General features: G+C 37.1%; 4 protein-coding genes and 1 pseudogene across 9 annotated transcripts; 2 read left to right on the plus strand and 3 right to left on the minus strand.

Moving 5' to 3' along the window:
- The first annotated feature begins 34,040 nt into the window (after positions 1 to 34,040).
- On the plus strand, positions 34,041 to 71,765 carry Kl (klotho). The gene is made up of 5 exons (XM_047552009.1): positions 34,041 to 34,923; positions 63,257 to 63,767; positions 64,500 to 64,768; positions 68,670 to 69,771; positions 70,282 to 71,765. The coding sequence occupies exons 1-5, from the start codon at positions 34,117 to 34,119 to the stop codon at positions 70,617 to 70,619; spliced, it is 3,027 nt and encodes a 1,008-aa protein (XP_047407965.1). The 5' UTR covers positions 34,041 to 34,116; the 3' UTR covers positions 70,620 to 71,765.
- A 34,334-nt stretch (positions 71,766 to 106,099) lies between these two features.
- On the minus strand, positions 106,100 to 628,998 carry Stard13 (StAR related lipid transfer domain containing 13). 6 transcript variants are annotated; one of them, XM_047552400.1, is made up of 16 exons: positions 628,890 to 628,998; positions 477,556 to 477,686; positions 406,649 to 406,682; positions 176,081 to 176,152; positions 173,394 to 173,475; positions 144,562 to 144,625; positions 132,172 to 133,538; positions 130,860 to 131,033; positions 129,326 to 129,542; positions 121,673 to 121,871; positions 116,437 to 116,647; positions 115,732 to 115,846; positions 114,677 to 114,898; positions 113,259 to 113,476; positions 109,723 to 109,899; positions 106,100 to 108,594 (listed from the first exon to the last, which is right to left on the minus strand). In XM_047552400.1, exons 2-16 carry the CDS (start codon positions 477,583 to 477,585, stop codon positions 108,477 to 108,479), a joined length of 3,300 nt encoding a protein of 1,099 aa, XP_047408356.1. In that variant the 5' UTR covers positions 477,586 to 477,686; positions 628,890 to 628,998; the 3' UTR covers positions 106,100 to 108,476. The 6 variants fall into 6 exon arrangements, with proteins under 6 accessions (XP_047408356.1, XP_047408353.1, XP_047408355.1 ...); XM_047552397.1 differs by lacking the exons at positions 406,649 to 406,682; positions 477,556 to 477,686; positions 628,890 to 628,998 and adding an exon at positions 332,906 to 333,292; XM_047552399.1 differs by lacking the exons at positions 406,649 to 406,682; positions 477,556 to 477,686; positions 628,890 to 628,998 and adding an exon at positions 332,906 to 333,291 and having other exon boundaries at positions 129,326 to 129,485.
- On the minus strand, positions 400,370 to 401,128 carry LOC124984599 (vexin-like). The gene has a single exon (XM_047552402.1). It carries the CDS (start codon positions 401,123 to 401,125, stop codon positions 400,526 to 400,528), a length of 600 nt encoding a protein of 199 aa, XP_047408358.1. The 5' UTR covers positions 401,126 to 401,128; the 3' UTR covers positions 400,370 to 400,525.
- Positions 628,999 to 763,697: 134,699 nt separating the features above from the next.
- Rfc3 (replication factor C subunit 3) lies at positions 763,698 to 781,099 on the plus strand. The gene is made up of 9 exons (XM_047551954.1): positions 763,698 to 763,880; positions 765,525 to 765,662; positions 769,611 to 769,678; positions 771,262 to 771,359; positions 773,830 to 774,011; positions 774,671 to 774,807; positions 774,896 to 774,994; positions 779,115 to 779,184; positions 780,815 to 781,099. The coding sequence occupies exons 1-9, from the start codon at positions 763,794 to 763,796 to the stop codon at positions 781,004 to 781,006; spliced, it is 1,071 nt and encodes a 356-aa protein (XP_047407910.1). The 5' UTR covers positions 763,698 to 763,793; the 3' UTR covers positions 781,007 to 781,099.
- Positions 781,100 to 832,129: 51,030 nt separating this feature from the next.
- LOC124985539 (holocytochrome c-type synthase-like) lies at positions 832,130 to 832,966 on the minus strand (annotated as a pseudogene).
- Positions 832,967 to 1,153,433: the final 320,467 nt, after the last annotated feature.

The following is a 1,153,433-nucleotide window of genomic DNA, read 5'->3' on the forward strand; positions in this document are numbered from 1 at the left end:
TGCTTCTGGTTTTACTTGAAAAGAAATATGTGGTCCTCATAGCTCAGCAACAGATGGTTAAAGTTTACAAAACCACTAAGAAAACATACTCAACGCATTAAAACAAAGCCCACTGCTAACACTGAGCCTTCTCTTTCATTGTTTTGATCCATAACATAACAGTTCTCTAATCTGGAAAGGGAAAATATTGGAAATCATTTAAAATGCACCAATATCCCATTTAACTGTTCAGAGGAGTTTCTTTTTTTGGGAAGAAAGTACAGGTTGAGCATCCATAATCTGAAAACCCAAAATTCAAAATTCTCCAAAATCTGAAACGTTTTAAGCTCCTACATAACACCGTAAGTGCCATGAAGTTTTGCTAAACTAAGAATCCATCCACCACGGTCCAGATTCACCCACATTGCAAAGTGACCTTCTATGTGTTTAAGTTGCTTACAAAACATGAATGAATTTTGTGTTTGGAATTGGGTGCTCACCCCAACATAGTTCATTATGTATATGCAAGTAATTCTAAAAGTAAACAAACAAAAATATCCCAAATCTGAAACACTTCCGGTCCCAAACATTTTAGGTAAAGTGTACTCAGCCTGTAAAATGCACTGAGGGAATGGTAACGTGTGTAAGCTTGAGGAAAAGTTTGCTAGTGTGAATGGCATACCCCGTTTTCACTGTGATAACACTGTGATCATAATAATAATTGTCATAGTCTGTGGTTAATTTTTTTTTAGATAATATATTCATAAAGAGTCTGGGAAAGAATTGGGAAGTATTATTTACATTAAAACTATCCCACGATGTAGGCAAGAAAATCTCTGAGTTTCAATATGACCTCGTTCTCTGAATGTAATGAGAAAATTTACATTTGGATATGTACTAACATTATTTTTATATATGTATAAAATATATATCATTTTTATATACATATTATTTTTATGATATAATCTTGGATGCCATTAAAATATTTCAGGGGCTGGGAATGTCGCACTGTGGTAGAGCACTTGACTCCTGGCCTGGGTCCCCAGCACAGTAGAACAAAGAAAGAAAAAACCCTCAGGAATTATAGAAATAGGAAATCTAGATGGGCTTTCTGACATCACAGTCAATATATTTGCTTATTTATATGTAATTAATTGAAGTAAGTCTTTGAAAAAATGTTTCCTGAGAACCCAACACTTTGTTCTGCCATGGGTTGATGGGAAGGCCTGGTGGGAGGAGTCTGCTGTGTGGTAACAGACATGGGACAGTTGGGGCCACACTGCTGGGACACTGAAATAAACCCTTGGGCACAACGAACTATCACCCTCTGCAGCTGGTAGGTTGCTTCTTTCCCCTGCGCTCTTCTCAACAAGACCTGTCAAGGGACCCTGATAAAACCACAGGATGAAACTATTATTAGGGGGAAAACAAAATAATTGCTCTAGTTTCATTTATTCTTAGTCAACTTAAAAATCGCTAATTTTGGAGGTCACACAGCTGGGCAGTATATTATTATTTTCCCCACTTCTTTTTGCTGATGATAACAATTGCCTTTTTGATGATACCAGTTGCCTAGGTTACTTTTTGGGGACATGAAGGCCACTTTTGAAGATTCTGGCTCTTCACTGCAGGTATCTGATAGGGGACTGATATGGCATGAAAAGGTTTGATGTCTCTGTCTTCATGTTATGTCCTTCCCCTCTGCTGCCTGTTGGAGTTGGAAGGTATTTCCTTCCACCCCACCCTGGTGCTATAGCAGCACAAGCACCTGAAGTCTTTCAGCCGTAAGGCCCAGACTGAGTCAGAAGGCCAGGTGTTTGCACAGGGTGATGGCACCAACTGCAAGAGTAACTTAGCAGTTTCTGGGACAAGCTGACTGTGACTGCCAACGGTACAGATCTTGTACAAGAATAAATCTCTTTAGGAATGGTGGCCCTGATGGGTGGAAAATTACTGGACTCGAGCCCACCCCAGCAAATCATAAAAAGCTTGCACTTCCCCTTTGACCAGGGGGCAGCCTGGTCTCTTGATCAACCTGATTCCCTTCAGCTGCAGCCCCAGTTACCTGCTTGGGCTGAAGACCCAATTAAGTCCCACCTGGGTATACTCCCCAAACTTGACTCAGTTTTGTTTCCACATCACTGAGTCAGAAGTTCCAGCCTCCTGCAGAGACAGAGGCCATGCCCGTGTCTTGTATTCTCTCTGTAGGATTTCTCTCCCATCCCTGACATGATTGTGAGCATTTTGATCACAATAGAGAAGATGCAGAGGGAAGCATGGGTAAGGCTGGTTGGTCGGTCTTCAGAAGGAGGAAGGAGAAGAAACTGAACAGTGACAACATTTACCTGGGGGATTTAAAGGGAGAAAAGGATCACATCACCTGTGCACTTCTTTAACATGAAACTGACTCTCAACACCTGGAATAAAAAAAAAAAATGGGGTCACCATAAAGTGACCTGCATGGAAGAGTGAGAATCAAGAAGATGAGACCAATGAAACATTTTCATAGGCTGTAAGTATGCCAAAGGACAGTTAGTTTTTCTAAAAGTCGACAGATGTGATAATTCCTGTGGCATATACAGCCCTTAGGTCCCAAAAGACCATATATGAGTCAACAGAGTAGACTGTGTCTGTGCATTTCTTATTTTTTCCTTTCTTCTAATAATATGACTAAATGCCTCTGAATCATCTTTGCTGATTAACACAGTGACCCTAAATGTCAATCATTTAGATTGACAATTTTACTATTCAGGTCATATGAGACAACTTCATGAGAAACATATGTTTGAATTAAATACAGTGATGATAACAATGACATGCAGAGGAGGCTTAATGTATGCCAGACTGTTCTAAATGCATCATTCTATTGGTTAATTTAATTAAAGAGAGGGAACAAGCATTACAGAAAACGTAATTTTTATTGTTGAAAAAGTTAATTCATTTAAAAAATCGGGAACTACTAACTATAATGAGATAAAAACCAAACTTTGGGACTCCATGGATCATGGTGACATAAAGGGGTCAGATATTTGTAAAGTCTAAATCTGGCAAGGGATTAATATCTAGAATACACAAGGAGTTTCTACATATGAGCAACAGCAAATGCCCCAAAAGAAAAATGGGTAAAATAAAGGACAGTTCATAAGAAAGAGTTCTCTGTGGGCTAACAAAAGTATAAAAAGATGCTCAAAGTCATCATTAATAAGAGAAATGCAAACTGAATGATGAAATGACACTTTCTACCCATTTACGTGGTGCTAAGAGAACTGGATGATGCCTATCTCGATGAGGGTGTGGGTGTGAAGTTAGGCATCCTCGTGCCCTGCTGATGGGACAGTAGCCTGGAACAGCCACCTGGGAGGCAGTGCTGCTACTCAGACCAATCATGTGGACACATACCCTTTGCCCTGGCTATTCCTCCTTTGGGTGCTGCTTAGGACATTCTCATTGCTGGCCCACAGGAATGCATACGGGGTGTTGATTGCAGGTTGCCTGTGGAGGCAAGTCAAGGAGGTGATCTGATGTTCCTCAAGGGATGAGCAACCATGGAAGACTATGACACATTAAAAGCAATGTGTTGTCTTCATTAACACAAGTAGATCTTAAAATGAGAGTGCTTAGTAAATAAGGCAAGAAAAGATGAATGCTGTGAGGAGTGTGTTTCATGTGTTGGACTATTAATCCCTAACGCAGCAGTGTTGGAGGTGGGGCTTAATGGGAGGTGTGTAGTTCATTAGAAGTCTACCCCTACCAATGCATTAACATCAGTTAGGAAAAGGCTTGGGGCTGCAAGTCTGATGTCTTGCTCTTGGGCATGCATCTAAGCTGGCTTGCCCTTCTTCCTTCTATCATGGGATTATGCAGCAAGAAGGCCCTCTCCAGATGCATGCCCTTGAACTTCAAGCCTCCCTAAACTGTAGGAAATAATTTTTTTAATAGATTGCTTATTTTCAGGCATTCAATTATAGTAGCATACACACACACGAATAAGACAATGAGATATATACCCTCTTTCCATTTAAATAAATTAAAAATGTCTGCACTCAATAACAAGTATGCATTCCAAAAGAACTCATGCTAAGAAAATTTTCAAGTGTGTTTGAAAAATTGAAACTGAACATAAGCCTCCCTGAGGAAAGAAATGAACGAAAATTTATTTGCTTCTTTAAGTGAGATGTAGGGGAAGGGTTAACCACAGAGATAAAAGGGAATGGAACAAAAGGAAAAAATACCTGTGATTTCTCAATTCAATTCCCCTTAATAAACGTCTATTAAGGTTCTACTTTTTCCAGACACTTCATTTGAATTGGTGCTTTCTGATGGTATCTGAGTCTAAATATGATTTATGGACACAAGATAAAGAATCTTTATAATTTTAGGCAGAAAAGTACATGTGCCACAAGAACAGGGAGAAAAATAAAAATTAATTATTGGAGAAAAATATCTTCTAAGTGCTTAGATGGTAGGATAAACTGATGTATAATAAATGAGATTCTATCTTCAATGTAGCTTTTATGCCAAGTGATGCTGGAAAACAGGAAAGCCAAGAAATATAATTAAAAATAAACTATCACATAAAATAATGTGAAGAAGATTAAATGTTATTAACTTATAATCTCCTATGGAAAATAAAACTTTAGAGGTGCACTTAGTTCTATTTAGTAGTCCCTAGTTACCACAAACCCACCATGTCTAATAAAACTCCCCCACCCTAAAATGCTCATTAGTTCAGCAAATATTCAAGAAACACCAACCATGTGCCAGATACTGGGGCTTAATTACTATTGTATGTCGTAATTCTCAGATTTATATCTCTATCCCAGACTTCTCTGAACTCCAAACCCATGGCAGTCTTCACATTACTACTGACTGTTCCTGAGGTCCCTGAAACCCAACATGTCCAAAAACAAATGCTGACTCATCTCCCACAACTGTTGTTTTTCTTTCAGGTTTTCTCAGAATCATTCCATCATCCAATTGGCACAAACCAGATAATCGGTGGTCATCTCTGACACCTCTGTCGCTTCTTTTATCCAGTCTTGCCACCAACTTCTTTTGATTTTTGTCTTTTCCATATTTCTCAAACCCATCCCTTTACTTCATCCTCAGCCACCATTCCTGTCCAAGTTTCTGTTATTATCTCTTATTTCATAGCAGAATTTTCAGCATTAAACCTGCCCCATCCTCCACCTCCTCTACACTGAAGCCAAATCTGGTTATGAGTTGGAGAAAAAACCACGTCTCTCAGGTTGAAAGTGACCAGTGACCCATTCACAGTTTGCCCCCATCCGTCTTCCTGTCCTTATCTCATCCCTTCCTCTCCCTTTGCCAATCCATGCTAACGTATAATCCTTGTAGGCACCACACCCCTTCCTGCAAAAGAATCTTTTTTTCTACATGCTTTTATCATAGTTTCAAAATATCATCTTTTCCTTCCTTTTTTTTTTCTTCTTCTGTATATCTTCCATCCATTTACTCACAAAAACATAATGAGGACCTACTACATGCCTGGCACTGATTTAGGTGCTAGAGATTCAGTGATGAAATAAACTCTCTGCCATCTTTTAGGCTTCATTTTGGTGACTTGAACCTGACTCTGGTGCATTATCTCTGACTTAGTCAGCATTACTTTTTGAGGGAAGTCTGATCCCCCAGAGTAGATCAGGCCTCCTCATTACAAGTTCTCAAAACACCTTGAGCACCTTCATAGTGCTTATCACAGTTTCTTTATCCATTCATCAGTTGAAGGGCATCTAGGTTGGTTCCACAATCTAGCTATCGTGAATTGAGCTGCTATGAATATTGATGTGGCTGCATCACTGTAGTATGCTGATTTTAAGTCCTTTGGGTATAAACTGAGGAGTCAGATAGCTGGGTCAAATGGTGAGTCCATTACAAGCTTTCCAAGAAATTTCCATACTGCTTTCCAGAGTGGCTGCACCAGTTCGCAACTCTACCAGCAATGTATGATGACATGAATGGTGTGAAGCTACATCATGCACAACCATAGAAATGAAAAGTTGTACCCCATTTGTGTATGATGAATCAAAACGCAGTCTGTAAAAATTAAAAAAAAAGATTTTAATAAAAAAAGTGCTTATCACAGTGTGTGCATATTCATGTATTTGAGGGTTTGTTTGAATAACATTTGACTCACCTATTAGTCTGTAAGGTCCTTAGGGCAGGCACATGTCAATTTTTGCGCACCATAGTAAACTCTGGGCTTTTCACAGGGCCATGCGCACAGAAGGTGCTTGATATAGTAAATATTTGTTAATAAAATAAAAAATGTGAATTGGAAGCAGTCACTGCCCTAAAGCTAGTCCGGTGGAATCAGGCTGATGAATGAACAGGCGATTTGTCAGAAGGATAATGCTAACTCAGACCTGAATGCAAAACCTGGCGGGACACATAAAGTCCTTTATCATCTTCAGGATTTAGGAACACCAAAGAGCACCTAAACACTATGCTTGGGGGTCACTTTAAACAGTAAAATCACCAACAAAAAAGCAAAAAAGTAAAAAAGTGAAAATGTAGCACAAAATAGACTGCAAAAGGACATGTGTCTATCGTATGAGAGCTGAAAAGGGAAGCAGAGTGGCCCTATCAGCCTCCGCTGGGAACGTGTGTGTTGGGAGGCTTAATTTTTTCACCACCATGTGTCATCCCACAAATGATCATGAAAGCACTGCAAAAGTTAATGTGGGGGACAAAATAAATTTTTGGTAGTAGATGAATTTGAAAATCAATGGATAAGGAGGAACGACTCGGTATCTTGGTTATATCAAATTGGATTAAATAAAATGTTACTGAAATGACATCCACTTTCTTTACTTTTAAAAATATGCTTTCTAGTACATTCGAAGTCACATCTGTGACTCACATCGTATTTCTGTTGGATTGCACTAGGTAAGATCATCATCAAGAGAGGGTGTCAGGAATGGGTCAGGGAGTCTTTGAAAGGAAGACTGAGAGCAGTACTACCCTTAGAACTGTGCAATGGTACCCAGCCCAAGTACCCAGCTCAGGAACTTGCAAACTGCATTGTCCTTTGAAGTACATTTCCAAAAAATTTCCCAGACCCCTCTGGTGCCTGGGATAGCCATAACACAGTGCTCTCCGAGTGGTCCTGTGGACTCTAATTAGACCCTCATTCCCCCAGTGCCTTGTTTCTCCCCTTTGGGGTGCTCTCTAAATCTTGATCTCATTCCCCACACATGGCATTGATCAGCTGACCCAGGAGTTCTGGGATTTTTTCCCCGGGGAGGCCGTACTCTAAGAGAGGGGTCCCATGGCGAGCCCTTCTGCTGCCTGGCGTGGAATTTTTTCCTTGGATCCCAAGGAATTAGGCCACTAGACTGGTGTTGACACCTTGATTTGGGATGGTTCTTGTTTATGTCAGACCTGAGACTTAGACTCTTCACATACATTGACTGGACAAGAAATAAGTATAATAAATATGTAATTATTCTCTATCCATTGTTCTAAGTCCTTAACAGTAAACCACTATAACTCACATGGGTTCATGAATCTACAATAAATAATCACATTATTTATCCAGCTAAGGTTCTACCCCCAAATCAGTGTTGAGTGAGGATACAAATGGGTACAGGTTCTGGCTGAATTTGCAGAGCCTCAGAACAAAGTTATAGAGTGAAGTAAATCAGGGAAAGGCATTTTTCTTATTCTACAAACAATCCTCTAAACCTGGAGTCAATCAGCAAAGATTAACTGACTGCTGAGTCTGGTCATGGCACTGGGAAGCGATCCCTTCCCTATCACTCCCACAATCCTCCTGGGCACCTCTGGCAGTGAGAAGAGGCTGGGTCCATGGGCGTCTGTGTGCAGATCCTGTCTCCTCAGGTGTGGTTTGGTGGTGCTCGAGAATGGTTTGATATGCAGCACTCTTCTTTCCAAGAAGGAAACTACAGCTAAAACCAGGTTTGAAGGGTATTGCTCCAGGTGCCCTAAGAGAAGTGAGGAGGGCGGGGAGGGAAGGACTTCCAGGAGGGTGGGGAGTTGGAGATTCAGATCGAGTTGAGCTGAGAACAATAAACACCCCTTTCCCTGGGGTGTGATGACCCGGATTAGAATTGAGTTTTACATTTGGCGACATTTAAAGTGTCCTGAGAATACGATTTTCATTATCAGCCGTTAGGCGATCTGGAAGAAATGAATGCATAAGTTAAACTAGGGTCTTAATCACATTTAAGTCTTGATTCTCCATCAGTGTTGCAGGAGGCTTCATCTACAGACGAGATCACTACATGCAAGAGTGGCATGTTCATGGGTTTGATGAGCAGAAGATTTATCTGTTCTTTAGATGGCTACTTTAAAATACAGATGGACACAGATTTTCCATTCCTTCTCTTGCACACATCTGTTCTTCCACACTCTCTGCCCTTTTTGGTTTGCAATGCAGTCATACCTCAAAGGTGCTGCAGGTTCGGTTCTGGAACACTGCAATAAAGCAAATATCACAGTAAAGTGAGTCACACAAAGTTTTTGGTTTTCTGATGCCTCCTTTAAAAAGTTATGTTACTCTACAGTATAGTGTATTAACTATGTCATAGCATTTTGCCCAGAAAACAATCTACATATCTTAATTAAAATAGTTTGTTGTTAAAAAAAATGCTAACAATCATCTGAGCTATTGGAAAAGATGTCAGTGGAAGACTTGACAGAGAGTTGCCACAAACTTCAGTATGTTTGTGGCAGTATCAGTACTAGTATCTGTCTATCTGCAAGTGCAATATAGCAAAGCGCAATAAAATGAGGAATGCTTCTATAATACAGGTTAAGAGAATGTACTAGGGGTCTTGTACATACAGAAGAGCAATCATCTTCATAACTTTTATTTTGTTTTGTGTATTTGCAGAAAACTACTTTTTTTGAAATGGATTTTAAATTTCCTTATATTTTTTATTTTGGGAAGTGATTTTCCATACAACAACTGGAATAGTAAATTTAACAAACTGTATAATGTAAAAAGTAATCAATTTCTTATCACATCTAAAGAAATATCTCTACTGTCTCATACCATTGTGGCTGTGTTTTCTTATATTATAGGATGATTCTCTCTCTACCACACAAAATTTCATGTACATGCATCTTTAAAAACTTTCATTTTATACTTTTTAAAGCAAGCTCATTTATCCTTGCTGCATTATAATTTTGTGGATGCATTATTTTCATTTTATATTATATATATGTATGTGCTTCTATGTCACAAGTTTGCTTTCCTAGTGCTTATTTTCGAGGGAGACACAAAGCAAAGTGACCTATATTCACCTTATTTAGACAGATATTGTGAATTATCCCTAATTTAAAAGTATATTTAAAGTTAGTTTTGCTATTTTTCATGAACTCTATTATTATTCTAAAAATCAACCTGCTTTCTTGTGCTTTGGATGCTTCCCTCAGCCCCTGTTGACACAGAATGGTTCCATCAAATGCAGAGAGAATAAATTGCTCATTAGTGCACACAACACTATTAATTTTTCCATAGTGATACTCTATATTCTCTTTGTCACACAGTCTGATGTCTTACTATGTTCCTGGCCAGCTTCCTCTACTGAGCAGATGTCTTCATCAAGCTGCCCGTGAGGATTCCTCAGGCTTCCCTATGCTGGTTCAGTTAATTCTGCAGCTACTAGTACACAGGAATGGCTTGCAATTTTTTTTTTTCCCCTAGAATGAACTTCCTTGCCTTTGTGAATCTTGAACCTCATCAGGCAACATACCAACCAAAAGCCAGTTTTGCTGTGTGTCTCTACTTTTAATGAACTAAATTAATGGTAGCACCCCAGCAGATTCTGGCACCTAGAACACATCTGAGATGTGCTGCAGGATTTTGTTGCCCATCAACCTTGCAATTTTAACACCACCACCTTCACCCTATGGTTTTCTCATCTGTTTTCTGACTTCTGCTGGGGACGTTCACAAGAGCAGCTGCCTAGATAGCTTGCAAACTTGATCAGATGTTTTTAATTACCTTTTTTCCCCTTGATTATAAAACTAACAATCTAGAAAATTTGGAAAATATAAAAAGAACAAAGAAAAAAGAAAAAATCAAAATGACTTGCAGTTTGACTACCCAAAGGGGATCTACTGTTAGTGTTTTGATGGGTTTCTGTCTAGCTTTACCCATACACATGATTATACTCATATATATTGTAAGGTGTCCTAGTTGAACCCAAAGTGAGTTCTTCTGAGTTTGAACATTTGGACAATGGATTGGGCTGCTGACCCCTCCGGGGGTGAGTGTGTGTTTGATGCTCCGGGTCCCTGATTCTCTGGAGGGCGTGTTTGCTGGGAGGGGGATATTGGCTTTTTGATGTATTTCTGAGGGCCCAGGTGAAGGTACAGATGAAGACAAAGGCGGAAGGAGAAAGGAATGATGTCTTTTTCCTAACCTGGCTCTCAGATGGGGTTTCAGACTTTAGGAGGTGAGAGGAATTGGAACAGAGGACAAGTGATTTCCTTCTGTGAATTTCTGAGTTTACGGACACAAAGAGTGTGAATTTGGAGCTGGGGGACACTGTGTTGGAGCTGCAAAGGGGCTGATCTCCCCATTGCTGTGGGTCCTGGCAGCACTGTGGTGGTTTTGGGGACTGAGCCCATCTAGGGCAGACATTGGCATTTCTCTCCTGGAGTTCATTAGCCTTCAGGTGACCTCACTATTGGTGAACAAGATCTGGGGAACAGACAGGTGACAAGTTAGAAGCCAGCAAATGTCTGCACCTGAGTCAGATGTGAGCACATGTGAAGTATCCTTTGGGACAGAGCTTTAAAGGGCACCTCACCTCCAGTTCTGCATGTACAGAGGGGAGCAAGAACAGGAACTCCGGCATAAAAATAGTAGCATGACAACATTTGCATTTGGAAGTTGGTGACGTGACATCTGCAACATTCCAATTACGTACGTCTTTGTCTCTCTCAATCCCATGTTCTATATTCACTTTGGGATATATTCTGTTATTTTATTTTGTATCCTGCTGCTTTTTACTGGATAGTATAATTCTCTTATACTATTAAGTATCTTATTATAAAGTCCTTAAGTGTTTATAAAGCAAGAATTAGAAAAATGGAGACCAACCCTGCTAGTACCCTCTCTAGACACAAGTAACCTGCATCAGCAAATTTTAATATATAGCGAAGATAAAATTAGAAGGAAAGAGGAAATGGACAGTTGTTTATTTGAAAGTAATTGACATAATGAATGGACATGGTTGTTGAATTCCCATTCCACAGGCATGGGTGCAGGACAAGCAATAAAGGAAGAAGATATTTTATCTTAAGCTCCCAATCTACTTTGGGTTACATGATTTGAACTTATAGAAAATTAAATAATGTAAGAGTTAAATCATATTTCATGGTAGCATGAAGTATTCAGTACAAAGTGAATGCTAGTGAGTGGTACAGACAAGGAATCATGAAATAATCATTACTAGAAAGAACCTTTGAAACCGTGTTTCCCAAGCTTCTCATATGTACCAATGCTCTTGGTAATTATATTTGTCTGTCTCCTCCCTTATCCATGACCACCATCCTCTGCAGCTCCTGAGGATAAGGACTTGGCCTTGGCATTGACCTAGGACAGGGATTCTTCACACAGGGAGGGAGTCATTTTAAGCACTTTTGTTTGTGGAAACAAAAAAAAAATGAGTTTATTATTTAGTTATCAATTCAACTATTGTCCTCAGGAAGTTCCGTGATACTTTGAAAATGTTTCCAGTTTAGGTGACCATGACAAGAGAGGTCACAAAAATGGAACTAGGGATGTCAAAAGGATGAACTGGTTTTGAAAGAAGATCATGACTGGCAACTGTATTAGTTTCTCTGGGCTACCACAACAAATTACCATAAAAGGTGTGGCTTAAAATAATAGGAATGTATTCTTTCACCGTCACGGAAGCCAGAAGACTGACAGCAAGATCTCAGTAGGGCCAAGGTCTGTTTGGATTCTGATTTTTGTTTTATTCTATTTGGTACCAGGGATTGAACCCAGGAGTGCTTAACTGAGTGCTTAACTGAGTCACATCCCCAGCCCTTTTTATTTTATTATTTTGACACAGGGCCTCGCTTAGTTGCTGAAACTGGCTTTGAACTTGGGATCCTCTTGCCTCAGCCTCCAAGCTGTTGGGATTACAGGTGTGTACCACCGCTCCTGGCCTTGTTTGGGATTCTGGGTGGAAATTTTTTTTTTCTTGCCTTTTCTGGCTTCTAATGTTCCTGACAATCTTTGGCTTACAGCTGCATTACTATAATCCACATGTCCATCATCACATGGTCTTCTTCCCTGTGTGTCTGTCCGCCTCTTCTTCTGTTCTTGTAAGGACACCAGGCCTGTTGGATTATGGGCTCTACTACTTCAATATGACCTCATCTTCATAATGGACATTCATCTGTTCATTCAAAGAAAATTTACTCAGTAACTATTATATGTCTGGCACCCTACTAGATGCTGGCAGTGTGGCAGGGAATTAAACATAAAAATTCCTACTTTTATGTGGAACTTGCCTTTCTTTGGGAAGATGAGTAGATGAATGGTACATAGGTTGGAATAAGCGCTGTAGATAAAAACAAAGCAGGAGAGATAAATAGGAAGTATTAGAGTAAGAGGTTGTGAGTTAAAATAGGGAATGCTCCCCTGAGAAGGTGACAGTTGAGTAGAGCCCTGAAAAAGGTAAGGGGACAAAACAAACATCCATTTGAGATAAATCACTTCTTCTTTGCCTTCCCCAAAGAATAAGTACGGACACCCTACATAGGAGCAAAAGTCTAAGGAGAGAAGAAGAGTAGACTGAGAGATGTGAGGAGAAGCAGGGAGAGCCTTGTAGGGCCTTGGAGCACCCCAGGGATTTAGATTTTGTTCTGAGAACTTTGGGATGCTATTCTTGGGAGTGGAGTAAAGGAGTAACAGGATTTGATTTGCTTTATACGCTCACTCTGGCTACTCGGTTCAGGAACAGATGGTGGGAAGGCCAGGGCAGAAACAGCACGGCCAGTGGAAACATCAGCATTGACCAGGAGAGAGACGAAGGTGGCTTGGAGCAGAATGGTAGCAGAGGAGGTGAGCAATGCTTGGATTCTGGATCATGTTTGAGTGTAGAGTCAGAAGGATTTCATGACAGATTGGATGTGGTCTGAGGAAAAGTAGAAAGGTCAGGATGATTTGAAGGTTGTTGTTGGTCTGTACCACCAGAAGGATCGAGTTTCCAACATCTGGGTTGGGAATTGCTACAGTTTGGATTTGGAATGTCCCCCAGAGGGCCACTTGTTAAAGGCTAGTTCCCAAGCTTGGCACTATTGGAAGGTGGTGGTAACTTTAGGAGGTGGTGTCTAGTGGGAGGTCTTTCGGTCACTGAGGGCCTGCCCTTGAAGGGGATCCTGAGACCCCAGCTCCTTCCTCCTCTCTCTGTTTCTTTTGATTAGCCACTGAGCGTGAACAGCTTTACTCCACCACACACTGCTCACCATGCTGTGCTGCCTTACCAAAGGCCTGAAAGCAGTGGAGCCAAGCAACCACAGACGTAAACCTTTGAAACTTTGAGCAAAAATAAACCTTCTTTCCTTATAAGTTGACTATCTCAGATATTTTGTCATAGTAATGGAAAACTGACTAACACAGGAGTTTGAAGGGACTCTCAGGAGTTCAGTTTCGGCATATTGAAATTGAAATGAGAGAGCAGAGTCAAACCTAAGCATCCAACTGGCCCACTAGTTTTCCTTGGCTTCAGAGACACTCATAGTGTGATGCTCTCTGGGATGAGGTGGGTGGTCCAGGCTGCACTGGGGAGGCTGAGTTGTTTTGAAGAAGGCAGCTAGCAACTCTCTCAGGAGCCAGACACATAGAAGGTATTCCATAAAGTATTTGCTGAATAAATAAATGATGAATTTTATAGAAGGAGAACTATAATGTGCAAGAAGATACACACGAGTATATCATATAGCTTTGACTGCATTTAGAACCTCTCACATAGTTGTATTAATAGCAAATTTTGGGGGGTTGGGGAGATAGCTCAGTCAGTAGAGTGCTTGCTTTGTAAGCACAAGGCCTTGGGTTCGATCCCCAGCACCCAAAATAAATAAATAAATAAATAAAAAATAGCAAATTTCATAACTGCAAATCATCATATACTTTTTCATGTTGGACACAACTTATACTAGTTCAATATGGCAAATATTTAGAGACTAATTAGCTTCCTTTCTCACATGGATTATGTCTCTACTGTGCTCATTTAAATATTTAAGGCAACTTTCAAAAGCCTATTAATTTAATAATTTAAGTGGAACATATATGAGAGACTAGAAAATGGATACTAAAAGCAATCTAGTAAATAAATATGAGTCATGTGGTTTTGACTTGGTGGAAAAAAAGTAGTTACATAGACATGCCCATTTTCAATCATGACATTTCGAATAGTTTCTTTCAAAATAAAGCTGTCAAACATGGAAGTTGTAGCCATATAGTTACAAACATCTGGAAGAAAAGCTGAGTCAAACATAAAAATTTTCCACATGATCAGTTTTAATACAAGGTACATAAAATTAATTAAAAGACTCTGTGAACCATCTGGAATCTAATTGTGAAACAGTAATGACAAATCTAAGTGAAGATGTTTATAGAAAACCTTAATCTTCAAAATCCAGGCAATTAAGTAACTTAGTATAATTCTGAGGACCTTTAATAATTGTTGAACACTCCTTAAAATAAATAGCTTAGTTTTTTAAAAAAAAAAAGTATGGACTCAATGCTTTAATCAGTTTGCCTTGTTCCTTCTATTCTGATCTTATTCCATCACAAACAGGCAGAATGAATGATGAGTACAGATGGGCACTGTGCCATTCTGCCGGGCAGGCAGACATTCTGGCTCTCTCACAGGCCTCTCTCACTTTTTATTTCAGTAAAAATTGCCACCTTCTTATGGGGACAGTCTGCATTTGAAATCTCACTTACTCTTTTTTTTTTTTTTTGGTGCTGGGGATCGAACCCAGGGCCTTGTGCATGCAAGGCAAGCACTCTGCCGACTGAGCTATCTCCCCAGTTCCTCACTTACTCTTGATCGCATTTTCATGGCAGGCTTCTAATAATAAATTTTGGGAACAAAACCATCCTGTTTATTCATGGTCCCTACACGTCCCTCTTCCTCTCTCCTCTCCTGAAGTGCCTGGTGTTCGTGTACAGTGGCCATGTTTTCTAAGTGCTTTATTAAGGGCATAGCTTGCTTCCTTGATCAAATCATAAGCTGTGCATGTTTCTTCTTATTTGTGGACTTCTTTTCTAGTGTTCAGAGGGCATACTGGAGCATCATAAAGGATACCCTTGCCAGGCAAGTATGGAAAGTTCCCGGTGGTAAATGGAGAGGAAGGAGAAGTCCCCCTTTCTTGGGCCAAGCCTTCTCTGAGAGGGCTTTTGTAGCTAGAGTAGGAGATCAGCTAATAGAAGCAGTTCCACTCCCTCATGTTATACATCTGACCAAGGAAAAGCTGTTGCAGACCACAGGATCAAGAATACGACCCAGGGACCGGGGTTGTGGCTCAGTGGGGGAGACTTACCTAGTGTTTGGGAGGCACTGGGTTCGATTACCAGCACTGCATATAAATAAATAAAAATAAAGGTCCATCATCAACTAAAAAAAATATTAAAAAAAGAATATGACCCCAGTAGCTGCTATAACCAAAGGGTCAGAGCGGACCTGCTCCATACCCTGCCCTGCTCATGATTCCCTTTGACATTTCAGTGTGGAATGGAATACAGCATAAGGTATTCCTTATTTTTGTCAAATTCAGGAAAATAAATTTAAGAATACATTGAAACTATTTTTTTTCTCATTCATACTTTGTGAAATGACCAGAACTTTCAAGGAAGAAAGGGCTTAGAACCTTCTCTCTAGGATCCTCTTGTGGTTGACTTGGGCCTGGGGCAGACCATGAGCTCATCTGATGTGTACTGAGGCTGCTCTGTGCTTCTGGGGACTATTCAGGAGCACTGAACTGCCTAACAGGCTACACACCAACCCTTGGCCCCAGCGTGAACACCAGTGGCACCTCTGGCCAGAGCTAGGGTGTGGTGATGCTCAATGGTCCATATGTTACCTTACAACTTTTCTCTAACCAGTGCCCTACCTTCTCACAAGAAAGCTTTGAAGTCCTTGAGAGACAAAACTCTGATATAGGAGTGTCTTGGTTCTTTTCTGCTGCTGTAATAGAATACCTGAGACTGGATAATTTATAATGAAAAGATATTTATTTCTTTAATTTATTTTTATTGTAAACAAATGGGATACGTGTTGTTTCTGTTTGTACATGAATTAAAGGCATACCATTTGTGTAATCATACATTTACATTCTGTTATTTTTTCCTCCCCCCCACACCTCCCACACCTCTTTTCCCTCTATACAGTCCCTCCTTCCTCCATTCTTGCCCCACTCCCACCCCCCATTATGTGTCATCATCTGCTTATCAGTGAGATCATTTGTCCTTTGGTTTTTTGAGATTGGCTTATCTCAGCATGATATTCTCCAATTTCATCCATTTGCCTGCAAATGCCATAATTTTTCTATTCTTTATGGCTGAGTAATATTCCATTGTATATATATACCACAGTTTCTTTATCCATTCATCAATTGAAGGGCATCTAGGTTGGTTCCACAATCTGGCTATTGTGAATTGAGAAGCTATGAACATTGATGTGACTGCATCTCTGTAGTATGCTGATTTTAAGTCCTTTGGGTATAGGCCAAGGAGTGGGATAGCTGGGTCAAATGGTGGTTCCATTCCAAGTTTTCTGAGGAATCTCCACACTGCTTTCCAGAGTGGCTGCACTAATTTGCAACCCCACCAGCAATGTATGAGTGTACCTTTTTCCCCACATCCTTGCCAACACCTATTGTTGCTTGTGGATATTTATTTCTTATAGTTCTTATATCTTATAGTTCAAAGTTGGGGGCCCCATCTGAAGAGGGACTTCGTGCTGGTGGAACTCTCTGCAGAGTCCCAAGGAAATGCAGGCCATCACATGAGACACAGAACAAGTGTTCTAGAGAGGTATTATTTTCATAACTAAGTCAGCCCTGAAATAACTCATTAATTCATAAATAGTTTAATCCATTCTTGAGGGCAGAGCTCTCTTGACCAAATCACCTCCCAAAGGTCCCACCTCCAAATACAATTAACATCATATGATTTTGGAGATTAAGTTCCAACACTTAAATTTTGGTAGACAAACATTTGAACCATATCAAAGATGAAAGGTCATTGTTTTATTGGCAGTGCTGTGTTGTTATCTTATTATGTGCTATCCTCTTAACTCTATTAGGACTTACTTTTACTTTATAATTTTATACCACTCAGTGACAATTATCTTCATGTTGTATGTTCTTCCTTGAAAACTGGCATCTGACAAGTAGTGATGGTGTACTTGCAGAATTATGGTGATACATTTAGAGATATGGACTTGGGCAGTGCCCAGCTTTCTTTGATTATATGGGAACAGAGATTTGTTCTGGTTTTCCAGGTCATTCATTCCACAAATATTTAGGTACCTTTTATTTATCCAGGCACCAGCAAAGGGAAAGTCATCCGCACTGAGCATTTCAAAGTCCTTGCTATAGTCTAGCAAAATGAGAAGAAAATGCACAGAGAAACAAGGAGAAACAAACAATGTCAGATGTAATATGAGATAAAGGGTAGAGAGTACCGAGGTGAGAGGTGCATGTGGGACTGTATGGTCAGAGAAGGATGTTTGAGAAGCCCTGTAGGTAAAGACCTGAATGCAGTGAGGAATGAGTCTGCAGATATTTAGGGACAAACATTTCAGGTGGAGGGATCAGCAAGTACAAATGACGTGAGTCAAGGCTCTGACGGATCTGTTGAAGGAAGGAAGTGCTGGAAGGCCCCATGGCATGGAGTGGGAATGGCAGAAGATGGAAACAAAGCAGGTGGCAAAGTGTGGATCTTAGAGGGCCTTGCAGGTCCCATGAAGAATTCAGAATTTCTCTGAGTATGATGGGAAGTCATTGGAGGGTACTGAATAGGAAAATGATTAATTTGACATTTCGAAAAGGTCACTTTGGCAGCTGCTTGAGGAATCAGGGAGATGGAATGAAAGTAGAGAGATAAGTAAGGTGGTAGATTGCTGTGGTCTAGGACATAGATAACAGTGGCTGGGTAAAGGTGATAAGGTGAGCGACTATAGTGAGTGCCAGATTTAGGGCTTATATTAAAGTAAAACCAGTGGGGTTTGCTGATGGAAAAGGGTTACCTGAGGGAGAAAATCAAGATGATTTCAAGATTCGGGGCATTCAATATTGTTTTAAGAAGGAGAGAACAGTCAGCTACTTTAAATGCTGCTGAGAGATTAATTAAATTGAGGACTGAGAATTAACCACTGGATTTAGTCACACAGAGCTTATTTGTGATCTCCACATTAGTCATTTTAGGGGGTTGACTAAAGTATGGATGGGATGGTTTCAAAAGGGATTAGAGTTGTCTCTTTGAGAGATAACCTGACTGAGTAAAGGAGGAACTCATGATGTGAACTGGAGACTGGTGACCTTTCAGTTCTTAGATTGCATGATTGGTCCATGTGGATTTATTAGATTTTATTAGATTAGTATGTATCACATCTTAAATAAATAATTCATAATTCCTTTCATATAAAACACATATTATATTTATTCTATATTCTAAATTCCATATTTATCTATATTTATTCTATATTCTAAATTCAATAGAAAAAAGAATGAAAAGAAAGGAATTGAAGTGAATGTAGATCATTCTTTGGAGAGCTATTCTGCTAAGAGCATGGTAACTGGAAGGGATGTGGCCTCAATTCCCTGTAGCACTCCCCAGTCTATATGTTTGCATACTGATGGACATAGTCCTCCAGCAGAGAGGTAAAGAATGACGATGGAGGAGTAAAAGAGTGAGAAATGTTAAGAGTTGAGTTCTTGGTTATCAAGGTGGGATGGGATGGAGAATCCAGCAACAAGAAGAAGGTTAATTCTGGATAGGAGTGTGGCGGTTCCACCATCGTTACAGAATGGAAGCAGAGCACATAAGCACCGGTGCACACAGGGTTGCTAGATGGAAGGAGGCGAGGGAGGTTGTGGAATGTATTATCCCAACCAATTAGTCTTCTCAATGAAATAAGCAGTAAAGTCAGCACTTAAGAGAAGGAATGGAGGAGGAGGAGGTATTGGAGTTAGAAGAAAGGGAGAAGGGCAAGTTAGGGAGTGGGAGAGCAAAAGGAAGTAGGAATTGTGCAGGATGGCTAAGTTGGGCGTAAGGTCCATCTGTGACTTGTGGCCATGAATTTGAATCAGACCAATATGGTGGTGTTCTTCTCCAGTCCTGTCCAACTGCTCAGTGGTGGAAGAGGAGTTAAGTAGAAAGTTGGACTTAAATGGGATTGGGGATTCTCCAGACTAGTATTTTGAAGGGAGACGGGTAAGGCCATTGAGAATGAGTGCAAGAAAGTGATTAGAATGGCCAGCAAAGGAATTTAAGTTTTTTAAGGAGGGAAGTAAGGCCAAAGTGGGGTTGGAGTGATGGGCAGTGGCAAGGTGGTAGGGTCAAGTGATTATCAGTCCTACTGGGAATAAGATGGCAAGGTGGTCAGTGGAGGTTAGAGAGCAGGATGCTTGAGGCTGAGATTTTAGAGCTGATGCAATTATTTATAGTGACAAAGTCTAGGGTATGATGTGGGAGACTGGCCAAAGTGGTTGAAGCCAGGATCACGGAGATGAACTTAGAGGCCACAGTGTTGGAGGGAGTCTGCATGGATATTCAAATCGCCACCAGAGTGAGAAAAGGAGTAGAGGAAGGGGCTGTGAGCGGGTGCCAGGTCTTCAGTGGTTGAGGGGTTTCAGGGCTTGTAACGGGAAGAACTGCAGATGCTCCAGTCATTGAAAGTCCTGGGGGCTGCTGGGAAGATGAAGACAACACGGTCTGGAAGCTGCACAAGGAACAAGGAAGCCTCTTGTGTGACTGTTGCTTTCCGGAAGCCTCTTGTGTGACTCTTGCTTTCCTGTACCATCTCTTGTCTGGTTTTCTTTTGATTTTTTTCCTCAAGTCTCTGCTTTCACCTTTTGTTTTTATGATTTGAGTTATGTTTATTCTTTGAAGCTCAACTTCTGCCTGTCTCTTTAGGGAAGTGACGGAATCATTTATGAGAAAAGGCGTCATCCCAGTCCTGACTCCTCAGTCATGACCAGAGCTGGGCCTAGAAGGATGTCCCCCTCTTGGGAGAGTGTTCTGGTCAACCAGAAGTGCAGCCTCACTGAGGAAGGGCTTGTGTCTTCATACTCGGAGCAGCAGACTGGGCTTGGGGAATAGGGCCTCGCAGCCGAGATAGCAAGCGAGGTGCATAACTCTGTGTAAGGGAGGTCCTTGAAGGCTTTGCAAGCAGGATGGTAAACAAAGTTTTGGAAGTTTCACCTGCAGACACTGGGTGGACAGAGACTGAGGCAAGGAGGCTGTTGGGCACCTTGGTCATAGTTAGGAGAGGCCTAGTATGCAAGGAAAGAGGGGTAAATGTAAAAGGCGTTTTGGAAAAGGAACCAACAACAATCTGATCATGGCTTATAAGTAGCAAGGGAGCAGAGGAAAGAGAAATGACTTCCAGGTTAGAAGCCTTGTCAGTGATTGAAAAATGACTATAACTGGAGGGACCCTGGAGTCACATGCTGGGAATGACAGCAACAGCACAAACCCTGAATTCCCTTCCCCTGGATTATCTAAGTCCCTGGATTGTTGTTACAGCAGCTGAGCCTGCATCCAGTGAATGTGTGCAGCTTATAAGGTGTTTCCTTCCCTACACCCTCACCAACACTTGGTCAGTTTAAGGACTCCTGGGAACTGAATGTTTGTGTGTCTCCCAAATTCATGTGCTTCTAATCCCCAACTGAGGGAATTTGAAGTTTGGGACTTAGGAAGGTGATTAAGTCATGAGGGTGGGGTCCTCATGGTAGGATTAGTGCCCTTACCAGAGGAACCTGAGCATCCGTGTGTCTCCTTTCTCTTTCTCTCTCTCTCCCTCTCTCTCTCTCTCTCTCTCTCTCTCTCTCTCTCTCTCTCTCTGTTGTGTGCACACACACACACACACACACACACACACACTCATCTTTTTTTCTTTCCTATGTGAGAACATAGTGAGAAGGAAGCTGCCTACGAGGCTAAAACTATTCTTTTATGTTTTCTTTAATGGCAAAAAAGATCCATATCCTCTTATTTGCATGCTTGATGGTTGTGAAGTTTCTTTGAACTTATTAAGTGGGACTTTAACCAGTGCTTCTGGGTTTAACCCATGCTCCTGATTTAACTTTGGAGTCACCTTTTACTTCCCTCTCAGAACCTCTCATCTTATCCATCAGGAAGTCCTTTGTCTCTACATCACGAGTATATCAGGACTTCACTACTTTCCCCCACTTGCATTGCTGTGCCCTGTTCCCAGCCCCCTGGCCACCCCACCTGTTTCCAACGGAGCAGACAAAGGGATCCCTTAGAATCCCACGCTCTCATGTGGCCCTCTGCTCCAGCTCTCTGGCAGGTTCCTATCACACGCGGCAAGAGCCAGCGCTCTCTGTTCTGCCCTCCTTGCCGACGCTGAAGGAGCCAGGCGAGCTGAGGCCCTTCGCATCTGCTGCCCCCTGTCTGGTTTATTCTTTGTCCATATATATTTCATCCTCACTCTCCCACGGGCCTCAGTTCTCTGCCAAAATGCTGCCTTCTCAGTGACGCCCACGCTGAGCACCCTGTTTAAAGTTGCAGTTGCTCCTCAGGAGCCCCCATAGCACTCTTCCCTGTGTCTTGATTCCATTTTCCCCCTACAGAATATCCTATGTGGACATCACCTCCCAACATACTGTATATTAAAGCACCTACTTAATATTCCTATTGTTTATGTTTTGTTTCCTTTCCAATACAACCTAAATGACACGAGAAAATAAATAAATAAATAAATAAATATATAAATAAATAAATAAGACTCATTTATTTTCCTCACTGCTCTGTGTGTGAAGACCGGCACAGAGCAGGTGTGTTCATTTCCTCTAGCCACTATAACAAATTACCACAGCCTCACCAGCTTAAAAACAATACAAATGTACTATCTTACAGTTCTAGAGGTTTCACTGGGCTAAAATCACTAGACATGGCTCATGTCTTCTCGAAGCTCTAGGAAAAGGATTCCCTTGGCTTTTCAGCTTCCTGGGGCTGCCTACATTCCTTGGCTCATGGCCTCCCATCACAATCCCTCTACTTCCTTTATCACTGACAACACCCTTCTCTAACTGATTCTCCTACCTCCCTCTTTCTCTTATGAGGACTCTATGATTACACCGGGTAGGGTAATTGCCCCATCTCAAGATCCTTAACTTATTCACATCTCCATGGTTCCTTTTGCCATGTAAGTCCCTTTGGCCACATTCACATGGTCCAGGGATTAGGAGATGGATATCTTTGAGGGTGATGGTACATAATTTGCCCACTATAGCAGATGATCAGTAAATATTTGAATAAATGAATAAACCATTTCTTCTACCCACGGGATTATTAAATGAAGTTTGCATTTTGGTCTGCTTGCTGTAAGTTTAATTCTAGTTCAGGTAGATTATCCTCATCTCTTTTCAGCATACAGGTGGTTCATTATGCCCAAAGAACCGTGGTTGTAGATGACTCCCCACTTCAAACTGGGGTGCAGCTCCAGGTGGGCTGCCCTAAATTGTTCCTTGTAAAGCTCTACCTCCACGGGACTTAAGTCTGCTCACTGTATATAGTGAGCTAGTTAGAGCCCCCCAATTTCTTCCCTATTTCTGCTTTTCAGTCTTCTCAAATTCCAGAACATGTAGCCTGTGCCCCAATATTGCCTTCTATGCGCCTCCCATTCACATCCTCTAACACTGTCCCCTGGGGCTGGATTCCCCCAAGTGTGCCATGTGGGCCTTGTGCTTCCTCCCACCATGGGGAGCAAGACTGGTGTCCTTCACTGGTAGTCGACAGGGGGAGGGAGACCTGGAAGGATGGGTTTTGTAAGAACGTGTGGACCACAAGGTCTATCTCGTCGCAGTTGCTACAGCTCTTAATATTAGATGCTCCTCGTTCTTCTGTTCATTCCCCCAGTATTCACTGAGCACTTTTCAAGGTGAGAGATTGACATGAGGTTTTTCAAACCATAAGATTTGACAGCTAGAGGCTCTGATTGCTCCTGGGAGAGAATAAAGACCCTCCAGTAGAAGGTTCAAGGAAGCCAAGTCCACAGAAGGAATGACATTTGATTTATTACAACTGTCCATTAAAGGTGCGGACTCTTCACTGGGAGGTGACTTTCCTGTCATAGGAAATGCTTAGGTAGAGACAAATGAGGTTAGAGAAGACTCCTACCTGGGTGGGAGTTTAGATCACATGACTCCTAAGCATCTTTCTGAGTCAAAGATTCTGTTTATTATACATTTAGGGCACCCAGCTGGATAAAGCCATATGGTTAGTATATTGGCCAGTGTCAGCTACAAATGACAGAACCCACTCTGGCTGGCCTCCACAGAAAAGGGATTTGTTTATTAATGGTATCAGGTGGCTTTTCAAAACACAATGGAGCCAGGAACAGGAAATCACTCCCGCTCCTGCAGCTGCCAGGTGCAGGGCGCCACCATCCCCAAGAGGGGCTACATGTGTCCTGGAAATGTTTGCTGAGGCTCTGCCTCTCTCTTTCCCTTCCTTCCTTGGCTCTGTGTCTCATGTCAACTCCCCAACTCTTTATGCACTCTTTTTTGACATTGCAAGAATGTAGGTTCCATGTTTGGAATTTCTAGATAATTGCACCAAATTTTTTCTCTGGGAGAGAAACAGAGTTGGAAAGAAAAGAACTAATGAAACCAGAGATTGTTCCCGTGTGTAGAGCATCAATCTTTGTTGATGTCTACACCCTCTGGCACTACAAAATGGAGTTAATTCCAATGTGATTATTTGGCTCACTTTCCCCCTCATTTCCTCCATCCCTCCCTCCTTTCCTCTCTCTCTCTCTCTCTCTCTCTCTCTTTCTCTCTCTCTTCCATCAAGTATGAGGGATGGGGACTAAGTATTTATAAAGTAAAAATTTTAAAAAGAGAAAGATCCCTCCCCCAGTTCCATGTCTCAGAGGCAAGAATTTGTTATATCTTTAACTAGGAACTTTTTAAAAGAAATCTGAACTTAAAACATAATTTATTTCATTTTAACCTATTGATAGCTAGTGGGAATTTTCCTATAGTTTGTTATTACAAAAAATGATCCCCAGACTTTTGTGCACATATATTCTTATGCATTTGTTGTTGTATTGCCATAGGAGGGAACTTGAAGTGAAATTTCTAGATGGTAAGGCATGGCATGTATATGTTTTCTAGAAAATGACAAATTACTCTCCTCCAAAGGTGTCAGACTTATATTTTCACCAATAGTATATAAATGCACATTTTCCTGTGTTCTCACATTAAATGTTAATCTTTTCCCATTTGGGGATAAAACATTGCATCTCCCTTTCTCAACAATTTTCTTGTTTTCTCTTAGTTTGGTAGGATTTTTTTTTTTTTTTGTGGGGCCTTTATGTTTGCTGCACATTTTAATTTTTTTCCTTAGTGACTTTTCTGTTCAGATCCTATGATGATTTTCACACTGAGTAGATTGATTTTAATTAACTAATTAATTAACTTACCTGGGCCCCTTATAGGTTATGAATTTTAGCTTTCTGCAAATAATTTCTTCTAGTTCTATCACTAGTGTCCTTTATGATAATCACCTTTGTCAGTCTTTTCCTTTATGTTTTCTGGGTTTTGCTGCATCCTAGGAAAGGTTTTCTTTGTCACAAGAAGAAAAGAAATCTGCCACATCTTTCCAGTTCTTTTATACATTTAATTTTTTTTTTTCTTATTTCATCAATCAGGGATATTTTGTTAGTATTGTGTGAATTTGGATTTTTTTTTTTTTCAAATGAATGGCCATTTTCCTCCATTTCAAAAAGAAAATCAGTCTTTTCCCACATTTTAGCTTATACAAATTACCATTTCTCTCCAGAGTTGTTTGTATATTCTTCTATGTTTCTTTGCTTTTTTATTATCCTGATTCCAGTAATACATTGCTTTGATTATATTAGTGTACAATTTTCTCTTATTTTTCTTTCTACAACTTTCTGGACTACTTTTGCATAATTTATTTATTTTTATTCCTAATGACGTTGGATATTTTTCAGGTTTGTTCTTTGTCTGATTGTTCTCCTGTTAATTCTCTGTGTACTTTGCCAATTAAACATGCTCACTTTAGATGGAAACTTGAGATGTCCCAATGGAAATGCTGGGCATGTCGTGTGGGGAGGACACGGTCATGGCTGGAGAGATTTAAATTTGTGAATTGCTCTTATGGTTGAAACCAAGAAGTAGTTGAACTCTCAGCAAGTAAGACATCAGGAATGAGGTGAATAGATAGCCAAAGACAGGAGATGGGGACAGTGACGAAGAGGAAGAGGAACCAAACTAGAACCTTGAAGCTAGAATCACAAAATTTGTGCCACAGAAAGTAAGCTATCAAGATCAAAGTGCTGGCACTACTAGGAAGTTCTTGAGGGAAAAACCAAAGTCTTCTTTAGTCTCTGTCTTTAGAGATAACCAAAATGGTACAGGCAGAACATTCATACCACAGGGGCAAGGACTCAGAGCTTGCTCTGTTGTCACTTGGTCAAGGGGGTGACACCAAGTTTTATTAGTCACACTTGGAGAGTGATGCATTTTGAGCTATTTCCTATGCTAGTGATACATTCCAACTAATTAATTCCCTTTTTCTTCCAACCCATGACCTGGTGACTCACGATGCCAATATCAAGCATATGGCCAGAAATAGGATGTGGATCTATGAGAACAGCCCCAAAAGATGCTAATTGGGCCTTCTAAATTCTAAACTGCTGACCTTAGTCCAGTTCAACAAGAGACTGACCATATTTAAGGAAAGAGCAAATTTGATTTTCTAGTATGTGAAAGTCTAGGTGTTTCATTAGCTCAGTGAAAAATAGATCACAAATTTGTGGATTTTAAGCATCTAGCTGACCTGAAAGACTACAGAGGGTATTTGAGATAAATTGGTTTAAAAAAAGGGTTCCTTTTAAAATGCAATCCTTCGATCTTGCTGTCCAGTGATGGTTCAATCATCTTTTGCTGACTACTCGGTATATTCACTGTATTGGCTCTTTTTCTTTTTCAGACTCACCCAGCTTGCTCACGCTCAGTAATTAACTTTATCTTTATTTTACAAAATATAAACTATTAGATTTGAGAACCCTGCCATTTCCCTCAACCTGCAGCAGCCTTTCACTTCAAAATATATGTATCAGTAGCTTCCTCTCTGCTGCCCATCTTTCTGTGGCTTTCTGCACCTCTTTTCCCTTCTTCTTCCAGGAAGATACAATCTTTCTGCATTTGGATCAAGACGCATTGACAGGTCCTTCCTTCAACTTATGCATAAGGTGAAAAGTCAAATAATGTTGAACAGTGTGTTCAAAAATCATAGACCCACATCATTCCCCCTTTCAATCCTTTTATCTGTTTTTTTCCCTTGATATTTTACCTCCACATATTTAAATAATATGCATATGCCATGTTCTCTTGAATCAATTGTGCAACTGCCTAATATAGTTATAATCACAATTCTCTACTATATTCATATAAAATATAATATACATGAATTTCATTTACAGCTAAGCCAAGTAGTGTACTATGAATAACATTTTCTTTATCATACTCCCCCTGCCATGGAGAAGTGCTTACTTCATTTTTAAAATTTTTGAGTTAGTTCTGATACTTGTGTTGTCTTTTCACATTATTGTTATTATTATTATTATTATTATTATTATTATTATTATTATTTTGTTTTTTAACATGCCTTGCAATTTTTTGTTGAAAACTAGACATGGTGCATCAAATAAAAGGAACTGAGACAGATAGGACATTAGTGTAAAATTTTATATTTAACTAGGAGTAATACTGTGCTTACTCTTAACTGTAGTTGTGGTATCAGAGGCTAAAATTTCCTCTGGTGTCCTTGTTTTTGTCCTCCTTATTGTCTTTGGGCTTCCCTAGCATCTCCTTCCTTATAGGGTGTGAGGATTTGACTGTCATCCCCTTTTATACAAGAGTCCTGTTGATGTGGTGGTAAGGTGAGAAAGGGAACTTACTCTGTAGTCCCGGGAGAGGATCTCAGTCCTTTAGTGAGTCTGGATGGGGTATTTCTCCTCCATTTTGAAGTCTAGAGAGGGATGCAGTGATTTCTCTGCCCCCAGGAAGGGGCTGGGGGATATGGGATGACTAGTGCCTACCTCTGCTAAGCAAGGGTGGAAAACTGAATGTAATGGCTCCTATCTTCAGGGCTCTGTCTCTCCTTTCCTGTCATAGTATCTCAGTTCTTGATACTTTCTGGAGAAATGCTGGATAAATCATCTTGCTTCTTATTCATATCTCTCTCAGGTAAAGCTCTATTTCCATTTCCTTTCCATGTAATAACCTGTCTAATTTTCTTTGAAAAATACATGTCTCTTATTCTCATTGGTAGTTTTTTTGAGAGATAAGGGCGAGTAGAAACACTTGAGGCAGAAAGACAAGACTAGTGACAGCTTAGCAAGATCCTTTCTCAAAATTAAAAATAAAAAAGAAAAATGGCTGGGGATGTGGCTCAGTGGTAGAGTGTCCCTGGGTTCAATCTCTATTTCTAAAACAAACAAACAAACCAACAACACTTGACTCCAGCAACTCAGTGCTCCAAGTCTCTGGTGTGTAAGTCCCAGCTTCTAGACGTTAAGTCTCGCGTCAAGACATGTTAGTTGGTGTCCAAATCAGTTGAGGTCGTGGCGGCAGCAGTTTTCCTTGGCAGAGTTGAGAAGGGCAAGATCCAAGCCTTTGGGCTTCCTGATCCACTCAGAAGAGAGGAAGCCATGCAGGAACAACAGCCTTCATAGACCACAAAAGCATCGAGAGACCACCTACTGGCTTCAGGATCCCTGTTTGCTTTAGGGAGCTCTGCAGAGCTGTACCTTCCTGAGATCCCTTTGCAGTTGTCTTGAAGCCTTTTATGGGGCTCCTTTTTGTCGTCCTTTTTAATAGCTTTTTGTCCACTGTGCCTGATGCTTCTGCTCCTCTCTCTAGCAGTCACTCCAGCTGCATGCTCTTGTTTTTTTTTTTTTACTCTGTTTACATGTTTAATATCTTGGGGTCTTAAAAGTCTGCAAACAGCTACTTTAGATCACAGATGATGCTATTTTGTTTCATCTTCCCCAGGAAATGCTCAATGTCCCTTCCCCTTCAAGATTCTGAGCACAAATATCTGCAGAGTTGGTCATCTTGAGAACATTGTTCTCTGAACTCCGCTAACCCCACAAGTGGCATCTCTTCTCATTCCTTTTACTGGGAAACTTTCAGAAGAGTGTATACTTGTGGCCTTTATGTTCTTGCCTCCCACAGACTCTCATTAATGCTTTACATTCTAATCTGGCCTATTCCCATTACAATGGAGAAAAGCAAAGCTAAAGTAAAATCAAGTTATGGTTCCCCAAATCACCATATGAGTTACTTCTAGATCAGTTGTCTTTCCTCAGCAAATAGGATCATCTTGTAACAGTGGTTCACTTTATGCTTTGACTGTAGCCCTTGCTGCTCTGCCACTGCAACTTATTTTTAAAACGGACATGTTTCTTTCTCTTCCTCTCTCCCTGCTTCCCTAATCTCTCCCACTCCCTCATCTTGGGGGAAACTGGATTACCTTTCTTCCCCATCCTACGCAGACTTTGGGAATGGCACCAGAAGATCTCAGAAATGACTATCTCCCAAATTAACAAATTGATTACAACTCCAGACAGATAATGTGTAGAATGCAGTCTTTGAATTCTTCTTTAAAAGCCCCCTGTTCCTGTGGATGAGCAGAATCACAGGCTCTGGGACAGGAGTTTGCTTTTTCTGGCAAAGCAATAGACCTGTTTCCTTTTTCTCAAAACCATGTTCTCATTGGATTGGCATGGGGACAAGGATGGATAACAATCTCTCCATTTTGAAATAGTCATCTAAACTCAAAAGGGACCCTGGGGACTTCTGGTACTCCTCAGTTGTTTTTTTTTTTTTTTTTTTTTTTTTTAGTATTATTATTTATTGCTTGTTTGTTTTTGGCTTCCTTTCTTACGCCATCCTACCCATCTCCCCAAATGGAGAACTACATCAGGCCACAGATCTCTCCTTTTAGTTGTTTTCCTTTTACTGCCCTCATTTTATCCAATATTCAGGTATCAAACTTTCTGGTATAAATTTTTCATTTGTAACTGCTTCTCGAACTTTGTTTCTATATCTCCATTTATATGCTTGATATCTTCATTTACATCTTTGACAGATACTTCAAATTCAACTATTTGACATGAACACATCTTTTGCCTGAATTAATGATACCTCTTGATGTACTTAAGTTTACTTGTGATCCTGTCATTTTTAATTTCAACTAAACTCAAACTACTTAAACCATCTCTAATCTCTCCTCTGCTACCTTCCATATTTAATTTGTCTTCTTGTGTGTTATCTTGCACCTTTCCCCTCTTCTTTGCATTTTAAACCATGCTAGGCATAACCCTTCCTTTGTTCATTATCAGGTTGCTACAGTGGCTTTCAAAGTGTTTTCTAGATCCCAGGATCTCCTCTTCTACTTAATCCTGTGGGTTACTGCCAAGTCAATTGACTGACTAATTAATATTGCCCCTTTATTACAATAAGTTGACATATCTTACTGTTTGCCCTTATAACTCTATTTAATGGTTGTGCTATTTTAAAAATATCTTTGGTACATATGGAATTTATTATGGTATATGAGGTAAGGCAGGGATATTACTTTACTTATCCCTATAACATTTATTGGCTACTTCTTTTTCCCAGTGATTTGAGATGATATCCTCTTTATACATTCAATTTCTATATGTATCTGAGTGTACTTACATCTGGGCATTCTGTTTTGCTAATAGACCAGTATGATACTCTTAAATTATTTAGGCTTTTAAAAATGCCTGAATGTATTTCAGTGCTGGTCCCACTTCTATGTTTTCTTCTTTTTTTTTCATTAAATTTAGCATCAGGTGACATAGCTTAAACTGTTAAGTTTTCATTTAGATTTTGTTAAATTTACAAATTAATTCACACAATAATATGATCCTTCTATTTGTAGAAAGGCTATTTTTTGTTTCAGTGGTATTTTAATTTTTATTTTTAACATCTCACATGTTTATTGACAAACATTAATATATTTTTCTTACTGTTACATATGAAATCTTTTCTTCCATTAAATCTTTCAAAAGATTGTTTGAATATATGTAAACTACTGATTTTTGTATGTTGATTTTGAACTTGATAATCTAATTGAACTATATCACTGTTTGTAGTAGATTTTAATAAAATATCTTGAATCTAAACAAAACTAAACAAAACCCTAGGGGACTCCTGGGTTTGCAGTTGGGATCTTGGAATGTAAATCACTTTTACTTTTGTTTCACTTACAAATAAGGGAAGTGAGGATGCTGCTGGGCGTGAATGGCCCCCTGTTGGCCTCTCTAGCTCCCTGTGAAGGTGAGCCTGATATTTGGTGGTTCTGAAGACCTCCCCTGAATGAAGAATGTTCTAGGTCAGAGAAGCTCTGAACTCCTGTGTCCCTTCCTTTTCAATTCCATTTGGCTTGTCAGAGTCTAACCAGGGAAGTAAGGTAAAATGAAACCTATAAAAGACTCCTAATAAGCTGACCCCAACCTCACTCTTCAGCCCTTGGTCCTTGCACATATGAACACTTCTTTCGGTCATAAATATACTGTGAAGCTTTTTCTTCTTCAGCACAATTCTGTCCTTGGTTCCTTGCCTCCAGGTCTCTTTGCAAGTTTTATTCTTTAAGTCCAGATAGCATCCTATTTTCTCTGAGAAACTTTTCCAACCAACTCAAAATAGGGTAATTTTTCCTTTCTCTGAATTTCTCTAACAGCTATTCAAAGTGTCATTTATTGACACTACATAAAACAAACTAAACCACTTATTTATTGTCAGTTTTATCCTTTCTTTCCAATTACACATTGCTTTTGAGGGCCAGGCCTGTCACTTACGTTTTGAAGTCTAAGCACTTCACTGTTGTCTGGTTCATGGTTGTTGCCTAGTGAAATTGCTACTGCCGGTAGAAATGACCCTCCCAGTGGGGTGAGAGCCTGCTTCTGGTGAACCGACTGGTGAGGTTGGTATTGTGTTGGGGTTCATGAGAATCAGTGAACCTCCTTCTGTTCCTTTGGTGGTGGAGAATCACATGGTCCCACTTGCGAAGGGACTAGATGAAAAAATGTGAATAATAGAGGAAAAATAACTAGATTATTGACCACTTTTAGGTTGTGGAAAATCATTACAGCTGGCCAGTTCTAGGCTGTGAAAAATCATCAATAGAACCAGTCAGTAAGCAAATTTTAAAATGTCCTTTCCTTCCTTTATCGATAACTCCACCTTCATATTCAAAACACAGCAAGTAATTAATCTCTTCTATGCAAGGGAGCAAAGCATTTGATACCAACTTGGTAAATGTTTGAAGGTGGTTATAAAAAATAACAAATATAAAACTAAACACATGAAAAGCAGCAGTAGTACTTATTCACGTTTAGGGAATCTAGAACTTATTAATCATGAATGGAACCTTGATAAACAAAGAGTTTTTGGAAATTAACTTTAATAATCATGTAATCTTTTTTGTTGGATTAAATTAACCATCATTGGGGAAAACTGCAAATGCTGGTTTGAAGTTCATCCTAAGAGATGTATGTGACTTAGGTCCCCTTTAGATGACTTTGAGATGTGAAGCATTTAATTAACCTGATCCCACTTTTTAATCACTGCTCTAAAAGAAACTTTTACAAAAACTATTGGTTAAATAAAAACAGCAATAGATACAATCTTCCCTGAGCAAACAGATATACTTCAATAAGTGACTACTTAGCCTAAGCTATTTTCCACCAGACTCATGAAGCATTTCTAATTGAAAATTAACAAGCTCCCAGCCAGCAAACACTCGAATCTTCAGCTCTTCAGTTCTAAATGGGGCATGTGATGCTACATGCAAGACATAGAAGCTTTTTAACGTAGCTGGAAGGGAGGGTAACTGTGAAGTTGTGAGGCATATTTTTATAATTGCTGAAGTATCATTGTTATTTCACATTTATTGAAAAATGTAAATAGCACATTTAACAGAATAGCAACAAGCCTTTGTTCCGGTCTGATGACTTAATCTTACTAATCATGATAATATATGCTAGCTGGAGTTGGGAATATTTAATAAAATACTGCAATAAATTTGTTGTGCTTAAATTTCAAAGGACCAAAACCTTTGTCTGCAACACTTAAAACTTCATTGACTCTAAACTTGTATGAGATAGTGCAGGGGAGGTCACAGTGGAGAATGCATGTATCTCTGTGAGGAGATTAGTCATTCGACAGGTGTGGGCGGGCAGTGACTGAGTTATAACATACTGAATAGGAAGGTAAGAACATTAGTGATTACCAAGATCTTTCCTTTGTCTGGGCTTTCCATTTTTGAGTCACCTTTGTGTACATTTATTTTATTGGAGCACCACAATCCTCTGAGGTTAAAGGTCAGGCAGTCCATCCCCTTTTATAAAAGAGGAAACTTGAGCTTCCAGAGATTGTCCTGCCTGGAATCACAAAGGTGGAGTCCAGGCCTTCTAGTACTCAGCAAATGTATATCAATTATTAACCAGTCCTGTATTTATATGCATGTATATGTATATATACACACACATACATATACACCATGGCTGTCCTGGCACCTAACTTCTGTCCCAAGGGCTCTGTGGCAACTGGAAAATCATCATGGCACTATTTTGCTGCAGGGGTTGTAAATGCCTGGGCTAAATCTCCTTTCCCCTTTTCCTCCATAGGGAGTAAATGTGGGAAGCGGGAGCTTAGGCGCCAGCACAGCTGTGCCAGGGGAGTTCCTTGCTAAGTCAGAATGGAAAGCTAAAAGGTCATTGTTCCTAAAATGAATGCAAAAGGGTAAAAATGGTCAGTGAGATGTACTCAAAGTCAAACCTCCGTGGTTTTATTTCTGTACCTTTCTTCTTTTTTTTTCCCCCAGAAAAACAATCAGCATTTATGATTTGAAGTTCACTAGGGAATTCTGAGATATAATTAAAGAACTAGTGCTGGTTTAAAATGGTTAAAAGGTGTGTGTGTGTGTGTGTGTGTGTGTGTGAGAGAGAGAGAGAGAGAGAGAGAGAGAGAGAGAGAGAGAGGGAGAGAGAGAGAGAGAGAGAGAGAGAGAGAGAGGGAGAGAGAGAGAGAGAGAGAGAGAGAGAGAGAGAGAGAGAGAGAGAGAGAGAGAGAGAGAGAGAGAAGCAACCCATGAATCTATCTTGTCTTCCTTGAAGGCTTCCTAGACTGGGGAACCAAGAAAGGGCCATCCCTTTCCTAAGGCAAAGGTGGGGTGCGTCTCCCTGAGAGCACCTTACCTAAGTGAAACCCTGCCACTTAACCTTCCTTTCTTTCAGGACAAGGCAAAGTTCCAACGTGGCTCTCCCTACCTGGCCCTCCCTCTACGATTTCAGACAATTCCTAATCCATATAGTAATGTCAATCCTAGGCTTTCCCTTGACCTCCGAGTAGGAGAAAAGAGAAGGCAGGTGCTTGCCCGCGAAGACCCCGCGCCCAAGGTGGGGAAAGTTGGGCGGCGGTCTTATGTCCTCGACGATCACTTCTCCCAGAAGGGCTCTCTGATGGCAAAGAGAAGGTGGCGCTCAGAGGACTTGAGCGTTGCCCAAATAGCATATGGGGCTCCCACGAGCTGGGAGGAACAGGTGCCCTTCCTCCGACGTCCGCAACCGACACTGGCCGCACTTGGTCGACTGTCGCGCCGCTTCCCGGGGCGCCCCTCGCCCTTTGCGCCCCGGCCCCCCCTCCCATGCCAGGGCGGAGGGAGGCGCCTGCTCGTAGGTAATTATTGCCAGCGGGGCCCGTGGGGAGCGGGGGTGGGCTCCGGCTGGGGCGGGAGGGAGCTGAGCGACGCCGGCATAAAGGGGCACCGCGCGGGGCCCCAGCACCCGGTTCCCGCGCAGCATGCCCGCCAGCACCCCTCCGCGCACCCCGCGGCCGCAGCGGTTGCTGCTGCTGCTGCTCGCCCTGAGCGGCCGCTGCCTGCGCGCGGAGCCCGGCGACGGCGCGCAGACCTGGGCCCGCTTCGCGCGCCCTGCGGCTCCGGAGGCTGCGGACCTGCTCCACGACACTTTCCCCGACGGCTTCCTCTGGGCGGTGGGCAGCGCCGCCTACCAGACCGAGGGTGGCTGGAGGCAGCACGGCAAGGGCGCATCCATCTGGGACACGTTCACTCATCACCCTCCGGGGACCCTGGGCGATCCCCCGACAGCTGATCTGCCGTCGGGCGCTCCATCGCCTCCGCCGCCCGCCACAGGGGACGTGGCCAGTGACGGCTACAACAACGTCTTCCGAGACACAGAGGGGCTGCGCGATCTCGGAGTCACCCACTACCGCTTCTCTATCTCGTGGGCGCGGGTTCTCCCCAATGGCAGCGCGGGAGCCCCCAACCGCGAGGGGCTACGGTACTACCGGCGCCTGCTGGAGCGGCTGCGGGAGCTGGGCGTGGAGCCCGTGGTCACCCTGTACCACTGGGACCTGCCCCAGCGCCTGCAGGACGCCTATGGCGGCTGGGCCAACCGCGCCCTGGCGGAACACTTCAGGGATTACGCAGAGCTCTGCTTCCGCCACTTTGGCGGCCAGGTCAAGTACTGGATCACCATCGACAACCCCTACGTCGTGGCCTGGCACGGCTACGCCACCGGACGCCTGGCCCCCGGCGTCCGGGGCAGCCCGAGCCTTGGGTACCTGGTGGCGCACAACCTTCTTCTGGTGAGTGCGAGGGGCCAGGCAGAGGGGAGAGAGGGTCTCAGGGTGCCAGAGGCACGAGGGGGGCCTGAGTCCCCAGCTCTCACAGGAGGCCTTGATTGAACTGCTCTGTGGGGTCACACAGGATTCGCACCTCGCGAGGGAACTGAGCAGCTCGGGCTGTCCTTGAAGACGTGGAGTTGGGAACTGCAGGGAAGTCCTTCAGTGAGCGCGCGAATGAGTGCCCCTTGGAGCTTCTTATCAAAAGGAAACAGGAATCAGTTTCTGTAAGGGAAGAGAACTTTCTCTGGGTGTTGAGGAATTCCTAGAGGGAAGGGCAGGAGGGATTTCCTAGTAGTAGCAGTAGGAAGGGAATGAGGAGGATGATTGAAAGAAACAAGTTTGTTCACAAGCCACACAGATGGACAGGCATTGCACTCAGTCAAGGCACAGTGTTAATCCGTTAAAACGTGTCTTACTTGTGGCAAAAGGGCACACTGCTTCAAATGTGAAGGTGTCAAATCCGCATCTCTGGGAGGGTCGGGTGTAATCCGTGTTTGGAGGTCCCTTCTGCGGCAGGGCAGAGAACAGCATGCACTCCAACCTTACTCACCGAGGGTCTGAAGACCACTTTACACAATCTTATACAAGCTAGGCACAAACAATTCGGAACCAACTGCAGGATGATATAGATTGTATGTGCAACATCTGTATTTCCCCTGTGCTGTCTCTAGTTGAAAGGATTCCTGACTGATGAGATTATTAGCCTGACAAAAGTAATTTTAACACCCTTGTGCAAGAACGCTCATATATTTTGACAGCAGGAAATATTGATATGCCATGATAAAGCTGTCTCTCAATTATTGCTTCCTCCTTTCTGTTTAGGTTCAAATCCCCACTGGTTTGAGGGCTCATTTGTATCAGTTGATTCGGTACCCTTTTTTGGTGACTTGTGGACCTATTGGAAGATCTATTCTTGAATTTAGAATCAAGCCACATATTCTGACAAATTCAAGATGAAGACTATTTCTAAACATTTTTAATTAAAGCCATAGATAATTGAGGCAGAACAGTACTGGGTTATTGAGTTGACTTAGTGCTCTGAGCTGCTGGTAATGTAATAATGGTGAAATTAGTTTGCTTGTCTGTTTCACAAACCTGTTTATTACCATTGGTCATACAAGAATGTTAGATTTATTGGACAAGTTGTGATTTTGGTGATTTCATATTTATATATATCTTCTCATAGGATTACTTCTTAAACTTTTTCTTCCGTCAATACTTTTAATAACCAATAACCCTAACCATCACCAGTTGATGGTTGGTAATAGAAACCATGGGTAGAGCTGCCTCATCTTTTGAAGAAAGCTTAAGCAAATTCATGTCACAAATAGGAGATCAGTGAACCAACTGGAGGAGCTGATAGACCTTTCTTGTAAAAATCACTGTTTAAGATTTGAATTATATAAGATCTATTTTTAGACATATATATGTTTGCATACAACAAACTCTATGCACACAAAAGTAGTTGGTTGTTATTATATTGACCAATGATCATTGCACTTATAAGATAAGCAATTACAAGAACTCTCTGGTGCTCTGGTTTTTCAAATGATTAACACATTTTAGGTTCTTGTGGCCACTCTTGGCCCTGTGGTTAACTTTTCAGTTATATTTTTGAGAAATTACACCAAAAATTTACCAAACACTAACCATCCTTCCTAGAAATGCAGTGGACTTTGTATTCATAAGAACTTAGTGACTGATAGACACTAGGCTTGGTTTTGCTGATGCTGCAAACAAAATGTTAGTTGTTGTGAAATATTAATTTTCCTTTCAAATTTGTTTGAGCTTGGAATTTAGTCATTTTTCTATCTCATTCAGAAGTTACCATTATTTACTAGGGTATCTTAAGTTCATTTTGTTGTCTGAGCTTCTTTCATTCTGTTTTCAATGTTCTTTCTAGATGTGTGTGTAGTGGGTAGGGGGTTAGATAGGTAAGTTTTGACCTTATCTGAAAAGAGTAAATTTATTCTGCAGATTTTGGTAATAGGATATTTCCACTGGTGCTTTAGCTTTTGTGCATTTAGGGACCAGGGAGCTCTTGGCATATTAATTTTCATCTGGGGCTCTAATGCTGGTGAAGGACAGAGCAGGCCCACCCCACCCCACTCCTTTCTTTTTCCACTAATTTACAAGTGGCTTAGGAAATACCTGGGAGAATGGGCAGTTGAACCCCACAGAGATTCCTGAATCCTTGTCTGATGGCAGGGCAAACAAACAGCAGGACAAATAATGGGGGACTCTGCTCACAGTGTGGGTCTCCATGATCCTTTTGGCCATCTGTCCTGTGCAGCATGCATCTAAGCCACCACTCCCTCTTTATGCCACACTTCCTCAACCTGGCTTCCAGACCCTGCTCTCTCTTGTTTCTTTTAGCTCCTTAGTGAGTCCTTCTTCTTCTCTGTGGCTTCTTCCTTATCACTTTATCTGGAAAGAGTGGAGGGTCCATGGCTGTGTCCAGGGCCTCCTGTCTTGATTTACTCTAGGGATCCCATTGAACAGCCTCTGTATCCTGACAATTCCAAATTTTGTGTCTCCAGCTGGGACTTCTCTGAAGTCCTGGAGAGATAACCATCTTGTCCTCTTAGCAGTCTAACAGGTGAGTCACAAGTGACACATTTAAAACCTAACTCCTTTTGTCTCCATCTCTGTATGGCACTTAACTCTTCCTGTTTGTTGAGCCCCAAATCGTAACTCTCCCCTTTCTCTCAGATCTTATTGCTCATCTGTTGACAAGTCCTAGAACTCTACCTATCAGAATGTATCCAGAATCAAACCCCTTCTCCCTTTATCTGTGGCTGTGCCTGAGGTCCAAGCCACTGTGGGCTTCTGCCTGGGTGATTGGAAGAGCCTCCTGCCTGAAGCCCATACTTAGGCCCTTGCTCCCTGCAGTGTGTCCCAGTTTGTCACTGTGCGTGAACAAGACAGGTCCCTGCTTATTAAAATCCCACCTATGCTTCAAGAACCAGTTTGCTCACCCCTTTGGCCCCACACCTGAATACTGCCTCTTCCTTCTCTGGAATCCCACAATGCATCACTTCACTCTGATGCCTCCTACTGCATTTCCCCTTTTATTTAACCACTAGCTGGACAATTCCTTAAGTGAGGGAGCCTTGTTGCCTTTACCTGCTTCTCCTAAAATTACATCATTCTCTTGGTAGGTGCTCAGGGTGTGCCTTCTGATTAGTGAATAGTCCTTCTGAATAGTGAATTCTATTAGTGAATAGTTTTGCCTTTATAAGTTTATACTTCTGGGATTTGCTCTCCTTGCCAATCTGTCTAGCCATTTCCCAATAGAACAGGGAATACCAAATCCTAACCAGATAGAAAAACCAATAAACATAATGGTGTAGCATCTGACATTTACAATGAATATGTAAGGTTCATCACCAAATTTAGGACTCGGTTGTAAAAACTTCCAGTTTCAAACTCTCTGTAGTCACCAGAGAGCATTATGAGATGTTTTCAGAATGGGGTGAGTGGTAAAGTCTTTTGGCTAGCTTTAGGCATATGTATTTGCTGTCTGGTTGAATTTTCATTCCCAAGTAATAAGTGTAAGCAAATCATCTACTACATGTATGCTCAAATTATATATACTATGTACTTTTGAGAAGCACTTTGAAAATTTCCCTCTCATTAAAATGTATGTAGTACATGGTTGGGTTGAAAGGTAATGTATTTTATAGAACATGACTGAATGCAATACCCACTCAATCAAAAGTAGTTGAAATGTTTTCCAAAGAGCGTGACTCACTCCTCTTTGAATATGTGATTAAAGACAATATTTTCTGAAGGTTATAAACAAGTCCAAGAAAAAATTTAAAATAAGAAGTAATAAAATAATGTTTAAAATCATAGCACTGTTTTAACAACATCAATTATTTTGAGTTGAAGATGGAAAATGTAAACTGACAAGCATCTAAATAAGGTCAATGTGCATTTCTCAAGGGTAAAATGAGTGAACCGTGATACCTGCATATGTAGTCAGTCACGGCTTTGCACACAAGAACTTTCAGAGTTATCTTATTTTTTCATAAGAATATCATTGCTGTAAACCATAATTTTATTATAATCGATTTGTGCAAAAGTGCCTTTATTTCAACAAATTTATATTTTTTTAGACAAAAGGAATTTTAGATGTAGGAGGAGATAGAACATATGTCTATTGGGAGAGAAGAGTGGGTGAGAAAAATACCTATTGTTATTAAATCCTCCAAGATCCACATCTTCTCCAGAAATGTTACAAGAAAGTTAAATTTGTAACCTATATTTAAACAGAGCCATAATATACCTTTTATAGGTTCTGTTTTGATATACTCTGGGTACAAAGCTAATGTGAAGGATATACATAACTTTTCTCCCCTCCATCTTGGATAAACTCTTATTTACCCATCAAAGACTTGACTCAAATACTCTAATTTTGGGACAACCACTGGGAGAGTGGATCGTTTACTCATTTGTGGCTCTTTGAAGGCACAAACTACACATCATATTTATTTTCAAATATTTAGTGTTCATGTCAGTATTTGACACAGAGGAAATATTCCATATACTTTTAATGAATAAATAAAGGTATATGCAAAATATTTTCTGCTTATTTCAATATGTCCATTTTCTTGTAAGTTAAATACTTACAGTCCACTTTTTTCCTGCTGTATCTTAGGAAAAATTTTAAAGTGAGGAAAAATAGTGAAAAAGTTCCTAACTCTATGTGTACATGACCTCTGTGGATTTCCAGAGCAAGTAATATCCCATTTTCATTCAGTGGGCAGGGAGAACCGGGCCTCTCATCAACTTCTTGACCTGGAAGTTGTTTCTTCACTTCCACTCATTTCCCCTTAATGGAACCCAGTGGTGTGCAAAGGAGTCTGGGAATTTTTGTCCATGGCTAAGCCATATGCTCAGAGAATCATCCTATTATGTTGAAAGCAGGTGGGAACAAATCACTTAGGACAGACAGCAATCTCTACCACATTGCTTCCCTTCCAGGTATATTGTGAGAATTAAAACCAAATTATATATGCCAATGTGTTTTGAAAAATTCAAAAAGTCCTACAAATGTGAGTGTATTAGTCAGCTTCCCATTTCTATAACAAAATATCTATGATAAATAATTTATAAAGAGAAAGGTTTTTTTTTTGTTTTTTTTTTCTTTTGGCTTATAGTTTTAGAGGTCCCAGTCCAGGATCACTGACTCCATTGTTTTGGGACCCCAGGAGGGCAGCACATCATAGTAGAAGTGTGTGGAGAACAAACCAGTTACCCAATCAGCCAGGAAGCAAATGGGCATGAGAAAGAGACCCAGGTCTCACAGTCCCCTTTGAGGGCAAACCTCCACGACCTATATACCTCTCACAAGGCTCCACCTCCTAAAAAGTTGACAGAACCTTTTAATAGTGCCACTGTGGAGTACAATCCTTTAATGCATGGATCTCTAGGGGGTACTCATCCATGCCATAGCAGTGAGATATGAATTTACCATCAATAATGATAATTATAGCAAAAATTACTTAAGAAACAGTCCTTTCCAGCTGTTCAGAAAAGAAGAATTAGACAAATGCTTTAGAACTTGTAACATCATCTAACTTCTTAGTTTGGAACCTATGACATTCAATGGGATGAACTCTTTCTTGAAATTATTTTAATAGCATTTGATTAAAGACTACCAAATCATGTTTAAAATAACCTAATTTTTGTAAGATGTATTACCAAATATCTTTTTGGGACCCAGTTTGGTGTTTAAAAGACTATACTAAAGTTTATGATTGATGTAATATAATACATGAGCTAAAGAAAATAAATATTTAGTGAAATTTATGGTTGCACTCTAAATAGTTATTTATTAATTACATTATTAGTTGAAGTATGGATGTCAGAACATCATCCATGAACCAAACTATCATTATAGTTTGTTATAATTCACAAAATAAACTGAAAGCAGTGAGGTACATTTTATATAGTGCAAATATTATTTCTGTGTCTGTATGTGTATTTTTAGTTGATAATTAAAATGTCAGAGTCAGAGGGACCAGGGAAATTCCAGACCAGTTTTCTCCCTGGGACAAACCCTGGTGGGGTCACCTACCTTCTGCTCTCCTGTCTGCAGCAAGGTGAACTCAGGGCCTCTCAAGTTTCCAACTTGATTTTATCTTTAGTGTTGCACTGAAACCAGCTGCAGTACAGGACTCACCTCCTGTTTGCTTCTTTACCTTCCTAAATCTCAAAGAATAAAGCAAATCACCTTTTGACAAGACAACTGCTGTGCTGTGAATATTTGTCCCTTGCAAAACTTGTGTTGAGATTTAATTGCTGTTGCCATAGTGATGGGAGGCGGAGCTAGTGGGAGGATTTTAGGTCAGGGGGCTTTGCCCTTATGAATGGATAAGTGTTGTTACTGCTGGCGTGGGATTGAAACTTCAGCCTCCTCTCCATCTCTCTCTTGCCATGTGATTCCCTCATGTGATTATGCAACATGAAGGCCCTCACCAGATGTAGCCCCTGGACTTCCCACACTCCAGAACCTTGAGAAATTTCTTTCTCTTCTTTTGAAGTCATCCAGTGTATGATATTCTGTTAGAGAAGCAGAAAATAGACTAAGACAACAACTTTTCTAATATTTGAAAAAGCCACCATATTCTCTCTGACTCGGCTGCTTTGCTCCTCGCTCTAACTGGCTGGGGTTTTCAGGTGGTAAATCTCACTTAGGTTGCTGCAAGAAATGGAAGAAGATAAGATCTCTGTCATCATGTCACAGATTAGTGATGGAGAGATAATCATCAAATAATTGCAATAGAATTTATAAATGCTTTAGTGGAAAAAGTTTTGAGGGGCAGAAGGAGTGGGGGAACTGTTAGGGAAAACTGTACAGATGAGATCAGAGGCTGACAAACTTTCTGTCGAGCACTGTTTCCGGTTTTATGGGTCATGTCATGTCGGTTGCAACTTCTTAGTATGTTGCAGCAAGAGACCAGCCATGGGCAATATGTCAAAGAATGGGCACAGCTGGGTTACAATAAAATTTGATTTATAACACTAGGTGGTGGTCCTTCTGCTGCGCTGGGTGTGTCAGACACACAAAGTAGGAAGCACATTGTGTTCTATGAAACAGCCCTTGTGAGGTCAGGGCAGGTGAAACAATTTGACAAATCACACAAGATGCACTACGTCAGAAGCCCTGGTAGGAAAGGACAAGAAGATGAAAAAGCAAGTCTGGGAATTTCCAATGACTCTTTCAACGTTTGTTGTGTAGAGCAAAGGGGTGCCCCAGATGTGCAGTCGACTTGAGTGATTACATTGCTTGTTCTAGACACCAAATCATTGTCATGCTGTCCAAGATTGCATTAAACAGTTTTGGCTGTCACCTCACCGCTGGCTCGGATGAGTCTGTCATCAGCTAAAACCTCTCAGGCTTTCCCCCTTGTGCACGTTACTGTTAGGCCAGCCATCTCCTGTCATCTTTCTTGGTTTAGTTTTGAACTTTTAATCTTATTAAATTTCATTCAGAGGAAGTTTACTATAGGTGGTGGGTTATTCTTAAGAAATGGAAATAATCTATATGTTGTAAAATGATTGGTTTAAGGAATAGTGTTACACTTGTTCAGTGGAAAACTAAATGGCTATTAAAAGGTGAACATAGGGTTTTTACAAAGTTGCACATGGTATATTGTTAAGAGAAAAAAAGGTCAGTTGTGTTACACTCTTTCTGCTGTGTAAGTAAGTATGAATAAGTAATGTACACTTTACGGTTCTTTGGCTAGGCACTCTCTGTCCTTTTTATCTTATCTCCAAGGAACTCCACCTGGCATGCAGGTCCAAGAATAAGTTTGATATTTCTTCCTTCTTCTTCCCCCAAACACTGTACTACCCTTTAATAGTACTTCCCACGTTTTATCAAAATGGTTTATTAGTTTCCCCCAAGCAGATCTCAAGCTGGGAGGAAGGAGCCATGTTTATCTAACTTTCTAATATACCCCAAACCTCAGAGGGCCTGCAGAGAGGAGCTATGCAGATATTTGCTATGTGAATGAAAGCATGCACTGCTTTCCCTACACCCATACAGTGTGAAAGGAGAACTTGGGTTATTTCTGGATGGTGGGATTGCAGGTGTTCTTTTTTTCTTTTTGATTATCTAGATTTTCTAATTTTCCTGTAGGTGCTATGTGTCATTGGTCTAATAAACACCAAGTACTATTTCTGAGGAAAGATGGTACATAGAACTCACCCATCAGCTTTGTTCCCTCTTGAAGCCCCATTAAATTCGATTGAAGGAAGACACACACACACACACACACACACACACACACACAAACATGCACATACACACACAGATCTGGAGTGAGCAGAGTAACAATATTTTGGAAGTTGAAGCGCAGCTGGACAAATGTTTATGCAGTTGATTTAGCAGACCTGAGAAAACTGACCACTACATTAGCAGTAGGAGAAGCCAACAACCAATCTGATCATTGCAGAACCTTCAAAGGGCCGAGAGAAGCAAAACCAGTTACTCTGGAATTGGGGGTGGAGGGAGTGATTGGCTAAAATAAGGAGAATAGTTGAAAGTTGTTTAAGATACGATAGATTTCTAGTCTATAAACCCTGTCTTGACTGCTGGACATTTGCCCTTCCTCGTTCAAGGAGAAAATGAGGAGTTAATAGTTTGTAGAGTATCACATGAAAGGTGTCTGGACTATGGAACATCAAGCACACTTGAGGCATGGGTGAGCACCACACTGAGACAGATTCAGAAGAACATAAGCAACCAAGAGCTGGGTCCACCCAGCACTCTCCTCTCCAGGTTCTCAGAATGCTAGTGTCTGCTTTGACTCTGAGGTAGGGACTGGAAGAACCTTTCCTAGGAAGTCTGATGAGCTCATGAGGAAAGACCTCAGATGCCCATCCTAGAAATTCCACCACAAATGGTCCAGATACTTTATGGTGCAGCTCAAGTAAACAAACTACACCCACATGCTCAGACCTTCCAATGGGGATTTTGTTTCTCAACTCTTAAACATGAGTAGACAATCAAGAATAAACAGACATCTTAAGAAAGCCTTTAACATGAAAGATTGAGATCCACACACATAAATAGAAGGGAGGAAAGCCACTTAGAGAAAATGGACTACGCAGGGAGGAAAAAAGCTAAAAACAACAGTAACAACAGCAAACCAACTTACACTAGTATTCTTGAAGAGATCAGAGAAGATATTGCATCTAGAAAATGGGAACAGGATAATACATCAAATATTCAAGGGACAAAAAAAAAGAATGTTTTGAATGAAGACACTATAGCAGAAATGAAAATTTTAGAAAGGCTGGAAAAATGAAGTTTATGAATCTCAGAACAAGAAGACAAAGAGATGGAAAATAATAGAAAAAAAATGTAAGATAATCAGAGGAGCAGTCAGAGGTCTAGAATTCAAGTAATAGGAGTTGCAGAAAGGGAGCAGGGTACAGCAGTGTTGTTCCTGTGTCCCCTACTGAAAATGCAGCTCCATGTTCACATCCTTGTACACTTTCCTCCCACAGGAAGTGACAGCTTGATTATGTGACTTGCTTTGGCCAATGGGACAGTAGGCAAGTAAAAAGTTGATAAGTTTGTGCACATTGGAATTTTTCCTGTTGGATCACTCCCTCTTAAAAGCCAGCTTTGATACCTGGGCTATGTTGTGGTTTCCACAGTAATAGTTTACTTTTAACTTACTTGAGGTTTCTCTTTTGAGAGTGGCTGTAAGCCAAGAGAGTCACTCTTTAGGAGACTTCTGATGTGTGGAGGAGTTGAGGGGAGTTAGGTTCAGGTGTATGTGTCAGGTAAGACACAATGAGGAGGTGAAATCAAAATACATGAAATTGAAAAAATTTATTATTCACAGGCCCCAGAGAGGTTAGCGCACCAAGAGGAGGCCTGTGAAAAGTCTCCAGGTGATGGGGAGCTCAACCAGTGGGTGGGAAGGAGAGGACAAGGGAAGAGGGGAAAGAGAGAGAGAGAACCTGTGGGATTGTGCTTTCATTAAGGTCCACTGGTGTCATTCCTGAGGCTTTCCTGTCAGGGATGTGGATTGACTGGTTTAAAGAAGATAAATGCAAAAAGGAACATCATTTACATGATGATAAGTGTTGATCATTAGGTTTTATCATGGTCTGCTGCTGGAGAGGGGGTGTTTTGGAATTTGGGTCAGTGGGATGAGGAACAAACAGGGTATATCACAACTAATCATATAGAGAAGTTTTAACTAGGTCAAAGGTGACAGGGCATGACTGGGTTTCAAACAACTGTGTCAGACCTAAAAGTGAATGTCAAGGCAGAAACCTAACTATATTAAATAAATTTATGACAGGCACCCTTACTGAAAGACGAGAGGCCATGCGGACAGAGATACTGGGGAATCAAAGTCCATCTTGGCCATTCCTTGGTCAGAGCTTTAAAACATATTTTTGGAAAAAGTGCACCTAGTCAATGAATTCTTTTTTGTCCTGTCTTATATTCTAGTTCCTTGGTAAAGGACCCTCAAAATTTGATCCCAGTGGTCTTGTTCTTGCAAAACTTGCTAAATTGTATGTAATGTCTTTCCTCCTTGTTCAGACATGGCTGTCTCCAAATAGGTTATTTTGGAATTCAGTCTTAGTGATCTGTCAGCTCCTAGGGGTAGCACCTGTTGTCTTTTAGGTGCATGACCTCTTTAGCATAGGAAATTTTAATCTTTTACTAGGGAAGTGTGAACTACTTCCCTAAGTACTAAGGATTCCAAGGAGTCTGAAGAGCCGGCCTCCTTGGGACAACCATATCTCATGTTTCAGAGTCCCAGATTTTCCCAGTCAGCATTCTGACCTCAGCATGAAAGACCTGCTGTGGCTGAACACATGAGCATCCCTGGTGTGCTGCAACTCTATTGGGTCTTAGTCTGCTGCTAGGCTCTGTCTACTCCTCCATTGCAGTAGATAAGAGCTTCTCTGTGAGCTACCAATGGGATCTTCTGTCTTTCATAGTGATCCTTTAACTACTTGATAATGGCCCTCAGTTTCTCATTCCCTCTCCATAGGATCTCAGTGTAATAGAAAAAGAAGCAGTCAGTACCCCTTCCCTTCTAGGCATTGGAATACCTGAATCATTGTACTTAAACAGCGGTATGCCCCTCTGCCAGGACACTTCCCTGGGTTACCCCAGGTGAAATATTCAGTAACTGGCACACTGTTTGTGCCAGGAGACTCTCTGTTCCTTACATATTACTCAGAATGGCATTCTCTTTGTCTTCTAGGAAATGAATGTGTTGGTTCTCAAAGCCCACTTGTCTTAGTTTGGGTCTTCTAAGAAGTGAATTTCAGGACAGAGTTTGATGCACAAGAAATTTACTGGGGAAACAACTATAAATAATAAAAGGGAAAGAACCAGAGAAGGTGAGTGAGCCTTTAGAATGATACATACCACACCTGGCCTCTGTAAAGGAGAAGGGCAGGAGGGAGAGAAGACTGGGTAGAAGGAGTCTCAGGTGGAAGCATAAGTCTAAGAAAGATCTGGTCAGGTCAACGAGGAATGCTTCAGCCAACACTATCCACAGGAAGAGTCCACATCTTGCAGCCATAGGACTCCATTAGCACCCCTATGAGAACTTCCTATGGGAAGCACAGCTTCAGGACCAACTGTGGTTGTGTTCCAAAGGGGTAGCCTCTGGTGCCATCAGTAGACTGTGCTCTTGATAGCCATTATGATAGCCATTTTCATAGCCACCATGAAGAACAGTGAGGAATGCCATCCAGAAGGGAATGAACATCATTTCCTACCTAGAGCTTAATACTTGTCCAAACTATCAACCATTTGTGACTATAGAATAAGGAAATTTTCAGACATTCAAAGTCTCAAAAGAAAAAAAAAAAATTTCCATGAATCCATGCTCAGGAAGCCATGGGAGAATAACTTCCACGCAAGTGATGAAAACAAGAAGGAAGAGGACAAAGGAGAAACAAAACAGTAGGTCTATCTCAGAAACGAATGTAATAATAATTGTGGACCCAGGAGGTCAGCAGTGCAATAGACACAACAGCAACTAGTGTAAAGGGAGAAGATTCCAAAATGGTGCCTCCAGGATAATTATTGAGGCTGATGTGACCTTGTGGAAATCTGTGCAGAGAGGCTACTGGAAATTGTGGGGAAAATGATTCACACACAAAGAAAAGGAAGCAAATGAAAAAGCAATGGAACTATTAACATTAAGGAAAACAAACAAACAAAAAAAAGAAAATAGAGTATTAGTTACCATATTATCATACCCATTTGTGAATAATAGTCACATGGGCAGAATAATGTCAGCCTTGAATGTTAGTGAAACTAAAAACTGTTGTATAGCTAAAGTGGCTGTACAAGAGAGCTAAATCCTCCTCTGCCATAACAGGAAGCCAGTGGATACCATTTCAGTATGGGAGTTATTAGGTGTGTAAATTTCATAATAAAAGTTGTGACTCACAAATGATTTTACCCATAGGGAGGGTAACTGGAGACAGAGAACTATGATTTTTCTTTTAAAGCACGAATATGTATTGCTTTCATAAAATAAGAAATAGGTATTTTAGCATCACTTTAAAAATTAATTTTGCTAGTTACAGCACATTTATAGCCTTCCAGACTATAGAGATCTTTTTGAATCAAGCTTTGGAGAATTTCCATATATTCAGAGTAATGCCTTCTGAGTCTCCATTTCTCTCTTGCTCTCGCACTTTTTGTACCAGGGATTGAACCCAGGGGTGCTTAACCACTGAGCTACATCCCCAGCCCATTTTAAATATTTTATTTAGGGACAAAGTCTCATCGAATTGCTAGGGCCTCACTGAGCTGCTGCGGCTGACTTTGAATTTGCTATCAGCCTCAGCCTCCCAAGCCACCGGGATTTCAGGCATGTGCCACCACACCCGGTTCTCTTTGATTATAAAAAGTTATAAAGAAATAGGGTTATGAATAAACTCATATTGTTAGTTAACTTTTTTGAAGAGGATCTGTCTCATTAATCAATGTTTCACTCTCATTATTTGGCACTTAGAAAGCAACAAGCAAATTTTTGTTTAACCAATGAATACTTTTAAAATACAGTTCTTCAGATAGCAAGAGAACTATCATATATAGGCCCCATTTTCTTCTTTTGGGTTCAAAGAATATCACAAGGAGGTTTATTAGTTATCAAAATAATTATATACAAAGATACAACTATTGTGTTCCAGACAAGCTATATAATGCAGTAAAAATTATTTGAGGCTAGTTTGGCAGACTCAGTTTACAAGTCCATGTTGTCTCCTAGTAGTATTCTCTTCTTCAATATCAAAGCAGTTTTATTAACCATTACATGATTACTCATTATTCATGAGTCTATTGTTTCTGAAATTATACTTCCTTCCTTTTAAAACTGAGATTTTCATCTTTCATATAACTATTATCAGTTGTTGATCAAATATTATCATTTGTTGTACCTATTAGACAACTCTGATCCCCTTCCTTCTTCCTTCACAATCCTAACATAGTTGGATAATAGGATTTTATTTCTTGTAGATACAGTTCTACTGAGGAAGCTCAGAGAAACATGTGGGTTGAATGAAGATCTGCAGGGAGGGCTGCCACTTAAGATAACGATGCTGAGCAGGGCAAACAGGTCTTCTGATTGAGTGAAATGGACCAGGTGGGAAAAACTGTGGATTTCGATGGGGCCAGGTCCCAGTTAGTCCCTGCAGCAGACCATTATCAGGAGGGATGACGTGTGGTCCTTCCAGATCCTCTGAGTTTTCAAAAGAAGCTAGAAATTCAAGATCTTAGGTAAAATTTCCTGATTTTTAAGGGGATGTCAAAGATGCAGCAGGTCATCTTCCCTATGGATTATTAAATTTCAGAATAATCATAGCATTTAGGAATGTGATGGCAATTACTAGAAGAAACAGCTATAAGTTACATGTGACTGTTGGGAGCAGGCATGGGAGTCTGGGAGATGGGAAAGATGTTCACTATTTCTCAAGATAAGCCTTTGGTATTACTTGATTTTAAGCTGCATGAATTAATTTCATTAAAAGTAATTAAAATACCACTTAATCAGCTGTATAGGGTCTGAAGTGTTTTTGTGTGTTTTTTTTTTTTGGGCAGGTAAGTTCACTGAGAGACTTGGAGAGTATAGCTGATTTTCTTAGGGTTGCCAAGTGGTAGAACTGGGACCAGAACCCAAGTTTTCTGAGCCCCTATGCCAAGTGTTCAGTCCATGACTCCATACTGCCCCAGTCCAGCATGGGTTTCTGAGGGGGTGAACTCACCAATATCTACTCCTTCCTTGTGCACGTCAGCACCTGAAACGGAGGAGAATGTGAGTTCAGACTTGTCATTAACCTTCATTAACATCTGAGAGGCTCACCAAGACTGGTTTTTAAAAATCCACTGACCCAGAGACACCTGTTTCAGTTCCTATTGCTCTATAGTGCCCTCAGTGGCTTTAAATAACCATTTTATTTGGCTTACTGTTGTGGGTCAGGATTATGGGCAGTTTTCCTGTGGTCTGCAGTCATCTGAAGCCTCCACCACCTTAGGCATCCCGGACCCGTCACCCACTGACTGGCAGTTGATGCTGGCTGTTGACCACAGTACCTTTGTTGGCTTCACCAACATGGTGTTCTCAGTGGGAGAGGTCATCTGAAATGCCCAGGACATGGGATCTTTTATTATGTGGTTTAGAAACTACTTCCCACAGGAAGACTTGACTGATTTCCCTCGGCAAGGAGTCTCTCCTTCCTCTGAATCGAATCGCCATCGCAGTTCCTAAAAATCCATCTTATGGCACTTTTGCTTTCAATCATGCACCATAATTATCACATGTACCTGTGCTCCGGCCCCGTGCAATGCCCTGCATAGTAACCCTTGAATACATATCTGCTTAATGAAATAATTCTATGATGACTCAAATAGCAGTGCTGACAAAAAAACACGCGTCCACTCTGATCCCTTTTCTTTTTCCTTCACAATCCTCATGTGTGAAAAATGGAAGAAACCTAGGTGTCTTTTATGAAGAGTCACTGTATAGACAATGTGGCCGTCTCCTGTGTTTATTGCTACTCTGTGAGAAAGAAAAGGCGCAGAGAAGGCAAACACCATGTCATTTACAATTTGATTAAAAAGCTTGTCCTTTGTCCTTTCATGTTTAAGCCCTGTGATTTTTAATATTTCCCTTTTGTCATAGAGGAAGATGGATGGAGCAGCTCTTATCAATGTAGGTCCCTGTTCAGCCTTCCAGCCACACCAAGGCCACACCAAGGGTCTTGCTGTTGTGCCTTGGGGTCTTTTTTTTTTTTTTTTTTTTTTTGACTCCTTTCTGCTAGAATGTTCTTTCCACCTCACCTACACTCCCCCTAGCCACAGAACCAGCGACCTCACTTCCTTAATAAGTCTATGCTCCCAAGTCACTTTCTCAAAACAGGCACACCCTGTACCACCCCATTTAAAACTGCTTCTCCCAGCAACCCAGCCTGACATGCAGTAGAGAAGGCCCCTTCTTGGGGCCTCTGGGAGACAGGAAGGCACCACATTACAGGTCTGGCCCACGAAATATATGAGGCAGATTTTCTCCACTTTGATTTTTTTTTTTTAGCTTCTGAATGGAAGTACCAATAAGAGAAATGTTTTTTTAAAAAAACAAAAACAATCAAAACCCATCTGGCATAATAGTGGCTACTGAAAAGGAAATGTGAGATTCCTTATGAAATCCCCAGACAGAAGCTAATTCTTTGGGTTTAATAACTGTAGGGCCAAGAGGCTTATATAGTGTTCATTAACACCTTTGAGGAACATTTGTAAATGAATTTGGTCAAAGTCTAAGGAGACCAGCTTTTTTTTTTTTTTTTTTTTTTGGATAAAGAATAATCTTCAGAGATTATTTCTGATCACAAAGGGAGACTGTAAGGACATTTTTTCCTAGATTTGGAAATGGGGCAGAAGGATTACTGGTGTCCGAGCTGAGACCTCAGAGCAGGTCTGCTTGGTTAATCCCATTCCCTGATTCGGGAATCAGGAATGTACACCTTTGTACAATTTGCTTATGGAAAACAGTGATGAAGATGATGTTTGCCCAATAGGAACACACATGAGTTTTGCCCTGTAGAGATGTAAATGAAGATTAAAACCACAACACATTTACTGAAAGGAAAATAAAGACTCTGGTGAGCAACACTGGGAAAAAATAAAATCACATCTCCTCTCTTTGGCCCACCACACCAGGCCTCCTTTAACTCATTCTGTAGTGAAAAAGAAAATGACACCTGTTGCCTTCTAACATTCTTTACAAATCACATTGTAATGCCTGTTGACTTTCAGTCCTGCTAAAATGGAAGCTCCAAAGGGACAGAGGTTTTTGTCTGTTTGTCATGTTGTATCCCAAAGCACTAAAATGCGCCAGGCACATAGTATGTGCTTCATAAACACTTCTGGAATGGAGATGTCCCTAGACTTAGGCCAGTGACTTTCAAACCTTTTGACCTTGATCCACAGTAAGAAAGGTAAATGACGTCTTAACATATAATTGAAACTAAAGGATCATGAAACAATACTTATCTTTATTACATGCAGTGCCTTCTGATACTTTCTAATCTCTTCTATTTCAGTTTTCCAGATTATTGAGGCAACCCATGAATTGACTTCACCACCTGTAGAATGGAAAACTTTGATGTAAGACCATGAAGATCCTGCTACCACAAATAGGCAAATGGGAAATAGACGTGTAGGGGGGAAGGGTAGGCAGATAACTTTTTATCGACCACTCTAGAAAGCATATTGCATTCCCTATCTGTTGATGTAGAAATACATTCACATGTCACTTTTTTTTCTTTGGGTTAAATTGTTCTCTGCTGCCAGGGAATTGAGTTATTTCAAAAGCAAAGAGCTACAAATGATGCTGCAAACAGATAAATGATCATCTTTGTCTCAGGGAGAGTGGGTTGCCCTCTGCTGTTGATAATACAGAGCAGGAGAATTAGGTGAGGAGGCAGAGGGAGAACATTTGGGAGGTAAAGGTGACTGTTATGGAAGGAAGACACCTGAACCAGTTTCGTTGAAATTGAGAGTAGCTGTTTCATGAGGGTATTATAGAATTACATGGGCGATTATAGTTTACTGGAAAGATCTTATTTGAAAGATGAACTGCAGGATGCTTTTGCTGACTTGTAAATACATCACTTATCTCAGTTCTTCATCTTCTTGTCTCTTTCCCTCATCTAGCCTCATGCCTCCCTACTTCTCCCTTCACCGTTCTCACTGCTGCTAGAAAAACAGAGATAGGAACCCAGAAATTGGAACGCCTTATGTCTTAAATAATAACGTTGTTATTAGTGGGCTAGATGGATTACGGCCACAAGCTGGGATATTTTAACAGGCTAACATCAATGATTCAGAAGGATTTTTGTAGCAGCATGATTTAGTATTAAATAGAATGATTTCACTGACATTGAGTAGTTCTGTACATATAAATTAATGAGGTAAAAACTTAATCTTGGATTTATTAGTGTATTTACCTAATATGAGTTATGAAATTATTTTTATTTCCTTTGAAGGAAGCTTTTATTTAAAAACAAATGAATAAGGTCTTTTATGTAATCTACTTTGAAAAAATCCAGACAAAGTATTTGAAATAACAAAACTCCAAAATTACAACATGATTTAAAGAGTTATGCCTCAGCTGGGCTGGAATTGTGGCTCAGAGGTGGAACGCTCACCTAGCACACATGGGGCCCTGGGTTCGATCCTCAGCACCACATAAAAATTAAAAAAAGGAATTGTGTCCACCTACAACTAAAATATATATTTAAAAAAAAGATTTATGCCTTGGCCTTTGTTATGCCTAGTTGTTAAAGCATACCTGTAATTGAGGTTCCTGCAGAAGCTCAAGTAGGGTAATAAGTGTATTAAGAAACTTTGCATTTGCATTTGATCAACTAATTCTAGCCTAAAGAAGAAAAGTGACTTTATAAGAAGGAGACAGAATTCAGAAAGAGCCCCAGGGATCTTAGACTTCAGGAGCTGGACTTTCAGGTAGTCACTCCATTGGGGACTTTCACCCTAGCACACACATGCACACACACACATTTGTGGCCAGGTCAGTTGGACTTCTTGCATCCTCGGCAGTGGGTCTTTTCCCATTCAGCACTCCAGATTCACTTCCTCTCCATATGTAGGAGAGCTGCTGGCCTTTATTCCAGCAGAAAAATCTCAAGGAAGCTATCTTGTTGGTCTGGCTAGAGTCATTCAACTTGAAATAGGAGAAGAGAAACAAATGTTCTTTTATTTTTATAGCTTTTCTGTGAAACCAGGGGATTACAGTAAAAATTTCGAGGGGTAGGTATTATGCCTTATTCATGTTCAGTGTCTCTAGAAGCTAATATGATAGACAGTACATAGTAGATGCTTAATAAACCAGCTATTGAGTTAGTGACCTTAAAAATTGGTTAAATGGGTAAATTTTACATTAGGCATATTGTGCCACAGTAAAAAAAAAAAGGAAATAAACCTATTATCTATCTTATTGCCTATTTCTCAAAACTTACATATGCCATAATGTCCTGTGATTTCTAGAGAAGATCTAGTCCAAAATTTAGTTCTTTCAGGACAGAATAATAAGGGGCTTTAGCAGTCACATGTAGTAGTAGATTTCACCTTGAAGATCTTAAAGATTTGAAATCAGAATGTTACAGTATGGAACACAACCATGTTCTGGGGGCTAGGTGGAAAGACTTTAATATTGGGAGAATACATCTTTTGGGTGTGTCTTGGGGGACACTGGGAGTCAGTTTTCCTATCTGTGTTAGTATGCCGTAAGTAATGGCACATAGCTAAACCTGGGACTTTTGCTCATTTCTGTTTTCCCAGCACTTAGGTGTCTGACATATAGTAAGTGTTGAATAATGCTTGTTGAATAAATGATTAAATTCCTTGGCATGGGAACTAAACCATCTATCAAATGAGTCACCTTTAAAAGTCAACAAAGATTTTTGACTCTGTGAATCCAGCCAGAGTGACAGAAACTTCACTTTTCAGGCTGACTCATGTATCAGTTTAGCTTTGGATCATACTGTCATCTTCAACGCTTTCTTTTTTATTGCCTCAATTTAGTCTTCCAGTCTGCTGTAGACTGATTAAATTCAAGCCTCAGTTCAGTCATCTCTCCATTGTGTCCATGCCCCTTGCTAAGTAACCTTGCAGCCTTCTCCACTCTGGCAAGCATTCAGCTCCGCCGTCGACACGGGCCTGAGTCACGTGACTTGCTTTAGCCAATGGCGTGTTTGCAGTCTTAATGCTGATAGCCGATCCTCTGCAATTGCTGGGGGAAAATGCCTGGGCTGATCCACAGGGAGAGGAGACTTGTGGAGCAGAGCCACACTGTCCTATTTGTACCAGCCAACAGCATCCTGGATCTGCGGCTTGAGACCAGAAGAAATGCTAGATAGAGCTTAACCCTGCTCAGAAGTAATGCTGTTCATGGGCGTGAGTGATGTTGTAACTAATGCACTCTGCTCTTTCCATTCTCTGCTTCCAAACTTTTCTCAGATTTTCCCTTTTGACTTTCCAGTAGTCGTCACCAGGACCTTGGAAGTATCTACATTTTGGCAGAGTTGTTCCACCTTTTAGCATCCAGCTGTTCAGATTTTAATCTATTATGCATGGATGATTTTGAGCATAAAACTTAGATCATCACTGTCTCAGAAACTTGTGACCTATTACATCAAGTCCAAATAATTTCATGCTCAAATTTTTTCTTCTTCTAGTCCCATACTCTCTATTATAAACTTAGTTTCCAAAAGCCACAAACTATTAATCCTTTCCTCTAATTAGGCTGGTATTAATATTTTCACAACACATTGGTTAAATTCTTATACCCATGCTTTTAATCATAATTTCCATGCTTAAATACTCCATTGCCCTCCCTAAGCACCAGACAAATTCCATAGTGGGGGATATTGTAAAGACTGTTTGTTCCCAAACCATCTGCCCCAGAGGTGGCACAGGCTAGGAAAGATAGGACAATTGTTTGGCTTCATTATCTGAAATTTATAGTTGTTTTGGGGAGTTGCAGATGATTTGATGAAATGCAACTTGGTAAAAAACATTTCAGTGGAGAATAACTGGTTCTAGTTGGTTGAAAATAAATCCCAATTACTAGGCTTTCCAGAGTTAATAATTTTGGCATTCCAAGAATCTTTTTTTTTTTTTTTTTTTTTTTTTGCGGTGCTGGGGATCGAACCCAGGGCTTTGTGCTTGCAAGGCAAATACTCTACCGACTGAGCTATCTCCCCAGCCCCCAAGAATCTTAAAGCATTTCTAACTATTCTTTTTCAAAAATTAAAAGGTTAAAATGTAAGAAACCATTACCCTTCCATGTTTGTAAGATTTTGGAATAACTGAAAGGTAGAGTAATAAGATATTTGTAAATCATAAATAATTGCTGAGAGGTAAGGAATTGAATTAGTTGGAACAATCCCTGACATCTATCCTGTGAAAAGGGGAAATAGTTAAATGAGCAGTTTAGAAAAACTGTGTGGTCAACAATTTGCAGTGGAAAAATCTTTAAACTCAAACATTCCAATTTCTTTTCTTTTTTTTTTTTTTTTCTTTTTTTTTTCTTACTAGATAAGCAATACATGTTCATTACATAAAAGCCAAAGAATCAGAGAAACAGGAGGACATAAAAGTTGCCCATAGACCAACTCAGTAGAGACAATTATTATCCCATTGGTTCAAATCCTTAAAAATCCTGTCCTACATATATTTATTTATATATGTAATATGATTTCATAAATAAGTTAATATTGAACATGGCTTATCTACTGCTAAATATAATTTATTAAAGTAAGTCATAATCATTTGTTGCTAAAAATTAGTTTGTTCCAGTTGATCCTTATTCCTGGGTTATTTCAATGAGTCCCTACTATTTGTCCTACTTTTTATCCCTTTAAGGGATATTACTAGTACATAATAGCTACTCAATAAATATTTGACAGAAAAAATAAAGAAATGAATAATCCCAAGTTGTTGGAAGTTCATGTTGTTTCTATTCAACTCACTGTTGATGGAGAGCGTGCATATAATCTTACTGAAAAGCTGCTGATTTATGGGAAACTATAATGATGTATGGAATTTATTCCAAATGCACTGTAAGGGTGCATTGGTAAAGGAATACCTATATGTATCTGTACAGTCAAACAAAACTTCACAGTAGAGATGAGAATTGAACCAAATTTGGAAAGAATAAGCATTTTTCAGTTAATAACTGGGGAAAACAGTATTAAGAATGAAGTATATTAGGGACTTCTTAGAAGAGGCAAGTACAAAACAGAAGGTGAAGAGGGATATAGGTAATACAGGAAAGGCAGACTGTTACTTTCAGGTTGGCAGGAGGTCATCCAAGGTAGGTACAGCTGTAGGTGAGGCATAATGAGAAACTAGCCTAACTGTAATAGAAGAATTGGACCAGAACGTGATGAGCTATACGTTTACAGGAAACTGCACTGGTTCTTCCTGTTAACTTGTGGGAGGTTGTAGGGCATAGTGCCCACAGCTAGAAATTTCACTCATCAGATTTGCTAAGAAGTCCAAAGTAAAAGCAAGCAATCCCAGCTGCTACCTGTTCACGTATACCCATGCACCAGAGTGCCAGGAAGGTAGACGTGAGGTCCTGGGCACAGGTTATGTTATGGTCCCAGCAACTTTTAAGGAATTCAAAGAGACTCCTGGCTATTTTTGTGATAAATGCTATAGATGGCTATTTTGGAGGAATTGTTTATGTTTTCTACAAGATGATTGTTTTGTAGAAGGCTGATTGAAATGCTCTCTTAAGCAGCTGCAGTTTATAATCCATGGAACCATGCTGATCGAAACAAGAGGAGTAATTTGCTCGACAAACACCAGCATTAGGCCCTTTGGCATGCTTGTGTAACAGCACAGGATAATGCAGGGACTTGGATGTGGCATCTTGATACTGTTGTTGAAGTCTAAGATAAATGAATGCCCGAAAGGAAAGAAGCCTCTGGTGTGCTCTGAAATCTTTTTAGTCCTTTGACATTTTCAGAAAGTGCACCTGTGATTGAGATCTGAAGTAACATCTGGAGGGCATGGGGAGGGAGTAGACACGAATGAGCTTTTGGAACCATTTTCTGTTTGTGGGCTGCATTTCATTTCTTTCACTGTTGGTCTCAGTCAATTTAATTAAGATTATTTGTAGGATTAAATTAATCTTTTAAGAATTATTCCATTTCATTAAAAAAAAAAATCTAAGGAATGGTAACAAAAAGGTGTCCCTTTTGGTATTACCCCTGAAATATTTTCAAAAGATTGTTAATACTATCATTGTTTTTTCCAACTGTAGATTCATATGCCCCGCTGCCTCCCAGGCAGCTTCACTGAGATGGAAAACCCATGACTGTACTGAGCTTGACCTCTTATTTTTGCTTTCTTTGTTGTCTTTCATGCTCCTCCCCCACTGCACATGTAAACATGTCCAAATCATCAACAAATTGTACTACTGATTTTGCCTTCACTGGTAGCTTAAATTCGGTCACTTTGTGCTACTTCCCTTACCAGCATCATCTTTGGCTTGGATCATTGGTCCAAACCACCATCATCTTTCTCCTGGACCATTGCAATTATGGCCCAACTCTTTCTTCACTCTTCTCCATAGAGCACTCAGTAATCTAAAATTCAGAAATCAAATTACGTTACTACCACAAGCAAATGATAAATGTTTGTATGGTGTTGACTATGTGCCCGTCCCAATTCCAAGGGCTTTCTATATGTAATTTGAGTGTCCTTTATTCAAAATGCTTCAGACCAGAAGAGTTTCAGATTTTGAATTTTGGAATATGTGCATATAAATAATGAGATGTCTTGGGGATGGGACCCAAGTCTGAAAATTTGTATTCCATATATATCTTATATACATAGACTGAAGGTAATTGTATATACTATTTTGTGTGCATCTGTGTTTTGACCACAGTCCATTACATGAGGTCACAAGTTCCAGTTGCTTTACATCCTTGCTAGAATTTGTGGTCAGCCTTTCCAATTGCAGGCATCTTAGTGTGATTGCTCATTGTGGTTTTAATTCATATTTCTCTGTTGATGTTGAGCACTCTCTGTGTGCTTACGGGCACTGGTGAAGATTTTCTTGCAAAATATCTGTTCAGATCTTATGTTCATGGTGGGGAGGGGAGTTATTTCATTTTTGCTACTGATTGGTAGAATGATTATATTTATTTGGATGAATTATTTTGATAGATATCAAAATATGTAATATAATATAAATAAGACATAATATACACATCACACATACTATATATATGTACATCTCCCATTTCCTCCCATTAAGTGATTTCCCTTTTCATTTTGAAAACTTTTGAACAGATTTTAATTTTGATGATGTTCCATTTATCAATAATTTTTGTTTCATAATTGTTTTCTGTGTATTAAGAAGTTTTTTTCCTTTGACTTATAGATTATTTATAAATGTGTGTTTAATTTCCAAATTTTTGGTGGATTTTTCTAGAGGTGTTACTAACTTCTAATTTAATTCCTTTCTGGTCACAGCATATTCTCTGTAGATTGTACAGTAATGCTATTTCTTGAAATTTATTTTATGGCTCAACATTATTGATATTTGTGAACATATCACAAGCACTTGAAGATATTGTTTAATGTTGACCTCACATTGTCAAGTTGATTGATAATATTGTTTAGACAACATATATATAATCAATGGATTTTTTTTTCGCTATTTCTTTAATAAATTACTGAGCGGGGAATTAAAACCTCTAAAGATAATTGTCAGTTTTCTATTTGGTTTTTAAAAATATAATGTGGTTTTGCTTTATGTAAAGTTACATAAAGTTTACATAAAGTTTATGTAAAGTTACATCATTACATTTAGAATTTTGTCTTTTTGATGAATCAACCCTCTTTTTTGTCTTGATCTCTGGTATCAGTGCTTGCCTTGAAGACTATTTTCTTCTTTACTGTAGTTGTCAGCTTTTTTCTTCCTTTCTCTCTGTATTTGTTCATTTCTTTTTACACACTGCATTTTGATTTATTGTACACAAATGGGGTACATCATTTTGTTTCTATGGTTGTGCATGATGTAGATTCATACTATTTGTGTAATCACACATGTACATAGGGTGATGATATCTGTCTCATTCCACCATTTTTCATACCCCCCTCCCTCTCATTACCCTCTACATATTTTTTTAATTGGTGCATAATAGTTATATACGGTGGGACATGCACACAATATAATTTGATCTGTCAACTTTTTTTCTTTCCATTTGCACCATCTATCTCTTTTTGTTCTTTTTCTTTCAAACTGAGACTTTATAGTATATTTATTGCACACAGATACAGTTAGAACTAACTCTTTAAAAATGTAGCTTGACAGCATTTTTTCTTGTACTGGGATTATTTAGTCTATATTTCTCTGAGAATTTATTGATATAATTGGGTTTGTTTACCTTCTATTTGTTTTCTGTTTACCCCTTCAATCATTGTGGATGAATTGTATACTTTTAGTAATTATTTTGTTTGACTTTTTAGATAGTCCTTTTACTATATTTTGGTGGGGTTTTAGGGATTACATTATTTATCATTATCATATAGTCTAGTTGGAATTAATATTATTTCTATTCAAGAAATTTTCATTTTATTTGTTTTACTTTTCAGTTCTAGATCTAAATTTTTTTCAGTTTCTGTTTTTCTTCTGTTATTCCCCACTTGCTTATTATATCTTTTCCTCAAAATATTTGAACATATTTAAAATAGTTATTTTAAAATCTTCCGCTGATTCCAATATCTGGGATATATTGACTTCTGTTTATTTTGAATCTTTTCTTTTCTTAATTGAGAGTTTCACTTTCCTGATTTTCCATATGTCTAGCACACTATGAATGACACATTATAGGGAGTCTGACTAGTATTGTCTGCTTTTAAATGACATGTTTTATTCTGCCAAGGAGTTTAAGTTATCAGAGGATTTTCTTGGTCCTTCTGGGCTTGGTTTAAGCTTTGTCAGGCAGGGCTGGTCTGTTTCTGCTTTGTACTTACTCCTCAGGTGTGACTGTTAATTGAACGTCTGAATGCTGGGCTCAATTTCTCTACTGTGGCTACTCTGGATTATTGTGCTTCAAAGCCTGGCACAGCCTTTGGTGTTCAGGTCCAAGATGTGGCAGGTTCTCTGTGATAAGTGTCACAGAATCCTGCACTGTGCACATGCAGTCATGGACCCTCAGAAAATTCCCTGGCTGACTTCTGGGTCTTCCTTTGTGGAACTTCCTTCTCTCCAAGATGTTGACCTACTTTAGCAGTCCTTGTGTGTGACTTCTGCCTCCTCAGCTCAGTGAGACCGCAACCTATTGCTTGGCTGCATCTCTCTCACCCGTGTCTAGAACATGACCCAAGGCAGAAGGCTGGAGTAGACACGAGTCTCACCACCTAAGGTTCCTTTCATCACCTTATTTTGTGTGAATCTTTGTGCTGGACACTGTGAAGGATACACATAAGTCAATGACAAGAAGCTTACAATTAATCCCAAGAGAAAATGTCTGGGATAAATTTGGAGTATTACATTTGGAGTATTTTCCTTGACTTTCAAAATCTGGAAATATCAACTGATTGGTAGGAAGGAATACCAGAGCCAATTTTTTCTGGTATAATTCTCTTCACTTTTTTTTTAGGGTTTTAGACCTTATATTTCAAATCTAAATTGAGGCTCGGAAGGAAGTGAGGAGGGTATCAAATACCAGAATGATTTGCATCCCAAATTGGATCATTACTACATTATGAGACAATACAGTATTATTCTCAGAGATTACCTTGTCAAATTCTTCCAATTAATTTTTTTAATATTATGTGCATAAAAGTTCTCTGTCTTCAAGGTCTTGGAAATAAAATAGAAATATCTTATATGAGAGTGTTTTCCTGCTTTGGTCCGGAAAAACATTTGCATCTGTCTCAGACCCTTTGATCTGGTTTCCTGCTAGCCTTCCTTCCTCCATATATGTTTATTACTGACTCTATTGCAGACATTTTGCTGGAATCCAAGGAGAGAGAGACGAAAGTCCTAATCAATACCTTTGAAACACCTTTGATCTAGATAGTTAAATAAATGCAATAAAATATCATTAAGGTCTTTGAGAGAGGTTAGCTATGGAAACACATAGAATGGACCTGTTGCTAAAGCAAGACTGGGAAGAGGGAAAATGTTAGGGAAGGTTTCGTGGAAGTGGTGATAGAGGGGCTGAGTTTTGAAATGGAGGTAGCGTTGAAGGACCTGGAATAGCTTAAAAAAATAGTTTAGAGAGCTTTAGTTATAAAAATGTGGGAGCCTAGGGTGTCTCAGAACCTCAGGTAGGATTCATTGAGCTTGGGATTTGGGATTTGAGGCAGCGCCTACAGGGAAATTTAGAAAACAGGATGGTAGGGGTTAGGTATACCAGGAGAGCCTGCCATCCAATTGCTATGAACAATTTTTCTTTTTGAATTTTAATTTTTCCAAATCTCTAAAGCAATGCATATTTATGGTAGGAAATGAAAAAGTGAAGAGAATTATACCACCCACAGTCTTACCACAAACTTAATAAGTTATAAATCCTTCTAGATCTTTATGTACATATTTTTCTTTAATAAAAACACCACTGCACTCTACTTATTGTTTTGTAACTTGTTTTTGGTTCAGTTATTATTTTAGAAACATTTTTACATGTTTATAGATATTCTTTTGAATGATTTGTAATGTCTTAAAAGAATGTCTTAGTTTTTAGTTATACCATTATGTATTAAAACATTCCTGTATGTTTATATGCTTGTAAACATAGTTGAATGTTGGACACTTCATTTATTTTCAATGTTTTACTATTAGAAATAGTATGTAGATGAGCATTTGTTCTTGCCCATACAGTTAATTATTTCTCTGAGTCCTTGTCACTAGCTTTATTAAGTCTCAATCTTAAGACCACAAGCTTATAAGATTAGCATATCTGGAATAATTAGAAAGCAATGGAAGATCATGCATGATCTTCTCCCTATAAATCATCCTTGGTTGTTGCAAGATCCTAAATGATGACCTTTCCCACATTCTGCCTCAGTACTGCATCTGATTTTCTCAAGCCTACCATCTGCAAATGGAATGAACAATCTCGTGAGGAGGTGATGGAGCAAAGTTGATTCTGTTTAACAGACTGGAGCCTCCGAGGGCCCGGGAGGGTATGAGGGATTCCTGAGGGAGCTCAGTCTGGAGAAGTATATGCATCATTACCTTCATTAAATGATGGGAGTGGAGAAATAAATGGAGAATTAAAACAGAGTTTTCAAATAATGTATGTTATGGGAATAAAATTCTAATATTATTTCTATTTGTAGGAAAATAAGGGGAGTAAATCAAGGAATTCAAAGGTAAAGCGAAACTTCGAGTAGGAGGGGAAAAGAACCCACATAAGTCTCAATATTTGTAACTAAAAAGGAAACAAATGAAAAGATATCAGAAGTCAGTAAGATTTTATGGGAATATAAAGTTAGTTTTATGGAAGCGAAATGCTTTTCACTGCTAGAAAACTGTAACGAACTGAGTGCTGACTTAACTGTAGATGGCCTGTTTCCTCCCAGTTGTATTTAGTTGTGTTTTTCTCTTGGCTTATCCCTTGTACCCTGGATCTGCAGGAAGCCAGCACAGTTCCAAAGTTCTGGCGGGTAGGCCAAGGTTAGAATTTGGATTGTCTTTTAATATATCGTGCTGATTCATAGGGAAGAACAAAAATTCTGAGGACACACATTGGAATTTAGCTATGGGAGATGAGTAAGAAATATTAAATTGACTCCAACAGCTTGAGTCAGTTTGGAAACTCCCAGTCTCTTAGGATAAAGTATATAATCCTATTTAGAAATTCCTAGTGTGATCACAGATGCAAGATTGGTTCTTTTCATGAAACCCATTAATTTAAAAATCCAAAGTCAAGTAAGATAGTATAACAAATTCTTATTTCATTAGCTTTTCAAAATATGAATTATAACTACCAACAACATAATAAGTTAATATTTTCCACTGGATGCTGAAAAACAATGGAAATAATTTCAATCATGGTAGCAGCTCACAGTGGGGTGAGCTACCTCTGAAATAATTTATTGGTTCCAGCTCATTTTTATTGTGTGAGTTAGTCATTAGGTTGGGCTTGATGGGAAATAGATATGACTAGAGTTGGGGAATCAACTATGCACCCCATCTCTCACCATCAGAGAAATTCACCCTGATTTTTCTCTTCACAGGCTCATGCCAAAATCTGGCATCTCTATAATACTTCTTTCCGACCATCTCAGGGAGGCCAGGTGTCCATCGCCCTAAGCTCTCACTGGATCAGTCCTCGAAGAATGACGGACCATAACATCAAAGAATGTCAAAAATCTCTTGACTTTGTGCTAGGCTGGTTTGCCAAACCCATATTTATTGATGGCGACTATCCTGAGAGCATGAAGACTAACCTTTCATCTCTTCTGCCTGATTTTACTGAATCTGAGAAAAAGTTCCTCAGGGGAACCGCTGACTTTTTCGCTCTTTCCTTTGGACCAACCTTGAGTTTTCAACTACTGGACCCTCACATGAAGTTCCACCAATTAGAATCTCCCAGCCTGAGGCAACTCCTTTCTTGGATTGACCTCGAATATAACCACCCTCAAATATTTATTGTGGAAAATGGCTGGTTTGTCTCAGGGACCACCAAGAGAGATGATGCCAAATACATGTATTACCTCAAAAAGTTCATAATGGAAACCTTAAAAGGTAGGATTTGGGGTAAAATTTTCATTTCTTTTCAAAATCCACAGGAAAAACAATCCTTAAGATTATCTGCAATATGCTATGTTCTATTTTTAATCATAATGTAGGAATTCATTTTGGCAATAGTAGAAATGCATTAATGTAGTATCTTTCTTGTTTGAGGCCTTGAAGAACTTAATTTTTAAAGCTTGCTTTACAAACGAGAAACCGGGTTAATGTTTGATATGACTTGATTTGCAGTTATTAATCTAGATTTTAAGTATAATATAAATCTCAAGATATGTAGCTTTCTGTGTTTTTGAGTTCTTATTGCTTTGATTAAAATGCTTTTTTTTTTTAAAAAAAAGGTATATACATATTATCTGGAGAAAGTAATAGTTCATGCTTTTAAAGACTTTTTTCATTTATGATCCGAGATCCAACGCGAGGTGCTTAGGATGGAAAGCAGAAAAGATACATCAGCACTGTAGCTCACCCACTGGGAGTAAGAACCTATCCTTTCTCAGAAATCCAAATAAAAACATAAGGAATAAGTCTATTTGTGAAGACATTTATTTGTAGAGTTATCTAGAATCAATGAGAACCTTTTGTCAATAAGTAAAATCATTGGTCTGCCAAACTAGAAGCATTATACTTGGCATTTCTTTAAGTGGTGAAACCCTCAGATTCTCTTGAACCAGAAGGTGAGTGCCCAGGGGAGGGTCAAGCTGCTCTTGTCCTCTCTGCCTTTTGCAGCCATCAGGCTTGATGGGGTCAACGTCATCGGGTACACGGCATGGTCCCTCATGGATGGTTTCGAGTGGCACAGAGGCTACAGCATCAGACGTGGACTCTTCTATGTCGACTTTCTGAGCCAGGATAAGAAGCTGTTGCCGAAGTCTTCAGCCTTGTTCTACCAAAAGCTGATAGAGAAAAATGGCTTCCCTCCTTTACCCGAAAATCAACCCCTAGAAGGGACATTTCCATGTGACTTTGCTTGGGGAGTTGTTGACCACTACGTTCAAGTAAGTCAGCTGACAAAACCAGTCAGCAGTCTCACCAAGCCCTGTCACTAGTAAGTAGTGCTTCCCTATCAGGCTCTTGTCATGGCACGCTCCCGGTTCCTGGAGCCAGACACAGTTCCCCAAGGAGCACACGAAGATCACCAATTGGAATGCTGCACGCTTCTCTCCAAAGATCTTCCATTCTTCATCTTATACTTTAAATTAGATCCAAAGGGAACAAATTTAAAAACATGAATATTTAAGATTTGATAAGACAGTAAAAAGAAAAAAAAAACTGTCTCTGAGTATCATGGGGTGCTGATTGCTTTTAAAGCAGTTGAGCTTTTTCATAAATAAAATATGACATGGAACTCCAGAGTCTCTGAGATCTCAGTGGACCTGCTGAGAGTGAGGTGGGAACATAAGATACAGCCCTCCTGAGTCGTAAACATGGACCACCCCCAGACTCGCAGAAATCCCTCATGAGTGCAAACCCTTCTCCAATGATTCACCAATAGGAATGTCCTTTCTAGAGACAGTCATTGAAATGGTATGGAAATGCTTTGAAATGATCAATCAATATTTACTGAATATCTATGATACAGTTAGTTAATTCTCAATGTTCTTTTTTAATTTCCTTATTTTTAAAGGGATTTATTTTCTAAGGTTTGATCGAATACTTCAGTAAGTGCTTATTAGATGCTTAGTGTGTACAGAGCCCTGTGCGTTGCTAGGGTCACTTGATTAGTAGGATTGTCTGTAGGGGACACACTGAAATGAGCAAAAGCACCCTGCTTTTAAAGGAGCAAAGGAGACTATTGAGAATAAGAGATGGATACACAAACAACGTCAAGAAGTGTGCAGAATTGGAGGGTAAGCGAGAGGGTGAGGCAGTGGGTGCTGCCTAGCAGATTCTGAGGATGAAAACAGATGGAGACAGAGATACACTCCAGTCTCCACGGTTAAGCAGGGAGATTTAGCATGTTGGATTCTTCTAGCCAATTCGTTGCTTTAAAAGAAGCTTTAAAAGAAGTATTTGGAAGAATGCTTGGATCTGAGGAAAGTGTGTTCTGGTTGCATTGGATTGTTGTTTCCTGGTAAATATCAGATCGAAGTATTTATTTATAAGTAACTAAATCAACTCTATCCTTAATATATTTTTTGTTGGTTTAGATTATTCTTACATTTTTTTCAGACCATGCAGTTGGGTTTAGATGTGATCCTAGTCTCAGATCCTTTCTTCACATTTAATGAGGGGTGTTGGTTAGCTGTTCAGCGTGGAGGTAGAATATGCCCAGAGCCCTATGTGTTAAAGGCTTGGTTTCCAACATGGCACTATTGGGAGGTGGTGGAATCTTGAAAAGGAGGAGCCTGGTGGGAGGCCTTCAGGTAATTGGGGATGTCCCCTTGAGGAGAATAGTGGGGCTCTAGCCCTTTCCTCTTTCTCTTTTTTGTATCCTGACCATGAGGTAAGCAAATAGGGAGATGGAGAGAGAAGTCCTATTTTATAGCATGTTAATCCCACTAAATCCCAAGTTTTCAATTCTGTGAATATTTAATGAAATTGATATAGGTACATTAAAAAGGTTAAAATAAGTTGGAAACCATAATCTGAAGCATATATATATATATATATACACACACACATAATATTACTATTTTATAATTATTATATATTACATGATTAAGTTTTTATAGATATTGTATATCTAGAATGGAAACACAAAATGAGTTAACCCTGGGCGAGCCATTCACTGGTCTCAGGGCCCCTGTCTTAGGTTGCACTTTTAGCTCATCAGGTCTCTACCACCCATGCAGAACCCCACAAACACAAAATTAAGCGACTCCCAAAACCATGGTGCATGTGAACTCCCTGGAAGCTCAGGTGGGAACGAGCTGCAACTGCATCCTCCTCTTTCCGGTTTGCTGTTTGGTCTTTGCCTTACATTAGCAACTCCAGGTTAATACCCTGACTGACATAGTAAAAGTAGGTCCTTTGTCCCCTCAGTTCTGAGGGGTGCGTGCATTCTCATTGACAAGTAGTGCTCTAACTTAACACGTTGAAGTCCAGAGAAGTGACGTTTAAACATCCAAACTCATCTTTCCATTCCTGGCTAGTGTGTCAAACTCTTAATATTTGAGGCTTGTGTTTCACCTTAATAACTTTAAAAATAATATCCATTAACTGTCTGTTAACTGTCTGAAGTCTGATGTTGGCTCATTCACATGCAGTGACCTTTTACGTGGACCCCGCTTCCCAGATGGCAGGCTTGCTTTCCCATAACCACTAAGGCTCCTAGGTAACAGAAGTACAGAAGGTGCTACATATTGAGGACATGGAGCTTCTTTGACTTTGGTCCCTGTTAGGAGAGGGTTTCTTCCATAACATACTAGATACATACTTCATGCCCATTCCTTCTCAAAGGTTCCATTTGATTATTTCATTTTTAAGTAAAAACTAAGTCATCAAATTAATAGCAGTTAGATGAAATTTAACCCAAACACTCATTTCTAAATGCCCCATATTTTAAAAATATGATTCTGCCCCCCCTCAAAAATAATCTTGTCTTGGTCTTTCATGTTTGTTTTCAGATGGAGTGAATAAAAGCTGTTTCTTTGGATGATTCTGGCAGAAAAGTTACAAATTTAGTCATCTCAAAGTTCTATAAAAATAATGCAAAAAAATTCCTTCAAGCTCGAACACTTTTTTTTTAAAAGAGCATGCAAATATTTTCTCTTGTGGAGCTGAGGAAACACACTCTGTGGGTATATGGTAGTGGAAAATGACTTCTGACAACATTCCCACAGCACCAAGGGGAAAGGCACTCGTGGGTGATCCACAAGGGACAATTCTCCCGGAAAGTCAATTTCCTCTGACACCTTGGTTTTTATTACTTTCCCTTATAAACACAGCACTCACCCCCTCAGAGACCCAGCAACGAATTGTGTGTTTATGACAGAACTGTAAAATTCACAACACCGCTGATAGAGCTTCAAAACCAGGGTTTATCTGATCCTTGCTTTTATGGCAGGGTCAGGCCCAGACACCTGTTCTAACAGGATTATTTCAGAGAAACTGGGTTAGGTTGCAGGTCTTCCAGGTGGACTTTTCAGTTTTTGTGTAAGTTGTGGAGGGAGGATTTTATGATTTTTGTTTGTACAGTTTGTCCACTTTTCCTAGGCACTTGTTTACATTTTGGAAGCTTATAAGTCACTTGTTTGAGAACCCTATGGTCAATATTATTACAGAAAAAAATATTTTAGAAAACTAAAAAAAATCTACATTTTAAAAAATCCCTCTGTGGATGGATGACATTATTGTTCCTTATTTCCACATTCTCTCTCAGACTTTATACCATTGAACTGAATTTGTTAACTTCTATCACTGACCCTAAAACCTACAGAAAACAACAGTTATGCTTATTTAGCACCCCAGGGCAAACCTAAACATAGAACATGATTTTAATAATCACAATTTAATTATAAATATAATTTCATTTCCTAGCTTTAACTCATGCAGCTTTTAAGCTTTTACATTTGCCCACTTATTTTAAAATTTGAAAACTTCACGCCATTAGTGATTTCTGATATTAAAACATCCAACGATACCCTTCTTTCACAATACAGACTTCCTGTATGCAAAAATCATTCATTTGTGTCAACTGAAGTGACCAAAATCATATAGTTTTTTAAAACTCAAATGTTAAATGTAAAAGCAAGAACTGTAATATAAATATACTTTTAAAAAAAAAAAAGTGGAATCTTTTCTTCTTCAGGAACTACAATTTATGAAAGGTGGTTTAAATTCTCAGCTAGAAAGGAGACTAATTTTGCCCATCTTACTTGCTAATTTTGTTGCAATACTTACATGGACTTTTCAGGATTTTCCAGGTGAAGCAAACGTTTACTCTACTTTTTGCAGGTGGACACCACTCTCTCTCAGTTCACTGACCCGAATGTTTACCTGTGGGATGTCCATCACAGTAAGAGGCTTATTAAAGTGGACGGAGTTGTGACCAAGAAGAGGAAATCCTACTGCGTCGATTTCGCTGCCATCGGGCCCCAGATCGCCTTACTCCAGGAAATGCACGTTACGCATTTTCACTTCTCCCTGGACTGGGCCCTGATCCTCCCTCTGGGCAACCAGTCCCACGTGAACCACACGGTCCTGCACTTCTATCGCTGCGTGGTCAGCGAACTGGTCCGCGCCAACATCACGCCGGTGGTGGCCCTGTGGCACCCTGCGGCCCCGCACCAAGGTCTGCCGCGTCCCCTGGCCAAGCAGGGCGCCTGGGAGAACCCGCGCACCACCCTGGCTTTTGCAGAGTATGCCAGACTGTGCTTTCAAGAGCTCGGTCACCACGTCAAGTTTTGGATCACGATGAACGAGCCGGACACGCGCAATATGTCCTACCGGGCTGGCCACCACCTTCTGAAGGCGCATGCGTTGGCCTGGCACACGTATGATGAGAGGTTTAGGCCTGCCCAAAAAGGTAAGATATCCATCGCCTTGCAGGCCGATTGGATCGAACCGGCGTGCCCTCTGTCCCAAAAGGACAAAGAAGTAGCAGAGAGAGTTTTGGAATTTGACATTGGCTGGCTGGCCGAGCCCATTTTCGGCTCTGGAGATTATCCACGTGTGATGAGGGACTGGCTGACCCAAAGGAACAATTTTCTTCTACCTTATTTCACTGAAGATGAAAAAAAGCTGATCCAGGGTTCCTTCGACTTTCTGGCTTTAAGCCATTACACCACCATACTTGTCGACTGGGAGAAAGAAGATCCGATAAAATACAACGATTACCTGGAGGTGCAAGAAATGACCGACATCACCTGGCTCAACTCCCCCAGCCAGGTGGCCGTAGTGCCCTGGGGGTTGCGCAAAGTGCTGAACTGGTTGAAGTTCAAGTATGGAGATCTCCCCATGTATGTGATAGCCAATGGCATTGACGATGATCCGCAAGCCGAACAAGACAAGTTGAGGATGTATTACATACAGAATTACATAAATGAAGCTCTGAAAGGTAAGGAGCCCCAGAAATGGAAATCTCTGAAGGTCACCAAAGTGTATTGAAGGAAACTCTCCAACAGAAACACACACTGTCACCCCCAACAGAGGACCTGGCTGTTCCTGGCTACACTAAAACAGTCCAAGAGATAGCTAGTATTTTCCCTAGGAATAGAAGAGTTAGGGGAAAGTGGAATACCAGATAGAAATCCCTAGCACCTACTCTGGATCTGTTAAAGGATTGACTCTCTTGTCTTCAATCTCAGATGGTCCCACAGACATCTGAACTACTTTGATGTACATAAAATTTAAGCCAAATGCCTTATAGTAGGTTTAATTATGTAAAACTAACTGTTCAGTGTAGTTCATTATTTGTCTTCACATGAAAGAAGACTTTTCTAATTAAATCTAATTGAATCTGAAGTTTTATTAAATGGTATTTTCCCTGATGGACCGAGGCTATGTCAAAGGGATGCCCTGTGTGCAAAATATTTTAATAACTCCTCCCGTCCTTGTGTTTTCCCAGCCTACGTGTTGGATGGTATCAATCTTTGTGGATACTTCGCTTATTCATTTAACGATCGCTCAGCTCCGAAGTTTGGCCTCTATCGTTATGCTGCAAATCAGTTTGAGCCCAAACCATCCATGAAGCATTACAGGCAAATCATCGACAACAATGGTTTCCTGGGTTCTGAAACTCTGGAAAGGTTCTGTCCAGAAGAATACACCATGTGTACCGAATGCAACTTTTTTCACGCCAGGAAGTCTTTACTGGCTTTCATGGCTTTTTTACTTTTTGCTTTTATTATTTCTCTTTCCCTTATTTTTTATTACTCTAAGAAAGGCAGAAGAAGTTACAAATAGTCTGAACTAGTCTTTTTCTGTTCATTTGTTTTGAAATAATTACTCTCACACATGAACTGTTAACCGTTTTACCTCTCAATGTTGTGAGATTTCATCTGTTTGGCCTTTAGGAAACGTTTCTGTGGTATATGACAGAGGTTCTAACATGGGCATGGGTGACTGTGAAATAATAAATCAGGTGAATTTGTTCCCTTTTTGAGCAATTAAGAGACTGATAGGCACCATAATTTCTTTAATACTCTGTATGGAAAACTTGACAAATAGGAACCATAGCAGCGTAACCTTTGTACAGAAATTTGAATGATGAGATTACGGATATTTTTATCTGTGCCCATTTTAAATTTCATGGTTTCCTTGAAGAGATAATTGCAAGCATTAGATTAAAAAGTTAAGTCCCAAGTAATGTCTCTCCAACTGATAATGCCTAATGCCATGCCTCTAACTAACCTATGAAGAAGGTAACAGAATACATACCAGAGAGATGACAAAGGGTCCCTACGGTGAAATCTTCCTTTTAAAAGTAGTGTTTTACCCAATGCTGCTAATACCAATTTATATATTTGATCAATGATATACTTATCAAATTATGGAAGTTTGCTTTTGATGTGAATTTCTGGAGGCACTCTCTGAACCCTTGGTCCTTAAGGGTTTTGTTTCACTGGTGGCTTGTTGAGGGCCGGCACCTAGGTAGGTGACTTTTCATAAATGTTTGCAAAAACATAAAGATGAATTATGAGATGTTGGGTTCTTGGGGAAGCAGAAAGCAATTGTGAAATGCAGTCTACTGTAGTGGCCCTAGGTGGACGAAAACATGCTTATTATGAGCAACATGATTAATTGATTTTACATCCTTTTGTTTTTGAGCAGACCTTGGAATGAGTGAAATGACTTTTCTTGAGAGAATAAGGATGAAACCGTAACTCATTTTGTGAAAAGTGACTCCGCTTTCTGTTCTTCAGAATGTGCTATGAACTCTTTGAAAAAAAATCTTAATACGTTTTAAAATTTCTTAATATATTCAAAGGTAATCAGGTCTGATAACACTGGATTTGTTTTGTTTTTGCATCTGTGGAGGTAGCTTTGAACTAGTTTTGTTTTGAACTTTTGTACTGAAACATGCTACTGATTCCTGTAGAAAGGGCTAATTAGGTCGTCTTTTTTTTTTTTTCCCTCTGAGGGGGTGGAGATTTGAACCGTAGCCCTTGCGCATGCTAGGCAAGCGCGCTCCAAAATGAGCTATTTCTTCAACTCCAAGGTCTTCTCCTTTAATGCCCTTTAAATAAGTTTTGCTGATTTTTAGACAGGCAAGTCTCTTTCTTACACTAGACTTGTTTTATAGATAGTCGATAATGTATCGGGTGAGATAAAACAGTCATAACAGGCATAACTAACCTTGCTACCTTGCTGACCCAGGGTCATAGTGTATAATAAAATACTGTACTGTATTATATATCATCTCGAGAGGTGGTATAATTTTTTTGTGAAAGATAAGCTTTTGGTGATATTCTTTATAAAACTGAACACTTTATTAAAATCAGACACTAGAGAATCAATAGTTTATTTTATGTATATATTTTTTGGATTGTAAGAGTAATATAGGTTAGTTGTAAAAAAATTTTAAATGCAGAGACTATATGTAAAGAAAAAATAAATATTACCTATATTGTCACAGCCCAGAGCTAGCCACAATTAACATTTCCTATGTATTTTATGTTACAGTCAGATCATATTATATATAATTATGTACCTTTATTAATTTTTATTGCATAACTGTCCTTTGTCATTAGTCTTCAAAGGTATAATTTAATAGTTGTAGAGAATTCTACTATATGAATATAAGGCAAGTTATTTGACCATTTTCTATTTGTTAGACTAGTTTCTTTCTAATGTTAAATAATGAATGTCGTTTAAAAATTTTTCTTGCTACAACATTTACATTCATTTCCTTGAGTGTAACAGAGAAGTAACTCTGCTCTTTGACGAAGTATTGTAATAAATCTGCCTGCAACTTTATCTTCTTTCATAACCATGTGTCTGACTGCTAGTTATTTATTTTTTAATTAAAAAAATCCATGTTACCACTTAGGAACAATGAAGTAATGTGACTGCAGCAGATGTGACCTACCAATGATGGACGGTGGTGGAAGCAGGGACGGTGTCCCAGGTAGTCCATGTGGCTGAGCTGAAAGAGAACTTCAGAACAGAGAGAGCGAAATAGAGGAAAAGCTGAAAGGAATAAAATAGAGAAGCCAAAGTGCCAAAGAGCAATGATGCCTCAAAGCCATTCAACTCAACTGTGATGTCAGCATCATGTTAACTCTGAATCCTGACCGACCTTCAGAGCGGGCGCTCTGGCTAGGTGAAAGGAGAGAGGGTGCCTCTCAGATCAGACTTGGAACTCACAGGAGGGACTGGGAGGAGAGTCTTTCTGGTCCAGTAGGATTGTCTTAATTGTCTTCTGTTGCTGTAACTGAATCCCATAGACTGGGTAATAAAAAACATGGATAAAGCATGGAAGTTTCTTTAGCTAATGGCACGGGAAGCTGGGAGGCCAGTACCCAGGTGCCAGTTTGGGCCTAGGGCCCTCTTTTTGCACCTTGACATGGCAGAGGGCATCACGTGGTGAGACAGAGCAAGCACGCTAGCGTAGTTCTCTCTTACAAAGCTGGCCCCACCATGGAAGCCCTACCCTCCTGACCTCATCTAACTCTAATTACCTCTAGATACTTATTAATAGATGACATTGAGGATTAAGTTTTCAACACAGGAATCCCCGGAGACATGTCTAAATCGTGGCAGGTGATGCATACTCCTTTCTTTGTCTTTCTTTTTTGAATACAGTGCTGGGGATTGAATCTAGGCCTCCCACGTGCTAGGCAAGCGCTCTTCCATGAAGCTTCCCCAGCCCTCACTCACATCCTTACTGGATTCTCAGAGCCCTGCGGCCTCCACTCCTGACCTCTTCTTTGATCCTCTGTTCTCGTGGGTTCTAGGTTTTCCATATACATACCACATGTATTCTCTTGGAGTCCCTACCGCTCTTCCGTGTTGTGGGGCCAACTCTGTAGGGGCGATGAGCAGAATACTCGTGGTTCCCTGAGGCCCTGTGGCTATTTGCAACTACCCTGTATTTGCTGCTTGTCCCAGGGGGACCCTTTGCACTTATCCTCACTTCATTTTGGAGAGATGGGTTTTCAGATTCATTAGAGGCATTCAGCACTTTATTTGTGTCTTCTATGGATAATTATTAGAATCTACTTAAAACCTTAGAACCTTTCCTTTATATTTTTACAGCATACTGTCCATCAGAGATATAATGCAAATTGCATATTTAAAATTTTCTTGTAATGGTATTAAAATCAATTTTATTTTACAGATGCAGTTTTCCCCAATATATCCAAAATATTAGACTCTCAACATATAATTAGTTTAAAATTATTGAGATATTTTATATATATTTTTTGCACTGAGTCTTGGAAATACACGCAGCGCACCGTGTGCTCAATTTGGAATAGCTACGTATTACATACTCAGTTGCCACATGAGGCTAATGGCTATGGTTTTGAAGAGCACAAACCTGTTAAATATAATTAAGATTTCCAAAATATTTAACAAATTAGAAGAATTCTCAAGTAGAGTTAAACTGCTTTGTGTTTTACATGTGCAAAAATTCAGTCTTTTCTTCAAATTGTCCTTTTCTGAATAATAGAGTAAGTACATTGTTCTATAGTATCTCCATTTAGTGTTTCATATTGAGCAATGCTGCTGGAAGACAATGCTCATTTGGATGACTTTGATCATCCTTGAAATGAGGGTCTCAAGAGGTCAAGTCATCTTTGTTTTTTTTTTCCATGTTTAATGCAGTGTCATATACATAATATTGCTCAAAAACATTGATTGACTGGATGTGGTGGCACATGCCTGTAATCTCAGTGACTGGGGAGGCTAAGGCAGAAGGATTGAAAGTTGGAGACCAGTCTCAGTAACTTAGCAAAACTCTCAAAATAAAAAATAAAAAGGATTGAGGATATGGCTCACTGGTAAAGCACCTCTGGGTTCAATCCCCAGTACCAAAAAAAAAAAAAAAGAAAAAAAAAGTTGATTAACTAATAACATAGAAATGAGTGACAGAATAAATGAGTAAACGATTAGCTTACTGCCAGTATCTTTATCCACAGACTGAATTAATAGAGACCAGCAGTCAACAGGAAACAGACATGTGTTAGATGCCACACAGATCACTCTGATGTATTGAGAAGTATTGATTAGCTTCCACACAATGACCTTTGATAGTTTGCTTTTCTAGGTAATAACACAGCTATCCAAGCTATCATTTCTTATCACTGAAAGGATTGTAACTTTCTGTCTTCATTATTCACACTGTCTTAACTAGGTAGCAGGCTTTCTTTCTCTAGCTAAGTTCAATATTTATGAATACAAATAGGGAGGGCGTCTTATAGAGAACACTTCACGTCATATCCAAGTACTTATAATTCCCTAGAATATGTTGTTGGTTTTGGGGTATTTCCTGGAATGTTGTTTTCATGCATTTGTGGCAGATGCATTTGTTTGAAAACAAGGAGAAAGAGGCAAATTACAAGAAGCCTTGACTGAAGGGTGGAAATACCATTGAACTAGGGTAAGATGCCTAAAATATGGTGAAATTCCATTTCAGGACGTGATTTTTGTATACCAGAAAAGATTTGACAACTAATAATATTAAAGCACCTCCCAAACTTTTTTTGACCAAGAGGTTAAGAGATGAGAAAACAAAATCAACCTACATATCAATTGAGATGGAAAGGCACAGGAAAAAGAGTGGGCAAGACCCAGGTTCAAAATGACCTTGCAGCTCTGTGTGCTTGGATAAGTCTACCCTGAAGAGCCTCAGTGTTCTCATCTTTGAAATGGGGGTAACTGTCAATTTCAGCTCAGTGTGCACACGGCAAGTTTTCAAAAAATGATGAACCTGCCCCAGATATATCTTCCTAGACTAATTCCACTTATTCTGAGGTGCATGAGATTTCTTAGGAATTGGATTTTTATAGCTCAATTTTGTAAAACCAGGGACTATCACAGTCAAAATGATTCATCCTGAAACCGTTTCGTTACTTTGTGACTTTGCATAAAATAATCCCTTGTCAGCATTAAAAAAGAGAAATCAATCCTCACATTTACTTATTGTTACCAAATTATTATTTTTGATTCAAATATTACAAATGTTGGATTGATAGGATCCTAAAGACAATTTGGCAGAAGATGTTTCTATATCAGTATGTTGTAGCATCTGCTCTTTTGATACAATCTAATGACACAGACAAAACATGAAAATTTTTGTATTTGTTATTTAGTTGGTAAATAACTGAAGTTTCATTAACTAATTTTTTCTTTCTTTTTTTTTTTTTTTTTTTTTGGGTGCTGGGGATTGAACCCACAGGCTTGTGAATGAGAGGCAAGTAATCTACCAGCTGAGCTATATCCCCAGCAGCCTCATTAACTAATTTTTATGTGATTCAAAAACCTTTGGTAGACTTTCTGATTTTAGTATGATTTTCAATATATTTATTTTATGGCAAAACTAATGTTAAATGACTTTCTTTATTTTGCTTAAATTATTTTCAACTGAAACATTGCCCTTTAACTAATTGTTAGAATAAGCTGATCGATCTCTCTCTGTCTCTCTCTCTTTTTACAATCTCAATTGATTAGTTTGAAACAGTCCATTTTCTTTCAATATCATAGCAGTTGTCTAATTATGGCCTTGAGCATAAATGTTGCCTAAGGCATTTGATTTGTTTTGTTCTCTGACTGTATGTGAATCAAAGCTTTGGCAATTTATATCCAAGTTATAAGATGGCAATTCTGTAGTGTTTCGAGGTCATGGTGTTGTATTTAAGACATGAAGTTTTATAACTTGTTTTTTCCCCTTTAAATTTAAAGGGATTTTTCCCAGGGGCCAGTAGTGGTAAACTGGAGAGAAGCAAAAGAGAGAGAGAATTAAAGAATAATTGACGGGTCAGGTACAAATATTCTACCAGTAAAAGATAAGATGAGCTGGGCACAGTGGCACACACCTGTAATCCCAGCAGCTTGGGAGGCGAAGGCAGGAGGATTGCCAGTTCAAGGCCAGCCTCAGCAATTTAGCGAGGCCCTAAGCAACTTAGCAGGACCCTGTCTCAAAATAAAAAATTAAAAGGGGTTGTACTCAGTGGTAGAGCACTTGCCTAGCACGTGTGAGGCACTGGATTCAATCCTCAGCACTACATATAAATAAATAAATTAAATAAAGAAAGTATGTCCACCTATGACTAAAAAAAATTTTTTAAAAGGGGTTTGGGGATGTGGCTCAGTGGTTAAGTGCCCCAGGGTTCAATTCCTAGTACCAAAAAATGACAAGATGAATAATGAACCAGCCTTTAATCCAAATTGGTAGCATTCTAAACTGTCCTTATTGTGTCTGCCTGAAATGGACCTACCAATCCACCAAGATAGCACAGTGGGGATCGCTCATGTCATCAGGTGAGCTCTAAGAGTCCAGCAGTGCTGGGGACAGGTCAGGCTGCACTGGTTTACTCAGAGAAGGACGGGAGATGAGGAAAAGCCGAGAGGATGAAAGGCCTGGGGAGAGACTCGAGTGGAGCTGCTCCCCTGGATCTAGGTGCCCTGTGTCAAAAGGAAGATGTCCTGACCTTGCCTAAGTGCTCTTGGGGAGAGGGCAGCGTTGTGTGGGGGCAGGCAAAGGGCTCTCCCTTATGAATCTAACAGCCTACCTTGGAGGGCCACCAGGCTATAGAAAGGTTATCAAGAGCAGATTCTGTGACTGCAAGGAGAGGAGGATCCAAGCACAGGGAATTGAACCAGAAAGAGGAGGAGCAGAATGGCCAGGAAGATGGCGTCGAAGAGGAGATACCTCTGGAGGTGATGAGTTAGTCCCTGAGACTGAAAAGGCTGAGGATGATCCAGGGTTTATGAGGGTGGGGCTCATAGAGGAAAGCAAAGTATCATGGAAAACTGTAAGGGTGTGTCCAGAAAGGCAGAACACACCTAAGCTAAGCAGGTGAATGGAAAGGCTCTGGGAAGCAAGGATGAGGCCAGTTCCCCAATGTGGGAAGACAGGCCTGTGGGTCTGGAAGGAAGGGGCTCCTATATAGTAGGGCCAGTCCCATATCAAACAGAGACCTTCTCATTTCTTATTCATGAAAATTTGCTTTGTAACCTGGAGCAAATCATCTAAACCACTGGGCATTGTTCTTGTCTACAGAGAGTTAATCAAGACCAGTGGGTTTACTCTTGGTTACATGTTTGAATCACCTGGGAGTTATAAAAAAAATCCTCAGACCAATTAAATCAGTTTCTCTAGGGCGGGATTCGGCTCCCAGGCAATTACAATGGGAAGCTAAAACTGGGAACCCTATAATCTCAATCAGCCTTCTCCAACTTTAATGTATACATGAATCACCCAGTAATCTTGGTAAAATGCCAGTTCTGCTTCTACGGGCCTGGTGTGGGCCTGCGGTCTTGCATTTCTAACAGTGTTCTGAGGGTGTCCATGATTCAGTTGTTCTGTGGACCACAATTTGAGGAGGAAGGGGCTCAGGGTCCTCTGTGGTGAGAAAGGGATGTAATTTTAGGGGGGAGGGTTGTATCAGGGATTGAACTCAGGGGCACTCAACCACTAAGCTACATCCCCAGCCCTATTTTGTATTTTATTTAGAGACAAGGTCTCACTGAGTGACTTAGTGCCTTGCTTTCCGGAGGTTGTCTTTGAACTAGCGATCTTCCTGCCTCAGCCTCCCAAGCCGCTGGGATTATAGGCATGTACCTCCCCACCCGACTGTAATTTGTTTTTATTGGAATGGTAGAAAGGGCCTGAAAAGTGAAAAGTGCCCAGAAAAACCACTCCGGATCCAGGACTCATGCAAGAGATTTTATTAGGCAGATGAACAGTGTCTGTCCTGGAGAGAGAGAGAGAGAGAGAGGTATGGAGAGGAGGTGAGGGGGAGAGGGGAAGGGGAGAGGGGAGGGGGAGAGGGAGCATGGCTGGGGAGCTTCCCTTAAATAGTGGAATTTCCTGGGCTAACATAGGATGGGCCAATTGCTGAGCAGTTAAAATTCGAGCGCTAAGGATCAGGCAGATGGCTGTCGAGCACAGACTGATTAGTGGACCAGTGGCTGCTAGGGTCGCAGACTGACGCTGGGGGTGCCGTCATGCTCCCTTGCCTTCCTGAGGCATGTCCTGCACCCACCACCCAGGAGGGAGCCCGTGAGGTCGTAGGGCGCGCTGGTGGTAGACAGCCCAAGACCCGAGGCGAGGGTCAGACTACAGAGCAAGCCAAGTGTCTGCCTGCTACCTGCCTTGTGGAGGTGACACCCCGTGGGTCCAGAGGGACACCGCAGCTGCGGACTTACAGGTAGGGCCAAATGGAAGCAAGTGCCACAAATGGAAAACAGGTGTTGATTCCAGGCTTTCCTCATCAAAACTCTAGGCATAGTGTTTTAAGAGCAAATTCTCATCTTAAAGGCATAGTTATCTTTGAAACAGAACTTTTAGGTCTGGGTGACTATACTTAAACACACACACACACACACACACACACACACACACACACACAATTAAGTAATAGCCTTTTAAGTCTAAATGACTATAGTTTTAAAGTTAAAACTAACTTTAATTTTAAAAACTTTAAAAAAGGTTAGGACAAAACTATCTGCATTTTTTCTTCTTATTTTTATCATGTTAGAAGAGTAACCAAATCCCTGTGCTTGTGTTTGTAGACTTATGTTACAAATGTTCTCTAAGATCTAACATCTGGTGATGTGTGTTCAATATGAGATATAAAAGCAGAATTAAACATGACAGATTTTATAATGACATAAAATGTTGTATATATTTACTAATGGATAAAGTGTGAATTGTGAAACATCAGAGCTTCAAATTCATTGGAACTTTTTTCCACCATTGGGAATATTTTTTAAAAATACACATTGAACCGAGTGTGGGGGCATGTGCCTGAAATCCCAGGAGCTGGGGAGGCTGAGGCAGGAGGATTGCAAATTCAAAGCCAGCCTCAGTAACTGAGTAGGCCCTAAGCAATTTAGTGAGACCCTGTCTCAAAATATAAGATGAAAAAGGCTGGCGATGGGACTCAGTGATTAAGCACCCCTGGGTTCAATCCCTGGTAGCAAAACACAAAAATAAAACAACATACACATTGAATGAAGACAATAAAAAGTAAATCTGAATGGGGCGTGGGAGGGGGTTAGTGTTAGGGTTAGAGTTAGGGTTAGGGAGGGGGGCAAGAATGGAGGAAGGAAGGACTGTATAGAGGGAAAAGAGGGGTGGGAGGGGTGGGGGGAAGGGAAAAAATAACAGAATGAATCAACCAACATTACCCTATGTAAATGTATGATTACACAAATGGTATGCCTTTACGCCATGTACAAACAGAGAAACAACATGTATCCCATTCATTTACAATAAAAAAAAGAAAACTAAGTATATTTATACACATATATGAAACAGTTATAAAAATAAAAAAATTGATCATTCAATAAAAAAAAAAAAGTGAATCTGGGTTGGGCAGCTCGAAGTCCAAAAAACAACACAATTCTGGAACAAATGCTTCTGTACTTATCATAGACCTGTCCTTTCCTCCTGAGAGGGATGGAGTCAGGAAACTGGGGTTTAATTGTCACTTCTGTTCAGTGCTGGGTGCATCCATCTGCAAGTGGTTAATGACACCCACTTCCCAGGCTTATTGTGAAACTGAGTGTGTTAATGTCATATGAGAAAGTAGTTTGTAAATGTCGAAGCATCCTTCAGGTGGAAGATCTTATCTGGCGCCCTCATGCTGAATTCGCTTCTGCCACCTCTAAAGAAATTTTAAAAAAATAAGGGAGTCAATGAAATGCTGTTCTTATAAAGCTAAGCGTAGGGCTCTTACCAACGCAACTGGCCATGCAGTTTTAAAGTACGGTCTCTGTTGTCTCAGTTGGCTCCAGTTCTTGCAGGAAAGCACAAATCTACACAGTGTGCCACGTCAGGATGATCACTCTTCATCACAGCCCTTGGGATGGATGCTGGATCTAGTTTTCATCAATGTAAACATGAAAGTCTGGATGATATCATCTTTCACATCATGATTCTGTTAAAGTGGAAATAGTATATGTTTGATGTATATAAAAATGGCTTGCACTGCTATATTTAAAAGTCTTTAAGAATGTGTTAACTAAGGAATTTTTATTGTTATTTAAAATAGTTTGGAATATGAGTGATTGAATGTTTTATTTCTGGATACAGGTTACACAATGACAATATCATAATAAAACTACTTTGCAAATACTGTCAAGATGTCGAGTGCATTCTTGTTGAGTGTCTCTTATGGGACATCTTATTCAGCCTTCAACCAGGTATGCCTGAAGGGGAATAGCCAATCTTTTTCTAAGGAACTTCTTTTCTCCTAATTTTCCCAGGTGACCCTTGAGATAAGCAGGCATGAAATCCTAGGGATTGTTTTCATTTTAATATTTCTAGCACTCATGAAGGCATTTGTATACTTGCTGTGACTATCCTCTTTGGACCTTTTGCTTAGACTTTTTCAATAATCCCTAACTGGTTTTCTGGTTTGTGTCCCTTCCACACAACAAACACCATCTTGATGAGGTCATCTCCATCTTCAGGTCCTCCTGGCATTTGCTCTCAAACTTCCCTTCTGGTCAACCTCAAATTTGACTGAACACTAGATTTAACACCTGCTATTCCAATAGGGGCTGGACTTGTGTGATGACCTCATTTTTGCCATTAGATTATAAGGTGTTCTAAGGCAAGGGCCTCACCTTGTTTGTCTTGTTATTCCCTAGGATGCTTATTAATTTCTTCGTAAAGTGCATTGTATGATTAAAGACTTAATGAAAAGGGCATAGGCACTTATTACAGGTGGGTCTTTAAAAGCAGTCAATTGTTTTTCTAGTTACCCCAGGCTTGGTTGAATTCTCTTATCTGGCATTTTGCCAATCAGACTTCTCTTTAACATGATAATTTGTGTTTGTGGTATTTACCGGAGGGCTATACAGAATCTTCAGATGCCTTCTCAGTCATTTAAAGGAGATCATATTAAGATGTTTGTTTCTCATTAACAGTTCATTATATGTATCATGGTAGATTATCAATTTTCAAAGAATTAAAATACAATAAAAATCACAATAATATCAATCTGAACATTAATCTTCCTTTGATGGTTAGTTCATTCAACAAATAATTAGCACACACTTAATATGTGCAAGTTAATGGAGTTATTAAGCAGGATATCCTACCCTAGTCAATTTATGCATATTCAGAATGTCTTGGAATAAATTACGCTAGATAATAGTTTACTGTAATTAGCATACAGTGTGAAATTTAATTACTTTTTTGATAGACATTAAGAAAAATATGGTTCTTTAAAATAGTACCTTTTCTAGATTACTAAAAAATGACCTATGAAGAAAAGTTCTACAAATCAAACATGGTTCTTCGCTAGAGTGGATTGGCTGCCTGGTCTACCGGTCTCTTTGGTGAATGCTTCTGGACCTGAAGGGATCTTATGTCACAGTTCAGTCTGGAACAGATTCAATATTGGGAAGGAGGACTCTGACTAGATAATTTAAGCAGTGGTTCTCGATCCTGGCTGCATTTTGGAATCACCTGGGAGTTTGACAAATCATTGATAGTTGGTCCCACTTGCAGGGAATCCAACTTAATTGATCTGGGACCTTGCCCCGCATCTCCTTCTTGGTTCCAGTCTCTGGATGGGCCTGCCAACCTATCCCAGGTGAGCCTGCCCCTTGGGGTTCAGGAATGCCTCCTCTACGCTGTAAACTGGGAATGCTGGTCCGATTTCCATTACTGCAACAAAGAAATGAGACAATCAACTTATAAAGAGAAAAGGTTTATTTTGACTCACAGTTTTAGAGGTTTCAGTCTTGGATTGGTCGGCTGGGTTGTGACCTGGAGTGAGGCAGCGCATCATGGCCGAAACGCATTGGGAGCAATGCTATTGACCTCATAGCTTGAAAGTGAAAGAGAGAGTCAGCGAGTCCTGAGATCTCACAGGCCCCTTGACAGCATGCCTGCAACCACCTAGGCCCTCCTCTCAAAGGCTCTTCCATGTTTCAGTAGCATCACGTGGGGACATTCCAGATCCACACTGTAGCACTGGGTGGCAGCTGCCTCCTGCCTTGCTGCTCTCTGATTCTCCCCACCACCCCCTGTTGGCTTTTCAGCTCTTTTCATTACCTTGTAACTGAGTCTCTCTCTGTGACACTTCCTTTGCTATAGACCTCAAAGTGGTTCCACATCAGGTACTCACTGGATCCTAACACGGCCAGTAGTGAAGACAGTGAAAACGGAAGTTGACCTACCCTGGAGCAACAGAGCACAGCCAGTCCCGGCTAGTCCTGGCCGAGGAGGGTCCTGAGGACGTGGGTTCCGTAGACATTTCCCGAGGTCACTCAGCAGCAGAGACAGCTTCAGGTATTCTACCACACAAATCTCCTGGCAGAATTTAATGAAGCATGATGGCTTCATCATTTTTGATGATTTAATTTCCTTGCAATAGGTCACACTTATATTTTATAAAATGCATCAAGGAAGAAATTAATTTTTAACATGCTTATCTATTGGTGTATAGGGTTGATTAATTAACCCTACTTAACCTTTTAGTCTGTACTGGCAAAGCTGATGAAACGTAAATATGAATTCCTTTTTATATTCTGAATTCCTTTTTACAGAAAGCTGGTGTTGGCTAAGGGTTCAAACTCATGACCAGCATAAGGTAGGTTTGAGAAGCCTCATCCCACTTCACAACAAAACAAAACAAAACAAAACAAGACACTTCAAAAACTGCCTGCTCTTTGTCTTGCGTGGGTTAGAAGAGGAGTTCTGTTCTACATTCCTTACCCATGTTGTCTCACTGAGGATCTGCTGACGTCTGGGGCGTAACCAGGAGGAAGCAACCCTAGCAATGGAATGCAGGCCGTGTGTGTTGTACTTGTGGACACCCAGGGTCTTCCTTCAGGTGAGTGCAGGGTAGATCGTGTACAGACCCAGAGCCCTTTCTACACATGCAAGTGCACAGATGTGCACACAGGTGCACACACACACACACACTCTTACACCCTCAACCAATGCTGCAGCAGCTTCCCCTGACTCTACTTTGCAAATGGTCTTACTGAATGAGGCCCCTATTTCTGTTCCCGATAGACCACTTCAGAAAGCCCTAGTGAACATCCTCTCCATTTTTCACACAACAAAATTTATGTAAGTCAGAGCTATTATTTCTGTCTCCTCAGGAACATCGCTGCTATAAGCTAAGAGATGAAACCCCCTTTATTTAGAACTGGATAGTAATAAATATTTATCAAGCCCTATTTTTAAAGATATATCATTATCCCCATTTAAAAGACAAGCAAACTGAGGCTTTCAGAGGTTAATAACATGCCCCAAACTCACAGCTGGAAAGTGGAGGTAAAGTGGGATTTGAGCAGGTGGGATTGCTCCAGAACTTGCCCTCCCAGTTCTGCCAAGGATGCTTTATAGCCATCATGTTCTCAATGGCCGTCTGAGTCCAGGCTTCTTCAGGCCTGAGCTAATAACTCCTGAGGAAGATTAGGGACTCAGAAAGACCCAGCAACTAATTTAGGTCATAGTAATTATTGAAGGTTGGCTTGTGTAGAGAAGATAACCAAGTGACTTACAAGAGAGGAGAGAAAGCTCCTGGCTGGCTAAGCTGCATAAAGTCTCAGCCACTTCTTGGGGAGATTGAAAGCAGTAGATTTATAAGACAAATTACTTACTAGATTGGCAATAAAAAGTGCATTAAATACTCCAATCCAAATCACTGGTAGGAGGGAAACCAGAAATTACTATTGATGTGTGTCTGGACTCCCAGGCCTGGGTGGCTTCGTGCTAGTGTGACCTGTGTGATTTCTTGCACAGGAACTTGTGCTTGACTTAATGTTCCTCTGTGACTGTTTGGGGATTCTTCATATAATTTTCTCCTTGAGCTTTTATTTTCTGATGATGTCTGATGAGCCAATGTACATGTTTCTTGTGCCAGACAGCAGTGTGTGTGTGTGTGTGGTTGCCATCCAGAAGCAGCCCGTGGGCATGGCAGGCAGTATGTGCACACACAGCCAGTGACCAGGTCTCATGTGCTTGGGACAGGCCAAGGTTCCTGAGAAGTGCCCAGGCCAGGTCCTGGGTCCAGATCGGTGGACATCTGTAACAACCACAGAAGTGACAAAGCTCCACAAATTGCAGGAAATGTCAGAGGGGTGATTAAAATAACATTGTAAGCATTTAAAGTTAACTCCAGACTTCTGACAATGATTTGAAGGAAGTTAAGTCTTTTAGAAAAATTGCTCAGTGAGAATGGTCAGTTTTACATGTAATAAAATTTAAGTTTTGATAGAAATGCTCAGAAATTTATTCCAATCATATATCAGAAAATAATCACAAGGATGTTGTCACAGCCTATGAAATACTGTTAATAGCTCTAGTAACAGCTGCAAATGCAGAAAGATCCTTTTCAAAATTAAAAATGATCAAAAATTGTAATCCTTCATTTGTAAGAGCAATTGACACTACTTCAATTAGATCTCTCAAAAATAGTTCAATATATCTAGATTTTGATGATCTAATAAATTTACAAAAAAGTGAGCTAGAAAAACCTTAAAATTTATATACATTTATTAGTTATAAATGAATTATAAGTAAATAAATATAAATAAATATTGCATTACTGTATATAAAATCATGATATCAAAATATTATTTTGCATAGCCATGCATTTAGGTTGTTATTAGTGTATCACTATTACCCCTGTTACTTGTCTTGTAGCAAAATATTTTTAGAGGCAAAATCTTCACAATTTAGTACCTTCATGGCATTTTTTCCCCTGTTTTTTTTGAAAAAGAAGTTTTTGTGGTTTACCTTGCATCAGGTCATTCAAATTATGACTTGGCCCTACTTCCAGGAGAAGAAGCATTTATTTCTAGAAGAGAAAGGAGGACACAGTTCTCAACCAAGAGTCCAAGCTTCCTTTTTATCCTGATGAAAACTGCAGACGTGCAGCAGAGGAAACTGTCAGCTCGGGGCTGGGCGTGGAGTGCGTCAAGGCTCTGGGGGGTCAAGTGCTACCTCCTGGCCTCCGGCCAGACCAGGCCGGCGCTTCAGATCGGTCTGTTCTTTTTCTCCAGTTGCCAAAGCAGCACATTAGGTGTTGGATGACATTAAAGATGAAGAAAAGGGAGAAAAGCTTTTTTCTTTCCCTCAGTCACTACTCTTGTAAAACATGCTGGAACATTTTATGTGTGTTTTTATTTTCTTTCTCCAAAATTAGAGCTGGTTTATTAGGGGTAGGGAGAGGACAGAGCCTCCTCGTGTCTGTGATGTTGGCAGTGGGCCCAGCTTTGCATATGGCAGTGACCTTTACAAATCACTCAAGTCTTTAATTCTTGACTTTCTCTGTATGTGGCAGTAAAGGGTATGGTGACAATTGATAAATTTTGGTGACATTGCTTGGAGTCATGCTAAACAACCAAGAGTTTTGCCTTGTCAGCAAGATGAAAAAGGCAGACAACATGCTAATATTATTATAAAAGTAGTGGTGGTCTTGTAGAGCCCAGAGAGAGTCTTGGGCACTCCAGGGCTCTGAGGGCCACATCTGAGAGCCCCTGTGTCATGGCATCATTTGATGGACTCCCAACAGTTGGACCTGGGCCCCGTGTTCAGAGAAGGCCCAGGAGACAGAGAGGACAAGCATGCAGGACTCTGGCTAGCCCTCAAATGAACTGATTAAAACTTGAAACAAATGGAGACACATGTATGAGTGGACGATGCAGTAAAAGAATTTCTGCATCATCTTTGAACTAAAGATTCTGGTAAACAAATTGAAGGAGAGAAGTGGTCACTGTTGAGACTTGCATCCATGGCCTAGAAGTTCATCTGGAGGTAGTATCTCAAAACACAGAGCAAAAATGTAAGAAGACCATCACCAGGGAAAACAATAGGTTTTGAAGGCTGTATCTTGAAGAAACTAATGTGAATAAGAGAAGATCCAGAGAGGAAAAGGGAAGAGATGGAGAGGAGGCAATCATTAAATGAGTGAAAGAAGAAGGTGTCTCCAAGATGAAGAACAACCTGAATGGGCAAATTCCAACGGTCCACCAAGTTCCAAGCAGAGGGGATGAGGAAAATAACAATGACCACAACAACAGCAGCAGACCCTGAAGCTGGCTCAGGAAGCTTTTGAATCTTAGGAATGAAAACAAAACATTACAAACTTCTGGATGGAAATAGTTACTTGAAGGACCAGACTGTCACATAATGCTTCGTGAGCCACCTTAGAAGACAGTGGGGAACACCTGTCCATTGACGAGGACTGTGACCTGAGATCCCTGTATACACTGATGGTGTCATTGTCCTTTCAGGGTAGGGGAGAGTGGTGTGCTGTGACTCAGACAGTGTGTCACTGATGGACCTGGGGTACTGGAGCAAACCACCAGAGGAAGTCTACACACACAGCGCCATAACTACACACCACCCAGTGCCAGCACCTTAGAGTTTGGATGTGTTTCTTCCCAAATGTTCACGTGTCAGAGAGACTTGGTCCTCAGAGTGGTGGTGTTGAGGTGGTGGAACCTTTCAGAGGCAGGACCTAGTAAGAGGGGAGTGGTTTACGGGAGCACCTCCTTTGGAAGGGATAGGTGCTGGCTTTGCCGAGGGATTTACTTCTCTTTAGAAAAGGCTGCTACAGATAAGGAAGACTGGCCTCTTCCTGCTTTCTGGTTTCCTGCTTTGGCATGTGATTGTTCTGGCAGTGGTGTTTCTGCCATTGTGAAGCCATCTTCCAAGAGGCCCTCATCAAAGGCCAAATTAATGTGACTGCCCAAGCTTAGACTTTTCAAGCCTCCAGAACTGTGAGATACATAATCCTATTTTATTTATAAAGTACTCAGCCTCAGGTATCTTGTTACAGCAATGGGAAATGGATTAATACACAGCACCACCATCAGAGGTAGGAGTATATCAAGAGGATAACAGACAGTAATCAGCAATGCATACATAGTTTAAACTAATGAAAAACAATAGAGCAAGAACACATGGTGGTTGCTCTAAATGATAACTCTGACAATAGGGGAAATTCTAATGATAATCTCAAACTAAAAATACTAAGCTATCTCAGAAAAAAATAGAATTTGGGAGTAAAGGAGAAGAAAAAGTGAAATGAGGCAAAGTCTTTCAATGATTTTATCTTGGTCTGAATGAGAATAGGGTTGAGAAGAATAGAGAAGTATAAATATTATAAGAGATTGAGCTTCTTGGGATAGACTATCTTGGTGAAAGAAATAAATTACATGTTGTCAATTTTTTTGTAATTACACATATTTGTGTATTTAGCTGGGTATTGTGGTGAACACCTATAATCTCAGTGACTTGGGGGACTGAGGCAGGATGATCCCAAGTTTGAGGCCAGTCTTATCAACTTAGAAAGATCTCGTCTCAAAATAAAATATTAAAAGGGCTGGAGGTATAGCTCAGTGGTAAAGCACCTCTAGGTTCCATCCCTAGTACTAGGAAAGAAAATATTAAAAAGAAATATGTGCTTTCTTTTGACCCTTAAGGAGGGAAGGCAATGTTTATAGAATAGAAAATTGCAGTAGAGAAACAATGTTAACAAAAGGATAAAGATAATGAAAAGAGACTTATGAAAACCAGTAAACACTAGCAATAGGAAAAAGAGAAGACAACAGAGTAAACTGAAGCTAACACAAAATAAACATAAAATTAGAAGGAATAAAATAAAGTACAAAAAATACAATGAGGTCATCTAAAACAAGGAAAGTCTGAGAAACTATCAAAGCCAGCAGAATCTTGAGGGAATGCAATATGGTACCCTGGATAGGGTTCTGAAACAAAAAATGGACAATAGACAAAACCTAAAGAAATCTGCTTTCTTTTTTTTAACTTTAACAAAAAGTGGAATTATAAGGCTATAGCAGATCTCAAAAACTCCAAGGAATGGGTCTTTGGTTCGAACTTTAAGCAGGGTTGGATATGCTCTTGAGAGTCAGGAAATCTTGTTTTCTTTGTCTCTCAACTCTGCTTTTCTCTTGCCTGTCCGCTTCAAGTCTTTGATGTAGTAGTCTGGTTTTCCAACCACATGGTAGAAAATCACTAGTGACAGTTCTTGCATTTATATGTCCTCTGATTAATTAATCATGTGTTCAGTCGTCCATTTACATAAAAGATATTTGCTGCATGCTTATGTTGTGCCAGATCCTTCATCATCTTCAACTAAAATGGAGGTTAAAATGAAGCAGACATTGCTCAGCCTCATAGAGCTCACTAGTTAGTAGGCAAAAACGTCATTATTATTTACACAAATAACTACATCATTATAAAGGAGACAAATGCCAACAAGAAAAAGTTCTGTGCATTGTGACACTGTCCTCCAACCTGGCCTTGGGTACCAAGGAGACCTTCCTGGGGAAAGCAACATAAAACTGAGACCTAGGCAAAACAAGAGTTAGTCCGTGGAGCAGACATAGTGAACATCATTATAGAAAAGTTTGGGGATGGGCAAAAGAAGACAGGCAGGAATTTGGCCTATTTATCCTGGGCCCAGAATGAATGTCTAGTATAAGGTAGATTCAATATATTTCTGTTTACTTAATACCAATGTATTTATTTAGAGACTCCTAAAGAACATACCATGTTTTAATGTCTGTGTAACAGTTACAAAAATAGTTGATTATTTAGTTGGTCACACAGAAAACTTGAACCTCAAAAAAGTAATTTGGAAGCCTAGAAAACATGGATGATTTCCTAGGAAATGTAAATTATTAAAATTGAATGAAAAGGAAATAATAACTTGAATAGACTGAACACCATGAAATCTAGGTTTAAACTACTCAACAGTATAGAAGAAGATGGACAACTTCTCATTGGATATGTGAATCTTGTCTTACTATTGAAACCTTATAAAGACACCATAAAAAAATCAATATCACTTTTTAGATGCAAAAGTCTCTAAATGTGATTTTTGGCTAGAATAATTCCACAATGTATTAACAACAAATACAATATGGCCAAGTAAAGTTTATTATAAGAATGCAAGTTTGTATAGGTAAAACCAGGAAAGCTAGCAAAATAATTCATTAAATCTACATATTGTAGAAGAAAAATCAGTGAACATGTCAAAAGATGCTGAAAAATCATTTTGATAAAAATTCAGGAGGTGTTCTTAATAACTTTAAGAAAATATATACATGAGAAACCTTTTAAATCTGATAAAGACTACAAAAATAGGCAGACATTATTTTCACAGCAAAACAGTAAAATCACTTCAATTATGATCAGGAACTAGATAAAATTGCTTGCTCTTACCATTATTAAAATCTTGGAAGTTTTAGCAAATGCAATAAGAAAATGCAGTGAAGTAATTTGTATAAACATTGGAAAAGAAAAGACAAAACTCTTTTTGTTGATAATATTAATATTTTCCTGGAACACCCAATAGACTTAAGTTCTTAGTCTATTTTCTGCTGTAAAGCACAGAATGGGCAGTTTGTAAAGAGTAGGATATTTGACTCAGTTCTGCAGGCTGGAAGGTCCAGGAGCATGGTGTTGGTATCCAGTGAGGGTCTTCACACTGCATCACAATATGGAGGAAGGGCAAGTTTGCATAGGTATCAGGAAAATCAGGGAGACAAAGGAGAGGGGCTGAACTTATCCTTTTATCAGAGACTCACTACCTTTTATCCACTCCCTGAATAATGACATTAATCCTTCATGAGACTGGAGCCCTCCTCACCTGATTACCTCCTAAAGGTCGCACTCTGGGTACTGTTACAATGGAAGTTAAAATTCATCATGAGTTTTGCAGGAAACATTCAAATGGGAACAATTAATTCATAGTTTCACTAAAATGGAAATGAATACTGACAGAGAAAACTGAATCCTGTACAGAAGTCTCACATTATTAAAAACACACACACACATTCATTTTTTAGGGATATACTAGGATATTAGATGTATATACTGAAAGTAACTAAAATGCTGTTTCCCCAAATTCACTACACATATATTTGTATATATACTATTGATGTATTGATTATGATATATATTACAATTCCAATTGCAATTACAACATTTAAAAATAAGGTAAAATGATCTTGAAGCTTCTATGAAAAAATAAAATGCCCAAGAATAGAATGTATAAAAAGAGGAATGGTGAGTGCAAATATTAAAACATATATATAGTGATTATAAACAAGTGAATAAAAAATAGAAGAATTAAATGACAAATGTAGATGCAGATTCCCCAATACAGACTATTTTAATACATTATGGAGTTGCTATTTCAGTTCTGTGTTAGGAGGAAGGTGCTGGCTGAACTGACTCTTCCTCTAGGAGAAAATAGAAATAGGTATCTCTTTCCAAAAGAGATGTACATAAATCCCTATAGCTGAAATCTTTGGTGTAAAGCCAAATAAATGAAGATGTAAATGAATAAATTAAATTACAGAAAAAAATCCAGGTGTTTCTGCATATAGTCCAAGGTTTGTGGGACAGTTCTTAATAAGACACCAAAAACTGCCAAAGATTAAAATAGGTCAAGGAGAAATTACAGAGTTAAAAATATATTTGCATCACAGATGACAGATAAAGGTTAACATCTTTAAAATGCCAAGAGTTCTTACTAATGGGAATCAAATAAGAGAAAATAGACACAAGTGGATAATTCACCCAAAAGTGGATATGATGGCCACAATATAGATACCCTAAATTATCAGTAATCAAGGAAATGCAAATTAAAGAAATAACACAGTAGCTTTTATAACCACCTACTTAACAGAAAATAATAGAATGATAAGACTCTCATTTTCTTTAGAGGTAGGAATGCAAAGGAAAAGGTACTGTCATACTTTGCAAATGAAATGTGAATTAGTAAGTCCATTTTTTTAACTGCAGCAAGGTGATACCTTCTAAAAATAGGAACTCATATGTACTCTGATCAACCAGGGTCATTCCTGGAAGGATATTCCAAAAAGTAAAAATACATAATAACATAATGCCTTAAGAATATCCATACATGTTTACTGCAGCTTTATTCAGTTAAAATTCTGAAACAATATGACTCCCTATGAAAAGGGAGATGGCTGAGTCAATTTTATTGAATAATATCATGCAGTCATTCAAAAGATTAAATTACAGAAAAACAAGTTCATTAGGTTAGGGTTGCCATGGCGTACTACTGAGTGAGAACATCTGACTGGAGAGACGTATAACACTGAATTTCTGTAGGTCATACTAATACACAGAGACAAAAGTATGTGTATACATAAATATTTTTCCCTGTGTTTGGGATATTGAGATAAACAAATATTTGTTTACAGCAACTAGGTTGTTAGCCCAAGGTTCTTGGTCTAGGGAAAAAGAGAAAGAAGAAAGGGAAGAAGAGAAGAAAAAGAAAGAAGGAGAGATGTAAGCAGAGGAGAAAGAAACAAAAACAAGGAGGGAGAAAGGGAATTATTTAAACAGCCAGCAGGTAGGACATGATCCCCATTTATGTGCTCTGCCTGAACTATAAAAAATAAAACCACGCCCAGCCGCCCACGCCCGCCTTCAGTTCACTTCCAAGCTCTGACTCTCCTACCCATTGTTCCTGTAGCTGCTCTTCTCCTGCCAGCCATTATTTTTCACCGGGCGCACCGGGAAGAACTCTTTTTCATTTTTCCAGCCTATTAAATAAACACTGGCGCTCAGTGTTTCTTTATCACTCTATTTGTCAGGTTGTGTTCCTGTCACAGAAAAAGAGAGAAGGCTGTGCGGCCATTTTGCCAGGCTTGGCAGTTTAACGCACCTGCCAATTTTAGGACCCGCTCCATATTTTCAGATATTTTAATTACATAAAAATATAGAAATCTATACAAGTGAATTTCTGCAACCAGTTTTCTCTGAATTCCTGGAATTTTAGCACACTAGGAGGAGAAGCAGGAGTCTGTGCCTGTGAAAGTTTTCCCGTGGTATCTAGACACTCAGAATGTCAGTGAAACCAGGGATCACGCCTTCAAGGCTGTACCCAGGCCAAACACTCGCTTGGGGACTGAAGAGAGGCTGCAGGGAGTGAGGCAACTGCTCCTGCTACTTCTGCCCTGCCTTCTAGTTATCCTGCTTCCCATAATTTTTTCCCTCCTCTTGGGTTGTCCTTCCTCCCAAAGGGTCGTTATTTGCTTGGGTTCCTTGAAAAAAAGCTTAGGAACCGTGAAGACGCACCATCCTCCCTATTGATAAACCAGTGGCCAGCTAAAATGCACAGTTACGTCACCTAACCCTCAAACAAGTGCACTTTGTGACCCAATGAAGATCTCAGAACAGAGTCAGTGCCGCCGAAGCTGATTGGGTAGAGCAGGTTTGGGGTTCATTCCCGTCCCTTCCCAGGGAGCATCGCACCCTACCCTCCAGTGATCTCCTATCAAGCTCCTATCACACGCCCTCTTTGCCTGTGCAACTCAGAGTATCTCGAGATGGACTTTGGGGCGTGTATTAGGTAACAATTTATTGAATAATAAATGATGCTCTTGACCTACAATGGTTTGACTTAGAATGATCTTTCAACTTTAAGATGTTGGGAAAGTGATATATATTCAGCGGAGGTATACTTGGAATTTTGAACGTGGATCTTCCCCCAAGCTAGTGCTCTGTGATCTGATCCTGTGCTGCAATGCAGAGCAGTGGCTGTGACCGCAGCTCCCCGTCTCTCCCGTGATCACCAGGGGAGAGGAGACTCTACCGTGTATGTGATCCTGAGCCAGGACGTAGGTTGGGCATGTTACATGCATTTTGATTGAGACTCCTTCCAACTTAGGATGGTTTTTTGGGAACATACCCCTCTGTAAGTTAGGTATCATAAATTAGGCAGCAGGTTCATGGAGGGGTGGTGGAGGGCCAAGACAGAATGTTTGAGAACAAACCTTCCATGGCTTAATAGCTTGTCCTTTCAAAAACAAACAAACAAACAAACAAAAAACAAAACAAAACAACAAAAACGATGCCAAAATGCCCCACGGGCTTTGTGAAGTTTCAGGCTCCTCAGAAACTGTGCTTAGCGTCCGCTAAGAACCACTCTGCTCCTGTGGAGATTCGTGTTTATGGGAAAGTAATTTCTGGGAGAATGGCCGCATTAAACAATAACGACAAAAGAGTCCCTGGTGCATTGCACCACTTCGTGGTACCATCCTTAATCTAAATTTCGGAGATGTTAATGTTCCAACAAGAACAGCTAACACAATTTTAATTTGCATAATGATGCTCTGAGCATAAGTTCCTTGAACATAGCTGTAATTCAAGGTTGTGGTGTCAAAGGGGACTCGGCATTCATGAGTCCCTCTGCTGTGGCTCAGTGTGTGCCCTTGGACGTCCACTCTCGAAAACTCTACCTTCACTTATGGGCTCTTGTTTTTCTGAGAATGTTCAATCATGCACATGTCCACCATGGGAAATGGTCATTGAACCCCATTTATGACCTGGTTAAGGCAGTGCCTGATGACTCAGGGAGCCATTGGAGGTCAGCAGGGAGGTGGACAATGTTCTTTGTGACCAGGAATTCCTGGTAATGAGGTCCCTTACTGTCCCCAGTCTTCTTCCCTCAAATCTGTATCTGCCACTCTGCACAGAGGCCCCAAATCAGTCCCCAGTACTCATGATCTGTGAGTCTCCCCGACTTAAAGCCAAACAAACCCTGAAGGTTGCTCAGCATGGAACAATTCAGCAAAGCAGGGGAAAGCATGCTTGCAGCCTCTGGCATGGACAGGGGAGCCAGGCTCTAGAAGCCTGTTGTTCAATCCCTCTTTCCAGAAGTCTCAGATGGTATTCTTTGCTGTGGTCCCAAGGCTGACCAGAGGCCTATCTGGGCAGAGCATTCTTTATGGTTTTATTGGACCTGCTTCCAGTCATTCTGAAGTGGGAGCCATTCTGTTTTAAAGTGACTGCACCTTTCTGCCAGTCCCTGTTTTTCCTCTCAAAGATTAACTGCTCTTAGGTGCCTGGGATCCAGGGGTGCCTCAGGGTCCTCCCCCAACCTGCCCACCCTCTGGGTCCTGGCTCATTTTGCTCATTTCTCTTCCCCATTCACGAGGGGAATCTTCAAAGAAGGAAGAAAGAGCCCAAGGAAGCATACACCCAAGCCCAGCTAGATTTCAGATGAGGGTCTTGGAAGCAAGGGCAGAGATATACTCTCCAGCTTGCACTCCCTCGCTCCTTGTTAGCAAGCAAGCTGGCAAATGGCCAGAGCCCCTTGGCGATTTGTAAAAGTGGTAAGTTAAACAGCTACAATTCACCCTCTGTGTGATAAATACAGCAGGCAATAAAAAGCCCAGCTTCCCCCCATGCCCACAGCTTTTTCCTGGGGCACAGGGGAGGGTCTTCATTAGAGTACCATTACTGGACCTGGAAGTTCTGCCTGGAGCATAAGCAAGAGATGTCTGTTATCACATCACCTGAGAAAAGGCGAAAACATGAATGTAGACTAAAATGTGAGCTGCTTTTTTATTATCACCAGGGCTGACAACTCTACATAATTTTAGCCTTAAATCATTTTTCCTTGAGAAAAAATTAAATTCAAGTGAATTACTAAAATTATTGCTGAGTTTTGATGAAATATGTGTAAGCTTCAGATTTGCATATTTCATTATCTATCCTTTAATAAACATTTTACTCCTCAAGGAAGTTCATTCAGAGAAGTATCCATTATGGTCAGCCCCTGACAAATAGATTCAGTTACATGAGTTTGTTTCGAGAGTTAGTTAAGAGTTTGGAATTGTTTTCCTTCGCTTTGGGCACAATTTGATTGTAGTTTCCTTTCTGTGTTTTTTTGTTTTGTCTTTTTGTTGAACTGTAGATTTGAAATAAATGACAGTCGAGTGATTGTAAAGAGAAAGAAAATTGAATTCTATCCATTCATGTGCCACTTAGCACTTTTATCTTGGCTTAAAATTAACAACCATAGATGATATTGAGATGGTACTTCATGGCCATTGGGACGGGATGGCTATCATCCAAAAGATGGACAATCACAAATGCTGGAAACGATGCTAAGAAACTGGAACCCTCATATAGTGCTGGTGGAAGTGTAAAGGTAGTGTAGCTACGTGGGAAGGTAGTTTGGCAGTTTCTTAAAAAGTTAAACACAAATGTACCATGTAGTCCAATAATTCCACTCCTAAGTATCTACCAAGAGAAATTCATACCCATGCTTGGAATCACATAGTATTTCTGCCACATTCTATTGTTAATGCAAGTCACTATACATAGCTCACACTTAACAGGAGAAGTATTAAGCTCCACCTCTTGAAGGGGGGAAAATCAAATAATTTGTGGACATGTTTTGAAACTACTATACCCTTTTAACAAAGTTTTGTTGTATATTTTTTTCAGAGAGTGATGTTTATGGCCGAAAAGATGATAACACTGTATGGAAGGGATCTTTTTGCCTTCCTTTAGTCTCCCATTGACATTATATCATCCAGGTCAAACCTAGCTCTTCCTTCTCTTTATGCTTTTACTATATATGCCTTCTAAAAGTCCTTATATTGCTATTTTCATTTTTTGCTCTCTACTGTACATTTGGAAAACCTCAGTACATTCTGGACTTTGGGCTTCCTGAGACCTCTCCTGGATATTATGCTCGTCTTTGGAATTTGCTTCAAATACTTTGCCTTGTATCCAAGAAATAATAATTATATATTTGGTATATAATTTTATGATCATATATAATAATAAATAATAATTATGTAATAGTATATAATTCTAATGCCATTATATATTATTATTGCCAGGGACCCAGGAATGCTGAAATCTCGGTATTAATCCTTCCCATTAGGTTCCAAAGAATCTCTGTGCACAAAAACAAAAGCAGAAGGGAATGAGAAGACATCTCTATTTATAGCTATTCACATGTCTGAGCACTGTAGTAAAAGGTTCCTATTTTGAATCTAAATCTTAGGATCAGCAAGGCCTAGACATGCAACTGGTTGGGAGTTTGGGGTGGGTGGGTACAAAGAGGTCCATGTGTATTTTAGACTTGACTTCCTGGCTGTAGGCTCACTGAAGTGTACATGATGGAGACCACCCAGGAACATTGTGACTGTGTGCAAACATTGACCCAGAGAATCCATTGACCCAGAGAATCCCATCAGCATCTGTCTTTCCCTAGACGGGAACTAGGAAGGCAGAGTACAGGAGTTTCAGGGCAGGAGAAGGGGTGGAAATTGTCCCTCCCTAATGTGCCCCATCACCTTTGAAAAACCTGAACTCATCGAGAGCTTGCTGTGCAGACTTCTCGTCTTCAGCATCTTTTTCATTATGGGGATTATTTGCAATTATATTCAAAATTCTTTCTGTAGAAGATTCACTTAGCCAAATTCCACCCTGGTCTTCTCAGAGACACAACTGGCTTCCACTCTCCCTCATTCGTTTCATCATTCTGTCAGAGAGAAGCCCCCTCCTCATTCAGGACAGCAGCACGGAAAGACTGGATTTCAGTCCTGGATGTGTGATTTCAGGAAAATCGTGAGTCTTTTCAGTGCCTTGATTTACTCTTTTAAAACAGAAGTCGTATTGGGGTTGTTGTGAGGATTAATGCATAACTTTTACATATATATCAAACTATATGTGCATTTATATGGATGGCTGTGTATGTATGTATATACATGTGTCTGTGAACGTCAGTACATGTACCTATATAAGCCCCCTGCTCTAAGCCTGCAGTAGTTGCTGTCTTCTCACTTTTTCCTTAGTGGGAGTTTATCGCATGACCATCTGAGACAAGAAGACAAAATGCATCAGAAGAGTTTTCCTTGATGTCACCATTTGTACTTTGGGGTCTGAAGTTCTGGTATCCTGTCCTTAAGTCAGTTACCACTTAGAAAATGCTCTAAGGGAACTGTCATGCCTGCTTGCTGGTTGGTGGGGTTTTCTTATGCCCTGGAGTATACTGTATGAATGTTCTTTAGCCCCAGGTCCTTTTCTGACATTAATTCCCTATCCTGAGAATTTTAGTCTCAGAAGGACTCTCTTCCTGATTTGCATGGCTCACGATGTTACCTTGAACAATCTATTTCCAATCTCTGCATAACATCTTGACTCTGGAACGTGAGAACAAGAGGAGCTGTTTGTTTTACACTCCCAAATCCTTGAACCAGAATTACAAAGTGTTCTATCTTCTCAGAGAAAGAAGGCCCGCTCCTGCTCCTATTCACTTCCATGAAGCAACAACCGTTGCTGGGCAGGCTATTGTTTAAAATCCCTTCAGCTCATGTACAAGTATCCTGCTTGATGCCTGCTTCGCAACAATCTGGTCCCTGAACAGTCATCTAGTCATCAGGACTCCAGGCTCTTGGGGCTCTTTTAAATGTGGACTTTGGGATTTATGGGGCAGGTTAGAACAGCCACAAGGCTCTCTGAATCTGACTGCTGCATTGTGCTGGAAACACTGCATGGTTGATTTGATGTTTCTTTCCATGAACTGGTGAATGTTTTTTTGTGCTGCATAGTATACACTGCTGGTCTTATTCTGAAACTCCTGAAAAAGGAGAGAAAAGAAAGAAGCAGTGGCCTTCCAAATTTGCCACTTCCAAGTTTCTTTGGAGTTGAGCGTTCTGTTTGATGCATTCTAGAAGAGAAATAGTTCTGGAGCTTGTGCTCCTTCTGCATGACTCTCAAGGCTCAGCCTCCCAGATGGCAGCTAGCAGAGCCCAGGGATGGGAGTTGCCATCACACCACAGGCTGCTCTTTAAAGAACATGTTTAATTTTAGATGATCGTATAGCATATTCTCCAGGATAATTTTGAATTGTCCATCTCTGTGGAAGATAATACAGTTGTCCTCCCTTGTCCTCAGGGGATATAGATAGCCTCTTATGGTTTAGATACGAGGTGTTGGAGATCCAAGATGGCGGACTAGAGGGAGGCTGCGTTCCTTGTCGCTCCGTAACTCCGGTTTCAAGCAGAGGATATCTGTTTCTTGGTGAGACAGTTTTTGCTGCTTATCGATCCCCTGCTGTTTACCCCATTTGTTTACTGTGATCACCTGCCAGCATATGGACATTTTTTGAGTGCAGATTGCTCACTGTCAGGCGCCTATCATCTGCCATTTGCCTGCCTCTCACCTGTCCATCGCCTGCCTTTCACCTACCCATCACCCACCACCTGAGGTTCACCTCCGATCGTCTGACAGCTGCCGGCAGACTGACCGCAGACCGCCAGTGGAGCACCAGGTGCCTGCTGTTGCCTGGAAGTTCTCAGTCACAGTACCTGCAGGTTTGGTTACACGTGGCTGCTGCCATTTTGAGACAACAGCCAGGCCCCATAGGACCCCTGACCGGACTGACTGAGCCCTGTCTCCAGGATCCCTCTGCCCGACCAATCACTCCCTGCCTCTGGGGCCCTCACATCGACTGACTGCTCCTTGCCGCTAGATAGGAGGTGTTCTCCAAAAGCTCATGTGTAAAACAATGCAAGAGAGCTTAGAGGTGAAATGAGTGGGTTATGAGAGCCTTGACTAATCCATGAATGAATCCCCAGATGGGGATTAACCGGGTGGAAAGCGTGGGTCGGCAGGCCATGGCTGGAGGAAGTGGGCTGTTGACGGTGTATCTTTGGGGTATATATTTTGTCCCAGGTGAGTTGAACTCTTCTTCACTTTCTGCTTCTTGGTGTGATGTCCTGAGCTGCTTTCCTCCACCACACTCTTCTGCCATGATGTTCTGTCTCACTGTGAGCCCCAAGAAATGGAGCCATCTCCCCATGGCCCGAGACCTCTGAAAACATGAGTCCCCAAATAAACTTTTTCTCTTAAAACTGTTCTTGTCGGGTCTTTTGGTCACAGCAGTGAAAAAGACGACTAAATCACAGTCCAAGACCCCAAGGGGGATACTTAAAATCATGGGTAATACTAAAAACTATAATACTATATTTTTTCCTTATGTGCAGTTATGTTAAATTTTGATTTATAAATTAGTCATAGTAAGAGATTCACAACAATACTGCAATGACCAATCTGATATCCAAGATGGCTACTCAGTGCCGAACAGGTGGGTAGCATATACAGTGTGGATACAGGAGACAAAGAGATGATTCACATCCAGTACAGGACACTGCCATACCTACAGCTTAAATAGAATAGGAAGTTGTGCCTGTTTCTTTTTGTTTTCCCCTGTATATAACCAAACGAATGGGAAAAACCAATGAATAGTACAAGAATCCAGTCATCTTTTGTTAGGTGTCCCCAGTTTGGTGCTTCCTCACATAACATGTTCAATACTTATCCACTGGAGCAACGGTCTATCCTATCCCTGTTGGTCCCTTTGCTCCACTGGGATCATTGACATATGATGTGGGAGTTGCCTTGGTTCTTCCTCTGTCAGAAAGCATCTGGTGAAGCTGTGCCCGACATGATGTGAACAAAGAAGTTTGCCACACAATCCTGGGAATTTCTTTAGCAAGTGCTTGACAGGTATGGAAAAACCTGAAAAACAAAGGCCTCGGATTCTCCCAGAAGAAAAGATGAGACTTGGACAACTTTGTAGTGAATGAGGAAAGAGGGAGCAGCTAAAGGAAGGGTCAGGAAAGAGGAAGAGTCCTTCTGAATTCAAGTCAAAACTCCCTGCTGTCCCGAAAAGTTTCAGCTCGCAGTCTTCCCAGGGAAGCAGGGATCTTGTGGGGACAGAAACTGTCCTTTTGCCCACCCCAGTTATCCTAGGAGACAAGGTCAGGTTGACTTTCAGAATTAGGCTTTTTTATGTTGTTGTGTAATTTCAGGCTTTTCCTTATTCCAAAAATAGCTCCCACCTACCTGCTGATGCCTGAAATCCACCCAACAGGAGACAAAGCCTCTGATTCCCAATAACGAGATAAAAGGCTTAATTATGCAAATATGTAGTGGAGTAGTTCCTGGCTGAAACTCATTCATATTAAAATGGCATCAGTCAGCTTTTCAGCAGGTGGGTCGGCTGATGTGCAAGGTGGGAAGGCATTTCAGAACTGGGTAGCACTAAGGGGAGAGCTGCCTGACTTTGCTGCCAGGAGGGGGCCCCAGAAAGGGAAGGCCAGGAGGCCTGGTGCTGCCCACCTTCCCAGGGCGGGCTGGAGGGGTTGGCTCTTCAGCTATGCCTGTGGGAACAACGCGGTGGTGTTTCCTGTGAGATAACCCATGCTAGGGAAGTGAGTCAGTCAACTTTGGTCCATTGTGTGGTTATCTTCTGGGGTCATCAGGTGGAGCTGCAGCACATAGATAAGTCAATGGAGCTAGGTCTTCTCCCAAGGTGAACAAGATCCCTTGCCCTCACATTTGTGTTCATCCCATTATAAAGACCGTGAGGACTTGAGACTGAGAGAGAGGTGGGCTTGGTGTCACTCTAGCCAGGTGTGGGTGTTCACTAATGGTCAAAGTGGACTTGGCATACTGAAAGGTAAGAGCTACTGTCAGGCTTGGGTCAATGGACTCTTAAGAGGAACCACTTTAAATTTTTTTTTTTTTTTTTTTTTTTTGTACCAGGGATTGAACTCAGAAAGCGCATTCCAGCCATTTTTATTTTTTTTATTTGAGACAGGATCTCACTAAATTGCTTAGGGCCTCACTAAATTGCTGAGGCTGGCCTTGAACTTGAGAACCTCCTGCTTTAGCCTCCTCAGTCCCTGGGATTACAGGAGTTCACCACTGCACAGGCAATGAAGCACTTTAATTAGCAGTTTCAAATTCTGCTTGTGTTTCTTCTCTTCTCTCTAATATGTTGGGTGAGTTTTATTACCAGTGACAGCCTAGTCTCTGTTGGGCTGTGGAGACCTAAGGAACTTGAACCAGATCCACAGGAGGAATCAAGGGGAGAACTGGGTCCTTCCCTTAAGGCCTGGTTTGGTGTCAGTATAACCAGAACAGACAGCAACTGTGTGGTGCTGGGCAGTGTGACAAGGTCATTGGCAGCAGGGTGGCCTGTGGAGGGTGATGGAGACCTCAAACCTGAGCAAGGGAATCCGCACATCTGAAAACCTTCCCAGGTGTCCCCGGGCTGTTGAGAGGTGCTGGCGTCTGGAAATCAAAACAACCAGGGGCTTGCTCTATTATCACCTAGTAATAAAAGTGGTGGTCTTGGGACATGTCTTGGGCTTCTAACATCTGTGCATGGCTGCTGGCCTGCTCTCCTATTGGCTCAGAAGATGTATCCACCTTGCATCAGCAAGTACTGGGCTCACAGCATTCATTTTTCTGGGGAGCCGTGCCTCTTTTTCTCACAAGGAGATGCCCAACAAATGGATTAACTGGCAGTTCATGTGATGAGGTAATAAAAGAACTGTGTAAAGAAATGGATGAATTTAAGAGGTGTGATAAGGAAAGTCCATAAGTGCAGGGAGGAAATGATGCTTTGAGAGGGTTTTAAGGAATAAATAGGCTATTAGTGACCAATAAGGTGGGGAGAAGGTCAATGCAAGGTCACAGACATCTGCAAGAGCAGTTTGACATCATATAGTACATTTGAGATTACAGTATGTATAATATTAATAATCAGAAAATATATAAAACATATGCAATATATGTATCTGGAGATTTATTATGAAAATAGATCATGAGGTTATGGAGACTGAGAAGGCAGATCTATGACTTGCCAGCTGGAGCCCCAAGAAAGCTGGTAGTGTGATTCCGTTCAAGCCTGAAGGCCTGAGGGAGCTGCTGATGTAAATCCTGATTCTCAAGCAGGAGAAGATGACATAAGATGTCCTAGTTCAAGCAGTGATGGAAGGAAAAAAGGGGCAAATTCCTCCTTCCCCCACCTTTTGTTCTGTTCAGAACTAGATTACACCCAGTCTCTTTGTGGGAGGCAATCTGCTTCACAGATTCAAATGCTTAGCTCATCCAGAAACCCCCTCAAGGACATGCCAGAAATGATGCTTAGTCTGGGCACCGTGCAGCCCAGGCAAGTTGACACATAAGCGTCAATCATCACAGGTGGTTCCTTTATCAGCCCTATGTGTAACTGGGTGCCGGGCACTCATCATAAGGACCATGTGTGCACAACTCAGGGAACCCTTCCCAGCATAGCTCTCTTCTTTCCTGATGCCCACCAGAAACCTGTTGGCGCTCTTCTTTATCCCTAGGTCACTTAAGGGACTCACCACACTCAAGTTGGAAGACTCAGAATCATCCTGAACTAACTAACTCCTTTCCCCACCTTTCCATAACCAGCTACTAAGAGACTTTGTTAAAGTCAAATATGTCTTAAAAATGTCTTAAAAAATGTATCCACTCCTTTCCCCACAGCCATTTTGGATCTGGGTTGTTCCTATAGCTTTCAAACAGATTCTCAGCCTTAACTCTGCCCTTCATCAGGTCATTCCACCCTCAACATAGCTGCTCCTTCTTTGGGTTACCAGTTCAAAGCATCTCCTTAGCACACATGGGGTCTTGGGCTGACTAGAAAAGGACAGATTTCAATCTAGCCCATAGAAGGATCCTAGTTCCATGTGGTGGTCATGCTGGAGTCGGGGGTGGAGGCAAAGAGGTGGCTTACACTTGGCTCATACAAATAAGACCTCTACTGCAGGGAGCAAGTGGCCCAGGCTCAGTCCCCTCCCATCACCAGGGCTAGCTTACCTCCTGTGAGAAGCAGTGGGCGTCATAACAAGGAAAAGTGTGAGCCTCACACTCCTCTCTTTCCTGCCCATTTGAAGTGTGTCCTTGGTACTCTCACCAGTAACTCCATCTCTCTGGCTCTTGGCATCCTCGGATTGTGTACTACCCAGACTGATATGGTGCTGTATGAGCGTTGGCATTAACAGTGTTGTTTGGACTTTGAAAGTCTCCTCCCTGAGGTTGATCAGATGAAAATATGAATTGACATAAACCTTACATATCAAAAGGAAATAAGGGAAAGCTGTATGTCTTAAAATGGAGGGAAAGGAAGGTAATCATGGTGAGAAATTCCACAACTGTTTAACATGGAAACCACAGGGGCGAAGAAGGCTGGCAGAGATGGGCACAGCTTCACACCTCTGCTCCTGCATAGGCGCTAGCAATACGCCAAGTCTATTTTGGTCTATTTTAAGTCTCCATCATGAAAACCAGTGTGATCTCTCTTCTGTGTTTCTTAGCTCTCGTTTACTCACTGAAGCCCAAATCCCTCCAGTTCAGGTGAGACATCCTGTCCTCTGGGCTGTCACAGACTTCTCAGGAACGGGTCACTGGACATTTTATCTACAGTTTGTTCTCACTACTTGTGGATTCCATATTTATGAATTCCCTTCTCTAAGGTTTATTTGTAATCTCAAAATCAATATTAGGTCATGTGGTCATTTATGGACATTTAAGAATGTAAAAAAGTTAAAGTCATCAGTGTTAACATTCTCAGCTGCAGGTGAACCATGTGACAACCCACCTTCTTATTTCAAGTCTCATACTATAAATATGTGTCCTTTTCATAGTTTATTTAGTGCCATGCTTTCCCTGTTTATTTTTTTCCTTTTTGAATGTGATTTCATTGTTTAAAATGGATGAAGTGTTGTCTGGGGTTCCTAAGAGCAAGGAGGCTGGGAAGTGCCTTACGGGGAAAATCTGTGTGTTAGATGAGCTTCGTTCAGACCAGAGTTAGTGTGCTGTTGGCCATGGATTCAATGTTAATAACCAAAAATGTGGCATACAGAAAAAGGAAGAGTCAAGTCACTGGTCAGCAGGTAAGGCTGCCCCAAATCTACTGAAGTGATATTTGTGGTGGGTGATGAAGCTATAGAAAAGCAGCTAAACTGGTGGATTCATGAGATGACAAAACTGGTTTTAAGAAGTGTAGTCCAAAGAACATTCTTGAGAGATTGAAAACCCAGGATATTAATGTCACATTACCCAGCGTCAGGAAAACATTAAACCCTTCTTGGCCAGGGTTGTATTATAAAGAAATACTGCGGATAATTCATTTAAAATAAATGTCTGTGCGTGTGTGTGTGTGTGTGTGTGTGTGTGTGTCTTTATATAGAAACACAATGAAACATGTTTACACACTGATAGGTTGACAAAAGCCTGTGACCAGAGGCTCACAGGGACCTAGGCCTGTATTTCCCTTACGAACATTGGCACTAAATTCGGTTTTGTAGAGACTTTATAGAACAGAACTACCACGAACAATGAGAATCGCCAGTGTTCCTACTTCACACCATGTCTCCTTAGAATCAGGACCTCTGCCTGCAGTGTCCTGCTCCTGTTCAGGGTTGAAGGAATGTGTGCTGAATGATGAAGTGTCTCCTGTGAGTAATCTGACTCGAGAAGTACAGCGTTGGAATTTTAAGTCTTGCCTGCATAAGGAGGAAGTGGCTAGCAGTCACTGAGGTGGCCTGATGGCTGGGTTTATTAGGGTGGAAGTACACACTGTTTTGAAGAAAATTTACAAGGATGTAGTCTGCTTAAGAAGTATCAGCTAGTTATTCAAACTTCATGGCTTTGTACTGGTACAAGGCTGCAATGGCAGGTTTTTTTGTTTGTTTGTTTGTTTTTTCTTCTTCTGTGATATCAGTATGTATTGACTTGGCTTTTGTGACATTCCACCTGGCTGGGGTCTATTTTATCCCTTTACCCTATCTTCCCTAGAAGTCACATGGTTGTTTTTTCCATGACCAAATATTAAAAGATAGAAGTAGAAGTTGCATACTTAAGAATCACACCAGGAATGTTTAGAATCAAGTTTGGATTCATATCATCCATGTTCCCAGGAAAAGATTTGTACCACCACTTTCTGTTCTTTCACGTAGAAGAAGAGCAGGGGACACTGAATTCCTCCTTTGTACATGTGAGATGAACAAAGAGCAGAGTTGGGATAACTTTTATGGGGCCATATGGTCTTTGGGGCCGCTGTGGCTTTTGAAGCCTATAGATGAGAATGTTTGGGGGTGCCTGCATACTTGGCCAAGGGTTATCTTCGTTGTTTTTTTAGAAATAAAAGCTAGAGGGCACAAGTCCAAGAATGCAAGGGTGGAGGCTCAGAGTCATTCTTCATGGTTTAGTGGTGCAGTTTCCATCATTTTATAAAGTCTTTACTGAACAAAAATAATATGTAGTAAAGAGTTCACTAAATATTTGAAAAAACACTATCAGTATGTTTTATAACTTCCAGATTTAAGTATATGTATGCGTATATGTCTATATCTGTGTGCGTGTGTGCGTGTGTGTGTGTGTGTGTGTGATAACCCCTACCCGTCACTTTAACGCCTTTAACCCCAGTTAGTTCGTGTCTAACCTGACAGCGAATGTCTGCTGATAACAACATCCTTGTATTTTGGAGACGATATTGACACAGACCAGCACCAGGAGTCAAGCTCATGGCATACCCTTTGAAGGAAATCTTCCTATGGGAGCATGTTTTCCATTTTTAGGATGAAGCATGAAAACCAACATGTATTTTATCGAAAATAGGAAATATTTAATGTATATAAATTTATTTGCTTTGGCAATTATTTATTTACAGTTGATGATTGATACCAACAATTGAGGTAAAAATATACATGAGGTATAAATAAGATATTTAAATGCAATATCATTTTATTTCCATTGGCAAGAAAACAATGAATAAAATACTGTGGTATTTGACAAACAAGCTTGATGTATCTCTTTTCTTTTTTTTCCCCTCTTTTCCTCTGTTTTAAAGATGCACCATGTTGTTATACAGGGGTGATATGATTAGTATGTGCATAGAAACTAAAATGACTAGTAATCGGAAGAGGGGGAGTTAGAAATACAATCACATTTATTTTTATTATGTTTTCAGTATCCTCTAGGTCCTTTTTCCTCAAAGAGTTTCCTTGGGGCTCCACTCCTGGGCATCTCTAAGGCTCATTACAAATGCAGAGTGTCAGGCCCACCCCAGACTGCCTGAACAGAGTGTGCATTTTAAACCTGATCCTCTAGCACGACTCCTGTGCGTGCTAGAGTTGGAGTAGGTAGCACTGCCTTGTCTGATATGATGCCATTCATCCTGTGTGCCTATTCTATTTTCCAAACACATAGTGTCCCAGCTCTGGAGCAGGACCAGTGTTCAGCTAGATTAAACTTCATTAATGATCGTGTCGATGCATAAAAAGTAATCTGGGATATATGATTAAATTTAGGATGTCACAGCAGAAGCATATTTGTCTTGCTCACCGAGACTTGCCCAAATGGTAAGTTGTGGGCTAAATCGTGGCAACCATTTTAGGTAGACATGGGAATGAAAAATTCCTAGCATGATTTTCCTTGCATCATACCAAACTCAGAGCTTCTTTATTCCTTTCAAAAAACAATTGCACATCACTTATAAGGGAAAATATTACATAAATGTTTATAATACAAAAAACCCTGAAAACAGTCATTTTCCTCTCCAACACCAGTTGCTATATCATATCAGTCTTTGTCATAGACAACCAAAGAAAATCTCTCCTTAAAACCAAGCACAATAAGTTATTTTTATGTCTATAGTTGTATTACAGTAATAAAAAAAAGCCAACTTAAACCCATTTGCAAATGAATAAGGAAAAGTTAATTTGCTTAGTCTGTACAATAATAAATAAGGTGGGATCAAATGCATAGGTAGCTTGAACTGGCTAATGAAGAAACATAGAATTAATATATCTGTTTATATTTTCTAAAACTAATTAAAATATAGTTTTGGTCTTATGTTAGCTATAACCCTGTCTTTTCAAATGGCAATATTTTAATGAATTATATTTTAAGAACATCACATATAGCAAAATATGAATTTCCTGAAGCTGTGACTGTCCAAAACTCTTGAATGACTGTTATCTCCCTTTGTCAGGTGTGCAGAGTAAATTCAGTGCAATACATTGGTAATGAAATGCCAATTAACTATGGCCACATGGGCCACTGGTCAAATAAAAGAACATTTAATAACATTATGGAAAGTATGAAAACTTGAGACAAGTCAGAGTCTCTCTTTGTGAATATGAAAAGGCATGATATTCAGCCCTTTTGGGGGGCGGGGTATTGGTTTTGTTTTAGTCATTGGTGTCCATCTGACATTGCACTAAATAAAACTGCCAGATGCTACTTGAAATCTAGACTTAGGCAATGACTTCTCACCCACTGCTTTGCTTTAAAGAGGAGGAAGGAATCTTTCTCATGCTGTATCCCAACACTCCACTCTCAGTTTTTGAACTACAGAAACAAATTGTCAAAATGCTTAAGAACCTTTCAATGCTATTTTCCTTTGGTTAGCTAATCTTTGGCTAGACATCAAGTAAGGCTGACAGATGATACATTTTCACACCGTGGTGTTAGCAGCAGGCTCTGCTTAGCTAAGGGACAGTAGGGACTGGGGCCAGAGAAACTTGGGAAGAGCTGTGTGAGGAAAGGACTCACCGAGTCAGGCAATTACATATAAAATCAATATTTTACATATATACATTAAGATAGAGATATACACGTATATGTACATATGCTACATGTACATTTATTTACAGTTAAGAATATGCTTCTTAGAAGCCTTTAAATAGCAAATTAGGCAATGCATAAGGAATAATCCATTTAATTTTAAGTAGCATAGATAAACGTTCTGATTTCTTAAAAAATATTATATTAGTAGGGATGTCGCCGTCTCCAGGAGGGCTGAAAAAGTTCTCAGAAAATTCTTGCATCTCCAACATTCCAACCTCGCAGTGTTTCCATTTTTAAGTATTAACCACGTCCACCAGCGCCTCTCTCCTGCTTGCTCTCTCACACTCACACTCTGCCTCAAACGCCCGTTGTAGCTTCCTGTTCCCTGAGTTTGATGTCACACTGGGGAAAACTCAGATTTTAGTTTCTGGACCCTCAGCCATGAGGGGCTGAAAAGAGTTTCTAATCCTGGCAACTTCTGCTGCACAAAGATGTCCAAAGCCTCGGCTGTACCATTCTGGAGAGTGACCTCTATAGGGAAAGAAATGAGAAAGGAAGTCGGGAAGTCTCTTCCAAACCACAGCAGTTTGTAGGGTAGACAGTGCTGTCCTTGGGCTCTGGTCACTAATACACCTGTGAACAACTTGGGGCTGCTGCCTTGAGGATCTGACGACCCCATTCTGCTATCAGCTGCTTATAAATTAAACCAACTCCTTGGGGTAAAATGGGAAGATTCACATTGAATCTAGAATTTACTCAAAAAACTAAATTTATATTTTCTTACACCAAGAACTTAGCTCAGTATCCAGGGTGCCCTGAAGGGATTGGATTTAAGTTAGTTTTGTTCTCAAAGAAACAACACAGGGAACAGCAACATTTGGATTTAATCCAAGTGCTCACTGGTAAATGAATAGATAAAGAATATGTGGCCTATACATAACAATAGAATACTACTCAGTCTTCAAAAAGAAGGGGATTTGGTCATTTGTGACAATGTGGAGGAACCTGGAGGACATTACATTAAATGAAACATGCCAGGCACAGAATGGCAAATACTGTATGTTCTCATTACATGTAGAATCTAAAAATGTGGAACTGCTCGAAGTAGAGGGTAGAATGTTGGATACCAGAGGCTTAGTAAGGTAGGGAGATGGACATTGGTCAAAGGAGACAAACTTTCTGTTAGATGGAGTAATAAGTTCAAGAGATCAATTGTACAACACGCTGACTATCATGAATAAAGATGCATTGTGTTCTTGAAAATTGCTAGGAGTGTAGATTTTAGGTGTTCTCACCATAGAAAATAAATACGTGAGGAAAAATAAGTGAATAGCTTGCTTTGGTGATTCTGCAATGCATTCATATATAAAAACATCATGCTGTACACTGTAAGTATGTATAATTTTTGCTCGCTAATGAAAAGTAAGTGAACACATAAATTAGAAACTATAAAAAAGAGCAAAGGGCTGGAGAAGAAGTGTTAGAATTTTAGGAAAAAGAGGAGGAGTCTGCAATCATCTACCGAAGTCTGTTAAAGGCAATGAGGAAAAGCAGTAGGGTAGAATGAGAAATCAGGCTGACAATAAGGCTCTGGCGAATGTGCCCTAGGTAAGGAAGAATCCTGAGACCCAGCCTGCCATGCTTAGAGCTGCCACTTACTTCAGGTCTACCCTGCAGATGTGGGTCAGTCTGGATTTCCCAGAACCACATGGTTCTATTAAGTACTGAGAATCCATCACCACAGCCCGCACGCCACCCATGAGTGGGGCTTCCTCGTGCTCCACAGAGAGGGACACCAGGGTGCACATTCCTTTGGGCAAATCAGTCTTCCAGGTCCTGGAGCAAAACAAGCCACACATCAGAGTTATGGTTAAGAGAGAAAAACCTGAACACAGAGCTAAGGTTTACACTTGTATTTTCCTGCCAAAAACCTGGGCTCGAATTCCAATGTTAGTTACTTGGATTAAGCTAACGGTTTCCATAAGCTTGTGTGAAGTTTATACAGTGCAGTTCAAAGCAAGGACTTCAGCTCTCAAACTCAGAGGCCAAAATGGTCTAGCAGCTTTCAGACCGCATTTGGAACCTCAAACTGAGGCCCGGTCCTGCTCAGGAACTTGTGGAAGTTCCTGCTCATTAATGAAGAGGTGACTTTACAGTTTAGGAATTAGGACTCCCTCAATTCCTCTATTCATCTATGGAGACATCCACATGCTGGGCCCTGAGAAGCCACTAACGATGTGAAGACACATATAGTCCAGTTCTAAAAACACCAATTCTAAAAACACCATGTGAGTGCAGTAACACCACTCTGCACAGAGGGCTCTGAGATGACACGGAGGGGTCAGAGGGCACTTGTCGGGGCTTTCTGTAGTAGGTGATTCAAGTTTTAAATAAAAATAATTTTTGGTGCCTAATTAGAAGAAAACTAACCCTATATGGACCTGTTAATTGTCTCCAAATGCCTCAGTGGCTCATGGGTAGAAGGGGAAATAAACATAGTTGATTTGACTCCAGGAAGTGTAAGCAGCAAGGCACATTTTGGCTCGGTATGGAGAAGAGCTGACTGCATGAACTGCCCACAGATATAACAGTCTGTCTTGTGAGGTATTGAATTCCCTGTCATGGGAGCTATTCAAGCTCAGGGGGGCTACTACTTGGAAAATAGTGGTAGATGGAGTCAGGAACCATGAGGTAAGAAGTATCTCTAACTTCCCCTTCCACCATGGGGATCTGTGATAACAGACTGTATTATAATCCCTATCATTCATTTAACAGATCTGATTCCCTGGCTTAGTGGATTCATCTGTGACTTTACCTGTCCCACCACATGAAGAAGATAAGCTTTAGATATGCCCTGTGCTATGGTTTGAACGTGTTCCCAAATGTTCATGTTTTGGGAACTTGGTCCCCAATACAGTAGTGTTGAGAAGTGGAATCTCTGGGAGACATTGGGTCATGAGGACTTTGCCCTTAAGAACAATTATGGATTAATAGATTGATAAATCAAAGGGTGATTGAGGGATTGGCTTTGTCACAGAAGCAAGCTCTTTCTCGCATGCTTGCTCTGTCTCACCATATGATGTCTTCTGCCATGTCAGAACCTAGCAGGAGGCCCTCACCAGATGCTGAGTGGATGCTGGTGCCATGCTCTTCTTGGACTTCTCAGCCTCCAGAACTGTGAGCTAAATAAACCTCTATTCTTTATAAATTACCCAGTCTCAGATATTTTCTTATAGTAACAGAAACTGAATTAAGCTATACAACCAGAATTTGGGAATAATCAAGCCTGGCACAAATGCTCAGCAAGTTCTCCTTGGCTATGACCACTTTCTTTTCATGCATGGCAATATGATAAATAATGAAGACTGACAGTCATAGATATCTGTGGAGTTAAGATGGGAAAATCTTCAGTAACTCTCAGTGTAGCTCTTGAGGAGCTAGAGATGGTTATAAAATGAGAGGTAAACATGGTAATCCTAAGAGATGACCAGCCTCAGATGACAGCCCAGATGGGTAGATGCTCTGAAGACAGGATGCATCTCAACCCTGCCACTTCCTCACCATACCTATCACTTTCCACCTTCCTGTATCATAAACATAAGGAATTCCTGTTGGCAGGAACCAGGTCTGGTGCATCATTAGTTAATCCTCCTAACTGCCAAGCTCCCCTCCAGAGCCTCATGGTCCACTAACCTCTCCTTTGAGTCTTGGACCAGGTATCCATGCAGTAAGACATAGCCCTGACCACTATATTTAAAATTACACCCTTACTATCTCCCTTTTATTCATTACAACTAGGCTAAATAAGCCTACCCCTTTCTGTGATCATTTATCAACTCTCTCTCTCCAGTAAAATGTAAATCCTGAGAGATCAGGATCATGGTCTGTTGTGCTCACCTCAGAGTCTGCAATAGGGCTAGCATGAGATATAAAGTTGCGACACACTAATAAATGGAAGCCTGGCAGGGTTGCTGTATGGGTGGGTGGAGTCGGGGAGGCTTCATGTGGGAGTCCCCCTCCGCCTGTCTACAGGGAAATAAGAGGCATGCTAGGGCAAGGCCATTCCTTTGGCTACACCCTGGACAACCACTCGACTCTCTGCTTGTGAGAATGAAGGCTGAATTTTGATTCCACAAGATAACCAATGTCCCAACAACTGTTGGCAATGAGCTGCTCACATTCTCTACCAGGATCCCAAGGTTACCGGGATACACACATATATTTAGGAAAAACTCACCCTTAAAAGTTAAGGTCCCAAGGACCAATACCAAAGGATAAAGAGCCCATGTGAAAAGTAGACCTTGGTTTGCTCTTGAAACTAGTTTCATAAAGAAAACATTTTAAATATACATTTGGGAATTTCACTAGTGATTCCTTTTACACTGATGATCTGTGAGAAGACACTGGGTTTGCTTAGGTTTTTAATAAAAAGGATATATTGATCTAATTACATTGTATTCAAGTTCTTTAATATCCCCAATCTGTTCTTTCTGATGAAATACTGCACTTCTGTGCAAATTTCCTATTGTTGCCTTAGCATCTCATTCCAAGCCCAGGGAACAGGGGTCTGGAACTTAATTCATGAATCAATCAGAAACAATATTTCAGTGGCAGGCGCAAGACCCACCAAGCCTTGCTAGGCGGACCCTGAAATCTGATTGCGAGTCCAGCGTCTCAGCAATTGTGGACCTGCAGGGCTGTGTCAATGTTTCCAGGCATGGTAATCAGTCATGAACATCTGAAGTTAGACAGAAGGGTTTTGAAATTACACACATTCCTGTGTTAGTTTTACAAAATGAAGACTTGCTTTTCTCCCTCAGGGAGAAAGGCAAAAATCAGGAGAAAAGCCAATCAGATTCAATTTGCATAATTTGGCAGAAAGTGCAACTGGACAAACAGCAGCTATTCAGGGGCCTGTGTTCTGGGGAAATGAATGATATTTATGGCCTAATAAACTCTGTGCTCCACAAGGAGAGGGGCTGTAGGAGAGTTCGGGCAGAGCTGTAAATTGGGTGAAGAAGCAGGAAGTCAGGCATAAATACAGCCAAGTCAGGTTTCACTGTGGGAAATGAGAGGTGGCTTAGTGTTCCCAGTGGAGGCTGGATTTAGGTGGTAGAACTCCAAGAAGTGCTTAAATCTGCAGCTCTAGTCCTGCTTTTGGAACGGGACATCATAAAACTCGAAGTCACGCTTACCTGAGAACCACGAAGTCTCTGGAAGGATGGGGAGCCATGCTGTTCAACACGTACTGATAGATTTCTGTCTGCCTGTCCAGAGTTTCCACCACCTTCCACTGCACGAAGTCCTCATCCCACAGGTGGCGCTCTCTCAGCACGCGGTTCAGCACCACCGAGGGGGGCGCCTCCACCTCCACAGATGCCTTCCACAGCTTCAGCGGATTCCCGTCCCCCACCTTGGGAAAGACATCAGAAGAATCTTAAGAGGTTGGGGTCCCACAGAAACCTGTCCTACTTAGGTGTTTAAAAACTATCAATCTCTTATGTAAATTGAGAGTGATGCTACACACCTCTCAGTTTAAAATGTAAACATTTTAATCTTTTAAGCTTAAGAATAATAATGACATGTTGCCACCCACAGCAACAATCCCGCAGGAAGGAATCGGAGGCGGACTGGGAATGAACTACTTCTATTATCTTTTTCTGGGCTGCTTTCTTGCTTGCTTGCTTGCTTGTTTGCTAGTTTACAGAGGAAGAGAGGCTTGCTTGCTTTTAGAGGTACTATGCTTTCAGAGAGGCTATGCTTTCAGAGAAGCTATTTCTTAGAGGTCTGCTGCTTCTTCTTAGAGGTGCGTCCTCATCCTGCGTCCTAAAGGTGCGTGCTAGAGGCGTGTCCTAGAGGTACGTGCTAGAGGTGTGTGCTAGAGGTGCTTTCTATCAGAGGTGCTTCTTAGTGGTGTGTCCTGTGTACTGCATCTTTCATTCTGCTATCTAGAGGTGTGTTCTCAGTCCCACATTCTACGATCTTCCAGGTGAAGAGAATGTCTTATATACACTAAGGCAGCCAACCAGCTTAGGATTAGGTAGCACGATTGGAGCACGCACCACGGTACCAATCGAGAAAGAATGAGGAACATGTGTTGACCACTAGCGCAGAAGGGACATCAACCAATCAGGCAAAAGGTCATGAGAGATCATGCCATGTTAACACTAATTATGTGCCACCTCTTGGCCCAATGCCAGCCGCCATCTTAGAGCTGCTTAAACATGTCTCTACAATGATAATCAAAATGATAAACACCAACACACACAGTGCCTACTGTGTGCCAGGCACTGTTCCAACGTATTTGAGGTATAAATAGCCCCCTTTCTGACTGTGGTTCTCTTAGAATATCCAGTTTTCCAAATGAAAAAATAGAGGCAATGACTTGCCCAACATCACATAGCTTGGGCAGAGATAGAATTGGGATCCAGAAGTTGGGCTCCATGGTTTGGACTCCTGACGACATGCAACAGGGCTGCTTAGCAGTATCTAGACAGTCTTTGAACAGTATGTTTTCTTAACTGTTCACCTGTGTGCCAAGATCTATGTGTGAGTAGTCATTTGTAAGCAAAAACAAATCCCTCGTTGTTAGATGTGGCTATTGGGAGATTACCTTTTTGAAAGCAAGGTCAGTGTTGTCAGGGCTGGAACACGTGACCCATCCTTTGAACTTCTCCTTGGCTTCTTTCTGGAGGCCTTGGACAAGATGCTCCAGGTAAGTGTGGAAAGTTGCTCCACTCTCCTCCAGCTGTGACCCCAAGTCTTCCAGAGTGGGTGCGTGGATCTCAGCCTCCGCATATGAGTTGCGAGACTGGGCAACCAACTCATGTGGGACCTGAAGCAAAGGATACACAGAATAGCAGCACACTGAGGTAAGGGAAATGCTGAGACTAATGGTTAGAGGAAGCAAAATCATTTCATCAACAACCAAGGTCTGAGGGTCACAGGGCTAGATGTTTTTTCTAAGATCATTGCCAAGTCTGGGAGGAGCCTTCCTGAAGTTAGGAAATACAAATATGTTACTGAGGCTATATTTATTATTCAAAACAGTTCTGTGACTTCCCATTCATTCTTTCCATTTCCTTTTCTTTTAATTTATTTTTATTCTGTATGTCAAAATTTGGGCTCAGACAATTCAACTCTGAATAGACAATGCAATAGACTTGTGAAGGGAAACATAAAAAATGACTTAGAAATAGCTTTACCTTTTAAACACTCTCTTCCCATTGACAAATGCCAATTTTACCACAGAAAATATGCCAGAAGTCTTGTTCGCTTACTTCTTTAGCATATCTGCGGCTCTACTCCTAGGCCGTCGTTACTTGATATCCCACACACGCACACACACACATGGATGTGAAGCCTAATCAAGCCCTGAGGTAAAATCAAATATAACAAAATTGGCTGACTGGTCTTAAACCTGACAAAGGAAGGTGATGCAATTGTTTGCATAAAAACCATCATCCTGGTGATTCCAAGTGTCTCTATCAAAGCCTTGACTATATAGCTAGTGCTTTGCGTTTCTTGGGAGGCAAAACCCAGAGCTATCGCATATACTACTGTCATAAAATCAGGAACAAACAGACATAAACCATAAACACAGCAACCATTCCAAGCTTCTTATCTACTTCCAAGAGTATGAGAAAGGCGGTAGAGCCTTTTGCTCACCTCAAACAGCCTGTTGCATTCCGTGATCATGTGGGCAAGGCCCTGAGCTGCAGCCAGATTCTCATTGAGGTCCTTTTGATCTGGCTTCCCAGTGGCATATTTCTTCTGGATGACTCTGTAATTGAATGTGAGTGCTGAGCAGAACCCAAACCAAAGAGCTTTTCACAATACTGAGCACATCCCTTTTGTTTTCTGTTCATCCCCAGATGCTATCCAGAGCCCAGACTTTCTCATTTCCAAATAAAAACAATGACCACACATCTTAGATATTCTGAGGCAGGCTAATGGCCCAACAGTTCACAATCCAAAACTTGGAAAAACACAGGGCAGGAAGAGCCGTGGGAAGAGGATGGATCTATTTTTTCTAAAGTTTGAAACCACTCAACTGCATGCTCCTGCATTTCATTTTTTAAAAATACAGTCTTTCAAAATTAAAGATCGTAAAATATGACTATGTACTTTTCCCCTTCTTCCCACTCATACAAACAAAACTCCTCAGGCTTTCTGGATCTCAACTGATGTTCTTCAATACTACTAGGACAATTCCATGAACCTGAGTCATGTGAATGAGGTCGCTTTGGAGCATGTTCTGATTATAAAGTGAGAGCTGACAAATCTTCAAGTTGAAATTTAGCATGAGAAGAGTTAATTTATGAATTGTGGGGGAGGCCTGGTTTGGGATTGCTGTTGTGGAGGAAAACTCACCTTGGAGAACTTTCTTTCTTCAATAAATTAAGATGAAAAAGGGAGGGGGCCAGACACACAGCCAGGTTCATGGGCGTCATCTGATTTTCTTCCACCAAGTTGACGACATCATTTAGGAAGCACAGGAGAGTCTGCAGGGCCTCCCTGTTTTCATCTGCCAGCAGCAAGATGGCGGCCTGCACAGCCTGCAGTCGCTGCTCTTTGGGGACGTCTGGGGAAAAGTGGGCACCAGGTCATTAGAGCGATGGCCACAGAAAGAGTTAGCAGTAGAGAGTGTGTAATCTCTACTTCCTGACACCAACCACCAAAACCAAATAACTAATGGCACAAAGAAGTAACTAATTGCTTAGGCCCCAGAGATAGGTGAGAGGCAGAGCTGGAATTTGAATCCTGAGAGTATAACTCCAGAACCCACGGTCTGAATGAACCAGTCGTACTTATAAATTAACAACCCCCCACCCCCATTCTGGCTTTTCATACTCTGAGCAATCAGCCTGGTCATCTGTTTTCAGTTGATTTTTCTGTTGTAGACAAAGTTGGCAATGGACTCAGAGCTCAGCCAACTTGGTTTTTTCTTGCCCACCCTCCTTGCCAGACAGTTCTGGAAGCACCTGTTGGGATGCTCAGGACTCTACAGGACATGATGTGAAAATCACTGAGTGAGAGGACAGCAGCCTGACCTTTTCCCATCCCTCATGGAACAGCCAGGCCATGATGCCAGCATGGCCACAGTTAACCAAGAGTATCCAGCTGGCTACTCCTGAGGCACTCCTAGAGGGCCTGAGCATCAATGGTAAGCTTGGTACCTCTTCCCTTCCTTGTTTCTGTAAGTCACCAGGGTTTGATTTGGAAGATGTACTCAATTGACTTTGCGTGGAGACTCACTGTCACTTATCCTATAATTTTGGAGGATTATGGAAATAGAGACTGCTTGAGAAAGAGGAACTAGGCTTTGTAAGGTTATAGGAAATGGACAGTCCCATTCTCCTTGAGGGTGGTCCTTGAGGTGGTGGTGGTGGGTATTGGTTTTGCAGACTTAAAGGGAACTGACTTGACATTATGAAGTGAAACAAATGGAAAAGTCACAGTGAATGGGTGTTAGGTGCTGCATTTTGCTGCCCCCTGGCTGTGTTTGCTTTATGATCCTTTAGGTTTGATTTACTGACAGTCAGGAGCTGACTTTAGTTAATATTGCTCTCTTTCTTAAAAGGCTGCTTTCTGGAGCAGAGATCGCCATACTAGGGCATCTGTTCTCCCAAGGGTTCAGGGGTGGGGTGTACTCATGACAATTCCTTGAGGTATGGGAAGAAAATATTAGAACTTCCATTTGTGTTTATGTTTTCTCTTGTCCATTAAAAGTACTGCTTGAGTTGTCTTACAATGTGCACTCTAAATCATAGCACATCACAGAACACTTAAATTATTAAGATAAATAAATACACATAGATTTTTACTACTGGTATGGGGTACATGATTAAAAAGAAATTAGTGCTTCCTGTTCTACATGGGGCCGTGGTGTATCCTTCTGTCTAGGTCCTCAATGGCCTAAAGACTTGTGGTTCTGTAGGTTGTCTATGTTGGGCTCTCCTGTGCGCCTGGTCAGCATCATTTAAGAGGATCTTATATCTCAGAGATGACCAGACTCCTGGTTCCAGTCAGCCAGCAAATCCAGATTTCTGGAAAAGTGTGACCCTGCATGCAGCATGCTGAAATCCATCACAACCCCACTGTGTCCACTCTGTACTGGCACAAGATAAACCTGGGTTTGTAGAAAAGGGCCATTATGTTTAAATGATAGCAAAACCATTTTCTGTTTTCTTGCTTGTGTTAAAACAGGTACTATTTAGAATTTCAATCTGGTTAACATAATTATAAATTATGAGCCACTGAACTACTTTTAAATATGCTGCTATACATAAGATGTCATCACAAGTCTAACTTTTTTTCCATGCCAACATTTTTTCCCATACCACCATTTTAAAGGAATCATCTGTCATCTCCATAAATTGTTTTGATTTCCTACTTGTTCTTTTATCCCTCAGAAAATATCTACTATATGTTATTTTCTACTAAAAAAAGACTTGAGAAAGTCAACTATTAATCCCTAAATTCAGAATTCATTCTGAACCTTTTCATTTTTGACCTTTCTGTTACACATGACACTGCTGTGGTTCCTGCCTTTCTTCACTTTTTGGAGCCCATTCGAGATTTGCCTTTCTAAGTGTTGAGGACCTTTCTAAGTGGGGGACCTTCAGTCTTTCACACTCAATGTCCTCTCTATGCTGAACACCTTTTCCTTTCTCCCCACAAGTCAGCTCCCATTCTCTTTCTGTCCGCATTCTCTCAGTAGTCAAGCTTTACAACTGTAGGGCTATTTTTAATCCCTCCACCCTTTCCCCTCTTACAGACTGGGAGGATTAAAATACTTTCATGATCTACCCCATACTCTATTTATGTTCATCATCTGATGAAAGCCCAAGAAGTAACCCAGGTGGAAAACAGAACTTCTCTGGAGAACTGGGAGGGGAACGATTCCTCCTTAACCCAGAGTTCTCTGGACACTTTGACTGGAGAGTCTATCCATGGACTGTCCTATTTCCAGGCTCCAGTCTCACTGCTGGAAGTCACAGAAAGTAATCCAGAGCCTCCATTAGTATACCAGCTCTCTGGCCCTCCATTCTTGCCTATAAAATACCTCTTGCATACCACCTCCAGATTCATGGATCGAAAGAACAGTTCTCATCAACTCTCACCTTGGTGGCAAGCATAGGGTTGGCTACATACTCAATATTCATTCTTTCCTTCTTCATTCTTCCCTTACTTCCTAAGAAAACACACATTCTGTTCAGGTATGGGCTGCAGTGTACTCAGAGATCCCTTCCCTCAGGATGAACTGTGTTGACTTAAACCAAAAATGGTAATTCCATTCTTCTTTCCATTGACCGATTTAGGGAAGAAGATGAAAACCATGCTAGGAGCTTCTGCAAGATTTATCTCCCTGATAAAAAGAGACATATGCTCAAGGAGAAGGACTTTCTCTTCTCTCTCTATGCCTTTGAATGTGATTTTATGAAGATGTGACAATTATATTGTGGCAGTCATATTGTGACCTCAAAAGGAAGCCAAGAGAGGCTGACTTTGCCCTGGCATCACTGGTTGCAGAATTACCTAACACCGAAATGTTTTGATTCTAATTTCTTGTCATGTGAGATAATAAAATGTCCTTATTGTTTAAACAGTTGTTTGTTGAACTTTTGGTTGTCTTTATAGTAGAAAGAATCATAACTGACAAGTCTCTCAATAACACCTGAAGGTTCCCCAGTGCTTAATGGATCAAATATAGACCTTTTGCTCCAATTTTCAATGCTCTCCTGTGTGATCCTGGCCTAATTTTTCAGTGTCATCTGGTGTCACATTGCACATTTAGTACCCATGGAGGACAGATAGACAAATATCCTGAGTTGTTCTGGCACATGCTCATGCCACTTGCTTCATCCAGCATGTGTTCCTTACATATCTCAACCTTTGGGTGTCATTTTCTCTTCCTCCAAGTTCTCACTGCTCATCTCAGTTTTCTTGGACTTGTCTTTGTAACCTTTTTGTGTAATTTCTCACACCTTGTTGCATTGCAGTCATTTATGGTCATGTCTTGGCTCTTTCAGTTGTAAGATCCTTAAGAGCAGAGCATGAGTCTCATGCATCATCCATATGCCCTGCCGCCCTACGCACAGAGCCTGTACATAATCCCCGCTCAGTAAATGTTTGCTCAGCTAAAATAAAGCCCTGCTTTGATCTGGCTTTTTGGTTATATCTCAGAAAGAGCCAAAGACATTTATCTCTTGGAAATAATCTAACTTTAGATGTAGTCTAGTGTCAACTTCAACCCCAGAACTGATTAAATGTCAAGACTCATATGCGATACTTCCAAGCCATAGGGAGGCTTAATTGAAAATGGTGCTTGACCTCTCAGCAGCACCATTACAAACACTCCATGTTTAGGCTCTAGCACCTTGTATCATGAATTCAATTTAACCTATTCACTTGCACAAAATAATATTTATTTAGTGGGTCACCACTTTATTCTGTTTCCACAAGTGGTACTAATTATAATCCTTTTTGAATTTGTAATATTATACACTCTTTAAACACAGAAATCTCTACAGCGGGGATCTTCAAATTGGGTCAATTCCATGTCAAGACCCATTTTGGGCATATTTTGCTGTAAACTGAAAGTCCACAGGTCAACTGATTGTTTTCCCCTCCTCTAAGGAATTGAGACTTGGGCCATGAAAATAATTCATAGTTCCAATGTTATCATATCAAGAAAAGATTCACATTTTTCTTTCTTTTGTCTTTTCTTCTTCCTCTCCTCCTCTTCCTCCTCTTCCTCTTTTTTATGGTACTGGGGATTGAACAAAGGGGCAACCTACCACTGAGCTACATCCCCAACCCTTTTTCTTTTCTTTTTTATTTTGAGACAGGTGTTGCTAAGTTGGCTAAGTTGGTCTGGAACTTTTGATCCTGCTTCCTCGGGCTCCCAAGTCACTGGGGTGATAGGCATGAGCCATCACATCCAGCTTTACGTGTTTGTTTCTAGTCACCCCTCTTCGCAACTACCTTTGGCAGCACAGGTTTTTTAATCAGCAATTTTTATTTTGAATGATTATTTTAATTATAGTGACTTTGCTCTGAGAATACTGATTTAACATTATTTAAAAAATTCCAAGTGAAAATATGAATTAGTTACATTCAGCTAAAAGCACTGATTTGGTTTGTTTGCTTTTCACCAATTAAAATATATTTGCTTTTTAAAAAATTTCTAGTCTTTTTAACATATTTGCTTTAAATTTCCTATATCCCAAGGAAATGTGTGTTTTTAAAAAAATTAAATAAATTTTTAACAAATACCAATATACAAAATAAATTTGACCATGTCCCCTTTTCCTTTTAAATTTCTTTAAAGTATATTATTGAAAGTTAATTTGAGATTTTACACAAAGACCTATTGAAAAGGAATATTTTGATGTCAAAAAGGTATTTTCCAGTGCATAAAAAAATGGTGTGGAGATTCTACACCAAACTCAGAACAAAGATTATTTCTGGAGAGGAGAGTACGACTATAATTTTTACACACTTCTTTTTGGATTCATGTGCTAAAATTCGATCTATAGGGATTTTTTTTTTTTTTTTTTAATGGCTGGATGCACATGAGAGCACTGGTATGACCCCCACTTACACTGATAGATATGGAGGAAGGTCTCGCTGAGTTTGTTGGTGAAAAGAGGCTCGGGGAGGTCGCGGAAGAACTGCTTCACCATGTCTGCCACATCATAAGCAGACTGGTCTTCATAGCTGACATTCTCAGGAAAGTTCTCGTTCATCTGACGTAGAGCATGGATCCGAGACTTCACTCCCGACTTGCGAAAAAGACCCACCTGAAATGAGCCATCAGGATATGTTAGCTGAGCCACCTTTTTCCCAACACCATCTTCCTCCCAACACTGGTTGTCCCAGAAGGCCTAGGACCGGAACTGAATGAGCTGGAATTGCATTCTTATTCACAATTCTGAATACTACTGCTGCTACTGTAGGCAGTAGCTGAACAATGACATTTCTCCTAAGAAACGAAGGTAAGAACAACACCCCATGGCATTGGGCTATTGTGGAGACTAAATGAGAAAACATATGAAGCTGCTGTGTGACCTGTAGAGTCTTAGTACACTGTAGATGTTGCTATTGTTTTCGTTTATTTGACAAGAAGTGATTAAGTACCCACTATGTGCCAGGAATTCTTTTGCTAAGAATCATTAGGTAGCAGAGCAGACAAAATTCCCTGCCCTTTAGCATTTACACTTTCATGGGGATTTTGAGAAAGTCTGTCTGAGCAATGAGAATTTGCTGGGAATAAGGTGCTTGGTGAATGGAAGGGTTCGAGATAAGCAACCATATTCAGTACCCTTTTGGTGGAGAAGTCTATAGGGAATATGTCCATGCAAGGAAATATTATTATAAGTACATAATTTGATTTAAGGGTCTTATTTGCTTAATCCTTGGCATCTGTGATGTATGTGGCTCGTATGCCTGGCACTTACTACTCCACTTGGTTTTGTGTGTAGACCCTCTATTGAGAATGACACATGGGTGGCTTTTATTCAGACATGATCCTATCAATCCTTTTTTCATATCTAGGATTTAAACACTTCCCTGCTTGACAAATAAACAGAGAAATAAGACACCAAAAAGTAATGGTCCTGATAGGAATGAGCGAGGTAAGCAGAGCCTTTGTTGTAAGAGTGAAGATCCTGGCATGGTTGGGCAGGTTAAGCTCAGGTTCTCTAGAAGCCCTCCCCACCCTGGACTTGCTTCTTATCCATAAGAAGAACTGAGTTTTCCTGGGAGCTCTGGTGTACAGTGAAAGAATGTCTGGTAATTTTAAATACCTAGAAGGCATCAAGTTTTTCAGAACTCAGTTTTTCGATTCTTATTCTCTCCTCTCATTCCTCAGTGGTTCTGGGTTTGGCCCACTTTTGCAATGCAAGGTGAGAATGTTTCCAAGTGGCTGGATGGTAGGTAGTGACACCAGAATTGGCATTGAAGAAATACATGAGCACAGTTGTTTCACCAGTTCTGCTGTGTGCCAAGATCACACCTGGGCCCTGACCCAAGTTCAGGTGTCTGACAAAGGCTCTCATGATTGTTGCTATAAATGAGAGCAGCCCTAATTCTTTTAAACTGCAGTAAAAGCAAAGGAAGAATTCCAAGCCATTAGAGAACACTCAGGCTTTTGTATATGTCAGTTGCACGGATCACAGGGGAAATTATACAGTGCTGCTTTTTGTGGTCACAAAAACAGAATTCTTAGCAAAACTTCTTTGCATTCCAAGGCTTATCATCCTAATCCTAATTTTATAGGTCAGTATATCCAGACATATTATCACTTAAAATTTTCAATACATTTTTATTCTTAAAGATTGGAATATCTAGAAAATGGAAAACTTTGCCATACTTAGCTGATTCTCCATAAATAACCTAAATAAAATTTATCTTCCTTCATCTGGCAACTTTTCCATATTTCATCAAAGTGCATGAGAAGAAAGCATGCATCGTCAAAAGAAAAATATAAGATGTCAGATGGGTGATTATTAAAGTGAGATGCATCTTTTGTTTGTTTACATCTCTGAGTTTTTTATTCTGGAAGAAGGCCCAGGACTGTGTACATCACAGAACTGCACTGCATGGGAGTTCTCAGAATCTCAATGCCCCAAAGGTGAATTCTTAAGTGTAAGTCACAAATATTTATCCTTATGTGAGTTGGTATTATTCCATTTGAGAAGAATCCCTATGTTTTTTAAACAGCAGAGAAATATTGATTAGATCTATAAAAAGAATGTTTGTGTTTAAATTGCTGAGCATGTTCCTCTTGTCTACTGTGTCCTTCAAGCTCTGTTTTTGGGTCCATACTGATGTGCAAGCACACACACATCCTAGGGATGTTTTCTTTGTATTGTTTGGATTCCAAGTTTCTTTCTCTTTTTGGCAAATATTGTTATTTTAATTCTTTTAGACATGTCTGGGGCTCTCCAGTGGCACACTCTGAGCTGCTTGTTCTGACTGAGAGCTCAGAGGATGTCTCAAGGGTTGTCAGAGATTTATTTGTTTTGTTTCAAATTCTGACAATAACATTCCAGCCCTGCCCTTACCTTCCAGAAACATGGGAAATATCTGTGTGTTCTGTGGATTTTTGTTGGAAGCCAGAGGAAATGTCCTAAACCTAATAAAGGAAAGGTGGTCTCAAATTTAACTAGATTTTAGATATAATAGCTAAAGATGGCAAAAGGGAAAGATGGAAAGAACCACAGTCTCCAAAGATATTGATGAGCTGATGAATGAAGTAACCTGGCACCGCCCTGTTTTCTGACTCATTATTGTCTGTATGTGAGATATGAATTTCCTAATGTTCAAGCTATTTTGGACTGAGGCTTCTCTTAGTTGCTATAAACAGCATCTGGATACAGTAGGCAGAAGGTACTTCTAATGGTGTAGGGGTCCTGAGACCAAAGAAAAGTGCCTCTTAACTGTCCATATAGAACAAGACTGCACGGTGGTATAAGTGATTGGTGATAGTCATTTCTTTTTCAAAAAGTTTTCAACACAGGGATTAATTTGCATTTTTTTACTATAATTTTTTTTTTTTTTTTTTTAGGTAAAAAATAGAGAATGAAGAAACCTGTTGCTTCTGAGGGCACCATCATCATTGCTGATGGTGGGAGGTGAACTCAGATTCCCTCAGCTTCACTCTGCACAAGACTCAAAAGGGGCTACATGTCTTTCATTTACCTCTTGTGTCTGTTGCTTAGCAGGTGGGGAACCTGGGCAGTCACATAAGCCTTTAATGTGCTATTGTTGCTGTTATGAAATTCTCAATAATACATGAAGACGGAATCACACATTTTCATTTTATCCTGGGTCCCACAAATTACATAACAGGTCCTGCTCTTATATGCCTTCAAAGCCCAGCTCAAATATCCTCTATGAAAAGGAGACAATGGTAGTCAGCAATGCAAAATTCATTTTATAAACATCTTTCTTGCCTGCACACTCTCTCCACCTTAAGAAGAAAGAAAGAATGAATGATGCATAATGTTCCTTCCCTTAGTCTAGTTTTTTCTACTTTCTTTTGTCTTCCACCTAAAAACCCACCTTTGAGAAACCAAGGGCTGAGGGTATGATTTAAATTGATGGTCTCAGAGCATCCTTTGTTATGTATGAGATAGGTGAAGTGACGAGTAGAGGACCCCAGCACTGAGCATGGAGTGCCTTCCCAGCATAATTAGGTTTTTATAAAACTTACTGCTCCATTAGAAGGCGCGGTTGGGCATGAGTGCTGCATTACAATTCAAATTTCATCTAAATAATATTAAATCTCCTTCTTGGCATCCTGTTTATGCTAATCCTTTCAGGGCTTAATGATGTTTATCAGGACTTCCATTTCCTTTTCTTTAGAAATGTGCTCAGCTAATGAAGAAAGGTTGGTTTTACTCAGAAAGGGAGAGATTCATAGGAAGAGTGTGCGGCGGGTTCTGATTTTGAGCACTGAGCCGACTTCATATTCATTAGGAACCAGTATAACCTTTGCTTCTGTGCGCCATTGATTTAGAGCAGAAATAAAAGTGCAGACAACAAAACAAGGCTCCTCTTACACACTGCTATGTCTGAATACAAATGGTTTGTAATTGAAGGCTAAATTTCCTCATTTCATCTACAGCCATCTGCAAGGGAGCAAATGGATAAGCTATGCTTCATCATATATAAACTGCTCTGTACTGGGGAGTGTGGGAGGTGAAATGCTGGCACTGTTTCAGGACTTTGTGGGGCTGGAATCAACTCTGTGATGAGGGCTTATGTTCCAGATGAATGCTGGGCTTGAAGGGAAATGGTCGGGCTCCCTGTAGGAATCCTCCCTCCCTGAGATCAAGGCCAGAGCCTTGGGCAGGTCTTGGATGGTGGTTCTTGCTCAAGTGTGGTTTAGAAGAAGGATATTGGAGACCTTCTGATCTTCTATGAGTAGGGCTGAGATTTCAAGGTCCTGTGCAGACCTGGATCTTTTCTCCAAGGAGGTGCTGCTGGCATAGAAGGGACATTCATCTAATGTTTCTTTTCTTCCTTTTTTCTCTTGATTCCCTCTCTTTTCAGATTCATTAGTTTTTATTTGCTCTTAATTCTCTAGGACAGTCTTCCTTTTCTACTTGGATTCTTCTGGGGTTCTTCGTTTCTCTAGTTTTCCTCAGTTTCCTTCTTATACAACTTTCCTTTCCCACAGGGACCTAAAGGGTGGCCTCTGCATGATCCCCCACTGAGACAAGGAAGGAGAGAGACATATAAGACAGGAGAAACCCTGCTAGGATTAGGGTGGGAATTCACTAAAGCAAAAGTTCCTTTGACATTCTACGGATTCTTCCTTGTGACTGATAACAAGAGAAACATTGCCTTGTTCACTCTGGTTATATTTAGAGTCAGTCTTTATGTCCTGGAAATGAATCTCTTTCCTACAAAGGTTTGTCTGTACAGTTTTACAGAATGGAATTCTTCCAGACTTAAAAATTAGTTAGGAACTTTAGATGGAAATCAGGGACAAGTCAGTGAGCAAGGGTGGAGAAAGGTTTGGTGTCCACTCTCCTCTCTATTTATGACTTTCTTCTCTCCATGCAACTTGTGCTTTGAAAGGGAGATTGGGTCCAATCAAAGCAGTAATACTGGTGTTGCATATTATTAAAAGCCTGCACTGGATGGGAATTCCTCTTACCATTCTACACTAAAGACCTGGTGGTAAGTAGACTAGTGGTATTACAATTCATTTATTTATACCCAACCTTGTTCAAGGAAGGTTTTAAGGTGACTTACAATGATATATAAAATATAATAAGATACAATCAAATTAAAGATAATAGGAAATTATAGCAAGAGGAAAATAAAGATAGAAAATAGTAACTGGAACTAGATAGGAGGCTGATGCAGAAAATTCATTAAAAAGTTGTCTATATTTACTAAGGCAGAATATGCATTTGGCTCCAAGCTTTCTAGCAGACAGTACAGAGAGAAAAACACACCCAACTGAATGAGCCTCGTGTCTATAATATAAAAAGCAGACAAATTATTCAAAAGAAGCCCACTATTTTCAAGAGCTGGATAGCACCTGAGAATAAAATTCTTTCTCCTATTCTCACACAGAGGACACTACAGGATGTAATGACCAAAACTGTCAACAAAATATGAACAGTAGATTCATCAATGAGTTGTATGGGACCAACTTTTTTTTTTTTTTTTTTTTTTTTTTTAATGGGGGGTGGTTACCAGGGATTAAACTCAGGGACACTTAACCTCTGAGGCACATCCCCAGCCCTATTTTGTATTTTATTTAGAGACAGGGTCTCACTGAGTTTCTTAGTGCCTTACTGTTGATGAGGCTGGCTTTGAATTTGTGATCCTCCTGCCTCAGCCTCCCAAGGCACTGGGGTTACAGGCATGCACCACCATGCCTGGCTAGGACCAACTCTTAAAGTGCTCCTCAATGCTGGAGATGGAGCCACCCCAAAGTTCACAGGGAAAAGCAATTCTAACAGTACAGTAGAGTGCAGTGGCTAAACACTGGAGTTAAACTCTGGAGTTGGACAGATTTAAAGCAGGTGTTGGCTCCATAATGGAGGCTGGGGTATTAAAACTACCCAAGGTGGATATGGGATTAAATGAGGCAGGAAAGCATAACTTGGAGTACAGTTGCCTGAAACATGCTAGATAGTCAAGAAAGGTTATTATTATTCAACTTATGGCATAGATGGACTATATAGTTCCTTTGGGTATTCCTGAACTAACAGTTTTTTCTTAATAGAGTTTTTGCTGATAGCAATAGGTGGTCATACTTTTGGAGCAAAATATTCTGTCATAGTATCCTATTTTTAAACAGTTTGTTGCTCTTATTTCTGAGAAATAAGAGGCAAGTTATTAAATTGTTTTCACAAAACCAAAACATCATCATTGTAACAATAGCAGCCACCCTGCCTTCTACAATGACATACAAATATGCAAAAAAATATATCAGTATATTCTCTAGATTACATGTGCAAAGGATTGAAGGATATCATGCATCCAGTTAAATCAAAGATGATTTCAATTGACAAAGTTACTCCAACTTTGCTCCACTGAAAACCAGTATCTTGCCTCTATGTGTGCTTTCGGTTTTGGTATTTCTATAAGAATCAATTGCCAAGATCTTTGAACTCATGTAGCATAGCTCACTTGTATCAACTGAGCCATGACCAAGGGCAAATCAATAAAAGTTTTGAATAATCTCAGGTTAGTACAGATTCTCTGCATGCCACTAGAGAGTATGGTGAACAAAGATGGTTACTTTGTTGCCTGCAAATATACCCACTACTCAAGGTTGTAATTTATGGAGCAGGTACATGACTTTTATTTTAGACAGAATGTTTAAGAAACTAATGGATGTTAACATGGAGAAGCAAAGGCTTTGTTTTGTAAATTATAGAATAATCACAGTCCACCATTATTATGGTCCCCAAATAGCCCCAGAAGCAGAAAATAATCTCTAAATATTATGTATAACATAAGTTTTAATCAACTCTTTTAGAAATAGGAATATTTGATTTAGATCATACTGTTTTCATATTTTACTTGTATATTTCAAAAAGATGTAAATAAATCTGTCTTTGGCTTAAGCTTTCCTAGTCATATGCTGCTTCAAAAAATTAATAAAGGGAGTCACAAAAACCAAATTCTTTTTTTCAAAAACAATATGAGAAGGATAAGAGCATGCTGTGAAATTAGTGGTGGCACTGAGACTATAATTAAAAAGCAAATGCAAACTGGGCACAATGGTGCACACCTGTAATCCGAGCCACTCAAGAGGCTGAGGCAGGAGGTATGCAAGTTCAATGTCAGCTTCAGCAATTTAGTGAGACACTCAGCAACTTAGCAAGACACTCTCTCAAAATAAAAAGTAAAAAGGATTGTGGATGTAGCTCAGTGGTAAAGTGCCCCTGGTTCAATCCCCAGTAACCCCCACCTCTGCCAAAAATACAAAAGAAATGCAGTACATAGTTTACCTTCCAGTTTCTAGGGAATGTAAATTAGACATCACAGGTACAAATTATTAACATTAACTTTCTGCAGTCACCTCAGGGTGTTACCCCAGTAGCCATGAGGAAACATCCTCACACAGCTTAGCAGGAATTGAGCCTAGTTAAATTAAATTTCGAGATATAAAGGTTGCGATGCCTTTTAGTTTTGGTGGGGCAGGTCTTGCCTGAAAGTAGAGATATGATTCAGGCTGGCATTCCTTCAATCCAAGTCTAAGTTTGGTTTACAGTCATACCTGATCAAGGCAGTTGCTACGAAGATATCTTAGTGCTTGCTGAATGCTTTGAGGCAGAGGCTGTCCCGTTCTTTGGACATGGACTATGAGAGGAACGCCAAAGACAGCCTTGTCTTTGTAATCAGGAACTTTCATCCTCTTCATGAACTTTGGAACTGACCTAGAATTCACAGAAACCAGGTCATGCAAGCCCCCTGGGGCACACCGTGGGGAGAGGCTGTGGAAGCAAGAGAGAGGGAAGCCAAGCTCTTGTTGGAATACCCCAAAGACACAGGGAGAATTAAACTTTCTTTCTATATTAATCACTTTGCATGGCAGTACTATGTGTGGCCCTTGCCCACACTGTTATGTCTATTAAACAGCATGAATCATGTTAGCAGAATGTATTTGTAGCTTTGTTTTCAGGTCAAATGGACAATTTTCCAATTTAATTGTGACTGACCCATCTCCCAAGTGATGAACACTTGAAAGTCTGCTACAGAATAAAATAAAACATATGTAAAAATTCCAGTGGGGGACTGGGGCTGTAGCTCAGTGGTAAAGTATGTGCCTAATATGTGTGAGGCACTGGGTTTGATCCTCAGCACTGCATAAAATAATGTGAAGGCATCGTGTTTATACACAACTAAATACATACATGTGTATATATATATGTGTGTGTGTATATATATATATATATATATATATATGTATACATATAAATAAAATAAAAAAACTTTAAAAAAATTCCAACAGGAAGAAGTGTGGTTGGAATTGGGGGAAAAATGAGTGGAGAGGAGATGAACCACATTTTTTTGGTTATGTTCTTAGTTTTCTGGAGCCAGCTGCATTTTTGAAAAGGAATTTTAATACATAAGCAGATATTGATTTTACCATGCAGTTTATAAACTTCTAACATATTTTTTATAAAAGCACCATGGGTTCATCTACATACATAATATATAACACAGGACAATCACTGACACATTTTCAAATTCACCAAATCATCTACAATAGATCCAAATACAAGTTCCAACATATGCTTTTAAGTTAATTCCTTAATTACAAAGGTTTACTGGATATTCTCATTTTAATTTGCAAATGAAATAAAAGCAGAAATATATTTGAAGAATCAAATGCACTTTGAATCAATCAATGCTCTAAGTAGTGAGTTCTGCATTGGGCAAGAAGGTACAAGTGACAGATGTTTCTCTGCAGACTGCCAGAATTATTTTATAGCCAGTATATTTTTAATTCCTCTGTTCACAATTAATCACCCTTTACTTGTCTCTTTTTCTGTCTTGGAGTCTGACTGCCTTCCCTGGAAACCAACTGAGAGTTACAAATAAAGCAATGCTTCCTGCGGGCTCTATCACACCCGAGCTGTGGTTGCCCAGAAGGCAGACAGCAAGGCAGAACTCCGTGGGTTACTTCCAGGACAGTGTCAGGGCAGGCAGTGAATGGATTCTTCGGACATCAGAATGCAAACACTGCAGCTTTTGCAATCGCATACTTAGCTGTGAGTGAACAATCTCACCGTGAACGTGCTACGCACCATGTCCAGCCGTGCTTGTTGGACATGGAGTACTTCTCCATGATGGCTGTGAGGCGAAGCAGTGAGAAGCGCTGGAGTAGGTTCAGCTGGCCAGCTGTCTGACTGCTGATGTGGGGTGATGCCAGGGATAGCTGGGGCTGGTGGGAGAGCTGGAAGCTGTTCCATCGGAGTCGCCTTGAGCAGAAAGACCATCAGAGAAGCCAGTCACAAAGTGGACTCATTACTGGGAAGCACAGGATATCCCTCATCTATAAGCAGCTAATCAAAACCATTTCTGAGCCAAGTGAATCACAGAACAAATGGAATCAACAACAGGAATGTACAGAATTAATATTAGAAATGTTTTTTCCAAGTTGGAAAAATATGGAAAGTATCATATTATCAATTCCATTATGAGATTTAAATAAATGATAAAATAAATTTTTGTTAATTCCCCAAATATTAAGAACCTGAGACTCTGTGTGTGTGTGTGTGTGTGTGTGTGTGTGTGTATGTGTGTAAGAAAGTGATAGAGACAAAGACAGACACAGAAAAAGGAAAAGGAGACAGAGAGGGACACAGAAAGACGGAGACAGACATACAGAAGGATGGTGGGCAGAGAAGGCGTGCTCTCAGGCATTTGGGGGCTGTAGGCCACTTCACGTTTCCTTCTGGGTCTCTATGTAACTCCAGTTCATGTCCAGATGGAGCCGGAAAGTGACAGGCTCAGATGACAGCATATCAGTCAACCACAGGACTTAACACTGCCTCAACTAGAGCTCAGCAGCACAGACAGTGGTACTGATTCTACTAGTTAGGCCCTCCCAGGCCAGGGCCATTTTTTAGGGTATTTCTGAAATGATCTTTGTAAACCAGCTCTTAACATGTTTTGTAATCAGCATCCTAAAGCAAAAACAACTTATGAGAGACACACCTTAGATCTCAGATATTTCTCATGGGATTAAAGAGTTTAAATTTGGAAGTAGAAACACTTTTAACTAATACTGGGGGGCATCCATGCACAGGGACTGTCATTTCCTACATGGATGCCTAGTAAAGAGTTTTGCAAATATGAAGCCCAAAATATTTTTTTGAAAAAAACTAATATTGAAATAAAGGGTAAAGAGAGAAATAAATGTGTTGTGACATGGATTTGGTTACTGCATCTGTACAAAAGATACACTTCTGTTCAAATAATTCCAAGTCACATATATCACCTAAGAAAGGCATCAGGCTTTTTGTAAGTTCTCTATCCATGTTTGTTAACACAAATAAACAGAGCATAACTATTACAAAATGAATGAAGCTCATTTTATGAAAACATGCCACCTACCTGTTTGGCCTGGTCAGAGAAGCCCCTACACCAGAATCCCTCCTTTCTCTGACCCCAGGGGCCTCAGATTCATTCAGAGATGTTCCATCTCTTTCCACATCACTGGGTGTTGTCCGACCTTCTGAGACAGAGTGGCCTTCAAAATCTAAGGTGATCTGATTAGGAGATGGGAAGTGGGGTAAACCAGGTTCCCCACCCAATGCATCATGAGTCTGCAGTTCAGGCAAGACATTTTTCGACCAGTCATCCACTACTTCTTGGAGTCCATTGACATGCTGCAGAATGTCATCCAAGTGTGGGAACAGGTCGTCTTTCTCCAAGTCCAGCAGATCTCCTGTGCTGGCATACAGATGGGAGCCGGGGACATTGTCATAGATACTGATTCGGCTTGCTCTGTGGCAGGATGCCATGAGCCTTGGCTCCCTCCCACCTGGGCTTCCTCCCTGCTGCCTGCCCAGGGAGATGCTCCCGGTTCTCCAGTTAACCCCATTGCTATTGTCTGTGGGTGACAGGCTTTCGATAGAAAGTGCCTTGGGGAACGTTCCTGGTTTATGATCCTTGGGAATATGCACCACCAAATTCTCTTGGGAATGAAACCCATGTGTGTGGCTTTGGTCCCCTGTATTCCGCAGTGCTGTCCCTGCCAGCACATCCAGGTCCTCCAAGTACATGCCCCCACGCTTGTTGGCCTCCTGGTGGCATTTTCGTTCCTTCAGGCATGGTGTGCTGACCCCACTGCTGCTGTTTGAGGGGCTGCTCTCACCACTGGATTTGCTGGAGCATGGAAGCCCTTTTCTGCAGGCAGCTGGGGGTGAGTTCTGGAGATCTCCATTTGGTATTTGGATGCATTGCATGACCTTAAAGGACTCTGGCTCCTGTTGCAACACAGGTCCACTGATCACAAGGCCACCTGTCCGCCCTAGCCCCTTATGCTTCCCATGTACTCCCTTGGCTCGGAGTGTTTCCATGCGTTTCAAAATTGACTTGGCCCTGGCCCTGTTGGGTTTCTCATTCTTGGGGTGGAAAGGGTGGTTGAGAGTGTCTTGCGGGGACTGTGGAAGGCCACTGCTGACTAGGGTGGCCTCTAGCATGACTGGGCTGTCAGAACAGTACTGGCCTGACTGACTACGGCCGTCACTGCCTCCGCTGCTTTCACTGTGAATGGAGCAGACCTCGGGCTCACTCAGGTCTGTGAGGACGCTCTCACTGCTGGTCGTGTTTCTCATCATAGGGCCTCCTGGTGACCCATTTCTGTCTCCCCCAGGGAATAGTGTGTGCAGGTCGTCCACACGAGACCACCTGCGGCTGGTTCTCTGGAAAGTCCATTTGTTGCTGATACAAAGATCTTCCTCATCTGAGTCGTCACCCTGGAAAACAACAGGGAGGATGCTCATTACAGGGAGCTTTGGCAGCAAGGTAACCAAGGCAGGCATGGCACTTCCACGTCCTTGTCACTTATGCTGGGTTCCTTGGACACCCCCACTTGGTCCCTCCACCACCTTTCATTGTCTGCACATCCTCTTTCTCCCCAGCAGCCAGAGGACCTCTTCTCAACTTGCCAACTTTCCATTTTCATAAAATTTTTGAATCCTTCTTTCTTCTCTAACAAATTTTTCCTGATTACAAAGAGGGTGTAATTACCATCTGACTAGACAGTCTAAATATAAAACACCTGCAGTCGTCTTTTTCACAAAGAAGCTCAACTCTGCTATAAAGGGCACTTCTTTCCCCAAATCTCTTTGCTGAGTCCTGGAACCCTTATTCTTTAACTAATTTCTTTGGAACCTCAATGTCAACAGATTTAAAACTAATAATCCTTACCTCAATCTCCCATACTTGATTCTTTTGGTATATTTCCTGTATAAATTCAGCAAAATCATGTACTGAATTTCTTTGAGTAGTATTTTGGGAGTCAATCTAGAGATCATATTAGAACTGAGTCTAATACAGCTGCTCCACTTGACCAGCCTTCTTCAGGAATGCCTTTGGAGGGGGCACACACCTTCAAGTTGTGGTCAGTCCTCATGGCTTGGAAATGTCCTGCCTTCTGCGTCAGACGCACTGGTCTCACCTGTTTCTGCCTGAATTTGCAGCCCCTGAGAAATGACAGTCTTCATTTCCTGAGGTCAAAGATGGCCTTATTTATCTTTGCATATCTTTGGGCCAAGCATGGACCTTGAACAAGAGCATATAATTTACTTCCAAAATGAAGTATCAGCTCCTGCCCCCTCCTCACCATGCACACCACCAAAACCTTATGTGAAAATGATTTTTTTTTTTTTTTTGTGGTGCTGGGGATTTGAACCCAGGGTCTTGTGCTTGCAAGGCAAGCACTCTACCAACTGAGCTATATCCCCAGTCCGTGAAAATGATTTTCAAATATGATCCCTCTTGAATATTTTCACTCTCACTCCCATGTCTAGGCCCTTGCCACCTCTCTCTAGATCTATTACAGTAAAAACCTGGCAAGAATCCTTGTCTCCAGCATGATCCACAACTAAGTGGCTTTCCACAGTACACTCCAAATATGATGTAAAATTTCCCAGAACAACAGCCTTCAGCTTGAGCATCCACTCTCAATTGATACAGGGAAGGTCAACAAGAACAGGGCTTGTCTTTCTCTATTTTGCTTATATTTATATCCTTCCCAATCTCAAACCCATAATAATTGCTTAACCTTTTTTTTTTTAACTGAATTTAAAAAAAAAATCTTCTTTGGTATCCAGTTCTAAGACCTGGTTCTGAGTGCTAGTGGCATCAGTTAAGAGTCATGCAACAGTGTACGAGTTACTTACCCTCTCTGAAGTAAGTTTCCATTATGTATAAATTAAAAATAGGCTCTGCCTCATAGGTTTGTTGAGGGAATTAAATAAGGTAATGTATTTAGTGGTCCCTTAATGTGAAGTATTTGTTTATTTGTTATTTTTCAATGTTTCAAAGATTTGTCTATCTTTCAAAATCTAGATTCTATCTGGGTTGAACTAAATTCCAACATTCAAGTGTGACGTGGAAGAAAGCACAAAGTCAAGGTACAGACAAGCATTTCAACTTTGAATTCACAGTGAGGAATATAGCTTTAATTTTTAAAAAATGTCATATGAAGCTTTGGTGAAAGAATTTTAGAAATTATAATTGTACACATGGAAAAAAGGCAAGACTCTGGGACTATGAATCAACATAGACTTTCCTTGTGATACTTTTGACTTCCTCTTTTCCTATGATTAATATCATAAAGACAAACATCTGAGGGACATTTATGTATAAGGCAATATGATAGCTGAAGGCTGAGTTGTTGGATTTTCAGATCACATTTCAAGAACCTGTGAGAAGTAGTTGATATTGAGTAAGCATTCTCAAAGAGTCCTTTCAACAAAGAGTTTTAGAGAAGGCCAAAGAAGGATCCACTTTGAGAGAAAATATAGTATTTAAAAATAGAAACTATAATATTTAATGCTGGTTCCAAGGACTCTCTCAAACCTGGTTACTGATGCTAGCAAACCACATACTAGTTGGATAAAGACTCTTATATTTAGGTTAAGGAGAGATGCCAAGCTGGCCTCTGAGGATAGGAGCTAGAATGCACCCCTTGTCTGCTGGGCTCTAGGAGCTTATTCCACTAGCTTTGGCCAAGAGGAAGACATTTACAACCCAACTGAGGCATGTGGAAAGTGGTAAACTCCTGAAAAAAGAGGCAAACAGTTCAGGGAAATTCTGCAGTATTTAGGTTGTTTGAACTGAAGCAAACAAAAACCAAAGCAATAAAAAATAAAAACAAAACAAAGGGAAAAAACCTACCCTTTCTCCTTTTGCTAAAGGAGAAGCATAAAATTATCACAGTATATCCCCAAGGACATAAAAACAGTTATGAGTGTGTTTTTTCCACTAGTGTTAAGATCTTTCAAAGTATTGATTGTGACACACAATAAGAGATTCATTTTCCACTACAACTCGGGGTATATAAACATATTACACTAAAGCAAAAAAAACTTGCTATAACACTCATATTTTATTCAGGTTGAATATCCTTAATCTAAAATTATGAAATGTGAAATGCTCCAAAATTTAAAGTGTTTTTTTCTAGATGATACCACAAATAGAAAATTCCACACCTGACCTCACGTGATAGGGTGCAATCAAACCACAGGCACACTAAAAATACTGAATAAATTACCTACAGGCTATGTGTATAAGGTATATATGAAACATAAATAAATTTCATGCTTAGAATTGGGTTCCATACCCCAAATATCCATTTAAGTATATGCATATATTTCATAATTCCCCCTAAAATGAAAATCTGAATTCCTTCTGGTCCCAAACATTTTAGATAAGAAATACTCAACCTGTAGTCTAGTTTATTTCATTTTTTAAAACATGTTTTTTGTGCCCCATTAAATTCATCTGACAACGTGTCAAGGAGCCATGATCTACAGTATGTAAAACACATTGCACTACAGTTTAAGTTTCTTTTACATACTCTGAACCAGGCAGAGTATTCAGGCACCAGTATTCAGGCACATGGCAGCCTCCTAAATGGTATTTGTGAAAGTATCCTAATTTTAAAGAAATTGTCAGATTTCATCTGATTTTTTTTTTTTTTTTAGGTTACAGACAAATAGTTTGTGATTATTTAGAAATGCCAGGTGCAGATCTCTGAGAGTTGGATGTATTTATGAAGACTCTAATTATATTCTCAGGGTCTGGAGTTGTGGCTCAGTGGTAGAGCGCTTGCCGAGCATGTGTGAGACACTGGGTTCGAATCTCAGCATCGCATATAAATAAATGAGTAAAATAAAGATCTATCAACATCTAAAAAAATTTTAATTATATTCTCAGACCTCAGTGGTATAGAAGATGATGAACATACTATGGACCCAGAACATAGGAATTTCAGTAAGACAATGGATGATAATAATGTTGACTGAGTTAGCTAACTATACATGCTTGAAGTTGCTAGAGTTTTGTTAATAAGTGGTTGAATACCTCCACCAAAGAGTGTGATCAGAAGACTGAAAGTAATTGAGGGAGAGATCTCAGGAGGTATGCCTCAAGGTTATGGTCATTTTAAGAATAAATTCATGAGTAAGAATAACTCATGCTTTTAGAATGTAAAGATGACATAAGGTTAGTCACGAAGGGATCTTGAGCTAGACATTCTCTTTGAGGCTGCTTTTTTTCAGTTGTAAAATGAAAATAATAACAATGCATCTCTAACATGATTTATCAACAAAACCAGGTGAAATTAATATGTGAAAACACTACATAATCCTAGAAGTGATACATAAAAGTATTTATCACTCCCAGAGATTAAGGGGATGTGGCTCATGGTTAAGTACCCCTGGATTCAATCCCTGGTACCAAAAACAAAAACAAACAAACAAAAACCCCCAGTAATTATCATCATTAGGGACTAGCAACACAGGGCGAGCATCACTAAACCCAAAATCCAAAATCCAAAATGCTCCAGTGTCTGAAATTCTTTGAAGGTTAACCTGATACCACAAGTGGAAAACTCCATACCACAAAATTGTGTTCCATCTGTGTACAAAATTACTAAAAAATATTCCAACAAATTATCTATAAGGCATATATGAAAAATAAATGAATTAGAATGAAAGACTTGGGCCCCATGTGCAATGTACCTCATTACATTTATCCAAGTATTTCAAATCCTAAAAATATCCCCAATACACATCTGATACCCAGCATTTTGGAAGGGATGCTCATCCTGTATTGAGATATATAAAGATCTTAACAGAATCGAAGGAAGGCTTGTTAATAAGCTGAAAGTACATGAAGAAAAATAAAAATATCCCAACTTTAAAAATCAACTAAAAGATATGCAGGATAAAATGGACGTAATTCAACTGCTCTTTCAATTAATAACCTTGAGAATTTGGGCAGATATAATCTTAATGTGGGTTAACCATGGAATATGGTTTCCAAAGATACCAACCCATGGTCATAGGGCTCATGGTCAGAGCAAGGATCCAAAGTCTCAGGAGGTTAGAGCCCAGTGTATCTTTTTTTTTCTTTTGCCTTATTGGGGATTGAACCCAGGGTGCTTTATCAATGAGCTATATCTCCATTCCCTTTTTATTTTATTTTGAGATAGGGTCTCACTAAATGGCTGAGGTTGGCCTTGAATTTGCGATCCTCCTGCCTCAGTCTCCTGAGTTGCTGGGATTTCAGTCATGCACCCTAGGCCAGGCAGCCCACTAAATTCTCAATGGCCACGTCTGTCAGGAACAATGGGCTTTTTCTAAATGTTACATTTAGGGAGTACATTTCTAGAGAATAATAATAAGGATAAGCAAGAATCCAGGAACCATTACCTCCTGTGAAAATTTAAAGAACAATTTGATTTAGAAATGAGGGACTCTAGACAGTGCAACTTAAGGTGTGGTTGGGGGCTGCCTGGGCCCAAACTTCCCAGTCATGTGAGATAGGCACAGAAATTGAGAATAGGCATTAAAATGATTTGTCCCTATTTGACAAGGGCTTTGCTATCCAAGCTCAAGATTGGGGATTTGTCTTTTTGAGCAGGGTAGATTGGTTTATCTACCATAACCCACAGTGCTTCATGTATAGGATCGATTGTTCCACATAAAGATGATCTAAATTTACAACTTTATAATTATAGGATATGGCTAATGATGAGGTGGCAGATGGACTTGGAAAGTATGGAACAACCTGTTTCATTTAGAATAATAGGTATTTGAAGGAAGACTCTCAATTTTGAAACTGCTTTAAAACATCCCATTCCATTCTAATCAGCATACTCTGTAGGGCTAGTTTCTTTATGATGACTGATATTAAAACAAAATGAAATAGAAACATTTTAGATATACAGTATTCCTGTGACTAGTGTTGTTGTCCATCCAGTCTAAATTAGATAACAAACAAAAACTCATTGTCACATTAAAAATCTTATATATTCATGGTTATAGTGATTGTTCAAAGTGTGTAGCTGGGCATTTAATATGAAGAATTAGTTTGTTGCCATCTCAATGTAAACTCTTTTATGTAGTTAAGATAGATGAATAACAAAATTATGAGTATGATCATGATTCTTCATATGATGCACATGTTCAATAAAAATATGGGCAGTTTTTGTGATTTTTTTTCTATTTTGTTTAATTTGTTCTACTTATATTCACTGGGATGTAATTTTGTGTCAGCTGAGTCTAATACAAAAACATTTAGTATTACTAAACACTGGTATCTTCCATAAATAAACATTTCATATTTCTATTAATTCATGTGCATTGAATTTTATAAAAGTATCTGTGGTAGACAACAATAAAAATAAAATAAAAAACCAGGTAATTCACTACAGACAGTTTGGGAAAATTTGTTATAGACTGAGCATGGGTCAGAAAACTTTTCTGTGAAAGTTCAGGTGGTAAATATTTTAGGTTTACAGGCCTTATGGTCTCTGTTATAAATACTCAACTCTGTTGTCTCAAAAACAATGGGTATGGCTGTGTTCCAATAAAGCCTTATTTATAAAAACAGAAACAGTAGTTTGTCAACTGTGCTCTAGAGGACAAAGCTGAAGGGCTGCTGGGTGTGCAAAAGGGAAAATTCATATTCTGGGCGTCTCCAGAGAAAAGAGTTAGCATCAAATGGCTAATTTATTTCAAAGCAGCTTTTAGCTTATTATGTGGAAGACTTCTAGTAATTAGAAAAAAAATAGGTGCCTTGTGATGGAAAGAGCTCCTCCTGCCCAGAAGCTTACAAGTGGGAACTGAGTGAATTGTGAGGGATGCTCTGAGAAAGAAATCCTGTAGTGAGTGGGTGGGGGGTTGGAAAACATGACCGAGAATCCCTTCCAGCTCCAAGATTCTAAGGTTCTAGGACATTCACATGCAATTCAAAACTGTTCATATTCTCTAGCCAAGTGAATGATGGAATACAATGTTGTTTTTCTCTCCTTTGACTCTGCTGTTCAGAGCTGCCAGGAGGAGTGCTATTTGTGGAAGATGCAGGGGTGTGAAAGGCCGTGGGAGGTGGGGGTGAAGACTGGGCCCTCATCCACAGCTGCAGCTCCTCTGCAATGCCCATGGCATCCAGGCAGGGATGCTGGCTGCAAGGTGGCAATTAGTCATGGTTTCTGTATTGCTTTCCACCATTGGTCATGATTTCAGAGAGTCTTATTAAAATTGGAACTTTAACCAGAATCTTCTTTTGAAGCTGTTCTTTCCTTCCTGGGAAGTCTTTGTTATGATGAAAGACCAGTCTGGTGTGGCATGTGTCTCCTTTCTTCATTAAGAGCCTGACAGGAGTCTCCAGACTCCATTTTTCCTTTGAATAGAAGTCACATCACAGAAACACTAGCCATAATCAGAGGAGCTCAGTATCCTAATGAAGCCAGTGTGAATTTGGTAGGAAATAATGAGGAAGAAACATTTTTTTTTCTGAGGATAGGCAGTTTGGCATGTGCCTTAGGGTTTTTAATTTAGATGAGTCTCTGATGTTTGACTTTTTCTAAAAGTGAGATCAGTATTCACTGAAATTATATATTCCTTGGAGACAGATGCCAAACAGACACTCCATAAAGAGGGAATTTAAAAAAAAAACAACCCTTGAATTTGGTCATATCTTTACATGGGAAAGAGAAGCCACATGGATCTGCAGCTGTAAGAGGCAGCTAAACCATAGTTTTATAGAAATTTAGAAGTGTGTCTTCCATTAAAGTTAACTGGGTCTGAGTGGCTAAGTAAGTCTGTTCAGAGACAGGAATGTGCCACTTGGAATGAGGCAGGCCTGAAGAACCTGAAGCCACAGGTAGCCCAACTGCTGGTGTCCTGGGCTTTCCTGAAATGCCTCTTGGCTAGGTTTCAGTCAACCTTTCAATGAGGTGTAAGGTCAAGATCAGATGAGAACATTGGTCTCCACCTGACTCTCAGAGGCAGGGTCAGTGATATTGTATCCTTAAAAAAACAATTTTCTCTTCTATAAAATAGTTAGATACTACCTTGTAGGAGGACAGGTGCAAATGTCATTCTCTGGTGCTTTACAAGTGACATTTGACATATACCTAACCAAGTACCTTCACTATATATACATCACTTATCTGTGGACTTTTCATTTTTCTTCCTTTGATCAGTCGACTCAAATCTTTGGAACTAAAAAAGACTGCCATGAAGAAAATCACTTGTGGTTATTAATATAGAAGGTAAGACACATCTCTTTTCTAAAAATGACAATACAAATACTTAACTGAATGTATTGCTGAGGAAACATGAGACCCTTCTAGCATTCAGTCAAGGGCCAGAAGCTCACTCAAGCTCCAATACCTTTCTGAATATCTTTGAAAAGTGAAGAGAAGCAGTCTGGTACGAGAATACTGGTGTTCAAATCCTGCCTCTACCATTTCTGTGTGGCTGTGGGCAAGTAATGGGGCCCTTTAATTTCTGCATCTGTGACATGGACTTAGTGATGAAGAATAGGGTCTGGCAGAGAGGAGGCCCTATGCCAGCATTTGTTAACCACCCAAACTGCCACACCACTGTCATAGGTTTAACAACCACAAAGGGAAAAGGACTGTGATACTGGGTACTTCAGTCATTTGGGAATTAGATTCTGCAAAACAAGTCAGAGTCTCTGCAGATTGGAGATAAAGATTCTGCTTCTATTTCTTGGATTGCTTAAAATGGGAACAGAACTGGAGGAAATGCTGCTGTCTTAATTTTCTTCTAAATAAATGAATTCTGAAGTTGGCAGGAGCTTCATGGGGTGCCCAGTTCCTAAGCCTCACTTTCTATTTTTGATCACTTGGACTAGTGTTATTAACCCTGTTCTCTTTTTTTTCACAGTAAAAGCAAGAATTACCCTATGACTTATGTAAGGGTAGATCACAGAAATGAGTGCTACCACACAGTGCCTCCTGCATCAGAGTTTGGATTCTCAATAATGCTGGTCATTACTGAGAGTCACAAGTGGGTGGAAACCACATCTTGAAATTTTTTATTTGAAAATTCAGGCCATGACTCTCCAATTTACAGTGGAAAAAGCAGTATTTTATTTAAGTGCATGCTTTTCTGAGACCTATTGCTTAGCAGGGGTGTGTGAGTGTGTGCAACTGTATCCAATATAAGAAATACACCAAGAATGTCAGAACACTGAAGTGACCAATTTACAGAGGAGCTTTTGTGAACATAATGCATGAGGAGCCTAACAAAGGTTATTCAAGACTATTGCGCCTGTGGGTTTTGAAAAGCTGATGACAGGGTAAAAATCCAGTCACTCCACTTTGTGGGAAACAAATCATGTCATTAGCTTGAGGCATTTTCTTTTGTGATACACTGCAGCTAAAGGTCTGTAGATGCAGCCGTCTATACCCGCCATCTGAGCACCCACGCTTTAGACACACAGGCATGGCTGTGTTCAGTTTAATAAGAACCATGTGTTACAATCAAAACAACATCTGACCCTCATGCTTCAAATAGTATGTATGCTTCTCAAGGGGTCTATTCAGCCAGACAGCTGTCGGGAGGTGTATTCCCACATTTTAAATTTGTCTTTGGCCTGGACAAATTGCTCATGTTTTAATACTTCTCTGGATATTGTTTTTCACTCCTTTACCTCCCTAGCTTAAATCTTTGATTCCTAGCTCAAACCACGAATTGTTTTTAAGGTGAAGTCAATCCAAATTCATTTGAGTTTTTTTGAAGGGGTGCTATTTTAGAGCACAAATTCAGGTTAAAGTTATTTTTAAAGATTAGGTTACTCAGGAGGTACTTATAATCCATTGGATGTAATGATTTCTCTGTGTAAACCAGAATAAAGAACACTTTCTTTTGACGCAAAGATGTTTTCTCTGCTTCTTCAAAATATACTAAGGCTTGATTAGTTACACAGTTGAGATGCTAAAGGAAAAGAAGTAGTGAATGATTTTAATCCTGGATTTCTTTAAAAAGGATCAATTCAGTGACAAAGAGATAGAAGACCACAGTGGTTAGGAGTTTTGGTTTTGGAGTTAGATGTTCCTGAGGTTGAAACTCTGTTAATGCCACTAGCTGTAAGACTATAGGCAAATGACAGTCTGTCAAGGTTTACTTTACTTTCTTATCTAGAAAGCAGAGAAGTCCTACAGAAATGAATTAGATGAGATAATGCATGTGCATAACCTAGTTCCTAGAAAATAGAATAAATTATAGGTTGATTACCTCTTGCCTAAAATGCCTAGAAAAGGAAGTGTTTGAGATTTTAGAGTTTTTTTTTTTTTAAATTTTGGAGTATGTATGTAGGTTTTATTGGTTGAGAATCTCTAATTAGAAAACCCCATGATATTCTCCAACTGCTAAGTGAGATAAGCCAATACCAAAAAACCAAAGGCTGAATGATCTCTCTGATAAGCGGATGATGATACATAATGGGGTGGGGAGGTTATGGTGGTGGGAGGGAGGTAAGAATGGAGGAAGGCTGGATTGTATAGTGAAAAAGAGGGGTGGGAGTGGGTGGGGGAAGAAAAAATAACAGAATGAGAAAAACATCATTACCCTATGTACATATATGATTACAGATTACACAAATGGTGAGATTCTACTTTGTGTACAACCAGAGAAATAACAGTTGTACCCCATTCATGTACAATGAATCAAAATAAATAAAAAAATTTAAAAAAAGAAGAAAAAACCCCAAATCCACAATGCTCCAAAACCCAAAATTTTTTGAGCACTGTGTAGGTACTAAATTGTCTTGGATTTGAATATTATAGATTTTGGATTTTCAGGTTAGGGACACTGAGCCTGTATAGCTTTGAGACTGAAATCTCCAGACTTGTTCACTCAGAAGGAATAGCACACACAAAGGAGCAGATAATTTAGAGACTTTTTAAGATGCACCAAATATCCTGTGACTGGATAAAGGTGCAAGGGAGAGAATGGTAAAAGATGAGGCAGACTCAGTATTTTGTGGTTACACTGTCCACAGCTTCTTTATCATATCATTAAATGAACCTGCCTGAGAATGAATGCATACTTGACATATAGAATGAATCAGAAGATACTTAGCATGAACCCATTGAGCCTTTTCTGTACTTTCTTAATCTACTAGTTGCTGTGGAGTATTTGAGTCTAATATGGGTTGGCATTTACAAATACAAAAACTCCTGAAAGATTACCAAGAAGAATTGAGATATTTACATCTTTATGCAAACCCTCTGAAAAAACACTAAAGCAAACTGAAACAGTGAGACAAACAGCTCCCAGAGTGGGTTTACAATGGATTTATTTAGGACCACTATGATAAGATGGGATATTTGGAGAAGCGACAGATGGTTGAGCATTTCAGAATTTTGTTTTGTTCATGTTGTTTTTAATCTATGAATACAAGCTGCGTATGTTGGTATGGTCATGGGTTTAGCAAGGTGTGGACACTTACCTTTTTCCTTTGGAAGTTCACATCAAGTTTCATTGAGGCACACTTGTTCAATGTATTTAGTCGTCTAAAAAAGAAAGAAAAAAATGGTGATTACTACTTCTAATGAATCTAAATCTTCTTTCCAGTTTGATAATCCTCCTTTACTTTTCAGCAACATCAAAAGAGTAGAAACAACCTTTAATGTCCCAAGACAGTGGTATGCCTCCAGAAGATAACCTATAGCTTCCATTTGGGCCTGTCACCAAGCCCACCTATCCTGTATCTTATTTAATCTAAACCCAGTGCTTTTCTGGCTTCTCTTCTACCTTTCTTGGAATCTATGCCAATCATTTTAGCTATACTTTCACCAGTCCCTCAGTCATTTGCCACCTTGACCTTCCATCAAGTCTATCCTACTAATCCCCCAAAAGGATCAGTTCAACCACCTGTCTTTTCTCTTGCTCTCAGGCAGTTGAGTATACATGGAAAAATAACTGTGCTGAATTATCCACACTATTGCCTGAACTATCCCCCTCAAAACTCATATGTTGAAGCTCCAGCCCCCAGTGTGACTATATTTACAAGAAAGAGGTATATGAGGGTAAATAAGGTAACAAGGGAGGAGTCCTGGTTCAATAGGATTAGTGTTCCTATAAGAAGAGACACCAGAGAGCTTGTGTGTTCTCTCTCTCTTTCTCCCTTCCCCAACTCCCCCCATGTGAGAATACCAGAGAAGGTGGCTGTCTGCAAGTCAGGAAGAGGATCTTAACCATGAACCAAATTCTGCCAGCACCTTCACCTTGGACTTTTCAGTCTCCAGAACTACGAACTGTGAGAAAATAAATTCTTATTGTTGAGGCCACCCAGTCTGTGGTATTCTGTCATGGCAGCCCATGCTGACTTATACATTTTGATTTTCACCCTCAGCTGGGCTCCCAAAATTACTACTCAGCAGCATTCCTTTCATTTTTCTCCTCTGTTTGGCTCCCAATCTCAGGCAATCGAAAAGACCCAGTTCCTCAACTGAGGACTTAGCCACAGCTGCCAGTAAGAAAATACAAACTATCAGATATAAATTCTCTTCAGAATCCTTTCCTTCATTATCAATTATATCTATATGCCCTTAATCCTGCCTCTCTGTGCTTTGCAGGAAAAGATAGTCCTATTCTTCTTCAATGCTAACCTTCTAAACATTGTTCTTTATTTCAAAATCCACCACTTCATTTGGAATTTGAGACTTCATTTATTCCCTCTCATTCAGCAAATTCTCTCTCAACTGCTTTCTTCTCTGACAGCCCATTTCTGTCTTCTGTAAATTGACTAATTAGTTAGCTACCTAAAGAACCGTAATCAAGCAAACTACCAATCTTCTTCCAACCTTTCCACCAGGGGTCTGTACTCACTACCCCAACATTTCCATGTTAAATGTTTCCTTTTCACTATTCAGAAGACATACTCAATTTTCATCCATTCTTTAATCCTTTCCAAACTGATTGTCATGAAATTCTCTTTTCAAATCCCTTATTATTTTGTGTCATTTGATTTCTTTATAAAAAAATCACAATTAATGAGTGCATAAAGCTTTAAAGAGTTAAACACTACCCCTCATATCCTTTCCCATTTATCACTCTTTGGAAACAACTCTTTTAGACTTTTGATCTTGCAATGTAAGTAATAATCTGCTGAATTTGTTTTTGGAAGTTGAAAACTTATTTTCTTTTACTATCCACTTCTCACCACACACACACACACACACACACACACACACACACACACACATACGCTCACCCTTTGCCTCTTTCTCAAATACAGCCATGTCATAATTCATGGATAAATCAATATTAAGTGTTTATCACGACCATGGAAATGCTATTCACTGTATATCATACTTTGATTACTTTTCCTTTCATTCTCAACTTTTTGTTATATCTGGAGTTAATAGGTATCTGGTTTATTTCCTTAATTTTCTATGTGCTTATCCCTAAATCCAAATCCAAATGCTTTTCCAGTTACATCAGTCTCTGTGTGTTTTCTATCATATTGAATCATCTATCAATTTAGTTTCCTTGGAGACATGTGTCTTTGAGTCTTTTGACCTGTTCTAATTGGGATTTACTACCATTGTATTGTTTTTTATTCTGAGCTGATCACATTTCTCAGAAATGAGATTCCTCTTGAGAGTGTTTTCCACTGTTCTGGAGCTGAGTACTTAATAGAAGACGCTTGGGAACGCAGACATGTAGAAAGTATGCAGACTGGGACATGACTTCTGTTTTTAGTAGAGCACCCATCTTCAACAATGTCTGATGTTCTGAGTCAAGAAGGTTCTGTTTTAGCCTTTTTGGGGAATCAACTTCTAGTCTTGTATTGACAGTGGGGAGATAAATCACCTGGATATAGACTGAAAAGGTAGATCTAGTTTTCTATCTACTTTAGAATACAGTTTCAAACAACCCTCCTGTATTTAGCCTACCTCCATGCTCACTAACATTTTTATAGTATTTTAGGATTTCTGTAGTGAAAATTGAGTTATATGACAATTTTCTCCATTGACCACTTAAATTTTGTTCCTTGGCCTTTCTGAGTCCTCTATGACATATTTCTATTTTTCTGCTTGGAATATTTTATAGTTGTGATCTCCTTGTGAGGAAATATCTCTCTGGAAATTAATGGGGACTTAGAAGTAAGCAAATTCCAGTGTTTAATCCCTCATCTTTGAACAATGATCTTTTTTTTGTGTGTGTGTGTAGACCTTATGATTTCAGTTCAATGAGTTTTGGCTACATTATTTATTTAGAATTCATGCTGAAGTATTTGCTCTTATTACTCTGCATGGGCATAGTGGAGTGTCTCATCTCATTTCAAAATAAGCTAGATTCTGATGGTATATACTCCTCTATTTTTGGTCCATCTCACCTGAGCCATAGCTACATTTTTAAATACACCCTGCTCTCACCAATCTTTAGGGTCCTTTGGGTTCTTCAAATTCATGTAACTCATTGCATTATCTTCAAAAACTTTTCTCCTATTTGCTGTCTGAATGAGCACATCACCAATCGGCTACCCACACTACAAAATGAAGTCATATTGAGATTCTCTTAAAGATCTACATCATTGATCACAAGGTCCTGTCAATTCTACTTCTGTAATGTCTTTGAAGTCTTTCCTCTCCTTTGTTCCTAGTTCAGTTCCTTCTCATTTCTCACCTCAAGTTAGGCAACAGCCTCTTAATTGGCTTCACTACTATTTCCAATGCTTCACACTGCAACCAGTTCTATTTCTCAATTTCCGATCATATCACATCATGCATTGACTTAAAAATGTATGATGATTCTCTTTGTTTTCAGTCATCTCCAATTTGCCCACTGTCTATGAATTCCTAATAGTGTCAAATAAAATAGGGAATTCAGGATGAGAAGCTGATCATCTGGTCTAAGTCTGTCTTCAGCAGCTTCTTGGCCTTGGCTGCTAACAGATTATCTTCTTGGTCAATTCCATATGTCTTAATATCTTTAACTAAAGGTGGTACGTGAAATTAAAAATAGTAATAATGTTACTCATTTGGTAGCTGTGACAGGTTTGAAGGATTGCCCGTCATTTATAAAATTTACCTATCTAACATACTTGTTCTTTCATTATAGCTGGAAGCACAAACACATCATTCCATTTATTAAGAAGTTTACCTCTACATACACAAAGATATCAAAGGGCTCATTCTTAATATGCCATGAGATCAAATATACTTTATATTTTTTGATACATGGAGAAAAATTACTTTTTAAAGCTGGAGACTCTAGCTAGATTCCTCTTTATAGATTTGGATCTTTAATCATATACTCAAAAATCTGTCTGCACCTTAACAATTGCTTCTAGCTGGGTGCAGTCGTGTGCTCCTGTAATCCCAGTGGCTTGGGAGGCTGAGGCAGGAGGATCACAAGTTCAAAGCCAGTCTCAACAAAAGTGAGGCACTAAGCAACTCAGTGAGACCTGTCTCTAAATAAAATACAAAATAGGGTTGGGGATGTGGCTCAGTGGTGAGTGCCCCTGAGTTCAAACCCTGGTAGCCCTCCCCAAGAAAAAATGAATTGCTTCTATACTTGAAGAAAATGTTCACAAAAGTTATAGAGAATCTGATATTGGACTCATAAGTAGAATATATTTTTAAAAAACTTTTAACCTCCATAATAAGTTGAACAATTTGATTTTAAAAATGAACTAAATTTGTGAGTAGACATTATACAAATGGCTAATAAGCACAAGAGGTGACATTTAACATCATTAGTCATGGGAAAAAGGCAAATTAAAATCAAAATGAGGCATCACTACGTATGCACTAAAATGTCCAAATTACAACCATTGACAACATTGTTAGCAAGATGTAGAACTTCTAAAACTTCCAAAAGGATGAAGCCTCTTTAAAAAAGCATTTGGAGGGCTGGGGTTGTTGCAGTGGTAGAGTGCTTGCCTAGCACCTGTGAGGCACTGGGTTGGATTTTCAGCACTGCATATAAATAAATAAAATAAAGATATTGTGTCCACCTACAACTAAAAAAAAATGTTTAAAAATTTTCAATTTCTTATAAAATTAAACATATTTTAAGCATTTGTCCTACCAATTCCATTCTTAGCTGTTTGTTCAAGATAAAAGAAATCAGATGTCCATAAAAAGAATGGTACTTGAACGTACATAGGAGTTTTATTCATAAAATAGTAAGAAGCACAAGTAACCCAAATTCACACCTACTAGTAAATGGATATAAAAATTGTGGTATATCCATACAACGGAATACTCAATAATTCAAGTAACTAATTACTGATATATGCAAAAACATGGATGACTCTCAGAAGCATTTGGCTAAGTGAAAAAAAAAAAAAGCCAGACACAGTGAATGTATACAGATGATTTCATTTATTTAAAAACATGTTAGAAAAGGCATAATTGTGGTGGCAAAAAACAGATCATGTTTGCCAAATGCCAGTAATGGGGTACTGAGTTAACAAAAAGTTTCTGTATTATGCTTGTGGTGATAGTTATATAACTGATTACATTTGACAAAACTCTTTAAATTGGATACCTTAAATTGGTGATTTCTTTCAAATGTAAATTATACTTTAATAAAACTGAATAAAAATAATGTGAGTAATGCTAGTGAGAATGGTGAAGAAAGACCTCTAGAACTCTGTTCCTTCATAAAAGCAGAATACTTGCAAATATTGTCAAAAACAACCTTTTAAGTATATAGGGAATTAATACAGTGGTGTCTATTTTTAAAAAATGACTGAATGCATATAAGAATAATAAGCCCTATTTCCATGCCCCTTTCCCTAGCTCTGCAGGAGCTTTGAAAACCAACCACCTAAAAATCAGAGTAACTAGGAAAACCAGCAACCCAGAAGCCACCAGAGAAAGTAGAACAAGTATGTGCTCCCCAAACCTCCATAAACCGAGATCGTCACTTTCTGAACTTTCTAGAAGTTCTCAGAAAACCTCTATTCTCGGGACTTACCTTTATTTAACCTGAATCTGAGTTCACCATTGAGAAGAGCTTTTTTTCCCAGGGTATTTGTCAAAGACAATCAGTGGCAATTTTTAAAAAATATATATATTTTTTAGTTGTAGATGGACACAATACATTAATTTTATTTATTTACTTTTATGTGGTGCTGAGGATTGAACCCAGTGCCTTACACATGCTAGGTAAGTATTCTACCACTGAGTTACAACCCCAGCCTCCAGTGGCAATTTTTTAAATAATGCAATTGCCTGAAATAGTGATAATGGTTGGGTCAAACTAGTAGCAGACCAAAAAGCTTAAAAGAAATAGCTGGGGTAATGAGATGGTGTCCACAGGGAACTTAAAAAATTTCCAACATATTGTTAGGGATCTAGAGGGCCAAGCACATATACAAGAACTGTATGTACCCAGGAAAGACCTGGGAAGGCCCTAATCTCTCACCTTTGTCTGATCTAGATAATCACAAAAACAGGAAGTGACTAAAGTCAAGTTATCAATTTATTGCTGTAACATTCAAAGCATTTTGAAACATGCACAAAATGCTCCTTGGAAAAGCCTGGGAGACATATTGGTTAAAGGCATTTAAGGAAATCTCCACATAATCTTTTCCTATTGGCTAAGTTAACTGAGTAGAAACTTCAGTGGCCATACATGACAAAGGATATAGACAACAGCATTGGTTGAGAGAAGTCACTAAAAAAATAATAACAAAAAACCATGGGGAAGGAGAATTTGATTTTCAGTTGTCACATAATAATATTCAAAATGTACAGTTTTAAACAAACAAAAAAAACCCCACAAGACAATATACAAAATTGATTCTAACATTTGTGTGGAGAGGCAAGAGACCTGGAAGATTCAAAATATTATTGATGGAGAAGAACAAAACTGGAGGACTGACACTACCTAAATTCAAGGTTTACCAATAAATAACAATAATCAAGTGAGTGTGGTATTGGTAAAAGTACAGACATGCTGATCAACAGGACGGAACTGAGAGCCCCAAATAGACTCACACAAATATAGACTATATAACTTTATAAAAGAGCAAAGGCAATATAACCGATAAATTATAATCACTCAATGAAAGATAATCTTTGAAATATCCACAAGCAAAAAAATCAGTCTAGACCCAGAATTCATGCCCTTCAGAGAAATCAACTTAAAATGGATCACAGACTTTGTTGTAAACACAAAACTATACAACTTCTAAGTGAGAACACAGGATAAGGTCTACATGGCCATGGGTATGGTGATAACTTTTTCGATTCAATATCAAAGGTGCAATCCATGGGGAAAAAAATGATGAACAAGACTTCATTAAAATTCAAAACTTCTGCTCTGAGAATGACACTGTAAAGGGAACGAGAAGACAAGTTGTATACTGGGAGAAAATATTTGCAAAAGACATAACTGATAAAGGACTATTAGCTAAAATTTTTAAAATCCAACAATTAGAAAACAAACAGGCCAATTTAGAAATGGGTGAAAGATTTGAACAGGCATCTTACCAAAAAAGATACACAGAAAAATAAGCAAATTAAAAGACTTCAACATCACATGTCATAAGGGAATTGCAAATTAAAACAATCATGAGATACCACTATCTATCAAAAACAAAAATCTAAAACACTGGCCACAGAAATTCTCACCCATGCTGGTGAGAATGCAAAATGGCTCAGCCACTTTGGAAAAATAATTGAGCAGTTTCTCACTGCAAAACATACCCTTACCATTTGATCCATCAGTCAAGTCACACTCTGGGTATTTACCCAAGTGAGTTAAAATCTATGTCTACACAAAATTCTGCACAAAGGTGTTTATATCAGCTTTACTCACTATTGCCAAATTTGTGAACCCATATGGTCCCGGATTTTTCTTTGTTAGTAGGCTTTTGATGACTTCTTCTATTTCATTACTTGAAACTGATCTATTTAAATTGTGTATGTCCTCCTGGTTCAGTTTAGGTAATTCATATGTCTCTAGAAACCTATTGATGTCTTTGAGATTTTCCATTTTGTTGGAGTATAGATTTTCAAAATAGTTTCTAATTATGTTTTGTATTTCAATCATGTCCGTCGTGATATTTCCTTATTTGTTCCAAATTTTTGTAATTTGAGTTTTCTCTCTCCTTTTCTTTGTTAGTGTGGCTAAGCATTTATCAATTTTGTTTATTTTTCTCAAAGAACCAACTTTTTATTTTGTCAATTTTTTTCCATTGTTTCTTTTGTTTCAATTTCATTTTTTTCAGCTCTGATTTTAACTATTTCCTGTCTTCTACTACTTTTGGTGTTGATCTGTTCTTTTTCTAGGGCTTTGAGCTGTAGTGTTAGGTTGTTTATTTGTTGATTTTTTCTTCTTTTATTGAATGTGCTCCATGAAATAAATCTTCCTCTAAGTACTGCTTTCATAGTGTCCCAGAGATTTTGATATGATGTATCTTTGTTCTCGTTTACCTCTAAGAATTTTTTTATTTCCCCCCTGATGTCTTCTGTTATCCATTCATCATTCAATAGTGTATTATTTAATCTCCAGGTGTTGGAATAGTTTCTGTTTTTTATCCTGTCATTTATTTCTAGTTTCAATCCATTATGATCTGATAGAATACAAGGTAGAATCTCTATCTTCTTGTATTTGCTAATAGTAGCTTTGTGGCATAATATATAGTCTATTTTAGAGAAGAATCCATGTGCTGCTGAGAAGAAAGTGTATTCGCTCTTTGTTGGATGATATATTCTATATATGTCTGTTAAGTCTAAATTATTGATTGTGTTATTGAGATCTATGGTTTCTTTGTTCAATTTTTAGTTGGAAGATCTGTCCAGTGGTGAGAGAGGTGTAATAAAGTCACCTACCATTATTGTGTTGTGGTCTATTTGATTCACTCCTTTAAAGAAAAGCTCATTCCAATACTCCTCAAAGAATTCCATGAAATAGAAGAGGAGGGAACCCTTCCAAACTCATTCTATGAAGCCAATATCACCCTGATACCTAAACCAGACAGAGACATATCGAGGAAACAAAATTTCAGACCAATATCCTTAATGAACATTGATGCAAAAATTCTCAACAAAACTTTAGCAAATAGCATACAAAAATATATTGAAAAGATAGTGTACCACGATCAACTGGATTTTATCCCAGGGATGCAAGTTGGTTCAACATATGGAAATCAATAACTGTCATTCACCATATCAACAGACTTAAAGTTAAGAATCACATGATTATTGTGATAGATGCAGAAAAAGCATTTGATAAAATACAGCACACCTTCATGCTCAAAACACTAGAAAAAATAGGGATAGAGGAACATTCCTTAACATTGTAAAGGCCATCTATGCTAAGCCATGGCCAATATCATTTTAAATGGTGAAAAACTGAAAGCATTCCTCCTAAAAACTGGAACAAGGCAGGGATGCCCTCTTTAACCACTTCTATTCAACACTGTCCTTGAAACTCTAGCCAGAGCAATTAGGCAGACCAAAGAAATTAAAGGGATGCGAATCAGAAAAGAAGAACTTAAACTATCCCTATTTGCTGATGACATGATTATATATTTAGAGGAACCAGGAAATTCCACCAGAAAACTTTTAGAACTCATAAGTGAATTCAGTAAAGTAGCAGGATATAAGATCAATGCTCATAAATCCAATGCATTTTTATACATAAGTGATGAATCCTCAGAAAGAGAAGTTAGGAAAACTACCCCATTCACAATAGCCTCGAAAAAAATAAAATACTTGGGAATCAATCTAACAAAAGAGGTGAAAGACCTCTATAATGAGAACTACTTAACACTAAAGAAAGAAATTAAAGAAAACCTTAGAAGATGGAAAGATCTCCCATGTTCTTGGATAGGCAGAATTAATATTGTCAAAATGGTCATACTACCAAAAGTGCTATACAGATTCAATGCAATTCCAATTAAAATTCCAATGACATACCTCACAGAAATAGAGCAAGCAATCATGAAATTCATCTGGAAGAATAAGAAACCCAGAATAGTTAAAGCAATCCTTAGCAGGAAGAGTGAAGCAGGGGGTATCACAATATCAGAACTTCAACTATACTACAAAGCAATAGTAACAAAAACGGCATGGTATTGGCACCAAAATAGACAGGTAGATCAATGGTACAGAATAAAGGACACGGACACAAAACCAAATAAATACAATTTTCTCATACTAGGCAAAGGTGCCAAAAATATGCAATGGAGAAAAGATAGCCTTTTCAATAAATGGTGCTGGGAAAACTGGAAAACCATATGCAGCAGAATGAAACTAAACCCCTCTCACCCTGCACAAAACTCAACTCAAAATGGATTAAGAACCTTGGAATCAGACCAGAGGCCCTTCATCTTATAGAAGAAAAAGGAGATCCAAATCTTCAACATGTCAGCTTAGGCTCAGATTTCCTTAACAGGACTCCCATAGCACAAGAAATAAAAGCAAGAATGAATAACTGGGATAGATTCAAACTAAAAAGCTTTCTCTCAGCAAAGGAAACTATCAGCAATGCGAAGAGAGAGCCTACAGAGTGGGAGAATATCTTTGCCATTCATACTTCAGATAGAGCACTAATTTCCAGAATATATAAAGAACTTAAAAAACTCTACATGAAGAATACAAATAACCCAATCAACAAATGGGCTAAGGAAATGAACAGATACTTCACAGAAGAAGATCTACAAGCAATCAACAGATATATGAAAAAATGTTCACATCTCTAGTAATAAGAGAAATGCAAATCAAAACTACACTAAGATTCCATCACCCCAATTAGAATGGCGATTATCAAGAATACAAGCAACAATAGGTGTTGGCGAGGATGTGGGGAAAAAGGTACACTCATACATTGCTGGTGGGTTTCAAATTAGTGCAGCCACTCTGGAAAGCAGTGTGGAGATTCCTTAGAAAATTTGGAATGGAACCACCATTTGACCAAGCTATCCCACTCCTTGGCATATATCCAAAGGACTTAAAATCAGCGTACTACAAAGATACAGCCATATCAATGTTCATAGCTGCTCAATTCACAATAGCTAGAGTGTGGAACCAATCTAGATGCCCTTCAGTTGATGAATGGATAAAGAAACTGTGGTATATAGATACAATGGATATTACTCAGTCATAAAGAATAATATAATTATGGCATTTGCAGGCAAATGGATGAAATGGGAGAATATCATGCTAAGTGAGATAAGCCAATCTCAAAAAACCAAAGGACGAATGATCCCGCTGATAAGAAGATGATGATACATAATAGGGGTGGGAGGGAGGCAAGAATGGAGGAAGGAGGGAGTGTATAGAGGGAAAAGAGGGGTGGGAGGGGTGGGGGGAAGGAAAAAATAACAGAATGAATCAAACACCATAACCCTATGTAAATGTATGATTATACAAATGGTATGCTTCTACTTCATGTACAATCAGAGAAACAAGATGTACCCCATTTGTTTACAATAAAAATAAAAAATAATAAAATTTAAAAAAAAGAAAAGGTTACGTATTATATGATTCTAGCTATATTACATTCTGGAAGAGGGAAAACTATGGAGACAATGAAAAGGTCACTGGTTGCCAGAGATGTGGGAAAAGGAGAGAGGAACAGGCAGAACCCAGAAGATTTTTAGTAGTAAAACTGTAAGATACTAAAAAGTTGGATACATGTACATTTGTCAAAACTCATAGAATAAAACCATTAAGAGTGAATGTATTAGGGGCTGGGGATATAGCTCAGTTGGTAGAGTGCTTGCCTCACATGCACAAGGCCCTGTGTTAAATTCCCAGCACTACACAAAACAAAAACAACAAAAAAAGAGTGAATCTTATGAACTTTGGGTGATAATGATGTATCAACATAGGTTCACGGATGGTAACAAATGTACTTCTCTGGTGGGGAATATTGATACTGATGGAAACGTGCATAATAGAAGGGGTAAATGGGAGCTCTGTACGTGCTGCTTCTATTGGTTGTGAACCTAAAACTGCCCCCAAAACGTCAATTTTTAAAAAAATGTAATCTTTGTTTTGTCATTAAAAATCATTTTGTTTCTTGGATTTTAAAATTACTGATGTAAAGTGATCTGTATTTCTTTTGTTTTCGGTTTACTTCCTCATTATTTCTCAATCCTATCTACAAAATTATCATTATTGAAAACATCTTAGACATTTTGGGTACAATCTCAGTCATGCACACAAACCATTTATCTCTTTTGACTCTTGCTTTGTGTCAAAGAGGAAAATATTCTTTAAAGTAGTCTGAAACTTTGTACACATTCTAGGCATGATGATTTATCTCACACAAAGCAAAATAAACAATGGCTAACCTCTCCAAGAATCAAACTGGATGAAACATATATTCCAGAGATATATGACAAAATTGTCTCTTTCTGATCTGGCTCCCATAGGTAAAAGAATGTCACATAAGAGAAGTATTCATTGCACCTGAGAAAAACCACTGTGAAATTCTGGTGTGAGACCAGCCTGTGCTTCAGACAAATATTTAGCATTGGAATTTGTTTCCATTTAACTTAATTCCCCCAAATACAAAATCCTTCAGGTAATGCAAGTTAGTCTAATACTGTTGCCTGAAAACTGTTCCAGCATGAACAAATATTTCAATTATAAAGTTTATAATTGAATCCACTGGATCAGGGCCTATCTTGAAGCACACAGCAAGATATATTTTTCTTCCAAACCCCATTAAGTCCTAGAGGGAAGTTTTATACATGGTAGTCGTTATAGGCTTTTCATTTTTAACTGAACATATTTTGCTTATGTGAGTCTGATTACTGATTTATTCTAACTAGTTGCAGTGAAACTCATGTGGTCAGAATAACAAATTTATTTTCCACCAATGAATATGACAGGCTGTGAGCTGTATCTTATTTGCATCCCTACTGCCTACCCAATGCACAGGGTCACAGTAAATCCATTTAGTCAATGTTTGCTAAGGAAACAGTAGAGCCTGGCCAACTCCAGGGACCCTTTGGACTGATTCTTTTGTTTTCAGACGAGGAGACAAAGCCTCTGACAGATCCACTCTTTCAAGGGACCCACACATTAGTAACTGATGAGCTAGAACTTCTTCCTGTTCAGTGATTTATCTGCTCCTGTCTACCCAAGAAGAATTTTAGGAGGGCCTGGAAAATGAGGGCATGTGTCAGGTACCTGGCACAGGCTACTCAACAAATGGCTGTTTCCTTCCTGTCCCCACTTTTTCCATGAAAAGAGAAAACCACAACACAGATGAGGACTGCTTTCTTTGTGCTTAAAGCAAACTGAATTTCCATGTTAATATATGAAAAACGGTCTGCACCTTCAGAAGAAATGTCCACAAAACCTATTAATTTCTACTGTTGTCTTCAGAATCCTTTCGAAGGGTTGACATATGGGTAAAGGGGAAATAATGGTCTCATTTTAAGAGTGTGTGTTCTATACCAGGAAAGGGCTAGGGGCTGGGAATACAGAGATGAACAAGACATGGTTGCTGCCCGTGGGGATCTCATAGCTCTATGTGGAATATTAACATGATAAGTAAGGGAATAAGCAACTCAATTCCTGAAAGCATAAGGATAACATCTCCCAGAGAAGGTAATATTTGAATAGGGATATGAATGAGAGAAATTTGCTACCTAGGGCTAGGAGAATTACAAGCAAAGGAATACAAATGTCTTTTAGATGTAGCAGTTGGCAAGGGTAGTGTATAGAGAAGGTGCAGACAGAGCAGAGAAAGGGGTGGCTGAGAAGGAAGTGGACCCTGAAAGGGAAGACAGTGGGCACCACATATTTGCTTATGAATTCATCTCAGAGGGAGAGTGATTTAGGATATTTTGAGGAGAAAATGAATAAGGCATCATCATAATATTCTCTTACATGAAGAAACAATACAATAATTTGTGAACTTAACTTTCTTTTGAGTGCTAGTTCAACTTAACATTCATTGATGTCATGCTTAATACAAGGTCATGAAATACCAAGGACCCAAAGTATACAAATAAAGAAGATACAGTCCCCACTGTGGAGCTGTTAGAAACTGGTAGAAAGTCTCTCCCATGCCCTGCTGACCATAGTAGGAGCCAGGCAGTGGGCAGAGTAAAATTGAGTTGGGTACAACCTCCCAGGGGTGCACACAGGAGGAAAGTCAGAGACAGAAGGTCCAGGCTCTGGGAGGATGGCCTGGACTGTAGGAGTGGAGGGATCCTGCAGAAGACCAGGAAGGGAGGGCAGGGTGTAGTGGGAGGGCTGTGGATTGTGAGCAGTGTATGTCAGGAATGTTGGAGGATAACTGGGAAGATCACTGAGCCCAAACCCACTCTGGGCGATCCAAGATGGCGGCCTAGAGGGAGACTGCACCCCCGGTCGCTCCAGAACCCAGGAGTTAAGAAGGGGAGGCATTGAGAGACTCGGACTGAAGTGGAGCCACGGGTGAGTCTGCCCACTGGGTAAAGCTCGGCCCGGGTGGCAGGCCCAGATAGAGGTGGCTTATCGGAGCCGGGCAGGGCAGCTAGAGTTATCCACAGGCAGTCCTGCGCACTCCGGCGGTGGGCCCCGCCCACACAGCCAGCTTCTCCAGGTTCTCGGAACGGAACTGGCCCGCTAGTGAGAGCCTGTCTGAACAGAGCACGCTCCGAGTCCCGGAGCCCCTGCAGTGCAGTGTACTCCTGCAAACAACCAGCGGAGAGCCTCGATCTGCAGTCAGCCTCAGGGATAAGGGCAGGGCAGCAGGAGACCTCTTCAGGCGGCACTGCCCACTCCGGCTGCGGGCTCTCTTCACGGGGCGATCCAAGATGGCGGCCTAGAGGGAGACTGCACCCCCGGTCGCTCCAGAACCCAGGAGTTAAGAAGGGGAGGCATTGAGAGACTCGGACTGAAGTGGAGCCACGGGTGAGTCTGCCCACTGGGTAAAGCTCGGCCCGGGTGGCAGGCCCAGATAGAGGTGGCTTATCGGAGCCGGGCAGGGCAACTAGAGTCATCCACAGGCAGTCCTGCGCACTCCGGCGGTGGGCCCCGCCCACACAGCCAGCTTCTCCAGGTTCTCCGAACGGAACTGGCCCGCTAGTGAGAGCCTGTCTGAACAGAGCACGCTCCGAGTCCCGGAGCTGCTGCAGTGCAGTGTACTCCTGCAAAGAACCAGCGGAGAGCCTCGATCTGCAATTAGCCTCAGGGACAAGGGCAGGGCAGCCGGAGACCTCTTCAGGCGGCTCTGCCCACTCCGGCTGCGGGCTCTCTTCACGGGGCGATCCAAGATGGCGGCCTAGAGGGAGACTGCACCCCCGGTCGCTCCAGAACCCAGGAGTTAAGAAGGGGAGGCATTGAGAGACTCGGACTGAAGTGGAGCCACGGGTGAGTCTGCCCACTGGGTAAAGCTCAGCCCGGGTGGCAGGCCCAGATAGAGGTGGCTTAGCAGAGCCGGGCAGGGCAGCTTGAATCTTCCCAAGGTAGTCTTCCACACTCCGGCAGTGGGCTCTTTCCACACGGCCAGCTGCACGGTGCAGGCCCACAGTGAGAGCATTTCCGCACAGAGCCAGTTCCAAAACGTGGAACCAGTAGGGGGCTAGGGGCAGTATTCTTCGAATGAGCTGCTTTATCAGATTCCTCCAAGACATCAGGCTACTGAAGGCTGGGAGGTGATACACTGGAAATCTACTGGGACACTATAAGCCAATAGTGGAAAACTGCAATATCTCAGGGTCCCACTGACAACTGACCATTATGAGAAAACAAGGGAAGAAAATGTCCCAAACAAACCTAGATACTACATCAATAAAACCCAATGACAGCAGAGCAGAAGAAATGTCAGAAAGGGAGTTCAGAATGTACGTAATTAAAACGATCAGGGAAGCTAATGAGGAGATGAAAGAGCAAATGCAGGCATTGAAGGAGGAGATGAAAGAGCAAATGCAGGCATTAAATGATCGCACCAATCAACAGTTAAAAGACCAAATACGGGAAGCAAGAGATCATTTCAATAAAGAGTTAGAGATACTGAAAAAAAACCAAACTGAAATCCTTGAAATGAAGGAAACAATAAACCAAGTTAAAAACTCCATAGAAAGCATAACCAATACGATAGAACACCTGGAAGACAGAACCTCAGACATTGAAGACAAAATATTTAACCTTGAAAACAAAGTGGAACAAACAGAGAAGATGGTAAGAAATCATGAACAGAATCTCCAAGAACTATGGGATATCATGAAAAGGCCAAATTTGAGAATTATTGGGATTGAGGAAGGCTTAGAGAAACAAACCAAAGGAATGAACAATCTATTCAATGAAATAATAACAGAAAATTTCCCAAATCTGAAGAACGAAATGGAAAACCAAGTACAAGAGGCTTATAGAACTCCAAACATACAAAATTACAACAGACCCACACCAAGGCACATTATTATGAAAATACCTAACATACAAAATAAAGACAGAATTTTAAAGGCCGCGAGAGAAAAGAATCAAATTACATTCAGAGGGAAACCAATAAGAATATCAGCAGATTTTTCAATCCAGACCCTAAAAGCTAGAAGGGCCTGGAACAACATATACCAAGCCCTGAAAGAAAATGGATGCCAACCAAGAATCTTATACCCAGCAAAACTTACCTTCAAATTTGACGATGAAATAAGATCCTTCCATGATAAACAAAAGCTAAAGGAATTTACAAAAAGAAAGCCAGTATTACAGAACATTCTCAGCAAAATATTCCATGAGGAAGAGATGAAAAACAACGATGCAAATCAGCAACAGGAGGCGCTAGCCTAAAGGAATAGCCAAATAAAGGAGAAACCGAATCATGTCAAAAACAAATATGAGTCAATTGACTGGGAATACAAATCATATCACAATAATAACCCTGAATGTTAATGGCCTGAATTCATCAATCAAAAGACACAGACTGGCAGATTGGATTAAAAAGAAAAATCCAACAATATGCTGCCTGCAAGAGACACATCTCATAGAAAGAGACACCCATAGACTAAAGGTGAAAGGATGGGGAAAAACATACCATGCACACGGACACAGCAAAAAAGCTGGAGTATCCATCCTCATCTCAGATAATGTGGACTTCAAACCAAAACTAGTCAGAAGGGATAAAGAAGGACACTACATGCTGCTTAAGGGAAGCATAAATCAGCAAGACATAACAATCATAAATATCTATGCCCCGAACATTGGCTCATCCACGTACGTCAAACAAATCCTTCTCAATTCCAGAAATCAAATAGACCACAACACAATAATACTAGGCGATTTTAACACACCTCTCTCACCACTAGATAGATCTTCCAAACAAAAATTGAATAAAGAAACTATAGATCTCAACAACACAATCAGCAATTTAGACTTAACGGACATATATAGAATATACCATCCAACAAAGAATGAATACACTTTCTTCTCAGCAGCACATGGATCCTTCTCTAAAATAGACCATATTTTATGCCACAAAGCTACTGTTAGTAAATACAAGAAGATAGAGATACTACCTTGCACTCTATCAGATCATAATGGATTGAAATTAGAAATAAATGACAGAATAAAAAACAGAAACTTCTCCAATACCTGGAGACTAAATAATACACTATTATATGATGAATGGATAACAGAAGACATCAGGAGGGAAATAAAAAAATTCTTAGAAGTAAACGAGAACAAAGACACATCATATCAAAATCTCTGGGACACTATGAAAGCAGTACTTAGAGGAAGATTTATTTCATGGGGTGCATTCAACAAAAGAAGTAGAAATCAACAAATAAACGAGTTAACACTACAGCTCAAAGCACTAGAAAAAGAAGAGCAGACCAATACCAAAAGTAGTAGAAGACAGGAAACAGTTAAAATCAGAGCCGAAATCAACGAAATCGAAACAAAAGAAACAATCGGAAAAATTAATAAAATAAATAGTTGGTTCTTTGAAAAAATAAATAAAATTGATAAACCCTTAGCCACACTAACAAAGAGAAAGAGGGAGAAAACTCAAATTACTAAAATTCGGAATGAACAAGGAAACATCACAACAGACACGAGTGAAATACAAAACATAATTAGAAGCTATTTCGAAAATCTATACTCCAACAAAACAGAAAACCTCAAAGACATCAACAAATTTCTAGAGACATATGAACTACCTAAACTGAACGAGGAGGACATACACAACTTAAATAAACCAATTTCAAGCAATGAAATAGAAGAGGTCATCAAAAGCCTACCAACAAAGAAAAGTCCAGGACCAGATGGATTCTCAGCCGAGTTCTATAAAACCTTTAAAGAAGAGCTCATTCCAATACTCCTCAAATTATTCCATGAAATAGAAGAGGAGGGAACCCTACTAAACTCGTTCTATGAAGCCAATATCACCCTGATACCTAAACCAGACAGAGACACATCAAGGAAAGAAAATTTCAGACCAATATCCTTAATGAACATCGATGCAAAAATTCTCAACAAAATTTTAGCAAATCGCATACAAATATATATTAAAAAGATAGTGCACCACGATCAAGTGGGTTTTATCCCAGGGATGCAAGGTTGGTTCAACATTCGGAAATCAATAAATGTCATTCACCATATCAACAGACTTAAAGTTAAGAATCACATGATTATTTCAATAGATGCAGAAAAAGCATTTGATAAAATACAGCATCCCTTCATGCTCAAAACACTAGAAAAAATTGGGGTAATGGGAACATTCCTAAACATTATAAAGGCCATCTACGCTAAGCCCATGGCTAATATCATTCTAAATGGTGAAAAACTGAAAGCGTTCCCCCTAAAAACTGGAACAAGGCAGGGATGCCCTCTTTCACCGCTTCTATTCAACATCGTCCTTGAGACTCTAGCCAGAGCAATCAGACAAACCAAAGAAATTAAAGGGATACGAATAGGAAAAGAAGAACTCAAACTATCCCTGTTCGCTGATGACATGATTATATATTTAGAGGAACCTGGAAATTCCACCAGAAAACTTTTAGAACTCATAAGTGAATTCAGTAAAGTAGCAGGTTACAAGATCAATGCTCATAAATCCAATGCATTTTTATACATAAGTGATGAATCTTCAGAAAGAGAAATTAGGAAAACTACTCCATTCACAATAGCATCGAAAAAAATAAAATACTTGGGAATCAATCTCACAAAAGAGGTGAAAGACCTCTACAATGAGAACTACAGAACACTAAAGAAAGAAATTCAAGAAAACCTTAGAAGATGGAAAGATCTCCCATGTTCCTGGATAGGCAGAATTAATATCGTCAAAATGGCTATACTACCTAAAGTTCTATACAGATTCAATGCAATTCCAATTAAAATCCCAATGATGTACCTCGCAGAAATAGAGCAAGCAATTATGAAATTCATCTGGAAGAATAAAAACCTAGAATAGCTAAAGCAATCCTCAGTAGCAAGAGCGAAGCAGGGGGTATTGCAATACCAGATCTTCAACTCTACTACAAAGCAATAGTAACAAAAACGGCATGGTATTGGTACCAAAATAGACAGGTAGATCAATGGTACAGAATAGAGGACATGGACACAAACCCAAATAAATACAATTTTCTCATACTAGACAAAGGTTCCAACAATATGCAATGGAGAAAAGATAGCCTCTTCAACAAATGGTGCTGGGAAAACTGGAAAACTATATGCAATAGAATGAAACTAAACCCCTATCTCTCACCCTACACAAAACTCAACTCAAAATGGATCAAGGACCTCGGAATCAGACCAGAGACCCTGCATCTTATAGAAGAAAAAGTAGGTCCAAATCTTCAACTTGTTGGCTCAGGATCAGATTTCCTTAACAGGACTCCCATAGCACAAGAAATAAAAGCAAGAATAAACAACTGGGATAGATTCAAACTAAAAAGCTTTCTCTCAGCAAAGGAAACTATCAGAAATGTGAAGAGAGAGCCTACAGAGTGGGAGAATATCTTTGCCAACCATACCTCAGATAGAGCGCTAATTTCCAGAATCTATAAAGAACTCAAAAAACTCTACACCAAGAATACAAATAATCCAATCAACAAATGGGCTAAGGAAATGAACAGACACTTCACAGAAGAAGATGTACAAGTAATCACCAGATATATGAAAAAATGTTCAACATCCCTAGTAATAAGGGAAATGCAAATCAAAACTACCCTAAGATTTCATCTCACCCCAATTAGAATGGCGATTATCAAGAATACAAGCAACAATAGGTGTTGGCGAGGATGTGGTGAAAAAGGAACACTCATACATTGCTGGTGGGGTTGCAAATTAGTGCAACCACTCTGGAAAGCAGTGTGGAGATTCCTCAGAAAGCTTGGAATGGAAACACCATTTGACCCAGCTATCCCACTCCTTGGCCTATACCCAAAGGACTTAAAATCAGCATACTACAGAGATACAGCCACATCAATGTTCATTGCTGCTCAATTCACCATAGCCAGATTGTGGAACCAACCTAGATGTCCTTCAGTTGATGAATGGATAAAGAAACTGTGGCATATTTATACAATGGAATATTACTCCGCAATGAAGAATGATAAAATTATGGCATTTGTAGGCAAATGGTCGAAATTGGAGAATATCATGCTAAGTGAGATAAGCCAATCTCAAAAAACTAAAGGACGAATGATCTCGCTGATAAGCGGATGAGGACATATAATGGGGGGTGGGAGGGGCTAGCATTAGGTTTAGGGTTAGGTTTAGAGTTAGGCTAAGGAGAGCAGTAAGAATGAAGGAAAGAAGGACTGTGTAGAGGGAAAAGAGGGGTGGGAGGGGTGGGAGGGGTGGGAGGGGTGGGGGGGAGGGGAAAAATATAATAAACATCATTACCCTATGTAAACGTAAAAATAAATAAAAAAAAAAAAAAAAAAAAAAAACCCACTCTGCACAGAAGCCTGGGGAAACCACAGAAGTCTCCGTCTACAGATGTATGGGAAAACAATAGGACTCCTTTCTTTCTCATATTTTAGACTCATATTTTACATTTAAACTGCCAAACTTCAGATTGGACACGAGGTCACTCATGCCAATTTCATGGCCAGTTTCCTATGATAGTTCTAAAATTCCTGCCAAAGGCATGTGAGAAATAACAAGAGAACAAGAGAGTTCATCTCTTTGAGACAATTTTGAGTCAAGCCCAGCAGCCTGAACTTCTCACCCTGGGTTCCGTAGCAGGGCAGTGGACTTAGCCCCATCTGCTGAGGAGTGTTCTGGGTGGGGCCCTCAAAGACATTCAGGAACTAAGTCACTGAAGATGGGCTACTGACACAGGGATCAAAGGTGAGCAAGTTCAAGCAAGACAGGGGCTAGCTCCTCTTCTGGGCTATAGCCACAGGGCATGGGAAAGGGCTGTGTGCAGATGGGGTTCAGCAAACACTGATTCTGGAGAGCAAAGTGGTTATGCTGTGCCAAACACATAGCTCTGGTATGTAATCTCTGAGGGCTGGGCCTTTCAAAAGTCATAGGCCATCGGTAGGGTGTCTGGGGGAGGTAAAACATAAGAGTAATAGGAAATCAGCAAGTGACCATCAGCATGGCACTGTGGAGCCAGTCTGGGAAGGTCATGCCTCTGCTCTGCTGAATTCTCTCTTCTGGCTCTTCCACCAAGTGTTCAGGCTGCAGCAGGAAAAGTGACCTTGAACTCCAAACAACTCCCTCTGGATATTAGCTGAGATGTGGGAGAAAAATGGAGGCCATGGTTAGCTGTTGTCAGAAGAGAGGACATATGTGTGGCCTTGTGTGATGTCATCTATCTTGCATAGGAAGATAATGTTAAGTTCTATATTCTAATGATCAAAGTTTCAAATAATAGCATAATTTTATGGGCCAATCAGTAAAGGATGACAACCAAAGGGGTCCAGAGGTACATACCTGAGAAAAAAGAAGAAATAAAGGGTGGTGGGGAGGTTTTCTTAGATTTAAGTTTGTAGAATTTCAAAATTATATATTTGCATATGCCTATATTAGAAAATTCCAAAAAGTGCTAAGCTTTTTGACTGTTTACAACAACTTCATCTGATCCAGTAATTTCACTAGTGAGAACCAGTCCAAGTTGAAGTAGGGGTCACAGCCAGAGATTTCTGAGAAAGGTTAAGAACTGAAAGCAGAACACAAACAGCCCAGTGGGAACTGAACAGTTTAGAAGTCTCTGTTCACTGACACCACACGATGGGGGCTTCTCTTCTCCTGCCCTGTGGATGAGGATTCCCCAGCCTCAGTCTTGGGCTCTTACTCTTTTCCTGCCCCCATCTCCAGTGACCTCACCACTCTCAGAATCTTTAGACCCTACAATGCTGATGACTTTAGTCTCCAGTGAGGTCCCTGTTCACCCAGCTGCACTATGGACATCTCAACCTTCCCCTGGTGACCCAGGCACATCTGCTCATCTTATTTTCCCTTCTGGCCACTTCTTGGACCTTCACCAGCCCCCTGCACCACCTGCCAGGGAGGTGATTGCTCCCTGTCTCAGGGTAGGGCATCTCCACCACCCAGGTGGTCACCTTGAACAACAGCAGCTACCATATCTGTTCTTCACAGGTTGTGGTGGCAACTAAATGGGCGCACACTACTTAGTGCATTATGGTACTTACTACATGCTAACCATTTTCTGGCAAAGCAAGGCATTTTTAAAAACACAGCTAATGTAATACAAACACCTAAAAATGCACATAGAGAAAAGTGAGTAATATTAAAAATATAAACTCCTTCTTCTTTCCTCAATCTGTTGCCTGATTTCATAGTTTCCTGTGTATTCTTCCTGAAAGTTCAAGGATCACAAAGTCACCTTGAGTAGCTCCTTAGAAAAGGTCACAAAGGAGGCTATTTTAAAACATGAAATCAATGTTTTCATGCAAAATAATGCATAGAGAAATGCCCTGTTTTGACTCCCCCAGGTCTGTACCTGACTACCCCTAGCTTGTTCTCATACTGCATAGGCTATCATGGTGGCGAGGTTCATGGTGGGAGTGGGGATGAGAATAAAGAGACCTTTTCTGAATATTCATTTAACTTAAAAAATTAAATGTTTGAAATAGTACCATCAAAATTAAATGTTCAGAATAGTCACATCAGTGTTCTTGTGGATAATTCCTACTAGCATTTTACTAGATATTGGTGGGCAAATTATTTGAAGTCTCACTTTCCTCCTCTGTAAAATGGGAATATGTTAGGGCCTATCTTATAGGATTGCTATGAGAATTCAGAGTAAATATTTGTAAAAATGCTCAAGAGAAGTGCCTGGTACACAGACAGAATTTTGCTAGTGTTTTAAAGAAATAAAATAACTGTTCATTGGGAATCGTATTTATTTGCAGACCCAAGATTGTAAAAGTGGAAGGATGCTGTAAGGATCAAGTAATCTCCTATAACCTTTGCCCACTAACTTGTCCAAGGACTGAGTCAATTAATAATCATATACTATTATATGACACAATAATACAATATGTAACACTGTACATTTTCTGTGATAAACATTCTAGAAGGGAAAATATTTATAATATATTATCAATATTCATGAAGATTAGCATTATTTAATATTATTAATGTCATTATCATACTCAAATCAAATGTGGGTCTTTATATGTAGAGCTGAATTGTAAATATCATTCTCATTAGACTCCCCTCCTTGCTCCATATGAAACTCAGTGTCATATATTATTCCTTCAAATATGAATGGCAGAGATACACTCCATGGTCCTAACCAAATCCATAGCTCCATCAAACAACACTGAACACTTTGGATGCCCTTATTTTACACATACTATAATTAATTAGCATTTATTAACAAAACAAAGTATGCAAATGGTAACTAACACCCACTTAGAAATCCAAGGCCCTATGTTAGCAGTCTGAGTGAACACTGTGAACATATCAAAATGCTAATAGAACATGTTACTTCTCTAAAAAATTTCATCCTGGATCTTTGGTTTGATTTAATGTTCCTTAAGACAAGCTTTACAAGTTAGTTTGACACCTTGATTATCCCTACTGTCTGAAAGAGTTGTTGTTTCACTCATTTTGCTTAACTTAGATTCGCAATGAGCTTCCCATGACTTACAAGAGAAAATTTTTTAAGTTAAGGATTCAATCAAAAATATCTGAAGAGAATTTTAACTATGGTTGCTAAAATAATAGCATACTCTTGTGATTGGCAGTAACAAACATTTATAGAGTGCCTATTGTATACTGATCCTGTTAGCTTTCCTGGAGCCACAGTGAAATTCAGCTGTCATTCTGGAACTTCATGCCTTCAACAAAGACAGAAAACCTGTCTAATTTCTGGGGACTAAAATTAAGAGCTGCAAAAATTAAAAAAAGAAAATGGGATCTACACATCCACATATTTGGAGCTAGTCCTGGGCCCTTCCTGCCAGCTGCACCCTTAGTACATTATATATATTTCCAAACCAATCAAAAAAAGGTGATAATTCTCTAGTAAATTGGGACCTAGCACATTAGCTGCCTGTCTACACAGGAGAGACATCTGCAGAAATCCAAAGGTAAGTAAAATTTTTGTCATTGATATCATTCACAGGAGACTTCCAGCTTTCCTGTCTTCTTTAGTCTACCTGGCAGAAGCCACCCTGCCCTTGGGCTAGGATTTCTCCACAATTCTGCAATATCTCAGCATTTCAAATATGTATGAGAACTGTACAGCCCACGAAGTTTTAAAAATAAAACAGGAGACCAGCTCCATCTCTGTATCTACAGTACATAAGAAAGAAAATGAACAAAATTGCAACCTCTTACTGCTCTTTTGGCATTAATCATGACTTACCATCCTGAGTGGGTGAGTGTCTAATTAACCACTCATCAGTCTCAAACTTTTAAAAGAGCTGTCATTTCCCTTGGGCTGGAGATCTTCTGCCTACTTTCTGCTGTTTGCAAGGCAGGGAATCTGTGTCTTGATGGAACTCACAGTAAGGGAAAGAAACTCCATGCTGCTGCTTCTTGGCTAAGCCACCTCCATCTGTCTACCTCCTCCGCCTGCTCCCTTTGATCCACCCTGGGTGTGATTACTCCTTTGGCCTCTGTTCTACCCATAGCTCCTGCGGCCCAAGAATTTTAGTTCACACACCTCTAGCCAAAAGTTTTTCTTGCTTCATAATATTTTTGGAGACATAGCTGCCCTAAGAATTCTTCCAATTATAATAACCTCCTGTCACTCTAACCATTTTTACACAAGCTGGGCTCTTATCAGGAGTGCTGCAGTGTCTAGTATTGTTGCCCTCCCTTGTGTTGATGTAGTAATGCCTTTTGGGGTCCAGACATATGAATTTTTTCTACAGCTGTGTCCCAATGGTCATGTATTCTACAAGAGAAGACTTCTTGACTTTTCTGACTGACACAAGTATTATTACTCAGAACTGTATATGTCTATATGATTTCATATTAATAGCATTGGCTCATTCCCATAACACATCTGAAAGACATTTTTTTAAAGTGTAGACTTTGATAGAAAAGTTCATAACTTATTCTAAGCATTTTGGCTCACAGGCAGAAGTGAGTAGATAAGGATCTACCACCCATGTTTGAGATTTAAAGCTTGACCCACTAAACCACATATATCATCCTGTGAACAGAGTTGCTCACTCAGTCTTTGTGCCTGAAATTTTGATTTTAAAATATGTAATAGAATTTTTATTCTTGGTTTAAAATGCAGTATTTCATTAACGTTTTAAAGATCAAATTCTAAGTAAAGTAAAACAAAGCTACTGGAACTAATGAGTGAGTCTAGAAAGACTGCAGGATTAAAGGACAATATACAAAAAAATACATTCTAGCAATAGATAACTGGAATTTGAAATGATAAAAGAGAGTATCATTTACAATAGCAACACAACCAAGAAATTCCTAGGTACTATCAAGTAAGTATGTATAACATCCATATACTGAAAACTAAAATCACTGTTGGAAAATCAGACACCTAAATAGAGAGACATATACTGTTTTAGAACAGAAGAGTAAATATTATTAAGGTATCAGTTCTTTCCAACTAATACCTAAATTCAACAAAATCCAAACCAAAACCACAGTAGGATTTTTAAAATAGATACTGACAAGTTGTTTTTAACATTTATATGGTCAGGCAGAGGAACTAGAATAGTCAAAACATCCTGGAAGGGAAAAAAAAAACAAGTTGGAGAACTCACTATTGGATCCTAAGAGTTATCTAAAGCTAAATAGTCAAGGCAATGTCAAATTGGTAAAAGGATAGACATATAAATAAGTAGAGCAGATCCAAAGAGATAGAAATACATACATATATGGTCAAAGGAAAGATAGCATCGTCTATTCAACATGGAACTGAAACAATTGGATATTGTTTGGATATTGATATGCAAAAAAATGAATCTTGGATATTTTGGATATTGATATGCAAAAAAATGAATCTTGATCCACACTGTGCATGTTACACAAAAGTCAACTCAGAATGGATCATATATAAATATAAAAGGTAGTTGTTAAATATCTAGAAGAAAATATAGGAAAAATAAGTATGACCTTATATTAAGTAAATACTTTAAAAACATGAAAAAATAGATAAATAAATAACTTAGACTTCAGCAAAATTGAAAGTTTTCATCCTAGGAAAAATACTGCTAAGATATTGAAAAGACAATGGACAAGCAGAAAATAGTTTAAAAACATATATATATCTTCTAGGGATTGAACCCAGGGGCACTCAACCACTAAACCACATCCCCAGCCCCTTTTATTTTTTATTTTGAGACAGGGTCTTGCTAAGTTGCTTAGCTCTTTGCTAAGTCTGTCTTTGAACTTGGGATACTCTTGCCTCAGCCTTCTGAGTAACTAGGATTACAGGCATGTGCCATTGCGCCCAGCAAACATGTATTTTTAAAACATGTATCTGACAAAGGATTTGTATCTAGAACAAAATCTCTCAGAAATCAACAATAGTAAACAATACAATTAAAAGTGGGCAAAAGATTTGAACAGTTATTTTACAAAAGAAGACAGATGAATGTCAAATAAGTACACAAAAAATGTTCAATATTATTAGTCATTAGGAAAATTTAAATTAAAATCAATGTAATAATACTGGACATCTGTTAGAAAGTCTAAAAACAAAACCAAAACTGACAACAAAGAAGTATAGCACAATTACAACTCTCATGTGTTGTTGGTGGAAATACAAAAGAGTAGGATCACTCTGGAAATATTTACTGGTTTCTTAAGTTAAAACAGATTTGTCATATGGCCCCCACAGTCTCATTCCTAAGATTTTATTCAAAAGAAATGAAAACTTATGCTCACTCAAAAATTTGAATACGAATGTTCAGAGTGCCCTTAAAATCATTTCAAACCAGCATTAACCCAAATATACCAAGTGAGTAGATAAACAAACTGTGGTATATCCATATAATGGGATACTACTCAGAAATGAAACAGAATGGACTAGTGAAAAACCTAACAACATGAATGAATCTTAAATGCATTACACCAGGAGAAAGAAGAGAGGCTAAAAAGGCTACACACTGTTTTAATTTCCTTTGTATGACATTCTGGGAAAGGGAAAGCTAATACATAGAAAAAAATACATTAATGGTTGCTGAGATTGGGAGTATGGGTTAAAGTTATCAATTAGAACAAGGGAATTGGGGGTGACAGAGCTGTGCTTTGTCTACATTGTGCTGGTTGTTATATGATTATAGGCACTGGTCAAAAAAATGTGAACTAAAAATGGGTGAATTTTACTTTATATATATACCATACTTCAATATAAGGAAAATACTCCATTTATGTATGATATAAAACACACTCTACTGTCATCTATAACTAAAAAGAACAAATAAAAAATAAATTAAGGAAAACATTAAAAAATTCAATGAGAAAAATATAATGTAATATAATTTAAAAAATAAAACTGTTATTTTTTTTTATAAGTGCCAACTAGCAATTAACATGCTCAGTGAACAAAAAGATGAAAAACTCAAGATGAGATACTGGCTGAAGAGTACTGAGTGAAATGAATGCTTCTGAGGAAGGATCTGCTTCTGCTTGGCAGGTGCCTTCAACATGCAGAAAAGAAAAAAATGCTTTTCTAATTCATTACCTTTAAAGAATCACAACCAAATCATCCATTCAACTCACAAACTCTCATAAATGGCATTTTGTGCTTATTTGTTTTCTAGTTCAAATAGCCTGTTCCTGTTCAAATTTATGATTTGAAGAGTTCTTTGCTCTTCTACCTGACCAGATTGTTATCTTGAACTTGAGCAAACTCACAGTATTGCTTTCTTGAACATTCAAAGATATTTTTAATATAAATTTATTTTATTTTCACACAGGAACCATGAAGTGACCAACTTATGAGCATAAAAATATGTATGAATTAAGATGATTTTACACGCTTCTACCATGCACTGGTCTCTCCTAATGTTGACAAGTTTTGATTATCATTATTTTCCCTTCACACTACCATCTTTTTATGCTAATGCAGAATGTACTAGAAAGAGCCTTGAAAGTGAATGTCACTGTTACCAGATTTTAAGGTCCTATCAACTCATAACAAGCTATATGACCGCAGTGAAGTAACTTATCTCTCAAAACTAATACTCACCTCCAACTCTGATCTCTCTCCAGTGCCTTCATTAGGGAACTTTAAAGTCCTACAGACACAGATCTCCTCTCATGCAGAATATAAATTATATTGGATGCTTTATTAGTATCCAAATTGTAATCATTACTTATTTGTTCATGTATTCATGCCTCACTTATTCAACTAAGTTTCTTCAACTCCACTATGAAGTGTTTAAGAGGAGAGAATTATTCACACATACATCTTTGTCTCCTATAGCATCTATCACACAGCAATAGGTTAAATATGTTGGTTTTCTGATATAATTATTTGGCCTTACATATCACAGTTTGAGGATAATCAATTGACTTTGAAAAAAATACGGTCAAGTTTGATAAACTCATGGAGGTTTCCAGAGTCTTCTTTGACCACTCTTGTTGCGGCCACCCCTGCTGTCTCCTCCCATTAACTCATCAATGTATTCCAACTTCTGCCCATATCCTCAACCTATTTTACACTTTAATAATATTTATCACGCTCTGAAATAACCTTTCCCTTTCTTTCTCTCTCCTCTTCCTTTTCCCTAATCCAATGTTTTAGGTCTCCTACCAGAATTTAAGCTCCATGAAAACATCAACTGATCATGCTCACTGTAATATATTCAGAACCTGGATCTCATTCAACACATAATAGGCATAAGAGGTACATAATAAATATTTACTGAATTGTTAAACTTGTTCCTTAATTTAGTGATACCTACTGGAGGCTGACCAATAGAAAGAAACAAAACTACTTCACATAATTTACCTGCAAAGAGGTTCTACAAGGTCCTTTTCAAGAAAATCATGATCATTCTTGACACCCACAATGTTGATGGGAAATTGTGAATCTGAGGAAAAAAAAGGAAGAGACAAACAGGTTCATGCACCTTGTTTTATCTGAATGGGCACCAACATATTCAGGTCACCAAGGTCTGCATAAGCCACAGATCTTAACAGCAGTTAGGACCCATTACCATTATGTTGGTGTTGTTTAATATAGCAGACAATTTTATTTTTATCACAATGAATGCTTTTGAGAGTATAATGTAAGTGTGAAATATGAGAATAATCAAGTGTTTGACCTTGGGTAGAATTAAATACTAAGTGCCAGTATTTTTATAGCTTATCCTTATTATAGACATCCTTATTAGAGGCTGATGAGGGCTTAGAGGAGAGCTTTTACACTCTCGCCAGCCACCTAAAGTGTAGGTCGCTGATTTCTGTCCTAATGATTTCATGGAATGCTTAGTGTGGCAGATTTTCTTTTCTCCTTCAAAAAGAACATTTCCCAAAATACCCAAAGTTCAATGGTCTCAAATGTTTTCTTTTGTAGCCAAATCTTGAGTCACTTTGAAGTGCAAGCAAAATACTCAAGCATTGATTCTATCCAAAGAGAAGGAAAAATTTTAATACCATGACTTTTTTCCAACAGACAATCCATGTCAGGTTGATAGGTCAATGACAATCTTCAGAAACATCATATTAATTTTAGATACCTTATTGATATAGATGAAAATTGGGAGATCATTTGGCATTGAGACCATGGTCGATTTTAACAATGTTGGTTCATTCTTTCTCATCTTATATTCTCCTGCCTATACCTTGCCAATCATGATAAATTAAGGGTATCTATATCTTAGCGTGAGCTGCAAACAGAAACAATTCCTCTTCTGGTGAAAAAAATACTGTGTTTGAATTCCACATGGTCCCAGAATGAAGATTGTCTCATTCTATCAGTAAGTGTGTTGTAGTGAGGAGCAGAAGCTGACCCCAGTTGTCCTGGCTTTGAGTTCCAATTACTTCTAAGTTGTGCAACTGGGGGCAAGATACTTACCTTTCTTTGGGCCTCTCTTTCCTCATCTATAAAATGGGGATGATGATAATTATAATACCCACCACATGGCAGTGTTGTGAATATTAACACTTAGTATAAGTAATGTGCTCTGAAGAGTACCTGATTTTATAGAAGTACTTGGTCTTGTTACATTTAGTCTATACAAGTGTCTTAAACACAATCAGAGAGGTACATGTAACCTAGGAGTTATCTTTACCTGTTAGACATTTATGGTCTCTTTAACATTTAAATCTCATAGTATTTTAAGTTTATAAGAGATTGTACATTATAGAAAATATGCTCATTAAGGGTCAAGAGATTAGGATTTTAGTTCTGACTGTTCCTCTTTGGAAATACCACTTAAGCTCAACCTTAAGCTTCTCATTCCTCATTAGTAAACTGGTAGAGAATGGGAGTGAGGGAGAATTGCATAAACTATTTAAACTTTATAAGATTCCTCCTTGTCTAAAAGGTGATAGTTCTATGAAAACTTTCACCAGAGATCCTAGACCTCAAACACACACAGAAAACCTTACAGAATTTAAGTGAGAGAAGTAGAAAATTCTGTTTTTTAATATGAAACTGAGCTTCCAGATGAAGGGATGAAGTTACTTCTAAGTAAAAATTAATCTGGTTGGTTCTTTCCATTCTACACAAATTTCATGCATCAGGAGGAAAAGTCAACAATGTTTAGTGTGCTGGGCATCCCTGTGTAGCCCTGCAGACCTACCTTCCATTTCTATTTTGTGCCCTGCTTTGTGCCCTGTTAGGATGTATGACATCCCAGGGGACCTGTGCCCTCTGGCTTCCTTTCATGTTTGATCAGTGGGAAGCCCTGACTGGAAACTGAAAGAGGAGCCTGAGGTCAGGATAGTTATACTCTGGTTCTTGACAGTGAACGCTGCTAAGGGCCAGCCGTGTGCTCCTAAGAGTCTGCTCCTGGTCTCCTCTCCCCGGTGCTCTGGCACTGCTCCTTTCCTGCTTTGGGTCATTGGTATGACAGCTCTGCTGCACTGCTCCTCATGGATTCTCTACCCTGTCCACACCTTTGTAATGAATCCTATTAGCAATAATCCTTTGCAGATGAGCTCGACTATGCCGTCTGTTCCTTGCTGGAATCCTGACTACTGCACTTCAAATAAGGACCACCCAAAAAGGAGTTAAAAGCTGTGATTATTTTATATATATAGATATACACACACATACATGCAGTGAACAGAAATAAATTACAAACCAAATAATTTTGAGACTTCTAGGAAATTTTAACAACTGACTTATTGCAGTTTTAAGAAAATTAGTATTACACAGAAAAAAAATCTAGGAAAAATAAGGGAAAAAAAATGCCTAAAAGCTGCTGATGACAAAATACTGGAAGAAAATCAGAGTTGGGGTTTCTGATAAAGAGATGAGCATTGTAGTGGGAAGTAGAAAGAAACTGGGCTTGGGAAGAGATTCCCATTTCCAAGTTGGTATCAGGATAAGCCTGGGCATTGCAAAGGCTGAGTGGACAAGAAAGCAAAACAAAACAGGAGAGAAAAGACCTGGAAAACAAAATGATCCATGTGGTTCATTTTGAATTTTATTCCCTTTGTGAAGAACAAAAGAAAGGTTGCACATACCCTCGTATAACTGCGCATATTGTGGGAAACCAGCAGCCCGAAGCCAGTCACATGCTTCCTTCGCCTCAATTTCTGAAAAATACAAGAAGAGAAAATTGTGAGTTCAACAGGCACACCCCAGCACTCTGCCTCCTTCATTGAGGAGATGCTTGTTAGCTTTGAGCAAGTTGTTACAAGGCAAAATTGTTCCCAGGTAAGTCTGTATAAGTCTTCCCATCCCAAAATGGGCGTAAAGTGAGCAGGCAACATAAAGGACCTCGCTATGTGAAATTATCTTCACTGCACATCCGCAAGTGTGGAGGTAATGACAAAACCACAGATGACAGAATATAAAGACTCATTTTCAGGCAGGGAAAAATGTCTTATTTATAAACCAGGGAACCAGGGGAGTAGGCAGAAGGAGGAAAGATTTCTTTATAATCCTCTTTTTAATGGCATTTTTTAAGTTTCCAAGATAAGGTTAAGGGTATTTATTCAACATTCCTTTATTCTTTCACTCTTAGGATAATGAAAGACCACAACTGGGTAGTCTACAAAAATGTATTTTTCTCATGAAGAAAGGTATTACAAAAATCCAAAGCATTATTATTCCTTTAATTTCACTGATGGCCTTAATTCCCAATGCATTTTAACAAGATGTTCATTCATCAAGCACACTGGAATGATTTCAAGCTCAGAGTGCGGCATGGAAAAGAAAATTGAGACTTGAATTTGATGGGGTACTAGAATCTCTGAGGGCCAAGCCCAAAATGTTATATCCTTCAGGTGACCATTGAGGGGTCACCCAAAGGACCATTCTACCACCTGCCTGGGAAAGCTGTGGTGTGAGATGGGAGGAGTCCAGTGTGTGAACCAGGTCACCACTCGACCTTACGAATCCTGGATCATTTCCCAGCCACAACTCTGTTAGATAAACATAACTTTAAGGGAAAATAAGTTCATCTGTCAAAAGTCCAGTTTCCTCCAAACAAAATTAAACAGCTGATTATAACAGGTCTCTACTAAGGCTGTTGGGATGCGCCCACATCAGGTCAGCACATTTCCATTTACTGTGATGTTTGGTTTCCTCATAGCCAAAGCTGGAGAGTCCAGAGCCTTCTTAGGACAACACCACAGAATCCATCTACACTAACATTGGCCATGGGCCTGAGACTGTACCTTATATTGAAAGTTCGGTATCTGTAAAATATAATGTTTGATATGACAGAGACATTTGGTGTATATGTTAGGAAAACAGACCGAAGTCCAGTTCTTACTCCCCCGCAAATAGAGCAAAAGCTGCATCTCTGACCCGCTGATTTGCTTATTTAGACCTGGATTGAAATTTGCCAATAAATTCAGGAAGCAGAACCTTACATGATTCCTGCTTCAAAATGCCTGTTCCTTTAGCATTCCTTATTCTACTGTCACCCCAGGGACTGATCATTTCTCAATTTGAGTTTTATCCCTGATGTGATGTGTGAGGTTTTCCACATAATTTTGACCAGTACAGACCTAACATGTTCTTATTCCTGCCACATACATGCTTCAGAAATACCTGGGGAACCAAATTGGAAATAAAAAGCTTTGGGAAATATTTCTACCAGGAGGAGAGTCTCTGCTTCACAGGGCTGTTCAAACCAGAGCTTCAGCTACATTATGCTGCACTGGCTAACGTGTGCTTTCCCTTTGTAAGGGCAAAGGGCAATTCATGTATTGCCTGAAGGTTCTATTCAATACTGGTTAGAGAGTCCTTCCGTGAAGGCTTTTACTCTGATAATCACAGGACTATTTCTCAGTAACTAGGAAATGAACCTTCTATTTGTTACACTTAGAAAATGTGGTTAGTCTCTGCTGAATCATAGATAAAATGGTGCCCTATAAATTTTCAAGCCTGAGATTTGCTTTTTGCTTCAATATGATACAATGGGTAGTAATGAGAAAATATCTAATTTCTAGATATGCTTTAAACTTCATTATGTGTCAGCAAGCTTTAGAGGGAAGCACTGAATTTTATATTTTCTATTTGAATTACATCAATACTTTGCCTTTTTCTATTTTATTATCCCCTTTACTATGATCAAAATGTAGTGTTAAATGAGAGAATTCTAGGGAGCCAAGCCATGAAGAACAAATGGAAGAGACCCAGAAGATAGGGGCTGTACAACATAGAAAGCTTAAAGGAGATTAGGAAGTGAGCTAGGAATCAGTATACACTCTACCAGGTTGGGGATGGGAGGAACAACAGGTGGGGAGAAGTGGACAGTCAAGGGTCCTTCTAGAAAAACTTTTGGAGCTCTGTTTTGGCAGTGGGATGGGGCTAAGCTAGACTGGGAGAGGCGGGGGTTTTCAATTGAAAATGAAATGATAAGTTCATTTCATTTTTTTCCTAAACAAAAGCAACACTGATAATTGATAAGGAACTGAAATATTAAAATCTTATTCATAAACAAATCTGAAGAATCAAATCTTAATCAAAACCCGGATAAGTCAATCAGTCAATAGGCTATTTATTTGTTTGTTTTCTGTTTTTAAATGGGTAGGCATTTAGCTTTTAGGTCTGAGAATCAAACAACAACAAAAATTGCAGAGTAACTCTAAAACACACCCAAGCCTCAGCTCCTTGAGCCATGGCTCCCCATGCTTAATTACCATCTATTTACTAAGTGCCCCTCAAACACATGACATCTTTTCTATTCTCCTATAAGACCCAACTATATGCTACCTTCCAAAGACAATTGATGTCTCAATTTAAGGGCAAAACAAATCTTATTTACTGATCAGTGATGAAACAAACAAAACTACCTGGCACAATTAACCACTCTCAAATTTGATTTTGCCTATGAAATTGATTTGGAGGCTCTTGTAATTTCTATTGATCCCCTACAGTCCCTACTGATACCTATCAGCCAAACATTAATATTTTCCCCAGGGCTCTTGCAGTGGCCCATACAGGAAAATTAAAAAGGAATCATATTGCCAATGTCATCATTTCACAAAGATTTACCTAATGAGATTTAAATGACATTTGAGGAAAAAAGTATGAAAATCTCCTTTTTAATATGTTCTTGTTAGCCAGCATCATATTACATAAAAGCACTAAGAGCTATTAAAATCACATTTTAACAATTGTATTTGTTTTCCATTTAACCATTACTTGCCCCTGTAGTAGCTTCAGGGTTACAAGGCAAAGAATCAACTCATTATACCTTTCTTGCTGAAAACCTGAGTTATGATGTGAACTAGAGAATGCCACTGAACAGAGGAGCCTGCAGATCTCTATGAATGTTACTGTGCTATAGTAGTCCTCCCTTATATATGGAGTATGGTCTAAGACTCCCAGTGGATGCCAGAAACCTATATCAAACCCTATATCAGACATGGTATACACTATGCTTTTTGATCTGATAACTGACATGCCTACTAAGTGACTAACAGGCAGGTAGCTTATACAGCATGAATGCACTTGGACCAAAGGCTAATTCACATCCCAAGTGGAAAAGAATGGGACGGTGCAGGACAGCATGAGACTGACCTCATGGTATCAGAATAGTGTAGAATTTTAAACAAATGAATTGTTTATTTATGGCCTTTTCCATTTAACATTTTCTGACCTAGACTGTGAATAAGTGAAATTGTGGATAAGGAACAGGGACTTTTGTACTTTGCTAGGGAAAATGCAATTCATTTGGCTGATTATTATGACAACATTTTAATAGAAGTTTTATAATTAGTTATTCCATTTTGGCCTATAGTAGGTATCTGTTTTTGCCTTCTCAGCATTCTTCCCTATTTCTGATAACAGAACTTCTCTATGTGAGGAGCATCTTCTGTGGGGTTTAAGTGGGGTTAAGAGACCTTGCCTCCAATCACATACCTATCCTATGACCATTACCCACATGAGGATGTCATGCTTCTAAACAGCATCTCTTTGCCTTTAGTCTATGGAGATTGAGGAAGTTTGGAACCTTAGGTCAATAGTCATTTGGGAATGAAACCAACTGGCTGGAAGTGAGACACATAGTTTTTCACTTGGTGGCTTGATCCGTCCATAAACCAAGCAAACCTTTCACTGGTTTACTCACAAATTTGGTAGGTGGTTTGGTGCTAGGCACAATTTCCTGCTACTTATCTGCCATTTCACTTGAGGTAAAGTCAGTTTTGCCTCATTTGCCTTTACCTAAACCTGGATACAAATTTACTGCATTCAATTTAAATCCTTATCTGATTGACAGCCAGTTCCTTAGAATATAATGTGAAACTGATTGAGGGCAGTTGCTCAGAAAATGACATTACCTTTGTTCAGAGACAGATTTGGTAAGGAGGCTAACTCACTGGTGCCTGAGGGAGGGGACATTCCTATGGGCATGAGAACAAAGCCACTATGGAAATAAACCCTGGCCTATGATATGTTTTTACAAAGTATTATCATGTTTCTTAATTATACATGTTCAGTTTTAAAAGCTTATAAAAAATTCTGAAAGTCACAATAAAAGAAAAAAGTCAACTCTTGTCCCATTACTAACACATAATTTGAAGTATGTTATTTGTCAAAGTGGTAATATGGTAATAATATCTTAGGTTGACTGCTTTTTCTTTTTTTACATAGTTATACACTATGAATATTTTCCCATACAATGACACTGTTTATAAAAATGGGAAATTTACTTTGTTTTGGGAATGATGCTTATTTTTTAAATGCTTGATTTTTAAATAGCACCAAACTGTATTTCACTGCTGGGAGGGTGCAACATCAAGGTAACCAGGATAAAACACTTAAGTAAGACCTTCTCAGTGTAGTCTGAAAAGGGAGAAGACTGAAAGTTCAAGTGAGTTAGAGATTTACACCCTGTTTCTTTAAAGAAATGTTAATTTAGTGATTTGGATGTGAACAATTGAATGCACAAGACTCAGGAGGGCCTCCTCAGTCAAGTAAGGAGTTATATTGAGCACAGAAAATTTGCAGGCCAGGTTTGCAAGCTGTGTCTCAAGTTACAATCTCATTGTATTTTTAAACTGGTGCTTCTGGTATGCTTCAGAACAGTGTGTTCTCCTAGCTGAGCATTTAAGTACATTTTGGTTTATATTATTCTCTGCATAGCAAATACATGCTTCCACAGATAACCCAAAGGTATTGGGTATTCTTTCTAAATGACCAAAAATTCAAATTAGGGTCAAATTAAAATTTATTATCATGAGACATTTAGTTGGCTAGAAGGAGTCTGCTTTACTGTGAAAGTTTATGCAATCATTATATAGGCATATGTTGTTTTTACAAATTTTGAATTTTCAAGGACAAACGCTCCAATTTAAGTAGGTCTTTCTAAAAACATGTTCATTAAAAGTACTCAAGAGAAGTGGGGGTGGCCGTGGGGGAGGGAGGCAACCTGATCTTCATGTGATTTAGAAAAGTAGGCATGGGAAGGGTGTTTTGGTTTTTCATTTGAACAGGTTCTTGGTGAGCACTCTATTTCTGAAAGATGACAGGTATGAGCATGGCAAAGTGACTCAGCCACCACAAGATGTCTGCAGTGGATGCAATTACTACCATTAAAGTATATCAAAGGTATTAACATTTCAACAGGATCATGGTTGTTGGTTTAGGATAATTCATATGGATGAGTTAGCTTCATTATTAAGGCAAACGAAACCTTTGTCTCGAGAGAGAATTTCTCAAGCAAGTCCCTGTTTATAGATGGTATATTTCCTTGGCCAGACCTAGACCAGTTTTGTGACATCAATGCCAGGGTATCCATCCTATCGACATAAGGTATGAATGATACAGTCATTACTGTTATACAGAACCTTACACTACACCATGAACCTTCTCCCCAGAGAGTTTCATAGCTTTAATTATAGGTAGGGTGCACCATTAGCCTTTTCACAGTAATAGACTTTGATTTAGATTCCATGGCCTGATGGGATATATAAATATTTACACTTTTTAAAATTAGATATCTTTTGTTTTGATGTGTAAAAGTCCTGAATAAATTTTAAATGTGTGCTAAGTATAATTTTTTTCCTAACATGCATAACATTTTTTTCATGCTATTCTAAGTTCTTAAAAGGAGCTAAAATACAGGTTATTTAGAATAAATTTAATATTATCAACCACTGACTATTCAAAACATTGAGCCAACTTATAAACTACCATCTTATTTCTCCATAATTTGAAGCAACATTTTTTATTATTATTTTTTGCAGGGGGTGGCTGGGTAGGAGGGATTGAATCAGGGGCACTCAACCACTGAGTCCCATCCCCAGCCCTATTTTGTATTTTATTTAGAGACAGGGTCTCACTGAATTGCTTAGTGCCTTGCTGTTGCTGAGGCTGGCTTTGAACTCCTGATTCTCCTGCCTCAGACTCCTGAGTCGCTGGGATTTTAGGTGTGCGCCACTGTGCCCAGCTGCAACATTTTTCATGATGTATGATAAAATATCTTATTGTCAGCAAGTATATAAGTATAGGAAGAAGAAATGTGGAAGAGGCATATATGCATATTTCACTATGACACCTAATTGCATTCAGTCAAGACAGAGATGCATGGCTGGGTAATGTATATTTCTCTCCCCATAGCAAGAATCACAGACACGCTGAGACATAATATACCATCAACAATTCTTAACATTAGTCTTACTTCTCAGGCCTTCAGATATCTTCTGTGAGCTGAATTCACAGCAAATCTAGTCACTTAAATAATATCTACTAGAGTGAAAGAGTAGCAAACAAACTCTATGAAGTAGGCTAATTCCTACACACTCAAGGGTTTTTTTAATCATTCTTTTTCAGCCTGATTGGGAAAATAATGAATGTGTGTGTGTGTGTGCATGTGTGTATGAAATATATAACATAGGGGTGTATGTCATATACATGTAAATATACAAATCAAATCTTATATGTATCATATAAATTAATTATTACATTTATAATTAAAACATGATATATATTTTTCTTAAACATATATATGTTTTGTTTTTTCTTATGTGTTTCCAATGATGCCCTTCTTTTTCTAGTACCCATGTGACTCATAGCGCTTCTCTGACTGGGAGGCAAATAATTCTAACCCCACTGATATCAGGCTTGGCCACAGGATCACTTTACCCAATGAAATGTGAGTATAAGTAATGTTTGCTAATTTCAAGCAAACACTTCAGGAGCCATCTCCTACTTGTACTAGCTTTCCTGTTTTTGTCCCTTTATCATGAAGTTAGCATGTCTTAGTCGAGGCTATCCCTTGAGTTTGACCACACGAGGGACAGAGCCACAACAGAAAAGCCGCTGACATAGAATGTGAATAAGAAATAGACTTCCATCATTTTATGCCACCATAATGTGGGGAGGGAGTTTGTAGAGGGGCATGATCTGGAGTAAGCCAATTTAACACAGCTGCCAGCTATTCATTCCATAGGTGAAGCATATAGAAGACACTATGTGCCTTTATTTAAACTTGAAACTATTGGTGCATGTTTGTTAGTGTGGCATAGATTAACATAGACTCAGTATATTATTTCTGCCTGGAATTATGCTTCCTTACCTACATACAGTATGTGGCTTATACAAATTCAGAAAATGTTGTAAACAATCCTTTCATGCTCCTCTCTTATGTGCACCCCCCCACTTGCACCACAGAAACCAAAAGTCCAGTTGCAATCGAAAAGGAAACTCCTCAGAAATATAAACATTAATCTCCACACCCATACTCCTAGTAGTATTTAAGAAGAAAAAAAAAAAATACAACCCCCCCACTTCAATCAATATCAAAGAAAAAGAAGGAAGAAAATATATGCTCTTGTAGCCAAATAGTTTCTGACCAGATTGTTTTGACTAAAGTTTTCCATGAGGCAGAGTAGTACTTTATTCTCCCCTTTCATTTGGTACAGATTGTTCCCATCAGGCGCTTGTGGTATTTCTCAGGGAGGTTATATGCATACACAAGTGCATGAACATCCCAAGCTTTTGGAAGTTGTGGAGCCTCTGCCTACCACTAACTCTCAAGAGATTCTCAAGATGGACAGTTAAGCAACTGAAATGCAAGGCTGGGGACCAGAGAAATGATTCAGACAATTAGAAAGGACCAGGATTTGTGGGAATTGGCTGACATGCTTCCATGTTGGCCTAACCAGACAATAGTCTCTAGTAACCCTTCTTGAAGCAAGAGCATTAGAGTCTGCAAACGCTCTCTCTCTAATTCATTTTTCTCTGGCTTCTTTTGGCAAGGTGAAGAACGAGAGTCCATGGTGGCTGGCTTGGTGTTGACACTCAGGAGCAGAAACTCGAACTTCCACAAGGAAGTTTTAACTTCACAAATTCCAGCATCTGCAGGGTCCTTGTGCATTCACCCTTTATCACACTGATCTCTTGCCTGGGAAAAAGCAATCACCTTGAACAAACTCTACCACTACCAGGAAGTCAGGTTTTTTTTTCTTGTTTTTTTTTTTTTTTTTTTTTTTTTTAGCTTCTGGGAAGTATTCTTCCATTCAACAGTGCTTTAAGACTTTTATTTTTTTAATGTTAAAAAATTATGAATGGTTTTAGGGACTGAAACTCTTCTGTGCCTCCTTCCAAATATGTGAATGTCTGCACTTGAAGAAGGTTATCTACTCTTTGATTAGCTTAGCTCAACTCTTATAGTTCTGGATACCTGGATACTCTAAATAAATCAGAAACTTCCATCATATCAGGGAAAACCTTGCTATGTAGGCAAAAAGAAGAAATACAGAGTCTGTTGGGATAAAGTGCTTCCAAGAATCCAGCAAGTCCCTTCAATTCTTTCCCTCCTAGGGCTGGCATGGCAAGATAGGACTTGACTAGAGTTTTTGAAGAGGATTTGCATTTGATTTCTGTGTGATCATAATATACCTAATCAATCAAAACTAATTTTTGCTTAATTTAATCCCAAGGAAACATCTGAATAACACAGGAACACTTTTATTATCTGACTACATATAAAAACCTGATATTATATATTTATGTATTTTCTTTTATTTCTTGGTACTGATTCAGATTGCAAATGAAGTATTTGCTGGGAAATTTTCAACATGTCTTTGCCAGTTCTTTGGAATGCTTTCTAGTTGTCTGCTGAATGAAGATGGCATTGACATCCCAGAAAAAAAAATAGGGTCTTATTCAAGAAATAAAGTTATTAGGTTTTCAGCTACTGATTTATTTTTCTCCCTATTTTTTAAGGTTAAAGAGATTGCTAAGCTTAGAAACTTGCTCACTTAAGTAATGGAATTTTTATTTTGCAATTTGTTAATAGATATTGACATATATTCCTTACAGAAGGAAATAAAAAATGAGTTCAGGTAGTTCAAAGAGCTCAAGCTAATGGTGGTGAAGGAATTCAAGCTCTCCACTGAAGATGCGGGAAACTATTGGACCCAACAGACATCATGATTCATTCATGACTTGTGTCATGCTGGGATCTAATCATATGGCATACTGATATTAAAGTCAACTGAGGTAGCCTATGCAACAAATGTAGAGCATTAATCTCCAGGATACATAAAGAACCGAAAAAAACTCAACACCAAAAAACAAATCCCAATCAATAAATGGGCTACAGAACTGAACAGACACTTCACAGAGGAAGATATACAACTGAACAACAAATACATGAAGAAATGTTTAACATCTCTAGCAATTAGACAAATGCAAATCAAAACTACTCTAAGATTTCTTCTCACTCCAGTCAGAATGGCAATTATCAAGAATACATGCAACAAAAAGTTTTGGTGAGGATGTGGGGAAAAGGTACACTCATACATTGCTGGGATGGGACTGCAAATGGGTACAATCACTCTGGAAAGCAGTATGGAGATTCCTCAGAAAACTTGGAATGGAACCACCATTTGACCCAGCTATCCCACTCCTCAATTTAAACCCAAAGGACTTAAAATCAGCATACTACAGTGATGCAACCACATCAATGTTATAGCAGCTCAATTCACAATAGCCAAACTATGGAACCAACCTAATGCTCTTCAACAGATGAATGGATAAAGAAAATTTGGTATATATACACAATGGAATATTACTCAGCCATAAAGAAGAATGAAATGATGGTATCTGTAGGTAAATGGATGGAGTTGGAGAATGTCATGCTAAGTAAAATAAGCCAAACCCAAAAAACCAAAGGCTGACTGCTTTCTCTGCTATGCGGAAGCTAATTTACAATGGGTGGAGTGGTAGGGTATGGAAAAATAGAGTTACTTTGGATTAGGCAGAGGGGAATGAAGGGAGGGAAGGGGTTATGGGGATAGGAAGGATAAGAGGGTGAACTGGACATTATTACCCTATGTACATATATGACTACATGACTGGTGTGATTCTACATCATGTACAACCAGAAGAATGAGATGTTATACTCCATTTGTGTATGATGTGTCAAAATGCATTCTACTGCCATGTATAACTAATTAGAACAAATAAAAAATTACTTAAGCTATAAAATGTTTTAAAAGTTTAAAATACAATAGAAGTTCAATTTGTATGGTAGGTAACTCTGAATTCTAAGGAATTCTTCAGGCCTTAATAATCATTACTCCGAAATCTTGATTGGGCCTCTTCAAAAAGATCTTTCCTTCCTTCCTTACCTCTCTCCCTCCTTCCTTTCTTCCTTCCTTCCTTCAGTACTAGGAATTGAACCCAGGGGCACTTGACAACTGAACCATATCCCTGGTCTTTTTAAAAATTTTTTAAAGATAGGGTCTCACTAAGTTGCTTAGGGCCGAGCTAAGTTGCTGAGGCAATCCTTCTGCCTCAGTTGCTGGGATTACAAGTGTATGCCACTCTTCCAAGCTTGGTGTTATTCAAAAATTAAGTTGAGAATGAAATAGAAAACAGCAGGTGTATATTTCATGTGAACATACATACAACTACTTCTAATTGGAGGTATAACATGAATATAATTGAATTTTCTATCTAGTTTTGGGAGACATAACAATTTTATTAATATGGTTGACATGCTGGTCTTGGATAATAGGTTTGTGCCAATACTCACTCAGTTCAGGTATAAAATTAGTTATAAAAGGATAATTTTCCCTAAGAACAGACTTGACTTCACATTCCTCATTAAGTGAAATCTTAGAAATAGAGCAGTAGCAAAATCTACACTTGAGATTTACTTATGCATACATATTCCAACCAAGGCTTAAGTATATTCATAAAAAGAAAGAACAAAAATCAATCAGCAATTTGAAAGTGCTACCAAGGATCCATCTTTTTCTTTTTTTCTTTCTTTTGTAGTGCTGGGGACTAAATCCTCCACATGTGAGGCAAGTGCTACACCATTAAACCACATCCCCAGCCCACCAAAGATTCTTTTGTTACTCGAGTACCAACACATGGGAAATACTGCAACATTTTGGTGATGCTAATTACAGGATGACCCTAAACACTGGATAGTGTACAGGCTTCAAATCTGTTAGATCCAACTCAAGACCTCTCAGCAAGGGACAGCACTAGGTTTCAGCTGAATTCAAGTAAGGCAATGTGACAAACAAGAAAGTTGTCAAGTAAAGACACTACACTTATTTATTTTCTAATCAAATATATGGTTGGTTGTTTATATCCCCTAGTTCCACAGCTGCTGGATCCAACCAACCTCAGATCAAAAAATTCATAAAAATAAATTTGTCTATACTGAATTTGTATAGTTTTTTCTTGTCATTATTCCCAAAACAATACAGTATAACAACTATTTACATAGTGTTTACATTACATTAGGTGTTATAAGTCATTAAATGATGATTTAAACTGTGCAGGATGATATTCCTAGGTTATATGCAAATATTGCACCATTTTCTACAAGGGACTTGAACATTCATGGATCTAAGTGTTTGCAGGGGTATATCTTGGAATCAATTCCCTTATGATACCAAAGGAGGACTGTAATTTAGGTTTCTGATTTTGAGTAAAAAGATAAAAGAAAATAGAAAAAAAATAAAAGGAAGGGGAGAAATCCCCCTGAAGATGAGCTTTTAGTCAGCATACATAGTCCCTCATTCTTTTATTATGAAAATGTGTACATGTATCTAGTCTAAGTATACTATCTACTTTATATGATCTTTAAATAAATTTTCACTTGACAATGACAACAGATGTCCTTTCAAACATTTTAGATGACTGAATAGATTCCTACTGTCATTACTTTAAAAAATCATCTTCTTTTTATCAATCAAGAATTCTATAATCATGGGCTAAAAATAATCCACTTCTCTGGAGACTTTCATTCTAAATGAAGAATTTCTTCAGAATGTGCATCCTGGTGAATGTATTTCAGGGACTACTTCTGAGTTGACATTTCTCATGTTATTTTACATTCTGGATTAAGACACATCTCATATGGTTTTGATTTATATTCTCAGCAAACTTTAAAAAGGAAATTCCAAGTGGAAGTTTATTCATACACCAGAACTATGTTTAAATGATGCTACAGGGATGTCTTAAACTAACACAAGCCAGGAAGTTCAAAGTCAAGATTAGATCCTGGACCATGTTCCCACCTCTTACTTCTTGGACCTCTTAGGTATTTAGAGAGTGGAGATTTTATGTAACAGCTGTTCCACTTGTCTTTGACCTCCTGCATATATATTTAGTCAATTTCAAAGATGCATTACACTTTATGTAACAAACTGGTATTTCCTGAGTGCTTAAGTTCCAAGTTTGTACTTGAAAAACAAAACAAACACCCTAGATAAAGAAAAACTTTACACCTTATTTTAATGACTAGATGACTATTTGTTGTCATATGATTCCTCAAATCATTTAAATAATCAAAAGCACAATGTAAACCAAATTTGTAAATACCAGTAAATTTGCCAAAAGTACAACTTCAGATAAATTTATTTTTATGCAAAGTAAATATTATTTCTACAAAGAGAAGGCTTTTTAAATTTTAAAATTTTTTATATTTTGGTACTGTGGATTTAACCCAGAGGCACTTGACCACTGAGCTATATCCCAGTCACCCGCCCCCTCCCCTTTACAAAAATTTTTTATTTTGAGACAGGATCTTGCTAAGCTGTTAGGGCCTTACCAACCAATCTTAAGTTGCTGAGAGTAGCCCAAAGGGGAGTTTTAAATGTAGATGTATTCTAATTTAATTTTGCTCTTAACTAATGGCATATCTAGTACTTAAATAAAACTCTAGTCTTTTCTCTTATTGAATACAAATACTTGGTTTTACATATTAACTTTTAAAAGGGAACCTGTCAGTTTATCTAGAAAATGTTTCTGTATTTGAAGGCATAATAAGTGCACTATTTGGATATAAGAAAAGCAACACAAAATAAAATGATTAGAAGCAAGGGCCAGTCTTATTTCCCTTTGCAAGGTTGGATAGGTCAGCTTCAGCGGGCCTACTTTTCATCTATTAAATGGGGCTAAACAATAGTACATAACTCAGAGAGTTGTCATAAGAATTAAATGATCACACACTGTAATGTGATTAGATACACACCTAGAGTATCATATGCTACTCCTACTATAGTAAAGGTGCTTATTCTTATTTTTCTCTAATAGAAAATAGTGGTTCTCCTGGCCTCTGACACTTCCCACTCAGTTCTTCTTCATTTGACCTTTAGATATAGAGGGATCGGTCTATTTATTTATTTAAGAGACATCTATTTGGTGCCCCTGATGCTTTCCCACTATTAAGCACTGTGGGAGAATGCAAGGCGGTGGGCAGCCAGGTCCTGCCCTGTAGGTCTCTAAGTTGAGGAAGAAAAGCAAAAGTCTAGGCTTTACTAGCTCTCCAGAGAAGGACAATGTCCCGTATAGTTGGTAGCAAGAGGGGGCATTTTTGATAAGGTGAGCAGCAACAGACTGGCAGATGATGAAAGATTTGAGCCAAATGGTTTAGCCAAATGGTTCTCTGTAGACAACCCTTTTCCACCCACTGACTGTTCTGCAGCTGAATTCTTGTGAACCCTCTGCCTTTCTGGCAGTAGATTCTTCAGTTCTTGCATCTATGCCTGCAGGAGAACCTTGGGGTTATGTGTGCCCATCAACCTGCATCCAGATTCTTCTTATGACAAATATCTAACAGGCAATTCATTTTTACAAAACATTTTGTTACACTCTTTCTGTTAAATGATGCTCTACAATGCAGCAAGCCATGCTTCCACACCATGCTATTTAACACAGTGCTGTGAGAGTCATAAATGAAATGTGACACTTTGAAAATGGCAATAAGGGCCTTATCCTAAAAGGCTGTTACTTCTGGGATATGAACACTAGGCTGAGGAAGACAGTTTTGTGATTATAATTCACAATGTGCTCACCAGTTAATAAGTAAAATATTAGCCATTCTGTGCCTGATATGTGAAGATTCCAAGGTCAAAGATGTGTTAAAACATAACTAAACATAGCAGAACCTTGGGAAAGAAATCTGTATCAGACATGTGGGCTTCATTAAGGGAAATATTTTCAGAAGGTTATTTTTCCACACTATGAGGAAAAGAAACCTGAAAAAATAAGTAAATTGTGAGTGAAGGATATGGGCTTCCTGTGGATTAGTGACTGGGAGAAGTTGGGGGTGTAATGGAGCCCAAGGTCACTGACCTCCAAATGTCATGAATCTTCAAGGTAGGCTTCCTGCCAAGGTCACTCTCATTATTAAAAACATCCTAGGTGTGTATTCAGGGATCTGCTTCGTGGGAAAGAAACTGGAAAAGTCATTCAGATACTTCAAATCACTTACATTAAAAAGCAAAGACATATTTTGCTCTTAGGCATAAAATGATAATTAACATCTATGACTGCTCAAAGTGTACCTAATGCCAAACAGAAAATTTAGTCCTCCTTGAACCTTTTGTTTTTAAAATAAAGAAAAAGAAAATATTGATACATAATTAAAAAAAAAAAAAAGATGAACTTTGTCCTGCTCAAACTAGTGCATAGTGTTGGGGTTCTTAACCTGGGCTTTTTGTGTAGAATTCAGGGTCCCAGGAACCCTTTGTACACCAACATTGCTGCATATGAGCTGCTTTTCCACTTGGGGTAATTTAGCTTTTATCAATGGCATGCTTATTCTACTGCTTATTCTACCTCCAAGGTACTCACATTTAGCCCAAAAAAGAAAACTTCATAAAACTTGGAGGCTTAAAGAAGTGTCAGTTTTCTTCTGCTGTGTTCCCTGTGGATTATCAGATTTTGAATTTAGAACAGAAAGATAAATAATCTCTCTCTCTCTTTCACACACCCACACACACACACATACACACACACATACAGACACAGACACATGTATACTGGTGGCACATGTATTCTGTAACTGTGTCTTAGGTAAAACTGAAAACATCTTTGAATAAATATGCAGATTTTGAATCTTCTTAAATTATTACATTTCAGATACACATTACCAGATTGGAAGCCAGATTGCATCTTTACATCTCCTGTTCTTAGTCAAAAGCCTCGCAAATGGTGATCATTTAGTGAACGTTGACTAAATGCATGAAAAATTAAATTAAGAGGAAAATATTTATAGATCTGTAGGCCAATAAACATACAAACATCTCTCAGATATTCAGGTCCCTCCAAACTCACAGGACTGTTTTCAACATGGACAAATGTGAAAGAACTTTGTAAATTGTAAAGCACTCAATGAAAATACATGAAATGAAATACATAAGTAAAATCACAACATCATTCCAATTGTGATTTCACCTCTAGATACATGCTTATAGATATCTTTGGGCAGGAGAGTCTTTGCATATCTTGATGTTATTTCTTTTTTCTGAAGGGCAAGACATTTGACACTGTCCTGGCATTGACTGAGACAGTCATTTCTGTTGGCTCTGATCCCAATTTCCTGTCTCTCTATATCCAAATCCTTGGAAATCCCAAGCATACAGAGAACTGCAAGATTTAGTCTTAAAAAATAACAGCAAGAAAAGATTGTCCTGTTTTCTCATAAAGAAATCAGTCTACCTTTTTAAGATGGTCAAACTGACTGCAATATATTCATACTTGAGTAATATTCATAGTTGAGTAACAATAATAGAAAAAGAATTCCACAATGCTTTCAAATGTTCTGACCACATTTCTTTATTGTGGTCAATATAAGAAATACATTGCATATAGTGTGAATATGCACACATACCCACACATGCACACTTACATATACATAGGCTGAAACAAAGTTTCACGAAGTAATAGTTTATTATTGCATATATTTTATATATGCAAATCCATCTGACATTTCCTGTCCAACCCTTTCCCATAAAACATTGCTAGCTGATTTTTTACTCTCCCAGTTTATAGAATATGGCTTTAGATAACATTTGGTTACATGAGAAGCATCTGGTTAAAATAATAATAATAATAATAATAATGAATAAGCTGAAGAGAGTTCTGAGTCTGACACCTGGGGCATCTTCCTCCCCTATTTTCATTCCTCATATTGTCATAACAAAGCACTAGGACCTGCTGAATCTGCCTCTTAAATATATTTTTCAATCTCCTAGTCTCCTCCCTAACTCCACTCCTTCCATCTTGGTTTAGATTCTCATCCTGTCCCTAGGAATATTGCAACAGTCCTAACAGGTCTCCTTACATCAGTTCTTGCCCTCCTTGCATCTCTAAAATTCAATTTATGATCATTCTGAAAACTCCTTCATGCCTCCCTGTCATCTACAGAATGAGGTGCCAGCCCACCACTGTGGCCTGTGGTGCCTCCATGCCAGCTTCTGGGAGTTCATATCCAGCTGTGCAGCACCATCTGGAGCTCCCCAGCCCAGGCTGCTGTTCCACATCCTGTGCTTATGCTCTGGCTGTTTACTTGTCCTTCATCTTTTCATCTGTCACATTGTTTCTACATTTTTGCTCCTTGCTTACTATCATTTATCTTCTACTATGATTCAGCTTAGACATCATCTCCTGAATCCCAGGTTGGCCTGGCTCTTCTCTGGGTTTTTGTACATCTATTACAGTTCTTATGAGATTATTCTGGAATGTTCTCATTGCATGTCTGCCTCCCCCATGGGATCACAAGCTTTTCAAGGGCTGAGGTTTTCTTAGTCACTTTTTGTACCACAAGTACTGGCAGCACACAAGGAGCCTGAGTGTTCTCCATGCATGCTGAATTGAGGAGGAGCTGGGAAGTGCTTTTCTTGCACTGCATTTATCTCCAGCCAGAATGGATGGTGGCCCCTCAACTTACTTCTGAAAAAGGACCTTCAAGATACTTCTGGTCAAAGGATTTTGGAGAAGGAACACTGTAACCCCTGAAAGCTCTTGCTTGCTTTCTTTTTCCTTTCCTGGTTTGATTTAAGGAAGCAGAGGAACACGTGCCAGGTTTCATAGCTTTCTTTTCCACTCTGTTTGAGAAGTCTGCTGCTACTGTTGCTGGGGTTGAGGTTGGGCTGAGTGCCAGGCCCCAGCCTTAATCAATAACAAATCAATGACATGAAATCTGCAGCCTAGAGGTTTTCCAGATGTGGTTTGGAACAGTGATGGGAAGTCAGATTTGGTCCAGAGGCATTTCCAGCCTAGAAAGGCCTGGGAAAAGGAGGGCAGTTCTGGTGACAAGCAAAGGATTAGGTCCTCTTTGGGAGGATCTGAGGCCTAGTTCAGTCTAGACTGCCCACATCTCCCAGGATGTGCCCTGGAGGAAGTCCAACTCCCCCAGGCTGCCCCATTCCTACCTCTCAGGCAGTCAGTAATTCAGTCCATGATGGCCTCTCTGAGGAAGTAGAGATGTGGGATGCTTTTAATTAGAGTAATGCCTCCCATCCCTTGCAACATAACCACATTCAGTTAAGATTATTTTGATTTTTAGGAGCAAGGGAAAATGTGTGATGTAATCGACCACTGAACCAGCTAGGCCTGCTTAGGAGATCCTCCACTTTGCTTAGACAAAGCTTCTTTCTTGAAGGTATAGTTTGTTGAACACCTCCTTCAAGAAACCCTCCCTCAATCTTCTAGCACCTCTGGTCACCCTACTCTATGACCTCTTGCCATCTTGAATTGTCATTTGATTTGTTCTCTGTGACTAGAACTTCTGTCTCTATAGATCAAAAGTCTGAGCATAGTGAATTAATCAAAAATAGGGGCTCAATACAGGGTTTGGTGGTTGTAGTCATTGTGGCTATTATTAACACTTAGTAAAACAAGCTCGTATGCGAATATGACTGTGTGTGATTGAAGATGCTACTTCTCCCAGATGCCAGTTGCTAATTTCTAAAGAGAGAAAAGTGACAGACCTGAGGGAAAGGGATGGACATCCTTAACAGATAAAAAAAGACAGGGGCCCCTACTGTAGGGATCCCTGGACAACCCTTGTTACATCCTAAAGCCTCAGTCTCTTCTTCTGCAAAATGTGTATAATGTTGTATATACTCTTCAGAGAAGTTGTAAGGATGTAAGAAACTCTAAAAGAAGAAGGATTTTGGTTTAGTATCAACCCCCCTAACAGAAACTAAAATGTAAGGTGGAGTACGTTCCACTGATCCACACTATCAACGGAGTCTTTTAGTAGGGAACGGAACTCTCATAAAGAAACGGTTTAAGAGTCATAGTGTAATCCCAATGGTTAATCTTTTGTCTCAAATTTCCGAAACTTTTCTTACATGCCCTTTCAGATCATAAATGCAGTTTTAAAAACATTCCAGGGGAGAGGGGTCATGGATCCATGGTACAGCAATTGCCTAGCATGCACAATGAGGCTCTGAGTTCCATCCGCAGCACCACAGAACAAAATAAGACATTCTACAGTTGACTAAAAGTAGCAAGATGATGACTTCTTCCTCCTTGGTACAAAAAGTACAACGCAGTGCCTCTGGTTCTCTGGCACAGGGCTTTGGATTTTACTTTGTGTTACATCTGTTGAACAAAATGAATTTATGTATATTGACATAGAGTAGGCTCTTAGAAATTGAAGCTATGACTCTTAACTGAAATGAGTACTTTTCACCTCTTTCTACTGACATACCTGAACATAAAAGTCTACCCCCAATGAATTTATTTGACATTTCTTCTACACGTAGATGGAATATAACACACTCACACTCATTTTAATATATATATATATATGTATATATATACATATATATATATATATATAAACCTTTCCTTCAAATTTAAGAAACACTGATACTTCAAGAAGATGCACTATCCTTTATCTTCTGAAGACTCCTGGGCATTCTGCCTCATTGAAGAAGCTCAGATGTAAATTTAAAAGACAAATCTCACTTTTAGAGAGATGACCTATTTATCTATTTTTTATAACAGTTTCCCCATGTACCAGGCAAATTCTGACTCCATTCAGGCCCAGATGACAGTATGGTAGAGCCAGAAGTCTGACTTTAAAGAACCGGGATATACACAGACAATGGATGCTGATGTTGGTTAAGCTTAAGATCAAAGGATGAAGGCAGAATCTCTGCTCAGCAACATAAAGTGGCTTGAAAATACAGATGTTCTCAAATATATTTCCATAAACTAGCAGGAGATCTCATGTGCACTTTATTCAAGAATGCAATTGATATCATGCAAAGAGATAACTTCAGAGCTAGAACCCAGATCTGATCACCTGCTTAGAATCCTTCACAGTTCTGAAAACCCTTTGAAGTAAAATCCAAATGCCCTCAGAAGGCGTGCAATTCTTGAGTTCAGCACAGGTTGGGCATGTTGTTCTGTATCCACATGCCCTGGATGCCAGTGATGCTACCTAGTAATGTTTAACAATCTGAGGTCCCCTAACTGCAACGCCACCCCAACCCCATCCCATTTCCTGTAGGTTCTTTTCTCTCTGTTTAGAATGATGTTCTCTCACTTCATCTGACAAGCTGATTCTGACCATTCCTTTCCCCTCTGCTTCTTTACTTCTCAGATCTAGTTTTACCTTCCTGTGAAGTCTGCCACTCTTTCCACACAAGGCTAAGTAAGGTTTGCCCTTCTCTCTTTCCCTTCTCTCCTTCCTACCCTCCATGTTCTTCTGATCCAGCACTTACCCCAGCTCTGGAATTTTCAGTTTACTCTGCTTTTCTGTTCCCTCTGCAGCCATTGTCTTTGCATTTTCTGCACCAGGACAGTGCATAGCAGCCCTACAAGGCTTGGTGAATATTTTCCTGGAGAATGGAGGAAGCTTCCAGCACAGAGGCTCAAAGAAATTTAGAGCAGGGTACAGATAATCATCCTTTCTCCAGCTTCCGGCCACTAAGAGCTGATGGGAGCGTCCCTGTTCCCCAGTGACCTGGGAAGCCTCAGCTGAGATTCCAAGCCTCCACACTTCCTCTCCTCATTGTTTTCATTCACAAAAAAGAGCACCATGGATTTGCAACATAACCTCAAGTGAAATAAAGACCCATAAAGAAAGGATTCCATTTGTAACAGAAAGAACCACACACTTTCTAATGAATCAACCCCCCTAACAGAAGCTAAAATGTAAGGTGGAGTACGTTCCACTGATCCACACTATCAACGGAGTCTTTTAGTAGGGAACGGAACTCTCATAAAGAAACGGTTTAAGAGTCATAGTGTAATCCCAATGGTTAATCTTTTGTCTCAAATTTCCGAAACTTTTCTTACATGCCCTTTCAGATCATAAATGCAGTTTTAAAAACATTCCAGGGGAGAGGGGTCATGGATCCATGGTACAGCAATTGCCTAGCATGCACAATGAGGCTCTGAGTTCCATCCGCAGCACCACAGAACAAAATAAGACATTCTACAGTTGACTAAAAGTAGCAAGATGATGACTTCTTCCTCCTTGGTACAAAAAGTACAATGCAGTGCCTCTGTAATATTTTGTCTCTGGCCGCTTGCCGCTTTTAAATGTTACAATGTGAAGTATGGTTTATATTTATATTATTAATTATGTATTCCATAACTTCACTTATTTTAGAACATAATAATGGTAGCATCAAATTTAGGATATCTGAAATCAATAATCCCCAAAACAGCACACACACAAATATTTTAGGTTTACCAAATTCTAACTTTTAAGATTCTCCTTGGCATAATGGCTTCTATTTGTAAAACCGCAGGCACCACTGAACTATCAATAAATTTTGCCAGAAATCTGAAATGAAACTCTACTTCAAGTATTGACAATCATTCTCCTTAGGCTCCAAGTTGGTACTTCCTTGTTTCCAGTCCTGTTTCCAGTCCTGAAAAATAGGTGGGAAAACTGTTCACAGCAGCCTTTTGTGATGCTTGTCTGGGAAAGTGGAGGAGGATCTCTGTGCTTATGTCACTGTGATTTCTGAAATTCCAGTCCAGTCATCCTCCAGTGTGGGTTACTTTTCTAATCTGGAACTCCCTACTCTCACTACCCACACACCTGACCCCTGGGGGGAACCACTGAGTCACTTCCTGCCTTTTAAACTTCTGTTGAGAGCCTTGACCAAAGGATGTGATGAGATTGACAATGATGGGAGGCAGCAGGAGTTGCCAGGAAGGCAGGCAGAGAGTGAATAGGGGCTGCTCCATCAGAGTCAGACAGGGAGTTGCCAAGTGCTGCCAACTCTTGATTTTTTTTAGAAGATAATTATTGTCATTACAGTAATGACCTGAGTTGTGCATTACTTAATACTTGATTTACCTCCAGGATCGCTATTGCACTCTTCACCTTTCCACGGCTTATTTGCAACTTCAGGAAAATGGAGAGGAAAAGAAATAAGCAAATTCATCAATCTTGGCCTGGTGCTGTGGCACATGCCTGTAATCCCAGTGACTTGGGAGGCTGAAGCAGGAGGATAGAGAGTTCAAAGCCAGCCTCAGCAACAGTGAGGTGCTAAGCAACTCAATGAGACCCTGTCTCTAAATAAAATACAAAATAGGGCTGGGATGTGGCTCAGTGGTTGAGTGCCCCTTAGCTCAATCCCTGGTACCAAAAAAACAATACAAAACAAAATAAAACAAAGCAAACAAGCAAAAACACATCAACCTTAGATATATGAAAAGCCCAATTAAACAAATCTGAGACCCACTCACAAGAAAGTGGTTGGATGGCCATGCATTTTATTGAGACGCCTATCCTCATTAGCTATTAATTTGTAAATTAATAAATCAGATGTATTATATGAATCTTAGCTTTCCAGATCACTTTTCAACAAAAGGACACTTTTACTATAAATTTTTTTTAATTAAGAATTTTAAAACAATGTGGCAGAAACAGAAAAACCTGTCTAACAAACTAACTATTCAACAAACACACCCATGGACTAAAGATCCCAGTATCCATAGTAGTTAGGGCACTTGAAAGAGTTTTGACCAAAAGTATGTGGGTGAGCCTGTCATGGGTTCTAGCACTCGTCTCTCCTCCAGCCACCAGTAGGTGTCCGAGTGCTCAGGTGACCTTAGGAGTTACCTGTGGAGGTGGCGGAGGTTCAGTCTCCCTGAATGTGAATCAGAGTTTTCTGGTTAAGATGGTAAGTACAGAGATCTCTGACTTATTTGACATTGAATCCCCAGTGGCCACTATACTCCCTGGAAAAGAGGAGGTGATTTGGATTCAACATTTATGGGAATAATGAATGGTGAATGAGTTATAAGAACATGCACATGAAAGTAAAAATGAGCACTGTTAATTCTCAGGAAAAGTTCTGGGAATACTTTGCTGTTATTACATATATATGCCATGCACACACACATACACAGTGTTTCATCCTTACTCTTGATATTATTCAGAAACTCTCCTGTCTTTTATGTCCACTTTTGTTTGCATGGAAGGTATCCAACTCTCAATAGGCACCACACTAAGATAGATTGTGAAACAGCTTCTTTTGAAAAGAATTTATTTATTTTTTCTTCTCTAACAAACTACTTTGGTTGACTGAATAGGTTTGCTTCATTGCTCATCAGTTTCAGAGACTCAAATACATTTAAAAGGCAGTTTGGAATTTTCTACACTTCAATGGCAGATCCCCTAAGGGAATACTGACTAGGTGGGTAAGAATATTTTTGTTCCCTGTTCTTTCCATACAGAAAACTCTTACACCTGTTAGACTAGTCCATGAAAATGACAAGTGATAAGATACTTCTCCTTAATAACAAAAATCCACAAATCCTTTGTACATATGTATTTATTTTCATTCTAAACTGGATTTCTAGGCTTAAACCTATTAAGATTATTTGCTGTTTCCTTTTTAAACTAATTGTTACAGTTTATTGGAACTGACATTCAATGAGTCCCAGGTCTGTGTTTATGCTATTTTGTCATTTAAAAACGTTGTATTTCATTGCTTTCTATTGTTTAAAAAGTATCCCTACACATACTGTATGTCTCAAAAATCATAAGAAGAGTTACAAATCAAAATTTTAAAAAATTCCTCTATTATATTTTCAAGGTGACAGCAGACTCATGTTGGAACTTCCAAAGTGACTGCATCTTTTAAAACTAGTACTTAACGGCTAGATATAACTAACTTTTAGTTATAAGTAAGAGAGAAGAAAGGCAGTGAGAATGGAAGAAATAAACCTCTCTCCAAGGGAGAAAGAACTTGTTTGTTTGCATTTATTTCAGATAGTTTCTAGTTCACAGTTACTTCTCAAATCAGAAACTATGCCAGATTTCTTGATTTTACTTTTCTAAGTACAGTATTTTGCTTGGACCACTCACTCTCCCATCTACAGGATGGTTCTCTGTATGTGTACTCCCCATTTTTTGGCCCATCCTAGGTGGTCTGGATTTGGTAGGCATTCAATAGATTGAAATGTACCACCTTAAAACTCACCTACTCTCAACTTCAACCCACTCTAAATCATTTTAAATGCTATTGTAAAGATGGTGATCCTGAAATTAACTCTGGATTTACTATTATTTTAAAACTTAGCTTCCCAGTGCCCTCTGGGACAAAACAAGCTTCTCATTGTACTAAGTACCTTGTGATCACCTGGTAAGTTTACATGAGCTGAAGAATAAGTTTTTGGCTACAAGTTCCATCATGGGTAGTGAATGCCAGCTTGGGCTTTATTATAATCCAAATGTGGTTTGTTTAAAAAAAATATTTTAAGAATTTATTGAGACAGGCATGAAAGTAAAACCCCACATGTCTTTAAAATGTGGCTCTTAGCACTACCACCCTATGACAGATCAAAATTAAAGGATATATAGTTGGAATATTACACATGCTCAATATAAATTACATAAATTACATAATCTTAAAAAAAAATCTAAGCCTTAAAAAAAGAAAAACTCAGTGTTTTTCCAATGCATTGTTATACTCAGGCTTTCAAAACAGGCTTTGGAATTTGTTTAACAATTTACAAGGTATGCTTATTTTAATTTTCATAAGTTATGGCATAAATAGCTCTAAAGTGAAATTGTGTCAAAAATAATATGCATAATTTTCAGGTTTTTAAGTCTATTTTTCTTTTGGAAGCTCTGATGATTAGACAACTGTGGATTACCAGATTACAAACACAGTAACTCTAAATATTTTTAGTATAATTAAAAAAATAACTTAGTGGTCAAAATCCACTGATTGTTGTTACCAAAATATTTATAAAAATTTTATTTCAAATTTTCTTGAAGAAAATGTATATTTACAGAAAATAATAGAAAAAAAAAGAGAGTCTGTGGAAGGCAAAGGTTTTTATAGAATAAGTTACAGCTCCAGAGGACAGTCAAAAGGTGCCCAATGAAAGGACCTGACGAAGTAGCTCAGGAGCTGTGCAGCCTTTGTCATGAACTTGACCCTCTACCTAATCTCCCTCTTCTCACAAGGAAGGTGAAGTCTCTTTTATTTTGTAATATTCTAAAATCCTATGACTTGTAAGATGGGAGTGTCAGGCTGGCAGCACCTGCAATCTGTGAAACCAATGCTACTTTGGAATTCTAGAGAAGATAAACCATACCTCTAGTCCTCGATATCTGATTGCAGACAATGGCCACACCCATGCTAACTGAAAAACTCATATGAATGTGGGTTTGTCTAACACTTGGTTGCTGGGAAAAAATGTTGATGAACCCTGACCAAACGGTTGATGTGATTTCATAGTGTGGTCTCTGACGCAGCAGGCTGTAAGTCCCCAGAGACCACAGCCTCGGCAGCTATCTTGGTCTCTGACATCAACCCCAACTAGTTTTCTTTTTCAGTTTTATTCTTAAGTGTAATATTTCTGATCTCTTCTTGTTGTATAATCTAATTCTGTGAAAATAAGAATAAAGGCAGAATTCTGACTGTGAGGAGATGCATAAAACTGCATTTTTAAAGGCAGCCAGTTACTATTAAACAGTTATTAATACGTCTGGGTAAATGAACTTGGACTGCACCCAGTCTACAAATCAGTCAGGCAATCTGGCCCTTAGTGCACATGCCTTGGACCGCTTTCTCTGAAATCCAGTTACAGAAGTCTGTGAGCTTGAGTGTTTGTTTTTCAGGAGTTCTTGCAGCACTTGACACACTGTCAGGTACAAACTGGAATGGTAAACTTGTGAGCAATTCACTAAATGCTTATTATTAAAAAGGCAAAAAAAATTCTAGAGCATGTGAAGACTTTAGGTATTTTGTAATTTGGAGATAAGCATTTGCTGTATAATTGCAGTATGTACTAAATAGGGAATATGCTACTTAGAAGCTAAAATTGTTTATTAGTAACTGCTTCCATTATTCCTTAACTCGTTGGTCATAATCATGTACATGTTATAGGAATTTGTTAAAGGTATTGATTTGTTAGGATGCTGCAGGTTTTAATTTTTTTAGACATATTATGGATTATTCTCACTGATACGAATTATGTGAGAAAGGTTTTATAAGGTCCAGAAAATACATTTGGTTCTTTTTTCAATTCTCTCATATGTATATACTGTTCGAATATTTGGCTAAAAGATATCTGCATTGTTATTGTTTATATCTTGTGTCAGGCATGATGCTAAGTGCTTTTTGTACAATGTCTCATTTAATCCACACAGGAACTTTTAAAATATATCACCATTGCCATTTTATGGAGAAGAAACTATGGCTCAAGAAGGTTAAATAATGTGCTCAAGGTCACCTATAAGGTTGCTGTAACTCAAAACAAGAGCTTCTGCTCCAATTCTACTCTTTATTCATAACTATATGGGAATAAGTAAATTAAAAACAGCAAAGCTTTTCCAAATCCTTTTGAAAGAAATGGGTATAAATGATAAATAAAAATCCAACTGAAAAATTTTGTTCATGTAATTTCTCCATTCATTTAACTATACAACCAGTCATTAGCTATAAACATTCAACACTGTACCAGATATAGCAGTGAGTAGTAGAAAAAGTGGTCATCTGTAAGGCAGGGCAAAAACACCAATGAAAATACAATTTGTTGGGCTGGGGAGATAGCTCAGTCGGTAGAGTGCTTGCCTTGCAAGCCCAAAGCCCTGGGTTCGATCTCCAGCACCGCAAAAGAAAAAAAAATACTATTTGTTATTGATAAGAAGGGAAGGGAAAGTTGAATCATCAAGCAAAGCTTTTCCAAATGTCTTGACGCTTTGCAGAATGCTCTAGGTGGGAACATTAGATTTTGCATCAGCTCTAAGAGCTTTTCAAGAGATGAGGAATAGTAACAATGAGAATATCATCTTAACAGAGTTTGTTACTGGATGTCTGCCTGGACAAGCCCAGCAGGAGGCCCTTTACTGTATGATGTCTCCTCTTCATCACAATTTTGGAGATGAGCAACTGGAAACTCAAAGCAGCAGGAAAGCATGCACCTGCCAGGATTCAAACCCAGATCTGTCCGAGTTCAAAGCCTTCCACCTTTCCACAGTGCTCAGATTCCTCTTGCTGCTGTGTTTGTGCTTTTGTTGGCTGCTATACAGTACTTGCATCAGGCAGACAAGGTTAAAAAAAAAAAAAACTGAACTTGGGGGGCAGGGTAGAGAATGTACACAGACCAATAAAATAAATGAGGAGTTTAATCCAGTCATCTGTACAATTAATTAAATTTAGCTATCTACCAGCTAAGTCCTATGCAGCTCTATGGTGATTATCAAGGCAGCCAGCATTTCAAATGGTGCTGATAACTAAGTGTAATAGGATTATGCATTTTCCCCTTCAGAGCTGAAGCAAAACTGTTCCTGTAAACCAAGATTTTCATGTTGTTGTTTTCTATTAGAAACTAGTCTAGAATGATCCCAGAGACCTCAAAGATTGTTAGAGCTTATTTTCACTTATACAGGGAAAAAGAAAGAATTCTTGTAGTTGGAAGCAAGAGCTCTAAAACACACACACTCTTCCAAGTTCTTTTTGACTTACTAGGTACTTACATTCAATGGACTAAACTCAGCAGAAAAGTCACAGGAATAGGCCAATGAACATAGCCCATGCTTAATAAACACATTAAATGACATTTGAGCCACAAATACACTTTCTTTTTAAAAACGGGTTATTTCCTTAAAATTGTGTGTTAAATGATTTTTTTGGTAAGTGAATCTTAATATAAATAAGAAGAAACGGTTAGTATTTCATTTTGGAAATATTTTGCTATGACATTCACTCTACTAAAAACAGACTCACATTTTCCTTTTCAAAGAGTACTTTGACTGAATCTTAAAGATCTTTGATTTATGTAAGTTGTAAATGTGGATCCTTTTACGCTAAGAACACAAAATAAGGTTAATCAGCATTTGTTCTAGATTTGAAAGTAGATTTATACTTAAACATATTTTAAAGTATTTATCACAGAAGAAAATTGCTTCAATATGGACTAGATATTGATTTGTCATGCTTGTTAACAGAACACTTTTCAATGCTATATGCTTTACTAGTGTGGGGCAGAATGTAGGACGAATTCAAAATGGCAAAGAATTAAGATGAAAAAAATATGGTTCTCAACACTCAGCAGTAGTATTTTTTGGAGAAAGTGAAAATGAATTTTTTAAAAAATCAGGAATAATAATAAACTGCTTTTTAGAAAAGCATATAAGAGATTATATATGCTCTTAGTCATTCTAAAAAAATGATCATAGCTACCATAGAAACTCTGATTCACATTTTTCTGGTGAGACAGCCCTCTCTTGTATAAACATATACACATACCAATATGTTATGTGAACTGTAATCTTGCAGGAACTTCAAGGAAAAACTTGTTTTTATTTTAAAAAAACTCATGTTTTTTCCCATGCTTCTTCACTTCTTATGCAAGAACTTTTATGAGATTCTAGTAAACTGTGTTTTATTTATTTTCCTTTGTTCTTCCTTTCTTACTGGAAGAGAACATTATCTGGATGTAATCATCTTCAACAAGAATGAATTTGGACTAAGGAGATGCTTGAAATCAATGACCAACAATTAAAATGCTTAATTTTGTCACCACTTTGGACATAGCAATTTAATTTTACTGGGTCAACACATCCATTTATTCTAATGCACTATATGTTCCCCCACAGGAAAGAACACTATTTTAGCAATCTACTGTTTCATATTTGCAGACTTATCCACTCTCTCTGTAATACAACTGTTGAAATTTTGTAGCAGTGGAAACATAATCTGAGCATCTGTAGCCTATTTCATAGAAGATTCTGGAGACTGTTTTTCTCTCAGAGACTACCCTGTAACTTGCTACATCATCGCCTGTGTTCATCTAACTATCAGTAAGCCTGTCTGGTGTCCCAGACACCTGGAGCTGACAAATATTTTCCTATGCGAAAGATTCCATAGCAACCAAATTTGTGGCAGGGACACAAACCCACTATCCTGGTGCTACAGTTTTAGCCAGACAGCTGCCGCGTAGCACCCACAGCAGAAGTCTTGAGAACTCAATTTTTTTCCCCCCAGAACTTAGTTCTTTAGACCCAAGAATGGAAATTACCTAGGAGAAGGAAGATGACAATTAAGACTAGAAAGATCTTCTGTTTAAATCTGTTTTTTAGAGGCAATGCCATCCTGGACAAGTTAGTAAACCTCACTGAGCCTCGGTTTTCTCATTTGTCAAATGGAGATAATGGCCCTCCCTCAGAGGGTGGCTAGGAGGATGACATGATATGATCTGTACTGTGTGGTTGGCAGATAAGAAACACATATTTTTTTCATGAAGTTATGGAGGTAGGTAATAGATACAAAATATGAGAACAACCATCTCCAAAGTGGGGTGCAGATAAATACATTAAAAGCTCTAATTGTGTTTATCTTAAATGTTTTACTTAAATATTTTTTAACAAATAAATTCAGTATTCAATATCAGGGTCTGATGCAAGGTGTCCTTGTTTGAACTGCATACCTGCTGGTGCTTGCTAAGGGTCAGTGAGAACTACACAGTACAGAGGGTTAGTTCCAGTAGTCTCACCTACATACTTGTTCTCAAGATTGCTGTATGTCATGAGGTTCTGCAGTTTACATGTAGGCAACTGAGATGATCAGAGATTATGCTGCTTTACTCTTAACCTAACTAACCCTCACAAAATGAAGAAGTGACTTTAGAAGATTCTTGCAGAGAAGCCATGAATAGAAAATATTAATTAACAGCCATGAATAACCAATAAGAAAGATGCAAAGCTGAAATTTCTGTTCTCCTGGTACTCGCCCTGTTAACAGTCACATCACCAAGGTAAGACTGATGAGAATAGATTTACAATGGACTTAAAGTCAGTTGAACTAATTTTTTTTTTTTTTTTGGGGGGTACTGGGGATCGAACTCAGGGCCTTGTGCTTGCAAGGCAAGCACTCTACCAGCTGAGCTATCTCCCCAGCCCAGTTGAACTAATTTAAAATTGTTTGAGAACACAATTTGAGATAGGGATTTATATATTTGTTGATGTATTTTGGACTTTATGACTTGAGATTTTACTGATACTGGGACATGTATACAACCTACAAAGTACATAATGTATAAGGAACACTGCTCAAAATTTTGTTACTTATAGTCTTTACCTATACTTGGAGTATACATTCCAAGATTCCAAGTGGTTGTCTGAACCCTAAGTATAAGCACATCCATACCACAGCAGTCAATTTGCTGAGCTAATACTAAGTGACTAATCTGTGAGTAGTATATATAGTGTGGGTACACTGAACAAAGTGCTGATTCACATCTCAAGCAGGATAGAGTAGGGTGGTTCATGAGGACATCATGCTACTCAGAATGGCATGCAATTTAAAATTTATAAATTGTTTATTTCTTTTTTTCTTTTTAAAAGTTAGTTCTAAATAGTTACACATGATAGTAAAATATATTTTGATACATCATACATAAATGGAGTATAATTTCTCATTCTTCTGACTGTACATGATGTAGAATTACACTGATCATGTACTCATGTATGTACATAGGATAATAATGTCTGATTCATTCTACTATCCTTCCTACCCCTATACCCCCTCTCCTCCTTCACTCCCCTCTGCCTAATCCAAAGTACCTCTATTCTTCAATAACGAATCCCTCCTCCTGCTTATTGTGAATTAGCATCTGCATATCAGAGAAAACATTCAGCCTTTGGTTCTTTGGGATTGGCTTATTTCACTTAGCATGTTTTTCTCCAGCTTCATCCATTTACCAGCAAATGTCATAATAAATTGTTTATTTCTGGAATTTTCCATTTAATATTTTCTGACCGTGGTAACTGAAACTGTGAAAAGCAAAACCCTGGATAAAGGGGACACCTGTATATTCAAAAAGGAGTGGGGTCACTGTACAAGGACAGAGTAGGAGATATTGTGGGGCCATCTCCAATTGCTTGCTTCAACCTTTTCCACAATGTGGCATACACATTTGTACTATCATAAACTACTAGGTTGCTGGAAGTTCAAGGTTACCAGATGATGCCTTTGGCTAACCCCAGACCCCACTCAGTCAGCCCAAAGCCAAGGGGATCAGTAGGTACCTTTGGCATACCTGGAGTCTATTCACAGTACATGCATCTCCCACTTGAGGCACCTTTCAAGTACCTGGCATGGGAACTCAGCTTTATAGACATATTTAAGTAGAGTTGATTATTGAAGGATACAGCTATTTAATTCTAAGTGACATGGGGGTGATTTAAAGAACTGGACCTTCTGAGAATCTGCCTAATAAAACCTGTTTATATAAAAAGTGGGCTTGTCAGATCTCCAAAACTGATAAAGGACCAAATTTCATATATTTATAAATATTCTCTTTACTCTCCATCAGTGAGCATATTTCACCTCTGTATGCTCCTCATTCAACACAGTGTTACTCATGCAATAAGTACTTATTTTATGTTTGCCAAATGGATCAACAAGCCACAATTAAACTATATATACTGTTTGCTAATCTTTACACTGTATCCCTAGTGTAAATACAAGTTGCTTGTTTGTGCTGCTCCTTGTCTTAATTCCCTATTTCCCCATAAGCTCTATGTGGGCAAGAAAGTTAATTTTGCTTATTCTTGTATCTCTATAGCCTGAAATAGGGTCTGGCACATAGTATTTACCTCGTTAGTATTTGTTGGATGGATAGATCATTGTAATGGACCTATAAATAATATCATTGCTTTCTTTCTGACACCCCCTTTCTATCATAATGTTTGTCTTAAGTTACCAGTTAAAAATCACTACCCTCCATACGAGGGTCAGTAGCTGTATCTGATTTTTGAAATAACATCCAAAACCTTAAAATAATCTAGCCTCAAGCTCCCTTTCCAGTCTTAGTTCTCAACATAGTGTTCTTTCTCTAGCTCCTAAGGCATAGTCATCCTGGGGCCACTCTTTTATTTTTGAACACATGCAACACTTTAAAGTCTTTGTGTTTTAGCTACATATCCTTTAGACTGGAGCATCTGTTCCTTTCTTTGCCCTCTATTGAAATCCCTTGATGGTTCCAGATCAAGCTTCATATCGTCTGTGAAGCTTTCCCATTCTTCCAATTAGATTTAAACATATGCTCTATAATGTCTTGCCTTAAGGCTTTCATTAGCATGAAAAGCATTCTTTCTTGAATTGCATCCCTATCTATCCCCAAGATGGAACTGAACATCCTTGGGAAGGCATTATAGTATTATAGAACAGTTTTCTTTTCATAGTTCCTTGCACATAGTAAATGCTCAGTAAACATTTATTGAAATCAAATATACAATGTCACTAGTTGTGGTTCTTAAGACAAGAGAATTATAGTAAGACATGCATATAGTAAGACATGTCTTTTGTAGAAGAAATACACCAACATAAAAAATGCAAATGACAGTGACTCCAAAAGAAAAAAAAAATTGTAGCTTAAACCAACATGGAGCAGGACACTTTAAAAAACTCTAAAGACAGAAATATCTTATTTTTTCTCTGTTGTAATGCCTGGCACAGAAGGGTCACTTAATTTAGAGTCTGATCTTAGTTAAAAATAAACTGCTTTTATTTAAACTAAACTCCCACTATTGTTGTTTAACTATTTTGTGGTTTTATTCAAGTGCTTACAAGGCCCAAAGAACACCAGTTGGGATGCCTCAGTGTTACATAAGGGTTCTTTTCATGGGGTAATTCATGGTTAATTCTAGAAATTGTATCTCAGCTACTTGCTTGGTTTCTCTTCTCTGGGCATGTCTTCAGAATGTACACAGCCAGTCACTGGCTGGGCCCTGTACAAATGGTCTGAGATACAGGATAATAAGCACATGTAGAAAGAACATTTCTCAGGGATTTTTCTAAATCATTGTTTTCTTGTGGGTGGTAGAGAACCAATAATTCCAAAGGGTTTTTTTTTAGCACAATCTTTACTGCGTAAGTAGAGTGAGTTTGAATTCTAGAACCATGAGCAAAAAAATCAGGATTCTCTTGCCCTTTGCAAGGTACAGAATGAACAGGTCTCACAGGAGGCCCCCCTGCAGAGGGTGAAGGGTAACTGCATGCCCCCCTTGAACCTCTTCCCCTTCCAATTGTTGACAGCACTCACACCCTTCTTTAGCATCCTGTGAGGGCTCCATGGCCTTGTAAGATAACAGGTCCTTTAGCTAGCAACTTGCTCTTTCATTCACTTCTAGCCTCCATAACTAGCTTGGCAAAACCCAAACTCAGAAAACTGACTAACTTTAGCCTTGCACTGCCTACTAGATGTCTATGGAAGCCACCAGCAAGTCACTCACTAGCAAGCATGCCACCCTGTGAAGGTGTCACTCCTTGGTCTTCTAAAGCTTCCCTGAAAACAAATAAGACAATTCAAAGAACTTTCCTTTTAAGATTCGAGTATCTTGTAGTGTTGATCTTTCAGGATTCCATTTTTCCCTGCCCCTTTCACACACAAACAGTCCACACAGACATTGCTGGTTTGCCTAGCTGTATTCCACTCAGAAATTCATTTGTATACTTACTGCTGTGTTTTTATTTAATCTGAAGTGGTCATTCTCCCACCATCTAAACAGTGGTTTGCAGCACACCAAACACGCACCCAAATAGGACCATCTAGAAACATCTTTAAAGAAGGCACATGTTTCTAGGCACTTTTAAGACAAGACGGAAAGTTCTCTTGAGGAAATGTTCCTGTTCACCAGTTCCTCTGCCCTGGCCTCTCTATTGAGAGTTTCAGGGAGTGGTGCTATTAGGGGGGATGAATTTTAAGCATAATTTTGAGAATTGAAAAAAGAAAGCTCCCCCTTACTAAACACAATGGTAAATGATGGATGGTACCTAAGTCAGCTTAACGTTCAACTGACTACACATCCCTGATTTGGTGGGAGATTATTTCCAGTATTCCTGTGGTTTGTCCTGATAAAACATGCAGACACTATTATGATAAAATGGCTTTCCATGCAAAAAGAGATTAAATGAGAGATTATAAAAAGCTTCCATCATTTACATATTTTTCTTCATAGTCATTTAATAAGTAGACTCAAGTTTTCCTTTTTTTTTTTTTTTAACTGTCTTTAGTCTCAGTTTAAGAGAAAACTTCAACCAGTTAGAATTTCCATCTTTCAGTGACAGCCTGTTTTTGAAGGAAAATGGGTGAGACAGGCCTTCTAGGACTTTTTTGATGCTAAGATTATTGTTCTGTCAAAGAATTTTCAAAGTTTGACCTCAAAGGTTACCTTATTTTCACCATATTAAAAAAAAAAAGAAAGAAAAGGAAGAAGAATAGTAAAATCAAAAACCTAGGAAAAGGATGCTAAACTTAATTGTTCCAAGTTTACGATTCTATGGAAAGGTATCTTAAAAAGAAAGATAGTCCTTGGGACCAATGTAATTAATATATGTCAAGTAAGCTTTGGGTTATTCACATTACAAAAACTGTGCTAGTCACTTATTTGCCACTTTTCATATTATTTATGAATAATATTATGCTAAGTAACTTTCTGCAGAAAGCTTTGTTTGTTTTTTTCTAACCATTTCCTTAGGAAAATTTTCCCAGGAGGAGAGTTACTGAATCATAGGGTCTTGATAAGTACTGCCAAACTGTTTTTCAAAAAGATGGGTGGATTAAAACTATCTATCTATCTATATATCTGTGTTGATATTCATTCAACAAACATGACTTGAATGCCAGCCAGTTACGAGAAACTATGGTAAGCACTGGGGGATTAGTGAAGCATGGCAGACTCCCTGTCTTTGAGGAAAGGGGGAAGATTGGTAAATAAAGGACCAAATAGAACACGATAAGGATTTGACTAGAAGTTACACTATGGGAACCAAGAATGAAGAGGGCTCTATTTCTGTGGAGAAATGATTAGAGAAGGCTTCAAAGACTACTGATATTTAGCTTTGGAGGATGAGGAGAGTGATCCAATGGAGTTAGAACTAACAGAGAGAAAATAAGCAGAGCAGGAAGACATGGAAAGGCAAAGTATAATAATGAGGGTCAATTGTTGGATAGGGAACAAACATGGGGGACAAAACTGGTTAATTCCTCCAAGGAAGGGATCCAAGTCCTTAAAAGAAAGACATATTTGAGCAGATGAGGAAAGAGTTCAAAGAAGCCTTTGAATGATGAGTGGGATATGTTAGGGAAGAAAGGAATATTCCAGGAAGAATGAAAATGTCAAAGTTTAATTAGTGACTTTAAGTGGCTTTAGAACCGTCATACATATGATGTCACTGGACCCCCATGACCACCTCATGTGGTAAGGTACACATTCTTATCCCCTTACTGAAGCAGAACCTGCATCAGTTGAGTCAAATGACTTGCCCAAGGTCACACAGTTGAGTGGGGTGGAGCACAGTGTTGCTATGCTTCACATTTCCCAGGGGCCACCTTATGTCCTGTGTTGGATGAAGGAGTCCATGGTTCTGTGAGCAGCACAGTGATGTGGCAGCTGATATAGAGACATCTGACTTCTGATGTCCTCTGTACTATGATAAGCTGCTATCATTTTATCACTTAAAATGAAAATGGTTTAAAATGAAACACACTAATGGTTTCTTTCTTTCTTTCTTTCTTTTTTCTTTTTTTTCTTTTTTGCAGTGCTGGGGATCGAACCCAGGGCCCTGTACTTGCAAGGCAAGCACTTTACCAACTGAGCTATCTCCCCAGCCCACACACTAATAGTTTCTATCTTTTAGTTTTAGTATTTTACACACTACCACTTTTATTGGAATATTGTTAAAAGATAACATTTTTTGAAGATAAACACATTTGTTTTTACAAGGCATATATATGTGTATTTACACACACACAGACACACACACACACATATAATATATATATATATATATACACACACACACACACATTTATGTTCGTATCTATTAATTGGAAGAAAATAGCAGACATCTTAATTTGTACTATCATTCATTTTCTTTACATTAAGAAGTTAAACATTGCATCTATTCAACCCTGATAAATCAAAGCAATATTGCACCAACTCTAACTCAATTTCTAAAACTTCAACCTGTTTGAGGAAATGGCTAGTCCTTCACAGTGCTGGAAATTGTGATGAGAAAATAAAAGAAAAATTGCACAGAGAAAGAAAAGACTGGTGCAAGTACCTTCAGGAGAGGGCTACTATAAACAAAAGTACTACTACACAGATTATAGAATTTTATCTTTAATGATGCAGTTTTTCAGCTTTTTCAGTGTTATGTAGAAGTTGTATCTAAGGAAACAGATGCAATGTCGTAAATGGCTTAGATACTTTTAAAAAACTAATAGCACAAGAAACATTATAAATATCTTACGGACATTAGAAGTATCTCTGGGAGACAGAAATGGCTGGAATCATTTACTCTATTTTTAAGCAGTGAAATAGATTTATTAAAAGGTTAATTATCTTCTTCAAGGTTATGAAGTTAGAGAGCATAAGGGTAGTGGCTGAAATTTAAAGTTTGTGTTTTCTTGGTCTTTGTGATAAACTTAAAAATCTCCATAAAATCTGATATGGATACTGTCAGAAGTGGGCAAATATTCCTTCACACATTAGAAAGAAGGTCCAGATATCACCCTGTCACATGCCAGCATCTGTCAGCACACATGACATTTGCTCACAAGAGAATAAACTGGCTGCCAAATATGATTCTCTTGCACATAGATACAGATCAGAACATCGACAACGCTGTTTCAGGATTTCCCAAAGACCATCACATACACACACATCTCTAAATGATTGCCCAGGCTGCATGGATACAGAGACCTCTACTGATGTTTTCTTCCTCTCATTTTTCAAATCTACAAGGCAGGAAATAGGTTAGGCTACTGAAAAGACAGTAAGACCAAACTTTCAACTCTTAATTTCTGACTTTCCCAATAAGGAAAGACATAAATGTGGCATTCATTACAAAATGTGTGGAAAGGGTCCTGTTGAAACCATATGGCTGTCAGGAATGGCACAATCTCATTCAAAGTGCTAGGGCCACTAATGGGAGCAGGATGTCAGAAAAACAGAAATAGATCAATATTTCTCCCACATGTAGCTGTCCCCACCATTCGTCACTGCACCCGCTCCATGTAAATGAAATCAATCAGCGAGGATTTCTGTAAAATGCATAAAACAGTTGTCTTCTAGACTCTAGCAGAAGATAAATGATTCCAGACGTTGGCCTGTGGCCATTTTCCCACACATGCTACAGAGCTCTGACATCCATATTGGGCCATAACACTGAGTGGTTTCTGCTTCTGCCAGTACTTCCACTTCTGGTTTGGACTACACAGCTTCTTTACACCAATGCAAGATAAATCCCTTTTTGCCTGTGCAAACGATAAGACAGCTGCTTTTTTCCAATAAATGGAACCTGTGATCCCTCTCAACACTTTTTGCTATTGCTCAAAGAATCACATCATTCCAAATCATTACTTTATTTCCCTTTGGAATTAGACAAATCCTGGCCTAATAAAACCTAGGACATCTGACATTGAGCACAAACCACTCAGATACAAGAAATACACAGTAGAAGTCCAACTTTGAAAACAAGTACTTAGGAAAATGTATTAAACATAAATAGGAGGACTGATCCTTAAGTTAGTTTACATTCTGAAAGAGGGTGATGGACTTTTAAAAAGAGAGATAAACTAAAAAGTCTTCAGAAGCAACTTCCTTTAAAATAACTATGTAAACATCAGTAACATTATTTGGAAGGACCACAGGAAACCTAGATCATATTCAAGGCTATTTAAGTAACCTATCTCATGGAATTAAGCAATCTTAGACAGTTACATCCTTGCAGCTTCTTACATCTGAAAGGTGGGTCACTTTCTCACTAAATTGTCTTTGAGGAAAGATACAAATAATTTTGTCTGTAGTTCAGAAGGAAAAAAGAGGGAGAGAGAAAGAGAGAGAGAGAGAGAAAGAAAAGAAAAAAGGAAAGGAGGTAAGGAGGGAGAAGAGGAGGCAGAAAGGGAAGTTGGGGAGGCAGTAAGGAAGGAAGGAAAAAAGTACTTATTTATGTCTATAATCTGAGATAAAACTGTTCTTTTGAGATTAAATAAAAGTAAAGTAAATCTTACTGTAACTTTCAAATGTCTTCAAAGTGAATGATAGGCACTGCTGTTTAATTTTAAGTCAAGTTCTTGTTAAAAAATGTTCACCCAAATATCAAATCCACCACAAAGTAAACTTTATATATCAATAACAAAACGACAGTCTAAATAGGAAGCAACTGCTGTCTTTCCCACAACCATGACATCTTTTTCTGTGGAACACAAACTTACTTTGTTTAAAAATGTCCTTAGGCTGTCCTGTACCTTTGAAACAAAACCACTCTCGTCTTCATTTCATTTTCTGCTTTCTTGAAAACTGCTCCTCAGTAACCGACAGATGGTGCATCTGTCACTGAGCATTTCCTCTTCGTTATCTTTGCCAGCTAATATTTCCTCTGTGCTTAGCTGTTGTCCGAGAGACTGGTCCACATCATTCTAGCCTGATCAATGGTGAGTCTAGTTTGAGGTTGGTTTTGGCCCCGCCTCCAGCTCCAAGAGAAAAAATGAAAACTCACAGCTGGATTTCCTATAAACCCTCTCTTTTAAAACTGGCTCTGCAGTTCTGGCACATACCAGAGGAAAAATGCTGCCAGTCTATCACAAACCAAGAGGGGCACTCCTTCTCCTAGATGCCCCTGCCCAGTGTCAAGCACACTTCTTATATAACAAATCTCATTTCAATTAGCCTGAAACTTTATGGGAAAGGAGGAAGTTGTATACCTGGCTTAGATTTTTTCATAACTAATAAAATTCAAAAGAAGATGACCATGATGGGAACACACACACACACACATACACACACTCACACCCATGACTGAATAATCTGTAACATGTTCATACTGTGTAAAACAATTTCAAAGAGAAAATGGAAAAGGAGAAAATGCCCAAATAGTACATTACAAAATGGGCGTGCTTATAATCTTCTGTCCTAAAACTTAAAACATCATTCATATTCAGATGAAGTTACGACCTAAGCAACAGAATTTGCTAGTACTATCAGTGATCTTGGTGAATCAAGAGAATGTAAGAGATGTATTTCAGGTTCTAGATGAAAGAAGACTGCTAGATTGTTCTAAATGAAAAAAAGGATGAACTATGCATTCTAAACTTTTGATTCTGTACAGTTAACAGTAGTCAACTCTTTTCAGCTAGTGGGGGCACACATTTATGCAAACAGCCTCTGTGAGTGTTACCAAGGTTAAAGCTTTGAATATTAGGATCCAGAGTCAAAAGGTATCAGTTTTATTTCTCAGTGATATCCTTGAACATGAAAGGCACAGAATGAACTCTGGGACTTCACAGGTGATTTCAAGATTAAATGAAGACAATAAAGTACTTTGTTGTTATAATTCAATATTCATATTGTTCTTTTCAACAAGAGGGAATATTAAATCAATATAAATATTTAATCTGGCAAAGGATGGTACCAATCTAAATACAACAGCCTGTGATAAGGAGAGCTAAAGATAAAAGAACTGTGGGAATAATGTGCAGAGTCTAAAATGCTTGCTGCAAATAATAGTAAATCAAATTTTAAATATTTGAACCCTACAGTAAGAAAGAATATATAATGAGCATAAGTCAGAGAGGGATTGAGTAGCAAACATTTGCTACCTTAATTCTCCTTCATCAATCTCACTTAATAGAATCCTGGAACTGTCATTGGCTATGAGCTCTTTAAGGGCAGAGAGACACAGCTACTCATGCTAAGGGAAGAGGTTGGGGTTATTGTGAGAAGTCTAAGTTTGAAACTGGAAGACCAGATACTTCAAGTTTGAGACTACCTGTGTGTCCTTGCAGATTCCTCAAATGTGAAGGTGGGATTTAGAGGAAGAAAGGCTTTCTGGATCACTGGAAAGTAAGAAGAGATATATTGTTCCAGGACCCCTTATCTGATCTGGCTTTCTGTACTCACTGCCCCAACACCTCCCCTTTCCTACATCCTCCTCTGAGAAAGTTATCCTGCTAACAAGGAGTTTGAGTGAAGAACCAGAATGTTTGTAAACATCCCTTTAATAAAAGTACATGGACTATTAGAGTAAATTTTCCAAAATGGTGTTTGTGAGACCTTGCTTGCTTTGGCTGGCAAGAAGTGAGCCTCAAAGTTCATCAGGACCCACTTCCATGTAGCCTGTGTAGCTACTAGTAGCTGGACATGTGCAGAATTTGGGCTAAGGAAATATAGATGATATGGGAGTCACCTGCTCCTCCTTATATGGGACCTCACTACCAATGATGAGTTCATGATTAAAGGTATTAGAAAAATAATCTACTTTCATAATGGATCCAAGTATGCTATCTCTTATTTCCAAACTGAAGAATTATACTTATTTTGGGAAAGGGAATTTACCAACTGTGAAATCTAACAAATACTTTTTTATTCCTATAATATACAAGGCATTCTAAATATTAGTTACCTAGAAGATGCATGCTGACAGCTCTCTTTGGAATAGCTGGTTGACAAGGGCACACAAAATTACAATTTGAGTGTCCCTTATCTGAAATGCTTAGGACCAGAAGTGTTTCAAAGTTTGGAATCTTTCAGATTGGAGTATTTGCATATGTTAATAATGAGATATCTTGGAGATGGGATACAAGCCTAAACACGAAGTTCATTTATGTTTCACATGCACTATACACACACACACACACACACACATATATATGTATATATATAGCATGCAAGTAATTTTACATAATATTTTTAAAAGTTCAATAAATGAAACAAAGTTTCCTGGTGTGGAATTTTCCAAATGTGATGTCATACTGACACTCAAAAAGTTTCAGATTTTGGATTTTTTGGATTAGGATTTTCAACCTGTATGACCAAAAACAGAATGTGAGAATAGTGAGGGGTAGAAAGAGAGCAGTGCAGGTTCACAAGGGAAGAACAGCATCTAGGTTTGGGAGTGGGGGTTAGAGAATCCAGAAAACACTTGCATAGGCAGAGACTGTCTTGCAAGGCAGTATACTTGGGAAAGAAGAACACTTTCAAAGTAGGGAGTTAGCTCTGACACACAGAAGGAGACAGGAAGCAAGGCTAGTTTGTGAACCTGAACAAGTTACTTGCAATATCTCATAGTTAAATGGATAATAATGATAGCCCCAGTAGGGGATTAAATGGGTTAATACGTGCAAAATGCTTTCAGCAGAGCTTGTCTTAAATATCCAATACATATTATCCATCATTCCATTGTTAGAATTTTAAAAATATAAGTGACTATGATTACACTTAAAGGGTTGAATTTGATTAGCTGTAATTCAAGAAACAGAATGTCTGCAAGAAGAGCTAATTGCACTACTTGTCTGTAAGCTACTTTAAAATACTTGGGCATCCATAGTGCCATATTATGTGTGGGTTACTTAGGGTAAGCTATAAGCCAGGTGCTGCTAGTATCTAATCAAACATTCCAAGTGTGAACACAGTCTTGCATAAAGAGAAAGTCTATACTTCAGAATCCGCTGCTACAAGAATTGCTATCAACATCTCTCTCCTCCACCTCCAGTGAGCAATTTGAACAACAGAAATGGGTGTTGATTGGTGGAAGTGTCAACCACTGACTAATGTGCTTGATGGAATTAAGGTATTCAAGAAAAACAGAGTGGCTAAAAGTCTTTCTGTGTAAAAATCCAATAAAGTCTTCACTTATTGGGTAATAATGCCCTAGTTTAAATCCTTTAATGGTTTTGGTTCAGTCATGAACTTTGGAGGTCTCTGCTTGTCTCATGTTTGCCTGAAGTCTCAGGAAAATCTTTTTTGTTAAGGTTGTGGTTGAAACATTTAAAAGGAAAGTCAAAAGCTAAGATTTCTTCAAGCCTGCATACAGTTGATAGGAGATGATTTCTGAATGAGGGTATATGGCTGCTTGTTTGTCAATTAATTAATTTAGTTATTGGTGCTGGGGATGGAGCCCAGGTCCTCACATATGTTAAGTGGGTGCACTGAGATACATCCCCAGACCCTGTTGCTTAACAAATGTCTCCATATCTGACTACATTTGGTATCAATATGACTTCATCATGAGCTTTTAGGGAGAGTTGCCAATCCTCTTTTGCCTTAAAATGTCTTTGGTGACCATTATCTGCTAAAAAGAACCTAAGAGTTATGTATGCCAATTTGATCATTGTAGTCAACTGATAAAGACAGCATGGGGCATGGAACCCATAGGACATTTAAGAAAATCACCCGAAGTGCCTAAGTTTATTTGACTAGAGGGCTCAAAATAAAGATGTTTCTTTTGGCCATAATTAGAACTTACATACTAAGGATCCACAAATTTCTTGGCAAAAAGAAATGAGAAGAAAATAAAATACCAGAGATACATTATACATAATTTTTATTATGCTATGAATATAACTGTAAATATGAAAATAGTTTTTATCTTGTAAGAGGGATTCATTTATCTTTAATAATTATTGTTTTCTTCACAAAGTGAAATCAAAGAATACCTAACACATTTTAAGACCTTTAAAATATTTTTCTTAAAGGTACTTTAAAAGTTTACATAAAACATTCAATATATTAAAATGAAAAACTGAATTAAATTAAAATGTAAAAAATTCAAACAATGCAGAATATGGACTAAAAAAGAAAAACCTCATTTTATTCCCAACTCCTAATTCCACTTCCCTCTCTATATGAATTATTATTAAAAGTTTGGTGACTATCCTCCTGAATTTGTTATACACCTGTATGTGTTTGTGTGTGTGCCCCATGTATATACACATATTTTATGTGAAGTATACACATGCATCTGTACATATATGTACATATATAACCATGCTGCATACCCATAAGATAATTCTTTTCCAACAAAATCAGATCATATTACATGTATTTTTCTCAGTCTTACTTTGTTCATTTAACTTGTCTTGGAGATCTTCAAATGAGTAGTTAGGAAACTATTTGCTTAGATCAGTGGAATCCAAGTGACTGCTACAGTTGAAAGAGTGGCACTGGGGGAACAAGGTCACTCCTGAATGGCATCAGAGCATGCTTTGCACTTTCACACTTTTTCCCCTGAAGCTGACAGATATCCCACTTCTGTTCCTCTCTAGTAATTTTACATTGTGGGTAGAATGGCAGAATAAATGGATGAATGAATGAAAAACAAGCTATTAGATGAAAAAATGAACTGAGTAGAATTAAATTTCTTTACTTCCTGAAGGAGACAGACTGTCCTTCTCCCATGCATACAGATATTCAGAGTATGCTTGTCTTGTTTTCTATCACTTTAAGCAGGAAATAAATACTGCCTTCTACTGTGGAATTATTCTTATTAATAGCAATAGAAAATTGAAGTTTGAATTTGACTGCTGAATTGCTTGGGTACACATGCACCCAGAGCACAGGCGAGTGGTGACATGTTCATTCATAAGGGTCCTGTGAGCAGGACAGGCAGGTGCAAATGTGTATAAAGAGAGCTGAGGGACTTTCCACGCTCTCTATGGTCATGGAACCATTTTCAAGTTGCAACTTGTGGTTCTTGGGTTCTCAGAACACTATGTATGCTTCTAACACAATTTCATTAGCAAACATTCCAGGTAATGTTGAGAATCAAACAAACTCATGTTGACAGTGTACTCTAAAGATAAACTCTACAATCCCTTTTCCAGCATTTCACATTCCTAAACAAATACAATAATCTATCTATAATTTCTACTATTATTAAATACCCTTTCTTTTTCTGGGAAAAAAGTCACTTTTCCTTATTAAATTATAAATTTCCACTTTGCTGTAAGCATTGTTTAAAATGGAAAGTTTTGTGAAATCATTATGTTTCTAGATCAAAGGAACCTACACCTCATCTCTGACACGTTCTTATTTTGAAGCAAATCAAGGTTAATACATTTGGCTACTTGGAATAATGACCTTGATTTCCTGAACTTATTTTATCTAAAAAGATTCCACAAGGAGAGTCAGACAGCATATCTGCAGCATGAGGGCTCTGAAATGAACTGTAGGAGCAATGACAGCTGTACATGGAATTCAAGTGATAAGAATTTAATTCCACAGTAGGTACCATTTGAAAATGTCAGCACTGTTTTATCTCTGTGGATGTTCCACCATACACATAGGATTTTTTGTTGCAATATTTGTAAATTTCCAAACATTATTTGTATTAGGTTTTTAGATTATTTTGAAGCCAAAATAAGAAGAAGGAGAGAAACGGAAAACAATTTTGTTGTGTCAGCAAAAAAGTCAACCGTACTTTGGGAAGTTGTACTGAAAGCAGAGAAAACAAACTCAGTTAGTACAAGAACTATTCACAATAGAAATTCTGAAGGATACAAGTGATGGAAAAAAAAAATAAAAACAAAACAAAATAACACCAAAGAGTCTGCTTCACAATAGCATCTTTCCTACAGGTTCGATGCTCAAGAGAGCTGGCTCTTTGCTTCTGTTGCCAAGGAATGGAGCATACTCTGGCCTCCTCCTGGTAGGGAAAGTACTTGAAGTTCTGGCACTCAGCAGCCACAGACCAGGGAAAGTCAACAGGGAGGCAGAAAGCGTAAACTACCTGCTGGGGAGAGCCAACTTCATGCATCGTGTTCATGGCATTACTACAAGAACGGATTTGCTTCTTGCAACAGGGACTACTATTCTTCCTGATGGTCTAATTCCATGCTTGTCCTGTCCTTTTTCCCCTACTGTCTCCACTAACCCTTCACTTGTAAGTATCAAATCTTATCCTTCAAATTTTCAGTTGTGGTATCTTTTTTTTTTTTTTTTTTGGGATTTTTTTTTTTTTTTATTGTAAACAAATGGGATACATGTTGTTTCTCTGTCTGTACATGGTGTAAAGGCATACCATTTGTGTAATCATAAATTTACATAGGGTAATGTTGTTTGATTCATTCTGCCATTTTTTCCCTTCCCCCCTCCCCTCCCACCCTTCCCCTCCATCTATACAGTCCTTCCTTCCTCCATTCCTGCCCCCCTCCCTAAACCCAACTCCAACCCCAACACTAACCCTTCCCACCCCCCATTATGTGTCATCATCCACTTATTAGCGATATCATTCTTCCTTTGGTTTTTTGAGATTGGCTTATCTCACTTAGCATGATATTCTCCAGTTTCATCCATTTGCCTGCAAATGCCATAATTTTATCGTTCTTTATGGCTGAGTAATATTCCATTGTATATATATACCACATTTTCTTTATACATTCATCAATTGAAGGACATCTAGGTTGGTTCCACAATCTGGCTATTGTGAACTGAGCAGCTATCTCGGAATCAGACCAGAGACCTTGCATCTTATAGAAGAAAAAGTAGGTCCAGAGCTTCAACATGTCGGCTTAGGACCAGACTTCCTCAACAGGACTCCCATAGCACAAGAAATAAAAGCAAGAATTAATAACTGGGATAGATTCAAACTAAAAAGCTTTCTCTCAGCAAAGGAAACTATCAGCAATGCAAAGAAAGAGCCTACAGAGTGGGAGAAAATCTTTGCCAATCATACTTCAGATAGAGCGCTAATCTCCAGAATCTATAAAGAACTCAAAAAACTCTACACCAAGAATGTAAATAATCCAACTGACAAATGGGCTAAGGAAATGAATAGACACTTCACAGAAGAAGATATACAAGCAATCAACAAACATATGGAAAAATATTCAACATCTCTAGTAATAAGAGAAATGCAAATCAAAACCACCCTAAGATTCCATCTCACCCCAATTAGAATGGCAATTATCAAGAATACAAGCAACAACAGGTGTTGGCGAGGATGTGGGGAGAAAGGTACACTCTTACATTGCTGGTGGGGCTGCAAATTAGTGCAGCCACTCTGGAAAGCAGTGTGGAGATTCCTTAGAAAACTTGGAATGGAAACACCATTTGACCCAGCTATCCCACTCCTTGGCCTATACCCAAAGGACTTAAAATCAGCATATTACAGAGATACAGCCACATCAATGTTGTGGTATCTTTTATCCTGAGCAGAGAAATTCCTGATAGGACACTAAGTACAAGGACCTGCTTTAATTAACATGCTAATGAGCATCAACAATGAAGCTGCAGTCTCCAAAGAACAAAGCCCCGCCTCAGGTGGCAAGCAGGGTTGATCACTGCCTAAGCAGTTGTTTTGAATATTACCTCACCTATATCGCCTCACTCAATGTGTAAGAAGCCTAGAGTTTGAAGAGTTAGTCTCAAAAACTGGAGTGTGCAATGAAATTTCTAAAATACCTACTATCTCTTTTAAAGTTCACTTTGAAATTTGGGGAAAAAAGCACACCCAAAGAAGATTCTGCAAATCTAATAAACATCATTTTTTTTTTTTACAACATCCCAAACAGAAAACACATTCCTCATTTTTTGGTATATATCTTACTGCTGCTTTCTAACAATAGCCTTCATGACTTGACTGAAATCAACTTAAAAACCAAACTTGGAGGCATACAAATCCAAAAGGTCTAGGAATCCTAGGCTCCTGGAACTTGTTGTGTTTCTCATTTTGCTGTGAAGCGTGGGTGGCCGTGCACATTCCTGGCAGCTATAAGGCATTTGCTAATGTATTTGACTTTAAGTTGTTAATCACACTTATCAACACAGGCAAGCAGCACTGGCCACAAAAGATTAGCTACTCTCCTGTAATGCCCCAGTAATCCAAATGCGGGAACATCAGTGCTGAGTGATAGTGGCATCTGCCAGCTCCAACAACCCTTCAGTGACTTCAGAATTTATTAAAAACCTTAGCTTTTATCAATCCCAGATTTTTTACCTTACAGACACCCCCCCACACACACAGACACACACAACCCTGTAATAATAGCTAACGCCAAACATTTGCAAATGCAGTGCTGTGCAGTGTGTGAGCTTTTTAAACAACAAGATTGTGCTTCAAAATACCACAGATGTTTTGAGTTTCAAGGTGGTCTTCACTGTCAAGAGATTCAGGTGCACTGATCTCCTATAAGTAATGTGTGCAACCAGCAGGACAGGGCCTGGTTTCCAGGGAAACAGAATCATGTTTGAATCTCTTGGAAGCATTAGGTTCTGGCTATAGTTTTTCCCCTAAGACACCTAAACCTTTGTTTCTTGCAAAAAGAATGTATTTATAGGAACAACAAAATGTTTCACCAGATCAGAGGTAGTGCTTCAGAGAATCCAGGAATAAAATTAATATGTTGGGGAGAAAAATAAAAAATAAAATAGAGCACCCAGAGCTGGACCTACTAGTCTCTGAATTGTGGAATCTTGATTTCACATAGGATTCCTCCTTAAAAAGACATCAGCAGACCGCTTTCTACTTTGTTGAAGTTACGCTGAATTTCCCATGTTTGAAGCCTGGCCTCTGTTCTTCCCAGGCCATCTTAGGCCCATAAGGTTAATGCTGTGGGTTGGATAAGTGTTCCTCAAAGGCCCCTGTGTTAAAAGCTTGGTGCCCACAGTGGTGCTACTTGGAGGTGATGGAACCTTTACGAGGTGGGACCTAGTAGGAGGAAGTTAGATCACTAGAGGCATGTTCTTGAAGGGGATACTGGGACCCTGACCACTTCCTATCTCTCTTTCTTTGCTTTCTAGTTGCCAGGAGATGAGCAGCTTGCTCTACCACATGCTCCTGCTATGATGTGCCACCTTGCCACAGGCCCAAAAGTGACGGGTCCACCCAAACATGAACTGAAACCTCTAAAACTATGAACCAAAATAAAACTTTTCTTTTTATAAGTTGATTATTTCAGGTATTTTGTTAAAGTAATAGAATGCTGACTAATACAACTAATATTTCCTTTACTTCTAGAAAACAGTGAAGATTCATCTCCTATTTCAACTCCCAAACAACTCTCCAAATAGTGTCTTCTTAGTGCCCATAGGCATTCTTTCACTTTGTAATATATCATGATTTATTTATTTACTTTTTAAAACCAAACCTGATGATACTTTGTTCTTCTGATCATGACAGAGTCAGAGTTTGGATCCATGAAGCTTGGACATGATAATGCTCATCACATATGTGAGGTCTGTTTTCTCACCCGGTGATGTGGCTGTCACATGGGTCAGTTATGATTTAAGAACTAATGGAATGAAAAACTATAGAAAAAGAGAAATATCACTTTCTAAATGTGTTAAAAGAAAGGTGGAATATTATTTCCCTAAAGCATGTGAGTGTGGGCCATTCAAAAACCAGAGATGAACCAGGTAGCTTTTTAGGATCAAGAATGTGGTAGGCTATTGTAAATGGGGTAGTTATCCTAATTTTTCTTTCAGTGGATTTATCACTAATGTATAGAAATGCACTTGATTTATGGTGTTGATTTTATATTCTGCTACTTTGCTGAATTCATTTGTTAGTTCTAGAAGTTTTCTTGTGGAATTTTTTGGATCTTCTAAATATAGAATTGTTTTGTTGACAAACAATGATAGTTTGAGTTCTTCTTTTCCTATTTGTATCCCTTTAATTTCTTTCATCTGTCTAATGACTTTGGCTAAAGTTTCAAGGAAATAAAACACTTGGGACTCAATCTAACAAAAGAGGTGAAAGACCTCTACAATGAAGATTACAGAATACTAAAGAAAGAAATTGAAGAAGACTTTAGAATTGGACAGATCTCCCATGTTCTTGGATAGGCAGAATTAATATTGTCAAAATGGTCATACTACCAAAAGCGATATACAGATTTAATGCAATTCCTATTAAAATTCCAGTGACATTCTTCATAGAACTAGAAAAGGCAACCATGAAATTCATTTGGAAAATAAGAGATCCAGAATAGCCAAGGCAATTCTTAACAAGAAGAGTGAAACAGGAGGCATCAAAATACCAGACCTTATACTATGCTACAGAGCCATAACAACAAAAACAGAATAGTACTGAGACCAAGAGAGACATATAGATCAATGGTATAGAACAGAAGACACAGAGACAAACCCACATAAACATGGTTATCTCATACTAGATAAAGGCACTGAAAACATTCACTGGAGAAAAGATAGCCTCTTCAACAAATGGTGCTGGGAAAACTGGAAAGCCACATATAACAAAATGAAATTAAATCCCTATTTCTCATCCTGCATGAAACTCAAGTCAAAGTGGATCAAAGACTTAGGCACTAGACAGAGACCCTGCACCTAATAGAAGAAAAAATAGGCCCAAATCTTCATTGTGTTGGCTTAGGATTTGACTTCCTTAACAAGAAGTAAAATCAAGAATCAATAAATAGGATGAATTCAAACTAAAAAGCTTCTCAGCAAAGGAAACAATCAATAATGTGGAGAGCCTACAGAATGGGAGAAAATCTTTACCACCTGCACCTCAGATAAGAGTATTAATCTCCAGGATATATAAAGAACCCAAAAAACTCAACACTGAAAATCAAATAATCCAATCAATAAATGGGTTACAGAACTGAATGGACACTTCACAAAAGAAGATATACAATTGATCAATAAATATATGAAAAAATGTTCAACATCTCTAGCAATTAGAGAAATGCAAATCAAAACTAAGATTTCATCTCACTGCAGTTAGAATGGCAATTATCAAGCATACAAGCAACAAAAAGTGTTGGCAAGGATGTAGGGAAAAGGTACACTCATACCTTGCTGTTGGGACTGCAAATGGGTACTTTCTCTAGAAAGCAGAATGGAGATTCCTCAGAAAACTTGGAATGAAACCACTGTTCAGCTATCCCACTCCTCAATTTATGCCCAAAGGACTTAAAATCAGCATACTACAGTAACACAGTCATATCAATGTTGTAGCAGCTCAATTCACAATAGCTAAACTATGGAACCAACCTAGATGCTCTTCAACAGATAAATGAATAAAGAAAATTTGGTATGTGTATACAATGAAATATTACTCAGCCTTAAAGAAGAATGAAATTATGGCATTTGCAGGTAAATGGATGGAGTTGGAGAATATGATGCTAAGTGAAATAAGCCAATCCCAAAAAAACAAAGGCCGAATGTGTTCTCTGATAAGTGGATGCTGATTCATAATGGGGATGGGTAGGGAAGAATGGAAGAACTTTGGATTGGGCAGAGGGGAGTGAGCAGAGAGGAGGGGGTATGGAGGTGGGAAGGATGGGGGACATTATTACCCTATATACATGTATGATTGCACAACTGGTATGCTTCTGCATCATGTACAGCCAGAGGAATGAGAAGTTGTCTCCATTTATGTACAATGTGTCAAAATGCATTCTGCTGTTATATATAACTAATTAGAACAAAATTTAAAAAAAGAATGAAGAATGTTGGTTGGCAATATTTGACCATTTAACACCCATCATAGCCTACAGGACATGAATTTTGAAAAAACATTTCCCACATCCACAGCTCATTGTTTTTGATGATGTGTGCAAAATGATTACTGGCCTGCCACTTGGAGGTGAAAGCACACTGGTGACCTGATGCACTTGTGCCTTTGAGAGAGCAAAGGAGGACAGTGTCATCCCTGCTGGGAGGAATGCCACTGAGCTGGACATAAGAAACACCTTCATTAAAAATATCAAATTCAAATTAATATCAATATAAATTAAACATAAAATTGACTTTTAAAAAATTCGACTTTACTAAAACTTTATAAGCCTAGGAGCTGTGTTGGGGTCAAAGATAATAAGGGATGATTCCTTTCATCAGAAAACCTTGATCTAGCAGGACAAGTAAAGAGGGAAGTGGTCATTTCCACAGAAAAAGACAAGGGATGTGAACATTTACTGAGTGCCTGCTTACTGACAAAGCTTGGGGCAGAATACATTACACACACACATACATACACATTTTGTTTTATCACCATTCTGCACAGGAGGAAATGGAAGTTCAGAGATTTATTTGGAGTCCCAGGCTATACATAAGTAGCTAACTCTGTATTTGAATCTACTCCAAAGCATGTCGTTCTAAAGCCCAAACTGTTCCTACATGATGATGACCATTCACCTCACTTCTCTGACTTATAGCAAACTGTTTAACCTCTCTGCTAAATAAAACATTATAAGAAATGCTGCCAGTACCATAACACAGCAGGAGTTTGTATAAATTCAAGATGGCATTATCACAACATATCCACTTATCTTTTTATTCGGTTGTCTGTGAAGAGCAGATAGCAGAGTATATATTCTTGAATCTTGGCTTTGATATTTTGATATTAAAAAGACAGAGAAGGACACTGTGAAAAACACATGTTAGCTCACACTGTTCCATACTTAGTTATACTGAACCACATGACACTGAAAAATCTGAGAATACTTGTAAGATTATTTCTATAAAAAGAAAACCTAAAGGTAAACCTAGAATCCAGATGGTTGTAAATATAAGGGAACTAGAAATACACAGTGCATGCTACTTCCTCAGTTTTTAAAATATGACAAACATCTCTTTATTATACCTATTGTATACAGAATACTGTGTAAGATGCTGGGGGTAGATATGAGAATTTAAAAAATAAATTTCAAAAAAACTTTCCATAGAGTAAGGGAGATGGTCACCATGCAGTACCTCATAGGTCAAGCCTGTGATTTTAGAGGAGGGAGGAGAGGGCACAACATGAAAATAGATAGCTGCTGGGGTTCCAGACTGAGATGCTGATGAGCAGAGAAACTGCTTTTAAACCATATTCTTGTAGTACCTTATCAGCACTTTTAATAACATTATCAACTTTTGCAATGAAGTAGAGTTGAAAACTGATATTAGGCAGAGACTTATCAATTTCTTTGATATGTGACCCCAATTCCCTCTGAGTTTAGTTCACTGATCCTGAGTGCAGCCCTCTTGCCCCTCTGCTTAGCCAATCCAACTTTCCTTGGTGTTCTGGCTCACTCTCACCAGCCCTCTGTGCAGCTGGTCACATAATTTGTGGATCTCAGTGCAAAATGCAAACATGCCATGCTCAACAACTATTAATAATTTCAGTCTCAAAGGGATTATTGTACACCACATTCACAGCAGCATTATTCACAATAGCCAAAAGAAGCAACCCAAGTGCCCATTCAGAGATGAATGTAAAAACAAAAGGTGGTCTATACATACAATGGAATATTATTCAGCTTTAAAAAGCATGAAAATTTTGACATATGCTACAACATGGATGGACTTTGAGAACACTATGCTAGATGAAATGTCAGTTAAAAAAGACAAACACAATTCCACTTATAAGAGATACCTAGTATAGTCAAACTCATAGACAGTTAAATGGTAGTTTCCAGGAGCTGGGAAGTAGAAATGGAAAGTTGTTTATAGGTGTAGAGTTTCAGTTGTATCGGATCAAAAGAATTCTGGAAATTGGGCAAGAATGTGAATATGTTTAACACTAGAAAACTATACACCTGAAAATGGCAGAGATGTAAATTTCCTATCCTGTGTATTTGATCATAATTAATGAAATGATGAATTATTTCAAGATGGTAACAGCAGAACCTTAAACCAAGTACTGGGACCTTCTAAGTTCCAGGCTCTGCATCCTACTTGGTAGCATATCCACATATGTATACACAGCCAAAACATAATATTAACAGATACAGAATGTTTCCAGAGTTCATTCTGCTGACTTTTCCTACAACACACTCACTGTTCACTTCTATTGAGTTCCTGCTTTGCTTTTTCTGCATAGTTCTTTAAGTTACAAATAAAGAAGGAATAAGATAGCTATATGTGCTAGTCACATAACATAAATAGCAAGGTCCTAAAAATTCCCAGCCAGTTAAAACTTTTAGTAAAACAACAAAATGTTCCAAGTTCCTCTTTGGTAATGAATAATGTCACAGGGAAAATGCCTCAGTAAGCTGAAGAAACATGGCCCTGGGTTTAACTGCTATAATTCTTATTTGTTACCAGACTGACCCTTCTTAAGACTGGATTAATTTCATGTTGATCACTGGTCTGTGAAGCACTGATAAATTAAATGATTGGTAAATACAATGCTTTCATAGGGAAAGAGGGAAAAGACATCCATTTTTTACTTTGAGATTACTACAAAATTTCATTTCTGAGAACAGACCACGGATTAATTTAGTTAAGATCTGATAGTAACCTAAAAAAAAACTATTGTGGAAGTCATCCAACTTGTCCTAGATTACCTAGCATTTATTGGCAGTGCTGAAAGTCTGGGAAAAGATGTGAAGAGTTATCTGAGGACAGCGGTTCAGACAGTGTACTGCAATACAGAGTTCCAACTCTGCTTCTTCAAGACCAGTGTTTTCCTATTGCTATCATAAAACAAAACTAAAGACAACCTGGATACATTTCAGAAGCTCGTATGTATTACAGTTCTGACTGTAAAACCAAATAGTCTTAAAACATTCTATATACAGAAGTTAAAACAGTGGGTTCTGGAGCCACATTGTCTGTGTTCAAATCACTGCCTCTACCACTTCTGGATGTATGCCCTGAACCATTTTCTAAGTTTAAACACCTGTAATGTGGGGACAATAGTAATACCCATGTCATATGGTCACTGCAAAAGAGAATGAGTACTCACATGTAAGCATTTAGAACATTACCTGGTAATACTAAATGGTCACTAAATATTAACCATTATTTTCTCATATTTAGGAATTTCCTAAATTCCAGGTTTTCTGAGTGATATCCACAGCTGCTTACAGGAGATGACACCTGACCCAAGAGGCACTAGAAAAGGCCCAAAAGATTCCTACTCTGGGGAAATGGAACTAGGTGGCCAAAAGCAATTTGAATCTATGATAGTGAGGAAAGATAGCAGTTACATTTGATAATATGTAGATGAGAAAGCAGAGGAAGTTTTTTGACCAGGTCATTGAAAGTAACTTACAATTTGTGGAGAGAAACAAAGATGGAAAACACCATTTAACCATGGGGTAAAGGTAATTCTTTATTCCTGCTAAGTCTTCATTTCAATTCCCATGAACCCTAATGGTATCTTCTCTCCTTGTATTAGGTTTAAGGAATAGTTCTTATCTTTACAATCATTCTGGAGTAGTCAGGATAGGTTAAATCATGCTTCAGTAACAAATGCCCCCATATCCCAATCTCAGCAGCTTAACACCAGAGAGTACTCCTCACTCTGTATGTACACTAAGGGTTGGCTTGAGTGCAGTTCTTCTTAGTCCCTTAGAGATATAGCTGAAGACCTCAACTCAACAATCCCCACAGCAGCACAAAGGGAATATGTCAGTCACACACTAGCTTTTAAAGCCTCTGCCTAGTCACTTTTCATCAATCAAAGCCAGTCATATGGCCATGCCTAATATCAGAGAGGAAGTTCAGTCCCACCACATGTCACATTAGAATATTTTGGAAATAGCTCTAATGACTACTACATCCTCCCTTTATGGTTGAGCTGCTTTCACTGGGTCTCTGTTCCTTTAAGAAACAGTGACATTAATAGTAGTGTACTATAAATAATATAGAAAGCACCATTATCTCTGTGCATTTCTCTGTCTTTCTGAGTATGACAACATCTTACTCTGTGTACATATGTGGGTTACCTGACTTTTGACTTTTGATTTTACAGTTAGACAGTTACCTAATTACTATGGTTGTTAGATAATATGTTTCATGGGTTGGAATCTTGGTCCTCAGTGCAGCAGTGTTGAGTTGGGGACCTCTGGGAGGTGAATGGATCATGAGGGCTCTGCCCTTACCAATTGATTATCCATTAATGGATTAAAGGGTCCTCATGCAATTGACTTTCTTATAAAAGTGAGTTCTCTCTGGCACACTTGCACTGTATTGCAATGTGAAGCATTATGCAACATTATAACACAGAAAGAAGGTCCTCAGTGGAAGATACCAGTGTCATGGTCTCTTGGACTTTCTAACCTTGAGAACCACAAGCTAAATAAACCTCTCATCTTTACAAATAACCCATCTCAAGTATTTTCTTATTGAAAAAGAAAATGAACTAAGACACCATTCCATTCCTTTTAGGAACAAATAAGAGAAAAATCTGAATATTTCAGGAATGAGATATTGCATGATAACTGAGGGGATTTTTTTAATATGTAGATCTAAGGAGTTAACATTAGAGCATCTGAACTTTGAAACTAAATATATAGCTTTTTTGAAGGAAAATATTAGAAAATGGATATGAGCCTTTCCTTTAAAACAAAATACACACATATAATTTAATATTTTCTTAATCACTATAGATCAATATTATGAATAGCAGTTACTATACAATGATCTCTTTTGTACCAAATAAAATATGAATTAATTCAATAAATACATACCAAGTGCTCTGTCAGAAACTGGGAATACATAGGGAATAAGAATATCCCTGACCTCAGGCTGCCATTAGGGCCTTTGAGCCTGATTGACTTTTTATAATTATTTTATCTCACTTCATTGCTGTCAAATTAGCCACCACTTCCATCTGCTGTCTACCTATAGTCACCCTCTTCCTTCTAATTTTTAATATTCAATCTTCTGAAAGCCTGAAAATGAACTTTTAAAAACTATCTGTAAAAAAAGAGTAAATAAGCCATGTTGTAAGGATGTCAGATGCTTTCTAGGAATAAAACACCAGAACTTTTGGTGCATAAAGTTTATGTTGTTTTTAGATTTTTTTTTTCTAGAGCTGATGCTGAAACATAACTGAATTTTGGATGAACTTAGAACATCTCGTGTTCTCATTTCATTAAGAATAATTATCCTTGATATATTTTATATAAAACACTGCTTTATACTCTTTTTTTTTTTTTTTCTTGCAAGGGGAGTTAGGGTCTATAATGATGGTTGCTTACAGAATGAACTGGCAAGTACTACTTCCTGTATTTGTAGAGTATGTTGAATCTGAAGACATGTCGTGGAATTTGAAGGTATACGATGATGGCTGAAAAGTTTTAGAATGTCTCTTCATTGAAGTAGGCTTTCAGTACCAACAGCCTTCTGCGTTCGGTGCCAACAAAATGTCCTTGTTCTCCCTCTTTGAATATTCAAGCTTTATACTCTTCTTTAAGTCTTCTCCTTAATAAAAACAAAATCCTTCATGTATGTGATTCCTTCTAATGGTAAAGTTCAATGTCAAATTCAGAAAACTACATACCAAGTTATGCTTATACCAAATGGTTTGCTTAGGCTCTGATTATAGAATAGATTCAACTTCATATGTTGAATCTCTAACCCCAAAATGCTTGCATTTGGGGATTGGGCCTTTAGGAAATAATTATAGTCAGTTGGGGCTCTCATGATGAGTTTGTGAAGAGACATAAGAGAACTTGCTCTCCTTCCTCAGTGTGAGGATATAGCAAGAAGGTAGTCATATTCAAACCAGGAAGAGATAGCCCTCACCAGAATCTACCATGTGATGTGGGCACCCTGATTTTGAATCTCCAGAATCCAGAACTGTGAGAAGTTCTTTAGTTCGAGTAACCCAGACTATGGTCTTTTATTATGGCAGCCTGAGCAAACTAACATAAGCTCTAAATATCTTATTTTTAGAGATAATTTTTTGTGCTCTTTTATTCTTTTATAAATAAACTATTCTTTCAATTCCATTAATCACTTCAATTTGTTCATTTTTGCTTCATAAGAGAACAGGAAGTCCTTAGTAAAAGGCTATTGCCATAAGTGTTAGGATATTTGAACAACAGTTTTCAAATTTAATTCTGTTATTCAGATAAGACAATTTAGTAAATGATTGGGAAATAAATGAAAGTTTAATATTTAGTCTGGTTCAGGTAATGTTTAGACAAAAAGATTATTGATCTGACCCATCCTATAAACTATCTTTTACCTATCTCTTAAAATAGTGAAAAGAAAAAACCCAAAAAAACAAACTTCACTAAATACCTGGATTTGTGTGTTGGGTATTGAGGATTAAGTTTAGAGTAGGTTTCAACAGTTAGGTGGTAGGAAAGGGAAGCTGCATATAAAAAGTAGTATTTGACTGGGAGTTGCAGGGATATGAAGAATTCTGCCAGGTTGAGAAGTGGTGGAAGGGAGGAGTCATTTCAGGCAAAGGGGACATAAAACCAAGACACGGAAACCCAAAGGGTACATGGAGTGCTCATGGAAAATCACCAAAGGCCAGGAGAGAGCTCTGATGGATTTTAGTCTCCAGAGAAGGTTGGGGCAATCTCTGGACAACATTACTTCCTCGCATATTTCTTCTACAGCATATTATTTTTAACTTTTTGAGATGACATTTAAACCAATTGTTTCTTACTTAAACTATGAATCTATCAAGCTATCAGGCTTTTCAAATTCTTTTAAAAACTTGACAAAAATGAATTAAGAGTACAGTTGATTTATAATTATAATTTGAAATTAAAATTAACCTGCTGTTATAAAATAGACTTTTTAGTCTATGAATCTACATGGATTTTTTTTTTTAGTCAAAGAAATTCAGTTCATTCAACAATAGGCAACAGTTGACAGATAATAATCTGTGGCTAGTCAACCAAGCGTTTTATTTCATTGGTGTTCTTATTTTCCTTGCCTCTAAGCATACTATTTGTCTCCAAATGAAGAACTCACTTTTGTGATCGCCTAAGTCCTGCATGCATTATACCAGTTTTATATATTTGAATGAAGATTTTTGCAGTTCTACGACATGTCCACTAGAGGCCTGTGAAGAGCTTTTTTCCCCCCTTGACACAGTGTCTCAAACCAAAAAGACCAGATTTAAAACAAATAAGAAATATTGATTATAAAGCAGTAAGGCAAAGACTGAATTGATAGGTAACCTCACATCAAGTACCATAATTGTAGATAAAAGAAACAATATGAAGTTTTCAAAGTTCAAAATACTGAACTGCAAAACTTACAAAATGACTGATATATAACACCCACTTCCCCTCAAGATTTATTTAGGGACATGAAGACTCAGTGAATTACCATTTGCCATGGTCTTCACTGAAAAGCGATGGCTCCAGTCTCCTTCTTCACCGTCCCACAAAAGAAAGCAAAATTAAAAGAAGATTTTGAAAGCGTTAGCAACAATTCCAAAAGGCATCCAGGCTCTGGCTGGTTTTGCCTAAGTAGAAGTATGTATCAAATGGTGAAGCAGATGGAATAAAAATTGCCAGCAACCTGTATGGGCTTCCAGATCTTTTAGTGCATACTAAATACAAAAGGCAAGCTAGGAACAGAGGGAGGGTTCCTGGGTGGGAAAGTAAACAACAGCTCAGTAATTTAAGACAGAGGAGCCAAGAAGGGACTTCCTACATAGTGACTGTATGGCAGTAAACAGGGGAAGACAGCTGAAATATATCCTCTCAGGGCACAGGCTGAAACAAACCCTCAGGTAAAGATTGGAGCAACTTTCAAAGGGGAAAGTGTATAGCTGTTTAATATGCAAAGGCAGCTGTGACTGTTCAGGCAAGAAAAATCACTAGAAGAGATGAGATACCCTGTGACAGTCCCCTTGCCATCTTGTCAAACTCAAAACAGGGCTTGCATTTAATGCTGCCTCAAACAAAACCAAAACACATTAAAACTCCCGTTGACATCACCATGCACATACACACGCGCACCCCCCCCCACACACACACACACATACTTCTAGTCTATTTACAGAAATGGCCTGTTTTTCACTAGGCTTGGTTAATTAGCAATCAGAAAAGAGTTGTACAGAGTTGGAAGAAAGAAGTTTTTGTTCAGAAAACCTGTGAAAATATTCCCTCAGAAGCTTGTAACTTTCCCTACAGATCACCCTGGCCCTGAGGACAAGTCCCAGTGCCAGAAGGCTCTGTGATCCAAACAGAGCTCACATTCAAAGGCAGTTCTCTTTGTTGTCCCCTAGGAGTTAAGCCTTAATGGGTTTACAATGTGCAGGCTTTTTTGGAGGGTAGCTAGTGGTTGTTGCCGACTGCCAGAAATGGAGCAGGGACAAACCCCAGTGAATCCCACAGCTGTTGGGGCTGCTCAGCCTGCTCTGTTGGTGAGAGGAGCAGTTGCCTGAGGCATTTCAAAGACATGTAAGAATACAGGGAGACTTTATGAGTCCTGGAAGTAAATTTGCAATTATCGGGAGCAGATGGTCAGTCCACATGGTGAAGAAGGAGACTGGAGCCGTCGCTGTTCAGTGAAGACCATGGCAAATGGTAATTCACTGAGTGTTCATGTCCCCAAATAAATCTTGTTGGGAAAAGTCATCAGCAATATTGTGATATCACGTGCTGCTAGTAAGCTTTACACTACTGACTTCTAAACTTCAAACATTACAACTTAGACAAGAGAAAGCCAGTACATGCACATCTTACCTTGGTTATAAAGAAAACGGGGTGTGGAAACATGAAGAACACTCATCCTGGCTCGCTGTGTTTCCTGGAGGCAGCCTGCCTAAATACTGCCTCCAATATTACTTTGTCTAGTCCCTTATTTTAGAAAATCATCACTTTAAACTAAGATACACAGATGCTGGGACAATGTTTAATGATTTTTGACAAAACAGATTTCATAATCTTTTGCAAGCTATATCTACTTTTTCCCCCCCACCACCCTTCCGGTCAAGGGCTGCTTTTTGATGCATGAGATTCTCTTTTGCTGAAATCTCAGGCTATTTCCTGTTATCCTCATGTTGATTCATCTGAGAATCACATTATCTCTTCTAAAACTGTTTATTTAGTCCATTGTGATGCCTAAGGTCAGTTTCTACTCATTTTGTATTTGATGACTAATTTTTTCAGTTCATGCAAAGAACTCTGAAGCACCCTGATGTGCAGAGCACATCATACACATATCCTTATACGCAACTGTATAAAAATCTGCTGAAGGAAACAAACACTTGGTAAAGAATTCTAATACCTAAGAGGGCTAAAATAAAGCTATAATCCCAAATTTGTGGGCAAATTAAGAAGAGAGAAAATAATACTTAATTGCTATTGGAGAGATTGGAACATTAATTATGAAAGAGAGTTTACGTTGGGTTCTCTGTCAGGTAATCTATTATTTTAAAACTAAAAGCCTTGCATCCCAAGAAACCCCTCAGTCTGTCACCCTAACTGTGAAGGACAGAACATAAAACATATCTCAAGGATTAGGGAAAGTCTAAATAGCAGTGGGCTGGGAACAATGATGAGGGACTGACCAGGCTTCAAGGCTGTGGACCCAGCAGATATCCAGGCATAAAGCCCTGGGGAGGGGTGAAGATGTTCAGGAAGGAAGGCCAGACTCTTATTCTGTGGCTCATAGCTCAAAGCACCATAGAGACAGGGGTCAGGTGTAGCCCAGGGGTGGTACCTGAGTACCTCTCTTTAGGTTTTTGGGGTACCTGAGATTTTCACAGCTCAACCCTCCTACAAAGCACACACAATGGCCCACTCAGGCCAGCATCACTGTCCTGTAGGCATGGGAACTTGAGAGACTTGCATCATAAATAAGGGATCCAAAGGGGAGTACATTTTAGGGTACTGTATTTGGATCCTGAGCACCATATTTAGTTGAAAGGATATATTAAAAATTTTGCAGCATGCCTTCACTTGTACCACTTATTTTCTGAGCTCCATATATACCCATGGGGGAGGAAAGGGACAGTTTGTTCCTTAAACTCTTTCTTTCATAATTAATATCCTAAAAATGGCCTTGGTCATATGGCCATTTGGGGCCAAACTGTGGCTCAATTTGTAGATTGGTCTTTCTGATTGTGGCATTTCTCTAACTTTTCAAGACCACTGAAATGTTGAAGACTTTTTTAAACAACTTTATGACTCAGTGTCATCTTAGTACAGTAATCCTCCTGTATTTATGAGGGACAGCTTTTAAGACCCCCAGTGGATACCTGAAACCAGGGATACTGTGCAACCCTATTCAGTTGGCTCTCCGTATCCACTAGTCCCACATCTGTGGATTCAAACAACAGTGGCTTGAATATATTTGAAAAAAAATCTATCTATACTTAACAAACATGCTCAGACTTTTAAAAATCATTTTCCCCTAAATAATGCAACAACACTATATAGCATTTGCATTGTATTGAGTATTATAAGCAATCTGGAGATGATTTAAAATATGTGGGAAGATATGGGTAGGTTCTATGCAAATAAGTTGCTATCATATATAAGGAACTTGAGCATCTGTGGATTTTGGTATCTATGCAGATCCTGGAACCAATCTTTCATATGCACTGAGGGACAACTATAGTGTATTTTTTCCTATACATACTTAATATAAAGTTTAATTTATAAATTTGGCACAGTATGAGATTAACAGCAATAATTGATGATGAAACAGAATAATTATAAAAAAATACTGCAATAAACATTATATGAGTGGTTCCTGTTTATTTTCAGAATTTTCTGTTTACTATTTTTGGACCACAGTTGACTGTGCATAACTGAAACCTAGAAAAACAGAATCATGGACAAGGGGACATTACTGTGTGCTTTTTTCAATCATCAAGATCACAGGTCACAGTATTAAATCTCATACACTCTGGGATGGAAGAAAAAGCAATTGCTCAATTTATAATCTTTCATCCTTTCTCTTTTCTTCCACAGTCTTGCAGCCATAACTTAGAAACCTCAATATAGATTGAACATTACTCAATCCAGAAGACACTCACTGTTCAAGGTCTTGTAGACAAACTGAAGAAAGAACCATGTTCCTACCCACATGTGGCTTACAAGTTCATGTATCCAGAGAAATATGGGCTAGGTTGATTGACAGAATAGACTTGGTTCTGGTCCCACTGAGCAGGGACTGAATCAAGCAGATGGGAACATCTGCCCTTTGACATGTTGACTAGTACTTGCTTTTCCTGTCATAAGCTGATTTTTTTTTGGCCTTTTGTCCTCAATGGGTTTTAAATTTTATTCTTCTGAGAAAATGCTCCCAAGGATACATACAACAGAGTCCCAGCTATTTTTAATGGAGTCCAACAGCCTTCTTCCCTCCATAGTTCAGTGTCTTCCAACCTACTGCCTTGTCCTCTCTCTCTCATTCGCTGGGCTCTCAGGTGCTTCAGTGACTTTCCCACTTGGACATATCTACAACTGCCCATGGATTTCTCATCGGTAAAATAGGGCTATTCAATCACTTTTCATGATTGTTGTGAAAATGAGGTATGAGGTTTGAGGGAATTTTTGTATTATGTGAAATGATAGTCCGGATTCTTATAATATTTTTTTAAAAAGCTAAAATACTGTTACTTTAGCATTCTGCCTTCAACAAATTAAACTCTTTTTGGCCTCAGGCAAGTCACCTAATCTTGACATACCAGTTTCCTGCATGTAAAATGAGAATAATAATTGTTACTCAGCTCACAAGGATTGCCAAGTTGAAGTAGTTATGACAAAAAAAATACTATGAAGAAAAAAATTACTTTATAAATGCTTCCTAACAACAATTGCACAAAATCCTTAATATTTCTACCTTCAAAATGTACATGTATCTTTATTCGCTCACTCATTCCTTTCCTATTCAATTTGTCTGCTACAGAAATAAAAAGTCATTAATGATAAAGCTGTATGTATTTATCCACATGTTTTGCTTTCCAACACTTAAGGGACTTAAGTTGTCTTAAAGCTCATCATAATTTTAAAATGATGAAAACTTACATCATAAATTATAGATAATTTGTGCTTTATAGTTATCTTTGGCATTCTGGAGAACCTGCAATGCCTTTTAATTTTTGAAAACTGAATTATTATTATATTATAGAATGCTTCTGATTGTTGAGAATGAATCATATCACTTCTTTCAGAAGACAAAAATGATGATTGACCAATAAGGCAGAATCCAAAATATCTGACAGGAATCTGATTTACATTCTCTTCTGACTTGATAAAAAGCAAGACATACCTTACATAAATTGTTAGCATTTCTGTGGAGAAAAGGAAGGAAGGATGGGGCAAGGAGGCCACTGGTAAGAATGCATGGTTGTCTGAGTGTTAGAGACTTTGAGGAAAATCTCTTGGGCTGAGTTATAGATCTCAATATTTCATCACAGTTAATCCCCTTAAGCCTTTGTACACATGCAGAGATTTCCAAACTTTTGAGTACTAAATCAGAAGCTTTCAGCAACAATCTTCTTTGGGAGTGTCCCTACTTCCTTAGCTATATGGCAGTCATGCACCAAGCATAAAGAAGCTCCTTAGGAAGGCACATCTTTTTGGATACAGAGCAAGAGAAATCTTTATTTCCTTGAATTTTCTGATAGTAGAATAATTTAAATGCTTGACTTGGAGGTGACTGCAAGTGAAACCCATTAGGGATCAACAAGTTCTCAAAGCCTTGAAGACCATGGGGGCAATGGCTTATGATCACACTCAGGCTCACATCTACCCACTAGATCTCCTCAATGTTATATATATTATTGAATGTGCTAATTTTTGGAAATTCTAGCCATCTTTGGAGGTCATTCCAAATTATTTGATTCTCTTAAATCTTCAATCTGATTCTTCAATTTGATTCTCTTCAATCTTCTTTTCAAACCAAACTCATTATCTTTCTCAGGAGTCATATTTATCTTCTCTTTATGCTCAATATTCCTAATTTTGGAAATGCCACTCCTAGATAACCAGGCAAAAAGCAAACAAAACAAAACAAAAATAGAGAAGTTATCCCCTTATCTATTTTTGAAGTTCTAGTTGTCCAAATAGCAAGATAAATTCTTGCACATCCCACTTTATACTGCATGGGATGTGAATCATCACTTTGTCCTGTGTATCCATGATGTATATGCTACCTGCTTCTTAGTTACTTAGTAGTTGCCTAGATAATTAGATACTGTTCCAGTATCAGTATTTGTGTTCAGGTATTTTACTTGATCTGACTTAATATAGTAATTGTTTTTAGTACTTATTGCTGTTAATTTCTTACTGTGCCAAATTTTATCACAGATATATACACATTGAAAAAACTTAGTATCTACATGGTTGGTACTATATGCAGTTTCAGGCATCCAATGGGGTCTTGGAACATATTCTCTGCAGCTATGAGGGACTATAAAAAATCATGAGGTTGTCTCATACTTGCTTTTCCTGAATTCTCACTTTAAAACAGTCCATATGTTCATAAAAATCTCTAGACTGAATATGATTGATTTCTACAATCAATTAAATGTCAAAACAGACCTCTATTCACAGTAAATAGATATGTTATTTCTTAGCACTCATGGAGGTCAATAAAGGTAAAAATAATGAAATGAGTAAAAAGGACCTAGTGATGCTTAAAATCTAGCTAAGAAGTGACTTGGACCTGTAGAGCTATCATACGGCAAAAGAATAAACTGCAAATTAAACTTTCTATTTATGTTAAACTGCCACAAAATCTTTGGCTTTCAATAAAACAGTTTCAGTTCTAATTCCAATATATTTTTAGGTAATTTCACTTTTAATTATATCATATATATAATAAAATTAAATAGTATGAAATTAATAATAGTTTTATGATCAAAACTTTCAAAACTTTTCTTTATTATGTATTAGGTCTGATATATTTAGAGGATGAGCTGGTATGTCTGTGTCCTTTCCTGTTCTTGGAGCTTGCAAGACCTATTTAGCCTTCAAAGTTGGAAGCTATATATTAACTGCTTACTGTGCAATAAAAATAACCACGGTCTCTTCCAAACTGATGATTTCTGGAAGCATTCATTCAGTTTCATAAAACACATCTCTACTGCAACTTTCCTTTCTGGTTGATCTGGTTATAGGCGTTCCTGTTTCCTTTCTATTGTTGTTTTGCCAAGGATTCTCCCGCTCATTCCATCTCAAGCCCCTATCCCTGCATCACAATGTACCTCACTCATCTTCTTCACCACTGTGCTTTTGGATAGACACTAGCCATACTCAGCTATCCCTCACTAGAATCATACTACCTCTTACCTCTGACCATTGTCACCAAAATTCATTCAAGAAACAGTTACTGAATACTATGTTCTAAAGCTATTAAGTGCAGAAGTAAGTAGAAACTGTGTATGTGTAGTAGGGAGAAAGGTAGGCATCCAAGAGAAGCATTTTGTAGTAAAGACTTGCCCTGAAGTGAAGGCACAGATCAATGGACCTGTGAGGAATGTAGGGTATAAGGATGAAGGGTCCCTCTGTGGGGAAATGCCTACATCTGAGGCCAAGAGTGAAGGAGCCTTGAGGAGTCTGGATTTTAATCCTGTGAGTTATAGGGATTTTCAAGGAGGGAATTAAAGATGAATTTCTTGTGTCCCCAAAAGACATATCCAGCAACTGTGTGGAAGATGAATCACAAAGGAGAGAGGACCTTTGTTGCCAGGGACCTGGTAGAGGATAATGGCAGGCTAGATTCAGCATTGGGGCTGTGGAGATGAAGGGTGGGCAAAAACTGGTTCCTTGGTGTCTTTGCTTTTCTTCACAATATCTTGTTTCTTTCATAAAACTTGGGAGATTCTCAAGTTATCAGTGGAGTACAAGTTCCTTAGGGGTAGGAACCACATCAGTCTCATTTGCCTGTTAATTTCAGACCTGGTCCAAAGTCTGGCATTCTCAGGTATCTAATAAACACTGGTGGAAAGGATGGGAGAAGGTGCCAACAGGTAGATATGGGGTGAGGGAAATGGAGGGGATGGCTCCCAGGCCCCTAACTTGGGCACTTATTTGAATAGCAATATATTAATCTGCAATGAAACCTGCAAATCTGCAAATCAGGATGGGGGAGATGAAGAGAGAGGGGTGAGGGAAGAAGAGAGAGAGGGGGGGGGGAGGATGGGAATGAATGAATCCGTGAGTTCTTTGTGCATGATATGATTTCAAAATGTCTGAAAAGCATCCAGGTTGAGATGACCAAAGCCTATGCCTTCCTGATGCCTTTGTGAGGTAAGGGGGGCACACAGGAAGTATTGCTTTAATTGTTTACTGACAGCTACTATGGAACCAGTACTTTGCTAGGTGAGTATAGAAACGTTATCTCTAATTATCACAACAATCATAATTGGGAAGGATTATCTTCAAGAGTTAGAAAATTAAAGCTTGGATAGGTTAATTATCTTTCCCAGCACATACAAGGGTACAATGAGATTGGAATCCAGGTCCTTTGAACTTCAAAGTTAGCAGTCACCATCTCCCTCCCTTCTACCACTCTGACTTCTCACTCCTTCACCCCTACACTACTATAGTAGACTCTTTCTGTAGATGGTTGCAATAATTCCTCCCATCCCTGCATGTCCCTCTGCAAATTGACCTTGCTACTCCTCTCATCAAGGAAAAAAAAATTCTAAATCTAGATTTGACTGTGTGACTTGTTTTGACCAGCACATGAAGCAGAAGTGATGCTGTGAACCTTATGAGCCTAGGTGGAAGAGTCTTTCAGTTTCCACAATCACTCCTCTGGAACTCTAAGACCAGAAGTCCAGGACAGCCTCTAAGAGGATGAAAGGTCAAATGGACTCAAATGGACAGAGAGATCAAGCTGACAGTCAAAACCAAACCCTAGTCATGTGATGAGGGCAATGCTGGGTCACCAAACTCCATCAATCTACCAGTCAACTGCATGAGACATAAGAGACCAGCAGAAGAATCTACCAACTGAGCTCTGTATAAATTGTTGATATACAGAAGTGTGAACCAATAAGTGATTTCAATCACTAAGTTTGGAGTGGTTTGTTACATTGCAGTAGATAATTCATATATTCCTGCATTCAAATATACCACAGGAATCTGTCTCAGAAGAGAAGGAAAAAGAATCTCCCCATCACTTTCAGGAAGGAGGAAGCGAGCACATTATCAGAGACAGTCCCAAACAAATCGTTTCCAAGTTATTGGAAACATTAACTCCTTTCCCCTAGAAATGAAAGGAAATTATTAATACTGTTGAGCTGAGTTTCATGGGGAGTTAAATGAAGGTCAATGGGAAACTCAGCATCCTTTACCATGGCTTCTATGGGGAAATGTTTCTCCTTTGAGTCAAATGATTTATAAACTCACTTGGTAAACTGAACATCATTTGTCCTAAGACATGACACTGCACTTCGTAAATACAGATCAGACAGAAAAGAAACAAGACTGAGAAGACAGAACATAATCCTCATCTGCATTTACATTCTCTCAGGAACGTTTATAAAAGAAAAAAAATATCCTGCAAATACAAAAGACTGAAGATGGGTTTCTGGAGTCTTATGCTCTGGGAAGAGAGCAACTCTCAGCTGTAATTGAATCATTTGGGGCCACACTCTGGGTGCCCTAAGGTGATTATGCTCAGAAAGAAGGCTTTCAGAATGTCATTTAGAAAGGAAACCATAGCTGGATACCAGTAATAAACTAATGCCCTTGAGCTACTCATTTTTTATGGCAACCTAATTGAAATGTACAAATTGTATAATGCTCCTTGCTTGTGAGAGGGGGCAGGACTGAAATGCAGATGATTGATTCAGAAATGTAGCCACTAAGATAAGGTTTCTTCTTCAAAAGAAAATATGTCACTGATCTAATTTATGAGCAGCCAAGATAAGTGAAACTGTCATTCTGTCTTCCTATTGGAGAGATCCTTTGTCTTCCATGTGCAAAGAAAGCTGCATAGATACACCTCTGTTTCTAAAACAGATTTTCTTTTCTTTGTTATTTCCTTTTTTTAAAGTTATTTAAAGAAGGTTGATTAAATTAACTTGTAAACTGAAGAGGCCAGATTTTACTTTTAAATGTACACACATGCTTACTGTATGCAGCAGAAGAACAATGTGGCTTAAGGACAACCACCTCATTTTATTCAAAGTTCAAGTGGGCTTATTTTGAGGGTGCACGAAGGGGTCAGGGTGGGCCTGTTATTCAGAGAACATTGTAAACAATGTGCTCAAGCTTGGCTATTTCTTTAAAATTATAATTCCTTTTTTTCTCTTTCTTTAGTGTGTGGATAAAAGAACAATTGCACAGTACTCATAGACATAAATACTTTGTCTTTTGAACAAAGAGATTATAAATCACAGGGTTATAATTTAATACATGAGTGTCAAAGTGAAGGGAAAGGAAGTGATTTAAGATGAACAAGTGACTGTCTTGTTTCACAAAGGACAGAAGAACCAACATGACCTATTCACTCCTTTGCTCTGTGAGCACTCAATACATTCTAGAGCCACGTACACAGGTCTGTAGTCCATGCTGGCCACATCAGCTTCTCATATGACTGTCATTGTCTAAGTCTCTATATCCAGGAATAGAACAGCTTCTGCTGAAATTGCTGATTTATTTCAACAAACACACCTACCTAAATTTTAGTTTCTATCTCAGTTTTATACCTCAATTGACATCTTGTTTCAATTTTATTAATTCCACTGAATAAATATCTGTTGAGCACATTCTGTGCAGAACACAGTGCTAGGCTGGCACAACAGGGGATGCAAGGATATAGAAGATATTCTCAACCTTTACTCAGCTCATTAGACAGATAAGATAAAAATATTCACAACCATAAAACAAAAGTAGATAAACAGAGAGGGGAGGCACATAAAACAGCATGCAATAGAATTTCAAAGACAAGAAGGATTGTATCTGTTGGCAAAAGAATTAAGATAGCTTACTGGAAGAAAAACTGTGAGGATGGATAAAATTTCAATAGACAATGATGGAGGTGTTGTTATGGAGAGTTTTAGATTAGCCCAATAAAGGAAAGGCTGGATAAAAGCCCAGAAGATAAAGTACATTGTGGGTGAGTGTGGCTGGACATAAGGTGTCAGAAGGTGGAGAATCAGAATGGAGGGGCACTCCAAGTGAGGAGATGCTGCTTCATTCAGCAGGCAAGGGGGGAAATGTGATGAGCATTGTGCTTAAGGGATGGATAAGAAACAGAAATTCAACATGAAGTCATTTCCAGCACCACTGCCATTTCACATGGCCAGTGCACCCCTCATTTTTTGGAGCTAGTCTTTTTTTAAAAATATTTTTACAGTTGTCAATGGACCTTTATTTTATTTATTTATATGCAGTGCTGAGAATCGAACCCAGTGTCTCATGCATGCCAGGCAAGTGGACTAACTGAGTCACAACTCCAGCCCACTGGAGCTAGCCTTTTTATAACCCTTTTTAGGAGACTCAAATGTCCTTTAATACACTCACACACAATAAGTTTTGCAATTTGCTACATATAACATATATTATTTATATAGCACATATAAGCAACATATATAATAGTTATATATCCATTATATAAAGTTTTACAACTTGTTAAATACATTATATAATATTACACATGTACGTGTGTGTATATATCTTACTAGTAAGTGCTGGAACCTTGATTCACATACCATCACTACAGACCAAAATGCATGGTTCTCAACACTGGCTGCACATCACACCATATCACAGCATCCTAGGTGCTTACAAAATAATGGATGCTGCCACCCACCACAACAACCCCACTTGATAGCCCCAGACTCCTCCCCAGTTTTTAATAGCTGGTCAAGTGATTCTAATCTGCCCACAAGATTGGGGATGTCTGATGCAAAAGATTTTTTTATTCAGGCGAATAACATGTTTTCTGAGGTGTCCTTATATTATTGCACTTCAAGACCCAACTAGGCTAAAAAAATTATTTTGAATAAATGAACATATAACATTTTATCTCTGATTCCTATTGTAATCTTGGGTTTTGAATGAGTCAAAGTTATCACCAGGAGGAAGAAGACAAGAAAGAAAGAAGGGACTATAACTTGGTAGATTTTTAATGAAACAGAAGTTCTAGGCACTACTTAAAACTGGAAGTCTATGATGATCCTGCGTATGTGAGATGTGCTAAAGATCTGTACATCTCAGGGCTGGGGTTATGGCTCAGTGGTAGAGCACTCATCTAGTGTGTGTGAGGCACTGGGTTCAATACTCAGCACCACATAAAAATAAATACATACAAATAAAGGTATTGTGTTCACCTACAACTAAAAAAAAAAAAAAAAAAAAAAAGGATCTGTCCACTTCAGCTTCTAGAGTACCCTCCATCCAGGTCAAGCCTTAGATCTGGGGTGGGGAAGAACAACAGGGTTTATGGGTGAAAGTAGGGTGGCCCCCTACTCCATACTGGCCCACCTCGCTCCTCTATTCCTCTTCCTTAATTTTTCTGTGTCTCTCTCTTTTTTTTTTTTAAATTCCTGCTTCTTTCTTCTTTCTCATGTTCATTTCATTCTCTTTTTCTGACTCACATTTGGTTTTCTTTTTCCTTCTCTTCTTCCTCCATATCTCTGATCATTTCTTTTTCACCAATGCCCTTTCTCAGATTATTAAGCAGAAACACATGAATTATATAATATTTAAAATTATTAATTATATTATTATATTCCCTCCTTTTAGATTGAGTGGCAAGTTGAATATACCTAGTTTTCTTTAAAATAACAAATATAAAAAATAAGTTTTTTTCACAAATTAAGTTGGGTGGTAGTTTCTGATAAAGAAAAGAAACCTTGTCTTCTTGCTAGATATTTCTGATAAAAGAACAGAAATAAATAAGCACCTCTTATTTTAAGGTAGCCATCACAAGTGTGCTTCATGGAAATTCTTATAAAAAGCATTTGACATTTTATGTGTCATAAAAATGACTGCTGGTTTTATAAATTACAATAAGAAAAAGTTGAAAACAATGTGATGATATTTCCCAAATGAGGAGGATTTAGAAGCAGATATTCAACATATGCCCAGAGATTACTGCTGGATACACACAGTTGTCAATTTCCATCCCAATCGAACACACTCTCAAGTGATGCCCTGGCTGGCCAAAGAGAAAATACAACAGCATCTGCATAAAACTTCCCCTTATATCTTCATTTTGTCACTTTTTTCCAGTTACAAATGGGTTTTTAGTACTCAATCCATGTCAATGACTTACTAAGAATGAAAATCAAAAAGCATTTCTTCTAGGAATTCTTCCTTGATTCCTCCCCCTTTCTTTCAGTGATTTCTTTTCTCAAGGTTTCCTTAGCCACTTACATTATGTTAGGCTCTTTGATCATCAATTTGTCAGTATTATTTGTAATTGCTGAGACAATATTGTGGTGCAGAGATATGTATCATCATTTTACAAATAAAGAAAATAAGACTCAGAGAATGTTAAATAACTTGTTTGTACCACAATTAACCTAAGTAGAGTTGGAATTCAACTCAAGTGTTTAATTCCAATGCCAGTGTTCTTTCTTATTCTTGGGTTCATCCTCATGACATAATAAACTAATTATTATTTCATAGCAGCATTACAGAAGCTTATTTCATATTCTAGGACTAAAATAGTGAAAAGAAATTCTGGAAAACTGTACTCTAAATGAACAACAGATAATTGCTATGTATTCTTAGGGAAAATCAGCTACTTTGGGATTCCAATGATCTCCTTAGTTCATATCTAGGATGCCAAAATTTCCTCAAGGAAAAGTTCATTAGGATAGAAGAATAAATAAAAATTAAGGTGTATCTCTTACCCTCTATTAGAGGAAACAGAATTTTGGAGAATTTTATTCTCTTAAAATGATATACACTATCTCATAATCAGTGTCTCCCTTAAAACAAACAAACAAAAGCCTGTAGAGAGTTCTAGATGTGATATAGAATTATCACCAGCTGCTTTGGAATCCATGCTGGTATGAACATAGCCTTCTATAGACTGCATCCTTTTTAAGGCATTCTTCATATTGCTGGAGTTTCAAACTTCATCTGAAGCTCTATGAAGTCTTATCTTACTGACTTTAGATTTATATAAAAACAAATGTCAGTGAAAGATATTGTTTATTTCTGTTTAATTTCAACCAATGGTCTTGGTCCATTACCCTATCCAGTTGAGATCTTTTAAAATTCTTAGTGTGTCAACTAGTATACTAGTTATTCTTCCTAGGATGCATCCCTTCTACATGCACAGTTCCTCCTACAAGCCCCTTACTCTTTATTTAAACATACTTCTGTTCCTGTTGGCTAGGCTCTAAACCATGAGGACAAGGGCCTTGTCTGTCTTGTTCACTGAATTCTAGCAATTAGCACAGGGCCTGGCATGATATAGAAGTTCAATATATTTTGAAAAATGAAAGAACAAATGAAGAGGGAAAATGGGAACAGGGAAAGGAAGAGGATAGGGGAGGGAAGACAGGGGAATAAGAGGGAACAGAATAAGATAAAAAATGAGGATGCATAGTTTAGAATCTAAGACACTAAGTTATAAATTGTTTAACTTCTCAAAGATTCCGATTTTCATTTGCAAAATATAACATCAATCTCAGAGGATTGTTTTAAAAATCAAGTGAGAGGATGTATACAAACATCTAGTAAACAGGGGGAAGAACCCACTGAAAGTTTATAGGCTGCCTGGGTTTTCTTCACTCTACTATCAGGGTTGCCAGTATGATCAGTTATGTGGCTTAGAGCTGGCTTGGCTGCTGGAGTGTCTGGGCTTTATGCTCACTGCATTGCCTACCTTTCCAAATGAATCACTTCATTAAAATGGAAGATTTACTAAAACAGTTTGCCAGGTTAGGATGATTCATCTATCCCAGCTGTGGTCGTCATCAGAAAACTATGTTATAAAGGCTGAACAGCCACTAATTTTCAGCTTGGGGTCTTAGTGTCATTTCTTTTTTTGTTTTTTAAAAGAGGAAGTATGCAAGACATCATTAGGTCAGCCCCAAGTAAGAGGCTGGTGGGCTTTTCATAAATAAGTAGATTCACATATTTACACGTCCCAAAGTTTCTCTGTTAGTTAGTTAAAAGATATATGTATCTTAATTAATTGCTATTTGTTTAGAGTGCAGGCATGTTGATACATTGGGGTTTTCCTTCCCTTGATAGTAAGCTATAATGAAATATATTTTTAATGTTAGAAGGGAATTTTAAAAGTATACTCTTTACAAGCCTCAGATTTAGCACCCTATTTAGCTTGTCAAGTAATGCTGCTGCTTAAACAACAGCTAATCCCGAATGCAATTTCAAAAGTAAATTTCTTTCCTTTACAAAATAGACAAACTAGCAAAACCCTACCTCTGCAGACTTCTGATAAAGCCTAAATCAAAACAAGTTTTATTCATCCTGAAAAACTACACACACAAATAATCACATAATAAAATGGTATGCATATCATCACTACATTTAATATTTCCCACATCACAATGGCCCTCTGGTACAAAGAAAAAAGAAACATCATCTTCTAATTCAATTTATTTGGGTTAAATATATGATTTATTCAAGATTTTGGGTTGCTTTGATGTCTCAGAAACTGCCCTTTATGTGAAATTCCCTGCCTTTAATCCTCCCTGGTTGCCACGCCCCTAGTGACTGTCTATTTTTGACCAGGGGGTGATGAGAACAGGGTGAGGCTCCCTAGGATGGCCCCGGGGCCTCACAAGGCTGCTGTGGAAGCAGCGATAACAGAGTGCTAGACATTCCATTTGGAACCCTGAAATAGCTGCACAAGAGCCCTCTGTCATTTGTTTTTAACCACATGGAATGACTGAGAAGGTCCTCAGTCATAGTTGTATTTAGGTCCCTCCCTTCCGCATATTTTCAAGTGTACTAAACAACCAGTTCCAGCTCTGAACAGTTTTCTCTTTATAAATCCCAACCTGCAAGCTCTATACACTCCAGGTTTCCAACACAAAGTTGATGCTGCAAGAGGAAAGCCCAAGTTGTTACTATCAAAAATCTTAACCCAGCAGGTGTGTGTTTCACTTGAATTATGAGGGAAATTGCTCAAAATTGCACAATGGAAGACTGCATCCAGAAGAACATTTGTTTAGATATTTTCCCACATCAAATAATTTTGCAAGATTTGCATCTGAAAGTACTTTTTTCTATCAAGTTGTCTATCAAGTTGTCTGTGCCAGTCACAAAAGTTCTATGGTCCTGTTCCTGCCATGGGTGGGATGATGAGGGTTATAAAGGAAAAAAGTGCTTGTCCTTTGCCTGAGGCACCAGAGAGCTGGGGGTTAGAGATGACAGTGGGTGAGTCACCTGCCAAAAGAACTTTCCTAAGGAATAAACCTTGCACCCACACCACTTGTGGAATGAATGATCTGGCCCAGTTCTTTCATGCTTAAATTAATTAGCGACACAAAGAAAGGTCAATGCCAAACAATTTTCCCATGACACCTCGATCCTAATATCAGGGTATTTCTAAGAACAGGAAAGAAAACCTATCTTCATACCTGGAGAACCCAACATATGTTCTCTACCAACCAACCTCCCAGTCCTGCCTGAATGGATGGCTTTTGTGGTCTTAAGGTGATGACTGTGGACCACTGAATTTCCTCAAAGACTTTGACCTGTGCTCTCTTCCTCTTTCAGTCATTGTTTTATGTTGTTATGCTCAGTATTCTTACTCTGGAGTCCAATTTCTAAGATCTTAACACATAACCATTTAAATAAATATATAGAGATATATCTAATAAACATATATTAATAATAAATATATATTGATCCAAAGGACAGTGTTACCATGGCTGGGAAGGATATATGTAGTGAATGTTTTATCAAGAAAAAAATGTCATTATCCCAAAGAACATACAGAACTTAGTTTAAGTGCTAGATGAGGGCTCTACCCACAATAAGGGCTATATTGCAGAACATTCATAACCTATGCATGACATTTGGCTCCAACTGTGGGGCTGGTGGGCAAGGGCGTTCTTTTGTGAAGGGTGAGGCTCCTGATAAGCAATGACAGCAAGGCTAACTTCTCTGGCAGGTCTGCTGACAGCTCTGTGGCCTTTTGGGTTTCCTCTGGCCTTTGATCCAACTGTGACTCTTTTCAATAGAGAGAGCCAGTTCTACTGGTTTATGTCAAGCTCTCTGATTTGTAAGCATATCATCAAAACCTGGAATTAAACTTTTCAAACATGACCACTCTAAAGATCATATCTGGATTCCAACTAGACTGAATGGGATAAAAACAAAGCCCTCCTTTGAGTGGACAAGTTCATTAAGCAATGAACCAAATATAAACAAGCATGTTTCCACAGGACTGTCAGAGTCCCCAGGGGTACTACATACCAGGTGTGCTGCTTATTGGTGATCAATTTGTAAAATGAAGTGGTGCTACAGCTGAATGAAGGCACTATTGAGATGATTTCTGTCACATGTAGGGTAATAGCCATTCCATTTCCCTGCTGTTGTCCCATTTTCAGCACTGTAAGTTCAATGTTCCAAGATACCCTGGAGTTCCAGGCAAAACAGGCTGGTTGGTCCCCAGCAGGGGGATGCTAATGAGTAGGTCATGGGCTGTGAATCTGACTAAGGTTAGAGGAACAGCACAAGATCAGATCAGCTGTGAAGAGGATAATTTGGACATCTGACATGCTAGACACCTAAAGCAGACTAGACACGAGAAGATGAAGTCAGGACAATAGGTTCGACAGTGCTGAAATAAGAAAGAACAAGTATATGTGCTATAGTGGAGTCACCTTTATAGACACTGTAACACAATAGCACATGGCAGTTGGCTTACCATTGTCTTAGGTCTTTCAATCGCTTCACAGATGTCCCCTACCATTCTAGTGTTTGAGTGTGTCCTATAAGTACAACCTCTTATTAGATGTATAAACTGATGGGTATTTACATATCTCCTCCTTCATACCCAGAAGGATCCAAGTATGATAACTCTGTTCTCTACTTTTATAATAAAGGATAGATAAACTTTCATAGTAAAATGCTTTCACTATTATTATTAAAGCTAAGGATGAAGATTTATCTAGTACCCCACTCTCCAAAGAGAACCACCCAGAACCAGAGCCAGACACCTTGTTCTGGAGCTTGTGGGCCCTATTTGCCATCAGTTACACCCCTGCTCAACCTCCCCAAGTCTATATAAGGAGGTGAATGTGTAAAGAAGGTGTGTATGGTGTAATGAGATTGCTGGCAATTTTCTTTTTCTTGTTACAAAATCTACACCAAGCAAGACCACTAGAGACAGAAAAAAAAAAAAAAAATCAAACTGAACCAGTCAATCCAAAGATGCCTGCTCATTATTAGCAACAAGCAAGTGCTATGTACAAAAAATTCCATTGTTGTATTTCCTCTTTGCCACACTCCTTCCAGGGCAGGGAAGGGCTAGTCCATGGCAAATACTCCAGGGCTTACATGGAACTATGAAGGGATGAGACCTCTAGATGATCTACCTATTGAACTGAAGAGAAAGCATTAATTACTGCCCTTTGCCAGTAATGCACACCCAGACTGACATTCATAATGTTGGCTTACAGATAGCAGAAGATTCTTCAGGCTCACCAAAGAAAGAGAACCTGTATTCAGGTAAAGTTTTATATCAAGTACAAATAAAAAATATAAATATACACAGATGAGCTTGATTATTCTCATCTGACAATTTTTCAACATGTGTTAGTAAATTCGGCCTACTGAAATACTAAGAAGTTGAACATAAAATAAGAGATAAAAGAAGGTTCGTTTTCAAAATTAATTTTTAAAGTTGGTTTCATGAAATCCCAAAGCTCTGAAAATGCCTTGGACTTGCTGATAGCCCTGAGATATAACCATTCTGATGTGTAAATCTGCATAAGTGTGGGATCAATGATGTGCATTTCATTAACTACACCCCACTTCCTCAGCCTTCTGGAATGCCTCTGGCTGGTAGGACAGTGAGTGGCTTCCAGCCTGCTCCTCTAGCCCTCCATTCAACAGTGTTGCTGTTATGTCAACCTGATTCCTCCTCTTTTGCAGATTATTGCCAGGCATGTGAGCTCTGCACTCTTCCCTTAGTATATAATTTTCTTAGGTTCTTCAGAACCCATTAGCACTGACCATAGATATAAAAGCTAGTCAAATTTTTAAAAAAATGATCCTACATTTCTTATCAAGAATTTGGGAAAACAAACGAAGCTCTATCCAAAATAGAAAAAAGTTCCAGATAGAAAGTTAATAAATTCAGTTGTTAAATTTGTGATTAGAAGCGATAATGATTACATAACTGGAGATGTTCAATTAAGGCAATTTGAAATGAGGTCTGATCTGCAAATGTATCACTGGGAGTCATCCACTTAAAAGTGGTAGCAGGAGTCATGAATGGGAACTTAGGCTTCGGGAATATGGAGCCAGGAGGAGGAATAAGAGTAGCTAGCAAGGCATCAGTAAAAGAGTCAAGAGAAGCAGCAAAATGAGATATTACCGAGTTCAAGACAAGACAAGAAGACAAGCTTTTGTAACTTCAAAAGCTTTTGTTCATTTGGTCTACTCTGTACTAAATGCCAAAAGCTGTATATAGATGTATGTATGTATGTATGAATGGATGTATGTATCTATCAATCTATCTATCTATCCATCCATCTTATTACTTAGTGTGAGGCTCCTGTGGAGCCCCCATGCATCCTGCACTTACAGGACTTTACTTACTGTACTTTAACCCTGTACAATCATTACCTCTATGTCTGTCTACCTATGGAATACAGGGATATAGAGGGAATGTGATAAAACATCATAGCAGCTGTCTTGGAGCCTTGAAGCTCAAAAAACATTTGAGATGGAAAATCTAAGGAGAGAAGAAGAAGGTGGCAGGTTGATTTGCAAAGACTGTAGATTACCACTAAAAATGATTTGTAGTCAATTTATAGAAATATGCATTATGAGCTTTATAAATGATTTTACTCTTACTTTTAAAGAATTGGGATTATTATACTCATAATGAGAGTAATAATTTACGAAGGAGGAGAAGGTTGGTTATTATGAACAGATTTTGCCAGCCTTTTCAATTCCACACAAGAGGGCAACAGAAACAAAGCAGTGAGGCCAAATTTCAGTTTGAACATCTCTGGGAATTTGCATTAAACAAGAAAAGATCATTGCTGTAAATATATTTTCCAATTTGTAACAGCTGAGACTCATAAACAGAGATTATATGGCACATAACAACTGACAGGTTATCAGCATGTGTTGGCAAGAGCCCTTTGGCTATTAAAAGATAATTAAAACTCACTATAATCTTCCAGCTGCTTCATTTTGTCCTTTTGTTTTATATGAACGTGATAAGGCTCTGAATCATTTTAAACGGACAGTTCCCTTTTTATCAGCTCCTTGGGTTAAGCAAGTGAGGAAGAATCCCTCACTTGCAAATTTCCTTCCAGCTAGAAGACTTCCTTAGTGTCTTCCTTGGGCTGCAGGGTCAACGATTTGATTGCTTAAGTTTCATCCTTTATCTGACAGAGTTAAAGCAAGCAAGGGCTCACCCATGTCATGCCACTGGAGTAAATGCTTCCACAATTATTGTATGAGAAAACAGATGTTTTAGAGGACAATTGTTCTTTGTTTTCAATTGAAGATGGATGAAAGATAACAAGTTTCAATTTGATTTTGATTAAATTTAGAAGTCGTTTAATGACTTTTAAGACTAATAGTACAGGAACACATTAGCACAAGAGGCCATGCAATCTGTCCTTCTAGAGATTAGGAAGTCAAAAAAAGGAACCAGGGGAAGGTGAAAGTGGTGAAGGGTGATGCCCTTTTTAATATATGCAGGTAATATTCCCTCTACCTTAGAAGGCTCCCAGATGGATTGCAAAATAATTCAGACTGTTTCTAAATGCAGAATAGCAGAATATTTCTGAGAACCATTCTTGCAATTTTCAATTAAAGACTTTCATTAAATCTTTATGTATACTGCTTCTGCATAAGGACCAAATGGAGCCATACACCCTTTAATGGTTGGGTTGATTTAGAGATAGGCTCCAGTGATCTGTTTGATAAAATTACACATGCATGGTCATTATGGAGCCACAGTGACCTATGCAGGCCTCTGCGTCCATAAAGAAAATGAGGTTTCCCCTTAATTTCCTCTTTGTAGAACAGACCATACTTTGTCACTCTGCTTAACTACAGCATGAGAGATCTTTCTCCTACAAATAATCTTTCTGCTCTTTGAGTGTCATGCTCTAGTGTTGCAGGAGGTAGTGGGGGAAGTTCTCTGTTCTCTCTTTGCTTGGTTATCTCCTTCAGATGTCAGCTGGAACATTCTTGGAAGCTCTGACTGCCCAACACTCAGAAGCACCTAGTGCAGGCTCTGGGGCTTCCACTGCCCTCTGCACTTACAGGTGCCACTGTACTTTTGCCCGGTTCTGTTATTACCCCTATACTTCTCTCTCTCTCTGCCTCCCCTGCCTCCACTAGAATGAAGATTGAGAGCAGGACCCATGTCTTGTCTTGCCCAGTTTATAACAGGTGCAGAATAAACTCTGAATGAATAAATGAGGGAATGGATAAGAGGAACAAATTGTTTTGAGAAAGAAATTGGTATGATTTACAGGATCATCATTTTCAGAGGGACTAACAATATTCTTCTGATATTTTGGTAGAAATTAAAAATTAATAGAGAAACATATCAATTAGGACGATGTACAGATAAAATTATTCACAGAAAAGGAAAGGACCTCTTTAAAATGAGAACTCTCATCTATGTTTCCACTCTTAAACTTCACACTTGCTTTGGTGTCAGTACCCGATCTGATGACCTGATGTTTTCTCCACCCTGGTGCAGGGTGTTCACTCTGTCTTGATGTTACTATCCTCCATTACATCTATATAGTTGTGATGCAAAAAGAGAACTGAAAGTGGCTTGAATACATTCTTAAGTTTCAAGGATCAAGGGCACAGGATGACCCTGTTTATGGTCCAAGAAATCACCAAAAAGTGATACCACCTGCTAGAGTTTTGACCTGGAATGTCCCTCAAAGGCTTGTGCTTTTAGAAGCCTTGGTCCCCAGTTTACTGCTATTGGAAGACAGGGGAACATTTAAGAATCAGAATTTAGTGGGAAGACTTCAGGTAATTGGGGGTGTGCCCTTGAAGGGAATATTGGGTCACTGGCAAGTTCGTCCTCTCTTTTCACCTCCCACTCATGAGGCAAGAGGTTTTGCTGTGCCCTGTGCTCCCACCAGGATGTACTGTCCTCATAACGGAGGCCTGAAAACAATGAGTGTAACCAGTCATGGATTGGAACCTCTAAAACCATAGCCAAAATAAAATTTTCTATTTATAAATTGATTATCTAAGGTATTTGTTATAATGATGGAAAGCTGGCTAACACACCACCTTTCTCGAATTTAAAAATTATTACTGATATTCCAAATTATGACTGAAGTGAAAACAAATTAAAGTCTTGCTTTATGCCTATTTATGTTAACTTTTCCTGGGCTGTGAAGACCTTCCGGATCCCCCTTCTCCACCCCACCTTCTCTTACAATTCATCTTAGATGCATCAGCTCTTTTATAAATGCCACTCCCACAACATCAATACCAACTGCACTGACTTCTTAGTATTAGAAGGAAAGACAACAGTTTTTAGTCTTTGGTTTTAAGAAACACAGCTACTCTGTGGAGTGATGATGCTTCCTAGTTTTGTTCCTTTCTAGCTTTAAAGCAACAGTTTTGATAGTTAGGCTCAAGGGCACACCAATATGTGATATGTAGCAAATAATGTGTTACTAACACATTCATACTGGCACCATCCATGCATCCAACCCTTATATTGGGCAATTTTTTTTAATACTTCACATATCCCAGATACAAATATGCTCATAATGTTCTTTGAGGTGGACATTTTTATTCCAGTTTCTACAAAGAACCTGAGGCACAGCAGTCCTAAATAACTTGTACATGGTCAAAATGCTAGTCTCATATCTTTCTGATTCCCCAGTTACTGTTCTTAATGATTAAATCACACTGTCCCCTACATAGTTAAAAGATGCAGATCATTTAAAATATAAATTTTCATAGATTCAAAGCCATCCCTTATAATAGCATATTTCATACTTAATTGCAATGAAAGAGAAAGGGGAAGAGTGTTCACCTAGTAGGCTGGGCACTGTGTCTTGCTATAGCTCATGGTGGGCAACTATCACTAATGCTGCTTCAATAGTTAAAGAAAGTTTATTTTCAAGTTCATTTTACTGCTCTCCACATTTTATAGGGAAGCTATCAAATCTGGGGCCTAGAAGAGTGTAAACATTCACATTGTCTGTTATTGAAAACAAAGGTTGAACATTGTGACTTCAATGCATGACAGACAGCTTCCTGAGACTGAGCCTGAACACTGTCCAAGGCTCAGGATTCAGGTAGCCTTTTGAACCACCAATACCCAATCAATTCACTCAGACACTTTTGTGTACATGTTTTGTATGACCATTCATATCTAGATAGTAGAGCATTTTAAAAATCAGTATTTGATAATAAAAATTTACTTTATCAACACATTTAAAAAAAACCAATTCCTTAGTTTTGAAACTCACTCTAGTGTAATATCATGATAAACTGGATATTTCCCCCTGAAAATATAAGTGCTTCTTGAATAAATGTAGTATCAGAATTTCAAACAAGTATGATAACTTTGAAGTAGAGTTAAGGCTTCCCCTGAACTCTCGTGCCAAGTTCTCCCAATTTTTATTAAAGGATGTCACTGATATAATTATTTAGATAAATGTCTACCTTCCCTGCAAGTTACTAAAGGTGATAATTATGAAGTATTTGTTAAAGAACTGAGGAAAGAAATGAATTAATTTGCATTTTTCTTTTACCCACAACAGCATTAAACTCAACTGTGAACATGTGGCAATATCAGGAGACATTTTTGTTTTTTGCAACTTGGGAAGCTGGCCACTTCTGGTATTTAGAGGGTAGAAATTATAGATCTACTTAACAACCTACACTGCACAGAACAGCCCCCATATCTTGACCCCTAAATGCCAATAGTGGTGGGGGTAGAGAGTATCTAGAAAAATTTAGGTATAGAGTACCTAGAAAAATTCCACAAGCAGACAAGAGTTTTCAGAAATAAGCTAGCTGTCAAATCAGAAAAAAAAAAAAAAAAAACTATGGTGCCCACTCATGTGTTTTACAGAAACTATTTCACAGAAACATAAACCAAACTGGAGATCCCAAGTGGTCATTTTCATTTCATAGTTCATTTTTTTCTCCCTGGCATAAGCCTCAACTAGATAACATCTTTGGATTTTCAGAGGTCAGCATTTATAGGCTGACCCATAGTCCAGAATAACCCAAAGAACGAGACTTTCATTCAATAACAGTGGCATTATTTTTTATTGTGGGTCATGGCTCATAATATGCAATTCAGCTAAAAGAGAAAGACACAAAACATTTGAGATGACTGGCAGGAGAAAACTCTAAAACCACTCCAGCACAAAAGGGGATTAAAATGTCACAGGAAATTTTTTTTCTTGAAAATGGAATGGCTCATGAGACTCATGAATGCTTTATTCTTTTTAGAACAGTTAAAACACTGTATGTGCGGTTGCTCTCGTTTGGAAGGCAGGGCGGGCCTTTCTTTTGTTCTGTTGCTCAACCCTAGAAGGCTTTCCCTGGTGAACTTAAACCCATGAGCAGTGTGAAGATAGGGGCTGGAGATGCTTCACTGAAGTGAACAATCCGGATTGTGTGTGTGCGCCCTTTTGGAAATGAAGAGAGACAGTCTCAGACTGGGAAGAAAGAGGCTGAACAGGAATGGTCAAGACACTAGAGACAATATTCGCCTGACATTCTGTCACCTATTACCTGAACAGTCATTTGTCCAAGGCTGAATGAAGACAGCTCTTGCTCTGACATGGAATGCAAAGTGATGGATGGGTCTATCAGAAAGGATGACTCATAAGGAGACTTCCCCACCAGGTGGCAGGAATCAGGGTCCACAGGGAGCCGGGGGCGTGTCTGCCTGGGGCCTGCCTTTGCCAGATGCTCCCTGCAGTACTGTTTTCTCTCAAGTTCCAAGTGTGCAAAAGGGGCCGTGCACAGGGGTGGCAGCTCTGCTGCAGCTGCAATCTTCAATCTGCCTGTTACATGTGATGGGACGCTCTAATGGGACAATAAGCAGATGATCTGAACTTTTGGGGGCTTAGATTAATTTCCTGATTGACATGTTTGCAGGATGAGAAAACAATTACCTTCAAAATTAACAAGTAATTAGTGTTTGCTAGTCATAATAAGATCTTTTTGCCCTCCTACACCACAACCAGACCACATGCACACACACTCCAATCTCCAATTTTTCAGGTATTATTTACAAATTTCAAACTGCAGGTTAGATTCCAATTCCTATCTAGACTTTAGCAAAGTCACTATGCCCACATGAGCGTTGCACCTGTCTCCTGGAGAATAAAGAAAACCACAGGTACACAATATCCACCCCAAGGGTTATACTCATTGCATGGGTGTGGAGGACCTCACACTTCTAGGACTCAATAAAAGTGAAAAAAACCACTTCTCCATCCAAGTTTTCTTTCTACAGACAGGTGGCAGAGCCAGCAGAAGTTCCATAAGGAAATAAAGACATGTGTCTGAAGAACTCAAAATGGGGGCCTGCAGTCTGCTCCATCTTGTGGATCCAAGGTGTGGGATCTTGAGCAAGTTGCTCAGCTTCTTAAAGTTCCAGTTTCCTTGTTTTGATAAGGATTATAAAATTCCTATGAGGCAGGGTTTCTCAACAGTGGCACCACTGCCATTTTGGCCAGATCATTTTTTGTTGTGTGTGTGTGGGGTGGGGGCGGGAAGGAGTGCTGTCCTGAAACTGTAGGAAGTCTAGCAGTATCACTGGCCTTGGCCTGTTAGATGCCAGCAGCACACATTCCCTCAGTTGTGAAAATCAAAAATAAAGAAAATCAAAAATAAAGAAAACCACAGGTACACAATATCCACCCCAAGGGTTATACTCATTGCATGGGTGTGGAGGACCTCACACTTCTAGGACTCAATAAAAGTGAAAAAAACCACTTCTCCATAGTGCCAAATGTCCCCTTGAAGGTAAAGGTAAATGTCCCCACTTCTCTACATAGTGCCAAATGTCCCCTTGAAGGTAAAGCTGTTCCTGTCTGAAAATCACTACAGCAAAGGAAACCTATCTTCTTTAATATTTAACAAAACATCACCCAGAAACATTTAATTCTATCCCCAAGGATTCAGGGAGTGGCAATGAAAATAGCTATCAGTGAAACAAGAGCACTCAGGGTGGAAAACAGGATTTGGGACAAAAAGGAGAACTATGTGGCCTCACTTGCAGATTTTCTCCAACCTTAATCTTGGAGATTCTGAATTCTCTTTAATACCGGGCAGAGGGTAGCGATGGGAGTATGTTCCCCTTTCCTACCTAACAGTGTTGTGGGGGCTTACATGAGTTAATGTTTATGAAAGTGCATGAAAGTACAGAATAACATCTATAAGTATTTGTGCAACTGAAGAAATAGTGCAATGTAGCTAGAGCACATGGAATGTCTGGGGGCAAAGTCTCTTTGTGTGATGATTCTAACTGTAACCTTCAGTCAGATAAATCAGTCAGGTGCTGGCCAAATGCCAGCAAGAATGACAGCGAACCAGAATGATTGAGTGTCAAGCATTATTTGGTAGCTGCTATGAACTACAACAGTCTTCCCTTATTCTTAGGAGATACTTTCTAAGCTCGCAGTGGATGTCTAAAACCACAGTACTGAATTCTACATATATTATGTTTTTCTTGTACATACATACCCTTGATAAAGTTTAATTTATCAATTAGGCATAATAAGAGATTAACCACAACAATAATAAAATAATTATAACAATGTGCTATCATAAAAGATATGTGAATGAGGGTACTCACTCTTTTTCAAAATCTCTTATTGAATTATTACCTAAAGAAAACACATTATGGCTTCTTTGACATGTCCGATTTGCCAGCCTTACTACTGTTACACCTTAGAGGCCTTATTAAGAAAAATACAGGATACTCGAACACAAGCACTGTAATATCATGACAGTCAATTTGATAACTGAGACAGCTACCAAGTGACTAATGGGTGGTAGTGGATACACTGGACCCAAGGGGTAATTAATGTCTTAGGCAGGAAGTAGTAGAACAGCACAAGATTTCATCACGCTACTCAATTTAAATTTATTAACTGATTATTCCTGAAAATTTCCATTTAATATTTTTGAAACACTATTGTCTGCTGGTAACTGAAACTGCAGAAAGTGAAACTGTGAATAAGGACATACTAGTGATATATATCCACAAATTCTTTGATCCTTTTGTCAACAAGTTGGGGGTCAATATCTTCTCCACTTGAACCTAAGCAGAATTTTGTGTTGACCTGTGGAATATAACAAAAGTGACACTAGGCAACTTCCAAGGCCAGGTCATGAAAGGGCATGTGCTTTTGCACTGCTCATTCTTAAAATTTCTGTTACAAGGAAGCCTGAGCAATCACATAGAGAGGACAAGTGTAGATGTGCCAGCTGGCAGCTTCTGCTGAAGTTTTGACTGACAGGAGTATGCGCTTCCAGTGATGAAGCTTTGGATGATCCCAGGGCACAGACACTGAGCCATACTTCACCTTCACATCATTCCAGCTCATGTCACAGTCATCATGAAAAGACAAAGTCATCTTTATTATGTCTTTCCTAAACCACAGAATCCATTAGCATACTAACATGGCCGTTTAATGTCAAATATACGTTGGTTTATCACATAGCAATAAAACCGGAACACAGTTTTGTGGAGTATAGCCCCTGTTGCAGGGAGAACATGCTCCTTGGGGAGCTTGGATTAATCCCATAGGATTAGCTCAGCTAGAGGTTACACCGGAAACCAGCAAGTCACAGGTGTCCCACTGTGCATGGTCACTCATTTTACTTGTGGTATCTAGAGGTCTCTCTTGACACAAAGGAAGTGCATTGGTTGTAATTCCTTCCATGCCATGGATGTGCAGAGCAACTTGACCAGCAGGAAGGAGAGATCTGCATTCACCTATAAATATCCACAGGAGCACTAACTGTGAGCTTTGAAATGGTGCTCCCTTGGGAAGCTGTGGGTCTTCAGTAACCAATTATTGGATCAGAAGCAGTCTGTTCTAGAGGACAACCTGGCATTGACCCAGAGGCTAGGCAGTTCTTGCTTGTTGGGAGAGGTCACAGGAATGAGTGCAACTATGACCTGCCAAGGACAGTCCCTGCCTGATTTTGCCCATCTTTATCTGCAGACAGACCTGTAGAGTTGAAGAAAGAGAAGAGTAGATTGGACTTGTGGGAAATGGTGAAAAGTTGTTTTCTTCCAAGGGTGGAAAAAAAATGGGTACAGAAGGACTGAAGAGCACACTAGATAGTTCAGCATCATTTGTGTATGTTGTGAGTAATTCCAATTCTCCAATGTGGTGGCTTCTTCCTTGAGGCACAAACTGTTCCCTGAAGGCTCTTTGGTCATCTCATTGAATTTGGATTTACCCTGCAGCTAGATTCAGAATATGAACTACAATTTAGCTTAAAAAGTAAAATTTTATATTAATAGCTCTTCTAAAATCCTATGTGAGTATTTTTTATTCACTATCAGTGGGGTACCTGCCTGAGGCAAATATATACAATTTCATACTTCATAAAATATTTAAACATCTTTAAATTACTTCTGAGAGAGTTCACATTTCAAATTCTCCTCCTTCATGAAATGTTGACTGGCTATTTAAGAATTTAATATAAGTAAGAAGAACAGGCGTCCTACAGATAATTTGTTTGTTGAGTTTCTCTACAAATTAATCTTGTGGTTTCCAGCTATTTCACACAAACTGGACAAATTTATGTAGTGTTTTAGTTTATTCACATTCCTAAAATCAGGTACTAAATTATATTTATATTTGGGTACATGATACTGTTTAAAAATTTTTTTTATTGAACTATGAAATACTTCAAACTAATATGCAATGGCTAGGGGTTTAAAGTTTAAATCTCCTTACCACACATATTAAATTCATTCAGTGTTAGGATTTGGTTTCATTTATTCCTTACCAACACATTTTTAAAGCGCTCATGCCTAAAGAAGGAGAAAATTACTTATCATTCCATCAGAATTTAATTATAATTCAGTGAAAGTTCTGTTGTAAGGTGACCAAATTTTACCAATTAAGAGTTACTGACAACTCAAATCACTGAAAAGGTGTCACAAAGTAGAATGAAAATTTCAAGTAGAAGGTATAGTCATATATTCAAATTCATGGGTTCTTAACACGGTGAGCATGGAAAAGCATGATGAGATAGGTAGTGGAATCACTAAAATTTTATAAAGCACATAAATATTTTGCCATCCTAAAAATTATAGCATTATATACTGTATTAATCATTTCTTCATTGCCACAGTTAAGATCTTAATTGCTCTGAGTACTTGTTAGTCACTAAAATATATACTCTCTTCAATTGTCAATATTCATGTCAGTTTAGGTCTTATTTCACTTAATGGCAATCTCCTTGAGGGCTGCAATAATGTTTTATATAACTTATGTATCACAAGCATTATCAGCAAAATCTTGCACATGATAGACATTGTACAGATATTTGTTGAAATACTGGCTAGGCTAAATTTTCCACTAGTCTAGTTGATGCAGGAAAAGTGATGTTTAATCCAAAAAGGTGGCCTTTCCTAAATATCTGTGCTAGTCATTGCTATGTTACTAAATTGAGTTTCCTGAGAAACTTGCCACAGTTCTATCATAATCCTCCTAGGGAGAGCACAGTTGCTAGTGTGACAGTATTAACACAGATGTAAGCTCTCTGTGGATGTTGGGCTCTGATTTTTCAAGGACAATATAGTTTTCATAGAAGGGAGAAGGTTTCATGTTCCTGAGACTGGAATCCAGTTATCCAGATTCTAAGAAAGACACATGGCCTGATGGGGCAAAAATGGATGAAGTTTTAACATTAGGATGTCCCAGACAACTAGAGAATAACCCCCTGCTCCTCCCCAGTAATACCAGGTAGGAGTACTTTCTGACAGAGGGATGGAATCTAAGGAAGTGAAACAACAAAACACTACAGCAACAATGAAAACTAAGAGTTATAACTTGAACTCCAAATTTTCCACTGTGCCTCCAGTCCTCTACACAGATGCCCTTCCCAAAATCTATAGCACCCTGTGGCACCTGTTTAAGGTCCACTTACTAAACTGTGGTGTGATTATTTTTTAAGGTATTATAGCCCAAGGTCCTAACAACATCTGGCACAGAGTATGTATTTTACAGATGATTTTCAGAGTGAGTGAATGAATGGAAAGACAATAAATGTACTTGATTCTCTGTAGGCCAACAGAGTATGTTACAACAAATTTGAGTTCAGTGTTTCGAGTACAGCAAAATTAATAAAACACAGAAGACTTAAAGAGCGGCCTCTGAAAAGAAGCCAAGGGGACTCCAGGCTTTGAAGATATGTTGTTGCTACTAGCTGAGGTGTCTCCTTTCTTCTAGGCTTTGAAGCAGGCTGCAAACTTGAGGGTGGGGCAAAGGGAGGTACAGCAGGCTTCCTGCAGGCTCATTCTACCACATCTCATGAGAGGAGACAGGATGATATGTTATTAATTCTCAATTAATTGAATTGTTAAGACAAATGTTTCAAAGATTCTGTGCTTCATTTTCAAAAATCAAACTTGAAATATGAAGAGTGGGCATTAACAAAGGTTAGACATGCTTGTATCAACTTCATGCCAGAGTTGTAGTTCATACACTGGACTTTGGGAGGTTGGTCTCATTAGTTTAGATAGATAATAAAAATATTATCTATTATAACTAGAATTTGACAGCTATTTATTTTCAAAGGTAAATCCGTTTGATCAGGAAAATCCTTACTCAAAACTGCAAAGTTTCTAAACTGTCACTATCATGTTTTCTCCTCTCAGAGAAATGGACTTCTGACACTCTCAAATTTATTACAATTATGGCCTTTTTATAGGTTCCACTTTATGTAATTATTCAAGTTTGGGTGTTTGATCTTCTCTGCAAGTTGCTACTCCATGGCAGAATGGGCTATGTATCTGATTGTTAGTATCTTTTATGTTTTCTTTTTAGTGTTATGATTTAGATATGAAGTATCCCCCAAAAGTTCATGTGTGAAACAATGCATAATTTTCAGAGGTGAAAGGATTAAATTATGTGAGATATAACCTAATCATTAGATTAATCCAATGTTATGAATTCACTGGGCAGTAACTATAGACAGGTAGAATGTGGCTAGAGGAAGTAGGTCATTGAGGGTGCTACTCTGGGGTATATATTTTGTCCCTGGTGAGCAAAGTTCTTTCTCCATTTCCTGGTTGCCACACCCTGAGCTGCTTTCTCTGCCACACCCTTCTGTCATTATGTTCTGCCTCACTTCAGGCACAGAGCTACAAATTTGGCCAACCACAGATTGAACCTCTCAAACTATGAGCCAAAATAAACTTTTCCTCCTCTACATGGTTCTTGTTGGGTCTTTTGGTCACAGAAACGAAAAGCTGACTAAAACAGAAATTGGTACTGAGAATTGAGATCATTGCTATAACTAACCTTACTATGTGATTTAGAAGTCTTTGGAGCTGGTTTTCTTGGTGGGGGGGGGCGGGTGTATTTGAAAAGCTTAGAGATGCAAGCAGAAAAGGTTTTGGAATTTTGTAAAAGGAGATTAATGGACAATTTTGGTGGGAACTCAGAATGCCAATAGGACTGTGGATAGTAAAGGCTGGGCTCATGAGATCTCAGAGAAGGAAGACTCTATTGGAAATTGAACTAGAGTTGTTAGTTTAACATATTGTTGTGTACAAAGTGTTGTCTACACTTTAACCATGTCCTCAGACATGTGAGGCTAAATTTAAAGGTGATGAACTAATTAATCTGATACAGGAAATTTCAATGCAGTACAGCATTCACGTGGTGGCGTGTATATTGGTAGCAGCTTTTAGCCGAGTTTACTATGATAGGAGCAGAAAGTAATGAAGAAAGATTTGTAAAATTTTCAGTGTGACCAGAAAAGTGCAAGTAAAACTGGGGCTAAGTAAGTTGTGGTTGTTAAAGACATTATATCTACTAAAAAGATGCTAAGTACTCTGCACAAAAACAATAGGAAAGATGGCTTGAGGGCATCTCAGAAATTGGCAAGATCACACCCATCTCAAGCTCAAGTAAAAGTAAAAATTCCTTTGAGAAAAGATCAGGGATGCACTCTGATTGCACAGGGAGAAAGGACTAGGAAGCTTTTTCAACATGCTCAGTCACCCATCATTTAGAGATTTCTGCAGTCATGGTTCAAGGAGGCTTGACTACTACTCAAGATAGTAGAAGACCTTGAAATCAACCATATTGTGCTGGTCTGTGGTAATCTGAGATGCTGGAGTTAGGGGGTTATCGATGCTTCCACTGAGATTTCATAGGAAGGCCTGGGAGGCTAGACAAAGTGCAGCAGGATTGGAACCCCTGTGAGCTGCCCCTAGGAAGGTGATTGCTAAAGATGTGAGATGGAAGTCGAAGTTTCAGGGGAGAACCCCAAGATTAAGAGATTCCAGGAATGTGGAACATCTGCTGAGGAAAGCTGCAGAAATAGAGTAGAAACAAAAGTTAGAGACCATGTGAGCTGCAATCAGCAAGGCTACAGGGGCAGAGCTATACAAGCTCTTTGGAGAGGCTATCACAATGCATGTGCCCAAGATGCTGGATGTGGAGCTACAGAACTTGTTTTACCAGCTGGATTTTGGTCTTGCTTTGGTTCTGTCCCATTTTTCTATTCACTCATTTCTCCCTTTTGGAATGGAAATGTTTACCCTGTGACATTATATATTGTAAATATGTAACTTGCTTTTGGTCTTGCCTGGAATCTCAGATGAGATTTTGAACTGGGACTTTTGGGCAATGCTGGAACTATTAAGACTATGGAGACTCTTGGAAATGGACTAAATGTATTTTGAATTGTGAGATGGAAATGAGCTTTTGGGGTCTAGGGGCAGAACTGCATGGTTTAGATATGAGATGCCCCCCAAAAGCTCATGTATGAGACAATGCAAGAATTTTCAGAGGTGAAATAATTAGATTATGAGAGGTATAACCTAATTAGCAGATCAATCCTCTGAAATGAATTAACTGGGCAGTAACTGTAGGAAAATAGGGTAGGGTTGGAGGAAGTAGGTCACTGGAGGTGTGACTCCAGGGTTTATATTTTGTCCCTCTGAGCAGAACTCCTTAAAATTGTTATTATCAGGTATTTTGATCACAGCAATGCAATGCTGACCAAAACATACAACAACACACATACTGCCTTGAGTAGGCATCAGGCTCTGGGCTAAGCTCCTTACATGTGTGATAACACTCTATTCCCATAACTTCAGGTGGTAGATATTGTTATTATTCCCATGTTAGATGAGGAAACAGGCTTAGAGGTCATAGGAACCTGTTTAAGGTCACACAGCTAATAAATATTGAAACTGGACTTTGAACGCAGGTCTAAAAAATACAAACTATGATTTTAAGTAATACATGTTGCATCTACAAACTACAAGTTTCAGAAAATGCACAGCTTTACAGGGCCAAGGAAAAAGAAAACAACTGAAAGATTATTTCTGCTGAAATAAGGATCTGAAGGCTTCCCATGTCAAATTATTAACAAGAATCAAAAAACATGATAATTTATTTAAATGTCTGTTCACTTGAGCAGAGCCAGCTATAAACAAGAAAACTGTTCTGCTATGCCAAAGGCTGTTGGGAAACTCAGAGGCATCACATAGCTGTGTGGAGGTGGAGAGAAGTTATTCTTACCCTTGTATATAAGAAAGAAATAAACGAAGTCTTAGGGTTCAGTTTTTGTTGAAGTAAAGGGTCTTGGCAACTCATTTCACAAGCTGAGATACTCCTGTGCCAAGCAAGCTCCTTCCCTCTTTATTCATGTTCTCCCTCAAATTCCACTTCATGTATGACACCCAAATTTTACAAATAATAACCAAACATGCAGAGTGCTGAGCAGTTTTCAAAGACTTTCACACAAGTCTTAGCTTAGTAAGCACCCTTTCCCCTGAAATCTGCCATCAGTGGTGCATCAAATATTTAAAACAAACAAAATAAAAATGACTTTAAAACTATCAAACAAAACTCAAGCACTTCAAGGGATATGTTTAAAAAGTATATGTTCCTTGTATATTTCACCCTACATTTCTAACACTTTCTACTCTGAGCTGGGCCAGGCAGGACAGCAGGAAGATGGAATGTGTTTCCCTCATCAGATCAAGTGGTGTGACATCAAGTTCCTTTTAGTCCCCTCAGAGTCATAAAACCAACTGTGGCCACAGAAGTGCTTGTAGGTCTCTGGTTAGGACAACCACACCAGGCCATCCTGCCTAAAGAAGTACAATTCACATAAAAACTTAGCCAAAGGCAGTAAATCCAGTTTTCATAACACTGAAAGCATATGATTTACAACACTTGAACTTGTCACAGTTCCTGAGTCCATGACACAATATCTTTCACTTTGCAAGGTTTTATTCTGCTCATGGTTACAGGAAATTATTCATTAAGAGTGGAAAACAATATTTATTAGCTGAGTAAATACAAAACAAAATTCTTGACACCTCAGAATGAAAGACAAATGAGAGAGAAAACTGGAGTTTACTGTGACTCCAATTAATTATATAGAATTACACCAGATATATTAAAAAATTAGTAGACTTGGCCCAGTTGGGAACCAATTAAAAACAAGCCAAACTCTCAGAGTGGCACATTATTTCCATATCCTCAGGGAATGATATGAATTATTATTCTCAGAACAGAAGCAAGTGGGATCATGTTTTATGTCCAACTGAGGACAAAAAAGAACTGAATCTTGCTTTATACATATGGCTCCTATATTCAGGTAAGACCAGTGATCACTGGAGGGTACCCAACATCCCTAAGCCACTACAGAATCCAGCACCATGTCTTCTATTTTAATTGATTTTATATCAATTATTTTTCTTCAATAATATTACTGAATTACAGGAGCTAACATTATTCCCATTTGATGGGAAAAAACCCCAAGGCATTGATAGGTAAAATGACAACGTTCAGAATACCAGGTTAGGACAAAGTTCTCCTAGACCCTGGTGTCCTGCCTCCCCCTGTTCCCTGAGCTTCACATATGGATTAATTCTCTTTTTCTATTGGAAATGACCATTCCCCTTAAGGCTCATACTGTTCCTTTTTCTTTGAGAATCATTTCTCTCCCTGAGGAAGTTTTATGGCTGCATGCAACTCTGTGTCAGTTTGTAAGGTCCACAGTCTAGGCTGCCTGCATTGGAGAAGCAGCACTATTTGCACTACAGATTGTCTTTTGGAAACCCGGTTATATTAGGGAAAAATCAAAATCACATGCAACCAAAGACCACCAAATTAACCTTTTCTCAAAAATTCTCTTTCCTGAGCACTGCACAAGCACAGTCAGTTCATCAATCTCTTTATGTAAATAGCAGTCATGAAGCAAGGGAGGAGGTCTGTTTATTATTTTTGATCCTGTTTTGCTTCTGGCAAAATTTCACAAACAGCAGAAGTTGGCAGAACATTGATATTTTCTTCTGACTAGCTACTGTTCTCTAGCTACAAGTGCAGAGTACAACTCTGAATATTCTGGTCTGTAGGCCACAGTCATGACTGAGGTCAGAATTGTCAAATGACACTCATTTAACAGGCACTTTTCTTGAACTACAGAGCTCATGATTTTGAGATCCACAGTCCCCAGAACAGGACAGGTCTGTCCCAATTCCCACCTTGCCTCTCTCTCCCCCTACCCTCTGTCTGAAAAGGCCCACTGTGAAGTTATGTGAGTCCCTGAGCTCCCAGGGCCCTGGGAGCCCTAGGAAAATGTAGAGGAGGCCAGACAATCCATACCCCAGCACTTTCTAGGAAGAAAGGCAGTATTTTGAAGGGTCGGAAGTACGGAAAGGAGGAGCTTGGAGGTTGGAGGTGGAGGAATCTGTCCTTTGCCTCTGTTAGGCCTGTTCCTACCAAACCATGCTGGATTCCAGCCTTTGGCAAAGAATTGTGCTGCTCTGACATTTACTTTGGACAGAGTGTTCTTGATAAAGAGCAACTAGCCCTCAAGAGGGCAGTGAGAGGGAAATTAATATAGAATAGTCATGCAGTGTTGCTTCTGGTTTTAGTGGCACAATGAGGCCTTCCAACAACTTGAGGGGTTGGTAGGGGAGGGAGGGCCAACTGGGTTTATAATAATGAAAAACAAAGACTGAAACCTTCCTTGATTCCAAGGAAACAAGTACAACTGTAATTAGGAAGATGATGGGGTTGCATAGCAGTGAATTATGTGGACCCCCAAATCATCCAGACATGAGTTCAAAGCCCAGTTGTGCCACCCACTTGCTGTGTGAATTTGGGGAAGTTTATTTAATGCTCAGAGCCTTTGTTTACTCATTGGGTAAATGAACATGGTGAGACTGAAGCATTAGGCATGGTTATATTTATTTTCCAGATGAGTAAACTTACCTCTCAGGTGTTCATGAAAATTAAACAGAAAAACAATGTACATAATGTTGAAAACAGTCCCTAGTATATCATAGGGAGCCCTCCAGGGGGGGCTATACATTTAGTGTTTCTGTGTTTTAAATTTTGTAAATGTTTGAAAAGATAAAATTTGTGGTGTAAAATCTAGGAGTAAAATGACCAGTCCTAGACCCAAATAGTTCATCTAACTGCATCCAAATGTTAATAAACTCTGCTTACAACCTGCCTCTCAATGTGAGACCCTCGTCTTTTCACGTGGGTGACCAGTGGAAAAGTTCCCCTGCAGTCCAGGAGGCAGGGCTCCCAGGGCTCTGGGTGCAGCTGCACAGACTCAAGAAGCCCACAGAAGAGGGACTGATAGTTAATGAGTTGAAAAGAACCTGTCTCAACTCCATGTCATTCCTGGCATTATGAAACAAAGCAATAAACGTCATAGGATTGAAGTTGCTGTGTCCAGGGTCTGCTCTGCAAAGGTAACCAAAAAATGAAGGAGGACACCAGAGTGGGAGGAGAAAGCCTCAAGTGAAAAAAACAAAACAAAACAAACAAACAAACAAACAAATCCAGAAATAGAATAGCTTTGCCCAAAATGCAATTGTAAAGCCGGAAGTGAGGAAGTCCCTTTACTCTAGAAGGCGAAGGAAGGAAGAAAAATTGGACTCTGAAACAATCTCTATTCTACTGGTTAATGTTTTACAATTGCAGCTGCTTGCTGCCAAGTTTCCTTATTATATTCAGTGAGTTTATACTTATTCACAGAGGCCTACTCAGGTAAGTGTGCTTTTCCAAACCACAAAATTCCATTTCCAAAGGAACAATTCAGGAAGATGAGATCAGAAACGTTTCAAAGTAGGAACACATGCATATACATTTGTCAGATCTCAGAAAGACAGATGTTAGGGAACAAAGCTTCCTAATCCAAGATTTGTAGTACCATTTCACACATGTATTCAAAAAGATAAAGCATGTGGAATTGCTCCACAGACTGTCAAGCACTATCCCAGTGAATGAATTAATATTATAAAAGTTTTTCAGGGTTTACAAGATGCTAAATGCAGACATCAAATATTTCATATAAAATAAGCCTTTTACAGGGCTCAAGATTAACATTAGTTATGACATATAAGATTGTACTACACTGGTGTTTCTAAACCTTATGGGGGACCTCCTACATGGAAGGGGATCTAAAAAAATGTAGTGTATAAAATTAATGAAGCAAAAACATTCATAAGGTTTATTTATCAAATGGTAATCCAATCAACACTAACAACAAATTGCAACAAATAATAATTATGATATTCATTAGCTAGAAGATTCAACAAATACAAAGAATATTCTTCAATTTAAAGGAATAAAGTCCTTAAAAGAAATGAGCAATTAAATGTTCCTTAAATGTCTTCTTTGGATAAGTATGAGAAAGAGAGAGCTTAGCGTTAAAATTATCAATAGGAGAGCTGGGGTTGTAGCTCGGTGGTAGAGTGCTAGCCTAGTATGTGTGAAGCACTGGGTTTGATTCTCAGCACCACATATAAATAAATTAATTAAATAAGGGTCCATCAACAACTAAAAATATTTTTTTAAATTATCAAAAGGACATTAGAAATTTCGTGTACATTTTACAGGTTTTCTTATATAAAGTATATAAGAACAGGTTTTTTATATAAAGTACTAGTATTTTATATAAAAACATGGAAAACTGAAAAGTTCCTACAAAATTAAAAATCTCAAAGTTAACAAAAATTTAGAAGAACACAAATATGCAAGATTCAATTATGGGACCTGATGGGCTCTTACAGATAAGACTCAGAAAGGCAAATTACACAAAGATTATTTATTAAATATCCATACATTCCCCTTCAGGAGGGGAGTTAAGATATCTTTTTCAAATACATTTTTAGTCTTTCATTAATTCTGTTTCAGCTTGTGATTGTCTTTTCTAAGTAGCCTCTGCTAAAAATGGGGATATACTTTTGGAATATTTTCATACACGTAATAAAACATACTGGAGATGGGACCCTAGTCAAACATAACATGTTTGATATATACCTTCTATGTATAGCCAAAAGGTAGTTTTATACAACATTTTCAGTGTCCCTGGTGTGTTGAATACAACCTTTCACATGAGGTTAGATGTGAAATTTTCCACTTGCTAATGACCAGGAAGGAAGTTGCAGATTTTGGAGCATTTCAGATTTCAGATTTTTGGATTAAGGATGCTCAGCTTGTACTAATATCTATCTTCAAGGGTTGTTATGAGTATTGAATAGGACAAAAAGATAGAAACAATTAGCACAGTGTCTGGTAAGCATAAGTACTCTAAAAGTTAGCTTCCCTTCTCTTTTTCAGTGTAATAAATAAAACTGGAAAATAAACATTTGATAGTGTTGTGGGCTGAATTGTGTCTTCCTAAGATTCATGTTGAATTCATAAGTCTCAACACCTTAGATTATGACAATATTTGGAGACAGGCCCATTAAAGAGATAATTAATATAAAAGAGGTCTTATGGGTAAACCCTAAAACAATTTTACTGGTATCCTTATAAGAAGGCAAGATGAGGACACAAACATACACACTCACACACACACACACTCAGGAATAAGCATGTAAAGGTACAAGGAGAAGATTGTTATCTATAATTCAAGGAGAGAGGCCTTAGAAGGAACCAACCCTGCCAGCACCTTGTTCTCAGACTTCAGAGAAAACAAATTTCTGTTGTCTAGACTACTCAGTCTGTGTACTTTGTTATGATAGTCCTAATAAACTAATACAGACCATTAAAACATTAGCATGGTCTGTGATCTTAAAGTTATTTTCCATGACTAATACAGTGCCAACCTTTGTGCAACTGTCTTTCTGGACAGTTACAGGTTGATCTTCTTACCACTTGCGTTATGGAAGAGGAAATTGAAGTCCAGAAGACTTATGTGAATTATACAGTGCCATCCCATATGCGGGTTTAGTGGCCTACCTACTGCATGTGTTGCCATCATTGAGGGGGAGGGTGGACATAAATGGTTTTCAGATGGCTTTTAAAAGATCACCATTAAAACGGTTATGTGGATTTTTAAGAACGAGGCAATTTAAACCAAGTATCCTGTCAATAAAATTCTCATCTACTGCTGGTTAATGATGCTCATCTGAAGCCTTGATATTACACCTCTGTCCCCCAACTGCTGGCCTCCCAGCCCCTCACTTGGACACAGTCTTGTTTCTTCAGTTCCCTAGTCTGTTCTCAACTTTGGAATTTACTGGTAAGTGATTCCAAGAGTCAGGGACACCAAAAATTGTCTCTTTTTTTATTTGGAAGGAGAGGGCTAATATGCTTTGCTATTCATCCACAGGAGTTGAAACCTGGTCTAAATCCACCATTTAAGGCCAGTTCAAATCTGAGATAGCAACTACTATTCATGGGAATCCACAATTGAAAAAGGCAATGGTTTTCATTATAGTTTAAGATTAAAAAACAACAACAACAACAAAAAAAACCACACTTTATTTCAAATATTTTGATGGTCACCTTTTGAGGACACACAAAATATATGGCATTATTTAAGTCTGCCATAGTTAACACGGTATAGAGTACACAATTTACTTTTCATCTGATGACACCTTGAAGTATCTTATTTACACAGATGTATTGTGTTTTTTCTTATATTGAGCATTCAGTCTGTATGGGGCACTCTGCTCTGTGTTAATTATATTCCCTCATCTAATCCTTTTAATACCTCTGGGATAGTTGCTATTATAGCTTCATGTTCCCCACATGGGAACCAAGGGTTAGAAATGTTAAATAATGTGACCAATGTCACTCTGCTGGGAAGACGCCTATAGGACTAGAGTTCAAACACAAGCTGCATGATTCCCAAGCCCCCAATACTGCCAAACTGCAAATGCAGAAAGTTTCGAGTTTGAGTTCAATTGATGGTATCGCTGGGGCACCCTTCACTCCTGGGGTTATTTGAAAAGGTAAGAAAGTGTATCTTGAAATTCAACTAACATGTTTCAATTATTCGCCCCTAAGAATAACACAGGTTTCAACATACTGCCAACATAGTAACTCCTAGAAGACTGTCAAATAAGAGGGCACAAAGCAAACACACATCTCTCTCCATCCTATGCTGTCATTTGATGAGCAAGCCCAGTGGACTGAATGCCCTGGCCAGTGATAATTCACAAAAATATAAATGTGAAGTTCTATCACACGTGGTGTTAGGACTAACAGAAGAGGAACTCATTGAATGGAATTCCTTCTCAGTTTTCTTCAAGACAACATGCAAGAATGATTTCCTTTCTTTCTTGCCAAGTTTCTCTACCCTCTCTTTCTTCTGGGAAGCCAGCAATAAATATATATAAGCAGTTTTGTCTGCCTTAGACCTAGAAAGGGAACAGGTGAAGTGGAAAACCAGTGGTAAGGATCTGAATTTGCAAGGAAGGAGATTCACAGACCTTCCTGCCCACAAGAGAAGAATGGTAGGGAGTTTGATGACTGTGAACCTGTTATACACAACACATGATTTTACATAAATCCAATCACTTAGGGACTTGGGATGGATTTCATTCTCTATTTTGAGAAATGCATTTAGTAGGAAATGTGTTATGTTCCCTCCAAGTATCTGGGGGAAATTCTTCAAATTTCTCTAGTCTTATTTGGGTCGGATACTTGGGATATCATTAATGCTGGATTTGTGAATCTGACTTAATTTCTTATAATTAAAAATATTATAATTTCAGGGTAGTAAATCTATCAGGGGAAGTTATGATTTTATTACTATCCATACTTTTTCCATTTGGAAAAAGTATTCATCATTTGGTGAATATAAATGTATGTGAAATGCTACCATTCACTTATAGAGACTGAATACTAATCAAAGTTCTTGCTATCCATATGTATGATTTTCAGAATTAACCAGGAAGAGGGGAGTTGGAATGCAGGAAAAGAATGCCTACTTCAGCTCAAAATACTGACATGTAAATTAGGTACGTGGTGACTGCCAAGTTCTTTACAGTCTCTCTATACTTTTTTACTCTTGTGTTTTATCAGACAACTAAGAGAGGCAAAGCAACACAAATCATTTGTATTTTAGTCAGATCTGCCTCGATCTTCAAAATTGTCAGAATTCCTACACCTTGAGAGAGAAACCATTTGTCAATCTGGCCAATTATTTTGGATTTATATCAACTGATTTCCTTTATCTAATAGCATTAGCATATTCTGTCATTTTAAAGTTATTTTCCAAGTTCCTTATTTATGTGCCATTAGATCCTAAGTTGCTCCAAAAAAGAGAATTCACATCTTTTCAAACTGTGTAAAATTTCATAGGACTGTGTCCTGCCCAGATGGTACCATTCCAGTGGTTACTATAGTCTTATGTAACTTTACAACATGAGGACTGGGGTTAGATGGATTGGCCAGTTCCCTGTGTATTCTGCTATAGCTTTTCAACATTGTGTGAATTACTATCAAAAAGCATTGTTATTTCATAATGCAATGCTCTGCCTCTTTGTTAGTAGGAGGAAAAATATACCTTAATATCTTTGCAGGCCTCCTGGGAATTAATAAATTGCTTACACAACTCAACCAGATTTTACCAATTAAAATTACCTATATTGGACCAGTTCACTTTATTTCATTGTACTGAGAGAGATTTTGCACAACCAAACACATTTTGGACTGTGAAGTCAGAAACCGACTCTGAGCCACATCAATGCCTGAGTTTCAGTGAGTTCACATCACCTCTGACCAGGGAGGGGGTTGGGACTCCTGAAGGGTTTCCTGCTTCTTTCCTGTGGACAGTGACTCCACTTCCCAGAAGCCATGGACTATTCTGAATTAGCTACAGGAATGTCAGACCCCTTAAGAATTTGCTCAGGACGTCGGTTATATAATAGGTTAGAAAAATTCAGATCTAGAAGGCAATCATTTCCTTCTTCTGGTTCAGATATTTCTTTATTCAGGGGCAACTGAATGTTGTAGAGTTCTGTGCATATTTGGTTTTATAGTTTTATAATTGTTAACTCTGCCTATACACTGACTCCTTCAATGTTCTCTCCAACATATGTATAGGGGCTGCCTAATCAGATTAGAATCTTCATTTGGTTGTTAAGTTTTCATAAAAAGATGGCCATCTTGCCTTTACCCAGTTGATTTTTAAGGTGTGTGAAACTGGCCATCTTTAAAAAACAGGATACTTGCAATGTCACTTTCCAAATTATGACTTTAAATTATCTACTGCCTAATAATTCTTGCCAGAAATAGATTCAAAGAGAATTATCCGAACAAACCACAGGCCATGCACTCTCCTAAATCAGCATTTCCAAATGGGTTCCCTAGGGAACACTGGTTTTGCAAGATTCACTTCCTGGTATCTGGTGAAAAGTGGTTTCATGATGAAATATACCAATTTAAACAAAATCAAACTACTTTTTGCAGGATTTCTCTGTCTTTCCTAAGTGTGAATTTCCAAGAAAGAAAAGAGGATGTAGTATTTCCCAAAATTGCTTAACCACAGAAACATTTTCCCTCTTTAACATCTATCTAGTGGGACTTGTGTTCTGTAAAACAGATTGAAAAATTCCTTCTAGATGGGCTCTATACTATTTCTGGGTTAAGACAGAGAATCAGAGGATTGCATACCTGAAACTCCTTAATTTTACTCATCACATGCCCAAATATTTTTACTGAATTATAATTTTTTGTGATGTCCTTACTTCCACTGCTAGATGTTATAACTCATAATCAAATGAGATTTGCTGTTGAATTCACTGTAGCAATGGCTAGCAGTATCATCCATTATATCTTGTAGTAGTCCCCTGAGGAGATCTGTATGTGAAATTACTCTCACGTACCAAGTTCTTGGGAGAAGTTTCTCCCAAATATAAATTCTTAGGAAAAACTATGTTGGAAAGAGTTTACCTTATGGATGTGGTAAATTTTCCCTTGATCATGTTTTCCCCTTTGCTTAGCCTAGGGAAACTCAAGTTAAATTTGCAGCCCCTGCCTCCCTTTTTTTTTTTTTTTTCCCTTTTGGTACCAGGGATTGAACTCAAGGACACCTAACCACTGAGACATATCCCCAGCCCTGTTTTGTATTTTATTTAGAGACAGGGTTTCACTGAGTTGCTCAGTACCTCACCCTGCTGATGTTGGCTTTGAACTCTTGATCTTCCTATCTTAGCCTCCCAGGCTGCTGCAATTACAGGCATGTACCACTGCCCCTGGCTGTTTTCATAATCTTAATGAGTTGTATTTCTTTTATAAACTACCTCAAATTCTCTAGTGCAAATCAATATATATCTTTCCCCACCCTCATATCATATTCCAGTTGACCCTGAGGAGACAGCAAATAATTTTTTATAATCTTTATCTTATTCAAATATCTGGACTATAATTTGTATTCAGGTTTACCTATGTTCTTCTCATATTCTTTGATAGTCTCACCACTGTGTTCTCATAGCTAATGAAACTCAGAGACAAGCTGTATCCTCCCTAATGACTTGTCTCCATTACATCCCCACCTGTTTATTCCTTATTATCCAAGAGTTTTATCAAAGCCCACTTGCTATTTGCTGTCTTTCAAAATTTATTTTGGGTTATCAACTGATATTGCTAAGACTGCTGGTGGTTTGTTTGCTTTATTTTTAATTTGTGCCTCCATCTCTCCTCATGATTAAGTTGCCAAGGAAATGAGGGATCATGTAATGTAAGAGTTGACCACTGTCCAGAATTTACTAGGAATGAAAGCACTGGTGATGGGAGGGAAATGAGAAAAATGAATCTCCATTCACTTAAACTAATGTTGCAGATTCCAGATTTGGCAATTGCCTGTATCTGGGATGTGTATTTATAAAATCAGAGCTAATAAAAGCAGTGACATGGAGCTATTGAACCATCAGTTTGGTTAATGTGAAAATCTCAAGTTTTGTATACTTACAAGTATATTGCTCTTCTAATTTTCTTATAGGACTGTGTAATAACTTTCAACTATTATTCAAAGTTCATGGACTTAATTCACTTAACAGATTTTCCTGTATCTTTGCTTAAACAGTATCCTTTCTGTATAGGCCCTTCAGTCACCAGCACTGAATAGAATGAGACTCTGATTCATAAAACGTGAATTTATGACAGTCACCACTTAAAAACAAAAAGAACTTGAGCAATACATGACTGATGCAGTCTCAGCCTGTTTTCCACGTTTCATTTGTTTTTCTGCTAGTGTATTCACCCTCTTGTTGTGAAAGTAGTTGGGTAAGAAAGTACTAAACAGAGAAAATGCAATTCCAAAAGAACAAATGACAGCTTAATTTAGGCTGATGCTACCCAGTTGGTGGGGGTGTCACTCACCAGGGATGGGTAACATTCACCACTTAGGTTGGGCAAATTCCCAAAATGCCATTTGACAGAGTAATGGGGGAGAATATGTCACTCATGCCCACTTGCATGAGCTGGGGACATAGAAAAGGCAGCATATTTCACTCTAGTTAAGTTCAATGCAGTTGCTATATTTAAAGATTGTTTCAGGTTAAAAAAAAAAAAGTCAATGAATATGAGAGTCCCCTGAGAAAGAATGGTTTCCACATGTTTCTTTATAATTACAGTAATAATGACATTTATATAGTCCACAAGACTGGACTTTCTAACATTCCTCTCATGTGAACAATGAGAGCGTTACACAGGCATCAAAGAAGTGGCTGCAGGTAATGGCTGAATGACATAATATAAGAATTGTCTTTCTCACTAGGTTATAGCTGCAATCAAAGAATTCTTGAATTTCAGAGATGAAGGGAAGTTTAGAGATAGTTTAAGCCAAGATTTAAGAAAACAAACTCCAGAGAAGTTGTGACATCCCTTCCATCACACAAATTTGTAGTAGGAGTACAAAAACTGGAAGCCACTGAATGATTTCATGTAGTAAAACTGCTCTGTTTCCTTTGCAGGTTCTATTAAATTAGATTAAGTTTGCCTTGTTTCTATGTTTATTCAAGGAGTATGGACATAACAACAGAGAAAATTTTACAACATGAGAACCAGAATAAACCTGTACAATCATAGTCCATCTACTTCATCAAGGAATGAAGGTCCAGTGAAATTGTGGAACTTGCCACCATAAAGAATGAGAGAAGAGAGAGTCTACACATTCTGGTTTCCCATCTCCTTTTTCCAGCTTCCACTTTCCAAGAAAGTGAACTTTACTGCAATCTGAGACACATCATGCCGTTTCTAAGCATGTAAAATAAAATTTAAAGTTTAACTGATACTTAATTCATTCACAAGGAAAGCAATCACATTTATGTCTCTGCTTGGATTTGGATTTTCCAGATTGTAGTGTGTGTGTGTGTGTATAGACATTTAACATGGTGTTCTTGTATCAGTAGATCACAACTCTCAGATAATGACATAGAAATCTAGTTCTTCCATCTCACAACCATTAATTCGGACAGCTATTATCAAAAAGACTCAGAAATAAGTTATAAACATACAATGAATTATTATCAGCCTTAAAATGGAAATAAATCCTGTCAAAATGCCACAACAAAGATGAACCTCAAGGACATTATGTTAAATAAAATAAATGGGTCACAAAAATAAATGCCATATGATTTCAATTATATGAGTTACATAGAGATGTCAAATTCATAGAGACACAAAGTACAATGGTGGTTGCCAGGGGTTGGAAAGAGGGAAGTATAAGGAGCTAGTCTTTAAAGGGTTTAGAGTTTGAGTTTTGAAAGATGGAAAGAGTTATATGGAGTTGGATGGTGGTGATGACTGCAAAACATTATGAATTGTGAGTATATTTAATATCATTGATCTGTACACTTAAAAATGGTTAAGATGGCAAATTTAAATAGAAAAAAAAATCTAATTCTTTCTTGCCATGAACCACCATGCTTCTCCTCCACTCCCTTAGCAACTTCTCTCTTCTCTATTCCCAAGTGCCTGCCAGTGAGGGAAATAAGGACCATTATTATTCTCTCTCTCTCTTTCTGTGTGTGTGCATATGTGTGTGTGTGTGTGTGCGCACTCGCGTGCAACAATTTCCCTATTGATTGAATCAAGAATGTGGGGGTAGGAATTAAAAGCAGTATGACTTCTGATAAACTTTCATTCGGCAATATACCACTTCGTTCTCTTTTTTTTTTAAAGATCTCCTCTCTACTTAATTGAACTTAGATAAACAACACAAAAGACTTATAGAAATGATGCATGCATATTTCGGAATGTTCCCTACAATGAGCACGTTTAGATTCATGCTGGATTTGAGTAACTAATTCTGATCCTATGCATCATCAAAGACTCCTTTATTTATCCTCCTTGTTTTTCCTCCCCATGAGTATCTGCTATTGAATCATGTCCATGCCATTCAATGATTATCTCACTACAATGAGGTCAGTGGGGAGCAACTTACTCCTGTTTGTACTTCTCCCACCAGTAATGAGAAGTTATAAGTAATGATGCCCCAAATTATATTAATGTAATGCTAAATTTTCTTTGAAAGATGTAAAGCAGAGTAAAGCAACTTTTGATGTGGTTGTCATTTCCTAATATTAATACAGACATTACAAAAATAATGCTGTTATTAATTTAATATATGCTTGATAAACTTTAAGTGAAAGATTAGCTTGTTGATAAAATAGCTTCTCACCTTGTGCCAGCAGGTACTAACTAATCAAGAGACTACACAGCACTGTAGATCACAGGCATTAGACCTGTATTCAAATATCAGCTCTTACAATGTAACCGTGGACAAGTTAATTGCTCCAGGTAACTCTGGCTTTCTCACCTCTAAACAGAATTTAATTACAAGGATTTGTTCAAGGGAAAAAATAAATTAAAATTCATAGAAAGCTCTCATAGCAGTGCCTTGTAAATTGAGAATGCTCAAATATTCTCTATTATGACAGAAAATCAGTCTTATGTTTACAATATATTATATAGTAAACCCAATAAAATCACTTTGCTTCTACTTTCCATCTTATTAAACAGTAATATGATATTGACAAATGATTTCTGAATCACCAAATTGTTGGAATTCTTTTTATGCTTCCCTATGATCTTAAGTCTCACTTTAAATTTCTAGGTATTCATTGACTTCAAAATTTCCATTGCTCAGTATAAAAAGGTGGGGATGTTTAAATTTTCTAATTAGAAAAAGTGAAACAGAGTGCCCATATGTCTGTTTGAGAGTGTATTTTCAATGATAATGAATATGTTCAGATCTTCAAATCTTTAAAGGAAAAACAACCCTCATCCAAAAAGAACATAAATAATTTCTTAATGAAATCAATTATTTTGAATATATCTAAGGTGGTCCTCAAAGAAATTGCAATGAATTCTATGTGATATATCTAAAATGACATGCTCTTTACATGCATGCTGAGGAATACTTATAGATTATAGATGATAGTTTGCCATCAAACATTTATTAAACCCTTTGTCCATAAAGATGATAGCATCTGGTAAAGCACTATTGTAAGACATTTCTAAAACTAAAATGGAGCTGTTTTTTATTCTAAGCCCAATGTATTTTTAAATCAAACCACAGGGAAATACTTTTGTTTCTATTCAATCAAGACCTGCACACAGAGTTTATGGAATGACATAATATCCTTCCTGAAATCAGACCGGTATGTAGGACCAGTATCCTTCACACATAACCAGTTCCTGAACCTTTACAAACAAATCCCAATTTCCAAGGAAACAATCTCATCAAATGCTGCTCACTAGAATACATATTGTTCCTTCTGGAAAAATTACAATAAGATTTTCAAGATTACAAATTTCAACTTCCCCTCTAAAAATTCAATATAATCTTATGCTCATTTATTGAAATGGAAATGGTAATTTTATAAGGGCTCTAGAAATTCCTGATAAAATCATATAGTACCAAAAGAATAATTCATTTTATTAGTCCAGGCGGGGGTAGTTATTAACTGATTGTTTGTGTTTTAAATGGGCATGAGCTAGAGGCTTAACTTTCTAAGGGTCTCTTCTATGAGGAGTATGTTTTAAGCTTTTTTTGGAGCATGTTAAGTTTTAGAAATGTCCAAACTTCAAGGTTTTATCCCCCAAGAATTTAAAAAAATAAAAATCTAGCAGCTTGTAATCAATATTCTCTCCTGTTTGCATGAGGAAGCTAGTGCTTCTGTGTGCAGGTCACAGGATTTTTTGTGAAGTGAATAGACACTTTTATCCTTTATGAGAAAAACAGTATCAACAGATCTGTGGCAACTCCTGATATAAACATACAAACAGGAAGAGAATATGATTCTAGTTGTCAACTCAGTGGTTTTAAGAATAGCTTTCTTACTTTCCCCTCTTCACTGAGATTGTTCTAAGAACTCTGGGCTGGGTGGACTTTTAGTCCGCCGTCTTCTCCCTAATTAAATAAACAAGTGCCCACGTTTTAAAAGTGACCAGCCTGAGGAACCCGCAGAAAGCTCCAAAAACAAACACTGAGTAAACCTTTCTCATTTGTTCTGTAGACACACGTACGTTTTGGAATTTATGATTCACCGTCCTGCCGTTAAGTTTTTTATGCACTTTATGTTGAGTTATGTGGCAGCAAAGTGCTGTCACAGTTTGCTTAAAACTGCAGCATAAAGTTATTTTTAAAAGTAACGCGCAGCGTGGCGTAGAAATCCATATATTGTAAAGTGAAAACAATAACTTAAAAAACTGGATTAGCATGAAACAGAGCCGACAGAAATCAGAATTAGCAACAGCCTTCCACTACCGGCAACTCACCTTGTTGAATTTTAGTCACTAGCTGATGGCGTGCTAGAATCCGGCTCATCCTGTAAGGAGAGCGTCTTGTAGTCTGATCAAATCGCAAGTACATCTCCTGGCCCTCAGGTGTCATGGAATTTAGATAGTAGCAGCCTGAAGCTGGGGTCCTGGGCACCTGACTGAACATCTCGGCAGATTTTCTATCGCCACCTCAGTCTGCCTGTGGCTGTTTGCAACTGTCTCCAACCTCGGTCTAAAAGCACCAAGCCCAGGAGAGCTCAACAGACCAAGCGATTTTTAAAAAGAAAAAGGAGTGCCAAAAGCCACAACTCAGAATTCCAATCCCCAGCCCTCACGTGACCTCCGGGAGCCAATCCGAGGATGAGAGAAAACTGGGAACGTTCGCAGTCGGCCCCAAGCTCCGCAGAGAGGCAGGCAGTTCAAGCAGCTTGGATCCCCCACGCAGTGCTAAAAGCGAGTACAATTATTTGACATGCCTCAGAGCTGACGAAGCACCAAAAATCCAGCACGCACTAAAAGAGTTAAAAGAGAAGGAGAAGGAAGAGAGAGAGAGAAAAAAACAAAAACAAACAAACAAAAAAACCAAAACACACACACACACACACACACACACACACACACAAAACAAAACAACAACAACAACAACAAACACCCTGGAGTCATACAAGCCCTGGGCATAGGAAACCTTTCAGTCTACAAAAGTTAAGAGAAAGTTTCTTGGCTTTCTATAAGACTGCTGCAAGCAGGTGAGAGAAAAAAAAAAAAAAAAAAAGGTAGAAAAGATAAACGTCTTAAATAAGAAACGACTTCAAATAAGCACAAACAACTGAGTATAAACTACCAACCTTCATTGAAGGAAATAAATAAAACTTTTTCAGTGAAAAATAAACTTTTTACTTCTACTTTAAGGAGTAAAATATGCAAGATTCCTGCCCTTCAGTTATGGGACCTGATGGGCTCTTATAGATAAGACTCAGAGAGGCAAATTACACAAAGATTATTTATTAAACATCCATACATTCACCTTTAATTTTTCTATTTACCCAATTTTTAACCACCAAGAAGCAAAATACTAATGCGAAGTACCTATAGCATTTACAACACAGGGTGCAAAATAATTGCAAATATAACTGTTGCCAACCTACTATAGTGGATCAACAGAGAAATTATGCAAAAAATTAATACAAGGTCACATGTGAGAGGCAATTTTTAAAAGACTAACACAATTCTAAGTGAGTAATATTATTTCTGACTGGGATGATGCTTACCAAGCCAGGCAAAGAAGACATTTGGATACACACACACACACACTCTTACACATTTATATATATATCTATATATAGATATGTATATATAAATGAAGTCTGGGGAGGGCTTTACAGGATGAACTATGTCCACAATGTGTGCAGACTGGGAACCAGAATGTGTGTTTAAGGAAACTGTTAGTAATTCAATTTGGTCATATCCATGTATCCATGTGGGATTAATTAGATTTCCCCCCCTTTTCCTCTTTATAATTGTTTGATGTAAAGAGAAAAAAGTCCATGAAAAACATGTTATCAAATTATGAGCCTAGGCAGAATGCATAAACTTCTTTGATAAAGAAGCATATGGCCAGGTTGCTTTTACATTTGGCTGACCCAAACTGATACATGTATAATAATGAGAAATTCTCAATTGAAAGTGCAGCAGGACTTCTATTAGGACCTCAATTCTTGTTACTGTGCCTCTTTGGCAGCAGTCAGCTTTAACATCTTTCCTGGCTAGAATTTTTGATATCCTGATACTAGAACCTACATTGTCATGGCAATTGTGATCCTTTTGTGATTACTATACAAGAGAAGGCAAGTGTTAGTTTTCAGGTTGGCATCATAGAAGAAAAGGAAAGGAAGGTTGCACTGGATCATACTGTGCACTTTCTATTCTTACTTAGGATTTGAAGGAAGTTTTTTTGTTCCCCAGCATCCTTTGTAGAAAGGTGAGAGAGATCTAAGATCTAGTGACTGGTAAAAGAAAAGCATGGACATGAATAGTAGAAAGGTTTAGTACAATATTGCAATATTAGATGCCTGGAAGGTCCATTAGCTAAGTTCACAGAGTCAGCACTGGCTGCCATCTGAACAAGGTGCTTCTATTGTCAGCCACTCTGTGCACGTTTCTGGCTTGGCAGAACAACACTGAGGGTGTCCTTGTCATAAACCTTTCATTCTAGCCAGGAACTTGCCAGTTATTGCCTTTTCACCACAAGAGAATGGAAGAAGGGTGGACAGTGAAGGAAGAGAAGGGCATAGAATATGGGGACTTTGGACGTGTTTCAGGAAGCAAAGCAAAGGAGAGTAAAAGGCAGGAAATTATATGTAGTCATTTTACAGCTGTGAATAACACTTTAAAAAAGACTGGCATTCTCAATGACAATCTTGCAATTCATTGTTTTCCTGACTGCATTTAAAAAATAATAAAATTATGTGATGTGTATGTACAAATATACCACAACAAAACATCCTATTTGGTATAATTATTATCCACCAATAAAAAAATTTTAATTGAGTTTAATACAATGTAAAAAAATTAAAATAAATAAATACAATGATTCTTCCTGAGAAGCACTGAAGCATACTAAGACTAGGTTACTGAAAATAAAAATTACATTGTCCTTTTGTTTGCATAATAATGAATGTGTTAAAGTCCTAAGGTGTCTTTTATTCTGAAAACATCAAGATCATAAATATGTACACTTTGACATGTAAACAGATGAAATCATATCTCATAGACTGGCACATTTTGAATTTAAATTAGAGAAAAAAAGGAATTTTATTCCCTGATTAAAAGAAAGGCAACTAGAATAAGTCTAATTTTTCAAAATTAAAAAGAAAAACCATAATGGTTTAATAAGAGAATCAAGGAAGGATGATGTATAAGAACTCTGTCTCCCCATGTCATATACAAGGTTCCAAGTCTTATTTTATGGTTCAAGTAGTATCACAAATTCATGCAACTGCTCACCATGTTTTTGCCATTTTATATTTCCCAAGTAGTATAGACCTTTGGAAGTACCCTATTTTATGGAAAAGAAAAGGTTCACAGAGGTGAAGCAATGGTCCAGGTTATATAGCAAGTCAATGTAGAGCCTGTGTGTCTCCAAGCTTATGATATTTTGACCATTTCTGCTGTCAAGAGAAGGCAAAATTGTGGCACTGAAAAAGTGCTTAAGAAATTAGATAGGAAAGAAAATTGGGGGAGAAAGATTGAGAATGATCTTAATCCTACTTAGTTGCTTGTGATCCTGGAATATCTAACTGGAAATATGAGTGTGTAATGGCCAAAATCCCATGGTTACTGAGTTCTGAGGGTTCTAAAGTAAGAAGAACAGCCCTTGAATAATCAATGACAGCCACAGGCCCCTAAGGAAGAATCCATAGCTGAGAACTTCATTCTAAAATGAAGCAGCAGCATGCACACCCACAGCCTGATCCCTGCCTTCTTTGACAACTCTTTTTTTGCAGAATAGGTTCTTTTTCCTCTGGTTTCTACACATCCTCAAGGCTAGCTCTACCCAGGTCTTGCCTTTTCCATGGCATTCACTCTCAAAGTAAATACTCCAAATACAGTCAAACTCCAATATTTGATCTCTTAATAAAACTTCAAGTATTAAAAATGTTCCAATCTTTTGATAGATGATCCTAGATTAGCGCTCATTGGAATCCTGTATACACATGGCAGAAAGCTAGGAGCACTTTTACAGAAGCCAGGAATGGCTCACTAGTCTTTCATCTGTCTGTGTCTCCTTCTACTCCTTCACACACATTCCAGCCTCCTCAACAGTCAGTCTGTGTGGAGGGAGCCAAGGTAGTGCTGCCAAGTAGGAAAATGTTTGAGATACAAGTGGCAGGCAGAAAAATGCAGAACGGATTCAGAAGACTGCTTTTGAAATTACACAAACCCAAAGGTTGTGGGTTGATGACAAAGTCTTTCTGTGGGCTTTGAGGCTCAGTTTGGGAGGATTTCCAGCAGCTGTGATATGTATGCCCAACTCTGTGCAAAGAGCCTTCACAATTTGCATGTACAGCAAGCCCAATGTAGGCAAGACAACAATACCAACACTTGTACCTATGACCAGGGTCATCTGTGACAAGGTTCAGACTGGATCTTCTTCTGTTCAGCTCCCCAGTTCCAGACCATGGCTCCCATTTGGAGTCCAGATATTGCTGCAATCTCAGCCCTCTCCATTATTTTTGGTTAACCTCCCTCTCCCGCCCACTGCATATTGGCTTCCTACAGCATATACTCTGCTCTTATACCATCCCCTGGGGACCCAAATATCAGCTCAGCTCATATGCCCAATTATCTGGCCTGGCCTGTTCTGGTACCATGGCCCACACCCAACCATTCCAGCCAAATCAAAATTCTTCAACTTTTCTCAGTTGTTTCACAGGTTTGGAATTGTGTGATTCTCTATTCTTCCATCCATGAGACTCAGTTAAATCCTCTTGCATTTGCAAACATTTTCATGACTGATACAAAATTCTTTAGTATTTTTCCCCTTCATATTAATACCTATAAACAGTCACTACATAACACATTAATTAGATTAGACTCTTATGCTCATATGGATTCTATTTGTTCATTGCATTTATTATAAAATTTTTACATCTTAAATTTAGAAGGGATGTTAAACAATTTCTAATGTAACCAATCAACTACTATTGCAGTTCCCCTGTGAGATCAATTGATTTTCTACCTTCATATGCAGAGTGCATTATCTCACAGAGAACCTAAAGCTGTTGAAGAAAGTTCTTCCCTATAATGTCCATCCACTGCCTCTAATTCTGTCATTTGGAATGAAACAGGACTGTCCTTTAGATGTTTGAAGAAAGTGAACATGTCTCTTACAAGAATCTTCTTTTGTAATCTAGGCATTCTTTATCATCAAACCATACAACTTCTAACTATTTCTCAAGCAGATTGCTCTCTTTTGAATCTATTTTATGAATATTCTTTTAAAAATATGGCACCTAATCTAAGTTTAGAGGTCCTTATATGGCCAAGCATGGTAATATACAGTACAATGTGTGAATACTTCCTATATTCAGGCTTTGGTACTCTTGCAGAATCAGTTCGGATTATGGCGGGTTTATTTTAAATTTTATGTTTACTTATTAATGAATTCAACATTGACTGAATGCCTGCACAGCACTGCATTAGGTATGGAAGATACAATGGTAATAGAATATGGTCTCTGCCCTCAAGGGATTATTTTTCAGGGAAGACAGAAAAGAAACTCAACACTATACCATGTATTAAGTGTTGTGTGGGAGGCTATCTGTTTTACAGTTGACCTAAATGCTTAAGCTGTGTGCTGTTTATGTATTTTCATACAATCTGATGTTAGATCAATATTCTCTATTCTGTATTTAACAAATTTTGAACTTAAGAATAGGTCTTTAAACTTACAGGAATTATTGAAATATTTCAAATTCCTGATTTTCTCCCCCCAAAATCTATTTCTACCTTATTCATTTTGATGACTAACAAAAATACCTATGGTATAAAAAGTGAAAAATAAACAACTTAGTGAATTCGGGGAAAGGTAAAGTAAAGGGGGAAAAGAATAAAAGCCAAGGGTGAAATCAGTTTATAGAAATAGAAGCCACACAACCCTGTACATTTGCTGGAGGTAGGTGAAAGTGTGGTTTAAGATTCCTCTGAGACAAAGCAAAAAAAAAAAAAAAAAAAAAAAAACAAGACCTATTACAAAATTCAGTATATCCATAAGATGAAAACCAGATTAGGGAGGCAAAATAAACACATCACCAGGTATTAGAACCTCTGGGCAGATTTTCCTGGGTCCTCATAAAGAATCAGCATCTTCAAAGATAATGACTATGAAAATAAAACTTAACTGTATCTTTCAATAATAGTATACATAACAAAGCATTATTTAGGAAAAGTAATTTCTATGAGGGCCTCCAAAAATATGGTGTAAGCATGCTACTCTTTATGATATTTTAAACCATGTGTTGAACTCATCATCACTTCCCTGCTTACCATACTCCTTACTTAGACCACCAGGTCCTAAACAATCAGGTCCCTGCTTACCATTCCCTGTTTTTCACTAGTCTCCTCTCTTGCTTCCTTAACTTTCAGATATCTCACTGTACATGCTATTCTTCGGCCTGGAATTGTCTTTCTGGAACCCTTTGGAATACTAGTTCCTCAGCTTTCCTCATCAGCTTCACTGATCTATCCTCAGGCAGGCCATTCCTGTTCACTGCACCTAAGTGGAAGCAACACACCATTTGTGCACGTTAGCAGTTTTTCAAGTTTGTAATTACATGTCTATTTGATCATTGACCTATGTGTTGCTTAGACTATGTCTGTTTCATTCAATTTGTACTCAGTGTCTGCCACAAGGTCTGGCACATAGTAAGAAGTCAATAATTGGTTGAATAAATAATTCAATGGAGGATTATATGAATTTTTCCAAAGATAGAGTTCAGACTCTCTAGAGGAATGGAAGCAAACATTTTAGGCATTATAAATGTTGTAGTTCATACAGTAACTTGGATTGGATAAAGACTGCATGACAGATAATTCAAGGTTTCATCTTCCAGAAAGAGCCTTAAATACACATAGTTTGCTTTGTTGGTTAATAGCTAAAAAAAAAAAAAAAAAAACAACAACTATATGCTTTGGCCATCAAACAGGTGCTAAAAAGTATCAGAAAAATGTAGATATCTGCCTTACCTTTGTATCTGCCTCAAATTTTATAAGCATGTTATTGTGCCTTTAATTAAAAAGTTGAAATTCAATGGGCCAGTTACAGAGAACTTCAATTGTCCTCTGCAGATGCTCCTTCTGAGTTTAATCCACTGATCTATGCTCTGCAGAACTGCTATTCAAACTGATGCAATTCTCTAAGATAGCTTGTTTTCTAGTCTGTATGCTTCCATAGTGATATCATGGCAAAATCTCCTAAGGTGATCACATTTTGCATTTATGGTCTTCTTGGGACTGGTCAGTCTTGCTACATTACCAAAATGGGAAGCTGTATTTATTTAGCTGCTTTTGTTCTTTGTGAAGCCATGTTGCATTTGGGTTACCAATCATGCTCATATATATCTCTTCAATGATTGTTTTGATAATTTGGAGATTTTAATTAATTCACTGTCTAGTATTTTCTAGAACCTACTAATTTTTTGTGCCAATTGAAAATAAAAGCAAATGCTCATTTTTTTAAAAGGATTGCTTAGAATACTAGGAGGGATTATTTAAATTCTAAGGTGGAATTTGTCTTCACTTAGAGACTTCCCCTCTTTTGTGTTAGATAGAATTCTATAAACTCCTTCCCCATCTTGAGCAACAATGAATACATTTTCTTATTGTTGAACATAAGTTTTTTTGATTTGAATATAAAATGGAAGTATTCTCATTAAACAAATCCTATGATCAATCTTTTGGAAAAATATATTATTTATTCTCTACATTATCTGTTTTGTAAATGTTTGGGACTACATAATGAAATGTACCCCATTATCAAGATTGTATGTGACCTCTTACCTCGAATCTTGCTCCATTTTTATATCTAATTCCTTTTTATCTGAATCCATGTAAAAGTTGGGCATTGAGTAAAGTTTGGAACTATCCACAGCTCACAAACAGTGGAAGAATAAGGGTGTAGGATAAATAATGTAATTTCATGTTTTATATATTTAAACCACAAATGCCTTCTTGAGTAAATACAGCTCAGCAGAATAAAGAACATGATAGCATTTTTTCCTCCTTATTCCTGATAGAAGGCTATCTATCAACCTGTACCTCAAAGAATGGAAAGTAGTAGAAAGAACAAAAACATTAATTAATATTCCATAAAAAGAGGAAGACTAAGAGTATACAAGGGGAACAGAACAAAATGTCCCTCTAGAGGTCTAGAATTAGATTTCAGCAGAACTCTGAAGGTGATTAGGAATATAAATTTTGGGACTTCAAGGTGAGCAGCAAGGGGGCTTCCTCTTCTGAGTTGGGAGGAATAATTTAACTAAAGGTAATTTGGTGTGATGAAAATATGATATTTGCTAGTGTCTTGTCAAAATAGAAACAATGCCACCAACTCACCCATGTTATTTGCATCTTTCTCCTACCCCTTCTTATTCAAAAATTTCTAAACCATAATGTAGAGGCTTCTAAGATTCTAAAACTCAAGTTAGAAGGCTATATTCTACCCAGGCTCCTCTTGATTCAACCTCCCTTTCCCCACCAAGAGTTCTACATGTGGGAGATAGGGATGGCTATTTCCTGGAAATAATCTTTTAGGAGAAAGACTATATTAAATAAAGGAAATAACTCAAGAAGGAAACTGAAGTTAGGGATTGTAGGCTTGAGTGGAAGGAAGTGTGGTTTTCTGAGAAGGCTCAGATCTACAGCCAATGTGTCAAGTCCCCCCAAACCTACCCTCCATTAGTACTCTGGAATTGTGGAACAAACTAAATTTTATCTAACAGTCTTTTCAAAATCAGTACAACTCTACTTTTAGACAAAGCAGGTTTCTAAACCTAAACCCATAGGAGCTTTCCTTGAAGGTTTCTCATCCTAGTGCTTCTTTGAATTAAGGGAAGAAAGGATTATTCCTTGGCTGTTGTGCTTTTTAAAAAATATTTACTTGACAAATAAAACTTGTTAATATTTAAGGCATACAACATGATGACTTGATACAGGTATATACCATATACTGATTTCCACAAATTAATCAATCCATACACCACCACCCATAGTTGTCATTGTATAGTGTGTGGTGGTGGGGGGATGAGGACACTTAAAAATCTGCTCTTTTATCAATTTCAAGTAAACAAAACAGTATCATTTGCTATAGTTACTAAGCTATACATTAGATCTGTAGAATTTATTCATTTTACAATTGAAAGTCTGTACCCTTTAACCTACATATCTCCCCATTCAACCCTTTCCATAGGCACAGGCAGACACCATTCTACTCCCTGCTTCTGAGTTTGACTCTTTTTTTAGATTCCATGTGTAAGTGAGATCATGTGGTATTTGTCTCTCCACATCTGGCTTATTTCATATCACGTAATGTCCTCCAGGTTCATCCATTGTTGTGCCTGTTTTGTGCAGTCTTTCTAAGGGAGTTCTTTTATATTAAAGAATATATATGTGTGTATAACTATGTAGAGACACTCCTGAGATTTCTTATATCATCAGAACTTGATGATTATGAAAGCACGCAGTGGCCTCTGGCCAACCTCCCAGAGCACAGCCATAATCACACTATGTCTTATGACACAGACCTGTTTAAACAGACCAAGTACAGCACAGATAGCCAGGCGTGGTTACCTTCTTCTTACTGTGCTCCACCAAGATGACTCAATTCTAATCAATCATTGGAGAATGCTTACTGAATATCAAAAATGTGTTCACTGCACAGGGCAGAACATACCAAAAGCTACTCTCAGTCTACAATAAACTTAAAATATTCTCTTTCAGTCCCTGACTTTAGGGGTCTCAAGTGATATCCTTGACCTTGGCTTGCTGTCAATATGGATGGACCATTAATCAATCAGTGTATTGTACGTAAAAAATGCAAATACAAAATGGTACAATATGTTCAATGACCACAAATTTTTAGAAATTAGTTTAAAAATGCTTAGTAAAAATGTTTAAGATAATTTTGGCCATTTTCAGGATGGTAGAAATGTGGGTAATGTTTCTTAGATTTACATTTTTCAAATATTCTGTCATGTGACTAATTGCATTCTTTACATAATGAGGGGGTCCAGGCTAACCAGCACTTTACATTAAGAAATGTGAAGAAGCAGCGGTGGCCTCAGTATATTTCCAGTTGCCTCTGTGCATCACAGATGGATGACAGAGAGACAAGGAAATTTGCCCAAAGATCATAGACACTGTCTTACATGACTTGAACTCCCTTAGTGCTTCACACAGTTAGGCAAAACTTCAGTTTTCAAAACAATTATATCCAAGAAAGAGAAAATGAAAGGGTCTATTTATTCCTTTTTTAAAAGTCTCTCGTATCCATTCCTTCTTGCATTTTTGCCTCCATCCCATAGGGCTAGCTGTCCTGCCTAGAGAATTCTGACAGTTGTCCTCCTTGAGCGTCTGTGTCTAGTCTTACTTCCTCCTTTGTCTACCCTGAACACCACAGAATGTTGAGCTTCTCAGGATGCCACTTTGATCATGTCACCTTGGAACACTTTACTCTCTTGTTGCAAAACACCAAATAATGACTTTATCATTTTACTTTATCATTGTTTCAATTAGTTTGGTCTCTTTCCCTTTCTACAGAACAGTTCCTATGTATTTATACGGACACACACATATCTGGTATATATTCATATGCATAAACAGATCAAGTATATGTGATTGTCAGTTCCTTTTACACTCCTTATGTCAACTGGTCAAAATCTAAGCCAAGAAACAAAAAGGTAGTTGAAAAAGAATTTTGTATGACTTCTCATTTCTGTTTTGTTTTTTTTTTTTGCTTTTTTGGCTGATTTTTTTTATTGACTCAATTTAATGCTTGGCTAAATTAATCCAATTGCCTGGTTGTTTCGATTCAGAGAAATAGAGCCTCATTGTCTATTTTCCACAGTTTAATATCTTTTTCTGGGTTTCTCCTGTAATAGAACTTCACTGTCAAAAGAATGATTGCTTGGTTTTCAAATTTACATATCAAAGAATTAAGGAAATTGGGGTGGAGATGTGCGGACAGATTTTTTTCATTAATGCATAATATTTGTACATACCTCCATAGAGAACAGTATGATAATTTGTACATCACTTCTTGAATGCTACCTGTTGGAAATGGTTCCATGAATATAGCAAGAACCTTCAACTGCACAGACCCAATATCAGACATAGAGATCAGGAAATTATCTTTGAAGCAATTCCTTGTTTTCAAACTTGGGATAGTACCCCATAATATCCTTCCAGTTATTTCCTAAGAATGGATATTTATGTCAGCTTCACAAGTACACAGAGGCAATTTCAAGTTCTAATCCCACAATAATGAGCAAAATCCATTTACATAATACAGTGGTGATACTAGGAACAATTTGGACAAAGTAGTCTAAACATTTTTTATTCAAATACTTTCAAGTACTAATGCACTTCAAATTCCAATTTTAAAAGGAACTATTAACAATATTATCCTTTTCTCAGGGTAGAGAAGAGAAAATGACTTGAAAATGAAAAAGCAAAATGAAACAAAATGAAAAAAACTTGGCTCATAACTTCACAAACTATGATCTAGAAGTTCCCTGGAGGTCCCTTATGGTCAGAGGTAGGAAGTCATTCCATAGTTTTGGTGAGTTCTGCACAGAGGCAAACACCTAATCCTACTTTCTAGCATCTGCTTTAAGGAACTAGGCAAATGGGCCCAGGCATTTGGAATTCCTTTCATTTAACAACTATTTAATAAATACCTATTCTGTGCCAAGCAAAGTTCTTGGTGCTAGGAATGGATCAATGAATAAAACAGATGTGATCTCTGTCCTAATGAAGCTTGTGTTCTAATTGATGAACATAGAGCATGGGTGTTATTAATAATGTGTGACCCGTGTTCCACTGGAATTCTGGAACTACATGCAAAATGATGAGCATATGTTCACTTTTCTAGAGCACAGGTCTTTGGATTTCATAAGATCTTCAAAGGATGCCATTATGCTCCAAATATTTTTAAGTAGCTCTTAAATAAAGGTTTGGAACACCTAGAACTGTGCCCTTGTAATCAAGTCAGCATGTATTCAAAGTCAGGCTCTGCTTGGTATTTACTATATAAACTTGGACAAATAAAGTAAGTTCATTTTTCTGCAACTCAGTTTTCTTATCTATAGAATTGAGGTCAGACTCATAAAAGTCTCATGAGGGCTAAGTTAGATTATGTAAATGAAACACTTAGAGTATGATAAGATAGTTCTTCCCTTCTCACTCGCAATATGAATAGAACGTTAACTCAAGTTCAAAGCATAAAAATATAAGGGGCTACTATCAATACTAGAAGGTCCTAATCCTTAGAAGTTTTCAATTTTAGAGTGGTCAACCAGATGGGAAATGTCATAGGTTGGTGGGGAAGTTTCCTTCAACTAAGAACTTATGATTCTGGGAAGTGACAAACTCTATATGCACTCAACATGTGGATACCAAGAGAGTATTTTATGACCACAGCAAATAGCCAGCATATATCTTGTTCTGTGATTCCTTGAGTGGGATAAATGCTAATTTTATTTAACATGCTTATTTTAAAGTTATAGAATGATACGTGATGCAATTCTCTATGTGTAACTCAAAAACACAATAGCTCTGTGGCCTTTTCCATCCTGTATTATGATATTTTGGCATGGTTTTTATTTGATTAATACCTATTTATTCTACATGTGAGAAACAAAGTGATTTACACAAGGATATGTGACTACAAAGTGAGGATAAAGCATAGCAACCTGGAACTCTGATGTCTGCTTTATCCCTCTTCTTTCCCACCATGTCTTCTCTTCTTTTTTTCCTCTTCTGGATTTGACTTCATCTTACTTGAAGATATCAAATATATACTTTACATTTGTATATTCTCAGTGTTTTAGAAGAGGACTAACTTATGAAAACTCAAAGTTGTATCATATCTCAAGTGCACTTCCAATGAAATTCTTCTGCAGAGAATGTCTACCTTGAGTTTCTTTTTCTTAAAAAACCTAGACTCATCCATTTTTTGTTAAATTATTCTAAGAATTATAGCCCTTCCTTCATATTGGTCTTAGAGGCAGATGGCATGCTCAGGAAGACCTCTCATGTAGTGACTGCAGTAAAATTATGGGAGGAAAGACTGATACAAGCAACGGGGCAACATTAAGTCAAAGGAGAGTCACAGTGTTTCCCTGATGTTAAAACACACACACACACACACACACACACACACACACACACACAAATACACACCTACTGGAAGAAGAATGGAGAGGAAAATAAGGGTGACACCACCAACAAAAGTCTGACAGTACCTTCTATGTGCCTGACACTAAAAGTGAAGAATTGACTATAATATTTGCTAAATGTAAATAAGTGAAGAATTTGGGCTCCTGTACCCTCATGGTTAGAGTCCCAAAGTAATGAGAACTCACACTTTTTGAACACTTGTGTGTCAGGCACTGTTTCAAATAGTCTATATATGCATCTCACCTAATTCTTTCAAATCAATTCTAGGCACTATTTACTATTTTATTCTCATTTTGCTCATGAGGAATCTACCTTCTTATCTTCCTGCTCCAGCTTCTCACATTTATAGTTGTTAGATTCATCTCCTATAGCTCTGATTTATTATTCCTTTTATGGAACAGTTCTGATATATTATTTTAAAACATTGAAAGATTCCCCTCACTGATAAAAGAATGAAGTTCAAATTCTTCAATTTGGCATTAAAGAACTGTCATGGTGAACTCACTTCTTGTCCTAAAAGCCATTGAAATTGTTCAAGGTTTGAAGGAAAGGGATTCTTCCTGTCTCCATTGCCCATTAGACTTTCTTCTAACTCCTTCAATTTCTTCTCATTTTTCAAGACCTGACTCAGAGTTCTCCTCTCTGGGAAGCCTTCCTCCTCTTCCATCTCCTCTTTCTTTGAATTCTCATAAGACCTCTGGCACAGTCATGGGACACTTTATTCTCTGTTGCTTTGTTTCATCTCTTATTGCTCTTGTATTAAAAAGTTCTTGAAACCCACAATGTACTATGCACATCTTTGAGCCTCCCTCTTTCATCCTTATGCCTCCACAGAAAAGCAGTGTGATACAGCAGACAGCAATGCTTGGGAACCAGCAAGACTTATATTCAAAGCTTTGAATGTAAGCTTCTCCTGTTGGCTGGGTGACCCTAGACTTCATCTATATCTCTCTTAGTATCAGTGTCCTCATCTAAAAAATAAATAATAATGATACATCTTGGATTATATAGTCTTTGACACAGAGAAGGAATGAATAAATAATCAGAAATTCTGGTTGACAAATGATGCATAACTACTGGCCAAATTACTGAAAGAGCCTGAAGTACAAGAAATATATTCCACTATGTACTGGAATTTAAACACCACCAATTCTGGCACTTATATAGGGGAATGAAGAGAATATACTGTATGCCAAAGATATCCAGGGGGACCCACTATTGCTTTAATCCCATGTGGCAAAAAAAAAAAAAAAAAAAAAAAAAAGAAAGAAAAGCACTGTGCACCATCAATAAGAAGGAATTCTATACTGATTCTGTAGTTAAACCATCATTTAGTTGATATCTGAAGAGAAAGTTTTCACACTAGAACCCAGAAGGCTTACCTGGGTCCCTAGTGCAACAGGACACCTGTAAAAGACTTCTAATCCTTTGTGACCCTAAGTGAGGTCAACAGCCATAGGCACAGCATCATCCCAAAACTTGTCAGAAATGTAGAATCTCAGGTCTGGTCCCAGGCCTGTTCATTCAGAACCTGCACTTTTACAAGATTTGCAGGTGACTTGTGGGCACAATAATGTTCAAGGGGTGATGTTCTAACATAATCACTTTTCATCAACAAGAAAATTGAATTCATGGACTTTCCCAGGTTGTGAAATCTGCTAACTGCAGACATGGACAGGCTGAGGGTCATTAATTTTGAGGTTTTTGATCTTGCCACTAAGCCGGGGATATCTTACATGGTTAGGTAGATGTTTATGCATTTCTTTGATGTTTCTATACATCATACTTTAAATGTGATTTGTCATTAAAGTAGCTTTTCTTAAACATCTTATTGATCTAGATAACCTTTCATTCTGAAAAAGATCTGAAGTCTATTTTCAGGTACCAAAATAGCTTAAAATTTTCTTGCAGAAATGTGTTTTCATGGTTAACATTAATTTCATATGATTAAATTCTAAAGTCCTCCCCTTTTAAATCTTAAAAAGAAATATTTACCAATGTTCCATGAGATAAAAATTTCAGCTTTAAAATACTTGATTTTCCCTGCAGACATAAAGATAAGAATTCTATATAATTTTCAAATTGCACATCTCTGAAGGAATTCTGTAACTTTCAAGTATGAGTTTAAAAACAAGAGTATATGTCTTCCCTAACATCTACACCTGTTGCAATTCTACTTGTCCCTTTAAAATCCACCCAAAATATTATTAATATTTGTACATTTTATTTGTAAGAATTATAAACTATATAGGGTATCATAAATAATCTAGAGATGCTTTAAAGTATACAGGAGGATGTACATAGGTTACATGCAAATATTGTGCCATTTTATAAGATCTTAAGCATCTGTGGATTTTAGTATCAGGGAAGAGGTCCTGCAACCAATTCCTTTTGGACACCAAGGGGCAACTGTACTAAATAAGAAGCATAAGAATTGAAGGACATAGACCCTCCCTTTGTGTGGTGGACAAACAAGTATAAAAAATTATAATACCCTCTAATAAGTGTTATGATCTATTAAAGTACAGAGTTTTATGGAAACTTGCAGGCAGGCCTCATCATCCTTGTGGGGGATCGGCAGAAGGGAATTTGGGAAGGGCTTCTGTCCACTTTAAAGAGTGTCATACATCAAATTTCTAGAATCACATGGTCTACCCAAACTGATGCAGGAGGTCATACACAATTTAAACAGATTAATTTCAAGCAATGAAATAGAAGACACCATCAAAAGCCTACCAACCAAGAAAGGCCCAGGACCAAAAGAACTCTCAGCTGAGTTCTACAAGACCTTCAGAGAAGAATTAACACCAATACTCCTCAAATTATTCCATGAAATAGAAAATGAGGGAACCTTTCCAAACTCATTCCATGAGGCTAATATCACTCTTATACCAAAACCAGACAAAGACACATTAAGGAAAGAAAACTTCAGACCAATATCCCTGATAAACACAGACACAAAAATTCTCAATAAAATTCTGGCAAATCACATAAAAAAAATATTAAAAAGATAGTGCACCACAATCAAGTGGGTTTTATCCCTGGAATGCAAAGTTGGTTCAACATACGGAAATCAATAAACATAATATGTCACATCAATAGGCTTAAAAGAGAAGAGTCACATGACAAAATACAGCACCTCTTCACATTCAAAACACTAGAAAAACTAGGGATAATAAGAACATACCTCAACATTATAAAAGCTACCTATGCTAAGCCCATGGCCAACATCATTTTAAATGGAGAAAAATTGAAAGCATTTCCTTTAAAAACTGGAACGAGACAGGGATGCCTTCTTTCACCACTTCTATTCAACATCATCCTTGAAACTCTAGCCAGAGCAATCAGACAGATGAAAGAAATTAAAGGTATATGAATAGGAAAAGAAAAACTCAAACTATCGCTATTTGCCAATGACATGATTCTTTATTTAGAAGATCAAAAAAATTCCACCAGAAAACTTCTAGAACTCACAAATGAATTCAGTAAAGTAGCAGGATATAAAATCAATACCCATAAATCAAATGCATTTTTATACATAAGCGACAAATGCACTGCAGAAGAAATTAGCAAACTACCCCATTCACAATAGCCTCAAAAAAATAAAATACTTGGAAATCAATCTAACAAAAGAGGTGAAAGACCTCTACAATCAAAACTACAGAACACTAAAGAAAGAAATTGAAGAAGACCTTTAGAAGATGGAAAGATCTCCAACTCCAATGCTCTTGGATAGGCAGAATTAATATTGTCAAAATGACCACAGTACCAAAAGTGTTATACAGATTCAATGCAATTCTATTAAAATCACAATTACATTCTTCATAGAAATAGAAAAAGCAATCATGAAATTCATTTGGAAAAATAAGAGAACCAGAATAGCCAAAGCAATCCTTAGTATGAAGAGTGAAGTAGGAGGTATCACAATACCAAACCTTAAACTATACTATAGAGCAATAGTAACAAAAATGGCATTGTATTGGCACCAAAATAGACATGTAGACCAATGGCACAACATAGAAAACCAGAGACAAACCCACATAAATACAGGTATCTCATACTAGACAAAGGTGCCAAAAATATACAATCGAGAAAAGACAGCCTCTTCGACAAATGGTGCTGGGGAAACTGGGAATCCATATGTAACAAAATGAAATTAAACCTCTATCTCTCACCCTGCACAAAAATCAACTCAAAGTGGATCAAACACTTAGGCACTAGAACAGAGACCCTGCACCTAATAGAAGAAATAAAATGTTCCTGCAAGTAAATGATACACAGATAGTTCATGGTGAAAATAGCACAGGACACAATGTTTGAGTCACATGCCAAGAATGAACACAAGAATAAGGTTTATAATATTTTTAAAGTGTTGACAAGCATCTGTCAACATGAACAATGGCCTTTCTTGAAGGAGCTAAGCTTGAAACCCTATTAATGCTTCATTTTTTCTATTTTTCAATTCAATGCCTTGGCAAAACATGATTTGTCTCATGGGAACACCTATTTCCTCCCATATGATGCCTTATTGTGCCCCCACTAAGTGTGCTGTGAGTCTTTTCCCAGCTCTAGAGGTGGGCAAGGGCCTAGATGACCTGTGGGTTGCTTTACTTCTTACCAGGCTCTTTCATGAAGTAATTAATCTGTGATTTTCCAAACAGCAAACAACACAGTTTTCTGAAGACTTAATACTGATCTCAGATGAGCAATTTAGATTTAATGAGAAACACTGGCTGCCTATTAGGCATGACACTGAAGTCCAAGAATCAAATACATTCTCTTAATATAAAAGCTCTAACTGGACAATTTTCATAAAGAAGAAACTAATGCCTCAATGAGTTTAAACCCTGCCTACTCCATGGTACCTGCTCAAGTGATGCACTCACTCTTCCTTCTCTTAATCTTAAGGAGCTTGAAATGAAATTAGAGAACTGTAGCTTCAAGAGATGCATCAGGAGCCCAGAATATCTGGAGGTAGGGAATTTGGAGTCTTCAGTGAGAGTGAAAATTGAAGTTGTGAGTCAGTTTGAGGAGACACCTGTCCAAACACTATTGAAGGATGTAGGTCAAGGTCAAAAGAAAGTGGAGAGAAGCTGGCGTAATGCCTATATTTACAAAGCCCAGGGTGAGCCACTGGGCTAAGAGAAGAACAGGAAAGAAGCCATATTTAGCTGTCATTTCACCCAAGTTCGCTGAACAAATTACCATAAAAAGCACTGACAGGTGATCTATGTGAATCTGTAACAACCACACTGTGTTTAGGATTTCTTATTCCCATTTAGGACATTTGACACAGTTTCTTTATAATTTGCAGTATTTCTTGGAGTCTGCAAATAGTAGCAGAGAAGACATTTACAAGGAGATAGTAATATTCTAAACTAGGAATGAATGAGAGAGTCTCTTCTGAGTTAAATGTTTCCCTTCAAGAAGGGAAACATGTTTTTCTTTCACACAGAAGCCCGTTTCCAGAAATTAACAAGTATAATGATCTATTTGATTCATTTAAAAAATAATCTTTATATAGAGCCTGGTAACATTATGCTCCTCAAAGGGGTGGAAGGGGATGCATCTAGAAAGAAAATTTAGACTTGGAAGTCTTCTGCTTCCCAAGCTCTGGAAAGTTGGGTATACATGATCACACTGAGAGACTGCTTTTGCCTTTTATTGTTTTAGTTTTGGGGGATCGAAACCAGGGCTTTATGCATGCTAGGCAAGTGTTCTACCACCCAGGTACACTCCCAGCCCTGCAGTTGCTCTTCTCAACTACAGGTCTACATGGCAGCAGGCAGTTATTGCTCACTTAGTTCTTGGGAGACAAGGTTGCTGACACCTTCTCGGATGCATTGATGGTTCTAATTTCTCCTTCACTAATGAAGATGCTGATGGTTCTTCCAGGTATATATCAGTTGAAGATAAGATTATAAGAAAGGAAATCATGAGATTGCAAAAAGGAAATATATTTTAAAATATACATTCCAATGATTACAATAGAATGTTTTGTACCTCTCTGCCTCTTTTTCAGTAAGTGAAAATTATACGTCTCCAGGCTGTAATTCAGTTCACTACACAAACTGATATATAGCAATCCTTACATCATTGAAGGTAATGTAGTAGCATAGATTAATAAAATACTGCCAATTCTCTTGTGATATTAAACTTGCATTGCTGGTTCTTTCATTATAAAGAATAACAAGCCAAATGAATATGAGCACTCATGAAGTGTGATTAATAATCTGACCTTTCTGAAAATAGACTGCTTTCTTATTTCACCTTGAATAAAATTCAACATATTAGATGTAATCTTTTCACCTTCAACTCATTGTGTATTCAGACTTCTCAGGATAGCAAGATGTAGTAGAAAGCATATGGGATTTAGGGAAGAAATGGGTGCCAATCCCAACTCAGTGACTGTTGGGCAGCTTACTTAACCTCTGTGAGCTTCTATTTCCTTACTTATAAAATGGAGGTAGGAGAAGCCTACTTCATACCATGATTTTTAGAATTAAGGCAGACAATGAAAGTCTTTTTAAACTATAAATATTACTTATAATCTCATTTCTTATTTTCATGTTTCATCGTTTCTAGTCTGAAGTTATTAATTATTCTGTTCATTTAGTAAAACAAAACAACAACAACAAAAAACCTTAGTAGACTCCTTTCTGGCTCTGGAATACAGAGACTAAAGTAGAAAGTCTCAAAGTTTCAAGAGCACAGAGCATCTCATGACAGGAGAGGAGATGAGGCCAAAGACAGGGCCAAGTCCTATTCTCAACATCAGTAGAAAGCAACTCGGTAGGGGAGAGATATTGTTTATACTGTGCTTTTCTTGAATATGAATTATCTTGTAAAGTTCTATATTGAAGGAAAAATCATGTGATTCTTTCAATATCTAAAAAACTATTAATGTTCTTACTATGAGGAAAAAAAAACTACACAATTTGCACTATTGAATATGCAAATCTTATCAGAATATATACTTATTGTTTTTCTTTAAAAAGTTGTGCTTGAAACATTGCTTGAAATATGTTTTGCTTAATAATATATTACATATATACAATATATGTGTATACATAAAAAGCTATAATAATTTCTAACAACAAAACAATTTTAATGTTTATATTATGGTTTCTTTTGATTTGATGGTATAATATAAAGTTCCATATTAAAGCTCAGGCATTTATTAAAGAGAAACAAACCATTTTGTCCTAAGGAAAAAACACTATGTTCCTTTTTCTTTTTCTGAATACCAATTCTAGGTTCTAGATGCCACCTAGCTGGGGAAGATATTCTTTCAAGTTGAAATTCCCTTGTCAGGGGCATTTTGCGCCCAAATTCCTATCTTGAGAAACTAAAACATGCTTTTTGTGCTCCTCTCCTCTTTCTCCGACTCTTCCCTACAGCCTATGGCATTCTCTTATATTCCATGTCCATGTTAGGCCATTGTTCTTGACTCAGAATGGCAGGTCAAGGTTGAGAGATGGCATCATTGAAACAAGAAGAAAATAGGAAATCTGTCACTTTTCAATGTTTTTTGCATGAATACTTCCTGATATTTACATACTTTCAGCTATGTGATCTTGTTCCTTCCAAATGAGTCAGTTTAGATGGTAATGTTAATTTATTTGGGCAGACATGTGGCAACATAGTTTCCCTCTGCCAATCAAAACAAACAAAAAGTTCTGGATAACTATGTGAATACCTGTTGTTGGATTCAGGGACAATTTTATTTTGGAACCTCTCATTCAGATCAAAGTAACAACAAAACATGTAATAATAAACAACAAAAATTCCATAAGGAGTGATACATTTGTTGAGTCAGATTTAACAGGGCTCTGCTCAAAGTTTATTCCCAAGCAATAACATTCTTCCTAGGTAACAACACTTCTAAGCCAATTATAGTGTGTTCCAAAATGTTTCGATCCAACTTAGTAGAACTGAAATTCTGAAGGTAAGCTCATAATTTGCATTTAATCTCTTTGTAAGTGACCAAATTTGCCGTTAGATATTTTCAAAACACTGTAGGTTATCTGGGAACATACATATAAACATCCAATAAGAATGTAACTTTAAATGTTGCTTTTGAAATTTTTTTCTTTTTAATTTGTCATGAGTGTATTGGTAGGGGTATTTGTTCTTAGAAAAACAGGGTATGGAGAATGACAAGTACTACTCCATTGGGAAACTTCATGACTACATAACATGAAAAAAATGCTTGCTTTATTAATAAAAATGTATCTGAACCCAATAAGTAGAAGCCACTAGTCCCACTTACTAGTACCATTTGTACATCCTCCAGGATGATCTGGGGTCAGGAATCCTAGACCCTTTGCTTCCAGCTTGCTATAGTTTCATGCCTAAATATCTCTGCACATGTTGCTGACATTGCCAGAGCATTTTCCCTCCACTCCATCTTCTGGTGAATTTCTACTTTCAGCTAAAAATTTATCTTGAAAGTTACCTCTTCTGAAGAGCAATCCACAATCTACTTGTTCAAACGCCACCTTCCTCTAATCTGGGACTTGCCAGAACCCCAAGCTTATATTTTTCAGCTGTTATGTAGCACAGTTCCACTCCTCTTGTTTATTGTGTTAGTAATAACTACCATTTATAGAGTAGAAATGACCAAAATAACACTGTTAATAAGTGGTAGAGCCAAGTTGCTAAGGCATGTCTTCTTACTCTAAGACAATAATTAAACTGCCCTAAATTGACTGACTTCATATCTACTTGATCTTAATTGAAACCTTTCACTTGCCTGGCAAAACAACTCATTCTCTTTCCCCCAAACATTCATAGATATCATTTTGCATCCCCTGAAATATTCTTATGCTTTCTTTGGGTCAATTTCTTTCTTTTATATAACAATATTTTTAAAACTATAGTTATATACTTTAATCCTTTGCCATCCATCTGCATAATGCACAAGGCTGGGGTCACATGCCATCTGGATTTTCTATCCATAAGTTACCTGGACTCTCAGTGTATCAACCCTGAGAGTTAGGTGTGGTATAGTCAGCAATGACAGTATGAGGAACACTGGTAGGGACTGGTATCTGGAGAAAGAAACATTTTTAGGAATGGGATGAGGGAAAATCTAATCATGGGATATGCCAAATCTGAGAGATAAGAAATGGACAGATACCCATGAGACCAACACAGACTGTAGCATCAGAGAAACTCTGAGATGGGCAAAATACAATGATGACTAACTCAAGGACAATAGACAAAACAGGCAAGTGTCAACAGTTTTACTCCCAGGCACCAATAGTGATTTGGAGTATAGTTCCAGCCATGGTGGTGGGAATGTCATGGGCAAGGGAAAACTGTTTAGACATTTACCATGACAGGGAATATAGTATAAGGTATTATGGCAGAAGACCAGTTATCTGAAGTTCTCAAGACACAGAATGAAAGTTGAAGTAATTGAAATTGAATTAAGACTCACTATAGTGAGCCTGTAGTCTGATGCTACAGGCTCTTTGTTAAGTAGTTTTTTGATGTATATGTCCAAAAAGACTTGATAAGTGAATGAATGCAGTTTCTCATTTTATTCTTATAATAACCAATAATACAACCAAGCATCCAATAAAACCAATATTAGTATCCCTATGCCACAAACAGAGGATAAGAAAATTAAGTGGTAGAGCCACAATTCAAACCCAGATTCTTTAGGATACCAGAGTTGGTGCCCTTCCCCAGTACTAACTTGCATTAATGCTTTATTCCCATTTATTTAATATGTAGAAATCAAATTCTTGAAACCAGAAGTTATACCTTTTATAATCACAGTATCTGGTAACATACTCTGTGTAGAATATAAGTGATTGACTAAGAAGGAGACAGCACTAAAACAAATAGTGTACAGACTTTTTTGATAATTTAGGCATACACATTTATTTAGAAGAAAAGGAGTACACATCTGAGGGAAATTGAGGGATGTTTCAAACATGAGAAGACACTTTAAAAAAATTTAGGAGAGCACACCTTTTCATTGACAGTTATAGATGTTTGCATAAGGTTTGGATAATATACATACTCCATAACATCCTTGAGAAGAAACATTAAAAAAACACATTCTAAAATATTATGTCAAGGAACAGAATATGCTCATCATTATTGATATAAATTAAAATGAACTTACTCTAGTTAAAACATAACTCCCCTTGGACAGTTGTGTTTGGAACACAAATGTGATATAAAAACTAGAAAGACTTAATTCTGTACATGAAGACCCCTGGAAATACCTCACTTTCCTACTTCATCTAATTTGTCATATCCTTCCACTGAACTGAAAAGGATCTGCAGGAATATCAGTGTGATCTGATCTAAGCATCCAGTCTATCAATTTCAAAAGAGGTTGCCAGGCAAAATTAGATAGTACAACTATAAATTTGTGTGTATCAGACTTTACATTTTGTATGTATACAGAAACTGCCTTTGGCTACCTCATCAGGAGAAAGTTCTTAAAGACCCCTGGTGGCAAAGTCATCATCTGTTAACAGCAATTGTAATGAAAAATTCTTAGTGATACCATCATATTTACATGAACCAATGTTTATAGACTTCAGAATCAGTGTAACTTAGGACAGAGGATCCTAGACTTTGGGATTTTTACAGACTAGGAATAATTTCAAAACAAAGTTTTGGAGTAAAACTAGAAAACTAGAGTTTACATTTTAATTTTGCTAAATCAAAGCATTCAACAATAGCATCATCATTTCATTAACAGAACTGACATTTTTAACACTGAAAAGTAGAAAGACCAAAATCTCATAATAAAAAGAAAGATATCAGCTGGAAACCCTAGGTAACATTCTCCACATGGAATCATGAGTACCATCAGATTGCTATTTGAAGACCCTGCATTTACTTCTGGGGTCTTTGCATTCTATCTTCTGCCTTCATTTCCAACCTAACCTCTTATTCCCTTCAGGAAAACTCTGGACACCCCTGTGGTTCCCCCTATCAGAAATATGCCTTTGGATCTAGGTTTCTTTTTAGTGTGATGAAATGCTCTGGAATTAGTGGTGACAGATAAACAAATTTGTGAATATACTAAAAACCACCAAAGCATACATTTTATAAGGGTGCATTTTATATGATTTTTGTCTCAATAATTTTTTAAATAGATGTGAGTTTAACAATAAGATAAATTATCTCCTGTAAAGCTAGAGAGGCAGCACTATGGAATGGGAAGAGCACTGAAATCAGGAGACCTGGATACCTGCTACCTCTCTGTAATCCAGACCACTGTCATGGTGAGGCAAACATTTACCCTATTTGGCCCTCAGTGAGGACATAAAGAATAAAGGGTTGAACTTGAAGATCACCCTTAGTTCCGTAGCTCAATATTATAAGTCTGTAAAAAAAAACAAACTTAATAAAACCCCTACAAAGATAAGATGCGTACTGTGTACTTGTGTACTCCTTACTGTATTTCTGATGTAGATAAGACTGTATAGTTCAATGAGTGAGAACCCAGTTTTGGAGGAACCAGATCATTCCAATTCAAAATCTTGCTTTGCTGCTTGCTACATGCCTGAACTTAGATAAAATATATTACTTCATTCCACTTCAGCTGCTTCTTCAGTAAAACTGGTTAACAGCAATGTCCAATAAATATTAAATGAATTTGTATATAGAAAGTGTTAATCACAGAGCACACTAATAAAGGTTTAAAACAGAACAACATGGTTATCAACTTTGCTGCTAAAATTAAAGAGCAACAGTTGCAAAGCTGTCACATCCTGACTCATGTATACCAGTGAACATTAAAGGTTAGGTATGGGCTAGTCATATTTATAATTCTGGATGAATATGACCCATCTCCAGATTTTAGTTAAAAGTTACACAAAGTACTTTATGGAGATCATTAAGTATTCTTTATGGAATGCTTAGTGATTTTTACAAATATTGGCTTTTTTGTTTGGTTTTTAGTCCTTACCTATTTTACATCAGAAAAGAATCTGACCTATGAAGTGCCTTGAACCAGGAGCTGAGGGGCTGTCTGGCTTAGATTAGGGCACTTCCTTCCGCCTTAGAGGCCATAGATCAGGATTCTAGGTGCCTGTGACATCAAGGCATTGCAGGGCTTCTTGGAGGAGCGTGTGTAGGGATTAGCTAACTAGTATGAGAAAAAGGCATGGAACATATCTTTGAGATGTTCCTCTGAATATGACCTCTATGCTTAATGCTTTTCTCCTGGCCCTATTCATGATTTTTCCAGAATGTGAAAATTCCCCAAATAGCCTTATACTATGATTTTACATATGTTTCTCTAAATTACATTTCTCCCCATAGATTTTTCTTAATGATTAACAAAATGATCAACTTCCCTTACATACTATTCTAAATGGAAAACTGGATTAACAAATTTTCAGTAGAAATTTCTGTTTGTTTTGTGTTAAAGTAACAAATGTTTACTGTACAGTAATGAAATGAGGTAATTGGCTGAGAACTTAAACTTAACAAGGAAGAAGGGTTTATGTTGGCTCATTGTTTTAGAGGTTTCAGTCCATGATTAGCTGGACCTGTTGATTTTGAGCCTGTGGTGAAGTATTTTGTTAAGGCAGAAGAATGTGGTGGAAAAAGCCTGTTCACCTAGTGGCAGTCAGTAAGCAAAAAGAGAAGCAAAAAGAGAGGATGGCACTGAAGTCCCCATACTCCCTTCAAGGGGATGGCCCCAGCGAACTAAATTCTTTTCAGTAGGCCCTGCCTCTTAAAGGTTCCACCAACTTCCAATAGCACCATAGGCTGGGGAGCAAGTCTTTAACATATGGATTTGGGGCAGAGGACACTTTAAAACCATAGCAAAGTTGTCAAACCCTGATTCATGTAAACGAGTAAATAGTAAAGGTTAGCTATGGACTAGTCATAGTTATAATTCTGGATGAAAATGACCCATCTCCAGATTTTAGGGACAGGTAAAAGTCACACAAAGTGCTTTATGGAGACCAGTAAGTATTCTTTACCTTAAAGAACTTTTCTATTGTTTAAAACTGACTAAATATTTTTAAGTCAGGCTACTTACTCCCTTTGAACTCTTGTATACAGCATTCTTGATACCTAAAACCCCTGATTTCAATAATTTCTATTAATGGAATAAAGAAATAAGTATTAAAAACTAACATTTTAAGCACTTATTCAGTGCCATTACTATTGTCTTGCATATATTACCTTATTTACTACTCACTTTAAAAAGATTATTATTATTCCCATTCTACAGATGGGAAATCTGAGTTGGAGTGGTGAAACATCTTGCCTAAAGTCACACAGCCAGGAGGTGGTAGCACGAAAGAAATGGCCTTTCCTATGTTCTAGACCTCATCACTGAACAACCTACACAGCTTACTTTCCTCTCCAGGCAAACCTCAAATTTTCTCCTCTGAAAGGCATTCTTAAGCTATCTTTGCTGATAGGAATTTTTCTTCTCTATTCTTTCAGTATTTATAAATTCAGTTTATAGAACATTTGCTTGTAATTTTTGTCACTTTTCAAGCATCATCAGGGACACACATTTTGTGCATTGAATTAAATTTTTATCTCATTACAAAGCTAATAATTCATCTTCTACTTTTTATTCTGCTATGACTTGTGAGCAAAAGAATGTTCTGAATAACGTAGGCGTTCTGCAGATACTATCAATTCACTATTCATTAATCAGAACATTGAGATTAGTATGTATGTAACTAACAGATAATACATATCATATCCAAATTGACTTCATTTATAAATTTTATATAACTACTCATCATTGTATTTAATATTTTCACTTACATAACTTTTCAAATCTGGGGATAACAATAATCACATAAAATTGGCTCATATTTCCTCATAATATACACCATGTACAAATAAACAGTCCAAAGTCTTAGTAACGTAATACTTCAAAACAATGTAATCTCTAAAATCTTGTCCTACCAGCTAAAGGAGCCCTCTGTTCTTGATGTTGTTTATGCAGTTCTCCACATAGTTTAGATGAGAATTTAAATCACCATAAATACATTTAAAAATGTATCTGATATTTTCATTTCCTAACAAATGAACCAGAAATTATATTTTGCAACTGGAAAGGCATGTTTTCTTCAAATAAAACTTGAAAACTTACATCTGCTCATAAAAATGTTGAACATCTGAAAATATGAACAAATGCTGGAGTAGCAGGAATGACCTAACAGCTGTCGAATGTGCAGATGTTACATAAAAGCTGTAGAAATGTCATTCAGTTATTGAGAAGTAGAATCTGGAAAGTCTTCTATTTATGGTATGTAAGACTTGGTTTATTTTCCTCTTTATAAACCAGGCCTTGCAGAAGTTAAAAAGACTACTATTTTCAAAACCTAAATGAATACATGCTATGATCATATGATACAATTCACATTCCCATGAATTTGAATGAAGTTAGCTTTTGAAAAAAAATATACAACCTAAATAAGGTTTAAACATATTAAATCAGTTAAAGTGGCTAGGCCATTATAAACAGGTAGTTGTATGATTTTCTTACAAAACCCAAAATACTTTTTTAGAAACTTTGAGATGGAGATGCAGACACAGGTAAGGACTGGGCCAGAATAAGGAAAGAAATTTGAAGTCTCATGTTTTTCCTTCTAACCAGAAAACAAGTAGCACCAACCAAAGCCAAAATGTGGAGCCCAACAAATATAAAGTGAAGAGGCTCTCATCAGGGTTGGGCACTCTTTTGTTCATGGCATCCATTAACACATTGCCTTCTAACCCCTGTGACCCAAGAGCGCTCCTGATTCTGAGTCCTTGCCCATGCTGTTCCACCATCTTCTATGCTCCTTTTAGACTTTTATAAGGATTTTATACTATCCTCTAGAACTTAGCTCAAGTGCTGTTCCTCAAGGAAGAGTTCTCCAACTCTACAGATGCTTTGGGTATCCCTGATGCCCTCCTTTCTTCTCCTCTAGAGCATTTTGTAACTGCCATTAAATAATTCAATATGCAATTTGTCTTATAAGGGCAATCTATCCCCCAGGCAAGGTCAAAGTTCATGAAGAATTCTTGTTTTTTCAGTCTTTCTCACAGAACCCAGCAAAGTGCCTTGCCCAAAAGAGGCACTGAATACATTAATACATGTACTTATGTTCTAATTATACCACCTCAAACTAGTATCTCCAATCTCTTGTTTTTTGTTCTCCTTTATATAAAACTTGACTCTCTGGCCTTCAATTAACTCAATGCCAGAAGAAAATAAACTTTGGGGACAAAAATATGTGCAGAGATATGCCTCATGCTCAGGAAGAGACCTAGACTCCATCCACCAAATGGCTCCAGTAGGAAATGCCATCTTGCTTCTTGGGCCAGTCTGATTTCTAGCCTAGTGTAACTCCCTTTTGGTCTGAATCCACAATCTCAATTGATAAGAGCACATTGTAACAGGATCTTGCATTCCTCTTGGGAATTTCATGTGGTTATTTCCACAGCTGATGATCACTGGTTTGGGGCAAGAGGAGATTTAAAGAAAAAAAAGAAGTGCAATATTTCACAACAGCTGAAATAATTTTCTGCCAAAGCCTGGTTTTAAATTCAAAGTGCATTTTGTCTGTATGTACAAGGCAGCAAAAGGTCTAGAGATACAATGTGCATATGAATTTAGTACTGTAAGATAAAAAAACCAGAAAAGATATTTTTATATTCTACTAATGATAATAATTATTGGCTCAAAAGTAAGCAAATCCATATTTGTTTTCAAGTTAAGTATGTTACTCGAGAATATTCTAAAACATTTGTTAAAGGGGTGTGAACAGTGCAGACGCTCATCAAAATCCATCTGTCTGAATCTATTAAGTGGCATTTCCCCAGCTGGGGCATTCCTCAAATCCTATATAATGAAGTGCCTTATGCCCAGGGTACAGACTGATACCTAACTTAGAAACTGGATTATTTTACCCAGACTTAAAAGTTCTAAATAGACTTTGTGAGTGCGAATGCTTATGATCTTAGTCCATCAAACACAAGATCAAAAGCTGATATTGAAGAGAGTATTAGAGTTTGAATTTCAGAGTCAAGATAGTTATGACTTTTTTTCTATTAAAAATAAATCCTCCACAACTTGTTCACAAATAAAGTTTTAAAATGTAAATTCCTTTTTTTTTTTTTTTTTTACTGAATATTAACTAGGGGACATTATCCCCTAAAACCTTCTTTCCTGAACATGGGTGCAGCTCCTCCAAGCTATGCAATGACTGTTTCTACAGTCCCTGTGTTGTTAGATCCTGAAATCTTTGTTTTTTTTTACTACCGCTTACTTACTTTTTTTCTTTTTTGCTTATTAAAAGAGTGCTAGCTCTCTCTCTCTCTCTCTCTTTCTCTCTCTCTCTCTCTCAAGTATTGTGAATCTATGCATCAAAGTTTCTCAGTTTGCTTGAGTCTTATATTGGCTTATCCTTCCTTTTCTAAACATTATGGATACAACTTTGCTTTTAGTGCAACCAACACTACTTCCTACTGATGCTGAATAAGACATGCACTTATCTATCTCCCCATCCTACCCACCCCAGTCATCAAATCCTAAATTGGCTGATAGAACAAGCCTCAGTGGCTCCAAGAGATAATAGGATGAGGGCCTTTCCTTGGTACTCTGCTTTCTGTCATCAGCAAACAGTTCTGCCTTTAGACAATTGCTGATTATTCTTTGTAGAGAAGATAGAAAATTTTAAAAATTAAAATCTGTATAAAATCTTAATATGACCTAGGATTTTGAACCACTTTCTTCACTAAATCTTTGTATCTGAGGTATTTTAAAGAATTGATTTTTACCTCCTTGATCTCTTTATGGACTGAACTAAATTATCCAAATGTCAAACACAAAAGGAGAGGGAAAGAGGAAAAAGGTAAAAAAAAAAAAAAAAAGTAAAAATACAAACACTGCCTCTTGAAATAACTGTCTGATACATAACTTATGAACCTCAGAAAGTCACCCTCAGTTCTATGAAGCCTAACCTTGTTACTTAGAAACAGAAAAGTGAAGCTGAAAGAATATCTAATCCATCAACTGATGAAAAGTGCAAAGGAGATTTGTATCCATCTCACACTCCTTCAAAAACACAAGCACTACATTTCAATGGAGTTAAATATAAGAGCTTCCTTTCAGAACAACTGTAAAAATCACAGGATGTACAAAACCATTTTAAATAGGTAACAAAAATAAACAGGAAATCCCCCTCATCCCCACCTGGCATTACTCTGGCTGTTCCCTGTGCTGAGAGCATCCTGAGATTTATCAACCAGAGCCTTCTGTGAGAATTTTCTGTATTTAAATACCTCATCAGTACACTGTAGCTTTATGAAGAGACTATAAAAGTAAGAAGTTAAATTTGAAATGAAATTTCATTTTGATATATTTCAATTAGATAATGTAAACCAGACATAATACCCTATGTGCTGAGTTCCTTGGTTTAAGCTATTGTGTTTGGTTTTCTTCCTGTACTCAGACATTTAGGGAAAGGAGAGGAAAACATGTTGAGACCATCTGTTTTATAATAGAATGGTGTTTTCAAAGTGGGGTTTACAGATCACCTGCCTCACAATTTCCTTGTAAAAGTCTTCAAAATGCAGGTTCATGGGCCCCAATCTGTTAAATTTCCCTTTTCATGGGTATGTACAAATTAAGTACATTGAAAAAGCACCTTGGAGTGATCCCTTTTTACTACAATTTGAGATTAACATAATTTTGTCCAAGTGTTTACACATAATTGATTCTATTCATTAAGAATATGATCATCCCTTGGTATATGAGAGTAGGTTCCAGAACTCCCTAGATACCATACCCAAGCAAACTCAAGTCCCTTATAATATAAAATGGTAATTAGCATAGAACCTCTGCACATCTTTTCCTATACTTTAAATCATCTCTAGATGATATATAGTACATAATATAATGTAATGCTATGTGAACAGTTGTACACTATATTGGTTGAGGAATAATGATAAAGGGAAGAATGTGCATTTTTAGACCAAACCAAAGCAGGCTAAGTGAAGAGACCAACAATGTGAAAGCAACACATGCTGAAGAGAGGGAGGCACTGTGAAATGCAGGAAGCTACATCAGGTATGCCTACACATCACTTCATTCACATGGAGTCAGTGCAGTGCTCAATGAGCAGCAAATTCAAATTTTGATATTTGGAATTTTCTGGAAAGTTTTTGAATATTTTTGATCTTTAGTTGGTTGAATCTACAGCTGTAGAATAGAAGGATATAGAAGGATGACTGTACATCATTCTTCTGAGTTCTAGTAGTGCATTCACACTCAACTTATTGAGTATTTATTATTAACTTTATTTGTTTATTCTCCATTTAAGTGGAAAGCATTACTGCCCTTCCATCTTGATGTTTTGAGGTTAAATGCATACACCTCAATAGGAGACAGTCTTATCTTAGTCATGAGATTTTGCTCAGGCCAACCCTCAATGAACTTTGGTTGGATTGTATTGAAAATCAGTGTGATGATGACCTACTAGGATTGTTTTAAGAATCGAATTCAATGATATGCATGCCTGATAGTCAAAAAAAGTTATAGTTATTACAATATTCCTTGGAAAAACAATAGCCATGTATTTATCCATAATTAATGCTTTTATCTTAGAGCACCATGGTAGATTTATGAATTTTTTTTTTTTTGTACTAGGAATTGAACTCAGGGGCACTCAGCCACTGAGCCACATCTCCAGCCCTATTTTGTATTTTATTTAGAGACAACATCTCACTGAGTTGCTTAGTACCTCACTTTTGCTGAGGCTGGCTTTGAACTCTGGATCCTCCTGCCTTAGCCTCCTGAGCCTCTGGGATTACTAGTGTGAGCCACCATGCCTGGCAGGTATGTGATTTTAAAGCAGTATTACCATTTTAAAAACACATGTAATAGCTATATATTTGCTGTCCCCACTAAAGGCATTCTCTTGGGAAATCATTTAATTCAATATGATATGCTGGCCTGCTTGAAATGTATTCAGAATACTCTTTTGAATACAATTTAGAAGTGTGTAATGATTATCTGCAAGTGGTTGTTATAATGATCTTCTTGTTTTTATCATTTTAAATAAAATTTAAAAGGAGAGGAAAATTGGTCCTTTCAAATACATAGTAATGGTGCCCAATTTCTGTACTTTGAGAATCAACTTGCTTTAAAATAGTTAAGTCTTTCATGGTTGAACCTGCTGAAGGGAAGGTAATTGATCTTCTTCTGAAATCTAAAATTGAAATCTGACCAAAAAGGAGTGAGACTTGTGTTCTTGTGCAGGTCAAAAGCTAGCAATTTTCAGAGAGGAACTTCAAGCATTACTGGGATAAGGGGATGGACCACTAGTATCATTTGGATGTAAATATTTCTGTATATTTAGAAATCTGTCTTATTTTGGTCTAATCATGCCTAAAACATCACATGCTATCTATTTTTCATATGCTGTCTCTCCTTTTGGTTCTGTAGAAATTGAGTATTCTACAATAAAGAGTTCTATTTATAGTTTCTAGATGAAGTGGGAACCAAGTAGTATAATGGTGATAGAGACTATGGTATGAAGTAGTTTCCTTAATATGTATAGAGGTTTGAGACCTCATGAAATGGATCACCTAGTTCTAATCTTAGTGTCAAAATACTCCTTCATTTTGAGAACCTGGGCCAAGAATCACATATTCTAAAGCCTAAACTTTCTCATTATAAAATGGAGATGTTAATAGTACTGACACTATAGGCAATTAGGATAGATAAAATAATGCCCATGTAGTGCTTAGCAGCTCCATGGCACATGGTAAGGACTGGATCAATGGTAGCTATTGTCAGTTTTTTTAGGAACTCCATTGGTGGGGAGTAATGGGGAAATTCATTTATCTTTTTGAGAGGTTGACCAAGAAAGAGCAAAAGGCATGGATGGGAGTTTGTCTCTAACCATCACAATAATCTCCCTAAGTTAGTTTGTAATTCCCTTGAGGTCAAAAGTACAGTATTAATATTTCCCACATTCTAAGTAGTGGACTTAGGTCACCACAAGATTTCTAAGGGTACCAATGAGTTGTGAGTGGAGGTAGGAATCAGAGTCTGCATTGTCTTCACTTGGGTTCTCTAACAGTCCACTGCCTTTCATATGTAGATGATTTGTTATGCAATAATTTAATTCAGTGCTTTTCATAAAGAATGCCACAGAGGGCCTACTTCATGTGTGTTACTTTGTTGTTGCCCTGGTGACATTTGAAGAGCCCTTAGGCCAACACGATTATATGAGGATCCCGGAGAGCAACTCCAAGTGAACAAAAAGGGTAAGTGTTACAATGCAGCTGTTCAGTGCAGATTCTCAAGTTGAGAACCATGAATTGGTACTTTTCTTCTGAATTTTTCCCCCCTATCATTAGTCAGTATGTTAGAAAAATAAATTCAGCTTTCCATGAGACTGAACTTATGCACAATTAAAGAACTCAAAAATTTTAATGAAATTTTATAAAACCTTTATAACTATTGAACAAAAATCATTTTGGAAATATACTGAAGTGTTATAATTGTGATTTATTATAAGTATTGTAAGAAGTCATTAATTATGACAAAACCCTTAACAGAAAGAATTTTATATTAATTAATTTTTGTGTCCCAAATATGTTGTACACAATCTTGTATAATGCAGGTCACCAATAAATGCTTACAAATGAACAAATACAGTCTTTGAGGTCCAATTCAAATCTTTTTTTTTTTCAAAAGGATCCTTTTTAGGTAACTATTGCCCCCCAAACCTTAGAAAAAGTAGATCAAGAAGTCATACCAGTCCCTCTATCAAGATTACCAACTACCCAGTCTCTGTAACACTTCACATGTACATCTTATACTCATTAAATCTAGAACACCTGCTCCAAGATCTGAAATGAAGAAGCCCCAAGAGACTATACAGGGAATTCTAGGAGGTCCTATAGGTCCTGCTAATTCAGCAAAAGCCATCTTTAAAAGCCATGGAGGACCTCATACTCTTTGCAACATTCATGCAAGCAAAGACACACTAATGGTTATCTATAAACTCATAAAGTAATTTAAAAAGAAATTAATTTAGAAATAATGGGCACAAAAATTAATAGGGGCTATTGATGTATATGATAAAGCAAAGAAAATTGATTCACATATTTATGTACATATGTGCCTTGACTTACTATGGGGTTACCTCCCCATAAACCTATTGTAAATTGAAAATATTACAAGTCAAAAATGCATATAATACACCTAATATCCCAAACATAACCACTTAGTCTCTGTTTCCTTAAATGTGCTCAGAACATGTATATTAGCCTACAGTTGAGCACTATCATCTAAAACAAAGCCTGTTTTATAATAAAGTGTTGACTATTTCATGTACACACACAGATGGGTATTTTGTAGACATAATGGGATGGGAAAACACAAAGCATTAAAAAAAAAAAAAAACCCACTGGCAACACTGTATATTGCAGAGTATCAGTAGTTGCATTCTCATGATTGTGTAGTTGACTGGGCACTGCAGATTGTTGCTGCTGCCCAGAATCTCAAAAGAGGAGCAGACATCATATCACTAGCTCTGAAGAGCAAAATACAAATTTCAGAGTACAATTTTTACTGAATGTGTATCACTTTGGTACCATCAGAAAGTCAAAAAATTGTGAAGCTGGGGATCGCCTATAATCTTATTTTATAGGAGAATTTGCAGATTACTCAAAACCTCACCAAATACAAGTTCTGAAAGCTCATCTTTTGGCTCTGTCTACTTCAGTCTTCACCTGCTCTCCTACTTGTAGCTTGTAGCTCTCAGCAATATTGAATAATTACTGATTCTATTTCCTGCCTGTTTCTTTGCATATGCTCTGTTCTTCCCTCCTCAGAGCGCCTCTCTTTTAAGGTCCAACTCAGAGGTCCACTACTCTGCAAAGCCACTCCATCCTCTGACCTATCTCCACAGTTTGTACATTCTTCTAGTCCTGTACTTGTCCACAATTTCTTCATTAGACTCAGTGTTGCTTCATTCTCTTATCTAATACAGAGCATAACAGATGATCTGACATATAATATTCATTTAATATTTAATAACAAATATCAGAAGAAAATTTTCAACTGAATACATCTGAGAGACATATTTTTCAATTAATCCATTTAATAAAGGTTTTTGATGAATGAGAAAATCAAATTTCTCTCATTTATATGAAAGTCTGAGGATCAGATGTTATTTTTTTCCTTCTTTTAAGTGATGGGCATTATTGGACTAGCAACAGAATATTTTTGTATAACTGAGATGTGAACTAAGTATGATCTTTCTGGGAAGCCTCTAAGAGGTCTCATTGCTTCTACTCTTGGCCTCTATTATCTTCCGACCTTTTGCATCATAAACCAAGCATTGTTCTCAGAAAATCATACCCAGACTACTTCCCAGACATAAGGCTATAGAGAGCCTGGCTGCCTGTCCATCCCACATTTTGCCATTCTGACCCTCTCAGCACCCCAGCCCCACCCACCTCCTGCTTCAGGACTAATCCCGTCCTATTTCCTGTGCCTAGAACTTTTTCCTTCAGACCCCTACTTCAGTGCCACTTCCCTGGACAGCAATCTCAACAAAGGAGTGCCTGCTTTTGACTCCCCAAGTTGAAATGCTGAAATTCTAACCCCCAACCCATTAAGATTGTGAGGGTGCAGAACTCACAAATGTGATTAGTGCCCTTATAAAAAGGAGGTTGCTTTCTCACTCTCTTTCTACCATGTGAGGATAAAACCAGAAGAATGTGGCGTTGTGGAAAAGGGTTCTCACCAGAACCCAACAATACTGGCTTGGACTTCCAGCATCTAGACTGTGAGAAATAAATATTTGTAATTTAAGCTGCTCACTCTATGGTTCTATTTTAACAACCGAAACTGCTGAGACACTTTCCCTATCAGATCCAAAACATCATCCCCTTCCATTATCTAGCTCCCATACTTTTTTTTTTTTCTTCATAATATGGTATTTTTAACATTTATAATAATGCATTTATTTATTGTTATCTGTCTCTACCACTTTAATGGAAGATTGATTTTTGTCTGTTATATTCACCACTGAATCTCTAGTAGCTGGGACAATTTTTGGCATAGCAGTTGCTTAATAAATATTTGTTGAATAAATCAAGTGAATGAGAATCTTGGAGTATCTATGAAAATAAAGTCATAATTTACAAAAATTTTCAAGTAATTCCATTATTTTCTGTACTTCTATAAGGTATTAAAAGTGGTCAAAAAGGAACTTTTTAATCTTATATAGGTGATAAAATAAATGTTCAAATTTCAGCTATGCCTTATTCATTTTTCCTACCCTAACAGCAGTGTTTGTTACCTTTAGTGGTAAAATGAGAACTTTAATTGCACTTTAGAAGGAGGTTAGAAGATAGGAAAAAATTATCTTCCATAAGCCCACAAAGCTGACAGGTGTGTCAAATACCTGGGGGTGGGATCATGGCAGAGCAGGCAGCATTTAGGGTCATCTGAGGTGAACTCAGCACTTAGGAGAGAGCAAGCAGATGCCTTTAATATCATTTAGCCAGGCAGTCCTCTCTTTAATCAGTCACTGAATCAGTGAGGCTGGCTGCCAACAAATACTAATAATACTTAGCTCAACAAATACTAATAATACTAATAATAATAATAATACTGTCAGGCTTTGCTTCTGACAGTAAAAAGGTACCCTCCTTCCCCTCAGAAAGTCTATATTCTGCCTGGCACAGTGATGCTTGCCTGTGATCCCAGCAACTCAGAAGGCTGAGGCAGGAGAATCACAAGTTTAAGGACAGCCTTAGCAATTTAGCAAGACCCTGTCAAAATAAAAAAAAGGGCTGGAGATGTGGGTCAGTGGTTAAGAGTACCTCGGTTCGATCTCCAGTATCCAAAAAAAAAAAAAAAAAAAAAAAGTCTAGACTAATTTCAGAAATATGCATTTTGCCTATTGATTTGCTAAGTTCAGAGTCACCTATAATCCCAAGAGTCAATAGGTATGATTTAGAGTTAGGCTTTAATCTCAATTTTTTTTAAAAAAATATTTTTGTTGTTATTGTAGGTGGACACCTCTGTTTTTTAAATTTACTTTTATATGGTGCTGAGGATCGAACCCAGTGCCTCGCACACACTAGGCGAGTGCTCTACTGCTGAGCCATAACCCCAGCCCCTAATCTCAAATTTGTCATGAATAAGATATGTGATCTGGAACAGGTTAATTTAACCTCTCTGAGGTTCAATCAATTCTTCTAAAAGAAATGGCTTGGACAAGATAATTTATAAGGTTTCTATGCCTGCTAACATTTTATGGTTCGTTGAGTGAAAAAAAAAAAAAAAAAAAAGAAGAGACAGATATGTTGACTAGAATTCTCTTGGAATATTAAAGGGGTTGAATAAATAAAATATGATTTTTCCCCCAATATCAGTTTGTCTTTTTGAATATGGCTAGGCAGAAATTCACAAAAGAAATAGGAGAAGAGACTCTGCCACTTCTTCAATAACTGGGTTATTTTACTATGTGATTATACAAGGTAGTTGAAGGGTTTTTTAAAATGTAAGACAATGTCTCTCTATTGTACTACAAAAGAAATCTTGCTAAGAAGATAAAGCAAGACTGATACAGTAGAGAGAATGAAAAGCAGAAGAGTGAGGTCAGCAGAAACCCCACTCTGTACTTTACCACCTGTGCAGACCACAGGCCTCAGTCAAGTTCCTTACTGAAGTTTCTTTCTTATTCCATCTTTAAAATGGGAACAATGTACACAGCCTCAGAGTCATGAAAAGATGACCTATGGAAAAGTCAGACACAGCAGTCCCTCACTGAAGTTGGGCCTTCTGGTTTCTTACCTCCCAAGGAGTACTCAGACATGGGAAGGGAAACCTTCCTGAAGAGGGAGGGGGTCGCCAGAATGGCACTGGCAATGAAGTCATGAGGGACTTGAGCTAGTCCTTGAAAAAATGGGTAGGATCTGGGTAGGCATAAGGGAAATGAAGTATTAGACCAGGAAAACAGCATAAGGTAAGGAACCTCGGATAGTCATGAGAATTTAGAGTCTACCCCCACTCCCCAATCTTTGGGTGGGAGGATAGTAGTAGGCAGACTATTACTTGGAAAGCTTGTTAAAAAAATACATATTACCTGCTTCCTGCACCACACAACAGGTCTAATGATGATTCTAAGGATCTGGAGTTTACAAAGCTTTATTGACAGTTCTAATGGGTCATCAGGTTTGGGAACCTTGGGTTCAGTTAACAGCAACTGACTGCCCTGGAAAGAGCTGAGCCACACTAGGCAGCATGAAGGTGACTAGAAGAGCAAGCCTGGAGTAGGAGTCTGGATTCAGATCCTCTCTGCCATGTGCTGGCCTTGGGACTCTCTGGAATCACATAAATTTTCTTATCCTCCTTTGTTTTATTAATGTAACAGTGATCATAGCATCTACCCTGCCTCCCTCAAAGGACTTTTGTGAGAACCTATTGATTTTAAGCCATTTCATTAGGCGATAAACACTTAGCTTTAAAGTGTTCCATAAATATTCATCGTCATTATTACCAAGGAGACCTTTGGGTGCCAAAATGCCCTGTAATACCCTATGGTTACCTTGAGTTAGCAGTGAGGCTGGGATCTGAAAATGATAATGTGTTGTCCCTATGACATTCATGAACCTTCCTCAGTGTTATACTATGATTAAGGCATGAGTCTTGGAGGCTTCTGGCTCCACAAATGTTATAAGTCATAAGAATCACACCACTCTCACAAACGTACATAGCTACAGAATGTAAGTATGCACCTTGAACAAGTCATTTAACCCCTCTAAATCTTGGCTTCTTCACCCATAAATTGGGGACAGCAGCAGTATTCAGAGTGCCCTTAGACATTCACCATGTGCTGGAAGTGAAATAAAAGCTTTTTCTAAATCACAGCAAGGTGCTATATATATGAATAGTGACCCTGGTAGCACCTACTGGGATGCCTGGACATTAAATGACAAAATCAGTAAAGTGCTTAGCACAATTCCTAGCATGTCAAAGGGCCCAATGCTGGTAGCTTTTATTTAGTATGATATCAGCAGTTCATTGCATTCTTCAGGTTTTGGTCATTGTGATCAAACTACCAAACCAGAATGACTTAGAGGAAGAAAAACTTATTTGGGCTCATGGTTTCAGAAGTTCAGTCCATGGTCAGTTGGTTAGTTAGATGGCTTCATTGCTCTGGGTCCAAGGTGGTGGAAGGGCATGGTGGAGGAAAGCTGCTTACCTCATGGTAGCCAGGAAGGAGATATAGATGATAGAGAAATAGATAGATGATAGATGGGGGGAAAGAGAATGGAAGGAAAGGAAAGGAAAGAGAGAGAAGAGAAGAGAAGAGAAGAGAAAAGAAGAGAAGAGAAGAGAAAAGAGAAAAGTAAAATATTTAAACTCCAAGGCACATCCCCAGTGACTCATCTCCTCTAGCCATGCCCTACCTGCTTAGTTACCCACTACCCAATAATCCATTTAAATATGGATTAATCCACTGATTAGTTTATGACTCTCATCTAATTATTTCACTTACTGCATTAACACTGGTGCTTTTGGGGAACACAACATATCCAAACCATAACACCCATTCACTCAACATGCACTCACTGGGCATCTCCTGTACCTAGCTACTATGTTAGGGCAGTTGGCATATCACAGGAAAGAGTTTGAGGCATAGGGGAAAATACAGGCATCTGGGTAAATCATTGCATTTAGGTATTCAGACAGAAGAACTTTTCAGAGAGCTCTTATAGTTTGAACTTCTGAATACTGATGACAATGCTACTAAGGTTTAATTTACTCCTACAAATTCAGCACTTCTTATTTGGAAGTAGAACTTGTTAAGACTCTTTGATAAACTGCTTACACATCTCATACTTCTCTAGTGTTTAGAATTAGATATAAAGAACTGGCTTACCAAGCCACTGCCACCTGATTTTCTTCACAGATTACTATCTGTGCCCATCTGGGTGCAGGGTCCTGCTATCAGGCAGATCAACTTTATTGCAATGTGGCCTACAATTCACTGATTAGAATCTGCCCATTTATTTATATGAGTATTTAGAACTGTTCAAATGTATTCTCAGAAGATGTAACCTAGAAGTAAATGGAAATGCATGCACTCCTTGTTTTTCAGTTGCTTGGAAATACATATTTTTTACCTTGTCAAGTGAGAGTTCTATGTATAAGTGCTGTTAGCAAAAGAGGATTTAACCTATGAAACTTTGTGAGTTATGGAAACTTTGTAACCAATCAGTGTTAGTGTTCTTTCCAGGGACAGATGGGTATAATGACAAAATAAAATGTTGGCAGACATAGCCTGAAAATCCCTGGTGATAAATAATAGGCTTCATTACTATGTCTCCTAATTTCCTTTTCTGAGTAAGTACCATAGGTGAAATCTCCATAGGAAATAACTTTAATGGTTTTAATAGAATTGTTTTGATGAATTTATTTATTATGGGCACTATAAATAAATATTTAATTAAGAATTCAAAAAGTTTTCAAAACAAAGATCTGAAAAGTCTAGCATATGAAGAATTGAATTGTTCCAATTTCTTATTATACCTAAATGTCATACTTATAAAAAATTAATTAAAATATTAACTTCAATAAATGTAATAACTAAATTATAATCATTATAACTCTGCAAACATCAGGGGCAATGTTCATAATAATGCTGTCAGAATCAATAAGCAATAAAATAAAACAAATGCACTTTCCCTTTTAAAGCTCACCTTCCGTGAGAGCAAGAAGCACAGAAGATGCAAATTGTGAATTCGCGAATGCTCAAGGGAAACCTTCCAAGGTCCCTTCTAGATCTAACCTCCTCTGATTTTACTTATTACTTTTATCTTACCTATTTAACATAAAGTGAACTCACAAAGTAAGACATGATTCCACAAAGGGTTGGCTTACCCTGAGTGGGACTGGCTCTATCATTTCCAGGGCTCCATGCAAAATGAAAATGTGTCTTCTGAATTTCAAGAATTTCAGGAGATTAGCAGTAAAGCATCAAATCAAGGAATGGATACTTCTGACCAGGTGGTTCCTGGCCTATGAGGTTGCAGGCCTATGGAGTCCACAAGCCCTGCCAGACTGGTGCAGGAACTGCTGAGGTTTTAGGAGTGTTTGCAGGCCCTACTCCTAGCTTATCCCTTTCTTGCTCCTTCTCCAATTATAGCAGATGTAGTTCCAATAATAGAAGGAATCACTTGTTAAGTTGTTACTGTTGGCATAGACTAGGTGACCAAAGCCACATGGAAATGACACTCATGGATTTCCTAGGTTACACTTATAGGCTTCTGCCCTTTTTCTCATCTATCAGAACATTCTATGAAATCCATACAGAGGAGAAACTAAAAGACTTAGGACATTAAGTTCTTTTAGACCCACAATCTAGTTTTATAGATTCATTGATTTTTAAAGCTAAGTGGAACCTGAGAGATTATCCTACTTCAATGTCTCATTTTAATTAGGTCATCATCATATCCCATTTAGTCCAGGAGCAAGCAAATGAATTTAGTTACACAGCTTTAAAGCTGATGGTGATTTTGATGAACAAACGTAAATTGATGATCTTTCAGAAAGACAAAATGTTAGCATAATGAATGGGTCATTCTATAACACTAATGGATCTATTTAAGGTGTTGCCAACCATGCTAACAACATATTTAGTAGTTTATTTTTTTATCCAAGTCAGAATAAGGAAAAGGAGGCAAATGTTTTTGCCACTTTGAAGTCCCTAGACATGAGATCTAAAATGGGTTCAAAAGTTAGGCAAACGAGGCAGATGAATCCAGAAGGGAAAGGGATGGTGGCTTAAGGTTAGTGTTAAAAGAATCTTTTTCCTTAAACAAAAACACATCTCTGCTGCTCTAAGCTGTGTGTGTGTGTGTGTGCGTGCATGTGTGTATTGACACAGTGCTAAGTGCTTTTTAAATATTAACTCATTTAATCATTCATAACTACCCTATGAGGTAAGTACTATGTTTATCCCCCTTTTTAAAGAAGACAGAAATGAAGAACATCGGGATTAACTATTTTACTTCCAAACTTCCTGTTGACATGATAGAGGAAGGATTCAAACCCATGTAGTCTTGCTATAGCAGCTGCTCTTAGCATTGTGATGCTGTGCTGGCGATCTTTCATTATGTCCCAACACTATTAACCCCATCTCTACTATGTGGTTGTATGAACCAAGAGTTAAAGAACATACCCTGAGGACAACTGGGAAGTCCATGCTCCTAGCACTGTAGCTATATCTGTGACAGATGTTTCTATCAGTGTTATAACTGAACGATGCTAATTTCACTGATGTTAACCACTCATTATATACCTGTGATTCTATAAATATGATATTCCAAATAATTTGAATTCTTTTTCCACCATGATGATGTTCCTCTGAAGGGTTAACACTACAATTTTTTTTCATACGCCATTATTGTTTTGATTTAGATTTAAGACCTAGAAATCAAACAACTCAAAGTTTCTCTTTCACTTTCTGAAAACAAAATAGCCTAAAAGACACCAGTTGAAATATGCAAAAGTTTTTTAAACTTATTTTCATTCTAATGATTCATCCCCTTTTATGTTTATTAGTTATGAAGTGTTCTCTTGCCACTAAAAGAAAGATACAATTTATTTCAAAACCATAGGCAAGGGGAGAACTCCTTGTAGCTAGGAAAGATGTAAATCATCATTGTTTTTTGCAGAGCTGTGTGAGATATCCAACTCAACATCAGGCAAGGGGGGAAGGTCTGTCTTGCTCTTTTGGGTCACTGTAACAACCCCTATATTCCCATGAAATGATTGATTAATATAATTTGTACTTTCTACATTTCCTAGATATTCATACACTTGTACTTTAGGATGTTATTCTAATTGTCAATGGAAAACACTTTCAAAAATCCTCCAAGGGACCTAAAAATATTTCCACTTTATCTGAATGGAGGAAGGGTATCCAATTTAATATCATTATTAGTAAATGTATCAATTTTTATGGAGTTGTATAATTATCTCTATTCATTTAATTTTTTACATAGAAAAAAAGAAATATTCAACAAATACCATATAGCATGGTGAAATATAGATAATATATGCTCTATTATACAATATAACAACCATAATAATCTGAGATTTTTACTTTGGATAAAAGTGTTACTAAAGAAATATTCTGCCTGAGAATGTAAAATGGTTTGACACAGCAGATTTGCAAATACAATATTGTGTAGTCCTGGCACATTCTATACTGTTCTTTTGCAATTTCTGGAAGCTTGCTCTATTTCTGGTCAGATAGACCAGTTAAGTGATTTGAGAAGCATAATGAAATTTATGCGCTTTGCCAGGATACAACCACAGTACGGAATTAATATCCTGCACTACTGTCCCAACATGCTTTGACAAGGATGCTGTTTCATGGCTCAATAAATACTTATTGACTAACTACAAACATGACAAAAATGTTTGTCCTTCAACTTGACTGTTTAAGGACTACACATTCAAGGACCCTGAAAAAAAAGCCCAGGAATGTTGTAATACTTTTTAAACCACGTTTGTTTTCATTTTGCAATATCACTAAACTTGCAAAAGGGCAGAATAGAAATACACTATTGGATAAAACTACAATGTCTCCAGGCAAATTTTTCTTTACAAGCTATTTTGTTCAATGTAAAACTTTAAAAGCACAAAAGAAAAGTATATATTAACTTTACTAGGCATACACTCTGTGGCTAACTGATCAGGTTGGTGATTCACACACACATACCAAAAAACATTGTTATCAAGTGGTGGTCTTCAGGAATTTCAGCCAACTAGCTAGGCTTGTATCTTACTCAAAACCACCACCAACAGTTAACATGGTCTTCCTCCGTTTCAGTTCCAGGAGGAAAGTGTGTTTGTTACTTCTAAGTAATAGCAAATTGTAGATAGGCATGGCCAAGTTTAAGTTACTCTCCTGACAAAAGCAGAAAATTAAGTTACTTCCCTTTCAAACACACAAAAATTTAAACTGTTGGTTACCTATTTTTATCAGAGAAATACCACATCAATCAACTTTTTTATGGGCAAAACATAACTAATAAAAGTCAGTAAAGGATGCAGTGTTGGAAAAATCAACATGTATAACCTTTTCTACTAGCTAAGCTTTGTTTAGACTATTCCTAGTATCATGACTTGGAGAACCTTACCTGCCCAATATAAAGTTCTCACCCCATTATACATGAGCTCAACAAGTTATAGTAATTAAAGAAGTATTCATGTTAAGGTCACATTTTATTTAGTTAACTGTATTTTTCTCTTTTATGGGGACTGAGAGGCAACCTTAAGAAGTTTTTCCTACTGTTATTTTAAAATTTTTATTGTTACTTTACAATATAGTTTTTTAAATTAAAAAGGTATTTTTAGTGCGATATTTTTATGATTTTTATTATTCATCACAGTTCTGGAACTAAATAAGCAAATCTATTACAAAAGATTATTCAATATAGTACTACTATTTTGCTAGAAGAAAACAGCTATCTTTCTAATCCTCCCAGGAATTTAGCACATGCATATATAGAACTTGGTCCTTGGCCTTCTCTTCCCCATATCTATATTCTCCTTCTAAATAGGCCTTAGAATTCCAAGGTTTTATAGAATAGTTTGTATGCCTCCCAAATGTATTTCTCTGGTTCTGATTTTCCTTCCAAAGCTCTACTTGTACATCCAATTCTTTGACTTTTACATTTGGATGTCTATAAGGCATTCCAAAGTTAATGTGGCCAACAGAGAACTCTTCACTCCTCCTCCTTCCGTGTAACTGCCAGCTATTCCCATTTCAGCAAACAGCAACTACCCTCCATTAGTGGTTCATATCCAAACCTAGGCATCCCTTGCCTCAACAACCAGTCTGTCACATTACTGTATCTACTTCTAAGACACTTCAAATTCATCCCTTTCTTTTCATTTCTACTACTATCACTCTAGTTCATGTCACTGTTTATGTCTCATGTGGACCTAAAAGACACTGCTGGTAGTAATTCAATCATATCTTGTGACTTCACAAAGTCTTTTGAGTACCAAATTCAAACTTCTTTCAATGGCAAGGTAGTCCAATCTAATAACCTGATCCTGTCAATGTGTCTGACATCATCTCCTCCCATTGACTCCTTTGTCATTATTAGCCAGGCTCTACTGACCTTTTTATTCTCCCTCTGTCCCTGTAATAGGACAAGCTTACTCTGACCTCATTTCTTTTCTAAATTTTTTTTCTCAAAAGTTTTATTAGGGGCTTAGAATACAGGTTGAACATCATTTTTACAAAATGGTTGGTATCAGAAGTATTTTGGTTTTTGAAATTTTTTAGATTTTGGAATATTTTGATATATGTAATGAGATATCTTGGGGATGGGACCCAAGTCTAAAAGGCAAATTCATTTCTATTTCATATATACCCTACATACATGGCCTAAAAGTAATTTTATACAATATTTGAAATAATTTCATGCATAAAAGTAAGTTTGTATATTACAGTTGAAGAGACTCAGGATCTTTTACCCTTGAGGATGATGAAGAAACTCTTTTGTGCACCTGTGTTTTGACCGTAATCCCATCACATGAGGTCATGTGTGGAGTTTTCCACTTGTGGCATCATGTCAGTCTTCAAAAAACTTTCATTTTGGACCATTTTGATTTTGAGATTTTTAGATTAAGAATGCTCAACCTGGATAACACTGTATTAGACTTAGAATTCTATGAGTTATCATGTCATATTTAAGTGCAAATCAGTGGTTCTTAATCCTGACTGCACAGTGGAACCTTCTGTGGAATGTTAAAAAATACTGATGCCCAGGCCTCATCTAAACTGAATCAGAATCTCTGGGAAGGGGACAGGGTACTAGCCCTCTGAAAGGCTTCAGATGATTCTCTGTGCAGACAGAATTGAGAACCCTGATATAGATGATGTGTTCTTCTCTGGTTTTAATTGCATATTTACTTGACTTCAATTGTTTTTTGTTATTGTTCATATAAATCACATCTCAACATAGGCCTATCAAGGGTTATTTTTAAAAATAACAACAACAACAACAATAAAACTGTGACAGAGTAGGAGGGCCTATTTTCACATTAATCTGATAATAAAAAGGATATGAGATACACAGAAAGGATCGGATAGTATCATCCTGTACTTTTGATATCATGGAACACATTTAGATTTTAATAAGGAATTTTTTATGACCCATGTTTTATTCTTGATTTTGCTCCTCATTAAAATCTCAATCTTGTGTTTACATCACATCACAGGATGCTGCTATTGACTTTGAGAATGAATGAACATGTCTTAACATGATGAGAACCCACTGAAATTTGGTGGAATAAATGTTTCTAATGAAACTCAGTGTTTTAAGTTAGTATATTCTTGGCAGCAATATACTTCCTGTGGTTCAGAGAAATTATTTAAAATGAGACTATAAAAGAGATCAAAAGACTTGGATAACAATTAGTTCACAAGCTACCTAAATATTGTTACTTGAGTGTAAAGGAATTAAATATAAGGGTACAATTTCCATTAAAAAGAACAGAGTTTTTAAATAAAGAATCAGAAAGCTTTAGAAAAGTCATTTGGATTTTCTCAGAACTTAGCATTTGAAAAATAACTCAAAATGCTTATAGACACTAAAATATTAAAGGGTATGTGTTCTTCCTAAAGAATTTAATAATGTTATAAAAGTTTAGAATTGTCACAATAGTGAATGATTAGGGAACTGGGGAAGCCAAAAGTACCTGTCGCTCATCCACCTGGAAGAAATGTGTAGTTCACTCAGAGTCTCCCACAGCCTCTCATACTTTCAGGCCCTTCTCTGGTAGTGGGTGGGATGAATCACATAGGAGCTCCAACAAGTTATATGTCCGGCTCTTTATTCATTTAAAATCTCTACAAGCTCATATACTAACCAGACCAATGGGATGACCAGGAGACAAGTTATTTTAAGTGCATGGGGTTATCTTTGTCACTCCTGGAGGGAAGAAAGCAATTTTTGCAGGTCTTTTGCTACTAGTTTTTAATCTAGCTCTAAGTAACAGAGAGCCTTAGAAAGGAGTTGGGGGTCCACATATCTTCACAAAGCCTAGGGAGGAAAGCAGTGTGGTATAATAGGAAATGGTCACAGAAGGCCTTTGACTTCTGATGAACTGAACTTGAATCCTGCTTTGAACACTTACCAATACTGTCATTTAGAAATAAACAATTACCATCACTAAGGCAATGATGAATGTTGAGATGACAGATGAGCAAAACTCTTGCTGACCCCGTGAGAGGATTAGAATTTTTGGAAATTAAGAAGCATGCATTGCAAAAACACTACAACCTAATGGAAATTTAGCAATTACCCCAGAATTGGAAAGCCCAAGTAAGGCCCACAATATCATCTTTAATATTAAAGATATAAGGCCCACAATATTATCTTTAATAATTCCCTTATATAATTTTGCAATGAAAAGAACATATTTGAACATCATTTTCAATATTATCCTTTCATTGATTTCATTGTGTCATTGTGACCTATTAAGAAATGATCTTTCAACTATGTATGTTCCCCTCCTTCTTGAATATGGTCCCATATCACAGAAATCCAGAGGCCTCAATATGCTTAAACAGTTGTATTTCTTTTTGTATATAATCACATTTTCTGTTCAGTTAACAAGACACCTTTTCAATGAAGAGAACTTAAGATTGAAGTAGAATAAAGATTTACTTCCTTGGGACGTAAAAAAGCATAAGGGAGAGAATCAAATATCTCCAGAATTCTCTGGACAAGAAACACAAATTTGTTACAAAGAACTCCAAATGCTGTTCCATTGACTAAGTATAATAAGAAGACAATTTTAGGCAAGTTAAGGAAAAGCCAGCACAAAACTTTTATCTGCTAGAAAAAGATAAACAAAACAAAAAACAAAAAAAGCAATAGCCTTGTATCATCTCTTGGCAGAACAGATGCCCTCTGGGGACATATTCATATAGTTGGTTATTCTGATGTTGCAAACTGAACCATTTAAGGACACTTTTACAAATGAAGAACATATTCACCTAGAATTGATGCCAACATTAATAACTTAAGTATTTCAATGTCTCATGGCCAAAGTTCCATATTTTAGCTACCTTAGCAAAAAAAAAAAAAAAAAAAAAAAAAAAAAAAAACCAAGAAAATCAATTTGCATCTAAAAGCTCCTTCATGGAGTTGGCTTGGTTTTGTGGCAAGCATCCCAGCTTGCTTAGAGAAGCAGAGGTTGAAGTCTGCTTCACAGTGGATTGTTTGGTCCCAGTTGAATAACCTGCTGGCATCTACTATTAGCAGAGTGGTAAGCAGATTATGGGTAAGTAGATATTAATATTTTGATTAAACATTTTAGAACCGCAAACTGCTATTTTAAAAAATAATTGCACTTCTCTAAGAGAGTTCTTATACTTACCATACTGAAACCACTTTTAGCCTTAATTTCTATATATTCATGGTCTTAAAATCTCTACCTATACTTTATTTCCCAGGATCAAAACTTTTCCCCACCACTGCCTTAACTGTAATGCCTAAAATTCATGTGACTATATGACCCTCCTGGACAACTGTAATAGTTTTTACTCTTTACATCACACACGCTTCCCTCTCAGATTTTCTTTTGAAAAAGACAGCACTGTAGTCACTTTCAGTCACAGTTTCTATAAAAACCCAACATAGCCTTGGCAGCTCTCCTAGAAAGACTTCTTATTTCCTCAGGATCCACTGATTTAACAAACTTAGCAAAGTTAAATAACAGAAGCTATGAAAGAGTAAGAATTCTGAAGTTATGAAGCAATGAAAGTTTACTAGACCACAAACATTTCTCTAACACTATCCATCATTTAGATTATACAGTTTAGCACAATAATAGGGAATGTTATTAATTGTTATTAATTAAGGTCTACAATGCATTTACAGGTCTTCAAAAATCACCAGTCAAAATCACTGGGAGACCACAACTTATTTCTGGGAACAGACTGAAAAACCTGTTTATTTCTTGGGTGTTCACTAAATGAAGCCACAGTGCTGGAGAGAAAATATGGGAGAACATTTCATGCTCACCACAGTGAGTACTGGAATCATCCATAATGCCTCCTTCTAATTTAATTAGCCTGATAACGACCTTCTGCTCGAGGTGGTAAACCAGAATGCTATCAGGTTGTTGGGAAGTTAGGGTACCTGAATTTTAAGGGCAGAACATTAGCAACCTACAAACTATTAAACCTATAGTTCAAATAGGAAAAGGGAGAGGAGCTGCTCAAAGAGGGTTAAATCTCCCTCTTCAACTGTGGCATCCTTCCTTTCTACAGATCTCATGCCTCCTTCTCTAGAACTCTCTGCTACCCCTGCATTATTATCTATCTCAGGAAATACCTCAGGAGATGAGGTCAAGGTTCAATTGACTCATGTTCACCTCAGAGGTCTTTCTAATCACACTTCCCCCAATTCCCGAAGCATCTTCCAGCAGGTCACATTTGAGCAAAGGAGGGCAGAACCCTATACTGCCCTGTAACTGTGCTGGGGAACTGGGCTACTTTTCTTTATAGGACAGGTATTTTGCAGTGACTAAAGGGACTTAGTACTTCTAAGAAGTACTCTGAGTAGGCCAGACCACTCACTATGCCCCTGGACCTACAAGGTAATGGTTCCAAGGAGCATGCACAGAAGTGAGGACATGGCAGGAAGGCTGGGGGGGTGGAACGAAGTGGGCCACGCCTTCGGACCTACACAAGGATTCTTAAGGACCTCTTGGCTCAGAATCATCATCTTCACTCTTTCTCTGATTCCTGGGAAATGGATTACCGAAGGCAGGCCCTTCTTTGCAATCCCAAACAGAAAAGAGCCTGATCCACAGCAGGATAGGGGTGCAAGCAGCTGGTTACTGGCACCAACAACTGTTCCCTGTTTTCCTCTACACCTAAACCTTTAGTCTCCCAGAGCTTTGATTGTGCTTCCTTGCCTTGTACTGACTCTCCCCTCACTAACCGAGTGGACGTGTACCGCGTGAAAAAGGCAAGTTTGGGAGAGGGGCAGCCTTCGGGGAAGGTCATTTAGGCTGGGGTGGAATGGGATAGCAGAGGCACAGAGGCCAGCGCAGGAAAAGCTGCCACTGGGAGAAAGTCTCTCCAGGTGACCCCTGCTGGTTCTCTCCATCCGCGTGGAGCACTCAGGCAGTTAGCACGCACACGGGGTGCGGAGCCCACACCCACCCGCGTGCGCAGCGCTGGCCCAGGGAGGGTGTTGCATGCAGCTTGATCGACCCAACCTCAGGCACTGAAACCTGTGCCCAGACGACCCTGCCATCGTGGGACAGAGGGGCCCAGGCTGGCAACACGGCGGCGCCTCCTCCCGCCCCCGCGGGTCCCAGAGTCTCGGGGCACCGACCTGCCAACCGTCTCTCCCGGACGTTTTTCCACAGCAGATCCCAGGCTCTGGCCGTGGAGTCTCGTAACTGCTCACTGATTGACCTCCTGAGGGGCGTTTGGAAAGCTCTCCGTTTGCTGGTCATTTTAGATCCGTCCTCATAACGACAGGCGGGCTCACCACAGCCACTCCCTCGTGGCTCGCGACTCACACTACCCAAGACTGGAGAGGCCAGACACGTAACTCCAGCTGGGGTCCCGGGACCCTCTGCCGGCGCGACATGAGTCGGTCCGGCGCTGGGAGGTTCCGCCACGCGCTCAGACAGGGATGCCTTGCCCGTGGAGCACCCCGCAAGGCTAACCTCGGCGCTTCGTCAACTCCTCACTCCTTTCCACTTTCCCTCTCCTCCCCTCCCCTCCGCTGGGCGCTCCTCCACTACACTTCTCTCCCTCCCCTTCCCTCTCCCTCTCCCTCTCCCTCTCGACTGTCTAGCGCCCCACTCCTTCCAGGAGAGCGCTTTCTCTCCTTCCCTCCCTCCCTCCCTTTCCTAACCTGACAGCTTAGTCCTCTTGGCCCCAACGCACAGCATAGAGCTTCCAATTCCCCTTTCTCAGTTTCACCAAGAGATCAGGGGCTGTACCATGTTCTTGCTATTTCCTGATACTTGTCATCCTTCAGTCTCAGAAAAGGCCACCATCACAATTGTAACGAAAAATGTGAATAAAAAACCCTTAGTGCCATAATAATTCATCAGTTTTCCTGAGTTTAAGTCACTTGAAATGAGCTTCTCTGTTAGGCTGACCTTCTGGAGTTCTAAACTGGTAACATAATATTTTTAATCTTTTAATTTTCACCAATAAAATAATTACCTGAATGTAATCCATAATGAAATTAACATGGATTAATGAAATTAACAAATATTTCCATTGCATAAGCAGTGAGAAAAATAATTTTCAAAATATTAAAGTCAAACTGTGAGGAACCTATACAACATAGATTTGCATACCCTGGGAAAGTATATGTATTCATACACAGTTAAAAAGTAAGTATTATGAGGAAGTGAAACATGAAAATAAAATAATTTTAAAGTGTTTTAGCCAAAAGCATAAAATAGGTTTTTAATTAGAAATTAACTCCAAACCTGCAGCAAAGAGAGGAAATGTATTGACTCTTTAAGAAATACAGCAGGAGGAGACCACCAAATCTTTCCTGGGTTTCAACTCTTAGTTCCTAAGGCAAGACAAAACTATCTCAGCCTCAGGGTGTCCTGCAATTTACAAGGATTTGTTTCTAAAGTTCTGTAAGGACCTCAAAGAAAGTAATCATGCCAACATTTGATGTGATTCATGATGTTCAAATGCCCCATGGGAAGTTTGAAAATTCAAGAAAATCATTCGGTCCTCCATTATACAGATCACTACTGACTTAGAATAGAAATTAGCAACTATCTAAGTATTCTTTGTACAGTTCTGTTAGTAAATATTTCCTCTACCAGTTCATATTGTTGGTGGAAAAGTGGGGGAATAATTATAAAATAGTCTTTATTATCTTATTTTAAATATTTAAAAGAATACACTGATGAAACTCACTTCAGAATAAGCTAGAAAATAATGGTGAGCTGTTTTTGTGCCATCCTGCTAAGCCTTTGAAGTTGTCAGTTATGAAGCAATAAGGCATGGATCAGAAATGGACTTGAAATTGTGGCAGCCAGTTACAGACTAATCCAGATTGCCTTCTGGACCCATGCCAAATGCCCTTCTGATTACATCCTCTGTTTTGTATGCACGCAGTAGGTAGTAAAAAAAAAAAAAAAAAAATGCTCTGTAAGTTTGTGTTCTCTTAAAGTGGCTGCTATACAGTATAACAACAAAAACACAGATACATTTCCTGGGAAGCTATGTATTCAACTTTTAAAAGAGATCTCTTATTGAAGCAGAGGCAGTAGTTATAACATTATATACACAGGAATAGAACAAGGAATATTCAAGTTATTTCTCTGATGATCATTTAGCTCCAAAGAATCTGAACCCTTACTACTTTCTATTCTAACATGTATTTTATATTCAGATGCCCTGTATTAGGACTGATCTGAAGATAGAATCTGGCATTTCAAATTAGTTTAGTTCTGGCTGGTTCATGAGTTGAGGACTGTCTAAGAGAAGCTGATGAAAGACTGAAGTGATCTGCTTGGAACAGGTGCTGACTGAGAGCAGCTTATGTCACACAGCATGGCCCAGCCCAGCTGCTGGCCCTGCTGGAGGAATCTCACAGCTGTGCAGAGCCACTATAAATGCAAATGTTTCAAACGCAAAAGAAAGCTCAGGGCCACTGGGAATCTTTTATACAGGTCCTCAGTATCCACTCTCATTCTTCATAAGATCTGTTTCAGAGTTAAACCAAAGGTGGAGCTTCTCCTTCCCCCGCTGGGGTCTTCTGCAGAAAGCAAAGGAAAATACCACTTACTCCAGAGCAATGAAATCAGGCAGCTCCCTGCCCCTACCTGTTTCTGGCTTACTCCCTTCCTGCCTATCACAACGGATGAGGTGTGGTTCTTCCTGCCCAAGACCTAGCCCCTAACCTGTACTCTACTCTCTAGTCCTTCTTTTTCCTATGGGAAGATTGCTGCATCTGCTATTTCCCCTATGTCCCCCTCTCATTAGGTTCAACCCTCAAGTCTCATCCTTTAACACAAACCAAAGCCCAACAACAGCAACTATAATAAAGCACACTGCCTCTACCTTCTATCTCTTGGGGGTGGGGGAGTACTCCTTATCAGTGCTGCACTGTGGGCTCCCTTACTATCTCATTGAAACTGTTCTTATAATGACACCAATAAATCTACTGGTTGTCCTTTCTGGGACATGAGGGCTACTGCACACTGCTGACTATTCCCTTCCTCCTGACACAGTCTTTTCTTGTGGTGGTCCTGGGACATCCTTACCTGGGCTTCTCCTTGTCACACTAGATCCCATGTGGCCAAGAACATGGCTGGAGGAACAGTCCCATGTGATTCTTTTGTTTCTGCCCTCAATAGTAACTCCCTAGAGGCTTGTATTGTGTGTGACGTTACACAATCCACTTGGTACATTGGAAGGACTCAGTCTATGCTACCAACCATAATACTATTATTATTACATCACTGTCTAGCCCAAGTCTTTCCCAAGTTCTTATAAGAAACCTTGACACCAAGTCTAAATAATACCATAATTCCCTCCTAAGGCATCCAGTTTAATTCCTTTGCAGTATTCATACACTTTTGTACATTCTGTTTCTGTGTTTGTGGTTGGTCTCCAGGTGGATATGTCTTACTCAATTGTGGATCTTCAGAATCCAGAACAGTCCCCGATAGTCTGACTCAGTAAATACTTGTAGAATAAATGAAGGACTGTATTCTAGGATCATATTTTGTTTAACTTCCTAATGGACATTTCCACAACTTTCCCTCCAAATCTGCTCTTTCATCTCTATGTCTTATGTTAGCCATGTAGTGCTACTAGTGTCCAAGAGAAAACTAGAAGACATGCTAAGCTCCTCTAGGAGTCCTTGTATTGATTACTTGAATCTTTCCCTGACTCTCCATCCCCATACTAACAGATTTAGTTCAGGTTTTCTCTTTTCCTCCCCTGGGTTTCAGAGTAATGAGGTTCACATTACGGGGTGTTACTCTCATTCTGCTCCATGTCTTTATGCAGTAACCCTGTTTGAATGCCCTTGTCCCAAGTATTTTTCCTCATTCATCTTTATTCGACTTGAATACCACCTTCTCCTGGAAGTCATCTATAAATCTCACTGGCTGGCTGGTTCTTCCTCTACTGTGTTTTCATAGTGCCTTGGAGCCACCTCCAGAGGAGCACTCATTGCAGAGCACTGTGTATAATTCTGTGTTTCCTCTCTGCCTGCCCACTAGTCCTGAGATCCCCCTGTTGGAACTGGGACAGTACTTTTATTTCTGAATCCTTTGTGTCCTTTTCAGTGAATAGCACATAGTAGGGTGATTTACTGACTAAATAAATATTCCTATTATTTTAGATGACTATTACCAGGATTTGTTCCTCAGTATAAATATAAATTTTAATTATACTTATGATGTTATGGTTTCATTGTCATTAATTACTATTCTCTTCTCATATGAATTTTATCAATTTAAATATAAAGACTATATGTATTGATGATTATAGTTTTTAAACACAAAATTATAATTAGAAACATTAAAATCACCTGTATCAAAAAAGAGTTGATAACATTTGAAAATTTTCTTTTCAGTTTTTTCTTTGTATATTAAAAAAAATTATACCAAATTTTACATTTTTTTCAGCTACCATTAGGTTGTAAGAATTTTCCCTATTTATGATATCTTTTAAAATAGATTTAAGCAAATACATAAAATTCTATTGAATAGACACATCATAATGTATTTCAAAACTTTTATAATTTTGAACATTTCCCCTCAAATTTCTGAAATTACAAATAATCTTGTGATAAAAAATTTGGCATATGGAAATTCTTTTAGCGTTATGTAATTAAGATTCATCATCATAGGCAATAGGCAGAATTTGCCACCCACTTATTTATGTATCTGAATGCCAATGCAATTCCACAAATTCCTTATCTCTTTTATTCCCTTTCCCATGTTCAACTCTAATTCTGTCTAGTGCTCCCTACAGAAAAGTGGAGAAGCAACTTCTACTGCCTATTGGGTATTTTGTTGTTGTAAATCTTTGCTTAAGAACAGAGCCCAGTTTCTAAATGTACCAAGTCAGAAATTCTATGCCAGAAGCCCATGGTCAGTTCATAATTTCATGTGATTTCCAGCTCTACTGTGGATAACTGTCCTCCTTAAAAGAACTCTTTTCCTTTTGCTACTAGAAAGAAGGGTGAAGAGCTCTTAGAACTTTTCCCTTGCAAGTTCTTTCCCAAGAGAGATATGATACAGTAACCTTTCCTTAGGTGCATGCTTTAGGCTACATTTCAGGGTCTTGTTGTTGAAGATTCTGGAGAAGCAGACTTTTCACGTCAGGACTTTGGTTCATAGTCAACAAAGTGAACATGTCCTGTTTGGTGTGCTTCAGTGCTCCATTGCCATCCTCTAAATCTACCTGTCTTGCTTTGGGGGTTTGGTTCTATTAATTAAAAAAACAATGGGCTCCATGCTTCCTCAGAAGCAAATTTAGTCTTAGCTGTAAGCTCTGCCTTGGTGATTAATAACTTTGGCTATCATTTTTCTGATGTATACTAGTTCATGCTTCAAATCTCCAGGCTTAATGCCATATCATAACACAGATGCTTCTTGATCTTGAATAGTGCTATGTGCCAATAAACCAATCATAGGTTGAAAATGTTATAAATCTAAACTGAATGAATTGAATCCTACTAACCTACAGAACATCTCAACACAGTCATTGTAAAGTACTAGTTGTTGCCCATCATGATCAGAGTGACTAGGAGCTGAGGTACTGCTGCTGCCCAGTATCACAAGAGAGAGCATTTGACCACATATCTCTAACCCAGGATAGGACTCAAATTCAAAGTGCATCTTCTATTGAATGGGTATTACTTTTCACCATGGCAAAGTTAAAAAAAAATCATATGCCAGGACCATCTGTATCTCACAGACTTTACAAATACTGTAACTCCTTTCTGTATTTTTCATGCATGCTTATGGAGACCATCATTACCATATGGGAGATCCTGGGTCAGTATCTCACATATCTCTCTTGGCACTCACAAGATGTTAGATTGAAGAAATTTCTAGTTATTGCAAACATCTTAACATCTGCTTGCAGATAACCTTGTGAGATTGTTTAATCTGTCTGTTTTGTAAAGGTTGAGTAAGTAAGTTTAGCACACAACTTGTTTTATTAGGTGGACCTAATTGTGTCCTTACTACTGACATGATTCAAGGCCAGCTAAGTGTGTTTATTGGTGTGGACACTGTGTAGACATTCTGAAGGGGCTGAGACCTTCCTCCCTTTCAATGGAGTAACACTTTGTTACCACACAAATATTTATTAAGCAATCTTTGGCATGTTTAAAAACAGGCAGTATATATTCCATATTCTACAGGAATAGGAAGAGGATATAGGAAAATTGACCTATTATGATTCATCCATTTTGCTATGACTGCCCCAACTATAGGGTAGTTTAAGACCTCAGTACATTTTGGAGACACTCAAACATACACTGTGAAATATATATGGTGCTACTGAACTCTCTAAGGTGAATGAACACATCAACTAAAGAGCAAAGAAAGCCAGTCCCAGCCTCCATAAGTGGTACTGTAGAGTGAAAAGGCTGAAGTCCAGGCAGAGGAGACAGCCAAGTAGGTCCACACTGTGGCCACACCCCTACTAGCTGTGTGATATCAATAAATTATCCATCTTTTATGTTACTCAGTCTCAGCATTTATGAAATGGAAATACTAATGGTGCCACCCATAGAGCTTTTGACAAGGATCAAATGCAATGGTACATGTAAAATACTTAAAATGGTGCCTGCCATAAAATTTACATTCAGTAAATGTTAGCTTCAATTATTATTATTTTGTCTAAAGCAATTCTACAATCCTCATGAGATTCCAATTCAGCTGAAGTCTGAACAGCATTATGCTAAAAAAGAAGAAGACACTAAACAGTAGTAGAAAATAGCAATGAATTTGGAAGGTATAAGAGTAGGATTCAAATATCAGTTGTGAATGAGAAGCAGTGGGAATGGTAGAAGCCATGATTTTAACTCACTATGTCTAGGCTTCCTGCTCTGTCACATACAAAGAAGAAAATTTTGTTCTACTGATCAAAGTTAAACTACATGTGAAAGTTTTAATTAAAAATGCCATCCAAACAAAAGATAATATGATAAAAGAGAAGATTTATAGAATATTTGAAACAGGTACATTTTCTATTTGCTTGCTTAAAACTATATTTATTCAACAAAGGTCACTTCATTAAATAACACAGGGTTTTTTTGGTGACCTATGTTCCAATTACTGAGATGACTTAAGGTCTGTTAAATGTGCCTGATTCTTTCAGTCACTATGAGAACCAAGACAGAGTTCTCTCAACATCCTAAGACATATTCTTATTACTAACAGAACTCTAAAGAGTATAAATAATATTATAGAATTTATTTTAATTTATGATATTTTAAAAAGTATAAAGCTTCATAGAACAATGAAATGGAATAGAAGATAAGAGACACACCCACACAGACACAGTCATCCGATCCTCAACAAAGGGGTCAAAAACATGTTGGAAGAACAGCCTTACTAACAAATGGTTTTGGAAAAACTGGATACCACATGTAGAAGAATGAAACATGTAGAAGAATGAAGCAATGTTCCTATCTTTCACCTGCACAAAAGTCAACTCAAAAAGGGTTAAAGACCTCATAGTAAGACACAAAACTAGGCAACTCCTAGAGGAAAATGTAGGGTCAATACTCCCAACATAATATAGGTGTATGCAATGACTTCCTCAATAGGAATCCTAAAGCTCAGAAAATAATATCAAGAATTAATAAATGGAGTGTCATCAAATTGAAAAGTTTCTGCACAGCTAAGGAAACAATAAGAGAGAATAATTTTTGCCAGTTACTCTTCCAAAAAAGAATTAGTATCTAGAATATGTAAAGAACTAAAAATATTTACCACCAAAAATAATCCACAAATAACCCAATCAATAAAAGGCAAATGAAACAGATACTTCTCAAAAGAAGAAATAAAAATGGTCAACAAATAAATGGGGGGAAAAAAGCTCTACATGTTTAGCAATCAGGGAAATGCAAATCAAAACTACACTAAGATTTCATGTCATTTCAGTTAGAATGGCAGTCATCAAGAACACAAATAATAATAAATGCTAGCAAGGATATAGGGGAAAAGGAACACATATATTGTTGGTGGGATTGTAAGTTAGTACAACCACTGTGGAAATCAGTATGGAGTTTTCTCAAAAGACAAGGAATGGAAACACCACATGACTCAGCTATACTATTTCTTGGTATTTATCCCAAAGAATTAGTCAGAATATTTAGCAATACATGCATACCCATGTTTATAGCATGGCAATTCATGATGGCCAAGTTATGGCCTAGGTGTCCATCTACAGATGAATGGACAATATCAATGTGGTATATATTCACAATGTAATTTTATTCAGCCATAAAGAAGGACTAAATTATTTCATTGGTGGGAAAATGGATGAAACTTGAGAGAATTATGTTAAGTGAAATAATCCAGATTCAGAAAGTCAGGATTGTCTGTTTCTCCCATTATGTGGAAGCTAGAGGGAAAAAAGGAAAAAAAAAAAAGAGGTGGTCTCATGATAATAGAAAGGAGACCAGTAGAGTAGAGTAAGGGGACCAGGAGGAGGGAAGAGGGGAAGGAAAGGGGAGGTTCTGGGGATTGAAACAGACCAAATTATGATATGTGCACATGTAAATATGTCACAAATAATCCCACTATTATGCCTAATTGTAATGAACCAACAAAATCTATTTGCATTTTAAAAAATAAAATATGATAAAAAGTATGAAGCTCAAGATATAATTCCTTATTTTTTCAATAGAAATACTTCAGAAGTATTTGATTTTTAAAAATGTGTGTTTTTCTTTTAGTGCCTTATGATGACATGGTGAACACAAAGAGAGTTACTACCTTTAAGAGTTTCTGGATCAACAGAAATTACTTTTATCATTTAATTTATGTTTTTTTCTACTGTCCTCCTGAACATTTTTCCTTCCATGTGAGAAAATATGATATTGTCCGAATGACTTCAGTTGTGCTTCATTGGTCATTCAGTGCTAATAATATATTTTTGGCATAATTTGCTTTTTTATAAAATATTTTCAGGTACCATTTAAAATAAAAAGAGTTGATATTAAAGAGGGAAAACTGTAAACCAAATCCATTTTGGAGTCCTGAGAAATCTTTCTGAATTTAATTCAATTTTTGATGCTTCTATTTATTTATTTAACTCAGGGCCCATCTTTTATCTATCTTTGTATTTCCTGTGCCTAGAACAATTTTTAAAAAGTCATTGAGTTTAACTTTCTTAACTTTTAGGTCTCAGTCTTATTGTCCTCTCCTATGAGTTCCTTCCTGACCACCTATCTACACATGCTATTATTCTCCATTTGTGATCAAATCTCAACACATGACCACATAATATTTTGTATTGGTTTTTTTTTTGTTTGCCTGAATTACTCTTTCCTTAGATTGAAAATTTCCTAAGAGCAAGGATCCTGCCTTTCTTTTTGGATGCTGATTCCCATCTAAAGCAGTGTTTGGCATAAAACATGTACTCAATAAACTTATGTGGTGAATGAATAAATGGTGAATCACTTGCCAAAAAACTGCATATTATTACTGGAAATTCTCACTGTTACCTGATTCTGACCTGTTTCCTCTAGAGAGCTTAAATCTTGTACTCACAACTCTGGGGCCTTTGTCTTTATTTCCCTCACCCTCTCCCATGGACACACCCTGGTCTAAGTCACCACTCAACCTGCTGCACTTCTGAAATCTTGAATCTTTATCTCAGCCTCTGTAAGGACTCTGTATCCTCTTGGCATTCCTCATCTTTTCTTCTGATGTTTGCTTCTGCTTTTCCTTTACTTAATCAGCTCCTCTCCTTGGTGCTATGCTCTCCTAGCCTTGGGCTAAGCTCCAAGAGCCAGAGTTTCCACCACTACCTCATTTTACACACACACACACACACACACACACACACACACACAGCCACAACTATTTTAGTTCTTAGTTCTTCCATACTGCTCTGGCAAAACATCTGTACCCACACATACAGACCATCACATGCTATCTGTGATATACTGAAATTGATGGGGTGACCCAATTTTGCTATGTCCCTAGCTGGTCCCTGTTCTCTGGACACAACCTCAAAAGCTCTCTCAGAATGTCATCACATGTGTGATTTCGTCCCTTACTCTCTATATCAATGCTTGCCTGATACTTTGCAGAGGAAACAGAGGAACTGATAGTTTCTTGACTGCATCACTTTCTCTCTACTGCGGTGAACACACTGATTCTTTTTTTTTTTTTCTTCCCTACAGTGCTGGGGATTGAACCCAGGACCTTGTGCTGGTGAGGCAAGTACTTTACCAACTGAGCTATATCCAGCCCTGACTCTTCATTTTTAAAGATGTACATAAGGTCCATAAAGTAATAGTTTCACATTCCCCTTGCATTGTAACCTCCTTTTAATGTCTGAGGACCAAATATTGCTCAATACAATAGTCCCCCTTTATTCATAGTTTTGCTTTCTATTTGTTTACTTACCCTTGGCCAATCATGGTCTGAAAATATTAAATGGAAATTCCTAGAGCAAACAATTTGCATGTTTTAAATTGCATATCATTTTGAGTAGTGTGATGAATCTCACTCAATCCTGCCTACTTGGGATGAGAATCAGTTCTTTGTCCAATGTGTCCACCCACCTTCCAATTATTTAGTAGCCTTCTTGGCTATCAGATTGTGGAGACTTGTGTTCATGTAATCCTTATGTAGTGGCCTGATGCTATTACAGTCAATGTATTGTCATTCACCTAATTTCATCTCATCATATAGGCATTTTATCATTTCAAATCATCACAAGAATAAGAGTGAGTACAATACAATAAGTTATTTTGAGAGACCGCATTTACATAACCTTTTAATAGTATATAATGATAATTTTCTATTTGTTATATTTTCATATATTATATTGTTACAATTTTGTATTACTACTGCTGAAAAACTCTCACTTACCTAATTTATAAGTTAAACTTGACCATAGGTATGCATGTATAGAAAAATCATAGTATATGTAAAGTTAGGTACTACTCATGTTTTCAGTAACTACTGGGGATTTTGGAAGATTTTATCCATGAATAAGGTCTGTGTGCATAGCAAGAGCTCAATATGTATTCACTGAATGAATGAAATATTGAAAACTGGGGCAAAAGAGTGGGTTTGGGAAGCTAGGTATACTGTGTATTACCTATTTAAAAGTTGAAAAATTTTAACATTAATCTGTTAAAAATCGTAATTATTAAGTGTGCACACAAACAAGTAAGTTGTCACAAGTTATATAATAAACATAAATGACAAGAAAATTCAAAATATCAAGAAATGATTATTTAACAATATTTTATAATATTTAATCAGGTTAATTAATTTAAAGCATTACTTAGGACCCCCCCCAATTGAAAATCTACAATTTACACTTGTGAAAGCTAATCTTGTCACAAATTAATACCTTCTCTCCCTTGACACAAACCAGATTTGGAATCTGGAGTTTTCTGTGTGAAAATAGAAATTTAAAGTTGTCAGTGCTTTGAACAGATAATAAGAATCAATGAGATTATCTTTACCACAAGAGTTTACTATGAATTTAATGTGTAAACTTGTTAGTATCTGAATGTGAATACAACACTGTAAAAAAATTATAATATCCTATTTAAGGAAAAAATACAATTTCCTTATGGGCAAGATATGACTGTTTCTAAAGGAAAACAGAATAATGTTTAAGAAAAAGGAGGAAAAGACTATAGAGTGTGAATAGGAGCAGAATGGAGAGAGTTAAATAAGTGAGACAGAATACAGAGGGCTGCAGTGCTACAGACAGAAGTGGTGGAACAGAACAGAACCTGCTAGAATTTAATCTGGAGAAAGGTAGTTGCATAGGTAAAAATTCCAGAATAAGAATCAGTTGGGCACCTTCCACTTTAGTGTGATGTCATCACAAGACAAATTGATTTAGGTCCCTCTTAACCTAAGCAGAAAAAGACCCCAATTTGCTAGAGACAAGAATAAGTAAGGAGGACTGAAGCAAAGAGTGAATCTGGATAGGAGCATGAGAAGAGAGGGCCTGAACACAATGAATAACCTTAATGGATTCTAAGACAGAAAGTATAAAAATGGTAAGAGGGCATGCCACCAGGAGAATGTTTAAAGGCTTTAAATTGGGTTAAAGGGGGTTAACCAACATAACACTGTACTTCTGATGCACATCAACAGTATACAGCTAGTGACTCCACATTTTGTTGCACTGTTATAAGTTTAATTGTGCATTCAAATGACTTGGTATACTGGATCATGGCAGTTTGAGACTGGACGAGGAAATCCTGCTAAGAAAGACAAGGCAGTGTAGCAAGACTTGAATCCCCCTTTCCCACCCCAGTCCTTAGGTGGTGGCTGCCAAGGTAAGTACAAGATTCCCTAGCAGATAAAATGTCAGGATTTCATCAAAGCCTTGTAGATGAATAGTGGGAAAGATAAATACTAAATGACACCCCTCATCCTTTAATACCTTGAAGAATAAATCATGCCAACTGTAACCCTTACATACAAACTATAAATTCACTGGAGGTCAGGCATCTAACCAGTAAAATATTTTGCTCTGTCTTCTCTGTACTCGACATACTTTTCTTGGTATAACTATAAAACGATAATAGTTTTCACTTGAGATATTATAAAACAGTAATAGTTTTCACTTGAGATATTATCCCTGCTTGCAAATTCTTCCTGTTTTTCCTCTAATTTTTCAGTGGTTTTATTTTATTTCACTCTTTGTGCCACCCTCATACTGCTTTTAAAATACCTTTATTAAGATATTTTCAGCATTTGTTCCACCAATGGTTTTATTTTAAGCAAATATTTTCTTAATACTATTACTTGAAGACTTCCATTATAGGGCTATAATTGTTCCCCTTTATTCATGGTTTCCTATTTCACAGCTTCATTTACTTGTGGTCAGCCAAGTTTCAAAAGCATTGAATAGAAAATTCCAGAAATAAAAAATGCATTGTTTTCATGTCATCATAAGGTCCATATATCATTCATCTCTCTTCATCTTATCAGATAAACATTGTGTCATCTCACATCATCACAAGAAAATGAAGGGTGAGTACAGTACCATAAGTTATTGAGGGGAAGATAGCACCACATTCACATACCTTTTATTGTGTATGTTGTTATAATTCTACTAGTTCTTGTTAGTCTCTTTCTGTGTCTAATATATAAATTCAGTTTCATCATGGGTATGCATGTACAGGAAAGAAAATCTTATATGTAGGATTTAATATGATCTGAGATGTTAGGAATCCAGTGGAAGGCCTGGAATATATCCCCATGGATAAGAGAGGAGTACTATATATGGATTTTTTTGTAGGTATGGCTTTATGGATATAGAAGAGCTTAAACCTGGTCAGTAAGCAGATTGATATATAATTTACACATATATACCACTTGGCCTCAGAAGTTAAAAATACTTCCAAATACTTCCTGAGATTATATTATAGTTACCTTAAGAAAGATAGGATAGAATTCTGTCATAGATCTTGGAGTGATTGAATAAATATTTCTGATGCTGATATCAAATATGTTTGTTTTTAGATTACTGGATTTCCTCATAGCTAATCTGGACACAGTGAAGTTTTAGAGCAGGGTTATTTTCAAAACTTTATTCTTCTAAAAAGGATTTCTTAGAAATAGCTATTTTGATCTTCCTATTTCTAACCTTAGCCCTCTTATTGTTTCTAGTACATTCATAAAAAATTAACCAAGCATCTGCTTTTGAATTTACATTTCTTTTTTCCTCTTTAAATTTCCCAAGCACCTGTCTAACTAACTCACCAAGCTTTGCTTCCCTTACCATCATTTACTCCGGTGACACAATGCTTAAGTTTCTCTTAGTCTGCTTAGTTTTTAAACACCTGCAGCTCAATAACAAGGGTAGTATTGTCTGGTTATTTTGCTTAGCAATGAACTGCTTTACCTGTCAAGATAAATCTCACTATTCATATTATTGGATCTCTGGGTTAATGCCTTTTAAGAATGCATGTTTACACAGTTCTATGTATTTCATAAGCATTAAACACTGATTTCACTTGATAAGCCGGATATTAGGACAGCAATAGTGAAAGGAGCTCATAGCTGGGGTTTCAATGAACTGTTATAAAAGCTCTCCTTTTTGGATGCAAGCTAAAAGTTTATTTCCTATTAAGGGTTTTTAGCAGTTATGACATGAAATTATCCATGTCCTGTATGAGAACACTTAAAGTATCTGGTAGTGCAAGTCTGCTTTAAAAATACATTGAAATTGGTACATAGATAAGTGATTAATGACAGTATTAACAGCATGCACACTCATGACCTTTCTGTCATTATGGAGATAATATATTAAGAAAAAGGGAAAAGCACAATTTTCATCATGTCAGAAATGAGCTATACCATTGTCCAAAAGACTTAATTTTTGACCATTTTTCTTTTAGAAAATGTATGTTAGACACAAAAAAGAATGTCTCCAGCTGTTTCTGGAACTTCTTTAAATTTACATCTAATAAAGCATAGATTTGTGCAAAAACTTCAAGCTGTGTTTTGAAACCTGAAGACAGTTCTCTGCTTTAAACAGTTAATCAATGCCACAAACAAGCTGACTTCAATTAAATTCAGCCTAAGATATCGGTGTTTCAGTAAACTGCAATAAAGAACATTAAAACTATCACTTTCCATAGGCAAGTATGGGGGGAAAAGAACTTCTATTTTTAAAAGGACCAAAAAATTTAAGATAGTAAAAACAAATAAACTCACCTTAAGTATTAAAAATATTTTTCTATGATTTTCTTAAATCTTGAGTGACATATTGTTCAGTTTTCTTTGACATGCTCATTTCTGCTTCCATCTCCATGGGAAAAGTATCCCAAACTTAAATGACAGCTAACTACCTATCTAATATGCTTCCCCCTTATTATATAATGTAAACCGATTAGACATGATTTGGAGGGGAACTCAGTTCTAATCGACAATATTTTTTTCCTGCCTATATCCAGTACTTTGGTGGAGTCTAATAATTACATCAAATCAAACAAAATTTAAGCAAATTTTTTGTTTTATGTGAATTTAAGAATCCAGTCATCTCTAACACAGTGAGTGGTCCTTACCTAAGGCATATCAATGTAGACTTGTCATTTTGAGATTTATGGCCATTAGGAAAAAGGACCCAGGAGCTGTTAGAAATATCCTTCCCTCCCTGATAACCTGGTTTGGAATTTCCTTCCTCTTTTTCCTCCTTCTCCTTCCTGCTGTTTGGTACTACTTGTGTCCTCAGTCTCTCCCCCTACTTCAAACACTTCTTATCTTAGAAGAATAAACCCCATAACTAATACCTGCCTCCACTTCCTCCTAGCACCCTCACCAACTCTTCTCAGTGTATCACAAACTGTGGCACATTGAGCCAGCTTGCCTCCCCCATCCTGGCCCAGTTCCTATAATACAGAAAAGCTCTTTCAGTGAAATGGTATGTCTGAGAACTGTAGATAAATCTTATACTAGCCCTCTTTGTACTCTAATACCATAATTAGCATTTATTCACTCTGAGTACCTTGAATATACCAAACATTATGTTGGGCATATAGTGAAAGGGCATCATATGCAACTTTGTCTTTCCCTATGGGTTTTTACAAATTAAGAGAAAAAATGAGTGTGTAGGAGGAAACAAATTTATCCTTGTTTCCTCTTCATTGTTATTAGCATGAAATAATAGCCAAAACAATAAAAACAAAACCTTTGGAAATCTCAGTCAATAAACTTGTATTTTGCATCTACTGTATCCTGGGCTTCCTGCTTGGTGATGGAGATAGCGACGTAAGTACAAAAGAACCTGTGTCATGAAAGGTCTCCAACAAAGTGTAGACTTAGGAAAGCTGTGAGAATAAGAGCCATCCTGGACAGAAACTAGATGGAAGTGGTAGGTATGAAGGCAGGTCCACCAACTCCAGAACCAGGAGAGTAACATATGTTTAGACTTGTATACAAAGAAGTATCTGAAGACTCACTTTCTCTTTATTTATAAAAAAGTGGGTATATGTTCATACATCCATACATGACAATTTTATATATTTTAGTTAAGTTATGTGGATCCAGTTCAACATTTAGATTCTTTCAACGGGTTAGATAAAATAGGAATTTCCAGTCTCCAGCCAGAGGGCCTTCTGGGAGGCTGCCTTACTCCATTTTCTATTGCTAAAACTGGATACTACAGACTGGGTAATTTATAAAGAAAGAAATATTTTTCTTACAGTTTTGGAGGCTCAGAAGTCCAAGCATGAGAGGTTGCATCTTGCTTTTGAGGACTCCCTGAAGAGTCCTAAGGTAGCACAGAGCAATGGTAAAAAGGATGCAGACAAGAGAGTCAAACTAGCTTTTATAACAGAGTCACTATTGAGATCACCCATGAATCCATGAATCCATGAATCCACGAGTGACAAAATTCTTATGACCTAATCACCTTTTAAAGGTCCCACTTCTTAACACCTTAAAATGAGGTTAAATTTCAACATGAGCTTTGGTGGAAACATTCAAATGATAGCAGGAGCCCTCCCAATGTCCCCTGTTAGAGATTCCTTCACAAATCACTCCTTCACTACAGACATTCCCTATTAGAATCTCTGACCAAGGCCATGAGAGTCACCAGCAACTTGGAGCCAGGGTATTCTGCAGATGGGAAATGAGTAAGACTATCAGATTTATAAAAAAACATATAGGATGGTCAATTCAATTGGAATTTCAGATAAATAAACAATTTTATATTTGTGTTTATATTGTTCTGCACTTTATCTGGAAACCCTAGAAGCTGGGTAATATCTTTACCTCTGTTAAGCCTCGTCAGGCATCCCAGACCCCAATTCAGAAGTACTTTCTCTCACTTCCTTTAGCTTCAGAAAGCACTTAGACATTTAGCAGATGCCTCTGCTTTTTTCTTTTTCTGCTGACACAGATGAAACCCTACCTATTCCTTGATCTTCACAACAAAATTAAATTTGCTTTTGGGTAGTGGAAATGCCTCTCTTACTGAAGTTTTCTACCTTCAAATACCCTGAAAAATTGCCATCTTCATTCTGTTTCAGTGCACTTGATGTTAGCACCAAAAAAAAAAAAAAAAAAAAAAAAAAAAAAAAAGCCCACTTCAAAATAGCTTGTATGTTGAAACTTCCTAATGGATGCTTATTTATCTGTTCTGAGCAAAGTAATGGTCTGGAAATAGGTCCAGTAGTTCAAGGCAAACAGAAAATCAAGTCGAGAATGCATTTGTCCTCTAATCAACTACCATTTGTTTTAGTCTTCTATGCAAAGAAGTATCTGAAGACTCACTTTCTCTTTATTTATAAAAAAGTGTGTATATGTTCATATATATACATGAAAATTTTATATATAGGTAAGATTTATTTTGAAGGTAGCTGAAAGAAAAATTTACTTTAATAGCCACATATCATTAATAAAATAGAATATCCCTTGGCTTGGCACACAGTTATCTCTCAATAAATAAGTTAAAAATTTTCAAGAAATATTGATAGATTCATAACATTTAAGTTTTCCCCAAAATTCTAGTTTTATAATCAAAAGACAAGTTATCATGATGGCTCAGAATACTAGAAATGAATCTAAGCTACATGATGAAATAAATGTACATATTGTTTTGGCTTTTTCCAAGATGTTTTCCAGGTGAGCTCTGCCACTTACAAGAACAAGTCACAGTTTCTTTATGATTCTGCTTTCTCATCTGTAAAATGGGAATAATAATTTCCCCTATCTAATAGGACTGTTATGAAGATTAAGTAAGATTATATTTACAAGGTACTTAGAATAGGGCCTGACATAAATTAACTGTTAATCATTGTGAGCTTTTTTATGTTAGTCTATTATAATGCAGATATACTTACTACCTTTGATCCTCTTAGAAGCAGAAATTTATTTTAGAATTTATGGGACACTTTGCTGAATTTTCTTACCTTTCTCATTCTTGATTGGGTTTGGGGAACTTGGAACCATGGTTTGCACAGTACAATTAGTTTCAGAAAGGTAGCAAGAAATTAATATAGTTTGAAGATTTGCTAATACCACTTTCATTGAGTTTGAATTTCACCACATCTTACTCATTCTTAGCTGAGTTTGGGAAATTGAAAGCAATGGTTTGTGTGATATGATTATTTTCAGAAGATCAACAGCAAATTATACACTGCAAACCTGCCAATTCTATTTTAAAACATATTATAGAATTCATTTTTATGTTTAGTTGTAACTTAATAGATTTCCTGGTTTATTTGTACTAGTCACATGCAGAGCAAAATTGTCTTTTCTGAATTTCACTCTGCTTTCATTTAATCTATTTTCTTTATAACAAAAATAATTTCAAACAAATAATTGGTTTCATTAAATATCTGTCTCAAAGTTCAGGATTGACTCACTTCAGCTCTGAATAAAATGGCAATAAAATAGACTAAGAACATTGAGATTGGCTTCTCCTCAATAGGAGGAAACATTTAATTATATTTCCTTCTTTATTGTTAATGTGCCTACCATCTGAGCAAAGAGATATTCTATAATGTTATTAGTTTTGTCCATTTTTACCCTCACTAGCATCTGAAAACCCACAAAATATAGAAAAAGTCAACTCACCGCCTCACCACTCTTTTGGTTAAACATCAGTTAAATACTAGGTCTTTTCTGAAGTACTGACTAGAAAGTATACCCTCCTTGAGTCTGGATATATTATATATTGCCTATTAAGTATTTTACACTAGATTGCATTTTGTTACCTCATTGAACATGTTTGCCATTTCAAGTGTTCTTTTTTCATTGTAAAGGCTAAGAGTAAGGAAAATGTCAAAAGTTAATAGAGAAACTCCCTGTTGCTTCCCTCATTCCACAAGACACGTTCTATTAAAAAGCAATGTGTAATTAATATAGTCCTTATGAAAGGAATAACTGAAGGAAGACAACCTGTAATAGTAAAGAGGACACTGAACTAGGATGTGCCCTGGTCCCCTTAAGTCCTCATCCTTGGGCTATCATTAGTGAGCTACCCTGTGTTAGGTTACCGAGGTTAAACTCAGCAACTTTCATTTGTTTTTATCTTTGTAAAGTGAGAGAAACAGAACAGAAACCCTCTGAGGTCTCTTTTCTAAAATTATACAATTTCAGGTCATATTTGATACCCAGCACACATACTTCACATTTTTCCAATTCAGGCTTTGTAAATAAAACTAAATTATTTCTATTCCTGAAGTGAAATTGGGAAAATGTAGTCACAAAAAGTATTTCTGATCAACTTATAATTAAAGCTCAAAGAATATGAAAAAATAGACCATGTCTCAGAAATACCTGCAGTATTTTACATTTAATGCACAACCAATCAGAAGCTGGAAGGTCTACATATTCTCCATTCTAATTCTCTATGAGTGTTTAATTTCTTTGAATGTAAATAATCAGATAAATCACTTCAAAATAAAGGTTTGTGAACAAATCTCCAATAGTTGGAGGAAAAAAAAATTTAAAGCATTAGATGTAAGCAGTTACAAGTGTTCTATATCTGAAAGGGCACAAAAAGTTCATTCCAAACAGATCATTTATCATAAAGTCAGAGGTTGAGTAAACAGGGAACTATAATGAAAGATTAAATATGACCCTGGTTAATGTACCCACATATCCCCATTAAGTACACCTATATATGTGCATGAATGAGCCCCACTTATTAACTCTCATTTGTGTTAACCCAGTGGAGATGCTGTCATTGAACTACAGTTACTCAGTAGTAATGTTTTGCACCAGAAATACTAAGTGCCAACTCATATCTTTGAAGTTATTTCATAATTGAGAATGAAAATGATCCCAGGAAGGCAATTTCTTATGTCTTCTAAATGACTTTCTCTTGCCTGACCTTCTACTGTAAAAAATCAACTAACCCTTTGTTGAGATGCTAGGCTAATTACTCAAAGGAGTTTTATATAATCCTTTCAAATGTGAACCAACCAGTATGACCAGAGATCAGAGTTTCCATTAAATTTTTCTACAGAGGACACATGGTTACAGCAGTAGCTAATTCACATGACTCTATGGCCTCATGATAATTTGTGGAAGAAAGTTCTTGAACTAAAAATAAATCACAGAGCAAAAAGATCAGAGTAGGAGAAAGCAAAACTGAAACAGAATTGGATGGCTATTCTTAGTTGTTTTCTTGGATTGTAAATTAGCCAAGTAATGCAGTCTGAAAAATATAAAGAACTTAGTAGCCCTTTCTATTTACCATCCCACAAGTGTTCACTAACTTTTCTCATTTGCTTCTACTATGTCAGTGATGCAACTGATTACAGTAAGACCCAATCTTTGGGGTACATTCTGATTTTTATGAATATCTTTACTTACCTGAAATTCTTCTTTTAGAATTTAGTTCTTTTAGAGTTACTATTTACTATCCATCTTAGATCATAGTACTGCCACTAACCAAATGCAGGAATTTTTAAAATCGGATTGTCCTACAGTAATTTTTCATCTTATTCTTGCCATACAGCACCAATTAATAGTCAGTCTCTCTCTGGAAGTGTCAGAATTCTAAATCTAGGGGCAATGATGGGGAGCTTTGAAGCTTCCTTTATATACCCTGACAGAGCTCAAGCCTGAAAATGTTTATGATTATATTTGGAATTTCTAAATTTCATTGGTCTTGTTCTGTCACGGATTATTTTAAAAACAAGTTAATTTATCTTTAGTCAGACTTCATGATAAGTGTAAGTGCAGTGATAAGTCATTAAGCATAATTTAAGAACTCAATTAAATGAAAAATAAAAATATTGATCAGACACCATTTGAAGACACTATCGTTGATTCTACAAAGTGTACAAAAACAGTTCCTGTATCAAAGGACACTATTAAGAGACTCAAATGGCAACATATAGAGAGTCAGAAAATATTTGCAGATCAAATATCTGATACAGGGTTAATATCTAGCATGTATAAAGAACTTCTTCAACTAAACAACAATAAAACAACACAATTAATAAATAGGCAAAGAACTTGAATAGACTTTGCTCCAAAGAAAGATGTACGATGGCCAATAAGCACATGAAAGATGTTTAACATAACTAATTACTAGGGAAATGCAAATCAAAACCATAAGAAACCACACTTCATACCTATACCATTGGAGGACTGCTATTATTAATAAATTTTTAAAATACAAAATAACAAGTGTCAGTGAAGATGTGGAAAAATCGGAACCCTTGTAAACTGCTGGTGGGAATGTAAAATGGAGCAATCACTATAAAAAGTGAGATAGAGGTTCCTCAAAAAATTAAAAACAGAATTGCCATATGATTTAGCAAATCTACTATTGGATATTTACCTCAAATATTTGAAATTGGGGACTTGAAAATATATTTATATACATATTTATAGTTGCATTATGTACCTTAGCCAAAAAGTAAAAGCATCCCAAAAATTTATCAACAGATGAATGAATAAAAAAGTGTGGTATATACGTACAATGGAATGTATTTAACCTTAAAAAAGGAAGGAAATTCTGTTACATACTACTATGTAGACAAACTTTGAAGACACTATGTTAAGTGAAATAAGTCAGATATATAAGGATAAATGTTTGATTCTACTTAAATGAGGTACTTTGAGATACTCTGAATAGACAGATTTACAGAGAAAGAAAATAGACTGGTGATGGCCAGAGTCTGGAGGGAAGGGGAAATAGGGAGCTCAAGTTTAATGAGTGCAAGTTTCAATGTGGGTTTGTGAAAAATATTCTGGATATGATGTATAGAGTACATAATATGGAGGTACTTAATGCCACTGAACTGTATAATTTTAAATGACTAAAATGGTAAATTTTACATTATATTTTAATACAATATAAAAGCAGTTTCAGTCCATTTTGACTTATGATATAGTGGGGGAGATGAATGTGCATATCAAATTAGCACATAAGAATAGTAATTCAAAGTCAATAAGACAGTAATAAGACAGTAGAAATTAAATACCATAGTAATCAGGCTCAGAGAATATAAAGATAATATTTAGTTGTTGGCGTATATAGTCGTTGGGGTTTACCTTTGCAAAGTTAACAATTTCAATTAGTAGAGATCATGGGGCAATAGTCTATAAAAAGAGTCTAAACAAAATATAGAAGCTAAAATCATGGGTGTGGTTTTAGAATTATGATTCTTCACAGTTAAAGTGTAGAGCAGTGCTTCCCAAATTTTTCATATATACAGATCATTTAGGAATCTTGCTTTGAAAGTGGGTGAAATTCCTCTCTGACAGAAGAACAAGAAGTGAGGCCTTGAAATGTGCCTGCACTAGGGCATAGACTAAGGAATCAATGAGTCCAAGCAGGGAGCAGTTAGAGAGCACCAAGTCCTGGTTCTATGGTAGAAACCAAGGAAGCGGGGAGGTTTAGGGTCCTCCAGATAACAATATCAAATGCTACTGAGAGTTCTTGTGGATATGGGACAGGTGGCCACTGTGGGGAAGGGAAGGGTTGGCTTTGAGAGGCAATATGATATGCCCTGGGGAGCTGGTCAATATGATGCCAACTGGTATTTTGCACAAATGAAAGTGTTATTGAGACTCTTCAGGTGTCCAGTTTATCTGTAGAGGATATTTTGCTATCATAATTTGTATGTTTCTCATTGTCACTTTTTGATTGTTAATAAAAATAACCATTGTGTAGCTTTTGCTTATGAAGATTTGGAACAAAATAAAACAAAAAATGTAAGCATCTCTTCTTTTCGATCAATATCCAGTGTATAATTCCTCTCATAAGATTACTCTGAGAATAGGTTATAAATGACAACCACATGTTGAAAAATGTGAAGCAATAAATAAGAACCGTGTTCTCATGAAAACATTTAATTTTATTTTAGGTCCTCTTTCTAATATGAAGAGATATTTGGGAGAAAGATTGCAGGTAATAAGAGTACATATGGACTTAATGATGGGGACAGAAAAGTACTGAACTTTCTCTGGAAGGAAAATGATATATACCCAGAATTTTCAGTACTAAGATTGTTATTATTTAATTCTAGAAGTTTTCACATGATATAAGACTCTTAGTAGAACATTTAAAGCCCTCACGCCTCCATCCTTAAAACTTATCCCCTGCCATTCCCCAGCCATATATGTATCATTTGCAGAGGGTGAGAAAACATCCTATTTATAAGACTTTTAGGGAATATTATACAAAATCCATGAATAATTCCAATCAGAACTAAAAGCTCCACTGAGGAGAAAAGCATGTGATCGTCTGTGGTTATGGTGTAGTTGAGGTTTTTTTTTTTGTTTGTTTGTTTGTTTGTTGTTGTTGTTGTTGTTTGTTGGTTTGTCTTAAGCCTAGGGATTGGGATGTGATTTGTTGTCCTTGTTGCTTGTTTTTAAAATTAATCTAGCAGAGGAAAATGGACAAATCGGTAATAAATCATCTAAAAACAAAATGAACAAAGTCCTTTTAGTAAAAGCATTCGCAATAGCCAATACAATGCTGGTAAGAATGCTTGGTAACTTCTTAGTGGCTGGATGGCTGCTTTTATAGTACTGGAACCATGCTGGTATTGGTTGCTGCTTGTGAAATGAAGCAATTAAGCAGTTTATTTTAATGAAGGGAAACTAGTGTGTGGTTTCAGATCCCTGGAGGATCTTCAGACCTTCTTTGGCTATAATTCATTGGTCAAGTTGGCCAACAGTGTCTTCAGGGAAGTGGATAGTTAACATTGCTGGAGGAATAATGGCATTTGGTCCTTCATATTTTCAGACTGGCAGATTCAGCTCCCAAGACCTGGCTGAGCCTCCACTGTGCTGCATTGTGAGCTCATAACACTTAACATGCCAAATGTACTCCAACCTCTGCACCTTGCTCCTGCTGTTGTCCTTCTCTTTCTCCTCCTCCTATCTGTCTCTGTCTTACCTGCCAAGACCCACCCATCCTCCATTATACCTTTATGTCTATCTATGGTTCTCAGGAGTAATTCCATTCTCTGAAAACCTGTCCATATTATTAGAAACATGCATTTGACAATTAATGTATACTCTCTTTTTTTTATTATTGTATACAAATGGGATACATGTTGTTTCTCTATTTGTACATGGAGTCAAGGCATACCATTTGTGTAATCATAAATTTACATACAGCAATAATGTTTGATTCATTATTTTTTCCCTTCCCCCCCACCCCTCCCACCCCTCTTTTCCCTCTATACAGTCCTTCTTTCCTCCATTCTTACCACCCTCCTTATCCCTAACCCTAAACCTAACCCTAACCCTAAAGCTAACCCCTCCCACCTCCCATTATATGTCCTCATCCGCTTATCAGGGAGATCATTCGACCTTTAGTTTTTTGAGATTGGCTTATCTCACTTGGCATGATATTCTCCAATTTCATCCATTTGCCTGCAAATGCCATAATTTTATCATTCTTCATGGTGGAGTAATATTTCATTGTATATATATGCCACAGTTTCTTTATCCATTCATCATCTGAAGGGCATCTAGGTTGGTTCCACAATCTGGCTATGGTGAATTGAGCAGCAATGAACATCGATGTGGCTGTATCTCTGTAGTATGCTGATTTTAAGTCCTTTGGGTATAGGCCAAGGAGTGGGATAGCTGGGTCAAATGGTGGTTCCATTCCAAGCTTTCTGAGGAATCTCCATACTGCTTTCCAGAGTGGCTGCACTAATTTGTAACCCCACCAGCAATGTATGAGTGTTCCTTTTTCCCCCCTCGCCAACACCTATTGTTGCTTGTGTTCTTGATAATCGCCATTCTAATTGGGGTGAGATGAAATCTTAGGGTAGTTTTGATTTGCATTTCTCTTATTACTGGAGATGTTGAACATTTTTTCATATATCTGTTGATTGCTTGTAGATCTTCTTCTGTGAAGTGTCTGTTCATTTCCTTAGCCCATTTCTTGATTGGATTATTTGTATTCTTGGTGTAGAGTTTTTTGAGTTCTTTATAGATTCTGGAAATTAGCGCTCTATCTGAAGTATGAGTGGCAAAGATATTCTCCCACTCTGTAGGCTCTCTCTTCACATTACTGATAGTTTCCTTTGCTGAGAGAAAGCTTTTTAGTTTGAATCTATCCCAGTTGTTGATTCTTGCTTTTATTTCTTGTGCTATGGGAGTCCTGTTAAGGAAGTCTGATCCTAAGCCAACAAGTTGAAGGTTTGGACCTACTTTTTCTTCTATAAGATGCAGGGTCTCTGCTCTGATTCCAAGGTCCTTGATCCATTTTGAGTTAAGTTTTGTGTAGGGTAAGAGATAGGGGTTTAATTTCATTCTGTTGCATATGGATTTCCAATTCTCCCAGCACCATGTGTTGAAGAGGCTATCTTTTCTCCATTGCATATTTTTGGCCCCTTTGTCTAGTATGAGAAAATTGTATTTATTTGGGTTTGTGTCCATGTCCTCTATTCTGTACCATTGATCTACCTGTCTATTTTGGTACCAATACCATGCCGTTTTTGTTATTATTGCTTTGTAGTAGAGTTGAAGATCTGGTATTGCGATACCCCCTGCTTCGCTCTTTCTACTGAGGATTGCTTTAGCTATTCTGGGTTTTTTATTCTTCCAGATGAATTTCATAATTGCTTGCTCTATTTCTGCAAGGTACATCATTGGGATTTTAATTGGAATTGCATTGAATCTGTATAGCACTTTAGGTAGTATGGCCATTTTGACAATATTAATTCTGCCTATCGAAGACCATGGGAGATCTTTCCATCTTCTAAGGTTTTCTTTAATTTCTTTCTTTAGTGTTCTGTAGTTCTCATTGTAGAAGTCTTTCACCTCTTTTGTGAGATTGATTCCCAAGTATTTTATTTTTTTCGATGGTATTGTGAATGGGGTAGTTTTCCTAATTTCTCTTTCTGAAGATTCATCACTTATGTATAAAAATGCATTGGATTTACGAGCATTGATCTTGTAACCTGCTACTTTACTGAATTCACTTAGGAGTTCTAAAAGTTTTCTGGTGGAATTTCCAGGTTCCTCTAAATATATAATCATGTCATCAGCAAACAGGGATAGTTTGAGTTCTTCTTTTCCTATTCGTATCCCTTTAATTTCTTTGGTTTGTCTAATTGCTCTGGCTAGAGTCTCAAGGATGATGTTGAATAGAAGTGGTGAAAGAGGGCATCCCTGCCTTGTTCCAGTTTTTAGGGGGAACGCTTTCAGTTTTTCACCATTTAGAATGATATTGGCCATGGGCTTAGCATAGATGGCCTTCATAATGTTAAGGAATGTTCCCACTACCCCAATTTTTTCTAGTGTTTTGAGCATGAAGGGGTGCTGTATTTTATCGAATGCTTTTTCTGCATCTATTGAAATAATCATGTGATTCTTAACTTTAAGTCTGTTGATATGGTGAATGACATTTATTGATTTCCTCATGTTGAACCAACCTTGCATCCCTGGGATAAAACCCACTTGATCATGGTGCACTATCTTTTTAATATGTTTTTGTATGCGATTTGCTAAAATTTTGTTGAGAATTTTTGCATCGATGTTCATTAAGGATATTGGTCTGAAATTTTCTTTCCTCGATGTGTCTCTGTCTGGTTTAGGTATCAGGGTGATATTGGCTTCATAGAATGAGTTTGAAAGGGTTCCCTCCTCTTTTATTTCATGGAATACTTTGAGGAGTATTGGAATGAGCTCTTCTTTAAAGGTTTTGTAGAACTCTGCTGAGAACCCATCTGGTCCCGGACTTTTCTTTGTTGGTAGGCTTTTGATGACCTCTTCTATTTCATTGCTTGAAATTGATTTATTTAAGTTGTGTATGTCCTCCTCGTTCAGTTTAGGTAATTCATATGTTTCTAGAAACTTGTTGATGTCTTCGAGGTTTTCTGTTTTGTTGGAGTATAGATTTTCAAAATAGCTTCTAATTATGTTTTGTATTTCAGTCGTGTCTGTTGTGATATTTCCTTGTTCATTTCGAATTTTAGTAATTTGAGTTTTCTCCCTCTTTCTCTTTGTTAGTGTGGCTAAGGGTTTATCAATTTTGTTTATTTTTTCAAAGAACCAACTGTTATTTTGTTAATTTTTCCGATTGTTTCTTTTGTTTCAATTTCGTTGATTTCGGCTCTGATTTTAACTATTTCCTGTCTTCTACTACTTTTGGTGTTGGTCTGCTCTTCTTTTTCTAGGGCTTTGAGCTGTAGTGTTAAGATGTTTATTTGTTGATTTCTACTTCTTTTGTTGAATGCGCCCCATGAAATAAATCTTCCTCTAAGTACTGCTTTCATAGTGTCCCAGACGTTTTGATATGATGTGTCTTTGTTCTCGTTTACTTCTAAGAATTTTTTTATTTCCCTCCTGATGTCTTCTGTTATCCATTCATCATATAATAGTGTATTATTTAATCTCCAGGTATTGGAGAAGTTTCTGTTTTTTATTCTGTCATTTATTTCTAATTTCAATCCATTATGATCTGATAGAGTACAAGGTAGTATCTCTATCTTCTTGTATTTGCTAACAGTAGCTTTGTGGCATAAAATATGGTCTATTTTAGAGAAGGATCCATGTGCTGCTGAGAAGAAAGTGTATTCGTTCTTTGTTGGATGGTATATTCTATATATGTCAGTTAAGTCTAAACTGTTGATTGTGTTATTGAGATCTATGGTTTCTTTTTTCAATTTTTGTTTGGAAGATCTATCCAGTGGTGAGAGAGGTGTGTTAAAATCGCCTAGTATTATTGTGGTCTGGTGTACTTGATTTCTGGAATCGAGAAGGATTTGTTTGACGTACGTGGATGAGCCAATGTTCAGGGCATAGATATTTATGATTGTTATATCTTGCTGATTTATGCTTCCCTTAAGCAGTATGTAATGTCCTTCTTTATCCCTTCTGACTAGTTTTGGCTTGAAGTCCACATTATCTGAAATGAGGATGGATACTCCAGCTTTTTTGCTGTGTCCGTGTGCATGGTATGTTTTTTCCCATCCTTTCACCTTTAGTCTATGGGTATCTCTTTCTATGAGATGAGTCTCTTGCAGGCAGCATATTGTTGGATTTTTCTTTTTAATCCAATCTGCCAGTCTATGTCTTTTGATTGATGAGTTCAGGCCATTAACATTCAGGGTTATTATTGTGATATGATTTGTATTCCCAGTCATTTGACTCATTTTTGTTTTTTGACATGATTTGATTTCTCCTTTATTTGGCTATTCCTTTAGGCTAGTTCCTCCTGTTGCTGATTTGCATCGTTGTTTTTCATCTCTTTCTCATGGAATATTTTGCTGAGAATGTTCTGTAATGCTGGCTTTCTTTTTGTAAATTCCTTTAGCTTTTGTTTATCATGGAAGGATCTTATTTAGTCGTCAAATCTGAAAGTAAGTTTTGCTGGGTATAAGATTCTTGGTTGGCATCCGTTTTCTTTCAGGGCTTGGTAAATGTTGTTCCAGGCCCTTCTAGCTTTTAGGGTCTCAATTGAAAAATCTTCTGATATTCTTATTGGTTTCCCTCTGAATGTAATTTGATTCTTTTCTCTCGCGGCCTTTAAAATTCTGTCTTTATTTTGTATGTTAGGTATTTTCATAATAATGTGCCTTGGTGTGGGTCTGTTATAATTGTGTATATTTGGAGTTCTATAAGCCTGTTGTACTTGGTTTTCCATTTCGTTCTTCAGATTTGGGAAATTTTCTGATATTATTTCATTGAATATATTGTTCATTCCTTTGGTTTGTTTCTCTAAGCCTTCCTCAATCCCAATAATTCTCAAATTTGGCCTTTTCATGATATCCCATAATTCTTGTAGATTCTGTTCATGATTTCTTACCATCTTCTCTGTTTGGCCAACTTTGTTTTCAAGATTAAATATTTTGTCTTCAATGTCTGAGGTTCTGTCTTCCAGGTGTTCTATCGTATTGGTTATGCTTTCTATGGAGTTTTTAACTTGGTTTATTGTTTCCTTCATTTCAAGGATTTGTTTGTTTTTTTTTTCAGTATCTCTAACTCTTTATTGAAATGATCTCTTGCTTCCCGTATTTGGTCTTTTAACTGTTGATTGGTGCGATCATTTAATGCCTGCATTTGCTCTTTCATCTCCTCCTTCAATGCCTGCATTTGCTCTTTCATCTCCTCATTTGCTTCTCTGATTGTTTTAATTATGTACATTCTGAACTCCCTTTCTGTCATTTCTTCTGCTGTGCTGTCATTGGGTTTTATTGAGATAGTATCTAGGTTTGTTTGGGACATTTTCTTCCCTTGTTTTCTCATATTGGTCAGATGTCAGTGGCACCCTGAGATATTGCAGATTTCCTCTATTGGTTTATAGTGTCCCTGTAGATTTCCAGTGTATCACCTCCCAGCCTTCAGTAGCCTGAAGTCTTGGAGGAACTTGATAATGCAGTGCTTCCGAAGAAAGTTGCCCCTAGCCCCCTACTGGTTCCAGGGCTTGGAGCTGGCTCTGTTTGGAAAGGCTCTCACTGGGGGGCCTGCACCGTGCAGCTGGCCGTGTGGGAGGAGCCCACTGCCGGAGTGTGCAAGGCTACCTGGGGAAGACTCTAGCTTCCTTGCCCTGCTCTGATAAGCCACCCCTATCTGTGCCTGCCGCCCGGGTTGAGCTTCACCCAGTGGGGGAGACTCACCCCGTGGCTCTATTTTAGTCCAAGTCTCTAAATGCCTCCCCTTCTTGAGTCCTGGGTTCTGGAGTGACTGGAGATGCAGTCACCCTTTAGTCCGCCATCTTGGATCACCCCATGGAAAGAGCCTGCAACCGGAGGGGGCAGGGTCGCCTGGAGAAGTCTCTGGCTGCCCTGCCCTGATCCCAGAGGCTGCTTGCGGATCGAAGCTCTCTGTTGGCTCGGGGACTTGTGGCTGGCTCTGTGTAGAAAGGCTCTCACTGGGCAGTTTGCTCCAAGAAGCTAGCCTTGAAAGGCGCCTCTCGGCGCAGGGGCCGGGCTGCTTGGGGAAGTCCCTGGCTGCCCTGTCCTGGTCCCTGAAGCCGCTTGCGGGCCGGAGCACACTGCGCTGGCTCTGGGACTTGGAGCTGGTTCTGATCAGAAAGGCTCTCACTGGGGGGCCTGCTCCAAGAAGTTGGAGAAGCTGGCCGTGTGGGATGGGCCCACCGCTGGAGTACGCAGGGCTGCCTGTGGAAGACTCTAGCTGCCCTGCCCTGCTCCAATAAGACACCTCTATCCGGGCCTGCCACCCAGGCCGAGCTTTACCCGGTGGGCAAGATTCACCCGTGGCTCTATTTTAGTCCAAGTCTCTCAATGCCTCCCCTTCTTGACTCCTAGGTTCTGGAGCGACTGGAGATGCAGTCACCCTCTAGTCCACCATCTTGGATCACCCCGTGGAAAGAGCCTGTGGCCGGAGGGGGCAGGGCCGCCTGGAGAAGTCTCTGGCTGCTCTGCCCTGATCCCAGAGGCTGTTTGCGGATCGAAGCTCTCCGTTGGCTCGGGGACTTGTGGCTGGCTCTGTGTAGAAATGCTCTCACTGGGCGGTCTGCTCTGAGAAGCTAGCCTTGAAAGGCGCCTCCCGCTACGGGGGACCGGGCTGCTTGGGGAAGTCCCTGGCTGCCCAGTCCTGGTCCCTGAAGCCGCTTGTGGGCCGGAGCACGCCACACTGGCTCCGGGACTTGGAGCTGGTTCTGATCAGAAAGGCTCTCACTGGGGGGCCTGCTCCGAGAAGCTGGAGAAGCTGGCCGTGTGGGAGGGGCCCACCGCCGGAGTGCCAATGTATACTCTCTTGATTTTCATTTATATGCACCATCATTCTAGCTGGGCTATAAAAATAAATCTGGGTTTCCTTATAGAACTCTTAAGAGAATAACATATACTTTAAAATACCTTTATAAAACAGTTCACATTAAAATCATGTTCTATAGCACGTGTCTTGTGATATTTGAGGACACTTTCGTAAAACAAATAACAATGTTTAAAAGGTAGAAATTGGATCATTACAATCAAGTGCTGCTTGAGCAGATTATAACAATCATTAAACAAGGCAAATTATCCCCTTATACATGGTTAGGGAATTTCTTTATTGACATGACCCCCATCTTTGATTTGACATTTAATAATATTTAGAAGGGCAGGAGATTTTCTCTTTGTGTATCACAATATTTGTCAATTTTTTCACAGGGAGAGCACGATAAACTATACTTTAAATAATTAAGATAAATATGTGATCTTGATGTAGATATAGACATAAATATAGATAAGGATTTTATCTTCATAACAGCCCTAGAAGGTAGACATTAACATCCTCTTTGAAGGGAAAAGAGGACAAATAATTTCCCAAGTTCACATTGGTGACCAACTGTGATTCAGACCTGGTGCTTGATCTGAGACCTGGATCTCAGAGTTCACATACTTATTTAATCACTTTGCAGTGACAATCTTCATATCAGCAGGTGAAAAAACAAGGAGCTGAGTAAGGTTTGATTCCATTTAATTTGAACACCATTTATGGGGTATTGACTAGGGGTCAGACTCTTTGCTAATGGCTCAGCATGAAAAATGAACACAACAAGGTCCTTGTGCGCAGAGGACAAATTTGACAGATCTGACTTATAAAAACACATAATTTAAATATTTTAAGATAACTGCAATAAGAAGTGAATGCAAGACAGAGAAGTTGAGCTCTTTATCAGATAGGTGTTTTATAATTTGACTTATTTGTTTCATTTTAATAATGGAGAACACTCATCATCACCCACGCAATTTTAAGTTCATACAGTCAGCACAGGCACTTCTTCTGGGTGTGGGTGCACTCTATTAAGTAAGACTGTACACAAACAAGAGAATTCTCTCTGCCCTGCCCAGAAGCAAGAAGTTGAGTCCAAGGGAAGAGGCAAGAAAGGATCAGGTAAACAGATAAACAAGAATAATGATGTGAATGCTGAAACAGAAGAAAGAACAAAGTCCCCAGAAAGAGATTCTGGAACTGGATCTTGAAGAATGAACAAACTTCTGACAAGCCACATTGAGATCTAGGGTACAGAGAGGTGCAGAGTGGGGCCAAGGGCTTTCTAAGCAGTAGGCACATGTGCAAGGTTCAGGATGAGGAAGAAGTTCACTGTGGTCAGAACATAAAGTATATGGGCAAGGGCAGACAAGATGGAAGAGAAGACTGGACTGGGTCCACAGAGTGGCTAGGTTTGGCTTGGAATATCACACTGATTACAAAGTCAATTAAGTGGCAACAAATTCTTGAACCAAAAACAGCTTTGGCTTTTCTCTAATTTTGGGTTACCTATGTAAGTATATAGGAAAACTGTATTCTGATGAATATGTATTTCAAGGGAAAAACAAGTGTTCTCTGATGAAATAAGCTTGGGAGATACCAAATATTTTATTATCTTGCTAGAGTTTTATAAGTTACACTAATATAAAACATTAGTAAGCCTACGCACTTTTGTCTAGTCCATATTATGTTCAACTAATTGAAAGTACTTTTTTTTTTTTTTTTTACATGGAAATTGATTTATTGACTTTTGGGATGTAAACCTTCTACAGATAAATTACATCACAATTTGAATTAACATTGTTGAACAGTATATGTGATATATTGGGGAGAACAAACACTGTTTTGTGGTTTTGATCACAAATAGAATTTCAGAACCACATAAAAATAAAAACAATAGTAAAATGTTTGAGACTTAAATTTAAAATGCTATGGTCTTTATCCTGTAAATAAGAACAAATTCATAAATATATAGATAAAGGGCATGCATAAAATCTGCATATAATTCAGAATTATTAGTGTATTTCTGAGGCAGGAAATTTATAATCTCAAGGCCATCCTCAATAAATTTATGAGATAGAAAGGGGTTGGGGTGTAGCCCATTAATAGTGAAAGTACTTTGAAGTACCCTCACCAAACACCTATTAAACATATCACATTTGGCTTACACTAATATCCACTAATGGTAAAACCCAGGAATGGATATCTACATGTACGTGTGTGTGTATATATATATATATATATATATATATACACATATGTATATACACACACACACACACACACATACATGGATATACACATTATTCATTCAGAAAAACATTCAGGAGACAACTCTTAAAGAACCTCAGAAATTATAATTTTTTATATATGATCAGAGCATCCTTTTAAGTTTCTTTGAGGTGCTTTCAATATTATTTTCCAGAACATAAAATGTATTTCTTCATATGGTTTTAAATAATGATACATCAAAATTAAAATACTATTCTATAATTTTCCATAGGTGTCTCCTCTATTGCTTATTCTTTAATTTTCTATATAGAAAGAACTCACTTGCCTGTGGCCACAAGACATGACCCTGGTCACATCTACTCCACAAGCTGCTGATCTTCCTGGCCTTTAGTGCAAATGTGCAGAAGACCAGTCTATGCAGTATAGTCATAAACATAGCATGGCTTACCTTATCAGCACTAAGTCATGTTTAATTTAATGTTCTTAGTGGAATTATAGAAAATTCAGTGTTCCTATGGGTAATTTCAAGTCACTTGCTTTGCATCTTAATTTTTATTTCTTCTGAGGAAATTATGTTTCAGGTTAAACTAATACAATTATAAAAGCTGTGCCCATGCTCCCTGGTGTCACAGGGCTTCTGTGGTACAGTCTCCTATTCCTTTACCACAACTTCCTGCCTATCCCAGCCCAGGCAACTCCTGTCCTCAGTCCTCAGCTGAAATGTCCCTTTTCCTCCCATCCCCCCAGATGAGGTAGGCTTCTGTTGTCAACTCTTAGGATACCATGTATCTTTTCCTACTTAGCATTAGATATCAGTTGTCATTTTAAGTTTATGTAAGTATTTGTTGACTGTTGGTCCTTTCAGTAGACTATGATCTGCTTGAGAGCAGGAACTCTGTTTCTGTTAAATATTATATTTTAGCATCTAGCATACAAATTTTAATTAAACAAATATGAATTAAAGAACACTAAAAGTTCATGAGACTTAAAATTATAAGACTCTATAAATTGACTGTAGCCTAAGTCTCATTTCTATAGTGTAGGCTATTCTAAATTTAAAATGATGGATAAATGCTATTCCATTGCTTTAGTTATTCTATTGATAGCTAAATAAAGACTAGCTATTACTATTGCTATTATAATTGAACAACATACATTTACCTGCCTTTTATTTTATTTCATGATATCTAGATTCCAGCACTTTCTCTACATGTGTAATATATTTTTTCACATTGGCACTTACAGACTTTAAATAGTTTTAGCTTCATGCCTGCTATTCACTTAACTACTCTTACATACCTTATTCCTTTAATCTGTTCCATAAATTATTCTTCCTATTCCTCTATTATTCTTGTGGATATTTCAAACTTCTTCCAATTTGTCAATTCTTTTGTGGAACTGAAGCATTAAACCAAAACTCTGCCTATTTAGAACCCAGTGGGTCTGGGCTAGGCTGGGCTGGTAGATGACATCTTGTCAAATCTCCCATTACGGGTTGAAAAAAAAATCCATGAAATCAAAATTTCAAAATATATGTACCTTCTCCCACAAGACACTTCATATTGTTTCCCTTTGCTTGCCTTATAGGCATGCCACACAAGTAACCTGTGCTTCATCTGAGTTCACTATGGAAGTACCAAACAGAAGACTCTGGAAACAACTTTGCAGCCTTGAGGCATGGGTAGAAATAGCATGCAGTCAGTGATTGATTGAAAAAATAAAGCTGCACAACCTCTTTCTAGTCATCCCCTGGATCCACTGGCCTGGCACCTTTGTCCTCTGTGGATTTGTTTTCCTACTAGAAATTTTCTTCCATGATATAAGGGGGAGAGAGAAAGACAGAGAGAGAGAGAGAGAGGTATTAGGCAAGAGAGTGGGTTGACCAGTTAGGTGTAGATAGGAGGCAGCTTGTTCCAGGACACATTTGCTTACCAATTTGGCCTGACCAACCAAGACAACACAAGGCTGAAATTCAGACTTTGTCTGGCTCTATTTAGTTTGTCACCTATAAGATAAATTAGAGAGTAACCTAGTTGGCTGGCCCAGCTCTGAAGCAAAGATGGTAAAGGTCTGAAGTAGTGTCTTGCATGATGAGGTCTGACCACAGATCATACTCAAATGACAGGCATTATGGGAAGACATTCACAAAAGGACATCTGTAATTACACAAGGAATAATGACAATTATGCAGTCCTTCCTTCAGCTTTAATCCTTGATGTTTGCCACTTGATGATAACGGGAGGGAAATATTTCTCTTCAATTTTCTCAACAAATGGTTAAAGCCTGATAATGCTACTGGCTGAGCTAAGAATCAGGGAAGTCAACTTTTAAGTCACAGGAAACTGCTCAGTATGGCTTGTTAAACATTGGCCAAACAATATTTTAATACTCCTTAAGAGTATGCCCAGTCCATTGGGCCTGAGAAAGTAGATGCTTTTGAATCAAACCATTCAATATTAATAAGCTGTAAAGAACACTTTAAAAAAATCTATCAGTAAGTACTATAGCACAAGAGAAAGGTAAATATAATAGTGATTTAGTATAAAAATAGATGTTAGAATATCCTAATTTGAATTGTAGAAGGAGGATTCAGAGTATAAGTATTGAAGTCACCCAGATGGTTACTTTCATTGCTGTCTACAAGGATGTATCCTCAAATTCTTTAATCTTTCCATTCCCTGTGGAACCAGCATTCTACTTAATCCTACCCCACCTACCTCTACCCACACCCAAGGAATCTGTGTGCTGAGAAGGGAGGGAGTTGAATAATGTGCCAGGATATATGGGAATACTAAGGATGGTAAACCAAGGGCGGGCAGGTAACTCATGTATGGAACCAAAATGATGCAGAGGAGAGAAGAGTAAAAAATATAAACATAACCTTTCCAAACTGTATCTTGTTTGATAATAGTTCTTGTCCAATACATCTTGGAAATTCTGCATTTGTACTCTGGGTGAAGGGAAAGGAATATAAAAAGCAGGAAAGGGATACAGATCTTGAATGTATCCATACAGCAGGAAAATAGGACAGTCTTGGAGAAGATAAAAGGCCAATGCACCTATTTGGTACTTGTATTAGTCTATTTTCCATTGTTAAAATAAAATACCTGAAGGTAAGTAATTTGTAAATGAAAGAGATTATTTAACTCACAGTGTTGGAAGTCTAAGGGCACAGTACCAAAATCTGCTCAGCTCTGGCGAGTGCACCCTTAGCTTTGGTAGAAGAACATGAGAGGGAGATCACAAGCAAGGTAGGAAGTCAGAAAATGGGGAGGGGTTAGTCTTCTCTTTTATAACAACCTGCTCTTACAGGAACTAATGAGGGTCCCATTAATCTCTTAGGAAGGCAGCACACTCCAATGATGTGATTTCCCAGTAGGTCCCTTCTCTTAAAGCTTCTACCTCCCCAATTCCAACACCTGAGGACCAATGCACGAACTGTTGGGGACAAAACACATCCAGACCACAACAGTACAGTTGTCCTCAACTACGAGCAAGAGTAAAGTTTCTCAGAAAATAAGAAGAGCAGAAGCCAGAGAAACTGAACACCATGAGGAAAGTAGTATTCACCTTGAATGATAAACAGATAGTGACCAGAGTTTTGACCTGGTTAAGAGCAGAAATAAGGGAGAACTAGAAAGGAGAAGTAGAGATCATTTTAAAAGTTTAATGTATGGTAAATGTGTGCTGAGTCAAATTAACACAACTGAATTTGCATTGACTCACTAATCAATTCCTTATTTACTCATCTGCTACATTGATATCAGCTGAATTCAGGGTGCAAACAGCAGCTTCACTCTTCTTCCACATCCTGTTTTCCTACCCTCCCTTTGAACCTTTTCTTCCTCATTGTGAATGAAACCCAAGGTGCCACAGTTCTGCAGATCACACAACCAATTAAAAGTAATCTGATCATGTCATCTCATTTTCAAAATTGAAACATTTAGACCACTGTAATTATAAAAAGCTTCACATCTGATCCAATATTAGAGATTTTTCTGATTTGCAGCCTTTCTTTTCAGCTTTCCAGTTACTGCCTTTCACCACTGCCACCCCCACTCTGCTTTTCTTAGACCACTCTGGCTTCCTTGGAAATTGCAATGGGTGGTGAGGGGAAGAGGGCATGAAGAGAAAAGGCCTTCCTTGCTTAGCTGTTTGGCCAGAGAAGTGCCATATCTATACCCTCTGGGTGTGGCAGATTCCTTTGCTGATTCTTCTCCCACAAGGGCTTACTGATGGATTTCTTTCTTGGTGCTAAGCATCTGGTGGCCTACCCCATCCAGTTCCATACAGGCAGTTCTTGTGGCACTTTCTGCTATGAAGAGCACTTGCAGTCTGGGACCAAGGGACCTCTCCCCACTGTCCTTAGTGGGAGAGGTTTCCTCCCAATGTCTGCCTCATTCTGTCCAGGAGCAGTCATATCAAGCACAGTAGCCTTTTGTCTTCCTGTTCCCCATAAAGAAATTAGGGGTCCTTCAAAGTCCAAAGAATATAGGTTGAGTTCTCTGATCTTCTGTGACACTGGAGTCCCAGAGGTCCCCTCATCTGACTTAGGATGAGGGGGAAGTATAGCATGTTGACCACTCTACAAATAACAGGTCTGCCCTCCTCGCTTTTCTACTTCAACCCTTTCTAAACTGTGAGGTCATGATGGTCTGAGGAAAGCAAACAGGGACTTTCACCACCTTCTTTGCCAATCCACATAGGCCCTCTACTATCTTGATTTGGAACTGAAGCGTGGGTGAAGGGAGTTGGCATCAGATGTCTTGATCTCAACAGTAGGGAATCTCAGTTGAAACTGACTAGAATGGTTGAGCTTTATCATGGGTTGCAATTAACAGAAACATCTGTTTTGTGCAGAGGACAATTCTGAGTGCAGGTGGGGCCCAGACTTGAGGGAACACTCCCCCATCCTCCCTGCTGTATGTTCAAGTGGTCTTTGCACACACAAGTGTGTCCTGGGCTACGAGGCTGGGATGAGGAAAAAGACAAGTGTGAAGGATCTGAAGGGGTGATTAGAATCTAACAGTACTTTTTATAAGATGGAGACTGCAACATAGAGGTCTTTCATCCCCAACCATAGGAGATGGCAAAATCAGGAGGTGAACAGAGCCAATAGGAATTGGAAGCCAGGTTCCCAGAAGCCTCAAAAAATATCTAGATGCCTTGTTGAACAGGAGGAGCTAGAGTCAAAGATCATGATTGGGTTGTAAGAACTAAAGGGAAATTGAACAAGAATAGCTGAGTTTAAAGTAAATGGGCAGAGATCAAAGGCAACTGCCTGGAAGTGACCATTTATTTGTGGTTTACCTTTACCTGCCAACAGAGGCCTAACACCTGAGTGGCTTGGCAGAGGTAAGAGTCGGGCAGTACAGTCACAAAGCAGGTATAACCAGATGGCTGTGTTCTACAGAAGGGGCTATGTGTTAGGAAGAGCTCTTGGCTGTTGTGGTGGTTGTTTCAAGCCTATAGAGATAGGACATGAACAGACCCACAATGGAGGAAGCTGTTTAACAAGATTCTAAACTAACATGAGAAAAATTAACAAGATTCTGAGGCTCCAGTTCTACTGGTGAGATTTTTGCTTTCCTCCTGGGCTAGTTTATTTAGATTTTGCCTTGTCTTTAGAGCTCAGCTAAGTTACATCTCTTCTAGAAGCTTGTGATATCTGTTTCCTCTAAACTCTTACAGGCCTTTGGAAATTAGTAACAATGCTCTGCTTGGCATTGTTAATTTCCCTTTATGGACACACCCTATCCTGACTTGTTGAAGCATATGGACCTGAAATAACCTACTTGGTACCCTGCTCTGCAGCTTGGCAGCTGCACCAAGTTTACTCCAGCTGGCAGGCTGAGAGAGCTGCCCTCTACTCTGAGATCAATCCTAATATCGATAGCCTTATGCATCATGTCATCGTTGCTGCAGGTGCCAGTGGGACTTCAGTGTCCCAGCTCTCAGGACCTTGTTGGCTCTACATTTTTGCCCCATCAATCCTTCAAAGGGATGGAATATCTGTAACTGGTATAGAAGGAAGAATGAACCAAGTGATTGAACAGTTTAGGGAGGGAAAAGGGTTCTTTGCCCCTTCACCTGGGAATGTGATGGTAGAAGAACTCTCGGAAAGTAGGGTTGAGGGAGCTTTCTGGTAAGGAAGCAGGGAGGTGAGCTGAGCCAGGTCAGCTGTTTAGTTCCTGAATCCTCTCCCTCACCTACCATCTTTAACTCTTCATTTTCCTTTTATTCTATAGTCAGATGGGTTTGCAAATCTTTTTCCCATCATAAACTGAAGAAAACACAAAAAGAAAACATTCAACAAATTTGCTTGAGAAATGTCATTCTCTAATATTCAAATGGTTTGTTAGCATTTAATTACTTATAAGTGCATAAATATAATGTAAAAGTTTACTATCATTATGTTCATATTACATAACCATGTAGGCCAATAATCATCAATTGTAATTAAAACCAATTTACTAAATTCATTTCATTTTATTTGTCTTCATTTATTATGTTCAAGTATATGATAGCTTGGCTTTAATGCACAGGAAGGAAGACTATTCTGTAAATTTGATCTCAGTATCTTCACAAGTATGGAAGTAATTCAAAAGTGTTTTTTCCAAATTATTTTATTGATGCATTACAGTTGTACATGCTAATGGGATTTGTTATTACATATTCATACATGCACACAATATAAGAATATAATTTGGGCAATATCAGTCCCCAGCACTTCTTTCCTCCCTTCCCTCCTCTCACACCCTGGTCCCTTTCCTGGATTCTAATGATCTCCTTTTTATTTTTATGAGATCCCCACCCCCACCTTTCTTTTCCTTCAGAAGACTTTTTAAAGTTCCACTACTGAAGATCTGACTTATTTCCTAGCTTTATTTAAAAGTATCAATTGATAAATAGTCAAGACTGAGCCCAGTCACCCTTCTTTAGTACAAGGATAAAAGAAAGATATAGAGATCACTTTCAGCAACATAAATAGAATGTGTCAAATCAAGAATTAAAAAGGAAAGATACTAGGACCTAGAAAGGGCAAAAACCCAGAAAACTCAATAAAATGCATGTCTTAAGTACTCACTATATGAACAACACTATGCAAACTATCGTTAACAAATAAAAAAAGGGGCACTATCCCCAAACTTGATAATTTTATAAAAATAGAATAATTGCTAAGTTCAAATTAATTTCTAAAATCAGAACTCAAAAGCATCCCTGGTTTTGGTATGGAGTTGCTTTGCCCAGAAACAAATAGAGAAGTTGAACTGCTCGTAATCACATAGATCCCTACAGATCAGAACTTTAGTTCACATTTGTTATCAGTAATTTAAAATGCAAAATATTTTACCTCAACAAAGAAAGTAATAGGATCAATTACTATAGGACATACTAATCATCAAACCTGTGTGTCAAGAGAACTTGAGTTTTGGTTTCCAGTGTCCTTTTCCACTTGACTTTCTTTAGACTTGATTTGCTAGAACTAGTTATTGGGGATTCCAAGGACACCAGTGCTATCACTTTTTGCAGCATAAGCCTTGGTCTTCTTGAGAATGACAGTGTGCGCTTGTCTTCAACCTTTCCTTCATAAATTTAGCAAGAAGATAAAGATGAATCAATGCAAATCTGTCAGTGCTATTGGAAATATAGCTCAGGACACAAAATTTGTTCATATCAGAAATGCTATGATCAAGTATGAGAAGAGTTGTTACTCTTGGTCCAGGAAGATGGGGAGCTGCCATTTTGACCTCTCAACAGAATAATACCAAGTTAAACTGTCCATGTTTTAGCTTTGGTGGTGTTGGTGGCTAGGAAGTCCTGTCCACCATCAAGATGCAAGAGTTATTTTCATTATATCTACTATGCCAGGAGGAAAACAACTCTAGATGTACCTTTGAAAATCTCTGCAGCCCTCTTCTATTTCTGGATGACTTTGCATATAGTATTTTCAGGAGCCATTTCATAGACTAGTTCATACTTCTATATCTTCTTTCCAGTGCATTGATTTTGTCAGGTAGCACTTGAAAACCCTTAATCACTCTGCAGGTTACTTTCTTTAAGTGTGTGTGTGTAAACACAAATAATTCTCCCTTCTCAATGACTAGAAAATTTCAGTCTGAATTATAGTAAAAACAACAATAAATCTTAGTCATTTCAAGAATATTCACTACACTTTATTTTAAAATAAATGATTGTATCTTAGGAAATAGGAAACAATCTATGTAAATTGTAATATTATTGTGTGCTTTAGGTAAAAAAAAGAAGAACAAACCACACTCACATTTAGAAAAACAAAAATCACAATTATTAATCCTTCAAAATGATCCACTCAACTCTCGTGAGTTTGGTCATTCAACATTCATTGCATTTACCAAAACCATGGCTGATTGAAATTTATACAGTTTATTTTTAAATCATATTCTAGGTGTTTTGTATTGCAAGCAGAAACATTACTGTAATCCAACATGGCCAGAGCAGTGTTACTACAGAGTACATACAAGACTGATGACCAGGCCAAGGATACCACACACTACTTTAACACATAATCTTGGAAAAAAATTTTAAACATTGTTATACTTTTAAGAAACTTCTTATGAATGTGATAGTATCAAATGATCAGATGCTCCTTAGCTGGGCTTCATAAATGATGGAATAGAGAGTCTTTAGTAAAGAACAACTCAGGAAATCAGCAAGAAAGCAGAGGGCATCAGTTGTTAGTTTTGGGCCAATACTAAGAATTCTCTGGAATGAACCCAGCCAACTATAAAATTATTGCCGTTTGAAAACCCTACATAGCATAATACCCTAAATATTATTGCTGTTAGTGGCCTTAGCATATTTTTCTACTACACAAAAATTTTTCACAAATGGGCCAGCTCTTGCATCATGTCAATAAACAATGAGAATTTGGTTCTGTTGTGAGAATTCTTTCCTCAACTTCTTTGTTTTGTAGGTAGAGAAACAAATAGAGAAGTTGAACTGCTCATAATCATATAGACATCCCTACAGATCAGTAGTCTAGTTCACATTTGTTATCAGTAATTTAAAATGCAAAATATTTACCTCAGGCCAAATATTTTACATAATAAAGAGACTTAGATCTTGTTTGCATGTGAAGCATGTAATATTCATTTGGCTATATCATATTTTGTCTGATACAGTAGAATGAATGTAGTCATGGAGTCTTGCATTTATTTAACCACACATTCATACTCTGCCTAATTAGAAGAGGAGAAGTCAATTCATGATATCACCTAACAAACATGCATTGAGTATAGATTGAGTATCTTCTAAGACTCATGTGAACCACCTTTCAAGTAACTTCTACTTAAGTGTGAATGGCATAAAAAATACAGGGTAGAGTCCTGAATAAACAAAATGTAGAAATCATGCTTTGTTTAATTATTCCAAAGTCCTTTGTCTCTTACTTGTAAGGTACAATATGGCAAAGACTCTTGGCAGATACCTACGAGCTTTTATAACTGATGTCAAGAACCACTGAAACAAAGACACATTTGTTGAGGTCCAGATTCAGATGCTGGCCTAGCTTTTCAGAGGAAAACCATAAGTGTTTGCTCTTGAGCATGGATAAGAGGAGTTTGAAAAATTGATTTGCAAATGCTTATGCAAGCCACTATAGCACATTATGAAGCACCATTCACCCAATACACAAGAAACAGATTTAAAACACAATAGCCACATGTGGCTGTAAAGGTAGGAAATCCTAGGGAAAGAGCATTCCTGACAAGCAGGAACATTTGCTAACACCCAGATTAGATTGTACAATTTGAAGATGAAGAAATGAATTGCTGAGCATGTTTAAAAGCAAGATGATTATCAATAACAATGGCAGCACAGTGTAGTGGGCTTTGCTTGAGTTATACAGTATGTAAACATTTTCGGCCTGCTGATTCTTGGGCAAATTGCTAAAATTTCCCAACTCCAATTATTTTAATAAAGTGGAAAAGAATGTATACCAGACTTTGAAAGCTATTCAGAGTCAAAAGAATTATGTTCTGAAAGTGCTGTTCAAATAAAATTCCACAGAAATGAGAATAGTAATAAAATATAGTAATCATCAGAATAAAATTATCAATTGACATTTAAATATTCACTCTGTGCCAGACACTAAGCTAAGGACTTTCTACGAATTCTCCCATTGGGTTACAAAGTTTTATTAACTTCATTTTTACAAAATAGGATATTGTGAAACTTAGCTTGAATAACTTGACCAAAATCTATCTGGCACCCATGTTTTTGCTTTAACTTCTACATTGAATTAGCTTCCCTATTATGATGAATATGAACAACTCATTCAGGAGTGATTGCTATATTTTAACATATTCCATTAAAGCAGTATTTCTTGTCTAGTATTTTATGGACTAGTCCAATTACTAGCTCCCCATCATTTAATATGTGTTCTCTATGTGCAGGACACTCATAAAAATATAAGGGAATAATGAACAAAATAGAAAATTAAGACTATTGTTTCAGAGCAACAAAACTTGAATGATGAAGAAAGGTTGCAGAAAATTATAAAAAAGCAATGTGAAGACTAGTGCAAATTTATGCATGAATTTTATGTAACTAATCCCTGAAGAATAGAAATGGAAAACCATTTGATTCATATGATTGTGAGAATTATTTTCCATTTCTATTTACGTAGTGTTTACATCACATAAGGTAATACAAGTCATCTTGAGATGACTTAAAGCCTACAGAAGGATGTAATTATTATTGCTCCTTAATTTTTATGACCCTGTTGTCTCCATTTAAAAAATTATTCTAATTTTTATCATAAACAAATCCTGGATAATAGTCCTATGAATTGGTCTATAGACCTACGAGAATTCTAGAACTTCCCTGTCCAAAGTGGTACCCACTGGTTGCATGTATCTATTTAAATTAAATTTAATTTAATTAAAATAAAATTTTTTAAAGTGCAGTTGCTCCATCACACTAGCCATACTTCAAATACTCCATCACCATATGTGACTAGTAGCTATTGTATTAGACAGGGCAAATAAACTGCCATCATCACAAAGGGTTGTATTGAGCAGTGCTCCAGAATATAACATCAGTGTCCTCTCTCTGCTGTAGTCTGGTGGGACCTGGAGGGCTTCCAAGTCCCATATGTAATCACACCAGAGGATTTTCAGGAATATTCAGGATGTAAACTTTTGTAAAGAGATGGGACTTATTGTTGATCAACAGTAAGTGCAAAACAGTAATATTTGTGTTAACCAGGTAAAGTGCAGAACATGCCAAGGATGTTCTTCAAGAGCACTTCACTTGGACAGAAGAGGGAAAGAATGAGTGAACCATTTGACCAGAGTACCAACTCATTCAGAGAGGACTTCTTAGCAGATCAAATGACTCAAGCAAAGGCACAGCAAAGGCAGGGAATCTGGAAAAGGTTCTGACCTGGAACAGGGTATACAGGGTTTTCAGTTATTTCAGGGACAGAATCGTAAGATAAGACAATGGCAAAAAATGGTGTCAGAGGTTGGAAAGTAGGCTAAAATTATAATGGGTCTTTTAATCTCTAAAATATTTTGGAATATCCATCAAATCAGGGGGCCATCAGAAGTCTTCAAGTGACATGACTGCATTGTTTCATTTCTCATGAAGGAAGATAATTATGGCAGCAGTGGAGAAGACAACTTAGGTAAGAAGTTGAAAAGAACTTTATTTTTCCTTGGTAGTATTGTTGTGCTCTGTCAACCATATCTTACAGTTCAAAATAAGAATGACTTTCAAAAGATCTACTAATTTTCTGACATTACAGTATGATGATACCAAAAGGACAAATTCATGCTTTTTAAAATATGTCCTGGTGAAATGGATTACTATAGTGACCTGAAAAATTCAGTCATCTACTGAATAAAATAACTTAAATGTTTGAAGTAGCTTAAATCCATTCTTTGTGAATGTATTTATTTATAATGTTATCGATTGGTTTTATAATGCAATTAATTGGTTTTATAAGATCATAAAATGAAAGAGTTGAAATAATGTAAATATTATGGTAGAAATAAAATGGAGAGAGAGATGAAATACCAAATATGAGAAAAAGTGAGAAATAAACCAAGTCAGTGTCTATGCTGGTGTTTGATTCAATTTGGAAAAAAGATTGGCTAAAGAGAGTGACAGATTCTTCCCTCAATTTTTCCACTTCACTACATTGATGCTGAGTTAATTGTCAAAATAGTGAAGGTGCCAACTGGAAACCAATTCTTCCCAATCAAGCCTTAGCCTTAACCTGTGCTTTCTGGGTTATGAAACTATGTCTAATCCTTGGCAATTACTCCAGTTCTATAACTAGGAAGTGAAAACCACAATTTTCATAATGAATAAAAAAATTAGAGGTATTGACCTAAGGTAGAAAGACATATAATCACCCTCCCCCAGTACTGAATCTCTGGATTTAACCAACCTAGGATTGAGACTATTTGAAGAAAAAAATTACATTTGTCCTAAACATACATAATAAAAACTTATTCCTTATTATCTGAGCAGTACAGTATAACAACTATATACATAGTGTTTAAATCATATTGGGTATTACATTCATCGTGATATGACTTAAAGTGTACAGGAGGATATGCAAAGCTTATGTGAAAATACTATGCCATTTTATATAAGGATCTGAGTATCTGTGGATTTTGGTATTCATGGGGATGCCAGAACCAATTCTCTGTAGATCCCAAGAAATTACAGTACTTCTCTATTCAAGCCTAAAACACTTACTGTAAAGTATAAGAAAGCATCAAAGAAGTCAATCTGACAGTTTCCCCAAGGTCCCACGGTGAGTCACATTTCAAAGAAGTGGGAAGGTCCCTCTAATCCTTCCCCAAATGACACTTCCTTCAACTCACTGACTTTCTCCCAAGCAGACTGGTCTTGTTAGTCTCCCTGAAAGGAGCCTTCATACTACAGTCTCTGCTTCATAAAAGCACAAATGGAAAAGGAAGCATTTTATGACTCAATGTAGTTGTCACATTATTCTGTCCCTTTTTAGGTATGTAATTAATTTTAGTTTTATATCTATGCAACTTAAAGCCTAATCATTTTTAATAACTGTCCCATAAATTGTTAAAACACACACATATACACACACACAAAATGGGGACATTGGCTTCTACTGTTCTGGAGCAGAAATTGGTTATTGGGTAATTGGTACTGAATTTGAAATCACACAGCAAACAATAGAAAGTGGAAAAAAATTATAAAATATCTATTTCTTGACATTTTAAAGGAAATAGCATAAAGCTGTGATTCCTGAGAGGAGGGAAATAGGTAAAATAAGCCCTATAACCACCCCTGACTTTCTGCCTGGAAGCACTTTCTGAACTGAAGTACAGGTAGGGGGTACCTCAGCAGAAACACAGAGATCACATTAAATTGAAGAGACAGAAATAAGAATTCAGGGAAGCTGGAATGACTAGAAATTACAGATTAGAGAATCAGAGAGTAGGGAGCTATGCAGACAAATAGTTGTAGAGATCTACAGAGGGTTTTCCTTGAGTCTGTTGCTGTAGACTATGATGCACAGAAAGAAACTCCATAAGGCCAGGAAAGAAAAACTGGGGAGCTATAAGTATTGAGGAATGAGTCTCCAATGTTTTCTTAATTTTCTATATGACATGCAAAGAAACTGATTACATTTGTTCTGAACTATTTTCTCCACAGATGTTTGTATACCAAGTAGTCTTGGAGGATACTAATGTCTCCCTCAGAGCAATGTGCAGGCATTCTTACTGCCCACTATAAAAACTTCAGGTTTATTAAATGAAGGGTTCTCTGTTGTGCCAAAATGCACTACATGTACAGGTATTACTCTGTTGGAATTGGAGTTCAGGAAAATAATGCAAACGCTGACACTGTGGCTTCTGCTACTGCCATGAGTAATAAAGTCCTTTGTATCTAATTCAGGAAATTCATGTCTTCTGCCAATGTCCTTAAAGCTATAACAAGCTAACTTGTTAGCTTGCAAAGAGGCTAAGATTTCTGACCCTTCATAGGTTTAACCAAGTTTAATCAAATTTGCTGTGGCAATAGTGGCAGAGTTAGCTTGTGTTTAGATTTAGGAATGATTGTGTAGAAGTTATGGGTTTCCTTTTCTTTCTTTCTTTCTTTTTTTGGGGGGGCAGGGGTGAGGGGTTATAGGTTTTCTAAACTAATTGTTTTTAGGATAATTTGGGCAGAGACCAAGGAAATGCCTGGCATATAAGAAGTGTGCAAACCATGATGAAAACTTGCATCATGGATATTCATGCTATCATTAAAAAAATTTTGATTCAACATATTTCATCTTTAATTAACTTGTATATATCATGGCAGTTTTGAAAAGAAATGTAACAGGACAGAAATAAATGCTTTGTGACAAACTTTGCCATTACTAAGAGGTAGAACTTAGACATGAATTCAAGTATGTGAATTCATTCAAGTATGTGAATGGTGTAACATGACACCATTACAGAGCACTATCATTGTATAAATAGTCATCTTACCACAACAATTGAAAGTCTCCTTGGGTGACAGGGTATAAGAATCAGACTATCATTTTTCCTTTTATATATCTAAAACTCAAGAACATACAAAATATTCCACAATGGTAACCAAAACTTCCATAACCTCCACTGGCTGTATGGATAAAAAATCAATTATAGCTGAAAAGCTCAGTCTTCATTGTAAATTCTAGTCAAATTTTTATCTTTTTAGTCCTTTGTATTCTCTCAGTCTAGATACTACTAATAGAACTGTTCTATTACATGTTTCACTTTGGATCTCTTGAGTCATATACAAACCTTCATCTTCAATTAGTTTAATAGCTAGTGTGATTGATGAGCAGTAATACATGGAAAGGGCTGATAATCCTTGGTTGTGCATAACTGAAATAGATAATGACAAGATAAGATTTTCATGGATAGTGAGAAATACATCTCAATGGCTCCTTGAATACAGATGAAGAGACTAGGGAACTATAAAGGCTATCTTGACTAGTTGCAGATTCCAAAAGGACAAAAAAGCAATGGAATATCTGCTGACATAAATCGTTTCTCAAGTGTAGGATATATCCTCTTAGTTTTTTTTTTAAGGCAAGTAACAAGAAAGATGTGTTTTCCCACAGACAAGGAAGATCAAAGTAAAATGCTCTCTGTTATTTAAGAGAGAGACAGAGACAGACACAAAGAGACAGAAAATCTAATAGAAGTCAAGAGCCTTAAGCAGAAGCAGTACAACATTTTTATACAGGAATGGATATTTCTGATGTTTAGAATGCATGACTGGTGACTTGGAATAGGTAATGTTCCAGAGAGAGAATCTCAGATATGTCCCTTAACTCAGAGGCGTGACTAAGAACAAGTCACTCTCAATAGTGAAGTAAGGTCTTGGATTAGGAAAATACCAAATGTGGACACCAGGTTAGAACTCAGAGTTCTCTGAAATGACAAGGTACATTTAAATTTCTACTTCACCAGCCAGTAATGTGAGAAGGAAATGTCACAACCTGCTGAAGTGGGTAGAAGGTGGCTATCAGAGTTACCTTTGAGACTTTTGCAAACTACATTTGCCTCAAAGACATTCTGACAAAACTTTTCTACCCAGCACTACGTGCAATCCCATCTCCTTCTTAAGAATGAATGCCCATTTGAGCCACTGGTCCTAACCAGGGAAGTTACTCTATGATAACTTCACTGGGTGGGGCAGGATGTAGGCTGAGATACACTGCTTCATTGCTTCAGGTATTAACCAAACTATAGTCTTTCTTCTAATGCACTTGTGTGACAGATTAACTTGGATATAACCCAATGGATTTACAAAATTAATGTAAGTATTGGTAAGAAATAGAATAACCTTCCAGCCCCATAGTTCTGTGCACATAACATATATTTGTTGAATGAGTGATAAATATGAAGATGTGGGCATGGTCTACCCCAGCAAGGTTGGCAAACAATAGATAAAGATTCGAAACTTCTAATTTTTATGTCACCATGATTGTGCTTTCTCCATTACCCCAAATACTCCAATCATAAACTCTACATGGAACAATGAGACAAGTTTTCTTTCTTTCAGACTCATGCCTAAAACATATATCACATATATTTTCTCCATAAAAGCACATCACAGCCTTTTCAATCTCAGAAACACTACATAGCACTTCAGCATTATGCCTGGGAACCATTTTAAACTATAAAATTACCAGCAAAGGACAAATGTGCAAAAATGCAGTACTAAATAGACCATTTGAAAGACTCATTTACAGTATAGAGCAAGAACATGATGTAGAAGCATCCCCTTGTTCAAATGCAGCTAGGAATGTGCACATCATTGCTCTGTGCATGTCTACAAGTGACTGTAAAGACAGTCCAAGTATTTATTTGAGAGTTACACACTTTGGTGAGTAGCAAAATTCACAGATTTTGAGTGATGAGTAATGAGGATTTACTGTGTCTGTAAGACACTGGGAGGAAATCATGGCAGTTCAGGTGAGTGAAGGCAACTTGTATTAGGTCATTCTTTGAAGCAGTAATTCAGAATTCTCACTGTTATTTTAGCCAATTAAAACATTATCTAGCAATATACATATGACATAATATCTTATGTCCTGACTACAGAGGCTAAAGCCATGTGATCTTTGGGTCTTTAATGTTCATTTTAATGAGCAGCAGGATATTCACCAAAATGCAGGTCTCTTTCAAATCTGCTTCAAGGCCAGTCCACCACAGCCCTTTTCTGCTTGGCTACGCTCACAGTCATTTTCTTACCACAGAATAGTCCAGGAGTTCCATCTTGCTATAGTTAGTAGCTAAATGAAACTAATGTAATGGGGCTGGGGTTGTGGCTCAGTGGTAGAGCACTAGCCCAGCATGTATGAGGTACTGGGTTTGATTCTCAGCACCACATATAAATAAATAAAATAAATATCCAAAGACAACTAAAAAATATTTTTTAAAAAGAAACCAATGACTTTAAACACCACAAGGGTAGGATATCAGCTGCAAAGGAACATGGGCACAAGGCTTCTCTGGTATGTTGAACTTTTGGCTTTGCTTTTTACTTTGCCATTTTTCCCTTTGTGTTTTTCTGAGCAATACTGAGAAGAAAGAGTGGAGTTAATCACAGTTGTGAAAAATACTTTTTGGGATTGCTATCTCAAATGGAAATTATGTTTTTTTGTACTGTCAGGTATTTTTAAAAGCATGCAGACTATACATATCCTTGGAGGGACTTCAGCATTCTCATTTCTGAGCCTACATCAGCCTTGTTCTCCATTAGTGCTCAAGTCACAGCCAGGAAAGTTTGTGCCTGGATCAAGAACATTGTTTCAACCAGCTGCATGGATGTGGCAGTTCTTGCAGAGCAGTCACAGGTGAGAATGAGAAGGACACCTACTGATGGAAAACCATCAAAGCTATAATAAGGTAAATGTCCCTTAGTATCACCCCTATTCTCACAGAATCTGGACTTGGGAATAATTTTAGTAATGTGCTTCACTCAATTTATTGATAATTTTTACCTACTAATCCCAATGTGAGATGAAAACTAACCTCAGGAATGGAATTGTCACTGGCTGCCCTTTCTGTGGTCTTGTTCTATATAGTATATAGGCAGATAGCAGGGATTGTCTTTCTCCTGTCTGGTGCCTTGCCACTGGATGTCAGAGGTCTGGAGGTGAACCCATGCAACTGCTTTATTTATTTTTTGTTTAAAAAAATTTTTTTTTGGTCCCGGGGTATTAAACCCAGCCATGGGTGCTTAACCAGCCCTTTTTTATACATATATTTTTAAATTTTAAGACAGGGCCTTGCTAAGTTGCTTAGGGCCTTGCTAAGTTGCTGAGGCTGTTCTCAAAATTGCAAGTCTCCTGTCTTAGCCTCCTAAGCCACTAGGATTACAGACATATGCCACTGTACCCAGCTATTCTTTAAAAAATTTTAACTGTGGTAAATTATACATATAACATAAAATTGGCCATCCTAATCATTTTTAAAATACATTCTCAGTAATATTAGTATACTTACGTTGTTGTGTAAACAATCCCCAGAAAAAATTCAACTTGTAAATTGAAACTCTGTAAACCATTAAATACTAGCTTGCCATTCCCCTCTGGCCTATTCCCTAGCAACCACCATTCTACTTTCTATTCCTATGATTTTGACTGCTCCATGTACCTCGTCTAAGTAGAATCACACAGTGTTTATCTTTTTCTTACTGGTTTATTTCACTTATCACAACATCCTCAAGGTTCACCCACATTATAGCTTTCCTTTTTAAAGCTGAATAATATTCCATTTATGGATATATCACCTTTGTTTATTCACTCACCTGTTAATGGTTCCTTCTACCTACTCCTTTATTTTAAAATAGCTAAAATCTTATGAGACAAACATAGGATGACATAAACCCATGGAATAAAGTTCATAATTATTCTCTTCAAACTTAAGAGTTAAATATATTTGTGGGTGATAAATAATCTGGCCATGACTCTTATGATCCAAGTCCACTTCATCTCTCTCCTCATTTCCCACTTTGATTAGTCTACTCTGACTATTTTTGATCTTCATGTAAAAGGCCAAGCCTACTCTATCTTGAGGTCTTTGCCAATGTATTTCCTTCTGTTTTGAATTTTGTTTTTCCTAGGTTTCTGTATAGCTCTCTCTCTTCCTTCAAATATCTGCTCAAATGTTCTCTAAGCCAAGAGACCTTCTCTGACCACCCATACTAATAGCAACCACATTATCTGTCTCTCTTTTGCTTGATATTTGCATGACAGCCATCATTTTAACTCTATTTTCTTGTCTTTATCACTTGTTTTTTCCAACAGAAAGTACTATGAGATCCAGACTTTTTCTTCACTACTCTATCTCTAGTACCTAGAACTGTGTGTAGCAAATAAGAGGCATTTTATTATTTATATATCACTAACTTTTGAGCAGATAATGCTAGACATTTATATATGTTAACTTACTTCACCCTTATAAAATTCCAAGAGGTGCTATAATTGTCCATATTTTCAACTAAAACAATGAGGGCACATTCAAATAACTTATTTAAGGTTACCCAGCTGATGTGTGATGGAGCCACAGCATAAACTGGAATAGTTTTGTTCCGGAATCTGTGCTTTTTGTTTTCCAGTGTTGGGAGTCAAATGTAAGGCCTTGTGCATGCTAGGCAAGTACTCTATCACTGTGCTATCTTCTGACCCCAGAATCTGTGCTTTTAGCTATGTGTTGAGGGAAGAAAAAAAAACGACCCTTAGTTCTGATGTGGTGGCACAGGGCTATAATCCCAGAGACTGGGGAGGCTGAGGCAGAAGCACTGAAAGTTGAAAGCTTGCCTTGGCATTTCAGTGAGATCCTTCCTCAAAATTAAAAAAAAAAAAAAAAAAAAGCAAACCAACCAACCAAACAAACAAACAACAAGAAGGACAGGAGATGTGGTCAGTGGTAGAGTGCCCCTGGGTTCATTCCCTTGTACCACAGAAAAACTAAACAAAAAGAAAATGATCCTTAAATAATTGAGAGGGAAGAGGTTGCAAGTTTTCTTCTTCTCATTATACATCATGATGTCTTTGCTCAATGACAATTTGCAACATGAAATATAGATTCTACAGGGCAAAGTGTGGAATAAGTACATTTTTCTACCGTCCTTTTGCTCCTCTGGCAGAAAAAAGTCCTGGAATATGAGATTCCTTTTCTTTCCACCCTGAACATTATGTTTAGAGTTTGGATGTGGGCAGTGAATGTTAGTAGTACCTGCCTGGCTAAATAGTCATATTCATTCCAGAAAATAGCAGGTCAGGACATACTAACATCCTTGCAGAAATAAGATTTAATCATTTATATTTACCAGTCTTAACTGGAACTACAAATACCTTACCAAGAAAGGAAGATACTCTGGAATTTCAACTACTCTGCGTTGTACACAGATGTCAACCCTTAGATCCACAGCTTTCCCCAGCACATTATCCTTATAGTTCAACTTCTCCTGTCTTTCTCAGCTTTCTTTCTCCTTCCTTCTCTGCTCTGTGTCACTCACCATGTAGTGTATGTTTGGCATAGCATCTCAGAATTCCTCTAATGTACCATTTCAGTTGAACTTAAACACTGGGGTGATTACTAATTTATTGCTGTCTACTGCTAAGTGCTTAATGCAAGCTTAATAAAAATCAATAACTGTGTGTGCCTCTCCATTGCAGGATTATGCTTCTGATATATGCCTAGCTTAGGTCATATTCAGGTGATTTATTGAAAACCTTCTGGGATAATCTATCTCCTCCTGTTTTATTGGTGTCATGGAAGATGTTAATGGTCAGAAAAGTGAAAGCAGAAGCAGAGAGCAGAAAAGAGCAGGTCCTGTACACCTTCTTCTTCGACAGTCTCACCATGCAAAGAGACTAATAGTATACAATGCAGATAAATACCAAGCCTGATCAGAACAACATTCCAAGAGAATTAGAGTTAGGATTCCAACCCAAAAGTAAACTTCCTCAGCCCTTGGGCACTATCTCCTACTCCAAAACTCATTCATTTCTGGGGAGGGGGGGAGTACTCAGTTTACTTCACCATCTACAAGTTCCACCCAGAATACTTGACCCCCTGTGCCCTCCCTCTGAACATTCCCCTACAAAAGGTGACTCTTGTGAAAGATGGTTAAAGTCATCTGCCTGCACTGAGAAAACTAGTCTCTTTTAACAAAATAATTTCAACCTTCTCTTTTAAACTATCCTTACACATAGTAGGCATAAGAAAGCACAAGCTACCCCAAGTTCATCTTTTTCTCAAACCACACAGAAGGTTTCATTCCTCTGGCATCAGACCTCTGCAGTTTCTGCTCAATATCAGATTGTGAGGAGGTAGCCTCTTCCAGCCCAACCCTAAGCAGGACATAGGGTCAACAGCTAATGGAAGAAAGTGGTTCATTTTCTTTACAACTTCCAGAAACCTGACATTTATTCCTAACCATGCTTCCCAGTTCCAACAACTCTATCATAATTTCCTTGTAAACTGTTGGCCCTGAAAGAGGTTTTTGAAAAGAGAGGCTCTTTATTAGTTCTACCAGTACAATGCCTATGACTTCATCTACTTTATGGCAACATTTTTGACTTTGAATATTTGAGTTCCTAAAAATATCGAGCCATTGCAAGATTTAGCATATCATATATTTTATTAGAAATAACTTATGTTAATAGACAAGTAAAGTTCTTTAAATTAAATTTAGAAAATTATCTAATAGAGTAAACTCCTACCATTAGAACTAAGCACTGTTATCCAGAATAAAGGCAGAGAACAAGCAGGGACTATTTCTACCATGGCTGTTATTCCTTTTCCCATTTTCTTTTTTATTTGCCATAAGAAGAAAAAAAAGAAAATGTTCTATTTAATTTTTGTTAGAATTGGGCTTTGGAATAGTGCTTTCTTCTCATTTCATTTTTATTTTCTGTCATCAGCTGCTGCCTTCTGCAGGCCTCAATTCTGGATGGCTGTACATAATGTTGATTTCATAAACACCTTTATAAATCAGTTTTCTTTAAAAAAAATGAATCCCAAAACATATACATTCAAAATGACTATTGGCAAGTAAAATATTCTTAATCTTCCTTAAATAAGCTATAAAAATGAAGCAAGAGACAGTCTTTAACAAAATTGATTTTAAAAATATTCTTACTAATGCAAGCTGTAGAATACATTAGAAAATTGCATTCACTTGCAAAACATTTTATCGACCTATAAAATTTTCAGCTTTCTCTGTTTATAACAGTGCTATAGCAATAATAAATCTATAGGAAATTTATCAGAAGAAAAAGAAAATGAAAATGTATTTGCTGTGGGTTGTACTTTTCATTTATATTGACTTTCATATTTATTGAATGTTTGAGTTCTTTAAGATCTTCCTGGATTGCTTATAGGCTCTAAAATCCTGGGTAAGGCCATTTTCTTTAATTCAGGTCAACAGATTTATATCTATAGTGTTTAATATATATTAGGTGTCTGGAAAGAGAGAATAGGAGAATTAAAAAGAAAAGTGAAAAAGTAGGAATTGTAAATAAACTAGATAATAATCCAGTAATAAAAGTATTTTTAAGAACTATATAATGTGCTTATGGTAAAGCCTCAATTACTAGATAAAGTAGGTTCCATTTGAGGTAGTCTAAGGATGAGGAGAATTTTGGTGTACAGAGGGGGAACTCTATTCCAGAGTGGAGACACACAATAATGGAAGAAAGTATGTAGGACCATGGTTGAGGAAGGAAATGTAGCTTATAACAATGGGAGTATCTGATGGAAATGATAGATACACAGGTTCTTTTTAGACAAGAGTGTCAATTTAAGGGGGTAATGAACAGTATTTTCAACAACTAACACTGGAACAAATAGTAATTCAGGTGTAAAAGAATGAAGTCAGACCTCTTCCTTAGACCATAAACAATAATTAATTCCAAGTGGGTCACAGTTCTAAAGGTAAGTGCTAAAACTATAAGACTTAGGAAAAAATCCTAGAAGTAAGTCTTCATGACTGTGGGTTATGGAACTTTCTTAGATAAAACAGCAACTGCAAAAGCAAAAAGAGAAAAATAAATTGGAATTCATCAAAATTTTAAAATCTGTAATCCAAAGACATCATCAAGAAAGTGAAAACAGAACTCAAAGGAGAAAATATTTGTAAATCACATGCAAACTAGGGAATTATATGCAAGACTAAATAACTGCTATGTTTCAATATTATAAAAAGATAACCTAATTTTAAAATGTCATTTAAAAGGATTTGAACAGTATTTCTTCAAAGAAATATAAAAATGGCCATTAGGTACATGAAAAAAAGTTTGACATCATTAGCTGTTAGAAAAGTATGAATAAAAACTATAATGAAGTACTGTTTCATATCTATTGAGATTAAAATAAAAAAATAAGTTTTGGTGAGGAGGTGGAGAAATTGGAATCCATATACATTACTGGTGGGAATTTGAACTGGTGCATTCACTTTGGATAATAGTTTGACTCTTCCTCAAAATGTCAAGCATAGAATTATTGTAGGATTCAGCATGCCACGAATAAGTCCACAAGAAATTTTTAAAAAATGTTCATACAAAATCATGTAAGCAAATATTTATAGCAGCACTATTCAAAAAGCAAAAAAATGGGAACAATCCAAAGATCATAAACTGAAGAACAGATAACTCAAGGTAGGATGTCCATTGAAAGGAAAATTAAATGGTGCTGGGAAAATTGGAAATTCACATGTAACAAAGTTAAATTAAACCCCTATCTCCCACCCAGCATGAAACTCAACTCAAACTGGATCAAAGACTTAGGTACTAGAACAGAGACCCTGTGCCTAATATAAGAAAAAGAAGGCCCGAATCTTTACCATGTCAGCCTAGGATCTGACTTCCGTAACAGGACTCCTAAAGCACAAGAAGTAAAATTAAGAATCAATAAATGGGATGGATTCAAACTAAAAAAGTTTCTTCTCAGCAAGGAACAATCAATAATGTGAAGAGAGAGCCTACAGAATGGGAGAAAATCTTTACCACATGCACCTCAGATAAAACATTAATCTCCAGGATATATGAAGAACTCAAAAAACTCAACACCAAAACAACAAATAACCCAATCAATAAATAGTCTAAGGAACTGAACAGACATTTCGCAGAAGATAAACAATTGATCAAATAATGTCAACATCTCTGGCAATTAGAGAAATGCAAATCAAAACTACTCTAAGATTTCATCTCACTGCAGTCAGAATGGCAATTATCAGAGCTACAAGCAACAGTAAGTATTGGCAAAGATGTGGGGTAAAAGATACACTCATACTTTGCTGATGGGACTGCAGATTGGTGCAACCACTCTGAAAGCAATATGGAGATTCCTCAGAAAACTTGGAATGGAATCACCATTTGACCCAGTTATCCCACTCCTTGGTTTATACTCAAAGGACTTAAAATCAGCACACTATAGTGACACAGCTACATCAATGTTTATAACAGCTCAACTCACAATAGCTAAACTGTGGATCCAAACTAGATGTCCTTCAACTGATGAATGGATAAGGAAAATGTGGTATATGTACACAATGGAATATTAGGCTTAATGAAGAATGAAATTATGGCATTTTCAGGTAAATGGATGGAGTTGGACAATACCATGCTAAGCGAAATAAGCCGATCCCAAAAAATCAAAGGCTGAATGTTTTCTCTGATAGCAGATGCTAATTCATAATAAGGGAGGAGGGCAAGGGGAAATAGAGTTAGTTTGGATTAGATAGAGGGCAGTGAAGGGAGGGGAGGAGGTATGGGAGTAGGAAGGATAGTAGAATGAATTAGACATTATTACTCTACGTACATACATGACTACATGACCAGTGTGATTCTAAATCATGTACAGAGAATGAAAAACTATACTTCATTTATGTATGATGTGCCAACATATATTCTACTGTCATGCATAATTAATTAAAACAAATAAAAAATAAAAAGAAAGACAATGAATTTGAAAAAAAAGAAGAAGAAAGGAAGTACTAATACTTGTTACAACATAGATAAACCCTGAAAGCATTATGCTGAGAGGGTAGCCAGTTACAAAGACCATTTAATTGAAATGCCCAGAACAGGAAAATCCACAGAGAGAGAAAGTAAATTAATGACTAGGGACTAGGTGGCAAGATAGAGGTGGAAAGGGAATCAATGAGGAATTTCTTTTTGTAGTGATGAAAATGTTCTGATATTTATTATGGTGATACTTATACAACTCCATGAATATATTAAAAATAATTGACTTGTACATTTTAAGGGGATGAATTGTATTTTATGTGAATTATATCTCAATAAGATATAAATACTCAAAACAGACTCCACAACCAGACTTCCCATATTGAAATTCATGCTTTTACTTGCCAGTTATGAAGTTCTGGGCTATTTAATCTCTTTGTAGCTAATTTTTTCATCTATAAATGAATAATTATTTCTAGCTGAGCTCTCAGGGGAAATTTTCACAGAGGTGGAATTTGGTCTGGTCTCAAACACAGTACTTTCCTAGATTGTGAAATGAAGACATTAAAAGGGAGAACAAATGATCTGATACTTGTAGAATATGCACTGCCTGCCAGGGTTTGTGTTAAGCATTCATCATGTGTTTTTGCACGTACTACCTACTGCTTTTGATTTTTGAAAAAATTTGACTCTGAAAATATAGTAATTTTAAGTGACCAAGTAGAGTCTCAACTGTAATCTTAGTGTCTCTTGTGTCTGGTCTAAGTAACAATTCTTAGGTGGAAAGTACAGGAAGCCACTGAAAGGTCAGGGGCAGGGTGGCACTTACACTGCTTACCACCTTTAATGGCCAAAGTGTCTGGATTTCATCTTGTGGGTGCTGGGGAACTACGAAATTTCTTAACATCAATGAAAGGTCATAAGCAGAAGTGATGTAAATGTAGTTTTACATGTAGAAGGCCAGATTCATCTTATACCTTATTAGATAACTCAAATGTACCTTTGAGACATTTTGCAGAGTTACTCAAAATAGACACAGCTGACAAGCTTGCCTTTAGTGAATTTTCCAGCAAAGTGGTTTGCTTCCCATTGCAAGATGATTTTAAAAGGTGAATTAAAACCCTATCTATGTCTGCATTTTTTAATTTGAGCTTCTAATTGTTATCAAATGACAGATTGATTTTGATGTGAATTTTGGCACTAAGAATAGACATTAGAAGGCTTTAAATCTCATTAAAAATCTCAAAAAAAGAACAAAAATTATGGTCTTACTTTATCCAAGAACTCAGTGAAAAAGAACACCATCATCTAATAGTTCTTCCTTATCTGAGGTTTTGCTTTTTGCAGTTTTAGTTACCCACAGTCTGAAAATATTAATATTGAAATTAATATTTGTCTTGGTTTTTCAAGAGAAAGAGGCCAAATTCACATAACTTTTTTCCATATAACTTTTAATATAGTATATCATTATGATTGTTTTATTTTACTATTAGTTATTGTTACTAATCTCTTAATGTGTCTAATTTGTAACTTAAACTTTATTAGTGAATATAGGGGTCAGAACTATAGGCCTTCTCAGTGATCCACTGAGGGTCTTGGAACCTGTTATGATTTGGATATGAATTTTATCTGCAAAGATTAGGTATTTAAGACTTGGTCTCCAAGGCAGCAGAGTTCAGAGGTGGAACCATTAGAAAGTAGTTTGATCATGAGAGTTCTAATCTCACCAATGGATTGATCTATTAATGAATTCATAACTTAATGCACTATTGGGTGGTAATAGAAATGTAGGAGATGGAGCCTAATTATAGGAAGTAGGTCCTTGGGGGCATGTCCTTGAGAACTGTATGTTTTTCCCAGGCCCTTCCTCTCTTTTTCTCTGCTTCCTGGCCACCATGAGGTGAACTGGCTTATCTCCACCACACCCTTCTCCCCATGATGTTCTGCCTAGAAAAATGGAGTCAAATGATCATAAACTAAAACTCTGGAAATGTGAGCCAAAATAATTTTTTTCTCCTTTAAGATGATTTTCACAGGTATTTTGTCACAACAAATGAAAACTAACATAGAACCTATCCCCTGTGGTTATGGGAAGGATTACTGTATATGTAATTATTCAAATGGATATTAGATATTCATCACATACACATGTATTTGATGGTGTCATCTTTAACAAGTTCTGGAGGCATCATGAACCCCTTGCCTCTGTGTTCTACTAGGAAGATTCTTTCAAAGTCACCAATAAACAAGCATTTGTGTGTCCAGGAATTATCAGAACTGGTATGCCACACAGCAGAAGGAACAGGGAGCAAATGTGTAACCATCCCTATTCCAGGAGGTACCCGCATTATACACTGGTTATGTGTATGGAAACCACGAATGACTGGGGTGCTCAACCTTTCTCAGTCAGTAGTTCTCTGTAGAGATTCTACATCTCTTAGAATGGGTGCACTCAAGAACAAATGAGGGGGAATACTTTATTACAATGATTGGGATCTTCTACTAGAAATTAGTGGCAGTGGCCTGAAAACATCCTGACTCTCCTGAAATTCATGAGACAGGACAGTGAAGAACTGCCCTTCATTCTACATGTTTTCCAAATCTCCTACTTCATAAATTATAATCTGAGCTTCTCTAAGACTAGACTCTAATTCAATTTTCCATACAAACAGAAAGTAGTTTTACCATGGTTTTAACATAGTCTCAGTTTTTCAGCATGACACTACCATACAAATTGTGGGATGACTATAAAATTTTGTCCATAATCTTGTGAAGTGTTGATCACCATCCCAGAAATAATGTCACCAAGGATGATGCCATTCATAGTATTGGGATAGAAAACTTGTCCTATCAGTTGCAATCTGCATTTGTATTTGTTATAATTGCTATTTTTATTGTGTGGATACATATATGCAAATAAATACATATTTGTATATTTATATTTAGTCATTGTTTTAAAATGTTGTATATGATAATGTGTATTTAAACCATTTATTTTGGAGTTATCTAGGTTTTTCAATATTATTCTAATAGATCAATAATACAATCTCTCTAAAGTTATTGTAATAGAGTTTCATTTTCTAATCCACCCTCAATTTTTTTGTTGTCCATGGAAGAAAATGTATCTAATTTTTTGTTGCTCATGGAAGGAAAGGATTACCAATAACTTTAAATAATTGTAGGATTTCAAGAACAGAGATAAATTCTGGGTGACACTTTGTTTCTACCCTGTCCCATGTTATAATGCAGGAAATTAATTATTATGACACCATACATAAATAAAGCTCAACTCATTTGCAGGAATATCAAACTTTCCCATTTTCTCCATGTTGACATTTGACAATTTGTCTTAGCATCTCACTGCTACTTTAATTTAGGATTTTTTTCTGCTTTCTGTCACACACTTACATGTCTATCTCTTATTACTCATCCCAATGATGGTTTTATTCTAATTCCACCCTTACCTCCATTCCTTCAATTACTTGTAACTCTTCATCAATGGTTTCTCATATTCTTACTTCTTTTAAATCCAAAACTATTTACTACAGGCATCAGATAACTTTATTAAATATCTTAATGTAGAAATATTATATATTATACAAATACTCATTTAATTATAAATCACTTTCCTTTTTACTTTATTATGCTTGAGACATTACATTGTTTTTTCAAACTATGCTTTTTGCAATCTATAAATTTCTTTTCAGAAGAGTAATGCACTCATTTATTATAAAACTGTTTATGAAGTATGTGCTATATTAAGAAATCACAGTATTTCTATTATTATAATAAAATGTTTTTCACATTTTATATTGAAGAATGTGACTTAACCTAAAATTATACATCAAGAATTAGCTTTGAAACTTAACACCAAAACAACCAATAACCCAATCAAAAAATAGGCTAAGGAATTGAATAGACACTTTGCAGAAGATAATCAATCAACAAATATATGAAAAAATGTTCAACATCTGTAGCAATTAGAGTAATGCAAATCGAAACTACTCTGAGATTTCATTTCACTCCAGTCAGAATGGCAATTATCAGAGCTACAAGCAACAGTAAGTGTTGGCAAGGATGTGGGGCAAAAGGTACACTCATACTTTGCTGATGGGACTGCAGATTGGTGCAACCACTCTGGAAAGCAATATGGAGATTCCTCAGAAAACTTGGAATGGAATCATCGTTTGACCCAGCTATCCCACTTCTCAGTTTATACTCAAAGGACTTAAAATCAGCACACTATAGTGACACAGCCACATCAATGTTTATAGCAGCTCAACTCATAACAGCTAAACTATGGAACCAACCTCCATGCTCTTCAATAGATGAATGGATAAAGAAAATGTGGTATATGTACACAATGTAATATTACTCAGCCTTAATGAAGAATGAACTTATGGCATTTGCAGGTGAATGGATGGAGCTGGAGAATATTATGCTAAGTGAAATAGCCAATCCCAAATACCAAAGTCCAAATGTTTTCTCTGATATGCAGATGCTGATCCATAATGGGGCGGGGTGAGCAAGGGAAGAATGGAGAAACTTTGGATTGGGAAGAGGGAGTGAAGGGAGGGGAGAAAGTGTGGGGATGGTTAAGGTGGTGGAATAAGACAGACATTATTTCCCTATGTAGATGTATGATTGTACAAAATGTGTGACTGCATCGTTTACAGCCAGAGAAATGAGAAGTTGTGCTCCATTTGTGTACAGTGAGTTGAAATACATTCTGCTGTCATGTGTAACTAATTAGAACAAATAAAAAAAGAATGAGCTTTGATATTTTAAAGTTTCAATCACCTTGGATTCTCCCTATTCTGTTTATAGACTTGGGTTCACAATTAAAAATGCTTTATTATGCATCATTTGGGTCCTTGGTAAATAAAACTTGTAGGTGGAGATGATAGGAATTTTGTCTATAATTAATTGTTATTGATAATAATAATGCAAGTAATAGCTCCTACATATAGATCCAGAGCAGGCAACCATCTATTACCTCATATAACACATGCAATCATTGACAAATAGGAAAGTTGTTATCCATATTCACAGATGAAGAAAATGAGGATTAAACAGTCCAATGACTTGCCTTTGATCACAAAGCTTGTAAATGACAGGGGCCTAGACTCAAACACAGGCCTCTCTGTTCATGTGCTCTGTCTCTGAAAAGAACAATGTTCTTTAGTTTTTTATTAAAAAAAGTAAAACATAAAATTAATATTTGGTATTGTAGTGCAAAGTAGGAATGCTTTCAATAAATCTATTTAATAAATTAATTATCTCCACAAATATTTTAAATTAAAAAGAGTAGAAGGAAAGACACTGCTGACACACTGATTTTCACTGACTATACCATACTGATATTTGAAATTGATTCATCCAATATTGCCCTACATAAAGACCATACCAATAGGAACTACATTGTCCAAATTGGTAGCCTCTAGCCTTGTGTGGCTATGGAGCATTAGCAATGTGGCTAGTCTGAATTGAAATATGCTATAAATATAAAATACACCCAGAATTTGACTACTAAATATAAGAAATGAATGTGAAATATCTCAGTAATTTCTATTTTGATTATCTGTTATAACTATATTGTAGAGATTTGGCTAAATAAAGTGTTACTAAAATCAATTTCACTTGTTTCTATTTTTGGGGGTTTATAGAAAAATTTAAATTATACTTGTAGGTTTCATTATATTTCTATTAGACAATGCTGTTGTGTCAACTACATATATATTTTCAAATAACCAATCTTAAATAATTAAAATGTTTTTTAAAAAAGGTAAAACAACAAGTAATGTGTTATAATGCTAGAAAAGTTATTTGATTAAAGCTTTAGTTTTAGTTTTTGTCTGCCAGTGAATAGATGTGTAAAATCTGACAAATCATTTAAAGTCTATTAAGCACAATTTCTGTAAAATCAAAATTATAGCTTATCTCATACAGGGTTGTTATAAATATGAAATTAATAATAATTTCATTCAGTGGAAAAAAGTATCATGAACTTAATCTGTGGTAGGCACTAGGAATACAAAGGACCTCAATCCTGGTTGCTGACCTCAAGGAGGTTACAGTAGACATTGTTGAATAGATATTGATGGATATTATAGGGTCAATGTAACTTGTTAATTCTGCTCAAGGATTAAGGAAAATTCCATAGAGGTGTTGGCCTCTGATATGGCCTCTCAATCATGTGTGAAAGAGTTTGTCAGGTAGAGGAGTCAGGGAATACCTTGTCTTTACATCTCTGATATAAAAGAGCAGGGTGTACTGAGGGAACAACAGGGTGATTTTGGTCCTGCCAAATAAAGGAGGAGAGGCAGTGGCTTGTTTCCACTACTGGAAGATTTGGGTTGAATGTTTCTTAAGCTAGGGGAGAGAGGAGAAAAGAGGAACCACAGTCACTTTCTAGATTTTGCTAATGGTGTGCACATACATATTCTAATATAATTTTGGAATATTTCTTCCTTTCTTAGAGGAAGAGAAGACATAAGCATAAATTAGCAAGACTTAATTGAATAGCATTCAATGATTAATTTCTTAAAAAATTACGTGGGGCAAATATTCTTTCTTCTTTTTGTCTAATACATGCTTAGCTCTGATCAATACTTTATAAAAGGACCCACATTTTCAACAGGACAGTTGCAGGGCTGTTTAGGAAAAGGTATAGTTTCACAAATAAACCTGAGTCTATAAGAAATCATTTATATCTACCAGTATTTCCAAAGATTTAATTCATTTTTAGAGACAAATATATATCAAAATTACTTATTTGTAGAAATACTCAGTCAACATGGTAGGTGATTTAACATTTTCTATGGGGCTATATTTATGTTAAAATCAGAATGAATATAATGGTGTATGAGTGGTACTTTCAAAATTATATGTTTGAGTACTGTTGTACTCATACTTATAAAAGGCAGTTTTGAAAGCAAAAATTATAACTGCCTTTTAACTTCAATATTTTCTTTAATACACTTTTTACGAATGATAGAAATAAATACTGAGTACTCTCAAATCTATTTACAAGCTGAGCATATTATAGGATCTAAAAAATGCTTTATTCTCAACATTTAATTTACATTATTTATAAGTCAATATGTTAAAAATAGAGACCTCATTTTCTAGATATCAGAAGAGATAAACTCATGTTGCTATTGAATAGAACTTTTATTTCCCTTTTAAATCAGAAAACAAATAAGAAGTAAGGCTGAAAAGATATTTTCCCAGTAAGATATACTATTTGCAATATATTTCTCTGAACAATAGAACAGATTGTTACTTCAATGTTTCTAACTGAAGAAATTTTGGTTATATTAAAGGAAGTTTTTTTTTAATGATAGATATTTAATAAAATTTAAAATAACAATACACTGTGAATATGTGAGGTATTATTATCCATAATGTAATAAGCTATGATTAAAAGAGATATTAATTTTTTTATCCTCTAGCTTGAAATCTTCTAGCTGTACCAGTAATTTTATCAACAAACATTTCCATGTAATTATAGAATTTAGACAATCCTTTCACCTAAACAAATTTATATAATCTCACTGACCTTGAGAATGGCAAAATCAGCGTTATTAACTTCATTTTAGAAATGAGAAAGCTGAGGATAAGAATAGTTAAGTAAATTGTCCAAGTGTTCAAAGATAGCAAATGAGGAAGTCTCTGACACACATCTGAACCTCCAAATGCCAAATGAAGTCTGTGCTTTAACGTAATACCCTACTGTTTTCTAATGATTTGTTTTTCAACATATGAAACCAAAAGCTCATGCGTTGAAGGTTTGGTCCCCAGCTGATGGCACTCCTGGAAAGTGGTAGAGTCTTTAATGGGTGGGACCTAGTTGGAGGAAGTTAAGTTACTCGAAGGGTAAATTGGGAATCCTGCCCCTTCCCCTCTCCCAGCTTCCCAGCTGCCATGATTTGAGCAACTTTGCTCCACCACAAGCTCTCTACCATGTCTGGCCTCACCATTAACCCAAAGTGATAGAGCCAACCAACCACAGCCCAAACCCCCGAATACCGTGAGCCAAAACAAATCTTTCCTCTTTTTAAGCGTTTATCTCAGACATTTTCTCATAGCAACAGAAAGCTGACTGGTACACATAAATATATTGTAATGGTTAAGTTACATAATAATATTAGTTTTTTTTTGGTGGTTTATTAATGTCACAAAGCACACTTTATTTTTATTTGACTTTGCCAAATGTTCTATACAAGGCAAACACTTCACCATGAAATATTTAAATTAAAAATAAATAAGTTCATTCCATCCTACATAGATCTTCAGCTGCCACATACAAATAAAAGAAATCAGTTATAAATTAAATAAGTTAAAATAAATAGTTGTAGGAGACTCTGTGTGGTCCAGCAAGATCACCTCTTTGTTCCCTTTGTTCTGGACCCCAATTTCTACACTGTGTAAGACACTGGACAGTTCATTGGGATTAGCCCCTCAGTGAAAAAGCCCTTGAATACAAGTTTCCAAATCATGTTTGGATGCTGGGGTCAGGTGCTCAGAGTCTAGCACAGTGTCTGAAGGCAGAGTTTAGCAAGGTGAAAGCTCAGAAGCCCAGGCCTCTTACCCACCACCACACCTTCTTGTAATTTACCCAGAGATATAGAAACAGGAAATTCAAAGAGCACAAAGCAAGACATACCACAGTGAAGCAGTCAGAAATGTCAGTTGAGTCTGAGATGTTGAATGGTCAAACTCTACTTTGTACCAAGACATGGCAATTTCTAACACAGTCACAGGCTAAATTTTACCACAGAATTTCTGATTTCATTAAATAGGTTGAACTAATTTAAACCTCTTAATTAGAAAACAAGCCTTCTGGAGGCAGAGTTCAGGTCACAGATGAGGTCTATTCAAGGCCTGTCACTAATCCCCTTCACAGGCAAGGCATTACTCATCAATCACTGCACTCTTTTAGCTCAGATCCCTCCTCCATATAGCACTCCAGACAACCTCTACCAATCCATTAGTTTTAATGTTTGAGACAAAAATTCATTACTAACCCTAGTCCTTCTCTATGTACTGAACTCTTTCATGTGAAGGAGGCATTGAAGCGGGACACCTATGTATCTTAGGTGCCTTCAGACTAATCATTTAGTCTTCCTGAACTGGTGTCTATATATAAATGGATAAAGCCACCTAACTCAGCTGTTGGAAAGATTAGGATAATTTGTGTAAAGTGCTCAGTATCAGGCATTTAATAAATGATAATTATTATTACCATTATTATTATGGGATAATTTTAAGGCTACTGATGTTGAAAATAGAATTGATAATGACATTTCCATTGACAGAGGACAGCATAATATTATATATTAGGTCAAACCATATGCAATGGGTATTTGATTCTTTTTGACCTCTAAACCAATATGCAATGGTCTAATTCATTCAAATCACTTATATGTTCTAACTTTATCAGACTCTTTGCTTCATGGTTGTCCCCAGAGACATATGCCCACCATTTAAAAAAGTTCCTCAAATCAGTTGCTAGTGTAAGCACAGCAGGGAATCTGCTGAGGGAAGTTGAGGATTTGACAACTAATCCCACTATCTTGTGTCTATTCACATAACCTCTGGAGGCCTCAATTTCCCCATCTGTAGATTGGGAATAATTGTGTTTTCTTTTTTTTTCAAGTGGGGCTTTGTGATGATAAGAAAAGATAATGACTGGGAAAGCACTTTTGAAAGTTAAAAATCATTGTACCAAATCAAGGTATTGTTAATTCTACTAGATTATGCCACTTAAGAAAACATTAACATTTAATTTTAATCTTTTTCTATAGAAAAATTGCACATAAAAGAATAGAGAATTCATGCAATCATGCCAAATGACCATCAGAACTGATTTTGATGACACTGTCAAGTAGATATTAGAATTATTCAGTAAATACCTAGTGCTTTGTCCTTAAAATTTGTACCTCATCAAGGTAAAATAAACACGAAATGAGAATAGTGAGAACCATGGGGTTTACAAACCCCTCAAATGTCAAGCTTTTACATTCATGTCAGAAATTATACATTTTGGAAAAGCCCACAAAGAAAACAGAGGAATTGCCTTTGTTCTCCCTTGTAGTTCTTTAAAATGGGCTGGCAACGTTTGCTTTTGGTATAGTTATGCCTAAGGATAGGGAACTAAACTTTATGACCTCCCAAAGTAACTTTCAGACCAACAGTTTTATTTTTCCTTCAAGGGGCCGTTCCTTTTCCATGCCCAAAGCCGGGATGATCAGTTAGTGAGAGAGAATGATGTTCGGACCAGCTACTAGTACAGGTGAGTGTGGCTCAGTCCCAATCCTCAAGTTTTCTTCCCTTGTCCTGTGAACCTCAGCCAGTGCAAGGTACCTGGGAAGGGTCACCTTTAGTCGGCCTCGAAGGCGCTGTTGGTGGCTCCCACATATTCAGACTTCTTCTTGTGCCTGGTCCACATTTTTCGGAGGATGCCAGGGACACCGCAGGAAGCACTGCCTGTCAGTGGCAGGGAAGCCTCCGCACCCTGGGGGAGAGTTGGATACTCTTCTGTCATCTTCTTGAGATGTCTGGATCCTCTTCCTAGAACAGTTCCATTCTCTGAGCCTGTGGCTGCCACCTCTGCTGCAGCTGGAGAGTTCACTGAGATCCGGGCTACTGGAGGAATCAGTGATTTTCCATATGCTCGATTCCCACACAGATTTGATGCTTTGGGTTCAGAAATCCCCACAGGTCTGGAGCGGGTTTTGGCGGGATGTGCCCCGGGCAGTCGCCTGAACCTGCGGCCTTCGCCTGCGTCCCAACGGTCGCTATGGTGCGGCAGCAGCTCCAGGGGCCGGGACGTGTAGAGGTCCGACTTGATCACCACATTCTTGGTCAAGAGGTGTTGAGAGCTTTTGACTCTTCTCCTGGTTGGACTGGACACCTTGGAAGGAATCACGGTGGTGGAAACTTCTATATTTTCATCGCTGCAGCTGTAAATCTGATGCATCGCTTCAGCCTTCTCTCCCCCAAGACAGCCTATCTCTGGACTCCTAGTCGCGAGGTGTCCTAATCCAGTCTGGCTCTCGGATCATTGTGTAGGTCCACAAAAGACAGGCTGGGAATATTAGTTTTTCATAAGTTGAAAAATAAATCATTAGGAAGATTCTTTTAAGAAGATAATACGCTCTCCCTGTTGCCAACAAATTACCTACCCAGCATTGTAATTGCTTTCTGCTTTCTGGTCAAGATCTCATATTTTCAAGTCTCTCACCCTCTGGAAAAACTGGTCTCGCTTCCAAGAAGACCACAAAAGGGTAAAAATTGGTCTATATTTAAAGTTAGTCTAGTTTCCTTCAAAGGCACTATGGAAACAATACAATCAAATCTCTTGTAGTACTTTAGTTTTGGTTCCCAGAACTCATTTTCTTATTAACAACTCTATTTACAAGGGACAGGTAAGAAAAGGTTCATTAATCCTCATCACAAAAACAATGCACCCTTGAGTTAGGGGATCCTGCCTATGTTCCTGTCATGTTCACACTCTGAATATTAGAAATAGAATGGAAAATATCTGTTTGATCCCTAAATGTGTTCTGTTTCTTTATTCTCATTCTGCATTAATTATGAGCCTGTTGAGGGAAGACATCGTCTTTTCTCTTGTTTGCATTCCTCATAATGAACTAAAGTGCCTACTTAATAAATTTATGAATTCATAAAGCACACTAGTGGAGGTTTATGGACAAGCAATAGCAATTAGTAACCCACCCCACCCCCAACATATTCCTTGAGATATATTTGATTAGAGAAAAGTGATCTTAGAAATCAAATAGAACCAGATCAAGTTCCAACTCAAGATACTTTCAGAGCAAGGTGACCACGTACTGTTTTAAATACAGTACTTCCTACATTCTAGAGTTATTTTGAGGACTGCATGCATGAATACACATAAAGAGGATATAATAATATTTGTGTGGCATGTAACAGGCATTCAGTAAATACTGATCTTCTATATTATTTAATCTTCAAACTGGGGTACTTGTCAGTGTGCCAAGAGGGTTACAAAGTCAGGGGATAAATACTATGACTTTCTCCTTGCATGTATTTTTCTGGATGGCATATAATTATACAAATATAAAACAATTATTTCAGGTTTCATTTAATCAACATTTTTTGAGCACCTGATCAGTAGTAGCAGTCTGCTGGGTACAAGTGATAAAACAGTAAATAAGACATGGACTGCTAGTACAGTGGAAAGGAAAGAAGGGAAGGAGGGAAGAAGAAAGAAAGGAAGGAAAGAAAAGCAGAGAAGAAATGGAGAGAAAGAAAATATATAATTATAAATTTGACAGATGTTCTGAAGGAAACAGCAAAATTGCAACGATAGAATTCAGTTGGTTGAATCTACCTCTTCAGCAGAGTTAACAGAGAATGTTTTTCAACACAGGTAGCATTTTGGCTTCATGAAGTATAAGTATTTGGGTAGCATGCTGAATTCTTAGCTGAGAGACAGCCATGCTGAGAGTTAGGGAAGAGCATTTCAGGCAGAAGGAACAGCAATGCAAAAGTCATCTGAAATTTTAAGGCAAAACATAAATTTCAAATTTGCTGATTGAGCAACTCTCTTAACTCCCCTGCTTCTCAAGACTCTTCCATAGACATTTGGGACATGTTGCTCAGAAGAAGAACATGAATTTCAGCTTCCAGGGGTGGGAATGGTAGATAGAAAATGCCTTTTCCTTGTCTGTATTTAAGTTGGCAGCTTGTAAGGGTTATAACAAGGTACTCAGAAAACCAGTACTTAGGAAATGAACTGATACAATTTAAATATAGAGGGGAAGATTGTATTTTAACTAGATTTATAAAGCACTTAAGCTTTGTGTGGTCCTTGCATTTCAAGATGGAGATTCACACTAAATAAAACTAAGGTTTCTCTTGGCACTGCTTGATGCTTTCCTTTTGCCTCATGTGAGTATATTGCCACAGAAAGGTAACTGTGTCTCTTTCTATAGCCAAAAGGAAATAATAATTTTAAAATCTTACTAAATTACTATAAATTTCACTAAACAGTCAAAAATTTACTGAAAATCTCTGGTTTCACTGAAGAAATCTTGAGAGAAGATTTAAGTTAGATAAGTTTCTTGAAGGAGGGATAATTTTATCTTATTTATCTTTGTATTAGTAATGCCCTGTAGTGTCAGAGACATTGTAGATGTTCAATAAACACTTAATGGATTAAATAGAAGTTGTAATTTCAGACTGGAATGGATAAAGGATAGCTAGCATCTCTTGGGCTCAGGCATTTGTCACTGTAATTAAACTAAAGTGAAATAAAAGAAGTTACACTCAATAGTACATATTTTTATTCATAATAATTGGAACATTCATTTATAATTTTTATCTAATGAAGGTCACAGGATGATAGGCATTAAATGAGATAACTCACTTCACTGTTGCTATAGTAGATATTTCTTCTATCGATAGACTGAGATCTTTTGGTCTCAGTGGACAGTTTCAACTGCTTGGAAAAGAGTATAGTTTAATGGTGTCCTCTCTTACTTTATTAGTGAGAACAATAAATGATTGGCCTTTAGACAGCTTTATTAACTGTATTTTAATGCTTGAAATCTCTCTTGCGTTGGGTTCCACATTCACCACTAATCGGTGAGTGAGACCAGAGGAAAACATGGTTTAGGAATACAACAAAGAATCATCACGTATTGCCTTGCAAGGATAAACAGTAGGTTTGCTCACAGTCACATTCTTCTCCTATGTTATGGTCCACCTTGCATTTGTATATATGAGTGGCCCCTTCAGTTTGACAACCATATTACATCTCTGGCAAAATAAACTGAGGGAAGATCTTGAACACTACCACCAATAAGCAATGAAGAGAGGCTAAATTAGAAATGGAGAGAACTAACTTCACATTTTAGAAGCACCATTAACATTTAAAATTATTAATTATTTAATTCAAAAGATGATTTTTTAAAAAAAAGAAGACAACTGTAGTTGAAAAATCCAGGTAAGGTACTTTTTATATTTGGAAATTTGAATCAGGTTTCAAAAATTCTCCCATGATTTACATGTACAGAAAAATCATTCTCACACATTCTTCACTGATATTTCCTACTCCCAGAGCACTTTCCATAAATGTTTATGTGAAAATTGATTTGACTCTTTTCTAGTTTTTGCTGGCTTGCTTGCCTATTCAATATTTTTTTCCTGCCAAAATGAAAGACTAAATGACAGAAATGGCAGAGTGGTTAAGCAGCTAAGAATTCAGCATGCTACCCAAATACTTATAATAAACACCATATCCCCTCAGTCTGGAACTATTATACCATGTCACAGCATCCACGACTGAACTTCCTTATGGGAATCTGTTAGGAATGTATTTATTATTTCTGAACAGAAGTAAACTGTACTTGTTTATTAATTTCTTGACTATGGCTTTTATTGGATGAAGACTATTCTTTAGCTATAAGTTCAGCATGCTTATGATATGAAGAAAATAGGTCTCTTCCATTCTGATTGTCAAATCTTCAGAAGAAACATTTCATTTGTCTAAGGGTTTCACAGGCTTCTCACTTGTGAAAAGCCCTAATTTGGTCATTTCTGGAGTGAAACACATTCTTTGCTGAAGGAAATGCATCATTGATTCCTTGAATTCAGGATGGAATCTCAACAAGAGACATGAGGCACAGAGGGTTCTACTTAGGGTATAATTTACTATTTTGGTACATTCGTACAATTTTAAGAGGACTTTACTTATTTCCCTTTTAGATGTCAGAGGCTGAAAGTTAAATATAGTTAAAGTCCCAAGCACAAAAGTAGACATAGATTAAAGTGTATACATTTGATGCAACAAGCATTTTTTTAGTGAAACAGCTGCTGAGCTCTGCATACTCCCTGAAGACACTTCAACACTTCTTGACAAAGTTCAAGCCAGTCACCATAACTGTGGTCTACTAAAAGGTGTTCTTGTAAATCTTTCCAGGAGCTGGAAAAAGAGCAGGTGACTATAGTAGTTCCCCTTATTTGTGGGGGACATGTTCCAAGATCCTCAGTGGATGCCTCAAACTGTGGGTACCACCAAATCCTACATATAGTATGCCTTTTTCCTATACATACATGAACATGATAAAGCTTAATTTATCAATTAGACACAGTAAGAGATTGATAATAAGTAATAATAAAATAGAACTATTAATGCATTATACTACAATAAAATTTTTACTATCACTTCTTGTGCTTAGGGGTCATTATTAAGCAAAATAAAGGTTACTTGAACATGATCACTGTGATATCACAACAATCAATATGATAACTGAGAAGCTAGTAAATAACTAGTAGGAGGGTAGCACAGATAATGCAGATGGAGAGGAAAGGGAACAACCCACAACTTGAGAAGGATGTAGTGGGAAATATAGATTTCATCATGCTACTCAGAACTGCATATGATTTAAGATTTATGAAATATTTTTTTCTGGAATTTTCCATTTAATGTTTTCAGACCAAGGTTGACCTCAGGTAACTGTAACGATAGACTCCAAAACCACAAGTAAGGAATTACTATAAGTCCCAGAGATCCAATGCTGTATTAATAGGCACTAAAGCTAAGATCTTGAGTTTTTGAATAATGAACTAAAACTGGTTCCTAAGAGATGATAGAAAAATGAATATATAAAAAAGGAAATAATGATGATTAACAATGTAGATGAGGGCGGCATTAGATTATTATTTTTAGATGGATTATTTGACAAGATTATTTCAAATTAGGCTTTAATGATAAAAACTCAAGAGAAAAGAAGTTTTAACATCACAATGAACCAGTTCAGAAACATGTAATTCTACAGATATGAATAAAAAGGATTTCAAAGTGGTTCTTTCTCATGTTTAAGTATGTAAATATCAATATGAACTAAGGACTGATGAGGAGATTTCAGAATATCATATCCACAATGAACAAACCAAGAATAAAACAACAGCTGATAAAAGGCGTAAGAAGTACTGACTCAAGTAGTCATTAGCTCTTACTTTACAAAATCACCAAAATAAAAAAAATCAATAAATTAAGATAGAAAATAGTTGGACTTACACAAAACATTTCCAAACTCAAAGACATTTGGAGATGCTGGCCTCATAAGTACCATTTTCTGAAGATGACTTCTCTTCTAAGTGGATTTTTCAGTACATGCACAAGCTTTTATTTAATTCCTGTTGAATTTATAGCATACATTTCAAGATAAAGACTGCTTATGCAAAACAATTTCTCTCTGTATGAATCCAACCTTACCAAATGGGGATAAACATACAAAATGATGGCATGAGGATTAGGAAAGAACAAAGTGAACTGATTCAGTCTCCAAGATGTACAACATATTCTGATTTAACATCACATAGTGACCACTGACTTTCTATCAATGATTCAGAACACTCATGGCATGCTTAAATTTATAGTAACTAGACAAATTTCTTCAAACATTTTCTACCAATAAACAGTAAAACATGACTGATTAAGGAGACTTACCTGCTCTTCCTTTGTTTCCTTTGTCAGAGAGCACCTGTAAAAAAATCATGATTCTCTTAATATCTCAAAATCTCACCATTTTGTCAAGAATATCACCATTGAGTTCGAAACAAAAGAGTCAGATTATAAAATTAGAATCAAAAGGACTCCAGAAATTAAAATAAAGTGCCAAATGAAGCATTAAAATTGAATGATTTGAGGGACTACACAACTCATTAGGAATCACAAAAGTAATGGGGAAAGATGTATCACTTGTGGGGAAGACGCATCAAGTTATTTTTCTCCAATTTAAGTAAAGATTTGCATGCTACCATGTATCCACTTACTGAGAAGACTAAATTCCAGTTTCTATCAACTATCCTACTGCCCTCAAATCATCAGGAATCTACTTAGTGCTAAATCCAGTCCCTGCCTCACTTGATTCCCCAATAACATTTACAGCAGCCAATGCAAACTACCACTCCCTCTTCTGAAACATGATCCTTCAAGCCTTCTGTACTCCCACTCTGTTCCTGCAGTCTTTCTACCCTCTGGCTGTTCCTTATCATTTTATTGGTTTGCTGCCCTTTTGCCTGTGTCTTCCTTATATGTTGATTTCATTTACTTTACTTTGTTTCATCAGGGATAGGTGTTGGGCCTTCTCTCCTCATTTTATACCTTCTTCCAGGGTGATATCATTTACTTTCCATCCATATTCTGATAATCTTCAGATTATATCTCCAACCTGGACTCTTTCCTTGAGCTCCAGGTCAATGAAGCCAAGTGCTGATTAGACATCTGATTTAGACATGCTTTAGTAAATACCTCAAACTCCATGTGTCCAAAACTCAGGATCCTTGGCTGCCTTCCTACATCCTCTCTCTACTCCTTTGGCCAGACACTTCCAATTCCAAACTGATCCTCTTTCTGTGTTCCTGTCTTAATGAATGGCATCACCATCTACCTGGCTACTAAAATCAGGAACTCAGAGCTCATCCTTGACCTCTCTTCCTGGTTTCACTAAATCCTGTTGTTGCCTACTCCCAAATCTTACTTTAGCCAATCCACCACTTTTCATTCTTACTGACACCTCCTGTGCAACATTCAAGTCTTACCTAGGTAACTCATAGCTTCCTAACTTCTTAGTCTGACTCTAGCCTTATTTCTCTTTGATCTACTCACAGTTTAATCTTTCTAAAAACAATGTGATTACATTAATTGTCTTCTTAAGACCCTTCAAGAATGAAATTATGGCATTTGCAGGTAAATGGATGGCACTGGAGACTATCATAAGTGAAATAAGCCAATCCCCAAAAAACAAAGGCCAAATGTTCTCTCTGATATGTGGATGCTGACTTACAATAGGCAGCAGGGAGGAAGGAACAGTGGTTCACTGGATTGGGGAGGAGGGAGTGGGGTGGGGAGGGAGTTAGAAATGGGAAAGACAGTAGAATGAATCAGACATAACTTTCCTATGTTCAAATATGAATACATGACCGGTGTAACTCCACATCATGTACAACCACAAGAATGGGAAGTTATACTCTATGTATGTATGATATGACAAATACATTTTTTTTTAAAGACAATAGTCCCCCATGAACCTAAGGATTAATACAGTGCAGAGGTTAAGCAATCAGAAAGATAGTTACTATCTGCATGACCTCAAGAAAGTTACCAAATTCATCTCATTTCCTCATCAGTGAAGTGGGGTTTCTTGGAGGAGTAAATACAATAATTCATGTGATATATAATGAGACTCATGAGTAGCATAGAGAAAGCATAAAATAAATACTTGTTGATTATTCTGAAAGAAATTCTAAAAAACAGGGGTTACACTTTATTTTTTCAAAGCATCAGATAAATAATACTCTATGGGAATTTGAGATGAAAGAGGCAAAACACTGACATAATTAAAGTTTTGTTCTACATATCACGGCTCCTCCCCACCCTTTTTAAAAATTCTCTCTCTCTCTCTCTCTTTCTCTCTCTCTCTCGCACACACACACACACACACACACACACACACACACACACACCTTTCCTTATATCTCTGTTCCTACTTGCCCTGGGGTAATAGCAAATTTACAAAACTGTTGGTGACTGATAGTAAGAGTCACTCTTCCCATGGATATGCACACATTAAGGAGTACCATCTGACAATAAACCTCTAATGGTAAGCCTACAGACACTGTGACACACAGGAGGGGAAAGATTTCTCAAATAATATTAAGTACATGCTTATTTTCTGCTCTAGAATGAACCCTATCCAACTAGAGTACTATATAATTATTAAATGGTTCTGACTTGGTTTGGAAGCAGATTACTTAATGACTAGTTGACCTGGAATAACAAGCAGGATAAAATTAGAAAGCAAAATAAGTTCTATTACCTGAACATAATAAAATATTAAGAATTATTTTTTTCTAAATTCAGCAATGGTTTAATAATCATATGAACATAAACAATCTGGTAGAATTCTTCATGTTCAGCTATTTAAAAAATTCTCACTTAGGAGTTAAGAGCAATTGCTTCAGAGAAATTTCAGCCTTAGGGTTTGAAGAGGAAGTAAAATATAACAAATAGGCTTCTTCAACCATACCTTGAGATGGAATATTGACAGAGTTATTCATACACTAATAATAATAATAATAATAATAATAATAATGGGCTGGGGTTGTGGCTCAGTGGTAGAGTGCTTGCCTAGCACATGTGAGGCCCTGGGTTTGATCCTCAGCACCACATTAAAAAAATAAATAAATACTATAAAGGTATCGTGTCCACCTACAACAAAAAAACATTTTTTAAAAAATAATAACAATTACCCTTGATACAAGAATGAAGAGTCAGATTACTTGATTCCAAAAATAAATGAATGCAACATAGGTGAAATAGGGATTCTCAGATAAAACAGAGCATTTGACAAAAGTATAGTCAAGTATTATTTTGTCCTAAATATAAATATTTCATTAAAAGGTACATAAATCATGAGATTACAGTTAGCTCTAGAAACATACAGAAAAGATACAGTTTAGAGAAAAAAATGTGGGATGATGTTTAAACATATTTAAAAATCTGAATGTTGTAAATGTGAAGTGTCATTTGAAAACAGTAACAAGTAAATGCCTAAAATTAAAGCAACAAAAGTCAGTACCCTTGAATAATGAAAAATATTACTAAAGTATAAAGATGTTGGAGATATTTTAAAATAAGCCCCTGATGCATGTAACCATTTCAATTGTGTTTGAAAAATGAGAAGCAGAGGCATAGGAGCTCTCATTTCTCAGGAAAATTGATAAGGAAAAGAACAAATGTAAAATATGTATTTTCTATAACATGTTAATACTAAAAATTCATAAACGTGATGGCGAACATGTACTTTTTATGAATATATAAAAATATTTTAACATAATAATTTTTACTTAAAATCACTAGACCCCAGGGACTAGGAGGAGTAAGTAATGGGGATTTATTGCTTAATGTGTACAGAGTTTCAGTTTTGCAAAATGAAAATTCTTGAGTGGATGGTGGTGATGGTTGCACAATGATATAGTTGATTCATACCACTGTACTTAAAAATGGTTAAGATTTTTAATGGTGAATTTTATGTTATGTGTATTTTATCACAATTACAAAAAATGATCCCTAAAAAAAAATCACTAGATGCACAGTCTAAGGCAACTCCATTCGTTGAAACTTCCACTGCATCCCAATTCAAACTCCTCTGTTTAGAAATCCAACTAATAGAGTAGAAACTCTTTAGATTCCAGCAATATACACATTTATAGGATACTTCTCTAAGATCCAAGTTGTGACTTAAGAAAAAATAATAAAGGAACTGCTACTCTCTTAGAGGTATTTACTTATTCCCCTCTAATAATCATGAGATTATAGTTAGCTCTAGAAACATATAGGAAGGGTACATCTTGGACAAAATGTGGTGTGATGCCAGCTTCACTAGGGCCAGTGTAATTAGATTACATGTCTTCAAATCATTCATGTTTTATTTCTCTAGATATTTTATTAAATAAATATTTGTTGACTGATTAGTTGGTACAGAAATGTATAGAAATAAACATTTGCTGAGTGCTTCACCTATTCTTTCTGTTGTACAGGTGTCTGGGAGCAGGTAAGTATCTAATCTGGAGATTTGGGAACTTTAGAATTGCTGGAATTATCTCATGGGCAATTCATGAACAATTGTTAAAATTAGCTAATGGATAATACTCATAGAAAAATCATGACTGTGGCTTTGATATTTATCACAAACCACAGATAGTTGGACCACATTTGTGTGACTTTGTTTCTTTCATCATTAGTAGTATTAGAGTCACTTGCCTCATTTGGTGAGATTCCTCCGAAGATGTTAAATTTTCTAGTAACTATAGACTTAGTAATTATAACTCCATGTTCACACATACCCTAAGGATAAAAAATATTTTAGGTATTTGTTCTCATAGGGCTATATTTAAATCATAATTTCTTGGGCTGAGGTTATAACTCAGTGGTAAAGTGATTGCCTAGCATGTGTGAGGCACTGGGTTCAATCCCAAGCACCACATAAAAATAAAATAAATAAAAGGATACCCAAACATGTATCCTTTGCCTACTTATCCAAATATGCTAGACTGAAATATATAACTAAATAACCGTAAAAGCATCCCAATAAATTTTTATTGGGAGGCTAGGGCATGTAATAAATACATTATCTACTATAGTAGTAGTCAAACTAGAAAGCTATTTCAACACCAGCTGCTCTGAAACACAAAAGACCCATTTGTTCCTAATGCCCTCATAAACTCTGAAAACCAAAAGCAGCAGATAAACTCCAAAAGTAAATAAAATCATAGGTAAACATGTAAGTCATTTTACTATTTGCCCTTTACTTTATCCAGAACTCACCTGCTGATTTCAAATTCAATAGAAAATGTTCAGAATTTTTGCATCGATGTTCATTAAGGATATTGGTCTGAAATTTTCTTTCCTCAATGTGTCTCTGTCTGGTTTAGGTATCAGGGTAATATTGGCTTCATAGAATGAGTTTGGGAGGGTTCCCTCCTCTTCTATTTTATGGAATACTTTGAGAAGTATTGGAATGAGCTCTTCTTTAAAGGTTTTGTAGAACTCGGCTGAGAACCCATCTGGTCCTGGACTTTTCTTTGTTGGTAGGCTTTTGATGACTTCTTCTATTTCATTACTTGAAATTGGTCTATTTAAATTGTGTATGTCCTCCTCGTTCAGTTTAGGCAATTCATATGTCTCTAGAAACCTGTTGATGTCTTCGAAATTTTCTATTTTGTTGGAGTATAGATTTTTAAAATAGCTTCTAATTATGTTTTGTATTTCAGTCGTGTCTGTTGTGATATTTCCTTATTCATTCCGAATTTTAGTGATTTGGGTTTTCTCTCATCTTCTCTTTGTTAGTGTGGCTAAAGGTTTATCAATTTTGTTTATTTTTTCAAAGAACCAACTATTTATTTTGTCAATTTTTTGTATTGTTTCTTTTGTTTCAATTTTGTTGATTTCAGCTCTGAGTTTAACTATTTCCTGCCTTCTACTACTTTTGGTGTTGGTCTGTTCTTCTTTTTCTAGGGCTTTGAGCTGTAGTGTTAGGTCGTTTATTTGTTGAGTTTTACTTCTTTTATTAAATGCGCTCCATGAAATAAATCTTCCTCTAAGTACTGCTTTCATAGTGTCCCAGAGATTTTAATATGATGTTTCTTTGTTCTCATTTACCTTTAAGAATTTTTTAATTTCCTTCCTAATATCTTCTGTTATCCATTCATCATATAATAGCATATTGTTTAATCTCCAGGTGTTGGAGTAGTTTCTGTTTTTTACTCTTTCATTTATTTCTAACTTCAATCCATTATGATCTGATAGAATACAAGGTAGTGTCTCTATCTTCTTGTATTTGCTAACATTAGCGTTGTGGCATAATATATGGTCTATTTCAGAGAAGGATCCATGTGCTGCTGAGAAGAAAGTGTATTCGCTCTTGGTTGGATGGTATATTCTATAAATGTCTGATAAGTCTAAATTATTGATTGTGTTATTGAGATCTAGATTCAAACTAAAAAGCTTTCTCTCAGCAAAGGAAACTATCAGCAATGCAAAGAAAGAGCCTACAGAGTGGGAGAAAATCTTTGCCAATCATACTTCAGATACAGCACTAATCTCCAGAATCTATAAAGAACTCAAAAAACTCTACACCAAGAATGCAAATAATCCAATCGACAAATGGGCTAAGGAAATGAATAGACACGTCACAGAAGAAGATCTACAAGCAATCAACAAACATATGGAAAAATGTTCAACATCTCTAGTAATAAGAGAAATGCAAATCAAAACCACCCTAAGATTCCATCTCACCCCAATTAGAATGGCGATTATCAAGAATACAAGCAACAACAGGTGTTGGCGAGGATGTGGGGAGAAAGGTACACTCATACCTTGCTGGTGGGGCTGCAAATTAGGGCAGCCACTCTGGAAAGCAGTGTGGAGACTCCTTAGAAAACTTGGAATGGAACCACCATTTGACCCAGCTATCACACTCCTTGGCCTATACCCAAAGGACTTAAAATCAGCATATTACAGAGATACAGCCACATCAATGTTCATAGCTGCTCAGTTCACAATAGCCAGATTGTGGAACCAACCTAGATGTCATTCAATTGATGAATGGATAAAGAAACTGTGGTATATATATACAATGGAATATTAGTCAGCCATAAAGAATGATAAATTATGGCATTTGCAGGCAAATGGATGAAACTGGAGAATATCATGTTAAGTGAGATAAGCCAATCTCAAAAAACCAAAGGATGAATGATATTGCTAATAAGTGGATGATGACACATAATGGGGGGGTGGGAGGGGTTAGTGTTAGGGTTAGAGTTAGGGTTAGGGAGGGGGGGCAAGAATGGAGGAAGGAAGGACTGTATAGAGGGAAAAGAGGGGTGGGAGGGGTGGGGGGGAAGGGAAAAAATAACAGAATGAATCAAACAACATTACCCTATGTAAATTTATGATTACACAAATGGTATGCCTTTACGCCATGTACAAACAGAGAAACAACATGTATCCCATTTGTTTACAATAAAAAAAAAATAGAACATGTTCAGTAGTGGCCCTGATTTTTTTTTTGTAGCAAGTTTAATTTAATTCATTTTTTATTATTGTATACAAATGGGATACATATTGTTTCTCTATTTGTACATGGAGTCAAGGCATAACATTTGTGTAATCATAAATTTACATAGGGCAATATTGTTTGATTCATTATTTTTTTCCCTTCCACCCCCTGCTTCGTTCTTGCTACTTAGGATTGCTTTAGCTATTCTAGGTTTTTTATTCTTCCAGATGAATTTCATAATTGCTTGCTCTATTTCTGCAAGGTACATCATTGGGATTTTAATTGGAATTGCATTGAATCTGTATAGCACTTTAGGTAGTATGGCCATTTTGACAATATTAATTCTGCCTATCGAAGACCATGGGAGATCTTTCCATCTTCTAAGGTTTTCTTTAATTTCTTTCTTTAGTGTTCTGTAGTTCTCATTGTAGAGGTCTTTCACCTCTTTTGTGAGATTGATTCCCAAGTATTTTATTTTTTTCGAAGCTATTGTGAATGGGGTAGTTTTCCTAAATTCTCTTTCTGAGGATTCATCACTTATGTACAAAAATGCATTGGATTTATGAGCATTGATCTTGTAACCTGCTACTTTACTGAATTCACTTAGGAGTTCTAAAAGTTTTCTGGTGGAATTTCCAGGTTCCTCTAAATATATAATCATGTCGTCAGCAAGCAGGGATAGTTTGAGTTCTTCTTTTCCAATTCGTATCCCTTTAATTTCTTTGGTTTGTCTAATTGCTCTGGCTAGAGTCTCAAGGACGATGTTGAATAGAAGTGATGGAAGAGGGCATCCCTGCCTTGTTCCAGTTTTTATGGGGAACGCTTTCAGTTTTTCACCATTTAGAATGATATTGGCCATGGGCTTAGCGTAGATTGCCTTTATAATGTTAAGGAATGTTCCCACTATCCCTATTTTTTCTAGTGTTTTGAGCATGAAGGGGTGCTGTATTTTATCGAATGCTTTTTCTGCATCTATTGAAATAATCATGTGATTCTTAACTTTAAGTCTGTTGATATGGTGAATGACATTTATTGATTTCCTCATGTTGAACCAACCTTGCATCCCTGGGATGAAACCCACTTGATCATGGTGCACTATCTTTTTAATATGTTTTTGTATGCGATTTGCTAAGATTTTGTTGAGAATTTTTGCGTCGATGTTCATTAAGGATATTGGTCTGAAATTTTCTTTCCTCGATGTGTCTCTGTCTGGTTTAGGTATCAGGGTGATATTGGCTTCATAGAATGAGTTTGAAAGGGTTCCCTCCTCTTTTATTTCATGGAATACTTTGAGGAGTATTGGGATGAGCTCTTCTTTAAAGGTTTTGTAGAACTCTGCTGAGAACCCATCTGGTCCCGGACTTTTCTTTGTTGGTAGGCTTTTGATGACCTCTTCTATTTCATTGCTTGAAATTGATTTATTTAAGTTGTGTATGTCCTCCCCGTTCAGTTTAGGCAATTCATATGTCTCTAGAAACCTGTTGATATCTTCAAAATTTTCTATTTTGTTGGAGTATAGATTTTCAAAATAGCTTCTAATTATGTTTTGTATTTCAGTCGTGTCTGTTGTGATGTTTCCTTGTTCATTCCGAATTTTAGTAATTTGAGTTTTCTCCCTCTTTCTCTTTGTTAGTGTGGCTAAGGGTTTATCAATTTTGTTTATTTTTTCAAAGAACCAATTGTTTATTTTGTTAATTTTTCCAATTGTTTCTTTTGTTTCAATTTCGTTGATTTCGGCTCTGATTTTAACTATTTCCTGTCTTCTACTACTTTTGGTATTGGTCTGCTCTTCTTTTTCTAGGGCTTTGAGCTATAGTGTTAAGATGTTTATTTGTTGATTTCTACTTCTTTTTTTGAATGCCCCCCCATGAAATAAATCTTCCTCTAAGTACTGCTTTAATAGTGTCCCAGACGTTTTGATATGATGTGTCTTTGTTCTCGTTTACTTCTAAGAATTTTTTTATTTCCCTCCTGATGTCTTCTGTTATCCAATCATCATATAATAGTATATTATTTGATCTCCAGGTATTGGATGAGTTTCTGTTTTTTATTCTATCATTTATTTCTAATTTCAATCCATTATGATCTGATAGAGTACAAGGTAGTATCTCTATCTTCTTGTATTTGCTAACAGTAGCTTTGTGGCATAAAATATGGTCTATTTTAGAGAAAGATCCATGTGCTGCTGAGAAGAAAGTGTATTCATTCTTTTTTGGATGGTATATTCTATATATGTCTGTTAAGTCTACATTGTTGATTGTGTTATTGAGATCTATGGTTTCTTTATTCAATTTTTGTTTGGATGATCTATCCAGTGGTGAGAGAGGTGTGTTAAAATCGCCTAGTATTATTGTGTTGTGGTCTATTTGATTTCTGGAATTAAGAAGGATTTTTTGATGTACGTGGATGAGCCAATGTTCGGGGCATAGATATTTATGATTGTTATATCTTGCTGATTTATGCTTCCCTTAAGCAGCATGTAATGTCCTTCTTTATCCCTTCTGACTAGTTTTGGCTTGAAGTCCACATTATCTGAAATGAGAATAGATACTCCAGCTTTTTTCCTGTGTCCGTGTGCATGGTATGTTTTTCCCCATCCTTTCACCTTTAGTCTATGGGTATCTCTTTCTATGAGATGAGTCTCTTGCAGGCAGCATATTGTTGGATTTTTCTTTTTAATCCAATCTGCCAGTCTATGTCCTTTGATTGACGAGTTCAGGCCATTAACATTCAGGGTTATTATTGTGATATGATTTGTATTCTCAGTCATGTGACTCATATTTGTTTTTTGACATGATTTGGTTTCCCCTTTATTTGGCTATTCCTTTAGGCTAGCACCTCCTGTTGCTGATTTGCATCGTTGTTTTTCATCTCTTCCTCATGGAATATTTTGCTGAGAATGTTCTGTAATGCTGGCCTTCTTTTTGCAAATTCCTTTAGCTTTTGTTTATCATGGAAGGATCTTATTTCATCGTCAAATTTGAAGGTAAGTTTTGCTGGGTATAAGATTCTTGGTTGGCATCCATTTTCTTTCAGGGCTTGGTAAATGTTGTTCCAGGCCCTTCTAGCTTTTAGGGTTTGGATTGAAAAATCTTCTGATATTCTTATTGGTTTCCCTCTGAATGTAATTTGATTCTTTTCTCTCGCGGCCTTTAAAATTCTGTCTTTATTTTGTATGTTAGGTATCTTCATAATAATGTGCCTTGGTGTGGGTCTGTTGTAATTGTGTATATTTGGAGTTCTATAAGCCTGTTGTACTTGGTTTTCCATTTCGTTCTTCAGATTTGGGAAATTTTCTGATATTATTTCATTGAATAGATTGTTCATTCCTTTGGTTTGTTTCTCTAAGCCTTCCTCAATCCCAATAATTCTCAAATTTGGCCTTTTCATGATATCCCATAATTCTTGTAGATTCTGTTCATGATTTCTTACCATCTTCTCTGTTTGGCCAACTTTGTTTTCAAGATTAAATATTTTGTCTTCAATGTCTGAGGTTCTGTCTTCCAGGTGTTCTACCCTATTGGTTATGCTTTCTATGGAGTTTTTAACTTGGTTTATTGTTTCCTTCATTTCAAGGATTTCTGTTTTTTTTTTTTTTTTTCAGTATCACTAACTCTTTATTGAAATGATCTCTTGCTTCCCGTATTTGGTCTTTTAACTGTTGATTGGTGCGATCATTTAATGCCTGCATTTGCTCTTTCATCTCCTCCTTCAATGCCTGCATTTGCTCTTTCATCTCCTCATTTGCTTCTCTGATTGTTTTAATTATGTACATTCTGAACTCCCTTTCTGACATTTCTTCTGCTGTGCTGTCACTGGGTTTTATTGAGATAGTATCTAGGTTTGTTTGGGACATTTTCTTCCCTTGTTTTCTCATATTGGTCAGATGTCAGTGGGACCCTGAGATATTGCAGATTTCCTCTTTTGGCTTATAGTGTCCCGGTAGATTTCCAGTGTATCACCTCCCAGCCTTCAGTAGCCTGAAGTCTTGGAGGAACTTGATAATGCAGTGCTTCCAAAGAAAGTTGCCCCTAGCCCCTACTGGTTCCAGGGCTTGGAGCTGGCTCTGTGCAGAAAGGCTCTCACTGGGGGCCTGCACCGTGCAGCTGGCCGTGTGGGGGGATCCCACCACCAGAGTGTTGAAGGCTACCTTGGGAAGACTCTAGCTGCCCTACCCTGCTATGATAACCCGACCCCTATCTGTGCCTGGCGCCCAGGCCAATTTTCGCCCAGTGGGGAGACTCACCCCGTGACTCTATTTTTGTCCAAGTCTCTCGATGACTCCTCTTCTTGAGTCCTGGGGTCTGGAGCGACTGGAGATGCAGTCACCCTCTAGGTCGCCATCTTGGATCACCCCGTGGAAAGAGCCTGCGGCTGGAGTGGGCAGAGCCCCCTGAAGAAGTCTCTAGCTGTCCTGCCCTGATCCCAGATGCTGCTTGGGGATCGAAGTTCTCCCCGTTGGCTCCGGGACTTGTGGCTGTCTCTTTGTAGAAAAGCTCTCACTGGGCGGTCTGTTCCAAGAAGCTAACCTTGAAAGGCACCTCCCACCGCAGGGGTCCAGGCTGCTTGGGGAGGTCGCTGGCTGCCCTGTCCTGGTCCCTGAAGCCGCTTGCGGACCAGAGTATGCTGCGCTGGCTCCGGGACTTGGAGCTTGTTCTGATCAGAAAGGCTCTCAGTAGGGGGCCTGCTCCAAGAACCTGGAGAAGCTGGCTGTGTGGGAGGGGCCCAGCACCGGAGTGGGCAGGGCTGCCTGTGGAAGACTCTAGCTGCCCTGCCCTGCTCCCATAAGCCACCTCTATCTGGGCCTGCCACCTGGGCCGAACTTTACCCAGTGGGCAGACTCACCCGTGGCTCTATTTTGGTCCGAGTCTCTCAATGCCTCCCCTTCTTAACTCCTGGGTTCTGGAGCGACTGGGGATACAGTCCCCCTCTAGTCCGCTATCTTGGATTGCACCCCGTGGAAAGAGCCTGCGGCCGGAGTGGGCAGAGCCGCCTGAAGAAGTCTCTGGCTGCCCTGCCCTGATCCCAGAGGCTGCTTGCGGATCGAAGCTCTCCATTGGCTCTGGGACTTGTGGCTGTCTCTATGTAGAAATGCTCTCACTGGGCGGTCTGTTCCGAGAAGCTAGCCTTGAAAGGCACCTCCCACCACAGGGGTCCAGGCTGCTTGGGGAGGTCGCTGGCTGCCCTGTCCTGGTCCCTGAAGCCGCTTGCGGGCCAGAGTATGCCGCGCTCTATGCCAGTTTCTTTATCCATTCATCAACTGAAGGGCATCTAGGTTGGTTCCACAATCTGGTTATGGTGAATTGAGCAGCAATGATCATTGATGTGGCTGTATCTCTGTAGTATACCCTTATTTAAATATTACTGAATAATGCCTAAGTAGCAATGAGCGGAAAAGGTTAATCACCAGATTACCACTAAAAATTTGTTTCCTTGGACAAATATATGGTATGTGAATATTACACACTGACTTTGGTTCAAGTAAGTTAAGACTGACTGTTGAAGGTGAATAATATCTCAAACAAAAAAGTAAAACCTTTTCCTAAATCTCTCTCATGTTAGCTACCTAATACATTGAGTACATATTATAGGTAAAAATGGGGAAGAAATACTTCAAAGCATTATAATCTCTAATTGCAGAATAATTTTAAATGTTTCAACCAAATCATCAGTTAAAGTAAAATAAAAATATGATGTTCCTTATTTATCTTACTGAAATCTCATTGACTTTAAATTTGAATTAAAAATATTTTGATCATAGCCAGAGAAGTTCACAAAACCTTTTAATTTATGAAAAAATTATCTAAAGTGGTTCCTGACTAGCCGTCAAATCTATCCTTTCCCAACTAAGTTTGAGAAAATATTAGATAGTGGGAGGGAGTGGAGAGATGAGAAAGAACACAGACTTCCTTAAATAATTATGCCATGAAAACCAAGGAAAAATATTCTAAAAATTTATAGAGAGAATATATTATATAATTTAAGATCTACTCTGTTTCCCTGATTTCCTATAAACCTGACGTATGTAATACTTATTTCCAGTGCTATATAAAAATCTCAATAAACCTTAAACCTAAGAGTGATATGAAAATCTACTTTTGTGGTTTTAAGCATTTTTCAGTTTAGCCCATGATGTATAAATCTCTGTTTCTAAATATAAATTTTGGTAGGTTTATATTAGTATTCAAATTTTGAAACAGAAGTGTAATACATAATTTCAGACACTTAATCTAATGCAAAAAAACCCCTAATCTTTACTAGTTCAGTGAGTCTGAAATGATGTTATTTAATAAAGCATGGCATTTTAATAAGCATTCTTGACATCTGGTACTAATAAAAAGGATTTTATATTTTACTGTTAACATTTAAGGAAAAAAACCAAGGCTTTAGTTTTGCTATTTGTCACAGACCACAGATGGCATAGGCCACATTTGGGTGGCTTCATTTCCTTCTTGATTAGTTTATATAAAGGGGCCACTTGTTTTCTATCTTTCTGTGTATGTTTTATGTAAGAGTTGGGCCAAGTCTCAAGAATGAATAAATGAAGAAAGGAATACATCAAATGAAAAAGAAGTTTCTTAATAACAGAACTGATTATGGAAGTTTCCTGGATCTAGTTTAGTGAATAAAAATTCATTCTAAAACAATGATCCAAGGCATTTCGCATCTGGACAAATACTTGAATAAAGTTTTCCAGAACTGCAACAATTCAAAAGGGCCTAAGAACTTCCATCCTTTTTTACAACTGTATTCACTCTAGGCAAATGATCAATCCTTCTTTTCAAGGCAGGGTTTGCCAGGACCCTGTGTGACAGACAACAGCTAGGGATGGTGCTGCTGAGAAAGCCAGGTAAGCATTGGGGCTTCCAGATGCCCTTTCATTTTGGGGCATTCCTTTTCCAATCATTAACCTGAAATACAGGTTTTCCTGTTCCCTCTTGCTTAGATTTTTTATGCTCCTCTCTTTAGATCCTGTGCTCAGTGTCCTGCTCCAATATGGACATGTGACTTGGGCTGTCCTTTGATTCTCATTCATCCTAACCAACCAATTTCTTCTGCTTTCCTCTGGAAGATATCATAGGTATCTGGAGCTTCCATATAAGAGTATAACATGTGTCACATGTATTTTCACTAGACTTTGTTAAAAAAATTAAAAATTAGCGACTACATGTACACAAGCATTTCCCATATAGTAGTAATAACAGAAAATATGCTCTGAGATGTCTTTGATAAACCAAAACTCTGAATATAAAGCCAAAAGAGTTAATTTGTGAGAAATAAAGAAATGGAAATGTGAACTAATTAACTCAAAATCAGACATTTTTCTTTATTTAGTTCATAATTCTTTAACAATCATAAAAAAGTATTTTGTTTCATGACTGAAATAGGTATTTCCTAGGGAAGTCATGATATCGAGGTCAAATATAAAGGTCATCTTGGCCTCTGCTATCTAGCTTTAAGAGGCACCTGATCCATCCTAGGATAATTTTGTGGTAAAACAACAAAATCCAATAATCTAGAAGAAGAGATAAGACATATTCACATAACACTACTAGAAAGCAATTCAGTGCAGGATTTATTACAATATGGAGTTAACTGACTTAGATAATAAACTCAATTAACATTTAAGAATATAGTTGGTGGTGAAATAGTTTGTGTGTGCAATTGAAAACTTGACTGACTTAAAATGAAACTGAGTTCTTATTCCCTGAATGAGATCCCAGGATATGGCAGAAGACAACCCCCCTCCCAAACACAAAGTTTATAATAGTACAGAACAAGTATAGGAACAAAGGTGTATACAAAACATATTCATATTGGAAGAGGAATGAATGGTGGATCTCATGGAGAGAATCGGGGAGGTTTATGAAGAATAATAGGCTCACTGGGAGAGTAAGAGGGAGAGGGGGATTTCAGAGAGGAGGAACAATGTGTATGAGGGGCAGAAGAAAGCAGGGGTGTCTGGAGAAATGAAGCCATTCTTGTATTGCTACAATATCAGTTTTGGAGTAGAATAGAGAGTGCTGGGATTAGAAGGATAGGATTGGGCTAGATCATGAAAGTGCATACTACATTTAGGAGTTGAAAATGACTCATATGGTGGTGAAGACAAAAAATGCAGGCTTCATAATGACAAATTTGGAACCACCATATGGGGTGGACTGCAGGTAGGGTGAAGAAATTGTGAACAAACCAGGGGATTGTTACAATGGACCATGACTAGGTAAAACACAGGGCTGGTACTAGACTGTGTGAGGAAGCACAGGTATGAATCATATTTAAGAAGGGACTGATTAAAAGCAGAGAGAGGAAGGGAGTGTGAGAGTGTCTTGAATGGTTTCCAGGTTTGGGCCACCTGGTTGGTGGAAGTCTCACATTGATGAAGATGAGTGATAGAAGAGGTGGTGAAAGGAATTCCACTTTTGGACACATTAAGTTTGAAGGGTCTGTGGGACACCATCTTGGATGTATAAAGAAGCTGGAGCTTGGGAAAGTGGTCTGGACTGAATGAGTACAGAATATCGGTGATAATTTTAGCCTTGAACAAGGATGAGATTGTTCAGAAAAAGTGATTGTGCTGAAAAAAAGAAAGGTAAAGGCAAAAATCTGGGCATGATGGTATTTATGAGGATGAAAGGATGACTAAGAAAAAGCAGCCAGAGAAGAAAATGATGTAGTATATATTAGAAAAGGGAAGATTTTAATCAGCAGAAGTAGGTTAATAGTAAAGGACTGAAAATGGTCAACTCTGAAGTTGGTAATTATGATGTGACCTTGGCCAGAACCAGGGAATAGAAATTAGAATAAAATAAAGGAATAAATAAAAAATAAAGCAATGTCATCTCAAGAAGCTCAGAAAAGGTTGAAAGAAGCCAAAGTTCTAGTCTTAGGAGGTAATTTGATGAAGCACTTTTCTAAATTAGAAGATATTTCAATATGTTTACAGCTCAAGGAAAAAGAACTTGTGAAGACTACCGTTGCAGATTCCAGGGAGCAGAGACCTGAAGAAGGGTCTAAGAATGGGTCCAAGAATGTAGGGTCAGCTGGAGAAAATGAGGGTGTGGATATTGACAGTCTGGCTATGGTGGACAACTGATAGTTGGAGGCCTGTTTGGAAGGACCTCTCAATTCTCTTGGGACATGAAAGATATGGGGTAGGAGACCCTGGAAATAGAGAGGAGCACAGGAGAAAAGTTTTTTCTGTCTGTAAAGCAACTGTTGTACTCCTGTGGTGCTCAGAATATAGTAGTCTCACACTTACATACCTCCTCAAACTATATTCTAGTTATTTCACAAATGTATCTTCTTTTCAAGTAAATGTGAGCACTGGGAATGAAAATTCATCTCTGTTTCTTTTAAACCATTATGGTATATAGGTTGAGCATCCCTAATATGAAATGCTCCAAGATTCGAAATATTTTGAACACTGACATGATGCTGGTAATGTCAGTGGACAATTCCACACCACGAATTTTGGTTTGTGCACAAAAATTTCCAGAATATTATGTAAAATTACTGTTAGGCTATGTATATTTAAGATGTCTGTAAAACATAAAACATAAACTTGGGTTACATCCCTAAGATATATCATTATTTATATGTAAATAATCCTGAATGTGAAAAACTTCAATATCTAAGACATTTCTGGTTCCAGGCATTAAGATAAAGGATAATAAACTTGTATTAAAAAGACTTGAGTTTTTAGTTTGAGACATTGGGGTTGAGTCTTGAGTACAACTCTTACTAGTTACATGAGCATTCTTCACACTTGGCCAAGACTTAGTTCCCTTATGTGTAAACGGGAGATAGTAATATAGACCTCATAAGAATGTAAAGATTAAATTTTAAAAATTGTGTACTATCTCCCATCCATTGAATCTAGCACTAGACTGAATACAGATTTTTTTAATCCATTCTGAATAAATGCATAGTCTGAAACACATATGTATATTTATATGAAAATGTCCTTTTTAGCTACTATTTTCAGTTTCATCTGTAACTTTAAAATATATTGCCTAACATTAAAAAAATTTTGGAAAAGAGTCATTTTGTCACATCCCAATTTTGACCCTTAGTAGTCACGCTTCGCCTGTTAGATCTACATAAAATAAATCAATAACATGAGTTTGGTTTAACTGTTAGCACTTGGTGGCCCTCCTTGGGTAACATCCCCCTGGGTTTGACTGTTTCATAGCCATATTTGCTTTGGCCTTCAGGATTGTTTTTATAGCCTAGTACTTCCAGCTTTCAGGATTATATAAGATTAAAGTAGCATGTTTTAATTAAAGCTTCATTTTCTTTAAAAGAATAGTTGAGAGCTTAAAAAAAAAAAAAGCCCTCCAAAAATCCTGCCTCATAAGCCCCATGTCTCTTAGGCCATGACTCGTTCAGCTGAACACAGGCCAACAGGATAATTAGGTCACCAAGTTCTGACACACAGCCCCGGAAAATGTCAGAAGTGGATGGCCATTCCTCTTTCTGGACTCCACTCAAGTAACTTCCTGGATGAAACCTAAGGGCTTAAAACTTAAAAATGATCCCTAAGAACATTTTTCTTCCATGTATGGAGGAAACTATGGTGATGTTAGATTTTTAGAGCAGCCCTTCATTTTTTAATTTAAAGCCACAGAATAGTCAATTGTTTAAGTAAATATCAATAATAGATGAAATATAGTAGAAAATAGTAATATACTACCACTACTTTTATCTGTTAGTAGAGATGTAGGACGTTAAAACTGTTGTCAATCCAAATGTAATTTTATATCAGCTGTAACAAAAACAGTTGCATAAATACTACTGTACGCTACCACTTTAAAAGAAGAGAAAATTATTTCTTAGAAATGGAAAAATACAATATAAAAGGTTGTGGTGATGGTTGGAGAGTGGGGGTTGGGTCCTGCTAAAAGTCCAACAGCTGAAAGGAATGGTCTGAAGTTTTTCTTCTCTGTTCCTGCCAACCTCTACATAAAAGTACTGAGTGAGATGGATAAAAGGAATGTAGTAGGCAGAAGAGACTTAAAAAGCAAGGCTGATGAGTCTATGATGTGAAACCCACAAGCTAAATAGACAGTCCTTGTGTAACAGAAAGGTGATTTTTTCTCATATTTTACTTAATATCTCATCATCTCTAAATTCTAAGGGTCTTCTATTTGCAAAATGTACTGCTCAGTTCTTCCCCCTCCCATCTCCTTCCCTTCCCTTTTCTCTTCCTCTTCTTCTTCTTCCTTATCTTCTTTTGTTTTGGGGATTGAACCCAGAGACACTTAGCCACTGAGCTACATCCCCAGTCCTTTTTATTATTCTGAAACAGGGTCTCACTTAGGGATCCACTAAGTTGCTTAAGTTGACCTCCAACTTGTTATCCTCCTGTCTTACTCTACCAATTGCTGAGATTACAGGCATGTGCCATGACACCCAGAACTGCCCAGATCTTCTGCTGTGGGAAATTTATGCCTCTCTTGGTCCATCACCCTTTTAGTAAAGAAATCGTACTTCCCATAGGCTGCTCACTTCAGTGGGGGAGTTTAGGGGGGGGAGGACTTAATACAGGCCCTATTCGCCTCACCTTTTATGAATGGTTTTGGCTCCAGGACTAATCTTTGGTCTGGTTAAGCCTTCCTTGAAACTGCACTGTAGCATGAGATTCCTCCATCCCTCTCTCCTTTCATTCATGACAGATGTCCACTGTAGTCTAGAGGCTTTTCTCATCGTTCCCTTCTCCCTTTCTCAATGAATCTCTTGTGTGTCTTATCCTGTCTTGATATCTGCTTCTTGGCAGACATGAACTAACACATTTATACATTGCCTTATTTTTGTATCATGATCCTAAGCACATATTTATAAACAAAAGAACTGAAGCAAGTAAAAATTTGATGAACTGGCAAAAGCGGTACTACAACTTAATGACCTACGTCTGTTCCATCTCAAGGCCCGAGGCTCCTGAGTCCCTACAATCTTTTATTTCACAAATATTTACTGAATGAATACTATGTGGTTGGCTCTAGAGCTTATCTAAGAATAAAGAGCTGCTATTGAAGAATTTTAAACAAGATGTGCGATAGGATGAGATCATTTGGCTGCAAAGTAGAGAATGAATTTGTGAGGAACAAGGACAGGTCAGAGGAAGCTAGTCTGGAAGTTGGTGCAGTCATGCAAAGAAGTTAGCATGTGTAACGGGTCCCAGTGTAGAGAAAAGAGGTGCAGAAATATAAAATGGGAAAAACTGAGAACACTGGTGATTCAGCAGATATTTACTCTGAACAGGACCCTGGGCTATGTTCTGGGAACACAGAGAACAAAAGACACATTCCTGTTAAGAATTGTTTGTCTTTCTTTCAAAAATGTGTAAGTAAAGGAACTTTTACTTGCTCCAGTTCTTAAATCCCAGTGATATAATGGAAATCAGGAGGAATAAAATTCAACCCTGCTTCACCTAAAAAGTATATGGCCATAAGCCTAAACCACAGATGATGACACACAGAAGCCAATTACAATGGAAAGTTCTGCCAAAATGAGGATGCTGAGAACAGAACCAAACCTCCAGCTCTGAACAGGATGCAGACTTGTCCAAAAATAAGTGTCATAAGAGTGGAAGGCCTAAGTGATGATCTATAACTAGAACTCTCAGTACCAGGAGAGTGTGGGAGAAACTGGAGTCCCCTTATGTATGGCTCCCTATCACAAAAGGAAGCCTGGAAGTATTAGGAAATAAGGGTTTGGGGAGGTGATTAGGTCATGAAAGTAGAGTTCTCATAATTGGGATTAGTTCCTTTATAAAATAAGCCACAGAGAGCTGCATGTCTATTCTATTATTTAAGGACACAATGAGAAGTCACATCTATGAACCAGAAAGCCAACCCTCACCATACACCAAATCTCCTGGCACCTTGATCTGGGATCTTAGTTTCCAGAAGTGTAAGACATAAATTTGTTGTTCATCAGCTACCTGATTTACAGTATTTTGTTACAGCAGCCTGAACAGACTAAGAAAGGGATCCATTTCAATTCATAGTAGGCTGTAATGGGAGAGTTGAATAATTGAGACAGAGAAAGAATAACTACCAAAGTCTAAAATATTTACTATCTGACCCTCTGCAGAAAAATATTTGCTAAGAATATCCAAAAATGAGAGAAGACTTCCCCTGGGTCAAAGAAAATAACAGATTTGGTGACAGAATGTTTATGATAAAACAACAAACTGTCCCAATTCATCTTCAACACCAGTCCTAGAATCATATTATTTCTTTGCAAGCAGGACATAGAATTCAAGTATGAGTAATAATGGTGAAGGGACCACTCAGGAACTGGTAGAAAAACTTGAAAAAAAATCAGGTAGGATAAGAATAGAATAAAACTACATCACAAATAAATTGTTCCAAGAAACAATAAAAGTTCAGAAAAATATTTCTGTATAGTTTCAAATGATATCTCTTCAAAGTTTCTACACTAAACAAGAAATACTTATTAAAAATATATATTTTAAAACTGCTTAAAAAAAAAGTAGGCTGGCAAGGCCTTCGATTGAAATAGAAGAGAAATATAATAATATCTTTGTCCAAGCCAAAGTCACAAAGACTTTTTTCTTATATACATTTCATAGCTTTATATTTTATATTTGTCTATGGCCCCTTTCAAATAATGTTGGAATGTGATGAAAGGTATGGGCTAAATTTCAATTTTTTCTTTTGAATATACATATTCAATTTGATATCCAATTATCTCAGCACCATTTGCTCAAGAGACTACTTTTTCACTATTAAATTGCCTTTGCCTCTTTGTCTGCTTTCTTTTGCATTTTTTAAAGATTTTATTTCCTTAGTTGATTCACTGTCATACATTTAACTGCTACATCCATTATAAACCACCAAGCACACTGTTGCCAAAGTTGCTTTAAAAAATTATTTTCAGAGATTAAAATGTCTTAAGTTGCATTTATTTACACATTTACCATTCCCCTTACTCCTTGTTCCTTTTAGTAGATCCATATTTACCCTCTGGCATAATTTTCCTTTTGTCTGAAGGTCTTTAATATTCCTGAAACTACATATAGGTCTACTGATACTGCATTCTTTTTTTTTTTTAATTCTTGTGTGCATAAGACAGTGATTATTTCACCTTTATTTGAAAGATTATCTTTCTGGGTTTATAATTCTAGTTTCACTTTTTCCCCACAATACTTAGACATAAGTTCCACTGGCTTGCATTGTTTACAAACATAAATCTGATCTACTGTGTGAAATGTATCTTTTCCTTTTCTATTTTTATCTTTTCTTGTCATTGGTTTTAATTATTTTCATTATGATGTACGTTTGTGTGATTTTTATATTTCTTGTGTTTGGAGTTCCTTGAATTTCCTGGTAGGCATCTGTTCTAGTAGTTTTGGAGTTTTCACTAAATTTGGAAAAATTTGGCCATTGTTCTTTGATTTACTTTTTTGTTTTCCTCTTTTTATTTCTTTTAGAGACTCTAATCATGTGTATAGGCTTCTTGGATTTATCCCATAGCAGTAGTAGCTATTTATTATTATAGCAGCTACTTACTATTATAAGTAATCTAAAGATGATTTAAAGTTTATGGGAGAATTTGCAAGGGTTATATGCAAGGCATCTGGTAATTTTAGTGTCTGCAGGGATTCTGGGGATGGCTATATACTCTCCTCTTTCATAGTGATCTTGTGCTACTTTTGCATAACAATGCTCTATCTTTATTCATTTAAAGATGTGCTGAAGGTCTGTTATGTGCCAGTTACTACATGAGTAGCTGTGTTACCTGCCTGTGGGGATTTCTTGGTCCAATAGCGAAGTAAGACTGCAGGTAATCATTTAACCCTGCATCTTCCCCATCTCTGTAAGCACAACCTCAAGCTCAAAATTTTGAAAACTGTCATTGATTTCTCAATCCATACTTATTACCCTCTTCATTGTCATTTTCCTTACTTCTACCATTCACTATGGTAATTTAACTTGAGTTCTGGGCTAATCCAGGCTTAGGGGTACAAAACTAGTTTGTGCAGGAGTATTTTATTGTTAGATCCTCATGCATATGTTGCTTGTACTGCAGAAGTCTCTTAATTGGTCTTGCTTCTATTTTTGTATTCTTATGATGCTTTCTCCAAGAGGAATCTTCAAAAAATATACATCAGATAATGTTCCTTTTCAGTGCTTGAAAATATGATAAGTTCCCACTGCATTCAGGATGAATCTTACAGGATCTGACCTCCCTGATCTACATATGCCACTTTCCTCATTTATTCCTGTAGAGATCAACTGCCCTACCTGGAGAAATGGCACATGCTACACTAAGAAGCACTCTAGGTTGGATAGAGAAAAAAATCTGCCAAATATTCTGTATATTACAAATACAGAAATACTTGCACCTTCCCTGTACCAGATTACTATCAGCTTTCAGGATAATGTAGTTAACATTAAGTAAAAAATGAGAACAAAATTAACTATGAGATTCCCCTATGTTCTTAGCAATAATTATATTTTCAGATTTGCATGTTTAACATTTCACCCATGAAATGAATATGCTCACTGTTTATTTGTATTTTATTCTATCTCACTCAATTTTAATGTATTTGCATACTAACATAAGAGTTTAAAGATTGGATATAAGTTAGATGAAAATCTATAAGTGAAAGCAGTAAATATAAACCAAAACTAACTAACAAACTAACCTAGAAATGTAGCATAATTTTATGGCATTCGTTGGTATTTCTAAATTTCTTTCAAGACAGAAAATGTAACATGAATATAAAGTAGTCTAAGAGTCAGAAGATGGATTTTGTGAACTCTTGTCTTTTAAACCCCTAAATACTATTTTAATACAATACAGAAGGGAAATAAGTACTTGGCAGTTTTTTCTGATCTTTGGTCCACATAATAACAAACAAAATAAATATTTTCCCAAGCATATAACCAGTGTATTGTTGGGTAGCAGATACTTTTATTTTCCAAGAGGACACTAAACAAAAAGGAGATCTGCTGAAAGCTGGCCCATCTATAGATGAATCATATAGAAAGAATCATATCAGAAGTTGATGTTAAAGTTAGGAGACATCTTCTCAGTGCAAAATGAGGGCATCTATTAAATTTGTGGATGGATGGTCTTGGGGTTGCCTATTTAAGTTAATGGTATAATAGTAACAATGACAGTCATTTGAAAGTAAGATGAGAAAATGTACCATGTACCAGGTAGATGTTTTATCTGTACCATCTACAGCCAAGGTCCCCCATATCTGTGGGTTCTGTATCCATGGATTCAACCAATGACAGATCAGAAATATTTTTTTAAAAAATATTGCACTGTATTGAACATATACAGGCTTTTTCCCTGCCATTATTTCTTAAGCCATACAGTGCAACAAGTATTTACATGGAATTTATATTGTATTAGCTATTACAAGTAATTTAGAGATGATATGAAGAATATGGGAAAAGGTGTATAGATTATATGCAAATACAACCCCATTTTATATAAGGGACTTAAGCATCCTCAAATTTTGGTATCCAATAAAGGTCTTGGAACCAATTCCCCACAGACACCCAGGGACAACTGTATGTTAATCTTCACAACAATTCCATGAGGTAGATGTTATTATTATCTCTACTTTATAGATGATATATATCTATATATGCATCGATATCTATCTTCTATATATAGATAGATTCATATATAGATGATCTCTCTCTATATATATGGGTATATATTTGATATTATACTTAATCACTAGGCGTGATTTAAGGACAACTTGGAACTGCTGTTCAAGGGGGTGATCAGCAAGATCTTCACAGTTCAGTCACCCTCTGAAAAGTTATAAGGAATAATCACACTTTTGTTACTTAAGCAAAACTAACAGCAAATGTGCCAGAAATAAGGCAAGTTAAAATTGAAGAATCATCTTTTTAGCAACTGCCTTCAATCACTGGGCTATAACCATCAATTCCATGAGAAGAACTCACAAAGAAGTTATTACCACTTGGAACTCCATACCATCCCCAGTTTCAGTCCTCCATTTCCAATTGCCTGAAAGACTCTTGCATATGGATATTCTTCTGGAGAGCTAATTCAACATTCTAAATTAGAATTAATAATTCTCTCTTCCCATCCTATTTATTACTTTTGTGCCTTTTTAAAAAAATTAGAGAAACCAGTATCTCTATAGTTACTCTGCTTTGAAATGATTTATCCTTTAGTTTTACCTTTTATTGCTCCTTTCATCTGATTAATCCATGACAGATTTTTAATAGTTAGTAACTGCTCTGGTTTAGATATATGTTCCTCCAAAGTTTTTGTGTTGGAAACCTGATCCCTAATGCAGAGGTGCAGCCAAAGACAAGTATTTAGGTTATGGAGGCACTGTCCTCATAAATGGATTAATGCCATTATTATGGAAGTGGATTCAAAGTTGTAGGAGTGGGTTCCTTAAAAAGGGATATGTCAATCTCTTTCCCTCTTCCTTTTATTTCTGCCATGGGATGATACAGAAAGAAAGCCTTCACCAGGTGCTGGTACCTTGATCTCAGACTTCTGAACCTCAAAAACTGAGAAATAAGTATCTGTTCATTAATAATTACCCAGTCAAAGGTAGTCTGTTACAGCAGTACAAAACACACTAAGACAGCAACCAACTCATTCATTCTTTCCTCTTCATTTCAAGATCTCACCAATGGACGAATGCAGGATCAATATGGTAATTTCCTATCTAAGACCTTGTCCACCCTCTTTTTCCTATTTTGCTAATTTAGACATAAGTCAGGGTCTTTAAAGAAAGGAACTTGAATTCCTGAATATTATACAAAAGTGAGCAATCTGCTAAATAAGAACCTAAGTCTTAAGCTGTTGTAGTTGAATCAGTATTTATTTGGGGTACCTATTCGTTACCACAGATAGGCCTACCCTAATATGCACACTTACTACATATCAGGCATCATGCTAAGCACATTCATGAATTATCTCATTTAACCCTCAGAATAATAGAATAAGCAATATATTATTACTATTCCTATTTTCACACACACAAAAAAGCAAAACTGAAGTTTATATTGCTTAAGAAACTTACACAGTATCACAGATAAGTTTCAGAATCAGTGGTCAACTAAGGATTGCCTAATTCCCAGGCCTAGCTCTTAATATATATTATATGACCACTTTCCCCTATAAACAATGAAAAAAAGTCATTTTAAGAATTAAAGTTCATAAGGTATAGTTTCTTTGGTTTTAGACCATTTTGAGAGATGTTTTTAACATCTAGACTCATTGAGTCACTGAAAGTTTAGTTTATGTGAAATGTCCCTCAGTATGAATAGTAGAAAGAATTATTAAACTGAAATAGCTTATGTTTCATTCAACAGGTATTTAAGGAATGATGTTTACTGATACTCTCACAGACATTAGGTATGTGACTGTGAAAGAAACATTGGCAAAGAAATGTTAGAGCAGAGAGAGATAAAAATATTTACTATGTGTATTAGTTGTTCATAATAATTCTGTGAGATTCCAAGAGCAGACATTATTACCCATTTTATATAAGAGGAAATTGAGACATTTGACTTAATATTGGTCCAATCAATATGATGAGATATTGATGGGGCCAAAAGTAGGATCTGTATCTCCTGATCAGAGACATCCCAAGGAAACCATTTCAGAAAGGGTAGGGATGAAGGGAAAGGATGGATGTTCACGAAGCACTGGCTGCACTGTTTTGAATGAGTCACTGCTGTAATGATCTTAAAATATGAATAAGACGTTCAGTCAAACACTTCTGTCTTTTTCATAGAAAAGACAAAAGAGTGTGAAATTGCTCTCACCATCTAGTAACAAAGAGTGGTAGACAGCAGCATGCAGAGATATGCTGTAAAGATCTTTCTGTGATGTGCCAAATAGAAACCAGCCTGGCAGATAGCAGCACCGGATTCCTGCAAATACATTACAGTCATGGCTGGTTCACAGTATTTTATCCATAGCTTCCAAGCACACAGATCAATTTAAATAAACTCCCAATTCTTTTTTATTTGCTAGATTCACAAAGCTACTTCTACTTTCAGAATGGGAAGGAATATCTCATGTTCCCTCAGAGGGCTCTTTCCATTCTAAAATATAACACATTCATGGTTGTATTTCAGAAATAATTGATTACCAGAGTGGTGCATTCACAATTCAGTCACATTAGCTCCCTGCTTTTTTGGCTCCTTGGGGAAAAAAATCATGTGACCAACTGATTTTATGCCTATCTGCAATGCAGACAACATATTTTCATTTTTTAAAGCAAAACAAAATGACCTTCCTGAGAAACATTCAAGGACTCTTTTGAAATGGACACAAATCTTTGCAGCACTAGAAGACCAAGTTGCATTATAGATGCTTTCAAACTGAATTTACTCTTTTCCATTTGACTCAAATGGAAATGAGAAGAAATATAAAAAGAATAATATTTCATTATAAATGCTTTAAAGACAATCATTCAGACATAGATACAATATCTACATATGTTAATTCCTTTATAAGACAAAAGCACGAGAAGTGAAGTGAAATTATACTCTCCTTGTCCTTCATCGAATTATAAAATAGACGGTATCTTCCTTTTTTATGTGTAATCTTCAAGAGCATCAATTTAGTCATTTTTAAAATTTGCTCTTCCCAAATTGGGGTGGAGAAGAGGGAATAAAACTGTCAGAATAAGACCCACTAACATACACTGATGGTGCAGTTTTATTGCTCAGCTCTGAATACTAACCATACACCAATACATCAAGCAGCAAAAATGCACCCAAGAAATGCCTTCAGGTACCCAACTTTTCTAATCCATTCAGAATGGTTTAGAATCAAGTATATGCAAAGATAGGTCCAACAAGTGAGGAATAGGTCTAACACTGAGGAAAATGGATGGGGACAAATGATTATGTTTTCTTCCTATGGTTTCTCCATAGACCTGGGGCCCATTTTAGCCCCATCCATGCCCAAGAGAAATGTAAAATTATCTAGACTTTAAAGTATCTTTGACTCCTTCTTGTTCAAAGAATCTGAAGAGACCAATCTACCCCAAATTCAGGTAGTTTTTAGGTAGTCCCTGAATTGGTATGACGGGGCCTCAGGAATTCAGTGATTCCTTCATACACTGAAGGAAACTACAGATTATGAAAAAAATTAGACCTGTAATAATTAAGAATTATAGGTGTCCTTGGACTTGTTAGTCAGCTTATTAACTCATCATTTATCAAGTGATTGCAGTCACAGTGCAAGGCATTGGGGTATAAAAATCAATAGAATAACATGGATCTGGTGTCTGGAAAAGAAGGAACACCATCATCTATAAAGTCCCACAATGGAGCCTCATATAATGCTCACAAAGTCTAGAATAAATGGTATCATCCACAGTCTTAAACCTAGGAAGTCACACTAGAGCTTTAAGTAATTTGCTAAATTTTACTGATCCAATAAGTATCAGGACTCCCATCTGAAGCTATATAAATCTGTCTGGCTCAAAAACACAAAGTTTCTGGACATACTTGTAAGTAAAAATTACAAATAATGTGTGAGTATACAACTGAATATATGTATAAATTTCATCAATAATATGGAGGGAGGGTAGAAGATAAATTATTCTCCCTTGAAAAGTAAGAGACATCTTCACAGAATAGTGTGTATCTATCTATACAAATCCTTAAGAATAAAGAGAAATTATGACTTCTTAAATCTACTGTTGACTCATTTAAACATTCAGACTTCAAATGCTATTAATGCTATTGAGATGCAACATATATGAAGGTTCTGTGCTGAGAGTTATGAGATATACACAGTGTTTCTTTCAAACTTGTGGTCCCTGGACCAGTAGCATAAGCATCATAGTTAGAAACACAATTCTTGGACCCCATCCCAGACCTTATGAATCCAAAGCTCTGGGAATAGAGTGCAGAAATTTGTGCTTAGTAATCCTTTTAGATATTGTTTGTGATGTTATAATTCATATTAAAGTTTGAGGAGCACTGGTTAATTCATTACATAACAATTTAATACCTAAAAAAATCTTGAAATTAATATTATAAGGTAGAACATCCTAATAATTGTGCCATAAATGGGTTACACAATGTGTCAAGATCTTAATTCCCCACAGTATGCATGACCACCTGTGAACTTGAGGTAGTTAGAACCTCAGCTTATTATGTTCAACCATTCCAAAATCCGAAGTCTCTTGGGTTTAAAAAGTTGAGAAAGCTCTTATATAGACAATAAGCACCATGAAATTCCAAAAGGGATAGGAAACACTTCAGAATGGGTTAATAGAGAAGTATTAATTCAAGAGAGGAAATGTGAAAGGGCCTTATGTTTGTTACAATCTCCTTGTGGTGACTCATCACATTTTCTCATTTTTCTTTACTCCTGCTTCTCCCACTCAAGCAAGGGCTTTGCTTTTGATTGATGAAAAAAATTGACTCCTTCCTATATGATGCAGAAAGTGTTTTCAAATGGATTGTACATATAAATGTGAAAAGTAAAATAATAAAATTTTTAGAGGAAAATACAGAGGAACATTTTCATGTCCTTGAAGAAGACAAACTTCCTTAAACAGAACCCCAAAGGCACTGTCCACAAAACAAAAACAAATTGATAAATCGGAACATATTAAAACTAAAAACCTCTGCTCATTTAAGTCATCAAGAGTGAAAGGTCAGTCTGTAGATTGGGGAACACACACATACATTATAATACATCATATATATACTATATAGATATATATGAAAATATATTAATTTATATCTTACACATCAGAAGAAAAATACATACCCAATAAAAATAGGCAAATCCTTGAGAAGATGCAAAAGAGGATATTAAATGGCTAATAAACATGTGAAATAATGTTCAATATCATCGATCAGCAGGGAAGTGGAAATTAATACCACAATGTGATACCATTATATACCAAAAGAACGAATAAAATTTAAAACACTGGCAAAATTTGAAATATGAATTTGAGTTGGTATAAGCACCAGAAAAAATTGGTAACACTGAATAGATACATACTGTGACCTAACAACTACACTCCTAGATGAACCCAGGAATGGGTATGTATATGCCTCAAAAACATATATGCTACTAGGAACTCTTTTTGTAATAACCCCAAATTAGAAACTACACATAGACACCTAAGTAGAATAATAAATAAGGTATGGTATAGTCACATAATGGAATACTAGGCAGCAATGAGAATGAATGAGTTACGGTTCATATACTAATTTAGATAAAAATAATATTGAGATAAAGAAGATGACACAAAAGAATACATATCATTTAACTTTAGTGAACAAAAACAAAACAAAAATACCTAAATCTATGTTTTTAGAAGTTGTGGAATGTTGGTGATTAGAAGAGAACATGAAGGGAAATATCCGGAGGGCAGTAATGTTCTATTTCTTGAACTAAATGCTGATTATGTGGGTATGTTGTTTATATCAAGGTGTACCTCAGTATGTAAGTTTCAAGGTGGATTCTTACAAAAATAGTCTTTTATTGAAATGAAAAAGAGTACTTCCAATAGTTAAAAACAATTTAGAACAGGAAAATTCCTCCTCAAACACAATCTAGACACTTAAACCAGATATCGTCATCTTGCCATACCTCTCCCAACACACCAAACCCATTCTCTGCTATGTCAACAAATTGTATAAACATACTGCCAATGCCTTCATTTAGATTTTTATTACTCAGTGTCTAGCATAGGCCTGGAATATGTAGTAAATTCTTGTTAAATACCTGAATGAATGAATAAATGAGTTCAGAAGTCTTGTATATAGTTTTTCTTCCAATCAACTCTTGATAATGCAGCCAAAGTAATCTGTGGACAACAGAAGCCTGATGTTGACCCTTTCATGCTGACAACACTCCACTATTAATTCGTGTTCCTTGGCAAGGTCTGCCCCTCCCTTTATGACCTGGTTTCCAACTTTATTCCCACCTTGGTCACTCTCAAGTGCACACAGTATTCTAGCCATACTCAAGGTACAGCAGCTCTCAGGCTCTGAACTCTTGAATATTTGCCCACCTTCTTTCCTCTTCCTACCACATCTTAATTTTATTCATTCTTTGTATATACTTTGTCATTATCTGATTTGAGATATCTTATTTGATCTGATTTCTTTGACTATCTCAGGTTAAGAGTTCCATGCATCCACGTCAATATATAAATATCTCTGTCAGCAAAACCAGCACTGGTCTGACTACATTTGTTCACTTGTTAGCCTGCTTCACTGATAGCTCCATGCAGGTGGGGATCTTGTCTTATCTCTGAATATTTATACTTAGCATAGTACCTGATACACATTCTACACATAAAGGAGATATAAAAGGAACGAATGGCATTCCAAACATCACCATACAAGTATAATAGCATTTTTCTTATTATTTTTAGACTGTGAAAAAGAAGCAGAAAAATCATAAAAGCATTGGAACATAATCTGATCCTGGCTAACTGATAATATGATAAAGCTAACTAACTATGTCTTTATTTTTTTAACTGAAGTAGTATGAAAATATTTAAGGACTACTATATTTTAGGCACATCAACATTACAACTTAATCTTCATAATGACCCCATGTGGGAGATATATTAATATCTTTATGTATTACATATGAGGCAATCAGGAATCAAATAGGTTTAGAAACTTGTCTATAGTGATTCAGCAAAGTCTGAACTTCTACTTTCAGACTACAAAGTCATATGATCTTTCCTGATACCTGCCTATGCTGTTTTGTTGGTTCCAAACTAAAGAAATTATTGATGACGATCTGTAATCTTCAAATGGTTTTCCTTAGGTACCTCCTCTTGTGTCTTCTAAAAATTTTTTAAAAACTTAAACATCAATTTTTTCAACACATATTTAATAGTAGAAAAGAAAATAAGTCAAATATATGATAAAATATTACATTTTATAATAAAACTGGGGCATTCTTTTTTCAAAGTGTCCAGTGGAATCTAAATTCCATAGTAATTTGATTTCCACCATTGCCTACTTTTAAAAATGAAGTAAACGTCAAATGACAAGTTGGGAAAATATATTTGCAGTATATCACACTCAAATTATTAATGTCCTAATATAGAAGGAGCTTCTAAAAGTAAAAGATAAAATCAAAACCTCTATGGAGAAATGCAACACAGAAGTGGATACATGGTTCATATAGAAATGGATCACGTTACAAATGGTTCCTAATCATACAAAAAGATGTTATGTTTTAGATATGAGGTGTCCCCAAGAGCCCATGTGTGAGACGATGCAAGAAAGTTTAGAAGTGAAATGATTGGATTATAAGAGTTTTATCCTAATCAGTGCATTAATCCCTTAATAGGGAATAACTGGGTAGTAATTCTAAGCAGGTAAGGTATGGCTGGAGGAGGTGGGTCATTAGGGCATGCCTTAGGGGTACATATTTTGTCCCTGGTAAGCCAGAGCTCTTTCTGCTTCCTGATTGTCATGTCCTGAACTGCTTTCCTCCACCATGTCCTTCTGCCTTGAAGTTCTGCCTTATTTCAGGCCAAGTGCAAAGGAGTTGGTCATCTATGGACTGAAACCATGAGCTCCAAATAAACTTTTCCTCCTCTAAAATTGTTCTTGTCAGGTCTTTTGGTCACAGGGGTGAAAGAGCTGACTAAAACAAAATATGATCAACCTTCCTCAAAATAAGATAAAAGCACATGAAAACCACACAGATACCATTCCTCATCTATTAGATTAGTACAACTCCCAAAACTTTAACAGCATTCTTTTTTGGCAAGAGGAAAGAGGTACTGGTGAGAATATAAATATGATATACTCTTATGAAGGGGAATTTGGCAATAATTGACAAAACTACTCCTGTACTTATCTTTGGATCTAGAAATGCACTGATTCCACTTTCTCAAGGATATGGAATGAAGATACAAATAGACAAATGCACACTGCATTGCAGTACTCTTGTAAAAACCAAGGACTGAAAACACTCAAATGAACATCAGTAAGAGACAGGATGGATAAATTATGGTACATCCCTGTAATGGAGTGCTAAAGTGTTAAGAAAAAAGATAAGAATATGTAGCACTACAGAGTTAACTGCAGGACATGTTGTTAAATGAAATTAAATGTATTACTAAATAAAAAACAAGAGTGGAAGACAGAATGTAAAGTGTGCTATAATTTAAGAAAGGGAGATGCACATACTAGCTTCATAGAATGAGTTTGGAAGGGTTCCCTCCTTTTCTATTTCATGGAATACTTGGAGGAGTATTAGTATTAGTTCTTCTCTGAAGGTCTTGTAGAACTCAGCTGAGAATCCATCTGTTCTAGGCTTTTCTTGGTTGGTAGGCTTTTGATGGTTTCTTCTATTTTATCATTTCAAACTGATCTGTTTAAATTGTGCATGTCCTCCTGAGTCAGTTTGGATGAATCATATGTCTCTAGAAATTTGTTGATGTCTTCAAGATTTTCTATCTTGTTGGAGTATAGATTTTCAAAATAACTTCTAATTATGTTTTGTATTTCAGTAGTGTCTGTGGTGATATTTCCATTTTCCCATCACAAATTTTAATAATTTGAGATTTCTTTCTTCTCTTTGTTATTATGGCTAAGAGTTTATCAATTTTGTTTATTTTTTTCAAAGAATCAACTTTTTGTTTTGTCAACTTTTCCAATTGTTTCTTTTGTTTCAAATTCATTAATTTCAGCTCTGATTTTAATTATTTCCTGTCTTCTACTACTTTTGGTGTTGATCTGTTCTTCTTTTTCTAGGGTTTTGAAATGTAATATTAGGTCATTTATTTGTTGACTTTTTATTCTTTTATTTAATGAGCTCGATGCAATAAAATTTCCTCTTAGTACTGCTTTCATAGTGTCCCAGATATTTTGATATGTTATATTATTCTCATTTACCTCTAAGAATTTTTTTTTTATCTCCTCCCTGATATCTTCTGCTATCCACGCATCCTTCAAGGGTATTATTTAGTCTCCAGGTGTTGGAGTAGTTTCTATTTTTTATTATCATTGATTTCTAATTTAATCCCATTATGATCTGATAGAATGAATGGTAGTATCTCTATTTTTTGCATTTGCTAAGAGAGTTGCTTTGTGGCATAACATATGGTCTATTTTAGAGAAGGATCCATGTGCTGCTGAGGAAAAAAGTGTATTCATTCATATAGACCTTAAACTATACTACAGAGTGATAGTAACAAAAACTGCCTGGTATTGGCACCAAAATAGGTAGACAAATGGAACAGAAGACATATAGACAAATCCACATAAATACAGTTATCTCATACTAGACAAAGATGCCAAAAAAATACCATGGAGAAAAGATAGCCTCTTCAATAAATAGTGTTGGGAAAACTAAAAATCTACATGCAGTAAAATGAAATTAAACCCCTATCTCTCACCCTGCACAAAACTCAACTCAAAATAAATCAAGGACCTAGGAATTAGACCAGAGACACTGCACCAAATAAAAGAAAAAGTAGGCCCAAATCTTCATCATGTCAACCTAGAACAAGATTTCCGTAACAAGACTCCCAAAGCACAAGAAATAAAAAAAAAAAAAAGAATCGATAAAAGGGATGGATGCAAACTAAAAATCATTATCTCAGCAAAGGAAACAATTAATAATGTGAAGAGAAAGCCTACAGAGTGAAAGAAAATCTTTACCATTTGCACCTCAGATAGAACACTAATCTCCAGGATATATAAAGAACTCAAAAAACTTAACACCAAAAAACAAATAACCCAATCAATAAATGGGCTAAGGAACTGAGCAGACACTTCATAGAAGAAGACATACAATTGATCACAAATATAGGAAAAAATGTTAAACATCTCCAGTAATTAGAGAAATTCAAATCAAAACTACCCTTAAATTTCAACTCATTCAAATTAGAAAGGCTGTTATCAAGAATACAGGCAACAATAGGTGCTGGTGAGGATGTGGGAGAAAAGATGAATGGATAAAGAAACTGTGGTATATAAACACAATGGAATATTACTCAGTCATAAAGAAGAATAAAATTATGACATTTACAGGTAAATGGATGGAGTTGGAGAGTATCATGCTAAGTTAAATAAGCCAATCTCAGAAAACCAAAACCAAATGTTTTCTCTGATAAGTAGATGCTGATACAAAAAGGGGAAGGGGGGTTGGGGGATAAGGGAAGAATGGAGGAACTTTGGACCGTGTAGAGGGAAATGAGGGAAAGGGAGGGGCAGGGGGAAGGAAAGATGGTGGAATAAGAAACATCATTACCCTATGTATATGTATGATTACACGAATGGTGTGACTCTACATCATGTACAGAGAAATGAAAAGTTGTATTCCATTTGTGTACAATGAATTAAAATACATTTTGTTGTTATGTATAACTAAATAGAACAAACAATAAAAAATCAAATACAAAGGACTGGGGATATAACTCAGTGGTACATTGACCCTAGGTTTAAACACAAGTACAAAAGAGAAAGTAAAACAGAAATGGAAAATGTTATCTATTAGTGCAGGAAGGAAATAGAGTCAAAAGAATAGGAATAGAAACTAGGACTCCATTACATTCCATTTTTTCATTAATATCCTACAGAATTGTAGAACGATATCAAACATTTAAAAAAGAAATCTATGTGGCATTTGTTGGCAAATGGATGAAAATGGAAAACATAATGCTAAGTGAAATAAGCCACACTGAGAAAATCAATGGTTGAATGTTTTCTCTCATATGTGGAAGCTGGAGCAAAATGAGGAATAAAAGGCAGTGGTGTGGGGATAGATGTCATAAAGATATGGAGAAGATCAGTGGAGTAGAAAAAGATCAAGAGGAAGGGAGGGAGCAAGGGGAGGAAATACAGAATGACTTTAACAAAACCATGCTATGTACATTTATAAATATACCACAGAGAACTCCACTTTAATGTATAGGTAAAAAAACACCAATTAAAATTAAGAGATCAGTAGAGAAGAGAAAGGAGAATAGGTAAAAGGAAGAAGGGAGGAAAAGGTGGGGGAAACAGGGACTTAAATGGAATTAATTAAGTTCCCATGCATGTATGACTTTGTCAAAATGAACCCAACTACTATGTATAACTATAATGCTCTAATAAAAGAGAAATCTATAAAAATAATAAACAAAATGAAGCTCAATACATATCCAGTTGATGATCTAACCATACAGAGAAGAACTAGCTAAGTGACTAGAAAGAATGAATATTAACTATTTCCAGTACTTACATTGGAAGTAGTAGTATTGGTTTAATCAATTCTGAAAACTTTTTGCACACATTATGGAATAAAACAAATGACTATTGCATGCATGGTATCCTATCATTCTCAGTGCTTTTCAGAACAAGGATTCTTGCTATGGGAAAAGAGAACACAGAAAATCAAAACAGAAAAGTAGAAATGCTGTAGTACTGAATTTAAAGTGAAATCAAGAACAGAAGCTTGTTATTATTTTGTCTTTAAATACATTTATGCACAGATACATATTTTTTATATCTATCCACTGTAAAGATTTAGGAACAGTGACTAGACTAGTAGTAATAAGAGTAATAATTTGTGATTTTCCAAATTACATATTTTTACTAAAAAGAAAGACCCTCCTGTTATGGTTTGCATGTAAGGTGTTCCACCAAAACTCACATGAGATAATGCAAGAAGGTTCAGAAATTGTTGGGTTGTAAGTCTTAACCCGATCAGTGATTTAATCCCCTGTTAGGGATTAACTGAGTGGTAGGGTATGGCTGGAGGAGGTGGGAATGGGGGTGTGGCTTTGGGTATATATTTGTATCTGGCAAGTGGAGGAGTCTCTCTCTGCTTTCTGATCATGATGCGAGCTGCTTCCCTCTGCCACATTCTTCCACCATGATGTTCTACCTCATTTCAAACTGTGAGGAACGGTACCAGGTCTATGGATTGAGACCTCTGAAACTGTGAGCCCTCAAATAAAATCTTTCTCCTCTACAGTTGTGCTGGTTGGGTCATTTAGTCACAGCAGTAAAAAACCTGACTGAAATACCTCCTTAGAGAAATGGCTGATTTCAGGTCTGAAGTAGACAACATTTATGATAAACCTGAAGAGTCGTAGTATACCTGAAAGCCTACAGGAAGGTATGAAAAATGGTTATGACAAAAGAACCAGGAGCCAACTTCATGAGTCCCTCATTGACCAAACAGGGAAACATTTAAGGAAAACAACAGTGGATTAAAGCATACCAAATATGTAAAAACCATGAGTTCCCAGAAACATCACTGGAAAATGCTAGTGGACAAAGTAATTATTTAGAAAAATAGTAAATAAAAAGAATCAAGCATTAATTCTGTCTTCCCTAAATGAATTTTACTAAAACATCCAAATAGTGATGGAGGGCATTAATAAATAAAACATGATAATTGATTAGACCATACTAATGATTAATTAGAACATACTAATTTTGTATATCACCATTTGCAATCCCTAAGGAAATAGTGCAACTAGGCATTGATTTACTTCAGTGCTAATATCACAAAACAAGAGATAACCAGATACAAATACTTCCTAATGGAAGAAGAGAACCCCGTCTATAAAGCAATTTTACCAAAATATATTGAGCCACATCCTATTTATCTTTCTAGATCCAACTACCAATTTGCAGGAAATACAGAATACAAAAGGACATGTAAAATGTAATCATCGAAGTCCAATCTCTGTGAAACTGCAGAACACACAATCTGATTTCTTCAATGAATAGTTTGGCAAAGGTGTGGGAAGGGGGGCATGTATGTGGGAGCACCTATAACTTAAGACTTGAGGGTCATTAAACCAATTTTAATGTGTGCATTTTATTCAGATTCTGACTTAAACAAACTTAGAAAAAAATCTGAATTGGCTGTAAGAGCTGGATATTTGGTGATACTAAAAATTATTGATAATTTTAGGTATGATAATATTATGGTTATGTTTTTAAAAGTCCTTATCTTTTAGAAATAGATGCCAAAATTTTATTGATTAATTGATATAATGACTGGAATTTGCTTCCAAATAATATAGGTAGGGGAGATGTGGGTGAGGATATAGGTGAAACAAGATTGGCATAAGTTGTTAACAGTGGTACTAGGTAATGGGTACATGAGGGTTCTTTTTTCACTCTTCTATCTACTCTGTATTTTGAAAATTTTCATAGTGAAATTTAAAACATCTATTAATAATTTGGAATCATTATACAGCAGTTTGATGAAACTTTTTTTCTGCAGTTTCATTTACCTTTAGTCAATCAAAATCTAAAAATATTAAATAACCAGTTCCAAGAGAAAACAGTTTGCAGGTTTTAAATTGTGGGCTCTTCTAAGTGCACATGATGCACTCATGATGAATACTTGAACCATCCTTCTCCATGCCATCCTGGATATCAATCATCCTTTTGTATGTCATAACTACCTCATATCTGCTACCCACAACCTTAGTTACTTAGTAGCCATCTTGATTATCAGATCAACAGTCAAAGGGGAATAATGCTTGTATTTAAATAACCCATATTTTTACTTAATAGTGGCCCTGAAGTACAAATAGTGATACTGGCAGTGTTATTACAACATATAATTGTTCTATTTTATTATTATTATTATTGTTAGTATCTTACTCTGCTTAATTTTGTAAGTTAAACTTTATCAGAGGTACGTATATAAAGAAAAAAACATAGCAGGCATTTGTTTCAGTACTATTCACAGTTTCAAGTATCTACTGGGAATCTTGAAATGTACCCCACAGTAAGAAAGGACTACTGTTGTATTCCTTTTTCTCCTTAAAATCAGTTCTACTCACCCATTAGAATTTTATCCTAATGTAAAGGAGATCAATAAAGCACTTTATGGATCACCTATTCATAGTTCTGTAACAAAATAAGTCTACAGATGTAGATTTTTTTCATTTTCAAAATTTTCTTGGAGTGACATATCAAGTGAAAAAATTCTTGTGGGTTTAATAATTATAATTACTGGTAAATATATAATTGATTAAAATTAAAAATAGACATTATAAATATTGATAACAATTATCAAAGATGAAAGAATAAGCAAACTATTGAAACATAGAAAATAAAAAATGGCAGATTCACATACTGAGGAACTGATCTCCATTATTTAAAATCAATTATTATGAGAGATTTGCAAATTAAGCCTAAGAATATTTTTCCCAAAACTCCTACTTGTTAAATTGAAAATGCAATTAGTGGAAATGCATTCAGATTGACTTAAATTAAATGAATGTCAAAAATAAGCAATGATTATTAATTTATTATTGCTTAACAGTTCTTCTGAAACTCAAAGGTATTTTTAAATACTAAAGTGAAATAGTGCATGATGTTAAACAAAATCTTTCGAGTGAGACCAGTTTAAAATTTAACATACTTGTTTTAAATATATTTCTGGATTTCAAAAATGCTGTAGGAAATTAGAAAATTGTGTCAGTATGTATAATGAACCATACAATATTTGCCCTCAAACTTAAAAAATGCTCTTTGGCATAAGTTCATTACCAAAAAAAAAAAGAAGAATTAATGTTTTGAAAGGAGAGCAGTTTAGATTATAAAGGAATTTTCAGTCTTGGAAAATTTCTTGTGTTATATGAAGATAACTCTGGAAATGAGTGGGGTTCATTAATTTTCTGAAAAACATCTCAAAAATTGGTCTTCCAAGGGTACAGAATCACCATTATTCACTTCAAACAAGATCAAATGAAGTAATGGATATGCAATCACTTTGAATTGTATGAATGTCTATAAAATATAAGATATTATCAATGTCATTACTAGAAGGTGAACTGTTATACAATCTTTCAATTTCAGATTACTTCAAGAACAAAGAAGGTTCACGTAGATATGCAAGAACAAAACAAATATTAGAATAAATTAAAAAGAGATTAATTATCAGGTATACATTGATCAATTAGAGATATTTTAAATGTTGAATGCAGAAATTTCAAAATTCAGAGTACTGAAGATGAAAATAATTCACTGTTGACCCTTGAGTACATTGCTTATAAATCATGATTAAAGTGTTCCTCAGTTATTTCACCTATATTTTGAGATCAGCCTTGACCCAGAGTAGTCCTAAAGAAAGGAGAAGATTGAAGTGATTTCTTATATTTGGACCTAGAGACTCCTAAAGTGAACTTAAGAGTCGCTAATAGCAGGTTAATAGGCTTTGCAGTCTAAATACAGTTGCCAAGCAACAAACATGAAGGAGCTCAGTGGAACCCAGAAAACTGCCAGTTGCTTTCTTGAAAGCTTCCAGTTCTTTCTTTTCCTCCTTCCTCTTTCCATCCTTCCTTGTCAACATTTATTTCCAGATATGTGATTACATGACTTATGTCTTAATACAATTCTGTTTACTAACAGACTTCTTTGCCTGGTGGTCACTCCCCTCCTCAACTGCTCTTCCCAAACACAAACTATTGCACTTCAACTTCTTGCCCCTTGTCTGCCAAAAAGAGAAGCAATGTAAGTTAAGTTGTACTGCCTACTATGTTACACCTTTGAAAACATGAAGTTTTCTGTTGGGGAATAAGTCTCCCAAGTAAGAGCATCTTTCTACACTTACCACTAACCTGGGTTAACTATTTATTATTAAAACAATGACATTTCAAAGGGTATAGAATCTGCCTCTGTCATTGTTTTAGCACTCATGAGCTCTGTGACCTTGGGCAACTTGACCTCCCTAAGCCTTGGTTTCTTCATATGGGAAACATAGACATTCACAGTCCCTGTGTTGTAGACTTGTGGAAATCAAATGAGATAATCCAGGTAAAAGCTCTCACCATTCTCCTTGCACAAAGTAAGGAAAAGCTTAGCAGCTGCTGATGTAGTAGTTGATGTTGCTGCTATTATTGTTATTAGCATCATACGTATAATAGATATGCTTTTTTCAATGTCTCTTGGCTCCATTTAGTCTTCTGTAAATATCATTTCACATATATACATAGAAAATAATCCAAATGTTAAAAATATTTAAAGTAACTTTAGCTACATGCCTTATATATAAAGAAGATATCAATATATTTCAAGTAGTCTGTAAGAGAAAAGAAAGGAGTACAATTTTAGAATGTTGATGCAAGATAAAGTCTCCAAAAGGGAGAGGGAAATTCCAAAGACTCAGGGTTGGGGACGTGAAGTTTTATGATTAACCTTGGTCTTCTAAAATGCCCTTTCTTCTTTAACATGTAAGATCTTTCCCTCAATAAATTGCTCTACGTGTCCTGCCATAGAAATTTTCCCCAATTTCACTTTCTCTTTTTAGTTATCTACGAACTTTTCAAATTTTATACTTGCTACAGTATATTTACCACCTGATACCATAGTAAACTTTAAATAAAAATTAATATTTAGAAGTTAGAATCAATTAAACTGGGTGCATTTGTTTTATAAATAACAAAATGGAAAGTTGGAGTTCAGCCCACTCTTTTTATTATACCCCCAAATGCAAAGAGGAACAAAGTTTGAAACCATAATACTAGGGAATTCTATTGAGAAACCTAAAAGCAAGAGCTCCTCTAAGATGGGGCAATAAGAAAAGTTGGATAATGGCAGTCACTCACCATTTACTGAGTGACAACTATACCTAGGTACTTCGTAGAGTTTATCTCATTGAATCTGAATTTAGTATTCTTATGCCACTTTTAATTGCAAATGCTGAGGCTCAAAGAGGTTAAGCTGCCCAAGGACACTCAAAATTTCACTGCCTTGTGAGTCAATTATCTTGCTCCAAATATGACCCACCAAAGGAATAGGCATCTCATTGCAAAGATTTTCTACGATATCTTGCTTGGTTCTGTTGAATAAGGTTTTATGATGTTGGGGAACACAGGTAATTACAATCGGGTCACATCTGTTAGAATCAGCATTTATGTATGGATGGGGTGGGACATCTGAAAAGTTCATCACCATCACCTGAACTTTATGAACCACAAGCCAATTACTGCAAGCAGAATCTCCTTAGGGAACCATCCCTCAGACATGGACATACCTCCTTAGTCTGGATGCACACTCATGAAGTCTCAGTCCCCCAGCCAGGTCCCAGAATGAATAAAGAAGTGTTATTACATGATCAGTAAGTGGTTAAGCACTTGTCTAAACCCCTAGGACATTAAAACAGGATTAAACACTGATATTAACAATGATTTTAGTTAATAAGAATGTATCATATAAGTTAATCAATTATAGCAAATGTACACCACACTAAAATAAGATGTTAGTAATAGGGCACAATGGGTGAGGGAATGGGAGTGGGAATTATTTAGAAACTATACTTTTTGCTCAATTTTTCTACAAAGTTAAGTTATTCTAAAAATTAAAGTTTATTTTTTTAAAAATTATTTCCAATAGCAGCTGTTATAAAACATTGCATATTCAAAAGATAAAAATAAGAACAAAATTAAAGTTAAGAAAACCCAAATCTAGAATTCTAACTCCTCAGCCCTCAAATTTACAGTTGCACACTCACAGAAAATGCCCAGTGGTTGGAGGCATTCAAGGTCAAAGGTGAGATTCAGTGGAAAAGGGCAATGAGAGAATCAGCAAAGTGGTGCCACATTAATGCCCTTCTCAATGAGATCCTGGATGACTTGGTGTCAGTTCCTCAGCAGACAGAGTAGTAAACCCAAAAAGGCAAAAATACTGTAGGGACAATGCACACACTAGAATACCAACCTATCCAGGGTTAGCTGTTCACCTCAAACGTCCTTTTACAACAGAGGGCAGAAAGAGCTAGGTTTCTGGAATACCAGCTCGAAATGCATCTTCTCAGTGCAGCATTCACCAACTACCTGCTTTGCAACTGCATATCCCCAGCTGCACCAACTCGCCACCCTCCTTTCTGGCTTTCTTTCTTTTTCCCCCAGTGCAGTTATTGCATTAAGCATATTATATATGTAATGGTTAATTTTACTTGTCAACTTGATTGAATTAAGAGATGCCATTGATTAGGAGCTTCTGGATGTGTCAATAAGGGCATGTCTAGAAATGATTGTAATGTGGGATAGTGAAGTGAAGTGGAGACCCTTCCTAAGTGTGGGCGCAGCAACACCCAATAGGATGGTGGCTTGGATGGAATAAAAGTTGGAAGAACAAGGAAGCAGATGCAGATGCAAGCTCCACTCTTCTTGATTGTTGCTTTGTTCTTCTGAGGATATCAGAGTCTTGCTTCTTCACTCTTCCAAAGAGGACTCTGCCAGTGATTCTCCAGGTAGTTTCCAGAAGCCTTGGTCTCAGACTAAGGTAGCACTGTCCATCTTTCTTGTTCTGGGGCTTCTGCATCTTGGACTGCACAGCTGCTGGTTCTTCCAGTTCTTCCAACCTGCAGACAGCCATCGTGGATTATCCAGCTTCTGGTTGTGTAAGTCAATCTAATAAACCCCCTTTTTATAATCAAATTTCCTGTTGTTTCTGTTCTTCTAGAGAACCCTAATACAAAATATTTTACTACTGTTATTATTTAGATATGAGGCATCATGTGTGAGACAATGCAAGGAAGTTCAGGGGTGAAATGACTGGATTATAAGAGCCTTAACCTAATCGGTAAATTAATAAACTGATAGGGATTAACTGGGTGCTAACTGTATACAGGTCAGGTGTAGCTGAAGGAGGTAGATCCATGGGGACATGCCTTTGGGGTATATAATTTGTCCCTGGTGATCAGAGGTCTCTCTTTCTTGGTGCTGTGTCTTGAGCTGCTTTCCTGTGCCATACCCTTCTGCCATGGTGTTCTGCCTCACCTGGGACCCAGAGCAACAGAATCAGTATTCTTGGACTGAGACCTCTGAAATTGTGAACACCAAATAAGCTTTTCCTCCTCTAAAACTGTTGTCAGATCTTTTGGTCATGGTGGTAAAAATCCTGATGAAAACAACTTATTTTGTTTATGGTTTTCCCACTTGACGAGTCTTAAGTTTCAGGAGGGCAGAGAGTTTGTTCTTACTGTTGTATCCTTAGACCACAGAACAGAACATTTGGTTGCCTCTGATAAATATTTGCTGATTTGAATGAGTGAGCCAAAACCTGGCAGAAAATATATGTGAAAAGGATTTACAATGAAAACACTGAGTTTAAGGTCCTCCTGCTCTATCTTCCCAGGCTTTCTGCCACCAGCTTTCACAGCTTTATTTTGATACATGGTACTGGGTCACTGTATACTACCAAGGAAAAGATTCCTGAAGAGAAAAAGTGGTCAGCATGACTGACTATTAAGATTATAATCCCAATGTAACTGGATGGATATTTGAGCAAAATAGCTTGCTGATTGAAATTGGAGGCCTTTCCCCACTCCCCCTATATGTAGCAAAGTAAGAGTGAGCAGTTGACCATTTAGGACAACTGCCAAGCAGAGAGCTTATGCAATATATTCTATAGAGGTCACCATGCCAAGGTTTTCTCTGCTGTGGCATAAAAAGAAAAGAAATAAATAGTCCAGACTCCTTAAACATAGTAAAATACATAAAAACAGATGCACCCAAAAGTACTCTACTTAGGGTTCCCACAGCAAATCTTCCAAAATCAACAGTGTGGTCTATCTGAATGTTATCAAAGCTGGAATTCCCATGACGTGACTCAGTGACTCTCCACTTCCTGCCTACACTTCTGTTAGCTCTGGGCCTCCCTGAGTTTAGCTCTCATGTATCAATGTCAGATACTTGTAGCTTAGGTCCCTGGAAATCATAAAAATTGTTCAGAGAATATACAACAGGCAAAAATAAAATCAGAAATCAATTTATTTCACAGTTTCAGCCATTCTTATAGTTGTACATGCCAAATATAAGAATTCCATCACATCAGGTCTTCTTTCACATCACTTAAAACTGGAAATCTGGAAGAAGTGCTTTTGTTTTGCATTAGATTTGCTAAGGAAATGGTTACTTAACAAATAATATGTGTTTCTCTTTTCATGTAACTCTTTGAGTAATCCTCAAAGATAAATGATAAACATGCCCAAGGGCCTCTATGACCTAAAGTTATGAACACTTTCTTCATGAGGATCACTTACATTTTTGTCTAGAGTAATTTATTTAAATATTTTTGTCTCAGTTTTCCTATCTTCTAAACAGGACAGAAACACTTGCCATGTATATATTATCTTTGAATAAAACTGATGGAAATGAGGAAGAAGTTATGCATATTTTTAATTATTTTGTTTTAATCTCTGTCTGCCATCTTTCTTATAATGGATGGTTTAAATTAATTTTCATCTTGGGATAATTATCTTCCAAATTTAGTATAATTTATTTGTTATTTCAGATGATAAATATTTTGAAATTAATTGTAAAGTAAGAAATTATTATGGCATAATACACTTATACTCAATATAGTGTTCATTATTATTGTTCCTATTATTAGTATCATCAGTATTATTATTGTTTTCATATATATGTGAAAAATGATAATCATAGGATATTTTCTAAGCAAATGTCAAAAATATAAGAAATCAAAGTTTTGTAGCAGAAATCACTTTTGGCCTATTCCTACACTAGTTTCCTTTGTGGTTATTCTTTATGGCAAGAAAAATAAATCTTGGCAAGCCTTATAAATTTTGAGGAGAATAAAAACATGCTTAGCTTAATTTGAATGACTCTCAAAGAGTCTAATCAGATTCTAAGATCTTCAAGATTTCAAAATCTTTAATTACTGTCCTGAAAAGACTGATGTAGTGTGCTCCCTCATGCTCACATGTACATTGTTAATGTTATGTGTGTCCAACGGATCCTCCTCATTGTAGAAAGGATCAGGTTTCATAAGAATGGAGCTAAATGGGTGAGGGTCTTTTGAAGCATATTCCCCTCGGAACTCTAAAATGATAAATGATTTGGATGATCGGTGTTTGTTTGTTTGTTTTTCCCCTAGCTCTAGTATGTTACTTTAGTGCCGTTAGAATTGATAAAAACAGTCATACAAGAATCTGTATTATAACATGAGTACTTTTACTGTCAATAGCAAGCAACTTTTCACTAGCATAGCATAAGACATTAAAATAGTAGCTAATTAAAAAGAGTTGTGCTACCAGTGGACTGACTTCAGTAAAACCAACTAGAAGCTGTTGACACTTACACATATCTGGACTGAAATTTTAAAAGCAGCTAGTTCTTTGCAAACAGGCAACAAAATATAAGCACGGCATGATAACTGATAAACTTCAATTGTTATAGAAATTTGGAATTATCTTCTGCCAAGTTTGTAACTGTGGTGAATGTTATTCCAATGTTGATGAAAGGGTCATAATGTAAATGATACAGGTGAGAGATAAGTAGATCAAAATTCAAATTTCTCTAATATCTTTAGGAATTCTGCCTTTTTACTTTGGAATATCACTGTGGTGAATGAATTCAACATGTAAAAATATTTACATTTTTGTGATAGCTAAGAGATAAAGTAATAGGGTCTCTACTAATAAAATGAAAATATATTACATTTACTTTAGGGAGAAAAGATAACTAATAAGACTGAGTGAGTATAAATGCTATCCATTAAAGGATCCAAATAATAGACATAAAATGACAATTTCAAATAACATCTTTGCAAGATGAGAGACAATTCTCATATGCAATAAAAAATGCTGAATGTCAGAGACAGTGACATTATGAATCCAAAGTAAAGACCACGACAAGCTGTACTACAAGTTTCAATATAAAACAGTGAAGAGATTTATTGTGCCTTCTTCATGTTTTAACATGCAATGCTTTAAAAATACTTAGAGAAAATTTGAAACAGTCTCAAGTTCTCCCTACCACAATTAAACTATCAGAGTACACTGCAGTTCAAATTCCAGCATAAGAATCAGCTCAAAAATTATTTAATCAGATACTGTTATTTTTATGAATGATAGAACTGAGGCTGAAAGAAGTTAGGTGATTTGAATGAGTATTATTAATCAGTCCAGACTGCCATGAACAAATAACAGACTGGATGGCTTAAACAACAGAAATGTACTTCTCTTGCTTCTGGAAGATGGAAGTCCACGATCAAGGTGCCAGTATGGTCGGGTTCTGGTGAGGATGCTCCTCTGGGTTGAAGATGGCCACTTTGTGGTATCCTCATATGGGGGAGAGAAAATGAACTTCTATTTCTTCCTGTTCACCTTCCTTTTTGGCAGGGGTGGGTGGGTACTGGGGATTGAACTCAGAGACACTCAACCACTGAGCCACATCCCAACCCTATTTTGTATTTTATTTAGAGACAGGATCTCACTGAGTTGCTTAGCGCCTCACCCTTGCTGAGACTAGCTTTGAACTCGTGATCCTCTGTCTCATCTTATATTGACACTAATGCCATCATGAGAATCTGGCTTTATGAACTCATCTAAAGTTAATTACTCCCCAAAGACCCAAATATAATTGCATCCAGGTTGGGACTTAAATATGAATTTTGGGGGTACCAAACATTTAGTAACAAACAGTGAATTTACAAATTTTTTGAGTGAAAATAAGGACTAAAACCCAGGCCTCCTGAAAACATTTGACCAGTCATCTTTTCAAACCAAATTACCAGTGTATTTTAATTTATACTATTTAACTTTAAAAATCATTTATGTTTAAGCCAGAGGTGAATAAAGTTAAAGATTAGACAACTCCCAACGTAAGGGAAATCAGATTGGCAATTTCCCATAGTTCACTGTGTGTGTGTGTGTGTGTGTGTGTGCGCGTGTGCGTGTATGTGTATGTGTGTATGTGTGTTTGTATATGATGTCCATCTCATTTTATTTAGCTATGTGCCTTTTTAACTATTAGGCTTAACAGCTATAACAGTACCTGACAGAATATTTTACAGTTGCTCAATAGAAAAATTTGCTAGCTGCTAAATAAATTCATTCTGGGTGCTTTTTGGCTTGTTATTTCTTCAGACAAAATTGATTGAGTGCTTTACAAATCCTTTCTGCCTCAGACTGTGATGACTTCTTCTAACATTTTGTTTATATATTTAGCAGTAAAAGGAGCCAAGAGTTGCCAAGTATTATTAAGGTAGAACCTACTATAGCAGGAATGCTCTTGGGAGGGCAGCATCACTCATGAGGTTAAGCAGTAAGAGATAAAATGCTATGATTCTAGTTTCTAATTCTTCATGATATTGGGGCATTGACTTGCTTTTATTTTTAAAAATATATAGTAAAGACAATAAGATTTTTTAGGATTATCAAATAATGCTTCAGTATTCATGTTGTAATTATAAGATGCTTACTCTTTGAGGAAAAACAGTATTAGCTATTAGAAAAAAAGTTTATGGTGCTAAAAAAAAACTGAAACCTGAAAAACAACAATAAAAATCTCCCTACCACATCACCTTTCTTTTCTCTCTTTACTCTAATTTCCTTCCACACTTTCCATATTTTTTCATCAGAAAAAAAAAAAAACATCAAGAAGATAACAAAAAATGTTGTTCTATTTGAGGTTATCTCTAGAAAGCTTCTACTCCTACAGAAAGTCCTCAGTTATAGCTTGTGTCTTAATCTGCCTCAAAACAAGTCTGCTCCCCAGGCATGGTTCACAGCAGCTTGGGTGTTCACTTAGAAGTAAATGGAGGAACATCAACACTACCCCTACTGTATGAGTCTGCAATTCAGTGTTTGTCACTCTTATTAAATATGTATAGGGATAGTAAATGAGTGGAAGAAAGAAAGTGAACATTTATTGAGTGTTTTCTATGTGGCCAGTAAAACACTGTTTCACATTTATTATGCCATTATACCATTCATAGAAAATATCCCCAATATTTAATGTCCTCAAGGACATTAAAAACCCATGCTCAATTAGTTGGCAAATGGTGTGGTAAAAATCCAACCTTAGGTTTCTCTATTTCTAAAAAAGAATTCTGTATATAAATCTATAAGTATTTTACAAGTATGCAGAATTAAGTTACAAATGTTTATAAAGAGTCATTTCATAGAAATGAAATTTTATATACTATAGAAAAATTAAATAAATAGCAAAACATTAATAGTATCCCTTAAAAATAAGTTTCTATTAAAAACTTTTTTTAATTGTATATGGACAGCATGGCTTTATGTTTGTTTTTATGTGGTATTAAGGATTGAACCGAGTGCCTCAAACATGCTAGGTAAGCTGCTCTACCACTGAGCCCCAAGCCCCAGGTCCAAAATTACATTTCTTAAACAATAAAATATTTTAAAAGATAGACAATTTTTAAACTTATCAGACACACACGTTTGCCAAGAATCAATATTTTCTGCCTTAACTATTTTCATTAAATTGACTTTATTCCTTCATTTCTCAAAGAAAATTTAGAGTAAGTATTATAAAGTTGTTTCCCATGTACTATCACAATGACAACACACATAAATCTAAAGCATTTTTATACATAAGCGATGAAACATCTGAAAGGGAAATGAGGAAAACAACTCCGTTCACAGTAGCCTCAAAAAAAATAAAATACTTGGGAATCAATCTAACCAAAGAGGTGAAAGAGCTCTGAAATGAAAACTACAAAACATTAAAGAAAGAATTGAAGAAGACCTTAGAAGATGGAAAGATCTCCCATGTTGTTGGATAGGCAGAATTAATATTGTCAAAATGGTCATACTTCCAAAGGCACTAAACAGATTTAATGCAATTCCAATTAAAATCCCTGTGACATTTCTTATAGAAACAGAAAAAGCAATCGTGAAATTAATCTGGAAGAACAAAAGACCCAGAGTAGCCAAAGCAATCCTGGGCAGGAAGAGTGACAGGAGGTATCACAATACCAGACCTTAAACTCTACTATAGAGCAATAGTAACAAAAACGGCATGGTATTGGCACCAAAATAGACAGGTAGATCAATGGTACAGGATAGAAGACACGGAGACATACCCACATAAGTACAGTTAACTCATACTAGACAAAGGTGCCAAAAACTTACAAAGCAGAAAAGACAGTCTCTTCAACAAATGGTGCTGGCAAAACTGGAAATCCATATGCAGTAAAACGAAATTAATCCCCTCTCACCCTGTACAAAACTCAACTCAAAATGGATCAAGGATCTAGGAATTAGACCTGAGACCCTTCACCAAATAGAAGAAAAAGTAGGTCCGAATCTCCATCACGTTGGCTTAAGACCAGACTTCCTTAACAAGACCCCCATAGCGCAAGAAATAAAAGCAAGAATCAATAAACAGGATAGATTCAAACTAAAAAGTTTTTTCTCAGCACAGGAAAAATCAATAATGTGAAAAGAGAGCCTACAGAGTGGGAGAAAATCTTTTCCACACACACTTCAGACAGAGCACTCATCTCCAAATTAATAAAGAACTTAAAAAACTTTACACCCCAAATACAAAGAACCCAATCAATAAATGGGTTAAGGAAATGGGCAGACACTTCACAGAAGATATACAGGTGATCAATAAATATATGAAAAATTGCTCATCATCCCTAGTAAGTAGAAAAACTGCAAATTAATACCACCCTAAGATTTCATCGAACTCCAATTAGAATGGCTATTATCAAGAGCACAAGCAATAATAAGTGTTGGCATGGATGTGGGGGAAAAGGCACACTCATACATTGCTGGTGGAGTTGCAAATTGGTGCAGCCACTCCGGAAAGCAGTATGGAGATTCCTCAGAAAGTTTGGAATGGACCCACCATTTGACCCAGCTATCCCACTCTTCTGTTTATACCCAAATGACTTAAAATCAGCATACTACAGTGATGCAGCCACATCAATTTTCATAGCAGCTCAATTCACAATAGCTAGATTGTGGAACCAACCTAGATGTCCTTCAATTGACGAATAGCTAAAGAAACTGTGGTATATATACACAATGGTATATTACTCAGCCATAAAGAACAATAAAATTATGGCATTTGCTGGTAAATGGATGAAGTTGGAAAATATGCTAAGTGAAATAGCCCAAGCCCCAAAAAACAAAGGTTGAATGTTTTCTCTGATAAGTGCATGACAATATATAATGAGGGGGAGTGATGGGGGGGAAGAGAAGAATGAAGAAATTTTGGGAGGTGTAGAGGAGAATGGGGTGGGAGGGGATGGAGGAAGATAGTAGAATGAAACAGTATTACCTTATGTATATGTATGATTACATGAATGGTGTGAATCTACAATGTGTACAATCATAGAAATGAAAAGTTGTACCCCACTTGTGTACAATGAATCAAAATGCAGTCTGTAAAAATAAAAAAGATTTTAATAATAAAAAATGACTGATTAAGAATCAGTGGACAAGAAAGACAGTAAAATAATTGGACATAACTTTCCTATGTTCATGTATGAATACACTACCTGTGTAACTCCACATCATGTACAACCACAAGAATGGGAAGTAATATCCCATGCAAGTACATGTCAAAATATTTCTACAATCATGTATAACCAAAAAGAACAAATAAAATTTTTTTTAAAAAATCAGCAGACAAGTCAAAGTAGTAGCTTATATGCCTGGGTCTTTTTATGGTAAGTCCTAAAAAATTAGCTTTAGTTCCACTCTTAGGAAATATGACTGTGGTTCAAAGTGTGGTCTTCATAACTTTGTGGGTCTCTAAGAATCTTTCAGAGGGGTTGTATGGTCAAAATTATTTTCTTTAAAATACTGAGATGTTATTTGCCTTTGTTCACTATGTTGATATCTTATTGATGACACAAAAAAACTGCTGGTATGGTGCCAAACTGTACCCATAGCTGTATCCTCCGCTGCCATGAACTTGCAGGGGAAACACAAAACACAAACTTCATTTAAGAATGTCTTTGGTGATGAAGGAGTAAAAAATCATTTTCTTAAATCTCAACACTTGAGTGTACCTATTTTTAATATTTCTGTGTGACAACATAGGAAGTAAGCATAAAGCACTGTTATTACATAGGAAAGTGCTTGAAGTATAAAGCATGTGTGATTGGGTTGCAAGTTAGACCAGATGCTTATGTCATAGGAGACCATTTTTACATAAATGAACAACTGACAGACAAACTATACTGATTCAGCTTTGGGTGTTTGGCAGATATTTTCTCAAAAATGAACAAAGTGAGCTGGTCACTCAAAGTAAAAGACAATATTTATTGCCAGTTATAAAATTTCAGTTTTCAAGTGAAAGTTAGACTTTTAGAAAACTTGTATCCACCACAATGAGTTTGACAGCTTCCAAATATTGGAGACTTTCCTGAGAACAGTGATTATATAAGTTAAAGCGATTTTTTTTTACATCATCTAATGAAACATGTTAATATTTGGAAGATCTGCGTAATTCAGTGAAACAACATTTTCCAAATAACCCAGGTGAGATGCTATAAAATTATGCATGCAAAAAAAAGATACTAACACCATTTGACCCAGCTATCCCACTCCTTGGCCTATACCCAAAGGACTTAAAATCAGCATACTACAGAGATACAGCCACATCAATGTTCATTGCTGCTCAATTCACCATAGCCAGATTGTGGAACCAACCTAGATGCCCTTCAGTTGATGAATGGATAAAGAAACTGTGGCATATATATACAATGGAATATTACTCCGCAATGAAGAATGATAAAATTATGGCATTTGCAGGCAAATGGATGAAATTGGAGAATATCATGCTAAGTGAGATAAACCAATCTCAAAAAACTAAAGGACAAATGATCTCGCTGATAAGCGGATGAGGACATATAATGGGGGGTGGGAAGGGTTAGCATTAGGTTTAGGGTTAGGTTTAGGGTTAGGGATAAGGAGTGTGGTAAGAATGAAGGAAAGAAGGACTGTATAGAGGGAAAAGAGGGGTGGGAGGGGAGGGGGGAAGGGAAAAAAAATACTGAATCAAACATCATTGCCCTATGTAAACGTATGATTACACAAATGGTATCCCTTGACTCCATGTACAAATAGAGAAACAACATGTATCCCATTTATATACAATAATAATAATAAAAAAAATACTTTCAAAGAACACATTGTATAAATGGATTTTAATGTAATAGAAGATGAAAAGTTCATCAATATGGTTTCAGATTCTATATATGAAGAAATTATTATTTGTTGATTTTGATGTAGTGTAAGAAATGAATACAAAAAACTACTAAAGGGACTATTAAAATGCTTTTCCTTTCTCAACTATGTAACTGTGAGGCCAGATTTTCTTTCACCAAAACAACACTGCATGGCTGTGGTTGTAGCTCAGTGGTAGAGCACTTGCCTAGCATGTGTGAGGCACTGGGTTCAATCCTCAGTGACATATAAAAATAAATAAATAAAATAAAGGTATTGTGTCCATCTGCAATTTAAAATATTTTTCAAAATAACAACAACAATGCAATAAATTGAAGCAGAATTAGATAAGAAAATTCAGGTGCTAATTAAGTTAGACAGTAAAGAGATTTGCAAAAATGCAAAAGAAAGTAGCAATCTGTTTAAAAGAATGTAAAATTTTATTACTAAATTTTTTTTCAATTATTTCACTGAAATATTCTAATTATGTTAATATGTAGTAGTTTCATTATTATTGTGTTTAAATGAAGTTAAAGAGTATAATTTTAAATTTTGTTTTAATGTCTAATATAAGTATCATCAACAGCTATAACATATACAAACAATACCTCTTTGGGATCCTTTATAACTTTCAAAAGTTAAAGGGATCCTGGGACCACAGTGTTTAAGAATCACTATGCTTTCTCTGATGATACATAACGGCGGGTAGCGGGGAGGCAAGAATGGAGGAAGGATGGATTGTATTGAGGAAAATGAGGGGTGGGGAGTGGGTGGGGGGAAGAAAAAAATAATAGAATGAGACAAACATCATTACCCTATGTACATGTATGATTACGCAAATGGTGTGACTACTTTGTGTACAACGAGAGAAATGAAAGTTGTACCCCATTTGTGTACAATGAATCAAAATAATAAAAAAAGAATTGCTATGCTATAAAATATGTTAAAAATCATATGGTGGTATATAATTAAGACTGAATTTTGTTTAGGAATCAATCTTCCCCTTTTATATAAAGTGACTTACCCAATGCAGGGGACATTAGCATTTTGATTTAGCATCTCTTCAGGGAAACCACTCTCCTTCCATTCTCAGTCTAAGTGTCTGATCCTACTCCCCGTTTCCAGGTTGACATGTGCTACAAACTTTACTAAATAGAGTACTGTGTTCCCTTGGGGATGTACCAACAACCCCATCAGGTCAACAAAGGAATACAGGTTAAGTTATCCCTTACCTGAAATACTTGGGACCAGATGTATTTCAGATTTTGGATATTTTTGGATTTTGGAATATTTGCATACATGTAATGAGATATCTTGGGTTAGGACCCAAACCTAAACACAAAATTCATTAATGTTACACAGATCCTGAAGGTAATTTTATAGAATCTTGTTAATGCACGTGTGTGTTTTAATTGTGATCTAATACATGAGATTAAGTGTAGAACTTTCCATTTATGGCATCATGTCAGCTCTAAGAAAATTTTGGATTTTAGAGCATTTAGGATTTTTTATTTTGGATTGAGGATGCTCAACCTGTATTTGCATTTACAATTTTGGTTGTGTTGATAACACTGAGAATTATGTAAGCTTAGAGTTGTTTTTTGAATGTTTGCTTACAAGTAGTAAAACTATTAGACTGTGGCCAAAACAGTAGAGATGATGGGAAAAGGTGTCCTGATCACACTGAAACCGGTCTTGAAAATCAGAATCAGGTCCTTGTTTCCCAGGTGTTGAAGATGAATCACCTGAGAAACACTGAGGCAAAAGCAAAAAGTAAATTTTATTTAAGAAACAGAACAGAGGGCAGTGGGAAGAGAGAGAGAGAGAGAGATTCCTCCAGAGAGTGGGGGTTCAGAGCTGGTATGCCCAAAGGAGTGGGGGTGTCCTGTCCCTTTATAAATTTTAGGTTTCCTTTCTTCTCATGCATATGTGACCAAAGTGATCAAAAGGCAGGAAGAGAGCCACAGGGGTGAAAGTGCAATCCTTCCCCTCCCCTGGAGGCTGTTAGCAACAGGGTGATGGGAAGTGTTATCTATCCATTTTATTTTCTTTGATAATAAGCTACCTGTCTTTTGCCCTGGTCTCATCACTGAACTTTTATAAATGTGCTTGAAGACAACTATATTTTTGACTTAATTGTGGAAGCCAATAAATTCCTTCTATTTAAGTTTTTGGTATGCATTATAGGAATGTGTACCAAACTCTAACTAATAAAGTATTTGATACCCAAAAGTAGAGCATTATAACAACAGATCTTAAAATGTGATATTGGCTGAGCTGAAGTGCGGTGGAGAATTCCCCCATTCAAGGCTAGGAAAAAAGGCAAAACCTATTACTTGACAGAAAATAAGTCCATTGGGAGATGCTTAATGTGTCTCAGAACTCAAATCATATAAATATCAAGTATAGAATTTTAGGGAATCAGGAAAAAATATCTTGGAGGGTTTTGGCTACTTTTAAACTTCAACCAGAGTGTACCAAAAAAAAGGATATTCCCCAAACTAATCTGGCAGTTCTGGAAGCAGAGAGGAAATGAGATTAAGTCCTTGCTCAGAGTCATCCTTTTTGCCTTCACCTGGAACTCCAAATGGCGAAGAGCCAATAACCATGTGCCCTTGACATGGTAGATGTGTTAGTCTCTGCCATTGCTGAAGTTAGTACAGGAAGGAAGCAGAATGAGGAAAGAAATTGGTATCTTTGTGAACCAAAGAACCAAAGGATCACTTGCAAATACTTGTTGCTATCCATACATTTCCTAACAAAGAGGATAATTAAAACTCTTCCACAATACCCCATTCCCAGAAATTTCCACCACCACAAATGGTTAGGATCTGCATGACTGCAGCCTAGTTTCCCAGTTCCAGGTCCATATTGCTGGGGGGCAGGGCAGAGAATAAAGGCTGATTACTAAGAAGGAGAATCAGTGAGAACTGAAACTAGTGACTGTCCAAGAGCTCTGGGTACCATTTTGGGGGGTATCTAAGAAATCAACAGACCAACAAATAGCAGCCAGGTCCATCAGGAAAGGCAGTGGCATTGCCAGAGAAATGCCAAGGCTTACCAAACACAACTGAAAATGCTCAACTTACAAGGCAAATTCCAGGCTCCAAATCTATATCTACAGGAAATAGGAACTGAAATGTTAGAGCTGTCTGAATGAAAACCTCTTCAAGTTTATCTGTCGGTCACCATGTAGGACAATGAAGGGCAAGTCAGATTCTTGAACAAACAACTCCCTCCACTGCCAAGTCAGAGAGTCCTTGCTTTTCTTTGCCCAGTAGCATGAGACAATTGCTATAAATTTTGAGATCACTATTTAGTGGTTGCCCTCTTATCCTTTCCCAAATGGAAATTTTATTGCAGCAAGTATTCTCTCTCTCTACCACCATGAATTGGCAGTGTTAAATGTATCATTTAGCCAAGGCATGAGGAGATACATTTAGACCTAACCAAGAAAAATGCCTTAACTTAGAGAGTCTGGAATTAAAGTGGAAAGCAGTACCTGGATGAGTCCTGTCTCCCTTAAGGGTGGAGGTAGGGCAGTTTTCCTTGTAGAGGTGTATTTACATTATATTAGCAAGAACCATTTAGGGAATTTTTATAAATGGGTATAAAAATGGATGCTAGGCATCCATGTTATGGAAACACAAAGATGTAGTTAACCTGTGCTTTCTTCATCCCAGGTTTCTTTAGGAACTCTCCTGTCTGAGTTCAAGTAATTTGGGTGGGGCAGATCACATATCCTGTCTCTAGGAATAGGCATGTCATGGGGCCCTGGCTAATTAAGTACTCACTGGAATTCTTCAGTCACAGTTAAGTCCAAGGAAGGTCACATGACCAAAGACAGGCCATAAAAGTTTTCCTTGGAGTTGTTGACAAATGGCCTTCAAACAGACTCCTCCTCCCCACACCACCCCCTCAAATGTCAGTTAGTGGTACACTAGAAACCCAGAACTACTGCTAGTCACTTTTGAATATTGTAGAGAAAACCTGATTCCAATGAAGTCAATAAATAGTTTAGTAAAGCAGGGTGATGAGCAAAAGGGTCTTATTTGAGCTCCTAGTTATAGGTAAAGCTTCCCAAATTTTTCAAATCAATATATATCTTTTTGTTCCTAAATGATACTGAGTTGGGCTTCTGTCACTTTCAAGCAAATGAATCCTAAGGAACATTATAGCTAAAGTGCTTTATATTTAATTTTAATTCTTTCAAAGAGATAATTAAACTGCTTCCTAAAAACAGTTTCTTTTACAAACTTGTGTATTTCTGCAGTCCAATATGTGTTTGTTTCTTTAACAAATACAGCATTTCAAGACAGAAACCATTGATTAAGGAACCTGTGTAGGAAAAAAAAATTAACTGTAACCTAAGATAGCATTAATAGGTAACCAAGGTCACAAAGTTCCATATTAGAGGATAATCCCCATGGACATAGTGATAAAAGCCAATCATTTATTAATGCTGATTTATAGTCTACCTATGCTCAAAAATGTTTTGTGTCTCTTTGCAATAAAAAGCACTCTAATAAAACCATGAAAGCATGTTAAAAATAAAAGGATCCGAAGAATAAAGTGAGAGAGGAGAAAACTGAAACTGAAAACCTGGGTTGAGTCTCTCAACTAAAGTACAAAATTTATCTCTGACCTTCTGAAATGGTAAAACAAAATGGATATTGAAGAGTTCTGTGCGTATGGTTATCTTAGAGGAAATACTTCATCAGAGGAGACTCTCTGTTTCTAACACTAAAATCTAACAATAACTTATTACATAGTGCTTCATGCACTAGCATCAAATAATAGGATCAAAATCTTCAGCAGAAGCTTCACAAAAAATGCAGAAATGTTCTCTCTGTGGCTTTTATTGCAAAAACTGCCCTTTAATTAAAAATCAGAGACCCTTATTAAATTGTAAATTCTTGGAGGCAATTCAGAAGGAGGGTTTGAAATAATGAAGTACACATGGGCTGTTTTTAGTCATGTAGTTTGATATTTGAGCAGATTTTGGAAGTGTGTTCTACAGGAAGGGATGACGAGGCTGGTATGTCCCTCAAGACCACCCCTCACAATAATCATTTGATTTATAAAGCCTTGCAGTAAAAATTACACAGCAAACCACTGGAATCTAAAGAATGAAAACGATCACAGGAAATTAAGAGCCTAAGGCATGTTGCTGACTAAAATTTTATATATATATATATATATATATATATATATATATATATATATATATATTTCTGCACTAAACACCCTATGTGTGAGCAAAATCTTACTATGAAAATCAAAGTCTTAATTGCATTACCTACAAGATGGGAATAATAAGTAGTGTAAGAACTCATAACCAAGGACTTTCAGAAATAAGCATTTTAGAGAAGTGTCAGAGAACTTAGAGCAGAGAAAGATTTTTTTTTTTAAGATTTTTTTAATTCCCTCTTAACTATAGCTTCAGTCCAGGTTCTTGTAACATCAGTCTGGATTTTTGCATTATCCTCTCCTCAAGGTTCCTACTTATGGATTTACTTCTGTTCCTCCTCTTCCTAAATTACTTTGACCTGGCTGATCAATTACTTCTAAGGTGTACTGTGGTTTTTAAATGGCCTAAAATGAAGACTGGAAGTTACACTTTCTAAACTTTCTTGTTTAGCTGATTTTTATTTTTTCCTATTCCACTGTCATCTCTGACCTTGGACCATCTCATCCCCAATGGGAAATCCTGGATAATGCTTCCCATTCTGACTCCCAGTTGGCCAGGGTTCTTTGGACTATGTGATATGAGGCATTTGTTATACCAGTCCTCATACTTCTATTCCCACTCAACCCCCAGGGAGTAAGAATTGAAGAAACACTTTTGGTTTCCTTCCCTGCCTCACATAGTCCTCCCTCTGGAGGAAGAGTGACTTAACTCAGAAGTTGGTAAACTGTGGGGGCTTATTTTCGTATGGTCTACATAATTGTGGGAAAAAACAAAAGGATTTGTTATAACAGGCATTAACAGTTGAAGGCCATTTTAATGGAATTCAACATTTCATGTGTATATATAATGTTTTATTGGAACTCAGTTCTTATGGGTTGAATTGTGCCTCCCCCAAATTCATATATTGAAATCTTAATCCCCAGTACTTAAAAATGTGGACTTAATCTGCAAAAGATTATTTTATATATGTAATTGGTTAATATTGATTATGCTGGGCTAAAGTGAATTCCTAATCCAATATGACTGTTGTTCTTATAAAAAGGACATTAAACAGAGAAACACACACAAGAAGAATGTCATGTGAAAATGAAGACTGAGATCAGAATTTTGTTTCTACAAGTCAAGCAATTCCTAAGATCGCCAGCAAACCACCAGAAGCTAAGAGAGGCCAGGAACAGATTTCCCTTGCAATCCTCAGAAGAAACCAACCCTGCCCGCACCTTGATCTTAGACTTCTAGTCTCCAGAGTTGTGAGATAATAAATTTCTATTGTTTAAGCCACCCAGTATGAGGTTTTTTGTTAAGGCAGCCTTACCAAAATAATACAACAGCTGTACTCACTTTGTTTACATATTGTCTACATCTGCTCCCGTGCAACCAGCACAAAGTTGAGTAGTTGAAACAAAGAACACATGGTCTCAAAGCCTAAGTTATTTTCTACCTGGCCCTTTTCAGAACGTTTGCTGATTATTGACTTTTCCAATTGGGGATGGAAGCTAGACATATGAGGCTCACTTTCTCTGTATTTTTCCTTTGAAAATTGCATGGTAACCCTTCACCAGCTCCTGACTCTTTCACAGAGGCCTGAATATATCCAGCTGATACACTTGGGACAAGAAAATTCTATTAAGGATAAAAGTCAGGGGAAAACAAGAAGGCAATTTTGGGCCCAAAGCATGGTCATCAAATTAGTTTTATCAGTCATATAAGTATTTATTTTTATCTCTTTTTTATGCTTGTATTTACATATCAATTAGTTTCAAATCTAGATGATTGAGGTATGTGGATTAATTGACCTCTACAACTTTACCTTCTTCCTTCCTCCTTTAGGCAAGAGTGTTGGAAATCTCATTTCCTTATTGAAGTCTCTCCAAAAAGGAAGTGAGTGTTGATTTTTTTTTTTTTAACTTGGCTATATCCTCTCTGAAGATACAATTCTCATGACTCATTCTTAAGCTTTGTACCACATAAAAACACTTGTACTAATGTTCACAAAGTATAATTTTTTTCATGCTGCATTATATATTTGTGAGTATCTGCATGTCATTTTATAGAAGAGATCTAAGTTACTATAACCTTCCTTAAGATTTTTAGCTTCTGAGTGGATATTTGTTTCATTTAAGGTCTGATTTGTTCAATAACTTAACTCAGTGTTGTACTAATTAATGTTTTCCTCATTAATAATAAAAACCTTACTTATTCACTGCCAACATCTTTATTCATGTTAACTTGCTAAGAAGAGAATACTGAAGATGAGTAAGACACTGATAATGAATAACGGCTTTGTAGTTTAAGAGAAAAAAATATTTTAATCATTAATAAAAAATACCTAGAAATATATCTAAAAGTCAGTCTATAATCTTTCACCCATAATTTGTTATTCACTCATTTATATCATTGATACTTATGGAAAACACTCATTACACACAAGTTTTCTCTGACATCCTACAGAGGCAGGGGCATGAAAGATAATAAGATTAAATGAACAGTTGGGAAAGGTCATTTGACATTCAGGCAGAAAAATCTGGCTTTGATTCAATAGATGTTCACAAAGGGTAACTAAGAAAATGGGGACAATTTCTGGGGGGAATTGTGTCAATTTGGGTTTTATTATCTAAACCATGAACATGTCTGGGCTGTGGAAGGATGGGCAGAATCTGTTGTTGGGAAAGATCTAAGAATATTCAGGGAAATAACTTATTCAAAGGTAGGTCAGCTGTGTTTAAGCTCAATAGGTTATTGAGGAGGAATGTAGCAACTGGAGGGAACAGTATGGGACTTATTACCTGGTTTCTTTAATTCAGTCTCTTGTGTACTACTCAGAGAAAGAAGACTATAAAAACAAGCAATCAAAGTGAAAAGAGCAGTTTCCTTAAAGACTCTGTTGAGGGCAGTGTTAACAGCTTTGGAAGAAAGGAAAGTGGCATGTGGGGGTGGAGCAAAGGGCATTTTCTCTGCTCAAGGGTTACCTTTGCATTGGAGTCTGAGCAGCATAATAAAACAGCCTGGAACTGGACCAGACAAGGAGAGAGCATAACACTGCAGCAGATTTGGTATCTTCAGAGGGATTCAACTGTTCATGACTTGGGCAGTAAGAGATGACACCATGGATTCCCAATTATATTATAAAATGGTTTTTAAAAATAAACTTTAAAAAATGGTGCTTGTCACAATGCACTGTTCCAAATACATGTGAACTTTCATACTCCACTCCCACCAAGATTCCTGGGGGAACAAAGACCCTGAGACTCCTAGAATGATGGGTAGAAATTGTAGGATCTGAAGTTATAAGAAATGGGAGCAGAGCCATAAAGACAGCATATAGTTATAGTCATTACTTCCAGGGTTTGTGGTCTGGTAGACACTTTCAAAGATATAGGACGACGATATGGCATATAAACAATAGCACTAGACACTGGTTTTGTCAAATACCAGCTCTGTGACCTTGGTCAAGTCATTTAAACATTCTGGCTTCAAAACAGTAGAATCTTTCAAATGCCCTGATGAGGTCATTGTATAATTCAAACAGGATGAGGTGTGAGAAAATCCTCTAATAGTGTTATACTTACATGGGATATTTCATAATAGGCTATTTATTAAAGGTTCCAAGTGTACTGCTTTGCAGGATATGCTGTCAAATAGTTCAATTGCCTTCTAGTGTAAAAATGTTTTTGTGTTTTCCTAAACCATTTCCCAAGAAAATAATTTTTCCTACATATACAATGGTCTCAGAAAAACCTAGAGCTCCTTGAAATGACTGCTTTTAGGAGCATCTGTGAAGAACTGCATATTCAAAGTGGATACAACTGAGAAAATGCAGAAATTGCTGGCACATGCACAACCAAAAAGGAAAAAAAAAGGGGGGGGGGGGGGGCGGGGAGGGTATAAAAGCCTTTTAGGCAGTATGGAGGAGGGATCATAAAAATCTTGTCCTAATTTTGACATTTTTCAGAATAGAGGTGAGGCAGTGTTTGATCTCCTTGGTAGTGATGGTTCTACTGGGAAATCTTAACTTTGAATTGCCTGCCAATCTCTATCTTGCATGCAGAAGAGCCATTTATCATTTTTATGAAGTCACTGAAAACCTACATTGAGGGGAGAAAAAACTAATTATTGAGCATAATATGCCCTCACACTAAATATATAATGAGAGTAATGGTATGAAGGCTCTAAAAAATAGGCAATAAAAGTTTTGATAAAACAAATCTCTGATTGCCCTCAACAGAAAGACAGCCCTCCCTCACTTCCACTTATTCTCTGTTGCTCACCAGGAGTAGCACATCTCTGACAATTAATGGTGCTCTCTGATGATGGATTTTCCCTGATAGCTCATCTCCACAAACAGCCCTTTCTTTAACCAATAACAATGACCCATGGATGTTTATGAGTTCAGCTAACAAAGCACTTTATATATATAAAATTAGTTTCAGGAGTCTTCTTTACCCTTTGGTGTTATATATTCTTGGAACTTTTTTTAGACACATGTTCTTTGGCTTTTACTTTTACTTCTACCCTGTTCCAGAAGCAGAACTGTTTTTATTACTTACTTTAAGAAAACAAAAATCATTTCGGATGAATTCCAAGTTCATCCTTTAATTAAAGTAAAAATTGATTCCCTTATATCCATCTGAATCATACTCAGCAAATACTGCCTATTCACATTAATCATCTTTGATCAATCTATTTCTTGAAAATCTCTGTCCAAAGTTATGAAATTCTCTTAATTTTCTCTCATTAGATTCTTTTTTTTTTTAATTTTTTTGTTTTCTTTTATTTTGGCTTTTATTATATACAAAAGTGAGCGGTCAAGTGACAGCCTTTTTTCTTTGACTAAGGATCAATTTATCTGCCCACTACAATGGCACAAAACATGTAGTAACTATGAATTGAATAATGATAATTAGAAAGACATCTCATTAGATTCTTAATGCTCTCTCTGACTTAGGTTCTATTAGAATAAATAAATGGTTTTCAATATCATGAAGTTCTTTCTTGGATTATCCCCTGGAGCTGTTCTGTCTACCAGGCATGTGGCTATTGAACACTTAAAATATGGCTAGTTTAAGTCTAGATATGCTTTTCATGTAAAATACATACTCTATTTTGAAGACTTAGAATTCAAAAATAATCTTATCAAAAATTTTGTATTAATTACGTGTTGAAATAACTTTGTATATGTTGGTTTCAATACAATATGCTATTAACATTAGTTCATTTCACTTGTTAACTTTCATTTTTTAAAAGTGGTTACTAGAAAATCTAAATATGTGGATCACTTCAAAGGGCAGTGCTGACCTGTAGCTTTCAACTCTGAATCTCAGGTCTTCATCAGACCCTGAATCTCTTGGCCTATTTTCTTTTCTAGTAGGCATTAATATCACCATTAAAGTAGCTAAAACCCAATTCCTTTTGATTACCTATCTCTACCTTAACCAAAGAAGAGTTTCTTAGCCCATATAAGTACCTGAGGCCGCTCATAGCAAGCATATTGATTCTGAAATTTTTCCATTAGGAATAAAAATATCACTTTCCTTATTCTTGAAATAATGACTGGAGACTTAAAAGAAAGCAGGCAGAATGGAGGAAGAATATTCACAGATATTCCTACTTGTCTTGGAAGGCACAATTGGCTTTGTGAATAATTATATCTAGTAAGATGGTTCTTCATGGAGTGAAATAAATTTAGTCCTGATATTCAAGGGAGTACATAAAGGTTCCTCTGAGAATGTGGAGTTATAAAAATGGATGGTGAAACTGGTTGTGTTTTTCTTGAAGGAAGTTCACAGGCAGTATCAGTCTAGCCCAAGGGAGCAATGGGGCTGGATGTTTTCCAAATGCTTGACATCAACAGCTACTCTCAGTTATACTTTGCCATTATTTTTCTACTTCTGATATTTTTACAGACAAATCAATCCATACACAGATACATTATAACAAACCACTGACTTCCCCTGATGTTTAGAAATAGGACTCATAATGACCAGAACACTTAGAGACCCATGGTTCTGTCTCTGTACTCCCTACCTATCATTCCTCCCTGGTAGGCATTTTTACCCCATCCTCAAGTTCTGATTCTGAAACTTGTTGGAAAAAAAAAAAAAAAGACTTGAAACTTCAAAATAACAGTGAAATTAGAAGTAGAAGGAGCATGAAAAAGCTATGAGAAAACAGGAACAACTTAACAGAGCACAAACTTAGATGGGAATAAGTCATGTTAGTTAGTTTTTCTTTGTGACAAAATACCTGAGAAAAACAACTTAAAGGAGGAAAGATTTATTTTGCTTCATGACTTTAGAAGTTTCAGTCTATGATGGTCAGCTCCATTGCTTTGGGATTAAGGCAAAGCAGGGTATCACTGTAAGAGGGTATAATGGAGGAATGATGCTCACCTCATGGCTGCTGAGAAGCAGAGTGGAGGGGGAGAAGAAAGGGGTTGGGGACAAGATAGATTTCTCAAGGCCATGCTCCCAATAACCCATTCCCTTCAACTAGGTCCCACCCCCTACCACCTCCCAATAGTCCATTCAGCTAAGAAGGAGGCCAGAGTCCTCATGATCCACTCACTTACCCAAATTCCCAGGTCTTCAACATGAGTCTTTGAGAGCTACTTCATATTCAAACCATAATACACTCTGTTCTGCTCCTGCATCTAAAACATTTCTGGGGCATTAATGGATTTGTTTGTTTTACCACATTACATTGCCAAGATCACCCTTCACCAGAGATTTGTTTGAATCAAAAGAGAATCTATTTTATTTTATTTCATTTCATTTTATTTTTGCATTGCTTGTGATCAAACACAGGGTCCAGTGCATGCTAAGCAAGTGTTTTTCCACTGAACTAAACTTTAGTTCAGTATACTGAGAATCAATTTAAAATGTAACTTTCCAAGAGCATTTAAGGTCTTTCAGTAATTTATACATAAGTGTGAATTAATTAAAGTAAATTGCCCTTCTACTTGGGACTTACTGCTTGACTCTCCTTTCAAAATAAAGGATTAGAAAGCCATCTACATGTGGCTATTCCTTAAATCCACCAACATAACTTTTTTGTGGTCAAAAAAAAAAAAAAAACCCACTGTGTCAACATGGAAAATTCATAGTATTCTTCCTTGAAGTGGGGCCACCTCTTGGTTGTCCTCCAGTACAGTGATATGAAAACTTGGAAGACTGAAGAATCTTTGTTTTGATACTGGAGGTGGGAGATGGGATGGGATACAACTTAAGGTCCTATGGTCTAAACTGTGGGGAAGGAAATTTCATATTTGGCTACAGCTGTTTGGAAAGGGTAGAGAAGATGATGCAGAGCAGATGTGAGTAGCATAATCACTACAGTCACTAATTTATGTGCCCCACTCTCTCCAGGAACAGCTGTGCAATTACTAAGGAACCAGAATGTCAGGACACAAACATTTATCATCAGAATTCACAGTCACTTATATACTCTGATGGAGGCTTTCTTAGATGCTTAATGTCTCTAGGGCCCTGCTCTATTGTTCACAGACCAAATCTATTTCTGTCACTTGATCAGATCTTGCCCATGAGTTGGGCCATCCCAGTGGATCCTATCTCCCACAGGTCTCTTAAGGTCATGGAACATGCTGACAAAGATTCTCTACTTAACCAAACTTTAGTCAGGCTCCTAAACTTTCTTCCAAACTTATCTGACTGAGCACTTCCTAGCACTTCCCAATTTTACCAAGAACCTACTCTTAGTTGAGAATGAAACTTCCACCCTCAATATCTAATCACCCTCATTATCTGGTGGGGTTCCCCCTCCTCTTCCATCCACCAGGGGATGTCTGAGATAACCATCCTGCCTTCAGCAAGAATTCCATTAGGTTGGTTCAGCAGGAATCTCCCTTACTCCTTGTGTTAGTCAGCTTTTCATCACTATGACCAATATACCTAACAAGAACAACTTAGAGGAAGAAAAGTTTATTTTGGTTTAAGGTTTCAAAGGTCTCAGTCCATGGGAAGTTGACTCCATTGCTCTGAACTTGAGAGAAAATCATGGCAAAAGGAAGTGGCAGGGAAAACTAAAATGTTCTTACTCCCAGTTCCAAGTTCCTATCACAGAAAATCAACAGTGGATAAACCTTGAAATTTGAGGAAGTCATTAGTTCTCCAATATTCTTATAAGAGATGACATTAGTAATATTTTTAAGTTCTATGTCCAGATAACTTGGCACAAGAGCAGGAGTACTTGCAAAGTCCTACATAGAATAGGCACTTAATCAATATTTGCAGACTGTCTTATTCAATATGTTTTTAAAAGCATTGAAAGTGTATATAGTACTTTACTGTGTATTTTCTCTAAATACCCTCTCACCATAGTTATCCAGTCATTTTCAGATGTCATCTGGCACATAACTTTTGGCACAGACCTGTGCTGCACAAGTCTGCAGGGTGGAGAATTTATTACAATAGTCAATAATGCTATCCATTCAAGATACAGAGAAAATTTGTGTAATTAGTAAGGACTATAAAACAAACTGAATGAAAGCCTTGAATTTTTCAGATATGCCATGTTTAGAAATACTTTTTACTAATTTGGAGGAGGAATAAATTTGGTTGGTAGCTGGGATGATTTCAAGGACAAAGAAGGCTTAAAGAATGTAGTGACCACATGTGGCTTGCAACTGCATATTTTCACCCACACAAGTGGGCTGTGTTCCTGAGACAGATGTTGTTTTACACAGCTATGGCTCAGTACATACTAGCTCTGGCAAATATTCTCTAAGTCTATGGTAACAAACAGAAGTGCCTAAACATTCTAGATTAGTTAATCACAATTTGCTCATAGAATCCAATGTAAATTAAGTATTTTATTCTTTAAGATATTACTAAAATAAACATACACAGTAATAGTTTCTATCTTATGTCTTCTGGGCCATTGTATAGGTACAGATAGTCCCTTGGGAATTGCTCTTAGTCTGGTGGTCAAAGTAACTCTGCTTCCTTTATAGTTGCTACTGGGAAGATATGTTTCACACACTTTTCCTCATTCCTTTGACCATGTAAATATCCTTTGAACTTCCCCCCACGAGGAGCTCAGGCAGGGATCCATGTGGTAGTCATTCTAGAAATAACAGCAAGGAAGAAGTAATAAGAGTCAGAATGTCCTCACCCAACATCACCACCTGAGGCTTTCCCTCTCCTACAGTTCTGTAGCTGTCTCTCTTCTAGCAAAAAAACTCATTTGCCAAATCTCTAGCCTGTTTCATCTCAACTCTTACAAAGTCTACAGATATCCTTTAATTATTATAAACTAGATTCCAGGAAATTCACTGAACATAGCTGGCTTCCAAAGTATAAGAAACATGGCTCAAGACCTGTGTTCTAACTTGTCTTATCTCCCTCCAATACTCTTTTGGGAAAAATTTAAAGTATTGATAGAAGGATAGTATGTAAAATGTTTTTTTCATCATTGTATATTTCCTATAATTTCTAGTGAAACCCCTAAGAAATTTTGTAGAAGAGATTTCTTTCTTGAGACCAGTTTTCTTATTTCTCAGGAGTCAAAGGATAGATGAAATAATAGATGAAAATAAAGAAGGTAGCAGTGGAAAGGACAGCATGCTGCCAACTCCTTTCAGACAAAAAATAGGCAGGGGATGGGATGGGGGTGAGGAAGAACCATAAGTCTGTCCTAGATGAGAAATTCTTCTAGGAATTTCTACTAGAGAGAGGTCTTTGTCCGTGACAGTTATTTAATTCTTGACATCCTGAAACCACTAACTTTCTGTGGTGTGAATTTATTTCCATCTTCATTTCTAGCGTTAAAATCTTGCCAAAACATTCATATGTATCTAAATAGCAACTTCTGTCCATACTCCACAGCAGAAAGATACTTTTGCCAGCTGAAATACGTAGAACATAGTATATTTTTGAGCATTTCATGAGGGCATGCTATTTCGCCTAGCACTGAGGTTTCAAAGATGAATGACTCAGTATGGACTTCAAATTGCCTCAAGTTCTATGAAGGAGAAGCAAAAACATACAAAAGGCATTAATGTGATAAATACCAGAAGAACAGGGACTTTCTATGGCAGAGCTTGAGAACCTAGTAAAGTGAACTAACGTGAAGAAGACAGAAAGGGAATTCCAGGTGAAAGAAACAAGCGATGTAAATATAAGGAGGGTCAACAAAACTCTAAGGGTCTAAAAGTAGTTTAATATGGCTGTGGCATTAAGTAAAAGTCAGGGGAGAGAAAGAGGACACTGGAGAAGTAAGTGTGAATAGATCCATTCCTCGAAGCTTGAGGTGAGGCAGGACATCATGGTGGAAGAGTGTGGTAGAGGGAACCAACTCACATCATGATCAGAAAGCAAAGAGAGCCTCTATTCTCCAGATACAAAGTATATACCCCATATTCGTGCCCCCGGTTCACCACTTCCTCCAGTCACACCTCACCTGCCTCTAATTACCACTTAGTTAATCCCATCAGTGATTAATTAACTGATTAGGTTAAGAGTCTCGAAATCCAATCATTTCTCCTCTGAACCTTCCTGCATGGTCTCATAAATGAGCTTTTGAGGGACACCTCATATCCAAACCACAACAACAACTATCATGCTTTACTTTGTCCATAGGACTGATATCTAAGATGAATAGAAATGAGTAGTTCTACAAGGGTACAAACCCATGTTCTGAACTTCGAAAATTTGTACTCAAAGTACATTGAAGTCTTGATAAGCAATGCTGTAGTTTGGATAATGTCCCCCCAAAGCCCATGTGTTAAAGGCTTGGTCCTCAGTTTGTGGCTCTATTGTGATGTAGTGGAACAATTAAGAGAGGAGCCTAGTGGAAAATCCTCAAGTCATTGTGGGGGGAGGCATGCCCTCGTAGGGGTTTAAGAGCTCAGAAACCTACTGTTTCTTTCTCTTCTGTCTATAAGGTGAAGGCTTCCTCCACCATGCATTCATAGCATGATATACTGCCTACACAAAGGCAGGTTAACCAACCACAGACTGAAACCTCCAAAATAAACCTGACTTCTTTTTAAGTTGGTTATCTTAGATATTTGTTACAGTAATAAGAAGCAAATTAACATAAATAATAAGACTGTAAGCAATAAGACACAAGCAATAAGACCTTAATACACCATTCTCTGTGCAGTGCTAGCTCTGGGGGAACACTGTCTAAAGCTACAAGAGGCCTTGCCCTCAGTATTTGGTAGGAACAGAGAGTCCTTTGTTTGGCAACCATAGCTACATTCAGGAAAGAACACATATTCTTCAGACATGCTCTATAGGACAGTGAATTTTATACATTAGATACATTATGGATAAAATTGGGATTTGCAGGCTAGCCTGAGAAAATGACCATGATAATAAGTTACACAAATGAACATACATTAGGCTACCATAAATCATAAATGTGTGTAGAAATATTTGTTTCCTATCTTGAAAGAAATTTAGTCAATGGAACTGTTTCTCTATCTAGGAGGCTCTAAGTTCATGACATATTCAGAGGAACCAAAAGTGAGCTGACTTTTACAGAGTATTCCTAGAGTAGAGTAGGAAAACAGCAAGGGAAGCTTTCAGAGTCTATTATCCATTTGCCTAAGGATTCACAGGCAGAATAGAATTAAGAATTCCTCTACCAAGGGGATCCCTGCCTGTCCTACATGCTGCCTGCTTACAAAAGAATATCTTAGAAGGAATACCTATGATACATGTTGGTAGTGACAACAGAAAACAGAAAAATATTTTCAGAGGTTACATAGATCCCTGTATCAATATTTGAGAATATATATGTATCTTCTGCATTCCTTATGTCACTAAGAATCGACTGAAGACTCAGGTTATGATTCTATGAATGGGTTAGGAAATTAAATATTTGCCAATGTTTTTATATTATAACTTATACATTTATCCTGTCCGTATCCTGAAGGAGCTAATTTGGAAATAAATTATCTGTCCAAGAATAATTAAGAGCTTACTGTATAAAAAAAGGAATGGGAACTTTTTAAAAAGTTCTATTACGAAAGTGGCTAAGAGAGGTCCCAAATACCTCTTTAATAAATTACATTCCCTTAAGAGGCAACAGGAAATGAACTATAGCATCACACTAAAGATAATGCTTTTCTCCTATTTTACTTTCACTGTTAATCTTAAAAAAAAATCATTTGATGAGTAATAGATATTTTCTTCTTGGGCTAGGAATGATCTAAAAAGGAAGTTGAGTGCAAAAGTTTGATATTTTCTATCATTCTTTACCAAAAGAGAGAATAGTTAGGATGTACTATATTTTGCTCTATTAATTTGAAAAACATTTGAAAAATAGATTTTACTTTTTAGAGACCTTATAGGTTCACAAAATATTGAGAGGAAGGTACAGAGCTTTCCCAAATCTCCCCAACCTCCCACATGCATAGCTTCCCCCACCAATGACATTCCCCGACTAAGTGGTATATTTGTTACAACTGATAATCCTACATTGATATATCATAATCATCCAAAGTTTATTATTTACATTAAGCTTCACTCTTGCTATTGTTCAAAGGATTTTGAAAAATGTATAATGCCATGTATTTACCACTATATAATTCTTTTTTTTTTCACTATATAATTCTTAAGAGTAGTTTCACTATCCTAAAAATCCTCTGTATCAACCAAGTGTCCTTCCCTCTGATTCTCCATGATTTTAGTCAATATGAGTTCCAGAAGAACAGAAGGTTAGAAGCAGCTCACTTAATTTCTTCTGTTAGTCTCTAGTTTGGTTGGGGGGTACATTTGCCCATGAAGAACAAAGATCTTCTGGGAGAACTGCTGGGCTATCAAACATCTAAGGAATTACTGGTTGCCCTTAACCTTGTCCATGGCTTTGTAAGCAATCTGTTAAATTATTCCACTTCAGATAAGTTTTAAAAGTTCCTCCAGTTTCCTGTCAGGACAATGCATAATGTCACCTTTATATTTATTCATAAAATTATTATTCTTTTATGTCATAAAGTAGCCAGGGCATCATAAATCAGGAATCATAAACATCTACATAAAATCTTGCAAATTATTATTAAACATCTTTATATATTCAATACTTAATATATTAAGTCTAGACTTAATATCTACCTTCAGATGCAATTTTTTAAAAATGAAAAAAATTTAAATATTCAGAAAAAGGTTTAATCTGATTAAAAGTTGCAAAATATCTGTAAGGAAGGCTGGTAAGTTTTTCTTCATTTTTAGTATATCAAAAACACAACAAAATCTCTGGGTTTTATTTATCTTGGTACAACAAAATTAATGTCTGGAATATGTGTTCTGGACAACTGAACCATGGGAAGCAGACCATCTCAATGGGAAGTCTTTTCTAATAATAGCCAAGGAAATTTGCAACTGAAGTATATTTTTCCACTATAAATGAAATGCATACAGTCCCTTACTCTGGCTCTACCTATCACATTGGACTAATCATTTTCTCTGAACATCGAAAATAATTTTTTCTTATTTTGTAAATGTTAATGACTACATAATGTTTGTAAATGTTAACAACTTCATATATTTTTATTACAAATTCCCTCATGTTGTAATAAAAATGGTCTACCTTAAACTTAAAAACGAGAAGAAAAGTAGAGAATGTGTGAGTGTGGTAGGTTCTACTTTACCTTGGTAAACAGCACTTAGAGAGAGGATATGAAGCTCTTGCCAGGTATTCTGTAATAAAGTTCCTTACCTTAGTTTTTGGTCGAGCTCCAGTTGACATTTGGTTTGGAACACCATCAAGATTCTGGAAGTTTTCAGTTTTGTTTCTATAATGTTTTTCCCTTCTGATGTTCTAAGAGTGATCTCCAGATTTATAGAATCCTATAGAAGAACAAATTTAAGAAGTTTTTTCAAATATAAATAACTTTTTCTAGGCAATAATTCAAGTAAGTTAATGTATGTATGATGTATTAATAAAAATACATTTTAAAATTACAATAGCTTTGAAATTAGCATAAAATGTATGAATATGTCAAAGATTAATAATTTTCCAAATACATTTATCCTTAGTGAAATCAGCCCTAGTAAAGCCTGAAAACTTATTTATAAACTAAAAGTAATTTTGAACTATCAAAGTATAATATAAAACTATATAGGTATATTTGAAAACTTTTAAAACAGCAATACCAAAGTTTTATATTTGTAATTGTTATTTGTTTATTTCTTAATTAACAAATAAATGTATACATTTATGGTATATGAAAAAATATACATTTATAGCCATGAAAAAATGTATAAAATATAACTTCTTTCATTTCTTCCATTGGTTTTTGTGCTGTTCAATTTGTGCCACCATTGAATTTTGGCAACATAAATTTTAATATAATACCATCTATTAGTCATCCAAATTTATTAGCAGACTAGACTCTTGGATATGTAAAATAATATTATATTTTATATTACAGCCACCTTATTCTAATTATAATGTTGAGTAGGAAGGGCCTAGGCATTTGATTAGACAGATTCAAGAATAAGATAAATCCTCTTTACATATTACATCTCAGCCTAATCACCACTGCTTCTGGGAAGTGTCGTAGATATTTCTGTGTATTCCTGTACTTCTATCAAAACTTATGTCTAGCATTCTTATTATTGAATAATTTACTACATTAAATTATAAACACTACAAAAGTAAAGCTTTAATTTACCAACAAGCACTTAGCAGTGTCTGAAACAGAGCAACCATTCAATGAATATTTGTTAAATAAAAAAGTAATTGTTTGTTTCCCATGACTTTCTCTGCTTGTCTCTTCCCTAAGTTTTAGTTGATTTTCACAGTTTTCACTATGGTTTGAAGGGCTTCTCCAAAACTCATGTAGACATTTAATTGCCATTATTAAAATATTAAGAAGTGAAACCTTAAGAGGTAAGCAGGTGATGAGCTAGGCTTTCACAAATAAATCAATGCCTTTATTGTGGAAGTGAACTGGCTTAAAAACAGCTCCCTCTTGCCCTGTCAGTCTCCCACACATGCTCTTTTGCTCTTCTATCTTCCCCTATGGGATGACATAGCTAGAAGGCCTTTACCAGATGTCAGGACCATGCTTTTGAACTTTCCAAATCCCAGAACCATGAGCCAAATAAACTTTTGTTTATAAGTTACCCACTCTGCAGATAATTCCATTATAGTGGCAGGAAACAAACTAAAACAGCAAACCAAGAGACAAAAGAATGGTTAAGTATGCAAACTCTGTAGCTAGTGTTAGGTTCAAAGCTAGGTTCTGCCATTAACTAGCAGGGTAATCCTGAATTAAATTACTTTCCCTCTCTGTACCTTATCTGTAAAACTAGAATAATACTTCCCATTTCCTGGATTGTAAAGGGTTTATATGTGTAAAACACTTTTAAAAGTACTTTGTCACATTGTAAGTGATTAATTAATAATAGCTATTGTTATGATAATGTATGACAGGTAAATGGATAAAGAAATAATGAATCTGTAAAAGAGATAAAATGAAGATATTCTCTCTGCCTCAGGGATGATCCTCTGAGAATCATGTGATGTGAGTTTTCAGTAATGGTTACACTTTTTAGTGTTGTATTAGAACCATTACAAGTAACAAGCCCTAGTGGTCAAAAGGAAAACAAATAAAAAACAGAAAACAAAAAAAAAAACTGTTCCTTCTTTGGGAAAAAAGTGACACAGTCAGAGAAAAGTATTAGGTTTGGTTCCTTAGTGAAATTTTTCTTACATTTTTAGGTTCTTCTAAAACTAGATTTTTTAAATTGTATAATTCAAAGGGATTAATTTAATATCTTTTTAATGCAAATAACTAAACAAGATTTCCTTCAGACTTCATAACTCCATGGAAATTAATCTTTGATTTTTCAAATTTTGTTATTTTCTGAGTCTTTATCCATTGCTTAATTTTTGAAATTCTTATATTATGCATACACTTCTTCATTTATTCTTGTCCTAGAGCCCCTTTGCACACATAAAAAGTAACACCAAAAATTTTTAAATGCTATTCTTACAGTCATTTTCTAAGGTTGATATGAATAGGTATAAACCCTAGAATATTAGACTTCACTGAAGTGATAAACATCATTGAATATTTTCATCTATATGCAAATAAGCCATGAAAGGAAATAAATTATGAATTATAGAAATCAATAGTAAAATTATCATCCTAATATATGCCCAAATTTTACAGAAAGAGAGCATAGGGAAAAATTTCTAAGATATTCACCTTAATGCACATATGCCAAAAAATCAAGTAGCACACTATATACTGACTGAGGCTGGAGAGAAAAGGCACAGATTCTTAACTCATTCTCTTCTTTCAAAATATGAGGGAGAAAAATGAAAATACAAGCATTTTATTTAAAACAAATTCAACTTTTCTAATATGTTTTAATTTTTATATAAAATTCAAAATTATACCATCCCATTCTTTAACTTCCTTATTTGAAAGAAGAATCCTACTAATTCACTAATTTAGAAACTGAAGACCAAGATAGTAAGTTTTCTAGAGGAAAGCAGAACATTTGTATTTTAAAAATTCATGGGCTGGGCCATTTGCCTGCCTCTGGCCTGTCCATCGCCTGCCTTACACCTATCCATCACCCAATGCACGAGGTTCACCTCTGGATCGTCCGACAACAGTCAGCAAACTGATCGCCAACCGCCAGTGGAGCACCAGCTGCCTGCTGTTGCCTGGAAGTTCTCTGTTACAGTACCTGCAATTTTGATTACTCATGGCTGGCGCCATTTTGAGACAACAGCCAGGCCCCGTAGGACCCCTAGCCGGACTGACTGAGCCCTGTCTCCAGGATCCCTCAGTCTGACTGATCACTCCCTGCCTCTGGGGCCCTCACATCAACTGACTGCTCCCTGCCGCCAGGACCCCTAGACCAACTGACTATGCCCTATCACCGGGACCCCAGACCGACTGATTGCATCTGGCCTCCAGGATACCACAACCACACCAAACACACCAGACCTCCAGGACCCCTGCCTGACCAACCACATCCTGCCTCCAGGACCTCCAGCTGACCACATCCACACCCTGAGCTACAGCTCCCATTTGCCAACACATTTTGAAGCCAGAGTGGCCATCTTGGATAATCCTGGAAGCCTTAGCTCTGATCTTTAGGTGGGGCAAAACCCATCCTGAGACACCTGCTGGAGGCTTGAAGCTCATTTTCAGGTACCTCTCTCATACATCAGGCTACCTCTCATACATCAGTCATATAGTAAGATTTCCTTACTATATGACTATTATACTGTAGATTTTCTTTTTTCTCCTTATTAAAAAATTTTAAGTTTTTATTTCTTTACTTTTCTTGCCTTCTTTTCCTTTTGTTTACCTGTTGCCTTAGAGTCTCTTTCTCCCTGTTTTGCATGCTAACATCCAATTTCTTTTGATTATACTCTCACCCTTTCTATTATCTAGAACTTCTGTATATTCTTTTCTTATCCCATTAACAGTCACATTCTACATCCCTCTGCATCCTCTTTGTCCTCCATTAGAAACTGCAGACTTTATTGCAAATCTATTTGTTTTACTGAAGATAATATTTGAACTCATTCTGTTTATTATGACAATTTTGTTACTGTCTTCATAGGGGCTATTTGGTCTAGGATTGCATAGTGTCTGAATTGGGCACTGCTAATATTGATCTCCCCTTATAGAACGGGTTTTGGAAACCTATAGGGCCACTATAAGCCTATAGGGGGAAATTTGCAATACCCCAGATCTGCACTGTTAGAGGGGAAGATACGTGAACAACATGAAAAAACAAGGGAAGAAAATGATCCAAACAAATCTAGATTCTATATTAATAGAATCCAATGACAGTATGGTAGAAGAAATGTCAGAAAAGGACTTCAGGTTATACATGATTAAGATGACTCACGAAGCAAAGAATGAGATAAGAGAGCAAATGCAGGCAATGAATGATAATACCAATAAGCTGAAAGAGCAAGTGCAGGAAGCAAAAAAATCATTTCAACAAAGAGACAGAGATTCTCAAAAAAAAAAAAAAAAAAAAAAAAAAAAACCAAATGGAAATCCTTGAAATGAAGGAAACAATAAACCAAATAAAAAACTCAATGGAAAGCACCAAAAGACTAGACCACTTGGAAGACAGAACCTCAATGAAGACAAAATATTTAATCTTGAAAATAAAGTTGCCCAAACAGAGAAGATGGTAAGAAATCATGAACAGAATCTCCAAGAACTACGGGACATCATGAAAAGACAAAATTTAAGAATTATCAGCATTGAGGAAGGCACAGAGATACAAACCAAAGGAATGAACAACCTATTCAATGAAATAATATCAGAAAATTTCCCAAGCCTGAAGAATGAAATGGAAAATCAAATACAAGAGGCTTACGGAACACCAAATGCACAAAATCACAACAGATCCATACCAAGGCACATTAGAATGAAAATGCCTAACATTCAAAATAAAGATAGGATTTTGAAGGCCGTGAGAGAAAAGCATCAGATTACATATAGGGGGAGACCAATATGGATGAGCAGCCCACTTCTCAACCCAGACTCTAAAAGCTAGAAGGGCCTGGAACAACATATTTCAAGCTCTGAAAGAACATGGTTGCCAACCAAGAATCCTATACCCAGCAAAACTAACCTTCAGATTTGAAAATGAAATAAAATCCTTCCATGATAAACAAAAGTTAAAAGAATTTACAAATAGAAAGCCTGCACTACAGAATGTTCTCAACAAAATATTCCATGAGGAGAAAATGAAAAACAACAATGCAGGTCAGCAAAGGGAGAAACTACCTCAGAGAAAAACCACTCAAAGGAGAAACCAAGCCAACTTAAAAACCAAAAATAAGCCAAATGACTAGGAATACAAATTATATCTCAATAATAACCCTAAACATTAATGGCCTAAACTCATCAATCAAAAGACATTGACTGGCAGAATGGATTAAAAAGAAAGGCCCAACAATATGCTGCCTGCAAGAGACTCATCTCATAGAAAAAGACATCCACAGACTAAAGGTGAAAGGATGGGAAAAAACCTACCACACACATGGACTCAGTAAAAAAGCGGGGGTTTCCATCCTTATATCAGATAAAGTGGATATCAAGCCAAAGTTAGTCAGAAGGGATAAAGAAGGACATTTCATAGTGCTTAAGGGAACCATAAATCAGGAAGACATAACGATAGTAAATATTTATGCTCCAAACAATGGTGCATCCCTGTACATCAAACAAATCCTTCTCAATTTCAGGAATCACATAGACCACAACACAATAATTCTGGGTGACTTTAACGCACCACTGTCACCACTAGGGAGATCTTCCAAACAAAAAACAAAGAAACCATAGAACTCAACACAATCAATAACCTAGACTTAATAGACATATATAGAATATTCCATCCATCAATGTGTGGATTCACTTTCTTCTCAGCAGCACATGGAACCTTCTTGAAAATAGACCATATGTTATGCCACAAAGCAGCCCTTAGGAAATGCAAAAAAAAAAAAATAGAGATACCGCCTTGTGTTCTTTCAGATCATAATGGACTGAGAGTAGAAATCAATTACAAAATAAAAAACAGAAATAACTCCAACACCTGGAGACTAAATAGTCTGCTATTGAATGAAACATGGATAACAGAAAACATCAGGGAGGAGATAAAAAAATTCTTAGAGGTCAATGAGAATGACAATACAACATATCAAAATCTCTGGGACACTATGAAAGCGGTACTAAGAGGAAAATTCATTGCATGGAGTGCATTCCAGAAAAGAATGAAAAGTCAACAACTAAATGATCTAACATTACAGCTCAAAGCCCTAGAAAAAGAAGAACAGAATAACAGCAAAAGTAGTAGAAGACAGGAAATAATTAAAATCAGAGCTGAAATCAATGACATTGAGACTAAAGAAACAATTCAAAAAATTGACAAAACAAAAAGTTGGTTCTTTGAGAAAGTAAACAAAATAGACAAACCCTTAGCCACACTAACAAAGAGAAGGAGAGAGAAAACTCAAATTACTAAAATTCGTGATGAAAAAGGAAATATCATGACAGACACCACTGAGATACATAACATAATTAGAAGCTACTTTGAAAATCTGTATTCCAACAAAATAGAATCTACCGAAGACATTGACAAATTTCTAGAGACATATGTTTCTCCCAAACTGAACCAGGAGGACATACACAATTTAAACAGATCAATATCAAGCAATGAAATAGAAGAAGCCATTAAAAACCTACCATCCAAGAAAAGCCCAGGAACAGACGGATTCTCAGCCAAGTTCTACAAGACCTTCAAAGAAGATCTCATTCCAATACTTCTCAAAGTATTCCAGGAAATAAAAAAAGAGGGTACCCTCCCAAACTCATTCTATGAAGCTAATATCACCCTCATACCCAAACCAGGAAAAGACACATAAAGGAAAGAAAATTTTAGACCAATATCCTTGATGAATATAGATGCAAAGATCCTTAACAAAATATTGGCCCACCATATCCAAAAACATATTAAGAAAATTGTGCACCACGATCAAGTGGGGTTCATCCCTGGAATGCAAGCATGGTTTAACATCCGTAAATCAATAAACGTAATCCATCATGTCAATAGACTTAAGGATAAGAATCATATGATTATTTCAACTGATGCAGAAAAAGTGTTTGACAAAATATAACACCTCTTCATGCTCAAAACACTAGAAAAATAGGGATAGTAGGAACATACCTGAACATTGTAAAGGCTATTTATACTAAGCCCATGGCCAACATCATTCTTAATGGAGAAAAACTAAAACCATTCCCTTTAAAAATGCAAACAAGACAGGGATGTCCTCTTTCACCACTTCTATTCAACAATGTCCTCAAAACTCTAGCTGGAGCAATTAGGCAGACCAAAGAAATTAAAGGGATACAAATAGGAAAAGAGGAACTTAAGCTGTCACTATTTGCTGATGACATGATTCTATATTTAGAGGATCCAAAAAACTCCTCCAGAAAACTTCTAGACCTCATCAATGAATTCAGCAAAATAGCAGGCTATAAAATCAACACGCATAAATCTAAAGCATTTTTATATGCAAGCGACAAAACAGCTGAAAGGGAAATGAGGAAAACAACTCCATTTGCAATAGCCTCGAAAAAAATAAAATACTTGGGCATCAATCTAACCAAAGAGGTAAAAGATCTCTACAATGAAAACTACAAAACATTGAATAAGAAATTGAGGAAGACCTTAGAAGATGGAAAGATCTCCCATGTTCTTGGATAGGCAGAATTAATATTATCAAAATGGCCATACTACCAAAAGTGCTATACAGATTTAATGCAATTCCAATTAAAATCCCAATGATGTACCTTACAGAAATAGAGTAAGCAATCATGAAATTCATCTGGAACAATAAGAAATCCAGAATAGCTAAAGCAATCCTTAGCAGGAAGAATGAAGCAGGGGGTATCACAATACCAGAACTTCAACTATACTATGAAGCAATATAGTAGCAAAAACGGCATGGTATTGGCACCAAAATAGACAGGTAGATCAATGGTACAGAATATAGAACACAGACACAAACCCAAATAAATACAATTTTCTCATACTAGACAAAGGGGCCAAAAATATGCAATGGAGAAAAGATAGCCTCTTCAACAAATGGTGCTGGGAAAACTGGAAATCCATATGCAACAGAATGAAACTAAACCCCTATCTCTCACCCTGCACAAAAATCAACTCACAAAGGATCAAGGACCTCGAAATCAGACCAGAGACCCTACATCTTACAGAAGAAAAAGTAGGTCCAAATCTTCACCTTGTTGGCTTAGGATCAGACTTCCTTAACAGGACTTATAGCACAAGAAATAAAAGCAAGAATCAACAACTGGGATAGATTCAAACTAAAAAGCTTTTTCTCAGCAAAGGAAACTATCAGCAATGCGAAGAGAGAGCCTACAGAGTGGGAGAATATCTTTGCCACTCATACTTCAGAGAGAGCACTAATTTCCAGAATATATAAAGAACTCAAAAAACTCTACACAAAGAATACAAATAACCCAATCAACAAATGGGCTAAGGATATGAACAGACACTTCACAGAAGATCTACAAGCAATCAACAAACATATGAAAAAATGTTCACCATCTTTAGTAATAAGAGAAATGCAAATCAAAACTACCCTAAGATTTCATCTCACCCCAATTAGAATGGCGATTATCAAGAATACAAGCAACAATAGGTGTTGGAGAGGATGTGGGGAAAAAGGTACACTCATACATTGCTGGTAGGGCTGTAAATTAGTGCAGCCACTCTGGAAAGCAGTGTGGAGCTTCCTTAGAAAACTTGGAATGGAACCACCAATTGACCCAGCTATCCCACTTCTCATCCTATACCCAAAGGACTTAAAATCAGCATTTTACAGAGACACAGCCACATCACTGTTCATAGCTGCTCAATTCACAACAGCCAGACTGTGGAACCAACCCAAATGTCCTTCAATTGATGAATGGATAAAGAAACTGTGGTATATATATACAATGGAGTATTACTCAGCTATAAAGAATAATAAAATTATGGCATTTGCAGGCAAATGGATGAAATTGGAGAATATCATGTTAAGTGAGATAAGCCAATCTCAAAAAACCAAAGGATGAATGATCTCGCTGATAAGCGGATGATGACACATAATGGGGGGGAGGGGGGCAAGAATGGAGAAAGGAGGGACTGTATAAAGGGAAAAGAGGGGTGGGAGGGATGGGGGGGAAGGAAAAAATAACAGAATGAATCAAACATCATTACCCTATGTAAATGTATGATTATGCACATGGTATGCTGTTACTCCAAGTACAAACAGAAACAACATGTATCCCATTTGTTTACAATAAAAATAAATTAAAAAAAAAATCAGCTGATCCAGTTAAAACAGGATGAATCACATTCACTATGTCCCCAGAAATAAACAGCTGTCAGCAGTCTCTACTAAAAAAAAAAAAAAAAAAAAAAAATTCATGGGCTGGGGATATAGCTCAGTATGTAGAGCATTTGCCTCGCAAGCACAAGGCCCTGGGTTCAATCCCCAGTACTGTAAAAAAAAAAAAAAAAAAAAAATTCACGTTTTACAACATTTAGAATACTGAATATTAACATTCACTTCACTGAATATTAATATACAAAAGCTAAATAATGTAATATTAATTTGGAATTTCCAAATATAAATGAGGTCTTGTTATTTATTTTCATGTAAATTTGTCTAATGTGTCAAAAAACAAGTTTGTATAATTAACCTTCAGAGGACATTAAAAACACCATGAAAAAATGTAATCACAGGATAGCTTTTCCCAAGCTAAGCTAAAATAATTTGCATTGGATTAATCTTTGTCAATGTTTCTAAGCTCAGTTATTCCTAGAATGGAAACTAATGTACTTATTCTGTTGCATGACTAAAAATATACCACTGGATTTCAAATTAGAGAAACAAAGAGGTCTTCCAGTTTTACATATTCTATTGCTGGACACAAGATTTCTCTTCCCCATCACACTAACTACCATTTACTTAGCGATTATAATTTATTGTAGTGAAAGCAGGTTGCTACCTAAATTCTTATCATGATTCCTCTGATTATTGTCTGTGTGACCTCACAAGTTACTTAACCTCTCAATGTCTCTTGTCTCACTAGGGATGTTCAGGACCTACTCAAAAGGTTTTATTTATTACTTCCCATTTTATTTTTGGCTCATATTTTACCCAAGACACAGCCAGGTCTTCAGGAAGCTAGAAATCTTATGTTATATAGTCTATGAGAGCTATGGACTACACCCCTTTTGATGGGTCAAGTACTACAAGAATGTCAACAGGGATCCAACATGAACCCACTGAAGAGAAAGTTAGTGCCATGTTAACTGAAGAACCCAAATGTCTCTAGGTCAATATGATCCACTGACAATGGATATAGAACTAATGGAATAAAAATGAGATATGAGAACAAAGAAGAATCACATTGATGTTCAGTTCTATATACATATAAAACACATTTTAATAATGTCATGTTTTATTTTTCACTTGCATATAGTTAATTTTTGTATGTTCATGTTTTCATTCACTTAAAGTTTTCCTTAAGAAAAGCACATCTTTGGAACCCCTCAATTCCTGTTTCTTCTTATTTTAAACATCCATTCATATGCCAAGCCTTGACCAAGCACAAGGAAAACAAAAGTGAATTTCACATATTTTCTTGAAGATTTCTCATCTAGGGATAAAGGGTCATGTAGGCAGACAACATTACAAGGCAAACTATGTACAAAATGGTATGGGAACACAGATAAAAGAGCAAATTATTCTGCCTAAGGGAAAAGGAAGAGTTCATGGAGGAGGTAACCTTTAAACTCAGTTTTGAAGGACGAACAGTACTATTTCAGGGGGAGAAAATCCCAAAGGCATGAAAGCACAAAAAAGAATACAGCATGTTCAAAGCACAGTGAGGATTTTTAGCTGACTTCATCTGATAGCACCTAGAGAATAATGGCAGTAAATGATGTGTGAAAGGTGAATGGGGACCCCCAGATAAGAAGCAACATATTAGGGAGTTTGACTTTTTGCTGTAGGTAATGGGAAACCTGTGGATTCTATTTTTTTTTTTTTTTTTTTTTTTTTGCGGTGCTGGGGATCGAACCCAGGGCCTTGTGCTTGCAAGGCAAGCACTCTACCGACTGAGCTATCTCCCCAACCCCTGGATTCTATTTTTATTATTGTATTTTACAACTGAGAATGTTAAAAAATACAGGGAGACAATATAAATAAGAGTTTTATGCATGCATAATAGTCACCAGTATTCCAGTATTCCTAATGAGATTAACTTTCCCTTACTTTTGACTCCCTCCATTATGTATGTGTGCTTTTTCAAAATAATACCTTTATTGTAAAATAGATACAGGAAAGCATACAAAAAAGATGCATGGCTTAATTACTTCCTCAGTGACGCTGATTTTTATTGTGAAGACTTAGAAGGGGCATAAACAAATAGTGGCTACTATTATGCTCTTCTTTGATACCAGTCTGAGAAATACCCTAACTGCATACTTCATTATAAATAGTTCCCATTACATGTGTGTCTTTTTTCTCTAATTACTCTTTCTAAAAAGGAAGGACATATATTATATTTACTTTATATTAATTATAATATAGTTCAGAATTTTATGTATTGAAATTTTCAAAAATAATTGATGACTGATCAATAAATAGAAATAAGTGAAGTTAAGACATCACAATATGAATGCTTTGGGGCAGGCAAAGAAAATCTATCAGCAACCTATCATACCTTTTGTTAGCTGAGTGTATTTTTTACCTTCTCCATAGTCTCAGATTTCTCACTATGAACAGAATGTTTCATTATTTATGTCCTAGAGTCTCCTACAATAAACCATTAAGCCTTTAAAAATTGTCATTTTGAGGAATCAGGCTTTTGGAATATCTTCCTTGGAATGGTACACAAAGATTAATGACAGTCATAACTTAACTGGATGATACACTTCTATGAGTAAAGATGTTTCTAAGTTTTGTAAAAATACTCCTCAAGACAAGGAAAAATGGTAAAGACAGAAGTGTATGTTTTCTGGTGGATTCAACAAGTAGACTTTGGAATTCAACATAAAAATTCTCTTGCTTATCAATTATTTAGTCATGAAACCTTGTTTTAAAGATGTTTGAAACCATGTTTGATGTTATTTAATGCCTGCATTTTGTAATCATGTACAATGATATTCAGGAGAAAAAGAACATTTTCTTTCCTAACATTTTCCTTTTATACATAGAATACATTGTAGAAACAATGTTAAAAGTGGTTATAGAAAGTTTCAATAGTCTTAGATAAATTTATCTTCTCAATTTAATGATTAAATGCCTACCATAAGCACCATGAGAGTAAGGATTGTGCCTCTTGTTTTTGTTGTTTGTTTTTTAGTACCAGGGATTCAACCCAGGAACACTTAAGCACTGAGCCACATCCCCAGTCCTTTTTATTTTTTGTTTTGAGACAGGGTCTCAAAAACAAATTTTAGCCCCAAATCTTTAGCCAAATCTAGCTTAATATTGATGCTTTAAAAACAGCTTAGAATCATTTTTGAACCGTAATAATTTCAAATTAATATACTTAAGTAAACGATAAGCTGTATTTTAAGTTGCATCACAGAGAATCAACAGCAAGCAATTAAGAATGTATTATATTTTAGTAATTTAGAAAAAAACTTCAAGAAGCCAAAAATTGAAAGTCAATTTATTCTTTTGATTTTTAAAAATAATTCAATTATATGAATTAAAGAGATATAACAAAAACCTGCTACAAAAGAAGAGAGAGTTTTTTAATATATTTAGTTGTTTTGCACTAAGGTCAAATTTATTTTGAACATAAAAAACTTATATTCTTTTTCTTATCACAAAAACTGGAGTAAATACATTCCAGCCCTCAAGAAGACTATTTGTGCTTTGGGGATAAAGGCAACTTTGCACCCTTATTTATGGCTTCTTAATAATTCTCTACAATAACCCCATTCAAGGAAGAAAAGGCACATTTTTTTTAACTGATTCCATCTAAGCGCATTATAAAAGGCCAGATAACTGCCAGAAAATCTATACTTAAACTACTGGAATGTAGGAGGATTGAGCAATACCATATAGAACATGTAGAGGTTAGACTTAACATCTCAGGCTTCATAAGGATGTGAAATAAGAGCATCTGGTGATTTCTGAGACATTAATAAAGCAGGGTTATGAGAAAGTCACTTCAGATTTGACATTTCCTTTTTCAATGTGTGCATGTAAATAAAATCAAAATATATGATGTTAAACCTGTGACATAAAGAACTGAAAACTCAAAGGTCCAAAACAAAATAGAGAAGCAAGATGGAATTGGTGAATAAGATGACTAAATTGTATTGTCATTACATCACATGCCATTATATTATATATGTATATAAAACATCATTCATACACACATATGTATATTGGTACTGGGGATTTAATCCTTGTGTATTTTTAAAGCAAGAAGATTAGGGAATTTCAACAGTGCAACATCATTTGGATCATATTCTGGTCAATAAATTTAAGAATGTTCTAAGCTGTATTTGTTTTTTCTATGGGCTGTGGAAATGAAAATGAACTTCCAAATAAAGAAAGTCAAGCTCAGGAATTAGAATATTTGATTCTTAAATACATTTTCTTATCACAGGAAGATCTATTGGATCTGAAAATGTTTTAAATTACTTGGTCTTTATATACTACATAACTATTAGGTAGATATTAGGGATGGGTATGAGAGTAGACATGATAACCAAAGCTGAGTGTCTTGTGTTCAAGGAGATTTCAACTCTACCTGGGATGGGCAATCCTAAGGACAAAATTTTACCTGACAGAGAGCCCTTGATGAATAGTCTACTACAAAACAACTTGGGTTTTCCTCTTTAAGAAGAAATTGCTTCTGTCATCACACTGAACAGGAGAACTTTCCTTTGATGTCTGATGACAGTCTTTCTTCCAATCCCTTTAATGAACTAATTATTAATATGCTGGAGCAGATCTCAGGTCTCATTTTGTCATATAGCCTTCTAAGTGAAACTGCATCATTATATTATATTATGAATTTGTTAGTAACAAAATTCAAGTCGGTGCTATTCATATGGGAGCTGTTTTCTATTAAATTTTAGGTTAAGTTGTATCAAATTTTATTTTAGGTTTGTAAAACCTATTTCAGGACACATTAAATAGCAGCAAGAGAACAAATACCAAAATTTCTGATAAACACTATTGATGATAAAACTGTTTCAGAACAACTGACCATGGTTTTCAATAAAATGGACAAGATGTTAACATAGCTGATGCAGGTTATTATTTCAATGTTTTTGCATCCTAGTTTATTAGTACAGTGTTCTGCATTTAGTAGGGACCAAATCAATGTTTACTAAATTAAACTATGTAATGAGCAGTAAGCTGGAAACTCTGCATTCTGAAATATTGCTGCTATTTAGATAAGTTATGGCTCTTCTCTCCAAAGTTAGAACTGCTTTCTATATAAATAACTTTATAAATAATAGAACATATCATGTATCACTTCATGCAGTATCTTTTTCAACATAACGGCAGCCCCCAAAAGTGGACATTTGGTTTGACCAACAAGGGAAACAGAGATTCAGAAAAGGGAAATAACTTACTGAATTCCACCTAACTGTGCAGGAAGTGGAGGATTTTTGATTATGTCCTGACCACTCAGATCTTTATACAGGACACTGTAGACCTGTGGGCAATATTTTATGTAATCCTTCTTGACATTAAGGTGAAAAATCAAATCTATTCTCTGGTAAGCATATTTCTTTGCTGATACCTATAAAAAAATAAAAGGATACATTTCATCCTGCTTGACTAGAACATATGTTTGTAAGAGTACCAAAGGTGACAGATTGAATTTACAGCTACAGAACTGTCATGTTTAGTTTATGTGGCAACTAAACATGCTGGTCTCTCAGCAGGAAGAGCAGAGGGTGCTTCCCCATGCAGAAGACAGTTAGACAAACACTAAAGAGAACTAAGGGTATTTCCCGGGAAACCACCTGTGGCAAGGGGATACCACTTCTAGGAGGACCCACAAACACCTCCAGAATCAAGACAAAAAGCTAATACTGTATCTTCTAGGTTGTTTCTGATATTTGGAGACAAAAAGTGGTGATACTGATATGCAGAAAAAGGTACTACTTGAAAAAAAAATTAAACCAGATACATCTTCCTGTGGAGAACTAGAAAAGCTGAGTAAAACACAAAAAGGACTTTTCTGAAGGTATCTTGAAAGAGTATGATCATGAGGAAGGGTGCAGAGAAGTCTGCTCATATTCAACTGTATTTTCCCTGACTTATTTGCCATGTTGGAAACTGTTCCAGAGGCTGAGAACTCATGCAGAAAATGACAGCTAATAAGCAGATAAGCTGAGAAGAGCTTTCAGGAGCTCTATGGTTCTAAGAAAATAAAACTAAGATTTTTAGGGCCCACTGTGGAGATTTGAAAACACCTCAGGCTTTTAGTTGGGACACATAAAGGACCATCCTAAGAATAAATAAGAAAGAGCCTGAAATAGACCAGGCCTAACAAAAAAATGGAAAAGTAGTTTGAAATAATCTCAATCCTTCATTAGATTAAGGTGCTCTTCTCTTAGTTTACTTCCCAACAGATGTAAAAGTAAATCTTTTATAAAAGTAAAATCATCCCTCTAAATCTAAATTTTTTGTGTGAACAAAAATAGCATTCCACTCAGAATTTCTGTGTATACCCCAAAACAGGAATAAGATAAAGACAATATAGAAATAAGATGTAGAGATGATCCAAATACAGGAATTATCAAGCCCAAACCATAGAATTTCACTAAAGTAGAATCTATACACATATGGATGACATGAAAATTCTAGAAAAATATGACTCAATTTGAAATTTTAAAAAGTTATAAAATTTAAAGAAAACAGGATTTATAAATAAATTTAACAGTATCAGTGCAAAATCTGTATAATGAATATTACAAAAGAGCAATTAAAGACCAAAATAAATGGAGATATTTTGTCTTGTTCATAGTTTGAAACACTGAGTATTTTTAAGATGTCAATTTCCCCTAAAGTAATGAGTAGATTAAACAGAAACCCAATCAAAATCCCAAAAGACTTTAGTAAAAATTGAAACTTCAATTCTAACATTCATATTAAAATGCAAAGGATTTAGAATAATTTTTTTAAAAAAGAATGTCTTTCATTATATTATTTCAAGGTTTATAAAGTTATAGTAATCAATACAGGGTGGCATTGGCTTAAGGAAAGACATATACTTACCAACTGAACTAATGAGAATAGATTCAGAAAATCAACTGATTTTTGACAAAGGTGCTATGGAGTTAAAGGATGATCTTTTTGATACATGCAGAATAATTGGATTCCTATTTTGAAAAATATGAATATCAACTCGTTATTAATCCATACAGAAAAATTCCTTTAAGTAGATCAGAGGCATAAATTAAGTACAAACCTCTGTACCCATGGGTTCTGTGTTCACAGATTGAACTGTGGATGGAAAATACTTAAAAGAAAAATGTCTACTGAACATGTACGGACTTTATTTCTTGTCATTATTCCCTAAAAAATAGAATAAAACAACTATTTACATGGAATTTTTACATTGCATTAGATATTTTAAATAATCTAGAGATGATCTCAAAAATATAGGAGTAGGTACATAGGTTATATGCAAATTTTATACCATTTCCTAGAAGAGGTTTGAATATCTGCATATTTTCATACCGGAGGAATGTTCTGGTATCAATCCTCCAAGGATATCCAGGAAGGACTCTCTACAGTGAATACTAAAAAGAAGATCTTGTGAACAGCTTTATGCTAATGAACTTGGATAACTAAAAAAAAAAAAAAAAAATTAAATAAAAATAAAAAATAAAATTTATAAAGCTCCTCTTCGAAAGACACTACATACTCTAAGAAAAATATTCATAACATATACCTCTGACAAAAAAGTATTTATAACTCCTAGAACTCAATTAAAACCAACAACTCAGATTAAAAGTAGGCAAATTTTGTATACACAGGTCACAAAAATGAGGTAATGCCATACGACCACTAATGATTAAAACTAAAGGCTGAAAATACTAAATGTTGCCATGTGTAGAACTAGAAAACAGATGTTTGTTTGAAGAGTGCAGATGTAGATGGATTAGTGGGAATATGAGAGTTCTTGGTTTATGCTCAACAATTCTTTTTTCAATAAGGAATGAGACAAAGCCATTAGTTAAGGAGGAAGTCTGTGATTTGAGGAAGAAAAAGAATGAAATATTAAGAGAGAGAAAGCAAAATAATTAGGGAAAAGCAGTAATATGGCTAATCAATGTAGGGACCCAATTCAGGTGTCCACCCAATTGCTAAGCTGCTGGGGGCAAGCACAAAAAACATAAATGCACAAGTTTGCCCATAGTTTGTGTTTTGACAGGCAAGTTAAGTGCCAAAGTCAAGAATTGAGGATATCTACACAGGAATGTTTTAAAAGCCACTGTTTCTGAAAGAGTTACCCAAATTTCAGTATAATGGTGATAAAACAAAGTAATTCCTCAATTTAAGATTGTTGGAGATGAAGTCGAGGGAGGATAAGAATGTATAGAGAAGTTAAAGCAAGGGAGAAGGGAACTAGCCAAAGCTTACTGAAATATCCAATGATGAAATAAACTTATTCCTTCATTCCACACATTCATTTGGAGGTTTAAATACTATTTTTCTCTGTTTTCCAAATTAACTTTTTTCAGCTTTAGCTGTGACCTTCTCTTTCAGATGTTTTCTATTATCTTCCATTACGGTTTTCCTTTCTCCCCGAACATCCTGTCTCCTTTTTGCCATTTCCCAGCACTCCTGAACAATACTGTAACATTGCCCATATTTCGCCTTTGGCTTTTACATAAATATGTGCCATGGCATTACTCAAGTCCCTATAGCTCCCTTTACAACATGAACTACCCAAACTATTAAAAAGACGGTAGCAAAAACCAGTAAAATGTCCTTATCTGGCTACTCCAGACCATCTAACTCTTGTAATCCGCAGGCCACCCGTCTTTTTCAGTTTACTTAAAAGTCTCAGGTAGTGTTTTTAAGACATGCTTTGAAATCCCAAATATTGTATGCCAAAGATGAAACCATTTTCTGGGAAAACTGGGCACTCTGAACAGCGGACCTTTTAGAGTTGGTATGAAATTAAAAGGTGGACACACATTCACAAAGATTTTACTTTCTGCAATGTACTTGGCCGCTCTCACGCTGCACCTAAAAACAAAGCTAATGGAGTCTGAAGCGCCGCTAACGTCCATCCCTGGCAAGTCTAGAGGCAGAAGCGGCTTGCCACTATGGAGTGGAGAAGGGTCATAACTTTCCTCTGATACACACCTGCAGCGTTCAAAGCCGCACCCTAAAAAGCTGAATACAAATGCTCATGCTGACAAAAACAAAACATGGGAGTCAAAGCAAGTAAATTACTTTGTCACATCCTTCTGTATTTAACTTAATATTTTCGGTTCCACACGAATAGCCTATTGGCCTGCGCCACATCTATTTTCCTTGCGACGCTCCAGATTTCTCAGAATAAATGTTTAAAAAAACAACAAGGTGGATCAAGCCGGCTCAGATTTGGGGGGAAATACTGGGACCGCGCCCAGCACATATCTGGACCACATAAGATTACGAAGGAACTACAGCTCGAGTTTTTACCTCACAAACCACTAACTTTCCAGAGATTTCCAGAAACCTGACTCTCAGCCAGAAAACCAAACCCTGTGGGCGGGGAAGGAAAAAAAACTTATTACGCTATTATTTCCGCTTTGCCGGTCCAGCAAACGTGCAAAAATGGAGAAAGACACACACACCGGCGGGAGCCGGCGTTCTAAATGTGCGCAAGCGCAGGGAGAAACCCCTCCCCCTGGCGCTCCCGCCCAAACTAGGCGCGAACACCGGAAATCAGGGCCTGCAGGCACCACCCCGGGTTTTCCGCCCCAAGGCCCGACGGTCGTCGTTCGGTTCCGGTGCTAGCCCCGCCCTCACGCGGGAACGCTCCCGAAGTCTTAATATCCGGGACGAGAGGCTGGCGCCGGCGCACATTTCCGGCGACGGACGCGAAGTAAAGGATCCGGTGACGCCTGTTCCTATTTCCCCAGCGGCGCAGACTCTGGCTTTCGATGCTGCAGCGCCATCTGGTGCTGAGTTTCTCTGCCCGCGGAGGGGGCGCGCGCCTAACGCTCGGAACCTTCCAGAGAAACCGCGGCCCCGTCTTGCCTTCCTCTCGCCCACCCCGCTCGCGAGGAGGGAGGGACCGAAGTCTCCGCCCCACTGAGTTCCCGCGCAGAAAGCTTTTCGCGGGGGCTCTCTGAAGGCGGAACTGCTTGTGGGAGTGATGAATACCCCAGACGGAGAGGAAGTGTGCCTTTTCTAGTTTCAAGCCCCGAAAAATAGTCTCGTTTTTGTTTTTGTTTTTGTTTTTCTTTCACTGGGCCTTCCTAGTTCTATCCACGTCACTTCTTTTACACTCTTGGGACCGGGAGTCTCCCATTTCTTGCACCGGGGAAGGTGGCACAAGCTTTTGTTTCCATTCGTTTACTGGTATTACAAAATCATGCAGTGTATTCCGGACCCATTGGAGAGCAGAAAAAATAGTGGATGATTTGCTTTAGAAAAGTAACTCAGAGGTTGGGCGTGGTGGCCTGTGCTTGTAACCCCAACCGCTCAGGAGACTGAGGCAGGAGGATCAGGAGTTCAAAGCCAGCTTCGCAGTTTACCCAGGTCCTAAGCAACTCGGGGAGACCCTGTTTCTAAATAAATTATATTAAAAAAATGGGGCTAGGGATGTGGGTCAGTGGTTAAGGGCCCCTGGGTTCAATCACCAGTACAAAAAAAGAAAAAAGCATACTCAAAACACTGAATATAGATTGGTTTACATGGAATATTTCAGGGAAAGTAAGCCCCTCAAGTCTGCAAAATCAAGACATTTTTAATTCTTGCCTGTAAACAGATTTTCCTGGAAGCTGAAAGGCTTACAGTATTAACTAATGTTTTCAGTGTTTTGTTGGAATGGTACCTTTTGTATCAAAATATGTAGTGAAAGGGAATAGCCATTATAATCAGATATTAACTTGCCATTAGATGTTTGTTCTATTACATTGGTTCTCAATCTTGGGCATGAGTCAGAGTTCTCTGAAAGCCTAATTAAAAGACTGCTGGCCCCCAACTACAGAGTTTCTAAGAGGGAGGGAAGATCTGGGAATATGTAGAGCTGGATAATTGCAGTTCTTAGGTGATACCGATGTTACTGCTAGAACCACTCTGGAATAATTTAAGAGTTCAGGATTGCTTTATCAGTAATGCCCTTTGCTGTTTATTGCAGGGGAGATGGTACTAGGTTAAATTGCTGGTATTAAAAGTGAACTAATTTTTTTTTTTTTTTAACTCCATGAATGGGAAATTAAACTCTAGGAAAGGTTTTACATAAATACTTATTTAGGCAACTAATTCACATAAATATATTCTGTATCTGATCATATGATAGAGGGTGCTGTAACATCAAGTATATTAAATAATTCAATTATTGTGATGTAATTTCTGTTCTTCTCATTAGCTGTTGAAAATTGGTAAATCAGAAATCAGTACAGTTAAGGAGAAAAGAGTTTCAACACTTTCATTTTACCCTTTGGAATATTTCAGAGTTTTTTCAGTTTCCCTTTGCATCAGGTGATAGTGAAACCAAAATTGGGGACCAGGCAGTTAGTGTAGAAATAGGGGATCAGGTCAAATCCAGGAAATGGAGGCCATGAACACCATCTGCCTCTGCAAGTTGGAGACTGCCCCTGGGAGAATGGAATGTCAAGGCTCTCCAGAGCCCATTGATTACTAAATTTACCTGCCCTTCTCAAGGACTGCAGGCAAGGAGCTTCTAATTAATGACCCCTGGGCCCTTACCTGACTGAATCACCTTGGCCCTCCCCACTTCTCCCTTTATACATCTCACCTGCAAAACCAGGCCTAGTCACCTGGGCAGGAAAGACAGATAAGGGGGAAGAGAACTGGAGAACAAAAGAGACCTTAACTTATAAAAGATGTAGGTTGTGCTCACTGCTTGGGACTTTAGAATATCAGCCATGGCCCCCTTCTCCTCCCTTGGGAGAAGTCTGTATTTATTACCTTTAAATAAAACCTGCTTAATATGCTTGCCTTGACGGGTTTCTCTTATGTTATACTTCAACACCTGAGGAAGCAGAACTTGTCACCAGTAAACAGCGATATCAATAGTTTCTTGTTTTACTGAATCATCTACCACTTACCCCCTATAACACTTAAAAATGTACATAGTACTTTCATTGGTAAAAATGGTACCTCAAAACTTATTTTTGTCCTTTTCAGCAAGCCTTTTAAGTTATTTCTGTCAAAGCCAGTGCATTTACTGACCCTTACCTATGAATAAAGTGCGATACACACTACAAACTTCATCCTTGCTCCTAATTGAAGTACAAATATTATTAGATAACAACTGATGATATTCCTAAAACTGATAAAAACTTCGGAATGTTCTAGTATGAGTGACTTTACTATAAAAATAACTTGTATCTCCTTGGTTTACAAATTAATGTATCTGATAATGAAAACAAGAAAATGGTGACTTTGCCGTGATTCAGTAAGGTTTCCATTAAATAAATGCAATTTTAAGAACTTCAATAATGTGAGGAAAGAAATGGATTCAATTTGAGTTTTGCAGAATGAATCCATACTATTTATTACAAAGTTACTTCAGATCAATGCAATTATACCTTGTTTTTTTTTTTTTTATAAAATTAGGTATTAATTACTCTTGCTTCTTTTAAGTCAGTGCACTAGATTTTTTTTCTATCTCTGTATCAGATACTGAGTAAGGCAAGCTCATGGGCTTTGAGAGTCCTTAGGTCACAGATGACTTTACTATCACAGATAACTTCAAAAATTTTTTTTAATCTATGGACCTTTATTTTATTAATTTATTTATATGTGGTGCCGAGAATTGAACCCAGTGCCTCACATGTGCTAGGCAAGCACTCTACCACTGAGCCACAAACCAGTCCACTAGATGGATTTTTATAAATATTGTTTTTGCTGCAATAAATTGACTTATTAAAGTTTTCATTTTAGCCTAACAATACTGGTGTTCACATTTTGACTCAATGTTAGGCCAGTTTTTGTGTCCTTATACTGGCAATGTATCATTTTGTCCATCACTGCCAGTTGAATCTCTGTAGCCTTCATACTTGCCTTATAATGGTATTTGAGTTTTCAGATGTTTTACTCTTTTGACTTTTTAAATTTTAAAGTCAGGTTCAAATTATTCTTTGGAAATAAATTTGAATGAAATATTCTGCTGTCTTAATTTCATGAGCATGCTCCCTCGTGAACTAAATATATTATTGTGTTTTCAGAATATTAACATTTCTGATTTGTGATCAAAAAAGACAACTAATACATTGCATTTTACATTGATAATGGATTTTATATATGGATAAGTTATAATTACTTTTAAATGAGAGTACTGACTGAGCAGATATTTTTATTAGCACATTGTAAGGCATGGGTAAAATATATACTATTTAATAACATATCTAAGTTTGCCATATTAATTTCAGCAATGCTAATTTTAATACTTTAGAAAAAGTAAAAATATCATGGTATTTTTATATGGTCTTAAAATATTACCACAAAATAGCCATTTCCTAGATATTTTTACAACTCTTTATGTTTCATTGTAATTATTAGCCATGCACATGTATTGCTCAAAATTAGTCATTAGCACTACTTAAATGAGTCTAGCTTTTCAGTATCCTTGATGTTTTACTTACATAGATGTAACTGTTGTGTGATAGATGTAACTGTTATCATTTAATGTATACCCTTTATTGCTTTTTGCAAAATATATAGTTTGTGAAATTCTATTTTTTATCTTTTATTTTTTATTTTTGGTTAACATATATTAGGTGCACATATTAATGGGTTTGTGATATTTCTATATATTCATATAACTTGTATGGATTGATTAAATCCAACCTCCCGTTATTCATTCTCTCCAACCATACCTTTCCCAACCTTTATATCATCCCCACTGTCTTTAATGTGTTTCCCTACCAGATGACCTTCAATCCCTTTAAGCAAACTTCTGTTAAACCATTTCGTGTATAGTACAATAATGTCTCTACAACTAATCTTCCTATTGTACAGAATTCTGGATTTACTTGTACTTTTTCCAAAAATGTGAGCATTTAGGATGTTGTGTAAAAATATATGTAATTTTTCTTGAAAAAAAATTTTTTTAGGATTGTAACAAAATATGTGATCCTAAGAGAAGAAAAGGAGGTAAAATATAGAAGAGCAAGTGTAGATAATTTTGTAATGTGCAGTTTGATGAATATAGAAAGCTGAGGCAATTAAATCAAAGGAAAGGAATTTAAACCTTTGGAAGCTTCAGGAAAAGAGCAGTGTTCTACTATGGTCATTTAAGCCTTAGCAGTAAGTTCTCTGGAACATAAAACAATGAAGTAGGAAGAATTTGAAGAATATTTTATAAGGGAATTTTCTCCTTCAAATATCCTAAGCTAAATAAGGCAAGTGAATAATCAAATTAAAAAGCACTGACTGAAGGGTTATGAAAAATAATATTCCCCAAGAAAAATGGAGGGACAGTGTGGCTTGGGAGGGGAAATTGGCCAAACTTAAACCTCTCCCAGCACACCCTTTCCCAATAACAATGGGCCCTAAACTTAGATCATCCCCCATAGCAAATTAGCTCTAAATGGAGACACAGCAAATATTGAGACCCTGGGAAACAATGGATCCCACAGTAAGAACAATGAGTTTCAACCTTTTTACAACCACCCTCCTAAGTTAAGGTTTTAACTGTACAACTAACCCCTGATGGTCAAAACTGCAAATACACAGCTTCCAATGATTACATCATTGTATCCTATAAAACCAAACCCCCCCACCCCCCGTAACTGAGGGCCATTTTCCCCAACTGGAAAATGGACCCCAACAGTGCCGGAGTCCACAAAGGAATAAAGGCTTCTCTGAATCCATGGAAGTCTGCCTCCCATCCTTTTGTGCTTACTCTGATCATCTGATGGAGCTCCAAGGGAAACTTTCATACAATTCTTATTTGTAACAAAGCAAAAACACATTCATAAGCTTTATTGAAGACTTGTGAATTAAGGAAAACCAAAAATATTTTTAGGAAGAAGGGATAACAGTTATTGAATAATGCTAATTATACTCTTTAAAAGTATTTTAAATGTTATTAGTTGATTTATGTAGTGAACTGTCTGCCTTTATTTTAAATTTATTTATGACTATAATCTCTTAACCCTGCTTTACCTATAAGGTCCTAATTATTTCCCCTTTCTCTTACAAAAATAGATTTTGAGAATATAACTATCATGTTGATAAATAATGCTAAGTGAAGGGAATAAAGTTAAAACAATTCCAATATTAGACAAAAATTATAATCATTTACTGTAATGCCCTGAATAAAGTGTGTCTGAATAATATTCTGCATAAATAATTGTATATCTTTTATTTAAAATGAGCAAAATATACATCAAAGTAAATAGAAGGTGGAACAAAACAATCCAAGTAAAGATAAAACCAAACATCACAGAAATCACTGATGAATAGCTAATCTCTGTCTGTCCCTCTGGACAGTTTTGAAGCACAGTGCCTCCAGGGAGATACCTTTATGTGAAGTGATTTTTATCTTCACTCTAAAAGGGGCATTTCCAACAAGTTTTGCTAAAGGAACTCCACAATATGTTCTCAGCTATTCAGTGAGCCTTGGTCATTCCCTCCTCTCTAACAAGACCTGGATCTCAGCCCTTGGAGGGTGTTCTCCTTGGATACTCTGTCACAAACCTATGGATAGTGGCTACTTCCTTTATTCTAGTCCTGAAATTTTTTTTTCTTTTGGCGGGGTGGGTGGGGCGGGATGGGGGAGTACGGGGGATAGAACCACTGAGCTAAATCCCCCCACCCAGCTTTTCTTTTTTTAAATTTTGAGACAGGGTCTCTGGGAGACTAAGTTGCTAAGGCTATCCTCAAATTTGTAATTCTCTTGCCTTAGTCTCCTGAGATTACAGGTATTCACTTGCTGACACCCAGCTAGTCCTGAAACTTTAAAGTGCTCTCCTTACTATTTCTCATTACTTGAGTACCCAACTATACATAATAAGTCATTATATTAAACTTGTTCAAATTACTATGTAGTTTCTGTCTTTATAGCTTGTCAAAATCAGAACAGAATGAAAAATTAATAGTCTCAGAGAACTGTAGGACCCATAAGCATACTATATATATTTGTATATTTCCATATATACATGGATCTTAGAAAGAGAGAAGAAACCAAAGGGTACAGAAAATGTGCAAAGAAATGATGATCAAAACTTTACAAATTTGCTGAAAAATATTAATTTACCTATCCAGGGAGCTCAATGATCTCCAAAGAGTATTAACCCAAAGAAATAGGAAGACACATTATAGTTACACTTAAAAATCAAAGATGGAGAACATCTTGAAAAATGACCAATCACATATGGTAGAACCACAGGAAGATTAAGAGCCAACTTCCCCTCAGAAATAATAGAGGCCAAAAGGCAAAAGGCTGAGACAGTCAAAGAAAAAAGTCTGTCAGCCTCAATTCTACACCTCTTTAAAATACCTTTGAAAAAATGAAAGTGGAATAAAGACATTGTTAGATAAAGTTGGAAACAATTTGTTATTATCAAAACTGCCTTATAAGAAACATTGAAGAAAATTCTTGGGAATCAAAGGAAATGACAATAGTGACTTGAATCCACGTGAAGAAATCAAGAACACTGGAAATGGTAATTATAAAGGTAAATATAAAGGACTATATAAGTAAATATTTTGCCTATTGTTCTCTTCACTTATTTAAAAGATAATTGCTTGACATGATAATTATGAATCTGTCATTGGGCTCTTAATATATAAAGATATATAACAGGTGATAACACAAAGGAGGGAGGAGAAAATAGAGCTATATTTTAGCCAAATTTCTATATTTTAGTGATATTCAGTATTGATTTGAGGTAGATTATAATGATTTAAGATGATTATTATTTACACTAAGAGCAACATTAAAAAAAAACTTTATAAAAAGTTTTGCAAAAGAAATCCAAGTAGTACACTAGAAAATATCTACGTAACACAAAAGAAGGTCATGCAAGAGGAGTAGTAGACAAAAAAGACTTGACACATACATATTGGAAAAAAATCTAAAAGCTGAAATTCGACTATGTCAATAATTTCATTGCATGTAAATAGATTAAATGCTTCAACTAAAAGATTATCAGACTGGATTTATAACAGCAAGCAAGACAGAACTTGCTGCTGTCTACAAGTGCTATATTTTAGATTCAAAGACTCAGTCTGAAAGTTCAAAAGATGACAAAAAGTACATCATACAAACAGTAATCATAACAGAGCTGGAGCAAATATACCAATAAAAAATATACTTCAAGATAAAAATGTACTCCAGACAAAAGAGTGACATTTCATAATCATAAGAGTTAATACAACAGGAAAATAGAACAATTATAAATACATATACAACTAACAGATTTTTCAAGTATAGGGAACAGAAGATGAAAGAACTGAAGATAGAAATAGTAATAGTTGGAGACCTCAATCTCAGTAATTAATAGGACAATGATGGAAAATCAGCAAGGATATCTTTTATATCATTCAACACTTAACACTATAAGCCAACTAGACATAACTCTAGAGAGCATTCCACCAAACAAAAGCTGAAGACATTCTTCACAAGCACACATGGAACATCCAGGATAAACCACACTGAGCCATGAAACAACTGAATACATCTAAAAGGATAGAAATCATGTAAAGTTTGTTCTTGTACTGTAAAGAGTAAGTCAGAAATCACACACACACACACACACACACACACACACACTACACGTAAATTGTACCTCAATAAAGCTATTAAGAAATCAGGGAAAAAAGAATCACATTCAGTATGGCAACAAAAGTATAAACTTTAAGAACACATTTAATGGGAAATATTTGTGACTTACACAAATAAAAAATAAAAAGCTCTGAAAACAGAAATAAATCAGCACATAAACTCTGTTTCTGTATGTCAACAATAATGCTTCAAGGTGTCAGTTGCTTCCAAATTATAGATTAAATGCAATCCATGGGAAATCATAATAAAATTTTGGTTTGAATTGTTTTCCATCTTCACAAAGTCACTCTAAAGTTCATCTAGAAGTTGATAAACACAAAAATGCACACAATGTTTTGAAAGGAAGAGAAATGAATTATAAAGCTATACTAAACATTTTTATTGACAGATTATAATTGTACTTGTTTATAGTTGGAGTGTGATGTTTTGATGCCATATTTTAAAACTATTAGAACTGAAATATATGAATACCAATATAGGAATAGAATATAAATTAAACAAAATACTCAAGAAATATAATTACATATTTTAGTGCACATAAAACAACAATAAAAAATAATTTGAAGCCAGGCACAATGGTGCCTAGCTGTAATCCCAGTGGTTCAGGAGGCTGAGGGAGGAGGATCCAGAGTTCAAAGACAGCCTCAACAATTTAATGAAGCCCTAAGCAACTTAGGGGGACCCTGTGTCAAAATATAAAAAAGGTCTGCGAATGTGTCTCAGTGGTTAAACACCCCTGGGTTCAATCCCAATACCAAAAAAAAAAAAAAAAAAAAAAAAAAAAAAAAAAAAAAATTAAATGGACAATTCAATAATTTTTGTTGATATAAACAGTTGCATTTGACCTAGGGATTTTATTTCTGGGAATCTCTTTTATGAAAATAATCATAAAATGGAATGAGGCAAAGATAGTAATTGCAACTTCATTGATAAATATACAAAACTGGAAACAACACCTAAGTAAGAAATTTATTAAAATAGCCATTGTTTTTATTACCTGGCACCACTAAATAAAATAAATAAATAGCCATTGATAATGTGTGACTCACAAGTAGAAATAGTATGGTTATTAAAATGATTATAAATAATGTTATAAGAAATACTAATGCATATGAATTCATATTAAGTGAAATAGGAAGTTAAATTATATAAGCAGTGTGATTATACCTATATAAACAAAACAAAGATAACTTCATAAATAAAATAGGAAATACAGTGATATTTTAGTGTATTGATTGAGGTAGATTGTAATGATAATAAACCTTATTTATGAGGTTTAGTTTAGATTTTTTTAAAAACCATTTAAATTTTAATAGAATTTCATATTTGTAATCTAAATAGAATTTAGATCTGAGGACAGGCATTGTAGCTTATTTTTCTTCATAATCCCAGTACTGGCATTGTGCCTGTAATGTAAAAGGTGCTCTGTAAATGTTTTTGAACTGCTGTTCACACTCTGGAAAGATTGTGAATTTTGTAAAAATTACTTCATCTCCCCTCCACACACATACACACACCCTTTTAGTTTTCTGGAGACATTAAAATAAGTCTAGGTATAAAGCCCTTGGTAAGAAACAGGGATTTACATCCTACAGAAATGATCCCTGAAAGTATAGTCTTGGAATGGACCCATCTTTTGATCCAGTTATCTCACTCCTCGGTTTATACCCAAAGGATGTAAAATTATCATATTACAGTAACACAACCACATCAATGTTTATACCAGCTCAATTCACAATAGCTAGATTGTGGAACCAACCTAGATGCTCTTCAACAGATGAATGGATAAAGAAACTGTGGTATATATACACAATGGAATATTATTCAGCCATAAATAAGAATAATATTATGGCATTTACAAATAAATGGATTGAATTGGAGAATATCATGCTAAGTGAAGTAAGCCAATCCCAAAAAACCAAAGGCCGAATGTTTTCCCTGACAAGTGGATGATGATATATAACGGGGGTGGTGGGGTGTGGAGTGAGAGAAGAATGGAGGAACTTCAGATTACATAGAGGGAAATGAGAGGGAGTAGGGGTATAAAAAATGGTGGAATGAGACAGATATCATGACCCCGTGTACATGTATGTTTACACAAAAGATATGAATCTACATCGTGCACAGCAATAGAAACAAAAATTGTACCTTGTTTGTGTACAATGAATCAAAATGCAGTCTGTAAAAATAAAAACAAAAGAAAAAAAAAAAGAAACAGGGAGTTAAATAGGTAGACAGTTTTTTCAGAGGCTATGGGGGACTTTGAGAGAAAAAGGTACTGACATGACCATGGTTCCTAAATTTAAGGAAATTGTAGAGTTGCCAAAGATTCCTTCTCTGAGTCAGGGCATCCTCAAGTGTGGATGACAGAAACACAAGGGAATAAGCCACCATGTGATTTAAACTAATAAAAATGTTCCATAAAAATAAAAAAATTAAAAAACCAAATATAGTAAAAAAAAGATTTTGTAGTAAAGGTAGAATACAATTTCATTTGTAGAAGGGAAATAAAGCAGAACTTCAGGAGGGGAAAAAAAGTGTCCATATCCTGCCAACATTTTTTCACTCATAATCTCTTTCCATAACTTATAGTTTCTGTGTCCTTGTGCAAGCTACCTAACTTTCTGTGCCTCAGTTTCCTTGTCTAAAATTGAAGGATGATAATGGTTCTTGTCTCACAAGGTTGTTAGCATCAAATCAGTTAATATTTAAAAACACTTAGAAAAGTGCCAGGAAAAAACTAGGAACAATAAATCTTGGTTAAATAAATGACATTTAAAAACAAATATCCTTACAAAAATCACATTTACAAATTTTCTTTTAAAATGTGGCCCCATTAAGATACTTTTTCCCGAATTTATTTTTGGCTCTTTGTGTTTATATCTGGAATTTTAAAAGGAAAATAAAATTGTCCAGGTAGTAGAGAAAAAGAAGGGAAAGAAATCAAATGGAATTAGTAGTTTTCTTTAAGAAGGAAAGTAAAAATTGTAACCTTTCTGGTAAGATAATGGTGTACTGATTCTTCTTGTTTTTTCGTTTCTACTATACTGTTTGACTTCCTAGGAAATGGAAATCATGATAAATGCAATAAAAAAGTGACTCATCTAATATTCAGCCTGACAAATAAATAATTATGATAATACTGTCTATTAATATAACATTACTGCTGATATCAAGTACAGGCTCCATTCAATATGAGTTTCATTTTTAACTGTCAGTAATCTCCAGGTTCATCTGGAAGTTAGTACATATCCTAATGATTGAAGAAAATAAAATGTTAAATGTTATAATAGTTGACTTTTTAATTGAACGTTTCTAGGCATATGACTGACATGTTTAGAGTATAATTTTTAACAGATCTGTCATTTAAATTCTCTTTCCCAGAAAAATAATCATTGTAAGTGATTAGCAAAGCCCATTGAGTTTCTTCATTTGCTCTCTCTATGTCCACAAATTAGAGGAGTGGTTTGGAAAATATTTTTGAAGACTACTATTTTTACAAAATTATTTTCTAAACTACATTAATCCACCATATTTATTTATAATTTTTTTTTAGAATGCAGTCTCTTGTTTTCCCAAAAGTACCACCAATTCTATTTAACTGAAACAAATTCCATTTAAACACAGAACATGATATTCAGATACCCCTTAGGTTTGAAAGGATTTTAACATTCTTGGAGCCCAGGAAAGATGGAGAATAGAGATATTAAGAAGAGTCAAAACTTCATATATTTGGTGTTATGAACTGTATATTTAAGTCTTCTTTCAAGTTATACCTTGAAAGCCTAACCCCTCAATGTGATGGTATTAGGAGTTGGAGTCTTTGGGAATTAATTAAGTTTGGGTGACATGAAGGTGCAGCCTTCATGCCAAGAATAGTGCCCTTATAAGCTGAGAAAGAGACACCAGAACACACTCTCTCTACCATGTGAAGATACAGCAAGAAGGCTCCAGTCTGCAAGCTGGGTAGACCCTTCATCAGGAACTGAATCAACTGGCATCTTGACCTGGGACTTCTCAGCCTCCAGAGTTATGACAGATATGTCTGTTGTTTAAGCCACTCAATCTATGGTATTTTGCTAGAGCAGCCCAAACTGAATAAGACATTTGCATATTCTGAGAATATGAAATAAGAAAGTGTTAACATTATAGGTGATATCCCAAGGATAGTCTATATTCCCTACTTATCTGTTCCCTAATTGCTATCGTCTTATATTGTACAAGTAGTGTATTAAATATTAGAGCAACATTAGTTCTTAACTTTTAACACATTTTCCCCCTCTCACAAAACTTCTTCTTGGTTTAAAGCTTAAATTATGAGGTTTAGTTTAGATTTTTTTTTCTTAAAGTCAGACAGTCCTTATATAGACTGCTGATAGGCATAGTATGTTAGGGAAACATTATTTTAAAGGGAAAAGAGTTTAAAGATAAAAGAATTAGTCTTGAAAAGGCCTGAATGTGTTTAGTTTCTTCCTCTTCCCACAGACTCTAGGGTAACAAAAAACATGGCTACCTCAAAATGTGGAAGGATTATGTTTACATAATCAATCTTGCAAGCAATGGGTCACAATAACGGGACTTTTTCATGCATCATAAGAATTGTTGCCAACAAAAGTGAATAGATCACTGCAGCAACATTTAAAAGGAAATCCACTCCATTGAGACTATATAATTAAAAAATTTTGGTAAGTACACATGCTATAAACCATTTAAAAATTCTTAAAACATCTCATTGTCTATTTGAATTTAAAAATATTTGAAGGCCGGTAACACTATCAGGTAAGTTTCAGCTTTTTGTAGTTATGCTTTCATTAGACTGAATGAACTTGCAGACACACAAAATCAGAACCCTTCAAATAAAGCCCCACATAATTAAATATAATCTTATGTTTGATTGAGTTCTATCCATCTCTTTTTATTCTGCAATCGGTTGACAACAGCTCAGCAGACTTAACGATTTTGGTACTGAAAGCATATTTTTCATGTCTTTGGTGTATTAATAAGCTTTACAAAAGTGTTATTTCTCTCAGAGTCCACTGTTGCTAGCTTGCATTAAAAATATGTAATAGATATACATATATATGCATATACATAATACTTGCTTGGTGCAGTGATGCACACCTATAATCTTAGCTGCTTAGGAGGCTGAAATAGGAGAATTTGAAGTTGTTACAATCCCACCAACAGTGTAAAAGTGTTTCTTTTTCTCCACATCCTCTCCAGCATTCATTGTCCTTTGTATTCTTGATGGCTACCATTCTAACTAGAGTGAGAGGAAATCTCAGTTATAGTTTTAATTTACATATCCCTAATTGCTAATGATGTTGAAAATTTTTTCATATATTTGTTGGTCATTTGCATTTCTTCTTTTGAGAAGTATCTGTTTAATTCATTTGTCCCTTTATTAATCAGGTTGTTTTTTGGTGGTAATTTTTTTTTGAGTTTTATATCATCTGGATATTAACCCTCTGTCAGAAGAGTAACTAGCAATGATTTCCTCCCATTCTGGAGGATCATTCTCCACACACTTGTTTCCCTTGCTGTGCAGAAGTTTTATAGTTTGATGCCATCCTATTTATTAACTCCTGGCATTATTTCCTGAGTTGTATGAATTCTATTGAGAATAGGATTTTTTTGATTAAAGTTAAAAGAAAAAAAAAGTAAAAGAGAGTTATAGGATTTATTCTGGGGTTTAACACCTTTGCAAAGAACATGGACATTTTTGGGAGAAGGGACTATGTAGATAACAATTATTTGTGTGAAATCTTTACTACTATTCACTTTGCAAGATGGTTCCTATGACAGACAGTGATTCCTATGATCACTACTAGAAATTCCCTTGTTATTTTCTAATTGCATTACTTAGAAGTGTTTCATTTATTCCATTGCACTTCTTGTCTTTTAGAAAATGTTTTCATGAATGACTTTAGATGTGTATTACAAATTGGATTTTACAGATCTGTGCCAAACTACCTTCCTGAAATTCATTACAGCCTTCTGCCAGTGTATTGAGTTTAATATCATGGATAGCCATGAATAACTTCAGACTGTTCTTCATTTCAAATCCTTCTAAATTAGTAGCTTTTCAGAGCTACTTGCTAATCCTTTTCAATCCAAAGATATAAAAAATATCATACTGTAATACGTTTTGTACAGCACAGAGATAATTTACAGCATTAGTCAGACAATTCCAAAGGTGTCATCATTTAGTAATAACCCCACCCTGGGGCCATTATTGTACCACATAACATGACTAATGCACTGTCATTTCTTTCTGCTTAAACCATAGCCGCAGTTGAAAAGTAACATAATTTGGCCTTGAGATTTCTCAGTCAGCCTGAAAGAACTGGTCATCTTTTTCAACTTTAACAGCTTCTTATCTCATTTCAAAGTTTTCAAAGTATTCAGAGCTGAGATAACATTTCCATTGCTATCTGAGGATAATAGATGAGTTACAGTCTTTAATGATGTTTAGTTCAGAACCTCATTTCAATGCTCCCTTTTCTTATGAGATATAGATCTACTGTAAACATTTTTCCCAATATATGTGAGTGGCAATTTTGGAAGATATAAGATCCATATTTAGAAAGTCAAATCTTCACATTTATTTTAACTTTTTTTACTTTTAACTGAAAAAGTTTATTATCTATAATTTTCTTTATGGTCATGCCTCATGAACCGTAAACTTTGATCATTCTCCAATTTGGCTACCAATACTCCTTCACCAAATGTCCTTACTCACTTGTTTCTCTTTGCATAGAATAATCTTCCATTCCCATGTATTCAATATTTATTCAACACTATCCTCAGATTAAATGACTTTTCATCCATGAAATTTTCTGACGCTCTCCACAGTCAGTCTTGTTTTCTTTTGTAATTAAATAGTATTTTACAAATACTTTTAATTTTGCATACTTATTAATTACTTATATTTCAGAAGTGACATGCGCCACTAAACTTTGCAAGGTCTAGAGATTCTGTCTCATTGGTCTTTCTATACCTTGGAGTACCAAGTAATTTATCAATACATGTTTGTTGAATAAACAAACTATGCAGGAAAACAATGTTAATTTTATGTATTTAAGGATTAATTTACCTAATTTAGTTCCTTAGAAAAAGAAACCATGTTTCACAAATATACGATGTAATAAAATAAAGACATCAAATATTATATTATATTAATAATTATAAGTTAAATGTCATATATCACAGCATATTTCCTAGCATGATAGTTGGAAGCTGAGAGGAGAAACAACAAGGGAAACGCTTGATCCCAAGGTAAAATTAGGTTTAGCATAAGCCATTGGAGGATTATAATTAGAGGAGAAACAATAAGGGGGACCCTTGATCTCAAGGTAAAATTTGATTTAGTATAAGGTAAGATTGAGTGTTATAAGATACTGCTAGGACTTTTTTTTTTTAACTAGAGTTGAATTTTTTTTTTTAAATAGCAATTTTGTTTTTGGAGAAGATTTTAAAAAATAAGATGTTTATAAAGATACATTTTCATAAAATATGTAATATATTTGGTGACTTTAAATAGAAGGTTATACTGGTAAAACTGAAGAAAAGTAAATTTGTCATGGATTTAGTAAGTTTTGCAGACCACTGTGATGGAGGACTTGAGCCTGCAATCCAGGAGAGGGAAAACAGGAACATCAGTTATCTGTAGGCTCATACAGATCATTCACCTAGCCCAGATTCAACCCTACCTCTGTACAGATTTAAAAAAAAAAAAAAGTCTCAGAAATACACAGTTATTGCCATTAATCTCAGCCAACAGCCAAGGACTTTATCCAGAATGCCTTAGATATTCCCTTCTTCCCTTGACTGTGTCATAAGCACTTTCCTATTTATTCATTGATTCATCCAAATCAATGTCACTTTCAAAAAGCTTTCCCAAGCCCAATTAATTACTTTCCCCTTCAGGCTTTAAAAGCACCTGTGTCTGTATCTGTTAAAGAACTTACCACAATATTTGTATATCCTCATAATCTCTGTCTGAGACTCAGAGACAATACCCAGTTTTCAGTACAAGTCCAACCCTTGCACAGTTTCTGGCACTTGGGAAAACCCTATAGAAGGAATTTCCTCTTTAGTTATAAACACAACACTTTATCCTATGGTAATGAATCCTATCCTCTTTTAAGGTTGCTCTCCCTTTCATTTCTGTGGAAACTTCAAACAAGAGGGCTGAAAGATCACAAGACCAATCAGTGGCATGGTTTGAAATACAGCCAGCTCCCTCCCCGGTGTCCCCACCCTAAACTTGTTAGTAAAGTAACCTAAGAGAAGTGAGAAGTTTGCCAGGTCAGAGCAATCCCCGTTCCCAATTGTAGATCTTTCGTGGAATTAAGCAGTAGAAGGGGTCACTGCCCGCAGGTGCAATCTGTTACTAGGCAATCCCTTCTGTCTCTGAATTCCATCCTTCCATAATCTATTTCTTATTTCATCTAGTTTCCAGCAGGCCTTCCATCACCTACCACATTATTTAGACTCTAGCATACACTTTCCCATTGTCTAATTTGATGGTTCAGTTATTTCTTACTCCTCTACATTTTAAGCAAGCCACAGAATGCCCTTCTAGTATTCCTGCAGAGCAATTCTTGTGCTTTACTGCACATGTCAGCTTTTCTCCAAAACTTTATTTAAGCTTCACTTGATTATGGTTTAAATATATATTGCTGAAACAGAATGCTCTGACCCTGATAGGTACACACACCCATCTCTAATACTCTTTGCTCCAAGAAATAAATACGAAGGAACAACTTTTTATAAAATTTATAACAACTATTCTGATAGGAGTACCCAACACAAAATAAAACTAGCAATGGCTGAATTCTAACTGGAGTGTACTGCAGAGAATCATAACATCTTTGTGAAAACAGATGACAGGGACCCAGAGAAAATGAGAACTTAGTAAAAATAATAAACACAAAATGGAACTGACAATCAACCAAAGGTGGAATCTGTGGCAGACTACAACTGACAGAAGAATCAAAGCTTGGCATTTAGATCACGAAAGATGGACTCTCATAGAGCTAATAACTCAAATTACAAATTTATAAAGGTGGAATTATAGTTGATAAGTTCTTATCTATGAAACAATATGGTCAAAAACTGTTCTGTAAATCAAATTTTAAATTTATACAGAAAAGGAAAGCAATGAAACATTTTGGGAAAAAATGAAAGTAGACAAAAAAATGAAAATGGTTCAACTACATAGAGAAATGATCTAATTGTTAAATTAGTTAATGAAATTCATTCTGGAATATGAATTTTCAGCAATTATTTATCAACATCAATATACTTATTATTGAAACATTTGTAAGTTATACACGTGGGGCCAAAATATTCCATGTCTAAATAGCTGGGTCAAAATGTCCTGCATTCCCTTTGTGCCAGAATCCCACTTTGATTTCCTCAATGTTCCCTTAGATATCTGTGTGTAAATAGTGCTTTGGGACTTCACTGGGTCATACATTGTTATTAATAAAATGGCAATATGCTTATGGGTTTGCTTTTTATTTTTTCTTTGGAAAGAGAAGAGCTTGTTTTTAAAGGTGTTGGTATTTAGGGAATTTTTTGTTGTTCTACTGTTACCATGAATAGTTAATATGATTCAAAGTTTGCGGGATGGAGGAAAAAAACAACTGGGTAACTACAGGCTTTATTAACAGGTGTTATTCCTGAGAAGTAATTCTCTTCATTCTGCAATATGAATTCTTTTATCATGATGTGCCACCTCACTTTGGCACATGTTTTGATCAACATAAAGACAAAGAGAGTCTGCTTGGAATTGTGGGCAGGAAAACAAACAGGCATGGAGGACCTGGGATCAATGTCAGAAATGCCAATGTTGATTAGAGTAATGGTTTGGATTGATTATTTTGTTTGTTTTTGGTCTGAACCCAGGGCCTCTGCATGCAAGACCCTACCACTAACCCACATCTCCAGTTCTGATTTAGATGTTAAATGTCCCCCAAAGGCCCATATGCTAAAGGTTTGGTCATTAGTCCATGGCACTAATGGAAGATCCTGGAACTTTTTTTTTTGGTGGTACTGGGGATTGAACCTTGTGCGTGTGAGGCAAGCACTCTACCAACTGGGCTATATAGACAGCCCAGATCCTGGACCTTATAAGAGGTGGGAGGCAGAAGGAAGGCAGTTGATTAGGATCATCCCCTTGGTGAGAAAACGGGAACACTGTCCCTTTCTCTTTTTGTTTCCCATGACACGTTTTCCATGTTTTCTACTTGTCACCATGAGGCACGTAGTTGTGCCCCATATGGTGCCTACTGTGGTGTTCTACTTCCCCACAGGCTCAAAGCAAGGGGGCCAAGAAAACATAGACTGAAACCTCTGAAACTGTGAGCCAAAATAAATTTCTCCTCATTTTAAGCTGATTATCTCAGGTATTTTATTGTAATGAAAAGCTAGCAAAAACAGAGAACTTAAAGGGGTAGCAATGGCAAATAAACCATTAACTAGTTCTCTAGGGTCAATAACTTGGAAAGTACCATAAGATGCTTAGCACTCTCCTGCAACAATCATTTATTAATAAAATACTAGAAAGAGCAGCTCTGAAACTTGCTTTAAATATTTATGTCCTAGGTATATGAAACTTTCAAGAGAAATAATACAGTATTGGAGGTAACAATTAATTAAACTTTTGATTTAATCCAATTTTGTTAACATGGGGTTTCCTGTCTGCACAGGATGGCTAGCTGTCTCTAAGGCACTAAGTAATTGAGGAACAATTAATGTCCTGGTTTGCTAATTATGTCAAATGTCCCAGGATATGAAAGGGTAGGGGAAATTAAACAAATAAATAGGCTAAATATAAAAAGTTGTCTATTCAGTATAAGGCCTTAGCATAATTTATAGAATTTACAATTAGCTATATATTTATCCAAGGAAGATTTGTTAAATTACATTTCAGGAAGATTTGCTATCTCTATCCATATATCTATATAACTATATCTATATATCTATTTCAATATCTAATCTATCCATAAAATTCAGAGTAGACTGAATAAATAAAGCTTTTGAGATTTATAATTGGACAGAATTATTCTAATGACATATTGAGCTAGGAAATTCATTTTTCCCATAGATCTGCTATCTAATGACTTTTTAACTACCAATAGCCATTATACTCTTAAAAGAAATTGCTTCACAAATTTGACAGTGTAGAAGACAAAAATAATACCTTCACTGTTGATTACTAATCATTGTGATCTGAGTATAAAAACCACAATGACAAAGTTTATTGAACCTTATGTCTAGAAAATTTACACATCAAAGTTGGGGAGAATGTTAATTTACATATACTATTAAATGGCTAGTATAAATATATCAAATGATCTTGTACACAATATTGTAACCATGTTATTCTTTGTCAGCAAGTAAGAAGGACAATGTAAGTTTCACCTTGCTTGTGAAAGGGTAAGCTGGTTAAATTGATTGAATACTTTGAAGAGCAGAATGACAACACTGAAAATGAGGTATAAAAACACGAGTGCTTAGACCAAATGCTCTGTAGCAAATTATTTGCAATTACAGAATGGTCTATGCTCCATCATGGCACTTGTTTTAAAGAAATATTGGGGATTTAATAATCTTAAATTATAAATAGGGCTTGAAGTTAAAGGAAAAAATTGAATAAGGGGTAAGTGAATAAAAAGAAACTTCCTCATTATGAGAGGATCAATCAAAAGAAAGAAGTTTACAAAATAGACCTTTAGTTAGGAAGTGATGATTACACCAGCATTTCATTATGAATTTGAATTATAATTGATGTGCTGTTTTGACTTTTGAACTATAATATATAGCATAGATTATTCAGATTATTTTTGTGAAGCATTTATTTTGTTTATGATGACATGGCAATAGAGTGAATTATTAACTAAACTTTCAGACAGAAACATGAATTTTCCCCTTTGATTAGTAGTTTAGGATCTAGATAAAATAAAATACATAGAGTAATGCTTATTTCTGTTAAAAAATTTATCATCCAAAGAGGAAATCAGCATGTAGCTCTATTCTAAACACAAGCTTAAGTAATGAATATTGTGTTTCATTTGAAATCATTTAAAATTAAACCTTCCTTTGGTTCTGTGTATCATGAAGGCATCTGTGAAAGAGCATGGGATAGGAAGTTAGAACCCTAAAACCTAGATGTTCACACTCAACTGCAAGATGAATTATTTGGGAACTTGGTTTTCCTATCAGTTGGGTGGTAATATCCTTGATGTTTCACACATGAATGATAAAAACTTGGAACATATTGAGACACCTACAAATAATTTAAACTTCATCAATTACTTTGCCAATTTGACCCCCATTCACAGTTTTTTTTGCCCCTTACTTTACTTGGCAAGAACAATGTAATATATACACTAGAAATAATCTAGGCACCATTCCAAAATGGTAAGTCTAATGCAGTGTCCTAATTCCTGCTGCCATTAGCTAACAACTGAGCTCACCACCAGGGGGATTACCCTTTGTTCACTTTTGTCTTTTTCTAGTTTGTCTCCAAAATGCTTACTGAAACTCTTAATTATACAGAACTTTCTTCTTTGTTAGTCCACAGATAGTTTGCTCATTTGTGGGGTAAGCTCCCAGAGGAGGTTCCTATAAAAGGGCTTCCTGGAGAAGAAACTGGCTGAGGGCATCCCTATCCTCCTCTCCTCTCTGTTCACACTCATCAAATAAGACACCTGACACATAGTGCATGTTGTATTCTCCTTCAACAGCAATGGCTGTGCATTTGAGGTTGGGAGAAAACTTGTGCTGTGTTATCGTTTAGGATTTGTTTTGGATTTTTCTTTGAAGTGGTATTTTGAAAGATGTATAGAGGGACATGACTAGAAGAAGGAAATACAAATATTCTACTACTATAGCAGAAAATTATATGTTCCCCATAAGAACCTTTTTTTTTAATCATTGCTCATGGTCCATGTACTGGCAGTTGTCCTGAGATGAAGGAATTACCTTGCACTAGCTCTGGGTATCCCTGAAGAGGAATCCTTCTGTATAGACTCCATGCCATGAATTTATAGGAATTCCCAAGTTGGTGTCTGATAGGTCCTTCTTTGAAAGTTTTGAAATTAATGGTCACTTAGCAGACTCATAGGGGAAGACATCTGCTTCTCTCTGAAGTTGAGAGTCCATTGTATTGAGTTATATCCATTAAGAATCTTAAGTAGAATTACCTACATTGGGGAATTGTTTGACACTTTTAATTCACATTTCATCTTGTTGAAATTACCAAAGTGAGGAATTCCTCACAAAGTGAACCAAAGCTTTTCAATCCCTAAAATTAATACCACAAATTCAACTTATTTTATTTTGCTTTTGAGAAGAAAAGAAATATCTAATGTGTAGTTAAAAATTAAATATAGCAGTTGTTTATTGTGACAATTTTTTAATACTTTGTTTTATATTAGTTGTCAAACTCAAATGCCTAATTCTAAATGTTGGAAAGTTGGAAGAGACCTGGGCCATGCCTCCTTCTCTCCTGAACCAGGAAGTCTGTACTCAAGTCCCGTTCTCATCAGTAGTTATTCTGTGCTCAAGTTTACCACAGATCTAACAGAAACAGTATCTAATGTAGAAGAGTGGGCTCCATATCCTTTCCCCTCCCTCCAAGAGGTGAGGACGTTATGGTGGGGTCCAGAAATGACATGTAGCCTGCTCTGCACCAGGTACTTCCCTGCCACAGAAATAACTGCTTACCTTTTACAATGACAGGATTCTGTGAGCGGGAGGATCAAAATCCCTCTCTCTCTCTCTCCTCTCTCTCTCTCTCTCTCTCTTTCTCTTTCTCTCTCTCTCTCTCTCAATGCTGGAAATTTAACCTAAGGTCTCACATGTTCTAAACATATTCTCAACCACTGGGCTACACCCCCACTCCTCAATGGAAGAACATGGGGGGTCCTCTGTGCCACATCCTGTGTGAATGAGAAAAGGGTTAAATGCAGGAGGAGGATGCTGGTGGTTTTCTATTACCCAAAAAACTTATCTACTCAATGAACACCCAAGAGCCAATACTCTTTTTATGAGAGGGGGCGTGACAGTCCTGGCCATACCAGCTCTGGTCTCTTACAACAGCATGGAGTCGCCCAACTCTCCTTTATTTATAATATACAGGTAAAGGGGGTCAGGACTGGGAGGAGCTTCTTCTGTGATGGACAGGATATGGTGAGTTAGGGGAGACATCCTCCTAAGGGAAAATTCCAGAAGGAGACAAGACCCACTCCCACTCAGCACCACATGCTTCCCGGCAGTTCCTAGATGCCAGGCCTCTGTGTCCCATGGCTCAACCTAGGCTGATTCTGCTAAATAAGGACGGCTTCCCACAGGAGAGTATTTAAGGAGATCTGGAAATGTGCCTCTTCTGGGAGTTAACAATGTACAGGGTTTTGAGAGCAGAGAAAGTATGGGAAAAACTCAGGCACCAAAATTTCCGGCAAAATAAAATAAATTCCCACTAGGCTGGGAATGCCAGGTTACTATTCTGAGGACCTTACATTAGCAGCCTGCTGGAAAACAACAAAGTTTGTTAAATATTAATTAAAGTGAACAGTAGAAAGAGATATATAGAATTGTATATTTACTTAAATAAGCAATAAACAAGGTTTCTTTTTTGTCTGCTGAATAATATACTCATCTTCAACTGTCAATTGTCCCTAGTCTTTCTTTCTGGGTACCATATTTTTGTGCAAATAGTACAACATACTAAGGACTTTGGATTGCAAACTATTTTTCTCAATTTTTTATCTTGTACATATTTTCTGAATATATACTTTAGCATATTACATTAGTATATTTAACATATTGGATATGCATTTCTATGTTGTTATACTAATGAAGAAATTCATGACTCTGTGGCCTCTGATCAAAAATGTTTTCCCAGGTCAAATTGTCTTCCTTTAGGTTCCTACAGTGAAAGATGATGGTGATGGTGATACCTACCTGACTATACAAACAGTATAGATAGTTCATGTGCATAAGAAAACATCTCAACTTGTAAACTAGAAACTTTAAAAATATAATCAGTAGCACTCTATATAAAACATTGCCATTTGGATTCACATGAAGTTTAGAAGTCCATGGAAAACATGCTCTCTGGTTAAATGTCTAATACCCATGTATACCAACCTATTTGCAGATCTTATACAAAAATCTATAGGATTAGTGTTTCATATTGATGCTTTATATATCTAAAAAACCCTAAAAATGACTTCCTAATCAATTTACTGTATCAAATTTGAAAATCTATATTTTAAGAGTTGTAAAAAAATTCCTCAAGATATGTTTTATTTTTCACATTTCATTTATGTATTTCCTTAAGGATTTTTTCTTTTTATTGCTCCATAATAAAATCATACATATGCATTATCAATATGAATTAACAATTTTAGTCTCCTTTCCAATTATAATATCAAATTAAATTATGAAATGTTTATCCATTTATTACTCTATAGATTGCTCCATTATCAGGATGACTTACATAGATAAAACAGAGAAAAACCTCTCAGGGAAATGTGAGCCAAAATGATTTTATATGATATTATTCATACAACTTCAAATACAACACTTTGTAGAATTTTTATATAAGAAAGAAGCAAACCAATATTTCAAAGAATGCTAATACTTCTGAACCAATATAAAGTAACTTCAGTGTCATATGATGTATCAGTTTCTTAATTAAATGGGATAAACTTCATTTTTCATTTACTGGTTCATGTTTATGGGTTTTGTCTCCCCTGCTAGTTTGTAAAACTTTGAAGTTTTTATAAAAGTTAAAGATATCAGGCAAAGATATTTTTATGTATGTCATGTGAGAATATGTTGCATACTATGATCACACACCTTCATTTTAGTTAATGTTAAATGACACATGTAAGCTAATCCTACTTGGGAATAGCAATTTTATTTCACAAAGAAAAAAGGTTATTATCAATATTGGCTTGATCTTTTTATGAAATTGTTTCTCTCTTTATACTATGTGTGGTAATATTGTTAAAAACCAGAGATCCTGGTAGAGTAGAGAACATAAATTATATAGCTAAATATCTGGCTGTACTTGTGTATGTAAAAGGTTTGATTTTCCTGAAAAGTCATTGAACAATTGTGATAACAATCAGATCATATTACAGCAATAGATATTAAGGTTTTATTCCCACGTTCGAAAGTAAATTGGTATTCTGGAAGACATTCCAAGAAGCAAAAGAAGATAATCTGTGAATTATATCTTATAAGAATGTCAAATATTATACCTGAAATCAATTGTTCCTTCATTAGTTCAACTTGGGAAACTAAATTCAGGAAATATTTAGATCTCAGGGATTCCTGCTAGACTTTCCCTCTATCTTTCTGTAACTGTTGTAGGAACCTGATTTCTGGCATTTGTTTCCCACAGAATACTGTATGTAATATTGACAAACTTGAGCAGAACTTTTATGTGCATTTTTATAACATGTTAGAAAAAATGACACATTAAAAACTGTGATTTCATACGCTATGTTCATAGAATAGAAAACAACAACAACAAAAAAACACATTCATCAAATAAACACAAAACAGTCATTTAACAAAACTAATCACTGCTTCATGATCAAACAAACAAATTCAACAAAACAGAAGTATAAAGACTTTTTATCAACCAGATGAAGGGAATGTGGAAAACTGCACAACTAATATCAGAATAGTGAAAGGTTTAATGCTTTTCTCCTAAGATTGGGAGCAAGACAAGGATGCCTCCTCTCACAACTTCTATTCAACATTATACTGGAAGTTTTAAAAGTTAGTGCAAAAAAAAGAAATAACTGAGGATGAGACAAAAGCTCAGACCTCCTCCCTGCTGTCAGTCCAATAAGGAGGGCAGATTTAGAGAAAAAGGAAAGGAAGTTTTATTGCTTCACTAGCAAAGGAGAAAGACAATAGACTATGTTACTACAGAGGCTGTCATGCTAACTGCTAGCGGGAACAGAGGACTTTAAAAAGCAGAATACAAGGACTTTTTTTTCAGATATTATCAGTAGATTTTTTTTTCAGTTTATAAACAAAATAAATTGATTTCTGACCAAAAAACTGTGATTTCAGAGTAAATAGATAAAGATTACATTTAAGTTAAAAAGAAAACTTGATCTTAAAATGTTAAAAAAAAATGATACAGGTGATATAGGAACGTGATAAGAAATCAGGAATATTGCCTGCCAAAGAAGAGAAGTCTGGAATGTGGTGGAAGAGAATTGAATAGGTGTGCTGAGCGTGGGGACACCTGAATGTGTCTTGCTTCCTGGATCATGCTGTGGAAAGTCATAAGTAGCGCAAAGCACCTTAAAAGTCAAGTGCTTCTCTAGTAGTATATGTTACTATTCCTAAAATGCCATCAAGTTTGTTGTATTGATGTGAAATATCATTTTTGGCAGGCTTTTAATTTGTAATTGAATATAACAGGTAAAAGAACCTCCCCAAGAATGAACTTGGAAGATCTGGACATCAACTTGATCATTGATAATATTTATCAGATTATAAGTACTTCCAAACTATATTAAAGACCAAAAATACAATAGTATTTCCATTGTACTTGGAAATACAGAAGAATATTGAAGAGGAAGAAATAAAATATAGTTGAAGCATATTTCTAAACTTGTTGTTTACTTATAACAGATGGGGACCTAAGTAGCATAAGTTGTTATATTCTCAGTCTAAAATCACCATTTGCACAGTGAAGAACATATATCTATATTTAACATATATTTGCATATACCTATACAACACAGAAATAACCCCAAAGGTCCTAATGAAACTTGTCAAAATATTACTTATTGGAGAAATTATCTTACAATGTCAATCACTTCATTACTTTTCAGTTTTTCTTTCTGGATATATTTCTGTGTTAATTGTTTACATGATTTCTTTCTAATGAGGTTATTGTGTGTTTTTGTTTATTGTCACATATATTAGATACCGAGCTGCAGTTTTTCAGTACGGTTTATAAAAATATTTCTTCTAAAATAAATGTCTTTGGTTTGTTAGTGCTAGTATGGACTGAAATTGAAGCTTGAGATAGTAAATATTAAGAGGAATGAGAATGGGGTAATATACATGAGTTACTTCCAATCACATCCCTCTTGCCTTTATCCCTACCCTGAAAGTCTGACCATCATGACAGATTGCAGTTTTTGTGTGCTTGGCTGAAAGTAGCTTTATGGCTTATGTTATCTAGTTTTAGCTTATATAACCTTCACATAAAGGAGAAGTGAATAAACAGGATTCTTCAATGAAACTGGATGACAATATTGACAATACAAGCATTTATTTATTTATTTATTTATAAGCAAGAAAATTTCTGAACTATCCTTGTTCTTTGCCCAACTGCGAACACTCTCCCGACTACATCAGGAAGTAAACAAATTAAATTGTTCAAATTTTTTAGTTTGGAACTAAAACTAGGAACTAGTCCAACTTTTTAAAGTAATATTCAAGAAAATAATTTAAAGTATGGATTTTTATCCATTAACATTTTAAATGAACTTCACTCCAAGTATAAACTGAGATCTTGGCTAATGATGGTAAAAAGTCACCAACATTAGCACATCGGTCAAAAATATTATTTATGTCCTCTTTACACTTCAAAATACTCTGTTTTTGCATGTTTTAAATGTATACAATAGTAAGTAATAAATGAGTATATAATTTGTAAATAAATCTCTATATTTATCGAAAATAAATTTAAATGTTTTACATAAAGAGGTAGGTTGTCAAAAGTGCTCATTGAATGCCAATAATGGGTTTGATGCTAGCTGTTTGTTTTGCTTTAGTTTCTGAAGAACCTCATATTCATTTCACATAGATATATCAGGAATTTAGTTGCTCTTAGTTTTTGAAAGATATAACTACATTTTACATTCACCTTTCAAAAATCAACTGTCAAGCAACATTTCAACGAATTGGCTATAATTGGGTTTAACTGTCAAACTTCCTGAGGCGGATCTGCATAGCCAGTGAATTCCCTGCAGGCAGATACCAAAGTTCTTGACATTAGCTCCATTATGACCATCTCTTTGCTGTTTAATCATAGGAAGTTGGGGTGTCTAACCCTCAGGATAAACCTCAGCAATATATTTGGTCATTCCTTTAAAATATAGCTCCAAATCAGAAAGCTCACTTGGTGATCCATAGATCTGTATGTGTGAAACATTTAGAAAAAAAAAGAGAGACTGAAAATGAATAAATCATTACATTTTTCATGAGTCAAAAAGCTACATCCATTATTTTAATGAATTTCACAGTTCATTCATTACAGAGCACTTTTACATTTGTGGAATCTACTCTCATTTAGCTTCTATATTTTGGAAAAAATATGTCTATGGGTTAAGAGAAATGTGGAAATGTTACATTTGATGACTTTCCCTAAAGCTATGTTTATTCACTGAATAATAATGACTTATTAGTGTTAGATTTCTACATTTGCCCTTCATTTCTTTCCTGTGACTGAGCAAATAGCTGGCAACCTAATGAGCTCTGGAGCAACAGAATTTATACCTATATTCCTTTGTCACTAGGTCAGTTGTGCTAGCAATGACCTCAAAAGAGCAAAGAGATAACCATATGTCCTGCACACAGTGATCAAATTCTACATTATGTGGGGATAGGGAAAAGAAGAATGGCCAAAAGACCCTGCATTGCTTTTCCAATTCCCTCTACATGGAGTGCTCCTCTCCCTTCTTGCCAATCACATTGCCTAAGGCTCAAGAAAAATAATATTTGTAGGATAACTCATAGTGCCACAAGGTGAATATGAGACTGATCTCTTCAACTGTAAAGGTCTTGAAATGAAGGATCTATTTTCAAAGTATTTTTAATTTTACCACAGTACCTATCCCAGCGAGAATTTTATGGGCAACAGGAACTCATTAATTATTTATTGACTGTATTAATAAATTGGTGGATTAATGAAATTAGAACAATTAAAGGAAACTCTTATGGCTTATGGCTTGCATCCTTGTTAATTCAGGTGTTGCCAAGGCCATAGTATTAAGAGGCTGGTCCTTTAAGAGGTGATTTGGCCCTGTGGGTTCTTCTTTCATCGGTAGGATTAAAGTCTTTATTAAAGAGATTTTATGCAGAGGCAGGCTACCTTGCCCTTGACCTTCTCCCAGATGAAGATATAGCAAGGCCCTCATCAGACCAAACACCACCACCTTGATTTTAGACTCCCCACTTCCAAAACTGTGAAAAAATAAATTTCTGTTCTTCATAAAATCAAAGTCTTAGGTATTTTGCTGTATCACCACAAATGAACTAAAACAGAAATATCCTGTTTCAATTATCAGTTTAGAATTTTTAGTTCAAATATTTAAAATTACTGTTGGTGCTGTTTCTTGATGGTGGATAGTAATAATTAATTAATCTTCAGTTGATGAATTCTCTATGAAAAATGAAAACCACATAGTATTCCCCACACCCATGTCAATCATTTATTTCCCAAATATTCCTTTTAACAGTAACAAAATTTAGAGAAATCTTAAAGTTTTTCCACCAAAGATAGGATTAAAAAATAATATGGGTTAGAGATTAAAATTACACATAATGTAATATGGTTTAGTGTAACATGTAGTATGGTTTAATGCAATTTGATGGAATTTTGTGTAATCATCTGTAGAAGACACTCCTAAAAACTTTCTTAGTGATTTTAATATCTTAATGTTTTAATTGCTGGTTTGAAGAAAATGAATGTGCTTACTAATAATAGTATTAAGAAGCAAAATCTAGTAAATAATCAGTTAATGTCAAATAAAATGAGTTCCAGAAATGAACACACACAGATACAGTAAACTCATCTTTGATGAAAGAGTGAAAGTAATTCAATGGAGAAAGAATAGAATAGTCTTCTCAACAACAAATGGCTTTGGAACAACTGGACATCAACATGAAAAAAAAAAGAAGAAGAAAAGAAAGAAAGAGGAGAGAAAAGAAAATGATTCTAGACACAGACTTTTTACCTTCATCAAGAACTAACTAATAAAAGATTGTCAACTTCAATTTAAAGCTATAAGACTCCTAGAAGATAACACGGGAGGAAATCTTAGTAACCTTTGCTTTGACAATGGTTTTCTAGATACCAAGCCCAAACCACAACCATGAAAGACAAAACTAAATGAAATCCATTTTTCTATAAATCTAAAATTGCTTTAAAAAATAAAGTTTATTAATTAAAATATAGTCTTAAGACCATGTATCACATATTAAACAAACAAAAAAAAAATTGAAAAAGGACTCCATACATAAATAATTTGAGGAGAGGAGACACTTTGTAAGAAACAAAGGAAGGAAATCAATTTGATAAAAGGTCTGCTTGGTCTAGTTTTTTTCTCCTCTTTTTATAAGAAAATAATCTTATATTATGATTATTCAAGATTAGAAAACACACATACAAAAGCACATCTTGATCTCTCCCAGGGAAATACAAGAAAAATATCAGAACTGTAAGATTTTAAATGAATACTTCTTTAAAAACCCAACTCATAGCTCAATTCTAAATTAATTTAGAATAATCTCATAAAGTTGCAGTTTCAATGGACCTAAAGAAATTATACTCAGGTTCTGCAGATTAATTTAGTACTTACTAACCCAGTTTAAATAAGTAGATTTTGATTTATTAAATATATCATAAAGATAATGAGAAAATTTTCTGCACAATTAATTTTTAAATTAGCCTTTTCTTCATGCCCATTTTCCCCATAATTTAGCTTTTGAGATTAGAAGGACGATTGTCAGAATGTTTTAGTATGCAGTGTTTATCAATCCTTTCCTAGAACTCTGGTCCTGAAATATAACAATTATAGAGAAAAATCAGTTTAGATAATCATCCAAGGCTTTTCCCACCATAACACTGTAGGAGTTCTGTAAAACTTTAAATAAAAACATTTCAGGAATTTCAGATCAATTATTTATTAGAGTGGCATGAGCTCCCAGTAGGCCCAAGATCAATTCCATAATCTGTTTTGCTAGTTAAATTATAAAGGAGTCACTGCATTATATCTCATATAAAAATAAAGATCAACCTCCAATATTCATTTGAAAGTGTTAGTCCTCCATTGGACTTTAGCCCCTGAGTGCTTCTGCATCTCTCTAGTCTTTGCATAGCTCCATCTTAGATCTTTCTTTTGGTGACTCTAAGTTTTGGTTTATACTTTCCCTGAAATTTTGATTAACTGGCTTTTCTCTGTCCTTATAGTCTGGCCTCAGTCAGTCTCTGGCAGTTCTACATCATTGCCTTGACTGGCTTCCTTATTTCCCTTCTTGATGCTTGGGTTAAGGCACCATTAACTCCAGAAACCACAGAAAATGTAGAAACACATCTATTCTCCAGTCCAGGCACCATTCTAGTAACTAGAGCAACTCTAATTTCCAAATCACGTACCAATGCACTCAAACTGAAAGTCTGTTCACAGTCCTTGAGCTCTGCAGAGACAAGTATAGATCATCACAAGGAATATTAAAATGCAGTTTTTACTACAGTAGTGGGGAAGACACCATGGGACACAAGGAATAGGGATCTTCTCTGCAGTCAGGTAGGCGTGGCTCAGTTTGGTAATTTGGTTCAATTCCTATTGCTTAAAGACAACATTTAAAATCAAATAAAGATGAAAACATGCCCAATGTTAGTTATCATCAGGGAAATGTAAATTAAAACCACAATGAGATCCTACTTCATACCCATTAGGATGACTATTATAAGCAAAACAAAATAACATATATGGAGAGTTTGGAACCCTGTGCACTCACTGCTTGGAGGAGTATAAAATGGTATAATACCTATGGAAAACAGGATTGTAGTTCCACAGAAAATTAAAGGTTGAGCTACTATATGATCCAGCAATTCACTGCTGGATATGTATGCCAAGGAACCAAAAGCAGGTACACAAACAGATGTCTGGCTGTGCATCATCTCCAAAGTAACATTATTCTCAATAGCTGAAAGATGAAAACACTCAAATTTCTATTGACAGATGAATGGACAAAATAATGTAGTATATACATACCATGATATACTATATATATATACTATATATATATATATATTATATATATATATATACACATGTATAGTATATCCATAATCCTAAAAAGGAAAGAGATTTTGCAACATGCTACAACATAGAAGTATCTTGTATTCTACTAAGTAAAATAAGCCAGACACAAAAGAAAAATATTGTAAGATATTATTTCACATATATGAAGTACCTAGAGTAGTCCAACTCATACAGAGTAAAGTGGTGGTTGCCAGGGTCTGAGGGCAGGACAAATGGGGAGTTATTGTCTGATGGTTAGGGAGTTTCCGTTTGAGCAGATGAAAATTACTGGAGATGGATAGTGGTGATGGTTACATAACATTGAGAAAGTATTTAATGTCACTGACTGGAACACATAAAAATGGTTAGGATTGTAAATTTTGTCATCGTGCAAAAATTGTGAAGTAAACATTTTAAAATCAATAAAAATACAACTAATGTTCAAAGAGATATTAAAGCTCCTTGTTTTATCAGGGCAGAAGCTGCAGCCATGGCAGATTAAACTTCTGTTAAGAAAAACAACTAGTTTACATGACAGAGCTAAAACTAGAATCCCATGATCCTAGAGACTTCCAAACCAGGATATTTTCATCATCCCAGAATTCTCTCTCTTTCCTATTAAGTGACTTATTTCACTCAGTCACTTTGATTCTTTTTCGAAAATCTCCAGGATGCCCCTAAATCCAAGAGTCTGCACAACTGTAGCCCCTTCTGGTGATAGCTGATGTTTTGAAGTAGGGGAGGTGGTGAAGAATATTCCCAGACACAGTGATACAGCTTGACAGCTGGAATAAGGTGTCTTGCCCTAACATGCCCATTTAATGAAAGAGCCAGCTGTTAAATAAGCACGAGGACCGGTGATCTGATCCTCTCCTACCTGTTAATTCCCTGTTAAATCAGATGTCCAAAGTTGTGCAAGACTTTTTGATGAGGGGAGGCCAAAGTAAACTTAAGACCCTGATATGTGAATCCCAGCACCTGCACTCACCCCCATAGGGCTATCCTTTCCCATCCTCCTTTGGGTGAAACTGCTTTGACAGAAATTCTCTTTTGAGACTCCTGCCAAACATACAGAACTGGTATGTGACAACAGTGACCTTCTGCAAGCATCCCTTTTTGGCCAATTTTCTTGTAGTTTCAAGCATTTTCCTCATAGTTAAAATCTTGCAGCACAGAGTCTTTACCTGGTTATGACTCATCAGTAATAACATCTGGTAAATTCTTTCTTGTGTAGGACCCAGGCATCATATAAACTTATTTACTCCAACAGTCTCTAATTCTAACATCAGTCCTGCAATGTGGACAAGATTCGTTTCCTTTTGAAGACTGAGAAACAGACACTCAGATTAAAACTGGTTTTTATCTAAGTCCTTATAGACAACCACTCTTATGTCTTCAGGTTCTAACCTCTCACATACCCTATTCATGGTTGACTTTTAAACAATCCTTCAGCATTTTGTCTTCAGATGATCATTCAAAACTTTCTCCTGTCCATGTCCTCTATTCTGTACCATTGATCTACCTGTCTATTTTGCTACCAATACTATGCCATTTTTGTTACTATTTCTTTGTAATAGAGTTGAAGATCTGATATTGCGATACCCCCTGCTTCATTCTTTCTGCCAAGGATTGCTTTAGCTATTCTGGGTTTTTTATTCTTCCAGATGAATTTCATAATTGCTTGCTCTATTTCTGTAAGGTACATCATTGGGATTTTAATTGGAATTGCATTAAATCTGTATAGAACTTTTGGTAGTATGGCCATTTTTTGACAATATTAATTCTTCCTATCCAAGAACATGGGAGATCTTTCCATCTTCTAAGGTTTTCTTGAATTTCTTTAGTGTTCTGTAGTTCTCATTGTAGAGGTCTTTCAACTCTTTTGTGAGATTGATTCCCAAGTATTTTATTTTTTTCGAGGCTATTGTGAATGGGGTAGTTTTCCTAATTTCTCTTTCTGAAGATTCATCACTTATGTATAAAAATGCATTGGATTTATGAGCATTGATCTTGTAACCTGCTACTTTACTGAATTCACTTATGAGTTCTAAAAGTTTTCTGGTGGAATTTCCAGGTTCCTCTAAATATATAAACATGTCATCAGCAAACAGGGATAGTTTGAGTTCTTCTTAAAAAAAAAAAAAACAAACTTTCTCCTGTCTAGACCAGTGCTTCTTAACCTTTAATGTGCATGAGAATCACCTGTCTTTTTAAAATGCAGATTTTGATGTACTATGACTAACATGGAGCCTGAGCCTCTGTATTTCTAAGTCTACCAGATGTTGTCAATGCTGCTGATCCCCAGACCATAATGGAGAAGCAAGGTTCAAGAGTTGTGCTTCCCAATATGATCTTCTCTAGCTCTCTAGCTGTGTGTGGCTGTGAAGCATTTGAAATGTACCAGTCTGAACTAAGATGAAAGTTTAAATTGCATGTGTGGTTCATATTAACTTTCAATTGGACAGTGCTCCTCTGCAGAATCCTGCTGCATCTTCTCTGCCCATTTACATTCATCACACATTGCCTTGCCTTGCTAAAGGGCACAAAGGGAGAATTTGCTGTCTATGCAGGAAGTCCCTAAAATTCCACGCTTATATTTCATTATGGATTGTATAAGATTATGTCTTTTCTTTCTTAGTCTCTGCACCTGTAGGAAAGTACCTACCTTCTAATAGATTCTCAGTGATGAGCACTGAATAAAATTTGAACCCTAAATATCTATTATGACCTTCTATACTTCAAAGTATTTAACACAATGCATTTTGTTTATTTTCACTTTTGCAGTACCGGGGGTTAAACCCAGGGATGCTTTACCATTGAGCTATATCCCCAGTCCTCCTTATTTTTAATTTTGAGACCGGATCTTGCTAAGTTGTGGAGTCTTGATAAACTTCTGAGGCTAGCCTCAAACTTGAGATCCTCCTGCCTCGGTCACTCAAGTAGCTGGGGATCATAGGCATGTGCCATAGCACCCAGCAGTACAATACATTTTAAAGAGGAGGCCTTAGATAAAGGTTTGGGTCAGTCCCAGGTAACCTTAATGCATTGCTCATAGTGTTCATGGATGGCCTGACCTGCTGTCCTCTCTGCTAAGGGAATTCTCAATAACTGTAATATAAACCTAATCAAAACATAATTAGGAAGGCAAACTACTGTAAAAAAGTCATCATCTAATGCATTCCAAAAAGAGATTTGGGGATTATCTGCATCACTGATTTCCTCCTTTAGAATAATTAAAAGTTGATTGAAAGAGAATTGCTTAAAAATAAAGGAGGTGACAGCCTCCCTATCCGTACCATTGTCAAAATTAAAATGAAGAACTTGAGAAAGTCTTTGGCTAGCAAGTAAGGGGCACACACAAAAGCATATTAAACAGGATTTAAGAAGCATTTATTCATCTTTGGTTTGAGGTTCAAGGCATAGCAAGTCCTAGTATTCACTGCAGTTCCTGGCACAACTCCTTTCATTCATTATTCACTCATTCATTCACGTACACACTAACTGACTTGCTATCTTATTCACAACTTCTCCCCCACTTAACTCATGGGCTTATACTTTCAATAAGCAATTTTCCAGGTATCTACAATAAGCTGGGTGCTGGTGACTTCAGGATTCATAAAGCTGCCCAAGGCAAAGGGTGGACACATTTAACTTCTTAAATAAACAGGAGATTCTAGACCATCCATTTTCCTTGATAACCTCTAAGCCGAATCTGGAGGTTTGTTTTACTTTTCTTACAAATCATTCATACAACAATATCATTATATAGAGAATTTCAATGGAACTTTAAACATTTAGTCCTGAAGTTGTTCTAAGGACTTAAAATTACTTTTTTTCTAATCTGTGATTTAAAAAAAATCAATGATTCCTGCTTGTATCACAAAGCAATACTATAGAATAGTCTCTTAGAATGTATCATGTGGACTAGGTGTGTAGCTCAGTGGTAGAACACTTGCTTAGCAAATGCACCACACACACACACATACACACACGCCTGTGTGCGCACACACACACATTAACATATGCAATTTTTTATTCTAATAAAGTTTGGAATTTCATGTTCATTTTATTTTGAAGACAAGCCTGACTCCTGTTGGTAGGGTTCTCCTTGAACAGCTTCCCTACATTACTCTCCCAGAGTGGAAGAGTTTTGCTGAAAGGCAAGGGCAGAAGAATAGTCAAAATCCACCTCCCAGGACTCAGGCCTGTCATTCACATGTGTCTATCTACCTTGTCTAGCAGATGGAGAAGTCTAGCTAGCAATGATTATCTGGAATCACATTTTAATTTTTTTTAACTAAAGGAAACTCTCCATTGAAATGTTATTGTGTTAAAGAAGATGAATATAATTTATAAACCCATTTTCAATTTTCAAGCATGTTTATTTGCATGTGCTATATATATATATATGTCAATGGATCTTGATGGAGTAATTTATCCCCAAGTAGAAAAACGTTCCTAGGGAAAAAGTCATATCTCTCTCAGCCTTGCATTCCCCAAAGTGTGCTCAGTAAAATTTTCTAAGTTGAAATGGTATCTATACTGCATAAGCTAGGCATGACAGAAAGGAGAGGCATTCTCATTTCTAAGTCTCATTTCATCACTGTCATCAGAATGAATTTAACATTCCTTACTTTCTGAAAAAGAAATAATCTATTTGATATCCCAATGTAATCATATCCTCTGAGAAAAATGATTCTGTTCATTTTTCAGGAGCCACACATGACTGTGCATTTAAGGAGCTTCCTGTAGCCAAGCTCCACACATGACAGTCATTAATCTAGTAATGACATTGAAACAGGACAAAATTTATTTCTTGCCCTGAGATATATGAAGATTTAAAAAACATAAAATCTATTATTTGGACAGTGTTGAGCTCTGACCTACTTAAGAAACTAATGCAACTGTGATGTTCATTCATTAATTAAAATTCTTTCAGCTTGAATTTTATATTGCTTGTGTATTTTATATTCATATTATGCATTCCTTATTATAGGCTGTATGCCCATAGCACTAATATTGGTAATTAAAGATCTGTCAGCAGCCTGCTTCTTAGCAACATGGTTTTGAATCCCAGGATGCTGAAACCTGGCACCTAATTTGTCATCTATGTTTTTCTTTTTCTCCCCCAAAATTTAATCAGAATTAGTTCAATTTGGCTATAAAGTAACAAAGAAAATATTTTATCGCTTTCCATTAGCTTTGAGACTAGTGGATAGATTTTAGAATTCTGCCTTAAAAGATGAATATTTGGTTATTTATGCATATGAATCGGATTCCCTTTAGTATTCAAAAACTAAAAAAATATTTTTTAGTTTACATCAGTTTTTAAGGCATTTTATTTATCTATATTATATACATTCTTATTTTCCTTTTTTTTCTTCTCTTCCTCTTCCTCCTCTTTCTCCCCACAACCTTCTAGCCTTAATTCACCAGAAAACTGAAAATGTTATTTCAGAGTTGAAGTCTAGAGGAAAACTAGAGTCATAAGGTGATCAGAAGGGGACACAATATTGCTTAGGAGACTTGCAATGGGTTAGAATCTTAGAACATGATGTTCTTGCCAGGAATCAATTCTTTAAAAGAGAATGGGAGACTTCGAAGATCAAATTTGTAGTTGGGAGCTCAAAGGTCCTAGCATCTTGACATTGGAATGTTCTTTTGAGGACTTTTAAACAAAACCATTTTATTTTAAAAGAAGAACAACAAAGAGATTTAAATATTCCCTTAAATAGGGTTTAAAAAGTAGTTCCTTATTCCTTCCCAGGTCAATATTCTGACACCAAGGTGCACAGAGAAATTGAAGAACTTTATGTGTTGTGATAATTTTATTCACTGAGGAAGCTTTCAATGTGATTCAACAAATGTTTAATGAGTACTTTCTGCAGAGTAGGACTGATATAGCCCTAAACCCCAAGCCTTCTCATAGATTTCTGCCATGTGCAGGCAGGCTAGGCTGGGTGCATTGGAGCCCAGCACATCACGGAGAAGAGTTGGAAGGCTACTAGGGTGCATGCATGATGACAGACAATGTGACAGAGAGGTAGAAAGAGTTCCAGAGATGCTCAACAGCTACCCGAGGTCAATACAACAAGCCTGAGGATCCCATCTCTCTCTCTGTAGGTGGAAGATATTTATCTTCTTTAAACTCTTGGATCTATCTTGAGATTTTCTACCCACAACCTTCCAACTCTCTCCTTTGAAATTATTAGACCCACACGACATCATGAGCAGTTTCATGCCAGCGTTGCCTGAGTTAGGAAGGATTCAGAGGTCATGTTCACATCTAAGGAGTCACATTCTCTGACCTTGAGTCTCAAATACCAGTTTCTCCTTGTTCCTGTACAACCTCCCCAAACTACATCATCTCCACTCATGTCCCCTTCTCTGGATTGGATATCTATGTCAGGATTTATCTGCCAGGATATCTCATCCCTCTAGAGGTGAGATCAGTCTCTATCTCACTTACCCAGGGCTCGCAGAGTTCCCTGGTGGCAATTGTCCGAGTTCCTCAAATAGCAACTGCTTCTACCTCCTTGTGATGTCATTTCATCAAGTCATAAAAACCCACTACATTCTGAGCCTTGCAGAAAGATCATGACTTTGGATTGATTCAGATTTGACCACCAAATGCCACTAGAGTCTGGTTCAAATTACAAGCTCTGGCAAAGCTCTTTCTACCATAATTAATCATTTCATTTCTGGTTTTATCACGAGATCCCATAAAAGCTCTAGGATGATGATTTTCTAAAATCATAAACTTTGGAGTTTTTTTTGTTTTTTTTTTTAGCAGAACTTACTAAAACATTTGGATTACTTTTAAAAATTATTTACTTTCTAAATATTATAACAAAATATATTTAACATAAAATTTACTATTTTAAATGTATACTTCAGTGGTATTAAATACATTCTTGTTATTATTCTATCATTACCACTACACTTTTCCAGAAATGTTTTATTTTTGCAAACTGAATCCCTACCCACTAAATGCTACTCGTTACACTTTTCATTCCCTAATCCTTCCAGTTCCTGGCAATCACCATTCTCCTTTCTGTCTCTATGGATTTGACTACCCTAGGTACCTTATATGAGTGAAATCACACATTTGTCCTTTATGACTTGCTTATTTCACTTAGCATAAAGTCTTGGAAGTTCATCCACATTGTAGCATGTGTCGGAACAGCTTTCCTTTTGAAGACTGAATAATATTCCATTGTCTGTAAATACTTTGTTTTATTTATCTATTCACCTATAGATGGATGCTTGGGTTGCTTCAAACTTTTAACTGTTGTGCATAATGCTACTATGAACATGGCGGACATCAGTTCATGTCCCTACTTTCTGGTCTCTGATGTATGTACCCAGAGGTAGAATTTTTGGATCATATCATAATTTTATTTTTAATTTTCTGAGAAATTTCCATTTTCTACTAGACCTGACATTAACCAACAGCATCTTGTTATATGTACTTTAGAGATAAGAATATATTGAACTTGAATGCATGTATAATTAATGGGTTTGTGAGGGGATGCTATTTCATCATCTTTGAAAGAGAGTTTAAGTATGTTGATATTGGGGCAAAGTACATTAGAGACAATTATGAAGTTAAAAAAACTTATCCATTAACACCTGAATATGTGGATTATACAAAGAATATGTCAACCGAGGTTATTCACTAAATGACTTTCATGTTGTCTCACTGGCATAACATAGCATTTTAGATAAGGGTATTATGAGTTGAAAATAAAGTGGATCACTAGGTTTAAATGAGGAAACTTAAATTATAATGAAAGCAGAGTTTGAAATCCTGTAAAATTATAAATGAAATTGTTGATCTGTAAGAACTTATCCTTATTTTAGTTATGCCTAAGTCTTTCTAAAAGCATACTGAAAATCTTCAATCTCATATAAATGAGATGTGCTTATCTGGATGAAATTCACTTTAAACAAATGACTTATTATATACCCTAAAAAACAGAATCACTCAGGGGAACTCCATATGAAGTTATAGTTTATAGCAGAATAATAAATCAGTCATTTGGAAAACTCATGTTATGTTAGCATGGCATGATTATTTAGCAATTATAAAATGGTCAGGTTTTAAATCCCAGTGATTTAATCATACTATAAAATACTTTTACAAATTGTTGCAAGATTGCTTTGGTAAAACAAACATAGCTTCTACTGGGTTTCTACAAATTGTGCTGAAACTTGCCATCAGGAGAAGAGCCAATACTCCATTCAAGGGCTATTCACTATTAGACGGTATTTATCTTTGTATTTATAACTGAGTTTGAAATCAGAGCTTTTCCAGATATTAACTGACTAAAGTCCAAGGACTATCAGTGAATCATTATACAATGTGTGAATTGATACTTTATTCTAAGTTATGATTTCTTAATCTGATGGCTATTGTTGTTATTAAGATTGCTTGTAAATGGAAACAGCATGCATTTAGCATAGAAAACTGAAAATTTTTATTTGCTTTAATTGTTTTGTTTTAATGGCTAATTGTTGGTGATTTCATCATCCTTGGGATGCACAAAAAGCCCCAAGTAAAATGGTTAAATCATCAAATTAATTTAAAAATGTTTTACCAAAGTCATGATTTAGGTCATGAACCCCCAATACATAAGGTATACTAGGAATCTGTACAACACACAGATTGTTGTTCACTATTTCTGTAATGTGTTCCTATATTTTTGGCTAAAAGAATTACCAAGCCTCTTCTCATTTAGTTATATAACCTTTATTCTACTGTATGGTGGGCGTAGCAGTAGGCATTGGTGAAATACAGATAAATAAGCTTCTATCTTTGCCCTTAAGAAGCTCAAAAGGTAGTTAGGCAGAATCTTGCAGCTGGATAAATCTTGATGGCTATTAGTTGATGGATTTGAACTATGACATAGTTTGCTGACAGAAAAGCAAGTGAGTGCCTGAGTAATGAAATTTGTTCTCAAATTTTCTTCAAGAACCTGACTTTTAATCATTTTTGTCTTTGCCACCTGCCTCCAGCTTCTAGGGCATCCTGGCACATATATCAAGAAGTTCATGATCTTTTTTCTTCCCTAACTTACTTCAATGTCTTTTCTTGCTAAGCCAGTTTTCTCAATATTTTTTTTTACTTCTACTCCCAGAGATTTTGAACATTATAACCTATTTATAAGGCCCCCTTGGAACTTAGTCTTCTCTAGAACTATTGTACTGTAAGAGAACAGTCTGGATGGTTGCGAATGTTCCCTAGGGACATCCATCAGAAGATAGAGACAAGGACAAAATTCAGGTTAAAACTGTTCTCAAATGTCTCTGAGGCAAGGTCTCATGATTGTGTTCTTAGACTCCATTTCAAATGAATGATTTTAGCCCTGTCTAGTTATCTTTTCTCTGTTCATGTATCTTCTCATTAGCACTATATTTTATAATTATTTGCCTGTGCATCCCTCACTACTGTTTAGACCAAAGTCCTCAAATGTAGAAACAGTGGTGGCATCATGTGATATGGAAGTAGATTTGACTTTTGTCATAATTTCCATCAGTAACTTCCCCTCTCTGATACGAACACAACTGGTGTTTTCTCAGTCTTATCGAAGTATGAGTACAGACATCTATGGGACACTTTGCTGATTTTGAAAATTGATTTGTAACATAGAATATAAAGAAGTGCACACACACATGTACAACAAAACAAAACAAACAAACTTCACTTGAAGTGAAGAGCTTCATGACAAATACCTTTGCTCCTAAAACCCACTGTTATACTCTGGATATGTGGTGTCTCCCAAAAGCTGATGTGTGAGATAATGCAAGAACATTTGGAGGCAAAATGATTATGTTATGAGAGTTGTAACCTAGTCACTGGATTAATCCACTGATAGGGATTAAAAGGGGGATAACTATAGGTAGGTAGGGTGTGGCTGGAGAGGTGGGTAATGGGGGATTGGGGAGGAAGAATGCCTTTGGAGTATATATTTTGTCCCTGGTGGGCAAGAGCTCTCTTCCTCTGCTTACTGATTGCCATGTCCTGAGCTGCTTTCCTCTTCCACACCCTTCCGCCCTGATGTTCTGCCACACCTTGGTCACAGAGCAATGGAGTTGGCTATCTATGTACTGAGACCTCTGAGATTGCGTGCCAAACAAAGGTCCCCTCCTCTAAAATTGTTCTTGTTAGGTGTTTTGATCACATCAATGAAAGAGAGAATAAAACATACACCAAACCTAAACTTCTAGACAGAAATTGAAGGTATGGCAAAGGAGCTGGATGTTTTTCTCCCCTTGATAAAACACTAAGGGATATTCCTGGTTTGCCATGACATAAGAATCTTTTTGGGTTTGAAATCTACCAGGAGGAACTTTGAATTGTAGGAATTTCAATTTTAAAAAGGAATCCAGTGGTATCTTTTCCAATTTCCTTTAAGAAACAGCCCCATCTTGACCCTGTTATACCTGGTTTTGTTTCTAGTATCCTGACACAAACAAATCCCCATGAATTTATTTGAAAAGCAGTAATTAAGTAAACATTGCATTCCAGCCTTAAAACCTTTCACATGTTCCATAAATGCCCTCTGCACTATTTATACTTGTGGCACTAAAACTTGGTCCCTTTCCTTTTGGAGCTCAGAGAAATCCAAAGAACATCTCAAACTCTTTTCTTAGCTTGAAATCAAATGAGCAGTTTGAGGATCTCAGCAATACCCTTAGAAGACACACAGAAAAAGATTACCACCCTTTATTTTTCTTTTATTGACACCTCTATTTTTATTAGTTACCTAACAACAGGGTTTATTGATTTCTTTATTAATAAATAGAAACTTCATCCTCAGGAGCTTAGGTGAGGTGATTGGCTCTACTCTCCCCATTAAGCTCTTGGAAGGCACCGGGGACAGTTAAGCATAAATTCCTGAGCCTGCCAACAACAACCATTTTCCACAAGAAGGCCATTTGAAGGAGGAATTTAGGTCAAGAGTAACGAAATTTAAAGAAGCAGTACACAGTGACTAGCAAAAATACCATATGTCACTTAATATCTGAATAAAAGTTATTATGATCATTTTTTTAAAATGACTGACTTCTTTTGGCTATGCCATTGAATAGGCATGTGACCTTAGACGAGCCACTTAAGCTATTATACATTTTTCTAATGTATAAAATGGGAACATAATGTTCATTTTATAGAAAGATAAAGAGACCCAGGGTATTCCGAAGCTTGTGTCTGAATATCTTCCTTCAAGTCCCATGGAACAGAAGGGAAAAGTGCTCACATTGTTATCATTCTCCCTTTCACCTTTTCTGCTTCAGGTAAAACTTGGATTGAAGAAAGAAAAATGTTGCTAGCATCTTTCATTTTCAACACAATGGGAATTCTACTAGGCTTCATGGTGAGTGAGTGACTTGTGCAGCTCAGATGATGGAAGATCTGAGGTGGAGAGAAAGAAAATAATGTTCCTCCCCCAACGATCATTTCTATTGTTGCATCACAAAAGAGTATAAGGGCTAAACTCAATTAACCATTTCTCCCCTTGTGTTTCAAAGAGCGGTTTTTCTCCCCCTAATGCTGTCAGCAGACCTTGATTTCTGTTGCTAGGAAACCTGAAAGGCACATTTAGTCCTCATGGAAACCATGCTTAATGCAATCACTTTGACCAATTCATTATTTTCTTTTTGGCTTGATGACAACTCAGCGAAGGCTCACTTCAAACCCTTACCAGGTAAATCTAGTAGTGGCAAATGGTGGTAACCCTGTGGGTTTTGTGGAGGAGCCTCAGGGGCCTCCCGAGGGTGGGAGAGGGTGGGAGGCAGAGGGCAATATCCCTTTCGCCCTTTAAGCAAAGTAACTCCTCTTTGATCTACTTGAATGTTAGGAAGGTGGGTGGGTTAAAAAAAAGAGTTTGAAAAGCCTTGACCTAATCTAACACCAACGAAAATTGAATCTCTGAGAAATAACTTGCCAAGAGTCAGGCAGCTTATTAATACCAACCCTGGGGATTAAACAGGGTCTCTGACTCTAAACCTCTTTCCATTATCCCATGTTTCCTGTTGCTCCTCATCCTGTCTTACCTGGTTCTTCCTCTAAACCTGATCTGGTGCCCCATGGCCTGATAGTACTCGAGAGTCACAAAGTTAACAGGTTCTGGAGAGGGTGAGCCATAGCTGATAAACAAGTATCTATGACCTTTTTCCTGAAGATGCTGAGATCTCTACCACCTGGCAGTCATTTTTCCAAGTGCTGTTCAGAAAGTATCTGTTTCTTTAAGTAGTCATATGGAAAAGATACACACACACACACACACACACACACACACACACACATTTATATGTTTGTTTATTTATTTATTTTTGTGTGTGTGACCATGAGCATTTGAAAAAAAAAAACTTGCATGCAAGAATGGGAGGATTTGGCTCAGCAATACTATGGACCACAATATCTGAAAATCTTCCTGAAACAAATACCTAGAAATATTTAAAATGCCTAGCACTGATCAGAAGATTGAAAGAAAAAACTGCAGGGAAAGAAAACCAGAGCATCTAGATGTGACCTGATATTTTTGCTACTTTAGGGAGGTGGGAGCAGCTTACTAAGCCAATAGTTTAGTGTCCCTATCAATTTAAGGACAGAAGTTGAGACTTGGACACATTCAAGATGGAGGGATGGAACTAAACTTGTTCTTAACAAGGGCAAGGGGGATAAAAAGATAGTCACTGTGAATAATAAATAATGTGGTCTGATGGGGAGATGCTAATACCTCCAGAGTCCTTCCCCTCCGCCTCCACCTGTTGCCAAGGTAACATGCCCCCCGGGGACTTGTTCCTCCCTGCAGGGAGTAATAGAAGTTGTTAACTAATGCCTCCTGGCATTTTGACCCACTTTTTGGTCAAATAGGTAAGCTAAAGGGAGTAGGAGAGTGTGAGAACAAAGGGAATCTAAAAAGTACAAAAGGGGCAAGACACCCCAAGGGGATACCAGCTCTGGATCCCCTTCTTCCTCAGGGGAAGTCTATCTCTCTTCTGTCCTTTAAATAAAACTTGCTTTCTATACTTGCCTCAGCATTTCTCGGGTGTTTGGTCTTCACATTTGGGGAAACGGAACACATGCTTGATTCTTGTCATCACCGGATATCATATTTGGAGGTTCCACTGAGATCATCACCAGTATCATTAATTCTTAGCATACAGAAATCTCAGACCCAAGGGGTTGCACACACGACAAAAGAGTAAACCAGGAACACTCCATCTACCATGATGAACCCTCTAAGCTGATCTAATTAAAAAAAAAAAAAATGATCCCAATCCAGTGATAAGTCTGCCTTTTGGAGACAAAAGCAATTTTAAAAACATTTCACTGGAGTACCATAGCACTAGACTCAGACCTATGTGTTCTGTATGATTTCCTAATCCAAATTTTCAAACTTTTAGGAAGAAGTAATTTACCAATAGAAGATGTTAGGAGACAAAGCAATAGCACATTGAGAGTTCTTAAAACTCCTAACATAATGTTCTGCTAGATTACAAAATAAAGATTTTCTTTTTTAAGAACTAAAGATAATTTTAAAAAAAACATGAAGATAATAAGAATCCTTAAAATTGGGTAAATTAAAATAGTAGATTAAATAATTGCCAAGTACACGTCTGAGAAAAAAGATCCAATAAGCTAAAAAGTTAAATCAGTAGATTAAATAACAAAGTTAGAACCAAAGAGAGAATCTGTGAATGGCAAAATATATCTGAAGATATTGTATTACACAGAATGGACTGCTGGGAAACACAGTGGTTTAGAGGCATGGAGGCTAGAACAAACATCACCAATATGTGTCTCAAAGGAATGGCAAAAAGAAATGATAGTGACCCTAAAAGAATTGGGAAATATTTAATGAGAAAAGAGTTTAAAAATTTCAGAAATTTAGGAAACACATAAATCCTCATATTGATACTCACATAATACAATGTGTGCTGACTATGATAAAAAGAAACATCTAGACGTGTGATAAGTGAAATTATAGAACGCCAGAAACAAGGAGATTCCAGAAGAAATCAGAAAGAAAAGGGACAAGAATTTTTCAATAGCAGCATTCTCTACAGCCATAGTAGAGGTCAGGAAAGCATAAAACGTAAGAATGAAATATCTGAATGCCTACAATTCTACGTCCACCTAAACAACAATGAACAAATAAGGTTGAAGTACAGACAAAACTCTCAGACAAAATATATATATATAAAGTATATATCCATTAGAGTCCTTCATTCAAGTAAACACCAAATTTGTACTTAAAAAAAATAAAATAAAATCAGGCTGGGAATGGTGGCACATGCCTGTAATCCCAGCAACTCAAGAGGCTGAGGCAGGAGGATAAGTTTGAAGCCAGCCTCCGCAACTTAGGGAGGCCCTAAGTGATTTAGTAAGACCCTGTCTCAAAATAAAATGTAAAAAAAGAACTGGGAATGTGGATGTGGTTCAGTGGTTATGTGCCCCAGGGGTTCAATCTTTGGTACAAAAAAAAAAAAAAAAAAATCAAATCCAAGATGCATAAGATGCAAGAAAATGTTACTAGACAAAATGTTAGTGAACACCTGAGTAAACTGACTTTAACACTGACGTAATGAAAAACACAAATAATAATGAGTAACTCAGGCAGTGTAGAACTAAATAAAACATACTTCTGAAAAAAAATTATAATAGCAGCACACAAAAAGATGAAGGAAAAACCGAAGATAAAGAATTTCAAGTTTCATGAAGATACTTAAAAATACTTATTTTGTTCAAGAGGAAGAGTCTTAACCATAATAAATTGTTAAGAAAATGTGCTTAAATTTTAATTCTGGCCCCCAAAAGTAGAAATATGAATATAACTCATAAATTAAATGGAATTATAAATATATATATATATAATTACAAAATTTAAAGATCTTATTATAAAGACTATAAAGAACATGATTAATCAATTACTGGGCAGAATCATTATAAGCATACTGTACTCACCAGTTAACAAAGATATTAAAATTGGATTTTAATACATTTTGCCACGTTACTTACATAAAGCTCATTTAGAACACAAATACATTGAAGGTAAAGAAACATAAAACTAATAAAGCAAAAATTATCAGATGAAAGTTAAACGAAAAAGCACTATTAGAGATATAGAGCATCAATACAAAATACTTTAAGGGGATAATTCACTGGGAGCATGTAACGGTTCAAAAATTCTAGGTCCTAAATATATTTGTAATGGATGAAGAACTTGAGCTAGAGGCTAAAGAAAACCTATTCAGTGAAGTAAAAGCATAAGATTTCCTAAATTGTGAAAATATATGATTATGGAGGTACAGATGACATTTAGAACTCCAAAGAGAAATGGCTAGAAAAGAATCTCTCATGATTTAGACATGAAATGTCTTCCAAAAGTTCATGTAAGAGACAATGTAAGAAATTTTGGAGGTGAAATGATTAGGATTAAACTCAATAAACCACTCAAACCAATTCTGAGGGCATAACATAACTTAACCTAATAAATATATTAATCTACTTGAACGGATTAACTGGGTGGCAACTGTAATCTGATGGGCTATGGTTGGAGGAGATAGGTCACTGGGGTCATGCTTTAGGGGTATATATTTTGTCCCTGGTGAGCCAAGCTTAGTCTCTTTCTGCTTCCTGATTGTCATATCCTGAGCTGCTTTCTTCCATCATACACTTCACTTTGATGTTCTGCCTCATTTTGAGCACAGAGCAAAGGAGTTGGCCCTTTATGAACTAAGACCTCTGAAACTGTGAGCACCAAATAAATTTTTCCTTCTATGGGGGGAAAAGTTCTAGGTCCTAATTACATTGATTCTTCACATTCAAAGCAGAAATGGACAGAATTACAGGGAGAAATTGACCATACACAATCATAAAGCAAAGATTTAAGCTGAACCATAGATCAAGAAGACAAAAAGCATTGTAAGTATACGTGAGGTTTAACAACATAATAATGTGAATCTCATAGAAAGATATAGAATGATGTACCCAATTATTGGAGGGTATATATTCTATTCAAACACAAATAGGCCACTGATAATAATTGCCAATGTAATGAGTCATTTAAAAAATTAGGTGCATACCAAAGAAATGATATGTAGTATATTCTCTAACTTCATATGCTATACAATTAAAAATCAAAACCGAATTGACCTCAAATTTCACACATTTTTGGGCATTTAAAAAAATTGATAAACCTAAAAGAAATACTAGTTGTAATAGGTAGAGGATGGAAATATTCCATATCCTATTTCCTGGAACCTGGGACTGACTACTTTAGGTTACACAGTAAAGGGGAATTAAGGTAGCAAATGGAATTAATGTTACCAATGAGCAGACCTTCAAAAAGATGATCAATCTAGATTACCCAGGTGGGCCCAATAGAATCAGAAAGGTCCTTAAAAGTCTATGAGAAGTAATCAGTGTGCAGAGGGCCTCTGGAAGCTGGAGAAGACCAACAACTTGGGTTCTTCCCCAGGACCAGCCCTGCCAACGCCTCCATGTTAACCCAGTAACATCAATGCTGGACTTCAGATCTACAGAACTAAAAGGTATTTTGGCCAACAAGAGTCAAGAAAATCCAGAAGAAAGAAAATTAGAGAAGGGAGAAGACGAAAATTATTTTTAAGACTCTTTATAAAATTACTGTAATTTTAAAAGCAAGGTAGTGGTTCAGAGAGAAAAACAGATCAATGAGAAAACCTAGATACTGGTCCTTAAACATAAGAACACTTGGAATGTAACAAGTAGTGTCATGAATCCCTGTGAAGAAGGCAGGCTCTTTAACAGATGGTGCGGGACAATTGATTATCCCTGTGGGAAACAGACGCAAGTAAAGACTCATAACTTCACATTCTCAGATAGCTTGAAGATTGAAATTTAAAAAAAAATTTTTTTTTTTGTAGTATAGCATGGAGGAAGAATATAGCACCAATGAAAAATTTCTTCTAAAAAACACAAAACAGAGAAAAAGATTAATAAATTAAACTACATTAAAAAGTAAATTTAACTACTTTAAAGGAAACTTAACTATGTTTGAAATGAAAATAAACCTTAAACAAAGTGAAAAGGAAAGTCATAGGCTGGGAAAAAAACAACAAATTTATAAAGAATCCCTACAAATGTAGGCAGAGAATAAGAACAGACAATTTTAAAAGAAAGAAGTACAAATGAAAAATAGCACCTGAAAATATGTTCAACTTTGCTATTACTTTGAAACTATTGAATCAGCAAAAAATAATTAATGGGGTGACACCAATTTTGGCAAAAATGTCAGGCATTGATGGTAGGTTTAAAAATTAGTATGACTATTCTGGAGAGCATTTTGCAAATACTGTATTTAATAAAGTTGAAAATCAATTATGGCTCAGAAATTCTACTTCTAATTTTTGAGGGTCTACCTCAATAAAACTAGACACGTGTACTGGCAAAAACATACAAAAATGTTAATTGCATATTTGTGACCAGAAAAATAGTGGGGGAAAAATAAATGCCTCTGCTTAGGACACTGAATTTAAAGAATAATTTTTACTTAAAAGAATACTAAATAATCTTCATTTACATTGATAAATTTCAAACATGGCAGGTGGAGTGCCAAAAGTGCATTGTAAAAAGATAGTTAAAAATATTGTTTATGTAAATTTAAAAATCATGTATGAGCATTTATACATACCTCACACACACATATATTTGAATAAAATAATCCATAGTAAAAGTATGGAAGAAAAAAATCACACAGAAATTACACATGCCAACTTAAGGAAGTTCCCCCTGGGGAGGAGATGGATGAAGAAAGAGCTTTACTGGATCTTCCAGGTTTTATTTCCTTATTAAGAAAAAACAAGCTCTATTTCCAATAATAATATTTAAGCAGCTTGATGATACTGTATTATTTATTGTATGTCTGTCTCATTGTTAAAAGTTAAATGATTCATCTTCGCATTTTAAAAAAGAAAAGTCAGGGAGTCAGAGTCATTCATACAAGGGTGGGATCACAGCCCTGTACCCACCTCCTTGATTACTCTGATTCTGCACCAAGTTCCTATATTTTCCCAGGGAATGTGGCCATGCCTGAGTATTGCCTGGCAGTGGTCCACAGCCACTTGGCCTTCAACTTGAACAGTGACCACAGGTCATCCTGAGGCCAGTAGGAGAAGTCATGTTGAACTTACCCCAGTAGGGTACTCATTGAGGCTTGGGTGGTCCTGCTGGGGAAATCCAGGTGTGTGTTTGTTTACTTTTAGTTTTGTCTTTTTTTTTTTTTTTTTTTCCTTGCAAGTTAAGATGGAAACAAGGACAAAATCAATCTCTATATCCATCCAGGATCACTACATAAGAGCTCCAGAGGGAGGGTAACCAGAAAGTCCCTCTGTTCATGGCTGCACAGGCTCCATCCCCCTCCTCTTTGGGCAGCACCGGAAGAAGTCATTCAGGCTGATCTGTGACTAGTGTGAATGAAAGGACACTGGTGGCCAGATATCAAGATGCTTAGGAAGTTATAAGAGAAAAAGCATTTTGTTTCAACTCAACCCGTTGACCTTTTGTGGGCCAGCTTTCGGTGAAATAGCAACATCCTCAGAACTCTTAGAGGGGCAACTTTGTAACCCGGGGGAAAGACGCTGCTGCTAAATATAATAGATGCGGCTTTCCTGCCTTAATTCGGAGTATCCATTTTCCACCACATAATCTTCCTATTGTCCACACTGATTCCTGTTTGGTTTGGCAGGGCTGGCTTCTGGCAGGCTTCCACTGTGCCGAGTGCTCCTTGCTCCACTGTCCTGGGCTTGCTGAAAGAACAGCAAGCTTTCCCTCACTCTCCATAAAAGGAGCCAAATGGGACACAAATTGTGAAACTCGTTTCTGGTTACCAGAAAAATGTAAAGAAATCCCACTGAAGCAAAAAGGTCGATAAAATTCTTTCCAACGTTTGAACAGAAAAGGTATTTTTAGTACCATAGATTTATGGGAGTCAGTTCTCCAACTCTCTTCTATACTTTGAGACCTCCTATTCTTTGCACTACACTATTTGAATACACCACAAACACTCTTAGTTGCTCTAATAGCAGGCCCACATTGTGCAAGACAACCATGGTCTAAAGACCTTGTTGAATCTGAGAGGCAGAAGTTCCATGTCTGGCACATAAACTTGAATTAGAGTTATTGTGAGAGTGCCAATGAAGTCTGCATTTTGACAGCTAGAAAATCAGGTCGTTTATTCAGAAAGACTTTGAATCTATGCCCAGAGTTAAATGCAATCCTTCATAGAGCCCAGCAGGCTTGAAATGAAAACTTCACTGACTCAATCAGTGTCCTGCCTTTTAGGGCGTAGGAGAACCTGGACCTGGGGGAGGGCTGGAAAATCTGGGGAAGGATAGCTTCCACGCTGCTGTTCCTATCATGATATTTTCTAATTTGTGCAGAGTCAAGGTTTATTTTATCAGCTCCTTGGGAAAGTTCCTAAGACTGGGAAGAAAACACAAAGGGAAAGAAGAGAAAATGGGATATATGAAGCCTCTGGGATAAAACTTTAAAAACCTACAGGCAACAGTCAGTCAATCAATTAGATTTAGTGAATAAATGTACACCAGTCTTGTGCTAGGAGTTCAAGGGATGAATATAATTAAAATACACAATATTTACCCTTAAAAGAGTTTGGGAAGGGCAGTTTAGATGGTAAGAAGAAACAAAGATGATCTGATGAATTTGCATTTAATAGTGGCAGCTCCAGGAAGAATGAGGCAAAGAAAAAGGTGGATGCAAAATGCATTTGGGTGTTGTTGTTGTTTGGTACTGGGGATTGAACCCAGAGACTCTTAACCACATAGCCATTTTTTTTTTTAATTTATTTTTATTGTAAACAAATGGGATACATGTTGTTTCTATTTGTACATGGAGTAACAGCATACCATTTGCATATTCATACATTTACATAGAGTAATGATGTTTGATTCATTCCGTTATTTTTTTCCTTCCCCCCCACCCCTCAAGCCCCCACATCTATCTGCAAAAAAAAAAAAAAAAAAAAAAATAGTGGCAATGCACACTCTCTCAGAGGGTGGAGCAGCAGGTCTGTTGTCCTGCACTGGGAACTTCCACTCTCCCTACTTACTTTGTACCTGTTTTATTCTTCTGCCTACAGGCCTCAATAAAAAACTTGCAGACCACTGGGTTCCAGCACTTTTCTCCTCTGTGACCAAGGTGCAAATTTCTTCTACTTCTTGAAATCAACTCTTGCAGGGATATACAAAAGTATAACTATTAAGATCTTAATAATAAGCTGGGCATGGTGGTGCATGCCTGTAATACCAGTGACTTGGGAGGTTGAGACAGGAGGATCCCAAGCCTGAGGCCAGCCCAAGCAACTTAGACCCTGTCTTAAAATAAAAAAATAAAAAGGGAGTGGGGCTATGGCTCAGTGGTTAAGTACTCCTGGGTCCAATCCCCAGTACCAAAAAAAAAAAAAAACTCAATAGAATAATTCCACTATGTATAGCCCTTTCCTTCTAAGCGTGCCTTCCCAGGGTCTTTCCTAGCCCAAACAAAAAGTTAGAAAAATCTCCCTTCTTTATAAGACTTGACTTTCTTGTGATAGAAAATTGCAAAAAAAAGTATCTATAAATTTACAAAATAAATGATGCTTTCCTATGTGTGCTTTTGGTCAATGCACAACCTGATAATCTAGACATGGTGACCCAATACTCAAGATGGGAAAGAGAAAGTAAGGCAGTTTCTCCTGAATCATCTATTCCCTGCATCATGTAAGCCTTGATGCAGAAACAAGACCACCCTTCAGACCTCTCCTTGAAGCATCTCTTCAGAGAGCTGGTTCTCTTTTCCTCCTGTCTATCCCACTTCTAGGAAAATGCCTGTCCATCCTGGCCATTAGACAAACCTGTACATGTCTCAATTCAAATCTCATTCAAGTTCTCTCTCAAAGCGCTCCTGGGCCCTAGGCAAATTTTGTAGACAATGTCAGAGGGCTATAATCTACTGGGAGCAGGACTGCTCAGGCCTGAACAAGAGCCACGACTTTCCTAATTTTTACAGCTGCTCTGTCAGAGGCTCAACTCACTCCCAAGCAATCCGTTATGCAAATAACAATAGTTAATAAGTAGTCTGCTAGCTCTTCAGTCATTTCCCCACCCCAGGTCAGAAAACATTCTTCTGAAGCAACTCAGAGTTCAAGTTCAGGTATTTTTGAGTCAGAATGAGTCTGCTGGAGTTTGAGTGTCCTTTAAAGGTTCATATATTAAGTAGTGGGCTCCACGATGGTTGTATTTGGAGGTGCTGAGGATGTTTAAGAGGTGGAACCATATGGGAGGTTCTTAAGGGCATGCTCTTGAGAAAGGGATTGTAGGACCCAGCCTATCTATCTGTATCAACTTCCTTGCTTGTGATATAAGAGACTTGTACTCACATGTGCTCCCACCATAATGTGCTGCACTGGTCAGAGGCCCAAAGCGATGAGGCTGCCTAATCTTAGACATGAACCTCCAAATTGTGAGCTAAATAAACCTTTTCTCTTTATGTGTTAATTGCTTCTGGTATTTTGTTATGGTCATGCAAAGGTAACTAATATAGTGTCTTTTCTCTTTTTCTCAAAATTATTACTGAAATGAACAGGCTCTGCTAGACACTGGTATGCATGGGAGCTATGGGTTTGGTATCATGATGAATGGAATAATCCTTGCTCTCAAGCAGCAGTAAGAATAAAACTAATGTCAGTCTTCTGTATCCTTGGGCTCCATATCCACAGATTCAACCAAATGTGGGTCAAAACTATTCGCAAAAAAGCTGTATGGAACATGTACAGGCTTTTTTTCCTAGTCACTGTTCCTTGAACAGTGTAATAGCTATTTAGATGATCTTTACATTGTAATGGCTATTATAAACAATCCAGAAATAATTTAAAGTATTTGGGAGAATGTATGTAGTTTATATGTAAATACTATACTGTTTTATATAAGAGACTTGAGCATCCACAGATTTTGGTATCACTAGAAGTTCTGAGAACGAATCCCCCACTGATACTGAGGGATGACTATATATTTTATAGGTAAAGTGGAGGAAGCTGAAAGAGGTTGAGTCTGAGGTTGCACAGATAATAATGGCAGTTGAAGTGGGATCTGAAACTGACCCTCTGCTTTAAATCACATCTCCACCAATGCAGGCTGAAACTATGACAGTCCAAAGGAGAAAGTGGCATGACCAGTGTCACAACAAGAGTGCAAACAAAGAGCTGTGAGCTTAGAAGGAGGGGGAGAAGAGCCTCTGAGGGAGCAGTAAGGTAGGAGTGAGGAATCAGGAGTCTGAAGGCACCAGAGGTAGGGTAAGTTCAAGTAGAATTGGCCCACCCGTGCACTGAGAAGGAAGAGCTTCAGACCTGGGTGAACTTCAAGGGAACACCACTACAGCTGGTCTGGAGGATTGTGGGCTGCAGAGCTGTTGAGGAGTGAGATACCCAAGGTCCTCACAGCCCAGGCTGGGTGAACAGTGAGTGCAGAGAGCACAGGGGTAAGTGGGGAGCAACAGGTTTAGAATTATGCTTTGGGGGTATAATGCTGATTTAGCAGCAGGGTAAAAACAATATTATGGTTTGTATGTGAGGTGTCCCCAAAAGCCCACATGTGAGACAATGCAGGAAGTTTCAGAGGAGAAATGATTGGGTTGTAAGAGTATTAATCCAATCAGTGAATTAATCCCTGAATGAAGTTTTAGGGTGTGGCTGGAGGAGATTGGAATTGGGGCATGGTTATGGGGTATATATTTTGTATCTGGAGAGTGGAGTTGTTCTCTCTCTCTGCTTTCTGATGATGCAAGTTGCTTCCCTTTGCCACCCTTTTCTACCACGATGTTCTGCCTCACCTTGAGCCCAGATGAATGGAGCCGGCCTTCTATGGACTAAGACCTCTGAAACTGTGAGCCTTCAAATAAACCTTTGATCCTCTACAATTGTGCTGGTCAGATCCTTTTAGTCACAGCAGCAAAAAAGATGACTAAAACAAACAGGGTCATCAGAAGGTCTGAAAAAAGAGGCAGAAGATCTTGATGATACTCTTAGGGCCCAAACTATAGAGCAGGGATGTAAACCCGGGCAGCAACAGTGGGACCATATGGCAAGAAGAGAAGAGAGAGGTTATAAGAAATACATCTACCCTCTGTTTTTGGGTGTTCAAAAGGTGACTTTTAAATGCACATACACGTACCCAGTTGTATTATTTTTTAATGGTAGGATTCTATTTTTCAGACATCCCTTTTTGTGGATGCCAAATTTTTAAAAAATAAAACAAAGCTGTTTGAGCCAAAGCAGTTTATCTTGTTGCCAGAGGTTTCATCTTTCCAAGCTGGAACCTGAAGCACCCTAACTGCTTGAAAATCAACACTCCAGTGGGATTCAAATGCTGCCTAAATGCACCTTATCTCTATGGATACATTTTCTGTTTTATTTTTTTCCTGGAAAATAGGAATTAGATTCTTTCATGCTGTCTGTGGCTTATCCCACCCAAAATATTGCTCAGTGAATGTTCTGAATCTCAGGACTCAGAAGGATGCCTGGTCCCATGGAGACAAATGCTGACCTTTCTTGCATTTTTCAGCCAGCCAGCTGGTCAACAGGTATCCCCTGGGCACTGATGCTGTGGCCACATGTGTCTACATTCTGGGGATGCTACAGTGACTGACAAGAGCTCCAAGCTCCACAAGGTTATAAACTAGGGATGGAGCTAGGCAATCAATCCATGTGACAAATCATAATTTTAGAGAGTCAAGTGTTATGAAAAAACTAAAGCAGAGCAATGTGGTCAAGGACTAAGGAGGCCAGGCAATCTGAGGAGGTAGTGTTTGATCTGTGACCTGAAAGATAAGAAGGTGAATGTCCCAAGCAGATCTTGGAGATTTACATTTTAAATAACAGGACCAGCAAGCACTAAGCTCATGAGCTCATGTTCACTCAGTGTGTTGAAGGGTCAAAGACAAGGTGGTGGGGCTGGGAGGGTGGTGAGCCAAAGGGGTAGTAGCTGGGTTTCCATTAGAAAAGCATAGATCACATGGGGCAAATGGTTGGGCTAACGAATAGAATTTTATTACAAATATTTTTGGAATATTTATAATATTCTGTCAGGGGAGTGAACAGATCTGGCTGACATTTGCCTAGGCTGCTAGGTGCAGAATGGACTTTTAAGGATAAGAGTGGAAGAAGAGAGGTCAGTTAGGCAAAAGAGGATCCTGACTCTGACTATAGTCCAAGAATCAGTAAGAAAGTAGATTAGTACCAGAGATAAAATTTGAAGGTAGGATCAACTGACAAATCCAGTCAAATCCAACTGGTGAATTAAATAGGATGTTATAGAACAAATGTAATCCAGAAGAACCTCTGTGATTTTGTCTTGAACAATTTGGTGGCTGGTGGTACCATTTACAGAGAGAGGGAGGATTTAGGGTTGGAAATTGATTTGGCCTAGGGCAAATGTCGGTGATTATAGGCAGGAATCAATCCATGGATCTGCTTTGGCTGTTAAGTAGCAGAGATATAAGAGGAGATGGTGAGAGAGCAGTTGGCAGCTGGTGCTCAGAGGAAAATTGAGCTGAGATATGGATTTTTTAAAGTTAAAAGATCAATATGTAGTATCTTTGACTACTTACTATGTTCTTGGCACCAATAGAAGAAAAATACTTCCCATTGTCAGAAAAATGCCTCTCTATTGAGAACTGGCTCCCAGAATAGTCTAGATGCAAGGCAAAACCCTGCTGTGCCTTTGGGCTAGTTAGTGAGAGGAACACCCACCTGTTTCTGAGAAGAAACTTTCCAGGGTAACCATCTGGCATCCTCTGCAGAGTACCAGATCCTTGGCACAAATCTGTCTTTAAAATAACAATACAAGGAAGCTTCTGCGAAGCCCGGTGCTGTGTAAATCCACAATGTTAGAGATACCATCATGACACGGAGGTACCATTCCAACTGCTTCACACTGCACCCAAACAAAGAGACCTTTCAGTGTGGTTTGGGTGCATTCTCAGATGAAAAAAACTCTGTGGGAAAATAAATTACTCACCAGTTGTAAGTACTGTTCAGACCAACTGATACATACTGCATATCTATATTATCTTCCCATCTTTAATTTCTTTGAAACAATTCTTGATGTTGCCAGTCCTTAAATGAATCAGCTTAATGTTAATGTAGTACCATCATTATTTATCATTGTTTATGTTGCATTTTATTATTGAACATATCTAACTTTGTAGTGGAAGCCACACCAAGCATATTAAAAACACATTTCTTGCCAGGGTTAGATTTGCTTTAGGAAGATAATGAAAGGAAGAGAGCGAGAGAGAGAGAAGCAGAAAGGAAAGGGGAAAGAAAGAGTGACTAAAAGAGAATGAGAGTTAATAAGTGAAAGAATGATAATAAATATGAGATTTAAAAAGGAAGACAGAGAGGTAGGTAGAAAGGAAAGGGGGAAAGAAGGATGGGAGGGAGAAAGAGAGGTTTGAAGGAGGATAGATAGACCCTCCTTCACAGCCTCACCCTAAGGTGAGATCTATAGGCATAGTAGATGGTTTTAATAGGACCAAAAGGATACTAGATAATAAAGACTTTCTGCTCTTTCTTCTATATATGTACCATTGTCTGAATACCAATATCGGAAATCTATACTGGGAGGATTTGGAGAATTTTCTGTCTGTTCATCTATCCATCCCTCATTAATTGAGCATAGAAGAAATATTTTAGCAATGATGGAGACAAGCTATAGGGAAAGTCTGTTAGATACCAGGTAAGCACTGTCCTAAGCATTTGGGTGATTGTTTACTCTCTCAGCAAATATTTACATTAATGTTCACCATGAACCACACACCACCAGACACTGAAGATACCCTTGAGAAGAAGAAAGAAATGGTTTCTGCTCTTAAATGTGATCCTCCTTCAGTAACTAAATAAGTAATTACCTAGATATTAATAAGAAATAAAGTAAGTAACTACAGGGATATTCTTTAATTGTGAACATGCTATGCAGGAAAAGTATAAAGGATAATGAGGGTGCATAACAAGAGGACCTCCTATGGGCCTGGGGGAAAGGACAGTTAGGAAAATTCCTGGGAAGAAAGGATGTTTCAGTTGGGACTTGAATGACATGTAAATGTGAACTAGGCAAAGGGATGTTGGAAAGGTGTAAGAGTGAGTAACCCTGAGGAACGGTGGATCTGGATGTGGAGATACGCATACCACAGTAAGTGCAACCCACACAGTGTTATTAGCACCATTAGTTTGGTTCAAAAGGGAGCAATGGGCACTGAGTCCTTTTATTCTTAATTGTCCCTACTCTTTCTGGTTTTTTGTTTTGTTTTGTTTTGTTTCCTTTAGACTACCAGGGGTTAAATCCAAGTCGACCACTTGGTTGTGTGACCTTGAGTTAACAATTAACATTATAAGGTTGATAAGGATTAAATGAAATACTAGTACCTGGAACATTGCTCAGTTTACATTATGTGCTCAGCAGCTTGGGTCCCCTCCTCCTTGTATATAGGCCATAAAATTGTACTTGGTATGAATTAATCTGAATCACAGAGAGGTAATATCAGAAAATGCTTAATAAATGTAGGGGCAATTAACTTAGCTTCAAATTGCTAGATTTCCCAAAAGTGTGAATGATGTAGGAAGTTGAGGGACTTCTGTTGGTATGGTAAGCCATTATATTTTGACCAAGGCACAGTAACAGGATGGTATGAGCAGGGGAATGTCTCATTTAAGGGCAAGAAGAATGGAGAATTGAGCAGAAAATGAAGCTCAACGATGTGTGTTGTAGGGCTGGGGATATGCGGATGTGGCTCAGTGGCAGAATGCTTGTCTGAGGCCCTGGGTTAAAAAAAAAAAAAAAAAAAATTAAAAGTGTGTTGGAACCAGATTATTTTGAACTTGGAACCAGATTGTTTTGAACTTGAATGACAAGTGAAAGAATGTTTATTTTATAAACGTAAGCAAAGAGGAAGAATTTAAGATTAAGAATTGTCTTAGAAAATGTAATGGTGCAGAAAGGTTAGGGGAAGGGACAGAGGTATTGAGAATATTTAACATGATTTATGTAGGCATGATTTAATGTCAGGGCAGCAAGAAGAAATTACAAACCTATAGTCCTTTGCAGATGTGGGATTGTCAAGGGACATTTCTAGCAGAGGGAGCCTCTGTCAGCCAGAAGGGAAACAGGGACTTTAGTCCAGCAACTGCAACAACTCATCATATCAATGGATCACAAGCCTAAAGGCCTCTGTCACTTCTGTAAAGGAGGGGGCAAAGCTCACTCAGACTGCAGAGGCTACGAGGTGGCTGAAAGCACCAGTATTGAATGATTGTTAGTTTCCTCTTGGTATGTTTTAGTCTATTACCCAAGACTCATTAATTTATAAAGAACAGAGGTTGATTTAGCTCATAGTTTTGGAGGCTGGGAAGTTCAAGAGCATGGCACCAGCATTTGATGAGGGTCTTCTTGCTACAATATAATATGGCAGAAGGCTTCCTGTGGCAAGCATATGCTAGCTCAGGGCTGTTTTCCTCTTCTTACAAATGCCAGCCTGAGGGCCCACTCTCAGGATCTCATCTAGTCCTCTTTGTCTCTTGAAAGACTCCACTTCCAAATACCATTAATACACAAATTTAAGGGTTACATTTCCAACACCCAAGATTTTGGAGGACACATTCAAACCATAATATGCTGCATAACAAATCACCACAAATTTAGCAGCTTAAAATAGTGTCCATTTATTGGCTGAAACTGGAGAACATCAGGCTAAGTGAAATAAGCCAGGTGTAGAAGAAAGTCAAGGGTTGAATGTTTCCTCTCATATGTGGAAGCCAGAGAGAAATAAGAAAATGTTTTTAAAAGGGTGGGGAAGATCTCTTGAAAACAGAAGGGAGAAGAGTTGAGGAGCAGAAAGGAAACATGGGGGTGGGAGGGAGGGATGGGAAAGAGGAGGAACTGCAGAATGAAATTAACCAAACTATATCACGGGTGTGTGTGAACATATCACAGTGAATTCTCCTTTTCCATAATTATAATGCACCAATAAAAAATAAGTCAAAATAAAAATTATGTCTAGTTTGTATCTCACTGTCTTATAGAGTTCAGAAGGCTATGAAGTCTCCACTGCGTTCTTTGTTTAAGGTCTCAGGCTAAATCAAGGTTTCAACCGGTTGGGTTCTTATCTGGATGCTCTGGGGAAATAGCTGCTCCTGAGTTCATTTTGATTGTGGGCGAATGCTGTGTGAATGCACCTGGAGAACCGAGGTCCTCATTTCCTTGCTGCTGCCAGAGAGGCCATCCTCTCCTCCTTGCACCCGGCTCATCTTCACCTTGAAGGATTTTGGAGCCATGAATCCTTCTCATGTTTCCAATTGCTTTGACTCCCATCTTTGACAACATTCAGAGAAAACTCCCCACTTAGAAATGACTCAAGTGTCTAGGTACAGCTCAGACATATAATCTACCTTTCCTCAACCCAATCAATTAGTAGATTACATCTGCAAAATCCCTTTTCCATGTTGTGTACCATAATCACAATCCAGGGGATGGAGAGCATGAGATCATCTTGGAATTCTGCCTACAAGCAGAAAGATTTTTTGAGTGCCCACTGAAGACCAAACAGTGAGTGAGATGTAGGGCATTACCTTGAAGAGGCCCTCTAAGACTCCAGTTCTCACAAAGCTTGTCCCCTGAGAAGGCAGATGAGACTATGAATATGTAAAACGACAGGTCAGATAATTCTGACAGGGGTATGTTCTCTTGAGAAAACCAAGTATGGTGTTAATGATAGAAACAGAGTGGAGGTGATTCTATTTTAGATCAGGGAAGCCCTCTCTGAAATGGGGACATTTGAACTGAGTTCTGAATTACACAAGAAACCATCCATGCAAAAAAGCAAGGATGCAAAGTTTCTAAGCAGGTGCAAACTTGGCAAGTGTAAATGAGATTGACAACAGAAAAAAGGAATAGTATAGCTTGAAATGAACATTCTAGTTGTTAAATTAAAAAGACATATCGTGTTTCTTCTACCCTTATTCCTTCACTAATCCAAAATGATTCTCCAGTAAAGCCTAAACTATCTATTGACAGATTTTAAACTTACTCAACTTTATTTCATTCATTTAAATATTTATGAAAAAATAAACTAGATCATTCTCAAACATCCTATCAACCTGGTGGCACATGCCTGTAATCCCAGAGGCTCCTGAGGCTGAGGCAGGAGGATCGCCGGTCACAGCCAACTTAGCGAGGGCCTAGCAATTAAGTCAGATCCTGTCTCAAAATAAAAAATTAAAGTGGGCTGAGTGTTGCTCAGTGGTTAATCACCCCTGAGTTCAATTTCTATTAATCTCCCTTTCCCCCAAAAAAACTTACCAACCAACTTTAATGGAAAATATTTATTGAGTACTTTGTATATGCCAGTCACTATTCTAATACTATAACTGAGTGAAGGAAGCAAAGTTAGTATCATTATCATGAAACTTATACTTTAGGAGGAGTGACACACACACACAAAAAAAAAATAAAAAATAAAAATACATAGTATATTAGATTGTAAGAAATTGTAAGGGGAAAAAACAATGTTGGGAAAAGACATATTAAGTTTCTTCTACCCATGCCTTCACTAATCAACTGTTCATATCCACTGATAAATGTATCTGTTCATCTTACACTGATAGCTTGTTTATTGTGAGCTAGACATTGAGGATACAAACTGTAATTGCATCTAGCTATGATAGAGTTACTGCTGTCAAATTTGTTCTCTGGCATACTATAAAACTTGAAAAAAATCTGATTTCAAACCACGGAAGAGCAGAGAAAAATCAAGATACAGAAATATGAGATGAGACCCATGTTTGTCTTAGCTTCTTACTGGGAGCTTCTTGCTTGTTCTGTGTTTAGTACAGGGAAATAACACCAAAGTAGTGCAGAGTGCTCCTGCTGAGAAAGCTGAGACCAGAATTCAGGACTGCTGAAACATCTGGAACTATCAAGGCAGGGTACTGGAAAGGTGGGAGCCAAGGTCCCTAATGATACGTGTGTGTGAGTTTCCCAGGGAACATTGAGTGTTATGCTGTGAGTTCAGAGGGGGAGATTCCAGGAAAGAATGTGATTACTACTGCTATAAAGTTGAAAGAATCCTGGCACCGTGAGAATGTCAAGCATCTCTAAGAACCTTAGGCATTTAAGTCAGACCTCAAAAAAACACTGCACTGTATGAACAAAGACCATACCCAAGGACTGTACTTTATGACCAAAACAAACACCTGAATTAGGGCAGCCCTAACAAAGGGTAGAACAAAGTTTGACAGGACAGAGAGGATTCAAGTAATTCACTTGCTCTCCAAGCAACATATAACTTTATTTAATCAAAGACCTTGTAAATGAAGCTCCCTGTAATGTGTTATCCACAATGACAAGTATACTATCAATTACTCTACATGAAAAAGAGAAAGAAAATGCAACACGAAACTAAGAAAAAGACAGTCAAGACTGAGAGGTTGCCTAGATATTAGGATTAGGAAGGTAGAACTTTAAATCACATAATATAAAGATACCCAAAAACTTAAAGTAAAATGTAGAAATAATGAGTCAACAGATAAAGAATATCAACTGAGAAATAAAAATGGTCAAAAATGGAAATTCTAAAACTGAAAGTTATTTGAAATGAAAAAATCTGTCAGAAGGTTTTAAAAAAATGGAAGATTGAAAAAGAAAAACAAATCCATATAAAATCCTTGAAGACAAATCCATATGAACTATCCAATATGAAAAAGAAAAATGATGGAAACACATGAACAGGACTTCAGGGACCTATGGACTCTGTCTAGCTCTCTACTGTACGTGTAATATAAATTCTAGAAGAGGAGAGATAGAACAAAGAAGGAAAAAATTAAGAAATAATCCTCACAGATTTCTCAAATTTAGTGAAAACATCAAGACACAGACTTGAGAAACTCAATAAAGCACAGAGAGTAAACACAAATAAAATGACACCTAGATACATAAGAGTAAACAGCTGGAAGTCCAATATAAGAAAAATATTGAAAACAGCTAGGAAAAACACTACACATGTACAAAGAGGCTCCTACAGAGAGTACTAGTGATATAAATTGCTGGTACCCTTCTTGTCAAAAATAATGGACAGGAAGATAATAAAGACATCTCTAAGTGCTAAAAGAAAAAGGAATATCATCCTAGAATTTTACATCTAGTGAAGATATCCTTTGAAAAGAAGGTAAAATAGAGATATTCAATAAACAAAAGTTGAGAATATATTGCCAGCAGTCCTGCTTAAAATAAATACTAACAGAAGTTCTTCAGTCTGCCAAGAAATAATAGCAGATGGAAATTTGGACCTAGAGGAAGGAATGAAGAGAACTGGAGATAACAAATATATAGGTAACTATAAAACACTATCTTTTATCTCTTAATTTCTTACTAAAAAAGACTGTTTTTTAAATAGTAAGGCCGGACATGGTGGTGAACACCTTAATCCCAGTGGCTCTGGAGGCTGAGATAGGAGGTTTGAGAGTTCAAAGCCAGCCTCAGCAATGGCGGGGCACTAAGCAACTCAGAGACCATGTCTCTAAATAAAATACAAAACAGGGCTGGAGATGTGGCTCAGTGGTTGTGCCCTGAGTTCAATCCTTGGTACTGAAAAAAAAAGAAAGAAAGAAAGAAAGAAAAGAAGTAACATTGTAAACTGGGTTATAATATGAATAACCATGAATATGAAATATATGATAACCTAATCCCATAATGGAGTAGGTAAATATAATTATGCTATCTTAAGTAATGTATCATCATATGGACTTTACTTTTATTAACAGAATTAACAATTTTAAATCCAAGTATAAAGGGGAAGGAAAAAAATAACAGAATGAATCAAAAACTATTACCCTAGGTAAATGTATGATTACACAAATGGTATGCCTCTACTTCATGTACAAACAGAGAAACAAGATGTATCCCATTTGTTTACAATAAAAATAAATTTTAAAAAATTTTAAATCCATATGAATTTATTTTTTATGTTAAGACTTCAGTGTTATAATTTGTAGACTATCCACTAAAAATGATATCTAGTTAAAAAATATTGGTATAGAAAAAATAGAGAAAATAAAAGGGGATACTAAATGTTTGATTTTCAAAAAAAAAAAAGCAAGGGAAAAATTAGCAGAGAAAAACAAGCAAATAAATAGAAACAAATGGAAAAATTTTAAATATGTAATAAGAAAGATTTGAACCCAACTATATCAATAATCTTATTAAATATAAATTAACTACACTTTCCAATTTAAAGAATTGTCAGAATAGTTGGGCTGGATAAAAACTGTCTCAACTATATGATTTCAACAAGAATCACACATCTCACTCTGGAATTTATACAACAACAACAACAAAAAAACACATACACAGAAAACAGGTATATAGAAAATTTGAAAAATACTATAAATTCACATAACCTAGTTGAGACTTAAAGAATAATGCAGAAAACACATTCCTCACTTTGTGTACAACCAGAGAAACAACAGTTGTACCCATCTGTGTACAGTGAATCAATAAAAAAAAACAAAAAAACAAAAACCCACATTCCTTTCAAGTGCACATGCTGCATTCACCAAGATAAATCATGTCTTTAATGTATTTTAAGTAATTAGAGTTTGAGAAGTATTGGGGATAAAGCTCAGTGGTAGAGTGCTTGCCTAGAATGTGCAAGACCCTGGATTCAATCTCCAGTACTTCAAAACAGCAGCAATAACAAAAATCTTAGAGTTAAGATTAAATTTGAAATAAAGTATCTATAAATCAATGAGGTATAGTATATAACAAATGCAACATATGTAATAAAACATATAGATATGAAATATAGTAATGAAAATGACTAGAAATATTCCTAAATAAAACTTAAAAACACATATTAATCCAGAGTCAAAGAATAAATATAAGGGGAAATATTAGAAATCTTAGAAAATATTTGGAGTTAGATTATAATAGAAACATAATAATAATATCAAAATTTGTAAGATACAGCTAAAGTGTTCAGAGGGAAATTTACCAATTTAAATGTTTATATTAGAAAGAAAGGATTAAAAAAAAAACCAGTAAGCTAAGTTTACATCCTGAGAAGTTAGAGAAAAAAGAACAAACTAAACCTAAAGCAAATAGAAGAAAGGAAACTTTTTTCAAAGAGGCAAACAAAATTAAGTAGAAAATATGTAAATAATAAAGGAAATTAACAAAATCAAACATTGGGGTTTTTTTAAAGAAAAATAAAATTGGTAAGTACTTAGCAAAGAAAGAGAAAATATAAGTTAATATCAGCAATAAGAATATTGTTATATACTCAAGAATAAAAAAAATATAAATTATTTGAATAAATTTGAAAACCTAGATAAAATTGACAAATATTTTGAAAACTTCTTTTTCTGAAACAGACTCAAAGAGTGATTGAAAATTTGAGAAGACTCAATATATTAAAGGAATTGAATTTAGAATTTAAAATCTTACAGCTAAGAAAACTAGAGGCTCAGATGATTTCCCTGGCAGTTCTATCAAACATTTAAGAAAACAAACCACCAATTCTATATGAACTTTGTCAGAAAATAAAGGAAAAGGAAGTACTTCACAATTCATTTTATAAGGCCATAGAGCACTGTTACAAAAACCTGACAAAAGACATTAGAAATAAAGACTCAAAACTCTCATGAGCACAGATGTAAAATCCAAATCATTAACAAGGTAAATTGTTCCCATAACATACAAAAATAGTAATAATATACTGGACAAATGGATTTTATTCCAGGAATACAATCAATTCAATTAGTTTAGATCAATTTACCACATGAAAAGGATAACAGGGGAGGAGAATCAGATAATTTATAATCACATAAATCATATATATATTTGAAAAAAAACACGAATAAGGGCAAAAAAAGGGGCACCAACAATATTCAATGCCATTTTATAATTAGAAATAAAAAACTAAGAATAGAAATGCACTTCAATCTGATAAAATGTATTTAACAAAAAATATGCAACTAACATTTTTTAATAAGATATTGAACATTTCCCCCCTAAAACTGGGGCCAGACAGAGTTGTGTCCATATCACTTTATTTGGTAAAGTAGTAGAGGTCACAGATATTGCAGGAAAGCAAGAAAAAGAAATAAAAACTATAAATATAGAAAACTTAGAATTAAAACTGTCTTTATTCACAGATAACATGATTATTAATACAGAAAGTCCTAATGAATCTATGAAAATGTTACTATAACTTAAATGTGAAATTAGCAAGGTTGTGGATACAAGAACAATATATAAAAATCAACTGCTAGCAGTGAAAACACCTTGAAAATTAAATATAATATAGATTTTTAAAAAATTTAAGTTCTAATATGCCATACTATCCACAAACATTGAGGCTTCAAAAACCAAAACCATGACTCTTCTAGAAAAATAAAGAGAATAATTTTGCAACTTTGAAGTGGGTAAAATTTGCCTAGAGAAGACACAAAAAACCCCTGAAATAGGTTTTTCAAGATGGTGGCCTAGAGGGCAGCTGCATTTCATGTTGCTCCAGATGCAGGATTCAAAAGAGGAGATAGTGAGAGACTTGGGACCAACTCAAAGCTGCCGGGTGAGTCTCTCCCTTTGGGGAGGCGTCCCGGATGGGGCGGTAACCCCGGAACACAGGGAACTTTGTGAAGTAGAGTTGCTCGGCGAGACGCCCCTCCCCCCACAGGAGCGGTAAACACGGACAACTGGGAAAATCGTAGAGGTGGCTGCTCAGCACAGCGCTTGGACTCGGAGCAACCACTGGGGCTCTGGGCGGCTGCCTGAGGAGGAGCTGCGTGGCAAGCTGTTTGGACTCAGAACGACCACTTCTGAACACCGGGGGGCTTCCCAGAAGAAGAGGAGAAGCGCGGCGGGTCGCTTGGTCTAGGAGTGACTGCATCAGAGCCACAGGCGGTTGCCAGAGGAGGAGGCGAGTGGTGAGTTGTTTAGACTCAGAACGATCGCTACTGAACACCGGTGGCCTGCCTGGAGAGGAGTGCGGTGGGTCGCTTGGTCTCCAAGTGACGGCTCCTGAAAACCCGGGGGGCTACCCCGAGGAGGAGGAGGAATAGGGCAGGTCACTTGGATTCGGAGTGACTGCCTAGGGCTACGGGCGGTTGGTGGAAAGAGGAGACGCGAAGTGAGTTGCTTGGACTCCTAGTGACTGCGTCGGAAACCGGCGGCTGTCCGGAGGAAGAGGTGTGTGGTGGGTCTCTGGGTATCGGAGCTATTGTACGGGGCTCCAGGTGGTGGCTCAGAGGAGGGGCCGCATAGGCAAGCAATTAGGTGCAGAGCAGGGTCCCAGTACCTAGGCGGCTTCTTGCTGGAAGAGCCGCACAGAGACAGAGACACGCCTAGGGGCGGAGCGAAGGTTCCAGGACTGGGGGCAGATTCTCTGAGGAGAGGCAGCCTAAGGAGACTCCTCTGCAAAGGGTGAGGCTCCCAGGCCCAGGAGGTAGGTCTGGGTCCCTGGGAACGTTGCAGAGGAAGACAGCCCAGCCCAGGCGGTAGTTGTAGATTGAGGGGAACCTCTAGGAGGGGAACTGACCAGCGAGACCTCCCTACCGGGTGAGTCTTCCTCGCCGGGTGAGGTTTTCCCACAAGGACAGTAAAACCAGAGACACAGGCACAAACAGGCCCTGCCTCAGCCCACAGCCTAGTTCCCCTTTGGATGAACATTGGTCAACAAGTGGAGGCACCTCTGACCACTAGCAGGGAATATACCCCACCTGAGGGTCACCACCCCTAGAGAGGCAGCTTCCTTGTGGAGCGCCGCATTATCAACTTCCTCCAAGACTGCAGGCTACTGAAGGATAAGAGGGGATATACTAGCAATCTTCAGGGATATTATGAGTCAAAAGAGGAAATCTGCAATAGCTTAATGACCCACTGATTCCTGCACAATATCAGAAAACAAGGGAAGGAAATGCCCCAAACAAATCTAGATGTTACATCAATAAAATCCAACGACAGCATGGCAGGAGAAATGACAGAAAGGGAGTTCAGAATGTACATAATTAAAATGATCAGAGAAGCAAACCATGAGATGAAAGAACAAATGCAGGCATTGAATGATGAGATGAAAGAGCAAATGCAGGCACTGAATGATTGCACCAATCGACAGTTAAAAGAGCAAATACAGGAAGCAAAAGATCATTTCAATAAAGAGTTAGAGACATTGAAAAAAAACAAACAGAAATCCTTGAAATGAAGGAAACAATAAACCAAATGAAGAACTCCATAGAAAGCATAACCAATAGGATAGAACACCTGGAAGACAGAACCTCAGATATTGAAGATAAAATATTTAACCATGAAAACAAAGTTGAACAAACAGAGAAGATGGTAAGAAATCATGAACAGAATCTCCAAGAACTATGGGATATCATGAAAAGGCCAAATTTGAGAATTATTGGGATTGAGGAAGGCTTAGAGAAACAAACCAAAGGAATGAACAATCTATTCAATGAGATAACTTCAGAAAATTTCCCAAATCTGAAGAATGAAATGGAAAATCAAGTTCAAGAGGCTTATAGGACTCCAAATACACAAAATTACAACAGACTCACATCAAGGCACATTACAATGAAAATACCTAACATACAAAATAAAAACAGAATTTTAAAGGCTGTGAGAGAAAAGAACCAAATTACATTCAGGGGGAAACCAATACGGATATCAGCAGATTTTTCAATCCAGACCCTAAAAGCTAGAAGGGCCTAGAACAACATTTTTCAAGCTCTGAAAGAAAATGGATGCCAACCAAGAATCTTATACCCAGCAAAACTTACCTTCAAATTTGACGATGAAATAAAATCATTCCATGATAAACAAAAGCTAAAAGAATTTACAAAAAGAAAGCCAGCATTACAGAACATTCTCAGCAAAATATTCCATGAGGAAGAGATAAAAAACAGAGAAGCAAATCAGCAAAGGGAGGAATTATCCTAAAGGAACTGTCAAATAAAGGAGGAACCAAGTTGTGTCAAAAATAAATAAATAAATAAACAAAATTTTAAATATGAACCAAATGACTGGGAATACAAATCATATCTCAATAATAACCCTGAATGTTAATGGCCTGAATTCATCAATCAAAAGACATAGACTGGCAGATTGGATTAAAAAGAAAGATCCAACAATATGTTGCCTGCAAGAGACTCACCTCATAGAAAGAGATACCCATAGACTAAAGGTGAAAGGATGGGGAAAAACATACCATGCACATGGACTCAGCAAAAGAGCTGGAGTATCCATCCTCATTTCAGATAATGTGCACTTCAAGCCAAAGTTAGTCAGAAGGGATAAAGAAGGACATTTCATACTGCTTAAGGGAAGCATAAATCAGCAAGATATAACAATCATAAACATCAATGTCCCAAACAGTGGCTCATCCATGTATGTCAAACAAATCCTTCTCAATTTCAGAAACCAAATAGACCGTAACACAATAATACTAGGTGATTTTAACACGCCTCTCTCACCACTGGACAGATCTTCCAAACAAAAATTGAACAAAGAAACCATAGATCTCAATAACACAATCAATAATTTAGACTTAACAGACATTTATAGAATATACCATCCAACCAAGAGCGAATACACTTTCTTCTCAGCAGCACATGGATCCTTCTCTAAAATAGACCATATATTATGCCACAACGCTAATGTTAGCAAATACAAGAAGATAGAGACACTACCTTGTATTCTATCAGATCATAATGGATTGAAGTTAGAAATAAATGAAAGAGTAAAAAACAGAAACTACTCCAACACCTGGAGATTAAACAATGTGCTATTATATGATGAATGGATAACAGAAGATATTAGGAAGGAAATTAAAAAATTCTTAGAGGTAAATGAGAGCAAAGAAACATCATATCAAAATCTCTGGGACACTATGAAAGCAGTACTTAGAGGAAAATTTATTTCATGGAGCGCATTTAATAAAAGAAGTAAAACTCAACAAATAAACGACCTAACACTACAGCTCAAAGCCCTAGAAAAAGAAGAACAGACCAACACCAAAAGTAGTAGAAGACAGGAAATAGTTAAACTCAGAGCTGAAATCAACAAAATTGAAACAAAAGAAACAATACAAAAAATTGACAAAATAAATAGTTGGTTCTTCGAAAAAATAAACAAAATTGATAAACCTTTAGTGACACTAACAAAGAGAAGACGAGAGAAAACCCAAGTCACTAAAATTCAGAATGAACAAGGAAATATCACAACAGACACGACTGAAATACAAAACATAATTAGAAGCTATTTTGAAAATCTATACTCCAACAAAATAGAAAATTTCGAAGACATCAACAGGTTTCTAGAGACATATGAATTGCCTAAACTGAACGAGGAGGACATACACAATTTAAATAGACCAATTTCAAGTAATGAAATAGAAGAAGTCATCAAAAGCCTACCAACAAAGAAAAGTACTGGACCAGATGGGTTCTCAGCCAAGTTCTACAAAACCTTTAAAGAAGAGATCATCCCAATACTTCTCAAAGTATTCCATAAAATAAAAGAGGAGGGAACCCTCCCAAACTCATTCTATGAAGTCAATATTACCCTGATACCTAAACCAGACAGAGACACATCGAGGAAAGAAAATTTCAGACCAATATCCTTAATGAACATCGACACAAAAATTCTCAACAAAATTTTAGCAAATCGCATACAAAAACATATTAAAAAGATAGTGCACCATGATCAAGTGGGTTTCATCCCAGGGATGCAAGGTTGGTTCAACATGAGGAAATCAATAAATGTCATTCACCATATCAATAGACTTAAAGTCAAGAATCACATGATTATTTCAATAGATGCAGAAAAAGCATTTGATAAAATACAGCACCCCTTCATGCTCAAAACACTAGAAAAAATAGGGATAGTGGGAACATTCCTTAACATTGTAAAGGCCATCTATGCTAAGCCCATGGCCAATATCATTCTAAATGGTCAAAAACTGAAAGCATTCCCCCTAAAAACTGGAACAAGGCAGGGATGCCCTCTTTCACCACTTCTATTCAATATAGTCCTTGAAACTCTAGCCAGAGCAATTAGACAGACCAAAGAAATTAAAGGGATACGAATAGGAAAAGAAGAACTCAAACTATCCCTATTTGCTGATGATATGATTATATACTTAGAGGAACCAGGAAATTCCACCAGAAAACTTTTAGATCTCATAAGTGAATTCAGTAAAGTAGCGGGATATAAGATCAATGCACATAAATCTAATGCATTTTTATACATAAGTGATGAATCTTCAGAAAGAGAAATTAGGAAAACTACCCCATTCACAATAGCATCGAAAAAAATAAAATACTTGGGAATCAATCTAACAAAAGAGGTGAAAGACCTCTACAATGAGAACTATAGAACACTAAAGAAAGAAGTTAAAGAAAACCTTAGAAGATAGAAAGATCTCCCATGTTCTTGGATAGGCAGAATTAATATTGTCAAAATGGCCATACTACCAAAAGTGCTATACAGATTCAATGCAATTCCAATTAAAATCCCAATGATGTACCTTACAGAAATAGAGCAAGCAATTATGAAATTCATCTGGAAGAATAAAAAACCCAGAATAGCTAAAGCAATCCTCAGTAGAAAGAGCGAAGCAGGGGTATCGCAATACCAGATCTTCAACTCTAGTACGAAGCAATAGTAACAAAGACGGCATGGTATTGGTACTAAAATAGAAAGGTGGATCAATGGTACAGAATAGAGGACACAGACACAAACCCAAATAAATACAATTTTCTCATATTAGAGAAAGGGGCCAGAAATATGCAATGGAGAAAAGATAGCCTCTTCAACAGATGGTGCTGGGAGAATTGGAAATCCATATGCAACAGAATGAAACTAAACCCATATCTCTCACCATGCACGAAACTAAACTCAAAATGGATTAAGGACCTCAGAATCAGACCAGAGACCTTACATCTTATAGAAGAAAAAGTAGGTCCAGAGCTTCATCATGTCGGCTTAGGACCAGACTTCCTCAACAGGACTCCCATAGCACAAGAAATAAAAGCAAGAATCAATAACTGGGATAGATTCAAACTAAAAAGCTTTCTCTCAGCAAAGGAAACTATCAGCAATACGAAGAAAGAGCCAACAGAGTGGGAGAAAATCTTTGCCAATTATACTTCAGATAGAGCACTAATCTCCAGAATCTATAAAGAAGTCCAAAAACTCTACACCAAGAATGCAAATAATCCAATCGACAAATGGGCTAAGGAAATGAATAGACACTTCACAGAAGAAGATCTACAAGCAATCAACCAACATATGGAAAAATGTTCAACATCTCTAGTAATAAGAGAAATGCAAACCAAAACCACCCTAAGATTCCATCTCACCCCAATTAGAATGGCGATTATCAAGAATACAAGTAACAACAGGTGTTGGCGAGGATGTGGGGAGAAAGGTACACTCATACTTTGCTGGTGGGGCTGCAAATTAGTGCAGCCACTCTGGAAAGCAGTGTGGAGACTCCTTAGAAAACTTGGAATGGACCCAGCTATCCCACTCCTTGGCCTATACCCAAAGGACTTAAAATCAGCATATTACAGAGATACAGCCACATCAATGTTCATAGCTGCTCAGTTCACAATAGCCAGATTGTGCAACCAACCTAGATGTCCTTCAATTGATGAATGGATAAAGAAACAGTGGTATATATATACAATGGAATATTACTCAGTCATAAAGAATGATAAAATTATGGCATTTGCAGGCAAATGGATGAAATTGGAGAATATCATGCTAAGTGAGATAAGCCAATCTCAAAAAAACCAAAGGACGAATGATATCGCTAAGTGGATGATGACATATAATGGGGGATGGGAGGGGTTAGTTTTAGGGTTAGAGTTAGGGTTAGGGACGGGGCCAAGAATGGAGGAAGGAAGGACTGTATAGAGGGAAAAGAGGGGTGGGAGGGGTGGGGGAAAGGGAAAAAAATAACAGAATGAATCAAACAACATTACCCGATGTAAATTTATGATTACACAAATGGCATGCCTTACTCCATGTACAAACAGAGAAACAACCTGTATCCCATTTGTTACAATAAAAAAAAAAAACCTGAAATACTAATAAGTTGGACCTAATCAATGTAAAAATTAGAAGTTCTGCTCATGGAAAGACTTTGTTAATTAAGTGAAAAGGAAAGCCAGAGAATGGGAGAATATATTGATTTATGTGCACACATACAAACCTATTTAATTCTATATCTATTGATCCATCCATTTAATAAAAAGACAAGCAAAGAAATTTTAAAAACAGGCAAAAGTTTTGAAAATATACTCTTTTTTGGGTGGTGAGGGGTACCAGGAATTGAACGCAGAGGTGTTTTGCTACTGAGCCATATCACTAGCCTTTTTTCTTTTGAGATAGGGTCTGGCTAAATTGCTTAGGGCCTCAAGAAATTGCTGGGGCTTTCCTCAAACTTGTAATCCTCCTGCCTCAGCCTCCTCAGCAGCTGGGATTACAGGTTTGCACCACCACGGCTGGCCAAAAATATACTTCTTAATAGAAGCTATAAGAATTATCAACAAACCCAGTGAAAAAAATGCCCAGTGCCATTAATTATTAGGAAATGCAATTAAAGGTCCTGAGATAGCATTTCACACCAACCAGAATGGCTAATTTTTAAAGGAAAACTAATAGTACAGTACTCCAAATGTTGGTGAATATATAAAATACCTGAAGCTCTTATACCTGGTTGGGGAAAGAGGAATACATTACATCCATTCTGGAAAGTTTGGCAGGTCTTTATGAACTTATGCATATATCTTACCTCTCAGTAGATCCACTCCCAGAAATGATAGTGTATGCCTTAAAGACTCATTCAAATGACAAAGTGTTTGAGGAGACAAATTTACACTGATTTGAATATATATATGTGTATATATATATATATCTCAAATATATATAAATCTTAATGTGTATGAATTGAAACATCACATGGTACCCCATAAACATGCACCATTTTTATCAACTAAAGTTTTTTAACTGCAAAAAAAAATTTCTTCAAGAATACTCATAGATGTTTTATTCATAAGCCTTCTGACCCAGAAAAAAACACAAGCAACCCAAACTAAAAACAACCCAAATATCCTTCAATAGGGGAATGGATAAAGGAATTGTGGCACATTCATATAATGGAGTACTAATCAATAATAACAATGAATAAACTACTGATGGATGTATTGCTGAAATATTTCATAAGTGTTTGTGAGCAATCTTTGACACCCATGGGCCCTGATGCAGGCAGAGTGAGGCTCTGACTCCTGTTTTTCAGTAGTTGAATCCAACCTGTGTTTATCTGTATCACTGCTTAAAACAAAGCATGGTGAATACTTCAGGGTTTTGTGCTACCCATCTCACCAGACCTCGAAGTCAGCAGCTGCATCTTACCCAAGTCTAAATCACCAACATCTTTCCCAGAACTGGATACACACGTACAAACAGACACACACAATCAGTATTTGTGAAAGAAAAAAGGGACAAAGGGACACTTGGACATAGCTTTTATTCCCTCCAGTCTTCAAAGCCTGGTGCAATAGTAACTCAATGATGTCTATCAAATAATAAGTAAGTCTCATTATTTGGATGTAAATAACTGGAGAGCTGGATAAAGTTTCTATCTCAACAACAGTTTGCCTAGCTTAGTTATGGACAATTTAGTTTAGTCCAAGGCAACTTGCCCAAGGTTATCCGCCTAGTCAAGTGTCAGAGCTGGGACATACGTGACTGAATGGTTCTTCCTGCCTCACTACACCTGCATGCTCTCACGATGTGCTTAGTGGCTTAAGTGCTTGAATGTGTTATTTCCTTCCACACAAGAGCAAGTGCAGGCTGTCAGAATTCCTGCAAGGAGGATGTCACCCTGCTTGGCTGGGGCATGTTGGCAAAAGTGGGAGGTGAGTGGGCTCTGCTCATCCTGAGGGTAGCCATGGCTGCTGGGTTGCTTCCTGGATGTGACCCGGCCCTTCCCTTTGGAGGGGCAGAGCAGAGCTCCATCTCTGAAAACTGAGTAGAAGCAAGCCTGGACATGGGAGTGAGCAGAGGACTGGTGGGGGCTGAGCTATTTTACCTGCCTCATGTTTGAGAATGATAAAAAAATCATCTTTAAGGAGTTAAGAGTGTGAGTAGCAACCAAGATGGTCCTTAACTACAAGTATAATCTAGCAATATGCTAAAAAATTAGTCAAACCTGATGTCTGGTCTTACACAGAAAATTGATGATAGTGTTTAATGACACATTTAGAGAGTTTTTTAAATCTTTGAAGATATTTCATTTACCTAAGGATACTGAGGAAATCTTAAATACACATAATTTCCATGGTCATTAAAAAAATTCTCATTTAAAAATTTTCCTACTCTGATTTGGTCTTACATTTTGTTTCTTGTGGGATGTAAGCATGAAAATTTCAAATGAGAGGCTCTTGGAATTGTCTATGAATAAACTGTAACTATCTTAGAAAGAGATGTGATTACTCTAAAGACAGAGAAGGAAAAAGGGACAAATAGGAAATTTGTTTAAGGATGGAAGTCTACCTAATCCTTTCATCCACTCAACTGGATAGATCTTGTCTTGCTTCAGTTCTGCAAACTTCACTGCCCATCTTCCAATCAAATATTCTATGATCTCTAACAGACCTTCAGCTACACACAAATGTGATTATAGAAAACACAATAAGGTACAAATGACCAGTGAATGAAATTAATCTCCAGTATTTGAGAAAACACTTGGAGAAAGCAAAAAGAAAATAAAGCTATTACTAGCTTCTCAAAAGAGGAGCTAGTATTATGAGACTCTCCCAGTGAGAATGGGTAGTGAAGTATTTTCTATTAGCAGACTCATACAATCTGTGCTTACTCTGTGAAATCTAAGAAACACATCACTCACTCCCTTTCTTCATCTTTGCAAATGATTCCAGATACCACTTGTCTTTGTGCCATCATTATTAAATGAAAGAATATAGATTGGTCCAACATATGGTCCAAGTTGAGAGTGGGAAATATGAAATATAGAGGTGTACCTGTATTTAATTCCATGTTGAGAAGTCTACACTTTCCACTGTATGTTCTATTGTAATAAAGAAGTTGATTTTGCCATCACTCAAAAATGCTATGGACATCAGGGCCATAGTCACTCATGACACTTTGAAAAAAAAATCACAAAATTAGTTATGATAAAGGGAAATAGAGGGGAGATTTCAAGAAAGCAGACTAGAGGGCGGCTGCATTTCATGTTGCTCCAGGACGCAGGATTCAAAAGAGGAGATAGTGAGAGACTTGGGACCAGCTCAAAGCCGTCGGGTGAGTCTCTCCTGTTGGGGAGGTGTCCTGGATGGGGCGGTAGTCCCGGAAAGCAGGGAACTTTGTGAAATAGAGTTGCCCGGAGAGACACCCCTCCCCCCACAGGAACGGTAAACACGGACAACTGGGAACATCGTAGAGGAGACGGCTCAGCACAGCACTTGGACTCGGAGCAACCACTGGGGCTCCGGGTGGCTGCGTGAGGAGGAGCTGCGTGGCGAGCTGTTTAGACTCAGAACGACCGCTTCTGAACACCGGGGGGCTTCCCGGAGGAAGAGAAGGAACGTGTCGGGTCGCTTGGTCTAGGAGTGACTGCATCAGAGCTACAGACGGTAGCCAGAGGAGGAGGCGAGTGGTGAGTTGTTTGGACTCAAAGCGACTGCTCCTGAACACCTGTGGCCTGCCTGGAGGAGGAGCACGGTGGGTCGCTTGGTCTCCGAGCGACTGCTCCTGAACACCTGGGGGGTTACCCCGAGGAGGAGGAGGAACAGGGCGGGTCACTTGGACTCGGAGTGACTGCCTCGGGCTACAGGCGGTTGGCGGGAGGAGGAGATGCGAAGTGAGTTGCTTGGACTCCTAGTGACTGCATCGGAATACCGGGCAGCTGTCCGGAGGAAGAGGTGTGTGGCGAGTCTCTGGGTCTCAGAGCTATTGTATGGGGCTCCAGGTGGCGGCTCAGAAGAGGGTCCACATAGCCAGGTAATTAGGTACAGAGCAGGGTCCCAGGACCTAGGTGGCTTCTTGGTGGAAGAGCCACATAGAGACACGCCTAGGGGCGGAGCGAAGGTTCCAGGACTGGGGGCAGATTCTCTGAGGAGAGGCAGCCTAAGGAGACTCCTCAGCGAAGGGTGAGGCTCCCAGGCCCAGGAGGTAGGTCCGGGTCCCTGGGAACGTTGCAGAGGAAGACAGCCCAGCCCAGGCATTAGTTGTGGATTGAGGGGAACCTCTAGGAGGGGAACTGACCAGCGAGACCTCCCTACCGGGTGAGTCTTCCCTGCCAGGTGAGGTTTTCCCACAAGGACGGTAAAATCAGAGACACAGGCACAAACAGGCCCTGCCTCAGCCCACAGCCTAGTTCCCCTTTGGATGACCATTGGTCAACAAGTGGAGGCACCTCTGCCCACTAGCAGGGAATATACCCCACCTGAGGGTCACCACCCCTAGAGAGGCAGCTTCCTTGTGGAGCGCCACATTATCAACTTCCTCCAAGACTGCAGGCTACTAAAGGATAAGAGGGGATATACTAGCAATCTTCAGGGATATTATAAGTCAATAGAGGAAATCTGCAATATCTTAATGACCCACTGATTCCTGAACAATATCAGAAAACAAGGGAAGGAAAAGCCCCAAACAAATCTAGATGTTACATCAATAAAATCCAACGACAGCATGGCAGGAGAAATGACAGAAAGGGAGTTCAGAATGTACATAATTAAAATGATCAGGGAAGCAAACGATGAGATGAAAGAGCAAATGCAGGCATTGAATGATGAGATGAAAGAGCAAATGCAGGCACTGAATGATTGCACCAATCGACAGTTAAAAGAGCAAATACAGGAAGCAAAAGATCATTTCAATAAAGAGTTAGAGATATTGAAAAAAAACCAAACAGAAATCCATGAAATGAAGGAAACAATAAACCAAATGAAGAACTCCATAGAAAGCATAACCAATAGGATAGAACACCTGGAAGACAGAACCTCAGATATTGAAGACAAAATATTTAACCTTGAAAACAAAGTTGAACAAACAGAGAAGATGGTAAGAAATCATGAACAGAATCTCCAAGAACTATGGGATATCATGAAAAGACCAAATTTGAGAATTATTGGGATTGAGGAAGGCTTAGAGAAACAAACCAAAGGAATGAACAATCTATTCAATGAGATAATTTCAGAAAATTTCCCAAATCTGAAGAATGAAATGGAAAATCAAGTTCAAGAGGCTTATAGGACTCCAAATACACAAAATTACAACAGACTCACATCAAGGCACATTACAATGAAAATACCTAACATACAAAATAAAAACAGAATTTTAAAGGCTGTGAGAGAAAAGAACCAAATTACATTCAGGGGGAAACCAATACGGATATCAGCAGATTTTTCAATCCAGACCCTAAAAGCTAGAAGGGCCTAGAACAACATTTTTCAAGCTCTGAAAGAAAATGGATGCCAACCAAGAATCTTATACCCAGCAAAACTTACCTTCAAATTTGACGATGAAATAAAATCATTCCATGATAAACAAAAGCTAAAAGAATTTACAAAAAGAAAGCCAGCATTACAGAACATTCTCAGCAAAATATTCCATGAGGAAGAGATAAAAAAACAAAGAAGCAAATCAGCAAAGGGAGGAATAATCCTAAAGGAACTGTCAAATAAAGGAGGAACCAAGGTGTGTCAAAAAATAAATAAATAAATAAATAAAATTTAAAAAATGAACCAAATGACTGGGAATACAAATCATATCTCAATAATAACACTGAATGTTAATGGCCTGAATTCATCAATCAAAAGACATAGACTGGCAGATTGGATTAAAAAGAAAGATCCAACAATATGTTGCCTGCAAGAGACTCACCTCATAGAAAGAGATACCCATAGACTAAAGGTGAAAGGATGGGGAAAAACATACCATGCACATGGACTCAGCAAAAAAGCTGGAGTATCCATCCTCATTTCAGATAATGTGCACTTCAAGCCAAAGTTAGTCAGAAGGGATAAAGAAGGACATTTCATACTGCTTAAGGGAAGCATAAATCAGCAAGATATAACAATCATAAACATCTATGCCCCAAACAGTGACTCATCCATGTATGTCAAACAAATCCTTCTCAATTTTAGAAACCAAATAGACCGTAACACAATATTACTAGGTGATTTTAACACGCCTCTCTCACCACTGGACAGATCTTCCAAACAAAAATTGAACAAAGAAACCATAGATCTCAATAACACAATCAATAATTTAGACTTAACAGACATTTATAGAATATACCATCCAACCAAGAGCGAATACACTTTCTTCTCAGCAGCACATGGATCCTTCTCTAAAATAGACCATATATTATGCCACAACGCTAATGTTAGCAAATACAAGAAGATAGAGACACTACCTTGTATTCTATCAGATCATAATGGATTGAAGTTAGAAATAAATGAAAGAGTAAAAAACAGAAACTACTCCAACACCTGGAGATTAAACAATGTGCTATTATATGATGAATGGATAACAGAAGATATTAGGAAGGAAATTAAAAAATTCTTAGAGGTAAATGAGAGCAAAGAAACATCATATCAAAATCTCTGGGACACTATGAAAGCAGTACTTAGAGGAAAATTTATTTCATGGAGCGCATTTAATAAAAGAAGTAAAACTCAACAAATAAACGACCTAACACTACAGCTCAAAGCCCTAGAAAAAGAAGAACAGACCAACACCAAAAGTAGTAGAAGACAGGAAATAGTTAAACTCAGAGCTGAAATCAACAAAATTGAAACAAAAGAAACAATACAAAAAATTGACAAAATAAATAGTTGGTTCTTCGAAAAAATAAACAAAATTGACAAACCTTTAGTCACACTAACAAAGAGAAGACGAGAGAAAACCCAAATCACTAAAATTCGGAATGAACAAGGAAATATCACAACAGACACGACTGAAATACAAAACATAATTAGAAGCTATTTTGAAAATCTATACTCCAACAAAATAGAAAATTTCGAAGACATCAACAGGTTTCTAGAGACATATGAATTGCCTAAACTGAACGAGGAGGACATACACAATTTAAATAGACCAATTTCAAGTAATGAAATAGAAGAAGTCATCAAAAGCCTACCAACAAAGAAAAGTACTGGACCACATGGGTTCTCAGCCGAGTTCTACAAAACCTTTAAAGAAGAGATCATCCCAATACTTCTCAAAGTATTCCATAAAATAAAAGAGGAGGGAACCCTCCCAAACTCATTCTATGAAGCCAATATTACCCTGATACCTAAACCAGACAGAGACACATCGAGGAAAGAAAATTTCAGACCAATATCCTTAATGAACATCGACACAAAAATTCTCAACAAAATTTTAGCAAATCGCATACAAAAACATATTAAAAAGATAGTGCACCATGATCAAGTGGGTTTCATCCCAGGGATGCAAGGTTGGTTCAACATGAGGAAATCAATAAATGTCATTCACCATATCAATAGACTTAAAGTCAAGAATCACATGATTATTTCAATAGATGCAGAAAAAGCATTTGATAAAATACAGCACCCCTTCATGCTCAAAACACTAGAAAAAATAGGGATAGTGGGAACATTCCTTAACATTGTAAAGGCCATCTATGCTAAGCCCATGGCCAATATCATTCTAAATGGTCAAAAACTGAAAGCATTCCCCCTAAAAACTGGAACAAGGCAGGGATGCCCTCTTTCACCACTTCTATTCAATATAGTCCTTGAAACTCTAGCCAGAGCAATTAGACAGACCAAAGAAATTAAAGGGATACGAAGAGGAAAAGAAGAACTCAAACTATCCCTATTTGCTGATGATATGATTATATACTTAGAGGAACCAGGAAATTCCACCAGAAAACTTTTAGATCTCATAAGTGAATTCAGTAAAGTAGCGGGATATAAGATCAATGCACATAAATCTAATGCATTTTTATACATAAGTGATGAATCTTCAGAAAGAGAAATTAGGAAAACTACCCCATTCACAATAGCATCGAAAAAAATAAAATACTTGGGAATCAATCTAACAAAAGAGGTGAAAGACCTCTACAATGAGAACTATAGAACACTAAAGAAAGAAATTAAAGAAAACCTTAGAAGATAGAAAGATCTCCCATGTTCTTGGATAGGCAGAATTAATATTGTCAAAATGGCCATACTACCAAAAGTGCTATACAGATTCAATGCAATTCCAATTAAAATCCCAATGATGTACCTTACAGAAATAGAGCAAGCAATTATGAAATTCATCTGGAAGAATAAAAAACCCAGAATAGCTAAAGCAATCCTCAGTAGAAAGAGCGAAGCAGGGGTATCGCAATACCAGATCTTCAACTCTAGTACGAAGCAATAGTAACAAAGACGGCATGGTATTGGTACTAAAATAGAAAGGTGGATCAATGGTACAGAATAGAGGACACAGACACAAACCCAAATAAATACAATTTTCTCATATTAGAGAAAGGGGCCAAAAATATGCAATGGAGAAAAGATAGCCTCTTCAACAGATGGTGCTGGGAAAACTGGAAATCCATATGCAACAGAATGAAATTAACCCCTATCTCTCACCCTGTACAAAAATCAACTCAAAATGGATTAAGGACCTCAGAATCAGACCAGAGACCTTACATCTTATAGAAGAAAAAGTAGGTCCAGAGCTTCATCATGTCGGCTTAGGACCAGACTTCCTCAACAGGACTCGCATAGCACAAGAAATAAAAGCAAGAATCAATAACTGGGATAGATTCAAACTAAAAAGCTTTCTCTCAGCAAAGGAAACTATCAGCAATGTGAAGAAAGAGCCAACAGAGTGGGAGAAAATCTTTGCCAATTATACTTCAGATAGAGCACTAATCTCCAGAATCTATAAAGAACTCCAAAAATTCTACACCAAGAATGCAAATAATCCAATCGACAAATGGGCTAAGGAAATGAATAGACACTTCACAGAAGAAGATCTACAAGCAATCAACCAACATATGGAAAAATGTTCAACATCTCTAGTAATAAGAGAAATGCAAACCAAAACCACCCTAAGATTCCATCTCACCCCAATTAGAATGGCGATTATCAAGAATACAAGTAACAACAGGTGTTGGCGAGGATGTGGGGAGAAAGGTACACTCATACTTTGCTGGTGGGGCTGCAAATTAGTTCAGCCACTCTGGAAAGCAGTGTGGAGACTCCTTAGAAAACTTGGAATGGACCCAGCTATCCCACTCCTTGGCCTATACCCAAAGGACTTAAAATCAGCATATTACAGAGATACAGCCACATCAATGTTCATAGCTGCTCAGTTCACAATAGCCAGATTGTGCAACCAACCTAGATGTCCTTCAATTGATGAATGGATAAAGAAACAGTGGTATATATATACAATGGAATATTATTCAGTCATAAAGAATGATAAAATTATGGCATTTGCAGGCAAATGGATGAAATTGGAGAATATCATGCTAAGTGAGATAAGCCAATCTCAAAAAAACCAAAGGACGAATGATATCGCTAAGTGGATGATGACATATAATGGGGGATGGGAGGGGTTAGTTTTAGGGTTAGAGTTAGGGTTAGGGACGGGGCCAAGAATGGAGGAAGGAAGGACTGTATAGAGGGAAAAGAGGGGTGGGAGGGGTGGGGGAAAGGGAAAAAAATAACAGAATGAATCAAACAACATTACCCGATGTAAATTTATGATTACACAAATGGCATGCCTTACTCCATGTACAAACAGAGAAACAACCTGTATCCCATTTGTTACAATAAAAAAAAAAAACCTGAAATACTAATAAGTTGGACCTAATCAATGTAAAAATTAGAAGTTCTGCTCATGGAAAGACTTTGTTAATTAAGTGAAAAGGAAAGCCAGAGAATGGGAGAATATATTGATTTATGTGCACACATACAAACCTATTTAATTCTATATCTATTGATCCATCCATTTAATAAAAAGACAAGCAAAGAAATTTTAAAAACAGGCAAAAGTTTTGAAAATATACTCTTTTTTGGGTGGTGAGGGGTACCAGGAATTGAACGCAGAGGTGTTTTGCTACTGAGCCATATCACTAGCCTTTTTTCTTTTGAGATAGGGTCTGGCTAAATTGCTTAGGGCCTCAAGAAATTGCTGGGGCTTTCCTCAAACTTGTAATCCTCCTGCCTCAGCCTCCTCAGCAGCTGGGATTACAGGTTTGCACCACCACGGCTGGCCAAAAATATACTTCTTAATAGAAGCTATAAGAATTATCAACAAACCCAGTGAAAAAAATGCCCAGTGCCATTAATTATTAGGAAATGCAATTAAAGGTCCTGAGATAGCATTTCACACCAACCAGAATGGCTAATTTTTAAAGGAAAACTAATAGTACAGTACTCCAAATGTTGGTGAATATATAAAATACCTGAAGCTCTTATACCTGGTTGGGGAAAGAGGAATACATTACATCCATTCTGGAAAGTTTGGCAGGTCTTTATGAACTTATGCATATATCTTACCTCTCAGTAGATCCACTCCCAGAAATGATAGTGTATGCCTTAAAGACTCATTCAAATGACAAAGTGTTTGAGGAGACAAATTTACACTGATTTGAATATATATATGTGTATATATATATATATCTCAAATATATATAAATCTTAATGTGTATGAATTGAAACATCACATGGTACCCCATAAACATGCACCATTTTTATCAACTAAAGTTTTTTAACTGCAAAAAAAAATTTCTTCAAGAATACTCATAGATGTTTTATTCATAAGCCTTCTGACCCAGAAAAAAACACAAGCAACCCAAACTAAAAACAACCCAAATATCCTTCAATAGGGGAATGGATAAAGGAATTGTGGCACATTCATATAATGGAGTACTAATCAATAATAACAATGAATAAACTACTGATGGATGTATTGCTGAAATATTTCATAAGTGTTTGTGAGCAATCTTTGACACCCATGGGCCCTGATGCAGGCAGAGTGAGGCTCTGACTTCCTGTTTTTCAGTAGTTGAATCCAACCTGTGTTTATCTGTATCACTGTTTAAAACAAAGCATGGTGAATACTTCAGGGTTTTGTGCTACCCATCTCACCAGACCTCGAAGTCAGCAGCTGCATCTTACCCAAGTCTAAATCACCAACATCTTTCCCAGAACTGGATACACACGTACAAACAGACACACACAATCAGTATTTGTGAAAGAAAAAAGGGACAAAGGGACACTTGGACATAGCTTTTATTCCCTCCAGTCTTCAAAGCCTGGTGCAATAGTAACTCAATGATGTCTATCAAATAATAAGTAAGTCTCATTATTTGGATGTAAATAACTGGAGAGCTGGATAAAGTTTCTATCTCAACAACAGTTTGTCTAGCTTAGTTATGGACAATTTAGTTTAGTCCAAGGCAACTTGCCCAAGGTTATCCGCCTAGTCAAGTGTCAGAGCTGGGACATACGTGACTGAATGGTTCTTCCTGCCTCACTACACCTGCATGCTCTCACGATGTGCTTAGTGGCTTAAGTGCTTGAATGTGTTATTTCCTTCCACACAAGAGCAAGTGCAGGCTGTCAGAATTCCTGCAAGGAGGATGTCACCCTGCTTGGCTGGGGCATGTTGGCAAAAGTGGGAGGTGAGTGGGCTCTGCTCATCCTGAGGGTAGCCATGGCTGCTGGGTTGCTTCCTGGATGTGACCCGGCCCTTCCCTTTGGAGGGGCAGAGCAGAGCTCCATCTCTGAAAACTGAGTAGAAGCAAGCCTGGACATGGGAGTGAGCAGAGGACTGGTGGGGGCTGAGCTATTTTACCTGCCTCATGTTTGAGAATGATAAAAAAATCATCTTTAAGGAGTTAAGAGTGTGAGTAGCAACCAAGATGGTCCTTAACTACAAGTATAATCTAGCAATATGCTAAAAAATTAGTCAAACCTGATGTCTGGTCTTACACAGAAAATTGATGATAGTGTTTAATGACACATTTAGAGAGTTTTTTAAATCTTTGAAGATATTTCATTTACCTAAGGATACTGAGGAAATCTTAAATACACATAATTTCCATGGTCATTAAAAAAATTCTCATTTAAAAATTTTCCTACTCTGATTTGGTCTTACATTTTGTTTCTTGTGGGATGTAAGCATGAAAATTTCAAATGAGAGGCTCTTGGAATTGTCTATGAATAAACTGTAACTATCTTAGAAAGAGATGTGATTACTCTAAAGACAGAGAAGGAAAAAGGGACAAATAGGAAATTTGTTTAAGGATGGAAGTCTACCTAATCCTTTCATCCACTCAACTGGATAGATCTTGTCTTGCTTCAGTTCTGCAAACTTCACTGCCCATCTTCCAATCAAATATTCTATGATCTCTAACAGACCTTCAGCTACACACAAATGTGATTATAGAAAACACAATAAGGTACAAATGACCAGTGAATGAAATTAATCTCCAGTATTTGAGAAAACACTTGGAGAAAGCAAAAAGAAAATAAAGCTATTACTAGCTTCTCAAAAGAGGAGCTAGTATTATGAGACTCTCCCAGTGAGAATGGGTAGTGAAGTATTTTCTATTAGCAGACTCATACAATCTGTGCTTACTCTGTGAAATCTAAGAAACACATCACTCACTCCCTTTCTTCATCTTTGCAAATGATTCCAGATACCACTTGTCTTTGTGCCATCATTATTAAATGAAAGAATATAGATTGGTCCAACATATGGTCCAAGTTGAGAGTGGGAAATATGAAATATAGAGGTGTACCTGTATTTAATTCCATGTTGAGAAGTCTACACTTTCCACTGTATGTTCTATTGTAATAAAGAAGTTGATTTTGCCATCACTCAAAAATGCTATGGACATCAGGGCCATAGTCACTCATGACACTTTGAAAAAAAAATCACAAAATTAGTTATGATAAAGGGAAATAGAGGGGAGATTTCAAGAAAGCAGACTAGAGGGCGGCTGCATTTCATGTTGCTCCAGGACGCAGGATTCAAAAGAGGAGATAGTGAGAGACTTGGGACCAGCTCAAAGCCGTCGGGTGAGTCTCTCCTGTTGGGGAGGTGTCCTGGATGGGGCGGTAGTCCCGGAAAGCAGGGAACTTTGTGAAATAGAGTTGCCCGGAGAGACACCCCTCCCCCCACAGGAACGGTAAACACGGACAACTGGGAACATCGTAGAGGAGACGGCTCAGCACAGCACTTGGACTCGGAGCAACCACTGGGGCTCCGGGTGGCTGCGTGAGGAGGAGCTGCGTGGCGAGCTGTTTAGACTCAGAACGACCGCTTCTGAACACCGGGGGGCTTCCCGGAGGAAGAGAAGGAACGTGTCGGGTCGCTTGGTCTAGGAGTGACTGCATCAGAGCTACAGACGGTAGCCAGAGGAGGAGGCGAGTGGTGAGTTGTTTGGACTCAAAGCGACTGCTCCTGAACACCTGTGGCCTGCCTGGAGGAGGAGCACGGTGGGTCGCTTGGTCTCCGAGCGACTGCTCCTGAACACCTGGGGGGTTACCCCGAGGAGGAGGAGGAACAGGGCGGGTCACTTGGACTCGGAGTGACTGCCTCGGGCTACAGGCGGTTGGCGGGAGGAGGAGATGCGAAGTGAGTTGCTTGGACTCCTAGTGACTGCATCGGAATACCGGGCAGCTGTCCGGAGGAAGAGGTGTGTGGCGAGTCTCTGGGTCTCAGAGCTATTGTATGGGGCTCCAGGTGGCGGCTCAGAAGAGGGTCCACATAGCCAGGTAATTAGGTACAGAGCAGGGTCCCAGGACCTAGGTGGCTTCTTGGTGGAAGAGCCACATAGAGACACGCCTAGGGGCGGAGCGAAGGTTCCAGGACTGGGGGCAGATTCTCTGAGGAGAGGCAGCCTAAGGAGACTCCTCAGCGAAGGGTGAGGCTCCCAGGCCCAGGAGGTAGGTCCGGGTCCCTGGGAACGTTGCAGAGGAAGACAGCCCAGCCCAGGCATTAGTTGTGGATTGAGGGGAACCTCTAGGAGGGGAACTGACCAGCGAGACCTCCCTACCGGGTGAGTCTTCCCTGCCAGGTGAGGTTTTCCCACAAGGACGGTAAAATCAGAGACACAGGCACAAACAGGCCCTGCCTCAGCCCACAGCCTAGTTCCCCTTTGGATGACCATTGGTCAACAAGTGGAGGCACCTCTGCCCACTAGCAGGGAATATACCCCACCTGAGGGTCACCACCCCTAGAGAGGCAGCTTCCTTGTGGAGCGCCACATTATCAACTTCCTCCAAGACTGCAGGCTACTAAAGGATAAGAGGGGATATACTAGCAATCTTCAGGGATATTATAAGTCAATAGAGGAAATCTGCAATATCTTAATGACCCACTGATTCCTGAACAATATCAGAAAACAAGGGAAGGAAAAGCCCCAAACAAATCTAGATGTTACATCAATAAAATCCAACGACAGCATGGCAGGAGAAATGACAGAAAGGGAGTTCAGAATGTACATAATTAAAATGATCAGGGAAGCAAACGATGAGATGAAAGAGCAAATGCAGGCATTGAATGATGAGATGAAAGAGCAAATGCAGGCACTGAATGATTGCACCAATCGACAGTTAAAAGAGCAAATACAGGAAGCAAAAGATCATTTCAATAAAGAGTTAGAGATATTGAAAAAAAACCAAACAGAAATCCATGAAATGAAGGAAACAATAAACCAAATGAAGAACTCCATAGAAAGCATAACCAATAGGATAGAACACCTGGAAGACAGAACCTCAGATATTGAAGACAAAATATTTAACCTTGAAAACAAAGTTGAACAAACAGAGAAGATGGTAAGAAATCATGAACAGAATCTCCAAGAACTATGGGATATCATGAAAAGACCAAATTTGAGAATTATTGGGATTGAGGAAGGCTTAGAGAAACAAACCAAAGGAATGAACAATCTATTCAATGAGATAATTTCAGAAAATTTCCCAAATCTGAAGAATGAAATGGAAAATCAAGTTCAAGAGGCTTATAGGACTCCAAATACACAAAATTACAACAGACTCACATCAAGGCACATTACAATGAAAATACCTAACATACAAAATAAAAACAGAATTTTAAAGGCTGTGAGAGAAAAGAACCAAATTACATTCAGGGGGAAACCAATACGGATATCAGCAGATTTTTCAATCCAGACCCTAAAAGCTAGAAGGGCCTAGAACAACATTTTTCAAGCTCTGAAAGAAAATGGATGCCAACCAAGAATCTTATACCCAGCAAAACTTACCTTCAAATTTGACGATGAAATAAAATCATTCCATGATAAACAAAAGCTAAAAGAATTTACAAAAAGAAAGCCAGCATTACAGAACATTCTCAGCAAAATATTCCATGAGGAAGAGATAAAAAAACAAAGAAGCAAATCAGCAAAGGGAGGAATAATCCTAAAGGAACTGTCAAATAAAGGAGGAACCAAGGTGTGTCAAAAAATAAATAAATAAATAAATAAAATTTAAAAAATGAACCAAATGACTGGGAATACAAATCATATCTCAATAATAACACTGAATGTTAATGGCCTGAATTCATCAATCAAAAGACATAGACTGGCAGATTGGATTAAAAAGAAAGATCCAACAATATGTTGCCTGCAAGAGACTCACCTCATAGAAAGAGATACCCATAGACTAAAGGTGAAAGGATGGGGAAAAACATACCATGCACATGGACTCAGCAAAAAAGCTGGAGTATCCATCCTCATTTCAGATAATGTGCACTTCAAGCCAAAGTTAGTCAGAAGGGATAAAGAAGGACATTTCATACTGCTTAAGGGAAGCATAAATCAGCAAGATATAACAATCATAAACATCTATGCCCCAAACAGTGACTCATCCATGTATGTCAAACAAATCCTTCTCAATTTTAGAAACCAAATAGACCGTAACACAATATTACTAGGTGATTTTAACACGCCTCTCTCACCACTGGACAGATCTTCCAAACAAAAATTGAACAAAGAAACCATAGATCTCAATAACACAATCAATAATTTAGACTTAACAGACATTTATAGAATATACCATCCAACCAAGAGCGAATACACTTTCTTCTCAGCAGCACATGGATCCTTCTCTAAAATAGACCATATATTATGCCACAACGCTAATGTTAGCAAATACAAGAAGATAGAGACACTACCTTGTATTCTATCAGATCATAATGGATTGAAGTTAGAAATAAATGAAAGAGTAAAAAACAGAAACTACTCCAACACCTGGAGATTAAACAATGTGCTATTATATGATGAATGGATAACAGAAGATATTAGGAAGGAAATTAAAAAATTCTTAGAGGTAAATGAGAGCAAAGAAACATCATATCAAAATCTCTGGGACACTATGAAAGCAGTACTTAGAGGAAAATTTATTTCATGGAGCGCATTTAATAAAAGAAGTAAAACTCAACAAATAAACGACCTAACACTACAGCTCAAAGCCCTAGAAAAAGAAGAACAGACCAACACCAAAAGTAGTAGAAGACAGGAAATAGTTAAACTCAGAGCTGAAATCAACAAAATTGAAACAAAAGAAACAATACAAAAAATTGACAAAATAAATAGTTGGTTCTTCGAAAAAATAAACAAAATTGACAAACCTTTAGTCACACTAACAAAGAGAAGACGAGAGAAAACCCAAATCACTAAAATTCGGAATGAACAAGGAAATATCACAACAGACACGACTGAAATACAAAACATAATTAGAAGCTATTTTGAAAATCTATACTCCAACAAAATAGAAAATTTCGAAGACATCAACAGGTTTCTAGAGACATATGAATTGCCTAAACTGAACGAGGAGGACATACACAATTTAAATAGACCAATTTCAAGTAATGAAATAGAAGAAGTCATCAAAAGCCTACCAACAAAGAAAAGTACTGGACCACATGGGTTCTCAGCCGAGTTCTACAAAACCTTTAAAGAAGAGATCATCCCAATACTTCTCAAAGTATTCCATAAAATAAAAGAGGAGGGAACCCTCCCAAACTCATTCTATGAAGCCAATATTACCCTGATACCTAAACCAGACAGAGACACATCGAGGAAAGAAAATTTCAGACCAATATCCTTAATGAACATCGACACAAAAATTCTCAACAAAATTTTAGCAAATCGCATACAAAAACATATTAAAAAGATAGTGCACCATGATCAAGTGGGTTTCATCCCAGGGATGCAAGGTTGGTTCAACATGAGGAAATCAATAAATGTCATTCACCATATCAATAGACTTAAAGTCAAGAATCACATGATTATTTCAATAGATGCAGAAAAAGCATTTGATAAAATACAGCACCCCTTCATGCTCAAAACACTAGAAAAAATAGGGATAGTGGGAACATTCCTTAACATTGTAAAGGCCATCTATGCTAAGCCCATGGCCAATATCATTCTAAATGGTCAAAAACTGAAAGCATTCCCCCTAAAAACTGGAACAAGGCAGGGATGCCCTCTTTCACCACTTCTATTCAATATAGTCCTTGAAACTCTAGCCAGAGCAATTAGACAGACCAAAGAAATTAAAGGGATACGAATAGGAAAAGAAGAACTCAAACTATCCCTATTTGCTGATGATATGATTATATACTTAGAGGAACCAGGAAATTCCACCAGAAAACTTTTAGATCTCATAAGTGAATTCAGTAAAGTAGTGGGATATAAGATCAATGCACATAAATCTAATGCATTTTTATACATAAGTGATGAATCTTCAGAAAGAGAAATTAGGAAAACTACCCCATTCACAATAGCATCGAAAAAAATAAAATACTTGGGAATCAATCTAACAAAAGAGGTGAAAGACCTCTACAATGAGAACTACAGAACACTAAAGAAAGAAATTAAAGAAAACCTTAGAAGATGGAAAGATCTCCCATGTTCTTGGATAGGCAGAATTAATATTGTCAAAATGGCCATACTACCAAAAGTGCTATACAGATTCAATGCAATTCCAATTAAAATCCCAATGATGTACCTTATAGAAATAGAGCAAGCAATTATGAAATTCATCTGGAAGAATAAAAAACCCAGAATAGCTAAAGCAATCCTTGGCAGAAAGAGTGAAGCAGGGGTATCGCAATACCAGATCTTCAACTCTAGTACGAAGCAATAGTAACAAAGACGGCATGGTATTGGTACCAAAATAGAAAGGTGGATCAATGGTACAGAATAGAGGACATGGACACAAACCCAAATAAATACCATTTTCTCATACTAGACAAAGGGGCCAAAAATATGCAATGGAGAAAAGATAGCCTCTTCAACAGATGGTGCTGGGAGAATTGGAAATCCATATGCAACAGAATGAAACTAAACCCATATCTCTCACCATGCATGAAACTAAACTCAAAATGGATTAAGGACCTCGGAATCAGACCAGAGACCTTTCATCTTATAGAAGAAAAAGTAGGTCCAGAGCTTCATCATGTCGGCTTAGGACCAGACTTCCTCAACAGGACTCCCATAGCACAAGAAATAAAAGCAAGAATCAATAACTGGGATAGATTCAAACTAAAATGTTTTCTCTCAGCAAAGGAAACTATCAGCAATACGAAGAAAGAGCCAACAGAGTGGAGAAAATCTTTGCCAATCATACTTCAGATAGAGCACTAATCTCCAGAATCTATAAAGAACTCAAAAAACTCTACACAAAGAATGCAAATAATCCAATCAACAAATGGGCTAAGGAAATGAATAGACGCTTCACAGAAGAAGAGCTACAAGCAATCAACCAACATATGGAAAAATGTTCAACATCTCTAGTAATAAGAGAAATGCAAACCAAAACCACCCTAAGATTCCATTTCACCCCAATTAGAATGGCGATTATCAAGAATACAAGCAACAGCAGGTGTTGGCGAGGATGTGGGGAGAAAGGTACACTCATACCTTGCTGGTGGGGCTGCAAATTAGTGCAGCCACTCTGGAAAGCAGTGTGGAGACTCCTTAGAAAACTTGGAATGGAACCACCATTTGACCCAGCTATCCCACTCCTTGGCCTATACCCAAAGGACTTAAAATCAGCATATTACAGAGATACAGCCACATCAATGTTCATAGGTGCTCAGTTAACAATAGCCAGATTGTGGAACCAACCTAGATATCCTTCAATTGATGAATGGATAAAGAAGCTGTGGTATATATATATATATATATATATATATATATATATATATATATACAATGGAATATTACTCAGTCATAAAGAATGATAAAATTATGGCATTTGCAGGCAAATGGATGAAATTGGAGACTATCATGCTAAGTGAGATAAACCAATCTCAAAAAACCAAAGGACGAATGATATCGCTAAGTGGATGTTGACACGTAATGGGGGATGGGATGGTTAGTGTTAGTGTTAGAGTTAGGGTTAGGGAGGGGGGCAAGAATGGAGGAAGGAAGGACTGTATAGAGGGAAAAGAGGGGTGGGAGAGGTGGGGGGAAGGGAAAAAATAACAGAATGAATCAAACAACATTACCCTATGTAAATTTATGATTACACAAATGGTATGCCTTTATGCCATGTACAAACAGAGAAACAACATGTATCGCATTTTTTTACAAAAAAAAATAAATAAAAAAAAATTTAAAAAAAGGGAAATAGAATTAGCCTGATAAAACCTTCATTAATATTGTTCATTTTTTTATTTTCAGATCATTTTCATATTTATGATATTTATGAAAAAGGATAGTGTAATGATCTGAAAATAGAAAAAATGCTTCATCATAGTTTTCTGCTTAAATCTAGAAAGTTTTAATTTGGCACTTCTTTTCAAATGGTGTAATTATTAAATTTTAATGATCATAAAGGGTGTTTATTATTTGATTATGAAGCATTATTTAAGTAGCTACTGTGTATAAGGCATATGCTAGGGGTTGTCAGGTATCTGTTCTTAAAATGCAGGTGGGATTCATCCATCCACTTACTGATGGGTACCTCTAGTATAACACATGGATTATGTTCTTTTCTACCTAAGGACAAAACTACTGAGCTGCTGTTTTTCATGAATGTAGTTAGGGTCAAAAGGTGGAGAGGATACAGTGGTTCCTTCTGAATGTGAGAACCCAAAATCTGCCTTTGGCCTGGACCTTCCTGTATATGTGTGTCATTTGTGGCCCAAACTCCAGGGCTCCACCATGGGTCCCTGTCTTCTGAAATAAAAACAACCATAGCAGAGAAATGGATCTTTAAGCTATTCAACTGATTCCCAGCACAACAGGATAAGTCCACTGAGATTTATTTCGTATACTTTTCAACTATTTCCTAAGTCAGTAGTTTTTGTTTCACAAGGAAACAAATCTGAGTGAAAGCATTTTTTCTTGTTACCGTATTCTCTCCCTCTCTGTCTCTTTCTCTGTCTTACACACACACACACACACACACACACACACACATACAATAGTTTCCCATTATTTATTCCAGAAATTGAACTAGGGATGCAACTTCTTCTACTCTTTTTCCTTTGTACATGGTGCTAATGAAACTGTTTATTAATAACAGCCTATTTGCTTTTCTTCTAGTCATTTTTCCCACTCCAGATATGAAAAAAGTCTTCTGAGAAGTTTTGAAGTTCAAGTTGAGTTATGAAGTTTGAGTTAGAATAGGTCTTTTCTTTTTTTCTCAGAATTATATCGAAATCAATCTATCTGTTCTAATTGGCATTAAGGTAACTAACTCCAGTTTTACTCACCAAGTCAGAGTTCTCAATCTTAAAATAAGAATAAAAATTTGGCAAAACTCAACCTATTCTGTGCAAAGAAGTACTGCAGAGACATCAAGACTCTCTGAAGAACTGAAGTTAGAAAGCTAAGACGACAGCATACCTAGGGATTGCAAATTGGTGCATCCGCTATGGAAAGCAGAATGGAGATTCCTTAGAAAACTTGGAATAGAAGCACCAGTTGACCCAGTTATCCCACTCCTCATTCTATAACCAAAGAACTTAAAAACAGCAAACTATAGTGATGGAACCACTTCCATTTTTTTAAAATAAGTTTTTAGTTGTTATTGGACCTTTATTTTATTTATTTATATGCTGTGCTGAGAATCAAACCCAGTGCCTCACATGTGCTAGGCAAGCACTCTACCACTGAAGGACAACTCCATCCTTTGCCATAATCATATTTATAGCAGCTCAACTCACAATAACCAAGCTATGGAAACATCCTTGGTGTCCTTCAATGGATGCATGGATAAAGAAAATGTGGTATTTATACACAATGGAATATTACTAAGCTATAAGGAAGAATGAAATTATGGTATTTGCTGGTAAGTGGATGGGACTTGAGAATATCATGCTAAGAGAAACAAGCCAATCCCCCCAAACCAAAGATCAAATAGTCTCTGATCTGTGAATGCTAACCCAAAATAAAGGAGGTTGGGGAGGGGAATAATAGAAATAATTGGATTAGACAAAGGGGAATGAAGGGAAGGGAGAGGGGAGGAGCATAGGAAAGACAGTAGAATTAATTGGTCATAACTTTTCTAGCCTTATATTTGTATACATGACCATAGTAACTCCACAGCATGTACGACCACAAGAGTGGGAATCTAATGGAATAAGTTATTCTTTATGTGTGTATATTCTGCCAAAATACATTCTACTGTCATGTATAACTAAACAAATTTTTAAAAAGACAGTGCACCTAATTAACTCTTTCTTTGCCTACACCAGTCATTTGCACCTCCATGGCAACAGGGAGACATTACTGACATGGGTGCATATCCATTTCCCCCAGGTCAATGCTACTTCACAGGGGATGCACAGAGAATGCTGAATCAGATAGGTCTGTGTTCAAATCCACCATGAGTCTCCTGCTTGCATCTGATGATGTGAAAGCTGCATAATTTCAACTGAGTTCCAATCCTGAGTTTCATTCTCTGTAAACTAAGTAGTGAGGATTACATGAGATGATATTTGCTCAGTGCCAATAGTCAATACATAAGAGCTATTATGTGATTATGATTATTTTAGGGTCCTTTCAACAAGAGGGTCACCAGGCAGCTTCCCAGCTTTGTTGAGATTAGGATTGCCTGGGTAGGTAGGTGCCTGGGTTTAAGTCAGCTAAGTGGACAGCTCTACTTTTGCCAAACTGAATTATCTGCTAGGTACTCCAAGGCAGGCTACCATGACTTCGCTAGCCAAAGACCACCAGAAAGCAAACATCATGTCTAGAAGTCCTGATTTCACTTCTAACTGTGCTTCATCAATAAAGCAACAACAACATCAGCTCATTTGTAAATCAATAAATATACTCAACAATTTAACTGGAAATTACTGGTAACTTTTATTTCAAATGTTCTGGAAGAGATATCTGTTTAAACTAACAATGAAATTACTAAGAGCTGCTCTTACATGTTGTCTTATTTAGAAGTGAAAATAATGCTGCCAGTCAGAAGTTTTGTTTTAAATATATCAACTTATTTTTTAGAGATTTCTAAATGTAGCCAAATTTGTGGTTTGTCCTTAACATACATAGTAAAAAATGGTTTGTGATGATCTTTATTGATCTTTCATTTTCTCAAAGTCTAGAAACAAATATGTAGGAATTTCTAGGAAAACACTATGGTTTCTAGGTTAAATCTATTTTAAATTTGATAAGTGATATATATATATATATATATATATATATGAAGATTATGTGGGCCACTATATATAGTACTCTTTGACATAAGCATATACCGTATAAACTGATACCTTTAGTGGGTAAGAATGTAAAGTGAACAGACAAAATACTGAATTTTCACACCCTTTACCAAGTTCTCAAGATCCAAAGAATAGCTGGGTGAAAAATCAATACTGTCTCATTGCCTCTCTCCCTGGCCTCATTCTATCAGAAACACTATCTTGTGTTGTAAATCTTTAATTTCCTTCTAACATGGCAACTGTCAGGGACCAAGAAGTTCTTATTCTGAGAACATTCTGATCTTTACAATAAGCAGCAGCGCCCCTCCCTTCCCGCCGGCGCAAACTTCACCTTCCCGGCGGCGCGAACCTCACCTCCCGGCCGGCGCGAATTTGCACCCTATCAGGAACCCAGCAGAAGAACACAGCCAACCAGCCTGCACCTTGTCACACCCCTCCTTCCCTCAGTATAAATACCCCTGTGTGAACAATAAAAATTTGCAGCTTGATCAGAATTCCTGTCTTGCTGCCTCTCCCTGTGTCTCTTGTCCCTTCATTCCTTCTCTCTCAGGTTTGCGGTCCCGTGTTGATGTCCCGCGGGCCGGGACAGGCAACAATCTCAGAGAGTTTGCAAAATCTTTTAGATAGGCAATTCAAGCTTGGTATTATTTGGTTTATGAATATAAAAGAAATAAAATGCATGTCAAAGGCAAAGGCAAATGAAAGCCTTGTATTGAATCTGATATAACTTACATCGTATGTGCCAACAGACCTTGTTATTACTTCGCGTTTATATAATTTTTGTATATTTGCAAAAACTTTCAAGCTTGCTTTTATTATCTGTTTCTCAAAGCTGTCCCATGGGGGTAAGCATGAGTAGCTTGTTTTAAAGGCGAAGTGCCAGAGGAAGAGAAAAATGAAGTGAGTTTCCTGAAACAACCCAGCAAAGCAGTTGCTGATCCAGATTGCAAATTCCTGGTCCCTTGGTCCCTAGCTCATTAGCCACCAAATCCCAGCTTCCCTCATTTCTTTGCATCCTCAGACACTTCTGACCCTCTGCTTGTTTTAATGGGGCCCCTGAGACCTTCTTTTGGCCAGCTTTCAAGCCCCTTTCCTATCACTCCCCCTTTCCTAGCCCTTAGGAAAGATTTCCTGTAAAAGCTAGGGAAAAGTTAATTTGCTGATATTTATTCCAAACTGGCCTGCTGCTACACTGCATACTGATTTTCCCTTCAGAGGTGCCTTCAGAGACTCAACATATCCACTCTCTACCATGTGATATTGTGTTTGGAACAATATTTTAACATACCCCTGGTGACCTACACCCACTTTGACTTGCTAATATACATCACAGTCTTATCCAAAGGTACAATGTGGGAAAAATTAAATAAAAAGGAGCAAGAATATTTGTAAAGAGCCAAGCCTATGGAATTCTACCTTGTTCTTCTTAGACCTGGATATGATCTATCTCATCGAGCCAGATGATGAAAGAGCTTTCTTAGTGTACATTCAGTAGACACTGAGTTCCGTGTCCTAATCTTTCTTCGCCTTCCTTCATCACCTCATTGGCTGTAGACAATACAGTAGAAGTAGGAAAGGAATTTCTTTTCTAACACCTTGCCCATCCTAGTTTTACTGTTGTTGTTACCCAAGTAGAGAGATTCAGATCTTCTCAGTCAACGATTAACTCAGTTGGCATTCTTTATGAATCCCTTTGACATACAAGCCTGCATTTTTGAAAACAACACAACAACAAACCATTCAGTCTCTGTAAGTTAGATCCCAAGTTCCTGTCATCCTAGTGTGTATTATATGATGATGGAAATCACTGCTCTGTCCAGTCCAGAGAGAAATGTTCCATAAGTCACCCTGTTTTATGAGTGGAGAGCAAGAATTACTTGGTACTCTCTTTCCTACACAAAGGTCCCTGACTAGCATAAGTTCTAGGGATTTAAATTTAACGAGTACTTTTACTGATGTTCCAAAATGTATCATCTTCCTTTTAAGGCAAAGTCAGGTATTAATTTCTCAAAATATCCAAGTTTTATGCTAAATTAAGACCACAATTATCTGAAGTGTTAATAAAATCAGGTCGATATTTAAAAGAGCATGATTTTGTCTGTCTTTCTTCTCTAAAAGCACTTAGAATATCCCCTTCATATTCTTAGTTTGGTAAGTAGAGTGTGGGAGAGATAATTTCCTATTGTTGATGACAGAGGAAGCATTACCCTCCCTATCAGAGTGCTTGCCGCTCTCTTGTGTATGTGGATACGGTTATAAGCTTTGGGCTAAAAAATGCAGACAGTGGGAAATAACCTTCGATATTAGTATTTTATTTTAATCAGATCTCTATGAGGGTTCTATTTGTTACATTTCAATTAAAGTTTTAGATTTTTAGAGTATAATGAGAAGGTATTATGAGCTGTCAAACTTTCCTTATTTCTTTAAATGTCTGTGTAAAAATGAGCAGTTCCCAGATTCAAAATACCATGCTCAGAGACAAAGTTAAAATGTTTCTTAATATTTGGTGAACCCAAAGTAATTTGCAGTTAAAAATTATAGTTTCAAGAGCAGAAAGAAAGATGCTGTCGTGGTGATACATTTTTATTAGATTTGAAATAAAAAGAAAATCATTCATCATGAAAGTTTTAGTATTTGTATTTTTAGTATTTGTCACAATAAAAGAAATTCTGATGGTAGTGTTGCTAAAGAAATCCAGTTTTTGTTCTAATGGAATCAACATTTTGCATTTACTAGCTTAATTTTGCAAATGGCACTCAACAATGCTGACGGACAGTCGCACTTTCATTCTGTACTTAATCCATATGATCAACACACTGTAGGCAATTTACATACAGGAGAAGAACATATAGTATATTAGTCATTGAGGCTTTAATAAGACATCGCTCTTTTTTTTTTTTTGTGGTACTGGGGATTGAACCAGGGGTGCTTAACCACTGAGTCACAAACCCAGCCCTTTTTATTTTTTATTTTGAAATAGAGTCTCACTAAGTTGTTTAGGGCTTTGCTAAATTGCTGAGGCTGGCTTGCGATCCTCCTGCCTCAGCCTCCTGAATTGCTTACATCACCAGTATGTGCTACCAATTCCGAGCTCTTTCCAGTTCTTGTAAAATTTCCTATACCATTTTTGTCGCTTGCTCTCTCTGGAGAATTTTTTCTAGCCCTAGTGAGCTGATTTATCAACCAATATCCTGCACCACTTTGACTAGATGTATTACTTAGAATCTTCTGAATTAATTTATAACATCCTGCCAGAATTTTATTATTGTATGTTGATATAAAGTACAATGTAACCATGAATCTTATACAGAAAATCATTAGTATGATAGTATTTATTTTACTTTATCTATATTCTAGCATGCATTCCACCATATCTATATTCTAAATTAAATATCTTTATATTAAATTGAATTATTCAAGTAGAATACAAAGTAAAAGTACGTCATCTCTCAAATGAAAAAGGGGGTAGAATCAAAGGGGGAGTAAAGGTTTTTGGTGCTTTTTTAGAAAAAAAGGTTTTGGCAAAATTTTCACCAAATTTAACAATTTCTCTTCACTGGTATATATTTCATTTTCTAACCTTCTAGTTTTTTAGGTTTCACTCTGCTAGAAAAAAAATGTATTTCAGAGGAAAATCAATCAGTGACCTATTGCTTTCTAAGAATTGATCACTATGCCATGAGGCACTATATTCTAATTTTTAAATTTCTACTAAAGAGTCAATGAGAAAAGCATAATTTCTTTCAAGAACATAGTGATCGTTCATGGAAATGAATAATGATCAATGAAATGATAATCCAAGACATAACATAAACACAGCATTAGTCCTAGAAAATGTCAACTCTATCACTTCAAAAGGGCAAAAGTGTCACTGAACCAAGTGGTTTTTTTTTTTATATACAATAGACTTATTTTAAAATTCATCTCTTAGGGGAAAAAAACTACATTTGATGATTCAATGATCATTTTTAATGGGTTGGAAAAAATTTTCGTTAAAAGATGGCCAGCATATAAACATGAGTTGTTTAAATAACCTCACTAACTTCTCACCTGATGTCAGAATGTTAGACTTCTAATGTATCTTATTCATGCTATGACTTGATTTTTATCCCTGAGCTAAGAATTCTGAGTGGCATCAATCCATAGCATCTGAAAGCATTTGCCAAGAACATGTCAACTCCTTTAGAAAACAAATCACTCTAAGAATTCTAGACTTACACAACATTGGTGATTTCACAGTGCAAATATGCTTTAATGATCCAGTGGTAGAAGGTGTTCAGTAAATCCATGGAATGCTTCTTATTGTTTTCTATAGGTGTTTCCTAGAGTTTCTGAACTATTTCTAAACCCGCAGCCCCATGGTGTTTTCAAAGTCTGATTTACAAAGTAATAGACACCTAAAAGGTACTTTATTCCAAAGTGATTTTTTTAGAAGTTAAATTTGAACAGATATCTCAAAACCATTTTGCATCACCAAAATCCATTGTATAGATCCAAAATCCTGACTGAGCCATGAGAGATAAAACAATTATCTAAGGTTAGATCACAACTAAAATGATTTCAATGACTATTGCTTCACTTTTTTTTTCCCCGATATTTAGATATTTTTATTTTCCATGCTTTTGTTATTGCATTATAGTTAAGCATAATGAAGCATAATTTTGACTTTAAACACACACTTCCCTTCTATTTCTCTCTCAGATGGTTGGATTACTCTACTGACACAGGGAAAACAAACAAACAAAAAATAATGTTCATTACCTCAGGGGAAATGGTGCAGCTGTACATGGAGGCTGCAGTGAGATGTGAAACAGCAGGCATGCTCTGTGTTGACTGCAAAGGAAGCTCTAGCCTTGTCCTTTCTCCACTTCCCCACACCAGGGCTGTGCAGAGGAAGTCTGCATTGGTGGTATGTACCAGCTCCCTTGGAGATACTATTGAAGTGGAACATTCGAGACACTTTCAGCTCTTTTTAAAGGCCTTTTAAAATTTTACCATAAACTAGAGTACCAACAGAGGAGAGCTCTTCCCTTTACTTTAGAAAAGTCTTCCCTGTGCTCAAGGAAACCTCTTAAAGTGCCTTCTATGTGGACTTTTCACTCCATGTAAAGGAGATGCTCAGTATTAGTATGGCGGAGTGGGGTGTAGACCATGGTGCCAGACTGTTCCAGGTTCAAATTCTGACTCCTATCACATGCTGTGTTGTAGCCTGTGTTGTTTTCTTATCCAATAAATGGAAATTCAATACCTATCTCATAGAGCTGTAAGAAAATTGATATAAAAACACATCACAGATCATCACTCATAGTAAATACTAGATACATGGTAGCAAATATATTTTTACTGATTTATGATGGTAGTGGCTGCTCACATACTTTCTCTTTAATCCTCTATTTTAAAGAACAATAGAAGTAGGATTTTTTTCTCTTCTAGAAAGAAAAGACTTAGAAATTCAGTAACTTCTCTTGCTACTACACGTGTGATTGTATTTTAAGTAAGGAACACATAAAAGTCATCATGTAAAATAGGATGCTTTGGAGAGTGAAATGGGGTACCAATCCAAGGGGACATCAGATACAAACTGAGACTCTCCCAGGAGAACTGTGAGTTTAGTCATCCTAATTCCGTGATTGCTCAGGAAACTGAGTCCCTAAACCTCCTTCCTGTCTTTTGAAGTCTGAAGCACAACTGGAATGAAAGTATGAATTTTCTCAAAAGATTGTTCTCATAACTCAAGAATAAGAGGTGCTTGCACCTGCTATTTTATATAGAAACACCATTTAAAAAATAAGTAATGACAATTAAGAATGATTGCTGCTTTAATATGCCCCTGTCAAAAACACTGGTCGGGTCATCAGGACTGATGGGGTCATTGCCCTGCTTGGTAGCTAAATATCAGTCTGGCTCCCAGCTTTGCAGCCCCCACAGTCAGGGAGTTGTTTCCAGGGACCTCAGAGATCTCTAAAAGTTTAGAATTATCTTTGATCTGAAGTAGTATTATGTAATAATATCAGTAGTGTTATCCTCAAAGCTCAGGTTTTACATCTTTGAAAGTAGAGTTCAATTGAGGTTGTAAGCAGCACACTACTCCTAAAAGCAAGATGAACAAAGGAATAGCAGCTTTATTTATTTCCATTTGGGACTATTTCAGATACCATTATTTCATTTAATCCCCAAAGCAAACCTATGTGGTAGGTACTGTCCACATCTGTGAAGAGGGGAAACTGAGCCACAGAGATATGTTAAATAACTAATCAAGGTCTTACTACTAGTAAGCTCAAGTGTGACTTTATATGGAGAGTGACTTCAATGACTGTTCTTAACCCTCTTTTTTTTGGTCCGAGGGAGTGGGCTCAGGGGCATTTAACCACCAAGTCATATCCCCAGCCCTTTTTATGTTTTATTTTGAGACAGGGTCACCCTAAATTATTTAGGGCCTTGCTAAGTTGCTGAGGCTGGTTTTGAACTTGTGGTCCTCTTGCCTCAACCTTCCAAACTGCTGGGATTACAGGTATGCACCACCATGCCTGGCTTGTTCTTAACTGTTGTTGTCATTAAACATACCAGGTGACCTGAAGGAAAGGTGAGGCCTCCAATTTCTACCAACAGGTCATAAGAAACAGAACTTACTTATATTTTAGAGAATATAAATAAGAAGTGCTATCGTCTGACCCAGACTTTGAAAGCAAACTTTGTCCTAAGTAGGGTAAGTAACCAACAAAGTATTTAAGATACAACCTTCTGGAAAATGGTTAGTTTCTATTGTCCAAATGGAAAGTTTAGAATATTAACATAATTCTGACTTCTCTTTGAACTCACTGGCAACTCATTTCAGGGTCTCACCAGTCTGTACTAAATAATGTATGACCAAACTTTCAACTAGAATGGCATTTTGTACTGAATTTTTTAAGCAGTCACTTATGATTTTGCAGCTCATTCAAAGGCTCTGGGTAATTTTGTTTTTGGCAAAAACCAAAAGATGGTTTCTAATGAACTCACACATTTTATCATATGGAAAGAACCTCAAGGAAGCTATAACACTTGATGCTAACCTAGATAATTTGCTTTCAAAAAGTAATTTTAAAAAACACGAGTTAAATTGATTTGAATTGCTTTACTACATAAGATTCACCTGAAACCTAAAGAAGATCTGAGTTTGGAATTGTAATTCTTGCAGAGTCAATTTCATTAACAAGTTGAAAAAAAAATTTCACGAAACATCCATTATTCAACTCAGCAGTCCAGACATCTTTAAATGGTAGTTTAATTTGCTTCCACCAAACTGAGATACTGTTTTTTATTTTCAAACTTGTTCAACTTTTAACCAAATCTGTACTTTTAATTTCATTGATTCATTCATCCATTTATACATTTAGCCAAAGTTTTTTTGGCTTCTAATGACTTTTTCCCATATCTCCCATTGCCATGTTCATTTACCAGGTTCTCATGAATTTGAATTTGTGTTGTTTTGTTTTTGTATTTGTATATTTTACCCTGTTTTGATCTTTGCTATTTGGAAATTCAGTGTGAAATAAATGATGTTTGGTTATTGTTTCAAGGTTTTTGTTAGTTCAAATTTGGAAACACTGTATCTGCAGGCGTTGCTTTCCTACATAATTGCTGTGGTATGGATATGGTTTGTCTCCACCAAAACTTCAAGTTGAAATTTGATTCCCCATATGGCATTACTAGAAGGCAGAGCCTTTAAGAGGTAGTTACATTGCCACAGGGGCTTTGCCCTCATGAAGACATTAATTAGTTCTTATGGGATGGATTAATTCTCTCAGAGCAAGTTGTTACCAAGTAAACCTAGCACCTCTTGTTCTCTCTCACATATTTGCTCCATCTTCACATGACCACTTCGCCTTTTTACTTCTCCACCATGACGTAATAAATACCTCGAGAGACCCCCAGCAGAAGCTAAGCAGTTGCTGATACCAGGCTCTTGTACTTCCCTGTCTCCAGAATGAATCGAGAGTCACAATAAATCTTTTTTCTTTGCAAATGATCTAGCCTCAGATATGTTTTCAGAGCAACAGAAAATGGACCAAAACATACAGAGTGGTAGCTCATTTATTTGGAATACTTAAGATACGTAATTATTCTATAGAAATTCCATCAGGTTAGCATTGCTGAAGTAGTTGATATTAGATTCTATCCAACCCATTTGTATTGTTATCAACTCTATAATCTTACTCTCTAGAAAAATCAAGATGGGATAGAACTGTAAAGATAATGAGATAGCAAATGAATAATAATAAAATGAAATATTTAAAAATCTAACTTTGATATGTAGATATTGCACATGAGCATTTGTTATGTATTTATAAAATACTAAGACTGAAATACAGAAGGCTCCCATGGCTGCTGAATGATAATACTGGCAGCAAGTACATGCCACATAGAGCATGTATAACAAGTAAGCTATCATTATGCCTTTAAAGACCTTTGTCCTTACACACTTGTGGAGGTCGTATGTCTCCCAGGTGTTCTGTGAGAGGGAATCGTTTTCCTTTTCCTAAACTCAGAGATTCTAGATTGTGTTTGGATTGTACCTGTGCAAACTTTTGTCAGCTCCTGAGTTGATAGAGTCATTCATTCTGCAGTTATCTGTGAACCACACATTTTTCTAGATGTCGAAGGTAAAACAGTGAACAAAACTGAAAAGTCCCTACTCTCATGCAGTCTATGGTTGAAGGGAAAAACAAAGAAAGGAAAGATGAGAGAATAAGGGAAAGCCGGATGAGGACAAATGCTGTAAGGGGTGAAAAGCTGACATGATGGAGAGCTGGAGACTTGACTCCAAGGCAGTCACTGTGAGATAGAGAGCTCAGAGAGGCTTCTCATTAGAGTGGGGCTCAGTCATGGCTATTGGCATCAGATCTGCTATTTTGCTGCTGCCATTATTCTCCCCACCACACACACCGTTTTACAACCTAGATTGCTAGCCCACAAACTTCCTAGTCAAGTCCAGATTGTTAGCCACTGTAATGAGATAAGGAAATAATAGGAATTGCTATAGTTGTGTGATATGTAGTAATAATAAGCTGTATTTGGTATTTGCCTGGACTTGTAAAACTAAAATCATGAAAGGCACCTGATGACAAACTTGCTGGGTGTCAGGATGACACTCCTGAACAATGCCTATATGAACCTTAATCTATGATTTGAGGGTGGCTCCTAGTATAGTCGTGTTCTGGTCTTTATCAATGAAGAACAGAGCATGACTGGGCTGGAAATCACTACTTAAACCCCTGGACTTTTGGAGCAAACTGTCATCAGCACCGGGACCAGAGGACTCCACGTCTCTCTGTCTCTTGACTGCCCCGGCTGCTATCTACACTATCGCTGATTGCTGATCGACTGTTGTCACTGAGGCCAGATGACTGACCACCTCTCCCGTGACGATGACTGCCATCCAGCCTCTGGCTTATCGAACACCTGAGAACATCCAAGGACATCGAAGGAGCTGAGAGAGGCTAAAGCTGAGAAGAATCCCTCAGTCTTATTGATTGACTTCTTGGCTAAGAGATGTTGCATTGAGTAAATCCATGGGGATTGGACTCCAGGTGAACAAGGGAGAGAATCTTCAATGTATTTTTAACTTGCTATCATTAGGAATGTTAAGTTGAGTGTGCATTACAAGAATAAAATCCACTTGTTGGAACCAAACTCGATCTCTCTCTTACTGCTCGTGACAGTCCGCAAACCTCCTCACCGGCCATTGATCCGTTGTTATTGGCCCTCGAAATTCCACTACTTAAGAATGGCTCCACTGCCATTCTCTCGCTCTCTCTTCCCCTCTTCTCCTCACTTTCACTCTTTCTCTCTCATTTTCTCTCTTTCTCTCTCACCCTGTGGGCAGACACTCTGCCTGTCTCTTGCTTGAGTTCCGGCATCCAGATTGGTTTCGGTGCTTTCAATGGACATTCTTAGTGAAGACCACGTTGGCTTGGGGAGAAGCTGCTCCGTGTCCTTGAGCATCTGCTATGTGCAAGGGCTGTCCCAGGGATAAAGAATTCAAAATTGCACAAAAATAGCAAGAATCTTCACCCTTATGATGCTTGCTACACATAGGAAAATAAAATTCCTGCCTCCAAGGTAAAAGACAATGAACTTATAAGCGAGTCATTCCAGCATAGCAAAATTCCCCAAGTAGGTACCACCATGGTGGCAGAAAGAACGACATGATTCAGCCTCCCTGGGCAGAGAACAGGTAGAGAAGACTTCCTAATGAAACTTGCCGGGAGTTACCCATCTAATTGGTAGCCAAGGCAAATCTCTAACATGAACTTCCCAATTCTTTATCCAGTTCTTTTTGTTTGTCTGTTTTGTAATATATTCTCCATGGGAAATAGGAAAAAAGGGGGAAAAGGAGGAGATCAAAAGGAATTATTTATCCAGAGAATTTCCTGGATAAAGCCAAGGAGGCATTGCCCTGCTTTTAAAAATGGCACAGTTAATACGTGGGGGGTCCCGTTCTGTACTTACAAGCTGAACTTAAGTATTTCTATAAGGTCTGAGGCTCTGTAGAGAAGATTAACAGAGTCTGTGAAGATGCAGTTACCCAGTCCAGTCAAAGATCCAAAAATCATTTTCCTGAAGCACTAATTTGAGGGTGGTTTTGATTTTTTCCCTTTTGAAAAAAAGTCCTTGCTTGAGGGAGAGTGATTAAGGAATGGTAGGTCATATTGCTGTTTCCTAAAGCTATAGTACAATCCACCATGTATCACTAGTTTCAACTGAAATTAAAGATATTCCCTTTTCTATGCTTCTGCCTAATTTTCCCCAGATAGGCCCACAGGGGTCAGGGTTTTCTGTTTCTTGGGCACTGTTTCTCATTTCGATCTCTACCCACTGGGTGTGCCTGGGGCTCCTGAACAACCTACACATTTCTTGTTACTTAAGCCACAATCACCTCTTGGAAACAAATGAGCTTTTCTTAAATCCTGCAATTAGAATATAAATGCAATATTCAGAAAGCCTGTAATTAGAATATAAATAACCTCTAATAACCATGCAAATGAGGGTGTTAATGTATTATGAATCACTAAGGAAAATAGCAGGGATGATAGTTCCTTCCCCTTCTACTTCCCTTCCAGCTTGGCAATTTCATTCAGTGTTTCATTGGAAACCTACAGTCCTGCTTTCTCTAACTCAGCACAAAAGACCAGAGTCTATGCATTTAATGATGGGTTTGGCAGATGGCTTTGTTATTCGTTATTTTTCAAATAAATCTCATCCTGTCCTTTACTCATGAGACTATTCAGACAGCAGATCCTTAGGTTTCAAGCAGGCTTAAACCCTACTCAGAATTATGATTGGCGGAAGGCTTCTTAGGTAGTGGTGGAAGTGAATATGGATCAGGGTCTGCTGGTTGGGACAGATCTCAGGCTCACATTAAGAAGAGAAGATAGAAATGAAAGCTTTTTTGTGGTGGATGGAGAAAATCCATTGTTTTTCTTTTTATCCTACCCTTTGCTTATTAAGAAATGCAAGGATATCCCAAACTTTATTGATTATCTGCTGTATTTATAGAACTATGCTGGATGCTTGTTTTCTGTTATTGAATTTTTAGAAAAAGCCTTGAGGTACTGATTATTATTTTCACTTGTAGAGATAAGGAAATCACACTTTAGAAAATTGAGTTGCTCAATCTTGTAACTTTCGGTAGCAAAAACCTGCTGTGTCAGAGACAAGCTACTGGAACAGAAATGAACAGGATTGCGAAGTTTTTGTCATGCTCGTATAAAAAGGAAGCAGAAATACTAACTCTAAGAGTTAATTTTAAGATACAACTGTTATATAACGAGGACAGATTTGGGCAATCACCTACCAATGAGTGTGCCTGTGCTAGGCTCTAGGCTCTTCGAAAATCATAATTTGTCTTTTTCATCTTTGCGCCTTCCTTTCTTTCCTTTCTAGTCATCCCACTGAAAAAGTCCATATCAAAACCCAGTAGAGTACACTCTCTTGTGAATGCTCTTGGGGGAGAAGAATGACGAATGAATACATGTTGCTGAAACAATCTTTTATTTTTGTTTTTACATTTTAGTAGTTACAGAGAAGAGGAGAAGGATAACTGTCTGGAGGGTGGGAATTAGGGATTGTGAATAAAATTAGAGCTCAAAAAAGCAACCCCTGGATTTAGCAAATATGAAGGGCAGGAGCTGTGATTAACAATGCAGAGAAGGCTGCATTCAACCCATTTGAACAAGTTAATAGAGAAGTCTGCCGATAGGTAGTGGAGTAGGAGGCTGTAAGAACCACACACTTCTGCTCTCCAGGCAGCCTGAGGAACTGGTTCTTATTCATCAGCCTTTCAGACAACTCTGTGAGGTGACTATGCTAGACCCCTTTCACAATTGAATCAACTGGGGCTCAGAGACCTTAAATAACCTGCTCTGAGTCACACAGCCAATTAGTGATCCAGGTAAGATTTAGTAACATCTGGCTCACTCCAGTGTCCCAAAGGCCAGATGATGGGAGGGGAGGCTGTGGAGTCCCTGGATATTACAAGGGACCCTGGAAACAAACAAAGAAAGCTCCCTCCTTGTTTCAGATTAAATAAAGCTGAGATCAAGGAAGTCCAGGTTTGGACTGAAGCAAGACCTCAGGGTGAACTCACACACCAGGACGAAGCTATCACAGAGAATAAATATTGGTATTAAGCATCTGCCCTGTGCCAAGGACTGGGAAGAGATGGATCTCTGTTTCCAGCTGGCTGAGGAAGGAGAGCTCTAAAAGTTCTCACTATATAGGTACGAATGTAACAAGTACTGTTGTACCCTGGAGTCTCTTGAATGCCAGGAAAATGAGTTGGGCATTTCAAATAGCATACATACACCAGATACACACAGCTCACACACACACACACACACACACACACACACACACACACCCCACACACACAGAGATGGAAGTATGGAGAGCCTGAAAGAATTCTGAGTATTTACCTATTTTGTCAACAAACCTCCATAAGAAAAGTTTCACTGCATAAGGAAACAGGCCTTGTTCTTGACTCTAGTTGACCATGTCCTGGCCACAGCTGACTGGACAGGGGCTGACAACTCACCATGTGGCCCAGAATAAAGACAGGACTGAGACATTCTCTTGGGAACGTGAATGGAGAAATATACACTGAAAATCCTCCTTAGTGAGGTACAAGGAAGATAAAAAAAAATTCTCAAGGAATTTCTCTCTCAAGAATTCTACTGCTCTCTATACCAAGAATGCAAATAGTCCAATTGACAAATGGGCTAAGGAAATGAATAGACACTTCACAGAAGAAGATCTACAAGCAATCAACCAACATATGGAAAAATGTTCAACATCTCTAGTAATAAGAGAAATGCAAATCAAAACCACCCTAAGATTCCATCTCACCCCAATTAGAATGGCGATTATCAAGAATACAAGCAACAACAGGTTTTGGCGAGGATGTGGGGAGAAAGGTACACTCATACATTGCTGGTGGGGCTGCAAATTAGCGCAGCCACTCTGGAAAGCAGCGTGGAGACTCCTTAGAAAACTTGGAATGGAACCACCATTTGACCCAGCTATCCTACTCCTTGGCCTATACCCAAAGGACTTAAAATCAGCATATTACAGAGATACAGCCACATCAATGTTCATAGCTGCTCAGTTTACAATAACCAGAGTGTGGAACCAACCTAGATATCCTTCAATTGATGAATGGATAAAGAAGCTGTGAGATATATATATATATATATATATATATATATATATATATATATATATATAAACACACAATGGAATATTACTCAGTCATAAAGAATGATAAAATTATGGCATTTGCAGGCAAATGGATGAAATTGGAGAATATCATGCTAAGTGAGATAAGCCAATCTCAAAAAACCAAAGGACGAATGATATTGGTAATAAGTGGATGATGACACATAATTGGGGGTGGGAGGGGTTAGTGTTAGGGTTAGAGTTAGGGTTAGGGAGGGTGGCAAGAATGGAGGAAGGAAGGACTGTATAGAGGAAAAGAGGGGTGGGAGGGGTGGGGGGGAAGGGAAAAAATAACAGAATGAATCAAACAACATTACCCTATGTAAATTTATGATTACACAAATGGTATGCCTTTACGACATGTACAAACAGAGAAACAACATGTATCCCATTTGTTTACAATAAAAAAAATAAAATAAAATAAAAGAATTCTCCTGCTGCCCACACACTCAGTAGACACAACAGCATGGCCCCTGATTCTACAGTTCAGCTACCTCCATCCAGGGAGGGGATGGCCACTGTGTCTTGCACATGGTTTAAGGGGTTGGTGAGCAGTTCACACTATACATTTGTCTCCCTTCCCCAACAACTTTCCTGATTCAAGCTACCCTTTTTCATCCATGAACTCTCCATACCCTCTCACCTCCCCCCAATAAAGTCCAGTCTTCCTCTTAAGAGGCATTGCATGTGAAGGTGGGATAAGGCTCAAAAGACCAGTTTGCTCACTGCTTAGGGCTGAAGGGAGAATGTATCTGGCTTCTCCTCCACCTTCTCTTTAAAGATTCGGGATTCATAATACCTGTTAGCGCCAGTTTTGAGGCTTTAGCTAAAATTCTGAGAAAGCAGGGAAATTCCCAGGCAGCAACTTCAGCCAAAGGGCAGGAACTGAATCTGCAGGTGGAGAAGTTAGAACACTGAAGTGCAAGACATGGATGTAAAGGAGGACTGAAGAAGGCCAAGAGTACGAGCAAGCCACACAGCACTGGATTCCATTCTGATCTGGCCATTTCCTAGGTGTTTTACTTGGAACAAGATTAGACCCTCTCTAGCCTCAATTTTTTCATCTGTAAAATGGGGGAAATAATATATATGTTGTCATTGGGTTGTTGTTGGAAGTAATTCAGATCATTATTGCACAGCCTTCGGTACCATGCCTAGTGCATAGTGCAGAGTAAGTGTTCAATAAATGCCAATTAGTGCAAGTGAGCAAAAGCAATGAACTGGAGGGAAGAGGCCTGGCAATGATGTGAATCCCCACGCGTGGGTGTGATGTAACCCTGCTTGAATGACTCTGAGAAACCTATTGCTAAAGAAGAGACAGAAACAGAGAAGGAGGGGAAGGAAAGGCATCATTGGGCCATGAAAGAATGAAAGAGGTCAACTCCTAGAGTTGACAGCCAACAGCTTCCAGTTACAGCTGTTCTTTTATTTCAAGCTTATAACTGACTATACCAAACCAAACAAAAACACATTAGCAACTACTTGTGGCAACTTGAGTGAGTGTTCTAAAAAAAGTGTAACTAAAACAATGAGTGTGCCTCCTGGAATGTTCCAGTCTTCCCAGGAAGTCTCCCTGGACAGTCCTGAGAATAGCCATTGTCTCCACTTAGATCTAATAGAAACAAGAAGAACTCGGGAGACTTCCCCATCCAATGCCTGAAGTGTTCTTGAGGTCAAACTGAAAAAAAAAAAAAAAAAAATCTTCCAAGGAAATAAGAGGAAGGAACAGTTATTTCCTAACCCAAAGGTCACTTAAGACATTAGTGGTACCTGTTACACTGCCTGAGTAATTAAGCATCAAATTATTTCAGAGAATGGACATTGTTCATTGTTCTCTATGCTGTTTACAGCAACTCTAATATGGACTTTCCTATGGAATAATGACACTCAACTGTTCAGAAGGCTCCACTATAATGATATACATAGGATAGATTTGCATTTGCATCAATAGAGAATAAATGCTACAAATCAGAAATAGCAAACTGAAACACCTGGAAATTTTCTTTCTCAACAGAATTTGTCATGGCTTTATTACAAATATCTTGCTGGTACTTCGTTGTGGTCGATTGCTTACAAAGATGGATGCAATTGTCCTTTGTGATGTGACCTTTTCATTCCTCCCATTAGGAGGTAAAAGGTACCTCCCTTTTCCTTGACTTTTTGGGGGCATGGTGACCACATTGATTAATAGAATGGGGTGGAGGTGAATCTGGGAGATCTTCAAGCATCTGCCTCAAGATGTCTTACAGCTTCCTTTCCACCATCATGCAACCCTGAGACTTCCATGTTTGGAAGACTTCCTCAGCCTCCTTGAGAATTTAAGACTACAGGAAGAGAAAGGCCTAGCTAACAGCCAGCATCAGCTGTCCCATGATTGAGTCATTGTTGGACAATCCACATGCAATCAGGTCATCAGATGACTGAATCAGCAGGTGATCACAGACAAGAACAGCATTAGAAGAATCACTCAACTGAACTTAGGCTGCATCACCAACCCACAGAATTGTTAGCAGTGGAATAATGTGTTTCAGCCACAAAATTGTGGGGCATTTTGTTACATGGAAATGGATAATTGACACAAGGATATACCACTTTCCTTATTGTGAGTGGGTACTCTTTAAACTGTGCAGTGGGAAAGGGACGGAGGCTAATAATATAACTCATCAGTAATAGCATTGGAGAAACTGCAGTGTCACAGGGTTATCTGGTTGGAAACTTGGTATCATGGAAAACATTTTATTGTTTAGCAACATGAAGTGTAGGGTTGGCCTCTGTTCTGTCTCCTAAGGCTAGAAGCAAATGGCATTTCACTTGCCCTGGGGACTGGGTTTGAAGTGTGCAAGCGTTTGCTCCTGAGGATGCTCATCAGGGTTGGGGGATGGTTCACTTCCTCTGAAGCCCAGTATCACATTGGGGGGACCTTATTTGCATGTACCAGCAGCAGCGTCACAGAGGGGGTTTTCCCTTTTCTTTCCCTTCTGCCAACTCTGGCAGTTAATTGAGAATTCCGTGACTTTTCCAGCTGGAGGATATTACACAGAACACACATCTGAGTAATAATGGACACCAGCTGTTGTCAGAGAGACAGTAATGATTTTTTAAATGAACAAAAAGCTTATCAAAGCAAATGTAAAATTGGTCAATCCAGTGAAGTCCAAGCACAAGAATAAAACCTCATGTGATGACTCTAAACGCACAAAGGGACCATGTTCCAAGTGCACACTCCGCTGCCTGCTCTGCCGAGCTCTTTGTTATTGAGTAACTACAAGAGAATACAGCTGCCTCACCCAACTCATTTTCTTCCGAGGCTGAGAAAAATGCACACCATGCTACCCATATACAATAGAAATATGTGACATAGTGAAATAAATATCCTGTCGCTCTTTCATTTTCCTTTCCCATCTTCCTCTTAGTGATCCTCCTATAGGAAAAAACGTTCAGCCCCAGTGTACAGTAGCTATGTGGAGAAAAGCATCTTAAATATTCATGGATTTAGGAGAAAGGAATCTAAGGATCCCAGAAAATTCTGCCAACGCCCACACTTCTTGGCTATGGTGCTCAGCACCTGTCTTGGCTTCAGAGGACCTCGGTGATGGGAAAAATCAGGCACTGTGCCTCTGGGGACGGTTCTTGGTTAGTTTGTGTTGTCACACAAAGGATTTTGCTTTTGCAATAGACATGAAACATGGGCATGAAAATCATCACTTTTCAGCTTCGAAATCATGCATGAGTTCCATTTTTAAAAAATTTATCTTTAGATCAAGTCTAAGTATCCCAAAATTCTGGTTGGATTGTTTGAGAGAGTAAAGAGGTTATATTCTCACTGAATTCAGAACAATGAAAAGTTATATCCAAGTGATTCTAACAGCTAAAATGTGTCCTGTAATATAACATTTCATTTATTTGTAACTTTTAAGTAAAACTTTGAAAGAGTAATATTTATTTCATGGGCAAATAAATTCAATTGTAAGGAAATTAATGATAAGGAAGAAAAGATTTCATAATGATGGATTCTCATTTTGTCTTTCCAAATCGTATAGAGAACTATGTGGGTCATTTTCAAAGTAGAAAATGAAAATTTTAGAGTAAAATGTCTCTTTAAGAAAGTTTTGCATCAATTCCAAACATTAATTTAAAATATATCTATACTTCACAGATGTTGCACCAGGCCCTTTTTAACTTTGATGTTTACAGTTGCAAAAGGGGTCTTGTTTATATCTCCTCAGAAGGATTCAATCTCATGCAAAAGGATTTGATCTCCTTGGGAAAAAGGTGGAATCAACAGAAATTCAAAATATGTTTTTCTTTTTATCCATATCTCATGGGACTCAAAGAATTTTACCTCAAAAATATTTACCTCAGTTATTCTAGCAATCCCTGTAATTTTCTTTATTGTAGAAAAATATATCCAACATTTATGTTTTAAGAAACAGCTCCCATGTCACACTTTTACCAATTAGTGCAAAATTATCCTGTCCTGGATAAGAGTCCGGTAGCTCGGGTCAACAGAGGTCATTCAGCAGCTCCCTCCCATGCCTGCCTCCCCACTATCCCAAATAAATCATTTGAACTGCATCATGTATTTGGCTCCATGGATTGGTGAACTATTCAAATACTTAACTATACATTTTTAACATTAAAAATATTTCATTGGCATAATATTTGTACATATTCATAGAGTATGGGGTCATAATTTGATACAATGTGAAATGATCAAATCAGGGTAACTAGAATTTCCATCTCCTCAAACATTTATATTTTTATGTATTAATAGCCTTTGATCTCTTCTTTCTAGCTATTTAGAAATATATCATAAATATATTGTAATAGGCTAGAGACGCTCCTACTATGCTATAGAACAATAGAACTAGTACCTCCTAACCGTATTTTGGTAGCCATTACCTATCTTTTCTCTATCCCTAGTTTCCTCTACCATTCCCAAACTGTATTTTTATACTAACAACGACAATTGTGTTAATAGGAAATTATCCTGAAGGATCTTGTGCAGCAAGCCTGATATCTAGGTTGTTGAGTCCCCATCTCATGATGTGATTACACATCCAAGAAGCTGTAAGTGGGAAGAGTTAGCCAAGGGCTGGGTTCCACAGAGATCAGCCTCAGCATTCAGCAGAATAGGATCCAAACGCTTTTTTCTGATATGTGTGGCAAGTAAACTGATGTTTCTCTTAATTATTTCTATTCTTAGTTATTTCCATTTTATTATATATTTAATCAGGTTACTCAGTGAATATATTCATTTTTTAAATGTGGTCTCATGGGGTGATGATCAGGGCACTGCTATAGGACACAGGAGACATGATCTAGTTTTGTCTACTGTGATTCTTGGGGAAATAAAATAAAAACAGCTGCTACTTATTAAAGGCTTATGCTGCTAAGAATTTACAGAGTACTTTATGAGTTTTATTTTAATCTTTTCAACAACACGATCAGACAGATGACATTATCTCTATTTACAAATGTGAAAATAATCTAGATTCTAGATAATTAGTAAAATTTTAGTTACTGTATTTTTTTTTTTGAAGTTTTGACCAAGGTGGCCTAACATGTGTTTATTGCACATTTACTATTGTGTGGAGGGTCCTTTGCAGTTGTTATCTGAAATATATAGTTGTCAGTCTGTAAGGTGCTTCTCTGGACTTTGAATAGCTCTCTGCTTCTCATCTTTCAGGCCTAAGCTCAAGTATGGTCTCCTTGAGAGGCTGTCACTGGCAGATTCCACCTCCCATAGCCCCCAGATACTTTCCATCCTGTCAGATTCTGTTTCTCATTAAAGATACTTAACATAATCCTTAATTATCATGTTTATAATGTACTTGTTTATCATTTCTCTGGATATATCACAATATAAATACCATGAAGGAATCTTGTCAGTATTTGTTATTTGTGGTATATCCAGCCCAAAGCCAGAGCCTGAAACATAAGAAGTTCAAATAAATATTGGTTTAGTGAATATCTTGTTAAATACAAAGTTAGCAAGTAACCCCGCAATTCCATTTCTACGCATATATGAAGCAGCTTAAAAAATATATGCCTACGCAAACATATGTACAAGAATGTTTATAATGGCTAAGAAGCGGAAACAATCCAAATGTTCATCAGGCCATGAACTGATAATGAAAATGTGATACACTTCTATATGTGTATAGTGTATATATATATATGTATATGCACGTATAACTCAACTCAAATTTAAATTACATATATGTACGCACATACATATATTCTCAGAACGAAGTTATTATTCAACTGTGAGAAGGAATGACATACATGCTGTCACATGGATGAAACCTAAGACCTTATGCAATGTGATTAAAAGCCAGACACAACATGACATGACGCACGTGAGTCCATGCATATGACATGTACAGAAGAGACAAACACAGAGAGACAGAAAGGAGACCAAGCTTGCCAGGGCTGGGTGAAGGGAGAAGGGGAGTGGCTACTAGTGGGAGTGGGATTTCTGTGGGGGGTGATGAAAATGCTCTGGAATTAGTGGTGGTGATTTGACAGCATTGGGAATATGCCCAAACCCCTGAATTGGACACTCTTTTTAAAAGAGAGAACTTTATGGAATGCAAATTATGCCCAAATAATCCAATACAGCAAGATAAAGGAGGTTGAAATATAATTTACTAAAAATAAAAACACAAATTTCTATGAATTATTCTGCAAAAGCTGTTAGTTTAAAATTTTACTTAGAAATAGAAGGTTTTGGAAATACTTCTGCTTGATTTTTGCAGAACACTAAGTCTTCTGTAGCTAATTGAAAATAAATCCAGGCTGTAATCCCAGAGGCTCGGGAGGCTGAGGCAGGAGGATGTTGATGTTGCTGTTTGCCAGCCTCAGCAAAAGTGAGGCTCTAGGCAACTCACTGAGATCCTGTCTCTAAATAAAATACAAAATAGGGCTGGGGACATGGCTCAGTGGTCAAGTGCCCCTGAGTTCAATCCCCAGTACCCCAACAAAAAAAGTGCCCCCAAAAAAGAAAAAAACAAAAGAAAAAGAATAATACTCTTAGATTTTGCTACTTCTTGTCTTGCCTTCCCAATGCCTGGCCCTGTGGTCCTTGACCAGCCACACCTCTTGGTGTGACTCATTTCTCTTTGTGAAAGGGATGGCTTGCCTGTCCCTTGCCCTGCTGAGGAATGCTAAGAACCCAGATCACGAAGTAACTGCATGGCATTTTACAACTCCAAATGCTTTAGAAATACAAGTTAATAATAGGAATCCTTCTTTCTTTTAATTGACTTTAATGGGATAAGCAGACCTAATCCCTAATGTCTTTCTAAATTCAGAATGTAATTATTAGGGAGAGGTTAACTCAAATTTAAATGTTATTCCACAGTAGATGAACATAAACAACAGTTAACTTTGAATTGCATGAACCAAAATTCTGGCTAAGTATTAATGCAACTAAAATCAGAGCTAAAAAAATGCATAGTGCACTCAGAGAAGAAATCTACCTATAGACAAGAATTGATGGTATTTTTTTCATGACCAATTCTAATATATCAAGTCACAAGGTCAATGTGTAATAGTCAAAGTTTAACAATGTGTAAATTCATAATAGATGGTGAATTTATAAATCACTTCTGTGTTCTCAAATTAAGACATGCTTAGTCTCTTCTCTCCCAACCTGTTCCAGCCTCTCTCTCTCTCTACATAGGAGTGAATCCTGCCTCATTTACTTCCCTTGTACTCATTTACACTCCCTTGTATGTTTTTATCAAGCATTGAGACAGTTTATGTCATCTTTTGTGCCATCAGTTATGTCACTATTGTGTATTTTTGTTTCATAGTACCAGACGCTTGACCTCTGGGGAATAAAGCTTGTGTCTTTTTTATCTGTGAGTCTTTAGCATTCCGAGTACTAACTGAAACATTGACATTTAATAAATGAATAAATGAATGAATCCACAAATGCAAATTGCTGGTCAATTTCTGTATGACCACAGGATAGAAACAACCACAAGAAGGTGCTGGAATTAGACCCCAGGACTGCTGGGACCATACAGGGTTTAAGTTCTAAGGGCTTTTTAAGAACTACTGAGAAACTTGCAAAAATAGACTTAGAGTGGGAAACATTAGAAGTTGAGGTTCTTGGCATAAAGAATTGAAGTAAGTTGCTGCCCACTCTTGGTCCATGCCTTCTACAAGCTCTCCTTCCTGCCACTTTCCCCTCTCTTCATTCCACTTTATGACTTTATTTTTCTTCATAGCAATTATCAACGTATATTCTAATTGTTTCAGTTTATTTTCTGTGGCTATAATAGAATGCTTGAGACTGGATAATTTATAAAGAATGGAGGTTTATTTTGACTCATGGTTCTGGAGTCTGGGAATTCCAAGAATATGGCACCAACAAGGGCTTTGTGCTGCTTCAACTTAAGTAAGAAAGTGAAAGGGCAAGCAGGTGTGTGCAGAAGAGCCAAAACACGAAGAATGGATTGGCTTTATAACATTCATTCTTGGGGTAACCAATCCAGTCTGATGAGAGAAAGAACTCTCTACTTCTGTGAGATGACTTTAATTCCTTTATGGAGTCATTCCTCTTAAAGGTCCCACCATCTCTTAATACTACTACATTGGGAACCAAGCCTCAACATGAGTTTTGGTGTGGATAATCGTATTCAAACTGTAGCATTAATAATTAATCTCATTAATTTGTTTATTATCTGTCTCTTTTTTACTCTGCCAGTATCTAAACTGTGATTTGATGTAGTCTGTTTTAGACCATATATCATATATGATAGAAAAAGATTTATGCTAGAAACAGACTTTGGAAATGATAGCTGCTCAACACCTATGAAAGGAAGAAAGGGAGGGAGGAAATGGAGGAAAAAAGATTGAAAGAAAGGAGAAGACCAATCTAAGAAAGAACCAAAGGTATTGTAAGTTTTTTACAACTTTTAATATATTCAAGTCCTTTGGGTATAAACCGAGGAGTGGGATAGCTGGATCAAATGGTGGGTCCATTCCAAATTTTCTGAGGAATCTCCATACTGCTTTCCAGAGTGACTGCACCAATTTGCAACTCCTCAGCAATGTATGAGTGTACCTTTTTCCCCACAACTACACCAACACTTATTATTGCTTATGTTCTTGATAATAGCCATTGGAACAGACCCACCATTTGACCGAGCTATCCCACTCCTCAGTTTATACCCAAAGGACTTAAAATCAGCATACTACAGTGATGCAGCCACATCAATGTTCATAGCAGCTCAATTCACAATAGCTAGATTGTGAAATCAACCTAGATGTCCTTCCTTCAGTTGACGAATGGATAAAGAAACTGTGGTATACATACACAATGATATATTAATCAGCCATAAAGAAAAATAAAATTATGGCATTTGCTGGTAAATGGATGAAGTTGGAAAATATCATGCTAAGTGAAATAGGCCAACCCAAAAAACCAAAGGCCAAATATTTTCTCTGATAAGTGCATGCCAATATATAATGGGAGGGAGGACATCGGGGGAAGGAACTTTGAATGGTATAGAGGAAAATGGGGGGGAGGGGGTAGGGGACAGAAAGAAAGTAGAATGAAAGAGACAGGATTATGTATGATTACATGAATGGTGTGAATCTACATTGCGTATAACCATAGAAATGAAAAGTTGTACCCCATTTGTATATAATGAATCAAAATGCAGTCTGTAAAAATAAAGATTTTAATAAAAAAATATATATTCAAATAAATTTCAGCTCACAGATATGTTTGGTTCACAAATGTTTTTAAAAATTAAAAAGGTGATAATTTCCAATTAAAAATTGGGTTGTAATCTTCTCCTAAACAATCAGTTCTGGTTAATCTAGGTCATAACTTACAAACCACATCAATCAGGCAGATCTGAATGGGCAGCTTATTGGGGACATGGGTTAGAGAATTTTAAAGTTGGGATGGAAGTTGGAATCTTTCCTAGATTTTTCTGAATAGTCCAAAAAACCTCGTTTTGGATGCATAATATAGAAAGTCCTCAGAATCATTTAGTCTAATGCAAATTCACATTCTCAAGGAGGTTCCAAAGAAAAGGAAGGCCTAGGTCTTTAAATCCTGCTTCATTTAAATCAGAGATCCCTGAAACTTGAGAGGGGCAGGTGTGGTTAGACATATCCTCTACTGATCCTGCTGCCCCAGGTACTGTCTGCAGAGTACCCTAAATCCTACATGTCGCTGGTGAGGGTCTTGAGGGTACATATGTCAGGACATGTCCACTCATGAAGCCCATTTAGCTCTAACATATTCTTAGAATATGATTCATCACCCCATGCACCTGCTCATTTACGGAGCAAATACTTATTGAGCTCCTAAGAGTCACGTCCTATGCTAGGGACCAGGTACCCGGTGTTGAAGAAGTCAGTGTGATCCTTGAACTCACAGACCTTACAGTATTATCAGGGAGTATTGAAATCACTGGAAACTGTTGAAAACATACATCAGAGAACTAACTTAGTCTAGTCTCTGAAACTACAGATTTCATTCAGCATATAGATAATATACAAACATACAAGATTTCTTTTTTCCTTAACTGTTTGGAATAAATTTTGGGAAAAAATAAGTAATTGTTTATTTTTATAACATAGGTATACAAACTTCTTTAGAATCATTAATTATCTTTTGAAACTTTTAGATCTAACTGTTGGAAGGCTATTCTACCTCCTCAAATTACATATACAAATATACCATAGTATTTTGACTTAAATATCTAAGCCCACTCCTTTGTCACATTTACGTATACTACTGATACCTTCAATTTTATGATGTATGGGGTAGTAAAAGTTGTATTTGCACCCTCACCCCCCACATGTGTATGCATGTGTGTGGTGCCGGGAATTGGACCCAAGGCCTCATGCATGCTAAGCATATACTCTACCACTGAGCTACACACCCGCTATAAAATAGCATATTTTTGTGGTGTGACCACCACCATCGCCCACTTCAGAAGTTTTTATTATCCCAAAGTGTAAAACCTTTGTACCCATTAAACTCTGTTCCCATTAAATATTAACTCCCCATGTGCCCCATCCCAGCCTCTGGTAACCACCATTCTACTTTCTATTTATATGAATTTGGTAGTGTTCTGAGTATCTCATTTAAGTGTAATTACACAATATTTTCCTTTTATGTCTCATTTATTTTGCCTAGCCTTCGGTTCTCAACTGTCACCCATGTTGGAGCATGGGTCGGAGACTCTTTTCTCCTTAGGGATGAATAGCATTCCACTGCATGTATGCTCTATGTTTCGTTAGTCCATTCATTCATCCATAGGCACTTGGGTGGCTTTCACCTTTGGCTCTTGTGAACAGTGCTGCCATGAACAAGGGTGTATAAATATGACTGCTATGTGGATGTAGTGCTTTCAGCCTCACCAAGTGCTTTTTTGTCACAGTAGTATTTTTTTTTTTTTTTCCTCTTCTGGTAGATAAGAAATTCGATGCAAAAGTGAAATCACTTTTCAATTTAGGGGTAGTTTCTGACTCTTAGTCTGGAGTCATCTTTTTCTTGAAACATCTTTTACCCTTTGTCCCAATGATTCTTTACCAGCTAATGGGATACCAAAGCAAAAGTATCTTTGTGGGACGCAATTCGAGGTCCGATACGTTTATTTGTATATGTTAAGAGAAATCACTAGGCCCACAATTTGTGGGAGAACTCTTTTTAAAAATTTTTATTTTAGGTTTTAGTTTTAGCTGTTTCTTTCTCCAAGAAAATTATGTTTAGGCTAACTAAACCAAATTTAGTCTCTCCCCCTCCCCAATAAACCATTTATGATAAAGTTCAAACTTGTTATATATTACAAGCCAGGAAACCACATCTATAGCCAAAATAAATCTCCATCACTCATTGGCTTAAATCGTACCCATTGGCTTAAATCGTACCTGATAGGGTTTCAGATGCTATTCTTTGATAACAATCTTCAGTAAATTCCAGAGATGTCAACACTATGTTTGAACAGAGAGTTTGAAAAGTTGAAAGATCCTCAGATGAACTTTGAGGGAGGAGAGTGAGGCCACGTGGGGCTAAGCTGCCTGTCCACGGAGCTCTTCTCAAGCAGGCGCCAGCCCAAGTGGAGCCATAATATTTGTCAGCGCATTTGCACTTGTGCATTTTTTCCTGGCTAAATTCATATTTCTTTATGTTGATAATATTAAGCAAGAATTTTAGACTAGTGATATTTGCGAAAATCCTCAGTTTCAGTTTGAAGAGAGATGAGATTTCCAACAATTAAAACTTCTCTAGTTGTTAAAATTTATCCAATTATTAAAACCTTTCTCATTCTAATAAATCCATATCAGTGGGAAAACATCCCAAGTCTTGTGCTTTGCCTGACTTGCTTTCTGCCTTGGCTTGCTGGTCTTGTCAAGTGCAGAACCTTGGTGATGTGCAGTTGTTTTCTTTGATAGTTTAATGCAAGGTGGAAGTTCTCACTACCCTGTCTGGCAGTTACTAAGTAACTGATTTGTGCTATGTTGCCTCTTTGTTAGGGTTGCCAAATATAGCAAAGAAAAACATAGGCTACCTACTTATAATTGAATTTCAGATAAACAACAAATACCTTATAAGAACATTTAATGGGTGTCTTTAATTTACCCAGCTGCACTGTTCCTTGGATTTCTGCCAGGAAGGCTACTCGAAGAATAAAATCTCATAGTGTCATTAACCAAAAAAAAACAGAATTAGCTACTCTTGAATGCAGGGAGCATAGCTCAGATGCCAGTTAGTGTGACAGAGTTTGAACCTGGTGACATAGAGTGACCTAAATTGGAAACCAGACTGTAATGATGAGCTTACAGGATAAGAGATAATGAGGTCTTTTCTCTGAACTTGTAGATCCCCTTTGAAAGCAGACACTGATAAAGTTTACTTTTGCAGGTGATCAACCCAACAGGCAGGGTCTGTGAGGCCAATCAAAACAAGAGGAAGTAACATTAAATTTTGTTAACACTGAAAATTGTGGGATGCATAGGGACTTCACTATGGTGTGTATTCTGTAGGGAAAAGCAAAGAAGTCTGCAAGTGGGAGAGAACAGGGATATGAACTCCCAGCAAGAAAAAAAAAAAATATATAGGCACACTAATACCTCACTTTAACAGTAATTATTTCTTGCCCAACCCCAAACTGTTCCCAGTTTAGTGTCATTATGCTTTAGGGAAGTATATTATATGTAGGTACTCTACAGTATGTATTTCATAGCATAATGGAGGAAGACAGGGTCTCTCAGATGTGATCTGGACCCTTCCAAAGTTTAATGCCTTTTCTAAAGGGAAACTGGAGGCCCTTGATTCCAAACTCCCTTGAATAAAGAGTTTAGCTTCTGTTTTACTTCCTAAAACTAATTCTGTGGCACTACTCCTCCTACAATTTTAGTGATTCACAAAGCCTGACTCCGAGGAGAGCCTGGAAACTTCTACTAGGAAGTGGGGTGTCCAAATTCTTCCTCTACTAGGAGAAACAACAATGGTGGGTGTTACTTTGATTCATCCCGCTCCCTTCAGATAAAACACAGGGATCTCTTTAGCCACACTGGTTCTTTCTAGCAGGCACTTGGGACCTGAGGGGGAAACTGCCAAGTGTTGAATTCATAGTAATTTCTCAACTTCATATGTCCATTCCACTGTCTTTCCCACTGACTGAACTTGTCTTGGATTTTCTTTTCATTCTACCCATTTCCTTTTGTGGTCTGTTACCACATGTAATTCTCTACTAAGTAAGGATTTAGTAGTAGACTCAATGCATTTTTTGAAATTGTTGAGTTTTTGGTGTCACAGTGAGTAATAACAATTCAATGACAGAGGTTTCACATCAATAGTTCATTTCATCTGAGGTTTTCTCTGCAAAATATGGAACTGCACTGTCTTTGAATTTGGTGAGAATTCCCTTTAATGCATTCACAGATGGTTGCATGAGATAGAATTTAACAATCCTGTCTTACCTTGAAGAAATTTGACAGACCTGAATTTCAATCCTGGCTCCATCTCTTGTTTTTGTTTTGATTCGGGACAAGACAGTTGCTTGCTTTGGATGTCAGTTACCAAACATATATGTGTATGTATATATATGAATGTTTGTATGTTTCTCCATGCTTTACTAATCTGATGAAAAGGATATAGTGGAACAGCTTGTGACAGACCTTTTATAAACTGTGTTGGGAATGTCACAATGGTGATAATAAAGGGGAGAGAGAGGAAGAGGAGTCCCTTTGTTTTTGGAGCCAGCATTTCAAAGTTGGGGACCTAGCAAGTCATCCAACAATAAAACCTAGGTTCTTCAAAGGTGAAGTCAAGCTTTTTACTTAAGATAAATTCTTCATCATGTCTTATCTAGTGGTCTGGTGGAATTCGAATTGGAGAATACCTGACCACTTGGCATTTTTGCAATTTATGTTAGTTTTCAAGGGAGCACCTCTGTGTTATTATTCACATTTTCAAAGACTATATGACCCCTCGACCCCAAAAAGGAAAAAGAGTAAAGAACTCTTGATCAAATGCAATAAAATGCTATAAAACATGCAGGAGGCTATCAAGTTGAGGGCAAAAAATAAGGAAAAACAATATATGGATATTCCATCTTGTTATGGTCAAGAATTGATGACCACTTTTGTACTTCTTGGTGAGAAAAAAAAAGATAATTTAAGTTATCTCTTTTGACCAGTAGCTAAATGAAAGCAATATTTTATTCTACCAGCTCCGTTCTCTTGCCAGGTCTTTTGTGCTGGTTAATTTTGATGGAAAGGCAATGCCTAATAGGATTATTCCAGACAATGGAGTAATTACTACCTTGGATATTTTTTTTCTTTTATAGGAGAAAGTGCTTCTTTATTTTGGTTTTCCTATTTCTCTTCCCATTATGAGGTTAACTAATGTTATTTAACCAACTGAAAGCTATCTGGCTTCCAGAGGCAGCCATTGAGAAAGGGCGGACTTGAAATGAGAGAAAGGGGAAGCATTAAGCTAAAAATAAAATGAATGCCAAGCTCTGACTCTCTCCAAGGGTCTCCCCTGTGTCATAATTTTGGTTAATGAAAGTCCCAAGAGGGAAGGTCATAAATCAATGTCACTTGGCTAGTTCAGTACAAGCTATTGGGCTGAACATGTCAGTGGACTCTGCAATTGACCATGGGGACCTGGAATCAACCAAGGCATAAAAATGACCTCCGACATGCTCAGAAGGAAGGGAGGCTGCTGCTAAAGTGAAAACTAGGCCATGCGGTAACATCAACACATTCTTTTAACCCCAGGACTCGTGCCAACATTTCTGGGAATGGTATGACATGGCTTCCTAATCTCTAAATGGAGGGAAATTTATAGATCACCTTCATGGATCTCAGGAGAAATGGGCAATGTTTCTCTGAATTCACCTTGTACTGCTGTTTTAATGTTACTCAAATATTGATCAGAACTTGCTATATAGAATCAGGCGTGAATGGGCTAGAAGTAATCTTTAATGTCATTGTAGTGTAGGAGCTAACATGCTGAGCTGGAAAGATGACACCCTGGTAATATTAATAAGACATTTGGTTAAGAGCAGATTGTCACCAGATTGTTTGGATTTGAATGTCAGTTTCGTTACCTCACTTTTCTTTATCTTAGTGTCCTCATATGCAAACTAGGGAGACTTTGGGCATCTATAGTGTAATATGTAAAAATTAGACCAGCTAATGTTATTTAAAGTACTTAGTAAGTCTGATAAATTAAGTGCTATGTAATGTTTGCTTATATTGTCAAAGAATTTCACGAAGTACTACATAATATTAATTATATGGTTTTAAAATGTAGTATTAACCACAGTGAAACCTGTGTGTTTGAAAAGTGGTAAATCATGTATATGGGAAACATCTGTTCAGTCAATGCTTTGGTGAACATTCTTGGATCATTTGCACCAATTAGACATAAATTCGCTCCTTCACTGCATTTGTTCCAGAGTTTGGGAGCTAAAATTCTTTCTATTCACTCACCCATTCAGCATCTGCTGAGCATCCGCTGTGTCTCAGATATAGCTTCAGGTTCTGGAGCTACAGCAGTTGAATAAGAGTTGAAAATCCCTGCCCCCATTCTGGTATACCCAGTGAACTCTTTAGACTTCTAATTTGTAATAGAAGGGAAATGAAGCTTAGGGAATCCCCAGCTGATTGCCCAGAGTCACATGGCTTCTCCCAGATCCCTTATCACCTCAGGCTTTGAACATTCTTCTTTACCACGCAGTTCTAAAAATGTCTAAAAGATGTATTTGTCTGTCAAATGAGCTGACGCAGAAACAGTGTGGTCACATAAACATACCAGCTGTTTCCATTTGACTGACTAGTGCGGGTCCCAGCCCCTCAGGGACACCTGGTGTCTCCCCTTCCTTCTGTGGTCACATTCTCCTCACTTTGCCATTTCTGTTACTTCAATTTAAAAGGTTTCTGAAAGCTATGGTGATAAGTGAGGACAATATCGATGATAAAGAAAAAAGGATTTTGATTATGGAAATTTATTGAGAGAGAAAACTTTATCTTGAGAATTTTTAAACTTCACAGTCCACATTAAGTATATTCTGCACCTGTTGGGATAAAATGTTAATGTGGATTTGATTTATTTTCCAGACTCTGTAAGTTGCATCCTGAGGTGTTCAGAAGTATTTACTCTCTCAGGATTTATGTACCCAATTAACGTACCTTTATTTTTCATTTTATTATTCATATATATATGCATAAGCAGGTAGTTTTGGGTTTACTGTGTATGTGTTTATTTATTTTCCAAAGTGTGTTTCTTCATTTCTAAGATAGCAAGCTGTGAGTAATGAATCCTTATGTACCACTGAGAAAAAAAAATAACACCATCAATGAAATATCACTTGTTCTCCTTTGTAAAATGCTTCCCAATTTGAAAGATTTGAAAATGTGAGCACTGAAAAACTCTTCATGGGTAAAAATATTTCTCTTGTGATCCATTACAAAATTATCCCTTTTAACAGATGCTGAAGAATTATTGCTTTGAAATACTTGGAGACTAATTGGTTCAAATACCTGTTTAAAAGAAAATGAAGCCCAAGGAAAAAGTGAAGTGTTAAAAACAAATTGGGGGTTTTAAATTCAAGGTACAAACTAAAATATTTGTAGATGAAAGGATAACATCTTAGATTCACTGCATAAGAAATCCATTGGTGGTTATTGTGGGAGAATGTGGATGTGACGGGATAAATTGTAAATTAGTCAGGTGGATTGCAATTATATGAGGACTTTTTATACAATTCTATTAAAAGTCCAGAAAAAAAAAAAAAAAAAAAAGAATTGCTGTCTGTTCAGTAGCAACAGAGCTTCCCAGAAATAAGATTGGGCTCCCTTGTGTCTAGGAGATTATTTATGGCTAAGGTGATAGGTTCCAGATAGGGACTGAAGAATGTGCTTCCCGGGCCTGTACATAAGGGGGTGAGTGAAGGATGGTGGTCATTGCTAACCCTTCTCTCTCTTCTGAATGTCTTACTGTATTGAGCTGCCTGTGTCCTACCTTTTATCACAGGAGTAGTTGGCTAGTTCTTGTAATTGCACCTTGCCCTGAAGATCCTGTACTACTTTACATCAGTGTTCACTTAGTCTCAGGGTTGTGAAGGTTTGGAAGAAAGGATAATTAAAAATAGCAACAAAAGCAATTAGAATTAGTTTTGAATGATCCAGTCATTGTGCTAAATTGCTTATCATACATTGTTTATTTCTCATGACAACCCTGACAAGTAATACTATTATTGTCTTTGTTTTCACCTATGGGGAAACCGACTGAGAAGACGAATGCAGTTCCTCAAACTGGCCAGTGGCAGAACCTGGATATGGACCTAAGCCTGAACTCTAAGTCACAGCTATTGCCTTTTCTCTAGTTACACTCCATGAAGAGCAATGGAAATCATGCCCTCTTGAGAATCACTCTAAGAAGAGGACAGAGGACTGAGCCTCTGGCCAACAATGAAGCAGATGCAGATGGATGCAAAGGAATACAGACACAGGAAATGAATGAATCCTTGTAGAAACAAATCAAAGAGGAATGCAGAAACCTCTACTACTAGATAAACAATTCTAGCAGCAGGAACAGGCGAAAGGATGGTTTCCATTCCCTCCTGAGTCTTTAATTCATATCAGAGTATGCTCATTCTTCTCATGCCTTTGGTGCCCAGGCTGAGCTGGGTAAAAGCATACCATCTCCTGGAACTCAAATGGGTCTTCCAGACTTCCATAGTTTGTTCCACTCCACCTGGAAATTTGCCCATGCTCACTACCATAATAGAAGAATATTATTATTATTATTTTTAACCACAGTACTGTCCCTGAAGGGCCTTGACTGTCCAATCATCCTTTGTTACAAAATCTAATCATTATTATTTGGATTTCTACAGATTCAAAGATCATGCCTGCCCTGGCAGGGCAACTATTACATGTTTGCTCACAAATTTCTCAGTAATAGTTAAATATAAAAGAACTTTTGGAGTGGGAAATCTTGAAGTCATCATCTGGATAGGTGAACACTTGAGTTGCAGGATTATGATGGGGGTAGCTCAAGGATGATGTGTGCATTCACAAACAATGAAAGCCGGGTGTGGGTGGGGCTGTGATGGAGCCTCTAGTTAGTGCCAGACTTGGCATGTAGTATGTCCTATCCTACACTCCTCTACATTTCTGATAATTTCACCAAAGAACATATTGAACTTCAGTGGGGCATTTTGTAAATTCTTCATGATATCATTGGAGACAAGATTAAGAAATGTGATGGACTGAGCTAATGCAATTAGGCAGATTAATAATTAGATGAATGAATGTACTTAGAGGATATAACCAAAGACCATGTTACCTTCCTTGTTTATGGAATTTATGATCAAATAAAATATTGAAATCTTATTAAACAAGTACAAATTCTTCCAAATAGCTATGCATTCATGCTTATAGACCAAAGTAAACAATTTTATATTTATAACTATTATATAGCTCATTATTCCAACCTGTTAAGATCTGTTTGGATTTTGAATTTGGATCTTGTTGATGTGTGTGTGTATTATTCTTCTTGGCTTTGTATATAGAAATTTATTAAACATGCATCTATCTAAACATAGATAGAAATGTTTATTAGAGAAGGACTATGAGTTTTGTTATAGTCACTCTCCCCCAAGTTGCTAATATGCATCCTCTAAATACATTCTTTAAACAGTTAATAATCAGTTTAATTGCATTAGTTTGATACATATTTTTTTTATTAATGAATTTTAGTTATACTTAATATTGGGGTCATTTTGACACAATTGTACATGCATGAGATATAATCTGCTCTACTTCAGTCCCTGGTACTTCTATTATACTTCCTCTCCTTCTTTTACCTCTTCCTTTTTCTCTCTGGTCTTTCTTCTATTTATTTGTAGTTTTTAAAAAATTTCTCAATCTTATCTCCAATGATGGATGCCATGGCAGATTTATAAAATGCCTCAATGACACTCAAGTATATTTTGTCTATTACATTTTCTTGAATTACTATTTCTCATGAATTCTACCAGATTCAAATTCATAGCTAAAAGCAATAGCTAAAAGCAATTTGACAAAAAAGAAATTTGCTTAAGAAAGTAATGATCCTGTTGAAAGGGAATACTGCCATGCCATTCAGTAACTTTCCCAAAGGGGTCATTTTTGTGTAGTGTTGGACATAATTACCACCAATTTTGTGCCTTATTTTTAATGTCCATACTCTATTTTTGCTCAGTCATTTGATTTTTTTAAATTCAAATAGATTTTTAGTCCATTAACTCTATCAAGCACTGCTTATAATGTGGAATAATTGAAACAATCTAAGAGTTCAGCTGTTAATTTAGATGAATGCAAATGTCTAGCAGTTGATGGAAAAACTTTAAAAAATTAGCTAGGTTCCAAATACCATGCAGTAGGGGAAATATCATATATAATTATCAGAAAAACACATAAAAAAAACTATCAGACACTCAAGTACAATTGTTGGTTGGCACTACTTGAATGGGACTTTTTTTTTTTCTGGTTTCTATTTACTATTTTCCCATAATAAGCATGTGTTGTTTAAATTACAACTTAGAATTGTATTTGATTGTTCAGCCACCCTATTCATTTTATATAATTATCTCCTATTGTTGGATCCTTATCCTCTAAGCAATTAATTGTTCAAAATTTCACAGTATAGATAAAATAATTGTTTGGAGATGAATTTAATGTATACAGAATGATAAAAACCAAAGTCCTAAAAATTATGATAGAATGTTTAAAGACAATTACAGAGTGGTAAAGCTAGCTCATGTTTTATCATTTATCATTGAACTTCTTACAGGAGATATCTGTTTTCAACCAGCTCATTGCATTGAGCTATTGGCTTTGACCAAATTACTTTAGGCTAAAAAGCTTGCTGTATCTACCAGGCTGGTAACACATTAAAGAAAAAAAAAATGTGACCGATTGATGGTTTCCTTTTAGTGAACCTATGCTGGATTTTAGGGATCCTCTGGCATCTCTTTTGGATGTTCGACAAACCATTTTTTTTAAGATGCCATTTTAGAACCTTGTCAATTTGAGAAAATTGAGCAGCATGTGTAAGTTCCTTTTGAAACTATCTAGAGATAGATAACAATAGGGAACAGTCTTCTACTTGAAAATAAACGCTGACAAACTAACTCGGATGCTGTCCAGGCATTTGATTCCAAGTGCTTCACACTGACTGATTCTCAAGGAAATTGCTCAATTCTCCATTCTCTGGCATTGCTACAGAATCAACTCAAGAACACTACATACATTTAATACTCTTCTTCCCTAGAGGTTTCTCAGTGTTATTTTTCCCTCAACCCATCTTACTGTTATTACAATTATTTAAAAAATCGTTTTGATTCCAGGGGCTGAGTGCTGCTTGGCTCTTCTCATGGTCTGTCCTTATGGCACCTGGGAAGGATGGGGTATAAAGTTCACAAAAGCTTCTATAAATTGCCAGGAAACTTTTCGCTAGCCCTCTAAGAGTGGCTGCCTGGCTCAAGGGTGGTAGGTTACACTTAAGATGATTTTGTCTAGATGAGACAGAATGTCTAACTTCTTTTCCATCTTGTCTACAAAGGATGCAGGGAAACTTATTAACAATTAATATCCTAGTCCTTACCTTCCTAGGGTTTGTTTAAAATAAAATGTCTGGCACAGTGGCACGTACCTGTAATCCCAGTGCCTCAGGAGGCTGAGGCAGGAGGATCACAAGTTCAAAGCCAGTCTAAACAACTTAGCGAGGCCCTACGCAACTCAACGAGACCATGTCTCTAAAGAAAACACAAAAATGCGGGGGCTATGGCTCAGTGATTAAGTACCCCTGGGTTCAATCCATGGTACCAAAATATAAAAAAAAGTAATAAGATAAAATGGTCTAATTACTGTAATTGCATCTCTGAGTGCTTGTTCACATAGAGTTGTGTACCCATGTAATCTCAATGAAAACTTTTAGAATGATTGGATTCTTCCAGTGGGGGACAACTTTGTAGTAGTTAATTTCAGCTATTTCTTCAGGCTTTCCTTCATTAAATAAAAAGTGAAAAGTCAAAAATAAAGAAAACTATTAGCTCTACAGACCAGCGACATGATACAGTGTATCAGTGTGAGCTCTAAAGCAGTGGTAATTTCATCAGAGTCTGGTTCTTAACACAAGACAGAGTGTCCTTATTCCTAGCATTTATAAATTCCTGTGCTTTCGTCTACCTTTTGGGACTATTCCTCAAACTTCCCATGCTAACAAATCAGTTTGAGTACATCCAAGATGAAAATACCCCAGACAACCAGAGGTGAAAAACCCAAGAACCTGAGTGGCTCTTTCAATAGAGCAGATGTCATATTTGATAAAACAAATAGAGAAATTTTGAGATTTACTTTTTCTGGTCCATGATTAGGCAATTTTCCCTGAACTGACATAGGCAATATATTTCACTTTTGTTCCTCACCTTTTTTCTTTTTTTTCTTTTTATTTTATTGGAACAAGAGAAGAAATTTCTGAGAAAAGCTCTGATCTGATGTCGTGTCTGGTTAATGAAAGTAACATGTTTCTTAAATATTTATTCTCACGCACAGGGTATTTTGATTGCAGATTTGTAGAAATGTAGAAATGTTGTCAAGTTAAAATAACTCTTTCACAAGGCAATGGAACATTGGAATGCTAATCCAAGCCCACTCTACCCTCAGAGCCCACATCCTGGGTGTCCTGGCTGCACAGAGTAAACAGCCTTAGCTTTGCTTCCTGGGGAAGGTTCACCTTTCTGCTTGAACCATTTAGAAGTGTGTGCTAAGCCTAGCAAGAAGCAGAGTGACAAAAGAAAAATCCTCAAATGGTCCCTCTGAGACCCTACATTCCTTACTGTGTGCCTCGTGGGGAAATGTTCTTCCTTCTAGGCCAAAGGTAGCGTCAACATTCTTATCCGGAGGGTGGCTGAGTCTCTTACATAAGCAGTGTGCAGCTAATCAGCTACGTGGTGCGAAGCACAGAGCCACGAGAACACCTGCCATCAGGACAGGAAGCTTGGTTCTGGAAGGTAAAAGGCTGGAGGGTGGTTTCCCAGCTTAGGCTACACCTTCAGATTTTAGGCAGGGCATCCTCTGAGGCTCACCTCAGTCTGCACATAGGAGGGAATGCATATCACAGCAAAAGGCACTGGGGACTTATACAAAAATGTAAACCAGTACCACAGGTGAGAATGACAATAGGACTCTGATTGTTTTGTGTGGAGGAAGATATGGACACAGATCGATGCATAAAGGGCAAAAAAAAAAAAAGGCGGGGGGGCTAGGTGATCTCAGGGGAAGTTTGAGATAACCATAACTCAGTCCCTGTATATTGGACAAAGGCAAAAATAGAAGAGTAGGAATGTGTGGGCAAAGACTTGGGAAATTGGAAGCAACTCGATTATACTCTATGTCTTCTCCTTTAAGGTGTGAGAACACAAAAAGAAGATTCAGCATCCTATTTTCTCCTACTGCAGATAAATATTTTACGGTGATGTCCTCTGGCAAACAGATCAGTTAGCTAATAGCATTGAGTAGTCCACCTTTGGAATCAGGTTAAACTTGAACAAAAACATTAAAAGGTCCTGTAAATTTCCACTGAAAGATTGGCTTTTGTTAACATTAGACAAGTAATTACCTTATACACTGTTGAACTTGTTCTACATCATTTTATGTCAGACAAATCCCTGGCTCTCCGTCTGTACTTTAATAATTCCCAACTTCCCAATTTAATTTGCCACAATGACAAGAAGCTGGCCTGCATATGCCAACACCTGATCCCAACAGATCTTCCACAACCTGCAAAGCTATACCAGTGCAATTGTAGCATTAGGGTTTAACTAATCTCCTCCTATATCTAAAGCAAGCACCAAATGACTTTTAGAATAAAGACCTACAGATCTGGAATGACATTTGGTTACAATTCTACCAGGGCTGATTTTCTCCCTCTCTATGGGATTGATCCTGCACTCAGATCTTAAGTGGCAAAGATAATCTGATCCTATCTTAAAGCATACTGATTACGCTGAGAACAGAGAAAACCCAGAGCTGTGTGGACACTTCCACAAATGTGTAAAGGTACAACCAATCTACATGACCATCTTGTTATGGAAGACTTTTTATTTTCTTAAACAGTGACTTTTTTTTTTTTTTTTTTAAATCACTGCTGTGTGTGCACAAATGACAATGAGCTGTTATTCCTAAAGGCAAGAGGTTAGGCAGCATGTTAAAGTTTCACATTAAGCAACAAAGAGTTTCAAGGAACGTCCTCAAATTACACCCACAGTTTCAAAGTTCAAGAATTGTGGCTGAGCACTGCTTACCTTACAATTTCAGGTCCAAAGGGGTCTTTAAGTTTAAAGCAGTACACCAAAGGTGCAGGATTTATTTTCTTGCTTAAAAGTCTCATCTGTCATAGCACCCAGCTCCCCGGAGAAACCGGCCCCTTCTTCCCGAACGCCAATGAGGAAGCCAGAGAACACATGTGGGCAGTGGCTTCCCTGAAAGACTGTCACGGTCTGCACATGCTCTCTGTGATGGAGGTGCCAAATTAACCTTGGCGTTAGGCTCACAAAGCACTTCATTGTGGGGCCCTGGACATCTCAGGGGAAGAAAAGCTTATAAAAAGCTCTAGCCAATCTGAAGTCTTCACGCTTTTGTTGAGATGTGCCTCTCGTTCAGTGAACACAAAGAGGAAATACTGTCTGTTAATTAGCTTCCTGGGGAAAAAGTACAGTATTAAGAGCCCACCAATAGGTTGAGATAACATGCAGGCTTGTCTTTTGGAATTCTGCTGCTGTTCCTGGCTCCTGTGAAAGAGTGTTCTAGTTAAAGTGCCATATCACTTCTTAGAAAAGTGTCCATAAGAGCTGACAGGACATTTCATTGCAAGGAAGTTTGTGATAATGAGCATGCAATAACATTTGCTATCTATCCCCCACCAGGGGGATACCAAAGATAAAATGAAAATCGACTGCATCCGTGTTATAAAATCAATCTGTGACATATTATTTCTAGTGAATTCTCCCCATCAAGGTAACTAGAAGTCATTGTGAGAAAGAAGTACAAACTTTCTGATGGGACATGGACACACAATGACCACATAAATACTCGCCTGTTGCTTTTTTTACCTGCATATTTATCCACCTGCTGCAGTGTGCACAGAAAAGAGGTATTGCATCTGGAAATTTAAAAAGTAAAAATAATTAAGTCTCTTCAAAATCAAAATGCTAAGCCTCAAGCCATGATTAGTCTTTGCTTGAGTTTTATGCTCAGTCATTCCACTCTCCTTGCTAGAATGCCAGTCTAAAGCTTGTAATCATGGTGAATAGTTAGTCACAGGTGAAAGTAAGAGAAAGTACCTGGAAGGAGAAAGTGGGGCAGAGAGTCATGTTCAACATCTGGTTCTGGCTGTACAAACAACCAACTCTAAATCTGAGTAAGTCTTTAGGTCTCTCTGGGTCTGTTTATTTTTCTGTAGAGTGAAGGAACTGGACTAGGATGAAAAATTAAATGCCTGCAACGTCTTGAGTAGGTGCTAAGGTGAGATGGAGAACTTGTGTTTGCATTTCAAGCAAAGCTACCTGTCTACAACAGCTGGTTCTCAGTTGGAATGTGGGTTACATGTGCCAAGTCTAATGCTGTAAAAGAAAATAGGAATTCAGATTGTATGTGAAATCTCCTAAATTTTATATCTGGTCAACTTTAGTATTTAAAAACACTGTATCAAACAAAATCTATCTGCAGATTCCCCTATGGATCACCAGTTTGTGAATTCTAGGGTAGCAGGCTTTGAGTCTCATCCTGCAGGAAAATAAACAAACCAGGGAGACTAGTCTCTAAAATAAGTTGAGTTTCACGATACTAAGCACAAGGTAGAACTTAAAAAGTGTCTGCCTAACATTTTTGTGGTGAAATTGAGGACCCTCATTCCTCAAGTTCATGTTGGTGGTCTCATGATCAATGACCTCATTTGACTGACATTCCTTGGAAAGGGGCCTTGTAGGATCCATGGCCTCTCTAGCATTCCAAGAATCCAATGAATGAAAATAAGCATGAGAACCTGCACTGGGGAGAAAAGGAACTATTGTTCCAGTAATATAAGGACAAACAGGATGCAGCACAAGTGCCTTATCTCAAGACTGAAATATTGAAAGTAAAAGCAAAAGATACAACGGGGTTTATGTTGAGTAGCTATTTTCAGGATAAGGGAAAGAAAAGTTTATTGACTTGCTAAATAAAAAAAGATGTTGGAGCAGGGTGGAGATGAATGCACAACCAAGTCTACTAAATAAGTCTCTGGGAGAGAATCCCATTTGGTGAGTAGGGGTTTCATCCCTGTTGGATGTTAAGAATGGCAGCTTAGTGAGGAGACAGGCCTGCAAATGTTCAATAAATATTTGCTCTGACTGATGAATCCAGGCAAAGAGACTGTGAACCCATGACTGGGACAGGAGATGGATAGGCAAGGCCCAGCTCCAATCTGAACAATTTGTTCCAAGAATTTCCCCTTAACTTTTCAAACTGACTTTCTTGTAGAGTGTCCTTTATTTTGCTTTGAATATAGTCTTAAATTGCATTTTGATTTTTTTTTGACTTGTTTTCTGTCTTTCTTACTATAAATTGCTTGAGATAGAGATCTCCTCTCACTCTTTTATTTCTACAATCCAGCACATTGCACGCTTAGCACACATAAGGAACTTAGAAAATATTGGTTGAATGACTTAATAAATAGACAGGAAGCTAATACCTGGAAAAGTCGCATATGCATTATTTATGCAGTGAAATTAATGTGATGATAAGGAAGGTCTTTGGTAGTAAATTAGATTTAGAGGTATTGCTTTTTTCTAGAAGGATTACATTTTCTCAGAGGTATATTTAATATTTTTTTCAATTTCATGCTATTGTGGATTTTTAGTTTGGACATTATTTACTATACTACTCCTTGTTGCAATATTTAATGATTTTGTCATAATCTGAGCCTTCTAAACATTCTTATTTATGGTTCATATGACCATCTAAGGGAAATGTTTTGGTCAATAATTAGTGCACAGCTGAGAGTAAACATAAATTGGCCAACTTCAAATCTCACATTGCTCTTAGAAATGCAACAGAGGGAGAGAAGGTAATTCATTTAGCTGTGAACAGTTACATGGCAACCAGGGACAGCAGCAGTGCATATTGTAAGACTTAGGGGGCCAAAGAGTAGGGTAGATAGAAATAATTCTTTGTACATAGCTTTGGAACTAACTAAAGTGAGTCACCACTGTAAATTTAAAAGTAAAAAAACAGAGAGAGATTTCAACTGAATTCATTTCAACCACAAGATTCTATAACTATATGAAGGATTAACAAATATAGAGGAATAAAGAAATAGTGGGAAAACAATGTAGATGATTGTTCCTGATAGTCATTGCTGCATAGTAAACTAACCTCAAATTTGATAGCTTCTAATTTATTATCTCATTGGTTCTACAGGTTGACTGGGCCCACTGAATGATTCTCCTGCTTTATAGGGTAGTATTTAAGGCTCTGGTCATCTGGGAGCTTTGGGATTGGAGTCTTCTGGAAGATTCACTGACATGTCTGTGCCTTGGCCAGGATGTCTGCAAAATGAACGCTGCTGGCCTCATGAGGGCAGTTGTACCTCCACTCCCTCTGTCATCCTAGGGCCTCTCCTCTGTGCGAACTGTCATAGTAGCCAGACTTCTTATAGGGCAGCTGAGGATTCCCCAAAGCTATCACCATCTTCACCTTTCATCAGAGAATTTTTATCTTGATCATATTTTTATAAAGAAGCACATATTTTTATAAAGAAGTCTCTAGTCATATTTGGAGAACTAAAGCAGTTATTTGCTATAAACTCAAAAATGCTAATCAGAGTGGGTGGGTAGGGTTCTAAGACTTGTCTGACTTTTCCTTCCTTTTTGGTTTTTAAAAACCCAGAACACACCTTAAAATGTGAGCAATGACTTTTTTCCTGGTTAGTTTGTGAATTGGTAATAAGATCCACCAGAAGCATTATGATTAGTTGGCTAAACTTTTCTTCCAGGACTTCTTCCCTGTTATTCCTTTTATATCCTTCCTCTGTTCCCCTTAAACTTCCTCTTGGTGTCCACCCCAAATTATTCCTTGATCACTCACAGCCTCTGTTGAATAATAGCCCATCTAGGGTTTCTTTGGATTCAACTCTAAACCTCAAAATGCATCTGCCATTTTGGTCCTGTTTAGGCCTATGAAATTATGAAATTATGAAATTAATCACTCTTTCTGAATTAGAATTCCTTCATTCCTCTGAAATATCTTAGCCACTCAGCAGGTAAAGTGGCAGTGGTTGTATCTGTTTGTACCAATATGTTCTAACTTATTCCAGAGAATCCACATTTCCAGTGTATACCTAGAAGTGGTGCTATTGGTATTGGAATGGATTGACTGTAAACAAAATCAGTACCAATTGTACTTAGTGCTTTTTGACCCGTATTTTAAAGTGATGATTCTCAACCTTGGGATAAAGTGTGTGCATTGGGAGACTGGATATCAGGAAGAGTTTGGAGAAAGTAGGTAGGCAGTGGGTCATTATTATCTAAGAAGCAGTTCTAAACTGAACATGTCTATATTCAATCTTTAAATGTTTAAGTCTGTTGTTTGCAGGAAGAGGGCAGAAGGAAGGAAATGAAGGAGGTGTTTTATTCTTTTTTTCTTCCACCTCTCCCAGTGCTGGGAATAAAAGCTAGGACCTTCTGTATACTAGGCAAACACTCTACCACTGATCTATATCTTGGTCCCTGAGATGTCTTTTGATAAGAGTTTTTCAGCTTATGTGATTCTTATATGTTCCTCAGTTGATTTAGAAGTTTTAGAGAGGTAAAAGAATAAAATTCATTAGGAAAACTTCAAGAAATTATGAAACAATCATAAATGGACTGAAACATTAACAGATACATATGAAAAAAAACCAACTAGGAATTCTTGAAACAAACAAAAAATTCTTAAAGAACTCATACCTAGATTAAGTCAAAGAAATAATCAGTGGATTCTTGAAAAGAGAACAGAAGAATTGGCAGATGTGCAACATTTAAAGGGAAACAGCTGAGACTTTTATAGAATTGAACAGAGATATTTGTTCTTATATAGAAACTATGTAAAGTACCTAAGAGGGTATAGTAGTCAGCTTTTCATTGCTGTGGCCAAGATACCTGACAAGAAAAACTTAAAGAAGGAAAAGATTTGACTTGGCTCATGGTTTGAGAGGATTCAGTCCGTGGTTGTCTGGCTTCATCAATCTGGGCCAGAGGTGAGGCAGAACATCAAGGTGGAAGGGCATGGTGGAGCACAACTGCTCGGTTCATGGTAAATTCTGAAAATAAGCAATTCATAAGCTTTACTTTGCATGCTGTTCTGAGTAGCATGATAAAATCTTGTGCTGTCCTGCTCCATCCTGCCTGGGATGTCAATCATCCCTATGTCCAGCATATCAATCCTGTATGTGCTACCTGCCTTGTCTGTGAGTCCCTTAGCCATCTCTGTGAGTCCCTTAGCCATCTCTGTTATCAGTTTGACAGTCACAGTATTGCAGTGCTCAGGTTTAAGTAACACTTATTTTACTTAATAACAGCCCAAAGCATAAGAGTAGTGATGCTGGCAATCTGGATGTGCCAAAGAAAAGTCATTAAGTACCCTCATTAGCTGGAAAGGTAAAAGCTCTCAATTTAATTAGGAAAGAAAAAAATCATATACTGAGATTGCTAAAGCCTACGGGAAGAATGAATATTCTCTCCTGTAAGAACAAATATTCTATCTGTTAAATTGTGTGAAGAAGAAAAAAAAATTGTGCCTGTTTTGCTGTTGCACCTCAAACTTGAAAAGGCATGGCTACAGTGTGATAAGGGCTTAATTAAGATGGGAAAGACATTAAATGTGTGCATGTCTGTGTAGGAAAAAAACAGAGCATATGTCACGTTTATTACTACCTGCAGTTTCAGGTGCTCATTTGGGGTACTGGAACATAACCCTAACCCTAAACCCCAAAACTTTGGGGTTAAGGGTTCTTAGGGAGTGGATAGAGAGATAAGAGAGCCCAGTGTGGGCCTGGGAAATCTGACTAGCAAAGGGAGGGGCCAACAAGATGGAGCAAGAGTACTCCAATTAGGAAAAGAATGCTTGGTGAGAGCCCAAGGAGGAAGGAGCACTGGAAAAGAATTTAGAAGCACACCTACCCTTGCCCTATGGGCTGTCTTCAGGGGCAGGGAGAAGTGATGTTCCCCTCCCACAGATTTGACCATGGATGCTAATGGCACAGAACTAAAGATAACTACAACTAATTGCAGAGCTGAAACATAAAAATTTTGCCAACACATCCAATTAACATCTCTCCTTATTAAAGGCCAAGATCCTTTTTCTCAGGAGAGCTCTCAAGTTTCTTTGCAGCTAGTAGAGATCTAATTGTTTCTAAAAAGTTTGATCTTCTCTGTTAAGTCCTGAGATATGTCGGACACAGAGGAGCCAATTTGCTCACCCTTTCGTTCCTCCAGAGTGATCACACTGGAAAACTTCCTCTAATGACACCATGAGCTGCGCAGGCAAGTTGACTGTGAAGAAGCCTTCTTTTTGCACACTCACTCACAGGCTCTCTCTGACCCTTGTTGCACAAACTGAATCATTTGGTTGGAAATAAAACCTTGGTATTTAATGCATACAGTTGGCCCTTGGTATCCTTGGATTCTACATTTGTGAATTCAACCAACCACAAATTAAACCCATTCAGGAAAAACAAAATTGCAACTGTATTGAACATGTACAGACTTAAATTTTATTGATTATTCCCCCAAGTGATACAGGATAGCAACTATTTACATAGCATTTACATTGTATTAGATATTGTAAGTAATCTAGATGTGATTTAAGTTGGAGGATGTATATTGGTTTTGTGCAATTACTACCCTATTTTTATAAGGTACTTGAGCATGGTGAATTTTGGTATATGCCAGGGTTCTGGATGCAATCCCTTATGGATACTGAGGGACAACTGTATTGTTAAGGCTTGTGTTCAGGACTGAATTCCTCCATCTGAAAAAGAGAGAGAATTGAAACAGTGCCAATGAGCTATAAATGGAGGTGAAATCCTGAAGGGAACGCTGACCAGGAGCAAGGGAAAGTAGAACGTGCTACTTAGTACATGGCCCATGAAATTTATCAGGTAAAGGACCTGGGATAAGATTTCTCTGTTTAAAAGTGCCTGAGACTAGATGTGAGTGGGATAAGACTAAAAGAGAAAACTTATTTAAAATTAGAATAGGTCAGTCTTACCCATTGCTTTTCTTTTTTTCCTTTAATATTCACCAGGCTGAGAACTGTCATTGAAATTAAACATGCTCTTAGCAATCAATGACCTGGGAAGGCAATGTTTTCAGACCTTTATCTTGGAACTTTCCTTAAACTCCCAGGCTTTCCTGTCTTCCTGAATACCTCATTAGTTATTATAAGAAGATTGGTTTTTTTTTTGTTTGTTTGTTTGTTTTTTGTCTATAAACTGCCAGGACAAAGAAAATGTTCAGATCCCTCCCTTGGAAATAAACTAAAATTAGCTCTGAGGGTGGTGGCTTTAGATGCCTGCATTCAGTGACCAGTTAGACTCTTCTCTGAAGTATTTCAAGATCCTAGCATTGGGGATAAGGCTGAGGGATGTTGCAGGGCTAGGCAGACTTAAGTTTTTCCAACTCTGCAAACCAGATAATATCCTCATCAGCAAATAAAACTTTGTGAGGATTTAACATAACAGTGTGAATCCAGGGTTTAGCACAGGGTCTGGCAAAGAGAGGTCACAAAACAAATTATAGCAATTCCTAAACTCATTATCTGGCTCAGTTCATTTTCCTCTTCTCTCTCTTTCAATTTTCCTTTCCCTTATCTCTTTTTTACCAACATTAAAGAACAGATTTCTCTCATTGTTTCTCCTTGAAACAAATGTGCTATGCCTGAAGGTGGCACAGTCCCATGAGAGTTCCAAAAGCGACCTTTGTTCAACCCTTTTCATGATGTCCCTGTAGTGACCCCTCTAAACTCAGTCCTGGGCGTAGGAGGTGAAGAAGTTTTGTGCATTGATGTGTGCCCAGGCTTTAGGCCCAACGGGACACTTTCTTTTGCTATTCCATTTCTGTGACATACAGAAATGCTGTTGAAGCAGTTCTAAAAACCCCTGCCTGACTTTGACTCCAGAGCAGAAGGGTAAATTTGGAAGCCTTCCTGCCTGAGTTCAGCTTCCTGGACTAAGGCTCAGATGAGCCCAGTTCACCCTGGGGAGGTAGTGGTGGGCTCCCGAGTGACTCTGTAGTGCTTTTCCTTCACATGGCCAGCCCCTAACACACAGAAACAAGAAACTGGTTGCCAGAATTTATTTTTCCTTGTTTAATGCTGACCCAGATCCAGTAAGCTCTCATATGAAGAAATATCAGCTCCCAGATATATAGAACAATGAAAATTCATTATAGGTCTTCAATAAATTAAGTCTATCCTACAGTGACTTTAAAACTCTTCTTCTTTTTCTATCATAGGGGATAGTGATTAAGAACATGTGTTCAGAAATCCAAAGGTTATTCCCACAGTTTGAATGAAGAACATTAAAAAATCAAGGGTGCTGTAGATTCTTCTGTTGGGATGGTCAAAGCCCCACCTAGCAATTTCTAAAATTCAATGTTATGACATTTGATTCTAGTTCTCACGTTCAACATTACTTGAGTCACTTGAAAATATTTATTTTTATACCAAGCATTATATATTCCACAGGTTCTATACAGTTTGCCCTCTAGTTAAATTTAATTTTATCTAAACTTATCAGTCACTAGTATAATCAGCCTCAAAAAATATCGATGTATCAATTTTTCTGTTTAAGGTCTCTTTTGTTTTTAATCTTCATGCGGGACTAACATTTTCAAAGATCTATTTTTCTCTTGTTCATTTCAGATACTTGAGATTTAACACATATTCAAAAAAGGCAGGTAGGTGTTTGAGATCTTGGTCTGAAATATAACTATACCGGGAAAATACCTGGCTGGGCTGAAATTCAAAATTATATTTGCTTATTCAAAAAATAAACATAGCCTTCACTGTGTGCCAGACACTGCTCCAAGCACTTTATGAATATCAAGTCATTTAATCCCAATAACTCTGAGGGGGTACTCTTATTGCCTCCATTTTATGAATGGAAAACTAAGGTACCTAGAGATTAAGTAATTTTGACTATCAAATAGGGTCTGGATAGACATGTATTCTTATTTAATTCTGTCCTTATTTATTTTCATTATTCAGACCTGAACTTCAGAATAATTTAATTCATTGCCATAAAAAGAGATCCTGTGTATGCCAGGGCTTTGTACATTCACTGTCAAGAAAAGCATGAACTTTGAGCTGTGCTGATTCATTTCACAAGATCCTCTGCTGACCAGAAGCATGCACTTGGAAAATGTCCAGTTAGAACAGGGGTGCAGGGAAAGAATCAAGCCAATTGACCCACAGGCTCTCAAACCCAGAGCCTGTGTGCTCACCCACCCAGTGCCAGCTCTGGTCAGTATTGATACCCAGAACTGTTTTAGGTGATTTCTCCCCATAAGGTTTCCTATGTTTAACCTCAAGTCATTTGTCTTGCTAAACTTTATTTTCTCTTCTGCTTTGAAACTCAGCTTTAACCAGAGTTCTCCAGATTCTTATTTAGCCTTGTCTGGTCTAGAAAGAAAACTTCCTTGGATCTCATTTGTCAGTCACCCTGTGCCAGTGGCTAGGGAGACACTTCCAGCCATTCTGCCTGTGCAAGAACAGTACATGGCACTTGAAAAGAACCTTCCTTTACTACTCTGGAAAACAGTCCTTCAGATCCTTTTAAACCAGTTCCTAACCTATTTCCAGTCCAACTAGAAAGGAAAGGAAAATCTTATAAAGATGGAAGTAGTTTTAGAATCACTGGGCTGTTGGAGCCCAGTGTGATCCTGATCATTTAATCTAGCTTCTATCTGGAAGACTGGAACCTAAGTACACCAACCCTAAAAAAGATGAACTCACATTCTATTTTAAAGGATTCTCACTAGAGTTTCCAAGCCTTGTCATGTGACAGACATCTTTTGCTTGCTGGACTGAACCCTAGCTTCCTCTTTACCTAAGTTGGGGCTCATTCATCTCATTTTAACATCAATATAAATTTCTAAAGAAAACCTTTCTGACCCATCTGGATTACACTCAAGTTCTATATTCATTATGCCCTGTACTCCTACAAATGCTTAAGATGAATAAAATGAATAATTAATTTGGGCATTGTTTGCTCTTAATACTTGTCTTCTTCCAAAACAGTGTGCACTCCAAAAACCTGAAAGACCCGTGTGGTGTGTCTCATGCACATCACTGCATCCTGAGGCCTAGCAACGTGTCCGCATTTACTAGGGGCTGAAAAAGTTATTGTCAAAAGAAAACTAAGGTCAGTAAATGGAATGTAAAGAAAGTATGGCTACTTGGCAACTCTTCAGCTGGCTCTTACAAAAGGATAATTGGAATTAGTTGCTCCCATGTCCCCCAACGCACACCTTGGGAAGATGCCTGGCCTCAAGTAAGTATATACAATTAAAATCGCCATTTAATTCTTACTTCTCACATACTGTCCTTCCCTGTGTGAGTGACCCCTTCTCAGGCTAAGCTAAACAACAACAACAACAAAATGCTTCTGCAATGGTCAACACACCAGGAAGAGAAGCCCACTGTACCATCTTCACCGTGTGGGGCATACAGGTTCTTATGGAAAAAGGAGCCTTTTTAGATCAGTGGGGTGGCTCAGTTTTGGCTTATACAAATCTAGATAGGTCTTTTTGGTCCTTTGTGATAAAACTTTGCTATTGATTACAAATATTTCATAGTTCAAGAACCTCTAAATACAAGTCCCTAGATCAAAGAGACTCCCTGTTTCCCTACTATCCCCAGCATTTCTAGAACCTTGTAAGAAATTTCTTGTGTTATTTTGAACATTGATTTGAGAGCAATTTAAGGAAAGTCTTGTTAAAACCTGACAAAGATAGATTTGTGAGATTTAGGTAATATATGTTTTTGTACTTCTTGTTTCAAAAACCTGTGGTTGCTATAATGACACTCAAGCTGACGGTTCTACAGATGAAGTCAACTGTGGAATCCTATGCTTCCGTGCCCACAAACTCCATCTGTGTTCCAGTGTGCATATCATAACTTATTCTAGGAGTTTATTGTGATGTCCAATTTGGTTTTGTTCTGACAAAGATCTTCTGGCCAAGAGTGGAAGGTTCTGATTGTGATAGTTTGTGACCTGCAAGGATTATAGTTGCTTTCTTAAAGGTTGAAAAATAACCTTGTTCCTGTTCAGAGGATTTTAGATTATAAAAAAATGTACAAGGCTTTCTGAAACCCCTTGTGTTTCCCTCCACATTTCCAAGGCCCTGCTTTTTGAGGAAACAAATTCACATCACTTTGCAAGAAAGACAAACTGATCGTAATGTGTTAAACTGTCACCAACCTAGCATTTTCTGTCATATTTTGTTTTCCTTGGAGATCTCAAGAGGCAGGCATGAAAGGTATGGATTTGGGTTAAAGCCACACTTTAACTGTGATATGCCCCAGCTACAGAGAGTGAGGAAAAAAAATCAGTCTCACACATATTCAGATTTGTTTGTTTCCTAGAAAAAAATTTTCTTTCCTTCCACGGTTCAGAAGTGCTATATCTTTACTTTGCTTTGAGTATAATCTGTCTCCTCAGAAAAGCTTGAAGGCAAATCTTTTGTTTTAAGAGGAAAGGGTTAAAAGAGGAAGATACAGGATAACCTCGAGAACATGGAAGACTACCTCATCAAGTCCCATCAGAATACCCCCTGTGTATTTATTTAGAGCACACATTTTCTGTCTGCTTCAAATACATGTGCTTTGGTTTAGCTAAGGCTCCAGTATGTCCCCCAAGGGTTATGTGTTGGAAATCTGATCATCAGTGTGACTATATTGCCAGGTGGTGGGGTCTTTGAGGGGTGGAACCTGGTGGAAGGTCATTGGGGTACTGCCCTCACACAAGGGGTTAAGATAACCCTTGAGGGACCCTGGTTAGTTCTCCTCAGAGTAAGTTCTTTTAAAAGAGCAAGGCTGTCTCACTCTGTGACCTCCTCTGCTTGTGTTTCTACCCTTAGGGGGCCATCTTCCATGATGTCCACACCAGAGGCCAAACAGATGGGGCTGCCCTACCTTCGATGTTTAGCCTCCAAACTGGTGAGCCTAATTAAAGCTCTTTATGTATCACTCAGCCTCAAGTATTCTGTTACAGAAAAGAAAACAAACCAATACAGCATGTATGGGATGTATGTGAGGAGATGGGCAAGGGATGGAAGGAGAAAGAATGGAATGGAGTCCGGCTCAGACCACACACTTTCCTTCCTCACGCTCATGAGATTTTCCCAGTGGGGTTTATTCTAATTCTAGGTCCCACATATCTTGAAATGTGCATATCAAGAGCATCACAAATTTCTCCTAGCCAACCTCACAACAAAAAGTTTCCCTTAAGTTGAAGCTCTTCACCTCTGACACCAGAAACCCTTTAATCCCTCACAGCTGCCTACATGTAATGGAATATTCCATTCTGCCCTGGCTCCATGAATGATAACAGATATCACCCACACTCAGCTCTAGCTTTTACTAAGGAAACAGTAATCCAGATTTTCTTCTCTCATAAGGAACTCATAAAGCTGCCTCGACCACACAACAAAGGTTTTTAAAAGCCCCGCAGTAGTGCTAATATTGCATTTCTGTTTTAGTATTTTTTCCTATAGTTTTTCAAGCATCTTCTTAATGCTCAACACCCTGAGTGATTTTCTTGAAATATTTTCATTAGTAATGCTTTGTCCTGGCTTTGAACAATGTTATCAAATAGGGAATATTTTCAAAAAAGGAAGTAGTAAATATTGGCCATAGATAAGCTCTTTTGAAAAGTGAAATACACTCTGGGTTTTTACCTACGGGTTTGCTCTATATTTTAGAATCCTTTTCAAAGTAAGTTGTTCAGGGACTGTGGCTGCATTTCCATACCAGTAGCTGCAGTCTGCCAAATGGGTTTGGAGGAACACACTATGGAAGGATTCCTTGAAGACTTACATCTGAGACTATTCTTGTGAAAAATTGCATTTGCTTTGTTTTCACAGAGTCAGAGAAATTGATAGGGACTTCAATGTTTTCCTTCCCAATGAATTTTCAAGTTTTAGAAATTTTGATAGCATATATATATATGTATGTGAGTGTGTGTATAATATAGAAATACATGCTTGATATACACACACATATACACACACACATACACACATATATATACAGAGGTTAGCTTTATGCTAGTCCCACTGTTTTTTACTTTTTCTTTCTGATCCTGCCTTTTTTTTTCCCCAGATAACTCAAAAAGGATGGATGCCCAAAAACTCATTAAAGGACAATTTAGTACAAAACAGAAATTACCCAAACAGGGCATTAGGCTACGACCATGTGACAAAAGCATGTACACACAGATTGATGGTAGAGAAAGCACTGGGACTGGCATCAAATAGAAACCGGCTTGAACAGAACCTGAGACCCTTTCAAGTTCTATATTCTAGCGACAACTTTTTTGACCTTTATGAGTCTCAGTAGATGTATTCATGAACTATGATTCTATGTCAGAACATTTCCTATGTTCTGAAGATAGGAAATACCCTATGTAAAATACCAACATTGTGCCTGTCTTAGGTTCACTCACTAAAATAGCAGCTTGTGTTAATAATTGACAATCATGATAGTCCAACATGAATATTCCAGGAGTGACTATGCAGTTTGGGTGCATAAAAAGATGTTCATATGTGAAACTTTGAAAGCCACAGTTCATGAGTGGCTCAAACTTATTCTCTGATCTTCCACATCCTTGAGGTGTGAGAGAATGCCTGTCTATCATAGTGAAGCCTGGTTCTCCCAGCAGCTGTGATACACCCTGCAACTGCATGTGGTAGTGTGTTCCTGAATACCAAAAACCAGTCATGGTACCAGTGTGCACAAGCTTGAATGAAGGTTCATTGATCCCTGAGTAGCCTTAGTCTAGGCCTCCAAGAATTCAGATCCAAAGATCCTTTCATGGCCATGTTATCCCTCTAGAGAAATGCTTCATTGCCCATTAGAAGTGTCATAAATCCTGATATCTTATGACATATTTCTCCATATGCACAAAGCACCTACACAAAGTGTTCTCCTTACAATGGGCATCCAAAAAGCTGGAGATGTGATCTAAACTCAAATAGGAACTCTGGATAAACTGCTTGTACCTGATTGGTCTATGGTCACCTTATGTCATGCTGATTGTTATACTGATTATCACCTTGAGACTTACTGAAAATGAGGTGAGGTTATAAATCATCCAGTTGATCAATCCATACCACCATGCAGACCTGATATTAGATACACTGGGAGCACCACCTTACACAGAAACAGATACAGAGTACAAACTGTCCCTGATCACTCCACATCCTCACAGTGTTGACCCAGTACTTAGCAACAGGCTTCACCTGCTCCTTACTTCACAGCCTGCATATCTACCCCAGTGGTTATCTAAGGCTTAAGCTAAACCAAAGCCCACTTAGCAAAGTATGATATCCTTCCCAATTTTTTCAGGACTTTCCAGAGGGTGGGTTATATTTGCTATTTTTTCAACCACTGGCTAGAGTCCAGTTGTGAATTCATTGATATCTCACAACCTAATATTGATTTTATTGTCCATAGTGGCTAGAGTCCAGTTGTGAATTCATTGATATCTCACAACCTAATATTGATTTTATTGTCCATAGTGTCTATGCCTAATGTAAGAGCTTGGAATTCCTGGTATGGATACTTTCTGAAATAATACCTACACTTTTGATGTTACCTTGTTTTGAGCTTCAACTCTGTCTTACAAAAGCCAGCAGTTATAGGTGGGTTTATTCCCCCAATACATGCATCTTGCTTTCATGAGCAGGGTCTTTCCTGACCTCAGCTCTCTAAGTCTTCCCATTAACCTAGGGTCCTTGCCTACTCTCTAACCAGCTGTGGATGAAAATTCTAATCACTTTGTCATCACATGCATCATATTTGGTTTACAAACTCCAGGTACATTTCCCTTACCACCAGCATTTCACACCTTCTTTGAATTAAACCCCTGTTAACAATGCTTCCATAGCACATTTTGCATGTCCCTCAATGCATTTCTTCTTTGTCTTTCTCCCGAAAACTTGAATTCTTGGAAGGCAGGGTGGGAAGTGTCTAATCCATCTTTCCGTCTATATCTCTAGCACATAGTTGGTACTCAAGAAAGAAAGAAACAGATGAAAAAGGAGCCTTTCACATATCAAAATCTCTGTAAGTCTGAAATCTATTAATACTGATTTAACCTAATTCTGAAATCAACAAAATGCCACAAGGTAGAGCAAGAGATTACATACACTTTCCTTTTTAATTCCCAGTGCTTTTTCCATAGTAATGAATTATTGTTTTACTCTCTCTTTTTAACAACAAAACCAAAATAGAAGCAGCATCATTTCTTGAGTACTTGCTATTAGCTGTGTACCATGCCAGGGTACACATGCATCCTACATTATCTCTGCACTACGAAACAGCAAAGAGTGATATTTCTTTTCCATCCAGGTCTGAGAATGAGAGCTTATTGGTTGAAGGAGAAACATTATCTTCTTTCAAGAATCCATATGCAGAGCTTCTTTCTCTGTTGGCAAGACTCAATCCCTGAGCACATAAAAGTTATAACTACTCTTTCTTCATAACTAGAAGCAAACCAAAATCAAGATGCTATTAAGATATAGATCTGGTTTTCTAACATGATCATGGAATAGAAATTCCAATCTTACTAGTATGTCATAGCTAAAGCTATTAAATTTAGTTGACTGTTCAGGCATGAAATGGGTTTTCAATGCCTTTCTGTGGGCTGGTAGGCATCAGGAAGCTTTGAGCAATGCCCACAAGAGTGCTCAGGAGAAAAGGGGACATCCATTCATGCAACTACATCATCTGGATCAACCATGGTAATCAATAGGATGGCAAATAATGTAGACAGGTCTGCCCTAAAATCGCAGTCTGCTGCCCTCATGAGAAGGCTGGATTCCCTTTGCTTGTATGGCAGATAATCTGGTCCTGTGGTCTGAATATACTTTACAAAATGGAATTGAGAATCCTTAGTCCAGAAAAAACATACTAACCTTTAGATTCCAGGCCTAGAGTCCATATGCAATTTTCTATCATGGGGAAGTGACATCCTAGAAAATGAAATATAAGTTACCAGGAAAAAAGTCAATATATATTTTCATATTAGAAGAAAGGTAGCAAATTGTCTCTTTTACCTTAATTTTAAATTTTATTTTAGAATCTTCCTTTCTTTCAAAAACAAAATCCAGAAAGAATGTAATATCAAGCTGAGTCAAAGCTGGATGTATTTTATCAGCAACATCCTGACCCTGACTCCTGGCCAAGACAGAGTGTACCTGGAAAGATGCTGCAGTGAGGTGGGCCAGTGCACAAAAATGGCAAATTGAAATTTGCCATTCAGATTTTCTTTTAAACATGAGATGTCTTGGCATCTTTGCTACTGGCAATGAATGACAACTTTGTTCAAAGAATGACAATCTTGTTCCCACAAACTAGCTTTTCTCACACAGGCTCTAGGAACTTCTCCACAGACCATAACTCATCTCTGTGCAGTGGGATAAGAACAGGCGTGGGAGGGAGTATCAGGTTCAGAAGAATGTACTCAAGTGCCTTCTTAAAGTGCCCTGGTTCTTTAGAGATGGGAAAAACTAATGTCCTGTGTTAGTCAGTTTTTTGCTGCTGAGACCAAAATACCCAACAAGCACAACCTAGAAGAGGAAAAGTGTTTTTTTGATTCATGGTTTCAGAGGTTTAGTCCCTGCTGGGACAATTCCATTGCTCTGGGACAAAAGTGAGGCCGAACATCATGGTGGAAGGGCTTGGGGAGGAAAACCTGTCTCCTTCATGGTGGTCTGGAATCAGAGAGAGGAAAGTGGGAAGGGACCACAGGAAAGAACACTCTTTGCAGGGCATATCCCCAGTGACCCACCTCCTCCAGCTCTACCCCACCTGCTTACAATTACCACCCAGTTAGTTCATTCAAACCAGGATGGACTGATTAGGTTGAAGTTCTCACAATCCAATCATTTTACCTCTGAACATACCTGCACTAACCACAGGAACTTTTGGGGGACACTTCCTATCCAAATTATAATGTACCCCAAACCCCATCTTCAGTCTTGAGCATCCAGTTTTTTATCTTTGCTCCTCATTTGAACCCTTTCCCCTCAAAGGTTTAAACTTTAGATCTGAGAATTCCCTGCCTCTTTACCTTCTCAGGCTTGTAACCCACACAAAAGTTTAAGTTTGGAAAAATCCTTGTTATCAAAAAGTAATGATGAGGGCTGGGGATGTAGCTCTGTGGTGGAGTGTTTGCCTAGCATGCATCAAACCCTAGGTTCTATCCTCAGTACAGAAAAAAATTAGTATGTTGTCTGAAAAAAATGCATGTATATTAAAATATTTATAATACTACTACTTTAAATATCTTATAAACCATTGGACCACCTTCAGTTATCACTAGCTACAGTTAAAATTTTGAATCATTATTGTTACACACATAGCATTTGACTTAAAACTTCAACGGTCAAGAGTTGCTAACAGCCTTTTCCTCTTCTACTATATATGTCTTGCTACCAAATGGCACCCAAAATCTATGAATACAATTAAGTGCTGTTTTATTTTCTTTCTACTTTAATTAATTTCATTTTCTGATTAAGGAAAGTCAAAACACAAAGTCTGGTTTGTTTTAATCCACATATGATAAATAAGCAAATTTAATGAACTTTTTAGTGTATGTTAGACTTCTTTTACACACATGAAAAGCAATAGATTAAAATATATTTCTTCAAACACATTGCAATTTTTTCCATTCGAATAAAAAATTAAGTCAACATACCAAAGCTATGTTAAAAATAATTTAGATGAGGTGAATAACTTGAACAAAATAAATTGCCTATTGCTAAAAAAAAAAAAAAAAAAAAAATCTAAAAAGGTGACAGACTCAAGGTTGAGCAAGATTTGTAATCTTTCTGCAATACGGCAAGCAGCATTTTAAACAAGATAATGCTGTACCCTCCCCTTCAATAAACAGCTATCAGTTCCTGAGTCATTCTGTAAGCATTTAGCAATTGGACTCTAAATACCATATACCATCTGTCGCCCAAATTTATGAAATCCTTACCAACATCATTTCAGGACTTAAAGTTTCTGCATCTTATTCCCTCCCCACTCCTCTGGAACATAACTTAAAAGGAAACACGCTTGCATAAACTTGTAGGATTTTGTAACAGGGATAAGAATAAACTAAAACTTCTTTGTGATAATTTATTCTTGACAGTTGTATTAATAACATTTTTCTGGTTAAGTACAATGATTAGGCTTTTCCAAAGGAAAAATTCAATAAATCTTTTTTAGCTCCAGTTTACCAAAATCTTATTTATCTGAAGAAACTCCTGATGATTCACTTAGAATTATCTCCAGATTTATGTATATGTATGTTATATATAGCATATAATTGCATTTTATAAGATTTATATATAACATATAAATGAGTTATGCTTTTAGAACTCTCACAAATTTTACTTGACAACATTTTTATCATAAACTAATAACATTTAAGAATTAATCACTGTTCCAGGCCCATGTATTCTAGTAATGCTATCTCCCAAAGTGAGTGTGTACATTGGAATTTGTTTTTCTTTTTGCATTAAGAATAATTTACATACAAGTCACTCTCATTTTAGTGAGTTTCGAGAAACATACCTCACTGTCTCCACTGTCAATTGTAGAATTATTCCATCACCCCAGAATGCCCCTTGTACTTGTGGTCAACTGTCTCCTACTCCTTCCCCTACCAGCTGCTGATGTGCCTTTGATTCTATAGTTTTGTCTTTGGAAGAATGTAATATAAATGGTATTTTAAAGTATGTAGTCCTTTGGATCTGGCTTCTTTCATGCAGAAAAATGCATTTAGGATTCTTCCATGCCTTTGCATCTATCACTAACTAGTTCATTCCTTTTTTAATGGTGAGAAGCATCCCACTATGGAAAAGTATCACTATTTGATTATCAATTGCCCAACTGAGGAGCATTTGGGTTGTTTCCACTTTTATGTGATTTTAAGTAAATTGCTAAAAAACATTCATATAAGTTATTGTGTGAATGCAGGTTTTCATTTCTCCTGGAATAAATACCTAAGTGTAGAACTTCTGGGTCATATGGTAAGGGTTTGCATAAGTTGATAAGAAACTGGCAAACTGTTTTCCAAAAGGTTTGAACCATTTTCCTCTCCCACCTGCAAAGTAAAGGAGTTCCCTTAGCACCAAATCCTCACTACACTTCTTGTTATCATTGCAATCTGTATTTTTCATAAAAATATTCATGAATCCTTATGCAACTAATGCAATCTTTGGTTTTGATGGATGTGATTTTTATTACAATTTTAAAAAATCCCCAGAGAAACAACTTTATCTTTTCCCTAGTTAAGCATTATACTTTGAGCTGACTCTTTTGGTTTCTGGAGTTTAATTTGATTTGAAATATTATCTGGTGCAAAGTTCACAGTGGAACCTGCTGCAGATTTTTTCCATGTCTTCTGGAAGCACGGCCAAATTTCCTTGGCACTTAGAGGAGTGATTCTTTCTTCTTAAACTTTGAATAAGTTACTATATGTCCAATGGTGGAGCATAATATGTGAAAACAGAGCAATCTTTAAAACACACACACACACACACACACACACAGTGGAGATTCTCTGACCTGTAAGAAACTGTATCTCATCTCTTATGCCACTCCTGCTATACTCTCCCCAGCCACCCAAATTAAATTCTTTTTTCACAATTTAAAAAATAACTGACTTATTGTAATTCATATAAACTAAAAGCTCACTATTTTTAAGTATACAATTTAACGACTTTTAGTATATTAACAGATTTGTATTTCTAGCCTAACTAATTTTAAGTGACTTTATAACCCAGAAAGAAACCCCACACCTGTTAACAGTCAGTTCCCAGGCTTCCCTCCACCCAGCCTCTGGTGATCACTAATATATTTTCTGTGTCTATGGATTTGCCTATTTTGGACATTACAATACATCACTTTTTGTGTTGGTGTTTTTCACTGAGCATGTTTCCAAGGTTCATCTATGTTGTAGCATTATCACATTACATATTTGGGCCAAGTGAAATTCCACTGTGTAGCTCTTAATTCATAAATTAAATTCCCTTCCTATTTGTTTATAGTCTCAGCAACTTATGATTATTTGAGTGTTCCCATTTTCTGACTCTTATGAATAATGACACTATCAACATTCAGAGACAAATTGTATGTGGATGACTCTTAAGTTATTTTTATGCTTTTATTTTTCCATATATTAGTGCATTGTGATTATACATAATGGTGAGATTCATTGTTATGTATTTGTACATGCACAGAATATAGCATTTAATTTGACCAATATCATCTCTCAGTATTCCTACTTTGAATGTTTTAAATTCTCTTGAGTATATACCTAGAAGTAGAATTGCTGGATTTTATTAAGGCATAACTTATGAAAGTCACTTGTTGTTAGTGAGTTTTGAGAAACACATCAACACCTCCACAGTCAATTGATTGCATCACTCCAGAATACCCCTTGTACTTGTGGCCAACCTTCTCCCTGCCCTTGCATAGTAGCTTCTGATGTGTCTTTTGTCCCTATACTTTTGTGTTTGAAAGAATATTTTAAGTGACATTGTAAAGAGTGTGAGCCTTTGAGTCTGGATTAGACCTTTGAGTTAAAATGTTACTATGTTGTGGGGCGCAATTTTAACGACAAACTGATCACCACTGAGAAGTTCAAATTTGAGAGTCTTTATTAGCCAGCTGACTGACTGTTTCACACAACACCCAAAATGGCTATTGGGAGAATATCCCCAACCATAGGGTTGCAAGAGTTTTTATACCATAAGTCAGTACATCAATCATAAGTCTCTGCTGCTATGATTCAAAACTACAAACTAACATCATGAGATCTAAAATCATAAGCAGAAGAGGAAGTGGGTCAAAATGACCTTAGTTGGGTACAAGTTAAAGAATGGTTACTAACATCTAGACAATCACTGTTGACATGGTACATTGTCTAAGAAAAATAGGAATCAAAAAGAGAACAATTTTATATTATATAATAATTGCCATTTTGTGTTGTCAAACCTGCTATGCTAAGCAACTATTGATGAGTACAGAGGTGGGGTGTTCCCACAGGAGAAGCATTTCCTACATAAGGAGTTTCAGGGTAAAATGGAGTCTGTTCAGTTATTGCCCATATAGCTTGACCTATAACATTGCCACAGAGTCAAATATGTCAACCTGTCACAACTCTAGTGTAACACTTAGAACAGTTTGAAGATGTGAAAAAATGTTTTTGCAAAATATCTGTATCATTTTACTTTCCCACCTGTGATATGGGAGGGTTCCAATTTCTCTGCATCCTACCAGCACTTGTTATTCTCTGCCTTTTTAATTTAGCCATCTTAGTTGGTGTGAAATGGCATCACATTGTATTTTCATAATGATTAATGATGTTAATCATCTTTTCATGGGATTATTTCCAATTACATATATTCTCTGGAGAAATGTCTATTATAATCCTTTGCCAAAATGTAAGTTAGGTTATTTGTGCTTTTATTGTTGAGTTTAAGAGTTCTTTGCCTAACTTATATATAAGTCTTTTATCACATATACAAATTGCACATATTTTCTCCCATTCCTTGGGTTATCTTTTCATATTCTTGATGATTTTCTTTCAAGCACAAAAATATTTAAATTTGATGATGTCCAACTTTATCTAGTATTTCTTTTTTACCTTTTTCGATTTAGATGTCATAACTAAGAAACCACTGCCTAATACAAAGTTATGAATATTTGCTCATTCATTTCCTTCTAAAAGTTTTATAGTTTTAGTTCTTACTTTTAGATCTGTTATTCTTTATTCTCCTTTATTTAATTTTCTAGAATCACCTATGTCCATTGTTTCCATAATTCTCATGAGCCAAGTTGGAGTTTACTGATTGGGTTGGTCAGACACACCTGTTTAATGATGCCACGTGATTGAATTCAGTACCAAATTACTTTTGCTTCCAGGGAATTTTCTGTCCTCTCAGTTCCATGAAGGAAAGCAATCTACAGATGCAAACCTTCAGATGAATGCTTGTTTATTCCACAAAATTCTCTTCCCAGCAAAAATTATTCTTTGTTGCTTTTCTCCCTTATTTCAGAAAAAGTGAAATTTATATTCAGTTAAAGGCATCACCACTGATTAGATTTCTATCCTACAATAGCTTAAGAACCTCTGGTAATTGAAATGATGAGTTAGAAAATGAGGGTGCTCAATCTTCTAAGCTTTTTGTGTTCCTAGAATGAAAATAGGGAGTGCAAATATCAAGTATTGAAACATACCCATATTATTCAAGACATCAAATAGCTTTGCACCAATTATCTGGAAAATTACCTCTTCTTTTTTTTTATTATCTTTTGCTTCAGCAAACATAGATCTCACTAATAAATTACTTTTTCCCTGTCCTAGTTTCCCTATGGAAAAATGAGGACACCCATACTTATTTCCTCCTCATTTCAAGGGACTAATGCTGTGTTTAAGAAATAATAAGACTTTTGCCTCAGAACTTGCAGAAAGGGAAAATGTGGAGAGCCCAGAGTGGCATTGGTACAGAGAGGAACCATCACGGTATTGCTGTATGTGGTCTGAGAAATGAACAACAAATTAGTTTTTTCAAGCACAACAAAAATTTTGGGAACTCGAGAAGGGAGTGTTCATTAGCTCTTCTACCAAAAGAGAATCTGTTTGGAACTAAGCAGTTAGGACCATCTCAATATCTTGTATTTTGTGTGAATTCTGCAAATTGGCAAATCATTGCTCTCTGCTGTGGTTCCTCTCTATTCTACTCTTAGGGAAATGCTCTTAGCACAGTCCTTGAAAAATTAATTTTTTTTTTTTTTTTTTTTTTTTTGCGGTGCTGGGGATTGAACCCGAGGCCCTGAGCTTGCAAGGCAAGCACTTTACCAACTGAGCTATCTCCCCAGCCCGAAAAATTAATTTTTTAAGAAAGAAATTTTTGGGTCATTCGCCTGAAGATGACTGTATATCCTAATATGACAATATCTACAAAATATTGTAGTATAGAAAAATATATTTACATATATATTTATTTGTATCCTTAGACAACGAGCTAAAGGTTAAGTAATAAATTTTAGGGCTGGTTTGATTAAATAAACTAGACAACGGTATTTTTTCAGAGTTTTCCTGAAAAGCTCTATGGTATTATTGTGTTTTTATATTATCTTATTTTCAAAGAGTTTAAAACATAAAAGCAGGCAGATTCCAGCTGTCTGAATCAAAAAAATGAAAATTTTCATTTTCATGAATCAAGAAAATGAAAATATTTTGGAATGCATGCATGAAGAAGGTGTGGATGATTTTTGTAAGTGCTTTGTCATTTCATAACCTAATGGAATGCTGCAGGGTTTTATACATTAGGCCTGAAAATTTCCCTGAATTCCTTTGCAGGTAAGTTGCTGTGAACAACACAAAGGAGAGTTTATTCTGACATCAGGTATATTACATAGTCACAGGTCCAAAAAAAGAGGGAAAGAAGAAAAACATTCTAAAGAATAAGTTTTGCAAAGATCCAGAAGATTACTTAATGAAAAATTATGTGTAGAAAATAGGGAGGGTTGTTCAGTCTCCCCCACCATCCTAAAAGTGAGTGAACTTATTTTGAAAAATAAAATGCTTACAGCTAATTGTGGTATTTTTGGCTTTAACTGCTGGGAAGCATTTACTAGGATTTAAATTCTAAATAAACTGACTAAAGTGTCAAATTTACTTCAGTTGAGTAAACACATAACCTATTGAGTGTTCATTGTGTTTAATGTCACATTATCCGTTGCATTTTGGTCTTACTCTTACTTTTCTGGGGTCTGTCATCCTTTGGAGCCACAGTTCTCTCTCAGATGCTTATTTATGTGTCAGAGAAAACTGGAGTTGTAGATCTCCAAGTACAAAAGAAGGAGTATTTATTGTCATTTCAGCACCCTTTGGCTTTATTTTCTGTTATCCAAGGAGCAAGCCATCAAAAATTAATGTTGAAAGATGACAAGTATCTTGGCTATTCAAGTCAGTCACAGAAATAATAATTTTTTCATGGACTTTGTACTTCCATAAGTGTGAATTATTCATGAAATGCCAGTTGGGTAAAAGTCAGCTCAATGATAGATTTGAATCAGCAGCAGGAAATTTGCTAAGGAAAGCTGCAATATAGTAGAGGCTCAAAATTTAGTCATGCTGCTAAAAATTGCCTCTGCTTCTTTACTTATGAATTCAAATTCTCAAAGTTTGTAAGTTACAGTTTCAGTGAGAACCAATTATTTTCTCAACTGGCATTGACCCTTCCTATTGAATTATTAAAGAGGGTAGCCCCTAGGGATCTGTCGAAAAAGAATAATGGCATTTTGCCCAAGAATTAGTGAACTTTTATTTTCCAAGTCCTAAGCAGGGAGATTGACAGGAATCACAGAGCAATCAATCACCCACTTAGCCCTCCAGACATGTATTTAGCTACACTTCCAGAAACCAGTGCAGTGGTTAATCTTACTTATTTTTAGGGCTTGGGAGAAGAACAGACAGTGGATATGTTCCTTTGGCTTCAGGGAGCAAAGAGGTGACAGTCTTTCACACTGTCCTTCAGAGGATCTCCTCAACTCAGTGTGCTCTTGTCTCAAAGTAGCAATGTTCTACATAACCCATGCTTTCCCTTTGACCAGGTCTCTGAAAGGAAAGGACAGATGACACGTGCATCTGAAGAAGGGAGGTGCCATTAAAAGTCACACAGTCTGTTTATTCCTTTCCAAGGGATTTATTTTTAGAAATACAGTGAATCTCTTTGATTTGGCTCCAGTGAAGTACCTTTTAGCAGTCTGCTATTAAAACTATCAGGAAAAGAGTGAGAAAGGAATGCAGAAATCCAGTTCTTCACTAGGTGTATAGAGTGGTGGAAATGCGAGTGCCCACAGATGCTCTTTTTAAAAATAAAATTCAAGTGGATGTAAGAGGATAGACTCTTACATCAGTTACAAACTTTAAATTCTGGAGCCACCGTTGATGAATATTAAAAAAATAAAACAGCCCGGAAAACCCCATGTGACTTAACAAGTGGGTAGGGAGTGAGGATTGTCACAACCACTTCAAAATTCAGGAATGTCCTGCTCTAAATGCATTATACAAACCAAGTTCAAGTTACTAAGTTTATATCTTCCATCAGTGTCCTTTATCTTAGTGCTTACATTTGCTTATTATTTTAGGAAAAAAATTACTCTGTAATAGGATTTCTCACATTGTCATGGTATGACCTTTCTGGTCACACTTTAAGACAAAGCTCAGAGAAAAGAAAACAAAATACACAATTTCCAATGCTCTGGTTTTTCTCACTCTATTTTCATCCTCTTCTGGGAATAAAAGTAGGTACCCCAATCCTGGAACTTGATGTTTTTATTTTTGTTTGTTTGTTTTTGATTTTTCATCTAAGAGATTAAGGACATATTGGGCATCATGAGAAAAGTCATGCAATTTAAACATGTTTCTGCCTCTGTGAAAAACCAGTGTTCTATATACCTGCCCATCAACCAAGATTCACAGAAGCCCAGAAAAGGAGCGTTATAGCAAGAAGAAAAAGAGAAAGTCATAATGCCATAAACCAAAACAAAAATTCTACTTGAGTTGTGTGAAGGGTACAATTAGAATTAATACAATTATAGATGGTGATTTGAGTGAGGGGCAACATTCTTAATGTTTATATCAAGGAGGACCCCCTCACCAAAACTCAATCCCTTAGCATGACTTTCAGATCCTGGGCTCTTTCCTCTCCAGCCTCATCATCTGAATGAAGTCCCTTCACCACCTTCCACAATGCCAAAGTTCTAGCCAAACTAAACTTCTTCCAATTTTCCCTCCAGGATTTTGATAATATCCTCTTCCCCCAGTCTCAGTTAGTCGTCATTTCCTCTCAACGCTCTCCAAATCCCCAAATCAGCCTAAGGTATCCCTTGAAGAACACCTGATTCGAAGTGTCTTCTTAGCTCTCATAGATGCATGAGCCAAATGAGGCCAGTCCAGTTCTCTCCTGGGAATTTGGTTGGAAAATAAGACAATGACCATTTTAGTTAATACTGAAAATGGGAAGAGAAAATGGGTAGTGATTTGTGTACTACCATTTGTCATCATCATAATCATAATAAACAGATTACAGAAAATAAAAGAGATGCAAGAAAGAAGATGATGTGCGAGGTCATGTGGTTTCTGGTGGACAAAGAGTAGGAAAGCAGCTACTTTTCTTCCTGATAACTCTACTTCCTACCCTTTGGGTTTCCTGATATCTTTAGTGGCTTCACCCAATATTAAATTACCAGTTTCCAATATACTTCATGAATTTCTGTTACTTGCATCCAAATGATTCCTGACTAAAACACTATGTTCGCTCATAGAGCTCCATCCTTCCTCCAACGTGAAAGTTACAATTACTTTGCTGTTGCTCATTTCTTAGTCTTGATTTTTCACTGGGTCATGCCTCCAAGAGGACAAGGGATATATGTTTCAGGTCCCAACATGTAGCATGGTACAATGAACACATGAAGAAAACAGCATTTGTCGAAGTAATAAATGGGTTTTTACAAAACTCCTTTTGATGCTGCTTAACTTGGGGAACCATGTGACAGTCTCTCCTCTGTGACTGTCAAAAGTTTCAAGTTAAGGCCCTTGATTCTGTACAGCCTTGCTTAAGGATCTTCTTAAGAACAGGTCCAAGGTGGGTCTTGGTTTTGGTATCAACCTAAGGAAAGCATGCTTATAAAAATAATCCTTTTGATCCCCTTTGATCATCAAATTTATGCAATAAATCCTTATCTAAATATGAAACTGTACACTGACATTTAGATCATAAATACACCTCTGTGTCAAATCCAACCCAAATGCCATTCTGAATTCTGTCTCTAAAATGAGAAAAAGAACTCCGTCTAAAATGGGAAGGAAAATCTCTGTGCTCTGAAACCAATATTCTAAGATCCTATGTATTTCTCTCCCTCTCTCTCTCTCTCTCTCTCTCTCTCTCTCTCTCTCCTTCTTTCTCTCTTTTTTCCTTGAAGTACTGGGGATTAAACCCAGGGGCTCTTGACCACTGAGCCACAGCAACAGTCACAGCACTTTTTATTTTTATTTGAGACAAGGTCTCCCTAAGTTGCTTAGGGTCTCTCTAAGTTGCCGTGGCTGGCTTTCCTATGTATCTCAAAACAATGCTATGATCTAGAACTTTGTATATTCTTCCTATCTACTCATTAGGGATGTTGTGTGATCCACTGAAAATAAGATGTTTGGATATACTAATATGTAATCATTGGTGACAGGAAAGAAAGAGGACTCTCAAACCAAAGAATCTCAGAGACAAACTTATTACTTAGAATACATAAACCTGGACTCTAACTAAATTGGTATATATATGTGTACATGTATACATATATATACATACATATATATATACACACATATATACATATATATGTGTATACATATATATACCAATTATTATTATATATATAATTTATCTTTCTTTGAGTTGGCACACAAAATAATTTTTTGGTATTTTAAATGAATAGCCTATGGAAACATTTGGTCAAATATTTTAAAAATGTGGTACAAGCACATTTTGATATATATTCATTTATTAACTATATGCATTGCTACATTTAAGCTGTATTATAAGTTTGCAAATCACAAATAAAAATGCAAATAAAATAATTTGAAAGATAGCTATAAAAATATGGACAGAAATTTAAAACCATTTACAATTATGCCAAATAAAATAAAATACTTAAGTATAAACTTGACAAAATATATACAAGAACTATGTGCTGGAAGTTATAAAAGAAATCAAAAAACTAAAGAAAAAGAGATGTACCATGTTCATAGAATGGAGTACTCAACATTGTAAGATGTCAGTTCTCCCCAAATCCACTATAGATTTAATGTAATTTCTATAAAAAAAATCTAGGTAAGTATTTTTGTATATGTATACAAGTAATTTATTATATTTATGTGAAAATGAACAGGACTTAAGACACCTTTGAAAAAGAAGATTAAACTTGGAGGAATTGCTTTTCCAGACATTAAGACTTATCATATAGTTAGCAAAAGAGAATGTGGTAATGATGGAAAGACCCATAGGTCAATGGAACAGAACAGAGAACACAGAAATAAATTCAAAATACATGTCCAACATAAAAGCACAAAGGCAATTCAATGTATGATGGATAACCATTTCAACCAATGGTACTGTTAGAGTAGATATCCAGAGGGAAGAAACAAAAAAACAAAATCCTTTACTTAAACATTATACCTTATGCAAAAATTAACTCAAAATAGACAATGGATTTAAATATAACACACAAAACTATAAATTTTTTAGAAAAAAATAAATATAAGTCTTCAGAAACAATCAGTAGGTTAAGTGTTCTTGGACTTGACATTAAAATCTCAGTCCACAAAAAGGAAAAATGACAGAAGAGAACTTAATTAAAATGAAAACCCATCTATGAAGCTCATATGAAAAAGGTGAAAAGTAAAGCTACAGACTGAGACAAAATATCTGCAACCCACATATGCAACATAGGACTTGAGTTTAATTTTGGATATGTAAGAGTTTCAAAATTCAACAGTAACAATGACAACAACGAAAAAAATCTGGTTAGAAAATGGGCAGAAGATATGAACAGAATTTTCACTGATAAGAACGACAAAGAAGTACATGAAAAGATGTCTGACATCCTTACTTATTAAGAAAATGGAAATTAAAACTATAATAAGATGTCAGTATACAAGTAGTAAAATAACTAAAATAAAAAATAGTGATAATAGCAAATTCAGATGAGAATGTAGAAAAACTGAATCATTCAGATATTATTGGTGGTTATGTTAAAAAGGTACAGTCATTCTAGAAAGTGGTTTGTCAGTTTTTCATAAAATTCAACATGCAGTTGCCATAAGCATGCATTTGCTAAGCAATAACACTCCTGGGCATTTGTCCCAAAGAAATAAAAAAATACTGTTCATGTAAAATCATGGATAGGAATATTCATAGTTTCTTTTTTCATAACAGCCCAATTTGGAAAAATTTCAAATGTCCTTGAATAGGTGAATGATTAAGAAAAAAAAATCATGATTTATTCACACTCTGTAATGTTAGTGGGCAATAAAAGGAACTAACTACACACAATGTGATATTGATACACACAAGATGGTAAAGAGATTAATCCCTGCCCTGCAAAAAAAAAAAAAAAAAAGAGGCTGTGAATATATTAAATAATATGGTAAAAGTTTCTTTCCAAGCCACATTAAGGTTATAGATGTTCAAATAGGAAGATTGTCCTGGATTATCTGGGTAAATCAAAACTACTCACATGAACACTGAACAGCAGAGAATTTTCTCTAGCTGGAATCAAAAGAGGTGGCATAAAGAAAAGTCAGAGGGAATCAAAGTGTAAGAGGGCTGTATGTGCCATTGCTGGACATGGGACACACTGAACATAGAATGCAGACAACCTGCAGAAGCAGAGATTGACTTCCATCTGACAGCCAGCCAGGAAATGGGGACGTCTGTCCTACTGACAAAAGATAGAACTTGGCCAATGACCTAAATGAACTTGGAAGCAGTTTCATCCCGAGCCTTCAGAAAGCAATGCAGGCCTTGGTTTAGGCCTTGAGAGATTCTAAGCAGAAGTCAGGTTGAGTCACTCTGTACCCGGACTAAATCTGTGGTGTTTGGTTTAGTAGCAATAGAATCTAATATATGCAACAACTTGGACAGGTTCCAAGAGAAATATGCCAAGTGAAAAAAGTCAGTCCCAAAAGGTTACACACTGAATGATTCCATTTATATAATGTTCTTGAAATGGCAAAATCATTTTGTCATTTGGAAAATAGATTAGTGTTTGCTAAAGATTGCAGGGAAGAGGAGGGAGGTGGACATGACTGTAAATGGGCAGCATAATAGAACCTTGGGCTGACAAAATTATTCTCGTTTGACTATAGTCGTGGCTAAATGAATCTACACATGTAAATTGCTTGGAGCTAAACAAAAACAATGCATCTGCATACACATACACAAATGAACACATGCAAAGCTGGGGAAATCTGAATAAGGTCAATATCACTGGTACTCCAGTCATTATAGTCATGTGAGACATTGCCATTGGGGGAAACAGGGTTGAGAGTACATGGGATCTCTATACTATTTTTAGAACTTCATGTGACTTTACAATTATCTCAAAATCAGAAAGTTAATTTAGAAAGATTTTATAGACATAAAGATATGTTTTAAAATTAGTATTTTATTATTTTTACTTTATTTATTCACAACATAAAAACCAGTGTTCTCATTTAAAAATGAGAATTAAAAATTGTTATAGTGAAAAAAATGGATGGAACATGTCTCAGCTCATCATCACCTTAATCTCAAAATAAGCTGAGGACTACGGTGCAGTTCACCTCTGCTGTTTTTGTCATTCACTTGTGTTTGCATCATTAGAGCTGTCTCTAGCCACAGTTTTTCTGCAGGAATCTCTTTAAGATATATGCCCATTTTGTGACCATTAGTTTAGTTAAAACTAGATAATATAATACACAAATCCACTTAGGATGTATTAGTTTCCTATTGCTGCTATAACAAATTATCATGTTAGTGGCTTAAAAATAACACACACTTGTTATTTTACCATTCTGAAGATCAGAGGCCCAAGACAGGACTGTGTCCTGAACACTCGAGGGGAGAATCTGTTTCCTTGCCTGTTCCAGTTTCCAGGGACTGCCAGCATTCTTTGGCCTGCAGCACTTTCCAGCAATCACAGCACTCTAACATCTGCTTCCATTGTCACGCCTACTTCTTTTTTGCTTTTTTCTTTTATTTATAAGATCCTGGTGATTACCTTGAGCTCATCCAGATAATTAGGATAAACTTCTCTTCTTAACATTCTTTATTTAATCACATCTTTACTATTTCTTTTGTTGTATAAGGTAAGATATTTATAGTGTCTAAGAATTAGGATGTGGAAATATTTGGGGGACACTATCCTGCCTGACACACAGAACATGCTCAAACTGCAGTAGATTGCAATTTGAAGAATGTGTAGTATTTCAAGACAGCACTGTCACCTGTGTTCTGGCACTCATGGGCTTTCTTCCTGATATCTTATATGCCAAGGACCATGTCCATTTCATATGCAGACTTAGAAAAAGCATCAGCTTTAATTCATTTATTAACTATCGTTCACACTTAAAATTCTTTTGGAGTTTTGTATGTTTGTTTAAACATACCTATAAATACAAGTTCTAATGTTCACATCTCTTAAGTGGGTCATTACTTTAGACAACCGGTATTTCATAATGATTCCTCACATCTGCACAAAAATGCACAACATATAGACTATTTTTCATAGAGTCTCTTAGTCCATTTGGACAGCTATAGCAAAATATAGAGTAGGTAGTTTCAACAAACATTTATTTCTAACAGTTTTGGAGTCAGGCAAGTCCAGGGTCAAGGCACAACTTGCTGGTTCACAGACCACCATCTTCTTGCTGTGTCTTTTCATGATGAAAGAGGGTTTAGAGTGCTTGCTGGAGTCTCTTTTATAGGGGCACTGATCCCATTCATGGGGGCTTTACCTTCACAACTAAATTCTCTCACAGAGACCCCACCTTCTAATCCATCACATTAAGGGATATGATTTCAACATATGAATTTTAAGAGAAAAACAATAGTCATTCCAGAGCAAAGATGGTCTCATTTCATGGAATCATTAATTCCATATGAACAATACTACAAGATAGATACAGCCTCCATTTCATAGATGAGTTTCTCAAGGTCAGAGAAGTTCAGTTAACTTGACAAGGACCAATCTAAAAGAGAACCGACAAGAAATGCAAACTTACGCATGGTTTGCAGTTCAATAACAAAACTGAGTTTGGGATCCTGGGTACATAAGGAGTAAAGTTTTCAGTTTTCAGGGAGAAGACATTCTAAGTCTTAGAAGACAATCAAAGTAAGGACAGGGAAAGTAAACAGCCTGGTTCAAACAGAGTCATTTCACATTAACTTCTGAGACATCAACTGATGTCCTCACGCTAAGAGCCTGTAAGACCAGGACCAAGTCCAGTATCAAAAAATTGGTGCAGTTAGAAGATAAGACTCTATAATAAAGAAAAGCTGTATTGTTCGGAGCACATTCTTTTGTATTTTATGAGGTCACAAATAGTTCTAGCATTTTTCCCCCATGGCTTTTCTTTGGAAAGAGCATTACAAATGATAGTGATTCAATGACAGGCATTCTTCCTCCTCAAGTGATTCAGGGCATTCCAGAGCACACAAGGTTATTTTTATTCACTGAGCCTTGGGAGTGGCAGTAGGAAAAGACCCACCATGCTGGTGTCCTGATAATGGGAACAAATGCATTCTTGAGCAATCATGGAAGGAAGACACAGCTTATGAAAAGTCAGAGAAATGCAAATGTAATTATACAGAGAATCACAAGACTTGACGCCAGAGATAATTTAAGACAGCATGAATGAGCAGCAGAGGAATATTGATATTTGTCACTGATAAATAGTGGTAGCTGGGCTTAATTTTCAGCGATAGTTTGAAAGGTCTAATGGATAGATAAGCTTAAAAACTCTTAGTGGAGCGTAGCTATGACACTGACCTATTTAAATATTTAACTAAATGCTAATTTTGGCTCCATGCTTTATTTTATATCTTCAATCCACGGGATTAGAAACATTTATCTTTACCTTGTTGTAGAACAAATTAATTAGACCTGTAAATGGATTTTAAACTACAAATAATAAAAAACAAATATTTGAAAGTGATATCAAGACCATGCTTGTAGAGGGTATATAAGTTTCTGTTTGCTAGTGTAATTACAAGAGTTGCATGTGCAAGCTAAATCTCCTAGTCAATTTACTTAGAAAATAACATTGAGGTCACCTTGCATTAGCAAGGGGAAATGGAAAGTAGAATCAATTGCCTTGATACTACAAACTAGAGTAAACAAAGGGTGCTTCAGTGATCTGATCCTTTTAGGTGAGATCTTTGGGGTGTGAATAATCTAAATTATATTGTTATTAAGTTCTCCATTGTTAAACTGGACAAAGTAGGAGTCACAAAGCCAAATTTTTATGTTAAGGCATTTTTGGGGAGTAACTTCTATACAGCTGACTAGCCAGAAAGTGACTGATTTATCTACTTATATACTAGTCAAGTACTTTCTATTCTTATAATAGTGAAAACTGAAATGGTCAACATAGTATTTTCATAACTATCTACTAATTCATAGTTATAGTTACAAGAAAATAGAATAACATATAGTAATCAGGCCCAACACAATGACTATGATTAGATTTTATTTACTACAGTGAACTTCCCCACTGGATAGGTTTGAAAATTGAAGAAAACATTTGGTTTTAGATCTGCACAACATATCTTAAAGGGTTGGGAATATAGTCCTCCCTCAGAATCCCTAGAGGAGTGGCTCTAGGAACCTTTCAGACACCAAATTCTATGGATGCTCAAGTTTCTTAAATAGAATGGAATGGTATTTTCATAGAACCTACATATACCCTCCCAAATATTTCAAATCATCTCTAAATTACTTATACTACCAAACATAATGTCAATATGATATAGTTTATGTGCTGTATTGTTTAGAAAACAATGATAAGAGTCTGTGCATGTGCACTATAGATGCACAATTTTTTTTTTTCAAATATTCTTGATCTGTAGTCGGTTGAATCTGCAGATGTGCAACAGAGGATGTCAGTAAATTTAAGAGGAAATTCTTTTGGACCTAGGATCATTCACTTTCATTTTTCAAGGGCTTTTATAGTCATTATATCTGAAAATTATAAAGCAGGTTGGATTTTAATCTGTGATATACACACACCAGTTGTTAGACCTGTGCTGGGTTGCCTGACTATGAATTTAGAGTTGGCTTCTCTATTTTCAGGGAAGAAAAACACTCAGTTGGATTTTGTCTTTTAATGCAATTTTGTTGTCTGGCTCTGGATTTTCTGACTGAGCAAATTTATGAGTGAGGCCCTGGAATTATTAAAGAAGCCTCCCAGGTGATTTTTTTGTGATTCAACCATTTGTGGAAAACACTGATGTCAGTCCAACCTCTTCACTTTCCAGATGTGGAATCTGAGGTCTGTTTGTACCAACTAGGCAGATGAGGCAAGGGAATCCAGCTCTCTTTTATGCTTCTTATCAGGTCTGGCTGCTCATCTAATCTTTTCCCTTTCTATTTATTCTGAATTCAGAGCAGCAGGAAATGCTTCTATGTCCACAACAATTTCCTCACTCACGGATTGTAGGCTTGCTGGAGACCTAGGGTACATCCTTCCCTGCAAAAGTATAAAACCAAGAGAAAAATTTAACTGAGGATTTATAAATGAAATCCTGTCTGCAGATAGGGAATGGGCACTGTCTAATTTCTTATCTCCTCTAGCTCTAATTCTCTTTAAGTTCCTACAATTTAGTAATCAAGGGAACCCATTTGTCTCTTTCTTTTGTTAAGATGGTTTCCTCAGAACCTTCCACGCTGGGAAAAAGCTGACTTTCCTCCTCACTCCTTCTTAGCTTTTCTTATCTGGAAGTTTGACTCACTGTAAACACTTAAATATGCAGCAGTGATCCCTCCTTGCCTTTGGCACATATTTAACACTTTCAGATCAAATCTCCAGATAGCCTAAGTGGCCAGGCTGGCGGCTAGTTTAGCATAAATACAACAGCACCACCTTGTGTTGTGTTTCTGGGAAAATTTACCTCTTTGATAGGACAAAAGATTGACAAGGAGGGGTGGCTCTGGAGGGAACAAGTAGGCCTCTATTTTTGCAACTGGAAACAAATACAGTCAGTTTGGTCAGTACCTTCAAGGGATTGATTCCAGAGTCCCATGTAGACACCCAAATCCTTGCATGCTCAAGGCTTTTATGTAAAATTGTGTAGTATTTCTATATAACCTATGCATATTTCCATCATCCCATATACTTTAAATCATCTCTAGATGACTTAAAATGCCTAATACAAAATCTTTGTTGTATAAAGAGTTGTTATGCTGTAACTCTTTTGGGAATAAAGAAAACAAGTCAGTACATGTTCAGTACAGATGCTATTTTTTTTTCCTCAAATATTTTCAGTAAGTGGTTGATCTAGGAATGTGGAACCTGCAGATGGGAAGGGAAAACTCTAAGAGTCACTTTTATCCTCTTGAACAACCTTTCTGTTCATCTTCAACCTGCAATTTTCTTCTATAAAATGACATGCTCTTTAAAAACAATATAAAAAGTGGATGGGAAATGCAAGAGCAGAAAAAAATACATATTAGTAGAAGTCTGGGCAAACACAATGCTTTAGTAAATATTATAGAAGGGAAGGTCAAGGTCAATTTTCTTCCAGAATACTTAAAGGTAAATGCACATTCGATGCTATTTGTGATTTAACACTTTTTCTAAAGATTTTCCCATCTTTGGAGATATAACTTTTGAACAATCCATATTTGCCTATTAAAGGGAGAAAAAGATTTTTCACTGAACTCCTCTCATAATAGTTCCATAAAAACTTTTTTTTCCCAAAGCAGCATTGTGGATTCATATTTACATCTTCTACTAAGGGCAAGCTGAGAATTTAACACATGGATATCAACTTGTGATTGAAGGACTATTCTTTTAAGACCAAAAATCAAAATATTGTCCACCTGGTTATGTTGTCTGTCTGATGTTTTCATTCGAGAGAACGTGACTAATTAAATAAGATGCTTTAAATTATAATTTGGAACATCAAGATTAAGAGAACAAATGCGGAGTTCTTTGTTTCTGAAATCACCTGAAAAATTGAATCTGAAATCCTGAAAAGTTATAGGAATAGAAAGTAGCAAATCATGTGCGTTTAGGACTTCACAGGGAGTGGTCAGGCAGAAAACCCCAAGAAAGTCCTGTTGAAAGTTCATCAATGCCACTTTCCGTTGTAGAAGAAAGGTTTTATCTTCCAAGGTTGTGTGTGTGTGTGTGTGTGTGTGTGTGTGTGTGCACGTGCGCACACGCACATGGCAGTATTCACCCAGTCTTTAGAATATATGTTTACAGGACTCTGGTAATAATTTTGAATTAAGATACAAATAAGAAGGGACTGGGATGGAAGCTCAGTGGTAGAGTGCTTGCCTAGAATGTGTGAGGCACTGGGTTCGATTCTCAGCACCACATAAAAATAAATAAAATAAAGGTTCATCAACAACTAAAAAAAAAAATATATATATATATATATATATAAAAATCTAGTGCTCTCTTTAAAAAAAAAAAAGATACAAATAATAAGAAGAATTTTCTTAACCATGTTCTTTCTGGAGAAAAGATCACTTAAGTAGTATGTTTTGTGCAAGCAAGATTTCTATTTTTTGGATAAATTTTTTATGTTGTAAATTCAAATTAAATTGTAATACAGATTTCTAAATGATATATTGATGGCTATAAAGAAGACACTACAATTTCAGAGACATAGGAAATGTTCAAGTGTTAATCATGGTGGGCATTTAGTGAATACCAGGTGACAAATGTGGTATTTATCATATCCATAAGAAGAAAATCCTCTTTTTAAAACAAAGACAAATCTCATAAACTCCCGAAGGGTATCATCTGTCTGCTAGTCTGTTTCTTGACTTCTTTTGTTGATCACTGCTAGTTCTCTGGCCCCAAGTTCCCTGCAGCAGGAAGGTTCTACTCCTTCTTCTAATCTGCAGGCAGAATGTCCCCATCAAACTGCACCTACCTGGAACCCAATGGTGGTTTCACACTTGCCTGAAACATTCTATTTCCTTCCAGTAAACTTCCGTTTAACTTGTATCTCATTATCCACTTAACAGAAAACCACTCCGTATCCACGCACAAAATCCAAGTACTGTGAGCTCACAGCATTCACAAGTAAATTCTTCACCTTTTCCATTGCCTGCAGAAGTCAGGCTGATTTTCTTCTACCTAGGTGATGTGGCTGTGAGTTCAAATCATGCTTAATGGATTCAAGTAAAACACTGTTAGAAAAGGAAATTTCCTTTTAAAGATTCTATAGTGCACTCCAAAGCAAAAGGGAAATAGTTTTTCATTTACTTGTATAATGTTATTTTTTTTTCTTTATCATAACCATGAACTGTTTTATTCTTATCCAGATATATCTTTAAAATTTCTTGGTCTAATTTGAGTATGGAGAGATTACAGACTTAATTTCTAATTTCTCTTATACTATGCTACCAGTCATATGACTTCCAGCTACATGACTTTCTTATCAAGGGACAAGAAATGACCACTTGCTAATAATGGAATAATCATAATTATTAGAATGGTATACTAATTTCAGAAACTATTATTGTTAACTAATTGGTTAATATATTAATCTTTTTGGGCTGCCATAACAAAATACCACAGACTGGGTGGCTTAAACAACAGACATTTATTTTCTCATAGTTCTGAAGGCTGGAAGTCTAAGATCAAGGTGCTGGTAGGACTGGTTTCTGGTGAGGGCTCTTATCCTGGCTTTCAGGTAGCCACCTTCTTGCTGTGTCCTCAGGTGGCCTTTTGTCTCTGCAGGAATGTGGGGAAAAGAGAGTGACACAGGGTGACAGGGCAATGAGCACACCTTGGCCAGTTGTCCTTTTATGAGGAGAGCAGTCCTATGGAAGTAGGAACCCACCCTTATGATCTTGTTTAACCTTAAATACCTCTTTAAAAAGCTTTGGAATCTTTATCTCCAAATAAGTCATAATGGGATTAGAAATTCAGCATATAAATTTTGGGGGGGACAGCAATTCCATCCTTAATAGATGGTAATTTGCCTTGTTTAAAAAAGGATCACTGAAGCTGAGTGTTCACAAAATAACCATTGTGCCATCTGATTACCTCCTACACCATGATCTGATTTTATTTTAACTTTATATCCTAACTCCATACATTAAGTATTTTAACTTCTCTGAGAACTGGCTTTTCCCGGAAAAAGATATGATTTAAATTTCTACTTTGGAAGGTTGATCTTGGGATTAAATAAGAATTTATATGTAAAAGCACTTTGGCAAGTTTCTAGAACATAACTGACTCCTAATACAGGCAATGCCATCCCCTTTCTTACTAAGTTTTATAGTAAGGAGAAAATTTCCTGTTGCCTGGCAAGTCTAATTCTAATAGACCTATATTGAATTTAAAGTAGTTCAATTGTGCATTTTGATAAAGAATGTGATGTTAGCTTGTTGATTTCAAATATTGATGAAGAACATGCCACCCACTCTCCAGTGAGTTGGTGACTTCAATAACTACTACATGAATGCCTGATTTACTCAGGAATTCTGGAATTCTGATTGGAATTCTAAAGATAAAACCATGCAAATTAAGGATAAGTTAGCAGATCTTAAATTCTCTGGAGTTGATTAGTGAATTAATGTCAGTGATATTCTTTGAAATGCTCAGTTAGCTTCTAAGTACATAACACTCACCAGAAAATCCACTAAAGGAAAGCCAACTTTCTCTGTTGGTTCAGAGGAGGTTTTGACTTTTTTTATCTCAATACCCAAAGACCATTTCTTTAAAAAATTTTTTTCACTGTTTTTGAAAGATCAAAATTTTCCATTTTAAATGTTATTTTTTTATAATCTTGATGAAGTTGCAAAGTTCTGAGCCTGTGTCAGTGATGGAGGTGATGAATAGGGTGGGTATATGTACATAAAAAATGTGTACTTGTGCCGTATGCCAGAAATAGCAACAGTTGTTGGATTTATGTAGTAGGACCTTGGCAAATACAGTTACTGTTCACATGGGAGCTTACCGGATTGGGGTAAAACAATATTAAAAAGTACAGAAATAACTAAATAATTACAAATATGACAAAAGCAATGAAGGAAAACACTTAGTTGAAGGCACTGAAAGCCAGGGGACCCTTCTATATCTCCAATATAACACAAAATGTCTTCTTTCTAGGGATTTTACTAATTTACAATATCCTCCTGGAGTGCTCTTAGGCAGGCATCCATGCTGCAAGACAGTGATGTGAAAATTTGGAGAAAATCATGACAGAAAGTCCTTACTTTCAATGTAAGCTATAAAGGGGGAAAAAAAGAAAAACTTGCAAAAATTTCCATAGTCTGAACTGCATTTCTGAAACAGGCCACAGGTCTGTGGCAAGCTTCCATGGAGCACAGATTGAAAATTCTTGTGTAGAAGAATAGAGTGCTTGTTTTCAGAAGAAAGGCGGGAAAAGTGCCTGGAACCACACCCACTAATGATATCAACAATTTCCAGAAGGCTTGCCCATAAAATGGTGCCTGCTTGGCTGGACAGGGAAGGTGTGATGTGGACTCCACCCCGATGTCAGCCCTGAGCCATGAACATGGAGAACCTTCCCACCAGTCTTTATAGGACCAATTCCAATCTTCTCAGCTCCCCACACCCCAAATTCAAATGCTAACTTTGACCTTCCTTCCTGTCCCTGTTGGGTCACCGAGCCCCACCAGTGCGGCAGAAGAAAGCTGGATCCTGTTCAGGAATAGCCCCAGTCATATTTCAGAGGAAAGGGAGGACGTCAGGGTGAGGCAATCTTGTAATTCATCAAGCTTGCTTTGCAAAGATGACACAGTTACCAGGGCTACGCTTTCAGTGCCTTTTCAGCAGCGATGAAAGTCAAGTACTATTCGGCTAGGATTTAAGTAGACACTTTTGATCATGCTAAAGGCTGTGCCATTTCAGTTCAAGAGGCAGTGACAGAAAACAAATAATGTGCTACTGGCAAACTGGAGTGAACTCTGTCATTGTGAACTTTGAGCATCTGGTCATGTTCATAAAGCTGACAGTTCATGTTGGGGAAGCTTGGAGCTTTTGGAATATAGCAATGTCGAGTTGGTTCAATTTGGCTACATTTAAGAGAAAATTTGCTTTAAATAGTTAAGGCTGAGGAGAGGAGAGACTCTAGTCATCTAGACATCTAATCCCTTGGGAAACTTTTCTAGTTTAACAAATTGTAGAACACATTGCCCATCTTAGACATTCACCTGCTTAACATGCTCTGACCAATTTTTCCAGACCATTCAATTCCTACTTATCTACATGCTGCCACCAATGTGCTCTGGGTTCCCTTTCTCTTTCCTGGGCACCCCAGCACTGATGGTCTGCTCAGAAAGTGTGTAGTTATAGTATGCCATTTATTGTGACACATGATGAAAGCCAATTTTACCCTTTTAGAAACTGACTTTATTTTGTTTTCTAATAAAAAATTTTAGACAATCTGAGTATGCATTCTTTTTTGAAATTACAAATATTAAAATATTTCATTTGGTCTTGTTTCTTTGAGAAATGGAAAGATCATGGGCCTCAATGTCAGATGGATACAGCTTCAAACTCCGGTTTGAACACTTATGAGCTGTATAATTTTGAGCAGTTTTTTTAACCTCTTTGAACTTTGTTTTTTCTCATTTATAAATTGGAATTATCCTAATAATACCATGCACAAACTAAAGACTTAATGCAATAGTATGTGCTGGCTGCTTAACCCCTTAAATCTAAGGTTCTCAACAAACAGAGGCCAGGAGCAGTAGTAGGAATACTAGCATAAGAAATAGCATGCACTGTGTTTTGTCTGCTTGAAAAAGACTATTTTTTGAGATAAAGAATCACATTAGAGACTCCTATGGAATTGTTGACAAAGTCCTAGGTCGGAGGGACCTGACTCAGGGGCATCCCAACAAACCAGGTTCAGTCACTCATTCCAAAAATCAAATGGAAAATGTAATGGTGAAAAGCAGGAAAGAAATTTATTCAGTGTAGCCACACAGGGAAGACAAGAGATCTAGTGTACTTAGTCTTGTCTTCAGCAGCACTGGCCTGAGCTTCAGGCTCAAACAGAGGAAGGGTCAAAGTGGGAACAAGAAGTAAGATGGTTATGCAGTCTTGGTCAAACAGTGGTTTCACTTATAAGAAAGCTGCTGATGCCTGACACCCTCTTATTACAGGATATTTATTGATTAGACCTGTTGTTCCTGGAATCCAAGGTAACTGTAGGAGATAATGACTCAGAGAAAATGACAAGAGTTAGAAAGGCAAGATGGAGTTAGGCCTTCAGGTTTAGGGCAATTGGAGACTCCTAGGTGCCATTCTGGGTGTCTGGAACAGGAACAGGTAGCAGCTGAAAATCTGTTGATTTGATTTTCCTGCAAATCTTGAAACTGTGAGCAACCTTAGTTGCTCTTATACTGGTGCATTGAGCTTTAAAGGATGAGTATTACCAGCTTTAGAACATATCTATGTTCAGAGTTGAACAGGAATCTGACCCAAAGTTGAAGGCAGAAAGGAGACAGATGCAAAACAAAGGCAGAGACAGCAAACTTTTATCCTTTTAGTTAACCATTTGATGTCTGTAGGCCCATGTGAAAAGTGGGTGCTTTTAGCAAAATCACCCTCTAAGTACCTATTACAGAATGTCTAAGCATTTCTAGCATGGGATGCAAGCAACATTCCCTAAATACCAGTTGAAATGAACTGACATGAATGAGTTGGGTATCAATAATGTTGCCCAGCTAGATCAATAGATGGAAGCCAAATTCAACAAAAATATTTTGAAGAGTGAAACATTTACACGGACAGAATACTTTGTAAGAAACAGAAGTAAAAACTTTCACTGTGTTTGAGTTACTTTAGGGTGAGGAGAGAAGGAGAAGGAAGGGAAAAGAGAGGGAAGGAAATGAAGTTGAATTTGAATTTCAATATGGGTCAAAGAACAAATTATAGGGAAGAAAGAGAAGGGAAGTCATGTTTGCTGAGTATGATATGTTAGCACTTTACACAAAACCCTCATGCTATCTTGAAATATAAGTCAGAAATTGAAATATATTTACCCTAAGTCCCACAACCAAGAATGGTAGGACTGAAAATTGTACGTAGGTCAGTCTGCCTTCATATGTACATGTATTCACAGGTCCTTGCTCCCACCCTCTTGCCCAGAGAGCTAAGGACTGTTCCTCCATGCAAATTCCTCCTTCAGTTGCCACTCTTCTTTTATACATGATATGGGGTGATGCATTTTTTGTCATTCAAACCAGGACACATTCGAGACTGAAAGAGAAAGCTATTAATAATTTCTTCAGGACAACAGGACAAACTGGCACTCTTCTGGGCAAAACTGAACATTTGGTCACACAAATTAAAAAAACATTGGCTATATTTTGAGCTTCCTCAGCTCTCAAGCTCAAATAAATCATGCTTTTATTATGCTTTTCATGCTATTTACTCTCTAAATTCTCTTGACCAGATCACCAAAGACCTCCATATCTCTAAATTATAAAGACATTTTTAATTCTCATTTCACTTGACTTCTCACTATAACATTCTAGTGATGATTTCCTCCTATCTGCTATTCTCTATCTCCCTGAATTCTGGGTACAACAGTCAACTGGTTACCCTTCAGCACCTCTAGTTTTTCCAATATGTGATCTTCTATTGAACTTTTATGTGCTGGAGCTCCTGAGGCTTGGTCAAATTCTTCCTTCTCCTTCTCCTTCACCTTTTCCTTCTTTATCTTTTTCTTCTCCTCTTTCTCCTCCTCCTCATGTTTTATTATTATTAACATCAATGGTCAGGATGGACCAGAGGTCCTTGATCTTGTAATCTCACCAGTTTGCTTGTTTAGAACTTGATGTGTAAGAAAAATGAACTGCAGTGCAGAGGATTGATGAGCTGACATAAGGCCTAAGCAAGAGAAAAATGCTATGAAAATCTCCTTAAATCTGAGTCTCAAGCTCCTGATCTGGTCAAATGTAAAACAGGGAGATAGACATGGATTGCTGGTAAGAATGAAAAATCAAAAAAAAGTAGGTTCATGCTGAGTAAAGCCAAGAAAGCTGCAAATGGCAGTGTCTCATCAACAATGGGTGAAGAACTACATAAAAAGGGACAAAGGTGATTGTATATTCCAAGTCTTTGTCACTAACAACCATATGATCCCAAAACCATCTGTAATGATACTACTAAATAAGTGACAGCAATGTGCCTCTGCATGACAGAACTTTAAAGCAATAAAATGAGCTTTTTGCAGTTTATGTAATTTTATCTTAATGCTATAATGCTATTCCTTATATAATGATTGGCATTTAAATTAAGTATTAGTTTTAACAACATAATTCATCTAATCCCTTGCATTTTATATCCCTGATATTAGTTAGTCCTTTAAAATCTCATTTGTGGGCAATTAAAATGTACTTTTATATTTCTAAATTATGTATTCTATTAAAAAGCACTTTAATCTAGATGTAGTGATATGCCATAAAACATTCTATTTGAATGTCAGGTTTATAGCTACCCCAAATTGCTGTAGTGTATAAATTGAGTTTTACTTTGGTGATGTCAGTGTTCTCTGACTCATAGGCTATTCTTCTGGGATATCCAACAATGTTAGAGGGCTTCTGTCAAAATCGCACTGACTTTCTTTCTAAGAGGATCTCTCTCTTTCTCTCTCACTTTAGGGATGAGAGTGAGTTGGAAGTGAGTAGGGTTTAAATAGGTATAGCTGCCATTTTTTTTGCAGAATGAGAAAAGTAGGGCAGGAGCATAGTAAAAGATGAAGTGAAGATATGTCTCAGACGGAGATGATTGTTGATGATTGACATGAACTGAGAAGATTATTCTGAATTGTCACTTCATGGAGCCAGGTGCCCTGTGAAGAGCTGGTAGTGGGTATCAGATTGCTATCTAACTAAACCTTTTAACTAAGTTGTTTCAGTCAGCTTTTTCATAGCTGTGACCAAAAGACCTGACAAAAACAATTAAAGAGGAGAAAAAGTTCATTTGGGGTTCACAGTTTAGGAGGTTTCAGTCCATAGATGACTGAATTCATTGTGCTGGGTGCAAGGTGAAGTAAAATATGGCAGAAGGGTGTGGAGGAGGAAAGCAGCTCAGAAGATGGCAACAGGGAAGCAGAGAGCTCTGCTCACCAGGGACAAAACATAAATCACAAAGGCATGCCCTCAAAAACCCATGTCTTCCAGTCACATCCTACCTTCCTACAATAACCACCCAGTTAATCCATATCAGTGGGTGTCTTAGTCAGCTTTTGCACTTCTGTGACTAAAAGGACCTAATCAGAACAATTGAGAGGAGGCAAGGTTTATTTAGGGGCTCATGGTTTCAGAGGTCTCAATCCATAAATAGCAGGCTCCATTCCTTGAAGCTCGAGCTGAAGGTGAGGCAGGACATCATGGCAGAAGAGTGTGGCAGAGGGAACCAGCTCACATGATGATCAGAAAACAGAGAGAAAGGTCTCCACTTGCCAAATACAAATATACCCCAAAGCCATGCCCCCAATTCCCACTTCCTCCAGCCACACCCCACCAGGCTTCAATTACCACTAAGTTAATCCCTATCAGGGGATTCATTCACTGATTGGGTTAAGACTCTCACAACCCAATCATTTCTCCTCTGAACTTTCCTGCATTGTCTCACATGAACTTTTGGGGAACACCTCAAATCTAAATCATAACAAAAGGCAAAGAGACCTGGGAGAAAACTACAATTCATTTTATAACTGTTGTGCTGGAAATAACTGTAAAGTCATTTTGTTCACCTTCTCTTAGATTGAATATTTAAAAACTGGAGCCAAGAGTTATGGAATTATCTTGGCTTTTGCCCAATTCCATAAAAAGATGATGTTCAGGTGGTGCTCAAAGATGACTAAAACATTCAGTTAAAGGAATTGATATTATTTAAATAGGTAAAGACAAAGCTGAGAGATGATCTCATCATAATTAAAATAATGATTTCAGTATATAAGTAATGTTAATAATCAAAGACACATAAAAACATGTATTTTTTTGAACATGCTAGATTTAAGATCCAAAAGCCATTTTTTCTTTATCACACTTCTCTTTTAAGGTTCCCATATTGAATGGCTCTTTACTATCCCAAGGTGAAAAATTAGGGAACTGCCATAATTTTTCCGGTTCAGGCTAGTCCAGTGCAATAATCACATAATTACAAACTCTCCCTTAAAGCCAAATATCCCCTCTCTTCCAGTTGCTGGTGGCACAGGTCACTTCTTCCCTCCCTTTCTTTCACCTTATCTTTAGGGTCAACAGAAGTGGACAATGTCAGGTAGGTATGCAATAGAATAGTCTAGCTTGTTTGTAATGGGATTCAGAATACAGTATCTCAAAATATGGCCCTTTGACATACTGAATATTAGAAGCTGAAAATATTTTAGAAAACAAAGGAAAGTTATTATGACTTCTCCCACACTTCCTCCCTGAAGCAGGTCTTGAAACCAGGAGGCATTTCTGATCTTCACCTGAAGCAGGTCCTAAGACCCTTATGTGAGAGGTGGCCGCCCTACACCCAGAGGAAAGGAGCCAAAGATACACAGAGAGAAGAAGAATCTAAACAAATAGACCTTGATAGTTTCCCCAATTTTATTATTAGATCATAACTCCTCCCACTATATTTTCCCATGATTATCTACTCTTCATCAAACCCAGCATGAAACACTCAGATTTAACTGCTTCTTCAGGTCTTCATTTCTTTACAAAGGGTGCCTGGGTCGCAAAAAACGCATATTAAATACATTTGTATGCTCTTCTCTTGTAAAGCTGCCTTTTGGATCAGGACAGCAACCACAATCCTAAGATATATAAAGATATTTTTTTTTCCACCCCTACTGCTGGTATAGTTGTGATCTGGCACTGGTAGATTCTAAATCCTCTTTGTTGCTACTTGTTGGAATTTGTGGACATCCACTAATCCAGTCCCCATGACAGAGGCTTTTCCTCTATATTTCCTTGCTCAGTCTGGTTTATATTACTTTTTACCCTCAGTCACCAATTCCTCTGCTGGGCCATGTCATACCTTTTAAAAGATGATCTTGGGCAGAGTCCCTGGCCTCTTCCACAGATCTACTCCTAATCCTTGGGGATATTAAGATGTCTTTCCTTGCCCCTGCCCCTAACACTCGGAGTGCAGACTATTTCTGTGTGTAGTTGTGATACATGGTTCTCCACGAGACCAGAGAAGTCTCTTGTTTTTGATTTTTGAGACCCATATCAGACCTGTTTTTGTTTTCCTCAAATTCTAGGGTATCGGTGTCAAGCCCTGTGCGTGGTTGTCATGAAAACACATTCCCTTAGCTAGAGGAGAGGGAAGCATGCCTCTCCCCTTCTCCCCCTGCTGGTGAGCTCAGAATGTGCAGTATCCTGACCACACTCTGAACATAGTCCTCACATTCCGAGATGCCTCTCACAGAGCAGACATGGGTGACAGACTACAGCTGGCTAAAACCATTCTGTAATTGTTAAGCCTGTGCCTCATAACTCATTAGGATCTGGGGTATTTAGCTCCTACTCTTTGTTCTTCATCTTGGGGCCTCTGTTAATGTTGGTTTAACTTATTGATATACATGGTTGGTCTGAGGCCTTGCTCCCAGCACACTCCTTGGGGTAGCAGAAGGTACAGTTATCCCTGAAGGACTCTGGTTATTCAAACACTAATCTAGAAACTACTGCAAAGGCACAGTGCGTATGTAATTAAGGTTACTAAACTACTGATCTGAAACTAGGAAATTATCCTGGATTAGTCAGATAAACCCTATGTAAACACATGAACCCTTAAAATCATGACAGAAAGGGGGCATAGCCAATCAAGTAGATGTAGTAGGAGAAAAAAAGGAAGAGAAATGATGTGGAAAGGTAGGCCAGAGAGATTTGGTGCATCAAATATTTAGGGAGGCAATAGGAACCTCAGTCCTTCAACCACATGGAATTGAGTTCTGCTGTTGCCCTGAATGAGCCCAGAAGCAGATTCTCACCTGGAGCCTCCCAATAAAAGTTCAATTTGCTAACATTTTGATTTTGGACTTTTGAGACTTAAAGCAAAGAAACCAGCCATATCAACCTGGATGTCTTACAGAACTGTGAGACAATAAATGTGTCTTTGAAGCTAATAACATTTTGATAATTTGTTATAGCACCAGGAGAATGAATGTACACTTACTCCCATGTCATTGGCAGGTGCTTTCAGAATCTCTGGCTATGTCCTTTTCCCATAGCTGATGAAAGTTCAAATACAAGTGCATGATCCCTTCAATTGGACATATTTAAGAAGAGTGAAAGAAATGGAACGTTTGACACACTTTGAGCCCTGCAGCCTTTGCTGCAGCTATAGCACCTTATCTATGCAGCAGAGCTGGGGAGGAAGGCAGGGTGTCACATGCACTCTACACCAAGGCACATCCCAGCCTCATTCTCCTGTTAACAATGACTTGCTAAAGGCTTGAGTCCTTAAGACAAAATAGAACCACAAACCAACAAAACCACACCCTGTGTGCTCAAATCTTTCCCTTTCTTTTTTCACTTTGTTTGCCCTGGGCTCTGTGCTTCCTGTGGCTTCCTTCACACCTCTGTCTGATCAATCACTATAATTCAGGGGCAGATAAAGGACAGAAAAGACTTTTCTTTGCCTGAAATTTGGCTGAGAGGTTCAGGATTTTCAAGAAGAAAAAAAGTCAGAACTTGATGGAAAGGTCAATGGATTGTGAAAAGGCTTCCCAAAGAAAAGGGTGACTTGAGAAATGATTTCTTGCCTCAGCTGTTCTTTTATACAGTGAAACACAATTTGAGACACTAAACTAAGCCCTGCCTGCATTCTGGGCAGAAATAACCATTGAATCAGAAAACCCCAGGATGTGGCCTTTTGGGTGTTATCACACTAGACCCATGTGTCTCATGAGGCCTATGCTTCTGTTATGGATGTGGAAAAAATAAAGATGACCTCATTTGAGTCCTTATGTTCTATAATGGGGACCAGCATTCACACTTCCCTAGAAGCAGGTCATTTTTGCTTGATCAGCATCAGTGGATATTTGATGATAAGCCAATTTAGCTGTGACAACTTTTTGAAGCTTTTTTTATTCCTTGCTTTGGGCGAATTAAATTAGTAACCCTATAGTTGTCTCCTCCTCATTCCTACCCCAATCCATTAAGATACCTGGAAATGCAGAAATAGACTAAGAAGTAACTTAAACGCTGTCAGAAAGCTGAAACTCAGTAACTAAACACAAAATATAGGCATTTCAAAAACAGAATATGTGATCCTTATCTTCTTGCTAATTTCCTATTAATGTTTGGAGTGATACTTACTAAAATAATATTAAAGACGTGGAATCCGGGCAAATTGTCTTGCAGTTTGTTTGCACCTGAAAGACTACTTTATACAGCTGTGCCAAAAGATGTGTGAACAGGGCTCTGTATATCTTCTGAATCTTAATTAAAACTTCCTGCAACTTAAACATAAAACCAATTGTGGAAAATTTTGAAAAACAGTATTAACTGAAAATGCTAAGGCCTAAGAAGTTCAGAGGGTGAGGTTTGCAAATAAAAGTTGGAAACAGAAATAGAAAGAATAATCATGACATTTTGATTCATCTTCCACTATATCATTCTGTGGTTATAATTTGGCCACCCATTTTGTGAAGTTCCACAAGGAGCTTTTATAGAAAATGAAGATGGAAACAATCAAGTAATCCTGCTTACTTGCCTTTATAATTTAAGATTGTTCCCCAAAGTGTGTTATTGAATGTCCTGTCCAGCAAATTTTCCTCTGACTCAAGCTAGGGGATTATTGCCATTCTCTGGGAAGCTCTTTGAACAATAATAGCCTTGACTATTAGGAATGCTCTTTTGAAGGTCAGCCAAATTTTCTCGTTGTTCATCTGAATCCAAGAGTTGGGCTATAATTTTCCTGACCACCCGCAAACAAATGCTTCCTTTCAATCTATGTGGATAATACTTCAAGTTTTAGCCAGCACTTGAAGCAGTTTAGGTCTCAAAGTAGCAGTGGTTGAATAGATGTGTCTAGATGAATGGATAGAGGAATAGATGAGCTATTCTCTACTCTGTGTCCTTGGCTTCTCTGTGTGTTTTCTGCAGGTTTCTGGTAGGGGTAGGCTTTTAGGGGTGAAAGAGGTAAAAAAGGGCATCGTCATGCCTGCCCACTGTCCTTCAGCATAGAACTTACAGGGAAGTATTGTTTGGAAGCGGGAGTGCATTACTTTGTTTAGACTGCTGTTACAAAGTACCCCACACTGGGTGTCTGAAACAGTATACACGTATTGACCCACTGTTGTGGAGGTAAAAGGTGAAAGATAAAGGTGTTAGCCAAGGTGCTTCTTTCTGAGAGCTGTGAGAATCCTTCTCATGCCTGTCCCCTGGTTTCTGGTGACTTGCTGGCCGTCCTCAGGCATTCTGAGGTTTATAGGTGCATCGCTGTCCTCTCTGCCTTTATCTTCACCCGGCACCTGTGCAGGTTATGTCTGTCTCTAACTTACCCGGTGTAAGGATCCCTGTCCTCCTGGTTAGGGGCTGGCCCTACTCCAGTCCCATTTTAGTTCATAGGAATCATTCTTGATTCCCCTTCCTTACAGCCTCTTCCACCTGCAATCCGTCACCAGGCCATCTGCCTCCTCATGTTTCTCAGAATCTACCTACCTTTTTCCATTTGTGTGATCACCTCTCTAGTCCAAGCTACCATGATATTTATCTTGATTACTTTAACAGTCTCCCAATTGACCTCCCTGCTTCCAGTTTTGCCATGTTCCAATTTATTTTCCACACTCTGCAAGCTGATTTTTTTTTTTTTTTTTTGGTGCTGGGGATTTGAACCCAGGGCCTCGTGCTTATGAGGCAAGCACTCTACCAACTGAGCTATATCCCCAGCCCACAAGCTGATATTTTTAAAAGGAAAATGGGACCATGTCACCCATCTCTTAAATCTATCAGTGAACTGGTTTTGGTCCTAAAAGTCGGCTCCTTTCAGTTTCACCAGCTTCATTTCCTGACCTATCTGCTCATTCTCTACACTCCAGCTACTCTGAATCTTCTTTCAGTTTCTTTAATATGTTAATTTCCAAGCTGCCCCAGGACCCTTGCTCATGCTATTCCCCTCAGGTGAAATGCTCAACTCTTTTTTCTGACTTGAATAACTCTTTCTCACCTTTCTGGTTTCAGCTTAGGTGTCACTTCCTCAGGGAAGACTGTTGTACTCCTGATAATAGGTTGGCATGCCATTATTTAATTTCATGGCACATGACTTTAGTACTACCCAAATTTTATTACTAGAATTCTTAGTAGTTTTTGTTTAATTATTCTCACTAAATTGTCTAGTTAGTTGAAGGTAAAATGAAATTAGTCCCAGCATTAGCATAGCACATGAGCTGATTGAATTGTTCTAAAATTGATGACAGAAAATCCCATATTAGTTTTATATAGCCTAAGATCATTTTCAAGTTGATATTTTCTTGCTCATCCAACATATACTTATTGACACCCTTCCTCTATGTAAACATTCCTCTGGGCATTGAAGATAAAGAGTGATGAAGAAAGATAGACCCTTGCTTCACGCACCTTACATGCTAGTGATAAACAGCATATCAGTATAGAATTGAATGTCGGGCAGTGATAAGAACCATGAAATATATAATGAGCAGGGGAAGATGATAAAGATGGGCAGTGTGTATTATCTTAGATAGCCATGGTCTGAGAGGGTCTCTGAGATGGCTCTGGATAGAATCCTAAATCTAGTTAAGGAATATCTAGCAGGGAGAGTAAATGGACAAAGAAAACTCCCAAGGTAGGAATACACGAAGGCAGCAAGGATTCAAGTGACTGCAAGGGAGATAGAGGGGAGAGGGAAAGAAATGGGGTGGAAGCTGCAATCAGGCAATGAAGGGCCTCGCAGTCCAGGGCAAAACTTGGATTTTATTTTAAACATAATCAAACGCTTGTGGAGCTATTGAGAAGGAAACCACATGTCTTTAGGCTACTTTGACTGCACTGTGAGATGATAGTGGCTATCAGTCTTTCTGCACACCAATAAGTCAGAGACTCCAGGGCAAATCTTTCTCTGCAGACTCTTCTCTCTTGTTTCTTGCTGGTCATCCAAATTCACCTTACAGATGATACCCATACCTCTGCATGAGCCCAACCCTGGGATGCTGGAAAAATTCCCCTCCAGACCCTCTGGTCCTGTCAAGTGACTCAGCTCAGTAACTTCTTTAGCACATCCTTGTCCTTTTTTTTTTTTTTTTTTCTTTTTAAGTTATCTTTTTTAATTTTTTTTTTATTTTTACAGACTGCATTTTGATTCATTGTCCATAAATGGGATACATCTTTTCGTTTCTGTGGTCGTGCATGATGTAGATTCATACCATTCGTGTAATCATACCTGTACATAGGATAATGATGTCTGTCTCATTCCCCATTTTCATACCCCTCTCCCTCTCATTTCCCTCTACATAATATAAAGTTCCTCTATTCTTCTCTCACCCCCATCCTCCCAATTCCATTATATATCATCATCCACTTATCAGGGAAAACACTTGACCTTTGGTGTTTTGGGATTGGCTTATCTTACTTAGCATGATATTCTCTAGTTCCATCCATTTATCTGCAGATGTCATAGTACTCTTCTTCACTGCTGAATAATATTCCATTGTGTATATATATACCACAGTTTCTTTATCCATTCATCTGCCGAAGGGCATCTAGGTTGGTTCCACAATCTAGCTATTGTGAATTGAGCTGCTATAAACATCGATGTGGTTGTGTTACTGTAGTATGCTAATTTTAAGTCCTTTGGGTATAAACCGAGGAGTGGGATAACTGGGTCAAAAGGTGGGTCCATTCCAAGTTTTCTGAGGATTCTCCACACTGCTTTCCAGAGTGCCTGCACCAATTTGCAACTCCACCAGCAATGTAAAAGTGTGCCTTTTTCCCCACATCCAGACCAACGTCTATTATTGTTTGTGTTCTTGATAATAGTCATCCTAATTGGAATAAGATGAACTCTTAGAGTTGTTTTAATTTGCATTTCTCTAATTACTAGAGATATTGAATGCTTTTTCATATATTTGTTAATCACCCATATATTTTCTTCTCAGAATAGAAGACACAGAGATGAACCCACATAAATACAGTTACCTCATACTATACAAAGTTGCCAAAAACATACAATGGAGAAAAGATAGCCTGTTCAACAAATGGTGCTGGGAAAACTGAAAATTCATATGCAGTAAATGAAATTAAACCTCTATCTCTCACCCTGCACAAAACTCAACTCAAAATGGATCTAGGACTTAGGAATTAGACCAGAGACCCTGCACCAGATAGAAGACAAAGTAGACCCAAATCTTCATCATGTTGGCTTAGGATCAGACTTCCTTAACAAAACTCTGAAGGCACAAGAAATCAAAGCAAGAATCATTAAATGGGATAGCTTTTAAAAAGCTTTTTAAAAAGCTTTTTCTCAGCAAAGGATACAATCAATAATGTGAAAAGAGAGCCTACTGAGTGGGAGAAAATCTTTTCCACACCCACTTCAGATAGAGCACTAACCTCCAAAATTTATAAAGAACTTATGAAACTTTACACCAAAAATACAAAGAACCCAATCAATAAATGGGCCAAGGAACTGGACAGACACTTTACAAAAGAAGATATTGTCTTTTTGTTATTAATTGGCTGAGGGGTCTTTCACTCAATTCTGATATAAATTGCGGAAAAGCAAAGCACAGTTCTCTTAGTTCTAGCAGCTCCAAGTTTCACGTGCTAGTGACTCTTCACTCTTAAGTGTCACAGCTTCAAACTTTGTGTGTCAGTGATTCTCAGCTCTACATGTTATATCTCTGAGCTTTGAGTGACAGCTGCTCTCAGCTCTTGGTATAACCCTGTGTCCTGAGTGCCCAGCTCCCAGCAGTTGGTGTTGACAGCTCTCCCAGTCACTCTTGGCAGTTCCTCACAGTCAGAACTAGTAGACCCCTGGTTGCTCTCTAAAGCTCTTCTAGCAACTGGAGCTAGCAGCTCTCTGCAGCTCTGCAGAGTTTCTCAAAGTTCTTCAACAGCTTTCTGACTGCTAAAGCATTCTCCAGCCTAGCAGCCCTTGGTGTTACCCGTTCTTATTGCAACCAGCTTAGCCCACTCTACCCTAGATGGATGTCACAAATATACAACAAAACCATCCCAACAAGATGGGGCCTATGCTGCAGCACAGGCAGGTAGTGCACAGGATTGGCCTGATGGGGGTGAGAGGCTGCTTTTATAGTTGAAAAGGGCTGGCCAGGCACGTGCACATTTTCCTGTGTGCTAACTGGCAGACTTTTTACATTGTCATGCGAGTCTGCAGAGGCATGCTGGACCCTGCCCTGGCTGTCATGAGTCGGGGAAATTCTCCCTGTTGAAGGAGTGAGAATATCTGAAGCAGTTGCAAGGTGGATAGAGACATCCAAAGCAGCTTCAAGAAGAGTCATCTGGGGTAGTCATGGGACACTGTGGGCTGCATGAGCCAAAGCAAAGTCTCCCAGAGCCATGTAGTAAGTTCTAGAGCAGCAGTAGCTGTTATAGTGACAGGTAGGCCAGACTGATGAAGAAACAGCTGCTTGATTAGTAGCTTCCACAGTATCTGTGTAAGTGGTGAGGCTGAAGTCATGGCTGCCTCAGCCTGAGATGAGACCTCAGGAACTATGGCAAAATGGTGGCCTCCATAGCAGAAGTGGAGGTTTCCAGGGTAATTCTGACAACTCTGGAAGTTTCTGGAGTACCTGCAGAAGCAGCAGTGGAATCTGGAGGTGTCGGGGTTTCCGGGACCCCCAGCCTTGGGCACGGTCAAGATGGCGCCTGGCGCTGAGCCAAAAGCGGCCAGCTATACAGTAAACAACCAGCGAATTCCAATGATTGGCTAGTTAACGATGTGATTAGAGCATGCCCCCCTCGTGTACCTATTCTATGCCTGCAGCTGTCCGCGCGTTTACCTCGTGTGCTCTCCCCTGATTGGTTGAAGGGTATATAAGCTTGGTGGGTGGGGGAGTAAGGAAGCGAAGCTGAGAGTAGGAGTAGTAGAGGCGAGGAAGAAGAGTGCGAGCGAGGGCGAGAGCCGAGCGGGAGAAGTGGAGCGGCCGAAGCAGGCGTGAGCCGAGCAGGAGAAGCGGAGCGACCGGAGCAGGCGAGAGTTAAGCAGAGGGAAAGAGAGCGAGAGAAAGAAAAGAGAGAAGGGGATAGAAAAGAGGAAAAGAAAGGAAGACTGTGCACAATAAACTTCCAAAGCTTCAGACGTTTGTCGTGTCTCTCTCTGCGGGCAGAGGGAACGCGATATGGAGGGGCCTTGACTACTGCCACGATGACAGCCAGTCTGGCCACTGAAGTAGCCAAGGTGGACATCTGATTGATGGCCCTAAGAGAGCTGCGCTTTGCTTTTCCACAATTTATATCAGAATTGAGTGAAAGACCCCTCAGTCAATTAATAACAAAAAGACAATATCTTCTTCTGTAAAGTATCTGTCCAGTTCCTTGGCCCATTTATTGTTGGGTTCTTTGTATTTTTGGTGTAAAGTTTTGTAAGTTCTTTATAAATTTTGGAGGTTAGTGCTCTATCTGAAGTGGGTGTGGAAAAGATTTTCTCCCACTCAGTAGGCTCTCTTTTCACATTATTGATTGTATCCTTTGCTGAGAAAAATCTTTTTAGTTTGAATCTATCCCATTTAATGATTCTTGCTTTTATTTCTTGCGGTGTTTACAGAAACAGTGATGCTAAGGTGGCAGCGGCTGCACCTCTGACCGGGCTCCAGGAGGGTCGCACTGGTCCCAGGCAACTTCAGCTCTCAAAAGGAAAACTGTGAAGGCAGAAAGAAAGTTTCTTTGGGGAGCGTCAGGCCTCCTATTCATCTCACCCTCTCCTGTACAAGACTCCAGCTCCAGGTAGAGGAGTTTCCACACCCATAATAAACTTGGTCCCAGCGTGTGTCCCAGACCACATCTCCCTGGGTAAGGCTCCAGAATACCTACCACTCTAGTAACAGAGCTTGAGCAGGGAGAAGAAAGCTGGAGCATCTGCTGCCAAAAGACAAAAAGACAACAAACCTAGTTTTCCAGACCTTAATTGACATTATTTGCAATTCTAGCATTGAGCAGTAGCCTGTAGCCAATATGACTGCAGTGTCCTGACCCACCACATGACAGTTTATATTTATAGCAGGAGCAAAGGAAGTGGCATGCATAAAATGAAAGTGAGACAGAAATAACCTAATGTCGCCGCCTGCGGCAACAATTGCGTGGGTATTTATTGGAGGTGGACTGAAAATAAACTACTTTTCCTATATTCACTAATTTATAGAGGAAGAGAGACTTTGAGAGAAAGATAGGCTTTTTGCATATAGAGAAAGTTTTAGAGAAAGAGAGACTTGCTACGCTTATCAGAGATCTATTTCTTCTTAGAGTTCTGCTGCTTCTTCTTAGTGGTGCATCCTGCATCCTGTGAACTAGGTGCTATCTATCTGTGATATACAACCTAGAGGTGTGTTCTCAGTTCTCCGCTCTACGATCTGCCTTCTGCCGCTGCCTGCTTTCTCTCTGCTAGCTGCTTCTCCTAGCTGCTTCTTCTTACTGCTGCTTCTGCTTACTGCTGCTTCTTCTCTCTGCTAGCTGCTGCTTCTTGCCTTCTGCCTACTGCCTGCTTATATTCCCTCCAGGAGGCGGAGGGCAGGGCCACGCCAGTTGAGATCAGGCGAGGAGTCAGCTGCCCTATCACCGCAAAGGTCAAAAGAGCAGGCACGAGCAGGAGCACTCGGGAACGCCTGTGCATGTGTTGTATGCTGGACTTAATTGAATACGGCCAATGATAAATCACCTGGGTGTGCTTATATTAATCAACCTCCTCACCGCCGATGTGATCAAAACAACCTCCAGCTGGCCGCCAGGTGCCATCCCGGCACAGCCCATGTGGCACAGCCCCCAACAACCTAATTGGTCACGGATCCTATCTGTCTTATTTGAATTTGGCTATGATTGTGATTGATCACTGGTGATCGAGATTCAGCAACTACTTACAAGGGTAGGTTGTAGTCTATAAACATATCAAGTTAGAGTGCAGTTCACTAAGTAGGGGGAAACCTTTAGACCAAACTTAAAATATGTATGGAGGTGGCTTTAGGAAAAACTTAATTCAATATAACACTGTTATTGTGAGCTCTCAGAGGGTAGGAGGAATAGGCGGAAAGAAGAAACAGAGAAATTGCTTTACTTACCGCTTTGTAAATTCAGAAATCCAGCAGAATAATGAATCAATAAATATTTGTCAAAAGGGTAAATAAAAAAAAAAATGAAACTGTTAAAGGTCCAAAGCAACCATATAGAAAATTCAGAAGTTATTCTGAAATAAAAGATGATCAGAGAACAGCAACAATATGATATGTGGACGGCATTGTATCCACCAAAGTACATGTGGATTTGACTTTGTCCCTCCCACTTCACACTTCCTAAATTATGAGAATATGTTAACTTCTAACTAGAAGCTCCTCGCAAGAACTGAATGAGAATATTGGAGGCCGGGTGACAGAGTAGGGGGCAGCTCAGCAGAGGACACAGTCCCCTACAACCTTCCCCTGACTAAATCCTAGAGAGAATTCTTCTTGGAAAGGGTACAGAATGACCTGTGTCCTACCAATTTTCTGCATGTACACTCAGGGAACCTAAAGCATCCTTCAGAAAAAATGCAGACCTTGGACAAGACACTCATTCTTGCTGAGCTGCAGCCTCCTCATCTGTGTAGCAGGTAAAAAATTCCTATCTTCCCTGTCCATCACTGAGTTCATGGCTGAGTACCCTAGGACAAAATATGATTTAGGAAGAGAATAGCATAACAAATCTGTTTGATAGACGTTTTTGGTCATACAGGTGCCTTCAGAAATGAAAACCCAAAGACCTAGGGAAAATTGTACTTTTATGGATTGTGCAGAAGTATGATGGAAGCCAAAGGGTATGAACCAATGATAACATCAGGGTGGGGAGTGGTGCACAGTAAGTTCTGTTCATCCATATTCCTTGTGACTTCTCTGGGTGACATTCTTTTTCTCTGTGTTTAGGGCAGGACATCTGTCACATGAGGATCTTTGGGGGGAAAAGTGAGAGAGAAGGTCATTTAATGACCTCTCTATATTCTACAGCCTGTTTCAGGGGTGAAGGAATGAGGGCAATTTCAATTTCTAACTCACCTCAGGGGACAAAATGTGGCAGAAGTTGAGGAAGTCTTCCTGATTCTGAGGTTCTCCCTGTTTTCTTCAGTTAGAAATACTCAGTATGTAAAAGTGCCATATTTTGGGTGTGACATTCCCTGTACCCCTGTCATCTGTGAAAGGAACCTTTCCTCTGCCTTTGTCTATCTCATGGGATGATTGGTACTCAGTGGAGATGATGTAAACTGTACTTCCTGAACTGCTTAGCAAGAGGAGTTGATGGAAGTTGGAAGCAGCTCAAAGAGGCACAGGCAGGAAATTGGTAAGGTCAAGTAGTTGGGTGGAAGAATGAAACCCCTCAGTGTAGGAGGGATTCTGTAAACTCTGGTTGTATAGACATACTACAAAATGGATTATTTCCAGATTTTTCTACTCATAAAAAATAATAAATGAGTACTACACATTGCATTCCTGCAAAACTCATTTTCTTTAAAGAAACAAATGCTGCTACATTCCACATGGTGATTCTTGCTTCCAAGAAGATGCTTGAAACAGAGGTCTCTCTTCATGGCCCAGTGTGTGCACCGCCACTGCCCCTGTTGGCAAGGCTTTTGAATTGAAAACCCTTATCATTTTTTTTTTTTAAATTTGGACTCTGTATATTTTCTGATTTACAAAAAGGTACATTCAGAACTTTTGTCCCTTTTCCAAGTGGGTGTCTTAGAAAATCAGCAGCTGCATAAACACACAGTTCAGTTCACTGATGTTGAGGATTGATAATATGTGCTACACATGCATTTAGAATAATGTAAAAAAAAAAAAAAAAAAGGCATGTGCACAAATATAAAGGATTCTGATGAGCCACACACCTGCCAGGAACATGATAACCCTACTTAACAAAAATGAGGTGCATCTACTTGGCTGCATAATCTCAGGTCAGAGGCCAAATATATAGAAGGGAGAAAGCCCACTGTTATTGGTTCACATAAAAGGAAAGTGGGAACTGAACATTAGGGAAAAAAATCACAGCTCCATTGTTTCTAAGCAGAAATGAACAACTTATTACAAATGTAACCAACCAAACTGCAGGTCAACCCATTGACAGGGCTAGAGGAGCTGCAGTAGCCCCGGGCATTCATTTGAATACACTCAATCCTGTGACTGCCCCAGGCCAACTCACTATTTTGCACTCACCCTCTTTAAAATAGCTCCTCCTTAACCACCGACCCCTGCCTCTTTGTCCTTTGGAAGTTTCCTGTTTCCAGCAGTCTTCTCTAGATGCAGGCTTCTAGAAGGGAGGAACCACTTTATATTTATCTTAATATTTAATGGCACAGGGTTGTTACTCTAGAGGTGCTTGTTCTCAGAAACACTCACTAAATGCTACATTTAATAAGAAGACCTATAACATGACAATGCCCTGTGATGATTTCCTGCTTCTGTTTGCCAAAACTGAGAAAATGATAATAACCAGCAATGACAGTACTGAAAGATGTGAGAAACCTCTTCAGGGTTCTAAGCAGTCACATAGAAAATTCAGAAGTTCATTGTGAAATAGAAGGTACTACGTGGACTATACTATTTGGGATTTTACTTAATATTACCTTTCCATAAAGCAGTTTAGAAATGATAATAAATGTTTAAAATTAGCATATTTCTAAACTAGCAATTCTAAAGCATATCCTAAGGAATAAGATAAACTATGTTCCTCTGAGGATGAGAGCACTAAGAGAATGAAGCAAGGAAGAAGGAATATCAGGCATGGGGACCATCTCCTGAGGGCACATAGTTGGAGAGAAAGTAAATCATCCCTAATATGGAAAAAGGCGTAAAGACATTTAGTTATGTATTTTAAAAGGAGTGTAGAATTGTATACACAATAGAAAATTAAGAATGTAAGTAATTTACAGCCAGGCACAACTGCGCACACCTGTAAACTCAGTGGCTCAGGAGGCTGACACAGGAGGATCTCAAGTTCAAAGCCAGCCTCAGCAAAAGCGAGGCCCTAACCAACTCGGTGAGGCCCTGTCTCTGAAAAAAATTACAAAATAGGGCTGGGGATGTGGCTCAGTGTTCAAGTGCCCCTGAGTTCAATCCCCGGTACTGAAAACAAACAAACAAACAAAAAAGAATGTAAGCAATCACAGGAAAAAAAGGGAACATCAAAATGTTCACAAAGGAGATTCTGGATGGTAAAATAATAAGTTACTAACTTTTTATTTTGTTATATGTTTGAAATTTCAAAAGTTTATAGAATATACATATTGATTTTATGATTCAGAAAATGACAATAAAAACTGAGAAACAAACAAAAAAAGAGAAAAACTATGGATTTGTTCTAAGATTTACCTTCAGGGAAGTTCAATGCAGCTATTAGTTTAATTACAAGTGAACTAAGTATCCAACATTAGTTCAATGCAGCATTTACTTTAATTGAAACCAAACTAAATATCCAACATTAGGGGATTTGCGAAATAAAAGCAAACAACTTTACAAGGAAATTCTATACAAATGATATAAAAGGTAGAATATTTATATCTTTAAAGAGAAATTAAACAATCAAGTTATAAAACATAATAGGATTCACATTTACTTTTTAGGGAAAAAAATGTGCTCTGAGGGCTATGTATAATGCTACCTACCTGAGAGTGATGGGATTATGAATTGTTTTTATTTTTTCTTTTTATCAGTATTTATAATTACTTCCTAATGATTACATATTGTGTGAGACTTGAACATGCTGCCCCCAAATATGAAGGAGTTTAGGACACTGTTTTAGTCAGCTTTTTGTTGCTGTGACCAAAACACCTGTTGAGAACAATTCAGTGGAGGAAAAGTTTAGTCTAATAGTTTCAGAGGTCTCAGCCCCAAAATGGAACATCCTGGCAGAAGGGCATGGTGGAGGGGCACTTCTCCATTCACAACAGACAGAAAGTAGAGAGAGAGAAGGGGCCACAGAGAAGATGAACCTTTCAGGCCATGCACCCCTTGACCCACCTCCTCCAGCCACCATTCAAACTAGGACAGACTTATTAAGCTATAGTTCTTACACTCCAATCATTTCACCTCCAAAAATTCCTGCAATAACACAAGAGCTTTGGGGGGACACTTCAAATCCAAACCATAACAGACCTGCTACCTGAAAATATTCCATGTTGGTATATTGATTATTTGGAGCTGAAAGCACTTGAAAAATGGGCAAATGCAGGCAGAGTCTTTCCATGAACCATGAACTTCCGTATCTGCCTAAGGATACATCGGTCAGAAGGAACTCCACTACTGTCAGTCCCTTCCCTGGAGTTTTACCAACCAGGGAGGAAAGTACACTAGGAGTTGACATCACACCCTGATGGTTTGTCACAAATTATCATAGCTCCTAAACATTCTTCTACGAGGCCATCCATCTTTCCTAAAAATCATTTACTCTCCCCTTAGTGACCTACCTCTCCATTCCCTTCCTATATTAGGGTGGTACTTGAACTCTCAAATCTCACCCCTCTTTTGGGTATTTACCTTTTTATTCTGTGATGCTTTCATGCACATCATATTAACAATTAATACAGTCGTGTGCCTTTTCTCCTGCTTATTTGCCTATCATCAGTTTATTTTATAGACTCAGCTATCCAACCTGGGAGGAGAGAAGAAAAATCTTTCCTCCCCTACAGAATTATTCATGCTTTGAGGAAAAACAGATTTTTGATTGCTTGTTTAGTTTGGTTTTAGGGATCTGCATGAATAATTCACTACCACTGGTCCAGGCGAACATTTGGGTCTCTGAAGCAGTCAGGAAGATACTGACTTCTCCTATTACTCAAACAGCACGGCTGATTCTCAGATATGCCACCCTGCAGGGATACCCGATATCCTAGCTTCTTATAACTCTAAGCATCAGAAGGCGAAGGGTTTGGGAAAACGGGAACTTGGTGCTTAAAGTTCAAATAAAAGTGAACTTAAATAAAAGTTGATTTGGCTCAAGGTTTACTTTGGCGATCAGTTTTACAATCTGGTATTAAATTATGCATTTTCATTCACTGTCTATTGGAAGATTGTCCCATCCAAGAATTTCAGAGCTTTTTAAATAGGCTTAATGAGTTAAGATTTGAAAAATCAAAAAGTCTACTTTGTGGAACTTTGGCTACCCTGTACTCCAGAAACAAAGTGAAGGTTAAGGGAAAGTGATATTCATATCATTTTTAGTTTTCCTGAGGTACTAAACGCCAACCATATTCAGTGGTGGAATTGAACCAACACACACACACTGCTATAGATAGATGTATATGAATATAGAGATAGATCCATCTACATATATTTATTTACATATAGGTAAATATTTAGAGAAAAATAAAAGAAGATGAGTGCTCTGTTGAATAAGATTCCTGTACCGGACACATAGATTTAATCATTTGTGGGTATTATGAAGTTTTTATGTAAAGTTAATTTTGCATTGCATATTCAAACAGAGTATTCTTTTGCTTATTGCTGAGAATCAGATTAACTGTCATGAAAGAAGTACTCGTGATTGTCTAAGCATGTGTTCTGGTTGAATGGTAAGGAAGTCAGTGATATAAAATGAAATTTTAAAATGGAATGGGATCAGATGAGTTTAAAATCATTGCAAACAACATTTTCAGATTTCTCCCACTCCCAGATTTCTCTCTGTTACCTGGTTGAGAACTAACATTTTTTTTTTCTTTTTATGGGTTCTTTTTTAGTTATACATAATGTTAGGATTCATTTTGACATAATTATAAATGCATGGAATATTATTTGCTCTAATTTAGTCTCCGGTGCTTCCCCTTTCCCTTCCTTCTTCCTTCCCATTTCATCCGCTCTACTCTACTGATTTTCCTGCTATTTTCTTATAATTTTTTAAAAATTAGTGTCTTGTTGATATACAGGATGGTGAGATTCACTGTGATATATTCATATATGTACATAGCAAATTTAGGTCAAATTCATTCCACTGAGAACTAATGTTTTGATCAAACCACTTAACCATATTATTCTCTACATATTTAAGAGCAACATGAATTTTGACCTTTTTGCCTAAATTTTCATTATAAGCAACACCATTGCTTTGCTATATTTTTTTGTTTGAGTTTTCCCAATATTCTAAGTTGTTTTCAGGTAAAAAATTAAATACTCAAGCAGGTGCAGTATATGCAGTATAATCCAACCTAATTAAGACATTAGCTCAAGCAAGGGAAAGGACATTGGTCCAAGTCCTGGGCACTAGAATCCAGTCCAGACTACCAGGTCCTGGGTGTGTGATCCTGGCCAAGTCTCATAGCTCTCTGAGTCTCCTCTTCCTTATTTGTAAAATGAGAATGTTGTCACTAGATGATCTCCAAGGATCTTTTCACTTTGAAAGTCTTTGAGGTGAAATTAGATGGAGAGTGTTGTTCAGAATAATTCAGCATCATTCTGCAAAGGTTTAGGGTATAGATCAAGGCCTAGATGGACAGCCATCTTCTACTGAAGGAAAAGTCACTCAGGATAAGATGCATGAGTCTGTTCTGCATCCCAGAGGCAGCTTCCCGTTAGTTTCCTCGGCAGAACATGTGGTTAAATGCGACAGGCAATGGCATAAGCTAATAAAATAAAACACACAGGCTTTGAAATGAGCACTTTCCACAAATCACAATTTATCAAACCTCCAAATAGAATGGTAGGTTTTCTTCTAGCAGTTCCCCCACCTCCCTTTCTTTTGGCAAGTTGTAAATTCAAGAGCCTGTGCCGCTTTCCCACAGGCTGGGACATTCTCCTCCAATAACTCAGACCCTGTGATGTATCTCTTAGGTGCAGCTTTTGCAGAAATTACTTAATAAATCAGTGTTTGACATACATTTTTATTCTCTTGGGTCATGCATTAAACATCCTCCACAACACTTGGGTTTATCTCTCTTGAAGACATTGATCGTAGAGAAGGGGTCACTTTGAATTCAAGTAGTCATCACTTCGATGCTTTTACATAGGTTAATGTCATGAAACCTATGCTGTGGTATTTGGGCATTTTTCAGTATATGTCAGAACAATGCCACTTTCCTTACAAGATGCTGTCACAATACTTTGTTCTTTTCACTACAGTCTCCAGATAAGACCTGCATCTGGCTTCACTATATGTACTTTTGCAGATGCCAAACTCTAGTACCATGTCTCTAATTATACCATTAGACAATTAGCACCTATGAGGTTCCAAGGCTGCCAAGCTGAACAAATACATATTCAGCTCTTTGAGGATTCTGTCAAAAGGAGTACTCCATCCTTCTGGAAAGCATTGGAGAGAAACTAAGATATTTAAAAATAATATATTATACTTGTAAAATGTGATCTTCGGGTGCTTCCATGGAAAATATTATAGAATTAATCTACATGTCACTTGGAAGAGAGTAAGAAGTATTAATGTAATTATTTCATAACTTTCAGATCAAAGAGAACTTACAGAAGTTATCTAGGATTTTATTGCAAGTTTAAAGTAGATCAGGAAAAAGATCAAGTCCTATTGTTTGTAGTGAATATGCTATTCTTTCATCACTTGTTTTATTTCTATGTCATTTTCCCATCTAACAACCTTTCCACCCAATGTTCATTGAAAAATTATTAGTCTAGGATACTGAAATAGCCACCAAAATCCATTGAGTAAATGCTGTATTCAAGGCACTGGTTTAACCACTTTGTAAGTATAACTGATTGAAATTTCCTCACCAAACTTTTTGAGGCAGGTACTCTTATTATTCTAATTTTAGAGATGAAGAATTTGAAATACATAGAGGTTGAGTAAAGTTGAGTAAATTGCTCAAGATCATCCTCCTGGCAAGTGATAGAGTCTGGGTTTGACCTTAAGCAGTCTGAGGTCCATGTCTTAGCCACTCACCATGGACTCTTTCAATCATATTGGGTATTTCTGGGAGTGCACAGCACAGTAACAACCAGTATCTGTATTCAAGGTGCTAGTATAAGCACTTTGCAATAATCTAAAAACCAAACCAAAAAGTGGACGATGTCAGAGGAGAGATGAAATTCAAGTTTAATGGACATATGAAGGGAAGGATGAAAAGAAGACAGTTATGGGATGACTTAGTGATTGCAATATTATAGAGAACTGGCCTTTTCTGGTTCTCCAATATGCTCTTCAGTATCAACCAAATTTGTATTTTTATGATATTTACATGAGGCACAGTGAATATTATCAACATGCCCCTTAAATAGGTTATCTACTTTGTGTCTGAAAAAATATTTTGAAAGAGTATTCTTCATAGCTGCATGAGTTTATTAGTAATAACTCATCTTACTTTGCTGTTAATTGGATTTTTTTCCTCCAATTGACCTAAAATCTTTCCGTGATAAAATGACTGTATCTACATTTTGATTTATGACTGGAAATTGTGCAAGGGCTGTAAATTTCTCCCAAATCTACTAAATCTTCTTTAATAAAACCAATACTAAATAACTTAGGGACATATCTGTTAGAATTACTTGACTTGTTAGGGAAAGATCTTGAAATATCATTCATTGTCTTTGAAAATACTTGTAATTTCAAGTTTTTATTTTGGTAAGTCTTGTCTCCTCCTTGAGTGATCTTTTCGAGAGTTAATTTACATTTCTCTGAATTCCCATGACTCTTTCAGCAAGTGCTTTTACCATTAAATATATTTCGTGTTATATCTTCTCTGGATTTACATTATGAATATTATGTCTTCCTAATTAGTTTGTCATGATTGTTATCTCTGGAAGTAAAAGTACCTTCTATTTCTTAGCACTTGGCATGCAAGAGTGTGAATGAATGGGTGCCGTGGACCTGACTTGTCAGTGCTGGTGGGTGATCTGCCGGTGTTGTTAGATGTAATTCCATCTGGTGGTCAGACCCCTGTGCTGGGAAACTGGAAGCTTGTGTTCTATTTTCCATTTTCTCTGACTTTGAATGGGTTACTTAAGCTTTCATTTTCTTCACAAATAAATTCATGGAAGAATCTTTGTCTAAATCAGTGCCCTCCAGCCTGGATTGTACGGTGTAATCACAATGACATGGGCTCTCACTTTTAGAGATTCTGACTTCGTGGGTCTGGGCCGGGGGGCTTTGAACAAGTCCTAGGAACTCAATAACTTTGGTTGGATTATATTCAATTAATGTTAACCAAGACTTTGAAACTTCTTAAGAATAAGTAGAAATATACTTAACTTAAAAACAAAAAGAGTCCATGCAATGGGTGGACGCTTCCTTATAAAAATTTCAAATTTTCCTTACAAATTTTTGTAAGATCATTTAAAGCATATCTGATACACACAATATCAGGGAATTTATAAAATAAACCTACTCCCTATTTTGCTTTTGTATAGCCCATTCTTTGTATACAGTTTTGATCTAGTGTTATTAAAATTATTAGCTTGAAAGTATTTATTGAGTATATTACATGTGTAAGATACTATTGCTGCTCTGAAGGAGTTCAGCAAGAGGCAGGTCAGCAGCAAGCAGTTTCAACTGCAGAATGGTCAATGCTGTGATAGGGGTAAGCACAGACCTTCCTTCAGGGTCAGTTAACCCTCCCTTGGGATCAGAGAAGAGTCATCAAAATTATTTGATAGAAACCATTTCAATATTTTTCTCCACCTTGATGCTCATGAGAGTTGGCATTGACATGGGCTATTCTAGATCTTGAAAAAGCTCAAAACAATTTGGGGGGGGGCGTTAAAGAAACACCATGGTCACTTAATCATTGCATGACACATAGCATAACATAACACATTAACAAATCAACCATGGCAAGCTTTGGTGAACACAGGCTGTGGGTTAAGACAATTCCTGATATTGATACCGCAGTTTACCGGTGATGAGTTCTGCTCCTTCTAATGTTGAAGATTGAACACTAGAGAAGCACGCCAAGGCAAGCATATTAAGCAGGTTTTATTTAAAGGTAATAATACAGATTTCTCCCGGCAGGAAGAAGGGGGCCATGGCTGATGTTCTAAAGTCCCAAGAAGTGAGTGCACCCTCCATCTTTTATAGGTTAAAGTCTCTTTTGTTCTCCAGTTTTCTCCCCCCTTATCTCTCCTTCCTGCCTAGAAGACTAGGCCTGGTTTTGCATTAAGTGAGAAGCCATGGGCAGGGGAAGGGCCAAGGTGATTCAGGCAGGTAAGGGTCCAGGGGGCATTAATTAGCAGCTCCTTGTTTGCAGTCCTTGATAAAGGCAGGTAAATTTGGTAATCAATGGGCTCCGGAGATCCTTGACATTCCATTCTTCCAGGGGCAGTCTCCAACTTCCAGAGGCAGATGACTTCATGGCTTCATTTCCTCGAATTGACCCAATTCCCTATTTCTGCACTAACTACCTGTCCTTAATTCTGGCTTCAATATCATGGATGAAATTTCGCCCTTTTCTGACTCACTCTATGACGTTCAATCAAATGCAAAAAATAAAAGTGTTTTTTTAAACAGGAATAATCTTGCAAACACTGATTTTTTTTTTAAAGTAAATAATTCACAAACCTGGGTACTTTAGTTATTTTGAGCAACAAATTCCTTGTGACCATTGTAGAGGTAATTGGAAGGTACAAGTACACCATACTACGTATTTTTTGGCTGAAGAGGAACTACTCCCTTAGTGCATTTGTCATATTTTTGTCTTGTACACATTAAGATTATTTTTAGTCTTTTAGGAATTATCTATGCGTTTCAGTCAGCTTTTTTGCTGCTGTGACTATAAGACTCCACCAGAATAATTATAGAGGATGGAAAGTTTACTTGGGGGCTTGTGGTTTCAGAGCTCTTAGTCCATAGGCAGCAGACTCCATTCCTCAGGGCTCAGAGTGAGGCAGAACATCATGGTGGAAAAGTGTGGCAGAGGGAAGCAGCTCGCATGGTGATCAGAAAGCAGGGAGAGACTCCACTCTCCAGATACAAAATATATGCCCCGTAGCCACGTCCCCCAGTGAACCACTTCCACCAGTCACAGTCCACCTGCCTCCAGTTACCACTCAGTTAATCCCATCAGGGATTAATTCTCTGATTAGGTTAAGGTTATGACCTAATCATCTCTCTTCCAAACCTTGCATTGTCTCACAGGTGAGCTTTTGGGGGACACCTCACATCCAAACCATAGCACTATGCATATTATAACCAAAAAAAAGCTCGGTCCTCTAAGAAACTGGCAAGCACTCAGATTTAAGTGGTCTCACTAGTGTAGAATGAGAAATTGGTTACAATTTTACTACTTTGATGCTAATTCTATTTTTTCTCCTCAGTTATTTTGATCAGTTTTACTTTTGGAAAGATGCCTCCATCTACCACTACATTTGTAAGACCCCTAATTTCAGACCTCCTTTATCAGCACTGAATCTTAACATTTTTCCTTTTATCTCCCTAAGACAGCACTAGTGATTGATGGGCCAAGATGTGGTGATAATGTAAAACATAAACTAAAGCCTAAATGAAATAACCACATTACTCAGAACATGCCAAATCTGAATGAGTTAAGGTCAAAATATTGAGGTGATTTCACTTAATCTATAAAGTACATCAGTCATGTAATTAGTATCATAAATCTCAAAGTGCAGATTGAGTACATATGTAGCTTAGCAAACATTTTTTACAAGGGCTTTCCAAGCCTTGGCTGTATCTGAGAAGGCCTAACATCATAAAGATCAAGAAAATACAGAGAAAAATAGAAAAAAAAAAAAAAAAAAACACATATTATTGAGATGGCACAATCATCTTAAAATCCATTCGTAAGATGAGAGACTCACAGAATGCTAGAACCTTTGTCAACAGATTGTGATACACCGAATTCTCATTCTGTGTATATTCACAGGAGAACATTCTAAGATTCCTAACCCCATATAGGTCATGCTTTGGGGAGCCCATTTGGAACCATTTGGGACATTACTCATTAGATATGATGGCCAAAGAGTTTAAAGTTAATTTCCAACCACTAGATGACTACTAGACTATCTTTGTACTCTTTAAATCAAGCAAAGGCTATAAAATTATTGACATCAGGTGTTTAATTGCCCCCTTAATTTTATCTCACCCCATAATAAGTATTTCATTAGGCTGAAGGCAGTAGAGTTCTTCATTTTCCATAACCCATTGGAACCCTCAAAAATACACTGCAGTAGAAAGATTAAATTAATTCCCTTAATCAAAAAATATTCTGAAAACAAAACATTATTTTATTTTTTATAGAGGAAGAAGTCAATTTCTTTTTTTACAATAACAAATGTTAACATGTCAACCATGGAAATAGAATATAAACTTAAGAAAAAAGACCATTTCTTTGACTTTTCCACCCTGTTATCATAATAAAAATACAGGGTGAATTTTAGGCAGCATAGATTAGAATACTATAGGTCCAATATTATTGTGTAAATCAAAAGGATAAGACTATGTCTAAAAATCTGTAATAGGTGATATTGAAACAGATATTTTGTTGACTTGAGGATGATTGCTTTAGATTCCTCCTAGTGTTTATGTTTTGCACCTCTTATTCCCATTCCCTCTATAATGCGGTGAACTCTGACTTCCACGTATCTAGGATCCTGAACTAAAAGCAATATGTTCTATTTAAACCCCTATCTTAGCATTAGCATCACATCTATAAAACAGTGCCTAATTAACTCTTTGGAGCAAAATAGACTTGTTGGTGAATATATTTCCCTATCTCACGAAGTTTATCTTTCTGCTTAATTTGAAAACTCTTAAAATCAAGCTTTTAATTTTCTGAGACTGTTTCATATAATTACATAGACATACATGTGTCTTACTATTTTTCCCCAAACCAGATTACAGGTTTTATTTCAACTCAAATTCTTGTATTTGATGATTTTTTTCAGTATCATGATCGTGTCTAAAGAATAGGAATGTGGTAGAATGTTACCAAATCATCTCATCCTTTTTCTAAAACTTCTATACTAATTGATCTTGTACCACAAATACGAAATTAAATTTTAACCACTTAAACCCAATCCAAAGTTTACTTTGGAAGAAAATTAAGTTGTTCTTGACATAAACTCTAAACAGAGTTTGGTTGTAGAGGAGTGAGATATTATGTTCCCTCCTTTGACCAAATTAATTTTGTCCCTCTTTTGGCACTATACTTCCAGTTTTTCTCACCCCTGATTTCTGTGAGACAGTCATCTTTAACTAACACACAGATGGACATGGAACGAGTCCTCAGGTCTTTTACCACTGGCCATATCCATCTCTATGCCGTGACAGATTTAGCTCTGGATCATTAGTTTCCAGCAATGAATGACCTCTGTTTTCCTCATATATTCAGCGCCTGCAGCCTGTGGTAAGTTTGGGTGTGTGATGCTAGGCAAAGCAGAATGGGACCCTGACCTCATAGAGTTTACAGTCAAGGGGGAAGAAGAATCAGTAATGAGATAATCATTCATATAAATGCCATGTAATGCGATAATAGTGGGTGCTGGTTCCATAAGAATACTGCTGGAAAATCTGACCTTACCATTAAGGAGGTCAACTGAGGGTTTTTGAAGTGAGGATGGTGCCAAGATTTGGAGACAAGGATCCTTTAATAAAACATCACACAGAAATTAGAAATAGAAATCTAGGCAATCGAGTCCTCACCTCATTTTATTGCCACTCTCAGACATTTTACTTCTATTACCTGAGTAATTGAAACAAAAGATTCTCAAGGGTCCTCCTGAAATTTGGAAACTTCCTCAATATCAAAAGACTGAGGAATACTTTACCATATGCTTTGCCTGCAAAAAGCAGCCAGGTTATAAAAACATCTGACATCCAAACATAGGATGCAAAGGTCACCCCTTAGTTATCTACTTCAGTGTTTGATCTTTAAGTGAGGTTCAACCGGCCCAGTTTGTTTTCAGGTCATTTCTGTTCTGGTCCATGAACACAGGCAGGCTGCTGAGAGCCGCTGGGCTCTGCGGCACTGGAGCCTGCTCCTGCATCACTGAGATAATACTTCCTTCCCCGGCTGCCTGCCACATGTGACCTACTGTTTAATTGCCATGCTTCTTCCTTATCGGTTTTAGCTACCCACTACCCCAAAGTGATTCACTGTGTGATGGTTTTGTGAGTAATGCCTTAGTTAATTCTTTGTGCTTTGCTGTTCTGGGGATTTTTCATCATTTTTCATGTTGGTTTTGCTTAAGGAAATATTATGCCCATGGTTTAGTCAATCTAGTTAGGACAGAAGCAAATGGATCCTCAGAAACGGGAGCACACACAGGCGGGTGATTGCATTGAACTTTCCTTACTTTTGGACCCAGGTCCCTGAGCCCATGGCAGGCAGCAGAGGCCAGTCAGCAGTGACCCACTGTTTCAGAGTACCTCTTCAAAGGACTGAGAGGAACCCACTCCATCAACAAGCCAGAAACAATGAAAAATGTCCGAGAACCAGGGCTTCTGAGAGGGAACCTTGGAGGAGTTGTAGATGTGTCACTAGGTGGCAGTGTTTCTGAAGAACATTCTGAAGGGAACGTATTTGGCATTATGACTTCTCTTCTGTTGAAAAGTCAGAGTAATAAATTCCACTTAGTATTTATCGAGAGTTTATTATGTACTAAGCCGTGTGGTGTTTTATCTCCTTTTATGTTCACGTCCACATGGTAAGTTAGGCAAAAGAATTATCCTCTTTTTTTTACAGATGAAAGGCGATTTTAAATAGCTAAATAATAATAGTAGGAGCCAGAAACCTAGCAAAGTATTTCCAGATATTATATCATTTAGCTCCCAAGTTCCCTAAACTGTACGTATTAGTGTAGTCCTCATTTTGAAGATGAGGAGACTGAGGCAACAACAGGTTAGGTAACTAGCTCAAGGTCACATGGATAATAAGTCGAGGAGTCATGGTCTGAGCCAAGAAAAGAAAAGAATAGGGTTCAATATATACTCTTCTCCTACCCTGTAAGGTCATCAGTAAGTTTTAGAATATGAACCTAAGCTCTCTGAGCAAATTGTTTTTAGTGATGATAATGGAATGAGAATTAGAAATTTATGCAAAGGAAAATGCTATTATCCTCAAAAATTTCTGGTTTTCTCAAGGGAAAGTGCTTTCCCATTCTACCAGGATCAGCCCCTAGTAGCACACAGCAGATTTTTTTTTAAACCTTATTCTTTTCTCTTACTTAATAAGATGGAGCTCTGGTCAACAGGCAAGATAATATTCTTCCCAGATATATGTACTTCATGTGTAATTTTGAGTACAATGGCTGACAGAATAGTGTCCTTAATTACTCTGGATACTGAGGCTCTAGGTCATTGCTTTAAATGTGGACAACCATAACAAATACTAACAATGTGTGCCTATTTGTCTGATTCCAGTAAACTGCACTACTAGTAGAGTACCTTGATGTGGGCAGACAACAGATGTTGTTTCAGGCAAAGATTTTTCTTCTTGCAGAGGAGTAATTTACAGAGTATGCATGTGTATCTGAATATTGGGAGTGTCCTCTAGTTCTCTTCAAGAATATATATTTTTTAAATACTGGACCACTGAGCTATATCCCCAATCCCTTTTTGAAAAAATTTGACAAGTGAACCTGCGATTAAAACCTTCACCTTCTGACCGTCTTCAAGGTCCTTCACCAAACATTTCTGGCCTCACGGTTTCCTCTCATCTGTTCTTTCTCTGTATCTATCATTGATCCATGTAAATTCCCCCTGCACCTCTCAAAAATGTCTTCTCTATGTGCTTCCTAATGCCTTGCTTGTCTACACCTATGGAATACACCATGGATTAGTTTCATCCTCTCATATCTCATACCTCTTCCTACCTCCCCCGCAAGGGCTCTCTTGCAAATGATTGCAGAGTGAAGGCTTCTGAGATGAACCCACATCTTTCCACCTATTGTCTCCAAAACTGCACCCTGTCAGTTCCTTCTCAGGGTACATTTGCATGTGGGAAACAGCTTGATGTATTATCTTATCTTTGCAAAATGTGGTTTTCATTTTTATAAAATGATTATGTGAACATTGAAAGAAATTCCAAAAGGAAAAACTAATAAGTAATGATTTTAAATAGCAATGAACAATTTTAGTCTGTAGTTACTTCTGGCAGTTAACCCAATAACAAGAAATACCTTTAATTCTTAAGGATTATGGATGACATCTTTTGTGTGACATAACAAGAGGAGAACTTACCTCACCTCATACTCTTCTGTTTGCCCTGCAACCCCAAGTGTTGAGAATTGCCAGAAGTTTTGGTTCTGGGGTCAACTGGATAATATACATAAGGCTCTCTCCTTTCATTTGCCAACTTTTTGGACTCACTGATTTCATGTGGACATTTTTTATCTTTACATTTTCCTCTATGCTTCTCCCACTCACCCCCAGTTTCTGAAATTTAAGTTGTTATTTTCTGGGCTAAGATGAACCAGAGCAGATAACTAGTCACTAAGATTTTCTATCATTTTCCCCTTGTTCTGTATTTTGGGAGATTTTTACAAGTGCATTTCTCAGTATTTTTATTAAATTTTTTACTTTGGCAATCCTAGTTTTTAATTACCAAGAATTTTTTTGAACAACTCTCTTTGACAGTAACCGATAGTTCGTTTAGTGCTTTCAATATCTTCTCATATTTCTCTGAGGATATGAACAAGAAATTTTAAAATTCCCTTCTGTCCCCTAAATTATATCTATTTTCTCCAGAGTTAGTTATTCTACTTATTCATCTTATTTTTTTCTTTCAAATATCAGCTGATTCTTTTTTCCTGATATTAATTGTAAATGATGATTAGGATGTTTAATTTAATGGTGGTTGATAATGTTCACTGTTAGGAAGACTGTTGAAGTAAAATTCTCATGCACTGCGTTGGAATTTCTGAGGGAAATTTAACTATGTATACCAAAAATCTTAAATTGTTTATACCTGTTGCCACCGAGTTCTGTATCTAAGAAGCCACCTTTGGGAAATAACCAGATTATGCGTAGAGCTATTCACATAAATGTGAATGAATGGAGGACTAGTTAAATATGTTTGGTGGAATAGTAGGCAGCATTAAAATTAGTGTTTAGGAAAAAATTTAAAGTATAATAAAGTTATAGGGCTTACTCCATTTCCCCAAATTCACTCATGGTCTGTGTATTATCCCATTTCTGTGTGACTCTTCACTCTTCATCAAACCTAGTATTAAAACAGCCAGGTTTAACACTTTCTTTTGGTCTTCATTTCCTTATGAAGTCTCCTGTGTCACACAAAAAAAATGTGTATTTAGTAAATTTGTATGCCTTTCTCATGTTAAACTGTCTTTTGTCACAGGGGCTCCTGTGACATTTAGCTATGAAGCTGAAATGTAATAATATGTCATTGTAATTATATGTGAATTAATAGTTACTCTGTACTCAAGTAGTTCAGCTTTAGTCATCCCTTTAAAAATGATAGTAACCAAAAAAGAAAAAAGAAATGATAGTGACTTTTTTTGTTTTGTTTTGTCGCTGGGTATAGAATCCAGAACCTCACACAAGCTAAACATTCTCCCTACCATTGGGTTACACCCCTCACGCCAACCTGATTTTTAAATGGTTTTGGGTAAAGAAGTTTGTCAAAAGTTTTCTGAAACACTAAGTAGTGTTTTTTAGATATTTTTCTGCTCGTTGTGCTTCAAGACATGGGTTCTTTTTACTTCCATTGGTTAATCTCTACCCAACGGTGTCTTTGCCTAAGAATCTACAGATTTGATGCTGGATTTGTTGTATGTTCTGGAAGAAATACTGATACTATTGGGAAAGTTCTAGTGAGGTCGATTTTTACCCCTCATACAGAAGAACTTCCTAATTTTCTCACAACAGACCGAGAAAAAAGTTTCCATAAACTTTACTTTTATGTAAAGTTTTACATAAAACTATTTAATTTAAAAGATCCTTTATTCTGAGATTGTATCCTTTCTGTTTGAACGGAATGCGCTAGAATATCCTTTCATGAATTATGATGTTAGTGAATTACAGTAGTTTTTAAAATGTTCTTAAATGGCAGAAGATTGTAGAGCCTTTCCAGATGGTCGTTAATTTACAATGGTTCAACTTAGGATTTTTAAGTTTTATGATGGTGCTAGAGTCATAGGCATTCAGCAGAAATGGCACTTTGGATTTTGGTCTTTTCCAGGGATAGGGACTGAGTAGCCACAAGTACCAGTCTGCCACATGATCACAGGGTAAACGCCACAGGGTGCTGTGTTGCCAGGCGAGGATGCTCAGTAGGCTAGATGTATCAAATGTGCATTTTTTTAAAATTTATTTTTATTGTAAAAAAATGGAATACATCTTGTTTCTCTGTACATGAAGTTGAGGCATACCATTTTTATAATCATACATTTACCTCGGGTAATAGTTTTTGATTCATTCTGTTATTTTTTTTTCTTCCCTACCCACCACTCCCACCCCTCTTTTCCCTCTATACAGTCCCTCCTTCCTCCATTCTAGCCCCCCTCCCACCCCCCCATTATGTGTCATCATCCGCTTATCAGTGAGATCATTCGTCCTTTGGTTTTTTTGAGATTGGCTTATCTCACTTAGCATGATATTCTCCAATTTCATGCATTTGCCTGCAAATGCCATAATTTATTTATTTTTTATAGCTGAGTAATATTCCATTGTATATATATACCACAGTTTTTTTTATCCATTTATCAATTGAAGGGCATCTAGGTTGGTTCCACAATCTGGCTATTGTGAATTGAGCAACTATGAACATTGTTGTGGCTGTATCTCTGTACTATTCTGATTTTAAGTCCTTTGGGTAGACCAAGAAGTGGGAGAGCTGGGACAAATGTTGACTCCATTCCAAGTTTTCTAAGGAATCTCCACACTGCTTTCCAGAGAGGCTGCACTAATTTGCAGCCCCACCAGCAATGTATGAGTGTAACTTTTCCCCCACATCCTCGCCAACACCTATTGTCGCTTGTGTTCTTGATAATCGCCATTCTAATTGGGGTGAGATGGAATCTTAGGGTAGTTTTGATTTGCATTTCTCCTATTACTAGAGATGTTGAACATTTTTCATTTATCTGTTGATTGCATGTAGATCTTCTTCTGTGAAGTGTCTGTTCATTTCCTTAGCCCATTTGTTGTTTGGGTTATTTGTATTCTTCATGTAGAGTTTTTTGAGTTCTTTATAGATTCTGGAAAGTAGTGCTCTATCTGAAGTATGAGTGGCAAAGATTTTCTCCCACTCTGTAGGTTCTCTCTTCGCATTGCTGATAGTTTCCTTTGCTGAGAGAAAGCTTTTTAGTTTGAGTCTATCCCAGTTATTGATTCTTGCTTTTATTTCTTGTGCTATGGGAGTCCTGTTAAGGAAGTCTGATCCTAAGCCGACATGTTGAAGATTTGGACCTACTTTTTCTTCTATAAGATGCAGGGTTTCTGGTCTAATTCCAAGGTCCTTGATTAATTTTGAGTTGATTTTTGTACAGGGTGAGAGATAGGGGTTTAGTTTCATTCTGTTGCATATGGATTTCCAGTTTTCCCAGCACCATTTGTTGAAGAGGCTATCTTTTCTCCATTGCATATTTTTGGCCCCTTTGTCTAGTATGAGAAAATTGTATTTATTTGGGTTTGTGTCCATGTCCTCTATTCTGTACCCTTGACCTCCCTGTCTATTTTGGTGCCAATACCATGCCGTTTTTGTTACTATTGCTTTGTAGTATAGTTGAAGTTCTGCTATTACGATAGCCCCTGCTTCACTCTTCCTGCTAAGGATTGCTTTAGTTATTCTGGGTTTCTTATTCTTCCAGATGAATTTCATGATTGCTTACTCTATTTCTGTAAGGTATGTCATTGGGATTTTAATTGGAATTGCATTGAATCTGTATAGTACTTTTGGTAGTATGGCCATTTTGATAATATTAATTCTTCCTATCCAAGAACGTGGGAGATCTTTCCATCTTCTAAGGTTTTCTTTAATTTCTTTCTTTAGTGTTCTGTAGTTCTCATTGTAGAGGTCTTTCACCTCTTTTGTTAGATTGATTCCCAAGTATTTTATTTTTTTTTCGAAGCTATTGCAAATGGGGTAGTTTTCCTAACTTCTCTTTCTGAAGATTCATCACATATGTATAAAAATGCTTTAGATTTATGAGCATTGATCTACTACTTTACTGAATTCACTTATGAAGTCTAAAAGTTTTCTGGTGGAATTTCCGGGTTCCTCTAAAAATATAATCATGTCATAAGCAAATAGGAATAGTTTGAGTTCTTCTTTTCCTATTCATATCCCTTTAATTTCCTTGGTCTGTCTAATTGCTTTGACAAGAGTTTCGAGGACAATGTTGAATAGAAGTGGTGAAAGAGGGCATTCCTTCCTGTTCCAGTTTTTAGGGCAAATACTTTCAGTTTTTCACCATTTAGAATGATATTGGCCATGGGCTTAGCATAGATGGCCTCTACAATGTTAAAGAATGTTCCCACTATCCCTATTTTTTCTAGTGTTTTGAGAATGAAGGGATGCTGTATTTTATCGAATGCTTTTTCTGCATCTATTGCAATAATCATGTGATTCTTGACTTTAAGTCTATTGATATGGTGAATTACATTTATTCATTTCCGGATGTTGAACCAACCTTGCATCCCTGGGATAAAACCCACTTGATCGTGGTGCACTATCTTTTTAATATATTTTTGTATGTGATTTGCTAAGATTTTGTTGAGAATTTTTGCATCAATGTTCATTAAGGATATTGGTCTGAAATTTTCTTTCTTCGATGCATCTCTGTCTGGTTTAGGTATCATGGTGATATTGGCTTCATAGAATGAGTTTGGGAGGGTTCCCTCCTCTTCTATTTCATGAAATACTTTGAGAAGTATTGGAATGAGCTCTTCTTTAAAGGTTTTGTAGAACTCGGCTGAGAACCCATCTGGTCCCAGACTTTTCTTTGTTGGTAGGCTTTTGATGACTTCTTCTATTTCATTACTTGAAATTGATCTTTTTAAATTGTGTATGTCCTCTTGGTTCAGTTTAGGTAATTCATATGTCTCTAGAAACCTGTTGATGTCTTCGAAATTTTCTATTTTGTTGGAGTATAGATTTTCAAAATAGCTTCTAATTATGTTTTGTATTTCACTCGTGTCTGTAGTGATATTTCCTTGTTCATTCCGAATTTTAGTAATTTGGGTTTTCTCTCTCCTTCTCTTTATTAGTGTGGCTAAGGGTTTATCAATTTTGTTTATTTTTTCAAAGAACCGACTCTTTTTTTTGTCAATTTTTCAATTGTTTCTTTTGTTTCAATTTTGTTGATTTCAGCTCTGATTTTAACTATTTTCTGTCTTCTACGACTTTTGGTGTTGTCTGTTCTTCTTTTTCTAGGGCTTTGAGCTGTAGTCTTAGGTCATATATTTGTTGATTTTTTTTCTTCTTTTATTGAATGCACTCCATGAAATAAATTTTCCTTTAAGTACTGCTTTCGTAGTGTCCCAGAGATTTTGATATGATGTTTCTTTGTTCTCATTTACCTCTAATATTTTTTAATTTCCCTCCTGATGTCTTCTGTTATCCATTCATCATACAATAGCATATTATTTAATCTCCAGGTGTTGGAGTAGTTTCTGTTGTTTACTCTGTCATTTATTTCTAATTTCAATCCATTATGATCTGATAGAATACAAGGTAGTATCTCTATCTTCTTGTATTTGCTGACAGTAGCTTTGTGGCCTAAAATATGGTCTGTTTTAGAGAAGGATCCATGTGCTGCTGAGAAGAAAGTGTATTTGCTCTTTATTGGATGGTTTATTCTATAAATGTCCATTAAGTCTAAGTTATTGATTGTGTTATTGAGATCTATGGTTTTTTTGTTCAATTTTTGTTTGGAGGATCTGTCCAGTGGTGAGAGAGGTGTGTTAAAATCACGTAGTGTTATCGTTTTGTGGTCTATTTGATTTCTGGCATTGAGAAGGATTTGTTTGACATATATGGATGAGCCACTGTTTGGGGCATAGATATTTATGATTGTTATGTCTTGCTGATTTATGTTTCCCTTATCTTTATTCCTTCTGACTAACTTTGGCTTGAAGTCCACATTATCTGATATGAGGATGGATACTCCAGCTTTTTTGCTGTGTACATGTGCATGGTATGTTTTTTCCCATCCTTTCACCTTTAGTCTGTGAGAATCTCTTTCTATGAGATGAATCTCTTACAGTCAGCAAATTGTTGGATCTTTCTTTTTAATCCAATCTGCCAGTCTATGTCTTTTGATTTATGAGTTCAGGCCATTTACATTCAGGGTTATTATTGAGATATGATTTGTATTCCCGGTCATTTGGCTTTTTTTTTTTTTTTTTTGACACGACTTGATTTCTCCTTTATTTGACAGTTCCTTTAGGATGATTCCTCCCTTTGCTGATTTGCTTCTTTGTTTTTCATCTCTTCCTCATGGAATATTTTGCTGAGAATGTTCTGTAATGCCAGCTTTCTTTTTGCAAATTCTTTTAGCTTTTGTTTATCATGGAAGGATTTTATTTCGTCTTCAAATCTGAAGGTAAGTTTTGCTGGGTATGAGATTCTTGGTTGGCATCCATTTTCTTTCAGGGCTTAAAAAATATTGTTTCAGGCCCTTCTAGCCTTTAGGGTCTGGATTGAAAAATCTGCTGATATCCGTATTGTTTTCCTCCTGAATGTAATTTGATTCTTTTCTCTCACAGCCTTTAAAATTCTGTCTTTATTTGTATGTTAGGTATTTTCATTATAATGTGCCTTGGTGTGGGTCTGTTGTAATTTTGTGTATTTTGAGTCCTATAAGCCTCTTGTACGTGATTTTTCATTCCATTCTTCAGATTTTGGAAATTTTCTGATATTATTTCATTGAATAGATTGTTCATTCCTTTCATTTGTTTCTCTAAGCCTTCCTTGATCCCAATAATTCTTAAATTTGATCTTTTTATGATATCCCATAATTCTTGCAGATTCTGTTCATGATTTCTTACCATCTTCTCTGTTTGTTCAACTTTGTTTTCAAGATTAAATATTTTGTCTTCAATATCTGAGGTTCTGTCTTCCAGGTGTTCTATCCTATTGGTTATGCTTTCTATGGAGTTTTTAATTTGGTTTATTGTTTCCTTCATTTCAAGGATTTCTGTTTGGTTTTCTTTCAATATCTCTAACTCTTTACTAAAATGATCTTTTGCTTCCTGTATTTGCTCTTTTAACTATCAATTGGTGTGATCATTCAGTGCCTGTATTTGCTCTTTCATCTCATCATTCAATGCCTGCATTTGCTCTTTCATCTCCTTGTTTGCTTCCCTGATCGTTTATTTATGTACATTCTGAACTCCCTTTCTGACATTTCTTCTGCCATGCTGTCATTGGATTTTATTGCTATACTATCTAGGTTTGTTTGGGACATTTTCTTCCCTTGTTTTCTCATATTGCTCAGGTATCTACCCCTCTAGTAGTGAAACTCTGGGATATTGCAAAGTTCCTCTGACTAATATTGTCTCTGTAGATTTCCAATAAATCACCTCTTAGCCTTCAGTAGCCTGAAGTCTTGGAGGAACTTGATAATGCAGTGCTCCACTAGGAAGCTGCCCATCTAGGGGTGGTGGCCTTTAGGTGGGGTATATTACCTGTCAGTGGGCAGAGGCACCTCCACTTGTTGACTGATGGTCAGCCAAATGGGGACTAGACTGAAGACTGGGGCATGTCTGATCTGGGCCTGTGTCTCTGGTTCTACTGCCCTGGTGGGAAAGCCTCACCCATCAGGGAAGACTCACCCAGTGGGGAAGTTTTGCTGGGCAGTTCTCCTCTGAGAAGTTCCCTTCAGTTCAGAACTACCTTAAATGTGCTTTTGACTCACTGTGTTTTCAATTTACAATGGGTGTACCAAGACATGGCTCCATCATAAGTCAATGATCACCTGTATTTGAAATTTTGTAGACTCAGACCTCCGTGATGTCGGACAAGTCCAGTTTCACTAAGTGCCAAACCCCGTTTCCTGTGAAGTTATATCAGATTTCCAAGTTGTTTATGTTGTTAAATGGTAGAAGGGAAATTCATTAGAATAATTTCAGGAAATTGTTTACATATGTTGATCTCAACTTTCTGACTTATTCCAATATGTTGTCTTTCCTAAAAAACACTTAGGGAATGAATTGATATGACACGATGAATTAAGAGACAAATTCCTAGCTATGTAACTAAGTACAGTCATTTTCTTACTCATTTCTAGTTTTATAGTCTTAGGAAAAAGGGAGCAATCAATTGAAAATATCCATTTTAAATAATAAGCTTCAACTAAAAAAGTAAGTATATGGATACACACACACACACACACACACACACATAAATATAAAATGCATACCCTTATACACATATATACACATAGACACATATGGACAACATTGAGTTTTGTGGAAAAAAATTATCATTTTTGCTATTTTTGGAAACTTTTCCAAATCTTGTTTGAAACTATGAAAACTGTATAGAAGAACACTTCAGGGAGTGATTTGATTTGGAAAAAAAACACACCTTGAAAATCTTAGAATGAAGCATACAAATATTGCCAATATTTGAAAGGTAAAAAGAAATTGGACCATAAGCTATGATTGGAAATTTTTTATGAGCACCAATTTGCTGATGGGCTAATAAGCATTTACGTTTGCTGATCTTGTAGTTAGCTGCCTAATTACTCAATTTGTACATGCAAATGAAATCCTTTTCTTGTAAATGGATGCAGGTGCAAATCTGCATGAATAGTATTAGGACCTAATTTGAAACTTGGTCGTGATCCTTCATTTCTCTACACTTGAAAAATCAAGACCCCAATTTTCAAAAATAGTTCTAGAAACAAAAATTAAAACCCACAGTGCAAGATCATATTTTTAATGTGATCACTTTTGCCAGATTTCTGTATTGGGGTTTTCTTACACTACATCTTGTGATGAGTTTCATAACTGATAATAATTCAAACAAGTAATGTGGTACATCTGGGTTTCACAACATTAATTTTCAGGAATATTTTAGATCAAAAAGATTCAAAATCAAAATTATAAGAATATGATTAATTGTTGTGAGGATCACATCACCATTGTATGATATATCGTTAAACTAAATATTACATATCACTCCATGATATGCCATCTGATACTTATCTAACTATTGTGTGAGGTTTTAAAACTTACAAAATATATTTCCACATGTGTTACCTTGCTGAATCCTACAATGCTCCCATAAGCTTAACCCTCAGTTTAGAGGTGAGGAAACTGAGGCTTAGTAGGGTAAAACAAATTGCTGCATTTTCACAAACACTAAGTTGCATAGCAGGATACCCCATTTTAAATTCTGGGTTATTTCAATGACATTCTATTGCTTTGATTCTGTCATTGGCTCTCGGTTTGATATGTTGATTTCTGTAAACTTCCCTCCATCAGTTACAAAATTGTTGATCTCACAGAGCATAAAATTCTGCACACTACTTAGCACAATTCTTTATACAAACTAGACATCACCAAAATACTTGTTGATCACTGCGGCTAGGGAGTTAGAGACCTGGCAGCTAGGCAATGACCTTTAATTCATAAATTACCTTTAAGATCATTTGATGTTGGAACTTGGCTTTCCCCAGGGACCTCATGCGTCCTACACAAGTGAAGAAAGCATTCCATTCTTGCCCTAGAATGGAATGAAGAGGAGCTGGCAGGGATAGTGTGAGCTATACATTTTGGAAATGCCGAACATACTGAAAAATGTTAAAGGCATTCTCATCTCTGGTAGATTTCCAGTTATCCTCTAGTTAATAAGACTAACGTGCTTTCAAAATAGATATTATGGAAGTTAGCACTGTTAAAAACTCCAGAGCCATCTCATATACAGCTGATTCTCACCCACAGACATATGAGTCTCATATTGGAATATAGGCCTGAGGCATTTCCTCTCTCTGCTCTGAAGAAATTCTTTATTCTTGGGAAATCAGCTCTGGTATTCCCATTAGGGTATTTTTGCCTCAACATCTAATTTTCTTCTAAGATGCAAGGTTGAATAAATAGCTAAGGTTGTTTGAGAAAATATTTCTGGAGGAAATAAATTTTCTCAGATCTTGCCAGTAAGGCTATTTTCATTGTACTCTGTGGATTTCAGGTTCAAGACTTTATCAAATGCCAATGCAGAGGGCGGTGTGCGGGAGCAGGCTTAACAACTCCAACTCCCTAGTCCCCAAACCAGCATGCTGGTACTGTGGGAGAGGCCACAGTTTACATCTACACTGTCAGAATTTTGTAAGAATGCTCTTACAATCTTATGAGCTATTTTGTTTAAACATTTAGGGGTCTGACAGAGTCCCAGTGGAGACAGGTGATGGAATTTTGGAAGCAGGCCCCCACCCATCTTCAGGATCCTGTAGTTTCTCACCTTAGTACAGTTCAAGGCTCCTAGGCATGCTGCTTGCTTCCTGATATCCACCCTATTTGTCACGGGACTTGGTTGAAGGAATCTATAATGAAATAGGGCATTTATCCAATTGATACTAAAGCAATATTATGCTAGTGGACAAAAACAATGGAAGTTATTTTGGCTCTGATACTGCATTCCAGTCACTGAGGTAGCTATGCTATTTAATTCCCATGGCAACCATAACACACGCTATTGTATGGGTAGTACCCCCAAAAGGCCCACATATTAAAGGCTTTGTCCCCAGGTTCTACTGTGAGGTGGTGGAAACTTTAAGGGGCAGGACCTACTGGAAGGAAAATAAGTCACTGGGGTTGTATCCTCCAAGGGAAATGTAGGGTTCCGTACTTCCTCTTCCTCTTTGCTTCATGAAGTGAGGACTTCCTCTACCATGTACTCCTGTCATAATATGTTGCCTTGCCACAGGCCCCAAAGCAACTATGTCAATTGACCATTGACTGAACCCTCTAAGACCGTGAACCAAAATAAATCTTTCCCTCTTAAGTTGATTATCTCAGGTATTTTGTCACAGTGATAGGAAACTATCACAACACAGGTGGAAAAATAGAAACAAGGTTTTATTAACTTACTAGGATTCCCATGGTAGAATCATTGCACTGCCTGACTCTAAAGCCAGTGCTGTATGGGTCAGATCACACTAAACTTGATTTAATAGATAGCCATCTTTGAAGGGAAAAAAGCTGAGAAAAAAAATTCTGCCCTTAATATTTGGTGTTTGGTAGTTTTTTCCATCTGATAGGTATAGCCCAATGATGGGATTTTCCAAATGGAGAGGGAAATTGTCTAGCTTCTGATTGAAAATGGGAATAAACAAAGGTCTCAGTACCTCAGCCCATTTATAAAATCCTTCTTGCTATCTTACCTCCCACTTCACTGTGACTGATCTGCAACTCTTTGCATTAGATTTGGGCAACTTCCAGTGTTGGGACTAATGACACGTTAACTAACTCAGGCTGACTCCTTACTCGCTGGTGAGTGAGCAAGATCAAGGCCTCAAAGGTTTCAAAGGTTCATGACGATAAACCAGACCACCATCAGGGACTGGTTAACAACAGTTCTGCGAACGTGATCAGCTCGTGCTTGCCATATAGTCCAATGGGACTATCGCCTGCGTGAACCCCCCTGCCTTGCTGACCTTTAAACTGATTGATTCCCGCCTAGCCCCACCCTACATAAAAGCTGTGTGATTTCCTCAATAGACGAGTTCCTGCTGTGACTGGTCTCCCTGACACATCTGATTGTCCTCCACCTGGAGCGCTGGGAGCGGGCGGTCAGTCGGCCTTACCTATCCCGGTCTGACCTTGTTGGGGAGTGTCCCCTTCCCTTGTCGCTGGTCGAGAAGAGCAAGGGGGCTTAAGACCCCGACATTCCAGTTGCTTCTGTTCATAACCCTGTGACTCTTCACATATGGATACCTCTACACAGGGTGTCCACACTCAAAATTCTTTACCACTAGAATTACTGATTTCCCAAAGTGCAATTCTGACATTTCCTCTGTGAACTCCAAAGAGGTGATCACCACCACCTACTCACCTCCCAGGTCCTCTTATTTCTTTTATGCACACTCATTAACACATTTATCGCACTGTGTTGTCATTTCTTCCTGCCTGCCCTTCATGTCTCCCCACCTGTAAAATCAAGTTCACAGGGGCTGTGGTAAGGTTTATTCGTCTCTGCTGCATGACCTGAAAATATAGGTGCTTAATTGACGTGTAAAGAACTGACTTGAAAACTCTGCTGTATGAGGTGGCTAAAGTCACGAGCTACTTAAATAGCAGTTTGAGACAAATGATGTATCTTGATAGCAGTGAATTGTGCTTTTTTTCATCGTCAGCTGTAAGTGTATTAGGGATGAAGGATGTGTTTGTTCTACAGAAAATGTTGCTGGAAGTCACCCAGAAAGGAGAATAAGATATCTAGCTCACAGCTCACCATTAGAGAGGCTTTGGGACTGGAAATTGTTTCTAAGAAAAACAGAAACGTTTGATTGATGCAAAAATCACCCCATTTCCTCTGTGTTGTCATTAAGAATTGTGTGTGTGTGGCTTTTTTATTTATTTTATTTTATTTTTTGCAACAGGCAAGATTTAATACTACAAAATGATGTGTGATTTGTAGATGGTGCAGGCGGGTAAGCGTTGTTTTCCTCAACCACTATAAACTTATTTGCTCAATCAATCATTTTAACACTGTGCTACACACCAAGAAATTGGTGGTTTAGAAAGAATAATACCTCGATGGAATCTACTCAGAACCCTCTGATGTTTATGAAACCCTGACTGGGTACTTGGCAGACTGTCTTACAGAGAAAGTTCATAGAATTAGAAATTTCGGAATTTGATCATTTTTTGAAGGCAAGAACTATTTCTAAATTTTAAAAAGTCTTGTCTACAATTGAGAAATTCTCACCTCTAAATTTTCTCAACTCGCCCGAATTCTTGCAAGCCCTTCTTCAGGCGGAGACAAGAGGAGCCATGGGAAACATGTTTGAAATCAGTAATTAAGAGAGGACAGCCAATCACACCAGCAAGTCCAGGTAGAGTTTGGAAACTCCCTTCTTCAGTAGGCAGCTACCACTGCATGGAGCCTGTGATTACTGGTATAATTTGAGTTGGAACAAAGATGTGTGCAGAAACCAATTTGCAATTTACACACGTTTGAAAGCCTGTAACTGAAACACATGTCACAATGATTATAGAAAAAAATTATATAAGTTATCCTCCAGTTAATTGTTTTGTTCAAATTGAAGGCTGCCAGAGGCTACAGACTTCAGAGATAAGGTATCATGGTGCATAGCTGTCAATTAAGAATGGTACAGTAAGGGCCTATGATTTGAGAGTAGAGCATTCATTACCATGACAATACAACCAGTAGTACAATATCAGTTTTATATCCTGAGCTGACTCATTGACTCTTAGGTTGTTGTTGTGAATCCCACATCTGAAAGAGCACCCAGACCAGAGTCAATCCACCCAGGTAGTTGGTCCAGTTCACTGCATTGTCAGCTTGTATTTTGTGCTATGGAGTACTCTTGCATAAACTTTCAAGGCGTCTTTGGGATATTATTTCCTCCTACCCTCAGCTTTATTCACTCATGGAAAACTTTCCTGACTTTATTCCAAAGATTTAAAAGATTAAAAACAAAGAAAAGTAAAATTAATGAAGATGGTCTATCTATGAAAGTAACTCTAGAAAACATATAGAGGGGTCATATTTTCTGAAACAAAAAATTGTAATTTGCGATCTAACAATATGATGGAATATTTAAACTCAAGACCAATTTGGAAGACCAGGACCCAATGACATTTCTCATAGAAATAGAAAAAACCATCAAGAAATTCAGCTGGGGGGGGTGGGAGGGGTTAGTGTTAGGGTTAGAGTTAGGGTTAGGGAGGGGGGCAAGAATGGAGGAAGGAAGGACTGTATAGAGGGAAAAGAGGGGTGGGAGGGGTGGGAGGAAGGGAAAAAAATAACAGAATGAATCAAACAACATTATCCTATGTAAATTTATGATTACACAAATGGTATGCCTTTACGCCATGTACAAACAGAGAAACATCATATGTATCCCTGTTTGTTTACAATTAAAAAAAAAAAAAAAAAAAAAAAAAAAAGAAATTCAGCTGGAAGAACAAAAGACCCAGAATAGCCAAAACAATCCTGGGCAGGAAGAGTGATGCAGGAGGTATCACAATACCAGACCTTAAACTCTACTATAGAGCAATAGTAACAAAAATGGCATGGTACTGGCACCAAAATAGACAGGTAGATCAATGGTACAGGATAGGAGACACGGAGACATACCCACATAAGTACAGAAACCTCATACTAGACAAAGGTGCCAAAAACTTGCACTTAGTCTTCTTAATGGTCAATATTTACTTTAAAGGTGACCAATCTTTAGAATGGTCCAAGAGAACTAGATGTGTCATATTCAGGATTAATGCAATAGGTAGGGAGATGGACTTGCTGACTTTTAGTTTTGCTCTAACAAATTCATTCATTTATATACTCATTCAACAAACTGTTGTTGAGTATGTACCACATATCAGGAACTGATAGAAATGAGATTCAAAATTAAGGCAAGTAAGGTTTAGAAAATAAATTTTTGGTAGCCTGAACCAGGTTATATATTTACTACCTGCCATGGTTAAGAAGAACCACTTATTATTATTATTTTTTTATTGTTAACAAATGGGATACATGTTGTTTCTCTGTTTGTACATGGCATAAAGGCATACCATTTGTGTAATCATAAATTTACATAGGGTAATGTTGTTTGATTCATTCTGTTATTTTTTCCCTTCCCCCCACCCCTCCCACCCCTCTTTTCCCTCTATATAGTCCTTCCTTCTTCCATTCTTGCCCCCCTCCCTAACCCTAACTCTAACCCTAACACTAACCCCTCCCATCCCCCATTAGGTGTCATCATCCACTTATTAGCGATATCATTCGTCCTTTGGTTTTTTGTGATTGGCTTATCTCACTTAGCATGATGTTCTCCAATTTCATCCATTTGCCTGCAAATGCCATAATTTTATCATTCTTTATGGCTGAGTAATATTCCATTGTATATATATACCACAGTTTCTTTTTCCATTCATCAGTTGAAGGACATCTAGGTTGGTTCCACAATCTGGCTATTGTGAATTGAGCAGCTATGAACATTGATGTGGCTGTATCTCTGTAGTATGCTGATTAGAAGTCCTTTGGGTATAGGCCAAGGAGTGGGATAGCTGAGTCAAATGGTGGTTCCATCCCAAGTTTTCTAAGGAATCTCCACACTGCTTTCCAGAGTGACTGCACTAATTTGCAGCCCCACCTGCAATGTATGAGTGTACCTTTCTCCCCACATCCCCACCAACACCTGTTGTTGCTTGTATTCTTGATAATCGCCTTTCTAATTGGGGTGAAATGGAATCTTAGGGTGGTTTTGATTTGCATTTCTCTTATTACTAGAGATGTTGAACATTTTTCCATATGTTGGTTGATTGCTTGTAGATCTTTTTCTGTGAAGTGTCTGTTCATTTCCTTAGCTCATTTGTCGATTGGATTATTTGCATTCTTGGTGTAGAGTTTTTTGAGTTCTTTATAGATTCTGGAGATTAGTGCTCTATCTGATGTATGAGTAGCAAAGATTTTCTCCCACTCTGTAGGCTCTTTCTTCGCATTGCTGATAGTTTCCTTTGCTGAGAGAAAGCTTTTTAGTTTGAATCTATCCCAGTTATTGATTCTTGCTTTTATTTCTTGTGTTATGGGAGTCCTGTTAAGGAAGTCTGGTCCTAAGCTGACATGTTGAAGATCTGGACCTACTTTTTCTTCTATAATCTGCAGGGTCTCTGGTCTGATTCTGAGGTCCTTAATCCATTTTGAGTTTAGTTTCGTGCATGGTGAGAGATATGGGTTTAGTTTCATTCTGTTGCATATGGATTTCCAATTCTCCCAGCACCATTTGTTGAAGAGGCTGTCTTTTCTCCATTGCATATTTTTGGCCCCTTTGTTTAGTATGAGAAAATTGTATTTATTTGGGTTTGTGTCCATGTCCTCTATTCTGTACCATTGATCCACCTTTCTATTTTGGTACCAATACCATGCCGTTTTTGTTACTATTGCTTTGTAGTAGAGTTGAAGATCTGGTATTGCGATACCCCCTACTTCGCTCTTTCTGCTAAGGATTGCTTTAGCTATTCTGGGTTTCTTATTCTTCCAGATGAATTTCATAATTGCTTGCTCTATTTCTGCAAGGTACATCATTGGGATTTTAATTGGAATTGCATTGAATCTGTATAGCACTTTTGGTAGTATGGTCATTTTGATAATATTAATTCTTCCTATCCAAGAACATGGGAGATCTTTCCATCTTCTAAGGTTTTCTTTAATTTCTTTCTTTAGTGTTCTGTAGTTCTCATTGTAGAGGTCTTTCACCTCTTTTGTGAGATTGATTCCCAAGTATTTTATTTTTTTTTGAGGCTATTGTGAATGGGGTAGTTTTCCTAATTATTCTTTCCAAAGATTCATCACTTATGTATAAAAATGCATTAGATTTATGAGCATTGATCTTATATCCTGCTACTTTACTGAATTCACTTATGAGTTCTAAAAGTTTTCTGGTGGAATTTCCTGGTTCCTCTAAGTATATAATCATATCATCAGCAAATAGGGACAGTTTGAGTTCTTCTTTTCCTATTTGTATCCCTTTAATTTCTTTGGCCGGCTAATTGCTCTGGCTAGAGTTTCAAGGATGATATTGAAAAGAAGTGGTGAAAGAGGGCATCCTTGCCTTGTTCCAGTTTTTAGGGGGAATGCTTTCAGTTTTTCACCATTTAGAATGATATTAGCCATGGGCTTAGCATAGATGGCCTTTACAATGTTAAGGAATGTTCCCACTATCCCTATTTTTTCTAGTGTTTTGAGCATGAAGGGGTGCTGTATTTTATCGAATGCTTTTTCTGCATCTATTGAAATAATCATGTGATTCTTGACGTTAAGTCTATTGATATGGTGAATTACATTTATTGATTTCCTGATGTTGAAACCCACTTGATCATGGTGCACTATCTTTTTAATATGTTTTTGTATGCGATTTGCTAAAATTTTGTTTAGAATTTTTGCTTCGATGTTCATTAAGGATATTGGTCTGAAATTTTCTTTCCTTGATGTGTCTCTGTCTGGTTTAGGTATCAGGGTAATATTGGCTTCATAGAATGAGTTTGGGAGGGTTCCCTCCTCTTCTATTTTATGGAATACTTTGAGAAGTATTGGAATGAGCTCTTCTTTAATGGTTTTGTAGATCTCGGCTGAGAACCCATCTGGTCCTGGATTTTTCTTTGTTGGTAGGTTTTTGATGACTTCTTCTATTTCATTACTTGAAATTGGTCTATTTAAATTGTGTATGTCCTCTTGGTTCAGTTTAGGCAATTCATATGTCTCTAGAAACCTGGTAATATCTTCGAGATTTTCTATTTTGTTGGAGTATAGATTTTCAAAATAGCTTCTAATTATGTTTTGTATTTCAGTCGTGTCTGTTGTGATATTTCCTTGTTCATTCCGAATTTTAGTGATTTGGGTTTTCTCTCATCTTCTCTTTGTTAGTGTGGCTAAAGGTTTATCAATTTTGTTTATTTTTTCGAAGAACCAACTATTTATTTTGTCAATTTTTTGTATTGTTTCTTTTGTTTCAATTTCGTTGATTTCAGCTCTGTGTTTAACTATTTCCTGTCTTCTACGATTTTTGGTGTTGGTCTGTTCTTCTTTTTCTAGGGCTTTGAGCTGTAGTGTTAGGTTGTTTATTTGTTGAGTTTTACTTCTTTTATTCAATGTGCTCCATGAAATAAATTTTCCTCTAAGTACTGCTTTCATAGTGTCCCAGAGATTTTGATATGATGTTTCTTTGGAAGAACCACTTATAATATTCTGCTTCTAGAGAATACTGTGTCCAGTTTGGTTTCCAAATTTTATACCAGATATTTAGGAAATGATACAAATGTTTCTAGATTAGGGCAAGAATGATAGTTGAAGGAAAGTAGGGTATATGAAAATATCTTGAAGATAGTGGGAATGCAGCTGGGTGCAGTGGCACACACCTGTAGTCCCAGGAACTCTGGAGGCTGAGGTAGGAGGATCACAAATTCAAAACCAGCCTCAGCAATTTAGTGAGGACCTAAGCACCTTAATGAGACTCTGTCTCAAATAAAAAAAAAAATAAATAAAATAAAAAGAACTGGGGATATGACTCAGAGGTCAAGTGCCCCTGGGTTCATTCCCTAGTATATCCTCTCCACCAAAAAGAGAGTGGAAATGCTTCACCAGGGAATTAATGGTAGGATTCATTCAAGTAGCTATCATTTGCTGAGTCTCTACCACATGTCTATTAGAGACCAGACACTTAGTGGGTAGGTCTAGCCCCATATTGCAATGGCTTTCAGAAAGGCAGTACAAAACAGTCAAGTTTTCTTAAAACCTCTTAAAGGTACATAGCCAGTTGTGAGAAAAGAATCTCTTCGTGCTGTGTTGAAGCTGAATATCAGGAGTCCACAGGAGCGCACTGTCAGGGTCTTAAGCCCCCTTGCTGTTCTCGACCAGCGACAAGGGAAGGGGACACTCCCCAACAAGGCCAGACCGGGTTAGGTAGGGCCGACTGACCGCCTGCACGAAGCCCTCCAGGCAGAGGACAATCAGACGCGTCAGGGAGACCAGTCACAGCAGGAACTGTTTATTGAGGAAGTCACACAGCTTTTATGTAGGGTGGGGCTAGGCGGGAACCAATCAGCTTAAAGGTCAGCAAGGCAGGGGGGTTCACGCAGGCGAGAGTCCCATAGGACTATATGGCAAGCACGAGCTGATCACATTCGCGGAACTGTTGTTAACCAATCCCTGACAGTGGTCTGATTTATCATCATTAACTATTGAAACTGCCTTTGAGGCCTTGATCTTGCTCACTCGCTAGGGAGTAAGGAGTCAGCCTGAGTTAGTTAACGTGTCATTAGTTCCAACAGTGCCCTTCTTGCACAGGGGGCATAGGAAGTTGTTTCACCATACTCAGCCACCCAGGCACTCAAAACCACAGCAGCTGTGATTCCAGGTGGCCCAGTTACTGCTTGTGCTGGCAACAGACCTTGGCATCACCCATGTGTTGCTGGTTCTGCAGAAATGCAAGATGCTGGAGTTAAGGGGCCATGGAGGCTTCCCCTGAGATTTCAGAGGAATGTCTGGGAGGCCAGCAAAGTGTTGCAGGGTTGGAGTCCCTGTGGGTTGCCCTGAGAGGGTGATTCATGAAACTATGAAGGTGAAGTCAAAGTTGGAAGGGAGACTCCAGGAATTAAGAGATACCAATAATGTGGACTGTCTGCTGAAGACAGAGAGAGTTGCAGAGAGAGCCAAGCTAAATGAGAGCCCATGTGCTCTGTAACTGGCAAGGCCGAAGGGGTCAAACTGCCAAGACCTTTGGAAATAACATCTCACAGCCATAGGTCTTAGATGCTATAATTTGAGTTATGGGACCTATTTTCCTGATGGGGTTTCAGTCTTCTTTTGGCACTATCCCTTCTTTCTATGCCCCTAGTCCTCCCTTTTGGAATGAAACTGTTTACTTTGTTCTACTGTATATTGGATATATGTAATTTGCTTTTGATTTTTACAGAGGCTCGCAGCCAAGAGTTTGGCTCGAATCTCAGAGGAGACTTTATACTTGAAATTGTGGACAATGCTGGAACTGTTAATACTATGGACAACTCTTGGACATGAACTAAATGCATTTTGCATTGTGAGATGAACATGAGCTTTTAGGGGCCAGAGGCAGAATGTTATGGTTTAGAAAAGAGGTATCCTCCAATTAATGCAGGAATATTCAGATATGAAATGATTGGATTGTGAGAGCTGTAACCAAATCAGTTCATCTTATTTGAATAGACTGATGGAGTGGTAACTATAGGCAGGTAGGGCTTGGCTAGGGAAGTGGGTCACTGGGATGTGTCCCAAAAGGATTCCTCTTCCATGTGACTCCTTCCCCTCCCCTATTTCTGCTTCTAGGACTATATTCTGAGCAGTTTCACTCTGCCATGCCCTTCTGCTTTACCTTGGACACAGAGTAATGGAGTTGGTCCACCGTGGACTGAACCTCTGAGACCATGAGCCAAAATAAACTTTACCTCCTCTAAGTCATAGCAACAAAAAGCTGAGTAACACATATCTCAATAAATAAATAGGGTTGGGGAGGTAGTTTAGTGGTAGCATACCCCTGGGTTCATCTTCAGTATTGAAATAAATAATTTAAAGATATGATTAGAAAGTCACACATCATTAGAAAAATTTTAGAATGCAGAAATTTTAAACTGGAATGAAATCATTCTACATTTTTCAGTCCTACTGAGTAAAGGTAACCATTAATGGTTTCTGCTTATTCTTGAAGAAAATTTTCATAAATATTCTAAAGCAAATATATGAATAACTTCCCCCCCCACACAATATTGCAAACTGATTTTTTTTATTTAGTTATATATTTCTGTAGCACATATTGATCAGTGCATATAGATCTCACTATGCTTTTTAAAAATCATAATAACCATTTTGTTTTATTTTATTTTACTATACTTTATTATAAAGTGATATGGGAAACAGTAGAGGAAAGAAAGGAAGTCAGATAGATTTAGAAAAGGTAGCAGGGAGCTGGGTGTGGTGTCACAGGCCTATAATCCCAGCTACACAGGACACTGAGGCAGGAGGATCACAAGTTCAAGGCCAGCCTGGGCAATTTAGCAAGACCCTATCTCTATATAACTAAACAAATAGACTGATGATGTAACTCAGTGGTAGAATACCCCTAGGGTCAGTCTCTAGTACTGCAAAACAAACACTAGAGAGCAAAACTCAGCAGGCAGAACAGAAAACTGATTAGTCAGTTCAAAGATCTTATATTTGTGTGGATCTATTTTCAGGTTCTTGATCCATTGATCTACTTATGTGAGTGGGGACATGCATGACTCTGTGTGTGTGTGTGTGTGTGTGTGTGTGTGTGTGTCCTTGAGCATTCTTTCCTTCAATCACTATGCAGTTCCCTCCCTACCAAGCTACTGGACCAGATGATAAGCTCTTGGGTTGATAGACATATAACAAACCTTCCTTCATTGCCCTTTTCCCCTCTGCCCCAGGGTCAATTTCAGAAATACACACATGGTCTTCACATTTATTTCCATAGACCTAGGACTGGGCTTGAGAATTCTCAGCTCAGTGTGGAAGAGGCAATACCAATCCTCTGATCAGAGCAGAATGAAACCTGCTAGAGATGAAACCAGTTTGCTTCCTAATTCAAGAAACTAGCAAAGCTGCTTTTCCAATCTTGACTTGTGCTGCTTCTCATCACTGACCCTAAACTGAATCTGTAACTGCTCAGCATTCCTTGTCTCATGTCACTGTGACTTCCTTATTCATCTTACTTCCCCAGCTATGAGTTCCCTTTATCACCTGGCCCAACATTGTCTCCATTGAGACTCTTCCTTGTTTTCTCTGACTATAAACAGTATCTTACCTTGGAGTCCACAGCACTTTTCCTATACTTCTCTGTGACATGAGACAGTGACCTCATTCCCCTTTGAATTTTAATTATGTTGTACCTGACCTCTCTTACACTTCCAGGAACATTATTAACCATCAATGAGTAACTAAATCCTTGCTTCTACCCCAAAGACTACAGGTGAGAAGCAGCTCTGTCATAAACCAGTGCCTGCAACTTGCAATGTCTGCCCTGAAGATTTGTGCTTTGGGACTTATATTGATTATATATGATTTTGATGTTTCTCTTCCATTTTGCAGCTCCATGGGCCTCTAGCTGCCCTTAATGACTATGGTGTCAATTTATCAGTGTGAGTTCTTCAGTTGAAAGAAACAAACTAACTCTGGCTGAAATTTTTAAAAGGTAATGTACTAAAAACTATTAGGGGAGTTCATATAATACCAGAGAAGGCTGGAGAAACAGGCATAGGACAAAGACTAGAAACCTACAAAAGACCTCACTACCCACACACATATTTATTAAGTAAAATGTGGACTTACACACTTAACTTCCAGAATTGAATATCATTGCTTGACTATTATATGAAAGAGTGACATGTTTGTGTATGTTAAATATTAATGTGTATAATCATGTGAATGGGATTTGGTGCATAGCTATTTCAAGGTTTTTTCATAACATAAAAGAAGTAAACAGAATGACCATGTCTCATGCTGCCCAAGCATTCTAGCTCTCAGAGACTATTTTGTTGATGTTCTTCCCTCCTCAAGGCTTTAGTGAGGGATTTTGCCTTTACCATGTTGAATTTCCTGGCTCCAGCAGGCATTCAATAATGTCTAATGAAGAAATTATAGCAATTTAATATTTGTGTTTGTAATAAGGGCTGAAACCTATTATTGAGCTGCCAGGCTAGAGAAATATGCTAGCGAGAACCTGGTTTTGATGAAAGCTGATTGCCGATTTGGGGAAGAAGGGAAGGCTGGACCTGTTTTGTGATGTGTCCCAAACAAAACACTTCTATTGGATTGCTCCACCAAGACTTGTCAGCTTATGAGATGAAAGGAGGAAGAGGAAGGGACAGAAGGATGGGGCAGGCATATTCCATAAAGGGCAGAGGCCTGGTCTCCGTGGAGGACAAGTGATACCTTCTCACCTCGAGAGGGTAAGACTGACTAGAATGCAGATGTTAAACAACTGGCAGATTCTGCTCCAACACACTGAAGTTTCAATGAACAGAGCAATAATTATGCAGGTTTTTTTTCTGAAATCTATCACTGATTCCATTTTTATCAATCTTTCCTCACTTAATATCTTAGCAATGCTACACCTGACAACAGCAGTCTTAGGAAATATGTAGAAAACAGTGCCAAGGGACTTTTCTCAACTTTTATTAAAATCCGCATCACATGTTTGGCTCTGCTTTAATCCTGGTTGAGAGTGCTCATTTGCATGCCTGTCTTACATTTTTCCTGGCTGAAATAACTATACTAATTTTGTTCTGAGCATTTGAAGGTTGGGGAATGTACTTCATCTTTTATCTTTCTATTTTCAAGCCCTAGGACAGTGACCTGTGACTAATAAGTCTCAATACATAGCTATTATTGATTAATAACACAAAATAGAAGAGGAAAAGAAGAGAATAGGACACTGACATTGTGACAGAACTTGATGGATGTCACACCTTGGTGCCTTCCATCAAGGCATCCAATATGCTGATGGCTGATGCTATAGTTTTTATCTAAATAGCCCCCAAAGACCCAATGTGTTAAGGTCTTGGTTCCAAGACCATGGTGCTCTTTGGAGATGGTGAAACTTTTAAGAGGTGGAGCCTAGTAGAAGGAAGTTAGATCATTGGGCTAGTGCCCTTGAAGGGAATATGGAGACCTTCATCTCTTCCTCTTCTCTTTGCTTCCTAGCCCTTGTGAGGTAAGCAGGTTTCTCTGCCAAGTGCTCCTGTCATGATGCACTGCTTTTCATAAGCCCAAAAGCAATGGGGTCAATCGGTGATGGACCCAAACCTCAAACTGTGAACCAAAATAAACCTTTCCTCTTTATAAGTCAGTTTATCTTAGATATTTGTTGCAGCAATGATAAGCTAACACTATTGCTGCTGTACCTAGTGCTTGTGGGTGTTCTGAGAACAAATTAATCCCATTGTCACTCACCCAAGATACAAATCCCTTGAAATACTCTCCATCAAGCAAAATTATTAACTTCTTCTAGAAAGTCTGTGTCTTTCTAAGAAGGAGGCTACTGGGATAAGCTCTTTTGGAAATTGGTGGTTGGAAAAACCTCATCATACTTCACTATCCCATCCAAAGCATTAAGAGCTCTTAGTACCTCTCTCCTTTCTCATAATCTCACTCCACCTGCCACTGTGCATGCTTTCACCTGTCTCAAGATTAGCTTGCTCATTGCCTCTCCCTTCTCTTCCTTCCACTTCCTTCCTGCCATTTTTCTTCTAAGGTTTCCCATAGTGCTCTGGAACATTCAATGTGACAAACCAAACCTTTGACATTCTTGACTTACTGGAAACCACTTGTACCTCTTGCTTCAACTGAAAGTTGACTTCCCTTTGAAGATAACTGGATCTAGTTGGTCCTCATAAAACGATTTCACCTATTCTTCTAATTCCACAAAGATTCAGGCTGATATTTTCATCTCAGCACTTTTTGTCCTCCATGCCACTTTTGAAACATTCATCTTTCATACTCATGTAAAAACTATGTCTCTTTAATGTCTGCACCTCTTCATGTAGCTGGAAACTCTCGACATCTATCTACATTTGCAGGTCCTTAGTTTACTTGCTGTTTTAAAAAGCAGCACTTAACACTACTCACCCTCTGGCTTCTAACTCTTCCAACACAGCACAGAATTTTTACCATCCTACTATGACTTCTGAGTTTTAAGCTTTCTTTCTCTGCTCATTCAACGGATTTCTCCATTTATTGTGTGGTGGACATAGAGATGTGGCACTCAGATCTCCTGTTAGGGAAGGACGTTCTGTCATAGATTCCATGAGTATAGACAATAGAAAATTTTCATCTTAGTTGCAGAGAGGGGTCTCATGTAAGATCCTCACCCTTCATTTGTTCATGGAGAGTGCCTTCTATGAACGTTCACATGAGGAAAGGATGAATGAGTTATTCCTAGTCTTTTGAAAGAATACTAATCCCAATCCATGAGAATAGAGCCCTCATGACTTAATCACCCCCAACACCACTTTATTGTGGATTGAGTTTCAAAATATGAATTTCGAGGGGACATATAATTCAGACCACAGTAAGGTTAGCAAAGATTGTTGAGTAACATTGCGGTTCAGCTTCTGCTTTTGCCTAACCCTGCTTCACCACCATATTCCTCTGCAGAGTTGGGTGCCAAGCACATTCCTCAATAAACATACTGAGCATGAATCTTAGAGACTGCTTCCTGAAAAACCTCAAACTCCAGCACTCACTCCTTTCTTCTCACACTGCAGTTTCCTTTGGTGATGTCATCCACTGTGGCAACTTCAGTTGTTCTCCATATATTAAAGTCTGTATCTCCTGTCCAGATCTCCATTGTGAATTTTGGATGCAAATATGCAGGTCTTCCTTTACATTTTCATTTGGATGACCCGTAGGCATCTTAGCCTACCAGGGCTGGATTTTTAAACTGTCCTAACTCCTAGCCCCAAACCTACTGTTGTCTATACTAATTCATATTGATACTGAGAAAAGCTCCCTGGTAAATCCTTCCCCTCCTTCTGTCAGGAATTGCTTGAGCACAGGCAGCAAGGAACATGTTCAGTAACAAGGAATTCTACTTTCTAATTTCCTGTTCTCCTTTTATAATCACTACACAGTACTGGACTTATGAATATTAAATGCTCTGGTGGCAAAGTAAATATATTTTCAGTCTACTCTTATTCACATGGAATTGGGGAGCTATTAATTACCATTCTGAATGTTCATGAAATGAAAGGGTCATTTTTTTTACTAATACAGATAGATTCCCAGTAGCAAACAAACAGAATAAGATAGGAGTTTTTCATGAAATTGTTTCCAACAGGAAAGAACTCATTCCTTGAACCTTCGTGGTACTTTTAAATCAGACTCCTTGTGTACATATTCCCTGGGTGAAGGACAGGGATGGTTTCCTTCATGGTTGAATCACTCCTGTGGAAGCCCAATGTTTCATGAGTAGTAGAAGCACTTTGTGTGCCTGGCAGTGATGTAATGATCTCCTCACTAGCCTTTTCCAAGGAATTGTTTCCTTGTGAACCAACTAAAAATGCTAGTAATTTATCCCAGGTTTTCTGTGCCTTGAGCCCATATAAAACAAGCACAAATCCATTAAAGCACTTTGGGGAAAATGTATCATCATGATAGTTTGGAAAAAATGCTTAATTATTGTAACATTTTCACCCATGTCACTGTCATCTCTGACCAAAGATGCATATTCTTTGTACAGATTCACTAATCTGTTTTGCTACTTATCTTCCTCATGGCACTTATGTTATGAAGGAGAATACAAATAAACATAAACTACAATTTGTTATCATGACCTCAGAAACCACATAGTTGTACTTCACTGTGACAGCAACCTTCTAGGATGATGGTAAAATCAAAATGAAGAGTTGCTTTGGAACCTGATTATATTGAAAACAAATTCCCTAGGCAACCATGAAGAGGAGTTGGCATTTACTATGCAGGAACTGCCAAAGCCTGCAGCTCTGTGGGGTTTCCTTCTCCTTGAAGCCCTCTTTTTTTCAGCAGGTTCACCAAAATGGCCTGATGCATTTCTCCCAACCCAACTTTTGATGAGAACTTATATGTACATATCTCAACTTCCCTCTGTTAGTAACGACATCTAGTCTTCTATATTCTTTTCTTTTCCAAGTGTCCATTTTTGGAAAGTTATACATTTTAGTATCTCTTAAAGGCATTTTGTGGGCATAAATGATTATATATTTTTTAACTTTTAGTAACAAAAGAACTACAGATAGACAAAAAGCCCTTATTTTAGTCTCACCACTTTCAGACACTTGTGATCTTGAAGTATTCTAATTAAACTTTCATTATGTTTGTGCTTAAAGGAAAAGTTCTGTTCCTAATGCAGGCAGCTTGCATTTATAAGTTCTGACAAGCTGTTTGGTATCAGACATCCAAAGTGATGAACAGTCTCAGCAGATTAAAATGTAAATTTGATTGAAGAAAACAACCTACAAAAATTTATGCTTCTGTATAATCTATGTGATTAAATGTTACTTGTTTCAAAGCTAAGGTTTCTGACACTTTCAATTACAGCTTTTGAAAGTTTTATTCCACATCATTTAATCTATTTTAAATAACTCTCCCTTTTAGGCTTTGCACATAATGATGCATATTTAGCCTTAATCTCTTATGCAAATTTTTAAATAATCTCTGTCCAGTCTACATGACTCATTTTATTTGGGAATAAAAAAAGGCTTAAAAACTAAACCTACAAACCTTTCTTTATGAAAATTTTGGGTGTCAGTATAACTGCTACTGTCCTTTTTAAAAAATTCTGGTAAAATATACATAACATCTTAACCATTTTAAGTGCACAATTATGTAGTATTATCTATATTCATATGGCTGCACAACAGATCCCTAGCCTCTTTCATTTTGCAAAATAGAAATTCTGTACTTGTTGAACAGCAACACCCTGTTTCTCTCTTCCCCTTGCCCTGGCAGCTACCATTCTATTTGGTCTTTCCATGAGATACCACATTTAAGTGGAGTCATACAGCTTTTGTGACTGACTTATTTAATTTAGGAAATTGTCTTTTTTTTTTTTTTTAATTTTCTGACAGGGTTTTGCTAAGTTGTCCAGGCTGGCCTCCAACTAGCAATCCTCCTGCCTTAGTCTCCAGAGTTGCTGGAATTACAGGGAAGCACCATCATGCCTGACTTTCAGGAAAATGTCTTTGTGCTTCATCCATTTTGCAGTATGTGGCAGGATTTATTCCTTCTAAAAGTGTGTGTGTGTATCACATTTTCTTTACTTGTCTGTTGATGGACATTTAGGTTGCTTTTATCTCTTGACTATTATGAATAATGTGGCAATGAATGTGGGTGTAAAATTGTCTCTTCAAAATCCTGCTTTTAATTCCTTTGGATATGTACCCAAGAGTGGGATTGCTAGATCATAAGATAGTTCTGTTTTTGTCTCTTTTGAGGAACCATACTATTTTCCATATTGGCTATACCATTTACATCCCTGCCAAGCTATTGTCCTGTTGATGGCAGATGATATTAATTACATATTGAATGATGTTAGCAATCATTAATTGATAATAAAATACCAATAATAGAAAGTTACTAGAATATCATATTCTGAGCTTTCAGTAGCCTGCTTTAGTTTGGAATGATAATTCTAGTAAAAAGTTGTTTTGCCACTGCCTAAATCTTATTTTGTTAATTTATGGATTTAGAGTATACAAACACTGCTTGACCATAAACTGATTTAGATGATTTTCATGCAATACAAAGAAATATATAAGCCAAGGAATAGAAAGGAACTTGTAGTTTCTTAATTATTGCCTCAATCTAAGTAAAAAGTGCATCTCTAGGTTTGAGGCTGACTCACCATACCCATGAATAAACCCTGTCATGTGAGGTCAGTTTTAATTAGCTTCCAGTGGAGACAGGAAGATTGTGTTGATGCCTCCCTCAGATAGGGCAGTGCATCCTGTGATAGTACAGACAGTCTCCAACTTAAAAGTTTTTATTTATTCATTTTACAATGGTGTGAAGGTGTGCTGTGGAAACCTTACTTTGAATTTTGAGTTTTGATCATTCTTGGGTTAGCACTATGTAGTACAATTCTCTCTCCTGATGCAAAAGCAATCCAGCAGCAATGAGCAAAAGCTCCTCACAACCTGTGCTAACTACTGTACTGGGTTGCTAAGCTAGGATGTTGGGTAGGTAAGGTGTATTAAAATGCATTTTTGACTTAGGGGATTTTCAACATACAATGGGCATATTGAGACGGAATGCCATGGTAAATTAAGGAATGTCTGTAATTCACTTTTTAGTACATTTCCTACTGGAACTTGTTGCAAAAACATTCTGTAAGTCTTTCTTTCTTTATGTGGAGAAGAAAGCTGCACAAAGGTCATTGAATTTGCATGTGAGTGGGGTCATGTGTTTTATCAATCATAAGTTCCCAGAAGACAAAATAATTTGATGTGTATAAAATATTTTAGCCCCAAATTTATCTATAGATCAATGTATATCCCATCAAAATCCAGCAAGGGATTTTTTTTAAAGGAGATATATACAAATTTATTCTAAAATTTAAATGGAAAGGCACAAAATCTAGACAGATAAAGCAATTTTGAAAAAGAGGAATAAAGTTGGAGGAATCATTCTACTTGGTTTTAAGACCTACTGTATAGCAGTACCAACAGCATGGTATTGGCAGAAGAATAAACACAAAGATCAATGGAACAGAACAGAGAACCTAGAAATAAACCACACAAATATGCTCAATTGATTTTTAAAAGTGCTTTAATAAATAAATGCTTCCTCTTAGCACGAAATCATATTTTTATCGATTTTAGCCTCTGCCTCTGAATTCACATCTGCATTATGTGCCCCAACTTGCAATACCTATCTTGCCAGATTGCTTCTTTCTTCTCTCATCAGAAAAAGACACTGAGCCCCAAAGAGTGTCTTAGAAGACACTTCTAAACTCAGGAGGAAGAACTTTGTGTTTTGACTTCTGGGGTCTAAAATGGGAAATCAAGAGTTTTTGAGCATTCAAGGTGAAAGTAAAATTTTAAAGTAGAGCAAAACCTCAACAGAGATTGTGATGGACTGATTTTCTCTGCTGAGCTTCAAAAATTTTCTGATTTACAATAGGTTGTAAGTTCATTGAGAGCAAGAAGAATTTTTTATTTACTGCTGAATGCATTCATTTGTCCAACACAAAAATTGAGTGTTGATACTACCAGGGACTGGGCTAGGCACCAGGACCACAAAGCAAAACACACACACACACACACACACACACACACACACAATATTTGAACTTCTGTGTATCTATCCTACCAGCTGGCATATGGCAGTTCATCAAGTCACATTCTCAAGAAGTATTTTTTAATGATGGACTGATTGGCTAAAGTGGGGTTGTAGAATGAGAGGTGAAACAAATAAGAACCACTTGATTGAGACTGAAAGAGATAAAATATTCTCCATCCAACATTTGTTTAACCTAGTCTTCCAAACCTAATGTTCATGTTCCAAGTGGAACTTTTATTTCGTACAAAAGGAAGGTCTCAGACTACTGAACAGCTCTTGCCTGAGAGCTCAGGTCTCCAACACCAGGCTAATATGAATAAAGCACAGCAATCTCTTTTCTTTGTCTTTTCCATGTGACATCTGTCCCTGAACAGACTCCCCACTGAGCGAGGGTCACACCTTCACTAGACGTGGCAAATATACAGTGTACTATGACTAATTCTAAAATGCACAAATGCCTGGTATATGCCAAAGGTAGAAATGTACTGCCTTAGGACACAGCGGATAGAGTCATAAACATTTGCAACATCCCAGAGTGGCATTAAGCCTGGCCTCTAGTCTAAAGTTCTCTGGTAACTGTGCTCATAGCTAAGAAGGCTATAAGGTTTTGTTTCTTAAAAATATTTGTCCTTAAAACTCATTGGTTGTCCCAATGGAGATTTATGTAACAAAATTGTGAAAACATAAGTCACTAGCCAACCATCTTATGAAAGTATTTTTTTTTTTTTTTGGCTACCAATGAAGAAACTAGAGATAAGTAATGCATAAATCTATCAATAATAGTGGAAGGGAAAAAGAGACAGATTTAAAGTTCATGTTTTAGTAGGATGACCAGATAAAATATAAGATGATTGGTTAAACCTGAATTTCAGATAAACAATGAAACTGTTTTAGCATAAGCATGTCCCAGGCAATATGTGTGATACGCTTATACTAAAACATTATTTGTTATTTTTCTGAGAGTTAGAAGCAGTAACAAGGAGTGACTGAAAATGGGTACATAGGATTTTATGAGGTGATAAAAATGATCTAAAATTGTATTGTGGTGACTCCATAACTGTAAATTTACTAGAAAAAATTAAATTTTGTACTGAAAATGAGTGAATTGTTTAGTGTGTAAATTATATCTAAAAATACTCAGAAATGCTCATGTTTTATTTTTAGATGTCTCAAGACTAACATATTTTTATTTGGTGAAGGAAATACATCTTTTCTTCTTTTTTTTAGTGAGCAAATGTAGTGATGGAGGTATTTTGCAAGTGCTAGAATACTGTGTACAACAGGTAGTCTAATAACCTTCCTCTTATTAATTGCAGAGTACATATTTCACTATTGTCTTTTGCTAATAAAGTCTTTTCATCTATAATAAACTCTTGCTGGATGTTATTTTATGGACTTTGTCAAAGGAACAACTGGACTTTGGATATGACTAGTTCAAGGTCACCTTATGTCAAGGATAAGGCCATCTCCTCACATGTTTTCTGACCCCTAACAATGTTGTTCCAAAACAATATGTATAGAGGAAATATTTATACTCACTCGTTTCTTCACTTATCTTTTTATTTTGGGCTATAATGAAAATGTGCAGATGAAAATAAAAATTAGGTAAGATTATGTCAAAATGACGATGAAAGTTCTTCTGTGACAGTCATTCCTTTCCTTCCATCATTCAACAGTTATTTACTGCAAGGTGACTGCATATCAAACACTGGCAGGAAGATACATGGTTAACAAACCTCAAACACACTGTCCCTGTTTTTATAGTGTTCCCAATGAGAAGAGACTTTTAGATATTTTTAATTTTTTCTTTAAAGTTTTTTTTTTATTTCGCTTTTTGATCTTTATTTCTGTTTCTTGCTTCTATACAGCTATTCACTGGCTTACATGAAAAGTTAGAAGATATTTTTTAAAAACATTACTAAAATCAGCATACTATAGTGATACATGCATACCCAGTGTATAGCAGCACAATTCACAATAGACAAGTTATGGACCCAGTTTAGGTATCCCTCAATAGATGAGTGGATAAAGAAAATGTGATATATACACAATGGGGTATTACTCAGCCATAAAGAAGAATGAAATCATGTTATTCACAGTTAAATGGATAGAACTGGAGACCATTATGCCAAATGAGATAAGTCAGACAAAGAAAGCCAAGGGTTGAATTTTTTCTCTTTTATGAGGAAGTTAGAGAGAAATAGGGAATTTTTCAAAAGGAAATATCACGAAAACAGAAGGGAGAATAGTGGAGTAGAGGAAGAGGATCAAAAGGGTGGGGGGAGGGATGGGAAAGGGAGGAACTGCAGAATGAAAAAGACCAAATTATGCTACATGCATGTGTGCATATATCACAATGAATTCCACTTTTATGCATAGCTGTAATGCTCCAATTAAAAAATTAATTAATAGGATAAAGTCTAAAACAGTAGAGGAAGGGGATCAGAGGGAGGGACAAGGGTGTTAAAGGGCATAGTTCGGGGATTGAAATGGAACAAATTATGTTTTACATGTTTATAAATATATCAAAATGAACCCACAATCATGTAAAACTACAATGCACTAATAAAAACACAAGTTAAAAAATTATCACAATAACTCACTCGTTACACTCTGTGAATCCCAGTAACAGGATTTACATCCCGTTAATTCTTACTTATATAAGGATTGTCAGTTATTGTTGAATAGGAAACCACAATATTTAGACTCCCCCAATCTCTTAGTTTACATATCAATTTACCAGTACATTACCATAGTAAAAGTTAATATCTTTTCAATATGTCTGGTTTAAAACAGTCCCAAAGAATTATGAGACTGAAGTGCTGTGTTGAGGGAACACTGAATTTTATTCTATACCGCTCACTGGAGGGAATCAGAAAGCAACAGCTTTCTGCGGGACCCTAATCATTTATTTAGTGTTATCAGAGTGGCAGCTAAACTTGGGATGTTTAAGTTGATGCATTATGAGTTAAAAGATCTCAAGGAGCAAATGACAAAGCAATCACTATAATTCATCTCCACAAGACAAAGGAGAAACAACTTCGGAAGAAACTGAAAATTTCCCCCAAGCAGGCACTTCACAATAATTATTATTTGTATTGCTACTCTTGGTATATCTAATAGTTTATGCTGTTACCATGGAGTTTAAAATCAACTGGTGGCATTGATTGACAAGAAGATGACTGTTCCTAATAAAGTCACCTACTGAAAGAATGCTTCCTTTGAAGATACCTGACTGGGGCCAAAGTTATCACATTTATGTTCTGATACGCTTTTAAATATTGTGTTTCAATGACTCTGTAAATTCAAAGACTTCCTAAGTAATAGGTATAGTCTTCTCGAATATGATTTTTCTGGTTTAATTTTTAAAATTTGAAATTAGTATTGATAACATAGTAGTTACTGTTGGTAAATGTAAATATGTAATTCCATGCTATATTCAGGGTTTATTTATTCTGTAGGAGTCCAGCATTATTAGATGGAAATAATTTAGAAAACTCACAAACTGGGCACACAGTGGCACATGACTGTAATCTCAGTTGCTCAAGAGGCTGCTGCAGGATTACTAGTTTGAGTCCAACCTGGGCAACTTAGCGAGATCTGGCCTTAAAATAAAAATTAAACAGGGGTGGTGATGTAGCTCCATGTAGAGCGCCCCTGGGTTCTATTCCCAGTAGCATCTCCTCCCCTACACACAATCTCACAAATTCCCACAATGTTCTTGGTTCAACTTGGATAGATCTTACCATCTATGTTTGCTGGCCTTTAGGGTTTGACTTTAATGACAGCTTTCAGGCATTTATGGATGTACCACTTACCATTATAGTTTTGACCTTAAAGCTGGAAGATGTGTTGTAATTTGCATCCATTCATATCACTCAGGCTGGGGTTGCAGGAAGGGAGTTATCACTTGTCTCTAGTTTCTTATTCTCCACTACTGTGAAATGCCAAAACTTTTTCAAGGATCTGGGAATGACTTTGGCAAGCCAGCAGAATAGAAAGCCCCGGACACTCCCTCCTCCCATAGAGACACAGATTTAACAATACACAGATCAATTTCCTAAGTGAAAAATCCAGAAACCAGGCTCCTACAACTCAAGCGAGTACAAAAACAGCTGCATTGAAGCTGGTGAGAACATTTGAGGCACGCTGTCAGCATAGTCATCCCCAACAGAGCACTATATTATGGGGAGGAAATCTTCAGGTCTCAGCTTCTCCATGGAGAGGGAAAGAGAAGACTAGAACATTCAGTCAATGCTCTAACTTGCCTGAGGACCTGGTTTGTGTTTGGGAACACTGACATGACTTGCATACTCCAGATGCCTGGAGATCCTTGAGAACAAAGGAGGACCTACAGTACAGCAGACAGACACCAGAGGGCAGAAGAGATCACAAACTCCCTAGAAAAGAAAAGAAACAAGCAAATTCCTCTAACTAGGAATCCAGACACACAAGTCTAGGGAAGACTCATCCACAGGAAGAATTGAGACCCCTACCATTTCTGGCAAGGCTAACCGGTACTACTACATTAAAGAGGAATTAATAGTGACAAATGACTACACTGCAAAAGAAGAAAGAACTCACGTAAACACCTCAACACTCCAAGAAACTAGAAAAAGAATGAATAAAGCCCAAAGTTAGCAGAAAGAGGGTGCTATGGTTTGGATGTTTGAGTCCTGTGAAAATCCATAGTTGAATGTAATCACTAATGTGATGGTGTTTGGAGATGGGGCTTTTGGGAGGTGATTAGGTCATAAGGGCTCTGCTCTCAAGGGTGAGATTCATGGCCTTATAAAAAGGACTTAGAGAGATGCCTTCTACCATGTGACCACACAGCAAGAAGGAACCACCTCAGACATAGGAAACAGGCCCTCATCAGACACTGAATCTGCTGATACCTTGATTTGGGCCTTCCCAGACTCTAGAACTATGTGAAATAAATTTCTGCTACTTATAAACTATTAAATCATGACTTTTTGTTATAGCAATCCAAACTAATTAAGAAAAAAGGAAATAAAAAGTGGAGCAGAAATAGCAAATAGAAAATCAAGAAAAAAATCAACAAAACTGAGTGGTTTTACTAAGATCAACAAATTGACAAACTTTTAGCTAGATTAAGAAAAAAAGAAGGAAGACTTAAATAACATTAAAAATTAAAGATGAGATATTACAAATAATATCATAAAAATACAAAGATTGTTAAGAGATGACACTGAGGCCAATTATATGGCAGTGAATTGGATAGCCTAAAATAAAGTGATATATTTCTAGAAGCATATAATGTACTAAATCTTAATCACAATGAAATGCAAAGTTTAAACAGATCTATAACTACTAAGAAGAATGAATCAATAGTCAAAGTCCTTGCAAAAAGGAAAAGTCCAAGACCAGATGGCTTCACTGATGAACTCTATCAAATATTTAAAGAATTTGCACCAATACTTCTCAAATTATTCCAAAAAATCTTGAGAGGAAACAATTCTAAACTCATTTTATGAGGCTAGAATTACCGTGAAATAAAATTTAGAAAAAGTTACTACAAGAAAACTACAGTCCAATATCCTTGATGAATACAGATTTTTAAAAATCCTCATCAAAATATCAGAAAACCAAATTCAACAACACATTAGAAGAATCATACACCATGGCCAAGTTAGAGTCAATTCTGGGATGTAAGAAATTGTTCAACATAAAAGTTAATCAATGTGCTATAACGCAAAGACTAAAAATTACATGATTATTCCAAAAGAAAGAAAGAAAGACAGATAGATAGAGAGATAGATAGATAGATAGATAGATAGACAGATAGATAGATTTTGGCTAAATTCAACATTCTTTCATGATAAAATCACTTAAGAAACTTTGAATAGAAGGAAATTTGGTTCAATATAATAAAGTGATATATGAAAAACCCACACTAATATCATATTCAGCAGTGGAAAACTGAAAAATTTTCCTGTGGGCAAAACATGCCCACTCTTTCCACTTCTATTTAACATAGTGCTACAATTTCTACCCATAGAAATCAGGCAAGAAAAAGAAAGAAAAGAAAAAAAAGGATGAAGTAAAATTATCTCTGTTTGCAGATGACATGATCTTCTATGTAAAAAAATTCTAAGGATTTAAAAAAATGTTATAACTAATTTAATAGTTCAGTTAAGGTATAGGGGCATAAAATCAACATAGAAAACTCAGTTGAGCTTTACAGTAACAAACAACCCAAAGAAGGAAATTAAGAAAACAATACCATTATGGTAGTATCAGAAAGAATGTTTCTGAATAAACTTAATCAAGAAGAAAATACTTTTATATTGAAAACAAGACATTGCTGAAAGAAATTAAGATACACACAAACACAAGGACAAATTGTGTTCATTAATTTGGAGACTAATATTGTTAAAATGACCATTTATTCAAAAGCATTCTACAAATTTACTGCAATCTCTATCAAAATCCCAAAGGCAGGTTTTACAGGAATAGAAAAAAGACATTAAAATTCATATGCAACCACAGAGTACCCTAAAGAGCTAAAACAATCTTGAGAGAACAATGAAGTCTTCACACACCAATTTCAAAACGTATTACAAAGTTAAAATAATCAAGAGTATGGTAATTGCATAAAGGCAGACGTATAGTACAATGGAACAGGATATGGAGTCCAGAAATAAAACTGCTCACATATGATCAATTGATTTTCAATAAGGTTGCTGAAAATCCACAGTGGTGAAGGGATAGTCTTTTTCTGGATATCCACATGCAAGAGAATGAAATTAGACTCTATCTTATATCACAAACGAAAATCAACTCCCAGTGGATTAAAGACTAAAACATAAGATCTGGAAATGTAAAATTCCTAAAGGAAAAACATATGGGAAAATATTCATGATATTGGTCTGGGCAATGATTTCTTGGCAAAAACACAGGCAACAAAAGCAAAATTAGGGTAAGTAGGACTACATCAAACCAAAATGCTTCTGCATAATAAAGGAAACAAGCCTCAGAATGAAAGGGCAACCTGAAAAATGGCAGAAAATACTTTAAAACTGTGTATCTGATAATTGGATAACATCCAAAGTATACAAGTAACTCATAGGACTCAGGGGAGAGAGAGAAATAAAGGGGGAGAGAAAACCAAATAATTTTTTAAAAGGGCAAAGGATTTGAATAGACATATCTCCAAAGAATATATATAAGCACCAACAGGTATAGGAGAAATGCTCATCATGATTATGAGGGAAATGCAAATCAAAACCACAAGGAGATATCATCTCACACCTGTCATTCATTTTTTAAAAAGGGTATAACAAGTATTGGTGAGGATGTGGACAAATTGAAATTGCAACCTTTGTGTACTGTTGGAAGGAATGTAAATTATTGCAACCAATATGGAAAAGAGTATGGAGTTTGCTCAAAAAGTAAGAAGAGAACTACCATATGATCCAGAAATCCTAATTTTGGCTATTTATCCAAAAGAATGGCAATCAGGCTCTTTAAGAGGTATTAGTACTCACATGTTCTTTGCACCACTATTTATAATAGTCAACATGTGGAAACAACCTAAATGTCCATAGACATGAATCGATGAAGAAGATGTGGTATATACACACAACAAAATGTTGCTCTTCCATGAGAAAGTAAGAAATTCTATTGCATTAGTTCTCCAGAAATACAGAACTGAAAAGATTTATTGTGCAGTATTGGCTCATCTTATTATGGAGGTTGAGAAATTTTAAGGCCTACAGTAAGGATACTAGAGAACTGGAAACCAATGGTTTAATTCTAGGTCAAGTCTGAAGGCATAGGAAAATACCCATGTCCCAGCTCACACAACTGGGCAGTAAGAGCTTCCTTTTACTCAATCTTTTTGCTTTATTTGGATTTTCAACTGATTGGATGAGACCCCACCCAATTGGGAAGGGGAGCCTTCTTTACCTAGTCCATAAATTTAAGTGTTAATCTTATCCAGAAACACTCTTCTAGACACACCCAGAGGAATATTTGAACAAATGTCCAGATAGCCCACAGTCCAGTCAAGTTGACACAAAATTAACCATCATCCCTACCACATCCTACACTATGGATGAACCTTGATGACAAGTGAAAAAAGTCAGCCAAAAAAGGATAAATAGGACAAATATTTCATTATTCCACTTATATATTTAAAGTAGTCAAACTCGTTGAAGAAGAAAGTTGAGTTGTGGTCACTGGGGAGGTGGAGAGGGGAGGAGTCGCTGTTCAGTGGGTAAGATTTCAGTTATGCAAGATGAAAAAGTCCTAGAGATCTGCTCTACAGCATTGGGCTTATAGTTAACAATTGTACTGCATACTTAAAGTTTATTAATGTGTTTTTTAGCACAATGAATAAAAAGTAGTAAAGTGAGTTACTTAGTATTTACTCTTATAGATTATTGAATCTCCACTTTATCTTAAATCATTAAAGGCCACAAAACACCTTGGAAACAAATCTACAAAGATCCTGTTTCCAAATAAGTTTATATACTGTAGTAATAAGGATTAGAACTTCAAAATATCTTTCAGGATGGGCACAAGCTCCATTTGTCATTTTGTTCCCACCCCCCAGATCCACATTTGGAGATAAGATCTTTAAGAAGGTAATAAAGGTTGTCAAACATTTGTGGCTTTAATATGATAGGACTGTATCCTTATAATAAGAGGAAGACACAGAAGACCCCTGCCTCCACACCTGCAAAGAGGAAAGGCCATGTGAGGACACAGCAAGAAGGAGGCCATCTGCAAGCCAAGAAGAGAAGCCTCACCAGGACCCAACCCCACTGGCCCTTGACCGTGTACTTCTAGCCTCCAGAGTTTGAGAAAATACATTTCAGTTGTTTATTCCACTCGGCTTTTGTTATTTTGTGTTGGCAGCTTTAGCAGACCTACCTAGCAACGTACCAATGAAAATGCCATGTATACTTTCTTGTATCTTTTATATCTTGGGCTTTTCAAAAAGGTGAAGGGGATAATAGGTGGAGAATGGGTAAGGGGGAGGAACAATTTGCAGTATTTTAATAGTTGTTACTATTATGATTTATTCATTTTACTAGTGTTAGTGATTCCTTAGTAAAAAGATTCATTTGGACTATATATTTGAAGATAAAAATTATTAATAAGTAATTGAATAAAGTGACTATCATATCAATCGCCAAGCAATGGGGAACAAAGCAACAATTTAGTTTTTCTTTTTCACATTCAGTAACATAGTGATTAAAGAAAGATAAAAAGTGACAATTTGGTAAAATGTGCAGACAGTCTAACTTACACTTCACACACAATCTCTAAGTTATAAGCAAATATTAATATTCATGTGATTATATCTGATAGAACTGATGACCTTATTTCCAATGTAAACCCCACCCTTCCACAATCAATAATAGTCTGTCAGTGTGGTAGGTAGAATTTTAAAGATGTTCCCTGAGGATTCCCATCCCTTAGTTCCCAATCAAACACAAATCTAGTTACTTCCATGAAGAAACTTTTGCAAATATAATTAAGGTTACTAACCAGCTGAGTTAAGAGAGGGATATTATTCTTGATTATCTGGGCGGGCTCCTTCGGATCACATGAGCCCTTAATTGGTAGAAGGAGAAGGCGTAAGAGGCTGAGAGATGCAGCAGAAGAGGAAAGAAGGAGAAAGGAGGCAGAAAGGTTTGTAGATCTTGAGAAGAATTCAACCACCATTGACCACTTGGGAGGGCCCATGTGTCAGGGAATGTGCAAAGTCCATAGAAAATAAAAATGACCCCCCAGTTGACAGTCTGCCAGGACACAGGGACCTGAGTCCCACAAGAACAGCTTCTACCAACAACCTTAAAGAACTTGAAAGGAGATTCATATCAAGAACTTCCAGAAAAGTGCAGCCCTGCTCCATCTTAATTTTTGTCCATGACACCTGGAGCAGAGAACCACCTGACTTGTGCTGAGTTTTCTGATCTACAGAAATGTAAGATAATAAATTGGCATTATTGCAAACTGATCCATTTGTGGTCATTTGTTACAGCGGCTATAGAAAACTACTAAAAGTGATGGAGGCAGTTATGATTGTGGAATATTCCTTCAATGTCACAGTATGCATTACATATTTATGTATTATGTGTCTTCCTCTTAGTCTAAGGATACAGTCCTATCATATTAAAGCCACAAATGTATAACAACCTTTATTACCTTCTTAAAGACCTTATCTCCAAATGTGGATCTGGGGGGTGGGAAAAAAATGACAAATGGAGCTTGTGCCCATCCCGAAAGATATTTGAATATTCCTTCATGTTACAGTGTACATTTAATATTTAGAAATAGGTACTATGGCAAAATATATGTTTAGTTTCTCATTATCTATGGATTAAGTATATGAAAAGAAGATAAAAACAAGTGCAAAATCAGCAAAATAGGAAAAAGACAAAATAGGAAAAAGGAAACTGTTCTGCTGTTTGAAAATTAACATTAATAAAATGAAAAGGCAAGTCACATATTGGGAGATGATGTGCAAGATGCATGTATTTTACAAAAGATTGTATTCACAATACAGAAAGATTTCTTACAATTTAATAAAAAGAATTAAAAGTGGACAAAAGGATTGATGAGACTTCACAAAGGAAGATATTTAAAGTCAATAAGCATATGAAAAACACTTAGTAGCATTAGTCATCAGGGAAGTGAAAGCACAGTGAGGTAACACTACACATCAAATCAAATGACTATATGTATATTACGCATATATGCCGAATGTTGGCAAAAATGGGAGTACCTGGGACACTCATACACTGCTGGTGGGAATGCAGAAGAGCATGATCATTCTGAAAAACTATTAGGCAGTTTCTTATGAAACTGAATATACACACCAGGATATCACTCAGTGGTAGAGTGCTTCCCTACTTGCCTTGCATGCTGGAGGCTCTGGATTCAATCACCAGTGCCGAAAAAAAAAAAAAAAAAAAAAAAAAAAAAGTATATATATATATATATATTAATTAAACTATATATATATATATTAATTAAACTTTACAACTGAGAATATCCCTCATGTCCACAAAAGGCCTGTTCCTGAGTGTTAACCATTTATCAACTCAATATATATTTGAAAAGAAATTGGAAACAACCCAAGTGTTCATCAAGAAGACAATGGAAATATACACAACAGAATATTTCTCAACTATTAAGTAAAGAGTTACTGAAACATGGATCAACATTGTTAAATCTCCAAGTATCATGCTAAGTAAAAAAGAAACACAGAAGACCATACACTATGTTATTCAATTCATGTGAACCTCCCTGAAATAAACAATTATAAGGATGGAAAGTAAACTGGTATTCTTGGAATTGAGTTGAGAATGGGATAGAAATGGAATTGGAAGTAGGAAAAGATAACCTTTGAGTCAATGACAATGTATATCTTTATTGTGTGGCATTTAAACAGATGTAAATTTGAATGGTCTATACATATCTTTGGTATATAAATTAAACTTCAGTGCATATTCTTTGATTTAAATGAAAGAGGAAGAAAAAAGGGAACAAAAATAATAGTAACAATGATCGATTGGTTTGGTCTTCAAGAGAAACCAAAACAAAATAAAAGCCTGACCATAACTTCAAGGTAGATAGTCTTCTGGATTGTTCTACCCAGGCAATTTTATACAGTACTGAGAGATGGAGGTAATAATGAATTAAAATGCCCCTGTTGCTTCTCTACCCAAAGATTGGCTCTGTGTTTTAGATTGACTCCTGCAAACCTCAGGAACCATAAAAGACTTAGTGGCCTGTGGAAGTATGTGCATGTTGTAAGTCAGTACAAGATAACAATGGCAAGTTGGAGAAGGGGTTCCCCAGGGTTTCAGTTTAGCCCTTCCTCCTAGATATTTGCTGCTGAGAACTTGTTTCTCTCATAGGCAGAACTGCTAGAATAAAATTGAATTTGGTTCAGGACCACAGACCAGGTCTGGAATAGTCCCAGTTTATCCCTGGACAAAAAGTAAGGTGAAATCAGGTCTATAATGAATCATCAGCTCAGAAATAAGTTTTATGCTCTCAAATCTTATCCTGGAACCATTTGACTTAATTGATTCTTCCTTTAGACTGCTTATGCTTAGTGTGAGAGTGAATTTAGCCTAATAACAAATGCTTGCCATTTTAGCAAAAATGCAAGTACCTTTTCATCCTTCAGTTTCAGTTCTAGCCTCACCACCCTAGGATGGGCTTCCCTGACCACTTCTCCAAAGTAGACATCTTTAACCCATCACCAGTGCCACACTCAACCACATCACCTCTGCATGGCACTCATCAGTATGTGAACTATCCCACTGCCCCTTCAGTGTCTGTCTTGTCCCACTCGAATGACAACCCATGAAACAGTAAAAAGAACTTGTCTACCTGCTCACAGAATCCTGAAAACAGTACTTAGCCCAAAATGGAATTTCAGGAATATTTTTGGAAGAATTAAATTATACTATCTTGGCAGATTAAAAAAAAAAAAACCCAGCTATGTTGAATCTACATTTAAATTCTTCCAAACATCTCTATTCACACTCTTGATCAGTAATAATCATTTGAAACATAAAATTGTGTTCTAAGTGATGGTCAGCTTCTAATAAGAGACTTACAAACCCAAGTTATCAACATGCAAATTGCTTTTTTTACTTTAATTCCCTTCAAAAAATTTTAAATTAGGACTATGATTTAGTCTTTAGTGATGTATTTAATGTCGTTAGCTATCAAGCACATATACACATTTTCTTTATGTAGGCATCAAAGACTTCAGTTGAATTTTTTTTGCCCTTTTCATGGTTCAGAGGATCCTATTTCAAAACTGTAAATAAAACTTAACTGAAAATATGTAAATATTCAGGGTAAAGTCACCTAGTGAAAAAAATCACACACAAGAGGAAAGGCATGCAAAGGAAGTACACAGTATTTTGTCTTTCTTTGATTTATTGCTCTAAAGGAAAGAAAAAATGCAGTTCCAAAAACCTTCATGAAATATAAACTGTTTAATAAAAAAGTGTAAATAGAAAAGCGAAGCATAAGTAAAAAATATAAAAATATTTCTCTCCATCAGAGAGACTTGAGAAAGAAGTATGAATGGAATACCCTGAGAGCATTTACTTTGAATAGAGGACTCTTACTCTTCTTAGGTTCATGTTTAGATTACTCAACTCAAAGATGGGTCTCATTGTCTCTGGTCTCCATGATATAACAAAAATTTGATTTTCTTATTCAGTTGGTACTTATAATGGGTTGCATTATGTCCCCCCATACAAATTATGCCCACATCCTAACCCATGATGTGGGTTAAATGATGTGAGTAAATTTCATCTTATTGGAAAAGAGGAACTTTGCAGATACAATAAAGTTAAGGATCTTAAGATAATATGATTCTGGATTTTAGGTGGGCATGAAAATCAATGACTCATGTCCTTAGATGAGGAAGGAAGTGGAACTTGGAGATATATAGATACAGAAAAAACCCGAAGGGGAAGGACATGTGATACAGAGGGGAATGATGTCTCTCCAGTCCAAGGAATGGTGAGGATTGCCACCAACCACCAGAAGTTAGGAAAGAAGCAAAGAGTGAATTCTCCTTCTGAGTGTCCAGAAAAATCCAATCCTGGAGACACTTTGATTTCAGACTTGTGACCTATGAAAAAAGAGAGAAAGAGAGAGAGACGGGGGGGGGGGGGGGGGGGGGGGGGGTGAGGATACATTTCTATTGTTCTCAGTCACCAAGTTTGTGGAAATTCATTACGGCAGTCCTAGGAAACAAATACTACAGTTTTATATTGTTGCAACTAGGCTTTCTCTTGTCCTGTCTAAAAGTTTGTAGAACAAGATGTCTTGTTACTTTGCAGACCACTGTGGGGCACTATAATCTGTATCTTTGGGAAGTAGCCTTTGAACAGTCTTTAATAAAAGCTTCTTTAGACTCTTTTGCAATAATGTTGATTTGGGAGAAAAACAGTAACAACTTTAATACTCAGGAAAAAGAATCTGAGCCACCACCAAAAACTCTACTTTTCTATTTAACAACACTTAACATTCTTGAAGAAAAAAAAAAATACAGGTTAGTAACTACTTCGCATGGAAATAAGAACAGAATTTCTTTAAAACAATTGCTTGGTATAGCTGTTCTTTATTCAGTGCTACTGCAGTATTTTGATTTCAGTGTGTCATATGAACATTGTAGTTCACGTTACCAATAAAATAAGTGAAATTAGATCACAAGGGTGATCATCCACATTTTTCGGTGTTTGCAACGTTCATTATGGGCATAGGTTATAATATTAAATTTATGATTTACAAGGTAAAATTTTAGGAGAAATTCTATTTAAATGAGTTTGACCTTTTGCAGCTCAGTAAAAAACCTTACTATGACTCAGTCATTTGAACAGGAAATTTTATAAGCATTCTTGACAACTACTTCTCTCCTCCTGATTTGTAACCATTCTGCCATTCCCATCTAAATATCTTCTAAATACTTCTCCTTAGTTCCACTCTCTCAGAACAGGCTTATGTCATCTCGTGATTAGACATTCACAGTGTGTTCCTAACTGGTCTCCCATCTTCACTATTTGTTCAATCCATCATCCATCCACATTGCTTCTAGAGTTATATTTTTTTTTTTTCTGAAACAAATCAGGTCTTGTGAATACAAATTCCCCAGCATGATACAGAAGCCCTTTTGTTCTGGCACCTGTCTCATTCCCCAGTCATTTCTCGTGACTTCCTCAGCCCTCATTCTGTGCCTGTTGGGGCAGATGTTGGTAGTTGCCTACTGAATATGTAATCTTTCCTTTTTCTTTATTCTTAGAACTTCATTTTATTTTGGGACATCCACATGCTCAGTTCAAGAGAAAAAGAAATAGATTTCTCAGCCTTGTTTCAGCCAGAAGTGGTTATCTGATGTAATTGTTGCCAGAAAGATGGAAGCAATGTGTGTTGGGAGGTTCTGGGAAGAGTATGGTTTCTTGAAATAGTGCCCCCATTTTCTATTTTATAGTCCCTTCTTATTTCTGCCTGGTTAAGTGAACTGAAACCTGGAAGCAGAACCATATTTTGTTACCATTTCAAAAAAACAGAAGGATGAAAGCTAACAGCTTTGCACCAGTGGTGCAGAGAGAGAGAGAGAACCTGCAACACGGATTGCAGCACAGCATGGCCACACCATCCCTGAGCTGTCAATCTCCAGACTTCCTTTTTTTCTTCCTTCCTTCCTTCCTTCCTTCCTTTCTTTCTTTCTTTCTTTCTTTCTTTCTTTCTTTCTTTCTTTCTTTCTTTCTTTCTTTCTTTCTTTTGAGATAAAATCAATCCCTATTTGCCTATGCTACTGAGTCACATCACTTTTACATGTAACCAAATGCAATTCTAGCAGGTATACCTGTTAGCAACATATTATTCATCTTTTCCTGAATAAGTCTTTGGTATTAAGATTTTGTGTCTTACTAGACTCTGCTTGTGGCCTGGAAAACCCTTCACATCGTATTTATGACACAACAAATAATACCTCTTCATAAATACAGTTTGCACCTTCTTCCATCCCAATTATTATTCTGAATCAGTGCCCTTACCAGTAGGGGGCACACCATGAGATAAATAGGCATTACTCAGGCTTCATTCTATGTGAAATGCCACTTCCTCAAAGGACTGTCTGAAATCAAAATCTTACCTGAATTGCAAGTAAGTCCTCTGGATTTAGTTTTTTCAGACTCTTTTGTTAGAAAATACTAAAACATTTTAGACTCATAGTCTGAAGTTAAAGAAAAAAAATTTAAAAGAATTGTTTTTATACCAAAAAAGCAATATATGAATCATATATGTATTTATTCATAATTATTATATGTTGTATAATATGTATTATATATATTTTTTATGTTTGGGATAAATATTTGAATATTTATTTTTTGTTTGGAAGTTCTTGTAGGGGAGCACAGTTACTCATAAAACCTTGACCAAAGAACCAAAGTTGTCTTCAATGAAGTGCACAGCTTGTGAGGGACACAGATAGAGCAGTGAGGGAGGAAGGGGACTCCTTCTAGCCAACCAGATGGGTCAAATCAATCATGGCACTCGATGGGATGTCTGGGTGACATACATTGCAGACAGATCACCCTCATGTACTAAGTCTGAAAAAAAAATATATGTAGATAGATATAATAAGATATATAGATAGAATAATCCTGAACTAACATAAATTTTTGTTCATTCAGGATAATGTGTCTCAGAGCTTGATGTTTGTAAAAATCATCTGGAGATTTTATTAAAATGCAGAATTGGTGGACTGGGGTGGGACCTGGGATCTGAATTTCTAGCAAGCTCCCAGACATTGCAAATATTAATGGTTTGGGTGCCACATTTTAAGTAGCAAGAATATAGTGAAACCATAAGCTAATTATGTCCAAAGTAAGCACCTCTAGCTCAATACAGATGCAAATATTTTCTTTCATTTTTGGTTCTCTGCCACCTTCTTCTCTGAGAACTCAGAGAGTGAACTCCGTGACCATGAGGTGAGGACCACCTTTTCTTCATTTTCATATCCATCATGTAGTATCTAGCACAGCACCTGACAGTCATTGTGCAAGCTGTCTGCCGCTACAACAAAAAATTACATGAGTTAATGCCACACAGGCTACATAGATTATGCTAAGTTTCCCATGAGGAAAGGAACTTACAAAGGGGAAGAATTTTTTTGAAAGAAATCTTTGCACTGTACCTTAATGGACAGATGGAATTTTGAGCAGCAGAAATTAGAAAGATGTCCTTGAAGTCAGAGGAATTACGTGAGTAAAAAAAAATCAGAACAAGCTCAGTGAGTGGTAGGAATTAAAACAGGAAGAAAATTAAAAGTATTAAATAGTTTATGTGGATAATAGAAAGATCTGATCTAGAGTAGGAAAGAAAAGGGGCAGTAGACAAAAGAAAACAAAAATCCTGGTGCATATCAGGCCCAAACTGGTAGGTAGAGAAAGTAAGGAAGTTCACTCAAAGCGAGTAGATGGAGTTGCAAAATCGCAGCAATTTGTGGGAATTTAGTCCCTGGGGAGCTCCCTGAATCTGCCTTCTTGTTTCTCTTACTGAGCTGAATTTCTAATTGGATTTAGAACAAAGAAACTTAAAAATAAAACAAACAAAAACACCCAACTTAGGCTCTTAAAGAAATTAAACTTTCATTTGTCTAAATGAAACTGGAGTTATTTCAAAGAAGGAAGGGATTGAGGATTACATTCTGTTTTCAAACCCGTGAAGGTGGGACAAGAAGGCTTAATAAGGACTAAGACCAAGAGAGCTCAGTTTGTGTCTTGGCTGGATATTGGAGAGAGTGTGTCAGGGACATCTTTGATGTGAGCCTCATTTAGTGTGGTTTGACCAGGAGGAGACAGACACTCAAGGGAACCCCATCTGGTAGACAACGTGGGCTCCCGTGCATAATTTCACATCTTTTCAACTGTGCTTCTTTCTTACATAATCCGTTTCCTTGTTTCACTTGGTTATGGTTCTTTCTACCCTATTTACACTTCACCAGGAATTTCTCAACCTGAGTACCCTAAACTTCAAGGCCAAAGATGACACGAGATTAGGTTTATGTATGTGAAGATGTGTATTATCAAAAGAATGAAACAATAGAGTTTTTCTACGACCCTAAATTACAGGATACGTGAATAAAATATTTATGTCTGTGAGTGAGTATATACTGTCAACCCTTTATCTGTAGGATCCACATCCATAGATTCAATCAACCAAGGTTTGAAAATTTATGGAAAAACAATTGCATCTGCACTGAACATTTGCATACTTATCTTGCCTTGATTTTCTAAATAACCGTATAACAAGTGTTCATACAGTATTTTCATGGTATTTGGTATTAGAAGTAATCTAGAAACTAAAGTGTACTGGAGGGTGTGTATAGATTATATACAAATACTATGCCACTTTATATAAGGGATACATGCATCCTTAGATTTTGAATTTGGTGGGGGATCCTGGAACCAATTCCCCATGAATAGTAAGGGACACTGTACTTGAGCTGAATTCTCAAGTTTATAGAGAATAGTGGTTAAGCACCTGAGTGCTACAAGCAGTTGGACCTTTGTTTGAAACCAGGCTCTGCTCATCATTAGTTAAGTGACCTTAATTGACACATTAAACCTCAGTTTTCTTCATCCGTAAAATGAGGGCAAGAATGCCTTTGGTACAGTGTCCAGCACAATAAAAATGCAATTAATTATACAGTTTTTTTTTTTTTCCCTCTCACACAGTTTCTCAGTGTCTCTCCTGTATCGTTTTCTGTTAGTTCACTTATGGATTCTAAGAGTCCTCAAAAAATGCTGAGTTTGACCTAAAGTTCAATCTCTTCTTTTGGACCATCATCTCTAGTCACGTAGATTTACTTCTATATTTGGCTAAGCACTACTTACTTATAATCTATTAAATTCATTATAATGTTTGATGCTTACATAGTAAAAGTATCACATTTTTGAATGTTCTGATGATAAAGCTAATATTCCACATCTTATTTCTCATGAAGCATTTCATATCTTTGCAAAGATCATGTAATCTATCACAAATATTTGGTGTAGCAGAGGTTAGCCATCTGCTCTCCAAGCCCTTTTCTTCTTATTCTGTGACATAGAGCTATGCTAGTTTTACCAGCTTCCATTTGAGTTAGGTGTCACCATGTCATCAAGTCTAGCCACTGGTATTTGTTACCTGCTACTCCCACTGGGTCACAAAACCTTTTCATTGTATCCTCTGTGCTTCTCTCTTTTCCATTGGCTTGAGCAGAGGTAGAGGAGGAAAATAAATCTTTTCCTTCTACCCATTTTAGGTACATTGACTGGGACCCTGGAATTTTCAGTGAGAAAGACAGATTGACAGGGGGAAAGCATACATACACATTGAATGTAAGTTTTACATGACATAGTAACCTTCACAAGGAAATGAAGACCCAAAGAAAAGGTTAAGCATTTTATAGGTGTGATGAAGAGTGAAGAGTTGTGGGAAAATGTGGAAGGCCTAAATGTGTGAGCTAAGAGTAGTCAACCGTGGGAAACAGAGTAAGACCTATTCCTTCAGATTCCTTTTGGTATCTTTGCATCTTCTGAGATGAGGATGCTCTTTTTCTCTGGGTATGGGGAGTCACATTAGAGTCTTATGACTTGCTTCAGGGAGAAGCCAGACAGTCTTTTTGGCACCTGCATTTTTCAAATTCCCTCAGTTTAAAATATTTAATATTTAAGTTGCCATATTTTGGGGTATTATGTTCTAAACCCCATCACAGACAAGCATGGTGACCTTGGAAACCATTTGTTGAAAAGGCAAAATAAAAGATGGAAGTGGGCTGTGACTGCATTACAGCATGTAGGAGAGTCAACTGCTAGTCTGAATCACTCATTCTGGCTTTCTGTAAAATGAGGGAAAAAATTGTAATACTTTTAAGTCATTATACATAAATTATTAAATGACCAAATGTGCTTTGCTTTCTATCTTTAAGTATCATTTGTGGATAAGCTATTATTTATAGAGAAACTTGATTAAAATGTGAAAATACAGAGAAATGCATTTTCTTTCTTTTTTTTGATAAACGAAAACAAGTAAAACTCCATTAACCTGTTAAACACAGTGATGACCTTTTGATAGTTTATCAACTGCTAGGATTCCACAGTGCCAAAGGGCTAAGAACTTCTGCATTAATAACAAGGAAAATGGAGTTTGCTTCCTGTTTTTCAGTGGTTCTGGTTTTTACCTGTACAAAAGGTTTCCCACAAGTACCAAGCAAAAAAGAATGAGGTGTAATCATTCCTTTTGACTTTGCTTCTTCTCTTTCTGGGAAGGTCTGCGTGAAATGTTATGAGGTCTAAGCAGTGTCAGAAACCAAGGAGTGCAGGCTGAACCTGGTCTGCAGATGTGCTCTGTTGGCCTGTGCTGTGTCATTGTTTCTCTCCAGAAATAAATTAAAAATATCTGGGCTGGAGCTGCTCTCAAAACACATGAGACTGTATCAGCAGTGGGCCAGTGTCCTGTGTGGGGGCCATCCCTTTCGGTGAGGAGAAACTTCCTGTGTTCTCTTCCCATTTTATTCTCCCAAATCTTCAATCATGTATTTGCCTGCCTGGCCCCTATTGGTATTTCAGTTTGTGACTGCTGTATACTGGAAGGAAGAGGGGCAAGGGTAATGGTAACAAGGAGAAACAGAATAAAAAAAAAAAATCTCATTTTTCTAGAGAAAAATGAGAATTGATGGTACTAGTACTCCTTCAAAACAAATTCATCTTTTATTACAACAGATTTGGCCATTCACAGCAGATGAACTGAAGGACAAAAACTAATTCTAAGAGACTTTGAAGGGGAAAGAAGTCTTTTATGTATTGGATACATAGGTATTGCATATTTCACATTCTTTTCTGAACTATAACCATATATAGGACAAAGGGGGACCATAAGAGGTTAAAAAAAGAAAATCACATTTTTTGTTTTTGCTTTTTTTTAAAAAAAATCTTCCATATTTTATATTAGTGCATTATAGATAAACATAAGATTGTGGTTCATTTTGACATAATCATATAAGAATACGATGTAATTTGCTCCACATCAGTCTCCAGTACATCTCCTTTTCCTCCCCTCCTCTCTCCTCTTGTTCACCTTCCTCTACTCTACGTGTGTTCCTTCTATATATATATATATATATATATATATATATATATATATACTTTTTTTAACAATGCTTTGTAGATACACATAAAGGAGAAATTTACTGTGGCATATTCATTTATGTTCATAGCATGATTTAGTTGATTTCATTCCATCATTCCTCTTTTCCCAGCCCTCCTTCCTCCCTCTAAACCTCCTTCTGCCCCCTTGATTTCTTTCTTCTGGTTTACTGATGTCCCCTCTATTTTCATGGGACCCCCTCATTTCCTCTTCTTGGTTCTGCATGTGAAGGAAAACACATCCTTTCAATCCTTGACTTTCTGAGTCTTCTTATTTCACTTGGCATGATTTTCTCCAGTTCTATTTGCCAACTAATGCCATAATTTCATTCTTTTTTATGGTTTAGCAAAACTCCATTGTGTATACATACCACATTTTCTTTCTCCATTAGTCTATTGATGGGCAACGGATTGGCTCCATAACTTGACTATTTTGAGTTGCCCTGTGCTAAACATTGACACGTCTCTATCTCTATAGTATGATGATTTTAGTCCTTCTGGATAAATACCAAGAAGTGGGATAGCTGGGTCACATGGTGATTCCATTCCTAGTGTTTTAAGGAATGTCCATACTACTGTCCAGAGTGGTTGTGCTAATTTGCAGGCCCACCGGCTCTGAAGGAGTGCACCTTTTTCTTCACATCCTTACCAGCATTTATTATTACTTGTATTCTTGATTGTCATTCTGACTGGAGTAATATGAAATCTCAATGGAATTTTGATTTGATGGTGAGGGATGTTGAACACTTTTTTCATATTTTTTTGCCATTTACATTTTTTCTTTTGCCCATTTATTAGTTGGGGTTTTATTTGGTTTGGTTTAGTTTTATGTTTTTAAAGAGTAGGGTAAGTAGGATTAGTTCCTTAGTTATGTTGTCAGATATAAACAAGTTAGGTGAGAACATTATTCATACATTTTTTGCTTTTTCTACTGAATTTTTCCTTTTTCCTGCTCTTATCATTCCTTTATTTCAAAAGAGAATTGAACCCCATAAACAATGCAAAAGAACAGCAACAATAATGCTGTCGTGCGATGCAGTCTTTCTGACCACAGATTCTTGGGGTTGCATTTGGGCATGCTTATGACTGGTTTCTGAGAAGAACTGGTTTGATTTTGAACTTGAAAATAACCTCCCCTGGTTCTGCAGCAGATTAACAAGATGGTAGTAAGTTAGTCACCCTTGCATGCTTTACTTCCATTTATTTGCTGTTTTGTTTCTTTTGGCAATATATTGATTGTTTGCATATTTATTTATACATATCCTGCCAAGTACAAAAACAATTAAGGTGGTTAGATACTTAACATCTAAAAAAATATATCTTAAAATAGGTTAAAAAAAAGGGTGGGTGGGGGGAGTAGGAATGAGACCATAAACTGCATGCATGCCCCAGACTTTGGTGAATTGACTGAAAGCGGGCTTCTCTTTGCTTTTGATCATCTACAGCAGGAGAGGAAGGCAAAGGCTGCAGAACTCACTTGGTTGCTGTTTATTGCTCCAACCTGATGTATGGCAGGAGGTGGGAAAGGGAACAGAACACTAGCAATTTAAATGTTGCTGCTTTTAAGGAGGAGGCTGAAGCAAGTGGTTAACTAGGTGACTTTGGATTATTTCTACCTTTCCGTTATTCATACTGGTTCTGCTTGCTGAAGCCATGAATACCTGAAGGTAAGCTGTACCTTGACTCCACTAGAATTGACAAATGATGAAAGACCAGGGCAGCAAACCCTGGGTTGTTTAAAGGCAAATTGATTTTCTTCAATCCAGCACTGTGACAGTCTAGGGCAGGGTCATTTTTAGCCTAAAGAAAGTCCTAACTTTGTGTTTCCTTCGGGGAGACTCTCGAAGACCCAGAAATAAGGACTTTCCCCTCCCAGAAACTCAGGCTGCAGTGCCCTGGGGAGTCTTGCAGTCCAATATGACAACTAGAACACCAGTTATCACCCTATTACCTTTAAAACAATGGTGCTGAATCTCCAGATTTCTTTATCAGATACATATGCAAATACAGGGCTTAAACTGACTTGAGCCCATTAGAATTTCTATAGCTACGGACCAACCTCTCCTTCAAATTTTCTATAATGACTCATCAGTTATTTTATGATCAGAAAAAAGTAGAACAATTTCCACGCTAGTGTTGTTGAAAAAGAAGCAAAAGTAATTTGGAGAAGGGTTACACGTTGATTTGTATTAGTCATTAACACAAGTAGTGGTTAGGCATTAAGCAGTCAGGGACTTGCAGAGTGACATGGTGGTGAGACATTAAAAAGTCAGGTACCTGGTCTATCCTCTCATTGCTGTGATTCTATTAAGGACTCTAATTCTACATTCCTCTCTTCTTGTCTTATTATATTTTGGTTTGAATGACTAGAGTGAAAACATATATACCTTAAATATTAATAAAGATATCAGTAAAGGCACTTTTATTACAGATAAATGAAACTTTGATCTCTGTTTTCAAAGTCTAGTACATAGCTAGGCATCAGACACTCAATAACTCATAGGTCTCTTTCCCGTGCAACTGACTGAATGAATGAACAAAGATAAATCTAAATCAAGTCAGCTGTTTCATAATACTGAGAGTCTGCAGTATTTCAGACAGCAGATCAATGATATAATTATAAGAAAGATTTGATTGAATCAGATGCAGAAGATAAATAGAAATCAGAAAAATCATCCAACAAATGGTGAGTTTAAATGAAGAGCTATGATTATAATAAAAGCATACTGTTTCTAAAATTATTAGCAAGTTAATAAAACTTCATAGATTAATTATTAACTTCTAAGAGAAAGAAATAAAACCATATATTTAAAAATGATATTGCAGCATACTGACCTAAAACTATTAGAGTAATAATAGAGGACTTCTAATCTTAGACCATTACCTACACATACCATTTGCTAAAATCAACATTGGTACGGTTATTCCATTTTGCAGAAATATCTGAAAAACTGGGAAGCTGAGCAATTGTTAAAGATATGGCCAAGGCAGGAGATTCACACAAAACTGAATATTTTAAAGGAAGAGAATTTTATTCTTCCTTTGTGGCAAAGCACAAAGAGTAGTGGCAATTATAGAGTGTTGCTGCTTAAAGGGCACTTCGGGATTCTTAAGAGCTGCCCTTCATTTTCTAGAGTCCTTTTAGGCCTGGAGAAAGTGTCTGCCTAAAGCAAGGAAGCAGGGACAAAGCTGGGCCCAGGATGGAGTCTCTCCTGACTCCTGAAAGAAAATTTTCTATTACAAAATTCCAGGCAAATTCCTGAGAAAACTTCTCAGGATTTTAGAATCGTAGATTGTTGGAATTGGGAAAAACTAGGTGAATCCTGCTATATTACCTTTAAGATAACAAGAGAAAACTCAGGCTATAGAACCTGCCCCCCCCCCCAAAAAAAAAATCCTTTTCTAAACCTCCAAGAGTCACCCTACACCATCTCTCTATTGACCTGTCCAGCCCCATCTCCTCCCTTTCTTCTCTGTGTGCTCTGCTCTTAGGACTAAGTACTATCTATTCCTTACATATCTTAAATGTTCCCTGCTGTACATAATTTCCTTGTTTTTTTTTTCTTTGGCTCAGTTTTAATGTGCCTGTCGCCAATTATCCCCAATCTCTCTTCCATAGGAGTAAATCTCATCTCCACATACCCCAGGACATCATGTATAACTTCCATCTTCTTTGAGACAGTCCTTCTATTGTTTCTGCCTGAATGGTTTCTTTTCTAAGTTCGCTCTGTCACTATTGCTAGAACCATTATGTCACTCATTACTGCTCTGGAACATTCTCTGTGGGATCTCCTGTGTTCAAAGTTGACCTCTCAGAGGCCATAGATAAGTCATTTTTCAAACATCAATATAATAGTAATATCAGTGGCAGGTCATAGATCCCCAAAGGAATAAAGGCCCTGTCTGTATAAACAAAGTTTATGAAGAATATTTAATCACATTTTGGGTTTGTACAATTGTAATTGGTTTTTGATGCCATTGTACTTAAATTTGCCTTTTTAATACTCATTTTTAGTTTTAACATATTACCTTTCGAAAGGGTAGCAAGGGCAATTGAAGATGTGTTAAATATATATCACAGTTAATCAGGCAGAAAAGAAGTACTTCTTCAAGTTTGGAATTTCAGCTGCTTCTATACAACCTGAGTAAAATAGCTGACAGATTTGTAATGTGCTTAAGTGGAGCAATTTATATTTCAAGATTTCAAAGACCAACAAGGTGATATCCACAATGTTCAAATGTGGACTTAAATGCTTGTTGCTAGCAATCCCAACACAATCTCAGCCAAGATTTCTGCAAAACTGACAAGCTGATTCTCACATTTACATGGAAACGCAGAGAGCAAATATTGGCAAAGATAATCTTGAGTAAGAAGAATGAAAGGAGTCAAATTGTTAGAAGCCAAGACATGGGATGATGCCACAGTAATCAAGACAGCGTGTTATTAGTGAATAGTCAAATACACAAATGGAGCAGAAAATATCCACATGCACGAACGACATGCTCACGTATTATATACAGCAAGGTGACTTGGAAGTGCAGTGAGAAATCTTTTAAATAAATAGTGCTGGTGTAACTGGATATCTACATGAGAAAAAATGTGATGTGCCCCTTTAAGCAATATACCATGCAAAACAATCAGTTCCAGTGGACTTTAAAATCCAAATGCGAGAGTAAAACATTAAAGTTTTAATAAAAATCCTATAGAAAAACATCTATTGAACTTGGAGTAGGCAAATTTTTTAAAAACAGAACAATGAACTAAATTTAAATTAAGAATTTCTGTTCATCAAGAGGCACCATTTAGAGAGTTAGAAATAAACTATGCATAGAAAACAGATATTTACAATACATATGTTTGGAGAAGGACCAAATCAATATGAAAAAGGCAATTTAACAAGAAATCGTCAAAAAGACTTTAATAGGCACTTTACAAAAGAATATTATGATCCCTAATAAGTGTTAGCACAAAAGGATGGGCTGACTGCAAACTTCACGGGTCAGCAGAGCCTTTATTAGGTGATGAAGTCCTGCCTCTGTGGACCCACTTTCCTGATGGAAAATGAACCACTGGGAGAGTCTGGGCTCATATAGGTTATAATGAGAGGTGACTTAGTTAATGAGCTTGTCAGTTTGGGGCACTCAGGAATTTGGGGTCTGTTTTGCTGGGTGAAATTGGGGTGTCTGGGGTCAGCAGTCAGTTTGGGCACTCAGGAAACAGGTTGAAATTTGAAATTTGAATTTGAAATTTGTTTTTATTGGGCAATATTTTTACTAAATTTGTATGTGACTCAAAGGTATTCGGATTCATATTTTGGAAATTTTAATTTGTGAGCTCATTCGTCTATATGACAATTTTGATACACAAACACATGCAGACAGGACAATACACTGGTGTACACATACACAGAACAAAGAAATAAAGGCCTTATAGCTTTTTAAAACCTATTCGATTGAGAGCTAACCATTGCAAATTGGCCTCTGAACAGAAAACCCTTTTAGTTGAATAAAATAGGTTTGATCAGAAATTTTAACTTAGGTGCACAGAATCAAAATCATGAGCTCGAATAAATATATATGTGTGTATATATAATTTAAAAAAAAATGAGTCTTAGAAAAAGATGACACGGCCATTAATTATTTCAGTAAAGTGCCATAGAGTTTACTTTTTACCCAAATTAATGTGAGTTCAGGTACTGAGAGAGAGAGAGAGAGAGAGGGAGAGAGAGAGAGAGAGAGAGAGAGAGAGAGAGAGAGAGCAAGCTCTGAAGTCATTTTTTCTGTGTTGTAGCCAAGAAGTTAAAAGGACACTTTTCCTCTCTCTCTTTCTCTCTCTCTTTTTTTTTTCCTTTAGTTTCAGATTGGTCCCCAACTGGGCCTGCTGGCTTCTGCAGTTTACATTTCAATGCAGACTTCAGTGTGCTCTGGTCAAGGAAATTGCTGCCTAGGGCTTTTTAAACACCTCACTCCCACACTCCTTGGCAATCAGACCAGGTTTGGATGCAGATAATTATGAAACATTATCTTCCATTACTTCTGAGGATGAGGCTGCCTTGTAAGCTTGAAATAAGTCTCCCTTTTACATGACTTCGGGCTGGGACCTCACTCAGAATGGAGGATACTAATAAACTTCTGATAATTATTTTAAGTTAAGGGAGGACATTTACCAGCTAGTCGTGCCCTTAGAATCTCTTCAGAAGGGGAATATTTGCCTGCTGCTTGGCTGTTCACCATCCCTATAACTTAAGGCTCCTTGGATGTATTATCTGAGGTGACAAGGGCAGTGGAATTTGGGTCCTCTCATTATGGCAACTCAGTGTATGGACTTGGAAGCTGGTTGCACTGAGGGGAAGGGTGTTTTTCCCTAGGGACAGTTCAGTTTCCAGTCCCCTTTGCCCACATTTGGGACATGGCTTGGTGGTGGTGGGGGCTTAAATTACAATAAACTTTTGCCCAATGTCCAGTTCACCCACATCAGAAACAGGGACCAGGAGATGTACTAGAGGGTGTGATGGGACCATGAGCAGCAGTGGCTTTTTTAGGGCTATGGAAGACTGAGGCTAGGAGCTGATGTTTAGTTTTAAGATGATTTTCTTTCTCCTGTTTGGGTTCTTCTTCTCTATTGTTAAAGGTCTTGAAAGCAGTATCCAGAAACTGCTTCTGGGAAGTCTTGGTGCCTTTCTCTGTTTAAGTTTTTTATGGGAATCAGGTGCAGACCTGCTGATAAATTAGGGAGAAAGAGAGGACCAGCAGGAGCATGAAGGTCTAGCGTAGTATATTTGCTAACTGAGCAGAGGAAAAAGAAAATCTGGAGGTAGGGAACCTCAGTTAATTTGCCATTCTGCCATAAGCAAATTTTTTAAATTTGGAGAATTTCTTAATCAAAGGTCCTATACTTGGGCCATGGGTGCAAATTATCTAATTTGTATCATCGTTGCCAAATTTGAGTACTGGGCTTAACGAAGCATTTGATTTTGAGGTCAGTTTGGGAATAAAGGGTCTTAAAATTACTTAGAAGACAACCCAAAGGGGAGTCCTGCGGAATTGACTGATTCCCATGTTGGGGAGGCATGACCAGTTTGTTGGATTGAGACCAAAGCCTCCTCCTCTGAACTAATTCCGACACCTGATTGGATGGTTCCACCAAAAACCGGAGAACATCTTCATTCCAATTTCAATGGTGGGAGGACCCCCAGGCTCCCCGTGGGCCAAAAGGTGGAGTCTCAGGGCAGGGTACTTATCTGCTGGAGACTGGACAGGGTCTTGCCTCTCTGGAGAAATTAAAGGCTGCTGTTGGATGCAGGAGCAAAATGGCAAAGAAGTCTTCTAATCCCTGAGGTTTGCTGGGTGTGTAAGGGAAGAGAAGAGTGGGGAGGGAAGGAAGTAGAAAAAGGACACCTTCAATGCCAATAAAGGATTTGATCTAAATCCTTGCCACATCCACCTGAAATAAATCTGCAAGAATTTAGCAGGTGGTTGATATTTGGTACCCCTGAGGACTGTTGGGACCAGATTTGGGACATAAGACCTTCGTGCAGCACCAGAGTGGTCCTTGCCAGCTGCCTTCAGATGCCTTAAGCCTTCTTCTGTCCCTTGCACCAAAGTTTCTCCTACACAGCATTTGATATTTGGTACCCCTAAGGGCTCTCAGGGCCAGATTTGAGACCTAAAACCTTCATGCAACATCACGGAGTGGCCCTGGCTAGTTACCTTCGGTTGCCTTAAGCCCTCCTCTGTCCTACCCACCAAACTTCTTCTGCACAAAAACTGACAGTTGCTCAGTGTACTGCAGAGGGCATGAAGGGCCTATGTTTAATAGGGTGTATGGGGAGCTCACAGTCATTTTGGGGATTCAGCCATAGCTCATGTGAGACATGGCTTGGGGGAACCCCAACTTTCAGAAAGTCACAGAAATGCCAGACTTTCAATGGTTACTTTCTGAGCCTCATTAGTCATTTAACTTTGGGGAAAGGGAATGGGTTCTTGGGGTGCAGGAAAGGACAAAATATTACCTTTCTCCCATTTCCCAGTCAGGGAACCAAAATGTCAGCACAAAAGAACCAGGCTGGATGCAAACTTCACAGGTCAGCAGAGCCTTTATTCAGCAATGATATCATGCCTCTGTGGACCCACTTTCCTGAAGGAAAATGAGCCACTGGCCAAAGGGGGAGTCTGGACTTATATAGGTTATAGTGAGAGGTGACTTAATTAATGAGCTTGTCCTTTTGGGGCACTCAGGGATTTGGGGTCTGTTTTGCTGGGTGAGATTGGGGTGTCTGGGGTCAGTGGTCAGTTGGGGCACTCAGGAGACAGGTTGGTGAGATTTTGAAATTTGTTTTTATTGGGCAGTATTTTTACTTGGAGAAAAATGGAGTGTCTGGGCTCAGTGTTCAGTGTTTATCTTTTCTCCTTCATGGTCCCATTGTACTGTCACTGGGAAAGGATTTACTTGGGGAAGGATCAATGCATTGGCCTCCTTTCTAGGGACTATTCTGTCACCAGGAAGGAGTGCACCAGGACAGGATCAGTGCTATCAATGTGCTGCTTTCCTCTTCACTCCCTCTTCCCAAGTCACACTATTTTGGGGTTTGTCATTTTCCATATCCCATGAGAAGCACTTAAGAAGATGCTCAACATCATTAATCATTACAGAATTTAAAACCATGAGATTCTTCTACCCACTCTGCCAGATTAACTAAAATGAAACAAGATCATTGGTGGGTGACGATGTGAAAAAATTGGAAACATGGTGTATTGCTGGTACCTATGTAGAATTACGTAGCCACCACAAAAAAGTATGATAGTTATTCAAAAATTGAAATAAAGTTACCATATGATACAGCAATTCAACTTCTGGTTATATATGTATAAGAGTTGAAATGAAGAACTTGGACAGATATTTATACATCTGTGTTCAAAGAAACATTTTTCAAAATAGCCAAAGGTAAAAACAACCCAAATATCTATTGACAAATGAATGGATTAACAAATTGAGGAATATTCATAGAACGGAACATCATTCAGCTTTCAAATTGAAATTCTCATACATGAATGAACTTGAAGACATTGTGTTAGGTAAAATTACTGAGATACAACAGGACATGTTTTGTAAAATTCCAGTTATGTGAGGTACCAAGAATGGTCAGAGTCATAGAAAACAGGTCATAGAATATGGTTACCATGTGTTGGGAGTCACCAACATGGGAAGCTGTTGTTTAATAGCCACAGAGTCTCAGTTTGGGATAAAGAACAATTTCAGAGGTACTGATGATAGTGGCTCAACAATGTGAATGTACCTAGTGCTACTGACCCAATAAATAAATTGTCCAACTAATAAAATGGCCTGGTTAGTACATTTTATGTTAGGTATACTTATCACCATAAAAATGTGTTGTCATGGAGGACGTGAAATATTGAATTTTTATTCTTTGCCGTTGGTTGTGCATATTGGCACACATATTTTCAAAAACTCTTGTTTTTTTATTGAAATCGAATACTGTATACATCTAACTTATTACCAGGAATTTTATTTCTAGGTATATATCATTAGAAAATAGGACATATCACTAAAACTATGTACAAGAACGTTCTCAGAAATATTATTGTTAATAGCTGAAATATGGATGAATTCCAAATGTCTATAATCTGTATAATGGATAAATTGAGACATTGAACAGGCCCTACATAATTTGCAGGGCCCAGTGTAAAACTAAATCCAGGTGACTTCTTTTTTTTTTTTTTATAGCTTATAGTGAACTTTATTTATTTATTTTTAAATTATTTGCACTAGCTGTACTTGCTTCTCTCTTTCACTTTCCCTAGTTCCCCACCTGCTCTGCTTATGGAGCAAAACCCCAGACTAATCTACAGGAACCCAGCTTCCTTCATAGTGCCTCAAGTGTCCCTCTAGAATTCTAGAATCCTCTAGATTAAACTGGCCAAGGAGAAGAGAGAGTGTGGAGGAGTACAGAGTACACAGAAGGTTTTATGGAACGGGTATAGAAATGATGTGTCATTGATCATTGTGGCCTACATTAGCCAGAATTACGTCATATGATTCCATTAACTACAGAGGAATCTGGGGAAAACTTCCATGCGTCCAGGTGGTACTGGAAAGAGATTTGATGAATAGAATATTTCTTCTGCCACTGCCATGCATTTTATATTTCTATGTTCTCTTTAGAAGTTTTAAACTACGGTTTTCAAGGTTTTTTTTGTATTGAGATCTATGTTTGCTTATTTCAAAGTGATACATTTATCTCAAATAAGGGAATGGAATCAAGATTGGATGCTATAATTGTCCATGAGAGAATAAATTATAAGAAAAAAAGTCTAGAATACCTTCTTGGAAATAAAGGTCATAAGCCAGCAAAATATTCTATATTAACCTCTGAAAAGGGGAGTTTAAATTCTCTCAGAAAAATAATAGAGAAAAAATAACCCCATGACATGAGGATGAAGCCAGAGTGGTTATGAGAAGAAAATAAAGGGAAAATAATATTTTCCCTCTCCATTTGTCTTTTGACTTTTGAGATCATGAATAAAATTCCTGCCTTATCATTTCTATCAAAACAAAACAAAATTTAGGATCAAGCCTGGAGAATCTTACTCGATATTCTGTCAAGTCTCAGTTATTAGTTTGCCCCAGAGGAATGCAGTGCCATGAACTGTCAAGAGCCGGGAGCAGAAGAGACCAGGTGGAACAGTGGTTCATTTCCAGGACCTTGAAAGGTTTGGCTGCATGTGTAAGATGTCAACTTCATTACTCTTGTTCTGGTGAGTTAAGTGAAGATCCAACCTTGTGTCCTCAAACCATCTCTATTTTCATGTCTCCTCACCCTAGATGTTTGTGTGTAATATGTCACGTCTCCATAAAATATAGTCACAAATTATTGAGTATCTACTATGTACTAGGTATTTACATGATCTTATATCCTCAAATGAACCATGAAGAGCAGGTTTCATTAACCCCATTTTAGAACTGAAGAACCTGAGGGTCAGAGTAATTATAGGGCAGGAGCTACAGTTCATTGATCATTGCTGGACATTTATAACTTCCTCTCTGAACACTTCTTCATTTTCTTGCTCCTTGAGAATTCTGCTTCCTCTATATTGCTCTCACATCCCATATATACAAGAGTCTGGAGCAGATTGCCATATAAAACACAGGGTACCCAGTGATAGTTTAATTTCAGATAAACATGAATTTTTACTGCCTGGGGCATACTTATGTCAAAAAGTTATCTTAGATTCAAAAGTAATGGGGACTTTAATTTTATTTGTGGAATATAGCAACCCCATGTGAGCAAAGTGGCTTTCTTATGCCTTCTTGATCCCTCCACACTTCCCCAGAACATCCAAACACTTTGAAATACTTATCTTCAGATTTTATCATTCGCTATTGCTCTTTACTGAAATTGTCATGCTTATGGGCACTTCTGCCAAATCATTGATTTTTTTTTAACACCTGGCCCACCTTATTCCTCTCAATAATTATTTGTGTTATAATTTTTTGTGATTCTAATATCTACAGGATGACACTTTAAGGCTCTTCTCATTTCCTTTAACTTTTCACTTCAAATACTTTTCCTTCATTCCAATTCAGTAGGGAAGGAACATAGAGAATGTTGAGATGTCTTTGCAGTGTTAAATAGGGTGGTCAGGGAAACCTCACCAAGTAGATGGAGCAATAGGAGAGGATTTGAAGGGACCAGTCCATTGACACTAAGTAAGAGTCAGAAGAAGAGAGGAAATGCTAATGTCCTGAGGTAGACCTTTGAACCTATTTTCAGAAATTTTCTTACTAATAAGAAATGTATCTTATGCTTGATGATGTTACTGATTGTACTTAAAATATCTTGCCTATAGGAGTATTCATTGAATAAGATGATATTCATAGAAAAGCACCATCAATTCTTGTTAATTAAATGGATGACAGGTTCATGTTAATGGAAGGTTATTAAACATATTTGAAAATCAATTCCTGTCCTGTAAGACCTTTCCATCAAATGACAGGATTTAGTATTCCAAACAATATGTAAAATGAAAGCACAAATGAGATAAGGAGTTGATATTACATACAACTGGAAGTGTATTTGGAGTGGTGCATTGTGAGGGGCACAATGAAAGTTTTATGTGGACTTGATATGCAGAATAATTTCCCAAAGGGTTCATTCTTCTCATTTTAATTAGAAGTGCTTTCCAACATTTGTATCTAGAATAGCATGTTAACCTCATGTTTCTTCCATAATGGACATATTTCTGTAGTCTTTCATGCACTTTTGATTCTTTTGCTTTCAATCCATTAGCAATCTTCAGGAGTAGTATAAAAAAAAAACACCAAATCTTCTTTTTTACTAATTTATCCAATAAAGCTTTATTGAGTGCCTGCAAATGAGAGAAACCTTGAGCTCGATATATTTTGGTACCAAAAAAGGAGCTCTACACACAGTATATATGTTAGTAAATTTCTGTGGGGCAAATTTGTGTGTGAATGAATGAACAGAATGAGTCCAGCAAACTGCTTTCTCTGAGATACCGGATTTGATACCCAGCATATCAGAGGTATGTTTTTAATTCTGCGGGGAATGGTTTCTGAAATAACACAGGAGGTAAGGACGAGGAGAAAATGTTAATATGATGAACACTGTGATTAAGCGGAGACGACGAGGCGACTAATTCTGGCCTCGCTCGGCTTTCGTAGTCCTTCCGTCCACAACTCTTTGCGCAGCCGCGGCCGGTCGTGACGTCATGGGAAGTGGCGCTCGCGGGAAAACTTGTCTAGGCGTCCGGGAGGAAGCAGGGCGCGCGCGCGCGGGACTTTCAAGCTTCGACCCGGGGAAACTCTGGTTGACATGAGTCTCTGGGTGGACAAATACCGGCCGTGCTCCTTGGGGCGGCTGGACTATCACAAGGAGCAGGCGGCCCAGCTGCGCAACCTGGTGAGTCGGCCGCGGTTTGGACCGGGACAGCGGAGGCCCCAGGCGCCCCTGAGCGGTAGGGCATCGCCCGCCCGCCATTAGGAGAGGCGCAGAACAGGGAAGGGGGAAAAGTGTGTGTGGGGTGGCGGGGGTTGTGTTTTTAAACCGGGAATATCAACTGGCGAGTGTCACCTGAGCCAAGACTCGAAATGAAATGTTATAAATACGGAAACCGAGCAAAGCGTGGGAGAAGTAGAACGGTTAATAAGTGCAAAATCCCTGGGGCAGGAGTGTGCACAGCTTGTTGTAGGACCACAGCCAGTTGGAAGAGTAATAGGAACTGGGGCGTGTGCTGGAGGAGGGAGTGGTGCAGACTCAGTACATCCCTACAAAGTGAGATGGGAAGCTGTTGGAGGATTTCGAGAAGTGACATCATCTGACTTTTAAACAGGCTTAATGTTTCTTGGTTTGAATGTCTTCATTTACAAGGAAAATGTTGGATTTATTCATTCCTAGGGTCGTTTCTAATTCTCAAATTCGGTGGATTAGGATGTCTTTGAGTTTAGTTCCTTGCAGAAGGCCCCTGCTGCCTTCTGATACCCCCCTTTTAAAAAATTGTTGTTATAGATGGACAGCATGCATTTATTTCAGTGCCTCACATGTGCTAGGCAAGCTGTCACTGAGCCCCAGCCCTGATACTTCTTTTTATGTTGTAGTTGTTTAGTGTCTAATGGCAGTGATTTATGAAAAGCCAACTGGATCTTGTAGGGAGTGGAGTGTTATTACAGAACTAAACTGTGCAGTTTGTGTCTTAGTCTTCTTTTAACTTTTCTTTCCCACATCTAATTATCAGAAAACCCTTGGAAAACTCATTGCCTTATAAGGCAGCAGACTCTGTTAGTACCCTGCCTGTGTATCGCCTCGTTTGTATAGTTCATGCAGACTGACTTTGAACTTCCTACGTGTGGTTTTTGCCTGAGGTCTTTTCTCTGGCTGAAATCCCCAAGCACACTTGAATTACTTAGGAATTAATCCCCTCTCTTTTCTCCCATCCAGTGTCCTAAGCAGGCTTCCACAAAATACTGGTGAGAAAGTTTCTCCACCCCTTGGTTGGGTTAACACTGTGGTGTATATTTGTGCTGGTTTTAATTGTTTCCCCAACAGGATCAAGCCCATATGTCTAGAGTGGAATTAAAATTAATAACACATTCTTTTTGATTTCCTTTCTTTCCTTATATTGCATCCCTGTTCTCTGGAAGTTTTCCTTTACCTTCCTTGCAGGTTAAACAAATGCACCCAGTTCTTATCACAGGAACTATTTCCAGGAGCCCAAACAAGAAAAACATCTATCTCAGAGTTACAGATTTTTCATCTCACAGCTGGTTGGGTTCTGTAATTAATCATTCCTTTCTTTTAAAAAATTCTCTAGGTTTGGGAGTTTCGGTTGTCTAGCATTTTATCTTAAATCTTGCATGTTCTGTGCTGTATATATAGGTTATTTAAGATTCTGGGTAATAATGTTTTAAAATTTATTTCAAAGTACAAATATGTATTTTAATTTGTTAGTTGGTGTGCAAAATATGTGGGACTTAAAAAAGTAGTTCAGTTCTACCTAGAGTAATTTAATTCGACTAGAGAAAAATACCTTGTTCTTTTTTTCCCCAGGTTCAGTGTGGTGACTTTCCTCACCTGTTAGTGTATGGACCATCAGGTGCTGGAAAAAAGACAAGAATTATGTGTATTCTACGTGAACTTTATGGTGTTGGAGTGGAAAAGTTGAGAATTGAACATCAAACCATCACAGTAAGCACTTCACTTTTGGACTTTATGGGAGGAATTTTTTTTTCCCCAAGTTTATTTTTTGTTTTTATTTGTTCTTAGTTATATATGAAAGTAGAATGTTTTGACATAACATACATATATGGAGTTTAATTTCTCATTTTGGGGTTCACATGATGTGTAGTTACACTGGTCATGTATTCATATATGAACATAGGAAAGTTATGTCCAATTCATTTTACTGTCTTTCTAATACCACCCCCACCAAAAGCATTGTGAGTCAGCATCTGCATATCAGAGAAAATATTCAACTTTGGTTTTTTGGGATTGGCTTATTTCACGTAGCATGGTACTCTCCATTTCCATCCATTTACCTTTCCCTGCAAATGCCATAATTTCATTCTTCTTTATGGCTGAGTAGTGTTCCATTGTGTACGTGTACCACATTTTGTTTATCCATTCATCTGTTGAAAGGACCTAGTTTCCATAGCTTAGCTATTGTGAATTGAGCTGCTATGAATATTGATGTGGCCACATCACTATAGTATGCTTATTTGTAAGTCCTTTGGATATATGCCAAGGAGTGGGATAACTGGTCAAATAGTGATTCCATTCCATTTTCTGAGGAATCTCCATACTGCTTTCAGAGTGGTGCACCAATTTGCAGTCTCACCAGTAATGTATGAGTGCACCCTTTTCCCCCATTCTTGCCAACATTTATTGTTACTTGTGTGCTTGATAATTGCCGTTCTGTCTGGAGTGAGATGAAATTGTAGTGTAGTTTTAATTTGCATTTCTCTAATTGGTAGAGTTGTTGAACATTTTTTCAGATATTTGTTGGCTGACTGTATTTCTGTTCGGTTCCTTTGCCCATTTATTGATTAGATTTTTTGTTTTTGGGGTTTTTTTTTTTTTTTTTTTTTTTTTTTGAGTTCTTTATATATCCTGGAAATTAGTGCTGTATTTGAAGTGCATGTGGTAAAGACTTTCTCCCAATCTCTAGGCTTTCTCCATGTTATTGTTTGTTTCCTTTGTTGTGAAGAAGCTTTTTAGTTTGATAAAATCCTATTCGTTGATTCTTGGTTTCACTTCTTGTGCTTTATGAGTCTTGTTGAGGAATTTGGTTCCTAAGCTGACATGATGAAGATTTGGGCCTACTTTTTCTTCTAGAAGGTGCAGGGTCTGTGGTCTAATGCCTAGGTCCTTGATCTACTTTGACTTGAGTTTTGTGCAGGGTGAGAGGTAAGGGTGTAATATCATTTTATTATATATGGATTTTCAGTTTTCCCATATGGGAGGGATTTTCAATCCTGATCATATATGTGCCCTTCATCCTCTCAGTTGTGCCTAATATATGATTTAAGAATGAATTTCAAAGGTGTGCAGGATTGAGAGATACTAATATAAGAATGAATTTCTGATGTACAAGATTGAGAATTACTAATATATAGACCTAACTATTGTAGACCAAAGTCATTTATATTAGAAAGCATGAGCAACAGGTTTGCTGTAAAATGCACAGGACGAGAGTCATTTCAGTTTACCTAGTAAGTAAAAAGATGTTGCAAATGAAACTAGATATCAAATTTCCAGAAGTTCATTTTTCTGGGATCAGTAGTGGAGATGAAAAGAAATTTTAATAATCTAAATGTGGAATCAAGTGACAGTGGAGCAACTAACTGACTGGGAAAGGAAACTTGAGGCATTGGGAGGTTGAAAGGCTTCCCATGATTTTGCCCTGTGGAGTTTTCCACCCTGTACCATACACTGCGTTGTTGTCATGCTCTTTTCTTTGGGATGATGTTTCAGATCTAGTTGAAATATCTTCTCTCTAAAGTGCTTCTCCCACCCCATGAGAAATATGTTTTTTCTATAACCTGTAGTTTATACTTTTTATACTACTTTGTTTTGTCTAGATTATAGTGTATATATCCTTACTTTGACAAGATTGAATTTGTTTTGAAGTTATGTAGGGGACATGCCAGATTTATTTTCATATCCTTCATACCCCTGGATGGACTGTTTTATATATGTTATGCATTGAAAAAAAATGAATGCTGATTGTGGATGGTATTGATTTTAGTAGAATCTTCAAGAAGGTAAATGAGTTTTAGGCTAATATTGGTTAGCTTATGTTTAGACAGATCCAAGGTTGAGGAGCTTGGTGGTACATCCTGAAAGAAATTCTTATAATATTATGTAAGGAAAAATTTAGCAAGAAAACTTATCTTTAGGGAAAAAATTACAATATCTTAATAGAAGAACAAAAAACAGGAACCAATCAAATGGAAAGATGCAGGGTTTTTTTTTTTTTTTAATTACACAAAATGATCCTAAAGTTCACATGGGAAGAATATATTTCTGAGACCAGCTAAAGTAATGATAAAAAAGCTTAGTGAAGTGGGACTTGTTTTATAAAATTATAAATCATATCCTACAACTAATACAGTGTATTAGCATTTGCATAGAGAATGTGACTTGTGAAACTGAAGAGAGCCTGGAAATATGCTGACAGATCAGTTTGAAAACAGTGGAAAAGTATGAACCAGCAAAATGTGTCAACGTAACTAGTTATCTATTGGGAGGTAAACAAAGTTCAATTTCTGTGACATACTATTTGTAAAGATAAAGTCCAGGTAAATTAAAGACTTGAATGTTAAAATGAAATGCTAAATATTTTAGAATAAAATTTCTTAGAGTATTCATGCTGCCTGTCATTGAAGAAAACCTTTTAATCGAGACTGTATGAAATATGTATGAATTTAAGATTTTATATGACAGGATATCAAACATAAAATCAATGGAAAAAAGATTGTCACAAAATATTTGAAAGGAAAGTTAGGTAAGAGATTTTAAAATTAAAAATGGAGAAGACAACCTCGTAGAAAATGAAATAAATAATCAATAGAGAAATATGTGCCCAATTTGACCTTTGAGAGAGTTAAGCAGAGTGTACATTATTTTGTCAAATTTGCAAAATTTGAAAAGCATACTAAAATGGACTATAGATGGGGGATGTTGAGGAAGAGTATTTGTTGCCATTGGAAAAGTGAATTGTTAGATCTTTTGAAAAACAGTGGTCTAGAGATGCACATACACATAGGCAAAAAACAAAATGGCCATCAGCATGACCATCAGCTGTTGCTACCCAGCTATAACATATCAGTTATCTGAGAGGGATTGTCAAAATAAATTGTTATTGTTAACTAGGTAAAGCAGAGGTATGGGTGTGACTTCCTCTTTCTTTTTGTTTTCATTTTTGTATTGACATGGAAAAGACCGTAAGAACCTATATTTAGATTGATAAAAATGATAATTTGTTGATAAATGAAGATGACTTGGGGATATCTGAAAGTAAGTGTCAAATGGAAGCTCACACCCTGGGAAACAGATTCTGGATCCTGGCAGGTGGAAGAGAATGCACGATGCAGTTCAATAGTAGACATTCTTTATTCAAAGTCGGCAGCAGCCCCTCCCTCCAACTCCAGTCCCATTTTGCCCCTGCCAGTTCCATTTAGCCCACTGGGCCATTTCCATAGGCCCTTTTTGTATGTAGGCCAGACAGAGATGGCACATTGACACTCAGTCACATAACTGGATGCATGCTCACAAGCAGTTGTTTTTGACCTTGAGAACATAAACTGAATCAGGTTGTTCATGACCTTGGCTGCATACTACAAACAGCCTGCTGGAAGCCTCAGCAAGGGATGAACTATAGCCATCTTAGAATTGCCCTACAGTAAGGGAAAGAAAGCAATCGCAGTAAAACAGGATGTGTGATGTGACCCAGTTGATAAAAACACTTTTGCACATTAAAAATGGAGTTAGTGAAGTTATATCAAGTTCTCTTTTTTTTTAAACAAACTTCAGTTGTTTATATAATAAAAGCAAAATAAATGAAAATACAAAGAAGAAGGGAAATAGCCAATAATAGATGTTGAAAAAAATCTGGTTTGTTTGTTTTGTCCACAGACTCCATCTAAAAAGAAAATTGAAATCAGCACCATTGCAAGTAATTACCACCTTGAAGTTAATCCCAGGTAAAGTGCTATTAAGCATTTTTAGAAAAATGGTTGGAAGTAAGCAGTTTTTAGCAACAGTGTTTCCATACTTTTTTAAAGATTAGAGGTCTCAAAATTATATGCATGGAAGCACAGTATATAAAACAGATTAAAGTGAAGCTGTCCTTCTCAAAATGTGATGCCCAGTATTGTCCCACTTTGCCTTCTCTGTCAGATGGTTTCAATAATATATATTAAGTTTTCTTGCTTTAGAGTTCATTGTTAGTAAATTTTTAAAAAATTATATTGATTTATTCAGCACTGATGAGCAAAGAATGTCTAAAAAGTTTGTAATGTCTGAAGTAAGTATTTCTGAAACTGAGTTTGGGTTGCCAGGTCTTCCTTTGTTACTTCTGGTATTTCAGCTTCTTGGTTAGAGGGTGTTATGGTAGTCTGCCAGCCAATGTGTTTACATCTATCATGAGATAATAAGATTAGATTCTAGTTGGGGAGACATTGAAACTTGTGCAGTATTGGTAAAGTTGAGTAACCTTAAAAGGTTCTGTGGTGCCTGATGTGTTCCTAAAGGAGAACAGAATGGAGGACCTTCTCAGGCAGAGGCAACCTCATGGTAGAGAGGCAAGAATGAATGTCCAATTCAATGAGCAGGTGGAGACAAAGGGAGTAGGAGGAATAGTTATAAATTCTACCAGGATTATCATACTTAGTCCTTAAAAATAACCCTAGCATAGTTATTATACTCTTCCCTGGTTATGTCAAAGAAAATTAAGAGAAATAAGATTTGTGGGAAATTAGTCTGATCATAAAAGTAAAAAGGGTTAATTCTAAAAAAAAAAAAGGGAAATGTTTTAGATTTTTGGCTAGAAAAATGATCATCCAAAAGGCAATCTAGGTGTATTGATCTAATAATTATAGTGACTTGGTAAAAAAAAAAACAAAAAACTTAATGACTTAATGGTTATTTGGGAAAATAAACTAAAGCTGATTATTTTGCACTCCTCCTTTTTTTCTTGTGAGTTTTTCTGAGACAATAATAGCCAGTTAGATTAAGCTGATTGTTTTTCAGTGTTTGAAATTAACATTCATTTGGCCTAAATTGAACCAGATGATTTTTTGGTTTGAGAGATGATTTATTCAAGTGCCAAAGTAATAGTATGGATGAAAATGACAAGTATGTGCCTGTGATAGGTCAACAACAGTTTGTATCTTAAGCTCCATTTGCTTATCTCATCCCTTAGTAAATCCAAATCAGCTCCATGCTAGTGTAAGTAACAGACTTACCTAGGCTCCTTCTCCCAGTCTTAGCTATTTTGGGGATAGGGAAGATGAATAGGCATTACATTTCTGTTTCAGGGTAATTTTAAATTTTGATAGTTACAGATAATTGAGAAATTAGCTGTAATTAGATATTAACTTTTCAATAAGAGGACACAGAAGTGTTAGTATTTGCCAAAGTGTTACTTATTAGTTTTTACTCTAAGTAACATTAAAAAATAGTAAGAACATGTTTAGTGTTTTCCATGATAAAGTGTCTTTATTATATGCAAGTGTAATACTTCTTAAATATTTATATATATGGATGTTACTCTTGTTTTGTGTAGTGATGCTGGAAATAGTGACCGGGTGGTAATTCAGGAGATGTTGAAAACAGTGGCACAGTCACAGCAACTTGAAACAAACTCTCAAAGAGATTTTAAAGGTATGCGATGAAATGTTGCTCGATGAAACATTGCTTTTTATGAGGCTGCCAAACATTAATGGTCCCTTTACAGAAGTGAACAAGATAGGCATGGCCCCTGTGTTCATGGAAGCTCATAGTCTGAGGGAATTGAATTTTTTGGGAAAGAGGATATTTGTGACAGCTATTTGATACTTTAGAACATGAATAATTAAAAACCCTACTTTATCTAAAATAAGAAATTAAATGGTTTTAAAGTAATTATTTGTATGACCATGGTTTTATGTTCATTATCAACTGTTTGATGAACAGGGAGCAGTGGGGGTAGAGAGGGAGAGTAGTAAAAACAAACCAGCCTATCATTCAGAAATGGCTACTATTAACAACTTGGTCTTTGCTTTCCAGTACTTTTTCTATGCATATATATGCATGCGGTTCTTGTACATAAAACTTTGTGATGATTATGCCAGCATTTAATGCTTTAAATGGATTTTGCCAAATTCTTCATCTGAAAGAATCTATACATTTATATTACCACTAGCAGCATTTGGGAGTACTCATTTCTTCTCAACATTTATTTATCAACCCTCCGGATAAATGTTTTTTATCTTTCTCAGTTTGAGTGGAGGAAATAGTATTTTGTATTTTTCTTTAGTTAGTGTGGTAATTTTTCTTGTGTTTCATTGCTCATTTTTATTTTGTAAATCACCTGTGCTTATTCTTAGCCTATTTCTCCTCAGTCTCTGTATTTAAAAATAACCATTTATGGATTTATTTTTTGTTCCCACAAATGGAGACTTTTCTTATATTTTTAATTTATGTGGCAATTATTGATGTTTTATCTTAATTTTATATTCTGTTAATAAATTTTCTAATGTATAATCTTCATATTTTCTTTTGTATTCATATATTTGTGTGTGTACATATATACATACACACACACACACACACACACACACACACACATGTATTTAGAGAGAGAGAGAGAAAGAAATAAACCCTGACTTTGTATGACTTCTAATAGTTTCTCTTGTCAAATTATGTTGTCAAGTACATACAATACAGTGCTTGATAGTAGTGGGGCCAGTGAGCATCCATGTCACAGTTCTGGAAGGAATGTCTTAATATTTCCTTATTTAGTTAGTTGTTAGATTTTGACATGATGCACTTCTTTCTTAGTTACATTGTATTACTTTATACAGATATACTACTGTTCTCTGCTTACCAGTTACTACTTGGTTGCAATCTCTAGAATCACCACCTAAAACAAAAATAATGGTGTATAGAATGTAAATATTTAGAAAATTCTGTGCTTTTAATCTGTTATAAGAATTGTGCTGAAGATCTGTTTTCAGAAATATGATTAAGATTTTAAATCTGAATCCGTTAACAGTTATAAATCTTTAAAGTGAAATGTTATAGAGTAATTTAAAAAACTAACAATATTCTGACACTCAGTTAAAATTAGATCTACATTATTAAAAATTATAGACCTGTTTTTACATTTACTGTTACATTAAAAAAACAATATTTAGGTAACAAGTTTAGCAGATACTTTAATTCTTCAGTATCCATAGAGATGTTGTTCTGTTTCTGATTCTTTTTTCTCGTAACTGAATTCAGGTGTGATCCTTTTCCTGTGATCATTTTTTAAAATGGAAGTATGTTTTCCTGTATTAGGAAGGAGAAGTAATAGGAGGCCAGAGAGATTTTTTTAGGTTCAGAGCTCTAGATCTGCCCCTTGTTTTATTTTCACAAACTCTACTCTCTGCCACTCTTGTTAGCATTCTTTCCAGTGTCTCTTTCCTGTTCTCAATTTGAGTGCCGTTTTGGGATTCCTCATAGAGGAGCCTTGTTTTAATAGGGAACTTTGTTTGCTTCACAATCTGCTTCTTTGTCAGGTCTTACTGCATCATCATTCCCTTGCTTTCACCCATGAGTTGGGCTGTGTAGAATCTGCCTCCTAATTCAGATTGCTGTTTTCAAATTGTTCCATGATGATTTCCAAATGTCATGGGTAGTTTTAGTGTTCTCCTGTCCTAATGACTGACAGAAGACTAGTGGATTCCTACCACTGCCTTCCACGGAGGTGCTGATGCTCTGAGGGTTTTTTCATTTGAAATTGCTTGTTCTCACTTGCTTATATCTGGAGTTCTTAGATTAAGTTCTTCATTTAATTTTGAAATAGATGTTCCTGGAATCATTAGTTGTTCGTTTTTTAGGGGGGATTCAAATGCCACACTACTGCCACTGCCATCTTCCACATTAATTAATTAATATAATGAAAACTAGAAAAATTGGAGTTGGTCCCTGCATACTATTCCTGAACCACTGTAAGGCTAATCCTAGATTGTGGTCAGTTGAGAATCTTACTCTATAAGTGTCCAGATAACTTTATGCCTTGTTGGCTATGTCTCTTGAAACAGTGCCTTAGAATTTTACATCCTTATCTTGGTAAATTTTAAGTTTGTTTTGTTTCTCTTTGACTCAGTGGTGTTATTGACAGAAGTTGATAAACTCACCAGAGATGCTCAACATGCTTTGCGAAGAACCATGGAAAAATATATGTCCACCTGCAGACTGATCTTGTGCTGCAATTCTACATCCAAAGTGATACCACCTATTCGCAGTAGATGCCTGGCAGTTCGAGTGCCTGCTCCCAGCATCGAAGATGTATGTCAAGTTAAGCTTTTCAGGAAACATTCAGTTCAAATTCACTGATCTTTGTATATTTCTGACATGTTTGTTTTGTTAAAACACAGTGAAGCTTATCAGTAATTCAAGAACAGTTATAGATAGACCTGGAAACAAACCATTAATAGACGTATAAACCAATGACTATAGTAGTACATACTAGATATCAATATATAAAATGTTCTTTAAACTATCTTTTACCTTAAGCAGGCTTTATGAATTTCATGAAACTAGATATGAATTAATTGTTTAGTGTATTTTACCTCAAACTGATTTATTTGATAGTAGTAGGAAATTTGAGAATAGAGGAAATAAATTTGGCAAGGTGATGTGGTTATGCCTAGTCCCTAGGTAGTGAATCAAAGTTGGTCTGAAACATGATTGATGCATATAATTTTTTATAATTCTTAAATTTTTCACAATAAGCAACTTGCCTTCTGTTAATAGATTTTGGAAGGTTTTATACAAAATAGGGAGAATATAAGACGTATTTGATGCAGAGTAGTAAAGTATCTTTACCAATTTCACTTGTAAAAATGGGAATAATACAATTAAAAAGGTTTAAAAGATACTATCAATAGAAATTATCTCAATATGCTTTTTGACAGATTGCCCATTTTTGTTAATTTGACTTACAGATTTGTCATGTGTTATCTACTGTGTGCAAGAAGGAAGGTCTGAATCTTCCTTCACAACTGGCTCACAGACTTGCAGAGAAGTCCCGTAGAAATCTCAGAAAAGCCCTACTTATGTGTGAAGCCTGCCGAGTACAACAGTGAGTGGAAGGGGCAGTTACTGCAAGACACTTCTGGGAGATAAGCACACTTCTGTTTAATTTATTGTGATCTCTTTTTGTTGTATAGATATCCTTTTACTGCAGATCAAGAAATTCCTGAGACAGATTGGGAGGTGTATCTGAGGGAGACGGCAAATGCTATTGTCAGTCAGCAGACGCCTCAAAGGTAACCAGTGTGAGGTGTAATGATAGAAGTTTGATCAGGATAGTTCAGATAGGGGCTCTTTTATGTTACCACCATGTCATTTAGAAGTATAATTAATAAATTCTAGAAATATGGTGTTTCAGAATAGTTGGTGTGACATTATGGATTTTCTTAAGCTGTTAATGTGTAAAAGTAGGATTTTACATAAAATAAATCTGGAAATTTTTAATTGTCCTTTTATAATCTCAGATGACTTAAACATAATGTGTTTGACATTCCAGTATTGAAAAGAATAATATAACTTTGTAATTGATGTATGATGTGCTAGAAAGACACCATACTTTTTTTTTCTTTTAAAATACACTTTTATTATCCACATAAAGACTAATTCTTCATGAATGTAAAGATGTGATCATATACAGTCTCTTTATCTTCAGTCAGTTACCCCCCCCTTTTGTGCGAGTTTCCAGAGGCTAGTATTTATCTCTCTGTATTTTATATTTTTCTCCTTGTTCATATAATTGTGAAAGTATGTAGGGATTCTTTTTAGTTACTACTTATTTTATAAAAATAGAATCCTATTTTCATACTTCTCTTTAAGTTGCATTTCTTAATGATACCATGTAGAACTCCTTCCCAGTCATAGCTCAATTCATTTTCTAAAAAAATTAATAGGCTTTATATTTTTAGAACAGCTTTAGTTTTCCTAAAATTAAGCAGAAAGTTCCTCTATGTTCCTTCATCCTTTCTCCCGCAGTTTACTCTACTATTGATATCTTGGATTATTTGTGGTACATTTGTTGCAACTGACAAGTCAATATCAATACATTATTTGTAACACAACTCAGTAGTTTACAATAGGGTATAGTTTATGGTTTTGGGCAAATGTTTGATGTGTTCCATGATTACAGTGTCATATAGAGTAGTTTCATTGTGCCAAAAGTCTCCTACCCTCAATCTATACATCTCTCCTTATCCCAAGCAACCAGTGCCAGTGTTCCTTCCTTTTGCCTTTCCAGAAATTCACATGGTTAATACAGTGTATGACCTTTCATATTGGCTGTCTCATTTTTTTGTTGTTGTTTTTGTTTATACATGACAGTAGAATCTATTTTGACATATTTATACAAACATGGAATGTATCTTATTCTAATTAGGATCCCAGTCTTGGGATGTTGAGATTCACTGTGGTGTATTCATATATGTACATATGAAAGTTATGTCAGATTCATTCCACTGTCTTTCCTATTGACATCAGACTTCTTATCCTAATTTAGCTAGGTGTCCTTGAGGAATATACTGCTTTTCTCTTTATTTTTGAGTTTCAGCTTTCTCATTTGTATAATGAAGATAATGTTTTTATTATCAAGGATACATGTGCCTTTGTTGTGAAGAGCAAAAGATTATGTGATAATGGTTTGAGAACTAAAAAAACTCCTGTGCTCATGCCTAATGATAGGTTCTCTTAAGAATAATTCTAAGTATGTTTCATTGGCACTTACATAATATTTTTTGAAACTCTTTGTGCAAAGTTGTTTCCATTTATTTCTGTGGGTTTGATTCAGTGATGGACCATACTGAAACTCCTTGGTCACTGGTTGTTTGATTTATGATAGTTCGATTGAGAAAGACAGTCTGCACTTCTCCAAATAAAAAATGACAGCCTTAAGGCCCACTACCTTTGTAGAGTATGGAGGAGGTTCCTCAGGTTTGCTGAAGCACAGCCTCTTATCCTCTGCCTCAGAACTGAGAAGCCATCTTTGGACCTTAGCAATGGTTATTGATCACTTTTGGAGTATAGGATAGACTGAGTTCAGCCACTTGAACTTAAGCTTTCCTGGCTGAACTGAAAATAATGATGAGGAATATACTACTTTTCTCTTCTTGGTTGATATATGTGATGAATTCTGATTTTCATAAGAGAATATTCAAAAAGGATTAAAACATGTTTTAACATGTCTTAGAAGCCTTTTACTTTCATAAAATATTTCTGTACTGAAGGTGATTTTCTTGTTTTTATGATTTTAAAGAAGAAAAATTGGTAGTTGAATTTTCTACTTTTAAGATTTTGGTATAGAAATTTGATAATGAAAATTATCAAACACATCTGAGAACATGGGTTTTTAAATTTTGATTATTCTTTTTCCTAATTCTTCCAGCTGCTGGTACCCTTTCTTCCAGTTTTCCAAACAAGTTTTGGCAGCTTCTAAATGAACTTGTGCAAGAAGTAGTGCTCTTTCCTGTTAAAATCTAATAATTGTGGGAATTAATTCTGTTGTGCTAAATAAAAAGAAATTTGCCTAATTCCAGAAAGCCTTAGAGCTGGCCAGAAATACTGGCAGGGTAGTGTTATTTTGATCATTGTCCTGTGCAATGTCAGATGAGTATTGATCTTTGACTTTAGTCTTATTATAAATGTTTGTTGTCTTGATTGTTAATTGGTCTGTCTTACAAAAGTCATAACTTTCTAATTTGAATAGCAGCTTATATTTACCGAATAATTATGTCACCTCTTACACTGTTACCTCATTTAACTCATAACAGTCCTAGGAGCAAAATATTACCATCTTTGCTTCATAGATAATAAAACTGAGATTTAGTCAGATTAACTTGTTCAGAGACATTAGTTATTAAGAGGCAGAGACTTGTTCTAGAATACCCACGTTTCTTTGACTAAAGAATTTATACTCTTAATCACTTAGAACCCATCAAAAAATAATGACACAAACATAGTAAATTTAGAATATATTAATTTTTAGAAACTACATGATACTAGAAATTAACTCAGACTAACATGAGATGTGTGCTAACATACATGGATGTACTTATTGTAGTTACACAATTGTATAGGTAAATATATCCTGAATTGGCTTTTTGGAAATAAGCCATGTACATATATTAGAATAATTTCCTACCATGCTGTTTGTTTTTATTACTTATGCTTTGATCATCAGGTTTTTTTTTTGAGGTACACTACTGTGTCAGAGAGGAATCACAGGCATTTGAGTCAGACATGAATAAAATACTGGCTTAACTCTCCGAGTTTTAGTAGAAGCTTAGCCTCTCTGAACTTCAGATTCTTGTCAATAAAAACATTTGTTGTGAGGAATAGTATAGTGCAGCGAACCTAGTTCAGGCCGTGGGGTCAATAAATGCTTAGCAGACATTGGAAAGATGTGGATTTTGGATTAAGATTGAACCATGTTCAAATAATGCCTTGCTGTGACCAACTCTGTCAAGTTTAGTAACTTTCATTTTTTCAATAAAAAAATTGAAGATAATGTTTTTCACGTAGCTGGTATGAGAACTGAATTAAATTATTTAATATATACATAGCAGGTACCCCCAAAATGTTAGTTCTTTTTAATTTTTTTTAGTTTTAATGTATCTGAGCTTTATACTCCTGGAGCCCCACAGAAAGGAGCCTGAACTTAATATTCTTATCAGTGACTAGATTTATTTGAAGTATGAACCATCTGTTGTATAGTAAAAATTCAGAAATTTTTCCTCTTTAGGATAGGTAAATATGTACAGAGATGAAGATAATTAAGTTTGTACTGGGAATTTTAATTGTCTTTTTTTCTTTTTCCTGAAATGGCATATATATATTTCTTTATTTTACCCCTTTGCTTCCTGAAATGTTTTGAGAAGGACCTGGCATTAAGGACTCAGAGGTTTGAGGTTCATATTGACTCAACTTGGTTTGTACTTACCTATAACTTCCTGTCCTGCCCCTTTTGTGACAGGATTTCTTTGTGTCCCTGCTGTATTGCTTTTTTACTGTGCAATCTAGGCAATGGCACATTACATGCTTCCATTGTCTCTTGTCACTTATGCAGTTGCTAAGGACCATTTTCTAGAATCTTTAAGCAATTTCTATCTGTAGTAAAAATATGAACATTAAATTCCATGAAGTTTTGATTTCTATCTGGCACTTTTGTGGTTCATATAATAACCCTGATTATTACTCTATTTTAAAGGAGTTCTGTAAATTTTTTTAAATGAACTGAAATTAGGAAATGTTTTTATGTGTAAATCCTTAATGTGATAAAGTATTTAGGAATATATGCATGTATTAGATTGTTTGTTAACATTGTCCCTAATCTTCATCCAAAAATAGTAATTATTTTGTTTTATGTAGGCTCCTTGAAGTTCGTGGAAGGCTTTATGAACTTTTAACTCATTGTATTCCTCCTGAGATAATAATGAAGGTAATCCTATTTCAGATCTTGAACTGCTTATAACCATAAAATTTGGATTTTGGGTGTGTGAAAAGAGGGCTTTTCAAAGTTCCATGATAAATTATTACCTCTTTTTCTCCATTTCATTAATTCCACAGATAGTTATTCAGTCTCTGTATGCCAACTACCACTAGGGGAGTGCTAAAGAAAGGCAGGGAGGACCTGCCTTCAGGGAAATTATGTTCTAATTTGAGTGAAAGGGGAAGTATGTAAGAATTTTAGAAAGTTATAGATGCTATAGAGGAAATAAAATGATGCAATGGTAATAATGGAGGATGTGACTATAGATGTCCATTGATGGGTGTTCTGAAGAAGACACTTATTGCTTAAACTAAGACTCAGAAGAATAAGAGGAAACAACCATATAAATAGCTGGGGAATAAGGATTTCAGAGAGCAAGATTCAGGGTACATGGAGAATGAGGTTAAAGGGGAGTAAGAGTCCCACTTAGCTAGCCAAATTTATTGGTTGCGAGATATTAAAGAATTCCAGGGTTTTTGTACAAACTAAATGTACAAACTAAAGAGTGAAGGTCCATTTTTCAATCTATAGGCATTGCCACTTTATACAGACATCTGTTCTTTTCACAGAGAGACAAATATATATGTGTATCTGTAGTTTTCTAAAAGTTTTGTGTTCTCTCCTGTGATTTTATTCAGAAATATAGCATGATATTGCTTCATGATACTAGGGATTTACTTTGTTCTTTTTCATGGATGAATGGTTTTCCTTTGAATGATTGTATTAGTTTTTTGAGTATGGCCTCTTGGTGGAACATTAGATTTTCTACAGATTATTATTATAAATAATACTGCAATATGTATTTTTGTAGTTAAATTCTTTCACATATAGATGCTCCTCCACTTACTATGGGGTTATGTCCTGATAAATCCACATTAAAAGCTGAAGATACTGTAAACTGAAAATGTATAGCCAGGCATGGTAGTGCTTGACTATAGTCCCAGCTGCTTGGAAGGCTGAGGCAGGGAATCACTTTAGTGCACAAGTTCGAGACCAGCCTGAGCAACACAGGCTGAGCAACCCTGCCTCAAAACAAACAAACAAGCAGAAAATAAACAAACCAAAAAACCCAACATTTAACACAGCTAACTTGCAGAACATCGTAAGTTAACAACACCCACCATAGAATATTGATTATTTACTCATGTGATTGTGTGACTGACTGGTAACTGCGGTTCACCTGCCTTCCCCTGCATCTTGGGAAAGGAATATACTGCATATTGCTAGCCCAGGAAAAGATAAAAATTTGAATTATGGTTTCACCTGTGTTATCCCTTTCACAACATAAAGCCAAAAAAAAAAAAAATAAATAAAGGTAAAAAGAAAATTAAAAAAAAATCATTTAGTCGAACTGTTGTAAGTCAGAGGTTTTCCATATTTGGAATTTGGCAGGTAAGCACCATGTTATTACATTCAGAAGAGGTATGAAGCTTTTGGTTTTGAACTAAAAGATTTAAAGATTTCACATATAAAAAAGCATATTCAAGTTTTTTTTGTTTTTTGTGAATGAGAGAAATGAAGTATGTTTGGCTGATTTTTTAAATGATTACTTTTTAAGTTACTAATTATTTTTCTGTAGGGCCTTCTCTCAGAACTTTTGCATAATTGTGATGGACAACTGAAAGGGGAAGTGGCCCAGATGGCAGCTTATTATGAACATCGTCTACAACTGGGTAGCAAAGCCATTTATCACTTGGAAGCATTTGTGGCCAAATTTATGGCACTTTATAAGAAGTTCATGGAGGATGGATTGGAAGGCATGATGTTCTGATTTCAGTTAGTAATTCTCCAAATATTTCTTAGTATCAGCTTTTACTCATAATTTATATTAGAAGAACTTTGTGTAGAATAAACTGACTTTACTTAATCATGTCTTTTTTGTGCTTCTTTTTGTAATTCCTCTTTGAATTTACTAATAATTATTGTTTTCTTCTATGTTAAATATTTGCTTTTATACTATTGAAATATAGAAACTTTGAGTCCAGGAAAATTATTTTAATTTACTTTAAACATTAGTTTTTCAGGTGTGCAATATCAGTCCTCCCATTCTCTTTCATCTAATCTCTTGCTTGCTATAGGAGACTTATACATAAAGAAGCAAAGGTAATTTTCTTTCCCTAAGGCTACTGTTTTTGGCTGTAGGTACATAATTCTTTGCTTGGCAAATCATTACTTTTATCTCTCAACCAAGAATTATATTTAAAATTCACGTAAAGCACATGTACACCCTCTCTTGCCATATGATGCCTTGCATTGTCTTAGAAGGGCATCATCAGATGTGACCCCGTGGCCTTGTACTTCTGAAACCATGAGCTAAATTAACACTACTTTATGAAGTTATCCAGCCTTAGGTATCTTGTTACAGTAAAAGTGGATCTGTACACCAGGTGACAAATGCATTGTTGTATTACCAGGCATAGCAGGCCCTGGGATTGCTGCCGGTTTTGCCCAAAGCTGAAGAGCTTTTCAAAAATAAACATTTCTTTCAATTTGTTATCTGACTTTGATCAAGTTTTGCCCTGAATTGGCTATTTTTTATGATTTTGTTTATTTTTATAGTTTGCTGTGGCGGAAAATGACCCAGTATATATCCCCATTTTTATTAGAGGTATACTTTAGCTCATTCTTCATTACTTTTTGTAGATTAAGATTTCAATCTTATTATTTTCCTTTAGCTTGAAAAATTTTCTTTGGAATTCTTCTAAGGCAGGTCTGGTGAATTCTCTCAGGAATATTTGGGACTTTTTTTTTTTTTAACCTAAAATGGTTTATTTTGCACTGTTTTGAAAATCATTATTTAATGTGTTTAGAATTTTAGTTTCATAGGTTTATAAAAGTCTTTCTCTGCAGTTTGTCTTGCATTGTTTATGAGCAGTCATTCTAATCTTTTTGCTTTGTGCGTGTGTGTGTGTGTGCGTGTGTGTGTGTGTATACATATGTATGTCCCATATATATATTTCTCCCCCATGGCTGCTTAAAATTTTTTTGTGACCTCTCTGATTAGTTTCCAATAATTTGATTAAGTTATTCCTTGGTGTGATTTTCCTTCGTCCTACTTTTATACTGCTTTGAGTTGGTTGAACTTCTTAGATGTGTGAATTTATTAAATTTGGAAAAATTAGTCATTTTCAAATGTTTTTCTGCCCTCTCTTCTGAGACTCTAGTTATGTCTATTCGATAATATCCTATAAATTATTCCCTTTTTTCCCCCTTACCCTTTTTCTCACTATTCTTCAGTTTTTGTCTTCAAGTGTACTTATCTTCTCTTCTGCACAATCTAAGGACAATCCAGTGAAGTTTTTATTTTAAATATTTGAATTTTTCAGCTTTGGAAGTTTATTTTACCACTTGGTTTAAGATTCTTATTCTGTTTGTTCTCCCCCCAAAGTGTATTGAACATATATTTAATAGCTCTTTTAAAGTCTTTGCAAATTCCACTGGCTTGTGAATCAGTTGCTGCTGACTGATATTTTGTGGATCACATTTCCTGCTTTTTGTGTGTGCACTAGTTTTTATTGAATGCTGGCTCTTGTGATTATTACATTGTAATGTTACATTACTGTCTGGATTCTGTTGTCTTTTTTTTTTGTTTGTTTATATGTTGAACTTTGTTTAGGCAGGAAGTAATGTGGTTGTTTCTTTCATATTTTTATGTTTGTTTTTAAGCCTTATTGGAGTGGGCCTGTGGTATCCTTACTCCCTAGGTTTGCTTTATAGCTGAGGCATGATTATTTGTGGTATCTATCAAATGCCTAGAAACTGAGGTGTTACCACCTTTGGTAATTGGAACTCAAATGTTTTCCAGCTCTTTTGTGAACTCTGGAGACTGGCTTATAGTTTCCAGTAGTTTTCTGCCCACTAGTTTTCTTTGTTTTATTTTGTTTGTTCCTTTATTTCTTTGACTAGTCTTGTGTGCTCTTAATGCATATGCATCTTATTAATCAGCCAAAGATGCAAGGCAACTCCTAGCAGATTTCTGGAGCAGCTTTCTATATAATTCCTTTCCAGAAGGGAAATGTATTGCATATGCTCTGTAGTCTCAACCACCTCAGCTTTTCTGTTTCTCTTTGCTCCTAAATTCAGTGTTACCACAGTTCTTTGCCTGACTTTTCCCTTTCTGCTCTACAACTGGAAACTGCCTCCAGGTAGAAGCAGGTTGGTTCCACAGTTTACATCGTAGATTTCTTTTCTCTAATTCGTCACAGTCTTACACTGCTTGTTGTCTTGAGTCTCTTGGAATTGCTTTATGTATTTTGCCCAGCTTTCTTGGAAGAGCTAGCCTGGTATTGGTTAATACATTATAACTGGTAGTGAGAGTTTTGGAGTTAGAATTCTGACCTAAGACCCTGGTTCCTGGGTGTGAATCACTATCTTAAGCAGTTCTTTAAAAATCTGTGACTTTAAATTTTTATATAAATTAAAATTTTGATCTTAGAATTTAAAGTTGCATAATATAAATTATAACAAAAATTCTTGTGAGTTTTCTTAAGTGCTGTTTTATATTGCAGTTAAATAAGATAAGAATTAAGCAGTAATGCTTTAAATGTTTCCAAATCACAGCACTCGAAATCATGAAACACATTCCTTGGAAAATTAAAAAAAAAAAAAACAAAACCTTGTCAGCATTTTATTTGTACCTATTTCCCAAATAAAGCAATCATTTCTTTATTTCAAGTTGATGGACTGGATTCCACCTTGGTTTCTTTCCTGTTTACAATTCCTGTGGAAATTTTGAGCATTATTTCAAGAAGTTCTTTATCAGTATGATCTTGATATTCAAGACTTAGAATAAAGTACTTTTCTCTCTAACTTTGCAAAAATAGTGGTCTCTATGTCTAAATGACAGCCTAATGCTGATTTGTAAACACAGCTTAATGCTGATTACAAACACTATATGGTACTTTTGTGGCTTGGTACCTTATGTTTCTGCTGCAGTTATTTAGATTAGCTGATTGCCCACTGAAGTTACCTTCCCTTGATTATAGTGACATAAGAAACTTAAGTAACTTCCTGAAGAGCAGCTGTGCAAAATAATCACTAGCTGTAGGCATGCAAAGAACTTTACATAGCCTTCCTGGAATAACATTAAGTTCCTTTATGTGAGGCAGTATGCTAGGTTCTTTATAGGCATGCTCATTTAATTCCAACAGGCTTTGAGGTAGACATTATTATCTAGTTTTACAGATGAGAAAGTGGATCTAGGCAGCTGAGCATCAGCTCCACTCTAATAAATTCACGGTTACCAACCAAGAAATGGACCCTCAACACTGCCCAAACAAACTTGTTTCTCTAATCAAGTCTCCACAGTACTTCTTTCAAAACTTCATTTGGAGCAGATAACCTTGTATGCATTCTGTATTCCTGTGTTCATTTGTATGCATCTTGTGTTCCTGTATCTGCGTTCATGTGTATTCTTGTCTTCTGATACAATAGAGAAGTTGTACATTTTCTGTTTTAAATCTAATTCCCCCACCACTTGTGCCTTGGATTTCACCAATTTTATCCTGTCTCAAAAAAACCATATAATAGGCTGTGTTCTCCTGTCTTCAGCTCATTTACAACTGGATCATTCATATTTTTTCCCTCACTTCTGGTACTGGGTATAGAACTTAGGTGAGCTTTGACAAGCAAATTTTGGCAAGGTCACAAGATAAAAAAATTACTAGACAATAGTATTTTTGTGTAGTAGCAGTAAACTATTGAAAGATAAAAGTTTAACTGGTTGAATTAATGAATTTAAAAATGAGTCAAGACTTATACATTGAAAATTTAAGAAATTGTTGAAATAAAGATGTCCCAAATCAGTAGGGAAAGATAACTTAAATTTGAAGACTCAAGATGTTAGTTCTCCCTGAAGCAATCTGTGTTCTAATTACAACCTTTATTCTTATTTTTAAATTGTGGTAAAATATAAGATTTACCCTGTTAACCATTTTTAAGTGTACAGTTTGTTGGCTTTATGTGCATTCAAAGTATTGAGCAATCATTACACCATCTTCCCTAGAACTCTTTTTCTTGCAAGACAGAACTTGTGTATATTATAAATAATTCCTCACAATTCTACATTCTGTCTATGAATTTGAGTAGGTGCCTCATGTAGGAGTAATCATACAACATGTGTCTTTTTGTGACTGGCTTATTTCACTCAACATAATGTCCTCAGCAGTTTGACTAACATGCCGAATGTGGCTTTCTTTGTAATTATCCTGTTTGGTATTCACTGAGCTTCTTAAATATGTAAATTTATATCTTTCACCAAATTGTACATCTTTTCACTCATTTAAATAGCAAATATTTTTCTACCTTATTCTCATCAGGAATTAAATTATACATTTGAATTTTATCTGTTGTCCCACAAATCCCTATTTCTCATTTCTTACACATTTGCACATTTTCATCTGGTTTTTACATAATTTGCATAGATCTGTCTTCACATTCACTGATTCTCATCATCTTCATTCTCCCAATCATTTGTATAATTGTGTGTATCCAGTGGTTGTGAATGATTCAGCCATTAAAAATTACAAAAACTTGTACAGAGTCAGGGTTCAAGCACTCTTGTTCCCTTTCCTGGGATTGTTCCTACCATATTATAGCAGCTTTTTTTTTTTTTTTATAGTCATGGGATTTACATTTTTAAAATTTATTCATTTTAGATACACATGACAGTAGAGTGTCTTTTGACATACATACATGGAGTAAAACTTACTCCAGTTAGGAACCCATTCTTGTGGTTGTACTTGATGTGGAGTTTCACTGGTGTATTCATATATGAACATAGGAAATCTATGTCTGATTCATTCTACTGTCTTTCCTAGTCTCATCTGCCTCCCTTTCCTTCATTCCCCTTTGACTAATCCAATGAATTTCTATGCCCCTCATTATTATGTGTTAGCATCCGCATATCAGAATATTCAGCTTTGGTTTTTGAGAACTGGCTCTATTTACTCTTTTGAAGTCTCCAGTTCCATCCTTTTACTGGCAAATGCTATAATTTCATTTTTTATGACTAAGTAACATTCCATTGTGTACGTATACCACATTTCTTTATCCATTCATCTAGGGCATCTAGGTTGGTTCTATAGCTTTGCTATTGTGGTTTGGGCTGCTATAAACATTGAAGTGGCTGTGTCACTGCAGTATGCTGATTTTAAGTCCTTTCGGTATATACCTCGGAGAGGTATAACTGGGTCAAGTGGTTCCAGACCAAGTTTGTAAAGGAATCTATACTGCTTTCCAGAGTCATTGCACCAATTTGTACCACCAAAAGCCAATTCAAATCCTTGCATGTGATTTTTTACTGCAGCACTTATTACAATAGTCAAAAGGTAGAAACAACCCAAATAACCAACACATGAATGTATAAACAAAATGTGTTATATCCTTACAATGGAATATTTTTAAGTCATAAAAAGGAATGAAGTATTGATATGTGCTTAGTTGGATGACCTCAAAAACATGCTTAAAGTTAGCAAGTAAAGCAGCTTTAGTTGACTTAGTTTTCTAGTTCTATGATCCAGTAAAACTGTAGGGTTTTCATAAGAATATTAGCAGTCATCCTAATGATTACCATGACCTGTCCTTATGCTGAAATCCCTTGAAATCAAAACTCTCTGTGTTCTGCCTATCTTTCACTTGTTTACTCCCAGTTTCTGCTTGTTTTTCCTTCCCTCTTCAGCCATTCATTTTTATACTTTGTTCATTTTATAGTTGTTATCTGTGGAAAGGTGGTCAGCCCTACCAGAAGCAGAAATTTCTTCTCATTCTTTATAAAAATATATTTAGGTTTCATTTTTTCTTTGAAAAGGCCCATACCCCACATTGTCTTCTTATAGTCTAACATACTCATTACAAATTTCTGAAAAGTATCTTGTGTTCACATTGCCTTTATTTTCTCACTTTTCAATTCATTTCAATCTGTTAACATGTTCTGACCATTTCCCCTTATATACAGATATGGTTTTCTTCTCTACTTCTACCAAGTAATGTATGCTGTCAGATGAGCTGTAACAAGCAGACTGTATAGATTCATGGTTAGGCTTTCTTCAAATAAGCATACCAGATTTAAAAGAAAAAAAATACACATGAGTATAATTGTTCAGAATATAGCTATTTATTCATTTAAGTGCCATATTTCATTCTCAGCAACCTAAGTAATTTAGCAATTCATTTCTGTACAAGAGACCTGGAAATATACTTAAATTCAAACTACTAAGTGCAATTTCTATTCATTTCTTTAGAAAAATATTGTGATGTACCATTTTTTTAAGGCACTGGGGATCCAGCAGAACAAAACAGACATCACCTTTCTTTGTGGAATTTATAGCCTATCATAAAGAGCTAGATGATAGATAAGTAAATGAAATATTATATGTCAGTTGTGTTATGAAGTTGGGGAAGTGTATTTTTTTATTTTATATAGGAGTTACATAATAATTTACATAGTTCAGGCAGAATGAACAGTATGTGTAAAATCTGAGACGGAAAGAATGCCAGTGAAGTAGTTTTGGGCAAATGGGAAAGTGGCATAAGGTGAGGTCAGAGGCACATGGTCTGGGGTAGGACTGGGATAGGTTGTGTAGGCTGCTTTGTATGGTAGCACGTGTTTAACAGCTGGTTTTCTGGAGAAAAAGTTCCTGATTTGTTGTGTTTGTCAATTTCTCTGATGTAAATATTCCCACCATGGCCAATTTCAAGATAGCAATATGAAGTCAACTAACTCAAAAATTCTTGGAGATTTTAATAGTCAACTCTTGTGAGCTGGAATGAGCCTTCTCCAGCACACCACTGATGTAAACCATCATAAAGATATTTCTGTTTAGTGAGAAAGGAAGCCAGTAAATGGTATTAGAGTGAAGACATAATCAGATTTGTGTTTTCACAGAATCAATCTCTCCTGGGTTGAGGTTATTAAAGACTGTCCGTGCAAGCATTCAACTGCAGACTAATGGCTTATATTTTCTTTGATTTATATAGTATTGACTTGTGTATTTCTTTAAATTATTCCTAATACTTAAAAATAGAAATATTTCATAAAACATGAATTTCTCTATGTTCTTAGAAAAATCAGAAGATTTGGCATTCTATTTTGCTATTAATTAGTCTGAGCTAAAGAATGGCATATTTTTTGATGAGTTTTGCCTTTCTCATCCAGCCTGTCATGTCCCTGAAATAGAGTTTCAGCTATCACCCTACATAGTTCACTTGTTTGTTTTTAAATTTTGGAGTTGAGGAAAATGAACTTATTCATATAACCAACTTTATCAACTTTACCTCTTATCAAAATAAGAGGTAAGAAAAGCTTATCTGATTTAAGCAAAATGAGTAAGCGCATTTCTTTGCAAATGTGAAGAATGTTCCTGTGTAATAAAACGTTCTATTTTGAAGTGACATAAGATATTGTTATGTAACAAATCAATGACTGCGACTAGATATAGAAAAGATGAATGATCTTTTAAACCTTACTGACAAACATCAAAATTTGATCAGGCTTTGCTTTTAAATTGGATAAAATAAATTATGTTTCTATAAAACTATTTACTAAGTTAAGATTGTTATGATATCAAAACAATTTGCAAATGTCAATTTATAACAAATTTCATAAATAAGTATAATAAACATTGACTTAAAAATAAACATTAGCAAAAGTATATCTAGACAGAATTGTTTGGAAAATATGAACTTACAGAAAAAGTCATTTTTCATTCTAATGTTTTTATTAGTGCATTTTAGTTATACATAATAGTGGGACATGATCTTATATGCATCAAATATAATTTGCTCCATCTCAGTCCCCTGTAGTACTTCTGTCCCTCCTCTCCTCACTCCCCTGTTCCCCTTCCCCTACTGGTCTTCCTTCTATTTATTTATTTATTTTTCATTGGTACTTTATAGATATTCAGAAAGGTGAAATTCACTGTGGTATATTCATATAGCATGATTTGGTCAATTTCATTCTGTAGTTCTTCCCTTTTCCATCCCTCCTCTTTCCCCCTCAATCTCTTTCATCTACTCCATTGATATCCCTTCTGTATTCATGGGATCTCCCCAGTTTTCCCCCCTCCTTTTGCTGTAGCTTCTGTATATGAGAGAACACATTCAATCATTGATTTCCTGAATGACTTATTTCACTTAGCTCAAGGTTCTCCAGTTCCATTCATTTATGAGCAAATGCCATAATTTCATTCATTTTTATGGATGAGTAAAACTCCATTGTATGTATAGTAGCACATTATCCATTCATCTGTTGACAGACACCAGTGCTGGTTCCATAACTTGGCTATTGTGAATTCACTGATAGAAACACTGAAGTGCCTGTATCACTATAGTATGCTGATTTTAGTTCTTTTGAATAAATACCAAAGCATGGGATAGCTTGGTCACATGGTCAGACCATTCCTAGGGTTTTGAGGAATCTCCATATTGCTTTCCAGAGAGTTTGCACTGATTTGCAGTCCCACCCACAGTGTATGAGTGTACCCTTTCCCCCACATCCTTGCTAACATTTAATTCTTTTTTTTGTTCTTGATGATTGCCATTCTGACTGGAATAAGAAACCTTAGTGTAGTTTGGATTTGCATTTCCCTGATCTTGAGGGGTGTTGAACACTTTTTCATAAGCTTTTTGGCCATTTGCATTTCTTCTTTTGAGAAATGTCTGTTTAGTTCATTTTCCCATTTATTGATTGTGTTATTTATGTTTGTGTTGTGTTTTGTTTTTAGTGTTTAGCTATTTGAGTTCTTTATATATTCTGGCTATTAATCTCCTTTCAGAGGAGTAATTGGCAAAGATTTTCTCCTACCTTGTAGCCTCTGTCTTCACACTCTTGATCATTTCCTTTGAAGTGCACAGGCTTTTTAACTTGAAGCTGTCCTGCTTACTGATTCTTAGTTTTATTTATTGAGCTTCAAGGGTCTTAGTAAGTTGGTGCCTGTGCCAATATGTTGGAGTGTTGACCCTGTGTTTTCTTCTAGTACTTTTAAAGTTTCTTGTCTAATTCCTTAGTCTTTGGTCCACTTTGATTTAATTTTTTTGGCAGGGCGAAACACAGGGCTCTAGTTTCATTCTTCCACATGTGGATATCTAGTTTCCCAAGAACATTTGTTTAAGAGGCAATCATTTCTCCAACATGTATTTTTGGCACATTCAGATGACTGTTACTATGTGGGTTTGTCCCTGAGTTTTCTATTCCTTTGATCTTTAATTCTGTTTTTATGCCAATATCATACATTTTCCTTACTGCATTATAGTTTTTTGTTACTATATTATAATTCAAGATTGGATATTGTGAGGCCTCCACCATTAATTTTTTATTTTTTAATTTTTTTAATTTTTACAGACTGCATTTTGATTCATTGTACACAAATGGGGTACAACTTTTTGTTACTATGGTTGTGCACGATGTAGATTCATACCATTCGTGTAATCATACATGTACATAGGGTAATGATGTCTCTCTCATTCCACCATTTTTCATATCTCCCTCCCTCTCATTTCCCTCTATGTAATCTAAAGTTCCTCCATTCTTCTCTCACTCCTTATCACCCCCATCCCCATTTTATCATCATCCACTTATCAGGGAAAACATTCGGCCTTTGGTGTTTTGGGATTGGCTTATCTTACATAGCATGATATTCTCCAGTTCCATCCATTTATCTGCAAATGCCATAGTATTATTCATCTTCACAGCTGAATAGTTTCTTTATGCATTCATCTGTTGAAGGGTATCTAGGTTGGTTCCATGATCTAGCTATTGTGAATTGAGCTGCTAAAAACATTGATGTGGCTGTGTTACTGTAGTATGCTGATTTTAAGACCTTTGAGTATAAACCGAGGAGTGGGATAACTGGGTCAAAAGGTGGTTCCATTCCAAGTTTTCTGAGGAAGCTTCACACTGCTTTCCAGAGTGGCTGCACCAATTTGCAACTCCACCAGCAATGTAAAAGTGTGCCTTTCCCCCAACATCCATGCCAACATCTATTATTGTTTGTGTTCTTGATAATAGTCATTCTAATTGAATTAAGGTGAAATCTTAGAGTTGTTTTAAATACTAGAGATGTTGAACACTTTTTCATGTATTTATTATATCATCTGTATATCTTCTGTAAAGTGTCTGTCCAGTTCCTTGGCCCATTTCTTGATTGGGTTGTTTGTATTTTTTGGTGCAAAGTTTTGTAAGTTCTTTATAAATTTTGGAGAGTAGTGTTCTATCTGAAGTATGTGTGGAAAAGATTTTCTCCCACTCTGTAGGCTCTCTTTTCACATTATTGATTATATCCTTTAGTGAGAAAAAGCTTTTTAGTTTGAATCTATCCCATTTTTGATTCTTGCTTTTTTTCTTGTGCTTTGGGAGTCTTGCTAAGGAAGTCTGATCCTAAGCCAACCTGATGAGGATTCGGGCCGACTTTGTCTTCTATTTGGTGCAGTGTCTCTGATCTAATTCTTAAGTCCTTGATCCATTTTGAGTTGATTTTGTGCAGGGTGAGAGATAGAAGTTTAATTTCATTTTACTACATATGAATTTCCAGTTTTCCCGGCACCATTTGTTAAAGAGGCTATCTTTTCTCCATTGTATGTTTTTGGCTCCTTTGTCTAGTATGAGGTAATTATATTTTTGTGGGTTTGTCTCTGTGTCTTCTATTCTGTACCATTGGTCTGCCTGTCTATTTAGGTGCCGATACCATGATGTTTTTGTTACTATTGCTCTGTGGTATAGTTTAAGGTCTGGTATTGTGATACCTCCTGCTCTACCATTAATCTTGCTCAGGATTGCTTTGGTTATTATGGGTCTTTTATTCTTTTATTCAGATGAATTTTAGTACTGTTTTTTCTGGTCTGTGAAATAGTCATTGGTATTTGATGAGGATTACATTGAACCTGTATAATACTTTACATAAAACAATATTAATTCTGTCTATCCAGGAACATGGGAGGTCTTCCCATCTTCTGAACTTGTCTTCAGTTTCTTTTGTCAGTATGCTATAGTTTTCATTGTAGAGGTCTTTCAATTCCTTGGTTAGATTTATTTCCAAATATTTTATTTTTTTTAAGTTGCTGTGAATAGGATAGTTTTCTTGATTTCTCAGCTGATTTATTATTGGAGTATAGGAAAGCTATTGATTTTTGTACATTGATATTGATCCTGTTGCTTGCTGAATTTGCTTATCAGTTCTACAACTCTTTTGGTGAAGTTTTTTGGGTTTTATACATATAGGATCATGTCATCATCAAATAGATAATTTGACTTTTTTTCATGTTTGTATCCGTTTGATTTCCTTCTCTTGCCTGATTGCTCTGGTTAAAGTTTCAAGTACTATGTTTAATAAGAGTGGACTATATTTAATAAGAGCGGTGAGAGTGGATATCCTTGTCATAATCCTGATTTTAAAGGAAATGCTTTTAGTTTTTTTTTCATTCCATATGATGTTGACTTTGAGGTTGTCATATCCAGCCTCTATAATGTTGAGGTAAGCTCCTTCTATCTCTAGTTTCTCTAGTGTTTTTAACATGAGTGGGTACTGGATTTTTTTCAAAGGTCTTTTTTGCATCGTTAAGGTGATCAGATGATTTTTGTCCTTAATTCTATTGATGTGGTGCGTTACTTTTATTGATTTGTGTGTGTTGCACTAACCTTGCATGCCTTGGATAAAACCTACTTGATTATGGTGTTAGTATCTTCTTGATGTGTTTCTGAATGTAAGTTACTAATATTTTATCAAGAATTTTTGCATCTATGTTCATCAGGGATATTAGTTTTAGTTTTCTTTTCTTGATGAGTCATTGGCTGGTTTTGCTATTAGATCTATATTGGATTTAAATAATATTTGGGAGAGTGTTCTCTCCCTTTCTATATCATGGAATAATTTGAGGAAGATTGATAATTAGTTCTTTTTTATAGGTCTGATAGAACTCAGCTAAGACTCCATCTGGTCCTGGCTTTTCTCTATTGGAAGACTTTTAATTGCTGTTTCAATTTCATTACTTGATATTGGTCTGTTAAGGTGTTCTATGTATTCCTGGTTTAATCTGAGCAGATAATAAATGTCTAGAAATTTGTCACTATCTTCTAGATTTTCCAGTTTATTGAAGTATAAATTTTCAAAATATTTCTTAATGTTCTGGATTTCAGAAGTGTCTGTTATGATTTCTCCTTTTTTGTTTCTAATTTTCATTGATGTCAGTCTTCTCTTTCTTTTGAGTAGTTTGCTAAAGGTTTATCTATCTCATTTATCTTTTCAAAGAACCAAGTCTTTGTTGCAATGATTCTTTTTACAGTTTTTGTATTTTAAATTTAATTCATTTCAACTCTGCTCTTAATTATTTCACGTCTTCTACTGATTTTTGAATAATTTTATACTTTTTCTAAGGTCTTGAGCTGTAACATTGGATTATTTATTTGGGATCTATTTTTTTTAAATATAGGTACTTAATGCTATAAATTTTCCTCTTAGAACTGTCTTCATACTGTCCTAGAGATTTTGATATTCTATTTCTGTTCTTGTTTTTTTGATATTTTTTGATTTTTCTCGCCTGACTTTTTCTGTAATCCATTCCTCATTCGAAAGTGCATTATTTAATCTTAAGGTGGTAAAATGGTTTCTTTTTTTATCTTGTTATTTATTTCTAATTTCATTCCATCATTATCCGGTAGGATCTGAGGAATTATTGAGACAACCTGTTTCAAAGGTATTCTGTATGGTTTTATTTGTTAATATTTTTGATAGGAAGAAACTATTGATTTAATTTCTTTTGTGGAGGCTATTTAGCTGTGGACGCTCCTTAATTGCTGCCCTGCCCAGCACATCTTTCAGCCTAATAGGGTCTAATTGTGTGATATCTTTCATTGTCTTTGCTGTTCCTGTCCTGTTTTAACTTGGTCTGTTTTTTTTTTTTTTTTTTTTTTTTTGGACTCATTATACACAAATGGGGTGCAACTTTTCATTTCTCTGGTTGTGCACAGTGTAGAGTCACACCATTTGTGTACTCATAACATGTACATAGGGTAATGATGTTTGTCTTATTCCATTATCTTTCCTTTCCCCTTTTTCCTCCCCTTCCCCCAATTCCCTCTACAAAATCCAAAGTTCCTCTATTCTTCTCTCCCTCCAACCACCCCCCCCCCCGTTATGTATCATCATCCACTTATCAGAGAAAACATTTGACCTTTGTTTTTTTTGGGATTGACTTATTTCACTTAGCATGATAGTCTCCAACTCCATCCATTTACCTGCAAATGCTGCATTTCTGCTTTTCTTTTCAACCATTGTTAAGGATGTGAGCTTATGGAATTTTACTCTTTCTCTTTTCTCATAACCTAACCCTGGTCAGGGTTTGGGGTCAAGAGTTTCTATCTTTATTTTCTACTCCCAAAACCAAACTCAAAGTCTCTCTAAGTCTCAACCTGTCCAATATTGAATTTTCAGGTATTTACCAAACTGTCACACCTCACTGGTTTGCTATTTCCATTGCTTCATTTCTGGGCTGTGGAGGAGTCCAGGGTTGCTGCTTAGCTCTGCTCTGCCATATTCTTTCCTTTTTTGTCTGTGTCATTTTTATGAAGTTTTTATTGATGATTGAAGCACAGATATTCAAAATATCACTGAATTAAACTATGTTTAATCATGTTAGTGAGTAAGGAAACCTAATCATTTGTAAATATGACTGCAAGAGTCACAATGTAAGAAAATTATATTTTGAAGAAAAAAGTTTTGATAAGTTTAATCTACACTCATCAAAATTAGAACATATGACTGAAATAAGTCTTTTGTAGTAATTGATGTTGATTTGGGATTGTTTTTCCTTATAAAATTAATCCATTTTCAGACGTGTAGAACTCAGATCTACTCATTACCTCATTCAGCATGAATTTCTTTGAAAAACAAGAATGAGAAATTCTTAAAATGAGAAATTAGCACCTTGAACTAGGTTGACTCTATGACTTGAACCACAGATAGTAGAAAACTTTGTTGATAAATTAAGTTTATAATAGAGGTATCAACTGTCTTCTGTCAGCTGAAGATCATTTTGAATAGTTGAAAGAAGTCAACTCTCTTCACATCATCCAAGGAAAATCTACTCATTAACGCCTCCATTCCCTACTTCCTGTTTTGCAAAGATCAGATTCTTTAGTGTAGCTCATTAAACAGTGCATAGTGTGTGTGTGTGTGTGTGTGTGTGTGTGTGTGTGTGTGTAAGGTGGTGTTCGTGTTTCTTCTCCTCTTCCTCCTCCTCCTCTTCCTTCTCCTCCTCCTCCTTTTTTCTTTCTTCTTCTATTGAACCCAGGTCTTTGCACATGCTAGGAAAACTCTCTGCCACCCCCAACCCTATAAGGTCATTTTAAAAGCATTTCCAAGACATGTGATTCAACTACTCATTACTACTAAAGCTGGGTCTTTGGGAAACTATTTGGCCAGAAATAATCTGGTTTACAATCTATGGGAATTGAATTTCTAGACATTTAAGTAACAGATCTAACTATGAATACATTCTCCAAATTGCATAAAGACTGAATTCTTAAATTGGCTTTCTGATATCAAATTTATGAAAATGAATTAACATTGATATTGTGAAACACTGATATTCTACAAATGGGATTTATTAAATTGTAGTGCAAAATGGTACTGAAAACTAAATGAGAATAGTGTATGATCAGAATGGTATAAATATCTTAAGAAAATATCTTGAGAAAAGTTATCATTATAAAAAACTAGGAGGCAAAGATTTTAGCAATATTTGCAAGTATTCTTAGCTGGAAATAATTCTTGCCCATATCTGATGTTTCCTTCCCAAAAGATGTGCTCCATTAATGTAAATCTAAGCTTCTCTCCTTTATTTACCTAGCTCCTAGAAATATGGAGTGTCTTATTTGGTAACTTTGAGAAGACCAGGTGAACCTACATGACTTAGCTCCAACTTTCTCTCTGTTAGGAATGAGCCTGTGTGTTCTCAGTTGTAAATCTTTTTTTTTTTTTTTTTTTTAATATTTTTTTGGTTGTTGATGGACCTGTATTTTATTCATTTATTTGTGTGAAGTGCTGAAGATCCAATCCAGTTCCTCCATGCGAGGCAAAGTGCTCTACCACTGAGCCACAACTTCAGCTCCAGTCGTAAATCTTAACTGGTCAGGTTTCTTACATATGAGGAGGTCTGCTCAACTTTAGCACCACCCCACAAAAGAAACTATGTCCTTCCTCCAGTGTGACTTCTATTAGTAATCAGTTAGAGTTTTTCTCAAATGTTTCTGTTTATTGTTCTTCTCAACTTGTTCTAAGGAGGGCTGGGGTTATAACTCAGTGGTAGAGTGCTTAGCATGTGCGAGGCACTGGGTTCAATTCTCAGCACCACATATAAATAAATGAATAAAATAAAGGTTTATCAACATCTAAAAAAATTTTCTAAAAAAACCTTGTTCTAAGGTGACTAAAATAAGGTTGATAACTCTTGAGGAGCAACCCAGAGATACCAAAATTTGCTATATGTTCACCAGACACATTAGGAAATAATAAAAGTGAAATTTTGAGAGAGAAAATTTTCATGCATCCAAGGCCACAACTGTGTCTTGTACTTCTGGGGAAGAAACATACTGACTTAACTAGAGGTTTATTTTAATCCAAACCGATTTTTACACTTTTGTGCTTGGCTTTGAAGTTCCATAGCCTGGGGAAGAAGCTCTGACTGTCATGAGATATTTTGAGCTTGGCAGGTGACTGCAACTTATGACTTTCACAACTTGTGTGAGAAAAATTAGACATAGTCATTTAGTTGTGTTGGGGCTTCAAATGGAAAATACACAGCCCAAGCTTTTCCTAAATTGAGATGAGTTCATAGTAGTAAAGCGTTTTCCTAGTGCTTTAAACATGTGGTGGTCAATACTAGAGGACTCTAGCCGTATGTGGTTAGTTTGAAGACTAGTTAAGTAATTTAGATTGGATATTCCAGATTCCATTCTGCTTTCAGGGCCAGGGAAGACACTGTGGAGGGACATGCTAACTTTGAATTCATATGGAATTTTCACAGATTTGTAAGAATCACTCTCCCATCACAGAATCTCAAATTGGCTCTGAATATATTGATAACGAATTTTAACCCTGACTGGATATGCTTCATCCTAGATATATGTTAAACTTTATTAATAAATAAGAGATGTTGGTTCTTATTAAAGCACACACCATTCCCTTTACTGTAGAAGATGGCATAAATACCATTATTACAAAACCAAAATCTTAGAAGGAAACCAAGTATTCTGTGCCTGGGACTGTTAGCTATCTCATTAGATCTATAAAAGAAGAAGAAACTAGAGTAGTTTGGAAAGGATCCTTTAATTTTACTATTAAGCCCCCAAACTGTGTAAGGTTAATAAAAAAGGAATTGGCTCAATAAAACAAGAGGAGATTTTTAATTAATGTATTTCAGGAAAGACTAGAGGTAAAATGGCACCTTGAAGATCTAGTTAGACCAAAATACAAGGGGAAAAAAAGAAGTTCACAGATTCTAACTGCTTTTATGAAGGAAGATATTTTTGTTTTTATTAGATCAGAAATGGCAAACAAGACATTTATAAATCTATTAGGGAAAAAGCTAGAATGATTCTCCTAAGAAAGCCCAAGTCACTGAGTGATAACTTCCTAAAACCATGTTCTCACCTTGAGCAATTGGAGAGCCACACCTTGAAGACTGGGACAGCTATTTCAATTGGTTACAAAAATTCTAAACAGATTTGAGAGGAAATGCATGTGAAATATTCAACAATTTCTTACATAAAATTCCGTGTAATACAATCATTTTAGAAGGAAGTACAGGCATTGCCTTTACCCTGGGTGAACTTACCTTAGTGAATTAATGAAAATGGGATCCCAAAGAAAGGTAGCTGAAGAAAGTGAAGAAAGGGAGACATGTCAATCAGAGACCTTTGATTAAAGATCTTTGGGGAGATAATTGTCTGATAGATGGATATCTCCTGGAGAAATTATTCATGTCATAGAGATCATTGGAGACAATGAGCCAAGGACTTACTGACTTATTCAGTTACTGTGTAGACATCATCAGATGAATCCAGAGTATTTATAAAAATAATTGGGATAGAAAGCAAAGGTAAGATTAATGGAAGGGAACCACATTGTTTCAGCAAGCATAGTTAGATCTTATATGGATTAAAAGCCAATTTAAGAAATAGTGTAATTGCTAAGAAACTGAAGTAAACTTATTGAAAGATGTTGGGGAATAGAAAAGGGAAATTAAATACCAATAAATAAAAAGATTAAACTCAAGCATCAAAATGGCTTTAATATAGGTATCTGTTAAGGTATCTTAGAATGCACAATAAGGGTGTGTCTTAGGTTAAAACAAATTGGGAATTAAGAACTCTTCCTTAGAAGGCCCAAATAATACCATAGATGAAGGAAATGGAGATAGTTATTGTGGCACAGGACCAAAAATGGCTTTTTCTGAAGATGGTTCAGCTGTGTCACCTGCCAGAGCTTGTCCTCCAGGCAGTCCTAGGGTCCCAAAGCCCAAGGCTCTATAGGAAGATGGAATTGAGAGATCCTGGATATACTGGATGGGGAGGAAAGGCACCTGAAGTAAGCCTGAAGATAGGAGCTGCTCTCTTTGTAGTTAGATAAATTTGCAAGCAGGCAGAAATACCTCAAAGGAATGTTACAGAAAAATAAAAATGTAGGACACAGGTTAGATATATCCCAAAGTCAACTGTCCATAACCACATAGCTAAACCTTGGCATTCTGATTTCTACAAAATGCTAGCTGTAATCATAATCAAAACACAAAACATAATCTTTGGAATCTTGTCAAAAAGATTGAATTGAAATTAAAACAATCAGCTATAAACAAAGCAGTTCAAATACCTCGACTTGCCTAAAAAGTATTAATACGTAACTGTCAATCACAAAAATGATCCAAACACTCTTCTTTTATGCATTACAAACTGTGCCATAGATGCTTGAGTAAGGCTTCTTACCACTTCCATTTGAGGTCTCCCAGTTGGATAACTGCTCTTAGAATGCACAATAAGCTTAAAATTTTCCCAGTTTAATCTGATTTTATTTTTGACAACACTGTATGAGGACATGGGAAGCATAGATGGATTATTTTCATGAACATATAAAGAAATGTAAATGCAAATGCTAGAAGTGGAATCTGAAAATAAAGTTGCTGAAAGAATTTTCCCATTTGAGCTTAAGGAAGGAGTTCAAGAAGTCTAATCAATTGGTCTTGAATGAGTGACAGCCTTTTAGATCAAGTCCAAGATTTTCCTGTTCCTTCAAATATCACTGTGTTTATGTTGGGGCAATGGTAGCCCTGGTTCTGGAGAGAGATTTTTACCTAATTGATCTAAGGGCAGGGAATGATTTTCTATAACTGGGTAGTTGTTACTAAGTGTTGTGATATTTCTATGTATTCTTTTAATTCTTTGGAATTTTTTAAAAAGTGAGGGTCCTAAGAGACTAGGCATTGAACAACTATAACTTCTAAGGCTTCTGCAAACTCATTCCAGAGAGAACTGGTGCAGTTGTTGAAAGGACCCCATCTCTATGCAGAAAATCCCTCTGTTTGAGCTTGAGTAGAGAATAATACATGAGGTGCAGGTGGAAAAAGAGATTTTACTTTGTAATTCAACTTTGCACTTTGAATTTTAATACATAGGACAAGAGGATTTTATTTTAGATTTTAGTTTCCTTGGATTTTAATGACTTGGAAATTCAACTTATGAAAGGACTAAATCTTTGGACCTAAATTTATTTCTTGGAATTTAATAGTGGAAGGGAAACTATTCAAATATAACAAGATAGCATCAGTCTCCTTGTAGAACCTTGTCATGCTACATTGAACAGCATGCATAGTCATAATTTTGGACAGAGAATAGGTGATACATTTGTAGCTTTAGTAAGGAATGGACTCAAAGTTTATGTGTTGAATATATTGTTATGACTTACTAAGATTCTTCTGGGGACGATATTTGAGTGGCCTGCTATTGAGCTCTCTAGGAAGCCCCGAACAGTAGAGATTGGTAGGGTGTGGCTTCATTGAGGTGTGAGTTCTAAGGCAGACAGCCATGTCTAATTGACCATAGGCTTCATGCTTAAGTTCAGCGAGTTCAGAGAATGAAAAGCCGGGGCGTGCTACTGGGGCTCACTTCTGTCCTCATGATGTGTGTGTGTGTGTGTGTGTGTGTGTCTATTCTCATATATCCTCAGTTAGTTGTAACTCTGGGCTTCATTCTGTTTCTTTAATCCCTCTGACTCTGAGAAGAAGTCTTAGACTTTGAGTCTGTTTAGGATGAATAACTGAGCATGCTCAGTTTGCCTCCGGTCTTCCTCTTCTCAGAAGCAAACATGCATATGATACATGGGGAGTCCTATCTTGGCCTCGTGCTACCATGGCTAATTACCCAACACTGGAATTCAGAATTGATGGGTCCAAACATAAAGACTGAATCTTTTAACTTGACCTCTGTTAGATATAAAAGTGATATTTTATTTTTCTGTTTTGTTTTGATCCCTGATATAAACCTTGGCTTTCTTTGCTGTCAAAATCCAGTTTGGTGATTTTTTTCAGTATTTCCAATTTCCTAATCTGAGTTGCAATTCAATTCAGTAAATAGTTATTCACTGCTCACTCTATATCACTATGCTGGGCACTGGGAATATATAAACAAATAATATTGCATTAGATGGTGTCCATTTACTTACATGCTTAAGTCCAATGATATAAAAATATAAAAAATCCTAAAGACAGTATAAGGAGAAAGTGATCAGCCTGCCTGGCAGTTCAGAAGCAGGCAGCTTTGATCAAGAGGGAAATTTTTAGCACAATAGGTAAGCAGTGGAAGCACATTTTTGACAAACAGACCAGAAGACATTTAAAGACATATGTGAATCAGCTTTTCCATTTCTTCCTGATTGTCCTTTCTCCAGAATAGACATTCCTAGTAGCCCCAACTTTCATCCTGTCACCAGGTCCGATTCCTGACCCTCTAGTTGCTTGTCTCTGGCTGTGCTTTAGCTTATCTGAAGTTTTTAAAGTGACAGTCTACTCTAGGTGTGTTCCAGGCAGCCCTGAGGATAGAAAAACTCCTCCTTCTTTCCCTCTAGGCCAAAGCAAGGCAAAGAGAAAGAAAAATGAGATGTGTTCTATTTCTGTTGTGGCATGATTTCCCTCCAGTCATGGGGAGGTTACTTTGGCAACAGCCATTTATGTCCCTTTAAATAACTTCCTGGTTAGGGATTCTTCATTTTCATAAAGCCAACAAGTCCTGAAGATACTGTTTGAAAGTAGCCATGCCATTTTTTCTCTTGCTCTCATTGTTTAAAAAAACATTTGAACAAATAATACAATATTTAAAAACATATTGGCATAAAAGTGAATGTATTAGTTAAAGTCTGCATATTAATTTGGAGATTTTGTTACAGCACTGATAATAAAGCTGATGTTCATGTGGCATTGCATTAATAATTTCAGGAAAAGGATATACTTTTTACAAGCATACTCATTGCTGATTGCACCATGACTTTGAAAAGGGAGGAACTATTAACTTTTCATGTTTGCAATAACATATAGAATCACTGCAGTGCATTGTTGTGGGGGGTAATTCATCTTGTGAGAACAAACACAACTCTGTTTAGAAGTTCCCAAAATGATTTTTCATTTAATAGTTTCTTACTGACACTGTGCCATACCAAAGTGTTGCAACCAATTACAGTTGGTAACCTCTGTAGTGAAACTAACTCTGAAAATGTAAGAAATTGCTTTTAATGAGCAATTAAAATGTCTACTCTAGAATCTTTAAAAGACATTAAGTTTTACTTGGGGTATAGAAAGTTACTTGCAAAAATATACTTCTTGCTATTTTATATGACAGAGTATGAAAAGGTATTCCACAACATTATTGAGAAAGGTCTATTGAACAACATTATAGATTTATTTAGTTCTACACATCTCACTGTTAGACATTTTAAGATGAAAAGTTTGTTCTTTCAATTAATCAAAAATGTTGTTCCCTTCCTCTTAGCTAGGTCACTCAGGTCTTTATCCCAGTCAGCATTTTCCCCCAGTTTCTTGGCTGATTTCCATTCCTGAAGAATTAGGTCTGGTAATTAAATCCAGTCTCAGCACAATTTTTTCAACCAGTTTGTTTAGATTCTATGCAAAATGGAATCCCTTAGGGACAGAGAATGAACATGTTGTGGTATATAATTGCAATGAAACATATTTAACAGTTATTTTTGAAGGAAGAACTTAGAGATTTCCTTTGACTTGACTCAGCTTCAATATATTTATGCCACTTTTTCTATTTATATTTCCCATCCCTTATAATTAGATATGTTCATATATATTTTCTGATGCTTTTCATTATCAGTAAACTTTTTGTGAATGATTTTGTTTAAGTCAGTGTATCTCTCCTGATTCATATACACATACATTAAAATATTTTTAATGAGACATGCTACAGATCAGAAATATACACATAAATATAATACTTTTGTACTATGTACTTATGTATTTTAACATCTTGTATTGTGATATAAACATTTATTTGTATGTGTTTTGATACTTATCTTCTATAGTTATATCTTACATTTTTAAGTATTTTGATCTGATCTCTTCCTGCAAGTCATCATTTAAATGTTCTGAAAGTATGAAAGGAGTAGGAAAATTGGGATCTAAAAATATAATGTGGGTTGCTGTTTGAGGTCACCTCTAAAATCGCTTATTTAGTCCATTCCCCAAGTTTCCAGCTGTACTATTTCATCATAGAATGGAATTTACAAATTGCCTCCTGATGCTTTCAGATTCTGTCATGTATAATAAAAATTTTACAAGAGTTTCTAAGAAAGGTTGTGAAAATGATTTCCTAGAGGTCCTTAAGAATAGTGTCTCCCACAGAAAACTTTCGTTTGTTTGGGCAGTTAGTTGGCATGCATGATTTTGTGTCTAAGAGTATTTGAAATGATGTTCCTTCTAGTCTCAAATTCCTTTTCAGACTATTTCCTTTTCATCAGAATATTTATAACAATATCAATGACCTAATAACTGAAAAATATACACACTCATAGGTTATAAAGTCATGTACCACATGATGATGTTTTGATCAGTGATAGACAAGATATGGATTGGTGGTCCATAATATTATAATGGAGCTGAAAAATATTGCCTAGGGACATCATAGCTGTTGTGAAGAGGTAGAGCAACCCATTTTGTGGTGCTGCTGATGTAAATAAATCAACCATGTTTTGCCAGAAAGTGAAAAACTTGAAACATATAACTATGTATATTACATCGTTCTTGATAATAAATGACTATGTTACTGGTTTGTGTATTTTTATATATACATTTATTGTTACTTTTAGAGTGTACGCCTATTTATAAAGAAAAATATTTACTGTAAAACTGCTGTGGTACACCAACAACAGCCTCATATATGTCGTGTACACTGCATCTCTTGATTGCATCAAAAGGTCACCTTGACTGGTTAACCTATAGTTGTATAAATATACACTGTGATGCTCATACAATGATAAAATTGTCTAATGACTCATCTTCAGAACTAAGAATGTATCCATCATAAAACAATGCTTGCCTATGATATATATATAAAATACACATACAGGTATGAATCTCAAACACAAAATCAGGTGATTAAGAAAAAAGGACTGGGGGTGTTGCTCAGAGGTTAAGCACTTATGGGTTCAATTTCTGATACCAAAAAAAAAAAAGACTTCATTTTTATTTTTTGTATCTGAGTTTAATTTGTTTGAAGATCCCACTCTTCTATGCAGCAGACATTACATTTTCATCCCAAAAGCTCTTCTCTTCTCCTGCCCAGGTTATGTTCACAAGAGGAGGGGTTGGTTAGGAGAAGGCAGTGTGGCTTTGTTACAGTCAGGTATTGAGAGGAACCATACGCTATGTGGTATTTGTTGTCTAACCATGCACCTGTCAACTGAGACCTTCCCATTCGTATCAGTCTTGGGTCATCTCACACAGATAATTGCTGTACCTTCCTGGTTCCAACCATAAGAACTCAGTCACATAGGAATTGTCTGTACTGACTCACCTCTTCCATGCTGTTTGCTGCTCTCTGGTGCAATTTTATCAGTTTTTTGTTTATTTCTTTGACAGTCAAGGGACACATAAGCCCATCCTTAGACTACTGAAACCCCTTGTCCTAGATTTGCCACTGCTGTAGCTACCCTTTGCTCTTGTATACACTGAGGTTGAGAGCACTAGAATCTCAGCATTTTTAGGATTTTGCTGAGCATATGGAAGAACTTCCCCTTATTAATCTGCCAAATATCTATCCATATTTCATTGTCACTTTCTCCCCTTTCCTCTGTGATTAGCCATGAAGGCTGGGCCAACCTCAGACACCCTCTGAAGGACATGACAAACATCTAGTTGTTCTATCTTTTTTCTCCAATTATTTTATGTGTTCTCCAATTTTTTAAGATTTTTAAAAAATTTTTATTTATTTTTTCATTATCTTTTTTTGACAGTGATAAATATTTAAAAAATTGTTTTTCATACATGTATATAGGGTAATAGTGTCTGTCTCAATCCTTGAATTCCTGACCTAGTTCACCGGAGAGGGAAGGGTTGGGAGTTGAAGGACAAGAGAATAGATGACCAGTGATAAGAGGTGAATAGATGAAGGGTGAATCTGAAAGAGCAGGCACTTTGCAATGACATTGGGGAGCATCACAGGAGGCCAAGGGTTGAACTAGAAGTATATTTGGAGAGGGACAGACATGGGAAAAGGTTGACTAGATTAATCATAGTTTGAATTATAGAAGTTTTTCCTCAAAGCAGTGAGGGTGGTCTTTGAAGATTATTGAATAGAAAATGTTATAATCTAAGAAATGGGATGGATTGAACATGCTTTATGGAGATATACTTTAGGTAAGGAATTGATAAGGTTTATGATTGAGGGAGAGCAATACAAATATGATTCCAAGGACCTAACTTGGGCAACAGTGAGCTCATTTTATGGGAAAATGGGTCATTCAGTGTTAGTGATACCATGTTGCAGAGCAACTTTGAGATACCCAGCTCATACTTAAAAATATGGAATTGGCAAAATGAATTCTATTGTCATGTATAACTAAAAAGAACAAATAAAAAAGAAAGAAATATGGAATTGGAGTTAAGAGGAGAGGTAAAGCCCAGGATTTTTGAATAAATGAAAAAGACTCAAAGATTGATTTATAGTTGAAAATATGGAAAGAAAAGAGAGAAGATGAAGAAGAAAAGACCATGTAGGAATAGTAAGACATGGTAAGACACTGAGGAAGAGATGCAAAATGAAGAGGATAAGATGACCAGAAGCACAGAAAGAGGATTTCCAAACAGGAGAGTAATCAACAGCATGAAATGTTGTTGATGAGTTTTCTAGCAATGTCAAGTTTCAGGTGTCCAGAGTAATTTTTCCAATTCAGAATACCTGAAAGTTCTGTAAAGAAAATGTACAAATATTTCTACAAGCGTTATACTTCAGAAAGCAAAGGGAATTTATTTCATTTTACCTTTGCCTGAGGGAAGTGCTATGACAAAATACTTGACACTGGATAATGTATAAAGAAGAAAAGGTTTATTTCACTCACAATTCTGGGTATCTAAGAGCATGGTGCTAGCATCCTGGTGAGTGTCCCAGGGCTGTATCACAACATGGCAGGTAAGTAGAAAGGAAACTAGCCTTATATGGAAGGGGCACATGTTCAAGCAAGGAAGCAAGAGAACAGGGAGAGATCAGAATCCCTCTTATACTTCCTCCTGTTGCCAGAAATAATCTAGTCCTGTGAGACTTCACTACCACAGTTAGCATTAATCCATTCATGAAGTTGGAGCCCCATGACCTAATTAACTTTCACTAGGCCTACCTTTCAAAAGTTCCATAAAGGTTGTAGGTATCGAGCTTCTAACAAAAACACTTAAAGGGGAAAATTACATACAAATCATAGTTCCTTTGTGCTCACCTACTCAAGGAATGAACAGCATGTTAAAAAAAATTATAACTGTCTTTATCAAGGCCTTATGTAATATATTGACCAGGTGAACATCTTTGAGAAATGGTTCAGAAATTCATCCTGTGTGCTGAGATGAGAGTGAGAAGTGTACAAGGGAAATGGTTTCTATGACTATATACACAGATCACAAGTTTATGAAAATACTTGGCAAAGGCATGAAGAAAAAGAAGTGTAATTTTAGCAGTAATTGGGTGTCAGGACTATAGATGCGTATTATAAAGAACATGAATGCTTTATAATTAAAATTATAAGGATCTAGGCATGGTGGCACATGCTTGTAATCCCAGCAACTCAGGATGCTGAGGCAGGAGGATTGCAAATTTGAGGCCAACCTCAGCACCTTAGCAAGACCTCACCAACTTAGTGACACCCTGTCTCAAAATTACAAAAATATAAAGGACTGGGATATAGGTCAGTGGTAGAGCTCAATCCCAGTACCACAAAAAAATTATATATGATATATGAATATGTAGATATATGTATTTTTGTATATGTGTATACATATATCTGTATATGTATGTGTGTGTATATATATACATATATATATATATAACTTATAGTTTGAAATACAGAGTAAGGTTTCCTATAGACATATTAGAAAGAAACTACTCAGGAATAGATATTCTGAATAATGATATCTTCATTAGTTTCCTGATTAACAAAGTAAGGACTTTTTTAGGAGGAAGTGCCAACTAGATGTTAAACTACCATAAAAGAAACTAGGCAATGGTCGATGCTCATGGAATTCACTGATCTTATCCCATCCCCATTACAAGAAGCAGTTAGCTTTATAGAAGGTGCAATGGACTATGGAATACTCAATTATATGAAAGTACCTTGTGAAGGTGGACACTATTGCAAAATCCAAGATGTGTTCTGCATTGGCAACTAAAATAGTGTTCTCTCTCCCATGGCCAGAAAGTGCCTGTGCAGAAATAATGAATTGGAAGTAAAGATGGATCTTCTACCTAGTACAGCTAATGACCCACTTCAAAAGCTTGTTTTATGTTCCTGTGACTCTGGATTCTGTTAGTTTAGTCATTTTAGTACCTTGAGGAGAAGTACTTCCTCCAGAGAATATAGCAACAGTTTTTAGATTAATTGAAAGCTAAAGCATGACCATTTTAGGTAATTTATGCTGCTGGAAGAACAAAGGAAAAAAGAATCATGATTCTTTGGGGATAATTGATTCTCACTATAGAGAGGAAATAGTGCTGTATTACCCCAAAGAGAAGAGTATAGCTACCTTCCAGGGCAGCATCCTGTTGTCACTTTAAGTCAATAAAAAAAAACTGCAACAGGTCCTTACTGGTCAGATTCACATGGGCAGAAATCTCCCAGGTGGGAAAGATGGTTTATGTCATCCATATGCTCAGAACTCCACAACAGTTACAATGCTGGCTGAGAAGAAAGGGAAAATGAACAGTGCAGGAAAGGGAGAAACCATGAATACCAACTGCATTCCATGGCAAGTAGCTCCTTCCTTTCCACACCATATGGACATCTGTATATTTCATCTACTTCATTTAGTCTTTCTAGACTATTTCTCATATCATTTTTAAAATGTTTTGTTGGTTAATTCTCCATTTCAGGCCATTGGCTATAGAATATTAAGATGGTATGCAACAGAAATTGAGGCAAAAGAACATCATTTGGAGCTCTTAGATTTTGATTTAGAAGAAGTAACAGATAAGGCATATGGCTAGGCCTTCCTTTTTGGAAGACTGAAAACATTTTGATTGTTTGAGAAACATTGCATTGTATGAGAGAGGAGTATTTTCAAGTGAAACATGTGACTATCAAGTAGGAAGAGGAGCCAGACTTTGCAGAACATCAGCTATTATCTGGCTACCTAGTGTCCAAACACTCCTTTATTTGTGCAGAATCCTCCAAAGTGTGAGTCTTGGTGGAAGGGAGGCTTCCCCTCTCATTATAGAGGCTGAAATGGCCAGACACTCCTTTCCTGGGGCTTGTGCTGCTGTGGTTTGTGTTCATTACCTTGCCTTGAACATTTGAACATTCCTGGAAGGATGATATAAAGATCCAAACCCAGTTAGAACTGATTCTAGGTGCTCGTTTGATAATAATGCTGAATCCAGCATTGGCAGTGGCTAATATCACAGTTCTAAAGACAGGGACACAAAATGTCTGGGGGTGGCCACACTGAGTTGCTGTTATTGTCAGTGATAGTGCTGATCAGGAGTAATGGTAGGACAGAGTGTTCTTGACTCCCTGCTGTTTACTCCACCCCGGTTACTCCACCCCCATTTTCTCAGCCTGGGTTCTTTGGCCTTCCTGTTGATTGAGTTACTCACACAATATACTTTCAGTAAATGTCTTTTCTCTTTCATTAAGTTAGTGATATTTGGTCTCCATAGCATGTAACCAAGAGCCTTGACCTTTTCGAGACTGATTCATGGATAACATTTTATTTCTATCTGAGGACAGTGAGCCACAAAAAAACTGAGAACTACATAAAAACAGCACAGATTCTTTATTTGTATGATTGCTATTTTCTTTGCTCATCAGTTTCTTTATAGAAAGAAGTGAAAAAATAGCAGAAAACTCACTAGCAGAAAATTAAACTCTTCTTGGGGAGATAAATATTTATCTATGAAGGAAGATAGTGTTGAATTTCTTTTATGCCTTCTGCTCCCAAAGTTTCACTTTTTGTCTTAGCCTGCATTGTGAGTTCTTTGCCCTTCTTTTTGTCATCTAGTTCCACTGCTGGATGGAGCTGGCACAGAAGGGAAAGCGGAAGGAAAGAGAAGGACTTCATTATTCTTTGACCTTCAGGAGTATCACAGAGATCAGACTTTATCACACTGTGAGATCTAAGCTTGTTCTCACATAGCTCTTGTGTCTTAGTATGCTAAAAGTTTGTCACCTTCTCAATTTTGTCATGTTTTAGAAGTCCTCCATTTTATTACTTAAGTATTCAGAGGCTCCAGACTTGGCAAGATGGGTGGCATGGAAAACCTGGCCTTTCACAAGTCTATGAGAAAGGAGTACAGAAATCTAGCTCTCTTATCCTTCTGCTTGCTAGTTTCACAACAACCCTTTGTCCATGGTGAGTGCTCTTCTGTCAGAATTGCTAAGTACCTCGAATCTAGTTTTTAAATGTACTCAGAATTTTTTTGGCTTCTATTTGATTTTGGTGAAATCCTTGCAGAACCTGGCAGGTTGTAAGCAATTAACAGCTCGGATTAAAATGGAAAAAAAAAAAAAAAGCCCTTTGCAAGGCTAGTGAAGGACAAAGTGTCTCCTGGCTGTCTTCCTCAACTCAGGTCTATTGCCAAGTGCCTGGGTGGGCTCTTTATTCTGAAGAAAATGCAATATAAACTAATGAATGCGTTAACTCTTAAATCTTCACTGATGGCTGCAGAATGGGAAGTGGTGCAAAGAGAAACCTATGTTGTTGGACTATCCAAATCTCCTGTCATTTCAAAGTTGGCCAAATAAGAAACAGCTGACATCATGTTTCTAAATATAAAACACTGTGCAACAGCTACCTGAAGCAAAAGCAAAAGGGTTGAGAAGGCAAAATAATGACTTTTCCTCACTGGAAGGCATCCATGTTCAACAGTCTGTCAGGAAGTGACAGGTGGGGCTAGCTCACCACCTGGGGTGAGGGCTGGTGCAGGGCTTTTATTAAAATTACTGCGCAAGAGCAGAGAAGATAAACACCCAGTGGGTGCGGTGGAATGGTTGGGCCATATGTTAGCAAGAACTAAGAAGCTCATTCTCTAGAATAAACCTGCCTAAGGCAAACACCATGTATTTTTTTTTTTTTAAATCTTGTACATTAGGCAAACATATCCCATGATTTATAAACACATTTCATATGCCTTTATATCTACTGTACCAACGTCTGGAATTAGTGATCTGCATGTATAGTTGCTTGAGGTATGCAAATGACAATATAATACAAATTTTTGAATATCATCAGGAGGGCAAGGAGGATGTTAAACTTTTAAAAATGTTTTTTACTTGGCACATAATCATTGTATATATCTATGGGGTACCGTGTAATGTTTTCATATGTATATACATTGTGTAATATTCCAATCAGGATAAACCTGTTTCCTCAAATATTTGTCATTGTGGTGAAACATTCAAAATCCTTTCTTGTAGCTGCTTTTGAAATATATGATAATTATTATCCATAGTTATCCTACTATGCAATAGGTCACCAGAACTTCTGACTCCTAACTGGGGCTTAGAAGCCACTGACAAATCTTTCCCCATCCCTTTCTCCCCACATTCTTTCCCCACCATTGGCTCTTGACTTCTATGAGATCAACTATTTTACATTTCATATATGAGTGATATCATGAAGTATTTCTTTTTCTGTGACCTGAACATTTTCTTTATCCACTTATCAGCTGATGGTCACTTAGACTGATTCCATATCTTGGCTATTGTAATCAATGCTGCAATGAACATGGGAATGTAGATATCTTTCAATATACTGATTTCATTTCTTTTAGATACTTATACATTAGGGGAGTACTGGATCATATGGTGGTTTTACTTTTAATTTTTTGAGGAAGGATATTAATTTTTATTAGCTGTGTAAAATTAGCATGGTGTCCTTTGTAGACTTCCAGATCTAGAAGATTTAAGCCCTATGTGTATGGGTAATGTTATGGTTTATATATGAGGTGTCCCTCGAAAGCTCATTGTGAGATAATGCAAGAATGTTCACAGGTGAAATGATCATATTATGAGAGTTGTAACCTAATCCATGATTTAATCCACTTGAATGGATTACTTGGGTGGTAACTATAGGCAAGTAGGGTGTGGATGGAGGAGGTGGGTCACAGGGGCATGCCTTTAGGACTTTTATTTTGTTCCTGGTAGGTGAGCCCTCTCTGCTACCTTGTTGCCATGCCCTAAGCTGTTTTTCTCTACCACATGCATCTGCCCTGATGCTCTGTGTCACTTCAGATCCAGAACAATGGAGTTGACTGTCTCTGGATTGAGACCTCTGACTCATGAGCCCCAAATAAACTCTTCCTCTACTAAAATGGTTCTTGTCAGGTCTTTTAGTCACAGTAATCAAAAAACTGACTAAAATAGGTAAGTCAAGGTGTAAAGAGGTGATGTGATTCGTTTAAGGTCTACAGCTAGTTATGACCAAGTTAAAACTGGAACTAAAAGTTTCTCATTCTCATTTATTTGCTCATTTTAATTAGTGAACATAGCCTCTCACTTGTAAGAGTTTCTCATGGCTGCTTATAACAAATGACCACAAACTCAGTGGCTTAAAACAATGTACATTTATCATACTGCTGTTGCACTGCTTGGAAGTTCCAAACCATTCTTAGTGGGCTAAAGCTGAGCTGTCAAAAGAGCTGGCTCTGTGTGGGACTCTGAGAGGATCCTCTGTTTCTATGCTCTTTCCAGTTTGTAGAAGCCACTTGCACTCCTCAGTGCATGTTCCCTTCCATCAGTCCAGCATCTTTTTTTCATCATTTCATCTTCTAATACTGACTCCAAGCCTCGCACACCTCTTTTATAGGTACCCTGTGATTATATTGGCCCCAGAGATATAATTCAGAATAATCTCCCACCTCCAGGTGTTTTACTTAATCATATCTGCAAAATCTCTTACATGATACCATATTTTCAGGTTCCAGGGAGTAAGGTGTGAACATCTTTGGGGGCCATTATTCTGCCTACCACACAGTCTAAAACAGTCCTCTAAAACAGAACAAGTGGTTTCTGGGGCCAAGATCTTGTAGTCACACTTGTGGAACACAGGGATGGTTCTTTTCACCTGACTCAGCACTTTTTGCCCCCCTCAGTTCTTCAGACCCCTGGATGAGTGGAAAGGTCAATGCCACTCTTATTTTACAGATTAGTAAAAGAGAACAAAGTTTAAGAGGTTGGTTCATTCAGAGTTTGGTTCTTAAGGCACACCTGTCTGTTCCAGATAACATTTGATAGCAGTCAGAGTTAGAGTAGTATTTCAAAGTCCTTTGTTTGGTTAACATTCGGAGCACGTGGTTTCACTTTTTTCTCTTTTCAATTTTCTTTCCTTTATCTCTGTGGCATGAGATAAGAGAACATTCACCTAATACCTTATTGTTTGTTCAACCTTATGTTCTTGGACTGTGCCAATGGGCAGAGTGTATGGCAAAGAAAATTTATTCATAATCTTATACATACCATGTATGCGGCCAAATAACAACAGAGATGTCTCCATGAAAGGCAATGGACTCAAGAGACCATGAGAGAAGAGGAGACCTCATTAGTGAGGCAGAGTTGTCACTTGGAAAGTTCAGTCATCGCTGTGTTATTCACAGACAGATTAAACTTGTCACTTTCCAAATTTCATTCTGGGGAATGATTGGAAGAAGAAGTAAAAATATTTACAACTCGTATGAACTTTACCAATCTCCAAATATTCTGAACACCTGGCATTATATTTTATTAAAAACAAATGTAGTAGGTACTAAATAAATGTTTACAGAGTATCGAATGAATAAATGAATCCTTGGTTGATTGCTTCTACCTGAAAAATAAATGAAGCATATTTTCTTTCCAGCTTATTTGCTTTTTCTCCATTCAGTGATGACTTACAGAGCCATTTAACTTTTAATAAGGCTAGTTTTGGCCTATGGCTAGAAAGAACTGAATTCGTGTATTTAGAAGACAAAATTGAGACAAAAAATATTTTTCTGTACATACGGACACCTTCCAAACTTTTGAAAATAGTAGCAAGTATTTTCAAAGCTTCTTCTACCAATGCAGTATCTCATTGACTTTGATGTTTAATTTTGATTTCAATTTTATTGATTGAGGGATGCCTAGAAAATTGATAAAGTATAATTCTGAGTGTATCTGTGAAAATTTTCTCAGAAAAGATTGGCATAGGAGTCAGAATAGAATGAGGAAGATCCTCCTTGCATGTGGCAGCACTGTCTATTAGCTGGAAGTCTGAATGGAATGAAAAAGCTAGTTTGCATGCACTGTACCTGTCTTGAAGAGGTGTTTTTCTTCTGCTATCAATGGTGGACATCAGACTACAGATCTTCAGCCTTTTAATGCAAAGTTGTACCAACAGCTAGCTCTCCAGAGGACTTTCAAGCTGTTGGTCTCAGACTAGGGCCATATCATTGACCTTTCTCTCCTTCTGGGGTTCTCTGCTTCTTGAACTGAGCAGCTATTGGTTTCCCTAGCTTTCCAGCCTGCAGATGGCCATCATAGGGCTATTCAGCCTCTGATCATGTGAGCTGATCTAATTAATCTACAGATTCTCTGGAGGATCCTGACTAATACAATGATCAAATCTATATCTCCAGGCTTGTTACACTGTGGAGGGCCCTTATAGTTTTAGAGGGATTGTAGAACTCAAGGACAATCCTCAATTTGGTGCTACCAAATGTTTGAGAACCCACCATCTGTAAGACCTTTTTGAAGATATTGTTTTATAAATTTCTCTCAACAACAAATAAGATTTGTCCCATTATACAGATTAAGGAAACTTTGAGGAAAGTTGAGTGACCTGAATAAAGTATAAGATTCAAGTATTCCCAAGACCTGAATTTTTAACTCCAGATCCACTACTGTTTGGATTTGGCTGTGGCTTATTATTATCATAGAAATTTCTATTAGGCAAAAGGACAGAGAAAATATCTATGGAATACCTAAGAAGTCAGGTTATAAATTTGATGAGCATTGAAAATGTTTTAGGTGACAAACTGAAAAAGCAAGGCTTGACTTAGTTTTGCAAAGGTAGAGAGCATGAGCTCTGGAAACTGGTGTGTTGAATCTCAGGTCCCATTTACTCATGCTGAGGCTTTGAAGAAGATCCTTGGTGCTCCTTTGTTCCAACGCCTCATCATGACCATGTGGTAAGTGATAATAACTGCTTGCAAGATCCCTTTCATGAGTGTGAATACAATAATCCACGTGATGAGCTTAGCACAGTTTATGGCACATGGGAAGTGCTTCAGTAAGCACTAGTGGTAGTTATTTGGAGACATCAAAGCCTTAAAATTTTTTTATTCCTTTTAATCAGAGTTAGTCTTCCTTGAAGCCTCTTTCCTCTTTAAATATTCTGAGATTTTGAAGTTTTAGATTATTATTTTCAGGATGAATAGACTTGTCTGTCAAAATTTAATGCTTTTGTATATAAAAATTTCCACTTTAATTCCTCTATAAAACTTTAATGTTATAGCTCTCTTTTTTTTTGACACATTCTCAGAACATCCCATTTTGAGTATAACTTTAATTTATGTGCCATCATCCTCTTCTGGACCACTCATAATGAGAGAAGAAGTTGCGTGCTAATCATGACGAGCCCATAATAACACGAGCTGAAACAACAACACACCATCATTTCATTCCACTGCACACTAACTATCATTGCTTAATTATTAACAAACCCATTTGTGATTTAGCAGAGGCAGTGTGACTGCAACCCTGGCCAGCAGCCAGCAGATTTGGGTTCTGGGCCCAGCAGTGCCATTCACTATCTGGGTGTCCTCTTTCTGAAATATCTGCCTTCTCTTTCCATCTCAAACTCTGATTCAAAGAAGTCAGTGAATCTGACTGAGAATGACTCAGTCTATGAGGAAATATGTGCCTGAAAATGTCCTTCCAGATGGTAAACCTGAATAAAATCTTTTGCTTCAAAAATGGAAGTAGATAAGGCAATAGGTTTTTGTGGTTCAAGTGCCTCATTTCTGCTTACAACCGTATATTCAGGTTTATTCCTTTCCAAATATTTCTCCTGCTTTGTGTCAACTAACAGTAGGAAACACTGAATTTGCAGATGGGATCTCATTTTTACTTTAATTTTATCCAATGTATGCAGTAAGGAGCTTGAGAACCCACCTGGCTTTTGGTATTATAAACACAGCAGGGGATGATGGCTTTACCAGAGTCTTCTAAAAGGCCACAAGATGGGGATGTTGTTACTTATAAACTGAGATATTTTAATTCAGTCAAAAATAATTATTGAGCACCTACTATGTGCTTGGCTTGTTCCCATCTCTGGGATTACAGTGATGAATTAAAAAAATTCTTGCCAATTAGAATTTATGGTCTCATGGAGAAGGCAGATAGTTGAACATGGATTTAGTAGAGTACTTAATTCTGAAATGACAGAAGTAATAAGGATAATAGGAATGGAAGATAAAGACACTAAACTCAATTTAGAGAGGTCTGTATGGAGCTCATGAAAAGTCCCCCAGAGGAAATAATATCTAAGTGATACATACAGAATGGCTATGTATTACTTAGAAGCAGAGGTCTAATGTAAATAAGAATGGCATGCCTAGAGAGACAGTAAACTCAGTCCTTCAAGACAACTGGAAAATGTTAATTTTTAAAATTTCACACTTAAGAAACATTGGAATAGAGGATTCAAGATGGTGTGCTAGAGGAAGTCTTCATTCCTAGTCACTCCATGGATTGTGATTCAAGCAACAGGAGTACTGATACTCTGTGAGATGGATGAAAGAGGAATTTCACTAAAACTCAATATTGGACACATCAGAGTATCTTAGAGACTCAGAAATTTGGGTACACTAAACAAAGAAGAAAGACTACATTGCAGCCAAGCTGGTTGCAGCAATAGTGACAGTAGTAGCCCTGGTTTACCACAGAGAGAAGAAGAACACAGAGAATCACAATGGACAAATTTATAACTGAAAAACCTGAAATCAGAAAAACAGCCTGCCTTTAGCTGATCCAGAGGCTGCACTGTGAACTAGTGCTTGAAAACTGCCCAGTGTTTCCCAACTGGTCATGGAGAGGGGAGGAGAGCCACTTGAGGTGGCCATGCTACAGATGCTGCTGCAGGAGCCAGATCAGAGTAAACCTAGCTACACTGTCCAGCAAGTGCATACCGTGTGGCTAGGGTGCATCTAGAAGAACAGGAATGAAACAAGCACTGAGAGTACTTTACCCAGGGGAAATTCAAGTCAGAAAAGCAAAGGGGAGCCCAACTCATTTTCCCCTTTGAGTCTGGTGACTCACATGACCAACTGAAGCAAGTCCAGGGATCTGAACAGGTGGGTATGAATACACTCAAGGACTAAGGCCAGGACAGGCTGTGTTAATAGGTAGCAGAGTGGGGGAAAGACTGTCTTCCCCACCCCTTGAGTAGCATTCTTGGGGGGCTTTTGAGATCTCGACTCCCAGCCTAGATCGGCAACTGCCCAGCCCTAAGAGCATGTTGATCTAATCTCCCTAGAGCAGACACCACGCAGCAAAGCCTCTAAGACCTGGTTAGACCTAAGCCCCAACACACGGGGACTTCTAGTACTCTATCGCAGCCAGAACCTGGGCATGCATAGATCTGGTCCGTGGATATAAAACTTCAACTGACAGTACTTCCCACCCCAGCCTACCTCATACTGCAGAGAAGAGAAGCTGAGAATTATTTGAACCAGTTTGAGTTTTAGGCCACTCCAACTGGCAGCTTGGTGAGCAATACAAAAAGAGGAAGGAGTTATCAACTCTTATCCTTTACTCTCCCTCTCAGTACAGAGCTCAAGAAGAAATGGAAAGAAAGACAGGCATAGACAATGACCAACTATTCTTGCTGACTACCTCACTGGAAACATTTACTTCATGTTTCATTAAGAATCTTTTTTCTTCTTCTTTTTTTTCTTTTGTGTGTTTTTTCTGTGCTGATTGGTTCATGGACATAGATACATACACATATTTGTTTCTTTTTTTTCTCATTTTTGGCATTTTGTAAATGTAGTGATTTTTCCTTTCCTTGTCTTTTGAGGGTTAGGGTTTTCGATTAGTATATTTTAATTTGTATTATATTGTTTTCATTTGTCTATTCTCTTGTTTCTCTTTCTCTGTTTTCTTCTGCTAATAGCCAAATTCTATTATTCTCTCTTTCAGTCTCCCTTTACTTTACTTCTACTTTATCTCCTCCTTCCCTATAACCATCACATGCTACATCTCTTCTGCATTGTCTATGTTCACTTTTTGAAATTGTAAACTCTTCTACCTTCCTGTCACATTTTCTGTTCTTGTGATTAACTGTATTCTTACCATCTTTTAGCACTAGTTGGTTTATATAACTCCTACCCCACCATTATGCTGTTGCAGTTATTACTGCAGTGGATGACATAGTTGATACCTGTTGTTTGATTTAATACCAGATATAGTTAATGGTTACTTATTGTCTTTCTTGTTGGCAATTTCTGACCCTACCATTTCTGGGTTTTGTGGCAATTAACATTGTAGGTATCAGTATGAACCAAGTATTTAGTTTAAAGCTATACATTCTTTGCATTGGTTGTTGCTATTATTTGTTTCTACCTATTTTGTGAGGTGTTAGGAACCTACAGGGGCACTACAAGTTCACAGGATAGAAATTCTACTGCTGAACTAAACTCAACCAAAAGCCAGCATGCCTTATTCCACACACAGATTAATGAAAATCTTCAACTATACTTTAATACAAGTAGAAGAGACAAAAATCCAAACCAACAACCAGGACCCAAGTAGAAATAGCTAGGGATGGGCACTCAAGTTCCATTGCTATAGCAAAAATAAATAGCACAAAGGCTGTAGACACCAAGCCTGTGAGGTGATTTAATACAGATCACAGTAGGACACTTTTGCAAGTGAAGACTGTGCCCTATAAAGATACACACACAAGAGTGAAAGAGAAATAACTTCTAACAGGTGCATAAAACCCAATACATGAATATAAGAAATATGAGAAAGCAAACCACCACAACATCTCCTAAATTTCATAACTAATCAGCAAATGAACACAAAAATATTGAATTTGATGAAATATCCAGTAAGGAATTCAAAAGGATCATTATAAAACTGATCGATGAATTCCAAGAAAACACAGAAAAACAACTGAATGAATTAAGTAAGTCAGTAAAGGATATGAATGAGAAATTTAAAAAGGAGATACAGAAATCTTAGAAATGAAAGACATAATAAATCAAGTAAAATGTTCAGTTGAAAAACTGTCTAATAGAATGGACCATGTGAAATACAGAATCTCAGAGCTGGAAAACAAAGTGGCCAGCCTTGAACATTCAGACAATATAAAAGAAAAAAATAAGTAACCACAATTAGAATATACAAGAACTCTGAGACAACATGAAGAGACCAAATTTAAGAATCACTAGAATTGAGGCAGGCTGTGAGATGTGGGTTAATGGAATGGATAAACTCTTCAGGTAAATAATAACAGAAAAATTTTCCAAATCTTCATAATGAAATGGATTTCCAGATACAGGAGACATTCAGGACCCCAGGTAGACAAGATTGCAAAAGAACCTCTCCACGACACATTATAATTAAAATGCCCAACATACAGAACAAGGATAGAAATTTTAAAGCCTGAAGAGAAAAACATCAAGTCATATTTAGAGATGAACCAATCAGAATCACTTGTGATTTCCCAGCACAATCCCTATAAGCCAGGAGTGTTTAGAATGATGTGTACCAAGTTCTGAAAGAAAACAGTTTCAACCAAGACTGCTATATTCAGCAAAGCTATCATTCAAAATTGAAGGGTGAAATACCCTTCCGAGAAGTAGAAACTAAAGAATTCATGATTACTAAACTGGCACTACAGTATTAACTTAAAGAAATACTGCACACAGAAGAAATTAAGGAAAAAAAAAAAAACCTCAGAGATCACAAATGAATAAATCTCATTTGAAGTGTTGGAGTGTAGGTAAGCAAATGAGAAACAGGACCAAATTAAACATGATAAATAAATTGAAATGACATGAATTAATAAACATATCTCTATAAAAGCATTGAATGTAAATGGCCTCAACTCTCCAATTAAAGACATAGGCTGGCAGAATGGATTAAGAAACAAGAACCAACTCTATGTTGTTTGCAAGAGATGCATCTTACAGGCAAATACAACCACAGGCTAAAAGTGAAAGGATGAAAATTGATATAATATGTAAATGGAGCCCCAAAACAAGCAGGAGTAGCTACTCTCATATCTAACAAAGCAAATTTTACACAAAAATTAATCAAAAGAGAAGTATGAAATATGAAGTTTCCTTCATATTGGTAAAAGGGACACTCCAACAAGAAGAAACAGCAATAATAAATATTTATGCTCCAAATGTGAGTGCAACTAGTTGTATAAAAGGGACACTACTCAAATAGAAGCACCAAGTAGACCCCAGTACAATAATGCTGGGTGATTTCAACACACTTCTCTTACCATTAGTAGACCATCCAGACATAAACTCAGGAAAGACTCTTTGGACCTGAAATCATTATAAATCAAATGGTCCTAACAGACACTGTAGAATAATTCATCCAACAAAAGCTGAATACACATTCTTCTCTGTGGTTCATGGAAACTTTCCTCCAAAGACAATATGGTATGCCACAAAGAAGCTCCTAGAAAATACAAAAATTTGATATAATTCCTTGCATCTTATTAGGTGATGATAGAATGAAACAGAAATTGACATGACTGAATCCTACAGAAGTTATATAAACACAGGGAAATTGAACAATAATCTTTTGAATGATGAATGTGTGATAGAGGAAACCAAGAGAGAAATTTAACAATTCTTAGACTCAAATGAGAGTACTAATACAACATACAAGAGCTTCTGGGACACTATGAAGGCAGTTCTAAAAAAAAAAAAGTTTATAACTATGAGTGCCTACATAAGAAAATCAGGAAGATCCCAAATAAACAATTCAATGATGCATCTCAAGACCCTTGAAAAAGAAGAACAAACCAATTCCAATACCAGTAGAAAAAAGGAAATAATTAATATCAGAACCAAAATTGATAAATGAGAACAAAAATAATACAAAGGATGCATGAAACAAAGAGTTGTTTATTTGAAAAGATAACTAAGATTGATAAGCCCTTAGCCAAACTATCCAAAAGAAAAAAGAGAGAGAAATCAAATTAATAAAATTAGATATGAAAGGAGAAATCATTACAAACATCTTAAAAATCCAGCAAAGCATTAGGGACTATTTTGAAAACCTAATAAATTGGAAACCCTGGATGAAATGGCTACATCTCTAGGCAAGTATGATTTGTCAAAACTGAATCAAGTATGATTTGTCAAAATCTAAACAGACCAATAACTTGTAACAAGATACAAGCAATAAAAAAAAAAAACCTTCCAAAAAAGAAAAGCCCAGGATCAGATGGATTCTCAGTTGAATTCTACCAAGTCATTGAAGAAGAACTAATGCCAATTTTCTTCAACTTATACCATAAAATAGAAAGGGATGGAACACTTCCAAATTTATTCTATGAAACCAGTATCACACTCAAACCAAAACCAGATAAGGACACATGAAAGAAAGAAAACTATATACCAATATCCCTGATGAACTTATAAGCAAAAATACTTCATGAAATATTAGTGAATCATGCTTAACAATATATTAAGAAGACAGTACTCTATGACCAATTTGGTTTTACTTCAGAGATGCAAGGATGGTTTAATATAAACAAATCAATAAATGTAATTCATCACATAAACAGAATTGTGGACAAAAATCACTCAGTAATCTCAATAGATGCAGATAAGGCCTTCAACAAAATCCAATACCCCTTTACAATAAAAACACTGAAGAAACTAGGAATAGAAGGAACTTATTTCAACATCACAAAGGCTATATATGAACAACCCAAAGCCAACCTCATAGTAAATGGGGGAAAACTGAAAGCATTTCCTTTAAAATCTGAAACAATACAAGGATGTCCACTCTCATTAATCCTATTTATTATAGTACCAGAAAGTCTAGCCAGAACAATTAGGCAAGAGAAGGAAATAAAAGGGATAAAAATAGGAAAGGAAGAAGTCAAATTATGATTGTTTTAAGATGATACAATTCTATACCTAGAAGATCCAAAAAAATTTACCAAAAGACTGCCAGCGCTAATAAAACAAATTTGTCAAAGTAGCAGGTTACAAAATCAACATAACAAAAATCAATAGCTTTTTTACCTACTGACAATGAATCTGCTGAGAAATAAATCAGGAAAACAATTTAATTCACAATCACATAAAAAAAATAAAACACCTAGGAATAAATCTAACCAATGAAGTGAAAGACCTCTATGATGAAAAATACAGAACACTGAAGAAGGGAATTGAAGAAGACCTCAGAAGTTGGAAAGATCCCCCACCCCATGTTCATGGATAGGCAGAATTAATATTGCTAAAATGTCCATATTAGCAAAAGCAATATACAGATTCAATGCAATCCCCATCAAATACCAGTGACGAGGCTGGGGAGATAGCTCAGTTGGTAGAGTGCCTGCCTCACATGCACAAGACCCTGGGTTCAATCCCCAGCACCAAAAACAAACAAACAAACAAAAACAACCAGTGACAGTCTTCACAGAAGTAAAAAAAAAGTCCTAAAATTCATTTGGAAAAATAAAAGACTCAGAATAGCCATAACAATTTAAAACCAAGAAAGCAATGCTGGCAGCTTCACAATACCTGACTTCAAATGATATTACAGAGCTATAGTAGTATCCTGTCATAAAAACAGAGTAGTGTACTGGTATTAAAAACAGACACATAGACCAGTGGTATAGAGTATAAAACACAGAAACAAACCCACACATCTACAGTCCTCTGATCCTTGACAAAGTTGCCAAAAACATACACTGGAGAAAAGACATTCTTTTAAAGAAATATTCCTGAGACAACTGGTTACCCATATAGAGAAGAATGAAACTAGACCTTGTTTTTCACCCTGTACAAAAATCAATTCAAAATGGATTAAAGATCTTGGATCTAGACCAGAAACCATTCAACTCCTAGAAGAAAACGAACAGTTGACACTTCAGCTTTTAGGCACAGGTAATGACTTTCTTAGTAGGACCACTAAAGCTCAGGAAATAATACCAAGAGTTAATAAATGGGATGACAACAAATTAAAACTTCTGCATAACAAAAGAAGCAATTAGGAATGTGGAGAGTTAAACATACAGAATGGGAAAAAAATCTTTGCTAGCTATTCTTTTGACAGAGGATTAATATCTAGAATACATAAAAAGAGCCAAAAAACCCCTTTATAACCCCAAAATAAAATATCTCAATTAATTAATGGACAAATGAATTAAACAGGCACTTCTCAAAAGAAGAAATACACATAAATTGCCAACAAATTCATGAAAAAATGTTCAATGTCATTAGCAATTATGGAAATGCAGATCAAAACTATACTGAGATTTCTTTTCACACCAGTCAGAATGTCAGTCATCAAGAATACACATAATAATAAATGCTGGAGAGGATGTGGAGGAAAAGAAACACTTTTACACTGTTGGTGGGACTGTAAACTAGTAGAACCACTATGGAAATCAGTATGAAGTTCTTCAAAAGGTTAGGCATGGAACCACCTTATTACCCAGCTATAACACTTTTTGGTATTTATCCTGAAGAATTAAAGTCATCTTATTATAGTGGTACATGCATACTTATGTTTCTAGTAGTTCAATCATAAAAACTGAACTATGGAATCAGCCTTAGTGAACATCAGTGAATGAATAGATAAAGAAAATGTGGTATATATACACAATGGAGTATTACTCAACCATAAAGAAAAATGACTTTATGGCATTTGACAATAAAGGAATGAAACTGGAGTCTATCATGCTAAGTGAAATCAGTCAAGCTTAGAAGGTCAAGGGTTGTATGTTTTCTCTCATATGTGGAATATTGAGCAAAAACTGGGTAAAGAAACATGGGGGGTGGATCTCCTAAAAAGCAAAGAGACATCAGTAGAGGAAAAGGACCAAGGGGATAGAAGGGAGAAGGGATGGGGGAAATGCTGGGGAGGGATATTGGTCAAATTATATTTTTATATTATTGCATGTACAAATATGTAACAATAAATTCCATCAATATGTATAATTATAATGCACCAATACAAATGTGGGAAAAAAGTCAAAGCAATGAAGAAAATTAGAAAAAAAGATGTGTTGGAATAGAGAGTGACTGGACTATATCAAGAAAGAATTTGAAGGCTGGATAAAATCCTTAGGACAATAGCAGGCATTTCCTCTTGCATTTACTCAACTGCCTTCCCTAATGGGCCAATCCCAAGTCCCATTTTGGTCTCAGTGCTCAAGTGCCCTCTAGAAAATGGGTGGTTGACTCACCACAGTTAAGTAGGAGCCTCCCCTATGAGCACCAAAGCATATTGTATGTTCCCCATCAATCACACATGGATCAGTTGTCATCGCTAAAAGATAGACATGAACTCAGTAGATGGGATTCCAGTCCTGCCTCCTCTGCTTTCTGTCTCAGTGACCTTGGGCAAGTTCTTAACCTCAATTTCCTGAGGGCTAATAAACAGCCCTATCAGAGTAGGGTTTTATGAAACCCTGAAAGTGCTCATTATATTAGTTGGCCCATAAGATGTCTTTGATATTGGTGATTGATTTGAATGATCTGAAATGTTAGCTGTTGAGATTCACTTCCCTGAATTGTAGGTTCCTAATCATTTGTCTGTTTCTCCTATTATACCTAAGATTCTTTAGAATAGGGATCATATCTTTACCAGTATAGCTCCAGCTCCTACTACCATGCCTGGAACAAAGGAATTCTTCAATCAATAGCCAATGAATGAGCCTGTTCATCATGCTAATCAAGATGAAACTTGATCACATCTAAAATTCCAAATCATTTATAATTCCAAGGTGATGCATTTGAAGTCTGAGTTTTTAACTTCCTTTGTGAACTCTTCTAGCAGGAAATTGGCAGATGGGCGTTCCCTGATTGCAGAAAGCATACTTTACTCAGGGTTTTAAATACTATTTTATTTTCTAGGTTTTGTTTCTTTCTTTTTTTTTTGATAATTCTTATTTTAATCAATGTTCTGTGCTTTCTAAATTTAATGAGTTTTATAAAACTCATTTAATCTTAAAAATTTTAACTCAATGAGAGTATATTTTTATCTTAACCACTTGTAAGTAATTTAAGTACATGTGTTCAGTAAGACATAAATTCTCTTACATTTTAAACTCAGCTATGGATAGCTTATTTAAATTAACATAATCAGTTAAAATTTAGAACAACATAGCTAGAAATTCACATGAGATGCTGCTGAACTGACCTCTAAAAAGGTATACGTTTTTTAGTATTTCAAAGAGTGTGAGATTATGAATCTAGAGATTAGATTCTATTCTTGGGTTTTCCTTAAACAAACTTTGCAACATTGGGAAGTCAATTTTCCTTTTATGAATTCCTATTTCATCTATGAATTCATCTACATTGAGTTAGATTTCAGCTAAGTTTCTCTCTGAGCTCCTAAATCCCATGATTTGCTCTTTTTCTGTTCATATAATGAACAGTGAGCTTCTGGCATAATAGCCTGGTGTATATATATAGCTACAGAGGATGAAAATCAATCATTGATTTCTCTTTTCATTGTAATATTCTTATTGCAATTTTGCTTTTCTGGAGAGGACTCAAGATAATAGCTGAAAGCAAATACATCTTTAGTGCTTACTAAGTTCTACCCAATCAGATTCCTAGGAACTCCACAAAATAGGTATTATTATTACTTTCCACATTTTACCTGTGAGAAGACCAAGGTTTGGAGGGGTTAAGTGACTTAACTGAAGTCACACAGCACTGAGTAGTTGAGGCAGACTGATTCCAGAGCCCATTCTCTTAACCATTATGCTGTATTGGCACTTTCTTATAAAAGGGCCACTTAACTATTTGTCAGGTCCTGTGGCAGGCAATCCATTGGCATTCATTCATTAAATGCTCACAACACTCATGTGGCATAATTTTCATTAACTTCACACACTTTCTTTGTAGAAATGATAAGACCAAGGTGTATTAAGGAGAAAGAACAACATAAGTAGCATGAAACAGAGGCTTCAATATGTAATACATTTAAAGAATATAAATGTCATTTTAAAGACTATAGTTTTCTCCTGACTTACATTGTCCATCATTATCTACTAAACAAGAAACTAATTTGTCTGAAATTATTTTGTTCTGGCTTTAAAAGAAAATAAAAGTTGAATTATAGCCTCCACCCTTAAAATGTCAGGTTCATATTCTATCAAGATTGTGAGCTCTTAGCAAATAAGTAACTTCTCTGAGCCTCCATTTTCTCATCTATAAAATAAGCATAATTTCTACCAAGCAGCACTTTTACAATTACCATAGACAATATATGCAAAGCATCTGGAATAGAATGTAGGAGTAATAATGGTAACTGTGGTTATTTGTATTGTTATATAGTTTTGTTATTTCTTTTCTTGCTTGATTTTAAATTCCTTGATATCAAAGAGTTTTTCTTCACATAATTATTTTCAGATAAAGTGCGTGCAAAATTATTTTTATGAAAGAGTTAAAACAATGTCCTGTGGTTATTAATTCTTTTCATTGACTTGGTGGGGGAGAATCTGGTTAGAATTTTGATGATGACAAAGATATTCTGCTTGACTAAAATTTAATCTCCTGAATCTTTTTCTAAATCCATCTGTGCATTTCCTTATAAAAGCCTGTTTTGGCAAATAACTTTTCCAAGTCATTTTAGCAACTCCCCCCTTGATATCTATCTGATCACCTTCTCTGTCCGGGTTTCCTCGTCCTCCACCATTGCTTGTGTGATGTCTGATCAGTCTGACCTGTCTTAAGCAGGAATCTTGTAGGTGGGTGTAGCTAAGGCCCCCTTCCTCTGAATGTTCTCTTTTTATAGGTTTCCACCCACTGATCCCCACTCAGCTCTTAGCTCTAATTTTCCACTTGCCCAGGACATATTTTGACTTGAGTCCAGTATTTCTTCCCTCTGTAGGACCATTGCAGTGGTTCCTGCACCTATCTTGACAGTCCTGAACATAGTCTTCCTTACCATGCTTTAACAAGTATCACTGAATGTTTTTTCTTTAACAATGAGATTAGTGGAGATTCCGAAAATGAATAAGGAAAGGAGTGTACGGACCTGAGAGATCCAGAGGAGGAAATGTAAAGATTTGGTAATGGGCTGGAAATGGTGAGAGTGGAAGAGGGGGACCATCCATGGATAACTGTGCTTTCCAGCTTAATGGGTGGACCAGGAAAAATGTGAGAAAGAGCAAGTTTGAATAGGTCATTCTGGGACATGCCAAGTTTGATGCAGACAGTAGGCAACTGAATAGATGGAATATAGAAGGTATAGATAGAATATAGAGGGTACCAGAGTCTCTGAGAGTTTAGGTACAGGAAGTTCAGAACTCTTGGCAAATATATAGAGAGGAGATTTGCTGAAAAAAACTGATTAGAAATTATCTATAACTTTTTTACCAGCTTCCTTGAGCTTTATCTGTTGATTCCTTCTACATTTCCTTCCTTCTTTGATTCCTTTCTTCCTTCCTTTCTTTTCTCAATTCCATATTGCCTTTTTACATTTTATTTTAAGTGTTCAAAAAAATAAATAATACGAAAATTTCAGACAGGCACAGATGGGGATGAATATGTGAGTTTGGGGGAAGTTTTGAAGTAATTTCTTAGACCTCATTAAATCATAATCTTTTGGTGGGTCATATGAGAACATTTGGCTATATTTTAGCTTAAGTCCCTACAAATTTCCCTTCCCAAACACTAGGTTTAGTTTTCTATTTCTTTAAATTTTTACAAATTGCATTTTGATTGATTGTACACAAATGGGGCACAATTTTTTCATTTCTCTGGTGGTACACAATGTAGAGTCACACCATTCTAGTTTTCTATTTTGATACTAACATTCAGTACTTATTACCTTCAGAAGCACATTAGACAAAAAAAATAGACAAAATGGAAAATAAAATCTTATCTGATTAACAGATAAATCTCAATGATAGGACACAATAGAACAACTGTATTACTGCTATTATAAATAGAATTGCACATACTTTTCTAATGTTCTTAAAGATTATATCACTTCCTTGTCCTTTCCCTGCAGCAATATAGGTTAGCTAATTTTATCCTCAGTACTGAAAACCTCAGTGTCTTTTCCATGAAAATGACTGTACCACATCAGCAGCTTTGCACATGGAAACTGAGCTTAAGACCTGCTTTCCTCCTCTATCCAAACTTCCACTTATTCTTATGAAGTTTTGGGCTATGTGGCCAGTTATCAATCTTTAAAGTCTTAGAGAAAAGGAAAAACTTCTGAGAGTTAAAGTATCACTAATTCTTTTAAAACCTGTTACCCCACCACTGCTAAAAAAAAAAAAAAATGAACTAAATAAGTTATATCAATTATATTGAATTTTCAAAAACTTCTGTGTTAGATTCTTATTGCTGTCAAACCAATCACCACAAGTGGTTTGAAACAACGTATCTGTTCTAAAACTGTTCTGGAGTTTAAAAGTCTAAAATCACTTTGGGCAAGCTAGACTCAGGTGTCAGCAGGGCTGTGTTCCTTTTTGGAGGATCTAGGAGAGAGTCTGTTTTCTTGCCTTCCCCCTTTTCTACAGATGGCTTGCATTTTCTGGCTCCTGCTCCATTCTATCTTCAGCGTTCATTATAGCTTGATTCTTTCTCATGTTACATAGCTCTGAGGCTGACTCTTATTAATTTCCTTCTTCCACTTCAAGGGTCCTTGTTATAGTGGGTCTGCCTGGATAATCCAGGATAATCTTCCCAACTCCATCTCAGTTGGTTAGTGAACTAAATTCCTTTTGCTGTCTTACTTCTTTGTCGTGCAGCATAACATACTTAGAGGTTCTGGAAGTTAGAATGTAGACATCTTGAGGAGGGGGAGTCATCTGCCTACCAGACTTTCCTACCATAGAAAATACATATTATGGTATATTGAATGATATAATTACATATAATGAGTTTTATATATATATATATATATGTATTTTTTTAAGAGATGAGCTCTTGCTGTTTTGCCCAGGCTGGACTCAAACTTGTCATCCTCCTGTTTCAGTCTCCTGAGTATCTAGGATTATAGATACATGCTGTTGTGCCTGATACATACTCATAAAAGTTGATATAAAAGACATTGGAGTTCAGATTTTATGTAATGGTGATGAAAAACAGTCATTAAAAAAAATTGTATTTGGGATGGTGGGGGACCTGTGGAATCTTGGAGGCTAAAGTTCTTAATGTGACATGGTGGGATGAAAGAGCAGGAAAGGGTCAGGAAATGCAAATTAGTGCATCGTGGCAGATTACTCTAGGCACTGCTGTCCATTAGGATTTTCTGAGATGATGGAGTGTTCTGTATCTGTATTGTCCAACACAGTACCATCAGCTCCATGTAGCTACTGAGCCCCTGCAATGTGGTTATTACAACTTGAGGACTAAGTCAGTCACTTTATTAAGCTAAATTTAAGTCTCAACAGCCAAATTTTGCTATTGGTATCTATTTCACAACACAATTCTGGAGTCAAGACCACAGCAGAGCAACTCTGAGTATCTCCTTATATTTTAATTCTCTGAATGGAAAGAGGTATGTAATTATGTGTAGCTAGGTATGCATGTATTAGAGATGTTAGTGATAATTAGAAATCTGTGGGTCAATATTTATAATATACAACATAAGATGACTATTTAAACAAAAACAAAAAAGATTTTTTAATCTTTATTATGATAAACAAGTTAGCATTTTAAACATGGAATTTAATAATTGTTGGGGTGTCATGTTGATTAGCCAAAGATATTCCTTCAAGGGAAAATAGGGGTTAAAAATAATTCATTAACACTTTGAAGTTTCCAAGGGATGAGAACATCTATTCATTAGTTCTGCAAGTGTTATTGGAGTTCCAAGTCCAAGTCATTGTTGTAGGCTCTGTGGGAGGAAAAAAGGTAAATAAGCACAGTCCCTCCCGGCAGGAAGATTATAGTGAAGGACATAAAGCTGTATCTTCACATCCACCCCATTCTTGTACCATTCTGGTGCTCCAGCCTCTCAGCTCCTGGACTGTCTCTCATTCGCTGGCCTTTATTTTTGGTAGACATGGTCACCCACCTCTTTGGCAGGGCCATTTCTAGAGCCTGTCACTGTCAAGAATCACTTCATCTTAGAATCAGGCAGCTTGTTCCAGTCCACAACCTCCTGACCTGTCAGTCTGTCTCTCCATCCCTATTCTTGGCCCCCAGGAAGGCTCCAGCCATCTTCGCCCTCTGGTTCCTCCTGTCTGTTTGCCTTTGGAGTTTGCAGTTTTTTCTTTTAACTTAATTTATCTTCTCACCTTGTATATGTTGTTCCATCCACCTACACAACTTTCCTTTATCACTTGGATGTTCATCTGGCCAAGCTAAATACATAGGTAATAACTTGGTGGCATAAAGAATCCTGAATTTGAAGTCACAAATTGAAATTGTAGTATTCAAATCTTAGTTTGACCTTTAACTAGTTTGAGGATTTTTTTTGGGGGGGGTACCAAAATTGAACTCAGGGGCACTGAACTACTGAGACATCTCCCTGACCCTTTTTTATATTTTTCTTTAGAGACAGGGTCTCACTGAGTTGCTTAGCACCTCACTTTTGCTGAGGCTATGTTTGAACTTGAAATCCTCCTGCCTCAACCTTCTGAGCTGCTGGGATTATAGGTGTACATCACCACACCCAGCTTGAGGGCTTTTTAAGGGTAAACTATTTAATTTGTTTGAATCCTAGTTGAGTTCTCTGTAAATTGGCAGAACTATTTTTTAAAAAATATTATTTGCTTATTTTGAAATCATTTTAGACTTATAAGAAGTTGTAAAATTAAGTACAGAGGGGGAAGGAGAAATAACAGCATGAGACAAACACCATTACCCTATGTACATGCATGATTACACAAATGGTGTGACTCTACTTCATGTACAACCAGAGAAACAAGTTGTACCCCACTTGTTTACAATGAATCAAAATAAATAAATTATTTAAAAAAATTAAATACAGAGTTCTTTGTTTATCCTTTCCAAGCTTCCCCTGTGGTTTGCACCCCACATAACCACAGCACATTATCCAAACTAGAAAACCAACTTGGGAACGATTGTACTAATGAAACTGCACACCTAATTCAGATTTCATCTGTGTTTTGGCTTTAAACATTTTTTTTCAGGGGGCAAAACTCTATAAAACTTTATCACATGTGTAGATTTATATAAATTTCACCACCATCAGGATGCATCACTGCTATGGACTAAATGTTGTGCCCTCACACCCAACCAAAGTCCTGTTGAAACCCTAACCCACTTTGTGATGGTATTTGAAAGTGGGGCCTTTTACAGGTAATTAGGTTGTGAGAGTGGAAATCTCATGGTGGGATTAGTGCCCTTGTAGGAGGAGATAAATGAGGGCTTGCTTCCCACCTCATCCTCACCATGTGAGAGTACCTGGAGAAGACCATCATCTGCAAAACAGGAAGCAACCCTCACCAGACACCAGAACTACTGGCATCTTGATCTTGGACTTCTTGCCTCCAGGAACATGAGAAATGATATAGACTATAATGCTTTTGTTACAAGAAAACAAGATAATAACTGCTGTATCACCACGCAGGAAATTCATTGTGCTACTCCTTTAGAGTAATGGTCTCTTTCCAGTACTAACGTTTGACAACCACTGTTATTTTTTAATCACTACCATTTTGTCATTTTGAGAATGTTTTATAAATGAGATCATATAGTATGTATTTTGATTCACTTTTAAAACTTATTATAATGCCAGAGCTCTGAGTTGTGTATCAATATTTATTCCTTTTTGTTTTCTGCTGAGTAATATTCCATTGTGTTGATGTACTACAATTTGTTATACTCATTTGTTTATACTACAATTTATTTATATTCATATAATAAAGGAGATTTTTTTTTATTACTTTTGGCTATTTCATATAAGTTGCTGTAAATATTTGTGTATAGGTTTTTTGTTTCAGGATAAATTAAAGGATTTAATATTAACACTTAAAAAACAGTCATTTGTAACATGATGCTATAATTAGAACAGTTTTTGGATTACTGACAAGGAATTTCAACAGCAAGCTTAAAGTTTTCTTAAAACATAAAAATTGAGACAGTGAATTGATGCAAACATACTACATGTGAGAAAAATACTCTTCTTATGAATGTTAATAGTGGCACTGTGACTTGAGCAAGGCTTTTAAATCTGGAATAGGTCAACCAGGGAGAAGGCTTCCAATGGAGGTAGGAATGGGACTCAAAGGTGGAATAATTTGAAATTCTAGGGACAATGAGGAGGCCTGTTTTGGGGGAGCAGAGTTACATATCAGAACAACAGGAAAATATTTTAAAAATTAAAATATATGTTTCAAAGCATATGCATCAGCACACATGGTGAATTGAAACTTCTTTAACGAGGCCCAGTCTGAAAAATGCATATAAATGAGAGTTTAGAGAGCCAAGACACGCCTTAGTCTTGCTAAGTACAAGGGTATGACTTTGCATTTTGTTCAGGGTCTCTACTAAATTGTAGGAACTTCAGAAACCATAGTCTCTTTTAAAAAAGGTATTTCTTATCTATAACAAATGAATTTATTAAAGGATTTGACCAGGTAAAAGCTCTTGAGCAGTGTACTGACTTTCAGGTTTTATCTTTCAAATATTCCTAAGAAAACAGTAAGAAAAAAGCACTTTCCTCACTTTCTAAAAGCTCTTTTTCAGAGGTTTTTCAGACTTTTCTAGATGAAATACACAGGCAATGTTGCAGCTAAGGGACAAACGGAGGGACTGCTTCCCACTTAAACCAAACGGGAAGAAAACTTAGAACGATCTGCTATAAATTGTAAGGCAAAATGCAGCTCAAAACTGAATGGAGCAAAGGTCCTTTGCTAAGTGGAGGATGAAGTATGATCACCCACTTGAAGATCCCGTTATGTCATGAGTGCAATTCAGTTTGGGGAAAATAATTTAATGCATCTCTCAGAAAAAAAAAATAGTTTATACTTTGCATCACAAACAAAACAGTGGTTGGGATGTCCAGCACCACCAGGCAACTTTCATTCTGTCCCATACTGATGAGAGCAAATCCAAGCAGGGCGGACATCCAGGACAGTGAACTGGTCGTCCTTGTGGACTTCACCACGGTCGTAGTAATCTATCACATATCTAATTTCTGTGCCACAGTGGTTGATGGTCCAATCATGCCTGTCGAAGGGCAACTCATACCCCATCCAGGAACGAATTCTTGCCCTTGGTGAATAGAATACTCTTTTGCTTTCCCTCCAAATCGGATCAATGATGGACCACAAGGACACTGCAGCATGAAGAGCTTCCCGCTTAAAAATTTCCTTCCAAGCCTGTTCACTGTTCTGATTGTGAATTCTAATGATGTTATACATCTCTTTCTGGCGAATATCCTCATCCTTCCACTTCCACCCTTTCCTCCACATTGCATTCCAGAAGATCTGTTCAGGAGGATAAACCCGCTTTTCTCTGAATCTGCTCATGGAATGGATGACTCCTCACTGATGGTAGACAAAGGAAAGGGTCGATCTGGAGCTGGTGTTTGAAGAGGTGGTGGCATCAGATTTGAAGGATCCAGGTTCTCCTTATTTTTAGCAGCAGCGCCTGAAACGGGACACTCCACAGACTCATATGCACGATCTTGGTGGACAGGTGCAGAGTGTGTTTTGCTCTCACAGGTTGCACCAGAGGTTCCGCACTCATTGGACAGCCTTTCATTTTTCCTTCATGCATTGGGCATCCTGAAGGTGGTGATGCTGTCGGATGATCGGAAGCTTTGGAGGTCTGAACTGGAACAGCAGGAGTAGAGGCTGACAAACCCATGGTTGGAATCAGTGTTGACTCCAAACTACTTTAAATTTCCAGCTGATTCCTCCCCCAGGCTGCTCCCAGAAGCTGGCCCCACCTCTGACCTCCAACCCAAGTCCCGAGGACAGTGACCTGCTGTCGTCCCAACCTTCCTCTCACTGGGTCACCACTGTCGCCTTGGTCACCGCTGGTGTTCTCGCGTGCTGCTCCTTCCTTTTCCCTGTGTATAGGTTTTTGAGTGAACATATTTTTTCCTGTCTCTAGGATAAACCCAAGCATGTAATCGATGGATCATATGTTTTACAATGGAAATAATTGATTATTATTATATATGTTCAGATGACCATGTGAAAATATTGAAACTGTGTAAGGTCAGGTTAATTATATTTTCATCAATTCAGAAGAAAATATGGATATAGAAGAAAATGAAAGGAAATTGTATTTAAAAATACATAGTATTTTAGATTAAAATTAAATTTGTTTTTCACACTTCATTTAATAATGAAATAGTCCTTGCCTTTGCTTTTCAGGTCATTAAGACACCATATCAAGGACAACATGACAGATCATTGAGTTGCTAAAACTCTATCTTGACTGCAATGATAGATACATGAACCTATATGTAACTAAAATTCCATAAAACTGCGCGCACACACACACACACACACACACACACACATACACCCAGTATCTAAAACTGGGAAGTGAATGAAATTAAAGGATTATATCACTATCAGTATCCTCATTGTGATATTGTGATGATGTAAATTATGGAAGATTTTAGTATTGGGGGAAATTGGGTGTTATCTTCTCTGTATTATTTCTTGCAATGGCATTTGAACTTATAATTATTTCAAAAATAAAAATTTTAATTAAAAAGTCTACATTAATCAATTGCTGTATTTGGGAAGTCTGTCTCCAATCTGTAGACTTTGTATAATCTTTGAATTTTCAGAGCGTATATTAGTCAAAAAATTTATTGCCTATCCTGAAACACTCTTTTTGAATGATACTAATTTGCATAATCAAAATATACTGTACAACCTAAACTCAGGAATATATCATTCCACCACTTGCTCTGGCACACTCTTAAGCAAACTCTATCTTTGACCTTTCTCACTCTTTAGATGTATGGTACTGGACCCTGCTTGATTGGGTTCTGCCCTGACCAGAGTGCCTGCTTTGGAGAAAATCTATTTTTACTTGTCTAATAGCTAATTCTTCATGTTGGAAATGAGGTCAAGTAAACACACAGCCGCAGTCCTGAATTATAGCTGGAGACCCTGGGAGCTGTTTAGAACCTTGCCTGGTTTAAAAGAGCAGTCTTTGAAAGCCCCAGAATGAAATGACCCAGTTTTTACTTTCTTCAAAAGCAACATCTATTGAATTGCCTCTGACTGTCAGAAATATGTTGGCGATGAGCTGTGTAAGGGTGCCAACACTGTGTTCATAAAGAATTTCTCTCTGTGATCCATCCAGTCGGACCTTGTCATTATAGCTAAAGCCTTGCTCACGGTGGTGACCATGGCTGCTGTTATGCAGTATCATCTATTGATCTTGAGCAGAGAGTCCATCTCAGCGAGGTTTCAAATGGCCCATTCAGTCTCTTTCCCCTGTGATGAAGCGCATCTTAGCTTCTCGTGGTTTTCTAAAGGCTCATCTTATCTCTCAGCAAATGTGTTCTTTTGATTAGCTGACAATTTAGTTATTCCACATGGACATGTGTAAATCAGAGGAAAGAAGGAGGAAAAGGAATTCAAGGAATGAATGTAGACTTCTTGCTTTTGAGATAATTTTTCATGTATTCCTTCACAGCCAGGTCATTTCCTAATCTCTTCTACCTCTTTTGGTGACAGGTAACAACCAACTATTTATTTCTCTCAGATCCTGCATCATGCTGGAAAGATGGTAGGCTCCTGGAACAAAGAGTGCCCTGTTGAAGAGAGGTACTCATCAGCCTATAATGAATGATCCCTACAAGGTTGATTAGTCTACCTTGGCTGACAGTTGGAAATATGGCTGGAATTCACTATTACATTATGTTGTAGTATGAAATTGTACTATAGTGTATGGAATTACCATAATATATCTATATCTATCTATTTATCTATATCTATCTATACACACCTATAATCCCAGCTGCTTAGGAGACCGAGACAGGAGGATTGCAAGTTTGAATCCATCTTCAGCAATTTAGTGAGACCCTGTCTCAAAATAAAAAATAAAAATGATTGGGGATTTAGCTTCATGGTAAAGTGCCCCTGGATTCAAATCCCAGTACCCCTGCCACACACAAATATACTATGAGTATATAAGAATTTGAGACTTCATAGGAAAAAACTTACTGTCAAGCTGCAAGTTTTATTATTTAACTATTTTCTAGCCTGACCTCTCCTTGCCCCAATTCTCTACAAATAGAAATTAACTATAATAATACATATTTTGTAGGTGTCTCACTGAAATAAAAAGAGGATGTGTAAAGACATACTACTCTTGAGAAGGGAAAAGAAGCAAATAAAATGTTAGAAGTTATTAAGACACAAGTACAGTGTTAGCAGACATAGACAAAAAGTTTAGTATTTGTCAAAATATTTGGTCCTATATTTGGTCCTGGAAACCAAAAATCTTAATACTTTTTAGTCTTAGAATAGTTTGGATACACTGTGAGTTGCCTACTCAAGAGTTTTCCCTCCTTTCTTTTTCCTCCTAATAGTGACTGCTTTACAAAATTGAGGCTAAACATATTACTGACTTGCTTTCTTAATCTCCCAATATTACTTGCATTTAGTAATGCTCATATGATAAGTTCTGGAGAGTGAGGCAGATGGGTAAATTTTCTGGGTGACTTCTGTGAAAGAATTTTTCTCTCTTAAAAGGAGGGATGGGAATGGGGAGATGTTGGTCAAGGGGTGGGAACAAAGTTTCAGGCAGGGTGAATAAATTCTGAGTATCAATTGCACAGCATGGTGACTACCATTAATAATGATATATTTTATATTGTATATATTTTTGAAAATACTAAATACTTTCAAAATTGCTAGGAGAAAATTAGAAATTGCTAGGAGAGTATATCTTAAATGTTCATGTCACAGAAAAAAAATCTATGTGAGGTGAGGGATATGTTCCTTTGAGTTAATCATTTTACAATGTATTCATATATTAAAAGGTCACTTTTTTTTGTACCAGGGATTGAACGCAGGGGTGCTTAGCCACTGAGTCACCTATCCAGCCCTTTTTAATTTTTATTCTGAGTCTTGCTAAGTTGCTTAGGGTCTTGTTAAGTTGCTGAGGCTGACTTCGAACTCACAATCCTCTTGTCTAGGCTTCCCAAGCCACTGGGATTACAGGCATGCACCACCATGCCTGCCAAAATGTCACTTTTTACACTGAAAATATATATACTTTTTTATCTGATAGTTATACCTTGATATAGGTGAGAAAAACAAAGTAAAAATGAAAAAGAGATATTTAAGGAGTCTTCTCACCTTCTAAACTTCCTTCTGGTATTTCAAATATGGTAACACCTGGAACTTTGGAACCTTCTTATGGCCAGGAGGTGATGATAAATCCAAGGGTAAAAGCCACGTACTGAGGAAGAAGCAGTGAAATGATAGGAAAAAACTGAACGAGATAGTCATCCACTTCCCTCTAGATTTTGTGAAAATAAAGCCCTCTATGATTTAAGGTACTTTAAGTATTCTGTTTGCTTGCCTCTGAAAACATCCCAACTGATACATGAAAAGAGTTTCTTCCCCAGGAGCACAAGTTTAGGGGCCACTGTTTTTAAGCCACATGGCTTGTAGATGTTCGGAGATGGGGGCTTCGCTGAGGGTGAGGACGTCGATGTCTACCCCAGTGCACTCAGACACTGGAGATGGAGCTCTGAAGGCACAGATCTAATTTTATTTAGGGTTGTACAGGACATATATAGGCACGTTATCCAATCAGGTTATCACGCTTGTTAAAGCATAACAGAGTCAGCCTATAGGTGAAGTATACGTCGAGGTAATGTAAACAAACCAAGCATGCCTAAGTAATTCTGCCCAGCAACGAGTCTGAGACAAAGGACTGGGGGGACGGTAAGCTCCTGCACACAGCATGAGGCAAGGCAGCACAGGTGAGCTCACATCACAGTTTGCTGGGATGCTTGATAAAGCGAGGCCTCCCCTCAGCTCCTAACTCAGCCTCAACAACTGCAAAGACCTTCATTCCATTTTACCATTACCTTAGATTCTCTGTCCAGACTGTTTGGCTTACTTAGACCATGGTGTCAGCAACTGCTGTTGGATAAGCTTGAGGAATATTCCCTACAATATGGATGGTCCTCCTTAGAGTTTTATAGGTGACCTTGGTGAACTATTATTACTCTTCATTTATATTTATCTCACATGGCGTTTCTTCTGGGAAGTCCTCCTCATAAAGCAATCACTTCTCGTGAACCACAATTTCATATAAACATATATGGTTACAGAGATAATTTTTAGACTATATTGAATTTCAGTTAACTCTGAGAGTTTTTTTAAGTGCAGAAGCCATGTCCTACTCATTTATGTATTCCTAGAGTCTAGTATATGTATCTTCACATATACAATAGGTGCTTATGAATAATTTCTGGAATAAAAGAAGCTGTTTGGTGATAATAGAACTTTCATTATAGTAAAAGTTATGCAGGTCCCATATAGCAAATTCCTAGAAAATATTGATATTGTTCTCCATATGGATTTTTGACAAATTTATGTGTGATCTAAACGTTCAGTAGTAGATATTTAAAGAAAATTATAAGTTTACATTTCAAGGCCATTCTTCTTTCATCCAAATGTTTAACTCTCCCATATCTGTATTTGCAGTTGAAAGATGAGATTGGATTTAACATGATAATCCTGAAACTTCAATGATCCATCACATTATTGAAAGACGCAGTTATATTCAGTAGACTGTGCTTAGTAAAGCAAGAAATTATATACAGGCATTTTGAGAAACATTTCAAAACCATAAAAGTTGAACCAAAGGGAGCTGGGCTCCTCTTTAACCCTTAACTGGCAAAACTTCATAGCTTAGTCACTCAGTCAGGATGGTTGATTTTTCAAGAGCATGCTGAATTAAAATTGCATTCATTCACTCATTCAGCAAAGATCTTTGGATGGCCTACTGTGTACTAGATTGTTTTCTGAGAGATATGAATGTATTGGTGACCATTAGATTCAAAGGCCCTGACTTCATGGACCTTATTTGTTTGTTTTGCGTAGTAGATAATAGAGATAATGGTGAGTTTTAGGGTTAGAAGTAGCATCATAGCATCCGGACAAAGTTCAAGGGAGCACTGAAGCTCACCATTTAAACCATATGGAATGGGTAAGATCCCAGATTTGACTTGAGGCTTGTGTAACTCTTGGCAATGTATCACTTTAAACAGATCTGGCGTGTTTAATTCATGAATTCAATCATTTGGTCATAGCCCACAGCAATTTTCTTTTTATGTCCATGATCTGAATACTTTTTGATGTATGTCCAGGAATAATCTAATAGCTCAGTACTATCACTACCTCATATGGGTAGTTAAACCTTAAATCTGGTAACACCAATTATGTACTATAACAATATGATATTATATGATATGATATAATTGACTTCATCCAACTAGAAATGACTATACCCCAGATGCCATATAAGGGTGATTCAGATGACATTACATTGACCCTGTGTTGATAAAAATGGGCAAAACAATTGTCCCAAAATGATTTCACAGATTTTCCCACATATCCTCAGAAAACTGATGAATATTTAGACCTTAGCATTTATTTATGAGTTACAATATGTTAGATGTTGTGCTGAGCTTAATTACACCATAACCTTTAAGCCTACTAAAACTGGTGAAATAGATAAACTTACTGATGATGAACATTGGCTCCAAGAATTTAGATTACTTACCCAAGGTCACATAGCTTGGAGGTGGGCCAGGTGAGACTCAAATGAGGTCTGTGGACTCCTAAGTTCAATCCTGTTCCTTTATTTTTATACCACACATTCTTCCAGATATATTGATACACAAAATTAACTTCATTTTTTAAAATGCAGGTACTTACCTAGGAGAGAACATATTTTTTGTGTAGCAATCACATAATTTATGAAATAGCATTGATTTTGTGTTACATATAATATAAACTATATATAAAGTGAAATACTCTGGAATATTTAACATTTTCAGCTTTTTAGACCTTATAAGTCATGATCACTTAAAACAACTGGAGTTCACCACATTTAGTAGTTGTAAAATGTAATAAACCAAGGGTTTTTCACAATCTTCCTTGCTAAGTCTGACATTAAATATACAGCTAAGAATGCAATGTTATTTTTAAACTTCAGTATATATTCAACATACTGGCAGAAAATCATAGTAGGAGCTCTAATAATAGAAACAACTCCACCAACCTTGATTTTAATGCAATCTTTTTGTTCATATGCCAGGTTCCCTAAAGATTTTATCTTGAGGTGTTAACAGGGAAATCTGTCACCAGTAGTGGACTAAATGAAGTCACGAGTCATATAACAAGCAGAACAGACAAGTAACCTTCACTTGGATATTTAAGAAAATACTGGCAGAAACCCTGATACAATCAATTTGCAAATAACTTGAAGACAAGAAGGTACTTAGTGGATAATGACTAATGTGTTCTACTTAAAAACAAATCCTTTTAAAGCTAATCTAATATGGTAGATCAAGGAGAAATGATAGACGTACTTTATCTTGATTGTAACAAATCTTTTGATTATCTGCACGTTACACCCATCAATTAGCCACACACACAAAAAGTGACCTAGGGCACACAGCTGATTGGATTATAGTAGCTGCATAATGTTGAACTTATGGATGAAAATACGTGAAATGCTATTTCTACAATGTCAAATGTGTGCATAAAAACACATTATATATACACACATGCACACACTCATAAATACATTGACAATTTATATGTGTGTGTATACACATATATACATACACATATGCATATGTGTGTGTGTATATAAAATAAATAAAATCTGCCCTTTATTTTATATAATAATTTAGGCATCATATAAATTTGCTTAAGATCCTAAAAGCCATATATGAGAAACATGATTTATGAGATTTCACAAAAATTCAAAGAAGATATCAGAAAATAATTTCTAGGCATAGAAGGTAAAGATATCAGGATAATTCAATCTGAAAGCAAGAAATAAGATAATAACAATATTTGACTACATCTCTATGATACCAAAATAGGCAAGCAATTTGGTCAGATAATTATCCAAGTAAGTCAAATGATTTTTTGAAAATCAAATAACTTCATTTTACTAGTAAATGATAGCCTATAAGTGGATCAGTTGAGCTTAATGGGGCTTTTGTCAATACTAGAGGGATCTTAAATAAGAATTTTCTAGTCTTTGAAGGGAAGCAGGTAGGCTAATCATATCTAACTCAAGAGTTAGGGATTGTTGAAGAAATGATCAAAGAGAAAAGATGAAAGTCAAAGCTCTAGAAGCCAGATAAAGGAATATGCACCCCCAGTACGTTTGTAGGAGATTCCATTCACCTAAAACCAGAGGATCTAAAAACTTAGAGAAAGGCTGCCTCAGACTACATATTTTATTTGTAAAAGGTATCCTAAGGGAATTTTAAAGTAGTACTCTTTGTATGTGAAAGTGCAATGAAAACACACTTAAATGACACAGTAAAAGTGGACTAGATAAAAATCATGAAAAGTAATTCCTATAGCAAAATTTTGTTCAACAAACAGCATTATAGATATGCATCTGTTAAAATAGTATATCCTCTTCAATTAGAGAACTTTTTAAAGTTATTTTTTTACATGTTTTCATTGCTGCTTTAAAATTATACATAATAGTGGAGTTTATTTTGATATAATTTTACATGCTTAGAATATACTTTGCTTCATTTCAGTCCCCAGTGCCCCTTTCCCTCCCTTCCCTTACCCTGTTCCTCTTCCTCTTCTCAATTTTTCCTCTTGCTCCTCTATTTACTTATAGTTTTTTAAAGTGGTACTTAAAAGATATACATAAGGGTGGAATTCCCGTGGCATATCCATATATATATATATGGCATAATTTGGCCTATTTCATTCCACATCTCCTCCATTTTCCTGTTCTTCCTTCTTGGCCTTCAAAACCCTATCTCTACTCCATTGATCTCCCTTTTATTTTCATCATGCCCCACACCCTTTCCCCTTATTCTGCCTAGCTTCCACATGTGAGAGAAAACATTTGACCCTTGACTTTCAGAGTCTAGCTTATTTCACTTAGCTCGAGTTCCCCAGTTTCATTTATTTACCAGAAATATGATTATTTCATTCTTCTTTAAATGTATATATACCACATTTTATCAATTGATTTGTTGATGGGCCCTTGGACTTGTTCCATAACTATACTATTATGAATTGTATTGCTGTGAACATTGATGTGCTTGTATCACTATGGTATGCTTATTTTAGTGTCTTTGGATAAATACCAAGGAGTAGGATAGCTGGCTCATAAGATGGTTTCATTCCTAGTTTTTGGAGGAATCTTCATACTGCTTTCCAGAGTTGTTGCACTAATTTGTAGTCCCACCAACAGTGTATAAGTGTATCTTTTCCCAAAAATCTTTGTCAGCATTTATAATCATTTGTATTCATTTTTTAATTAATATTTTATTTGTTCTAATTTGTTGTACATGACAGTAGAATGCATTGATGATTGCCATTCTAACTGGAGAAAGATAAAATATCTAAGTGGTTTGGATTTGCATTCCCCTGATGGTGAGCAATGTTCAATATTTTTTCATATGTTTGTCGGCCATTTGCATTTCTTCTTTTGATATATGTCTGTTTAGTTCATTTGCCCATTTATTGATTGGATATTTGGGGGATTTTTTAGTGTTAAGCTTTTATGTATTCTTTTATATATTCTTTGTATACTCTGGATATTAATCCTCTGTCAGAGAAGTAGCTGGCAAAGATCTTCTCCTGTTCTGTAGATTTTCTCTTTATCCTCCTAATAGTTTCCCTTGCTGTGCAGAAGCTTTTTGATTTAATGTCATCCCATTTACTGATTTTTGGTTTTATTTCTTGAGCTTTAGAGGTCTTATTAAGGAAGTTGGTGCTGCACCAACTTCCAATGTGTTGGAGTGTTGACCCTGCTTTCTTCTAGGAGTTGCAGTTTTGGGTCTAATTCCTAGGTGTTTGATCCAATTTGATTTGACTTTTGTGCAGGGTGAAAGAGACAAATCTAGTTCCATTCTTATATATATGAATATCCAGTTTTCTTAGCACCATTTGTTAATAAGGCTATCTTTTCCCCAACATAGGTACCAGATAACCGTTTCCATTTGAGTTTCTCTCTGAGTCTTCTATTTTAATCCATTGGTCTTCATATCTGCGGTATGATTTGAGATCAGGTATTGTGATGCCTCTGGCGTCAATATTATTGGTCAGGACGGCTTTGACTATTCTGGGTCTTTTATTATTCCAAACTATTTTTTTTTTCCTGTGAGGAATGGCATTGGGATTTTACAAGGATTGCCTTGAATCTACCTAATGCTTTTGATGATATGGTTTTTTTTTTTTTGACAATGTTAATTCTTCCTATCTGAGAACATCTTTCCATCTACTGAGGTCTTCAATTTTTTTCTTCGATGTTTTATAATTTTTATTCTAAAGGTCTTTCACCTCCTTGGTTAGATTTGTTCCCAAGTAATTTTTCTGTTTTGAGGTTATTGTGAACAGGATAGTTTTCCTGAATTCTTTTTCAGGTTTTTATTGGAAAGCTATTGATTTGCATATCTTGATCTTTTATGTTGGCTGAATTCATTCATCAGTTCTAGAAGTATTTTGGTGGAGTTTTTTGGGTCTTCTAGACGTAGGATCATGTCATCAGCAAACAGATAATTTGACTTTTTTCTATATATTCATTTATTTCTTTCTCTTGCCTGATTGCTCTGGGTAGAGTTTAGAGAACTATATTCACTAGAAGTAGTGAGAGTGAACATCCTTGGTTGTTCCTGATTTTAGAAGAAATGTTTTCTTCTTCTTAGTATGATACTGGTTTTGAGTTGTCATGTATAGCCTTTAAATGTTGAGGTACCTTCCTTCTGTCCCTAGTTTATCCAGCATTTTTAGCATAAATTGATGCTGAATTTTATTGAAGACTTATTTTCTGCATCTTTTGAGATATTATATGATTCTTGTCCTTAATTCTATTCATGTGGTGATTACATTTATTGATTTACTTATGTTGATCCGAACTCCCATCACATTTGTAATCTTTTTATCTTGTTGTTGGATGATTCCCTTAACCAGTATGAAATGACCTTCTTTGTCTCTTCTGATTAATTGCCTTGAAGTCTACTTTGTCAGATATGAGAGTAGCTACTCTTGCTTGCTTTTGGTCTTCATTTGCATAATGTATCTTTTTTCATTCTTTCACCTTTAGCCTGTAAATTGAGTCTCTCATAAACAACATATGGTTGGGTCTTGTTTTTTGATCCATTCTGCCAATCTATGTCTTTTGATTGGAGAATTTAGATCACGTACATTCAGTGTTATTATAGAGAGATGATGAGCCACTTCATAACAATGTCTTACCCTAATAAATTTTTTAAAAAACTTACTGACAATGTTCTTCAGCAGCACAGTTATCTATTATTCTTGGTCAGGTTTTTGAAGTAGGCTGTTTTCTTTTTGGAGTTTCAGTTATTGTGCAGTTTGTTCATTCTCAGCTCTGAACCCAAATTGTCAAATTTGTTAGAGGAGTCTGCAGGTTTTCACTGCAGGGTTTCACTGGCTTCTTGACCAGACAGCTCTGAAGGACCCTCCTTTCTGGGAGTCTCAAATCACATGCTGTGGGGAGGAGAGTGGAATGTATAAGCCCTTTCTATGCTTGGAAGAGGTGATTCAGGGATTACCAGATTTGGTCTGAATTTAATTGGTTTCAGTCCCCACCCCCCCACCTCCCAGTGTTAGTCAAACTCCTAGTCCAGGGTTTAGATTGCTTGTTTTAAGTAAAAGAATTCTTTGCTCTACTATCTTTGTAGACTCAATTTGCTGGTGCTGAAATGCTGTCTTGTTTCACTCTTGGGGAGCTGCTATGATGGTATTGCTGTCTCAGAACCACCATATTTTATTCCCTAAAAGGATAAACTACATTAATTAAAAAGATGCTAAAAATATAGTTCATTAAGAGTAAAGAAGTTGGGTATATGAACAACAAAGGAAAGTTGGAGTACTCAAAAGTGAGAGGAGAGAAAGTGAAACCACGGTTTTGTATGAAAGCCCTAAAGAAGGAGGGAGTAAAGTAGAAGAGAGAGAACAAGATATTTTGCTGTTAGAGAGAGAGGTGAGGAGAGTAAGAATAATACAACAAGCAAACAAATAGCACAGAATGACATCAACACCCTAATATCAAGCAATAAATATAAAAAATTAAAATTGCAAAAATACAAAACAAATACCCACTAACAAGAAAACAAACAAAAATAGTTATTACCTCTTAAAAACAATAAAATATTAAAAGGTTAACAAAAGAAAAAATAATAATAAAATAGAGGGGAAACTCCAGAAATGTTTGTGTGTGAATATATGAACCAGTCAGCAAATATAGCCAGACCAATACATTTTAAAAATTAAAATTAAAAAGATAAAGAAGAACTTCATTGTAAATATATACCACACTTTCTTAACCCATTCATTTATTGACAGGCATCTGGGTTGATTCTATAATTTAGCTATTGTGAATTGTGCTGCTGTAAACATTGAGATGGCTGTATCACTGAAGTATGCTGATTTTAGATCTCTACAGAAAATACCATGGAGTGGGATAGCTGGGTCATATGACGGTTCCATCCTGAGTTTTTTGAGGAATCTTCGTACTGCTTTCCAGAATGGTTGTACTAGTCTGCAGTCCCACTAACAATGTACATCTTTCCCCCCATACCTCACCAGTATTTGTTATTGTTTGTATTCTTGATCATTGCCATTCTGACTAGAGTGAGATGAAATATTAGTGTAATTTTTTAAAACTTTTATTTATTTATTTTTTAATTATTTTTTGACAGTGATAAATATTTAAAAAAAATTTTTTCATACATATATCAACCCAGATGCCTGTTAATAAATGATCGGGTTAAGAAATTGCTGTATATATTTACAGTGGAGCTCTACCCAGCCATAAAAATAATGAAATTATGACCTTTGCCAGTAAATGGATGGAAAGGGAGAATATTATGCTAAGTGAAATGAACCAAACTCAGAAACTCAAAGGTCAAGTGTTTTCTCTTCTATGTGGAAGTTAGAGTAAAATAAAGGAAAGGGAGAGGAAAGAATAGGATAACATAAATAACCAATCAAATATAAATTAGTAGACAAGTGAAAGGAAGTCTAGTATAGTAGATGAAGAATGGGAAAGTGGAGGGAAAATGGGAGGGAAAAGGAGGGCAATCATGAACTGAAATCAGTTTCCATGCTTGTATGATTTTGTTGAGATGAACTCAACCACTATGTATTACTCTAAAACTCTAATTTAAAAAATTAAAAATTAAAAAAGACAAGAAGAAAAGAAAAATTCTGAATTTAAAAAAATACTTAACTTTTCCACTGATGTAGCTGATTTTGAGTATTTATATCCTATTCCTGTTTTTCTGTCCATTACTTCTCGGGCTCTGTACATTTAGTATTAAACCCAACCTCCTTTTGTGATTTCACCACTCTGCCGGGTGGAGTAAATCGGAAGTATAACTAGTTGAAATAACTCTCAGCTTCTCTGTTTGCCATTATGGGGGGATGGAACTGGGAGTACCTTCCTTTGGGATTTTGTCCAGGTGTCATAGATCACTGGTCTTCCTGGTTGGAAATGGTGCAGAGATCTATTTTGGAAGTGTTGGCTGCTGGGTCAAATTCTAACTAGAGCTTTGTTTGGAGCATATACTCCAGAGTCAATAAATTCTTCCACTCCTAGGGCTGATTAGATGTTGATCTCTGCTAGGCATCTGGGTTTCTAAGGTTTTCCCAGTGTTCTCCTGGTAGGGTAGAGTGACAGACATCTCTGAGTAGATGGTACATGGCAGGTTCCTGGACTGCGCATCACCCAAATTTCCAAGTCTCTATCCCTGAATGTCATCATGCCTGTCTGATCACGCCCCACCCCCAATCCTTTTCAGCTGGTCTTCATGCCACAGAGCTCAGAAGGAAATCAGATTGCACTCACCTGTCCTCAATGTAATCATGCCCCCTGGGCAATTCCCCTATCTTTTCTGCTGGTCCTTAGCATGCCACCTGTCTCAAAGGGAGAGCAGGATGCACCCTCCTCTGTATCTCTGTCGTGAATCCCCTTAGATCCACCATTCTTTGTAACTGTTTGGGGATCCCGATTTGCCAGGTACATTTTAGGTCATGCTGTAAACACTGAGAGTGAAATATTTGTTAAGGACCCTCATGTTCCTGTAGGAATAAGAGTTGGCATAAACTCCTTGAGGTAGATCTTCATCTCTGTTCTTCACTTAGAAGTTGAGAAACATGGAACACATTTTATGTGTCAAATTTGTCTGCTGTGTTTCTCTTTCCCTTTGTGTTGCTCTTCCATTTGTGGTGACACAGCACTACTGTTGTTGCTGGGCTTGGCTATATTATACCCTCTATTCACAACACCAGAATCTCTGACTGACAAATAACGATTTATAATGGTTTCCTTCAGATATTCACCTCTTTATGAAGCAGTATTTCTCTTGTTTAAACTCTGAATAGCAGAGCAAATGGGAAGTGATTCCTTTTTTTGCTCTGCCATCTTGCTTTTGTAGGCCCCTTAGAAATCATTTAATGACACATTTTTCAGATATAATTTTTCTTTTCCTGCAGTACTAAAGCTTGAACCTATGGCCTTGCACAAGTTAGTAAAGCACTTTGTTACTCCATTTCTTTCTTGCTTACTAAATAATAATTAAATGCCTATCATATGCAAAACACTGATTTTGGCATTTGGATGAAATGTTGACCAAGACAGGAACTATCATTTTTCTGGTAAGGGAGAAAGGTCATATAAATGAATGCATTAAATAATTGAATAAATAATTATCAAGTGACTGTTGCCACAAAGAAAATAATACAGTGCTAAAGAAGAAAAATAACAGTAAAACCTATCATATATTCTTAGATTGGTCAGGAAAGGCCTCTCTCAGATAATAGCATTTAAATTGAGATCAGAAGGTTGAGAAGGAACCAGCAATTCAAAAAGGCAGGGTGAATGTGAGGGAGAAACAGGCAAATATTTGGAGGTGACAGACCAGGAGTTTTCAGGTCCCATTAGAATTAGCTTCTGAGGAATATGTGAAATCAGTAGTGGCTTATTGTTTTCACATTTCATTTCCCGTTAATGAAATAAGAACCAGTGATAAAAAGGTTTATGTCTGGCAATAAAGTCCATTGATAATTGTATTTTTAAGTTTTGTCCAATGACATTTAAATATTATAATTCTACAGTTTTATAATCAATGGTTATTGGATAATTTCCTTATACATAATGTCAAGTCTGCCAATTTTATTTCCAAAGTTCCCTGCCCATCCACTTTTCTTCTTCATACTTACAATCTCACCAGTCTAAGCTGTCTTTTTCCTGAACATCCACAGTGGTCTCTCTATGTCCCAATAGTTCATTATCCACCAGAAAGAGGTTTATAAAAAAAATCTAACTTAGATGCTGGTATTCCCCTGTTCTCAACCCTCCCATTATTCTCATTTCTATTAGGACTAAAATCCAAGCTCCATTCTATGACCTAAAAGGCTCCAGATAGTCCAACCCCTGCCCAGTTCTTAGCCAAATCCCAGATCCCTCTCCCTCTGCCTACCGCACTTTTCCCATTAATTTCTTAGATCTAAGCAGTCAACAAAAAAATAAATCAAAGTCTGCTTTGTAGCCTTTGCCAATTTCTGTGCTGTAAATACTCCCAGCTGCCAATGCAATGTCCCTGAATGTGAAGTTGTGTAGAGATGTGTGGTAGTGCTCCATTTTAAGTATTTCCATTGTTCAGAAAACCTTGGCTGTAAACAATCTGAAGACCACAGATCACAGTAGAGTGTATGACTAGAGAGTGGTAAATTTCAAGTATGTCATTCCTTTGTTTTAAGTAAAATCCATTTAATTGTAAGTTTATATAAAATATTTTAATAATGTTTGTGTTTCATAACAGGCTCAGAAAATTCCTGAAAATGCAGCAGTAGGCTCCCATGAGTTGGTAGTAGTGGCTCCGGCAACACTATAGGTACTCCCGATCCTCTCAGATACTTCTAGATGGATTCAGATATACATACAAAGCCAAGAAAATCTCTCTAAGTTTTGTTACTTGTCCTGCAGTTCAAATATCCCCTGTGATCGAGCTTCTTTCCTTGGAGCCTTGTCAGTTTTATTTTACTGTGTTCCCTTTATAATATGTGAAGCAGTTTGGGGTTAAAGTCCACTTATTTGGCCCCTTGACTGTCATTTCTTGGTGATAACTCTGATACTAATTCATTATCTTCCAAGAATGAAGCAGAAACATAGCATCTAATTTTTTTCCTCCAATTATCAGTCTGTTGAAAATTATGCAAAGAAACAGATATTTACTCTGTGTGCATCTCGTAGACACCTCTGTTTATTACACTGACCTGTCTTTTCCTTTCTTGCCTTTAAATTAGTGTGTGTGTATACCCATAAGGCTGCTTTTTTTCAGACCTAACTGCTTTTGCATCTGAAATATTATTTGAACCTGAACATAATAAATCATTTACAGTCAATTTTGCCCCTCATTCATTTACCACAGGGACTTTGTCTTTTTCATAATTATACGATCAACATCTAGTACCTTGCCTGAGGTGTAGTGGACTTTAAAACACTGAATGAATGGATGATTAAATCTTATTCTGTGGTCCACACTAAAAATATTTCTGTTTTCTACAAATTTAGTTCTCCCTGACTTTTGTTTTCTTCCTCAATGGCACCATGACTTTCTTGGTTGCCTTAATTCAAACCCTGTGAGTTTTTTCCTGAATCTTTGTTACTCTCAATTTTTACCAATTTTGGTAAATGTACCTAAAATGCATCCCTCCTCAATAACTTTACTCTCTAATTGCTGTAGCTGGCCTAGTTCAGAGTCTTGTCACCATTCATCAGGTTGCTATTAACTGTCTTCTGATTGTCTTTCCTTTATCACACTGATGTGTCCTTGCAGTGTCAGAGGAACTCTCCTGAAGAATAGGTCAGATTATGTCACATCCTTTAAAATAGACCAGATGGCTCTGCCAGCAGAGATGGAATCCAAATTCTCTCCTGTGCCATTCAGGCCCTTCCACAATCTGGCCTCAGTCTATCTGTCCATGCCATCCTCTCAGTAATTCCTTCTGCACAGATGTTTCCTCCACGACTTCCTGAAACCATTGTTTCCTCAGGTAGTAATAGGACCTACGTTGAGCACATCTCCGATGGCGAAATAAGGTGGGATGGCAATGCTGTCCTAAACATAGCTGGTGGGATTCTCAAAGCCTAAGTCTATTAAAAAATAAGACCCAACAATATGTTGTGTGGGATGCCCGTTTGGTAAAAGTGTAGATAAAAACAAGGGAATGGTAAGTACAAAATTCAAGGTAGCACTTGTGTTGGATACAAAGGAGAGAAGTGTGACCAGGGAGGTATCTATCAGGAGATTTAATGATGTTGAGAATTGTTCTGTATCTTAAGCAAGACAGTGGGTATGTGGGCACATGTTATTTGCTATTGTTTATGCTGTTTGATACATTGTAACATTTCTGAAATTAGGATGGTCTTATAATCACTGACAATTTGGTGATAAATGTGATATAATTGAATATATTTTAGAAATGCATTTCATTTATGTTACTCTTTTTTTTGTAGGCATAGGAGTGATATATGACAAGAATTCCTCTGAAAGAAGACTACCTTCATTAAGTACAATATAAAAATCTAAGTGACAAGAAGAAAATCATTCATGAGCTCATAACAATACCTATATTTATATTTGATAGTAACAGTGGAGTGTTCATGACAGAAGCACATTTCCCATGACCACCTGTTTCCCCATTACAGTCTGTGAAGATTGTAAAGATGACTGATAGAACACCAAGCTCAGAGTCTTGTATTTAGTAGGCATGTGGTAAATATTATTGATTGGCTCTCTCTCTCTCTCTCTCTCTCTCTCTCTTTGGTAACAGTATTGCACACAGGGCACATTACCACTGAGCCAGAACCCCATTCCTTTTTTCTTTTGAGGAAGTTTCCTAGAGCCTTGCTAATTTGCTGAGGCTGGCTTTGAACTTGTGATCCTCTTGCCTAGGCCTCTCATGTTGCTGAGATTACAGCCATGCAATAGAGTTCCCAGCTCATTAATAGTAAGTTCAAATGATCCACTCACCGAATCTGGCCTTTAAGACAAACAAACAAATCAACAACACCCAGGATGAAGGACTGGAAAACTTTGATAAATGTTGATTTAATAAAATAATCTGCATTCATATGCTAATGAAAAGGCAACCAGGAATCTTAAAGCAAGTTGATCTTCTACTTCTCTGAACTGCTGTGGTGCTTAGTTGTATGTGATCCTCCATGGAGTGGATTTTGTGTTCATTAATTTCGGTCTCAACATCAGAGTCATGATTTCCTTAAGGAACTGTGGCTAATTTTTTGGTATCAGTTATTATGCCATGTATAAAGTGTTAGCCAGTCTGTTGTTTGACCAATTAATGGTTCTGTTTATACAAGTAGGCACATCAATCGTATCCCCAAATTATAAGGCTGGAACTGAAATTCAATTCTTTATATTGCCACAGCAACTTAAAATTCTACCTGTGCATCTAAATTAGGAATCATTCTATAGTGTGTGATTATTTTTTATTTGGCTTATGGTGAGTGAATTCAAAGAGATTGATAGTTGGATAAACCAGTTTGTAGGAAAAACTGCAGTCACTCCAAGAGTCTCCAGTTTACTGACCTTCAAGTAGATCCAGTGACACATATACACTGCAACCAGACCGCCAGGAAATACCCAGATTGTATGTATGACCAAACCTGGCCTTCTTAGATTCGTATAGACACTTCCTATCCTGATCATCATTTTCTAAGGAAATCAGCCTCAACTTTTATGGCCAGTCTCAATCCTGTAGCTATTCTTACTGTGCGCTTCTGTTTTTATTTCCCCATTTTTCCTTTTATGAGAGGGCTGCTTATTAGTTCACTTGACTATCTTTTGTTCACAATACAACCACAGTGCTAAGTCCTTAATTATTTCCTGAGATCTAGTTTTAATCAATACTTTGGGTAGTGTGTTTTATCCCTAAATTCTTGCTTTGATAGCATAAAACAGAAGATTATTTAGTAGAGAAAACTAATCAATTCTAATCTGTTTATATCCTAAGTCTGGACCAAAAATCCTGGATTGCTATATTTGCCAGTTATTCTTAAGAAATGGTAAATCCCTGAACATATTTCACTGCCCCAAGTTATTATATATAAAAAGTTAAATCTCCCCAAGACAAATATATTAGTTGAAGAATCCATCATGATGGTAGTTCATTTCAAAAGTTACACTTAAATCTACAACTGAAAACACTTTTATTAGTGAAGACGCCATGTAATTGTTATGTAAAATTTTAGAATGAAAAAAGTTCTTATGGATTTAATTCATTCTCATTTAATAAGAACAGAATTAATTGCTTCTTTGGTTAATTTAAAAATTGGCACTAATCATCCTAATAGAGATTTAGAACAAAAAAGGCAACGAAGAACAAGCTATAATACCATTTGACTGTCTCTAAAGACCACAGTTGAAAGCATCAAGTATTCAATCTTTTTTATTTTTTTGTGAAGTAATTTTCAAAATGAATATTTTAGATCAGTGATCCAATTTAAACCCTGTTAAATGGCAAGAAAAGCATGTAATCAGAAATAATTCTTCTGCCACATTTCAGCGTTAAAGTCAAGGCCTTTCACAAACCTTTGGAAAGTATTTGGGAATCAGTGCATCACTATTTAAAAAAATTCTTTCTCTTCTTCATGGCATATACACGTTGTATGTCACTTTCTCCTTGACAGCTCCTATGATAGAAAGTCTTCAATGTGTTTGGAATAAAGAATTCTAGATAATAAAATTTCATTCTCTTTCCAAGGATGTGCTGAATGTCAGAAAGGGTAAGTATTAAGGTACTAAACCACTCAAAAACCTCCCCCGAAATATTTCCATTAAGAAGATCAATAATTTGCAGTTCCTTTACCTGAAAAAAGTAATCAGTTTGGCAGCTGTTATAAAAGAAGTGTGAATATCTGCTGAACAACCTATTAAAAGGAAGAGAAATATTGCAGACATGGATTTTCAGCATTTGGAAACCACCCCAGAGCACTGAAGTACTATAGGGCAGGCACTAGTGGTTTAGAGACCTGGGATTTTTGGAAAGTATAACTTGAATGCAGGGAAGAGCTGTGCTTATTGGTGATGTTAGGGGCTGCTCACTGGTTGCTCCATGATCTAGAAAGATTGTTGTGAACTGAATCCTAATTTTCATGGAGATTGTCAGCTCCACCAAAGTGGTTGGAAAACTCTTATTGTTCCAGAAAGGAGGAAAATTGTCAGGACTTACTTGCTGATCACTACTATCCTATAATGATCTGTATATGAGTTGAAATTTTCCAGAGAAATAGAACCAATGAGATACATGTGTATGGATATTTATGTATATGTGTAAACATGTATATACATATATATACATATGTGTATATATAATAAGTATGTGTGCATACATAAATATACATTTATGTGTGTGCATGTGATCATGCTTATTTGAGTATTAGTTTGTTATTAGGAACTAGCTCATAGATTTTGGAGGTTAAGGAGTCCCACAATCTTTAATCAGCAAGCTATATACTCCAGGAAATCTGATAGTTTGGTCCCATCAGCTTCAAATCCGGAGGCCTGAGACTCATGAGAATCAATAGCAAAATTCCAGTCAGAAAGTCAGCAAGCCCCAAATCCAAGAAGAGTTCATGTTTCATTTCAAGTCTAAAAGCAGAAAAGCACCCATATCCCAGCTCAAGCAGTCAGGTAGTAGGAGTTCCTTCTTAACTAGTGAGAGAGTGGATCTTCTTGGTTCTATTTAAGCCTTCCAATGATTGTATGAGTCCTACCTACATTGAAGAAGACAACCTTCTTTATTCTGTCTATTGTTTCAAATATTCTTCTAATCTGGAAATATTCTCACAGACATGCCCAGAATACTGTTTGACCAAAGGTTTCAGCAAGGCAAGTCATGTCAGGCGAATTGACACAGAAAATTAAATAATACAATCTGATTGTACACATAGCTTTTCTAATGTTGCCTAAAAGATGCTGGAATTACCTATAATATCCAATCTTCAAGCAGTATTTAAAAGAATTGAAAGCAGGATTTTATGTAGATTCATTAATGTTTCATATCTGGAAGAAGTCTTAGAAATGTTTAGTTGAATTTCTTCACTTTCTCTTCTAAAGTGAGATGTGGAAGTGCTTCCTGGTCTTCTGTTCTCAGATGAGGGCTTCTCTCCACAATTCACATTCACATCGCCCTTCTCAGGGTCAAGGAAAGTGTGACCTGTGGGAGGCTTGTCTTCTTCATCTGCTCCTGCTCTTCCTCATTTGTCTCTTGCTTTTCTAGCAATTTATTCCTACCTTTCTTGATCTTTCTTCCTGATTCTCTTTTTTCTTTCTCTTCCTTTACTGGTTCCTCCTTTTCTGCTTCTTAGTTTTCATCTTCCTATCCTGTCTCCTTTTTACCTGCTGTCGAAAAACTTAATAGAAAATAAATCACATTCCCTTGCCTTCATTCTGTCTTCACCCTGAAGGTGAGGCAGTGCTAATTTTCTCATGATGTCTCCTCTTTTGAGCCAAGGTATTGGTGATGTAATCAAATTAAGAGTGTCCCTGAAGACTTGAAATTTGTCCATGTGAGGACAATTTTAAATAGCACTTTACATCTCACAAGAAAAATTGTTTGGAATTTTTACTCAGGAAAATTAATGTTTAATTAGTATATATGATATGTGTGTACTATGTCCAGTACTTACCAAGGTAGAGTGAGGTCTGGGAATTTCCAAAATAAAAATATGGTAAACTTTTAGACACCTTTTTAGCAAAGGACATAAAAATTATACAACTTAAATCATGGCAATGAAACTTACGTAAGATTTTTCGTTTTGTATTATTTCCAGGTTTGGTTTTTTAAAAAATGTTTTCATTATTGCAATTACTGTTATTGTGTTCTTGCTGCTTCTTTGACTGTATTCACTAATTTGCTTGCTTATTCATTCAATTCAACTACTTACCCAACTAACATTCTGTTTTCTTTGTTCTCTGTATGTACTACTGGTGCACAGATAAATAGAAAAGATTTTTCTCTCAAGAAGAGTTAATGGAGCATACAGATGAAGAATTTGGACTGTAATTGGATGGATGGTGTTTGAGGCCCAGTTTTTTTCACTCACTCAGAAGTTATCTTTTCTAAGTCTTGGTTTGCTCATGTATAAAGGGGGGATTAGCAGAACTACGGTGATGATTAAATGTGTGTAAGGGGTTTAATAGTTGCCTCAATGCTAGTAGTGGCTCATGAGTGTTTATTCTTGCTCTTATCAACAGAGATTTATGGAAGCAACCAGTAATACGGAACAGTGGGACAAATGTCAATTCAGGACCAAATGTCAATTGACCCCAGCTTAGAGGTCTAACCAGTGTTCTCATCTTTTGTGTCTTTGCAAGAGACTATTTCAAGCAAGACTAGAGATGTCGGAAAAGTGTGACAAAGTTTATTAGAAGAGAAAGGAGAGGGCGACACTCTCAAGGGAGACAGCATGTTCTCTCAAAGACAAGATGTTATTAAGTTAAAAAATTATAATATTTATGATATGGTCAGAATTATGAAAAATGTTAATATTACATAAAACACTATAAAAATAAATCAAAATATTAATAAAAGCAGATACCTTAAAGAGAAAAAAAGACAAGATTGATAACTCCCTTATTTGTGTTCCAGCTTTTATTGGGGCTAAGGAGAAGTTTCCAGAGGTCCCACTGAGCATTCCTTCCTAGCTTTTGACTGAGAGTCGGATTGTGTTCTGTCTGGAACTTGGTTTTTCATTGACCTTGAGGTTACTGAGCTTTCCAGCACCCATTCAAGGAAATCTGTCTTTCTCTTATCAAAGGAGTCCTAAGCAAACAATACTCAGTCCTGAGAATAATATGCTGTTTGTTGTGGCTAAATCAGAGCAGGACCAGGATAACTTTGTGTAAGCTGTTTCTTTAAAAACTTGAGAATTAGCACATAAGCTCAGTCTGTAGGATTAACCCCTTATTTTCCATTTTCCACTTCTACCTGTTCCCTATCAGAGGAATTTCAGGAGTCTTTCTGGAGGACATGGTATTTGAATTGAGTCTTTAGGGGGAATAGGACCTACCTAACAAAAAGAAAACTACAAAAGTGTTTTCTAGGCAAAAGAGAACAGTGGTTACAAAAACAATATACAGGCAGGGCTTGTGAAAGGTCACTTAAGGAGAAGCAGATGTTGTAGGACTTTAAGTGAGACCAGTCCAATCACCTATTTCAGAGATGAGAAAGATCGGGACCAGCTGCCTTGGTTGGAGTGAATTGTTCAAGGTCAAATACCTGGTGGTTGGGAGGACACTTTCACACCACAGCCTCACCTCCCTCACCTCACCAATGATGTAGCTGACTTGGGAAGACAGCCTGCTGTCAGTGTATGTATAGGAACCAGGAGTTTGTGGATAGAAGTTTGCATCAGAAGTTGTGTCTGCCCATAACTAATAGTCTCCTTCTTAGCTTGTTGTATATTTAAGGTTATAAGCATGTAATTTGGGATGTATTATTGCTGAAATATATTAATGTTTCTTCTTTTCAGATCTCACTGACACCAATATCATCTTTCCTCATTGTATATCTAAGAACTATTTGCTAATTCTTGGTCATGTGAATTAGCTCCTAGAGATATAATCATCAGATACAATTATACAATGACCAGGATGGACTGTTCCACCCCACAGTGATGATGGTAATGCAATCAGCAAATAAGTGACTGCCAAATAATGGGACAAGTATAATTATGGGAAAATTCCAAACTATATTGAGGGCTCCTAAGTGGGACATTGAGGAAGGCTTTCTGGAGGGATGACTTTCTGTCGCCGCCCGCAGCAACAATTGCGCAGGTATTTATCGGAGGGGCCTGGAAATAAACTATTTTTCCTATATTCACTAATTTATAGAGGAAGAGAGACTTTGAGAGAATGATAGGCTTTGCTTAGAGGAAGAGAAACTTTGCTTATCAGGAAGAGAGACTGCTTAGAGGAAGAGAAACTTTGCTTAGAGGAAGAGAAACTTTGCTTAGAGGAAGAGAATTGCTTAGAGGAAGAGAAACTTTGCTTATCAGGAAGAGAAACTTTGCTTAGAGAGAAAGTTTTAGAGAAAGAGAGGCTTCTACGCTTATCAGAGATCTATTTCTTCTTAGTTCTGCTGCTTCTTCTTAAAGGTGCGTCCTGCATCCTGTGAACTAAGGGTGCGTCTATTTGAGGTGCTTCTTAGTGATGCGTCCCAAGTACTGCGATCAACCTGTGATCTAGAGGTGTGTTCTCAATTCTCCGCTCTGTGATCTGCCTTCCCCCGCTGCCTGCTGCTTCTCTCTGCGAGCTGCTTCTATCTGCTTGCTGCCTTTTCTTCTTCCTTTCTGTTAGTGGCTTCTACTCGCTTCTTTCTGCTAGCTGCTGCTCTTACTGTTGCGGCCCCCGTCCACTGCCCGCTTATATTCCCTCCAGGAGGCAGAGGGCGGGGCCACGCCAGTTGCCATCAGGCGAGGAGCCATCTGCCCCATCACTGCAAGGGTTAAAACGAGCAGGCCCGAGCAGGCGCGCTGGGGAACACCTGTGCACGCGTTGTGCGTGGACTTAACTGAACACAACCAGTGATAAATCACCTGAGTGTGCTTATGTTAATTAACCTCACTGCCGATGTGAGCATGGCACAGGCCCCAACAACTTTCTATGTTGAGTTTTGAAATGGATAGGAGTTAGTGAGCTGGAAAGGGTTGAAAGTTGGGCAAAGGAGACCTGGGGAACAGCTGAGTTCACCTGGAGGGAAGAAGATACATTTAGGAACAAGAAATGAGCCTGTGAGGCTGGAGAGAGATACGGAAACCAGATATGAAGGGTCATGCAAACCTGAAAGAAGAATGGAAAGTTCATTTTAAATCTCTGTGGAATCATCAAGTGTTTGTGCAAGGGAGAGAAAAAAATCAGACATGGAGTTTTAGAAAGACCATCATAGTTGTGGTGCTCTGACAAAATAGGTTGGCAGGTGCAAGAGTGGGTGCAGGAATTTTAATTGGGGGGCTTCTGTAATAACAAGGTGGATCCTGGGATGGAAGTAAGAGGAATGAGTGGAGTGGTAATTATCTTGGTGATTGATCAGATATGAGAGCAGATGAGCAAGAGGAATCAGGTGAATTACACTCACCAGCCACTATCGAGCAAACCCACCTCTGGCAGTGCCTCTCATGGTGCAGAGGACACTGGGTAAGCGACAGTCTGGATTATAAAAGGATTCAAAAGAAAAAGAGGTGAGTTTCACTTTGGACCTTTTGACTTTGAAATGCTGTGGCCAAGCAAATGTGGCCTCACAAGGGTTGCTGTCCAACATAAAGCAGGCAAGCAAAAATGACAGTTTAGATAAATAAATGTAATAACCAGATATTTTACAAAGACACTCTCTGGATAAGAAGATAAAGTTCCAGCTAGGAGCTGAGTGTTACTAACACCCAAAACAGTCCCAGCCGTATTGGCTTAGCAGCTCTAAACTGAGCTCTGAATACTCAACCAGACCCTGGGAGAAACAGGGGAAATCTGGAGGGTCTGCTTATAGGGGATGGTCAGTATTCATTGAGGGAGCCAGAGCTACTTTGAGATCTCTTTTTCATTCTTAATCAGAATACTCTTACACTGTTCATAAAATGCCACGTTGCCCAAGTAGTAAATGAAATAATTTTATGATCAACTTGAAGGATGAGAAATTTAAAACCTGGGCTTTTGTGCAGATAATTCTGGCTCAGAATCACATTTCTAGTTTACTTCTTATAAGACCTTAGGAAAATTACTTTCTCTAAGCCTCAGTTTCTTTATCTTTAAATGGGATAAAACTATCTACTTAGATATTAAATACCTAGCTTATTGGATTGTTGTTAGCATTAAGTGACATGACATATGGAAAGTTTTTGCAAGTTGCAATGCCTGGTCAATAGCAAGCCCTCAATTTCCCATAGTTAATCATTGCTGCTCTTGTAGCTATTATGAGCTATTATCCTTTTCCCCCATGTTTACTCCAGTAACCCCAGATATAAGGAGTACACAGACACACCCATTCACACACATATGCATATAGCATGTGATTAAGCATGTATTTGTGATAAGAGAACACTTCATTATTTTCTTGCTTTAAAATCATAATTAGGCAGTTCTTTGGAAACATGGAAAAAAAGTGCATCCTGTGGCTAAGTGATGTGCTTATGTAATTACTGGGGAAACAGATGGCTGATCCATAGTAGGCAGGTAATTGCCTACAAATGAATTTAGTTAAAGATTGGAAATGATGATAAAGTGTATTGTCCTTATGATAGTGGCATTTAGGAGGTTTCTGGTCAATTATAATAAAAATAATCACATTGAAAAAGCATCTTAATTCTATTTTTAAGCTAATAGGAAACCACTGCTTTCTCAATTGTTGAGCAAAGCTTTGGAAGAAAACAGAACCACTCATATGCTAGACAAATGCTTTGTTCTCTCTTCTCCTCTGCTTTTTCTTCCAAGGAAGAAACTGAACATTTGAAAAGTAATTATCTATTTATTCATTCAAGTAATCGATACTTATTGAATATCCACTGTTATTCTTTCAAGTACCTTTCTTCTTTCATAGTATGAGCCTTCTTTCTCCACACATGCCCATATAATCCAAATTCCCGCAAAAATTTAGAAATGGGCACTGTGTGCAAACATGTAGCTGATGGCAAGGTAAACTGGAGCAACCTTTTAAGAAATCAATATGCCTCTCCCAGTCAAGCAAAAAAAATCATGCAATTAGAACCAGAAATCTCATTTCTTTGGAAATTTATCTGAAGAAAACAATTCAATAGAGGAAAAAGCTATTTGTTTGAGGATATTATTGTGGAATTAATCTACGATGATAAAAACTTGAAAGGAAATTAAATGTCTAATGCTAAATAATGATAAAGAATGATAATCCTATATATTAATTCAGCATAATATTAGCAGGTATTCATAATATTTACAGCCTCCTTCAAAATTTGAGTAAAAGTAATGATCTTCCAGATAAAATAATTTGTAAGAATTCACCAGTTCTATCTGCAGTTATGTGAAGAATAAGTATGAAATATGAAAATGACTGAGAAAGAGCCAACAAAACAGCATAATTGCATTAGGAGATTTGAATGTTCTTTTTTCATCTTGAAAATTATTTTAATTTTTATATAACATATTAAAATTAACACCAAAGAGTTGTTCTGCATGTGGTCAAGATTCAAGATGGCATCTTGCAAGCTGCACATAAAAAGACTCCCTACTTTTGGAATTCAAGTAATCTTAGAGAAATAAATAGTTCTGCTCCTCAGTGTTTTATCTCTCTTGTTTTCTATTGTGAGAGGCATTTACAAGTATATTGAATTTCTCTTGCTTATGAATTCAACTGCTGCTGCTTTTCAACAAACAGCCTTAATCCTGTGTTTGGCTGTCATAGTTGCTACCACAGAAATTATGATGCTGCCAACAGAGAATTCAAGATCTAAAATGAAGAGGTTTTTAAATGCTACTACACTTCTACCTTTTCTGGATCTTATCAAATATGTGTGCATGTTTGTGTGTGTGTGTGTGTGTGTGTGTGTGCGCGCACACGTGCGTGCGTGCGTGTAATTGTCCTATTAAATTCTAACCTTGTTATGTACAGGAACTATAAAGTTTATTTAATCTGAAAACATCCTCTGCATGCAAAAGAAAATAAGTATACCTACTAATCACTATGTGTACTAGCAATGAAGGGGGAAAATGCTGTTTATGTGGGGGGGGGTAGAGTTTCATTGTTTTCTTTATACCCAAGCCAGGGTGTTGCTTTCTTTTCTTTTTTTTTTTCCAACTTCCTAGACCCTAATTTTCAATAACTCAACATAGCTTGCCAATCAATGTCAGATAAGAAAGATTAGAGTTGATATTTGTTACTTTTCATTACATATAATTTTGTTATTTCTTTAGGATGATTAAATAAAAATGACAAATTATTCATAATGATTGATTTTTAATTTTGAAAAAGAACAACTATATGTTCAAATGATAGAGCTTTATTAGGGTTTAACATTTGTAAGGAAAATATTTGTTTGCCAGACACCTGAGTCACAGGTACCTCCTATTTGCATTCTGTGTACTGCACATTTGACCTTCCAGAGGTCCTTTCCAACCATCTGCTACAAATTTAAAGGGATAATTCCAAAACTTCTTTCCATAAGACTCAGAATCTGAGAAACATTCTTTTTAAATCACCTTAAAACATGGGGGAAAGAAGCTGTAGTCTTTTTTTTTTTTTTTTTTTTTTTTTTTTTTTTTTTTTTACATCATTCTACTCAAACCTCACTCTAGACAAAAATCCCTATAGTCCTTCAGTGACAAAAACAGATATCTCAAAAAAGGTCTGGATCACACAAAGTCAGACTTTGCTGGGGGCAATAGGAGGAAGCATGTTTTATTGAGTTTTGACTAGATGAAATGTAATAGTGAAAAATATTACTGGGTAGTCTCTCAGGAGATTTATCTAATAGTACCAATGATGACTCATTAAGTCTAATCACAGAGAGCAAAGGTATACATGTTTATATAGTTATGCACCTCACAATGACATTTTGGTCAATGTGAACTGAAAATGCCACAGTAGTCCATAGATTATATTACCTGGTGACATCATAGCTGTCTCAGTTTAGGTCCATTCTGTGATATTATTCAATGAAGAAATCACCTATGATGCATTTCTCAGAACGTATTTCCAGCCTTATCTGTCTCATGACTTTACATAGATAGGTGTGTTTGTGTCTAAGTATAGGAATGTGCATGCATGTACATGTGTGGGTAAGCATGTATACATCTCATCTATACATATAAGTATATGCACGTACACATGCATGTATACAAAGATTTAATTTCATTTTCTAAATGCATTTTTATTTATATTATTTTCTGTACTTTGAAGGTTATTGACATAATTTAACAAACCCTCAAGGCCAAACTTGCTATTTTGTTTATGTTTAAATTAAATTTGTAATTTCTGAATGAGTACAGGGGATCTCAAAGGCATTTATGTGTTGAATTTCAAGATCAACTTCCTGAAACTTTGAAATTCAGTAAAGAGAAATATTCTAGACACAACTTCTGTTTTGAGGTGCTTGTGATGTGAAAGGACTTGCAGGATCCACATTTTACCTGTGTAGCCCTTAAGTCATAAGTCACTACTGTAGGCAAAGGCATGTTCCTGGCTGACCGTTCATTTCAAAGAGTGCAGGGAGGCCCTGTGCAGATAAGACTATGAGGGAGGCAAGGGATCCAGGCTTCTTGTGGGTCTCTTATTGTAAATAGTAGAGATTTTTAAATGAACTGGACTTTATTTTCCAGAAAGATAATCACAGGCATGGAAAGGAAATTTAGCCTGAATTGCTAATTTTAGGACTGTTAATATCAGCACCATCCATTAAATACTGCAGAACACACTTCTGTTTCTTCAGGATCTATTTGAATATATTAGGATCAAAGGAGCCCTCCTGTCTCTGTAGAGTTAGTGTTTCCAGCAATCCAATTTTAACCTCTGTAGTTTTGTTCTGTATACCTCTTGGGACCCTTTCTACAACCTCCACCGTCGGCTCAGCACAGCTTGGCGGTCATGACTCAAACACCATTTAATTTCCTTCTTGGACCATCTTGTTTCATATAAGGTGACCTTTTCATGACTGTAAAATTTCCTCATTAGAAAATGACAGGCTCCCTGGGATTAGAAACCTTTCCTGATAACACTTTGTATAAAGGTGTCCGTGTAAGATTTTCCTCATTTAAAATGAAAGGAGACCCCTCCTTCCGCTCCATGAACAGAATTCAGAGCATGCAGACAATCTTCTTGGATTTTGTTTGGAAACCCTTTGCTTATTATGACAACTGGTGGAGCTGGAATCAGAAATTGATATGAAGTATCTGATTTTTAAGCTCAGAATATTTATTGAGTCCATTTTCAGAGTACCTATTGCCTGTTAGGCAATTAATATAGTCTATTGTTAAGAATCTCCACAGTTTGGGGAGGGTGCATATTACAGTTGAGGAAACTTGGGTTCAGAAGGTCCAAAATCTTGCACAAGGATAGCCAAAAGATAAGTGGCAGAGTTGGGGTCTAATCTGAGGTCCATGTGACTTATTTTTTTTTTCCACTTTATCATTCTACCTAACAGAACAAATAACTCCTCAAAAACAGGATGGTGCATGCCTGTAATCCCAGGGGCTCAGGAACCTGAGACAGGAGGATTGCAAATTCAAAGCCAATCTCAGCAATTTAGAGAGGCCCTAAGCAATTTAATGAGACACTGACTTGAGACAAAAAATTAAAAGGGCTGGGGATGTGGCTCAGTGGTTGAGCATCCCTGGGTTAAATCCCCATTACAAAAAAAAAAAGAGAGAAAGAAAAAGAAATGCCAGATAGAAAAGCTGCAGATGAATTAGTTTGTATGCAGTACTTCTATGAACAATATCTATCTGAATTGGAGAATTACTAGGATCTCAGACCTTCACAATCTCAGTATTGTTATTACCAGCCCGGAGCTAGGCTCTAAAATTCAAACCCTCAAATAGCCACTTGGTGGCTGTGGGATTTGGAGCTGCCAGTTCCCTGAGGTTAGAGCTCTTGGACTGTCAAATGAAGATAATAACAGTAATACTTTCCTTATAGGGTTGTTGAGAGGAGTAAATGAGATTGCTTGCAAAATGCTCTCAGGTAACCAATACGAGGTAGCTGTCATTGTTACCAAAATGGCATAGAAATGCTGCTGTCTTCCCCACCTCACTTTATGGGGAGAAAAACATTGTGAGCAAATTAACCTGTGACTTGCTAGAAACCTCAAATCAAAGTATCAAATAGCTAAAGAAGGCTAACATATACAATTTGCCAACTGCGGAAGGCGTTGTGACAAAACAAGCGTCCGGTAGGAGTGCCTGCCGAGGCTGTCACAGCCCATTACTTCAGAGCTGTAACTGTGCTGACTCAGCCACAGGCAGGCAGTAATCACAGCCAAGTTCACATGCTCAGAATTGATGTGGCCATATTTCCACATGCTCAAAAGCAAAGTCAAGAGAAAAGGGTGATCAGAAAGTTTTTATGGGCCTAATCGTGAAATGCTGACAGCTCGGGTTTATTGATTTGCCTTGAGTTAACCTCTGTAATTCAATGTGATCAGCCAAACCAAAAATGAACGTGTATAGAGGAATCCCTTTTGTCTTTTGGTCATTTGGGAACAAAGACCTTGTCAGTTCTTCTTTAGCCTATAGAGAATAATTGATTTGGGGAGGCGGTGAGCGTTCGGATGAGCTTGCTGGAGGACATTTATCTCATCGTCCTATAGCCCACTTGATCAATACTGTTTGTGTCAATGACGTGAACCCCTCACCACATCAGAAATCCTGAAAAGCCCGCTCAGGAGCAGTAGCAGCACTGTGTCAATTTTCTCTTTGTATTTTTAATTGTAGAAATAAGTTAGAAGGTATGTATTTGACTACTATTCTGAGCCAGAGAATCCATTGTTTTCTTGTTAAATGGTGCTAATTGTGGTTGTCATGGAAACCCTGGAGGTACTTAACTGAATTGCCCAATCTATTTCTTTTTTTTTTTTCTAAGTGATTATTTCTTTGGCTGATATTGAAGTTCTTCTTCTAGAAAGCTATTATACATATGCTCACAGGACACTTGCTCTACGTTAAGATGCTCCATAAATCTGTTACACCAATTATATTTGTACTGCGGTTATGAGAATCAATTTGCTTGAAATATAAACTGGTCACCTAGAAAAATTAATAATCCAGTTGGCTGAGTTTTTGCCAAAAGTAAAGACATAAAACCTAGATGGTTTTGAAAATGAGAGGAGAATTGTTTGCTTTAAAATTTGGATATCATTTTTTACGTATGCTTTTAAAATGCTATTTTGCTGTATTTTTTTTGAAAACTTTAAAAATTAAAGAATCTCATCCCTTGGGTAGACTTCATGGGGAGCAAACAGGTGTGGATGGAGCATGTATATACAGAGGTGAAAGCTTCTGAGTCTTACCATCCTGAATGAAACAGTACACCCTCCACTTAACAATTCTGAGTACTTAACCTGGGTTTCAGTCCTTATGTGGAAAAGGAGAGATAATTTGCCGGTGTCCAGCCCTAGCAGTTGTCGGGGGTCCTAGGTGAATGGGAGATGTCGGTGTGGTGGAGAAACAGCAGACAGAGACACCAAGTGTTCTGAGGCTGAATTCCCATCTTTATTTTTCGCCAGCCTTTTTATACATTTTTTCTTTAGTAATAATTATATCATTTTATGGTTAGTTCAAAATAAGAAAAACCTTCAAAAGTACAATCTATGCTTCTTCTCAAAGTACCTATTCCCTCTGTATGACAGCCCAGACCAAAACAACCTTATTTCCCAGCCAGACCAAAACAATCCCATCCCCCAGCCAAACTGAGGGCACCATTATCTGCCAACCTCCAACCTCCAGAACAAACACATCACTAGATTTTCTGAGAAACCACCCCCACCGTGAACTCCAGTGTTTAACAGTGAAAAACTTTTACTATTATTAACAAAGGGCAAAGAAATCAACTTATAGTTAATATTTAGTGTATTTCATTTAATGGCGGACTACAATCTTATTTTGATTCTCAAGAATTAGACTAAACATAGGAAAATACAAATTATACTTTCGACTAACTCAAATATTTTTATTATGTAAAATATCTCTAGAGTCAATTATTAAAACTAGGAAAGGAATGAAGTCTAAACACCACCTCCAAGCTCAGAGGAATGCCTCTTTATCCATCTATATTTTGAAATTATTATACTAAAGCAATCACAGACTCCTTTTAACTCGAGCATAGCTACAATTGTTTATTTTCATATATTTTATCTATATATTACTACTAAAATTTTATTGTGTATTATTTTGTGTCCCAATTCAGTAAAGCCTTCCCAATGTTTTTCCAATAAGTTTCTAATGATATATTGATTATTAATATTAAAAAGCAACTACACATGGAGACGTGCCACACCTATGGCCCTCAAGAGGGAGGATGATCTTTCAACAGAACCGTGTCAAGTGTTGAGTCCTCTACTCCAACAGAACTGTGTCAAGTGTCAGAGTGGTAGGAAATAGATGTGGCAATAACTTCACAGGTTGTTGCGAAGATGAAGTGTATCTGTACATGCCACATTCCTTGTGGTGCCAGGCATGTAAAAGATGCTTTAGAAATTTTACTAGAAATTACCTTCCTTCCCTCATTCCCTTGAAGAGACTTCTCCCAGCATCCTGCAGTGATATATTTGAATCAAAGAGAAAGAATGTTTGGTTTGTAGCACCTTGGCAAATTTTTAGTACCCTTATGACATTCCCATGTTATAGGAGACAAGCATTGTCCCAGGAGAAGCCTGAGCTGGAAAGAAAAGTTTTCACAGAGGATTTACACGTTCCACAATGATAACTCCTAAGAACTTTATTCTTCCACCGCAACATCTAATCACCCAGTTGATTGGACGATTAAGTTGGAACTGGTGGAGAACTTATTATGAGAAATAGTTTGCTCTTTGCGTTGTGTGCATTTTAGAGTTTGTAAATGTTTTGGAGGTTGATCTATGACTACTCCTTCAGCTCATTACTTCATTCTCAGGATCTGTACAAAAATCTTCATTCTTAGGATCATGAGGTAGAATCGCTGGTTTGGTAACACGTCATACGTAAGAGGAAATAAATAGTCTTATGAGTCTTTTATCATATTAAATCTTCCCTACTACATGTGTGGCCCATATTGTGAACCTTATTTATTTTAGTAAAAGTGTGAGAGTAGATCAAAAGTTCCCTCTGTATCTTATACATGACTTAATTATAGTACCACATGGTATTACAATTGTTTAGATATATTTATCCCCCATAGATTAAACTTTTTGTAATTAGGGGCTGCATTAAATCCAAACAAAATAAAAGAAACACAAATTTGTATGCTCCAGCACAGGTAAGTTTAGGCTATTCTCTTATTCAGGGATTGTCTGCTGTTTGCCCTGTGCTAGAATAACTGTTGGGGATTAGATAGCAAATGTGGCAAAATGTCTTTCTCTTGATTGCAATTAGGCTCAAATCTGTCATTACAAAAGTTAAGACTTGTAAGTAGTGAACTGCCCGCTCTGTGCACACTCAGCAGCTCCCCAGCCCCTTGGAATGGCGTGCCAGTCAATCAGGTATTTCGAAGGCAATGACTTGGAAGCAGAGAACTAAGGAACGTAGGAAACAGGTTTAGAGAGGGTGTTCCAAACAGAGGGAAAAGCAAATATGCAGCATCAATCAGAGGTCAAAAGATAGTTTCTTGAAATGCTGTGCCTTTAAGTTCCTAGGGAGGAATCCCAAACGCTCTATGGAACACGAATGGGTGACATGGATCAGCTCTTTTTATATAGAGGACTGCATTTTTAAATTAACTGTAGGATCAGCAGTTTTGATCTGTATTTCACAGGCTGAGGTTTTACCTGACTTTTTTACCTGACTTGCAACCTGTCAAGATGACTCTGAAACAACACACAGTCTTCTAGCACATTCTAGAATGGAGACCCTGGGAACAGAACAAAGACACCCTCTGGGGTTTCTCTGGGATTTCAGGTTGCTTATCTGTTACTCCAGACTTCAGACACATTTTTGATTCTCCAGAGACTGCCTATTCAAATGCTGTATCGGCAAGGACTTGAACTAATTATCCAATATTTTAAATAAGATGTAAATAGGGGTGCTCAGAATTAAGGAGGTTGTAGATAAGCATGGTTTTTAAGTCCAGTCAGATAAATCTGGTTTTGCCTCCTGGTTCCTGTTCTTTGGATCTAGATAAGCTTCAGTGTGTTCTTACCCTCCGTCTGTTAGGCAGGGATAGGATAGCCACTGAGATGTCTGTGGCAAGGATGCAGGGATAGAATGTTCTTTACTTGTTGCACATGATACCTGGAATTATAGGCCAGTGATGATTAGGAGTGAGAGTAATCCATAGGTGCCTCAGCAACATTTTCTTCCTTCCTTCCCTCCCTCCCTCCCTCTGTCCCTTCTTTTCTCTCTCTCTCTCTCTCTCTTTCTGTGTTTCTTTCTAAAAACAGGTTTATTGGAACATAATTGATACACCATGATATCCATCCATGCTAAGTGTATAATTCAATGCATTTTAGTATATTAAGAGTTATACAGTCAACATCTGTCTAACTTTAGTACATTCCCATCACCCTAGAAAGAATACTTTTGCATTTCCTCTTTTGTGTCTATGAATTCCTAATTGTGTTCAGGGAATGTTCTATTTAATGACCCAAGATAATCATCCTATTTGCTGAATAACTACAGGTTGTCCTATTGTGATAATTATCATTAGGATTGCTAATTCTTTAAGTATATTGCTACTTTCAATAGCTCACTTGGCTACACAGTGCTAATGCAGTAAAAATTAAACATTGTTTTTACGTATGTGCCCACTTTGGGTATTTTTTAGTAATAAACTATTCTAAAGAATATATTCTGTGATAGTTTCCTTCCAATTTTTTTTTCAGATGTTAAGGGGGACATCATTCACAAAATTGGGTGACTTATTAAGAAATATTGAAATGATTTTATTGTTTTGTACAAATAACATTTCCTGATGACTGGTGGTGGTAGTTATTCAAATAGGCAAATTCAAAACAAAAATCCCGTTATGAATCCTCTGTGGAAAAAAATGTGTTCCTTGTATGTTTCAATGAAAAGGTAGTTTTTGAAGTAGTCTTGAATGTGTTATTAGAAACTCTTTGGAAGAGAGACTGTGATCTTAGACATGAAGTCTGTATATAACCAGGTTCTATTTCAAACCCAACCTGATGGATTACTAGTGTGGAATGTAAAACCAAATTCCTTAACTCTGGGTCACAGAGTCCCCTCTTGTAAAACAGAAATGCGAAGAGCAGTACCTCTCTCATAAGGTTGTAGGAATTAACCTATGACATTGGTAAAGCAGTTAATACAGTGCCTGACATACAGTAAGAGCAAGGAGTGACTGCTGGAATTTTATTGATTTGTCATCTCCTGGGGAATTGATAAAGGAATCATGCTAGTAAGTTTGGGAATACTTCCTATTAGGAAAATATAAATGTGGAGGAAGAGGGTCTTTTCATCTTCAGTGGGAATCAGATTCCTTCTGGTGGCAAAATAACAGTATTCAAAGAACTAAATTTTTAAAAGGAAGACTGATGCACATTCTCTGTGGCATAGAGATAGGACTATTATACTGTGGTCTGATTTCTTTTAACTCTGAGAAAAGAAAATGAGGGAGATCAAAGAAATTAGTAGACCTTTCTTTTAATTTTTTTTTTTTTTTTGAGACAGGGTCTTGCTAAATTACTGAGGCTGCCTTTTGTTGTGGGGTGCAATTTAAGAACAGACTGATCACCACTGAGAAGTCCAAATCTGAGAGTTTTTATTAGCTGACTGGCTGTCTGCCTCACAAAACACCCAAAATGACTATTGGGAGAATAGCCCTGAACATAGGTTTGCAGGTTTTTAAATTTTTTTTATTATTTAAAATTTTTTACAGACTGCATTTTATTCATTGTACACAAATGGGGTACATCATTTCGTTTCTATGGTTGTACACGATGTAGATTCATACCATTCATGTAATCATACATGTACATAGGGTAACAATATCTGTCTCATTCCATTTTTTATACCCCCTCCCTCTCATTTCCCTCTATGTAATCTAAAGTTCCCCCATTCTTCTCTCACCCCTCAACCCCCCTCCCCCGTTATATACCATTATCCACTTATCAAGGAAAACATTCAGTCTTTTGGTTTTGGGCTTATCTCACTAAGCATGTTATTCTCCAATCCCATCCTTTATCTGCAAATGCCATAATATTATTCTTCTTTATGGCTGAATAATATTCCATTGTGTATATATACCACAGTTTCTTTATCCATTCATCTATTGAAGGACATCTAGGTTGGTTCCATAGTTTAGCTATTGTGAATTGAGCTGCTATAAACACCATGTGGCTGCGTTACTGTAGTATGCTGATTTTAAGTCCTTTGGGTATAAACCGAGGAGTGGTATAACTAGGTCAAAAGGTGGGTCCATTCCGAGTTTTCTGAGGATTCTCCACACTGCTTTCCAGAGTGGCTGCACCAATTTGCAACTCCACCAGCAATGTATGAGTGTGCCTTTCCCCCCACATCCACGCCAACATCTATTATTGTTTGTGTTCTTGATAATAGCCATTCTAATTGGAGTAAGATATATGAAAAAGTGTTCAATATCTCTAGTAATTGGATAAATGCAAATTAAAACAACTCTAAGTTCTCATCTTACTCCAATTAGAATGTAATGGTTTTTATACCACAAGTAAAACCTGTGGGTACATTGATCATAAGTGTCTGTTGCTATGATTCGAAACTGCAAACTAACATCATGAGATCTAAAATCATAAGCAGAAGGGGAAGTGATTTCCCAAGGTCTGGAAGCTTCTTCCCTGGAAGCTGCTTCCCTAGTGCCAGGGCTCAGAGATCTCTTAGACTTTTACCTCAGCTCCGAAAGGGCCTTTGAAACTAAGGTGAAAAGGCTGAACGTAATTTGTGAAAAACCTAAGGGCTTATGCTTACAGAACTAAATTCTAAAAGATGCAATTGAATCTTCTGAAAAACAGAAAATTGATTTTAAAAGACAAGTATAAAAGTATTAGGTGGTAGTAGGAAGCAGACTCATTCATATATTCCTTATTTGTTTTATAGAAACATCACTGGCATCCTATGAATGGAAAGTGGTGAATTCCCTGTGCAGACCCTTAAGAAGACTTAGACATAACCTATATTCCCAACAAATGTCTGGTCTAGATAAGGGTTTAGAATACTATACCTGCCTTGTTATTTTCCATTCAAGTTACATGGTGATGCAGGGTTGCTCACCTCTCATAAGCCAGGATTCAGGGTCTGAGAGAGACTTCACCTGGGGGAAAGTGCCGCACTCTGAGCCTGATAGCCACAGGAATACACGTGCTGGGCGTGTTGAGGTGTGCTAAATACGTTCCTTATTAAAGGTAATGAGTTTGCCGTGTCCTATCATGTTGCCCCGCAAACCTGAACCTCAGTCTAGCTCCAACTAGAGAAGGCTCTCTAGTGGATGTATCAGGAGCTCCCTCAATTGCTAAATAGACTTTCCTATTGACTTGCTGTTCATCTGTATTCATAGCTCTATAGTCAAGTCCATGAACTACTTGTCTGTGCTTAGAACCATGTGGAATCCGTCTGTTGCATGATATCAAAGAAAGTACAGGAGGTGTTGGTTAAAACAAATGTTGCTTTTGAATGGTGAGACCTCCAATGTCTGTGGACTATTTGAGTGAGTTAGTTACCCTAGAAAATTAGAGTTGTGTTTTTATTTTTTTCTTTTGGCAGAATATGACCCCCACCCAGGTTATGAAATCTTTAAATTAAAATAATTTAATAGAAGGCTATTTGGTTGTAAATAAAATATAATAATGCTCTTGTTCTTTTTGATATTATAAATTCTCCAAGAATTTATAGCTAGAAGAAAGAAATCTGACAAGCATTCCCAGTTGTGGAGAAAATATCCTAGAGGGCTGATGAGGTGGTAAGAAAAGAAGGGTCTTATTATGGACAGCAAGCTACTGCAGAAGCACTTGACATATCGTTTCTTCTCTAACTACAGCCAGTACACGTGTATCTTTAAATTTTTTTAAAATTAGATTTAATGGAAGAATTTTGCATGTAAACCCATGTCCGATTTTATATTTCAAGTCAATGGAAAATGTACCTACTTTAGAGATTTAATTAACACCAAGTTTAATGAAATAATTGTGCCATTAAGCTCATTAAATGTTATTGTGATTTATAGTTTTTTAAAGAAGATTACACAGTCCCACATATTTCAAATATGACATTAATGTGATATTCTTTAAAATGTTTTTGTCAGGTAAATGTCATTTTTATTTATCATAGAAAATTTTGAAGTTGCGGCAAAATGAAAGACAAAAAATCTTCCAAATTCCCTCCAGAAATGAATAGTGTTAATATTTTGATAGGCCTATATGTTTATTGTATTTTGGATATTTGAACTCCTACTATATATTCAATTTAACATCTTACATTTTCACAAGAAACTGTAAACTTCTCTGAACATTTCCTCGTGTTATTGTTATCTGGCAATTGGATTATTCCAGTTCATACTGTTATAAATAGCATGAAGGTAAACAGTTTTTGTTATGAATCTTTGCCCATACCCTTATTCATTCTTTAGAATGGAATCCTGAAAGGAATTCCTGAATCACAAGCATTAAGCATATTAAGGTTCATAATATAGCTTGCCACATATCCTTCTTAATATTTACGATAACTTAATGTTTCTATTAGCACTGTTATTTTTTCTAATCTCTGACAATTTAGTAAATGCAAACGGAACTGTTATGCTTTATTTTTCTGTCTTCCTTTAGTCAAGAGGCTTATTACTTTCACATTCATATATGTGTTAGCTCTTTAATTTGCATTTTTTGTGAATTGTCAGTTTATGACCTTCAGCCACTTTTCTCTTGAAATTTTCTTACTAATCATACATATTTATGCAGAGTATTAGTGGAGGTAAAATGAGCATCTTTCAGACAAAGAGCGAGCATGGATATCACAAACCCATCTTGCCAGTATGATTCTTTTCTTCTCTTAGTTCTTTTGGAAAATGCTCACCATTATTTGACGTCATCTACCATTTCCTTATATATTTCTAATGGTGCCAGGTGATATCTTGTGTTCTCTCTTATTTTTTTAGAATGTTCTTTAGTTGTAGCTTGTGATTGGGGTAAATTTAGAGTTGGATTATTTCATTCTATCCTTAATTGATATGTAGAGTGGCTGTTGACTTTCTCCTCATTTTTGATTTATGAATATTGGGCATTGGACATACTGGACTGTAAAAAACTTCTGGACACTGACATGTTGAGAATATCCTGATAAAAATAGCATTTTCTAGAGTCTGTTGGATGGAGGACATGGGACCGAAGACTATGACCTTGGGCTGTGAGAGTGATAGGGCTGCTCATAATGTAAGGAAAGTGGATTTGCACCGATAATGTGTTGTGGATCAGTCACAATGGGGATTGTGGTTGCGTCATATGAACCATTTGTTCTTAGACTTGGGCACGTATCCGCATCACCTGGAGGGGTGGTTAAAGCACAGGATCTGGGCTGCCCCACAGTTTCTGACTCCGTAGATGTGGTATGGATCAGGTGATGCTGCTGTTTCTGGTTTGGGAAGCACACTCTGAGAATCACTAACATAAGCTCTCTGAGAACTGAGCTCAGAAAAAATTATTACCTTTCTCTGGTATAGACATATCATGAGATGTATAAATTCTAAAATCTTGCCAACTAAATTGGTATTCTACAGGAAATGAAAATTGCTAGGAGAGTGTGGGGTTAGGTGGGGGCCATTCCTTTCTGAATGACTGCTCTTGAAGTTTGGTTGTGCCTGAGTAAGTTTCTGAGCCATACCCAGAGGCCACAAGTTCTACATGTGGAAATAAATTTTCCTTTGTGATACTTGATATTACTTTTAAACACAGAAAGTCGTCTTCTCCTTCCAATTCAATATAAAAATCGAACTTATAATTACCTGTTTTTATTAATTCTTTTTGTATAATTATAGATGATATAAAGTTTTTAAAAAATGTTTTAATTTTTTCCAATTAGTTGTACATGACAGTAGACTGCATTTATGTATTTTGATAAATTATGCATAAATGGAGTGTGATTTCTCATTTTTCTGATTGTACGTATTGTAGGATCACATCAGTCATGCAGTCATATATGTACATGAGGAAATAATGTCTGTTTCACTCTACTATCCTTCCTACCCCCATACCCCTTTGCCTCCCTTCACTCCCCTCTACCTAATCTAAAGTAACTATTCATCCCTAGCACCACCACTCCTTATTGTGAATTAGCATCTCATATCAGAGAAAACATTTGGTCTTTGGTGTTTTGGGTTTGGCTAATTTCGCTAGCATGATATTCCTTAACTTCATTCATTTACCAGCAAATGCCATAATTATTTCATTCTTCCTTAATGCTGAATAATATTCCACATTTTCTTTATCCATTCATCTGTTGAAGGGCACCTAGGCTAGTTCCATAGTTTAGCTGTTGCGAGTTGAGCTGCTACAAACATTGATGTGGCTAAGTCACTGAGTATGCTGATTTTAAGTCCTATGGGTGTAAACCAAGGAGTGGGATAGCTGGGTCAAATGGTAGTTCCATTCCAAGTTTTCTGAGGAATCTCCATACTGCTTTCCAAAGAGGTTGCACCAATCTGCAGTCCCACCAGCAATATATGAGTGTATCTTTATCCCCACATCCTTGCCAACATTTGTTGTTGCTTGTATTCTTGATAATTTCCATTCTGATTGGAGTGAGAAGAACTCTTAGAGTAGTTATGATTTGCATTTCTCTAATTGCTAGAAATGTTGAACATTTTCTCATGTATTTGTTGATCGATTATATATCTTCTTCTGTGAAGTGTCTGTTCAGTTCCTCAGCCCATTTATTGATTGGGTTATTTAGTTTTTTGGTGTTAAGTTTTTTGAGTTCTTTATATATTCTGGAGATTAATGCTTTATCTGAGGTGCATGTGGTAAAGATTTGATATCAAGTTTTGTTCATGTATTCTGTGAGATTTTTTAAAACAGTCTATTGTTGTCTTAAGTGACAATGCTTATTGAATAAAGTACTTGTTTTCATTGGTTTATGATGCTTTTCTTCTGTGTATTTATACTATTTATATTGCCTATACTGTGTTAACACATTCATTCTACAAATGCTTACTATATTTCAAACACTTTAGAGATAGCAAGTTGAATAAAACAGTCATGAATAAAGTACATGTGGACTCTACCTGCATGAAATTTGCTACAGGTTAAATATCCTTTATCCAAGATACTGGGAACCAAAGTGTTTTTGGATTGGGTGATTTTTTTGGAATGGTTGCATGTGTCTTGAGACTGGAACCTAAGTGTAAATGTGAAATCCATTTATGTTGCATATACACTTATAACATAGCCTGAAGGCAATTTGAGATAATGTTTTAAATAATTTTGTGCATTAAGCCAAGTTTCATGGTGTGGGATTTTCCACTTGTGGCATCTTGTTGGCACTCAAAATATTCAGATTTCAGAGTATTTTAGACTTCAGATTTTTTTAGTTAGGGATGCTCAACTTGTAGCTCAATAGACGATTTCATTGTTCATCTGTCTACATTTTTTCACATATCACATTGATCTTAATTGTTGTAGCTAAAAAATATACTTTGATTTGTGAAAATCAAAGAAAATTTCTCCTCAATATCATTTTAAAAATAAAAATTTTGATGATTCTTGCCTATTTTTTTTTCTAAATATACCTTGGAATAATTTTGTAAAGTTTCAAAAAGTAGAAGACAACTCTTTATGACTTTGACTGGAATTATCTTACAGTATATATTTATTTGGGAAGAAATATCTTACACAGACTTTTGTGGATTCCCCTGGAAGGGGTGAAGATGGAGGTTGTCAAACAGAAGGAAAATTACAGAGAAAGGATTGTTCTAGATCAAGGACAGCCAAAAAGTTTTTACATCATCAAGACGGTCATGCAAAATAACACATGGTTCCTTATGTCTAAACCAGGATCAAATGCTGGTCTACATATTTTTTTTTGAAATGCTTATTTGTTTCTCCTACAAAGTACATTGCCATGTAGGTTTTAAAAAGTTAGAACACTAGTCCTCCAAAATATTCCTGGGATTAGGAAAAAGATGACTGACTTTTGCTATGTAGATTTTCAGATGTTTGTTAAGACTTACAGACTGACACCTTAAAAGGACAAACTGGTTGCTATCTGCATGTCAACTCATACATGCTGATAACGTCTGACAGGCCTCTCCTGTCAAAGTTTGTGAACACCTAATAAATAAAATTGTACTCTCTTTGCCCTTTGAAAAATCTGAGATACTCCTTTCCCCCTTTGAGTTACAGATGGTGATATCATAAGAACTTTAAGCCAGCTGTTCAGACTCTTTGATGCAAATGCGCATGGCAGACATTCTCCAAATCTAGGGTCATTTTTCTTTTCTTTTTCTTTTTCTTTTTCTTTTTCTTTTTTTTTTTTTTTTTTATCTTTTCCAGCTTTCTAATGCCAAGCGGATAATAGGGAATATGGACCTTGATAGCAATTTCAGTATTTGAGGTCAGAAAACACATGGAAATCTGGGTGAACAAAGACAGTGCAGCAATCACATTCTACTTTCTACATTGTTTGGGAATGAGCTCTTATTGTGCTAAAACGAACTGCTCATCAGTGCTGGGAAAAACAGTGTATCCCAGAAAGTTATTATTGGTTTAGTGATTTTTTTTTTTATTACCATGGCTTCTATGGTCACTGCTATTATTATTAAATACTGAGCTCCTTTAAGTGTGATGCTCAAAGAAACCAAGCTTGGATGAATATAATTGTTACCATTTATAACAGTGGTCAGATTCTCATCTTCTCTATCTCTGGTATAACAAAGAGATAAAAAAAAAATCAATGAGATGATAGGATTTAATAATGTACAAAGAATTTCATTGTTGGTAATGCTTTTTCAAATGATGACTTAGGAAATTTGAAAACAGGGAGGGAGAAACATTTTTAATTCTCCAAATAAGAGTCATGGACTAGCTTGAAAAAAAAAAAAAAGAAAAGAAAAGAAAAAAATAATCTTCCAAGAGTCACATGAAAAAAAAATGTTTTCATCTTTCTATTAAGAAAGAAAGAAATATAAACAATTCTAAAGATTTCTAAAAGTTAAAATTGGGTGTTTTAAAGTCTCATTAAATAGGTACATTAAATTAAGAAAAACATGTTACTTGATATTAGGGGTAACAGGAGACCCCAGGACTGGGGCAGAGAGATAGTGAGACCAGCACATGAGACTGAAGGAGTGCTAGAGGAGGTGGAGAAGGAGGTAGGAGAAAATAAGGGAAATGAAAGGAAGGATAAGGAAATCACATATTTTAAAACAAAACAGGCAAAGTAACAGGCATATAAGAAAATGATTGACAGGGAGGTGACAAGGAAACATGAGGAGGAGGCAGGGAGAGGGAGAAGGCAAGAGTTGGAGCTGGAGAGGGAAAATGGAAAGGCTTGCTGAGCTCCCTATGACTGTGTCCTGGACTGGGTCCTTCTCTTATTTTCTTGAATCTCAGAATCAATCGCCATCATGTCATCTGACAGCCCAGGCTGAGTCTCCTCTGCGGACAGAAGCTGGTGCCCCCTGATCCTTAGCAGCTTGAGGGTTGGTGCTGGCTCTAACTGGACCCAGAGTCTTCCTCCTTTTCCCTTTTCTCAGCCCTGCCTTCAGAACCCTTCTCATAATGAGTCTATCTTTTTTCCTCCATGCCAGAGCACCTAATAATTTCTTCTTTCTAGAGGTGAGGTGCTGCCATTCTTCTATAAGCTTTCTCCTACTGTCCACTTCTGAGATCTGCAGTCCCTGCTTGCCGCCCAAGCCTCATGTCCTAATGGGTTCTCGAATGGTGTGAATGGCCAGCCAGCCTGGATGACTGAATTTCATTCATTCTTGATTGCCCACATGGTGATACACCCTGCTGAACCTTTCATCAAAAACTACCTAAACCTCTATGTTTTGTTTATTTTGGTCCACTTCCTAGGTTGGAGGGTGGAATGGTTTGGATCCATTTATTGGAAGTTTGGACCTGAGAGTGGTAGTTTTGGGAGGTGGTAGAACCTTTGAGGCAGGACCTAGTGGGAGGTCATGAGGCCACTGGAGGCACACCCACAAAAGGGATTAAGGTAGTTCTCATAAATGACCCTGTCACAGTTCTTTCCAGAGGATTATTATAACAGGAGCAAGCTGAACCATCCAGACTCTCTGATTTCTTTTCTGGTCATGTGACTACTTGCTTCTACACATTCCTGCCATGATGTGATGTCATCTGCCACCCTCACAGGAAGTTCAACAAGCGGGACTACCTGATCTCAAACTTTGCACCTCCAAAACTGTGAGCTAAATAAACTTCTTTTCTTTATAAGTAGATTGCTTCAGGTATTTCATTATAATAATGAAAAACTGACTCATATAAGATTGTTTACCAGATAACTGGATCATGTCAATATTCTGAAATATGCCAATCTTCCCTTTGAAATGTTATTATAGTATTTTTTCAGCCTTTGAAATTTGTCCATCTTATTTTTCTTCTTCTTCTTCCTTTTCCAAGTGTCAAAGAAGCTAAGAGAGATATATTAAGTAGACTTCCCAATGGGAATGTGGAAATGATGATTAATTTCAAGGAAACAACTAAGATTTTAGAAGTAGAATTGAACTCAAGGGAACCATCAACTTTCCAGTTAAGCCAGAAAGGTCCTTTGACATTCAAACAATGTCCAAAATACATTGTCTTTGTTTTCTGTTAACTTGGGGCTCCCCCAGTCCGTAAAGTTGTACTTGCAGATAATATCCCATACTATTTGCAAGAGATTGGAGGAAGTAAATAAATAGCCTATGATCTGAAATCACTTCAGGTCTGACTTGTGAGTATGAATCAAGTGTTGGGCATACTGCAGTTACCTTCCTAATTTAAAATTAGTTTTTTTCTTTCATATTTAATTTGCCTATCTATAACAGTTTACTTATTATCACTAATTATAGCATTTTCAATTGATCCTAACTTATGGAGGGGTTTAGGATTTCACTGATTCACTTTTAAAACAAACAAAAAATTTAACTTAAAACATTTTCCATTTTGTTCCTGAAACTTTTTTTACTTTCCATGTCCCCTTAGTCATAAATATGTTCTGATTCACTTTTGGAAAAAGCACACAGTCAGCATTTCTCCTGGTCTGTAAGGGGCAAATGAAAACAACCAACCAATCAACAATGTCTTAAGAATACATGATCAAACTTAAATCTTTTGACTGAATCTACATAATTATACCAAAATAGACTGGTTGAGGAAGACATGCTGGGCCTGAAGGGTCATTTTGCTATTCAGGTTGCTGCATGAACGGCATGGGCAGATCGCCTCTGGATGGTATACTGAGAACCATGGACAGCATCTGGTCCACTGAACCATCTCAGCTTTCACTAATGTTGAGTTATGGAGTGGGTGGTACAACATGTGCGTGTATGTGGGATGAAGGATTAAAGGGGTGGGGGCAGAAAGCAAGATGGTCTTAGGTGCACTGCCCCAAAGGCATGGAAACTCCAAATGACATGTGGGAAGTATAATCAATGAGCAAATAATGTAACAGGTGATGGTCAATAGTAGGTGGACCATGGACAGTGTCTCCTGGAGACAAGACCATTATCTTCTAGACTCTATTTAGGTACTGAGAAAGTATTAGGGATAGATTGTTATGAGATCATTTTCCTAAACTAAATTACTATCCATTTATAACCATGCACACTGTCATGGGTTGAACTGTGTCCCTGCTCCACCCCAAAAGATGTTGAAGACTCAACCTCCAGTACCTATAAAGGTGAGCTTATTTGGAGATAAGGTAATTAGTTCAGATGAGGTCATTAGGATGGACCCTTATCTAGTAGACTGGTGTCCTTATAAAGGTTGGAAATTTGGACTCAGACAGATCCACATTATAGGAAAACACCTCATGAGGATGAAAACAGAGACTGGGTTGCTGCATCTAAAAGCCAAGTAATGCCACAGATTGCCAGCAAATTATTAGAAACAAGGAGAAAGGCCTGGAGCAAATTTTCTCTCATACCCTCAGAAGGAAGCAGCCCTGCCAACACCCTGATCTTGAATTTCTAAACTCCTGAACTGTGAGACAATAAATTACTGTTGGCTAAGCCGTCCAGTTTGTGTTAACTTAATTATGGCATCCATAAGTCACCAATGCTATTGAATTGGAGATTTAGTTAACAAGAAAGTGTTAGCCTTAGAAAGAATCTTAGAAATTGTGTAGTTTATATAGGTAACAATACTGTACTGTATAATTGATGTTTGCTAAGAGGGTAGATTTTAAATGTTCTAATCTCACTCTCACTATGCACAGCAAAATGTGAAGTGATACATATGCTAACTATCTTGATTGTGGTGATAATTTCACAATGTATAAGTGTATCAAGTCACCCCTTTGTACACCTGAAATATATATAGTAAAAAAGAGTAGTCAAAATCTCTTATATTACTAATGAATAACCGAGGTTCAGAAAGGTCAAATGATTTAATTGCTGGAGATCACATAGCTAGTGTATGGCAAGGCTGAGACTAAGGCTTTAGACTCTTGGTCTGGGCTTTTCCTGTTGTTTCTGCTGCTGTGCAGAATTACCATGTAGCATGCATATAGGAACATAGATTTGAAATATATGTAGAAGGATAATCAAGTAACTTAGAAAATGACTTATGAAAATGTGTATCCCTACTCCTTATCTAATCTAACTGAAATTGTATTTTGAGATTTACTTTTGCTACTTTAAAAATTTCAAGTAGCTGTCTCAGAGCAGTAAGATTTGTTCCTCTAATGTGCTCCTCAGGGCAGGTGGCCCTTATCATTGTTTTCCAAACCACTAGTCCATTAATATTTATGGGATGCCTATGGAGTACCTGTCCCTCCTATGTCTGTGCTCTCTGTAGAGCAGAGTCAGCCTGGCAGGGAGTGGTCACAGCATAATGCCCCATTGCATTTACTAATTCAGAATATCAGTCAGGAAGAGAAACAGCCCGTGGACTTCAATGTAGTTTCTGTTGCTTGATTCAATCTAAAGGTATTTCAAACCCTCTCCTCCCCTCCCACCAAGTCCAAGAGTCTTTGCAGATTTCCTAAAGGAATCCTTTCGTAGGTAAGATCAGGCATTTTTGGAGCCATATCTCAAGATAAAGCCCAACTACAAAAAAAGACCATATTTTATATGATCCTTCAAAAAGCAAGAATTTCAAACTAAAATCCCTTCAAGGCTATAAAAGTAACTTGAAAATATAAAGTAATTGGAAATTTGCATATTAAATATGTTAGAATAGTATTCATTTCTTCTAGGAAATGTAATCTATCCCATTTAAAAATATTTTATTTTTTAACTTTCCTTTTGAGGTTTTTTTTTTAAATTGATGCATAGAATTATACATATTTATGAGGTACCATGTGATATTTCAATATATGGGTAGTCTTCAAATCAGAGTAAACATACCTATTTCAAACATTTATCATTTCTTTGTGGTGAGACATTTAAAATGTTATCTTCAGCTTTTAGCTTTTTGAAATATATAGGGCACTGCCATTATCTATAGTAACCTCACTGTGCAATAGAATTCCAGAACTTATTTCTTCTATCTGTACTTTTTGACTTTTTACTGCAGTTGAACCCATTCCTAAGAGTGCAAATCACATTATATCCAATTTGATTTTTTTCTTTAAATAAAAACAACCTATAATAAAGCAACAGATTAAAAAGTAGAACAACGCTAGTAGAGGCCCCTTTGGCATCTCTTATAGTCATTGCCTTTCCCAGGGGCAACCACCATTCTGAATTTTAACAGTGTCAATCAATTTTACAGGTTTGGAAACTTATACAAGTAGAATCATACCATATGTACTATTTTGTTTCCGGTTTTCTCAATATTATATTGTGTATTTGTGATTTCTTTATTTTCACTCTGGAATAGTATGCCATTGTGTGAATACAGTCAGCCCTTTGTATCTATACATTCTACATCAGCAGATTTAATCAATTCCAGACTGAAAATATTCGTGAAAAGAATTGCACCTGTATTGAATAAGTACCAACTTTTGTCATTGTCATTATTCCTTAAACAATACATTATATCCACTGTTTACACAGCATTTACATTGTATTTTATTATAAGTAATCTAGAAAGGATTTAAAAGATATAGAATGACTGCACACAGGTTATATGCAAATATGATACCATTTTATGTAAGAAACTTGAGCATCCACAAATTCTGGTATTGGTGTGAATCCTGGAACAAATCCTTGTGAACACTGAGGCATGACTATATATCACAATTTAGTGAATATTTAGTGAATTTCTTTTTTTTTTTCTACTTTTGTATTACAAACCGTACCACTAGAAACATCCAAGTACATGTACTTTGGTGACCTAATGTATGCATTTCTGTGGGGTATTACCTACGAATGGAACTGTGGGTCATTCAGCATGCATAGGATGCATAGATTCAATGTTGATAGATGCCACAAAATTATTTTCCAAAGTGACTATCAACTTACAGTTCACCTAACAGTGAACATTTCAGGTTCTTGCTAGTACTTGGTATTTTCTGTTAATTTCTTTTTAACTACTCTTGTGCATGTATAGTGGTATCACATTTATGGTTTTGATATGCTAATTTTAATGATGATTAATGAAGTTGAGCATCTTCTCACATTTGTATTGACCACATAGATTCCCAATATAAAGGGTTTAATTGTTCAACCTATTTTTTATAGGGACTTTACCATTAAAAATAATTTGTAGTTTAAAAAACATATGAATATGTGCATATCTACATTCACTTATAGATATTGTGGAATTTTTCACTTGGTTAATACCACATTTTGATGTTCAATTATTCTTAGTTTTAACATAGACCAATTTATCAATTTTCTTTATTGTTGGTGCTTTTTGCATCTATTATAAGAAATCACTGCACTCACCAAGGTCATGAAATTGTCCTCCTATTTCATTAAAAAATCCTTTATATTTTAGCTTGTATATTTAAGTTTTCAAACCAGTTAGGGTTGTTTTTAAGCATGAAGTCTGTAGAGGCCAAGATTTATTTTTTATCTCAAGGGTAACCAGGTGACTCAGCACTATTATTGAAAAGAACATCCGATCCCCACTGTACTTAAGTGACAACTTCATCACAAGTCAAGGTGCTGTATGTGTGAGGATCTATTTCTGGATTTTCTATTCTGCTCCTCTGGCTTTTTCATCTGCCCTTGTGCTGATACCACAGTCTTATGACAATAGCTTTCTAATGGATCACATTTGGTGCCTTATGTCTGCCAACATTTTCCTTCTCCCAGATATTCTTGCTTTCCTTGAATTTTTTAAAAATAAATCACAGAATCAGTTTATAATTTTCTTAATTATTTTCTCAGAAAACAATCTGCTGGTGTTTTGAGTGGAAAAGTGTTGTTTATAAATTAATTTGGGGAAAATTAACCTATTTACAAAATAAATGTTTAATCTATTAACTTATGTTTCCCTTTCTTTTAGGTTTTCTTTATCTCAATCTTATTTTATGATTTTTAAAATATATGTATTTTTTAGTTGTTGAAGAACCTTTATTTTATTTTACTTACATGTGGTGCTGAGGATCGAACCCAGTGCCTCACACATGGTAGGCAAGTGCTCTACCACTGAGCCACAACCTCAGCCACAAGAGTTTATAATTTTTGTTGTAAAATTTTTACACATCTTTTGTCGTATGGATTCCTAAGTAGTTAATGTATTTTGGTACTACTGTCAGTGATAGCATTGTTTTCTATTTAATTCTGGCATTAAGAAATGTTTTCCAAAGGGTTATTGTGCTTTGCATGTTGCTCTGTATCCAAGGACATTACTATATGCACATATTAATTCAAATAGGTTGTTCATTAATTTCTTCATTTTTTACCTGCAAAATCACATCATCTGCATACAATGTTTCATTTTTACTTTATAACCCTGATATATTATTGACTTTTCTTGTCATATTGCATTGTATTTATTGTTGTATTGCATTTTGAAAGTTATCTTACAAAATGTTGAATAAAAGTAGTGATATGGATATTCTTGTCTAATATCAAATCTAGAGAAAAGTAATTAATATTTCACAAGTAAATATGAACCTTCTATAAGAATTTTTATTTTTTTGAGGTGGAGTCTCACTATGATGCCTTCAACTCCTGGCCTCAAGTGATTCTCCTGCCTCAGACTACTGGGTAGGATTTATTTTTAATTCCACTAGATTATCAAATGAATGGAGTTCACTTAGTCTTGTCTTACTAAAAGTCTCATCACAAATGAATTTTATAGTTCATTGTAAAATGAATTTTTCTGTTTCCGTTGAGACAATTCTGTGATTTTTCTACATAATTCTGTTACTGTCATGAGTTAAACTGATTGATTTTGGAATTTTCTTATATTCTTAGGGAAAATTCTCTTGATGCATTATCACTTTTAAATGTCCTGGAATTTGCTTAGCTTTTTTATTTAAAAAGAAAAAGAAAAACACTTTGTATCAACATCCACGAGTGATGTTTAACTATTACATACTTTCTTGTAATATCCTTGTAAGGGTTTAATTCTATCATTTTGCTGATCTCTTAAAATGAATTGGAAAGGTTCATCTCATTTTCATTCTCTGTCCAAGTTTGTAAGGATCAGTGTTATTTTTTTCTTTAATATTTGGAAGAATTGACTGATAAAGTGGTAAAGTCATCTGAGTATGGAGATTTCATTTAGGGAAGTTTAAGTTTACTGAATCATCAAAAATTATATGAAATTATTCAGATATTCTATTTCTTCTGAAGTAGTTTTTGTTAAGGGTGTTTTGGTTTTTTTGAGAAATCCATCTCATCCAAATGGACATATTTATGAGGATATGTGGTGTGGTACAAAATATATATTGGTCTTTGTCCCTGTTATTGACATAGACATCCTGAAACCCTTGGAATTGACAGGAGTTTCCGTTACTATTCAGAATGAGCCCCTATCCATCACATCTGAGTTTATGTTAATGAGATGACCATGGGCGTCCATATTAAATAACTTCAGAACTGGACAGGTCATCCGGAAGACTGTGATTAAAGGGATAGAACTTGTAGACTCTACTCAAGAACCTGGGAGAGAGGGTGGGGGTTGAGGATTGGGCCTTATTAAAACTCTTAATAATAAGATCCAAAGAACTTCTGGGGTTGTGAACATACTGAGGAGGTTGAAAGTGGCACACCCTAAGACAACATGGAAATCTATACCATCAATTTTCTCCATAAATTGCCCTTTGCTTCTTTACTATTTGGCGTTTCTGAGTTGTATCCTTTATAATAACTCAGTAAGTTCAAGTAACCTCCTCTCCAGAGTTCTGTGAGCTGTTCTAGATAATCATTGAACCTGAGAAGGAGGTCATAAGAACCTGACTTATATCTGGTTGCTTAGCAGAGTGGGTAGAAAGGAACTTGCAATAGGTATCTGTAGTTGGAACAGTCTTGTGATTTCTTTTGGATTTTAATTTAATTCTTGGGTTGGAGTCTCAGATTATTTGCTTTTTGACCTTTTTTCTAATCTATTAATCAAAGATTATACATTTTTTTTCTTTTTTTAAGTTTGTTCTAATTGATTATACATGACAGTAGAATGCATTTTGACACACTGTACCCAAATGGAGCATGACTTCTCATTCCTCTGGCAGTACATTGTGCTGAGTCACATCAGTAGTGTAATCATACATGTGTATAGGGTAATAACGTCTGTCTCATTCGTTCTCCTTATCCTTCCCATCCCCACAACTCCTTCCCTCCTCACTCCCCTCTGTGGAATCTAAAGTTCCTTCATTCTTCCCTAATACCCACCCCCACCATCCCCAACCCATACACATCTGCTTATCAGAGAAAGCATTCGACCTTTGTTTCTTTGGGTTTGGTTTATTTCACTTAGCATGATATTCTCTAGTTCCATCCATTTACCTGCAAATGCCACTTTTGAAGGACGTCTTTGCACTTCACTAGTTTTATTGTCTTATATTTACTCAAACTTAAAATTATATTTTTGCAATTTCTTCTTGACCCATGAATTTAGAATTATATTGCTAAATTTCCAGACACATGGGGATTATCTGAGTCAGAGATTATTTTCCATATAATATTACTGCTATGAAAATTTGCTTAGACTTCCCAACATATTTCTGATACTGGGAAATGTTACATGTGCATGTGAAAATCATGCATGTTCTACAATTGACATGTATACTATTTTATATATTCCAACTCTGTTAATCATGTTGTTCTCATTTTGATCATCTTAATATATTGTCTTCTTTTGGAGTCTATTTTTTTAAAGTTATAAAATATTTTTATGTTTTATTTTAATTCCTATTGTCTATACTCTTTTCTTTTATTATTATTTAATGCTTACCTTTGATTTATTGTAACCTAAAAATTACTTCTAGCAATTTTGTGATCAATATTTCTGGCTGTTCAACACTTGAACTCCATTCACCCATATTCTGCCTTTCACGTTATTGTTATCATTTATTTTATTTTGAACTCTGTATCATATCTATTACAGTTTTGTAGTGTAACACAGAATACAACTTTCACTTCTATTTATCCACGTTTATAACTTTCTACCATTCTTTATTCCTTCTTGCATTTTGTGCTTCTGTTTAGGATTTTCCTTTTGCCTGAGGAGTTTCCTTTAGTAATTATTTTAGGTAAGTCTGCTAGCAATACATTTTCTGAGTTTTTGTTTGTCTAAAAAAAAAATCTCCATTTTGCCTTCACTTGTGAAGGGTATTTTCAATTCTAGTTTGGCAGTTCCTTTTTGAAACAATAAAGATTCACTATTATTGTCTCCTGTCTACCATCATTTCTGTTAAAGAGTCAGCCCAGTTTTATGATTTTCTTGTTTCGAAAATGTCTGTTTCCTCTGGCTAGGTTTAAGTATTTTCCATCTTTGGTACTGAGTGTTTTTGTTGTGTTGTGACTAAGTGTGGATTTGTTGGGTTTTTATCTGTTGGTGCTTATTGCACCTCTTCAACATATGGACTGATGTCCTTCCTCAGTTTTTGAGGATTCTAGGCCGTATTGTTACAATGTTGCTTCTGTCTAATTTTCCTTTTTATCATTTTAGGACACTATCATTTAGAACTTTCAAAATATTTTCCATGTATTTCTTACGTTGTTTTATGAATTGCCATTTTAATACTTTAATCTGCATATTTTATCTTTCTAATTAGTAAAATTATCTTTTCAAATGAAACCAATCTGATAAACTTATCCTGTATTATTGACTTTATTCCATTTTATCATATAAATTTTATGGGTTTTTTGACAGTACTACATTTTTTCTCTCCAAATTTTTCTCTCTTTTTTGAATCACAGATATAACAGATAAATCTCATGCCTGATAAATATAGTCATCTACTGGTATATTTTTATATTACCTTTTTTTTGATAATGTTTCTTGGTATATCTGGTAATTTTTAACTGAATGCTATCCATAGTATTTAATCATAAGAAAGTCTTCATAGAGGGACTTGATTTTAGGTTGTGATAGGCAGTTTGAGGAGGGGAAGATCATCTTAATCCAGTGAGGGTAGAACTTATTCCAATCTGCCCTGCAGTGTATTAAAAACCTTGACTACTTTCAGTTTAGCCTCAGGATGTTACCTTCTGGAGTTACATCTGAGAAGCAGGATATTCACTGGGATTTCATCTTCTTCATGGACCCTGAACTTATATGTTTATCTTTCCAACATGATGAAACTGCTGGTAGCTCTATCTACCTTCTAGAACTTGTAATCTATACTTTTTAGGGGATTTTCTTACTTCTAGTCTTTCTCTGCTCATAGATCAACAAATACCTCAAAGGGAAAAGTTGAATGCATGTCTATTTTTACTTCTCTACCCTTTCCTTCTCTGAAATTTCTGACTCTAAATAATGGCTTTTGGGACTGATACTTTCAATTGGACTTTTAATATTTTATACTATTTTTTTAGTTGTACTTGGAAGGAGTGTTGGTTTGTTACACACTTGTGTTTATACAGCCAGGAATAATGTTCTAGAGTCTTTTATATATACTATACATGAACATTTTGTGATTTCTTTTGCCTTTAACTTCTTTGTTGATATAACTTATAAATGAATGATATGGTAAATGAATTTCATGTGTGGCAATATATATATATATATATATATATATATATATATATAAAACTTATTTCACAACATATTTAAAATGTAGTTGAAGCTTCCATATATTAGTATATACTATTACATGGAATTTCAATAGTAATATTTTCCAAAAATTATTTACTTTTAAGAAATAATCTAGTATAACTCATCTTGTACATTGCTCTGTAAGAGGCTCACAAAATGCAGAATTCTCCATTTATTTTATTTTTGAAAGAATATAGTAAGTACTATAAACTGAGACACTTACAGAACCTGTGAATATATTTAACTATTTAGTAATAAATATTTTATAATTTAAAAGTGGTTCTAATACACATTTCTTCAGCAGATTTACTGTGTCTTATCATATTTGCTAAGACATGCATTTCAATTCAATATCATATTTTTTCTGGATATTATTTGACTCATTAATACTATTTCAGGAAGTATAACTACCTCCTGTATGGCATGTGGCTTTTAAAATTTCAATATTTAATGGAAAATTTCCAAAAAAGTACCTAAACATTTCCCCTTATGTTTGATGGAATTTTGTCAAGTTCAGATTGACAGAAACATTTTAATTTCTTTATTCTTTAACATGTTCTGAATGTGTCATTTAAAAAAATTTGGATCTTGATAATAACTCTTCATGTAATAATTTGCTATTATTTCAAGGTACTTCATGCACTTAGGGAACATTTCGACATTAATGGCAGTTGGCATGAATCCACATTTCAAATACTCCTTATAATTATTCCTTTTTTTTTTTTGCTGACTTACTGTAATATTTAATTAAATTATCATAGCTGTATGTCACGATGGGGTTAGAGTATAGGAGCAGAATTTAGTATCAGCACTACTATTGCACATGCTACTGATTCAAAACCCCCCTGCTGCTCCACATTTGAATGATAAGCTAGTTAAGATTTCAATTTTTTCTTCATAGCAGCTATGTATGTATATGCAGTTGCTAGTCCTACAGTAACTAGGTCCAACTGATATGTCAAACATCCAAAATTTCCTGAGAAAATCTTGAGAAATCAGGTGCCCACCTCTAGCAGTTAGCCTGATCCAATGATATGAAACCCTGACCACTGTGGTGTAGCAAGGCAGAACTGTGTCTGTACTGTCTGTCCTTGCCTCTAAGAGTGGAAGTAGCCCTATGAAACATGCTTCCAGCTGCTTCCATCAGTACCCATTGGAGGATTGCATAATTTCAATTATTAGGCTTAATACTATAGTGATGTCCCAAATTTTAGCAAAGAACCTTCACCAAAAATACTGAAATACTGTGGAAGCTATCTGTGTTGATTAGTGATATGTCAGAGTTGAATTTGGCTTTTGTTTATTGTTGATGATCAGTGATATGAACTGTCTCAAATTCTACAAATATCTGAATCATGTTGTACTCATTTCTCTATTTTAAGAGTATTACAATGAGCAAAGTCCTGGGTTCGATCCCCAAGAAAAACAACAACAACAAAAAACAGACAACCCAAAACAAACAACAGCAAAAATTCTCCAAACAAACAAAAGTCTGGCAATTATAACTTCATAACAATAGTATGAGGTATATACTATTTTTATTCCTATTTTACAGATGAGGAAATAGAAGCCTCTATTCGTTTTCTATAACAAATTACCAAAACATCATACACATTTACTGTCACATTTATATGGAGTGGCTAACCCAGATATTATTCTTAGGGTTTCACAGACTGTTTTTCAGTCCTTGGCTGGGGCTGAGTTCTGTGTGAGTCTTGTAATCCTCTCTCAAGCTCATGATTGTTGGTAGATTTCTTTTCCTAGTAGCTATAGAGCTCATGGTGGCTTACTTCTTTTCTGAAGTCAGAAGAAGTTTTTCTTCTTTTTAAATTTTTAAATTTATTTTTATTTTTATTTTTATAGACTACATTTTCATTTATTGTACACTGGTGAACAACTTTTTCATTTCTCTGGTTGTACACAATGTAGAATCACACTATTTGTGTAATCATACATGTACATAGGGTAATAATGTCTGTCTCAATTCACTATCACTATTCCCAACTCCTCCCTCCCCATTTCCCTCTACGCAATCTGAAGTTCCTCCATTATTCTCTTACCCCCGCTGCCATGCCCTCTCCTGTTATGTATCATCATTCACTTATCAGGGAAAATATTTGGCTTTTGGTTTTTTGGGATTGCCTTATTTCACTTAGCATGATATTCTCCAGCTCCATCCATTTACCAGCAAATGCCATCAGTTTATTCTTCTTTATGACTGAATAATATTCCATTGTTTTTATATACCACAATTTCTTTATCCATTTGTCAATTGAAGGGTATCTTGGTTGGTTCCACACCCTAGCTGTTGTGAATTGAGCAGCTATAAACATCGATGTGGTTGCTTTACCGTAGTATGCTGATTTTAAGTCCTTTGGGTGGAAATCAAGGAGTGGGATAGCTGGGTCAAATGGTGTGTCCATTCCAAGTATTCTGAGGACTCTCCATACTGCTTTCCAGAGTGGCTGCACCAATTTGCAACTCCACCAGCAATGTATGAGTGTGCCTTTTTCCCCATATCCATGTCAACACTTATTATTGCTTGTGTTCTTGATAACAGCTATTCTAATTGGAGTTAGATGAAATCTTAGGATGGTTTTGATTTGCATTTCTCAACTCACTAGAGATGATGAGCACTTTTTAATATATTTGTTGATCACCTGTAAATGTTCTTCTGTGAAGTGTCTTCCCAGTTCCTTAGCCTATTTATTAATTGAATTCTTTGTATTTTTGTTGTAAAGTTTTTTAAGTTCTTTATAAATTTTGGAAATTAGTGCTCTATCTGAAGTGTGCGTGGAAAAGATTTTCCCCACTATGTAGGCTCACTTTTCCCATTATTGATTGTTTCCTTTGCTGAGAAAAAGTTTTTTAGTTTGAATCCATCCCATTTATTGATTCTTGCTTTTATTTCTTGTGCTGTGGAGGTCTTGTTAAGGAAGTCTGGTCCTAAGTCAACATGATGAAGATTCGGACCTACTTTTTCTTTTTTTGGTGAAGGGTCTCAGGTCTAATTTCTAGATCCTTGAGCCATTTTGAGTTGAGTTTTGTACAGGGTGAGAGATAGGGGTTTAATTTCATTTTACTGCATATGGATGTCCAGTTTTGCCAGCACCACTTATTGAAGAAGCTATCTTTTCTCCACTGTATTTTTTTGGCACCTTTGTCTAGTATGAGATAACTGTACTTATGTGGGTTTGTCTATGTGTCTTCTATTCTGTACCATTGATCTACATGTCTGTTTTGGTGCCAGTACCATGACATTTTTTTTTTTTTTTAACTATTGCTCTATAGTAGAGTTTAAGGTCAGGTATTGTGATACCTCCTGCATCACTCTTCCTGCCCAGGATTGCTTTGGCTATCGTGGGTCTTTTATTCTTCCAGATGAATTTCATGATTGCTTTCTCTATTGCTATGAGGAATGTCATTGAGATTTTAATTGGAATTGCATAGAATTGGTATAGTGTCTTTGTAAGTATGGTCATTTTGACAATATTAATTCTGCCTAGCCAAGGACATGGGAGGTCTTTCCATCTTCTAAGACTTTCTTTAATTTCTTTCTTTAGTGTTCTGTAGTTGTCATTGTAGAGGTCTTTCACCTCTTTTGTTAGATTGATTCCCAAGTATTTTATTTTTTTGAGACTATTGTGAATGGAGTAGTTTTCCTAATTTCTCTTTCAGAGGATTCATCACTTAAGAATAGAAATGCATTAGATTTATGCATGTTGATTTTATATCCTGCTACTTTGCTGAATTCATTTATTAGTTCTTTAAGTTTTCTGGTAAAGTTTTGGATCCTTTAAATGTATAATCATGTTGTAGGCAAATAGTGATAGTTAGAGTTCTTCTTTTCCTATTTGTATCGCTTTAATTTCTTTGGTTGGTCTAATTGCTCTGGCTAGTATTTCAAGAACATTGTTGAACAGAAGTGCTGAAAGAGGGCATCCCTGTCTTGTCCTGGTTTTTAGAGGGAATGCTTTCAGTTTTTCTCCATTAAGAATGATGTTGGTGGTGGACATAGCACATATAGCCTTTACAATGTTGAGGTATGTTCCTACTATCGTTATTTTTCCTAGTGTTTTGAGCATGAAGGGGTGTTGTATTTTATCAAAAGCTTTCTCTGCATCTATTGAAATAATCATATGATTTTTAACCTTAAGTCTATTGATGTGATGAATTACATTTATTGATTTCTGGATGTTGAACCAAACTTGCATCCTCAGGATGAACCCCACTTGATGGTGGTGCACTATCTTTTTAATAATTTTTATGCAATTTTCCAGAATTTTGTTAAGGATTTTTGTGTCTATGGTTCATCACAGATATTGTTCCAAAGTTTTCTTTACTTTGAGGAAAATTGGTATAAGTTCTTTTTTGAAGGTCTCACAGAACTCAGCTGAGAATCCATCTGGTGCCAGACTTTTCTTAGTTGGTAGGCTTTTTTTTTTTTCAATTCATTTTTATTGTAAACAAATGGGATACATCTTGTTTCTCTGTTTCTACATGAAGTAGAGGCATACCATTTGTGTAATCATACATTTACCTAGGGTAATAGTTTTTGATTCATTCTGTTATTTTTTTTCTCCTCCTCACCCCTCCCACCCCTCTTATCCCTCTATAGAGTCCCTCCTTCCTCCATTCTTGCCCCCTTCCCACCCCCTATATGTGTCATCATCCGCTTATCAGTGAGATCTTTCATCCTTTGGATTTTTAAGATTGGCTTATCTCACTTAGCAAGATATTCTCCAACTGCATCCATTTGCCTACAAATGGCATAATTTTGCTATTCTTTACGGCTGAGTAATATTCCATTGTATATATATACCACAGTTTCTTTATCCTTTCATCAATTGAGGGCATCTAGGTTGGTTCCACAATCTGGCTATTGTGAATTGAGCAGCTATGAACATTGTTGTGGCTGTATCTCTGTAGTACGCTGATTTTAAGTGGTTTGGGTATAGGCCGAGGAGTGGGATAGCTGGATCAAATGGTGGATCCGTTCCAAGTTTTCTAAGGAATCTCCGCACTGCTTTCCAGAGTGGCTGCATTAATTTGCAGTCCCACCAGCAATGCATGAGTGTACCTTTTTCCCCACATCCTCTTCAACACCTATTGTTGCTTGTATTCTTGATAATCGCCATTTTAATTGGGGTGAAATGGAATCTTAGGGTAGCTTTGATTTGCATTTCTCTTATTACTGAAGATGTTGAACATTTTTCCATATGTTTGTTGATTGCTTGTATATCTTCTTCTGTGAAGTGTCTGTTCATATCCTTAGCCCATTTGTTGATTGGGTTTTTTGTATTCTTGGTGTACAGTTTTTTGAGTTCTTTATGTATTCTGGAAATTAGGTGCTCTATCTGAAGTATGAGTGGCAAAAATTTTCTCCCATTCTGTAGGGTCTCTTTTCGCATTGCTGATAGTTTCCTTTGCTGAGAGAAAGCTATTTAGTTTGAATCTGTCCCAGTTATTGATTCTTGCTTTTATTTCTTGTGCTATGGGAGTCCTGTTAAGGAAATCTGATCCTAAGCCAACAAGTTGAAGATTCAGACCTACTTTTTCTTCGATAAGATGCAGGGTCTCTGGTCTGATTTCAAGGTCTTTGATCCATTTTGAGTTGAGTTTTGTACAGGTTGAGAGATAGGGGTTTAGTTTCATTCTGTTGCATATGGTTTTCCAGTTTTCCCAGCACCATTGGTTGAAGAGGCTATCTTTTCTCCATTGCATATTTTTTGGCACCTTTGTCTAGTATGAGAAAATTGTATTTATTTGGGTTTGTGTTCATGTCCTCTATTCTGTACCATTCATCTACCTGTCTATTTTGGTGCCAATACCTTGCCGTTTTTGTTACTATTGCTTTGTAGTAGAGTTGAAGGTCTGGTAATGCAATACCCCCTGCTTCACTCTTCCTGCTAAGGATTGCTTTAGTTATTCTGGGTTTCTTATTCTTCCAGATGAATTTCATGATTGCTCACTCTATTTCTATAAGGTATGTCTTTGGGATTTTAATTAGAATTATTTTGAATCTGTATAGCACTTTAGGTAGTATGGCCATTTTGACAATATTAGTTCTGCCTATCCAAGAACATGGGAGATCTCTCCATCTTCTAAGGTTTTCTTTAATTTCTTTCTGTAGTGTTCTGTAGTTCTCATTGTAGAGGTCTTTCACCTCTTTTGTTAGATTGATTCCCAAGTATTTTATATTTTTCGAGTTTATTGTGAATGGGGTAGTTTTCTTAACTTCTCTTTCTGAAGATTCATCACTTACATATAAAAATGCATTGGATTTATGAGCATTGATCTTACATCCTGCTACTTAACTGAATTCACTTATGAGTTCTAAAAGTTTTCTGGTGGAATTTTCTGGTTCCTCTAAATATATAATCATGTCATCAGCGAACAGGGATAGTTTGAGCTCTTTTCCTATTCATAACCCTTTAATTTCCTTGGTCTGTCTTTGCTCTGGCTAGAGTTTCGAGGACAGTGTTGAAGAAGTGGTGAAAGAGGGCATCCCTACCTTGTTCCAGTTTTTAAGGGGAATGCTTTCAGTCTTTCACCATTTAGAATGATATTGGCCATGGGCTTAGCATAGATGGCCTTTACAATGTTAAGGAATGTTCCCACTACCCCAATTTTTTCTAGTGTTTTGAGCATGAAGGGATGCTGTATTTTATCAAATGCTTTTTCTGCATCTATTGAAATAATCATGTGATTCTTGACTTTAAGTCTATTGATATGGTGAATGACATTTATTGATTTCCTGATATTGAACCAACCTTGCATCCCTGGGATAAAACCCACTTGATCGTGGCGCACTATCTTTTAAATATATTTTTGTATGCGATTTACTAAGATTTTGTTGAGAATTTTTGCATCAGTGTTCATTAAGGATATTGGTCTGAAATTTTCTTTCCTCGATGTATCTCTGTCTGGTTTAGGTATCAGGGTTATATTGGCTTCATAGAATGAGTTTGGGAGGGTTCCGTCCACTTCTATTTCATGGAATACTTTGAGGAGTATTGGAATGAGCTCTTCTTTAAAGGTTTTGTAGAACTCAGCAGAGAACCCATCTGGTCCCAGACTTTTCTTTGTTAGTAGGTTTTTGATGACTTCTCTTTCATTACTTGAAATTGTTTTATTTAAATTGTGTATGTCCTCCTCGTTCAGTTTAGGTAATTCAAATGTCTCTAGAAACCTGTTGATGGCTTCGAGATTTTCTATTTTGTTGAAGTATAGATTTTCAAAGTAGCTTCTATTTATGTTTGTATTTCACTCATGTCTGTTGTGATATTTCCTTGTTCATTCCAAATTTTAGTAATTTGGGTTTTCTCTCTTCTTCTCTTTGTTAGTGTGGTTAAGGGTTTATCAATTTTGTTTATTTTTTCAAAGAACCAACTCTTTATTTTGTCAATTTGTTTCTTTTGTTTCAATTTTGTTGATTTCAGTTCTGATTTTAACTATTTCCTGTCTTCTACTACTTTTGGTGTTGCTCTGTTCTTTTTCTAGGACTTTGAGCCGTAGTGTTAAGTCGTTTATTTGTTGATTTTTTCTTCTTTTATTGAATGCACTCAATGAAATAAATTTTCCTCTAAGTACTGCTTTCATAGTGTCTCAGAGATTTTGATATGTTGTTTCTTTTTTCTCATTTACCTCTAAGAATTTTTTAATTTCCTTTCTGATATCTTCTGTTATCCATTCATTATACAATAGCGTATTATTTAATCTCCAGGTGTTGAAGTAGTTTCAGTTTTATACTCTGTCATTTATTTCTAATTTCAATCCATTATGATCTGATAGAATACAAGGTATTATCTCTGTTTTCTTGTATTTGCTAACAGTAGCTTTGTGGCAAAATATATGGTCTATTTTAGAGAAGGATCCATGTGCTGCTGAGAAGAAAGTGTATTTGCTCTTGGTTGGATGGTATATTCTATAAATGTCCCTTAAGTCTAAATTATTGATTGTGTTTTTGAGATCTATGGCTTCTTTGTTCAATTTTTGTTTGGAGGATCTGTCCAGTGGTGAGAGAGGTGTGTTAAAATCACCTAGTATTATTGCATTGTGGTCTATTTGATTTCTGGCATTGAGAAGGATTTGTTTGACGTATACGGATGAGCCACTGTTTGGGGCATAGATATTTATGATTGTTCTGTCTTGCTGATTTATGCTTCCCTTAAGCAGTATGAAATGTCCTTCTTTATCCCTTCTGACTTACTTTGGCTTAAAGTTCACATTACCTGATATGAGGATAGATACTCTGGCTTTGTTGCTATGTCCTTGTGCATGGTATGTTTTTCCCCATCCTTTCACTTTTAGTCTGTGGGTATCTGTATGAGATGAGTCTCTTGCAGGCAGCAAATTTTTGGATCTTTCTTTTTAATCCAATCTGCCAGTCTATGTCTTTTGATTGATGAGTTCAGGCCATTAACATTCAGGGTTATTATTGAGATATCATTTGTATTCCCAGTCATTTGGCTCTTTTTTTTTTTTTTGACACGACTTCATTTCTCCTTTATTTGGTTGTTCCTTTAGGGTAGTTCCTCCCTTTGCTGATTTACATTGTTGTTTTTCATCTCTTCCTCATGTAATATTTTGCTGAGAATGTTGTGTAATGCTGGCTTTCTTTTTGTAAATTCTTTTAGCTTTCGTTTATCATGGAAGGATTTTATTTTGTCTTCAAATCTGAAGGTAAGTTTTGCTGGGTATAAGATTCTTGGTTGGCATCCATTTTCTTTCAGAGCTTGAGAAATGTTGTTCTAGGACCTTCTAACTTTTAGGGCCTGGATTGAAAAATCTGCTGATATCCGTATTGGTTTCCTCCTGAATGTAATTTGATTCTTTTCTCTCGCAGCCTTTAAAATTCTGTCTTTATTTTGTATGTTAGGTATTTTCATTATAATGTGCCTTGTTGTGGGTCCATTGCAATTTTGTGTATTTTGAGTCCTATAAGCCTCTTGTACTTGATTTTCCATTTCATTCTTTAGATTTTGGAAATTTTCTGATATTATTTCATTGAATAGATTGTTCATTCCTTTGGTTTGTTTCTCTAAGCCTTCCTCAATCCCGATGATTCTTAAATTTGGCCTTTTCATGATATCCCATAGTTCTTGTAGATCCTGTTCATGATTTCTTACCATCTTCTCTGTTTGTTCAACTTTGTTTTTAAGCTTAAATATTTTGTCTTCGATATCTGAGGTTCTGTCTTCCAGGTGTTCTATCCTATTGGTTATGCTTTCTATGGAGTTTTTAATTTGGTTTATTGTTTCCTTCATTTCAAGGATTTATTTGTTTTTTTTCAATATCTCTAACTCTTTATTGAAATGATCTTTTGCTTCCTGTATTTGCTCTTTTAACTATCGATTGTTGCGATCATTCAATGCCTGCATTTACCCTTTTATCTCATCCTTCAAAGCCTGCATTTGCTTTTTCATCTCCTCATTTGCTTCTCTGATCATTTTCATTATGTACATTCTGAACTCCCTTTCTGACCTTTCTTCTGCCATGCTGTCATTGTATTTTATTGCTATACTGTCTAGGTTTGTTTGGGACATTTTCTTCCCTTGTTTTCTCATATTGTTCTGGTATCTACCCCTCTAATAGTGAAACTCTGGGATATTGCAGATTTCCTCTATTGACTAATGTTGTCTCTGTAGATTTCCAATAAATCACCTCTTAGCTTCAGTAGCCTGAAGTCTTGGAGGAACTTGATACTGAGGTGCTCCACTAGGAAGGTGACCTTCTAGGAGTGGTGATCTTCAGGTGGGGTATATTCCCTGGTGGCTCTGAGTTGGTCCTGAGTCTCTTAATACCTCCTCTTCTTGGCTCCTGGGTCTTGTCAAAGGTCCTCTAGCCTCCTGTAGGTGTCTCAGGAAGGGAGTTGCCCTTCCAATGCTGATAGCCATGCTCTCAGGAGTTATTCAAAATGCCTGCACCAGCCTATAAGGAAGTCTCTGACTAACTCCGTGATGGTGACCAACCTCGGTGTGGTTGTCGGGTGGGGTTGTTCAGTGATGGCGTCTGTCTTTGGCCTGGTGGTTGGACTGGTTGTCTACCTGCACCCCACTCTGCAAGGCAGGTGGGTTGGGTGCTTGCCTGCTACCTCCACGATGTAAGCGGCCTGACTCGCCCGCCAGCTCACTCCGCAACTGCGACCAACCAGTGATGGCACCAACCTAGGTGCCAGTTGGTAAGCTTTGGATGCCTTCTTCTATTTCATTGCTTGAAATTGATCTGCTTATATTGTTTATGTCCTCCTGATTCAGTTTGGGTGAATCATATGTCTCTAGAAAATTGTTGATTCTTTGAGATTTTCTATCTTGTTGGAGTATAGATTTTCAAAGTAGCTTCTCATTATGTTATGTATTTCAATGGTGTCTGTCATGATATTTTCTTTTTCATCACGAATTTTAGTAATTTGAGTTTTCTCTGCCCTCTTTGTTAGTGTGGTTAAGGGTTTATCAATTTTGTTTATTTTTTCAAAGAACCAACTTTTTTGTCAATTTTTTAAATTGTTTCTTTTGTTTCAATTTCATTGATTTCAGTTCTGATTTTAATTACTTCCTGTCATCTACTTTTGGTGTTGATCTGTTCTTTTTCTAGAACTTTGAGATATAATTTTAGGTCATTTAGTCCTTGACTCTTTATTCTTTTCTTGAATGCACTCCATGCAATGCATTTTCCTCTTAGTACTGCTTTCATAGTGTCCCAGGAACTTTGATATGTTGTATTTACCTTAAGAATTTTTTTTATCTCTTTCCTGTTGTTTTCTGTTATCCATACTTCATTCAATAGCATATTATTTTTGTCTCTATGTGTTGGAACAGTTTCTGTTTTTTATTTTATTATTGATTTCTAATTTCATTTCATTATGATCTGATAGAATACAAGGTAGTATTTCTATTTTTTTATATGTACTCAGGACTGCTTTGTGGCATAACGTGGTCTATAACGTGGAGTCATGTGCTGCTGAGAAGAAAGTGTATTCACTTGTTGATGGGTGGAATATTCTATATATGTCTCTTAAGTCTAAGTTATTGATTGTTTTGTTGAGTTCTATGGTTTCTTTGTTCAGTTTTTGTTTGGAAGATCTATCCATTTGTGACAGCAGCATGTTAAAGTCACCCAGAATTATTGTGTTGTGGTCTATTTGGTTCCTGGATTTGAGAAGGATTTGTTTGACATACATGGATGTGCTGTTTTTTTGGCCATAAATATTTATGATAGTTATGTCTTCCTGATTTATGGTTACCTTAAGTAGTATGAAATGTCCTTCTTTATCCCTTCTGACTAACTTTGGCTTGAAGTTCACTTTATCTGATATGATGATGGAAATCCCCGTTTTTTACTGAGACCGTGTGCGTGATATGTTTTTTTCCCATCCTTTCACCTTTAGTCTGTGGATGTCTTTTTCTATGAGATGATCTCTTGAAGGCAGTATATTGTTGGGTCTTTCTTTTTACTTCAATCTGCCAGTCTATATCTTTTGATTGACAAGTTTAGGCCATTAATATTCAGGGTTATAATTGAGATCTGACTTGTATCCCCAGTCATTTTGGCTCATTTTTGGCTTTTAACTTGACTTGGTTTCTTCTTTAATTGGATATTCCTTTAGGGTAGTTCCTCCCTTTGCTGACTTACATTGTTGTTTTTCATTTCCTTCTTGTGGAACATTTTGCTGAGAATGTTCTCTTGCACAGGCTTTCTATTTGTAAATTCTTTTAGTTTTTGCTTATCATGGAAGGATTTTATTTTATCCTCAAATCTGAAGGTTAGTTTTGCTGGTTATAAGATTTTTGGTTGATAACCTTATTCTTTCAGAACTTGAAATACGTTGTTCCAGGCCCTTCTACATTTTAAGGTTTGGGCTGGGAAATCTGCTGATATCTGTGTTGGTTTACCCCCATATGTAATCTGATGTTTTTCTCTCACAGCCTTTAAAATTCTATCTTTATTTGGAATGTTAGGCATTTTCATTATGATATGCCTTGGTGTGAGTCTGTTGTAATTTTGTACATTTGGTGTTCTGTAAGTCTCTTGTTCTTGATTTTTCCTTTTCATTCTTCAGGTTTTGGAAATTTTCTGATATTATTTCATTGATTAAGTTCTTTATTCCTTTGGTTTGTATCTCTGTGCCTTCTTCAATCCTGATAATTCTTACGTTTGGTCTTTTCATGATATCCCATAGTTCTTGGACTTTACGTTCATAATTTCTTACCACCTTCTCTGTTCAACTTTATTTTCAAGATTAAATATTTTATCTTCATTGTCTGAGGTTCTGTCTTCCAATTGATCTAATCTGTTGGTGATGCTTTCTATTGAGTTTTTTATTTGGTTTATTGTTTATTTCACTATTTCACTTCAAGGATTTCTTTTCTTTCTTTTTTTTTTTTTTTAAGAATCTCTATCTCTTTATTGAAATGATCTTTTGCTTCCTGCAGTTGCTCTTTTAACTGTTTATTGGAATGACCATTCATTGCCTGCATTTGTTCTCTTATCTTATCCTTTGCTTTGCAGATCACTTTAATTATGTATATTCTGAACTCCTTTTCTGACATTTCTTCTACCATGCTGTCATTAGATTCTATTAGTATATATTATTAGTATAGAATTTTGGTTTGTTTGGAACACTTTCTTCCCTTGTTTTTTTCATTTTGTTCATGTATCTTCCCCACTAGCATTGTGGCTCTGGGGTATTGCAGTTTCCCTCCTATAGGCTTATAGTGACCCTGCATGTTTCCAATAAGGGGGATATCAATATTAGCAGCACCTGGTACAGATAATATGCAGTTCTAAGCCAAATGGCCCCTATGAAGATGTTAACAGTATTGTCATAATAAACTGAGAGGATGAGTTTGATTATTATCTACAGTATATCCATTAGATTTGCAATGATGTCTACAGTTTCTAATAGTGGACAAAGAGGATGGGGAGAGGTGTAGGATGTATCTGTTAATGGGATAAGTAAAGAGTATATAGAGATACTAGATCGTAGGAGGAGTAAAAGTGGAATCAAAAGAAGTTAGTTGTTAGCATGAGAAAAGAGACTCTGAGAAAACAAGGTGAACAAAGGAAAATTGAGGGAACCAGAAAAAGAAAGGAATAGAAACTTAAAAATTTCAAAAAGGAGAAAAAAATCTACACTATAACAGTCATATGCTTTTCAAACCTCCCATTCTTCAGTAGGCTAATGCATGAGAGGTACCTGACAGTGAGCTTCCAGTCTCTAGCAGGCATCTCAGATGGGAATTGCCCCTCCTAAAGATGGCAGTTTCTGCTTCCAGGATAATCCAAGATGTCTGCACTGGCTTCCAAAGTGTTGGCAAATGGGAGATGTTGCAGCATGGATGCCAACCAGTCTTGGGTGCCAAGTCTGTGCGGGGTGTGGGTAGGTTGGGGTCCCAAAGGCGGGTCTCAGCCTGACTGGGGGTCCTGCAGGTCCTGGCTGTTGTTCCAAAATGGTGGCAGCCACATGTAACCAAACCTGCAGGTACTATGACAGTGGACTTCCAGGCAACAGCAGGCAGCAGGCGATCCGCTGGGGTGGTCTGCAGGCTGTTAGGAGATGATCAGCAGGTGGATCTCAGGTGGTGGGTGATAGGGAGGTGAAAGGCAGATAATGGGCAGGCAAGAGGCTGGCAAATGCGTAAATGGTGATGATAGGCGGCAGTCAGTGAGCCATCACTCAAAAAGTAGGCGATATGCTGGCAGAAGGCAGGTGATTGTGGTGGACCAATGGTGTAAACAGCAGGAGATCGATGAGCAGCAAAGCCTGCTTCACAGAGAAACAGATTTTCATCTGCTTGAATCCTGAGTTACAGAGTGACAAGGAACACAGCCTCCCTCTAGTCCACCATCTTGGATCTCTCAGTTTCTCTTCTTATAATTAAATTGAGGCCAACTGACAGAAGGTTTATGTTTTAAATGTATTTATTTGTTTATTTTAATAGACAAATACAATAGATATTGTATATATTGTATACAATGTGCTTTGAAACATGTACATTGTGAAATGACTAGATAGAGCAAACATATACTTTACTGCACATACTTAATTTTTTATGAAGAAAACACTTAAATCTACTCTCCTATTTTCAAAAATATCATACATTATTATTAAACATAGTCTCCTCACTGTACAATAGATCTCAAGTTGATTCTTCCCGACTCCCTGAATTTTTGTATCCTTTGATCAACATCTCCCTACCTCTAATTAGGAATTTCAATTGTACTGGCAAAATCCCTTGACCTTTGCCATATTCTACAGATTAGAAACAAATTTGCAGGTTCTATTGGGTAGAAGCAAGCACCTGAGGAGTGGGAACTTACTGGAGATCACTTTAGGGTGTGCTCCCCCAAATCCTAAAGAAGTTCATTAATCTGCCTTCAGTTAGTTAATGGCAGAGAAAGGATTTGAATCCAAGTCATTTGGCCCTGTGGCCTTAATCACTTTGCTACTTAATTCCTTATTCATTGTCATGCCTTAAAGTCTAGGAAAAATTGATAAGAATTGATATGAAGACATTTTAGAGCATATATCCTGTTTTTTTGTATTCTCTATTCATTTGGTTAGTAAGGGACCCTTTTTAAAAAATACACTAATCTTCTTAAAAAATAGCATACTTTTTCTTGTGGCAATTAGAAGAATTTGCACAGTGGTAAATATAAATATATTAAACTTAATTCAATCAATAACACATCTTTTGGAAACCACCAATTTGTATAGTGGACCCAGGGAGCAGTCATATAATCTAGGTGACAATTCCTTCACGAGGCAGCTGATTACATGTGTAAAATTTAAATCTTTAATCAATGCGTGATGAAGGTGGGCATGCTGTTGACAGTGCACCAGCACATCTAAGTTTAGGAGCAGGAAGGGATGGGAGGATGTGAAAACCCATTTAGTCATGCATATGTGGAAGCCCTAGGAACTGTTGGTTCATTTACCATCATGAGCCATTATTTAGCTTTTTTTGAAAATGAGATAAAAATCTATCTGCACAGGAATCACCTCTGAAAAATGTTCACAATCAGTCATTTTAAATACTTTTTTTAAATTTTAATTATTCAGTTATACGCTTAATAATAGTACTTGAAAATGGAACTGAGTTGCTTGCTGTTGCCCAGCTTACACACACATGCACACACATACACACAAACCTCAAATTCCCACACATCCCTTTCTTGTTGCCAGAGGATGAAAAGATATTGCCCTGAATCCTGAATCCTTAGGAAACAGTGTGGGTAAATGCAACAGCATCAAAAGCCCTCTTTTGGAACAAAACAACACCAGAAAAATTCTTAGGAAACTACCACACCACAGTAGTTAACTGAGCACCTGAGAAAGATGAAAACCATGTCCTTTAGTTACAAGGTCTCCTGAGGAAAACAGATTGCCTTCTCTAATGTGGGTGAGCCTCACCCAATCAGTTGAAGCCTTGAATAAAACAGAGGAGTTGACTCTCTTCTGAATAAGAGAGAATTTACCCTTCCTGACAACCTTCAACTGGGACATCAGCTTTTTTTCCTGCCTTTGAACTCAAACTGAAACATCGGCTTTTCCTGAGTCTCAAGCCCGCTGACTGAAGATCTTGGAACTTTCCTATCTTCCGACATAATTGCATGAGTCAATTTCACTCAATAAAACTTCCACTCCTCACTCCACCCCCACACATGTAGCCTCTTGGTTCTGTTTCTCTGGAGAATCCTAATGCAGTGCACTTTCATTTCATTACATAGAATATTAAAATTTCATGAACTTAAGAGCTGAAATTTGATAAAATTAATAATTCTTACTGTTTCATCAGGGACATTCTTAAGTAAAAGTGGCTTTTTCAATTTTGTACTGTGACTGTGCACAAGTGAAGAATAAAAAGATGCTAAGGCACCAGTTTTGCACTGTGAGTACAAATGTCAACATCATGAAAAATTGAAATAATGTCCAAGCATTACTAGAAAAATAGTTCTGACCTTGTGAATGCCTGAAAAAGTCTCAGGGACCCTCTAGGTCTCTGCAGACCACATTTAGAAGATCAGTGGTATAAAGAAATGCTCATTCTACCACAATTCTAAGCCTGGAAGTTGGTCATCTGGGCTTGCCCCTGCCCACATTCCCTCGTGACCTGTAAGATGTCATCTGTAACTGTGAGACACTCAGGTTACTGAAGCCAGAATTAAGAACAGGTAGTTAGTGTAGAATTAGGGGATCGGGTCAAATCGAGGAAATGAAGCCTTGAAGCCATCTACCTTTGGAAGTTGGAGACTGCCCCTGGAAGAATGGAATGTCAGCAAATTTACCGGCCTTTATCAAAGACTGCAAACAAGGGGCTGCTAATTGGTGCCCCCTGGGCCCTTATCTGCCTGAATCGCCCTGGCCCTCCCCCTGCCCATGGTTTCTCACTTAATGAAAAACCAGGCCTAGTCAGGTAGGCAGGAAGGAGAGATAAGGGGGGAGAGAACTGGAGAACAAAAGAGACTTTAACCTATAAAATATGTAGGGTGAGCACACTTCTTGGGACTTTTAGAACATCAGCCATGGCCCCCTTCTTCCTGCCGGGAGAAGTCTGTATTACCTTTAAATAAAACCTGCATAATATGTTTGCCTTGGCGTGCTTCTCTAGTGTTCAATCTTCAACATTAGAGGGAGCAGAACTCGACACCGGTAAACGGCGGTATCACTACCACACAAGTAAAATGAATTGACAGAAGAGAACTCTGAAGCAACCTTCTTCAGTCCTGGATATAGCTTTGTATGAAGCAACATCTGGACTTCTTGCTTACCAATTACTCTCTTTCTTTGTCTCTCAACCAGAGTGAGGAGTTTTCTATAAGATGGCCTTATCTCATCTACCCAGGTTCTTCCCTCCTCATGAACTCTTCCAAGGTCCCATCACATTGACCCCTACCTTCATTTCTTACTCATCTGGTTCTTCCTTGGTATCCCTTTCATTGTGCCACTCAAAGTCCACCTATGATAACCAAAGTTCTTGAAGTCTTCCCTGATTTCTCCAACCTGCACTGAGGGTTTCCTTTTCTGAATTCTGTCAAGCTATTACCAATAACTAACTTTTTAGTAATAAATTACTCTTTGATCCATTATGTGTTTGGATCTTGTTATCCCAACTATAATGGTTATTTCCTGATGACAGAGATCATTTTTTTTTTTTTTCAGGGGGTGGATAATCAGGGATTGAACTCAGGGACACTAAACCACTGAGCCACATCCCCAACCTTATTTTGTATTTTATTTAGAGACAGAGTCTCACTGAGTTGCTTAGTGCCTCACTGTTGCTAAGTCTGGCTTTGAACTCGCAATCCTCCTGACTCAGTTTCTCAAGCTACTGGGATTACAGATGTGCACCACTGCACCTGGCTAGAGATCATGTTTTAAACTTCACTTAAATGTTCTTTGCATCACTGAATATACTATAAATAATTTTTTTTCAGCCCTGGGAAATTTTATTTTATCACATTTCTTAGAAAATGACTTTTGTAGTCAATTGAATAGAGCAATTACCTAGAAAAAAACTACCCACAGGCAGCCTTCTGTAATCAAAAAGAGTTTTATAGCAAATCATCTAATAAAACAACTATAGTGAAATCTCTATGGTTTCAAATCCATACAGCTGTTTATTATAACAAGAAGCTGACAAACTGAGGATAATAGTAGCTTCTAGTAAATGACTTCTGTATGGTAAGCAATAGTTGAGGTAGATCTTAAGTTATTGGTGGTAGCCACATGGTATATATTATGATTAATACTTTACATATGAGGAATCTAATTCTGAAATGTTAGTTAAATAACTATTCCAAGCTGTTTATCATCAAGCAGTCAAGATTCATAAGGTTGTTGACTTAAGTCATGTAATTGTTCGATTTGCATATCCTATAGATAGTCCCAAGAATAATATTAAATTCAATTGATCATTCATTTCTTGAATGCTTGCTAGTATAAAGCACTATAATTGGCGCCACTGGAGATTTTGAAATAAAAAAGCGCATGGTTTAGCCTAGTGTTGTTCATTGTTTGTATTTGGAGAACAGTTTTCTCAGCAAGCAGTCAACAGATGTGAGTTTTTAAAATGCACAATCCTCATTAAATTACAGAAATCATCTCCCAAGGAGCAGAAGGGAATGAGATATACTTGGAGGATTCGTCTCACATTGAAAATCATCTGAAAGCAGTACTCAATTAGTCTTGAAGATGGCTGATAATAGAAATAATTGCAGACAGAGGATAAAGAAGCTGTACCATGTGTGGAAGGAACTTGTGTTTCAGAATCTGAACCAGGAATTCTTCGAATCTGGAATAGCATTTGTTATGGTTTAGATGTGAGGTGTTGCCAAAAATCTCCTGTTAATGCAAGAATATTTAGAGATAAAGTGATTGCATTAATGAGAGCTGTAAGCTAATTGGTCCATCCTAGTTTGAATGGATTCACTGGGTGGTAATTATAGGCGGGTGAGGTGTGGCTAGAGGACATGATCCACTGGAGTTGTGTCCACGAAGGTGCCTCTTCCCTGTGGCCTCTGTCCCCCCTAAAAACACTTCCTGACCCCACCGTGAACTGATTGACTTTCCTCCACTGGGCCCTTCTTTCATGATGTGCTGCCTCATCTTGGGCTCAAAGCAATGGAATCACCCATCTATGAACTGAGACCTCTGAAACTTTGTACCCCAAATAAGTTTTTTCCTCTTCTACATTGTTCTTGTCAGTTGTTTTGGTCATAATGAAGTGAAAACTGACTAAAATAGGGTTCAAATTTATTTTGCCATGACTTGGCCATGTGTCTGAGTCTTGAGTTTTCATTAGTAGGTGCTATAATATTGCTGGTTAAGTAGATTAAGTAAGTGGGAATACAACACATTGTACACATATGGAGTTGCTGCTAAGTAAATATTCTACCCCCTCCCTGAATGATCTCCAAATATCTCTCTCAACACCCATGGGTATGCAAAATTAGTATTGTGGTCATGGTTGAAAGACAGATTATGTCCCTTTTCTGTAGCTTCCCATAAAAAAATGCACCATCCTTGCATTGAGAAAGGATGAATCCATGCACCATCCTTGATTGAAATGCTTCTTGAAAGTCACAAGATACAGGATTTCACTCTTTCTTGATATATCTTCCTAAATTGTCATACTCTTTTTTTTCCTCCCAGCAGAAAGCAATCTCTATTAGAATATTCTTGTAATTTCCAATTCTTGGCTTCAAATCTAGTCTAACTAAAACATATTTTATTCCTCTATATGTAGAAGACATTCAAATATTTTGGCCGTTAAAAACAAAAAGTAAAAAAAAAAAAAAACACTTCTCCTTCAAATATATAGAATGAATGTGCAAACAATTGCCTTTGAAGTTACTAGTTCACACTGAAAGTAAGAAAATGTTTAGAAGAAATTAAAGATATGATTATTTTGGGGGGAGATTTATTGATAGTTTTGGTTCAAGACTTACAATTCCTATATGATGTTTGGAATGTATCCAGTTTACAATGGATAGATATTCCTTCTGGAGTTGGAAGAAGGGTCTATGACCATTTTTGAAGTCTGACTTAGAATTCCCAACTATCTAGGTCATAAGGCTAAATCACGATGGAAAAAATACTCTCAGGAGGGTGGTCTTGCTCTTGAAAGAAAACATGGTTGTAGTGAGTGAACTGTGTCATTAACATAGACACATTTGTGTCTTTCTACAATGTCAAAACGTATTGAATAACAATAAATTCACAGGTTACACCACTTTCGCTGGTGGCAGTTCTCCAAGTACTCAAGGTTTACGTGATAGTCATAAGCCAGGAAAAAAAACAAGTTCATTTATTTTTGTTGTGGTTTAAACAAAACCCTCAAAAGCTCATGTGTGAGGCAATGCAGGAACTTTCAGAAGTGAAATGATCGGGTTATAAGAGGTTTAGCCTAATTACTGTATTAATCCTCCAATAGGGATTAATTTGGTGGCAACTGTAGGCAGGTAGGGTGTGGCTGGAGGAGGTGGGTCCCTGGGAGTTTGCCTTTGGGATATATTTTTTCCTTGTGCAGTGCTCTCTCTTTCTCTGCTTCCTGGTGCCATGTCCTGAGCCACTTTCCTCCCACTACTCTTCCACTGTGATGTTCTGCCGTATCGCAGTCCCTGAGGAATGGAGTTGGCCTTATGGGGACTGAGTTCTCTAAAACCATAATCCCTAAGTAAACTTTCCCTCTTCTAAAATTGTCAGGTCTTTTGGTCACAGCAAAAAAGCTGACTAAAACAATCCAATCTCAATTTCTAATATCTATAACACTGAAGTCATACATTATACTTTATACAACAATGTATAAATAGGTCACAGAAAGACTAAGAGTTAAGGTGACTGCAAGGTTATAGGATGCTGAGCCAAGAGCACAGGCAGAGAGAGATGAATGCAGAATTGGAGTCACTGTAGGTGGTCAGATAAGGATTTTAACCAACTGGTTTCACAGAGTTGTCAAAGGAGAGGTTCCAGATGAGTTTCCATTTCAGAGTGTCAGCTTGAAGTGGTCTTTGCATGGTCATAACACTCAGGAGAAACCATGCTCTGACGAAGCTCATTGAGGAAATGGAAATCAGAAATTCATTGCTATGGAGATTTTTCTGGGCAAGGATCATGATGAGTGACGAGGTGACAGGTCAAGCAAGGAGGGGGTTCCTCCTTTAATGGGTGATAAGTGAGGGAGTTGCATCTGGTGAGGTTGTTAATCTCCACATCTGATGTTTCTGATATAATTTGGAATGTCCACCTGTCTAGGTTCTCCCTCCTAGATTTAGTTTGATAATTTGGTACATATAAGTTATTTGTCAATTTGTGCCTTATGGTGGTGCTAGTTGTTGGCTACTTTTATAAACAAGGTACAGAGTCATTCTGCCTTGGCACTTGTACTTAAAATGGAGTATCTCATGGAAAACTACTGCCTTACAAAATGGAGTAACTCAGATTTAGTCGCAACCCGAAAACTACTCTTCTATACATAATAAAATAACTCAGAGCATGGAACAGCCTGCTCTCCACACTGTTGAATTAAAGAAAAACAGTTATTTCTCCTGTAAGTTCTTTCATAGTAACTCAATGAAAATGGTGTGATTGAAACTGTTGTTCCTAGACAATGAGAAGAGCTAAAGCCCACTTCCCAGTAGTGACTAGGAAAATCTTTTAAATTTTAGACATGTCATAAATACAGTCCTAAGAAACAGCTGAGAAAAGATAATCATATTTTCTTTGCTTATATCATGAAGAAAAGAACAATTGTTTTTTTCAAATCACATCCCTACAAAGTGGTAACCTTCTTGAAGACATAGTTCTCAAAGTAGCTGGAATCTCAGGGGGACAAGAAGTCACTGAAAACAGGGAGTGAGTACAACCAGCCAGTTTTATTCCCAGGTGTTTCTGATTTGCCTAGTTCCCTAATTTTTCAAATTCTCTTCTTTATCCTACTCTTATCTTTTTTTGTTTGCTTGAAAATTAAATGGAATTTTGTTGTGACATTTGGGGATGAATTTTAAGGGAAAAGTAAAAATGTATGTATTCTGAGAATTATGAGTGTTAGGTAACATATGGTGATAAACAGTTCTATTTTTATTTTTCAGTATTTTGAATTTTATTTTATTTTCCATATTTTTATTGATGCATTTTAATTATTCAAAATGGTGGGATTCATCATTACATGTTCATACATGCATATGATATAGCAATATAATGGGGTAATGTCATTCCTCAGTATTTTCCCTTTTATTCCCCTCCTTCCTCTCCCTTATCCCTTTCCTTCCTTATACTGCTCTCCCTTTAATTTTCATGAGATTCCCCAACACTGCCTTTTCAAAAATTTTTTTCCTTTTTCCTTTCTAGCTTCCATATACAATACTTGACTTTCTGAGTTTGGCTTATTTCATTCTTCTTTATGGATGAATGAAACTCCATTGCATATATACACCACATTTTCTTTATCCATTCTTCCATCGAGAGAGGCCTAACTGGTTCTAAAGTTTGGCTATTGTAAATTATGCTGCTGGAAAAATAGGTATGCATGTATCACTATAGTATGTTGAATTTTTTAGGATAAATGCTGGGAGTAATATTACTGAGTCATATGGTATTTCTGCTCCTAAATTTTTGAGGAAACTCTGTAGAGTTATCTATAATGTTTGTATTAATTTACAATCTCACCAACAGTTTAAAAGTGTTCATTTTTGTCCACATCCTCATCAGCATTTATTATTATCTGTATTCTTGATGACTGCCATTCTAGCTGAAATGAGATAAAAATCTCAGTGTACTTTTGATTTGCATTTCCCTAATAACTAAGGATGTTGAACATTTTTTCCATATATTTTTTGGTCATTTTTTCTTTTGAGAGGTGTCTGTTTGGTTCGTTTCCCCCATTTATCTCATCTATTAATTGGGTTATTTGATATTTTGGTGTTAAGGTTTCTTTCTTTTTTCCTTTTTTTTTTTTTTTTTTTTTTTTTTTGTTAAACCAGAGATTGAACCCAGGGGCATTTAACCACTGAGCCACATCCCCAGCCCATTTTTTAATTTTTGTGATCGGGTCTTGCTAAGTTTCTTAGGGCCTCCCTAAGATGCTGAGACTAACTTTGAACCTGTGAACCTACTGACTCAGCACTCCTATAGCCACTGGAATTACAGGTGTAAGCCACCATGCCCAGCTCTGCATCTCCTTTAAAAGGCACTAATCTCATTCATGAGAGTTCCACCCTTGTGACTTAATTATTTACCAAGATCCACCTCCAAACACCATGTGGGAGATATAGGCTTCAACCTCTGAATTTAGGTGGACGTAAGTATTTAGTACATAGCAAAGCCCATGACTTATTGTAATATGTTTTGAACATTCAGCATTAAACTTAATATTGATGACTCTGTAACAAACAGTTTAATGAAGACCGAACCAATTAACAGACCGAACATTTGTTTTGGGTATTTATCATGTAGACTCTCTACATGTGATGGTGTTCAATTTCACATCCGATGTTCAGAAATGGCCTCAGAAGCCATGAGACCATCACTGAGCTACTGAGACAAAGCAGACGGTGAAGATGAAATGAAGGCACTCAGAAGCAATTTAAAGACATACTACACAATAACCAAGATTAAGAAGCAGTAGTAAGAGATAAATGATGGGGATTTCTAAAAGGTTTAATTTCCCCTTAATGAGAATATTTATTTGTGATTTTTCAAATATTATTAATACAGGCTACAAGGAGAAAAGCAGAATGAATAAGTAAAAAGAAACTACATGGCAAGATAGAGAGTATATCCAATCATAAACAGGTGGTTACCAGAGGGAAATAAATCTTTTTCTGCTTTGGCTATAAACCTAGTCCTAGTCTCACTCTTAACCAGTATTCTCTCTTCACTAGTATTGTGTCTCATAGAAAGAGTGATTTTACTCAATATAATAATAACCCAGTAAAAACAGTATAAGTGCCTGATTAAACATGATAATGATTGACTTAAACATAAATGCACTTGAAGAAGTACCTTTAAGTTTATTAAGTTTATTTGTTTAATACACTTTTTCACAAAAAACATGACTTGCAATCAAATAACTTCATGATTCTGGGCTGAACCAAAGTTAAACTTGCCCTTCCCACCACTTCAGATGTTTCAGGGGCTTCAGTGACCTCACCTGTGCCTCTAGGGTCTAAGCATGGTGGAGTACATAACATCTACCAGCATGTCCCTATTACCAGGCCCACTTTTCAGAGGGTACTGAGGAGCATACTCTGCAAAATGTGGGTTAATGATGAGTGTCCAAATAAATAAATAAATAAATGAATAAATAAATAAAATACTTCTCCAAGTACAAAAGAAAAACAACAAATATAACAACTATCTCGTTTATCAATTATCTACTTTTTTTTTCTTTTCCTTGGTATTTTTGTTTTTCCTTGAACTATATAGAGAAGGGCAGACATCTCTGCCAGTTTCCATGAGCAGGCTGAAAATCTCCCTCTTGTCTCCTTTAGGAAGGATACGCTTTGGAGACAGGAAGGAGAAGAGATAAGTATGTTTTTTTTTTCTTGCACTGAGATTAATTAAAAATACATTAGAAACATTGAAACATAAAAACCAGTACATTGGATGGAATGTTTATAATTGGATTCCTAGGAAGAACAGGTTGAAAACTTCAGTATTAGTTTAATCCCCAAAGTAATAAACAACAGTGATTTCTGGATCCAATTGGTATAAGATATTGCCTGATGGCCACCTGTGAATACAGATGAACACACACAACATATTATGCACTGTCTTGGAAATACTGAAGCCCAAACCGGTACATTTCCCCAACTCTGCTGAATAGAAAACACTCCGTAGAAAATGTTCTAATCCACATATATAGATTTATGAGTAATAGATCTATAGTCTACAAATGATACATTGTGTCACCTCAAAGAGTATTTCAGATGCCCAAACCTTATGAGTGACAGTATATCATTCACAGATCTCACTAACAAGAAGCCCTTCTGCATTAAGAGCATGTGAACACATTCCAATAAGCTGGGGTCCCACAAGTTTCTTCCTCTTTCTAGCTGTGACCTTGCACAAGACACATCTGTTGAGTCCATTTCTTTGTAAAATGGGAAAATAACCTCTGCCTTAAGTATCCATAGGTGTGTCCTGACAATCAAATAAGAAAATTTAGGACATAATAAATTCTAAAATCCTAAATGGTTATTAATTTCCAATAGGATATGTGTTGTGCATCTCTCTTCTTTTCTTTCCCTCCACTGTTTGTATATGCAGATCTGTGCAAGTATCTATCACTATTCTCTCTCATCTATCTGTCTGTCTATTACCCATCTAACTGTCTCTAGCTATTTAAATCTAAGTGCCTAAAGTTGAACTTTTCCATTATGCTTCTATATACATAAAACTGTATTGGTAACTTTTGTCAGGTTTGTAAGATGACTATAAATGTGAAGGTTGCCTCATTCTTCCTCTGAATATTCTGAAGCTTCCCAGGACTGTCAAAAAACTATGGTGAAAAGCTTAAGAGAATAATTTATTTACATCAATTTTCCCAGGGCCCCACTGGGTGATAAAACCCATATTTCTTTTCTTCTTTATTATATAAAGTATAAGTCATACCAGAGAAGTGAAAAATGAAATTGGATTATTTAGAGTTTATATTTTATAATGACACCTAAATTTATAATGGAACAGGTACTTTGTGTCCATGGGATAAAAAACATCAGTGGAAATTGTTGAAATTGAGCAGTGTGCTGGTGTGTGTTTTGCCCTGCCCAGTGTTACTTATGACTACTGATTATTTCACAGATGGGATCTGCTTTTGTTTTGAAGTAGTCTGGAAGAACAAAGCCTCATTCTGCTGCTTTGAAGGATCAATAATTTCTTAAAAAGTCAAACATATGAAAATGAGACCTGGAAGCCCCGTGATTACATGGCTTTGGCACAGCTGGTGCAAGCCTGCTGTGTGGGATTTGTCCAGAGCTCTGTGAAGCCCAGTGAGAAAATCTACTGCCTACAGTGGGTGGTGGGGAGTAAATTCATCCTCAAAAGAGGGGGTTAGCCCCTCAAGACCTGGAGTCCCTCTCTGGTTACCAGGTTGACTGGGTGGCAACTTGCCTGACTGTTTTTCTTCCTTCTTTAGGTAAATAACACCTCTCTTTCAGTTAGTTTTCCTTTTCTTTTGTGACAAAACACCTGAGAAAAACAGCTTAAAATATGGAGAGGTTTCTTCACAGTTTCAGAGGTTTCAGTTCATGGTTGTTTGGTTCCATTGCTTTTGGGCCTCTAGTGAGGCAGAATACATCATGGTGGGGAGCACATGGTGGATCAAGGCTACTCACCTCATGGTGGCCATGAATTTAAGAGAGTGAGAGGAGGGGTCAGTGTAAAAATGTCTCTTTTAAGAGCTCACCCCCTGTGACTTGTCTCTTAAAGGTTCCACCACCTCTCAATAGCACCACAGGGTAGCCTTTAACACATGAGCCTTTGGGGGACATCTAAGATCCAAACCATAACAATCTTCTGTTGTACCACACTCTGTGACAGGTATTTAGATATAATGGTGAACTAGACAGATTCTGCCCTTGTCTCCATAAATCATATGTTGAAATACAGATTAGAGGGGAGAATTCATGCTAACAAAATTATACTCAAAGTTATTCTAAATGCTGAGACAAAAACTCATGGTTTGAGAGAGCAAATAGAAAAGGGCCGCCCCTTGCACACAGGGTGATCAGAGAGAGTCTTTCTGAGAAGGTGAGACTGAAGTTGAGACAGTAAAGTCGGTCTCAGAGTAAACATCAGAGCATGCCCGGAAGAGGATGTGATGGTGGCCATGAAACTTCACAAGTAAAAGAGATGGCATGTGCAAAGACTTGGGCTTAGGAAGAGTGTTCTTTTGGGTGTGCAATGTCAAGGTCCCTATATGTGGAACACGGATACAGTTTTTGACTTGATTTAGACCTACATCTCATGAGCCATAAGGAAAATAAGAGGAATCCCATTTCTGGAAGTATTTTCACTTTGTTCCTGATCTCACAACGAACTGGAGCTTTTTAAACTGGTATGGATAGGCTTCAGTGTTTTCACAGCGGTCATGGTTGTATCAGAGAAAAATGGATATGTATCAGTCCTCAGAATTTGCGTTTTCACAACTGTACTTTGGAAATACACTTTTATTATTATTATTATTATTATGTTTTTTTATTTTTTTTATTTTTTGCGGTCCTGGGGATTGAACCCAGGGCCTTGTGCTTGCAAGGCAAGCACTCTACCAACTGAGCTATATCCACAGCCCAGAAATACACTTGTTAAAACAAAAAAAAAAAAAAAAAAAAAAAAAACAGGCTATTTTTGAAATACAGCAAGTAATCTCATTTACTACAGAGGAGAGATAGGATTGATACCTGGTTTCAGGTAAGCCTTGATATAGATGCTGGACAGAGTTTGGAAATCTCTGTCAAGTGTGTTTTTATTCACTATCATGTTGACACTAGCAACTTGACCTTACTTGTAGAGATGAGTACCCAAAACTTCCTCTATATCCTGGTTTCCCTTCTCTCCAGCCTCTACCTGGCACCTCCCACATCCCTCCAGGGTCTTGGACCTGCCTCCTCTTGCAGAAGCCCTTCAAGACCTTGGTTGCTGTTGTGGTTTGGATCTAGAGTGTTCCCCAAAGACTCAAGTATTAAAGGCTTCATTCCCAATGTAGAAATGTCCAGAAGTGGGGCTTTGGGAAAATGATTAGATCATGAAAACTTTAACCTCACCAATGGATTAATCCCTTGATGGAGTTATAATTACTGGGAAGTGGTGGAAACTGTAGCATGTGAGTCCTAGTTGAAGAGAAGTAGGTCACTGGGGGCATACTTTGGGGACCATGTCTTGTCCCTGGCCCCTTTCTTGTTGTTTTTCTCTCTCTCTCTGTTTCCCGACTGTCATGAGGTGAGCCGCTTTGCTCTGCCATATCTTTCTACTATGCTGTACAGCCTCGCTGAAGTCCCAGAAACAATGGACCCAGAAGGGCACGGACTGAAACTTGTGAAACTATGAACCAAAATCTTCCATTCTTTAAGATGATTTTTTTCAGGTATTTTGACACAATGAGAAAATTAACACAGTAGCTGATTAACAGCTGATTAACACAGTAGTATCCATTCTGGTTAGTTCATGTTTTTTCATTATTGATTATTTAATGTTTTGAATTTCACCTCTACTAGTTCTGTAGAATTATATAAAACAATTTATGTGTTCTGACAGATTGGGGAGAGACATAGGATTCAGTGTCTCTGATGAGCTTGACTCTTTTCCTACAAATAGCAACTCCAGGGCCCAGAGAACCACAGAATTAACTTCAGGAAATACTCCTGATTTACTTCAATGGTCTGGTTTATCTTCTTGTATTAAACTCATTTTCCATTTAATCCTTTTCTGGCCATAAAACACAACTCTTATTAGGTTATTTCTCTCCTTACAAACTGGATAATACCTCATGCCTGAAGCATTCAGGTCAAACTCCTTCACAGGACTTTAAAGTCACTTTGCAAACTGTCACCTACCCAGTTGTTAACACTTGTCATTCCAAATTCTTCCCACAATGTGTGGGTGGCCTAGACATACAAGACAAGTTTGAACAGCAAAAAAATTTATGGCTCTTTGCCTTATTAAACTCTTGCATTGATCCTGCAGGGTCCAGAATAAACTACATTCTTCCTATGAAATCATTCTCAATCTTCTCACTCACAAGAGGTCTGTCCTTTCCTCCTTTCAGTAATCATGGTAATTTGTTTACATTTAGAGGATTTATCCAAGGCCTAATTGTATTATTCTTAGCAATGTCTACTTAAATTTCCATCAGACAATGGGCTATGGAACCATATATTTTCTCTTTCTTTTCAGCCTACTGTTCTGTACCCCTGCCCCTGCTCCCTGGTGTAATACCTTATACCCCAATGTTCTGTTGTTTCAGCAAATCAGGCAAACTATAAAACACAAGGAATGTTATGTAAACAGAATTGATGAGAAAGTCTTCAGGATAGCACTGACCTTGAATGGTTTATGGGTTTGGGCACATGATATAATATCAGTGGTTCTGTTTCTTCAAAGGATAAATGAAGAGTCCCACCCAAATCCAGCTTCTCTGAAGTAAGTACCTTAAAGCCTGATATTGTACATACAAAGCTCCATTCCATTGCTTTTTCATTTGTAGTGTTAGGCCCACTTAAAATGCCCTTCAACTATTAACTTGCTTTGCATCTGTTGCCAGTGAATTCTCTACCTACAAGGACAAAGCATCTGTGTTAGCCCGCTTTATGTTAGTGTGAAAATGAGATGAACAACTTATAAAAAAGAAAAGGTTTGTTTTGGTTCACAGTGTCAGTCCCTAGTTGGCACTGTCACTTTGGGGCATATAGTGTCACAGTACATCATGGCAGCCAGAGCGTGTGGTGGAGGAGGCTTCTCGCTGCATAGAGCCATGAAGTGAAAGAGAGAGGAAGAGGGGTATGGATCCCAACATTCTCTCATTGGCATGCTGCCAATGACCTAATTTTCTTCCACTGGGCCCCTCCTCTTAAAGGTTCCACCACCTCCTAATAGTACCATGAGCTGGAAACCAGGTCTTCAACACCTGGGCATTTGGAGGACTTAAGATCCAAACTACAGAAACATTCTTAGCCTGAAATTTGTGGTCGTTTTGATGTGTCTAGAGAGTCCCTTCTGTAGATGAACTGTTAGGACCACACTGGAAAAAAAATCTGTACGCTGATGGACAGTGATAGCTACACAGTCAGGGGAAGAGCCAGGTTCCCTTTCCGCACTGCCTTGGTTCCAATATCTTTACTTCACACTTGCAGTATCTCCACAGTCTGACCACCAGTATTTTTGCCCCATATCAAGGCTCAGGTAACCTTGAGCATGCAAATGTTATCATTTTCTCCTGCCATACATCTTTCCAATGAACGCTAATGCTTTAAGGACCAAATTTAAATGAATCTTCATGATTTGATCCCTGCTCCTCTATTCTGGCAACTCCTTCCCTTATCATTACTGCCCATAAATCAACAGCAATTCTCTATCAATGCCTGGTTACCAGATAAAATCTTGGATGCCCAGTTAAATTTGAATTCTGGTAAATCACAAATAATGTTTTAGATTAAGTATGTTCCAAATACTGAAATGGACATACTTATACAATACTTATTTCTCATCTGAAATTCAAATTTAGTGAGCATCCTGCATTTTTTATTTACTAGCTCTGGCAACCCTGCCCATCATACATGTTCTCAAGGAATTCTCTCCTATGCTGTCATTTCTCCATGAACAAATTTTCCTCCTTCCTCTTTCTGTTTCCTGGATATGCATTATTCAGGGCTCCTTCAATTTCCTCTGAAAAGTCTCTATTATCTCCCAATTTAATTTCAATGTTTTTCTGTTTTATGCTGGGCCTTTGTCTAATAATGTACTTACACAAATCTATCATAATGGCTTATTTTTATTTTTGTCTGACTCACTACATTTCCTGGGGGCAGGATCCATGATCTTTTCTTTCATCTACTTCTATAAACTAATCAAGTGACTGACCCACCATAGATGTTCAACAATGTTTATTTGATAAGTCAAATAATGTCATTTTACTAGCTTTTTTTACTAGCTCTAGATTTTCAGGGTGAAGAAGAAAAGGGTGTTGGACATGAAAATTGCTAACTCAGTTCCAGGTGGTCATAACTGTAGGGCATTGAAGGGATCAGCAGTAAGGATACAGCCCTTTTGCTATGTATGGGAGGGAACTGCGTGTCTCCTGCAGGCAGCAAGAGCTTACGAAGGCAGGTAGCAGCTCTCCTGCTTTCTTTATAGGACCCTCTTCCCAAGCTGCTTCTTCTTTATAATATACAGCTCATGCCACTCCAAATTCTAATTTAAGAATTAGCCAGACATGCAAAGAGAGTTATGGAAAGGAAGAGCTGATGCATCAACCAAAGGAAGGAAAGGAAACACGAGGATGTCAACCTGTGTGCATGTCTAGGATCCCACTCACCCTTGGTTTCATTCTCTACCTAATCAAATCTAAGCTTTTTCCCATTTTCCTGTTTTTTTTTTTTTTTGTCTTCTTTTGCTTCTTATCAATCTATCCTCAGCCCCACTCCTCAAGTGAGTGATTTTTGCCTTAGTAGCTATTTAATAATGTATAAGCTACTACACTATACTTTCAGAATAAATATTCAGAATCTAAAAAATATTCACAGCTTTTATAGTGTTGTCTTCTAGGAATTATCCTAAGGAAAAAATCAGAGGCAAAAGATCTATGTTCGATGACACTTATTACAAAATTATTACAATAAATAAAAGATGTTTGTGCAATAAACTACTGCACAATCATTAAAATATTATTTTCTAGGAATAGTTAACAACAGAGGGAAATGTTCTTTGTGACTATTATCAGAAAAACCAGAAAAAAGAATCTAAATTTCAAATAGTATATATAAAACAATATAACATTGAGTTTAGCTTTAGGCTTAGAGTCACATACGCTTAGACTTATTACTTTTTAATTGAGATCCTGGGAAAATTTACTGGATTTCAGGATGTCTGTGTAAGACAAGGAGAATAGTACTTGCTTTATGCAGTTGTTTTGTGAATCTATGACATATCATTTTAAAATTCCTACTCTAGTCTTACCTCATGGTAGCAATTCAATAAAAGTTATTCATAAATAAATATACAGAAATTTAAAATATTACCACCAAAAAGTAAACACAAATATATTAACACAGTATGTTATTTTGGTTTCTATCACCACACAAACTGTGACAAAATACTTGAGATAAATCAACTTAAAGGAAGAAAGGTTTATTTTGACTCACAGTTTCAGAGGTTTTGGTTCATGGTCTGTTAGCTCCATTGCTTTTGGGCCTGTGGTCAGGAAGAGCATTAGAGTGGGGAGTGCATGGTGGAGCAGAGCTGCTCACCTCATGATGTTTGGGAAGCAAAAAGGGGAGAGAGAGAGGAAGGGGTCAGGGTCAAATATCCCCTTGAAGCACATCCCCCAGTGATCTAGCTTCCTTCTGCTAGGATCCAACTATTAAGGGCACTTCCATTTCCTTAAATCATGCCACAGGCTGGCTATCTAGCCTCTATCACATGGGCTTTTGGTGGATATTGAAGATCCAAAGCATAACACATGGATTATTGCTAAGTACTGTTATTACAGTTTTTTCCATTTATTTTCCATATTTCAATATATTTTAAATTACTCATGGTGAATATACTGTATTAAAGGGTTATGCTAAGTAAATCAACATAGACTTAATAACATCTAAGACATTTATTAAGAAATTAAGAATTTTTAATATTAGTCCTCATAATTTTCTTTTCTCATAAGAGATAAAGATATGAAGATATTGTAAAAAAAAAAATGCCAAGATCATATCGGGGATTCTGTGTGACCCAGTATGTCCTGGCACAAAAGGCTCAAGATGGCTCTGGTGTCTGGTCTACTTAAGCAAAGTCCTAATGCAAAAAGCCAGTCTGTAGGCAATAGGAGTGCTTCATACTTGTAGAATTTAAGCAATGCTAGCTAACTAAATAGTGCGATATTGTGGTTTCGGAAAAACATGGTCTGCAGCAAGGACACCAAATTAATTACCTTGAATGAAGCACCATTTAGTGTGAGCAATACTTAGTAACAGAAGATGGGATAAATCATTCACTAGTTACATGCCTGATTAAAAACCTTGGAAAGCTTCATGGAACAGCCTGCATTTATTTCAGGACATTTTTAGATTGCACATTGATATTTCCTTCATCCTCTTTTGCACTGAAGGACTTTTGGGCTTAACTGACTTCTATCTTGTTCTTCTGAATTCCTCTCTCTCTGCAGAATGACAGTTTAAAATGAGAAAGCAAACTTGTTATCACAAGTAACATTGAGATTGCAGGAGGGAATACACAGAAAACACAGCAGCTTAAACTCTACCAAAGGGGAAACATCCCCAGAAAACAGAGGTAATTTTGTTTTCTAAGTGTAACGGAGATTATTACTACCTTATTCATATGAAGCTTGTGTCCAGTGTGGTGTGACGAAAAGAGCTCCCTTCTGCCCTCAGCTGTGGTGCTGCTTCTAACCATCTCTACGTCCTTCCAATCAGGAAGTTAATGCCACAACTTCAGGGCTGGCTGCTCTGTTGCTGACCTCTCTGTCCTCAAATCAGTGTTTCCACTGAGGTTCAACTATGATATGTCCATAACCTAAGTTACAGTTTACAATTTGGAAAATGTGCTAAATCAGTAAAAACATTTCTAAATGCATGTTTAGAGAGGAGGCAATATCGTCATTGTTTTCGGAGGAGATGATGGTCTGGAGAACTCATGGGAAAAAGAGACTACAAAACAATTGTTCCAAACTCTAAACATTTTTAAAGCATTCATCAATCACGAATTATATTTAGAGTGATATTATTTGAAACAGGGGTTCTTCTCTGAGCTGGGTGGGTGTGGATTTCATTTACAGGTAGGGTATGACAAGTTCCTCAAACCTGTCCCTTACTTTGGGTTGCTAAACTATCTTGTTTTTGTCCAGAGTTTCACAACATTGATTTTGAAAAGGTTACCACCAGTTTCTAGTCTTGGGAATCGCTGTGGAGATAAATGCCATATCATCTTCCTTGTCATTCTTACCTCTTCCTCAGACAAAATACATTTTCTCAAAATGCTAAGTGGACTGTTTGCCTCTAGCATGGACCATCTTTTACATGGATACCTAGAATCAATTTTAGCTGCCTTGACCACAACAAAATTTGAACAATATAATATTTTGGTTTAGGGCAATATAATATTTTGGTTTAGGGTTGAATAGCAACCTCCAGAAGAGAGGACTGCACAATACTTAGTAACACAACATAGGATAAATCTTTCACTAGTTATATGCCTGATTTAAAACCTTGAAAAGGTTTATAGAGTAGCCTGTATTTATTTCAGGACATTTTTAGATTGCATGTTGATATCTCCTCCATCCTCTGCAGGAACTCTAGGCTTAGCTGACTCCTTTAGATTTTCCTGAATTCATCTCTCTCTTAGATATAGCTTAACTAAGTTATAACTCATTCGGAAAATAAATTATAACTTATTTGGAAAAAAATCCTTTGCAGATAAAATTAAGGTAAGGCTTTTGAACTCATTATAAATTATGCAGGTTCACTCTTTATCCAATGACAAGTCACAGACCCATACAGAGGAGAACAGGAAGCATGAACCTGGAGGCAGAGATTGGAGCGATGTGGCCACAACTCAAGGGATGCCACCAGAAACTGAAAGAGATAAGAAATAGATTTTCCCCAGATCATCTGGCCCTGATGATTTCATTTTGGACTTCTGATCTTAAGAATTATGAAAGAATCAATTTCTCTTATTTTAAACTACCTGGTTTGTTCTAATTTTCTCCAGTACTCTGAGGAAACTCAGACAAGCAGGTTCTAAACAGAGCAGACCAGGGTTCCAGACCTGGATCTGAAATAACCTTGGGCAAGTAAGTAGAAAAACCTTTGTGTAGGTCTCCTCTATAAAATGGGAATGATATTACTATTCTTAGTGTATTCCTCCTAGGGCAGTTATGAGAGTTAAGTAAGATGTCTATAAATTTTTTATTATTGCATTTATAGAATAACAGGACAATGAAATTTGCCTGAATAAAGAAAAAAACTCCTGTAAAACTACTCCCTGCCAGGTAGAAGCCATCTATGGCATTTAAATGTCGGTCCTGTTTTAGCTTATATCTGACACATTTTAAAATAACCTGGAATCTGTTTTACCTAAGCACCCTGGACAGAGCTTTGTAGAAATCCTTGGCTTATTGGCCTTGATTTGACACACTGAGTGGATTGACCTAGTTCCATCGTGATTTCTTATATTCTGGGTACTATTTAATGGCATTGAATATTTATTTGTATTTGTCTCATTTTCTTCATTCATTCATAGTTTACTATTGGCCTGTACATTATTTTGAAGTGTATTATATGTCTTCTATATCCTCTATGGAATTTTGTACCTTATACACTTATGATAAATTAGTGAATGGATAAAGAATATTAGGAGGAAGCCAGAAATTGTGACACATTCTGAGGCCTCCTGGAGGGCAGGAATGGCCTGCCCTTGTCCAGACTTCTCTTATCTTCCACCATAGGAAGTTTTGCAAATTTCATCCACTTTGCTCAGAATGTGCTGACTTCTGATCCTCCTTTCAGGCTTGAAATCCCAGGCTAAATGTCATTTTCAAAGAAAATCATCTTTCAATCCCCTTCCTGTTTAGATCCACCTGCTAATCATATGGACAAAACCCTCCAGTTCTCCTTCAAAACACCCATCTCAACAGTAATGATCAGTTTTACTTGTATCTTTTCCACATGACAATAAGATCCACAAACAGGCACCAGAAAGGCTTATTTCTACTGGCCTATTTATTTCTAGAGAATCTTCTTGTTCTTATTTGTCATGTATTTAATCAATTCTTATGAGTACCAGTGCCACCATTTAATAAAAAATATTGTCACTTTATATTTGTCTGCCATTTTCTCACATTTTTTTTTCTGTTTACATTGGCTTGTCAGGGAGCAAAATACCTGATAGATACATGTTACTTTTTTTAAAAGGCAAAATATCTTAGCAACTTAATGGACTCAATTAAAATACTATTTACAGAAATAACCACTCTGAGTTCTTAATCTTCCGTTTTGGTAATTTGTAGTCCTGCAGAGTTAATATGAATTTCTGTAGTAACGAGAACAAAAGGCCTTAATTTCCTGGACAAAGCAATGTTCAAGTAAATCATTTTTTTCTGGGAAAATTTTGTAGAAAAATTACATTCGAAATGAACTAATGCTGCCTTTATTGGCATGGTGATGAAGGCCCATTCCAATGAAGGAAATGAAATTTCATTCCTTTCAACATATTGGTAGTATTTCCAATACTATATTCTGTGGAGCAAGTCCCATGAGATGTTCCATGTAAATGAGCTTAATGACAAAATTCGTTTAAAAAACACTATTATCTACGAATACTTCTGAAGAGTATAATATGTGTTAGCATACTAAATACTCCACAGTATCCCCCTGTTAAGGAATCTTCAACTGACTTTAAACTAGCAATTTTACAATTTGTTTAAAGAAGCAGTCCTCAAACTTACTTGACTTTTTATTTTTTAAACAAATCATACCTATTGATATTCTTAGGATATAAAACCCTTTGGAATATACCCAAGAAATTCTATACTAAAGTAATGAGGAATGACAGAAATTTAAAATTATAGAAGGACAAATACTACTTTGAGAGGTAATTCTGAGTCGCTTATACCTTTTAACCATTCTTTAGGTTCAATATATTGCCTCTCTTACGCTTTACTCTTGTCAAATGTGACCAAGAACTTGGAGACCAGATAGTAACTTAACTAAATGACTGTAGAGTAAGTTCATACATTGAAAAACAGGCATACTTTTTCAAAATCTTAGACTTGCTGTATTTAGTCATAATCAAAACCTTTCTAAGTGTTTTTTGTGCATAAGGCACTTAATAATCTGTGGAAGTATTAATACCCAACAGTTAAAAATGTTTTGAAAGCCATGGAATTCTTACAAGGACCAAACCAGCAAAACCGGACACTTTGTAAAGTGCTTGACCAAGAATTTTCCCACCATATACAGTGCAGCTCTCAGTAAAGGAACTGTCATCACTAGCCTTGAAATTGCCTCTCACGTTGTCTTGGAAGTTCTGATTATTAGAGAGAAGACACAGAACAAAACTCTGAAGTTTTATCTTGACAAATTGACTGTATGGCAGTTTGTTCCTAGGAGCTGAAGTTTCATCTGAATACTAATGCAAGCCCTGTGTTGACTTTACCAAGTCAAGCTCCAACACGCTGGCTCACAGTTCACCCACTGTACAAATTTTCTTCATTACTGCCATGTCCTCACAGTCTAAAAGTCGGTCTTGCAAGAAATTACACACATTTGAACACTGTCAACAAATGAGATCTGACAAGTAAACATTTTGCAGCCATGAGTTTTGAAATCTGGACTTTGATTGCCTTCAACTCCTGATGATATCGTATCACAGGCTCTTCACGCAGTGCATTCAGAGTGTCCTTCCTTCTTGAAAAGCCATGGGGAATCAATAAGGAGTGAGAATTTTTAATAAGCTGCAGCACTTCAAAGCTATAGCAATTAGTTCGTGAATCTTGACATGCCACCTTTCTGAAGGTGAACCTTGGGGAATCAAAGATGATCTGTTGTAAGACATCATGTTTTACCCGCCATTTTTCTACAGAGGCTGGGAGCCTCTGCACTGAGGAATTGTCTAGATAACTGACATGTAAGAAAACCCCAGAGGTTTTAGAATACACAAGACAATGCACCTCCTCACCCAACACACACACTCAGGACATGTAAGTGCCATTTCTAAGAGTTAAATTAAAATTAAAGTAGCACTTTTGTTATAGACTCAAGTCCTCCTGATACAGCTTTCATTTGTTTGTTGGAAATGGAACTGAGAATGATGTTCTCAGGTAGTATAGAACAGTAGAAAGATTTAACTTTGAAGTCAAAAGATTATGTCTTCTATTTGTTACTAGCTAAGGGACTCTAGTTATTGTGGTTGGTAGTGGGAGATTAACTTCCTTGGGCCTCAGTTTTCTCCTCTGTATAATAAATAAAAGATAATATGCCGTGTCCAACCTACTTCACAAAGATAAAATGACTGTAGAAAATACACATGTGCATACTTTGTAGAGTACAAATGGTTTAGTTTGAATCCTGCTAGGACCAGAACCAAGATAAGCATTTGCGTGTGATAATTAATAGAAAGATAATTCCAAGAAACACCAGTAGGTTAAAGGGAAAAGACTCCTTGAGAGCTAATAAATTTTCACTGAGTTAATGTGACTGGGAACTCTTAGGAAGCAGTGTGGAATTACACCTCTGATTTCTATCACCTGAGAGTGGGTCCTGCTGAGTGTAGATACATGAGCTCTTTTCAGCCAAGGAAGAAGGCTTCTCTGGGGGAGAGGGAGATAATACTTGCAGTAATCAGCTTTTCATCACTGTGACCCAAATACTTGACAAGAACAACTTAGAAGAGGAGAGATTTATTTTTGGTTCATGGTTTCAGACATTTCAGTTCATGGTTGGTCAACTCCATTGTTCTGAGCCTGAGGTGAGGCAGGACATTATGGGTGAAGAATATGGTGGAGAAAACTTGCTCTGCTCATGGCAGAAGGGAAACAGAAAGAGAGAAAGACAGGACCTGAGGAGAAGATAAATGCTTCCTAGGCATACCCCCAGTGACCAACTTCCTCCAACTAGTTCCCACCTCCCAGTAGTCCATTCAGCTATCAATAGGTGAACCCATCTACCAGACTTCATTCACTGATGAGGTCAGGGCCCTCATGATCCATCTCTTCCTGAATTCTGAATACCTGAGACTTTGGGGGACAATGTATATCCAAACCATAATACTACTTAACACTTCAGTCTGACACATCATGGGCTGTATGTGTTCAGAGAAAGTAATTAAGGGAATATCAATCCTGGGAATCAGAAGAGGTTTGGTGCACACACTTAAATGTCAAAGGCCAGGACAATTTGAATCAAGTATGGCTAACTATCAGAGAGAATCCAGGCTCTTTGGACTGTAGCACAATGATCTTTCCTTTGTTTTAATTAAAAAATTAAAACATGAAGTAAAGAAAATATATCAAAGACCAATATTCCAGTTATGCAGAATTAACAATTTATATATTGATGTTTCTTTTAAAAAAATTTAAGGGAAAATAAAAGCCCTTTGTGACCAGATGAACTCTTCTGTGATCTTCTCAGTCTGTTCTTCTTCTCTCCTCAGAATTGGAACCACTATCATGAATTTGATGAAAAACTTTACCTTTGGATTTGTATAAAAATATTGCCTAAAAGTACTTAGTACTTATTGCCTAAATAGTACTAATTTGTTTGTTTTACAATTTAATAAGAATGAAATAAATGGTATCATTCTGCAACTTGTAATTTTCACTCAACATCATTTTTTAAATCTGTTCATGCTGAAACATTTATTTTCAATTGTTTATAACAAGAGTCAGCAAACATTTTCTGTAAAGAGCTAGGTGAGCAATATAGTCTGTTGCAGTTACTCAACTCTGCCATTGTAATGTGAAAGCAGCCATTGGCTATAAAGTGAGTGACTAGGAATAGCTATCTTCCAATAAAACTTTATTGACAAAAGTAGGCAGTGGGTTATGCTTTGCACACTCTGGTCTGTAATATTCCATCACAAGAATACTTTGCTTCTTTGTGGTTTCAGTTAACCTAAGTCAAACATAATCTGAAAATATTTAAAGAAAAATTACAAAAAAAAAACAATTCATGTTTTAAATGGCACACATTGAGTACTGTGATGAAATCCCGTTCCATCCTCTTGATCCCACTCAGCATGTGAATTCCCACCATGGACACTACCTGTTTGTTGGCTTCCTAGTAGACATCTTGGTTATAGACTGACCTTTGCAATTTCACAGTGCTAATATTAAAGTAACCCTTATTTTATTTATTGGCCTTATAGTGCAAGGATGATAATGCCAGCAATTTTATTACAGTAAATCATTATTGTTATTTTGTTATTGGTTTTCTATTTTATCCTTAGTTATTATTGTTAATCTCTTATGAACAATTTATAAATTAACATTTATCATAAGTGTGTATATGTAGGAGAAAATATGGAATATACAGGGTTGGGTATTATCCGTGGTTTGAGGCATCTACTGGTCTCATAATCTCCCTTTGAATCATGAGAAAAATGTCAGACAAATCCCAACGGAGGGATATCCTACAAAACATCTGACTAGCTGTCAAAACTGTCAAGTTCATCAAAAATAAGGGAAGTCTGAGGAACCGTCACCAGCATGAAGAGCCTAAGGAACCATGACAACTAATATATCAAGAATGAATAAATCATGGTGTTTAATAATAATGTACTAATATTCATTCATTAAGTGTGCATATACCATACTAATGTAAGATGTTATTGATTCAGAAAATTGAGTGTGAGGTATTTGTAACTCTCAGTATTAACTTATGATTTTTAATGTAAACCTAAAAACTACTCTAAAATCAAATGTTTGTTAAAAAAGGAAAAGATTTTATAAATATTTCTACTTTGAAAACTCTTGCCCCCACCCTAAGTATCTTAGGCCTTATAATATCAGTCTATTTATACAAAAGATTATATAATTCAGGGATCTGACAAAAAATTGCTATAAATTTAGTTTAAATATATTTTAATTGTTTAAAATCAGAAATAAACCCAAAATTTATTCTAAAAGGCATTTTATGGCACATTTTAACATTGGAATCAACCAAGTCATTATCCTGTCCTGCTAAGTAAGTTCATTTTTATGTAGTCCTTCAACTACCTCTAATTGACTAATGGGGATTGTAATGATGCAAAGTAAGTAGTTTTAAAAGAATAATTACCATTTTTAACTACTTATTTTTCTGTCCACGAACCCTCCAAGGTGTGTAACTAAAAACCATGGATGACAGAGATGTTACAAACTCACCTTGTTCTCACCTTTCTGGTATAATCCCAATTTTGTATTGTTTATATTTATTGAAACAATCTCATTCAGTGACTTTTAAAAATAAATGGAAGAAAATGTCTGTAAATTTGGTGTGTTATAAAATGCATTTGTACTAATAAGGCATCACTGTTAAGGATATGAGGACGTTATCATATCTTGGCTTTATGTACTACGGGCCATGGTGCCCAAGGCCCAGAAACACCCCCTGGGGAGAGAAAGCATGTGCAATCCCCAACCAGAGCCTGGAATCTCCGTGGGGTTGAAGTCCAAGGTGTAGGATGCCAGCCTCTTTCACTTTGAAGATCGTAGTTGTCACGTGTTTGCAGTCAAGAAATGTTTCTACTGATTTTTTTTTAAATGTTTAAAGCTACTTTACTACAATAAAACCTAGTCTCTAATTCAGCCTAGAATTGATAAACCAGGCAGATGCATTTATGATCCTTGTCACATATGATTATTTTCATTAGAAACACTCACAAACCCAGAAATAATGCTTGCATATAAAGAGAGGTGTGAAACTTAATAAGCAAGGTAGCACAGATTCCCAAGCTAGTGACTAGTAAATAAAGTTTTTTTTTTTTCTTTTTTCTCTGCTGAAGAGATAAAAAGACAGGAAAAAGCACAACTGTGATGTGTTGTGAGGGTGGTATTTTTCATAGCTGACTGAATATGTGACAAATCACCCAGTGAGCCTCAGTGAGCATATATATAGATATAAACATACTTGACCTACCTATAAGAAAAAGGACAGGAACACAAAAAAGAGTCCTGAGAATCCTTCATTATTCTAAGGTAAAAAATATTTTAGTTTTTATCTAATTTACAAAATGATCAAGCTTTAAAAACGATGTTGGTTTTGTGGTATCAATTTAGCATATTGCTTCTGTTTTTCCATTTCCTATTTTTAATCCATTACATCTTTTCACCATCCTTTATTCTTTTCAGCAATCTGGAATACCCCCAAATCCCTTTTTCTGACTCATACTTTGACAACAGAAGTTCCCTAGGGTCCATTCTGATTTTCTACTCTCCTCCATTCTCTTGGGTGACAGGTTACTATAATGAAATATCGGAGGTAGGTTGACTTAGTGAATAAGAGATTTATTTTATAAAAGAGCGCATGCATGAGGAAAGGAACACATTGTCAAATGGGAAGCCACATGGTGATTTCAATGTTGAGCTCACTCTTACAACTTCCTTTCAGGAGAACTAAATTAACCACTTCTAAAGACAGTGACCTCAAAAACTTCAAAGCTTCTCATAAGGGCCCACCTTTCAAAAGTCCACACCACCTCTCAATATCACTATACCTATTAACCCTTGGGGGAAACAAAAATCAATGTATGAACACACGAACTACTTCAAAAGCATAGCAATGCCATACAGTTTATGACCTAAATTTATCTATCTCAACAAGTTCTAATTTTCTATTTTCTGTAGGGACAGTCTGCAATCAAAAAGCTTTTATTGGGGCTTAGGTTGTGGCTCAGTGGTAGAGTGCTTGCCTAGCACATGTGAGGCACTGGGTTCAATTCTCAAAACTACATAAAAATGAATGAAAATAAAGGTCCATCAACAACTAAAAAAAAATTTTAAAAAAGCTTTTATTCAGTCAACAAATTAATAATGATGAGAAGAACATAAACTCACCCTGCAATCAATAAATAATATAATCATATATTATAGATGAACATTAATAAAATTTCCTAGCTAATCCCCAGAATTTTAATCAAATTATAGAAGTAGAGGCAAGAGAAGAGGGTTTTTTTTTTTTTTTTTTTTTTTTGCAGTGCTGGGGATTGAACCCAGGGCCTTGTGCTTGTGAGACAGGCACTCTACCAACTGAGCCATATCCCCAAGAGGGGGATTTTTGTGTATAAAAAAAGGTATGCAAGAATAAAAAGTCCAGGCTCATACAGAATGGGAGAGTCTTTGCTACCTGCACCTCAGATAGAGCATTAATCTCCATGATGTACAAAGAGCTCAAAAAACTTAATACCATAAAATCAAGTGACCCAGTCAATAAATGGGCCAAGGAACTGAAGAGGCACTGCACAGAAGAAGAAATATGATAAGTAAACAAATCATAAAAAAGATCAACATCTCTAGCAATTAGAGAAATGCAAATCAAAACTACATTGAGATTCCATCTCACTCCAATCAGAATGACAATTATCAAGAATACAAGCAACAATAAATATTGGCTAGGATGTGGGGGAAAAGGTACACTCATGCATTGCTGATGGGACTGCAAATTGATGCAACCACTCTGGAAAGCAGTATGGAGATTCCTCAGAAAAACTGGAATGGAACCACCATTTGACTCAGTAATCCCACTCCTCAGTATATATCTAAAGGACTTAAAATCAGCATACTACAGTGATGCAGTCACATCAATGTTTATAGCAGTTCAATTCACAGTAGCTAAGCTAAGGAACCAACCTAGGTCCTCTTCAACAGATGAATGGATAAGGAAAATGCGGTGTATATGCACAATGGAATATTACTCAGTCATAAAGAAGAGTGAAATTATGGAATTTGCCAGTAAATGGATGAACTGGAGAGTGTCATGCTAAGTGAAATAAGTCAGTCTCAAAAAACCAAAGGCCAAATGATCTCTGATATGTGGATGCTAACACACAATAAGGGATGGAGAGGGAAGAATAGAAGTTCACTGGATTAGACAAAGGGGAATGAAGGGAAAGGATTGGGATGGAAATAGCAAAGACAGTGGAATGAATCAGACATAACTTTCTTATGTTCATATATGAATACATGACCAGGGAAACTCCCACTCCTGTACAACCACAAAAATGGGATCCTAATTAGAATACGTTATACTCCATGAACGTATGTCAAAATATACTCTATTGTCAGGTATATCTAAAAAGAACAAATTAAAAAAAAATAAATCCAGACTCAAGAAAGACCAATAAGCAGTAGCTATCTGAAGGTAAGAAAGGTAGAAGGAGGTCAAAACCGGGAGAAAATATTTCTTTAGAGTTGGAAGTATTTAATTTTAATAATTTTTATTTATTGAGAAAACCAATTTTAGTCTTTCTCCAAGAGAAAGCTTTATGTACATCTTATGATTGACAAGGAGAAGTAGAGAATTATATATCAAATAGTGCAAAACTTTCATGATTACCACAGCGGATATTGCTGCAATATATTCATAAAATGAGGGTTAACCCTTTCTTTTCTTTTAGTACGTATACTGAGAGGTAATTTAACTGGTCATGAAATATTGAAATGGAACTTTGGGTTGTTATTCACTTCTTCATTTGACCAATAGTTATTGAATAATTTCAAATGCCAAACAAAAACAGATTCCCAAACCCCAAATCTTTGCTCTTTTGGAGAAAATACACTGGTTAGGGTGGTGAGGATTCAAAAAATTAGATAAAATATCTAACCTGTCCAGTTCATATCCCAGACTATATCTCAAAGGCCCACTGCCAACCCTTGAAACACTGAGGATTTGTCCCTACCTGCTATATCTGTCCAAAAGGACTAGACATTTCCGGAAGGAATCCTCCACCATTGACTGTATCCATATACAGTCAACCCCTGTGTCTGTGGTTTCTTTTCTGTAGATTCAACCCATTTTAGGTTAAAAATATTAGAAAAAAAATTCCATCCATACTAAAGGTACAGACTTTTATTCTTGTAATTACTCTTTAAACAACGTGGTAGATCAATTACTTAGACAGCATTTACATTGCGCCAGATTTTAGAAGTAATCTAGAGCTGATGTAAAGTACATGGGAAGATCTACATCGATTATATGCAAACAGTACTCTAATTTTACATGAGAGATTTGAGGATTTGATAACTGCAGGGTTGTCATCCTAGAATAAGTCATTCATGGATAGTAAAGGATGACTATAATCTTCAGTCTTTGATAGAGTCCTTTAATAAACAGAAGTCATTATTTTAGTGACTTATTAAGAGACAAGTTTTGTCTTTATACTTAATACTTTTTGTTCTGTTTAAGAAATCTTGGTCTATCACAAGATTATAAAGATATTGTAGTCTTGCAACAGATTTATCATTTTCTTTTTCAATTAGACTTCAACATATATAATTGGTTTAGCAACATTTATTGGAGAGACTTGTTTTTCTTTACAGTGCTATGGGGACATCCTTGAAATAAATCAAACGTCTTTGTGTGTAAGTCTATTTAAGGATGCTCTTTTCTGGCTTATTTTTCCGTTCATTTATCCTTGACCATTGCTATCCTGTCTCAATGACCAGAGCTTTGTAAAAAAGTCCTGATGTCTGATAATGGTTCAAAAGGCCTTTATCATTACTATCTTTGACTAGTCTTCAAATTTCATATAAAATTTAGAATTATCTTATAATTTCTACATACTAAAACCCTGTAGAATTTTTATCAGTATTACAATGAATCTATAGGTTAATTTGGGGACATTGCTACAATATTGACTCTCATTCAACACATAATAATGGTATATCCATCTCTTTAGATAAAAATACCTAAATAACAAAATAAATAAAACCTAAATGATAGTTTGTAGGTTCTATGTAGAGATCTTGCAGTCATTAAAATTATTCTTGCTTTAGTTTTTGTATTACATATGGTGTCCTCTTTTTATTTTTTTTTTTACTTGTCTATGGACCTTTATTTTATTTATTTATGTGCAGTGCTGAGATTCAAACCCAGGGCCTCACACTTGCTAGGCAAGAGCTCTGCCACTGAGTCCCTTTGGTATTCTTTTTAAATTCAAACTGATTCTTGATAAGTGATAGAAATAGAAATATTTTGTTATTATTCACCTATATATAGTAACTTTTGTAAATTTGCTTTTAAGTTCTTATGATTTATACGTAGACTTTTTGATTTTCAACATGTAATATCGTGTGATTATTTTTGATAGTTTAATTTCTTCCCTTTTAATTTTTATAAATTTAATATCTTTCCTTGTCCTGTTGCCTCCATTAGAACTTCTAGAAATATACTGAAAGTAATACACTGAAATAAGTGGTGTTAGTAGACATCTTTTTCTCATGCCAGTCTCAAATTGACAGTGTTGTCTATCTTGTTATTATGCATGACATTTGCTAAAGGTCTTGAGTAGACTTCCCCCACTTTGTTTTTAACATTGAAGAAATACCTTTTCCTCCTAAGTTGTCAAAGGAGTTAATTTGAATACAAATTTGAAGAAGATAAGGGAGCAAGAGGTGACTCTACAGAAGTGTGAAGAGAAGTGTGTTATAAGCAGAGAAAACAGCAATTGCAGACCCTGCTGAAGTTTTTGGGAATAGCAAGGAGGTGATTGTGGTTGCAGAGAGCATGGAAGATGGCAGTGCGGACGGAATGGGGGCTGGGAGGACAAGATGTGAGGTTGGAATTGACACAAATATTGTGATTTCTGTGTCCTTAATAGAAGGGGAAGTCAAAACTTAGAAGTAGGGAGAAAATTATGAACTTGACAAAATTGTTGGAGATAGTTAAAATGGTCTACGTTTAATACATTTGAAAAACAGAAAATATAAACAAAAGCCCCAATCTACAAAGTCAAAAGTAGTTTTTTATTACATTTATTATTAAAAATAACAAAGCCTCAGAAAGATTAATAATGAAAAAAAGAGAGACAAATTACCAATGTTAGCAATGAAATAGAGAACTTCAGCAGAGGATAGATCCTACAGAATTTAAAATAATAAGGATATGTTATGAACCACTTGTGGAAATTAATTTGAAATTAAATAAAACTGACAATTTCCTTGAAAACCAAAATTTATTTGCTCACACACACAAAAAACACATAAAAAGAAATGGAAAATATAGAAACTCCCACATCTAGTGAAGATATTGAAATTATAATTGAAAATCATCCTCAGGATGACTTTACTTATAAATTCTTAGGAACGTCCAAGAAAAAAATAATGTCTTATGCAAACTCTGTCAGATAATAAAGTAAAAATATTTTCCTGCATTTCTGAGACCATCAAGGACATTTCAAAAATAGAAAATTATAGATCAATGTCTCACGAGCATAGATATGAAAAGTTTTAGCAAAAGAAAGAATCATATCCAGAAAAGTGCTACCAAAAATACTATAAAGTTTGAAAATTAAAATATTTAGTAATAAATATATTTAATGCTATTTAAAAATGTTTTTAAAATTTAAATATTTAATTTAGAATAGACACATTAAATTTAAGAAATTAACTACCTTTAAAGTATTAAAAATATCAAATATTAAAATTTACACTATAATATCTAAAATATGTATTAATAAATATGACACATAAAATATTTTAGATACCTAAAATAGAGTACATTAAGTGAAGTTCATCCCAGGAATGCAAAATTTGTTTAGTGTTCAGGAGTCCATTAATGTTATTCACTGAATAACTGATAATGGAGATAATTATATTATCTCAAAATATATAGCAGAAAAATAAAGACATTCATTATTATTCACGACACACAAAAAAACTTTCAAAATATTAGGAATAGAAGAAAGGGTCCTCAGTTTCATTAAATATGTGTCCAAAAATTATAAAACTACTAATATAAATAAAATAATAATATATTTAAAATTTTACCCTAAGATAAGAACATTCAACATTTCCCTAAGGAACCTTGCTAATAAAATAAGGAAATAAATATAAATTAAAATTAAATAGAAATTAAATTGCATTATTATTATTATGAAATTATTTTACTACAATATGTTGCTATATACACTATTTTTATGCAGAAGTCATATAATTATATTGTTAGAAAATCCTGAGGGATCTGCAGAAGAATTATTAAGGCTAATAAATAAATCCAGCAAGATCACAGAATACAAATGATACCATACCAAAATATCAGTTGTATTTCTATAACTTATTCAGAAAAAAATTTAGAAATTAAGAGTATCATGTGTAATAGTATAAAAAATTAGGACTATGAGAAAATAAATCAATAAATTAACAATTGCAAGATTTCTACACTGACAACCAGCAAACATTACTAAGAGCAACTCAAGGAAAGGGAGATGAATGGAAACATATTTGTGGATTAGAAAACTCAATTTTTTTAATATATCAGTTCTCTTAAAATTGGACATTGATTGTTAGTAAACCCAATCAAAATCTTGAGGCTTTGTGAAGCAATTAAAAAGCTGATTCTAAAATTTACATGGAGAGGCAAGTGATCTAAGAAAGAGCATTCTTGGAGAAGAAGTAAAACAGTGGAGGCTTATGTTTTCAGATTCCAAGACTTCCCAGGAGTTGCATTTATCAGGACAGTGTGGCAGAGTCCAGAGACAGACCAACACATTTAGGGCCAGCAGCTTTTTCAGAAGTAAATTTGGCATGGGAAAGGACTATCTTCTGGAGAAATTTATACAAAGAACAATTGTAGTCCAAATCCAAATGTAATTTGATAAGTTGATCGTAAAGTTTATTTAGAAAAGGAGTTGTAGGAAAATAGCCAAGAAAATGTATACAGAAAAAAAAAAAGTCTGACCAGATACCAAAAACATTTTAAGCATTAATAATTGGTAGAGTTTGATTTGTAGAGGAATAGAAAATCAATGGAAAAGATTAGATAATGTACAGAAAACTTTCTAGAAAATCAAAGTGGTAAGGAAAAACTGGTTTGGGGAAAATAAACTTTTATTTAGAAAAAAGTTAGATTTTTAGTGAACATCAAGAGATATTTCATAAATAGCTAAATATGAAAAAGAATAATGCTAAAAAACAAGTGGATTCACAAACATATCAAATAAAATATTATAAATAAATAAGAAAGTGTCCCAAGCATTATAAAATAAACAGAAGTTATAAGTAGGCAACCTACAGAAGAAATAGAAATAAAGAATAAACAAATGAAAGAGACTGATTCTCTTCCTCCTATAGTTATAGTAATTTAATTTTAATTAAAGTAAAATAGTGGTAAAATACTCATTTTTCATCATTTCAAAATTCTAAAAAACTTGATAAAAAGTAGTGTCTTGGTCATTCAGGTGGCTATAACAGAATAAACTCAGTAATTTATAAACACATATGTATTGCTCACAGTTCTGGAGGCTGCAATCATCCACAAATTTAGGGTTTTGTGAAAACTTGCTCTCTGCTTACAATAGGATAATTTGTTGCTGTATTCTGACATAGTGCAAAAGCATAAAGGCCAGGTATCTTCCACTCTCTTTAATGAGAGTGCCAATCCCATTTGCAAGGACTTCACTCTCACGACCTAATCACTTCTACAAAAACCCACCGCCCAACACCATCACATTGGCAACTATCTCCACAAATAGATTTGAGGGGCACATAAATGTCCAGAACATAGTATCTAGTGTTAACAAGGACATGGGGAAACAATACACTCATGCATTATTCTTGGCTGAATGATCTGGTATAGCCTTTCTTGAAAGAAATCTGGCAATGACCATCTGAAAAGCATACACTTCAAACCTGTAGTTTGATTCTGAGTATCAGAAGTATTTACATGTGTGTGAAAACAAACTATGCCTAAAGGTGCTCATCAATCATCATACAGTTCAGTACAGTGGTGTGTAAAAATGTTTATCATAGCAGGATCTGGTACTTAACAGTATGCAACAGATAAAATGAATTCATTAGAACTATATTTTATTGACATGAAAAAGAGTGTTTAAGGCATATGAATATGAACATTTTCTAAGAATCTTTAACACGCTGCTTAATAACTAAAATGTTTGCTCTTTGGTTGCCAAATCCAAACTGCTGAAGTTTACCTTAAGCAAGAGACTAATAAGTAAACTAGAATGAATTGAAATGAGAAAGAAAATAAACTTCATGATATTTGTATCAAGAAAGTGGACGCAATATTCCACTTCAGTTTCTCAAGAAATCTGTCATGCATTCAAATGTGTAGGCTGAATTGTGTCTTCCCAAAAATATATACTGAAGTACTAATCCCTAGTACCTCAGAATGTGATTTATTTGGATAGAGGGTCTTCACAGAATAACTAAGTTAAAATGAGGTCAGTAGGTTGGACACTAATATGACCAGTGTCCTTCTAAAAAGGGGAACTTTGGACACAGAGAGGCATGCATGGAGGGAAGATAATGTGAGGCACACAAGTAAAAGATGGCCACCTCCAAGCCAAAGAGAGAGGCCTGGGACAGATCCTTCCCTCACAGCCCTCAGAAGGAACCAGTCCTTCTGACCTTGATTCTGGACTTTTAACTTCCAGAGCTGCGAGATAATAAATTTCTAATGTTGAAGTCACCCAAGTTGTGGTGCTTGGTTACAACAGCCTTAGCAATCTAAGTTTTATGCTTCTATAATGTCTCATGTTTGGTTTGCGTTCTTCTTTTAGAAAAATTCAACCCTGTCTCACTTAATCCAGATGACGAGGGGATGGAATTTTCTAGACACAAACCAAGATAACTATATGATCAGAGGAAAAAGGAAGAGAAAAATAAGGCAACATGATCTTTTGGAGTCATTTGCTCTCACACTTTGTGACTTTATAACTTCCTCATTTTACTAAGGTTCTGGATCACCGAGGGACTACATTCCCAAAATATTTATTGTCTTAATTTTAGTTCCCTTAAAAGGAACTCTAAGACAAGGAGCTGGGTGTGAGTCATCTATCTGGAATAAGATTAAAGAATGCACAAAATAAGAAGTGGAAAAAATTGAGAAGGAAGAAAAGTCAGTAAAATTGTGTTAATTTATTACTGCTTTGGCCAACTAAGGTTCAGTACCACTGGGAGCTATGAGGAATTGGGTAAAATATATCTCAAAATTGTGCCATTGACGGATGAGGAAGCTGGGGTGTTTGTCCAACCACTCCAGCCTACAGTTGTTTGCAGGTTGCCCCTGGGGGAATTAAAGGTATAGCACCCTGCAGCTACTTTGGTCCTAGGCTAAGCATTCTACTCTAGAGCTGGGGAATTCACCAACAGAGAAACAGAAAGATGTGGTCACTTGAGCTGGATGGCTATCAGCATCTGAAATACTGTCCAGCTAGGTTTAGTCAATGGGATATGCAGTGGAACATCAAATCCATAGGATCTTCTGTGCTCTCTGAGGAGAACTGAATTAATGATGAGATTATGGTTTTTCTATGAAAATAGGTAGAGCCACATGTGATTATCAGAGATAGTTTGGGTGTACATGACTTCCAAAGAACCTTACTTACAGTTAAAATTCAATATTGAAAAGTCAGAACTAATGTCTCAAAAACAAAAAAAAAAAAAAGAGAGAGAAAGAAAGAAAGAAAGAAGCAAACTATACTTCTGGGTCCTGCCTGAATTCATAAACATTAACTCCTTATTTTTAAGCAATTGGAGTGATCAGAAAGTGGATGCAGTCATTCACTGGCACATTCCCCTTTTCAACCAATCTGAGTAATAATGAAGGTTTCAGCTGGATTTTGGGAAAAAGAAGTTGAGTAAAACCATGTTTACTCAAGAAATTCACAATCTAAGAACTAGAATGGAGGTGCATACACAAATAACTTTATAACTTATGATATGATAACTATCATAATTGGTATGTACAGAGGCTCAGTCCCAAGACAGAGATTCTTTATCCTGGTTGATCAAATAGTTTTTCCTGGACTCTGAGTTTTGTTCTAAAAGATGATTTGGGGTTTCCAAGCTGGGCAAGATTAGATGGCTTAAGGTAGGCTATTCTAGGATAGTAGCCAAGATAAGCAAATTAAACCAAGAAAAAAAGTGTATGGTAGTTCAAGGTCACTACAATTTAGGGATTTGGAATTTAACTTTAGGCAATGGGGGACCAGGAGGTTTTTGATCAGGACAGGCATATTTTAGATTTGTAACATAGTAAACCTGTTCTGACAGCAATGGAACATGAACTGGGGAATGAGGAGATATAAATGTGGAAAATATTCTTGTGACTATGGCAGTAATGCAGGTGGGATGTAGTCCTGAACTGTGGCAACAATCAGCATTATCAAGACAATGAAGGTTGTAATTGATGAAATTCAGTGACTGTAAGTGCTTAAGAGAGGAAAGGGATAGACACACACACACACACACACACACACACACACACACACACACAGAATTCCTCCCAGATTTCTGTTTCAGATATGTGGGAGAACCAATTGCTAAAATAGCTATTACAGAAGTAGGCTTGCTAGGTTGTAGGTGGTGATGAGTTTAGTTTTGACCATATTGAGTTGTGCAGAAAATCCAACATTAAATGTGAAAGCTTTTCACCTCTTTTCTATGAAAGTAGAAAGATGATAGTGATGAATTTCAAATTATCAACAGCTTCAGTGCTTTAAAGGGAAGTCCTATCACCATTATAACAGATAAAATAACAACTAGGTTAAACCTGTGAAATTTCTACTTGGCCATTTTTGACCTTCAAAAAATAGCAATTTTATATAGTTCATCATATAACTTGCTGGTTTTGGGGAAGAAACTTACAAAGGATTTTCTTTAAGCTTTGCTAAAAAAATAAAGTTTATTGTTAAATATTGAAATGTTTCCAGAGAAAAATAATGTGACAAAATGTATCATGCTGAAATGTTTATATTAATTAAGTTTCAAGTCTTACTACCTACTTGCTAGGGACCAATTAAGTCAGTAAACAGCTCTAACCGGAAGGTAAGTGGTGATGGTGGTAAGGACTTCCTAGGACTCTGCTTCCAAGAATCCTACTGAAGAAATGGAACTGTATCATCCTTATTTCTCCCCATGTACCCCGTAGAGTTCCAGACTGTGCACCTTGATTAGCAACTCCTCAAATTTTGAAGAAAGAGAAAAGCCTGAAATAATCACTCTTGTAAATATAATTACCTTTCTTGTCACTTGAGGATTTTTTTTTTCTTGGTTAGCTAAAAGGAGGAGCAAAACGTGGGGGCTTTTCAAAAAGAAGGAAAAAAAAACATGAAGAAATGATATTTTCTTTGGGTGACTGATGCCAGGAACATTTTGTTTTGATAAGTTCAATTCTGCCATCATTATATTACAGTCAAAATAGTGTTTCTGACAGATTTATATATTTCTCTCCTAAGCTGCTCCCAGTTCAAAATTATTTCAGCCTTTCAGATTTACACCGACATTAGTATAAACTAAATGAAGAAAAATGAAAATATATTCATGCAACTGCTTCTGCATATCACCTTTAATCTTCCTTGCACTTTAAAATATGTGTTTCTCAGAGAGGAAGAGAGAGAGAGATCTATTTTGCTCTATGTGAATATAAAAGTAATTTGTTGCCATGGTGATAGATTTTTTTTCATCCTGTATTTTCCAAACATAGCCTTTCATACAGGTTTTGGGTAAACAGCCATTCTCACTGTCACCCATACACAATGCCATGCTCCACTGACCACTTTGGGTCAAGCACAAGCTAGTCTACAAGATCCAGCCTCACATTTGACAGAGATTTTTATTTTTTGGATGTTTGTATCAGTATGAGCTTCTTGACAGAGTCAGAGAGAGGGCATTTCAAATTTCTAAGTCCCTTGATTTGGCAAGCACTAACGTGTAGTGTCCCAATTTCCAGGTCATTTTTTCTTTTGCAAAAGAATCACTGTTTATTTTAACCCTAAGCAGTTCCACCTGGTCAGTGTTCACCTGGCATTACATTCCCAGCTAGCCAGTTTGCAAGAGGATATTTTTCTATCAGTATTGTTTATAAAAAGAAACAGCAACTTTTCAGTTGTTTTTTTTTAAAACAAACAGCAAGAAAGATCCAATTATTTTCTACTTAAGGAAGGTATAGTAGAAGAAATCAAGTAAATAGAGCTTGGAGAGCCAACCATAGGCTACAAGAAATTAAGAAAATCAACAATTAAGAATAATTGCCTTAAATATATGGCAGATGAAGGAAGATGAAAAAATAAAAACACAATTAGAAATAAATATGCCCAGTTTTGAGGATGCATTTGTGGGCTGGTGATGGACAGTAGGGACTGGGGCAATTAGAAGAGGGAAATAGAAGGGAACCATGAAGGGAAGTAGCAGTGAACATGGAATATTGGCAAAGGTGAACAATTTTAGTTCAAATACTAGCTAAAAATTTATTGGTCAAAGGATCATTTATATATTCATCATATAGTCCACTCTTGAATGAAACAAAAGGCATAAATTCAAAAGAATAAATTGTTCTTATGTAAGCTCAATGTTTGCCTAACATCTATCTGGGCAAGGTACTATGTTGATCCTGATGTAGGTAAACCAAAGTAGAGTAATATAAATATTGAATAAGTGGAAAGAGGGGATAACATGTAAACAGCTAAAAAGGTAGCTGATTATATAAAAGCTATATGAGAGGCAGAGAGAGAAGTTTATTGTAGTTTTAAGGCAGTAGAAAATCCTTTCACTTTAGAAAATCAGAGACCAAGATTAGAACTAGTTTTTGAAGAGTAGGTTGAATTTAGAGTTATATAAAGATGAAAAAGGTACCCCTCTTCTCTAGGTGACCCCCAAAGGAGCATACATGCAAAGAAAATTATTGAATAAAATAGGAAGTTGGGCTGCACACCATGTCTTAGAATCGAGGCTAAAATAGATTTGTGCTACTCTGAATCTAAACATTAATACCCCAGGGAGTCTTCTGGGTCTGTAAAATAGACTCAAGCTCCTGTACCCAACCAGCTGGATGAATGAGAATGTCAATTTTACCTCATCCATATGTTTGGAGGCAGAAAATAAAGTGGAGTAATACCTCATCAGAACAAGAGGCCCAGATTTGACAGAATGCAGAGAGTCAAAATGAAAACCTGAATCTGGCCCGACTTTAGGTACTGTCACCATGACCACCAATAAAATGGTTCAAGGAAGGGCAACTTCTAGCAGCGAAGTTCACTGATGCCCTTTTCTCTGTAAGAAATGTAGGCATTAAGAGACTGTTTTACCTTCATTCTCTCCTAGGAGGAGAGCAAAACTTTTATTACCCTCAATGGGTAGAGACAAAAGCAAAGGAAAAGGAAAATAGGGGCTCCCTCTCCCCTCTTTGCTGGCAAAAGGTGAACATAATGGCAGGTTCTTCCATACACCATTTTCATTTCCATTTTGTAGGTAAAGGGAGACTTCAGGGCTAAGGTAAAGGAATTTCCCCAAGTGAAGTAACAAGTAAGTGGGAAGACCCAAAATTTGAATCCATATCCATAAAGTTTGCCTTCAATATAGATGTACAGATCAGAGTAGTCCAACCAAAGCTTGGAAATGTGTAGAAAACTGCCAGGAGTTCATCTGCAAAAAGTCATAGACAGGCTAAGGTGGTTAAACTTGTTTTTCAGGAACTCAGGAGTCTCTGGAGCATTTCCTTTGAGGAAGAGTGTGGCACACATCAACTGATTTTAGGTAAAAATCAGCACAGAATATATGTAATTAACCAAAAAGAAGCTCTCTAGCAGTTAAGAGCTGTTGATGATTTAAAAATGAACCTGGAGATTATGAATAGCTCATCACAAATCACCACTAGAAGTACTGAATAGGTTCTGAATTATAGGTCCTCTGTGAGAAGCTATTATTTTGAGTAAAACCCAGTGATAGTAATCTAATGAGAATAGTAAAGTCTCATCTCTACTCCTGGGCCTTGATTTCCTTATCTATAAAGCAGAGGGTATAGACTAGTTAATCTCCATGGTCTCTTTTAACTGTGAACCAGGCTTCTACAATCATCATATTGCTTTAAATTAGAAGTATACATAGATACAGTCAAATGAAATTTCCATTTGGATGTACAGTCTCTAACAAATTAATGAGGGAATACTTAGGAAAATTGTACATTATAATTTTTAAGAACTCCAAAGCTATGCTGAAATTTCAGTTTTGATTAGAAAAAAAATGAATTTGTATTCTTCACAGGCTAATCATGGCTAAGACTTTTGGGACACCTGTCTCTAATACATATTTAATATCCCCTTTATATACAGGGAAATGGGGATGGCATATCATTATTATAAAACCCAAGAGTTCAAAAGTTGTCTTTTTAACCAATGTGGGTAGAAGTCGTGAGCATTACTTGAAACAGCAGAACATGGAGAAAATATCTTTGGGCAATCTCGATGTGAGGCTTTTTATACATCTGTCACCCTACCATCTTCCAGGCTCTGTCCTTGAAAACAAGGACACCACTTTTGGGGAGCTTTACAACATGGTGGGTGAGGAGAGGGAGCCATCAAGGGAAAGAAGCCAAGTGCAGAGATTGTGTGGGAGGTGTTTGGCAGTGTGCCACTGCTTCGTCAGGCTGCAGTGACAGGGTGGCTGAGAATAATGTGTCTGTCACCCACCCGCTCCTGTTCCAGTCATGCAGTTCCTTCATTGCCCTTCTCTTATTTTCTTCCTTCTTCTGATTCTTGATGACTTGTAGGTAAAGTGGCATTTCACTTGGAGTTTCATGAATGGATAATTTGCCCACAGATGATCTTCTCATATATTCCCTATGTCCTTCCATTTTCTGGAGCTAGATTTTACTCACCTTGGTTTAGTTTATGCCCATTACATATGAAAGGGGAACCCCACATCAATTCCATTAATTTTAGGAATTCATGGGGTCTTCACGTCTCTGAGTCACTGTGTTGCTCAATTCCTGACCTCCACTGAGCATGCTATGTCTAGGATACATTCTTCTTTCCACATGGTACTGTTCTGCTGGCTGGACCTTTTCTCTTTTTCTCTTTCTTTTGAAGTGTCACAGGCACAAGGCTAAGGAGTTGAGTGAATTGAAATGTTAGAAAAATGTGGAAGTGACTTTATATGCAACCCTGCAAATAACGTCAGAGGAAATATTAGCTCTGTGATTAAAAGTCCTTCAGTCATGTTTTGTGTCTGGGCTTTACTCATAGGTAGTAGTATCTTTACTCTAGCTTCAGGTTATCTGGTAAAGCTTCTCTCTGCTGCACCTTGGCTGCTTCTCAGAAAACAACAGCCTCCCAGGCCTCATAGAACAATTCTGTAAAATACCCTACCCCAAAATGCATTCCAAGCCAAGTTAGGTACAGACCCATTGTTAAGTACTTTATTAACCCAAGAGATTTTTATTCTGGCGCTGCATAGGTCATCTGCCCAAAGACTTGAAAGGACAGTGTTTCTGTAATCTAGGAAGGTTCATGTACTTCCATGAGCCTGTGTTTTTAAAATATGAATACAGTACTGCCAATGCTAATTTCTGCTTCTTGTTATCCCAATACCATCATTCGAAGCAGGGTGGCTATGGGCAACTTTGCTTTTGTGCTCTTCTTTTTCATTTTTTTTTTTTGAAAGGCATCTTTATTTCAGATACAAATGAATATGATAACTCAGACACAGTCGAATGAAAAACATTTTCAGTGGAGACAGTAAGTGGGCATGGTCTTTATGTGGAGGCAAGGATGCTGGAAGAGCTTTGCAGAAACAGTCCAGTTTGTGCTAAATTCATGTCATGTTGGTGATCAGGGGAAGAAAAACTGGAAATGTACCTTGGATCAGACAAAGGAAAGACCTGGAAGACCAGCACTGGGACTTTGTTTTGTGAGTAGTGGGGAACCAATAAGTAGTGGGGTTTTCACTGGAAATGTTTTCGTCATTGCTACTTTACTTCAGGGAGAAATTTCATGTGTAGGATGGGTGGTAGAGTCCAAGAACAGAGACCTCTCTGCCCCAGATAAATCTGTGTGAAGATTTTTGCAGGAGTTGCTTTGTATACATCAAATGTATGATAAATACAGATTTGAAGCAGTTTCTTTCAATATCTTAATTTGCTGGGTGGGTTTCTATAAAAGATTGAGTTTCTGCCTAACTTGATTTCAGTGAATTAAGGAACATATGGGGGTGGAAAATTTAGTTATTATTCTTGGTTGTGACTCTCAAAAAACTGATTTGATATTTAAGTATTAAAAAGATCTTATCTACTAATATAGAATAATAAAAGTACTTTGTTATTTTCTTCACAATACTAAACTTGCCTTCAATAGAACTAAAGGGAACATTTGTAAAGATTTCTGTGGCAGAGACAGACGTGGCTGTCAGAGACCCTCAAGGCAGTCATAACCGGCATAAAGAGTGGAATTTACTTTCCATTAGACCCATCCTCCACAAAATGTCACAGCCCAGAGAGTTTTGAAGAGTAAAATTGACTTCTATGGGAATAAAATTCATGCAATCCAACATGTCACTTCCTCAGTTCAACTGGAAGTCACATCCGAAGTCAGATTCAGTTTGATTTGAAATCAGGAGTACAAATCCAGTGTGTGTGTGTTTGTGTGTGTGTGTGTGTGTGTGTGTGTGTGTGTGTGTGAGAGAGAGAGAGAGAGAGAGAGAGAGAGAGAGAGAGAGAGAGAGAGAGAGAAATGGGTCATCTGAATTTGGGGGATAAGGAAAAGGGGATGGAACTTTAAAAGCTCTCACTTTCTTCCTTACACTTTTTTATTTTTATGTGCATAAATTGATTTAATAATAAATAAATATCAAAATAAAGAAATAAAACATGTCATCCCAGGATGCAGAGCAATACTTACTAATGACCCTACAGCTTAGTAATGACCTAGCTGGGGTTTCAAAACTTAAGTTTAAAGACTCAAGGTATATGGGCTGCTTCAGGCTTCTGCTTTGATACTGTTGAACCATTTGGAAGTGGAGTAGATATGAGTAGGAGTTAAGGGTAACTATTTCTAACCTAACCTTGGAGCTTTAGTCTCTCTTCCGTGGTTTATTGCATCTCTCTAGGGACCACCTGCTACGAAGATTTAACTTTATGTTTCACAAAATTAGGATCAGGTATGACTTAGAACTGCCTTGTGCCAAATTTTGCCCCAGCATCAAAGACTGTTGGGTAGTTTAGGTCAGCACAGTGAACCCTAAAATATAAGAGGAAATCAGGGGCATATTTACTATGTATAAGGGAAGGTACTTTTACTAAGTATTTATCTCCCCCCAATTCATATCACTTATGTTAACAAACTAATTTCTTAGATCTATATCCATTGTGTATAGAAACAAGTTCAAAGAAGTTGAATAATTTGCCAAAAATCATATAGTAAGTGACAGAGTTATTTCTCAGCATCCTTCTTTGTGTCTCAAAAGTTCATACTTTTCTCCCCACCACATGCCACTCATTGGTTAATGGACAATCTCTTCTGACTCATCTGAGATTGTGTACAGCCTAGAAAAGACAGAGCTAAGATGTGGACACTACACTAACAGCTCCTATGTCTGCCAAAGCTCAGTTTGGCAACTTTATTTCTGAAGGCTGAGCTTCAGAATGATGAAGCAGTCACTTATGGGGTCTTTATTTATTTATTTTTAATGAATTGCTACAATTGCTCGGGCTGAGCAGCCACTGAACATCCTGCTAGGGAGACACAGTGAGGGAGAACTAATAACAAAAGTTCCCAGTTCTTTTAAAATTGTTTGATGTAATTCTGGTTGGCAGCCCAGGGAGGATGCTGTTTTCCTGTGGAGTTTTTATTATGATTGCTGTGCGGTTGTCTGCCCTCCTCTCTGACTTTGCATATTCAATGCTCTCTAGGTTCAGAAATAACTGCTCAGCTGAATTTAAAGTGAAGAGAATAACTTCCAGAATAATACCATATGAATAAATATAACTAAACATGTTCTATTAGCAAAACCAGAGTAGTGAGTTGGTTATATGCAACTAGAAGAGGGACATATCTGTGTAGGGATTTAAGCCAACATTCAGATTTTATGTGCAACAAGAGCATGCTTTCCTCTGGATAACCTCTCTTCTACTCCTAGCCCTCACTCCAAGCTTCCTCCGTGATTGACAGGCATTGGTTCTACAATATCAAGGTCTCCACTTCTGGGGCAGAGATTTGTGCCAATTATTGTTCCTCAAGAATTGAGATGAAAGTACTTTTCTCCTAAATTACTTGGAAAATTGCATCCATTTCCTTTTTTCAATTTTGCAAGACTAGTCTCGTCTGTTGGCTGAGTGGGTCTAGCCCAACCAGCCCATTACTGAGTGACTCCTGTAGCCATTTGGAAAATGCCATAGTGTAGTCACTACAGCCTATCTCAGCTGCTAGAATATTATTGCTTTGAACTTTGCTAGCTTCTTCCTTCCAAAAAGTCAGAACTATTTGTCCAATTTTAAAAGAATTTGATGCATGCAAAATGAAAAATAAAAAATATGATGACGTAATTAGGTATCGCCATATTTATAACCTTAAATATGCTCAGTTAAGATGTGTTTTTAATATATTTTCTATGAAGAAGTAGAAGATTCGTGATCCTTTCACATAAGAGTGTTTTCTGTAAGGAGAGCACATTGAGTGTTCAGGTAAAATCCAACTGAAGTGCTGAAATTAATCTGAATTTTACATACGCAAATTTCTAAGCATTCAACACAATAACAAATTCATGGAGTACCTAGGTACCACAGACTTTACTTATTCTATTTTACTGAATTCTCAAAGTAGTTCTACAGTCAGACATTGTCCCCACCTTTTTATGACTGTCTGGTTTTAAGACCCTAACTTTTGGGGCCAAGATGGTGTCCAACTTATTCACTGTTAAATTCACACAAGCACACACAGGTCTTGCTCATAATAGGTACTTCATGGATACTTGTTGAATTAACTCCATCACTGAGTATGTTTATTAACTGTGGAACTGAACAACCTGAAGAAAATAAAGATCAGAAAAATTAACTGGCATGCTCAAGTCTCAATGTCAATAAACAGTGGATCAGAATTTAAGCCAATCTGTAGATGTTCTGAGATGGGTTTGCTGAGGGTGAGGACGGACGATGCCTACCCTACTTAGACTTACCCAGGCATTGGAGATCGAGCTCTGAAAGCACGAATCTAATTTTATTTAGGGTTGCACAGGACATATATAGACATATTATCCAATCAGGTTAACATGCTTGTTAAAGTATAACAGAGTCAGCCTATAGATGAACTATATGTCAAGGGTCCAGGTAGTGTAAACAAACCAAGCATGCCTAAGCAATTCTGTCTAGCAACAGGTCTGAAACAAAGGACTGGGGGAATGGCAAGCTCCTGCACACAGCATGAGGCAAGGCAGCGCAGGCGAGCTCACATCACAGCTTTCTGTGATGCATGTCAGAATGAGGCCTCCCCTCAGCTCAAACTCAGCCTCAGCAACTGCAAAGACCTTCATTCCATGGGGAGTCTTTACCATTACCTCAGTTTCTCTGTTCAGACTGTTTGGCTTACTTAGACCATGGTGTCAGTGACTGCTGTCGGATAAACTTGAGGAATGTTCCCTACACCAATCCTGGCCCCATCTTTTGAGGTCAAGAAGATGTGAAGAGCCCTTTGCCCAAATCATTTCTTTTGTTTCTCTCAGCCCTCTGTGAGCAGATACCTTAGTTGATGACTTTCCAAGTCTCTGCTATTCCTCAGGAGTACACCGCCTCCCAGTTTACCAATATGGTTCTTCCTGTTGCTGAAGCAGAAAACTTTTCTACATCAGGCAGAAATGTCAACTCACTGACACTCAAAGGAGTAGTGACTAATTCCTTTCTGGCAGGAGAGAGGCTGGCATATGGCATTAATTCTCTGTGACCAAGGCATGGGTAGACCAAGGGACAGATGGCCCTTGGGTTCTGTTTTCTCTGCTTTTGTCAGACAAAGATGTGACAGAGCTGAGCTCTCAGAGAGCAAGTCTCTGATGGGTTAAGGCCTTTTACAAGGTTAGCTAAAAATCTTCCACTTTAAAGAAAACACTGTTCTTAAATAGACCATAAAACAAGTGAGACAAGAGCTGAGTTGTGCTGTGTTTGTTTGAGAATTTGATAAGAAATCAGAGGGAAAGATAACCAATGAGAAAAGACTGCAGGGATTTTTTTTCTCATGATAAAACTCAGTAGGAGAACCCAATGCCTAAAACAAGCAGACTCCAGAGCAAGGAAATAATCAGGAACAAGGAGGAACGTGGAAGATTAGGTAGTGGTTATAAATGTTATTAGTCAATGGCGTTTTCTGACATAATTTAACCCTTTCTCTGACTTTCTATCTTAGGCCCTAAATTATCTGGTGGTATATCTATTATACATACATATATGTATATATATATTATATATAATCGCTTATTATATATAATATTATTATCACTGTTTAACTGTTCTAATAAATTCCTTTCTATTTAAAAATGTATACTCAAGAAAAAGTAGAGCTAATCTATTTTGCTTCTTCACTCCAGTATCTGTCTCTGATCTTTGGGACACAAGTCCAAAGAACCATGTTTTAGTATTAAATCTTCCTTCGCTTAAGAATTAAGTCACCTTGAAACATTCTTTTCCCTTCTGAACCTCAACTCTTACATCTGAGGCAATGCTGTAGTAATTAGGAGCTTATTTTCCTGGGTTTTTGTCTTGCCTCTACCCATATGATTTTGGGTGTGTATGCTTCTTAGTCTCTTCACATCCCATTTCCCAGTCTCTAGAGGGAAAACCGTACTATTCCTTACCTAGTGTGTATCTGCAAAAGGATCAGAGTCCCCACAGCACAGAAAGCCTGTTGAGCAGGGCATGGCCCAATGAAGGTGTCCTTTCAACACATCTGGGGAAGAAGTGGGACAATATTTCTTCATTCTACTATGTTCATCAGCTTTCTTCGCTCTGGCAAATCCCTGAGATAAACCAACTTCAAAGGAGGAAAATTTTATTTTGGCTTAGGGTGAGGTTTCAGCCCACTGTCACCTTGGCCATGTTCCTTTGCTCCTGTAGCAGCACAGTACATCATGGTAGGCTTGTGTGGTGGAAGAAGCCCGTTCATCTCATGGATGCTGGGAAGAAAGAGGAGAGAGTCAGGGCCCCATATCCCTTTCAAGGGCATGAAACCCAGTGACCCAACTTCTTTCCACCAACCTCCATCTACTAAAGGTTCCACTGCATCCCAAGAATCCTTTTAATAATGCCACAGGCTAGAGACCAAGACTTCAACACATGAATCCTTGAGGAATATTCAATAAGCAAACTATAACACCAACAGTTGTCACAAGTATCAATTTAAATAACTACTCTGAAAGTTTTAAAATTGTAGCTATAAGAGGGCACAGATAGGTGGGTGAGGTGGCTCATGCCTGTAATCCCAGGGGTGTGGGAGGCTGAGGCAGGAGGATTGTGAGTTCAAATCCAGCTCTGAGAGACACTGTTTCTAAATAAAATATAAAAAAGGGGCTGGGGATGTGGTTCAGTGGTTAAGGGTCCCTGGATTCAATCTCTGGTCCAAAAAAAAGTGCATGGATTCCTAGGTAAATGGGAAACATTCCTGTCCTTATCATAGGATTTTGCATGCTTGTCTGCTTGCTCATTTTCCTTAAATTCTTAAATTGCCTAATGAATGTGCTATTCTACTCAAGAAACTGAACCCTGATGTCAGGATCTTCATATAGAACTTCTTTTGTGTTCTTTAATACCACTCAATGCTATTCATAGCATTTTGCTGTTTTCAAAGCCCTTTCAAAGACAACTCAATTACTGCACATGGCAATCCTGAGTGGCACATGTAATTCTCTCTTCACAGATAAGGGATCTGGGGCTCAAGGAGGTGAGCCCTTATTTTGCATGGGGAATGAGACAAGGAGGGGTAAGAAGAGGCAGATCTTTCCATCCCAGTCTCCATGTTCTCCCCACCTTATCAGGCTGCCTCTTGTAAGCACTGCCTGACCCCTTCACCTCCCTCCGTTCCCCACTGCCTCTGTTTCCCTAGAGCACTGTACAGAGGCTCAGTGCTCCCTGCCTGCACACCTTACCCACGGCCTCAAGTAAATGCCAATGACAGAATGACAGCTAAAGGCAACCTATTTTTTAAAATCCCACTTTCCTGAATTATTGTAATAATTGTGCCGCCATCTATGCCACTTGTGGTTGCCCTCGGAGGGCAGAAGATCAGCAGCTAATCAGCTGTCCTTTGTCCCTGGGAGAGATTTGAGGAACATGCCACCACCGTTAAAGAGGAAGCGGCACACGGAAAGCTTGGGCTCTTTTTCAGTGTCTGACTTTGTATTCGCATCCAGGCATGCTCAGCTATACCGAGGCGAAGGGTCACAGTACTCCACAGTCTCTCAAATCACTCCACAGTAATACTCTTTATAGATCCTATTATTGTCAGTAGAAAACAATTTTGAGGCCTGTATGTGATTAGGGCAGATGGCCAGCTGGAACCATTTGAAGAAAATATCTTTTTACATTTCCTTTTATTGAATTTGGAGAATTCCTGGTTTAATGCAGAATTTCGTACTGCATTTCAATACAGCAGAACTTGGAAGAAAATCTCTTTTAAGGCTACAGATGGATCTTGGTAATGCTTTGATTAAATAGTTGTTAGCAAGCAATGTTTCCGGCGCTCATCACAAGCCCTTCTCTACCCACTGTAATTCTCACCTTTGATTTCATTATTTTATGAAGGAAGATAGAAGGGAAAATGAAACACAATTTAATGAGTTCTTTATTCGTCCATTGTGCAGAAAGAGAAACCCAGAGGAGAAGAAGAATAAAATGGCACACAGCCAAGCTTTCTAGGCATGAGTTTTTTTTTTTTTAATCTAAAATCACTGGTTATAGAATTCATAAATTGTTTTTCTGATTAAAATGTAGTCACCTGTCAACAATTTCTTTTCTTTATTTCTAAAACACTCATGTATGCTGTGTCTATGGCAATGAATCAGGGACTTCCAAGTGGTAGTGGGTTGCTTCTCCCTCCTTATAGTGAGAGAATATTTAATAGTGTATTGTTATATCACTTTTATCACGTCTGTGATTATAGTGAGCCTTCATTTTCTTCCCCAGCTTAATTGCACACTCCTGAAAGGCAGAGATCACATGTGAAGTTTCTCCTGTGTTCTCCAAGCTTTGAATGAAGCAGGTATATATTTCACACATGGGAGGCAGGGGATAAATAGAGGCTTACTGCCCATTTGCTCCAAGTTACAAAACATGTGTCTCTGGGCTGGGATTGTGGCTCAGTGGTGGAGCACTTGCCTAGCATGTGTGAGGCCCTGGGTTCATCCTCAGCACCACATAAAAATAAAATAATGGTATTGTGTCCTCCTACACCGAAAAAACAAAAATATTTTTAAAAAGTGTCTCATATTCAAACCCAGCTATCTTCTTTTTTAACCTATGCAATGAGTAATACATAAGGTTTTTAAAATTGGAAATGGAAGAAAAATGTATCCAGACATGGGTACCCAGAGGCAATTGTTCTAGATTTTTTCCCCACCTGCAACTGAGAGTGATAGCTAATTACTCAAACTGGATTCTTCTCCTCGGCACTGAGCTACATCTTGCTTCACAGTTTGGTATAGGCAAATGATTGAATCGTAACGAATGGAATGTGAGCGGAAGTGATGTTTGCCACATCTAGGCCTGGCATAAAAACCTCCTCGCACGCTCTTCCATAGTCTTTTCCTGTTTTGCTGACTTTGAGAGACAGGTGTCAGAGACATCAGAGTCCCCGTCAACCTTGTGCCCTGAGTGGAGCAGAGAGCCCTCACCGACCTGTACCATACTGCAGCACTCTGACTTTTCATGTAGGTGAAAAGCTTCTGTTATGTTACATTACTGCATTGTGGGCATGTTTGTTACTGCAGTCCAATGTCCTCTGAGAGATCATTGGAATAGGACTCCCAACAACATTGGTAGGCACATTTTACACAGAGACGGAATACACAGTACTGATGTGGAATGAAAAGTTCTACTTGTACTGTAGCTTTTCTCAAAATGATATTTCATAAGCCTTCAGACCAGAAGTCAAGTGGGCCACGGATCTGCCCAAGCTTCATTAGTGATGATGAATGGACAAGCAATACTCTGGACTTCAGAAAGAAAAGTATTCTGATTCCCCAATGAATATACAAACTCTGGAATTCTTTTTGGAAAAGGGATAGGCACTTGGGAGGCCCAGAGTAACAGGGATATTTCTTTGCATATGTATGTTCGCAGAACACTGTATGAATTTTGATACCAAAGGCTTAATTTTTAAATATCTTCTCTTGCCACGACTTTTGTTATTAGTCCCCTTTGATGGCTTTCCAGAAAGTGGGTATGCCTACCAGAAGCAAGACTTGCATATTTCTGGTTGAGCATCCCTTATTCAAAATGCCTTGAACTGATGTACTTAGGATTTTGATTTTTTAAAATACTAACATATAGATATCTTGGAGATGGGACCCATGTCAAAACATGAAGCTCACTTATATTTTTATACACATCATACACATAGCCTGAAGGTAATTTTACACAATATTTTGAGTATACCTGCATTTTGCACATGAAATAATCTGTGGGATTTTCCATTTGTGGCATCATGTTGTGGTCAGAAGGGTTTGGATTTGGGTTTGGATTTGATAGGTTTTGTATTTCCAGATTAGGGATGCTCAACCTGTGCTAATTATAACTAGTAAAAGCAGAAGGTAGGTCTCAAGCATGTGAGAATTTACATCAACTAAGAGTTACTTAACTCATTTGACTATGTCTCAAGTTTTTCGTTTTCAAACTTTGTGCTTTTTACATGGAGAAAATTTTAGTTTTCAAAAATCTAAAAAAAAAAAAGAGAGAGAGAGAGAGAGATTCACTCTCATGTCTAGGTTTGTTTGGTTAGTTATGAGATATAGATGCAAATTGAAATTCTCACTTTTGTCGCTATACATAAAAATATGATTAGCAAGTACTTTTCTCAGTCTCGTTGTTGTTCAGATCACCTGGGCTTTCTTATATTTTAAATTATGATTTAGTTTTTAAAGGGGACTGCCTTTCTTCTAGACTCTTGAAAGACCTCTGCTGGTCTACTGATGGGAATGTTACAGGAGAAATATACTTTTAAACCTAATTCTGACTGGCTAAAAGAATGAGTGACACTTTTCTTGTGTTCACAACTGTGTTAATCCTAAGATTTACCATGTAATTCAAAAGTTCAATAATAGTGACTTTTCTTTTGTAAGTCGGAACCAAATCTGGGTTTTTTTTGTTTTTGTTTTTGTTTTTTAGTGTTACTGGGGATTGAACCCAGGTCCTTGCGCAAGCTAAGCAAGTGCTTTATCGCTGAGCCACATCTCTAGACCCAAATATTTTAAAGTAATGAAATATATGGCATGCAGAAGACATGTTTGGGTAACCCTAAGATGGCAGCTGGCGTTGAACCAAGAGGTGGTGCATAGTTAGTGTTAACACGGCAGTGTTCTACTTTTGCCTGATTAGTTAATGTCTCCTTTGTGCTAGCGGTCAACAGATATTCCTCATTCTTAATTAGTACCGTAGCGCATGCTCCAACCATGCTACTTAGTCCTAAGCTGATTGACTGCCTTAGGTATATAAGACACACACCTATAGGAAGCACAGACGGATAAGCAATGGTTAAGCAGCACCTCTGAAAGATGGCAGAATGCAGGTTGCAGATTGCAGAACAGAGAAGTAAAGCCACACCTCTAGATAGCAGAGTGAAGGATGCAGGAAGCAGGACTCTAAGAAGATATAGATCTCTGAAAGTGTAGCCTCTCCGATAAGCAAAGATTCTCCTTTAAGCAAAGCCTTTTCTTCCTCTCTCTCTTTTCTAAAACTTCCTCTATAAGCTAGGGAACAAGCAAACAAGCAAGAAAGCAGCCCACTAAAAGAAAGATAGTAGAAGTAGTTTGTTTCCAGTCCACCTCCGATAAATACTCACGCAATTGTTGCTGCAGGCGGTAACAATATCCACGCGTGACTGTTGCCGCAGGCGGCGACGATGGCAGATCTTGCAGCCCTATGCTCACATTTCTGCCTCCAGTAACTGGCTGAACCCAAGAGGCTGCTTTCTGTGGGTTACTCAGGAGCATCTCAATAAATGTCTACCACTTGTCCTCTGTACACATAGGCACTTACAGAGGCGGCTTTATTTATGTATGATGTTTGCCTGGTCTGTGTACAGATTTGAGTTTGAAATCCTGGTGTTACCAATTAAACCATGAATCTGTGTTTGTGTTTCTATTTACATACAATTGAGAAATCAATTAGTATAAATCTATATATCTGCAAGAACCCATTATTCATGTATTTGAGGTAGTCAGCACCAGAAAAGAAAGCTTTATGCTGTTCTGATTTGTGAAAGTGCATGTAAAAATTATATATTCAAAGCAAAATATTCATAGTGCGTTTATTCAGATAATTGAGGTCTTCATCTTCTTCCTGTCAGCTCAGGACTTCTCTCAGCTCCTAGAGGTTGCCCTCAGTTCCTTTACATGTGGACTTCTCTGCTCACAACAGTGCAGTTTCTTTTATCAAAGTTAGCAGGGACTTCTTGTCTCTTAAGGGCTCACCTAATTAGGTCAGGGTCACCCAAAATGATCTCCTTATTGATAGTCAAATGATGAAGGACCTTAATCACATTACACAACTCCTTTGTAATATATTGTAACATAATCATAGACAAATCCCAACTACACTCAAGGGGAGGGGCTTATATAGGACATGTACATCTCATCACAGTGTACCTCTCAGAGCTAACGGGATTGTGCATGGTAAGAACCTTAGATAGCTCCAGGATAAGAGCAGGTCACTAGAAAAACCAACCATGAGATGAGAGGGTTTGAACTATTTGGTCCCACAGTTCTGGGGAAGGAGAAACTACTAGATTGAGTTTAGTTATCAGTGGCCAATGATTTAATTAACCACACCTCCACAATGACACCTCCATAAATATTCTTGAAGGCACTTCCAGGTCAGTGAACACAGTGATACGCTGAGAGTGTGGCACGCCTGGAGAGGGCACAGAAGCTCCATCCTCTTGCTCCATACCTTGCCCTAGGCATATTTTTCATTGACAATTCTGAATTGTATCCTTTATAAAAATTATAATTGTAAATATACTTACAATTATATATATTTCCTGAATAATGAAAGCATTCTAGAACATTATCAATCTGGAAGTGGGGAAGTTATAGGAGCTCCAGATTTGTAGTCAGTTGGAACAACAGATGTGTAGGCAGCCCATAGACCCCATTGGTAGCATCTGTGGGGCTGAGCGCTAAAACTGTAGGGTCTGTGCTAACCCTAGGTACTGTTGAAATTGAAATGAATTTATAGCACATTCTGTTGATTTTGTGGTATTAGAGAATTGGTTATTTTGGAAAGACTCAGATGTGGTTATAGAAAACTCATTAGTAAAAAGTCTGGAGGAAAAAATGTTAAATAGGGATGTATGAAAATTGTCCAAAATTATTAGCAAACAAATATAAAAAATAAGTACTGCAAATAGCTATCATTAAAGGAGCCATATCAGAATGTCACCATCAAAGTATCATGTGCTCACATTTTCTGTCATTATACATCTTCATCTAGTCTCATTGGTGAGCGAAGAGTGTAGCACTGTTTTAATTTTTGACACATGGCCCCACAAACTTATTTACTTGGTGCAAGAAACACCTTCCCTGTAAAAGAAGATTGATGTATACTTATAAAGAAATAAGTCAGGTCCTATTAGCATATGAGGACTCACGAGAAAAAATATAAAGAAAAAGAATTATTACAACTAGTAAATTTAATTAATTAGTAGAGTAATATTGTCATGGGAGGAGAAATATATTCAGAAGAAGATACCAAGGAGTTGCCAGAGTGATGGGGAGGATCTCCACTGAGGACAAGAGGAGACCCTGACATACGTGACAGGAAAGAATTTCAGTACGTGTCAGAAGAGGCATGGAGATTTATTTTGGAAAGCGGAAAACGAATTTAGTACATTCAAAGGAGAATGAAGGCCATCTAGAGAGTGAGAGACATGTTTTTGGAGTTCTTGACTCCTCTTTGAAAAGGGATTTGACTCCTCTTTGAAAGGGAACTTGATATGTATGGGAAGTTTTGAAAGGATGACATCAGTTTGGTATCTCAAGATGGTTCATGGTGATCTGATCGTTCTTCTGGATTCTTAGCCTGACATGGACTTTATTATATGATCAGTAGAAGACACTTGAGGGAGGCTAAGGCAGGAGGATTGCGAGTTCAAAGCCAGCCTCAGTAAAAGTGAAGCACTAAGCAACTCAGTCAGAGTCTGTCTCTAAATAAAACACAAAAAAATAGGTCTGGGGATGTGGCTCAGTGGTCAAATACCCCTGAGTTCAATCCAGGCACCCCCCCTTCCCAAAAAAGAAAACACTTGAGGGTACCCTAAATTATAGATAGGGTTCTCAAAGTATTATATCTCTCTTTCCTAAATCTTTTTTATAGGAGAGTTTATTAACAGTGCACAAGGTAGAGTTACAGATTTCTCAGAAATTTGGCAGTGTGAGGCCTGGAAGAGAGTCTGACTTAGGGAGTAACAGGGCTGCAAAAGTATGTGGAATTTCTAAATCAAAATTTTATTTCCTCATTCTTCTTCTACGTCTCCTTTCCAACAATTTTTAGAAATTTCTTCTATCCTACCACAATATGATTTTCTGTAAACATTGTCTGGAATAAAGAGAAAGAATGTATGTAATACATGAATTTATGTATTTGCGTGCACATTTACTCATGTGCTTGTACACAGAGATATGGCAAGGAATCGCTCCAGAAGGACTTACCAACAGATTTTAAGTGTAGCTGCAGTAGGGAGGGTGGCCACCATGGCGGCAGGAGGCAGCGGAGGGAGTGGGGGACACATCTTCCCTCTTCGTATATCCTTAGCTACTACTTGAATTGGTTTTCTCTCTACCATAAGCAGGTGTTACCTTACAACTAAATAAAATAAATAAAATAAAATAAAATAAAAAAGCCTGATTGTCCTTTACATTTCATGAGGAAACTGAAGTTCTCCATCATTTCATTCTTATTTAAAGATCCAGTGAGATCAATCATCTTCCTGAGTTCTGAGGTACTTCACTTTCAGGAATCTGCCATGAACATCACTCAGTAAGGACCTATGACCATCAAAAGAAGTATGTATATTTTAGGTAACAAACAGCAACAACAGAACCAGCCATCCATGGAATTCTGAGGGCTTCAAGGGACATCTAGAGCTTAAGAACCCTGAGCTCCTTCTCATGTGAGCAGGATGAAGAGAAAATGAAATGCACATCTCACTTGGACTATCGGCCACTCTTGATCAGCGGCCTGGTTTTGGATCCTGTGTGTGGAGGCCTGAAGAAAAATACCCTGTGATTTGCACAGAGCATCTTGCAAATCTGTCCCTTTTGGGGTCTTTACTGGTTTTTCTATGGATAAGTGAACTTGCTTTCCCCTTTCCATAAAATGGACAGGTGCCAGGTGGTAGGAACTTTTTTCCTTTATATTAGGCTAAACGTTTTTGTGTTTGATATTCCTACTTTTTGGATGAGAAAAACGGGGTAAAAGCAAAAAATAGCTCTATTAATTATGCCATGTAACAGGTGAACCAAAAAGTACATAGGTGGCCCTTTCCTCTCCCCAGGGTATTTTATGGCAGCTGTGAACCTATACCTGATTTGTAGTAGAAACACTGACACAGTTTTCAGAATAAATGACACCACAAAAATTACACCTCAATGACATGTTTTCTTCTCATAAGATTTAAATAATTCAATTTAAAATACCAAATACAAGTAAACTTTACTTGGCATGCTGAGGAAATTCCCAGTAGGGTTTAAGAGTCAGAAAACAAATGACCTGCCACTATGATAGGCGATTAAAGACAACAGAGACCACTAAACATCTCTCTTGGTGATCTACTTACATAGCCAGGAATGGGCAAGGTAAGGAAGATGCTGTTCAAGTTATTTGCCAATGTCATCATCTCGTTTTGTCCCAGTTGTCTTTCCTGGCTCTGTGTGCCTTCTAATTTTTTTTTTTAACTCTTCACTGCCCTGTTACTCCACATCTCAAAAGTCCCTTCTAACAGTGCCTCAATACTTCCCCAAACCTTTTTTGAATGGGTTTCCAAGAAAAAGTCGACTCTCTTCAGGGCTTTGAAAATGATGGCAAGACAAATAGCAAGCGTACCACAAATTGACCAAATTTGCATCTTAAACCCTGAAAGCTCCTTCCTCATTCGACGGGCTTCTCATCTATTATCCATCATCAATGCTATATTTACTGAGAAGTCTCCTGGTTCAGTTCATTCTGTGGATTCCACACATCAGAATCAACTTTCTTGTTTTATGAAAGCAGCCAATGCTAGTTCCCAGAGAGAGAACCATTTGGCTTAATCAAATCCACATGTCTGGCTGTCTGGGGGTCCGCTTACCTTCTTGTTAATATTTGGAGGTGGATGATGGTTAAATGCAGTAAAAAAGTGAGAAAGGAGAAGAAACATCTAAAAGGGTAGTGGAAGGCTAAATTTCTAAATTGGTGAAGTGCAGAAATTGACACTGAAGACCATTTTGTTCACAGTTCCATTTCTTATTACATCTTTTCTGTGAAAGTTGCTGTTGACAACTAGGATAGAGAGGAGGTGGTGTGACCTCAGTTATGTAGGACAGAGAGCATGGAGCACAGGGACGGACTAAGTAGTTATTTAGGAGGTAGAGATTTCTAATGGTCACACCAGGAAGGAATCCAGAAAGCAGATGGAAGAATCAAAGCTAAAGTCTCAGTTTCTTGTTTAGGCAAACACTTGTTGAATTAGTGCGAGTCACGGTGATACTGAGGTAAGGAACTCAGAGGAAGAAGCAGGCCTCAGTTGGCGGGAAAGAGCCTATTGCTATTTAGAAATTAATACATTTGTCATAGGCAAGAGCAAACTGATCAAGCTTTCCAGCATCAGTATTAAGATGATCAAATGTTTTGTACAGAGAAGGGAGGTGGTTGCCTCCCCACCTACTCCTCCCGAGGATGACTCCTTGAAAACACTAAGGTCTCCATAAAATATCTGACCTTGGATTACCCGAAGCAAGGTCATGAACCTTGTGGTCCTTGAGATGGGTAACATGTACCTCCAAGATGAACTCAGGAGTCCCTCACAAGATACACATAGACGGTCACATGCAAGGGACATGTCCTCTTGTCTCTCATGGAGGAAAGAGAATTTTAACTGTTGTCTCTTACGTTTTTATCAATGAATTTGTCTTAAATTCTCATTCAGACATCATAGACACTTTCCTCCTACATTTACATGCATGAATATCTGGGAACACTCAATTTAAAACTACTTTTTCTCTCGCTTGTGTTGCTACAGTGGGGTCTTGAATGGGCAAGATTGTGTATTTCCCTTACAGGTAGCTGTGGAATATATATGTGAGATCTCCAGAAAGCATCTGATAAAAGAACTTCATAATGTTGGTTTGTGAATCATTAGCAGTTATCCTAGAGGGAAAGTAAAGGTGGGCAAGTTTATACCCTTGAGGACAGGGACAGGCCACAGTAAGACAGACGTTCCCCGAAGAGACAGAGGGGTTCAGTGAAGGGAGGAATCTGACTGCCACGAGCCTCTTGTTTATTTTCATTCCTTGTGTCTAAAAATGCAATAGTGGGCGTGGAATGATTGAGTGAATTCTTATCACTATTGCCCTTGGTCTACAGACAGGAGAAAATACCCTGATCTGAGTGGAGCTTGGCTAAGCTGTGGCTCCGTGCATCAAAGCTGTCCCCTCTCCCCATGAGCACAGACCTCTTTCTCTCATAGGAAAGATGATAGGATAGGAATTCCACCATTTCCTCATCACCTCTCTCTCCATCCACATAGACTGGGTGAGTGGGGATGAAAGTGACTTGACTCTGTCCTGCGTCATTCTGTTTCTTGGTCAAGTTTATCTTCCCTAGTCCACTGCACATTTTATAGCTTTCTCCTGGAAATGCACTGAAGGTTTTATCTTTTCAGGTTATTTATCTTACTGTATTCTTTCATAAAAGTTGGAATATCCTATTTTCCATATATGAACAATAAAACAAATACCCATATGCTCACTACTCAGTTTCAGAAATAAAATATTCCCAAACAATAGAAGCTGGTGAAGCCCATTGTGTTTCCCTTCCCACCAGGATCTTCTTTCCTTTGTCAAAATGAATCAGTATTACAATCTGTGTGTGTATAATTATTTTATATTATAGCTGTAATACATGTATTGGATGACAAATATAAGATTGAATTTTATGTAATTAGAAATCTATAAGAGAGTGCCATATTATTTGTAACTTCTAAGTTTATTCAACCTTACGGTTTTGAAGACTTATGATTTTTTTATAGGCAGCTAAAATTCACTCATTTTCTCTTCTGTGTACTATTTCAGCACATCACAAGTTAATCTCTTCATAGATTTGTTTTATTTGTCCTTTTTAGTTATACATGACAGTAGAATGTATTTTGATATATCATACATACGTGAAGTATAACTTTCCCATTTTTGTGGTTGTACATGTGGAGTCACACTGGTTGTACATTATATGTGAACATGGGAAAGTTGTGTCTGATTCATTCTACTGTCTTTCCCATTTTCATCCCCACTTCTTTCCCCCCATTCCTCAGTCCAATTCGGTGAACCTCCACTCCTCACTCCCCATCACCTACTGTGAGTCAACATCCACATATTAAAGAGAACTTTGGCCTTTGTTTTTTTGGGACTGGCTTATTTCACTTAGCATGACTGTCTCCAGTTCCATCTATTTACCAGCAAATGCCATAATTTTATTCTTCTTTATGGCTATTATTCCATTGTGTTTATGTACAGCATTTTCTTTATCCATTCATCTGTTGAAGAGGACCTAGGTTGGTTCCTTAGCTTAGCTATTGTGAATTGAGTTGCTATGAACATTGATGAGGACACATCACTATAATATACTGATTTTAAGTCCTTTGAGTATATGCCAAGGAGTGGGATAACTGGGTCAAATGGTGGTTCCATTCCAAGTTTTCTGAGGAATCTTCATACTGCTTTCCAGAGTGACTGCACCAATTTGCAATCCCACCAGCGATATTTGAGTGTACCTTTTCCCCCACATCCTCGCCAACATTTATTGTTACTTGTATTCTTGATAACTGCCATTTTGACTAGTGTGATGGAATCTCAATTTAGTTTTAATTTGCATTTCTTTAATTGCTAGAGATGTTGAATATTTTTTCACATATTTGTTGGCTTACCATATTTCTTCTGAGGAGTGTCTGTTCAGTTCCTTTGCCCATTTTTTGATTCTTGTTGTTGTTGTTGTTTTTTGTTTTTTGTTTTTTTGGTGTTAAGTTTTCTGAGTTCTTTATATACCATGGAGAATAATGCTCAGGTGCAGGTGACAAAGATTTTCTCCCATTCTGTAGGCTTTCTCTTGACCTTCTTGATTGTTTTCTTTGCTGTGAAGAAGCTTTTTAGTTTGATAAAATCTCATTTATTGATTCTTGATTTTACTTCTTGCACCTTAGGAGTCTTATTGAGGAATTTGGTTTCTAAGCCAACATGCTGGAGATTTGGGCCTACTTTTTCTTCTAGTAAGCACAGGGTCTGTGATCTAATGCCTAGGTCCTTGATTCACTTTGAGTTGAGTTTTGTGCAGGGGGAGAGCTAGGTGTCTACTTTCATTTTATTGCATGTGGATTTCCAGTTTTCCCTGCATCATTGTTTTTCTCCAATGTATGTTTATGGCTCTTTTGTCTAGTATGAGATAACTGCATTTATTCTTAGGTTTGAGCTGTGTCAAGTTTTTGCTGCTGTTGACAAGGCTGATGTGGACATTCTTGAGTGTGATCCTTTGTGCACATTTGCCAGTAGAGTCTATAATTAGGAGCAGAATTGCTGGCCACAGAATTCTCAGGGTTTAGATGTGTTCAAATTGTAAGATAATGCCAAATTATTTTCTTGGTTTACTGTACCAATTTACACTTCCATCAGTGGAATATGAGATTTTCCACTGTTTCACATTCTTAGACATTTAAATCTTTTTCATTTATTTCTTCTTTGAATTGAATAATGATTTAAAACACAGTAAGATCAAAGAAAGCATAGAGAGAAAACTCCCTCTCATCTTCAGTTCCTCTCTATAGAGGCAGATTGTTACCAACTTCTTGTTTATCCTTTGAAATATAGTTGATTCAACTCTAAGGAAATATGTATATGTGCAAATACACGTATGAATGTTTATGTGAATGTGCATGTATCTGTGTTCACCCTTTTTACATGAACAGTAACATGACATACACAATTCTGCTCATTAGTTATTCTGTTCAGTGATAAATTTGGATATTTTTCAAATTACACATAATAAGCTTTAAAAATTGTTTTGAAGTAAATTCAAACTTAAGAGAAACTTGCATGAGTAAATAGTATAAAGAACTCCTTAGAGACATTACAAAATTCACTTATTTAAAATATTTTGTCACATGTTCTTATTCTTTCATATGTTTATTTTCATTTTTGAACTATTGAGAGCAGGTTGCATATATCATACCCCTTCAGTATTTGTTTCCTAAGAGCAAAGTTATTCGTTCATATAACAAGTATAAAATTATCAAACTCAAAGAGGGTAACACTTAGGTATTTTTATCTACTACAGAGTCAATGCTTCAATTTAGCCATTGTCCCAATGGTGTTTTTTCCTATATAGAATCTAGTCTAAAATGAAAACCTGCATTTGGTTATGTCTTTTTACTCTCTTTTATTCTTGAATACTTCCTCATTCTTTACTTTTAATGATGTTAATTTTTTGGAAAATAAGGGTCAGATATTTAATAGAATGTTCCACATTTGGGTCTGAATGATGGCTACACTTTGTGCAGGAATGTGACCTGGTGACATTGCATCCATCCTGGGATTTGCATTTGGACTTGCTCCTTATTGGTGAAGCTAATGTTGGTCACTTAATTAACATACTATCCAGTTGCTCCACTGCACAATTATTAATTTCCCTTTTGGTAATTAATAAGAAATTTTAAGGGAGGTAGTTGAGACTATATTTCCACCTAGATCTAGCATCCATTTATGGTTCTTGACTCAATCAGTTTTAACAACAACGTTTGCAAGGTAGCGATATGTTTCTACTTCTATCAATCTTCAATTTTTTTCTAGGTATATCTTTTTATTATTTTTACTGGTGTATTATAATTATACATAACAGTGAGATTATTATGGCCTACTCATACTTGCACATAGTGAGTTGATCATTTTCATTCCCCAGTATTTTCTCTTTTCTTCCCCTTCTCCCTCCATTTGCTCTACTCTACTGATCTTCCTTCTATTATTATTATTATATTTTAATTAGTACATTATAATTGTATATATGTATATATGATTAATTATGGTATATTTGTACATTAACATAATATAATTTGGTAGATTTCATTCCCTAGTACTTCTGCATCCCCTTCCCTCAGCCCTCCCTCTTGATTCCCTTTCCTGTACTCTGCTGGTCTTCCTTCTGTTATTCTGAGATTCCCCCCTTTTTTTCCCTTCTTTCTCTTTCTAGAAAGAAAACATTTGACCCTTGACTTTCTGAATCTGACTTATTTCACTTAGCACTATGTTTTCCAGTTCCATCCATTCACCAGCAAATGACATAATTTTGTTCTTCTCTAAAACTCTATCATGTACGTATACCACATTTTCTTCATCTCTTTGCCTGTTGATGGGCACCTAGGCTGGTTCCAAAGCTTGGCTATTGTGAATTGTGCTGCACATTCAATATTTGTTAATCAGATCTATACAAGAAAGAGCCTTGCATCTGTCTCATTCATTCATTTTCAGTATCATTTCTTGGGTTCTTATTTTATTGAATGAATTGTAATTTGCCAAAATTATATCTACTTTATTGCTGAACTTTGCAGCAAGTGGGAACCCTTTTTCTCTTTTTTCTTTACCCCTTTTTATTAAGGAATTTACTTATACATAATAACGTTCTCCCATATACAGGATACCTATCACTGCAATCAAGACTGAAGCAGTGTCCTTATTCTATAGCATTTCTGTACCCTTTGCAGCAGATTTCTTTCCACCCCTGCTGATCCCTGACAACTATTGATTTGCTTATAATCATTAGTTTTGCCTTTTTCTTTTCTTTTTTTTTTGAGGTGGGGTACCAGGGATTAAATGCAGGGGCATTCAATCACTGAGCCATATCCCCAGCCCTATTTTGTATTTTATTTAGAACAGTGTCTCACTGAGTTGCTTAGCACCTCACTTTTGCTGAGGGTGACTTTGAACTCGTGATCCTCCTGCCTCAGCATCTCCAGTGGCTGGGATTACAGGCATGCACCACCGCACCCGGCAGTTTTGCCTTTTTCTGAAATTTTATATAAATGAAATGGTACACTATGTAATTTTGGAACTAACCCCACTTGGTAAGAATTTTTTTAAATGCATTGCTGAATTTACTAACATTTTGTTTAGAATATTTACATAGGTATTAATGAGTGAGATTATAATATAAAATTCTTTCTCCTATTATCTTTGCCAGTTTTGGGGATTAATGTTCCAATAACCTCATTGAATGATTTAGAAAGTATTCCCTAAAAGAATAGTTTCCTTGATGGTGAAGCTAATTGTGGTCACTAAATTAATGTACTGTCCAGTTTTTCAACTATACAGTTAATAATTTTCTTAAAAGAAGGTTAAAATATCAAAAGAAGGGTGGGACTCATAGCCTTGTGGGAAGATTTTGAACTTCTGACACAATTTACTTAATTATTATAATAAGGCTCTTCAGTCTTTTTCTTTCTTTTTGAATCCAGTGTGGAAAGTTGTTCATATCAATCCTCTGATCTTTTAATCTAGTTTAAAACTTTAGTGACACAAAGTTAGTCATAGTATTCTTTCTAAATTTTATAATCTCTGCTGCATCTGTAATTGTACCCTCTTTAAAAATTGTTTATTTAAATTCAATTTTTGATGAATGTGCATCATTTGTGTGTATGAATGGGGTACAGTGTTATATTTCATCATGTCTCACCATGTACTGATCAAAGCAGAGTTATTAGCATTTCCTTCTACTTATACCTTTTTTTTCTTTTTTTTTATTGTAAACAAATGGGATACATGTTGTTTCTCTGTTTGGACATGGTGTAAAGGCATACCATTTGTTTAATCATAAATTTACATAGGGTAATGTTGTTTGATTCATTCTGTTATTTTTCCCCTTCCTCCCTACCCCTCCCACCCCTCCCTTCCCTGTATACAGTCCCTCCTTCCTCCATTCTTGCCCTCCTCCCTAAACCTAACTCTAACCCTAACACAAACCCCTCCCACCCCCCATTATGTGTCATCATCCACTTATTAGCAATATCATTCGTCCTTTGGTTTTTTTGAGATTGGCTTATCTCACTTAGCATGATATTCTCCAATTTCATCCATTTGCCTGCAAATGCCATAATTTTATCATTCTTTATGGCTGAGTAATATTCCATTGTATATATATACCACAGTTTCTTTATCCATTCATCAATTGAAGGACATCTAGGTTGGTTCCACAATCTGGCTATTGTGAACTGAGCAACTATGAACATTGATGTGGCTGTATCTCTGTAGTATGCTGATTTTAAGTCCTTTGGGTATAGGCCAAGGAGTGGGATAGCTGGGTCAAATGGTGGTTCCCTTCCAAGTTTTCTAAGGAGTCTCCACACTGCTTTCCAGAGTGGCTGCACTAATTTGCAGCCCCACCAGCAATGTATGAGTGTACCTTTCTCCCCACATCCTCGCCAACACCTGTTGTTGATTGTATTCTTGATAATCACCATTCTAATTGGGGTGAGATGGAATCTTAGGGTAGTTTTGATTTGCATTTCTCTTATTACTAGAGATGTTGAACATTTTTCCATATGTCTGTTGATTGCTTGTAGATCTTCTTCTGTGAAGTGTCTATTCATTTCCTTAGCCCATTTGTCAGTTGGATTATTTGCATTCTTGGTGTAGAGTTTTTTGAGTTCTTTATAGATTCTGGAGATTAGTGCTCTATCTGAAGTATGATTGGCAAAGATATTATCCCACTCTGTAGGCTCTTTCTTCGCATTGCTGATAGTTTCCTTTGCTGAGAGAAAGATTTTTAGTTTGAATCTATCCCAGTTATTGATTCTTATTTTTATTTCTTGTGCTATGGGAGTCCTATTGAGGAAGTCTGGTCCTAAGCCAACATGTTGAAGCTCTGGACCTACTTTTTCTTCTATAAGATGCAAGGTCTCTGGTCTGATTCCGAGGTCCTTAATCCATTTTGAGTTTAGTTTCGTGCATGGTGAGAGATATGGGTTTAGTTTCATTCTGTTGCATATGGATTTCCAATTCTCCCAGCACCATTTGTTGAAGGATATAAGATCAATGCACATAAATCTAATGCATTTTTATACATAAGTGATGAATCTTCAGAAAGAGAAATTAGGAAAACTACCCCATTCACAATAGCATCGAAAAAAATAAAATACTTGGGAATCAATCTAACAAAAGAGGTGAAAGACCTCTACAATGAGAACTACAGAATGCTAAAGAAAGAAATTAAAGAAAACCTTAGAAGATGGAAAGATCTCCCATGTTCTTGGATAGGAAGAATTAATATTGTCAAAATGGCTATACTACCAAAAGTGCTATACAGATTCAATGCAATTCCAATTAAAATCCCAATGACATACCTTACAGAAATAGAGCAAGCAATTATGAAATTCATCTGGAAGAATAAAAAAACCCAGAATAGCTAAAGCAATCCTTGGCAGAAAGAGTGAAGCAGGGGGTATTGCAATACCAGATCTTCAACTCTACTACAAAGCAATAGTAACAAAAACGGCATGGTATTGGTACCAAAATAGAAAGGTGGATCAATGGTACGGAATAGAGGACACGGACACAAACCCAAATAAATACAATTTTCTCATACTAGACAAAGGGGCCAAAAATATGCAATGGAGAAAAGATAGCCTCTTCTACTTATACCTTTAAAAAAATGTTTAGAACCATCAGCCTCCTCTCTTCTAGATCTTTGTAAAATTTATAATCGGTTTTGTGAACTCTAGTCACCCCACTAGAACTCCAGAACTCATTCCTTCTATCAGTGTTTTGAAACCTATTATCCAACTGCCCTTTCTCTCCTCCCACCTCCTCTTTCCAGTTGCTGGTAATCTCTAGTCCACATTCCATCTGCTTTCTTGATTTCTGCACATGAGGGAGACTATGTAGTGGTTATCTTTTTTACCTGACTTGTTTCACTTTCCATAATGTCTCACAGTTCCACCCATTTTGTGCACCACGTTTTCTTTAGTTCTTTTCTTTTGCCCCCTCATCAGCATTTGTTATGCTTTTTCTTTTTGATAATAGCCATTTTTATCTGGGGTGAAATTGAGTTTTGATTTACATTTCTCTGATGGTAGTAATATTGTGCATTTTTCATATGTGTATGTATAAATTTCTAATATAGATTATTCATATTAATTTTATGATGAATTTTTGGCATATATTTGTAATTTTAACTTTCAGTTAATGAACCAGATAACGATCATGTTAGTCTTTTTCTTTGTGTGTCTGTTTTGCATCTGTGGCCATAATGGAGTGGAAGCAGTTTTCCTTGAGGGATCTCTTCCTGCAGATGGATTTATTTTATGGCCCATTTTTTTTTTTTCACAGTGATATAGGTAGCTTCGTGGCTTCTGACCTGCAGTGTGTATCTCACCTCCAGCTTCTCCACTTTGAGAAGTCAGGGCCTTGTTTCACCTCAGTCCCTTCTGGACAGTTCATCTTCCAAGTGCTCCTTTTGCCCCAGGACAGTAACAGATTTGGATTAGGAGGTTATCCCTCGCTCATTTGCTTTCACCTCATTTTTCTTTTCTACTTGTAGGTGTTCTACATATTGTGCTGCAAGCTCACCAATAAATTTCAAAATATGCTTGTTATAATTTATCCAGAGGGCAGTATCAGAGGAGGACTTTTAAAAATATCTAGCTCCTGTGCTACCCAGAATTTGAAATCTATTTAATTAAAAGATCAATTTAAACTAAAAAAAAAAAAAAAGAAAAATAATTATATATAGTAGTTCTGTTTAAAGAAAATATAATGTGAGCTATTACATGTGTGATTTTAAATTTTCTGGTGTCCACATCAAGAAAAGGAAAAATAAATAGGATAATTAATTTTAATTTTAATAATAATATATTTCATCTTCTTCTTCTGTTTTTTTTTTTTTTTTTTTTTTTTTTTTTTTTTGGTACCAGAGATTGAACTGAGGACACTTAACCATTGAGTCACATCCTGAGCCTAGTTTTTAATTTTTTATTTTGAGACAGAGTCTCACTAAGTTGCTGAGGCTGGCTTTGAATTTGCAATCCTCCTGCTTCTGCCTCCAGAGCCACTGGGACTATAGACATGTGCCACTGTGCCAGATTCATCTTCCTTTTTATGTGAGAAATGTGTTCTCAAAAGTTTTTAAAAATAATATATTTTATTTAATTCAATATAACCAAAATGTTACTATTTCAATGTAATATAAAATTGTTAATGAAATGTTTCTGTCTTGTGCTATCTTCAAAATTGAATATACATTTTTATTTTTATTCTACCGCAATTCTCTATTTGTATGAGCCACATTTCTAGAGCTCAATGTCACATGAAGTTGGTGGCTGCTGCGTTAGTGAAGTTGCTAGCATTTTTGCCATGTTTTCATTATATACATAATCTATAGTTTAATCTCAGATCTTTCCCTGATATTGTCTTTGTCTTTTGCTATTAGAAAATGATTCTTATTTTCTCCGTATGTAAAGAAAAAAAAATTATGGGCTGGTTTAGTTAATTTTAGTTCACATTCTCACATTAGAGCTTAACATAGTCAAACTGTTTTTCATTGTCCTAACATCTGTGCCTTGTTAAAGGCTCCTTCAAACAAGAAATGGGGGAGATGCTACACTTTGGATGTTTAAAGTTTTGGATTTTCAAAATAAACCTCCATTTGATGTGCTTATGATTTGTATCTATTTCATTACAGAGTTCAAAATATTTCAGAATATTTGTGATTATTGTATTTTAGGAGCTGAAATATGTTTCTCAATGCTAATGGATATAAGGGATAACTTCATAATTGTTACCACACTAAATATATTAAGCCATTTATTTCCCTGCATGTTTAAAAAAGTAAAGGACCTATCATAGGTTCTACTATGTATGAGGTCTGTTTTGGGCACAGAGGATAGAAGTAGTAATCACTCACTCCTGCCATTGAAGAACACTTAAAGATAGTTAGACAACCATGGCAAATTTTGCAATAACCCTAATTATTATCCATCTATCAATTCATCCACACATCCATCTACCTACCTACCTACTATCAACTTTCCTACTTATCTATTTATGTGTGGGTACTCTTAGGTAATATACACTTTTGTCTTTGTAGATTAGGAAATTGAGGAAAAATTTTATAGAGCTTATACTTGATCTGGGTCTTGAATGATGTTCAATCATTAATGTACAATTTGTCAATAACTCCAGAATAAATTTAACATGTGGAGACTAAGTAGTATTCCTAAGTGTAACTGTTTAATTATGGCTAAATTTTGAAAGCATTCATTTATCTGTTTCAGTTTTTTCTTTAGGTATAACCATGACCATCCAGAAAGAAAAATGAAATATTTCAAAATGGTTAAAATTTTCACCTTCCTTAATAAAAGATTGTGAAGTTTACTTTAAAAAAAATATTTTTTTGGTGGTACTAGGGATTGAACCCAGAAGCACCCTACTACTGAGCTAAATCTTTTTATTTTTGAAACATGTCTGGCTAAATTGCTGAGGCTGGCCTTGAACTTGCAATCTTGTCCTGCGTCAGCCTCCCAAGTGACTGGGATTACAGGTGTGTGTCACCATATCATTAAACAAACAAACAAAATGTTTTTTCTGCAGAGGGACGATATTTATTTTAATAATGTGGTGACTGAAAACAATTGACTCAATATTCATTGAATAACAAGAATATGGTAAGTCTTTTTTAGTGTTCAAGGGATGTTTACCAGGGTTTAAAGAACTTAATTTTTGCTTCTTAGAGCTTACATTTATTTGATTCATTGATATAGAATTATCTCAATTCTTTTTAGAATTAGTAGGTATTTCCTTCCTTCTTTCCATCTTTTCTTCCTTTCCAAGGAGAAACAAATGAAATTCCTTAGTATAAAGTTGCAGCTCCCTAAGTGAATCGGGTGTGTCTCAATACTAGTTGTCTCCCTTTCTCATTAATTATGGGTAAAGGCAAGTCACAAACATTTGCACCAGGATAGAAAATGCATGAAATAGAGTAGATTGCTTGTCTTGGACCTTTAGTCATTTTTAATAGCTAAGAAAAGAGGTTAGTATTTCAATTAACACCTTTCAGAAACTGCCACCGATGAATGAATAACACCATGAAAGGTGAATCTTGCTCTGCACATACTATGCAAAGCAATCTTTTTGTCAGGACAAATCAAAAGCTACAAAAAAAAAAAAAAAATGGCAAAACCAAAATAAACACCCAGAGTGAAGCAGACTACTGGAAAACTATGACATCAAGGTATTTCAAGTGCCTGAAAAAGGCACAGTGGAGCCCTTTCAAAGGCATCACAATCCTTTGATCTTACTGCTGTGAGAACCAGAGTCTCATCTGGCCAGTGAGGAAGGAGATGGCTGACTTGGCTCTGTGTGATGCAGCTCTTTGGAAGGGAAAGTGGAACATAGCGAAGTATTTCCTTTATACTCACTGTGCTTCAGTGTAAAGAATGTGTATTATTTCAGATGAAATCACAGAACTTTGCTATGGTTTGATATTGAACTTTAAGTGCCTTTTCAATACATATTTACAATGGAAACTATAATAATAAACAATCTTTGAACACCCCACATTCCTAAGTGATTATTTGAAGGGAAAACTGCACAGCCACAGTACAAGTCTACTAAAACCAAAGACATAATTGCCACTAACTTCCTTCCCTAAAAAGACTTGTGCCTCACAGACTAAACTAATTAAGAGTGCTCTGCCCAATGGGAACACAGGCCTGCCTGCCTGGAAGGTACTATCCTCTCTCCCCAGCACAGAGGAAGAAGAAGGCAGAAATTTACTTGGGCAGAATAAAAATGCTGGGCAGCTTTCCAGCTCCTTCAAAGTCAAGTCTCAACAGTGCGACTTCATTAATTTTATTACGGCATCATCAATTCCCTAAATGTCACATGGATCCCTATTCAAATATCAGCAAAGAAATATAATCTAAAGACAAACATAACTTGTTTGGTGATTATTCAGTGTTTATAAATATTCACACCCTGACTCTTCTCCAGGGAAAACATGAGGAACATGAAGAATTGGTGATTCTTGATCCAGATCATTCATTCATTTATTAGATATTCAGTTTTCTTATGTTAGAGAAAGGGATGGGGGTATTAAGTTTCATATTACACTGGCCTTTAATGACAAAGTTCCATCTGGTTAAGTACTGAGACTCTAATGGATTACTATCACAAGTGTCAAAGTGATTCAGCAGACCAAGCCCTGGCCCTTATGGCTATTCCAACATATAAACATGGTTTGGTCCCATTTTCCTGGGTCGTTGCTGCGGCTAGATTGAATCCACTGTTAGAACTTGTATAATTCTCTCATAAATGGTCTCACTGACAACAGCGTAACTTCCTGATCCATCTTCAAGACTTGCATTTTCCCAAGTGTGTTCCTGGGAACCCTAATCCTGAGATATTTGGTAAGGGGAAAACAAAATGGTTTTAATAGTGAAATAAGTTTTGGAAAGTTACATATTCCCTTTCTTGGAGAAATAAAACTATAACGAGCAAGTTAAAGATTTTGAGAAATCTTAAAAATAGTTAAAGTATGCTTAACCCATCATTTTCCAAAGGTTATTTGACCAGAAATCATTTTGAGTCATAACGCTTAATATAGCACAATCTCTAGATATTTTCTTTGCAAAACATTTCTCTAGAGCGATCCAAGATGGCGGACTAGAGGCTGACTGCATGTCCCGTCGCTCCAGAACTCAGGATTCAAGAAGGGGAGGTATTGAGAGACTCGGACCAACATAGAGCCGCGGGGTGAGTCTCTCCCACTGGGTGAAGCTCGGCTCTGGGCGGCAAGCCCAGCCACTAGGTTTCTTGGAGCAGGGCAAGGCAGCGAGAGTCTTTCCCAAGCAGCTCTACTCTCTCCAGCGGCAGGCGCGATCCACAGCCAGCTTTTAGGAGCAGGCCTGCCCAGTGAGAGCTTTTCCACACAGAGCCAACCCCAAGTCCCAGACCCAGCAGCGGGCTGGGCCCGCAGGGGGCTTCTGGGACCAGGGCAGGGCAGCAAGAGGCTTTCCCGGGCAACCCGGCTCCCTCCAGCAGCAGGTGGGGTCCACAGCAAGCTTCTTGGAGCAGGCCCGCCAAGTGAGAGCTTTTCTGCACAGAGCCAACCCAAAGCCCCGGACCAAGCAGCGGGCCCGGCCCGAAGGCAGCTACTGGGACCAAGGCAGGACAGGGAGAGGCTTTCCCCGAGCAGCCTGGCTCCCTCAGGCGGGGGCAGGCCCTGTCTGTAGCCAGCTTCTAGGAGCAGGCCCGCCCAGTGAGAGGATTTCCACACAGAACCAGCCCCCAGCCCTGGACCCAGTAGTGGGCTAGGGGCAGATTTCTTGAGAAGCACTGCATTATCAAGTTCCTCCAAGACTTCAGGCTACTGAAGGCTGGGAGGTGATATACTGGAAATCTACAGGGACACTATAAGGCAATAGAGGAAATCTGCAATATCTCAGGGTCCCACTGATATCTGACCAATATGAGAAAGCAAGGGAAGGAAATGTCCCAAACAAACCTAGATACTATATCAATAAAACCCAATGACAGCACAGCAGAAGAAATGTCAGAAAGGGAGTTCAGAATGTACATAATTAAAACAATCAGGGAAGCAAACGAGGAGATGAAAGAGGAAATGCAGGCATTAAATGATTGCACCAATCAACAGTTAAAAAAGCAAATACAGGAAGCAAAAAATCATTTCAATAAAGAGTTAGAGATACTGAAAAACAAACAAACAAACAGAAATCCTTGAAATGAAGGAAACAATAACCCAAGTTAAAAACTCCATAGAAAGCATAACCAATAGGATAGAACACCTGGAAGACAGAACCTCAGACATTGAAGACAAAATATTTCATCTTGAAAACAAAATTGACCAGAGAAGATGGTAAGAAATCATGAACAGAATCTACAAGAATTATGGGATATAATGAAAAGGCTAAATTTAAGAATTATTGGGATTGAGGAAGGCTTAGAGAAACAAACCAAAGGAATGAACAATCAATTCAATGAAATAATATCAGAAAATTTCCCAAATCTGAAGAATGAAATGGAAAACCAAGTACAAGAAGCTTATAGGACTCCAAATATACATAATTACAACAGACCCACACCAAGGCACATTATAATGAAAATACCTAACATACAAAATAAGATAGAATTTTAAAAGCTGCGAGAGAAAGAATCAAATTACATTCAGGGGGAAACCAATAAGAATATCAGCAGATTTTTCAATCCAGACCCTAAAAGCTAGAAGGGCCTGGAACAACATTTACCAAGCCCTGAAAGAAAATGGATGCCAACCAAGAATCTTATACCCAGCAAAACTACTTTCAGATTTGACGACGAAATAAAATCCTTCCATGATAAATGAAAGCTAAAAGAATTTACAAAAAGAAAACTAGCATCACAGAACATTCTCAGCAAAATATTCCATGAGGAAGAGATGAAAAACAATGATGCAAATCAGCAACGCAGGGAACTAGCCTAAAGAGATAGTCAAATAAAGGAGATCCAAATCATGTCAAAAAACAAAAATGAATCAAATGACTGAATACAAATCATATCACAATAATAACCCTGAAAGTTAATGGCCTGAACTCATCAATCAAAAGACATAGACTGGCAGATTGGATTAAAAAGAAAAATCCAACAATATGCTGCCTGTAAGAGACTTATCTCATAGAAAGAGATACACATAGACTAAAGGTGAAAGGATGGGAAAAAACATACCATGCACACGGACACAGCAAAAAAGCTGGAGTATCCATCCTCATTTCAGATAATGTGGACTTCAAGCCAAAACTAGTCAGAAGGGATAAAGAAGGACATTTCATACTGCTTAAGGGAAGCATAAATCAGCAAGACATAACAATCATAAATATCTATGCCCCGATATCATCCATGTACATCAAACAAATCCTTCTCAATTCCAGAAATCAAATAGACCACAACACAATAATACTAGGCGATTTTAACACACCTCTCTCACCACTGGATAGATCGTCCAAACAAAAATTGAATAAAGAAACCATAGATCTCAATAACACAATCAACAATTTAGACTTAATGGATATATATAGAATATACCATCAAACAAAGAACTAATACACTTTCTTCTCAGCAGCACATGGATCCTTCTCTAAAATAGACCATATTTTATGCCACAAAGCTACTGTTAGCAAATACAAGAAAATTGAGATAATACCTTGTATTCTATCAGATCATAATGGATTGAAATTAGAAATAAATGACAGAATAAAAAAAAAACTTCTCCAATACCTGGAGATTAAATAATATGCTATTATATGATGAATGGATAACAGAAGACATAAGGAGGGAAATAAAAAAATTCTTAGAAGTAAACGAGAACAAAGACACATCATATCTCTGGGACACTATGAAAGCAGGACTTAGAGGAAAATTTATTTCATGGAGTGCATTCAACAAAAGAAGAAAAAATCAACAAATAAACGACTTAACACTATAGCTCAAAGCCCTAGAAAAAGAAGAGCAGACCAACACCAAAATAGTAGAAGGCAGGAAATACTTAAAATCAGAGCTGAAATCAATGAAATTGAAACAAAAGAAACAATAGAAAAAATTAAAAAAATAAAGAGTTGGTTCTTTGAAAAAATAAAAAAAATTGATAAACCCTTAGCCACACTAACAAAGAGAGAGAGAAAAACCCAAATTACTAAAATTCAGAATGAACAAGGAAATATCACTACAGACACGAGTGAAATACAAAACGTAATTAGAAGCTATTTTGAAAATCTATACTCCAACAAAACAGAAAACCTTGAAGACATCAACAAGTTTCTAGAGACATATGAATTACCTAAACTGAATCAGGAGGACATACACAACTTAAATAAATCAATTTCAAGCAATGAAATAGAAGAAGTCATCAAAAGCCTACCAACAAAGAAAAGTCCGGGACCAGATGGGTTCTTAGCCGAGTTCTACAAAACCTTTAAAGAAGAGCTCATTCCAATACTCCTCAAAGTATTTCATGAAATAGAAGAGGAGGGAACCCTCCCAAACTCGTTCTATGAAGCCAATATCACCCTGATACCTAAACCAAACAGAGACACATCAAGGAAAGAAAATTTCAGACCAATATCTTTAATGAACATTGACGTAAACATTCTCAACAAAATCTTAGCAAATTGCCTACAAAAATATAGTAAAAAAGATAGTGCACCACAATCAAGTGGGTTTTATCCCAGGGATGCAAGGTTGGTTCAACATCTGGAAATTAATAAATGTAACTCACCATATCAATAGACTTAAAGTCAAGAATCACATAATTATTTTGATAGATGCAGAAAAAGCATTTGATAAAATACAGCATCCCTTCATGCTCAAAACACTAGAAAAAATAGGGATAGTGGGAACAATCCTTAACATTGTAAAAGCCATCTACGCTAAGCCCATGGCCAATATCATTCTAAATGGTGAAAAATTGAAAGCATTCCCCCTAAAAACTAGAACAAGGCAGGGATGCCCTCTTTCACCACTTCTATTCAACATCGTCCTTGAAACTCTAGCCAGAGCAATTAGACAAACAAAAGAAATTAAAGGGATACAAATTGGAAAAGAAGAACTCAAACTATCCCTGTTCATTGATGACATGATCATATATTTAGAGGAACCTGGAAATTCCACCAGAAAACTTTTAGAACTCATAAGTGAATTCAGTAAAGTAGCAGGTTACAAGATCAATGCTCATAAATCCAATGCATTTTTATACATAAGTGATGAATCTTCAGAAAGAGAAATTAGGAAAACTACCCCATTCACAATAGCCTTGAAAAAAATAAAATACTTGGGAATCAATCTCACAAAAGAGGTGAAAGACTCTACAATGAGAACTACAGAACACTAAAGAAAGAAATTAAAGAAAACTTTAGAAGATGGAAAGATCTCCCATGTTCCTGGATAGGCAGAATTAATATTATCAAAATGGCTATACTACCAAAAGTGCTATACAGATTCAATGCAATTCCAATTAAAATCCCAATGACATACCTTACAGAAATAGAGCAAGCAATTATGGAATTCATCTGGAAGAATAAGAAACCCAGAATAGCTAAGGCAATCCTTAGCAAAAAGAACAAAGCAGGGGGTATTGCATTACCAGACCTTCAACTATACTACAAAGCAATAGTAACAAAAACGGCCTGGTATTGGCACCAAAATGGACAGGTAGATCAATGGTACAGAATAGAGGACATGGACACAAACCCAAATAAATACAATTTTCTCATACTAGACAAAGGGGCCAAAAATATGCAATGGAGAAAAGATAGCCTCTTCAACCAATGGTGCTGGGAAAAGTGGAAATCCATATGCAACAGAATGAAATTAAATCCCTATCTCTCACCCTGCACAAAATTCAACTCAAAATGGATCAAGGACTTTGGAATCAGACCAGAGACCCTTCATCTTATAGAAGAAAAAGGAGGTCCAAATCTTCAACATGTCAGCTTAGGATCAGACTTCCTCAACAGGACTCTGATAGCACAAGAAATAAAAGCAAGAATCAACAACTGGGATAGATTCAAACTAAAAAGCTTTCTCTCAGGAAAGGAAATTTTCAGTAATGTGAAGAGAGAGCCTACAGAGTGGGAGAAAATCTTTGCCACTCATACTTCAGATAGAGCAGTAATTTCCAGAATGTATAAAGAACTCAAAAAACTCTACACAAAGAATACAATTAATCCAATCAACAATTGGCCTAAGGAAATGATCAGACACTTCACAGAAGAAGATCTACACCCAATCAACAGACATATGAAAAAGTGTTCAACATCTCTAGTAATAAGAGAAATGCAAATCAAAACTACCCTAGGATTCCATGTCACCCCAATTAGAATGGCGATTATCAAGAATACAAGCAACAACAGGTGTTGGCGAGGATGTGGGGAAAAAGGTACACTCATACATTGCTGGTGGGGTTGCAAATTAGTGCAGCCACTCTGGAAAGCAGTGTGGAGATTCCTCAGAAAGCTTGGGATGGAACCACCATTTGACCCAGCTATCCCACTCCTTGGCCTATACCCAAAGGACTTAAAATCAGCATACTACAGAGATACAGCCACATCAATGTTCATAGCTGCTCAATACACAATAGCCAGATTGTGGAATCAACTTAGATGTCCTTCAGTTGTTGAATGGATAAAGAAACTGTGGTATATATATACAATGGAATATTACTCAGCCATAAAGAATGATAAAATTATGGCATTTGCAGGCAAATGGATGAAATTGGAGAATATCATGCTAAGTGAGATAAGCCAATCTCAAAAAACCAAAGGATGAATGATCTCGCTGATAAGCGGATGATGACACATAATGGGGAGTGGGAGGGGTTAGTTGTAGTGTTAAGGTTAGAGTTAGGGTTAGGATTAGGGAGGAGGCAAGAATGGAGGAAGGAAGGACCGTATAGAGGGAAAAGAGGGGTGAGGGGTGGGGGGAAGGGAAAAAATAACAGAATGAATCAAACAACATTACCCTATGTAAATTTATGATTACACAAATGGTATGCCTTTACTCCATGTACAAACAGAGAAACAACATGTAACCCATTTGTTTACAATAAAAAACAAAGTTTAAACAGCAAAAAAAAAAAAAATTTTTTTCTCTGTATTTGTGCTAAAAGGATTGTGTGAGTCAGATTTTTGTCACTGTGACATAATATCTTAGGAAAACAACTTAAAGGAGAGAAGATTCATTTAGGTTCATGGTTTCAAAGATTTCAGTCAATATTCGGATGGATCTGTTGTTTCTGGACATTGGTAAGGCAGGACATCACGGCAGAAGGGGCTGGCATGGTGACGCTGCTTACCTCATGGCAGCCAGAAAGCACAGTGAGTGAGAGAAAGAACAAAGGTCCTAGAACAAGATACTCCCTTCAAAGCATGGCCCTGCTAACCCACCTCTTCCATCTAGGCCTGCCTCCTAAAGTTTCCACCACCTCCCAACAGCTATCAACTGTGAACACATTAGTGGATTAACCCATTGATGAGGTTGGAGTCTTCATGATTTAATCACTTCCAAAGAGCCCCACCTCTGCACATGGCTGCCGTGGGGACCAATCTTTCAACTCGACATGAGCCTTTAGAGGACTTTCCAGATTCAAACTGTAGCAGGGATCATCTTAGGATGTACAGTTAGTGTTTCACCTTGGTGCTCAAATATTGCATTGACTGTCCATTTCCCATAGGGTCGAGTTCAAAACTATCCAGCAGGGAGGGATACAAGGCTTCTTGTGCTCTTGTCCCTGGTTGCCATTTCATCTCATTTCCAAACTGTTCCTGACATATACCTCCCCTATTTTCAAAGCACACTCTGCTTTCTAAGCCATCCTATGCTGTGTGTGCTCTTTTCTAGATTCCTCTTCCCAACTTATTGTGATGGAAAATTCCTAAGCCTTTAGATCCACCTCAAAGGTCATCTTTTCTTGGAAGGTTTCCTTGGCTGCCACCCCTGGCCAACCATAATCAACAAACTTCTGGGACACGCTGAATGTCTACTTATGCAGGTGTGCTGTAGGTTTTGTATACTTCTTCCCTGTTTCTTGACAGAAAGGTCATGATTTATTTATAGCAGTATCTTTTTTTTTTCTTTATAGTACCTGTGATTGAACCAAGGGGTGTTTAACCACTGAGTCACATCACCAGTCCTTTTTATGTTTTATTTTGAGGCAGAGTCTAAGTTGCTCAGGGCCTTGCTAAGTTGACAAGGCTGGCTTTGAACTCACGATTTTCCTGCCTCAGCCTCCCAAATTGATGGGATTATAGACATGCACCACCATGCCCAGCTCTAGCAATGTCTCTTAAAGCTGGGTTAAAATAAGACTTTGGTAAAGTTTGTTAAAAGAGCAAATGAATGTATGAGAAAAATTGTGTGACACGTAATAGCAATAGTAAATGGAGTTAGATTGAACTCCCTTGATTTCAATCAAGAGAGATTAGATTGAATCAAATCAAAATGGAGTAGATTGAATTCTCTTTGGGAAGGAAGAAGAAATATGTAGAAACTATTCTAATTTTTTTAGGTTATTGGCTTTACTTCTTTACAGCTCCAATTCATATTCTTGTGAGCTGATCCTATCTAGGCAAATATGTGAAAATTCTATGAGAGTTGAAGGAAACCTCACAGGTATCATAGTTCAGCTATTTAGACATAAGAGTAATTATAGTACATTCTGCTAAGGTCTATTATTGACTTTGCACTGGGTGTTTATGGAGTCCAGAAAATCAGTATTTAGCTGTTTGCTGTAGAATGTGAGCAGTATGATAGTCAGGAAAATGTCCTATAGGCAGTGGTATTTAGGCATAATCACAGGATTGACTTAGTTCACCATGTTTAGAGACAAATGAAAAAGCTGAAAAAGAATTTGCATCTTAGAAGAAGACTGGAATGCTATGTTGGAAATAAGATCAATGTTTCCATTGGTACAGAATCTTCAAGTAAAGCTACAGCCAAAGCTAAAATATAGCTGTTGCAACATAATAGAGTGCCTTTGCTGATACAGTTGTTTATCTTCCTGCATTAAAATGATAAATGAATGTGTAACTGCCTTTGAGATTTCACAACTCTCAGAAGCAATGCTTTTCTCTTTTAAGATGATTTCAAAAGAAAAAGCAAATACTAAAAAAAAGCCACGTATGCAATGCTTAGAATGCTTTGGCAAATAATTATGTTTTTTCCACAGTTAATTATAAAAGAAAATAAAAGAAGAAAGAAGGAAAGAAAGAAAGAGAAACAAACACACCTCCTATTTTACCACCGATATTTTTTTTCCTTCAGCAAACTGGACATGATTCACTAAAGATATCACCTTAAAGAAATATTTCCCAATGATGACAGTGTTTGTAAGATGGAATTCATGCCCTTCTGATTGGTGAAATATGGTGCTTTTAGACTCAAAGATGATGTTACTGAACTATCATTCATCAGTCATGCACTTTGAATCCTTCTCTGCATAGAAAAGGGTTATACCAAGCCATCTGTTCAGTTATTTTCATGAAAAGTAACATTCATTTATTTTTCTCTTTGACAAGAATATATTGAGCTCTAGTATGTGTTGAGCATTATATCAGGGGTACAGTGATGAAGGAAGATGGTTCTTGATATTCTAGAAGGGAAGGTAAACAAATAAAGAGGCTTTTGCAACACAGTAGTAAAATTTCATTCTGGATGCTCTGAGAGTATAGAGTAGTGTTAACCCAACCAGGCACTGGCATGGAACATTTGTTAAGGCAGCACACAACAGTGGGTGAGCCAGCTGACCACTGAGACAGAATCCAGTTTGAAACTGGATCCTCCCATCCTTCTTCTTGGACCTGTTCAGCTCTTTGGTTAGACTGATGCTAATTTTGCTTCTTACTCAACTGGCAATGTACAGATACAGTTGCAACTGTTACTAAAACTAGAAAACTTAACCTTTTTTACGTCTAAAGAAATCTACATTTTAACACCATTTTGCAAAATATTCAAATAACTTTACGCATATCCAAAAGTCTTTTTATTTTAATGAAACTTAACAAAAATATAAATGAAAGGCAAGGAATTTTTCATCATAAATTGATGGAAGAAGTAAGACTATCTGTTTCCCTCTCTCACTTGCTCTCTCTGCATCTCTCTGTCAGAGCACAGGCAAGGAGGAAGATGGTTATGTATGCAGATTTATACCTTTATATATAGGCTTATTGGAAGAGAGTTTTCCTAACTGTATTGGATAAATGTAATAAAAGTCATTATCATAATTACCATTATGGCATCAATAATTATAAATATATTAGCCTGAAACATCAAACTGCAATGTTGTAGGTATAATGATGTTTGAAAACTACAATGTCAAACAACTCAAATTAATATCATTGATATAATTGTATATATATATTTAAAATCTCATGAATATATCATAATTAATAAACAATTGGCAGTAGCAAACTAAGGATGGAAATGAATGACTAAAGTTTTTCTTGCATATACTTTATTGTATTTCTAGACATATGGATGAACTTCTGGATGTTTCTCAAACATTATACCAGTTGGCATTTTATAACAACTGAAAACAAAGAACATTGTTCATTGTTCCTTGTTTCCAACTCATTTGGAAAACAGTTGTGTTTATCCCATTAAGATTTATAAATGATCTGTATGTATTGTAGCCGACTCTTAATTTATGAAGGTGACTGAGCAATGACAAGGAGAGGCTAGTACCACTGAAATAATGCTTTTAATACTCTGTTCTCTGGGAAATAAAGGGCACAGCATGCCAGTCAGGGCTGCCTGGGAAAGACACCAGGGCTGTCAGGAGATGGAAGACAAAAATAACAGAAGGATTTAGACCACAGAATTTTCTATGGTTTCTACAGGAAATGCAAAGTAAGTCAGAAAGAGCAGGTTAGGATTGACTACTTTGAATATTCTGGTGGGCTTTGTGCTTCAGGGGTAGTCTCTAGTGGCTTGGCCCTGAGCTGTGGGTTGATTAAGGCACAGGAATGTTGCTTCCTGTGTGTGGGGGCCTGAGGGGGCAGTGTGGCTCCAGATTAATTCTTTCCTATGTCAAAGAACAGCTCCTTCTAGGAGACTGTGTTATTTTCAAAGTAGACTAGACCTGGGTAAAGCAGTCTCTTCCCACCCAGAAAGGTTCCTCAAGATGTCAAAAAGTCATAATACACAGAAAAATTTGTAAAAATTACAACACCTCAGACCAGATCTCAGTAGCTCCAAAGGCCCCAAAGCAGGGAAATCTATGAACAGGTGCACCTTCAAAAACACTATTGAGGAAGATGTACTACTTCTCTCCCTCTGGAAAAGGGAAAGACTTCTAAATAGCTCCTGAGTAATTTTATTTTAAAAAATTAAATAGCATCTGAATACATTCAGGTTGTAAATTATGAACTAGTTTTAGGTTATGAATAGACCACTCCAAAATTTCAAGGTAACAAGAATTCTTTTAGAGACATGTCTCTCCTTAAAAGATGAGATTCAAGCCTATTGGCTTATTTCCTAAAATCAATAAAGACTGAAAAATCAATTTTAAAGTTGGGCAACTAACAGACAAAACATCTCTTAGGAAATCAGAGTAGCTTGGTGGAGGTCAGTTGTTAGGTCAGAGACATTCTGTATTCACTTCCATACATTTCCTGGGTGAAGCTGCCTTGCCTGCCTCTCAGCCTCTGAACTGTCCTCCAGGTTTTCAAACCTCGTTCTCCAAAAGTGCCTCTTTCCAGGAGGTGAACACTCATCTCTTATAAATCAATCCCCAAATCACCTTTTCGACGAGTGTCCCCTGATACTATTCTCCTACCCAATTGTTCCCACACGGTTGAACTCTCTTTGTGGCACTCTCTTTCCTTGTCCGGGTGCCAATCACAGCAAACTTCACATGACTCCACCTGACCACAAGTCAGGCCCTTAAGCACAGGGACACAGTATTATTTGACATTGCATCACTCACCAGCATTTGCAACAATGCTCAGAGCATTATAGGTGCATATTAAGTGCATTTGGAATGATTCTCTATAGCTGCTAACTTTCAAATATTACCCCTTTTTTGGACCTCATTTTTAATTTTTTAAAATACTTGCAATTTGAAATAATTTTGAACATAAAGAAAATTACAAAATTAATACAACCCATCTACCTGTCCTTCCCCAATGTTCACGTCTTAAATAACCATGACACAATGATCAATACTAAGAAATTAATATTAAAACAATTCTATTAACTCAAGGATAGATTTTGTTTGGATCTCATCAATTTTCCACAGAAAAATCTTTTGTCCTTTTTAATTTTATTTATTTATTTTTATTAAATCCAGTCCAGGACACAACATTGTAATTAGCTATCTCCTCCAAACTGTGGTAATGTTTCTGTCTTTCTTTGTCTGTCATGACCTTGACACTTTTAAAGTGTACTGGCCAGGAATTTGCTGAAGATCCTACAATTTGGATTTCTCTATTTTTTCATATTTAGATGGTAATTACGAGTTTAGGATAAGAAAACCACAGAGGTGACTTGGTAATCTCTCACATAGCATTGTCTATATAATATCAACATGACTCATTCCTGTTGATATTAATCTTGACCACCTGGTTAACGCCGTGACTATCAGATTTCTCCATGGTAAAGTTCCTAACTAATGTAGCTCTTCCTTAATAATAGGTTCATTTTTTTTTTTTTTTTTTTTTTTGGTACTGGGGATTAAACCTAGGGGCACTTAGCCGTTTAACCATATCCCCAGCCCTTTTTTGTATTTTATTTAGAGACAGGGTCTCACTGAGTTGCTTAGGGCCTTGCTAAGTTGTTGAGGCTGACTTTGAACTCACGATCCTCCTGTTTCAGCCTCTTAAGCCACTGGGATTACAGGCATGCACCACTGCACCTGGCAATAATAGGTTTTTAATGAATATTTTGTTCCTTATTTTAGCATTAGTCAAATTAGATCTGTCCTATAAATATTGAAATATAATAATTTAAAAAGAGTCCAAATTCCTTTCTCAAGTATTTTCCATTCTAATAAGAGAGGCATACAATAAATAAGATATATCAACAAAATGCAAGGTAGATCAATATTGATCAATATTCATGTGTTTTAAAGAGGAAAACAAAGAGAGGGAGTGGAGACAATTGGCCTTTTAGGTTAGCTTGTTAAAGAAGTCCTCCCTGAGAAGTGAGAAACTGAAAGGACAATGGACAATGGCCAACCATGTTTGAAAAAGGAACTCTGACCCACGATCTGCAGCAACCAACCCAGGAACATAACCTCCAACTCTCTATAATAACTAGCCTGGGGATCTAGCTTGCTATCTATAAGTCAGATTTGTAAAAAGTCAGTCTGCTATCTTCAGTAACAATCCATGAATCCAAACAACAACCCCTATAACAATCAGTCAAAAAGAGCCAAAACTCGATTAATAACTAACAGTCTCCCTAAATTGTGTCCCTATTTCCAAGGTCGGACCTACCAGAGGAAGTTATATATGTAGCCCTAACTTATCACATGGGATGCCCACCTTCATTTTAGCTTGCCTACCCTCCACCAACTACTGCCTTTTCCAACTCTTCTGCCTGCCTTTGAATCCCTGCCAAAAAGCAAATGATGGTGGCTGATTCCTTCACTACAGCAAGCTCTGAATAAGCAGCTTGTTCTCATTTAGTTGGTCTTGGTTTATTTCCATAAGAGGTGGCATTTTAACAAGGTCTTGGAGCAACCATTTGAAGCCATGATGATATCTGGGGCAGAGGACTGGAGGCAGAGAGAAGAATGAGTGCAAAGGCCCTTAGGCCAAGTCAGTGGACCAGAACAGAGTGAAAGGGAGCCCAGAAGAACAATTCAGAAGCAGTGGGGGGAAAGTGGAACATATTATGTTGGGCCCTGTAACTAATGGAAAGAGGGATAGATTTTGCTCTGTAGGAAATCAAAACATATCGGAAGATTTTGAGCACAGGTGTGGAATGATTTGACACTTAAGTCACTGCTGCTGCTACATTTCAGGCACACTAAACATAGTCCAGGATGCATCTGGAGGCTGTGTGGTCATCTAGGCAAGAGAGGATGTGGCTTGCCCAGGGTAGTAGCACTGGAGCTGGTGACAGTGCTCAGGTTCTGTACCTATTTTGAAGGCAGAGATGTCAGGATTTGCTGACAGCTTATAATGTATGGGGTGAGAGAAGAAGATTTGATTGCTTTTAATCTCTGGTATAGACAAAAGACTTTGGGTGCAGAAGGGAAGATTATAGGAGAAGCAAGAATTAAAGGAAATATCAGGGACTGGATACGGTTAGGATTTGAAAGTTAATTAGACATCCAGGGAGAGATGTGGAATAAGCAGTTGGGTACATAACTGAGAAAGTGGTCATACTAACAACATGGGGAGCATTAATTTTTAAGTGGTAGTCTCAGTCTTGAGAAGGAATCAGGCCAATAAAGGAATGACTGTACATTGAGAAGACACCTAGGGCAAGGATGGAGTCCTAAACCACACCTGTATTCAGAGATTAAGCAGGTGGGCCGAACCAGCAAAGGAGACTGAGAAGAAATGGCCAGAGTGGTTTGAGGAATAATCAAGTGCATTGGTGGTCCAGGAAAGGAACCACCCATTGTGGTGGTACAAGAAGATTGGGTCTTTTAGGAATCGACTAGGTCATGAGGCATAAATAGATTAGTACCTTACAATAGGGTCTATTAATAAAGACCCTTCCTTTCTCTTCTGCTGTTTCCACTATGTGAAGATACAACATGTGCTGTCTTGCCCTTCCATCCTCTGCCATTTGAGGATATGGCACTTAAAAGACAATCTAGGATGCAGAGCCTGAACCTTCACCTGCCTCTGGACATGCTGACACCTTGATCTTGAATTTCCTACCCTTGAGAACTATTGGAAATAAATCCCTATGCTTCATCAATTATTCAGTATCTGGTATCTTGATTTAGTAGCACAAGGGCAAATATGGAAGGTAGGTTATTCTACTTCATGTGGTTTTGATCATAGATCTGCCTCCATGAGTGTCCCTTATTCCATTTAGACTAATGGAAACAAACAATGGGCTTCCAGCCCAGATCAGGTGACCAAGAAGAGATCCTGCAGGATGATTCCAAGTCAGGCTGCTTTCCAGTTCTCCGCCCTCCAGTCAGGTCTTCTCAGGAGACCCAATGGCACCAATACCTGAGATCTGTTTTGCTCTTACTTCAAACTTCTTCGATGTGTCCAAAACAGTGATGGCAAGTTAAATCAAGGGATAAAAAAAGTTTACCCTTCAACTAAATCAAGGCATAAAAAACATGAAAACTAATGAAATGAAAATTTACAGCTATAGAATCAGAAAAATCTGGCCATAAAGCACACAGTGAATTCAAAGCATTTCATCCGAAAATTGAATGTATATCTCCCCAGTAAGAACTCTGCTGCACAGCTGTTATGTCTTTGGCAGTGGCAGATCCTACACCTGCTGGAAGCAACAGGGAACCCAAGTTCAGGAGCACACTTTTCTTTCCCTGGGAACATAGGGAAGAACTCGGGAAGAATAGAGAATATGTGCCAACCACACATTTGCATCAAAATCCTTTAAAACCAACTAGGAGAGCAAACAATAATGATCCAGCAGCTGGAAAAACAAAGGATGTAGTCTTGTAGGGAAATAATGTTATTTGCATGAATATATAAACCCAGTAGTAAATTCTTTGTTCAAACCTCCATAGAGAACTACTGAGCAAAGAGACGGAAGCAAAATAGGAAATGAAAAACTTCGACTGCAAATTGCACCCTTTCTTTAAAATGTACTTTAATTACTTAGGCATTGGGCAGAATTTCAGAAGGCTTCTGGAAGAGACAACATGGTACCCCTCAAGGTGTCTTCCTAGGATCAGAAGCTGGGTGAGTTCACCAATCTCAGTCTACCAGGCCCTGGCTGTGTTATTCCTACCATCTCATAGGGTTGGGGAAGACATTCATCCCCTCATTGTAGCCAGAGTACTTACAGTCTCTTGAGACTGAGGCATAATCCTCATGCTTAAGAGATAGTTTTAAAAGCAAAGATTTAAAAGTTTTTAAAGGCAAAGTGTTTCTATTTTTTTGAAATGTTTTAACAGCTGTGTGATTTTATGCAAGACATAACTTGCCTCAGTTTCCCTTCAACTGTAAATGACAGTAATATATATACATATACATATATATGTATTTATATATATATATATATATAGTTACAAGAAGAAAAGAGATTATATGTTAAGTAAACAGATAGTAAATTTTTGTTTTGTAAGACTCCAAAGTTCTAAATATTTAAAAGAATCTGTGTCATGAGTGAGGAATAATTGTTACCTATCAATACACCATCTGATAGGAATGCTATTTTAAATGCAAGCAATGGTGTCATGAAACAAAAATCCAGAACAAAATGTTCCACAGATAATTGATGCATTTAAATTTTTATGAAAAGCAGTAACTGTGTTTTGCTAATTCTGTTTCCAGGATTTGGAAGAAATGCAAATCACATAATTTATGTTTCAAGTTCAGTAGAGGTTTAGACTTTTTCCTACTTTTCCTTACTCATTCTCTCATTTCTGGGATGCCACAGTCTCCAGGACTCAGATGACAACTGACTGCTTTTCACTGCCGGTTATATAGCTCATTTGTGGTTTTCATTGTTATTTTAAAATCTGATCCAGAAAACAAAATATTGAATGTGATGCATTTTCAGTAAACCTTGGAATTGTGAAAGAACTGTTACTGTAAAGTTAACAAGACCTGTTGGATAGAAAGTTTGCACCAAATAAATCCATACTGAAAGCATATTTTGGGTTGTTTGTATTTACTTTTAGAAAATAGACCTGTACATGTGACTTCTCCTTATGCAAATTCATCCTTGCATTTCCTGCAATGCACTCAGTACTACTCATCGTAATAGTTAACTAATAATAGTTGTCCTTTTTAGAACAATAATTATGTACCAGGCTTTGTATGATTCATCTCATTTGATCTTCATCACAGTTACTATGACCTCATTATACCCATTTCAAAGATTTAACTGTCTCCTGGCTATACTTGAGAGCAGTTCAGGTATAAAAGCAAAGAGGTATACTATAGTAAAAAGGAATTTAGTGGAATAACTCCAAATTATTCCTATTTGGGCAAATTTTATTGTTTTCTTAAGTAAAAATTATAGATTTTTTTTCCTAAGAATGATAAGGAGAGTTTAAGATTTAAGAATTGGGGCTTCTGCTTCCATCTGTGAAAGATTAACTGCTCTGGGATTTTGCTTCCCTCTGCATCCAACTAGAAAATCAAACAAAATATAGAAAATAACAACTTTCAGACTGAACAACAGCCAGCACAAGACTGTGATCCTGAGAGAAGGGAAGTCGATGAGGTGAACCTTGTCAATGCTCCAGTTTAGAAGGCAGTTTTGCTATATAGCACAAGAAAAGGGACACATACATAGTCCAAGGATTTTACTGACTTGAGAGACAGACATCAATTAGAATTTTCAGGCCAAAGTGCTAGAGAGGAGAAAGATGCACATGTTAGAGAACTTGCACCTGCACTCACACACATATACACACACAGCTCTGGACATCTTCAGGGAGTCTTCGGCCGAATATCAATCTGTATATGTGAAGAGTGGAACTCTGTGAGTCTGGGAGGGAAAGCAGTAGACAGGAAATTTTCCGGAATCCATTCAAGGTTCTTACTGTGCAGAGCATCAGGTAAATACTCAGGAAGCTACTTTCTGAGTAATTGGGGTAATTAGCCCTAAACAAAGGCTGTTCTGTCCCTGCACTAACAAAATTTAAAAGCAAGCTTTGTATCAGCAAACTTGATCTCAAGCAAATTAACCATGTGCCAGAGTCTGACAATATAAAGTTCATGATATCTCTCATTTAATAAAAATTTACCAGGAAGGCAAAAAAGCAGGAAAATACGACCCATAATGAGAAGAAATAACTCTATCAAAAGAAATAGATCCATAAATGGTAAAGATGATATTATTAGCAGATAAGGACCTTAAAACAGCTACTGTAAGTATGCTTCAACAGTCTAGGTATAGAGGAAAGTATGAAAGTTTTGAGAGGAGAAATGAAGACAGACATTTTTGAAGACTACATACCTGTAGTCCTAACTACTTGGGAGGCCAAAGCAGAGGATCTTTTGAGACCATTGACAAACAAACAAACAAACAATAAAACCCTGCTAGAGATATAAAATAAAATGTATAAAATGAAAAAAAAAATCAATTGATGGGATTAAGGGCAGACTAGACACTGCAGTAGAAAGATCAGTGAATTTGATTATACTGCAATAGGAACTATTCAAAATTAAACACGAAGAAATGAAAAAGACTTAAAAAATAAACTGATCATCAGTGATCCTTTGTGGGTGTACCAAGTCAACTAACTTGTGAAAATTAAGTTCCAGAAGCGGGCAGGAGTGTCGATGAAGAATGAAATGTGAAGAGGATTTAATGACCTTCCACACGAGAAGGCAGACCTACTCTCTGTTCCTTTGTAGATATCAAAAATATGCTTCATTCTATCGGAAGGCTCTCTCTCAGAAAGGAATGACTTTTTTTGTTTTGTTACATATAATTTGATTTTTTATTTTTAAAAATATTTATTGGTTCATAATAATTGTATATAACATTAGCAGTTTGTATAATTATAACTGCATGAAGTACAATTTGCCCCAATGAAGTCCTCGGTACTTACCCTTACCCACCCTGTACCCCATTCCCTTTCCTCCACTTTACTCATCTTTTTATTTATTTACATTATTTTTAAAATTAGTGTCTTGTGGATACACATAATGGTGAGAGTCTCTGTGGTGTATTCATGTATGTACACTGGAAAGCTGGGTCAGATTCATTCCACTGTTTTTTCCCTCATCTCCTGTGTTCTCCCTCCTCTTCAATACCCTTCTTCTACTCCCCAGATCTTTCTTTTATTTTAACAATTCCATATTTATCCTTCTCCTGTTTTGCCCTCCCAGAACACAAGTTCCTTCCCATCTATATGAATCCGTCAATCCAGGGAAGACCCTGTTTGGAGTCTCTGAGCCCACCTGGACCAGTTCTCGCTCTTAGAGGGGTGATTGATCCTGACTGATCCAACCAGGGATCAGGTGCCACACCTATGGGAGACTCATAGCTGAGAGTGCACAGGGCCACATGGAGTGGAAACTTCCATGGAATGACACGGAAATTTCTCCAAAGAAGATAAGAGCAACAGGTGAATAAAAATAATAGATAGGCAAACTACCATCCTTTTAGATTCAACTTATCCAAGGACTTTTAACCCAAACTCTTGCCCTCTGAAAATACTCAGCACAGAGTTTCCGATTCATTTCCCAATGTGCCATCACAAGTGTTCTTGTCTTGAATTTATTTACCTCTCGTGCTGGCTCCTGTGAACTTTTCCCTCCTGCTAGGTATTAAGGCCCAGGAGAGCAGTGACTGAGTCTCAAATATTTTTAATCTCTTTTGGCAACTGGCAGACTGTCTCTCAAATGGTAGCAGAATAAATGTTTGTTTTGATGGATTTGCGACAAGAACTAGTTAAATACTCCCATTAAGCTGAGAAGAAATGAGATTCAGTCTGTGCCATTATGAAAGAAAAACCGTTCATTTAAAACTAATTGGTAAACAATTTGCTAATGAAAACTCGTTTCTTTCTTTCTTCTTCTTTTTTTTTTTTCTTTTTTAAAAAATTCATTCTTTGGTTGGGGATCCCAAAACTGATGAAAATGCCAGGGGACAAAACGGTAGCTTCTAAAATGTATCTAATAGGGTTGGGGGTGTTGCTCAGTGGCAAAGTGCTTATCCAGGAAGTTCAAGTTCAATTCCCAGCACTACAAAAAATGAACAAAAAAAGATTTAGAAATAAAGATAAATTGACGAAACAGAACGAGGGGAGGTGGCGGGGAGGGAAGAATGAAGGAACTTTGGATGGTGTAGAGGAATATAGGGTGGGAGGGGGTGGGGGAAAGAAAGGTAGTAGAATGAGACAGACCCTATGTATATGTATGATGACATGAATGGTGTGAATCTACATTGTGTTCAACCATAGAAATGAAAAACTGTACCCCATTTGGGCTCAATGAATCAAAATGCAGTCCGTAAAAAAAAAAAAAAAAAAATTTAATAAAAAAACAAAGCACGAAATAAAATAAAATAAAATAAAGATAATTATAAAATCTGCAGATGAATGAACCTTTTTGAAAAATGTTTGTTATTGATATCCATTTTTTCTGCATTGATTTAAAAAATACACTATTTTGTAATGTTGCTTTTTTGGGAATCAAGTAGTTCTTTGTTGCCCAATATACAACTTCTTACATTTTTGATACCTAGACCCTTTGGGCTCAGGCAAAGAAGGTGGGGGCCCACATGATGGGATTTGATGAATACTTAAAGTAACTCCTGCCCTAGATATCACTACTGCTTTCCAAAAAAAATCCTTTAATTCAAAGTCAATTATTTTGAATTGAGTACTGTGCTTCGAAAAGAAATCTTCAAAATGCAAACACCCAAGGAGAGGTAGTATGATCTTCCATTTACATCTTCGCCTAAATCTGTTTCTTCAAGTAGCTTTGATCACTTAGCAGAGCACCAAAGGTAGGGGTACAAGGACAGAGAAATTTCCTAGAATGGTGGGGAGGAGGGTATGCAGATGTTGGACCAGGAAAAGCCCACGTTAGACAGCTGAGGGGGCATGTATTTAAAAGGGAGGTAGAAAACTAAGCGGCGAAAGTACTCCTCTCATCCTCAGTACAGCTCTTATGGGGAAAACAAAACTAAACCAAAGCAAATTCTCAACACAGGGACCTATGTGGGCTTCATTCGAAGACACTTTCCATCTCATCACACAATAGCAAGGTCAGCATAGACCATCTTAGTCTTCCCCAGGCCCCATCTGCACCTTTGCCTCTGCCTGCTTTGGATACTTAGCCCCAGAATCCTCATGGGTCAGTCCTGGACACTCTTCCTACTGGCTCTGTAAATGATCACTCCTCATGACAATAGGGGCTAGAGGCAGAATTTCATTTTAACTGATCAAGTTACCATGTTTATTAAATTCTCTTCATTGGGAGAAAGAGAGTGGGGAAGAAATCCTACCACATGGGTTGTAAGATAACAATTGGAGATATTGAGTATGAGATCCAGCCCACTTTGAGTTTTAAGCTGGATAAAAATGTGCATGTTAGATTTATGAAAATGTAGTAATAAGTTACATTAGAAGGAAGGGGATTGGTGGACCTTACTGGGCAGATAAGGGAATGTTTTGGAAGATGGTGCTTTCAAATGATCAGAGAAAACAGATTCAGAGAAACTCCCTCACCTCTTAACTAAGGTCTAAATGTCCCCTCTCAAACTCATGTTGAAATTGAGTCACCATGTGACAGTCTTAAGAAGTGAGTCCTTTAAGGAGTGATGAGGTAATGTATCTATCCATGGACTAAAATTTTAATAATGGGAGTTGGTTAGCTACCTCAGGATGAGTGTGACTTGATTTCTCTGTCTTATGTGCACTCTTTCCTTCTGTCTGATACCTTCTGCCATGTTATGATGCAGAGTGAGGGCTACCGTCAGGTGTTGGTGACATGGTCTTGGTTTTCTCAGCCTCCAGAACTGTAAGAAATAAATCTCTGTCCTTCATAAATTATGCCATCTCAAGTATTATGTTCTTGCAGCAAAAACAAATAACTAAAATGTCTCCAAAGCATAATTGTCAGTTTACTCACAGATGGTATACAAAAGAAAACTTCCTACACAATTGTGACTGGGTCACACCAGATTTCTGGAATTCAGAGGTTCACACTTTCAGGACCCAGCACACAAACTCCAAATCAAAACTTGCATTAGCAAACTTCAAAGCAGGGGACTCCAACAGACTGGTTAATAGCCCAAGAAGAGAGGAAGAGCAACCCTCTCCTCTTCGAGACTATGAGGTCTCCTCTGCACCAGAGAAGGCTTCCTCCAGGCTAACTCCATGACAGCTGCTGAATATTCAGGTGGTGTTACTAAGTGATTCTACTCCATCTTAATCATCTATTTGGGTGACATTGCATATTGCATTCCTCCTGATTTCTACTCTGTGTCTTTTGCCCTCATTTGTAAATAGCATTCAGAAACCTGAAATGAAATTGCATTTACTTTTCACTTCCCCTCATCACTCTGAGTCAGTTTCACTTGGAATCAGCTATACCTTCTGGCCCTTTTAAGGAACCATTATTTTCATGGAGGAGCAAAATAATCCTGCTCCAGGAAATTCTGCTGTGTAAGGAAACTGAGAGGGTGGTAAGAGGGAGACCCCTGTCCCCACTCTCCTCAAATGAGTTCATTTCCCCCTTTCCTTTTAGTTTTAAAAATGTGCACCAGCTCAGTTGCCTCGGATTAAAATGTGGAAGCATAATTTTCCTGCACACATTTTAATCCAGTTAGCACTGGGCCTATTGAAAGCCCTATTCCTTTCCCGGGCTCTGTAATAGCTTCACTCTAAATTGTTTCCTCCTTTGTATGACTCCGATGCTCGTATTAGCCGTGCACAATTTCAGCTCAGCACAGAGGGAAGGAAATCACCAAGGTAACATTGGCTGCCCACAATGCAGTTGTTTTTCAGTGTGTGTATGTGTTTTTAATAGAAATAACATGCAGATAGGCTGATCTCCCTTAATGTCTGCCAGGTTGAAAGATCCCAATTGCTGCTTTTTCTTAAACTAATAGGAAACTTAATCTGAGCCACATAGCAGGGAGACATCGTTTGGGTGTGAATAACCTAGGAAAAACAGTCTGAAAATCAGGGTTACCAAATAGGAGTAGTAAAAAGTCAGAGTACTTTGCTCTGCAGGCAGGACCCAGGCATGCCTGAATGCAAGGGTTGAACGAAATTTTCAAACAAAGGCACATTAGGAATATTTTCAAAATCTCTACTCCAGATTTTTAATTCCAAGGCTTTTGTTTACCTTTGAAACAGGGCTGACCTGAGGCAGTTGACCCTGTTCAGGTTCACTGTAAGAGGGACATTGCCCCTTGACTCTGGTTATCCCATTTCCCAAATCTTCTTTCAGTCTTGGCCTGCTTTAGGTCCCGAGTTTCTCAGGGCGCATATCCTCACCTTTCCCCTTGCCCACCACAAGTTCATCTATCCAAGGTGGACCCGTCTGAGTCAAGTCTCATTCTTTCAGAGCCCTGTGCTCTCTTTAAGTAGCCCAAGGTAACAGACTCCTCACAGATAACTTATGAGGATGGGTTTTATTAGCTCAGTGAAGGACCTGATACCATCAGTGAACCCGAGGAAGCTATTAAGAATTTATAAATCGGCGTATGGAAAGAAGGCAAAACTAACATCCTGATATTGCAAACTTGCTGCAGAAGTCTGAACAAGTGAATTAACTTAGCCGAGTCTCAGTTTATTCATCTTCATAATGGAGCTATTATTGTGCATTCTGTTGGAGTGTTATAAAAATTAAATTAGATGACTTTTGCATATTGTGTGTTCATGAAACCTGGTACAAAGGTGACTGCATTAACATTAGAGACGTACTATTTACCTGTTTTCTTAAACTGATAATAGCCATGTTGTTCCTCAGAACTATTTTCAGTGCTGTTATAGATTTGAAAGTGCTTTTAAAATGATCAAATATCAGAAAACTAGAAAATAACACAGGATCTGCTGGTTTAAAATAAGATTGAATACAACTTCTCTTCTTCTTCCTCATCCTCCTTCTTTCCCCCTTCCTCCTTTTTCTTGATGAATAATAAGCAAGACAAATACCTAGAAGTCACTTTCAAATCCTCTCTTTTGTCCCCAGCTTCCAATCCTTTAGTGAATCCCACTGACTCTTATCTGGAATACACCTTCTACATTTGCCATCTTTGCTCTCCTCTGCTGTCCCTGGGGTTCAATCACACCAGCACTGCCTACAGACCTCTGTAAGGGGAACCTTAGACCAGTGCTGCGGTGCACTGGAGGGTTCTTTAATTCACAAATGACTTCCTCAGTGATCCACCCTCCCTGGAATGTGAAGTCACACATCTACCTTGCTCACCACCAGGCTCTGAGGACTGAGAAGAGTCCCAAGCACATAGTGGAGCTCAATAGAAACCTTATGAATGAATTGTATTCATTAAAAATCCCAAGGGGCAGGCTTATTAGTGCTTTTTACAAATAAGAAGCCTGAGTTTCTTCATCTAAGTGATTAGCCCTTCCACAAAAGACTAGGGATTGGTCAGACGTTTTGAAGGGATTTCATGGAAACTAACTGCACATGAAAAGGTTAACAAATTAAACAGTGCTTCATGCTATACCCTAGGACAACTTTGCCATATCTAAACTTCTTTCTTTCATAGTTCATTAAGCATGTTTATTGAAACTTTTCCTAGACTTTGTTTTGTTTTGTTTTGCTTTTCCTCTATGAATACCAGTAGGCAATGGTTGAGATTTGTATCTTCTGTAGATATACAGCTGAGTAAATAATCACATTGTTTATTCTCAAGGTTCTAAAGACCCATATATTATTTCCCACCCTGTGTTTGCTAGTATTCTGAGGATAAATTCAAATGAGTTCTGTCCTTATGCAATTTTTAAAATGAAGAGATTTGTTTTATTAAACTGTTAACCATGGGTGACATCTTATTATATTAGCAATTTTTATTTCCATCATCAGTGTTCTCACTGCAGCAGCGATTTTCATTTGCACCTACTTTATATTAACACTGTTGACATAGTATTTATCATATCAGAGCATATATTTAGAAACTACATAGGCATTAAAAGAAGGGTGATTTTTCTGGATTTCAGAAAGGTAACCGTTAAAAAAAAAAAAAAACTTAGAAAATCAAATACTTGTGTCTGGGCTTTCTAACTATTATTTTCTTTCTAATTCAAATGATGTGCATAAATGACCATTAGGACACATGAATCAAAATCACAGCAACATTAACTTGCCAAGGCAAGGTAGGATTGAATTAAGTAGCTGAGGTGGTAGACTAATGGGGAATGTGTGAGAAGTCATCCAGACACAATGAGGTTATTTCCATCCTTTACTGGCATCCCCCAGATGCTTAAGATTATAGCTGGATGTTTTTATCTTTCTGAATGGAATAGGAACTGATGACACTAAAACCTATCAACCCTGAATTGTTGGCTAAATGTGAAATTCAGCTAAGGCTCATTGGGTCAGATGCCAAATAGTGAAATGATCATCAATGCCCTTGAAGTACAGATCACAGTGGAATGGAATGAACTGTCTCCTGATAGACAACATTCACAGAGCTATGGAGAGGTGCTAGTGTGTAAAAGGGATATTCATCTTTCACCACACACCTCTCTATACACGAAGAGAGAAGGCAGTAATGTTATTTCACTCATATTCACATCTATAATTTTCTGGATTGATAGGATATAGATATTTGTTGGTCCTTAAGTCTACAACTATGAGATAGTAGCTGTTTTATGCTTTAAGTTTACAAAATTAACAAGAATTATATTATAATTCAGAAACAAAGCCATATATCTTTAAAAGTTTTTATAGTGTTTGCATTTCTTAGCTATTAATTATCTGTAAATCATGGTTTCCATAAAAATAAATCCAAGAAGCACAATAAAAACAAATAGTCATATACGCTCCCAAATCTTTATAAGCAAATCATGTATTTTATAAAATTTAGCTTGTAACATCATTTTTATACTTAAAATTGAGGTGTGATTTATTTGCAGTAAAATATTCTGATCTTAAGAAGATAACTGAACCTATTGGATAAATGCACACACCTCTGTAACCTTCGTACCTTTCAAGATATAAACTATTTCAACTCTTTGTCACCTTTGTCTACCTTACCAAACAATCACAAACAACCCCACTAAACAACACTGACTATATTTCTGTCCCCGTAGATTAGTTTTTCTGCTCTGGAACTTCATATAGATGGAGTCACACATATAGCATAATCTCTTTTGAGTTTGGCTTATCTCAGTAGGCACAATGCTTTTAAAATTTATTCAAGAAAGACAGCAAATGTACTTTCAGAGAAGCTAATGAGACTTCCTCAAGGTAGATTAAGGGGGCCATTTTTAGAAATCAAATATTGAATAAAAGGATTTTCTCCTACCTAGTTGGGAAGACCCAAATGTTGGAGGTCAGAATAGCCTAGAGGATCCCTATTTACAATGGATTTTCTCACTCATGTGTCTAACCCTTGGGCCAAGATGACTGAAGATGGATTTAACTGGGACTCTGGAATAGTTAGCACGCTACATGTTGCCTCTCTATGTGGCTTGGGCTTCCCAAAGCATGGAACTTGGAATCCATAGAGGATGTTTTTGAGAAAGGACCTCATGAGACTGAACATTCTAATAGGTAGGTTCAAATGGCATAGCCTTTTATGTCTGATCATTGTAAGTCATAGATCACCTCCATATTATTCTGTTGGTCAAAGCAATCACAGATCCACTCAGTTTAAGGGCAAGGAACATTGACTCCACCTTTCAATGGGAAGAGTGTCAAAGAATTTGCAGCAATTTTTGTTGTTTCCAGGAATAGTGCACATGTAATAATATGTCTGAAATAGATAGCCAATTGTTTAAGGAAAATTTAGGGAAGAAAAATTTAAATATGTGGTTTTTTCATGGTTGAAAGGAAGAGTCTAAATGGGAATAATAAGAAATGTATTCTGTGCATAGGAAACTGACTAAGGTAAAGTTTCTGCCATTTCAAGGATGGAGGTGGTAAGTGAAGAGAGTTATAATGCACTGTGAGGAAAACCTCCACAGAACTGGGTGGTCTGAAAAAGATCGTTAAGAAATCATGGATTGGGGACCAGTTTTATACAGTGGAGCACAGCATGAATTGCCCACTTAGAGAAAGTGATTTCATCATGGTTCTGATTATAGCTGCTACTCTTTTGGAGGCTATATAAGAAAGGTTGGTGGGAAGAGGACTATTTTTAGGAGGCTGGACATAATATACAGGCTTCCTGGAAATATAGATGTCACTGATTTATTCACAGGTTTGTTGTAGAAAGAATACTCACGCTCTCCAACCTCTCTACCACCTGGGATATCCATGTCCTAATCCCTGAAGACTGTGCATATGTTGTATTATGTGAAAAAGGGGAATTTCTAGTAGAATTGAGGTTGCTATGTTGGGTTGGATAGTATGCCCCTACAACGTATGTCCATTTGGAATCTGTGCATGTGAATTTATTAGAAAACAGGGTATTTGTAGATGTGATCAAGTTAAAATGAGATCATACTGGATTATGGTGGTCCCTAAATCCAATATGACTGTAATCCTCATAAGAAGAGGGGAATTTTTTTTTTTTTTAATGTGAACTGCTTGGATAGAAGAGGGGAATTTGGATATAAAGACACACACAAAGTGAGAATGTTATATAAAGGTAGAAGAAGAGTTTGGAGTGGTGCATCTGTAAGTAAAGAGTGCCAAGGAGTGCCAGAAACTACCAGAGGGGAGGAAGAAGCAAGGAATAATTTTTCCCTAGATTATTCTGACAAAGTATGGTCCTGCTGGCACCTTGACTTTGGATTCTGGGCTTCAAACAGTGACTGAGAGAATCTATCTCTGCTGTTTTAAGCTGCCCAGTTTGTGCTAACTTGCCATGGTAGCCCTAGGAAGTGAAGTTTTCTAATCAGTTCAATATGACAAGAATCTTCATCATTGGAAGAAGGAACCCAAAGAAAGAATCAGAGAGAAGGCAGCATGACACTGTTGCTTTTGAAAGTGGAAGAAGGTGAAGCCAACAATCGTAGCAGGGATAGGTAAATAAGGCAAAGTTCATTAACACTTTGACCATAAGAAGATGACATCTAAGTCAGACTGGTTTTGGTAAAAGGGGACTTGATAAAATCAGTTCAGAGGGGTGTGTAGGGAAAGGTGGAAGAAAGATAAGCTGGATACAGCTTCTTGCTCAGAATCCAAGGAAGCAAGGAGAGAAGGGTGAGCCAGTCACTTGTAAGAGCCAAATTGTTCTCTTCAAAATTAATTCACAGTACCTCAGAATGTGACTGCATTTGGAGATAAAGCCTTTAAAGAAGTAATAGAGATAAAATGAAATCACATGTATGGACCCTGATCCAATACGACTGGTATCTTTACAGGAAGAAACTCACACAGAGGAAAGTTCATGTGGAGACAAAGGGAAAAGACAATCATCCAGAAGTCAAGGAGAGAAGCCTCCAGAGAAACCAGCAGTGATCTCAGACATCTAGTCTCAAGAATGCGAGAAAATAGATACCTGCTGGTTAAGCTGCCCAGTCTGGTAGCTTGTTATAGAAGCCCAAGCAAACAAACTAAAACCCAAATTCTTCACTTCCATCATTTTCTAGATTAAGGCTCTAACACAAAATAGGAAGGTAAGTTACTCAAGCCACATAGTTAGTGGCATTGCCAGGGCTGAATTCACATTTCTTGATATCAAGATGAGGATGAATGAGCACTCTGGAGCTCTCTGTAGAGTTTTTGATGAGGTTTTGTGGTGTGATTGACTTTTTTCATTCCTTCACATTTGAACACACCAATACATATAGTATGTTTTCATTTTTAGTTCCTTCTCCCTAGCTGAATAAAAACCAACTCATTAAAAAGGAAAATAAATGATTAAGTTGTTATAAAATTAGAACCCCCAAAGAAAATATTCATTAGTTGCTAACCAGCTGTCATTTTCTTAAATTTTATATTTCACAGTAGCTTTCACTCGAACAATCTACTTCTCACATACTGTGATAATCTGTTTTTAAAGATTTCTTTTCCTAAAGATGACTGTATACAGGAGGATAGGCCAATTTATGCCTAAACATGTGTGTGTAAAATATGATAGATGACTCAGTGTGACTCAGTGTAATTATTTTGTGTAGTTAACTTAGTTAACTATTGTTCTTATGAAATTTGCACAGATGGACTCAACTGGAAACCATTTCCCTGCTCTGTCTGGTCTTCCTGATGTACTGAAAAACATGTGTATGTTTACATATTGAATCCATTTACAAATAAAAATTAATAATAGATATTGCTAAATAAATTACTCCATTGTAAATAAATATAGGCTGGTTATTTTCTGCTTAATTTTATTCAAATCAAATACCTTTAGCCTCAAGGTCTTCCAAGATGAGACTGTGGGCTGCTTTCCATCCTGGGGTGAGAGAATAATCTAAGCAGATTTTAAATTATTTAAACTGGTCACCCTGCTCCAATACATTCTAAGTAGCTCTTTAAATCATTGATGAAGGCATCAGATCCTACATTTGGGTGGCAAATTAAAAAAGAAGAAGAAGAAGAAGGAAATCTATGCTGACTTTAATTACTTTTAAAAGAATAGAATCAGACTCTGATCTTATTAAAATCAGATTATAGTCACTTAATAACCCAGAGCAAGAAAAGAGATTTGAGTTTTATACTGCTCAAAGTTCCAAAACTTGAGCCTATAAAAGATAGGCCCATATATTGTCTATGGTACCCCCATAATTTGTTCCTATAACCTTTCATACATTATTTCTGTTAGTTTTGATAACAGTGTTGAAGGTACATATTTGTGTTAGTTTTCTGTCACCGTAATAAAATACCTGAGATAATCAACTTATAAGTAGAGAAGACTTATGTTGGTTCACAGTTTTGGAGGTTTTGGTCCATGGGCAGTTCACCCCATTGCCTTTGGGCCTGTAGTAAGGCAGCACATTATTATGGAGAGCACATTGTGGAATAAAACCATTCACCTAATTCCAGGTCACAAGCAAACAAAAAAAAAAAAAAGAAAAGGAGACTGGGGACCCCTAATCTCCTTTGAGTGTATGCTCAATGATGACCAGGACCCACTTCTTAAAGTTCCCACTAATTCCCATTAGTACAAAGGTAGGAACCAAGCCTTTAACATACGGGTGCTTGAGGGACACTCCAGACCCCAACTCCAGCAGTGTTATTATCCCCACTTTGCAGATAAATAAACTCATTCAGAGATTTACATAACTTGCTCAGCTGGTAGGTCCCTGAACTGAGATTCATTCTGTGGTCTTGTTTACCCCAAAGCCCATGCACTTTCTACTAAGTCATGCTGAATCTTATTTCATGATTTACTAAGTGCTTTTAAAAATATTTTATTTGAGACTTGAGAAGTCCTATGAAGTAATTTCCTATTATATGTAGAGAAAAGTTGAATGTTTCAGCAACTGACCCCAAATAGTTCATCTGGAAATGGACTCTGAGTGCTTCCTTCTATGCACCAAGCCATGTACACACACACCCACATGTACCCACACACCCCAGGGACCTAGGCAGGGGTTCTTACTCACAGCCTTGCCTTGCACTCAGGGTAAGGCATAAACCTGGTAACCTATGTTGAAGAAAAGGATTGGTCTAGTGTTTCACCTCTGGGAGCCATCTATTTTCAAATAATTTTATTAATAAATGAAGGATATGATAGTAATATCTTTTAGTTTGTTATATCATAGAGAAAGCATGTGCTTTGAATTCACTTAACTTCAGAACTTTCTCTTCTATTCTTCACTGTTCCTGGAGTTAGAACTGCCAGATAAAATTCAGGCAACCCATTTAAAAATCTGATATTCAGATAAACAAAGAATAACTGTTTAAGTATACTCCAAACATATTTACACTAAAAATATTAATTAATTTTTCTAAAATGCAAATTTAACTGGGTGGCCTGTGCTTTTATTGATTAAATCTCACTGCCCTACTTGTGGCAGAAATCTGTTGAAGACTTGATGGTCTCAGAAAACTCTAAGCCACTCATCATAATGTCAAGAACCTTCTTTACAAAAGTAGCCCTGCTTAGTGCTTGCCACTGTTATGTGGAAAACCACACAACTTCCTTTGTGCTTTCTATTTTGCCATAGTTTTCACAAAAAGCAATATATATATATGTGTCTATATACACATATATAGACATATATATTTTTTCTTGAAATATGTATATATGTAAAGAAGAAAAGGAGGAAAGTTTTAGGTGAAAAACACAAAACAGTTAGCAACATAAATACAAAACTAATTCATAATTCATATTATTAAAGAGATGAAGGAATTATTAATTGCAGAAAAACTAATTAAGCTTAATTATATACCTCACTTGTTCTCCAATCTTACCAACATCAGAATTAACTGGAGAACTTGGTAAAACGCAAATTGTTGGGACCCATTCCTGAAGTTTCTGATTTGGGGTGTGTGTGTGTGTGTGCATGTGTGTGTGTGTGTGAATTTTCATTTCATTCAAATTTCCAGGTGACCCTGATGCTGCTGGTCCAGAGAACCCACTTCAAGAATAACTTCTGTGTGACACCATGAAACTCCAACTTGTAATACTGAAATGCAGCTTCTTCCATCAGTACTCATTAGTGATGACGAAACCAGTGGCTAATCAAACTTGAGTGATATGTTAGTTGGATGCTAAGACAAAGATTTCAAACACCTGACCGAAACTTCCTTGAAGCACATTTATTGCTGAAAGGCTGCAGTGTAATGAATCACAAAAGGAAGCCCAGCTTTGTACTATTCTCCCTTGAATATTTTTCGATTTGGAGCCACGGAGCAATTCTGTGTGCCTGCTGGTGAGCACAAATTCATTCATTATCCTTTATTATCACCCGAGGCTAAGCTTACTATGCTGCAAAATTACAACCTGAATAACTAGCTGCAAAACTTTCCTTAACATCATCATCCTTTAGCTCTGAGCGCTTAAGTAATGTGTAAGGAAGCATAAGAATATTTCCTGGAACTAATTTTTCCCTACTCCTTCCCATTTTTGCAGTATTTCTTCAGCTGAAGTGGCCATCACATAATTAAAATTTTTTAAAGTGGCACATTCAGATGGTAATATTAGGACTATTGACAATGCTTTTGATGTTACCTGGACCTTTTCTTTCCCTTTCCACTTTCCTTCTTTCTCCTGGTATTGTAGTGCCTTAATGAAAACATGTGGCAGAAAAAAATAGTAAATGAAGCGGATTCACATTGTAGTTAAAAACATGGCGAAGGATAACAGAATATACCACCCCCAGATCTGCCATTTTGGCATAAAGCTGCTGCAAACTGAAGGCAATTTAGAAGAAACAGATACCCTCCTCCTCCTTCTATTTGCTTCAAAACAGGGCATAAACTTACAAGATGTCCCTCTTCCCCTCTCCACCAGGAAGGACAAGAGTTAACCTCCCAATGAACTGCACCAGAGGGCTCTATATAATAAAGTTTACTAATTAGTCTTTATCAAACATTAGTTTTCCATACATTTGTCTTCCCAAATTTGTTGCCCCTAGAAACTCAGGTCTTTTCTTTTGTCTTGCCACTTCTCTAAAATTTGCTTGTTTATTTGTTTAGACAAAAAGGCTATGTAAGACAGAGTTCTAAACCACCTCTCTGAGTTACTCATTGTTGGGTACTCTCCTGTGTCCAATGTACATGTCAATAAACCTGTTTATTTTTCTCTTATTAGTCTGTCTTTTGTTATAGAGAATTTAGAAGGGTAGAAGGAGAATTGTTTTTCCTCTACAGCAGTCTTAGAGTCAGCAAATAACCCCAACACTTGTTTTCCTGGGATGCCTTTAGGAAATTCATGTTTGTGAGCTTTCAGGATAAAGTTTATCTTTAAAGCATCTCAGTCCATCACTTTTTTTTTTCTTTAAAATTGTTAAGTTTACACTCTACGTTCAAAGTGGCTATGTGCTGTTTTTCCTTCTTAAACAGAATACAGAAAGTCCCTGAGTCAATGATGCGTTGACAATTGTTTGACTTCATGATGTACAAAAGCACTAAGCATTCAGTAGAAACCCTACCTCTGAAGTTTGAATTTTGATTTTTCTTAGGCTAGTGATATGCAGTATGATCCTTTCTCTCAATGCCGGGCAGCGTCAGTGGGGAAACAACAGACACTCTCTAGTGTACCATGTTGCTAAGTTAAGATACCTAGTAAGTTAGGTATGCTAAACATGTGTTCCCTATAGTACTGTGTATCCAACCCAGGGCATTGTGCATGCCAAGTAAAACTCTCCCAGGAAGCAACACCACCGACCCCAAATGCATTTTCGACTTGCAATATTTTTAACATATTTTCAATTTAAGATAGGTTTATGGGAACATAAAGTTGGAGTATCTGTATATTCCATGAATAGTGCAATCTCTTGGGATTTAAAGTTGCCATGATATATCTGGCACTGGACTTCACTATGACAGTTTTGACAGCAGGAATTAATGTGTAGTGGTGGTGGCGGTGGTGGTGGTGGTAGGGATTGTTATCAATGGCTTTTGAAATTCTTAGGAATTCAAAATTGTCTTCATAATTCTGCCTTTGCCTTTTTTGTTGATCAGTTGTTCCTTCTTGCTATTTTTAGTATCTACTATTTTTAAATTGCTCATCTAATTTACACATGGTTCTAATTAAAATGGTTTGAAAATTGTTTCAGTCATTTTAGGAGTTAAGCACTCGGGCTTTGTGGGCTTCTTTTGTTTACTTCTGAATTTCAAGCCAGGCTCCAAGTGCTAAAAATATGGCCTTTAATAAATCCTCTTCAATCATGTAAGTTGTTTTTCATATGTGAAATGGATGCCGCCAACCCAGTCGTGGGAAAGCAGGGACTTCTGTATGTAATATACACAATAGAGCCACATCTTCTTGTGTGACGGGGTAAGTGTGTGGGTGGCTGGGAAAAACACTGGGCTGGGAGGGGTCCTTCCCCCCACCCCTTTCTCTCTCTCTCTCTTTTTTTTTTCCCCTCCAGGGGTCTCACTAATTTACCCAGGCTGGTTTTAAACTTGGCAATCCTCCTGCCTCAGCCTCCCCAGTTGCTGAAATCACCACTGTGCCCACTGCAAGATTGCTTTTCTCTAGAACTTGAGTGTCCTTTTTCCAAAAAAATTCCTTCCAATCAAGAGTTGCCAGATTTAGAATAAAAACCTCGGTTACACTAAAAATTAAGATAAATGCCTAAGACTTTTTAGTACAATTCTACCCCAAATATTGGATGATACATACTTACACTAGAAAAGAGATATGTTATTCAACTGGAATTCTAATACAACTAGACATAAATTTATTCTTTGATATTACGTAAAGCTCTAGGTCCCAAGAGTTTCAAGTCTTTATCTTTCCTATGTTGGCCCCCTGTGCACACAGAAATACCATGTAAGATTTGTATGCTTTTCTGCTGTTCATCTGTCTTATGTCAGCTTAATTCTCAGGCCCCGCCATATAACCTAAGAGAAGAGAAGAAATGTTTTTCTTCTCTTTAAACTGACATTGCTCTTTCCACCTGGTGGTCTGTCTACCTGGCTAGACTGGACTTCCTCACAGCAGCGTGGTTCCAGGGTAGTCAGACTCCGGACATGGAAGCTCAGACTCCAAGAGAACGTTTCCAAGAGATCAAGACCAAAAGAGGCTATGAGACTTCTTCCCATCGAGCCACATAAGACATAGAACTTCACTTTTGTCACATTCTGTTAGTTGAAAGCTACTCGTAGAGCCATGGTTTGTAGTGGTGCTCTTTCCTGAGTCTCAGTTTCTGACTCTACAAATACTTTACAATGTATTTGTGAGACTAACAAAGATTTGTAAATTATTTGAAAATATTGCATTCGTATTGTATTACATTAGTAGTATGAGTCTGATATTTCTACTTCCATGCCCATTTTCTGTTTTTTTTTTGTGTGTGTAGCATTTATGTATGTGTAATAAATTTATAGTCATATAATATTTTAATATGTTAGAATTTTATGTATGTAATTATATATTATATGTGCAGATATCACACACACATATATATACACTTATGCTTCAGTCATTGATTGTAATGCTTGTAATGAATTCACTTCCTTCTATGCATCCAGATTAGTACTGGCTAAGTAGCATTTGGGGAAGGTTGAGAAAATAGTAACTCTGATAATTTTCTGAGGGGCTTAATTTTGTCACAGAATCTCAGTTGCAAAAGGCTGTTTTAAAAAGTTTAAGTTTAGGTTTACAAAAGTTAACTTAGCTCTTACTATGTCATCTCTCTAAGATATTATGTTACTTTGAATTTAAAGATGGAATAACAGAGACACAGTCTCCCAACTGCATACCTTTCCACTCCATGACTAGCTATTGCCTTTATCCAACACAAGTATGCCAACTCCATTTGTGCACACAGACACACATTTACACACACATGCACATATATAAGTATATGCAGAATCAAATCAGGTGTGCATTGATGAATTGGCTTCTACATTATCTCCTCTAATCATTAGACTCACTCCTTACAAAGTCAGTGACTGAGACTTGATGGCTTATTAGAATTCTGTGGAATCTTCACTTTGAGAAAATTCTCATCAGGACAGATATCTGCAGGCTTAAAGCTTATTAGTCATTTAGAGAGGACCTTGAAGACATTTTTCCACACTTTATTTATTTGGGAAGTCATTTAAATTGTACTGCTTGCATCTAGAAAAATATTTGATTTGATAGGTCTTTAATTTACCAAATATTTGAAATTGGAAGAAGTCTTAGAAAATTATGTCTTTCAAAGTTTTAAAAAGTAAAGTTCTGCATCTCTGTTCTAAAATGTTTTTCTGACATAGTCTGTGAACTATGCTCTGCTAAGATGTTTGTTGGCATAAGCAATTTTCACGAGACGCACTGAGGCAATTCTAATTGTATATTAGGGTTCTTAGAAAAAGAAAACCAATACTATATGCAGTATGTAGGTAGTTAGAGGGGATTTATTATTTGAACAGTCTCACACATTTATGGAGGCCAAGATATCCCATGGTATATTGTCTAAAACTGGAGAATCAGTCAAGCTGGTGGTATAATTCAGTCTGACTCCAAAGGGTCAAGAACCAGGGGAGATGATGGTATAATTCTCAAGTCAAGGCTGAAGACTTAAGACCTAAGTGGGTATGGGAGAGTGATATTGGTTTCAGAGTTCATTATATACCTGGAGTTCTGATAGCTGAGAGCAGGAGAAGATGAATGTTTTGGCTCTAATTGAAAATAAATTTGCTCTTCTTTCATCTTTTCTCTATCTATATGCTCAACAGATTGGATTGAGCACATTGGGGAGAGTATACCAATGTAAATGCTAGTATCTTCCAGAAACACCCTCTCAGACACATCAAAAATGTTTTTACCAGCTATTTTGGCATCCCTTAATCCAGTTAAGTTCACATTTCAAAGTAACCACCACTATATATATACAATGGAATATTATTCAGCCATAAAGAAGAATAATATTATGGCATTAGCAAATAAATGGATGGGTTTGGAGAATATCATGCTAAATGAAATAAGCCAATCTCCAAAAAACTAAAGGGTGAATGTTTTTCCTGATAAGTGGAGAATGATATATAATTCGGGTGGGGGTGTGGGGAGTGAGAGAAAAATGGAGGACCTTTGGATTATGTAAAGGAAAATGAGAGAGGAGGGTATGAAAAATGGTGGAATGAAACAGACATCATTACCCTATGTACATGTATGATTACACAAATGGTATGAATCTACATCGTGTACAACCATTGAAAGGAAATGATGTGCCCCATTTGTGCACAATGAATCAAAATGTAGTCTGTAAAAAATTAAAAAGTAAATAAATTTTTAACAATGCACAAAAAAATAAAAGTAACCACAACATATCTCCTTCCTCAATGCTACTGCAGAAATCATAACATTTTAGCATTACTCTCCATGTTCTTTGCCACTTTACTAAAGGACCAACTGCTGATGATATTCAGGATTTGGTTTTGCATAGTATAATTTTTTTAAGTTTTTTTGTTTCAGTCTCAGAAAATGTTCTGTTACATTATTTCCTCAGTGAATTCTTCATGAAGAGAATAAAACTATTTTCTTAACTACAGAGAAATCCAGGAATGAGGTAATTGTGCCGTGGCACTCAGACACAAACATTTTGTCTGAAATCATCTGGATGATCAAATTCTTGATGTTCTTTAATTATGGGAATTGAGTATATAGAGGACATTCAGGGGAAAAAAAAGTCTTCTGCTAATGTAGATATTGCAAAAATGGGATTCTTCTGCTACCAAATCCTCAAAATTCTGATGGATTTGGTTTTCTTGTCACTAAACCATTAGAAACACATATTGTTGCTCTTGCAAGAAGTGGCAGCTAGTGGAGTTGAAGCAGTTAGGTATCATCAGGTGTGTTAGTTTGTGTATTTTCCTAATATTTAGATTTGGGTAGGAAGAACAAGGGGCCATAGTTGACTAATCAAGTATGGGGAAACATTACCTAAGGAAGAAGGATTTGTCGCTGTGGAGATCTCAGTGTGAGGAAGAAGTTAGAGGCTGTGTGACAAGTAAAAGGCAGTAGTTTGGGGAAAAATTGATTGTTCTCCTAACACTGAAGCTTGTCAGGTTGTGATGTGCATTATTTGGAGTACCCTGGAGATAACCTGGTGGGAGGCTGGCAGCTGGTGTTAGAAATGTGGAGACTGTTTCATCAGCAGACTTTCCCGACTTTTAGAAGTTTCCTGGAGGCAGCCCCAGATGGCTCACTTAGCAGGAAACTCATTTATTTGTAGCTCCAAACACTTCCTAGAATCCCTAATGTCCGTGTGAACAGGACCACAAACTCATAGCTGCTCCCCTGTGGTTAATTTGCAAGCCACATTAACAATTTCTAAATAAGAGGATGCCATTAAAACAGGGTCCTCGTGTTGTTTATTATAATTCAGTGGGTTGGATTTTAAATCAATAAAAAACTTCAGCAGGAAGCTGTCTGGTTCCAATGACAAGAAACTGAGTCAAGGCTGATTTAGGCTGATTCTGGGATCCAACTCCAGTTAGACTGACTCTTCTGGATATTCTTTAAGGAAGAGGTTAAAATGACAGAAGGTTAGGAAGTAAAACTGAGATGGAGATAGTTGGAAAAAGTGTAATATTCGGAGAGAAGCTGAGGTTCAAAAGAAGGGCTGGGGGTTTGTGGAGAGGGAGATCAGGCATGAATTAAGTAGAACAAAAAAGAGGGTCAGGAACATAAAATATGGTGGGAAGAATGTGATCCCCATGACTTGAGGCATGCTAATTTCCTTGAATTTTAGTTTATTTATTAATCTGAAAGTAATATACTCAGATTCACTCAATCACAGGGTCCTTGAACATCAGGCATGAAGAGGGATTGGACAAGAGCCTCGAGAGGAAGGCAGATCCTAGATCCCAGAGCCCTTGCATAATACTTAAAGTATTTTTCCTTCTTTCTTTCTTTTTTTGCAAGCAATGAGTAGAAATCTCTAAAATGAGGAGGTGTGCTGTATGTGGAAACAAAACCGACAACAGTAGATAGAAGCAACTAATATCTGTTGCTAAGGAGACAAAAAACTGATGCATTAGCCCAGACCAGAAAGAAGATTGTGACAGATAGACCACAGCAGTAGGAATGCAGATGAAAAGCCATCCATTCCTTAATTCACCAGATACTTGTTGAGTGCCTTTTATGTGCTAGGTGTTTAAGTTTTATGTACTAGGCGAACAGTGGTAAATAAAGCAGACTTGTTATTCTAATCTCAGGGAGTGTATATTCTAATCAGAAAGCCAACAATAAATACCCAAATTACATAGAAGATTCTTTCAGCTAGAGAGGCATGTTTGCAAGGAAATAAAACTGGTATAATGGAAGAGTTACTAGACTAGAAAGGGACATTTGATATGACATGTTTGACAAGAGGAATGAGTCATGTGATCAAGGGGAACAGTGCTCTTGGCAGAGGAAGGAGCCAGGTGCCTGGGAGGAAGAGTCTGAGCAGTGATGAGGGGCAGTTAGAATGGCAGGGCATGGGGCAAGCAGAGAGACTCGAAGGCACAGTGGAGAGTTGAGTTCTGAGAGAAAAAGGAACCCAATCCGACCAACATTTCTTAAAGATCCCTAGTCACTGCGTGGTGACTAGAGGCAAGTTATGAGACTGTTGTGATAATTGCAAAGATAAAGAAAAGTGTCATAATTAAGATATAGAAAACACTGCAGGTTCTCACCTTTTGAAAGAAAGGTGTTCAGAAAATTCTTCACAAATTCTTAAATATAAAATATCTCCATAACATGTGATTCCCTCCCCAGACAATTGAACCATATAAAACGATGTAATCTTTTCGGTTTCTTAATGAGATTACCAGTTATGCCATGATAAGTAGAGAATAATAAAACCACAATGGAACAGGATGCAGCATATGGCTACAGGCATTGCAGACAACTAACTATACATATATTTAGCAGAAAACATTATTTAAAGCCACATTTACCTTTGGAGGAGGTAATGAAGCATTTTAACAACATTCTTCACTGAAAGGAAGAATTTTCGTCTACTGAGCTCCTTAATGTTGAAGAAATCTGCTTATAGAAATGAGCTAAAAATGATTTTAGTCCACAATAAAGAGAGCAGTTGAGAGTCAACGCTCATCCAACTTGCTAGTCCGCAGGAAAATCTCCACATACATGTGTGGAGAGTTTCACACATGGAACTTCCCTTAGGAGGAAAAACTTTCCCTTGCCCAATTTGAGTTCAATAATCAGGGTCCTGCAAATTGACAATAGACACATTAACAGAAGAAACGATTATTATGCATGCAGGAGCTTTGAAATGAAGACTGTCCCTGAACAGTAGAGATAGGGGTTGATACATCAGCTCAATAAGGAGAAAGGAGAGAGCCAAAGGGCTTCTATGGGATAATAAACTGGCCTTAGGAAAACAGAAAGGGCCTGCAGGAGAACCAACAGAAGGTATGACAGTTAATGTTTGTTTATCTCTCATTGCAGTGAGTGGTCAGCCTCCTTACTGGGAGTGAGGCTCCCCAGAGGAAGGATTTACGGCAGTTTCACTCCTGGAAGGTGCTGCTTCTATCAAGTTAGAGAAGCTCCGACAGATTTCTTTCTGCATCTGAAATAAAAATATCTTCGATTTAAATTAATCTTCATACCAACTTTAGATTTCAAGTGGTTCCTTCACTTTATTTAATGAAGACAATGAAGAAGCTCCGCGTCTCATTTAGATCCGTATGCATGAGATCAAGGAGGCACATGCTCCAGAGAAGAGACCAAAAGTCCAGGAAACCAGGGTAATGTGAATTTTGTAGGATTTCCTGGAGATCTCAGTGCAATTTGAACTTTCTAGGGTATGGAATTGAATGCTCAAGCCAATTTTATTTAGACAGTTTGGTGGACAAAGAGAGACCTTTCTAATTAGTGGCATCAATGTCTCTTCCCTAAGGTAATTTACAAGTACCCCTTATATAAATGTTTAGGTGTGACAACTGTTACTGAGGAGAGAAAGTGATGGATATTTACCAAATCATAGCTTTGACTCATTACCAGTTCTGTCTCTTACACATGATATTGAACAAGTTAATTCACATCTCTGAGCCTCAATTTTATCATCTATATAAAAAAACAAGTAATACAATTTATATTATTTGAGTGTTCATTTGCATACATTATTTTATTGGTCTTTTCAATAATATGAGGCGTCATGATACCTGCATTACTCGACAAATAAACGAAAAGCATTAAGATGTTAAGAAGCTTGTCCAATATCACGCAGCCAGTAAGTAATGAACCAAAATTAGGATCCAATTCTGTCTGATCCCAAACTCCATCTCTTAATCACTACACTGTACCACTTTAATGTGCTGTAAGGCTGTTATAAGTTCTCAGTTGAATTAAATTAAATTAAATAAGGAGGTGTAAATAAATGGGGCAGTGTAGTGTCTGGCACATAGAAGTAGCTCAACAAATGGCAACTGCTTCATGATTGTTTAATCATGAATAGCAAGTTTATCCTTCTAAGGTTCTTTTTAGTCTCGTGCTATCATCTGTGGTCCCTGACCTTTTGAAGGTGAAATCTTATAGCATCAATATAACACATACGCACACACACACACACACAATAGATATAATATTAAATAAATATACATACATTGTATGGTTATAAGAGATCAAATGAGTAGTTTAGTTGTCAAAGTGAATTCAGAGAATAGAGAATTAATTGAGGCAAAAGTCACAAGAGAATGTCTTTATGAATGACGTAAAACACAAGTTGGGGAGAATTTACATGGTGTTAAAATGGCTAACACAATTTCCCTAAGTACTTCCTTTACAATAGAGATTAGTTGGGCTTTGGATGAATATGACTCATTTAAATGCTCCAAACCATGAATCGCTCAGAGTAGCATTCTGGGTAATTTTAATGAAACAGACTTACGGTCTATGTTCCTTTGTTAACTGCTTCTATTGAATTTAAACAAAAGTCCCATTTCATTCTAAATTTAAATCTAAAAGAGATTTGATCTTTACTTCCTGCCATTTTGCAACCAATGTGATTTCTCACAAATGCCTGGAATTAAGATGTGAGTCAGATCAGAAAATTGCATGTGGATCTGCAAGGAATAACAAAACAGAGGGGCAATTTAGTGACATATCATATCCAGTTTAGTGACCATCTGATCTGGCCCACCTCAATTCCTGAGACTGCCTAAATTGCAGTAGCTGACATGCCCACTGTCTTAGTTTTTCATTATTATCAAAAATACCTGAGATAATCAACTCAGAGAAAAGATTTATTTTGGCACACAATTTTAGGGATTTCAGTCCATGAAACCTCTTTGACCCCCTTGCTTTGGGTCAGTGGTGGTACATCAGGATAGGAGCTTACCACAGAGAAAAACTACTTACCTCATGGCCAGAAACAAAAGCAGTAAGAAAAAGAGACTGGGATCACACAGTCCACTTTGAGAACACACCCTCAATGATCTAAAGACCTCTCATTTGGTGGGTTCCACCTCATAAAGTTGGCATCATCTCCCAATAGCCCAATAGGCCAAGCTGGAGACCAAGCTTTAATACACAGGCCTTTTGGGGACATTGAATATCCCAACTATAGCACCCACTAATGTCCGCCTACTCAGAACTCTGTGAAATCAGAGAAAATAACAATTTAAATAAACCAAAACATTGAAAGTGGCTCACATAGCAGAAATATTAATATCAACTTTGTTCCTAAAAGCCCCAAACTGTAAACAACCCAAATATCTATCCACTGGTAAATGAATAAGTGGATTGTGAGACATCTACATCAAGAAAGAACAGACCAGCAATCAAAAGGAATAATTCACTGATACACGTAGTAACAAGACTGAGACCCCCAAGCATTATGCTAAATGGAAGAAACCAGGCACAAAAAGCTACTACATACTCTATGATTCTATTTCTATGATAATATGCAAAAAGGAAAATGAAGGAGCAGAAATCAGTTCAGGTGTTTGCAGGGGCCAGGAATGAAATAGAAGTTGCCCCAAAGGGCAGATGGAACCTCTGGAGATTAGAAATCACATTCCTATAGATGTAAGTTTCTTTATAAATGGACATTTAATGGTCTTTAGAGTTTCTCCTGAGTCTGATGTTTCTCAAAATAATCCTTATGCCAAAGAGGCATGTTTTGGAGTAGTACACTCCAGTCCCCTATAGACTTCAGCATATGAACTGGGAGAGGGCTCTGTTCAAACAATAGCAGAAATATTCCTTATGTTGATTGTAGTGGTGATTAAGCAACTGTACACATTTGTCAAATCTCATCAAATCATACACTTAAAAGGTAAATTATACCTCAACAAACTTGACTTTTAAATTATAAATCAATAGACCTTATGGTTAAAAAAAAAACCAAAAAAAAAAAAACAGTGACTTAGTTTCTTCTTATTCCCTGCCTAGACAACTGTGGGGCCTGCCAAGTTACTCTGTTTCCTTCAGTATTGCCCTTCTTGTCCTGTATCTATGTTAACTCTGTGCTTAACAACTCTTCAGCTGCCAATTGTCCTCTGCATAAAGAAAAATGCTCCTTAACTTAGGTTACATGACTCATGTGACACCTTTGTACTTCTCTAATCCTATCTTTTGCAACTGCATGACTAAAACATTTATTTGCCAGCAACTACTTTTTGCTACCTCTAACACACACACACACACACACTGTGTTCTCCAGAGTAGACCAATACCTCAGCTCGCCTCTGATATTAGCCCTAAATTCAGAACTATGAAACTAAGCACATTCTTCCTTATTCTGCTCCCAAATTCTTTATTACCCCTTTTTTAGAGCATTATAGTTTTACATAATAATAGGGTTCATTTTTAACATACTTATAGGTGCATATAAAATTTTTCTCTATTTTAATCCCCAACCAAGGTCTTTCTTAAAGTCATGGAAATTGGGCTGAAGTAAATGCCCTGAAACAGCTCTCAAATAGTGGAAGAAGGGAGTCTTCTTGCATTTCTTCATATTTTTCTATACCCTACAGACTTTTCCAATTCTCCTCAGGTAGACAGTCTGGGATACTGATTAATGAAGCAAAGTACTTCTTTTAATAAATGAATAGAAATGTGCCATCAAGTTCACATTGTCTACAGCAGCAACCTTGATTTAAAGGGCTTTTCTTCTTTCTTTGTCCTACTCTGTCCCCATCCCACATTGATCCCAAATCCTAGCAACACTTTATAGATAAATATTGTACCTGTTACATCTTCTTGCTGCATTGCACCTTTTATTAAAATATAATGTCCCTGTCTCTTGTAACCTTTTTTAATTTAAAGAATTTTTAATCATATTAATATAGCTACCTCTGCTTTCTTTTGGTTACTTTTTACATGGACTACTCTACTACTCTTTCATTTTTAACCTACTTGTGCCTTTGGATCTAGTCTAAATAGCATATATTTGGATCATTTTAAAAAATTCATTCTGCCAATCTTTGTATTTTAACTGGAAAGTTTAATCCACTTATATTTAAAATAATTACTGACAAAGAAATGGTGTACTCCTGTCATTTTATTTATTTTCAACTTGACATGTCTTTTTGCCCCCATATTCTGTTACTCTATTCTTTTGTGTTAATTTGATTCTTTTGGTAGTGAAGTATTTGAATTCCTTTCTCTCACTTTCTTTAGTGTATATTCTTAGGTATTTTCTTTGTACTTACCATGGGAGTTGCATTTAACAACCTAAGGATATAAATGTATAATTTTAATTATACCATTTTAACTTCAATTATACACAAAAACTCTGGCTTCCAAAAGCCACATGCAAATTGCTCATACAGATTCTGCCAGTGAAATTGTTGTCTAGATAGTTTTCTGGTGCTTCCTATTTCAACATCTTTCCAGAATTTAAGAGAATATATTCTTGTCAGTACAAATGAATTCATTGCTCCTTGTCAGTTTCTAGGGCTACAAAGATGAAGTTCTGTCATATTAATGTATGATTATCAAATAATGCATTAAATGTCCTGATTGTACCATGAATGAATTACTATAGTTGCACAGGAGAGATCCTAAGCCAACTCTTCTTAACTGTGATACCCATCTCTATTTCACACAGAGTTCCAAAATAACTTTGGAATAATTTCCAACACAATACTTAGGCCACCCCCTACACATCTACCAAGGTTTGCATTCTAACTTGGAAGATTTTTTTCATTAAACATTCCAAAGGTTTTGAGTCCATAAAAGCACAAAGCAGACACTATGGTACACCAATGTTATTCCTTGTACTTCATGCACATGTACACTTCCCATTTTGACTTCCTTTCACTTTCGTGCTCTTTCAATTAGCTTTGAGGTGCCCCCAATTCTAATGACAAGCAGAAGATTTTAAAACTCTTGCTGTAAAATGAATCTGTTCACTCCAGCTACTGTTTGCTAGATGGTAGCAAAGTTACTCTTGAATAACTTTTCCTGAAGGAAATAAAATTTCAGCAGTCCTTTCACTCATAGATTTAGAGTATGTTAGAGTCAACTCAATTTATTGCTCTTAAAATCTGTTACTGGCCATACCCAGAGGAGAAAAAATAAGGTTTGTCGATAGGTTACTTTGATACCATGCTGTGTTTCTGTAGCAATTATTTGTATGGAATAACCTGGTAATTTCACTATAGTTCCTTCGACTGAGATAGGAAAGATTTAAAAGTATAGTTTTTCCATGTTAGCTTAATGTCATGCTGTGTTTCTGTAGCAATTATTTGCATGATATAGCCTGGTAATTTCACTATGCTTTCCTTCAAATGATACAGGAAAGACTTTGCTGTCATTTAACATTGTCCCTTTGATTTGTCACACTGGCCTTTAGGAACTATCTCTAGGGGAAAAACAAAGCAAAATTGTACATCGTTTTGAAATAAAAATCCTGTTTGAGGAAATGGAATATTACCTTACCATAACAGATGGAAATGTGCAGCTGCCTCACTGCTGGTAGCCTCTTCTGAAATTGGAAGGTACCCTCCTCAAGGTAGATGGGACATATTAAAAGGACATGTGAAAGCCACTGCTTTTCTCATGAGGAATCAAAAAAAAAAAAAAAAAAAAGGTTTGGAATTCCAGGTTTCTCTACATCTTATCTTAACTTCAGTGGCTGGAACCAGCTCCTGGGAATTCAGACTTCACAGTAGGAAGAGATATGGGTGGGACCTGGAGAGACTGCCTTCTATTCTAGCTACTTGGAGGAAAGTAGACAATTTGGTGAAATATCACTGAATGCCTTTATCACTTTTCATCTTTCCAATAATCCTGCAAAGAAGTGTATTTTTCCAGGTAGGGAAATAGACTCAGAAAGATGAAGTGATAGTTCTGTATTCCCATGGTTAAATAGAGGTTGTGTTGGAATTAAAATTTAGTCTGCATAAAAGTTAAACTTTACTCCGGTTTAAAATTTTCTACGGATCCTGGTGTCCTTTTAATCTCTCAATAATACCTGTCCCCAAATTATTACTCTTGACTAACCTTGGGTTAGCAAAATAGCACCACTGTTTCCCTCTTTATTCTCACAGTTGGGCTAATAGATTGCAATGTCAAATACTGGGCCCTCTTTCCCCACTCCCTAAATCCAAATGTTTTGATTTGTTTTTTTGTTGCTGAAGCAAAATACCAGAGACTGAGCATTTTATGAAGAAAATTAATTTATTTAGCTCATAGTTCTGGAAATTTGAAAAGCATCAGCATCTGGTGAAGGAATTCTTGTTTCATTATAACATGGCAGAAGAAATCACATGGTGATTTGTTTACTGCCTCTGTAACACATCCAGCATACTAGCTTGAATTGCTGCCTCTTCTCTCTGGTCAGATGCCTCATCAAACTCTCCAGTCTCTCCCATATCTCCCATGACATATTCCAATAGTCATTGAAAAGAAAGATGATTCAAGCACCTATAGCTTTGGGATCGGCTGGAAGTCTGAGTCAAGAGGAAGAAGATATCCTAAATAGAAAGGCAGCAGAACCTGGCCCTTGAGTAAAGTGGAACAGCCAGTCTTCACTCTGGCTACCTTAAGTGTAATCCAAGTCATTGCATCACATCTGTCCTAGGTGTTCCCAAGGTCCCCAACACAGAAGCAAATGAGGTATGAATCATAAGTATGATTGCTAAACCTTTCCATTATCAAGAAAGGGCAAAGAAGGGTTTAGTATAAAGGTAGGTCGAAAGGATATGCTGACACATCTAAGTTACATTCTGACAACTGTCCCAGGTCTCTCTAAGCCCCATTTCTTCAAAGTATGTTATTGCAATCAGTTTCGTAGTTTAATGTGCAGAGGCAGTAAACAAAACATAAAATAAAAAAAGATGACAAGCAGCGAGCTAGTACCATCTAGTGGTAGCAAATAAACAATGTATTTAATGACCTTTTCAGAAGGGGAAAGGGGATACTGAAATCTTAAGTTCTTTTGCATTCTGGGGTGCACTGATGGTTTATCATTTACGATAGGGAGCTTCATATTTCTCCATGAGAGATGAAGAGCAGGTCAGTACCAGGGTACTTGTCATAGAGAAAAGAATCAAGATATTAAGATTAAGCTTATTTCAATGCTCTGAATAGGGGCACACAGGATTGCACAAATAGCTCATTTTTTGTTTATATGCCTCTTGTGAATAGGGATGGTGCTACTGATCATTGTGTATGGCTGAGAGTTTCCTGAAAACCAGCTGCTTTGCTTGCAAGCCTTGTCATTTGGAACCCAAACTGGATAAAATTCTGGCCATGGCATTGGTTTTTGGGACTTCATTGTTTGTGGCACCTGCCTCCTTGCTTCCTGGGTAGAATTTCAGAGCAGCAAATGTTTGCATCTCATTTCTTCAAAGGTGTTTTAGCTGATGCAACTGCATTCCACTCAGCAAATAATCATAATTTCTGTGTGCCAGGTAATCCCTTTTGTTGTATTGGCCCATTTAATCCTTAAAACTGCTTTGAGGCAGATGCTATTGGTTTCATTTACTTATGAGGAAAGCAAGGCTCAGAGAACTCATGGGCCTTGCCAAAGGTCACGTAGTTCATGATGGTGGTGCTGGGAGTCACACAGGAGTGAACTTACTATCACTGTCAGATACCTGCTAACCACTGTAGAGGATATACACATCGCTTTAGCATAGTCCTCATCCTGAGAAAGTATGTGTTGCTTTTAGGAAGGTAGAACATGCACAAACACAGAATCATACCCAGGGACTCTATGCAAGATGGTTATGTTTTAGAGATTGCTGACTGTTGGACAAGTCTACTGAGTGTAAGAGACAGGCTGAACTATCCATTTCCTTCCCCATCAAAATATCCTTATCCATGTGGCAACACTCTCAGAATGTGCTCAATCCCACCCCCCCATCCAGTGACCCTCATTTAAATGTACCTGCCTTGCTGATAACCCATGAGTTGACATCTGTGTGGATAATGAAATGCTGGATTAGGAAGCTGAATCTGGAGATTCTAGAGTCTGGGAGATCTATTAGGAGGAAGTTGTGATGCTCGGGGTGTCAGGAGATGCTTCTGGACTGAAGCCCCAGTTACAGGAGTGCAGAGGCAGAGCTGAGAGGCTAGATATTGTAACACAACAGTAGAGAGTAATTGGGGTCAGCTGTTAGAGAGGAGGAAGAAAGATGATTGGTGACAAGAGGAGGATTTTTTTTTTTTTTACTTATTTTTCATTACTTATTTTTTATTTTTACAGACTGCATTTTGATTCATTGTACACAAATGGGGTACAACTTTTCATTTTCTATATTCGCTGAGCATGATGTAGATTCATACCATTTGTGTAATCATACGTGTACATAGGGTAATGATGTCTGTCTCATTCCACCATTTTTCATAGCCCTCCTTCCTCCCTCTCATTTCCCTCTACATAAAGTTCCTCCATTCTTCTCTTACCCCCATCCACCACTCCCATTATATATCATCATCCACTTATCAGGGAAAACATTTGGGCTTTGGTTTTTTGGAATTGGCTTGATATTCTCCAATTCCATCCATTTATCTGCAAATGCCATAATGTAAGAGGAGGTTTAGTGTGTGTGGGTGTGTGTTCCCAAGCGCCTGTGTGTGTTAACACATGACTGAGTGTAACTGGATGTGAGAGTGTGTGTGAATGTGTGTGTAAGTGTGAATGTATACATGTGAGTGTGCATGTGAGCATTAAGTATGTGAGTGTGCAAGCAACCAAGTGAGAATCCCACACATGGTCTCTGAGTTGTCAATCAGAATGGGAAACAGCTTTTCTTCACTAACCTACCCACAGGGGCTGACTACCTTGAGCTTCCTAAAGAGGGGAGGTTTAGATAAGATCAAGACAAAGGGTAGCCTCTTTATGGGATGTGGTGGATAGAAAGAACAATTGACCCCACAGTCCAATTGCCTCACTGTGATTCCAAGTCATCTGGATGGAAGCGATTGATGCTGAACATGGATCACCCACATAGAAGCATCCATGAACACATTCAAATGCAAGTGCACAAATACACATGTACACATACACTCGTGAAAACATAAACAAATGAAAGCATAAACAAATGTACGGATGCAAAGACATAATACACACAGATATGTGCATCTGTGCAAATACACATACACACATATGCACACATATACACATGTACACACTAAGACACAGATATACGAACACATAAGTACATAAACACACAAACAGCAGGGTTTCCTCATAAGGTGTTAGAAGAAAAAGTTATTTACTTCTTACTTGATACACACTTAAAACCTGGGCAGAGAAAAACACATGTAGTTTTTATTAGCTCAACTTAAATAATCTTGCTTGGGGGCACAAAATAGAGTAGAGAAAGGAACTAGAATAATTTTATGGGTAGGTCTTTCTGACCACTATAAAACAATTAATTTACTGAGACATATTCAATCTAAGTCAGAATATGTTAAGTAAAACTTTTGTTCCCTCTTTCCCAAGGTGAAATGATTTGAAGCAATTCTTTAGAGAATTCTCTCGACAAGAAATAAAATGATGGATTTATTGTCATGTCTGTCGAATTTGAGGTGATAGTGGGACACGGTGGGATTGATGTGTTCCCCAGGGAGTAGGGTAGGGCAGACGATATGTGAGAATCAGTGCTAGAAATATAAATGCGGACATGAGCAGGACAGAGGAACATTTTTATTAGGAAGTAAAAGAACTCAGACATGTTTCAGAGAAACATTACCACTGGGAGTGTCAGCTAATATTATTAGGTAAATACCACTCAAAGAATGTCAGCATTTAATGAAGACCCCCTGAATGTACTTTTATTAAATCTTAAGTGATGCACTCAAGGGGCTGAGAATTTGTTGAACTAAGTTTATTTATTTATTTTTAGTCACATGGAAATAGGTTCTTTCATTGGTAAGCCACTGCCTTAGAGAGAGGTTCTGTATGTAGGACTTCAAACTACAAAATTGTAATTAATTGGGGGCTTACAGTAGACCCAGAAAGTGATATAAATTGCTCTGGAATTGAATTATACATAGAGATCAGGTATGGTTAAGCAAGGAGAGAGGGGAAGATTGAGGCAGGAGGAGAGGTATAGTATTCTACCAAGGCTCATGTTATCATACTGAGGATATTACCTAACTTGGAATCACTAATTATATGAACTGGTTTTGAACTCTTAGGTTCTAGAAGTAAGCTTTCATGCTAGAAAAAAAAAATTGTCATATATGCCTGACCACAAGGTGAGTTCTCTACCTCAAATAATTATCATATGGAGAGAAAGGAGTTTAATATTATAGCTTACATTCTTAGTTACCCTAGTTTGAACAATAAAGACATATTTAAGGAAAACACCATTGCCTAAAAACACCTTAAGCAAAGCTAATTTTGAAAAAAAAAAAAAATTGAAGTCAGCTGACAATTGATTTTTGTAAAAAAAAAAAAAAGGGTGAAGTTTTAAAATAATTTAAATTATAACACTTCAGTTGTACTCATGTATTTATGCAATTTCAAGTGTTGAATGTTAAGGAATTTAAAGTCTTAAAGATTGCTTTTAAGAGAAATATGGTCGATAATTATATTGTAAAGATTTCAAATTGTTAAGACAAATAAAAAAGTCCCCTAAAACATTGGGGTTCTGTGGCTGGAGAAGAGATTTTCATTGATGGCAACCACACAAATTGAAAAGAACCATCTCCAGGTCAATAGAATCAGAAGAGTGAGTCAAGCAGGGGTGAAGATAATAGAGACAAGACGAGCTGAGGAGTGTGTATACATTGTTTCAAATGCAGTATTGCCAAACGACTATATTTTAACACATATATTTTTAGGTATATATGTGAAGTTAAATGAATAAATCAGATATTAGTAGATATTTGTATATAATGTTTATATGTCATTGAGTCAAAATCTTTCTTTTTGAAGAGTGGGAGTTGGAAGAGAGGAAGGTTAATTATTTCATTAGAAGCATGAGAAAGTCTTGACTTTCAGCATTTCCATATGCTTCCAAAGGGCCTCCCCATCTCCTCTCTGGGTACCCTTCCTGACCAACAGGTTGCCTTGTGTACGCTTGGGAGCCTGGTGTTAGAGAAGGATGTGAGGCAGGGAGGAACTGATTCTGCACATGGACTTCAGCCTCTTTCTTTTGCCACAGTGTCGATATGATTCTGATTCCAGTAATTTGTTCTAAAGCCTAGGCCCTTTCTAGGTGGTGTGAACATGACACATTTCTCAAACTTTTCTGTAAAATTAGAGTACAGGCTGATTCCTGGGCATCTTGGACTGTTTCAGTTTTTGTCTTAGAAATACATGTCACTGGGCTAGGTGTTGTGGCACACACCTGTAATCCCAGTAACTTGGAAGGCTGAGGAAGGAAGAAAACAACTTCAAGGCCAAGGCCAGCCACAGCAATTTAGCAAGGCCCTAAGCAACTTGAAGAAACTCTGTCTCAAATTTTAAAAAACAAAAAGGGCTGGGGATGTGACTCAATGAGTAAGTGTCCCTGGATTCAATCTCCAGTACCAAAAACAAAACAAAACAGACGGGGGGGGTGGGGGGAGCAGAGATAGATACATGTCATTTTTTTATTCTATTTAATAAGTAAATTATTTTTAAAAAAATAGCTCCATGTTTATCAGATTTCTTCCTCTATGTCATAGTGTGGGACCATGTATACCCCAGTGGTGACCATTCCCTCAGTTGAGACATATGACACATACCTGGTCTTCAGAGGCAGAAAAGTATAGTGGCCTTGTGACCTATAACAATTTGACCCTGGAATATAATAATGCTGAGCTTTGTTTTTCTTATCTACCCAATGGGGATACATCCCAGAGGACTGTAAATGAGATACCAGATGTAAGAGGCATAATAAAGATTGGCTTCTACTAGGTACAAAGCTACTCTCAGAGATGGAGCAGCTTGGAGACGTGTCAGGGACGTGGGCTTGTCCACTCTCAAGTCTAGAGTGGTTTAAATGCTAACCTAACGCTGATTCTTACAAGATTTCCTAACAAGTTCATCCATCACTTGACTGGGGCTGGATCCAGTATAATCCAGACCTAATTCTTGAATTGGGTCTTTGAAGTTTGAAGTGGAGTAGTGTGAAAGCACATTTTTCTAGAAATTTTTCTAGAATTTATTTTTTCTTGATAAGAATGAGGCAGTTACTGCCAGGAGCAAATTTATCCTGGTCCTTCTTGTATTCCTATTTCCTTCCCTCTCATTCCATCTCCAAGCCTCTTTAATCATTGAATCTTTCCTCCATTGAAATTCTTCTTGAAGACAACAAAAACCTGTTAATTATCATACACCATCATTATTGTGTATGTGTGTGTGTGTGTGTGTGTGTGTGTGTGTGTGTGTGTGTTGCTATGGATTGAACCCAGGGCCTCACATGTTAGGCAAGTGCTCTACCACTAAGCTACACCCCAGGCCCTTTTTATTTTTTTTTTTTTTGAGACAGGGTCTTGCTAAGTTGCCCAGGTTGGCTTTGAACTTGTGATCTTTCTGCTTGGCCTCCTGAGTAACTGAGAGTATAGTTGTGTGCTACCATACCTGGCTCAATTATTTCTTCTTAATCATATATGTGCTACCATGCCTGGCTCAGTTATTTCTTCTTAATCTCCATCCCCATTTTTCAAAAAAATTTTTTTTTGTCTAGTTTGGTGCTATGAATTTTTCAGCTTTGAAGTGTTCCACATTTGCTTTCTGTAGAAGTTCTTTATCAGTTTTCTCCCTTTCCTCCACCTTGCTTTGCAATGGCTTGCTTCACTCAGCTTTTAAATACCTCCGTGCTGTCTGCAGTCTTTTATGTTCTGACTCTCTTCTCTTTCCTTGTGTATTTGCTGGGACTCATCTCTTCCTGTGAATTTGACAATGATCCTCTGGTCTTCCTCTGTTCAATTCATACTCTACATAGTATAGTGATTACATTTTAAAGTAGCTTATTGGAGTTTCTGCAGTACCTGTGTATCAGAGAATGATTTTGGGAGCCTAGCTTTAGAGGAATGATAAAATCATGGTAATGGGTCAATCTCAATAAGATAGTTATGCTGCTGCAAAAAACAACTCAGAAATCTCATTGGTTTAATACAATGAGAACTCTTGCACACCAAACAATGTTCATGGATAAACTGAGAGCTTCCCTTTATGTCATCCTCATCCTGGGACCCAGGCTGCTCAAGTAGTCTTTCCGTGAAACTTACTTGCTGCCAACACAGACAGAGAGAGAGGGAACAGAAATGTATATTGACTGTTAAAAGTTCTACCTAGAAATCACCTGTATCCCTTCTGAAAAAATTCCATTGGCTAAGGCAGGTCATACATCCAATTTTAAGAAGGCACTGGAGGAGAGTGGAGAATCTGATGAACAGCTCTGACGACCACCCAATTGTAGCACACAGCATATAGTCAGTCAGTTGCCTTCTAACATTCAAAAAATACTTATCCCTTCCCTAAGGGATTATAGCCCCAAAGTTCCATCAAGTCACTTCATCCCAATCCAAATCCAGGATCTCTGAGTGTTGCCTTTGGTCATTTTGTTTCTAATATGTCTCCTCTTGTGACAGAGACCTCTACACTAATAAGGAAAGTTGTCTGTCCCCACATACCCAATATACCACAGTATAACAGTGTCGGAGGAGCCAGAATGTACACCCAGAGGAAGATTGCAAGATACACATTCATCATGGTACGTGGTAGTCCCCCTAGGTGGAGGTTGCAGCAGCTGCCTGCCCTGAGAACACGGAATGCTCTGTATGATTAGGCCTCAGATCAGTTCTTGTTTTCCATAACTCTTGGCTCTGCCCTCTGTGAGGTTGTTCCTTTTCCTTTACCCTGCCTGGGTATTGCTGGCATATGTCTTCATTAGGCGCTGCTGTGTTTTCTCAGTCTACTCCCTGCTTATTGATTTTTGAGGAATTGAGGGTCATTTTAAATTTCAAAAAGTCAAAAAGTCTCTTTTTATTTTGCAATATGACTCTCTCAAAACCAGAAATTCTTATCTTTTTCCAAACACAACCTCAGGATTCCAAAGCATCTTAGTTTTCAAATCAGCTATATTTGTTTACTCTCTTGTCCTTGTGAGCTAGCACCCTCATCTCTCCTTGAGCTTGTCAGGCACAGGTGAAAAGCTGCCTTTAGATTCTCTCCCCCAATTCATCTTAAGCAGTTGGAAAGACTTACTGGACACTAAACTTAATTTGATGTTTGCTTTGAGCTAATTTAATTGGTCCAGAGAGTTTAAAAATGGGTATCATGACAAATGCTTAATTTGGTCCTGGGTATGAGGTTGGGTTTTAATGAACCATATTTGCTTATTCATTTTATAAAAAATTTGTTCGAGATTGAGAAGCAGTGTGTCTCTTCAGTGCCAACATTTTCTGAATTTCTGAGCTCTCTCCATTTGTTTTTTACATTATACTTGAAAATTAGCCATTCCTTTTTTGAGCTCATTTCTTTCTCAGGATACCACATCAAGTACAATCAATTCCAACCACTATACTTTACTATTTTTCAATCTTTTCCCAAATTGCTAGGAGTTCATTTTGTTTGTGATCTGCCTAAAAAGCTAAAAGCAAAGAATTCTCCAACAGATTTGTTTTTTTCTAACTCAAAGATGGGTCACATCTTTGTAGACTTCAGGATCAGTTTCCTCACCATGAGCCTCCTACCAACCAAATGATGTACATTTAAAATTTTTTCTTTGTTATGGAATCAACCCACTACTGGTAACAGTACCTGGTAACATGTGGTACTTTTGTAGTCCTTACAATATCACAGCCAGAGAAGCTGTTGCTCTGGTCTACTGAGTCTGTCTTTTATAGATAACAATTGTAAGAGTGACCAAGCTATCACATTTACCATATTTTATTTTCTAGAAACAAGTTACAGGATTTTCCCACATTCAAGGGGAAGGCATTATACCAAGTATAATTCATTGGGGTTTATCTCATACTTCCTTCTCCTTTAAGTCTATTCATTTTCCCTTGCAGATACATGTAACAGAAAAACTTTCCCAGTCCCTATCACTCAAACCAGCTCTCCTTTACTTAAATTTTTTTTTTTCTTAGATCTTAACTGCTATTTGAACAGTCTCCAGATTGCATTGATATGGTAAAACTATCCACATTCCCTTAATAATAAGACATTAACAATGTTAATCTTCTGATATAAATTCACAATTCCATCACATATATGGCATATAGAAAATCATAACTGCCTAATTTGAAATAGAAGGAGGCTCAGCTGCAATCCTGTTTTACAATTTACTTCATTATTTAACAATATATCACAAGCATTCCAGTGCCATTAAATATTATTTTATAGCATAATTTGTAATTGTTCTACTGTATAGTATCATATAATAACCTCCTGCTTATTAAACTGGTTTATTTTCTTGGACATTTAGATTATTTCTAATTTTAAATCCTACTGTGGAAGTTCTTTATTAAAGTCTCTCCCATAGTTATCTTTGTCTGTAATTGCAATTTTTTTTGTGTGTGGGATAAATTCCTAGAAGTACATTTTTATGCCTCAAAGAATATGTGCATTTAATAAGTTATCTAGCAAATTGCAGTACAGAAATGTAGTTTAGCCAGTTGTGTAGAAGGGAGCCCAAAACAGAATTGTGTGTATGTGTGTCTTAGCTATACTTTTTTCTGTTACCTTTCTAGCATATTGCTATTTATTTTCTTTATAGAGCTAATAAATGTTCTTTGAAACAGGAAATTTCAGAAGTCTCTAACATAAAATTAATATAACCTTTGCTTTTCTAGTTCTGTACATCTGTGGGAGCCAGTACTAACAACCTGCTGTGAATCTCTCCAAACCATCCTTAAGTGTCTTTGTCTTTTCTAATGCAATAATTGAGAAATGGCTTCTCACTGTTGCTCTAATTTGATTTCCTTGACTTACCAGTGAGTCTAAACAGTTCTTCTGGTCTTGGTAATTTGTATTTTTCTTTTCTTAGTTTTTTGTTGATTTCTTTTCATTGGTCATTAACCATTGTGATGTCAAACAGTCACTACCTTTAGATGATTTACTTTCAGGATTGTTCATAACCTTTAGATTTTAGTTTACTTCCCTTTCCTGTACAACATCTTTCTTGCACACCTTTTCACAGCATAAATAATTTGAGTTTGAAGAATAAAAATTCTTAATGCAGATTAAAGATCATTCCTAAAATATCTTTGATTACAAGATATTTCAGCTCCCAAGTGATGGCTCATTTATTTAAAATAAAACTCAATATTCCATCATTTTAATATGCTGGAAGTATTTAAGATGCACTCAATGTTATTGTAATAAGATTCTTTTCTATATTAGAAAAATCCACAAAAATGTGTTCAAAAAGCAATACCATGTTTGTACTTCTGTATCGTTTCTCTTCTTTGATATTTCAAAGGAATATCTTTTGATATAAATATTCTTTTGGTATAAATACTAAAATTTGACTGTAATATTAAGTCTAAAAGAATTCATATTCTTCCTAAAATTGCCCAGGCACAAAACTAAGAGTAAAGTGTGTCCTGTGAGAAGCTGACACATTTCCTAATAGCTTGGGGACAGAGTTAAGCTTAGAAGGAATGCTCCATTTTCAGCAGGTGGATTCGCCTTTTACTTCTTTAATTTATAAAACCCCAAAGTACCTCTGTGAAGAGCGTCAGATTTAGAGAAAGAGATGAAAGGTAATGGGCAGAGCTTAGTAGAGTTAGCTTTCAAAGCAGTTTTTGTTGTTCTTTTTCCTCCTCCTTGGAAATAGGCTATAGAATCTAATTTATAATTTTATAAATCTGTGCTGAAGACAAGGAAATTAGGGATAGTCTGTTTCTTATTGATCTTGCCCTATCTTCCTCTAGCTGTATCAATCTGCACCAGGGTTTCTGCTCATTTTCTACTTTATTGCATGCTGGATGTTATACTTTGGATCTGGAATATCTCCCAAAGGCTCATGTGCACAAAGCTCGGTACCCAGATAGTGGTGCTATTTATTGGAGGATGGATGCTACGAGATAGGGCCTAGTTGGAGGAAAGAGGCCTTTGAGGATGTGTCTGTGAGGGAATACATTGTCCTTGGTCCCTTCCTCCCTTTCTCTCTCTCTCTCTTTCTGGGTGCAATTACTCTTTCACATCTTTCTTACCAGTGATGTTCTGCCATACCACAGGCCCAGAAGCAAAGGAGTCAAGTGCCCAAGGACTGAAACCTCTGAAACCATGAGCCAAGATAAACCCAGCCTCCCTTTAATGTTTATGTCAGGTGCTTTGTCACTTTGGTGAAAACTGATTCACACTGAATGAACTCAGCATATTATTTCTACAACATTTTTTAATACTAGGACTCAAGTTTACTAGTAAGAGGAATTTATTTTAAGTTTGAAAATGATAGGCATATCTATGACCAAGATATATATTCAAATTCAGCACAGAAAGAAATGGGATTACAGACCTCAGCAATGAAGACACCCAAGAAGAAAACTCGGAGAACAAGTTGTATTCGTCTTTGGAAATTAAGAAATCTGAATTCAGCAAACACGGAGAATACCAAAACCCATGAACAGGAGGAAGTAGCTACCACTTCAGATAGATTTGTTAAATGTAGTGTACATACAAGGGTACTGAGAGACTATTTTCAGGACATTTCATAATGAAAATAAAAGAATTTTAAAAATATGTACAGGGAAAGAGAAAAAGTGTTGATGGTGATGTTTCCCCAATAGCCAACCTCAACTGTGTGACAGGGCACCTTCTCAATTATCCCTTCCTGGCCATGCTCATGGCTGTCACTTTTTGTCTTAGCAAGGCCATGTCCCCTCCTCTCACATCTAGTATTCCTTACAAGCCACACTGGAGAATGATCTCAGTATAACTACAGTTGAGAAAATTAATTAGAACCTGTTTAATACCTAATAAAATTTGGGCCAACCCTGCAAAAAAATTATCACCCCAGAGAAAGGAGGATGTTAAATAAGTATAGCTAAAAAGTAGATTAAAACCTAAGATTGGGATTAAAAAAATCTCTCCTTGGACTGCATCCCTCCTCCTCAGTCTTTTATTAGGCAGAAAGTGACCCTTGAACTCAGCATGTGTTTCCTTCCCTTTTCGTGCAGTGTCCAATTCTCTACCAGCCATGAGGTGACTAATCTTATGGTCTGTGTTCCTAATAATACCTAACATGTTATATTTAGGAAAAACGAGTCTCATTTCTGTACTTAACATGAACATATTCTGTACTTAATATTGAAAAGTTTTACAATGTATTGCCTTATGTCTTTTGTTTTCTAAGAATGCTCAAACTAATCAACAGTTTTAAGGCTTTCCTCTTGATTACTTCTAGAAGTTTCATGGCTTTAGTTTTTATGGTTGGGTCTATAATCTGAACTAAATTAATTTTTATGGATGATATAAAATAAGAACATAATATTGTTATTGTCCCCAAATGTATATTCAGTTACTCCATTGTCATTCATTGAAGTCTATTTTTTTTTTCTCTCATGGAATTACCTTAGCACTATTAAAAAAATCTATCAACCATGCATAAGCTCCATTGCTGAACAGTAAAATTACAAGTGGTTTAATGTGCTTCTGACTTACTTGGTACTATGTATACATACACACAACACACACACACACACACATATAAATATATATATATATTAGTTTTAGGTGGACACAATACCTTTATTTTATTTATTTATTTTTATGTGGTGCTGAGGATTGAACCCAGTGCCTCACACATGCCAGGCGAGTGCTCTACCACTGAGCTACAACTTCAGTACTGGTACCGTATATTGAAAAGTAATATTTTGCATGTTTGAAACTATGAAACTGCAAATACAGAACATGTATTGCTTTCAAAAAAATCTGTGGGTCATAAATATGTGGGTCGGTTTCTGAAATTAATTTTTGATCATTGATATATGTGTTCAATCTTATTTCATCACTACTATGGAGTTCTGCAGTTTGAATGACATCATCAAAAAAAAGGAAAAGCAAGCCATAGCACAGAAAAAAAGATCCACAATGCACATATGTAACAAAAGGTATGTGTTCTAAATGCATAAAGAACCCTCACAGCTCAGTAATGACGAGAAAACAACCTAATAAAAATTGGCAAAGAATTTTAACACAAGGGGTACACGACATGCAAGTGAGCAAGTGCATGAAAAGGTGCTCAATATGAGTGATTGGAAATGAACCTGGATACCAAAATGAGATACCACTGCACACCCAGCAGAAGGGAACTAAAGTTAAAACCTTGATATCACCATGCATTGATAAAAATGTATGTTCAGGTTTAAATATTAACTTTCATTGAATTTATCCTAAATGAACACACAGGGTGCTCTAGATCAGAGGCAGAGTGCTTTTGTTGTTTCCATCATAATAAGTGTGCCAGCCCTATTGTTCCATTGATTATCCCTGTGGCAATGCCCGAAAAATCAAATGACAAAAACCCCTACCCAAATGGTTGCATCTTCCATTGGCAAGAGATGGATAAAAGGGATTTCTCTGATTATATATTGAAGCAGAGGGAGTTGCCCCCTCCTCCCCTCCCATTAGGAGGTAGAAAAACCTTTTTTCCTTAGAGATGAAGTGAAAAGGATCCTAAATTCTCACTCTGTTAAAAACATAAATACATCTCTTCAATGATCAGACAAGCTCCTTTGTGTCTAGATCTTAAGACCTAGATATGTCTCCAAGGCCATAGGTTTCATTTTTTCCTTCAAATATAAACATCATTCAAACAATTATAAGAGGGATCATTACATTGAGGTGGCTCTGATGTCTGGGTCCCTGTGTAAGCAAGCAGGAAACTGACTCAGAATTTAAAAGAAAATGAAACTCAAAACTCAACCAGTTATGGGCAAACAATTGGGAATTAGTTACACTGTCTTGAACTTCCCAACAGGAAGTCCCTAAAAGGCAATTGCTCAATCTTTAACCAATCAAATAATTCCTTTGCTCTGCTTCCATCTTCACCCTAGAAAAATCCTTCCCTGATGACTCTGCAGCAGAACCCACAGAGCATACTTGGCCTGGAGCTGTCTGGTTCTTGAATTTCTGGCTACACAAACTCTTTAAAATTTTAATGTACAAAACTTGATCTTTTATCAAAACATACATCCAGAGTTAGAGAAATCTCTCTGGAGTTCTCTCTCACTGTACATACAGTGGTAAATTAACTTCTCAAGGCTCATTCTTGTCTCAGGACCCCATGGTTTTAGCCTCAATTCTTCAGAAATCTCCCATTAGGAGGTGGAAAAACCTTTTTTCCTTAGAGATGAAGTGAAAAGGATCCTAAATTCTCACTCTGTTAAAAACATAAACATAAAAACATAAACATAAAAACATTTCTTTACATACTGTAATGTGGAACAGTTGGAATGATATACCATGGGTGGGAATGTAAAATGATACAACTACTTAAGAATTTGGAAGTTTTTAAAATTAAAGTTAAATATACAATTATCAAAAGACCCCACAATCCTGCTCTTGAATATTTAAGAGGAATGAAAACATCTACACAGAGTTGCATGCAAGTATCACAATAGTTTTACTTATTGGTAAAAATGTGGTGACAACTCAAATGTACAGCAACAGGAGAGGCAGGGTAAACAATTTGGATATGGTCATACAGTGAAACACTATTCAGGAATAAAGAGGAAAGAAGTTCTCATTTTCATAACGTGTGGATCTGAGAAACAGTTTGCTGCGTGGAAGAAGAAAGACACAAAAGAATGTATAGGGTAATTCCATTGATATGAAATTCTAGAGAAGGCAAAATTAGCCTAAAGTATCAGAAAACCAGTGGTATGCTGGAACTAGGGGTAGGAATGCAGTTGGACTCAAATTGACTTGAAGAAACTATGGGGTAAACTTTGAGACATTTTAAATCTTAATTCTACTTGTGGCTACATTTATTAATGAGTGTTCGCATTTTCAAAACTCATTGAATTCTTTATTTTTAAATGTGTGCATTTCATTTTGTAAATTCTACTCCAATAAAATTGGTAAATTAATGATTCTCTTTTACATAGAATCATTAGGGTATTTTGGTATAACTTTTTTTCAGTTAAATACTGGGCCACATAGTTAGCAAAATACATATTGTGAATTTGTATTTAATATGCTACAGTATTATGGTGTGTTACATAAGTCAGATGACTAAGTTAAGATATAAATTATGTTTAAATTGCCAAAGAATCTTTAGATCTCATATAGCTATTTAGAACCTTAGGCTTAAATAAAAGAATAAATAAATAAAAGAGTTGTATTGGGTAATAGATGAATTCTGCTACCAGTTAAATCTTCAAAGACTACACATAAGTAAATATAGGTAAGGAGGAAAACTTTTCATATGTTAAGCTTATTGTAGTTGAGCTTTAATGCCTTTTTATTTGACTACTATTAAGATCACAGCATTAGGCCCTTGACATTGGAATACCAAAAGATGGTGAGGGATAAAGTCATAGAAATTTTGCCATAAATAAGAACTCATCAGTACAACTTTGTATGGAATTAAGACAGAAGGACAAAGTAACCCAATTCATAGTAGTAACTTAAAAATAGCAAGCGGACTTTATAATCTGAAGCCACCACAGCTGTAAACAGTTTGATCTCTGACACCCAGAAAATGTAAAATGAAGAAAAGAGCCAGGTAAACAGATGCCTTTACTTCATTTTCATATAAAGCCATTCATGTGATTCAATGAAATGTTTTCCTTCATTCTCCTGTCAAAACCTACTGTGAAAGCTCCATAAATCCCAGGATACCATAAATCTTTCCTTTAATTAACTGATTTGTTGCAGTAAAATTAAAGCAGTAAATTCATAGGGGGAAGGTAAGAACTTTTATATAATACATGATACTTGCAGCCTATTAAATACAACTTTATGAGATTTGAGCTAGATAACTACATTGCACGGTGTTAACTTGAAGAAAATACTTAGGCTAATAAGTCTGAATATCATATAAAGTTGGTGATTAAACCCCATATTATGATCATGACTTAATGAATTTGTATGCCAGATCCTTGTCAAAATTTTAACCATTTTATAGTAGTATTTCTATGGAAAAGTAGATTTTTTAAAGTATTATTTGATATCAAGAAATTGCTCTAGGACAAATGAATATCTGTATGCAAAAGAATGACACTGGGTCCTTATCTCACACTGTATACAAAAATTAATGAAGGCCAATCAAATATCTAAATATAAGAGTTGATTTTTATAGATATAGTGAGATAAGGGCCCACAGCATCAGGCATGTAATCTCTTTCTGGGTGATTAAAACATTTTAAACTGATTGTGATGATGGGACAATTTTGTGACTATACTAAAAAACCACTGAATTGTATACTTTGGGTAAATTTTATGGTATGTGAATTATATCTCAATAAAGTTGTTATAAGAATAATTTTATTTGCCTGATAACAGTGAGGCATGCTTGTAATCCCAACAACTCAGAAGGCTGAGGCAGGAGAATTCCAAGTTAGAGGCCAGCATCAGCAATTTAAAGAGGCCTTAAGCAACTTAGAGAGACCCTATCTCAAACTAAACAATAAAAAGTGCTGAGAATGTGGCTCTGTGGTACTGGATTCAATCCCCAGTACCAAAACTACTACTACTACTACTAATAACAACAACAATCATAATTTTATTTGCCTTATTATTATTTATGATAGTTTTCTGGCAAGATAGTTCATTGTAAATAACAAGCTAGTATATATGTAGAGGGACTTAAGAAAAACTGTAAGTTTGAGATGTTCACATGTATTTTTCAAAACTATTGAACATCAACTATGATGTAGAACTTTTCAAAAGATGAATACATGAAGAGATTTGTAACTTTTATGCTATGGTGGGTATTTTGGAGAGTATAGCCATTATCAAGTTGTGATGAAGTGTTTTATGATCATTGGTACACAAATATTTGGATGTATTTATAATCAGAGCTGAAATTTTTACCTTTGAATTTTCTTTTTTTTTTCAAAATTGCTAAATGTAACTCACACCCTTGTGTAGACACACACACACACACATTTAATGGGTTTGTTCACGGAGAAAGTATAGACTAGAAGAAGCCACGGGTCAGAAAGAGATTCTAGAGGACAGTAATTCAAGTTTCATGGGAGTTACACATAAGCATGAGCAATAGAAAGTTTTCCACTGTCTTAGGTATCTTTTGTAATGTTGCCACAATTATGACATGACCATAGACTACTTCATGTCTAAAGTTACAAGTGGATCTACCGTGGCCCTTAAAAGACCAACATTATGTACCAATATGAGTCACACAAGACCTATAAAATCTGAGAATTTTTATAGTAACTTAAAACAGAAAGTTGTAATTCCTTGAAGTCCCAAATACAACATTCCATTAATTGCCAGGAAAACAGAACAAAATACACTATATCAAGAATATGGTTCTGGGGTTGTGGTAGAGCACTTGCCTAGCATGTCTGAGGCACTGGATTCCATTCGCTGCACCATATAAAAATAAATAAATAAAATAAAGGTATAAAAAAAAAGAATGCCAATATGGTGCCAAAATGGCACAGAGCCCCAGATTGGCCAAGGGTGAAGGGAACTAGCTGTACCATCAAACCACCATGTAAAAGATCTCTCTGAGCCTTCGGAGCTGATCTCTTGTGTAAATCACCAGGGTAACCTGGGAGCCTCACTAGGATTGAAAACCCCAGGGAGGGCACAGGGTCAGACTTCCTGATTTGGCACATCTGGAGATGTTAGAGAACAAGTGACAGCAGAATGCCCCAGCAACTTGTGGGCAGCCAGCACCAATGGGACTACTTCAATCAGGGAAGAGAGAATAAAGAGTTTAAGGGAGCCCTAAGGCTGGATTTTAAACAATGTGGCACAGCTGTGGACTGCTGAGAAACAGCAGCAGCCAACAGATGAGGCATCTGTGTGGAGGAAGGAGCTCCCTTTGAACAAAGGCTTCAGGCTGAGTTGAGTGCTAGTGGCCCACTCTCAAACACCTGTGGGCTCAGCAAACTGCATTCGCAGCTATAAATCAAAGTCTGCATTTATGTGGACCAAGTGCAGAGAGAAGAGCACTTCCCTGTGTATTGGTCTTCTATGCGGCACATCTGCGCATCACCAGCATCGCCTCTGAATCTGACAGCAGTACATTCTGGGACCTTTCAAACATTGTCGTGTGGCCTTCAATATTTCCTATTGCCCACAGGGTGTTACATTAATGAGTTCTTCAGTTCTATGAAGAATATTTTAAAAATCAAGAGAATTTTGAAAAGGCTCAATATAATATTTATCTGCCAGAAATTTGTATTAGATACTGTTTTGTAAATAGAGATTTTTTGGGTAATAAAGAGACTGAGAAATTGGGCATTTCTCTTTGTTATAAGACCTCTTTGAAAATTGCTCTGAGAACGATGAAAACAATTATTTGACAGCTCTAGATCACAGAGAAATAATAGATATGGAAGAATCAGGTTAGTATTTTGTAAACAGAAAGATACATTGATATTCAAATTAGGTTTAAACACTTACTTGTTTGTATTCCTACAAAGATTTCAGTTATATGGATTCTTTCACTGAACCACCAGCTGAACTAACCAAAAAGTAGAGGTCACTGAAAAGATTAAGACAGGTTATGGGTATAGGATATAATGTCCTATACCCATAAAGGACATATGCAATCATTACTCAACCTTAATTTCCCACCTACTAGCTGGCTTTGTTTTTGTTTGTATGTTTGTTTGTTTTGTTTCTGTGGCAAGTTCTTATCCCAGAATGATTAAGTTAGAGGACAAATCCTTAATAAGATCCAACTTGCCTGATAATTTTAGAGGAGTCTGTCCTGTTTTCTCTGCTGTCTTGTTTGTTTGACCTTTTCAATCACTAAATGAGAGCAGATTTAATGAAGAGAAGGTCATTCATCACTCCAGTGCCAAATTCTTTGTCAAGGGACAGGTCTTTCTCTTAGGGAGAAGTGCTGAGGCAACTAGCCTGAGAATTTTGATTGCAAACTCACTTCTCCAAGAGTCAAAATTCTCAACAGAAGTAATCATTCCACAGTCTAGTGTTATATTTTTCTAAGGTGAATTTTGCAGAGGCACAGTAAGTATGAGAATCAGAGCACTTAATTATCCTTCATGGGGGGGAAGCAGTCTTTTGCTTGGATGATTTTCTCAGTTTTCAAATTAGTTTCAGCGGTCGAACTTGGTTTCAAGCAGAAATTTTAAATAAAGCTAGAAGATTTTTTTCTTCCTTTACTGAAAGTGTTATTGCAAAAGTTACTTATCAGGGCGATAACTTATAATTTGGAAGATATAATGTTTTATTTCTATAAAATTAATCCATATACATAAATTTAAAGACCAATAGTCCTACAGAAAGTAACAAGAAAAATATAAACCCCTCTCTACCCAAGAAGTGACCACCTGCAACTCTGGAGTTTATTCTGGACCTTTCCTGCATGTATCAAAAAACTTGATTACTTTCTATACCTTGGATTTTAGTTGTTTTGAATATCATCCACTAGCTTTCTTCTATGGTTAGAAAGGTCTTAGCTTTTGTACAAGAATTCCTTTTCTCCCCAAATTCTCATATTCTTTTATCCTTTAGAAACAGCTATATCTCTAATTCCATTTAATCATTTTCTTAGTTTACCCCTCAGTCACCTGGTGTCCATATTTCCTTTCTTACAAAGCTTTTGAATTTCCTTGCAGTTGATAATAACCAGCTTTTAATTTTTCTTTAATGATTTATTTTAATATCCTAGGAGTAACTTGTTTTTGCAAGAAGTGTAACTCTCCTCTTGCTAGAGGTAATGAAACAGGTGATACAGTCCTTACTTTGTGTGTGCTTGTGTGTATTGTTTATTCTCTTTTCTTTAGACACATGATTCTTAGAGTCCCAATTGCAGAACAAATTAATGTTCTGCAATTAATTTGTAATGGCTGCTCCTCAGGCTTACGTAGTCCAGCATCACTGGAGTGCTCTTTTATCTTCTGTCTTAGATTGCTCATATCCTGAAACTCAATTTTCCACTCTTTTTCTGAATTTTTCCTTTATTCTTATAGAGACCATTCTCCAGTAACTCCATAAGGTAAGGTACTTAAACAGTAAATTTTGTGAAATATTTAAATATTTTAAGACATTTTAACCCTCCCTGCATACATCTTCGATTGTTAGTTTCCTCAGAGAACATTCTGTTTTAGTTAGCTTTTTCATTGCTGCTACCAAAAGACTTGAACAATTTTAGAGGAGGAAAAGTTTATTTTGTGAATTGTTATTTCTCTCTTGGGGAACTTTTCACATTTTTGCCCTCTCTAGTATTGTGAAATTTTATGAAAATATCCCTTTTCAGGAAGATAAGCATCTTTATATTATTATTCTGATCACTTTCAGAAAATTTCAAAATTTGTGTTATTTGGTTCTGAAGAATCTGAAATATTTATATAATCGTTCCCTCACCTCTATTTTCAGTCTTATTCTCTTCTTTTTTTTAACTTACAACACAAATTGTTTATTTGAATTATTTTAATCTTTGAAAAAGTAAAATTGAAAATGTAGATTCTTAAACCACAATTATTTAATACATTCTTTTATAACTAGAAAATACCTAAAACACTTTATAACAAAATCTTATTCCTTTCTTGACATTTCTACTTGGTCTAGTTTTGGAGGCCTGATCCATTAACACTTTCTCCTGATATTTTGTATCTGTGTACAAGTTTTTTAAAAACATTTCTATTAACTTGTGTGTTTGGACACTCCTATCGAATTTTTGTTTTAAATTTCTGCATTTTATTTTTTTCCCTTAAAACTCTCCAAATAATCCTGTTTAAAAGGCACCCTTTTCTGAATCCAATTTCTTTCCATAAGTCTCTGAGAATATTATAATATCAAAAAATCATTTTTCTGTTCTATTTGTGTAATAAGAACTTTGGGGTGCTGACTTCTCACCTGTACTGCAGATGTCTGGTGATAACTAAAACCAGGATAAAAACTTGACTTCTCTGCCTGCAATTTGCATCTGTCCCCATTGTTACCTTATGCTTTGGGTCATATTCCTACTCAATTTTGCACATAGTCAACTAATCATTTGAGGAATGTCTGTCGAAAAACTGGTAATATAAGGTTGATAAACCCTAGGCTAACCCAACTTTTCTTGTCGTCCTGCAAGACTGAAGACACAAAGAATAACTAAGATATTTTAGGATTTCAGGAACAGCAAGTCTTCTAGGCAGATTACTCGGTGATTTAACTGCCCCTCTAAACACAAGCTTCATGCTGGGAACCCAACTGCTTCCTCAAGCCATAATGACTTCCCCGAAATTCGTAAGATTTCACAGAAAACCAGACCTGAGATAATGATCAACCAAACCAGTTTTTACCAAGACTACTGAACTCCACATGCTTCTTGTTCCTCCTCAGCCCCTTTGTTCCTTCCCCTACATAATCCTGGAACTTTTGCCAGTGCCCCTCAAGACAGGACTTAGGATATTCCTCAGGTGTGGTCCCACTGAGTAATAAGTTCCTTTCTAGCTTTATTGCCATGCAGGTCTTTGATTGGATTCTTGAGTGGGCAGATGGCAGGACATGGTCCATTGAGGACCCTCCGGAGTCAGGCTTTGGCATAGGATTCTTATAACTTTGTTCGCTTAGAGTTCTTCAATTTTCTTATATTTAATCAGTTTTATTCTTTTGTGTTAGTGGTCATACCTAAAATAGACATAAAATATCCTATGTTTATGGGTATACCTTGTCTACCACTGAGCTTCAACACAGGGTGAATTGTTATGGCCCAGCTGTTTTGCATGTCTCTGTAGATTCTATCCCATGGGTGGATCAGTTTTCTCAGTGTGTTTCCTAAGAGACATAAAAATCCAACTGCTGGGTTTCTGGGAGCTGAGTGATGAAGACTGCTGATGTATCCCAGTTCAGTACATCAACATTCATGTAACTTCCCTGCTGTTAAAACATCTCCTCATCTTGGTCCTCAGCGGTGTCTCTTGTGAACAGCTACAGATCCTTTCAGGTTCAGTTCTTCAGAGGAAACCTAGTTGGATTGGGAAAGGAATATCACACCAGGGGAGGGCCACTTTCTCTCTAGAGATGGAAAAAGTCTTTCAATTCATCCTTTTAAGCACTTATCATCTCCATTCCAGAGCATTTCAGAGGGTTCTTACGTCAATATCAATTTGCTTCTTGTTAGTCTCCTCCACCTTAGAGTTAGATTATAGTTTTCTTTGATATTGGAAGTCAGCTACCACTCATAATCTATATTCATTTTTCAAATTTTCTTGTCATCTTTTTTATGTTCTGTGTCTGCTCTTATTTACTTGGTCCTGTGGGTTTCTTTTCTATTGCTTTTTATCTTAAATGTAATTTAAAAGATGGTGGAGATAGATGGTGTATTCAATCTTTCTGCTTAACTAGGAGTTCTGGTATGTGGAAATAGTAGGGTGTTTGTTGAGAAACATGAGTATTTGGGGAATTCTTTGATTAGCAATGTGGAGATAGCCTTGTGCCTACAAGCAAGATAATTTCACATTAAGTTGGAGACTAAAGCAACACCACAGAAAATGTTTATTTTTAAGAAGGTATTTTCTACAATAAGTCACAACCATAAAAAATCATGACGATCTTAAAACTATGGTTAAGTGAGATGAATTTGCAAGGCTAGAAAAGCAGAGTATTTTCAGTATCTTCACACTGTATGTCTTAATATTCATGTATCACAAAAATCTCTTATTGCACAGTTGCTTTTATGAGTTTAATCAAATTGCCATCACATTCAATACAAAGGATGGTAGGTTGACTGGTGTCTGATGCAGTTAGCTACTATGCTGCCATTTTAGATTAGATTCATAGGAAGTCAAAAAGAGATTTTGCTATAATTTATAAAATGCTTCCCAAAGTACTTTTCTATGAGGAGCTTGAAAGCCAATGAGATGAAAGTCTACTGAAATCCTCTAGAAGTGTACACAACAACAAACTAGATAGTTGCTTTGGTGTTATTTGCTCTGATTGCATGATTAGGCCTTGACTTGAGATAAGAAGCTTTCACAAAAGAGAGATCAGTGTAACACACAGTAGTACTAGCAGAAATGTGCCTGTGGCCATCATCCTGGACTCTTGTAATCCTAATTTAGTTCTTCCATTTCCTCTCTGTACTCTTTCCCCCTGAATCCAAGGTAAAATACTCAGGAGCATCTCTAGGTTGGCAATAATTGCCAAAAATGTCTTATTTGACTTATTCTAAGCAGATTTTATTTTTTACCTGGAGAAAACTTGAAACTAGAAGAAGGTATCATGTTTAACCAAATTTATGGAAAAAAAGAGAACTTGTGTTGGCTTTCTGTCATTGTGACAAAATACCTGAGAAAGTCAACTGAAAAGGAGATAAGTTTTATTTTGACTCATGGTTTCAGAGATTTTTGTCTATGGCTGGTTAACTCTGCTTATTCTGGGGTCTAAAGTGACAAAGGTACATGGTGGGAAGGCATAGTAAAGCAAAGATGCTCACCTTATGGAAGATAGAGAGAAAGAGAGAGACAGATAGAGAGAGGCACTGAGGTCTTATTATGGTTTGGATGTGAGGTTTTTTCCAAAAATATGTTAATGCAAGAATAGTCAGAGATAAAATGACTGCATTAAGAGAGCTATAACCATCCCAGCTTGAATGAACTGACTGGGTGGTAACTGTAGGCAGATGGGGCATGGCTGGAGGAAGCATGCCCTGGAAGGGTGCAGTTTCCCTGTGGCCCCTTCTCCCTTTCTCTGTGCTTCCTGTCCCTTCCATGAGGTAAGAAACTTTCCTTCACTGGGCCTTTCCCACATGATATGCTGACTCACCTTAGTTCCTGAGCAATGGAGTCAGTCATGTATCATCTGAGATCTCTGAAACTGTGAACCCAAATAAACTTTTCCTCCTCTAAGTTGTTCTTGTTGGGTATTTTGGTCACATCAACATAACAGCTAAATAAAGCTAGTCTCAATATCTCTCTAAAGGCATATCCCTAATGACCTAACTTCCTTCCACTAGGTCCCATCTCCTAAAGTCTCCACCCCACCAATAGCGCCATCACCTGGGAACCAAGCCTTCACCCATTAGCTTTGGTGGAATATTTAAGAGCCAAATAATAACAGAACTAAAATCTATTAGGAATACTGGAAATTAGGAGTTGTAATTGATAAACTAAGAAATTTTCAAGTTTTCTTTGATCTTGTTTGATTCTTCCAAAGATATAGTCAGTTGGATACTGAAAGTGGAAAGGGCTTACATGTGACCTCCAAGGATAGTTGAGAGATGAGAACTATCTGAATCACAATCCACATCCAAGTTGGTAGATATATATTCCCTGAATTAGAATGTTTTGCAAGAGTTTAACAGAAGATTCCAGAACTTACCACTAGAAAGAACGGGTCACTTAAGGGACAAACAGGTCTTAGGAGCATTTCAATGGTCAAGAAGAGGCATGAAAGTTCATACCAATTAGAGGCTATGTAAATGGACCCAGCTGAAAGTTCAATCTGGTTAAAATCAGTCATATTACATTCTAAGTACCACTCTTTTAAACATGGAAAATTAACTTTTCATAGTGATCTTAAGTAACTCAAATATTCACAATTTCCATAACGGTACAGATGAGTTAATATCAGAATTGGATATTAGTAAGAGGATTAACATTAATAATTAGTAAGAGGGTTAAACTGATCATATATCAATATTTACCTTGTGACTCCTCTCAGGGAACTTTAGACTTCCTCTCACCTGGAAGCTTCCTATTTCTGAAAGCCTCTACATTCCATAGCTATGCAGGGTCTAGTCTTTCTCCTTCTCCTTCCCTTACTCCTTCCCCATCTCCCCTTCCTCCTCCTTCTCCTTCTCCTTCACTTCTCTCTCCCTCCTCCTCATCTTCTTCATTCTTAATTGTTCGTAATTACTATTACTTGTTTTTATATTTTGTTTTATATTGTGTTAAGCATGTTCTCAGTTAATCCTCACATTGAGCTATAGTGCAGATACCCTGATTGTCCTCAGTTTATATGTGAGGAGACAGAGTTAAACATTGCTATGCAACTGGCCCAAGGTTGTAAGATAAAGTGTAGTGGAGCCAAGATTCACAACTGCAATTGTTCAATGTTAAAGCCAGTGTTCTCTGAGTATATCATCTAGCCCAAGGACAAAGTTCTCCTCCTTCTAATTGCTGTAGGAGACATGGAGGGGATGGACTCTGCAAAGGCTAATCCTCCTCCACACATTGCCATTTCTACTCATAGGGGTTTTCAAAGTGACTGACTCACTGTTGGACTGCAGGTCCCTGAGAAATTGTTCTTGTGCTTTCAGGCACCAAGCTTTAAGTTCATTCACTGAAAATATATCCTCTGGTTTCTCCTAATTCTTTCCCTCCTTCTTTTCTAAACCCCACTACTAATCCCCCAAACCAAAACCAAACAAACAAAAGCAAACCAATAGAATATCTTCCTTTTCTTTTCTCCTACCTCAGTCAAAATTTAAGGCTTTAACGAAAACAAACATCTGATCCATGAGATCAGAAGACAGACCTTTGGATTGCATTTGGGGAACTTGGTGATGCAAAACAGTGGTAAAGCACTTGCCTAGCATGTTCAAGGTCCTGGGTTCAATCTACACATACACACACACACACACACACACACACACACAGTTTTATTTTGCATTCAGAGGAGCATCATTACTTTCATAAACGAGCACTCTCTTCATGTATATTTTTGACACAGAGGCCTTGCTCTGTAATAATGGCAAAGCCAGGGTGATGGCCTGAACATTTACATGCCACAGAACAAGTGAAATTCCAATAAAAGGGGAATTAACTCTCAGAAAGTAAATATTACTCTTTGAATAGATTTTTGATGAATATTTGATCAATAGAGTTGTAGGGTATTTGAATATAAATTTATTGCACATTTCAAAAGATGAAATATTTCCTCGAGGAAATATTTCCTCGAGGAAATATTTTATTCATTTCACTGTATCTTTTTATCAGATGCTTCTATGGCAGGTTTTATCTAGATTGGTGACTGCTATGGGTTGAATATGGTTTGTCTCCACCAAAACTCATGTTAAAATTTAATTACTAATTTAATGTTATTGAGAAGTGGTAGGACATTTAAGAGTTATCTTGGTCATAGGGACTTCACCCTCATGGAAAGACTGATGTTATTTCCATGAGAATGGGTTAGTTACTGAGAGGGGTTGTTATAAAGGGAGTTCATGTTCTCTTGCTCACTCTCTTGCTTATTTTCTCACCATGTGATCTCTCTTGCCTGGGCCCGTCTGCTTTTCTACCATGAATTGAGCAGCATGTGGACCTTGTTTGAAGTCCAGCAGATACTGGCAATATGTACTTGGACTTCTGGAACTGCGAGATAAATAAATCTCTTTCCTTCTTGAACCACCCAGTCTCATGTATTTTATTATAGCCACACAAAACAAAGACAGTGATGAAAAGCTCACATATTAAAAAGCAGTGATGTAGCAAGAACTTGACTATGGAGATCCAGTGAATCCCTGCCACAGCAACCCATTCTCACAGGAAGAGAACTCTAGATACCAACCACCGGCAGGGATCTATGACATCCACCTCTGTCCTAAAGCACCTTGATTCTAAAAGTCTTTTGCAGCTTTCGTTAAACAAATAGGGTCTTCAACTGACTGTATTGGTGAGGGAGGGTAGAGATGGGGGAATATTATTTTGAAAGAATCCACAATAAACTAAAAGCAATTGAAATAAGAGTAGAAAGACAAGAACCAAGATATTAAAGAGAAGGATGTAATGAAATGATAAATATTTGGATGATATCATGCAAATAATTCTTGAACCTAAGCAAAAAATGTGGTTGTCAGATAATGAGGTTAAACAAAAGGGCTTATGATGATTTTCAGTTTCTATTATTTATTAAAAGAAAGAGTATCAATTTATCAGAAGATATGGATAGTTTCTTGTTACATAATTTTAAGTAATTTGTTTACAATGATATTTTATTTCATTTCTTTTTATTCCCAGTTTGATTATTATTAAATCAAGGGGATCAAGAGTTATGTCTATTTTGTTTTTGTGTTTATGCCCCTAGTAATAAATATAGGGCCTAAAAGAGGTATTTGTTAAATAAATAACTGAATAAATAACATAATAATTGACAGGCATAAAAATATGCAGAAACATTAAATGAAGGGCTTTTCTAAAACTTAGAGACTTAACCATCAATTGCACATGTGAGGAAGTATTGCTATGAGACATAAAGTACTATGATCCAGGTCACAATGATTAGATGCTTTAGTTAATTATAAGGAAAATTAGAAATATGGGAAATTATTGCTAGTTAAGTCAGAAATTGTTTTCTTTGAGAGTTTTATCTCAAGGTTTGGGTGGTAAGTAATTGAAGATTAAAATTATTAGTAGATGTTTAAAGTATAGTCTTCTCTGTTTTTGACCAGATAAAGGTTCATGCAATTTAGATCCAAAGTACATAGAAAAAGAGGGTGATAGTTTCATCTGAAACTAGCAGTTTTACATTAATAAATCTTTAAAATCTCATTCTTGCTCATATGGAAGATCATACCAACTTGGCTAGACCAACTTGGCTAACCACAAGAACATATTTAGAGATAGAGATGAAACAAAACTTTGTAAAACAGTTTTAGTTTTGCTCAATTTCTGAAAAAAGTCTCAAAGCTCTGCAACCCCAAACAAATAGCCAGAGTTGGGAGATTCTAAGAAGGGCTCAAGATTTTAGACTTTGGAATCAGGAAACTTGGGTTTAGGAATCTGCCCTATACAGCTCCTATCTGCTCTGTGGCCTTGTGCTAGGGAGAGATAATACCTACTTCACCAGGCTGATGTGAGGACGAATGAAATAGCATGGTAAGCTCATAGCAAGGAGCATGACATATAGAAGGATTGCCATGGGTAGTTATCATATTTCTTTGGGGAAAAAATTAAAAAAGAAAATGATCTGAGAAAAATTTTGAGTTTTCCTAGGCCCTGGAGGGACAGGGTTATAGTGACAAAATGCAAAGAATTACTCTGTAGAATGCTTTTATGTGCAATTCATATAGAGAGTAAAGAGTCAGCCCAAAATAATAATTTCAAATCTCAAATAAATAATATCTTAATTAAGCTGTTCTCATTCAAGCAGGAGAATGTTATCTGCATAATAGAATTTGTGATGGCTCATCTGCCATTACCTGGAAGGCAGGAACCAAATCTCTTAAACCTGGTACCACATTTCTTAGGTGTGGATTAAAATGCTAGTGGGGGTCTGGGGTTGTGGCTCAGAGGGAGAGCTCTCGCCTAGCACATGTGAGACCCTGGGTTCTATTCTCAGCACCACATAAAAAAATAAAAGCATTGTGTCCACCTACAACTAATATATATATATATATATATATATATATATATATATATATATTTTTTTTTTTTTTTTTTTTTTTTTAAAGCTAGGGGAATAAAAACCATTGACTCGAGGACATTTAAAATATGATTTTATTTCTACCTCTACTACTTGTTAGATGTGGTCTGACAAGTTCTTAGAATTTCTACATCCCTGTTTACTTATCAAAAGACATAGAGTAATGCATGCATTTGTTGGGAGAATCCAAAGAATAATTTAGTAATTGAATAAAAATGTTTATTGACAATTTATAAGTGTCAAGAATACTTCTAGCCCATTAACATATGACAGTGAACAAAGTAAGGTAATGTAATAGACTGAGGCAAAATTCAAATATATATGTAAGGATATAATGTTAACTGGTGATATAGACTAGGAAGAAAAACAAAGCAGGACTGGAGACAGGATGAAAGGTGCTGTTTTATAAATGGTAGGCAGAGGTGCTTTATTTGGGGATAAAAATTATCCTAAAAGTTAGTAGCTTAACACAACACACCTGAATTATCTCAACGTTCCTGTGGATCAAGAACCTGAGCATGGTTTAGCTTTAGGATTTCTCATAAGGTTGCAAACAAAGAATGGGTAAGGGCTGAGTTCTCATCGAAAGGCTTTTCTGAAGAAAGATATGGTTCTAGGCTTCCTTATGTGGTTGTAAATTTAATTTTGTTTCCTAAGAACTGTTACACTGAGGGCCTCAGGCTGACACTTACTGTTGGCCAGAGGTTGCACTCTGTTCCTTACTACGTGGGCCTCTCCAACATAGCAGCTTATCTCCTCAAAGCCAGCAAGGAGAGTTTGCTAGTAAGATGAAGTAACAATCATTACCTTCCAGTCATGCAAGTGATACCCCTCAACATTGCGATCCTCTATTGATTTGAAACAAATTATTCCAGGAGACTTTACAAAGTGATGAATACCACACTGTGGGACTCGGTGGACACCATTTTGGGAGCTGTTTGCCACAGGGCCTCTCTGAAAAAGAGACTTTTTATTGGAGTGACTACTCAATTAGTCTCAGACAACAATATGCATAGATATTGTCTGAAGAATGTGTTCTAGATACAGATTTGAAACTCTACCCCCAGGGACAGTGACCTAATATATTTTGATGGTAGAGTGATAGAACAATAACCTGCCTTTTAAACAGTTAATTTTTTTTGATGGAGGCTATTCTTGCTTCATGTTGAGAAACTCCACCCTTATTGTTATTTTTCACAAATCACAAAGTAAATGTGATATGAAAAATCCCACCCCCACCCACACACGCATCTACACACAGATTGGTATTCTCAAGTTCATTTTTTGGTGAAGTTTGACATACTCATGGAGATGTGAGTGGTTCTTTCATAGAGAACACAAGGGAGGACTATGAAGAATAATACTTTCCCAGTAACCCCCTGATGCCCCCTGCCTAGTTCCCAAGAAGGGAGAGAGGAGAGTTGTGAGGTTATTTCTTTCTTTACCTACTTTCTTTAGGTAACTTTGTATTCAGGCCTGCAAAGGAGCCTTTGTTTTAATCAAACTTCAGGTGTATTTTAAAAAGAAAACATGTTGCATAAATTATAGCTATTAGAAACTAGAATTATGTTTCTCTCATGTATTCTTGACAATAACAGCAGATTGTGTTTGACACATTGTTAATGACACAAAAGTTTGAAAAATGGCTTAGATGTGTGATAAACTAGGCAAACTGCTTGGACAAGTTATTCTTACTGATAAAATGTAAAATCATGTACTGCCAAGCAATATGGTTGTGTATGACTCTCTCTCTCTCTGTGTGTATATGCATGTTTTGTGAATTGGGGCAGAAACTTTGGTTGTTTAGATAATGACACCTATTTCAAGAGCATATATTCCTTTAGAAATTATTTGATATGAAATCATATGTTCCTCTTTTTCCACAACCATCCCCATTTCACAAGTTACATTGAAATTTTCCTTCTTAATTTAAATTTTAATGATAAAAAGTGCCTTTTATGTCTTCCAGAATACCTGTCACTTAGTTAACTTTTGAGTTAACTAGCAACATGTTCCTTGTGGATGCTCCTAGAAATTTTCCATGTGCATACACAGACTCTTTTGCCTATTTAAATGGAAGCATAATATATATAACTCTTCTATAACATGCATTTTTTTCTCCATACTATTTTTCTTTGGACAAAGATTTTTTTCTTATTTCAACAACAACAAAAAAATACATTTCAAAAGGATTCAAACATCACAAAAGGGGAAACAGTGTAAAGTCAGTCTCCCTCCTGTCTAGTTAGATGGACTCTTCCAGTTTCCCCTGCAGAAGAACCTCCTTGTTATCCATGTCTTATGTACCTTTATAAGGGATGGTTCATGCATAGATACACATACAGAAATGCATCTATGCATATCTATCTATCCTTTATTGTGCTATATTTTAAAAATTATTTAATCTTTTATGTGTCTGGGTAGGAGACAAACTGTTAATAAGCAAATGTGAGGTACCTCTCAGCCTGCTCCAGAAGAGAAATAACAGCTGTGGATTTAGAGGAAATGAGAAGAACTAGAGAGAACTCAAGCATATGAGGTCTCCAGACATTTCACATGAAATTGGAGCAAGTTTTTATTTTAGCAGAAACTTGGCCTGAGGTAGAGATGAGAGAAACTCTCTATGACCTTAGCCTTATAACTTGGCCTTAAATTTTAGCCTCTGAATTTTTGGACCAGAAACAGATTAAAAGTTGCAAAAGAAAGAAAATCTGACTTATTGATACTGTAGCAGAGACAGACTGTCATCCAATAACTGAATAGAAGTTCTGGTCTCCTAACCTAAGCTGACCCCACCTGACTACCTGTCATTACCATTGATGTGCAATTGGTACCCAACCAGTTAACTAGGTAGTAACCTTTCTAAATATAACAAAAATTTGGCCAGTCTTCTTAAATAAGTAAAAACAATTTTATTACCACTTGTAATAATCTTAGTGGGAGGAGATTACATGGAGATTTAATGCTAACATGGCTTCAAAAACAGTTTAGTATCTTAGAGGATCAAGGTAAAAGCAAGAGGTGGAAATGCCTCTGCTACTCTCCATGCCTCACTCCCAGGACCCAAGTCTCACTGGGGAACACTCTAGGAGTCCATGCCTTCCTTTTCCTTTTTGTTTTTCCCCATTAGAAACAGCAGCCTATGAGAAGTCATAATTATAGACATCATCCAATACATTCTGTTGGAGAAGCTGATGTTCTGTCAGAATCCTGCACATATTTCAAATTCTGAAAATGGATTGGTTTCCTTGTATTTGTAGGTAAGAGTCACAAGGAACTAGGGTTCAAAAATAACAAGGAAGAAGCATAAGTTCTGATTGTCTGTTGGTTCAGACTGAATCATCTGAAGAGAATGTTGACTTACTTTTCTAAAATTACAAACCAGCCCATAAGTTATAGGAAAGAATATATATGGAGTTTATTTCTTCAGTCAAGGAGTGACTAAGAAAGAATGAAAGAAAGGTTAAAACAGTGTTTTTTGGGGGGGCAGGCAAAACTAATATTAATTTCTCCTTCTCCATATTTAAACCCTGTCCTAACTATAACCATTTTTTTTTCATGGAAAAGTCCAAGAAACACATGCAGAATCTTGGGATTGCTTCTTTGATTAAACAAGTTAAGTCAAAATATTATTCTTCATGGGAGATTTGATTGGTATTTGGACTGCTGATGTGAAGTTTTCCATTTGGGCTCTTCCCCCAGGGGCTCTGGATTAGCCTTCAGCAACTCTTCTCTCCTCAGGGATCAAGAGTTTCAGAGGAAAAACCGATTAGAATAGACAAACTATGTCTGGTGAAGCCTGTGAATACCTTTCATATTTTAATATACAATGAAGACAAGACTCAATTTCTTTTGATCCAATATTCTTTCTAGAAGGGATGCACACACATGATACAATTTTCCTTAGGTGCATTTACATTTATCAGTATAAGGAAAAGACTTTGAGACACATTTAATAATTTTAAAGTCAGTTTTATAATAATCTTTGTTGCTTACTGTTTCTGCTAACTCATTCTAAGGGTACATGAAAATGGGATGGTATCTATGTGATTTAGTAGTTGGAATGCAAGCTTGAAACTGTAGCAATAAATTGGAAAAGAGACTTTCTAAATGCCTACATATTTTGTGCTCGTCATCTTCTTGGTTGTATGGATGCACACTTATTATACTAATTTTTCCAAGTCATTTCTGTTCATCGTCCACATGTAAGAAGATTTAGGTTTAATATATGGATGTGTTCAGACATTGGATAAGTGAAAATCTTGCTAGGATGATTGGGAGAGAAGAGACCAGTGTCAGGAACAAGGGTTAGGACAAAGTGCAAGCCTGTAAGATAACTTTGGTAGCACTGCCCCTTCCATAAGACTATGAGACTTGACTCCATCACAAGAGCAAAATCCAGTTTTTATGTTGGTTTCTCAACATTCCGTGCACATTAATAAAATGTGAAGGGCAGAGTCCTAAACAGCAGTTGTCCTTGGCTAAGGATGTTTGTGGGTAGCAACAGGTGGCTCAGACTGTGCTAAGAAAACAGCAGGAGTGAGCATCCTGGAAATACTTGAGCTTGGCTTCCCACCATGAAGCCTTTCTGGGCAACATGGGGGAGTCTTTTCTCTTTAGAGTCAACTTACTGAGGTCAATGCCTGGCAGAGCTGATCATCTTTCTGTTGAACCACTGTACACTAGATAGATCTCAGTTCATGGACTAAACTAAATTCATCTGTTTCTGGGAGTGGAAATAAACCCATGATGTCACTAGTTCATGCTCAAGATCATTGTAATCCTTGCTGATCTGATCTGATATTCAAGGTATCTTCAAAATAATTGGAAAAACAAAGTTTCTAGAAAATATCTAGATGTATTTGTAATTTTACCTTCTTGGAAGACTATGTTAATAGTTTTCCCCTCTATATGGGTCATCAGTTTATTATTGCCAACATATTTATACTTGTATTGATCATTCTAAAATGTTCATCCATTCTATGTCCTTCTGGAATGTTTTGATCCCCAGTTCACCCTGTCTATAGTTATAATTTTTACTTTTGTTTCTGCCTTGAAATTCCGATGATTGTATTATCTTCTCTTGAAAGAGTTTAGTCAGAAAATTCTCACTTTCAAATAGAATACTGTAAACAATATAGTTTTTATATATTTTAAAGAATTTATGTAAATATCAGACACCTTTAAAGTTAGAAACATCCTTATACATCTTGCCAAAACATCAAATTCTTACTAGTTTTAAACACTTAAGACTTGTCTTTTATTCTTTGACTGTGGTTCACTGTATACCTTTAAATTTACATTATGATGCTTCCAATATTGTGGAATGGGACAATCATGTGCTGTTCTTCATTTTCCACCTCTCCCAGGCTCCAGTCCACATCAGATGGTGAGATGAGAGGGTGTGGTTCCTGGGTTGGGACCTAGGTCTCCACATTTTCCTATTTTCCCCACTTGTACCCGTTCACCACTGTACCTGCCAGCACACAGTTCAGGTTGGATACTGTAATAGCTGCTCAATCTTCTCTTTGATCAGTCAGCATATCCTGATTGTCTCTTTTAAATACATCTGATGTCCCCTCCCTCCATTCCTGCTGTCATTCCTCTGGTAGGAGTGACACATGCCTTAAATATTTCGACAGCCTCTTATTCATTTATGTGACCAAAAGCATTTAGCTGAATGCCTTCTCCTGTCAGGCCTGGACTGTGACCTGTGGATAAAAGTACAAAAAGATGTCATATGTTCAGAAAGGGCTTTTAGACTATGGGGAAAGCACACATTAAAACAGAAAAAAGCATAATACCATTTGGATAAATGCTATAATTAAGATACAAACAAGTACGTTGGACTCCCAGAGGAAGAAGGGATTCATTTCCTACCAATTGAATTTGTGTATTTTATACACATACTAACATCTCAGCCAAGTCGGTCTCCAGAGTTTTGGCCCCTTACTACTCTACCTACCTTTAATTTTCTACCCTGTTTGCTCTTAGACTGAATGATCTTAAAAGGCAATTGTAATCAGACCTCTCCTCAAAGGTTGCCCATGACTTTCCCACCCCATGCAGATGAAAAGCCCACTGTTAGGTAACACAGAGTTCACATCAGTGATTCACACCTATTCCTGGGTCCACTGGTCCCCCCCATCATTCTTATTCAGTCATAAAATATGCCCCCTTCAATTGTTCACCCACTTGTTTTCCACCCACGTGGTCCTTCCTTCCTGATTATCCTCTTAGAAGGAATCTTCCTAGTCTACCCTGGGGGACTTTGCTGTGAAGCCACCATTTCCACAGCCTCCTCACATTATTCTCCCCTGTACCATTCCTCGTAAGTGAAAACTGTAACTCTCTCCAAAGATCCCTCCTGCTGGCTGTTCCCTTGGAAGGGAGCTGCTCCCTTCCCTCCACACATGAGGTCCATAGCTAGGACAGCAGGACAAGGCTCTGTCTCCTCTGCTATCCCGTGTCTCAGCTGACTCTCTTATAAAATCTCCTCTCTCTCTCTCTTTTGAAGAACATAATACTTATGTATGGCACCCTCCTCCTTTTACTTCTTCTCTCTGTCATGATTTTCATCCTTCTTCCATGTATTTTGAGGCCTTTCTGTCTCACAGTTCCCACAGCATCACTTAGGGTAGGACTTAAGGAACTGTAACAAAAAATCTTTCCCAATGCCTGGATTAAATTAGTTCGAAGTTTATTTCCATTATATAAATATCTGAGTAGGTGGTCCAGGGCCAGCATGAGGCTCAACAGAGTTGAGGACATAACAGACTCCATCTTAGATGTTGGACCAACAGGTTTCAAGCTTCATTCCTCCCTCTTTCCCTTTCACTACACATCTAAGCAAGCCAATAAGAAATTCCCTGTTCTCCCTCTTTGTGTATCAGCAGGAGGTTCAAACCATACAAGATCTAGACAGCTTGGAGCCCTCACCCAGCCTGTGTCCTAATCACAATAAAACCTGAGGCCACTTGATCCATCTTTTGCTCTAGACATTTTTAATCTCTTTGGGTTCCTGCCCTGCTCTTCCTGGAAGGCCTCAAAGTGTGAATAATAAACCACACAGTGTGTGTATGTGTGCATGCATGAGTGAGCAACAGAGAGAGAGAGAGAGAGAGAGAGAGAGAGAGAGAGAGAGAGCAATAGGTATCATCAGTAATGACAAATGAATTAATTTCAGGCGGAGGGCTTTAAACCAATACTCTGCTGAGCAAACAAAAAACAATGACCCAGATCCTTCCATCTGGCAATTTTGCTATTTTCAATAAGCAGTTTCCATTGAGCTCCAGCTCCTGTTGTCACATTTATATCCCAGGCAATAGAGAAGGGAAGGGAAGCGCACGTGACTTCCCTTTCAGAACGTGACCAGTTGCACAGATTATTTCTACTCATATAGGGGATACATTCCATTGGTCAGGACCTAGAAACACAGTCAACTGCCAAACTATCAGGAAACTGAGAAATATAGTCTTTATCAGGGTTTGCATGCCAAGTAATCCATAGCTATATATGAAAGAAAGAATTGATGTTAGGTAACTAGCATTCTCTCCTACACTTAACTTTTGTCTGATGGAAGGAAATTACTTAGCTATTATAAAACAAGGAAATAATAGGACAATAATAATAACTCTTTAGTACCTTTGCAAGAATGGGAGAATTAAGTTAATGGTCCTAGTCTACTGACTGGCATATTATAAGTATAGTATACATAGCAACTGTTGCTATTATTATGCAATACTAAAATATTACTTTTATTAACAATAGTAATGTTTGTCTCTACCACAAATTCTATTATCATAGAACAACTCAGTTTCCAAGTACTGGACTAATAGTTCAAAAATTTAGCTTTTCTTTACACTCAATTATAATTGCCTTCAGATCCATTCTATTTGATTAAGTGAGTAGAGTTACCATGCTGTTTCTTGTCCTTAACTAGAATGTTTACAAGACAGTAATTTCTAACTCCAACATCTACTCTGTAATCAACCAACTTTTTTCTTCCTTTCACTCTCCCATCTTTCTATTCCTCCATCCTCTCATTCTTTCTCCCTCTTCATTCTTCCATTCTCTCTTCTTTCCAATGTCAATAACTCCTTACCACTGCCCAGCTGTGCTTCCATTTTTCCCTCATTCAACCCACTTTTGCTTCCCTTCAGTGGCTAGCACTACTAATCACTACACCTCCATTACCCTACAATTTCACCATTTTCAACAGATGATCACATTATTTTAAGGATAGAGAGTCCAGTAGGAAATAATTTCATTCTATTTACTTTCTCTCCCTCTACAAAATAAGTGAAAATCTGTTTCCTCTCCTCTTTAAAGTAACTCTCTTCATGTGATTTCTTCTCAGGAACTTACCTTTGGGGACCCTTTTATTTCCAACCCATTTAACCCCACTATGTCCAGCATCATCTTTCCTTTGCAGGTTTTAACAATTCAGTGCTGTGTAACAAATTTCCCCAACGTTAGTGGTTTAAAACAACAGGAGGTATTAGCTCAATTTCTGTGGCTTAACAATTTGGACACAGATTAGGTCTCTCAGAAGGGTGGGAAGGTTGACGTTTTTCTTAGGCTTAAGGTTCTGAAGAACCTCTTCCAAGTTCCCTCCTGTGGGACAGAGGTCTTGGGTCCTCACTGACTCTTTGCTTTAGGTTTTCAGTTACTACCTCATAGTCCTCTCTAGATGACTATTCCACATACAACTGATGGCTTCCTCCAGTATGGGTAAGGGAGAGAGTCCAGGGAGAACAAATAAGATAGAAGTTGCAGTAACCTAACCTGAGAATGAATAACCCATCACTTTTACTGCATTCTGTTTATTAGAAACAAGTCATTAGGTGATCCAGACCATGTCAAAAGATAGGGAGTTACTCAGGGCATGAACACTAGGAACTGGGGATCACTGGGAGCCACTCAAAAAGCTGCCTGCTATGGAAGGTCTCACATGGTTTCTTCTTGGTTGAGTTTCCTGAAAGGGTGGTTCAAGTTCACCCTTTCTAATTCTTGCTCAGCCTATGAAGTATTGCTTCTGCTTTTAGTACTGATCTTATGTGACTCTACAAAAGCCAGCAATGGCTTCCCAACTTTCAGATTTAGTAGGTAATCTTTTTGCCTTAAATTATTCTAACTTTTGCAGAATTTCAAAGGTTGGTGTAACTGATCACTCTTTACTTTTCTAATCTCTTTTCTTTGACTTTTCTGGTTCACCTACTCCTTAGTCTCCTTTCCTTTAATTACTATCTTACATGATAATGTTGTCCTGGATGTTCTCATTCTTCTTGTCTCCATTCTTTTTATTCTTCCTGAGGAATTTCATTCACATCCTTGGCTCATGACTCCAGCCCCAGACACATATACCCTAATAAGCTGCCAAATGACTGTCCCAATTTTGGCATTGTAAATTTAATATGTCCCACATGGAACTCAAAACTTTCTGCCACTGCCATCCTCTTTCCAAATTCCTCTCCTAATGGAATGAACTGTCATCCACTCTGTCACTCCAACCATAATTCTCAGAGTCAATCAGAATCATAATTCTCAGTCTTCTCTCTCATGTCTCACAATAAAGTCACTCAGTGCTATCTACTGCATACCCTCTCCCTCCTCCATCTCCATTGCTGCTTATGCCTGTTCAGCCCCTAATCATTTCTTGTCTGGGTTATTAAATTATCACCATGCCTTCCAGCTCCTCCCCTCCAATCTCTATTGGCATAACTTCCAAAATAATCATTCTATAATGCAAATATGAACATACAACTGACCTGTTTAAAAAAATCCTCCAAGGGTTCCCTAGCCACTGTAGGATCAGATCTTAATGCCAGAGCAAAAAATGATTTGCCTCAGTTTCATTCTCCTGTTTTTTCCTCGCCCACTCTCCTATAGTTACCTCACTCTGGTCATACTGAGCTACTTGTAATTCCTTGACTACACCTTATGTTCTCTCACCTCCATTCTTAGGCACATGTTCTTCTTCGTGTATTAAATGATCTTCACCCACTTGACTAGCTTTATCCTGCTTTTGAGATCCAGCTCAAAAGTCACCTCTAGGAGTCCTTCTTTGAGACCCTTTCTCTCAACATGTTCATTTTACTTCCCTTCTTTTAAGCTGCATCAATCCCTGTCCATATCAGAGTGCTTACCCCACTGGGCTACGAATATTGATTTTTTTTGTTGTTTCACCAAAAAGAAAGTAAGCATAAGACTCCTTATAGGCAGGTACACATGTCACCTTTAAACCTTCTACAGTGCCTGGTTCAAGCATTCAATTAATATTTGATGAGTGAATAAACATTCATTCAACACCCTGGAGTCAAACCTTCCACTCACCACACTTTTCTATTTCTTATCTTGAGTTGTAGCTTTTTCTAAGCCCCACGCTGACAATCCTTCAACAAATCAAAGGATTTTAGCAGGGAGACAAATTACTGTATTTAATGAAGTTGGAAATTTTGCAGCAGAGTTATTTTAGAGGTTATTGTAGTTGTTTTTAATATATATAAGACACAGAAGACCCTAAAGTAAATTTCTCCATTTTGTAACATTTGCAATTCATGAGAAAGAATTTTATATATATAAGAACTTGTTCTCCTATATAAAAAGAAAACAAAAGATACCATAAGTCATTAATCTGTGGACTATGTAGGACATGCTATAAGTTCTCCAAGAACAGGGAAAGTTAGTTCTGGTCATCATTCCTGGAAGACCACAGTGATAGAATGCCACGTTGGGTCCTGTGACCGAAGGAATAACCATGAGGTCTAGCTTAAGATTGCAGGCCTGCTGTGTGGCCTGCTGTGTGTAGGTAAGGAGTACAAACAGATGCATTTGTTTCTGGTAGTTTTAGGAGCTGAGAAAAATGTCATACTCAAGAATGACCTGAATATTGCCTTTCTTGTTTGATCTTGATCATGGAGCAAAAGACAAGTTATTGAAGTTTATGGTCTAAAGCACACAAATATGCTCTGAGGTTCAACAACAATGTCATCTTCACTGTCTTAAGTGTGGAAACTAAGTATATTGATAGAGCTATCATTCATTTGTGTTTTTTTTTTTTTGAGGAAATCTTGCAAATATTACTTTAAAAAATTTAATATGGGACTAAAAAATCTACATTGAAATCAATATTTTTAGTGAACCATATCTGGAAAATATTGTGTAAAATAAACATTGGTCAATTTATAGACAATTATGTTTCTTATATGAAAATATTTGTATTGGTGCTTATTCTCAATTCCCTTAATATTCTCATTTGCTGTAAAATATTTGAGTAATTCACACACAAACACCACAGCACATGCACATGCATATGCACACACACACACACACACACACACACACACACATACAGGTGCTCCTGTCCCAGTGCCTGATGGGAGAATGCTATTGAAGTGTAAGTTAGCAATCAATTCCTTAAAATTTTAGTATTTGAAACATACCATTTCATGTTTATGTTGTGTTTGCTTACCAATTAATCTTCATTGGTTTTAAAGTAATCCTCTCTCATAAGTTAAATTTCATTTTTCCTACATATTTTTCTTCTGATATTGCACTTTTAGATAATGAATGACTTTTTTATAATGAATGTCTATGTAATTATAAAACTTTAAATTAGCAGTAATGCATTTCTTCTCTCACCATTTTTTTCTGTCTAGTGGAGAAAAAAGATCTAATTTTTTGACATTTTAAATACAACAAATTGCAAATTAGTACAAGTTTTCTTGTTGTCCATTATTAACTCATTTTGTCATAACCAAGCTTTTCGATAATTGTTTCAGTAAAGTATGTTCAATATTTTTCTCCCTTAAATATTCAAGTATTCTGAACTTGTAGAATTCAAACTTTTTCCTTCTTTTCTAGTTTCTTTAATATAGTGCCCTCAAATTACCTTTTGAGTACTTATATACTAAATGCATTTAAAACATCCACATTGGGCATATTTCTAAAGACATGAGGGAGAAGTTTTATGTTTATATATAATACCAAGTACCTATATCTTTGCATTCATTTAAGTGACAAAGTGCCTTGAATTAACTTTCATAAATTAGCAACCATGGCTAGTCATTCTTTCAATGTAACTCTTTATTATGTTGTTCTCATTTTTCAATTGAGTTTCTGTTGGGCTGAATTTTATGGCATTAATTACTGACTTGCTTGAGTTAGACTCATTAAAAAAAAAAAGCCTAAGTACATATCTGACAAGCCAGATACATTAATCTTGGGTTTTACTTCTTTTAAGCCACAAGTCTAGGTGGAAACCTCTAAACATTGATTGCCACTTGGGGTTTGGGGTTGATGGAAGGTGGGAATAGTTTCCTGCAAATGCAAATAGTCAATTAGCTTTTATAACTACTCTTCAATTAAAGTAAAAATAGAATTCCCAAAGGTGAAATCTAACCAGAAAGATCACTACACTGTAAATAGGCCAGTCAATTTTATAGAAAAAAGCCTCCAGCACCTAGCTCTCATTCTCATATATATTGATTTATTTATGCAACAAATATTTACTGAGAGCATATGCTGTCCAAGGCATAGAAAATTATTATTATTTTTTTTACACAGAGTGACATGATTCAGTTTTGGCAACAAAGAAGATGATTCAAAGACTAGTTCTTAATACTACAACTAGTACTATTGCTACTACTAACCACAACCACCATGGTCTGTGAACCTCTCACATGCTGGGTAGAGTTAAGATCCTCATCATCCAGATTACTTTCAACCATCTGAGCAAATAGCAATGGCCATTTTATAGGCAAGAAACTGAGAGAGTTCGTGTTCTTCATGAAGCTATCAGATATGTCTGTAGCAAAATAGGAAAAATAATTGGAAAAAGCTTTCATTTCATTTTCAGAGAGGACTTCCTTGTAAGAGTAATTATAAGCCAAGAGGAGTGTGGAGGGCACAGAAGAAAACATCAAGTGAGAGTTTTCTTAGTCCCACATTCCAAGGGAAATGAAAGAGGAACAAAAATCAGGGTTGGTCAGCCACTACTTTCTGCCATTTACCTTCAAAATATATTCATTGTTAGTTGGGATGAGGGTGGGAGGTGAGTTGAAAGTGGGCTATAGAAAGTAAGAGATATGATGGGTTCCAACCCATTCTTCTCTGCCTTATAATAAAATTTATTTGAAGCAATTTAAATTTTTTTCTTTGTAGTAGTTGTACTTTTTCTTTTGCTGAGTTTCTTATGAGCCAGTTACTTAATAATTCCCAAATCCTCTGTCAGAAGTGAAAAATCCATCAAGGCATTTTAAAAAAAAACATGTAAAATATATCCCCCGCAACCCACCCTGGGTGATTTTAAAAATTTCTATTCATGTCCAATGTTCTGAAGTTTAATACTGATGTGATGAAGTATGAGGCATTGTGTTGTGGAGTTTGATGGGCTCATTCAATGCAGAAAATTATATACTTCATTTTGAATGGTTATTATTATTATATATTTATTTGACAATTATTATTTTATAATTATTCTATTTTCTCCTCTGGGATATTTTATCCATATGTTATTCTTATTGCACTGATTCTTTATTTTTTTACTTTCATCTTCTATTTTCTGTTTCTGTCCTTTTGTTCTAGATTCTTAGAGACTATATATTCCAATATATGTATTTACACTTCTTCTATTGTGTCTTTAAAGATCTAGAATTGTTTTTGTTCTCTGAATTTCCCTTCTTATTTTAAGGTTTGTTTAAATAGTGTTTAGAGATACAGTAATAATAGTTTTTGAAATATTATTTTACTTTATAAACTGTTTTCTCCATTGAAAGTAATAAAATTGGCCAGTCAAGGTAGCACATGCCTGTAATCTCAGTGGCTCAGGAGGCTGAGGCAGAAGGATCATGAGTTCAAAGCCAGCCTCAGCAAAAGTGAGGTGCTAAGCAACTTAGTGAGACCTTATCTCTAAATAAAATATGAAATAGGACTGGGGATGTGGTTTAGTGGTTGAGTGACCCTGAGTTCAATTCCTGGTACTCCCTCCCAAAAAAGTAATAAAATTAAAATAATTAGAAATAAAAATAAATAGAAAAGATAGACTAGTGCAAATACAATGGTACTACCATCTTCCAAGTTCTCTCTAGCTAATTTTAGTTCATTTGTTTTTAAAGCACAGAGGACTCCCTAGCAATGATTTTATGTTTTACTTGATTACATATGAAATTCCTCCTGGCACATACCCTCCTTGAGTGTAGGCATTCGCCTTTCATTCTACTGTGGTTAGAAGCATGCCGAGAAGAATGACTAAACACCTGGTAGGTAAGCAATGAGTCTTTATGGGATTAATACTTGATTGAATGAGCAAACAGTAAAATCCTATTTGAGAACATAACACAAAATTTGACTGAATGGGAGGAAAGTAGCTTATATTTCTGTTTGGGAATATGGATATACTTAAGGCCCATTTTGCTACCTTGTTGAATGTAGACAAAAGTTGCAAAAGCAGGATGTGGAGGTCATTTTTAGGATGTTGCAGTCATCTCTCAATATATAAAGCTCAACTGGACCAAGGTGTTAGTAAGGACATAAAGTGTGAAGGCCAGGCAAAAATCTATTGTGGCAAGACAATTCAGCAAGACTTGTTGTTCCCATTGCATAGTGTGCATTCACAATTATTTTTTTTAATTGAAAAGTAGTGAATAGACTAAAGTTTATTTGAATGTTTCTATCTCTATATTTTTGTCAATTTATCCTTCTATTTTCTATATACATAGAAAAATTTCTCAGTGTCTTTTGTCAAGTATATTGTAGAGGTAATATTTGGGTGATTTTAACTTACAGTTTTATGCTTTTAGAATAATGATTTTTTTGTAATGAATGTATAGTTACACAAAAATAATAAAGGTATTTTTCTTAAAAGCAGAACTATCAAGAAGCAAACAAAAAAAGTCCAATAAAGTGAAAGGGGTGTCAATAGAAAATTGAGACTAATTAAATTTAACAGAATTTACTAGATCAAGAAAAAGGTTCTGTAACTAGCCATCATTCCAGAAACATGGTTCAGAATATCCCACCCTACCATATGCCCAGGTTATATTTATAGTCAGAGAAAAGGAAGTGAGATAGAGAATCAACCTGAGTAATGACAGTCAACAATGATCTAATAAGAACCTGGTCTGATCAGTTGGCAGTCTGTGATTGGCTGAGGTTCAACTGCTATGATTGACTGAGATTTGGTTGCTTGGTTACAGAGGTATACTCTTAGCTTAGGTTATAATTTATTTACACATTAGGCTACAATACTATACTGAGAGGCTCCTGTGGGTTAAACTTTATTCTCCAACTATGGAGGATAAAAACTTTTCCAAACTTCTTTCAGTTTAACAGAGGATACTGAAATGTGGGCTAAGTTTTTCTGAACTTTGTTACTCTTGTGCTTATAAAGTGAATACTTTGAGAATATGCACCACAATTTTAAGGCACAGAAAACTATTTCTATGCTTCTTTCGAAGTAGAGCCATATCATGCTTGTCATCAAAAAGATTAATTACGGAAGTGGAAAGCCTCAAAATATGTTTGAGTACATAGGAAATATAAAGGAGAAAAAAGAAACTGAAATATGAGGAAGCATTAAATAATGATGAAATTATTTCAAAATAATTGAACACATAAAATATGCCGTTGAAAGATGTAGATTAGAAGGGAGATGAGAAGCTGGGGCAAGAATCTGCATAGTTCAGTAAATGAACAACTGATTCCTGAAGCAAAACAATTCAGGGAATTGAAAACAAAAACAATTGTAATTAGTATTTTCAGAGAGAAACCATAGTTATTAGTGGATTTTTCTCTACTTATTTATTATCCCTCAGCATTCTAATTGTGAGAAGAAAAATAACACCACCAACAAAAACAAATTATCTTTTCTGTCTTATAATCTTCCCACCCACTCCCACTCACGCTATATTTTTTCCTACTCTAACAACCCCTTTTCCTCCTTCAAAGGGCTTACTTATTTTCCTGCTTAGATTCTGATTTTTTCCATGTAATGAAATTATATTAATTAGTGAAATAAATGATTTTTCCACATAATGAATTTACAGCATGTGATGTAAGGAAAATCTTGCATGAAGAATTCTAAAATATGATTTCTCTGGGTATCTTTTTTGAGGTTTTATTTGGCAAATCCACTTTATTCTCTCAGTTTTCTCATCAATCCAAGGAAGGTAGCTTTCTAACTCCATTGAGGGACCATATACATTTTAACATAATATAATATTAAGTTTTGAAACATGGGATAAATGCAGATTGTGTGCCAGGCATAGTGCCAGAAGCTTTAGTTTTACTTCATAGAAGTACAAATAGAGATCAAGATAGATTTAAAAGACAAATTTAAAATAATACTTGCTAAGTGTGGCAGAAGCTACCAGTAATCAGTGATATCCATGTACTCATTTACATTTTCTTATCTTGTCTTGCAATTGACTTAGACATGTTGTCTGATGAAAAGTAACTAGCTCTGGTGTTACTTGTCCAAGTGCTTTATACATGCACATCCCCTCTTCTCCCTTCATCTGCTGGCTTGATGATGAGAGTGTATCTTTATAGCCAGAAGACAGGAACAGCCTGAATCCTGGAGTCACTATGTGTCAGTCAGTTTTCTACCACTATGACAAAATGGCTGAGATAATCAACATAAGAGGTTTATTCTATCTCATGGTTTCAGAGGTTTCAGTCACTTGGTACTGTTGCTTTGGGTCCTATTATAGCAAAGCACATTATGGCAGGAACAAGTTGTGGAGGAAACCTGCTCAACATATGGTGGCTAGAAAGCAAAGAGAGTGGGGAAGAAGGGCCCCAACCCCTTCAAGGGCACACCTCAGTGGCCTAACTTTCTCCCAGTAGGCCTTATCTATTAAAGTTCCACCATCTCCCAAGTGCCACAGGCTGATGACCGAGCCTGTAACACATGGGCCTCTGGGAGACATTTAAAATCAAAAACTATATCACACTGCTTGGGGAAAGCTGCATTTTAGTGATCAAAGTAAGAAATACATTTATTCTGTGTCAAACCACTAAGATTTTATTATTTGTCATCAAAATTAACATCAATAACTAAGGCTAGTGTACCCACTATTGCACAAATAGTATTTGTAGAGGGTGCAGGACTTGAAACTTGAACTGTTAGTTTTATTGCCTGTGCTCTTACAGAGCAGCTACCTAAATCAGGCTGAGACCAGACAAAGGAGAGAGGACAGAAAGCAGAGACTTGATGTGAAAACCAGACCCTCCCTGGAATGACAGCGAGATGTGGTGGCTGAGATAAACCTGGCTTGTCTCCCACTTACTGCTGCATTTTCATAGGCAAGTTATTTAACCTTTCTGGACCTTTTTCTTCATCCTTCACAATGAAGATAATAAGCACAGAGATGACACACAGTAGATAAATAATTGGCCAAATATTATTTGCATTAATTACCTACCCCTAACCTTGATAGAATAAGAAGAAAAAATAGAAATCATAAACATAAAAATATCATGCTTAAATGCCTCACAATGACGTTTGTTTTGTAGCGAAAAAGAGAACGAGTGAAAATGTCATTATGTGTACAAAGTAATATAAAAAAGCATAATTGAGAAAAATAGGAACATTTTGTGTCTTTACCAGGGCCTGCATAAAGCCTTGTAATATCCATACAGATTTGGATAATGTAATAAAATGAATGCATCTCACACTGGAATAATTGAGAGTCATTATTTTCAAAAGCAATGGGGCAATTATCAAATGGAAAAAAATCCTAAAATTATTCCGCTACTCTATTGTAATATCAATATGGAATTTATGAAACGTAGTCTTTTTAAATGACATTGGAACATTTGAGAATGTGGCTGTCAGGTTGGAGGATGGCTTAAGAGAAGCTCTAAAGAATTAGAATTCCAGAGATGTGTGCTAAATGAACATTAATTACTTGATATTCAACTTGTATTACCCTACTTTCATAATAAGAAGTGATTTGGAGTTCTGGAATACAAAGGTGCTCCATGAAATCTCATTTTCTTTTCTAACTAATCACAGCAAGCCCAGAGTAATTTATTCTCTTTTACTTATATAACCTCTGCTCCCATGGCCTTGCCATTTCAAACTGGAGAGAAGAGGCAGGATTACAGAGATGCTACTGTAGGGATTGTGGCCACCAGGCTGTATGTGAGCTGTGGTCACTGAGAACTCTAACCTAGGGCAGCCTGCTTTGGTGATCTAGTCCCAACTGGTAATTATCATTTTCCTAAATGACTCTCTAGTTCAGTTTGTACCATCTAATCCCAGTGTACCTCTACTTGAAATTCAGAGCCTGATGACTCTCATCTGGGTCAAAATTAGGAATTTCTGAGTTGCCATGTTTATGTACTTGTGAGAACAATGAACTACCATATCGAAAACCTCCCATTACCAAAACAAAACAAAACAAAACAAAACAAAACAAACAAACTATAGGTTAGTTTCCTTAGGGATGGGTGTTCCCTCCACATTATCCTGTAGTATTTGGGGTTCTTATTAATTTGTATAGAGACTTGGCCCCCAAATGACGTAACTGCCATTCTCTCTATCCAGGTGTCCTGGAAAGAATCTACTGTTTTCCTCCAAAGTTGCACCTTGAGGTATATGATTTTGATGATTGTTATTATTTTGGACATTTCTTAGTGTCAGAATCTTTATCTGTAAACTATGTGAAATCGTACTGGAAACAGGGTAAACATTTCACATTATAAATTTGGTTGTATAATCCAATTCATCTTGCTTTGTTAACAAACAGAAGGAAAAACAAACACAAATATTAAGTGTTCCCTTTTATGATCCATTGCTTCCTTTTAGGCCCTGTCTTTTTTTTTTTTTTTTTTTTGTGGTACTGGGGATCAAACCCAGGGCCTCATGCTTGTAAGGCAAGCACTCTACCGACTGAGCTATCTCCCCAGCCCCCACACTGTCTTTTGCTTGCTAACTTAGACTCCTTTTGTTAAATACTTAGTCAATTCAGACTTTCAGTCTTCCCAAAGAGGTGTTCCTCTTCTCTCAAGTTTTCCCTCCGCATCATTTTGTCAGGATGCCACCCAGATGGCAGAGTACATTCATGTGTACTGGGAGACTGAATATATGACATTGACCGGACATAGATATTAACCTAGAACCCCAACTCAAGCTGCAGCACCCTACCAAGTATCTATTGAAAACATTCCAGGAAGCCAGCCTGCTCTAAGTCAGATTTGCAGGAAGCCAGTTTGCTATCTCAAGTGGCAATATTGGAACATAAATAACTCCTGTAATAATCAATCCTGAATGACCAGGACTTGACTAATAACTGAAACTTCCTTAATTTTTCTACCCATTTCCACCACATACCAATCCAGAGGAAGCCAAATATATGCATCCCTAACCAAGCACACTTGCAATTAACCCAGCTCCAGGTTTCCCATGCTGCTAGCTTCCAACCTAGGCGCTCCTGAGTCTTTCTTTTACTCCACCACACCCCTGCCTCCATGCCTCCCCGCTCCTCTGCCTGCCTTTGAGTCTCTGCCAAAACACCATTGATGGTAGTGAACTCCCTGGCCACAGCAAACCTTTGCTTTGCCCATCTGGTGGTCATCATTGGCTTCTACAAATCCAGAGCATTAGTGAGAAGCAACAGAGCCGCATGCCATCCTGTGTGGGCACCTACTGACCTCTCTCTGAGACCTTGTGGATGTCTCTGGGCATTGCTTTCATCCTCCCCACCTCTGCTGATGAAGTGTCCCAGGCTGGAGTACCTTTAAATCTACATCCTCCTGACAGTGGGGCCCTCGTGGTTCCCACTACACCTTACAAAGTTGTTGTACCTTAACCCTCTGGTATGCAACCTCTGAAATGTTAGCAGACTATCCTATCTTGTTCTTACCTATTCTGTGTACCCTACATTCTCTGCTCTGATATCATCTTACACTGCAGATCTCTGGAATTTTAGTGGAACACTCCATCCAGAACTTGCCTAGGCTGTGCGTTCCACAGTCTTTGCTGTGAGGTCATCTCACCTCTTACCTCAATGGCTCTTTGACAGGCCAATTTAGATCTCAGTCTTCAGCTACCTCCCCATTACATTCAAGTCCATTGAGGTTGAGGTGTGACTTTCCTGTGACTCAGGATAGCCTCCTTTCCTCCTTTTTGTCTTCTAACCCTTTTCTTCTCTCCTTTAATAATATCTCCCCCAGCCCATGCTATGTCCTCATTTCCTCTACCTTGTGAACTTCTTCCCACCAGGTTGTTCATTTACTTCTCTTTCTTGGAGCAACAAACCTTAAGATTAACTTTATGTAGAAGGACTGCAGGAAAATAAACCACTTTGCAGGTACAAGATAATACACCAGGAAATGTTTCAAAAATTGTACCCCATCACTCAGCTCTGTGGGTTATTTTATGGTGCAGTAATAAGGATCAATGGAGATAAAGAATAGAGAAGTTCTTTGTGATTTAAAGGATTGGTAAAATTGAAATGCTCTTATTATTTGAATCAGAATTTAGCCATTCAGTCTTGTTACTAAAAGGGGTTGGCTTCCTTTGCTTATTTGAAATAGATTATTCCCTTTTTTCTCTGTTGCTTTTAAGAAGAAAAAGTCAAATTTAAGCTTTGAATCTTTTTTCTCTGTGCTATTCAAAGGTGTGAATTTATGTCACTATTCTTAATTCAATGGTTTCTCATCACTATTTTGATTTTTACCAATAAAATCCAGGAACCTGAATTCCAATGGTTTTTATGTGATATTTTTTTCCTCATAGGTTAAAGATAGTAAGGAAAAGTCCTCAGAGGAGTTGGACAAAAATCCATCTGCTACCAGGCACTAGCTCTTATTTAGGTCTGTAACTGAGATTAAACAGTAATTCTAGTTCTGCTTATTCATAAATATGTAGGAAAGAAAAAAAAATCTATAGTCCTTAAAGAGAGTCTTAGAGAGCTCTCAAAACTGAATTTTCCTACATGTGAGGACAATCTGCTCTGACATTGTTGAGAAAAAGACCTAGAATTGTGGGCTGGGATTGCAGCTCAGTGGTAGAACACCTGTTCAGCACACGTGTAACTCGGTTCCATCCCCAGCGCTGCCAGAACAAAAACATCTAGAATTGCTATTTATGTAACACATCATAACTTACTAAGATTTTTTTCTGCATTTATAATATCTCTTTTGTGAAAATGAAAATCTTATAAGTTAGCTAGTCTCAGTTTTACTTTGTAGATGAAGTTAGATTGACTCAGAATAAATGAAATGGGAAGTCTGCTAGCTGCTAATTGTGCATTGTATTGAAGCTCAAAGTCCTGCATGAATATGGATGTAATCTTCACAGGGACAATTATTCCATAAAGTGGTACCCAGAGGAGGGAAAGAGAATCAAGGGCTTTGATGTAGACTAGTGTCCCCTAAACTTTCTCTAAGTGAACCAATGAATCCCTTGGGAAATAATGTATAAATAGACACCAGGAGGAAAGGGGTCTTAGTTGATTTAATATGGCAGTAACCGATCTGTTCCTTCAGCTTTTGATGCTTCCAGGTAAAAGATAACAGAATCACTTATACAAGTAAATACTCCCAAATCCATTTAAAAAAGTAAATAGGGGAAAAGACAAAGAGGCCATGAAATGAGCTTTTTAAAACAATTTTTCATGTGGTTATATTTTGATTCTTTCTTTAATTCAGTTCACCTTCTTTTTTTCAATAAGCATCTTTGGTGGGGACGGTTTCACTTACCTTGAAAAACAGAAAGTTGGAGTAAAGTTCTTATTGTACCTTAAAGCCTTTCAACTCAGCAGGGCAACAGTGGTAGCAGAACCATGTTCCTTGTCCCTCTTTATTGTCAAAGCTCACCTCACCACTGTGGAAAGACTTCACAGTTAATGTATGCCATCAATAAAATCTATAAACATGTATTGTGGAAACAGTGTTTCTATGGCAATGTAGTATTTGCCAGAGCAGTGATTATGGTAGTGCAAATCTGATAACAGCTGGCTGGAGATATGCACCTGTTTCTGAGTTGTAGTTACTCTGTGTTTTCTTTGCCCAAATTTGTTGCTCAGAATATATGTTCTTTGCAGACTAATTCACCCTCACCACTTTAATCATTTATTATTTACTGAATGCATTTAATAGGAAAGAGTTTTGCTGGTTTTTGAAGGAGAGGAAGAAATCGACTTTGGGAATGTGAAGCAGGTGACTTTCCCAGATATTAGGCTTGATGTGGGACAAGGAGAAGTGGAGAGAGTGTGTGGAGTAAATGAAGAAACCGATAGAGGTGGTTATAACTGAAAACATGGGGAAGGAAACTACTTGGGTGATCGAGTGGAAAAGGAAAGGAGTAGGTAGCATAAAAGAAGTGTTTTGAAATAGGAAAATAAAAAGAGGAAGACCAAAGAAGAATATGAAAGAGAGTGGAGAGAGAAAGACACTGTGAATGTATCCATTGTTCACTCATTGCCTGTGGAGGATTCAGGAAATTCTGAGGTTTCCATCCTTTGGTGGGCAACTAAGGTTGAGAACATTGAGTTCACACAGACAGTAAGCAGCAGACCTTGACTTTGACCCAGGGGTCAGACCATATTGATGCTATTAGACCCCACACAAGGCATTGCTTTCATTTTTTTCTTATATACTTTTACATTTTCTGAATTAAAAAATGTTTGCAAAGAAGTAGGTGTGTAGATTTTTAAGTGCTGGAGAGATTAAAAACTGATGAAATCACTAATTAGAATAACTTTCTACACTGAGTGGTGGAAGTGCTGGGAAGAAAGTCAGGATGTGGTGTGGACATCTTTGAATGATTGGACACAGGCTCTCTGGCAGCTAGGGACTCCCCAGGAACTGACTTGTTCTTTGTTTCCTTCTGCTTTTATTCACTTGTAAATATGCAAGGTTTCTGAAGAAAATTATGAAGGACTGCATATTTTGCTTTAATTATTATCTTTCCTCAATCATAAAGCATGGGAGTAACATATTAGATCACAAAGCTAACGTTCAGTATTTTTATGAGCTAAAATTCTTGACAAGATATTATTACCTGAATAGATTAGAACCATTTTTTAAAAGTTGATAAAAATAAATGTCCTCCCAAAGAAATTATTTCCAACCTTAATGCAGTGCATCAACCTGACAAATTAATAATTAATGTCAAATAGCATAACACTGGAGATTTAGATTCAATCTTCACAGAAAATTGCCCAAAGAGATTGGTTATTTTCAATTTAATAACTCAGTATATTCTGTAATCTGCAAATGACATTAATTTGGGGTTCAAACAGAAATAAACTTTCCTTCTGAATTTCATTAAATACTTTTAAGAATAGTTCATAAAGTGTCCAATAGCTAAATGGAGTCATTTATACAAATAAATTGGCTCCCAGTCTTTCCCACTTCTGAACCATCATTTATACAAATGATTATTTGGAATGAGAGAATGTAGATGTCTTCCTGTTTCACATTATCTCTTTTTAAATTTTTATTTTCTATGCTATCTCTGTTTTGGCAGCTCATCTCCTTGGGTTCAAAGCTTACCTTGTATTCAGTGGCTCCCTTGTATACAGGAGCATTTAGAAATCATTTAACAATTATGATTAGGGGTAATCACGAAAAACTACATCATCTGTATATTTATGAGTAATTCTTCATATTCTGTTTGGTTGACAATGTCTGTGTATCCTAAGGGTAATTTTGTCTGTTGTTACAGAGGTTCTCTTCTCCAAGTGGCAAAATTTTCTCCCATGCATTGAATATTTTATTAAGTATCTTCTATATATTTAGCATTGTGCATTATGCAGTTGGAGATTCATGGGCTATTATTAGTCATTGCTTAGGGAACTTTTACAGTCTCATTTAGAAGGAACATCCCATACAAATGGAAGCAAATATATATGTGAATGTCAGAAACTACCTGCCAAGGAGATCAGAAGAAGGGGAGGAGAGAAGAATGGAGGAACTTTGGATTATGTAGAGGGAAATGAGAGGGAAGGGGGGTATAAAAAATGGTGGAATGAGAGAGACATCATTACCCTATGTACAGGTATGATTACACGAATGGTATGAATCTACATCATGTACAACCATGGAAACGAAATGATGTACCCCATTTGTGTACAATGAATCAAAATGAAGTCTGTAAAAAGTTAAAAGATAGATAAATTTTAAAAAGAAGGGAATGGCAGAATGAATTTAAGTAATTTATAAAGGTTACCTAGAAAAGACACTCCTTGAAGTATGCTGAATAAGGACCTAGAACATGGTAATGGGTTTAATAAATATTAGGTGAATGAATGAATATAGTAGGAATAGGAAGTATTATGGGAAAAGCATGCACAGGTTTCCATCAGACTTCTGATGCTGAATTAGGGGATGACCTGTGCATTTCTACTCCTCTGAGACCTTGATTTCCCAAATGATTACTCTGTCTGCTCTTCTTCTAATGGTCAATACATCCATAAACCCCCACTTCCTGCTCAAAGGCTCCAAGTATTCCCAGGTGTGTGATGGTTTACCTTTTCAGTGATCATGTGCACACACTTTACAGAGACTGAACTTATGAAACCCTGTAATGACACAGTTCTACACCTAAGAAAATTGGAGCTTAGAGATATACCTGAAGCCAGGTAGAAAGTGTACTCAGTGACTATGCTGACATCTCCAGAATTACTATTTCTTAATGGACAGTCTCTGAATCAAAGTAACACAAAACAAGAACAGTCTCTGCAGTGGAATAAAGGACACTACATATTCTCTCACCTTTGTGGATATACAAAGCACATTACCATATTACAGTCTCTGAGACACTATGTCATAAAAAGACATTAAAATTTGTTTAGTGAGTTTTCCTTCCTTTATGGTCACAATTTTTTATCCCATTAAAAATGATCAGTGCTTCCCAGAACGTCCAAGCCTATATTTCACAACTTGCTTTACCTCTGAATGTGGCTCTAGAATATCAAATCCAGCCTCCACATTCCCTCCCTTCCATTTTTCTTAAATTATAGAAACTGCCTCTTGAAAAAACGCCCCACCACGTGCTCACTTATCTGTTTCCTTTTCCTGTTATAGACTGAATTGAGTCTCCTCTGAGACTCACAGGTTGAAGTCCTAACTCCCAGCACCTTAGAATATGGCCTTACTTGAAAACAGGGTCAAAGCAGGTGTAATCAGTTGTGTTAAGACGAGGTCTTGTTGGAGTAGGATGGGCTTCTAACTTTATGTAACAGGGGTCCCTATCAAGAGGGGAAATTTGGACATAGACATGCAATCAGGGAGAGTGTCATGTGAACATAAAGGCAGAAATTGAGGTCCTGCATCTACAAGTCAAGAAATTCCAAAGATGGCCAGAAGACCTCCAGAAGCCAGGAGAGGAGCACAAAGTTGACTTTTCTTCATAACCCAAGTAGGAACCAACCCTGCCTATGCCTTGATTTCAGACTTCTAGCTTCCAGAACCATAAGATAATAATTTTTTTGTTTTTGTTTTTGTTTTTGTTTAAGCTACACAGTTGGAGGTACTTTGTTAGGGCACACCAAGGAAGGTCATATCCCAACTCCTCTACAGGTCATATCCTAACTCTTCTTCCTTCTTTCCAAACCCCCTTTTGTTACTTTCAAATTGCTTAAGACTCAACTCAAAGGTTCTCTTGACCTCCCAGGAAATTAACTGCCTCCTACCATTTACTCCCTAGAATTTTATTTCTCATTGGTGTAAATCCATTGGAAATAGTCTTATTCTACTTCGTATTCACAGCACTTAAGAGAATAATGGTCATCCTTAGCTATGTGCTCAATACATGTACACTTGAATAAACAGCTCAACGGTCAATGATTCCTTGGTGTTTTTGCTCCTGATTTACTAAATGTCACAAAAGAGTGGAGTGGTGGTCATACTGACCCTCTGAGATGGCACAAATAGTTTTCTACAAGCAAGCCTAAGTGTAGGATAAAGTGATCATTAGCATCTCTTGACAACCCTTTGCTGGAGGCTCAGATGAGATCAGTGTGTTATGAACACGTTATGATGTCCTAGTACAGATGCCATTAGATTAAAGCACCCTGGTTCCCAGCACCAGTTTTAATTTCACATTGAAGCTCGAGGGAGTGGGACTGGATATTGTAATGTAAATGCTTCATGGTTTTAATTGGAACATTCAGTACTCTTGATACCTGCAATGGTTCTAATGTGAGATGCAGGAATTTTTTAATTAGCATCTTTACTCTGGATTTATTTCTCTCCATCTAAATAGGAAAAAAAGATGGTTTATTTCATAACTATATTAAAATAAAAATTGTCAAACATTTTATGTAGTGTTTGTGTGTTAGGAGTGATACATATCAGTGTACCAAAAATAGACTTCTAATTAGAACTAAGGCTTATGTATAATTGTTTCCTATATTTTACTCTACTGTTCATGCAGATTTTGCTTTTGTAAAATATATTTTACCAATTTACATAGTGAATATATACAACAAAGCATGCATTTTGTTTTAAGATACTAAATTTTACACCGAGGATAACTGCTGTCCTGGTTTGTCCAGGATTGTACATTCTGGCAGTGAAAGTCCTGCTTCCCAGCAAACCCGCAGCCATGGGCTGCCCTGAACTGTTGATCTCCCCCTTTGCACTCCAAAATTTAGATTTACATAATTTAATTATGTTAAAGCTTCAATTAAAAATATTTGTGTACTTATGTTGTATGAGGCACAGGAAGAGACAGAAAGATAAAATATAGATTTACTTTTTTGGCTTTAAATCTAGTGAGCATGCTGGAAGGTTCAATATGCCACATGCAATTCATTTTAGGAGGGAGTCACTTAATAGAGCAAGAGATGGCATTTGAAATTGCCTTCTAGGATATGTAAACTTTTGTAAAGCCAATATTTGGTGTGATGAAAGAAATAGAAAAAATATTGTTTAAGCTTTTGGAATTTAATTTTTTCAATTAATTAGTTCAGTTCTGAATGCCTTCCGCGGTTCACACGGCACTTGGTAATTATGGAGAATTACACTACTTGAAAGATCAGTTACATTGATGGATAACACACTTTGCCGCACTTCCTTGTATGTGGATGTGTGGTGTGCCCAGTCTTTCTTTTAAAATATTAATTGTAAAATGCACATAAGATAAAAGCTACCATTTAAACCATATTCAAGTGTGTCGTTCTGTGAGCAGTCGTCACTGCCATCTATCTCCAGGACTTTTTTCCTTTTGCAAAACTGAAACTGAACCCTAAAACAGTAATTCTTCCATTCTTTCAGTTTCTGAATTGACTTTAGGTATTTCATGTGAGTGGAATCACACATTTATCCTTCTGTGACTCGCTTACACGAGTTACATCCACGTTACAGCATGTGGCAGGATTTTCTCCCTTTTTAAGGTTGAATAATATCCCTTTGGACGTGTGTACATGTATTTATATATTTTTAAAATTTATCTTTTCATGCATCAGGTGACACCTGGATTGTTTCTATATTTTAATGTTGTGAATAATGCTGCTGTGAACATGGGTATACAAATCTCTCTTTGATGCCCTGCATTCAGTTCATACACCCAGAAGATAAACATTATTGCTGCCGTTGTTTGAATGGGTCTCCCAAAGTCCCTGTGTTGGGGGTTTAATTCTCGGTGCAATAGTGTTGAGAGGTGGGACCTTTAAGATTTGATTAGGTCATGAGGGCAGAGTTCTCATGAGTGTATTAACATTATTGTGGAAATAGACTAGTTATCCTGGAGCAGGTTATCAGGAGCAGGTCCCTGATAAAAGGGTAAGTTCAGACACTGTCCGCTTCCCATCTCCCTCTCTCCACCCCTCCTCTCCATTTCCCCTTCTCTCTTGCACACACATTAATGTGCTTGCTTGTGTGTTTGCTCTCTGGCCTTCTGCCTTCTGCTGTGGGATGGTGTCGTAAAAAGATCCTTACCACTGTGGGCCACTTGATCTTGGTCTTTCCAACTTCCAAAACTATAAGAAATAAATCTCTGCTCTTTATAACATATCCAGTCTCAGTGCTATTCTGTTGTAGTAGCTTAAAAGGAACTAAGACAATTACTAATCTTATAATTAATAAGTAATTAAAAATACAGCGTGTGCCATTGAGGTACTACTCCCTATGGGTTACTATTCCATATTCAGAATACTGATTCTGCAAATTGGGTCACTCTGTACCCCTCTGGCTCCTTCGAGGTTCTGCCACGAGGGGTGATAGATGGAGGCACTGGACTGGTAGGGAGGAAGAATGCCATCCTTCTATTTTACTCCCAAAGTTTTCCAGCCTTCCTTTTCATCCCAGGAGGACCATTCTTTTTGGATAGAAATTGAATTCTTTTTGATCTGATCACTTGTAGAACCAGACCTAACCCTCTCCCTCATGGACATGGTCCCAGAGAGCTGATGCTCTTGTTTTCAGAGGTCTGGATCCCAGCCCCATAGAGCATTTTCCCCAGGGTCAGAGTCTCCCAAACCATATTAGCCAATTATTACCTCCTTTCCAGAGGTTCCACAGGGGCCTCCTGATAGTTTCAGCTTCTTTCTTTCTTTCGCCCATCCTAGGGATGGTAGTCTCTTCCTGCGATTGCTACAACATTGTTATCTTGGAGTTCTGTTTTTGCACTTTCAGTTACTTGGTTAACAGTTCTTTGTGTTAAATTCTCTTTTTCAAAATGACTGGCTGATTTCTATGTCCTTTCAGAGCTCCAATAATACAATGTATATGATTTGATTACTCCAATGCACATTTTCTCCTACCTTTTCTTTCTTCTTCTTCTTCTTCTTCTCCTTCTTCTTCTTCTTCTTCTTCTTCTTCTTCTTCTTCTTCTTCTTCTTCTTCTTCTTCTTCTTCTTCTTCTTCTTCTTCTTCTTTTTCTCCTCCTCCTCCTCCTCCTCCTCCTCCTCCTCCTCCTTCTTCTTCTTCTTCTTCTTCTTCTTCTTCTTCTTCTTCTTCTTCTTCTTCTTCTTTTTTTCCCCTAAATTCATTTATTTTGTTTCAGGTGGTAAGTAGTATTTCCACAGTTCTGGCCAGATTTCCCATAATTTTAACTCATTTCTCTGAAACACTTAGGTGAGACCCTGTATCTAAATAAAATACAAAATAGGGCTGGGGATGTGGCTCAGTAGTCCAGTGCCATGTATATACTGAGGCAGTTTCCTGTGTCCATTTGAAGGTGTTTTGTTTTTGTTTTTGTTTTAGGTACCAGGGTTTGTACCCAGGGGTGATTTACCACTGAGCCACATGTCCAACACTTTTTATTTTTTTAATTTTATTTAGAGATAGGGTCTCTATGAGTTGCTTAGGGCCTTGCTAAATGACTAAGTCTGGCTGTGAACTCTCAAATTTCCCACGTTAGCCTCCTGAGTTGCTGGGATACAGGTGCGCACCACAGTGCCCAGCAGTTATTTTTAACACCTTCTCTTGAGAAGGCTAGTCAGTTTTCCAGAGCCAACAGGTATTCTAGAATCCTGACTTATACTGATACTGTTCAAGAGAGGCCTTTTGAGGACCATTTGTGGAGAATGGAGTTCCAAAATGTCCTTTTAGGATGTTTCATTGCACGATTGTTCGACACGATGCCTGTGACTACCCAGTTTGTGGGTATGCCTAGCACTTCATCCCATGACCCAAGTCATGTTCTGCTTTTACTGTTATTGTCAATTTTAGTATTTTCATGCAGATATAAGTTTTCTTAAAGTTGCCAATATTTATACACCTAAAATGTGCCTACTCCTTAGCATTAGAAAAAGACCCTAAAAAGAATGTTTTTTGGATCAGACTCTGATAAATTAAAAAACAAAAAACAAAAACAAAAAAAAACATTGAGCAGGATGTTTCTGAGCACTAATGACATCCATGACATTAAATACATCAGGGGCACACACTTCAGCATTATGTCACTAATGAAATGCAAGGCACATTTATTTACACCTACTCCAGTAATGGGTACAGCATACAATTGCTCAATGAAACACTCCAAGCAGAAAAACAGCTTTTATCACCTAACTGTGTATGCAATAAATAGTTTTATTTATTAGGTGTTTTATACACGTCACTGAAGCTGCATGCTTCAACTCAATATATGTTATCCCCATTTTATAGAAAGTAAATAAAGCTCAGAAAGGACTCAGCATTGTATATGCAAAACTACTAAACTCATTAAGCCATTGTAATTGTCATATCCTGAGGTCTTATTGTTTCTCCCTCTTATTCCTCAGCAGCATATATGGCAACAGATAATGGATCCAATATTAAAGTTTTCTAAATAAATCGTAAACACAGGCTTTTGTAAAAATCACAAAGATTATGGAGTCAAGTTTACATACTGTAACAAAAGTTATGGGGGGACATTTTTCATCATGACAGAGCCCCTGGACTTGGGTCTATGATCTTGATTAGGACAGTTCATTCTCTCCATCTGAGGTGGGTTTTTTTTTTTTTTAATTGTTTGGTTGGTTGATTGGTACCAGGGATTGAACTCAGAGGCACACATCCCCAATCCTATTTTGTATTTTATTTAGACATAGGGTCTTACTTAGCTAGTTGCTTAGCACCTCACTTTTGCTGAGGCTGGCTTCGAACTCATGATCCTCCTGCTTCAACCTCTTGAGCTGCTGGGACTACACGCGTGAGCCACCAAGCCTAGCTCCATCTGAGTTTTATTGTCATATAATGTGAAGAATAATATCACCCGCATCGGGTTGTTGTGACAATTAATTGGATTAATCTTTGTAAAGTTCTTGACACAGTGCATGGCACATCATCAATATTCAACATGAGTTTGTTCTCTCTCTTTCACTTCAGACTATCCGGGCATAAAGCAAAACGGGACACTATATGTGACTATGTGTCATAAGCTGTAACAAACTGCAAAAATTTAATAGGTTCTTATTATAAAGCTGTATTATTAGTAGAATCAAAAATCCACAAAGTTAATTATTCTGAGAACAATGAGATGCAACTTTCAATTATTCAGGATCATGAGGAAAAACTTTGAATGGGTAATCCAAAACAAAAGGCTGTTAATTTAAGCAAATTAGACTGCATTATATTAATGTTATCATCTATTTCAACTCTGATAACCATCAATTAATAATAGCTGTTTCCAGAGAGTAGACAATAGAGAACAGTGAGCAGACAGGTGAAGTCTCCTCCACCTGAAACCAGTTCATTTGTTGAGCTCCAGGTCTACAGTGTGACCTGGACATTACTACTCTCAGTGACCTTCTGTGTAGGGTTTTCAGCCCAGTTCACCATCCACTACCAGTTCTTACAAAATGTTTTGCTGGAATGTAATGTGCTGCTTTGTTTGCTCTAGGTTGCCTTCTCTTTCCCCTGTTCTGCCCAGTGTCCCAGGAGACTACTTTTCCCAGACTCCCTTGCAAATGTAGTTTGACCAAATGCAGGAACTGGCAAGAGGCTGGGAACCAAGAGATGGGGCAAGATCAGGTGTTCCTGCCCTTCTCTACTTTAGGAGACACCTGCAAAGTTGGCCACATCTGCATCTTCTTCATGGCTCTAGTGCCTGCCTGTTGTTCTTCTCTCTAAGGTCCCCACTCCTGCCAGATGCCACCTGCTCCCACAACTCTGTTTCTGCAGGTAACTTGCCCCTGGATTCCAGAAATGCTTCCCCATCCTATTATCACTCCAGGGTTAGGGGTCATAGTGACCTCTTACTGCTGCTGCTCCAAGTTTTATCACTGCTTTGCAATCCATTTCTCTTGTTCAGTTCCCTTTGTTGAAGGTTCGGGAGAGGATTTTGTTTTCTGACTGGACCCTGTGAAATGCATATGAGTTCATCTGTATTCCCCTTAGATTGGTGGGCAGTGACTGGGTGAGGGTCAGGGTCTTGTTCCCAAACCAGTCTCCCTTGCACCTTCTCCACTCCACCCTCCACCGTGACCAATTCTCCAGCTGTAGGAGATGCCATGTCCCTTCCTGCTGGATGGATATTGAATAAATATGTCCTTTCATTTTTAAAAATCATGAGCAGGTGGCCAGGCTACATGAGCAGAAGGCTGAGTATTAACAACAGAATTTAGTAAAGTAATCAAATTAAACTTACAACAAAATGAATCTTCCATGTATTAATGATATGCAGAATCATCACCAACCTGGTTTGGCAATATGACTGATTAGAATTAGCTGCTGGCAAGTTCGTTATTACTTTTATTGGTCCTAACCAATATTTTCCAGGTATTTTTGTTCGTTTGTTTAATCTCTGTTAATCTTGTTGTTTTCTGGCCTTTGTAAACAACATCAATGCTTATGTTTTTTTTTTTTCGGTAACTTTGCATATTTTCACTTTCATTACAGACACCCGCTCATTAAGTGCACTCTTCCAGAACTGACAGCCAACCTTGTGCCTGCACATTTTCCACATCCTCAAGCACAAAATGAAGGGCCCTTGGGTGCAGAGTAGCAGCCACTACACGCGGCAGTAATGGCATGTCAGAAAAACCACACTGAGGCTATCCATGCCATGGGTGTTATCTCATTTAATCTTCTCAACAGTGCTGCAAAGCAGATAATATTAGTATTTATAATGTGTGGTGAGTCTCCAAGAGGTTCAGTAATGTAGTCAAATATCCCCTATCAGTGAAAGACGGGATTACAACCCAACTTTATCTGACTTCAATAAAAGATGTTAATTTCTGTAGGAAAAATGACATCAATTCAGGGAAAAGTGGGCACTGTAGATAAAAGATCACTTCCAGAAAAATGAAACCACTCTTTTCCCTGGTCTAGACTTCCCAGTGACCCAATAGATATGGTCCCATGTAGCACCTGAAATCAGTTTCCTACATTCATCTTCACATGTGATTTCTTTTTCTAATGAAGAAAGGCTTGCAAAATGATGTACTTTAGGGAAGAAGGTAGTTCTTCATGAGCTGTATCCAATTCCACACCTCTCAGTGGCTTAGATGACTGTATTTTAACTCTCCTGCGGTCCTTTTCTGAAGCAGTCTACTGGGGAATGGGGAGCTGCTGGAGGCCCACGCTGTTCAGCTATTCTCAGAAGCCCTTATTGAAGTGAGACTCTTCCCTCCCTCCTATTCAAGCCTTGCATGTTAGTTCTAAAGAGAAGGTGGAGGGCTAGGAATCCCTTCAGTTACTTGTTTCTGGGTGAATACAATTCAGGGAAGCTAATGGGGCCTTCTCTAAATACCTTTTATAAGACACTGTCTAAGCAAAAGTCTGAATTCTAGTCCTCAGGGATTGTAGCTGTGCTTGCCAAAGTATGAATTCAAAGGACACCCTCCTCCGATACCTGTGAAACTATTTCATGGTACCTGGATGCCAACTCTTTTTTTCCATATAGATTTTATTTTTCCTAAAGCTCAGAGAATATTCTATATTGATTTGTCTCTCAGCTTTCTCCCCCCTAATTGTTTCTGCAACATTCTAAAATGCAAATGAGATAAAATCCTGTTCTCTAGTGTTATAGTTATCTTTCCGCTCTAGTTCATCAATACAGTGAGGTGAAAAAAAGTAGAATTACATATTTTAAGGACAGTTGGTGAGGCAGTTCTCTTTGAAATACATTTTCCCCATTCCAACTTTAAATTGCTGAATATATCTTCTAGAATCTAGTTAAATTTTCTTTTCACCCTTCAAACCTTAAATTTGTAGGTTTCAGAGTCGAAGACTGTATCTGAGAGAGGTGGAAAAATCTCCCTAGAAAACTAGGGTAGCTGAGCAAGGTGGTACGTGCTTGTAATCCCAGTAGCTTGGGAGGCTGAGGCAGGAGGACCACAAGTTCAAGCCCAGCCCCAGCAACTTAGCGAGACCCTAAACAACTTAGTGAGACTCTGTCTCAAAATAAAAAATAAAAAGTCTTGGGGATGTGGCTCAGTGGTTAAGTGTTCCTGGGTTCAATCCCTGGTATCCCTACTCCCCAACCCTGCAAAAAAAGAAAACTATGGAAGAATGGTAAGACTGTGGAGAAGAGGGGGAAATCAGTAAGCTTAACCTCTCCTTTCATTGGCCTTTCCTTCAATTTTACCTCTGTATAGTTCCTTTTCCATATTTACTCCCCTCATTTTTTTACCTGATCACATTCAAGAATATAGATTATTCATGACCTTTAAAAAAGGACAACTATGTAATACCAACTTTGTCATCAATGGATTATGTTACACATCTTCACATATGATTTCAAAATAGAACTGGAAGACTGGGACAATCAAACATAGGCTCTTGTTGGGGCAAATAAAAAAAAAAACACTCTCAATCATCAATATAGGTCAAACTTTAAAAGTTCAAGTCACCCCTTATAAAATCAATAGAAAAACTGTATAAAACATGAATATGATATGAAACTGACATTTATCTTTATACGTGATTACTATCTCTAATACAGTACTAGTGGCAAAATTATAAACTTGGGGGTAGAAGGCAGTTCTTCATGAGCTGAACCAATTCCAGGATGAGTCATTATCTAGCTTTAAGTATTTCTCTGTGTTTCAAAATCTGCAGTGCCTCATGAAGAACTAAAGCTCCTGGAGACCAGGTTCCCACATATTTTACTTTATTTTTTATTTTTATTTTTTTTAATTATTGTAAACAAATGGGATATATGTTGTTTCTCTGCCTGTACATGGCGTAAAGGTATACCATTTGTGTAATCATAAATTTACATAGGGTAATGTTGTTTGATTCATTCTGCCATTTTTCCCTTCCCCCCACCTCTCCCACCCCTCCCCTCCCTCTATACAGTCCTTCCTTCCTCCATTCCTGCCCCCCTCCCTAAACCCAACTCCAACCCCAACAGTAACCCCTCCCACCCCCCATTATGTGTCATCATCCACTTATTAGCGATATCATTCTTCCTTTGGTTTTTTGAGATTGGCTTATCTCACTTAGCATGATATTCTCCAGTTTCATCCATTTGCCTGCAAATGCCATAATTTTATCATTCTTTATGATAAAGAAACTGTGGTATATATATACAATGGAATTTTACTCAGCCATAAAGAATGATAAAATTATGGCATATTTTACTTTAAAAAACATTCTCTCCAGTTTTATTTAGTTAATAAATGGATACTTCTTGGCCAAAGAGGAGGAGAAAAAAGTCATATGAGCTGATCTGTCTGCCAAGTAGTTGGGGATTCATCACTTGTTTCCAATATGGTGAGGAGAGTCCACCTGTTGACCATTGTGACTCACCTCTCTGACACACTCTGTACACAGACTCAGTCTCAGTCTGATTCTTTTCCCCTCATTTAGACTCCTCGATCTGATTATCTTTCACCAACAGAACTAGTAGACAAAAGGGACTTGCTACAATAATCATGCTTGGTCCAGAACAAGCTTATGAGAATCAGATCTAATTTACATATGGGTTGATTGGTTTGACAAGTAAACCTTACCTTTGGGTGCCCTCTTTCTTCACAGCTCATAGACCCAGGGAGTCTGCCTCTAGCTTAATCTTTGATTTTTAACTTTTCTAGGTAAACCCTCCTCCTTCCATCCATCCAAGTGCATTTATCTTGAGGAATCATACCTTACCACCTTTCTAGGCAATGTGTGAAGTAAATTCAGTCTGCAACTTAACAGTAATAAATGAATTATCCCTTATAAAGAGTGCAGTTTCATTTTAATTTAATTCACTTGAGCAAATACAGATCATCATGTAATGTGTATCAGGCATGGTGCTGAGTGTGAGTGTACAGTCACAGCGAGGGTGACGGTCAGTTGTCCTGATGCTCAGAAGAGAGTCTAAAGTCAGGAGTAAGCATAACACATGAGCTATGTAGCATGAAAAGGGCTTTGCTGATGACCAGGGCCCAGAGTACATGACTAATGGACTCAGATTTGTGGAATCATTGTCTCCTGAGACCTGAAGAGTGAGTTGAAATTAGCCAAGTACAGTGGTTCTGACCAGATAAAAAGGAGCAAAAAGAATGGAGAGGACCAACAGAATTTCACGATGCTGCGAAATACCAGGAAGAGCAGAGTGGTAAAATGGCAAGCTTATCATTTGCTTTATCCCTAAAGGCACTTTTTCAATGGTGGATTTTACAAATAGTTATAGCCAGTGGAGACAAATATTGGGAGAAGAGACCATTTTGAAGTCCCTCTAATAACAGTTTATAAGTAACCCCTTGTTTTACCTGGTAAATTCTGACATAATCACTTAAAAACTTCTTTTTTTTTTTTTTTTTTTTAATTTCGTTCATGCATCTCTCAACCCAGAAGTGAGTAGACCCTAAAACACACCATTCACATGTGAATAGCCGGAAAACCCTTCCCATAGGTTAATTTCCTAAACATGTGAAATCCTGCTTCCTCCCCGGTCCTGGAGGAGATGTCAATAGTCCTTGTCTTTCCTACAATTCCATAAAAGAAAATGCAGCTCACCCATAGGCACAGCTGGCTCCACTCCAATGTTCTAAATTAAGAGAATATTTATGGTTGAATGTTTCAGAACTTCATAGCTGATGGAAGGGGAGCCAATCCACAGGTAGACTTGATGTTACATGGATCAAAAAATGAACTGATACATCATATCCCTACTTTCTGTAATCTTAGCTGGGAGATAAAGAGGCTAGACCAATTACTGTGGGACCAGTGAAGAAATTCCGCTGCATGTCTGAGTATAGATCATGGAATCACCAACTCATGTGCAGATCAAAGTTCAGTGACCACTGTGGCAAGGATCAAATAAGTTAGTGTCTAAAATACTTAGAACAGTTCCAAGTACATAGAATATGTTTAATAAGGATGAGTTGGTACTTGTTTTCTATCTTGATTCTGGCAGTGTGGCTAGGAAAAAAAAAAAAAAGCATTCGATAGAGAGAGGCATGTAGAACAGATGCATAGAGTGAAACAGATTCTGTGAGGGAAAAGCTAGGCCCAGACCAATACTATTTTAGTTTCAGTTTCAAACCACATGTATCCCTTATATAGATGCTCTATCTCTTAAGGTAACTTGGAAGAAATTTTATTCTTTACAGCTAAATAAAACCAACAAAGTAACTCCCTAATTCAGAGAGTGAATGAGGCAATAGGAGATACTGGTACATTTTTTCCCAAGCATATGTTAATTTAGTAATTAATTTAATAATTTTAATGCATTCTTCAATATACAGTTGAGCTGATAAAATCTGGCCTATGAATTCTCACAAATTCTGCCTGTGAAATATTGGGATGGTGAACTAATTGAAAAATTTCACCCACAGGCCAATGCTGAGACAAGCCTCTTTGAAAATTATATTCTGGAAAAGGTAAAATAATAGTTGATTGTGTGTAGGTATAACTAAGGCATTCACAGTAGGTTAAGTTCTTTAAACTTCCAATGAAAGAGAAACAAAATGAACATAAAAATTATAGTGATCCTAACTGTAGAAAGAATGCCTTGCTATGAAGAGAGGTGAAAATATAATTTTATTAAAACTGAAATAAGGATTATGTTCTCAGATTAGAACTGAAATGAAGTGATAAAACAAGGTGAAAAACCTCACTTAGCGTAGGAGTACAGCAGCAACAAAGGATGGAGAACCAGGTAGCCAGAGAAAATAATGGAGACATGTAGTTTTGTCAATATCACCTGCCCCACCTCTGAATTGTGATTTATGCTATTGAGCTATGCAATCAATCTATTGGTTTCTGAATTCTGTCTTATTTCTTGGTTTGTCTTCATCTGAATCATCATGTTGTAGTTTAATTTTTAGACTATCTCGTGAGGATGTTCCTGTTTTCCCAATGCTGGGGGTTGTCATCTTTAGATGGACTTCCCTGTTCAGTAGTTCAGGGTGGGTTTCTCATCACGGTTCCCAGAGATGGGCTTCCTCTGCTGTGTAAAGCAAGTATAGCCATTCCACTTGCCTTTGTGAGGATTTTAGTTACTGCCTAACTTCAAACTCTAATGACATTTTCCATCATTGTTTGATCTCTCCCCTAAACTTATTGATTTGTTTTTTTTCTTGAGTGTTACAAACAAATCCCAGGCAACTCACTCCATTTACAGGTAATTTGCTGTGCATAAAAGACATTTAATATTTTTTTTAAAGAAAGAGGAACTTGAAAAACATGAACCTTCACCACCACATTTCAAGAATCCAAATTTTACTCTCCCTTCAAGCTTGCTGAGCTCTCAATAGATGCCGCCACCATCTGACCTGCACATTTGGGGATTCAATTCCTGCTGTCTTGTAGCACGTTCTGAATTCACTTGATAAACATATTTTTTTGTATTTTTATTTAACTTCTCAAGAATTAATGTTTCTGAAACTAGAACTAGGAAGCAATGTGCTATAAAGAAAAACACTCAAATTTAGACCCATAAAGGTTCAGTTCCATCTGGGATGCTGCTATTTTACTTAAATTTTCTTAACTCAGCTCTAACAGGGAGACAAACCTGTCTGCATTACACTGTAAGTTGCATGTTCTTACATTTAACTTTGCATTTATTTTAATAACTTAATTTTTAAATATGGGATAAAAAATGTTAACTTGTATGAATGTATTTCAGCACAACCAAAAATCTTGAGTGCAACTTTTAATACGATAAAATAACATAAATCTCACACACACACACACACACACATACACACACTCTAGGTTCCTATGAAGATTAAAAGATTAAATAAGATAATGGATGTGAAATGACTGATTCACAGCAGACCACAACAAATGGTACCAATTATTATGATCTTGTGACCAATTATCTGGAAGCAAGATTCTGTGTCCTAGAGAAACATTTTCCTTCCACACAGGCTTGGTTAGCCTTATGATTCACACTACGGGAGGAAGCACAATAAATATTTGGGTCTTTGCTGATATGTCAGGTACAAATTATTTAAAAACACTTGCAATACAGGGACTGTTTTCTACCATATGTGAAGAGAAGTTTGATATGAGATGGAATTATAGGCAACAGGACTAGGCAGCATTTGACCTGAGATTCTGGTATAGATCCTTATTCTAGCCACATACAAACAGGATTTTGCAAGCTGCCTGAGGTAAAAATGAAAGAACCTCAGAGCTGTGACTCAGCACAGCTACAACACTCTGATTTATCTTCCTTTAATCTCTTTCTCAAGGTCTGGAAGAATCTACTGGGCAAATTAGCAGGAAATGTAGACAGCCTAGCTGTGCCCTTACATTCTGGTAATCCTCCAAGCTGTGAGCATTGCCAAAGTCCTGTCTCATATGATGCTTCTAGCTCTGCATAAACATCTTAGAAAGACTTGTAAACCAGATCAGGAATTGAGACAACCTGTCTTGTTAGTGTACTTGCAATCACTGGTGAAGTTGTGGGGATATCTGACCACAGCCAAGCAAAGTAACAGGAGTAGCTCTAACACACTTCTCCACACATGGAAATGCAGGTAGGTTTATTTGTCACCAGATCTCATGAGCTCTAATGCTCCCTGCATTTTATCTCTCTGTGTTGTTTCTCCAAGTGTCACCAAGAGGGCTAGAAGGCCAGAGTCACCAGGCTGGTGACAAATTGCTGTTTGGTATTATTAGCAGGTATTAGTTGAGCCTGGCCAAACCTCTCTCCCTCCCTCAGTTCCCTCACCTGTCAATATTTATCGATTCTCCAAAGTGTACAGAGCTGTGCTTAACTCGCCATTCGCTTCTCCTCAGCCTCTCCCTGTGAACAGGGTCACCTCTGATTCTAGGTTTAGAAATGGATCTCCTTCCCTTCTACAGTAGTGATATTCAACTACAGATGATTGCTTTTTAAAAAAATGTGTTGAGAGTCACTGTGCAGTTGTTCATTATAGGCAAAATACTCAGAGGACAGAGAAGGGTACAGATTTTTTGAAAAAGTTATTCTCAGCCTAAAGTGCATCATGTAGTTAACTTGAAAACCCAGGCAGACAATGTGGGTGACAGCTCCTCCTGAGAGCCTTCCATTCCAGCCAGCAGGCAGAGCCTGCTCAGTGAGACTGTGTCCAGCTTTACTGTGGGGCGTAAGCTTTCAGAGAAATGAGGTGAGCTTGCAAGCACCAAGAGGTGAGTGGAGAGCTGAATGAACTTTCTGTTCATTTTAGGGTGCAGACAGAGGTAGAAGTGGGTGGAAATGAATCAGTGAAATAAATCGGCATCTGCTAGCGCAGGGAGCGTGCAGCTTCCTGACATGACTCACCGCCCAGCTCCTCCTGCGCTCTGACTCACTGTGCACAGAGCCTGGTTTCTAAGGAGACCACTGAGGGCTGGGTAGCAACAGCCCGTGTGGACAGGGTGCTCACGTGGTTGTGGACTCTGTTGTCTAGTGACCCCCACACCTGGATGTAGTGACTTTTCCAGAGAAAGCCTGCATCTCTTTAAATGTCATTAGAAGGAGAAAAGAAATGTTTCATAAGGTTATTCTTAAGGCTATTCACAGACGCTCACTCCTGCCAGTAATGAAGTTCTTTGTCTGTCCACAGTATACAATCAATTCATGTTCTGGCCAACAGAGCTGTTCTGAACACCAGCCACGTTTGGAATGTTGCAAGTGAGGAGAGAGGAAGGATGAAGGAATGAAAAATAAAAAAAATTGAAGTGATATTCCAAAAGAAAAAAACTGAATTTAAGGCATAATAATCACATGATAATGGCTTACATAGGTAGTTCTTCCTATATAAGTGCTATAGATTGACTCTTAAATGTCCCTCAAAGGCCTATGTGTTAAAGACTTAGTCCCCATCTTGTTGATATTGGGAGGTGGTGGAAACTTTAAGAGGTAGGGCCTAATGGGAGGTTTTAGAACACTGATATTGTGCCCTTAAAGGGGACATGGGACCCTCTTCTTCATTCTCTGTCTTTTGGTTCCCTGCCACGAAGTGAGTGATTTTTTTTTCTCCTTTACCTGTTTCCTGTCATGATGTGCTGCCTTGCTACAGGCCCAAATTCAATGGGCCAACCAACTGTGAACTGCAAAGTCTAAAACTGTGAACTTAAATAAACCTTTTCTCTTTAGGAGCTGATTACCTCAGGTATTTTGTTACAGTATTAGAAAAGTGACTAAAACAATGACAGGCACCAGAAATAAAAGATCAGTAAAGCTAGCCCTGCCCCTTGCAGAACATGATGTGTATTCTGGGGGCAGGCGGATTCAGGGGGCAAGCTTTCCAGAGAGTGCCCCTTTTGAAACTCATGGATAGTAGGGAGTGCTGTTATTATGGCCAGAATGAAACACACAGACTGCACATACTGGGTCAGCCTTTCCTCTCTACCAGTCTACTCAGTATGTAAGTCTTCATCTAAGTTGATTCATCAGATGATATTATTTGCAAATAATGAGATGCTGCCAAAATGCTCCCAAAGTTTCTTCCCTTAAAGAGTGAATTATTTCCCCTGAATAACTATTTGTACTTTCTAACAGCTTTAAAACACTTTCTCATAGACAAAATGGAAACAAAAATATCAATCTAGCCAATGTCAAAATTATCATATGTTCTGAACTAGTGGGTTTTATATTTTAATGAGTTTTTATTAGGTATTTTACTCCCCTAATTTTTTATGCTATGGATGCTTTTCATCAAAAGGACATAAAGCATTGTATATTTTTAAAGGGTAGGAAAACTCCAAAGAACTAATTTTTCATTTAACTTTATGTTCAATGAACTCTGGTTCTTATAAAGGAAGTACACAATTCAACCATCAAAATCAGCTTCCCATGGAGTCAGGATTTTTAAAAGTCTAAAATAACCTTATTACCTGAAAATAAATCTTCTTGAGCAAAAATCGTTTTTGTCCTGAGGCCAATTTAAGACATCTGACTTAATATTACAGTTCTATAAATGAGTATGTGAGATACTTTTTATATTCATTCTTCAGCATTTTCCTCAGAATATTGAAATTACTTCTTATTGAACAAGACTACTATGTGTGCAATGGATGTTTTTATGCCTTCTATAGACTAGGGAGACATCAGTAACAAAACTGTGGTTTTGTTGTTCCCCTGTCCCCTCTTACTTTCTTTCATGTCTCCTTCCTTTCTTACATTTTTCATTTCTTCTTTCCTTCTTCTCTTCTTCCCATTAGTAAGGATTTTTTGAAGCCCAGATTTTGTCGCATATTTCATCTTCTGTCTTTACTCCAGGTTTCTTTAAGAAGAGGCAAACAAAGATGGTATCTTAATATTCTTCCAAAGGGTCAAAGAAGAAAGGATAAATCTTCTGTAACTAAAAGGAGGGAAGGGGGAAGTGGAGAAAGATTATGTCCTGGTTTTTATCTTGTTATAAGTGTTGCCAAATTAAAAGTGAGGGAATCATACATTTATAGATTAAAAGAAGGTTAGTATTATGGGGGATATAGCAGGTGGTCAGATACTTGGCACTAAAAGTGATTTGGTCAAGAAATAAAAGTGACCAGGATGGGGCCAGGAGAAAGGAATACAGTTGTCAGAGTGTCTCAGAGAGTGGCTTCTTGATGTTCATTTCTTCATTCTCATGTGGGGTTCAGAAGTAGGGAGAGATGATGCAATTGATGGCTGAAGAGCAACTCTGGGAGCATTCACTCCGTTTTCAGGAATGACATGAGAAGGTTCATCTGAAAGTCAAGAAGGCGTGGTATTGATTCTTCTAAGCTCTCGGCAGACCTTCTCTGTTCCCCAGGAGCTCATGATATCATTGGGTCAACAGACTCATAAACAACAAATGCAACCCACAGCTCTATGGGAAGAGAAAGGCATGTCTTTGGGGGTGGAAATTGGGGAAGAGTTCATGAAAGATTGACAGATTTTGGAGTTTGGATTTGAACTAGATTTTTCAGTATGAGTAATTTTACCCCGAGTGGAAGAAAAATGGTGAGATGAATAGCTATCAGGGACTTTGACAACAGGACAGAGTTTTTTCCAGGAAACAGTGAATAAGTATTGTCCTTAACAACATAGATTATGGTAAGAGGTTCCAGCAAGCTCATGAGTGAAGAGATTAAAAATATAGAAGACAGATTGTGCAATGTCTTGAAAGATATTGGCAATGGTCACCAAAAAGAGTCACAAATTTCTTTTTCTTATTTTCTTTTTTCTTCCTTCCCTTCCTCTCTTTCTTTCATTCCTTTTTTTGCAGAAGAGAAGAGGTGGGGGGAAGGATTAGCAGTGAGGATATTCTATCAATTTTGTATTTTAGATAACTTTTTCAGTGAGTAGATGATGGTATGTGAGAGAACTCTCAATTCTTGAACATCTACCTCCTTTTCAGAAGGTGGGTTCCTAGGAATCCACTCTAAGACAGAGATGTGCAGACAGGACGTTTATTGGGGATTTCCTTCATGATCCATGTCTGTGAGGGAGTGTGGGTAATGGGGTTAGGCAGAGGGTGAAATTGCCCCTATAATGTACAAAACCCTTAGGATGTCTCAGAGGGAGCTCCAGAATTGGTATTGTCATGCACAACAGTAGTGGATTAAGGCAATGTGGCCAGGCCCTTATTCCCATCCATATAAGCCAGTCATTGGATAAAGAAGGGAGTTTGTGGCCTTGGCCAGCTGATATCAGTCATGAAAAGGAAGAATTCAGCTATGAGCTATTAGCACCAATACTCTCAGTTATTGGGGTGTGTTAGTCAGTTTTGCATTGCTGTAACAAAATACCTGACAAGAACAACTTAGAAGAGGAAAGTTTATTTTGACTCACAGTTGTTTTCGAAGTCTCATTCCATGGCCAATCAGTTTCATTGCCTTGGGTCTGACATGAGGCAGAACATCATTGTAGAAAGGCATAGCGGAGGAAGTTTGCTCAATTCATGGTACATGGGAAGAAGATGAAGGGGCTAGAAAGAAGAGAAACCCAGGGCTTGCCTCCAGTGACCTATTTCTTCCAAATAGGTCCCACCTCTCAGTATTCCATCCAGTTATCAATGGATTAATCCACTGATGAGGTTAGAACCTTCGTAATCCAGTCATTTCCTAAAAGTTCTACCTCTGAACCTCACTGCATTGGAGACCATGCTTTCAAAATGAGACTTTGGAGGATGTTCCAGATATAAACCATAACATGGGGGAATGAATGTTTCATTCAATCCCCAAACCTGTTTTTTTAATCTGTAGAAGTTGTTAACATCCTGTTGATCATTCCAAAACATAGGGAACTTCCTTGGTTTGTTGTTTTCCTTTATTTCCCCAATCCACTCCATCAATAAATTGTCAGCTTTCCCTGAAAGTTTTCATCTATTGGTAGTCAGAATATGTTATTCCTAGTCCACATCCCTCCTCTTCCAATAAATTATTATAAGATTCTTTTGAACAGTCTCCCTGTTCTCATACTTGTTTTTTTGTTTTTTGCTATCTTTTTTCCATATAGCACCATATCAATTCATAAATCTAGTAAGTACTCAATATACTTTAAATATATGCTTTAATGACCTCAGAAGATAGAGATATTGATATAGATATCTTTAGCCATGGAGAGATCACTTTTATGGTGCAATGGTGAATGTATAGGCCTCTGATGATCTAAAGAAAGGAAAAATAAATTTTGGATATTGGAATATATTTAAAAGGTAAATCCTAAAAATGTCAACCATTCTGCTATTGTTTGTATCTCAAATGTTCCCCAAAGACCCATATGTTAAAGGTTTGGTGGCCAACCTGTGGCACTATTTAGAGATAGTAGTTTTGGGAGGTGGGGCCTAATGGAAGGTAGTTACACCATTGGGGTTGTGCCCTTGAAGAGGATATTGGGATGCAGTCCCTTTCATTCTCTCTGCTTCCCATCTACCTGAGGTGAACAGTCTTCCTCCACTGCATGAGTCTGCCATGAGGTTACTGTGCTGCTAACAGGCCCAAAGCAACAGGGCCAAGTGACCAAGGACTGAAGCCTCTCAAACCATGAACCCAGATAAATCTTTCCTCATTTAAGTTGATTTATGGCAGGTATTTTGTCACAGTGACAGAAAGCTAACACACATGCCAAACACATGTCAAATATTTTAGTTAATTCATTAATTATTTAGGAAAAAAAGTAAGAAGTTAAAACCTATTCAAAGATGAATGCAAAAGAGTACATATATAGTAATAAATAATGTCAAAATGAATTAATAAACCAATCTAAAATTATTGGAGGGGGAGACAGGAAATCAATTACATTTCCACCACATTTACAATCATATTTCTATGGACAAGAATCATCTCCATTATTATCAGTTATCTGTAAATCACAGAGATACACAATTGTTCAAAGTCAACAGAGGTCACAGAAACCTTATAGAATTAGCTAGTCCAGAAAATGTGCTTGTATGGTACCTAGTTATCCACTGAGGGGACCCAGTAATATTTCTGGATCTTTTCAAAGCCTTTAATAACTTTTCCTTTCATGTGGAAGAAGAAGGAAGAGGGAAAGGAAACAAAAGGGGAATTTCTTAGACAGTGATGGTTTATGCCTATTTTCTTAGAAAAAGTGTCAATGGAAAAAAGTGTCCTGTTTTGGAAGATAAGATGTACAGTCATTCTTTCTGGGATTCAAGTCTTTGGCAGAAAGTCAGCATTGTGTTTTGAAGTGGGCACAGCAGGGGGCAGGCAGGACTACTCTCTACTGGCAGGCTGAAGCTAACCCCAACTCATCCATCTGGACCCATGTGCCAAGTCTGATTCCATTTCTCACAGAAACTTCTTGAAGCAGGTGATGGCCCAAATGCTTGGACAACCTCACTTTCTAAACCAGAGAGCATTTGGGGATTTCTGACAATGCTCTGAAGGAGAAATCCATAGTAATAGTTGTATGTGTGGAATAGGGAGTTCAGGAAGAAGAGGAGGAGAAGGATACTGAGTATCCTTTGGCTATAGTGTTCTTTGCTCATCACTTATCAAACTAGACAAGCAGAATGGATATCTAAATGGCTGCATTTGTTTTGGATTTTGTTTGTTTTTAAAATATTTTAACCTCCTCCTTTCTCATGACCATGGACTCTGAGAGCTATACAGACATGCATCTTTTTCTTTCCCTTCTTCTTCCTTCAGTTTGCACTTAGAGGAGTTTTCAAACCCTGTCACCTCTGCCTTCCCCTGGGTGGTGCCATGCTGGAAAGCAAGCAGCTTAATCCCACTCCAAGAATCTTAAGAAAGATTACAACATAGAGAGTGCTTCAGAGGATTTACTTACTATTTTTTTTCTTTTTTCAAACCAGGAAGTCACATTGTGATCCATAAACATAACTCATTCCCTAAGGGATTAAGGCTAAATTTAGGACCAACTATTTCTAAACTGTCTGCAAATGGAAACACGTTCAAATCTCTTTTATGAACAATAGTATAAATAAATGTAAACATAACTATTACAAAAATTGCCAACTGCAGGCTCTAATCAGAGTGTCCTTTATTCTCAGGAGCAAATGAGGACTTTGTAAAAGGTGTCAGCTCATCATTTGGAGGCACTTCTTGAAATGAAAAGTCAGAGTGGAAGTCCAAATGTAAGTCACTGGAGTGTTGGCCTCAAGTATCACAGTATTCTGGCTGAGCCTCTGATTTGTATGTGGTAAGACTCTCCCTTAGAAATATTTTTGAATCATTGACATTTACAAAACAAGTCGTTTGCCACTGAGGGCAGGTCCCTGAAGTATGTTCTTGAATACAAAAGGAAAACAACCCGTGCAGTGCCAACTCAGGCATACCAAATTTGTCTTCTCAAATTGGAAGGATCATGCCACAAGCATTTTGCAGAAGCATTCTCTGAATAGTAATACTTATAACTAACATTTGCCTTGCCCTTCATGGTTTGCAAAGTGCTTCCAACTGAAGATGTCATTTCAGAGGCTCTCAAGGTGGACCTTGTTGAAGGGGAAGAGAGGAATGGCTGAGTACACTGTCATTTGCAACTACCCTTTTCCTGGCCTCTGCTGTAGTGGCTCCCTGCAGATAAGATTCTCCTGGATAGGATTATAAGCTGTGGCTGTTCTAATACTTCAGAGTGCCTCTCTTGCATGGTCTGTTTTAGACTGAAACCCATTGAGTTAGGTATTATATTAGAACTGGTTCTGCAAAGTGAGTGTTAATTAAACTTCAAAACGTTTTTACAAATCAAAAAATAGTTCACAGTTTACATGTCACTTTGGTTTCACCTCAGGATCAGTGCTAAGATCGGTCAGATTTTCAAGCAAACAATCAGATGAATGTCTGGGTATTTTGAAAATGAAGTTAATTTTACTTCATATATTGAGTGAATAAGTGCTTATTTGGCCAATGCCTCCCATTTTTAGAAGTTACAAAAGTGAATAAAGTCTGTGCCTTCTAAAGTTTATACTGTTAGAGAAGACATACACAGCAATTCCTATATTGCAAAATAGCAAAAGTCTGGAAAGATGAAGAATTAGAATCTATTTCTGAGTAAGGAGAATTAGAGCAACCCTCACAAAGTCAGATTTGAACTGGGTCTTGATCAATGAGTAGGCTTTGTAACGACGGATAAGAAAGGTATCCCAAGGGGTGGAAATAACATAAAAGATGGGAAAATATGGTGTATGAGGGAGAGTGGTAAGTTATCTATTATGGTGGGATCACAAATGTGTCATAGTAGAGAACCTCATAAATGAACAGCATTCTTGTGTGGCTCTGACAATTTTTTTTCCTGTGCATTGTCTTAAAAAAAAGCAATAGCCTCTAAAAACGTATACTTAAATGTATACTATTTTTTAACATATAAGCATTGTTACATACATAGACGTACTTAACTCTGAGTAATTATGTGTGTTCAAAATTGATTCACATACCTATTTCATAGTTATCATTTTTTCTTTCATTATAAAGAACCAAAGAAGTTTTCTTATTATTTAAGTAATACATTTTCTTAAATTATTAATTGCAAAGAACAAAATACATAACCAAACTCTAACACCCCAAATTATCACTGCTCACATTTTATGTATATTCTTCTAGCTTCGTCATCTAATTTGTGTGTGGGGGGTGAATCCCAAGGTGTGGAATAAATACACACACACACACATACACACACACACACAAATATTTTATAAGCACACTCCAAAGTGTTACAAACATTTTTCCTCTCATTAAACATTTTCTGCAAGTATTTCTATTTCTACATGTACATAAGCTTCCATTATTTAGAAGTGGCATGATTTATGTAACAAATTTCCCATTGTTAGAAACTTGGGTGGTTTATATTTTTCTCTTGAGAACAGAAGTCATCCATAATGAACAGTCTTATGATTAAACCTTTGCATAGATCCATGAATATTTTCTAGGCTAAATACCTAGAAGTGAGATTCCTATTTTATGGGGTGTGTGTGTGTGTGTGTGTGTGTGTAGTCTAATTCTATTTGAGAAATTTGTACCTTTCTAGATTCCCACCTGCAGTAAGGCAACATTACTTCACAAAAAAACTGATACAATCTCCCAGGAAGATGGGATAGTCAGAAACATGGCATATCTTTGACATTTGGGCAGAGACATTAAATCACGAAGACCTGTGTGTAGGGAGTCCTCCAGATGATATATCTTTCACCCAGAGAACCCCTCCTTTATCCATGAATAACCATCAATTGCTATTCTCTGCATCACGGATTCCTCTCCATTACCACCTCACCCTTGAAAACACTTCTAGCTACTTCTAATATAAGCCATCTGAAAAGCTAAGGTTTGCTGCTATTTTTCATTATGCTAAGGCTGATCACAGAGGCAAACCGTGGCAATCACAGATACTAACCAGGCAGTAAGTAAGGGCAATTTCATTACAAGTGCTCACTTGCATTTTATGCCCCTTAATCACAGTTACTGCTCCCCCAAGCAGCACATGCTCCCCGTTTGGATTTTGACAATACCTTCTTTGTCAGAGGAATGCTGCAATGAGGGTGAGGGAGGCGTTTATTGCCAGAACAGTTTCCTGGCATCTGACAAAGAGGCAGTTTAAAAAGCCTCTGTGTGCATTTACACATGCACCATTGGTACACATGGCCTTACTCAAAAGTGCAGTGTTAATGCAGGTCATGGTCCTATCTGGCTCAGTGGTTTTATGTTTTCATAGCCTCTGGATGTTTAATGAGTTTCCTCTTCTGTCCATCTCCTCAGAAAATCTACGCCGTTGTATTAAGGCCAAGGATACAGTGGAAAATGCCCTGAGACCTGAAGAGCAGTTCTATCAGAGATGTCTGAATGACCCACTTGCTACACTGTACTTCTTCTTAGAGCATCTATTAGCCTGAAGTCATGATTATTGAGCAAAGATCATAAATTAAATTAAATTGAAGACATGTAGGAAATGTCTGACCTGTCAGAAATATAGTCAAATAGAAATTCCTAAACTGGAGTGATAAATCAATTCCATGACTAATGGTTGATTAAACTTAACTTCAAGGCATTTTCCTGATATTCAGCTTCCTGATATGGTACTTGCAGAGAATTTGTACCCAAGATTGGCTCTAAATGGGAAATACGCCATATGGTAAACTTTTTTTGAAGCCATGTTAGCTTAATAGATCTTTAAGTTGGGGACTGTTCTGTGGCAAGGGTTGGATGATGGAGAAAAGTCTCTTATTATGGGTGGTTACCCAAATGGGTAGAATGTATAAAACAATGGGCCCACACTTTTTATTGGCAGGGGTTTTGTGCAAAATATTTTGCCACCAACATAACAAGCACTAATCAATCACAACAGATTCTAGTCCAGTCAGAATGGACATGAACTGTAGAGAACTGGTTTTTATGCTGACATATACTTTCTGAATATCAGGCTTGCTTGTGGATAAGTGTGCAGATACCAAAATCAACATTCATTAATGAGTAACTACCATATGTTAGGTACCTAGGTCAGGTACTAGGGATGCATGTAACAACCAGAGAAACCTGTAATAGCAGACTGTAGTGGTAGGAAGAAGAGTAACAGTAATACCTATCATTTATTGAGGGGTTACTAGCAAAAAGCACCACTCATAACACTTCACTGAATATTTCAACAATTTTACAAAATGGGCATTATCATCAGACATAGATAAGGTGATCTGAAGCTCTGAAATATTAAATAACTTGCTCACATCACTCAGATGGCAATCAATTGGAATCCAAAGCACTCTATTTCTTTGAGCCTAATATTCCCTCAGTTACATCTCCTTGGAAAATTTTACTAGTTTTGGCTCTGCCTTTAGCAGACCACTTAGTCTTTCAGTCTCAATATCCTTATCACAAAATCAAAGATAATTATGTTTTCGCAGACTATGGCATGGGTTTGAATGAAAGAAAACATGAGGTAATGAAAATGAGAGCACTATGTAGTGATTTCTCTAGGGCAAGAGCTAGTTCTGCCTGACTTTGTGTTCAATACACACACTAAGTGCTCCATAAATGTTAAATGCATGAATAAGATTCTCAGTACCTACACTTTATTAGTAAAGAATGATCCCTCCCACTAAGGGATCTGTAACTTATCTGGCTAGATAAGATTCACACATTAAAGGCAGAATAACATTCCATGAGAGTATTTGCTAAGTTCCAAGTGTGGCAGGAACATCAACTCTGAGGCCCGGTCCTTGAGGTAGGCAGTCAGCGCATCCAAGAAGATTTCATATGAGGTTTGCCTTGGCCTTGAGGGGCAGGTAGAAGAAAGCTGTGGGCACATGGACAAGAAAGGAAGACGATTTTACAAAAGGAGGAATACATGACCAAAGATGTGGGGTTAGGAATGTGAAATTTGTTTGGAAATTGGTAAATAAATCTATTTGACTAGGCCATAACAGTTATTTTTTTATAGCCCAAAATGGCAGGAAGAATAAATACTGAAGAATTAGGCAAACAGCTTTACTTAAAGCAAATATATCTACACTACCAAACTTGGTGGTTGGTGATTCCCAAATATATGTTTTTAAAAAAAGATTTTAAAAAATCCCTCTTATTCTTTTCTCAGAAAAATACTCTTTAATATGATTATGCTTAAAATTACTGAACTGTACATTTAAAGTTGGTTAATATGGTTGAAAAAAGCAAACAGGAAAAAAAAGGAAGGAAAAAAACCCACTAATACTCTAGAGGATGGTCTGTCTGGATAAAGCACCCCCAACCCTACAGTTATTCAAATTATGATGCTTATCCTAGGGTTTGGTTGATTATTTTCCTTCCCATTTCTTGCATTAGTTTGTGATTTCTTTCTGATTGGTCTTTTTATTTCCAGAACTTAGTGCATAGCACACAGTACATATTCAATATACTTTGAGTGAATTAAGTACTTCAAATAAGCAAAGACTTGAAGTGAGTTGTATTTAGTTCAAAACCTTCTTTAACATTTTGGGAATGAAGCTTAGGGCCAGTCAGCATTAATGAGAATGTATAATTCACATGTGCTGGGCATGAAATGGTTAAATAGCAAAATCCAAGACCCCGAAAACCCCTGAGAATTTTCTATAATACATCATAGGAAATACAGTAGCACAGTTAACAACTTCTGTGCTGATAAGATTTTTTTTCCCAAGTAAATTTAATCTGTAAATTGTTCTTTTCTAGGCAAAAAGCCAGGGAGAACCATAGAATTCTCACTATTCCTTTGGTACAAAGAGCACACAGAATGAAGCAAGCAGAGAGAAACAGAAAGACTTCCCCAAGTGAAAGGTAATTGGCACAATAAATGTTTTGGGTTAAGTTAATCTCTTCAATGACTAATTAGAAAAGAGAGGAGGTACAAGTTCAAAACAGAAAAGTTGACAAAGACACAGCTCTCCTGAGGTGGAGGATTTCCTATTTCGCAAGTTAGTCCTACTGTGAGGAAGAGAATATTCAACACAGAGCAGCTAAGGATGCATAAGAATAGAGATGCAGGACCACCAAGAGAATCCAAAGTGACTAGAAGTTTCAGCCAGGCTTGCTCAAGTGTTTTTATCAATTCCTAAGTTGAGAGGAAGATTGGGGTCACTATAAAACCGTAGGGAATATATGGGAATATGCATATATGGGAATATGCATAAACACATTTACTAACATTTGTATAATAAGTCTATACAGTTTATTCATTATGCATGGTATAAGTTCAGCAAATTCCCACTGAACCTTTATGGGATCCTTATTGAATCCTGAGTTAAAATAATGTATTCTATGGTTGTTAAATTGGTGATGGGTATTTTTGACTCCGTACCTTATTCTCTGTCCCATTCTTAACTTTGCTTTGAAATAGCCTTGAAAATATAGATAAAGTCCCAGAGTTATGCATTAACCACTGATCAGGGATTTTAAAATATTCTGGAGAAATTGCTCTCAGGTCAAGTGTATGGGGTCTGGATTGAGAATGTTAGCTGAGACCTGAGGTAGTTCCTGAGATAGATACCTTCTGAGGTATTATTTCCTGAGGTATTTCTTTGCAACAGGACACTACTTAAAGCAGGGATGAACTCAAGAACAGGTTTCTACTCCTGCTACTGTGTGTCTTGTGACAAAAATTTTGGATGTATACTTCTATTTCTGTATCCCATAGTAGGTTGCCCTAGCCAATAACCCAGTGGCTCAATGTGACAGGAACTGGGTGATTTTGCACTACAGGCTGTCCCTAGAGTTGGAGGCCAATTGTTTAATCATTCATTCATTCATTCATTCAGTTTTTGATTCATTTGATACCAATGACCGAGATTCCCTTGTGTTCGGTGCTAGTGTGATACTGATGTGCAGGATAGATTTGTTCTGTCATTGTGACCGAACTGCTCAATAATGACCCTCCCTCACAAAAATCACAGTTAAACACGAATGCAAATAAGTGTGGTAGGTGCTTCCTTAGGAGAAAAGCAGGGTAGTATGGAGCATATACCAGAAAAATAACATTTGGGGATTGGGGAATTGGAAGTAGGGATCAGGAAAACATTTTGTAGGAAGCGACTTTTATAGTGATCCCCAAGGCAATGAGAAGAAAAAAAGGTGTTTAGACTGTTGCTAGAAAAAGATGGAAAACATGAAAGCCAGAGGGTGTGATTTTATGAATTCTAAGAATCAGTTTCAATTCCATACTCTCAGAAAGCCATGGAGCCACACCCTCATTGTAGCCATTACACAAAATCTTAGCCAGGGGCTCTGTATATCAACATGCCTTTAATTTACAAAGGGATTAGGCAGATGATAGAAGTATCCAAAAAGAAAATCAAAGGAAAGTCACAAACCTGACTCACTGATTCAACAAATACTTAATGAGGGCCAACTCTGCACCATGCCGTTTTTATAGTAAGCATACAGTGAAGAACAAAGTCCCTGCTCTCATGTGCAATGGGAAGAGAGAAAAAAGAATATGTGTCAACTGGTGATATTGGCTAGGGAGAGAAAAGTGGTACAGCAGAGTGGAAGGAAAGAGAGTGATAGAAGCTGAGGTGGACAAAAACGGCTTGGCATTTGATAAGTTTGAAGTCCTTTGTGAGTAAGCTAAATTCTGAGTTAGTCAGGTAGACACCTGAGAGAAGAGTGTTCCATACTGCAGGAATGACATGTGCAAAGGCCCTGAGGTTAAATTGTGCTTGGCACATCTGATAAACAGCAAGGAGGACATTGGTGCAGTGAGTCTCAAGCACATCCTGTGTGGGAGAGGGAAAGGGTTCCTTCATAGGGATGGGCTGGCTGCAACAAAGGCTATGAAATTTATTTACTAGAAATAAAGACAGAAGGCAAAGTTATCTTAAGAGCATGGGTGTAACCGATTGAGCCATCCAGAAGGGTCTGGCTCCAACAAAGGAAGGAACCTGTGCTTGCTTTATTTCTAGCAGTACAGATCAAAGGGGTGGCAGGGGTCTTGCCATAAATAGCATTTGGCAAGTTACACCATCTCGGGGAGTCTGTGCTTAAAACTTGAGCGGTGAGCAGGTCAGGGTGCCGGTGTGAAGCGGGTGGTCTCACACCAGGGGAGTTCTGCCTGAGAGTTCCCAAGTCAGCAACTTCCCTGCCTGTGGCTCCAACATCCCTCGGTTCACACACATGGTTCATGGGTGGCTCCCAGTAAGTGAGAATGAGACCGAGTGTTATGCTTTGAATATGAGGTGTTGCCCAGAAGCTCAGGAGACTATTTAGGGAGGTTCAGGGTGAAATGATTGGATTATTAGCATTCTAACCTACTCAGTGGATAAATTCCCTTGACAGATTAATAATTTGGAAGGACTACTGTACTGGGTAGTAACTATAGGCAGGTAGGGTGTGGTTGGAGGAGGGAGGTCACTGGGGGTTTATATTTTGTCCCTGCCTTTGGGGTTTATATTTTGTCCCTGCGCCTCGACCTCTCTGCTTCCCAGCTGCTATGAGTTGAGCAGTTTCCTTCTACCATGCCCTTCCACCATTATTTTTCACCATCACCTGAGATCCAGAGCAATGGAATCACCAAACATGGAGCAAATCTCTGAAACTGTGGACCCCAAATAAACTTTCCTTCCTTGAAATTATTCTTGTATTTTTGCCAAGGCGGAGAGTTGACTAACACAGAGAGAATGGTAGAACCTGTGTCCAAAGCATCCAGAAATAAGGCCAAGGACAGGATCACACAGGCTCTGTAGTCCTCAGTTCAGTATATGGAAGATAAGAAGATAGCAAGGGTCTGAGTAGATTGGATGTAGATAAAAGAACCTCAGTGGATGCTGTGTGGTCCTTGGGGAGGTGGAAACCAAAGGTGGAAGTAGAGAGGTCCACATGGAGACTTGCAGTCATCCACAGTCATACCCTGGCAGCCTGCGAGTAGTAGAGGTACTGAAAAATTGCAGGATTCTTGCAAATGTGGGCTCAGGGTTTTCAGACAGATTGGAAATGAGTTTAGGGGAAGAGAAGAGTTAAGAACAACACCCAAGTTTGGGCATTGCCATTTACTGAGATGGGGAATTACTGTTAGACAAAATGAACATTTCTAGACAACATGATAGGCATTGTTAAAGAATAACAATTTCAAAACAGTTTATATTTCATTGATTCTAATACCATCCTACTTAACATTGTTCAGGCCACTAAGGGGGAGCTGTGATGTTTGGACTTTTTATTTGAACCATGCTGTGGTTTTCCTGTGTAAGGAGGTAGAGAGACATATTTTAGAATTATCTTTCATATAATAGACACTGTTTACATTTATTGAAATATTGAGATATGGAGGAAGGAATACATGCACGCATATGAACTTCCTCACTGAGATGTGATTCCTCCCCCACTATTGGTGATTCTACATATCCTCCATTCCACTCTTCATTCTATCAACTCCTCTGCACTCTCTTCAAAACTGCTGCTCCAGGATTTCTGGCTACCAACTCTCCTTCAAAGAGATCATGCCAGACGGTCAATGCCAAGGTGGTAAATGAAGGAAGAGAAAAGGGCAAGGATGACATGAGTAACATGAAAAAGAGGACTGCAAACGTGGGTCTTACCTTGTTGCATACATGCAGACTCCACGAGGACTCGTCTGAGAATAGAGAAAACAGAGCCTTCTGAACCAGTCTAGACCCATATTATGTTTTGAATATGAGGTGTCACCCCAAAGCTCCTGTGTTAATGCAAGAATGTTCAGAGATAAAATGCCAATCACTTCATTATGAGAGCTGTAACTTAATCAGTCCATCCTAGTTGGAATGGACTAAACTGGGTGGTAACTGTAGGAAGGTGGGGCATGGCGGGAGGAGGCAAGTCACTGGAACATGACATGGAAGGGTTTATCTTCCCTGCAGTCCCTTTCCCCCTTTCTCTCTGCTTCTTGGTTGCCACAAGCAGAATGGTGCCCCTCTGCCACACGTTTCCACCATTATATTCTGTCTCACCTTGATCAAGAGCATTGAGCCACCAACCATTGACTGAATCTTTGAAACCATGAACCAAAATAAAAATTTTTCCTCCTCTAAGTTGGTCTGGTCAGGTGGTCTTGTCACAGCAAGGGAAAGCTGACTAACACAACCCATCCGATGGTGCAAACTGAACAGTCAGAATCAAAAGTAAGTGATGAAAAAGAAATTCAGTCTGGTTCCCAGAAGTGTGATCCAGTCCTTCTTCCAGTTTTACCCTCAGTTAAACCCAAAGATTAGAGCCCCACAGGGCATTACCAAAACCGGTGTCATCTCCAGTATAACACAACCTGCTTCCAGACATCTCATTTGTCTCACGCTAGCCCACTGAGCTGTTTAATCTAATCTTACGTGGAAATTTCAGCTGCATGTGGGACTATAGCCTCTGGGTTCAGAATCCTCCAAACTCACAGTAAAACACAGCAAAGATAGTAAAGAGAAAACTTTCAAAATCCCAGTTCAGTGTTTCTGACTACATCAGGATACTGAATCTAAACTTAATTTCTTCATCACTCTTGTCTTCTTTGGCAGTTATTTTATTTATTTATTTACTTGCGTTTGTCTGTCACCCCCTTTAGAAAGCAAGCCAAGGAAGACAGGTACCATGCACATGCCATTCACAGTAGATTCTCCAATGCCTAGTACATAATAGACATTGAATAGATTTTTGCTCTTGAAAGAATGTACCATTCGATAACTAACATAGATTTGGAGCAAAATTGAGAGCATTTTGTAGATGTTTGGGAGAACAAAATAATATCATTTATCCTTAACATTATACATTTAAGATTGACACTATACTGAGTTTCAAAATGTCTTGTATAACTATAACTCACATAACATCTTTATGTGCAAGATGTAATTTAGCCCACAAATATAAACACTTTAAGATGTTAATCAGCAATACTATGGATTTTCACTGGGAACACATGCAACTTGTATGCTATTTTGCAATTTATCTTTCAAGCCCATGCTACACAGAAGTAAAGATATTTGTTTGAGTTTTGGTCACTTCATCTTTTCAATACAAAATCCATGCTATGGGTTCATTAGAGTTTTGACAAGTCTTTGTGACAAGATCTTTGTGAATTTTTATATTAAAGTATTTTTACAATATACTTGTAAAATTGAGAGCAGACAGCACCTTATCTTTCAAATCCAGGGCTTCTTAATAGGCATTTGACAAACATCAGATTTAACATGTTGATTATAATATTGTTTTGGCTTCTTATAATCAAATTCAACATTTATTGGGTATTCTGAGGGTGGTTCCAGGAGAATAACTTCCCCAACCAGGAAATCTGGAAGCTTCTTATAAAATCTATTGACCTTTTCTTCAAATACTACTAGACCATCATAAATGAATGAAAACTAAAAACTAGATTTTCCAAATTTATGTTCAGTATAATGCCTATAAGAGGACCTTACCCAAAGAGCTTCTAATAGAAGTAGGTATTATTTGCAACATTCACAGTAAGTCTTCATCTTAGTCAATTTTGTATTTTCATGATTGAATACCACAAATTGGACAATTTATAAGAACAGAGTTTTATTTTTTATGGTTCTGGAGAATGACAAGTCCATGATCAAGGCACTAGGAAGTCTGGTGTCTGCTATAGGCCTCCTTCTCCAAGATGGCAACTTGAATGCATGGTTTATAACTTCATTGTTGTTCAAGGCCCTGCCTGTTTTAGCCCATGAATGGCTCTCAATACCAGTCAATCAACAATATAGAACCCCTGTGCCTGGTTATTTCTCCTAAGGTAGGCCCTGTAAAGGTGTCTGTAAGTTACCTTTACGGAAAAAAAAATCTGCTTTACGGGGAGGTTCTTGCAGGTTCATGATCTCTGCCAACTACTCTCCATGTCTTCCCTTTTTCCAATTGCTTTATTTCAAAGGCACTTAATGGAAAGAGTAATGATCTACAATTTTACATCTGCCTTTTGTAGTCACATACCATTTGTGAGAATTTTTCCTGTGTCTTTAAGTGTCTTCTAAAGCCTAGTTTTATATGGCAGCACATTTTGTTCCTGTGATCTGTCTTAATGAAAACACTCTCCCATTGTTAACTATTTAGATTGTTTCTGAAATATATATATATATATGTATACATATATAATATATATATATATATATATATCTTGCTGTCATGAACTTTCTTTTGCACATATGTCTCTTGAAAAGTTTTAACTTTTTTTTCTCTGAGATGATTTTTTAGAAGGAGCCAGAATCACTAGATACAAAGGTATGAAATTTTCTGAGCTACCTGATAAATCCCAGGCTAATTACTTTTCAGAAAAGTTAACTCCTACCAGTATAAACACTCTCTCACTGTGCCCTTAAGGATATTGTTACCTTGTGAAATATTTGTCACTTTAAAATATGAAAAATTTGATAGCAAATTTAATGCAAATTGAGCAATAATTTCCACTTCACAAGTGATATGTTACATACATTTAGAGAGGATTGTAATAATTTTTAACCTATATAGTAAAACCCGGAGGTCACTTCTGAGTTGCTGACCTTTCTGTGGTCTTCATGTCCCATTAAATACTCTGATACTTAAAGCCTCAGGTCACTTTCAGTCCTAATTGTATTTTATTATTCTCCATTGTTACGGTATGTTTCAGGCAATTTAACCAGAAGGGTCTCTTGTCACCTTTTCTTCATTGGTTCATTTGCAGTTATAACAATGACAGATTTCCTGAGATGTTATATTAGTTTTATTATCATTACAATGGTTATTTTACTGGAATGAAAGAATAAGAATATTTTCTTTCTGCTGTGGTCCACTGTGGATTTATACATCCTTACTGCTTTATGTGGGCAGTGGTTGGGTTGAAGCCAATGGTCAGAGATTCTCAATTGTCTGTATTCTGTATCATGTCAGAGAATAAATAGGAAGTAATAAATGTCTTATTAAATTTGCTTTCTGCTGCATTATTTTAAGTTGAGCAAAAGATGGATCTCAATGATTATTTTCTTTTTTGTCCTTGTACTTTTTCAGGATGAGAAATGGGTCTTTGGGTCTCAGTTTTTGTTTTTTAATTTTTTTGCCCCTTTAGTGGATGCCAGTTTCTGAGAAGGATACTCAGCATCTTCATGTTCTCTTTCCCTCTATTAAAATTAGTTACTGGTCAAAGTTCTGAAAAAAACACTTCATGTAAAAATACTACCTACACCAGAGTTATTTTGTTTTTAAGTAATATGAACACTTCTCCAGTACCCATAATTGAGCACACTCTTCAGTAAATGTTTAGCCATAGTCAACTTGACCTCCAAGCACCATCAGAGATATTAGCCAAAGGAATGAATAACGAATGTGTAATTAATTAAAGGTTTTCACAGTAGAAACATGTATCCCTCCCATAAAAAAGCATTCTCTGGTCCTTTAAAATAACACAAGCAATTTCACTTGTGGTAGTATCTACCACAGAACACTGAATATATGCCAGGAACTGTGCAGATCATAATTAACCCTTGTAGCAACTTTCACTTTAAAAATGAGGAAACTAAATCTCTGAGAAGTAAATAAATTCAGCCACCATACAATGGTGGAACAGAGATTTTAATCCATCTGATTGGTTGCAAAGGCCATGTTCTCTAACATTATGCTCTGGATGCTTTTGACTGTATGGTGACCTGGAACCCTGTCCTACATCCTTCTGCCTGTGACTTTGCCATTACTACTCAAAAGGTAGAGTGTGTTTTCTCTCCCTTTAATTCTGGGATGTCCCTTTGACTCACTGATGAGTAAAATGTGACAGAAGCGACACTGTAAAACTTCTAAGGATGGTCCTGCAGCAATCGCCAGCTTCTCTGCTCTGGCTTCTTGGTACACTCCTTCTGGGCCCAGCTGCTATAATGTAAGGAGGACCACAAGAAGAGACTCCCCTCCTACTGCCCCCGTAACTGCCTCCACAGAGCTCCCAGAAGGACAACACCTACAGCACCGGTGTCATTTCTAAGGTCCTATGCAAAACAGACCAAGCTGGGGTCAGGGAAGTGGATCTCCTTTTCCTTAGGCTCAATGCCCAATGTACAGTGGGTAAGTGGCTCCCATGGCATTGTGGTCTCTGTGTCTGGACCTGCTAGGGTCCTGGACTAGCAGTGGTTAAGAGTCACCAAATGTGCCAAGGTGCTGTCAGTCTAACCCAGTCCTGCTGGGATTAAAGTCCTCTGCCCTGCCCCAAGATGCTGTGCACCTATAGCCTTCACCTTCCTCACATCTGCTCCTGGACTTCTGCTAGGGGCTGGGGTGATAACCAAAAACTGGTCTTCTATCCACTCATCTGGCAGGGCAGAGGGCAGGAGTGATCGTGGGGCAGGTATGTGTGGAGTTAGGGTTATGTTAGAGGCTGAAAACCTGCCCTGGGGCGGTGGGGATGGGAAGAGGCAGGACAGCAGATGAGTAGAGGCTGTGAGTCCTCTGCATTTACTCGGTTGTCCCCTGATCCTTCATTCACTAGATACAAACTCAAGCACAAAATTATTAAGCATTTCAAGATGGCAGCCAGAGTATCAAACCCTAAGTGTGGGACTCTTTCCAGCATGGGGCCCTATGTGATTTCACAGATCATGTGTGTGCCCATGAAGTCAACCTCGCCAGTGCCAACTGTCGACTGTAAGAGTGAGGCCATTTTAATCCTGTGACCGTCCCAGAGCCACAGCAGATAAATCACCCAGTCAAGTGACAGACCATGAGAAATTAAATATAATTTGTACTTTAAGGCACTAAGTGTTGAGGTGGATTACTACATAGCACTTGATATCTGAGTCAACCTACTATCATCATCCCAAGGTTATCAGGTCATTCAGAACTGTAAGATAGGACAGCTTTCCTCAAAAAATTATAGAACAATTGACAGGAAAAGCACACAAGGAGGAATTATTGACCAATATTAGATAATTTTCAATCATATAAGAAGGGAAAAACTTAATGCAAGGACAAAAGATTTTTTGGGAGAGGAGAATAAGATATACAGAGAAATTTTCCCATGGGAGGAAAACTGTGAGGCCAACCTTGAAGTATGTGTAACATCAGGCCCAGTGGACGAGAGATGACTGACCCTCTGTGACTGGCTGCTGTACTCACTTATGGGCAGCAGACATACACATAAAAGCCAGAAAATCCAATTCCTGGACTGAAAGACTGAACCACTCAGCTTGACCTACTCTATACCTGGTTCCTCCCTTGGGTCCCTCTCTTGACCCAGACTTCATTTTTCCCTCTACTGAGTCTGAGAAACCGAATTCTGATCTTGTTGTAAGCTTGCAGGTAATAGGATTTTTCTCTTCTTCTTAGCTCAGAGGGCTTAAATCTCTAGGTTCTTTCCTTCCTGGGACTGTCCAAGGATCCTAAGTGTTCCTTGTTGAACAAATTTGAAGATCATTTGAATATAACTAGTAGGATTTGCACAAAGCATCATTTCCCATACTTATTTGTCCATAGGACTGTCTTCCTCTATCATATGTAGTCCCTAAAACTACAAATGAGAAAATGCTACCTTAGCTCAAATTCCTACAAGTTGACTTGCTGTATCTATGTCTTTGTCAAACTTCCCAGATAATTTCAATGTGCCCTGAAATCTGAGAACACTATTTTAGACCTTCATGAAATTGAATTTATAAGTCTTTTTGTAACTTTTTATCTGTCCAACTCATTCTTTAAGACTCAAATAAATAAAAGATCCTTCAAAACTCCATAACTTTTTGTAATTTTAACTGAATTTATTAGCTGCTTGACAGTCATTGAAGCTTAAATCAGAGACATATAATCTTTGCATAAGCATTGAATTCTTATATTCTCTACTTACTTCTGCATGGTGCTAGGATTCAGGAAATCTGAACTGTTTGAAGAATATAAAACTAAATAGGATAGGCCTTTTTGTGATGTAATTTAATGTTTAACATAGACATAGGAGATTTTGGAATCAGACTGACTTGAACTTTAATTCTGGGTTGCAACAACTACTAGCTATGTGACACTAGACAAATTATTTCAGATTTATAAGTCCCAGATTTCTTACCTGGGAACCAAAACAATAATATATATTTTACAGGTTAGTCTTAAAAATTAAAAGAGAGCCAATGTATAGGTTATTGAAAACAGTTACTTCAATAAGACCCAATAAGTCCTAGTCTGCTTTATCTTCTCAAATGCCTCCATCTTCTAAAGGGAAAAAGTACCAATAAGTTTTATCTATCTACTAGAGAGTTGTAGAGATAAAATAAGATTACATAGTCTAAAATTGCTTTGAAAAAGTTAAAGGCATTTTATAAATGGTAGGTAATAGTATTTTCTATTGATGGCATCTGAAGTTTCTTGAAGAAGTATTTCTGCTTCCATTTTTAAAGTATTTAACACCTTACTTCCAGTTTTAAACCAGAATAAAACATTTAAATGGTATGTTTCTCTATACTCAGTATTTATTTCGCAGTGCTTAATTAAAAGTTCTTTACCTTATTCTAGCTACATGCTGTTAATTGCTATCTTATTTTGTGTTTTTCACTTTTCCTCTTCAGTTCAAATTTTAAACAAACCCATAAATAAATTTTAAACACACCCCAAAACACACACACACACACGAAGTCTTCCACAGCCTCATTGCCCATTTTAATGGAAACTAAAATTTGAATGCCTATCTCTTCTCATTTCTCATTTTGTGCAAGCTTAGGAAAGAAAATATTGAAGGGAAATGGAAAATGAAACTTAGTTATGGCCAGTTTGTTAAATAAAATGACCCCATGTATTTGTATTTCAATCTAAATTATACCAGCAAGGGCCGAGCATTCATCAAGTCCTTTGTAATTCTTATAGATTCTGGTAAGTGAATACAGAGTCCCAAGAATGCAAAATAATAACAATATTCTTAAAATGGAAAAACCAAGGACTGAAAATTTCATTACCCCAATACATCATCTAGTGTCAGAAAAGATAATGCAAGTTCTCTATCTGAGTAAGATTGTATTGACTGCATGTACAATTTGGTCTATTAGTATGCTCCATTATTTTGAATTTGTTAAATTCTTGAATAAAAATCTCCATGTTAGCAGTTCTTGGCTAAATTATAAAAAGTAATAACAACTGCATTATCACCTCCCAGGGAGAAGAAGGTTTGTCACAATGAGTAATGTTCTTCCTGCTGAGGCGTGATCAAGCACACTTTATACATCCCCAGCACCAGGCCCTGATTTGATTTTCATATAAGTGTGTGTGTGTGTGTGTGTGTGTGTGTGTGTGTGTATCGTCTGCTGAGATAAAAGAATAAGAGACATGGCCAGTGATTCCATTTGTTAAGCTTGGAGTTTGTAGGACCTGACAATCTATTTACAGACCCATGGAGACATGCATTGCTCCATGAATATAGACTCTACTAGTTTTATACACTCAGTTTAGCAGGGAGATAATATTATTAGTCTTGCTTTGCAGATGGGAAGTCAAAGGTAAGTCAGTGAGAGAAGTAGAGAGGTATAACTCTTTCAAAATTTCTTACCTCTAAAGCAGGAAAAATGACCAGGAGAACCTTTGATCCTGGCATGCTACCTAAACTGGAACTGGGTAGGCAAGATTGTACTTCTGCAGAAACCAGTACATCTACCACTGCAGGAGCATTAGCCCCTTCAGGGATACCCTCTGTCTGTGTAAGTGGGTTGGCTGATGCTCCAAAAACTGAGTCAAGAGTGTCCTGGAGTGGAAGGCAGAGCTCACTGGTATTCCACCTCGGGCACCCTGCAGATTGCTCCCTCTGCATGCCCACCCTCAAGGTCTTTTAGAAAAAAGTACTCAAGGTACTTCAGAGCATCAGGATTAAGATTCTTTTACTTTTTCTAAATTGTAATAAGAACATTTAGCATGAGATTGATACTTTTAACAAAGTTTCAGGTGCATAATGCAGAGCTGTTAACTACAAACAATGGTGTACAACAGGTTTCTAGCACTAACTCATCTTGCCTTAGTTTATAACCACTGAAGAGCAACTCCCTATGTTCTCCATTTCCCCCCCCACCCCCCACCCCCGTCCTCTTGACCCTGGTTACCACTATTCAACTCTGTTTCTAAGAGTCCTTCTGTGACTGCCTAATTTTATTTAGCTTAATGTATTACAGGTTCATTCATGTTGTCTTATCTGGCAAAAGTTCCTTCTTATTTAATAATATTATACATGTATACTATATTTTCTTTATCCATTCATACATTGATAGACACTCTTGTTTCCCTATCTTGGCTATTGTGAATAATGATGAGATGGGCAAGAGAGTGCTACCATCACTTTGAGATCGTGATCTCAAATCTCTTCATATATTCCTAGAAGTGGGAAAACTGGATCATATGGTAGTTTGTTTTGTTTTGTTTTGTTTTAAGGAAACTCCACATTGTTCCCATATGACAGCACCATTTTAGATTCTCACCAACAGTATTGTTTTAGTCTGTTTTCTTTTGCTATCACAAAATGGCCAAGGCTGGTTTATTGTACTATGGTTTGAATGTTTTTATCCTCTCCAAAACTCATGTTGAAGTTCAATTCCCAATGCAATAGTGTTGGAAGGTGCTCTGAACTCTTGTATAGAATCATGCCATTTTAAAAAGAATTTTATGGAGGGAATTTGTTCCTCTCTTGCTCTCTCATCTTTTCCCTTTTTCCATGTGATAATGCAACAAGAAGGCCCTTATCTGATGCTTGCACCTCAACATTAGAATTCCCAGCCTCCAGAACTGTGATCTAATAAATTTTGTTCATGGTAAATTATCCAGTCTATGGTGTTCTATTATAGTAACACAAAAGTGAAAAAGGCACATAGATTTATCTCTGGAATCTCTATTCAGTGACACTGGTCTATATGTCCATCTATATGCCAGATATATTACACTATTTTAATTATTATAACTTAGTAATATATTTTGAAATCAAGACGTTTGGTGCCTCCAATTTTATTCTTTCTCAAGATTTTTTTGGCTATATTTGAATATGTTTTGGTTCCATAAGAATTTTAATAATTTTTTCTATTTCTTTTTTTTATTGTAAACAAATGGGATACAACTTGTTTCTCTGGTTGTACATGAAGTAGAGGAATTTTAGTAAAATATGCCATTGTGATTTTTTTTTTTCTTTTTGAGATTCTGGGAATCAAACCAAGGGCTTCCTGCATGCAAGACAAGTGCTCTACCACTGAATTACACCTCCAGCTCCTTTGACATTGGGATTTTGATAGGAATTGCATTGAATATGTGGGTCACTGTGGGTAGTATGGACATCTTAACAACACTGAATATTTGAATTCATGAATTTCCACTTATTTGTATCTTCTTCAATTTATTTCACCAGTGTTTTATAGTTTTCAGAGTATAGCTCTTCCATTTCCTTGGTTAATTTAATTAACTCTTGAATATTTTTTACACTATTACAAATGGAATTTTTTTCTTATCTTTTTTCCTAATGCATAGAAATGTACCTAATTTTCATATTTTGATTTTGTATCCTCCAAGTTTACTGAATGTTTATTAGTTTTATTTTTTATGGAATCTCTTAAGTTCATGATTTCTGCACACAGCAGTAATTTTTCTCTTTCCTTCCTAATGGGTATGCTTCATTTCTTTTTCTTACTTGCTTGTTTTGTCTACAGCTTGCAGGACTATGCTTAATAAAAGTGATTAAAGGGGGAATCCTTTCCTTGTTCCTAATCTTAGAGGTAAGCTTTTTATTTTTCATCTTTGAGAATGATGTTAACTGTGGGTTTTTCTTATGTGAACTTCACTATGTAGAGATAAATTTCTTCTATACTTAGTTGTTGAGGCTTTTTATAGTGAATGCAATCTGAGTGCTATTGAAATGATCAGGCGATCTTTTATATTTTATTTTATTCTGTTAAAATAGTATGTCACACATATTGATTTGCAGATGTTAAAACATGCTGTATCCTAATGATAAATTTCACTTGATTGTTATGTATGATTCATTTAGTATGCTGTTGAATTTGATTTGCTAGTATTTTGTTGAGGATATTTATTTCTGTGTCATCAGGGTCAATAGTCTAAATTTTCTCATAGTATCTTTGGTATGAAGGTAATACTGGCCTTATGAGTTTGGAAATGTTCCCCTTCTTCAGTTTTTTTGAAAGGTTTTCAGAAGTATTGGTGTTAATTCTTCTTTAAGTGTTTGGTAGATGTCATCTATTTCTAGACTTCTCTTTGTTGGGAAGTTTTTTTTTTAATATTGTACTGATTCAGTCTCCTTATTCATTATTGATTTTTTCAGATTTCTTTTTTCTTTTTGTCCTCATGATTCGGTCTTGGTAGGTTGTACATTTATAGGAATTTGTCCATGTCTACTAGGGTATCTAATTTTTTGACATATAAATGTTTGCAGTAGTCTTTTACAAAGTTTCTAATTTCCGTGACATTAGTAGTAATGTCTCCTTTTTCATTTCTGATTTTATTCAGTCCTCTCTTTGTTTTAAAATATAGTCTAGCTTAGGTTTGTCAATTTGGTTTTATCTTTTCAAAATCTCCAACTTTCAGTTTCATTGATGTTTTCTAATGTTTCATATGCTTTATTTATGTTCTAATCCTTATTATTTCCTTTAGACTCAGATTTTTCATTTTCTGGTTCCTTGGGGTATAAAATTAACTTGTTTGATATCTTTCCACTTTACTCATGTAGACACTGATCACCATAAACTCACCTCTAGGTTCTGTTTTTGTTGCATCTCATAAGTTTTGACATATTGTGATTTTGTTTTCATTTTTCTCAAGATGTTTTTTTTTTTTTTAATTTCTTCTTTGACCCATTGGTTATAGAAGGGGAAATTGTTTATGTCCATATGTTTGTGAATTTTCCTGTATTCCTTCTGTTCGCAAGTTTTTTGGCATCACTCCATGGTGGTCAGAGAAGATACTTGGTCTGATTTCAATCATCTTACATACTTTTTCAGACTTACTTTTTGACTTAACATGATCTTTTCTGGAGAATATCCCTTATGTGCTTGAGAAGAATGTGTATTTTCCTTCCATTAGGTGAATAGTATGTCTGCTCTTTTCATTTGGTCAATAGTGTTGTTCAAGCTTCCTGTTTCCTTCTGATATTTTGGCCTGGGTGTTCTATCCATTACTGAAAATGTGGTATTGAACTTTCCTACCATTATTGGATTACATTCGTCTCTCCTTTAAGATCTGTGAGTGTTGGCTTAATGTAATTTGGAGTTTAATATTAGGTGCATATATATTTATAGCTGATGCATTTTCCTAATGAATTTGCCTGTTTGTTATTATATAGTGACCTTCTTTGTTTTATGTGACATTTTTTGACTGAACATTTTTTTTTTATATTAGCATAGCCAGCCTTGCTTTATTTGGGGTTATCATTTTTATGGAAAGTTTTTTTTCTATCCCTTCATTTTTAGCCTATGTGTGCCCTTAACTTTAAACTGTATCTCTTAGCATACAGTTCTAGAATCTTGTTTTTCTATCTATTCAGTTACTCCATACTGTTTGGGTTGGGAAGTTTATTATATTTATATTCAAAGTAATTATTGATAAGTAAGAACTTCTTACTGCCAATACTATTTTCTCTCATCATTTTTCCCTCTTTTTCTCTCAAGCTCCTTTATAAAGTTGAAAAGTTTTTTAGTGACATGTCTTATTTCTGATCTCTTTATCTTTTATAATCTCCATAGATATTTTCATGGCACCATGAGACTTCTATAAAACATCATATAACCAATCATCTATTTTAAGTTGATAATAGTCATATACAAATCTATTTTTACTTCTGCCTCACACATTTTATGCTGTTATAATATACATTGAATTGTATTGCATATTCACTAACAGATTTTGTAGCTATTGACATTATTAACATTTTTGTCTTTTTAATTTTCCAGGTAGAATTTGAAACAATTTATACACCTCCATAATAATATTTAGAGTATCCTGAGGTTATCTACATAGTTATCTTTACAAGTGTGTTTAAAAGCTTTCATATGCCTTTGTGTTACTAATTAGCAATTTCATTTCAACTTGAAGAAGTTTCTTTAGCATTTCTTATGAGGCAAGTTTACTACTTATTAATGTCCTCAGATTCCGGGTATCAGGGAAATTTTTTTTATATCCACCATTAAGGAACATTTTAGGTGGGTATAATACTTAGAGTTGACAGTTGTTTTGTTTCTTTCAGCATTTTGAATATATCGTCTCACTCTCTTCTCTCCTTCATTGATTTCTGCTAAAAAAGTAGCTGGTAGTCTTGTGAGGGCCCACTTGTATGTGATGAGTTACTTTACTTTTACTGCTTTGAAAATTCTCTTTGTTTTCAACTTTTGACTATGTGATTATAATATAGCTCAGTTTTGACTTCTTTGGATTCATTCATTTTCCTTCGGGCTTCATGAATCAGGGTGTCCATTTCTTTCTCTAAAATAGGGTAGTTTTCAGTCATCATTTTTAAATCAATTCTTCTCTTTTTAGAACTTTCATAATACATATATTGGCTTGCTTGATGGTGTCTTATAAGTTCCATGCGATTTCTTCACTCTTTTTCATTCTTTTTTTCTTTTATTCTTCTGACTGGATAATTTCAAATCATGTTTCCTTCTGTTTGAAAAAGTCCACCCTTGAAACCCTCTAGTGATTTTTTTCAATTTGCTTATCATTCTCTTTAGTTTCAGAATTACTGCTTTTAAAAATTAGTTTCTATCATTTAATTGGACTCTCAATGTGTTCATGTAAAAGTTGCCTAATTTGGTTAAGCTATCTATTCTTTTGTTATTCACTTAGCTTCTCTAAGACAATTATTTATAAATATTTGTCAGACAGTTCCTAATCTCCATTTCTTTAGGGTAGATTACTGGAGATTTATTTTGTGTATCTTATTGAAACATATTTTCCCCATTTCTCCATGTTCCTATTGATCTGTGCATTTGCAGAAATGACCACCTTTCCCAGTCTCTAAAGTTTGCTTTATCAGGAGAATACTTGCCCCAGTCAGTCCAGCTAGAGATTCTGGGAAGCTGCCATTCCTTTGCTGTGCATATGTATCCTTTTGGCTTATGCATATAGATTCTTTTTTATTTTATTATTATTATTATTATTATTTATTTTTACAGACTGCATTTTGATTCATTGTACACAAATGGGGTACATCTTTCCATTTCTATGGTTGTGCACGATGTAGATTCATACCATTTGTATAATCATACATGTACATAGGGTAATGATGTCTGTCTCATTCCACCATTTTCATACCTCCCTCCCTCTCATTTCCCTATACGTAATCTAAAAGTTCCTCTATTCTTCTCTCACTCCCCACCCCCAATTTCACTATATATCATCATCCACTTATCAGGGAAAACACTTGACCTTTGGTTTTTTGGGATTGGCTAATTTCACTTAGCATGATATTCTCCGATTCCATTCATTTATTTGCAAATACCACAGTATTATTATTCTTCACAGATGAATAATATTCCATTGTGTGTATATACCACAGTTTTTTTGTCCATTCATCTGTTGAAGGGCATTTAGGTTGTTTCCACAATCTAGCTACTGTGAGTTGAGCTGCTATAAACATTGATGTGGTTGTATTACTGTGGTTTGCTAATTTTAAGTCCTTTGGGTATAAACGAAGGAGTAGGATAACTGAGTCAAAAGGTGGGTCCATTCCAAGTTTTCTGAGGATTCTCCACACTGCTTTCCAGAGTGGCTGCACCAATTTGCAACTCTACCAGCAAAGTAAAAGTGTGTCTTTTCCCCCACATCCACACCAACATCTATTATTGTTTGTATTCTTGATACTGGCCATTCTAATTGGAGTTATATGAAATCTTAGGGTTGTTTTAATTTGCATTTCTCTAATTACTAGACATGTTGAACACTTTTTCATATATTTATAAATTGCCTGTGTGTCTTCTGTAAAGTTTCTCTCCAGTTCCTTGGTCCGTTTACTGATTGGGTTCTTTGTATTTTTGTAAGATCTTACTAAATTTTGGAGATTAATGCTCTATCTGAAGTGTATGTGGGAAAGATTTTCTCCCACTCTGTAGGTTTTTCTTTTCACATTATTGATTGGATCCATTGCTGAGAAAAACTTTTTAGTTTGAATCCATCACACTTATTGATTCATGCTTTGATTTCTTGTGCTTTGTCAATCTAACAAAAGAGGTGAAAGACCTCTGCAATGAAAACTACAGAACACTACAGAAAGAAATTGAAGAAAACCTTAGAAGATGGAAAGATCTCCCATGTTCTTGGACAGGCAGAATTAATATTGTCAAAATGACCATTCTACCAAAGGCACTATACAGATTCAATGCAATTCCAATTAAAATTCCAAAGACTTTCCTCATAAAAATAGAGAAATCAATCATGAACTTCATCTGGAAGAACAGGAGACCTCAAATAGCCAAAACAACCCTAGGCAGAATGAGTGAATCAGGAGATATCACAATACCAGACATTAAACTATACTACAGAGCAATAGTAATAAAAACAGCATGGTATTGGCATCAAAATAGACAGGCAGACCAATGGTACAGAATAGAAGACACAGAGATAAAACCACATAAATTCAGTCACCTCATACTAGACAAAGGAGCCAAAAACATGCAATGGAGAAAAGATAGCCTGTTCAACAAATGGTGCTGGCAAAACTGGAAATCCATATGCAGTAAAATAAAATTAAACCTCTATCTCTCACCCTGAACAAAACTCAACTCAAAATGGATCAAAGATATAGGAATTAGACCAGAGACCTTGCACCTAATAGAAGACAAACTATGCCTGAATCTTCATCATGTTGGCTTAGGATCAGACTCCTTCAACAAGACTTCCAAAGCACAAGAAATCAAAACAAGAATCAATAAATGTGAAGGATTCAAACTAAAAAAAATTTCTCAGCAAATGATACAATCAAGAATGTGAAGAGAGAGCCTAGAGAGTGGGAGAAAATCTTTTTCACATGCACTTCAGACAGAGCACTTATCTTCAAAATTTAGTAAGAACTTACAAAATTTTACACCAAAAACACAAAGAACCCAATCAGTAAATGGACCAAGGAACTGGAGAGAAACTTTACAGAAGAAGACACACAGGCAATTTATAAATATATGAAAAAGTGTTCAACATGTCTAGTAATTAGAGAAATGCAAATTAAAACAACCCTAAGATTTCATATAACTCCAATTAGAATGGCCAGTATCAAGAATACAAACAATAATAGATGTTGGTGTGGATGTGGGGGAAAAGACACACTTTTACTTTGCTGGTAGAGTTGAAAATTGGTGTACCACGCTGGAAAGCAGTGTGGAGAATCCTCAGAAAACTTGGAATGGACCCACCTTTTGACTCAGTTATCCTACTCCTTCGTTTATACCCAAAGGACTTAAAATTAGCAAACCACAGTAACACAACCACATCAATGTTTATAGCAGCTCAACTCACAGTAGCTAGATTGTGGAACCAACCTAAATGCCCTTCAACAGATGACTGGATAAAGAAACTGTGGTATATATACACAACGGATTACTATTCAGCCATAAAGAATAATAATATTATGGCATTTGCAAATAAATGGATGGAATTGGAGAATATCATGCTAAATGAGATAAGCCAAGCCCAAAAAACCAAAGGCCGAATGTTTTCCCTGATAAGCGGAGAATGATATATAATGGGAGTAGGGGGATGGGGAGGGAGAGAAGATGGGGGAACTTTAGAATATGTAGAAGGAAATGAGAGGGAAGGGAGTTTGAAAAATGGTGGAATGAGACAGATGCTATTACCCTATGTACATGTATGATTACACAAATGGTATGAATCTACATCGTGAACAACCATAGAAACAAAATGATGTGCCCCATTTGTGTACAATGAATAAAATGCAGTCTGTAAAAAATTAAAAGATAAATAAAAAGTAATTTAAAAAATTAATAAAAGAAAACTTCCCACAGACTCCAGTCAGAATGGCAATCATCAAGAATACGAGTACAATAAATGTTGGTAAGGACGTGGGGAAAATGTTACACTCATTCATGGCTGGTGGGAATGCAAATTGATATAACCACTCAAGAGAGCAGTATGGAGATTAGAAAACTTGGAATGGAACCACTATTTGACCTCAGTATCTATCCAAAGGACTTAAAATCAGCATATTACATTGATGCAGCCATATCAATGTTTATAGCAGCTCAATTCACAATAGGTAAGCTATGGAACCATCCTAAGTACCCTTCAACAGTTGAATGGTAAAGAAAATGTGGTATATAAACACAACAGAACATTACTCAAACATAAAAAAAATAATTATTTTATGATTTTTCTGGTAAATGTATCTCTGACTATAAGGGAGCACTTTATTGCTGCAACTGTGTCCTTAAGTGGTAGAAGAATGGAAGAGCAAGAGAGGAAAAAGGAATCTAAGCCAGCATTTTAGTCAAGTTTCTGTTATTGTTTTTGCAACCAAATACCTGACAAGATCAATTTTAAAGGAACAGTTTATGTCGGTGCACACAGTTTCAGAGGTCTCAGTCCTTCGATGGCCACTACATAACAGAATCAGCTCACCTCTAACTTCCCTGCATTTTCTCCCACGTGAGTTTTTTGGGGGACACTTCATATCTAAACCATAACAGCTAGTTTGCTTCAGATTTTTATAAAGCACGGATCATCCTGAGAGTAGAGCCCTCATGATTCAAGCACCGCTTAATCCCATCACAATGAGGATTAAGTTTCATTTGGATGGGACACATTCAAACCATACAGCTGATCAATGCATAGCCTTGTTTAATGTGTCTCTGTAAGACACCTTATTTCATACACACACACACACACACATACACACACACACACACACACACATATATAAATAATTGATTCACTAATAGTTAAGTCATAGCCAACACTATAACACATACCTAAATAAAACTAATACATGTATTTTATCCATAAGGCAGAAATATATACATATAATTTTACATTTTAATATGTTACTAAAATATATATAAGAAGAGAATGGAAACAGACCTGTAATATATATTAATATTTGGAGTAATCTGGGTGAAAAGCATATGAGATAATTCTTTCCGTAAACTTTCAAATTTTTCTGTAATTTTGAAATTATTTGAAAATAAGTAAAAATGACAATGACAAAAAGAAAACTATTTCCCTGTTGTTTGTTGATATCACTCAATCAGTTAAGAAGCAGCCTGGCATTTGTTCAAAGAACACTTCTTTAAGAAAAAAAAAAAAAAAGAATGACTAATTCAAGTAAGGGATCAAGTCTTGAGAGCTAGAGGTAAAATTATTGCCCTTAAAAACAGTGATAAAATGCATGAGAATTAATGAAGGAATGTGTAGAGAAAGGTTGGTTTTATACTGTGGAATTTTTTATTTTTTATTTGTTCTAATTATTTATATATGACATAACAGTAGAACACATTTATGCATTTTGATAAACCATACATAAATGGAGTACAATCTCTCATCTTTCTGATTGTACATTTTGCAGGTTCATATCTGTCATGCAGTCATAGGTTCACGAGGTAATAATGTCTGTTTCACACTACTATCCTTCCTGCCCCATACCCCTTTCCCTCCCTTCACTCCCCTCTACCTAATCTAAAGTAACTCTATTCTTCCTGTGTTAGTCAGGGTTCTCTAGAGGAACAGAATCAACAAGAAGAACGATTATAAAAAGGGGATTTATCAGATTGGCTTACACGACCAGAAGCTGGATAGTCCACATTGGCCGTCTGCAGCTGGAGAGCTGGAAGAACCAGGAACTGCATAGTCCAAGAGGTGGAAGCCCCAGAACAAGGAGGATCAACAGTGCTACCCTAGTCAGAGACTAAGGCTTCTGGAAACTCCCTGGAGAATCACTGGCAGAGTCCACTTTGGAAGAGTGAAGAAGTGGGAGTCCGATATCCCCAGACAATTGAAGCAGCAATCAAGAACCCATTCAGGAAGAGTTGAGCTTGCATCTGCCTCTGCTTCCTTGTTCTTCCAGCTTTTATTCCATCCAAGCCACCATTCTATTGGGTGGTGCTGCCCATGCTTAGGGAGGGTCTCCACTTCAGTTCACTATCCCACATTCCAGCCATTCCTAGACACACTGTCATTGACACACCTGAAGCCTCTTTATCATTGGCAACTCTTAATCCAATCAAGTTGACAATTCAAATTAACCATTACACTTCCCTAGCACCAGCCCTCCATTGTGAATTAGCATCCCCATATCAGAGAAAACATTCTGCCTTTGAATTTGGAGGTTTGGTTTATTTTGCTTAGCATGATATTCACCAACTCTATCCATTTACCAGCAAATGCCATACTATCACTTTTCTTTAAAACTGAGTAATATTTTCATCATATACATATATATATATATATATATATATATATATATATATATACACACACCACATTTTCTTTATCCGTGAACAGACACTTCACAGAAGAAGATATACAATGGATCAACAAATATATGAAAAAATGTTCAACATCTCTAGCAATTGGAGAAATGCAAATCAAAACTACTCTAAGAGTTCCTCTCACTCCAATCAGAATGGCAATTATCAAGAATGCAAGCAACAACAAGGATGTGGGGGAAAAGGTACACTCACACACTGCTGGTGGGAATGCAAATTGGTACAACCATTATATGGAAAGCAGTATGGAGATTCCTCAGAAAACTTGGAATGGACCCACCATTTGACCCAGCTATCCCACTCCTCGGTTTATACTTAAAGGCCTCAAAATCAGCATACTGTGGTTTTCATCATTGATTAGAAATAGAAAACTCAAATATGTTCAATTTAGCCTTCCTTCTATCATCTCCTACAATAATTGTGTTTGGTATGTTTACAGACTGCCTTAATTATAGTAATAGTAATTTTCAATTAATGAATATAGTTAACCTGCTGTTCCTTAAACAACTTTTTGCAACCATTTATTAAATATTGGAAGCATTCAACTGACCTTTGTTTGATCTCAGATAAAACTTAGGATAGTCCCAGGTTTGAGATGAACTTGGGCCAGGATTTCACTTATTCAATGCATGTCATTTAGTATTCTACCGGTCTAAGCATCTTATTTTAGAATCAACCATATGGAATTTTGATGCTAAGGCTTATCTTAATTCTGAGCTATCTGATAGCATAGTAATTACTACAAAGCCATCAAGTACCACCAAACAATTTGCATCTCCTTAGGGAGTAATTTTCCTACAGGACAAATAGCAGTTGTCAAAAGACTAAGAATAATTTTGTTTACAAGCACAGATTTAGAAACCACTAAACAAGTATGAACATGCACTGGAGATGTGACTTTCACTCTTAAGTATCTGACTTTAAATCATTAAGCTTTAAATGCTTATAATGAATAGGGGAAAAAAGGCATTTCAGCTCTTCTGATAAACAGTAGGAAACTGGGCCTCTGTGGTTCTTGCTACCCATTAATAGGAATGTGTGTTAAGAGTCCTTGTTGGTTTCACCATCTTGGTTATAAAAGTATTCAAGACTGGAAAATGATTTTTTGTTCCTTAAATTAGTTCAATTCAGCAATTCAGTTTAGAAGTAACCATGAATCAACCACTTTTTTTTTTTTTTTGTGGAAGACATTATGCATAAAACCTTAAAGTACACTTTTTTATTTCAGATAATTCCTTTGCTTCTCACGGTATAGCAGTATACCAAAACACCAACATATCTGCCTTTGATCACTTATGTTTACTCATTGTTCTTTCTCTTATAAGATACTTAACGTTAAAAAATTTGATTTATTTCTCAAAAATCACAATTTATTCCATCGCAAGCACAACAGTGGTGTTCTTCTTTGACTCTGTAGAAATAGTCTTTGGTATTGTAACATTATGAGTTTGTCCATTAATAAATTACCCTACTAGAAAGAGTATAAAAGATTTATCTTATCTGAGCTTGTGATGTTTCTGGAAATTGTACTTTCACTATAATTTGCTGCCCTAGAGTTGCCTTTAAAAAATAAAAATAAATCAGTATTTAAATTATGCATGGGTATAAAATGTTTTGATGGTTCAAATTTTAGACAGACCTAATGTTCATCACCTTATTAAATAAAAATTTGAAAGTCTGTCTAGGTACTTCCTAGTCATTTAGTTTTTCATTTGGCTGTGATTTTTTGGCTTACAACATTAATTAAAACACTCTCATGCTGAGAGATCTTTGCTTCCCCTGGTGACTTTTCCTGGAATTGATGTACTTTGACAGACTGGGACTTTACTGCAGTAACCATAGAAGTAAAGCTGAACTGTATGTGTTCATATTCTTGAAGATTTTAACTAGCTAAACCCTTCATCTGAGCTCGCATGATGGCTATCAACAAGAGTGTTACCTGAGACAAAGAAGTACCTCATCTGGAGAACTCACAAAATGTAGTTGGCTAGCCAGTACTCGGTTGTGCCATATTTTTGTGCTATTTCTAATAAAGTGTGAGAACCATATTTTATGTTTCCAAGACCAGTAGTAATAAGTATTTATTTAGAGAAAAGATTTATCTGCATGGTGTCATAAACAGACATATCAGTTATCCAGATAAATGAGTAGATAAAGGAATGGAAATTCACAAAGCAGAACTCCCCATGAGGACTATAATTTGCCAAAATAAGTAATCATAATATCAATATATTATAGATAATTTTCCTCATAAGATTAAGACAATTTTGAATTAACCAAATCTTCTTAGCAAGTGGCCAAGTTATCCAGTTTCCATCACAAATACTGTGGCTATGAGCTGCAGTGGAATGTCCATCAACTGTGAAAATGTCCCAGAAAGAATGGATATTCCATGATGTTCCCTGTTCATTTACTGTAGAGAGACAGAGCTAGCATGAAGGCCATTTTTTTTCTCTCTCTCTATCTTTCATCAACTAACCTGTCAATGAAAAGAAAAACCTCTTTCTCCCCCATGAAATTAAGTTTATGTAGTTTTCTGGTTCAGAAAATTTTATGTTATCTATTACTTGATCAATGCTTCATTGTTTGCAATAAATATCCCAAACATTGAAAGATATCAATTATACCACTTTATACTCCTACAACTTAAAATTACCACAGCAAGCTGAGGGTTCTGCTACTAAAAATGTTATTTTGCTAAGGTGTCACTTTATAGTCAGAAACTATTAATAAAGTGTCAATTATCTGGAAAACTACTTTGAAGAGGAAAAATCATATTAGAGGATGCTAATTTTAATATTCATGTTTTGATGCTTAATTTTAAAATATTAATATATTTTTGTAAGTTAAGACATTTTCTCCACTTTCGTAAGGCAGTAACAAAATATGCAAAATTTAAATGAAAACAGGCAGTTCATTAAGTACCTCTCCTGGAACCCATCAGTGACAAGAGGGTCTGCATGAGGTGGCACAAATAATGAAAGACAGGGAAAGAATGTTATCAAGTTAAAGAACTGTTCTGTGCCACTGAACACGTCACATTCTTTCTGTGCTCTTAATATATAATACATGGATTGGATTTGCTTAAAATTCTCTATCCTGATACATTGTATCTTTGAAAAAAGGTGGAAATTGTCTTTCATAGATACTAAAAATGGGTAAAGAAAATGTGGAGGAGTAGGAATCTGTCTTTTCAAAAAAGGTGGCTGTTATTTTGTTAGGAAAAAATGTGAAGAGAAAGAGTTGGAATCCTGTGACTACTACTTCATTTGATAAACATAATTCCTCCTTAAATGGGCATCAGGACAGCCTATCGGCTGCTGCTCAGTCTTGGTCTCAGGAGCACTCATCCCAAGCATGAATTATTTTTCAGAACTGTCAGAAAATGCTGATGCTTCTGCCATCTTTTTCTTTGAGTTCCATGGTCAACAAGAAGGACTCATGCACTTTCTTCTTTTCCTTCTTCTTACGTATTTATTCACTTATTTATTTGTTTTGTGGCAATACCAGGGATCAAGACCAGGACCTCATGCATGCTAGGCAAGTGCTCTTACTACTCTGAGCTACATCCCCAGCCCTAAATCATTTCTTAAGTATTGACAGAATGCTTCTGAATAGGTTCAGTTACTGTCATTGCCCTCGAACCTTCAGGCTTACGCTATAACTTCCTTAATAAAACCCACTTGGACTTTGGTATTTGCCATTGAATCTCCTTCCCAATAGCTCTTTAATGACTTTATATGGAAATAATGCCCTCCCTCCTTCCTTCCCTCCTTCTTTCTACCTCACTCTATAACTGATAATGTACTGTACTGTAATGAATTATACTGTTTGCTTTCCAATCCTCCATGTGGATTAGGAGGACGATTATCAAGTTCCTCTTCTGATTGTTGCCAGGTGTACATCAAAAGGAGGAGAGATCCATGCAACTGACTTGCCTGGGCTTGACAACTGAAGGACAGCAGTCACACGTTAATGTGACATGGTCCTCCATGAGGCAGGCCTGGCTTCAAGGTGAACCCAACAAGGATACAGAGGACAATTTTCTTTCTACTAAAGTTTTGGAGTCAAATCTCCAGATGGCAAAGGGAAGAATCAGGCAGATGAATAATAACAATAAATGTTTACGGCCATGCTAATAAGGCTGCATTCTGTTGGAATGTACTTTATGTGCCAGAAGAGTGGAGCTAAGATTCCAGGAATTCAAGAACAGAAAAAGAAACTCTCAGTCCCTGATCAATTGGAAGTAAATGTTTTCATTTTACAATTGGAGTTGAGGCATAGCTCACACCTACAACCGGAAGAGGAAATGTGTTGGCTAATATGAATTATACACATCAGATTCTTTGTTAATGGCAGATTTTGAAAAATAGGATGAGATTACAGGGACATCTGGTTTGGGGACAGAGATCCATAGAAGAAAGGACCAAAAAGTAATGTCAGAGAACTGAATGGATCAATGCAAATTCTTTTAAAAAATAGATCTGTAAGTTAATGTATATTTAAAAAATGAAATGTAGATGACTTTCTGCATAGCATACCTATCACTATAGTTTTTTACTAGGGCATGGTTAAGAGACAGGTGATTTATCTGGAATAACCACCTAGACAGAATAGCAAATAAAATACCTGTTAAAAGAGTAATGGCAGGGGAATTGACCTGTCAGATAATAAGATGTACTCTAAGCTACAAGATAAAAATACCATAACACTGAAGCCAGAATTGACAGACAGATCAGTAGAAGAAATTGATAGTTCCGAAACAGACCTTAGTATATATAAAATGTACTACATGATAAATGTATAAAATACAGTAAGGAAATGATTAGCTTAGGCATAGTCTTGAGAAAATTAATATAGAAGAAAAAAAAAAAAACTCGTTCCAAAGCATAGGTGAAAAATAATAGTCATCCTCTCATCGGCACAACTGAGTTCCCCAAAAGATAATGGTTTTCTTCAGATACTAAAAGTTAAAGTAAAGCTAAAGAGAGAGAGATAGAAAGAGAGAGAGAGAGCGTTGGGCTGGGGATACTGCTTAGTGGGTAGAGTGCTTGCTTCACATGCACAAGGCCCTGGATTCAATCCCCAGCACCACAAAAAATAAATAAAAAGAGAGAGAGAGAGAGTGTTTGGCAGACCCTGGAGTGGTATATTACCTGGAGATGATGGCAGACCTGGGAAAACCAAAACGTTTGGTTTTTATTTGCACAGAAAAACAGGAAATAAAGCTCTCAGACCACTTTTGGTGGGGGTTAAGCATGAGAATAGTATGTAAACCTAGGAAGTTTGATAGATACACCTTTAGAGAAAAGGGAGTTAGAAAAAAATAATCTTTCAGCTCAGGGATATAACAAGAGACTTATCAGATTGGCCTGAACTCTAGATAAGAAAGTTCTTCCTGAGAGTTTGTTAACTACCAACCTACTCTCATGAAAGTTCTTACTTTCTGAGTGGCCTAAGAAACCCTGAGCCTATAACACAACAAAAAAGTGACTATTTGCATTCCCATGTTCAGGGCCATACTATTTACTAGAAGCAACTCAGTTGTTCACAGATGAATGAATGGATAAAGAAAATGTGATATATAAAAATGATGGAATATTATTTAGTCTTAAAAGGAAAGAATGCTCCAGTGTGGATCATCCTTGAGGACATTATGCTTAAGTGAAACAAGACACTCATAAAAACACAAATGCTCTGTGATTCCCCTTATCTGAAGTATCTCAAGTAGCAAATTCATAGAAACAGAAAGTAGACTGGTGTTACCATGGTTGAGGGTGAGGGGTGGGAGAAAGGGGGTGTTCAATGTGTTTAATGGACAAAGAGTTTCAATTCTACAAGATGAAAAAGTTCTAGAAATCGGTTTCACATCTATGTAAATACACTTAATTCTATTGAGTAGCACACTTAAAAATGGTTATGATGGTAAATTTTATGTTATGTTTTTATCACTTTTTTTTTTAATGAGAAAGAAAGTGAAGTTTAAGAGCAACAGTGGTTTCAGGAACAAATAAACCAAATACTCCCCAGAAGGGTGTGCCCTCACCACAGGCAACTCAAGACTTCCATAAATATAAATCCCAGATGAGCTGGAACTCATAACATGTAATACAAAGATCATGAGAAATCAGATATGATAAAGTTCAATCGAAACAACTAATAACAGAATGTAATTAATATATTAAAAAATCAATAAATCATCAGAAAATTACATAACAGTAATAATAAAAATATAGTATACCAATCTAAAATTGGTATTTTGAAATGCATGATAAATTATAGAAAAAAAGAAAACAGACAGATTGGTTTAAAAATTAAGACAAGAACCTCAAGACCTGAAATATATTATCATTAAACTTTACAATTCAGTGGATCACCTTAACAAATATGACAATATTAAATAAATGGAAAAATCATTTGAAGTTTTCAGAAAACAGGACAAAAACTCCAAGAGACCTAAAATAAGAAAGAGAAATTAAAAGACAAGGATAGTAGAATAAAGACTAATATACAGTCACTTAGGTTTAGAAAATGAGGCTAGATACAATTGGGAACAGGTAATACTGATGAGATAAATGTTGAGAGTTTTTCAGAATTGATGAAAGTAATGAATATTGTAATACAAGAAGCACAACTCAGTTTGTGACTAGAGGCGCCACAGTGCAATTTCAAAACCCTAAAGATGAGTGCAGGAGAGTTCAGACTATTCCAGTGTTTCTGCCTTTCTTGCTTGAAGTTCTCAAAAACAACTGTATGCAATGTCCCAAGAAGAACGGGGAGTTGGTCAAATAACCTGGGCTATATCCTGGTCCACCCAGAACAGCAAACCCTCTGACATTTTAGCGGAGTGTTTTGTGTTACCCCGAGGTATACAGTGGAGGGCTGCCACTCATGGTCCTCATTTGCAGTGCAAATGGCACACATGCAGTCGCTATTCATACACCCCAGGTAGTTTTCTTGAGCCTTAGGGACTGACTCACATTGAATCCCAGGCTTACATTGTCCCTTGTCGCCTATCTGTGAGTATTAAACCTGCTTCTTGTAACTCGTTGCCTATGAGTACGTTCTGTCTCATTGGATCAGACAAGTTGGTAATCAGTTCCCAATGAACATTTTTCACAATGAGAGGATCTTAAAAGCACCAGAAAGAACAAAATATATAAAAGCATATATTACAGAAGAATTCTCATGTAATAGCGAAATCTTTAATTTGCTGAAAGAAATGATCAAACTATAATTATATTTCAAGGTAAATTATCATTTAAGATAGCAATGTAGACATTTTCTGGCAGGTAAAAGCAAATAACTCCCAACAAATAGCTAGATCACTAAAGGCACTCTAAATGATATACTTGAAAAAGCAAATTAAAACCAGAGAGTCCAACGTGCCAGAAAAAATAGCAGGGAAGTTGGTAAACTGGTCATTAATCATATTTCCTCTACCAAGCCTTAGCCTGTCTCTTCATCTTCTAGTTTTCTTTTACTTGATCAGTGTATGATCAGAGAACATACACATATCATTTCACTTTATTCTTTGTAACTTGCTGAGCTATGGGTTATACAGTCCAGGATACTATTGGTTTTGCTTGAAGCTCCATATGCAATTCAAAAGGTCATGCATTCTTCACATGTTAAGTGTAGGCTTTCTATATGTAAATAAGAGGAAACTTGTTAATTGACTTGCTCTGGTTTTTGTATCTGTTCTGATTTACTTATTTTGGGGGTCTTGTACTCTAGCATTTTCTGAGGGAGGTGCATTAATAATATGACCTCTGGACTTTTGCTTCAGGGTGGATGCTGTGGTCAGTGGCAACCAAATGTCTTTCTACAAACACTAGAAAACACTGTACACATGGCAGAAGTCATATCAGAGAGCTCTAGAAACAATAAGCATTCAATGATCTAAAATTCCAGAGATAGAAAACTCTTTGTTAAGTTGACTAATAGTATCTTGCTGTTGTCTTCTAAGGGCTCTTGACGATTCTGAGTATCAACTGAGAATCAGACTTCGCCAGGCAGAGGGATTCTAGGAAAAGAGAGAAGCAGAAGAACTTTTGGAGATGAAACAGGGATGGTATGACAAATTAGAAAATAGGACACAATCACAAGGCCAGTTATTCCCCACAGGACTTTGCTGAGCTCTTAGGCAGTGAAGGAAGATGAGAGCTACAACAGAAAGGCAAAGTAAAATCTACCTAATTTTGCAGAGGGATAAAACTTCCTCTAAAGAAGATCTGCAGGAAATATATGATCACTATGCCCCAAAGACATTTTGAACATATGGAACCCAGGGATTAAAGATATAAGCTCCAACTTTGGAAAGTGAAAATATTTAGGGCAAAGACCACCTAGCTCTCAGTCAAAATTGGGAGGGCCACATCCCTGGAGGATATTGGGCAAGAAACACCTAGTAACATTTCCTGCATTCTTACGGTGCTTAAGAGAGAAGCACTATCACCCCTGATGACCTTTGTCAGATGTTAAACCTGTAAAGAGTAGAAGTCCGGAGAGTTAAGTTTGAAGTCTCTAATGAACTGAAATTCCAGCCAACCCGGTGGCGCATGCCTGTATCCCAGTGGTTCAGGAGGCTGAGGATCCCAAGTTGGAGGCCATTTAGTCAACTCTAAGCAACTTAGTGTGACCCTGTCTCAAAATAAAATAAATTTTAAAAAATTAAAAGGGCTGGGGATGTGGCTCAGTGATAAAGTGCTCCTGGGTTCAATCCTGGGTAGCCAAATTAAAAAAAAAAAAAAAATTGAAATTCCAGGGTGGGGATAGCAGAGACAAATCAGTTTCTCAAAACAAACAAACAAAACACTGGGGATAGGGACGGGGGGAAGTAGGCTTTCACAAGGAACAAGGAAAATTTGGAGAGAAACAGGTTTTCCTCAGCAATGAAAGACTTTTTGTCTCTTCAGATAGAGAAGACCAATATCTCAACCTATCTGCCTAACAAAGGAATGCAGAAACACTCACCGGTAACACATTCCAACTGGAAATTACATATAATTTATATACATTGTGTGGTATACAAGAAAAAAAAGATAGGAGACAAACAGAAACTATGGAAGCCGATAATTAATAAATGACACGTTTGGTTCTGGAGGCCTTGTGTCTTGTCCGGTGTTGATGTCTGGCTGCTTCAGAGCTGGCAGAGACACGCTGCCTGCACCATGTGTCGCTGTGTTCGCTGGACCGCTGCCCTGCCCTGCCCTTGGGGAAGGTCATCGCCCTTCCCCTCAGGTCAGGCAGACACATCGTCCTCCAGGAGGACCACCCTCAGGAAAGGAAGCTTCCCTCCAGTAAGGCCACTGCCCCCAGGTAACGCCGCCTCCTGCCACCCCCAGGTCACGACACTGCCCTTGGGGAAGGTTGCCTCCCTCTGGTCTGGCCGCCCTCACGACCCCATCAAGGACCCCAAATGACATTCAGTTCCTGTCCCTATAGACTTCTCTTTGCAGGTGAACAGTTTCTCAGACCTTCCTTGTTCTGATGACCTTAACAAGGTTGAGGAGGGCCTTTCAGGACACAAGTACAAAAGCAACACCGTGCCTCTGAGCATATTTGACTATGTGCCCTTGAGGAAGCTTTGCCTCCTTCATCACAGCAGTCTTCCTCCAGCAGTGAAGCTTGTCTTCACTGAGGTCAGTTCCTGTGCACTCCGACCGCATCATCATGCAGTGGTGAACAGCATCAAATGGATAGGAAGTCACACAGCAATGGCAGTGACAGACGGTGGTCATCCAGCTGATAAAGATACATACTGTTAGATGTAATGTCACAGGAAGAGGAGGAAGGACTTAGTAGCACTGAAAATAAGCAGTCACAGATTGCTCAATGTCAAGCGCCTATCATCCGCCATTTGCCTGCCTCTCGCCTGTCCATTGCCTGCCTTACACCTATCCATCACCCAACGCATGAGGTTCACCTCCCAATCGTCCAACAACAGTCAGCAAACTGATCACCGACTGCCAGTGGAGCACCAGCTGCCTGCTGTTGCCTGGAAGTTCTCTGTCACAGTACCTGCAGGTTTGATTACACGTGGCTGCCGCCATTTTGAGACAACAGCCAGGTACCATAGGACCCCTGACCGGATTGACTGAGCCCCGACTCGAGGATCCCTCAGCCCAACTGATCACTCCTTGCCTCTGGGGCCCTCACATTGACTGACTGCTCCCTGCTGCCAGGACCCCCAGACCAACTGACTGTGCTCTATCACCAGGACCCCAGACTGACTGATTGCACCCAGCCTCCAGTTTCCCACAACCACACCAAACACACCAGACCTCCAGGACCCCTTCCTGACCAACCACATTCCACCTCCAGGACCTCCAGCTGACCACGTCCACACCCTGAGCTGCAGCTCCTCATTTGCCAACACATTTGGAAACCAGAGCGACCATCTTGGATAATCCTGGAAGCTGTAGCTGCGAACTTTAGGTGGGGCAAAACCCATCCTGAGATGCCTGCTGGAGACCTGAAGCTCATTGTCAGGTACCTCTCATGCATCAGGCTCCTGAAGACTGGGAGGTTTCATTACTATATGACTGTTATACTATAGATTTTCTTTTTTCTCCTTATTGAAAAAATTTGTATTTATTTCTTTACTTTTCTTGCTCTCTTTTCCTATTGTTTACCAGTTCCCTCAGTCTCTTTCTCCCTTTTTTGCATGCTAACATCCAATTTCTTTTGATTACACTCTCACCCTTTCTATTATCTAGAACTTCTGTATATTCTTTTCTTATCCCATTAACAGTCACATTCTACATCCCTCTGCATCCTTTTTGTCCTCCGTTAGAAACTGCAGACCTTATTGCAAATCTGTTTGTTTAACTGAAGATAATATTTGAACTCATTCTGTTTATTATGACGATTTTGTTATTGTCCACATAGGGGCTATTTGGTCTAGGATTGCATAGTGTCTGAATTGGGCACTGCTAGTATTGATCTCCCCTTAAAGAAAGGGTTTTGAAAACCTATAGGGCCACTATAAGCCTATAGGGGGAAATCTGCAATACCCCAGATCTGCACTGCTAGAGGGGAAGATACATAAACAACATGAAAAAACAAGGGAAGAAAATGATCCAAACAAATCTAGATTCTATATTACTAGAATCCAATGACAGTATATTAGAAGAAATGTCAGAAAAGAACTTCAGATTATACAAGATTACGATGATTCGTGAAGCAAAGGATGAGATAAGAGAACAAATGCAGGCAATGAATGGTAATACCGATAAGATGAAAGAGCACCTGCAGGAAGCAAAAGATCATTTCAACAAAGAGATAGAGATTCTCAAAAAACAAACAAATGGAAATCCTTGAAATGAAGGAAACAATAAACCAAATAAAAAACTCAATGGAAAGCATCACCAAAAGACTAGACCACTTGGAAGACAGAACCTCAGACATTGAAGACAAAATATTTAATCTTGAAAACAAAGTTGCCCAAACAGAGAAAATGGTAAGAAATCATGAACAGAATCTCCAAGAAGTATGGGACATCATGAAAAGACCAAATTTAAGAATTATTGGGATTGAGGAAGGCACAGAGATACAAACCAAAGGAATGAACAACCTATTCAATGAAATAATATCAGAAAATTTTCCAAACCTGAAGAATGAAATGGAAAATCAAATACAAGAGGCTTACAGAACACCAAATGCACAATATCACAACAGATCCACACCAAGGCACATTATAATGAAAATGCCTAACATTCAAAATAAAGATAGGGTTTTGAAGGCCGTGAGAGAAAAACATCAGATTACATATAGGGGAGACCAATATGGATAGCAGCTGACTTCTCAACCCAACTCTAAAAGGTAGAAGGGCCTGGAACAACACATTTCAATCTCTGAAAGAACATGATTGTCAACCAAGAATCCTATACCCAGCAAAACTAACCTTCAGATTTGAAGATGAAATAAAATCCTTCCATGATAAACAAAAGTTAAAAGAATTTACAAATAGAGAGCCTGCACTACAGAATGTTCTCAACAAAATATTCTATGAGGAGGAAATGAAAAACAACAATGTAGGTCAGCAAAGGGAGGAACTACCTTAGAGAAAAACCACTCAAAGGAGAAACCAAGTCAACTTAAAAACCAAAAATAAGCCAAATGACTGGGAATACAAATTATATCTCAATAATAACCCTGAACATTAATGGCCTAAACTCATCAATCAAAAGACATCAACTGGCAGAATGGATTAAAAAGAAAGACCCAACAATATGCTGCCTGCAAGAGATTCATCTCATAGAAAAAGACATCCACAGACTAAAGGTGAAAGGATGGGAAAAAACCTACCATGTACATGGACTCAGTAAAAAAGCGGAGTTTTCCACCCTTATATCAGATAGAGTGGACTTCAAGTCAAAGTTAGTCAGAAGGGATAAAGAAGGACATTTCATACTGCTTAAGGGAACCATAAATCAGGAAGACATAACGATAGTAAATATTTATGCCCCAAACAATGGTGCATCCCTGTACATCAAACAAATCCTTCTCAATTTCAGGAATCACATAGACCACAACACAATATTCTGGGTGACTTTAACACACCGCTGTCACCACTTGATAGATCTTCCAAACAAAAACCAAAGAAACCATAGAACTCAATAACACAATCAATAACCTAGACTTAATAGACATATATAGTATATTCCATCCATCAACGAGTGGATACACTTTCTTCTCAGCAGCACATGGAACCTTCTCAAAAATAGACCATATGTTATGCCACAAAGCAGCCCTTAGGAAATGCAAAAAAATAGAGATACTGCCTTGTGTTCTATAAGATCATAATGGACTGAGAGTAGAAATCATTGACAAAATAAAAAACAAATTACTCCAACACCTGGAGACTAAATAATATGCAATTGAATGAAACATGGAAAACAGAAAACATCAGGGAGGAGATTAAAAAATTCTTCGAGGTCAATGAAAATGACGATACAACATATCAAAATCTCTGGGACACTATGTAAGCAGTACTAAGAGGAAAATTCATGGCATGGAGTGCATTCCAGAAAAGAATGAAAAGTCAACAACTAAATGGCCTAACATTACAGCTCAAAGCCCTAGAAAAAGAAGAACAGAATAACAGCAAAAGTAGTAGAAGACAGGAAATAATTAAAATCAGAGCTGAAATCAATGAAATTGAAACAAAAGGAACAATTCAAAAAGTTGGTTCTTTGAGAAAGTAAACAAAATAGACAAACCCTTAGCCACACTAACAAAGAGAAGGAGACAGAAAACTCAAATTACTAAAATTCGTGATGAAAAAGGAAATATTATGACAGATGCCACTGAGATACATAACATAACGAGAAGCTACTTTGAAAATCTGTATTCCAACAAAATAGAAACTACCGAAGACATTGACAAATTTCTAGAGACATATGCTCCTTCCAAACTGAACCAGGAGGACATTCACAATTTAAACAGATCAATATCAAGCAATGAAATAGAAGAAGCGATTAAAAACCTACCATCCAAGAAAAGTCCAGGACCAGACGGATTCTCAGCCAAGTTCTACAAGACGTTCAAAGAAGATCTCATTCCACTACTTCTCAAAGTATTCCAGGAAATAGAAAAAGAGGGTACCCTACCAAACTCATTCTATGAAGCTAATCTCACCCTCATACCCAAACCAGGAAAAGACACATAAAGGAAAGCAAAGTTTAGACCAATATCCTTGATGAATATAGATGCAAAGATCCTTAACAAAATATTGGCAAACCGTATCCAAAAACATATTAAGAAAATCGTGCACCACAATCAAGTGGGGTTCATCCCTGGAATGCAAGGATGGTTTAACATCCGTAAATCAATAAACGTAATTCATCATGTCAATAGACTTAAGGATAAGAATCATATGATTATTTCAATTGATGCAGAAAAAGCTTTCAACAAAATACAACGCCCCTTCATGCTCAAAACACTAGAAAAAATAGGGATAGTAGGAACATACTTGAACATTGTAAAGGCTATTTATGCTAAGCCCATGGCCAACATCATTCTTAATGGAGAAAAACTGAAACCATTCCCTTTAAAAACAGGAACAAGACAGGGATGTCCTCTTTCATCACTTCTATTCAACATTGTCTTCAAAACTCTAGGCAGAGCAATTAGGTAGACTAAAGAAATTAAATGGATACGAATAGGAAAAGAGGAACTTAAGCTGTCACTATTTGCTGATGACATGATTCTATATTTAGAGGATCCAAAAAACTCCTCCAGAAAACTTCTAGACCTCATCAATGAATTCAGCAAAATAGCAGGCTATAAAATCAACATGCATAAATCTAAAGCATTTTTATACGAAAGCGATGAAACAGCTGAAAGGGAAATGAGGAAAACAACTCCATTTGCAATAGCCTCAAAAAAAAAAAAAATACTTGGGAATCAATCTAACCAAAGAGGTAAATGATCTCTACAATGAAAACTACAAAACATTGAAGAAAGAAATTGAGGAAGACCTTAGAAGATGGAAAGATCTCCCATGTTCTTGGATAGGCAGAATTAATATTGTCAAAATGGCCATACTACCAAAAGTGCTATACAGATTCAATGCAATTCCAATTAAAATCCCAATGATGTACCTTACAGAAATAGAGCAAGCAATCATGAAATTCATCTGGAAGAATAAGAAACCCAGAATAGCTAAAGCAATCCTCAGTAGAAAGAGTGAAGCAGGGGGTATCGCAATACCAGATCTTCAACTCTACTACAAAGCAATAGTAACAAAAACGTCATGGTATTAGCACCAAAATAGACAGGTAGATCAATGGTACAGAATAGAGGACACCAACACAAACCCAAATAAATACAATTTTCTCATATTAGACAAAGGTGCCAAAAATATGCAATGGAGAAAAGATAGCCTTTTCAACAAACGGTGCTGGGAAAACTGGAAATCCATATACAAGAGAATGAAACTAAACCCCTATCTCTCACCCTGCACAAAACTCAAGTCACAATGGATCAAGGACCTTGAAATCAGACCAGAGACTCTGCCTCTTATCGAAGAAAAAGTAGGTCCAAATCTTCAACTTGTTGGCTTAGGATCAGACTCCCATAGCACAAGAAATAAAAGCAAGAATCAACAACTGGGATAGATTCAAACTTAATAGCTTTCTCTCAGCAAAGGAAGCTATCAGCAATGTGAAGAGAGAGCCTACAGAGTGGGAGAATATCTTTGCGACTCATTCTTCAGATAGAGCACTAATTTCCAGAATATATAAAGAACTCAAAAAACTCTACATGAAGAATACAAATAAACCAATCAACAAATGGGCTAAGGATATGAACAGACACTTCACAGAAGAAGATCTACAAGCAATCAACAAACATATGAAAAAATGTTCAACATCTCTAGTAATAAGAGAAATGCAAATCAAAACTACACTAAAATTCCATCTCACCCCAATTAGAATGGTGATTATCATGAATACAAGCAACAATAGGTGTTGGAGAGGATGTGGGGAAAAAGGTACACTCATACATTGCTGGTGGGGCTGCAAATTAGTGCAGCCACTCTGGAAAGCAGTGTGGAGATTCCTTAGAAAACTTGGAATGGCACCACCATTTGATCCAGCTATCCCACTCCTCGGCCTAGACCCAAAGGACTTAAAATCAGCATACTACAGAGATACAGCCACATCAATGTTCATAGCTGCTCAATTCACAATAGCCAGATTGTGGAACCAACCTAGGTGTCCTTCAATTGATGAATGGATAAAGAAACTGTGGAATATATATACAATGGAATATTACTCAGCTATAAAGAATAATAAAATTATGGCATTTGCAGGCAAATGGATGAAATTGGAGAATATCATGTTAAGTGAGATAAGCCAATCTCAAGAAACCAAAGGATGAATGATCTTGCTGATAAGCCGATGATGACACATAATGGGGGGTGGGAGGGGGGCAAGAATGGAGGAAGGAGGGACTGAATAGAGGGAAAAGAGGGGTGGGAGGGGTGGGGGGGAAGGAAAAATAACAGAATAAATCAAACATCATTACCCTATGTAAATGTATGATTACGTAAATGGTATACTGTTACTTCATGTACAAACAGAAACAACATGTATCCCATCTGTTTACAATAAAAATAAAGTAAAATAAAAAAAATTTATGAATAAACAGTTAAAATTATGAACATACAAAGAAAAAAAAAAGACACGTTTGAAGTACATAACAGACACACACACACACACACAGACACCAAACTGTGAACTTGGAATTCTATTTTCAGTGAAAGTGTCTTTTAAAAATAAGATGGATTTTTTAAAACATGTGTTCAGACAAAGAAAAACTGAGAACTTTGGGCACCAGTTGGCATGAATGATGAATAGTGAAAGAAGTTCCTCGTGCTGAAGGAAAATGATTCCAAACAGAAGTGTGGAACGATATGAAGATGGCTGAGCACTGGGGATGGTGGTGCGTGCACGGAGGAAAAGGAATACTAGACTGTAAAGGATAATACAATAGAGTTTTGTAGAGTTTGCTGCTTACTTTGTGCTCAAAATATACTTAGCTCAGAGGACGGAAGGGGAATGGTGTGGAATTGCTATACTGGCATTGTTCAGGAAAAAGTAAAATCACCAACTGAATTTTGCTGTACTTCAGCTATGCACTTGATGTCTGTGAGGCAGTCACTAAAAAAACCACAAGAATGAAAAAGCAAGTAGCTGAAGGCAAGAAAACCGAAGCCAAAAGAATTCATTAATTCCACATAGGCGAGAAATGGACGAATAAACTAAAGAGATAGAAGAAATATAAAAGGAAGATAGTGGACTTAAACCCACTCTGTCAGTAATAGCATCAAGTGTGTAAATGGGCTAAACATTCCAGGGAAAGGGCAAAGTTTATTAGACTGGATAGAAGCAAAACAAATGGTAACTAAATCCAACCAAATGCTGTTTACAGTGGACATGCTAAAAATTCATGTGGAAAATAAAAGGAGTGCAAAAAGACACTATGTAAACAGTGAACAAATGGCTTTGTGGTGGCAGTGAGAGAAGGTGTTTAGGCTAGAAATATTACTAGAAATGATAAAAGACTACCATATTAACAGGAAATTATTCTAAATTCATATAAATTTATTGACAAAAGCTAAAAATACACCAAACAAAAATGTATAGAAATTAAAGGACAAATCAAACATGTTGAATCATAGTTGGAAATTTTTTCATTTTTCAATAATTGCTAAAACAAGGAAAATATTAACAAAGATAAAGAAAATTTAAATTTAATATGAAAAAAATTGGTCTAACTGCTTTCGATAGTCCTTACAAGCAATAAAAGCAGGATACTTATTCTTTTTTATGTCCCCAAAGAACTAATTCTGGGTCATTAAGAAAGTCTTAGTAATAAGAACTGTAATCCTTGAATGTCCAAATATGTTCTCTCATCAGAATGCAATTAAACCAGAAAACATTATCAAAAAGATAACTAGAAAATTCTGAATTGGAGAGCCAGGCATGGTGGCACATACCTGTGATATCATTGGCTCGGGAGGCTGAGGCAGGAGGATTGTGAGTTCAAAACCAGTGTATTAGTCAGGGTGCTCTAGAGGAACCAGATCAACAGGAAGTATGATTATAAAAAGGGAATTTATTAGATTGGCTTACATGACTAGAAGCTGGATAATCCACAATGGCCGTCTGCAGTTGGAGAGTTGGAAAACCAGGAGCTGCGCAATCTAAGAGGCGGAAGCCCCAGAACAAGGAGGATCAACAGTGCTAACCGAGTCTGAGACCAAGGCATCTGGAAACTCCCTGGAGAATCACTGGCAGAGTCTGCTTTGGAAGAGTGAAGAAGACAGAGTCCAATATTCTCAGACAATCGATCGAAGCAGCAATCAAGAACCCAATCAAGAAGAGTGGAGCTTGCATCTGCATCTGCTTCCTTGTTCCAAGTTTTATTCCATCCAAGCCACCATCCTATTGGGCGGTACTGCCTGCACTTAGCTAGGGTCTCCAGTTCACTATCCCACATGCCAATCATTCCTAGACATGCCCTCATTGACACACCCAGAAGCCTCTTAATCAAAGGCAATTCTTAATCCAATCAAACTGACAATTTCAAATTAACCATTATAGTCAGCCTCAGTAATTTAGCAAGGCCCTGAGCAACTTAGCAAGACCTTGTCTTGAAATACAATATCAAAAACAAGGAGATATGGCTCAGTGGTTAAGTGCCCCCGGGTTCAATCCCCAGTACCTAATAAAAATTTAAAAAAGAAAGAAGAGAAAATTCTAAAGTGGAAATTTTGTAGCTACAGTAGCATATATTAGAAAGAAAATCAATGATATTTCTCAAGATTTCATCCCAAATGCTATAAAAAGAATAGCAAATAAAACCCGAAGAAAGTATAAGGAGAACTAGGAAAAATAAGAGCAGAAAATGATAAGCTAGAAAACAGACACAAAATAAAGAATGAAACAAAGTCAACAGTATAGAAAATAGATATACTTCTAGCAACACTAATTCAGAAAAAAATTGAAAGTACATATTGGTTATATTGGGATTAAAAAAATGAAATATTACTAATGATTTTACAAACATTTAAAAAGAGAATATTGTGGAAATTTGTATGACAATTCACTTAGCAGCTAAAATTCAATGGACTAATTAATTGAAAAATAAGGGAATCTTGACAAGACCCATATCTGTTAAAGAAATGGAATTCTTAGTTTAAAAATATGAAGAAAAAGTACTAATACCAATAATATTATAATTCTTTCAGAAAATAGATAAAGAGAATATGTTCCAATTTTTCTTACGAGACCAGAATAACTCTAATACCAAAATCTTGAAAGGAAATTTCAAGAAAAGAAAATTTTACGCCAATATTTCTTATGAACAAAAAATCCTAAGAAAAAAGTAATAGCAAATACTAGTACAATAAAAGAAATGATATAAAAGTACAAAGATTAGAATACATGAAGCAAAACTGCTTTCTTGGTAAAAGGCATGACTATATGTAAAAAATTCAAAAATACATAAAAAGTATTATAATAAATAAATCTGTTTGCTAAATATAATTTCAATAACAATACTAAATTGTATTTCTATTTATGATGAACAAACAATTCAAAAGGAAATTTTTAAAAAATCATGCCTTTATCATTTCAATATGATAAAAATATCATCTTAATAGTGTTAAAAAGTGTCAAATATACAGAGAAAGATGCAAAACCCCACACAACTATAGTGAGAGAAATTAAAGGGGATAATATACATAAATATAGAAATATATTGTGAATTGGAATACTCATTATTGCTAAAATAAGAGTTCTATCCCAAGAACCTAGACAGTTCAAGGGAGTTTTAAAGAACAAAGTCGGAAAAGTTAAAACTATCAGATATCAAAACCTACCTACTACAGAGTTAGTAATTGGTATTGAACAAGGATAGACAAATAGATCAATGGAAAGAATAAAGTTCCCCAAAACAAACTCATACATATAAAGACAACTTTTTTAAAAAACCAAGTTAGTGTAATAAGAGAAATGCAAATCAAAACTACACTAAGATTCCATCTCACCCCAATTAGAAAGGCGATTGTCAAGAATACAAGCAACAATAGGTGTTGGTGAGGATGTGGGGGAAAAGGTACACTCATACATTGCTAGTGGGGTTGCAAATTAGTGCAGCCACTCTGGAAAGCAGTGTGGAGATTCCTTAGAAAACTTGAAATGGAACCACCATTTGACCCAGCTATCCATTCCTTGGCCTATACCCAAAGGACTTAAAATCAGCATACTACAGTGATGCAGCCACATCAACGTTCATAACTGCTCAATTCACAGTAGTCAGATTGTGGAACCAACCTAGGTGTCCTTCAATTGATGAATGGATAAAGAAACTGTGGTATATATATACAATGGAATATTACTCAGCTATAAAAAATAATAAAATTATGGCATTTGCAGGCAAATGGATGAAATTGGAGAATATCATGCTAAGTGAGATAAGCCAATCTCAAAAATCCAAAGGACAAATGATCTCACTGATAAGCAGATGATGATACATAATGGGGGGGGGGAGAGGCAGGCAATAATGGAGGAAGAAGGAACTGTACAGAGGGAAAAGAGGTGGGAGGGCTGGGGGGGAGGAAAAATAACAGAATGAACCAAACACCATTACCCTATGTAAATGTATGATTACACAAATGGTACAACTCTACTTCATGTACACCAGAGAAACAAGTTGTACCCCATTTGTTTACAATTTTTTAAAAAAAGTGCTGTAAAAAAATTTTTTTTACAAATTTCTTTTAGTAAGTGATGTTGAGTCAATTAGATATTCACATGAAAACAAAAATGAACTGTGACCCCTACCTCATACTATCCATAAGTTTGTTTGAGTGAAATCATAAATGTGAAGGGTTAAACAATAAAGCTTCTAGAAAAAAATAACGGTCTGTATCAATGACTGTGGTTTTAAAATAAGTTGGCAGATTCTTTACTCAGAAAGATGAGTGTAATTGACATCCCTTAATTGTGAGCCAGACTCATAAACTGGTTTCTAATGAACAAAATATGCTAGAAGTGACATTCTGTGCTCTTTATGGCAAGTTTTAAAGAATAAAAATAAGTTCACCTAGACCTCCTTTTTTTCTGAGGACAGGAATCTTTGCATTTTTGAGCCAACATAGAAGAATCCTGGCTACCTGAGACCTACGTGTTGTCAAGACCATGCGGAGAGACCATGTGGGACTTTTCCTGGACTTGCTCATCCAGGCCTCAGGTCTGTAAAACCACCCACCTGTGTTAGTTTCCTAATACTACAAATGACAGTAATGAATTACCACAAATATGCTGGTCTAAAATAACACAAATTTATTCTCTTACAACTGTAGAGTTCAGAAGTCCAAAATGAGTTTTGCAAGTCAAGGTGTCAGCAGGGCTGTGCTCCTTCTGGACGCTCTGGTGAAAAACTTATCACCTTTCACCTTTCACCTTTCCTTTTCCAGTTTCTAGAGGTGCAGTCCATGGAACCAGGCCCCTTACTCTATTTTAAAAACCAGCAGCATAGCAGTATGCTTCAGTAGGCACATTTCTCCTTCAGTGTCAAATCTTCTGCTTCCTTTTTATAAGGACACTTGTAATTGCATTTAGGACCCCGTTGGATAATCCAGGATAATCTCCCCTTTTTAAGAACTTTAATCATATCAGCAGAGTCTCCTTTGCCTTCTAAGTTACATTCAGATTCTAAGGACTCAGGCCTGAATATCTTTGGGAATCATTATTCAGCCCATGACCCCATTCCAGGTAAGAGATGCGTGAAAAGCCCTTGAGATGACCCCAGCCCCAGTATGAACTGGTTTCAGCCTCGTGAGAGGTGAGATCCAGAACTATCCAGCTGAGCCACTAAATTCTTAACCTACCAGCCAGGAAAGATAATAAATATTTGCTGCTGTTTATACCACCAAGTTTTGATTAAAAAAAAAAACTTCTCTGAAGAGTTTTCCTAGACAAAATGAAGAAAAAGGATAATGTAAATGAGCTCGACACAAATCTAAAATTATTTCTTTTTCAGCGTTGTACTTTACTCTTAGGAGTTTATCCTTTCTATTTTTTTGGTGCACGTATATTCTGTTAGAATATTAAAGTACATAATGCTTTTTTAATAGTAGGAGGGCAAAATGCAAAATAAGTCATCTTTGTCAGTTTCACATTTAAAAACTTTCGCTTTGAAATTTGGAAGTCAGGAAATTACTGGCTATGGGATAAAATCTAGCTTCACCAGCTCCAAAACAAAGCAACTCATGATCATTCTTTCTCCTTCTGCAGCTTCTTTTCCTGGTACAGTTTTCTGCAGTTTCTGCCTCAATGTTGCTTAACTACAGATCCCTTCACATACAATATACTGTTGCACTAGCAGATAACTTCCGTGTATGCCATTCATTTGCTGGAAATTCACTTCCCTTTGTTTTTTATCATCAGGCTACTTCTGCTCAACCTTGCAACCTTGATCTTAAAGAAACACATTCTTTCTCTCCTCTGTTCATAGCTGTATATTATTTTTGGTGCTGGGAGTAGAATCCAGGGCCTTACACACACACTAGGCAAGTGCTGTACCCCCGAGCTACACCCTACACCTCAACTCATTCATTTGTATTTTAACATTTAAAATCGTACTGAAATGATCTGGTTTTACATATGTCTCAGCTGCTAAATAGTTAGAGCCTCAAGGACCCATTTTTAAAAATCCTTATACTTCTTGAAATTTACAGGAAGATGTGAAATAGAGTAGGTGATCAAGAAATGCTTGTCAAATTATGGATACGTTTTGAAATGCAAATGAAATTTAGGTCTGATCAATATCACCATCTGGTTTAAATCTCAATCAGACATGTCATCCCCTCTTGGATAATATTTTAACCACTTCTCTTTGCTCTCCAGACCCATATGATGAAGTTGAAGTCTCTCTTATGCAATAGTGTTGCAGATAGTCAAAGGCAACGAGGAGGTCCTTATTTAGTCCTGTTTGCAGACTAAATATTCTTTACTTTTCCATTTCTTGTTGACACATTCCACACCCAGGTCACTATCTGTATTGGTCAGGGTTGTGTTAGGCTACCAGTAACAGAACCCATAACATCAGAGGCTTAAATAAGATAGCAGCTTATTTTATCAGGTACAAAATGCAGAGGTAGGTTGCCTGGCAGTGACATCAGATACCCAGGCTTTGCTAAACATCCTTAGCTTGTGACTTTTGTCTTCTTTCTTACTGTTTTCACATGATTACCACATGACTGACCTACCCTCAGGACAGCATCTGTATTTCATGCCAGAGGAGAAAGAACAAAGCACAAAAGGTATTTGCCTATGAAATATGTATTTTTAAAGGGCTTTCTCAGAAGGATCAGTTTCATAAACATTTGTTTGAACATAATCGTATCACAGTTGCAAGGGACACTGGGAAACATATTTTAACTGGGCACATTATCTACTTGAAAAACATTATGAAGAAGAAGAGAGGAATAAATATTAATATTGATAGTGTGTTTCAATGAATAGAGCTTTTCTAATGATGGTTTTAAAAGCCCTTAGGCCAGACAGGATATTCTGGAAAGGTAAATGCAGCAGAGTATGGAGTGACCACAACTTCCCTCTATATGTATATAGAATTTTATGTGAATTTATTAAAGCTTTTGAAGACTGGCCCTATTTTTTAATGTGCCACATTGCTCCTACAGATTTATATCATTCTGACAATGAACTAAAAAATAGTTATTTCTCACCTGTATTCAGCTAGTTCTCCATTAAAACTCTGCAGTTGTTGTCTGAAACCCAATGAAGACTACTTTGTTTCCTCCAGTGTCCTGGTCCATCATTTTAATACACTGGCTGCTTCTTGAAACTTAATTTTGTCAAACAGTACATTCACTAGTTCTCCAAAATTTGGGTATTTGCAAAATTTTCAAGCGTTTCTTTATGACTTGAGAAGGGAGACATACATACAAACCTGTAATTAGGTTGAAATGGGGTAAGTGTGTTAATACTTATTTAGCTAGCAGATTGGTACAGAGTGTTAGAGGAACTTTGGAGAACAGCCACAGGCTCAGATTACAGAAGGTTCGGGAACTGCATTGAAGATTATATTGATTTTCATTATTCAAGATGAGGTGAACTTTGGCTAAGAGGTCTTACCAAAATGAGCATTCTTAAGAAACAGAATAACATAAGTCCCAGAGGTGTGATTGGCATGTCAGGTGCATGGAGGAGACCCTAGGAGGTGAGGGAAGGAGTAACATAAACTTGTCTGGGATGTTTGCTCTTTACATTTGATTGACAGTTTTAGAGACAGACTTAACATCAGAAATAACATCAGAGATTTTTTTCCATAACTGTCTTTAAATTTACAGCTGCCTTTTTATTTCCAATGATAGTTGAATCAAAAATAGATGAGATGAAATGATTCAAGTCTTGTAATTCTCTGTACCATGTGATTCTTTCCCTTTGGATGTGACAACCATATATCTCATATTTCCCCCATATTTTTGAATTTTAAATAATCTGTCTCGTGGTTGCCCAAGGTATTCTGAGACTCGTTAGTACATGTGTGCTGGTTTTTGTTCCAGGAAAGGTAGCTGCAGAGCCTCCAACTCACATACTCCTCCTATCCTGGGAGATGGTTTGTGGTTCTTTCCACATGTTCTATTGGGCCTATCAAGGGAGATCTCTGATTTGCAATGTGAATTAGGGAGCCAAGGAATACCATGCTTGCCATTTTATTTAATGACAATGAGAAATTCCAGTAATGAAAGGGGTAAGCAACAGCACAGTCTGTAAGCTTGTATTTTTAGTCTGTGTACAAGAGGCTCACAACCTTAATTTTCACAGCAACATAAATATTATGACTATAATTAACCATGAATATTTGATGAAGTTTGAGAGCATTATCTACACTTGCTTAATATCACTGGGTGTCATTCTAAATTCTGGATGCTTTTTAAGTATGGAAATGTTCTCTGTGTGCTGCCAAATTTCTAAACAAATGCCTGGTGGAAAATTACACCTTAGCCAGAACAATAATCCAAGTGAATAGGTAATAATGGGCGTGTATTTTGCACATTAACTTGACACACAGCATTAAAATGTGCCAGGACATTAAAAACTGAGTTTTTATAAAGAAAATTGAAGTAGGCATAATAGCCATGATTTATCCATGAGACTGATACATAGAGAAGTATTTTTCATATGTGAAAAAGAAAATTCTGCTTTGTTAAAGTGCCAGGAATTTTCAGGTTGAGAGGGATGAGGTATCTGGCAGACTCCAATGCTTAAAGATGATCTGGGGATGAAAACCCCCTGTTTTCCTCTATATGTCTAGGGCAACTTACAGACAATTAGGAAACAAAATATAGGCTTCCTGGAAAGTTTTCCTAATCAAGGGAGATCTCTGATTTGCAATGTGAATTAGGGAGCCAAGGAATACCAAGGAATACCAAGGAATACTTTTCTTAAAGAGAGAATTTTTTCTTCAATATGTGCGTTTTCTTCATCTTATAGCAAGCCTATGTAAATTTCAGTAAGAAGGAGATGGTCTCAGTTTGAGTAAACTGTTGCTAATAACCCAATACCAAGACTAGGTAAGTTACATAAATAAGGGGGGCTTGTTATTTTGGTTCATGACTCTGGAGGTGTGAGGTCTCTAGACTTCATCTTGTGTTGATCTCTTGCTGGCAAAGTCCCAAGGTGGCAAAGAACATCACAGAGTGAGACACAGCAAGCACATGTCTCTTCTGTTCTCTGCCCCTCCTCTTATAAAGCCACTAATATTTAATTGTGGAGACTCCACCATAATGATCTTATCTAATACTGATTACCTCCCCAAAACCTCCCCTCTGAACACCATAGCTGGAGTAAGTTTCCACTCTCAATATGTGTGAAGTTTCAACACGTGAAGGTTGGGGGACACTCAAACTATAGCAATCTCTGACAAAATGCATTTTAAATAAGGCAAAGTACAGCCACGGTACAGCACAACAGATTTTCTTAGTCCTCAGAGGCACTTTCCCTCTTGATGTAAATAATTGTGAAAGATTTAAAGCTCGTTGGTTAGAACTTGGCACTTCTGATGACTTCAGAACTGTGTCAGACAATTTCACTGTGTCCAAAATACCTGATAAGAAAAACTTAGAGGAGAGAAACTTTCTTTGGGCTCACGGTTCAGAGCGTTACACCAGGTCAGCTGAGTGCTTTGCTTTTGGTCCAATGTGGACAGCACATCATAGCAGAATTGCGTGGTAGAGGCTCCATTTACGGAAGCCAGGAAACAGAGAGAGGAAGGGAAGAGGCCCCAGGGAGAACAAACCCTTCCGGGTATGCCCCCAGTGGCCCACCCCTGTAACCATGCCCTACCTGCCTACATTTACTCCCCAGTCCATTCAAACTAGGAGGGACTGATTCAGTTAGAACTCCCACAGGTCAATCAATCACCTCCAAATATTCCTGCATTAACACAAGAGTTTTCAGGGGACAACTCATATCCAAACCATATCAGGCTTGGAGAAGGTCTTATATTGGCAGGCATTGGTAGATGTGGTAGATTCAGTTTGTGCTATTTTGCCCATTGAGAAGAAGTGTTCAACTTCTCCACCATTTGATTCTGGCTTACCCCTTGAAATGTTTAATCAGGAGAGCATGGAAGAAGTGTTTGTATGCCAGCTCCAAGGGTTATCATTAAAGAGAATTATCAGCTTACACTTGGTGTTCCTAGAACCTTGAACCACTATGAAGGAAGACTGAGTATATTGAAACCATCTTTCTCTGAGGAAGCCCAAAGCACATGAAAAGGCCACATGAAGGGGCTCTTGAGGACAGTAAAATGGTACCAATAGTCAGTACCAATTTGAGTGAATCCCATAAGCTTAGACATCTAGCCCAGTCAAATTTCAGAAGACTCAACACTAGCCACCACTGTATGGAAAAGACATAAAGGATATCAAGAACTTCCCAGACTCAGTCTTCCTGTAGCACCATGAAGGATAATAAATTGTATTTACCATTAAGTTTGAGGATAACTTTGTAACATAGTTTAATATCTATAGCTATTTGTAACATAACTATAGATAATAAAACAGAAGGGACCATGGCAATGTGAGAATAATGAATCTGAGAACTTTTTGCTCCCTCCTTTCCTGTTTCTCTCCTATTTTCCCTCAGTCAGAAGGGAGTTCTGAGCCCAAGCTGAGTTGGAGAATAAGCCTCAGATAACACACTTGGCAGAGTTGGGAGTGCAGAGGCTGTTGATACCATTAGTGCCCTCAGTTTGTGCTACATAGGGTTTGAAGATTCTCTTGAGTCAGAGCTACTTCAGTTCAAAATCCTATCCAACTCTACTAGCTATGAGTCCTGGGGCAACTTCCATCATTACTGTCTTGATTTTCATAACTAAACCATAAAGGAGAAAATGCACATAAATCTCTTTAGGCCTGATCATGGACTGGGAACTTTAAAATCACCAGGCAAACTAAACTAATTGACCACAGTGAACTAGTTGTTCACTTATGAAGGAAAATAACAGAATCTAAAAGATCTATATGGAATTTTGGTAACATTATCAAAGGTCATATGAATGATAAGTTGAAAGTCAAGCCATGAAAATATTCCTATGATCCAGACAGAATAAATTACCACTGAAGTGTTAATCATGATTCTGTTTCTGATTCACCTTCTTTACACAACATTTTTCAGTATAACAAAATATACTCATTTATCTAGCAAATTGTGTCAAAAAATTCTTTTTTCATTTTTTAAATCAGTCTGAGGAAGAATGTGTCTTTCAAATATCACCTCTTATTTAGGTGAAGCATTACTTTAGTTAATTAATTTATATTATTGATGTTAATGTTTCATTTATTATTTAAAATAGTCATTTTATATTGTATGATATTTGGGGATTTTATTATAATTTTAGAACCATAGACATGAACACTCTACTCGTAATATGAAAAATCTACTTTTTTATATTCAGCATTCTTGCATATTTTCAGGAGTGAATTATGTTCAAAAGTAAAGAACTGATTAAAGTCCCTTGTCTTTGAAGGATTAATTGCTATACCCTTGGTTCCTGATTTAATAGAGCATGATGTTCTGATTTGAGAGTACAATGATAAAGAAAAAGAAAATAATTTCCATAGAAAGAAAACTCCTATTCACTTATGCAAAGTCACATAGTACACACTTAAAGGATACTGATTCACTTACCAGCCTAGTGCTTCCCCTTGTTCCTCTATAAAAAGGTGCATTGTGCTAGCTTCATAGGAAAAATGTAGTCAGCAAAAATTACAGCTATGTCATTCTATGAGAGTTTTCATATAAAAAATCCTTGAGGCTAGAAATGCTGGAGATGCCACCAATGATCATGACATACTTCTGAAAAAAGTGATAATGGGCCACTTTTTACTGAGCGTCAGCAAACAAAGTGCCCAGCATAAGAGAGCTTGCAGGTGACTGGACTCTAAGCTACCCAACTCCATCTTTGCCAAACAAATAGTGAAACTGGGTTCTTCTTCTGTAGACTACAAAACTCTTTCTCTATCAGCCCTTTGTCCTCTTGCCAGTCTCATATCAAAGTGAGAACACCAGAAGGAAATGTGGACCCTAGGATACTTTCTCATACTCAAAGGCCTTCCCTCTGCTACCATGCAAAGAGTGTGAGGTAGAGTTGAGGAGCTGTGTTCACAGTAACACAAGCAGTATCAAGTTGGGAGGAACATTATGGTTCATTTGCTTTGTTTTGTAGATGGTTATAAGAATCTTAGAGAAATGTAGTGACTTGCTACTTCACGAGTGCCATGTTTAGTAAAATGGTGTCTGTTTTAGTCATATTTTTTGCTGCAGTGACCAAAAGACCTGATGAGAAAAATTAAAGGAGGAAAAGTTTATTTCAGGACTCACATTTCCAAAGGTTTTAGTTCATAGCTGGCTTACTCCATTCTTTGGAGCCTGAGGTGAAACAGAACATCATGGTAGAATGGTGTGGCAGAGAAGAGCATCTGGGAACATGGAATCAGGGAGCAGAGAGAGGGGAGCCTTCTCTGCTCAACAAGGACACAACATAAATCCCAAAGGCATGTCCATAGTGACCCACATCCTCCAGCCACACCAGACCTGCCTACAATTGTCAACCAGTTAATCCCTATCAGGGGATTAGTGCACTGATTAGGTTAGGGTTCTCATAACCCAATCATTTCACCTCTGAACTTTCTTGCATTGTCTCACACATGAGCTTTTGGAGGACACCTCACATATAAACCCTAACAATGCCTTATACTCAGCCTAGAGTTTGATTCCACTTTTTTTGTTTTCCAGTAGAAGAGATGATCATTTAGATAAACTATCTGGGCCTAGTTTTGTTTTCTCACTTTCATTTTTTCTTCCCATGGAATAAGGAATAATCTATTTCCAGATCAATTAAGAGAGAGATTTAAACTTGTACAAGTTCAATCAGATTGTCAGTAGCAAAATTAAAATTTCAAACTGTTTATGCAATTGCCAAGTCCATTGTCTTCTGACTGCACCTATTGTCTCCAAGAAGAACAGTTGTCTAGTGGTTAGCCTGCAAAACCTTCAGGGTAGATTGGAATTCATGACTATGTATAATACTTGGTGCTAAGGACACTGCTCATCTGTCCCCACCATGTATACAGACCTCATTTCCTTTCTAGGACTTCCTGGGTTAGGCATTAACTCAATAAAGCAAGAAATAGGCTTCTCTTGCACCTGGGTATGTTTCAAATGCCATGCACAGGAGTTTAAAGTTTCAAATTCCAGCTTCAATCACAATATGTTACATCTTGGGATGAAGAACAAGCATCTGGAAGGGCAAAGATTCCCATCTTAGCCCTGGATCACCTGAGGATTTCCATGAATAATGTCCTGCACATTGCCTTCAGCCACAACTCAGGGGATTTCCTCATCATTTAATTTTACATACATAAAATTACAGCCCAAGTTAGGGACTCGATATGTTAGTGTAAGCAAATATATGAAATATTTTCCTAATACATAGAATTCATTTTAATATTCCTTGTGTAGGCTCTTTTCACTGAAATTCTTCAGAATTACATAAGAAGAAGGTATTTAGCATTTTGCAGAAAAAATAAAATAATAAAAACCAAAAGGTTTAGTGACTTGTAATACAACATGACCAAGAAGAGTGGAGGGCAGAAACCGAGCCCTTCCATTGATTGTATTCTGTCGCCTGCATTCATCCAGGCACTCAAAGACTTTCTAACACAACAGTGAAGTTGAAATTTGTTAAATTCTAATTTGTTAAATTCTAATTAAATACAGGATTTCTTGCTTGGGAACCAAGAGAAGTCTTGGTTTGTTTGAAATTTAATAGAACTTACAGTTTTGGGGGTAGATCCTAATGAAGCCAGCAGTTAAGTGGTCCTATGCCCTTCCCTGAAGAATGCTTCCTGGTGTGTGTGTGTGTGTGTGTGTGTGTGTGTGTGTGTGTGTGTAACGGAAGAGGGGGGCAATTTGCTTCAGTGGATTTGGCTTGTCCCCAGGTCCTGCCCCCTGTCCTCCTGCCATGTCCATTTCATGCAGGGAGCACAGGTGTAGGACAGTGGCCTGGGGATCAGCAACTCTGATGGAGAAGGAATAAGAACACTCAGGTTGACTTTAGGAAAGCAGAGGTACAGCCCTCAATGTTAGAGGAAAGAAGACAGGTACAGAGAGAATAAAACACAATGACACTCTTTCCCTTCTTTTGAAGAAACAGTGGCTACTGACTAATAAAAAGTTTCCTAACAGCACACTTAGCATAATAAAATGCAAATCATTGGCTCAGGGTTTCTCTTTCAGTCTCTGTCAGCAAAACTGTTTGAGTGGCGGTGCTTATGAGAAATACCCAAACAGTTTGCCTGCTACAAGTCCTCTCAGGACTTCCTGGCCCACAAATGTATTTCTCATGTTTCCCTGGAGGCCAGTGATTCGCAAAAACCCTTCCCCAGATCCCAAAGCCAAACACTGACATATCCCAGCCATTGTTTCCCATTGCCTTCATCCAGGAAGCTTTCTTTGTGCCCTCAACTCAAGAATCATTCTGAGTGCCCTCAGATAATCTTAGGTGACTCATCTCTCAGTTTAAGATGTGTACTGTGGAACGGAAGTGTTTTGTTAATGCTTAGCATGACACAAAAGCTGTCTCTGCATTTTCCCATCATACATTTCTACTGACTATAGCTCAGCATCTCTAAGCCGTGGGGAGAGGTACCACATAATGCACAGATGGAGTGAGAACGGAGGCAAATTTCTATGGGGCTCAAAACTCATTCTGCCATATGCCGTTCTTTCTCCTTCCGATTTCTGTCAAGCACACTACCACTGGCTGGCACAGAGTGACAAAGGAGTGGCTTTAATCAGTTTGAAAATCTTCAACTTACCATTTAAATAGTCTCTTTAAGTAAAAAATACTAGTGTTGATTCAAGTCGTTTATTTAAAAAAAAAAAAAAAAGAAAGAAAAAGAAAAAAGAATCTTGCTTCTCTTTACTGTGAAACAATTTTTCCAGGAATTCTGTGTGATCCCAGAAAAACAAGCACTTAGAATTAGCTGTTTTATGTAATACAGAAATGATTTTAACATCCTGGCAGATTAAGATATAGGTTTATTACCTGTCAGTCTTCCTTTCCTCAAATGTCCCAGTCGTAACATTCTTTACATCTCTGCACAACTTAAATTGCAGGCCTGCTTATTTTTTATTTTAAACATAAATAAAATTTATTATCACCAGAGCAGTAGTGAATCCAGGTTTATACTATCAGACTTGCATACAGGGAAAGAAATTTTGTTCTTCTGCTTTCTTGTAGCTTTTCAAGACCTTTTATTCCTGCTTTGGTCTTTTGTTTCTCCTTTATTTCCTCTTATGATATATATTTTTTTTCATTTTCAACTTGTTTTAAAATGTAATAAAATAGTCCAAATTATTTTAATTTCATATTTTATATCCATTTATCTCTCATACACATCCCCCACATCTGCACATTCATCTATGTAGTTCCTTCCAGATAAATTACACTTTAATGAATTTTAAGGGATTATGTTTTAAATTTTAAAGGGAAACCCCTTCTTATTCAAATAACATAGATATTCTCTCATACTTCCAAAGATGATCCTGGGCCACAACACAACTAGTCAAAGTCAGTCTTAACAGACGTCTTCAGCTTCACCCTCTTATCTGAGTCCTACCACAACCATAGCAGCAGTGAGGGGAGCCAATGGTAGTAACTAATCCCAAGGATTCAAAGTAGGCCAAAAGGTGCTTTGTTAACAGGTGTTTATTAGTCACAACTTCTCCTTTAAGCAATAAATGAGGTTTCCCAGGTGATTTTAATTTATAATATCTCAAAAATTATTTGAAGCTTAGACATTGACAAAAGGGATTGCTGAATATTCTTTCTTAGCTTGACATCTGCAGCTGAGTTATTTTACATCACAAAGGGACTAGGGTCAACTGACAGATTTTTGTCCAGTAGAGATGCAAATAATTTCTGTCCAGTCAGTTTAGTACCAAATCCTGCAGTAATCCAATAGAAATTCTAGTTTATACAACACATTTTGGATTGAGTTTCACATAAAATTAGTTTCCTTTCTATTAGATTAAATGAAATATTTGTCATGTTTATTTTATATCTGTATGAGAGTCACAGAATTACTTTTTTTGAAACTTATGCTTTAGTAATTGTCTCACTCCATGTGGATCCAACATCTATCAAGTTATTTTGGCATTTCCAAAATCTATTTTATTTATTTGTTTTGGACCATTTCTAAATTCATGTCTTATTTCTATATAAATTCCTTAAATTTTAAAGGAATATTCCAAAATTCTGTTTTTATGATGTTATACTATCAAATTCATGTAATATACCACACCAAGCTAAATCTCTCTCTCTCTCTCTCTCTCTCTCTCTCTCTCTCTGGAACTGGGGATTGAACCCAGGGAAACTACCCTTGTGCTATATCCTCTAATCTTTTTATTTTTATTTTTTTTAAACTTTTGAGACAGGGTAGCTAAGTTTCCCAGGCTGGCCTCAAACTTGGGATCCTCCTGACTCAGACTCCTGAGTAGCTGGGATTACAGGTGTATTCCAGAACCCAATTCCAGGCTAATCTTTAATGTCAGAAAAGTGTCCTAAATGTTACACAGTACCCTAGTGAACTGTATGTAGTATCACCACTTACAGAAGACTGAATTGAGACCACAGAGGATTAAGTGACTTGTCCAGTCCTAGACATCTGGTGAGCAGTAGAACCTAGATCCAATCCTAGTTCTGCCCAAAATCTATGTGCTTTCTGTTATTGGATATCATTTGTACCAATTATACATTCTTATTGCAATTAACTTGCTATGTATACTATACCATAATAAGCACCTTTGTAATGCATTAGACATCATGACCCTGTGCCAAAATCACATAAGGTGCAGTATCTCATTTTCAAACCTAATGGGCTTGGGAAGCAGTAAGCTTTGTCTTTCATTTTTCTTGTTTTCACTTTAACACCCTTTGATGTGTACCCGGCTTGCACAGTCACGTTCATGGGCTGGAGTACCGTAGCAGTAGGAGGGACACATACAGTGGTAGATAATTGAGCAGTGGCACATGTTGACACACAGGAAACTATTTTTTGAGTGGACCCAAGAAATAAACTAGTTTGTACATGGGAGAGGTATTGAAAAAAAGGGAGAAATAGGCCAGACTTGTTATAAATAGCAAGATATAAGAAACGGTAACCAAAAATAGCACCATCTGTAGTGGCATGTCCTTAATTTGTCATTCTGATTGGTATTTTGTCATATTCTAATTTCCCTCTTGTTTTTCTTTCATGTGAGACAATCTTCACTTGCTAAAAGAGTCCCTGTGCTTAAATAGTGATCAATTAATTTGGTTTCTTCTGCACTGCCCATAATAGAAGACATCACTCTATTCTTTCTCTGTTCCATTCAAATGGAATTGGAAAATTGTGGAATTAGCAAATAGAGGAAATTGGGTTAAAGAATGCAAAGAATGAACAATGTTATTTCATATTCTTCAGTATCTGTATTTTTAAAGAATTCAAATGAATTCTCAAACCAAATGTCCTTTAAAACCCTCATGTTTGCCTGTCTGCTCAATTTTCTTTGCTGCATAAAAAAGGAATTCTGTGCTAAGAACAATAAAATACAGATAATGTGCAAATTTCCTTCTTTCAGGGGATGTGAATGGATGAGGATATGTTTCTAATTTTCCGAACAAATGTGCTTCTTTTCCAAGATTTTAGTGGTTACTAACCTTGCAACTTTGCTTAGGGAAGATATTTAGGGCTAAATATTTCTATAAGATTCATGGAAGAGAAAAAATGATGAATCATCTCAATTGCAGTGTGGAAATTATTTTTCTCTAGCTGTACTTGCACTGCAAAGAGAACTTTTACACCTGCTGCACAGTGTTTTTTATCTTGTATTTAAGAGAATAGAAAAGATGCTGCTATTTATTTCTTCGAATGGTGCTTTTGCATCCACAATCCCCATCCCAACAGAATTTCAGCCCAGCCTGAAATGAAGGTCACTTCAAGTACCAAAGATATTTCAATTCTAAGACAGATAATCACATCAGTGATTCCAGTTATGAGAAAAGGTTTAGCATGAAATCGTGCACTTGCATCTTATTCTTATACTAGAAAGGAAAACCCATAGCTGGCATTGGGTATTTAGGAATATTTAATTGCTATCAAAAGGATTAATATCTTAAGATATTACTATCTTAAAATCTTT

The sequence above is a fragment of the Sciurus carolinensis genome, chromosome 5 (genome assembly GCF_902686445.1).
Source record: "Sciurus carolinensis chromosome 5, mSciCar1.2, whole genome shotgun sequence".
Classification (NCBI taxonomy): domain Eukaryota; kingdom Metazoa; phylum Chordata; class Mammalia; order Rodentia; family Sciuridae; genus Sciurus; species Sciurus carolinensis.

What these genes read in the sequence shown, in the direction of transcription:
- Kl (XM_047552009.1), top strand. Translation starts at nt 34,117, where the DNA reads ATGCCCGCCAGCACCCCTCCGCGCACCCCGCGGCCGCAGCGGTTGCTG. An exon ending in CATAATGGAAACCTTAAAAG is followed by an intron (nt 63,768 to 64,499) that starts GTAGGATTTGGG and finishes TGCCTTTTGCAG; the next exon opens with CCATCAGGCTTGATGGGGTC. An exon ending in TTGTTGACCACTACGTTCAA is followed by an intron (nt 64,769 to 68,669) that starts GTAAGTCAGCTG and finishes TACTTTTTGCAG; the next exon opens with GTGGACACCACTCTCTCTCA.
- Stard13 (XM_047552396.1), bottom strand. Translation starts at nt 282,695, where the DNA reads ATGTTCAGTCAGGTGCCCAGGACCCCAGCTTCAGGCTGCTACTATCTA. An exon ending in AGTGACTAAAATTCAACAAG is followed by an intron (nt 176,153 to 282,526) that starts GTGAGTTGCCGG and finishes TGTATTTTTCAG; the next exon opens with AAATTGAGGCGAAGGAAGCA. An exon ending in ATCTGCAGGGTAGACCTGAA is followed by an intron (nt 108,595 to 109,722) that starts GTAAGTGGCAGC and finishes CTTTCCCTATAG; the next exon opens with AGGTCACTCTCCAGAATGGT.
- LOC124984599 (XM_047552402.1), bottom strand. Translation starts at nt 401,125, where the DNA reads ATGCATCAGATTTACAGCTGCAGCGATGAAAATATAGAAGTTTCCACC.
- Rfc3 (XM_047551954.1), top strand. Translation starts at nt 763,794, where the DNA reads ATGAGTCTCTGGGTGGACAAATACCGGCCGTGCTCCTTGGGGCGGCTG. An exon ending in CTCTCAAAGAGATTTTAAAG is followed by an intron (nt 771,360 to 773,829) that starts GTATGCGATGAA and finishes TCTTTGACTCAG; the next exon opens with TGGTGTTATTGACAGAAGTT. An exon ending in CTGCTCCCAGCATCGAAGAT is followed by an intron (nt 774,012 to 774,670) that starts GTATGTCAAGTT and finishes TTTGACTTACAG; the next exon opens with ATTTGTCATGTGTTATCTAC.